Source organism: Meles meles, chromosome 10, assembly GCF_922984935.1.
Source record: "Meles meles chromosome 10, mMelMel3.1 paternal haplotype, whole genome shotgun sequence".
NCBI classification, from domain to species: Eukaryota; Metazoa; Chordata; class Mammalia; order Carnivora; family Mustelidae; genus Meles; species Meles meles.
Genome location: NC_060075.1, coordinates 37,345,113 through 38,274,119, shown reverse-complemented (window position 1 = coordinate 38,274,119; position 929,007 = coordinate 37,345,113). Strand labels below are relative to the sequence as shown.

Genomic DNA, 929,007 nt, shown 5'->3' with positions numbered 1-929,007 from the left:
ATCTCGTGGTTTTAATCTGCATTTCTCTGATGATGAGTGATATTAAGCACCTTCTCATGTTCCTGTTGGCCATTTGTATGTCTTTTTTGGACAAATGTCTATTCAGCTTCTCTGCCCACTTTAAACTTGTTTTTTATTTTACTACTGAGTTACATAAACTCTTTATTTTAAATGTTAATCCCTCATCAGGTAAATGGTTTGCAAATATTTTCTCCCATTCCTTGGTTGCCTTTTCATTTTGTTGATGGTTTCCTTTTCTGTACAGAAGCTTTTTAGTTTTATGTCATTATTTTACTTTTGTTTCCTTTGCTTTGATGTCAGCCCCCCCAAAAGTTATTGCCAAGGTTAAGGTCAAGGAGTTTACTTTTTGTTTTTTGTTTTTGTTTTTTTCTAGGAGTTTTAGGGTTTCAAGCTTTATGTTCAAGTCTTTAATCCATTTGAGTTGATTTCCCCTCCCCCCCCCCAAATGGTCCTTTTTTATTCTTTGGCATGTGGCCATCCAGTTTTCCCAACTCAATTTAAAAATTATGTATATTGTGTATATATTGTTGCCTCCTTTGTTGTACATTAATTGACCATATATGTGTGTGTTTATCTCTGGGCTTTCTATTCTGCTCCATTGGTTTATGTGTCTGATTTTATGGCAGTATCATACTGTTTTGATTACTAAAGCTTTGTGATGTAGTTTGAAATCAGGAAGTGTGATTCCTCAGCTTTGTTTTTTCCTTCTCAGGATTGCTTTGGCTATTGGGGCTCTTTTGTGGTTCCCTAGAAATTTTAGGATTGTTTTACTTCTGTGACAAATGTCATTAGAATTTTGATAGGGGTTGTATCAACTCTGTAGATGGCTTTGAGTAGTATGGACATTTTAGTAATGTTCTTCCAATCCATCAACACAGAATATCTTCTCATTTATTTGTGTCTTCAGTATTTTCATCAGTCTTATAGTTGTTAGTGCACAGATATTTCACCTCCTTGGTTAAATTTATTCCTGTGTATTTTCTTGTTTTTGTTGCATTGTAAATGGGATTATTGTCTTAATTTCTCTTTCTGTTAGTTGTTGGCAGATAGAAATGCCAATGATTTTTTTACATTCATTTTGTATCCTACAACTTTGCTGAATTAATTAATTCCAGCAGTTTTTTGTTATTGTCTCCAGGGTTTTCTGTATTAAATATCATGTCATCTGCATATAGAGACAACTTTACCTCTTTCTTTCTGATTTGGGTAGCTTTTATTTCCTTGCCTAATCACTCTGGCTAGGATGTCCAGTAAGCATACTATGTTGAATAAAAATTGTGAGAGTGGTCGCCCTTGTTTTGTTACTGATCTTAGAGGAAAACCTTTCATTGTCTCACAGTTGAGTATGTTAGTTTGGGGTTTGTCATATAGAGCCTTTACTATGTTGTGGTACATTCCCTCTGTACCCAATGTGTTGAGAGCTTTTATCATGAGCATGAATGAATGTTGAATTTTGCCAAATGTTTTCTGCAGCTACTGAGAGGATCAAAAGACTTTTATCCTTAATTTTGTTAATGAGGTACATGTCATTTATTTGTGGATGTTGAATCATTCTTGCATGGCTGGAATAAATAACTCTGGATCATGGTATATGAACCTTTTAATGTATTGTTGAATTTGGTTTGCCAACATTCTGTTGAGGATTTTTGCATCTGTGTTCTTCATTGAACTGAATAGCTGTTTCCTTTAGAAAATGTATTTTGATGCTTTCAGAAATAGTTCCAGTATGGGTATTAAAAACAAGTTGAAATTATGGATAATAACCCAAATGGTTAAATATGACATTATTAAGGGTTTCCCCTTGAAAACTAAGTTAGGGATAGTTGGGCATGATCTGAGGTGCATTTAAATTTAAAGTATTAATTACTTCATTTAAAAAATGAGCCATGATGCTTTGTTTTATGATCAAGTTGGCAAGGAGATTGATTTTAAAAACACGTACACCTCCAAAAAAGGTGGTGGTAGAATAATTTTCAAGTAAACTAATAGATCCCCTTCACAGTTTGTGCTATGTATGTGCACCACCTGGTTATTATCTCTTTAAATCAACTCACATTTCCTTAACTGTGATTTATAAAGAAGCTCTAAATCACTATCCCAAACTGGAAAACATTATTGCTTGTCATGAATAAAAGATAACACATAAATACAAATGAAGACAGTTCTTAAATTCCAGCTGGTTACCATTTCCCCTAAATCCTTCCGAAAAAGAGCTATTATCAGTACCAGAAGGATGTTTAAAACTTATTAACACCAAGCTGAGAATATTACCTTGGTATAACCAGAAGGTAGAATTTAAAAATAATTTTAAATCTTTCTTAAACCTCAAATAGAACAAAATCATCTTCTCACTGTGATTCAGCATGTACATCCCTACTGAAGTTTCTGAGACGCCACTGAAAACCACGAGGAGTATCAAATACTGCTCTGAAACACAACTGTCCCCTCTGTCCCAAATAATTAATACTACAGATTTTCCTCCATTAAGATCCATATGGAAAATACATCTTACCACAGATTTAACTAGAGGATAGTGTGTGACTTAACCAAATGCTAACCTAGGTAACATCTTTGGTCTCCTCCCAGCAGATCTGTTTTGCAATACTTCTGCAAACTATATAGCATGTACTCCTTGACGCATTGGCCCATATGTTGCCCCAGTACCTGCTGTCGTTCTTAAAAGCTCTTCCCCTCTGTAATACTTTGGCATCCAAGCCTAGAATTACCATCAAGGGAGTAGCCAGTAAAGGCCGAGATGGACAGTAGGCAATATACCAAAGATAAAACCATTTGTTACAGAAATAAAAATCTATATATATGATACCTGTTATCTTAAAAAAAAAAAAAAAAAGCCTCAGTGCAAAGCATTCTTTGTTTTCTGTGAAGTTCTAACCAGGAAACATACTCTAGTCAACAGGAAGGTAATTGGGTTTACTTAGAGGTCTTTCCATTTCTAGAAAGCTTTTGGATGCCTTTCGAAGCTATGGATTATATTTGTTGGATTACATTTTGTGAAATTTGAGTAAACATAGGTAATGTCTTGTAGTTTATTTCCATTTTTTTGTTTTTCCTGAAGCAGAACATCAAAGCTGGACTTATCTGATGATACAATGTTATAACCATATGACTTGTAGTGTTCCTCCCCCACATGGCCTGTCCTTTTCCCCAGCCCATTTTATGGTACAATGTTAATCTTATCCATGTTACTCACTTAACAGGCTAACAGATTAAGTAGAATCATTATTCTAGCTAATTCATAGGAGCCCAGGTTTGCAAAGCCAATTACTGCATGGCTCCAGGCTTGAATGGCTGGGAGTTGAGCACCCCTGCTCAGGACAGCAGCAGCTGCCCACATCCTCAAGCTGGAGGAAATGGAGTCTAGATCAGCAGGGCTGGCCCTTGTCCAGATTGTGGGACAGCAGCCTGATATAGGAAGAATAGCTATGTTGGTGCACCAATCCATGATTTGCCAATAATTTTCTTTACCCAGGAAGTGCTATTTAATCAAGATATTCCCAGGATGATTTAGGAACTGTGGGCTGCCATGATCAAAGGAGTCAGTTTGAGGGGAGGAAAGAGATTATGTTCTCTAAGAAAATGGGTTAAAATATGGTGTAAGCCTTGTGAGGGATTGTGGTCTTTGGTATGTGCAAGGCTCAGGGCAAGAGGTAGGAAGTAGAGACCCCTGGTCATCAAACTAAGACATGATGCTTGAATTGAGATTCTGGGGGGCTTGGGGTTGGTGTCAAAGACAAAAGTAAGGAACAGGACAAGGGCATAGGAGAGGCAGGCCAGAGGCATGTGAAAGGGGCAACGAAAATGGGGTTACTTATGTGAAGGAGCTTTAAAATGGAGCTGGGAGGCCATTAAAGAGATAGGTCTTATGCATGTCCTCCCTGATGGAACCATGAAATTTAGAACTGGACCAAACCACAAATAAACCAAGGACTCAGCCCAAAACCCTACAACTTGATAGATACAGTAACAGACTTTTCTAGACACAACCTTAGCAACCAATTATATTCAGTCTAGATTAGATTTCCTACTGCCAACACCAGTTAAAAAAAAAATATTCTTTGTAAATAATGTGTATAAGTATTCCTTTTTATGCTTTAAAAAAAAAAAAAACTGACTTTTGCTCCCTTGTGGGGTACTCTTTGGGTTGCTACTGAATCTTGTATCCTGAATTGCAGTTCCTTAATCCCAAGTAAACATTCTTGCTTGATGACGGCTTCCTGACAATTTTAGGTTGGCAGGCAAGCTCTTTCAAGGGGAAGGGAGGCAAGTGGTTGTTGCTGGATGTCTGTACCATCCGAACAGGTTTCACTCCTGCTCCCATAGGGCCTGGACTTTCCTCTCTGGGACGACCAGGACAAAGTCTGATAACTTCGAACTGAATCTGGGTCTTGTACTGTAGGAGGCAGCCTTGGTAGAGAACCCTCTTCCACCCCAACCCTGTGATCCTTCTGTGTTCTGAGAAATTGTGTGCTGTGAAGGGTCAGCCAGCCCTTGCATATTCTGGGTAAAACCCACAGATACCTTTTCTCAGGGACTTGCTAGTTTTATAAAATCTTCAATATCCTCCCTCTCTGCCACTGTCCTCACTGATGGATGCTCTCCCTATTACAAGAGCCTGAATAAAATCATCTCCTTAATTGTCTGATGCATTTTTGTCTTTCACAAATCCAGACTCATTAGCATTTCACAGAAGGCCCTTCATGGTCTGACTCCTTCATGGTCCGACTTCACACTCCCTCCCCTCTTGCCACTCAAACCAATTTTACACTCCAGCCTCACAGGCTACTTGAATTTTATCATTAGCTTCACACTTCCCTGGGTCTCTCTGCCTTTGCACAAGCTACCCCAACTGGGACAGGACTTCTTAGCCATGTTCTCTTCCCAACTAGTTCCGACCCCTCCTTCAAGATGAAACAGCTTTCCCCTCTCTGTGGAAGGCTTTCTCAACCCCCTCCACAATGCACGTATTTTGCTGTCCTGTGTCAGAGTGTTCACCATACTGTGTTCACCACGGTGTGTGGGTGTATGGTATCCTAACTGTCTCATTTACTTACCCTAAAACAGGTAAAACCATATTAGACTCTGAGCTACACAGTGCCCGGGGAGAAGTTACTTAAATGCTGGGAAAAAATTTGTTTGATGAATGCTCATCCATTCAGAGTGGACCGTCGATGATAATAACCACCTCTGTGCTGTTAATGTGCAAACAAGCATTACTGTCTTCTGATTTGATGGATAGCACTCATTCTTGCAGATTGGAAGCCCTAATTAAATGTCAAAAGGGACTAAATTGCAAAGCATGAATTGTTTCTTAATTAAAGAGAGAGAGCAATTGAATTAAATGATCTGGTAATTTTTTTAAAATGACCATGCTGAATCCTTAGAATTATCCTCAGTTTCTTTCTTGTCTAGGTTACAAATGAGCACAGAGGGGTGGGCATTACACCGTCAGTAGTAGAGCCTGGAGAAGGAAACCTTGGCACTGCCTCAGTGAGCGGATCCCAGCATTCTTGGCCCTTACTACTACTCTCTTTCACACTTCAGTTTATTCTTTCCAACTCTGAGTCATTACTATACAAGGATTTTTTTGTTTTGTTTTTTTTAAAATAATTCCTGCCACATTGGTATCTCATAATATCTTTCTTTGGTTTGTGTTTTCTTAATGCACACTGATACCAAAGCAGATAGGGCTATCTTAACCAGTAACTGGTATAAATTGTCATGAGCCAAGGGTCACCTTGAAAATATATAACAAATTCTAGGGGCTCCTGGCAGGCTGATGGAGGGGTGTGAGATTCTTGGTCTTGGGGTCATGAGTCTGAGCCCCACACTGGGTATAGAATTTACTTGAATAAATAAAAACTTAAAAAAAAAATGTGTCAGTCTGCTGGGAAATCAGGTCCACACGGAAGGAGCAGAAGAACTCAGAAAGGGCCCTTCTCTTGGATGCTAAAGATGTCCTTCCCCCTTGATGATCGGCTTTGTGTGATGGGCTCTGTCTGAGCTGAAAAGCTGTATTTGAAATGACCATTCAGGCCCTCCCTAAAGCCAGGCAGCGAGTCAGCAGCCAGTACTGAACAGCATGCCCCACCATACAAGACTTCGGTGACACTGCAGGGTTTCTAGTCCCAAGAGATGAAAAGCTTGTGACTGTCCTGATCATTTCTGTGTTGATTCCTTATTGTTTTCTTTCCCCTTGCATTCAACGATTGTGATTACTTTAACATCTTTCCTATTTTACTTTCCAACCATGTGACCTACTTCGGATGCACTGCTCTCAGGGCCTCCTTACGTCCCTTGACAAGTAATGAGCTAGAATTTGGAACTGACATTTAGCAAGCACCTATTTTAAGGTAACTTATATAGCCTATCTCCATTCATCTTCGTATCAACCTCGAGAGATCAGTATCATGATCTCTATTTCACAGACGTGAACACTTTGCTGAACATTACAGAGCTAGAGATTTCAATGGCCTGTAGGTTCACCCTTGCCCCGTGCTGTCTCCATGAATGTGCTGGAGTTGTTTTTAGCAGTCACATCATAGTCAGTATTCTGGCAGTTTGCAGAGATTCCTAGTGCTGTATTCCTAGGGATAAAATCAGCACAGCTATGCCCGTGACTTCTTTTCAGTTTAGAATCATTATGACCATCTCCTCTAGAGATGGCAAATAGGGTTCATCTGAATGTCTGTGCCAGACACAAGGCAGAAGGTGTCTGAAGATCTGCCTTGGGAGATTGTTGGAGGGCTTGGCAGGAAAGGATGAATAAGTAGAAATGTCTCCCATGGGCTCTGGAGCAGTGGCGTGATGAGTAACATGAGTTTGACATGCTTGATGTAATCTTTTCTAGAAGTACTTAGGTGCTTGTCATTTCCCAATGAACATTTACATGGTCTGTGTTTTCTCCTTTTATTCATAACATAGCAGCCTTGGGTTTCATGTTACCTCTTTAGAGACCCAACTTTTAAAATTTAAGTCCAGTGTTGTGAAGGTGCTGGGGAAGCTTGGTTATTTCTCTTCTTTACATAGCCCAGTGTTATCTACCTACTGAAGGTGATAACAGCTAAACCAATACAGGTATTTCGCAGAAACCAATCCTAGGACTAGAGCCTCCATGACATTCTATAGTCTGTTACAAAAAATAATATTCACAGAATATACAGAAAGGTTTTTGCCAATTTTTATACTTGTCATTCCTAAATCTCAAAATGTTTGCCTCTATCTCTACAAGTCTGATTTTAAATGGATCCCATAATCCATTTGGAATTTCGGAGATAAAATTTTTCTGAACTTGAAGGCCAGCTTAAGGGTTCAAAAACAGCTTTGTCTTAAGAATTTCACTATTTAACTTGTGGTCTAGATCTCAATAAAAATGATTTTAAAAATTTACCTATTTTTTTATAGCACCAAATAATCCTTTTTCTTCCTTCTCAAACTTACTTAGGCCCCAGATACCAGTTTGCAGGTAGACTTCTAAGCAATATCTGAGAAGGTCATATTTTCTAATACCCATAAAAAGAAAATGAAATCCTTTGCCTCGAAATGTTTTTTTTTTTTTTAATGTAAGTATAGACTATGTTTGGCAGGAAGGAAGTGAAAACATATGTATGAGGTTACAATTAAAGTTCTTGTGTTTCTAGAGTAAGGAAAGCACAGTAATTTCTTTCCTACAAAAAATTCTTTTTTTTTTTTTAAGATTTTATTTATTTATTTGACAGAGGGAGAGATCACAAATAGGCAGAGAGGCAGGGGAAGCATGCTCCCGCTAAGCAGAGAGCCCGATGTGGGGCTCGATCCCAGGACCCTGGGATCATGACCTGAGCCAAAGGCAGAAGCTCAACCCACTGAGCCACCCAGGTGCCCCTCCTACAAAAAATTCTTAGACTTAAGAGGATAAACAATTTCATTTTCAGTGGTCATTCATAATTTTAATATTCTCTGCTTACTTAGTATTTGCATGCTGAGTGTTGGTTTAGAAAAAACAAGTTGGCTCTAAAAACTAAAATTATCTGCTCCAAATTACAGTATTTTCTTCAAAAGTTTTGTCTTTTCTCAAGTACCCCAAGCAAAGGCAAATGAAATGAGAGCACAAGTCCTATGGCAGCCTCAAGAGACAATTCATTTTAATTGCATTGATCTTCCTTCATAAGGTTAAATACAATTGTTCCCCAAGTTATATATCATTTTTATTGAGGTTAATGTTGAGTCAAGATCTAATTTCAGCAGCTTCTTAAAGTTATTTTAACTGTTTCTACCAGCTACATGATGATACTTCTTGTTCATTTGAAATTTCAATTCATAATGTCTTATTCTACTCAAATAGTTCAATTTGCTTTTAATAAATTAATAGGAGTATGTGCTCGTTATGTAAAGAAACATCAAAAGACTTCCATTTCTGAACATGGCAAAATTGATAGAATTACAACAAAACAACACAAAGACTTGTAGTTCTGTAAGTTTTGAAACATGGTCTCACATTCTTTAACCCATTGAGAGGTGAAGTCAGGACCCCTCCCGTTGGATTTGGGCACGGTTTGAAAGCTGCAATCATAGAGATCAGCAGAAGTGACACAAAATGATCTGTGATGCTGGAACACAAATAACCATGAAGCTTGCTTGCAGAAAAACTTGACCTGGGAGCCCTAACCCACATGTAAGGAGTTCAGCTACCTGGAGGGCACTGTGCTGGAGAGGCCCCATGTAAATTATCTAGCTGATGGCTCCAGTTGAGTTCAGCCCTGCTGTCCTCCTCACAGAGGTGTCAGACATGAGTAAAGAAGCCCCCAGATGATTCCGGCTCCTGGTCCTCTGAGCTCCTTCCAGCTACTCAAGCCTTCTCAACGGAGGCCCCTGACCTCATGAAACAGAGCCAGTCCATCCTCCTCATATCTTGTCTGACTTCTTCACTAAGAGAATCCATGCGCACAATGAAACTGTGGCTATTTTATGCCCCTAAGTTTTGGGGTGATTATTTAGCAGTAGGTAAGTGAAGTGTAACTTGGTACCTGAAAAAGGATTGTGATCATAATAAAACCAAAAACGTGGCATTTGGGGGTCACGTAGCAGATGGGAGACCCATGGACTTGGAGGAACGTGAAGTGAAATACAGAGGGACATTGAATTGCTTTAGGGGAGTTGGAGGAAAAGAGGGTCCTTGTTAATGGGAAGTTTGGTAACATTGTCACCTGTGAGAACAGTGGAAATACAAGATACACCTAATGAGCTCTGATCTAGCTGAAGGGGTTTCTGGGCAGAATATCAAAGGTCTCTCTTGGATTCATTTTTGCCTATAATGAAAAGTGAGAGAAGAAAAACAGATTAAAGTTTGGAAAAAGTGGAAAAAGTCACAAGTGAGTTTTCCCAGCTAATTGGGGGTTCTCAGACTAAGAAAAAACCTCAGAGAAGGAATAAAATGCTAGTTGGTGTCAGGATACTGTGGTCTCATGGAGAAGATGAAGCTTGGGGTATGAATTTTAAGCCTGTGTTTAGGCCTCACAGACCCTTTTCAAACGAACAAAAATCTTCTTGGGTTCTTCAGTGTGTCTTAAGTGTTTCCCACTAAATGGAGACTTTGTGAGAGAGACAGATGAACATAACTTAATGTAACAGACAAATTGAAGAATTTTAAGGTCATGGTTCCTTTGCAGCCTTAGAGGAGGTCCATGATAGAGTGCCCTCTCTTTTTGAACTTGAGTCTCCATTGCAGTAATTCTATGCCTGTCTCAGCCCTGAAGGTTGATACAGAGGGCTAGATTACTGGTCTGTTTAGTTCACTGGTCTTTCAATCCTATGAAATCCTATCTGAGCAACTGTACCCCAGGAGTCTCATCCACATCTGGACCAGATTTAGTTAACAAGATCTCAGTCCTCAAAGTTGAACTTGATATTGTAGAAGGATGGGACTTTAGTGATTTTTTTTTTTTGACAAAGTGATTATATTTTGCCTGTGGGAAAAATGTAAATACTTGGGGTCATTGAACCAATTATGGCAGTTTTAAAACTTGGCCTTAAAATCTTTGATTAGGAAAATCTAGAGGTGAGGTTCTATAGATTTCCACTGCATGAACATGGATACTGATCATTTGTGTCTTCTTCCGTTTCTTTGATCTATGTCCTCTAGTTTCCAGTGCAAGATCTTTCACCTTATTGGTTAAAAAATGTATTCTAGGTATTTTATTGTTTTTGCTGCAACGATAAATGAGATGGTTTTCTTTTTTGTTGTTAATGTATAAAAACAGCTGATTCTTGTACACTGATTTTGTATCCTATAACTTTTAAAAAATGTCTTTTAATTTAAATTCAGTTAATTAACATAAAATGTATTATTTGTTTCAGTGGTACAAGTCTGTGATACATCAGTCTTATATACCCCCAGTGCTCATTACAACACATATCCTCCACAATGTCTATCATCCAGCCACCCTATTCTCTCACTCCCCCTCACCTCCAGCAACCCTCAGTCTGTTTCCTATGATTAGGAGACTCTTATGTTTTAGCTCCCTCTCTGGTTTCATCTTGTTTCATTTTTTTCCTCACTTCCCTTATGATACTCTGCCTTGTTTCTTGAATTCCACAGATCAGTGAGGTCATATGATGATTATCTTTCTCTGATCGACTCCTTTCGTTTGACATAATCCCCTCTAGTTCCATCCACGTCATTGCAAATGGCAAGATTCTGCTTTTTGATAGCTGTGTAATATTCTAGTGTATGTTTGCGCATGCACACACGTGTGCACGTGCATGTGTGTACACACACCATATGTATAATATATATGTGTATATGTATATATATATATCTCATGTCTTCTTTTATCCATATTTATTGTGAGAGAGTTCATGTGCAAGCATAAACATGTGCACAGGGAGGAGGGGAAGAGGGAGAGGGAGATAGAGAATCTTAAGCAGATCCCATGCTGAGCAAGAAGCCCAAAGTAGGGCTTGATCTCACAATCCTGAGATCACAAATTGAGCCAAAATCAAGAATTGGATACTTTAACTGACTGGGCAGCCGTGTGCTCCATGGATCATGTAACTCTACCGAATTTGTTTATTCTAACAGGTATTTTGGTGGTCTTTAGAACGTTTTATTTACAAAATTATGTCCTATACAAATACAGACAATTTTAGTTTTTCCTTTCTGTTTGGATGCCTACTATTTTTTTTCTTGCTTGATTGGTCTAGCTATGGCTTCCAGTACTATATTGAATGGGAATGGTAGGAGTGAGCATCCTTTGTCTTGTTCTGATCTTAGAGGAAAAGCTTTTAACCTTTCACTGTTGAGTATGATGCTAGCTGTGGGCTGGTCATGTATATTCTTTATAATGTTGAGGTTTGTTCCTTGTGTACCCAATTTGTTGAAAGTTTTATCATGAGTAGATGTTCAGTATTGTCAAATGGTTTTTCTGTTATCTGTTGAGATGATTGTGTGATTTTTATCTTTAATTCTGTTAATGTGATGTATCACATTAATTGATCTGTGTATGTTGAACCATCCTTTTATCCCAGAGATGAATCCCACTTGATCATGGTGTATGATTTTTTTTAAGATTTTATTTATTTATTTGACAGATCACAAGTAGGCAGAGGGGCAGGCAAGGGGGTGGTGGGGAAGCAGGCTCCCTGCTGAGCAGAGAGCACAATATGTGACTCAATCCCAGGACCCCGGGACCATGACCTGAGCCGAACGAAGGCAGAGGCTTCAACCCACTGAGCCACCCAGGTGCCCCGGTGTATGATTTTTTTAATGTACTGTTAAATTCTGTTTGTTAGGGGCGCCTGGGTGGCTCAGTGGGTTAAAGCCTCTGCCTTCGGCTCAGGTCATGATCTCAGGGTCCTGGGATCGAGCCCCACATTGGGCTCTCTGCTCAGCGGGGAGCCTGCTTCCTCCTCTCTCTCTGCCTGCCCATCTGACTACTTGTGATCTCTCTCTCTCTGTGTCAAATAAATAAATAAAATATTTAAAAAAAATTCTGTTTGCTAGTCTTCAGTTGGGAATTTTTACAGCTATATTTGTCAGATATATCTGTAATATTTTCTTCCGGTAGTGTCCTAGCTTTGGTATCAGGGTAATGCAGGCTTCATATGAGTGTTGCCTTTCTTTGATTTTTTGGGAAGAGTTTGAGAAGTACCAGAGTTAACAGTGGAGTTCACCAGGGAAACAGTTTGTGCTGGAACCTCACTTAGGTTCTGAGCACACTGCAGGGGAGAAGGCTCTGGCTAGCCTCCGGGTAGGAACGGATCCTGAAAGCATCACTCACAGAAGGTTGGGAGGAATGTGTAGTCTGGTATAGAACAGGTTAAGCTGTATTCAAACACAAAGAACACTGTCCTTGAGCAGAGTTAAGCCTTTTCCAAAGAGTTAGGCTTCAGAGGGCTAACGGTGCCATAAGAAAGCATTTGGCTTTGCCAAGGGACCCCAGAGATCCTCAGCAAAAACTGTACAGTATCTCCTGAGGGGTGAGGTAAGTCAGGTAGCTGCTGGGTGGCCATCTGCTGTGGAAGTCGGAAGAACGCCCCTTCCAGCTCTGAAACTCAGTGACTCAATGACAATACTTATCAGTTAAATTAACAAATGATTCTGTTAGGCACTGAAGTTTCAGCAAAGACTCCCTCTACTCATTCTTCACTATGTGATAAATAGCTGCGACTCAGAACTTGGGGGAAATATTTAAACCTTCTTCAGAGACCTCTGTGTGAGCAATGACATGGTGTCCTGACACTGACTTTCTGGCCTTGGCGGCAGGGGCCATGCCACCTCCTGCTTGGAGAACCAGGCTCTCATGCCTGTGAATCATAGAAATTTTCTTCACACCAGCATAAGAAAAATGTGCCATTGATCTTCAGTTTCAACAGAGCTGTTACACCACATCCAAAGGCAAGAAGTACAGTCCCCTGTGAAGGAGCTCATCCTGGGAAAGCCATCAGGCAGCCTCTCTGTTTTTCCCTATGTCTTGTCTCAATCTCCGTAGCCACATGGTCTTTTTATGCTCTTAGTCCATTAGCTTCATTCTGCTCTCTACAGATGAGCGTTCTCAGCTTTTCCCCAAGCAAGGCTGTATTACAGGTCTACCTGCAGGCTTAGAGATCTCTTGGTCTTTATTGGCTGGTTTGGATCAGGAGTCCACGCCTGCTCTGGGTGTTGTTGGCCAGTGACAGGTGGTAGAAATGGAAGCTTTGTCTCTCTGTATAGAAGGTAAATCTCAGAGAAAGGGAGCAGGCATTGAACACAGAAGTTACCTCAAGTGGTTACTGAGATGACCAAGTGACAGGAAGTTTTACCACAGTACTTGGTACAGAGGAATTGCTAAATGAATATTAGATTTAGCAAAGTTACAAATACAGAGAGCAAAAAAGTTGACCTGAGGGAGGAGTTTTGCATGGGAGTGAATTATAAGGTCATATACTGGCTCACAGAATTCAAATTTGTGTCTTAACAGAGTTGCCATCCATAATATCACAGACATCCAAGATCACTATTAATAAGTCAAGATAGCGATTTCTAAACTCAGTAATGTCAGAGATCTATTATAATTATTACATGTCTCTTTGAAACATCCTATTACTAAAAGTTGCAAGGAAAAACAAAAAGGCCAAGAGTTCAATATTTATTTCCTAAGATACAACATTGATCGTGGCCAAATAAGACAGGCCTAGATCACTTGGACATTTCAAATTTGTTTCCACATAATGACCAAAATAATAATTGAATGCGGCAGGAAGAATTATTGAATATGTTACGTTTTTGAAGTGGTTTTTTTTGGGGGGGTGGGGGGAACTATTAGGTAAACTTTGATATTTTACTTAAAATCATCCATCACTTCTAGTCACTTTCATTGGGAATATCAGAACTATCCTGATGGGGTTAAACTAGGCTCAAAGACTGAGAAAATTGCTTTTGTGCGAAAATATAATCTATGGAGCTGTAAGCTCTGAGTTGGTGTGATTTTAGATGACAAAGTCAATTATAGGCATATCCACTAGCTCCTTACAGAGAGCTAATTTAAGCTAACATTATTTCATATAATATTCCTTGGGAATGAAAGAAATCCTTTGCTTCTTAGATACATAAAGCTCTTTTTGACTTCAAAGGGAATTTTGCCTACTTTAGAAACTGGATCATGTTTCTCGACATATTACCCTTCTATGATCTCCCTATTCTCTTGACTTCCTTTTAGTTCCCTGATGCCTGGAAATTTTGATGGACTATATATTCATGGATGGGTGCAGTTCCCATGCTAGTCTGCATTCATGCTGCTCCCGTTTACCTCAATGGCCTAAGTAGCATTTAAGAAAAGTTCTGTTGGCATACTCCTGAGAAATGGCACATTTTAACAGACATAAGTTGAAAAATGTATCTGTATATATTTAAAACACTAAAGGATGTGCTGTATAAGAAAGTAAGTAGTCCACAGCATTGGCAGGATGAAGAGAGACACGTGTTCTCTTTTCGCTCTAGTGCACCAGTAAAAGCGCTTTGAAATGCCTGTATGGGGTCGGGTAAGAGGGTAGAGAAACTATAGCAAAGGGTTGAATCTCGCCAATTATCTGATCTTTAAAAAATTAATAAAATACAGACCATTGGCTCTTGAAATTCTTTCAAATGGAAATGTATCATTAGTCTTCTTTACCTCTGTGAAGTAAAAAAACAAAAAGAGAGAGGGATAACTGTCTTTGTCAAGTCAAGGCTAATTTCATTCAACAGATATATGCAAATTGATATTTTAGATGAAGATGTCTCAACTAAAGGTCAAGAGAATGCCCCAAACTAAATTTGGTTTCAAAGGGCAAAGAGGAACTCCAGACTCATTTGTTTTTATCAATATTTTGCTGCCCCCACAGTGCACATGTCCTAATTGGATTCAGTCCTAGCAGAGAAACCTGACAACAGCTTCCTGATCTGTAATGGTCCCCCCTCTAGAATCGAGACAGATTCATATGACAAACATGGTCTGTGGAAACAGACCTTGATCCTTGCTGTCAATCATCATTTTATTCCAGTTTGGGAAAGTAATGCCAAGCTCAGTTATTTGAGTTGTTTTCTTAATTAATTGAGATGATGGGATCATAACTAAGATTTTGGCAGCAGTGCCTAGAACAGACTTATTAATGATGATCAATTATGACCAGGTGGACTTTCTGACAGCTGATTTTTACCTGACAATATGTGTAAAGGCTTTAATTAGATAAATATAGCTAACAAGCTGACCTCACCATCTGCTGTCATTTCTCTTCCTGGGTAGAACACTGCAGTGATTGCTCATGGAATATTCACCCTGTCTTGGGCAGGCTCCTTCAGCCCATCCTGCCCGGGACTTACAGTCCATTCATCCATATAGCTGGTGGTTGAGTGTCTCTCAATCAATTTATAGCTTCATGACCAGGAAACAATTTTCCAAAGCTGGTTGGTGAGGATGTAAACAATTGTATTCTTGCTCCAAACCAAGTGGGTAAATTAGGGCCCTATCCCTTTGGGGCAGTTAATAAGGAGCTTCACATCCAAGCATTCTCAGGCTCAAAGGCTGGCCTTGCTGGGACGGCTGGTGGCAGGCAGCTGTGGTGACATGGTCTGATAGTGGCAGAGGTACAAGGGCACACACTGGAGCCACCATACCTGACTCTGGTCCTCTTCTGGCCTGAGGTGTTCCTTTCCCCAGCAGCAGGACTGTGGGAGGGAATGGCTCACAGGTGAGTTCCTCTCCCCTCTGCTCTCCCTTACAGAAGCTTGCACAGAGCTCCCTGTGGGTTCAGCTGATGCTCTTTGGCAAGACCTGGAAGTTCCCCTTCTCCCTCTGCCTCCTCTTGCTTCCCTCCCTCCTCATGGTATTGTTCCTGCGCTCCCTGATAATGCCCTGCACCTGAATCTCTCCCACAGTCTGTTCCCAGACACCCGAGCTACACCATACATTTAGGTCACAAGAGCTTGCCGGCAGACAAATATATTGGATTTGGTCCAGGCTGAATTTTTGCCTTAAAACTTCACATCTTTATGCATCTTCCCCGGGGATAAGAGAGATGGTGGCTTTATCATGCACTTTATTATGGAAGACAGTATACTGATGGCTACACCTTATCCAGGTTAATCACGTATATTCTCTCAATGCATACGGTCATATAGGGTACAATTAAAACACTCATGCAGTCAGTCAAGGATTTTATAAGCCTAAATGCACCTTAGAATGCCTTCTGTCCACATCTTGTCCATCCCTATGGAGGATCCCTCTGTTTTCCCTCTCCTATGACTTACTCTAACTCCTAGAAATTCCCCTAAACTATGGTTTTGCCCCAATATAGTTTGTGTGCATAGAGTTTGTGCAGATAGTGTGCTTTAAGGTTTGGCTTTAGATAAGCCAAACCTGAGACATTTAATAAATACTCAACCAGAGATAATAAGTAATCTGTTTGGCAGAGCCATCTTGGGACTCCTGGGTGGTTCAGTTGGTTAAGTGCCTGACTCTTGATTTCAGCTCAAGTCATGATCTCAGGGTTGTGAGATTTTGAGCTCTGCGTCAGACTCCGCACTGGGTGTGGAGCTGGCTTTAGATTTTCTCTCGCCCTCTCTCTCTGCCCCCTGTCCCCCACACCCTCCACTTCTCGTGCTCTCACTTCTCTCCCTGTCTTAAATATGATAGAGCATCTTGAACTCAGAAAAAAATGTGGGGGTTAGCATAAAACTCCTGTATAAAACTGTGGGAATGGAGTGAATTATCTAGGGAGAGTGGGAAAGAGAAGAGGACTTAGGATGAGCTTGGAAATTCATTCTAGAGGCCTGGAAGAGGATGTAGGGTCTTCAAAGGAGACTGAGAAAGAGTGTCCAGAGTGAGAACAAAGAGAATGTTACATTCTGGTTGCCCGTGTTTTAAGAGAGACAGGGTGGTCAATTATGACTTTTTAAAGAATGATAGCTTTTTTTGTGAGAGAACTCACATATCATAAACTTTGTTATTTTAAGATTTTACTTATTTATTTGACAGAGATCACAAGTAGGCAGAGAGGCATGCAGAGAGAGAGGGAAGTAGGCTCCCCGCCGAGCAAAGAGCCCGATGGGGGGCTTGATCCCAGGACCCTGGGATCATGACCTGAGCCGAAGGCAGAGGCTTAACCCACTGAGCCACCCAGGCAGCCCAGACTTTGCCATTTTAAAATAAACAATTCAGAGACTTGAGCATCCATTACTACTGTCTCATTCCAGAATATTTTTATCTTCTTAAAATAGAAACCCCATGTCCACTATTAGCCTCTGCTCATACTTCTTTCCCCCAGCCTCTGACAACCACTGATCTCGTTTTATCTATATGAGTGTGTGTATGCTGGATCTCTCATGTAAATAGAATCCTGGGACTGACTTCTTTCATTTATGCATTCAGGATTCATCATGTTGTAGCATTATCATTACTTTATTCCTATTTATTGCTAGAAATGCCACATTGTTTCTGTTATTCATCAGTTCATGAACACTTGGGCTGCTTTGCTTTTTGGGTATTATAAATAATGCTGCTATGAACATTTGATGTATAAGTTCTTGTGTTAATATATGTTTTCAGTTCTCTTGGGTATATACCTGAGAGTGGAACTGATGGGTCATCATGTAACTGTATTTAACAGTTTGAGGAGCTCTCAGAGTATTTTCAGGATGGTTTCATTATTTTACATTTCCACTAGCAGCAATGAGTGAGAGTTCCATTTTCCCGCATCCTCACCAACATTTTATATTATCCATCTTTTTTGATTATTTTTATCCTAGTTGGTGTCCCAGTGGTATCCTGTTGTGGTTTTGATTTGCATTTCTCTGAAAACTAATGATATTGGGTACATTTTCATGTGCTTATTGGCCATTTTTATATTTTCTTTGGCGAACTCTGTTGAAATCCTTTGCCCGTTCAACTGGGTTATTTGTCTTTTATAAGTGAGTTGTAGGAATTCTTTATATGTTCTGGTTATAAGTCTCTTGCCAGATAGATGATTTGCAAATATTTTCTCTCATTCTTTATCTTTCTACTTTCTTAATAGTGTCCTGGGAAGCACAAAAGTGTTTAATTTAGATGAAGGCCATGTTACCTATTTTTAGTTTTGTTGCTTGTCCTTTTGCTGTCATAGTGAACTGTGCTTTGAATGCTGGGAGAGATGGGGTAAAGTGGAGACAGAGAAGTACCCACAGGTTTGGCAACAAGAAAGTCATTTGTGACCTTGGAAGGTTTATAAAATGTTGGGGTTGGACTCCTGCTGCCAGAGTAAATTGTGAGGGACTAAAAAGACCACCTAAGCCAACTTTTGGTCCCGAGGTACACGGGTTATAGAAGAAAGAAAACATCCTCTAGTTGAGAGGGCAGCAGCTTGCTGGGGAGGGGTCCTCAGAGGGGTCAGATTTTAGTTACAGAAGTCATAGGGATGTCCAGGAAAGCGGTTAAAGTCAGAGAATAGTTGTCGATCAGTGTTTGGAAGTTAGAGAAGGCACAGAGGAAGGTTAGGAGGCTGGTGTAGGATTGGTACATTGGGCCACATTGAGGAGGGATCTTGGAGTGAATTCTAATTGTTCCTTTGTCTTCACACCAGTAGAACAAGCCTCAAAATCCTGAGGTGATATATCCAGCCAAAGACCTCTGGCTGCGAGGGAGCCGAAAAGACATGAGTGCACTTGACTGAGTACTGCTTCCCACCAATACCCACAGTGGAGGCTTCCCCTAACTGAAAATGGGAGTTAGATTCTGGGTTTTTATTCCTCTCAAAAGACAAAAGTCTGCTACATAGACTATTTGTTAAATCTTTGTGTCTTCTTTAAAAGAATGTTTTAGATAAAATCCTCTGGGCTAGGTGACAGATTCAATATCAAGTCAAATTCACATATAAATATCTGACTTGCTGTCACTTTTAACTGTATGTTTGGTCTAGATGGTTTGAGGTATGAATTCTATCAGCCTAGTTTTTTTTTTTCTTTTGGAAAGTGTAATCTTCAGAACTATTTTTAAGGCATCATATATCCCTAGAGTTAAAGTATTCTCAACACATGCACATACACACACACGAAGAAGACTCATTAAAAATAATCTTTCCTGGGGCGCCTGGGTGGCTCAGTCGTTAAGTATCTGCCTTTGGTTCAGGTCATTATCCCAGGGTCCTGGCATTGAGCCCCACAATAGGCTCCCTGTTTCATGGGAAGCCTGCGCGCTCTCTCTCTCTCTCCCCCTCTCCCCCTGCTGTGTTCCCTCTCTCATTGTGTCTCTCTTTGTCAAATATAGATTAATAAAATCTTAAAAAAAAAAAACCCTTTCATGTATATGTAAAAATATGCTAAGTGTCTACTTTGATTTATCCCATTCCACTTGTGGCTGCTTACTGCAGTACAAATATCCAATGAGAAGTCCCCGCAAACATGGTTTAATTTTACCTGCATCAATCCTTAATTTAAATTCTACATGTGTTGGTTGGGGTTCAGTTTAAGTTGCTTAAGTACCATGGATGAAATTTTTTTTTTTAATTTTATTTATTTATTTGGCAGAGGGAGAGATCATAGTTAGGCAGAGGGGCAGGTAGAGGGAGAGGGGGAAACAGGCTCCTTGCTGAGCAGAGAGCCCTATGCAGGGCTCGATTCCAGGACCCTGAGACCATGACCCGAACCGAAGGCAGAGGCTTAACCCACTGAGCCACCCAGAAGCCCCCCATGGATGAAATTTGATAGAAGTTTTATTTGTTTCTCTCCACATAATAATCCCCATGTTGCAGGATGGGTCAATGGCTTGGATCCATGACCAGTAATCTTGGCTGTGCATGTGCAGATTTCTTTCCTAGACCCAAGACCACTGCTATGGTGCTTCCCATTTCCAACTGGCAGTGAAGGGGAAAGGCTGTGGTCCAGGGTATGAAGCTTGTCTTTATATTAGAGCTGCCCCAGGATTTGCATACACCACTTAGGATCACACCCCATTAGCCTAACTGTAGTCACATGGCTACAAGGTAGGCTGAGGAATGTCTTCGCTATGAGTCCAACTAAAATAAATGAGTTCTAGTATCAACAGAAGGAGATAATGGGTAATAGTGGTGAAGCACTGTCCACCAAATTAGGGGACAGCTAATATGTGGAAGTCTTAAATTTTTCTGTGATGACCTCAGTTCTTGCTGCAATGCGTTTGGAAGAGGATTGTCCTATTGAACAAGGACTCTTTCCTTTTAAACAGCACATGGAAGGAACGAATGTGGGAACTCTCTGAGCTGCTAACTCAAGCCTTGCCATGCGCTTGCTCTGTGACTTTGAGTGAATGACTTTTCTGTGCTCTTGCTTCTTCATAAAGATGAGAGGGATGAAAAGTGTCTATTACAGCGAGCACTCACTTAAGTTAGTTTGTATTCTAGCAGCCACCGAGGGTCATTAACTGCTTTTTGGCTATTTGGGGGGAGGGGGTGGCTATTATTTTTTAAAATGAAAATATCTTGAAATTGTTTGTATTGTTCCAATGTGGATTGTACTTTTTTCCTAAAAGCAACTGTGGCCCAGTTTGATAGGCTTCATCAACTTTCCAACATCATCCCTTACTCCTCCCCAAAGTTCCCTTCCATTCCCAGCACTTTTTTTTTTTAATATTTTATTTATTTTATTTGACAGAGAGGTCACAAGTAGGCAGAGAGGCAGGCAGAGAGAGAGGGAGAAACAGGCTCCCCACTGAGCAGAGAGCCCGATACGGGGCTCGATCCCAGGACCCTGAGATCATGACCTGAGCCGAAGGCAGAGGCTTAAACCACTGAGCCACCCTGGTGGCCCCCCCAGCACTTTTGTTGTTTCCTGTTTTGGCTCACTCTACTTCCTCCTTTCAAAAAGCCCTTCCCCACAATTCATGTTGAGAATTTCCTTACACATTTATCCCAAATCCCACCCTCCACCCTGGCCCTCCACAGGCAACACTTGTCCACTCCTACTGCTCTGTGCTTTGAGACTCCTGTATTTCTAGATGCTCATTCTGTCAGTCAGTTGAGGGGACACTAATCTTTCTGGCAGAGGTTAACTGCCCCATGACCAACCATTGCCCTTTTTTGTTTGCTGTTGGAAATCCAATTGTATTCAAGGCAACAACATGCTCAGCCCCAGGCAAATATGTTTACTTGCCTGCCTACGTTACCTGCCTACATTGCAGCTAGGGAGAGCTATGCCACACGGCTCTAGCCAGTGAGAGGTACTGGTGTCTCTGAAGGACTTCAGGAAAGCTTTTCTTGTACTCATGAAAGAGGAAGAAATGTTAGTGCCCCCTTTCATCCTTTTTTCTTTTTTCCCCAACCGTGTATGTGATGTCTGAAGCTATAGCAGTCACCTTGTGCCCATGAGGAATACTGAGGAAGAAGAAACCAACTCTGCTAAGGGTGGTGTAGTTGAAATAGAGAAAGAGCCTGAGTCCCTATTAGTATCATCAGGCAGCTGAACCCTTGTCCCTAGCCACCTTACTCTACATTTCTCAGTTTTGCCTTCTCCCCCTACATGTTGATAAATCCACCAACACTATGTATCTTTCCCACACTCCCTTCCTATCTTCAGTAAAATGGTGTCCTCTTCAGTTCCACAGTCAGTAATACTGGAACAGAAAACAGCTATTAAATTTCCTTCTGCTCCACCTCTCCCCTCCAGACATCAGACTTTACCAGTTAACCCGACCTGGTCTGGGGCGGCCCAGTCCTCTGTGTGGGGCTCTGGATTTGTGTCCTCAACATACCAGCTTCTCTCTCATCTGAGTTATGGTATCCCACGGATGACTATGGGCTTCAGAATTGCTCTCTGGTACAGATCACTTCTCCTCCTACCTGTTCTATCTATTAAAGGCTCCTGAGTCTTTGGTTAAGCCCAAGTCCTCCGTGTAAATGTCAGTTGACAGAATTAAGCTTCTTTCTGCTCCCTACCTTGACACAAGTGTGGGATTCTGCTGGGCATTTGCTGTCCCTCACCTTAGTCTAGAGGCTGGCATTCTGCTCTCCTTGAGAAGACTTCAGAGACACTAGTAGAACTGCCTAATAGGCTCCTGAGCCTCCTTTGTCCTCAGGTTGCCCCTTCGAGTTCCCTTGCCCTCCTGTGATGACCCTTTTCTTCCCACCCTGAGCTTGCTGCACTGATAACATCATACCGAAGCCATGATAGGAGATACCTAGAAGATTTGGGCCTGGGGTTTTTCTTGGTCCAGATGGTGCTTAGCTGTTAGGCCCTACTGATGATCACCAACCCCAGCAGCAGGTCTGACCTGGTAGGTGGGTCCAGCATCATGCCAGTCCCACTTGCCTGGTCTCCTTGCCAGAAAGCTGTCATCTCAGCCATAAACCGTTTGGAAAATTGATAACTGTTCTAGTAGCTTTGGGTGTGGGATTTGTCCTTTTCAGGATACCATTGAAGCCCTGAGGGTTAGTGAGTTCTCCTTTTAAAATTAAAAGAAAAAAGAACTCTGAAAGGGTATTTATGAACATATAATAGGCACATAATAATAGTCAAATGAATGGATAATGAGTAACTGAGGCCAGGGAAACCCATAGGTCAGGATAACAATAATGCTTTCTTTTCATAGTCTTTCTTCTGAACAGCTTCAGGGAGTTTGGCCTGGTTGTAATTGATAAGGAAAATAGGAGTCTAATTCTTTCCAGGGCTGTCTTGTCTAATTAACACTACAATTTATAGCCAGTGGTTACATGAAAAAAAAAAATGTTATCTTGGCATTTATGCTAGTAATTCCAAATGTGACCCAGACATTGCTCATGGTAGAAAATACGAAAAGGACTTAATGTAAAATCCAACCTTTCAGGCCTTTGGTGACCACCTCTGCTGTTCAGGATCTACTCACACCTGACCAGTCCCACAACCTACTTTTAATCCATGGGTCTGGTTCACCAGCTGTTCCTTGAATCATTACATTTGATGGGTTTCCCAAGGCTATGCAACTGAGCTTCTTTGGATTTTTTTTTTTTTTAAACTAGGGAGAGGCAACAAACATTTTCATCTTCTCATTGCTGTTTTTAATGGAATGCCAGCATTTTGAGGGGTCATATTTGAAGTGATGACTAGTAAATGAAAAAATGCTAAAGCCTAAAGAAAAGCATGATAAAAGGTTAAAAAAAAAATGACAAAGGGCCATCTTGATAATGCAGGTCAGTGAGTGAGCCATAATAGTGAGATATGTTAGTCTACAAATAATTAACGGTTTAAACAATAAAATATATATGTGTGTGTGTGTGTGTGTGCATGTATGTATCTCTTCCTCTCTCTCTCTGATGCATACACACACACATATTCCAGTGAAGATTGCATCAAGGGTTAGTGTAGCTAGCTACATTACAGTGAACATATGGTTATATATAGCCCGTGTTTTGATTTCTGACTTTTACTTCCCCTCGACATGAACCACCCACTTGCACCGCACCCTCTAAACTGTAGTTTAGTAGTTCTAAACTACTCAGAAATGGTCATCACCAGTACTCTTGGCCCATCTTCCTCTCCTTCCAGTTCTCAAGCTTCTAACTTCCCGTTTGTTTCTGTCCAAACCTCCATTCACCTTCCAAGTCTATCAGAAACCCATCAGTTTTGACTTCCTTTCCTTGCCTGACCTAACCCAGTGGTCAGTCATGTCCTGCTAGTCCTCTGCTTGCATGAACCAGGAGGAAGCCAACTTTCCCCTACCTTCCTGGGAGCTTGTCCTTGGCCACTGAATGCTCTTAGAAAAATTTGTAAAATTTCCATTGATGTCATCACAAATTTGTGATCTCCAGTCACAGCTAGCCCTCCACACTGCCCCCAGTACTTAAATGTGTTCAGACCTCACCAACTTGAACAAATTTGGCCCAAATTTATCACGGTCTCCAGGCCTACTTTACCAACTCACTGTCCTTACTCTCAGAAAATAATTCTTCTCCCACTACGTGGATAAAACAGGGTCCCTGGGAGTGAACTTTAAATCTTACTATACCACTAAGAATTCTAGTCTGTATTCAATACCAGAAGCCCTGGAGGAAGAGGCATCCTTCTTCCTGTTCAAGAAAATTCCCTTTTCTGTCCACTGGATCCCGTTCCCATGTTCAGGAACATCTTACCCCACCCCGTAGGCCCACTCTTTCTCTCGCAGGTGCATTCTAGTGTTTCTATTGCAGATTGATCTTATATTTGTCCTTCCTGTTTCTCTGCATCTCTGCCTTTAGTCAGGTTGCCTTTAGTGCAAACCCATAGGATCTCCAGCTGATTCTTCGAGTCCATGCTCAAAACCACTGCGAGTAATCTTAATTACTCTTTCTAAATCTTTCTAAAATCTAAGTCTGAACATGCCTTCCCTCCACTTTAAATCCTTTAGAGGCTTCTAACCACCACTAGGAAAAAAGTCCCAGTTCCCTGGAGTGGCAGATTGTGCCCTTCATAACCTGCCACCTCCTTAGCAACATGTCTCCACTCTTGCCACCTAGTACTCCTGCAATCAGAGCCCTCATATCACCCCCTAAACACTACTGGCTACTGGGTCCTGCCTAGAATGTCTTGTCCCTGTCATTCTTGGTTCTCCCTCAAGTCTTTGATCAAGGGCTACCCCTCTGTGGTGCCTTCCCTAACCACTTCACCCCTGATACCCCATCCCAGGTGAGAAGCCTTAGCACCACCATAGTAGTCTCCTGGTTCTTTTATAATCCTTATCATGCATTATATATTTGTTTGGCTATGTATCTGTTTATTTACAGAAATAAATTAATCATAGAAAAATAAATACACATAAGCAAAAAACAAACAAACCCAAACCTATAATTCCCCAGATTTAATTGATACTAACCTTTTGGCATATATTCTAGAATATATAAGTATATATAGGTGCATATAATTATTTGATAATGAGTTTATAATGTATATGCTATTTTTGTCATAAAAATTTTTATTTTTTTATTTTTTATTTTTTTAAAAGATTTTATTTATTTATTTGAGAGAGAAAGAGAGCACGAGAGGGGAGAAGGTCAGAGGGAGAAGCAGACTCCTTGTGGAGCTGGAGCCTGGTGTGGGACTCGATCCAGGGACTCCTGGATCATGACCTGAGCCGAAGGCAGTGGCTTAACCAACTGAGCCACCCAGGTGCCCCAGTCATAAAAATCTTTAGTTAGCAGTGTTGTGAATATCTTTCCATGTCAATAAATAGGCATATACATCAAACCTTTCAAAAGTTGTTGAGAGTTACAATGTATGGATATTTTATTCCATTCCCTGCTGTTGGCCATTTGGAATAGTTTTTTGCATCATTATAATCAATGTTGAAATGATTATGCATAAATGTGTACATTTCTGTTAGAGTTTTTGAAATAAGATTTTATTGATTTTTCTTAAGATTTTATTATTTGAGAGCAAATGAGTGGACAGAGGGGCAGAGAGAGAGAGAAGCAGACTTTCTGCTAAGCAGGGAGCCCAACAAAGGGCTTGATCCCAGGACCCTGAGATCATGACATAAGCCAAAGTCAGACACTTAACCAACTGAACCACCCAGGAGCCCCTTTAATTTTATTTTTTTAAGGATTTATTTATCTGAGAGAGAGAGAGAGAGAGTGGGGGAAGTGGCAGAGGGAGAGAATCTCTTAAGACTCTACTGAGCAAGGAGCCCAACACAGGGCTCCATCCCACAACCCATGAGATCACGAGCTGAGCAGAAACCAAGCTGGCCGCTTAACTGACTGAGCCACCCAGGTGGCCCCAGAATAAGTTTTTAGAAGTAAAATCTCTGGTTCAAGAGGAGTGTTGATAGATACTTTGTCCAATAGGTGGAATCACAGTGCTTAAATGTTTGTCTGTTTCTCTTCCTTCCCATCAATCTGGAGCGTCTTTCAAGGTGGAAATACTGTCTTGTTAGTTTCTGTGTCCCCAGACTACACTTGGAATATTGCCTGCTCATATCACAGTCAAGCATGTCATAGATTCAGGCCATTTAGCTGATTGCCCTTTTCTCAAAATAAGGAAACCCAAAACAGGGCTTCAGGATCATTAGTCCCAGACAAACTTAGTTCCAATGTTTTCAAGAAAATCATTCTAATAGCAGGTCAAGCACAGTGTTAGAACCTATGTGTTGAATGGGATATATAGCATTATGAGGTCAGCATTTATGGACTGTGCCACTAATTTTGTGATGATCCCTTCTTCACGTCCATAATGGCATTTCTTGTGATGTTATTTCCCAGCTAATATACATATCTTCCTTTTTTCTTAATGAAGAACAAATTCCTGGAACATAGGGACAATTATATTTCTTTGCCTATAAATTTGTGTTCTAAGTAGGCCCTAAATAAATGTTTCTTGATCACTCAAATCTAGTTTTTTTTTTTAAAGATTTTATTTATTTATTTGACAGACAGAGATCACAGGTAGGCAGAGAAGCAGGCAGAGAGAGAAGGGGAGGCAGGCTCCCTGCTGAGCAGAGAGCCCGATGTGGGGATCAATCCCAGAACCCTGGGATCATGACCCGAGCCGAAGGCAGAGGCTTAACCCACTGAGCCACCCGGGAGCCCCCCAAATCTAGTTTTGATAAAACCCCTAGGAGGAAGGACAGGGACTTGTTCTGCTAATGTTGTCAACCCCTGATAAAGGACCAAATAAGAAAATTTGCCACCTGTGCTCGCTGCTTAGATACAGTTGAAGGTGACTGTCTCTGCTCCACATCACATGTCACTGACGGGTGACAGGCAGTACCCACTCACTATCAGTGAGTACTCAGTCTTGGCTGAGGCAGCTGGTGGGCATTGCTCATGGTCAAGTTGGAGGCCAAAGACCATTTCAGCCCCTCAAGTAAATGTGCTTCTGATTTTGCCAATCAGCCCCCCACCATTTACCCCTCTATTCCTTTTGGCACTGTGTTTCTGATATTTTATGTCTCTAGCCTGAACAAATTGTCTGAATAACCTATAGCCTTCCACCAGCTTAAAGAATGTAGGAATATTCTTTAAAAACCAGTAGCAGGAATATGGAAGAAAAGAAAATAAGTCTCTCAGAGCCGTTACCCACTCATCAGCCTGCTCAGTACGTTCAATGGGCTTCTACAGCAGTGAAACAGCCAGGGCTTAAGGTTCAAAATGAACCCCAGGCCTTTCACCTAAGTTTGTGAAATTACGGTTAAGTGTGGTGGAGGTAGAAGAGGAGGAGGAAAACGGATTGAAATGCACTAAATTACAAAAAATGATGACGAATTCACTGTATCTTACTGTATCCTGGAGGCCAGGATATAGGGCTCCACTCATTCCTGTCAATGGTTTGGCTCCCACACTGAAGGAGAGTAGTACCACTAGTTTCTGTAATCGTCCCATCTCCTTTCCCCAGGAGTACTGGATGGCCCTGGGCACTAGTCCCCCGGCCACACCATGCACCAGCCAGATGGGGCTGCTACCTCTACTTTTCCTCTGCTTCCCAGACCTGGAGGTTTCATGAAACAGGACGAGGGCGTGGAAGGGGTGGTAGGAGAGAGTTGTGAGGCTGTTACCTTTTACTTGTGCCAGTAACGATACTGGGATGGGGCGCCTGGCTGGCTCAGTTGGTTGAGCATCTGCCTTCAGTTCAGGTCCTGATCTCAGGGTCCTGGGATTGAGACCTGTGTCAGGCTCTCTGCTCAGTGGGGAGTCAGCTTCTCCCTCTGTCCCTCTCCCCACTCATGTTCTCTCTCTCTCTCATAAATAAAATAGTTTTTAAAAAATTTTAAAAAAGATCCTTGGGATGACTCTGGCATCCATTCTCATTAACTATACAAAGACACAGACTACAGCTACACCCTCAAAGAAGACAGAATAAAGTTCTCCCCAGGTTCGGACAGCTGGAAATCAAAGCCAACACGGATAATATATCTTCTTGTTCTTGTTTCTCTCTTCCTGAAAAATGTGTGAAAAAACTTTCCCATGGAGCAACGTTGGCATCCAGGAAGCTCCCTCTGTCCATGCCGGCTCAATTGCCACCTTTTCCAAGCACAGGCCTCGAAACACTTTGATTCTGTTCTGCTGTTCTGGGTCTCCGGTTCCCCTCCCCAAGCACTTGGCCTCCTTTGCTTACACTCATCCTTTTCTTTCTCAGATTCTTCCTCCTGCTCTCCTTTTTCTTTGACCCCCCCGTGGAGCTGTGGGGCTCCATTGTGAGCCAACCCGGTTTTCTCACCTCTTAGCTCTCTTTCTCCGCATTCTGTTGTGTTACATCCCCACTGGTCCTGATTACAGTCCATTCCCAGAGCTACGAAGGGGAGGAAGAATCTGCTCCTTGGGGTGGGAGGATCAGTCCACCCCATCCTCTTCTGAGAAGATCAGCACAATTTACCAGGTCCATGCCTGAGGCTGCTCCTGGCTTCTTGCCCAGGATTTTCCCACTTTCAGAAAACACTCTGAGTTGGCTGTTCTTTGGCCTTCTTATCTCTCTTTTTTAGTAAATTGTGAATAATAATTTTAAAAATTGAAAAACTAAAATTAAAGCCAGATTGTCATCCATAGCTTCACTACTTAAAACAAGTTTTATCAGTTTGGTATATGGCTTAAAATTATGCACTTAAAAACATGTTCTGTGGGCAGGAATGGAAATTGGTGCAGCCACTGTGGAAAACAGTACGGAGGTTCCTCGAAAAACTGAAAAATAGGAATGCCATACAATCTGGTAACTCCACTACTGGGTATTTACCCGAAGAAAACAACAACAATCATTTGAAAAGATAGATGCACCTCTATGCTCATGGCAGCATTATTTTTTAGTAGCCAAGATAAGGAAGCCACATAGGTGTCCCTCCAAAAATGAATGGTTAAATAAGATGTGTGATCTATGCACAATGTAGTATTACTCAGCCATAAAAAAACAGTGAGATCTTACCATTTGCAACAATATGGTTGGACCCAGAGGGTATATTGCTAAGTGAAATAGTCAGAGACAAATCCCATCTGATTTCACTTATATGTGGAATCTAAAAAACAAAGCAAAAAAAAAAAAGAAACAGACCCATGAATACATAGAACAAACTGATGGTTGCTAGAGGAGAAGGGTGTGGGGCGGATGGGCAAAAAGGAGTGAAGAGGAGAGGGGTATACAGGCGTCCAGTTATGGAATGAATAAGTTATGGGAATAAAAGATACAGCATAGGGAATAGAGTCCACAGTATTGTCATAGTTTATCGGTGTGGAGAACATAGCATACACACAGAGACCGTGAATCACTATGTTGTATACCTGAAACTAATGTAACACTGGCAACTATATTTCAATTTATTTATTTATATTTCACTTTAAATAAGTTCCTGTAATCATAGCGTGCATATGTTTTAAAACTTTTTTTCACTTCATACACTACTAGGGTTTTCTCTTTGTGACCCGTCTTCAGACATATTTTAAAATTAGGGTGTACCATTCTGTTGATTGGATGTGCTCTATTTTATGTAACCATCTCCATACTACTTTTTCTATGACTTGAAATTTTTGCTAGTTGTTTCTCCATATATGCATGTCCCATTTTGAAATATTTTTTAACATAGATTTCTAGTAATGAAGTTATGGCTCAAAGGACATGACTATTTTTTAGACTCTTGATCCATATTAACAAATTATATTGGAAAAGGTTATCCTAATTTAGTGCCACCAGCTGTATCAATGGATACAACTTTTACCATATTTTTCCCAGAATTGAATGCTATTTTAAATATGTAGCTAATTCCATAAGCAACAAATGTTACTTTGTTTTTTCTTCCATTAGTGGTTTTGTTAATTTCCCATGTTTGTTTACCCCTCATGTTTTATAAATTACCTATTTGACTGTTAACGTATTTTCTCCCTTCCTTTCTGATACTGGTGCCTCTTAAGAGTATCTTTGTTATTATTTTATAAAATCAATATGTATGAATTCTTTATAAAGATATGAACATTGTCAGACGTAGTGCAAATGTTTTTTGTCTGTTCTTTTGTATTGGCTGTATTTTTCTTTAACTTACCTAGGTTTCGAAATTTAATACCATGAAGTCAGCCAACTTTTTGTATATTCTTGGGCTTAGAAAGTTGCCTTACCAAAAGGAATAAATTGTGAGAAAGACAGAAAAGGAAAGTTAGCCTGCTGTCTGGGGTTAGTATTTAGTTGTATTTGTTTTCATTTTTTAGGCCCAGGCATCAGATCACTGTGATAAATGGGGTCAAAGGTCACCACCAGATTCCCTCTCACTTCCTCTTGGGTAAGGAAGGGTTCGGAGGAGGAAGATAAGATGGTATCATCTCCTGGGTGGGGAGTTTGATATCCTGATGAGGAGAACTTCTCTTCCCCTGGACTGGGAATAAGGATTTGCTTAGGCTGTGGGTAGTCAGGCAAGAGTTTGATCTACTGTGAGGGAAGGGACAATGGGGTAACAGGAGACGCGCCCCCCCCCCCCCCAACCGCCCAACCAAACTACTTCTCCATAGACCTGAAGCTCACTTAACACTCTCCGTGTATTAACTAGTTTTTCCCCTCTTGGAGGGAAATAACCTGGAACTGTTGCCTGTTCGCAAGGAAGTTGTGTGTGTACAGACCTGTGTGTACGTTTATCAGAATGTGAAAACTCACATAACTGACAGAACAGGAACCTGTAAACTGGTAAAACTTGCAGAGACAGAATCCTGTCTAAAAATTGCTGCTGCGGGCTGCTTCCTGCTCCCACTGAGGAACAAAGAGGAGGAGCCTAAGCTCTACACCTATTGCAAATGACTTCACCAATGGGATTAAAAAATGTTGGTGTTCCTGCCAATCACTTCTGCTCAGGGAGGAGTTTCATGTGGATCCAGAAACTTCTCCGCTTCACTTCCTGTTACCTGGACCCCTACTCCTTTAAGTAGACACCTGGTTGCAAACACCCTATGGGCTTCCCAAAGAGTTCTGGATCCTAATCAGCATTAGAAAGGAGGGGGAAAAATCAGCCAGGGGACATGAAACCAGTGTGGTGGTATCAGAATGTTTTAGAATACGGTTTTTTCAGTCTCTTAAAAGTGTACCACAGTCATCTATGTACGTAGTTCCACAAAGCCACTGTGAAAGGAGTCACCTACCATATTTCGGTTTCCAGCCATTTTCACTCCCCAAAGACAATTGTTTCAATTTTAAAATTTATTTCTTAATGTTTGCCCTAATAGCTCTAAACAAAAGAAGTATCTTAAATTGCTATCTTTCGCCTGCCTTTAAATTTTAAGCATTTTCTATTTCAGGGATCAAGGGCAGGCTGCCCGAAATGTGCTACTTTGGCATATTGATTACCTCAGTTAAACTTGTTTAAGAGACAGTCTATGTAAGAAGGCCCTTCAGACTCTCCTCTGTTCCCCTAAAGGCCACAAATCTCCCCTGTGAAAGGTAGTCTTCCTGTATCACGAGGTAGAGAGACATCCTTGTCACCAAAGATAGGAAATTTAGAGCCAAGCAGGCTGTATAAACAACCCTTGTTCCTTTTTGCTAGTTTACTACCCCAGCCTAAATTCCATTTAGAATTCCTTACCAATTGAAGGTCCCAAAGTTAAGTTTTGTTTGTCCCGCCAGTTCCTCACGGATTTATTATCTCTTTGTCTCAAACATATAAAGGCTTTGGTCCTTGTTTGTCTCAATTGCATAATTGGGCCTCCATGGCTCACGTAATAAAACTTTGGCTTATTTTCTCCTGTTAATCTATCTCCTATAAATTTAATTCTTAGCCCAGCTAGAAGAACCCTGGACCAACGAAAATTTCTTCCTCCCCTTCACCTGACCCAGTCAGCAGGACAAATTCCACTGGACATTGGCTCTGAAGATTCTGCAGCTTTGAGCTCTTGGGACTATGACATAAAACCAGAAGGTAAGGCTTCATCTGTCCTCCTGACACCTCTGTGGAGTCAGGTGGAGCAAGAGGGGTGAGATTTTTGCTGTCTCTAAGCTTAGGAGATAAAGTACTGGAACTAGTTCCTTGGGCTTAAGGACTCTTGGTAAAAATTTGGTAGAGTACTCTTGGGTTACTGATCCATTTCCTCCCAGAGATGGCTTTGTTTTTCTTCGCCTGTCTTTTATGCCATTCATCCTCAAAACAAAAGCAAAACAAAACCCACCATAGGGCAGAAGGCAGCACGGGCCCTATAAGCCGACTGTTCAGACTGGCTTCACAGACAGGCGAATTCAGTGATTCTGATCAGACTAGTGTCTATTTAAACAAACTGTTTTGGGGGGTTATGTGCATCAGAGGTAAAGGCTATTGCTATGGGACGTGTTGGAAGGAACAGCCACAGAGTTGTGGGCACAAGTCAAGCACTAAAAGCTGTTAAGAGCATTTACCACCTAACCCAAAGGCTCCCGTGTTAGGATGAGTTGGTCACAGAATGCATTAGATCGACACCAGGTCACCGGAAACCTCAAAAAAAAGTTCTGTGCAATGAAATACACCATAAAACACACAATCTCCAGCCCTGTGGCACATTCGTATTAGCATGGCTCCAAGAGAGCCAAGGCTGAGCTAAAGTTGTTAATGTTGCCTTAAAAAAAATCAGCTGGGAGTTTTTCTTTTCATCTCGTCCTGTGTCAAAGAGCTTGACTTTGTGACCAGTGAGAACATTCCCTGTGGTCTTCACCATTGGGGAACGTGCCCTTGTTGGGATGCACCTTGGTGGCCAGTCAACTAGAATGGGAATCTGAGACATGTATTGTTTGTTTGTTTGTTTAAAGATTTTATTTATTTGACAGACAGAGAACACAAGTAGGCAGAGAGAGGAAGGCAAGCAGGCTCCCTGCCAAGCAGAGAGCCTGATGAAGGGCTTGATTCCAGGCCCCCGGGATCAGGATCTAAGCCGAAAGCAGAAGCTTTAATCCACTGAGCCACCGAGGTGTCCTTGAGACATGTATTGTTAAGCAGCACTCTTTTTGTTGAGACCTGCCAGTGCTCAGGAAGCTGTCATAAGAGGTCCCAGCCCACAAGGGACCTTTGTTGTCTCAACCTTTGTTGCTTGTTAGTGCTGGCAAGTCCCATTCCAGTAGGGCCTGCCTGAAGGTGTGTGTTTGCCATTTGTGGGAGACTGGAGGTACCGTATATTCTTACCACCTGCACAGCGATGGTCTTTGCTCTCTTAAAGTATTTTTGGGAGTGACTTCTGGATCATAGGTAAAAATGACTTTTTGCGTCTCACGTAGACTTAATTCTTAGCCCAGCCAGAAGAAGCTAGAGGCTTGGACTAAGGAAAATTTCTTCCTCCTCTTCACTATTGACATCCCTTTATAGAAGATGAGAACTTACTGTATTCTCTGCACATACAAATTCCTTCCTTACCCTCATCCTTCCAGTCTGATGATATTATAATTTGGGATTAGATCAATGTTTTACTTTTCCATGACTGTGTAAATATTATATATAGCTGACCCACACAGTGTACTATAATTACATTTACTTTTACAAAATATTTTTATTCTCTAGAGTTAACTTTTTTTCCCCCCACTTGCATAGCTTTCTAGGACCCATCTCCTCTATCCCTCAACATTCTTACAAAGTCAGGACTTAAGTTCATTTGAACTTAACACACAGACTTTTTATCAGCTTTATCTTCCTGCGGACACTTCACTCAGCTGACTGTGGGTTTACTACAGCTGTTTAGGTCACGGTCCTCACAGCTCAGTTTTTGATTCCTTCATTGATTGCGAATGACAGGGATAAACTCTGGATAAGTGAGGTCGTACTTATGTTCAAAATGCTAAGGATTTTCCAGCGTCTGATATAGAGGATTTTCCTAGCAATCTCTTCTCTGGGATGAAGTATTTTCAGTAGGTGCTGTTGGAGTATCAACAATAGCTTGTTACTTTTCTGTCTTCTCATCTCTCTTTTTCATTTCCTTTGTAAGGATATCAATTTCCTTAGCAAAAGATTGTGTGAAAGACTTATTAACATTTTCTCAAATTTTGGGTAAGGCAGCAATATTTTCTTCCCACATAGAACAAAATACTGCATCAATAGCCAATTTTGGAAAGATATTGCTGGTGGCATTAAAATTGGTAGAACACTTTGGGGAATAAATTTGCCAATATGCAAAAGAATGATAAAAATCATCATTTCTCTGCCTTTGCAATTTCAGTGTAGGAATACATTGTCAGGGAATAATCCAAACATGGAAAAAGCTGTGTGTAAGAAGAGTCAAAGTGGAGTTTGTTAGGGTACAGAGTCGACCACCCCTCATTTAAAGAACACTCTTGATAATGCAAGTCACACAGCGAGGTTTATTTGACAAGCTTAAGCTTGGGCCCAAGTATACCCGACACAGGGACACAGCGGAGTAGGGACTTGCACCCCGAGGCTAGTTAAGGCAGGGGTTTTTAATGGGTCATTACAAGAGGCTTGGGGGGTAGGGGAGGAGAAGTTCAGACTTTTTTGCAGTAAGCTGATTAGCGGTTGCCGGGCTGGTTAGAGGGTTCCATACTTTATTGGAAGTGTTTACAGGGTTAGGTATAGCGGTTTTTCCTGGAAGTGTTTACAGGGTTAGGTATTCCTGTTACTAAAGCAGGGTGGGGGTCCCTGGAACTAAAGTAAAGTAGGGGAAAGTTTGTTAGGGTATGGAGTTGACCACCCCTCAATTAGACAGAGAACACTCTCGATAATGCAAGTCACACAGCGAGGTTTATTTCCAGCTAGCTGGGGTCCAAGTATCTGCCCGGCGCAGCGGGTTTCAACAAGGACCTGGAGCACTCAAAGCCAAGGATTTATATAGCATTTTCAAGGCACTTTTTCATAGCTATATACATATCTTGTGCCTCACTTTGACAGTTTAACTTTAACTTTTTGCCACTCTAGCGTCACCCTCGTGGTTAGGTGAGATTTAGGTTTAGAAGAAATTTAACTTTATTTACCTTTCCCTCCGCCTCAGCCTCCTTCAGTTTTATGGTGGGGAGGGTGACCTTAGGCCTCAAGGAACTGAGCTATTTGTCTCTGGAAATTGGGCTATTGAGAAGATGGCTGCTTTGTTGTAAATCACTAGGACATTTGTAAACTGAGGGAGACTCCTGTCTTGCAGGATTGTTGTGATCTCTGCAAGTTAACTATTTGTTTTTTATTAACATCTGGTCCCTGTGGCACCACCACCTAACCGCCCTGGTGGTATATGATTAAGTTGTTTTCCCAGGTGTTAGCTAGTTTCTTCTTATCTCAAGTCACCTACGCAGTGGTGCCCGATTAGGGATGCTCAGTAAAATGGCTTCCCGGCCTTCAGGATGGCCATTCTTATGTTAACCCACTCTTAGAGTGCAAGGTGCCAGCTTTTGCTTTGCCAAGATGGCTGTACTTATGTCAGGGCTAGACTCAGGTGGGTACAGCCTTGTTTTTCTTGGCCTCCACACCTGGAGCTGGTTTCTGGGACTTGTTTTTAAGTCCCCTGGGGGAAGGGGAGCAGGGACGGTTTAAGGGTTAAACAACAAAGTTATTGTTTAACCTCAATGGAAGCCTCTAGCTAAAATAGAAATATAAAATAGGTCCTTACAAGTTCAGCCCTTGGGCCTGAGATGGCTGCCCAAACTAAGATGGCTGTACTTACGCTAACCCACTCTTACAGAGTTATTCGTAGGAGCCACTGCTTGGAAGCAATTTAATGTCAATTAATAGGGGAATGGCCCAAGAATTATTATACTTTGCCTTTACATATATATTATATGCAAATACATACTACATATAAAGACAAAATAAGGACAATTTGTCCAGGTTTACTGTGATTATAACGGAGTAAAACATACACGTTGAGAACTGAAACTACGTACCTCATCCAGCTGTTGTCCACATGAGCAGGACTCCATATTCTAATGCTTGCTAGTGTAAGCTTACCACAAATCTCTTGGCAAGGCAAATAACTTTATTGTTCATAATAGGACCTTCTCAACAGATCCTATCAAATCATCAGTACAAAGCATCAACTGAAAGTTAATGTCCTAAGACTTCATGAACCCCTCAACCCAAAATTCTCGCCTTGCTGTTTCCATCAAATCTGAACAATTAATCATGATGTTGACCCATTTTTAAACAATGCCTGCTCATTGAAAGTCCCACCTTAAACAAAATTCTAAAATTTCCCTGAGGTCTGATCTTCCCCTTCTCTCCGTGACACAACCCAAAGCTCTACTGAGCTGTGGTGCACTCACTAGTGGCAAGGCGTCAGCCCTGCATTAGCAACAGGTTATGTTGGTGATATTTGGGCAGCCACACTCAACAATGTAGAAGAACTATGAACTAAATATATGTAGAAAGAAATGGAAAAGGATGTGTAAAAATAATAATTGTGTCAGGGATTGGAATTTGGCCATTTTTTTAATTCTCCTTAGGGTCTTCTTAGGTAATGAGGGCAAGGCTTACTTCAGTCAGTAACTAAGAATTCATTTTGGTACAGCCACATTTTATTATGTAAAGATCAAATAAAGGCAAAGCTGTGCAACTTGTTATTCTCTTCGTTGTGTTTTGTAGAACAATCAATAACAATCCTGAGAGAAGACTACTTAGGTAGGAGGGAGAGCTATTCATATTGTAATTATGCTTGTAGAATCGAAATACTTATGGGCTGTTGTAATGAGAATGATCCCAAAATGCTCTAAAATCACTTAGTTAATGTCGAGAAACAATCAGGAGGACATTGACTATGGCCTTTAAATGGGTTTTGGTATTTAATGGGTTGGAGGCTTTAGACAATGGCTCGCTTAGCATTGAGTTACATAAATGTTGTAAACCTAACACAGTATAGACACATCTCACAAAATTAAACGCCATCTTCTATTAACAGAAATCTTGTCGTCTATGGGTTTTCCAGTGTTGGTCAAATACATTTCCCATCTTTTCATGAAAATTGGGGAGAAAAGCTGGCCTGTGGATAGAGTTTGTCAGAGCTAAGAAAGGCAGTTATTCCTTTGTACGCCTGGCAGTTACCTGTCTTGTGTCAAGTACTCCAATGTAAACAAACATGGATGGTATTTTTTTTTTTTTTTTGGAGAGAGCACATGCGAATGCGCGCGCACACACACACACACACACACACACACACACACACACAGGAGCATCAGTATGTGGAGGGGGGAGTGAGGTGGGGTGGGGAGGGGCAGAGGGTAAGGGAGAGAGAGAGAATCCCCAGCAGGATCCATACCCAGCCTGGCGTCCAAGGGCAGGGGTAGGGGGGCCAGATCTCAGGACTCCAAGATTATGACCAGAGCAGAAACCAAGAGTTGGAAACTCAACTGACTGAGCCACCCAGGCACCCTGATGGCTTGACTTTTAAAAAATGGCTCTCATTAGGTTAATTAAGTCTAGCATCCAGGTAAATCACTTCTCTGTTGGTTACTACCAATACCATTACCTTTTCAACTTTTTTCTCCAAGGTATAAATAAGCTTTGTCTGGAGACATGCGTCAGCCAAGGCAAGACAAGACCAAAACAGGATCTATCAACCAAAGAGTCTAACAACGTCAGTCACTACGATCCGACCAAGAGATTTACGCAGCTTCTGTTGCAGGTAAAGACACATTGGCAACAGGAATAAAGACAGTTATATTAAGATTAATCAGGTAATTTTATTAAATATTTACCATTCAGCAGCAACCAACATGAACATCTGAGCTAACAGAATCTTTTGAAATGTTCTGCTATATAGCTGCTTCAGAAATACACACATGATAAATTGAACTGTTCATTGCCAAAAAACTTTAAAAAAAAATGGCTTCAAGAGCAAATAACACTGATTTACACAGTGCCCAAGCACTAGTCAACAATCTATTAAATTACAAAGGAAAAGGAAATCAAAGAAGCTTTGTTACCTTATGCATGTCAACTTATTTAAATGGAAGGCTTTACTTTTTTAAAGCAACAGGAATATGGAGCTTCCTATATGTGTGTGTGTGTGTATATTTTTAAGAATGTGGTTACAAACACAAAGTGTTATCATCAAAAGCAAAAGCTAGTCCAGAAATTCCCGACTGCAAAACTTGCAAGATACAAAGCTAAAATTCATGTTCCTTTTCTCAATAATGAATACTTCCACTAAACATAAATATTTTAACATATATTAATTTTTCTGACATTCATTCAAAACTGTAAAGTCAATATGGCAGAATTATTGTTAAAAGCACATATGTACAAATATTCTTTTTCCATACATAAAGTATTTGGCATAATTATAACAATCATACTGCATCCACAACTGTTTGCTTTTATTTGTACTTTTTTTTTTACACATAATGGTATCTCTTATTAAAATTAACCAGTTATGTACAAAAATACTTGAACATTTATCATAGAAAACCTCTATAACCAGCCTCAACAGCATATACCTGCTGAATGGTTTCATTAAGAGAATATAAAAAAGTGGTCACTGCCTTCCAGGTAAGCTATCAACAAAAACAAACACGGTTAAACTAAAATGAGCTTCCCAACAAAAGAGGGAAAATATTTAACGGTATGATTTAAAATATAGTTCATATTTATTGTCCATTGAGTGTTAGAAACAGTCAATAAAAGAAAAAAACAAAGATACAAAATACATTCCTACATACAAGGTGCTTTTTTCTCACTCCTGCAACTGTGGCTTTAGCATCCCTACCTCGATCTGAGATGCTGTGCAGCAATACTCAAGCCAGAGGGGTCTACAGCCTTCTCACCCTTCAAAAAACAGGATCCGCCAAGAAGACAAGCTCTGGTAGGAGCTGGGAGAGTTGTGAAGAATATTCTATTTGGCGCAGGATTCAAAGTTAATGCCCTTACCTTTTGAAAGTCCTTTTGCCATTTAATCATGCTAATATATTTTCTCCAAGGTTTTTTTTCTTCATTTACGCTATTGATTTAATACTGTCCTGTATTGATTCCTGAATTCTTGTTAATGGGACACATTAATTTGTGCCTATTTAACACGTGAACATCTGCTCTTCTTCAATGACAAATGCTGCAGAGGAAACTATCAAGTACGGAAGCACAAGATTCAAGTAAACACTTCTCCTGGGGTCTTTTGCTTAATCTAGCCGATTGGAACTCTGAAAGTAAATTGCACCTTGAATAAGAAATACAGTAGATGCCATGATGCCAGGGTACTAAAGGATTTACCAACCGATTCACAAAGGTAGAGTTTTAAGACAGTAGATGGTGGTCAGATGTCAAAAGCAACCTTAAAGAGTTACTTTGTTTCAGGAACAAAATAACTTGCAGTCCTAGTCCTTGCAACCCCTTAAGTATATTGTCTGAGTAGCCCGCTTTAACTTGTAACTCTGTTGGTGTGCACAGATTGGTCTATTTACGGAAAGAGCCAGAAATCTCTCCTTATGTACAGAAGTCTTCTAAAGCAAGGATCATTGTGTTAGGATGTGCATTGACTTTAGTAAGCTTTCTAGGAGTATCAAGTATTCAGTAAAAAGTATACAACATCATCACGCGCCTATTGTTCGACAATAGCCTATTGGTTTTAAGATGAAACTATATAAAAAAGGTGAACATAAAAAGATACAAAAGAAGTTTTTAACGCTATTTACCACTTTCAAATGAGAGACATTGTAAGGGAAGTGAGCCATACTTCATGGAACATCTGGCGTTTGAGATCAGTAACTTTTAATATTGTGCAACATATTAATAAGCAAGTGTTAATTCCATTCATTGAAAGACAAATCTGAGTAAGTTATTAAAGTGCCTACACTAAATGTCTCCTCGTCCTACTGCCTATTCTCTTGTAAACTGCCAGGACTCAGCGTCGCCGCCGGGGACCAGCAAAGGGACTCACAACTGCGAGACCTTGCGGGGCAGGGGCCGGGGGCGCGGGCCGGGCTCAGTCCTCCGGGTCCCGTTCTCCAGGTGGCCGGGCCGCGCCGCCAGTGGCTTGGGGGGCAGCGCGGGCGGCTCGGCCGTGACCGGGATGGAGAGGCTGTGAGGTAGCGGGACCGGCCGCCGCAGAGTCCGCTCGTACACGCTGTAGGGCGGCGGCGTTTTGCTCTCCTTGCGCCCCGGCTCCTCTGGCCCGCTGTAGCTCGACCCCGGCGCCGACTGTTCGTTCACCTGATTTTCGAAGCCTGAGGTTTCCGAGGTGCTACACCGGCTGAGAGAAGAAATCCCACTGCTGTAGCTGCCCGACAGGACCGGGGAGTTGGAGATGAGTCCTGGGGAGTGGTACTCCACCGGAGAGGGGGTGAAAGACTGCACGGAGCCCTGCGCGAAGGCGAGAGAAAAGCCGGAGGGGAGACGCGGCAGAGTCATCAACACTGTCTGGGGCTGCCCGCGAGCCTCCCGCCCTGAACCCCAGCCCTCATCCCCGGCGCTCTTAACGGGACTTTACGTGGAGACAGAGCCTTGAAGGCGTGGGGGCAGTACCTTAAAAGTGAGGCCTTTCCGGTAGCCCTTGTGCGACCTGACTGGTGTCCTTACGGGAAGAAATTTGGGTAGAGAGGCCCCAAAGGTGCAAAGACCGCGTTAAAGCAGAGGGAGAAGGCAGCCCATCTGCAAGCCAAGGAGAGGGGCCGCGGGAGAAACCAAGTCTCCCGAAACCTTGTTTTTGGATCCTGCAGCCTCCTGAACTGTGAGAAAACATCCCTGTTGTTGAAGCCGCCCACACTGTGGCGCTTACTTCTGGCAGCCCTGCTGTGGGACTAATGCACACAACCCAGCCTCAGATCGGAGGCCAAGTCCTCTCCGCAGCAAGATGGACTTCGGGCATTCACCTGCTATTCCCTCCGTTCACCTTGCTGGCCATTCTACTCTTTTTCCGGGCAGAAAGAAGTGAAAAGTAATCAGGAAGAAAATTCAGAGGTATGTAATTAGTCCCATCGTTTGAAAGATAGGGAACCTGCAGAAACAACGGAAAGCTTGGGCCGGTGCCAGTTTCCCCTTCTAGCTCAGCAGGGATGGGCTCGGAACTGGAGGACAGGAGCCACAGCAGCCCGACCTGGGTGGGCCTCCTACCAAAGACCTCGGGAGGAGGAGTGAGGCGCCCTAGGCCTGCACTTGAGTTCTCTCCCATTCCTGACCCCTGAGCTGAAGGAGCAGCACTCGGGCAGCTCTCCGGCTCCTCTCTGGCTCTAGACTGAAATGGGACCTGTTTCTTCTGGCATGTTTTTAAAGAAACTGACTTGGTTACTAATTCTGTAAAATAGGAAGATTTCTCATAAAACCCCAATATTTTTGGAATTACATTGAAAAAAAAATAGAAGTTCTAGCAACAATGGCTTGCTTTCTCTTAATGGGGACAATCTTTTGAAACAGAAGGGGCTTTCCCCTGGAGATCGGGCATGAATTCTGCAGTTTACTTTGGTCTTCACATTGTGTTCTACCAGCCTCCTTTGCTCACATATGTTAGTGGTCTACTCTGTTGGCATCTGAATTTGCTAATTCCCCAACTGGTGTCCTACGGAAAAGGAGTCCCAAGTGATGCTCTGTGAGAGCAGGGTTCTACTGGGAAATGCTGCATATTGTGTACTCCTTGAGTGCATTCAAAGCATAGTAGCATGTTAAAGTCTTACAATCAAGAAAATGAAAGGACACCTCAGCCCAGGGTTTTCTAAACTTAGCTGACCACAGACCACTTTTTCATTTATTGTGTAATGGCCTCTAAAACTATATGGAGAGTATTTCTGAAACGCTATCCTAGACTAACTCTACCTTGGTCTCTCTTTTTAAACAAAATAATGCTGAGAGACACAAACTCATTTAGCAGGAGCCTAAAATGAAGTGTTGCCAATTAAGGGATCCAAATTCACGCTGTTCACTGTCAAAAATCAGACTGCAAATTTAAATAAGGCAGGTAAGCTCACTCTTCTCCACAGGATTAACTTCATCATTTAATTGCTGAAAAAAAACTGAGCTGAGGCAGCAAACTGCATTCTAGTCATAGCAAAGCTCGTAACTTGGTAGCACTGTGCCCCCTAATGTAACACAGGAGTCATAACAGAAATATGCCATTTGTTTTCTCTCCAAACCGTTTGTGTAGATATGGCTGCAGAGCTACCTCTGGCCAGTAAGAACATCACCAGCTCTGCAGAGAGAGAAACCATATGCCACCTTGCCAAACGGAACTGTTTGGTAGCTGCTTGAATATTTTCATACCTTCAGTTCTTTTTACAGAATCAGTCTCGTAGACTTGCTGTCTTACTACTCTACAAAATCAAGTTGGAAAATGCAGATGTTAATTGCATAGCAATATGTGGGAGCTCCTTGTGAGTAAGGCCAAATGTAGGATATGGAAACATGTTGCTTCCTTTCCCATCACAGCAACGTGACAGTCTACGGCTGCCCCAGCTAATGCAGTCACGGGTACGTTATGATTAACAGATGCATTGCAGAATGACCAAAAAAAAAACCAAAAAACAAAAAACAAAACCCACACACACAAAAAAACCAACCAACCCCCTTCCCCCTCAAAAAACCTCAAAAAACCAAACTAGCAAATAATTTGCACTCTCCAGCAAATTTCTACATCAGAAACGTTGGCAATGCAAATGAAATCACACTTCTTTGCAATTTTCTCCATTTTGGGGCTTTTGTTTTCCAGAGTCTCAGTTTCTATCAGCAACTATCCTTAGCAACACAGATGCATTGGATCACGACCTGCCCCTGTGAGTTTTTAGAAGCTAATTTGTCTCTTTCTTTCACATTAGCAAGAAATACCTTCTCAACAAAAAGGACACAGAGCATGTAAATCCTCACTCAGATTCAAAATCATTCTTTTAACACCCACTTCAACCCCATATTTGCCTCTGGTGCGACGGCTCTGAACACCAGTGTCTGTAGGTATTGACAATCCCTGCAGCCAGTCTGATTCAATTTGGATAGAGACTAAATATTATTCTTTACCTTCATGAGGGATTTTGTATGTTTAGAGATGTTAAATAGCCTACGTTTACCTATCAATTTAAATGTGTCACCTTTAAAGCTTTTCAATTTGCTTCCTAGAAATTTTTTTACTCCTTTTACTGCCTTGTTTTTCAAGATCGAGTATGTATCTCAAATGTAAATGAAAACATTAGTATAAAACATGGAAGGAGAAAAAGTTGGGTTTGACTTTGTCAAATGGTTGGGGCTGACAGAAGCAAAAGGGCCCAGGAGACCCTTTACTGTGTTTGATGGCTGAGTTTTTAAATTTTTTTTTCTTTCTCTCTTTTTTTGATGTCCCTGAAATCAAAAGACCAGACTGATCACATCCTAGGAAATTCAGTGGGACCATATTTCTTTTCTAATTCAGTGTATACAGAGATTCTAGTCCATACATTTTCATTGCCACTATTTGGGGAACGAGGCCAATAACCTGAACCCAGAGGGCCGTACTGATGGAGGAGGCTCCCTGGCAGGAAAGCCCGTTTTCTTACCAATCTTCCTCCACCCCTTCTCTAGATGTTCTTTGCCTGGTCTGTACCTGTGAAAGCAGCTCAGTGATGAACCACAGATGAGTCGTAAGGAAAGAAGGAATGTGGAGCTAGTCTCCAGCCTGAGTCTAAATATGAGTCTGTACCTTCAATGGAGATCTCCCAGCAGGTGAGGGGGACACTGACGTTGTATGTCTTGCTGGTGAAGCTGTAAACAGAGAGGAATGCTTTGAAGTGAGAAAAACCAGAAGGTTCACTAGCTACACATGCCTTCTGTGTACAAACCCATATAGATGGTCCAGTGCCTAAAGACCTCCTAGGCAAGGGGGGGCGGGTAGATAGGGGAGAAACTAAATGATGCCTGTCTGAATCAGACTCCTCACCAAGACACGGGAGAATTCGTGAAAAGTCACCAACGCGTACATGATGCTATACAGAAGGGACAGGAGCTCGAACTGGTCCAATGTCCCATTTTCCAGAAGCCCAGATGCTTTTCCACTGCCTGATCTGTTTCAACAGGTGCTTTTAGGTGTGATGTGCCAGGGAGAAGGCTTTGGAAAATAGCTGCCGACTTTGAGCAGCAATGGGGATACTCATGCCACCTAGACAGGTTAGAAGGGGTCCATGAGAAGAAACTGACACCAGCCCCCGCCCTCCCATCCAGTACTCCCCAAACAGAAAACCCTTGGCCACATCCAAACAAGAAGTGAGAAGTTTTCCATTTCTCCCCTTTATGCTTGGACTCAGGTCTTCCCTTTGTCCCAGGGCGGTGGGGGCGGGGTGGGGTGGGGACCGTGCTCTATGGATGTCATCATCACAGCAACGAAGTGCTGACTCTCTATTTCCTCCCCCTGTGTTTCCTAGCCCTGCAGCTGGGATGCAGCCCATGATGGCCCTGCTCTGTGTGCTTGGAGGTCAGGTCCAGCCCCCTGGAACACAACCACGTACACAGAAAGCTGCCGTGACACAGCCAACACGAGGAGGGTAAGCCAATTTCCCAATTCCACTACAGGGGTTTCACTGAGCTCAGGGTTTGCTGCTCTGTGATCAGCCGCCCTTCTCCCAGCTGCCAAAGTGAGGTTTACAAGGCTCAAGAAAACTAGAAAGAGGCTGAAGGAAATACAGACAGACAGTTACAGATCCCGCGACAGTGACCACAGATGACATGAGGACAGACCAAGGGAGCAATCAGTGCAGAAGGGAGGGCAGCCCTTCCAGGTAAAACCAGGAGAGGTGAGGTCACCTGTGGTCTCGTGAACGAGAGGGAGTGGCCCTTTGTGGCCACGCAGGGGTGGGCAGCACCTGCTGCTCTCAAACACCGGTGTCAGTGTTAGCCTGTGGGTTGCGGTGGGGGCTGACAGAAGAAAATCCTGTGTGAGCGGAGACACAGAGTGCTGATTGGGAACTGTGTTGCTGCCACCACTGTGTGTGGTCCAGGTTTACCGCAGCATAGGCTCCTCTTCCTCCTGACCCCGGGCATTCTGTGACCGCACCACGTGGTTCCAGAGCAGCCCTTGTAGCCATAGTCTGTCCACAGAGCTTTTCTAGAAAGGCCTTCCCCCCTCAAGAGACCTAAAACAATGCCATCGGTATCCTTGCCTCCAAGTTTGACTGGGCCTAGGCTCTTACCTACCATCAAGAGTTGTTCCTCTGAAAATGCTTTTCAAGTTTCTGACATGAGTGATACAACCAGTTTAAACTGGAGACTCCTTGAATATAGGTACAGCATGAATAAGATACAAATAACTTGGCTGATGAGTCTTAACCGTCTCGGGCCACAGTGGTATTCAGATGTGAGTTATTGATGAAGCCTAGTTATTTCTTGTTGTGTTGAAAAATCTCACATGCTTTTCAAAACCTGTTGGTGACTTTCAGCTTTGACAACTATAGAACAAACTGGGTAGCACACTGTTTGTTGTTTTTTTTTTTTTTTTAAACAAAGTCAGTAAAAAAAAGAAAACAAAGATGAGATGCTAAAATACAGCAAATGGAACCTGAATGAGCAACTCCAAAAAATCTGCTCTTGCTTTTAGGCCAGTTGTATTTGTAAATTCCAGAACTACTCTAGATGTGTGCACATGTTGAAAAGACTCTCCCCATCACCAAGATAGGCAGATTCAGCAGAGGAGGTCTTAAAGACTGTACCTTATCAAGGTTACCAAGCAAATGGCTTATTCAGTTGGAAAGGGGGGTCTATTATTGCTATAAGCTCATAAAGTTTCTTAAGAATTTTCAGTGGTTCTCAAAAATCTAGAAGGGTTTGGTAAAATACCAATCCTAGGGCTTTACCCTGGAACAGGTGATCTTCTGATTCAGATTTTCTGATCTGATTCAGATCTCAGATCTTCTAAGTTGAACCTAAGAATTTGCTTCTTAAACCATCACCTGAAGGGCTGCAACCCCTTGAGAAATCTCACATTTTTTATAAGTTTTATTTACTTAAGGGCACCTGGGTGGCTCAGTCTTTAAACATCTCCCTTGGCTCAGGTCATGATCCCAGGGTCATGTGGTCGAGCCCCACATCAGACTCTCTGCTCAGTGGGAAGCCTGCTTCTCCCTCTCCCACTCCCCTTGCTTGTGTCCTGCTCTTGCTGTGTCTCTCTGTCCAAAAAAAAAAAAAAAAAAGTGCACATGCAAGTGAGAAGGTGAGTGTGGGGAAGGGGTACAGGAGTAGGGAAACAATCTCAGGCAATCACTGAGTGCAGAGCCCTATGTAACATGATATGGGGCTCGATCCCACGACCCTGAGATCACGACCTGAGCTGAAATCAATAGTGGAACACTTAACTGACTGAGCCACTCAGGCACCCTGAGAAATTTCACTCACTCCTGGATACAGACCTCTCTACACAAGGGACAGCAATGGACGCGAGGTTAGTTGCTTCCCACAAGCTTATCAAAGTTACAGTTAGTCAGTTCCTATTTCGGGACTATGTGAAACTCTGGCATCAGTCCCGAGTAAGAATGAAGTGGCTGAGTTAGCAGAGGTTGGTAAGAATGAGGTGGTTCAAGCAAAGGACAGAGAAAATACTAAGGGCTTGGCAAAGCTTAGGGTACCTCCCCAAAGTTTAAGGATGGTGCCTAGCAGGAAAACACCGGTCTATGGAGTTCATAAGGAACGGAGTACAGTCTGACTTAATGTAGTAAGAAATTCAGGAAAGAAGGAAAACACTATGAATGAATTAAACTACTCAGGTTTTTACCTCAGACACCAAATGCCTACCTTTCTCTGAGGAATTCACGACAAGCTGGAGTAGTCATAAAAGTTACTTTATAAAAGTGACTGTTCAAATGCTTCAAATACCCACCAGTTTGTGTGGGTCTTGGAGGGACAGGGGGAGAGATAATTTTCCCACTATCCGACATGTTCTTGGCTTCTTTCCCACTGTCCAGGCTCCAGCTGCTAGGGGTGGGATTCACAGCTGGAAGGGAATAACACAGCTAAAAACACATGGTCCACTTTGCCCTTCGAACACTTGCGCTCTTAGAAGAAAGTCAAAATTATCCAGAATGAAAAGATCAACTGGATTAAAAAACAAAAACAAAAAAACCAAAAAACCTCCTAAATACTAAACCTTTAATTTTCTACCTCACAGTTGTAGTTGACATTTAATTGGGTGCTAGCATGTCTGTTTATTTCCCCTCAAGCAGTCAGACAGAACTACAGATCTCCACAGGAGAACGGTGGAATCTTGCTGAGAATTACAAATGTGTTTAGATAAGATAACAGATGGGAGGACACAGTCGCCGAAGTATTTTATAAGTCAGTTTTTAGTGGAAACTTCTGGACAAGTGGCACCCAAAAAGGGGGAAGACAGTAACCGGCTAATATTTCAACTACCTGGCAGGATGAACCACACCATCCTGTTGACCAAATCTTTGGCAGAAGGACCCTTGTTCCTGAAATCAATAGATTAGATTGAAGTATGTCCTAAAAGAAAGTAATTTGGAATACGGACCGTATCATTCCCTTTTTTTAATTTGTCTGTTCCATGCTTCAGTAAGATGCAGAAATATGGAACAACTCCTGTTAGAAGCAAGGGCAAGACACACAAGATTATAAATAGCTGCTAGGAAATCAGGTTTCCAAAAGCAAGTCTTAAGACTGCTAGTGGTTTGCTTCCTGTACAGACACTGCCATCTGATGGACACAGCTGGGATTTCAACATTTTACTCGAAATCACATTAATTTCAGGGGATGGAATGACCACTCTTAAAAATTAATTTTTCTCAGTCTGTTTTAAATTGGCTTTGTGGTTTTCCTTGGTAGAAGGGCTGAGAAAAACGCTAAGCTCTCCAGGCAAAGATTAACATTCAACATGTAACATTAAAGCAAAATTTGTGTTTTAAAATCATTTCAGGTACCATCTCACTAGTTTCAATCTCCCAAGGAAAGTTTTAATGTTAATCTATCCGTGTCGTCCAAGGACAATACAGTTTAGCCTCTTAATGATTAAATAATTAAAGTACACTTTACGGGAACATTTCATTAGCGGCTCGAGTCCTGGGCGTACAGGACTGCTCCGAGTTTTGAGGCTTGACCCCGCACGAGGCAAATGGGTGACTGGCTGCCGGCCCCCACCTGCATGGTGGAGGGAGTCACACTGAATCTGCTCTTCATCTCCTGTCCTGTTGCACAGACCGATGCTAATTAGCTATTTAAACAGCTACGCATGGGTTTCTCATTTTTTTGTGTGACCTTGAGGCAGGTTACACTCCATTATGCACTGGATTGCAATTCCTAAGTAGTATAGGAGTCCCCACAAACAACAGATGAACTGGCAGAGCAATCTCTGTAAGGGAAACAAAAGGTGGGACCAGGGAACCCATCTGGGAAGGTGCTATTTTCACTGTGCCGAACAAGTCGCCTCCTCGGCAGCTGTTTCAGGGAGCATAGGCATTGCCTTGGTGACGGGACCCCAAAAGCCATTTAACCGAGGGGTTCCTAACTTGCTCAGATTCTGCTGTTCAATTCTACAAGAAAACAGGTTTGAAAGGATGCGTCAGGAAAGACTGTCTTTCATGAACCCCCTGAAGCGCACATTAGTCCTGATCACTAAAGATCCGGAGATCTGCCTTCCACAAAGACACACAATAGACTGGAGAAAATGAGGACAAAACAAAGCCTTACACCTGCTGGGGGCCAATGAAGGGGCTGGCTTTATACCCACCTTTTTCAGGTGCAGAAAGATTCGGGTCACTGCGTGGCAAGGCCCCTTCTCCAATATGATTAAACAGCAGCCTCTGCAAAAGTACAAGAGTCTGTTTTTATGGCGCACTATGCCATGATGGGAGACCTTCTAGAAAATGAGATGATTGTCTCATAACTGAAACTTTTGGTTCAAAATAATTTTTATATGGTACATGATGAGCCTGGGAACCAAGAATTCAATTATATTTAAGGAAAAAAGGGGAGAAGAGTCTTAAGTTTAAAAAGTTTGTATTCAATTTTAAATATAAGTGGTAAATAAGTTTTCATAATACAATGGAGGAAAAAACAGTAAGCAGTGGTTAAGCTATGGTGCTCTTTATAAATAATGCTAGACTGGCAGTATGAAGCATAAGAATTAAGAGATATTAGCTCAAAAAATCTCTAGTGAATGGACATGTGTTCGGTCCTAGGTTAAAAACACGAAATGGACAATATTCTGCGGCTTTTAACCCACAAAGATGCCAGTTTTACATGGTTCCACCTAATACATTAGAAGAGAAAGGGCAGGACCTTAAAAGTAGATGCACCATAGCAAAGTGTATTATTGGGGTTTTGGCAATGACACACTGCTTCACATTTTACCAAAAGCGGAAAAGCCGGAGGCTAATCAAGGAAGGCTTTCAGAGTCCCCCATGCTGGCAACACGCGCACTCCTGGAGCAGATGGAACAAAGTGTGAAATTCCCTTGCAACAGCAAGTGACAAAGGGAAGGAAAACTGGTGAGCTGGTTCAGCCAAACGCACTCAGAGAGAATTTCTGCGAGACAGCAGTGTTGCGCAGAGCAGGCATCCTGGGGCTTTCGGGAAGATTACACAATCAGCAAAGATAAACCAATCAAGCCACATCCCACTCGCTCTCATCCATTTCCAGATGCAGCTACAGACTTCTGCCAGGGTGGTGTAGAAAAACAGAAAAATTAGCCGGAACATAAATGAATACTGTTCTCCGCTCCTAAATTATTCCCAAATCACTGGTACAATGCAGGGCTACCCAAGAATCTCCATGTTGGAAACCACCCTTCACAGCCCCTGAAGTGCCCAGAGAGCCGAGCCCTTGGCCCTGCCCTCACCTGGACTAAGATGGATGGATGTGGGAAACAAAGGCAGAAGAAAAATTATTAAACTTCCTTACTACCTACAGCCCATTGACACATCCTTGAAATAGGCAGAGGAACATTCCTCTAGTGACTCAACTGCCTAGATGTTGACACTTTGCTAGGGACAAAAGGCAATCCTAGCCTAATCCCTCCCCCAACCCCTGGCCCCCAGGATCCTGTAAGTCTACTTTAACATAGAACAATTCTTTTGGAAACTTCCTTTATCTCTAACCCCTCCCCCACAGATACATGTTGGCAATCATCCCACAAGCATATCGCCCACCAATATAAATCTGAACCTCTCATGACTCAGGTTTTATTAGATGGTAATAAATGACCTTTTTCCAACAATAGCTAGTCCCCTCAAGGTCCTGGAAACCTTGCTTCCAAATTCCTTAGAGACTTAAGCTATCCCTAAGCCCCTCCCAACTTGAAAGTCTATAATGGGCCACTCCTCATGACCCTGGGGGGCAGCTCTTTCTACCCATGTGTCCTATCCCTGTTCTTTAATAAAACCACCTTTTTGCACCAAAGATGTCTCAAAAGCTCCTTCTTGGCCATCGGCTTCGAATCCTAACATCTTTCCTACATCAGGATCACTTCAAAATCAAGTCCTGGCAGGAGCTGAGGACCATGGGCCTTTACTCCTTGGGGTACAGAGAAAGCCTGGGCCCCCAACTTCTCTTCTCTCAACACATTCAAGAATGGCAAAGGTGAACAGAAATTGTCCTTGTGCTCCTGGGTACCTCAGAAAGGAATCAAGTGAAGCTCTCTCAAACTAGGTAGCGGCCAAAAGAAAGGCTGCTGGACAGATCATGTTTCTCAAGGGTCTTTGGCTAATGGAGAAAGTCGCTTGAAATTCCTGGTACACACACGCAAACACACACAGACACTCCAGCTCATTCACCTAATTACCCCTTGTCCTGTTTAAATATAGCAGCGATGAACTAGAGAGCTAAGTCAAGGAGGGAAGAATCATTTCCCATTTTCCGCTCCGCCCGACTGCTCAGGCAACAACCTATGTATCTGTATCAGAAATATGGCTCCAACAGAAACTGTGAACAACAGGCATAGAACAGAGGTTCACTCTTCACTCAGATCGACTTGTTGTCTAACAAAGCCCATCTGGTTGCCTCTGGCAGGTACCGGGTTTTTCGGCAGAGATATGTAAGCAATTCCAGACATCGGCTTGTTTTCTAGGATCTCCGTCCCCCAAGGACTACCTGAGAAGGTTCCACAGGTGTTGGGTAGATGGCACTGCACGGTCTCTCTCTCGGGGACAGGCAAGAGTTTTCTCGGGAATGTTTGTGTTTGTCAGACAACAAGGGGGAAGCTGGGAAGAGAAGAAAAGGAAGGATCATCAGGGTGAGGTGCTGGACCTGCCCGGAGGACAGGGCTTGTGTGCCATGGCCACTGGCCATCCCTCAGGAACCCGAAGGCCACAGCTCCCACGCGGCACCCTCAGTCAACCCCACACTCTGCCACTGACCTCTGGCGCTCGATGGGGCAGAACTTGTCACATTAGGTGAAGCAGAGTGAGTCGAACTCAAGCTTGAGGTAGATGGACTTGGCTGCAAATACACAGGAGCTGCTGTCACCCACGGCTTAGAGACTCCACACAACACGGACATAGTGAAAACAAAATCCCTGCCCTTTCCTTTCAGAGGAGCCAAAAAACACACCAGAAAATGAAAAGCAAAGGGCCATTTAGAACGAGAAAAAAAATCTCAGACTGAGAAGGAAGCCTGTCTGAATCACGAATTTGAGATTTAAAAACAAAATACTCTGGAAAAAAAAAAAAATCTGAGATTTTGATTCCGGCCAAAGGAACACATTCACGTTAGTTTCCGGGACACCCTGGGACCGAGGAGCAGGTAGCAGTGCCCTTGCCGACTAAGGGACATGTGGAAGGACTCCAGCCGAGGCCACAGAGATAGGGGAATGCTTCTAAAAAGCAGAAGACACCTTCTTGTTTTCTTCAAAAATGCGCTCAAGGCATAAATTTGGCAGTAGGTGCTATGCCCCTTTTCTAAAGGCAGCGGTGAGGGAAATTTTAGCTGCTTCTTACTAATCAGTGTAAATACTTTATTATTAGTAGGGTCTGAATAGAATTTTGTGCGGCAGAAGTTACCGTAACTAATGTCCTTAAAAACTATTTTGTTTCTTCAGTAAAACTCTTTTTATTATGAAAATTTTCTGACAGGAACAGAAGTAGGGGAATTTTATAACGGCCCTGTCAACCATGTACTATGGAGCAAAAAGGCCACTTAGCAAGGCTAAGAGGCAGCTAGTGTGTGGTGACAGGCTCCCAGGGTCCCAAACTGAAGACGCAAACCAGAGGCAGGTTTCAAAGCCAACCCTGCACAGCGTCCCTGGGCTTTCCCGTTCTTGCTCACGTCTTCTGAGAGTGGAGGGGGCAGTTTTGGGAGAAACCTCTTTGGAGGGTCCAGAGACCAACAAAGCAGTAAGAGTGTTTAAAGCTTTGTCCTTAACTCAACGTTCTTGCTCGCAGATCTGTTCATGAGCCCAGCAGACTGAACAGAACCTCTCATGATTGAGACAGAAAAGGAATACACACGACCAGACGATTAAAAAGCCAATCAAGTACCTGCATGTTAAAGACTTCATCAGAGCTTTCTGATTGCCCTGTAATATTGCTTACTTCAGCAGAAGCTTGTGAGGACAGTGAGGAGGAAGAATATCGGTTGACAGCTGGGTAACTTAATGGGCTGTTTTGGGGGAAAAAAAATGGTCATTAACTCAGTCTCTGAATTGTACTTTATCGCATGCTGGTGTGGTATAAAACCAAAGGAAAAAAAAATATACATCCCATTTTGTTGTCTCCTGTTCGCCTCAATATAATCAAACGTTTGAGTTTATTTATTTCTCATGCTGTTGCTGTTTTACCAGTGACAGATGTCTGCAGCTGCCTCGCAGGTTAATTATTTCATTAAGAAATAGGGTATTTGACAAATTGTGCCATAAAGAATGAGAGAATCATTCCAGATCATCTTGTGGGGATGCCAAATTGTAAGATAATTCAGAATATGACTTACCTGCGTCTAGGAATTACCCTGGTACCATCTGGGCTCATGGAAGCAGGGGCTGAGTTTCTACACACGCGGGGGCTTCCATTAGGAAAATGGACTGGACTGGCTTGTATACAAGCAGAGAACTCCTAGAGGGGGAGTGAAGGAAATATTTTAGATGAGCAATAGTAGGGGCAAAAATAACTCGTGAGGTATTTTAGCATATTGTTATGAAATCTTTATGTAAGTTTAAAAAGGTTAAGTTTTGGTATTATAAGCTTTCTCGCCCTTGTTTGTTCTCATAAAAGTTGAACAGGGCAAATAGAAGATGATGCAAAATTTTAATACTGGAGGACTCCATGGTAAGATGGTGCAGTTTGGTAGAAAAACCAAAAGATGTCACTATTGGATACTTCATCGTCCCTCTAACAAAAAGCAAACCCGCAGTGGTCAGACTGCCCCCTATGGACACTCTGGGTACGTACCTGAATCCCTAAACTTGACTTCATCACAAAGAATTGGTCGACCAGCTTTTTGTGTAGGGGTCTCATATCTTGAGGTACAAACTTCTCGTGCACGGCTAAACCAAATTCTAAAATCTGTGCCTTGAGAAGGAGACAAGGAAAAAACCCACATCAATGAGTAACTCCACCAAGTGCCTGCTAGGGGTCAAGCACTGTACCGTGCACTCCGCATCTGCTATAGCTAATCCTCTCCACCCCACAGAGGAGCAATCCTTCATTTACAGGTGAGGTTCAGAACAATCCCGCATATACTAATAGACAAAGGGGGAATTCAAACTGAAATCTTTCTGATTTTCCTGCTACCCAAAGTTTCTTTGCCGTATATTTTAGATCTGGAATAACAACCCTTTTAAGCACTTATGTGTCGCTTGGCCCCTGTCTACATTGCACAAGACTGGGAAGGAGCTGCTCCTCCCCAAGGGATCTCTTCTCTGGATGACACTCCCTTTCCTAGGATACTCTTTCTCTTCCATCTGATTCTGCTGTGCCTAGCCATCCCCTCTCCCCACCCCCAAGATTTCCAAAATCTGTTGAGGAAGACATGCAGGTAAAATGGGAACAGAAATTCTATCATAGTTGCTATGCTTTTTGTTTTTGTTAAAGAACGATTATTCTGGTTCACTTATTAATGCAATAAGGAGCCGCTCCTGCTTAAAAAAGGGGCGGGGGCGGTTTCCAGGGGTGAAGTCCCAAAAGAGATAAACACAAACATTCAAGTTTCTTTTGTTCTTATAACTATGAATACTGCTTAATTCCTCTGAGTGTCAACTGCCTTTTACATTTAAAAAAAAAAATACCCCGTTACTAAAGTGGTCAGAAAAACAAATTTTGTGGACTGTGAGGAAAGCAAATCATATCATCATCACACTGGGTTTTATCTTTATATCTTGTGAAGATTTAAGATTGAAAGCTCAGGTCAAACAGGACCGAACCTGGTGGGTTAAAGCGTCCAGCACCTTCTGTAGGGGGACAGGACTGTGGCAGCCCCTATCCACTGCCAGCATATCTGCATAAAGATAAAAATACCTCAAACCTCAAGGACACCTTTAAAGGGAGTAGTGAGGGAGGAAAAAAAGGGGGGAGTAGTGAGGGTTCAGTGGATATCTGAGGGGTAAAGGAAAGGTCTGATGAAGGGAAAAGGGCGTGGAAGAGTTGACCTCAAGGGTAGGAATCCAGTTTTTAAACACTCGCTATAAGGCAAATTCTGTTTTGTCCAAATCACGTTGAAGGCTGGGTTCTCCCAGGAGTTGACTCTGGCATGGAGATGAAGATGTTTACTGAGGAGTCATCTGGCATCACTGTCTGTGTGAGGGAGGCACAGAAGCATGACTGACTAAAAAGAATCTGAGAACATGGCTGTCATGTCAGCCTCTGCCCACACCAAGGGATCTCTGGGCCTCAACCAGGAAGTCAGAATTGTGTTGTGTTGGGCCCAGATGGCTGGGCTGTCTGTCTCTTCCTCAATCACTCGATGTGGGACAGCCAGGAAGGTGGTGATGTTGGGCCAGGCAGCATTCAGCAGCTGAGGCAATGGCTGAAGGACTGGAGCACCAACAGTGTCTGTCGATGGCCACCACTCCCAGCAGCTGGCTCAACAAGTCCTTTCTGGAAGAGCCACTGGGGCAGAGCATCTCCAAGGCCCCCAGGTAGTTCATCTGAATCACCTCATAGAGGTCCAGCCGAGGATGGTGGCCTCGGCTAGCCTAATCCCCCACTGCTATGGTCTCAAAGAGATGGTGTGATCGCCCAAAGTCACATGGCAGTCACTTGGACCGCTTATCCTATGATAGAGATCTAAAGTCTCCTATATCAAGGCTCTTTCCACAAGGCGCTATGAACATCGGACAGGATGTGGAGGAAACAAAAATTCCCAATTTTATTTTTCTTGAGAATCTTCTTGGCCCTTTTAATTTTAATGCCGGGGAAAGAATTCAGTCAGACTGAAAACATCAAGTAAGAGTCCTGCAGTGAGGCAAGCCACTGGCAAGAGACTGTGCTCAGGTTAAATACTGATTTTTGAATATCAACAAAGGCCATAGTCATTCCATAATCCTAAGAACTGGATAAACTAACTTGCTCACTTCTAGTATCTACATGAGCCACAGGGCCACATCGAGAACTTAACTTATTCTCGATTTCCTTGCCGGTCACCTTAAAGTAACTCCTTTCTCTTTTCCAGAAGCTGCATAACTGACCCTCTTCCAGCCATGGTACCTGTCCATGGCCACTTCTGTCTCCCCAGTATTAAGTTCTGTGGTTTAATCCTGCAGAGCATAAAATGATGAAAATCAGATCCAACCTCATCATTTTCTTACCCAAAAGGGCATGCCTTATTTTTTTGATTAATTTGGTATTATCAAGTAGAAGGAGATGCTTTGGTCACATTTTTTCATATGTATTCCACTGTTTATGAGTGTTAAATGTCCTTATTTCCTATTTAACTCAGCCTCTTAACTATCATGTCTCCTACCTCAGGTTTTCAAACCATTTTCAGGCCAAGAGCTAGCTGCAGGAACACAGCAGGCAAGAGATTACTCTACTTCTTTGTGCTTGCCGGAACTATATAAATAAAAATAAACTATGCTTTTTTGGAATAGAAAATGATGCGTTTGTTATCTCATTTTATCCATATCCTATCATCTATAGGCTTAGTCTTTGTTTTAAAGCAAAGTCTATTGATTGCCCCTTCACTGGAACACTTAAGTAAGAATCTCATTCCTTCCCTTATTCATTTACCTATTCATTTATTTTAAGTTGGCCTGAACTTACATGAGCCCAAAATTTTGAGTGAAAAGTTGGCATCAAGCCTACAGCAAGCCTTTAGGGAGAGAATGTTCAAACAGTATTCCAAGAGACTACATGAAATTGTCTGTCATAAGGGGCTGCCATAATTTACTCACTGTTAAATTTATTTTTGCATCGAACTGGAGAGTAGAAGTAAAATTGAGCAAGTTGGAATACATTACAGATGAATCTATAACCTTTGGCTGACCGCTTCTATTAGAACACTGATGTAGAAAACCAGGGAGATGGGTCTTTGGGTAACCATGCATATCTAGGCAAGAAAAAGCAGGTGACCGGCTTCTGTCCCCAACTTACCTGCTCAAGCATCAGCTCTCTTAACCGTGCAATTTTCTCTCCATCTTCAGGGTGACTTAAGATATATTCTTTGACAAAAAATGCCTAGAAAGAGGATGGAGAGTCAGTTTACTTCAGGAAAGTTAAAAAGTGAAAGACACAGCTGCTTCTAAAGCCCTGGCATCTTGGAAGAAACACCACTGTCAACCACACTGGTAGGGCAGGAGGAACGACTCCTACTGTGGGCAGCTGGTCAGAAAGGGAATACAAGGAAAGGATTGTTTAAGGGAGAGCAGCAATTGTATAAATAAGTATCTTTGGTAAAGCAAGCAAATCCAAATCAATAAGCATTATATCCTAAAATAAAGTGCTTTAAGATTCAGTGTGACAGGGTGCCTGGGTGGCTCAGTGGGTTAAACCTCTGCCTTCGGCTCAGGTCATGATCTCAGGGTCCTGGGATCGAGTCCCACATCGGGCTCTCTGCTCGGCAGGGAGCCTGCTTCCCTCTCTCTTTCTCTCTGCCTGCCCTCTCTGCCTACTTGTGATCTCTCTCTCTTGCTGTCAAATAAATAAATAAATAAAATCTTAAAAAAAAAAAAAAGATTCAGTGTGACAAAAATGGTGGCCTCTCACCTTCCAGGCTGCTGTGGCTTTCTGTTTAAAACCACAAGGGCCAATGAAAAGTCTGTTTAAAGTTATCTTCTAAACAAGACCAGACATGTCTACGCCCGTGAACCTCCTTGGTCAGGGAAATGGTTTAAGGTTGACATTTATTAAGTAATTTTGATAACCTGACCACTTTATTTATCCAAGAACACACACACACACAAACACACACTTTAACCTCAAAATACGACATATTGGAAAATGGTATTAACTAAGTGTGCATCGCAAATGACTATCCGTTTCCTCTATTTAACCAAGAACTCTGTGTCAATTGTAACCTTATATTAGCATGGGGATTTGTGTATTTATTTTGAAAAAAGACTTCTGAGGCCCTAAGAAATCAATTTAAAAACTTTCAAACAACAATACCTAATCCTTACCTCTTGATACCTGGAAACTCCACCATTAACCGCAGCATCTATAACTCCATTCAGGCACATGGTCAAGGGATTAATATTCTGCATCTGTCTTGTCTGACACTGACTAATCAGAGTCTTCAGCTGCTGATTCTTATTTTCCAACACTTCAATTGCATTTTCCAGAGGACTCATTTCTACCTGAGAAGCAAATGCACATAAACATATTTTGGATTTTGTGACATTTAAGAAGAAAGTAGATTATCCATGCTCTGAATTATCTGTGCTCGCCTTTGGCTCCAATCAGTATCTCCACCAGGGGCCATACAGTAGACTAGACAAGGATGTGGAAGACAAATCAGCTATTCATTCAAAGGTCTGGAAAGTGAAGGTGATTAGACTGAGTGGTTGAAACGTGGCAGGGATAACCAACAACCATCAACCCTCTATTGGCACTGCAACAAGCCGTGTAATCCTTAAAAGAAAATCCGAGGATCTCATGTCTGTTAAAACTCATTTTTCTTTTCTTTTGAAGGACTAAATATTCAGGGCCTTGCATATTATTATCACCTTTTAAGTTGCTTACTTAATGCAGAGCATCACAGGAGATACAAAGATGCATACATTACAAATCCTCTGATGTCAAGGAGTTTCAGCCCAGTTGGAAAGATGGGACATATGCCCATATGGACCCCATATGCACATATAACAGCACCATAAGGTGGCACAGGATGGTACTCGGTTGGGAGTTATGGAAAATAAGATAATCGTATATGCTGTAGGATCTATTTGTTGAAGGAGAGCCAAACAGAATTATAATGATTTAAAAATTCGAGGTTATATGGGGAACCTAAATGTGAAAATGATGAAAATGTTCTTCAAATGTTGAACATTGTGGCCAGTACTGTCATTGACATTCTCTTTGAAGAGAAGGTCTGCCAAGTTCTTAGCTGTAAAGAATTCAAGCTTACAATAAGCACATTTAAATATTGTTTTTTTTCAGTTAAGGAAACAAATTAGATTTTTAAAGGTCACTTACGTCATCTTCAAACAACACTGAAAAGTACTAGACTAATTTGACTATGTCAAAATTAAGATTATACATTCATTAGGAGACAATATGAAGAGAAGGAATGATAAGCCAGAAAGGAGAAGATATTTATAACTTATAAAACCTCAAAGATCCTATGTCCAAAATATATAAAGAACTTTCAAAACCAAATAAAATGGCAAATGGCAAATGACCCAGTAAAAAAATGAGCAAAACACCTCCATGGACACTTTATAAAGGAAGAAATCCAAACAGCCAGTAAATACATGAAAAGGTGTGGAACCTTACTTGTGATCAACAACATAAAAAATAATACCACAGTAATATACTACTAAACACTCACTAAATGACAAAAAAAAAAAAAAATAGGACAACAGCAAATGATGGTGAGAATGTGTTACTAGACTCTCTCAATTTTGGCTGTTGGTATTTCAAATCGTTTCAATCACTTTGGAAAACAGTCTGGCATTATCTACTAAAGTTAATGATTTCTTTACTATATTTCACGGTTCTACATGCAGTTCTATGTAGGCATATATATGGAAAAAAGGGGAGTAGGAGAAGTGTGTAGATGTGTGTGAAGAAAATATGCGTACAAAAATGATCATAAATGTCTCAAAAATCCCTGTCTGTTGATAAGAGAATGCATAAATATATTGTGGTATGTTCACACAAAGGAATAGTACCTAGCAATGCAAACAAACTTCAGTCACAGGTAATAACATGGACTAACATTACAAATAATATTGAGTGACAGAACCAAATTAGAATATACACACTATGACACTGTTACATAAAGTTTGGAATCAGGCAAAACTAAATTGACTTGTTTTAGAGAAAGAAACTTAGAGGATCAACCAAGGAAGGGAACGGATACCATAAAAGTGAGGACAGTGGTGAGGTAAGAGAAAGGGAGCGAGTTGTCACTAGAAAAGGGTACATGAAAAGCCTCTGGGTGCTAGTAGCAATGTTCCCTGACTGAGCACTGGCAAGTGGGTATTTACTATTTATGACAATAAACATTTGTTTTATAAGCACAAAAGCTAAACCAGAAAGTAAAAGGCTGAGGACTTGGATGGACTGAAAGTTAAAAAGACATCTTAGACAGCTGGACAGCAGTTGGCAGGGGCTGGGGAGGAGGAAGGGGGGAAACGTTCAGTGGGTGTAGAGTTTTCGTTTTGTGAGATGAAACTGATCTGTTGTGTAAGAATGCACACACAGTTAACTCTGTCGTACTGTACACTTAAAAATAATTAAGATGGAAAATTTTATGTGTTTTGGCCAATGGTTAAAAAAAATGCTCATCTTTACAAATTCAAATGCTACTAATACGAAAAAAATTTAAAAAGCAAACAAAATGGGAGAATAGTCCAAGACGGCGGAGAAGTAGGAGATCTTAGTTTCCTCTGGTCCCAGGGATTCAGCTAGTTATCTATCAAATCACTCTGAACACCTGTGAACTCAACCGGAGATCTAAGAAAAGAATTGCTGCAATTCTACAAATAGAAAAGCGACCACTTTCTGCAAGGTAGGAGGTGCTGAGAAGCAAATCTGAGGGGATATTTTGGAAGAGAAACTGGGGGAGGGGAAGCCTATGGAGCTACTGGAAAGTGACATAGCAGGCGAGCACAAAATCGGAACTTTAAGAAGTCTGCTATGGTGAAGGACGCCCCTGCCTGAAAGCAGGGCAAAATCCTATGAGGGAGAGTATGGTCTCAGGATCCCCGGAGTCAAAGGAAGATCAGGTGACCAGTGGGGCAGAGCTCCTAGGCATCGGAGCAGGGAAGCCGGCTGTAGTTAGCAAGCCTAGGAGTGGGCTATGAGCTCAGTGCTGCCATATACCGCAAACAGCAGCACAGTCTGTGACTGCTCTCTGAGCAGGGGCCCAGCAAGCAGCAGAACTGTGGTGAGAACCCCCTTCCTCCCCTGGGGAGGAGTGGTGCAAGTACGTATCACAGGAGTCTGCAGGGTTTGCAGACTCGAAAAGGGGTCGCACACCTGAGGTCGAAACACTCAGTCACAGGTTGGGTGAGCACGGAGTGTGGGTGGAGACTAGGGAGACAGGAGTGACTGACTGCTTTTCCCTGAAAGTGCACTGCAGACTAGGACCCTGAGCTTTGGGTTCTGGAGCTGGAGATTGGGAAGTCGCCATTTTCATTCTCATCCTCTAAAGCTGGCGCAGAAAGACTTCAGGGAACAAAAGCCACTTTGAGAAGTCTGGAGCCACTTACTTATCCTGGCCACTGACAAGGGTGGTATAATACCACCCAGGGAAAAGAGACCCGAGAATCAGCACAACAGGCCCCTCCCCCAGAAGGGGCCAAGACCAAGTTTACTGATCACAGAGAACTGCAAAACTCCAGTGGTAGGGGAAAACAGTATACAGAATTCATGGTATTTTCCCCGTGATTCTTTACTATTTCAATTTTAATTTTTTTTCTCTTTCCTTTTTCCACAAATTTCCTACTTTATCAGCTCTTTTTAAAAAATCTTTTTAAATTTTCATTTTCAGAGTTACATTCTATACTTTTGTTGCATTTAATTTTCTTTTTGTATATGTATGTTTTTCTTTCTTTACAATTTTGGGATGCAGTTTCTTTTAACAAACAGACCAAAATACACAAAGGATATAGTGTATTGCTCTGTTCTGTTCACTTGTCTGATTATATTCTCTTTAAAAAAAAAAAAAATTATTATTTTATCTTTTTTGGTTTCAGCTCTCTTCGGATTTGTTTAGTGTCTATTTCTCTGGGGTCCTTGTTGCCATTTTAGTATTTTGTTCTCTTGTTCATCTATTCTTCTCTGGACGAATAACAAGATGGAGAAACTCACCTCAAAAAAGAGAACAAGAGGCAGTACTGACTGCCAGGGACCTAATCAGTATGGATATAAGTAAGATGTCAGAACTAGAGTTCAGAATAACAGCTACAAAGATTCTAGCTGGTCTTGAAAAAAGCACAGAAGACACTAGAGAATCCCTTTCTAGAGAAATAAAATAACTAAAATCTAACCAAGTCAAAATCGAAAAGGCTATTAATGAGAGGCAATAAAAAATGGAGCCACTAACTAGAATAAATGAGGCAGAAGACAGAATTAGTGATATAGAAGACAAAATTATGGATAATAAAGAAGCTAAAAAAAGATAACTACTAGATCATGAGGGGAGAATTTGAGAGATAAGTGATACAATAAACAAACTATATTAGAATAATTGGGATCCCAGAAGAAGAGGAAAGTGGAGGGTGGGGTGGGCAGAAGGTATACTAGAGCAAATTATAGTGAAGGACTTCCCTATTTTGGGGAAGGAAACAGGCATTCAAGTCCAGGCGGCACAGAGAACTCCCTTCAAAATCAATAAAAATAGGTCAACATCCCACCATATAATAGGGAAACTTGCAAATCTTAAAGACAAAGAGAAAAATCCTGAAAGCAGCTCAGGACAAGAGGTCTGTAACCTATAAGGGTAGAAACATTAGGCTGGCAGCAGACCTGTCCACAGAGATGTGGCAGGCCAGAAAGGACTGGCATGATATATACAGAGTGCTAAATGAGGGAATTATGCAGCCAAGAAAACTTTATTCAGCTACATTGTCATTCAAAAGAGAAAGAGAGACAAAAAGGTTCCAGGACAAATAGAAACTAAAAGAACTTGTGATCACCAAACCAGCCCCATAAGAAATATTAAAAGGTATCCTTTAAGTGAAGAGAGAGCCCTAAAGTAACATAGACCAGAAAGGAACAGAGACAATATACACAAACTGTGACATTGTAAAGTAATACAAAGGCACTAAATTCGTAACTTTCAATAGTTACTCTGAATGTAAATGACCTAACTGCCCCAACAAAAGACAAAGGGTACCAGATTAGATAAAAAAGCAAGAACCATCAATATGCTATCTGCAAAAGACTCATTTTAGACCCAAAGACACCTCCAGATTGAAAGTGAAGGGGTGGAAAACCCTTTACCATGCTAATGGACATCAAAAGAAAGCTGGGGTGGCAATCCTTATATCAGACAAATTAGACTTTAAACCAAAGACTGTAATAAGAGATGAGGAAGGACACTATATGATAATTAAAGTGTCTATCCAACAAGCTTTAACAATTGTACCTATTTATGGTCCTAACATGGAAGCAGCCAATTATATAAACCAATTAATAATAAATTTAAAGAAACACATTGATAATACTACAATAATAGTATGGGACTTTAACACCCCACTCACTGCAATGGACAGATAATCTAAACAGAAGACCAACAAGGCAGTAAGAGCTCTGAATGACACTTTGGACCAGATGGACTTCACAGATAATTTCAGACCATTCCAATCTAAAGCAGCAGAACACATATTCTTCTCAAGTGTACCTGGAACATTCTCTAGACCAGATCACATACTGGGTCAGAAATTAGGTCCCAACTGGTATGAAAAGATTGGGATCACTCCCTGCATATTTTCAGACCACAATGCTTTGAAACTTGAACTCAATCACAACAGGAAATTTGCAAAGAATTCAAATACATAAAGGCTAAAGAGCATCCTACTAATGAATGAATGGGTCAACCAGGAAATTGAAAATGAAAACACAACTATTTCAGGTGGTCCAGGAGAGAGATATATAGCAATACAAGTTTCTCAAGAAGCAAGAAAGGTCTCAAATACACAACCAACCTTACACCTAAAGGAGCTGGGGGAAAGAACAGCAAATATAGCCTAAACCCAGCAGAAGAAAAGAAATGATAAAGATTATAGCAGCAATCAATGAAACAGAAACCAAAAGTACAGTAGAACAGATCAATGAAACTAGGAGCTGGTCCTTTGAAAGAATTAATAAGATTGCTAAACCCCTGGCCAGACTTATCAAAAAGGAAAGAGAAAAGACCCAAATAAATAAAATCATGATTGAAAGAGGAGAGATCACAACCAACACTGAAGAAATACAAACAACTATAAAAACATATTATGAGCAACTATATGCCAACAAATTAGGCAATCTGGAAGAAATGGATGCATTCCTAGAGACGTATAAACTACCAAAACTGAAGCAGAAGAAATAGAAAACCTGAACAGACCCATAACCAGTCAGGAAGTCAAAGCAGTCATCAAAAGTCTCCCAACAAACATGAGTCAAGGGCTGGATGGCTTCCCAGGAAGCCATCTACCACACATTTAAAGAAGAATTAATACTGATTCTTCTGAAGCTGTTTCAAAAAATAGAAATGGAAGGAAAACTTCCAAACTCATTTTATGAGGCCAGCATTGCCTTGATCCCCAAACCAGAAAAAGACCCCATCAAAAAGGAGAATTACAGACCAATATCCTTTATGAACACAGATGCAAAAATTTACACTCTTGATGGGAATGCAAGTTGGTGCAGCCACTTTGGAGAACAGTGTGGAGATTCCTCAAAAAATTAAAAATACAGCTTCCCTATGACCCTGCAATTGCACTACTGGGTATTTACCCCAAAGATACAGATGTAGTGAAAAGAAGGGCCATCTGTACCCCAATGTTTATAGCAGCAATGGCCACGGTTGCCAAACTGTGGAAAGAACCAAGATGCCCTTCAACAGATGAATGGATAAGGAAGATGTGGTCCATATACACTATGGAGTATTATGCCTCCATCAGAAAGGATGAATACCCAACTTTTGTAGCAACATGGACGGGACTGGAAGCGATTATGCTGAATGAAATAAGTCAAGCAGAGAGAGTCAAGTATCATATGGTTTCACTTATTTGTGGAGCATAACAAAGAACATGGAGGACATGGGGAGATGGAGAGGAGAAGGGAGTTGAGGGAAAGTGGAAGGGGAGATGAACCATGAGAGACTATGGACTCTGAAAAACAACCTGAGGGTTTTGAAGGGGCGGGGGGTGGGAGGTTGGGGGAACCAGGTGATAGGTAATAGGGAGGGCACATATTGCATGGAGCACTGGGTGTGGTGCAAAAACAATGAATACTGTTACGCTGAAAAGAAAAAAAAATTCTCACCAAGATACAAACCAATAGGATCCAACAGTACATTAATAGGATTATTCACCACAACAAAATGGGCTTTATTCCTGGGCTTTAAGGTTGGTTCAACATCTGCAAATCAATTAATCAATGTGATACACTACATTAATAAAAGAAAGGACAAAAACCATATGATCCTCTCAACAGATGCAGAAAAAGCATTTGACAAAGTACAGCATCCTTTCTTGATCAAAACTCTTCACAGTGTAGGGATAGAGGGAACATACCTCAATATCACCAAAGTCATCTATGAAAAACCCACAGCAAATATCATTTTCAATGGGGAAAAAATGAGAACTTTCCTCCCAAGGTTGGGAACATGGCAGGGATGTCCACCATAACCGTGGTTGTTCAAGAGAATACTAGAAGTCCTAGACTCAAAATCAGACAACCAAAAGAAATAAAAGGCATCTCAATCAAATAAATAAAAATAAAAAGAAGTCAAACTCTCACTCTTCTCAGATGACATGATACTTTATGTGGAAAACCTAGAAGACCCCACACCAAAACTGCTAGAACTCATATAGGAATTCATTAAAGTATCAGGATATAAAATCAATGCACAGAAATCAGTTCCATTTCTACACATTATCAATGAAACAGAAGAGAGAGAATTAAGGAATTGATCCCATTTACAATTGCAGCAAAAGCCATAAGATACCTAAGAATAAACCTAACCAAAGAGGCAAAGGATCTGTACTCAGAAAACTATAAAACACTCATTCAAGAAATTGAGGAAGACACAAAGAAATGGAAAAACATTCCATGTTCATGAATTGGATGAACAGATATTGTTAAAATGTCTATGCTACCTAGAGCAATCAATATATTAATGGAATCCTTATCAAAATACCATCAACTTTTTTGTTTACAGAGCTGGAATAATCTAAAATTTGTATGGAACAAGAAAAGACCCCCAGATAGCCAAAGGAATGTTGTAAAAGAAAACCAAAGCTGGTGGCATCATAATTCTGGACTTCAAGCTCTATTACAAAGCTATAATCATCAAGATAGTATGGTACTGGCACAAAAACAGACACATAGATCAATGGAACAGAATAGAGAACCCAGAAATGGGCCCTCAACTCTATGGTCAACGAGTCTTTGACAAAGCAGGAAAGAATATCCAATGGAAAAAAGACAGCCTCTTCAATAAATGATGTTGGGAAAATTAGCCACATGCGGAATGAAACTGGATCACTTTCTTACACCATACATAAATATAGACTCCATATGATGAAAGACCTAAATGTGAGATGGGAACCCATCAAAATCCTAGAGGAGAACACAGGCAGTAACCTCTGTGACCTCAGCCACAGCAACTTCTTGCTAGACACATCCCAAAGGCAAGGGAAACAAAGGCAAAAATGAACTACTGTGACTTCATCAAGATAAGAAGCTTTGGCACAGCAAAGGAAACAGTCGACAAAACCAAAAGAAACTGACAGAGTGGAAGAAGATATTTGCAAATGTCTTTGCAGATAAAAGGCTAGTATCCAACATTTATAAAGGACTTATCAAACTCAACACCCAAAGAACAAATAATCCAATCAAGAAATGGGCAGAAGACATGAACAAGTATTTCTCCAAAGACACACAAATGGCTAACAGACACATGAAAAATGCTCAACATCACTTGGCATCAGGGAAATACAAATAAAAACCAAGCAATAATATACTATCTCACACTGGTCAGAATGGCTAAAATTAACAAGTCAGGAAACCATAGATATTGGTGAGAATGTGGAGAAAGAGGAGCCCTCCCACTGTTGGTGGGAATGCAAGCTGGTGCAGCCACTCTGGAAAACAGTATGGAGACTCCTCAAAAAGCTGAAAATAGAAGCTACCCTACTACCCAGTTATTACATTAGATACTAGGTATCTATTCCAAAGATACAAATGCAGTGATCCAAAGGATACAAATACAATGATCCAAAGGATACAAATGCAGTGATCCGAAGGGGCACCTGCACCCCAGTGTTTATAGCTGTAATGTCCACAATAGCCAAATTATGGAAAGAGCCCAGATGTCAATCAACAGATGAATGGATAAAGAAGATGTGATATATATATATATACACACACATAAAAAAATATATATATATAAATAAATAAAAATAAATACCTATATATGTCAACAGATGGACGGATAAAGAAGATGTGGTATATATATGTGTGTGTTTGTGGTATGTGTGTATATATGTACACATACTAGTCAGCCATGAAAAAGTGAAATCTTGCCATTTGCAACAATGTGGATGGAATTAGAGGGTATTATGTTAAGGAAAATAAGTCAATCAGAGAAAGATAATTATTATATGATCTTGCTGATAGTGGAATTTAAGAAACAAAACAGAGGATCATAGGAGAAGAGAGGAAAAAAATAAAAGAGGAGGAAATCAAATAGGAAACAAACTGAGGGTTGCTGGAGGGGCACGGAGTGGAGAGATGGGGTAACTGGGTGATGGGCAGTAAGGAGGGCACATGATATAATGAGCACTGGGTATTATATAAGACTGATGAATCACTGACCTCTATCTTAATGATATCAAATAAAATCTTAGAAAGATTTTATTTATTTATTTGAGAGAGAGAGAGGGAGAAGCTGACTACCCATTGAGAAGGGAGCCTTATGTGGGACTTGATCCCAGGACCCTGGGATCATGACCTGAGCCAAAGGCAGGTGCCTAATCAACTGAGCCACCCAGATGCACCAAAAATATATATTCTTATCTAGCATTCAACAAATGCCAAAAAGAAAAATTAACCCTAGTATGATCATTTTTTATCAGTTATTTGGAAAGATTAAAATAACACAACACCCAGTGTTGAAGGGTTGTTGGGAAAATGGGTATTCCCAAGAACAGTTATCCCCACCAGACAAGACATAAGGTGGTACATGCCATCATAGGCCCATGAATCAAAGGTTAAATTGTGGACTCATTAATAGATCAATTCACTTTTAGGGAAATTATTCCAAGGAGACGGTCAAAGAAGTGTGCAAAGAATATTGTGTAAAAAGATGTTCAGTGAGGAATTATTTTCATATAGTCCCCAGACTGTGATCTTTAAATCTTGTTTTCCACTACAAAGATGCACGAGTCATTGGAGAAATGGTTGTTTTAAGGTCTGCGGTAGGGGGTGTATGAGTGAGCATGGAGTACCTAGTCATCCCACTAAGCCAGGAAGGCAGCTGGGAGGAAGACCTTAAAGCAGGTGGCCTGTGATTCATTTACTCTCTTTAATGGAGGAGAAAATATCCTTGGGGGATAGAAAACAAGGCAGGTGATTGGGTCTTATCCCCTTGTCAACTGAACCTTCAAGTAAATAGACTAAGACAAATTGCCAGGAGGATGAGATAGTATCTGTGTCCTCAGTGAAAACTGCTTAGACTAATAACACCCAGAAGCCAGGAGACATGATTTCCTACAGAATGTCCCAGAAAAGTGTTATAACTCTTTGAAGTACAAAATGGAAAATTTCGTAATTTAAATGGACTCCCTGGATGAGGAATCCAGAAATCTCAGATGTCTCTCCGCTTCATCTGAGGCTCCTGATTGCCTTAAAGTTATTAGGAACGTTTGCTGCTGATTCCCACATCTGATTTGACAAGGCAGTTCTTTGTGTTAGCTCTGTAACAACTACTGGGATATTATCAGAAAGACTCCAAAGTCAATTTGAAGAGGCTCCCAATGGGCAAAATGGAACAGCTTGAAAATTTAGTAAGAGTAATAACTGCAATGGATTAAAAAAAACCATAAATCCATGAATGACTAATGATACTAATAACAAAACCAAACAAACAAAAACTTCTCTGGTTACTTCTGTAGCATATTATCCTTCGTTTGCTATACCTCAGGGTAATCACATAGTGGACGAGGGAATGTTTCTCATTATAGAAGTGTTCCAATGAATAAACAAAGAGGGAATGCTAAAATAGCACCATTTGGTGATACCTAATAGAGTAAGACCATCACCATCGGTGGCTGCCAACACAGCAACAAGAAAGAGACAACCAGAAGCATGTAACACCACCTATGAAGTATTCTTTCAAAAAAAAAATAAAAATAAAAAATCCAAAATAACAACATTGTATCAAGCCTCTAAATCTAACTGCCCATTTACAAAAAAATATAGGGACAAAGAAACACGTTACATTACCCCAAAGGCTCAGTCTACAAATTGCAAGGCAAAAAAGAAATTTAGGAAGAACTTATAGATCAAGAGAGACTTTAGGAGACCACTCAACCCATTGCAATGGATGGCCCTTATTTGGATCTGAATTCAAACAACAAATGACAAAAAACCAAAACTCATAAATATAACAGAGCCTTGGTGAAGTATGAATGCTGACTTGATATCTTCTGTCAAGGAATTACCATTAATTTTTTAGAAGGGATAATGTATAATATTGTGGTTATGTGTTTTAGTTAATATACGCAATTATTTATAGATGAAATGATATGATGTCTGAGATTTACTTTAAAATAATCCCGTATAAAACAGGGTGGTGCTGGTCTTTTTGATAGTTGTTGAAGTAAAATGATGGGTAAATCATGTTCATAATATCTTTTCTTTACGTTTATATGATACAACTTAAATTTAAAAGCACAACACTGGGTGTTGTGCACAGAAATGACTGCAGGGGGTTAGGGTAGAAACACATGACCGCTTAGGACACGATTGCAGAAATCAGACACTAGATGGCGCTATCACGGGGGGCTGGTGAAGAGGGGTCGGATTCTGCATATATTTTGAAAGAAGAGCCACATGATTTTCTGATGGATATTATGTGACATGAGAAAATATTCTCATTATTTGTAGCTGGAGTTTTTTTAAAAAGTCATCATACCTTTCTTTTGTAGTTTGAAAATTTTGTTTAAAATTTTTAAAATGAGCTTACTTATTAACCAGGAAAAGTTGATTTTTTTGTTGGTTCTCAAGACAATAAGAACAATTACTGAAAAAACAGTAGTTCGAAGGCACTGTTATCTTTCAAAGAATGGGATAATATATTTTGGGGCTATGATTTAGAGAATAAAGGCCCATAATCTCATCTAAAACCTTTGATGCCAGATGTTTCACAATTCAGAAATTTTCAGATTTTAGAAGTGTAATATACAGCACGTGGAGTCTATTATGTAATCCTCAAACAGGGTCTGGGGAAATTCTCTTTAACCAAATGCATTAACATTTCTGCAGTAAAACATACGAATATGCATACTAAGCAAAATAAAGATCACAAAGGGTCTTATATCAGATCAGGTCAGGCTTATTACCAATGGAGTTTGGAGCTGAACTTAGGAAAACATCTTATGGTTTTCAGAATCTTTTAGATTTTGGTATTGTACATAGGAATTTCAATTCAGATTGGCATACATTTATTTAGTACCTACTATGTGCCACTGATCTTGAGGGCCTTATACACCATGCAATGAAGCAGTAAATCAGCAACTTTAGTAGAAGGTGGGGACATTCAGGCAGTGGGAACAAGAGAAAGACATAAGGTTGTTATGAGTGGGCTGTGTTCAGAGAACAAAGTAGTCCAATTTAATTTGTTCTGTTTGAAAGAATGTAAGATTATATATTCTAATAAAGTAGGCAGCTGATGTTTGAAAGGTTGTATTTTGTCATGCTTCTTTAATCATCAGCATGGTACTTTTTATGAATATTGTGTGTGTGTGTGAGAGAGAGAGAGAGAGAGAGAGAGACGGGGGCGGGGGAGGGGGAGGTAGGGGGTAATATTTCAAAGGTTAGGACCATTGGTGAGGCCTCAGAGCATTTAACATTCTGGGCACTAAGTAGCCGGAGAGGCTCTCTGCATCATTAATGCAGTCTGAGATGACTAAGAACATTCTGTGTGCTGGGCCCATTCAGCAGGAAGCATAATAGGACTTAGAGACTGTTCAGCAGCCTCCCCTCTTCCATGGAAGGTAAGGGTATATCATGGAAGCAACCAGCTTTGGGGACCCTTGACTCAGACCCTCCAAGAACGGGACTACATTGAGGCAGTCTACTGAACTGAGTTCCATTTCTTTAGGAAGCCATGGGAATTTTTCAGCACTGTAAAAGGAAAATGCCACTAAATCCTTAGCTTCACTGAACATGATAAGATGAGCGGTTTCCAAGCTTAGAAGGCCATTTGGGCAGGAGCTGCTCTTATGTATTCAGTGACAGAGGAGGCTTGTTACCTCAGTAAGAAAGGGGTTCAGTGATATTTTCACAACTGTCGTGGTTTTGATCGGCTACAGGATATGGCAGTCTCAGGGCTGGTTTCAGTCAAGACCGATGAAGCAAGGGAGGGAGGATGGTGCTTGGTTGCTGCAATCAAGGTGCTACCAGCCCGAGGAGCGACACAGGCAGCAGGCTAGGTCTCATCCCGATACAGCTGCCATCAGCACCCAAACTGGGGCCTTTTTAACAAGCTGAAGGGTTCTTGGGTGCTGTGATTTCCAGGTTCTAGAAGAATACCCTTTGGTTTCCAGCTGTTCATCCAGGACGGCTCAGTGAGACTCACGCAGCCGCCTTCCCCGCACTGCCATCAGGAGCAGCTCGGAGCTAGCGCACGTCAGACAGTGAGCTGGGACCCTGCACCAGCCTCACACTGCCTGTCAGGAAACTGAGCTCAAAGAGATGGATGGGACTGGCTTTCAAGGTGGGACAATCTGGGTTCCAGTCTATCTTTTCTCAACTGTCTTGATGCTTTTAGCTTCTGGTTAAAACCTGGAAGAAGAGGGGGAGGGATACATACCTTATAGTTTCGGTAGGATGATTAATGATTAAATAAGGCAAGATAGAGTACCTCTTCCCAGTGGCCTACAGTAATTCGGATTCCAGCTCTTTGACTCAAGGGCTTGCTGTGTTTCCATGCCGTGGTCATAGTTCTCTTTGAGGAATGCCTCTTGCTGGCTGCACTAGGATAACAGTCACGTTCCCCTTCAAGCCTTGGTCACAGGGGTCAATACCATAAGCATTCCCTACCTTACTCTGTGTGCCTCTGGGGCCTCAGAGTCAACAGCAGAAGCAATTAATATATGGCCTGACTCCCGCTGAGCAAGTGTGATGGGAAAGTACTTGAGAATGAGCTCTGATGCTTACCACTTCACGCTTTTCCACTTCAAACCAGCGGGAAATTCCAGGTAAACTCTGCACCAAGTATAATGATGTTCTCTCCACCCAGAGACTCTACGGAATACAAAACAAATTAAGTCCCCAAGTGTCCTTTCTTTCTAGTTACTGAGCTATGACTAACATCAGCCATTCAATTTGGTCAGGTTTGCTTATTTCTGTAGGCTTTTCTTCAGTATCCCTTCTAGCCTATGGGCAATCCCTTCATACTCGTGAAGCTATCAAAGGAAGATACCACTGACGCTGTGTTAATCATTCCCGTTCTGTGCTGCCGGACAATTTTTCCTTCACGGACTACATGGTCTACTTCAGACAGCAAGCTTAAAATAGAGTAATAGGCTACCATGTTACTTCCTTTGTTGGTTCTTTCAAATTCCAATTTAAACCCCCCCTCTCTCCTTAAGGTCTTGCCATTTTTGTCTGGAAGGGGCAGTATCAACAGCCAGGCAACACAGGTTTAGAGTAATAATGTCCTCACGGAGGAAATGTCCATGAAGAATCACATAGATCCATCTTTCTATCTTAAAGAGGAAGAGGCTAAGCATCAAGGAGGCCATGTGACCCCCCTCAGGGGGGAACATTCTAGTTCCCAAACCCTACCTACTAGAACTTCCGCCCTCCTCACTGTGCCACATTTTCTCATGCTCATTTCAACTGCCATCATCCAGGAGGATCTGTATTTAAAGAGCTGAGGCTTCCTCTGGCCAGGAGAACACCCCCATGACACGCGAAGCCACAGCTGCCTTGGCCCTTGGTAAGAGTCACGGTGGATGACAGATTTCTCTTCTGTCAATCCCATTTCTGTGTCTATGCCTCATTTTTTCTCAAGGGGATACTAAACTTCACAAAATCCCTGAAATAGTGTCACTTATTCCAGAACAACAGAAAATGGGGGGATTTCTTCGTGTCAGCCACAAGATACTGCAAGGACTATGGCAGAGTCCCTGTGACAGCAGTGACAGCGGTGACAGGAAGGTGAGTGGCCAGGGCAGGGCTCAGGGCACAGAGAAAGGAATGCTTGCAGTGCTGGGGGAGAGCAGAAGGAAGCAGGCAGGCACAGCAGCCGGTGGGAGGAGGACAGCACTTCTCCGCGGAGGTGACACGTGAGCGGAATGCTGAAGAGTGAGTAGGAGTTTGCCAGGCGGAGGGAGGGGGGAGAGCGGCAGGCAGCAGGAAGCAGCCCGCGCAGAGGCCTGCAAGAGGCTAGAGAAAGGGAAAGGGCGCAGCAGGAGATGGAGAAGAGAAGTTCAGGGTTGCTGGAGACCAGAGGGAGGGTGGGTGAGTGGGCTGTGGCGCAGGTGAGGCTTCTGGAAGGGCACTTTGGTGCCAGATGCTGAGGGCTGGAAGCCCAGGAACAAGGAGCCAGATTTACCATTATTTTCTAGGGGGGCTGCTATACCACTGATAGAGTGATGGCCATGAGGAAATATGCTGCAGCCGAAAGTACAAAGGAGAAGATTCTAGAAGGTGTGGGTCATATTGGAGGGTCTGCGGGTAGTTAGAATGTGCCTGACTCCAGTGGATCTCACACTTTCTATTCAGTGAACACAACTGCAATGAAAACTCTATCATAAACTCATGATCGTTAACTGGTTCTGTGGGACACAAAGAAAAATGTAAATCTCCAAAAGGACTAGAAAGTGATCACGAATCCTTTCAATGACATCCCGGTATGGTCTTCCAATAGTTTTTCTGTCTTGATATGTAGCCCATCAGACCTCCTTGCACAGAGGACTGCTCTGTGTTGAGGCCCATCGTGACGCTGCAGAATGACCTCAGGCATTAAATAAGGCAAGGTAGAGTACCTCTTCCCAGTGGCCTACAGTAATTGTCGGGCTGTGCCCGGCTGTGCCCCATTCCTGGACCTACTGCTGGGAACTGACATGCAGGCAGAGACAACGAGGACAGTTAACATCAGAGGATCTCTGCTAACCGTGTGAGGAGGACCTTTTCCAGCTTCAGTAGAGACTCTGTGATGAAAGGAGCTAAGCCAGTTAACCCACAGGAATAGGTCTGTTTTGCATTCTTTATGGGGGGGAATACTGACTAACCAGGGATATACCTGGTCCACTTGATCACTGTTATCAAGGAAAGAAGAGATAATGTACCTGTGGCACAATGCCCCAGTAGGGCCATGAGCCAGCCCAAGAGAGCTCCAGAGGGCAAGGCTTATTATAGCTACTGAGAATGGACAACTCCGTACATGCAGGGAGTCTGTGGTTTGCTCTCAGTCCATGTCTTCTCAGAAGTCCTAATGACATACCATTCTAACCAGAAAAAGCAGAAGATCGCAGGAAATCTTCCAAGGTTACAGCTGTCTACCTAACTGCTTCCTGTCTCAGAATCTTCGTCCCCCTGTCTGTCAAGCATTTTTTACTCACTGCAGACTACTGTATCTGAGAGCAAATATCCTGTGATCCTCACAGTTGGTTCAACATGAATGAGTGACAGGACTGAGCTCAACCGTGACATCTCAGAGATTGGTCTGAGGGCCACCAGCACTGTCACAAGGAAGCTGATTCCAGGCCTTCCTCTCAGACCTGCTGAGTCAGGATTCCTGAGCTAAGAACTCTGCTTGGTTAGAAAAGCACCCCACAGCCCTCTGATATACCATTGAGTTTGAGATCAACGAGACTCAATGATTTCTGGTCCCTTCTGGTTCTATCACTTGACTCTATTCTGTATAAATACTTATTGTGAGGCTTGTTCCAAAGAGCTCATAGGAAACTGTATGTAATAAGAAAGCACGGTACCTTGAACTCATTTTCTTTATCTTTAGTGCCTTTGTGAAATGGTCTGTCATAGCGGAATTTCCAGATGTGATTCACTTTATAGAAACTTTTGATGTTGTCCGGGACACCCTCTCTCTGCAGGACCTCCTGGCTCTCCGGGATGGGAGTCACAGCATAGATCTGCAAATCTGGGATTAAAAAGTCAAGGAGGAAACCCGACTTGGCAAACACCACGGAAATCTGGCTTGAGCTGAGCTGTGGCAGAGAACCGAGGCTGGGTAACAATCCGGTGTTTCCCCTGGGTCAAAGTCATTTAAAAAACCGCCAAGAGGGTGCCAAGAACTTAGTTCATAACAAATCATTTCTCAAACTACAGGCCTTGAACTAGTTTTAGGTAGGTGATTCTGACAAAGTATCTGCTTAAACTATCCATACCTTGTGAATTTATTTATCGCTAATTTTTTTCTTCTTTCTTTTCTTGGTTGGGGGTGGGTGGGAATGGCTTGGATATTAGGTACTCAAAATTACATTATTCTAAACCTTGTTTAAGAGCCAATTTTATCTTTAGTCCATGCGTGGCCCCTCTTAATTTAATGTTTGTTTGTAAAATAATGTATAAATATCCATGCAACCATGACCAAAGACAGTGGCCAGTTCTGACAGTGATTTATATTTACCTGCGTGATGCTCTGTATCTCCAGTCTTCCCACACTTGTGGTATCACTTTCCCAAAGCTTGTACTGATAAGCAAAGTGTTTTTGTAGTTGATATTTTAAAAAGTACATTAAAGGGGTATCACAACAATCACTGAACACTACATCTAAAACTGATGTACTGTGCGTTGGCTAATTGAACTTAAATTTTAAAAAAGGGGGTATCCTATTTACTTGTATATTTACCTTCTTCTCTTATCATTCAAAGAAGGATAGCAAAATCTTTCCCCTTAATTTCTTGCTTCTGCTGCATTGTATTTTCTACTTTGAAATGGTATCCATGATTATCAGTGGGCCTCTCTTGTCTTCTCCCAGATCTTAAGTTTAGGGAAGAGATAGAAACATTCACGAAGGAGTGCTGGGGTGAATTCCCTTCGTCTCCAGTGCCTGGGTAATTTCAGTTGAGTTGTTCATATTTAGATAATGGAAGTGTCAATTATACAGCAGTCATCAAAGGCTGTCCAAAATGCCATGGCCAAGAATTCCCCAAAAATATTAAGGTACCTCCTTCTCTGCACTTCCTTCCAGAATAAAAATATCAAGGGAAAAGGGGGTGAATGATATGTGCCAGTAAATCTTGCCACAGGGTACGTTGGAGGAAAATTATTCTAAGGGAAATCACTAAAAGAAGCTTTAAAAGCAGATAGGAGATAGGGAAAAGTTTTAATTAAAAGGAAAAAAAATTCTTTACCAGAATCCTTAAGGGATTTCCTTTCCACTGACACTGTGACAATAACTAGAACAATTGTGTTCAGGAGGAGCTAAGCTAAAATCAAGATGAGTGAGAAAGAGGGAGAGAGTGGGAACACAGCAGAGGGGCCAGAGGCTTTCCTTGCAGGAAAATGCTCTGCGGCTAACGGCCCACGGCTCTAACTGCAGTGCAGCCCATCTAGGTGTGGATACACTGAGCTTCTGCCTGGAAGATGGTCTCGTCGGGCTGGTTGGCATGCTGCATGGCAATGGCGTGAGGGAACTCATTCAGCATTCTCTGTTGGAAGGCCTCCAGCCTTTCGTAGTCATGCCCTCGACACACAAACTCCTTATTCTGGAGGCGAAATAAACAAAGAAATGAGAGCGACATAATGGAGTGAGTTAATTACAGAGAGAAGCCAAGAAAGGAGACCCCGGCAGGAAGTGAGCACATGCCTCACATTTATACACTGTAACAGAAAAGAAACAAATGCAAAACAATCTGAAAAATCTGCCCAGATATGAAAAATAAGGGGCAAGGATCAGGAACTTTGCTCTCTACTGCTTTTGGTCAGAGCCACCAGCACGTGCTGTTCCTCCCAGTTCCTATGCTAAGGTGTAAAGAGGCATCAGATTCTCAGAGCACCAAACCATGAATCATGTTCCCTCTAAATACTAATGAGCACATGTGTTAAAGGTTTTTTTTTGTTTTTGTTTTTTACTATAAGCTGGGTAACAGAGTTTAGTGGATAAATTCTCAATGTGGAGGGAAAGAATCTAAATCCGATCTCCAAAAATGCATTTTATTGCATTCTTTGTGAAAGCCGCAGAGATGGGCCTCCACACTGGATCGGCATGGAAGAAAGGAAGGCTGAGCCTGTTTGCATTCCCGCCCTCAGCAGGCCTGGCACAGGCAGCTTCTCTGCCATCACCAACTCAGCTCGGCTTCCTGTGGCCAAGAATCTTATTTACTGGCCCAAACTGAGATTTAGGATTTTCAGAGACTTGCCAAATGTTGGACACATTCAAAAAAATTTTTTTTTGTTGTTGTTCGTTTGTTTTATAAGATGTGTAAGTACTCTGTGGCTGCGCCTGTCTCTCATTCCGGTGGGAATGGTGACAGTTGTCCCTGAGGTGGGCTAGAGAGCTGGAAAGGGCGGCAGGTTTCCTTAAAGCACCTCACTGGTCAGGTTAGGTAAGAGGGAACCGGCCAGTGTAACGGTTATGAAGCTCCAACAGCTGCAAACAGTCACCGAGGAGGCACTCTGCACGGAGCTCACTTAACCCACCAAACCTGAGAGGCAGTCACTCCCACGTCCCACCCCATTTTAGAATTGGGAACCAAGGATCAAGATCCTTCTGTACTTTGTCCACATGTACTGTATTCAAGCTCAGACGTGGGGTCAGGGGCTGAGCTCTGTCTCCACTGAACATGGCTAGGAGAAAACACTCCTACCGGCGCCATGAAAGGTTGTGGGTGATGTGCGCTGAAGATCTTTAGGAGAAAGAGGGAGCAGTTTGTGGTCTGGGGAGGTAGCTAAGGCCCAAGGTTCTCAGCATTTCTCAGCCTGATGAGGTTCCTACAATTGCACAAATGCCCTTAGGAATAAATCTGAGCCAGGGGCAGGGGGCTGAGGACTGCAGCTGAGAAAAAGCTGCAGGCAAGCAGAGAAACAGCAGGGAGCGGGCTCTGAAAACCTGCCGCCAATCCTCACAAACCCCCAAGTCACGATCCTTTGGTAACACAGGCAAAGACGGACTACCTAGAAATCAGCACCCCCACACAATCCCGTCTTTAAGACTTTCTACATAAAAGAAGGTATACCTTCTGATGCTATGTATTTTTTATTCTACTCAAAAGATAATAAATTGGCTTGATAAAATAACACCATGTACATGTATCTATGGTGCATATTACAGAAGTCCCCAAATAAATATCCAAGTACTCTAATAACTACAACCTTTTTAAGGCAATGCTTACATATTACAGCAGTTTATAAAACCAGGGGTTACTTTAAGCGTATAATCATTCAGCGGTGTGAGGAAGTCATCCTGAAATGAACTTGGGGACACAATGGAATTGTCAAGAAATGAAAAGGAATGAAGCATTTCCCCCATCAATACATTTTTTTTTTTTAAATCACAGCTTTGAGATACAGTTCACATACCATAAAATATACCCTTTGGAAAGTTTTTAGTCTATTCACAGAGCAACTATCACGACTGTTGAACGTGAGAACATTTCATTACCTCGAAGAGAAACTCGTACCCAAGAGCAGTCGCTCCCTGTTTCCTCCGCCAACCCCCCAACCTCTGAAACCACTAATCTACTTCCTGTGTCTATGGGTTTGCCCGTTCTGGACATTTCATACGAATGGAATCATACAACAGATAGTCTTTTGTGACTGGCTTCTTTCACTTAACATGTACTTAAGGTTCGTCCATTTTGTGGCATATGTAAGTACTTCATTCCTTCCTTATTGCTGAATATCCCACTGCATAGATATGCCATATGTGGTTTATCCATTCATCACCAGCTGACGGATATTTGGGCTGCTTCTAGTTTTTGGCAATAGTTAATAATGTTGCTATGAACATTTATTTGTGTAGAGTTCTTTGTGTGAACATATGTTTTCAATTCTCTTGAGTATATACCTAGGAGTAGAATTGCTGGGTCACATTGGTTCACACTTAAATTTTTTTTAATTGTCTTTTTCTTCTGAAAAGGAAATACATATCTCTGGTAAAAACAAAACAAAACAAAACCCAAACAGTAGAGAGCATACAATGAAAAGTCAATCTCTCATCCTTGACCTAGGTCATTCTCTTCAGACAAATCACTACTCAGAGATATTCTGTGCATAATGAGATGGTCAATTTTTCATGAGGGTAAAAAAAAAAACAACGATTTAGATCATATGCTTATATAAAGGTATTAATTTATTGCTACTCCAAAAATTATCTTGGAATTGATCAATGAGGAAATCTTTAATGTTGATATTTGCTTGTTTTTTAATTGAAGGACAGACTAGAACCTGATTTCCTAAGATGAGATCCAGTCCCATGATTCTGAAAGGTGTGGTGCCCTTTAGAAACCAACAGAGGGTGACCCTTCTCTTCGTTTTGAAGAAATGCCATTTATATCTAGAAAAGCTGTTTTGAAAAGACTATTAACATAGGTTGATTTATTCCAATTGACTTTGTAATAAAATTTATTTTATTAGCCAATTCAGTTTCCTATTTTGCTAAATTCTCTTTAAAATTGTGGCTCCTAAACTACTTCTGATTAAAAAAAAAAAACCTTTACACTTTTAATTATCACGGTTTCATTTACAAGATAAATGGGTCTAAGTTGAAGATACTTCACAGTGCACTTGTTAGCTGAACTCAGAATTTGATCAATATGACCACATTATGACTACAATATGACTTTTGTGGGTCCCTTCCTTTATTAAAACGTATTGAAAGTCCTACTGAGAGAGTGATTTGGTATAGAGACAAATAAATACATAATCTAATGTATAATATACATTATAACAAGTTCTTCAGCCAAAAAAACTCACATTTTTCTTCTGATCTTTAAAAGAAATTAAAATACTTTTGTAGGCAATATTATGATTTGTAAACACTGTATCCTGAGTCTGATGAGGAAGAAAAAGTAACTTTTTACTTTGTCTGATTTTGAGCTGAGAAAGGAAGGGGATGTGCTGCACCAGAGTCACGTCTGGACCTTCCTGGGTGGTCTCCAGCCCTCTGCACTAGACTGTCTCCCTTCTCCCTCCATGAGGATCCTGGCTATGTACACCAGGCAGGACTGTCTAGACTGTCTCCCTTCTCCCTCCATGAGGATCCTGGTTGTGTACAGCAGGCAGGGGGTTGCTGATGACAGCCCCCGCCTAGAATGTCCACTTTCAAAACTCAAGTCTTTCAAAGTCAGCAAGTGTTCTAAACTTGTCTCTGTTTTTGATCCCAGAATCAAGCTTTCCTCTGTCCTCAGGTCCATCTGCAGAGTCAGCTTTGTGACCATGTACACTAACATGCAGACTCCCTTTTAACCCAGCAAGGAGATTTGACTCACGTATGCATGGCACCAAAATACACAGTCACTTCAATCAACCTGTCATTTGAGTGTATGCTCAATGTAACACTAAAATGAATTTTTGCTCATGGTGCTTGGAAAATTTGGACTCTAGATCTATATTTAGTGTGTATGTATATACATATAAACTTTACATGTAAATATATGAATTAACAAATGCATATAAAACTCTCATTCTAAAAGGGAGACAAGTTAATGATTATTAAACAAATAACAAAGTCCAATCTTCCTCTTCTCCCTCCTCTTCCAAGTACCCCATCCTAGATGTATTCATACGTGCTGGCAGTTAAAGTAGGACGCAGGACAACACAGCTACCAAAGCATCTGTATGCTGAGATTTAGAGTTTAGAATGAATTTGCTCAATTTCTAAAGTATTCCCAAAACTTCTCCTCAGTTACGTGGGGAGGTGCATTTCCTCTCCCAACCACTGTTTTCATATAAGTAAGTGTAAGTAAGATTTTATACCCTGAAGGGTTAAGATAAGCCTTCAAGCATGTAACATACGACTTGGCACAATGTAAAAAATGGTAAGAACAGAGTCAAGTATTTTATGATCCACAAGGTACCTTAGTGTCTGGAAGACTTTCTTTGGTAGAATTAGTTTATACTAGCAATAAATGGGATCTCTTGGCCGGGTGACATTTACCTTTTCACAAGACCACTAACTGGGCTCTTTACGTGATTCTGGAGGGAGTTTCTACGGGACGTGAGACTGCAGTGTTTTATGTCGCCTGCAATGCCCTGCTATTCTTCTCTACTGCTAACTCTATGAAAATCACAGACTGAACAGAATAGTAAACAGCAGTCCCACAGGGGAGCAGCTATAATGACCAAAGACTGCTCATAAGATACAGTGCATTTAGAAATTTAGAAAGAAAAATCAAACCATTGTTTGATAGCTTGGGAAATTATTCAAAACAAGGTATTCTAGATTTAGTACGGTGTCTGCACACTAAAAAGGTTAAAGGAAAATCTCTTATTGTTCTAAAAGGACAAAATGTCTTCAAACATCTTGGTTTTCTTGAGTGGCATATCTATTTTAGAAGTATAACAACAAATTAAATAGTGTATTAACTTACTCTTAAGAAGAATGGAAATTTTTTCCCATAAAATCCAACTCTGAAGAACTCTGGTTCAAGACGTTGCTGGTCCATAATCTTGTCATACAAAGAGGCTTCCATCATCTAGGAAAGCAGAGGAGAATTCTAAGAATTTTACTTCATCCTTCAGCTCTCCCTATTTCTAGAAGAGGATATTTATTCTTTATGAAGAAGAACTTAATTGTAGTGTTCAGTTTTCAGAAAAGAAGGTTTAACTCCCTTTCTGTGCTTTAAGGCAGGGATCAGCAAACTGATTCTAGAAATGGCCAGAGAATAAAGAATATAGGCTTTTCAGGCCATATGGTCCGTCATAACTGCTCAGTCCTTCCAGGTCCACAGGCTACAGGTTGCTGACCCTGCTTTTAAAGGATCAAATACTATTCCGTGTTCTCACCAGAGAAAACAATTTCTATGCACAAAGCCTATCAAGAAAATATTTTCTTTACATAAATGAAGATGAACTGAATTAAAAAAAATGAACGGAACTATTAGAGGCCCAATCTTCCTGGAAATTCTAGCACTGGATGTGCTCACCTGTGGATTTGGTTCTTCTTGGTCATGGTAATTCAGGACATTTGGAAGGTGCAAGCTTGCACAGGCTAGACAGGGATAAACCAAACCCAAGGAGACCCATCGTGCAAAGTGCTGTCTGGGCTGAAAACTCTTAAGTGTATCTCTAACAATGTCGGCACTATGAGGCACATAAAGCTTATGGTTTTCCATTCATGGTATTATCATCCCCAGGGTTTATAGAGAAAGACTAATATTGCTCTTGAAAACTTCTCCCCCTCCCCCTGCCCCCAGTAACAGCACCCCAAAGAGCAGTTGGCATGAAGTGTAATGCTTTGGGTTTATAAAAATCGGAGTGACTATGGTACCCAAGGGTTCTCCCGGGTAAACACTGTAACCTCGCTTCTGTTACAGGGGGTGTATGCCAAGAGAAGCACAGACATGTTTTTATATAAAACCACAGTGCCTGCCAGAGCTAGCATGATGGACTGAAGTTAAAACAAGGTGTTTTTTTTTTTTTTTGTTTTGTTTTTTCCCCCCTTTGGTTTTCATGTTAGGAGAAACATCGATGAACTTCTGGCATGAAATACTATACCAGCTCCTGCAGGCTGAGTGAGCTACTTGTGGGGTATGGGATTTTACGAGCTGTTACAGGTTGACAATATCATCTCATAAACCGCCACCTCAGAATTAAAAGGCAACATCATAATCTTCTTTCTATTTTAGAAACTCTGCAGAACTTAAGTGTGATAAGAGGACACAAAATGCTCTTGGCTCTGAAGAGTAAGGACTCAGAGAGCAAGAGGGACCCATTTGAACCTGAAAAGAAAAGAAGGGACAAAATGTTTGGTTCAGGAGCACAGAATACTGAACTCCCTGAGTTCTTGGGTACCGAGACCTTGGTTCCGGTATCGCACATAACACATGTTGCTGCAGCTAAAGAGAGATGACATCTGTAGAATTTAGCCTTGAAGTGGTCAGAAATGGGTCAGCTAGCCATGTCTACTGTTTGTGCAGACTGGGGGACTAAGAATGGTGCACTGCAGTAGAGATCTACATACAAGCGAGCTTCTCTTTAAACAGTACAGAGACTTCTCAGCAAACTAAAAGAATCAGTCATGGATTAGATTGCACATTGCAGATGTGATGTTGAGAAGAGATCAAAGGCTCACTTCCATGTACTAATTAGAAGCCTTCGCTATTTCTCTGTATAAACAGCTGAGTATGCTGCAAAGGAAAGACTCCCCTTAAACAAGCTTTCTGCAAGACAGGTCGGGATGATCACAAAGTTAGTTTTACAGAACGATACTGGAAAGTTAATGACAAAAGGATGCCTTTGCCTGATGAGCACGCATCCAGGTTCCTTACCCTCATCTTGCTCAGGTTTCTGTAGTCATAATAACTCTCATACTGTTCCGCGATCTTCCGGCACAAGACGATGCCGTTCTCCCAACACTGTGGACAAACGAATGATACAAACACTAATGGTCCCACAACATTCACTCATTTCCATCCAGAGGACAGGGTGGGACTGCTTTCAGATCACCAGGCCTTACTTCTTCATCTCTACAGTCTACCTTTAATAGTACCACTGCCACTTTAAGCTTGATACCAGCATGCAATTAACATGTAAATTATTAAAAATCTTTAGGAAGTGAGAAAATATAATCCACCACAACAGGCATGAACATATGGTGTGGAAACATTTTCTGGAATCATTTCAAAATCATCATCTTGAAATAACTACAGTTCCACAATGGCCAAGTAGATGAATAAACGGGCCCTCGGTGCTAAGGGGGGAATTACAATTACCACTGACCCCTAAGGCCCAATTATCCACAGCTGGCATGCTCAAGCCCTTGCTTGGCTCAACTGCACTTGTAAATTGTGAGGATCTAACCCAGCTGGTTACTCTCAGCAGAAATGCAAAAATTCTTTCATCTAGATCAAGGGTCAACAAACTTTTTCTGCACAAGGCCAGACAGTAAATAATTCGGGCTTTGTGGGCAACACGGTCCTTGTCACAACTACCCAACTCCACCATTAAAGCACAAAAGCAGGCACAGTGAATAAGCATGTCTGTGCTGTAATAACGCTATTATCTAGGAACACCGAAATGCGAATTTCATGTAATTTTCATCTGTCAGATATTCTTTTTCTTGCCATATCTTTCAAACACTTTAAAATGTATAAGCAATTCTTAGAATGTGGGTGGTACAAAAATGGTGGGTGCTGAGCCATTTGACACATGGGCCATAGTTTATACCCCCGATCTAGTGAAAAACCCCTTTGAAGGGCCAAAATAAGCAGAACAGGGATTTTATAACAGCTTATCCTATAGATGGAAACTTCACCGAAGGAGGACACAAAGGCATTTCCTTGCTATTAATGTAACAAATGATATGTCAGGGTATTTAGATACATAATAAAGGACGATAGGAAAGAGGCAATTTCCTTGCATCAAGTTATGCAATTATGTTTTGTAAAAGAAGAACAGCCAGTGTTTGTATTTTAGTCTCCTGTTTAACCTTGGCATTTTGGGAGATATATTTAAATCTAAGACACGTATCACCAAAGCATCCAAATGTTCAAATCAAATAAACAATTGGTCAGATTCTTAAATTTTCCTAAAGGGTATTGTAAGCCCTTGAGGAGGGAGACAGAGTGGAGTGAGGTAATGGGCTGAATGGCATCATCAGGTCAGTGGGATCTTTTAAATATATGATGGGATGCCATAACATTCTTTACACAAAGTCAGTTTCATTTATCTTCCCTTACCAAAAAAGTGGAATGGGGAAGAATGCATGCTAATTTGGGGAGGTAGCTGACGGGTGGTTTTTTAGAGAATCAAATGCCTGGGTGTCAAAAGCTCCAGACCAGTGTTTCTCAAAGTATGGCCCCAAATTTGTACACACTGCAACGTCAAGTCCTTGTTGAAGTCACAAAATCCCCTGCCTCATGCCAGACATACCCAATCAGAATGCCTAGAGGTGGGACCTGGGAATTTTAGCAAACTCTTGGGTGTTTTTAATCCTCATTAAAATCGGAGGGTACCTGGCTTGAGGAGGTGGACAGGAAAAAACTATGAATGAAAGGAAACATGACACCATTACAACTGCCTTGAGAGAGACCATGGGTAGGGAGGGCCACTTACTTTGCCTCGGTCAAAATTCTGGATGATGGCAAGGTGCAGGTGCTCCTTGCGTTGCCATTCTGTCTGCATGGGGTAGGTCAGGAACTCCCGGAGCGGCCGATCCGACCACTCCAACAGCTCATCGTATAACAGGAGAGTATATGCAGCCTCTGAAAGTTGAGTGGGAAGGCAATGATCAAGACAGGACCCCAAACAGCTTCCCCTCCAATGCAGCTGGCTTGGGGCAAATTGCAAAAAACATTTTTTGAATTTCATGATAATGAAGAAAAATGTTCAGAATAGATGCAAGAGCCAGTTCACAAGTGATGACTTCCCCCTGGAAGATGGAATTACCAGAGATTTGTATTTCATCTTTTGGCTCCCTATGTTCTCTCTTTCTCTTTTCCCTTTTTCTTGCCTTCTCTTCCTTCCCATCCCTCTTCCTTATTTCTACAATGCCAGTATGCTGCTGGCATCATAAAAATGTTTGAGGATATATTGCTGGAGCTCATTCAAAGAAATAGGGAGACACGCCTTTGACTGCTGGGGATGTTCACTGGTAAATCCCTTGGCAGAGGCTATAGGCATCTTCCAAAGGGTGTGCTTAGGAAACAAGAAATGGTAATTAAATTCTTCTTGATATAAAAGGCTTAAAGGTTCTCTCTTTACAGAGAGAGGACTGCTGTGTGTTGCATGGTACGACCCTCAGCTGGCCCCCAAAATCTTCAGTAATGGTTAATGAAGTCATGACATGTTGGTGCAGTTGGGATTTCTTGGAAAAACATGTAAAGAGGTGGTATTCTGTATACACACGTGGAAATGGTAATCTGCAGGCTAGGCCCAGTTCATAGGTAGTGCCCTTAATAGAGTACTTGCCATTCTGCAGGTCTCTTCCTGAATCTTAACTATGGCCAAGCAGATCAATAGGAACCAGAATTCCACTGTCACTGATGAAGAACTCCAATAATTATTTTTTTCCTTTAATATTGTAATGGCCAACTCATTTATTACACGGAATAAAGTAGACGAACCCTTAAGTTATTAATCCATTCAATGACCATCCCTGTATGTCTCTTAAAGACGTAGTATTTGGTGCCTGGGTGGTGCAGTTGGCTGGGTGCCCGACTATGGATTTCAGCTTGGGTCATGATCTCAGGGTCATGAGCTCCAGCCCCGCATGGGGCTCCGCGCTCAGTGCAGAGTCTGCCTGAGAGTCTCTCTCCTTCTCCCTCTGCCCCTCCCGCTCGAGCTCTCTCCCTCCTCAGTAAATAAATAAATAAATCTTAAAAAAAAATGTAATAGGAGCTTTTAACACAATAATGGTCATTCTTAGTCTTCATTTATTTGCCTTAAGAGTAACAATACATAAAGCTCCAAAGTAGTAGGTTAAGTGCTATTACCACAATGTGGTCATCTCAGTGTGTAACATGAAGTTGTAATAAGAAAGGCCTGGGTCCCTACCACTTTTCTCTTGCCTTTTCCTAGTGCAAGTCCTGCGAGGCACAGGCTCTGGCCTTTTTTCTTCATGATTACCCTTGGTGAGCTTAGTCTCCTGGCTTCAATAACTGCGAAAGCTTTCATATGCCACCAGCAGTCCCTTACTCCCCTCTGTTCAGTCTGCACACTGTTACCAGTCTGACCTTTCAATTGCAAAGGATCGTATTGCTCCCCTGATTCCAAGCAGCCACTGACTCACAGTAGCTAACAATAAATGTAGGTTTCCGAAAGGGACAGAGAAGGCTGGCCACGATCTGGTCCCTACAACCTCCGCTCACATTTCCCAGTGTCCCTTCACATAGTACACATAAGATGGAGCTCACCGCTGTTTCTCCTGAGAAGTCTCCAGCCTCTGTGGCTGGAGTCCCTTGGCCCCATCATAGGCTTCTAACGAAGGAAACACAATGCCTCCTCATCTGGAGGCAGTGGTACAAGAAAGCTGCCCATACAGGGATGGAGGCACCTTCCGTTTAATGGACACTTGCCAAATTCTACCTTGTGGAAGGTGAATGTGATGGGGACAGAGGAGAGTATCCAGGGTGCTGGCTAACTGGGCAGTTGCAGAAACAGAGCTGAATGGCCATACGGTAGGTTGCCAGCCATGAAGACTGCTTTTGATGGGACAAGAATGCTAATAGTAATGGTCAGATGGGCGCTGGATCTGAGTAGCTTCTAGATTCCTGAGATCTCCTGAGATGACTTCCTGATCTTTCATTCCTCACACAGCCTTATAACAAATGCCAAGCATCTAACAAAGCCCTATGTGTGTCCTTGTTCCTCTGTCTACATGAATAATCCACGGTTCCCTTCATTTACCACAGAGGTGACACCTGCAGGCCCTCAAAGATCTCTCCTTCAAGATTTGGCCCTGTACTGCTGAATAGCTCCTTTTTCTCTTAATACACAGCTCTGGAATGATCACTTTTGTCTCTCAGATTTCTTTTGTTTCTCCCCCAATACCTGAGATTTCAAAAAATACCCTTGTGGCTAATCATTTCACAGTGAAAAGGATGAGAAGGACCAGGCAAACCCCTTCCCCCAGCTGAAGCCTTCAACTGCCCACAGGTGGTGACTGAAAGGGCTATGAAGGTCAAATTCATGAAAGTAGCATGGTGGATGCCAGGGACTGGGGGCGGGGTGGGGGGAGGAGAAAATGGGAAGCTACTGTTTCATGGGTACACAGTTTTGGTTTGTGCCTATGAAAAAGTTCTGGAGACCCGGAGCGGGGATGGTTGCACAACCATGGGAATGCACGTCGTGCCAAGGGACTGTACACTTAAAAATGGGTAAGATGGTAAATTCTGTGTTACATATATTTTACCATAATAAAAAAAAATTACAAGGGTGCGGGGCAACAAAGCATTTTTAGTCCATCTCAATGGCTTTCCAAATCATGCTTGCCCTGGGGCGGTCCAGAGACGAGGGGTAGATGGGCAGTGGGTATGCCGTACCGAGTCTGGGAGGGCAAGCTGGGATTGGCAAGGCATCAGAAGAATGGTGACATGGAAAGGCGTGGAGTAAGTGACACCTGTCTCAGAATCTGATTCAGGAAAAGAGGATGTCTCTCAGGGGTCCATGGTGTGTGTGAAGGGAGCTATAGAAACTTTCCACAAAAGCAAACAGATATACCCTTTGAGGTGTGACCAACATAGGACACTACTGAGGCAGATTTTAAACACATTAGCAAACTGTAGATGTTTTATTGCAATACATCAGATATTGATACTTCTCCGACTTAAGACAACAACAGTACGTACTGAAGAGGGAAGAATGAATCACATCGCAAATTTCCAGCCGTTTCTAAAAAAGTACTTAGAATTTTGAACAAAAGGCACCGCCACATAATTAAACACGGGCTATCTTGCGCCATCGTGACAAAGAGTATAGTGAGGACACCCACATGCGACAAGAAAAAAAAAAAAACCACGAGAGATAAGGGATGAATTACGAATGGAGAGCACTGTCACAAAAGGCTGCAAAGGGTTAAAGCCATTTAAACAGAATGCTCTAAAGATAGAAAAGTTTCCCCATTAATTTCACTTTCTTCAAGGACACACAAAAATGAGGACAGAGGAGAAATGAGTACAATGTGGAAGGTGAGGAGGACTTACTTCTTATAACTTTGGGGAAAATAAATACTGCAAGTTCAGTAAGCAAATTAAAGAAAACCAATTTGCCCATTTCTAAAATATAATCAGACAGATTTGGACTCTGTTTCAGAGAACAGTTACATAGCTGGAAGAGCCTGTCCTTAGTTCCCTCCCTCTTTCCTTTTTAATGGACTTTAAAATAACTCCACTAGGTGGTTTTCTTTGCTATAAAAACTAGCTCAAAATGTGGCTACTAACTACTATAAAAATGGTCATTTAAACTCTCAGACCTCCAAATTCTTAGTCTATTTAATCAAAACCATCAGCATATCCGTGTGAAGAGATTCTGGGGCTTCCTTAGTGATTCAGGAGATATATATATGAATTACCAATATTGAAGGAGAAAAATTTCTGTAGGTTTTAAAATATAACTGAGTAAATTTATTGGTGGTACATTTATTTAAATCTCACGGTGCAGGGGTGCTTGGGTGGCTCAGTTGGTTAAGTGTCAGACTTTTGGTTTTAGCTCAGGTCATGATCTCAGGTCCTGAGACCCAGCCCAGTGTCAGGCTCCACACTGGGTGTCAGGCCTTGAGATGCTCTCTCTCCCTCTGCCCCACCCCCACTACTCCCACGCGCATGCGTTTGTGGTCTCTCTCTTAAAAAAAAGAAAAAAAAATCTTACATGGGGGCGCCTGGGTGGCTCAGTGGGTTAAAGCCTCTGCCTTCGGCTCAGGTCATGATCCTGGGGTCCTGGGATCAAGTCCCGCATTGGGCTCTCTGCTCAGCAGGGAGCCTGCTTCCCCCTCTCTCTGTGCCTGCCTCTCTGCCTACTTGTGATCTCTGTCTGTCAAATAAATAAATAAAATCTTTAAAAAAAAAAATCTCACATGGCTGGGCACTAAAATGAGAACACTAAGAAGAAGAAAACATCATCTCTGTCTTTAAGGAATTCACCCTTTAACTGAAAATACTTCTACCTAACTATGTATGCATCGAAACACACACACACATAACACACCCCGTATACAATTATTAAAAACAATGTGGTGGGGTGCCTAGGTGGTTCAGTTGGTTAAGCAGCTGCCTTCAGCTCAGGTCCTGATCTCTGGGTCCTGGGATCAAGTCCCACATCAGTCTCCTTGCTCAGTGGGGAGCCTGCTTCTCCCCCTGCTTGTGCACTCTCTCTGACAAATAAATAAATAAAATCTTAAACAAAACAAAACAAAACAACAATGTGGTCAGTGCTTTAATGAAGTCTGAAGAAGGTGAAAATGAGTTGGAACCGTGAACTCAGCCCATGAGAGAGGGATGGGGGGCGGGGCATGGAGTTGCTGTGGGAAAGAAAAGGAAAAAGAATTCCAGGAAAAGATGGTAAAGACACACACCCTGAAGGATGAAGACAGGGAATGTAGCCCCAAGTGGTAAGATGAGGCTGCACAGATTGGTAATGGGTTTATCATGATGGACCTTGCATAAAGAGCTTGAATTATTTTTTTTCTTTTTTCTGTAGAAGATACCAACTGAAAATGGTTATATCTGGAGAAGGGGCTGGTAAAATTGCCTTACAGGGCCAGGCAGTAAAACATTAATAATTATAATAATTTCTAATCTGGCTTACAGGCCATATGGTCATTGCAACTATTCAGTTCTGCCTTTTGTAGGCGCAAAAGCAGCCATAGACAATGGCCGCGTAAGTGGGTGTGGTTGAGTTCTAATAAAACTTTCTTTACAAAATCAGGTGGATCGTCTGCAGGCTGTAGTTTCTGTCCCCTGTTCTGGTGCTAATTAAGAAACAGCCCAGGTGTGAGATGATGAAGGCCTAACTGAGGCAGCGTGAGTGGTAACAATGAAAAGGACATGGCTTTGAGAGATTGTTAGGAAGGGAAATCACCAGAAAATGGTGACTGATTATATGAGGGAGGCTCAGAGATACCAAAGAGCACATCAAGGTCTCCACACTGAGAAACAGAGATGCATTAATCGATACAGGGAAATTGTAGCTGGAAGCATTATTTAAAATCGGGCCACACAAGGACCATTTCAGAAAGGATCACTTTCTTTTAAAGCTGGAGAAGAGGCCACAATTCAGGAGTTCCTGGGAAGAACAGTGTGGCAAAAGACTCAGATTTATAGTTCCTACATTCAGTTAAAGGGTTCTTTTCTGGTTATGAAATGTGAGCTCTTTGTATCATACCTTTCCCCCACTAAAAACCCTAGGCAGGATATATAAGGCAACTCTTGGAGGACTCTGAAGAGTAAATGAGAAAAGGTGGGCACAGTAAGAAAATCAATACTCAAAGAATGACCATAGAATAGTGAGTTCGTGGTTTTTATTTTTTCACCTTTCATATCTCCTGGCTTTGCTGTCCTGGTCTCCTGGAACTACAAAGGGAAATGGACATAAAAAGCTCCCCAGGAAAGCTCCTCTGGTCAGAGGACTGAGAAGAGAACCCTCCTGGGGTTTGGAGTCCTTTTAACCCTTCTAGCTTCCTTTGAGTCCTGGGAATACAGCGCAAAGCTGCAGAGTGCACAGTGTGGGCATCACTGGCAGCAGAGGCGTCCATGGGCTTTTTTATGTTCAGTGGTTGGCCCCCAGAAAGACCAGCTGTAAGGAATGTATCACAGCGTAGGGAGGATCAAGTCTTGGCTTTGACTAATTTGCCTCAGATTAAATGAGAGTGCTAGGAAAAGGAGCCCTTGGGAGATAGTAAAAGTGAGGAAGATCACAGAGAGGAAGATCACAGACAGAAAGGGATTTTTAAATGCTGTGTACAATGTCCTGAGCTCATTTGCAAGCTGCATGTATATTGAACAGACCAGAATAAACATAACAAAGATTTTGAGACATGAACTATGGCACAGACCACTGGTTTAGTCCCAGGCTGTCCCTGGGTGACATATGTGTAGGACAAACCAGAAGAGTATGGAAAGGCTTTGAAAACTAAGCTGACATTGGAATCACAACCTTCAGAAGGTGGTTTAGGACTTGAGGTCTGAATCTAATTGGACTATCTGCTGAAGTCTGCTGAAATTAAAAAAACCCTCAACATTTTCCAGGTTTCAACAGAACCCAGAGTCTCGTGATAGTCAAAATGTTCATGAAACAACCCCAAATGACTTGACATTCAAAGAAACAGGATAACCAAAAAAATTTCAAACGGAAAAGGCAATTAACAGATGCCAACCCCGAGATTCAGTTGTTGGATTTACAGAAATACTATGAAGAAGTTATTATAACCACGCTCCTTCAAGTAAAAGTGAACACTCTTGAACAGAAAGATACAAGTTCCCTATAAAGTAATGGAAACTAAAAAAAAAAAAAAAAAAAAAAAAAAAAAAGGAAAGAAAAAAGAAAGAAATGAAAAGAAAAAAGAAAAGACAAGAAAAAAAGCAAAGGAAATTTTAGAAATGGGTAATACAGTAACAAAAAATTTCACCAGAAGAGCTCAGTAGCTCAATGGAAATGGCACAGAAGAGTCAATTGACTTGTACACGGATCAACAGAAATGATCTAATTTGAACAAGAAAGAAGAAAAACTGGGGAAAAAAAATGAACAGAGACCTAAGAATTTACAGAATACCAAAAAGCCTAACATTCATGTCACTTGTAGTTCCAAAAGAGGACCAGTGCTGAAAATACATTTGATGAAATAATGCCAGAAAACCTCCCAAATCTGGGGAAGGAAATAAGTCTATAAATTCAAGAAATACCGTGGACCCAGACAGGATAATCTTAAAGAAAGTCATGACCATATACATCATAATCGAACTGCTAGAAACCGAAGATAAAGTCTTGAAAGCAACCAGAGAAACTTACACATTATACACAGGGACACAATTTAGGTGACTGCTGATCTTGCATCAGAAACCACGGAGGCCAGAAGACAGCAGGGCAATGTTTTCCAAGTACTGAAACAAAAGAACTATCCACCTAGAATTTGATATCCAGCAGATGTATCCTTCAGGGATAAAGGCAAAACGAAGACTTCGCTGATGAAGGAACACAACAAGAATTCTTCATCGCTAGGTCTACTTTTTTGTTGTTGTTCTGTTTTTGAAGATTTTATTTATTTGAGAAAGAAAAACAAGGAGAGGGAGAGAGAATCTGAAGCAGACTCTGCACCGACCACGACTGCAGAGCCCTACGCGGGACTTGATCCCACACTGTGAGAGCGTGACCTGAGCAGAAACCAAGAGTTGGCCACCCAACTGACTGAGCCACCCAGGCGCCCTTCACCACTGGATCTACTTTAAAAGAAATATGAAAACAAGTTCTTTAGGTTGAATAAAAATGATAACAAAGAGGAACTGAGAACTTCCATGAAGGAAGAAAGAGCAACACAAGCAGTAAATATATGAGCAACAGAGACAGACCATTTAATCCTCTAATTCTTTAAAATAGGTATGACTGTGGGGGTGCCTGGGTGGCTCAATGGGTTAAACCCTCTGCCTTCGGCTCGAGTCATGATCCCAGGGTCCTGGGATCGAGCCCCACATTGGGCTCTCTGCTCAGTGGGGAGCCTGCTTCCTCCTCTCTCTCTGCCTGCCATCTGCCTGCTTGCAATCTCTGTCAAATAAATAAATAAAATCTTCAAAAAATAAAATAAAATAGGTATGACTGTTAACGTAAAAATTATGGCATTATCTGGTGGGGTTTTCAATGTATGCACAGATAATATGTAGGGGAACTACAACATAACATTATTTAACTTGAAGTGGTAAAATACCAACTGTAAGTAGGCTCCAAAAAGTGTGATATGTATTTTGTACTCCCAAAAGCAACCTCTAAAACACAATGCCAAGAGATAGAGTAAAAAAGCCAATAAATTAAAATGGAGTACCTAGAAAAATAGATCCAATGGAAAATTTCCATTATAAAGGACAAATGCTTGAGTCCCCAGATCTAATTATACAAAGCAAAGGACAGACCATGTATGAAACACCAGTGTCCAGCCCACGCTCCCCAGCCTGAGCTAAAAGACAGAATTACCTGTGAAGTTTTGCGCTTTGAGATGTAGATCATAGAGTTTGTGGATGTAGCGTATATACATCTCTTCCTTGTTTAGTTCAGTCTTATAGAAGTTCTGTAAAAAAAGAATACAAGTATGGATCGTTCCTCAATAGTCAGGTTTGCAAACAGCTGCTTTTCACTCTGTGAAGTTCCGTGTTTGGAACTACAAGAATGGACACATTTTTCCATACAAATGTCTCTTTAAAAATTAAGGAAGGAGGCCCAGTGATATACTCTTAATGCAACACTATGTTACATATTACCTAGCAACTTATTGGATAAGTTGGTAATGCTTGGGGAACGTTACCACCAGCGACTCACATTTATTTTGTACTCTATTATTTTTTTGTTAGTTTTACTGCCTAGCCAACAGAAAAATATATTAAAAATAACATAATGGATTAATCCACTTGTTAAACCTGAGCAGTGATACTCAAAGCACGGCTTAATTTCAAATTTCAAACCTGTTTTGCTCTGAAGAAAAAAAAGTTTCTAAGATCTATATAAGGATGAGTAAAAATAATGTAAAAGCATTTTTTTTTCTTCCCCTGAAAAATCATGTAAAAGAGGGTAAATGAAAATGCTCTTTTTTGGTAAGGTACTATACTTCCAGTAAAGGGATTGTTAACAAGAGATTTCAAACTATTATTAGAGGGACATGCTTATTGAAAATATTTTGTTTATTTTTTAAAAAAGTATCTGGAGCTTACCCATCTTCCCTAAAATGTTTTAACATTAGTTATGAAAAATTCAACTCTGACTTACCTTGACCCATTATGTTGGGTTTTTAAGGGTGTAAGCTATAAACACCCACATGTACTCCTCTACCACATCGTACAAAACACCTAGGCCTCACTGAACTTAGTAAACAGGAACAAAAATGTACATGACATGAGGTTCCAGCAAAAGCAGGATGCTGTGAGGTTCTAAATGGGGCACTTTTTGTTGGCAGATCATTTGAGCATTATGAAATCGCTGCACAAGCCCTCTGAACTACCATCACTATTGTTGACTGATCGTGGCTGATATGGGGAAGAAGGAAAAATGAGAGGTGATATGGGGATAAATCTGTTGGCCTGAAGGAGTGACAGGTCATCTTTAAGGGGGAAAGATCAGGAATTCTAAAAATCGTTGGACCTGACTGGCTAGACAGGGCTCTGGTGATGAACCAAACTAGCCAATGTGGCTGCTTAAATTGCACTTGGCTTCAAGTCCAAGGACCTTCTGTCAAATGTACCTTCTGTCCACTACCTAATATTGTCTATTCTTCAATATGAGAACTCTCCTTACCTTGAGGTACTGACATTTAGTTGAATGCATCATAAAATTTTTTTTCTTCCAATTTATACCATTATCCTCCCCCTTTTCTTCCTGTCTCCTACAGATCTTGGCATTCCTTAAAAATCTAAGTAAACAGGGGCGCCTGGGTGGCTCAGTGGGTTAAGCCGCTGCCTTCGGCTCGGGTCATGATCTCAGGGTCCTGGGATCGAGTCCCACATCGGGCTCTCTGCTCAAAGGAGAGCCTGCTTCCCTTCCTCTCTCTCTGCCTGCCTCTCTTGTGATTTCTCTCTGTCAAATAAATAAATAAAATCTTAAAAAAAAATCTAAGTAAATAATGCTATTTGCATCTCTCTTATTATGACCAAAATCATTTTAATTAGCAAGAACTGTTGTACCGTAAACACAAGTCTAACAACCCCACAGCAGGCTTTTTACATTATTAAGGGATGATTTGCTCTAATAGCTTTTTTGGTAAGAAGCAGCATTTTTTTGAGAACAAAATAAGTGATCACTCTGTAAATGAATAATTCTCCTTAAAAAAAAAAAAAAGAAGAAGAAAAATCTCCCAGTCAACAGATGAGAATTTTTCACATACGTCTGGCAAAACTTGTGACACAAAGAACAAAACAATAATTACATTTCCTGGTGTGAGTCATGTCAAACATTATGCATTTTTACCAATTTAACACTACAGTTTAACTTCACTCTTGTGAAGGAAGCCAGAGCTCTCCTGAAGACAATCTGGAATTAATCTTTCCAAAGAGTTAAGGAAAATCTCTAAGAGGAAGTGAGTACCTGAAGAGAACCATATTACTACTAGAAAACATCAAGAACTTTCCATATGGACTAGAAGCTAAAAAGATTAGCTTCAAAGTTATATATTTGGCACTTTGATAATAAGCGTTCTTGTGCTAGTTTGAAATTAGAACAGCTTTCAAAATGTTAACATTTTGGGGGCTTAGTCCGTTAAGCATCAGCCTTTGGCTCGGTTCATGATCCCAGGCTCCTGGGATCAACCCCCATGTTGGGCTCTCTGCTCAGTGGGGAGTCTGCGTCTCCCTCTCCCCCAGTGTATGCTCTGTCTCACTCTCTCTCTCAAATAAATAAACAAAACCTTTTAAAAAAATGTTAACATTTTCTACAAAGACTGTTCTTGGTCAATGCAAAGCCAAAAGGAAAAATTCTTTGTGTCAAGTGAATCCTACTGGGGCCACTGATTTTATTAGGTCACTGGCTTATTCCTACTGGGGGACTACACATGTTTTAGGCAGAGCATTCATTCCTTCATCCAGGGAAATGATCTCTTCTGCTACACCAACTGAGGAAACGAACCTGGAGTCTGCATGTACCTGTTAACCTCCACACGGAGGACACTGTGGAAGAAGATGGAGACAAGGGAAGAAGATTCTTCTGGAAAAAAGTACAGGTTGTCCTTTGAGGTTATTTATGAAACTTTGTGGTCAGCGTTGGGGAAAAGCTAGAGTTAAGCTGATGGACTAAAAAGACTAAAAATGACAGAGCACGGGGCTCTTCTGCCCAAACACTGATGGCCAGGTAGGGATATAGAGGCAGCTTGGACTAAGGCTCTCGAATGTGGTAAAAGGGCTGGCAGCAGCTGGCAAGACAGTGGGGAAACACATGCAGGAGACTTAAAAGTGGTAATGACGATGCTCAAAGGTTAGACATGAGAGCTCAGATGGGAGGTGAGTGGGCTGACCTTGGGGGTCTGGTCCAGTGTCCTGAGGTCACTGTTGGGTCTGATGACAAAAATTAGTCAGAAAGTGGACCACAAGTTGGGGCCGGATAGAGGACTCTCAGATGTCACTATTTCTAGTGACTGATTTTGGAAGCAGAGATGTGGGACATGGGTTCACAATGAGGAACAAGCCGCGGGTGTGGTAAAGGACAGGGGCATCTACTTGGAGGTGAGCCTAAGTGCAGTGAGGGACACAGACCAGGGAAACTGGCGACAAGGGAGCAGAAGCCCTGTGCTTCGACGAGGGGCTGTGAAGGGAATAAACAGAGCAGACTGGAAAGACTGAAGCTGGTGAGCGAGGACAAGACAGAGGAGAGTGGGGGCAAAAGACACTTCCAAGGTGCCGGCAAAGAGAGACCTGCAGGGCGTGTGAGGGATTCCGACCATCAGAGTCAGAAGAACGTCTGCACAAGGACTCAGAACAGCTGCGAGGTTTCAGCTATTCTGCAACATACAAAAAAGAAACCTTGGCTCTCACAGATTTAGACCTGAAAGCAGTCACATATTTCTGTATTTCATATCTGACTAAGGGAAACTACCAAAACATCAATATACCCAATATTAAAATGTAAAAAAAAATGAATTCATGAATGCCTGTATGTATGGTCATTTTTCGGTTCTGCGGTGAGAATACCATCCTATTTAACACTTAGGGATGAGACATTTTAACACAATTGAGTGTCCCAGGACACTCATGGTTTAGCCTGTTTTCCTTACATAATATTTAATTTTACTCCTAAAAAATGTCCTCTTTGGGTGATCAATTACTATGCTTATCTTGGTTATGATGCAAACCTTCAGGAGAATGGTATTAGACAATTTGCAAACAAGCTAGAGAGTGAAAATTAGTGTGTTAAACAGAAACTGTCATTTGTTCACCAAAGAAGAGATGACTAATATTCATTACAATGTAGAATGAATATAAAAACAAGGACAGAAACTGTCTACACACAAGTAGAAAGAGCTCTATCCAGGGACGTTGTGCTTTTTTCTAGGAGAGCCACAAGACTCCCGGAGGGTAAAGCACCACAGGAGGGGAGGGGGCATCGCTCTCTGATCTCACAGAGCCACGGGGTGGGGTGGGGGGGGCGATGCACTGGGGGCCTTCTGCGACAGCATTTTTGGGGATTTAATTCAACCTGAAGCTCACTGTGCTGCTTCTGAAAACACTTCCAAGCTCTTCTAAGAAGCATCCAGATAAAAACACATTGTAAACTAAAACAATTGAAACAGTATTTCTGTGAACAAACAGTAGAACAATTCTGTGAATCAAACGTTAGGATACAAGGAGGAAGAGAGGAATAGTTTACTAACCAGAAGGCTAACTGTGCAGCCAATCTTTTTGCCATCTACCTCTCCCATTTTCATGCAGTCCCTAAAAACAAAAAGCAAGAGTCAGAACTCAGAACTTCCTTCCTAGGGGCAAACACAGTTTCTTCCATGCGGATGGGACTGGGGGAACGTAGGGGAAGTATGGTCAGAGACCCGAGGCAATTCCCAAGTTGCCCTTGAGAAGGGGGCTCTGGGGACTAAGGGAGCCAACCCAGGCTACAGGGTCTCAGGTGAGACACTCCTGAGCACCATTTCTGCTGCTCCCTCTCAACAGACAGGCTCCCTCCCATCCCCCAGAAGGAGAAGTGCAGATGTGTTCTTATACACCTTCTTCCAGAGGGGTGGGAAGCCTGGCCATCAACAACAAGAATGAGGGTTTCATTCTTAAAAGGAAAACACCGCACATTTAAGGGGATGAACTGCTTTAACAGTTGAGATAATTTAAAAATTAAAAAATTGCATCTATGAAAGGCTACGGTGTACGCTTTGCACGCTACCCCCCCTTTCATTTTTTTTTTTTTAACTCCCCTTTCATAAGAAAGCAGCCTGACCATATAATTCTCGGTTACACGGTCTTCACCCTAAAACCAAAGGATCTGCTGGTGTCAATGGCTGAGTCTAAACACCAAAAAAGATCCCTTTACTCATGGGACTCTGAGAACCTTCTCAATTCACTAAGACTTTGAAAGAACGGTCCACCAAACAAAAGAGAGAAAAAGGGGGAAAAAAATGAACGAAAAACTCCGAACCAGCTAGATAAGTCCATTATCTTACTGCACAAGGCACTGTGGGCTGATGATTAACTCCAGCAGAAAGCTGACTGGATCCTGACTCTGATTTCCCAGCTGGAGCACAGCACACCTGAGAAGCAGGGGACGCAGCTTACCTGTAATCTAACAACCTCTCCATCAGACGAGTTACAGTGGCAATTAATGAAACGCCACTTTCCCTCCATGTTTCCCGCTCAATTTTCTTTAATAGACTGGAAAAGAAAGAATGCAGGGCATTTTCAACACTTATTTTTATCAGTCACCATGACAACCATCTTACTTTCATCAGTACCTTAAATGCCTTAGCAACCACTCCAACATCGCACAAGTAGCACGATTTGCAAACAATGTCTTACCTAGGATAGGGACCAAATAGCGGAATTCTAATCCAGGAAGCATTGACAAAGCAAATTGATTTTCAGATTATCCAAGTCATAAAATACGAACACATGCATATGATCATATTTTCAAACTATACAAGCACCCCAGAGCTCCAAGACATTCTCCCCTAGCTTCTCTCCTACACTAGCAGAGGCGTGAGCCTTACCACGGCAAATAACATCGCGAAGAGGGAAAACAGGAGTACCTCTAAGTTTACTTTGAAATAAGATCTTGCTGTTATTCACATAAAAATGTTTTCCTACCTCTCGGTGGAATGCATCTTCATCCAGGCAATTTTACTGCAATGCAACTGCTAGAGGAAAATCCTTGTACAGACGGTATGACGTTTTGCGTTTTTTCCTTTCCCTTCACATTTGCCCACTCAATACATATTGTACTATCTGTGCACTCACTCAACAGTTTCATTCATTTTGTCATTAATCACAGGGGATTGTCTATGAGACTGTTCGAGCAGGTTGGTGACAAGTACTGAACCACAACTCTCCTCCTACATTTTCCCTCATCTTAAGCACCTTGTAGCAGAGGCACTATGTAAACACGGAATCACAACAACCAGAATAATTAGGATCTGTTTGACTTTCACTCCTGTCTCTTGGCAAATTAAGCATACACTTGGCAAAGCCTTTATGACTGAACTTTCCCCAAAAGATAAAAGTAAGAACACAGGCATGGCAATGGGAGCATCCTTCCCTACCCCTCTGCATGTAAAGATCCTTTCTGTCTAAAATCGTTTCCTTTTCATCTTGGTTTTGGGATTACCAGAGAAAGAAAACATTTCTCACAAGTACAACCTAAGCCAATCACATATTGTACTGAAAGGAGAAATAAACACTAAAAGTTATTCTGCCAAAACTAGATAGCTTCCTTCCTTCCTTCCTTCCTTCCTACCTGGTGCTATGTTCTTTCCCAATTTCTCTCCCTACTTCCTCTTGCTGTTGCCTTTCCAGGGCCCAGCCTTCTGCCTTGTCTCCTCATCTGTTGCCTATGTATCCCCGAGCATTTGTTTCCTGGGTTATTCTGAATTGTTTCCTAGATTAAGTTGGGGGAGGGAGGGAAAGAAGGCCTATACCATGGGATGGAGCTTGCCCTGACTAATCTGCCAGCGACAGTCCCCTCATTTGTTTTAAGTGAGTTTTCTTTTAAAAACCCTCTGAACAGCACCTGTTTCAAGCTTAAATGCCAAACTGGTCTCGAACCAAGTCCTCAAATGCAAATCTGCCTGCCAAAGCAGTGCAGGGTGATGTAGAAATTTCCCCAAGTGACAGCCCACACCTCATATACTTTATAGGCTGAAAAACAAAGAACTCAAGTTAAGTAATAATTCTAAAAATATATGGAGACTTCTTTTGCAGGCATGAATTTCATTAATTTGCACAGCCTCCTGATGCAGTCAGATATCAGAGTTCCACAAACCCTTTTGTAAGAAGAGGCACAGTTCTGCAGTGCCCGCTTAACCTTCAGGAATTCCAGACCCAAATGGCAGGACCAAGTCTAGAACCCAATCCATCTGCTCTCGCAGCCAGGCTTCTTCTTTCTATCGGGAAGCTGGTTCTCCCAGTTTATCTGATACAAACTGAGAAGGGGAGCCTCATGACCGGAAGAGAAGAGTCTAGCCCACTTCAGGGAGACTCTGTTTTTATTTGGCCCGTGTGCCCATGCTGAGTACACGGGGAACTCACCCGAGAACAGTGAAGGGTGATTTCTTACTGCTAGCTGATAGGCAGTGGGCCTCCCTACCAGTGGAGAGAGGGGTAAACCAGAGTCCTAGAGGATGACATAATGCTCAGAAAGCTCTTACTCTGGGAAAGAACATCAACAGGGGGAGGTAGGATCTGACCCTAAATTTGCTTCTCTCTACATCTACACAGTGGTGGTGAGGCCATCTCTCCTGCAGGAAACACCTGTGTCTGTCTGTCCGTGTTCTTCTTAATCCAAAGGGAAGAGCCAGATTCCTGAGATACATGTTGTGTATCCACTGCTCGGCCTCCAAACTAGAATTTAGTGTGTGACTGCCAAATAAAGACCTCTGGAATGACCTGGAGTCTTTCTTAATTATTTAGAGCAACATATGAGAAAGGAGGGAGAGGGATGGCGGCTCATCCGGAAAGCGCCCTACTATGTGTTCCCACAGCATAGTCCCTGTGGTGTCGTCAGCCCTAGGACAGCATCTGCCCCGGGGAGGTACTTGGTAAATAAAACCAAACCAAGCAGAGCCAGGGGAAGCTGAATTTAGTTCTGACACCCTGTGCTGGAGACAGCACACTGGTATCAATGATCTACACTTCCAGCATTATAAAAAATAATAAATCCTGACTCCTACTTACTCAAAAAGATGAAGTATGGGTCCATGAAGACAATGTTGGGGGGTGGTGGGGAAAGGTGAGCTGGCTCTTAGGAAGGAAACCACTGCACAGATTTCAAGTCTCCTTCCAAGGAGGCTCTTTGGGCAACTCCTACCTTTGCAGGAAGGAGGAAGCTACTTTCAGCTTCTGAACAAAACTGAATAAGTTTTAGATATGAACTACAGAGAACAAATGAGAATCTGTACCATAACGGCATGTGTTCCCAATTCATAATGTGTGCAGTGACTCATTGTACTTATACTAATTCATGGTGACTTCTATTGCCAAAGAAGCACTTCATTGTTTCCTGAAACATGGCTGGCTTTTCACTTTCTTTCCTGAACCCAGGTAGTAATGATATTTAATTATCACTTTAGGTTTTATTTAAACCCAATATGCTGGTAGGAAAACCATGAAAGAAAAATATTTATAGTAACATTTCTAATAATATGTTAAAAATCACAAAAGAAAAATAATCTCCACTGAATGAATTAAAAAGTCTTAACTACAGAGAGAGGCTTAATATATTAATTACTGGTTTCATGCTAACGTCAAGGTACATCTTCTATTTCAAAGCCTCATTTAGACACAAGCAATCCAAATTGCAAGCTATAGACCTTTATTAAAGTAGAGAAGAGGCTAAAATGATGTATTTATTAATCTTGTGAATTTATTATAAATAATTAATCACAAATCTCCTGAGATTCATTTCACTGAGTGCTTTCTCATTTTAGTTCTTTGTTCAAACCAAGGACTGGTAACTGAAGTGATAGCAGTTCTCAAAGGCAATTTATTACCCTGGATGAGGTTTTAATCAGAGTTCTTGCTAAACTCCAGCTGTCATGAAACACAGGCGCTTTGTACACTAGAATGAACGAGGGCTTGGTGAATAATTACTAAAAGTTCCAGTTTAATTGCAGTACCAGAAGAAAATGATTTTGTTCAGGAGTCAGTGCAAAGAATCTATGTTATCATCACCCACCACCATTCCAAGAAAACTGGGTACCCTTCTTGGCTCTTCCTTTGAATGTAATTTTCTTAAAAGGTTCAGGGATGATTCTGAATCAGGCAAGTTGAAACCTATCAGTCACTAATAATGCTTTCTAAATCTGGATACTAATAATACGTCTACTTTTCTAAAGTAATGATCATAAAACAAAGTATACAACTTGGCATTCGGCTATCGATTCTGAAGCACGAATGGCTGGACGTGATGCTTGGGCACACATACAAGGCAGAGCATATTCTGTAACATAAAGACGTATCGCTGAATGATTTTTGTACTTCTGAAAGAACTGTAAACATTTTCCAGGCACAAGGAGCTAGTCCTGCCTTCAAACACTTTATCAACATACTTGGACTGAAAATGGCTAAGATCCATAGAAAACTGTAGAGAAAACGACTGTTAGAATGAAAACCCTAAAGTACTAAAACACTCTTACATGTTCTCTCTGACCATCTCACACAGTGATGAGAACTAGTCTAGCAATTCACCCCAGACTGTGATCACATTCTATCGGAAAGGACTGCCTCAAAGTCCCCTACAGCACCCTGCTGTCGTTCTAGCCTCCACCCAAATCCAAATCACAGAATTCACTAAAAATGACTTGGTTCTGTGATACTCTAGCAAGAAACATTTAGAAAGCAATTAATCATGCTGAGTGCCCAATCAGGATCAATGAATCAAATCAAGTACTGAAAAACAGAGGCCAGCTCTTAGCTTAGTCAACCCTTCAAGAAATCAGCCAAGGATATCTTGCTTTGGAAAGAAACACACAAGAACCCGATAATTATGTCATTGTCTCCCCACCCCTTACCCCCCGCCCTGCCGTCTTCCCACTCTTAACCCAACTTAAAATCATTATCTTGCAGCCCTGGCTTTAATTCTTAGGATTGAAAAAACTGAGATTTGTTACATAACACATGTGATCTGACCTGATCATAGATTAAAATGAGGAGAGGGATCTAATCATCAGCATACTAAGATCCACTCACCAGAGTTAGGCAATTATCCTTTATTTCACACTCCACAAAGACAAAGCACTCCTGCGAGACCCAAGCTGTCTTTGCAGCTCTCGGGCGCTCAGCACTGACACCAAATCCTCTGAAGGGAACCGACTGGGGAGACACGCATTACTCACATACTGTTGAAGAGTTCGCGGTACGTTTCATCACCTTTGCCTTCAGACATCAGGCTGTCCAGTTTGTCAATGAGCTTGGCTTCCACCTGAAACATACCCAAATATTACTCCCTTTCCTCCCCTTCACAAGTGGGTTCCCTAGGCAAACTGAAACATATTTCTATCTGCAAGGGAAAAAAAAACACAGTAAATTTTGTGAAAGCAACATTATCATAAGCTGTGGTTAATAGCAGACACCCCCTTGGAATTCTAGGCGGCTAATTTAGATGGAGCAATGTGACTTTGAACTCCCAGAGGGGTATCATCTGCTGCCACCAAAGACTTCCATTTGTTGACTCAAACACAAATGTTTACAGCCCAGCTTAAACACTTGCATTTTTTTTAAGAGCTATAAAAACTGGCAAGTCCTACTTACTTATTTAAAAAAAAAAAAATCACTCGATGTGTAAGAACAGTAGCAAAGTAACATACCCACAGACATTAATTTAAATCTTTGATGTGTTTTCTATCTATTTTCTTTCTCAAAACAGTCTGAGGTTGCACTAAATCTTTGCTCCAGTTGAGAACTTGCCTTATCCATGTCCAGATGGTAGATCCATGGAAATATTCTAAGTCAGCAATAAGCTACATGAGAGAGAAAGGACATATTTCCTGAAAACCTGCAGTCAAAACATTTATATCTTCAAGAATGTAAATCCCTTGGGCCTTGAATATCAGGAAAGCAGAAATAGCCCTTCATCTGTCTGAGACAAAGAGACAGAAAGTGAAACACCCTTGCATGGCCAGAGAGAGGTAAGCAACTCTAGACTGGGAGAGATACTTGACTTTGTCAAAGGACTAAGCTCAGTTATTCCTTGGAATCAAATTCTAATAAGGCTGTGAAGACCAAAGGAAGGAGAGTGGGTTTCCCCCAGGCAGGTACAATTTTAAAATAGCCTTCCATTCAGTTATTCACTTTCTTGAAATGAGATATTGATACAGGTGATATGGCATGCTTCCGGCAGGAGGAGGGGTCTGTGGCTGCCTTCACTCACTCGCAGAGTGGATAATCATTCCTAAAATTTGAGAAAGTCTTCATTTGGAGAAGCATGGGGTGGGGGGGCAGATCCTTCACACAAGTGACTGTGTACAGCTCAGTGAGGTGACTCCCTGAACAGAAAGAAGGCGACTATCTCCAACTTGAGAGACCTGGTGTAGCAAAAAGCAGCTGATTTCTTATGTAATGTAGTTTTGTAATAAAAACTTCTATTCTTTCCAAAACTGGAGCAGAGCTCCCCGAACCAATGTCAATGAAACTAATAGGCTCATCTAGGAATCTAGATGCAAGAATTTCCACTGCTTTCCTATTTAAATTAATTACCAGCACTTCAGGCAAAAAGCAATAAAACATACTGGGCATCAAATGCTCAAAACCTAGCCATTCACCAAATGCAATGTGCAGACCACAGACAGGTCCATGATTTTAAGGATCGTTAGCCTTCTGATTCCTCTGTGTCGTGTCCAACTGGGAACAGATCAAGTCTCTGCCAGCTCTTCAACAGAAACCCTGGAAATCACAGAATTTTTAAGCGGAAGAGGATGTGAGAGCTTCCCCTGAGGCTCAGGGGAACACAGGACTGGAGAAGTGACCAAGGTCACACAAAGGGGAGAAGGCAGACCAGGCTGGAATCTAAGTCCCTTGAGCGCTCAGTGCTCACTTCCCAACTTGGAGTTGAATCTGGTAGCTCAGAGATGCTTGAGAAGAACTGAAATTCTCCCCAACCGCTCTGAGAAGCTCATCCGCCTACCTGTTTAAAGTTGCCGCTCCGCCTCTGCTCCCAGTCCATCATATCATGAAAAATAGGAATCATGACATTCCGGAGATCTGCCTGGGGTATCAAGGTCACTTCTAGGAAAGGGCCAATCAAGGCAGGAATAAAATGAAGCTTGTGCTCTCCTAAATTGAATAACACATTTGAGTTTTAGTATATTTAATCTTAGTAGGAGTTCAGAAAATTAATATTATTGAATTTATTTTAAATGATCGCCACAAGTATATTCAATTATAGTTGTCTCTCCAGGCAAGAAAGTATCTCTCTAAGCAGATATATAAACACTAAATTTTCATATGTTGATTAATATTTCTCCATCTTTTATTAAAAAATTAAGGATTTACTTTTTCACAGTTTAAGAAAAAGCTCTACAATACCATGAAAAATTACACCACAAATTAAAAATGACAAATTAAAATTACACCAGAAGTTAAATCATCAGGAATTGGTTATGTACACTACAATATAGTCACACATTAAAATTTGTATGCAGCCACTAAAGCTGAGGTTAAGGAAGGATAAAAGGCAAAGCTTTTCAAGAGAATTAATTGAAAAAGCAAGGAGCAATACAATATGGACAGGTACCTCTCTCATTAAAAAAAAAAAAAAGCACATATAATGGTCAAGAAGATTATATCGCCGAATGTTAACCACGAAGGTTATCTCTGGGTGGTAAGAGTAGAGTAGATTTTTACATATTGAAAAAAAGTGGTCCCTCCATCATATAAATTTTCTTTAATTTTTAAATTTTTTAATAAACATATAATGTATTTTTATCCCCAGGGGTACAGGTCTGTGAATCGCCAGGTTTACACACTTCACAGCACTCACCATGGCACATACCCTCCCCAACGTCCATAACTCCACCACCCTCTCCTGACCTCCCTCCATATAAATTTTCTTATGTTTTGAAACATAACATACAGCCTAAATAAAAAACTAAATGGTCAACCAAAAAAAAAAAGGTAACAATTTTCTTAAAAGATTGCACTATAACAACAGTGAACTCAACATGGTGTTTTACCAAAGTACACAAAGCGTGATACCAATACTTCACTGAAAAGGAAGGTTGCGGGGGAAAGGACCCCGGTGATTTCATCTAGCCGATGAGCATTGAGTTCAGTCCATTACACTAATGGTCTATGTTAAATCTCAGAGTCTTACTTTGATAATAAGAACACCGCATACAAGGAAAACACATTATTTCTCAACTGCTAACCTTGTGCATTGTGGCTGAAAGCTTTTGACACGTAAAGCATCCATTTAAAATCCACAGAACAGGTTGTGAAGCTGGGCACAAGAGCCCTGGGTTCATGAAAGAAGAAAGTTTCCCCCTTATTATTCTTTTCTACCTCTCATCTTTTGTAGTAAGGGTCAAATACCCAGAAAATCATGTCATTCAGAGTTACTGGCACATTTTGGAGTTACATACCTTCACATTAATGATCAATTTCTCTCTTTTGTTTTCTGTACTAGAAGGCATTAGGGTGCTCAGACACACACAACTCCAGGGTGCAAAGATACACGTTACATTTATATTGACTTTAGAAGGGCTTTTATTTTTTAACTTAATGTATTTCTAATTTTTAAAAAAGATTTTATTTACTTATTTGAGACAGAGAGAGAGAGAGAGAGAGACGGAGAGAGCACAAGGAGGGGAAGAGGGAAAAGCAGACTCCCTGCTGAGCCAAGAGCCCAAGACCCTGAGATCATGACTTGAGCCAAAGGCAGACACTTAACTGACTGAGCCTCCCAGGCGCCCCTAATTTTTTATTTTTTGAGAGAGTGAATGGTGGGGGACAGAGGGGCAAAGGGAGAGGGATAGCATCGTAAGCAGACTCTGTGCTGAGTATCCGGACACAGGACTTGCTCTCATGACCCTGAGGTTGTGACCTGAGTCGAAATCAAGAGTTAGATGCTTATCTGACTGAGCTACCTAAGTACCCCTAGAGGGGCTTTTAAAAGAAAGAATAGGAAAGGAAAAATTTGGAAACTGGAAAAAAATGATGGATGAGATTAGAGAGAGGGTGTTTGTGAAGTCATTGTTTTGTGACTGAAAGTACCTAGAGACAGTTCAGCCATCTTTAGGATGTGGCCCCCATTCCTTTTCCTCAGTGCTGTGGGACATAAGCAGGACACAAGTCACAGGCCCCGGCTTATCTGAAAGTCTCTTTCTTTCCCAACTCTGAGGCCACATCGTCTTTTCCTTTCTCTTTGAGGTTTCATTAAAAGTAACCTGTTTCTCATCATCTCTTAATCACTTATCCATACCCATTATGTGTAAGGAATAAACTTGGCTTAGAATTCCTTTCGCTTTCCTACCTTCCTCTGTGGCTCAGGTACAATTTTCTCTCTCCCAAGGGACTCCTGAGTACTCCTCATCTGAGCAAGCACACCTCCTTCTTATTCATCAGAAGAAACTTCCTTACTAATCTAACCTTATGTACTTTCCTCTGAAAGAATGAATCTCTGAAGATGGACAAACCCACTGTGGCAGAATAGAGAGAAACATCAATCCACAATTCTTCGCCCTGTTATCTCCCCCATCCTCCCAACACACACATTTCAAGCAGGGAGCTAGCAACCAGCTTTTGCGATTGCTTTCCTCGGTTATTTTTGTCAGGGCAGAAAGCAGAAGCAACTTAAACTCAATCACTCTTCTTGTCATTTGTAAAACCCTAACCCACTCAATGCTTATTCAAGAGATCCTGACAAGAAAGAGGAAGAGAGAGAAATGGGGGAAGGAGACGTCTGGCCCAGTCTGAGATGAGCTGGCCTTTCACCAGGTCTGTGAGCCTGCCCCTAGGGGATGGCTGCAGGTCTCTGAGGATGAGTGTACCACAGACACTGTACCCTCCGCAGAGCCACGCACTGAAGGCACCAGGAACACAGGACAAAGGTCACCTTGACATGAGACCAATAACCAGGAGGGCCTCCCCACGGTTTCGAGATTATGTAAGATACCAAATCTGTGCATAGCTTTTAGGTATGTGTGGGGAAGAGGTAATAGAAGTGGCAAGAAAGAAAAAATAAAATGGAACTTCCTGCCAGCCCAAGTAGTCCTCCCTTGCCTGCTGAAATGAGACTCAGAGCTGTTACATTATTACCTTCATTTTTAATCTTTCTTAAGCCTAGCATCCTTTGGCCTCTCTGAAGAAGATCACTAGCAGGTACTTATTTATCAGTTTCCCTGAGTATTTTTTTTTTAATTCCTTTGTGAAAGAAAAAAAATCCTATTTATAGGCATTTTACAACCTGATTTTTTTCTTTTAAAAAGGTTTTCATGTGTATTGTTTGGGGCCAGATAAGGACAACATTTATCCTGAGTAACGTACAGAATTGTTGAATCATTATGTTGTCTACTTGAAGCTGAAAGAACACTGTATGTTCATTATAGCCCAATAAAACGTTTTTTTACTATGAAAAATCTTACACATACAAAATTATAAAGAACACTAAAACAGATCCCCACATACCCATCATCTAGCTTCAATAATTAGCAAAATTTTTCTCTCCCCTAGGGTACTTTAATGCAAGTCTGAGACTTCATATCATTCTCCTTGTACACAAATCAGCAAGCATCTTTAACAGGTGGGAATGAATAACAAAAAAATACATATATATATTTTATATATATATGTAATATATATAACATATATATGTAATAAAGGCATTGTGATTATATATGTGTATATATATGTATATTATACATACATAATCACAGTGCCCTTATTACCTCTAACAATGGCACACAATAATTCCTCAATCTAAAGCTCAGCGTATATTAAAATTTCCCGGGGCGCCTCGGTGGCTCAGTGGGTTAAAGCCTCTGCCTTTGGCTCAGGTCATGATCCCAGGGTCCTGGGATCGAGCCCCGCATCGGTCTCTCTGCTCAGCGGGGAGCCTGCTTCCCCCTCTCTCTCTACCTGCCTCTCTGCCTACTTGTGATCTCTGTCTGTCAAATAAATAAATAAAATCTTTAAAAACAATTTCCCTGATTGTCCTAAAACATGTTATTTACAGTTGGATTCTTTCAATCATAATCCAGACAAAGTCCAGACACTGCATTTTACAGCCAAAATTTTCTGACAGTAGACAGGCCATACCTACTTTTAAATCACTGTACAGGAGAGCATGAAGATAGCCTTATTTGCTGAAAACACAGTTCGGCAACACAGAACCTGTGTAAACCTGAACAGGCTCTCGCCATGTAAAACTTAATTCCTCCCTGATGAGCAAAGCAAAATTGGGAACTATGTATGACAACAGCAAAATAAACTTTACTTAAATGATTTCTTTTTAAACTGAAGATTTAGTATACTTTCCCCATCTCTAATTGTCAGCCACATGGTCTTGTTTTGAAGTATTTAGGGCATCTGCTACTTGGGCTGTTGGAGTTTTATATTTATGGGCACAGAACAGCCTGTTAGGGAAGTATTGATTTTTTTACGGCAGTTACAAGACGCTGTGTTTGCAAATGTGGAAAAAAGGCCCACTTTATATTTAGTAAGAATGTTGGTTCCACTAAAAATAGCAAGAAAAAGCTTAACCTTGAAGCACAATGAATGCCGAAGCTGGGACACAGTAGTCAAGGCTAGCCTCTTTCTTTGTAGACTATTTTGTAAGCATAGTGCTAATGTATAAAATTTGTATGCCTTCCCCCTTCTCTTGACAGGGCATTTTTAGTCCTTCTGCTTGGAAATGAAAATACTGAGGAACGACATATTTAAGAAAAGGTATTTACTTTTCACTACTTGGTCTTTACTCTTCAAAAGTAAATTATTTTATCAAAACCACAAGGAAATGTCACCTGACACCTGTTAGGATGGCTACTGTCCAAAAAAAAAAAAAAAAAAGAAGAAGAAGAAGAAGAAAAAGGAAGAAAGGAAAAAGTGGGACGCCTGAGTGGCTCAGTCAGTTAAGCATCTGACTTTTGATTTCAGCCCCGATCATGATCTCAGGATTGTGGGACTGACTACATCAGGCTCCATGTTGGGTGTGGAGCTCACTTAAGATTCTCCTTCTCCCTCTCCTTCTGCTCCACCCTGCCCCACCCCCACCCCACCCCACTCACACACGTGTGTGCATACTATCTCTCCAAAAAAAGAGAGAGAGAGAGAGAAGAACAAGTGTTGGCAAGGACGTGGAGAGACTGGAGCTCTTATGAACTGTTAATGGTAATGTAAAACGGTGCAGTCACTGTGAATAGAGTATGGCAGTCCTATAATTACTCCATGATCCATTGCTCAATGGTAAATCAAGGGGATATAATGATAAGATTTGAAAATCGTACAGCTCTGTGCTTAAAAGCAGACTCAATTACATGTACCCTTTATTCCTTGTTCTCAACAGAAGGGAAAAACCAACTCTGTTTCTACTTGAAGAATGCAAGAGTTTCCACATTTCTAGGTAAGTACTGATGACCAAAATCTGATTTAAAAATACTGTTCTGGGGGCACCTGGGTGGCTCAGTGGGTTAAAGCCTCTGCTTTCGGCTCAGGTCATGATCCCAGGGTTCTGGGATGGAGCCCCACATTGGGCTGTCTGCTCAGCAGGGAGCCTGCTTCCTCCTGTCTGCTTCTCTGCCTACTTGTGAACTCTGTCAAATAAATAAATAAAATCTTAAAAAAAAAATACTGTTCTGTAAAATTTCTGTTTGTGTTTGTGTACTAGACTAACTGGGTATTTTCAAGGGGCAAAAAATGTATTCAGTACTCTGAGTATTATTTCCTCTTTGAAATTTATTTTCTAAAAGTTAGTGTTTTTTGTATCAAACTAAAAACCATGGAGGCTCTTGACTTCTGAAGTCATAAAGCTTCCTTGCTTTACTAAAACCAACAATTCATTTTTATCAAGATTTTCTTATTCCACAGAAATCGCACAAAAGTTTAAAATATGAGATTTAAACACTAAGCTCTGTACATATGGTCCATTTTTTCTTGTATCTCTCCAAATAATGTGCACAGAGCAGTGCCTCACGAACTATTAAATTAAATGTATTGTCCTGTTCCATTAAGAAATGGATATCTGTAATTATCTGAATAAATTCTTCTTTAGCATTCCAAATACTCAACAGGACATATTTATAGGTAAACCAAATTATAGCAAATAGATTTTCATATTTCTAAGTAATAAGCTGACTTAAGGTCTATAAGGGGTGTTAAAACAGTACTCTGAATACTTAATCTTTCTTATCATTTTGTAAGAATATATATATATGTTGGAAGAAAGGCTTCAACATTTCTGAACATTTCCCCATTCTAGTTGTTGCACAATAGCAGTGACCTTTAAAATTCACCTTGTGTTTTGGAAGTCTCAGCTTCAACTCTAGGGAAATAACCTGAAAACCAAGGAATGAAGTGAAAATTTACACATACCCTGTATTTGAACTAGGTCCTGCTGGGAATCCATAGTTGAGTCTAAGGAGCCTTTCTTAATATATATATATATATATATATATATATATATATATATATTTTTTTTTTTTTTTTTTTTTTTTAAAGATTTTATTTATTTATCACAAGAGGCAGGCAGAGATGGAGGGGGAAAGAGGCTCCCTGCCAAGCAGAAAGCCCAATGCGGAGCTCGATCCCAGGACCCTGAGACCATGACCTGAGCCGAAGGCAGAGGCTTTAACCCACTGAGCCACCCAGGCGCCCCTAATGAGACTTTCTAACAGAATGCCATAACTGAGCTAGAGCAAGCCTCTAGGGCTGGGAGAACAGAGAAAGGGGAGAGTATCTAAAGCAGTGCTTTTCAATCTTTAGACAAGAACCACCTGGAGAACCTGTGAAAACTCAGCTGTGTCCCATTCTCTCCATGATTCTGTTTCAGTAGAATCAACAGCTCTGGGCCGGAGCCAGATGATTTCCCTTCCTCACAAGCTCCCAGGTGCTGCTGCTGCTGGCTTATATGAGAATCAGTGTTCTAAAGAGTACTGGCATAATAACATCTTGTTTGAAATTAATGCCAAATGCAATATGGACACTACAGGGCTTTGAAAAACAACACAGAGAATGAACAAAACCTAAAGACTGAAAGGAGTACTCTTCAAATAAGACAAAGTCCTGCTCTTTTTGGGCCGACTCTAAAGATACATTGTGGACTTCTGGCTGGCCTTAGACAGCTGGAGATTGCTTTCAAGATGCCAACTCACTTTTATTTTCTGAAGTTACCAGCAAGCACTGATCACTGGGCTCAGTTTTACATAACAAGTCTTCCTGAAATTGCTATGAATACTGCTATGCATAAATACAGTGGTCAAAATCACTTTGTAAATAAATTGAAGTAAAACGCTAATGGTTCTATTTTCATTTACAGAAAACAAATCCTGCCATTTCCAAGTTGTACTTGGATGAGTCCAAGAGGAAAGATACTTTTAGATCATTACATATTCAATTCAAATAGGCCCATCACTTTAATGAATCATAAGAAGTTTACCATGCAGTAATAGTAAATGAATGCTATAACCTTGCATAGTTAGCATACAAAATTAAATAAGTTGGAATCTCTAGAAAGAAACCCTATGCCAATGAGACTGTAAAACAATCTGTTTTCCAAATATTATTCTTCTCCATGCAACCAGGTCTGGGTCATCAATTTGCCGGAGCAGTACGCTCTATCTGCTGTGTTGGATTAACCAAATTGAATCTAATAGTTTCTTAGCAGCTGCAGAGGCTTTAAAATCCTTTGCCTATACTCTTTATGATATAGGTCCATGGTGTTTTTAAGAGTACTGGTGCGCAAATCAGTGTTTCATAAAGTTAATTCTAAATCTGTTATGATTGATAGACTCAGCTCAGAGTTCTAGAAATTTTGAGTTGTTACAATCCCAAATTCTGAAAGGTTAGCTCATTACTAAACATGTGTATTATTGGAGCAATCCTAGATAATAAAATTTATCATTTATTAATAATAAAACACACAAAGGTAAGATGATTTTTCAGACAGATACCAATTTTAAAAAGTTAGTTATAACCATATTCAATGCCAAAATATCAATTACTTTCTAAGGATGACTTTACTGATTTAAACACTGTCACTTGTAAGTTGTCCTTCTTCATTTATACACTTAAAAGTACAGTGACAAACTGCACAATGGAGGTGGCTTCTCTTTCCATTACTTACCTAGGTTTTGCCACATGCTGAAAATTTCACAACCCATCGTGACGCGCATGTCACCATACCTGAAATAAAACGGAAAGCCAACCTGATACAAAGTCTTCAAAACAAAGAAGTATTTGTGTTTTTTGGGGGACAGAGAAGTATTTTTGTCTCTTCTGAATAAAAGACACGATGTTTGTAATTAAAGATATTTAATATAGATGTCTTGATGCTTCTAATGCAAATCCTTATATAAACCTTTAATGAAATAGATCTGTCCTCAAATTAATTTGCTACTATAATACACTGATTTCTGAAAGATGGAGCTCCCTCACCCCAAAAAAAGTATAAGTGCAAAATTTCCAGAAAAGATTGCTTGTCCTCTTGCTCATTGCCTCTCCACTGTCATTTCCAGTTATGGATATCCGATTTATGAATCATTCACACCAAATGCCCTCTTAATGGCACAACATTCGATTTGCCTCATATTCCCACCCAATTGTACACTGGTACTCACTTTTCTAACACCTTCTTCTTTTTGGAAGGTGTGAACATCTCTAACTGAAGACACAACTGGTTGATAAAAATGACGGCAAGGTAAAAGTAAGAATCCCAAATCTAAAACAAGAACAAAACATTTAAATGCTATAGCTTACAAAAATATTTACAGATTAAGTGACATGTCTTGGATTTGCTTCAAAAGTGGTAAGTGGATGGAGGTAGAGTTGAAATAAGATCGGCCCCGTGTGGATAATAGTTTAATCTGGATATGGGTACATGGGGGTTCATCACACTATTCTCTCTGCTTTTACATATGCTTGAAATTTGCTGTAACAAAGAGGGAAAGCAAATAAATACTATCTATTTCTATACTGCTTCAGGGCCATACCCTAGGTTTCCTAAGCTCCCTGGTGTATGTTAGATCCTTTGTTTCTCTTATAATATGTCTGAGGTATAAGTTGGGTTATTTTATTCCTGTGAGAATTCATTTTTGGAACTCCTTTTAATGGAGAATAAAAAAAAAAAAAAGGCATACACTTCTCTGGGTATGCTAATTGCTTTAAATTCAGACAGTATGTAAAAATTCCCTGCCCAGACAAATCTTTTGAGTTTAAGGTTTCTTATACCAAAAACAGCACCTTTCAGAAAGAGATCAGAATAAAATTCCCAGAAATAAACTTAACTAAAAACATATGACATAATGGAAGGAAACTACTTCTTCATGGACACCAAGTAAAATTGGAGATAATAAGGAGAAACATCATAAAGAATTAATATCTTTTATATATAAAGAGCTCTTATAAACAAAAAATATAAGAATGAGCAAAATAATGAAAAAAGTCAAGAACAGATACTTCACAAACTAAGCTATGAATTTTAGTCAATAATTTTAGGTTGGTAGATATATAGGAAATCAAATATAATTGGCATAACCCTTAACTCATTGTTCCACTTATAAATATATATCCAAGGATATATGCCAAGTTTTATATTGTAAGAAGGCACACAGAGTAATTTCTAAGAATAAAATAGCAGAAACAACTAAATATTAAAAAGCAGAGTTGTAGTTATGATATTTTCATATATTTATTATTGTATGGTATGATATAAAGACATAGTATACAAACTAAATTCCATTGGTTTTCACTGATTTGTGCTTTTTTGGTATTTTCTAGTTACCCAATAGGGACAGTTTATTCAATGTTGAATATGAAAAATGTTATTTAAAAAGAATAGGAAATACAGATGCCAAAACCTGAAAACATTAAGAAGGGAAGCCAAAATAGGCATTGCCCATCCTTGTTTACCATTTATCATCTTCCATTTAAAAAATAGTATATTAAGAATTCTTAGGCATATCAAATTATATTATAGATGTACTGAAAGTTCTGCCTTAAAGAATTTTACCAATCTTTTATTTTGTTTCTTTTCATTAATTCATTCTAAAAAAAAAAAAAAAAGTGATGATGGAGAAGTAAAGGAACTGAAGCATTTACTTTGTAAACCTTTTCTTCATATAAACTCTACTTTAAAAAATGTCTTAAAAACATATATTCTAAGTTCCCTTTGTCACACATGAGGACCATGCAAGAAAGAAGAATGAAAATTTATAGTAACAACAAGAAACTACATCCGCTTAAGCACTATGATTTCCACTAGGTTGGTAAGCATGATTATGGCCCTATCTTGTTCACAAATATAATGAAAACTTCTAATACTCATCATGAAAGCTAATATAGCCCAAGATTAATTTGGGGTAGGTGGAATAAATATGTTTTCCTATTATTAAGAGAAAGAAAATATGTTAGATGACTTCCTCAAGTACAAGGTGAAAGATCTCAGCTCAGGCAGGAGAGTCATCCAAATGGATACTTACTTTATAATCAAAGTTTTCATTTAAGAAGTTCTTACGAAGTGCATCAGACAGGTATAGAACTGTTGTAATAATAACACTAGTGATAAAAAAAAAAAGAGAGAGAGAGAGAACATTTTAAGTTGGAAACTTTGCATTAGTGAAAATTATTTATTAGATAAGAATAAAAAACAATTAAGGTAGAAGAAGAAAACCTTCAGGGGCACCTGTGTGGCTCAGTCAGTTAAGCATCCAACTCTTGGTTTCAGCTCAGGTCATGATCTCAGGGTCCTGAGATCAAGCCCCGTGTCAGGCTCTGTGCTCAGTGTGAAGTCGGTTTGGGATTCTTTCCTTCTCCTTCTCCCTCTGCTTCTGCTCCCCTTCCCACCACCCCTCCCCACAAAAATAAATAAATAAACAAACAAATAAATACTTTTTAAAAAGGAAAAGAAAAGAAAACTTTCAGGAAGCATGTGGAACAATATTACTTGAATACCATGTGCTAACTTTTCAAAATTTTCTTTAAAGTAATCTCTATATCCAACATGGGGCTTGAACTGATTACTTCCAGATCATGAGTCACATGCTCTACCGACTGAGCCAGCCAGGTGCCCCCAACGTGAAACAATCTTAGATGACTTGTATTTGAAACAGGAAAATGGAACACCAGGCCAAAAAAAAAAAAAAAAAAAAAAAAAAAAAATCCATCACTGAAGTTGGGTTCTTTGTAAAATGATACCCAGATCTATGAGTTCATATGACTCAGGGAGAAATATATCAATCTCCTGATGTCTAATAATGCTTTTATTAATTTCTGAAGCAAAATGATTAATCCAAATTTAATATTCCACATTTGATTAACATGGAAGAAAGCCACACTTTAAAAAATGATAGAATATATTGAGAATTTATGAGAGATCTTCTCTCTGTTCTCCCCTGTTTAAGGTATTAGGGGGCAGGCAAGAGCTATGGAAGGCAGACTCTCTCTCCCCTGGTGACAGAATGCCATGGAAGAAACCATTACAGACTGTTAAACTGTCTATAATCTAGCACTAAGCTGTGTGAAACTGCTAGTGGGTGGTAAGGCAATTCAGAGAATGGGGTATCTCAGGGCTGAAGAAATTAGGGAAAGATGAATTGACATTCAAAACTGAATGCATATCCAACTGGTTCATTTAATATTACATACGGCATTACACTGAAACAACACAGGTCATTCTCCAAAATACTATATACTAATGGTATATATATGGTTGATCCTGAAAACCTCCTTGGCCTCCTGAGACACATGCCCGGGGGAGTGTTTGCAAGACTAGTTCTCAGCACAGGATTTGGAATCAAGGGGTAGAGTTCTGTGACTGCCAATAAAACAAAACACCCCACCTACTTCACACCTTGAGTATCTTATTGGTAAAACCTGGACTAGAGGGATATTTACTAATTAGAAGAATATCAACAGTCTTTGAAAGACATAAAGGTTCATTATCGATATCTGCTGGAAAACTCACTATGATAGCCTTCTCCTGGGATAGGGGAATATTAATGAGACTAAGTGGTTGGATGACTGAATGAGAATAGCTCAAAGTAAAGAAAGGGAAGGAGAAGAAAAACCACGATTCCTCAGGCACCTGCCCTACCGTGAGGAATCATGTACATTTTATATATGTCAATTACATCTTTCAAAGAATCTTACTGTGAAAGTTAAGTATAAGCAAAGCCCATGAAAATGAAAAGTCCTGTGGTATCTCCAGCTCCCACCCCAAACAGGAGACATCATCAGTGAATATCCTATTAAAGAGAAAAATCACCTGCAAGTAACAGTATAAAGTGGCAATTTTTCCATAGCCACTAGCAAAATCAATGATGATAACTGAAGAATCATTAAAATTCCCAAAGTAGTTTCTCTAAAACTTACATTATGAAACTAAAGCTTAATTATCAGATAATGGAATGCTGGCAAGGAGGAAGTAGTTCATCCTTAACATGGGGTTCTAAGCACAAATGTTCTGCTTTGGTATTCAATGGAGAAATACACACAGTCCCACGATGCCTGAGTATCACATAAAAAAACCACTTTCTGGCCCATAACCGTAGCAGGCCCATTACCATAACTGGACGAGCATCAGTGGTAGTGAAACAGGACATATCTGGGATTTAGACTATTGGGCCTAATGTCCTGAAAAGGAGCCAACACATTCAACCTTCCAAGTAAGAAGGTTATTCCACAGCAAAGATGACCTATTTGTTATTTATATGTTGGGTCCCAAACACACAAACAACATCCACAGCTTATTGGCCTTATTGTCACCCAGTGAGTCTTAACCCAGCGGCTCTCTGGAATCACCCAGGAGCCTTTAAAATACAGAGGGATACCCCCAGAGATGCTAATGAATGGACTGGGGTACAGCCTGGACAGCAGGAGTGTCAGGACTCGCAGGTGATTCTCAGGTGAACCCAGAACTGAGAACCACTTCTGTAGACAAAGCAGGGCTTCTCAGACTTTAGTGGGTACCCGGTGATCTAGTTAAAATTCAAATTCTGCCTCAGTAGGCCTAAGATGGAGCCTGAGACCCTGCCATTTCTAACAAGCTCCAGGGGATGCTCTTGCTGGTCATCCTTGGTCCACCCTTTGAAGAGCAAGGCTCTCCAGAGGCCTAAGCCAGAAAAACATTCCAACAAACTCTGCTTCACATTCTCCTGGCTTCTAGAATTCTATGCCAGTCATTACACTTGGCAGTTCTTAAATGGGGAATGCAGTCCTTGTTCTAGATTGAACACTTCGTCCTCTCACCAAGGTGGTGTCATCCTTAGGCACAAGAGGTACAGGGCATAGGACCCATGATCTTTGGAGGAGCTTTGGAAAATGCAAAGACCTGAAAAAATGTTATGGGACCAAAAATTAAAACTGCAAAATAACAACTAAAATTAAGTTCATTACATGTCCACAGAATACAATATTACTTATTTCATTGATTGTCCAATTTCATATTTAGGCGACGCCTATTATATTAAAAAAAAAAGGATAGGTTACCTTTTACAACTTCACAAGAAATCCTAAACATACAGAAATGCTGAGAAATCACAAGCAAATGGAGTTAAACGACTCACTCATAGGCTAATAATTTAAAAAGCAAAATGCAAAAATTGCTTTTCATTTCTTCTCTTCAGTAAAATGTGGTGTGTGGGTCTACTTAATGTGTTTGATATGTTGAGAGGTAAGACCTCCAAAAACAAGACTTCTCAGAACTAGAAGGACCTAAAGTGAGTCTACTTCAAATGCTTTGCATTTATGCTTATAACATTCAGCCCAAGTCATGGAGGCAGCTCCCAGAGCTTTGTACGGTAACTCAGCACTGAGTCAGGATCCGGGCACACAGGTCTCCAAGCCAGCTAAAGGCGTTTGTACATTATTGCTCCTTCATTGTGGTCAATACCTGGGGTGTTTAGGGTTCTTTCTTTACTTGTTCCAGTTTTTCCAAAACCATGTGGCTCTTTTGGTTTTATTCTTTTACTCATGACTCCGTTTCTGAATATAAGGACATCTCAAATCTCAACACTCCATTTCCATAGCCAAGAAAGCTTTGCAATCTGTTACTACAAATGGTCAAATGACTGATGGCTGCCACAGAAGTGCAGGCACAAGGATGACTTCCAACAACCTTCATCTATGGGCACAGCACCACAAAATTTACACATGAAAGAGGAACTGGTGCACAGGAAATCAAAGTGTTTTTTTTGTTTGTTTGTTTTTATTAACACTTTTAAATGTTTAGGGGCTTCATTAATCTTTTTTTTTTTTTTTACTCAAAGTTTCTGCTTCAAGATTTTCAGCTGCTACCTCATTCTGGCATTTAGAAAGTTCTGAAGCAAGGCTATCTCTATGCTATTGAAATCTCATCTACTTTAATTTGTCTGTGGTAAACTACTTGGACCTGATAACAAGCTTAAGCAAAAGGCCACCTCCACAAATTACACCTGGACTGGGAGAAGCAGCTTGTGGAGAAACTGGGTTTCAACAAGACTAACGTTTACACACTGAAAACCTATGGAATTCTAATCATGGAGAACAACAACTTCCCTACAACCTGGTGGGTGAATAGGGGTAGGAAAAATCAACACAAAGACACTGGGGGCAAAGGAAAGTCCTTGAAGGCCATTCAGGGAACTGGTCTAAGCTAGCGGTCTGCAAGCTTTAGAGTGATTGACAAAATCACCTGGAGGATTTCTAAGACTTCAGGGCCTTACCACCTCCGATGGCCTGGTGAGCTCCAGAGGGGGCCCAATGAGATGATTCTTTTTTTTTTTTTTTAATTTTTGTTTGTTTATTTATTTGACAGAGAGAGATCACAAGTAGGCGGGGGGGTGGGGAAGCAGGCTCCCTGCGGAGCAGAGAGACTGATGCGGGGCCTGATCCCAGCACCCCAGGATCATGACCTGAGCTGAACGCAGAGGCTTAACCCACTGAGCCACCCAGGCACCCTGAATGGGACGATTCTAATGCATGTGATCCCCCAGTTTCATTTTGGGGACTGTGTCACAGATGGAGGGGAAGACAGCCAAGGGTTGGAACTTGGAGAGCAGTGACATGGGGGGATCTGGCCTTTTTAACCACTGCTTCACCAGCCCACAGTCAGTTTTACTGAATGACTGTAGCCTCACCACTATATCTAAACCTACGCTTTGTTGTACTTATTTGCTGTACTAGGTAATTCTAAAATGAGAAGTTGGTAAAACATTTTATGCCTTTTTAAAAGCTATTTTGAAGAACGGACTGAAGGCACTCCAAGGGGAGGGCACAGCGTAAGCCAAAATGGAAGCAGGAAATGGAGTGATTGTGCTTTTAGTCAAGGAAGCATTCCGCGTGGGTGAGGAAGAACAAGAAAAGACTGAAACAGAGGGATTTAGGGATTTTAAAAACTCCCTTGACCTTCTCCAGTGAGCAGTACCAGCAGAAAGTCACTCATGTGTCAACAGGCTCAGTTTTAGCCCATCGGGCTCGGATCTTAAGGAAGCCTTTCATCCCTGGATTCATTCTTCCTACCAGCTCCTCACAACTCACCAGGACATGGAGTATGCGGGATATTCTTGTAAATATTAGCTGTCGCTATTTAAGTTTGGCACATTCATCTGAGTAATAGATAGTCTGGGTAAAAATCAGTATCTTATCGCTCCCCTAGACAGTAAACTTGTTCAAGGATTATTGCCCTAATAGAAAAACACCACCACTTACAGCAAAAAAGAGGGGTTAGCGGTGTTGATAGGTACGCAGCAGATTAGCTGCTCAACCTCCCAACTTTTCATCACATATTCTGTCTTCCTCCTGTTCCTGGGCCAACGCTCCCAGCTAAGACCAAGCTTTCTTTGTGTGCACAAGATCAGAGCTATTCTAAGTGTGGCACTTCTTTCATTGAGAAAAATGCAATGAAAGCAATGGCAAGAAGCAATGGCAGCTAAACTAAAGTGCATGCCAATGTGGTTGGTTGCCTTTCCAGTGCAAGCTGCTCGTGCTCAGGGAACAGGCAGTTCTCAACAGGCACACTGCAGTCCTGCACTTGTCCCAACCCCACACCCTTCCCCCACCCAACTTGTTCCTTCACTTATTCCTGTTTTCTTCAGTAGCATCAGTATTTCTGTCTTTGCTGAACCATTCCTATCTGTAAGCCAAAATACTTGTTATTCCATATCTTAAAAAGAGTCCTGGGCGCCTGGGTGGCTCAGTGGGTTAAGTCGCTGCCTTCGGCTCAGGTCATGATCCCAGGGTGCTGGGATCGAGTCCCACATCGGGCTCTCTGCTCAGCAGGGAGCCTGCTTCCCTCTCTCTCTCTCTCTGCCTGCCTCTCTATCTACTTGTGATCTCTCTCTGTCAAATAAATAAATAAAATCTTTAAAAAAAAAAAAAAAAAGAGTCCTCGTCCCTCAACTCCTTCCAGATCCCCATTTCTCTGCTCCTTTCCACAGCAAAACTTCTAAAAAGCTGTTTTCACTTTCTCAGTTCCTAGCTGTTCTTGAATTCACTCTAAGAAGGCTTCCTCCTCCATCAGCGCCCTGGAAGAGCACATGTCATGGTTATCCGTATCTACACTACAGTGCCAGATCTGGGGCAACTGTCAGTCTTCATCATCTCCAACCTCCAGCAGCTCTTGATACTCCTTCCCTCATGAAATAACTTCTTCGCAGGACATGATACGCTGCTGGGTCTCATCTTAAATCATGGGCTGCTCCTTTTCAGTCACTGGCTAGATTCTTCTCCATGTCTTGACCGTTAAAATGGCAGCATGCTCTACAGCTCCAAACTAAGTACTTTTTTCTTTTAAATCTACTCTCTTCTGGGTGCTCTCATTCAGTGTCATGGCTTCAAATATCATCCACAGGCTGGTGACCCTCAAAGATGCATCTCCAGCCCTAACCTCTCCCCCCTCAGCTCCATGTAAGCAGGTTTAGCTTCCTCTTCTGTTTCCACTAAGATATCTAGGAGCATTCCAAGCTCCTGTTTTACCCAAGATTCTTCACCTGCCCCACTCCCAAAGCTTCTCCTCTTGTATCTCCCCACCCAAGTGAATGGCACCACCATTCATCCTTCTGTTCAGGCCAAAATTCTAAAGGCAAATCTTTCTTTTTTTTCTCTGCCATCCATATCCAGTCATCTGCAAGTTATGTTACCTTGATCTTCAATATCAATCTTACTACATTCACTGCAATCTACCTGTTCAAGCCATTAACATCTTAGCTGGATTGCTGTATTAAGCTCCTAACTGGTCCTTCTTGGTTTCTCTCCCTCTTTTCTCAAAACAAAAACAAAAAAAAACAAAACTTATTCATTTATTTCAGAGAGAGCGAGCGAGCGAACATGCACACGAGTTGGGGCGGGGTGCAGGAGAGGGAGAAACAGACTCCCCACTGAGCAGGGATTCCCCATGTGATGCTCAATCCCAGGACCCTGGGATCATGACCTGAGCCAAAGGCAGATGCTTAACCAAATGCTTTCTTCTTGGTTTCTTTTAATGCTTCTCTACTCCTAATATTTGGGCCCTGTCTTCCTCTTCTAACCTCATCATTACAGGTTCCTTCTTGCCTCATGTTCCAGCCACACTAACAGTCTTTCAGTTCCTTGAATGTGCCATATTTACTCTAACCACAGGGCCCTTGTATAAGCTATTCCTGCTGATAAGAACATTCTTCCTTTGCTGTCTGCCTGTTAACTCCTCCTTTGGTATTCAGTTCAAGTTTTATTTCCTCATGAAAGAGGCTTCCAATCCCAGTTCAGAACAAATTTTCTTTCATAAACATCTTCCAAGAACTATGCTCTATCTTTATGGCATCTATTTTATACTTTAGACACTGAAAAAATACTTGCTGAATCAATGGGTCAGTAAATAAATGAATGACCTTCCCTAAGAATCTTTGGGTCCATAAATTACCTATTTGCTACACTCCTCTCATTTGAAAGCTAAATTAGTTGAAGGTAATGGTCAACTACATAATTCCGTGTTTGGTGAGAAAAAGCACAAAAGAAAATGCATGCTATATTTGAAGCCAACATGCACACAAGATAAAGAAAATAAGGGTCTGAACTTTCAAGTGTAAGGCCAGAAGATTTTACCTTCCTCAGTAAGCAAGTCTGTTATAAGATTTATCTCTTTGAAAATGTATAAAGCTGTGACTTTATTTTTGTACTATATTTTGCAATGTGTATGGGAAGGGGGTGGAGAGAAGCTTGTCTCAAAGTGTCCTGTATTTTTGGTACTTAATTTTCATCTCCCTTATGTTCCTTCTTTCTCAAATTGAGCAGTTGTTCTCATCAGAAACATCTACTAAGAACTTAACAGTGGGCATAACATAGCTTTGCACACAAGCAAGAGAGACACGTCTCATCCTTGAGCAAGTTAGACTGGACAGACTTACTGTGTTGCCCAATATTGGACATTCAGGTGGAAATAAACACAAGACCATACTAATGATCAAGTGTCTGGTCACAGCTTTTGGTAGGACTTCACATAAAGCAGGCAAGCTACAGGACTTGGGACAACATAGTTTACAGATGGAAGTTAAGGCTTTTAACTTACTTCAAAATGGGAAGAAAGGACCAACACATCAAAGAATACATATTTTGAGGGATGAGCTATTCAGTTGCACTTAAGGGTAGGGCAGTGGTGACTTTTCAGCTAGTTACTATCAGTTTGACATGTATTAAGCACAAAGTGGGCAGTAAAAGTGGGAGTTTGGGTAAAAATGCCTCTTTGAGGGGCCCTGATCAAATGTTCGTCTAAGAAGGCACCATGGAAGAAAGGTGGTAAGCTTCAGAGATGTGGATCTAGCCCTGCAACTTGCTTCTATAGTTTAGCAAATGATAATGTTTTCTTTTCAATGTATGCTAACATTTTTTAAAAAGATTTTATTTATTTGAGAGAAAGAGAGTGGGCGAGAGTACACCCAAGTGTGTGTGTGGGGGAGAGGGGGGATGGAGGAGCAGAGGGGGACGGAGAGAGAGAAGGAGACTCCCTGCTGAGCAGAGCCAAAGCAGAGCTTGATCCCAAGACCAGAACCTGAGCCAAAGTCAAGAGTTGGATGTTCAACCGACTGAGCTACCTAGGCGCCCCTGCTCTTTAACATATTTCAAATATCTTTAACATCTTTCAGAAATTTACCTTTTTACCAGTACAGTAGTGGCTAATATTTTTTATGGATTTCTAGTATATTCTAGAAAATACTGCATTCACAAGGCAAGAAAAATCTTACATGGTTTCATAATTTGAATGGGAAATGGCTAGGGTGTTTGCATGGGGAGAAGAGTGGGAAGCAGAGCAGCACAGAAGAGAGTCTGTTCCAACTTGGCCGGTGTTCTCTACCAGACCCTGGAGTCCTCTCTCCAAATTGGGTCGGACTTGCCATCACCAGTAGAAAAACAGTGCCCATTTCTTATCAGCACTGACCTGAGTGGCAAGAGCATGATGTTACTGCATTTAGCAAAGGTTGATGGCCTTTTTCTTGGGTTTGCTTTGGGAGCATCTTCTGTTTAGACGTCTTACACAGAGCTCATCCTAAACTAACTCATGCTCCTGTTTGGTTAACGCTGTAGATAAAAATCTTGAACATCATGTATTTACTCAAAAGCAGAATCTATACTTCCAAGTCTGTTACCCATTTGCGTGACCATGAAACTTCATAAATGGAGTAGAGATTTTTAGGTAGGTAGAAAGAGAGAGAGGGAGAGAGAGAGAGAGACAGTGTTTAATTTTTAAAAAGGCACATTGTGGTCACGGTTTTCAGGAAGCTCGAGCAGAGCCTGTGTGTATAAGGAACAAAATGTCAAATTTATTTTTGGTTTGAATTTTTGCCATTGAATATTCTAATTCAAGTCAAAACATCCTTCTGGACACAAGGCAGGCATAATGACCAGATGATGATGTTGTGTGATGGTGATGTCAGCAGCCTGGACCTCTTCCCAACTGGCTCCCTGGACCACTTCAGAGCCCTCTGCACATACCTAGAATGTTAGATCTTTGGTAATAAGGCCAGATTCATGACCAATAGTTCCCTTTAAACCTATGGCAGCCGGATATCCAGAGGAAAAGATACTTGATTCTACTCACAGATATCCAACTAAATATGCTAAATTCTAAAGAGAGCTATTTCAAGAGTTTCAATTAGTCTTGAACACGGAAAAGCTGCTTCTGTACTTATGTAAAATATAATATGCCATATTATACTATTTGTTACTTCACAAGTTTTTAACACTTCGTTTTAACACCTCCACATCTATAAATGTATACTGCAGCAGAAGTCATATTAGGCGTATCTTATCAAAATCCAACCCTATATTCCTGGGGCTCTTACCACCATCATACCTGGCATCTGGGGAAGACATATGGTAACTTTGGTCTACAGATAGATACCTGGAGAATTCAACCTTTATCTTGAATATGAGGATGTTCGGGGCTGGACAAGAGGAGGAAGGAGAGGCAGGCAAATGTAGACTTGAAGGAAAGAATGCTTACGAAACGGTACATTATGAGTGTGGAAGTAAACATCGGCCAGTTTCCTAAAGAACTTCACCTTCATTCTGTATGCTGAGATGACAGAGACAGGAAGCGTGAGACCAGATACCACCATGACACTCTCCTGGAAGGTTCCTGACATTCAGGCTGCTGCCTAATCTCCTTTCTTGGCTCCTACTCCTTCAAGTACTGACTCTGATCTTTTTCCCCCCCCTGGATATGCCTAATACAAGCTAATTTTGCCAACCTTCAGAGATTCAACTTTATGTCAATATCTCCCCAAATGTCTTCTCTAGCTCTAAATTTTGCAGACAGCATTATTTTCGGCTCTCTACTGGCCATATTTCTTGGCTGTATAAAAGGAACTTCAATCTTCATGTGTCCAACTTGGGGATCATATCTTACTCCCAGTGCTGAGCACATGGTAGATGCTTAGTGTATCCTGCTGAGTTAAAATGAATTAAGAAAGATTAGAAAATTCTCAAGTGTCCAGCAACAGGGCTGGTTAAATAAATGATGGTACACCAATTCAACAGAACATTATATGCCTATACAAGAAAAAAAGAAACATAAATGAATGAGGGGCTTTCTACGCATTAATGTGGAAAGACTGCCAGGATTTTTAAGCAAAAAGAGCAACGTGCAAAATCGTGTATATATTAAGCTACCTGCCAGGCTCTCTATAAAGGAACACCAGAAGGTCATGCAAGAAGCTAATAAAAGTGGTAACTACAGGCTGGGGATAAGGGATAAATACAATAGGTGGGAGGAGGATTTTTCAATGTACATTCTTCTTGTATTGTTTGATTTCTGAACTATGTTAATGTATCACCTGTTTAAAACAAATAATAATATATATATATTTTTCATATGGGAGAAGTTAAGTCAGAGACAAAGAAAAAGAATCCCAGGACTTAAACTTTCCAACTTGAGATCAAACTAGAAGAATCATTTGCACCTCTTCTCCTCTATATATCAAGCTGCAGTTATCATCAACTTAAAAGCCTTACTTGTTAGCCACCAAGCGCATAACAGTCCAGTCCTTTGGAAACATCTCTGGGCGTATCAATATTCGGAACACAGTAAATATCTGTAGCAGGAAATCCTTGGATAGGAAGGAAACAGACCATTTTATTGAGTTATTATAACTGTCAACACACACACACAGACACACGCACACAGCACTGTTGTTGCCATTTCCAAGGCAACTAGAGAGAAGGAAGTCATGCTTCCCTAATTCACCAGGAGAAGGAATCATCACCCTTCCCCTTCTCACCACCCAACTAGCTTGCTACCCTTCCCAAATGTTCTCTTTTCCTTTTCTTTCTCATACACAGTGGAGATGAGCTTTCATTCCTCTTCACAAGCTCTAAACATTTAGATTTTATGAATAAAGAGGAACTGATAGTTGAAGATAAGCAGACAGATATATTCTTTCTACTATTATAGTGTCCTCTACACAAGAACTTTTCGTATTGAGAGAACAATCAACAGTTCTTCCTTTCAGGTGGGTGTCAAAATTACAAAGTTTTCATTAAAAAGCATTTTAAGTGAACACCCAAGTTTCTTCGAGGGCATTCTGAGGATACAGCGTCAATGGCAGGCATGCAGGTTTACAGCATCTGAGTGTGCTATGTAGAAGACACTCCAATAAGGATGTGTGCTATGCTGAGCCCAGTGCTGAGTGCTTAGTAGCTATGATGGTGTCAAGGAATTCTTCACAGAGGTGTCATGCCAGAGGGAAATGGGATTTACTGAGATGTTATCTTTCAACTGATCACCTAGAAACACTCTTGACAAGAAGCTACTGCAAGACACAGAAATACCTCTTTTTAATACATTTCAAGTGACAGCACCTCAAACGCTGTAGCATACTACACTTAACAGGGACTCAAGGAGACCCCATGCTACATGTACTGAACGACAGAAAGCATGCCCAATCAGAAAGAGACTGGCTCAGTCTAGCTTGTATTTCGATTTATTAACTAGAAAACATAAAGATTTGCTGATAACCTTAAGCAGTGCTAGGAATATATCTCTCTACCAATCCGATGGAAGGCAACAGTATGGTGTTGCTTAATCTTAAAAAAAAAAACACACAACACGAGAGTTTTATTTATGAAACCCAACAACACATTATGTTAAACATGTAAGCTGCTTGAATACAAGATTATGGTTATCATTCATATCATCAGAAGATAGAATCTGAAAATATAAGAAACATGTGGGAGCTCTGTGTGTGTGCATGTGTGTTCGCATGTATGCGTGTGTGCACATGTGGTTTTTTAAAAAGATACTCTAACAGCTTTGATCAAGTCCATAAATATTTTGACACAAATTTATTTTGGCTTCTTGGGCATCAACACACATACATTGATATGTACTATGTGCCATGTGGAAATACGCCCTCTAGGTCACTTGGCTTTAAACGGCCAGACAGATCTTTGTCATGTAGGCAGAATCAACAGTTTCCCAAATGAATTCTACATCAGGTCAGACAATCTGGGGAAACACCTCACATTCTAGCCCTCTTTTGGGAAAGCAGGTCATTCTCTTACTAAAACAGTGAGAAACCTTTCTTATAGCATTCTAAAACTTATTCCAGAGAGTTTTTCAGTTCATTCTTTTGGGTTTCCCAGACATGACTACATATACTCTCTGCAAAAATGGGTGTCTGAATTTACCTTTGAAAGAATTATATATGAATTCAGTTTCCAATCTGGCTGCACTTGCTTAGATAGATGTTTAAAAAAAAAAAATCATGAAGGTGGGAGTCACTTCTCATGTTTCACAATGACTTAACAATAGCTTAATTTCTAAAATACTGAAATTTCATCTTTTTTAAAAAAATACTGAAATTTCATCATTTCCCCTCAAAACTTTTAGAGAGTTGGAACTTGGAGGTAGCACCCTTAGCAATGGAGTGTGTGTATGGGAGGAGGTAGGAGGGAGTGACAGAAGCCACACAGGACATTGGGGAGGGTATGTGCTATGGTGAGTGCTGTGAAGTGTGTAAACCTGGTGATTCACAGACCTGTACCCTGGGGCTAATAATACATTATATGTTAATTTTTAAAAAGTTAAAAAAAAGAAGCCACACAGAGGCAGAATTGTCTGAAAAACTGGCTACAGCAGGCAGGACATCTAGCTTCTGGGCTGACAACTTTGGTTGCTCTTTTGTAGTGCTCGGGTCAAAGGGCAAGTTATTCCAGGTGGAAGAGGTGGACACAGATCATCTGTTTCGGTGCCATCTTGTTTTCTTTTTTTTTTTTTTTTTTAATATTTTATTTATTTATTTGACAGAGAGAGAGAGGTCACAAGTAGGCAGAGAGGCAGGCAGAGAGAGAGGGAGAAACAGGCTCCCCACTGAGCAGAGAGCCCGACACGGGGCTCGATCCCAGGACCCTGAGATCATGACCTGAGCCGAAGGCAGAGGTTTAAACCACTGAGCCACCCAGGCGCCCCCCATCTTGTTTTCTTATTCCCACTAATCTCACAGAATAAAAGGTGTGGTGGTGTACGACACTGGGCCAACACTTGCGTAGTGACATAAATCTTTGCTTCCCGTATGAAAACTTTTTAGTCTTTCAAATAGCTTTCTATGGTATCCATGCAAGCAAGCTTCATCTACCTTTATAGAGCCCAACACATTGTGGCAATCTGACGATGTTTCATCAGAGGGTAACATAAACACCTTCTACTGTGACCCTCCTACGAGACAGAGCTCAGCAAGGATTTACCCTCAGCTGCCACGCAACGGGTTTCATTCAAACTCAGTTCCAGTCGTTTAAAACACTAATGCCTGAATGCTGGATTCTTCAACACCCACTGCCTGCCCTCTCCAAATCCACTGCGGTTTCCCAGTCTGCCCTAAGTACTTCTCAGCTCTGATCATTTCACTGAACGTGTGCTTTTGCATGTCTATAGGACATTATTTTGCACACATAACAATAACTAACAGATCTTTCCTATAATTTAAAAAAAGAACATTACTAAAATAATATTCCTGTTTGGATAGCAACAAGGAAGTGTTTCATGTGCTGCTACGTTAAAATTGGTAGCCTGGGAGCAGTTTCTTTTTTGTTTACTTCAAATAGCACAACATGGTAACTTAACTGCATTACTGTTTTTATTCTGATCAGGGTTCAAAATAGATTAAGGAACAGCGAGGTAGTACTTTATAGAAACACTTTTTCCTTCAGTGCAAGAGGTTCAAGTAAGGAAGATCATGTGAAAACCAAAACGATAAGAATGCCCATACTCAAACAGAAAAGAAAGCAAGAGCAATTTTTTTTATTTTAATTTTTAAACTTTTAAACAAACATATAATGTGTTTTTATCCCCAGGGGTACAGGTCTGTGGATCGCCAGGTTTACACACTTCACAGCACTCACCATAGCACATACCCTCCCCAATGTCCATAACCCCCCTCCCCCCAGCAACCCTCAGTTTGTTTTTTGAGATTGAGTCTTTTATGGTTTGTCTCCCTCCCGATCCCATCTTCTTTCATTCTTTCTTTTCCTACCCCTCTAAACCCCCCATGTTGTATCTCCACTTCCTCATGTCAGGGAGATCATATGATAGTTGTCTTTCTCCGACTGACAAGAGCAATTTTTTATGACTTTAGAAATCATCACTAACATTTATTCATTCATAAATGCTGAGTGCTCTGTTATGTACCAGGCACTGTGTTAGACACTGGGGACACCTAGTGGGGTAAGATACATTCTTTTTATTTTATTTGATTGCAAAAAGATACATTCTTTTATGTATTTATTTATTTATTCATGGAGTATCTGTGACATGTCTTACCACAGCAATCTGAACGGGATGCTTGCCTTCAGGGAGTGTGCAGTTTGGCGGGAGAGATGAATGTTAATCTAAAAACCACACAGATCTATGCATGTGCTGCAAATGAGGCGAAGTCTGAGGACCTCTTCCATGCAGAGGGAAGACTACCAGCAGGCCTTAAAGGCAAGAGATAGATAACACAGGGTTGCCTGGACTGCAATGGGGAGTGGCGAGAAGTGGAAGATTAAAAAAAAAAAAGGTAAATAGATCTCATTCCCCTTCCATGGTAAGGGATGTGGAAATTTATCCTGAGGGCCATGTAAGGCAGTGAGGGGTTTTTAGGCAGTTGGGTGAGAGGACTAAATTTGTTCTACACTCATTTCCTGACGATATTGTACCAAAAACTGCTTGGTGTTTACACAGCATACTGTGGTATCAGCGTAGCAGAAGACAGAAATGAAATTTATACAACAGAATTAGTGAGACACAGAAGGAGGAATTCCAAGTCCATGAAACATGAGTTAAGAACTCAAGAAAAGAAAGCATTAGACCACGACAGGGTCTCCTTATGTCAAAAGCAACGGAAAGGAACAGAGCCTCCTAGGAACACATTTCCTTCACTTAGGATTTAAAGTATAGTCAAATATTGTTTTAAAAACTTGCCACAAATCTCAAATGTGTAACAGCCTTGGTACGGGGTTTGAATTCAATTAAAGGGTGTTAATAACTATTATCACATTGAAATTCATAACCTTAAAGGTGACTATGTAAGCATATTATGCAAAACTAACCCCCAAGTGGTCTTCAGTCTTCAAGAGCTAGAGAACTATTTTATAATACAATAAAGGCTATAAATTGGAATAATTGTACAGAAAAAAGATGATTTATGAGGTATGCAGACATTATTAAGAGGATTGTTTCATTCAACAGAGATATATTGTTCTAGGCCCTGGAACAGTCCTTTGTGCTTAGGACACAAAGACATGGTCCCTACTCTCACAGAGCACAGTCATCAAGGATCCAAGGAAAGAACATTTAGAAGGCAGTGCCGGGTGATATCAGGGAGGGTGGGAAAGAGTGGGGCTGGGGGGCCACCATATTCTGTGAATGCTTTGTACAGAAAGTGATTCCTGAGATGGATTTTACAGTATAAACTAAAACCAGGGAGGGATTAATAGGGGGTAAAATTAAGCAATTCAAGTGAGTGAGTAATGGTAGACTAGGCATGTCAGGGAGACACAAAAAAATGATTCAGAGGAATTAAAAACTGTAGAGTTGGTTAGGAATATGCAAGTAATTTTAAGCGGCTGTTGTGAAAGGGGTTTGGAGGAGGGTGAAGGATAATGAGGACGGAAGGTAGACTGAGGACAGGGATGACTTGGGAGAGACTGGACCTTGTCCCACAGGTGACGTGAAGTCCTCAGGGTTTTAAAGTTGGATTGTGACTTGATCAGATGGGATTTTTCAAAGCTGGGGGCCAGTATATGGGAGACAACAAAAGGCTGTCAAAGTGCCATACCTCAGTTTCAGAACAGGTATAATCACATGCTTAAAGCAGGATCCCCACCGTTCTATGTGAAATGTCACAATCAACAAAAAACAGGAGACTCACTGCTCTCCACGTACAAGAAATACCATGGATATGGACAACACTTTAGCCCTTAGCAGAAGGTGGGTGTATAATAAAACATTACTGACTACAGAAGGAGGAAAAAAAAAAAACAACTCTAATCACTTCCTAGTCTTTGCTTTTGTTCATTTCTAAAATACTGCCATGCTCCCCAGAAGGAAAGGACTACACAATGCAGAGTACCAGCTCCTACACAGTTCTGTTGACATTGTGACTCAAACCACTCACACAGAGCCCCTGAGGACCCAGGAGAAGCATGCTGTTCAAAATGCCAGAAGCCACTCCAACAGTAACTGGAGATATCCTGATTCTTCAAGCAAGAATGGAGTTAAAACACCAATAACCTTAGTAGATATGGGAACTCCGTACTTTTAAATTTGTTTTCATTTAGAAAACCACTGTGAAATGCTAGGCCAAATCTTTTTTGAATTGGTATGAAGAAAGAAAAAAGCAGTGATCCTAGAGATAAACAACAAAAATATTAATCAAAATATTTCAGGGCACCTGGGTTGCTCAGTCCGTTAAGCCACTGCCTTCGGCTCAGGTCATGATCTCAGGGTCCTGGGATGGAGCCCCGCATCGGTCTCTCTGCTCAGCAGGGAGCCTGCTTCCCCCTCCCTCTCTGCCTGCCTCTCTGCCTACTTGTGATCTCTCTCTCTGTCAAATAAATAAATAAAATCTTTAAAAAAAAAAAGAATATTTCAATGTATAATATATCAGTACCAAGGAAGATTTAAAATGCATATATCCTGTGATCCAATTGTTTGACTTCCAGGAATTCATTTTACAGCAATAAGAGCCCAAGTCCATAGAGACATGTGTGTCACAATGTTCCCTGCTGTAACCTTCTCTTGGCAAATATCAGAAAGATCCTGAATGCCCAGCAAAATGGGAATGATTAAATTATTAGCATCTGTGTAGTGCGATTCAGAGCAATAAATGATACACTGATCTCTATAATATTCATGACATATTACTGTGTGAAAAAGTGTGACTAATATGAATAGTAGGATTCCATTAAAAATGTGTGAATATATATATACAGAAAAAAATACTATGTGAGGATATAGCCTTATGTATCAACAGTAGCTACGTCTGGAGATGAGAATACACATGTGTGGAAGGGAGGGGGACATACTTTATCACTTTAACCAGTAGGTAAGATGGGGGATTTGGTGTCTAATCCCAGGATCAGTTACAATTTTCCATTAAATACCACTTTACTAAGCTGCACGTTTCCTTACATGCAGTTCCCTTATATATATATATATTCCATTTCTAACCTAAAGGTAGATATAAAACCCCCAAATAACTCTCCTTCCATTAATTTGGCCTTTTATCCCCGCTTCATGACTGGAACTGCGTTACTACTTTTTAAGGAGTTGACAAATGAAATTTAATGCAATTTGACGGCAAAGATCTTGGTTAAACAAACTTCATTAAAGTTTAAGAAAAAGCTGAGTTTAGCTGCTGAGCAAAGAGCTCGGATGTTAATAGAATTCCAGGCCCTCTCAGTTACTTCCTTGCGGGCATGGAAGGTGCTTGGGGCAGGTTAGCAGGGAGTAAAATGAGGCATGGCCGGAAAAGTGTTGAGCACCGCATGGCCCATGGGGTGCGGGTAGGGGTGAGGATGAGGAGGTATTCTAAGACTGCCATTGTTGTTTTTATACATCCCACTCATTTATAACCTAATGATTTAGATGCTCTTAATAACATTAAAGCATTAAGAGAGATTATTTTATTAGGTTTGATATCTCTATAACGTCTAGCCAAGGTGCTTAACAGATGTCTATTGAATCATGTAATTGACATTTGTAATGAAATCATAATGGTGCCTACTTCAGGGGGTTGAGGATTAAATGAGTTAACATGAATCAGTCTTTTAGAACAGTACTTTGCATGTATTGTTTTATAGAATTGTGTGTTTTTAGAAGTCCTCAGTTTCTTTACTACCAGAGTTAAATCTTAAAGTATTCTAAAAATTCTGGTTTTATAATCCATTTGGCAGCAAAACCTGACTTTAATTATTTAGTTTTCATTTAATCCCACTTAGAGTGAATATTTTTTAACTGCAGTAATATTGAGATGTTTAATCATAGTGGCTATCCCAAATCCTACTGGAGGTCCTATACCATATACAGTATGTACACATTATCTTCCTGAAATGTCAAATCTTCTAATTTCTAAAATAATGTTATTAAGAAATTTGCATAAGGGACAGTGGAATGGTGTTATTCTTCTTTGAAAGATCCTGTAATGTAGCTTTCAGTAGCATAAACAGGGGTATTTGGCTTTGAAGAAAAAGGAGACTAAGAAAAATGGATCTGTTAAAAGGTGAACTCTGAACTTTTAAAATACAGATTAAAATCCGATGACTAATTAGCCTTTAATAAAATAAGTGACCTTTAGCTTGCCTTCACCCCAGTTACGCCACTCCCATTCTTACACCAGAAAGTGATCTTTCTTGTCAAGGCTACTTCCGTCCCCTCCTGCTGCCTTCCCAGGGAACCTTCCTACCTCGTGCACTTCTTCCTTGCACCTTCAGCTTCTCCTCTACCAGCTCTAATTGTTGCTATTTACACATGCTTAAGTCTCCTCCATCATAATTATTCCTACGATATCCAAAGTTCTCCTTTAGTAGACATCTTATCCTCCTTTTCTTGGAACATGGTACTAAGTTTACTGTGGCTTCTTCTCTTTTTATTCCTCAGTTCATGACAGCTTGGCTTCTACCCTCACCAATGCACTGAAATTGCTCATTGAGTTCATCGACAATATTAAAGGACCCTTTTAGGATCTTACCACACCTTGCAGCAGCAAGCAGTGTTCAACACTTCTTCCTCCTTGATGCTTGGATTCTATTCAGATCCCTTCAATTACATACTCTACACTCTCCTTGAATGATCACATTTATGCCCAATGATGTCAATGACAATTTCCAAATCTACATCTGCAGTCCAGCTTTCTCTCCTAAACTTTAGACACTGTCTATGGGACAGGACCATCTTGATGTCTCTCAGGTGACCAAACTCTAGCTGAAACCAGATTTATGTTTGCTTCCTAACCTGTACACCCACACCTCCTGGGTTCCCCTTGCAGTGAATGGCACCAACAACTGGCCAGTTGTCAAAGAGCCTGGGAGTCATCTTCAACTCTTCTCTCTCTTCACCTTTTTTATAAATTGAGTGACCAGCACCTGTCAATTCAACTTCCTAAATGTCCCTAGAATCTACTACCATCAAGATCATCTCACTTTCAGGCCATAGTCATCTCTAGCACAGGCTGCATCAGATCCTTTATATGGTTCTGCCTCCCGTTTGATCTTGGCTAATTCATTTTCAATAGTGCACCCAACAGGTTTTTCTTAACTCAAATGGGACCATGGCTCTCCCTTCTTCCTTAAAACCATCTACAACTTCCAAATATCCTTCAAATAAAGCCCACACACAGTCTTGTGCCTTACAACTCTCTTCTTCATACTTTATATTCTATTAAACATTCGACAAATGTTTCTTGAGTGCCTACAATGGTGGTGAGTGTGTTCTGGGATCTGAGGATATAGCAGTGAACCAGTCAAAGCTTCACACGCCAAGGAGCTTATAATCTAGTAGTTAGGGATTGGGGATTCATACAAACAAACAAAACTAAAACATTCTGGGTTAGAATAACTGTTATAAAGGTGGCATAGAGAGTGCTTTGTCAGTTAGCATATCCTGGTATCATTTTATTTTATTTTTTTTTTAAAGATTTTATTTATTTATTTGACAGAGAGAGATCACAAGTAGGCAGAGAGGCAGGCAGAGAGAGAGGAGGAAGCAGGCTCCCCGCTGAGCAGAGAGCCCGATGCGGGGCTCGATCCCAGGACCCCGAGATCATGACCCGAGCCGAAGGCAGCGGGTGGTGGATTGGTGGCCCAATCCACTGAGCCACCCAGGCGCCCCCTCCTGGTATCATTTTAGCTGAGATATCTGAATGTCCTAGACAAAGTCCAGCACACTCCTACTCATCTCTTAGTTCTCAGCTGAGACCTCCCTTGGGGACTTTTCCTCCTATCATGAGTTTGGGTTGGCAGCAATTCCCAGATGCTCTCAAGCACCATGTGCTTACCCTGGGAGTTCACCACTTGGGGGGTTGATGCCTATTACCTGTCTGATTTCTCCCCTTACAGGAGCTGGACAATTTGTACCTGGTTACATAACAAAACCAGTAGTTGCCTGAATTTCTCAATCGATACTGCTTAAAGAACACATGAAGTAATTAAGAGCATTCAATAATTTTCCTGGCCCGAAGGCCCAGTTAATTTTGAAGTGGGAAATGGTGAAAAGGTGTGTGGCTGACTGAAATGAGGAAAGGCCACATAAAACACTTTATTCATGACTTCCATTTGCTTTATTATTATTAATGTGCACAATAAGGCATAAAACTCAATACCTAGATTAATTATGATTTTCAATGTGTGCTCCTCTGCTATTGTTTTATTCCCAGGCTCTGTAAAAATAAGTAGTAGCTTTTCCTATGGGAAATTTTGAAACATGAAGTCAAGACTTCTTACGTAAAACCCAATAGTTCCTTACCTGTTTTATATATTCAACTTCTGAAGAAAGTTAATGACTGCACAATTACCTTCCTTTTAAACCACATGAATTTCTGTGCATAGAGTGGGTGCTTTCTAAGGCCTTTTATCTGTTTTTAATTCTAAACTCAAGATTGAAAATAAACATGAAAAACGTTTTTTTAGGCATGGGTTTATGCCAACTGACTTTCTGCTCGAGAGAATACATCTGCCCAAACCTTTTCTTTGTTTCATGATTCAGCTTGCCAACTGCTCCAATGTAACTTTGAGAGATGCTTCTGAGGTCATGCAACATCTTCCAGATCAAAGATAAGTGATCCCTGTGCATGATCTGTACTAAAAAACATCTACAGGTCTTCCTCTGAGGTGCAATGAAGGCTTCCGGTCATGCAAATGTCGCAGTGTGACTGCTCCTCCTGTCCTATAATTCTCCCCCACTGCTATGTAAGTATCCCTTCCATTACAATGGTGTACCTATGAAGGTGTCTGGAAAACTCAAGAGATGGAAGAGAAATAAAAGTAAATAAGAACAGATGACAGGTCATTCTTCCAACTGAGGACAATCAACTTCTAAGGTTTTAGCGAACACCGTGAAGAAAGCACTGGAGCTCCCTAAATCTCAGGAAAGATAGCATTTTTATAAACCTGGCATCGATATTTTCTATTTAATGTCAGCCTGCCACACTAGCACAGCATATTGATTGGAATGTAGCTGACAGAGAATATCAAACACAACCCTGCTTCTGCAGTCAGAACATTGTAGCCACAAGTCCTCATTGTGGTTTTAGAGGGATGAAATCAGCTAATATATTTATATATTCGCCCTTATCTTCTTTAAAGACAATATTTCCAAGTCCACCTAACTAGAGTTAGCCTATTTGCTTTTGTCTCATTAAGTCTGTGATTCTGTTTTAGTTTATTGGATTTTGCTGACAGGTATTTCAAATCCTATGTCTTTGTATAAAATAAAAGTTAATTGCTTTGCTTGAGTAGCTGAAATCTTAATGAGCCAAGATAGACAGTCAGACATGTGGATGAACGGGAGAAAAAACAGCTTAGAATTTAACACAAACAGGTAAAACAACTGTCAAGGATCTATCTTAACAATAATGAATGAGAACAAAAAAAGCTACAAAGACACAGGAAATTTTTTAAAAAGTCACTTACCCTTAATTCTTCCTTTGTATTGAAACTATCAAGAAGCTGTTGATAATGTCTATCTGTCATTTGTCGTAATAAGGACAGGAGACAAGCAACAAACTCCCCCTAATTAAAAAAAAAGCATATTTTTTATTAAGAGTAAAAATGAAATGAACATCAATAACTTACTTTGAACTGCCCTCAAATAGAACACTGGAAAAAAAAAACCAACACTATGATTTAAGTCACTCTAGGAAGTCTTTTAAATCTAAAGTAACCATAATATTATAGTCAAAATTTCTCCCTGTGATGAATACCATTTACTTGGTATATACGCATTTTCAAATTAGGAGGGGTTTTTTGTTTTTGTTTTGTTTTCACTTGGGTGGAAGCTTCTCACTAGGAAACTTCACACACTTAAGGGAGGTAAGGTCATTTTACCTAGCATTTATTATACCTTCATTCATTATGTCATTTAGCCTCATTTTCAGTGCTATGAGGTAGGGGGTATAATATTTATTTAAAGAAAATAAATTGTACGTTCAGTGGGTTAAAAGACTTGCTCAAAGTCTTCCACGAAGAAGTGGAAGAGCTGAAGTTATCTATGTGTCTTTCTAACTCCAAAACTCTCCCTGTACCTCATGCTCCATTTCTGAATTCAAACAATCTCCTCCAACTCATCTGAGTGGTGGTCTGCTAACTGGCAGGGTACAGAGAAAGCCATACATTACAATATTGGTTTCAAACACCTTTTAAAAATAGCTTAACTGTCATCATTTCCTGCTTGGGTGCTATATGACTGACTCCTAAAAAGTCCATTCTTAAAAATTAATAATGAAAAAATAGCATCCATAGATTTAAAGACGTATAAAATTGTTATCACTTGCATCTAATTTAAAATATTTGTGCTCTAATGCAACCGTTAGCACTCAGCAAAAAAAAAAAAAAAAAAAAAAAAATCTACTTTTAATGAGAACAATAACATTTAAAATAATATGAATACAACAGAAGAAGCAATCAGTGGTAACAGACAGTAAATTTACAAAAATGAATTTTAATTGAGATTTGGTGGGGTTTTTTTGTTTGTTTGTTGCGTTTTATTTTTTTACATTTACATGGAAAGTGGTTATAGACTCGTGTAAAATCAGGGACTGAAACCTTTCATAATTGGGATTTTCCAACAGAGGCAGCTAAATCAGGAAAGTCAAAAGTATCTCTTCCAGCTGCCAAAGGAGGCCTGGAGATACTACTTAATTACCAGGTCAGGGTAACCAAAGAAGCAGACTGACTTATTGCAGTAGGATAAACATTTGTAACACAAATATAACAAATAATTATTCCTGCACACTTGGTGGGGCAAGTATTTAAGAACTAACAAGTAAAGGCTAGCAGAAATCTATCTTCTAAGCTCAACATAATACTTTGTTAATGAACAAAGAAACCCTTGGTACTTAACACAAAAGATGGAAAATTTAAGGGCACAATGATTTATATTTTAGTGCATGTGTGTGAGGAAACAATCCAAGGCTAGGAAAATAACAAACCAAAAGAAATGAAAGAATACCACCTGGTACTCACTCAAGACTGGGAATAGTATCCTTGTTTCACCAGCAAGACTGGAAAAACCTTGCCATATTAGGACATTAGAATACTAAAAAAGACCTTTTCTCAGCAGAAGGGAAAAATTACAACTGGAATAAATGCTGCTGTGACCCTACCTAAGAAAGTTCATAGGCAAGATATGAAAAAATTAAATAGTTCCTAAAAAATTTAACCTCATTCCAGAGCAAAGTTCAAAGAAATTTCTAGGAATTAAAAAAATCCATTCTCAACAGCATAAAATTCACAATGTCTGGCATTCAATGAAAATTTACCAGGAATACAAAAAGCAGGAAAAAATAATGATGCAAATGAGGAGAAAAAAAAATCCATAAAAACAGACCTAGAAATGATATGAATAATAGAATTAGCAGTAAAAGACATTAAAATAGCCACCTGGGTGGCTCAGTCATTAAGTGTCTGCCTTTGGCTCAGGTCATGATCCTGGGGCCCTGGGATCAAGCCCCATATGGAGCTCCCTCCTCAGGGGGGAGCCTGCTTTTCTCTTTCCCACTCCCCCTGCTTGTGTTCCCTTTCTCACAGTATCTCTCTCTGCCAAATAAGTAAATAAAAATCTTTAAAAAAATAGCTATTATTATCGTAGTTTATATATTCAGGAAGCTATAGAAAAGTTTGAACATATTAATTTCAGACATGAAAGAAAACAAAAAGACCCAAATTGAGATAAAGACTATAATGTGTGAGATGAAAATTTACTTAGTAAGACTAGTGGCAGATTAGACATCTGCAGAAGAAAAGATTACTGAACTTGAAGACAGCAGAAATTCTCCAAAATTAAAAAAAAAAAAAAGGAAATAAAAGAAAAAGCATCAGTGAACTAAAGAACAACTTCAAGTAGCAGAATATATATGTAATTGGAGAACTCAAAGAGGAGGAGGGCATAGAAAAAGTAATTGAAAAAATAAGGGGAAAAATTTCAGATTCTCTGAAAACTATAAACTTATGTATTAAAAAATTTCAACAATTCCTAAGCACAAGAAACATGAAAAAAATACACTAAGGTACATTATAATAAAATAGCCAGAGATAAAGAGAAAATATTAACAACAGTCAGTGCAAAAAAGACACATTACATACAGAGGAACAAAGGTAAGGGTATATATTACTCATTACAAATAATACAAGCTAAAAGACCTGGAGCAACATCTTTAGAGTACTGAAAGAACAAAACAACTATCCATCAAGACTGTTACAGAAAAAATCTCTCAAAAAGAAAGACAAAATAAAGATTTTTCAAACACTCCAAAGCTTAAAGAGGATACCACTTCTATTCAACTTTATACTGAAGTTTCTAGCCAGTACAATAAAACAAGAAAAAATAATAAAGGAATATATACTGGAAAGAAATAAAAAAAATCTCTTTATCCACAGTTAACATATCTATGGGCACAAAAAATGCTGTCAAATCTATAATGAGCTACTAGAACTACTTAACTGAATTAATCACTGTCTCAGAATATAGGATCAATGTACCAAAATCAATTTTACTTCTACATATGAGAAATGAGTCATTGGAAGCTGTAAATTCAAAATAACATAATTTATAATACCACTGAAACATGTAAGTACTTAGTGATATATAGGACAAAAGATCTACACACTGAAAATCATAAAACACTGATGAGAACAATTAAAGACCTAAATAAATAGAATATTATGTTCATAAATTGGGAGATTTGATACTATTAAGGTGTCAATTCTTCTCTAATTAATATACAGATTCAGGGTAATCCCAATCAATATCACATCAGGTCTTTTGTGGCATAGAAAGTGACAAGCTGATTTAAAAATTCATATGGAAATGTTAAGGACTTGAAATTGCCAAAACACAGTTCAAAAAGAATAAAGTTGAAGGACTTATACTGTGTGACTTCAAGACTTACTATAAAGTTCTGGTAGTCAGGATATTGTTATTGGTGTCAAACAGAAAAAATAGATAAATAGAACAGAATAGCCCAAACCAAAAACAACCCAAATGTCCATCAAAGGGTGAATGAATAATCAAATTATAGTATATCCATATAATGTAACACTATTCAGCATTAAAAAAGAATGAATACTGCTACATAAAACAACAATGAAGAAACCCAAATAATTATACTGAGAGGAAAAAGTAGAAATGTCAACCCTCCCCCCGAAAAAAAACCCAACAGTAACTATGTACCATATGATTCCATTCATATAAAATTCTAGAAATGCAAATTTATCTGTAGTAACAAAAAGCAGAGCAGTGGTTGCCTGGGGATGAGGCAGTATGGGGGAGGGCAAGAGGAAGGAAAGAGAGGGAGGCGCAAGGAAATTTTTCAGAGTGAGGGACATGTTCTTTATCTTGATTGTGATGATGGTTCACAGGTACATACAAATATGTCAAAACTTAGCAGTTGTATACTTTAAATATACACAATTTTTGGAATGTCAACTACATCTTAATAAAGCTTAAAAAAGACATTAGGCAATATTATCATTTATGGAATAGCACTATGTGTAAGTTACTGCATTTTTTAAAAAAGATATTATTTATTTATTCGACAGAGAGAGAGGGAGAGATCACAAGTAGGCAGAGAGGCAGGCAGAGAGAGGGGGGAAGCAGGCTCCCCGCTGAGCAGAGAGCCCAATGCGGGGCTCAAACCCAGGACCGTGGACCATGACCTGAGCTGAAAGCAGAGGCTTAACCCACTGAGCCACCCAGGCGCCCTTGCATTTTTTATTATCAAAATCATTCCTTACTAGAGCCTTTTTTTTTTTTAAGATTTTATTTATTTATTTATTTGACACAGAGAGAGAGATCACAAGTAGGCAGAAAGGCAGGCAGAGGCAGAGAGAAAAGCAGGCTCCCTGCTGAGCAAGGAGCCCGATGCGGGGCTCTATCCCAGGACCCTGAGATCATGACCTGAGCTGAAGGCAGCCGCTTAACCTACTGAGCCACCCAGGCGCCCCCTTACTAGAGCCTTGTTGAGTAGATACTATTAACTTCATTTTACAGTAAGATCTGTTAAGGTTAAGTTATTTATCCCAGGTTTCACAGTTAGAAAATGGTGAAGCTGGGATGTAAACCCAGGTACCTCTGGTTCTTCTGCCTACCTGCTCAGACTGATTTGATTTTGTAGAGGAAATATACCTGAGTTTGAGATTATATTTCAAATATAAATAGGCATATAAAAATCTATCAGTTGATAACCAATGTCTGACTTTTTAACCTCTCCAGTAAGTCTCAACTTAAAAATGCAAATCCACTTAGAAGAAACCCACTGAATCTCTCATTTCTTAGTTTTTCCACATTCTAGCTGTACTATCTCTAATGGAGTGACTAGATTAATATTCTTAAAATGTTTACTCCTAAAATACACCATCCTGTGAATAGTGACATGCCTTGAAGTTGGAATAAAGTATTATTCCAATAATTTTAGTAATAAGAAAAGTTACTCAAAAAACAATAGACTTTCATTACGTATTTGCAGTCAGTGTACGTAGGAACACTTCTTTGAATCCAGGCTACTATCTATATTTGTCACATCTGGTGCAGACTACAAACAACTTATCCTAGTATCTAATCTTTGGCACATTTATTATGTGTTATGAATCTGAGTATCTACTCTGCAATGTCATTTTATGTATTCACTTAATCTATTTAGGAATTCAAAGCACATTTAACCTGTTAAGAAGCCTAGATGTCCACTGGCCAAAGTAACATTTTTCTAGGTATATCTCCTAAGGCAAGGGAAACAAAAGCAAAAATAAATTATGGGGGGGGGGCGCGCCTGGGTAGCTCAGTGGGTTAAAGCCTCTGCCTTCGGCTCAGGTCATGATCTCAGGGTCCTGGGATCGAGCCCCTGCATTGGGCTCTCTGCTCAGCGGGGAGCCTGCTTCCCCCTCCCTCTCTTTCTGCCTGCCTCTCTGCCTGCTTGTGATCTCTGTCTGTCAAATAAATAAATAAAATCTTAAACAAAAATAAAGTAATAAATTATTGGGACTATATCAAAATAAAAAGCACTTGCACAGCAAAGGAAACCATCAATAAAACAAAAAGACAACACAGAAGAAAATATTTGCAAATGATACATCTGATAAGGCATTAATATCCAAAATACATAAATAATGCAACTCAACACAAAAAAAAAACAATGTGACTTAAAAATAGGCAGAGAACCTGAATAAACATTTTTCCAAAGAAGACATACAGATGGTCAACAGGCATACAAAATGATGCTCAATATCATTCATCCTTAGGAAAATGCAAATCAAAACCACAATGAGGTATCACCTCACACTTGTTTGAATGGCTAAAATAAAAAAGACAAGAAACAACAAGTGTTGGGAGTGCATGTGAGAAAAAAAAGGAATCCTCTCACTCTGCTGGTGGGAATGTAAGTTGGTACAGCCACTGTGGAAAGCAGTATGGAATTCCTCAAAAAATTAAAAATCGAAATATCATATGATCCAATAATTCCAGTATTGGGTATTTACCCAAAGAAAACAAAAACACTAACTCAAGAGGATATAGATACCACTGTGTTTACTGAAGCATTATTTACAATTTACAACAGTCAAGACATGGAAGCAACCTGCATGTCTATCAAGTGACAAGTGGATAAAGGAAATGTGGTACATGTACACAATGGAGTATTATGCAGCCACAAGAAAGGATGGAATTGTGACATTTGAGACAACTTGGATGGACCTAGAGGGTATTATGCTGCCAAGTGAAAAAAGTCAGACTGAGAAAGAGAAAGACCATTAGTCCACTCACAAATAGAATCTTTAAAAAGAAAGTGAATAAATACACAAAAAGCAGAATCACACCCATAAATACAGAGAACTGATGGTTGCCAGAGGGGAGGGGAGGAGACTGAAAGGCTGGGAAAAATGGCTGAAAGAGAGAGAGATACAGGCTTCTAGTTATGGTACGAGTAAACCACAGGATTAAAAGCAGAGGGTAAGGAATATAGTCAGTGATATTTTAATAGCAATGCAAGAGTACAGATGGTAGGTATACTTGGTATACTTGGGGTGAACACAGCATAAGGCATAAACTTGTCCAATCACTAAGTTGTATACCTCAAACTAATATAATATTGTGTGTCAACAATATTCCAAAAAAAGAGGCTTAGATGTCCAATATTTTACTAAAATATTTTTGTCAATAACATAATATTTGTTTGTTTTTAAAATATTTTAAGTGTCCAGGGGTGACTGGGTGGCTCAGTTGGTTGGGAGTCTTTTCAGCTCAGGTCATGACCTCAGGGTCCTGGGATCGAGCCCCACATCTGGCTCCCTGCTCAGTGGGGAGTCTGCTTCTTCCTCTCCCTCTGCCCGTCCCCCGGCTTGTGCTTTCTCTCTTATAAATAAATACAATGTTAAAAAAAAAATTAAGAAAATGTAAGACTTAAACATTTGTTAAAAAGAATAAATGAAAATCTTTGTTGGCCAGGATCAGCTTTGTTTAAGTGTGGGAGTTATTTACGCATACACTGCCTTTAAAATATTATGTGTCTCAGTGACTTGCATCCATTTTATGTATACATTGAGGATAGCAGGTATTTCTATCAACAACTGTGAATAATGAGAGTATTCACAGTACTCACACTGTTGTTCACACTGTAGGTAAATTCACAGTATTCACATACAAAAATGGCCCTCATGCAACCTTCTGTTACACACATGCACTATTTTTTCCAGAAACTTCTTAAAAAATTCTGCATCCCTTTCTCTCCCCCAACCAGAAGCCCACAGTACATGGAAAGTTTAGACGAGTGTATCTTTCTTAGACATGGCCGATGTTGAGTTGAGTCACCGGCACCATAAATGGTGACAAACCAAATTACAGGCAAAGAAAGACGCATTTATAAACTGCAAGGAACTCTGGAGTCCAATTAGTTGAGGGTGTGAGCAAATGGCCATACATGCTGCTGTATTAAATCTGCTTCCACATACAATTAGATTTTTGAAAGGAACAGATTACAATGGTGTTTTATTTTTTCTTTCTAGCAAGAGAGAGCATTTTAAAATTTAAAGAACAGTTGGTAAAGGAACAAAAAGTACAATCTCTTAAATAGTAAAAATAAGGCTACTGTTATCTAGAATGACGATGCAGCAGAAGTCAGTCCTCCTGTTAGCGTTATGGGGAGGCAGGGTGACAGCCATGGGACTTGCAAGAGAACTGGAACACTCCGCCATGACATGCTGTGGGAACTGCTTTCCCCCTAGGGACATCCACTTATTGCGGGTGCTTTTTCTGCAAGGACTGAGAAGCGTTCAATGTAGGACTACCACGTAAAGACCTTATTCAAAGAGCCTGTTCTCCATGAGAAAATGGTAAAGAAACTAAGTCTTCAGTGCCCACAGAGGACTGACTCTGTGAATGACCAGTGCATGCTCCTCACCACAGAATTAGTTATAACAACAGTATAATTATTCAGCAATCATAATAGTTTCTACTGTGACTGTTGTTGCTATCACAATAATAACTAAAGTACACTGATATTATTTAAACCCTTACACATGTGATGAAATCCTCACACTAACTTTGAGAGAGGTCCAATTATTTTGGTTTTTGGTTTTTTTTTTAAAGATTTTATTTATTTACTTGAGAGAGACAGAGCACACAGAGGGAGAGGAAGAGGGAGAGGGAGAAGCAGACTCCCCACTGAGCTCAATGCAGAGCTGGATCCCAGGACCCTGGGATCATGACTTAAGCTGAAGGCAGATGCTCAATGACTGAGCCACCCAGGTACCCCCCTTTTGTTTTAAAGACAAAGGAAGAGAAGCTTAGAGGTATTTGTAAATTGCCCAAGAGCCCAGAGATAATAAAGATGCAAAAGAGGATTCAAAGCAGATCAGCTTGAGTCCCCTGAAAAAAATGTCTTACAGCATAAAACCAAAGGAGCCAAATAATCCAAGTGGATGTTTCCCAGTAAATTTCAAACCACATATCTTGAGAGAGTTTGATTTTTTGCAAAACGGGGGAGTGTACAACATGGCCATGCTTGGGAAAGTTTCTCTTTATGTGATTTTCCTCAAATTCAGAACAATGGATGAACATCCTGCCTGCCCTACCCCCTACCTGAAATCAGGTTTGTCATCTGCAAACCTGATTTCACTGCCTTCAAGTCTCTTAATTTGCATTGATTATTATACTGTGAAGACCTAAAGGCCAGGCACACCCCAGAGAGATTTGTCACTGACAGCTGCCTCTGGATACAAAGCAGTCTGAAAATGTGTTTCAGCTTCCAACCTCAGGCAGTCCTTATCCACAGCCAACATTTGCTCTGAAGTTTGCTAGGCTATTACCCTTTTAAGACTATGTTAGAGCTCCATGGCCAGGAAGGCATTAAAATGTCACCATCAAAATCATCTGCTTTGGGGAAGATGGAGTAGATACAGTTTTACCTATTCCTCCTGCTAAGTACTACTTTACAAACCTCACTAATAGATACAGAACAAACAGAAGAGGAGTCTGAAGGTGGAGAAAAGAGAGCAGTCTGGCCAGGGTCCTTATAAGCTGAGGAAGGACCTGGTACTGCATTCTCTGAGTTTTCTTTGGGTATCTCACACCTGGAGCTGAAGAAGCTGGCCAATTACACCAACAATTACACACAACAAAAGTCTACTCTCTTTGGCCAAAGGATCAGGTAAAGGGCAGTTAAGCAAGACAAAGGTTTTACTGCTCTACTCCAGGTGAAGACCACAAAAAACTTTGGCCTCACTCACACCAAATGGGGAACTTAGACTTCCATGCTCACAAAGCTACGGAGGGGTGCCCTAATATCTTCCCTAGAGAAAGCCAAATCAGGAGCTGGTGCTTTCATGTCCGATGGTCAGTGTTAGCCAAGACAATATGGGGAACGTGAAATTCCACCTCTGGCCATCATGAGTTAGCACCATCCCCCTTCCCCTGCCAAGTGGTATCACATAAAGCCAGCTAAAACAGAAGGCTTAAGTAAGATTCACAGTCTTATAAAAATGTCCAGACTTTAATTAAAAATCACTTATCATACCAAAGACCAGGAAGAGCTTAAATTGAAAGAAAAAAGACAATTAATACATGTCAACATTGAGATAATAGAATGTTAGATTATCTGGCACAGCTTATGCAAAAATTAACTCAAAATAGTTTGTAGACTTAAATGTAAAATATAAATCTGTAAAACTTTTAGAAAAAAAAAAAAAAAACTTAGGAGATAAACTTTAGGATATAGGGCTAGACCAAAGAATTCTTAGACTTGACATCAAAAACATGACCTATAAAATGAAAAACTGATAAAGTAGTCTTCATCAATAATAAAAACTTTTGCAAAAGACCTTGTTAGAAGGATGGAGAAACAAGCCATAGAGTGGGAGAAAATATTTATAAACCACATACTCAATAAAGGACTAGTATCTACAATATATAAAGAACCATGAAAATTCAATGGTAAAAAGCAATTTGGGTAGAAAATGGGAAAAAGACATGAAGAGACATTCTACCAAAGCGGATATATTGGTGACAAACAAGTGTATGAAAGTATATGTTCGGTATCACCGGTCATTAGGAAAAATGCCAACTGAAATCACAATAAGATATTACTTCCTATGTAACAGAGTACACCCCCACCCACAACAACAACAACAAAAAAACCAACAACCCTAAATGCTGAAGAGGGCAGTGAGAAACTGGATCACTCATACACCGTGTACATGAGAATGTAAAGTTATACAGCTACTATGGAATAGTTCGGCAGTTTCTTAAAAAATTAAACATGCGGGGTACCTGGATGGCTCAGTTGGTTGAGACACTGCCTTTGGCTCAGGGCATGATCCTCGAGTCCAGGGGTCGAGTCCCACATTGGGATCCTGCTTGGTGGAGAGTCTGCTTCTCCCTCTAACCCTCCCCACTCTCATGTTCTCTCTCTCTCTCTCTCTCAAATAAGTAAAGGAAATATTAAAAAAAAAAAAAACTAAACATGCATGGACTCCTGGGTGGCTCAGTCAATTAAGTGTCTGCCTTCAGCTCAGGTCATGATCTCAGGGTCCTGAGACCAAGCATCATGTGAGGCTCCCTGCTCAGTGGAGAGCCTGCTTCTTCCTCTGCCCCTCTCCCTTCTTGTGTGTGCTGCACTCTCTCTTTCTCTCAAATAAATAAAATCTTAAAAACAAAAACAAAAACAACTAAACTAAACCTGCAATTACCATATAATCCAACAACCACAGTCCTAGGAATTTATCCTAGAGAAATGAAGACTTATGCTTACATAAAAACTGGCACAGAAACATTTATAGCAGCTTTGTTCATAATAGCCAAAATCTGGAAACAACCCAGGTGGTCTTCAATGGGTGACGGTTAAACACACTGTAGTACATCCAAAACATAGAAACTACTGAGCAATAAAACGAACAAGATGTATAAATATATAAATATATAAAACAACTTGGATGAATCTCCAGGGAATTATTCTGAGTTAAAGAAAAAAAAGCTTTATTACAAAAGGTTATTTACTGTATGATTTCATTTCTGTAACATGCTTGAAAAGACAAAATTATAAAAACAGAGAACAGATTTGGGATTGCCAGGGTTAAGGAGGAGGTGGAGATGGGCAGGAAGTGGTTTTGACTGTAAACACAACACGGGGGATCCTTGGGGCCATAGAAATATTCTGTCTGGACTTATTAATGTCAGTATCCTAATCATGATACTGTCTGATAGTTCTGTAAGATTTTTACCACTGTGGAGACTGGGTAAAAGCTGTGTAATATTTCCTATAACTCTGTAATAATTCTTACAAGTGCATGTGACTCTATAATTATCACAAAATAACAAGTTTAATTTAAAAAAATGAAAAAACAGAATTAAAAAAATCAACATTAAAAAACCCCCAAACCTTCAAATCCATAATGAACCCCAGTAGTGTTAAGCAGCAACAATATGTTTTGAGCATTTACTTTGGACCAAGTATTGCGCTAAAAACACGAAGCCGACCCACTTTCCATGTGAAATGGAGAACTCAAATGCTTGGCTTATCTTTTCTTCAAATGAGGCAGTAGAGCTATTACATGTATTAGGAAGTTTTCATACTATCTTTAACTTAGTTGGTCTAAAGAAAGAGTTTAACTTTATTTCCCAAACTCAGAGCTTGGTTTCCTCAGGTGAATCTCTGCTCTGAAAGCAGAGAAAATAAAACTCAACACAACGTAGCCATCCTGAAACAGTCAGGAGAACTTGGGAGGAGTGTCAGGGCAGATATTGTACTTTTTTTAAGTAGAAATCAAGATTATTTTCATCAGGGGCGAAGCAAACATTCTTAAGACAAAGGTTCTGCTGTGGATGGTTTATATTAAGAATGGCAAAAGCCGACATTTTTGTAAATATATGAAAACTATAGCATCTACTGCTATTTCTGATGTTTGGATGAATATTCTTAATCAGATCTAAAAAAAACAAAAACAAAAAAACCATTCTTGCTGAACTGAATGTGAGTTTTAAATAGAATCCATCCACCCAATCATCAATCCATCTCTCTCTATAGACACACACACATAAAAATACATACACATACATAAACTATCAGATACATTATTTCTTAATTTTTTTAAATAATTCATGTTATATTACACTCATAAAATAGTGGAGCTTGAAGGTTACTTAGAAATTACCCTGTCAAACTTTCTCATTTCATCCCTAAGGAAACCAAGGCATCCCCCAATTAAGATCCTTACTATTCACAGTGAGAAATCCAGAATTAGAACTCAGGACACCTGACTCCTGTTTCTCTATTTCATTTTCTCCTCTCCTAAAGCAATTTGATGGATAAAAAGAGAATGAAAAGTACCAAGAGGACTGGGACACAGAATCACAGGCTAACTTAAATTGAGCAAAGTGAGAGCTAATAACAAAATTGTCTTTCTGAAATTAAACATATCTTAATCCAAGATCTTTTAACAAACAGTGTTTCTTATCTTCATTCCTTGGCAAAATGCAAGTTAACTTCGTGTATTTTTGAAATACACAAGGGTCACTCTCCCAGGGCCAGATTTCTGAGATTGCTATAGCAGCCCACCCTCAAAGTGACTGAAGCTTTTACAAGCACCACTATGCTGTTCAGTGCCATTAGCTTTATGCTCTTACAGTGACATCCTGGAACTGGAGCCTCATGGCGGAGCCGGATGGCTGAGGTCGACTGGTGATCTCCAAGATGGTTCTCAGCAGGATGTCCAGCAGGCTGGCCACGATCACATCTATTTCCTCCAACACTGATTTCTCCTGAAGGGAAAAAAATAAGGAGCTCAGGAAATGGTGGCTTCATATAAGTATTAATCTCTCTAATGGGAAAGAAGGAAAAAAGCCCACATTTCCAACCACAGAATCAAAAAGTCAGAGGACTAGAGAACTTGACTCAACTGAACCTAACCTATGTCACCTACGTCAATGACCTTCTTTTACAGAAAAGGCACAGAGAAGTTCACAGCTTACCCAAGAGTAGGCTGTGCAGTGGCTACCGGGCACACAAATGAAAAGGTGTGGTGACGTCCTGGAAAGCAAACCAGACGCACTAAGAGCACCAGCTACGCATGGACACAGCGTGTTATGGGGCCCAGGCAGTTCGCCTCTCTTGAGTCGGATTGCTGACGGAAAGTCCCTCCTGGTTCCCAAATTCCTTAACTGTCGATTTCAGATTGTGCTTAGATATCCTCTTCTCATTCCTTGAGTTGCAAAGGTCATTTTCCAAAACTCTTTTAAGTGCAAATGACTATTCCTGTAAAAATGATTTTTAAAAAAACTCTCCGTGTAAGATGAGCAAACAGCATTCAGTGTAGATGAGCACCATGAGCTCCAGACTGGGTCTAAGATCAGTGGCCATGGTGGGCGCTGCTTCCCTAAAGCAAAATTAATACTTGTATCCAAGCCCCCAGGACTTGAGAGAAAAAAACCAAATTACTCCACACTGACCGTATGTTTTAATAGAGTTGGATTCTTACTACACCTGCATAAGACAAAACTCTGTGTCCAAAGGCTCCCTACCAAGACTGCCTCTCCAAAAAAAGAACCAGCCAAACAAACAAAAACTTTTACAAAGTGGGAGTCTGAAACAGCTCTCTGGCCAGGGTTTCAGGATAAACTTCCTTACACTTGCAAGAAAACTACCAAGGTTTCTCCTGCAGAACAGAGTTTCTATTCTGAATTCCTTATCAGGTAAGTCTAAGGTGACTGCAATTTCCAAACTGAAAGAGACAGAAGAGATTTTTAAAAAGTCTTTCCCACTACTGTTGATAGTTGTTTTCAGTCTTCTGCAGTGAATCACCTCACTCAGCAGAATTATACAGGAAAGTTTTAAAGCAAAACGAACATTTTCCCCGTCATCACTCTTCTCCCCAGTCCCAGCTCAACTTTGGGGCCTAGGATCTTGGGGATGTGTAAAAATCAGTCCTCCCTCCCTGGGCAGGTCTCTCTTACTACATTTTTAAACACAGCTTCTGCCCTTTTCCTCTCAAGTACCAATCTGTTTCCACAGGCCTGGGGCCCTCTCTCCATTCCTTCCACTGGGGTTCCATGCCAGCTCAACACTGAGCCCTTCAGAAGGTGATCATAATTACGAGGAACAAACATGGGGGAACGGTAGCAGAGTAATCGCAGGGAGGCAGAGACACAGGACTCCCAGCACTGCTCTGGACAAGCTGTCAAAGACGAGTATAAGTCAATTCACAGCTGCAAACTGACAGAGCTAGAACAGGACATCCTTTACATGTGAGTTTCACATCGGCCCCATGAGCCGTTACATGAATACTCAGAGACTTGTCCCCAATTCTAAGGAAGTCTGTGATTTTTCTCTATTTGTCCTGCATTCTATAATGTAACAGCACTGCAGAAAACATCAGGTACGGGCACAGGAATTCCCAAATCCGCAACACTTTAGTGATTACTGTTGGGGCTGAGTAATAACTATAGTACAAGACACGCTCGGTCTCCCGGGGCTTTCCTCTGTTTCCACAGTTTCTGCAGGGCAGGGTCTGAGGGCCATGCCAAGCTCGGACCACCACCATGCAGCCTTCCACAGACTGGGTCCCAAAAGACTTCACTTCACAGGCAGTAATTTATTCTTGCCACAGAGAATTCATCATATCAAGATTAAAGATACATGTGGGAGGCTTTGAGATTTCTAATTTTTCTCACTGGGTATTCAGTTCTTTCTCGAAATACAAGTTTAGGAAACCCAGGTTATTTGGTGTTATAGCAATCTTACAAGATGAAAAAAAATTTTTTTCAGAAGAAAAGCAAAATGTCCAACCCAGCTGGAAATAAAAGTGAGAGTCTCAGAGGGTTACGCTTAGTGAGATTTCTCTGAGGACTTTGAGCATTTTTATTTCCAAAAGTCATTTGATGGGAACTACATACTCTGACCTGTATTTACTTACTGAGCTATTTTTCTTGATGAGACAAAATACGTTGCTAAGGATACGTGCGCACATGATCAGGTCCTTCTGCTCTTGCAGGTGCATGTGGAGATGATGTAACACGACGGGCAAGAGAATGTACCTGGAATCTGGAGAGAGAAGAAACGTTAGCGTCACATCTGTGCAGTCCCACGCTGACCTCACTCAAATTCTTATCTACTCTTTAATCTAACTGTAATTGTTAAAGGATTAACACAGACAATTAAAGGGTACATGATGGATATTGAAAAACAGTGGTTCCTTTCCCAAATCCATGATTCCTGCACTCGAGAGGTCTTTGATTCTTGTGCTGAAATAGGTTGTTTTTTGAATTATTTGTTCTACCTCCCAATATCTACATGGCATGCTTATCTGGCCGTTTACTGATTTTTCATTGAGATCGACCATCTACACTTCTTACTATAGTAGATTTACCCTTTTCTTCTTCCCAGTCACAAAAAAAAAAAAAAAAAAAAAAATCCTAAGACAATTTCTGGCTAAATCAACATCTTGCATTTGCTACCATTATAATTTTCAATGCTTTGCACATGACCCCGTTTTTGTTTTGCTTTGGTTTATCTCTCTTTGAAAGTTTTCAGGAAGTTATCCCTGATAATTCAAAATTCTCTAATTGTTGGCCTTGCCTTGGCCCTTGAAATCTATAAACTCATGTCCTTCAGCTCTGGGAACTTGGCTGGAAATACTTGTAGGATTATTTCCTTCTCTCTAGTTTTTCTGTCCTCTGTCTGGAATTCTGACTACATTTATATTATGAATGTCTTAAACCATCTTCTTGAGCATTTTTTCATCCTTTTGTCCAAATTCATTATCTTCTAACTCTTCAACTTTCTTATTCCTGCTCTCGTTTATTTAATCTCCAAAGAGTTCTTTCTTATTTCCAAGGCTGGTGTCACAGGTGTGTGCTCACACAGGTGCCTGTGCTCAGAACAGCCCCACACCTGGTTTCATGCTCTGTGCTCCCAGCATGAAATTCCTAGTAATTTTCAAAGAAGAGGTGTTGTATTTTCATTATGCAGCCACTCCTGTTTTTTTCTCTGAGGGATATCCTTTTATAGCATGTTTCATTCTTGTTTCATGGATTTTCTCTCTCTGGCTTAATCAGAGACAATTCTGTTATTTATTTATTTATTTCTCTCCTCGAACAATCCTTTTCTTTCAAGTTCTTTTTTCTGTTTCTTCATTTTGGCCTCTGCTTTCACATTAAAGGTCTTTCTACACGCATCTGGTGATTGTTGGTTGTCTGCCTTTATAAGCAAGGCATCAAAATGGGAAAACCACAACTGTGTGCCTGTTGGCAAGCTTGTGGAGTGGGGAAGCTTCACAGCAGGGTGGGAAGGCATCCAGATGTTTCATCAGGGGACCCCCAAATTTCAGAATCCGATATGTCTTTTCTTGGGCTGGTCAGTTTCTCTACAGAGGGATCTGATAATCTCCTCTATGGGAGAGCATGAAACCATCATCTTTTAGTCATTTGAAATCAAGAAAGAAAGGGGCAGGTAGGGGTCTCTCTGTTTAACAGTGAGGCCCCATTTATGGCGTGGTGATTCAGTCTCAAATTTAGCAGTGCCTGATCTCTTGAATCTAGGCATACCTCGTTCACTTTCTTTAGAGAGTGAACTTAACCATTTTTGGCTGAATTAGAGAAGGGGACGGGGGAGGGTTCTAACGCTTCTAAGGATTTTTCTTATCCAATTTTCCTATTTATAGCACCCTTAGTCTTCAAATCCCTAGTATTTTGTTTATTTTTCATATTTTTAAAAAAACGTATTTATCTTTTTTTAGTAATCTCTGCATCCAAAGTGGGGCTTGAACTCACCACCCTAAGATCAAGAGTCACATGCTCTTCCAACAGAGGCAGCCAGGTGCCCCTGGAGAACTGGTAGCTTTCATTCCTGATCCTTTCTGAAGTGGCGTTGAGCTGTCTGCAGTTTGGTCAAGTAAATGAGTTTGTTCCTTGACATTACTCCAACTCCACACACCTGTGTGGGTCAGCCTTCTCTTGTCTGCTGTCAGCTACCACTCAACTTGGTAAAAAAAAATGTTGATATTTATGTGCTATCTCCTCTCCCATGCTCCTAAACTTGTGAGACTACACATTTTTTTAAAAAAATTCCTTTACCAACCATAGATTCAAAAATGCTTTTTATAACTTTAGCCAATCAATTCTAGCAACATGTAAAATACCTAGTACTTCACGACCAGACAGGCTTATCTTAAAAGCAAGGTTTGTTGAACATCTGAAAATCGTACTTGCACATACTCTCATCAGGGGATAAAGATAAAGAGCCAATTCTTGTTATTCATGCAAGGTAAGTTCTAAGAAGTCCCTGGGAACAATGAAACAGCAAATAATGTATCATAGATAAAATACACAGACCACACAGATAAAAAATATTATATCTTAAAAACAACTCATGCAGTCATATTCTATTTTCTTTATATTACGAAAGAGAAAAAAAGGTTCAAAAGCCTTTAGTGATTTGCCTGAGGCCAGCCCAGTAAGGAGGGGCCATGGGTGGGATTCAAACTCTCCTGTGGCCCCAGAGCTGGAGCTTCTCCCATTGGTCTGCACTGCCCCCTGCTGCTCCATCCTCCAGTTACCCTGCATGAGAGTGGAAAGGAAGGCAGAGCACCACCTTGTTCCATCTCCCCTGAGAATGCATGCATCCTGGTACTCCAAGTTTTCACTGCTCTGTGCATGGCCACGAATGAACGTGAGAGTGTCACAAGTAAGATTTTGAGGTTACAAACACATTTTAGTCACTGAATCCATCAACAGTGAATTTCGACTGTACAAGTATCATTCCTCCGTTACTGGAAGTCTTAAATTTATCCCTACTTTGTCATGTAGTAGGTATTTGAAATAGAGAAGTAACGGACTCATGCAGTATTTATTTCAATCTTTTGGAAAAGTAACAAGTAATGATGCTTATCGTCCTCAGTGTTTTCTCTTCAACAGGATGTCATGAACACAAAAGCATTATCTATTATGTGCCCATACTGGTCATATTATTTGTGGATGTGCCCACTTGCAAATGCCCTACACCAATTCCCTGATCCACTTGGTTTTTAAAAAGATGTCAACGGGGGTGCCTGGGTGGCTCAGTGGGATAAAGGCTCTGCCTTTGCCTCAGGTCATGGTCTCAGGGTCCTGAGATCAAGTGCCACATCCGGCTCTCTGCTCAGCAGGGAGCCTGCTTCCCTTCCTCTCTCTGCCTGCTTCTCTGCCTAGTTGTGATCTCTGTCTATTAAATAAATAAATAAAATCTTTAAAAAAAAAGATAAATATAAAAAGATGTCAACGGTGCAACAATTTGGAGGGATTATTCTTGATTTATTAAAACCCATGTATCTTATAAATAGTTGCATAAATTATAATTCAACTTGACTCACTCAAGAAAAAATGGACAGCTTAAATAACACTATACTCAGTAAAGAAACTGAACTTGTAGTTAAGAACCTTTCTATAAGAAAAATGCCACACACAGATGACTTCTATGAATTCTACAAAGCATTTATGGGAGAAATCACCACAAGTCTACAAAAATTCTCCCAGAAGGGCACCTGGGTGGCTCAGTGGGTTAAAGCCTCTGCCTTCAGCTCAGGTCATGATCCCAGGGTCCTGGGATAGAGCCCCACATCAGGTTCTCTGCTCCGCAGGTAGCCTGCTTTCTCCTCTCTCTCTGCCTGCCTCTCTGCCTAGTTGTGATTTCTCTCTGTCAAATAAATAAAATATTTTAAAAAAAGATACAAATTTAAAAAAAAATTCTCCCAGAAAATAGAACAGAGAATACAACTAACTATTTTTATAAGGTCAGTGTTATTGATGCCAAAATTAGTCAGTTGTGATTTCTCTCTGTCAAATAAATAAAATATTTTAAAAAAAGATACAAATTTAAAAAAAAATTCTCCCAGAAAATAGAACAGAGAATACAACTAACTATTTTTATAAGGTCAGTGTTATTGATGCCAAAATTAGTCAGAGGTATTACTGCTCTTCTTGCTCCTTGACAGTGAAGAGGGAAGGAGCCATGGTGCAGGAAGCACCGAGGACAGTCTAGAGGCCAGTTATGCAGGCCACAACCAAGTTGGTGCAGAGACAGAAGGGGGAGTGCTGCCAGAAGGCAGAGAAAGGATTCCCAGTTTTAGAGAGTTTTCCTGGGTAAACCTTGTCACCCAACTGGGTGGTTTTACCTTGAAAATCCTTGAAATGTTGGAGAACAAGACTTAGGGGTATCATAGGTCCCTTACTCTCTCTTGCCCCATTTCTTTAACCATAACAAACAACACAACAGACAACAAAAAGACAGACAAGAACAACCGCAGACCAGACTCAGCAGCCCTTCCTCAACCAGATATCAAGTCTAAGGGTGTGCAAGATATAATCCCAACTCAAAAACATAACCTGCCACTTGGGGATTTTTTTTTTTTTTGGTCCCCTGACCGCCTGGGGGACTCAAACCCCCTGACCGCCTAGGGTGACGTGAACCCCCTGGCAGGTCCCCTGACTGCCTAGGGGGACTCGAACACCCTGGCAGGTCCCCTGACTGCCTGGGGGACTCGAAACCCCTGGCAGTCTCCCAGTGGAGGGATGGGGCATCCCCGCATCCACTCCAGCCCTGGGGAGCAATGCCGCGTCCAGCTTCTCCCCGGTGGGCTATACCCTGGAGCTCTGCAACCAGAGAGACCATATTCTGCAGGATAAAATCTCAAGATCTTACCCCTGGAGGCTTTTCCAGAAATTCTGATGCTGATTCAGTTTTCGTCCTTTAATCGCAGACGAGCCCCCAGAATGTTGGGGTCCGTTATCAAAGGAACGAGACTGAGACAAAGTGAAAGTTATGCAAAGCCTTATTCGATGCCAACCATTAGAAGTTAGACTGACCGGTCAGGGGAACGAGACTGAGACAAAGTGAAAGTTATGTGACAGGGCGTTTATTCCCGGAATGAAGTCCATGGATGTAAGCAACAATATGGCTACCTAGGCAATATGGAGTCGCTCTGGCTAAGCAGGCCCTAATAGTTAAATAGGTTTTAACATTAAATTGGCCCTAACACTTACAAGACAAGAAAACTATAGATTGCTATCTCTCATGAACACAGATGCAAAAGTCCTTATAAAATTTGAGCAAAATGAATCTAGTTATATATATATATGATTAAAGGGTTTATCATGAAGGCAAGTTTGGTATAACATCTGAAAATCAATCAATATTCATTCACCATATTAACAGATGTAGAAAATAATATGCAAAATTCAGCATTCATGAAAAAAAAACTGTCAGTAAGCTAGTAATAGAAGGTATTTTTCCCAAATTGATAATGAGCATTAATGAAATGCCTACCTTTATTTTGATTAAAAAAATTTTTTTTTTTAATTTTATTTATCTGAGAGAGGGAGAGAGCACGAGTGGGGGGGGGTTGGTAGAGCGAGAGCAAGAGCGAGAGAGACAGACAGACTCCCTGATGAGCAGAGTGCTTAACTTGATCCCAGGACCCTGGAATCATGACCTGAGGTGAAGACAGACGGTTAACTGACTGAACCAGCCAGGTGCCCCTGGAATGCCTACCTTTAGCTAACACAATACTTAACAGTGAAAGACTGAATGCTTTCTGTTTAAGAAAAAAATGAAGGCAAGGATGGCCAACCTCACCAATCAATTCAACATTGTAGGATTCTATTCTATTCTTATCCTAGCCAGTATAAGAAGATATTTGCATAGGTAAAAGAATATATAATTCTGTACCCTAATAAAAATCATAGGGAATGCAAAATATTCACAACTGGGAAAGTGCCATTGTCAGTGTTTGCATGGTTTCTCTTATTGGTTTACCAACACAAGGGGGTTTGGCCTTAGGTTTACCACTAAAACAAACCACACAAGGCACAGGCATTCCTCACTTTGAGCAACACAGAACATTAAAATCCAAACTTGTGAAATAATTCATTGCAGGGTTCCTTTAAATGGTAAGCCTGACCAGGAAACTTAAATACTCATTTATAAATCAATTACTTGACAAAAAGAACCAAGAAAAAGAATCTAAAAAATTACAAGACAGGAGTCACTGCCTGGTGATGATTAATTAGGAAAGAAGATAAAGCTCATCTGATATGTTCCTGCAGCCAGCAGAATTTGATTTCTAAAAATTTAATTTGCAACCAACTGTTAAGAGAATAGCTACTGCAAAAAAGTGAGTAAGGTAGACAAATAATTCGTGTGTGGTGTGCATAAAAAGAAATTTGTGACTACCTAAACAGATTTGCTTTTTCTGCATTACCAGGGCAATGTCAGCCAATGCAAATGATACAATCCGTGGGTAAATGCCAAACAAGCTGACTGGTTAAAATGCTAATTCTTACCTTTAAAAGGAAACACCTGGACTCATCAAGCAAGCCCAAAGAAGAAAAAACCCACAACTGAACACACACTAACTTTCCATACATTTAACAACAGAATCCGTTAGGCAGTTTGTCCTTGAAAGGGTCAACACACCCCACACCCCACATCTCAGATGAAGCTCACTGTTTTATGCATCTCATTGAGTGTGTAAAGGAGTGACTCTCATTTACTTTTCATTCTGCCTGTACCCACTTGAGTGGTAAAGCCGCTCCCATGAGTAACTCTCAGGGGGGTGTAGGGCTAGGAAGGAGGAGAAGCGGCTGTGAAAAGCTGGTTGATTTCCTGCTTGAGATTAATTTTGAAGGAAGTCACAAACCGGTCTTTACCTCCTGTACCAACAAGGGCTTAGACACAGAGCCTGGACGTCAGCATCTGTCCACAGAGGGGCAGGGTCGAGGAGTCCTGAGCTGCCAGGCACGGTTGCCAGTCACTCCCCACTCCAGCATGGGCTGGACACAAACCGGCCGGCCGCCCACTGTCACTGCTCCCAGGTAGTCCCGTGGGGGAAGGGATAAATAATAAAGGAGGTGGGCAGCAATCAGGCTGAGGCACAGTGGAACACCTGAATTGAGAGCTAGGTTGGGCCTCGGTGATCAAAGCCACGAGTAACCTCAATGCCAATGTCACAGACAACAAAACCTGCAAACGAGACTTTCATACACTGGAGGACAGATGACACTCAGAATGGCAAGACAGCACACAATGCAGGGGCTCTGTTCTCACATAGATAATGTCAGGACCACAGAGGGAAACGACAGGAGAGGCCGAAGGATGATCTCTGAGCCGATTTCATCCTACCCTGGAGGCCTCAACCATGGGGCACCTTTCCTAAAGCAAACTAGATGCTATGAACACTTGGTTTCTTTTATCCACTGTGCTCTGCTTCTGGTGTGGGCTTCCCACTGCCCAAGCTGTTTGTTGTCCTACTCATGCCATCCTTTTCCAGTAAGATTTTTTTTTATATATACACATCACTTACTTAGTACCTATTGGTGCTCGGCCCTGATCCTTAATGCATGACCCACTATGTAGTCTTCATTCATGAAACCTCTATGGAACATGCACCAGGCACAGTTCTGGAAGCCGGAGAGAATCACTGTGATCAGGACAGATAAAGTCCCAGCCCTCGGAGGTTTTCCTTCTGGAGCAAGGGTTGGAGACAGACTTGAAATGATTAAAACCCAATTCATTATACAGTTTCAGCTACGTCAGGTGTTCCAAGAAGCAAAAAGCAATATGAGCAAGAGAGAGAGATCTGAGCATGCACGGTGGAGAGGAGACGCTTGAGAAAATGAGAGTTAAACAGCCCAGCAGGGTGAATGGGGATCGCTTGGGATCCGACAGGAGCAGGGGAGCATGGGTTCAGCAGAGTGGAGCATTAAGAGATGGGACCAGGCAGGTGGGCAGGGTGATGTCACGGGGCTCGAGAGATCAGTTCTCTTCTGTGTTCTGGAAACAGAGCACAACCAGGGGATGTGAGCAAGGTTGCTGAGAGCAACATCATCTGGTGTGAGTTCCTGTTATGGCTATGCAGAAGGATGGGAGAGAGGAGAGAGAAGTGAGGATGGACACGCCCAAAGGAGTGCAAGCAATGCGGCAGTGTGGAACAGACCTGTGGCAGGCTGGGGGTATGGGACCTGGCACATGTGAGAGGGTGTGGAGGCCCAAGAGCAGTCTCAGGAGAGGCGGAGATAAAGGGCAGAAGGGAGAAGAAGGTTTCAAGGATGGCTAAGAGCTAGGTATGGCTTGGTGTTGCCATATACTGGGACAGGAGGAGCCGGCTGGGAGGGACAAAGGGTTTGAGGTAACTGTGAGATATCTGCCTGGAGAAGCCGAGGACAGATGGCTACTCAGGTTTGGAGCCTAGAGGAGAGATCAGGCCTAGAAATACAGATGTGAGAGTGGTGTCAGGACACGGGCCACAAATTCAGGTGATGTAGGTGGGATGAACCCTGAGTCTCATTCAGGTCTCCTTACTACACAGTACCTTCTTCCCTTCCCAGATCACAATGGCTGCACCTTATCAATCTACTTCCCTGCTCAAAGTCAGCTTTTGTGGTAGACTAGCAGCAGACTGAGGGCAAGAACTGGATGTTTCACTTGCTATAAACATCTCTAACATCATACCTGGCGTGGGTTCCACCCACAATACACATTTGCTGAATGAATGAACGACAGCACGAGTCTACTGGATGTGAGGGGCAGCTGAAACAGAGAGCTCTGTGTCTTCATGTATCAACACAACTAAAACGGGAAGACAGCAGGACACACACTCTCTGGGTCTAGATTATAGTGACTCCCTCTGCGGGTCCTCACCCAAGCCGCCAGGGCAATGCCCTTACTCGCAATCCTTCACAGCAAGGACTGCAGCTGTACAAGGAAATGAAACCAAGACACACATCCCAGCCCCGATTTCCCCTGAACATCAGTGCCAGTGTGGATGATGAAGTGGAATAAATGAGAAGACGTGGCTTTCAAGTGTTCCCCAGTAGTGCACTTGCACGTGCCAATCAGTATTGAAAAGTTTAGGGAAAAAAAAAAAGACAGGGAAACAGTTTAAATTTGGGCCTTGATGTTTACATGTATTTTCAAACAGATAAAACTTAGGCTCAACTATGATTTCGGTGATGCTTCCTCCTTAATCTCTATACCTCAGATTTACTCCTTCTGCCATTGGCAAATTCGTCTTCTCCAAAATTTAGACCTTTTCGTGGCCTTCAGGAAACAGGAAGAATAGAATTGTGAGGAGACAATGAAAATGAGTTGTTCAATTTTTACACTTTAAATATGTCTGCCTGGACCCCAGATGACTTAAACATCAAACACCATCAAATACCAATCTAGGTAGATTCCAAATATTAGTGCTGGCCTTCAGGTTTGACCAGATGCCCTAAACTCTGACCTTGGGGTGTGACTGGAGGTGAGGGGTGGTTGGGGGGTGTGACTGGAGGCGAGGGAGTGGCTGGGGGGGGGGGTGACTGGAGGCGGGGGGGGCGTTGGGGGTGTGTAATTCTGCCTGGCTGTGGAATGGCTCCAGCTCTGAAGTTGCCCATGGACCCTCAACTTGGCTTGAATCTTCCTATGATTTTCGTCATTCTCTTCTTTGGTGTTGACTATATGTGTCCCTCTGTCTTTTCTCTGTATTAATTTCTAACCTGAGCTCAACCAGAAGTATTCTATAGTCGTGCTGGTTTCTATGCATGCTTCCTCTGTTGTTGTTTTTTTCCTCCTTGGGATTTGTGTTGTTTTTTATGCATCAACCTGACTGTGCCATGGGGTACCTGGGTATTTGGTTAAACATTATCCTGGGCCTGTCTGTGAGAGCATATCTGGATGAGATTCACATTAGAACTGGAAGCTTGAGTAAAGCAGGTTGCCCTCCTCAGCGTGGGTGGGTCTCATCCAATGCACTTAAGGCCTGGATAGAACCAAAGGAGACAAAATGGAGAATTTGCTCTTTCTGCCTGTCTTTGAGCAGAGACTTCAGTCTTCTCCTGCTTTCAGACCTGGACCGGAACTTCCACTACGGACTCTCTCAGGTCTCCAGCTGACCAGCTATAGATGTTTGGCATTCTCAGCCTCCGTCATCACTTGAGCTCACTCCTTATACGAAACCTTGTACACACACACACACACACAGACCCATGTTGGGTCTCTATCTGAGAACTCTATCAGAATTCAAGCACAAAGACAACTGTTACAATGATTTGTCTTTCCTGGGGAGCTTATAACATCTAGTTTTTTTTTTTTCTAAAATGTTTTGAAATTTATTTTCTTATTTATTTTCTCAACTGTACTCTGTATTCCTCTCTCTGGATAATATCAACTCTCAGAAAATAAGGTCACTTTCTCAGATTCTTCTCACTTCGATCTCACTAACCATTTCTTTGCTGATCAGAATTAAGCCCAAAGTAGCAACTGTCTTCACCATAGTCTATGTTCTGAGAAATACTCTCAAAAACGAAGTATTTAGTCTTTGACTGATGATGTATGTAGTTGATACCTGGTAATGTCCTTATCTCTACTTTATCTTGTCCTATATTAGATTTATAATCTTATGTCAGGAAAGTGTCATTGGTAACATCCTTCTGACTAAGATGTATATACTCACACAAGCGTAGCGCTTGAAATCTCACTTTTAAAACTTTTAATCCATAAATAAAACTTATAGATTTCTAAGTGTTTTTTTACCTCCTTATCTGCAGGTGAGCTATCACAAGCTTTCGAGTCTGTTTTACCCATATGCAGTAGACAGGATAATCATCTCCTGAAGATGTCCATGCCTTAATTCCCAGAACCTGGGAAGAGCTAAGGGCAATACAGACGCTACAGAAGTGATTAAATTAAGGGTCTTGATTATCCTGGATTATCTGGATGGACCCAATATAAACACAGGGGTCCTTGAAGGTGAAAGAAGCAAGAGAGAGTCAGAGAGAGATCTCGTAATGCTCCACTGCAGACATTGAAGATGGAGGAAGGGGCCACAAGCCAACGAATGCAGGTGGTCCCCATAAACTGTAAAAGGCAAGAAAGAAAACAGATCCTCTCCTAGACCCTCCACAAAGGAATACAGCTCTGCGGACACCTTAATCCCCTTCATTTTAGCCCAGGGAGAAGGATTTTGGACTTCTCCCTGCAGAAATATAAGATACAAAGTTTATGTTGTTTTAAACCATTACATTTGTAGTAGCTGTCAGTTGTCAATAGAAAACTAACACCAAGTACCTGGACTGGGCCTCTACCCCCTATACTTTGCACCCCTGCTCCTAATCCTGGGGGACGCCCTGATCACTGAAGAACCCCTATGCCTCTGAGAAGCAGAGTTCGCAAAAGCACTGCAAGAAACAGCTTTTCTCCAAGAGGAGATGTTTTCCTAGGGAAAAATTACAAGGTTTGAAATTTCTTTTATTTCCTGAAATATAATTTCAGGGTGAAAAAACCCCACAGAAACAAATAGTCCATCGACAGGAGAAAAAATAAATTAACCAAGATAAATTCATTCAGAATGGAATACCATCCAATTAAAAAAAAAAAGAATGAAAGAATGAACTAGAGATGTATCTCACAGCTTGGATAAATAGAAAGTCTATTAGTCAAGAATAAGCACTCTATGGAATGACATACAACACAATGTCATCATACAAAGACTAAAGATGAAAGATATTTGAAAAGATGAGAAAAAGATGTATTTTTATAGATTTGTAATAAAGGCAGAGAAAATACAAACAGCAATCTCTGTTAGTGGGAATTTCTCTGAAGTAAGTCAGTAAATGCAGGAGAGCCTAAACATATCTCTAGCGACCGATTTCTTAATAAAAGATCTAAAGCAAGTACCCAGTACCATTGAGATTTAATAATGATTTACTATCTTACACTCTATTCTTGTCTGTATGTTTAAAATGTTTTACAACAAAATAATATAAAAAAGCATTTTTTTAACTATATTTGAAACCTTATTTCAAAAATATACACACATATGCATTCATGTGGAAAGAGAATTCTCAGGAGAGTCAATTTTTAGAAGTTTATTTAGTGACAGCTATAGAAACGTCTTAAAATAAGCTTGAAAATGAGGCTAATATTTTATTTTAAGAAAAACTAGAAGAAAAAGGCAGTGGGATTTAAAAACAGGTATTATGACAAAACCAATTCAGTAACTGGTCATGTACTAGTATAAAATAAAAAATGACAATACATCAAAACCTTCACTCAGTTTCAGAACACAAATCGATGGAAACATTTTAAGAACAAAGAGACAAACAAATAAGGATCATATCAGGTCCCCGTAAGCCTCTCTGAAAGAAAAGGTTAAATTTTGTTGAATTAAAAAAAAATAAAATCTAGGTAGCTCAGTTGGTTAAATGTCTGCCTCTGGCTCAGGTCATGATCCCAGGGTCCTGGGATTGAGCCCTGCATCGGGCTCCCTGCTCAGAGGGGGAGTCTGCTTTTCCCTCTGCCCCCCACCTCTGCTCGTGCTCTCTCTCACTGTACCCTCTCTCCAATAAATAAATAAAAATCTTTTTTTTTAAAGATTTTATTTATTTGACAGAGAGAGACAGAGAGAGAGAGAGAGAGAGAGAGAGAAAGAAAACACAAGCAGAAGAGAGAGGGAGAAGCCGGCTTCCTGCTGAGCAGGGAGCCCAACGTGGGGCTCGAGCCCAGGACCCTGGGATCATGACCTGAGCCGAAGGCAGACGCTTAACAACTGAGCCACCCAGGTGCCCCAATAAATAAAATCTTTAAAAAAATAAATAAAACCTATAACAAGAAAGCATGCCTGACATCACCACCAGTTTATGATCAGAATCAATAATTCAATCAGGGTTTTCATTCTTTCTAGAAATAAAGCTTTGACAGCCATGCTGCTATATTTGGCCACTTAATACATTTATTCTGTTATCCAAACACAATGCTTTTGAGAAAGGAATTTTCTGCTTTCTCTTTCTAATTGCTTCTGCTGACCTATGATTACCAGGGCTTTTCAGAATGGCTTTGTCCAAGGTCAATGGCTTTTCAGAAAGTGTTTCATTCAGGAGACTCACCACCCTACCTGGATTGGTATACAGCTGGCTTTCCACGGTTTTGCCGATGCATTGGAGCTTCACCGCCTGCAGGGAGTCATCCACATGCACGATGGTCGGCAGGCTGCCCAGGGTGTCCTGTACCAAGTTGGCCACTTCCCTGACATCAAAGAGCTTCAGCAGCTCGGAATACACAGCTGGGAAGGAGCTCAGAAACACAGCCTTGAAAGGAAGAGATTTAAATCAACTCCAAGATATGCCCCAAGAAATTTGCTGTAAAATGTCAATGAGTTTAAGACTGTGACAAATAATTTTGAATGATTAAAAAAATGAAGTAAGATGGTTCCAGTACCTAAAGGTAAAATACTGCAATTAAAGAAAAAAAAGCCATGTTTTAAAATGTGCAAGGGCGCAATATAATAAAACTGAGAAATTCTGGAAAATCACTGACATTAGCAAAATGATTGGCAAAAAATCGCACAGAATCAGCAAAATGCAGCATGATCAAATGGAAAGAATGCTCAACCAAGGCCTGGAATACAGTCACTTATATTTCCTTTCTTTTTAGAGGTTTCTCAAGTGCACATCTAAATCTCATTTACCTTGAAGAAACCAAACACACTGATTCCCGAAAGCACTGAAGTTATGGTTAAAGGAAAAAAACAAGACAGAGAACCAGAAGACCTAGATTATATGTACTACTGGCTTGGCCTCTAGTCAACTCTGTGACCTTGGACAAGTCACTTTAGCTCCTTGGATTTCAGTTTTATCACCTGTAAGATCAAAAGATCATTATAACAAACTTTTAGGTTGCTTTGAGATTTACTATAACCCCAGAACTGTGTGTACTAAGAACAATATTCTTTATGTAAGTGAAGAAGCTTGCTAACCATTTATTAAGGGAAAAAAAGTGCTAGTATCAAATCCTAAGGGACACAAATTAGGCTGGATGGTACATCAAAACAAACCCTGTCTTTTGAATTCCACAAAAGGAGGGCAATGGAAGGAAGCGTCGACCAGCCTCCAGTCTATCAAGTGGGGGGGGGAAGGAGGCACATGTTTCTAATATGCTAATATTCAAGTGTTAGCTGGCTTACCAATGAGATCTGACACCAGCAAAAAGTAGGTCGAGTCTACATGTGCTGATGATTCAAATACAGAGTCAAATTCAAATTCATGGGTTTTGGCATTTATCTGTACAGCAGCAGCAGAAATATTTGCAAGAGCCAAGACCCGTTTTTGACGCCAGAACCATCAAAATTCTTCAGGGGCTGCAGTCAATGGCTACATTCTCCTCGACTCTTAAACAGTAGAGGTTTACTTGGAAGCATTTAAAATTAATAACTTGGTATTCTCTGTTAAAGACTATATTTATATAACCTTCATTTCACTCTGCAAAGAGCTGAGTCATAGAGATGAAGTTAAAGAAATAAGATACAATAAAATGAGCCCAGCCTTCTGATTACTGAAAAGTCAACTACGTTGATATTCTTCAGGAATCTTTTCATTTATCTGTTACTTCTTTATTTATAGCTCTTTACTTCAAAAACGGATCTGAATATGACTGCAGTGAAGATACGTGTATTAAAAAGGATACAGGCACAAGCACCTTGTGATAAGGGCAAAAAGATAGTTGGATCAAGATATCTAAGTTAAGGATTTTTATTGCAAATAAGAAGAAAAGCCTAATTTTATTTTGACCTTCTTGGTAGCCAAGACAAATAGAGAAAGATAATTATTAGGAATTTGGGGCAGGGTCGTAGACCTCAACTCCTTCTGACATTCCTCTTCTGCTCTTGGGGATCCAGGGAAGGGATCTGTCCTTGGAAGGGGAAACCAAGAGCCAAAGCTTCAACCCCTGAGTGGGCTGGCAGTCCTGTTGGGCTCCCAAAACCAGAGTCATTAGTGAGCCGGGGTTAGGGCAGGAGGACTAAATGAGCATGCCGGGAGAGTAAGGATGGCCTGGTCTGTGGGGTGCTATAAACTGATTGAACAGGAAGGCTCTCTGGGATGGCTGCTCTGCCTCCAGAAGACAGCATTTGCCCCAAGTCAGGGCCCACAATGAAAAAATGCAAAAGAGAGCAAGGAAACTGGGTTTTGGTCTTTTAGGAAACCTAATAGTAAGACTCGGACCGGTGGATATCTCTGGCTCTGGACGTGCAGAATTCTAAGATGACCCCAAGATCTTTTCCCCTCAGTGTTGTCCCTGCGACTAAGTTTTGTTACATGGAAAAAAGGATTTTGCAGGTTTAATGAAGGTTGCTAATGAGCTGATCTTAAAAAATACGGAGATTTGGGGCATCTGGGTGGCTCAATAGGTTGAGCCTCTGCCTTTGGCTCGGGTCATGGCCTCGGGGTCCTGATCGAGCCCCACATTGGGCTCTCTGCTCGGCGGGGAGCCTGTTCCACCCCCTCTCTGCCTGCCTCTCTGCCTGCTTGTGATCTCTCTCTGTCAAATAAATAAATAAAATCTTTTTAAAAAAATACGGAGATTATCCATTTGGGCCTGACCTAATGACATGATCCTGATCCTTTAAAGCAGAGGTTTTCTCTAGCTCATGGTGGGAGGATTCAGAGAGATCTGAAGCATGAGAAGGACTGGACATACTGTGGCTGGTTTTGAGGATGGAGGGCCCACATACCAAGGAATGCGAATGGGCTATAGGAGCTGGGAACATCCCTCCTCTCCTCCAACCCATTGCTGATAACCAGCAAGGAAATAGGAATCTCATTCTTATGAACACTTGGAAGATTCTGAAAGTAAATTCTTCCCCAGAACCTCCAAATAAGCCATCGAGGCCAACACCTTGATTTTGGCTGTAGGAGACCGTAAATAAAAAAATCCAATCAACCCTTCTTACCTACAGAATTGTGAATAAATGGATGTTACTTAAAGCCATTAAGCACATGGTTACTTGTCATGCAGCAATAGAAAAGTCATGTGCAGGGTCAATCTGATTAGTAACGCCTTCATTCTCAGAAACGAGAGCCATGAAGGTGTGAGGTCAAAAGGGAACTTGGAATAAAAAAAGCTCGAGCGTATTCCCCTTTCTCCCAAAACATAGAGCGACAAAGTCCTCTTTGCTTAATAGAGAAAACTAACCACTTCGTCATTTTCTATGAATTCTCTTAGCATCAACCTAAAAGAAAATGATCACATCACGTGTGCCTGGGTCATCTCAGGGCAACTGCTAAGACACAGTGGAAACATAACTAAGGAAAAAGACTATTTCCCTAACTTTATAGAAGGGAAAAGACCTCTTGAGTCCCTAGGAAGGCATGTCACTGAGAAACCATGACTTAAACTTACTCTTAAAAGTAAGAGAGTATTTTTTTCAGATGTGAATTTAAAAATTTTTGTCTCTATTAACCAGTAAAATAAAAAAATCTCAACTACAATAGCTTTCATAAAGGATCTAAAGGATTACTTGATTAGCTTGTTGGATTATCTTTTTTAAGTATCAACTGCTGAAAGTAGTGTTTGGCTAGTGGGCAATTTGACTTTGAGGTATCTGGCAAGTTCCTCAAGCGTGGGGATTGTGCCATTGGCAATAGAGGCCAAAATGTCATTAAAAGAGCCTGTATTGTATCCTTGCCCATGTGTAAGAATTAGTTCACTTGTGTAAAGAGATCAACAAGAACAGCCACCACAAGTCAGAAAAAGCACAGCACTATCGTTAGAGGGTTGGGACATTTCTGGTTTTCCCCCATTATACGTAATGCCTTCCGAATGTCAAATGGCACCAAGTTATCATGTTACTCTAAGGGATCTAGTTAGTTTTGTCTTCTAATCTCCCATTTCCCCCACTAATTCTCAGTGATGATAAATCTCTAGTCTCCAGGGGATGGCAGCAAAGAGGCTGCTTCTCCATCTGACAGGTTTTTAACAAAGTCTTTAGAACTAAAAGTGTATCAGAAGGATTAAGAAAATGTAGAGTAAGGTATTGAGAATGATTGCTCAGCACACGTTCAAGGCCATGCTACTTGGAAAGTGGATAAACCCTGTCCTTAAACAAAACCCGTGGAGCTACTCCAAGCAATAGCATTTGGCAACAGTTGCCCAGCACTGGTCAAGTAAGATCAGTCCCAGGACGATTAGGGTCAAGATATATAAAACCACACAACATGCCAGTTTAGCCAAGTCCCATACAATGAGTCTCAAGTTGACAGATTAAAATGTGGTGCAAGGCTTGGGGTAAACAACGGTAACAAGTCGGCTCCAGGGAACTTCCTTCCTCAAGGCAGATGGTGACGCCGTGTCCACACACCAGCGTGTGTTTTGGGAACTGAAATCCAGGCCGCTGCCGACCAACAGTCTCCCCACAAACAGTGAGAGCAATCGGAGGAAAGGCAACCTAACTTCTGCTATGCTGCTGCTCGGAAGCTAGGGGACCTTTTTTTAAAATCTGCAAAGTTGCTCGCACTCCGTACGTATATCAACAGGAGAGACGGTTTCTCATGGAGAAAACATCCCGCTGCTATGTAAACATGAATAAACTGGACTTGTTGTTGCTCTCCCAAGCAGAGATGAAAAAACATTACCTGTGATTGAGATAAGGCTCCCGACCCTTTGCTTTCTTGAGAAAGGAAGAAACGGACTGACATAAGGAGCTCCTGAATGCAGCAGCGGAATTCCTCTTCGTTTTGTCCACCGGTGGCAAGGGAAAAGAGCCTTCGAGATTGCACTATGTACTTAAAAATATACTCTTGTGCCTTAAAAGGAAATGTTTTAAAAGTCAGTCTCAAAGGAAACCAAGAGGATTTAACAATGACACAGCATAAAAAACCATGGGACAACATCAGAAATTTAAATTATTGACTTAAACGCTAAGACCCACAGGAGATTTTTGAACAGAATTTATTTGTGGGGGAAGTGCCATTTTTCCTGATGCTGAGAGAAAATGTATAGCTAATTTGAAAATTCTTTCTAATTCTCAAGAAGTAGGAGCCTGAGATGCTTTTGATCCTCAGGTGGTTTTTAAAATTTAGTTAACGGAGAGATACCTGTCTGCTTCGCAAAAATTACTGTGCTTTGCCGGCAGGTCCTCTTGCCACTTAACATTTTACCTTCCATCAGATCAACGTGATAAATTTATAATCAGGAAACTACTTGCTTTAAAAAGTACATACCCGTCATTGCATTATCTACTGACATCAAATGGACTGGCACTCAACAACAGGACATGAGAGGACTCTAGACCTGCTATTGGACAATTCCTTTAAGAACCTCTGTTCTTCATGAACACATTTGCAAGTGAAGTGTTAGCATCTCCATCAGAGCACTAAGGGCCCAGACATGTGGGCAGCATTAAACCCTGAGACCCAGTAAAACCTCAGGTCCCCTCACTGCGATACCTGCCAAGCCACCCTATTCTCTCTCAAAATGTCAGACAAATTGTTCTCCAACGGCCTCTGTCAGGGTTTTGAAGGCAAGAACCAGGAAACTGCAAGTTGAACTGCCCATCTGTGGTCTTCTGTCCGAAGACCTCCCTCCTGCCAACCCTAGACTTCACTCCAAGGGTTCTGGAGCTCAGAGGTACAAGGATTCAATCTCAAGCAGTTCCAGTGGGTGAGCCTGGCAAAGCTTCTTTCAAATTTCATCAGCTCTGGAGGAGCATAAACTGATTAACATCCTTGAATTGGAATGCCAGTACTATATCATCACCAATTACTGTCTGTGTAGAGGAAAGCAATTAGTTTAGGCATCACCATGCAACAGCTCTGTTTGATAACATTATCTGGTATTGCCGGCGTGTCTTTACCTTCAACACCTCCTGGATGTGCTCTTGCCGTTCTGCTTCCGTTATCCTGTCCACGTACCACTTGAGAACTTTGATGAGATCTCTGAAACACAGGAGAAGAGAGACAGAAGGTGGACTTGGTCGAGTTCTCAGTTGAAAGCCAAAAATCCAACATTTGTATCATGAGGAGGCTTCTTTTCCCATCAGTCCTCACAGTGTTCTGTCAGACGGCTTCATCTCATGGTATTAGGAATGTGCACACCAACATCACTATCCCTCTCTGAAGTTGCAAAGAACAGAGAAATACTTCCCCCCATGGAGATTCTCCTCGATACGGCCATGTCCCATTGACCCTGATGTTTGTGCAAAGCTTCCCAATGGATAAACACAAACACCAGAGAAAAGGACTCCGGCCAAGAAAGGGCCTGGAAGTCTGACCACCACGGTCCATCTTGGACAACTGATAATTGGGATTTCTTCCCCAGTGACCATGTAAACAGCTGGATGAAATACTCAGTTGGAGGCTAAAGCGGGTGTGGGGAAGGATAAGGCAACAACTCCCTACTTCAGATCCCGTGCCCATGGACTGATCTAGCCAATTCTCGGACTTGTGGGAAGAACAAGGCTTATCATCAGAGCGCCTTAATAAGAGGACTTCCAAAACAGCCAAGTTTGTTTTTTCTTATAAGGAACAAAATTGGAACTAAAAAAAAAAAAAAAAAAAACCCACAAAAAACAATAATTCTCAAGATTGCAGTCTTGCTACCTTTACCTTTGTTCTGTTCTTGGTTTCTAGGAAACAGAGCAATTTTTAAAAATATTCCTCTTTTCTCTCAGTCGGGGAAGAACGCATGGATGTGGTTCAAGGCAGGTGCTGCCAGGAATGTTATTTTGAAGATAAATGTCAGTGAGTTTCTGTGACCACCCATAGCCCGAGAAGATTCCATAGGCCTTATCTGTCTTGTTAGGAATGATTATCCTGCTCTCCTGGCCAACATAAAGTGTTAGAAATTACACCCTTCCTCTCCAGCTTCCACTGATAATTTCAGTCACAAGTGGTGAGATGTTACTAGGACCCCAAATGTTAGGCCGAGTGGCAGAGTCAGACCAATGTTTCTAACTATCCCTGATACTACATTTCACTCTCTGTAAAAATCATGATGACATGCCATTCATTGAAATGTTGGAGTATTAAATCTTCACATGCCTTGAGAGGCAATACCCAAGGTAACAGATCAAATACTTATTTGATTACTTATCTTTTATATATCACATGATGGGGGGAAAAGGGCAAAAACACAATTCCATCTTTTTTTTAACCACACTTCTGGGAAAAAAAATGATTGTGCACGTACCTGGCTTTGGTGCTTAAAGTATAGGGTAAAAATACCAGAATGCGATGGCAGTGTTAGAATGGGGAGAAAGAACTTTGGGGAACATTCCAGGGTTGTATTTAAGCAGGGTGAAAGACCAGGAAGATGTTATACATAGCACAGAGAGCCGCTGTTACCTTCTGGCAAGTATCAACTGGGCTGCGGGGAGGCAGGTAAGAGCTACAGCTTGTCATTATTCATTCACTTTAGCCTTGCCCGGAGAATCTGAGCTAATAGGAAGGGATGAGCTGTGCAAATGGCAGCTCCTATCAAAGGGTCAAGCCCACAGCTGACCTGCTTAATGGCTTCACATGAATCAGCATGCATTAGGCAGGCAGTAGGAACTCAGTAAATATTAACAGATAAATGAATGAAGGAATTTAAAAAGATACAATGACCAAGGCTGTTTTCCTTTCACATCTCTTTCTTAAAGACTTCTAGAGTAAGCAAGGAATATGGTGGTTAAATGGGGTTCTTGGCAGCCAGGCTGAAATAACCAGGCATTCAGACGAAAGAACACCACATGAAATGGAGACAAGAAGAAAACATTTTATAGTTTAGGTTTTAGGAATAGAATTCAGAAAGGCTTTTTTTTTTTTTTTTTTTTTTTTTGGTCCTTTTAATCAAAGTAAGTTGCAGCCATTAAAAAAAGATGTGTGAGAAAGGAAGAGACTGACTCAAGAGACACTTCAGCTGTTGTGGTTCATTTCTTCCTACACTCCTTTTTAAATTTTCCTATATTGCTGGTTCTGTGTAGAAAGGCTCAAAAGGAACTGCTTCTAAACCAATTACAAGATAAAGGCCTTACCTGTATGCAAGTGCCCCAGCAAAGTGACTCTCAATATAAGTGTCCATTACAGGTTTAAAATGATGGAATTTGCTATCTTGCAGCAAATTTATTATGTGAACCTAAAAAGAAATTTGAGGTTTATAAAACCAAATGCAAATTATGGGTTTTTTTTTTTTTTTTTTGGTGGGGGAGGGTTCTTTTTAAATGATTTATGCTATTCAGTGCACATTTCAGAAAGAGCCTTAGGAAAGTCAAGACCAAGAGACAAAATTGTTAGGATATAATTGAAGTGAATTTAAACTCACCAAAGAATCAAATACTTTAGACCCATATTTTTGGGAATTTTCATCTAAAATTCCAAATAAGGTATCCAGTGTATCTTGCAGAAACTGTAAGATAAAGAAATAAATTAATAAGGAAAATATCATCTGCCTTTCCCCTCCAAATATTCTTTATTCCATGAATTTCCAAGATAGGGATAACAAAACAGCATATACCTTTACTATCTCTGAGCCATCGATTTCTTTTATTTTAGAGAGACAGCCTGTGATCTTGTCTGGGTGGGTTCTCCATTTCAAGAGATCAAGCATATCACCTTTCCAAGAGAAAAAGAAGGTTAATCACCTTAGCAGAGAATTGTCTCTCACATGAAAGTGTTTCAGCAGTAAAAGCTAGAGTCCTATACATGTTGCCTAACCCCCCTGGTTATCCAAGTTTCAGGTTCCCCCAGACCATGACTAGCTCTCTAAGACGGCATTTATTATATTACAGTGTATTCTAATTATTTCTCTCTTCCCAGTGCTCTTGATTTACAAACTCCTACTCATCCTTCAGTTCCCAGATTAGCTGTTGCTTCACCCAGGAACCCTTCTTTTCCGAAACCTCTGGACTGAGCTAACTGTCGCTGCCTCATGCTCTCACGTCACAGTGGCGCTGACCTCACTATTTCAGTTGTTTGTCTTTGTGCCTACTAGACTGCAAACTCCAAGAAGAAAAAGCCAACATGCTGAGTTAGTATCCCAGCATGGGTACAGAGCAGGCACACAGCTGGCAGTTGATAAATATTTGTTGAATCCTTTTCTGCCAAAGTGGGAGTTTCTTGAGGGTCAGGAACCTGCTTTATCCATAGTTGTGCCTCCAGCACACAGCACTCTGCCCAGCAACCAATTCTACCTGGCAATGAAGATCTTCTTGACAGTGTGACTCAAACTTGGCAGGACAAGAAGGTCCCCTGCACAAGGATAACAAATCTGGTCAATTGCTGGGTCATCTAGTGAGCCCGTGGACTTGAGAGGGCCAGTTTCTGGATGTCATGGTCATCTTCCAGCCCAGATTCTGGGCAGGTGCAGGGCCCATGTCTTCCATTTCCTTCCCTTCTGAAACTGACAAGACGTGGGCCCGAGTCTACCAGGGTCCTCGGAGAACCTCTTCTCCCGGTGAGGGAAAAAATCCTTCCCTCGGCTTTTCTGGGCAAAAGTTAGGAAGGCTCCTGAACATAGTGGCCAGCTTCACTAGTGTCCAGAGGGAGCAGGGAGACAATGGCATCTGGAGCCAACGAAAGCAAGTAAGAACCGACAAGGCTTGTGTGTGTGCGGGAGCGCACAGAGCAATGGAACCTGGCAGAGCTGGCTTCCCAGGCTCAGTGGGTCTAGAAGACTAGAACAGCCAAGAAAGAAGCCAGGAAGGACCTTCCAGGCTTAACGGTGTGAACTCCACTTGAAAGCATTTCAGGAGAAACCCTAATGGGACTTGCTTAAAGACAGAAAGACCAACATGGAAACGAAAACCTGAAGAAAACAAAAATAAAAAAATCGAGGAAGTAGTAGTTGTGATGAAAAAAAAAATGCTGTAGTGAAGAGAGATGAGAAGAAGTATAAGAATCTTCAGAGGAGAGAGAAGCAACCTTCACCTCCGCCAGATTCAAGAGAAAAACTTCACAAAGGACTTAATAGTGAGAAATTTAGTCTTAAAAAGAAATATTTATCTACATCAAACAGGGACGAGAGGATGGTTTAGAATTAGAAAAAATGAGGGAATTTGAAAAATAATGACTTGGAAAGAGAAATTTATGGTATTTTCCACAGCAGAAAAACCTGAAAGTGTTTAGTATTCATGACTAACTCAGACATCGTGGAGGCAGGATTGGAACCTTTTTAAAAATGACTGGTTACATGTAGAAGAGTAGGTATTTCCACAGAGGGAGACCTGCCATGGCAGAGGGAGCACCACATTCTTCTCCCGTCTGTTTGCGCCCTCCCTCCCACATACTTCCTACTTCCTGCATCCTACCACAGGATGCCTTCCTGCCCAGGCATGTTCTCTTACAGTTCCCCAGCGCGTGACCCCCGCCACTTACCCCTCACTTCCCACTCCACCTCCACTCCAGCTCTCACTCAGCCTCCCTCCTCTCTTTCCTGTCCCTCAGGGCAAGGCGTTCAGGGCCTAGCCCAGCCTGAGGAGTGTGTGCAGAGGAAGGAGTGGCAGCCCCAGAGGAAGTGGTGGGAAACCAGGAACAGCACTGTCATCAGGAGAGATGCAGAAGAGAGGACAGTGGTCCAGACAATCACACCGTGGTGGCGCTGTGGACCTTTCCTGCGAAAAGTCTGATGAATCTCTTGACTGCTCAAATGGAGGAAAGGAAGAGTAAAGCCGTATGTTCCTCTGGGTGTAATTAATCATGTGTACAAAGTGCTCAGAATTAAGTCAGAACTGTCATCACCTAGGTCTCTATTTTGCTGTCTGAAGATAGGTTAGTTGCAAATTAGAAGCTATGACCTATTGCTGAAAATGCAAATTTTAAGCATTCCGTTCAACAAGCATTTAAGAGTATACTGTAGGTTTGACCTACCAAGAACTAGAAAATAGATGGATGACATAATCCCTACTTTTTTTTTTTATTTTAAATCACATTCTCAGGAAGAGACTGAATGAACCACCCATTATTTGGGGGAGAAGGGGATGTGGGCAAGTCAGCAACTGTACAATTAACTGTCAGGCTAAATTTAAACACTATTTTTAAACTTTTTAAAAAGTTGTGTTTAACAGCCCAAGAAAGAAAACAAATAAGTAAAACCATTTATTCTCTGATCCCTACTTTCAAGAAGCTTAAAGTATCTCCTTGATCTGGCTGTCCCTGATTTCCGGCACGGTGCTCCAGCCGTGGAACACTAGCCCTGAACAATACTGTAGTACAGAATCGGGGCAGAGAATCACTTTAGGGATTGTGAAATGCAAATCTGCTGTAAGAAACTATTCCTAGAGACCATATCACTTGCTAAATGCCCAATTGTAATGGAAATGAGATTTGTCTATTTTCCAATTTGAGTAAAATGAATACAAAGCAATTTAATTCTAATTTGGAACTGGATTACTTCTACACAGAAACGTGTGTCTAGCATGTAAATTCCAGAAAGATCAACTCTAACTTCCTCCCTCCTTCTCATCTCTTTGAAACATAGTATTTATCACCTGCTTCATTCCCAGCTGTGTTACAATGACAAGGTTAAACAAACCCAAATGATAATTAAGCACTTATCAGTGTCCAAAAAGGAGACAAGCATTGTCCTTCATGTAGTGAGATGTTTAATATAATGACTTCTAAATATGTTTATTTACCTATATCTACCTGAAAATGTTCTCCACTTTTACAAAGCAGCAACTTCTAATTTTTAGGATTTGGTTCTGTTTTATGTTCACAATTCTGTCTAACAACCTAAACCTGAGAACAAGAAAAGGTTAAGTCAGCCAAATAGTTTGATGGGAGATAAGCTATTGCTAGGATTATCTTGTGTGGTCGGCAGAACAGCGGCCCCATAGATGTTGATGTCCTAATCTCTGGTACCTGTGAATATGTTTACCTTTTATGACAAAAGAGATTTCACAGATGTGATTAAGTTAAAGGTCTTAAAATAGGGGTGACTATCATGGAATAGCTAGTGGGCCCAAAGTAATCACAAGGATCCTTAAGACACAGAAGATGGTCAGAGTCTTAACCATCTCAAGGTGCTACCCTGCTGGCTCTGAAGACAGAGGAGAGGCGGTGAGCCAAGGAATGCAGGTGGCCCCCTTGGAAGCTAAAAAAGGTAAGCCGCAGGTTCTTCCCTAGAGCTTCCAGGACAAATGCAGGTGCGCTGACACCCTGATTTTAGTTCAGTGAAAAAGATTTCAGATTTCTGACTTCCCGAACTGCTCAATGATACATGTTTGTTGTTTTAAGCCAGTAAGTTTACAGTAATTATTCCTACAGCAGGAGGTAACTAATACAACCTGAAATTATTCTACCAGAGGCAATCGGTTAAATGTGAACCTATGAACAAACATACAACTAATCCACACAGAATAAGTACAATTTCTGTCTGAAGGAGTCAATAGCAGGTTGATTTTCATCTGTTCATAATCTCCGTAGGGATGACTGGCTCCATAAAAAATAACACCTGAGGTGTGGTAAATTCTTTATAAACTATATCTGGTTCTGTCAGTAAAGTTTTTATTTAAGTAAAATCATTCATCACTGAATATGGATAAACTCTTGATGTTTCTTAACTTGGTGATGGCTACCTTCAACCAAATGTATTAAAAATACGCAGATGATTTTGAAAAATATTTCTCCAAAAATAATTTTGGAAGGGGAGAAACAAACCAACAACGAAATGTGAAAGGATCATTTGCCAAAGTCCTACATACAAATAGAAGCACTACAAGAGAAACTGAAAGGTAGCTCAAAAGAGGTCAATATTATAATGCAACATTTTACTTCTTTTCTGAGGCCATGTCCTAAGAGAAGAAATACATTTCTTTCTACAAATGCTGTTCTGTGACACAAAAGAAAGAACTAATCGCACTTACCGATGTTTAGGCACAGGAACACTTTATGAGATTCAATACCTTATTATAAAATGATTCTCAACATAATGAAACTGACTTATTAATATGGCATTCAGAATGCTAGCCAGAAGCCTTATATGGCAACCATGAAGAATTAAAAAATGTTTCATTTCCTTCCTTCATTACAGATGATGTTTTCATGACAATTTTCTAAGAAGAGCTTGTTTTATTAATCATAACTTGGTAAACAATCATTGACATAAAAAGTATGGTAGAATAGAAAAGCAATATCCAACTAATTAAACGAAAAACAGCCTTATTCCAAAGCCTACAATTAGCACTGTTTATGGAGCTATAAAACAAGAGAGATTAAATGGTGGTATTCTTTGTCTCTCCCTCTTCCTCTTTTTAAAAAGCAGCGGCGTTTTGAAGCATTGTGCACTTGGGTTTCAATACTGGGATGATTTTGAAGTCTTTAAATTAGATGCATTAACAGACCATTGGGTCGCAAAGGTTTCCATTTTACTGGAGATCACAAACAGAAGGATCAACGATTTTTCTACTGCAAAGTTCTTAAATATAACACAGGTGTTTATTAAACGTGTCTACCAAAATTCACAGGAGTGATTCAGTACAAGGGCTTTCAAGTAAAACAGCATTATACGTTACCATTTTGTGTGAGTTTTGTGGAACAGAGAAAAGATGTTATCCAAAAAGACTCCTTTGTGGCCTTAATGGCTTGATGATTATTTCCAAGAAGGATGCCCTTGGAAAAGGGAAGTTTGAGGTAGCGGGTAGTATCCTGAAGATTTGTGTTTTCTTCACACTGTTAAAAATATTAAAAACAAAATAAAAAAGGGAGGGATAAGAGACCTCATGAAAATTACTAAGCATCATTTCCATTTTTACTGTTTATGAACTGGGAAAGATTCCACACAGGATTACAAATAGAATTTGGCTTTTAAGTAAAATACAACAAAGACAAAGAGAGAAGGAATTAAGCATGCATTCTGGGCTTGGACCAACTTGGGTCCGAATCCCAGTTCTGCTACTTCTCCCAGGAGTAACTCTATCACATTATCTGGCCACGCAAGATCACTATTTCTAGCTCTAAAACCTCGGTATATTGTCGTAAGAGTTAGGTTCCATAAAGCCTTTTGCACAGTGCCTGATACACAGGAAGTACACAAGAAATCATATTTGCAGTGACCACAGCATTTAAAAAAAAAATGTTTAAATTCTTCCAACATCTCATCTGAGGTTGCTACTGAATGCCTCCTTATTCTGAAAACTGGCAATTAAAGAAAACTGTTTTTCAGGGTTCTCTAAGAGTCCTACCATGAGAGAGAAATTTCTACTTCACAGAAGACACCAGCTAACAAATGTAAAAGGAATTACAGATTTAGAATATATAGTTTCATATCCCTAATGTAACCTTTTTTTAGTCAAAGGTTGTCACTTGGGAATGCTAAAATCAGCAGGAAAATCGTTGGATAAAAAATTGGACATTTGGGATGCCCAGTTGACTTAGCAGAGAATCTGACTCTTGATCTCAGGGTCATGAGTTCAAGCCCCACATTGTGTGTAAAGCTTATTTGGAAAAAAAAAAAAAAAAAAAAAAAAAGAATTGGACATTCTTATGACGCCAAAGTACCAACACACAGATTACATCCCAGAAGCAAGGGGACAAATATAACCACACGTACATGGTAGGGGAGGGGGGTCAGGTTGTCGTTATACCGATACAGGACAGGGCACAAACACGTAACAGCATCCATAATGTATTCTTACTACAGATGCTGAACTGAATCTAGCACAACAGCAGCTTTCGCTTCCACTTCATAGTCAATACAATGAACAGAACGACATGCTGAACAATACTACAGGGAAGCATCCAGAAAAACCCCGAAGGCAGCACTTTCTGCAGGATGCCTGGCTTTGTCTCAAGTCCAACGTCGTAAGAGAAAAGGATTGTTCTAGAAGAACCAGCACCGAAGCTAAATATGACATTTGGTCCCAGATTTGGATCAACCTGCTGAAAAGAGGTTTTTGTTTTGTTTTGTTTTTGAAATTTATATACTGATTTAAGTTCTAGGTGAGATTAAAAACATTAGTGATTAGAAAATCATTAACTGAAAAAGTAGGTTACAAAACGTGAATATCATGAAGTAACGAAGATGTCCTTCAGCACGTAAATGGATGAACTGTGGTTCATCAGACAATGGACACTCTTCAGTGCTAAAAAGAAATGAGCTCTGGAGTCACGAAAAGACACACAGAGTGAAAGAAGTGAAAGTGAAAGAAGAGCAAGAAGTCAATCTGAGAAGGCTCCATACCGTATGATTCCAGCTACAGGACATTCTGGGAAAGGCAAAACTATGGGGACAGTAAAGAGATGAGTGGTTGCTAGAGGCGGGTGGGGCAGGGATGAATAGGCAGAGCACAGAGGATTTTTAGGGCACTGTGATATTATAATGAAGATATGTCGTAACTCGTTTGTCCGAACCCACAGAAGGTACTACACCAAGAGCGAATCTTAAGGTAAACTATGAACTTTGGGTGATTATGATACGTCAATGTAGGTTCATCCTTGGTTTAAAAAAAAAAAAAAAAAAGAAAAAAGAAAAAAAAGGTACCATGCTGGTGAGTGAGGCTGATAATGGGAGAGGCTATTCATGTGAGCAGGGGGGCAAATGAAAAATCTATATCCTCCTCTCAATTTTATTATAAACCTAAAAGTGCTCTATAATATCATTTGGGTAAAAAAATCCATGCAGAAAAATATCTAGAAGGATATATACTAGAGAATTAAGAGTTAACAACACCCAGATAATGAGAGAATTATGTTTTTATTGTGAATTAACTCTGTACTTCTTGGTAATGATAATAGTGATTTTAGGGGCTCCTGGGTGGCTCAGTTGGGTGAACGACCGCCTTCGGCTCAGGTCATGATCCTAGAGTCCCAGGATCAGGTCCCGCATTGGGCTCCCTGCTCAGCGGGGAGCCTGCTTCTCCCTCTGACCTTTCCCCTCTCATGCTCTCTCTCTCTCTCTCAAATTAATAAATAAAAATAAAATCTTTAAACAAAAGTGATTTTAAATTATAGTTCTGAAAAATATTTTAACAGATATAGAACTACTATAACAGGTTATTTTGAATGTAAGTTTTAAAACTCACATGAACTTTATTTCTTTAAATATCTTCAAGGCGAGCATCTTGGTAATAGGCAGAAATTTAAGCACAGAATCCCTTTGGCATTCTAGAGTACTGTGTGTGATTCATAAAATATTTTTTAAATTTTAAATAATAAATCTTTAGGAAAGAACTAACACATTTAGAGAAACAGAATCAGATGACTACAAGATGTTCTTACTAGCACACCTGCCCAGTAACAAGAGTACCTATAAACACAATAAACAGCCTCTATAATTCTCTTCTAGTGTGACGACTCCAAATGCTTTCTTTTATTATTGGGAGATATTTCATGGAGACAGCAGAGCGCATGAACACCATGTATATGGTTTAGAGAATCACTGCCAAGTGAACGCCTCAAATGCCTTCTTCAGAAAAAGTGCTTGGGCAAAATAACGTTTTGTAACCCTCGAACGCTATTCCCTCCTGTCTTGCTCTTGGTGTCAGGGCTTGGACCACCCCACGTCATAGCATGAGTCACAGCACCCTACACTGCCCCCATTTCCTGCCTGGATCTGGTCTGCGGGGTCAGGAACATGGTCTGGTCTGCTGGCCCTCGCCTGACTTGTGCTCCATCTGTCCAACCACCACTTACTGTGACTGTCGTGCAAACACAACGGACATACTGTCCAGCTATTTCCAAGCCTTCTCTTCAGGAGCTGGAATTGGCCCTAGTATGCTATGCTCCATCTGTTCACAGAAATTCTGCTCCTATAGATAGAGCTCTTATTCCCCCACCCATCAAATAATGGCCTAGTTCATAAGCCCTTCTGGCACGTTCTTAGCATTTCTGCTTGCTATGGTCATGTAGCTCCACTGGTAGTCATGGCCTGATCACTGTGGTGATTGAAGACGTGATGGCTGTGTCATGTCCTTAGGGAGCACTGTGACTAGAAGACTTGGCTGCCTTCTCCTGGGTCACTCATCATGGCCCCATGAGCGCCACCAGCAGTGGTTCATCTCACCTCTCCTCCAGCCTGAGAAAGTCAAGACATCAGCATCTGAGTTTGTCAGAGGTTTGACACCTTGACAATTCCTACAGCTCAAGTCTATCACTCTTAGTCAAGTGTAAACATAACCATTAACATAAATATGAGGACACAAAAGTTAATTCAAGATCTTCCACCAAGAATACTGTGTGTGTGTGTGTGTGTGTGTGTGTGTGTGTGTGTGTGTGTGTGTATTCATCAGGAAAGAGCTGGTGAAGAGAATTCTACCCATCTACTCAGTAAAGAAAAGCACTCTTGGGTTTCAATGAAACTTTTGATGATAACATTTGCCAGGAGTTTGACACTGATTTTTTTTTTCCTAGGTTGGGGGGGGGGTCCAATAGGAGTCAAAGGAGATAATGCTAGGTATGGCGTTAGATTTGGAGATTTTAATTTATTTCTGAAAAACTGCAGTGGCCTTGAGAAGTTGTACAGAAAAATCTCACAGTACCTCTTTTGTTGTTCTCTGAGGTTCCCAGCATGCATCCTTAACACATCATACAAATACTGGAGACTTTAAAAGCAATCCAAGCAATTACCATTTAGGACGGTTTACTACACATCAGGCCCTGCAAAGCACTTTATGTGCATTTTCTTATTCTCATAACAACCTCAAGAGGCAGGACACTGGAACCTGAGGAGCTGTGTGATTTGCTCGACGTGACATTACTAGTAAGTGTCAGAGTCAGGATTTGAACCCAGGTTTGTGTTCAAAACTACTGTGGAACAGTGTCTCCTTCAAATGTTGTTTTAACCAAGTTTTGAGTCTTGCTATAATTCAGTAAACATTTATTGATTGACAGGTAACATATTGAATGGTGGGTAAGGCTAAGAAAAACCAGAAGGTTCACTTCTCCAAAATGAAGGTCTGTGTGTGGGACACACCCTGGGAGGCAGCTCAGAGTGGTCTGTGGAGCTGAAATGGCTCCATGTCAAATCTGCCCATGAGCCCTACAGCAGGAATGGCTAGGCTCTATTCTGAAACCACAAATGGAACAAAGAGGGTCACATGCCCTGGATGCAGTGGGGAGCAAGGCCAAGTAGGAGCAGATAAGGCAGACACTGGAGCTTAGGGACATAACAGGTGAGGTAGAGATCATCTGTCATTTCATCTGATGGAAGAGAACCAACTGTAGAGAAACTGGGGTGGGGAGCACTGAAGAGGAGAAACGGTGTTCCAGAAAGTAGGCCTCTAGGGCAGAGGCACAGGTATCAGCAAACACTGAAGCCAAGCAGGTTCTCCCACCTTCTATGAGGACATACATGGATGATTAGCAAAAGCCAGGCGGTGAGGAAGGAAGGGTCAGCAGTAAATTCCTCAGGCCTTCTTCAGCCAGGTTGGAGAAGGGACTGTGCTGGGAGTACAACTCCAAAGCAGGGTAAAGAGGAGAGAAAATGGAAATGAATAACCCCACTCCCCGACTCTGAAGCGAAGAGTTCATTAAGTCACTGAAAGAAGCTGGAAAACGATGAGCAGCACTGCCTATGTGTTACTTGGAAATACTGGTACGAAGAGTCGGGGTTGCTTGTCCTCAGGCCTGTGAGTCTGAGACTGACCCCTGCGACGCTATGGCCTTCCGTGAAGCTCTAGTGCACGCACGGGAGCCGTGGTCTTGACACCATCCAGTTACATCCCTCAACTAGATGAGCGGTTAAACACAAAGCACTTGCATTCTGGGGACACTTGCCCAACAACTGCTTTGGTTTGGGCATAAAGACAACTTTTTTCCATCACATCTGGGGCAGACATGGAACAAAGCAATGAGGCAATGAGGACATGAGAATCATAGAAACAAGACCATAGCCTCTTGAGGCCGCTACTGGATTACAGGAAAAAAACAATGTCATTGTCACAGTAAAGGACAATATTCTGTGTTTCCTCGGATAGGTTGGGATCTGTGCAAGTCACCGCAAAATGGCGTGAAGTTAATTTATTACAACTTAGGAAGAATTGAGAACCAGCCCTCTGCTTTACTACACTTGAGACTGAAATCAGACCTGACAGGAGAAATGTACTCAGACTCTCACAGAAGAACTAAATGCAGGCTTTGGGAAGCCATGGTGCTGTCTCAATGAGCTTTAAGAGGATATCTCTTGGCTCACGGTCTGTTCCTCTGCCCAGGGTTAAAACCAGTTGGCAAAGCAATCGATGGTACATCCAGGTCAGCTTGTTGACCCACTGTCTTAGACATGTCAAAGAGAGCTGCAATGGTCAGTGACAAGCAGTGTTCCAGAAACATGGTACCTGCAGTAATACAAACTGTGTGACCAAGCAACGAACATCTAAATTTTATGCAGAAATACACTGGTATGGAAATTTGTCATAAATTAATCACCTTAAGGGGTCTGTAATTTTTGTACTGCAGAAAGTACGGAGTTAAATTTTAAAAATAAGTAAGTTAAACAGTCCAATCGGAACTGCATTTTACCAGTTAATCACAACCAGATTTAAACAGCTGTGGTAGCACAACACCTTCTTTTAGGGACTCTTTTAGGGACTCTCTCAGTATGATTAGCCATTCTGGAGGATATTATTAAAAGTTTATTAAATTCTTATTTGTCAGTCCTTTAACTTGGTGTTAAGAATGTACCCAGGAAATAAACACAGTCCCTGTCACTGAGGGCATGAAGTGTCTGACCCCTGCACCTGAATACCCATGACAAAGCTGTGATAAGGGCCACTGGGTTCCAGGGGCTGGGGAAGGGGCTGCCTGACTTTCACAGAGAAGAAGAGGCGCACCCAGCAGGCAAGGCAGGAAAAGGCATATTCCGTGGATGAAATGGCAGCTATCACGGCACTGGGAGAAGGAAAGCACATACAGGAAACTCTGGGGCCATGGCAATGAAGTGCCATGTGGGAGGCTGGACTGGACTCCCAAACGGAAAAATGACAGTAGTGGAAGAACTCGTGAAATTCAGGTACTGCACAAAGGTTAATTTAGTTTCGATAAATATGCTGTGGTTACGTAAGATGTTAACATAAGGAGAAGTTAGGTGAAGGATAATTAGAATTTTCTGTACTATTTTCCCCAAATCTTCTGTAAGTCTAAAATATCTTAAAAATAACTTTTTTTTTTTTTTTTTTAAGTACAGGTATATTCAGACAATGATACAGACCTTAGTAAGTCTGGAGCATGGGATTTCTCAATATAAAAAAGCCTTGGAACTGCCCTAGACCTCTCAGGAGAAACCGAAGAGGAAGTCTCCCCTGGGGACTTGCAGAATTTGAGGTGTCTGTGGCAAAGCCAGCTGTGGATGGTCAGGAGGCTGGTTAAAGCTCAGGGCTGGAAGTCCGGTGTGGCCATCAGCAACACCGGTGATGAGCGAACCCATGGAACTAGCTGAGATAGTCCTAGACCAGAGGAGTCAGAGACGATGGCCAAGGATGAAATCCACGGTAACACCCACGTGTAAGGTGTGGAAAAAGACAGAAGGGTCCTCAAAGGGAAAAGAAGGATGAAACTCAGGAGAAAACCGTCCAACAGACCATAGAATGTGGGATTTTCAAAAAGGGTCATCAATGGTGTTACATGCTGCAAAGAAGTAAGGAAAGATTCTCAAAGTGGCCAGTGGCTTTAGCCACTTTGGGAAGACTGACCGTGTCCTGGTATAATTCGTAAGACTGAAAGGGCTTTTTGGATGTCCCACTAATTGCCTTCAGTGCTAAAACCAAGTCCACCTATGAAGTTACCTTAGACTTTTTTTCTTTTTTTCTGTTCAGCATGGCACATTTCTATGTTAAGCATATCAGCTTACTTCTAATTTTTAAAACGTTATAGGTGTTTCATTTTTTTTTTAGGTGTTTCTTTTTTAATTTCTCTCAGCTAAGTAATAAAACAAGGGTTATGTGACCCAGGTTAGGCACTAGTGATTTCAACGGAGAAAGTTCATTTGAGCTTTGGGCATGGAAACAGCCTGAAGAGCAAATGGAACACAAGGAAGTTGAGACTGAGAGGGAAGACCGGCTTTTCATGGAGACAGAGGGTGATAGGAAGGGAAGGGGGAGGGAGTGGTCATTTGAAAAGTTTTTTGATGTTTTTGTTTTTAAGAAAAAGGCTTGAGCGGGCCCATGATCTGAGAGAATACAGTCAGAAGAAAGGAAACAGCTAGAGTTGCAGGAGGAAGAGGGGACAATGGGAAGAGCGGGGTCTCTGGGGAGTCAGGAGGGAGGGGGATCCTGAAGGAAGCAGGTGAAAGAATCAGGCTTGGAGAAGAGTCTTGGCCCATCGTCTGAGACAGGAAACAGGAAGGAAGGGAAGGAGGCCGATAAGTTTGCAGGTGGCAAAGCAGAGAGCATGGGAAGTTAAGAAAGTTCCTGTCTGTTGGCTTCTGTTTCTCTGCTAAGTAGAGGGGAAGTGGTGGGGTAGGCAGAATGGTAAAACCTTGTAAACAGCTCTTGTCGGGGCTGATCTGTAGTAACTCATGGCCAGCTGGGAACAATCACCCTTTGTAAGCTGCGTTGCAACTGTTTGACCTTGTCATGTGTCTCTTAGCCTTGATTATGATGGTTTTTATCAATAAGAAGTTTGAAATTTTATGTAGTCAAATTTTTTTTTGTACCTGATTTCTAACATGTGAGCCATTCTTAGAAAGCCCCTCCTTTTCCTCAATAGTATAAAATCATAAAAATATTCAGTTGTATTTTTAAGACTCTTAAAAGTTTTTTTTTTTTTTTTAAACCTTTAATCTGGAACTTGTTTTGGTCTAAGAAGCATGGTAGGATTCCAGCTCTTTCTTTTCCCCCAACACCCATCATGGTCATCTCAACACTACTTATTAAATGGGCTATCTTTTCTACTCAGTGATTTGAAACCACTCCTTCTCCCCCCCCCCCATTTCCTACTTTTTTTTTTTTAAATAGTAAATTCAAGGCTGCAATTATCAGCAGGCTGTGAGTTTTCCTGCCATGGCAGAAGAAGGATAAGCATTATGCTCAAAATATGGTTTTATAATCATTACACTACAAGAGACCTCAGGCTGAAACTGAACTTGCTGGCTCAGTACTATAAAAAAGAAAACCATGGCACCTACTAGACTAAAAACAAAAGTTGTTATACTTGGAGAGAATCCCACACCTCTTCAAATAAGCAACACTGAATAACCCTGAACACAAGATAACACAGCTACTCAGGGTTCTCCTGTGGGCCTGATGCGTCCTGATGGGTCTCCTCAAAGCAGGTCTGCCCGAAATTAGACCACCTAGAGACACCATCCTGAGCCTCCTTTGTGGTCGAGAAAGATCACTGGGAACCCCTGCCTTTTAAATTGCTCAAGCTCAAATAAATACATTTTCCTATGCTTTATGGATCAGAATTCTGAATACTCCATGAAAACTCATACAAGGACCTGAGCAGATTCAAAGCTCTGCTTCTGGGAAAAGTTTTACCCTTGCCGAAAGGTACCCGACAGCCCTCTGGTATCAGAGTAGAATGGTTCTCTGTCTGGGAATCGATGCCAGTTGAACTCCGAAGTGCTTCTGTAGAGAAGCAAGGCCTGTTACCTGTCCTCCTGGCACTTTAAGTATATGGAGTCTTTAAACACCAACTATGAATCTTGGTCTTAGTTGTATTCATTTAGAGGCATCAACCTGGACTTGACTGGACACTTAGCACCTGACCCCAACACTGCCTAACCCACAGGGGAGAAAGCCCATACGTGATGTACCATATAAAGGGGATTCGTTCCTCTACACATTATTGGGAAACTGGAGCTCAGTTTTAATTAACTTAGCCCTGCCTTTTCTGAGTCAAGATTTAATGTCGCACAGAGGCAGCATCACAAACACTCACACAAAGTTCCATTACGTCTTTTGGAAAATTATAATTAAAGACATTGCCTGTCATGTATCTCACAAAAGGCACCTCCCACCTAACAGTGAGATAAGCCGATCATCTCAAGTGTCTAGTATATTGAGTTCCTCTGTTTGCTTTATTGATTACTTTATTTTTTCTTTGTATTTTATCATTGTAAGCATCTTTAAGTCCCTTTTTGAAGTAGAGAGAACATAAGTGCCAGAAACAGAACGGACTTGAACTGTTTTGTTCACCACATTTCTAGTACCTAGAACAGTGCCTGTCGTTTGTGGCCAACAAACGCGTTGAACAAATAACTAGAAAATAAAAGATTCGAGAAACATGCACATACATATCCATGCAGGTACCAGCACAAATGACGTGGTGTGTTGTGCACTGACACTCACTTTATTAGCAATAATTCAAAGGTAAGGAAAGCTTTTGTTTGTATCTCCTTCATTCATTCAGGAAATCTTTGCTGGCAAATTGTATGTGCCAGCACCTCTGACGCAGGTGTTACTCTTAAGGGATTCCTAAATCCACTGGAGTAAGCCGAGGGAGCATCAGATAATTAGGGGACAGTGTTAAGAGTACCATGGTAAGAGATCTGTGCAGATACCCAGAGAACTCACGGGAGGGCAGTTGGCCAGCTACGAACACAGGGAGTGGGGGCCGGGAGGGAGGACCATTCTTCTGATGCAGGGTGTACTGAAGGTGTGCCTCCAGGGGTGAGCAGGAGTTAGCCACAAGGAGAGGCAGGGGAAAGCAGGTCTCTAGGGGTGCCAAGGGCAGAGTCAGAGCAGAAAGCCAGCAGCCAATGGGGGTAGGAGCTAGAAAGAGCTGGATGTGGTCATGGTATCAAGAACAGAAGGCCTCAGAGGTGATGTGGTTGGGAGTCAGAAGCTTTGTATATCCTGAGAGGTCTGAGACTTATTTTCTCAGCAATTGGGAGTTTTTTTGGGGGGGGTTAAACCGGGAAGTTTAAACTAGGCAGTCCGGCGCCTTAGATGGGTCACCCCAACAGCTGATGAAACCTGGACCAGAGGGAGACAAGAGCCAGGGGAGGCAGGACCACTTAGTGCAGGGGTGAGCTGGGAAGTGCCTGGACTGTCATGTGATTACAGAAACACAGAAATGCAAAAGAGAAGTGGTTTTGGAGGAAATTGTGTATTTTAATTCTGTGTTTTACAGTGACTAGTATTTCTCTTCCATACTTTATTAGTACTAGTATTCCCAGATAATTTCTAAGGAGCTCTGGTTTTATGAATTTTCTATTTATTGCCTACTACAGTTCTACTTGTTCCCAATAATGTTTTTATGACAATTCTTGATGCACAAAATAGAAAGTGACAACCACTGACATTGTCAGGACAGAGGACCACGGTATCTCTCCCTACTTAGTGAGAGCAGCAGACCAGAAACATGTAATGATCACCCTGTTAGATTTACTCCTGGGGCAGTACAGCTCTAGATGGGAAAGCATGTATGTACTGGAAATATTCAAAAACCTATTTGCAAGGTTACTGAATCTTCTCATAGCAACGGAAAGGACTTTAAGGTCAACACAGAGACTTACCCAGACACCTACACCTAAGTTAAGATAAAGATATAAATCATCTTTAAAACAGGTTTCATAATGACACAGAATATACAAACCATCCTTTCAAAAAGACTCCTTTCCAGCAATCTTCCAAAAGAGTATTCTTTTCAGTCATTTCTTTCTCTTTTCCAGAGTGGTAACGAGATAATGAGTTAATAATTCAGCCCTGTTAATCACAGCCCGCTGCCAGCATCTGACTGATGTTACCTTATGCACAATGAGCTCATGAGTGCCATCTGGAAGAGTCCTACCATCTTCCTGCATCAGGGGGACGAAAGAGAAACCAAACAATTTCTTCTCTCCTTTCTCCTTTGCTGTGAAAAAAGAGAGAAAGAATCATTTGCTTTTTAAAATGCCTGTTTATACACCTGTGTTCAGACTTGGACTGCCACCAAGTGTGATCAAGAAATACAACCCACGCTCACCAGTTTCCTCTACATAACAGAGAGCCGCTTTTGTGATGAGACCTCTACCTATAGTAGCCACCCTCCAACCCACATTCCTGCCCTGCAGCCTGCAAAGGACACTGCCTGATGAATTTTCTTCACGGGACTCACTATCTGAAAATAGGTTTTAAAAAAATTTCTGGGTTGTCTATTTTTTCTCTTCATCTCCTACCCTCCACCCCCAGCCATAAGCATCACTGAGGGCAGGATTCTTCTGTTATTTTATTCTAACCTTGGTACCTCAAAGTGTGCCAGGAACATAGTAGGTTCTTAGTAAGTATATGTTAAATCCATGAACAAGTGAATGAATGGATGTGAAATTCGATGTTTTGCTTATTACTGATGCAAAGGTGGTTTCTAGGCTCTGCCTTGGCCTATGACAGAACTTACCCTGTGTCTCCATGTGTGAAGACAGAGAGCTCTGTAGAAGTTACTTCCTTGGGATCTTAGACATGAGGATAAACAACATGAACTGCTATCTGCGGTTTAAGAGGAGCCTATTACAGTAGTATTCTGGAAGCTGGACATGGGGCCATGAGGTTTTCAGATGCCTAATGAAGAATTACAAGGGCTGGAAAGGTCAAGGCTCATTGGCAATTATGTACGGAGAAGGAAACTGACATCACATGATATTAGGGAACTTGCTCTAGATCTTGAGGATCATTCCAGTTCTTTCCACCAACTTCCTTCTTCTCCAAAAATGGAGAAAGCATTAAAAGAAACTGGTTGGTTCAACTTGACTGTCTCCTTGTATTTAGATGGGCAGGAGGGAGTTCCAGGGCCTGCAGCCTATCCTGGGCTGGACGGTTATTCTTTCCCACACAGGGGTGGAAGTGGAGCATTATACCTGATAGAAGAGTTCGGCTCTGGGAAAGCAGTAAGGTCTGAGCTAGAAAAGTTAGATCTGGTGACCTTGAAGATCAGACAGAGACTTCAGCAACACATCATTCCCTCACAATTGCTTCTGCCATTTCACCACGGGGAAGTGGGATGCCACATAGAGAACAGTAATTTTGGCTTGGTGATTTTGGCTCCTAGCATGAGGACATCCCCGAAAATGTGATTCTAGCAAAGGATTTTTTTCTAAAGTCATTAATTTCAACCCCAGAGAGAAACTGGGAAAATATCACTGTTCTTTGAAGTTAAGTGAAAATCACAGTGAAGATCTGTAGGATGAGATTTCTACATGAATGAGAGTGCTGGCTATGGAACTTAAGACTTGGGGGAAAAGACTTACTTAGAAGTAATTTCCTAAGTTAATGTGACTATCTTTTGGTGTCATTTTTGGTATTTAATTTGGAAGGTAACAAGAGTCTGTGAATGAAAAAAATTAACAAAAAATAAGAAAAAAGTAATAGTTTTCCCAACTTTGTCTTTTGTTATAAAAGAAAAATAAACACCAAACGAAGTTTAAAGTACATGGTGTTTTGCCCTGAGCTACTAGATCAACATTAATAAGGTGATGTGACCCCCCTTTTACTAATAAAGACCCCACGTTTATGGATTCTACCTCCTAACTTTCCAGTCCACCCTAATACCCCAACTCCAACAACTGTGCCCTGAGACCTCCAATTTACTGACCTCCTCTCCAGGCCTTCCCAGTCTCACTTCCCATTTCTAGGCTCCATCCCTCTAACCACTGAGAATCCTGTCGACCTGCTACTCCTCCACGCTTCCCATTATTATAAGGTAACACTGCACTGGGCTGAAACCCAACCTGCACTTTAGTCTACACCTGCGCCACACTAATCTCACTTTAATTTACACACATTAACCACAGATGGGCCCTGAGCTGGACAGATCTGCCACATTTTCCTACTAGCTCACCTTTTGACTTCTGAGACAAGGGATTTCATCCATCCTCTTCCCTTCTCAAGCTGCCAAAACCTCAGCAAGTTCCTCACTGAGCAGATACGCAGACGACCCCCACTCGCTCCACCCATTACCCCACCTGCATGGGCCCTCCCGCACTATTGCCTGAACTGTCCACTTAACCTGGAGCACTGGACCCCATGCTTCCCTTCCTCAAGGGCACTGCTCCTATGCTCGTCCCCTCTCTCTTCTACACATCAGTTTGTTCTCTCTACTGAATCATTTGCACCAAACATGTTTTAGAACTCCACTGTAAAAAAGAAAAAATTCCTCCCATGACCCACCACTCCATCCCATTTCTCTGCTCTCTTGTATTCTTTTTTTTTTTTTAAGATTTTATTTATTTATTGGACAGAGAGAGAGATCACAAGTAGGCAGAGAGGCAGGCAGAGAGAAGACGGGGGGGGGGGGGGGGGGGGCGTGGGCGGGGAAGCAGGCTCCCTGCTGAGCAGAGAGCCCGATGTGGGGCTCGATCCCAAGACCCTGGGATCATGACCTGAGCTGAAGGCAGAGGCTTAACCCACTGAGCCACCCAGATGCCCCTCACGTGTATTCTTTATAGCAAAGTTTCTGGGAAGATCTGTCTGTACTTACTGCTGCCCTTCCTTTCCTCCACCTCACTCTTGGACTCCATCGCACCAGGCTTTCACCACCACCAATCCACTAAAACCACCTGTCAGGTTCAATGACTTCCATGATGACAAACTGGGTGATAATCACTCCGTCCTCCATTTACTTGATTTATCACTGGCACCTGACATAGCAGATCAATTTCCTTTTGAAAATCTTTCTTTGGGGCGCTTGGGTGGCTCAGTGGGTTAAGCCTCTGCCTTTGGCTCAGGACATGATCTCAGGGTCCTGGGATGGAGGCCCGCATCAGGCTCAGCAGGGAGCCTGCCTCCTTCCCACCCATCCCTCCCCTAACCGCTCTCTGCCTGCCTCTCTGCCTACTTGTGAGCTCTCTCTCTGTGTCAAATAAATAAATAAAATCTTCAAAAAAAACTTCAATTAACTTCCTGGTTCTATTTCTGGATTCTCCTTCCACCTCATTGGCTATTCTGTCTTAATTTCCTTAGTGGCTTCTTCTCATTCTCCCAAGCTCTCAATGTGAAGTACCCCAGAGATCCGTTCTTGAACTTCCCTTTCCTATCTAACCTTACTGTTTAAGATCACATCCAGCGTCACCGCTCTGAGAATCAGGGACATCAGCGATATGCTGGAGCTGGCCTGTCGTGGCTTGCAAGAGTTGACAGTGTGCATCTTTTCCCAACTCCAAGTTCAGTGACGGTCATGTTGGGAGCTTGAATTTGGCCATGATGGGAGTATTTACTCAATGGAAATCAGCAAATCCTCTAATTCAGAGCTCCCTTCTCCCCCAGCTCAAGTGCTGGTTATTAAATATTTACAGTACACCACTGAACTCTGTGTCCTCCTTCTCAAGTTTAAGTCTCTAGCATGGATAGCATTCAATGGTCTATTTGACATCTTGAATGTTTAAGAGACTTCTCAGATTTCACATGTAATGTTTGGTTTTTGCTCTCCAAAAAGGTTTTTCCTGTCGCCCTCCCCACTTCAATAAATGATCACTTCATTCTCAGGCCAAAATCTTGGGGGTCATCCTTCACTCTTCTCCTTCCTTCAAATCTGGTCTATCAATAAATCTGTGAAAAAGAACTGACCTACCATCATTCTAATGCAAACCATTTTAACTTGGAGGACTGCTGAAGGCTGTTGAATGGTCTTTCAGTTCCCATCTACAACCTATCACACAAAAGCAGACCAGCTCATCTTTAATCTAAATCCTCTACTGGCACTCCTTGCTCCAAACAAAGTCTGAAGTCTTGCCCATGACTTACAAGACAACGTGGGATCTGGCTCCCTCCCTACATCTCTGGCCTCATCTCCAAACTCTCTCAGCTGCTCATTCTGGCCTCCTCAATATTCCTTGAATTGCCAAGCATGTTTCAACTTTAGGTGTTTCATATTTACTGTTCTCTCTGCCTATAACTTTCTTTCCCCAGATACCCAAATGCTCATGCCTTTATTTCTTCCAGCTTATTGCTGATACATCTCATTATCAGAGAGCTTCTCTCTGACTGCCCTTTGTAAACTAGCATCACAGCAACATCCCTTTCCAGCACCTAACTCCAGTGTAATCTTCTTTACTACACTTACCACAGCCTGATACACTACCATGTAATTATTTGCCCAGATATTGTCTGTCTTCCCTTAGCAGGAAACCTCTATGAGAGGAGACATTCAGTTATGCTCACTCATGTATCTCCAATGCCCAGGGAAGTGCTGGACACAGAGGAAGTGTTCGGTAAACATGTGTTTTATGAATAAAAGATACTTCTTAAATAAATATACGTACACAGGGGCACATGGGAGACTCAGTCAAGCATCTGCCTTTTGGCTCAGGTCATGATCTCAGGGTCCTGGGATGGAGCCCTGTGTTGGGCTCCCTGCTGAGTGGGGAGTCTGCTTCTCCCTCTCCCTCTGCACACACCCCTCCCCACTGCTTGTGCTTTCTCTCTCTCAAATAAATAAATAAATAAAATCTTGCTTTCTCTCTCTCAAATAAATAAATAAAATCTTACAATACACACAGGCACACAGAAATATTTGGGAGCTCATGTGATAGAGTAATTGCCCTAATTATTCAATTTATGGGACTATGGGGATTTTTCTCCTTCATGCTTGTGCTGTTTCTTCTGAATTTTAACAAAGAATATTCAAAAACCAAACTGACACTGTGAACAATGTTTGAAATACAAGGCCAAGAGGACAGAGATCTAATGAGTTTTCCTGAAAATTGCCTTTCTTCCATTTTCCAAGTTCTGAGTTAAAATACATCTTTCCAAATGCTCTTTCTTCCTTTTCTCTCATTTCATCTTTACTTTTCGCTCTCTTTTTCTTACCTTAAAGCTCAAAGCTTGTATTAGCTTGACTGAGAATTTATAACAAAGACTGGGGAAGGTATGCTACGGCATCATTCCAAGTGCTTTCTGTTTTGCCACTCTAAATCCTTTCCATACACTCCTCTGGGAATTTGGAAGAATAGTAAGACCTTCCTAGTCATCTCCCTACATTCTGAAACATCCACCAAAGAATCATTACTGGAGCTCCCTGAGCCAGTTCCAAAATATGCCATCATCCTTGCAATGGACAGTCGTCCTCTCTCTGAATCCTGGGTGAGTTACACAGCACACAGGCGAGGTCACTGCATATCTATCTATTGGCAATGTCCCCATTCTTTCCAGAATAGAGAGGAGCCTGCTGCTTCTCTAGTAATGTGATTCCTCTGGTACCCCTTGTTTGCTCCTGAAGCAAGCACTTCTGGTCGTGTCTAAGTTATACTTAAGAGACACAGGGATACCAGAAGATGGGAGTGGGGGCTTGAGAGGGTGGTGAAGTGTGCAAAAGAATTAAAGTACAGATATCACGAAATGACGATTTTAGGGACAGCGATGTTCATATGGGCAAATCCTAGATCATCTCTCCATTTTGGGTTTTTTCAGTTCTGTAAAATGAAGCAATTACTTCGCATCATCTCTAAGGCCTATTTGACTGACATTACTTGTCATTTGAACACTGACACTGCATGGTGATGCAGATATATGCAAATCAGATATCACTCTGAACCAATCAAAAGCTTCTCTGGGGACTTCCCAGGCCCAGAAAGGTCCTCCTGGGTTTCCCCTGAGCTGTGTGAGAGCTGGGTGAGCTCCTGGTTGGAGAGCAGCAGATGGGTTAGGACTACCTAAGCTCCCCTGAGTCAGACAAGTTTTTAATTCTGTGCCTCCCCTGTCTGTCTCATCTTTCCAGACTATGAAACTGATGAACTCTTTTTTATGAAAATGAATGATTTACGGAGAACCCTGCAGACTTCCGTGTGTATTGTTTCCCTCCTTCTCCTTCCTGAATGTTTCCACAGAGGTTATTGGTTCTTTGAGAAGTAAGCCCACTCACCTCTCAGGACTCCACTGACCTTCACCCCTCCCTCTAGAAGGTCTCTGCTTTGTTACCCTCTCTGCAGATTAGCCCACACTGTCATTACAGTTCAGCAAGCGCCTTACCCCAGCACAACAAAGCCAATCCCAAGAAACACTTACTGGAACAATGCCGAAATTCAAAGCGGATGTGCGCGCCCCTGAATTTATCCACAGGAATGGGAAGTTTGAGCAGTTCGGACCACCTGGGACTGTTGTTATGATAAAGCACGAAGGAGTGGTACTCACTAGCTGGCGGCTCTCCAGAGCCGAAGGAGATAAAATCCTAACAAAGGAAACACACGGGTTAAAAACAGCTTCATTTAGAGGTTATCTGAAAAACAGCAGAGCAATTTCTTTGCTCTATCTGCCTGCTCCCCAAAAGGCACTTCATGGAGAATGACCTCCCCCCTGCTTTGCAGGGCTGTTTCACACCTGCTTCTGCCAGCGGCTGCGTCTGCTTAATGCCCATGCATTTCTCCCAGGACCCACTGTGCTGCGGGTGGACCTTGGGGACAAGTACGAGATGGGCAACTGCACGCCCAATTTGGAGTTCAACTACACGGCAAAGTTCTCAGCCTGCCGCTGTCACAAGCCGGTTCTGTGCCTCCCTGGGAAATGCAGGAAGCTGCAAGGCTCACACAAAACACTTCTTGCATAAAGGAACCTGGTATCACCACCCCAATCAGTAACAGCTCACTTGTCAGGCCCTATTTTGATCAAAATGAAAATACACGGGACGAAATGTGGCAGTTTTTATTTATTTTTTTAACCAGTCGCCAAAGACAAAGTGTTGGTCTCCAAAACTAGGACAGATGAAAGGGGGAGAATGGAATGACAATAAAAACACGACATTTAAAGAAGAGCTGCTGTGAGGAAATTACTGCCACAATTCATGAAACAATCCAACTGTAAAACCTTTTTGTTTCTCTACTTGCTTTTCTGGAGGGTATTTCAATGATGAAAAAAAGGGAAGAACACTACACAATGGTGGAGGAGAAAAGTAAGATCGAAAAGAATGCAAACCAGAAATTAACTGATGACATTAAAGGTGAATCCAAAATGATGACATGGGATTGTTTTACCATAAAGGACCCAGTATGCACATACCTTTAAGATCTGGCCACTACTCTCCACAATGAACATGGTCACTTCCACATTTCTGGCCACGCTCTTCCCTCCTTTCTCAAATTCACCCCTTTCTATAGTGATGTATAAATCATTTCTCATTTCACCTAGTAGGAAAATTAAAACCATGTTTATATATGTATGTGTGTGTGTGTGTCTGTGTGTGCGCACACAAGTATGAACCTAGGAAGTATAATAAAATACACAATCAAGAAAAGCCTTAGTCCATAAAATGTACTGTGATAGCATACATATAAAAGTAAAAATATTATACTTACACTTTTATATAAGGGTCCCCACCCTCATTGTCAATATCCAAGAGAAGGGAAGGCCAGCTTCTGCTGGTCTGAATTTGCAATACTGAAAATGTCCAGTTAGGAGGCGAATACAGGGATTGAGTAGGAAGGTGTTGTCAAGTTTTACCATTTTTCAGTATTTTCCTCATTTCATTTATGAGGTGTGATTACAAAAATGACAGCCTAGCAGGGTGGCTCAAAGAAGTCAGTCTTGATACTTTATAGACACAACACTTTAAGAGTAGAAGAAATACCCAAATGGAATAAAATGACAGGACTGCAAAGGGTAGAGTTACAATTTAAATCTTTTTCAAAATTCGTGGACAAAATGATCTCACTGCTGAAAGAATCCAGGTTAGTGCTTTATGAACACAGATGTAGAATAATTCAGTTATGCAGACAAACCTGGCTTCACATTCCTTACCATAACGCTATAAAACAAATAAGATTCAAACTGACATAGTCTATGAGTGCGTATGCCATTTATTTTTTTTCTCCCTTGGTGACTTATAAAACTTACTGCTCCAAGAAAAAAGAGAAATTTGATGCCGAGGAGTAAACTTAGGCAAACAGGCTAAAAGAATGTTTTTCCTTTCCTGTAAGAATTAAGGGTAAGTGGTGAGTGAATAGGGAAGTAAGAAAGAAGTAAACAAACTATTACCATAAAGTTTTTGAAGATAAATACTGGTAAGGTCAGCAGAATTGAATTCACTTTTACTTAACATAGTTTTCAAACATTGGAAGAATCACTGTCAATACTCTATTTTTTCTCTAATAAAAAACTTCTCCATTAAAAAAGCACAGATCACTAGAAGGAACAATAACCATACAAATAAGCCCACAACTGGGAGATTTAGAAAACTTCCTGACCGAAGTGTGTTCAAGAAAGTACCCCAGCTTTCAAAACCATGGGGGAATACCAGTGTGACTGGTCACTTTCCTCCACGAAGACCAACTTTTGATGATGGCATCATTTACGAATGACCTGAGCTGACCAGGAAACAGATGGCCCATAAAAGAGAAAAAATGAGTAAGTCCCAAAAAGCATGAAATCGAAACCACCCTTTACAAAGAGCATGTAAAAAATACATTGGAATTATCGGATATAGTGGTCTCTGGCTTATGCATTTCTAGTACTCTCAGACAAATCGCTTTGGAGAGGCAACGATCTTTGAGTTCCAGGAGGAAACCAATGTATTTCACCAGATTTAAAATTAGATCTATATGCTTTATAAGTGCTTTGTTTGAACCATCTCTTTCGTTTTAAATTTGTAGACAATGGCCCAGTAAATTTTTATATGCTTGTTCGATTTTGTTACTATATGTATTCATTACTATACACATACACATCCTTAATATAAACACATTTTAACAATTTAACAATCCTATTACAAAACAAATGGTCCATTCACAGACTCTGTCCTCTGAATCAGCCAATTTCAACCAAATCAAAATAGGCCTCATAGGCTAACGGTCTGCACACGTGTTCTTTCAACAATATGTCTGGGAGGAAATTCTTGACAATAGTTTCCCCACTAACAGATCTGGCAGATGAAAAAGCAACTCTCAATTCAAGGTAGTTGAGAGCAAAAGATGTCTGTTAACAAGAGTCAAATTCCTTTGCTTCTTGGAGTGGGTGAGACACAGTGAGCGGCTCTGCCTAGGAACAGACTGCAACATACGGGAAGTATAGCTACAGGGTATCTACCTGAGAAAGTTCTCAGAATGAGCCATTAGCTAGTCCGAACCACATGGGATTAACTGTCCTGCAAAATGAAGAGTGTTTCTTGGGGAGAGGCCTTCCACTCTCAAATTTTGAAAGGAATGGCAACTCTGACTTTAGCAAAGGCAAGAGAGGATGAGGGAGGTTCAAAAGGTGACCAGTTCTCCCCAGGCTGTAGGCTAGGCCTGAAGGAGGAACGGGGGTGGTGGGGAGAGGAAGGTCCTGCCAATGTTAGGAAGTTCTGCCTCCATGTAGTCATTCAGCAAATATATTCTGAGCACCCACTATGGGTCAGATGTTATTCTAGGCCAGGTAGACACAGCTGTGAACAAAGCAAAAATCCTTTTCCCACAGTGAAGATTCTAGGAATGGGGAGGTCTTTAACAATGAAGTCAAATATATAGCATGTTGAATAATAATAGGAAGTGCTGGGGATAAAAGTAAGACCAAGAAGGGGCATAGGGAGTGCTGAACGGCAGCAGAGGGGATATTATATGAGAAAAGACCTCTGAGGAGATGAGAGATCTGAGGAAGCTATGCTGTGGTTTGATCAAGAAGCAAGGCTGGAAATGGCATCAGCTTCCCGAATGAATCCACAAAGCCTGTTTCGCTTACACCATAGCTGAATTCCTCTATCTCTTCTGGTTTCAGAAGAGTTCAAAGAAGCCTAAAGCATTCAGAGTTACAGGAAGATTGGAATAAAAGATCTGGATTCAAGTCTCTCTCTCTCCCTCACTCTGCTCTCTGTGACTGAAGTCTGAACAGGGTAATATAAACCTCTGGGCCTCAAGATTTTGTGTTATTAAAATGGGGGGTAGGAGGGACAAGACTACTTTGTTATGTTAGGTGTGTCTGTGACTTAGAGAAGAACTTCAGAAATACACACATTCACAAATAAGAGCCCCTCAGGCACACGCTTTCCTCTTCTGGTCTTCAACGGACACTCTCCCTGCAACCCTTTCTCTCTTGCAAACCTTTTAGACTCAAGTAGGATGTCTCTGAAAAGAGAACACAGAGCAAGGAGAATATTTCTCCAGATGACATTCTACATACATCTCCCCAGGAATTCTGCAGCTTTGCTACATTCCAATACCGCAAGGTACCGCACCTTGCCAAAATATGCAGCAGGATACAGTTGAAACATGTGCTAATTAAAATCAATACACTTGAGGTCAGCTCTGGAGAAAACTAATAAGCCCAAATGGTGTTAAGAAAGCATCTTGGATAATGAAGAGAGCAACCATAAAGTGAGTATGAAATGGAGTCATAGCCCCAGTGTGAAAAACTACTTTCCTGACACTGTTTATTAACACCCTGCACCTCTCAAATTTAACACTCTGTAAATTTGATGGGCAGTACACTTTCTTCTGTTCAGCAGGCCGACTGGCTCTGCCCATGTGAGGGCTTCTGAAAATATCACTGTAGACAGAAAAAAAATGTAAGGTCACAACAATGGGACCAAATACAGAAGAGTTCAGTGACTGCATCAAATGGGGTTGATTTATAGCTTGACCTCAAGAGCCAAGAGGCTTCTACCAGTAGCTGAGAACCATGATCTTTGATTCTGTGCTGTGAACTCCGTGCGTAAAGCCCGAGAGTGTAAGCTCACATCAAGTAAACCACTGCTCTCAGCCACGGATGGACCAGGGGGCCCTAATCTGTGCTGGATATTTGTTAACATTTATGGAAATGGACAAGAAAAGTTTCTGTCCCTTCGTCAAAAACAGGTCAACATGGGGGGCACCTTGGTGGCTCAGTGGGCTAAGCATCTGCCTTCGGCTCAGGTCACAATCCCAAGGGTCCTGGAATAAAGTCCTGCATTGGGCTCCCTGCTCTGCGGAGAGCCTGCTTCTCCCCTCTCCCTGCCGCTCTACTTGTGCTTTCTCTCTCTGTCTGTCAAATAAATAAATAAATACATACATAAATAAATTCTTTTCAAAAAAAAGTCAACATGGGTCTAAGACTAAGAACTTTGATCATGCTAATGATGAGGACAGTGGTAGTAGATAGGTGGGAGCTGGGTACTCTGCCAGGCGCTATAAAGACAACGGCTCATTAAACTTTCAGATCAACATTTTCAGAAGGCCCTATTATTTCTGATAAGAAAACAGATGTGTAGAGATTAAGAAATGTGTCCAACATATCATCAATTTATATTAAAATAAAATCACTTTTTTTAGTTATGAAAAAATGTAATTTAACAGGGTGAGAATGGCCATCAAATAATCTAGTGCAATTCAACTTTCTTCACCAGACCAGTGCCTTAAGCAAGGAAGGGATGAGTCTAGTCTATGCTGCATGGGTCGGCCCAGGCTCGAAGTACTGATTTCAGTTCTAGAGACCATCTTTACAGAACCAGGACAGAAAGGAGCAGTATCATTCAGTTCATAAACAATACAGAGAAAGGGGTTAGAACCGATCAGAAGAGGAACAACGGTGACAAGAGAGTTAACTGAATTAAAAAATGTTGAGGTTGCAAGCAGAAAAACTCAACCCAATGGATAAAGGTGGAGGGAAACTGGTCTAACATGACAGAGGTCATTCTGAGATATGATGTGTTCTTGGTCATTATCAATATTCAAGTATGTGCCAGAAAACCATCACCAGGAACCTGAGGAAGAAATTCATGCAATGGATACACTGGTTGGGCTGCATGGCCCTTCATGTGTGAGGCAGGCAGAAAAATGACACCCCCTGCACTCCCAAGAGATGTCCAGGTCCTAATCATGGGAATCCGTGACTATGTTACCTTACACAACAAAAGGGACTCTGTGGCTATGATTAATTAAGTAAGGATCTTGAGATGGGGAGATTTTCTTGGATTATCAGGATAGTTGCAATAGAATTATAAGAGTCCTTATAGGAGAGAGAGGGAGGCATGAGGGCCAGAATCAGAGAAGAGGACGTCATGAGGGAAGCAGACACTGGCATGATGTGGGGCCATGAGCCAAGAAGCGCCGGCAGTCTCCAGAAGCTGGATAAGGCAAGGAACTAAGTTCTCTCTTGCTGTCATCAGAAAAAATGTAGCCCTGCTGATAGGGCTTGCTTTTAGCCCAGTAAGACCTGTACAAGTTGTTGATCTCCAGAACTGGAAGAAAGTATTTTTGTGGTGTTTTCAGCCATCCCATCTGTAGTGATCTGTAACAGCAGCCATAAGAAAGTAATACCGTATGGCATCTGTACTCAAGATTCTATCACCTCACGATACATTCATGGGTTGGGGGTGGGACAGGGACAAGACCACATGTAACTGGGTATCAAAGCAGACCATAGAAAGGAAACATTTATGGATGGGTTGAAAACCAAACTTTGGAGTTCTCACATAGAGTGGACTTCTGTGAAATCTATTCGTGTTTTCTCTGCTTTTTTTCTGTCATTCTCATTTTTGTTTTGCTTTATTTTAGAAGAGTATTGAGATAGTGAACTTTCGGGGGGCATCGCTTTTTAATTTTTGCTTGTACATTAAACAAACGATGGTGAATGCTACAATAGCACCCATGGTAGGCCTGATAGAACAGTGTTGTGTCAAGACAGGAGAAAGGATGGGCTGCAGCTCCCTGATGTCCATCACACTCTAGGACGAGGCATGGATTTCTGGCAGGGCCAGCTGAGGTAAGTCCTACACCCTTGAGTAATGGCCTATAACTTCAACATTTTGGAGGCACCAGCCCCTCCCTCAATCTGATTTGGGGCTGGAACCCCAACCTCTGCAATAACATGGAAGATTCTTAGCCTCCAACTCTCTCGGATTGCCGTGGTATTCATTGGTTGAAAGACCATGACACCCTCCCCTAGCATGATTGTGGGGTTTAGATCTCAGCCAAGTGGTTGCACATATATGATATGGAGGCCCAGTGACTTGGACTGAAAGTGATGAGGTTTGGTTAGATTTAGGATGTATTTTTAAGGATGATCCTATCATACTGTCTCCCACCTGCTTCCTCCCAAAGACGCCTTATCTCAGATGCTGCTGTGTATCTGTTGATACGCATGTCTCTGTCAGAGACTGATAAAGAATAACATACTTAAAAGAAAATCTCAACCCCTCTCTCCTCCAACACTCCACAACTTTTACTTAATTCCTTTCAGGGTTAGGAGCTTCACAGGCCTCCTAGGAAAGACTGAATGTACCAGAAGGATTTAATTAAGGGTTCCTTAACAAAGAGTGAGTTTAACCAGCTGGTACATGGGAACAAGCCTCCGAGGGAACACGGCACAAATGGGGAAGATGAAGTAGGGAGACAATGATTAAAGCAAGGACCATTTTGCCTAGAAAGAACCATAAACTCAGAATGGAAGAATGGACCATCGGGGGCAGGGCGAGGGGTGGGCTCAGCCTGACCTCCCATGACATTCCAGACACATCAGCCAGCTTTGCTCCAGAATGTCTGGTGAATGGAAACTTAGTGCTTCCCGATATTCAGTACAGTCTGTTAAGACATTTAGAGGCAGGCTGTCCAATACTGTAACTGCTGCCACATGTGGCGACTAAGTACGTGAAATGTGACTTGGCTGAAAAGAGACGGGCTGTAAATGGGCAAGACTTCGCAGCCTTCAGGGATGGAGGTTAAAGAAGAAAGTGTACCATAACTCATTAAGAATTTTTTACATGGGGCACCTGAGTGGCTCAGTGGGTTAAGCCTCTGCCTTCTGCTCGGGTCATGATCTTGGGGTCCTGGGATCGAGTCCCGCATCGGGCTCTCTGCTCAGCAGGGAGCCTGCTTCCCTCTCTCTCTCTCTCTCTGCCTGCCTCTCTATCTACTTGTGATCTCTCTCTGTCAAATAAATAAATAAAATCTTTAAAAAAAAAAAAAGAATTTTTTTACATGAATTATTTATTGAAATGATAATATTCTGAATGTAGTGGGTTAAATAAAATACATTATTAAAATTAATCTCTACTCTTTCTCACTCTTTTGAAAGTGTCTACTAGAGAAGTTACAATTACATTTGTGGCTCTCATTACAGCTCTACTGGAGAGTATGGATCGAAATATTTTTGCTGCTCTCACTGTCACGGGCTCAGACAGCAAACGATGGAACTTTCGGCAGAGCTGTGTGGTTTGTAGGGAGCAGTGATAGAGCTTCAAAGAAAGTGACACGTCCTCTTTGAAAATTAGACACCCTAAGAAACAAAGTGCTGGAGGACTGACCCATAACAATGGGGAAGGGCCAGAGTGGCTGGAAAGCGCATGACCAGATCACCACCTCACATTAGGTGACAGCTCAGACAGGTGCCCCTCCAGCAGCCAGACCAAGGGCAGAGTTTCTGTTTCTGTGTTTTTCTCATTCCAAAAAGAGTCTGGCACCGATTACATGCTATGATCCTCAACAGGAGTTTTGTGTACGCTCCTGTCAGTGTCAAGACCACAGGTAAGTCCTTCTGCAGAGACTCAGCAGCCACGTTGATGAGACTGTCCCGTTGGTCCGAGCACGAGCCTCCCCTGCCCCAACCCCTATCAGAACACAAATCAACTCTGAAAGTGATTTGTGAACTCTAGAAAGTGAAAGAAAAATAAAAAACACATGCCAGCAGACTGTCAGTGCAACCCTGGCCTCAAAAGTATGCCTTCTCACGGAAGAATTCTGCTCAAGTCTGCATTACAGGCACCAGTGAGAACCAACTGACAAGTCAACGTTTTGAAAATAAAGGGAGACAGAACAATGAGCGCTTGTCTGCCAAGGCAAAAAAAATTCCACTGAGTTTTAAAGTTGCTCTTGGCTGTTTATGTAAACACACGAGCCTTTCCCTTCTTCCTCTAATTTGGAAGATTAAGAAGCCACAGAAGGAAAAGAAGAGAAAAAGAAGCAAGTGCTTTAAAATAATCTCTTGGCATCCCCGGCACTGCCAACTGGGGTCCGGGAGGACTGACTGCCTGAGCAGGGAGAACCTCGCCACTCTACAGTGGTGCAGCAGAGGGACAGATGCAAGCCTTCTTCCACGCGAAGTTCATTTCCATCATTAAAGCCAGACAAAAGGGACATGAGCACAGCACATCCCAGACAATTATTCGGCTTGGTGAAGTGTCATGTTGCTTTGTGTTTTTCCACTTGTCAATGATACTGCCCAGAGACCAAGCTGAGGAATTCTTCCAGCAGCTGTCTGCATTCTGTTTGAAAATATGTTTTTTATATTAGATTTGCCCATCAATTCGCTTCCTGGTGGCATGAAATTTTTTTCTTTTTTTGTTACAAAGGAAATACCAGTTATTTATAGCAACTGAAGGAAATAATGATGGGGTGTGAGAGCAACTGAGTAACAGGCCACCAAGTAAACAGTTCTATAAACAGTCATTTTCAACAACAGTAGCATGAGATGCTCGGGCAGAGCTGGTCCCTAAGCCAGGTCAGGTCATCTCAGGAAATTTCCAGGCTCTTGCTGAGCCTTCCCTGCATGAACAGATTTGCATAAAGAGATCACGAGATGCTGCAACAGGGCAATGCTGGTCATTTCTGCATCACATGAGGCCTTCATGGGCAGCGGTCTCACCATCCCTCTCACAGCTGTGCTGGGAGCCTTGTCCGATGCAACTTCCCGTGCTTGCTTCCACTTACGAGATTTAATCAGAGATTTACCTGATCTCGTTTCTAAAAATACTGTTAACTAACAATTTTAGAGTATTTCATCTGGTCTACTTTTCTCTTGGTTGTAGAGGGTGGGATGTGGGGCACGGAGAAATGTTACCACTTGGCATTTACTTGAACCGCGTGACTCTCATTAAACACTTAAAACTTAGAAAGACGCTTTTTTTTTGAGCCCTTTCAGGTTGTTAGAAGAGATCTGAATAGATCTCAAACAGAACTAGAAAAGTTGTAGAAATACATATGGTATTTGCATATGGCTGCTTATTTACATATAAACAACTTAGAAAAATCCTCCAAGAAGGGCAAAGTGCTGCTCAAAAATTATTCTTATCAAAACCTGTAAGGATTTCCCCTAAGTGACTTCACTAGCAATTTCGACCCAAGGGTAAAATATTTTCTGGATCCTACCCCAGTTTTCCTTCTTCTTAAGGGTCATAAAGAATGCAGCATGACCCTCTAAGTTATGCACCCTAATATAAGCAAAATGTAAAGATATTTTTAAGAAATCTTTGCTTATTTATTACCATATACCTCATTTCCTTCTTTAGCACAGTCCATTTGAACTCTTCAAACCTGACTATCTGAAAAATTTCTTAAGTCCAACTTTGATCCATTTCTTAAGTCAAACTTTGGTCCATCTCAAGTCACTTACCAGGCATGATGATATTAGAAAAACCCAACTTCCTCGTTATAGACACTCCGTGAGAAAATACTGATGAGTATTCTCTTCTGATTTGTTCAATGTCTCCATGTAAGAGTTGTAGGGAAACTGCTAAACCTAAAATAAATGAGAGATACCAGAGTAAAAAATAGAAGGACAGAAATAGCATGAATGGAAATCTGAACTTGCTTCAACAAGCCCGCAACTATAATAGCATTGTTTTAAACGAAAGGTTACTATGCAGACAAAATTTTTAAAAATCTATAGGAATAATTTCCAGAAAACATTTCTCCAACTTGACTCTCTGAGTTTTCCTGTGTTTAAGGAGGTTCATAGCGACTGGAAAAAACTTGAGCAGAACACCAAGAAGAGGAAGTCTCGTTTCAGCCCCTACACCCTCTTTTCCAGCAACCCCCGCCAGAAGGAAATGTCCTTGCATGAACACTTGTGCCAGCAACTGTCAGTGGCTACCTGGCCCTTGAAGACACTGATCTCAAAAGTGGAGTTCTCATTTCCTTTAACTCTATAAAACCTATGAATACTTACTGAACACCATAAAGGTAGACACAAAGATAAAGTCATGTAATAATTCAAGGATTTTAGGGATATTCATAGAGAATTTCTTAAAACATAAGTAACAGGGGTGCCTGGCTGGGGTAAGTGTCCACTCTTGGTTTTGGCTTAGGTTGTGATCTCAGGATCATGACACTGAGCCCTGCAAAGGGCTCCTTGCTCGGCAACAAGTCTGCGTGGGATTTTCTCACTCTCTGTCTCTGCCCTTCCTCCTGCTCATGCACACACTCTCCGCCTCTCAAATAAATAAACAAATAAATAAATCTTAAAAAACTTAAGTAACAAAGGTGGTTATAACAAAACCAAGATTATATTAATATTATGTGCATTAGAAATTCCTAATGGCATTATTTTCTGAGAAGAATTTAGCAGGATAGAGACCACTTTGACAAATAAAAGGGTATTTAGTTGGTAAAGTAGTAAAATTATCTTTTTTTAAACCCTAATTACAGTGACATCACTAGAGTGGGATATATAAAAGATGAATGATAAATTTTTCTTATCTATTTTCCCCAAATCTCAGGCAAGAAGTACAGAAAGGAAATTAATGTCATCTTTGTGAATATATTTGTATATTTCTGAGGCTACTTCTGTTTTTTAATTCCCTCTTGCTTTTCTTCTGTTATTTTAAACAAGAAAGAACAAAAAGAAAGTCCGTTACTTACATTAGTGATAGAAAATGAAGCCGATCAAAGCAGACTTATTTTTAAAACTTCCAGTCATCACTAAACGGAACTCAATTTTTTTTTCTTATCTATTTTATTATTTGTTTTTAATGAAAATTTTTAGGTAGTTAACATAGAGTGCAATGTTGGTTTCTGGAGTAGAATTTAGTGGTTCGTCACTTACATACAACACCCGGTGCTCATCACAAGTGCCCTCCTTAATCCCCATCCCCCATCTAGCCCATCCCCCACCCAAACCCCCTCCATCAACCCTCAGTTTGTTCTCTATGATTAAAAGTCTCTTATGGCTTGTTTCCCTCTCTCCTTTTTTTCTTTTCCCCCTTCCCATATGTTCATCTGTTTTCCTTCTGGAACATCACACATGAATGAGATCACGGTATTTGTCTTTGACTGACGGACTTCACTTAGCATAATACATCTAGCTCCATCCCTGTCTTTGCAAATGGCAAGATTTCATTTTCTTTAATGGCTGAGGAATATTCATTGTATATCAATATACTACACCTTCTTTATCCATTTATCAGTCAATGGACATTTGGGGTCTTTCCATAGTTCGGGTATTACTGATGATGTTGCTGTAAACATCAGGGTGCATCTCTTTGAATCCATATTTCTATATCCCTCGAGTAAACAGCTAGTATGAACTCAATTTTAAAATTTACTTGGACAGTGGACTCAAGAGGATAAAAAATCTGTGCTCCAAAGATTTTCTATCTATATCATTACTTACCACGTGCAAGCTATCATTCCCCATTCATAATTTATAGTACTTCAATATTATCTCAAACATGAACCATAAGAATGACAACAATCATGCTGGAATAAAAAAGAAATGCAAAGTGTATCCAGCACACATCTGCATTAGGATCTTCCCTTCATTCTCCCTCAACAGAGTGAACAAATAACAACAAAAGCTGTGTCTTGTTAGTTAGTTTGCTTGGTTTTCAATAAAGTGGTTAAAACATCAGGAAAATTTGTTAAAAAAAAAAAAGCATTAGGTCAGAGAGAAGATGGAGCCTTTCCTGGGGTTCAAACCTGACCTAAATGGGGCATACCCAAGGGTCAAAGACTAAAGAAGTGAAGGACAGGACAGGACTGCATCATTATGTCCTCATACTTTTCAGTGTGTGGGTCCAAGAGATTGTGTAAAAGAGTTATTATCAGAATTAGGTTAAATCTGGCGGGTACTCAGGAACGTTAATTAAATGTTCATTCCATTTTTACCTACCTTTCCTTTATCCCTCTCCCTGCCCACACTCCATTTGAGTTGGGTGACTGAAGGTAACACAGCGGAGGAGCACGTGCCCACAAGGAATGAAAGAGGGGAGTATGAGTGGTCTGGACAGTTTGACAGTGAAACAGTTGGTGCAGCTTCGGGATACTTTAATGCAGTGCTATTGGTTCCTTTTAAAACCCAGAGGCAGGAGGATGAAGACAAACTAACATGTGTTATAATCCATCTGTCCCAGCAGCTATTTCTTCCTGACTCACGCTCTCCCACTACCCCCACCTCATTACTGGTGTTTCTGTTCTCTACCCACTTCTGTCCTTTTGCCTTCAAAACACTCACCCACACCATCACCATCACCATTAACATCATCAGGAGTTGATATTTGTAGACTAGCAGTGTGTGCCAGACATGGTACATAAGAACAGTCCCTCCTGCAGGGAAGAACACTGCTCAAATCTGGAATACCAGAAACAATGCTTTCAAATACAGAATCAGATGGATTTAACAAAATTCTTGAGGTCCTGTAATTTTTTTGCAAGTGAAGATCAATTCACTAGGACTTCTCATCAAAGGATCTGACCAGAGACACTGTCAACATTTTGTTGACAAAGGAAGAAAAGAACTGAATAGTAATGAAAAGCAAAGACATCATGCTATTCGGGGTAGGGGATGGAAGAAGGTAAAGTGACTAGAATTCTGGTTTTGCCCTATTGGAGTGAGAATTCATTTAACCGTTAGCAATTTTTTTTTTTTTTTTAACGTAAGCTAAAACCTAACAGAAGATAAAACAATGAAAAAAGAAAAGCATTCAGTCAAAGGCAGTGCATAAGAAAATTCATGATAGGGGTGCCTGGGTGGCTCAGTGGGTTAAGACCTCTGCCTTTGGCTCAGGTCTTGATCTCAGGGTCCTGAAATCGAGCCCCACATTGGGCTCTCTACTCAGCGGGGAGTCAGCTCCCCCACCCCCCCACCCCCCACCCGCTGCCTGCTGTTCTGCCTACTTGGGATCTCTCCGTCTCTTTGTCAAATAAATAAATAAAATCTTAAAAAAAAAAAAAGAAAAGAGAAACTTCAAGATAGAAAAATAATATGTGTTAGGGAAGGATATATGTAAACATGAAAAGAGAACTACATCAATGTACTTACAGTAAGTGCCACAGAGATTAGAGAATGCAAAAGGATAGAGAGGACCCAATTAGGGGAAAACAGGGAAGAGCCAGCTTGTAGACGACCCAAGGAAATGAGGAAATGACAGGGCGATATCAGACAAAACACTATTGGCGGGGGGCGGGGGGGGGGGGATTGTATTTAAGGGTTAAACCTGTCCTAAAATTTGGTGAGAAGGTTTGGCAGTTTTCATTCTGGAGCTTTAGAAGATATAGATTAAAGCCCTAGGTGTAATGATTTCCTTTGTCTTGCTGAGTGACACCAATTTGGAGGAAAGGGGAAGGTTCTGCCATTTTGAGGTGCTTCGATTTCTTCAAACCAAAGAGCTCACAGATTGTCAAGAATTGGAAAGGCCGACTGAACTGAGGGCTTCACCACAATTTACTTGGCTCTTCCTAAATCATCAACTCAGTTTCCATTAAAAAAAAAATAATAATAAAGAAAAAAAAAACTCCACAACACTCAACAAGCAACGTTCAAGAGTGGGTGTACTTTCAATAAAACAAAAAACGTGATTAAGGGTGAGTCCACAAGTACTAGCCCACAAAAAGTCACTGCAATACCACTTATTTTTCCATCAAGGAAACTCCAGATTCTATTTTTATTGTGGCCCTTAATTACCATGACAAAAAACAACAGGTTGGGTAAAAGAATCAGCAGAACAAAAAGAAATAACGCATTAAGATGAGAAACTACTCATCACTACAAAGGAGAGATTCATCGAGTACTCACCCTTTCCAATTATCTGAGGATTACCCTGTCCTTTCAGGAATGGTCATTCATGACACAGGGTGTGTTCACAGAGCAGCATTTTTGTTTCTATTCTTTTCCTTTTCAGCTGACTTCCCTGTTCTCACCTTATACCTGCTATCTCTGGGGCTAGGACTTCTAACTAAAATTTTATGTGTTGTACACCTGAAACTAATATAACATGGTATCAATATACTCAAATAACAAGTTTTTAATTAAATTTTTTTTAAAGATTTTATTTATTTATTTGACAGAGAGAGAGATCACAAGTAGGCAGAGAGGCAGGCAGAGAGAGAGGAGGAAGCAGTCTCCCCGCAGAGCAGAGAGCCCGATGCGGGGCTCGATCCCAGGACCCTGAGATCATGACCTGAGCCGAAGGCAGCGGCCTAATCCACTGAGCCACCCAGGCGCCCCAGTTTTTAATTAAATTTAAAAAATAAAATTTTATTTGTACACTAGCTTAGTACTGCTACAATGTAAACTGCCCATTTTGGGTATACCAGTAACTTTCAGCTTGAGAGGAGGGTGGAAGGTGGGATATAAGGATATATGTGGTAGGGTTCCTACTCAAAGGACATGATAATCTCATACTGAACATAAGAAACACACATACAAATAAAATGTAAAGCAGAATGGGTTACGAGTATGATATGAATATTAAAATAAGGAAAAAAAATAAACTAAGGAAGCATTATTGACTGAGGGAATTTGAAAGTTCAGGGAAGGTTTTTTTGGGGAAAAAAAAACAGGAATATAAGCTGAAGAATCAGCTTATATTTCACAAAATATATCAATACTGTTTTACAGTTACTTTTTCCCAGTCCTTAATCTAAGTACCAAAATTGAAACTGCTAAGGGAGAACTGTTCCTCTTATTAAAAGAAGCAATCATTAAACTGAACATTTTTATCTGCCTAGATGTTTAAGAGCCAATTACAATGATTTGATATCTAATTCTGAACAAAGACATAGACATTAATTAATCTAGAGTCTGTCACAAAATAATGTATTTTTCACGATAAAGCTCCCCTTACAGAGCAGTAGTAGAGGAAAGAAAGACTTCGTATCTGTTAAATCAAACATGGTTGATTATTTGGTAGCTCCAATTTCACGGGAATTGAAGTTAACTCACTCCATAAGATGACTCCTTTTAAATTCATAAAATTCTGCACTTTTATATAAAAAATGCCAAGCACAGCATGATTTATAAGTAGCATGCAAAATTAATTTTAGACCAGATCAGCCATTTTACCACCAGTGAACCAAATAACATGTAGCTGTGACTGTACAGCAATGCAAAAATTAAAAAATGACAAATATATTTGATAAATACATGTTGTGATTAAGTGTGTAAGAAGTATAACATACAGCTTCATGACTCTGTCAAATGTTAACTTCTCTGTGCTCTGGTTTCCGTATCTGTAAAAATCAAGATAATAATGATACCAACTCCATAAAACACTTCGGGTGGTATCTAGCACAAAGGGAATGTTCAACAGTGTTGGTTGCTATTACTACAACTACCACTGCCCCTACCATTATATAATATCATTGTTTCTGTTTTTATTCCTTCCTACCATGAATATCAACAAATTACCTTCCATCAAAAAAATGTTCAGCATTCTCTAAGTGCCATACGTGAAGACAATTTTCCTTTCAATAGGCATGCCCACTTACCACTAGATTAAGCCAAGTGCTACAAATCTCCTGGATATTGGAATGATGAAGGTCTATGGAGGCTTTGGTGGCAAATCTGTCTATCATGAGCAATACTCAATTACCAGAGATTTGACAAAGACATAAGTGATAAATATAAGTAGGCAATGTGCACCTACATGTGAAGACAGGGAAATTCCTAATAGTGCAGGGGAAGCCAGAAAAATAAGCCATAATTAATGGAGGCCATAATTAATTACTCTTATTCTAAATGCAAAAGAAGTCATTGGAGAATTTTAAATAAAGGAAACATGACCCAATTTGTATGTTAAGTTTTCCCCCAGTATGTCTCCAAATACTTTTCCTACTCCTCTCTCTCCTCTCCTTCTGGTACTCCCATTTTGTATATATTGGTACACTTGATGGTATATTTTTCTGAGGTTCTGTTCGTTTTTCATTGTTCATTGGTGTTATCTGGCCAAAATGGGCCAGAAAGATAAAGAGTGGAACTGATGAGCACAATTAAATGATACTAGAGATATGAAGGCAGGAAATAATGGAGGCCATGCTGATATGGTTAAAATGGAGATGGGAAAAGGTGGTAAAAAAACCTACATATTGGCATACAAAAAGTCATATCTTCATAGTATATTAGATGTGGGGGTATGAGGGAAATCAAGGAATCATGGAAGACTCCCAAGTGTCTGACCTGAGAAACTGTAGAAAATGTCGCTGTGTGCTGAGTTGGGAAGATAAGAGAAGAAACAGCCATCTATCCTGTCTTTTATAAATGCATAATTGACCTTTAGTTGTGTTATTTTTATTTATTTGTTAGATGGGGAGAGAGAGAGAGCACACAAGTAGGGGGAGTGACAGGCAGAGAGAGAAGCAGACAGCCTGATGCTGGACTTAATCCTAGGGTCCTGGGATCATGACAGGAACTGAAGGCAAATGCTTAACCTACTGAGCCACCCAGGTATCCCTAGTGGTGTTATTTTTCACGACGATTTGGATTATGTTCTGCATCACTTGCCTTCAGCCTGAAGAACTTTAGTATTTCTTGCAAAGCAGATTTGTTAGAAAAAAATTCTTTGTTTTCGGTCTTGCCTTTATTTTGCCTAGAATTTTGAAAGATAGTTTTGCTGGATATAAGATTCTTGATTGACACTTTGGTGGCTTTTTTTTTTTTTTTTTTGCTTGTTTTTTAAACATTCAAATCTTTGAAAATGTCATCACTGCCTTCTGACTGCCACTGTATTTTATGAGAAGTCAGTAGTTACTTCCTGGGATTCCCCTGTGTACGATGAGTAATTTTTCTCTTGTTGCTTTCAAAAATTCTGTCTTTGTCTTTCAGCATTATTGCTATGATGTGTTTGGGTGTGGATCTCTTCCTGTTTACCATACTTGAAGTCACTGTGCTCCTTGGATATACAGATTAATGGTTTTCATCAAATTTGGGAAGTTTTCTGCCAGTGTCTCCAAATACTTTTCCTACTCCTCTCTCTCCTCTCCTTCTGGTACTCCCATTTTGTATATATTGGTACACTTGATGGTATATTTTTCTGAGGTTCTGTTCATTTTTCTTCACTCATTTTTTAAAAGATTTTATTTATTTGAGAGAGGGAGAGAGAGAGACATTAGAGGGGGGAGGGTCAGAGAGAGAAGCACACTTCCTACTGAGCAGGAAGCCCAATGCAGGACTCGATTCTGGGACTCCAGGATCATGACTTGAGTTGAAGGCAGTTGCTTAACCAACTAAGCCACTCAGGCACCTTTCATTCTTTAAAAAACAAACCACAACAACAAAAAAAAAAAACCCAAACAAAGAAAAAAACCAAAACCCAAAACAAACAAACCAAAAAACCCTTTTCCTAAGTCTCCACTTCAGGAATTCAAATTTCTCCCTACTCTGTTTCAAATACAGTCATTTCCTTTCAGGAGGGCTTTTGAAATTTTTCTCCTTATGAACTGCCTCTCCCCCCAGCCAAATCTTTGATCCATTGCTCCAGAGTTGAAGATGGGTACAGTGGTCCATTCTTTAGAGTGACACCTCTGCCTCACAGATAAGGGCCTAGGTTGGGGCAGTAATCTCTGGTGTTCTCAAGCTGCTGCTCTCTGTGTGGGACCTTCATCCAATGAGCAAGCTGGGGCACGGGCAACTGATGCCCCAGTATTCTTGGCCTGCTGCATCTCAGGTAGAGCCATTGTCCCATGAGTGGGGGTTGGGCAGAAGAAGGGAGACCCCCTACCTCACAGACACTTCTGCCAGAAATTTAGCCTCTGCAATTCAGAGCTAAGGGAGATGAAAAATGCTGGGATCCTTTACCTCTCAAATCAGAAATGGTATCCCTTGACTGAGAGTTCAGGGAAGAAGGAGTCCCATCTTCTTAGTCACATGTGCCTGGAGAAGAACATCCATCATATGGAGCAAGGGCAGGTGGGAAGGAGCAAGTGGGTTGTGGTGTTAGTGTCTCCAACTCTCTCTCCTTTTATCAAGATTTAGTCTGACTCTTGAATAAGTATCTCTTCATATGCTATATATGCTTGGAAAAAAGTTCAAATCTTATTTAAATATATGATCTTTACCAGTTACAGCTGTTTCAGTTTGGATTGCATCAATGTAGCCCCTGAGGCTGCTCCTCTGCAGTAAAACTCTAAAAATATTATTTTCTTAAAAATTTATTTATTCTAGAGAAAGAGCGAGAGAGCAAGTGGGGGAGGGGCAGAGGGACAGAATCTTCAAGCAGATACCCTGCTGAGTGCAGAGCCTGACCATGAGATCATGACCTAAGACAAAACCAAGAGTTGGACACTTAACTGAGTCACCAAGGCACCCCTAAAACCACTATTTCTTGACAGTATTTGCATAATTTGTGTTTGGGAGGTAGGAGCTATGGGGGTCAGGGGTGGATGGGAACAATTGTTAGGACTTCTAAACTTGAAGTACAAAATCACTAACATCATGAGGTAGCAGCAAAACCTGAAAAAGATGGTTTTACTAGATTCTTTCATAAAATCATCTTCAGTAAAACCTGCCTATTTCTAAAACATTTTGGACCTCATTATTATCAGAGCAAGAATATTTACTTCTATTTCTTCCTATGTGCTTGATTTTACAAAATCAATCAACAGAGTTTTGCTTTGGGTACTAGAATATTTTATGTGGAGTCTATAAGGTTATTGACTTTTATTTTATTTTTATTATTATTTCTATTTTTTTTTTTTTTTTTTTTTTTTTGAGAGAGAGAGAGACAGCACATGCACAAGTTGGGTAGGGGCAGAGGGAAAGAGAATCTTAAGCGAGCTTCATGTCCAGCACTATGCCTGACATGGTGTTCAATCTCACGACCCTGAGATGATGACCTGAGCCAAAATCAAGAGTCAGACACTCAACCAACTGAGACACCCAGGCATTATAAGATAACTGACTTTTAAAATAAATACAGTAAAACTTTCATCTAATGTAGGTCCAACTCAAGGCCAGAGAGAACTTTTAGGAGTAGATCCTGGCTGCATCAAGTAGTAAAACCTTGGTGGGATTAAGGGAGGTATTTACACAGAGAGGTCAGAGACAGGATCTCACAGTCTCTGAGGTGGAGGAAAGAAAGGAATCCAAATGTCTAGCAGGAGTGCTGTCAAGTGAAATAGCACTCTTGGAAAATGAGTGAATGAAGCAAAAGTCAGAAGCACCAGGAAGATGCTAGAATGTCAAAATGAGCCAGATTAGATAAAGAAATAAAATGAGAGCTGTGACAGCACCAAAAGCCTACTAAACGGTGAATTACATGATCAAGGGGCCTAGTTGCTTAAATGCTCTGTTCAGCAGGACCAGATTACTAAAGGACAAGTGTCCTTTAACACTGTCATCTTGAAATTCTAGACACTATATTATTAACATTGCCAATGCTCAAATTTGCAGAGGTCTCTCTTCTTTCAGAGGTACTTTCAAAGCCAACTTACAGTAAAAAAAAAAAGAGAGAGAGAGAGAAGAAAAAGATAAAGTAAAAGAAAATCACTTTCCTTTCATAATAGTCACACCTCTATTTCTGACTTTCACACCATATTATTCAGTTTGTGAATGTGCCTATTGCTGACTGTTTCCTAAATCAACTTAACTCATAGAGGATGTGATTTTGACACCACTGATAATCAAACAGTCTGACTCTAGGCTCACCTTCTGAAGATCATTTTCATGAGACCTCTGACTAGATAACCCTATCGATTGGGATGCCTATGGTCTATCATGCAAAAGGTGTAAGTATGAGCAAATACTCATGTAATTATAATTGCTAGTCCACAGATCGGCATTTCAAAGTTTGGGAAGACTTTAATGCTTTCTTTAAAGAAGTGGTTAGCCCATGGCTAAGAGAGCAAAAATAAGACCGAAGGAATACATAATAAGCTATGGAACATCAAATTAAAAGACAGAAGAGACATCTGAAACTGTTTACTTTCAGTGAGTCGTAACCAGAAAAGAAATTTACTACCAGAAATGAGGGATGGAGAGGGGCCCGCTGGCATGCAGTGCAAGCTGTAATTGTAGGAGTGGATGAGACCATTCAGAGGAAATTCACATTTCCTCCTTAACAGAGGAGAATCCTAACCTTAAAATGTCCTTATGATTCTGGATAACACTTCAATGGTATACATAAGGATTCCATCAAGTTTAAAACAATGTATGTTTTTTAACTGGTATATAATAATAATCATTATCATTAACTTGTAATTTTTTCAAAACACAAAGCACATAGTCACTGGCTGAAAACAATTTTTTAAAAAGTATAGAGAACATACTATAGGAGTATAACTTAACATCTAATTATTTTATTCAAATACTTGCTTTTATAACCTGCAAATTTTTTCTATATAGCAAATCCTCCAAACAGTATTTCTAGTGATTATATCTAGATTAGCAAAGTATAAGTAATTTGGAGAATAAAATCAAGTTCTAATCACTACTTCCATTAGTTTATAATTTGTTTTTTTTTATACTGCATGGAGCTTTAAAAATACCTTAAAGCATAATTTGATACCATATTTTGACCTCTTTTTTCTTCACTGTCATTAAAAGAGAATGGTTCAGATTAAAGGAAACTGAAAAGATATTACAAATGCATGTCATACAGTCGGGGTTTCTTTTGTCATAAAGGATGTCGAGAAAACTGTCAAAATATGAGTAAGATCTATAGATACGAGAGTTACATCAATGTTAATTTCCTGATTGTGATCACTGTGCTTTGGTTATGTTGCCATGTCCTGGAGTAGGCAGAGGGAAAGAGGAATCATGAGTGCAAAATGTTCTCAAACAGTTCAGGGGGAAAATGTATGTGTTGTGTGTGTGATATATGTATATATATTAGTATATGCGTGTGTGTGTATTATTTGTATGCTGTATACACACACACACACACACATCTGTAAACATTAGAAGCATTGAAGCAACCTTAGGAATTATACCAATTCAGGGGCACCTGGATGGCTCAGTGGGTTAAAGCCTCTGCCTTCGGCTCAGGTCATGATCTCCGGGTCCTGGGATCGAGCCCCATATCGGGCTCTCTGCTCAGGAGGTAGCCTACTCCCTGCCCCGCCCCCCACCTCTCTGCATACTTGTGATCTCTGTCAAATAAATAAATAAAATCTTAAAAAAAAAAAGAATTATACCAATCCAGTAATGCTATAAATGATTAGAGAGAGAGAGAACACGATCAAATATGGAGAGATGGATAAAGCAAATGTAAAATGTTAACCTTTGAGAAATTAGGAATTCTTTGTACTACTCATGCAAATTTTCTGGAAGGAAATTTAGTTGAAAATAAAAAACATTGAAAGAATAAAAAAGAGAGCATGGTTTAATAGTTTGGGAATTTCAACAGTGAGCAAAAAGTTCACATCCCACCTTTCTAGCCAACAGGTGGTGCCAATAAGTACCAATTTTCTTTTAACAATATTAGAAAGTAAAGTTTCTAAATGCAATGTTCAAATATCAGGAGCACTGATACAATCGTCAAGAATTCTAGCAGTTTGATAATACTGAATTAAATGACCAGATTGCCCTGTAAGGGTAGGATGTTCAACCCCAAAATGGAATCTAACTATCACAAGCCTCCTTTCATCTCAGCCAAAGAAGGAACACTGCTCTCTTCCTGCACAGAGTTAAGTAGTTCTCCCTGCATCTTTGGGCTCCTCATCTAGGTAATTCCTTTGAATTTTCTGTGGGGGTTAAAATGTATGGTTAGTAGGAATGCAACTGTGTACACTCATCTTGCGAAGGTTAAAAAAAAAAAAGATTGCAGAAATTGACCTGACTAGTCAATATGATTTCTTCTAGCTATAAACTACATGTGCAAACTTCAGGAAACAGGATTTCATAAATACACAGATAATATGAAAAGATTTTGAAGTTTCTTTCAGGACATACTGAACCAGAGCCAAGGATTTTTACACAATTTACTTCAAGTCACAAAACTGAATTTGCTTCAGTAAATCACACTGGCTCAGTCTTAGCTCACATTCCTAGCATTCAATTGCTAATGTCTATTGGAGGTGACATTTATAATAACCATTTGCTCAACAAACCCAAGCCAGGCTCATGTCATGAATATTTTTAGAATTTCAAATTCTTACAATATTACTGTTAGGATTTAAAATTCCCACAGAGCACAACTTTGGAAATTTCAAATTACTCAACCTAACTAAATCTAACCAGAGAGATACGTTAATTCAATTACTATTTTTTTCATCTTTAAAAGTTAAATGGATCACTTGCCATCTTCTCCCAGTTTCTAAACTCAAAGGTAGTGGTTAATGTACCTTTGCAACCTAAGTTTTAGGTTGGAGGAGGATAAAAACCCAGTTAGCTAGACAAAGGCCTTTATCTATTAAACAGACAAGATTACAACTCCAAGAGATAGAGGACATCAATGAAGCATAAAGGGCCTGGAAATTAGCTGGTAGAATTTGTACCCAAAACTAATTCAAAGTTTGTTTTTTTTTTCTCTTTTTTTAGTACCAGTGACCAAGGAATAGTGGGAGGAAAGCAGGAAAAAAACAATACTTGTTGAATGAACTCGGTTCTCTTGAAAACATCTGACTGCACTGCTTTCATTTAGTCAACAGTCCCATGGTTCAAGGAGAAAACAATGGAAACCAACATATCTAACCACTGTGGTGGTTTGAACATTAGGCACCCCAATTTCCATCTTCAATTCTGTGTATCCTTGCTACTCTCACTATTTTGTCTTTAAGGATTTTAAGTAACCTCTATAACCCAAAGTGGGACTCGAACTCATGTTCGCAAGATCAAGAGTTGCACTTCCCCCACTATTTTTAAGTAAGGCATTTGAGGGCCTCTCTCCCAATAACGATGCCAGATAGCTCCTGATTGTCTCTCTTCCTTCTTATAACTGCCTCTCTACAAGGAGAACAGATCAAGGTGACATAGAACAATGGTCCACCAACATTGACAGGTGGAAACGTCACTGGCAAAACCAGAGTGGAAGGCAGATAGATGCTGGCAGTGGGCAGCTGGCTGGGGCTCAGGCTGAAAAGAAGGAGTATGGACAGGGGTGGTCATAAGAACAGGAAAACAGGGCTCTGCAGAAGAAGCCAAGTATAAAGAACGTATAGCTGGCTGCCTAGTAATCAAAGTAGCAGAGCAGGGGACAAAAATGCGGGATGGATTCTGCCAAAGGTGAGTCCTTCATGCAGGGCTCTGAGTACAATAGCTGTTTTCACCCTTTCCAAAGATGCAACAAGCGGTTTGTCATTTCAGTATGATGGTTGTAAACAGACAGGGAGCACTCAGAAATAAGGTGGTTTAGATGTCACTTACTGGTAGTCTCACTCAGGATTCCAGCCAGGATAAGCGGTCCGGAGGTCAATAAAACTGGCAAAGCACATGGAATATGGGGAGCATGTCTATAAGCACATGGAACTTCCCAAGGAAAAAGAATGTGCTGCTCTTCCTTCCTGGAAGATCACATTAATCTATGTAATCACAAGACAATGATTAAATTGAAAAGTCCTAGAAGAGGTATTAGCAACCAAATCAGCAGAGACAAGATGGAAGACACTAAGTAGGAAGGCCTGGTGCAAGGATCTAACCTATCAATAATCCACCTACATCATTCTCAAAGTCTTCATTATGGAGATCAAATCAGGATTCACTCTGCAAAAACGAAACTGACTTAAGAAAGAGGTAGAATATTCCAGATGATGGCTCCAAAGAGAGTAAACAATAATAGCTAACAATGAACAGATACTTAAACGTATCAAGTGTTGTGCTACACGCTTTGTGTACTCTTTCTCCCCAATAACCCTCAGAAGACAGTATTACTATCATCCCAATAAAACTGTGATTCAAACTAGGACATCCGATTTCCACAGGCAAAGCTCTTAGAGGCTACCCTCTCTGTAAGACGACTCTCATCTATAAGCAGAGAGAAATGTGTACTTCAGCTTTACTGGAACCTAGACCTCATAAGATATAGAATCTGGATTCTATATACCTCTATCTGGAGGTATACACATCAAACCCCATCACTGAGACCTTCACCATGATTCAAGAGGCAACTGGGAATCACATCAGAGTCTGGACAATGATATATTCAAACAATCCAAGAACAGAGGAATTTCGTTCTGCATGAGGCATAGTAGAAAGAGAAAAGGCTTTGGAATCAATAGGAGTTGGAGGCAAAAATTCTATTGGAGCAGGCCAACACATGCTTCTTAGTCAAGACTGCATCTGTGATGATAAGGAGAGAAGGCAATGCATGGGGAAAATCACAAGGTGATGTAAAACTAACATTTTTTACATGTGTTTATTCACATAGGAGGTAACTGCAGGCAAATCAGGAGTAGTAGGACTCCTGGGGAGAGGCATGAAAAGAAGTGAAACAAAATCTTTATTTGTTTTCGTAAAGATTTACTTACATATTTGACAGAGAGAAAGCACACATGTGTAAGCAAGCATGTCGGGGGGAAGGGTGCTGGCAGGAAGGGGAGGGAGAGAATCTCAAGCAGACTCTCCGCTGAGCAAGGGGCCCAACATGGGGTTCGATCTCATGACCCTGAGACAGTGACTTGAGACGAAATCAAGAGGTGGATGCTTAACTGACTGAGCCACCCCAGCACCCCTGAACAAAACTTTTAAATCAAGTCCAGCACTATCTAACAGAATATGTTATTGGAGCTACCAATGAAATTAAAAATTTTCTAGTAGCCATGCTAAAAAATTAAAAAGAAAATTAATTCTAGTAATATATTTTATTTAACTGTCATCTCCATAATGGTGTCTTTCAACATGTAATCAATATAAAAATTATTAATGGGATATTTTACATTTCCTTTAAAGCACCAAGTTTTCACAATTCAGTATATATTTTATAATTGCAGCACACCTCGATCCCAGGGCTATAAGCCTTCTATCTAGTGCTCAATAGCCACGTGGCTAGTGCCCAATGAACTGGACAGCGCAGGGTTAGAGGGTAATTAATGATAAAAAACAGTCCATGGTATCATGAAACCCTGAAAGGTTTAGAACCAACCAGGATTTAGCTAGAAGTCTACTGAAGAATATGGCAAAATTAGTGTTAAAAAAGTGGCATCTCTGCCATCTTACCGAGGGTACATTTAAATTATATCCTTTGGTCCATACACTAGTGCTATTTTAATTCCATAGAAAAAGTGAAGACAAGTCTACATCCCATTTTCTAAACTATCTTATCACTTCTGGGGCACCTGGGTGGCTCATGGGTTAAGCATCTGCCATTAGCTCAGGTCGTGATCATAAGGTTCCAGGGTGGAGTCCTACATTGGTCTCCCTGCTCAGTGGGGAGCCTGCTTCTCCCTCTGCCTGCCACTCCCTTTGATTGTGCTCTCTATCTCAAATACATACATATGATCTTAAAAAGAAATAAAGTATCTTATATCTTCATGTTGTGTTCTACTACTACATTTCTTCCTGATGCTTTAGGGATTCTGCCCTCAACTGCTCCAAGTCTCTTGTTTATTCAGTGGTAGCTGGAGGACTTGGAGAGGAGTAGATAAAACCAAAGTTCCCTCCCCAACTCTTGGGAAAGGGAGGAGAAACTGACCTCATCCCTCATTACAACCTGAATGCTGCCACATGTGTGACTTGTGGATGCTTAGGGCTCTCACTGGACCAAAAAAGTTTCTGTCTGCAGTTACTTCTTCTTTGTGGGTCAGTTTGGCCTAGTAAGATGGGCAGGGTCTGAAAAGAAGGTGGTTTGAGTTTCGATTCTTGTTCTAAATTAGCAGGCAGGCTGGACTAGAACATAAATATCTACACTCAAGTTACTTTAAAAATGAGTCTTAAAAAAAAAACCACAATGCATTCAGTTATCAAATACATTACTTAATTTGAAGTTTTTTTCTTATGTCAATGAAACCACAAAGCTACCTAGTTTATTTTGCTTCGATATGAGCTTGAAGGGGGGAAAGGAGAGCAAAGAGGAGTCACCCAGTTTTGTCCACGGACCAAACTCCAAGACACCACTACATATGCTATATAATGCAGTATTTATGAAGCTACTAGGCTAAGAATACGTATCATGTATCATACATCACTTATAATGCTATATGCTTCAGTTCCCTTAACAAGTGTGCCTCCACTTTTCTGTAGATGACACTACAGTCAACCTGGTTCATCTTTCTAGTCAATTTCAACAGCGGAACCTGCACGTTTGTTCCCAGCACTGCTCCCAGCTGTAGACAGTGAAGCAGGTTTTTCTTGGACCTCACTGGCCAATTTCCATCCATCAGACCTACTCCACACAATACTCAGGAACCCAGGCATATTTGTCATTTGGGTTTTAGTAACTGGTCACAACTTAGAGGCCTCATGACTTGGCATTATTGAACAAATTCAGTTACTCTGCCTTGTTTCACACCGGAACAGAAGACATCTTTTAAACAGAGTTACAGCTACAAGCCTATCATAGGATTGTTTGCTGCACATTTTTAAAGTTATGAAGCGAATGCAGAGAAAAACAAAGGTCAGTTCATCTCCTTCTCACACAGATACATAAAACAAAAGGCCTGAAATGAAAAGTGGAGGGACACACTCACCTGCGTTGGAGCCCGTCAAATTGTAACGTGCATTCAGTTTCTTGATGATGTTCTCATGGATTTGGTACCACTCACTCTCTGTGTTACACCTAGAAAACATTAACACTCTGTTAAGCTTTGATAATGGATCAGATCAAACAATGACCTTACTAGCACACCTACTCTTTCTGGAATAACCACTGTACCGTACCTCCTTAAATCTCCTTGGGAACTCCCCCAAACTGGTCGGTTTTGGCATAACTGCCCCATGATAAGCAGGACGCCCAAGTCTAGTAAATGCATGACCACCTACCTCATGCCAGAAGGGGCTGTAATGAGCTCACAATTTATGAGGTCCCCCTCATCTCAAAATCTCAGAGGACGATGCACACAGTGAAAGGCAGTGCAGACCAAAAGTCCTACTCCCTGGATTTGAACCCTATTAACTGAGTTACAGCCTTTGGACAAGTTATTATGCTCCCTGTGCCTTGGTTTCTTCGCCTGTGAAAAGGGGGGTAATATACTACAATTAAATAAGTTTGGGTCTAGGATAATGCCAGGCATATACTCCATGCTCCATGAATCTAAGTTCTCATTCGTGGGTCTCTACCTACTGTAACATGACCGAGTTTGGTTAGCATCAGGACATAGCAAAACAAGCAAAATGTAACTGAGGTTAACACAATTTGCAAGGGGGCCATTCACATTTTCCCTTGCACTAAAGAGTAATCAAAGTTCCCCAGCTTTTCCTCTTCTGGGCAAAAGGGCATCTTTCTATCTTCTTACTTTCACAGCCATCTGTACCTTGTTCCTTCAGCTCTTGTCACTTGCTAGCTCATGCCATCTTTGTTAAACACGCTGTAGTTCACCTAGGAAACTTTTAAGGTCTTTGAGGAATGGATCTAGGACCTGTTGATATGTGTCCCCCTCGGGACTTTGAACTTAAAAAGCACACGATGGATTAATGAATGGATGCATGTCCCCTTGTCTGGCAACTCATAATGGCTCCTAAATATTGAGGCTGGTCATCCTTCCTTACTGCCGTGACTGTCCTGGTTGGGGGTGGGGGAATGCCTCCCTCATTTGAGTATGTTTGTAAATCACTACTAACTTTTATCAACCACATATTCTCCCTCCCAAGGGTCCTGAATATGAAGATTCTATACACTATCGATCAAAACGCTCCACAGTAGATTCCTTTTCCTTGTGATCTCGTCTATAGATGACAGTTCACAATTTAACTACATATTTATTTCATCACCATATGCTTTTCCAGGATGAACACAATGAAGGTCATTTTGGGGTCACGTAACAATAGGGTACCAGACGGCGCACTGAATCTTAGAAGGCAAGGAAATTAAGATGAAATGAAACCATCCCACCTGCTCAGCTGTGGACAACAAATTGCCATTTAGTATATTCTGCCTCTAGTTTTCTTATTTCAGCTCAGTGGGGAAAAAAGAGATGGCCTGCTTCCTATTAGTGAAGCGACTCCAGAATTCATGCTTTTAACCTACAAAACTCCATGTAAAATCAAAGCTCAAATATGTGACTGAAATAGCTTCCGGGCTCACATGAGGCATTTGTTACTGCTCCATATTTGAGACCCAGATGGGTTAGGGATTTGTTCACACTAACAAACAGAAGTTTCTTCGAAATTGTTTCTAACAGGCACTTCCTTAAAATGTTCTACTAAAATCACACTTTAGTCTTAACCTACAGTGACTGTTTGGATCAGCTGGCATGCTTCCTGAAACAGATTCATAATTCACTGAACTGGCATTTTTAAGGGGATCTCTTCTCCAGCAAGAATCATCTAAAACCTTATTTGATGCTTATAAAAAACCAGACAATAACAACCATAAAGAGCAACACAATTTATTGTTATGCGAGGGAGCATCTCCCATAGGCAGAATTGGACTTGATGGGTCTTCTTCCGCAGGCTACATAATCAAGGGGGATGGTGTGACCGCTGGTCCTGTTTTCCCAAAGGCAAGATAGAGTGGTTGCTACCCATGCCTGTAAAGACTACTCTAAGGAATGATGAGACTGTTTATAAGGAATTCTAGTTTTCTTAAAAAGCAAGGCCACACAATAGCATCATTATCACATTACTGGATGGTGGTGTCAAAATAACACCCCAAAGCTTAGGACCTTTGACATCTCAAATTCTGGAGTCAGTCCTGACTTCAAATCTGGTTCCTGTTCTTATGAACCCAGTGACTTGGGGCATCATCTAGCCTCTCTGTCCCTTTACGTGGAAATCAGAGCCAACAGCACCTGCTTCATGGGTACGTCATGAGGATAAAGTCATATGATATATGGAAAATGCTTAACATAGTTCCTCCCATGTAGTAAGCACACTGTAAACGGTGGCCATTCTCCCCAGAATTATTTCAAAAACACTGCATTTAATGATCACCAGGGGAGTTTGGAAAGAGGATTATCATGGAAATTGAGGGCCACCACATGATAAAAAGAGTAGTGTGTTTTACTACCCACTAGTTTAACTTAAAGTTTGCAAATTAAAATCAAGGTCACAGATTTTATCCCTCTTCAAAGAGAACAGACAGAATTGCTGGTCCTAAACCACAGGCTACAGACAAATCTTTGTCAACTAATTAGCAAATGTATGACATAGGTCCCAGGGGCACTGGGTGGAGAATGGGTAAATCCATGAAACCCTCCAGCAGTGGTCAAAAACCAATTTGAAGTCTATGTCCTACAGGCAGTGGGCCACTCATATGAACCCAATATAGGAAAACTATTGGCATATGTTGGGTGTATCAACTCCACAGACGGAAATGAAACTCAAGCAAGCTCGCTCATGGAGGTGGCCAGCAGTATGGTCCCCAAACCAGGAATGAGACCACTCCCCTACCCACTCCCTTACCCCAGAGTGAGGGAATTACAGTATGTCAACTCTCAATTTTCAAACCTATGGGAAGATGCCCAGGGCAGGGTGGTCTGAAACCATGTGCATTTAAAAAAAAAATCAACCAACTGATTTGGAGTACATGAAGTGATTTTCTTAGTGGAGTGCCAGAAGTTGAACTGTGTCTCCCCACAAAAAATAATAATAATAATAATAATAATAATATTGAAGTCCTAAGCTCTAGTACCTCAGAATGTGACCTTATTTCAACACAGGACCTCTACAGAGGTAATCAAGTTAAAAATCAGGTCACTGGGGTGGGGCTCCAACCTAATATAACCATGCCCTCATAACAGGTGGAAATGTGGACACAGAGATGAAGGCAATGCTGGGCAGTGCATCTCCAGATCACAGAACACTGAAAACAACCAGCAACCACCAGAAACTAGGAGAGAAAGGCACAGAACAGACTGTCCGCCCCAGCCCTCAGAAGCTATCAACCAAGCCACCACCCTGACCGAGGACTTGCCACCTCCAGAACTGAGATAATCACCTCCTGTGGCTTAAGCCTCCCTCCTCTTCGTTGTACTTTGTTGGGCAGAGCTAGCAAACTCATAATACATGAAAGAAAAGGGAAATCAACTACTTGCACCTTCTGTTCCGAATTCTAATTAGTTTGTGTTAAAAACTATGTCCGTTTTCTAAGAATAAATGAACTGAGGGTAAGGATAGGTTCGGTTTTTATATTCAGAGGAAGTACTCTGTGACATGGATGGTCCACCCCATGCTAATGTGTTTGTATTCTTGGGTTTTGATTTCACAGGTCCTCTGACTGCTGAGGGGGCTCGCCTGTGGCAAGTCTCCACATTGAGTTTGGGAGGGGTGGCTCATGAACTCAACCCTGCCCCCTGTTCTTCCATGACCCCCCCTGGAGTGATCATTGCCACATGGCATCCACACGTGCCCCAGCTCCTGCCCTAGCCCCTCCACAGGCGTGCTTCTTACATGTACACCTTCAGGATGAGGTCGTCTTTTGTCTCTCCAGTCAGCAGGTCGGCAATGCTAAGAACTGCACAGCCAAAGGGTCGCCGGTATTGGGCGCTACAGGCATTCTTTTTCTCTCCTGCTCCCATTCGACCTGTTCAATGGAAAAGCAAACATGACCCATGCAGCCGCTCGACCAGTGCACCTTTGGCGGATACAGAGACCCTAACCAATGGAACTGGGCATTGAAGGGGCGCAGGAGATGTTGCTTCAGTTCTTGACTCTCCTTTCCAGGCACCTCGCTGTGTGACCTCCGGCTCATCAATGAAACTCTGGGCACCAGCTATCACCAAAGAAGCATGGAGACTTGAACTGTTCCTCTGTTTGGGAACACTTCCCCAAGGATTCATGAAGACAACCCAGGAGGTTCAGGTCAATAAATGCAATAATGGTGTCATTTCATTTTTCTATTTTTGAAAAAATTTCCATACTTAAAGAACTATTTCAAATATTTCACCTTTGAAAGGAAGCAGTGTGAGATTCCCTGAAGCTAAAACAAGTAAGCAAAGATGATCAAATGAGTGTGCAGGTCCCTTTCCTGACCCAGGGCTCAGGCTGATTACAATTCAGCCATTGGCTAAAATCTCCCAGGATGCTTTTCACTCTGACATAGTTTCATCTTGTTTCAATTGTTATATATTTTTAAATATGTTATTGAGACACTGTTTTAATTTATTATTATATTTGCCAATGGATAATTTTGAAGACAGAAAGCAGATAGGATTCTGAAGCTGAAATATAATAAGTTAATGTGAGGAAAAATAATGAAAAAAATATGCAAATCTGTTTCCAGATGCTTGGCTACGAATGGGTATAGAAGTTGTTTTCCATCTGAGCAAAATTCTCCTATAGCACATCGAGAGGACTCCAGCACTTCCCAAAGCCGATGGTAAATGGGTACCAAAAAAAAAAAGTGGGGGGGTGGCAATATCTAACTGGCTTTCATCTATCAGTAATACAGTAAAATTACCACACTAATGCATCATTTTTAGAGAAATGCTTACAAATAGCATGAAAACATCTCATTTTATCAATTAGACTCAAAACTAGAGAACAGGCCAGTTGTTTTTTAGATGTGCAAAATTTAAAGAATCACGTTTTCATGACCTGATGCTTTAATATGTGGCTAAATTTCAACCCATGTTTTAACATAAATTACACTGGCAAATCAAACATGTCATGTCATACTTGAATTTAACAACCAATTATACTTTACTCACAAAACTCACAAATTTAAAACTCTGATCACTAGTGAAATGGGAAAAAAAGTCTACAGTATCTCTATTTTAATTATTTTTACAGATTGCACTAGGATGAAATGTATCCTCCTATCTTTACCAACATCACAATTTATGTTTCTTGCTTAATCATTCCCTGGTAAATGCAAGACAACAGAATGACTCGAAGATTCCCGAGTGGAGTATTTCAAAAATCACTTAACATCACACAAGAAATTTAGTTGTAAAAAGTAAAAACAAAACCCCTGAAACTCTCATCACGATTACTTCCACGGACTCCTCTAGCTCTAAATTCCTGGAAGTTCAGGTAGGGGAGGCCTAGCACCCTGATTTTTTTACCCTCTTTGGCTACAACTGCAGAAAAGAAAAAACTGTAGGTATCTGGGGGAAGACAGTTGCATATAGGGGTGCAGACAGCCATCCCCTGCAACTTGAGAAGATGGCAGGAAGGTTCCAGTCCCTCTCTGATTGCTGGGCACCATTACTCCTGGGTCCTCACACCCCTCATGCCCTCAGACCCTCAATTTCAAGCTTTCTTTCTCATGTCGGCAGGCACCACCCTTTGGATACCAAAACCATGGTCGGGTCCTGTGTTGCAAAGACTACTTGATGCCAGGCCAGGCGTTCCCAACTCTAGAATTAATAAAAGTTCACAGTTCTGGTCAGATTTCCAGGAAAATTCTCAAAGCAGAAAGGAAGGTAGGCATAGGGAAGGTTAAAAAATATTTAGTAATATTTAGTAAACAGTTTTAGCTACCAACTAAAAGCCAAAAAGAGAAACAGAGAGGTGGTAAAACCTTTAGCCGGGTGGCCACGAGGATATAGAACTATTTATTTCTCTTCTTTCCCCCATCCTCTTCTGAACAATCAAAGATCTGGGCTCAGTTTCTGAGGCAAGGTGCCATCGCTCCCGTTCTCTGCAGCCAGTGAGGGTCAGCGTACCCTTTTCTTACTAAAGCAGATACAAGGGACATTCTAGAAGAAGTAAGAGGTATCTGCCCCTAATAGACAAGAATCCTCCGCTCCTTAATTTCATTGCAGCAGATGAAGCCTTGCCTTCTTAGAGTTTCTTACCTTTAATCTAATTTCTTCCCAGTCTCAAAGTGTCAAAATGGTAAAAGGGACCCACCCGATCATCAGGCAGCACTTGCAGTAATCTCAGTGTCAAGCTGAGACCAAAGCTCAGGGGGGAAAATGGGTAACAGGTAATTTCCAATTCAATGTTCATTCTGATGGCTTAATGATCATAAAAATCTTAGGAAAAAAAATGTAATCACTAATCTAATGCCGCCTATTCGAAAGGCAGCCGTGTGACTGGAAACATGCACACGGCTTCCGAGGCAGTCAGGGCCTCCCAGACCCTGGGCGAGCAGGGCCTGGAGCCCCCCTGCCACATGTGTTTCTACCACCCAAAACGGGCAGATATCTTCTAAAAAGTTCTGAAAGCAAAAGGAGTTTTTCTCTTGATACTGTAGAAGATTACATTCAAATGCAACGTTCACATGAAGGCATCCAAAACCACATTTTACATAAACAAACGGCATTATGAATTTGAATGAAAAGAACACACTCACAAAGAATTATCTAACAAACTGCCCTCCCTGCCCCTCTGGGAACCTAAAATCTTTCTCTCCTAAATAGTCAACAGCACGCATTCCAACTTTCTCAATATTTTTAAAGATTCTTTCCAATTTTTTCACCATATATACTCACTTATAAGAAGAAAATTAAAACGAAAAAGTTTACTTTTTTTTCTTTTTATTTCAACAGCCCCTCAAATCAAAAAAGAGCATACAATGAAAATGGGTTTTCAGAACTTTTATGAGAAAAAATATATGGAAAATCTATGTTAGGATGGCAACATGTTTTTATAGTCTCTCTCAGCATACAATGTGGTTATCAGATGCAAAAGAGGAAAGACTAGAAAAATAAAGGTCACTATGCAGGATTGCATGGCAAGACATGACTATGGGGTAGAAGTATTCCCAAGCAAATAATGGAGCATAGGCAGTGAAGAAGTGGGAACCAGTTCCCAGTATCAGATGGTTAGCTTTAATAGAAAAACGGTGTAGGGGCGCCTGGGTGGCTCAGTGGGTTAAGGCCTCTGCCTTCGGCTCAGATCACGATCTCAGGGTCCTGGGATCAAGCCCCGCATCAGGTTCTCTGCTCAGCGGGGACCCTGCTTCCTCCTCTCTCTCTGCCTGCCTCTCTGCCTACTTGTGGTCTCTCTCTCTGTCAAGTAAATAAAATCTTTAAAAAAAAAGAAAAGAAAAAGAAAAACGGTGTAGGCTGTGGCATTCCTCATCATACCTAGCACTTCTGCCATAAACTACCTGCTTTTAGGGGCATTTTATGGGTCAAAACAAGTGAACGTATTCTGGCTCTGTTGTGCAAGTTCAGTGTGGAACACACAAAGTGTGTTCTGCAAGATCTTAATAAATGTTACATTATGTAAATGTTTCCAGGCTCAAATCGAATTTGGAGAAAACTAGGGCCAACAAAGTCAGAGAGGCATTTTCATATTTCCCTGGAGGGTTTCCGAGACCCTTTAATGAGCTGATGATATAAAAGTGGAAAAAATATATAGCATTCAGGGTTTCATAACCCTTTACTTGTATAGCACTTTTTGCAATAATGCTCTATAGCATTCTGCACTTTGGAGAATGCCAATTAGTATATAAAATTTTCATAAACTTGTAGGAAATCCAGATCCTAAAGAAGTTTAATTGTGCTGTTAACAAAAATTAGAATTTAAAAAGACAAATAAGAAATTTTGAGTCAAATATGTTTATGGAATCCAATAAAAACAAAGCACAACAAACTACCTAACGACTTCTATGGGAAGAAAACAAAGTCTATGTATGATGCATGAGGACGCCGTCCCTGAGTTTGGGGAGGCATGGGAACAATCCCAAATGTGGCGATTCCCAGATTCCAAACTGGCTTTCACTGTTTTCTGATCCAGACAGCAAAGAGATCACACCAACACCGAGACCTTTCAGCATTTCTTCCCCCTGTTCTATCACACCTATCACACTGGCAAGTGTTAGACTTACCAATTCGGATAATGTGCACAGTGATATAGACGTCCCTTCTTAGCTCACTGCTACCTAAATCCTATAAAAAAAAAAAAAAGTGGGATTATTTTAAAACTCATAAGTTATATAGAATTATTAAAGGTCATAGCACATTATTTCTACAATTAACAGAAGAAAGACAAAGATAATGCAGACATTCTTAATGGAATTTTGTAGCAGAAGCATATAATTCAAATCCTGTTCTAAAAATACCACCATGATCAAATTAACACTCTTAGTCTACGGATGTCAAATAGTGCTTAAAAGAAAAAAAAAAAGGCCCATTCTATGATAGCCTATGAAAACAGCCTACGTATCCATTGACAGATAAATGGATAAAGAAGAAGTGAGACACACACACACACACACACGAAATGGAGTATTAATGGAGTATTAGCCAGCCATAAAAGAGAACGAAATCTTGCCATTTGCAAAGACAGGAATAGGGCTAGACAGTATTATGCTGAACAAAATAAGTCAGAGAAAGACAAATACCACATTATTTCACTCATATGTGGAATTTAAAAGACAAAACAAATGAGCAAAGGGAAAAAGAGAGAGAGAGACACCGAGAAACAGACTCTTAACTACAGAGAACAAACTGATGGTTATCAGAGGGGAGCTGGGGGGGAATGGGTTAAACAGGTGATGCGGATGAAGGAGTACATTTGTGGTGATGAGCACTGGGTGATGTATGGAACTGTTGGATCACTATGCTGTCCACCTGAAACTAATATTACACTGTGTTAACTAACTGGAATTTAAATAAAAACTTAATAAAATAAAACTACCACTACAAGCTTACAGGGTAAGTCTACTGATGTCAAATAATACATTAAAGAAAATTCTTTTTTTAATTTCTCACTTAATCATTCTTTAACCATTTATTAAGTACCTTCTAAATGCTATATGTCATGCCGAGTGTAACAGGCTCCAACATAAACCAAAGGAACAGAGATGTATTTATGAACAGTGGTATTCAAGATTCTGGGCACTACTGTACTTCAGTGTTTTTGTTTTGTTTTGTTTTTTGTCAAGCACTTATACTTTATTTTATGCTTCATATTATCATGTTCAATTAGCCAACATATAGTATAGCATTAGTTTCTGAGGTAGGGTTCCATGATTCATTAGTTGCATAGAACACCCAGTGCTCATCACAGCACATGTCCTCCATAATACCCAGGCCTGCACCCCTGCCCTCCTGTACTGTGAGTGTTATTTACAAAGGTTAAGCGAAGTCACTATGTTCTCTCACAATAATTTATTTCCTCAAGTAATATGAAGTACAGCTGGAAAATCCGCTTCCGAAACGAAACAAGATCCACCTACCACGAAGAGAGAGCAATGACGTTCTGGTTTATCTGGGGCTTTGGGAAGTCCATTTCTATTCAGCCTCAGGAAAAATCTCTCACTACAAGAGAAAAAAAGTTAAATATTCTGAAAATTATTTAATATCTAAGGACTTATCACTCTTCTATTTACTCTTCATCTTAAGAGGTAAACTCAAAACATATTAGGTCCTTCATTTGATGTCAAAATTGCTGTTGTAAATTAGAAGCACACCCAAGACAATAAACATTTACTTCACTTCTGACAATAGTGGCAAATCAGCAAAAGCAGAAAACATAAATATCTATGCAAACAAACAGATTAACCTTTAAAAGAATAGGTTTCTATATCAGTGATACCGCATTCTTACTATTCCAAAAAGCAGAACTAAATAGTGCAGGAAGGGAAAAAAACTGACCTACCATGTTTTGTGTGTTTGTACCTAAGAGTATTGTTTTTCATGTTGTGTGTCATATATTTAATTAACATCATACAAGGACACCATCCTGAGTGGTAACCATCTAGCTTAATATTTTATGCTCTTATAAATATGTCATCTAAAACACCAAGAAAAAGGAGACCTTAAATTCCCCACAGAACTTGCATATGAAAATACAGGGTTAACAAATTAAATACAAACACAAATGCTATTGATCAGCTACTAATTCAAATCAATATATTTGTGGATGTCTTTAGATCCAAGGTAATGTTATCCATTTATATTCAAATATACCCATTTACATTCAAATAAACAGAAAAATAAATAAGTAAAATAGAAAGAATATCAACCAGAGAGAAATTAATGTACCAGCAACCATGAGCTTCTGAATTTCAAAATCCTCGTGCCTATGACAGAATCAAATGGCTGCCCACCTCAGGGAGGGAACACAGCCAACACCTACAGAATGCAGGACCAGGGTGTTAGCACACAGTGTGGCCGAGGTTAGATTTGCTTCAGGCTGAGGACCAAGCAGGGAAAGAAAGTGCAGAGTGTTAGTGAGGCTCAGAACTACCAACTCACCATGCTTATTCACCACTCCACCCTTGCCTTAAATACTGGCTCTGTCAATGCAAATCTCCCTTGTCTCGTGGAGAAGAAACAAGAGCCATAACCGCATCTCTAAGGAAGCATATGGATATGAATTTATGACTGTTTTGGAACATTTTTATTCTCTTTTGTGATTTAAATCTAGAGAGATACACATAACAGATTCAACTACCTGGCTTACCGTGTTTTTCTTTATTATTACATTATACCTATCCCTGCCCTCTCATATAAGAAAGGGCAACCAATGTACATTTCTGTGGGGTCATCCCATATCTATTATCTGTGGGGTTTTGAGGTATTTTTCCAGAGAGCAGTGTCTGATGAGGTCTGAATGAAGAGAATACAAATTATTGCAAGAATTCTCAAGTGAAGCTAATGTTCTCACATGCTACAATTCTAAAGGCCAGTCTGCGAATGAAAGATCCAAGAGGATGCAGAGTTAAATTTTTATTACCCAATCATCATTTACTCTATCTCAAGGAGGACTGTAAGCTTTCTTCACAGCATTAGAAAATTCACTACTATTTCAAATTTAAGATATGCTTGAAGTAAATGTGTAAAAATTCATCTTCAGATGAATGAATGATACTTAAATAATCATACTAGGTAATACTATTTTTAAGAATTCACCATTTGATGGCGTCTCTGCAAAGGACTTAACAGGAATTGATTCATTTAATCCTCATTATGCTCTTACAAAGACGGAACTACTGTTACACCCATTTTATAGACAGGGAAACTGAGAAATAGTAAATTATATTGTCCAAGATCACATATCTGGTGCACGGCTGAGAAGTGATTCTACCCCATGTGTTAATTCAAAACCTTTGCACTTCATATGAATGCTATAAGATAAGTCTTTTCTCTGCTTTATAGAAATAAAGAGCAAATATTTCCAGAATACTGAGATAAGAGAGAAGCCATCCATCTTTTTGGGACACCCACTGATTCTGTCAAGCCTGGTCCTAAGAGTACAGGGTCACTCTCCCCACACCCTTCTTGGCCTCATGGGAATGAAAGAAGCAGAAACATGTTTTAGCAGGTTTCAAAGCAGTCCCTAGCTTAAAATAGTTCCTTGGTAGTTTGTTCAAGGAAACATACCTAGAAAAATAAATTGGAAATAGAATTATTTTATTAAACAAATGCAGAGCTCCAAAATGATTTAAGAATTTGGCTTTAGTTAATCGACTCTCCCAAGATTTAAGTCTGGAATTTGGTTTTGCTTCTTAGTCATCAAAGAATGTTTATGGATTATACTTTAGCCCCAAACAAAGGCAATGTGACCATTTCCCCCTCTTCTGTATCACAGACAGCATCTGCTACTTTATATTTTTATATATTATTGAGATGCACTTATGTTTGAGGCTCCTCTTTATCCCTACTGGAATGTTTACAACAAATTGCCCTTTATCTTCTGATAGGCCAGTCTAAAATAATGGATACTAATAAGATGAATATACAAAAGTCAACAAGGCATTCTAGATATGAAAACCTTAACTTTAATACTGATATAAAATACCACTCCATATTTGCAAGCTTCATCAATATTCTGGTAAAGCCATGTTTCCTAACGTATTCTATTTCAGAAAGAGATTCCTTTTGCTCTGTCACTATTTTAATTTCACCAGTCTAGACAGAATCCTGATTATGCAAGTATTATACTATATCATATCCTGTTTCAGAAAGAATATCAATATGTACTAAGCCAATGACATATCCCCTCGCTTAAGCATGCCTTAAGGGGAGATAAAAATAGACTGACAAAGGGTATTACGGAAAAATAATTCATGTGCAACTTAAAAAAATAAAACAGACTTTTATTGGGGTGCCTTGGGTGACTCAGTGGATTAAGCCTCTGCCTTCGGCTCAGGTCATGGTCTTGGGGTCCTGGGCTCGAGCCCTGGCATCGGGCTCTCTGCTCAGCAGGGAGCCTGCTTCCCCCTTTCCCTCTGCCTGCCTCTCTGCCTACTTGTCATCTCTCTCTCTCTGTGTCAAATAAATAAATAAAATCTTTTAAATGTGGCCAATTAAAAAAAATTTGTATTCACTTAGTGACAAGTTATTACACAAACTCAAATCACGTTCTCTTTAGCTTTGGTGATGCAGGATCTATTTAACCAGCAAATGGTTTCAGAGCTAAGAAGATGACCTATAGAAAAATATTTCAGAGTCTTTGAATTACAAATAAATATCCCGCCACCCCATCCCCACCCCAAGTTTGGACAATACCAAAACGTATGTCTTGAAGGCTGCGGGAGAAAAACTGAACAAATCACTGACATTGAACTCTGGTACATCTTCTACAATTCTCTCACAAACTTTTGTGGCCATGCACAAAGGCATTTTTGAGACTCTACTTTAAGGAAAAGGGTGGCTTCTCCAATTAGAAAACACAGTTGGTTCTTGTGAGCTTAAAAAGTATCCTTTTTGACGTGGTAAGATGTGAATACCTCAATTACATCGTTTACATTTTTTTCCTAATCATAACAGGTGTGTGTGTTCTTGCTAACACACTGTCAGGAACGAGAGTATGGGGTGATCATCATTAACCTTTACATCCCCAGTTGTTAGCCAATGACCTGGTACTTCCTCAGTGGTTAATTAAAGACTGAACAAATATAACCTTTTAGGAAAAAATACAACACAATCCCAATAAGTGGTGAGCTTTATTTGCATTTCTAAATTTCCCTCTCTCCCCCATAATGCCCTTTACTTTATGGTGAGAAATGCATGAAATTCTCCAAAGAGACATTTCAATCAAGGGGAGCCTCCCCACCAGATGTGAGAGTCACCTAATTAACTTCATGGCACCCCCAGATTTTAGATCATGCTTCTAGCCTTGTCCCTGTGCACATTTTATATCTTTGTTATATTAAACATACAGTGATGGAAAAATCTACAGTGACATCATATATTTCCAAATGAGAATACTGCGTCCTTCATCACTAAGGAATAAGTAAATAGAAACCACTCCAGAAACACTGAGAAATGTGAGCTGATATTACCAGCAAAGAAAAAAAAAATCCTCATTTGACTTTTCCATATACTGCCATGTTCTCCCAGAGGGAATTTCCCAGAGAAATTTAGTGCCCACCTGAATTCCATGTGTAAGTCATTATAAATCATTTTATATTATAAATCAACAAAGACAGATTCTTTCTTTGGAAATAAAGCATTAAAAAAACTGTAATTATTTATTATCTATGACTTGCCCTCTTCTAACAAGGATTTAAGGAAACCAAGATAATGAAATAGGAGTGTAAACAAGCATCCCCATCCTGGGCCCAAGAGAAAAATAGTACAAGTAAATACTACCCTGTGCTGGGCACCAGGACTTACACTTCACATGGATTTTCTCACTTACTTCTCACAACCGCCTCCATCCCTACTTTGCTTATGTGGAATGTGGGGCTGGGAGGTATTAGGTAAATTGGCCAAACTTGCATGATCAGCAAGGGTGCAGCCAGGAAATCAATTATTCAGGGCCTGAATCCAGAATCTCAGGTCTTAACCACAATACTAAGCAGTATGTAAAAGAACAGATTACTGTGAACAAAACAGAGCAAGACTAACCATGTCATGTGAATGGAGGCTTTGTATTGTGAATATTTTCAATAAAATAAAAAATAATAACAAAAATGCAGGAAACTGAAAATAAATGACTGACTGACCAAATGAATGAATGAATCAAGCCAGCCACAAATGTTACCTATATTTAGAGAGTTTACATCTGTGCGCCTGCTCAAGTTATGCCACCGCATTTCCACGTCCTTAAAAAGATCTCTGATAATGAAGAGTGCATTCCCATGCAGAGCTGGATAGAAAAGTTCGTACCCGTGGTCAGATCATGTGGGGTGGGCAGTCGGGATGTGGAGCCCTCTGATGGCTTCTGTTCCCATTCTCAGCACAGCATGCTCCTTCTTCCTGTCCCTCTGCCTAACACAGCCACAGAGAAGCAGTCGCCCTTCTGTAGGAAAGGCCTTGCCTAGGGTCTTGGAGGCCTGCGGGCCAGGTGTGGGAGAGTGCTCCCACACTTCTGAGTCATCCTATCAAGTGCCTCTCCCACAGGGTGTTCCTAGGATAAGCAATTGGCTTCAAAGAGCAATGCACCTGAAGTTAGGACTGGCCAACGCCAAGGAGATTTTTCTGTTTCTCGGTATGATTCATGTTTACCTCTCTATAGTTCCCAACTCGTAAGAAGCAAAACTGCCTGGTGAGCTCAGGAATGTGAAAATTACACAAACTGTACTTCGTCCAAAACCATATGAGTGGGGAATATCTTGGGTTGAAAAATGTGATGTGAAAGATTAGTAGCCTAGACTGACCAATCTACAGAAAATTATAAACAATTTTTCTAAAATCACTCGAACAGTTAAATCACTGAAATAAATGTGGGATCCCCAAGAGGAAACATTTAGATGCTCATGTTCTGGTAAACTAATCAGAAAAACCCTGAACTGTCTGCTTCTTTTACACTCACACTTTAAGAAACCATCTGACCAACAACTGCCCATGTAGTGCCTTTGAAAATGCAAAGTCACTTGTTTTACAGTTAACTTTGCCATGTGTAAGGGTAACAATATCTACTCTATGATGAGCAGAAGCAAAGGGAGGTGCGCCAGGAGTCAAGGCGGAAACAGTGGGAGTGAGAGGACAAAGGGAGAGTGAGAAGCGTGAGTGGGTGTCTCAGCTGTGCTCACCCCAGAGCCTCGAGCCACAAGGCAAGAGAATGCAAACATAAGGTGATTTCATGCTTCTATTTCACTGCTTCTGCATTTTGTCACATGCTTTCTGACTGATGAACAGTGTAAGATGCTGCCAACAGTCTGAGGGGGACTGTTACCATGTTCTTTCCTAGAACAAGTGGCAAAGGACAACTGAAAACAGGAAGGCTCAAGCTACTTTCTAAATGTGGACTAATGCCCCTCATGAGCTGGTGCTACCATTGTTCAGGAAAGACTCTGGGGAGGTGGGTAGAGGCTGGGTTGGCCACTGGACCAAGGGCTTCAGTGCTCACCGTGGCACAGAGGAAAAATGAAAGGAATGCTCAGTGGGAAACAGAGACACTTGCCCGCCTTCTCCTCCGGGGGCTCCTAACACAGGTACACACAACATGCTCTTGGGAGCTGTATAAAACCCAGGCCCTCCCCTGGACATCATGACTTACTAGGTCAGGATGATTCTAAAAGCTCCCTGCATGTTTAAAAGTCCAGTTATGTTTAAGGACCACTGTTTTGATCTAAATGCCCAGGCCCTAATGAGTTAGAACTGCTGGCTGTCTTTTACAAGAGTCATATATGCCAGAAAACAGGCAATGCACGCTGGTACCTTTAGGCCAAAGACTTTTCGCTGTTCTCCCAACCACATAACCAGACAAGGGACAGTTTCTCCTTGGCAATAAATGAAAGCAACTCTTCGAGCAAGACTTCCTAAATAAAGCTATTAATGGGCTTTCTAATTTTAAAACTGAAGCAACATTAGGGTCATGAGCTTTTTTCTGATTACAGGGAAATGGAAAGAGAGTGATTGTCGCTACCAAGGTTTCTGGAGTTCACCTAGAGAGAAGACAGAGTCTTGAGTTTTCTGTTTTTAATAGTAATGTCCACGCCCAGATTCACCCTAAAAAATATTTGACGGTGAGAGACTAAGCAACCAACTGATGTGATGGCTTTGTTAGAACAGCAAAGGATTCTTCAGCTGAATGATACAAGGGGAGATTATTTTTTAAACTAATAGTCAACTCTATTGCAAATTTTGAACATCACGCTGATTCTTACGACTTAAGATGACTGAAAAGCATTTCGTGCTATTTTTTCTTTCAGAGAATAAAGCTATCTGAATCGAAACTCTTTCTAGAACAGGATAACTCAACGAAAAAAGAAATTCCATGATTTTTTTAATTATAAATAAGTGATATACATATTATCTGCCATTTCATCTTGCCTGTGCTATCCATCACTGACTGATGAATTTTAAAAAATGACTGCATTGACTGATTTGAGAAAAATAGTAATGACTATAAGTTCAAAAGACTTGAGACTCCAGAAATCCTAACACTGAAGTCAAGTAAATCCTTAGAAATAGCTATACCATTTGAGCAGCTCAGGGAACTACTTGTTTGCACTATCTCTAGAGAACTCATTAAGAATTTCAATAGAAAACTAGTTTCTCAGAGAAGTAACAAAAAGTAGGCAATGATAGGATCTCATCAACAGAAACAGGAACCATGAAATAAGAAGGCCTATATAGGCAGAATATCTTATGTTTATTCTTCTGTGAATTTACATAATTTGATCATTATAAATATTGTATAGTTCACACACCACGAGGGAGGAAACACTCCGGTCGATGCATGGTAATTATTCTGACCTTTCTAACAATGTCTTTTTGTTAGGGAAAGCATCTGTAATAAGAAATCTTGAAAATAGAGCAACCCTGAGCTTAAATATACTCTGGATTGAAGCATGCAGTTCCTTGCAAGGAAATTGTAAATGGAAGCAGAATAAATAATAAAACTGGAAGTAAGTCAAGCCCTACAAAACCACTAAGTACAACACATCTTTCATGCATTTATTATCTTAAAAAGATGGGTTTTTTAAAGAAAATAAGCAAAAAATCCAATTTCGTTTCAACAACTTACCAACAGGTTCATTGCACTCGTTACAAGTTTAAAAACTTAAAACTATCTAAATCATTATTAAATAGTATTCATGAGCTAGATGACAAATGCACTTGGGCTTTTAAAGGTCAAATGATTTTTTTTTCTAACAAGGCAGCTACAAAATATCTAAACCGATATACAAATATTAATGTGAATGATAACAGGTACATTATTTTCCATAGAGGTTTATAGTTTTCCTAAGTTGGAGAAGGAGCCAAAGGGACTAAAAAGGTTAGGAAGCATTGCTTTAGACACTGCAAATATTTTTGTGAAATGGAAACACCATATTGGTTAAAGTACTATGAGATGGTATAGAAACTATCTTTCAAAAATACTTCTTGACTTAAAGTTTAAGAGTATTTTCAGTAGCATTAGAATCCACATTCTGGAAGTACAGGATATTTTTTTTTTTCCTGGGTTATTCACTGATATGTCCCTACTTGCCCAGATCAGTGCCTGGCTCTGAGAAGGACAGCAGTAATTGTTTGCTCAATGAACGATCATCAATGATTCAACAGCAACAGTGTGAAATCATGCTCAGTGGACATAAAAAGAAGACACAGCCTCTGCTTAACTTTCAGTCAAAAATCTCTAAAGAGAAATACTGAGGAAAAGGCACTGTATATGTGTCTGCCAATTTTTATTCACATTTTTTTAGCATGACAGATTTTGCAAATGATGCTCCCATAGGGACAGGTCTGAGAGTGTGCTTCTGATTCACAAAGAGTAACACGAAACAACGCCATCAACACTCCAGAAGCCCTCAACAGCTTGAGTTCTCCCTCTCACTGATAGGCACATGCCCACTGGAGTAGAAGGATGAGACAATAATGGCATGATCTTACAATGTGTTGTCTCAACAACAGAAGACTTGTAAGCTTCCTTTAACCACATCAACACCCACCCAGTGGGGACAAGAAAATGATGAGGGGGTAAAGTCTTATGTTCAGAAAAGGAGCCAATGAGGCCCTTATCATTCACAATTCCTTTGTCAGTGTTCAACCATCTTACAGCAGAAATGGCACCAAAGAAGTCCTTGCAAGATGGGTTGCTCAGTGTGACCATAACTTCTTCAGTGGGGAACTTAGGAAAATGAAATCTGAATTCCATATAAGCAGCAAACATAGCACAGAGCAAGAAAGACAGAGATGACAGCTTCTTGGTGAAAAGACCACCAAGCTGATCATTTTTTAAAACACAGGAAAAGGGGTAAAAGGGCCTTCTGGTCACATTCTACAAGATTGCACAGTCTAAGTAAGAAGAGGCAAGGAGGGGATGTGAGGGCGATCTGGCTGCGACATCTGTCACCCCATTGATCGCCAGGGTTGATTCGGCTGATATGGCTGGCTAGGCGGGTGTCCCCTTCCTCCCTCACCGCTCCATGTGCGTCCCTCCCGAAGCTGCGCGCTCGGTCGAAGAGGACGACCTTCCCCGATAGAGGAGAGGACCGTTCTTCGGTCAAGGGTATACGAGTAGCTGCGCTCCCCTGCTAGAACCTCCAAACAAGCTCTCAAGAAGAGGCAAGGAGGGGTGCCTGGGTGGCTCAGTGGGTTAAGCCTCTGCTTTGGCTCAGGTCACAGTCTCAGGGTCCTGGGATCGAGGCCCACATCAGGCTCTCTGCTCAGTGGGGAGCCTGCTTCTCCCCCACTCCCGTTTGTCTCTCTGCCTACTTGTGAGCTCTCTCTGTCGAATAAATAAATAAAATCTTAAAAAAAAAAAAAAAAGAAGATGCAAGGAGCCTGAGTAAGTGGGGAGGGCTAAAAGAGAGAAAGCCAATTCTGAATACACTCAGTGTTCAGTTTTCTGCCATCTTGAATTTCCAGCCACTTATTGTTAGAATCAGATATTAATTTGCAGTTGGAAAAATAAATGGAATTGTATGGCTCTTAAAAATCTTTTATCTTAAAAATCTTTTACCCCAGTGTTCCTAGCATGAATGAAGTTATTTCTTGGCTTCTTCTGTTTTAATTTAGATCTTCCTCCTGGCCCATTTCTTAAAATGTCTCTGATGAAAGACATCACCACATCTCTAAAGCACTTATTTGTTGTTGTTGTTGTTTTTTAAACAATTTTTTTAAAGATTTTATTTATTTATTTGACAGACAGAGATCACAAGTAAGCAGAGAGGCAGGCAGAGAGAGAGGAGGAAGCAGGCTCCCTGCGGAGCAGAGAACCCGATGCGGGGCTCGGGGCTCAATCCCAGGACCCTGGGATCATGACCTGAGCAGAAGGCAGAGGCTTTAACCCACTGAGCCATCCAGGTGCCCCTGTTGTTGTTATTTTTTTTAATATGTGACACAGAAGTGTGACCAAAGGGGAAGCAAACCACAAAATCTGATTTACTCCAAAGTGACAATGGCCCCAGTTTTCATGCACCTGCTAGAATTAGAAGACAGAAAAGAAGAGGGAGAATGACGAGCAGTAGTGCCTTTAAACAGGAGGTCCCAGGGAAGGTCACTGCGGGCACGGATGGACAGACACCCACAGCGAGATGTGAGCCAGCACGTCTAGACACAGCAGGAAATGCTCCAGGCCATACAGAGTAGTTGGTGTTGCCACAATCCAAGAAGGAGCTCTGAACGCCTTCTTCATCTATTTTTGTTCCCAAGCAGAGTTGTGCTCCCTGCACGTATGGCCAGACCTTCTCTCTCTACATTGTTTTTGTGCTTTGGAGAGGTTACAATTTTGAGTCAGCTTTGTAACATAACACTCAAAGAAGAGCTCTCTGCCAGCTATCTTTCAGCATTCACAAACCATAAATGCTTTTCATTTATGATAAAAATATCAATGCTGAACTTATGTGATCACACTCTAATAAGTTGCAAATGATGTATGAAATGAGAAATTCTAGCATAGTGCTCAGAGAATTAAAAAATCTTCTCCACTCTTTTAGCTGGGTTATGTACATAGATACAATGTACTACAATGCATACAATTCAGACATATTTTTCCTAGTTTGGGCTGAGTAGCCATTGTCTCCGACAGCTGCCCTCTATAAGCTCTTGAAAAAGCTTATAGTACCTTTCCCAGTACCTGAATTTTTCAGAAACAAAACAAAATGCCACTTCTTTAATTTCCTTTAAAAAATGAAAAGTCTATTATTAGATCGCATCTGCCTCTGAAGAGACCCATCGGAAGCTACGGTTGTCATTTCTTTGATTCCACTCATCAAGATGCCAGATTCCCAATCTTCTCATTCTTTTCCAACTGGGATGTTTCAATCTCCAAACCCCAACCCCTGCTTCTGACGCCTACTTCCTGAGCACCTCTGGCAAAAGCTGTAGAACTTGAGAGCCAGAACTCACTACCCCTTTCAGACGTCTCTCTTCAGAGAGGCCTCACCACACACAGCAATTCTATTATTCTGCACTAACTCACTTCCTATCACACTTCTGTTCAGCGTCCACTCACCCTGTCCCTGTAAATCACTTTCAGCCCCCAATTAATTCTCTCTTTTGCTTTCCAATGACAGCAGATCTTTTTTCCCCCACCTTACCTATACAAGATCAAGGCCATAAACCCAGTCTTTCCATCTCAACATTTTCTGTCCATTTCACTGCCCTCACCTCCCTTCCTCCCACGTTAGAAGCAGCACCCTTCCTCTCAAAGTAGATGCCTTTCCTGGCATCCTGGATCCCCTCTGACATTTGCTCCAAGATTCACCTTTGAATCTCCAGTAAGATTTCACCAACAGATACTCCTATGTAACTTGTGCAATGAGTGGATGAACGAACAAGTGAATGGTTAGAGGTAATATGCCATTCACAGAACTGCTGCATATCTTCACTTTTGAGAGGTCGAACCTGTACTAACAGAGTTTCTGGGAAGCTGGTCCTAGTGAAGACATAAGATTTTGCTTGAACATATAAGTACTTCCTCTCACAGAATCTTTTTTTTTTTTTAAGATTTTATTTATTTATTTGACAGAGAGAGAGATCACAAGTAGGCAGAGAGGCAGGCAGAGAGAGAGGCAGAGGGAGAGGAGGAAGCAGGCTCCCTGTGGAGCAGAGAGCCCAATACGGGGCTCGATCCCAGGACCCTGAGATCATGACCCGAGCCAAAGGCAGCGGCTTAATCCACTGAGCCACCCAGGCGCCCCCTCTCACAGAATCTTGATTCATCTTCTAAAAACTGCTATTTTGCTTTATATATGAGTCAAAGTTTATGCTTTAAAGGTAATGTTACAATGCACATATTATAAAATACTAAATGTCCTAGACCTTAGCAAAACATTCTTTTCAAGTTTTGTCAAATCCATCATCAAGGATATTATTGTCAGTTTATATAAACCCAGGAATATTATTACAGGCAGAATGGAACCAAGACATCCACACAACTAGCAACTAGACCAGACTAAGAAACCAATCTTCTTCTTCATTGCTTTTTTGCCTACGTGCATAAAACATGTGAAGCAGGTAACTCATAAACTATACACACTCAATTGCTGAAAGTTCAACCAAGAACCTATAGACCTACCACAGGGAATCCACAGTCATGACATTATGTCACACTAGTTCCACCTATCCCTTTATTCTAACTTTGTTTTCCATTTGCTTTTTTCCCCCCTTCTTGTTGTTGAACTATTTTGAAGCAAATCATACCCCTGATGCCATTCTACCTCTTAACTAGGAAGTCTCTCTGAATCTCATCTAACTGTAATAACTTGTACCTAACAAAACAACAGTAAGTACTCATAAAATATAAGAATTCAAGAACAAATACTATTTATCATTTCTGGTTATGTTAAAGTACATTTCCTATTTGGGTATTTGAAAATCATAATCTTTATAGCTACCATTTACTGACCAATGACCAGGTGTCAAGCATGACATTATGAAATGTATCTATGATCTCATTTAATCCTCAAATAACCCCTGAGAGGAAAGTGCTATTATTATCTTCATTTAGCAGGTAATTAATAGCTATAAATGAATTAACACACCAGACTGATTCAGCTACTGAATTAAAAAGAAAAAACAACTCAGGATTTGAACTCAGGCCCTCTGACACGAGACCTGGGCCACTTATAAACTATGTAGTGCTGCCTGTACCAGACATGGGAAGATATGTGTCTGGAGGATGGAGATACATTCAGACATATTTCATAGTTCTGTACGAATTCACATTAAAAAACCCTGGGCCCCACCAATAATATTCACTACTTGCCTTTCTCATAAATGACAGAATTAGGATAATATATCAAAAAAAGAAGGTGATAGTGGGCAACATAAAATTTACATGGAAATGAGGCATTTCAAGGAAAATCAAGAGTTTGTATGTATTTCCTACCACGTACGATGGCAGGAAAAATACTTAACTTCAGGAAAGAATGTGACTAAGGTACCAGCAGAAAATAAATTTTATCTGAATTTAACTACTATGAAAAGACTTTTGGAATTTAATTACCAGACTAAGAATTTCCAGGAGTACTACCCTGCTGCTATTTTCTCAAATAAAAGCCCATGCCAGCAGTGTGCATGCATGAGCAGCCCTGTACTAAGCTAAGTACCCATTTGTGGCACTTAGGTCCTATTAAACAAATTCTCTAATGAGAATGAAATACAGTAATACATTAGTCGTGAAACAAATTTACAGCTTTAATTAATGAAGCCTTAGAATACATCAGTAAACAAAGTAATGAAAGTTATAAGGGAAGTAGTCAGCCAGTGAACGATGTCATTTTCATTGGCCCATATAATTTACAGTCTGTTGTAGATTAACTGACACATGTCCTCACAGGGAAGGTACGAATGAGTACACACATGCAGAGCTGAACAGCCTATGCAAAACAGAAACACTGGGAGTATTTCTTTCACCAAATTGCTCAAAAACCAATTTTAAATGCAAGCCAAAGGAGACATGTGTAACATATAAGGTTAACTAGTATGTGTGTGTGTGTAAATATATATATATATATATATATGAATACACACACACATATATGAACAAAGACTCCAGATAATCCCAATCCTATACCTCAGTTCATGCACACCAACACCATTCCACAAACTCGTCCCTTTCTCTGGCTCTGGCTCATCTCTCCACCTGCAGTCTCCGGCCCATTTCCTGATGTCTCCGAAGGGACACTGACCCACCAAAGACTTCCCCTCTCCTCTGAGGGCAGTCTCTCCTTTGTTACTGGATCCTTCCTGTCAACAAGCTCATTTTCTCTCCCACTCTGGTTTCTAAAAAAAAAAACAAACCCTCAACAGACCCCTTACCACACACTGGTGAGTAAAACTTGGTTGAGGAAGAAAACAGGGTATGGTAAGTCCTAAAGATGAGGAGACTGGGTATGGAAAAGTGACTCAGGGTACTGACAGCTGATGAGGCTGCAAGTTAAGACACCAGCCACACACTAGCTGTGTCACCTATTAATCGTGCTGGGCCTGAGTTTCCCCATCCATAAGAAATGGGGATAGTATCAGTACCTACCTCATAAGGGTTGTGACAAGAGACAAGTAAGTAAATATTTTTAAAAGAGCTTAAAACAGTGCCTGGCACATCATAAGCATTATGTAGGTGCTTTGTTAAATAAACAGAATAGAAAAGAAAATAAAACAAAATTACAGAGGATATCTAGGGAAATATCCTCTGACTTTCCCAGCTATACACTTGTAGAGTGGAGAAATTACAAACTTTCAACCAGACAGATGTTCTCTAAAACCACTTTACTCATACAAAGCTTAATTTATCAAATTCATTTTTTACTAATTATGTAAATGTCAGGACTGTACAAAACTCCAATAAATCAAAGTATGTTATATTTGCTGAGAGTGGAGTCCAATGTGGCTTTATGTGCAGGGAGCTCTGGGTTGGTGCTGTTACACAAGCAAGCTGGACAGAAAGAACATGGTCGGTGTATGGGAGCAAGATGGCGTCAGAGGTTGACTAAGTCTGTGATTACTTACAGCAAGGGTTGTCTTGCATGAGAGAAATTTTTTTGAGATAAAATTAATGGGCTTTCTAAGTATGACCCAACTTTAGTGACAATTTAAGTTTTTCAGTGGAAAACGTACCTTTCCTGGTATTGTGGAGATACAAGTGGGTCACTGTTCCACTGAGTTGAACCAGAAGGGGATGATTTTCATATGTTGTCTCCTTTTGCATTTGCCGTCTCCAAGTACTACTAACCTACTTATCACTGGCACACAGTAAGAGTCAATGCTACTTTGCTTTTCTTAAAGTATGTGAGAAGTACTCAATTCAGAAAACCAATTTCTGTAGCACAGAGCATTTTTGAGGCCCTACGTTTAGTATTATCATTATCAATAATTTATAACAACTTATTATTAAGACTATCAGTCTCTGAGGCGCATGGGTGGCTCAGTGGGTTAAGCCTCTGCCTTCGACTCAGGTCATGATCTCAGGGTCCTAGGATCAAGCCTCGAATCAGGCTCTCTGCTCAGTGGGGAGCCTGCTTCCTCCCTTTCTCTGTGTGCCCACTTGTGATCTCTCTCTCTCTGTCAAATAAATAAATAAAATCTTTAAAAAAAAAGATTATCAGTCTCTGAAGTTCTAACTCTGACTCTTGTGATCTCTCTGTCAAATAAATAAATAATATTTAAAAAAAAAAAAAAAAAGGCTATCAGTCTCTAAAGTTCTAACCCTGGTTGACTATGCAAACTTTCTGTGCCTTGGTTTCCTCGCTTACAGTATCAGTACTGACGATATTTTTAGAGCATTTAGAAAGAAGTCTGGAAAATGGTTAGTGCTCAGTAAATGCTGGCTGTTTGCTTCTTAGAGGAGGAAAGGTTAAAAAAAATAAATAAAAGTCCCAACCAGTTGTCTGCCTTGTGGGAGGAACAAACATCTACTGCTCCTCAGCACACCTCCACCGGCTTAGCCCACGTTGGCTCTTACACCTACACCTGGACAAGGTAACTTCCTGTGATTAATGGTCAGGATCAATACCATAAATGTTATACTCAAGATGTGTCTTATTTATTGTATATTATAGCAGTCATGATCTTTAACAACAAAAGCATTCACTTAAATATACCACCTTTTGTCTACAGTTTTACATTGTTTGGACTGGACATGGAACTCGGAAAAAGAAAAAAAAAATCAAATTATCAGTTTCCCCAACAAAATCATTGCAAGACAATTTAAGAGGGAGAGAGGGAGGGAAACTGTAGCTAAAAAGTGACTTGCGAAACTTGTCAACCAGCTGTAATATATGGGCTTGATTTGGATCTTATAAATTACAAATTCCTTATTTGGAATGCCAGATAAGGAATTTGTGAGGATTCCAGTAAGGAATTTGGAATTCCAGATAAGGGTTCCAGATAAGTGCTAATTCCAGATAAAGAATTTGTAAAATTGTATGAGTCAATATGGGAAAACTAAAGGCTGGCTGGAGATGGATACTTGATCATGAGGGAATATTAAGGGGAGCCTGGGTGGCTCAGTCGTTAAGTGTCTGCCTTCCGCTTAGGTCATGATCCCAGGACTCTGGGATCGAGCTGCATGTCCAGCTCCCTGCTTCGTGGGAAGCCTATTTCTCCCTCTCTCACTACCCCTGCTTATGTTCCCTCTCTCGACGTCTTTCTGTCAAATAAATAAACAAAATATTTTTTTAAAAATTAGGGAATATTAATTTCTTAGGTAGTAATTTCTTTGCAATTCCTCTTTTTAGGGATATACCCACATTTGAAAATAGGATATCCGGTATTTGCCTCCATATAACCTGGAGGCAATGAGGAGGACCGGAAAGGGGTGTGGTTTAAATAAGACCAGGTCTGAGCTGATCACTGTTGAAGCTGGAGGCAGGTACCTGAGGCTTTATGATACTATTCTACCTTTTCACATCTGAAATTTTCTAAGGAAAAAAAAAAGTTTAAAAAAGAAATGCAAGTTGGTTTTAAAATACTCATACATCCCACACTGTTGGGCCTAAGAAGAAACACAAGGTCTCAAAATCATATATTACCTTTGTAATACCTTTTTCTGAAAAGATGCAAAACACTTTACACTTAGAAGCTAGGCTGGGAGCCATGAGAGAAGCCAGATTTGTCACCAGTTCCAAGATGAATGAAAAGACAGAGGCAAGTGAAGGGGTCAGGGCAGCTGCACTCAACAGCAAAGTCCGGTCTCCAGATCTGCGCATCCTAAGGCCTCTTCAAAGGGTAATGGTGACTTGCCCTGTGCCATCAATGGAACCAAAGCTACTCACAGCAGGTTCTGAAAATTCCCTAAAAGAATAATCAATCGCTGTGCTGCCCAAGGTCTCAGAAAGGAAGAAAATAAATCTGAAACTGTTCCATCACCTCGTAAGCATATCTATTTATTCTTACTTATTCTTTTGCTCATCATCTTTATGATGATTACGATGTAGAAACAGTAAAGAAGGACTTAGGCTTGATGTCTTCTAGGGTCATGACTTCTCAGGTGGATTATCAGAGAAGTGTGTGTGACAGAGGCCAGGGAGAGGGGAAGAGGAAGAAAAGGGGGAAGGTGAAGGGAGAGGCAGGCACATATGGGAGCCCAGCCACGTCACAAAGCAGAAAAAAGGTCCAACTCCTGGTCTGAACTTGGAGACCACAAAAACATATTTTGGGAATCCTGCACCCAGGTTATTTTCCTACTTTCATCAAGCACATAGGAATAAAAGAAGGGGAACTCTGTTGCTTAAAACCTAAAAGGATATTTTAGGAGATTTCAAAATGTTTACAACAAAACTAAGAGAGCAGCTAATTTAAATTCTAAATTAACACATTCCTGTGGTGATGCAATGTGAACATTAGTGGCAAAGGGGAATTTACATAGTCTTCAAAACCTTAGCTTAACAGGAATGAGAAGAAGAGTGACCTCATGCCTCCCTTTTACTTTTCCTATAGTTTGTTAAATATTTTAGAGACAACATGCTATATAGACAATGTTATGGGGAATTTTTGTTAAACTATCTGGAAACCAAGCTCTCTAAGACACTCTTCAATATGTTAGCAAGTATTATCTCTAAATAATCTTTCACATTTCTAAAGCAAGTGCTAAGCTGCAATTTGGATCTGTTTTTCAAGCCTTTATTTTCTTCCCTTTTTAGCACTACTGGTTTGTGTTTCTAACTTACCGATTCATTTCCTTCAAAAAGCATATAAAGTAGATTTTGAAACTATTATCATCGTTAATTACAGATCTTATCAATTCTGTCCTTGTTACCTAAAAATATATATATATTTTTAACCAGGAGAGAAATACTCCAGAATTATTTTGTATTTATTAAACAACGTATGTGGCTCAGAGTTGCTTAAAATTGTCAGCATTTTAATAAACATCATGTTTTAAAATGGTAAAGTTGGGTCATGTGTGATTTGTGTGATATAATTTTAATTCTAAATTTAATTTTTTTAATGTAAAAGGTGGCATGCATTGTGTTCAACTTTAAAGCAAATACCAAAAAATTTGAAACATAAAAAAAATCTCAACAAGGGTGGAGGCTCTTGAATAACAACCAAAACATCCACTACAGGTTTTTCCTAAATATTAAAAACTTGCCCTAAGAGAAGACTTCGAGAACTAAGGAGAAAAAAAAAAAAAGAGTATATTTGAAACAGCTTACCATTTTACAGCTCTGAAACTCTAATGGGACAGTTTCCAAGTACTTACCCCCCCCCTGATATTATCTAACACAGGGAAGACAAGAATAATGCAATTGTTTACCGCAAATTTGAAAAATATAATGTGTTGACCTTGATAAGCAAACCAACTTTGCACTTTATTGGTTTGCTTTGCACTTTAGAAATAGTCTTCCTTGCATTATCAATACAAAGTAACTCGAATAACAGACCTGATATTAATGATATACTTTCATTTAGTAATAATTATCATGGTTCTATACCCCTTTTGAGTTTTTCAAAGAACTTCTGTATGCATCACCCCATTTAACCTTCATGGGAACCTCCAGAGGGTAGGCAGGTAGAAATACACAGAGTTCTACAAATGAGAAAACTGCGGCTCACAGAGGGCAAGTATACAAGGTCCTATATTCCAAAGCTTGCCAATTACAAATGCTCACCATTGTAACATGAAGAAATCCTAGATATATTTCCATATGCAGTTACCTGATTGGTCGATTCTCTTTACTGTCGAAGAGTGAGAAGATCACCTCGAGCTCCTCCCCCAGGTTAGAACACATGAGGCTCTTCATCTGCACAAAGAGGTGGTGATTGCTGGCCTGCACTGGGGTGTCTTTCTTCCGATGTCGGTGCTCCATCTGAATAACACGCCCCAACAAAAACATGATCAGCATGGACTGAAGAAAACAATGTGATCCAACAAACTAGTTAGCTGTCGTATGATTATGATGTCTGGTGGTCCTTTTTTCCCCCCTGTGGATTTGGCATCTGGTTGGATGATACACTCCAAATTTTCTTCCAACTTCTAAAATAAGAAACCATGAGGTCTGCAGACCATCAAGGAATCTTGCTTTAAGAATCTGGTTTGTTCTATCATCTAATCTATCTATCTATCTGTCTGTCTATCTGTCTCTTTATCTATTGAGGGAGAGGTGGGAAAAGGGGGAGAGAGAGAGAGAATTGTAAGCAGGCTCCACACCCAGCACAGAGCCCAACATGGAGCTCCATTTCACAACCCTGAGATCATGACCTGAGTTGAAATCAAGAGTCAGATGCTTAATGGACTGAGCCACCCAGGCACTCCAAGAATTTGGTTTTAAATCATTAATGTTAAAATGATACCAACTTGCTGAGTAGGTTCAGGCAGCATGAAGTTCGAAAGATTCTACTGTTCCCCTATCAACTTCCAGGGTGAGAAATTATTATTCATCTTTTGAAAAACAAAACAAAACAGACTAAACTGTATCTGGTCGTTTCACTGACAGTAGTTGAACAATGAAGCCATAATTTCACATTTTTCATAATTAAAAGTCCTTTTAAAGTATACAAAATTGCAAAATTATGGTAGTTTTCTGAGATATGCTGTGGTAAGTGATATTCAGTCACGAGAGCAAGAACATGTTTCTAACTTGCCGTGGAGCTACAGGGAGGCAGACAGGGGAAGCCGGTGAGCTGGCCAAGGGGAGGAGCAGCACCCATGTCCACATCTCATTCCTACCTAGCAGAGGCCACACTTGGGAGGTAGGATCAGAAGTGGGCATTAACGCAAGTGAAGAAGGAAAGGAATCACTGAAAATTGTGGGGTGAACAGAACATGGAGGAGACCAGTCAGGCAACACACACTTGTTAACTGTCTCCTATGTGCCAAGCAGTGGGAAAGCACTGATGAGAAAAACAGAAATAGCCTCCATCTTCATGGATCTTATCTACCAGGGGGAATAGACATCAACACAATCATCTTGCATACAGACGGGAAACCACAACTGTGACAAATGGAGAGGAAGAACCAGCTTACCATTAGGATCTGGAAGGATGCGATCTGACCTGTGTCTGGGCAGTCAGAGCAGGTGTCCTGAGAAAGTGACACTTTGGCCAAAACCCAAAGAGGAAGCAGGAGCAAGGAATAATGTAGGACAGTGGTTCTCCAGCAAGGTGCTGGAAAAAAACCAGTTGTTCTTCCCCCTAACCTATTATAGGCAGATTATTGACCATAACATAGAATAAAAAATGTCATGGTAATGTTAGAATGTTGTGATGGTTTCTAAACTTTTGCTCACCATTTTTGTACTTGGACCAGTTACAAACGGTCCACGGTCCAGCTAGTTCTTGGACCACCTTCAAGAGAAGTGATTCCGGGTAAGAGCACAGGGAAAACATACACAAAGGACTGTGTATTCGCAGAACAGGTGCGAAGAATGAGGAGGAATTTTGCTTTCCTAACACAGATAACACAGATTACTAATGGCCACCTCTTCTGGCTCACTTTACAGTTAAAAAAAAAAAAAAAAAAAAGCTCAGGAATTAATTCCACAGTAATGGAGTAGTATCTTTTCCTAGGGGTAAGGCACATAACCCTGTTTCTACATGAACCATTTTTTTTTTTAATGTTTCTTAGTTCAACAATTCCTGACTGACCAAGATTTGAAAGGAAAAACACCATCTAAATTTACAATTGTAAATGCAACAGAGAGAGATTACGAGAAGTTTTTCATGCTTTTATCTTTTATTTGAAGTACTCAAAAGGTAAACAGTTAAAAACACAATTAAGCAAATGCATCTGTAATCACTGTATACTCAACAGGTACGATGGACATCTTTCTGCTAAAGTGAAGAGTCACTTTCTTGTAAAGTGCATCTCAGCATTGGGTTATGTGTTAGTGATGATTGCTAGAAAAACCTTCCTGCAGAGAAATATTCTAACCATAGGGGAAAAATAAAAAGCATAGTTCTGCCTTGTTTTCTGAGAAGGTTGCTCTATTTTGTACTTTTTTTTTTTTTTAAGATTTTATTTATTTGACAGAGAGTGATCACAAGTAGGCAGAGAGGCAGGCAGAGAGAGAGGAGGAAGCAGGCTCCATGTGGAGCAGAGAGCCCGATGTGGGGCTCGATCCCAGGACCCTGAAATCATGACCTGAGCCGAAGGCAGCGGCTTAATCCACTGAGCCACCCAGGCCCCCTATTTTGTGCTTTTTAAAGTTTTTTTTTTTTTTTTTTACCAAAGCAAAAGAAGCATCATACGTTCATACAACTACATCTCTAACTCACGAAGAAGCTTTTTATTTTCTGAAAATGCTAACTTATTTACTGATATACTTAAAAGTTGAGGGTAACAGCACAAAGCACTATGAAGAAATGAATGACAATTATGGACTAGAGTGGTAGAAACAGGTATAAAAACCTTATTTAAATAAAGGACCTCAAGGAGGTCTTTAGAAACCTTTGATCTTTATTTCAAACAGTGCAAAGCTCCTAGCTAGCAATTAAAAATGGAGCAAAAAAGAAAAAAAAATTAGCTCCTTTAGTCATGCAAGGAATTCAATATATCTAGATCAGTGGTTCTCAACCTTGGTTGCACTTTAAAATCACCAGGAGAGCTTTTAAAAAATACTTATGCTCAGGACCTATCCCAGAACAATTAAATTAGAATTTCCAGGGGATAGGGGTCCAGACAGTGATAGTTTTAAAAGCTCCCCAGGTGATTCTAAAGTGCAATGAGGGTTGAGAACTATTGATTGAGATCATATGCAAAGACATGCAAATCAATGCTGACTGAAAAATGCATTGCTGCATCTTCCATGAAATTACTGCCTTCGAACCTTGGATCTTTGCATGCGTGCCTGTCCTAAGCCTGATTATGCACATGTGATGTAAGTCGTCACAAATGGCTCCAAAATTTCCCCTTCACCCGCCCACCATTCTTCCAGGTCTGCAAAAGATGTGGACATAAGTAGGTTATGATGACTTGTTTATCTCCCGGTAACTCACTACTATAGGGAACTTCTAAAAATATCTCTGTGAAAATATTATTACAAAAACAAAATTAAAAAGGCATGTTCACACTTCAAGGGCTATAATTTGGTGGTTATAACGGACAAAAATCCATCTGTGAAATGAATTATGCTTACAAAGGCACCTACCAGCCACTCTAAATGTGCTTATTGTTTAACTAAACCTTTGATTTGGAAAAGAAAGAGATTCATTCCAAAGATTTATTGAAGGGATGCAAATATTTAATCCTCATATAATGTATCAATTACTGGGTAGATTACCTATACCATGGTTTTTCAGCTTCAGAACTACTGATAATTTGGGCTGGATATTTCCTTGTTGTGAGGACTTTCCTGGGTTTTGTACAGTGTTCAGCAGCTTTCTCTGGCTTCTATGCATCAGACCCAGAAGCACCTCTCCCCACCTCAATCCACCCACCCCCCAATTGTGACAACCAAAAATGTCTCCAGACATTGTCAAATGTCCCCTGTTCTCTGTTTGAGAATCTCTGGTCCACACACTAAGGATCATAAAGCAGTTAGTTAACATGATCTTATAAAACCAAGCAAGGTTTATAAAAAGATACTCTGTGCACAGATAAATAGAGAATCTAGCTAAGGCTCTCTTTATTTACAGGAGGATTGGGATCTGGCCTTTGGCAGAAAACCAAATGTTCCAAGTGGACATATGTTAACACTGTGAGGTTTAGCACATTTTACTGCTTAGATGAACATAATTAGGTGAGAAAGATCTGCTAACAAGGCTATCCAAAACCTAAAGCAAGACATTTTTTTCTTCTTCTAAAGATGCAGTATGGATTTAGGAAGATACAAATGTTTGTGTTTCAAATAGGACATGGAGAAGACATAGTAAAAAAAAAAAACAACAAGTGCCAACAATCAATCAAACATCCCCTACAGGGGCACGCATGCCATGGTCCTTGATCTGGAAGTGACGACAAACACCAAAAAAACAACACTGACGATGACGACCGGCAAGGCATTGGCGTTGGTTCCTGTTAACTTCACCGGTAAAGTCACTATAGTCAGTCACTTTTATGCTGCCCAGAGAAAAAGAGCAGCACAATGGGCAATCTGATTACTGCTCAGCCAGGACATAAACAGGAACCGGAAGCTGCCTTGCAGAGAACAGGTTCTTCGCCAGCTTATAATAATTTGCGTTTTTCTAGGGCTGCTGTCTTTGCTTTACCAACAGTAAAATACGACCACTACCAGGAGAAACTAAATTTTCAAGGAAAAACACCTTAGGTGAGGATTTGAGCTCTAAAAATGAAAAACACCCTGGCCTGGAAGTCAGTGCTCATCAGTGGGAGTCCCTTGCACCAGTGACAGTCACTGCTCATTGATCCCAGCCCAGATGACACCCCAGAGTCATATCAACATAGCAGTCCCAGCGGTCATCACTAACAAATCAGAATGTTGAAAAAGATGGAGTCAATTTGCCATCCAATATAGGACATCAGGTGAGAAGAACAAAGATAAAATTACACACATACAAAACCAAACTAGAAAAACTAAAATCTACTTGTGTCCGACACTGTTAGTTGCTTATCGAGTATATGCCACCCTTAACTAAATACGTGACGTGACTATGTTCTTGCCAAAGAAATGTAACTGCAAATATTGTGTGGAAATTCTAGCCCAGCTCTTTCAAGTCTTTTTCCTTCCTACTGCTGGAGAGCAGATGTAATGGCCAGAGCTCTTGCAGCTGTACTGAACTTGGAAGTATCCTTGACGATGGAAGCCATGGACTGTCTGGCAGAAAAATAGAGTCTGCATCACTTTTGATACCATGAAACCACACACAGGCCCAGAACCTCCTGCCTCCTGGTCTGCATATTGTGAGAAAGAAGAAATTTCTATCATGTCTCAGCTTCTACTATTTATTTTACCGAACACAGATCTAATCTTAAGATCTGGCAAATAAGGTATCAATTATTCTTGCCACTCGCCTCTCTAATAAGGATGAAATAAAGGTGAGCAAGGAATGTATTGAACGCTTAGGTGCGCTGCAAACATTAACTGTCAAGGAAAGGTCACTTACAGGCATTTCTTATTTAATCTTCCTAACAAACATGGTAAGAATTATTTTCTTACTTAACAGGGGAAGAAACGGAAGCTCTGAGAGACTAAACAATAAACTCAAGACCACATGCCTGAGAAAAGGGAATTCAAATCTAGTATTTTGGATCTACATCCATGGTCTTTTCATAAGACCATGATGACCTCAAAAACAATGAGTGATGGCTTATGAAGTACAAAGCACTGTACAAGATTACCTTGGGGATGACAGAGGAAATATAAGACACTGCCTACCCTGAAGAAACTTCTAGTCAAGTGAGATTAAAACAGTGAGAGACAAATTTGATGCTCAATCCCTTAAAGAAAGTAACTGCAACAAAGACGCTCCACCAGAGGATGGGGCTCGCAAGTAAATTACACAGATTTTACTTGTTATACAAGCGAAGAATGAGGGGTAACTTGAACTTGAGATACTCTTACTTTGTTTCCTTCCTCCTTCTCTCCCTCCCTCCAACTGACATTTAACTGTGGTTTCTGCTGAGCACTGATGCCACAAAGGTGTGCCTCACGAAACATCTCCCTCAAGAAGCTTGCTGTGAAGGAAATTCTCTACAGAAGGCAGAATCAATTCCAACTGACATAATAAGGTGTAGATAATCTGAGCAGAGCAGTGATGAAGGAAAAAACTGAAAGTGGTAGAACTGCTTTCTAAAATGCAGACATCAGCTCTGATGAGCCGACTCGTGATTTCCCCACATTTCTCAGACCCAGATCATCTCAGGTCAAGATTATCCCCACTATTCTACGAAGACTACTGTACACTTGGGAAGCTAGCCAAAAGAGGCAGGGTCTTCCAGAAATGAGTCTACTATTTTCCATAGGTGCTGTTCCTTTCAACATTATATAGTAAGACGCAGGGGAAACCATATCAAAGTAAAATTACACTGGTGTAATGGCTTTTGAAAACCCTTCCCAGCCACAATCTCCTTTGATCTAGGGTTTTAAAAGAGCTTAGTTAAATATCAGGAAATTAGGTAATTTTATAAGTATTAAGAATATAAGGCTAGGGGCGCCTGGGTGGCTCAGTCAGTTAGGTGTCTGCCTTTGTTCAGGTCATGATCGCAAGGTCCTGGGATCGAGCCCCACATTGGACTATCTGCTCAGCGGGAAGCCTGCTTCTCCTTCTCCCTCTGTCTGCTGCTCCCCCTGCTTGTGCTCTCTGTCAAATAAATAAATAAAATCTTAAAAAAACAAAAATCAAAGCCAAAGGATACAAGGCTAAATACAAGGCAGACTGGACCAGATTTAACTTACCATGTAACTAGGAAAAAACTCAAGTGATAGGTGATGAGCAATATGATCAAACATCTTAGAATCATTAACAGACTTCAGAACTGAGGATGGATTAGGGTCTAGAAGGCGTGGGGTAAGACCAGCAGTTGCAGACAATGGAGTAGACACTTTCAATGGATTTTGTGTGTGGTGGTAATGGGAGCAGGGAGTGGGGGTAACATTTTGGGGAAGAATAAGCAGATATCATTGGCCTCAGCACTGTACTGGAAAACAACAGATAAATATATAGGATTTGTGGGCATTTCACTAAACTAACAAAATATGCAAAGATGTGCAAAAGAACTTAAAACTTCTTTGGATTTACTTTCTAATATCTAAGACTTGAGAGCTCAGTAGAGCCCATCATATGATTCTGGAACAGGTGAAGTGCCTCTGTTTTTTACCTGGGGCATGGTCACCTCAGCTCTCAATTCTCTTGACTTGCTCCAAATTAAACTTGGAACATCCTGTTCTTATAAAATCAATCAAGTATGAAGAATGCCATGGAAACCACAAAATTAGCAGTGAGGCTGTGAGCCAAGGTTCCTTGTACCTACCAATCGGTAGAGCTCTGTAATGCTGATGTCCTCTGGATCCACCATCGCATACTCTTTCCTAGGCACCAGGTCCAGTCCCAGTTGTCTAGAAAACAGAAAATTTGGGGGGGAAGTCACTTCTATAGAATATATTAAAGAAGAGTATTTTTACTGTGTCATCTCGAAATCAGGTATGTCGTCCACCATCCTTCATTCACTCCTATCTTCTGACTGACAGTAACTGGCTACCACATTTGGAGAAGCCAACATAACCAGGTTGGACACGGGGCATAACTTGAGAAAGATGACAAAGGCAGGTCAATCAAGGAGATGGGCAGGCACTGTGCCCCTGCCACTGGAAGCCCCGAGAACCATCACCACAGAAACGCTTCCGTCTTGGACTGGGGTGGAAACAAGAGTGAGACATACGTTTGTTCTAGAAATCAAGAGTTGAGAAGAGGGAAGTCTGGCCTTTAGGATTTGACCTCGCAATAAATAGCTAGTTACATCCAGAGCAAACACATTTCTAATGTGAATCTCTGGCAACATGTGTAGTCCTCAGTTACAGAAAGTTCTGGGGTCGGTCATTCAAAGAAACTCAGGAAAGGCAAGGGACAGAAGTTAAGGCAGCACAGTTTTAGGCCTGGGGTAGTGAAACGGTTTAATCCCTTAGGTCAGATGGACACAGCTGACATGTGGCTTACTGTACTGAGAACTGTTCTAAGGTTATACATCTAGCCTGAGTGAGAGCAAGTGTGGTGACTGATTTGTGAAGTCCTACCACAGATGGAGGAAAATCAGTGTAACTGCCACTTCACCTCTAGGGACCTTGGTGACATCCTCCTCTCCAGGGTGCCCGCTTGACTACAATGATATCTGTGTTGTATCATTCATCTCCTGAACCTTCCACGACCATCCCAAAGGTGTCATGATGTCTCTGTGATGCCCTGTAGATCAAGGCCAAGATACTGCTTCTCTCCCAGACTCTCCCCAGTTATCCCATTCCATGTCTCACTGTAATTCTCTGATGATAATTTTTTCTGTGTCCCTTTCATATCCTCTTCTAATACAGAAGCCTTCTGCCATGGCATTTCCAGTTATAAAACCACAGCTTTCTCCCTTGTTATTAAAAAAAAAAAAAAAAATCCTGAAATCCTGTACCTTCCCCCAAACTTCATTAGAGGTTTTGTAAGTAGAATTCATTAATCTGGCACTTACTTCAAGCCAGGCACTGACCCAGCGACCCTGAGGACAGTTGTTCTTATAATGGCAGTAGTTGTCTTTGATGTGAAAAAGCTTCATTTTCTCCAGTTATGTTTCTCTTCGAGAAACATACAAATCACACTCCCATCTCTAATTTTTGTTGAACTTTCAAATCACAAACAGCATTGTGATTTGTTCTCAAAGTACCCATGTCTCCCTATTATGGACTGAATGTGTCCCCCCGACCAAAAAAAAGTTTGTATGGAAGCCCAATACAGCCAACCCCATTATGATTATATTTGAAGACAGGGACCATAATAAGGTAATACAGGTTACATGAGGTCATAAGGGTGGGGACCAGTAGAACTGGTGTTCTTATAAGAGGAAGCAGAGACCCCAGAGATTTCTCTATCTCCACACAAGCACAGCGGAAAGATCACGTGAGGACACAGCAAGAAGGCAGCTGTCTGCAAACCAGCAAGAGAGCCCTCACCAAATCTGAATCTGCTGGTACCTTGATCATAGACGTCTAGCCTCTAGAACTGTGAGAAAATACATGTGTTGTTTAAGCCACCGACTCTATGATATTTTGTTATGGCAGCCCTAGCAGACTAATACATCCCCCTTGGTCTACCTCACCAGGGATTCTGATAGGGTCTGTTCCCCATTCTCTGCCCACTCTCAAGAGAGAACCACTGCACTACAATGTAAGACATCATTTGATACCAGGTCGGTATTGCTGAGGAAAGATTATCTAGCAAAGGAAAGAGGATATATAACTACACATGAATCATGGCACCAACCTTATCCACAGCTCCTTCTTTGAGAAGCTGTCCTACCCTGGGATACATGAGGAACTGCTGAGGCAGTCTAGTCATCTGACATCTCCCCTACCCCAGGCACACGTGACTGGCTTATAGATAAACACCTGACCTAAGGACAAATAATCCATGGACTGGCCAATAGCTTATGAGTGGCTGGTAGAAAACGCTCAGTCTAGACAGGAATAGTAGATTTTGGCTTTCAATGAGATGCCTTCTTTGAGAATTTGGACCTGGAAAGTCAGAGCATCAGCCATATGGCATGAGGAAGAAAAGACAGACGAAGGACAACTGGTGTCCATCACTGGAGAATGAGTAAACACCAACTCTAGCTGCAAAGGCTCTGGAGCAGGTGTGAAGTCCAGAAACCTCCTCGTCTTGGAGTCCCAGGAGCCTTTAACTTGCAAGTCTTTCTCTCCTAAAGCCGTAATTATTCAGCTTCTGCTGGCTTCCTGGGTCCTAGATGTATGAAGAGAGCGTCCTCTGTTTTGATTTTTTTTTTGTTAATTCCTAGGTATATCCTTAGGATACCTGTCCCAGTGTTTGAGATTTTCCTAGCTCACAGAACAGGATCGGGGCAGTGCTTTAATATCAGGAAGAAGAAATGAGGTAAAATGAGAAAGGAGAAAATGCTCAGGATACGGGAAACCAGAGCAGGGAAGGGAGGGGCACACTCTTTATCATTTCAGTCACTGGAAAGAAAGAAAGAATGGATTCTCCCTCCTACATGATCTTAGTGAGAAAAGTCAACACAGGGCTCTATGGAGAACAGAAACAGGTACCATTATTTTAACTCTGTGTGACACTTCCAGGTGTGGATACTTCTTTTCATGGCTCTGTTAAGGAACAAAAGGAATAGCTCCCCCTGCTCTTCCTCCCAAGCTTCCCACATGCAGAGAGCTTCTCTTTACCACTGGTTAGCAGTGTGATACACAACATGAGAATGAATGTTCTTAATTTATGGTCATCCAGAGATCTACATGCTGACAGATAATTTTGCAGGACAATCTGATTTAGTTTAATCTAGATAACTTAATTATCTAGAGATAATTCTCTTGCATTATCTGAATTTGCTTTTCATTTAGCACTACTCGATAAGACAACTGATTTAATACTTACAAGAATCCGGTAAATGCACAATCTGTGTGCTGTAAGTTGTTTTTAAGTTAAGTGGTCAAAGAAAACAGAAGGAGACCTCAGAAAATTCATGAATTTAAGGACGAGATATATAAATTATATTGTTCACTTTCATGCATCGATGTTTTACCAACTTACCATAAATTAGCCACAGAACTGCCCAAAGTAAAGCTAGAATTTATATGAGTCAAACGGAGTCATGATTCAGTCATAATTAATGTTTTTCTCTCTGTCATCATCTTCCTAAAACCGAAAAAGTATCTTTCTGCCTGCTCTATATTTCTAAGCTATATTTGATAAGCTACTTCATCCAACTTTCTTCCTATTTACAAACTCATCTTTAAAGAAGGACCAGCATAATGACTAAGAGCCAATATAAGTCAGTGAAAACTCAAAGTTTTTTTTTTCAAAATGAAAAAGAAACACAGGATAGATAGCATGGGCCCCTTTCAAACAGCCTTGAGATTACCCCCACCCAGCCTGCCTCATCTCATACAGCAAGATGGGGGTCTCAGTGCAAATGGCTGCCATGTTTTCTTCCCCAGGAAATGCTGTGTGTTTGGAATCATACTGTCCTGGAGCAGAAATGGCCCGCAGACCTCCTCTAGTTCAATGTACTCCTTCCACGGGTGAAAAAAGTGAAGTCACGAAGGGCTCAGGAATTCGCCTCATGTCTCAAAAAAGCAGCATTCCTAGTCTAATGTCCTGTTGCCATTCCACACCTACGGTTTTTTTTTTTTTTAATTCCCCACAGAAATCAATCTTGTAGAGGTAAATAACTTAGGGCTACCATACCACTCATATGTAAAAGATGAATGGCACATCTTACTCAACGAAATAGCCCAAGTACTCAAGGTGAGCCTGAGGCTTAAAGTAGGTCCATGTGCTCTTATCTGTAGTCATCACATCTCAGGGGAATCAAAACTGGCTTCTGAGAGAGCAACTTCCTGCAGTCAGAGGAAGCTGCACTCTAGCTTCAAATCGATTTTTCCAGATTCAATAAGAGGTGAATTCATCTGTGGTGTATGTTCTGCCATTTCCCCCTTTTCTGCCGGCTTTTCTTTTATTCTGCAACCCTAAGATCCTTTGAAGGTCCAATTAGCCAGTGGGGACTGAGAGGGGACAGGAAGGGAGGACATGACCATGACACTGAGAGACCTTTTAACTTCTTGCAACAAGCCCAGGATCATAGTCAAAGTGTATTCTAATTTTTCACCACATATTAGCATTCATACTTAGTATAATACCAGCCCTGATCAGAGCTTTAAATGATGAGATTTACTGAAGTGCTTGGCGGTTATTTTAGATTAGTCATAGTTTTATTTAAGAATAAATCTTGGTCTGCTTTTTACTGAGTTCTCCAAAGCAGCTCCTCAAAGGGGCCAATATCTACACACAGGCGGATTCAAGGGCAATAATCAATCCCCCACTGGTGTACCTGTTTTAAGACTTTTAAGATTTTTTTTTTAAAGATTTTATTTATTTATTTGACAGAGAGAGAGATCACAAGTAGGCAGAGAGGCAGGCAGAGAGAGAGGAGGAAGCAGGCTCCCTGCGGAGCAGAGAGCCCGATGCGGGGATCGATCTCAGGACCCTGAGATCATGACCTGAGCCGAAGGCAGAGGCTTTAACTCACTGAGCCACCCAGGCGCCCCCTGTTTTAAGACTTTTAATAGGCAGTGTTAGCACCAGTGTCTCCCTCCAGATTACTCTGCTGACATATTACCACGATACGGAAGGGGTATATATTAAAAGCAAATACACATGCCAAACCTAAAGCTTATTTTTAAATAAGACCTATTTAGCAGAAGTCTTATCCGGCTGATCCCTATAAATATTTCATATTCTGCAAGAACGTGCACACTGTCGACCTCACAGGACACTAGAGAACAAACAACATCCTGATGCCCTCCCCAGCCTGAGAGGATCCAGCTCTCAGCTCCATCGATGACCGTCTTCCCTAAGCCCCCACAAGGAGAAAACTGAAAAAACCCCATATGGTGTTTTCGGCGTTATTACCACACAGTGGCTCACACCTATGTGACATCTGTCACCAGAGACACCACCCCCCCCACCACCACCACAGGGAATGGTACTCACTCATTGCCCCAGTCCAGGCGGGCAGTAATGTGACGCTTCACATCCTTCATCCGGTCGTGGGTCAGATGGCCCACGAGCACCTGCCGGCGCAGATCCAGGATTTCATTCATGATGTGCCACAGCCGATGGAAGAGATCGCCTTCATTTCTCTGGAAAGTACCCAAACACGGAAGCGGTGGTCAGTCCCCAGAGTGAGCGGCGAGGGAAAGGGAAGGACAAGTCCAGCTCAGCCTCCATGTGCTTGCTACTCGTTGGGCAGATTCTCTGTGAATGGGTCCCTCTCCCCTCACACATACGCCTCTGCTCTCATCCAGGTGCATGACCAGGTGCTGTCCAAGAATCCAACTTCCCTTTCCAGGAGTCCTCACCATGCCTCCACGCCTGGAGCCTCCACGCGCCACCCCTCTGCCACCTCCAACCCTCCTTTCTTTAGCTCCATCCACATTCCGCTGTCCTTCAAGGCTCCACCCGAATCCACCTCTGTCAGGAACCTTCCGTGATAACTCTCACCCACATTCTTTTCTCTCTTCTCTCAACAGTGGTTGCATACAATGAAGCCCACTTCAACAGAAAACACTGTGTTCTTACTGTATCTTACATGCTGGTCTTACTGCTTTACTGTATTTCCCGTCACAAGCTGGCTCTGCACAGAGAACTCTCAAACCTATTCACTGCTATTCTCTGGTCACTATTCAGACTTCTATGAACAAACAGTGTTTTCTTTCTTACTTGTTAAATATTCATGTTGATTCAATATTCTCCTGGGAAATTCATCAAGCAAGGCGACTTAACATAAGGAAGATGGGTGAAACTCCCAGCTTCAAATGCTGCTTTTGCTACTTATTTGTTTTAAAGGCTTGGCGAGTAAGTTCTGTCATCTGTGAAACAGACAGTCCTACCTTCCTATAAGGTTGTTTTGTGGGCTGGAGATAATGTTGGTGAAGAGAGGACAGCACAGTGATGAAGAACACAGACTTGGGAGCCTGACTGCGCAATCTGCATTCCAAGTTTGCTATTTACTCGCTGAAAAACCTTTGGCAATTTATTAACCTCTTCGTGTGGATTTTCTTATCTATACAATGGACATTATAATAACTACCTGATCGGATCACTGTCAAGATTGATAAGTTAATATACCAAAACTGTTAGAATAATGGCCGACCTAGAATAAACACCACCCAAGTATCGGCAGTTACTAATAGTGTTACTGCCGTGGGGTTGGTCCAGGACAAGCCCTCTGCTAACGTTGTGTCTTTACCCAAAGCTGGCCTGTATCTCTTACCCAGAGACACGGAGGGCAAAACTATTTCTAAGTATCTACCCTTCATCTTTCTTAACAAGAGGCTATGCTTTTACTTTCTACTAAAATATTAGTAGAGGACATGAACAGTGGTATAAAAGGATTGAGATTATCATACATCTGAAGCCCTCTGCAGTGAGAAACTGCCAGAAATAGCAGAAGTTCTGTGGGATGGGAAAAGATGCTCGGTCAGAACACATTTTTTTTTTTACATTTAAAAAAGTCATAACGTGTCTTCTACTTTATCAAGACTTGGTGACTTGGAGTGTTTTAATGTACTGTGTGGGTTAAGACAAATGTGCTGGCTGAACAGCAAAGCATTCTCCATGACACTATCCCTGGTCCTCTGAGATAAAAATAATTGTGCTCTCGACATTTACAGCTCTCTACTATGCTTGTTCTACGATTACCTCTCACTCTTTACTCATGTTATACGCTCCCATACAAGTCACGACAGGCACACCGTAATGCAATACTCTGGTAATTCACGGGGCAGAGTCCACGGTCTCCACTGGGTGTGATCTTCCAACCACAGATGCTGGGTCTCCCTCGGGTAGGCCCAGCAGCTGGAGAAGAAAGGGATCCTTGATTTATGGGAGGTCATTTTGTGGATTTCAGAGCTAGATTCCATCTAAGCCATGTGAAACAATAAGGGAAGATCAAGAAAGACTTGAGGAGGTCAGTGGCCCGTGGAAAGGTCCACAAGAGTCCAAGAAATTACATAAGGAAGATATAAAATAAGTCAAGTCCTATGCAGCAAAATGAAGAGGCAGCTCTGTTGGGAAAGCCATCGGCCCTGCTCTTGGGGACGGTGTCTTACAGTTGTGCGGTAGGATGGACTTCATTTTCTAATGATGTCTCCTCTAGTACTTAAGTTGAAGAGAATGCTTAGACAATAAGGAAGCTGGATCCTTCCTAAAAATGAAACCAGCTGGTCAGCTTTCCCTTTAGGGAAGTGGACACAGGAACCCTGATATACCTCAGTCCTAACCAGCAAACCCACCCTCCTCATGGGAAAGTATCGGGTATGTATCAGGTCTGGGCTGACAGCTGGTCATAAAATGATAAGTCTTGAAAAAGTGGACTGTAAACACTGAACAGTTACGAAGACTATTTAGAAAATATGAAAAATGCTCTTGGTTTAACAATAAATGAAAAGGGTAGGATATGATATTCAACTCTTGGAATAAAACAGTATCTGAAAGTTCCTGCAATAGGTGCGAAATGTAGCAAAATGCTAATTGTGAGTCCCAGTGTTTTAGAGAATGGGTAAGTTTCCATTTGCCTCAAAATGAAAACAGCATGGGTTTGGGGGCAGCAGATCTACTGTTAGACTCAGGCTTTACCACTTAGCGTGGGACCCTGAATAGGTTATCTCTGCTAAAGATTTGAGAATAAAAAGTTGGCAGAGCACCAGGGAAGAAAGTTATAAAATATCCAGCCAAAGGCATGCACAGAAGTACTTAAGTGAAAGATGGCTGCTGTAGTTCTCCTAAGATTTTTGTGGTTATATTACCAGTATTTTATTAAGTGGTATTTTCAAGAACATTATTTAGGCTCTTAGCAATGATATGAAAAAGAGCAACTAGCATTTCTTAAGTATTTACCATGAGCTTTTAAGCTAAATGTTCTACTTATATTAAGTATATCTCATAAACTTCTTACAATTTACTAGATCTTATCCTCATCAAACATTAGCCAGTGGAGAAGCCAGGCACCTTAAAACCATTGGAAAAGAACAAGGATGAACTTGAATCAAAACACTGGGCTCAAAACACCTGTATAAGGGAAAGAGAACCCAGAAGGCCCAACACAGCCGAGTTGGCCTCATTTCAAGGTCGAAAATCTGTTCCCTTCAGGTTCAACTTCATATTTGTCCCTAACATCACTGACTACAATGCCAGTATCCAGGGGAACTTTTAAATAATTCTATCTCTGTGTCCATTACTCAGGACATGAGGAGATGGAAAAGTTACTCCTAGAGCTTACAACACACAGATTTTCAAGCCAATCAAGTACGTCCCCAAAATAGATGTTCGCAACCTGAAAAGCAGGTAAAAATAGCTAGGTGAGGCAGAATCAAGAGGAAATTCAACTTTGTTCCCCACAAGCTACCACATAAAAGGCAAAGTACTGGTGTTCTAGCTCCACTAATGGAGGACACTTAAACTGCCATTATTTTTATAACTCTTCTGTTGGGTATTTAAGATGCAACAATGTGAACATTTCCAATAGTTTCATTTCCACGTTAACATTATATGTTATTTTAAGTGAAATAATACTTGGCATCGGGCTCTCTGCTCAGCAGGGAGCCTGCTTCCCCTCCTCTCTCTCTGGCTGCCTCTCTGCCTACCTGTGATCTCTATCAAGTAAAAAAATAAAATCTTTAAAAAAAAATCTGGAAGGGAGATATGCATTTCTTCTGTAACCTCTCAGCACAGATCCCTTGAGTTCAATTACCTTGACTTTGCATTTACCTCATTCCAGCAAAGCTCAGACCGGGATTTCATCTAAGACTGTCTTGTGGATTTTCGTAATGAGTCCTAAAGCCACCAGCTCCAGGAGGGCGTGGTCAGTGAAATCCAACATCAAAAGGGGTTTTATTTTTAAGATTTTCTTGCCTCAGTGAAATATCCTATTGCATTTTATATGTAACAGACAACGAAAACTGTCATTCTGTGCCAATGTCCTTCACTAATTGGGATTTTCTCTTTGACAAGCTGTTTCAAATCGTTTTGTCAGGCTAAGTACACCTTTGTATTTTGAATGCACTCCCTTCAAATGATTAAGCTGTTCTATAAATGTCTTTGAAAATAAAAGGAGAAATAGCATTCATCTTCCTCAAAGCTTCACCACCTCCAAATGTGTGCATATTCAGAGACCCAGAGTGAGGGCACTAGATTCACATCAGAATCCCAGCCCAGCCATTTTCCCACTGCGTAGGCCACAGCCAAGAACCTCACTCTGCCTCATGTTCCTTGTTTGTAAGCTGGGGATGTTCACAGTCATCATTTCCTTGAGTGGTTGTATGGAGTTGATGAGGCATTGCATATGGCGTACCTCCCCATGGTTTGCAACATAGAAAGCTCCTAGTAAGTGTAATTTGTTGTAACAGGTAAATAAATACATAAAAACACACTCCCCAAACATTGACCTGACCCTCTTTTTTTTTTTCCCCAAGAAATATTCCTTTCTCTTGTATATTTAAAATATTCTGGTTCATTTGGCCTAAGGAGTCTATCATTCTCCATATATTGAATCATTTATAGAAAATTAGAATAAAATACCACCAATACTCCAATTGCACTGAAAATAAATTTTTCTCCTTGAAAATTAAAAATACTCAGAAAGCCTGACACTATTTCCATGTAAACCATTCTGATTGATGAGATGCCAGAAAAATTATCTTTTACATTCCTGCATCTCGAAAAAAAAAACTTAAGAGAGCCCACACTTAGTGGACACATGGATTACAGCAAGATTATGTCTTATTAGGCTCTGTATTTCTGACTTCTGGAGGACCCCTAGTGCCTTAAACCAGGTGCTCAAAAATTAGTTGATGCTAACTCCTGTTCAAGTTTTTCTTAAAACAATTCTCTATCCCAAAATTATGACATTAAAAAGTTACTTACCACATAGAGCTGTTTCCACATGGTTCCCCAGTCTCTTAATGTTGATGTCATTTCTGTTATAACGGAGTCTTCAGTGGGAATAACCATTTCAAATTGTCTGTGAAATTAAAGGAGAAAAACAAAGTCTACATGCAATTATCATAGATAACAATTTTCTTTGAAATCCTCTGAAAGATAAAAGTGGGACAGGAAACTGCCTATTATTTTGGGTTCTGCAGACTGTAACGAGGATCTGATTAGAGACCCATGTGAGGAATGTTATGTGGGTCATGGCAGAATAATACCAAAAGGTCCAGCCACTTCATCCACATCTAGTTTGAGGAGTGTGGTCAGAAGCAACAGTATCAGAAGACTTCTGCTCCAGCCACAATGTGACCACTAAAAAACAACTCATTTAACCTCCTAAGCCCAAAAGCCTTCATGTAACATGAGGTCACCAAGCCTGCATAAATTATGAGATAGCTTTTGCTTTTCAAGCACCACGACCATAGGACTCAAAGGGAGTAACAGACTTTTTCAATGATCAGGGTATAATGGCTGCAAACAGCCAAACTAACTTAGTGTTAGAAATATCTAGACACCAAGGTACAGATTAAACACTCACTTGATCTTTTTTTTTTTTTTTTAAGATTTTATTTATTTATTTGACAAACAGAGATCACAAGTAGGCAGAGAGGCAGGCAGAGAGAGAGAGGGAGGAAGCAGCCTCCCTGGCTGAGCAGAGAGCCCAATGCAGGGCTCGATCCCAGGACCCTGAGATCATGACCTGAGCCGAAGGCAGAGGCTTTAACCCACTGAGCCACCCAGGCGCCCCCACTCACTTGGTCTTATCAACACTTCATTTTTATTATTTATACATGGGACCATGAAAAAACGCTTAGTCTCTTAGTAATGTTGTCATGCATCATCGAACTTAAAAGCTTTTGCTATCACAGATGTTCCAACATCCATTGTGCAATGTTCCTCTCTCTGATTGGGGTCCTATACCGTTGCTGTTTTTTCTCTAAAAGCAAAACATTATACTTGTAAAACATTCATATCAACATCTTATAGTGTTTGTAAGTGGTCCTGATATTGAGGGGATACATGAAGCCATGGACAAAAATAAAATCCAAGCTTCCTTTATCTTCCATATCTGTCTTTGACATACAACAACCTTTTTTCCTCATCTCAAATTTGTTTTTTCAAATTCTTTTCAGTGAGTGTGCAGGTTAAAATGCCTAAGTGGCTATTATCAGTACAACGTTTCAAAAGAATGCTACAAGCTATTTGATAGGACTTATTTTCTTAACATGTATGTATTTTTTCAAGGACAACATCTAACAGGTACAAGGTAACAGCTTTTGAGACGCCGAACCAGGTTGTCTAGATGATCAAGGGAAAATTACTTCTTAGCATGAGGCTAATAACTGCTCTGTTCTTTTGTGATGTTATATCCAAAGGGTGTATAATTGTCATTTGTAAAGCCTTCTTGACAGCAAGTAAGAGAACTAAAATCTTCACCAACAGAGGCTCATTTCCTCATTTCATTGGGCTGCTAAAGCACTTGCTCTGTATTTCCCTTCTTTCTAGAGCTTAAACACAGCTGAAAATGTAAAAGTGGGATTTAAAACTAGGAAAGAAAGTAAACAGTAGTATAGGAACTGCAACACACACAGAACCTTTTATCAAGTCTACGTGTGACATTTTCAAATTGGTAGTGCCTTTATTTTGCTTTTGAGGCAGCCGTTACAATTTAAATGATGAATATTTGGAGACAGATTATAAAATGATCACATGTAGGGTCAAGAAGGGAACAATGAATTTCCAGGACAACTCGATGCCCTACTTAACATTTAAAAAGTGGCATGATTTAAAAAGTGCATGCAGCAATTAAACACTACTGAAGTGGCCTCGTTGTTCATAAACCGTAATTTAATTTAAGGACCCCCATCAGCCCGACAATGCTCTGAAGACCCAGGAACCAACAAAAGGGCAGTTCCATCTGTGAGACGTTGATTTGGGATTTGTTTAAACAAAATGTAAATTTTTAAGAAGCCTGACAAAATCACCATTTTTGGTGAGGCAGCTGTTTCCTCTTAATTATATCAAAACCAAAGTCAATGTTCAAACAGTAGTAAGTAGTGGCCCCTGAAATTACATTTTGTTCAGTTATCCTGAGATGTACTTTGCAGCTACTTAATCCTGGTGGGCCATCAGGCTGCTGATCCTAAAATAAGAGATGTTAACATCAAAATCCCAAAGAAGTCCCTCTTTGGGAAAGCAATTATCTGGTAATACGTGTTCTCAAATGTTTTCAGGCTTAAGTTGTTCTTCCAGTTAACGGTCCTAGAATCTAGGATCTCAATCAATTCCGATAATTTTTTTTTTTTTTTTTTAAGAAAACAAACTTAGGGGGCACCTGGGTGGCTCAGTGGGTTAAGGCCTCTGCCTTTGGCTCCGGTCATGATCCCAGCGTCCTGGGATCGAGCCCCGCGTTGGGCTCTCTGCTCAGTGGAGAGGCTGCTTCTCTTCCTCTCTCTCTCTGCCTGCCTCTCTGCCTACTTGTGATCTCTGTCAAATAAATAAATAAAATCTTTAAAAAAAAAAAAAGAAAAAAGAAAACAAACTTAGGGGTGGCGCCTGGGTGGCTCAGTGGATTAAGCCTCTGCCTTCAGCTTGGGTCATGATCTCAGAGTCCTGGGATAGAGCCCTGCATCCGGCTCTCTGCTCAGCAGGGAGCCTGCTTCCCTCTCTCTCTGCCTGCCTCTCTGCCCACTTGTGATCTCTCTCTCTCTCTGTCAAATAAATAAATAAAATCTTTGGAAAAAAAGAAAAAAGAAAACAAACTTGGGTTCTACCCTCAACGTTCTCCTGCTACTTAATGTTTATGATGCCTTATGTCACGTGGGGAACCAACAACCAAGTCTTAAATTTACACAACTAAATTTTGAGACATCTATAGCCTTATTTAAACTTCCTCGGGCTCAAGGAAGGGGGCCAGACATGTATCAGTTACTGTCTAGGAAAAAAATAAATAAATAAAAGAAGGCATTTGTTTTGATAATGACCCACCCCATTCTGCTTTGAGAGGGAGGACTACCACTGGGTGGAATGATGCTTGACATCGTCTTTGCTAGCATCCTCTATTTCCCTTGCTCTGGGTGTTCGGCTAGGGCTGAGCGGCCCTTTGATCTACAGAGTTAAAGGGGTAGGGTGGGGCTTGGGGCAATGGCAGCAAAGAGAACTGGCTGCACCGGTCTACCTAGCTGGTCACCATTAAGGGTCAGGGTAGAGACTCTGGGGTTTCCACACTGTCCAGCCCAGATCACTAGAGCAGAAAGGTCAGAACAAAGAGTGAGCCTATGGCCAAAGTATCTTCTATGGTTTCCTCTGGTTTACTTGGAGGGTAGGGGGAGGCTGGACAGTGTCAGAGTGAGCCTGGTAGGAGAACTCCGGAAGGACTGTTCACTCTACTTGATTCATTTCTGGTGGGTTACAGCTATACAACCTTCCCAAAGGACACCCATTTATTAAAAAGAGTAGTAGCAGTTGTAATTATTCATATCAGAATTATGGTTTTAATCTACTATTTTAAATAATTACTACTGCTACTACTAGTAATAGTAATATTGTTTAAAGTAGCATATACGTGTGTGTATGTATGTGTTTCTGTGTATACGGATACACAATATAAGGATCTCCTACAGTTTTATCTGTGTAAGTAACTCCCAAGGTATTTATACCATAGACTCTCACCCACCTGCAGAAGTTATTTCAATGCACTAAGATTAATACTTTACCTTTATAGACAGTGGATATAATAATCATTCACGTAAATAGCATCCTTGGAACTATTTTGGCAAAATTCAGGTTTGAAGATCTCATTTACTATGATTTAAAATGTGCTTTAGTCATTCAAGTAAACTGTTATTTTTTTTCTATTTGAAGTAAAATGTAATTTTTATGGCTGAATCTGCATTGTTTCTTCTGTCATAAAATGACAATCATTCAATGGTCCAGTGAGTATTCCTTATGGCACTGACAGCGAATGTTTGGGTCCAAACCCACGGCCCACTGATAATGAATGGTCTGCTCATGATAACCGCTTAACTAAGCAAGTTCTACAGTTTTACACTGATATTTTATTTGAATGATCTGTTATTCTGACAGCTCCTTCAAGTCCTTTGGGAAATAGACTAGAAAACCTTCTAAAATGTATGAGACATCTTGGGTAATCAATGAGCTTAATCAAACAATAAACAGAAATGCCATTTCCTAAAATAGAAGAGTGGCTTTGTGAAGTGGTCACACAAGGATACGGTATGATCCCGAATTAGGAGAAAACAGTCAGACTTGGCTGCTTATAATCAGTGGTGAATCTAGGAAATTCCTGGGGTTTGAAACATGACTCAGCACTCCATGGGTTGGCTGCCATGCTTCTCCATACAGCAGGAAACCAAAAAGAACCAACTCCTTCTGCTTCAGATTAGGTTGATTCCATGATCTGTGGACAAGGAGAGACCTGTGATGCCCTAGATTCTCCTCCAGTCCAGCACACCCAGACGGAGGGAATTACATTTTCTCTACCAGCTGCCTTTGTGTAATCCACCTTTATCAAACCACAAAGACAATGGTATTATCTCCTGTAGTTCATTTCTCAAGACAATTACTAAGCCTTTCAAATTCTCAACTAAGCAATGGTTCTGTGACAATCCTCTCACTATTAATAAAACTCATTTCTTACCCTTTGTTCTTCACACAGGCATTTTTCAAGTGAACGTAGCTGGAAGGAAAGATACCCTGTGGGAGAAAACAGGAGGTTACAGCGCTAGCTGACTGATAAGGCAGGGATGTTTGTACAAGTCAAATGGGTAAAATACAGTCACACAACCTGAACGGTATCAGGAAAAGGGAAAAACAACGTCTCTACCGCACTGGATTCATTCTTTTTATTTCCTACTATTCACTAGTTTACAAATTCAGGGATTCTCTAAAATAATTTAAAAAAATTAAATCTCACTCAAAAGTATATTCTTTATAAAACAGAAAATCTTTAAATTTTCAGGAATTCTGCATAGAAGGCATGTTACACTGAATAAGAATTTTTTAAATATTGCATAGTTTTTTAAATATTGCATTAGCTTTTGTTTCTTTTGATAGTTGTTCCTTTTCTTCTCCCTGAAACATTCATGTCTATTTTAAAATATACATGTAAGAAAAAATACCATTATGAATTGGGAGACAAATCATATATTATGTGTTATGGAAGATCTTTGATGGAAACACAGCAGCAATTAATCACCAGGCTGATACCGATGGAACAAAAATTAAACAAAAGACAGCATGCTACCTTAAAGCTTTTTACTGTAGGGAAAAGATAGGACAAGGAAATTGTTTCTTTGTTCTAAATGCGAAGTTGAAAGAAACAACATAAAAAAATTAGCATCAATTTTATTGTCCATTAAATGACAATACCCTCTGAATGATTTTTGATGTATCATCAAATGACAAATTCAATTAAATATTTAGGAAAGCAAATGTCATTTGAATACATTATCACCTCTGTGGATCCAAGGATAACATAAAACTTAATAAGCAAATTCTGTACATACTACAGTAGTAAACAGATACATGTTAAAAAATACATATTTTTTCCTTCAAATTTTAACCCAACATGGTAGGATTAACAAACAGAGTAATTATAATTAATAGGAAAAAGTCAGAACTTGAGGTTAGAGGAGTGGCAGAAATAAGCCATTATACATTTTTTTTTCAAAATTATTTCAAATGAATAATTAAGTACTGAAGCTACATTTGCATATGCCTTGCAGATGTACAAAAATAACTTTAAATGAGGGCTAAAGTATTTTAAAAAATTAAATTTCTACATTCTTTTGTCCCTCAGGCTCTCCTTTAGAATGACCAAAAATAAATGAAATACAGTTATTAAACATAGCTGGATGATCTAGAAAAAGGTGTGGTTAAGCAGAAAGACAGGCGGAAGAATTTAGATCACTAACATTATATTCTGAGAATAAGCAATGATACAATTTCTTATCTACAATCCTAATAAAGCCAGAATTAAACAAAGAAATGAACATGATATGCAAGAGAATATTACAGAATGTGGGAAGTTTAGATGAAAGTTGGAGAGATTAGAATAAAGGAGACAAACACAGATAATAAATAGTAAGGATGTGTTTCAAGGTCATAAAGTATACAAATGAAAGGTCAAACAAAAATCATACTACTTCCTACTGTAATTCCTGAGGATGTATATGACCATATGAAGGATAGTGAGTCTTAGTTTCTGTCTGGAATGGTCAGAACAGGGAGAGCTTTATAATAAGGTTTCTCCATGTTTCACAAGCCCAAACCCAAAAGGGAATCTTATTAAGCTGCTGAAACCCACGTGTTTCTCCACACCACTCTTTTGCAAAGGATATCACGAAAACTCCAAGATTAAATACCTTTATTCAATTTTTCTTTTGGAATATCTATTTCCCCTGCTTGAATTTTAATTTCACTCTCTCCTAAACTAACAGTTCAAAAAGATTTTGTTTATATATAAAGAGCTTATTAAGGTCTTCTCAGTACAAACTGCAAGAACTACGTAGGATTATCATTTCAGTAGCACGTCTTAACGATAATACAAGTTCAAAGGAATTTCCAAAATTATGAAAATCCGTATTGCCATTTGGCATTTCAATTAAGACTCCCAACTGTAATTTCAATTGTAAAATGAAATAAAACAACTTTTTAAAAAATCCCGTAATTACGATTATGAGTAGTATTTTTTATTACCTTGACATTTGGGTTTTTTAAGGCAAATCCTCTGTACCACCCTGTGGAGAAATATCATGGTTATTATTTTGATAAACCATTGTAATATTTTAAAGAAAAGAAATGGCTACAAATAAGTCTGTCCTTTACTGATGGAATTTTACCTTATAAATCAAATAAATATTCTGTGTATGAACAAGATGGGAGTTGGACTGGGCTAGACTATAGCTCAAGTGATTACTAGTTTAAGAATCCTATTAATAAACTGCTTAAAAAATTGTAATTGAAATTTATTTGGAAAATAGAAACATGCATAGTGGAAGCACAAGGTTTGGAATCAGAGCATTGGGCTTAAATCCTGGCTTTGCTACTTATCAGATTATTTTATTTTGGGCAAGATAATTTATGTGAGCATCTGTCTCAGGGAACTTCAAGAATCTGCACAAGATTTAATATGTTTCCAATTTCTCTTTGCCCAACTACAAGGCCCAGACCTCACCAAAGTATAGGTAGGGCTCAGCCAACAGTCATAGAGTAAATTTGCACTTCCTTGAGTCCATCATCTAGAGTTAGGATCAGTCTGATAGCATAAGAAGAGGGAAATCAGGTATCATCCATCAAGAAAAGTGATGGGTACTCTTATCCCCAAAATGTCCTACGACCTGAGCTCACCCTTTTATTCTATAAAATGCCTATGACTCAACCTCCAAGCAACTCTGAATCAGTATTGTACAGCACTATCCTGAAAGAAGGATGTTATCTTTTTATAGTTTAAAACAAGTATAAGGTATATATATATGAAAATGTATGGTAAATAAATACCCCATAAATGTATTATTTTTAACTTACAGTTTCTTCAGGCATAGAACCATTTTGTTTATTGGTAAGAAATTACCATATAACAAATATTTTGTAATATTAGACTTTTTTGATTAATTGAATTTTTAAAAATAAATATTTGAACTGTGTATTTTAATATTAAAAATTTATAAATTATATAAAAATTTATATAAATATTAAATACAGATATTTAAACATTTTTTGTTCCTTTTAAGATATATTGTAAATGCCGTGCCTAACAGCTTTTAAATCAGTTTGAAGAAAGCAAAATGAATTGAGCAGAAACTATCTATCTCAGGATTAAGGAGATCCCTTAAAAACATATCCACGAAATATATCCATTCTTAAATAATCATTTTAACGGAAACCAAAACTTTTTGAGAACTGCAGAAGTCTCAGAGAGAGGTCTCTGTCAAAGGTTTTTAGGTTACAAAACTGCTTCCGTTAGCTATGGAGTCCGTTTTCATGCACCAATTCAAAACAGATTTTATATTTATCTGTATACAAAGTAAAAACAGACAAAATGGATCTGACAATAACATGGAAGACCTGATTATATCTTTAAAGATATCACTCACAGTACACAGAATAAATGTCCATGAATCACCATTTAATGCGAGGTTTTAAGTAAATCTGACAGTTCTATTTGGAGGAATAGTTTAATGAATCTTGACGTGACAGAATGTTATCATATTATAAGTTCCCATTAAGAACAACATTTCAGGAGGAAAAATGGATAGTTTTGGATATACTGATAGGGCTTTAAAATGCCATCTCATTAACGAGAAAAAAATAGTCATTTCAACTAGGATCTTTGTGAGTAGGAGAGCTTAAGGATGTTTCATGGAACAGGATTGGAAACATTTGACAACATATTAAGTATCTTGATTTAATCAGTTACATGTTGCATGAACTAATAACCATAAAGTTCTTACAATATATTCCACAAACATTTCATATGTACTGAACTCAAGTTTGGGGGTGGCAGGGAAGAAGACAGCAGGACTAAAGTAGAGCTGGCCTTGGCAGAAGTCCTCCCCAAGGTATCTGATTACCCAACCTTGGAGAAGCCATTTCTGCTCTGGACCTCTGTTTCTTCCTGTCCTGGGGGACCTACTAGACCCTTGAGCTTCTGAGAAAGATCTTCTAGTTTGGCAAGGAGTCACGAACTCCCACAAATACAGTAGCTTCAACTGTTTTCTATGGTGGGATCTACTGAATGTAAGGAAATAACGTTAGGAAAAACGTATTAGCTTAAAGACAGCAAATGATGCTTTTCCATAAGCCAAACACTGAATATGCAAGAAATAAGCTTTGTCAAAAATGGCTCACTGTGACCACTGGAAAAATCCCAGAAATTAACAGAAGGACAGAATCTGTAAGCATTATGAACTGTCCAATGGTGAGGAGGTTGGTCAAACAACCTCAAGCAATCTCATTAGCCCACTTACCATCACACTTCTCCAGGATCTGAACTGTATCTCCAATTTCCAATGACAGGCCATAGGGTACAGTTCCTCGAAAACTGGCAATAACTGTAAGAGATGTTATAGAATATATGAAGATAATCATATCGGTTATAGCCAATTATACTGCTCACTATTATATGTCACTGACTAGGAAAAATGAATGTGAAGAGGAAGTACACTTTGAGTTAAAACCTGCTGTCATACTTAAATTTTATATATTTTTGAAGAGCATCAATCTTTTTTTTTCCATTTTATTTATTTTTTCAGCGTAACAGTATTCATTGTTTTTGCACAACACCCAGTGCTCCATGCAAAACGTGCCCTCCCCATTACCCACCACCTGTTCCCCCAGCCTCCCACCCCTGACCCTTCAAAATCCTCAGGTTGTTTTTCAGAGTCCATAGTCTCTTATGGTTCGCCTCCCCTTCCAAATTTTTTTTTTTTAATAAACATATAATGTATTTTTATCCCCAGGGGTACAGGTCTGTGAATCGCCAGGTTTACACACTTCACAGCACTCATGATAGCACATACCCTCCCCAATGTCCATAGCCCCCTCCCCCTCTCCCAATCCCACCTCCCCCCAGCAACCCCCAGTTTGTTTTGTGAGATTAAGAGTCATTTATGGTTTGTCTCCCTCCCAATCCCATCTTGTTTCATTTATTCTTCTCCTATCCCCCGAACCCCCCATGTTGCTTCTCCATGTCCTCATATCAGGGAGATCATATGATAGTTGTCTTTCTCCGATTGACTTATTTCACTAAGCATGATACGAAGAGCATCAATCTTAAAGCTTACATACTTTGCCAACTTCTGGGTGAAGTAAGTGTTACAAATATGAATTTTAAAGATATGGAATTTACTAAAATAATACAAGATATCAAGAGTATCACTCAATAACCTATGTGACAAGGTTATTTCCTGACAAGATCTGTGTCATTCTTGCTTACTGCTATATTCACTCTTCATCCGGACAGCTTGCCCACAGTTGTTACTCAGTACATCTGTGTTCACTAACAATGAGGAATACATATCCTATGTGCTGTTCAGCTTGGTTTAGCCTTTCTATTATGTAGCTTGAAGGAGATTTCTCTTTCCTAGACTATAAGCTCCTAAAGAGAAGAGACTGCATCTATTTACTTGCTAAAATGTCCCCAGGGCTTAGCCAAGTATGTGGCATAAAAGCAATCTTCTTGTAGTAATCAATAGTAACATTTTATTTAGTCATGACTAGACTTCTCTCCTAGGATTAAACACACAGCCACCATGACAATTCCCATATGCCTTAACTCTTGAAATAGGGCGTGGGTGTCCGGGGGTGTGGGCAGGATGTCACCATTTAGCCTTACCTAGTGGTTATAGATTGACTAGTTTCTGAAACATTTCACAGGGTGGGGCAGGACTAGGATGTTAATATCAGATAAAGTATGTATAGGTTAGTCATCTCTGGGTACCTGGAGGAGTTACAGAAAGAATGAAGCACAGTGATTTTCCCCAGTAGAGTAATTCCTGAGTCAAAAACGAGACAAGTATGGAGAAATAACAAAAATGCTCCTCGATACATGAAAAAAACAAAAGACATCTCCGGATCCATACAGCGTACAGTAATCAACTTTCAATTCACATTAAAAAAAAATAAAAAAGGATAGTAAATGCTTTGATTTTTAAAAGATCAAAATTTTGAAAGTGAATTTTATAATTCTGCTTCAGAGAGTGAGGTTGAAATACAACCCCAATCCCCAAAATAAATTAGTGCTACTGTTATGAATGTATTTTAAAAGCTTGAAGAAACACATGAATCTGTCAAAAATCAGGACATGCCGATAAGTAATGGGTTTTTAGAGAGGTCTGAAGCCCTTTGATCATCTCAAAACAAAATTAACAGTAGAGATCAAAACACAGGACAGAAAACAGTATATGAGATAGATGAAAATAACTGTAGAGTAACCAAGTTAGAACATTTTAGATAAGTACTAATTCATGATGTCATTCTCTGACTATAACCATAAATACCGTATGACCTCATATTGATGTGCTAGAAGATGTTTGCTCAAAAATAATCCAGGGTCTGTGTATCCTGATAGATTATCTCAAATAACTTCCAGAAACCTCTTCTTCTAAGAGATTACAACTGAACAGACAGTAGACTAGTAACAATTTAAAAGACTTCAGAGCAAGCTTGCACCCAGAATTGCCCTTCTGTATTCATGAAGTTACCTTGACCGCTCACAAGCCTAGTGGTTCCACACGGCTCCTCTTCGAGATCTAAATGCATGGACTCCCCAGCACAGCTTTCTCTATAGCTCTGACCACTCATAAATGTCTTTGTAACTCCCAAGGCTGCATTTCTCTCCTGGTCCTCATCACCTCCTTGAACACAGTAGTAGCAAGCATGGATTTCACTTCCTCCTCCTCCCTTCATGCTTCAGCCCACTCAATCCAGCCTTCATTCTGCTCTGAAACCACTCTAGTGAAGTCACCATCCCCTCACTGTGACCACATGCATATCACTTTCAGGAGTCTGTCTTCTCTTGAACCGTGTCTCTCACATTCCCCAGCCTTCTTCTGTAGACATTCTTTTATTAGCCCTCTTCATGTCACCCAGCATTCTATGCTATAAAACAAAGGAGGTGGACAAGGTGCCCTCTGCTCAGTCATACCCCAAATCACAGCAAGCTCTTTTTTGCAGGCCTCAGTGCCTTTATACATATTAATCCCTTTTGGGAGGGGGGGTGCCTATCCCACTGCTTATACACTGCGAACTACGAGTAGTCTTAGTTTAAGTTCTAGCTCCAAGGTTAGCTCTTTTGATTTCCTGATGCCATCCTTTTCCTCTTCTCATCTTTGCTTCAAGTGGAATCAATTACTCTCTCATCTGTGCTCCAAGATTACTCTGACCACACCTTAAATAAGGTAAGGCACCATATAATATTATACCACTTTATTCATCTGTGTCTACTTGAGAACATGAACTATTTATTCTTTTTTTAAAGATTTTATTTATTTATTTGACAGACAGAGATCACAGGTAGGCAGAGAGGCAGGCAGAGAGAGGAGGAAGCAGGCTCCCGGCCGAGCAGAGAGCCCTATGTGGGGCTTGATCCCAGGACCCTGGGATCATGACCTGAGTTGAAGGCAGAGGCTTTAACCCAGTGAGCCACCCAGGCGCCCCGAGAATATGAACTATTTCTAAACCACTTTCAAGACCCAGTATATACGAGTATCTGAGTACAGGAACAGAGAATGAACACAGACACGGAATAAATAAAGCCACTTAAAAATGGCACCCAGGTTTTGGAGATTCACAGAATGTTAGGTCACCTCCTATAGCTGAGAACACCTAAAAGTAGATATTAAACTGCATATCACATTAGAGAGTGGCACTTTTTCAAGATATGGTTCAGGCATGACTTTGAACTTTACTCTCTAAAATGGCAAGCCATTCTCAATCTTCAAGTTATACAAGTAACTCCACCTTGCAGAGAAGTAAACTTGTCAATAGATGGATGAACACTATACTATTTATGCTTCAGGTTATAAAAGAGAAAGCTGAAAGGGAACAGCCGTTCTGAGCAAAGAAGCAAAAGATTTGAAAAAAGGAAGGGCCCATTTTTATTAGTGGTTGTGTATGATATATCATAAACTAGCCAAACTTGTTTAGCAAAGCAAAGATTCACAAGATAACACAGGCTTTCACAAAACCTCAATTTGCATTTCCATCAAATATACTATGTGTTATTTTTAGATTCCATTGTGGATACAACTTTCCAACAAAATTAAGTTTCTTCAGGCATTTTTGCATGAAACCAGTCTTTTTAACAAATAGGTGAAAATCCACTTTGTCCCCTGTTACTCTAAAGAAGCAATGTCTTTATACAGAAGTCCTCAGTGTGTACTTTCCAGGGGCATTTCCCCCCAGTAATACTGGGGTCTACTGAACATGACCACACACTGGCTTGATCCCTTGATTCCCTTTAGTTTTCTTATAAACTGAACAACTTTAGTAGCTACAGAAAAGATCACAGAGAATGAACTCTTCACAGAATTGAAAATGTAAAGGTCCAATACTATTGTTTCAGCCATGAGACTTGAGAGTATAATTTTTTTTTTTTTTTACGAGAGTATAATTTTAAATGGCACATACAAACTACTGTATGGTATTGGGTTATTTCTGCCCACTTGCTATTACGTAAAAAAAAAAAAAATGGATTAACAAACATGCATATAAACTGAAGTTATAACCAGGTCTTTTAAAAGTACATATGTAAAATCAAAGTGTTATATGTAGAGCATAATCATCTTGAAAATCATACCATAAGTTGCTGCATATAATCTCCTGTTATTTATAAAACAATAATCTGTTTAGTACCTATTGACAATTTATCTGAAATTTAACAGCTGTGAGAAACATCCTCATATAGACTTGGAAGTATTTTCTATGAAGAAGATGAAAAGCACAACCATTCTATTACAAGTAGGGACTTGTACCTTAGTTTCAGTGATACTGTTTGTTCATGCAAGCAACAAATTCACATTTTAAAACTTTTAAGCACTACAGATTAACTCAATCACAGAGTTCTAGGACTTTTAAAAGCAAAATTAGAAAAAATGATTTTAAAAAACTACTCTAAGTCAATCACGTACCTCTACAACACAGATAATAACAAGTTCATCATCATTGTCAAAGTAATATTTATGTGATTCTGCACACCACAATTCAAGCCTGGCAAAGGCTGCCCCTTGCCCTTTGTGGGCTGACAATCTAAGATGAATGGAACATAATGTAAAAAAATAAAATAAAATAATGGAAATGTTTTGTCCCTTGTGACACAAAGGAAGGAAAATCATCTCTCAAAGTAAGAGTTTGGTCTGCATCTTTCTAATAATAGGATCTCCAACTCATGAACAGGTTGTGGTCTGAAAGGTCACTCGGGAGCTGACTATTTACAACAGAGCCCATAGTGCTATTGTTCTCAAATTCTGAGACTAGCCCACAGAATCTATTTAATACAAAAACGAAACTGCTGGTTTTCACCACAAAACAATGTGCTATGACTGCACCAGAAACCAAATAAGCATGTTGATGTGAGCGGTTGTAAAATCCTGAGGCACAGCAGTAATGGAAGACAATGAGGAAGCAGGTGTGGACCATGGAGGCATGCTAAAGGAACGCTTCCTCACAGCCTATTTAAAACTGGTTCTTGCCTGTGTCCACATTCATTTCACATTGTACATTCAGCTCTGGCTTGTCACGGATGTATCTACATTTAGGTTTATCAGTTTTGACTGTCATTGGTAGGAGGGGCAGCCCAAATGGAAAAGTGGAGAAGGAAGTAGGATTTCTGAAGGACCTGGATAAGAGCTGGAGGAAATCTAAAAAGGGAAAGGAGATTAATGAGAAATTCTTTCCAGGGACTTTATTCCATGAACTGGTGAACTGGGAAAGGATATAAGGGGTCACCTCCCCTGCACATGTACAAAATCCTCTTGTAGGCAAAGATATAATGTGGTGGGGAAAACCAGGATATTCATCTAATCAAAGACTCTCTTTCTTTTTTTTTTTTTTTTTTTATTTTTTTTTTTTTTATTTTTTTTTTTTTAAAGACTCTCTTTCTTTATAGCTGTCTGGAATAGGGCTTGAGAGCAGACAGAAGTCACTTGGAGATTTCTACTGGCACCATCACTAGTACAGGACAGAACTGTCTTTCCTCAGGTCCTCTTTTCTCTTTGCCTTTCACAAGTTAGGAGCAAAGCGGACATTCCTAACCTCAAGGAACTCCAGGCTGGCTATCAGTATGACAGCAGAACTGTGGGAGCAGATGGCCCAGAAAGACTGGAGAAAAAATTCAGATGAAATGTGGGAAGGGGATGCCTGGGTGGCTCAGTCACTTAAGCATTTGCCTTTGGCTCAGGTCGTGATCCCAGGTTCCTAGGATGGAGCCTGGTGTCAGGATGCCCGCTCAGCAGGGGAGTCTGCATCTCCCTCTTCTCTGCCCCCTCCCCCACTCCCTCTCTCAAGTAAGTAAATAAAAAAGGAAAGGGGAAGGCAGGGAGGGGAGAGGAGGGAGAAAAGAGAAAAGAAATGCGAGGGTGGAGATGGAATGGTAGCTCCTGAATATTGCTTTGATGCTGAAAATGAGCTAAGAAAATGAAAGAAATGCTGTGCTCCTCCTTCTCATCCTCAGACTTGCCATGAGCTTGGGATCTGGTTCCGTTTGGGAACCGGCCCGTGCCGGCTGGCCTCATACACCTTGCAGGCACACCCGAGAAACACAAGAGTGGGCAGACGTACAAGCAGGATTCCATTCCTATGCCAGCGTTACTGTGGTCAGACGTGAGACATGTCACGTGACTCCCTTCTGACTTGAGTGACTAGAAATCAGAAGCGCACGGAATAAAATCCATTCACTTCTGACACTTCCCAAAGATCACCTGAAAATGTGTTGGTGTCCTTGGCTGTTAAGAGAACTTCCTTCTGCTTGAACCACTCCCATTTGGACTCGCGGTACCCGTCAAGTCTAGTGGTGGCTGCTGCAACACCAAGATCCCTTTTCAGAAATGCATGACCTATTCTCCCAGCTGCTGAGAGCATTAGGGCAGACCACCCTTGGCTGCCAGCCCCCTTCTGGAATTGTCTCTGCTAAAGAGAGCTGCTTGGCCCAAGGTCATGGCCTCCTCCCAGGGTGGCCTGCATTTGGTGACAGACCAAATGGGAGAGAGAAGACAAGATCTTCCTGCTACCAACTCGGTACAACTCTGAAGGGTCACTCTAGCTCAAGGGACCAAGGCTGTCACTGGGCTGGCCTCACAGGTCAACTTCTCCCTCTGCCCTGTCCTGCTTCCTTCCACTCCCTTCCACTCCCCTCCAAGGGTGTTAACTCCAAGAACACTCCTTGGTAAACACCCCGCAAGCTAATCTGCAGCTCAGAATCGACTTCCTGGAGTCCAACCTGCTATCGGCTTTACAGCTTTACCCATTCAGAACTTCTTCTTTGTAAAATGTATTTTCAAGGGAGAAGGAAAGGAATCTTATTGCATTACTACATTGTGTTAAGGGTTTTGCTAAGTTCTTTAGGTATTATTTCTAATCTTCTATGATGTAGGTGTTTCTTTTCTTTTCTTTAGATTTTTATTTATTTATTTGACAGAGAGAAAGAGCGCGCGCGCGTGTGCACACAAGCAGGGGGAGGGGCAGGCAGAAGGAGTAGGAGAAGCAGGATCCCCACTGAGCAAGGATCCCAAGCAGGACTCCCAGGACCCTGAGATCATGACCTGAGCTGAAGGCAGACAGTTAACTGACTGAGCCATCCAGCCACCCGATGGAGGTGTTTCTATTCCCATTTTAGAGATAGTGAAAATGAAGACGAGAAAGGCAAACAAGAAAAGAAATCAGTGGTATCAGGAGGGAATTATTCCACCCTAAAATTTGAAGACACTGTCACTGTAGCAGTAAACAAACCGGTTTTATTCTCTGGAGTCACAGACATATTCTTCACCTTGGTTTTAATGCTACAAATGCAAAGGCATTTGCTTAAGTGGCTACAAGAATAATTGAAGGTCAAACAATAAAACTCTGAACTAATCACTTCATCCGCCAATCAGTACTTTTAAAAACAACTTAAGATGATAGAAAAGGTTATGGTTTTGGCTAAGTGCCAGCCAAGAGGAGGGAAGAGACAGAGTTTAAACAATTATCTCAAAAGCATCCCAGCACTTAGGAAAGGGAAACGAAGTTAAAGAGAGCTGGAGGCCGGGGCTTAGCTCCATTGCTTGTGAACCATGTGGTCCTGGGTCCTTCCATTTGCTCTCCTGGGATGACATCACCTACCTGACCTTGCTACCGAGATATCACGAGGATACAAAAATGTATGAAAATGGGATTTGTAAGCCTACAAAAATGTAAGGAAATATGGAGTAGTTTATTTTCATCAGTATTGCTAACCAGAAACTTGGAGGCTGGCAAAAATACATTCACAACAGTAAGTCAAAAACTCATTCTGTTATTACAGCTTCTTGGAAATCATAATTAACCAGTTAAACTTAGAAAGACTCAGGCTTAGCCAGTCGAGGGAGATAAAAAAGCTGATAAAACAGGAAATCTTTGGCAAAGAGACTGGTATAGAAAGTAACAGAGCAAAGAGGGATTTTCCTAAAATGTAGACATAGGGCAGGAAGGAAATTTCACTCCACACATTCACTCTGCCTCAACAGTACTTGTCTGAGGGGTAACTACATCAGGAAGGAAAAATTACAAGATGGGCTTCGTGTCACAGAGTGGAATGAAGTAAAAGGAAATAATCAGTGCTTTCCCCAATATCTAAATGAAGAATATTCACTATGAAGCAAAATACCATTTTCCAAGGAAACATATTAAATCTACCAACAAATACGTGGTGTATATACGTAAACAGATGACATATATAGGATGTATATATGCATATATATACATATATATGTGTGCGTATATATATCACATATTATATATACCTATATATAATGTGTTTTTTTCCCCCTGTGTGAGGTGGTTAATATGAAAATTATGCTATTTAGGAGAATTCTGAAAGGCAGGATTAAGTTTCCTGACATTTTTTTTTCTTAGATTTTTTTTTTTTTTTTGGTATAAGGGAAGAGAAAAAAATAATCCGTTATGTCCTCCTGTGCCTCTTCTTCCTTCTGATTTCTCCCTCCAAGTCCTAAATACTCAGAGTCACAAAACAGGGCAGGAGAACTGGGCCCCACCATCTATGCTCTCTGGACCCACAGGCCACCCCAAAGTGGGGAGAACCCAGCTTCTTGTCACAGCCTCTTCCAACGTTCTGTCCAAACTAATACTCAGTCCTGTCTCATCTCTGGTCATTCATTTCACCCCCCCCAACAGAGCAAAGCACAAGTATTTCTAATTTTTCCTCCACAGGCTTTTCTTTTTCCACTTTGAAGTTTGACTTCCATTCCCAACATTGACTTCTCAAGCAGTCATGCAACTTGCATGACTCCCACCTGCAGAGATTCAAACTCTACATTCTTATTTATTACCTCCCCCTTCTCTGATAATTAAGCCAGTGTCCAATTTTGAACAAACACTACTTTGGACTGGTTTTGGCCACTGAAAACCAGTCACCAACAATTTCTTTAGAAAATGAGGGGCCAGGGAACAGTTCAATGGAAAAATAAAACAAAGTCCCAAGTTTTTTCAAAAACCCCTTCTATACACTTGTCCAGCCTTGTCCTCTTATCTGCCTCAGCAAATGCCTTTCCCTCTATCTGGGATTCTGGCTACCTATCGCCTTTCCCCACCAGAAGTTCTTAAACAAACAAACAAACAACAACAACAACAACAAAACTCAAGCATCTTCTTCAAGGAAGGATTACTCCACGTACCCCTCCCATGTACATCTCTCCGTTATACTCATTGCCTCTTGTTTTTCAGCTCCTTTCTGTTTGCAAGGAGTAGCACAATGTATGACACTCACTGGGGACTCAAAAAATATTTATTGAATATACAGTGTACCGAAATCCCCAAGGTGTGTTATTTCCTCATTTATTCAGCCAATGGTCACCTTCTTCTGTAGGTCAGCTCCATGGCAGGCACTGGAAATACAATGGCGAAGGTAACACTTAGCACTTGTTTCATTGAGTTCATATCATGAGAAAGAATGTTTCTAATATCTTTTGGTTCCTACAAAACACAGTAACTTTTATTTTTTAAGATTTTTATTTTTAAGTAATCTCTGTTCCCAACATGGGGCTCAAACTCACAATTCCAAGAGTCACATGCTCCAAAGACTGAGCCAACCAGGCACCCTTCCCCAGTGAGTTGTAAATGCACACAAAACTGACACACTTACAGTTCTATTTATTCTTATGTGAAAAAAAAAATGAAATCCATTGCCTATTTGGTTAACATTTAATTGTGAAATAATTTCAGATTTATAGCAAGAAACTTAAAAATTGATACATCCTTAACTTCCCTTCATCAAATATTAAGATCTTAAATAAATATAGCACACTTGCCAAAACTAGGAAGGTAATGTTGATATAATACTATTAACTATAGATCAGATCATACACTAATTTCACCAACTGTCCAAATGATGTCTTTTTTTCTGGTTAAGGATCCAGTCCAGGATTCCACATTACATTTTGTTGTTATATTCCATTAATCTCCTCCCATAAAACCGTATCTCGGTTTTTGCGTTTCATGACCTTGATGCTTTTAAGAATACCCCCCAGTTATTTTTCACAATGTCTCTAAATTTAGGTTTGTCTGATATTTCCTCATGATTAAATGTAGGATCCGCAAATTTGGCAAGAATACCATGGAAGTGATGATGAGCCCTGCTCAGTGTACCTTATCAGGAAGAATACATTGGCAATGTATAACCTTAACAAGGGGATGTTAACCTTGATCGCTTGGTTAAGGCAGTTTTCCTACTTAGAGTTATTAGTTTTTCCTCTGTAATTAATAGGTATCTTTGAGATTCTGCAGATACACAGTTCTTCATCATACTTTATAGCATCTATTGATGATTCTTGCCTGCAACCTTAGCCATTTGACTCTGATGTTTTTTCACAGGGCTATTCAGACACAGATGAATTATCTTAATTGCAGTCAAAACCTACATTGGATCCTTTTTGAAGTGGGCACAATATCCCGAGTTTAGTCTTGATTTTTTAAGCACAAGGCATAAAATTAATACCATTGCTACTACAGGCATCCTTGAGATGACCTACCCATATCAAACAAAATAAAACCTTAGCCTTCACTTGTTTCAGAACGTGAAATAAATTAGTATTTTTGCTCAATTTTCAGTATACCACATGACCTCTTCAGGTACTAGTTCCTTAACCAGTGAAAATGTGTGTATGTCTGTGTGTGTGTGTGTGTGTGTTCAAAAACAGCTTTTTAATTGTTTCAACCCAACATTTTTAAGGAAAAGTGGATGGGTCCTGTCAGTAACTAAAGCCATCTGCAGGTCTGAATGAAACTTTTAGGTCGTTACTGTACTTACTGGTGCCTAATAAGGGAATCGTGATAAAATTTCCAACTTTTATTTCATGGAAGGAATCTAGCCTTCTATGATGGCTAATGACCAACCTGACTGGGACTCCAGGTACCCAGATTAAACATTATTTCTGGGTGTGTCTGTGAGGTTGTTTCTGGAAGACAATAACATTTGAGTTGGTAGGTTCAGTAAAACATATTGCCCTCCTCAATGTGGGTAGGTGGGCATCCTACAACACACTGAGGGCCTGAAAAGAACAAAGGTAGAACGACAAATTCCATCTCTCTGACTGCCAAGCGAGAACATCAGGCTTCCCCTGCCCTCAGCTAGAACCTCCAGTTCTCAGAACTTTTTCACCAGACTGCACTGTGGGACTTCTCTGCCTCCATAATCACATGAGTCAATTCCTTAGAATAAGTCATATATTAATATGTTTTACAATTATGTAATATATAACAAATCATAAATCATATAGAATCCTATTGGTTCCATTTCTCTGGAGAAGATTAACATACCTCCCTAATAATTTTGTGCCATAATGCTTCTTTTTAGCCAAGATCTTGGGTTTTACTGATGTTTACAATGGCTACCATTATTTATTAATTCTGTCAGATGCCGTATTAGAACTGATTATTAAAATCTCACTTAAAATAAGACAATGGGATGTCTCGGTGGCTCAGTTGGTTAAGCAATTGCCTTCGGCTCAGGTCATGATCCTGGAGTCCCAGGATCGAGTCCCTCCTCAGGCTCCCTTCTCAACAGGGAGTCTGCTTCAAGACCATGACTACAAACTATAGTGAATCTCTAACTTACAGGTGACTTATATTTTATAAAATTTATAAATTTGGTTATTTAGAACCAATAAGTAGATTCTCGAGCGACCAGAAAAAATTCTACTTAATGGAGTAAGCAGCTTAAATAATTTCACATGCCATGAACATTAGGGAATGGGAGAGATTTTGCAGAGCAGATACACTTTGGGGGAGGTGGAGAGGTACCAGCCGATGTAGAGAGACAATGGGCATAAGCGAGCTCCTTCCTAATAGCATGTTTCTCATCCTGGTCTTCTAGAAAATCTCCATCCCAGAGGGGACCACCACACCTTATCCTGCCACAACCTGGTGATCCAGCCGCATCACTCAGTGCCGCCAGCACAAACTGCATAATTATGAATACATCTTGCTCTTCTTCCCTCATCACTTCCCTTATATTTACACTCATTACGTACTCACATTAAGAACACCTCTCTCTCTCAATCCACTCCCATCCCAATACCCAGTGCAGACACAACAGCTACCTGACCCGTGGGAGCTGAGAGAATGCACACCGGCGTAGGCTAGGATCTGATGGGTGGCCAGCCCAGACACCCTTTAGATTTGCAAAGTGGTATGGCCAGAAGAGCCTTATAGGCATGATAACAGCATTCTATTATAGAGTACTTGCAAACCCGGTATTCGTGTGGCTCATTTTATCCAAGAAATTCATCTAACCTTATTATTTCCACTTTATAAATTCTCTGAACCCTTTCTGTTCCCCCTCAATTACTATTTTTAAAATAAAAAGATATTAAAAAGAAATGCTGCCAGTTTATCTTTGAGATTTTAATGACAAGTTAAGGAAAAACTCATGAAACTATAATGGCCAAATCAGGGAACCAGGATAAAAATGAACATTACCAATTCAGCACTTATCAATTATAAATGAACTTTTAAATCCTTCCTCAGGGTTTTTAGAGGGCACCAACTTTCTCTGGGGATAGTGCCTCTTCCAATTTTATCAACTAATGAAGAAACTGCTTCCCAAGCCTTTCTTCTCACTGTGAATGTTGGCTATTGATCCCAGATGTTGTCTATAAAAATTGAAATCTGAATTCTTTGTTAGCAAATTGTTGCACTATTAAAAAGAAACTTTTTAAAACTACCCAACATGCCCCCCTCATCCACATCCCTCTCACACAAATACATCTCTCTCTCTCTCTCTCTTTTCTTAAAAGAATGGTTAGAAATCACTGTGCATGGCTGGGGTTAAAAATCTTTGTAAATGTTTATTCTTTCCCCTTATACAGTGAAACTCACCAAATAAACTAGCCAAATTTTCCAAAATATCTTCAAAAACAGACAACAGGTCTGGTGTTAGAGCCAAAACCAGTCATTTATTTCACAATGTTAATTAGGAGCAAGCCATCTATTGTAACTCCTTGGTCTGAATGATAATTTTGCATTTGTTTTTATTTTTCTGAGTACCACTGGAGGTGACTCAAGTCTGGTCATGAACTAAATCTGACAATGTGAATGCCCTTCAGGCTTATGTACAAAGTAACTGCCTTTAAAATTCCAGCCAATGCACAGTGAAATAACAAGTGCCCAAATATTATAAGATTAGAGGAAAAAATTTTAAGCAACATAGAAAATTTATTTTTTTGGAAGATAATTTCAAACTGCCCAAAATAACCTCAACATGCAAAATTAAAATGACCGTGGAATGTGTTCTTCCCTTGGTGGGAATTTAAAGTAATTCCATTTAACAAAATCAGAAGAATTAGGACCTCAAATTCCCAAGCAACACTAGAATCAGTTACACGTCCGTGAAAAGTACATGTGAGAAGATATGACTATTTCTTCTTTTATTAGTGACTATAATTAAAAGTATCTTGTTTTAGGGACTCCTGGTGGCTCAGTTAGTTAAGCAGCTGCCTTCAGCTCAGATCATGATCCTAGGGTCCTGGCATTGAGTCCCGCATCAGGCTCCTTGCTCAGCGGGGGCCTGTTTCTCTCTCTGCCTCTGCCTGCCTCTCTGCCTGCTTGTATGCTCTCTCTATGACAAATAAATAAATAAAACTTTTTAAAAAAGAAAGTAACTTGTTTTGGCCTCTGGTGACAGCTATATGTTAGTTAAGCCTTATAAAGCATTGACAATTTACTATACGTTAATAAACATAGGTAAATAGAGTGAATTCTTAAATTTAAAAAGCAACTTATATAAATGAATAATGTATTTATTTCTAAATAAAACGAATGAACCAAAAAGGAACTATAGGTTATAAAGACTCCAAAATAATGAGCTCAAAAATTTTGAACTTAACAACTTACAAAATCCAAACACAAAAATGTAAACAAGTAAATAAAAATTAATGTCCTTGTCATCTCCCCTAACTCTAGCTCTTACAGCTGAGTGAAGTTTCAGTAAAAGATTAAGACTCTTCTTGTTTTTTTGGTTTTTTTTTTTTAAAGATTTTATTTATTTATTTGACAGAGAGAGAGAGAGACAGATCACAGGTAGGCAGGGAGGCAGACAGAGAGAGGAGGAAGCAGGCTCTCCGAGGAGCAGAGAGCCAGACGTGGGGCTCGATCCCAGGACCCTGGGATCATGACCTGAGCCGAAGGCAGAGGCTTTAACCCACTGAGCCACCCAGGTGCCCCATAGACTCTTCTTGAAAGTATTTTCAGTTACTAAGTTTCAAGGTCTTTCTGTGTACTACGGGGTTTGTGTCTTTTTTAAACCTTTCAGTGAATCTGGAGTAGCAGATCTTTCTACTAGAGAATGCAGTTTAACAAAACTCTGCATTTTCCTCTGAGTTCTTAAAAACATGGGTGTCCAAGAAGGTCGTTTTTTTGTTTCCCTAGGAGATAAATGTAGAACTAATGTACACTATGCCAGGAAATTCCAATTTACAATTGAGCTACAGTTAAAAATACCAAACATTACAGGGAAAAACTTTCCTACGCTGGGTCTGAAGCTGGGTGACAGATATAAAAAGGTCCTCAGTGCTTCTCAGTTATCTCCTCCCCACCAGCTGGCCCAATTCTGACAAATGCAACAGGCAAGTAGGCAAAACAGAGAAGTTAAAAGGTACCCACCCATCCCTCCATCAAGCTGTTATTTCCCTTTCTCTGCCTTAAGAAACTTTTCCAGTTCATATAGAAATATGTAGAAATAATAGATCATTCTGTCAGTTTCCCAAAGACTAGAGGGGTCCTGCTAGATGGAGACTTTATGGACATCAATCCCAAACTCCCAAGGAAAACAAGTTCAGCTTCATACAATTCCTAGACGTGGTCGTGGTAGTCCTTTCATTTGTTTTTAACAACAACAACAAAGGAACCAAAAACCATCTCAGTTTGAATCCCTGATGCCCTTCATTTAGTCTGCAGCTTGCACCTAGTGCCCTTGAGAAAACAAATTTCTGAATTTGCATTTGTTTTTGAAAAGGAGTTGATGTCAATCATTTATTGAAGTCTGTGTCTTAAATGATCAAATTTTAGTATCCCAAACCCAAGCGCTGTCCATGTAAGATCATAAGGTTCAGAAACTAGGCTGAAATGGCTTTTGCCTTCTATATGCCAAAGAGGCACTTGTACCCTACAAGTAAAATTTTTAAATGAAATGTAATAAATGAACAAAAGCTGGGCAACAGGGCCAGGGAGCTAAAAACATAAGGAAAAGGGGGCAGCAGCTGCCAATCACAAGGGCCTGGCTTTAGACAAATGTTATCTTCAGATTTAAGTCCTAAAGACTCGAGGGTATATAAAATAGTATAGTTTTAACGAGTCAGAATTGGCTCCTACAATCAAAAAGCACACGGTTCTCCCTACAACCCCACTTTCTTCTTCCACACCTTTGAATACTGTCATGACTAAGTTTTAACATCATCAAGAAATTTGGGGCGGGGGAGGTGGAGGTCTCTTGGATTTACAGGTTCACGTTTGACTCTATGGCTAGACAGTATGTTTACGTATTATCATCTGTATTTCTTATTCCCAGTAACCTCCTGTGCTCCGAAGCCCTCCACCCACTGGGACAGCTGCTTGGCTTCCAAGAGACAACACAACAAAGGAGACATGCTCACTCTTCTATTTCCCAAACAAGCTTGCTCATTTCCCAGTCAATAGCTGTGAAAATCAAGGGTTTCACTAGACAGAATTTGGCTTTGCTGGGATAAGTGTTTTCTAAACTCCTAAGGCTATCCTTTAACATCAATAATTAGAACCTGGAGGACTCAGAGTCACTGCTCTAAGATAAAGACCATGAAGATACAGAAGGCATTCCCACCATTGGAAGGGGAAGAGCTCTTCCAGGAGGAAGAAAAAGGCATGTCAGAGGGTGGCATACAATCCTAAGGCCTGTCTGGGATCCTACTGGGGTCAAGACCCATGAATGGAGAGAGATGTTGAATGGAGAGTCCCTGGTGAAGTTTGGAAATTTCAAAGCAAAGAGGTCTGTGCTCACTGCAATCATAATAAAGTAGAATAGAAATGGCAGGCTGGTATAGTTACTAAGTTGGGTCTTAGCTAGCTAGCCTTCACACCTTTTCTCAAGACAACCTCCCTCCCTGGAGAGGCCAGTAGAAGGCGAGAAGCTGAGAATACAGAATCACATTTTTACTGGGTCTGCACAGGCTGTGGAGCAGACAGCCCAGAGCCGCGGCTGGGTGGACTCTGAGCTGAATTCCAAAGGCTCAACACCACCAACTAGACCTAAGCTGGAGGCCAAGTGAGGCTGGGAGATGGACCCATTACCATGTCCTGCCCATATCAGGAGACAAACACCAACGTGCACATGTTAGACAAAAGGTGATGCCCAAAGCCATCATACGATTTCTCAAGTTTTGGTTCAGAAATTAGCCCTTTAGATCTGGGCATAAAAAAAGAATCAGCAAAGGGGTGCCTGGGTGGCACAGTGGGTTAAAGCCTCTGCCTTCGGCTCAGGTCATGATCCCAGGGTCCTGGGATGGAGCCCCGCATCGGGCTCTCTGCTCGGCAGGGAGCCTGCTTCCCTTCCTTCTCTAACTGACTGTCTCTCTGCCTGCTTGTGATCTCTGTCTCTCAAATAAATAAAAATCTTAAAAAAAAATAATCAGCACACTGCCAGAATGAGTATCATGAGCTTTAAAGCATGGACTTCAGCAAACCCATGCTGTTTGTTCAGAAAATTACTTGTTAGTTACTAGTCATGTTGTATATAGGTGAGGTGAGCCACAGAGATATAAAATGTTATAAATATATCTGCTCTCAAAGGACCTATACCTACATGAAGAAGAGGGCAGATACGTACAAAAAATAAGTGAAAACAACAATCCTGTTTATTTTTTGAGTAGCTCAAAAAAGGAAAGAAGTAGTGTGTGCATTTCATACAGTTCTCAAATGTAAGCTGAATAAAAACTCCCTTGCAGTACAGGTTAGTATCTCCCAACAGGCAAGTTAGGCTAATCCACTCTGTGAATCTGACAGTTTAAACATTTTGTGTCATCCACAAAGGATCCCATCATTTCCATAAATGCACCCAAATCTACTCAGTAAGCTAATTTTCCCCCATCTGTTATCAGCTTCCTTAAAATCTAAGCCTTTTCATTTACTTACTGCACAGGGAGTAAGATTCTCAAACCATTCCTATCTGTCAGATAGGACTATACAAAACAAAAACAAAAACAAAAACAACACAACACCGGATGAATACTTTTTTTTTTTCCTTTTTTTAAATCAATCTTTAGAATATCAACTAATGCATGTTTGCTTTAAAAAATATTAACACAACACAAAACCATCTAAAGTAAGAAAGGAACATCTACTCCTCTCCTGCCACCTTCTTTCAATCCCACTGCCTGCAATTAACAGTTTGTTCACTCTTTTTCTTTCTCTCCCTCCCTTGCTCCCTCCCTTTCTCCCTCTAAAATAGTGAGGTGTTTTTTATTTTTAATTAATTTATTTGAGAGAGACAGAGAGAGCACAACTGGGAGGATGCAGAGAGGGAGATGCAGACTCAATCCCAGGACCCCAGGATCATGACCTGAGCCACAGAGAGACGCTTAACCCACTGAGCTACCCGGGCGCCCCTCACACAGTGTTTTTATCCATTACCGTTAAACTTTGATTTGTTTAGTTTCCACAAATTCAGACTCACCTTATACATGTTCCTCCATCACTTATTTTTTTATTCAACAACACAATACTGGGAAATTCCTTACAACAACATAATGCCTGAGATTCACAGTGGGAAGTATTGTCGTTTATGGAAGCAAACGGTTATCAATGGACATTCAGGCTGTCTCTAATTTTTTCCAAATTTTTTCCAAATCCAAATTACAGATGTCCTGCAGAGCACGTTCTCTCTGCTTCCCCAGGTGGGCTACTGATCCAACGGAGTGTCCAACAGACCACAGGGCTGTCTAAAGCAAGCCCAGAAAGCCCAACATCATGTTAAGGGCACGCCAAATGCTATGTCTGTAAAATATGCATTTGATTATTTACGCTCCTAAGTAATATCAAAACTGTAAGCTGAGAAAGCCCTGCAGCCATCAGTGGGGACATGCTTTACTTAGCACCATTCTGTATCATGAGAGCATGAGGAACACTTAGAACTGAACATGTCCCCTTTCTCTCTTCACAAGCATCTCTGCTCTGTCCCCACCCGGGTTTCTCCCAGAGGAGGCTACAGCATGTGCTTAGCAAATTATAATCACCCACTCAGTACGTGTTTATTAAACATCTACCACAGACTGGGTACCACTCTCTGGACGGAATCACAAACGTATGATGATGACTCCTCTCAGCATCTCTCTGCAGCAGGTATTGCCATCTGTCCTCTGCAGAGGAGGAAGGCTGGGCCCAGACAAGCCAGGAAGCTTGAGAGCCCTACCCAGGAGGGTCCAAACCTCCATCTGGCTGATCGATGTCCCAGCAGTCATCAGTGCTCCTCAGGAAGGGAACAGCTGCCACAGCGGTGGCAAGGAGAATGACCTGTACATCTGCACGGGGTTGAGTGGGGAGGGACTCCGATCCCATGTCTGCTACCTACAAACCATGTGCCCTCAAGTAAGGGGTGACCCTTGCTTTGGTGAGTTTCCTCCAACTGTAAAACTGGGATAAGACAGTATGTGCCTCATCAGGTTAGGTGAGGACAGAATCGCTGAACACCATAGCGACAGGCATGGCTGGTGACCAGCAAGTGTGCCACTGCCACCGCGATACTCACTTGGACAGAGACGGTCCCTGACCAAATACTTATTTCCTCCATTTCTAACCTCTGTGATTGATTGGATGCAAATTCCTACTAAGCACAGGAAACCTGAAGTCTGCACACTGCTTCTACCCAACAGAAGGCTTCTCTCAGCAGCCTTCACAACAGGATGTCCACAGCTGCTATGGGAAGCTGAGGGAAAAGTGCCTGAGTGGCAGCACTGACCCTAGGAGATGCACTTGGAGCAGAGTCCATGCAGAGAACTCCGGCAAGCCCTCTGGGTTCCTCCCTTGAAGATTTGGCATTTACTTCAATTCAAGTTCTAAACAGCATCCGATAAAACCAGGCCAAGCAATGGGGCCAAGTTATACTCCCGCTCATAGAGATATGGCATCTGCTTCTCCTGGAGCAATAGTTTGGTAAGAAAGGATGGTATCAGACAGCATCACACCTTCTGAATCAGAAAGGAGAGGTTTTAGGGTATTGTGCTTTCTGTGATGTTTAAAATCGGTAATGGTGAAGGATATTTTTTTTTCTTCCCTAAACTCTGTTCTTGGAATCCACCCACTAGAATACTAATGAGAGAGAGACAGGCATTTTGTACTCCATGCCCTGAATGGTGATGGTGCAGAACTTAGACCACATCATCTCTGCAACTCCAACATCTGCAAGGAAAATCTTCAACTTATCAATTCATACTACGTCTCTCAGGAACTAACAAATATAATTCTCAAAGTCAGACTTCCTCTTTAATCTACAGTCCAGCTCTCTTCATGTCATTAAAAAATAAAACTCTAATATTTAATGTGGCTAATTTCTAGCCAGGAGACCAAGTGATGTCAGTACTGCAAAGGGTCTCTTCCTTTGCTTTGTCAGTCATTTGCCGGTCAATAGCTTTTCTTCCTAAACTGCTTTGTTTATGCTCTTCAGAGGCAAGACGATATTTATCATGTACATGTTGGTTAACCTTGACTTGCTTTTCAAGAAAGACTATGTATCTTTGAAAAGACATGATCAGGGACACAACACTTCCAATTTTCTAATAAAATGGCTTCATAAAGATAATCAATTTGCCCTAAAACTTAATAAGTAAATAATTCAGGTGTCACAAGAAGTCTCTCTCAGCCTGCTGACCTTCAATATCATCTAAATGCTGAGGATTCCCAAGTGGATCTGTCTTGTTGAGACTTCTCCCTTGATACCTTCATTAAACTGAACTCCTAACCTCCTTTCCCCACCCAGTCCAAGTTCCCAGTCTCAACCCTGTTCCACTCCCAGCTGTGTGTCTCTGGAGAGTACACTTCCCCTTCTAGCTGCTCAGGTCTAAAACCCAGGAGACACCCTTGCCTATTTTCTCTCACATCCTTTAACCAACCCACCAGCAAATCCCTGTCACCTACTTGTGAAGTACATCTGGATTCCTAGCACCTCTTCCCTCTCCACTAATACCAGCCCAGTCAAACCACCATCATCGCTAACCTGGATGACAGCAACTGCCTCCCAAAGCTCTTCCTGCTTCCAAAACCTTGGCTTTCAGTCAATTCCCCACCTGGCAGCCAGAGTGATTTTTCTAAAACTTAGACCATGTCATCCTCTGCTCAAAATAACATAATTTCTCCTCTCCTGTTCCTAGACAGGCACTGGTTGTTTCCATAGCTGGGCTATCACGAGCAGTGCTGCTCCCGAGACCTGTTGTACCCAGCTGTGTATGATGGAAAATTAGCCAAGTGATACAAAATCGTTCACAAAATTAGCAAAGTGATATAACTCCTTCCTCATTATTTCGTGCTACTAAATACATTTACAAAATAACCAAATTTCCAAGTTTAGAAACTTGGTTTGCATAACACAGCTGGTCACTACGAAAGCACTAATCAAGAGAAATGTTCAAGGCCCACCTGAAGTACTCAGTGACAGTGCTGACAGTACAGATGGCTTCCCAGTGCTGATACAAGCCAAATCCTCAACGTCCACTCAGCACCTCCCATACGCAGGCGCCATGCTGGGAGCTGGGGATGGGGGATGAGTAAAAAAGGCCCTTTCTACCTTCTCTTCACTGAGTTCCCTTAACTCTCATTGAGCTTCCCCGTCCGCTCAACTCCATGCATGTGAAATCCCTAACAGCTCAGGGACCCCCCTGGCTGAGGACGGGCAATGAACACAGACTCCCAGCTTCTGATCTATATTGTGGATGCTAGCAACACACTGTTTCTTTGAGCTGTTTGGGGGTATTTCTTGACCTTTCCATCTTAGTTCAAAGTGCTTAGTTATCGGAGCAGCCATGGAGAGAGTAATGCCCTCCAGCACCATGACAGACTCCTCTTTCAGCCACCCTCACTCTCCCTCTTGCTCAGCCTCTCAAATTCTCCCTCCATGCAGGTGTCAGCATGACCCACCGCAGGCAGCTGGGTCTCTTCCAGGTAACAGCCCTTCAGTGCCCAAGCCCACAACTGCTGAGACAGAGTTCACATCCTTTGTGGCGTAGCTCATACCTGCTTTATTTGGGGACCTCCTTCCTCATCATCTTTTAATTGTATCAGCAATACCAGATCCTGTAGTTTCTCCCACTCGTGAGGCTGTTTCTTAATTCCCACTGTCTCATTGTGAGTCCTTCCACTGGGAGCAGCCTTTGGCTTCATTCCCTACTTGATTTATTCTAGATCATTTTAAATTCAAATTTGCCTCCACCAGGCAGCCTTCCCTGCTTAGTCCTATGCACACAGCTATCTCCCCACCCATAAGGCTCAGTGCCCTGCCTTGGTATCCCCATTATACCCAGAGTAAACCCCTCTCACCATACTCACCCCGTGTGTGCACAAGCATCAGTCTTCCCCACCAAACTTTAAGTTCCCAGAACCTTGTCTAACACAGAGTACATTATCTAACACACAGGGGCTGCTTCCTCAAGGCCCCATTACCACCTTTACAACTGTCCCCTAGAACAAGGGTCAACAAAAGAGGCGCCACCAGCCATATCCAGCCCGTCACTTGTTTCTGTAAGCCTATGAGGTAAGGATGGTTTTTACATTTGTCAATGCTTAGTATAAAATCTAAAAAAAAGCTTAAATTTGTGACACGTGAAAATTTTAAGAAGTTCAAAACTCAGTGTCCATCAACTTTGCTTGAACCATAACCACACTCACTGATGCTCACACTGTGTATGTCTGCTTGGCAGAGCTGACTTGCTGCAACAGAGACTATAGGGCACCCAGAGCCTCCAATATGTACCATCTGGCCATTTACACAATAGGGTTCCCGCCTCTGCTCTAGAACCCAACTCCTTTGGCTAGGACTCTCCTAGTTATCACAATTCAACAGCACTTTGAATTGATACGAGAAATGCAACAGAAGTTCCAATGAAAGAGTCCAAAAGATCCCAAGTGGATGAAGCAGGGAAGAGCTCTAGCTGGGAACAGTGTTGCTCAGGTTAGAGTTTCATGGCCGAAGTAACTCAGCTGTACCTGCAGAGAACAGGATGAGCTTGGATGGATTCATGTGCTGCTCACTGGCACTTTATAACTTGGGGCAACTGTTGAAAATAGTAAGATAATTCAACCCACAAATATGCTGGAAACCCTGATGTTTTCATAGAGTTCTAAAGTGCCAGATCCTTAAACACAGACAGAGTAAACTTGTACACAGGCAATCTACCTTTCTTTACTCATGTCTTTATGGATTCTATTGACTAAAGAGAAAATAATTTCTACCAAATTGATAGGCAAATAATGAACTAAGTCCAGCTCATGTGGCTGTTGGTGTTTAGATCAAAGCAGAAGACTAAATGCACTTTATTTTATTTTATTTTTTTTAAAGATTTTGTTTATTTATTTGACAGAGATCACAAGCAGGCAGAGAGGCAGGCAGAGAGAGAGAGGAGGAAGCAGGCTCCCCGCGGAGCAGAGAGCCCGATGCGGGGCTCGATCCCAGGACCCTGAGATCATGACCTGAGCCGAAGGCAGCAGCCCAATCCACTGAGCCTCTCAGGCGCCCCTAAATGCACTTTAAAAAAACAGGACACTTGTGAGCTGGGAACATGCACTAGACCAAAGAGCTTTGTGTTTAGGGGCCATAGACACATATGCTCAAGAAGGGAGGAAAAAGGAAAAAAATAAAAATAAATAAATTAAAAACCTCAATTTTTTAAAAAAGGCTAATTTGACTCCCTTCACCAAACCCAAATGCCCTTCAACAGTCATTTCTTTTCCTTTTCTTTTTTTTTTTTTTTAAGATTTTATGTATTTGACAGAGAGACAGAAACAAAGAGAGCATAAGCAGGAGGAGCAGCAGAGGGAGAGGGAGAAACAGGCTCCCCACTGAGCAGGGATGCTGACATAGGGCTCAATCTGAAGACCCTGAGATCAGGACCTGAGCTGAAGACAGATGCTTAATGACTGAGCCACCCAGGTGCCCCTCAATAGTCATTTCTTAAGTGCCTGAGTGCCAGGCTGAGAGGTTGAGACACAGGTCAGTAAATCACAGTACTTTCTCCAAACTCACAGTCTAGGGAAGAGAAGGGCACGTGTAGCACAACAGTAACGATGCAGTCTGAGGAGGATGCCATGAAGGTGTATACCGAGCAGTAAAGACAAGAGGCTTATTGACAAATCCGGGAGATGGAAGTTAAAGCCTCTAGAAGAAACACAACACCTGACTTGAGTTTTAACTGGTAAAATGGATTGTAGAGAGAAAGAGAAAAAAAAGAGCAAGCCACTTAGGAACCCACATGTAGGTAAGTCTCACTAGAGCATTAAGTACAGATCCCAGAGGGGGAAAAAAAGATGGTAGAATTAGCACATCAACTTTCTTAAAGATTAACTTGAAGAAGGTCCAAACATAGGAGTATGTTCCAAGTCCAAGCTCTCCAAGGGCTGACTCTTAGGCTAAGAAGGTGGCAGCAAAAATAAGAAACAGGTTCCAACATCTTCACAAACCTCTACGGAAACATAGAACTTTCCCAAGAGCAAAAGCACTTCGTTGGCAGAGTGGAGGCTGAGCACTTGCATCAGAAGGACCCATCAGTACTTGTTTGAAAACTCTCACCCCCCTGCTCCTAGCATAAAACTACCTCATCTCATTGGCATGATCTCGGCAGAAGTCCCCAGCTGGCTTGTAATTGCCCAATAATACCTTAAAAAGATCGACTTAACCTCTTCATTTAAAGAATCATCCCATGGCTAAAATCAATGGGAGCAATTTCAGCCCAGAAGGAAAGCTTTCTGAAAGAACCTAGATGAAGTGAAATGGAAACTCTGGAAAGAATGAACACCTCCGATCACCCTCTGCACAGCTAGTCACAGCAGCGCTCTGCTGTCTGGCACAAAAAGGCTTTAACTGTCTCCTTGCTTCCCTTTAGTCCCTTCCTCTCTCAGCACAGAGGACACACATTCCACACTGAATCTTACTACAATTCTGTCCCATGGGCTTGTGATTTTTTTTTTTTTTCCAGACTTCTAATTGTTTTAAAAATAATAATGCCGGGGCGAAGATTTTTCAACTGAATACCTAGAATGTACATCAGATACCCAGCAGAGCTGATCCTACAATGTTAACGGTATAAGCAAGGTACATTCTGAGCTTTGCCTCCTTTGTCTTTTGGCATCTCGCTTCTTCCAGCTGCCCTTGAAGAATCTGTCACTGGGCTGGTGACACCCAGTTTGTAATTGTGCCTGCTCATTCCCTAGTTCTGTATCCCAACACTGGGGCCCACGAGATCTGAAGCTAATCTGATAAGCTAATTGTTAATGAATGTGCTGGCACTTAAAGGCTAAATGGCCAGTCTCAGGGAGCTACAAGCTTTTGGGGGAAGATTATATGTCTACCCTCCCACCTCAGCACATCTGACTCACCAGGTGACCACAGGAGGACGAACAGCATTCAGACCTCTCAGATTATGCAACACAAAACCACTTCTTTCACAGATAGGTCCTGGATATTAATCTGTTATGCAAAAATGAAAATCCTAAGCGGCCTCCAGGGACAAAAATAAACAGGGAAAAATAATTCATAAAATGTCATCATTCATTTTCAGCACAAGACCGGCATTTGGTGTCTGCAGCATCTTGTGCAAAGTCAGATTGACATTGGAGGAGAACTGTTACTAACCCTTGAACTTCCGTGCTAACACGAAGGACAGAACCTTTCACTTTCATTTGGATAATCTAAAAATGACAGCCAACGGTCATTCTTTGAACTTAACGTGGAAATTCATTAATTCCAACAAACAGCACTGCTAATGAACATAGTAATTGCACTCACTGGGTAGTTTGTTTGCTTATGTTGACAGGAGATACGATTATGAATCAATGTGATCCCATTTAATCCCTCAAAGTACAAGGGTAAACAACCAGCGCATCACAGAAATTATTTTTAGGAAATACGGTCAAAACTAAACAGTGTCATGATTCACTGTTTTTCCAAACATTCATAACAATCAAGTAGCTGTAATGTTTCAAAAAAGATCTGAATGTCTAAAATTTCACTTTCTGGTTCAAAATGACTTGTAGAATTTGCTTTTATAACATAAGAAAAGCAGCTGACTGGGAGACCACTACCTTTGCAGGGAAAACCTCAGTGCTGTCAACAACTTTGCTACTGGCATGTCACGTGTCTATTTCAAGTGCTGGCTTCAGATTCATACAGACCAATAGATAGGACCAAGACTTTGGTTTCCCAGAAAGCAGAAGAGGGGCCCTTTTAAGCCCAACTTAGCATTTGGTCATGAAACAGCAAATTCCAGGTATCTGTCTTCTAAGGAGAACGCACACCAACATCGAGTGGCTCTCATCAGCCAGAGCTGATGAGAAAGAAGAGCTTTCATCTTTTGGGGCTTTGAGCTCTAAGAGATGTGAAAGGCTGGAGCCACACAGATGGAACTTGCTAGAAAAGAAACCTTTGCAGAGGAATTAAGAGTGCTCTGCTAGTACAATGAACTTCTGGAACCAGCAGCTGTGCCAGCAACAGTCAGCACCTCAGATTTCTCGGGGTAATGAACATTTTTAGCTAGTCTGAGTTTGGGGGAGCTGCCACATGTCACTAAGAATAGCGGCCACATACCACGCAAATACTCAGGGGTGCAATGTTGGGCAAGGGTTGGAGCACTTTAAGGGAGAAGTTACTGGCTTCTATTCTCTTGTGACAGGTAGTTCATCATGGGGAACCCATGCCTGTCTGTCCCCTTCAGTTAGTGTCACCAAACCAGAACAGAGCAGAGGCGGAAAGAGCAGGAACATTGTACAAATAGCAGAGACATTACACAACCATGGCCATGACCTACCAGCAATTATGACATAAAATAGGAGATGCCAGCAACCATGAAAGCCAAGCAAGGATGACCCTAGATTCAAGGCTGCTGAAAAGAGGGGCAGGTTCAGCTCCTGTCCCAGTTCGGGCTGCTATAGATTGAGTGGCTTTAGACAACAAACTTTTACTTCTCAGAGTTCTGGAGGCTGCAAGTCAGAGATCGGGGTGCCAGCATGGTTGGGTTCTGGGGACAGCTCTCTTCCAGGCTGCACACCATCGACTTCTCACTGTACCCTCACATGGCAGAAAGAGAGCAAGCTGGCTCTCGGCTCCCTTCTTATTAGGGCACTGGTGGCATTCATGAGGACTCCACCCTCCTGACCTAATTACCTCCAAAGTCCCCATTTCCAAACACCATCCCAGGGGGGTTAGATATCAATATGTCAGTTTTGGGGAGAACACAAATATTCTGTCTGCAACAGATCCCTATCAAGCAAGGGTGCCCTTTACCCAATTCACTGCTGACCCAACTAGGGGGTCATCCTGCAAACAGTCAATTGACTCCCTTTCTTGTCTGCTGGAACTTCCACAGAGCTGGAGCACCTCTCTCTCACCTACCGAAAGTGGGATGGGGGCGCCTGGATGGCTCAGTGGGTTAAGCATCTCCCTTCAGCTCAGGTCATGATCTCAGGGTCCCAGGACTGAACCCTGCATTGGGCCCCCTGTTCAGTGGCGTATCTGCTTCTCCCTCTTTCTCTGTGATATCTCTTGCTCTCTCTCTCTCTCAAATAAATTAATTAATTTAAAAAAAAAGTAGGATGCCAAATGGTTTCTCTTTAGGAAAGCTTAATTCCACTCTCCTGTTCATGCTTCCCTGGGTTAAGCATCTCCCTTCAGCTCAGGTCATGATCTCAGGGTCCCAGGACTGAACCCTGCATTGGGCCCCCTGTTCAGTGGCGCATCTGCTTCTCCCTCTTTCTCTGTGATATCTCTTGCTCTCTCTCTCTAATAAATTAATTAATTTAAAAAGAAAGTAGGATGCCAAATGGTTTCTCTTTAGGAAAGCTTAATTCCACTCTCCTGTTCATGCTTCCCTCCCTCCTTGCCTCCCTTCCATCTTCCTTTCTTCTCTCTGTCATTTGGCCTTCTTCATATAAGCTTTATATTGTTAAAAATGGATGACATCTTCCTACAAACTTTTCAAAAAGCACACATAATCTCCCATTGTGTGCGCTGCTTGCTAACCTATAATCAAGTCAGGACCTCTTCCTCACACCTCATCCTCCCCCTTTGCTTATCTTGAGCTGTAACTAATGGATGGACTTCTCTTCAAAGAGAATTTGCTCTGTGTAGTTCATCATTTCAAGCTTCTTCAAATTAATCTCATTGCTACAGAGCAATTTCTTACTTCACTCCAAGAACATTTGTGAAACTATTAGATTAACTTCTAAAAAATACAGACTTAGAAGGGAGATACCAACAAATCAGAATTAGGGTGAGGTGAACATCTCATTAAAATATCTCCTGCCAAGACGCCAAGAGATAGGTATGGTGGCCATTAAAAACTCAAATCAACTGAATCAAATGGCATTCCTTCCTGAGATTCACAACAAAAAGCATGTCTACCAAAAAAAGAAGGCAGTGGGTTTGCATGACAAGGCTGGCCATTATCTCCATAGGAACAAGACTGGAAAACACAAGCATAAATGGTGAATTCACTGCAGTCTGCAGCAAGAAATTCACCAGGAGTTTTAATCTTGTCATAAGACCTTTAAGTAGGTCATAGCAAGCTTAAAAAAAAAAAAAATGACAGCAAGAAAAGTGTGATGGGTGACAATGTGTACATCATCTTGGGAGGAAAAGTCAGTATTTTGCTATTCTGACCAAATTTTGGTTGCATTAAAATAATGAAATATTTAGGAAGAAAGTGTACACAAACATATTCTCAAACAGAGAAACTGGAAGTACTATACTATCTTCAGCCAAAATAGCTAATAACTAATTAGGTTTAAGGGGTCACTTGCCTTAAACTGGAAATCCCAAGGGAAGGGCTATAAATATCACATATAATTAAAATATTATTTATGCAACTAAGCTAATTTTTTTAAAACAAATCTTTCACAGATTACTACAGTGAGGTCTCCCATGAAGGCTGCTCTTGGTTTCCATTTGGGGGGCTGCTTGCTTTACTTTTAAAAAGAGTCTTTTGATATTTTGGTATTCATGGCAAGGCACAAAAGTACTCTGGAAGGATCGGTGTTATTCTGAATTCCTCACTACGTGATATTGTGCTGCAGTCAGATTCCTGCCTAGTAGGTGAACCGTATAAAACAGCAAGTCCAGAAGTGGCTGGAGGTACACTAGATTGTATTTCCAGTCATAGCTTGTGAGCCTACATCATTGCCTTTATGGTCTCATTCCCCGCCTCAGTGTCTCAGTCTCACCTCTAAAGGGGGGAGGAGGGGTAGAGAGTGGATGCAAATAATGTAAAACAAATGTATTGCCTTTTATTCACAGTTTAAAATGAACATTTAAGTATCAGCTGAATAATTTTCTCCAATATATTTTGCTTTCTCTGAGGAGAAAACATTCTCATCTCCAAGAGGAAAAAAATCGTTTCTTATAATATCCCTAAAGGAAAGAAAAAGTGAATTGTTATAGCACTCATTTATTCAGCTCACCAATGTAAATACAATAAAACTCACCAGAATTGTTTGTAACTTCAGTTACTAAATGCATTTGTTTTTTTCAGCAGTCACAAATCTGAGCAAACAATCCAAGAAGACATAGAGGTCTATTTTAAAATTTTTCCCCAATTTTTATATGCATGTATTTCTGGAAAGCTCAAAAGAAGGCAAATGATTCCAGAAGAAATACAACATAACAGACAGACAAGTACAACAGAACTCTAAAACAGGCCAAACTTCTTTATCTTCCTAGACTAGAAAAAAATGGGCTAACAAAAGCAAATATAAAAATGATCATTTCTCTTGTTACCTGTTGTTTGAGGCTTAAAGAATATGCTGAGAAAGCACAAAACTACTAGTTTATAAATGGATTTTTGAATAATCTCAATCCCATTCCTTCAAACAAAAGAAAGTCAAACAAAAACACACCTGAGGGAGGGTAAAGGTAAATGCATGTGCTTCATCCTGCTATTGAATTCAGCAGTACTTTTCAAGGTGTGCCTTAAGTTTCTTTTGGAAATAAACTCGCAATGCTTTCTCATCTTCATTCAAAACTTCAAGACTGGGCGCCTGGGTGGCTCAGTGGGTTAAAGCCGCTGCCTTTGGCTCAGGTCATGATCTCAGGGTCCTGGGATAGAGTCCCGCATCGGGCTCTCTGCTCAGCAGGGATCCTGCTTCCCTCTCTCTGCCTGCCTCTCTACCTACTTGTGATCTCTCTCTATCAAATAAATAAATAAAATCTTTAAAAAAAAAAAGAATTTATGTAAAACTTCAAGACTGACCCTCTTGTAGGATGTATCAGTCAGAGCAAAGGGCTGTTTTTCTGACCGTATCAGTGAAGACGGGACTTCTTTTTTCTGGACTTTATGGGTTATGACTGCTTGATCAGCTCTTGTGGACACAGGATTATTAAAGCAGCTCTGGGGAGGACAGGGACAGTGAGGTGCCACTGGTTCACTGCCTCAAAAATACAGTCCTGGGAAATCTAAGCCACTACTCCACTGTTGGGGGAAATCATAAACTTCTTTACACTTAAAAAAAAAAAAATTAAATCTTTAAAGAGAATGAGTAAGCTCAACATAAAACCCACATCAGCATTAATGTTTCAGTGTTAAATAAAGTGCTCAGTGTGAAGCAATCCCTAGAAATAGAAGTTTCAATGATAGCATCTAAATTTATAAATCCTGCAATAAAGGAACACATTTTCAATTCATGGGCTCATCTATTGTGCTTTTGATTGGGTTTGGGTTCTGAGCTCCCTCTCAAATCTTTATTTTTTTTACTTGAAGGGCCTAATATTTTCACTTGCATACATGTCAAGGGGTCAGGGAAAGAGAGGGAGGGAGAGAGAGAAGTTGTTTCATGTGTGTATCTGGGGGCAGGAAGGGAGAAGGAGAAAGAAGAGATGAGGATAAACCATGTGGCCAACTGAGAGAACCGAAGTTTTATAATGGACTAGTTAATAATAATCAAACAAGATCACTACAAGTACTTCCTCAAATGGCTAATGGGAAATTTTAAACATCTTTTTAAAGTGAACAAAGGAAGGAAACTAGGTATGTGCCATCTCTAGAAACGTGGCCACTGCAAGAACAAGACTGCAGCATGATAGCCTTAAGTCCTGTCCCATGTTATCCTGCTGGAGAAGTGGTAATGAGGAAAAAGAAAGAGCATTTTCACTTAAACATTCTCAGCTGGAGAGAAGCTGAACTGGAAGTCCCAGGCTGGCCACATTCCAGGATACGAAGCGGAGTGTGGGTTGAAATGAATCAGCCATAGCTACACAGAGTGGGCACAGGCCTAGGTCATTTAAAAATGCATATAAAAGAGAATATCCCAGTAGGGTGGCCAACCATCCCAGCATGCCTGGAACTAGTAGGGTTTCCTGGGATGTCGCATTTTGAATGCTAACTCTAGGAAAGTCCCAGGAACACCAGGACGGTTAGTTACCCCAGGTCCAGATCCTCCAACAAAGACTGTACTCTGTTCCAGCTGACTTCTCCCCACTCTCACGCCCTTGGATTAGGGATACTAGAGTAAAAGGGCACCTGGGCAGCTCAATGGGTTGAGCATCTGCCTTGGGCTTGGGTCATAATCCCAGGGTCCTGGGATGGAGCCCTGCATTGGGCTTCCTGCTCAGCAGGGAGCCTGCCTCTCCCTCTCCCTCTTTCTGTCGAATAAATAAATGAAATCTTTAAAAAAAAAAAAAAAGGAGTACTATAGTGAGGCTGCCAGCCAGCCCTCAAATTGTATGTAGGGATCTGAGAGACAATTTATTCCTGGATAAAAGAGAAACAGGATCAGGTGAATTCACATCTACTTGATTGGAACAAAAGATGCTGTGGAGAGTGTCCTCCATTATGCATGAATGAGATGAAATAAGGACAATTTAAAACCTATAATAAAATAAAAAAAATACGGGGCGCCTGGGTGGCTCAGTGGATTAAGCCGCTGCCTTCGGCTCAGGTCATGATCTCAGGGTCCTGGGATCAAGCCCCACATCGGGCTCTCTGCTCCGCGGGGAGCCTGCTTCCTCCTCTCTCTCTGCCTGCCTCTCTGCCTACTTGTGACCTCTCTCTCTGTCAAATAAATAAATAAAATCTTTAAAAAAAAAAATAAATAAATAAATAAATAAAAAAATACAAGAAAAGGATCTCACAACCAAATGTCAGATATGGAACTAAGACTGTGAGGAATATCACCTTAGAAACAGGACTTTCGGTGAGGGTTTCACATTCTATAAAAACTTCCCAACTACAAAGTCTATAAAATAAGGACTCTAAGACTAGATGGTAGAAGAAAAGGCCAAGATGAAAGAAGACAGTAGAAATAAGGAGATGCATAGAAAACAAAACACCATTAGGTAGCTCGTAAACAAATCAGAAATAGCAAAGAGTAGAAGAGATGAAAATCTAATGGCACAGAGTAAATGTTAGAGATAATCATGCCGAATGGGGAGGGAAAGATAAAAAAAAAATTAAGGGAAGTAGAGAGAAGGTAACACATGGTGAACCAAGATAATCAAATATAAGGATGACTATTGTTCCTGAAGTAACACATGCATTCGCACAGACAGGAAAGAGAAAAGCAGCATTCATATTAAAAAACTGGACTACTGGGGAAAAAAAAAAAAGGAAGCCCCCATGTACTGTTGGTGGGAATGCAAACTGGTGCGACCACTGTAAAAAAAAAAAAAAAAAAAAAAAAAACAAACAACCCACCCATACACAAAAACAGCAAGGAGTTTCCTTAAAAAATAAAAAATAGAATTATCATATAATCTAGTCATTCCACTACTGGATATTTACCCAAAGAATATGAAAACACTAATTTGAAAAGATATATGCACCCTTATGTTTACTGCAGCATTGCTTACAATAGCCACGTTTTGGAACCACTCAAGGATCCATCTATAGATGAATGGATAAAGAAGATGTGGTATATACATACAATGGAATATTACTCAGTTCTAAAAAAAAAATGAAATCTTGCCATGTGCAACAGCATGGATGGAATTAGAGGGTATTATGCTAAGTAAAATAAAGTCCAAGAAAGATACAAATACCATATGATTTCACTCATATATGGAGTTTAAGAAACAAAACAAACAAAAAGAGATACAAAAAAAATACCCAGGCTCTTAGATACAGAGAACAAACTGGTGGTCACCAGAGGGGAGGTGGGTGGGGGATGGGTGAAACAGGTGATGGGAGTTAACGAGTACTTCTTGTGATGAACATGTGTGATGTATAGAGTTGTTGAATCACTGTATTTTATACCCAAAAATAATACAACACTGTACATTAATTAAGCTGGAATTAAAAAATTTAAAACAAAACAAAACAAAACTGGAGTACAAAGAATTAGAACACACCAAACTCTCCAAAATAAAGGAAGAACCAAAACTACAGATCAAAAGGGCATTCTCCTGCCAGGGACAATTTATACATAATACAAAAGAATTGAAGCAGTAGCTTAAGTTGTTGAACAGAAGAATAAAAATACTCCAGACATCAAGTGTAAAAAGCAAGCCATCTACTAGAGGGAGAGAGACCACAAAACTAGGGTGACTACAGACATCTTCATAATAATGTTCAATGTCAGGAGATAATGGGCCATGTGTTTAAAAAAAGAAACATATGTCCCAAGAATTTTGTATTATTAAATACAGTTAATTTGTGGTTCAAGCACAAAAGCAAAACACAGGCATTTGCAAACATTTAAAAACTCAGGAAATAGATAATCCATGAGTATTCTTTTAGAATAAACAAACCAAAAAAACTACTTGACCATGAAATCTGGATAAACAAGAGATGAATCAAAATAAAGAATTTAGAAATGGAAAAACTGTGGCAAAAGGACCCGTGGCAAGCACAGAAATCTATTTAAATATAGAACTAAGACTAAACAACTAGGGGATTATGACTGCAGATCTGAGTATGAATGCTGTAAAACCTGAAAAAAGAAAAATGAATTCAAGCAACATAAGGGGCGGTGGGAGGAAACACCAGTTTGTTCATTCTTCTCATTTTTTTTCACAGGAAGACAATCCATAATATGTAAGACGCTTAAATTTAGTTTGTTTAAACAATTCTCAAGTTGAGGTATACTTATATATAATAAAGTACACAGATCTTAAGTGTACAGTTTGATGGGTTTTGACAAACACATACATTAGTTTATCCAATACCCCAGTGAAAATACAGAACACAGATGTCATTGTATAAAGTTCCCTTTCCAGCCTATCCTCCAACCATCTCATAGGCAACCACTGTTCTGATTTCCAGCACCAAAGACAAAGTTTACCTGCTCTTAAACATAATATAAATGGACTCATGTAATACGTATGTTTTTGTGTCTGCCTTCTTTGCTTAATGTAATGTCTACAAGAGTCATCCATGTTATGTATCTTTATAGTCCTTTTATTGATGGATACAATTCTGTTGTATGTATGTACCACATTTTGTTTGTGGAAATTGTTTCTAAGTACTTATTAAATGCACAAATCTTTTTGTAGACATGAGGTTTCAATCCTAGGGAGTAAATGTCAGTGGATTACTGGGGTCCTAAGATCTTATTTTTATGAGAAACAATTTCCTCAGGGCCTCTATCTTTTTACGTTCCCGCCCAGAGTGTATAAGACTTCTGGTTGTTCCATATCTTCATACAAACTTCGTATTTTCAGTATTTTTCATTCCAGCTGTTCTGATGGTTGCATTGCAGCAGTACCATGATGACCCCAACCTCCTAACGGTTCTTACCTCTTTCTCTTACCTTGGAGGTGTTATTCTAGATATTATTTTATTTTTTTTAATTTTCTTGAATCTTTTTTATTTAATTTTTTAAAATTTTATAATTAACAAATAATGTATTATTTGCTTCAGGGGTATAGGTCTGTGACCCATCAGTCTTACATGATGAAAAAAATTACTCAGAAATTCAAAAATCCCTCCAGTTTCATGCCATTAAATGTAATGCTTCAGATTCTAAAACAGCATATACAGCATGAACACACTATTTTAAAATTATTCACACCAACCTACCTATCCACTCATTCATTCTTCTACTCATAAATTTGCATAATACTCCACAAGTGATAATATTTTATTTCTGGCAGGTATGATGATTTAGAGATGAGCTGTAACTGTCTTCTTTGTTTTTCTACATTCTCTGAATTTTATAAAATGAGTGCGTCTCATATTTTACAAATGCTGTGAAGTCATTATTGTTGTTTAGTGGAGATCCCAAACCATATAAATGCAGATAGAGAAAAATATGGTGGTGAGATCAAAGTCCTTTTGAAAAATAGCCGTCTCTATCTTGGGGACTTCTGACTCCTCAAAAACTTTGTAGGGAGGAGCAACAAAATAGGTTTAATGGTGATAAACATTGATGTCATCACGTCACACAAGTGGATGAGGACTTAGATCAATATATCAAGCGAGGCCAAGAACAAACAGCTTGGAGGTATCAGTATGGTCACCCCAGAACCACTACTGGCTATAGAACTTCAGGTACACTCTGGACAGGCTATGCCCTATACTGTTCTTGAGTGTGTATCCTGAAAACCAACACCAGTGGAACCATGTATCTCTTCCAGGTGACAAAGTAACAATAATGCAAAACCCAAGTTGAATCTGGACAATCCTCAATCAGGAAAGTAAGCCAAACCCTTTTTGGTTCTATGGAAAGGACATAACTTCTGTACTAGCTAGAACAGACTTCAATCCCTGCTCCTTAGTTACCATCTCCAGTGTTATGTGACAATAAAAGGGATCATGTCTACTCCAGTCAGTGGGAGTTTTTTAAAGAGCAAGATATAAGACCAAATGGACCAATGAGACTAGCTTCTAGGCCTAAAAAATGGTGCCTACCAACAAGTTCACCCACACAGAGGTGTTCATGTCCACGTTAGGCTGGTCCTTCTCCTCTGAGGGGTGGGTTAGTCTCTGTACAACAAAGACTAAATAACAGGAAAGAGACTTAAACAGGGGAAGCAGACAGAGAAGCTAGGAGTATTAACATTCATATACTGTGACATATTATATTGCTTCGGGCTCAGTGAATCTCCAAGATCCCCCCAGAATCATCAACCATACTGAAACAAGCACTTCAAATGCATTCCACACTTAAGTATAAGTGATATCAAAACTGTCTCCAACTCTTATATTATTATTTCAATGGAAAGTTATTAACAGATTACGTACAGGATGAGGAACCCTGCCACAATTCCTGTTGATAAGGTGGAATTATCAAGCACTTACTGTACTATGCAGAAAACTGAAGATTTTAAAAGAGAATTTCATTTGGGGGTCTTAGAGATGCATAAATCTAGTTTTAAACTGTTATTCAGGGGCGCCTGGGTGGCGTGGGTTAAGCCGCTGCGTTCGGCTCAGGTCATGATCTCAGGGTCCTGGGATCGAGCCCCGCATCGGGCTCTCTGCTTAGCAGGGAGCCTGCTTCCCTTCCTCTCTCTCTGCCTGCCTCTCTGCCTGCTTGTGATTTCTGTCTGTCAAATAAATAAATAAAATCTTTAAAAAAAAAACAAACTGTTATTCATTCTTTTTCCTTAAGTAATTTCCTACTTGAAATCTTCCGGTTTTTATATATCATACCTACCCTTAAAGTAACCCTGAAAAAATGAACATAGAAAGCAAAACTTCTCTTTCCAAAGGATGTCCAGATTCCCAAAGAGCTGAAGACCTGCCCCCTGCCCCAGGCTACCTCTGTATGTGGACTACATTATATCTACAGATGTCTCTTGTTTCCTCAGCACTGCGTTGTGAAACAAATATAATTACAGCCAACATGTATGAATGCGGAGTTTTTCATAAATTTAATTTCCAGCTTTTCTAGAAAAATCAGAAAATCCTGTTAACTCTGAATCCTCATTTCCAATGTTCACAACTTAGTTTGATTTACATAACAAATGACCCCTTTAGATGAAATACATAACCCATAACCCCTATTATTTATTTTTATTTATTACCTGGCCCTGCCCACTCGTGCCTAGCACCAATGAGCATTTGAATTTTCAGTCCCCATCACACATGAGGTGTCTTCTACTAAAACTACCATATTCATACTGCTGCTTTCATTAATGAAGTAAGAGTGTGTTAGGCAAGGTTTTACACCTCTGGTATGGAGCCCAGTAGCTGAGAAAATCCTCTCTTTACATGTATGCTGAACCCATGTAAAGTGAGGTAAAACGTTTTATAGAGAAAATTTAATGAGATCAATATGAAATAACAAGGAGCAATTAGATAGAAATCCTTCAACAGGATTCTCAAGTGATAGCAACTAAATGTCCAGTTTCTGTGCTATCAAATCTTATCTTATGATTAGAATTCAGGTAACAAGGTCGTATATTTAAGTGACACAAATAGGGGAAATTACACCACAGGGAGACTGCATTTTTGTTTTAGAACATTCAACAGTAAGGCTTTGATTTTTTGTATTTGACAAAGAAATACCAGCATTAAGGATGATTTCACACAAGGAAACACAACCACATGAGAAACTGATCAAGAAGTAACATTCAGTGAAAGGAGCATGCTGTAAAACAGCGTCCAGTTATTATACATACATGCAGTAAGTATGTACAATTGTATAGATGAGATTCTATAAACACATATTTTAAAAGACAAAGTATAGGGATGCCTGGGTGACTCAGTGGGTCAAAGCCTGTGCCTTCTGCTCGGGTCACGCTCTCAGGTCCTGGGATGGAGCCCTGGGACAGGTTCTCTGCTCAGCGGGGAGCCTGCTTCCCCCTCCCCTCTCTCTGCCTGCCTCTCTGCCTACTTGTGATCTCTGTTAAATGAATAAATAAAATCTTTAAAAATAAAATAAAATAAAATAAAAAAGACAAAGTATATACAATGCTTAAAGCAGTTCTCTTGGGGTAGTGGATTTAGAATTACTATTTTCTTTCTTAACATTTCAACAGTAACCATGTATTTCTTAGTAAGACAGTGATAAACGGTTCAGCCTGAGCTGCAGCCCCAAGCTGAAACTATTAGTTGAGACATCTTATGAACTACTTTCCTTAGGTTTAACAGGGAAACACTGATGAACACTGCTGATAAAAATCCTTCCAGAGTCTCCAGTACCCATCTATTGTGACAGCAAGGTCACAGAATACCCAATTATTGTAATTCTTTTCTGGAGAGGTGAGACCCTGAAGTGTAGCTGTCAACGCAGATAAGAATATACAATTATAGGACTTTAAAAATGTATTTCCTCTGACCTCAAGGAAATGGGAGAAGAGAAGAAAATGGGGTCATGCTATATTTCCATATTAGTCAACATTTTCATCAAATTACAACCTCGAGTGAATTTTAAGTATCAAATAGGGCACAACTCAATGTATATGAATAGACAACAAATTTTAGATAAAAGGAGGGTCACTGACAAATTGACTGTTCAACGCATAATGAACAACATCAAAAACAATAAAAGTTAATTATTCCAAATCACAACTACTATGTAACAATAGAACTGGACATAAAGACCCCATTTTCAAATTGAAAACCCAGTACTGTTTCTACGCTGTCGCTCTGCTTCTTGTTCTGTTTCAACATGGGTGTAATTCAGGACTCAAATGACATTTTAGTTAAGGTTCCTGTATTCCTATGAACTTTCATGTTGGCAAAGACAATTCCCATTTGCGAGTTTCCTTTACTTATCAATAAAATTAAGAACTAGACCTCCATGATTTCAGTGACCCTCTCAGCCCTAAAATTCTATGATTCAATGGCAAAGAGAAGCCCTAGACTGCCCTTCTTTGCACCACGTAACCTACTTCTAGCTTATTGAGTCAAGAGTGCCGGCTTGTAGGCTCAAAGGAGAGCATACTGCCAATGTAAAAGATCTCTAGTCCCTAATGGAATACAAGCAACCAGTTGCAAGGTGATAAAGAGTAATATTCTCTGAGAATGTTTATCTGTCATTTTAGTGCAACTCTACTCACTGGAACAGATATCACTGCAGTCCAGGGAAATCAGTGACCAAGAAATGAACACATCAGGCCCCAAACTCAGTTCTTATTTGCCTTACGACAGGAAGGAAGATCACATCAGAAAGTGTGAAAGAGAGGAGTGGCTAAGCTCCAGTTAAGCATCTGACTCTTGATTTCAGCTCAGGTTAGGCTCCATGCTCATCAGGGAGTCTGCTCCTCTCCCTCTGTCCCTCCCCCCAGCTCATGCACATGCACGTGCACCCTCTACCCCCCCTCAAGTAAATAAATAAATATTTTTAAAACAAAAATGTGGAAGAGGATACTGGACCACAGACAATGAGAAAGCATCAAGAACTCATCAAACACTATGGGTAAAACTCACATCCAGGACAACAAAGATAAACAAAACTTGTTACATGGGGAAAGGGTAGAAGATGAGAATGTGCTAAATAAAAATTCCACAAACAGCACATGACAAAAATTAGCGCAAACACACCACCTGGGGGGAAGAAAGGTATTCAGTTGATAATGCACAATCTATACAAAATAAAATTCTGTTAGTCTACTGCTTGCTATATGAATGATGAACTATTTATGGACAATAACACATCTGATAACTCACTTTACTTGACACTTAGCATGTCAGGCACAAGAAGGAAATAAGCGGACATTATAAGCTCCCAGTGAAGTAGAGAGTGACTTGTACATGTCTTGACTAAAACTAGATCATCAAACCTTCTTTATAATCAAAAAGATCCCAATCAATAATCTCATTCTCTCTGAAAAGCTTAACAGTTTTCACTAATAAATCATATGCAATTCTGTCCTCGAGAAACTGCCACAAATCAACTCCTAACCACAAAGGATGGGGTCCTGAAAACAAGAGCTTACTTGTTTTGATCTGTACACAATGATGCATTGATAATGTAACAACACACCAATGAGAGGTTACAGTGTAGATAACCAAGGCATTGCCTAAAACATTAAAGGCAAGATTAAGATCTGTATTAAACAGGCATTCCCAAAAAAAAGAAAGGCTTTCATAAAAGCCATCAGTGGAGAAAATGAGGTGTCACAAAATCATGAATGCTTAATAAAAAGGCAGATAAGCCAGTCTCACAGAATATAATCAATTTAAAGAACAAAATAATGCAAAAGAGCAGAGTTTGTTACCAATTACAAGCTCCAGTAGATCCAAATGTCAGGGAGAGAACAGACAACTCTGGGTTGAAGGGATATGAAAATATCTGACTTCACTAGGGCTTATACATAACATTTGAGTACCCCCAGATATCAAGCCAATTCTGGGTCCCCTAGAAGTTCTAAGAAAAGTTCTTAGCTTCCATTCTGAAAGAAGAATCTTAGACAACATTTAGCAGGGTTCTGTTTGAAGTGCTTGACATATATCCTGTCAATCTTCTCAGTTACTCTATGGGGTGAATATTATCAACCCTATCAATTTACATATAAGGAAACTGAAGCCCAGAGAAGCTAGATTATTTATCCAAGGCCACACAGGGATTAGAACCTAGGAAGTGTGTCAGAATTTGTGCTTTTTTTTTTAAGATTTTATGTATTTATTTGACAGAGAGGCAGGCAGAGAGAGAGGAGGAAGCAGGCTCCCTGCTGAGCAGAGAGCCTGATGTAGGGCTTGATCCCAGGACCCTGGGATCATGACCTGAAGGCAGAGGGTTTAACCCACTGAGCCACCCAGGCACCCCAGAATTTGTGCTCTTAAACAGTGCCCACCATCACTGTTTATTTTCTCTGGCTTTTATATTAGTGGGACTTCCCCCATTCTATTACTATAACTTCATGGATGGCAGATTGCGTGCTGGGTTAGAAATAATGGATGAAGAGCTGAGTGACATGTGTTTCACCAACAACCTTGTGCCCCTGGGCACCTCACTCTACTTTCCTAGGCTTCAGATTCTTCATTTGCATAGAGTATGTTCTGTTTTAGATTCTCTTCCATATTATTTTTGTCTAGTGCTCAAAGTACATCAGTTTGTTCCCCCTACTTTCATCATAATATGCCAGAACAAATTTGTTCTCTAGCCCAAACTTCTCTCACTCCACACTCATACATCCAATTATCTACCTGATATCTCTACTTGAGTCTAATACGTACTTCAAATATCAGATCCAAAATCAAATTCTTAAATCCTCTGCAACCCTCCAAATCCCCTGATCCCCATTCCTAATCACCCCATTAAACATAACTCTCTTCTACCAGTTCAAGACCAAACACATTGCAGCTGTCCTTGATTCTGATTCTCCTCTTTGTTCACATCATCCATCCAATCCTTCAGCAAACCCAAGGAAGCATTCTTTAAAATACAGCCTGAAGGTACCTCATTAGCGCAGTAGGTAGTGCATCAGTCTCATAAAATACAACCTGAATTGACCACTTTCACCGCACAAGTACCCACATCCCAGCTCAAGCTCTTCAGAATCTCACGTGGACTACTTTAACAACTTCTAACTAACCCCATGTCACCCCCAAAGTTTTTTCCCCTGCTTCACGGGGCAGTAACCAGCAGGTACTTCTAACACCAGAGTTCATCAAGTCTCACTCTCTGCAGAATCCTCCCGGTCCCTTGTCTCCAGCTCACATAGAAAGCTCATATCCTTCACACCATGCCAATAAAGGCCAGGTGATCTGGTTCCCCACGCCATCCCCATCTCCTCCCCACCTTGGGGAACTTACCTCCTGCCGTTCTCCCCTTGGTCATTCCACTGGCCACTCCAGCCTCTTTGTCGTTGCTCAGACACAAACTCCAGCACACTCTCCTTTGCTAGTTTTTATACCTGCCTCTGCAGAACACTCTTTCCTCAGACAGCTGCATGATTTGTCTTCTTACCTTTTTAAGGCCTCTGTTCAAATGTCACCTTACAAATAAAGGCTTTTCTGACTACAAGATGAAAATAGTCCCTTCCCACTGTCAAGATCTACCCCATTACACTAATTTACCTTTATTGTATTTCCTATGCCCCCACCTCCTCATCGCCTCATTAAAATATTACCTCCAGAGAAGTAGGTAACTATTCACTGCTCTGAATACACAGACTGGTACAGTATCTGATGCACAGCAGATTCTCAAGAAACACTTATTAAACAAATAGAGACCAGCAAATGATTACCACAATGTGTTATATTATCGATTGATAATGAATGCGCTCATCAACAGAGACATACACATTCCAAACTTTAGGCTTTAGCCCAAGCCTAAAAGATAAAAATTGCTTAATAATATTTATCAAACAAGAGCATTTTTCTTTACTCTGAAACAAACTACTTTCCATAACAGGGTAAGGACGAGTAGATTCAAAAGTCATGTCTCTAAATCTGATAGGCTGATAAAAGCATGCCATTTTGTTCAAGAGAGCACTATTAACCAAGAAAGCCCTACGAGACATCAAAAGCACAGCCATAGCAAATGTTACCATTTAAAAAGATGAGGGAATATAGGTCAACTGTCATTTGCCAAAAATTAAAAAAAAAGTATATTAAAATTCATGCCTTATGATGTAAAGTAAAGGAAGTAACAGCACTTTTTTCCACAGAGTAAGAAGAAAGTAAGTTCCCTTTAAGCTACCATTTTTAAGTTTACATTCATGGCATATGGAAGTACTGCTTAGGGAAATCATTGTTCAACACCCTGTGTCCCTTGAATAACAACTTCACTTAAAATAAACAGAAGAACTTGCCAACTGAAAACCTACATCTTATTTGAGCATTTTTTTTTGTGCTGGATATACTTGTTATTTGCTAGATTCTGGGAACTTTAACGAGCAGTTGTTTAAAAAAAAAAAGCAATCCTAGGCCATTATATTTTAAAATCTACAAAAGACAACATAAAAGGTAATCATCACCCACATCCATGCAAATAATCATCACTCATACAACATTGGAATAAACAAAACAGATAGCATCCATCAGGGATCTTTGGATACCAGTTAGCTTTTGTCCAAGTCTGGGGCTAGAATCAAGAACCCAAGGTCTCATTCATCCCCACTTCAACCACTTAAGAAAATTCAGACAGTTGAAAAAACACATTAAGGGAAATTATATTCCTTCGTCCTTCGTTTAAAAAAAAAAAAGCCAGTAATGAAAAAGTAAAAACCAAGATAAAGGGAAATAGTCTCCCATCAAGCTGCCAAACTGAAAAACAAGAAAAAATAAATCCTTCAGTGTAAATTTACACCTAATATTTCTGCTTCCAACCAAAATGGAGTAATAGGAACAAGATTTAATCTGCCGCCTGAAACAACCAAAACACTAGATAAAATCTAAGTTAACAGTGGTTTTCAAGGCACTGCACGTGGGGCACTGAATGATAGTGATCTTCGAGAGAGGGATACACATGAAGTGAGCTCTAGAATTGCCCCCAGCTTAATGCCTTGGGATAATATCCAGGCCAAGGAGCACTGAGGAAGAGCACAGATAGAGCCTAGCAGACTCTTGGAGTTGAGGAAATAGAGTTGGAATTCTGGGGGAATCAAGGAAGCTTAGAGTAGAAGAGGATAGAGTTACCCAGAAACACAACTGCAAAGGTCTGCAGAAGTTCAGCCTTGAGTATTCAGGAGAACACTGGTTAGTGCAGGCACATAAAGAAACTACGTGAACCTCAGGAAAGAACCACACTGAAGATTTAGAAGGAAAGGTGTCTGGAACTCACAGAAGGCCTGTTCCCAGTAGCCAAACTGGAAAACATGAATCATGAGGCATTTGGTAGAGAAGGGTTTTGCCTTAGTAGTGGAGTAAAAGTAGCCCTAGACTAACCACTACTATGTCTTTGAAAAAAATCTCAAAAGATCCAAAAGGATTAAATTAACTGTATCCCAGAATAAAGGTGATGAATATTTATAAGAATTTAAAATCTTCACCTAAAATGGTAAAAGCTATTAGAATAGTAATAAAAAAAAATATGAGAAATGAAAATATTCAGGAAAATATGGCCCTTTGTGTGAAGAAAAATAAGCCAATGAAAAGTGACTTAGAACTAATACAGATGTTATTATTAGCAAAGAAATTGGAATAGTAGTGTAACTGCATTCCATACATTCAAAAGTTAAGTAGAGACATTGAAAAGATATTAAAAAGACCTGAATAAAATTTTAGAGATGAAAACTGCCATGCATGAGGTAGGGGGGAGAACCACTAATGGAATTAACAGAAAAAGGGGCTAGTAAATTTCGAAGACCAAAATAGTAACTACCCAAAATGAAATAAATGGAAAAAAAATTTTAATGAACACATTATCAGTGACCTATGCAACATCAAGTGCCCATTCCATGTGTAACTTGAGTCTCTAAAGGAGGGGCAGGGGCAAAAGATGCATTAAATAAATAATGACAAAAATTTTTCCAAGTATGATGAGAACACAAATCATAGAGCCAATAAACTTAACAAGGCCAAGCATAAGAAACATGGACAAACTATGTCACCCACAACAGAGATTGCTTAAAATTGTGAAAGGACAAGTCAAAGGCATAATGAGAGAAATATACATTATGTATAGAGGAACAAAGATAAGAATGATGGCAGACTTTATCAGAAACAGTGCAAGTCGGAGGAAGGTAGAGAACTATCTTTAAGGCACTTAAGAAAAAAATACCCATCAACCTTGTATTCTACATCCAATAAAAAATTTCTCAAAGACAAAAGTTAAATACAGACTTTTCAGATATTCAAAAGCTAAAAGAATTTATCACCACACACCAAGAAATGTTAAAGGAAATCTCTCAGGCATATGAAATGTACGGAAGAAGAAAAGGAATAAAGAGCAGCAGAAATGCTAATAACATGTTCGTTTGTTTTTTTTAATTTGTTATCATTTAAGTAACATGGTTATTTTTTTAAATTTGCTATCATTTAAGTCACTTTGCCAGTAAGTTGACTGTTTTAACAAAAACAAGAGTAATGTACTCCATAGCTTAAAATGTATTTATGAATAAAATGTATGACAACAGCACAAAGTTCTGAAGGAAAGAAACAGGTACACTATTTTCAGTTCTATTCTACGCGAGAGTGGTAGATCACTTACAGGTATACTGCAAGTTAAAGATGTGTGCTAAAAACATAAAATAACCATATAACCAACAGAAGCCAATAGAGATTTATTTATTTATTTATTTGTCAGAGAGAAAGAGAACAGGAGCAAGGGGAGTGGCAGGCAGAGGGAGAAGGAGAAGCAGGCTCCCCACTGAGCAAGGAGCCTGATGCGGGACTCGGTCCCAGGACCCTGAGATCATGGCCTGAGCTGAAGGCAGACACTTAACCAACTGAGCCACCCAGGCATCCCAACAGAACCCAACAGAAGTTGTTAAGCCTGTAGAAGACATAAAATAAGATAAAAAAAAAATCATCCAAAAGAAGGGAGAAAAAGAGGAAATGAGTAAATAACAAATGGAACAAATAGAACATATACACCACCAAGATGATAGATAAAAATCTAGACATGTGAATAATTACATTAAGTGCAAATGGTCTGACCACCACAATTAGAAGGCCAGGATAGTCAGATAAAAAAAAAAAAATCAAGACCCAGTTACACACTGCTGAAAGAAAAGCTATTCACATAGAAGGGCACAAGTTAACTTTAAGATGGTAACATTAACCAAAAAAAAGCTGGAGTAGCTGTATTAATACCAGACAAAGTAGATTTCAGGGCACAAAATCTTAGCATGGATAAAGTCATTTCATAAAGGTAAAAGAGTCAGATCAGTAGAAGAATATAAAAATCCTAAGCATTAACATACCTAAAAACAGAGTTTCAAAATTAATTACAGTGAGGTCAAGCCAGATGTGCTGGAAAGAGTGTGTGTATTTAGAGGCCTACAGACCTAAATCTCAATATTAGCCTAACCACTACTAATTTTGTAATACAGGGCAAGAGATGAAATCCCTCAGAGCTTCCTATCTTGATCCAGGTTATGAGTATCTTCAAACCTATCTATCTGAAGGATGTAAGGGAACTTGCCTCGGAGTGCCTGGCTGGCTCAGCTGGCGAAGCATGTGACTTGGAACCTTGGGGTCGTGAGTTGGAGCCCCAAGTTGGGCACAGCTTACTTAAAAAAAGGACTTGCCTCAACAATTAGTATCATGTCTGATAGAGAGGAAAAACTCAAAATTGGCTACTATCCTCTCCCTTCACTTGTCACTGTGTCTGTTTCAGCATTCCTTCTAAAATGAGTGATCTGGGGTGCCTGGGTGGCACAGTGGGTTAAAGCCTCTGCCTTAGGCTCAGGTCATGATTCCAGGGTCCTGAGATAGAGTCCCACATGGGGCCCTCTGATCGACAGGGAGCCTACTTCTCCCTCTCTCTCTCTCTGCCTGCCTCTCTGCCTACTTGTGATCTCTGTCAAATAATTTTTTTTAAAAATTAAAAATAAAATAAAATAAAATGAGTGATCTGCCATCGTAAATAAAATCTGGCATTTTCCTCCAGAATTTAAAGAGGCTTCTCCTCAAAGTCTTCAGAATATTGGTCATCTTTGGGCTGGCCTTGTTTTTGTTTTATTTTTATGGGAGGCCTTCAACTGAGATAAACATAAAGTAGACTATAGCGGTAATTCTGTTACCATCCAATGCTAAGGTCAATGGATCTATTCCCTGACTTTAACTGGACACAAGTCAGAATAATCCTAAACTGGGTCTTCACTTTCCCAAAAGCCTTTTTAGTATTCTGCTTAATCCACATGTTCTACAGTTGATCCTTGAATAACACAGTTTGAACTGTGGGAGTCCACTTACACATGGATTTTTTTTTTCATAAATACAGTACAGCACAGTAAATATATCTTCTCTTCCTTATGATATTCTTAATAACATCTTCTTTTATCTAGCTTATTTTATTCTAAGAGTAAAGTATATAATACATATACAAAATAAATGTTTATTGGCTAGTTATGTTATTGGTAAAGCCAAAAGTAGGCTCTTAGTTAAGTTTTGGGAGAGTCAAAAAAGTTACATGCAGGTTTTGGGCTCCATGGGGACTCAGTGCCCCAACCTCTGCATTGTCCAAGGGTCAACTCTATAACATTACACTGGTCCCGAAAGAAATACTTCTGGGTATTGGATGCTGGCTTGGCCTTCTACATTGTTAAGTAAATATTTATATAGAAAATTAAAGGTAGTCATTGATATGAATGATTTATAAAAGTATTCTTGACAATATTTTTATTTTTCTTTCCTGATAATATGTTTTAAACAAAAACCAAGTGTTGGAATTCACTGGAGAATTATAAAAACAAAACAGAGAACTCCAGCTTTGAGTGCATACTTTTTTCACAATAAGGGAACGGTCACTCTCAACTCTGATTGTTCACTGATTTAAAAGTCTATGTAAGATTTCAGGTTGTCTGGGGCACCTGAGCGGCACAGTCAGTTGGGCATCTGACTCTCAGTTTTGGTTCAGGTTGTGATCTCATGGTTGTGGGATCGAGCCCCGTGTCAGGCTCTACTCATAGTGTGGAGTCTACTTGAGATTCTCTGTCCCTCTGTCCCTCCCACTCATGCTCTCTCTCTCTCTCTCACTCTCTCTCTGTCTCTCACACACACACACATAAATAAATAAATAAATCTAAAAAAAAAAAAAGATTTCAGGTTGTCAAGCAAATTCAAATTGCCAAGTATTACTAAATCCAAATTCTGAAGGTAGAACATCCATGGGCTGCTTTTAACTCAGGATTTCAAAATGAGTAATTTCCAGTTGGGCATTATACAGATGAATTGTGAAAATCCATCCTGTGCAAGATGGCCTATTGGGCTAAGAGTAAAATATGGCCATGAGCCAGGTTGGCGGGGGAGGAGGGGATAGCATTAGGTACACATATATAATATTCATGCTGTATAATATTACTGTACCATATAATACTATGGTGACACATAGAACAATTAGTGTATAATTTTTTTTAAAAGGTGCTATTTTTAAAGTTTAGGAAGGTAGGGCAATAGCAGAAGTAGGGTAGGGAGGAGCTCTGAGGAAAGATTCCATGAATGAAGCTGAAATTCCTCATGGCTTTCAGGGTAGAAGGTTCAAAACTCTCAGACAGGAGGAGGTAGGACACTTCAGCAACAGGATTTCCTCATATGATGGAGGGTAAATTTAATGGTACTTGATATTTTAAAAAAGGCTTGAAGTTTCTGCATACATTTTATACTTTAAGATGGAAAAGTATCAATGATACTGGATTAGAAACTCTTTATAAATGACCTCTTTTAGTGAGAAGAGGACTCCAGAAGAGTGAAGGAAAGGTTAGGAGGAGAATATATAGGCTTGATACTTTTTGATGTTAACTTCTGAAATAAGATACCTGAAAATGATGGCAATAATTTTTTTTAGAGAAGCCATTAATAGGTCAAGAAAAGATGAGTCAAAAGCATGGCATTTTCTAATAATAACAAAAAATTTCATTTGCACCTGGCTGCAAATATTTTTTTCAATAAAAATTTGAGGGCACAAAGGAAAAGAACCTCAGGAGCTGTTCAAACAGTATGTTATTATATGAGATGATTTCATATCACCACGAAAAATATCCAAGCATTTTTTAAAAGACCAAAAACAATACCCTTACATCTTCCCAAGACGATTCTATTTCTCAGAAGAGTTACTTTTAATTAAAACCTAAAATAAGGTCTAGCTAGACAGATCTCTATATATCCATACATATACTTATAGATCTATAGTCATAAGTATTTACTTATGAAATATAGACATATTTCATATAGAAGCATATATATGTATATATACATTTTAAACTATCTTTTAATATCCAAAGTCTAATTTTCCTCTTAAAGCAAGTTCTATAAACACAAGCTGTGTTCAAAAGAACTTTGAACTTTCATTCAACATTCTTTATTTTCGGGGCGCCTGGGTGGCTCAGTGGGTTAAAGCCTCTGCCTTCGGTTCAGGTCATGATCTCAGGGTCCTGGGATAGAGCCCCGCATTGGGCTCTCTGCTAAGTGGAGAGCCTGCTTCTCCCTCTCTCTCTGCCTGCTGCTCTGCCTACTTATGATCTCTGTCTGTCAAATGAATAAATTAAAAAATCTTAAAAAAAAAATCTTTATTTTCTAACCCTTCTCCCTTTTGGAGCATAGACTATATTACAGATTCCCATGCTAAATTTCTTTGAAATGCATTATAAGGCCATCTTATTTCAGTGATGGATCACCAGACCAGTTTCCAACATACCAATTTACCATCTGTATCTCCACATTCTGTCTTGATGCCCTAGACCCAGCCCTGGACTGTTTTACAAAAAGCTTCACTGCTTCCCACTCACCCATTACCAGTAATGGTTGCTGCTTTCTCATAGAAGCAGCTGGACTCCTACACACACCCCTTCCCACCTTTCTCCTTTGATATGTCCCTGCAATGATTTCACACTACTCTCCAATATTATTAATATGCTCTTAATTCTTCCCCTTAACAGTCTCATTTTATAGATTTATAAACTAAGGCCCACTACAATTTGCATAATTTATACAACATATATAGTTTGTCCGTTTTAGAATCAACTGACAGAACACACCCATGATTCTCATTCCTTGTTCTGCTTTCTATATCGCCAAACCTTAAGAGTTAAAAAACCAAGTGAAAGCCCAGTTAAATGCTACAGTTCCACCTACTTTGTGTTTATTCATTTCAATTATTGTTATTTCAAAGGACTCCTATGTAATGAGATTCAATGTTCTCCCATTCAAAGCCTAGAGCTAATAAAAGCACTGATTCTTACTGACCAGCCATCATTCTGGAGAGGCAATGGCAGGCCATAAACCTTACTAATTATAGTACAATATTTGGCCGCATATAAGACCCCAGGGTACTATTTATAACCTACTTCTCAGATCAAGTTCAAGGGTTTGAAGTTCAAGGGAAGGACAAGCAAGGTGCCACAGTCAGACTTCACTGCTGCAGACTGTACTACAAGACAAAACACAGGCAAGTAAAAACACCCTTGCGCATCTCATTTTTATGAGATAGGTATATCTTTTTTTAAAAATTTATTTATTTTTCAGCGTAACAGTATTCATTATTTGCACAACACCCAGTGCTCCATGCAAAACGTGCCCTCCCTATTACCCACCACCTGTTCCCCCAACCTCCCACCCCTGAGATATGTATATCTTTAAACATATTTTTCTCTAAGAAAAAAGAAGAAATCATTCCACTCATTTCATCTCCACTCCAACCCCCTGTTTCTCAGAAGTTCCCTGACCCCTCTCAGGGAACCAAGCACCACTAACTAGTACAACCCAAGGCATCATCCTGCTTAATTACAATGTCACCAACGTGGTAATAATAAAGTGCTCTTTGCAAACACTCGCCTCTACCCAACTTAGCCTACACAATATGAGCATTTGTTTTGACAGTTTATTTAGGATTTCCCTTGCTTTCCCACTCAATGGTATGCATGCAATTATGAAATCCTGCAAATCCAGAAATGTCTATCAGAACCTGTGGGACAAAGGTCCAAGGTAAAGGCATTGTCAGCCATATTGTAATCCTTACCCCTTGAGTCAATCATTTGGCCTGGAACTTGACCCAGGCACCTAGCGGAGGGGTAGAGAAGCACAAGTTGCAAATGAAAATGGGAGCTGGCCCTGGCTGCTGGACAGGCAAACCATAAATGTTCAGGAGGTCACCCTCTGAGCTTCTCCAGCATCCTCATTTGAAGTCTCAAGGCTCAGCTCAGAAAGCATTCCTCTGAAGAAATGAGGGACTAAGTGACAAATTCACATATTCAGAATAGTGAGGTTCAGAAAATCAGTACCCCAACTTCTGAACTGGGTCACAAAATAATGGCTCCCTCAGCATTTAGGTCTGGCGTGGTAAAACCTTAAATTCCTTGGAATTAATACTACTTCCCAATTCCAAAATGATGAGATCTATCATGATATACCTTGATAATGTGTCCCTATGACAACTGACCCCAATTTACAGAGAAAAGAACCCCTGTTCTCTGGTAATCCTAGTGTTAAAATCCTGACCTCATTGCCAGAAACAACACAGAAGTCATAAATTTATTAACTGACTTCCAAGTTAAAACCAGAGAGCCCAGATGTTCCTCTTTTGTAAACTGGCCTCTGAACTGGGAATCAAAAAAATTTTTACAAAGTAGTAAGATACACTATATATTTTGTATTTTGCAGTTCTCGTTGATAGAAAAAGGTTTTTTTTTTTAAGATTTTATTTATTTATTTGACAGAGAGAGATCACAAGTAGACAGAGAGGCAGGCAGAGAGAGAGAGGGAAGCAGGCTCCCCACTGAGCAGAGAGCCCGATGCGGACCTCGATCCCAGGACCCTGAGATCATGACCTGAGCCGAAGGCAGCAGCTTAACCCCTGAGCCACCCAGGCGCCCAGAAAAAGGTTTACAAACAACAGTGGATTTACCTGTCTCTGCTCCCAAAAGCTTTTAAATAAGTCATTCACTACATTTTGAATTCACTTATTTTAAATTTATTTAGACTTTTCTTCTGAAAATATTATGGTTAATTTTTGAACAATAAAATAGACAGATTTTCAAAGCCCTTGTACTTATTCCAAAAGAGATGAAAGTAATTCAAGCTATATATATTATGGGAAGTTAAAAGAAACTTAACTTGCTTAATATAAAAAGAAAATATGAAGCAAAGCTATATGAAGCAAAAGAGTATAAAAGGACGAAAGTACAAAAAAGCCAGGAGGGGGCCTGAAGCCCCAAAGGTATTCCCTGCATTTCCATATATTACAAAAGATGGAACAGATGGAACTCAAAACCATATGTGTCTACAAAAGATCGAAGTGCCTCTAAGCTCTTCCTAAAGAAAGGCAAAGAAGGAAACGATCACTAACAAGAATGTCAAGGTCCATTAGCTAAAGACTAAGAGACAGCAATGGAGAAGCCCAGTGAGATCTGATGGTAAGATCTGAGAAGCTGTTTTCCTTCCTGCCTTGAGTCCAAGCGCCCTGCGCTGGCTTTGGCGGAGGAGGCAGGAGTGCGGCAGGTGGGAAAGCAATAAGGCAGAGGAGATCCCAGCTCTTCCACACCACTTCAACAGCAGCAGCGTGGCTTACTTTTACATAGTTGGCCCTCTGTAATGGGCTATTTTTAGAAAGGGTTACGTGACTTTATTTTAAACAAATCGACAGCTATTGATATAGAGTTAGGTCTACAAGATGAGCCACTGAGGCACACAACAGAGTAGAATTTGCGTGTGTGCGCGCGCGTGTGCATGCGTGTGCATGTGCAAAATACATATATGTAATTTTTCTACCTTAAAAGTAAATTAAGCTCTCCTAATGTGCATTGTCCGAACTCTGCCCGGTGCATTCTCTAAGTCACATGGTACCAGAACTGTAGGGCATCCAGAGAGCAGAGGGGAAACTCCACCCCCGCCCCCGCCACGGAGAAGGGCGCATGCAGCTCTTCACTCGGAGCGGGTTGTGAAAGACAGCAATGCCCCTGCTCCTGGCTAAGTGGATTTACAAACAAGATTACATCAGTGTAAGCGAATTTGCTTACAAAACTGGCAAATGCTTAAAAATATTCTTGAAATCAAAGCACAGATTCAGGATAACGCTGATAACATAAACGCAGGCACACAAACAAAAAACTGTAAAAGTCAAATTTTCATGGATTTACTTTAATCAAATATATGTCACAGGTAATAATCAAAGATCTAATCGGATCTGAAAATAAAAGGCTAAACAAATCAAGCAATCCAAGCCTGATGCAGTGAAGAAAACTCTCTTAAATATAAATTTTATACCCATTATTTTCTTTTTTTTTTTTTTAAGATTTTATTTATTTATTTGACAGAGAGAGAGATCACAAGTAGGCAGAGAGGCAGGCAGAGAGAGAGAGGAGGAAGCAGGCTCCCCGCGGAGCAGAGAGCCCGATGCGGGGCTCGATCCCAGGACCCTGAGATCATGACCTGAGCCGAAGGCAGCGGCTTAATCCACTGAGCCACCCAGGCGCCCCCCCCCCCCATTATTTTCTTTTAAAGATTTCATTTATTTATTCGAGAGAGATTGTGAGAGAGAGAGCACGAAGGGTGGGAGGGCCAGAAGGAGAGTGAGAAGCAGACTCCCTGCTGAGCAGGGAACTGAACACAGGGCTCTATCCCAGGACCCTGGGATCATGACCTGAGACAAAGGCAGATGCTTAACCCACTGAGCCACCCAGGCGCCCCTTATATCCATTATTTTTAATAGTGGATATGACCAAACTATTTTGCAGTCAAATGCTCTACTATGACCAAACTCTATTTTGTACATTAGATATCAGCCAGTAAAATCAAATATCAAGGGGCGCCTGGGTGGCTCAGTGGGTTAAAGCCTCTGCCTTCGGCTCAGGTCATGATCCCAGAGTCCTGGAATGGAGCCCCGCATCGGGCTCTCTGCTCTGCAGGCAGCCTGCTTCCTCCTCTCTCTCTCTGGCTGCCTCTCTGCCTACTTGTGATCTCTGTCTATCAAATAAATAAAATCTTTTTTAAAAAAACAAATAGCAAAACAACTTAGTCCAAAACTTATCAAAGTGCATACTTTAAAAATGCATGTAATATTGTATATACATTATAATAAAAACAATGAGGCCAAAGATAAAGTACCAACCTTCAAACGGCTATGCCATGAAAAAGCTAAGATTAAAAATAATGAACCATATTTAAGCACACTGTTCTCATGAAAATGGTATCATTGTGTTGTCTGACCAAAAGGGTTTTATAGTATTAATAAATATTAAATGGCAAAGTTTATTTTGCTTCCATCTCTTCCTATAAGAATGTTTCTGTAAGTGCTTTATATCATGATTAAAAAGAGGATGTACCATGTGTACACAACTTGTAGGTAAAAATACCTATTTTGGGAAATGCAGACTCATTCTTTTACCAGTAGAGTTTTACTAACAGAGAAGATACTACATGAACTATATAAAGTAGGAATGTCTAGAAAATGTTGAATGGGAACCTGCAGAGAAAGAATCCCAGTAGCAGTAATGGCACCTTATCTTTGCCCCCACACCTCTGTTTATAGTCCTCTATCTTCATCCCTAGTATGGTAAATGGTAAATGTATTTTTATAATATGCAAACTAGGTAATTCCTTTTTTTTTAATAAATCATTAAAACTTCTGTTATAAGGAATATGAAGTACCGCCTCCTCTAGTCCACGAAGGTTCAAAAGCAATAAGAAGTGAAGACACAATATAATATGCCTAAATTATTTTCATAATATGAATTACCCTAGCATAATTCACATTACATTTCATTGGTGACCTTTCATCTAAGCCACCCTACTTGATTAGAATCTCTGCCATGTCTTTTCCACCCTTTCAAATGCCTACTATCACGCACGGGGCTTCCATAAACTAAATTTGTCACCTGCTCCCTGTTTCATTAACCCAATCATGAACACATTAAATATTGAGTCCCTTGAGTCAAGCCTTCATGTAACCAATTCTCAGAGCTTCAGTCAGGCGAGAGCCTTGATTATAGTTTTTTTGTTTGCAGTCTTACAGAGAATATGGCCAGATAATGAGCAAGAAGACAATGAAATAACCTGGACAGAAGAAAGGGAGAGAAAAGGAAAGAAAAAGAAGCCAAATTAGGTGTACAATGACAAAGGTCAAAGCCTATTTCCGCTTCCTCTTCCCACATCTACAAGGGTCACATTGTCCTCTTGATAAGTAAAGGCAGGGAGCTACAGTTCAGAAAGGAGAAAAACAGCTCTTCTTAAGTCACAGATCAACTGATTTGGAAAAATCTGATTTGGGTGAAAGGTTAAACTCCACTGTAAGGAGTTTAGGGCTTTCTGAATCTGACCTGGCCTATGTGTCAGAAGACTCAGCCTTGTTTCAGCCACTCAGGACATTCAGAGGCAGAAGTCCCCAAAATGTTCTTACACACACCTGTAGTCATTTCCCATTCATAACATTATGCTGTGGCATTTCAGAATTTTTTCAATTCAATGAACAAAAAATCATCATGGCAGAACTTACGAACCTACTCCCTTTCCCTTATGAAACCAAGCTATGATGAGGAGCCCTGTTTTCCTTCATTTTCACTTAACATCAAAAATGACATATGATTATTTTCCAAACTCAGGAGGGAATATAATCAAAGAGAATTCTAGATATACAACCATGGCTAACCAACCCCGTCTGCTCAAAGAAGTCTCTCCACTAGATTTAACAAGGATGGTTGATGAAGGCAGTACTTTCTTGATTAATATAAAAATTAACATAAACACAGACACATCAAAAGAAAAAAAAGATGAAAGCCATGGGACAGGAAGATTGATAAGGAGTTCCAGAAATGGGGATCTGGACACTTTCCAATGGCTGTGTCTAATACCTTGAGAAATCTTTTCTTTTCAGATACTGGCATTCACTCACCTCCCTCGCAGCACACTGTACAGACTGAAACACTCACAACTCCTCCTGTCAGAGTCTACACCAACTCCAAGTAAGAAAAGAATACATTTAAGAACCAACAAAAAAGTTTTTAAGACATTCTTAAGAGAAACCTTAGAAAATTTCCCTGGTATAATGGAAAGAATCGAGATCATACCCAAGGTGGTGGCTAAAAGGGTTGCCAGCTCCAACAGAGAGATGCTTTTATTTCTAAATCCTTCCAGGAGGAACTACAGGGAAAACAAGAGGGTGCGCTTTCGTCTTTGATTTTTTTAACCCATTTAAAGGTCAAAAGCAAAATCTAACAGGAAAAGAATAGCCTGAGTTCACCAGGTTAAGCTGTATGGAGATAACCCTGAATAAACCCTCATGTCCTATTGTACCATGTTTCCTCCTTCTGCATTCCTTTATTTCACACAAATGAACACTTTCCAATATAAAAGGGAAAAGATGGAATTGAAAACAACTCACTTTTCCCTCCTCTTACCACCCCCCCCCCCCCCGCCCTCCACCGCCTTCACATTCGGGTGTCGTTCCCACAAAGGGATGATGATCGCACATGTGTAAATGAGCATTTCCAGTAATGACCCCTTGGGATGGATTCAGCGCTACAGCCTGGAGGACTGAGGGATTGCCGCACAACCTTTGTAGAACAGCTGCATCCTGCCTGGGCTGGCTTGCTCAATGCCCTCGAGGGCAGTAGAGGTGGTCACACGACGAGGCAGTTGCAGAATTCAACCACAGAGGTTCACAGTCACGAAGAGAAGAACAGCCACACTGGGAAAGACTGTCGTGCAGTTCCAGGGTTTGGTCTATGAGGTAGCTCAAGGCAGATGCCCAAGAGTAAAAATCCAACAAGGCCTTCCTTCAGGGGAGCTGAGCCCTGAGTCTGTTACCCACTCGCCTTCCCGGCACCTGCTTGCTACTACCCTATCTTTCCATCTGATACCAAACAAGGATCAGCACCCAGAAAACTGTTGATAAGTGCTCTGGGGTCACTTCTGAAAGTCTTAAAAATACATACACCAAAGTTTTCCTTTAAAAAAGAGTTCCGAATGTAACTTTGATCGTCCGCAGTAGTAGCCTTTCCCGAAATTTATTATGTGGAAAAAATATTCTAGGAGCATGTTAATAATGTTCCACCCACACAAAAAATGGTATACATAATTTTCACTTGATCTTAGCCAAAAGGCCGAGAAGTGATTGTACATAATTTTCAAAATGTCAACAGGTTCTTCTGTTGGAGAACTTCCCAGTGTCCTTGTTATGTTAATCTTCATGGGGGAATCTCCCAGAGGGGAATAAACTCCTGAGAGAAATGCTGACTGAGGCCAGACCAGCATCATTTCATATTTTTTACAGAGATTATTTTACTTAACGCTTAAAACAGACATATGTGGTAACTAAAATTATACAGTATACCGATAAGGAAACTGAGGGTTAGAGAGATCATGATAAGACATCTAGTGAGTAGCAGAGCGGGACCTTGAACTCTTATTTGGCTCCAAGGTATGTTTGGTTTTTTTTATTCATTCACTCACTCACTTACCAAATAAATATTTACTATAAGACCCTCTTAATATGTATTCTGCCCAATAATAATATTGGTAATAATGACCACCTTCTCTCCTCCCACTAACTTTATATTTTTTAAAAATTTCCAAACTACCCAAGTTGAAAGAAAAGCACAATGAATATCCATTCTTCCTGTCTTTGAAATTCACTTTGGGTACAGCAAAGTTTCCAAAAGAGAGAAGCACATAAAGGAAGTCATGAAAGTGTGAAAAAGCACTATGAACATTCGTAAGACATTCTGAAGGAACTCTCTTGCCTCTAGTAAAAACAAAGCTAATTCTTAAATCTTGTATTTTCTTCCAAAGTGAGGACAGGTGTCGACATGTGTCTATTTAGATGATGCTTCACACAGCACTTCTTAAGGAAAATAGTGTAGCGATCAGCAAGGTGCGCTAAATACATCCTTACCTCTTCTGTATCTTCAGCGCCAGAAATGACACCATGACTGATGCCTGAGGGTCGACTTTAAACAATTCTTTGTGAATGCATGCATACAGGGAAGTATATACTCTGATTTTAGCTGTGTCCTTCCTGATGGTACAGTAACTCTCCTGCCTTGACATCACGTGTTACGCTCAGGTGTGGCTGTGCCATCTGCACACAGTTGACCCCCACCCCCTCCATCCAAAGATGGAGCAGTCATGTGCGGAAGAATTATTAGAGTCCACCTAAAGGACACAGAGCACACGGAATTCTCCAGTTTCAAATAAACCAAATGGGTGAAGACATCTACAATACCTTCCCCTGTGACCCAACCAGAAAAGACCCTCCTGAAGATCACAGCTGTGGTTCAAGATGAGCCCCGAGACAGAGCCCAGGGGATCCTGAATGCTGGGTCTGCATTTGCTACGTGCCAGCCTTTCTTTCGAAGCCTTCTGCCATCCCTCTGCCTCATGTAATGAAATTAAGAAAGGGAAGGGCAGTTACTGGTGGGACTCTTAAGATTTCTCCATGCTTCATCTCCTACTTTATGATCTGTGTGTCTCACTTGCACCCTCTCCAAGATGTAACAGACAATGAGCACAGTCCCTGCTCATGTGTTATCATTCTGCCAGGGTAGGACTGGGAGATGTCAAATGTGAGCCTAACTTGGAAAAGTGGATTGAAGAGAACGTCTATCATAATTTCATTTGTGGGCTTCCAAAATACAGTTCTTTCTCGTCTTTTTTTTTTTTTAAAGATTTTATTTATTATTTATTTGACAGGCAGAGATCACAAGTAGGCAGAGAAGCAGGCACAGAGAGAGGAGGAAGCAGGCTCCCTGCTGAGCAGAGAGCCCGATGTGGGGCTCAATCCCAGGACCCTGGGATCATGACCAGAGCTGAAGGCAGAGGCTTTAACCCACTGAGCCACCCAGGTGCCCCTTTCTCGTCTTTTTTTAAGAGGAAAGGGCTATCTTTGACAGTTACCCATTCTGTGAAACCCCTCTTGCAGCCTGGGTGCAGCCATGAGACCAGGTCCTGCCACTCGAATATGAGTTTTGATTTGGAAATGAACTCTGTGAGAGGAAGCCCAGGACATCCATTCCACTGGCATAGGGGACACAGAGGTGTGGGTGCTGTGTGGGGCACAGCAGAGGCAATGTGGCCCTGGAGGTGGCAGCAGCAGCCATTCTCTTGTCAGGCTAGTCCCTGGGGTATTTCTTGAAAATGTTCTTAGAAATGTCACCGACAGCATGTTTCTATGTCCTTTCAAGGAGTCTATAAAACAGCTAATATCCCATTATAAATTTCTCTTAAACCAGCTAGGATAGATTCTCTATTAGCTGGATCAAAAAACCCTGGCAGATACAGAATCTTCTGGAAAGGAAAGTTTCTGAAATGGCAGAAAGTCCCAGCTAATGGAGCAAAAATGTCATAAGCCAGTTCCATACTGCTTCCTACCCCCTCCAACTGTAACAGAGGTTGTAGGGACATTAAGCCAGTCTCTCTTTTGTCCAGGGCATTTCAATTTAAAAAACTCAACTCATTATTTTACTATCATAGTACGGACTCCCCTCTTGGCTGTACTATCTTAGTACACCCTCCCCAGGTGACAAAGAGGTGCTTTCCTTTGTTAGACTAACTCCCATGACAAATGGGGGAATTTGTCACCAACATGAAGGCAGCCCTTATGGGCTGAACTATGGCCTGCCCAAAATTCCTATGTTGAAGCCCCCATGTCTAGGGCCTCAGAATGTGACTGTCTTTAAAGACAGGGCCTTAGAAGAGTGGATTAGGTTGAAATGAGATAATTAGGGAATCCTAAAAAAAGGAAATCTGGATACATACAGAGACACCGAGGATGCCCAAGGACAGTTAGGACTATGTGAGGACACAGCAAGAACATGGCCAACTGCAAGGAGACACCTGAGGCCCCAGCAGAAACCAATCCTGCTGAAACTTTGACTTTGGACTTTTAGCCTTCAGAAATGTGAGACAATAAATTTGTTATTTAAGGCCCCTGGTCTATAGCATTGTGCTACAGCAGCCTAAGCAGACTAAACCGGCTGCAAAGAAGGCACAGACTGATGGGACACGAAATCCACAAAGTAGGTTCCGGCCTTCATTTCACCAGTTACTAGCAAGGGTTCTTGGGTAACGAGTCAAAACAACCTTGAACCTACCTCTGCAGTCTTCGTTCTCTCACTGTACTGCAGACATACTGCTCTTCAATTCCGGAAAACATCCAAGCGTTTGCTCACATTAGGGTCTGTGTGAGGCATGCCTCCACCTAGGGACTCTTTCCCCCACGCTTTCTTTCTTTTTTTTTTTTTTTAAAGATTTTATTTATTCATTTGACAGACCGAGATCACAAGTAGGCAGAGAGGCAGGCAGAGAGAGAGGAGAAAGCAGGCTCCCTGCTGAGCAGATAGCCCAAAGCGGGGCTCGATCCCAGGGCCCTGAGATCATGACCTGAGCCAAAGGCAGATGCTTTAACCCACTGAGCCACCCAGGCGCCCCTTTCCCACACGCTTTCTGTGAGTGGTTCTTTCCTAGTCTGCGACCCCTGAGACTTTGTGCCTTTCTCTGAGAAGATAGCCCTGACCATTGGATCTAAAATTACTCTCTCTCCGTGCTTTACTTTTAAACTACTTACTATGATATAATGATTATTTTTGCTTACTTGGTATTTCATTGTCTTCCCTAGTCAAATACACACCATAAGGGAGAGTAACATGTCTACCCTGGTCATCACTGTATTCCCAAAGTCTAGCGGGGTCGGGGGAGGAGACTGGGGGCGTGCGTGCAGGGTTCCCAGGAAGCTCTCAACAGATAATTGATGAATAAATCACTGAACTGGCTCCCAAATTCTAGTCCACTGAATGGTGCTGGGCTGCGCACAGAAGCCTCCTAGGGAATTTACTAATCCCAGGCTCTAGCTCCAAGACTGTTTTAGTTGGCCCAGGATGATAGCAGTTTAACAAATTCCCCAGATATTTTCAAGCACAATTGAATTTGTAGTCACTCGACTAGATAATTTCCAAGGTGCACTGCGAAACTAATTTTGCCTCCAATCCTTTGTGTCATGATATTGTTTTCCCTTCAAGTTATCATGTAAGTTGTTTCTTTTTTTTTTTTTCCTAAGTTATTTCAAGAAGAAACAGTGTTTGTGGAATTACTAAGGAAAAGTGCCACCGCCGTCACCATGTGATAGGACACCAGGCATCCAAAATGGGGCTTCTGACAAAGAACAGAAAAGATTTAAAGGACTGCCATAGTGCTACCAGAAGATAAAACATCAGATGTCCAAAATGATAAAACATCGGACGCCCAAGGACAGAACACACACACACACTGCCTCTCATACCTGAGAGTAAAAGCAAATGGCCCAAGATATGAACTCTGGTTATCTACAGTGGTGAATTGATGGGTGATTTCACATACTGTGTTTTTATCTCTTTTAAAAATGTTACACAATGAACATCATTAAATTCATAACCAGGAAAAAATAAACATGCAATTAAAAGAAAGAAGAAGATGCCTATTCCTGGAATCAAACCGGATACTGCCATGATACCAAACAAAACACACCAACATCCTACTGTGGAAAACCTGGCTTGAAAGGCCACGGAGGGAGTGCACCTTCTTGTATGGTTGGTCAGAGCAAAGAAGCCATTCTGAAGAGGCAGGAGGGAGGGGATGGGAATGAGTCAGTCTCGGAGGTATTCCCACAGAGGTACTTCAGCTAAGTCTTGAAAAATGGAAAATACACTGAGAGAGAAAATAGTCTTTTGCATTCTCATCGGGTGATAACCAGAGGGCTGCAAAGGGAAAAAAAAAAAAAGTGTCAATGACATGGTAATGTCCTGGGGCCCTTGCCCCTGGGAAACAGCATTACTTTTAGGAAATAGGCAGGGACAGGTTTCCTGACAGCTCTTCTCCAATGGAGAGCTCTGACTCGCTTCCAGGACCCATGGGAAGAGCAAATCTCCCCAGAGAAGACAGATGCACAAAACGTGCCTTCAAAGGCCTGTTTGAAATCCCTGGAAACTCTCAGACCCCTGCCCCCTGAGTGCTGGGGGAAACTACAGCAGATACCTGGTACAACTGCGTCTTCTCTGTTGCCACCAGCAGTTTAATTATTAGCATTTTTGGTGAAAGATGTGGAAGGACTTAGGTGACAGCACAACAGTGTCCAGTCTCAGCCCATGAATCACTACACTTCGATTGCATCTCAAAGCAGATAAGCAATTACGTATAGACCAGACCGAGAAAACCATCCATGTCCCACACAACAAGGGAAAGGAAAAATGCACTGAAGGAAAATACAATAGACTCCAGTTCTCGGTTCCTGCATGCTATATCGTTCCTGTTTATTGCTACTGGGGAGTCGGACAAGGAGAACTGGACCGGTTTCCTCACCCGTTAGTAAGAAGACTACAACTTTAGTCTTGCAACCCGTCATGGTCAGTTTCTTCAACCATGAAACGGGAAGGGTGTCTTGTATCCCTCACTGCGTCCTTGAAATGATCAAAGGATGTTAGATGACTTGTAATGACCCTGGCAGTTCTATTTTCCCAGGTTGCTTGGGTCAGATAGAAAGGTGGGATAGTAGGGTGGTTAAGAGCGCTGGCTTTGGGTATGAATTCCAGTGGCATCCCTTGTAAGTATATGAATGTGGGCAAGTTACCAATCCCTCTAGGCCTCAGTTTCCTCATCTATATGATAATGGCAATAATATCCATCCCATAAGTTTAATGTGAAATGTTTAATAAACAATTCACATAAAGTGCCCGGCACCACTCTAGACATGTTACAAATCCATCTTAGGCAAGCAGAAGCCTACAACGCAAACTGAAGAAAACCATGCCCTTCCTGACAGAAACTCCCAGGCATCCCCACAATGGCCAGAGGGATATTACCATTCCTAGAGAGTCCTAGTCATCCCTGCATCTCCAAGAACCTCCCACAATGCCCTGCACTCTGTGGGTAATCACACTCTGGTTGTATTCATGGTCCAAATATCTCTCCTGGGGATTCAGAGAGCCTCTGACAGATGCAGGATCTCTGTCTCTGGGTTACCCTTCAAGTGACATACCAGAGTATCACTTCCTTACTGACCTGAGAGTACCCAAGTGAAGGAATTAAAAGCCAAAAAGAGGAATATTAATAAATGACATCATCGGGATGGTTTCCCAACTTCTATCTCTAATTCCACACTACATAAAATGTGTCTCCTTCAGAGCAATGTGCCTGACATTTACAATGCATTGTGGAAAAACACTAAACTAAACTGAACTAAAATAAAATGCACTCTCAAGTACCTTGAATACAGTGACCAGCTATTCTGAGCACCTAATGATTATTTGTTGCCTGACAGGAGTACTGTCAGGCAATGAATATAGCAATGAGCTTTTGTCATCAGGTGGATGATGGCGTCAATGCTTTTCTTCTGACAAGAATGTGTTAGCTTTGGCTATGTAAGCTAAATACTTTTATAATGTTCACACCTTTGCTCATCTTCTTCTTCAAGCACTCACTTGATCAATTATTAATGAAAGAGACAATTCCTGCTTTCAAGAGACTCCCAGTTTAACGAGGAAATCAACACAGTGTCATTGGTAAAAGGTGGGGCTCTGCAGGAAAAGTAACTTATTTAAATATCAATTCTACCTCTTGTTGGAAGAAAACAGCTCAAGTTCTCCAATTCCCTTATCTATAAAATGGAAGGAAACAGTACACAGCAGTCTCCTGACTAGGATTAGTGCCCTCTTAGGCAGAAGCTAAAGAGCCAGCTAGCTCTTTCCACGAGGGGAAGACAGCCCTCTGCAAACCCGGAAGAGAGCTCGCACGAGAATCCCAACCATGCTGGTACCCTGAGCTCGCATCTCCAGCCTCTGGAAAGAAATGGCTGTTGTGAAATCAAGGTAGCTTGAGCCATCCAGGCTATGGTAACTGGCTACAGCAGCCCAAGACATTATTATTATTATTAGTGGTGGCAGATGTGCAATGACAGAAACACGCGTGGGCTCATGTCAGAGTATAGGTTAAGAGTAGACAACTTAGTGGGAGGAAACAGAAAACTCCCCGGGAAAGAAACCACTTACTAGAACAGTCAAAGAGGAAAAGAAGAAGGAACAGGAAAGACAGGAAAACGAAAATGGCATTTACCTGCAGCCTTTTCCTTTTTAAACTATGAAGGCAGAAAGAGGATGTTGCTGCATGGCTCACACTTCTTTGATTTTTTCCTTTGAGTAACTATTACTGTTTACCTCATGTAAACAAAGATTTAAAGTAAAGCACTGGGCAGAAGATGGTTCACTACACTGGATTTCTTTCATCCAAACCAACAAAGTTTTGGGTTATATGCAAAAGGGAAAAACAATTTGTTCTACAAAGCCATTTTGTTTTTCAAATGGTAACACTGGCTATGATTCAACTTTACCACAGCCCACAATGGGACCCTCCTCTTAAAATATCTGGCAATTTTGTTGATGTCTGATACTGGCTAATGAATGTGATTGCTCTTACACAATTTTTTCTACTGTCCTCAACTAGTATTATTTACTTCATCAGTATTACTTAGTTCCTATTCGTTTTTATTTTCTTCGCCTGAAAGCAGTTCTTAGTACTTTCAGGTCAGGAACCTCTGGCATCTCTATCTTCTGCAGCCCCTGTCTAGTGGAGCATAGTTAAGAATGTCAGAAAAATCCATGCATGTTGAGTGAAGCACAAAAAAATTTAAAGAAAGAATTCCTTAGCATTATTTTAAGGATAGTTTGAAATTTAACTGACCCTACAAGATTTAAATTGTAAATTTTTACTATTCTGGCAACTGAAAACAGAAACATTTTTAAAAAAATGGTTATAGTTCTATTTTTTTCTTTTTTAAAAGATCTATTTATTTGAGAGAGTGAGTGAGTGCAGATGCATGAGTGGGAAGAGAGGCCAAGGGAGAGAATCCCAGGCAGACTCCCCGCTGAGTACAGAGCCCATGACCCACGAGATCATGACCTGATACTGACCAAGAGTCAGGGCTCAACCTACTGAGCCACCCAGGGGCCCCAGTTCTATTACTTTCTTTATCAGGAATGAACTCAGGAATGATTCTATCTCAAAAGATTACATTCTCAGAGCAGTTCCAGTCTTCTCAAAGGAATTCAAGTAATTCAAGTTCTCTTAAATATCTACGCTTTGAATGTATTTTTATTCACAATTACCTGCCAAGTTCTTATCTTCATATTGGCATGTCCCTGCCCGTAGCACAGAAAACCAGAAGTATACTAACTTGAGGGAAAAGCACCAGGAGCAGTACGTAATACTGACAGAAATAAACCTGGCAGGGAGTTACCATCTGAATCCTGTCAAAGGAAGTATAGAGCCTTACCTCCTAGTTATCAGTTAGAAAGATCAGACTAATGAAACCCCAAATTACTCCTCTTTCTACATTTTAGCAGAAACTCCAAATTATTCCTCTTTCCATAATTTTAGTGGAAGTTGCCTCTCAGAAGTTGAATGAAATATATACCCTTCATCCTGCTCAACTCCCTTTACTATAAACCGACATGAAAATTAATTCCTGAGTCATAACCTGCTACAGCACCATAGCTACAGGGAATTGGAAATATCTTCTGTTTTCTTTCTCAAAGGCTCTAACAAAAGAGCTTCCATTTTCATTTGCAAAACTCTAATAAACCAGAATATCTCTATGCACTCGGGAACTACAAAGAGCTCATAAATTTATTACCTCTTTAAAAAGTCTCACATGTTAAACAACAACAACAACAAAAAACTAGCCAAGACAAGATTACCAGCCTGAAAAATAAAAGAACAACAGCAAGTTAGTCAACAGTCTGTTTTTATTTCATTGAATCTTTATTAACACCTACAAAAGACATTATATATAATATATATAGGCCATTATATATGCCCTTGCAATCCAGATCCCTTATCTAAACCATTGGGCCAGATGCCTTGTGTAATAAAGCATTTTTCCAGGTTTTCAAAAAGGCAGCTTGGGGGCACCTGGGTGGCTCAGTCCTTAAGTGTCTGCCTTCAGCTCAGGTCATGATCCCATTGTTCTGGAGCCCCACACACTCCCTGCTGGACAGAAAGCCTGCTTCTCCCTCTTCCACTCACCCTGCTTATGTTCCTCTCTTGCTGTGTCTCTCTCTGCCAAATAAATAAATAAAATCTTAAAAAAAAAAGCAGTTGGGTTAAATCTAACTTTCCCAAACAGATGCCCATTCAGAATCAATATTTCTCCAGCAACATGTATATTATATCAACAGGTTAGATTAGGTATTACTATCAAATGAGTTATGAAAATATTTAGATTGAGAAACTTCGGGGTGTGGGAATAGCAGATAAACAAGATATAATACCAACATCAAAAAGCTTATAGTAGGGGCGCCTGGGTGGCTCAGTGGGTTAAGCCTCTACATTCACCTCAGGGCATGATCCCAGAGTCCTGGGATCAAGCCCTGCACTGGCATTGGCTCTCTGCTCAGCAGGGGGCCTGCTCCCCCCCCCCCCCAACCCTGCCCCACTTCTCTGCCTACTTGTGATCTCTCTCTCTCTCTCTCTGTCAAATAAATAAATAAAATCCTTGGGAAAAAAAAAAGATTGTTTTTTAAAAAAAGCTTATAGTAAACTCAAAGAAGATATTGCATCATCTCTCTCAGTCAGTTAATATACCATTACACCTAAGTACCAACCTGCTGGCCGCTGGATCCCAGGCACACACGGCCCTGTTCTGAACTCAGCAAGAGCAGCACCCAACTCCTCAGTCTGTTTCAGTTCTGTTGTCTCCAAGTTTTAATAATCTAACCTCTTCTTTACAGCTGCAACCTTCCTGATACTTCAATGTTCTCTTCTCACCTTGTCGGTTTCCTTGGTAACACCTTTAGACCTAGTTAACAATTCTTTATATTAAAGTATCACTGTTCAGGGGCGCCTGGGTGGCTCAGTGGGTTAAAGCCTCCGCCTTCGGCTCAGGTCATGATCTCATGGTCCTGGGATCAAGCCCACATTGGGCTCTCTGCTCAGCGGGGAGTCTGCTTCCCCCTCTCTCTCTGCCTGCCTCTCTGTCTACTTGTGATCTGTCAAATAAAGAAATAAATCTTTAAAAAAAAAAAAAAGTATCACTGTTCAAATAACTGGTGTAGTTACTGTCCCTGACTGGATTCTGGCTGATAAACTATCTACAACATGCTATAATAAATATGGGAACACACATCATGGAATAAAATACTGTGACAGTGGGCCAAGGAAAGACACAGAAGAGCTAACGGTTGCATTAGAACCCTACATGATAAGAAGGAATTCACCCATTAGAAAAAGAGGGAAAGGAATATTCTGGTAGAAAATACAACAGAAGCAACCACACAGAAAATGCAGAGCCTCCTCATGAAAGGAATTTTTGCAGTGGAAGGAAAGGAGTCCAGGCTGGAAGACAGACTTTTTGCTGTTACCAAGAAACGTTTTTTGTGAACAGAAGAGAACTCTGAAGACTCCCATGCAGTTCCCTGCATTGGATGGAACAGCACTAATGGTTGTGTAGTAGACAGCTGCTAGGGGAAGTACAGCGTAAAGGAGAACTTGGAGATCAGTAAGAAAGCTTAATGCTAAGACAAAGTCTTTCCTCTAAAGATTAATATAATTTAACAGGAAATTCAGACACAACTCACTAAATACTATACAATTAAATTTAACTAGTTCTCAAATTTGGCAGCGAACAATGGAATTTTAGCCCAGTCCAAAAAGTGGGATGACAACTTAAATTTCTTTTTTTTTTTTTAAATATTTTATTTATTTGACAGAAATCACAACTAGGCAGAGAGGCAGGCAGAGAGAGAGGAGGAGGCAGGCTCCCCGCGGAGCAGAGAGCCCGATGTGGGGCTCGATCCCAGGACTCTAGGATCATGATCCGAGCGGAAGGCAGAGGCTTTAACCCACTGAGCCACCCAGGCGCCCCGACAACTTAAATTTCTAACCTAAGATTTTTATTACAAAGTACTTCTACTATATGGATTCGACCACCCTCCCACATACACACACAGAACAACAATGAAACTGGTGAGCATGTACATGTCAGTGGGGCTACACTTTGCCTTTATGTGTATGGCGGTGGAGGGGGAGGGAAGGAAAGTTCCCCAGAGAAATGAATAGTACACCCAGAATAAAGTCTTCCAGTCCAAAGGAAGTACCCAAATAAATGCAATGACTACTGATTTCTTAACTTGATTTTCTGTGAACTCTTAGATAATATAATTATCACTTACTCATATTCTTGAATTGTTATTTTATCTCCTCTTATGCTAGATCATAATATTACTTTGTCAAAGAGAAGTATAACATGTGACAATTTTCCTATACTCTTCTAGAAATTGTCAGAGTGAATAAAAATTCTTAAAACATTTCTTGATTTAGATACTAAAAATACAGTATTCTTAGGTATTCATTTAGAAAACTCTATAAAACATACTACATGAAACTACTTTGTTAGAACAGTTCCCAATCATTTGAGGTGAACAGTGTGATTTCTGTACTTTTATATCCCTTGGAAACAAGCCTAACACCTTATTCATAGCAGGTACATAATACATATTTGCTGAGTCGAGCTGACTAGGGAAGAGAATTGAGAATCTTTAAAATATTTTGAAATCATATTCTTCATTATTTTAGGATCTGAACAATCAGAGTTAATAAAGACAAACTGGATTTGGCAAAAATAGTTTAAATTTTTGGACCTCATCTTCATATTAAATAGGTTATTTAAAAAAAAAAAAAAACCCAGATGAGGAAAGCTTAGGACACCTTGGCACACTTCCACAGACTATTTGATGATCAAAGGCATCTGGCTTTTCTGACTATTTATGGAATTCCACCCTAAGGCCCACTTGATATTTTCAAAATATGTTTTGCAATATTTGGACATTCTCCAGGTGGCTGGTTTCATTCACATTTCCCTAAACACTCATCTTATTGGAAAGTTTGATTATTATTCCTTTATGATTATAAATAAGCCCTATTCTAGGTAAAGTGCGTTCAAGGTTTTATGAAACAAAATGAGATTTTTTTTTTAAATTCATTTTTCATTTAAAATTGAAATGAAGGTAAGAACCAACTGCTCAAGTGGACATAAGTCTCATTTTTCTGTGTAATAATATAGGTTAAAAACTAAACATTACACAGGGTTTTTTGTTATTGTTTTGTTTTTTTTTTTCAGGGAAAAAAACTACATTTAATTGTGAGATAACTAAATACACTAATTCTTAAAGCTTGATAAGCACAAGTATAATTTTCATACATAAAGCAAAGACAGCCTTATTTAAAGATTCTTTTCTCCAAGAGATCTGTTAAACATAAATGTCAAGGTATGCATGTTAAGTAAAACAGTCAGACATGTTCGATTTTATTCACTGCGAAGCCAAAATGGGAAAAAGGGAGAAACAAGTCAGTGGGACAGGGGAAGAGCAACTGACTGCAAACCAATATCCAATAAATAAGATTAATGTCAGTCAGTAGTCAGAAGTTCAAAAACCAAAAGCAACATGCTTTTCTGATTTAAGTAACTTTCGAGATATATCTTTCCTCCATCCCCAACATGGTGATTACATGGTGAATTAAGTTATCCAAAAAATGGTACAGAAGTTGTTAAATATTGGGGCACCTGAGTGGCTCAGATGGTTAAGCATCTGCCTTCAGCTCAGGTCATGATCCCATGGTCCTGGGAAGGAGCACTGGGCTCCTTGCTCGGCAGGGAGCCTGCTTCTCCCTCTCCCAACTGTTCCCCCGGCCCCACCTCACTTAAGCTCTCTCTCACGGAAAATGAATAAATAAAATCTTTAAAAAAAAAAAGTTGCTAACTATCTTCCTAGGAAAAAAAATGCAGTGTACTTGGGATTCTTCAGAACATTAAGAATAAAAATGGAGTAGTATTCACATTGCCATGATGGGAAAAACAACTCCTATGAAAGGAAACCAAATTAGAACTGTTTTCATTTTGTACTTTTGATACTACGAAAATACTTTAAATATTTATAGAAACTAACATGACTCTTAAAAATATATGTTGTTTATAAAACAGAATTATGAATCCATTCTGTTCTGTGCTGAAGATGGATGAAGGTTTTGGAAAAAATCTTTCATTAATAAATCACTTGTAAGTGTTCAGTAATGAATTGTGGCTGCCATGTATTATAGTATCATGTTTTAAACCATGGCGTGTAACAGATTGCCTTCAACGAGCACTATAGGGGCACCTGAGTGGCTCAGTTGGTTTAGCAGCTGCCTTCAGCTCAGGTCATGGTCCCAGGGTCCTCAGATCAAGTCCCACATCAGGCTCCCTGCTCAACCAGGAGTCTGCTTCTCCCTCTCCCTCTGTCTGCCCTTCTGCCTACTTGTGCTCTCTCTCTCTCCATCAAATAAATAAAATCTTTTAAAAAAGCAAAACAAAAACAAAAACAAGAGCACCTATAATTTACTTCTTTAGTGTGATATGTGTGTATTTTAACATGCTAGTTTTGTCTGCAGTGTCGCTACAACATTTTAGGCTGAATGTTGATACTGGAAAGCAATGAGTAATACTTTTAATTTTCTCCATAATGCTCTCAAATTTTTATTCAATTACGATTCATTTTAATACCTTTGGGAACTAAGAACTATAATCAGTAAACTTAATGGATTAAAGGTAGCTATAGAATGTCAAAGCAGTCTCAGAGAGAGAGCAATAATAAACGTTAATCACTTCATGGCAGTTACACATTAAAAACACAAGCCAATGTGAGTGAAATTATGACTTATGTTTCATGAACACACCTGCACAGATACGATGCTAATTACTGATTATGTTGACAAATACAGAAAACTGTTTTCCACTAAACGGTGTACTGATAGATGATCAACTCCAGATACATAAATGTACTGGATTCTTCTTGAAATTTTAGGGCTGTCAGATACATGAACGTAATTTTACCTTTCGTCTGGTTTTAAGAGATGGTAGAAGATTCTTTCTTTGTTGGTATATCTAAATCTACCCTTTCCTTAAAGCAAACAAGAAGTGCCTTGTGTCTCCCATTCTGCCCCCAGCTGCATCTACCACCATTAGAGCTGTATATTTTCCTCACATGCAGTGGAAATGGTCTATAATTCCCCAGGTAAATGCTTCTTCTTACTAGCTCTCTGCTACTTTCATTCCTAAGAGCAAACAATTAGGAATCTCACTATGTCGGGAGAAACTTTACAGGTGCAAGCAGGTCACAGAATGACGTGGTGATTTAGGGATAATATATCTGACTAGGCAGGATCATTGTGGCTCATCAAAGTTAGGTGATTTAAGAGTCTGTCAGGGTCTTTTATTTTATTTTATTTATTTGACAGAGAGAGTGAGAACATGTACAAGTAGACAGAGTGGTAGACAGAGGAGTTGGGAGAAGCTGGCTCCCCTCTGAGCAGAAAGCCTAATGCAGGGCTCGACCCCAGGACCCTGAGATCATGACCTGAGCGGAAGGCAGATGGTAAACCAATTGAGCCACCGAGGCACCTGAGTCTGTCAGGTTTTAACAAAGAATGCTGTAACATAGCTCCAAGCTTCTTCTTAAGACAAGAGGCTCAAAGAGTAGAAAACACATTGATATCACCCTGTCAACGACTTAAGCCAAATGCAAAGACAGGCAGAGGGTGAGAAAGTCCAAGCAAGGGGACACACACAGGAGATACTCACATGCTCATACATATGCTTTCCTGGAGAGTCTGGATGTCTGTTCTAAGTACATATCATTACTACTGTTATGATTTATTAGATGCCACGATACCAGCCAGGAAGAGTGAGGTAAAATGAAATAATTTCTAAAAAAATCAAACAAATACAAATGAATACAAACAAATACAAATGAATTCCTACACATTTCATTAAAAACAAATCGCACAGAAACTGGAAAAGTCTCGCTTGCGTTTTGTGTAGATAAGGAACCTTCAAGTTTTACTTGAAGAAGAACTCAATTTGAGTCAACTATGTTATGTGAAAGTATGTTCACCAACAAAAAATAAAATTACTAAAATAAAAATTCATATAATCCTTGGGCCACCATTAGAACCACAGCATCCAGTAAAAAGGCCATTAAAACATCCCAATGTTCTCTGCTTACAAAGTTTATATAAGGTACCATAAAAGGTACTTTTAAATTTTGACCGTAATACATTCAAGGTCACTGACAAACCACAGCTAACCCAGAGGTGAATGAGGATAGGAAGGAGTCTAGACACTTTGTCCTACAGGGAATCAAGGACATGGAAACTTTAAGACTACAAAAGAGAAAAATACTTCAAGACTTCAAGGGTTGACAAAGAGATGTGCCTTTGGTTAAGCTAATTAGCTTCTCTGTGCTTTAGTTTCCTAATTGATAACAAACAGAAATCATAAAAGTACCTGTCTCAAAAGGTTGTTGTGATGATTAAATAAACTAAAACAAACACTACAAGAGTGCCTGGCACATAACTGATCTCAAGAGGGGCTGGCTATCATTAGTAACACCATTATTTTCTAGAGTCTCCAGGGGTCACAATTAGGAGCAATGGTGAAATAAAGGTAAAGGAAAACAGATATTGACTATGAGCCATAAATCCTACTTTCCTATTTCTAGGATTCCTTACCTTCATTTTTTTTTTAAAGATTTTATTTATTTATTTGACAGACAGAGATCTCAAGTAGGCAGAGAAGCAGGCAGAGAGAGAGGAGGAAGCAGGCTCTCTGCTGAGCAGAGAGCCCGATGCGGGGCTCGATCCCAGGACCCTGGGATCATGACCTGAGCCGAAGGCAGAGGCTTTAACCCACTGAGCCACCCAGGCGCCCCTCCTTACCTTCATTTTTAATTAAATCTAGTTGCATTGACTTCAGAAAGGTCAGTTTTTAAACTCCTATGCTTTATTAGCTAATTAAAATTGTATCAGAAGAGCTAGAGTTAGACCAATTTGCTCTTATACGCATTATTTACATTTAAAAAACATTCTCAAACTGACCTAAATGTGGATCAATAGTTTCCTAAAAGCAGGATTTCCAAATAAAATACAGAATGCCCAGAGACATACAGATTTCAGAAAAATAACACAAGGTTTTAGTGTAAGTATGTCTCCAATATTGTATATGGAGTGGACTTGCCTATCGATTTTTTTTCATTATTTACCTGAAATTAAAATTTAACAGGGTGTCCTATACTTTTATTTGCCAAATCTGGCAACTCTACTTAAAAGGGTAAATGTTATCAAACCTCAAAGGAACGGAAAATGTTTTTTTTTTTAAACAAATTTTTTGAGGATCCTTTTTCCTTTAGGATGTTTTCTAACAATGATAGGGAAAGGTTGCCATTCTGCCACTTTGTTATTTAAGTGACATTTCAGAACATTTTTCTCCCTGACACACCCTTTAGTCATAATATCTCTGATTTCCTGTGCCAGCTTCAGTTGCTCAAGAAGAGGTTACAATCAGCCGCGTACTTGCGGCAACCTGTAGGAACATCACTTCCCATTTGGTGAAAAGGCAGACAGACCTTCTGGCAGACCTTGGTTTTCACCTCTGTCAGGCACAGATAACACGGTTCCTCTGTTCCAGGAATACTTACCCAACTAACGTATCCAACTATTTGAGATGACCACTGTCAGAAAACACACCTTCTACTATTTTCCTCACGCTCCACAAGTACGCCATCACCTGAATACCATAAACTAGCCACTGGACACAGATTGCGAGGTACCGTGAGGCCTCAGCATTTATATTTATGTCATTAAACCTCACATTGTGTGATTTATGGGGTGTAAGAGATGAGAAAGCAGATTTAAGTAACTGTTCTAGCTGGTGTTCAACAATATGAAACAAGTTTTGAAAGGGCACAAGGAGGGTCTCCCACAAACAAAAATGCTGAGACGCGAAGGGGCATGGCAGGGCCAGCAACAGCCTCTGCGAGAACTGAATCAGGAAGAAGAACCCCATGGCAGAGAGAAATGAAGTCTGGGGGACAATTCAAGGAAGCAGTGAGGTTCAGAGGAGCTTCCCGGAATGTGGGCAAGCTGTATTACATGACTCAGTTTCCACATGACCACTGCTTGTCAGGGTTGTAAGGAACAAACACGACAATACATGTGAAAATATTCTGCACACTCTGAAATCTTCAGGAGATGCTGGTCATTGTGGTCATGAATCAGGATGGCCTGCTTCCAGGGCTCAGGGTGAGGGCAGAGTCCTCTGGGGGAAGTCTGAGACGGAAAGTGGCCACAAGAGTTCATTATGTCCTGCAGAACAGACAAGGTAGACAAATAAAGAACATGGAAGCAAGACCCTCAAGTGGGACTCTTCCAGACAGCCCCCGGGAGGGAAGTCATTTTATCCTGATGATCTCTGAGATTTATTTTTAACTTCTCTGATTGTATGCATTTTATCAGCTACCCCAAACGCTTTGTAGACTGTACTAGCAAGAAACAAATGTTTAGAGCTCTGCTTCCTAACATAGTAAGCACCCTTCACACAGCTGATATTTAGTACATGTGTATTAAATAAGTAAAAAATGGCAGTTTTCTTTAACGGACCAAAAAGAAAGATGGTCATTGAACTTGGAACTTGAGAATGAAAGGAGGGAAAACTATCTAAGGTACCCTAATCCAAATATCAAGACCAAAGGCGGTGGATTACAGAGCAATGGGGCATTTAGCATATAGTGCTCCTGAGTACAGGCTCCACAGGGAGACACACTTGGCTTGGAGCCCTGCTCCCTATTTTACCAAACATGTGACAAATTGGGCAAATTGCTGATCCTCTCTGGGCTTCAAAATCCTCATGTGTCAGATGGATGTCGTAACACTTACTGCAGAGTCTCACTTAGGAACTAAATGAGAGTAGGTATGGAGAGCTGGCTACAGGTCTCAGGCATGAAATGAACACTCAGTAAATGGTAGCAGAAATAGCAATAATAGCAGCGGTAATGAAATACTGAACCATGCATGAAAAACTTCTTTGAAAAAAACATATTTCATGACTGGAGTGAGAGGAAATCCAGGCTACTGGAACCATGCTTTGTATGATCTCTAATACATAATGTTTGGGGCACCTGGGTCCAGTTGTTTAAGTGTCCAACTCTTGATTTCAGCTCAGATCTCGGTCTCAGGATCTCAGGGTCATGAGTACAAGCACTGGGCTCCAAAAATAATATAATAATAATAATATCAAATAAATAATTTTTGAAATCCTCATTAATTATAGTAATATCAGTAGTAGAAATAAGAGTCACCACTACACCTTCATCTGTGATCTAAAGGATCAAGAACACTCCAGGTAGGGAGCTGATAATTCCATAGGAAAGTCAAAGGGAAAGGAAGAATGAGTAGAAAAAAATAAGGGTGGTGGGCTCTGTGGTACGAAATCTTTTTTCTTCCCCCCTAGACTGAGGAATGATACGACTAGAAATCTATCAAGGGGCTGGCAATTCCCATTGAATCAGACATCACAATTGCAGTTTATTGCAAAATTTGTTTCTCCTCCTGTAAGAAACTGGAAAATCCTACAGAGAATGTATTGTTAAACGAAACACTTCACTCTAAGGGAGATGGGAAGGCGCTTAGGGATAGTGGGAACCCCACCTCTCTCACCTACTTAGATTACACTACATTTTTTACTACATTTAAGGCTCTGTATAAAAAAGAGAGAGAGAGAAAGAAAAGAAAAATACTAGCCACCACATGACTTGCTAAGACACTTCATATCAAAAGCAACTATCTGAGATCGGCAGTGCCTTTCAGGCATCTGGAAAATATGCAATTTTGTAAACATGGTAAAAATCCTACTCATGTGATTTAGTTAGAAATAAATTTGAATTACGGAAATAGCATTTATTGTGAAACACACTTAAATAAAAGCCACTTTCTTACTTTCAGTTCATTATGGAAATTGTGAATTCAAAGTCCACTGGGCATGCTTTGTGAGTAGATTAAGTACACATCAAATTAGCACTAATTATAATTAGTATTGATTATATCTCCCAAAATAAATCTTTTAATTTTTACAATATACTATTTTTTAGTAGGTTCATAACACTAATCTTTTTTTTTTTTTAAGATTTTATTTATTTATTTGACAGAGATCACAAGTAAACAGAAAGGCAGGTGGGGGTGGGAGCAGGCTCCCTGCCGAGCCGAGAGCCCTGTGCTGGGCTTGATCCCAGGACTCTGGAATCATGACCTTAGCCTAAGGCAGAAGCTTAACCCACTAAGTCACCCAGGCACCCCAACACTAATCTTTTTAAAAAACCTTTTCCCCATCAATTGCACTACGGTAAATTTCAATGCACCTTAGGTAGAATGATTAGGAATTAGGAATTAGAATTTTATATTAATAAAATTTTAAAGTATTTGAAAATAATTTTATCTGGTAAGTGAAAACCACCACAATTGTCTCAGGCTTTCACATTGATCCTCTCCACTGGTTTCACTTACAAGCACCCAGAGATTAGGCAACTTAACCCTGGAAGTTCTGTGAGTTGGTCAAAGATAAAAGATTAGAATGTGGAAATTCTAGAGTTACTAGTGTAGTACATGACCCAGTTACTACAACAAATTGAATTAACCTCTATTTCCTAGTGTTTTACCTTTACATGCTGAGTTAACTCCTTACTCCCAGAAGTCAAATTCCCCCTAATACCACAGATCCTTTCTGAGACAAATTGTGCAAAGAAAAGTAAAAAAAAAGGTTACCAAGTATCCAAAATAGCCATGAAAATGCCTCACTTTCCGGAAGGAGGCCTTAAATCCTCAAATAAAATTTATCTCTCCTTACCTAAACATGATGGGTAAAAAACTTGGTCATCTGTATACAGAGCAAGCAGGCTGAAAGGCAGGATTAATGGCAGAGGTTTCAAAGGTGAAAACTGTATATAACATCAAACCATGTTAGATAATCATACCAATGACCCTGGTTATTAGGATAAATTAGATACTGTTCGGCAAACTTCTCCCCTCTCCATCTTCACAAAAGAGGTACACTTCCCTGCTCCACTGATGTTAGGCTCAGTAACTGACCTACTTTGACCAACAGAAACAAATCAGAACTTGGTGACAGAACTCACACTCACAACACTCCCAGTGACTTTGATCCCTGTGTCTTTTTTCATACATCCCATCAATCTTTGATCAGGTATGGACTTTCAATCTCCAAGCTTGCTTGATTTTTGAAGGGTGTTTGAAATTGCTCTGTGAGCATCCTGAAGGCTTGACTGCATGTAAGCATTTGGGAGTTAAGAGGGAGACCATGAAGTATGTCTTTAAATGTGACCATGTTGGATCTCTCCCATTTGAGGAGAAAAGATTCGAAGACTGTCTGTGGTAATGTCTACATAGTCATTTCTGATGTCAAAATGGAGATACGAGGGGTGCCCGGGTGGCTCAGTGGGTTAAAGCCTCTGCCTTCGGCTCTGGTCATGGTCCCAGGGTCCTGGGATGGAGCCCCGCATCAGGCTCTCCGCTCAGCAAGAAGGCATCTTCCCCGCCTCTCTCTCTGCTTGCCATTCTGCCTACTTGTGATTTCTCTCTGTCAAATAAATAAATAAAAATCTTTAAAAAAAAAAAAATGGAGGGGCGCCTGGGTGGCTCAGTGGTTTAAGCCTCTGCCTTCAGCTCAGGTCATGATCTCAGGGTCCTGGTTTCGAGCCCCGCATCAGGCTCTCTGCTCAGTGAGGAGCCTGTTTCTCCCTCTCTCTCTGCCTGCCTCTCTGCCTACTTGTGACCTCTCTCTCTGTCAAATAAATAAAATATAAAAAAAAAAAATTATAAAAAAAAATGGAGATACGAGAAGTATTTTTTTAGGTATAGGATATGAGTAAGAGCACTGGTTTGGAGTATGGCAGCCTGGCTTCAGATTGCTGCCTGACCACTTCCTAGTTCTACAGCTTTATCAAGTTACTTATGCCCTTTACAGTTTGGCCTTTTCATTTTCCACAGTGCAGATGGTAATAACACACATTTCTTAGGTTATTACTTGAAGTGATAATGGTGAAATGCCCCGTGCAAAGCCTACCACACATGGGAAATGTTTAGCAATAGTGGCAGAATAAAATGGTAGCAAGTCATATCCCTGGAATTTGGCATTCTATCTGAGTCTGTTACTTCACTGCGCAGAGAGAAAGGGGGGATTTCTAAGAAAACGAGAATTTTGTTTCATTTTCATTATTCAGGTCTCAAAATTTCCTGCAGCAGTTTATTTGTGGGACGTGAAGAACACATTTTCTCAGCCCACAGCATCATGTGACTGTTTCTTACTGCTTGTCAGCAGTGTGAAACCTGATGAAAGTCTATTAACTCAGGGTCTGGTACAACTGTTCAGCTACGCTAAGCAGACTTTATTTAAAGAAAGTGCTTGTTCTCTTTTTCTGGACATACAACTCTTAAGAACTGTGTATCACACTCTAAAGTAGTGGCTTTGGGATGTTTTCCATATAAATGAATTTTCCATGCCTCAGTGGGTTAAGCCTCTGCCTCTGGCTCAGGTTGTGGTCCCAGCGTCCTGGGATCAAGCCCCGCATCTGGCTCTCTGCTCAGCGGGAAGCCTGCTTCTCTTCCTCTCCTTCTGCCTGCCTGCCTTTCTGCCTACTTGTGATCTCTATCTGTCAAATAAATAAAAAATTGAATTAAATTTTAAAAAGTTTTTTTTTTAAATGAATTTTCCAGTCAGTTGAAAGTTAATCTCTTCAAATGCTAAACTTTAAAATATTTTCATAGCTTCTGATACAAATTTTACTACAAGTGTAACTGCCTTAAGCAGAGACAATTTAAACGTCTCCAACTTTTTCTTTATGAGTGCATCAGTCAGCTATTGCTATATAACAAACAAGCCCATAACTCAGTGGCTTAAAGTAATTTTTATTCATTTTCATTCTCCAGGATGTTGATAGGTTGGGAGTGAGAGTTGTAGGCAATGTTGCCTGCCTATCTGATCTGACCTTGGGTCCTTCACTATGGACTAGATTTAAGTCTGTTCCACAAATATTTATTTTTTTTAATTTTTTAAAAAGAGTTTATTTATTTATTTGACAGACAGAGATCACAAGTAGACAGAGAGAGAGGAGGAAGCAGGCTCCCCTCTGAGCAGACGCTTAATGCTGGGCTTGATCCCAGGACCCTGAGATCATGACCTGAGCCTAAGGCAGAGGCTTTAACCCACTGAGCTACCCAGGTGCTCCTCCACAAATATTTATTGTGGGGCCCAATTTGAAGAGCCAACAAACCAAAGGAAGTGTTTCTGATGGTGACTGCAGAGATACAAGAAGGCTGGCCCAAGAGTGTATGTAGCACATCTGATTTGATTTCATTGGTCAGTGACTGAGCCTAACATCAGTACAGCAGGGAGCTCATGACCTATGTATCTTGACTAGATCCACTCAAAGAGCAGCAGCCAGACATCAGGTCCTCGTTGAAGGAAGGTAAAAGTGAACAGTGTCCCCACTGAGTTCTTTTTGCCAAAGGAGTAAAGAAACAGACACGCCTGAATCTAATCACATCTCTAGATGGAATATCCAATTTACAGGTTATAGAGGAGCAAGTGAAAGGAAAGTGTACGCCATGTGAAAGCCAACAGCAATTTGGCACATCTGAACATACAAATGAGCTCATTGTGTCAACAAGCCAATGGCATGAGGGGGAAACAACAGCAGCAGGGGAGTGAAAGACAATAATAAATTTAAAAAACTTAAGAATCCCAAGAATCACTACAAAATGTGAAGTCTGTTTAGGTCCTAAACTGGAGCAGAGGCAGGAAACATCTATAAAAACACATCCTTGAGATCGCCAGAAATATGGACTGGCTGTTAATATTAACTCTTGAAAATATTCTTCATTATATTAGGTGTAATGATTAAATGATCATTACTTTTTAAAATTAGTCCTTCTCAGCAATGCGTACGGAAGAATTCTGAGGTAAAATAACACCATATCTAGGACTTAACTTAAAATTCTTCAGAAACAGGGAAAAATAGGATAATTAAGATTGACAAAATGTGTATAATTCCTGAGGTTCAGAAAACACATGCAGGTATTTTATACTACTTTGTATACATAGATGTTCAAATTTCTATAATAAATATGGGCAGAAAGTGAACTCAAGAAAAACTAACACACCATAGCTAATGCTCTTTTAGATATGCGGACTATTAGTAATGCTTCAGTTAATGTTTCTCTTGCCTGTCTCTCTCCTTTTTCTTTACTTTTTAAAATTATACTTTTGTGTTAAATAAGTAAGTTTGAGAGAAGTTGTGTTTTCTACGAGAGTCAATGAAACAGAACAACAAAAAAAGAACCGAAAGCACCAAAATTCATTCATTCAATAGTTGTTGAATCGCTATGTCTCCTCACCAGTCAAAACTCAAGGCTGGGGGATACAGCCGTTTTAAAGACAGAAGTCCGTCTTGTTAAAACAGTGGTTGCTAAAAATCTGGCAAATGTCAACTTCCCCCATTAGAATCAGAAATAAGGATGTGGTAACATGCAATTTCCCAAACCAACTTTGGCATGTAAAATGTCAATAAAACCCAGCTCCAAAGTCACATCTAACTGATCTGGACAGGGTTAATGCTGAGCCCAGGCCATCTTGCCTAAGCTCATTAAATGTTAACTGTGAAGCACATGCAAGGGAATTAAATAGTATTCAAAGACCACAATGGGGTTTTGTCACAGTTTACATGGTCAATAGCACCAGGAACAGAAAAGCAAAAGCACTCAGGAGAATTGGAATACTCCATCCCCAACCCACCAACCCTGGAGGAAAAAAAAAAATCAGGAAAGGACACAATTCCAGTGAGTTAACAATGAGTGCTAAACCCTTTGCAAGGAGGAAGAAAAGTCAGAAAAATGAAGAGGAAACTCTCAGGATTCTCAGTTCTACATTTTGTGATGGCAGCTCACTCACCACACCAGGACTCTGATGAGCTATTTTGACTTTTGGGTTCCAAGATGCCAATTTAGATGATGTCAATTTCAAGTGCTGATCCCTCTTTTCAAAGGCAAATTTCCACCCATTCAGTTTCCTAACTTGAAGGACAGATTTAACAGATATGAAACCCTAAGGGTTAACATCACCCATTCTGGAGCTGGATGGCCTGAGACTCCCCTAGCTGGGCCAATGAGGTGCTCTATGATCTTAGGAAGATTCCCTTAACTTTTCATTCCCAAGTTTCTCCATCTATAAAATAGGAATAATACTAGTATCTACTACTTAAGGTAACTGAAAGGATTAAACACAGTAATGCATTTAAAGAGCTTAACATAAGAGACTCTTAACTACAGAGAAGGGTTTGCTGGAGGGGAGGTGGATGGGGGGATGGGGATTAAGGAGGGCACTTGTGATGAGCGCTGGATGTTATATTTAAGTGATGAATCACTAAATTCTATTCCTGAAACCAAGCTACACCATAAATTAACTTGAATTTAAAGAAAACAAAATAAAATAATAAAGAGCTTACAGTGACACTTGTTAAGTAATAATGCTTGTTATATGTTGTCAATGTAAAAGGCACATTTCTTCTAAAAAAAGGGAATATGTAACATTTCAATTTTTATGCTATTAAAAGGATATATTTTAAGTATATATTGAGTTAAATAAAATATTACCAGAATTAATTTCACCTTTTTTACTTTTATTACTTTTTTAACTTTTTAGTGTGCCCACTGGAAAATTTAAAATAATGTGTGTGACTGACATGGGAAAGGGCTACTCTAGAAGGCTGAACTTTGGACTACAGACCCATCACTTTTCCTCCTTTCCAGAGCTGATTAGATTTACTTGAATCTAAGAACACCTGTGCTACAGACAATGAATAAGACAAACTCTACTCCGCCCACCTCACGCCCCCCCCCCCATACCCCCCAAACCCTCCAGCCCTGAAGAAAGAAGAGATTCCTAAGGGTATTTCTCAGGTCTTTCTTCACCTGGAGGAGAAGACTATACCCATTTAAGCACCCCAGTTAATATCGCATGCACTACTGAGGTTTGAAATGAGTGGTATCATCTTTACATGACTCCCAGAATCTTCCCTGTGCCTTCTGAAGGCATCAATATAGCCCATTTTATAAGCTGTTCTCTCTCTTCTGGAGTATCACTGGAGCAACCACATCAATCTGTCTCCCCTTTTGACCACATCAGCAAGCCACACTGCATTCTGTCCTAGGTGTGATGTTCTCACTAACTCACAAAACAACCAAATATTCAAGTGTCCACTCCAAGAACTGCTGAATGTTTTTGTGTGTCATGAACAGAGTCAAGGCCCACTCTCTGCTAACACCACACCTTCACCAAGGCTGTTGTGTAGGAACATTCATAAATGAAGATGTCAGGGACTACATGAACTATTTTTTCCCTAACACACTACAAAGATTCACACTGTGCCTCATTTTCATTCACCAATGGAGTATACATGACACAGCGGTCTGTCTTTTGTGGGGAAATAAATGAACACTTATTGTCTACCATGTATGAAGCATGATTTTAGGGTGTTCACATTTTATTTCTTCATCCCTACAACAACCCTCTGAGATATCTTATACTTTCCAACAGATACAGATGTTGAAATCCAGTTATGTGGCTACAAAACAGCTGTCTGCAGATCTGACATGCGCGTACTTTTGATGTCAAGGATCAGAGGACTCTAGCCAAAGGAGTGACAGCCTCCGTCTACCTCAACAGGAAGACCCCGTGCTCCCTCTGGTCCTTGGACCTGCATAAGGACTTTGGGCCCTAAGCGTCAAATCTCTTCAAAACAACACCTGAAAGCACTCCAAGTGCTAAAAACAGTTTCTCCAAAGGCTATTGCACTGTGAAACAGCTCAAGATGACCCTGCCTCAAAGAGACCGTGATTTGCATTAAACTTCCCTGCCTTTCTTTTTTAACATGCCCGACAGGCAGCACTAGATCAGAAAGCCATAATCACTATTCCAGTTTTGAAATTGCACTGGCCGCCTTCCCCAGAAGACGGAATAAAATGCACAGACAGCAGGCTCTGGGTACCAATAAATCACACCCCCGCATACCTCAGGATGTCAGAGAGGGGCTGTTCTCTCAGTAGGCATTTGGAAGACAGTGGAACAGAATGCTGAAATCCCTACCAACCTGGAAATTCAAGGCGTCCTGAGGAATTGTTTAATGACAAAGGATTTACCATTTCTATCTTTCACATATAGACATTATTATGGAAGATTTGGGCACTTGTGGAGATAATTACAGTAGAAGACAAAAGAAAGTAACCCAAATGTGGTAAAGGTATGTGGCTGCATTCTTAAATAGGCAGACAGTTACACTGTTACTTCAAAGGACATAAGTGGGTCCAATATTATCCAGGAGTTGCTTAATGGTCACTTATTATAAATAAACATTAAGTGGTTCTTACCATTTTTGCTGTCTCTTGGTGCCCCCTCCACCTCCTACTCCCCACGAACCACTGTTCTTACTAACACTGTAATGAATTCTCTCAGGGCAACTAACTTGTTAAAAGTATCACTTAAGCTGGTCTACAACCATCACAAATCTTCACAGAAATAACCTACTACTTAATATTGCTGGTTCAATTAAAAGTCACTGTACATTTCAAAAGAGGGAGAAAAAAAGCATCATATTAATACTACCACTTTGCACTCTAGTGGTGACTGCCCTCCTGACTGATTCATGTGCACCAATAATTTTAAGAAGCATGTCTGTTGAACCTGTTTTAAACATCTCTGCAGTAAAGCTGGTAGCTTGCAAAGATGTTTCTTTTAAATGAGAAACTCAGTATAAGCAAACCTACCTTTCTGCAAGGAAATTCTTTTTACTGTAATACATCACCTCAAAGACTAGTGCAAAAAATCCAGTGATTTTGATCCTCATTCTTAAGGAACATAATGTCTGATACCCACCTAGTATGAAATTAGCTTTATAAAGCTTCCTTAAAAAAAAAAAAAAAGATAATAATGGCTTTCAGAAATATAAGGGAAAATCAAAGGAAAACCACAATACTGTCTAAAATAGTTATGCTGAAATTTTTTTTAAAATTTTATTTTTATTTATTAGAGAGAGAGAGAGGAAAAATGAGCAGGGGAGGGACAAGGGGAAGAGCAGAGGGGGCAGGGAGAAGCAGGCTCCTCACTGAGCAGGGAGCCCTATCTGGGGCTCCATCCCAAGACATCAAGATCATGACCTGAGCCCAAGGCAGCCGCTTAACCAAATGAGCCATTCAGGCGCCCTGGTTACTGCTGAATTTTAAAACTGTAAATTTAGTTTCTACCTCAAAAAAATATACTGAGCATAGATATCATTAAGACTATTTCATTTACATGAAGTAGGTAGAAAAACATATTGAAATACTGGCAACTGACTGGGAAATATTTATATAAAAATATACCTCAACTGTTTCTTTCAAAAGAATATTCATGCCATCTTTATCTATTTTAAAAAAACTGTAATTCATTTACTCCCACTAGAGTAATGTGCTCCTTACTTCAGTAACACTGCTTTGTTAAGGTTAAATTAATAGTCATCACAAGGAGAAAAAAAAAAAGCAATATTATCAGGTCAAAGCTCAGGAATGAGCCATAGGGAGTTTTCTTTTGTGATACAGTGACAAGCTATATAGATGAAGGGAGATATGAGAAATAAAACTGCATTTCAGCAAGGCCCATTCCTCCTCAACTGAAAGCCTTATCAAATGGAGATAATTTTAAGTCAAAACATCTTTCAGGGATTTTGAGTTCACTTGGAAACTCTCTAATCTTTATCAGCACTAAAAACTTAGAAAAGGACACTGCAAATTATACCAGCTTAGTTGTAGCTAACTTGAAACACAGAAACATGACAACTGTCTATTAAAATAAAACATGTATTTAGGGATTTAAAAATGTACATGATACTGTGAAACCAACAATATATTACATGTTAATCAACTGAATTACAATTAAAATGTATATGATAGAAAATGATAGAATCAGCAACAAGGAAGTTCTGAAACTGAAAAATGACAAACTCTTAACACTGTATTTCAATGATTTAACAGGAACTGTATTATGAACTCTTCACAGCAAAAGAATAATTTGCAATACTGAAAAAAAAAATCCCTCTACTTACTATCGATCAGCTTCCAATCATATACAGTGAAAGTCAGGCTTAGTTTATACAAATAAGGACAAGTTGGAGTCAAAAAAGGCAAACAAGAAGGGGAGACAATAATGCTGAATTATCTAGAAATGGACAAAGACTTGCAGTTACTCAAGAAATATAAAAGGCTTAGAAGGAAAGCAATGGGGGAAGGTAAGGGATTTTAACTGCTTTAGGAAATAGTAACTTTAGATTCACTTTTTTTTTTTTTAAAGATTTTATTTATTTGTCAGAGAGAGACAAAGAGCCAGCATAGCAGGGAGAGCAGCAGGCAGAGGGAGAAGCAGGCTCCCCGCTGAGCTGGGATTCTGATGTGAGACTCAATCCCAGGATCCTGGGATCATGACCTGAGCCGAAGGCAGCCCCTTAACCAACTGAGCCACCCAGGTGTCCCCACATTCACTTTCAAATCAAAGGAGAGGGCGCCTGGGTGGCTCAGTTGGGTAAGCAGCTACCTTCGGCTCAGGTCATGATCCCAAGGTCCTGGGATCAAGCCCCACATCGGGCTCCCTGCTCAGCGGGGAGCCTGCTTCTCCTTCTCCCTCTGCCTCCCGCTCTGCCTACTTGTGCTCTCTATCCCTCTGCCAAATAAATAAATAAAATATTAAAAAAAAAAAGGAGAAACAGTGAATACGAGACAAAAGGGATTCAAACCCCAAAATTCATTCATTCATTCATTCATTCATTTATTTTAGAGAGGGAAATGGGGAAGAACATGGGGAGAGGGAGAGACAGAATTTTAGGCAGGCTCCACATCTGGGGGCTGGATCTCCCAACCCAAAGATAATGACCTAAGTCAAAATTAAGAGTTAGATGCTTAAAAAACTGAACCACCCAGGTGCCCCAAACCCCAACATTTTAGTCTCTTAAGAAACAGAATATTTAATTAAGTGACCCAAGACTTTTCTTGAAATTATTTGGCGCAATGAATCCTATGAATAGAGAATTCAGTGAATATTTCAAAGAAGTCTTTTTTTCTAATTGCTACAGTGATAACCCCATCAACAAATGGTTTCATTCTTTCTAAAACATGCATAATAACCTGAAATACTTTTATAAAGTTCACTGAAGTAGAAAGGGACAAAATAAATGCAAGAAATTTTAAGAAACAAACCATGAAACAAAAATATTTCGCCAAATACCCTTAAGAAGACTGAATAAGCAAGTTTAATGAATTCATGAATTTAGGTGTATCCAGGAGTGAAAAAGCATGGGTATGATTAGGTCTCTCTGAGCAAGTTAAGTAAATTAAGATAATTAAGTAAAATTATCTCTGTGTATGTGTAATGCTTGCGGGGGGGGGGGGGTGTTCTTTAACCCATCATGTATCATGTACTAATTCTGTTCTTTCAACTGATTATGTGGCCCTAGAAACTGGGATCAGGTCTCACTTGCCTCTTTGTCACGACATAAAGCATTGCCTTATATACGGCTGGTGCTCAATACACGTTTATTCAGACACAAAGAATTCTAATGCTTTTGAATTCTACTTAGTAGCCAAGACAATATTCAATGTCAATGAGACACTCCAGCGTGGGTGAGATTTGGTGTTGGCCAAAAGCAAAGACTGAGATGTAGCTGATCAGTAATGTTTCCAGTGAGAAGATCAAGAAAGACATAAGCCACGATGGCACAGAGATGAGCAACTGGACATTCCAGCAATGGATCATAGGCCACAGCATTGGAGAAGGCAAAAAAGTTAACTGGTGTCACCACAGATAAGTACAGAGTCTGTATACGAGAGGCAGAGTAGCAGGGTCTCGGGGCTGGATTCAGTCCTGAGGTGTGGGGGTGGGGTTGAGTGTCTGTCTACAGAAAGCAGAGCACCGATACAGAATCAATGAAATGCTTGTCAGATGGAGCACACCAGGCAGGGCACGGGAATGGAACCCAGCACCTGGTGACCATAACTGGAGCAAATTCTTGCCCAAAGGAAAAGAGAAGAAGTTGAGTGAATGGAACCTGAGTAGCCAATCGCAAAAGAACAAGTAGCAGAAGGTATTTGGTATTAAGTCATCAAACCATCAAATTAAGGATTCTTAGACTTCCTTGGCTGGGAAAAGAATTGGTTCTACAAACCAGGGGAAGGTCTAAACATACTGGAAGGTGTAAAAAGCTCTAGGTAAAGGGAAGAGGATTCAGGTTGTTCTGTGAGCCCTCTATAAACTACAGATGTTTTGAACACTTTTATTGTGAAAAGCCTGGTCATGCATACCTTTGCGATTCTCAGTTTGTAGTATTGTTTGTAGTCATCACACAGGTGAAAGCACGGACAAAACTTTTTCAGAAGCTCTGGGCCTATTAATTCAAGGCCAATCAATACCACTGAAGCAGAGAACCACTTATTCATAACTTCTTGAGTCATGGCGCTGAGACACAGGAGGCAAGGCAGAATGTCAGAATGCCAGCCAGAGTAAGCCCATGTCCTAACACAGAGTTTAGGCCACCAGAAGGCTGCCCACAGCAAGCAGAAATGCCTCAGCGGAGTTCAAGGGATTGCACTGTGTCCGTCAGCACTGAAAGTCTGTTACGTCACGGGGCTTTACATACTCCATACAAATAGTATGTTCTCTCGGGAAATATTTTCTCTTCTTCTGCCCTGTGTCTCAAGTGTTTCCATACTGCACAATTATTAGAAATGACTTGAATGGGAGTGAATGCCAAAATTAAAAGGCAGAAGCACTAAAAAAATAGAAAGATAACCTACATCCATCCCTCTGCTCAAATTCTCTGAAAAATTCAACTGCTAAAGGAAATTGTGTTTTTATTCTAAAAATTGCATATATATTATAATTAAATTATATATATATTTATATATATTTATTTGTATGTAATTTCCTTTAGTGGTGAATAATTTAACATGTACATATGTATGCATATCACACAATTTGAAATAAGATAAATACTAGGTCCAAATTAACACAGACTGAACTTTAAATAGACGAAAAAACACATCACATCTTTAAAAAAAAAGTGCATATTTAAATTTCTAAAACTTGCTATCACCATTTACAGCCTAGAAGGGCAAATAAATAACAGTCCACAGAAAGAGCAGACAGCAGCCCTGACAACCCGATCTATAGCAGGACCCATCACACACATGCCTCTCTTTAACAGTAGCCCCTTATTCTCTTTAACAGGAAAAAAATAGTTTATTGTATTCCTTAACACAATTGATAACTATGTACTGCCTTGTTTGTTGACTCATTCGATGCCTGTCTGCAATACTTCACTCTAAGTTCCATGAGGTCAAGAAAGGGGATAGTTCTGTTCACCACTAAGCAACTATCACAGTACATGGTGGGCATTCATTAAAACTGATAAATTGATTGACTGAATTCATGAACAAACACGACTTTCTTTTAGGTTCATAGACCCTACATCAATCAGAAAAACTTGCCTTTCAAATCAACCAAGTATGAAGTTGGCCCAGAAACCCCATAATATGTGGGTCAAAGGAAAGTCACAGATACAATTAAACAGACAACCAGCTAGATGGACACAGCAGAAGACAAAACGACCCCTTCACTCAGACTTAGAAATAGAGTTGGTGGTATTGGAGCCGATTAAGACATTACTACTAGTATGATTATAGGTAAGATAAAAAATTAAGAATCAATGAAAAAATAATGAACAGGTTTTATTTTCATAGAATTATTGCACATATTAAACGCTGATAAATATTTGCAAAACAAGGACTCACAAATAGTATTTTATCCTTGTAATTCTAGGCTATTATAATTTTACAACCGTATCTTTATTTTTAGACTCCACGAAATAGTTTAACAAAAATAAATTCTGGCAATGAAAATAAGCTGTGTTTCAAGCCTACATATGCCAAATATCATACCTCCTTCCAACTGTGAATAAGGAACATTATGCATGAAGCATTTCAAATGTTTTGGTATAGCTACAATTCAGGTATTAGTAACTATGTAAAGCAATTATTAAAATTAGATATCTCCCAGGAAAAAATTACACATAATTCAACCCAAAGATAAGTTAGTTGCCTAACGAGAGAGTGTTCTTTGCTCTATCTATCTACAGTATGCTCTTTTAAGATCTTGGGCACTCCTGTGAGATTCAATATAGGATTGACATGCTTTTGGATCCTGGGTTAACACAGTATACCAGGCTATCCTTTCCCTTCAGGTTTTTTGTTTGTTTAAGATTTATTTATCTTAGTGAGAGAGAGGGGGAGAGAGAGAGAGAGCATGAGCTGGGAGAGGACCAGAGGGGGAAGGAGAGGAATTAGAAGACTCACTGCTGAGCCTGGAGCCCAGATGGGGGCTGGATCTCAGGACCCTGAGATCATGACCTGCACTAAAAGCAGGAGTCAAACTCTCAACTTACTGAGCCACCCAAACACCCCTATTCATTCCTTTTGAGAAGAAGAGACACAGCAGCTCTTCAAAGTCAATTTGTCATCCAACAGAGCTAAGTGGGCATGGATGCTCCAATATTTTATATAAGCCTGAGAACACCTCCATCATCCCCCACCAAGCCTGCCTGAAGAACTGCCTCTTTCTTAGGATCCAGCCCAAGAGCCCGATCTTTGCCCCCATCCACTGGGAAAGCCTTACCACAGAAAAGAGATAGCTCTCCCCTCCTCTAGACTCCCACTCTACATCCAGGATTGCATATATAAAAGTGCAATGGAATTACCCATGCACATCTATCTCTCCCCATTACAATCAGAACTCAGTGAATTCAAGAACCCCACATATTCACTCTCATATCCCCAAGGCCTGGCACATAGTAGATACTCAAGTGTTTATCAATGGGAAACATGAGGTCAGAAATTGGGATTAGTGAAATCTCCTGATTTCTTCCTGCCTCCCTCCTTCTCTCTTCTCTCTCTGCGTCTCTCTCTTCCACATGTGATCAGGGCTAAGGGAAGCATTTAAAATAAATTCCACCCTTAAAGAATGGTTTATATTCCAAACTCTGATGTTTGAATTCAGACTTAAATAACCAAGCGAACAAAGCAATACTCACAAGTTTCTATGGAACAGCCATTCATCTATTCTAAGAGTCTCCTAGGAACTGAGTCTGGGTGTGTTACAAAAGGACAGGGTGGGGTGACCCACACAGTGAGAAGATTTCCACTTTTGGCACCACTTCTAAAGATGAGAATTATAGTTAACAACCCCCACAAAATGTCATCTACTTGGAACAAGCAATTTCGTCACAGGCAAACAGTCCTTCAGTATAAACTCAACTCACTCTCCCAGTATAAGGTTTGCGATACATTTCACAAGCTAGTTAAGGAGCTCATCTATAATATCACCCTCAAAATGTCTTTTGAATCAAGATGATGGTGACCCTGCCTCTGCCACAGCTCTGGTCCCCAGAGGGGTGAAATATCTGCTATAAAGAAGAGAGGCTTGATTTTTACACACGGTTGCTTAGCATCAAGTACTTTTATGTCAAAAGACAAATGGCACCAATAAAATAGCTTATTACAAAGGCTACCAATCAGCCCCAGAAAAGTCAGGACCCAGTGCCAACTTCCCAAAGCAATTCTCTTGGTTGAATTTGATATTTATTGTTGTTATGATTTTCCACACAATGAAATCCCTCAGAACCCCTCTTCCTAGGTATTTTTTAACCCTAATATCTCACTATCCAACCATAACTTCTTTGCCTTTCGCACACTGGCAATTACAATCATTTTTTCCTTTTGCCCTCAAATAGATCTGTAGTTCAGTCCTGAACCTTCTACATTTTAAACCTGCGGAATGATTTTTTCTTAAGGTCTTTTTTGTCCAGCCCTCCTGATCCTTCACCCTTCCTTTAAAATGCTGATGTCCTGAGGCCTTTCCTGAGATACACACACACACACACACACACACACACACACACACACACAATCTGTCTCTTCTACTCCCAACCTCCTTCATCTGTGGTTTATGTATCTATCTCCCACTGCCAGGCTGAGGTTTTTGAGGACAGGAAATATCCTTGACCGCAACACCTAATTGATAGCAGGTCTCAGTAAATGTGAGACTAGTGACCAAGCAAACGAGAAACCGTTCCATGAGTGAGGAAGAAAAAGAAAACTAGAAACACTGTGATTTCTGAAAGCAAGCATAGCAGAGTGGTTAAGAGAAAAGACTCCAGAGCAAATTAACTGCCAGGGTTCAAATCCCAGTCATGCAGTTTTGTAGTTGTGTGGTGTTCGGAAAGGGACCGACCTTATGAAATGTTCTAAGGAATAACTGAGTTAATGTATGTCAAACACTTAGAAAGGTGCCTTTAAACATTCCAAACACTTTAAGTACTGGAAATTAACATTTACACAGTGAACCGGCCTCTAAGAATTCTGGTTACTCTAATAAAAACTTGCACATTAATAAAATAAATCTTTTTTTTTTTTTCCTTCGAGTTTTCGTACTGAAAGGAGGCAAACTCATAGATACCTTGGCCTCTGCCTCTGGTAATGCTGAGCTGTACACATGTCTGAGTTTACCTCTTACAACAAAGAACTCATTTCAAGTATCTACAAAATCAACTCAACTTATAGAGAACACTTCCATTTATAATACTTATACATTATACCCACTTTCCCCCACGGTGTTTTAGGAAAATAGCACATGATTAATTTTTTTAAATTGTTAGCTCAAAATCCCCAAACTTGGAGAACAAATGGGAAAAACAAAGGGGAATTTTTCTAACAAGACTGTTGGTGCAGGGATACTGAAAGATGAATGGGAACTTGAGGCTAGAGAAGTCAAACCCACAAATTCACAGCATTACATTCCTCCCTTTCTAGTCCCAGCCCCAGGCTCCTGGGAGACGTGTGGGAAAGCCCAAAGGATGACTCCCTGGCCTCCGCAGAAGACCTGTTTACCCAGGAGTATCAGACCGGCAGAACATTCAGTCATCACCCTTAAAACCAAAGGTTGATCCTACTACAGGGCAGACTGGTAAAAAATGACCTATATAGGATTTAAAAAATGATAAACCCATGACTGCTTTGACCCTAAGAACAGTCCTGACTATCTTTCTCTTTTTCTGAGACCCAGAACCCAGTCCTACTTATCCCTGTGGACCCAGGGCCAACTCTCCAAGGACCGGCCGGCCAGCCCGAGGTTTCTGCTCAACCTCCTGCACTCCATGCTCTACTCTCCCCTCCATGATGAGGCCAGTGTTTCAGGGCCGGCTCTGTGGGAAAATTCAGTCTGAATTTTTTCCTAGAATTTTGATCTTTAGAGAACGGGGGTTAGGTAGGTTAATGCTCTCTCCATCTTCTAATGATACTTCCACAACAGATGTGTTATTGCTACTGTGTACTCTGGAATATGAATCATAGCATGCAGCAATTATTACTGAATTACTTTTAAGTACACCACTGAAACAGAATGCCTCATTAACCAAGCTGTGCTCTCTCCATTCGTGAACTAATCATTAGAGTAGGGCACTCTAAGAAGAAGTGGGGGGAAAAAATCCCAACTCAGAACCTTTACAGCTTTTTTTGCACGTAATTGTGGGTGGTGGCTTGTGAGATCCGGCTCACTGATTGCAAGGGGCACCCAAACTCAAAATTAACCTTGACTATCTACCAAACTCTGAGAATCAGTCATCAGAAGAAATCTGCTCCCCCCCCCAATATTGGATAGTGTAATTTAGAATGAACAAGTATAAACTGCCACTTCTTAGGAGAAAAATATCCAAATGACCTCCTATATTTCTGCTAAGGAATTTTTACTAAGGAGTGTAGAAAGAATATAAAAAACTAGAAGGCAGAAGTTTCAAAATGCTTATTATGTGGTGGGGAGAACACAGTTAAAAAGTATGTTTGGAACAAAATAAGGTTGTATATAATTAACCCAACACTAAACAGTGTGATAATAAGCAGTAAATGGGCTCATTTTAAACAAGGGTGAGATCAGTAATGTTGGAGGTGGTAGGTTCAAGACTAACCAGTAGGAATCAAGAAAGGGAGTAAAGCATCATTTAAATTATCCCTTAGAGATGAGTTTAATAATCTTCTGGGATCATTAAAAAAGGGGAAAATACTGGCCATTATCAGAAACATGTCGGAGATCATATGGGAGACATTATTCTAATTTTATATCCAAGAAGAAAAACTACTAGTCCCTGTCACCTTGGATGGTGATCTGAAACATGTTTTTTAAAAACATTGTGGAAGCAAAATCAAAATGCAAACATTATAACTCCAGGAGTTAAGTTGAATAACCATGGCAAAGTTTAAAATTTGGTAGTAAGTTTCCTTGAAGCAAAGTCACAAAGCCACCAAATTCTTAGATAAGTTTCTTTTTTTTTTTTTTTTTTAGATTTTATTTATTTATTTGACAGACAGAGATTACAAGAAGGCAGAGAGGCAGGCAGAGAGAGAGGAAGAGAAGCAGGCCTATGGCTGAGCAGAGAGCCCAATGCAGGGCTCCATCCCAGGACCCTGGGATCATGACCTGAGCCAAAGGCAGAGGCTTTAACCCACTGAGCCACCCAGGTAACCCTTCTTAGATAAATTTCTTATAAGCTTTATAGTTATGTGAAGGATGGGGGAAACCCATAATGAACAATGTACTCCATAGCCGATTCTGTTTGGCAGTTCCCAAACACCATGGTCTGAATGTTTGTGTCCCTACAGAATTCAAATATTGAATCCTAATCCCCAAGATGATGGTATTAGGAGGTTATCAGGTCGAGAGCAGAGCCCTAATGAATGAGATTAGCGCCCTTATAAGAGCCCAGAGAAAATGCCCAGAGAAAATTTCCTCCTCTACCAGCGGAGGAAACATCAAGAAGATAATTGTCATGAACCAGAAAGTGGGCATCACCAGACACCAATTCTGTTAACATCTTGGTCTTGGACTTTCCATCCTCCAGAACTGTGAGCAATAAATGTCTGTGGTTTATAAACCACCCAGTTTCTGGTATTATGTTGTAGCAGTCTGGTCAACTAAGACACATATTCAATCTTCAGCAAGCGAAGAGAGCCCAACATTCAGGCACAGCACTGGGAGGGAGGGGGTCATGAAACCCAAAAGAACCTGGTACCTTGAGGTATAAATGGATACAAGTCCTTCAGGCACAGTGAATGCCCCTTTCTTTTAGGCAGTTTTCTGATCAAAGCTGTTTGCCAGAAAGGCCGAGGGTACACTCTAATCTGCACCAGGGACTGATGATCCCAAACGCTGATGAGGACAACTCTAAACACAACGGGTCAGACCAGCAGAGAGCAGAGCAGGACCTGGAGTGTCAAGTTGAGATATTTAACCAGATCTTTCCAGGCCAAGCACAGGCCCAGAGGGGGCTGCCGAGGAGGCTGTGGGCCAAACAAGACATTTTCTTGGACATCAGGAAAGATTTTCCTCTAACGTGAAGATGTGTAATTTGATAGAGCTTCTCAGTAATGGCACAATGGAGGATGGCAGAAATGCTAGGAATCTCTTAAGTTTTCAAAATGGGAACAACCAGTTTTTTAGTCTAACCATTGATAACCTTAAAAGTATTTCCAAGAAATATCTAATTCCCAGGAGCATGGCTTCCTGATAAGGCCTTTGACGTCACTAATCCCAGAGAACTGAACCAACGGGTGAGTTATACCCAAGCATTATTCAACCTGTGCCAAATGAATGCAGAGAATGACTGCCCAAGGCAGTTAGGGTTCCTATGTGGATTTGAAAGGTAGGTATGTTAAATTCAATCTTGACCTCTCTTTTCACCTTGAGTTTATAAGAATGAGAAAGGATGTATGCAAAATGAGCATTACTTAAGTCTGAAGGAAAAAGAGGAGTAACATATTATTCTGGCAATGTTTTGTTTTATTAATTACTTGGCAGCATTTCGCTAAATCCATAAAGAAATCTTAAGTGTCATGTTTTGGCCATAAATCATTTCCATAAGAGCCTAATAACTACACTAAATTTTTGAACATTTGATTTAATTAAAATTAAATTCAACAGATATTTACTGACCATTTATTATGTATGAGGCATTTAAACTAAGACTTGATAAGCCCATTTATACAAGGCTCTGTCTTCAAATACCTAACAATCAAATGAAGGAAAGGAAAGAAAAAGCACGTAATATGTATTAAATAGCCATTGTCTTTCTTTTTTCTTTTTTTTTTCCCAAAGATTTTATTTCTTTATTTGAGAGAGAGAAAGAGAGAGAGAGAGAGAGAGAGAGCATGAGAGGGGAGAAGGTCAGAGGGAGAAGGAGGCTTCCCATGGAGTTGGGAGCTTGATGCGGGACTCCATCCTAGGACTTCAGGATCATGCCCTGAGCGGAAGGTAGTCACTTAACCAAATGAGCCACCCAGGCACCCTAAAGAGCCACTGTTTTGAACTGAATTGGTTCCCTCCTCTTTCCTCCCAAAATCAATATACTAAAGTCCTAATCCCCCGTACCTTAGAATATGACTATTTGGAGACAGCCTTCAAAGAGGTTATTACAGTTAAATGAGGCCATATGGGTGGGTCCTTATCCAATCTGGCTGGTGTTCCTTCTAAGAAGAGGAAGAGATATCAGGGAGGTCTGTGAGGCCATCTGAGGAGAGGAAGAGAAGCCACTGGGCAAATAGGCCTCAGGAAAAACCAAACCCATTGACCTCTTGATCGTGGACTTGCACCCTCTAGAACTGTGAAAATACAAATTTCTGTAGTTTAAGTGACTCAGTCTCTGGTATTTTGCTATAGTAGTGCTAGCAGACTAATACAGCTAGTCTCTGGGGGAAGTAATGATACATACCATAAAAGCAAAGTTGTATTTTATTTAATTGAAGGAATAATGAACAACTTCATGGAAGTGGCCTAGGATGGATGCAGGAAATTCTGAAAAATGAAGGTGCAGGAAGGGTGGGGAAAGAAATCCTCGCAGGAATGAGCCAATATCACAGAGTAGGCAAGGAGTAGAATATTTGGCAAGCAGCCAGCTGCCCAGTTCATCCTCATTTCTCAGAACCAAGGAAGTAAAGGCCTTATTAAAACCATATAGCAAGGGCTTTGAAGGGCATAAGGAATTTATCCTGAATTTGGTAGAGGCAGGACTGCAAATAAAAGAGAAATCACCAATCTCCCCACACATGTGGAATGCCTGGTTGGCTCAGTCGCTTAAGCATCTGCTTTCAGGTCAGGTCATGATCCCAGGGTCCTGGGATCCAGCCTCACATCACATTCCGTGCTCAGCAGAAAACCTGCTTCTCCTTCCTCTGTCCCACCCCCCTGCTTGTGCGCATGCACGCTCTCCATCTCTGTCAGGTAATAAATAAAATTTTAAAGAATAAAACAAAACAAACACACGTACATCCAAGTTCTAAGTATAATTTATTGCAAAGTTCTAAGATTATAATATAAACATTTCTGAGATTACATGCTTAGACATAAAGTGATATTATTTCACTGCAAGCTAGTCCGAATTCTGAAAAGCTTGCAAAAATAAATGCCACTCTCTAAATAAAGAAACTATCCCAAATTCCATTCCATAATATGTTAGGTGTCACACCCAACACTGAAGTGAGATATAGCCTTCTAGGAAACTCTACAGAAAGGGACAGAAATAAAGAAATACCTCGTTAGAATCCTCCTATGCCTGTAAACTTGATACCACAAGTCAGGGAGACCCCTACTCTCCCTCGGAACTGAAATTTCTACCTCAGTGCATAAATGAGAATATTTTACACCATTAATTACACTAGTTATTTTTAGACCATTGAGGATACTATTAGATCACTCTCTTGGGAACAAGGCATTTATTTTATACTCCCTTAATTTGCAGACCCCGATGAAACTTGGATAATTTAAAAAGCATTTAAAAGTTAAGTCAGTAAAAGAACACTGGCCAAACCCATAAGTTTCCACAGATATCAAAATAAACTAAAAACCCATTTCAGGAGCTGACCTTTAATTACATTCTTTCTATTTATTACAGACAAATGTCAAAATGCCCACATGAATGCATTTCAATGCCAACAGAAATCCAACAATTGCTGAAGAAACCATAAAAATGGATGCTGTTAATCCTGCCTCTTAGGGATGGAATCTAGTAGAATGTAGGGGATTTTAATTTGCCGTAAATAAAGCCAGACTCCTTATTTCTAAAAATTGCTAAGAACCAGGGAGGTAAAGGAGACCAATCACTTTCAGTGTTTGGCCCAGTTTTATTTATTGAAGGAGGAGAAAAGAAAAGAAAAAATATTCCAGTTCGAATCTCATTTCGAAAGATGGATATGAGAAGAAAGTGTTTTGCTTCTCTTGAAGGATTTCTCTCCATAGGAGATGTTTCTTTCTTTTACGCCACAGGTGAAATCCCAATGGCCTGGCTGGGAGGCCAAGATTCCCCACCCCCCCTGGACTCCCACAGCAAAATGGGCAGACTGGTGCCCAGGAGCATCCAGCAGGGGCTCCAAACAGCCCTCCTCCCACTACAATTTCCCCAAGCTAACAAAACAAAATAACACAAGAACAGGAGTGAGCAACAGGGGACCCTTTCTCAACTGTCATACAGACAGCATGAAAGATCTCTGCTGATCAGATGTTGTCCTCCAGTTAGGATTACAGAGGAGGCTGCACTTGAGGGGTAGACCCCTGGCTAACTCAATTTCTCTGCAGCCCCAAATGAGACATAGAGAAGGGAAAAAAAAATCTGGTAAATTTAAAATATAAAAAACAAGACTTCTTCCAAAGAAAATGCTATAGAAAGTCAAGCAATCCAACTTTCACATAAATGGTACCAGTTCTCATGATAAAAACTCCTGGGCCACCTGCTCTCTCAAAACTAGGGAACTAAAAATACGAATGTATTGATTTTTAGGGATATTGTGTCTCAGCCGAAAAGCAGCTCCTCAGGTTTTAAGAAAGTTTAGGGAGGCTGGTTACTGAACACACGTTACAATATTTGTGAACAACCAGGGTGCGCTTCTATATAGAGCACAATTTTTTTTTCTGTTAAGCTGCAGTAAAAATCATCTTTAAGCACAGCATTGTATCCAAAAGCAAAGTCATTTGTGGATGCCCTCCCAGAGAAGCCAAAGGACTGCCAAACATGAATACCAGTCTCCAAGTCTCCTGATGCTGATTTACTTCATTAAAATGCTTTTAAAAAAAAGAAAAGTAATATATTCACAGGTAATTCCAATAAAGGTAAAAAAAGACTTTAAATATTAAAGAATCTCGTCTTAAAACATTGGTAACACTTGCAGAGCTCAATTAAGATTAGCATGAAAGTCTAAAGAAATGAGCATCTCAGACAGCTACGTGCACTGGCCTGCGCGTCTCATACATCTGTCCAAGCACATTCCTCTTTCTGTGCACTGAGTAACCCCCCATCCACCTCAGAGCCTCAGTCTTCAAAGACATGACTCAATTATTATATGCCAAGATACTAAGTTAAATAGGATAGGGAACACTTCTATGTTATTACCCCTGTACTGGGGCCCTGATATTGGGCCTGTCCGGGGAAAAGCATGTGGCAAAACAGGATCTCCGGGCCACCTTGGTCAGTAGATGAGGCAGGGAAAGGTCAAATCTCACAACCATTACACACACACACACACACACACACACACACACAGTGTGTGGCACGGGGGAGGACTGTCATCCAGAAATCTCTCAGCCAAGAAGACGGAGGCCATGCTTTCCAAGGGTGAGCCCGTCCCTGCCTGTACTGACTTCCTGACTGCAGCGTTTCAGCTCAGGTACTCCCCACTGCCTTCTCTCAGACACTCCCACCACAGACCCAGCGTCCACCACTCTAGGAAATCAGGCAGGTGGTCAGGTAGAGGCCGCGTGTACCTCCCGTCCCAGAGGGTCGGTGAGATCTGCCTCCCCATGGTAAGACATGCAGGCGCAGCTGCCAGCATCTTGGCCATTCAGAATGCACCCAAACCTCAGCAGAGACATTTTGCCTGTGTCCAGTCTATTTGTCTCCTGTAAGCCCCCCTTGCCCTTTTGACATCCCCCTGAGGTCTTTATAGGGCAGAGTACAGAACGTTCAGGGGAGCCACATCGGAAAAGGGGTGTGGTCATTTCTGAGACACACCTACAGCAGGGGATGTCACTGAGGTACAGAAGAGTTAGCCCTTTCAGCTCATTGTTTCTGGGGCACCTGGTCCTGCCACAGCTCAACAGCTGATTCTTCACCGCGTTCAGGTAGAAAAGATGACACGAAGGAGGAGTTGTGAGAACACTGGGGAAGGATGGAACCACCTCAGCCTAGGCAGTAATGGCTTCTGGTGTGAGCCGTGGTGGATACGAGGACACTGCCTTCTGTGTGGAGGGGCTAAGGGACTGCCTTAGCTCCGGTTACTTCGGTCTGCTCGTCTTCAGGATATCTGTGAGAGTTCTGGTCTCAGTGGTGTCTATATCAGGCTGAGAAAAACACCTTAATTTTACGAACTGGTTGAAAATCGCCAGTTTACATTTAGATCATTTACCATATATTTAATTTCCACCTATGTGGGGCATTTATGCTCATCATTTGTTATCACTTTATTTTAATTCCAGTCAGTAATTTCTATTTTATATATTTAGCCATCTTTCACAATTTTTCATTGAATACTTTCAGTGTTTATGAACTCTTTACTGAAAAAACTTATCACTGCTAGATATTTGAGTTTTTGCTCTCAAAACTCACATGATAATGTCCTGACCTGGACAGGCTCTGGTTCCCCATATGAAGAGTCAAGGGTGAGGTCTGTTCCAGACAGACTATAACCTGCCTGTCTCACCTAAGGTTAACTAGATATTTTAATTAAGTACAGTAATTTCCCCTCCCCTGCAGTTTCACCTTCTGCAGTTTCAGTTTCCTGCAGTCAACCACTGTCAAGAGGGAGATGACTCTCCGTCTCATGAATGGTCAGAAGGTCAACAGTCGCCTAACTATATCACACATCACAGTGCCTACATCGCTCACCTCATTTCACTCATCTCCTCAGGTAGCCATTTTCTCATCTTGTAAGGGTAAGTACAGTACAATAACATATTTAGAGAGAGAAAGACCACATTCACATACTTTTACTGCAGTGTATTTTTATCACTGTTCCCTTGATTATCAGTTACTATTGTTAATCTCTTACTGTGCCTAGTTTATAAATTAACCTTTACCATAGGTACATATAGAAAAAACACAGTATAATAGAAGGTTCTGAACTACCCACAGTTTTAGTCACCCACTGGTGGTGTCTTGGAAATAGCCCCATGGACAATGGAGAACTGCCGTATAGGTGTCTTCATTCATGAAAAGTAGAGATGAAGAGTCGACGTAACATGTATAATACTTTCCCAACGCCATTCTATTTCTCCTCAGTTCCAATCTGGGTGAAAACTTTTTTCCACATTTGCCAAGAAGATTTCTATCAGAGTAAACTGTGAGTGAACAATATGGATTTTTTTTTTTTTCAATATGGATTTTACTAGATTTCATGGGAAGAACCACCAGGGTGTTCCCACCCACAATATCTTTTCTTGAATCTTTCTCTTTAGTTCCAACTACCAGTCCACCTTTCCTTTACCTATACACAATTCTCTGAATCTCACTGGCTTTTGTGCCCCATCATGGGGCACTTAACTTGGCCTTAAGGACCCAATCAGCTATCATTGCAGAGAGCTGATTCTAAACTCAGCAAACCACAAATTTCCCACAGGGAAGATCCCTGGAAGGCAGTAGGGGATTACCAATACAGGAAAAAAAAATTATATGATTGCATATTCAATAAAAACGAGCTTGCAAATAAACAACAGCAACAAATTAGGTCAGAGGCTACCGTGAAAGGAGCCATTATTAGCAAATTCCCAAGGCAAAAGTGGGGTGGTGGCCAGTTCTAGCAGTTTCAAAACCAAAGCGATTTGTCCCTGAGTTCTCAAATACAAAGCCCAGTATCTGAGACCAGAAAGGGAAGTCTTGAGTGACCCTGGTAAGCACTAGACTGAGGAGGAGAGGACAGCTATGTGAAGTCCGGGGCTCTGACAATGAGGGCAGCAGCCCAAAGGGGGCTAACTTCTGGCACCATTAATGACTTTAAAAAGGAGACAAAAAAAGGAAATTATGACTATTAAGTAAGAAAGGGGAAAAAATCTTTGAAAGTTGGTTTCTTTACATCTAACTCCATAGAAGTCTTCCCCAAATAGAAAAGAGACAATAAGCTTAGCTTATTTTAGATAATTAAGAAAACTTCATGTCAGGACTTAGCCAAAAGCAAAACATTCCCCCCTTTTTTATTTACCCTCCCCACAACCAGTACCCTCACTTGACTTCCCTACATCATTGAAAGTACTATTGCTGGGGAGGTGAAGGGGGATGGGTGAAATAGGGGGAGGGGATCAAGACCACACTTGGCACCATGAGCACTCAGCAATGAGCACTGTATTCAACACCTGAAACTAATACAACACTGTATGTTAACTACACAGGAACTGAAATTAATTCCTTTGAAAACATACATACATACATACACACACTTCCGCACCCTTGCTAGAAAAAACATGGTATAATCTATACAACGGACTATTACTGAGCCATCAAAAGGGAAGATGCACTGATTCATGCTGCAACATGGAAAACCTTGAACACATCATATCAAGTACATTAAGTGCAACACAGAAGACAACACAGTGAAACTCTGAACACAGTATGCTAAGTAAATGAAGCCAAACAAGAAACACAACATGGTGTCTTCCACTTATATGAAATGCCCAGAATACGTAAATCTAGAGAAAAAGAAAGTAAGTTACAAGTTGCCCAGAGCTGTGGGTTTGGGAGGAAAGGGGAATGACTGCTAATGGATATGAAGGTTTTGGGGGGGGGGGGGGGCAGTGATGAAACTCTTCCAAAACTGTGTTGATGGTCACACAACTCTGTCAATATACAAAAACAACCAAAATGCACATTTTAAATGAGTGAATTTTATGGTATATGAATTTTATCTCAATAAAGCTGTTCATTTAAAATAACCTAACAAAGGAAAATAAAAGTATTACTGCTTTCTCAGTTCACTGGGCTCAATACATCTGTGTGTTTTGGGGGTTTTCATGTGACCATCCCGTAAGCAGGTGCCAAATGTTGAAAATCCAACCTACCTCATGGTGTTCCCTAAATGAGGGCATGAACATACCAGCCATCCTGGTCAACCCTCATGGCACAGTCACTCCCCATGAATAATACTGGAAAATATTGGCTCACTTAGTAATTTCATCTTCCAAACATCGATGCACTTCGTTACATCAAAATATCACAAAATCACATCAGAAAAGTTTTAAAGTATCGGTACGCTATTAAGTTCACAGTGACAGATACAGGTTTTTCAAAATTCTCATTTTTGCTTGAAAGGACAAATTTTATCATTGGCAATAACTGCTGTCAAATGCCTTGCAGTGACAGGTTCATGCTGTTCATTTCCAAGAAAGTGTCTGCCAAATAACCAAGTCTGAATGATGGTAGTATGTTGATTAGTCTCCCATGGAAAATGAGTACTCCCTGATAAATGCAGCTAGTTCATCATGCAACCCAAACGTTTGTGGAAGGGCTCTCCGTCCCAACAACCAACATTCTCTAGTGTGCAGAAGTGGTTTATGAGTGCTTTCCATTTTGTCACAGAGAATATTAAGGAGATGCGAACCCGAGGGCTGAGATTTTTATTGCTTCGTCAAGGGCGTTCTTAAGTGAAACTGGTATTTTTTCCGGCAAGGTGACAAATATGACTACAGCTTGTGCCATTGCCTTGATTTCTGCTAAGGCGCCAAAAGCATTGGGTTTGCGCCATTAATACAAACAGCAAACCCAGTGAAAAAAAGCTAGTAGTAACATCTTAGTGTTATTATGAAGATAGCCTAGTCTTTGCTGACCCTCCCCCAGAAGAACCTAGGGAGACACCCAGGAGTCTGCAGACTCCACTCTGTGAACCTCTAGTTTAGATCATTACAATTCCTTCCTAACAGGCCTCCTATCTCCAGCAAGCTACAAAGCAGATCATTTTGATCTCAAAATGCTGCCAGACGCACTTACCTAACAAACAAGTACCGATACCTATCCCTCTTGGCCCATCAAAAGGTGAGTGCTCCCCACTGAAGACAAAATTAACTGCAGATTCTCACACTGACATTAAAGATACTCTGCGAGATTGCCTAAACTGCTTATTCTGCCAGGCACCTCCACTCTCCTGCACTCACATCCTCTGTCTAGTCAAAAAGAATGTAGGTTCTCCCACCTGGACATGTGCTTCTGTAACTTCCTCTGCCCAGAACATACCTGTCAAATAGTCAGTGGTTCCTTAAACCTCTGGTTTTCACCCCCAGCTGCTAGTGAGAATCATCGGGGGATTCTTTAAAAAAAAAAAAAAAAACTATTTTCAAGCCCCTCCCTCCAAAGATTTTGATCTAATTTGAACAGGGCCAGGCCTGAGAACAGGTATCTTTAGAGCTTCCTAGGTGACATAGTTCAGACCCAGCGAGACCATCTTACGTGCTATGCCTGCAGGAAAGCCTTCTGGATCTCTCCAGAAGGGCAGGTACACTTCCTCTCTGGACACTTCAAGCCTACTGTTCTCACCTCCTCCACAGCACATTTCAACTCTGCCTGTAACCTATTGTTCCGTTTACCTCATGTCCCAAGTGAGCTGTGACAATCCTTTTTTTTATTTAAAGATTTTATTTATTTGAGAGAGTGAGCGAGCACAAGAGAGAGCGCAAGCAGGGGAGCAACAGAGGGAGAAGGACAGGGAGACTCCCTGTGGAGCAGGGAGCCTGAGGTGGGGCTCCATCCCAGGACCCCGGGATCATGCCCTGAGCTGAAGGCAGACACTTAACCCACTGAGCCACCGAGGTGCCCCTGAGCTGCAGCAATCCTTTGATTGCTTTGAGCAAGGACTTGCTGCCCTTCTTACACGTCCCTTGTAGTACCAAGAAAGAACTCTCCCCAGGAAAACAAACTCAAAATATGTTTTTATATGTGTGTGTGTGTTGGGGGGGGGGGTAAAATACTTATTACACAAAGTTTACCATTTTAACTATTTTAATTTTTTTAAGATTCTATTTATTTGAGAGAGTGGGAGAGAGAGTGCACAAGCAAGGGGGAGGGGCAGAGGGAGAGGGAGAAGCAGACTCCCCGCTGAGCAGGGAGCTCAACACGGGGCTTGATCCCAGGACCTGGGGATCATGACCTGACCCGAAGGCAGACGCTTAACCAACTGAGCCACCCAGCTGTCCCCATTTTAACTATTTTAAACTGCACAATTCAGTAGGACAAAGCAGATTCACAATGTTCTTGCAACTGTCACCACTCTCCAGTTCCAGACTTTTCTCATCACCCCAAACAGGAACCTCATCCCCATTAGCAGTCATTCCCTATAGGCTGCTTCCCAACTCCTAACTTGCTGTCTCTATGGATTATAGGACATATAAGCCTATCCAAACAGACAGATAAGCCCCTGTGTTGCTGGCTTCCCTCTGATGGCTTCCCACCACCTACCGCCCACCTTCACCAAAACTCACAAACTGCAGCCTCCTGAAACCCACCTTCACAAGCAACTTCAGACCATTTTCAAGCAAAATTCATTACAGTATTTATGTATTTCTTACCCATTTAACATGTGTAAAACCATGCTACCATTTTTACTTGGTTCCTATTCTTTTTACTACTGAATTCATTTTTGAATGCTGAGTCCCTAACCCTATTTTCTATCTCAGTGCTGTGGTTTGTTTGTTTGTTTGTTTGTTTTAAGATTTTTATTTATTTATTTGACAGAGAGTGAGATCACAAGTAAGCAGAGAGGCAGGCAGAGAGAGAGGGAGAAGCAGGCTCCCCGCTGAGTAGAGAGCCTGATGCGGGGCTCCATCCGAGGACCCTGAGATCATGACCTGAGTGGAAGGCAGAGGCTTAACCCACTCAGCCCCAGTGCTGTGGTTTTTATTGTGCAATTTTGAACAGCACAGTGATTTTTAGGGATACAGAAGTTGCATGATAGCAGAACTGACTCTATATATGGCCTTTACTTCAAAATAGAAGCTTAGGTCCAAGACTAGGCTTTCATGACCTGCTTCTTCTTTTGCTCTGACTCAATCCTGGACATCCAAACAAAGCCATCACTGCACTTATCAAAAGCCTCTCTCCATCTAACTACCTTCAGAATTTATTTTCACACCATATTAAGTAGGTAGTGCCTCCTCCTCCACAGTCAGAAAAATCCATGGGAGATTTTCATCACAAGATGCAGAGCTATTACATAAAGAAACTCTCATTGCCCTCATCAAATCATCCACTTTCCACATAAATTTCTGATCTGCTTGCAGATCTCTTATTTACAAAAGAATGACAACAGAACCACAGAACCAAGATTGAAGGAATTGTTTCTCTCAAAATCCCTGAAGCTTACTTACACCACACTCAATTTTCCCCTTCTTAAATTTTAGAGAATTTATGGGAATTATTGAGCAATTTATTGCCGCAGTTAACCAGACTTAATTGGATTTCTTCAAATGAAAATCATTCAAAGAGAGAGAGAGAGAGAGGCAAGATGTTGGTTAGAATAAACAAGTGAGCTTTCAGAGTAATTTGAGAACATTTTGGCCCCTCCGTGTTCCCAAATATGCCATCAAAAAAAAATTCTCACTTTGTGTAAAAATAGATTAACAATTATTCAATGACTCTATGTTACATAGAGAAGTAGTTGCCTGGGTGGCTCAGTGGGTTAAGCCTCTACCTTCAGCTCAGGTCATGATCTCAGGGTCCTGGGATCGAGCTCTGCATCAGGCTCTCTGCTCAGCAGGGAGCCTGCTTCTCCCTCTCTCTCTGCCTGCCTCTCTGCCTACTTGTGATCTTTCTGTCAAATAAATAAATAAAATCTTTAAAAAAAAAAAAAAGTCTTCCTCCTAAGCCTCACACTTGGGGCAGCTAGTAGTACTTCTCTGCTTACCTCAAATACCCCTTCCTGCCTTCCACCTCTCTGTAGTGCAGACTGAGATGCCAGACTGTCTTTTCTTCTAATTCCTAGAACCCCTGCCCAGGGCCTGTCCTCAACCCATGAACCAAACAGGCCTGTGGCCCAAAAGGCAATGGCAAGAAGGGAACAAAGCCAGGGAAGCTGTCAGGTCACTCCACCTCTATTGCTGCTTCCCAAACTTCACATTGGCTGTATGCACTGATCTGCAGCCCGACTAACCCAGAAGATGCACCAGACCTTCCCTTCCCCCTAAATGCAGATGTCTCTTTCCCTGGAAGTCTAAATGCTAAGAGCCCAACAACAGCCCTTACGTAACTCTGCCCTTTCCTAATGAGACTGGATGTATGTGAAAAAGAAACAGCAATGGGGCCAGAGCTGGTGACTCCAGTTAGCTCCCTGTGTCCAACAACTGTTGGCAATAAAAACATCTAGGGAGTTATATCATGGATCGTCAAGGACCCAGGGCAGGAGAGGAGATCGGAATTCCACCCCACAACAAGAATCAGAAACCAGAGCAGGAAAAAAAAGGCGGGGGGGTAGGGAATGGCAGAGGAAGATAAGAATTGAATGAACTGCAGGATCCCAGAGACTTTGCTAGAATTGTCTACCTGCCCCCCTACAGAAGCCTTAGCCTCTGTCTCCCTCCCAGTGCTGCCGTAGATGACTAACAGCTCAAGTACCGGTGCAGGGGTGCGCGGGGAAGGGACAAAAGGACAGAGTAGTTCCCCGCCTTCCCAAATTAAAACACCAACATCGCCTCCAGCTCTCAGAATGGCTTTATGATCTACAGTGCTGCTGGCACTCAGACACCGCAGACACATTAAGGCTGGCACTAGAACCTACTACTTATTGGAACAGCATCTATGGCAACATGCATGCCAAATCCAAGCAACTGCACCCTACACAAGGAACACAGCCCTTTGATAAAGACGCAGTGCAGGGCAGGGACAAAGCATAGGTTCTGAAGTCAGATAACCTGGCTTCAGATTCCAGGACCACTCCGCTCTGGCCTTGGTTTCAGGCAATCACCTTAGAGAGCATGCATTTATGAACTAGCAGCTCTCATTTATTGAGTACCTACTATATGCTAGACACCATGCTATATATTTCATATATATCCTCGTAAGCAAACTAAGATTAAATAACTCGTCCATCACATAATGTAGAAAATGACAAAGCCGGGATTTGAACTAGATCTGCCTGACTCCCAATCTCATGCCTCCTTCCTGTCTTGAACAGTATTTCTACATTACACATGCTATCTTCTGAATCTCTCACTAATCTCCGAATTCAAGCAGTCTTCTCCCTGCTTCCTGGAGAGCAGGACTTCGTGCTGTGACTAGATTTTATGAATTCTCTCATGTGCTCTGCTGAGCACAGGTTTCTAGTGCTCCTTAAGAAGTCTCATTCCCATTCTCCATCGACAAAGTGTTGAGTATATTCTCCTACAAATCCACAGAGAGAAAGTTTTGTCTCCTTTTCGTCCACAGTCACTAACCTCTTGGCATGAGGTTCTTTCTCTTCCTTGAATTTTCAGAAGCTTCCCTTCCAAGCTTCCCACCTCCATAATTTCATCATCCTTGTCTAGGAACTCTTCAACCACTTGAACACGAGAAAACAGAAAATACTGTCTGAAGACCTTTGCCACTCACAAATTAGATTCTGACTTGCAAACAATCAGCAGAGAAAATGACTCTAGGCAGAAAGACTCACAGACCAACATATAGATATTTTAGGGTCTGTAGGTCCCTTCCTTCTGGTTCCCCATTATTCTTCTATATGAGGAATGTGGCTCTGACCATACCCACCCACAGAAACTGCTCCCACAAAAGTCACTGATGACCTTGCTGATGCCAAATGATAACTGTTTTCTTATTTAACACAGAAGTTCCCTTCCATTTGAACAGAGTATCAAAGTTCTCCGCCACTACAATATTTCATCAATTTCTCCATCTAGTTCTACTAGTATTTGATTTGCATTTATTTCTGAGTGCAAAAAATTCTTAATTGAATTCTGTTTTGTTTCATATTAATAATGTCATACTTGATTCTCACTTGCCATTGTTAACAGATCTTAGCCTGCCTTTTGATTTTTACTTTTGGTGGGTCATTATGCTTTTTTAATTGTGGCAAAAACTAAAACATAAAATGTGCCATCTTAACCATTTTTAAGCGTCCAGTCACTAGTGTGAAGTATATTCACACTGTTAGGAAATAGATCTTTGTGACTTTTTTGTCTTGCAAATCCAAAACTCAACACCTATCAGACAGTAGCTCTCCCTCCCCTCGTACCCCCAACACCTGGAAACCACCATTCTCCTGTCTATTTCTAGGAATTTGTCTACTTTAGAGGTGGGTCATTATGCTGCAAGATCGTCTCTTATAAGCAGCCTTTGGCTGGATTTTTTTTAAAACCCAATCTGAATTTGAACCCTGTAGTGTTTAGCCCAAATGCATTTACTGAGATGATAAAGAGTGCATTTCTTTTTATACTTTGTTTAATCCTTTTTGTGTTATTTGCTATGTACTTTAGTTTCCCATTTCATTATAAAGACTTAAATATGTCTTGAAGTTATCTTTGTCTTTAAGTTATCAAAAACAAAGTAAACCTTATATTTCTCTATGACAAAGTCAAAAGCAAGGTCACTTGCAATTCTGTCATATGCAGCAATAAAAACTTCATCGTCATAAACGAAAGACACAAAGGTATGGTCACCTTTGTAAAAAGTACCATGAATACACCTTTGATTTATAGTCAAAATAAAGGCCTAGTTAACTAAACCCAGGCACCATCAATCATTTCTTTAACTCAAGCAAATCACATCTGGAATTTTAGCTGCTATAAAGGTAGGTAACCGCTTACCCCTGGAATACTCGTGGTAAATTTTACATTCTGGATCCAGTATGAACTTGAACTTACTATGTCTACCTGCTAGAATTCAAGGCAGGCAAACTAAATTTCCATTCACTCCTAAATCAGTTGTAATGAGGAAAGAAATCTGCTTTAAGAACTAAGAAATATGTTCCAAACCATAATAAGGAATGTATCTAGTTAGAAGGAATCTTTCCAGAAGTAATAAAAGGGCTATCCACAGGTAGGTGGCACGGTAGGCACCCTCACTGCTCTGTCCTTAAACTATCATCAGGACTTTACCATGGACCAAAGTATTAGTTTTCCAGATCATGGAGAAAACACTCTAACCGACATCAAAAACCAACAATCTCTACAGCTTATTCTTACACATAGCCCATCAGGTGAGTGAGAAATGATTAACATGGGCAAACTCTGTCATTTACACTTAAATAAGAAATCAACTGACAAGAATGCTACCTAGACCTCACAGCCACACTAAAGGGTACTTAACCAGCAATAACCCCTCTTCCGGCCAAGGAACAAATTCCAGCCCTATTATTCCTTCCCCCAGTATGAGAGGGAAGATCAGGGCCTGGAAACAGAACAATAACTGAAGAGAGGTCTAGCCACTCACTGGTCATGTGACTCAGGAAATCTCATTTTCTCATTTATAAAATGGGAATAATATCATCAACTACATCACAAGACCATTTTAAGGATAAAATAATGGATTATCAACTACCTAGCAGTGCCTGGCCCATAGGAGCTACTCATTACATACAATTTAAAAAAAAAAAAAAGAAGAAGAAAGAAAGAAAGAAAGAAAACACTTTTTTTATTTCCTTGTTTTTAATTCAAGGAACAAACCCACATTCATTAAAACTTTTTTTTTTAAGATTTTATTTATTTATTTGACAGAGATCACAAGTAGGCAGAGAGGCAGGCAGAGAGAGAGGAAGGAAAGCAGGCTCCGCACTGAGCAGAAAGCCTGATGCGATATGGGACTTGATCCCAGGGCCCTGGGATCATGACCCGAGCTGAAGGCAGAGGCTTTAACCCACTGAGCCACCCAGGTGCCCCAAAACCCACATTCGTTAAACTGATACATTTACTGATACATCTCATATATAATTGAGTTTCCTTTTTTTCATCACTTTCCTAACTATAACCTGCTTAAGCTTCTAAAACATAGACTGTATTTGAATCTATTCGTGTACTGGAAGGTGATAAGAAATAAACAGAGTAAGAAGAGATATTCATTCAAAAGTGAGGTTGGTTTCCCAAATATCGCAACATCTTTTCACAGGGAAGCTTCATGGGTAAGCATGGCCCTAAAGCACTGAGTTAAACCAGGGCCCAGTGGAAAAACAACAAATCTGAAAATCCAAGCTCCAACAAATTTGAAATTACAAACAATACTGAACTCTACGTTATAAAAGTTACGCCCCTGATGAAGAGATGGGGGAGTTCATGCTCAGGTAATTGTAGTATCTACTACTTTCTATAATATCTTTATGACTGAAATTACAGTGTGTGGGAAAAATCATATGTTTCAGAGACAATGCATCCCCCCACCCCCACAGAGTGACCCCAAAGCTTCTCTATCATGTCATTTAGAGTAATCATCTTGCCTCTCAAAATCCAAGCCAGCTATTTAAAACAGTAAGGTTAGTCAGATTTTTTTCACTCTGAAATACGAGGTAATTTTGTATGTGTGGTTGCTTACACTGACTTTATTACTATTTTTAAAATTATTTTTAAAGATTTTATTTATTTACTTGAGAGTGCGCACGCACGCGTGAGTGCACAGCAGGGGAAGCAAAAGACAGACGGAGAGGGAGAAGCAGGCCCCACTGAGCAGGGAGACCCACTCAGGGCTTGGGGGTTCAACCCTAGGACTCCTGGATCAAGACCTGAGCCGAAGGCAAATGCTTAACCAACAGAGCCAACCCAGCGCCCCCACCCGCTTACACTGACTAATACACAAAGCTTGAAAGTACTTCTCAGTGGGTTGGCTCCTGAGGAAGGCAGTAATCAAGCACTCCAGTCACCATCTGCATATCCTGCAGTGAACTGCGTTTTCAGAAAAGCAACTGATACTAAAGAACAGGTATAGAATAATGACTAGCACATTAGTTTAGATAAAATTCCAGCTTCCCAAGAAAGACTGATCTTCATCAACTTAACGAGCATTTAAGACTTGGTTTCCCTCATTTGGAAAGGGGGTATTACAAGCATACCTCATCAGAGATCTGCTACAAAGTTCAAACGAGACATGCTTATCAAGTACGGCATTACACTTAATAGGTTATCAATAAATGGGACATTCACCGTCACCATTCTTTTTTTTTTTAAGATTTTATTTATTTATTTGACAGACAGACATCACAAGTAGGCAGAGAGGCAGGCAGAGAGAGAGGAGGATGCAGGCTCCCCTCTGAGCAGAGAACCTGATGCGGGGCTCGATCCCAGGACCCTGGGATCATGATCTGAGCCGAAGGCAGAGGCTTCAATCCACTGAGCCACTCAGGTGCCCCAACCGTCACCATCCTTATTAAAGAATCAGCAATGGATTTTTCTGTTTTGTAAAACTAGGGCTAATGAAAACATCAGCAATTTTAATCAACATAAAAATTAATCAAAGAGGCATAATATTGAAATCTTCAAAGACAGAGGATCTCTGAGTAACTACCCTAATCCAAGAAGTCATGTTATTATCCTACTCAGTGCCCCTGACAGCCTAGCAAAGTAGGTATTATCGTCTCCAAGTTAAATGTTCGGCTCGGGTCATGATCTCAGGGTCCTGGGATCGGGCCCCGCGTCGGGCTCTCTGCTCAGCGGGGAGCCTGCTTCCTCCTCTCTCTCTGCCTGCCTCTCTGCCTAGTTGTGATTTCTCTCTGTTAAATAAATAAAATATTTTAAAAAATAAATAAATAAATAAATAAATAAATGTGAAGCAAAAGCTCAGATAAATACCCACAGCTAAAGGGGAAGAGTTGTAGGTTCAATACTAGCTCCATCGTGCCCGAGTCTCTATCTGCACATTAGACCAGGTGTCCCCTGTGGTGTCCGATACAAGCAGAGTCCCACTAAATGTTTGCCCGTGGACACACTGAAGAGCAACAACAAAATAAACCACTATTACATAAGCAATAGTAAGCATGAAAGTGCTTTGCAAAGAACACCTACCGCGGTTATGGCTTGCTTACTTAAAAACATTCAGTTAAACAAACAGCACCAGGAACACACAACTTAGACAGCCCCTTAATATCTGCTGGGAAGGAAAGATGGCAGTATTATCCTCCTCCAGGGCTCACAGATTCTGAATCCTGTACCTCAAAGGACTTTGCGAGGGTGAAATTATGGCCACCTTAGAAACTGGGCCCTCTCCCTACCTGGCTGGTGAAAGTGTAAAATGGCACAGTCCCTCTGCAAAGCAGTCTGGCAGTTTCTTATAAAACTAAACACCCACTTACCATCCGACCTAATAGCTGTACTCTTAGGCATTTATCCCTGAGAAATGAAAATGTATATGCACACAAAAACCTGTAGAGCAGCTTTCGTCATGATAGCCCCAAACTGGAAACAACTCCAATGCTCGTCAGTGGAATGAATGGTTAAACAGACTGGTTTATACACTATGGAACAGGACTCAGCAATAAAAGAAATCAACCACTGATATAAGCAACAACCTGAACAGATCTCAAGGCTTTATGCTTGGGGAGGGGGAAAAAAAGCCCATCTAATAAGATTAGATACAGTACGATTCCACTTACATGATATTCTCAAAATGACAGGATTGTAGCCATGGCGAACAGACAAGTAACTGGCAGGAGCCAGAGACAGGGTAGAGACGGGCGCACTCACAAAGGAGTAGCTTAAGAGGGATGCCTGGGTGGCTCAGTTGGTTAAGCAGCTGCCTTCGGCTCAGGTCATGATCCCAGCGTCCTGGGATCGAGTCCCACATCGGGCTCCTTGTTCAGTGGGGAGCCTACTTCTCCCTCTGACTCTGCCTGCCACTCTGTCTGCCTGTGATCCCTCTCTCCTTCTCTCTCTCTCTCACAAATTAAAAAAAAAAAAAAAAAATTAAAAAACAAACAAACAAAGGAGTAGCTTAAGGGGTGGTCCTTTGTGGAGGCTCAACAGTCTCTGTTGTGATGACGGTGGTGGTTACACCAACCCACCCATGGGATTAAAGTGCATCAAACTACACACACACCCACTAGGACACCTATCAAGAGCATGCAGTCAAGTTAAAAGTAAAGTGGCGGAGCGCCTGGGTGGCTCAGTTGGTTGAGCGACTGCCTTCAGCTCAGGTCATGATCCCGGACTTCCAGGATCGAGTCCCACATCGGGCTCCCAGCTCCTTGGGGAGTCTGCTTCTCCCTCTGACCTTCTCCTCTCTCACTCATTCTCTAAAAAAATAAAAAATAAAAAAAGTAAAGTGGCAACATCAGTGTTGTAGTGTTGTACACTGTACAACACTGTAGTGTTGTAGTGTTGATACTACAGCTAAATAAGGTAGCTTTGGGGGAGTGAGGTGAAGGGTACATGGAACTCTTCATGTGCAAGTAACCTTCTGTGAGTCTATAATTTTAATTATTTCAAGATTAAAATAAAATTCAAGATTAAAATAAAAGTTTAAAAAAAAAAAAAAGGCACCAGGGTGGGCTCAGTCAGTTAAGCATCTGCCTCTGGCTCAGGTCATGATCCCAGGTCTCTGCGATTGATAGATCAAGTCGGCTTCTCCCTCTCCCTCTGCTGCTCTCCCTGCTTACGTGCCCTTTCTCTCTCTCTCTCTCTGACAAATAAAAAAATCTAAAAAACAAAAAACCCAAAAAACCCTCGCAGCTTTTAGCCCATCCATATGTAGATACCTGTAAACAGCCTGGGCAACATTCCTCTTTTCTGAGGGTGGGATTTCCCCCAAAGTTCCTCAAACTAGCAGCAGACTGGAGAGTCCTGTCACCTAACTCATGGAACATTCTTCTCTACCACACCTTTTATATGGAAGAAAATGCAAATGAAAATGCACGCATATACCCAGTCTTTGGCTTTCAGTAAAGCCATTCCCTCAGTGTTTGAGTCCTCTGGGATCCTGATCCAATGAGCAGAGCCTTGATTACATCTAGACTTGGAAGCACCTAACTCTGCCTGGAGAGGTCATGGGAGGCTTCCTCCAAGAAGTGAAATTTGAGCAGAGTCTGAAGGTTGAGAGGACGTCACCTGGCAGAACTAGAAGGAAAGAGCATTCCAGGAAGCCACAGGCCTGGGACAGCACCCCAGGTTTAGCGAGCTGCCAGGAAGGGGGAAGGGGGTGTGACGACAGAACAACAACCCATGGGAAAGCAGTGGTCTTAAAGGCCCACAGTGCCACGTTACAGGTGCCATGTCCTAAAGCTCAGGGACACACAGCTGCCACCACGGACAGGCAATCTCAACAGATCTCTTTACATCGTGTTTAAGAGACCTACATTAGACCCACATTAGGTTTCTCCTCTTCACATGCACACCTTTGGATAGTTAATATAAATAAGGTATCACGGTTCCAACAATTTCCCCAGTAATTATGAAAATACAGCTTTGTCGGTTTGTTTTCTAAGCAAGGCAAGTAGATTTCTCTGGGCAATAAAACTAAGCCAATGAGGAATGATATCAAAATCACTACCCCTCGGGGCGCCTGGGTGGCTCAGTGGTTTAAGCCACTGCCTTCGGCTCAGGTCATGATCTCAGGGTCCTGGGATCGAGTCCCGCATTGGGCTCTCTGCTCGGCAGGGAGCCTGCTTCCCTCTCACTCTCTCTGCTTGCCTCTCTGCCTACTTGTGATCTCTCTCTGTCAAATAAATAAATAAAATCTTAAAAAAAAAAAAAAATCACTACCCCAGGAACGCCTGGGTGCCTCAGTAGTTAAGCATCTGCCTTCAGCTCAGGTCATGATCCCAGAGTCCTGGGATCCAGGCCTGCATTGGACTCCCTGCTCAGTTGGAGGCCTGCTTCTCCCTCTGCCACTCCCCCAGCTTGTGTTCCCTCTCGCATTCTCTGTCAAATAAATAAATAAAATCTTAAAAAAAAAAACAAAACAAAACAAAAAAAAAAACACTCTAGTCCAAATTATACACAAATGCTAAAGGAATCTCATGTAACATACTCCGAGTCTGTTTTTATTCAATCTTGCCCTTTCTCAAAGCTGGTCTACACTCTCGAAATAAACTTAAGCCATGCTTTACATTAGTAATTGTGGGGAAAAGTAAAGTGTACGGGAGGTGAGAAAAATACAGAGGTGTCCTACCAAAAGGAGCCAATAATTTCTGATTGAAATGTAACAGCTTTGTTCACTGTGGCAGTATAGTATTAATGGCCCTGCAAAGTTGAATTCACACAGGCAGTAATTCACAATCTCTGGAACAGAGTCTTTATTTTATGTCAAGTCATTACATCAGTAAAAGTTACCCAAAATAAATCCACTTGACTTCCAGTATTTTAGACAATAAATAGAGCCATTTCTTTCCCAATGTCAAGTTAGCTTTGAAATACACAGGCTTGTAATAGTGAAAACCGCCATGTTATCAAAGAAATGGTATGCCATATCCCACAGACAGGTCTTAAAACTAACAAATGTGATTCTGCTTCTTGTAGTTGTGAGCTGTCTTCTGTTCTCTGAATTAATCTAAAACTCTGAGTATGAATTATATGGGGTGTACTGGATGAGATCAGCTCTCCTTACAGCTCCTGAGATTGTTTTCAGATGGGCTGGATCCATGATTGACTGATAGTCTACAATGACCAGAGCATCATGTATCTGCAGTAACGCGATCTGTCTACCTGGGTAGGCAAGCAAGTCTTGCAGGATACAGGGATGCCAACTTAATGGACAAACATCAGGGTGAGTCATTCACTTCATAAAGTACTTAATTGTCCACAGCTTTCATAAGACAAGAAGAAACCGAGAAAGTTTACATCTGATAAACCATGGGCTTTCTGATGGTAGTAACTGTCTTTATCTCTCTATAGCCCCATTCCCTAATACAGTGTCTCTCAATATGTTTTTTGACTGAATGAATAAATGACAGAATGAATGCATACCTGGTGCAATTCAAGAAACAGTTAAAATGTGGTATATGCATTATTTATTCCTTCACTTATTTTTTGTTACAAACATTTATCAGGTGCTTATAATGAACCAAGTACCATGCTAGCTAATGAGGAAGACACCAAAAAAAATCCTATGTCACAGGGGACATAATCAGAGATGTGATAGGAGAGAACATGACCCAAGTGACCCAAGAGAGGAGAAAGGGGGAAAAAAAAAACCTAAGTACCGTCAGCACAAACTGCATGGTTTCAAACCAATACCCTAGTATGGGGGATGGAGGAGATGCTTTTAAATTCCATCCCTGGAAAGAAAGCCAATGTCCTGCTGGGAGGCAGCAGACTAACTCAGACAAAAGGGGCCTTCATATGCTTATCATCTGTGGGCCTGAAATCTGTAAAACTCTCATTTCAGAAGCATTTATTAATATCTGGATTCAGGGCTAAGATGAAAGGGTTGTGGGAGCACAGGTTGGCAGTCCCTCAGACCATTAGGAAAACAGTGGACTGTCACGGTGTTTAGTCTAAGAGTTTCACTTTGATAGGATCCCTTGCCCCTTGTAAATTGGCCCCCTACTTCAGAATCTGAGGTCATTTTCTCTGTGGTTGTTTTGTCTTAACTACAGGGATTCCTGAGGAGGTTTAAGCCACACGGTTTCAAAAGCACAGTGTTACTTGAAATTCGGTTCAACGCAGTTAAAGAACAGATTGCCATCCCAAAAGGATTTCTAGCTATCACGAACAAAAGAATGGAACTTAACCAGGAAAAACCTGGGGGGAAAACAGGACATGTGGTCATCCCAGCCTGGTGGCAGCTCCTACAAAGGATGCAATGTTAAAAATAGAATCAACAAACATTCACACGGAGATGGTATCTAGAAACAGCACAAAGATTGATGGCATCCCTCCCCTGAAAGGACCTTAAAGGAGGAAGCTACAGACCACAGGCATGCATACACAGAGCAAGGCATGTGGATTCATGTTTTAAAAGAAAAAAAAAATTTTTTTAAGGACTACAGTCTTGCTATTTCACCTACATTCGATGTCCTTGGTTACCAAGTAGGAGGTAGCATGGAATACACGGAGAATGGTCAGTGAAAGATGAGCAGAATATTCTCTGGCTTTAGGGAAACTGACTCCTGGTTTAGGCTTCCCCTGAGGCAATTGGCCCATGGCTTGACAGAACCACGGCCCTTGCAGAATTCACTAAGCAGGAGGCCTGCATTAGCCAGTCCTGAAAGTCAGAAGTTCTGGGTTTCACTTGCCCATTTCAACGGACAACGTGAAGGGAAATGGATGAATCCATTTAGGATCCAGGTTCCTTAGAATTTAGGATCCCAAATTCCAGAATCACCACAAACACTGAAATTCCGGAGTTATGTACTTCTGAGACCTTCATTCCAACCTAATTCCCAGAATGGGGCTACAAGGCCTAACTCTCCTTTCAGGAGCTGGAGGGAGAGAAGGTGCCAGGCGAGGGTGAGGTGGTCATACGGGGGTACCTGTCAGAGGCACTGAGTCTCTGAAAGGCAGAAGCATGTCCAGGTGCCATTCTTTTTAGCTAGACCAAAACAAAAACGGAATCCAGGGCTGGTCGAGGCAGAATTTATCATGCCATTCCATAAATGTTCTTGTCATGAGCCTTCCTTTTTTTTTTTTTAAAGATTTTATTTATTTATTTGACAGAGAGAGATCACAAGTAGGCAGAGAGGCAGGCATAGAGAAAGAGAGGGAAGCAGGCTCCCCGCTGATCAGAGAGCCCGTTGCAGGGCTTGATCCCAGGACCCTGAGATCATGACCTGAGCCGAAGGCAGCGGCTTAACCCACTGAGCCACCCAGGCGCCCTGTCATGAGCCTTCTTAAACTTCCTCAAGTATATAAACCACCCTTTCTTGTTTAATTTTATAATTAGGTCTTTCAATTTGGCACTTCCTTGCCTCAGTGAAAAAGAGTATGGTATAAAAAGGTTACTTGGGGGCGCCTGGGTGGCTCAGTGGATTAAGCCGCTGCCTTCGGCTCAGGTCATGATCTCAGGGTCCTGGGATCGAGCCCCGCATCGGGCTCTCTGCTCCGCAGGGAGCCTGCTTCCTCCTCTCTCTCTGCCTGTCTCTCTGCCTACTTGTGATCTCTCTCTCTGTCAAATAAATAAATAAAATCTTTAAAAAAAAAAAAAGGTTACTTGGGGGTCCTGGATGACACAGTCGTCTAAGCACCCAACTCTTGGAGTCAGGGTCGTGAGATCGAGCCCCACGTTGGGCTCCATGCTCAGTGTGGAATGTGCTTGAGATTCTCTCTCCCTCCCTCTGCCCCTCATTCTGCACCCCACCCCCTGCCCTCATGGTTGTACGAACTCTCTCTCTCAAATAAGAGAGATTTTTATCTCTCTTATCTTAAAATTTAAAAAATTTTAAAAATTCTTTTAAATCCTTAAAAGATTTTTTTAAATCTTTAAAAAAATTAAAAGGCTGCTTAGATGTGTGCTTATAGACGACAAAGACTTCTTTCTTTGGTGAATCATCATATATAGTCAGGTGTTTATTACTTTGGATTGGAGTTTCTCAAATTGTGAGTTATGTCTAATTCATACTTCCTGAAACGGTTTATGAAATCAATTTTTTGAATGGAATGGAATAGAATAGAAAAGAAAATATCATAATGTATCACATGTTGTCAGGTTATTATTTTTTGAAACTTGTACCATAGTGGAGACTAGGATTTGGATTTCTAAGTTGAAACCTTATTCTGAGTAATGTCAACTTGACATTAAGAAAAATATAAATGCACTATTCATACAGCTCATATTACTTTGAATTACTTTGAATTACAATGATTCAGAACCATTTTAATTTTAATTAGAAAAAATCCCATACCCTTTATAATTTAGTCTCAAGATAAAGGATATTAATAGAATGGGTTGAGCCTTTACTACAATAACAACAGTCCTCCTCCCTCAGGCACAGAAAGTTTGCAGTGACACCAACAGCTTGAGCGAGGGGTAAATCTACCATTGAAAATCACCAAATTCCTAAATGCCTAAAGAAATCTCTTCTAAAGACATCAAACATGGACAAGGCAGGCTGAACCAATGAATCACAGTAACTGACCCAGTGAACTGTATGAGTGTACTAAGATTTCAAAACAACTTTTGAAAGTTAAAATAGAAAATATACCTACAACCAAAAAATTGTTTTAAATAATAAGTCTGATTATCAAAGTATATTTCAAAAACCTTCATGTGTGCTATCATATTTAATGAGAAAATGCCTGGCCTTTGATTCAATGAGCCCAACTCCAATTTTCAGAGCGGCAATAATATGTCCTGATTTAAAAACAAAACAAAAAAAACTTTACTTCAGTAATTTTCTTAATAAGTATTCACCCTCAATGCTATAAAATTTATTTCACCCTTAAAAAAAAAATCACACAAATAGACTTTAAATACAAATACAATCTTTACTTAATCAATAAAGTCCTTTCTGTATAATTTACTTTCTAAATTCTTGGTCAACAATTTTGCTTTAAGACATAATTTGCTTTAACTAAGACATAATATTCTGAGGGGGCCCTTTAAATTGATTCTAGTACACTACTCAATTAAAAGTCAGTACATTTTTCAAGTAAATATGATCCAAGCTTATTGATAAAGATGGAGTAAACATTAGTCGCTTAAAAACAGCTAAAACCATGAAAGTAAATGGCTTTTTAGTATCTATTTAAGCTTTCTCTCCTTCTTTATGCTTTTGTCAAAACTAGGGCATTAAATCTCAGTACATCCCTCTCCCTCTCCTTCCCTAAACAGTACCACATATATAATAGGTACTTGAGAAAAAATTATTTTATAAATGGAAAAATTACACAGGTTACATTAAACTTATTCCAATAGCCAATTACAGCCAAACTTACTTATTAAATTTTATTCCCTAATGCAAGCTCTTATTAGCTATATAATTTATCTCCTTCAATCAACAGAAAGCCATCAATCCAAACCTTCAGTATTACACCCACTCAACTGACAGCTTGCTGTCTTGGTTAAGTGGCATGCAGACTATAAGGAATTACAGAACATTTAGACTAGAAATTCAACCAACAAAATCTTAAAAAAAAATAGACCCAACAGCTTTTTCTAACTCCCTCTTTTCCAAGGGTTATATACAATTCTAAACATTCCTTCCACCAAAAAATTAAACCACTCCAAATTACCCCCAAAATATAATGAAAATTTGAATCTTGTTGCTTTCCCAGGAATATCTGACAAGGCTAATGGGTATTGAGTATCATAAGAAACACCAGCCATCCCAACCATCCTTGTCAATTCCCTTCCACATTCATCCTAATTCCAGGCCACTTTGCCCCCAAATAATTATCTAAATCTTCAGCCAAAAGGAGAAGACCAAGTATTAAGCAACAATCAAGAACTAATCAGATTTCTCTTTCCTGTTATAGACCAGTGCCACAGGTTGAGAGAATTCTTTGGGCCAATTTCCAAAGATGTCACTATAAATTAAACAGACTCTCGTAACTTTTTACCTCACTGTGGTTTAGAACCTAAATCAATAGCTTGCCAAATTTCACATCTCTGAAGAAACTGAGAAAAAGGGCGGGGGGGCACCCTTGTTTCATTTTATGTCTACTGGAAGTGTTTAAAAATTTCTTAAAGTATAGAAGCTATGAAGAACTAGCAACACACAAAAAGCCATTATCTGCTTGCAGATTTTTCTTTCTGTGGTTCATTTCTCATCTGCAGTCCTGGGGCTGGCTTGTAAATCACTCAGCCTAAAATCATGCCACAATTCCCACTCCCACATCCAAGTACAATACACTCAGGGAACACAGAATAATTTTTATTAGCTTAATCCAGACATTTATGGAAAGGCAAGGCTGCTACAAAATTCAATAATTCATTCACTTACTCACATATATATGTATGCAGCACGTGCCATGTATCAAACCCTCTGTGGGAGGATTATGTGGCAAAGATTTGTCTCCGCCCTCAGAGCTTGTAATCAGGTGGAGGACAAAAGACCAGGTACAAATAATTAGAGTGCAAGGTCAAATGTTGTGAATGCCATCAGCATGATACAAACAAAATAGGAGTCCAGAAGAGGCAAATTATCACTAGTTTATGTGGTCATGCTTTTTCATTTAAATGGGGTCTTGAAGGTAGAATAGCATTTTGAAAAGCAGAGATGAATGGATAATTTGAGAAATGAGAAGACAGAGAGCACCAACATTTCCCAGAAGGCTAGTGTGTGCGCGGACACTGTGCTGAGTTTTCATTTATGATAGCTCGTAATTCCTTTTCAACGGGAAACACAATGGGATTCAGCTGTAAGATTTGGAGGGGAAACAAAACAGTAGGGAAGATGGGGTGGGAGCAAGTGTAGCGTGCCTCCAGTTCTGAGCCAGAACGTCCAGACTCTACCAGAGAGAAAAGTAAAATAGAATATTACCAGCTATACTTCTGAATGACAAAAAGAGAAGAGAAAAGAAAGGAGGAAAGAAGGGTGGATCACTATGGATGCCTGGCACAGAGAACTGCTAAGCACATTTTCTATTTTATGTGACTGTTACGTGGTACCCTTTACATTTGTATTACATAAAAAATGTTAGGATTTGAAAGGGTCCTACAAAGTCATTTATTTCACCTCCTGCCCAATTGCGTAACTCCCTTTACATCATCCAGGAAAAATCCTCTGGCCAGTCTCAGTGCTCACTCGATGGGCAACTTTACACTGAGCCGCTGCTATGTGTCAAGCCCTCTGACACAGGAGGTTTTATTTCTCAGTTGCTTTGACAGGGGAGGAACCATTTCCTTAAACTAAAGTCTTCCTACAGCTTGGTCCTCCTGTCCCCGATCTAGAAGAACAAAGGACAACATTTTTCCATCTAAGTCATGTGTTCTTCACACTGTAACAACTATAAAATCAGAAGGAGCTTGCCATTAATTGTGTGTCATAGTATTAATTGGCAGAAATTTTTCTTAGTGGCAAACAAAATAAGGTTGTATCTTGTAATCACTGGTCTCTCCAGTGCAGTAAAACAAATCTGATAATAATGTCTCATATAGGTTTGGCCTAACCCCTCTTCCTGGGCTAATCTCTTGCATGAAAAATGTCCTCTAAAGCAGAGGTGAGGCGTATAGGCTCTGGACACTGGGGGTCCCACAGCAGGCCCCCATGTCCTAGGTGGTTGACCTTGACCTGAGTGACACTCCTTTGTTCTTCAGTTCTTTCAGTTGTAAAATCGGGCTAACAATACCTGCCTCCCAGAATTTTTATGTGTGCATTACATGGAATAACACCTGTAAAGTCCTTTGCACGGTGTTTGGCACACAATCAACATTCAGTAAACTGCTAGCCATTAACATCGACTACCTCTAGACTAAATCATTCCCTCCCTACAATCATCCTCCATAAGACTGGTTCCTAAAACTTGCTCACTTCTGAATCCACTCCAATTTGTCAACATCCTCCTACAAAATCTTTTGTCCAGAAAGGAACATGGTCTGTTCTCAGTGGTTTGGCTTGAATATAATACAGAGGACAATTATTGCCCTTACTCTTGACACTGAATATGGAGCAAGGGCTACTGCCTGTTTGGCAGAGCTGAAGCAGAATGACCAAGAAGGCATTTGTCGAAGAATTTTACAATTTACATACTCGGGTAACACATGTGGAAACTGAGTAGGAACACCAGAATGGCAGAATACGGGAGCACCCGGGTGGTTCAGACGTTGAGCGAGTGACTCCTGGTTTCGGCTCAGGTCATGACCTCAGGTTCCTGAGACTGAACCCTGCGTTGGGCTCCAAGCTCAGCACCAAGGCTGCTTGAGATTCTCTATTTCTCTTTCTCTCTCTCTGTCTCTCACCTCTCCTTGCAATCGTTCTCTAGCTCTCACTCAAATAATTAAATAAATCAAATCTTTAAAGAGACAGAGAGAGAGAGAATGGCAGAGCACCCTACCAGAAGAGGAAATTGACTGGTTCCTGACTTCCAACAGATTAGAAAAGCTCATCACATGCCCGGATTCCAAGAGCGGACCGCAGCACCGCTGTCCCTATCCGACTCCACCTGCTCTGCCGAGAGCTGGTAGCACCAGCAGCAGCTCCGCCAAGGGCCACTCTGCACATCCCAAACCAGGGCCGCTGGGATCTGGGAAACAATCCCTCATGGCATGGAGACTGGCGACCTCTCCAATGACAAAAGAAGCTACCTACCTATTAAATAGGAGCACAAAATTACACTCCAAAAGGAGTGATCCCTTTGAACAAAAATATTATTAATCCCCAAAGCAAGGCAGGCTACCAAAAAAAAAAAAAGAAAGAAAAGAAAAAGAGGGGATGGTTTCTGGTTCCAAGAACCAGTCATCCCAATGGCAGGCATGCCCACTGGTTCTTTGCAGAGAGGTTTCATCAAGACTATCATTTTTTAAATATAAAGAACAATTTGTGGAAAAGAAAGAGCAGAGAACAAGGGCCATATCTAAGTCTAACCTCTGAATGTGAGAGAATGGAATTTCTCTTGTTAAACCGAAACCAAGAGGGAGCTGGGAAAAGTATCACAGTAACAAATTCAGCAGCAGACGGGTACTTTAGGTCAGGCGTGACAAAACATTACATGTTTTACAGACTAACAGTGATAATTAAAAGTTTCCCTGAAAAATATATTAACAAAGTCAAGGCCACACAACTAAGAGGACCAATAAAGATATAGTGAAAGGACAGTGAGGTCCCTAACTGAGGAGGAACAAGGAGATGCAGAGCCTGGGGTATGAAGAAAGCAAGACAGCTGAAGTACTGACAAGAGTGACCGATGCGACAGGCCATGGGCAGCACTGAATCTAGAGAGGTTGTTAGCTGGGGAAAGGGCAGAGGAATCAAGGGATCGTGAGAGGCTCCAATCGAGCTACAAGTTTCACTAAGACACAGTTTAGAGAGGAAGTAAAATGAAGTATCCCTTGAATTTTAGTTACCATCCCCCTCACGCACCTTGTGGTTAAGATGGGGGAAAACAGGCCCACGTGACTTGCCTTCAGGCTGTGAAGCTGAAGCACCAGTGAAGCCAAGACTGGACACACCACAGCACCCGAGTCCAAATTCACTGCTCTTCCTTCTCAGCAGCTTGTGACGGACCCCGAGAATGAACACGAGCACAGCTGGCATTCGCTCAAGAAAGAAACCAAGGGCTAATGCGTATGGCTCCAATGAAGAAGCATCAAAGTAGATCAGGTAGAATAACCAACCAACCAAGGCTCTGTGCTCTCTCCTAGTATAAGAAACTCTGAAATGGAGACTTACGGGTGCCTCTCCCCCCACCCACCTCCTGACTGGACACTGTCCCTCACTCTGATGCAGCAGTGTGCGGACCACACCAGAAACCATGGACACGGCTTCTACATGTCTGCTCTACAGTGCCGGTGTCTCAGTATGTTCCAAAGAGGACACAACTTTGAGATCAAACTCTGAGGCTGAATTTCTGAGTTTTTGTGTCCTTCCTTAAGATTAATTTCAGATTGGGGCACCTAAGTGGATCACCTGAGTGATCTCAGGGTCCTGGGATCGAGCCCAGGGTTGGGCTCCCTGCTCAGCGGGGAGTGTGCTTCTCCTTCTCCCTCTGTCTCTCCACCTTGCTCATGCACTCTAATTAAAAAAAAAAAAAAAAGATTAATTTCAGATTTTCTAGCCAATTTAATTTTTCTTTTTCTTTTTTTTTTTTTAAGATTTTATTTATTTATTTGACAGAGAGAGAAAGATCACAAGTAGGCAGAGAGGCAGGCAGAGAGAGAGGGAGAAGCAGGCTCACCACTGAGCAGAGAGCCGGATGTGGGGCTCGATCCCAGGACCCTGAGATCATGACCTGGGCTGAAGGCAGAGGCTTTAACCCACTGAGCCACCCAGGCGCCCCAGCCAGTTTAATTTTTCATGGAAATAAAGCACAAATAGTATTTAAAGTTGTTGAAAATTCTGAAAGATCATGCAGAAATGGAGTATCGAGGCTTTGTTCAGTGTCCCTACTCCCCCACCAACAAAAATAAAAAAACTAAGCTCAAAATCGTCTTACCTGATGCATTATAAAACAAAACAATGCAAAGACAAACACACAGAAGGATGGTCTTTGCCTTTCAGCCCTTCTACAGCAGCTCTGCACAAATCTTAGGAGAAACAAAGGAGGCTCCTAGAGAATTCCTTTTAAGCCCTGTTGGCATCCTTCCAATGCACAAAGCCACAGGAGGCAAATGGTTGTGGTATGTATTCAGAACCTGTATTAATACCTGACCTTGAGCAGGAAGAGCACAGGCCTGTGTACCTGGTTTGCAGGAAGCTCTACAGCTTGTGAAGAAACCAAGTCCTTCCTAAATGCCCTGTCTTCCTCCAAACTCCCTTAAGAGTCTCCTCAAGACTATTCCTAACCCTGAATGGCATCACCAGAAGGACCAAACCCAGCTTTGCTGTCAGCCCCCCACCCGAGGGAGCAACCTGCCTCATCAATCACCGACCTGCTGCCTCACAGATCCCAGCCCAGACACGGCAGCATTATCTGCAGAGCTCAGAGGTTCTCTGAGTTTCTTATATTCAACTCCTTCAAAAACCCTAAGTGCCACTGCAATCCTCTACTATTCAGGACAGGAAAAAAAAAAGTCTATAGACTTTTTGTACAGATATGATCTGCGAGTCAGTTTCTTTTGTTAACTTGGGCTAGGCTCTAGCCCCAGTTATCCCACCAAACACTACCCTAGATGATGCTGTGGAGGAGTCTTGTAGCTGTGGTTACCGTCTAACAAGCCAGTGACTTTAGGTTAAGAGGATCATTCTTAATCATGTGGGGAGTGCCTCGTCCAATCAGTTGAAAGGCCTTCAAAGCACACACAGAGGTTTCCCTGAAGAAGAAATTCTGCCTCAAGATTGTGCCATCAACTGCTGCCCAAGGGTTTCCTTACATATATGTAAGGGATATAATATGAATAGAATACATACAAAATCTCCTCCCAGTTCTGTTTCTCTGGAGGGCCCCAATTACTGACATATAATCCAGTTCCCTATTTGTATCACTACAGACCTTTTAAAATCAAGGTGGTAAATTCAAACGTCAGTGGGGGTTGGGCAGGTGACGTCACCGTCACAAGGTGGAGTGGCTTGGCTGTTAGATGACCCTGACCAGCTGCCTCAGTGTCCAGGAGACATAAGGGGGTGCCAGGAACTACATTCCACTGGGGACATTTCTACCTAGAGGGGACAGCGATGTTGCCAGTGGGGGACCAGGGTCACTGCATGTTCCGCTCCTTCAAGGGAAGCCAGTAATATGTGCTTTTAAATATAACTCTCACCCAATTCTTAAGGACAGGTAACTAACTCAAATTTAAGACTTCTAGTCATCCGAGCCTGTGGCAATCAAATAAAAGGAGTCTGTGAGCTAGAGGGGAGAGAAGAGAACATGCTCTATATGCGTAACTCAGTCCTGCAAACATCTCCAGAGGCAGGTTCTATTCCTGCATCCCTTCTGCAGATGATGCAACTGCCGCACAGGAGGTTAAATAAGTCCCCAAGGCCGCGAGTCCAGTAAGTGGGCTGCCAGGACCCCAGCCCTGGCAGAGGACAGAGCTGCAGACAGTCCTGCTTCCCTGTGTATGTTTCCTCATACGGAAAGCGCGAGGCTCTCTGTTTTCTGTATATTGTATGAGGCCCGTAAAGGCAGTCACAGAAACTAAGTGGGGAAAATGTGACACGGAAAATGAAAGGCCTGGTGACGGTCTCACCCACAGAGAAGAATCAATGAATCAACTGCTGCCTCCCTCCTTTACCCTTCAACTCTGAAGGTGCGTCCCTCTCTCAGGAAAACGAACCACCAGGGCATCTCCAGTGAACGGCCGGGCGGGGATTTGGCATGATCCTTGTTTCCTAAGTGTGAAGTTCAACATTTTAGTCACTGGAAAAGTTTAGAAAATGATACAGTGAACCACGGAGTGCCTACCATTCAGTTTAAAAAATTAGATGTCCCAAATATAACAGACAGCTCACACACAGTCCTGACCACTCTGAGAAGCATCCAGGAGCTAGAGTTTTCTGAGCAACCATTCACACGTATGTGCCAGTGTTTCTACTGTGACTTCATACGCACACACAGCATCTAGTCCTGCTCTGCACTGGCTCTCACCCCAACAGCATACACCCTTCCTCCACTTGGTTTTACTTCCTCAACATGGTGCATTTGACACTTACTTGTACTACTACATGACATTCCCTCACATAAAAATTACACAGGGTATTTATCTATTTGCTTATTATTATTTACTATCCATTATGCACCATATAGCCAAGCAGATTCTTACACAGGCCTTCCTGTGCACAAAAGTGAGGCTTTCTCCAAGGGTGGATAAGCAGGGATTCTCTAAGATATTAACATCTGGGAAAGTGGAGTGAATGAGAGATATGAGGGGATTCTGTACAGTTTTTGAAAACCATCTGTAATTCTAAAATCAGTTCAAAATAAAAAGTTTTTAAAGAAAGAAAAAGGACACCTCCTTTGGGCCACTCAAAACAATTCCTGGGGTGCCTGGGAGGCTCCATTGGTTAAGCATCTGACTCTTCATTTTGTTTCAGGTCATGATCTCATGCATGCGAGGTCAAGCCCCGCATAGGCTGCGTGCTAGACGTGGAGCCTGCTTGGGATTCTCCCTCTGCCCTTCCAACACTCCCTCCCTCTCTTAATTTTAAAAAAAAAAAAAAAAAAAGGCAAATCCCCCTAGGACTGCAAAGCTTTGCCAGTGGCAACAGAAGGAGGCTCCCTCCTGTGCACCCAACCCAGAAAGGTCACAACACTGCCAGAACACAGCTGTTTAGAGCCTTCAAATAGCTGAGTTTACTTACATATGGTCAAGTATGGATAAGTAAAACCAAAGCAATTTTTTGGAAATTTATAAAAAAAGACAGGAAGGAGTTATTTTTTTAAAGATTTTATTTATTTATTTGTCAGAGAGAGACAGACGCAGAGGTGAAGCAGGCTCCTTGCTCAGCAGGGAGCAAGGGAGGTGGGCCTCGATCCCAGGACTCTGGGATCATGACCTGAGCCAAAGGCAGATGCTTAACGGACTGAGCCAACCTGGTGTCCCAGGAAGGAGTTACTCAAATTGAAAAGACAGCAAAGATTCATTAGAGTCAAAAAATCGCCCAAGCTATAGCACCTCTATCCAGTACATGAAATGACTTGTCTTTTTCATTAGGTCTACATTGAATGTGATATAGTGTTACATTCTGTGCATTTGGCGACAAATCTAAAAGTATGAGACCCCCTAAACTATCAGGTGTAAAAACTCTGAGTATAAACATCTCTTCTTTCCAACCAGTCAGATATCCTGTGCTATGAGAAAAACGTGTTTCCGTAAAGACCCAGCAATTGGGACTGAAGAGAGCTACATGGGCCAAACCCAAGCGCAGCCATCTCATCTTGGAAGTGTGCCAGGACTAACCTCATCTAAACCACATCACTCATCTCCTCTCTCCCTTTGGACTTCCACATTCCCTTTGGCCTCAATCACTTAGCACTTGTACATGTTTTGATTGGGATCATCCGTAAGTCCCTGTTGTGTTTTCTCTTCCTACACTGACTGTAAACTTCTCAAGGCATTATGTCAATCCATCAAAAAGGGCAATTGCCAGAATATAGCACCACAAAGCTGCAATGGAAAAGGGGATAAGGCATAGTTCCTAGTAAGATCTCTGCAAACGCAACCTAAAGATGTTACAGTCTTTTGGGGGGACTTAGTTTCTTCATCTTTCCTCAGTTTCTAAGAGAGTTTCCTCCCATTAAATTCTATGTGTAAGTCACTCATACATTTCACCTCCTTCTACTGACAGTTTATTAAGTGCAATTTACATAAACCATGGGAGATATAATCTTTATAAGAAACATCTGATTATTTTATTGCATATTTTGGTATCTCCCACAATGTAAGAAGCCCACTATCCACCAAACACTACCTAATAAATGTTGGGTAAAGTGACAAAGTGAAAAAGTCGGTAGCTGGAGAATAAAAGCCTCAGTGGACCCATTATCTAAAGTGTGTTTTCTCTACCTAGCTCTTCAATCGTGGCCCACACTCAGGAACAGTTTGACATTTTAGCACCATATGGCTCAGCGAGGATCCAAAGGCCACAGTAGAACTTGCCAGGCCATTTGGCACTTCCTGCATTTGCCCATGTGGATGGCACCAGGCCCCCAGTTCACAGCTGCAGCCTGAGTCAGGTCTAGGAGGACCAGGGTCTCTCCAGGATGCTAGGTCAGCAAGTAGCCACAGCAGTGACCACGGGGCTTTGTGGTTCAGCATCCTGTCGCCAAAACTAGTCATCTAATGCTCCTTTTACGCAGATTTCTGACACGGCTGAGAAAAAACACTGGTGGTTTTTACAGTACTGTCCTTCCGTCAGAGGTATCCCGTAATCACACCCTACAGCAACACCCGATACCTCTGAAGCGTGCTGGTAGGCTCACTGTCCTCGGGATGCCTGCAAACATCAAAGAACCTATCAGGACAGGGAGAGCACAAAGGTGTGACAAGAAGGTTCCCATCCCAAAATGACCTCCTTTTCCACAGGCCTGGATTTCATCATTAGAGATCTTTTTCCTACTGGGTTTTGAAACACCTCTTGCTTGTTAAAACTTTTTAAGGTGCTATACTTTATGACCTATAAACCCAGAACTTCTCTTGTGCCTCTATAAGGGCAGCTCCCAATGCAATGCAACAAGATTTACATTGAGAAAAGGAGGAAGCAGAAGGTACCAGAGTCAGGAATGGGCACCATGAGGAGGGATAAAAGTAGCAGCCCCAGAGAGAAGAGGGAACATGCAGCAGTAAGCCCTGCAGAAAGGCAAGGCAAGAGTGCATCGAAGACACTGGTCTACTTGAGGTCTGTATTGAGGGCATGTGATAAACAAGAATTTAGAGTTAGGCTGTGATCACTGAGCCACATCCCTAAGCAACACTCGGCTTTAATTGGCCATGTCTCATTACTCCAGGCCCTAAAACCCCTCTTAAACAACACACACACACATACACACATAGGCATATGCACTAATAAACTCCCACACTAGACCTAAGATTGGTTTGGCTCACATAAAACGGAGCCAGACGCAAGCATATGTTGTTCAGGAAAAGGGCCTTGGGGCTTGCAATAATGCAATGTTATCTACGTAGAGACACAATAGAAGTCTTCCCGATTTATACTGCCAGAACTGGCTCTTCAGAGGATGAGACAGTCCAGACAGGCTTACCATTCCTCATTTAATAACATTAATCTATATAAAAACCTAGCAGGGTCAATAACAGGATTTTTATACTTCCTTCAGGCTCACCTAATTTCATCCTTTCTTCAGTAAGCTTTGTATTCCACTAGGCATACACACATTCTACGGATGATTTTAGAAACATGATTTGCATGGAAATGTTTATACTCAACTGACTTCTCTAAAATCAGAAGTCCAGGTCACAACTGAAACAAGTCACAGAACTTAGTTAACTGGAAGAAAAAAAAATAAAAATGGTGCAGGGAGGTTACGAGATCAAGTAGGTAAAAATTAATTTATGATAATTATTCCATGTCATCTAACTTCTCTTAAACTGAATAGTTGTTAGGATGTGCATGAATGTTTATTTCCAAAATAGAAAATGAGAGAAATAGACCAGAAGTTATAATATTCTAATGGGATAAAATGTGCCTCCCACAGCCAAAAGCCATGGAGCAAATCCAAAATCCAACATCTAAAATCACAATGGGGCAGTGCTTATCAAATACACTATATATCACTATATCTATCTACCTATCTATCTATCTATATATATATACACACACACACTATACATACACTATATATACACTATATATCATATACACTATAACATAGATCAGTTTTGGTAGCAGAAACCCAAGGTGACTTTACACATGGATTCAGCTTTGGGAAGTGGCTGGACCTTAAATGCTTTGCCAAACATTGTGAAATAAGGGGGTTTTTTACGGCTGGCATGGGAAGGAATATCAAAGTCTCCAGCTCAAGGCTACAGAGGTCCGGAGAGCTTGTTCATCCTACAAAGGGTTAGCCTGGACTTTCCTTAAAAAACTGGCAAAACATGATCACCTTTGCTTCTTGGTCACCATGACTTCAGGAATGCCAAATAAAAGGCAGGAATTACAGCACCTCCTAAATTATTTTATTGTCGGTGTGACAGAAGACTTTGATACAGAAAAAATTTTTGAAACCCAATATTTTCAAGGGGCTTACATATTCCTTCATCCCATCTGATTTTTGTTCATTTGCGGTTAACACTTTGTGATAATTTAGGTAAGCTTAACATTATCCAAAATTTTAACATTTCCTCTAAATTAAGGATTCAATAGGGAAACCAGTAAATGCAAATAAAAATGACTTTCCAAACATTTAAGAGACTTTCTTAAAAGCCCCAAAGCATTTTATAAACACATCTACCTAAAATGGCATGTGACTAAGATGTACCATTTATTTTTTAAAGGAGAACCCTTAGTAACATATAAGAGTTTGTTCTATTAGGTCTAGTTTTTAAAAGTATTTGAGGGGTGCCTGGGTGGTTCAGTGAGTTAAGCCTCCCTTTGGCTCAGGTCATGATCTCAGGGTCCTGGGATCTAGCCCCGCATTTGGCTCTTTGCTCAGCAGGGAGCCTGCTTCCCTTCCTCTCTGTCTGCCTCTCTGCCTACTTGTGACCTCTGTCTGTCAAATGAATAAATAAAATCTTTAAAAAAAAAAAGTATTTGAAGGCAATATAGTTCTTGTCTAGTAAGATTTATATATACTCTCTTGTCCCTAATTCAGATTACCCTCAATCTGAATGGTATTGTCATTAGAAATATACACATGTAAGCAGTAAATTGTTGGGTTTTTTAGACTCTATACTCCACAAAAATCCAACCATTCATTAAAGCTATGTTTCCCAGGGTGCCTCGATAGCTCAGTTGGTTGGGCGACTGCCTTCAGCTCAGGTCATGATCCCAGTGTCCCGGGATCAAGTCCCATATCAGGCTCCCAGCTCCATGGGGAGCCTGCTTCTCCCTCTATCCTGCTCCCCTCTCATGCTCAATCTCTCTCTCTCTCTCTCTCTCTCAAATAAATAAATAAATAATCTTTAAAAAAACAAAAAAACTATGTTTCCCAAATGGTGAGCAAAACGTGTTTTGGAGTCTCAAGGCAATCCAAGCCCAGGTTCTCCTATTACCAGAATAATTTTTTTTTTTTAACCCCAGCCCCGGTATTTCAGCATAGCTATTTACAGATATATCAGCGTATGCTTATCTTATCACTTTAAATTCTCTTCTGCATCCACTTTCCCTGTAATATTTCCCCTGTGGCTTAACAAAGACTCAACATTCTGTTACTAAATATTTTACCCAAAAATATTTTCTCTTGCATTGGTTTTTACCTTTGGCACAACACCTTCTAATCCTCAAACATAGGCAGTATTTCGTACAAGCCAACAGTCTGCCTAATTTCCTGTATTCGATATAAAATGCAGACACTGCTCATCACAAGATTCTGGCAACAACTGGAACTAAAATAGGAGTTATCTGGGAGGTAAGGGAGCCTTCACAGAAAGCCCTGAATCACGAAGGCTCCATACTGAATTCAGGTAATTGAAGACACAGGTGAAGAATCCATCCTTAACTACATAGGAACAGTTCCCAGGAGCAAAAGAAGATTTTGATATGGAGAAGCTTCCTTCAGGAGGAGACTAGAAAGCCTCAAATTTAATTACTTCTCCATCTCCTTATTATTCCACCTGATGTACTGTTTCCCCAACTCATTTCACAGCCTCCACCAGCTCCCCCCACCACTACCCGGGCCTCATATTATCCCTTTGCACAAACACAGTCTCTCCCGCCTGTCCTCCCCGCTCCCAGGGCTGCAGGTCCTCTGATCTCTGTGTCTTGCTTTCACAGCCGCCAGCTCTCCAATGGTCACTGGATCAATACCTTTCACAGGAAGTTTACATAGACAGCATTGTACTGAAGAGGCAGAAAACCTAAAAAGAGTCTCCTCCTCTAAGATGTATAAATCACAAACAATACAGCCAAAGAATTTCCGTTGCCAGAGTCAAAAATATAGAAAAGATGCCAGTGACGCAATAGATACTGAACCTTTCGAAGTCTACATCTCAGCTCTCCAGAACGCAGGCAAAGGGACATGGTGGGGAAGAAAACAGAAGAACGGCTGAGAAGTGGAATTAATACAGAAGCAAAGGACTGGAAAACGGGGTTCTTAACTTTTGTACTCTGGGCCCCGGCGGGCAATCTGGGGAAGCCTATCAACTCATCTCAGAATAACGTTTTTCAAAGCATAAAAGAGGATTACAAAGGAACACAAATATACTGCCATGCAGTTATCAAAATATTTTTAAAAATCCTGATATAGTTGCATGTGTGCTTCTTTATTAACCCACTGAATAACAGGATCTAGTGACATATTTCACGGGTGTTGTAATTTCAAATGCTAAATACTAACCTGCCTACATTCATAACGGAAGGAAATGCTAAATCTCGGCTCAGGATTCATGAAAATGAGGATTTTTTTTTTCTTTCCCCATTCAAGTGCAGAGACCTTGGAATTCTGTTCGTAGGCTCCCTGGTTACAAATTCCTGCCCCAATTATTCTTTCCAGATTTTAAAACGGTAGAGGCTTCTTACGGGAATTACCTCTAAGTTCATGTCAGTACAAATCCAATGCCAAATTCAATTCCGTGATGATGGGACACACAGGTACTGGACTAAGGGGTAACTAACTCTGGGGTCTGGGGCTGCAAGGAAGCCTCTGTGTGGCCCGGAAGTCCAACTCCCTGGGGCTGAGGGGAAGGCTCTTGCCACCGCGCATGCGGCTCCCGCCTTCAGTGGGCAGGTGGAGCATCGCCTCAGTCCCAGACACTGATTTTATACTTTTCAGAGTACAGATTCAGCACCTTCATGTGGACCCATGAATCATCTTGCTTCCTTGTTCAAAGACAACCAAGTTTTGTTTTGTTTTGTGTTGTTTCCTTTCATTGTAGCATTCATCAAATAAAGTCTTACTGGGGGAGGAATGGCAACATTCAACAGATCCACTCATTTTTATTTTTTTTATTTATTTTTAAAGATTTTATTTATTTATTTGACAGAGATCACAAGTAGGCAGAGAGGCAGGCAGAGGTTGGGGGGGGGGGGAGAAGGCTCCCTGCTGAGCAGAGAGCCTGATGCAGGGCTCCATCCTAGGACCCTGAGATCATGACCTGAGCCGAAGGCAGAGACTTAACCCACTGAGCCACCCAGGCACCCCGATCCACTGATTTTTTAAGACACGTATAGTTTTCAGACATTCAAGTGCGTACAGAGAGATAGAATGCCTCAGAACTGGATAAAAAAATCTAAGTGAGTTCACATTATTATGAGGATCTGAAGTATCATGCTTAGGAATGAAGACAGTTCATCAATGAAATATATCCAGTTTCAAATTATTAGCCCTTCGATTTCATGCCAATGCTGGCCTGTATTTTAGCCTTCTGCAGTAACAGACCAATCAGCTCAGCAGATACACATGACGCATCAATTTACAGTATTTAATTATTTAGCAAACATTTATATAGTGGCAGGCATTATTCTGAACACCTTATCAATGTGAACTCAGTTAATTTTCAGGACAAGCCTCAGAGATCACAGTGAATAGTCTCATTTTACAAGGAGTCAACTGAGGCACACAAGGTGGAATGGCTAGCTTGAAATCGCACAATCACTAAGCTGGAGAGTGGGCTTCAACCCAAGCAGCTGGGCTGCTGGGGCCAGGTCCTTGACTGCTGGACTGCTTTGTCTTGCTCTGTACCTGAGTTTTGAAACACCACTTATGTAATCCATTTTTTTCAAAGTCTTAGCAAATGCCAGTTGCTAACACATCTCTTTTTGGCATGTGGATACAGAGACTCTCCGTGGAAATTTTTCATGCCAGTGTACAGGGAGTTAGGACTTCTTAACATATATGGAATAAGGGATGATGCAGCTGCAAGACCATTACCAGGCTCGGCAAGACAGTGTTTTGCTTTTTTTTAAGATTTTCTTTATTTATTTGACAGAGAGAGATCACAAGTAGGCAGAGAGGTAGGCAGAGAGAGAGAGGAGGAAGCAGGCTCCCTGCTGAGCAGAGAGCCCCATGTGGGGCTTGATCCCAGGACCCTGAAATCACGACCTGAGCCAAAGGCAGAGGCTTTAACCCACTGAGTCACCCAGGCGCCCCTGCAAGACAGTGTTAATGCTGTCCCTCCCTCATGATGGATCCTTAGCTTCCCACTTGAATACATCACTATTTCTATGTTCAAGCATTGAGCCCATTGGCTCTTTTTGGCAACTGGGGCTTTCAGAGCATAGATTCAAAGCCCACAGTATTACTTTTCTGCTACCATGCCAACGTAGGTCTGATAACCTACGTTGTATGTGAGAATCTAGGGTCTTCTTAAAGACTCTGTAGATGGGGCACCTGAGTGGCTCAATGGCTGGGCATCTGGCTTTGGCTCAGGTCATGATCCCTGGGTCCTGGGATCAAGCCTGGCATCAGTCTCCCTGCTCAGCGGGAAGCCTCCTTCTCCCTCTCCCACTCCCCTTGTTTGTGTTCCCTCTCTCACTGTGTCTCTCTCTGCCAAGTGAATGACTAAAATCTTAAAAAAAAAAAAAAAAAAAAAAAGGACTGTAGAAAAAGAAATAAAACAAAGAAATTTAAAAGAAAGGGAGAGAACATTACAAAAAACATATAATGTATCCTTATTTTGCAGAGGATTAAAGAAGCCCATTAAAGAGAAAATCATCTATTCTAACCTGGACAGAAGAGAACTTCACATAAGCTGTGAAAAGAATCCTAGACCTCATTAGAAGATACTATTTTTGATATGCCTACTCTCTGGCCTCGGGACATCTGGGAGAAGGATGAAAGCTACTGGTAAAGAAAACAGAAAGAGCTTCCAGGCCAAGACACAGGATCTGCTCCACGCATCAATAGGCAAGTACTCCAAGCCTTCTGAAACACGCCCTCAGGGCAGCCCCCAGAGGAGGCTTCTGGGCCAGGTTCAGCTGCCGCCAGCTCAGCTGATGGGGAGACGGAGGACAGACGACAGCTGCTGACATTTACTCAACATTTACCCTGGACCAAAACAAGGTGTGAAGTGCTTCACTCATCTCTCATGCTCACAAAAGCACCGTGTGTGTTATTATTGTCCAGCATTTTAGAAAGAAAATGGGGACTGAGAGAAGTTGAGTAATTTCCCTAAAATAACAAAACGAGTAGGAGTGTAAGTCTGCATATGAACATAGGTCGTACTCCAAAGGTTTGAAATACTTGCCTGCCTGAGGAATTTCTCCTCCTAAGACCCTAACATTACCTCTGTAACCAAGCATTTCCCAAAATGTCCATCACATGTTACAACTGCAGGGTAAAGGCATATTGTTTTATTACAGTGGGCAGAAATATCAGGGGACAAATTGCCCAGTGACTGCATAATTTATGGGGAAAGAGTCACAACTGACTCAATTATTTCCACCTCATGAATGAGTCCTTCTCCACAGGCACCCAGTTCCAGAGGCTTCGAGTCAGGTGGTTCTCAGGCTCCACCCTTCACCTGAGAGAGAAGCTTGCCTCATCTTGCTTCTCCCCCTTATGGAGCACTGTGAATTATTTCCTTCGACAACAGAAACAGAGCCCACCGTTTCAACACCAAGTCATCCCTGCTCCCCATGCAAACCTCCAGAAGCTGGGCCGCCGAGCAGCTTAGCTTCCACTCACTGCTCTTCCCTGAGGTGCTTTTCCAACACCGGTTCAGCTCACCTCCGTCAGCTCTTGCTCTGAGTTTCCCATACAGCTCCAAGTCCTCTGCTCCAGTGCTGCCCACAGCTCCCAGCCCCAGCTTGACTTCCCCGGGACTTTGCAAGCTCCCAGGTGTAACAGCAGTTCCTTCTTGGGGCTTCCAAACATTCAGACACCATTTCCTATCCACTTCCTTCTAAAACATGAACAAGACTGACAGCATCTCTGCAACTTAATTACGAGGCACCACCTGGCTCCAGGTGGCTTGGGGATGCTGACAGACTCAGCAAGGTCCATTTGTTTCAGTCACACATGTCCCTCCATGACCCGTCTTTCAGAATCCATGAGTGCGGGGCGGGAGCACTGCTTCTTTATCTCCACTAAGCACAATACCTCTCAAGGACATGACATTCAACTCTGGGGAGAGTAACTTCATTCCATATACTTTGATTTACACTTGGGGCCAATTTCTAGGACAGGTGATGCAACACCCTTCTTTGGAGCCGTGGTCCAACAGCAAAGACGCGTCCCCACGGCCAGGACAGTGCAGCGGCTCAAGCCTGGGGCTGTTAGCACCTGACCCTGACCTGGCAGCCGAGACTCAGTAGCTACATTAGTCTCTCGCCACAGCAGCTTCCTCAAGTGTATGGCAATCATAGTGTCTACCTTAGAAGATTGTAGGAGGCGAATAAACCAATGCACGTCAGGTACTTACTCAAAATCCAGCAGCTATCACTTAGCAGTAAAAGGGGAGTGACCCCATAGCATACCTCCTCTACCTCTACTGTCACGCAGCCGGGTGGGAAAAACACCTGCAGAAGGATCCACTTGATTTTCAGTTCCACGGGAAGGCAGGCATATTCGAGATTCAGATGGACGCCCTCTGTCTGGAGCCCATCATCGGTATGCATCTCTGAGTCATACACTCTAGTGTAGCATCCTTTCCCGAATCCCGTTTTCATGCTGCGGTTAAATCCAGCAAACATGAAGTTGTTTTATCATGAGTCACTGAACGCCTGTCTCACAAAGAGCTTGGCTGCTTTGTTTTTATCCGATGAAATGTCTTTTTTCCATAATGAGGGAAGTTTAGCAAGAAGGAGAGAGACAGAGGACAGAAATGTATAATTTAACATAAAGGTTTCCGTGACCCAACAACCCACACGGATCTATTATTGAAAAGGTACCCGGGTCTGGTTAGAGATTCAGTAGGATGGGAGACACAGCATTCACACACAAATTCACACACACACAGAACGAAGAGCCACCTATCTTTACCTACAGCACCAAACTGCTGCTATTTTTTTAGAAAATGAGCTCCCGCTGATTGAAGCTAAAATGCAATTACTGGATGCCCAGTTGCCTCTGAGACAGAGAGAGAAACTAAAATCCATTAAAAGGCATACAAAGGAATAATAAATGCTATTTTCTCAAATGCTCTATTTATATAAAGGCACATGCTCAACTTTAAAAAAAAAAAGGCTCAAGAAAAAAACAACTCTTCCATTTACTATGTAAGTACAAGCTCAGAAAATGGACAATAAGACCATTCCATGACAGAGGATCAGCATTTAACAAACTTTATAAATATAAGCAATAAACAGTTTCGGCACAGCTGGCTTTTAAAGACGTCAATATTAACAAACACACTTAATATTCTTGATCTACTGCAGATTTTCCCATCAAATGAAATAGTCATGGTGATGATAACTGGCCCCCTATGCCACACAGCAGACCTCCTAAAGACACAGTGCTGCCATGTGATGGGGGGCAAGTCACAGATTCCAACAGGAAGGCAATGTGTGCCGCACTTCTCCGCTTGCATTAATGAGAAGGTTGTTTCCTCCATTCAACTAAAAATAAAGAGAAGAGAGATAGGTCCTCCTAATGACCCTGTCACAGATTTTAAGTCACCAAATAAACCTCCTCCCTCACTCAAAACATACCAAAGACTGACTCTCAGGACTACTTTCACAGTTTGCAGCCACCAAGCTAAAGGACATGTCTCAAGTCCTTGAGTAAAATAGGAAAACATCAACATTTATTCAAACAAAGATCCTGTGAGGGTAAATGTCTACCATGTAGTAAGATTTTAAACATACTTTTGCATTTGACCATCTCAAAACTGTAACACAGAGAGGATCAGGGATCACATAAGATATCAGTGTCAGGGGCGCCTGGGTGGCTCAGTGGGTTAAACCTCTACCTTCGGCTCAGGTCATGATCTCAGGGTCCTGGGATCGAGTCCCACATCGGGCTCTCTGCTCAGCAGGGAGCCTGCTTCCCTCTCTCTCTCCCTATCTCTCTGCCTGCCTCTCCATCTACTTGGGATCTCTCTCTGTCAAATAAATAAATAAAATCTTAAAAAAAAAAAAAGATATCAGTGTCAGTTTCAATAGTACTTTAAATACTACAGAGTTTGGAATGACAGGAAATATTTATCTTATAGTCTTTATACTTCAATAGTATTTTACAATGAATGGTATTTACCTTTCCAGGATGTAGCACAATAAATTCTTAGACTTACGCCTTTGTTACCACCACCACGTACCAACTTGTTGAGTTTTTAGAGAATTCTCTTTACAACAAAGGAAAACCAGTATGAATCAATAAAATGAGACCATTTTTAAAACTGCATTTAATCAAAAGAAAAGAAATCTAAAAGCCACAGTGCTTTTAGCAAAACTCTGGCAAATAAAGCAGACATTATATTTAGCTCAGCTTCCACCAGTCACCTAATTTGATTGTTTGAGCTTTCAGGTTAAAGGTTTTATGAACAGAAGAAGTTCCTACACTAAGAAGTCAGAAATAAAGCTTAACAGACACATTATTTGGAATTTATATCTAAAAAATGAGTAAGCAGTTCCCAGCTTACCAACTTAAGTTATTGACTGTGTAAAATTCAGCTCTAAGTCAGTTTCTGAGAGCACCTTCAGAACCTAGCACATTTGTTTCTCTATCAGCTGAGCCATTTCATGGGTTAATTTAGTTTAGTGGGCCATTCTGGGAACCAACCCATTATTTATAACATTATTCCAACTGCAAAGTTAATTGCCAGTTCCAATATAGAATGTGGGATGTGTGTGAAGGACACATTGTCCTGGCAAAACAAAGAGATCACCCTCCAATTTCTACCAACCCCAGCTATTGATCCAACAAGCAATGTGTGCAAGGCAGCAGACTAGGTACTTCACAGGACTGAAAGCAACAGCATTTCAGAGGTATCAGCATCCAGGCTAAAAACTTAGCAATAATAAAAATGAACCACTGTGATATATAGATGATCTATATCAGTTTGCTAGTTTGCCACTATCAAACTAACGACATGGCATATTATACACACACACACACACACACATACATACACATATATTTATACATGTATTTTTTTAAGGTAAAAAGAATAAGGAATCTTTACTTAGGTCAGGTAAGTGACATTACACCTGAAGAAAGTAATGAGAACGACAGTAACTACCAAGAGTCTGCTGCCTCCCCAGCTACGGGCGACATCTCCATACCGCTTGCATATTGTTTGAAGGACTCCTCTGTCTTCCCACTTGCTTTCTGAAATGCAGATTAGTATGAAATCCCACAATGACTTCTGCATTTGTCACAACGTCCTTCTGGACTTCATTAGTAAAGTGTTCAAGAACCTCCCCCTTTCACGACCAAAGCGAGGAGCTGATACATGGAGTATTGTCTACTACATATCAAGACAACTGTTCTCTGGTGAAGAAGTGCTAAGACGGAGACTGGTATTTATTCCTCCATGAGATAAAGACTCTCTCATCTCCCAGGAATATTGGCTCAGGGTGAACGAGTTCATAAAAGGAAGACAGCTCATGGCACCAGGGCTCCCTCCTCCTCAAACAAAGTATTTTTCATCATGTCAATCATATTACTACTGACCCTCTATTAAGAACAAGATCCTTCACTGTCAGCGCGTGTCCGAGACGCAGAACAGCCGAACACGCGCTGGGAGAGCCAGGCCTTGGGCAATACCTTGTTGTTGCTCAGATTTCACAAACGGTTCAGACAAGAGGGGACCCAGGCAACGAAGCCATACTAACTGATTGTTTCCCAGGCCCTACCAAATCCGTGAGCTCACTTGAGCTGCCGCCAATGTCTCTGACAAGCAAGGCAGATGGCATTCTTCCGATTTATTGATGGAGAAATGGATAAGGAAATTGATTAAGCTCGGGGAGGTTACATAGCTTTTTAGAGCTCCACAGAACAGTACTTTTTCCTTTCAAAATGCTGCCTCACTTGGCAAAATGACCTCTTTTGTCCTACTGCTTCTAAATGCCATAATAAGAAAATATGCAGATAGTAAGTTACAACTCCTTTTATGTATCCCCCCCAAAGTCCTTTAAAAAGTCTATTCCCTGTGTCCAAAAATTTCCTAAAGACAGATTACTGAGGATTTTAATGTTGATATGTTCAAAATTCACCAAAGTACATCCTGAATTTCAGTTTTCACTATTCCTCCCCATTTTGGTTTATTAATTAATTAGTATCAGTATTTGGTTTATTAATTAAGACTGAATTAAGACTCTCTGCTGAGAAAATATTAATTGAGTTTAAAATAATAATTTGTAGCTGGCAGACAGACAGTTTGGAACTTTTCATGCAAAGAAACAGAAATCACTACCCTTCTTATGGTCTAACCTATTTAAGAAAAATGTTTTTGAGGTAATATTCTGTATCAACTACTGTGATGGTTAAGATACAATCCCCAACCACTGGTTATGCAAGCCTTCTCGGTCTTTCAGTCAAGAGGCCCCAGACTGTGGACAGTGGATTCCTAGAGTTTAGAAAGATATGAGGGTGTGATTGGCTAAGATCTAGTGTAAGTCAAAGTCCCAAAGAAGTATTTATATGTTTATTAGCGATTCTGTTAAGACAGTGGACAGGAGCCTGTAATGACTTTCCCCAGAGGCAGCCTCCAGACCAGTATGGTCCAATAGAACTGTATGTGATGGAAATGCTCCATCTGCACTATCCAATGTGGTAACCCTTACAAACATGGGACTATCAAGTGCTTGAAATGTAGTAGTGTGGCCAAGAAACAGAATTTTTTTTTAAGATTTTATTTATTTATTTGACAGACAAAGATCACAAGTAGGCAGAGAGGCAGGCGGGGGGGAGGGGGGAAGCAGGTTCCCCCTCGATCCCCGATGCAGGGTTCGATCCCAGGACCCTGAGATCATGACCTGAGCCAAATGCAGAGGCTTCAACCCACTGAGCCACCCAGGTGCCCCAAGAAACTGAATCTTAACTTTTATTTAAATTTATTTAGATTTAAATGTAAAGAGACACATGGAGACAGCCCAGCTCTAGAGTAATGACATCACTCCACACAAAAATCATAGTCCATTTTTTTGTTCACAGGGTTCATGGGCCCTGAGGCACCTAGATGTAACAAAAAGAACATGGACTTTGGAGGCTAACGGACAAGGTTCTCTTACAAGCCACACAGCCTTGAAACAAGGTAATTTCATTGAGTCTTGGCATCTTCATCTCTAAATGGGGGATCTCAATGCCATCTTCTCGGGATGGCTGGCGGGAGGAAAGGGGTTCTCTTTCACAGCATCTAGCACAGAATCCAGAAAACAGTAGGCTCTCTCCTTCCATCCTCCCTCATCCTCTTAATCCAAAAGAACTGTACCCTTGGAACTTACCAGGCAATTATGAGATACTTCATCAACAACTTATAAAAATGTCTGAGTTTCTTAGAAGTGAGGTAATGAAGAAAAAAGGAAAATTACATCTGAGCTTAGATTTTAACTCAGCAAAAATTTTATGCAAAGAATTATAAACTATACTCATTTTTTAATATTTGGTTAATTACAACTACACTTTATTAATGAGCCAGAAAGCTAAAGCATGTTCCTCTTATCTCACAAAGCATGACATTCTATAATAGACTATAAAAAGCATATAAAATTATTTAAATGTTGCTTTATATGATGTCATTTTCCCAAGTAGCAGATATGGAGACTATATTACTGTGTAGGGGGAGAATTATCCAGCATTGTTCTACTTCCTAATAAATGTTTCACGGTAAAATAGAGATCATTAATTATAGAGAACAAACTGTTGGTTACGGGGGTGGGGGTTGCGTTCAATAGGTGATGAGGATTAAGGAGTGCACTTATCAGGATTAGCACCAAGTAAGATATGAAGTGTTGAACCACTGTGTTACACACCTGAAACTAATATTACACGGTATGTTTTGTTTTTTGTTTTTTGTTTTTTTAAGACCTTATTTATTTATTTGACAGAGATCACAAGTAGGAAGAGAAGCAGGCAGAGAGAGAGGAGGAAGCAGGCTCCCAGCTGAGCAGAGATCCCGATGCGGGGCTTGATCCCAGGCCCCTGGGATCATGACCTGAGCTGAAGGCAGAGGCTTCAACCCACTGAGCCACCCAGGCGCCCCTATTACATGGTATGTTAACTAATTGGAATTAAAATAAAAACTCGGGAGCCTGGTAGCTCAGTCGGTTAAGCAGTCAACTCTTAGCCTCAAGACATGATCTCAGGGTCGTGAGATCGAGGTCCATGATGGGCTTGCACTCAACACAGAGTCTGCTTGACATTCTCTTCTTTTCCCTCTCCCTCTTCCTCTGCCCCTCTCCTTGCTTTTACTCTCTCAAAAATAAATAAATCTTTAAGATAAAAACTGAAAAAAATAAAAAGAATTCAAGAATTACTGACATCCTTAATTATATATTTGGCTAGAGAGATTATTTAAAGACTATTCACACACACACACACACACACACACACACAAACACGTGCAATTCAAGAGAGTCAATGCAGTTTTATTTATAAAGGAAGAAAATGGACAACAACATTAACATGCCACTACAGTGGAGTTATGTAAGCGAAGACACATTCATTCAGTGGAATTTCATGTAGCCACTAAAACACGTATTAAGCATTTATAGTGAAGGAAGTCTGGGTGGGTCAGTCGATTGAGCATCTGACTTCGGATTTTGGCTCAGGTTGTCAACTCAGAGTCCTGAGATCCAGCCCTCTCTGTCAGGCTGCAAGCTCAATGGAAGTCTGCTTGAGATTCTCTCTTTCCCTCTCCCTCCCTCCCCCCACTGCATGCACATGCACCCTCTCTCTCTCAAATAAATAAATCTCTAAAAAACTAAAAGAATTTATAGTGAGCAATTTTCACTAGGAGATGGAACAACATATAAATTCTTTCCCCTCACACTTTCCTCCTATCTCCCTAGATTTTGATAATGACAGTGTTCGACTTTTATATTGGGAGGCTGGGCACAAATGTTTTTAAAGTTATTCACTGTGGTTAAGCCCCAGTCATCTTCATTTCCCATCACTTGGGACAAGAGCTCAAACCACAACACCTCAAATGTGTTTTGGCCCCCAGCAGCCTGGCAACGAGACAATGAGAGTAATTACAGAGTGCCCATCCCACGCCCTCCTTGTGGCGGCCACTGGAGACATCATCTTCTCCTCCCTCCCCCGAATGATGCCATACAAGGTTCTGTACCAGCTGTCGGCTTGCTCTTCAGAGGTAAGAACATTTTAAGGCTGAACAAGCACCCTCCTGTAGCACCTACTCACCTAAGTAATCTGCTGGAAACGTCTTCCTTGGGTAGCAAAGATTCTAAAAATAAGAACTCTGTGGTCAAATAATTTTTGGAATGCTCGCTTTGGCAGCACATGTAACGGATCATTTTTGGAATGATGATTTGAAGGAAAAACACTACAACAGCTCAGAGAACAGAGCCACTCACACAGCCTGGGTTGCTAAGGACCACCTGGCTACAGAATTTAAGTGTGAATGTAAGTTCTCCAGGCAAGCAAGAAAGGGAGGAATATTCCAGGGGGTAGAATGCAGAAAGATGAAGATGTCATGGTCCAGTTAAAGAACTGTGGGGTATTTTCTGCTCAGGCTAAATACAGTGAGGAGACCTTGAAAATGCAGATAAGGTCGAGACCATGAAAACTTCTTAAAAGCCATTCTAAAGAATTTGGGCTTGATCCCGTGTGACCAATGATGAGTTACATGATTCATACTAAGAAGGATTCCTTTGGCTACAGTGGGGGGGATGAGTGGGGGGAGAGGCAGGACACTTAGCTGGTGATTTCAATAGCTAAAGAAGGAACTGAGTCTTAAGCTAAGTTAATAACATTGGGGATACAGAAGGAAAGGAATATTTGACAGGTACCTCACCAAGAGCATTCACAGGATTTGATGAACTGATGGATTACAGAGAATAAGAAAGGGGAGAAATAGAGGTAGGCAGGCTGACAGGATTCCTAACTGATCGTTTCTATGTCCAAGACCACTTTTGCAATCTGTTGAGGCCCAGGAATGTTTCTCAAAATGTTAAGTGCATAAAACAAAATACATAGTCAAAAGGGAACTATTAACACTGACATAAAGTTCTCTCCATGGAAGCCCTAAGAGCCAGAGGCTCTCAGTCTTTAGCATTTATCAGAATCCCAAGGGAAGGCTTGTTCAAGCTGATGGCTGGGTCCCACCTCCATGTTCCCCAATGACACTGATGATGCTGGTCTCAGAAACACACTTAGGAAGCAATGGATCAGGGGCATGCCCACATTTGTAGCTGGATACCTGGGTGGACTTGGTGCTATGGACAGGTTTACTTACGTCTGTATCCCACTGCCTACAGCTTAGGACATATATGAATTCAATAAACACTTGGTGGACAAATGAAGTTGTAACAGAGATACAACAGTGAGTTTAGTGCTTAATACAGTTGGGTAAGTGATACCTTCATTTGTTTTTGTTACACTTTTTGGGTAGACTTTGGGACTCCCAAAGACAATGGATTACACCATTTTGATATAATTTACAAGTTGTTGTTTTTTTAAGATTCACCAGATCTTTAGGTGACCAGTTATATTCCTCTATATGAATGAATACAGACAGTATGCATTTACATTTCAAAATAACATTTGGAAAGTCTGTTAAAATGCTGAATCCTATTTATTCATATATAAGAAATCTCTCTATTAAGGCTAACAGTGTCAAATCCTGAAAATTTCTAAGAAACTATCACATTTTAATAAACTTGGAAAAGTCCAAAAGTTTGCCCAATAAAAGTCTACAAGGAATCTTTTGTAAGAAATGGCTGAAAACTATCTTTAAGTAGCATCTCAATAGTTTAGTTATAAAAGGATGTTTCTAGGGCACCTGGGTGGCTCAGTGGGTTAAACCTCTGCCTTTGGCTCAGGTCATGATCTCAGGGTCCTGGGATCGAGCCCCACATCAGGCACTCTGCTCAGCAGGGAGCCTGCTTCCCCCTCTCTCTCTCTCTGCCTGCCTCTCTGCCTACTTGTGATCTCTCTCTCTGTCAAATAAATAAATAAAATCTTTGGAAAAAAAAAAAGGATGTTTCTCTGACAGTGCTTTAAAAGTCATATGTATCCATAACGATTTTTTTTTAGTTTTTTTTTTTTTTAATTTTATTTATTTATTTGACAGAGATCACAAGTAAGCAGAGAGGCAGGCAGAGAGAGAGAGGAAGGTAAGCAGGCTCCCTGCTGAGCAAAGAGCCTGATGCAGGGCTCGATCCCAGGACCCTGGGATCATGACCTGAGCCAAAGGCAGAGGCTTTAACCCACTGAGTCACCCAGGTGCCCCTCCATAATGATTTTAAATAGTCCTGGTTTGAGGACACCTGGATGGCTCAGTCGGTTGAGCCTCTGTCTGCCGTCCGCTTGGATCACGATCTCAGGATCGAGCCTCACATTGGTCTCCCTGCTCCGTGGGGAGCCTGCTTCCTCCCCCTGCTTGTGCACTCTACCTCTCTCTCTAATAAATAAAAATCTTTTTTATAAATAAATAAATAAATAGTCCTGGTTTGGTCTCCTTTACTATAACTATGGTATAAATAGGATTCAGCCCAGCTTCATTGAAGTTACTACAAACCCACTAAAAGAATCTCATCACTGAATTCATTATGTATTGGTAAAGTGTCCTGATCTATACCAGATGCTATGGAGGATGTTACAGAAGCCGAAGAGAGGGTCAGCCACAATTTAGCTCTTTGAGTAAAACCAAGGCCCTCTGATATTCTGCCTCCTAGTATATCACCACAAATGTGCGTGTCTCAGAAGTATGTTATCTTCTATTATTTTATTATTATAAATTATATTATTATCATTTATTCTATTCGAATAAAGCTCCAGTATCCTTCCAAGTCAATACCACTCTACAGATTATAAAAACCCACCACCATCCCATCATATACTGGGGCTGTACCTTTTTCTTTCCCTCTCTCTCTGATATTAACATTTCTTCCCATCACCCCTGTCCAAGGACTTACCAGGTAGACCTCTGCAACAGCCTCTTATCCCTTCTCCCCATCCCCGGTAGCTCCCACCTATATAGTCACCACCCAGCCTTTATCACTTTGGTCCCTCCCTCCACCATGTTCTTGGCCCTGCCAAGATCCTCAGTCTAGCATCAAGGTCCTCCATCATTTGATCCCAACCAGAGTTTCTGACTTATTTTCTTTCTGCTTCTCTAAACAAACTTCTCACTCCAGTCAAATTATCCTACTTCTTCTTCTCAAAATACAGTCTTGTACTTCCTTATTTCTTTTGCTCGGTTATCTCCCTGACAATAATATCCTGTATCTGGCAAAGTTTTGCCCATACATTGAAAACCAGTACATGTATGACACCCTTCTCCCCTAGAAGCCTTCCTTATCCCACTGAACAATCCTCCCTTCCCCCTTCCCAAAAAATTAACTGACAGATACTTTATAAAACAATGCCCAGCTTCTCTTCTTGGCCTGACCGAAAGCTTGTATGTAACAAGAGCTGTGCCTCACCTTTGCGAGTCTCTATTTGTCCATCATGGGGCACTTGGCATTCATAGCAAATGCTCCTTAACTAGGTGAGTCCAGAAGCACATCTCTAGGTCTCAGTTCATCTGCATATGTAGGCTCCTGCTGCCAAAGAGCTTTCTAAACTTCTTTCTAAACTTTTTAAACTTCTTTCTAAAATCCCTCAACCTCTCCCAAAGGGCTTTCACAAATATAAAACAAGATAATAAAATATTTCTTGTGAAGACACTCTACAGACTGAATTGGTGGGATAATATTGAGTTGGGGAGTATAGCCACACAGTACCAGAGAACCCAACAAGACAGGGTTATCTCTAGCTCTAAAAGCATTAACAGGTCATGGGATTTTGGACAGCAGACACCCTCTGCAGGTTCCTGGAGATTACTGGGGAAAGTTTCGTGTGGGGAAAAGAATCGAGGCAAGCCCAGGAGACATGTAGAATTCTCTCTCAGTCAGCTGAAAAGGAGTGGCTAGCACAAAGGCAGCCTACCGGCCTGTCTGGTTTCTCTGAAAACTATCTTTTTTTTTTTTTTATTTGACAGAGAGAGATCACAAGTAGAGAGGCAGGCAGAGAGAGAGAGAGAGAGGGAAGCTGGCTCCCTGCTGAGCAGAGAGCCCGATGCGGGACTCGATCCCAGGACCCCGAGATCATGACCTGAGCCGAAGGCAGCAGCTCAACCCACTGAGCCACCCAGGCGCCCCTCTCTGAAAACTATCTTAATCTCCTAGTAAACCATAAAAAATCTGAACATGGTAGTCAGAAGTTACCCAGAAATCTGAACAGCCCTGGGTGGTCTCCTTCACAGGCACCGTCATGGCCCCAGCCACAGGTCAGTGGCCAAGGCAGGAAAGAAAAGCGAATGTTTCATCAGCGGGGAACAACAATCAATTTGTTAAACTTTAGCTTTCTGCATTTATCTTTCTAAACAAATTGCTTGTACTTGGCTATAGCCTCGATTAAAGAGCTTATCATTGCATTCATCAGCTTACAGCTCACCAGACTTTGCTGAGAATGCAGGCTTGGCAAATATTTTCACACGCTACCACAGACTCTGAGTCCCGTAAGGCTGGACCCAAGGCCCACCATCAGGGTCACCACAGGGATCCTCCACTTCCTGTACTCTGATACACACATGTCCCTAATCTGTGCAGATACACAGAAAGAATTAATCACACAAGTGAGTCTTCCGATTTTAATAATTAAAAACTGGACTTGAAAGCCGACACATACACAAAAGGCCAATCAGTGGCACATTTCCATTGTTTCTTTTCCTGTTATGATGTCTACCAGGAGACAGTTACTCTTCAAATACACTCCATCCACACAGATCTCCCGAATACTGAACATATTTATTACAACCCATACAAATCCAATATGCGGGAAAAAGCTGAGAAGAGACTTTTGTGAACTAGTGGATTTGTTGGGCTTGTTTAGAAAACGGAATGGGACATAAGCCTGTGGTAGAATCCAATTCTTCTACCACACCATCTAACCTGGTACCGAACAGCATAGAACAATCTGGCTGGGCACGAGTGAACGGGATGGAAAGCTCAATACATCTTTCACGTCTAGCGTGGAAAATCTGATGGAAGGTGCTATTTCCTATAAATTCTAATTAGACTACAAAGGGTTACCAGTGGATTGTGCTTTGATCTCAGGATCTGTTTTTATCCAACCTGTGAAGCACAAAAGCAGCTTATTAATTCTGCATTCGAATTTCATGCAGCAGAGTCTTTTAGGGTAAAACAAAATGCAGTCCATGCTGACTGTCTAGAGAGATTGGGCTAATTTACATGATATAAGGGATGCTTTATTTATGGAAGAAGATAGGTTAAGCTCTCCTGGGCATAAACACTTGAGCTCTGGAACAATCTCTCCAGACCACTTAAGCAATATCAATAGTTCACTTATGACATTTACACGTCTCGGTTAATGTGGCATAACAAAACCAGAGGACCTTAATGCCAAGAATTTCTTTCCACTGTGACTGTAAGTAAACGATGACAAAAAGCCTTCATCCTGAGCATCCAAACTAAAGAGTATTCTGAACCCATGGTTGCTATTCCCCATCCAGATTGGCTCCAACTTTCCTATTAAGATTTGGAGGGCAGAAATGGAGTACATCATTACGATTATGGTGGTTAAAAAGCTAGTGAAAAAATAAAAGGACCCATTTCCATTATAGAGTAAGTATTAAAATTTTGATTTAAAAAGTGATAGTGCAGTGTTTTGTTTTGTTTTTTTAATGCACAATTTTTATTCTGCATGTTTCCAAAGAGAGCAAGTAACTCCAAGTAGTGTGAACCCTCATTTATCTGGCATGGAGACAGTAGAGCTCTGGAGGAGTGGTTTCCTGAATAACAAACACTCTGCCATTCATTTCCCTGGAGTGGAAATCTCTTTCCTGCCAACACTCCTCCTCTAGAAAACTTCCCCTCCTCCACTCTGCGTACTCTGGCAGGGCTGTCACTCAGGAGAACACAGCCCCTGTGCCTCAGAGGAAGCATGTGACCCAGACAAGGACCAATCACAGCCAACATCCTCCAGGATACAGTGGTAAATCTATAAGCAAGCATGTGATTCAAGCAGACTTGCGTCCTTTCACTTAGTTTTGTGGACAGACACCGGGAGGAAGAAGGTCTCTTCCCTTCTCTGTCCAAAAGACCCAACCACACGGACTAGGAGCAAAAGTAACAAGTCCCAAGAAATTCCATCTAACCTCCTGAATATTGCTTTGTCCCGAACCAGCCATACCTTTGAACTACTGTTTACATCAGTCAACATTTTCCAGATGGGTTTTCATCACTTGCAACTAAAAAGAATTCAGGGGGCGCCAGGTAGCTCAGTGGGTTAAAGCCTCTGCCTTCGGCTCAGGTCGAGATCCCAGGGTCATGGGATCGAGCCCCGCATTGGGCTCAGCTAGAGGCCTGCTTCTCTTCCTCGCTCTCTGCATGCCTCTCTGACTACTTGTGATCTTTCTCCGTCAAATAAATAAATAAATAAATCTTAAAAAAAAAAAAAAAGAATTCTGATTCATACAATGCCTAAATCTCACCTGATTAAAAATTTACCCAGTATTACCCAAACCAAACTAAATGCTTCCCTTAGTTTTGTTTTGCTTTAAGCCATACTAAACACAATTTAACTTCTGTGCTGTTACACTGGAAGCAATAAAACACTGAGTGTGTTGGGGCCAAATGTGAATCTGTCCTCTCTTGGAGCTACGGCCACTTCTACTACCACATCCTAGAACAGGTGGGTTTTTTCCTAAACACAAAACCATTTACCAAAGGGAAACAAATTAAGACATGCCAAGCAAGCTGATGTGCATGACTCATCACCCCAGGTCTTTTGTCTCAGAAGAACAGAGCTTCACTCAAGTTACAATACAAACAAAAAAAAGAAGAGGGGTGGGGGGAACAAGAAGTGTATGTGACATATATGCAGCCCCCCTACCACAGCCTTCCCCCAACCTCTCCACTTCTTCCGCTTCTCTGTACCACATGCTCCACTCTCACGGCTACCCTCGCCCATGGCTCCCCCTGTGGCATGTATCCTCTAATGGCCACCCTCCTCTCTGGGTCATAAACTGACTTTCTCACAACTAATTGGCTTAATTTCTCAAGTTCCTAAGCATACCTTCCCGGGAGAGGGATCTGACCTACCTCCTCTTCTTGGACTGGCCAACATCATGTCAATGTCAGCCAAGGTCAGTCTCTGGGTTAAATGTCCACTCCTGGTACATTCAGTGGTAGCCAAAGAGAAGTCCCTTTTATTTACTTATTCAATATTTAATCATTTAATACTTCACCATTTAATTTAATCATTTAACACTTACATAGAACTTAATAGAGGCAAGGCATTCCTCTAAGTGCTTTATAAATATTCATTAATACTCATAATAAAACAAATGAGGTAGGTACAATTACACCCCATTACACAAATGAGGAAACTGAGACATACAGAAGTAAATAATTGCTCCAAATTCCTGAGCCAGTAAGTGGATATGAGATGAAATTGTCTAGGGCCAGAATTCATACTCTTAACCACTATGCCACGGAAAAATTCATAATCAGTTAGGACTGCAAGGGAATGGGCAAGCCACATTCTTAAATGGGTTTAGTACACATTTATCCATTCATTCCAATTTTTTGAACATCTGTTATATGTCAGACATTTTTCACTGAGGAGACAGCAACAAACAAAACACACAAAGATCCTACCTTGAAGGTGTCTATGTTATTTTTTTTTTAAGATTTATTTATTTGAGACAGACAAGAGAAAGAGAGCACGTGCAGCAGAGAGAGGGAGAAAGAGTCTTAAGCAGACTCCACACAGAGCACAGAGCCCGACAAGGGGCTCAATCTCAGGACCCTGAGATCTCGAACTGAGCTGAAACGAAGAGTCAGAGGCTTAACTGACTGTGCCACACGGGCGCACCAGAATGAGTTTATATTCGGATAACGGTAATATTACCCTGAACATTTTAAGTTAGTGTTTTTGTAAATATATATATTTTTTTGTTTTTACAGTCGAAATATAGCCATATTAGTAACCTCTTATTGTTTTATAGTCTCTCTCTCTCTCTCTCTATATATATATATACATCCATATTAATATGCATTTGGTAGACTTTTAGAAAATGGGATAAATAACAATAATCACAGTTGCTGTTCTCTAACCTGTCTGGATTACGAATTCATCCTGTGCCAGGAACTATACTACATGCGCCTTACTTCATTCATACAAATATACTCCAGGCCTATGTGCTCTATCTAAAATCAAACAGACAGATCTCCATCTCACCTAACCAGACTCAGAACTGTCCAGACAGCCTGACTCATGCTCAATATTTACAATGAATTTAAAAAACCTTTCCAGAGCATTAAGTATGCCAAGCATTGTGCTAAATTACATCCTTTACTTCATTTAACTCTCGTAGCCATCCTGAGGGGGGTACATTAGTCCTTCATCCAGATAAGGAAGCTAAGGCTCAAACGCCCACTAAGTGGCAAAGCAGAATACAAACTAGGGTCTGCCTGAGCTCCACCATAGACTATTGGGGAAAATGTCACTTATTGGTGATAGACATGTTCTTAAAACCTCATGAGACACAGAACCATCTATTAAGGAATACAAAAATGTTTAAGTACGGACCTCAGGAGAAACTCTAATTAATATTAATATTAAGCAGTGTATCAACTTGGCTTTCAATCTACGACTAAAAACAAAAACTGTCCACTATGTGTCTGTAAGGCGGGTTTCTTTCCCTGGATTACAATAAACTCCAATAAGAGAACTACTACTCTATTCTCTTATCTGGATATTTAAACATCTAGTACATTTCTTAACAAGACATAAGGAAAATAAAAAAGTTTGTATCTTTCTCTGAGGAACTGAATTAAGCATAAGATTAAATTCGTCAGAAGTATACCCAGGTAGGGGCATCTGGGTGGCTCAGTCAGTTAAGTGTCTGCCTAGGCTCAGGTCATGATCCTGGAGTCCTGGGATTGGGCTCCCTGCTCAGTGGGGAGCCTGCTTCTCCCTCTGCCCCTCACCCCACTCAGGTTCTCTCTTTCTCAAAATCTTTTTAAAAAGAAGAAGAGGAGGAGGAGGAGGAGGAGGAGGAGGAAGGGGAAGTAGGAGGAGGAGGAGAAGTAGTAGTAGCAGTATACCAAGGTAAATGAGAGCATCTGGAAATCACTCAAAAACACAAAGATGACCAAACAAACCTAATACTTACACGTCCTCTTCACCTTCTCACCCTGTTCCAAGCACTGGAACACCTTGTGACCCCTACCCTTGAAGTCAATGCCACCTTCTGGGACCTGTGGCAGAGTCACAACCTACATTATCACTCCTGCAACTGAAGAGTAAGTCCACAGGTCACTCTTCCCTACCATTTCTATCCTAGCTTTTCTCTCTTTCCAAGAGGAAAATCACATGCTAGGCTGCTGCTGCTTTTCAGTATTGTGTCTGAAAGTGAGAACCCTTTAAACACCACTGATCAGTATACAACGTGAACCAGGTATCTTGGGAAATGAAAAGGCTTATGAGAAACATAAGATGATCTGGCCAATAGAACTATGCCATTAAAGAGAAAAACAAAACAAACACTGCCAAGAATTAGTGTTTTGTTCTCCTAAGCAACCACTCTGGAAGACTTCATAATTTACTTTGGCCCAACCTTGTCCCTGAGATGTCTTCAGAGCACACAGTTTATTTCAAATCAAAACCCTTAAGGGTACATTTGACTTTAAATTCAAATCACAATTCCCTCAAGATAATGGGATATAGCAACCCAACTACAACCCTTAAAGTTTAAAAAAAAAAAAAAAAAAGAAGTGTGACCTTATAAGGCTGTAATAAAATCCTGTTTTCAGTAATGGCAGTATTATTGGAAAACAGATTACGTATTTAAAGTAACTTCTCTTAGGTCCTAATAGTTACTTGGAAGAATAAATTCCAATAATTATATCTGCTTTAAAATCTAATAAGCAAAATGGCTTAAATTTTCAAAGTTCCCATCATACACATCTCCAGTAGTTCTCAATTACAGAAGAACTCATTTGTAGACAAAATTTCATTCAGTCTAATGGCCTATAGCTGGACCAAAGTCCCAGGATCTCAGTTAAGAGCTGCTATTCTTCAGGGAACAAAACCAGGAACTCTGATCATTCATCGGTCTCCCCTTTCCAAGGTCTTCCAAGTAGTTTTCAACATAGTTTCGAAACTATGTTGTACCAGAAGAACCATCTCCATTTGCAAGTGAAATAGAAAAACAGAAGCAGGTGGTCAAGGAGCTAAACTGGCTAATAAACTTCTGGCCAGTGGCCATGTGGCCTGAATTCAGTCTAGGCCAAGGTTGCCAGTAACTTCCCAGTGCACAGCTATCCAGTGGCCAGTCCCACCTTTACAAGAAGAGTAAAGTCTTATGAAAGACAATAATGGGCATGGCTAAAAAAACAAAAACAAAAACTCACTTGATTTCAGAATTTGCTAATGCTGAAACAAACATTACAAAACCAGCCTATTCATTTAAAACACTCATGGCAAAATAAGAACAGCAAAGACAGTTAACTCCAGTGAGATGGGTCATATATAGTCAAGGAATTTACTTTAAGATATCAATCATCAAAACTGTCCTAGGTCACTCTTATGGTTCATTTTAATGCCTCTGAGCATTTTCACTATCTCCTCAGCTGCTGGTTCAAATGCAACTAGAGTCAACGTAAATTCAATGAACTACGCTGGGCCTTGATTTTTTCTTGGGGGTGGGAGGTAGAGGTATTACACGAAATAATCTCTAAGATCTTCTTAAGTGTCTTAATTTCATCACTATAAAATTAAAACTTCTTGTAGGACAGTAAATATCTCACCAGTCCTTCCTCACCCTCCATACCTCATAACTGTCCTGCGCTTAAAAACCTATTGACTTGGATACATAATACAGTCATGATCATGATTCACCTAAATCAAAAGTAGAAAACTGTATGACTTTTGAATCATTGACTCCACCACACATCACATTTTCTGGCAGAAAAATACTATTATTCATGAGTACCTAAAAATACTCCCTCAGTTTGGAATAAAAGTTATCTGGTATTTATAAGTAAAATATCAGGTACTGATCAAGTTTAAAATGTCTTTACATCTCAGATCCATCACACTCATTCTGATATCTGTGCTTTCACCTGGATATATTGTTTGGAGCTGTAGAAGTCAAAGTCTCTGGCGAAAGTGACTCTTCATTTTGGGTCAAATGCCAGCATACATACAAAAATGTCCTTTATAAACACAGCTAAGCAATATCAGGAATTAGGCAAGGTAAGTGCTGACCATAGCTGATGTTGTAAATCACTGAGGGGGAAAATCAGGTACATCTGTTGTCCCAGTTTTAAGTCAGAAGTCCAAGAAAAATTGCAAGCTAAGCATGGCAATCCTAAGAAAAATAATCAGCACCCTGGGTGGTCCCTTCAAGAAGACACACATCCATCTGTTTTATCACTACTGCCCCGATGCTCTGGTTTTCCAAGCAACATCAGTAGTTAACAAAGATAAAAGAATGAATTTTATAGACCAAAAATAAAATGCCACTTAGAGCAAGATCATTGAAAACTCTCAACGATTAAATGGAGAATTCTACAACCCAGATATTTGCTCTTTTAATGGAAGCACTTTGGGGGAGGTGAGGGGATTATAAATTATTCTGTGGTTGACTCCATGAGGAAATTTTTGAAACACATCCTGTTGATAGCAAAGGGATGTAGAATGAGTCCCAGGAGCCTCAATTAGGCATTTGTGGACTCGCCATGCCTTTCTCTTGCAGCCTTTGATAAGAATCATGGTCTCTTTTGGAAGGTACTAAATCAAGACTGAAAGAAACAGAACTTTTACTTTTCAGCTGCAAAACAGGTCAGGGCTGACAAGACAGCAGGGAGGCAAATCACTTCTGTGATTCACCAGCCAGAATTCACGGCACTGCCCAGTGCCAGGACTGGGTGGAATTCACCTACAATAGACACCCTATAAAAGTGTATTAATCTGAGTAGGTCAACAACTCAAGAAGGTATCACACACTCCATTTGGACTTTTTTCTGAAGCAGAGCTTCTGAGCATTTTCAGGCAGCTCATTTATACACAACCACTGTTAAGTTCAATTATTATAATCTCCATTTCCACAAGCAAAGCAGACGCAGCAAATTACAAGGAGGCAAAGGGGTTACAAAGCAGCAAAGAAAATTAGAGGTGATGATGTGATAGCAAAATAGAGGGAAAAAGTATAAAAGGCAAGGAAAACATTCAAAAATCATATATTTAGGGTTTATTGTAGGAGTAAACTATACTTAACTCAATAGCTCCAAAAGACATCATTACATTCCAGAACAAGAATTGCTTTCATAATGATGACCTTGATTATTTACACAAAGGTCAAGCAATATTCAGAATACCCTAAGAGGGAAAGGATATTTAATACCTTTTACAAACGTTTCTTAAGAACTATTCTTAACTAGGTACTAAAAGGGAAATCCCAGGCATCCAAAAAACCTGATAAAGTACTCAAGTAATCTAAGAAATTTTAAAACCAGATTTTTAAAGCTAACTACTCCCTATGAATTACTGAGATACACAGAAATATTGTCAGCTACTGCCTCAGAGGATAGCATACACTCAGAAGCAGGACTGTACATGCTTAAAAGAGTATTTTTCTAGCACAATGATCTAATCAGACACTACCTTGCAACCACTGCCATGCATTTAAAGTGGGATTTATCTATGTGAAAAATCTCTACAGTCACAGCACACAAATCCACACACGCATGCACACACAAGCACACGTGGGCATGCACACACACATAGACAGGCTAAAGTGACATGAACATAGGTCAGATCCACTTCTACTCAACACCCACAACTTACTCTCCAGAGCATGGTAAATATTCTCAATTCTTTTTTTTTTCCTCATTTTTATCTTTATTTCCTTAGAGTTATATCTATTATTTTTTATTCGTTTGTTTATTTACAGCATAACAGTGTTCATTGTTTTGGCATCACACCCAGTGCTCCATGCAGTACGTGCCCTCCCTATTACCCACCACCTGGTTCCTCAGCCTCCCACCCTTCAAAACCCTCTGGTTGTTTTTCAGAGTCCATAGTCTCTCATGGTTCATCTCCCCTTCCAGTTTCCCTCAACTCCCTCTCCTCTCCATCTCCCCATGTCCTCTCAATTCTAAATATTAGAAGAACTTTCACAAGCAGACCCCGACCCTCCTTTGTAGCACAGATATTTCAGGATGATCACACTTCAATGGTGTAAGCTTCTGCATTTTCTTATCACATTGGCAAGGCTGAATAGCTCACTTCTGATATTCATTTTCCCCTTAAATGGAAAGATAATTAACTTATTTCCCATAAAGAAATAACTAATGAATACAATTACAACCTGCTTCCCAGAACAAACTACCTTTTGAAAAGAAAAACTATATAAATGATAGTAATAAGAAAAAATTATTCTGACAATATCTTCTTTTATTTCACTAAATATCAACTATGTAAATAAGGGGATTCCCCCCCCCTTTTTTTTTTAACATCTAGTGCTTTTTTTCCCTTATCTTTAATATAATATTTGATGTATGGAAAATCACATAATGTTAAATAACATACGATAGAAAGCATAATAATGTAAGGGAACACAATGAATCAACCACACCATCTAGTAGCTAGAGCTTGCCAAAAACATGCATCCAACTAGGTCCTCCCCACCCTCTGTCCTATGGCTCTGCCCTCTTAAGGTCATTTCTTCACACCCCCATGGAAATGTTCTCCATTTATTACTATAGCTGGAAAACATATCCCCAAATATGTCAAATGACTCTTCTGCTGCCTTATTCATTTTGCTTGGGCTGCCAAAACAAAATACCACGGAGTGGGTGGTTCAAACAACAGAAATTGATTTTCTCACAGTTCTGGAGGCTAGAAGTCCAAGATCAAGGTGTTTGTAGCATTATTTTCTTCTGAGGTCTCTCCTTAGCTTGCAGACAGCTGCCTTCTTGCTGTATCTTACACATGGTTGTCCTTCTTTGTACTCATACCCCTGTGTCTCTTTGTGTGTCTGAATTTCTTCTTGTTATAAGGACACCGATCAGTAGGATTAGGGCCCACACTAAAAGTCTCATTTTTTTTTAATTTAAATTTTACTTAGTTTACATCAACCCTCAGTTTGTTCTCCATCATTAAGAGTCTCCTATAGCTTGTCTCCTGCTTTCCTCAAGGCCTCATTTTTTTTAATTTATTTTTTTCAGCGTAACAGTATTCATTGTTTTTGCACAACACCCAGTGCTCCATGCAATACGTGCCCTCCCTATTACCCACCACCTGGTTCCCCCAACCTCCCACCCCCGGCTCTTCAAAACCCTCAGGTTGTTTTTCAGAGTCCATAGTCTCTTATGGTTCGCCTCCCCTTCCAATTTTTTTTTTTTATAAACATATAATGTATTTTTATCCCCAGTGGTACAGGTCTATGAATCGCCAGGTTCAAGGCCTCATTTTAACTTAACCACCTCTTTAAAGGCTCAGTCTCCAAATGCAGTCCCATTCTAAGGAACTAAGGATTAGGACTTGGACATACAAATTCAGGGGGTGACAATTCACCTATAACACTATCCAAATGAAATTTAAAGAAATATTCCAGTAAGTTTCCAGTGCTGTGAATTTCGGGATTCTTTACAGCAACTTAAAGAAAATGTCCCCCATCTACTCACTTGGCCCAACAGGAAATATCCACCAAAAAAAAAAAGAGAAACACTCCAAGAAAAGGAAAAGCCAGAGGCTTTATCTCTTCTTCATGGGCTCACTTTCATGTACCACTCTCTCTTAGGTCCTGCACTATGTCTTTGTAAGAAGTTTTCCCAAATTTCTGGTACAGCTTGTCCTCTATCTCTAGTGAAAAGTGAACCATTAGAAGCACCTGATCTCAGATGAAGGCCAGGTATTCCTCATTTCCACTGTATGAAAAAAAAAAAAGTGACTTTTAGATACTCACTGCCAGCATTGTAAACCGAGGTAAAAATCAGGGCAATTGCTTCTCTAAAGCTAGACTACACTAATTGCCTAAAATTACATTAATTCACATTTTCAAGTATTTATCTTGTGTAATAGAGATAAATTCATTAGCTTGCAATCTATCATTAAGTGGAAAAACCATAATACCAAATGGTAAATATTATATGATCCTGTTATTAAAAAGAATGCATCAAATGCATTTAAAAAATGTAAAGACACAAAGGAAACACCAGTTATTTCTGGTAATGGCATCATAGATGGATTTTCGTCCTTTTTCTTTACATTTTTCCCCCACATTTTCAACCACAAAGTGTTCAATCTTATTTTCTGCTCCACAGATGCGTTGGTAAAAATGACAGCCTATAGTCCCAAAGGACCCCTATATAGGTAGACCTTACCCTAAAAGACACAGTCTCAGATAGCAACAAAACCTGGGAACCAGAAAGAAGCTTAATTATCTCCTGTGAGCCCTTCATGACAACAGTCAGATCCCAAGGACATTTATCATTTCACCAACCCAAAGACATCTGCCATGTCAACTGCTCAAAGGCCAACAGATGATTACCCAGAATCCAATGTAATCCCTCCGACATTCTATACATTTGCCTGATGAATTTAGTGTCAAGATTTTATAGGATTCTGTCCAAACACCAGGGAGCAAACAAACCGCGAAAAAGCATGATCTCCCTTGTGCATGGGGTGAGAAAGGAACCGCAAAAAGGACGGTGCCTCCCTAGCCCCCAATTTATAATTACTTTTCCATGTTTCAAGACAAGTGTTTCAACTCAAGGGAAGGAGGGAAATGTCACTTCTGGACAATAGGCCTTGCTGTATTAGATTATTTTCCATTGTCTCTTTCTAAAGACTTAGCGGCCACACAGCTGTTTTGTAGGCAGCAGGTCCTCTTATTCCAGTCCCCAAAGGAATCATTTCCTAAAGAGATTAATAACGGAGCAACACAGAAGTGGCTTTGAAGCCTGCACCGCTCTTTTAAAGGTAGTCAGCAGTTAGTTCTAAAGGGTTCCACTGGGATCTCGTGTGGCTCTCCAAATAGTTAATATTTAGGAATCACCTGCTCCCAAAGACTCCTGCACACTCTGAACACACTACAAAGACCGGCTGGATACCCCAGTCACGGCTGTACCGGCTGAGACAAAGCCTGGAAATGCCCAAGGGCCAGCGCTGGCCCAGCAAAACACCACGGAAGACATTTCTAGTGGCACTTCCAAGTGGAAAATGGCCCCCAGGAAAGGCTGTAGCGTATCGAACAATGCGATGACCAAAATAAGTTAAGAAAGCAAGTGAGGTATCTGTGTGGACTGACAACAGGGGGACTAGGCCCCAACGCCTACCTCCAAGACGACCACTCTGGCCCTCCACCTGCGATCTGCCCTGTCTGGGCTTGCCAGGTATGGTCTGAACCAAGGCCAGGACCATGCCATCTGCCAACTCCCACCCTGACCAGGTGAAGACCTTCAGCTTTTCGGTTGGCTCTAAGAGCCTGTGGTATCCCATCAGACATTAGTACACAAACAGACCTGGCTCCTACTACCTCCAAACAAATTGTTCACATAAGCGCACACGATCTGGAAAAGACTGCTGTGATCCTTGAAACACAACATCTTTTAGCTAGATCTGTTCTCTCCCAATGGCTTTAACGAGTCAGAAGCTCTTCAATTTAATCATGAGCTGCCAACCTTCCAGCATAGAAATGCATGTGAGGGAATCCAGGCTCACTGCTTTTCACCTTTGTCCAGCAAAAGGACCCAAAACCCCTCTTCACTATCATACCTGAGCACACACACACACAGCCCACATGTACATGCCTCCATATATATGAAAGAAAACATGATTATAGGGAATAAAGGCAGACATTTAAATAATAAATTATTATTACTATAATTAAAAGTTCTCACCACCACCTTAGGATAGAGATGCTCCTCCAAACACCTTTGTTCATGTGGCCCCAAAAGTCTCCAGAGCCCTCCTGATTTTAGGGCTCTTTATCTCTTCCATATTGTATTCCCAGATGAGTGGTACCTGGTTTTCACTAGATGATGTTTTTTCTCCATGTTCTCCCAGTGTGTTTGCTTGCATGCCTACTAAAAGAATTACAACTACTTGGGGTGCCTGGGTAGCTCAGTGGGTTAAAGCCTCTGCCTTCAGCTCAGGTCACGATCCCAGGGTCCTGGGATAGAGCCCCGCATCGGGCTCTCTGCTCGGCCGGGAGCCTGCTTCCTCCTCTCTCCCTCTCTGCCTGCCTCTCTGCCTACTTGTGATCTCTGTCTGTCAAATAAATAAATAAAATCTTTAAAACAAACAAACAAAAAAAGAATTACAACTACACTTCCCCTCACACACATTTAAGTTGACATCTGAAATTTTTCAGCTCAAGTTTGAATAGTTACAGAGGATCTAACTGCCAAGGTGTCATATTATGACAATTGAAAACTGAATTGTAACATGATTCTCTAAACTGAATTCATCTAAATCAAAACACCAGAACTATTTGCCATCTAACATTATTCACCCAAAAAAAAAAAAAAAAAAAGAAAAAGCTTTTGAGAAACAGAAATTTCTGCTTGATTTTATGGTTCCATCCCAGTTCCCCCACCAAATTTGGTCTCAGTGTAAAATATTTTTACTGTTTCAAAGTTTTATTAAGCATTCTAATATCTCTGCAAATTAAGTATAAATACATGTGCATAAGTCACAGAAAAATGTTTTATGTGTATAAACATCTTATGCTCACAGGAAATTTGAAAAATATACATATAAATTATTTTATGGCCATAGTTGTCTTTCTAGATTTACACACATAAAAACATAAATGTGCATTTAGTTTCCTTTGACCATAAGACTCTCATAATTTTTTTCTTCTGATTTATATTATTAGTCACATACAAATGATAAAAATACAAATGCTATATATTATGTTATATATGATTATTAAAAATAAAAATTAGTGGCTTCTGAAATGCACCACTTAAGGACTAACAAATGAAATACTTTTTCCAATGAAATCATGCATCTGTAGATGAATATTGCCAAAATGTGACAGAATTCATCAATTTTATTCATTTCTGCCCCTCCCCCTTTATTAATCTAAAGGCTGAGAAAATTTGTTCACACAAATAAGTACATGGAAATTTAAATGTGTTGTAATAATGTTCCTCAATAGTTTGAATTCCTTCTGGAACATAAGACAGAAACAATCTCAGGGTGATCTATCATCAAAATTATTTTTAATGATCAGCTGACAACTCCATTAAGTCCTCTTTAATTTGTGGAAAATAAAGAATTGGATGCCACCTGAAATGCATACGTATTTGTTATCCTGTCATTAGAGACATTAATTTTCATCAACACCAACACCACTATTTCAATCATCCCTTTGTTTGGGACCCAGGAGTTTTTCTAGCTCAGGGTCTCAAGAGGACCCTAGTATAACAGGGGATGCACGGGACACTGGCCTTACTCTCAGCGGGAGAAGACCTACTGAGGAAAGGGAAGGTGGATAAGGAGACAATAAGTAGTAAGGAAAAAATATATATGGAATTTGAGCTCTGGAAATTGATTCCCTCAAATCCACCCAGACCCCTCACCTACTCACTAGTGGCCTATGGGTCTGTGCACTCCTGTCTAAAGGTCTCCTCTTGACCCCACAGTCTTCTACGTGGCCCTAACTCCAAAGACAGCATGAGGCTGGCAGCTTTGTTCTTCCCTCCTGCAGTAGTAATGCAGATCTGTCTGCGTGACCTCTCGTTTACCTTCCCATTATGAATAATGATACAAAATTTTTCAAAAGATTTATTTATTTTTATTTTAGAGAAAGCGCAAGTACATCAGTGCGGAGGGGCAGAGGGAGAGAGAATCCTCAAGCAGACTCTCCTCTGAGTGGGGAGTACAATGTGGGGCTCAATCCCAGGACCCTGAGATGATGACCTGAGCTGAGCTCGAGTCAGCTGCTTAACCAACCATACCACCCAGGCACCCCCGATACAAAATTTTAACAGCTCAATTTGTTGACACTGAAAAAATATAGTGGGGGAAAAAAAAAACAACCTCATACATACAATGTCCTTATCTAGCTCTTCCAGAATCAAAACAGAAAAACCTGTATTTTGTGCAAACCTGCCAATTACTGAATTTTAATTACAGAAATTTTTAACCCCCAGAGTCTTCTAACCACAAAGTCCTGTTCAGTAACAATGTGGAAACTGACTCATTATAGTAAGCTGTCTCCTGAGCACCTACTTCTTCTAACCAAGTGCGTTTGCTCTGAGAGTACTATACGCAGAAATGAGATTGCACATTAAAAATAAAAACAAGTTCAGTGGTTATTGTTGGTATTTGTCTTTAATGAAAGCACTGCACAGATGTTGATCATCTACATATGAACAGCCTTATAATAAGCTATCCGGTAAGGTTGTCCTTTGTAACCTAAGTTGCCCTAGGTTACAGGGATAGTGAAGCAGACTGAGGAAAGGAGGGAAAATAATTCTCCTGCCAACCAACTTCCAATTCCGGTCATCCCCGTCCGACAATTCAGCTCCAGGGCATGCAATTACAGCCATAACAAGTTGTTAGGCAGAGACGCTGGGAAGCTATGTTGCCCCTGCAAAGTGGTGCCTGTTCTGCTTGTATAGACACTGGGACCCCATCAGCATTGCCCGAGGAATTTCAGAGTTGATGTTCAGGAATCAGACAGCCCTGGGCACAAAGCCTGATATCATGCCTTACTAGAGCCGTGTGACCTTGGGCAGGTAATCTTTCTAAGCTCCACACTGCTCTTCTAAAATATAGGGATGATAATAATAGCATCTACCTCACAAGGTTATTGTGAGAAGCAGACAAGCTAATAATGCATTTAAAAGCACTTACCCTGGTGCCTGACAAATAGAACTATTCATTTCATAGAAGCTATTGCTGTTAAATACAATATCCTCTAGTACATTTGTAAACTACTTTCTTTGGAAGTCAATTCATAGATGATATGTCAACTGCAATAGGGGAATATTGATTTTTTTCACAGAAATTTGAAATAAGGTCTTTGATAAGGTGAGAAAAAAAAAAAAGTACCTTCTGAGGAACTCTGGATCTTGATCACCACAGCACTGAGGTTTACTTCACGGAAATGCTGTGCTTCCTGCTATGAAGAGACCATGGGCAGTCTGTTGGGCATGAAGGCCCACCAGTGGTCACCTGCTGTGTGTGTGTGTGTCCATATGCGAGTATGCACACAACAAACCCTATGACACTCGTCCCCTGGGACTTTCCTAGATACAGTAGAATGGTTGGTTGCAGAGGGTCGATCCAATAAACAAAGGGTGTTAAGTATCCAGCATCAAGATTAGAAAAAATCCCCAAATGCCTAATGACACCAGAAGCAGCCTCTCATTCCCAACGAGCTTTCTGAAGGCTGCTTCTGGCCACATTTCCCCTCATCACAGTTAGAGACGAAATGCAACAGTGTGTTACAGCAGCACACACACTGACAGCTGGTAGTGTTTCTGCTGCAGGACGTGAGGAGTCTGGCCCTATCACTCACCTATGCACTTACAAAGGGAGGCCTTTTGTCTGTTGCATTTTTAATGGTCCTAAGTCATTCCATAATTTAAATGAGTCAAGAGCTTCCTCAGAAGAGAATCAAGGAGGGAAGATGAGTGCCAGCAAGGGAAACCAAGGGGAGGAGGGAGCTGAGAAAATGAGCAGCAATATCATCTTTATCTCCCTTGGGATTTGAAGGACTCACTTGGTAAAACTCTTCAACTTCTCTGCAGCCAGCCTCTCCAGCTCAGTCAGGAACCAAAACACCCAGCAGAAGGAAGCCACAGAGAGACACGACAAGAGGTAAACTGAGAACATACAGTTTCCTCATATCCCTCCTCAAAGACCACCCGACCCTTCTCACACACCCATTACAAGCCTTACAAAGAAGCTGCCAGAATTACAATGAGAAGGACATTGCTTGGTTGCTGGTAGCAGCTAATTACGCAGAAATGACCGGTTTTGTGTACTTTTAAGAAAAGTGATCCAAAAAACACAAATTCTTTTTCCATCCACCGTCCATCCTCCTTCTCCTGAGTCGACCCTTTCATCCTCAGTTGAGAACCACAGAAGTGGAGCTCAACACACGGAACACACGCACACATGGGGCAGACCGCCAGATCAGCTTCTGGGAGGATCACACTACGCTCACCAACCCGTAAGGAATCAGGGCCATCCCCGTTATAAAGGTTGCCTGAAAGATACAGCAGCTTCGGACATAAAATGAACCAATGACGATAAAAGGAATCAACATTTTTATTTTTAGCCAAGTCCTCAAGAGTCATGATAAGAAATGCTGAAAAAGTTAGGAGCCTTACTTGGGAAGAGAAACAGACATCAAAGGGATCACAGGAGATGGACTTCTAAGTGAAGTCTCTAGGAACCCTGTTTCGTAGATATCAAATAGAACAGGAGGAACACATCACTACCTGTTAGGGAGCTGCCAGAAAAATGCCACACACAGGAGCTGGCTTTTTTTAAACCTAGATACACACACACACACACACACACACACACACACACACACACACACACACAGAGTTGAATCAAAGATACTTGGCATGGAAAATACCCCTTCAAGGAACATGCAAGTGCCTCAAAAGGAAGTTTTTCCAGAATGAAAATATGATTCTTTTTTTCTAAGATTTTATTTATTTATTTGACAGAGAGATCATCAGTAGGCAGAGAGGCAGGCAGAGAGAGGGGGAAGCAGGCTCCCTGCTGAGCAGAGAGCCCGATGTGGGGCTCAATCCCAGGACCCTGAGATCATGACCCGAGTCGAAGGCAGAGGCTTAACCCACCGAGCCAGGCACCCCACAACATGATTTTTAACTGACACACAAAGTCACCTCAAAACCCTTTCTTCCACACTCTATGAAAACCTAACTTAATTAGAAATGTGGAAATACAACTGGCAGCTCTACTGTCAAGATTTAGGAGATGAGAAGAGCTTTGTAGCAAACCCTCACAATCAGATGTGCGGGGAAAGAGGCACCTGAATGGTGTGATGAATATTGAATGTACACTCGCATCACTTTAGTATAAGCATAAACAGTTTCCATTTAGGCTCTCCCTGTTGTACGAACTTCTGGCTTGTTGTCAGCAAGCTGACAAGTTGTCAGTTCAGTTTGAAAAGGGGTGGGAGGGGGGGACAATATCAGCTCCTTGTTCTGTAGTAACAGTAAGTCCAAAAGGCTAAAATAGAACATGACTAGAAAACAAAATTCCAAAGTAACAACTCAAAATGTGACAGCTTCCAAGTCAACCACTGGACAGTGGTACGTACCGTGCATCCGTATTTCATCACGTGGACAACTAACTGTACAGAAGACAGGGAGCCCGCTGAGCACACGGCAGAGCCGCGGCAGACCCCAGCCAGGACCTCAACCTGGAAAAACTCCTGGGGATCCCTGCCCTCCTGAACCGCCCAACAGCCATTCAGAGGCCTGGGGGTCTCAAGGAAATGGAGGCACAGCACCCCTCAACCCCAAATCCTCCCTTCCTTTTGCAAGCAGCCTTTTACTCCACACAACACCATCTGAGATCCGCCAGGCAGATCAGACAGATACTCTGCCCTTTCAGACTTGAAAGTAAGAGTGAGTTGATCATGTGGAGCCCAAACACTCTGAAATGGAATCTGCGTGTGCGGAGTTCAAAGCACTGGCTTTTCCTTAGAAAACTCTCAAAACACAGCACCAACGATAAAAGTACAAGCCCCAGAGTCACTAATGGAGCGGTCTCAGTTCCAGGATGACAGCATGAGCGGACTGTCCTGATGATGGCATCCCTCTCTGGAGCAGCTGGGGTTCCCATAGTACTCCCCAGCACTTGGGGGCTATGCACTGCTAACACCTTGGGAGGAGGGGCTGGCATAGTGAGCTGGTTTGTGTATTACAGGACACTAAGTTCAGACTCCCAAATCAGCTACTGCTTGCCCTCTAGGAAGCTTCCCAGTTTTGATGACATGGTGCAAGTGGTTTGCCTAAAGTTGATTTAAAAATGCTTCATAGGGTGCCCGGATGGTTCAGTGATTAAGTGTCTGCCTTCAGCTTGGGTCATGATCCCAGGGTCCTGGGATGGAGCCCTGCATGGTGTGCTCCCTGCTCAGGGGGAGGCCCGCTTTTTCCTCTCCCACTCCCCCTGCTTGTATTCCTTCTCTCGCTGTCTCTGTCAAACAAATAAAAAATCCTAAAAAAAAAAAAAAAAGCTTAATAGTAACTGCATGATTAAAAGAAAAGAATGGAAGACATTTCTTAGGAAAACGGGGAGTAGCTGCAGGACTTGCGCATCAGTCTTCTCGAGCAAATGAATACTATCAAGACCGGATTAGCTAAAGATAACGAACTCCAAATACTGCTGATTTCCCTCTTTTCCAGTACTGACATCACTTAACAAACTAATACAATATTTGAGATAATATTCAATGCTGGCAAGGGACTGAGGAAACAAAGACATTGGGAGGAGCACACAATGGCACAGACTTGTGGGAAGATCATTTGTCAAGATCTATAAAAAGCTTACATGTGCACCCCTTCTGACCCAGCAATCGTACTTCCAGGAATATACTGTACAGATATTCCCGTGTGTCATTACATGATTGCACATATTTGCATATAACAAACAGAAACACCTTTGAGGTGGCATTGTTTCGAATAGCGTGCTATTGAAAACCACAACGAGAGGTGTTTAAATAAATTATGATACATTCCTACAGTATAATAGTATGCAACTATTAAAAAGAAAAGGTAAGATATAGAAGGAAGCAACCGGAACACCCATTAAGGGATGAATGGATAGAGAAAACATGGTATGGAATAGTATCCTACCTTAATAAAGAAGTAAATCCTGCTATCTGTGACCACATGAGTGGACTTAAAAGATACAGTGCTGAGTAAAATAAGCCAGACACAAAGATAAATACTGCAAGATTTTACTTACATGTAAAATCTAAAAATCTAAAATCTAAATCTAAAATGGTCAAACACATAAACCAAAGAGTAGAATTGTGATTGCCAGAGGCTAAACAGAGGGTGATAGAAAGCAGCATCACAGGACTGACCTAGATGGACAACAGCTGTATTTGTGTCTCACTCGTATAAAGAAAAAAAATGTGTATGTCCATGTACTGCCTTATGTTAATGGGTGTACAGTGGAGCATGGGTATGTGTATCCAAGGGGCTCCCAATGAACTGACAGAGGGCTGCCCCACAGAAGAGAATTTTGGGAAAAGGGACAGGAACCTCAGTTGTCCTCCGATCACTAACTTTTTGCACCTTTTGAATTTTATACTGTATGCTACCGAACAGACCTAAGAATACCCATTCTGAAGCCATGACACCTAGCTTCGAACACCAAAGTTACATCCTTGCCCTGCATGACCTCAAACAAGTTACCTGATCTCTGTACCTCACTTTCTTGAGCTGAAACATGGCACTGAGAGTATCTATCCCCATAGGGTTGTCATGAGACATATGAAGGGCTTAGAGCAAAGCAGACAAACAGTGAGTCTCAACTTTAAGTATTATAGTTATTATTATTATATAAAATTTTTCAAATAAATAATCTTTAAAATACATTAGCTTTTAAAAGCTGAATTTATAATGTACATGTATGGAAAAATATGTTAAAAGTTGCAATACATATATAATCTGATCACATTTTTTTAAAGATTTTTTCATTTTTTAAAAAGATTTTATTTATTTATTTATTTGAGAGAGAGAGACCATGAGAGGGGAGAGGTCAGAGGGAGAAGCAGACTCCCCACTGAGCAGGGAGCCTGATATGGGACTCAATCCTGGGACTCCAGGATCATGACCTGAGCAGAAGGCAGTTGCTTAACCAACTGAGCCGCCCAGATGCCCTGAGATTTATTTATTTTAGAGAGAGAGTGTTCATGCACAAGCATGAGCATGGGGAGGGGCAGAGAGAGAGGAAGAGAAGCTAACTCCCCATTAAGCGCACCTGACTCAATCCCACAACCCTAAGATCACAACCTGAGCCAAAATCAAGAGTCAGATGCTTAACCAACTGAGCCAAATGAGCACCCCAATGGTCACGTTTTTAAAAAGACAGAATGTTAAAGAATCTGAGACTCTCCCCCAAAGCATCAGTAATGGTAACTTATAAAAAGGAGACTGGAGAAGGTGAAGAGACACTTGAGCTTTAAACTCTATGCTCTTCTATGCTGTGAACTTGTAATCACAAATATGTGCCAACTCTATGTGTAAGAGACAAAATTTAGATCTCACGGACCACAAAAGCTTTGTTTCACTTAAGAAACTTGAGGACCAGGTAAAGTAGTAAGTAACACCCCTTTCATCCACTGGAATGAAACAGGAAGCAAGTCAAACCAATGGGGATCAAAATGTCTGCTTTAGTAGCAACCAGCCCCACACAGAACAGCATAGCTGGATGTGTACACATCCTGCTCACTATCAAGGCAGAACGTACAAAACCTAGAACACCAGACGTAGAAACACAATGAGAATACCAAGATGCCCTCTGGAGTTGTGCAACATGGCAGCCACTGGTCTATACAATGCTCTTGTTCAAATGAGCAGAAGAACAGCTCAGCTCCCAGCACAGTGGGCTGGGTATAGCGGAGCCCTGGCAGGCTTCCAGCCATCACTTGCTCCCTTTGTGCAGTACACAGACCACATCACTGTACACACGGCCCAGCTAACACTCCTATGAGTTTAAGTCACAAACATGCAGGCCTCCCACACCACCACTAACCTCACAAATCAGAAGGCAAACTCTCTGCAGGGACAGATACCACTGGAAAGGAGGGACTGAGGCAGGCCAGCCAAACACCTTCTCTCCAAGTAGCCAGCCAGTTGGCAATCTAGTGAGGAAAGGAGGGAAGCAGCAGAGAAAGGGCTGGCTGTTTCTTTAATGGAGCTCCCCCACTCAAGAACAGGAGAATTAACTATTTCCTCTTAAAAAAGAGGTCATCTACAAAAAAAAAAAAAAAAAAGATGTCATCTACTAAGGTATTATCTAGAATTGAGACAGAACAGCAATAAGACATGGAAACCAGAAAAAGCAAAAGAAATTTCAAATGAAAGTTACTTACAGAAAAGTCATTCCAGACCCTACTGAGGGCCCACCAACCAAGGCCTTGGCTTTCGTGCCTTAATTCAAAATAGCAAGTGTGCTCACCTCCTTGTTTCCTCATGGGATTTTGCCTAATAGGGTTTCTCAAGGAGTACACCATAGACATTTGGGACAGAGGTGTCTTTCCTTCGGGAGGCCAACTAGTATTTCCAGTTGGGTCCAATGGATGCCACTAGGGCTTCCCAATCACTCTATTAACGAAAAACACCAAATTGTCAATACTCCTGGGAGTGAGGGGTGAAGGGTTCAGCTAGGTTGAGAGCCACAGATCTACAGTGGAATAAAGTAATGCATCAACTACATATAGGAGTATTAGAATAATAATTTTTTCAGAGTAATCTAATGCAGCTCCCCAGCCATTGTGCACACACCATTAGGCTTACTTGCCTTTACTTATACTTTCTTTATCGAGGGAAGTCCTTCCCCAATCCTTCCACTCACCTAACTCCTCCAATTACTTCACCACTCTTTCCAAGTATTACCATCTCCAGGACACTCGTGCCTGCCCCGATCAAAGGAGATCTTCCTCCGTGCCCCCTGCCTCTCCCAGGACCAAAGCCAGTGATCCCTTCTGTCTTCTCCGTGCAGACTTGAGCTCCTTGGAATTCGCTGTTCATCTCTGTACCCACAGCATACCACACTGCCTAACACACGAACCTAACACATACTTCATGGAGGAGTGTATTTCTAAGCTTCCTGAGATCCAAAAACCCCACTCTCCCCAGTGTTGACGCATCACCTAGCACAGCGCCTGACACAAAGGAAGAACTCCTAGATCAGAGAATATGCACAGATAGAGTCACGTGAGTGACCATCACTTGCTAAGAACATCCGGGCAGGGTCAAGTTTTCCCAAGCTCTCCCTGCCTCCCTCCTGCACAATCAGGGGGCAGTGCTCTCGGCAATCTCTCCACAGTGCACGACAGACTCCACTTCACTGTCACACAGAAGCATCACAAAAGAAACATCTGACTTGAAGTGTAATAAAGCATATACTCCAAAGTGTCTTTCATTTTTCTTTTTTCCTTTTTGAGCAAAAGGCATAAGCTACTATGCATATTTTGGCAAGTTTCAGGCAGCATGGCATTGGCCCACCTCATAAACACCCGGTTTCATGGAGATCAGCAGGTGACTCCTTCCTGACAGGGGCGCCCTGCTCCTACAGTCAGAGGCCTTGGTCAATGGCTCCCAGAAGCGTAAGCCAGACCATTCCCGAGGGGCTTTGCAAGTCTGCTCCTTCACAAACCCCTGTGTGACCCCCGTAACTCCTCATAGGGGCTCGCAGCAGGTCTTGAGAGAAGGAGTTATGGATGGTATCATGAACAATTATTCCAACTAGAGCTGATTTCCAACCTGACCTTAAGGTAGTAATTCTTTATGCTTGTAAAGCCCTTTATAATTTCCATGGCTTCACAAGAATGATCTCACCTGATCATGATAATTATATTGTGAATAAGCAAGTAGGTATTATTATCCCTGTTTACGGAGCAAGAAACTAAAGCTTAGCAACATTCCCGTACGTAGAACATTTTTAAATAAAACTGAGATGGGCTATAAAATGCTAAGGAATCCATAGGAAACCAGTAATACTGAACTACAGAGTAACCAGCACACACAGCACTAGCCATGTGGAGGCTGAGTTTGGTCTGGGGAACACAGTAACAAAGTATGGGCTGGCACACTGATATTCTCATCTACACGTGGTGGCCACCCATCGGGACCTGGTTTGGTCCACTACTCAGACATGTACCAATAATGGGGTAAACGGTCAAAGCCCTGCAGACAGAGAAAATATGTATACAAAGGAACAAACTGAGACAGTCCTTCAAACAAACAGCAGAGCTGGGCTGTCTTGACCTGTCACACTTTATTTGTGCTTTGCTGACGACTTTATTCCCTGTGCCTTCACTGTGTCATCGTTAAAATGGGAAACTATCTTCTATCTACTTCTAAGATGCTAAGAGGATCAAACAGGGCAAGTGAGAAGGCACTGCAAATTTTAAAAAGCCCCATATCCATGGAACAGGGTATTATTATTCTACACACAGAAAAGGTTTAAGCACTCAAGTTAAGCACTCAAAAAAAATTTAAGCACTCAAGTCATTTTCTGTCAGACCCGATGATGACTTCACAAGGGAGTTGGAACATGGGTCATCCTCAGTGAGCTCTCTGGGGCAAAAGTCACTTGAAATAAAAGAAATCCTCAGTCCGACTATGATACTAACCTTACAGGATGGTGTTATCATTACATCTCCCCAGTACAGCCATAGAGACCTCCCTCCGCCCCCATCCGAAGACCTGGCAGGTCTCTACCATTGTGCATTCTGTTTTCATTAACAGCCTTTCCCACCTTATGAGTGCACTGTCCTATACTGCCTTTCCTAAGTGGAATCCAGACTTTTCTACATGACCTGACAGATGATGATTAGCACAAGGAGGAAAGGTACCTGCTATCAGGGGCTGCAGCTGAGGGAAGGGGTCACTTCGGTAGATGTGTCCATCCCAGCTGCACACTTGGGGATCCTCCAACACCAGGCTCCTGGAAGCAGCCCCTGTTCAGCTCAGTCTTAGGCCAAACTGCCTTCTGATGAGCTCTGGGGCGGTGATGGGTTGACCTGGAGAACCTCACTAGGACATCATGCACACTCTCAGTAAGATCAAGGGCCCAGCCCAATGCAAAGGTTTCAAAATCACAGGCTGTCCAACCATTAGCCTTGGCTGTGTCAGTGAACAGCTTACACTCATTCATCCTAGTGGAGTTGCTGGTTTCAAAAGGAGTAACATGTACTGCAATTATAACTATGGATTTCGTCAACAGCTTACCTTTAGGATAATCAATACCCCAAACTCCTATACTACCACCAACAACCCACTACCACCAACAACCCAAATAAAATGAATTGGCAACAAAAACCCGACCAGGAAGACACTGTAACCCAGCGGTAAAGGCACTGGGGTTTGGAATGTGACAGAAAAGCAGAGCTCCACAGCTCATTAGCCTTGAAATCTCTGGCAGGTTCTGTAACACTTCTGTGCCTCAGTTTCTCATTTGTAAAATTGGGGTGAAACAGTACCATGCAGTTGGCCTGAGCAGAGAATGAAATGTCTATACAACCCTGGCATGGTGCCTGACACATAAATGAGTTTCAGTACTTGTTTATTACTATTCTATAAATGAGGTATTGCCTGTAATAGTCTAGATCATCACAAAATATGGTTGCACTAACAATTTCACATCAAATTAACATCAGTACCGAGGTAGAAATAGAAATGCAAGAATCTTCCCAGTACCCTTAATGAGACAGCCACAGAAAAACTGCAGGATTTGGACCTAAGGTTCACCAATTACGTCATAATAGTTTTCCCCTCTGAAAATAATATGACACACAAAAAAATGCCACTAACCCCTTTAGAGTACTGCAAGAACTCAGGAGGGTGACAGAGTTTCAGAGACCTACAGAAGGCGTAGCTTATTAGAGAAGCAAAGGTCCCCCAGCAAAAAAAGCCATGGCTATCCAAAAAAAAAAAAAAAAAAAGAAAGAAAGAAAAGAATAATCAGAAGGGTGTCCCTAATTATACATTTTTGTACACATTCATGTATTTGTTTCTCTTTTTATTTAAGATTTTAATGTGAGAGAGAGAGAGAGAGAGAGAGAAAGCATGCACATGCACACAAGCAAGGGGATGGGCAGCGGGAGAGAGAGAATCCCAAGCAGACTCTGTGGACCCTGACGCAGTGTTTGATCCCATGACCCCGAGATTATGACCTGAGCCAAAACCAAGAGTCAGACCCCTAATGGACAGAGCCACCCAGGAGCCCCATTACTTTTTTTTTTAAATTATGTTAATGAGGTCTGGGGGGAGAACTAAATGTTTTAAAAGTTATCTATGAGATACCTCAGCATTTGTCAGTTAGTTGCCTTTTTCTTTTAAATCCTCCTTAAAATGTGCAATTGTCCAAATAAATTTTAAGTATGCCAAAATACTAAGAAATTACAAAACTCAATACCAAAATAATTCATGTGTTACAACCGTAATTACTTCTATAGTTAGAAAATTATTATCCTCCTGAGAAAATCCTGGCAAAGTGCTTAAACCATTTCCCTTCTGAGGGAATTTAGGAGGAACAAATGAAAATTCAGAGTTCAATCACTTTGATGTCCCCATGCCTAAAAAGACTTTATCTCCATCAATTACCTAGTGCAAATAATTTCAAATGCCTATGCTACAATATAATTCCCTAGCTTATGAGGTCTTCCTTCCACCTCTACCCCATTTTATTATCACACCTGTTTCTGTGGAGTAGAAAAGAAGGAAAGCTTTCTTCCGTTTCTATGCCCTCTGCTTTTTGCAACTCTTTGTCTGATTTACTCCAGACAACCAGAGCCAGAGAGGAAATGAGAAGGAGAGAAGAGAAAGGAGGGTTTGGTTTTGCTCTCAGAAGCCACCATTTCTCAGTTGGAAAATAAGGATGTCATGCCATGATGACATTTTGCCTTGTGTCACAATGATTAATAGTCCTAATTTTTTCCAATTAGAGAAGTAATCTCAACCAGTCAGTGGAATCTGACCAGTCTTGCGCAGTGTGGCCTTTGAGTGGTATAATTTGGATGAAATGAGATCAAGGATGATTCTTTTCTTTTTGACAGTTAAGTGTAATATATTTCCATCCCTGCGCTCTTTTTTCACAACTAAAAAAAAAAAAATGCTTTTCAGAAATAAATTATGTCCAAATCTGATGCCCTCAACCAATTTGTTTTCTTTGAATTGGTACAATGTGACTTGAAAATAGACAATGGGATTTAGTTTATTCATTTGAATAAGTTAATAACCCTGGCAAAAGCCTATTAGGGACAGAAAGACTTAGGGGAATACAGTGGCTTAATGTGATATTTATCAAACACTTAACAAAATTCACAGAACCAAACTCCACAGGGAATTGACCAAAAGGTTTGAGATAACACATTAAAGTGCGAAGGCAGTAAGTGGTCTGGCACAAGTGGCCACCAGAAAGAGTAAGGGTCTCACTTCACCTTCAGTTACCTAAACACAAAGTGAAACACTTCAGAAATAGAATACTCCAGTCAGTTCCACTGACATCTAGTCAGAGTCCCCAAGGAAATCTCGAACTTACAATGGAATTCTAGAATTTCAAGGAATACTGGCAATCCCTCCATCCAAGTCTCACTTTACATGAGACCTTAAGAAGTCCCTAAGACATAAACACCCTCACACCATTCATACGGTTACTATGAAAGCATCAAAATTAGAACCCTAGGCTCCTCCTCTCATAAACTCCCATGAGCCCTCTGAATTAGGTTCTTGATACTACGATGGTATCAAACTAATGCTTTTTTCAGACATGGAAGCTTTACTGCATCAATATAAATGCGCAAACTGTATCTCATGGCAAATGTAATAATTCCACGATAATTCGTACCCCCCAAGCCAGAAGACTTCTCCAAGGCCAATGAAAGCAGGAAGATGTCAGCTCATCAACAGAATTCGGACAGTAATTTCAAAGTCTGCTGTAAGAGAAATTTAGCTGCAGTACTCTAGCCTCCTTCCAAGGCATTCTGCCAAGTCAGTGGTTTTCAAACTTAGGTTTTCACAGTCAAGTTTTTGTTTTTGTTTTTGTTTTTTAAGTGAATTCTTGGCTAGAACCCCAACATATAAAGCCAATAAAAACAGCATTTTACTGTAATAAATTTTATATTTTCAAAATTTTATCTGCTCAATATCAATTAAGAACAAGGATCAGGGTTCCTGTTAGCTCTTATCACACTACTACGCGATCAGAAAGAGAGTATCCCTTCTTGTCCGAGGCAACATTCCCAAACCCAGACACCTTGTACAGAACACAACCTGCAGTCACACCAACGGGGCATGACAGATGGCTTCTAATAAAATGTTCTCATGAATAAGGCTGATCTCACGGAAAAAAAAAAAAGAGAGAGAGAGAGAGAAGGAAAGAAAAGCTGGGGCACCTGGGTGACGGACACTGGATTTGATCAGGTCCTGATCTCAGGGTTGTGAGACTGAACCTGAATCCAGCATAGGCTCTGAGCTCAGCAGGGAGTCTGCATCCCTCCTCCCTCTCCCTTTGCCCCTCCCCCTGTGCGTGCTCTCTCTCTCTCTCTCTAAAAATAAATTTTTTAAAAATGAGAAACTATGAATGACAAGTGTAGTGTATCTCTTCAGCATGTCATAGATCTCCATATTTTTTTGGTTACAGTAGAGTGACAGGGCTGTTTCTCACCAAAGGCTAAGTGCATACTTGGTAGCGGTTTTGGGGGGATTTTTTTGTCTGTTGATCAGTGCCTTGCAATCTTAGGATACTTTTACTCTGAAAAAGCAGCAGCATGAAACTTCTGTTGCAAAGCTGAATCACTGACAAGTCGAGAAAAGAAAAAAAAACGAGCAAGAAGCACTAAAAATGTTTAAACAGACTCTTACCTGTAGAGAACAAACTGGTCAACTAGAGGGGAGGTGGGTGGGGGGTGGGGGAAGCAGGTGATGGGCATTAAAGAGCGCCCTTGCCTCCATGACCACAGGCTGATGTCTGGAATTGCTGAATCAGTATACGGCACACCTGAACTCACATTTTGCTATATGCTAACTAACCCGAATTAAATAAAAACTTTAAAAAAATGTCTAAGATACAGTTTTAGCTAGAAGACTTTCTACAATTGCTGATCACTTGGTGGCCAGACCGTGTGACAAACAGATGTGCCCCAGCATCGTCCGGCATGTGAAGAGAGTCAGGCATCCAGCCACGTGCTGTTGTGGAGACTTGATTTGTGAACAGTCCATTAACAATTGAGACCTACCCACACAGACTCAAAATCTATTTTATTTTTCATAGTATAAATCATATTATAAAGTACGTACTAAATAGTAGACTAACCACAGAGGATACAACAGAAAAAAATCCAGCCCTGTCTTCACACACGTGAGTGCTTAGCAGTGGATCTCGTCACGAAAGAGCACTCACCTTTTTTGTTTTTATTCTCTATGTGGATTTTTTAAATGCCAATTTTATAGGGTCACAAAACAAACAAAACTGTGCTGTTTCAGAATGTATGTAGGTCATTTCAGAGATTCTTGACAAATTCTGTCACTTCTCTGACAGATATCTGTCTTCCCCCGGACCAACACTGGCGGATGCTGGTGACATTTTCCCCCGCCAGTCTAGTCGCTTCATCTTCTCAGAGGCTGGTTTATGCATTCTACACAACCTGGTACAGAAACCTAACAACTAACGACAACACACTAAGCCTAGAGATCTCCCCTTCTTCCAAGTAACCCATTCACTCTGGTCTGAAGGTTCATACCCTCCTCTCCAATTTGTATACTGAAATCCTAATGCCCGGTGTGATGGTATTAGGAAGTGAGGCATTTGGGAGATGTTTAGGTCACAGGGGTAAAGCCTCATGAATGGGATTAATGCTCTTACAAAAGAGACCCCAAAGAGCTCCACAGGTTCTTCTACCAGGTGAGGACAAAGCAAGAAGTCTGTAGTCCAGAAGAATGTGTCCCCAGAACCTAACCATGCCAGCACCAAATCTCTGTGGATTATAAAGCTATCTCATCTGTGGTATTTTGTTACAGCAACCCAAACAGACTAAGACCATTCGTTCACTGATTCATCACTTCCTGGGCCTACTCAAAGCTGGCTCTGTATTTATCATCCAGGGAAATCGAAGCTGAAGAGCACAGCATCTCCAGCTTCCAAGGCTTCGTGAGCCTGTAGCAATGGTAGACAGTGTTGAACGGCAGTAGGAAGAGTCCTGAGAGAGGCAGCTGCAGGCACAGATGAGGAACAGGGGACAAGAGTTTTCATTTCTGGGGCGCCTGGGTGGCTCAGTGGGTTAAAGCCTCTGCCTTCGGCTCAGGTCATGATCCCAGGGTCCTGGGATCGAGCCCCGCATCGGGCTCTCTGCTCAGCAGGGAGCCTGCTTCCTCCTCTCTCTCTCTGCCTGCCTCTCCGCCTACTTGTAATTTCTGTCTTTCAAATAAATAAATAAAATCTTTAAAAAAAAAAAAAGAGTTTTCATTTCTGTGAGCAGTCAGAAATGGAAGCTCTTACAGACACCATAGTTAGGCTTCCCAAGTAAAGCAGGGGAAAGAGGGTGGTCAAGCAAGGCAGAATTCCAGGAAGGAAAGAGACCCGGAGTCTGAGAAAAGGTAAGGGGTTCCCTAGGATGGAGCCCAAGGTATGGGAGAAAGAACCACCTGACGCTAGACCGGACTGCAGACGGAAGCCAGGGACCTTTTTTTTTTTTTTTAATATTTTATTTATTTGACAGAAATCACAACTAGGCAGAGAGGCAGGCAGAGAGAAAGGAGAAAGCAGGCTTCCTGCTGAGCAGAGAGCCCAATGTGGGGCTCGATCCCAGGACCCTGGGATCATGACCTGAGCCGAAGGCAGCGGCTTTAACCCACTGAGCCACCCAGGCGCCCCACCAAGGGCCTTTTAAGAAAGGCCTTGTGAGGGGCGCCTGGGTGGCTCAGTGGGTTAAAGCCTCTGCCTTTCACTCAGGTCATGATCCCAGGGTCCTGGGATCAAGACCCGCATCGGGCTCTCTGCTCGGCGGGGAGCCTGCTTCCTTCTCTCTCTCTCTGCCTGCCTCTCTCCCTACTTGTGATCTCTATCTGTCAAATAAATAAATAAAATCTTAAAAAAAAAAAAAAGAAAGAAAGGCCTTGTGAGCCATGAAAGAACTCTACCCTAACTACAAAGGAAACACCATAGGTATTGTTTCTCCAGATGCACCAAACAAGAATTCACTTTGCAAAAACACATCACTTGCACTTTAATGCACAGCATGTTCTCGAGAAAGAAGAGACTACGTAGGAGACAAATTAAGAAGGTACTGCAGTAATTTAAACAAGGGGTACCTCTCCAGCACACCAAGGCTGTATAAGGCACCAGCTTACTGGCTCTGCATCATGAGGCTTCCCCAAGCACAGATGGGGCAGAGTGAGAAGTCCAGGTCCATGAGAAGCTAGAGCTACCAGCATCAGCCTCACAGATGAGGACTTCCGTAGTTCTGATCATCAACGCTGATGCTCCCTTCCTTCTACCTCTCCTTCTTCTAGTCTCCAGACACACATCCCTGCTCACTGAGAACTTGGGGTTTTACTCCACGGTTCCTCCTTGTTGCTGGTCAGGCTTGGCTAAGGTCCACCCTCATTCACGGATACACACTTCTTTTTCTTCTGGTTACACAGTTTGGTCTCGTCCTTGCCTCTCAACCCCGCTTCCCCACACCCTTCTGGCACCATCAACTCCTGCCCCATCTGGTGGTCTCTCCAGTACCACTGTGCTCTATCCCACCCAGCACCTACAGGCAGATGGCACACAGTGCGGCTGACCACCACCACCAGAGACCAATGCTAGAACAAAAGGACAAGATGGGTACAGGTTTCCCCTGCTATCCTAAAGTACAGCAATCCCATGAAAACTTTCATAAGAAAGTTCATGAGAAAACGTGTAAGACAAAGAAGCAATTACCATTAATTTACATGGAAAATTACGAGTATGTCCAGACTCAAAAAAAATTAACTCCTCTTCAGCCTTTTCTGATAGGCAGCTTGATGCTCAGAGGCTGAATGTGGTTCCAGGGGAAGTGCTTGGTGGCGCCACTCTCCAACAGCTCTCTGCAAAACAGATGCTGAACGGTATTTTCACTTTCTGCCCCCCCCCCCCTTTTTTTTTGTAAAAACAACAATCCTCTTTGGATTCCGTTCACTCTGCAAAAACAGGTACTACTATAGGTCTGTCATAAAAGGGAAGTGGTATAGGGCGAACTTTTGCAAACTAGGGGATACCCATACTTATTGCACAGAATGCTAGTATTAACACCAGCATCTCATTTAAAAAGTCAAGAATGGTGAGCAATGTCTTCACCACTGTCCATGGAACCCCAAAGCCTGGGGCTAGGTCTCCAGACTTGCTGTAGGCCTCACTGTGTGCACAGAAGATGGTGGTACCATGAAGGGGCTACAGGCTACAGACTTGGACAGTGTGTCCAAATCTCAGCTCTGCCACATACCAACTGGGTCACCTTGAACAAATCACTCATCCTCTCCAGACTGGCACTAAGGCTTCAGTGTGTTTGCATGGGACCAATTCCACAGGCATACAAACATTCCATCTTTTAAGTTTCTTCTCTGCTTATCCACTCTTACTTTTCTGTAACTTAAACATGTACTATGGTTTTTATTTATTGTTTCAAAATTTTAAGAAGAGTGAGAAATACTGAATTTATCTTTCTTCCTCTGCCCAATCTTAGAAGGAAACTACAAGAAATAGCAAACCATTTTCTAAGGTACTTAACAGGGTGAGGTGAAAGGATTGTGCTGGCGGGACAGGGTAAGGGGACATGGTGGGTGGGACATTGAAAATGCCCAGTAGGAAGAGGAAAAAGGTTTTCCAGCTATTTAAAGTACAACATGGCTCAGGTGTTTATATTGGACAGCTGGTGACTCACTTCTATGCAGAGTATCTCAAACTGAAACTCCTATTCTTTTGTACAAGTTCTGAGTTTTCCAGGATATGAGACACTCCCTCCACAGGGCTGTTTCCTCAGGCTCACAAGTGAATAATACCACCATCCCAAGTCCTTATCTTCATTTTAAAGCTTGAGGTGAAATAACTGTCTTAACCTTCACACTGATTTCTCTGTTTATGCACTGCCTTACTGAATTTGGTGGGGTGAGGGGGGCTTACTGAATTTTTAAAAAATAAATCACACCTATCTTGAATAAATGTATAAATTAAATGAGATAAAAATATGATACATGTCTCGATTTATTACTTGTTCATGGATCCAGATCTATACCTCCTTATATGCCCCACCAAGCTAGCACACTGCCTTATACATAGCAGGCATACTCAATAAATAATCATCCAATGTAAGTTTCTCCATCAATGAGTCACAGGATAGGACATTCCTTTATAGTTACCACTAAGGAAAACAAAAATAGGTAGGAAGTGAATTCTTAGAGGGATGTAATACCAGCTATCAGGAAAAACACATTTAAGGATAGAAAATGGGGGAGGGGGAATTTCCCCAAATATTGCTTTATTCTCCTTAGGGAGCTGGCATTCAATACCCAGGCCAGCCTGTCTGTCTTTCTTTTTTCTTTCTTTCAAGATTTTATTCGTTTGTTTGAGAGAGAGGGACAGAAAGAGCACAAGCAAGGGGAGAGGCAGAGGGAGAAGCAGACTCTCTCCCAAGCTGGGAGCCTCACAAGGGGCTCGATCCCAGGACCTGGAGATCATGACGTGAGCGAAGGCAGATGCTTAACCATCTGAGCCACCCAGGCCTTTCAAAAACAAAGGATGCCAAAGTGATGTATCCAACCGAATTTCCGTATAATAAAACGGCATCTACCTGTTCAAATGCTAGCCTCAATGGTCAGACCTATCACCTCAGGTTCTTTGTAAGTAATTACAACAGGAAGAAAAGAAGCATCTCAAGATCCTACTTCCCAGATGCTTTCTAGTTGGAAGCTCTGCAGGCATCCGAAGTAGTCTGATGCCTTAAGACAATGTAAGCACCTTTGCAAAAATGCCATTATTCAAATAAACATATGCCCAGAGCAGATAATCATCATCAAACAGTCTGACTCAGCTAAGTCCGTGCTTCTGTGGGTGGGCTAGGGGGCTCAGACCTCACCCAGGACAAGGATCTACACTGATTACATCTGTCACACTGAGGTCCAGGATTCAGCTTCTATTTACTTTGTCCCTGTTCCTAGTACCCAAGACTGTTTAGATCCACTGTGTTAGCTCAGGCTGCCATAACAAAACACTATAGATGAGGTGGTTTAAATGCCAAAAACTTATTTTCACAATATTCTGGAGGCTAGGAGTGTAAGAACAATGGCCGGCAGGATCAGTTTCTGTCCAGAGACCTCTTCCTGGCTGATGGCTAGCTGCGCCTCACTGTGTCCTCAAACACTAAGGCATGCATGTGCACAGAGAGCAAGCAAACTCTCTAGGGTTTCTTAAGAGAACGCTAATCCTAGCCAATCAGGGCCCCACCTTTGTGCCCATGTTTAGTTATTTCTTACCTCTTTACTCCAAATATAGCCATGCTGGGGGTAGGAGCTTCCATATGAATTTGAGCGGTGGGGACACATAAACATTCAATCTGTAACATCCATGAATAAGAAATTATTCCTGATTGCTAACTAAAACCTTTTTGACTTGTTGACTCTGTGGATGAATTTCTCTTGCATAAATGATCCCAGGGTCCATGAGTTCACAGAACATGGGAAAGTGAGCAATAATACCTACATTCAAAGTTCTCTAAATCAATACATCATGGAGAGAACAGCATTTTTATCTTAGGTGAGTTTGTCTGAAGCTCTTTTTCAAAGAAGGATCAGGGGTCTTTTTCAAAGAGTTCTACCTCAAGGTCATCTGAAAGCACAAATTCACTGGGGCTGAGGAAGCATGAACAGGGCAGAGCCATCACAATAATCAAGACGATACACCAAGGAAAGCCACTTTGAAACTCTGGAACAGAGTACTTCCTGGATATAAATGACTAAGTAAATTCAGGCATTTCAGACTCAGCTTCCATCAGTCTAACCTCTAATCCTGGTCAGCTATTAGAAGAGAATAGATCATTATCTGATTGTAAAAGTAGAAACGCAAAACAAACCGCCATTTCTCAACTGAAACAATTGGTTATAACAACACAGCAACTTTTGTAATTTTGTATCCCCATTCTTCACTTAAGTACTTTCCCATTTCAACATTCATCACTGTATTTTTAACATAACTTATACCTAGTGTTCCAACATGGAGCCAAGAATGCAAATATTTGGTCGTCTGAATCAATTTCTATAAATCACAGCTGGGAGTATTCAGTGAAAATTAATACAAATACAATTCTCCTAAAAAAAAAAAAAAAAGCAAATTGAAGAAACAACAAACTTTTACTATGTGCGTAATTTTATAGGAATACCCCTATCTTTTGTTAGGGTTTATTATCCAGATTTCTGGAGAAAAATCTCAATAATTTCTTGTATCTTCATTCATTCTACAACCACCCATTCATGTTTGAATTTTCATGTTTCCTTGAGAGCCTAGGTAACCTCTCTTAGGCTTGCCATCATGGAAGCTCTACCACCAACAGACTCTTCAACCAGCTTTGGACACCTCAGGAAAATTACCAACAGGCTCTCTCCTCTCCGCAGGACCCAGGTGAGGGCCATTTTTGGTTGCCTCACATACACACATGCCCATGTTACTGAACATGTTTACCTACGGTGACCAGTGACAGACAAGATACTTTATTCTGGAGAAAAGAAAAAGAAATAGAATCCAATCTCTACATTTCTGCTTAAAGATTTCAAGGAGACATTTTTAGGTTAATGGCCAACTAAGACTTACAAAATAAACAGATTGCTTGATTTATGAAAATGATTCACAACTTGGGGGAGGAATGGTTATCCAATTCATCAAGAGAAAGTCTTGCTAACTTCATATCCAAAAGAAACCCCACCAGCCTCCTCTTTCTGGCACGCTCACCTGGGACACGAATAGGGGTGGATAATACACATATGTACTTGCAATTTCCAACAGCCTCCCTATGTGAATGTCATGCTTTCCCCTCTTCCTCCCCAGCTGAGAAACAGTCATGTTTTAGTTTATTACTAAGTGACAGATGCCTGTTTCCAGATTTAGTAGCTTTCCTTCTTTTTAGGGACACAAATGTGACCACTGGTTCTTGAAACTCCCTGCAGTGCTTTGAACATGGCTGAAAATAAAAGTATGTATTGAGTCCCCCTTACAGGCCTTCCTTCAAAATCTGGTTGATGCACACAGCTCTGAGCCAAGTTCCCAGCTATAAGCCATCATGTTCCATGTGCCATGGTTTTTGGCAATTCAGATGAATCATCTTTTATCCCACTACCCATCACCAAGAGACTGCAGGCAAAACTACAATACCCAACATGCTTTGTTACTGCAGCCCTTCAAGGGCACCCATGAAATCACTTTTCTTATAGAGACCACAGTACACTTCTCAAAGACAAAGTGGCATCTTCCATAGACTCCTCGCTACCCACCCCCACACCCCCTTCCCATCCCAGTTGTTTCTGGAAATGGTTATCCATCAATGGAAATATAAAGATGAGGTGGAGAGAGAAGGCCCATAGATGCCTCAAGCAGGAAACACTCCAAGTTGAAAGTACTGACCTGACCTCTAAGCTGGTGGGTGACATGGGGAGAGCCGATGGTCCTTCTGCCCAGGTCACTGAAGCTGCTCTTCTTAATGAAGGAAAGCAGAGAGAAACCACCAATTGGTTTCCTTAATCCAATTCCACTTGCCTTGGGGAAATATACTCCCAAACGGTGGCAACAGGCTTCATGTCAGATTTGATTTTTAATATTATCAATGTTTGCCTCTTTGTGTGCATTTATTGATATTTCAGTGGGAAGTTATGACAGCCTACATTAGGCGAAGGGAGCCCAATGCAATCTTAAGCTGGAATTCCTTACTTCAAATGACATGATTTTCAGGAGGGCAGTAGTATAACTTAATGAATTCTAATGTTGACCTTGTGGTTCCTAAGAGGTATTATATATTTAACACACACACACACACACACACACACACACACACACACACACATAAAATCTATATGTATTAATATACTGCTTTGGATATCTGAGCATTTTCCCATTTTTAGATATGTGTATGTACTTATATGCTATCTGAAGGATGTATAAATCTTGCTTATTAAAATATTTGTTCATTCTGTTTTTCAACATCCTGTCAGTGAAATCTCACAAACATGCAGAATCTGGCACGAGATACTTGCTTAGGAGAGAACTGTCACAGAAATAGAGGCAACTGATACCTTGGCCAGGCAAGGCACTAATGGGAAGCAAGAAAAGACCATAAAAATTTAGTTTACTACCAACTCTACCTGACAGGTAATATTTCTTTCTTTAGAGTCCCCTGTACCCATATTAATAAAGTGCTCTAAGACGACTGCTCTTTAGAAATTTAGGGTCTGTCGCTTTAAAATTTAGAGTGAGAAAGCAGACTACATAATCAAAGTCAATACAATGAATAAAGTCTTATCTGGGTCAACCACTTCAATCATCACACATAAACCAAAAAACTCTATAACCACACTCTCTTCTCCAAAGACTCCCTCCTTTGCTCCCGGCTGACGACCTACCAGCTACTGCCACCTGAACATTTGACAGGTATGGTAAATTCAAGGTGGCCAAATGAAACTCAATCTTACGCCATAAACCTGCCACGCCTACAAAAATGTCTCATATGTTTTACCCATTGTTGCAGGCAGAAACCGGAGAGACACCCTAAACTTCTTCCTTACACCATAAACCTGCCTCGCCTACAAAAATGTCTTATATGTTTTACCCATTGTTGCAGGCAGAAACCAGAGAGACACCCTAAACTTCTTCCTTTCCCTAACTCCTCATATCCAATCACGAAGCCTTGTTGCTACCCATCTTCTAACCATCTCAGATCCATCCGGATTTCACCATGCAAGGTTTGCTAAACTGGTTCCAGCACTCTCTCAAGTCATTTACTGCAAGAATCTCTTTTCTCATTTTTAAGCCACCCCCCCCCCACAAGCAACAATATGTGTGCTTTAAAGTTTCATACAGCTCATATTTCCAACAAAGGGAGTTTTTAAAAAAAGAATTTGCTGATAATCTCCATGTTGTAGCAGAAAGAATTATTCTCATCTGTGTATTAACTGCATCTTCTCTATATGTTGTATCTTCTACAGTTTCAGTTATAGTCGAGGGGTGCCTGGGTGGCTCAGGGGTTTAAGAGGCAACTCTTGATTTCAGCTCAGGTCATGATCTCAGGATAGTACAATCAAGCTCCATGTTGGGCTCTGTGCTGGGCATGAAGCCCGCTTAAGATTCTCTCCCCCTACACCCCTCTGCCCTGTGTGCACGCTCTCTCTCTTTTAATTAAAAAAAAAAAAAAAAAAAAAAAGACAAATTAAGGCATCAAGCTGCCTTAAAAAAAAAAAAAAAGTTATGTAACCTGCATTGCTCCTTCCAATAATAATCAGCAAGCAACATGAGAAAAAGCAAAAAATGATGATGGGTGGTAGTGCTACAACTGATAATATACTCAGTATGTTTACTGTCTTTATTCTTGTTACAGGGGCCAGAGATCATTCTCAAAGGAAATCATGTAGAAAACATCCCAAATTGGTCACTAAGTAGTACATACCAATCCTTTGTCAAAAAGATCCTAGTTGGAAGACACACATGAACTTGAAGAGACAACTTATACAATGCATGTGATGACTTTGGATATTTGTTTTATCTATAATAAGAAACAGTACATAAAGAGGCAGATTTTGACAACACTGAAGGAAAAAAGTTATGTATGGTTACTAAATTCTAAGTCAAAAATAAACACAAACATCTAACTGTTAAAAAAATCAAAACAAAAGAAAAAAAAAGTCACAAATGAACTTGACCAGAAACCCAAAAAAGTCTAAGTTCCAGTCCTTCCTGTGTAATAAATGTAGTATCCAGAGAAGTGCTTTTCAAACTGTGAGTCAGGATGCACTAAGAAGTCATTAGGTCAAGATAATATGAACTTTTTTTTTATGATAAAGAATAGAAGATCACACAGAATATGAGCACATATTGTTGTATTCTTATGCGTGTGGGCTGGTGCTGATGGTATTTGTGTATACACATCAAATGAGGAAAGTAAATGTATTTTCTATTATGAATGATATTATGGATTAATTGGATAAATCTATTTCCTATTCAATGTATTTCCTAGCCAAGATTAAAAGTCACTGACATTAAGTCACTTAATCTCTATGAAGTTGCTTCTTCATCCCTTATATGGAATTTACCATTCTATTTCAGAGAGTATACCCAAATAAAATAACTTCATAGTATTTTCTTCAGCTATAAAGCATTGTATTAATATGTTAGAATTACAGCATTTTGGTTGGGATTCCTTAGAGTGTAATGTTTCCCTGCCATGTATGCTCACAGCACGAGGTCATTATGCTAGAAATTTGGACATCCTGAATCAAAGATAATTCTGAAAATGTAGTCTCCAAAAGGGTAAAGCTGAAGACAGGAAAGCCTAATGTTTCTCAAAATTTGTAAATCTCCTTCCCAGGAAACCAACCACACTGCCTCCAGGAAAAAATGACAGAACAAACAAACAAAAAACAACACTAAAGAGGAAGGGTAGTATCTCTGTGTTTCTAATGCCTCGTGAAAGAATCCCCCCTTAGGAGAATGGCCAAAAGAGGGAAACACATTTAGAGGCTATTCCCCTAAGAACATCAGCTGCCATCCTGTCTGCACAGCCCTTCAGTGGTACTTTTTTTTTTTTCAAAGATTTTATTTATTTATTTAACAGAGAAAGAGAGATCACAAGTAGGCAGAGGCAGGCAGAGAGAGAGGGGGAAGTAGGCTCCCTGCTGAGCAGTGAGCCCAATCCAAAGACCCTAACACAATGACCTGAGCAGAAGGCAAAAGCTTAACCCTCTGAGCCATCCAGGCGTTCTACTTCAGTGGTCCTTTGCCTGGAGATATAAATCACTCCTCTTTGCTTCCCATTTAAAGTGGAAAATCCTGTGCCAGGCTCTAAGTGCCACAAATAATTTCAGGCAGCACATCACTATTTAGCTATGCATGTTATCTGGACACATGGTACCACAAATAGGAAACATTTCAAGAAACTAGTAGCTAAAAAACTGAAAACAGCTAAGAGGACAGAACCTCGCTTATAACTCTCCCACACAAGCTACCATCTTTTCCTTTTTCAAGGAAAAGATATCCTAAAGATCCTGTATAATACAAGAAGGTACCTCTTCCTCTAAAACAGAGGAAGCTTTAAAAAGGAATGGGATTCCTACTTGAATGTGTTCAGAATACTTCAAGAGAAATGGAGGACAGGAATACTTTTAAGAACTCAGTGATGGAAGTGCTAAATATTTCATTTTTATTTTTTTATTTTTATTTTATTTTTTAAATTTAATAAAATTTATTTTATTTTATTTTTTAAAGGTTTTGCTTTTTTATTTGACAGAGAGAGTGAGAGAGCACAAGCAGAGAAAACAATAGAGGGAGAAGGAGGCTCCCCACTGAGCAAGGAGCCCTATATGGGGCTGGATCCCAGGACTCTGGTATCATGACCTGAGCTGAAGGCAGGCACTTAACCATCTAAGCCACCCAGGTGCCCCTAAATACTTCATTTTTTTTTTGTTAAGATTTTATTTATTTATTTGACAGAGATCACAAGTAGGCAGAGAGGCAGGCAGAGAGAGAGGGGAAGCAGACTCCCTGCTGAGCAGAGAGCAGGATGTGGGGCTCCATCCCAGGACCCTGGGATCATGACCTGAGCCAAAGGCAGAGGCTTTAACCCACTGAGCCACCCAGGCGCCCCTAAATAGTTCATTTTTAAAATGATACTCATAACCCTCAGATAAGCTCATTCCGAGTTTTGTTTCTTGTCAGACTCATGGATTTTTTGCACTGACCAATCCAGCATATAATCTCCCTCTAAACTCACACATGTTAAATATCTGGCTGGCGTTGAGAAGCACACAGTTTGCAGCCCAGTAAGGCGTGTTGGCTCACCTGGGGAGCCTGTGCATACATGGATACTGAACAAATGTTCAGTACAGAATACGGAAATGTATCTTCAATGGTCATAATGTAACTTTCTCTGTGACTAATTCCCATCCCTTTAAGGGAGGGAAGGGAGGTATGACTGATGAGGGCATGCCGGAAGCAGATAGTGATCCTAAGGAAATTTGCAAGGGTGGGGGGCGGTTGCCTATCAAGAATGCTTTTGTCACTGCCCAAGGAGCTCCTCCTAGAGAAAGAGAATCAAACAAATTGAAAAATGAATAACTATCACCTGGGTTCTGGCAGCCTGCCAGGTAGCTTTTGCTTACCTTTGATGTTAATTAAAAAAACCATGTGGTATGGTCACAACAAAAGTGTCTTTCTTATAACAATCTCTACACCATGGAGGTATTTTTCTAACCAAAGGACACATTTGTTTGGAAGAGCTCTCAAGAATTAATATTGGGAAGGACTTTGGATATCATTTGTTCGAAAGGCGGGCACTCAGAAAGGTTAAATGACCCACCTAAGGTCACACAGCTGGCAGCAGTGTCTAGCCTACGACCAAGAGCTAACCAGAATTTCCCAAGATAAAATATGTCTATCACTGTGCCTAGTAATATGGTTTCAAAGAGACAAGTTCCCCTATCCCTCAGGACTATAGCTTTATCACTATACCTTCTAATTCCCTAGAATCAGAACACTTAGGTCTATAAGTATACATTATTTTAAGACCACTCATCAATTGGATCAAGAATGCCCATATGTCATGGGGCACCTGGGTGACTCAGTGGGTTAAGCCCTCTGCCTTCGCCTCAGGTCATGATCCCAGGGTCCTGGGATCCAGCCCCACATCAGGTTCTCCGCTCCGCGGGGAGCCTGCTTTCTCCTCTCTTTCTCTGCCTGCCTCTCTGCCTACTTGTGATCTCTCTCAAAAAAATAAATAAAATCTTAAAAAAAAAAAAAAAAAAGGAATGCCCATATGTCAGGTTTGAAAAGGAATTTCTATCTCTGATACATCTTACTACAGGTATGAAATTTAATTTTATCCATATTAACAATATGTTGTTTGAAACTGAAACATAAATATATAAAGACATATAATTATCTCATATAATTGATGGTGGCGAAGAAGTATCATTGGAAAAATATACAATGTGCAGTATAACTTCAGTTATTTCAAGTTACAAAGACTAATTTATTTCAAAGAATGAGGAACTGAATTACTACTACACCTGATAACAACCAAACATTTTTGCCCGTAAAATATCTCTTCCTTAGTACTTATAAGAACTAGATGAGAAAAGCACATGTACTAACCAAGGTTTAAAAAAAAAAAAAAACTTGCAGCATAGACAGCTGCAAATAGTGCTCTCCATGGTGAGAAATAAAGTCCACACTTAAGTATCCTAGCAAAATTTTCACCACACACACACACACACACACACCCAAACAATGCACACGCCTAACAGATGGATTCTAAAGAACAGCTAAGCATTTCATAAGCCAAATGCTCAAAAATTAATGATAAAAGATTAACATTCCTGTATGTGATACTATATAAACAAGCAGACCCCTCTCCATCCTCACCTTTCAACTCAACCTCCTTTTCCCAACGCTGTGCTCACCCTTCCACCTCCCCCTTCTCTGCAACCAAATCACAACCACCCAAAAGCAAGGTGTCTGCTGCAGCCTAAAACCCTTGACCGATAATATCCGGTTTGCCATTCCAGGAAATCCCAGAGTGTGTTTTAAGCCTCTGCCCAAGGCTTATAAAGAAAGGAGAGAGAAAAACTAATCAATACCAGCACCCAGCTGTGACCTGGCACATAAAGAAATCAAGAAAATAAATCCCATCCATAATCTGTATAATTTAACACTTGGAAGAAAGCAACATCTGGGATCTACTCCAAGCGGGACAGTGTTGCTGGATGGATCTGTGCTTCCTGCACTGAGTGTTAAACCCAGTGAGTGACAAGGGGGACACTCCAGTCCCTCACCATTTCAGCAAAGGCAATATCTTTTCCTAGCAAGGGTTAATCTACCCAAAAAGGGAGTGGGAGGAGGGGACAGAAGGAAAATAATAGCCACCAACATCTACTCTTTGCCAGTACAGTGCCTGGCAAAGGTTCCTCCCCCCACTTTGAAGAGAGGGAAAAGTGGAACCCCTTCCCAAAGGTGGGTCTAGGACAAACTATTGTCTTGCTGAACGGTAACAGTCAGAATGAAAGCTAATGAAAATATAAGAATGACTTTGTTTAATCATACAGTCCCTTCAGTGGACTCCAAAGTCCTATCCCCATGGGAAGTTAAAAAAAAAAAAATCCCCTATGACTATGATTCCCTGGAAAGGTTTACCAGATTTTTTTAATTACAGGAAAATTAATTTAGAACACAAGCAGATACCTACACATTGTCTAAATCACTAGCTCTGTACCCAATTAAAAAAGAAAAAAAAGTACAGCAATCAGCAGGACAGAGCATTATAGGAAATAAAGATTGTTAGTAAAATCCCAAACGCTTCCAGCCTGTTAAACCTTCTGAGAGGTTATAATTGCATTTGGCCGCTGCAGGCTTGTCAGAAAGCCTGGCTTCTTAATAGCCACAACCCTAAAAGGACTAACTGTCAAGGGGAGACCCAGCTGAAATCAAACAACAAAAACGGGAACTGTAATCAGCCTGAAATGGGAGGAGGGAAAGGAAGGGAGACTCCTGTATTCATCAGTCAACATTAATGTCCTTTGTTGTTCACCTTTGCACAGAACAGCGAGCGCTACCCTGTTCCTTTTCTTCTGAACGCCAGTGTCAGAGTAGTCCTTTCCTAAAAGCTGTCTCCTCGTCTCGAAGACCCAGGCTTTCCGATTTCCCCCTCCCCATTATCACTCCACAGCTGTCCTCCACCAACCCCCAAGGAGCTTACCCCGGGCCGAGAGGGTGGCCAGAAGTAAAAACACTGCTTAAATACCCGTTCCCCTCCAAAGACCAAAGAGGCACAGATGTTGAAATTTACCAACCCCCCAGCCCCTCAACACTCGCACCCCAGGAACCCGGGATAGGAGGAAGGAAGGAAGCTGGGGTCCGGCTCGGTCTGTCAGAATGGCTCTTTTGAGGACGGGGCCACATTCCGCACTCTGAGAATGTGGAGCCGAAGAAAAGGCTTTGCGCCTCCCTTCTGTTTTGGGGGTGTTCTCTATGCGCAGTAGTTGTTGTCTCCCTCTCCACCCCGGGGAATCGTTGCAGCCCATTGCCCTCTTTGGGGAAGAAAGGGAACGAGAGAGAGGAGCGCCGTTCGCTCTCTTCTTCCAACTTGACTCACACACGCCCGGTCGCCACTCCAAACTCCGCAGGCAGAGCCCGCAGCGGGAGGGCTGGCCGCGCGCTCCTCCAGCCGTCCCGGCGCTCCGGGAGCCGGTGCGGGAAGCGCCGATGGGGCGGTGAGGGGCGAGACCCCGGCGCACACCCCTCTGCCCGGAGCTGGCTCGGCAAAGCCCCAAACCCGCAGCGCGATGCCAGGATTAGGCATTTCCAGCCCCGCGGAGCCAGAGGGGCGCAGGGGCAAGGACGCGAAATGCGCACCCGCTCGGGCCAGAGAGGAATAAAAGTTCGCCCCGCGGAGACTCACCCACGCCGTATTTCTCGTGCTCCGTAGGTATCCACATGGCTAAAAGGGGACCCGGGGTCTTTGGGCTTTATAATCCCCGCGCCTTCTCCGGCTCACAACAATGCACAGTTCCCGAGTAGCGGCTGCAACGCTGGAATCCGGTGGCTCCGCGCGAGCTGTGGGCGCTGGGCAAGGTCTGCGCTGGAAGCTCCCGAACCCGGCGTTGACACCGCGCAGCTGAGGCTGCGCCGCCCGCCGCTCTCCCGGCGGCGGCTGCTCACAGTCTTCCGACGCGCTCCCAAGAACCCGGCGGCGCAGTCATTGTTCTGATTCACTGAACTAAGCTACACGCCAGGATACTCTCCGGCGCACCCCCGCCCGCCAGCGCCTCTCCCAGCCCTCCCTGTCCCAGGGTCCCTGCAGCACGCTGGGAATTGTAGTTCTGGGCCTCGCCATCCCGGAAGGGGGCGTGGCATAAGCGGGTGGGGGCGGGGATTAGGCACCGCTCTCCACATCCTATTGGCCCAGAACGTGAAGGCGAGGCGAGGACCTGAAGAAAACCCTGCGTTGATGGGGAGTTCGCCTCCAGTCGCTTTTCCATTGGTTCCGCACCCGCCTAGCGGCCCTCCTTTTTCTCCTCCGCCCCGTAATGGCTGCGCCCGAGACCCAGGGGGCTGCTGCCGGAGGGGAGGAGGACTGTGAGGACAACCACAGCAAAGTCGAGGGTGTCAGTTATGAGGGTGAGTACGGTGCCACTGAAGTGTAAATGGTTTGTCTCCCTTTCTCTCCGATCAGGAGTGCAGCCGATCGCCAGGCAAGCCACGGGAGCTTGCCAGCTCTAAAGCCACCTGGGCGCGAGGGGGCCCCGGGCGGGGCCAGCCCGGTGGGGTGGGGTCCAAGGCGGCTCCTCGGTGGGAACTCTCTGGGGAGGAAAGAGAAAATGGAATAGAATCGCTTTCCCCGAAGCCGAGGAAGCTCCCCCTGAGCGTTTGTTTTCCGTTTGGAGCTCCCAGCTTTGCGCTCCGTGCGGGGTGGGTGTGTGTCAAGTCATGTTCGCGCATGTGTGATTATAACTCCTGGATTAGCAGCTCTCCTCTCTCCAGTACCCTGCCTCCGCCTCCGCTGGCCTCGGGCGATGTGTTTTATTTTTGTTCCGGAGGATGTCCAGTTGCAGATTGGTCACTTCTCTCCACTCTACAGGTTTGCTTAATTGCTGGCTGGAGCGGCCTCTGAAGGGAAATTGTGCCTCTCACAGCCTCTTTGATCGCCCCCAGGCCATCTCCAGGATTACCTGTGGACCCTGGCCCAGTCCTTAGAAAAAGAGGAAAGGAAGTAGTATTTCGCACTCAGGGCTTCAGAGAAAATTTGAATGTGGTTATGAAAATCATCACAACTACTTTGGCTCTACGTGTCTTTTAAGTTGTCCTCTGATCCGCTGTAGAGATCAAAAACCAAACTTTGGAGGCTGCCATGGCGGATTGTTACCTTTAGTGCATCTGTTCCCGCCCACCTCCCTTCTTTTTTGTCTTGATGTGTAATTTAGCACAAGTTGTCTTTTTCTGTTGGACATGGTTTGGGGCTTAAAGGTTCTCTGTCCTTATTTCATATTTTGGGGGTTACTTTGTTTTTGTTTTCACGATTAAATTGACATTTAGTCTTGAGGTTTTATTCAGCAGCACAGTGATAAAGTGCAATTTCTTCCCACTGCTCATCAGTGGAACTTCCTAGCTGTGAAATTATTTTAATATCTCTACCAAAGCAATCTTTGATAGGCTCCCGACTTTAAATAGTTATACCTATGCCCTAAGCAGTTCATTTGGGGGCTCTTACCTAATGGTAAGATACTAGTAAGGTTTTCCAGATTCTCAAGGTTCCAGAGGTCTGGCTATCTGTTTAACATTTAAAGATGGAATCTTTGATGAATCTATCTCACATATTAACTCATAAAAAAGAAAATTGGGGATTTCTTTCAAAAACATTGTAGAACTTTTAAATATCTTTAGTTATTACAAAAATTTTCATAATAGGGGCGCCAGGATGACTCAGTGGGTTAAGCCTCCACCTTCAGCTCAGGTCATGATCTCAGGGTCCTGGGATCGAGCCCCGCATCCAGCTCTCTGCTCAGTGGGGAAACTGCTTCCCCTTCAGCTCAGGTCATGATCTCAGGGTCCTGGGATCAAGCCCCGCATCCAGCTCTCTGCTCAGTGGGGAACCTGCTTCCCCTTCTCCCTCTGCCTGCCTCTCTGCCTACTTGTGATCTCTGTCTGTCAAATAAATAGATAAAATCTTTTAAAAAATTTTCTTTTTCATAATAAATATTTGAAGCCAGTGCCTTTGAGTTAAATGAAAGTTCCTCCACCACACAGTTCATTCCCAAAATAACAATTTTTAAAAGTTCATTGTGTGTTTTCTCACGTATTCCTACATGACACACATCTGTATTGTTTTGATTTTGAAAAATAAAAAGGGATCATTCTTTGTAAGCTCAAAGATCTGCAACCTCCTTTTTCCCAATGATCTATTATAGACACTCTTCCATGTCAGTATATTTGTTGCTTCATTTTTTTAAGGACTGTGCCAGTTGTATTCCATAAAATGAATGTGCCATACTTTAACCATTCCTCTGTTAATGAACATGTAGTGGGCTTAGTGAATAACGTTATATACATGTCCTTCTCCCTCTTGATGTGTATTTCTTAAGGAATTGCTGGGTCAAAGGTAACACAGGTTTAAATTTTTGAAAGATGTCAGTATACACAACTATCAGTGATATATGAGTGTTCTTTTCCCATGTGCTTACCAATGTGAGGAAATCATTAATCAAGGACCAATGTTTAAATGACTGTTGGATTGAATTGAGCAAGTGCTGTAAAGCATAATGTTATGTTCCAGTTTGTTTTCAACAAAAGTATTGAGCAGCAGTGAATTAGAAGCATCTGTAACCAAAAAATTCCTCATCTTGGCTCATAGCTGACAAGTATTCTTACTAATTTGTAGCAGTCAGTGGGAGAACTAATGGTTGATTTTTATATCACTCTTATAAGGTAAGGTTGTCATTAAAAATCCCCTTAATAATTTATGTATTATTCTGTAACTTTATCCAAATTCTTTTCAAAGCTTACAAAGTATGATGAAAGTTTTGGGTGGAAATAATGATACTAAAAGTATATTTGTATTTTTTTTGTTAATCTTAGTTAGATTCTAAGCTTACTTAGATTCTCAAGAATGTCTTTCCCTGTAAAATCATTAATTTCTTGAAAACTGTCTTTTTTAAGAGGTTTCACTCTCGGTCTAATTAAAATATCAGTCTGTGTGCTTACTATCCTGGGACTGACGATTTCTACTCCAATGTCACCGAGTGGTGTGCAAGCAGGTACAGCACCTTACCTGAGATCTCTGCTGCCAGACTTCTGAGGTTCCATCCCTCTCCAGAAAAGTCCCTCATCTTGCAAAACACTGCTTTGCATAGATTTGAACTGTAACTAGGATTTCATATTATCTTCTAAAATTAAGAACAGATAGTAAATACAAGATAGTATATTAAGTAACACATAGTAAATGAAGAACAGTTAGTAAATCACACTTGGAGATGTATTACTGATATTTTTTCTTTTGCTGTTTTTAGTCACAGGCAGTAAGATAACACATATAGTTTACTAACTGGCAGTACTTACAAGAGATCTTTGTGATGGAGGTGATTTTTTTCTGACAGTAATAACCTATGTATCTATATTGTAATATTCCAACAGAGTTAACTTTTTTTCTCTGCAAATGCATGCTCAGTAGATGATAATCATGGGAATGATACTTTGGATTTATAATGTACTTCTTCTGGAGACCTTATTAACTAATATGTGATTTCTCTAGGAGTGGGGGTAGCAGGTGGTGTGAACTCCTCATTTTTATATTTGCTGTTTCAATAAATAGCATCGGACCTTAGCTAGAAACCTAGGAAGCATCCTTGATTTCTGTCTTGCCCTCATGTCCCAAATGTGATGACTTACTAAGCCTTATTTTTCTGTGCCTAAAATCTTCTTTTGAATTTGTTCTTCATCTCTTTAGCCCCTTTTCAGTTTCTAACCTTCACCATTGCTGCTGAATTGTCTGTGTCCTCCATCCTCCAAACTGTGTTCTTGGGGACCAAAACTTTGACATGTTTGGTTTTGTCTGCCAAGACCTTTTCTTGGCACTTTGTCAGTAGTTAATCATTGTTTAACCAGAAATGAATTCCAGCTGAATGATTGCAAAACCTTCCTAGTGATCTCACTGACTCTTGATTTTTCCCTCCTTTAGTCCACATTCCAAAACACAAATGTGTTCATCCTCACTTCAAATCTTCAGTGTGACTCTCATGCTTGTATAATGAGGTCTAAATTCTCCGTGTGGCATTTAATATTCAAATCTACTTTTCCAGCCTCATCTTCAGTCATCCTGCTTTCCTTACCACATCTCCATTATCACACTTACCATATCACACTGTAATTAGTTAGTTATTGGCAGCTTTGCCTACCCCAGTAGACTGTGAACTTCTTGAGGGCAAGAGTTGTCTTATTTTACCTTTATACCTCCGGTGCTTATCCGAGCTGCATGAAGTAAACACTCTAATAGTTTAATGGTTAGAATCTGTTTGAAATTTATTCACAGTACTTAGAATGGCTGCTATTTTACACAGAGCAATTGAAGTCAGAGAAAAAAACTGAGTATATGTTTTACGCTTGGGGAAGTTATGCACACCAACTCGGAAATGCAGAATATTTCATCATGAATATGATATTCTGTCAGGGGTAATCATAGTTAGCATTTTCACGTAGTTTTTAGTCTTCTTTTTTTTAAGTGAAGTGTTAGTATTGTAGAGATAATGATTACTTTTTTTTTTTTTTTAAATACTTCATGCCTTTCCCTTGTAACCTTGAACCCATACCTGAGTGAGCTGCTGCATAGAAATTGGAATCAGTGTTCCATAATCTGTCTGGCAGTTATCTGGTTTTCCATAGGTTGTCATCTTATTTCCAGCATTAGTTCTCAAGTCCAGTTGTATACATTTAACATGACAGTGGGAAGAGAACTAGACCCTATCTTGGAAAAACTGTATTTGAATTTCAATTCTGATGTTTTAATAGTTGTGAATAGCTTTATTGCATGTGCTGCTACATTTATGAAAATATGAATATTATACCTATTTTGCAGAGTAGCATTATTTCATTCAGTTATATATCTCTGACAGCCTGGCATTATTTCCTTTTACCATCTTGGAATTCAATAAATATTAGTTGTATGCAGTGTCAAGGTATGCCTGAATGAACTAGAAAGCTGCCTACCCTCTGATTCTGTATGTACTTAGGAAGCAATCTACATTGTGTTGTAACCAAGGAGAAGCTTAGGAATGTGTTGGTGATAGCTGCTTAGTCTGCCCTTGCATTCCTGGGAGTCATTAGTGTCTGTTGGTGCTCCGTACTAGTATTGCAACTATGTGCCCTGAAAGCCTTTTATATTATCTTTATACCTTTTCTCATCCCTACCCAGTGCTGCCCCCTCATCCCCAGCTGTCTGCACACATACCCACATTCAGAGTCAGCAAGAAGTTCAGATAATCTTGCACACTGGGATGGCCTTGCAAGGTACAGGCTAGAGGGTGTCATGGAAGAAAAAGAATTATAGAAACCTCACCCTGTGGGTTTGGTGTAAGATTCTGAAGAGGCCTCCTTTAGCACATCATTTATTTTCCTATGAAAAATATGTGGAAACTGCTTGTAGAATATTAAGACAAATTTTATAAAAGAGGATATTAATATAATGGTGGTACTGATTTAGATAGCTAACATTTGTTGAGCAGTAACTATTCAAATGCTGTCATAGATCTTATGTCATTTCATCCTAACAACATACCTGAAGTAGATACTCATAGTATCCCCTTTTTCATTTATAAGTGAGGAAACTGGTGCAAGAGGGGCTTGCACAGTAACCAAAACAGGCCTATAATCCTACTTACTGTTATAATGACGTCTCACAGAAACTAAATTCCGTCGGATAAGGTCTGAAACAGACTTTCCTTGAACATAAATACGTTCCAAAGCTAATGTTACTCTCGAAAGGCAGAATATAGGAAAAAGAGTGTGTGTGTACATTTTGAGGTCAGGCCAATGTAAGATTAGATCCCGGTTACTTACGCCCGTAGGCACGTTAATCGACCTCTGAACCTCCACTTCTCATCTTTAAACTGGGTAATAATCAAATCTGTCTTGCCGAAATGTTGAATGGTGACTGAGATGGGCTGGTCCTCAATAAATGGTGACTTATTTCAGATATAGGTATGAACTCATCTTTAGCATGTGTGCCAGAGGAGATACAGGTAATCATTTTGAGTACTACAACTTTAATGTGTCTTTCCATTTGATAATGAGGCTCCTGTTGAGGGATTACTTGGAGTAGCAGACACAGAATTTACATACACTTCTCATTGTGTCGACAAAGACTTACTTTCATGCAAAAGCACAGTGCCAGGGCGCCTGGGTGGCTCAGCGGGTTAAAGCCTCTGTCTTCAGCTCAGGTCATGATCCCACGGTCCTGGGATCGAGCCCCGCATCGGACTCTCTGCTTAGCGGGGAGCCTGCTTCCTCCTCTCTCTCTCTCTGCCTGCCTCTCTGCCTACTTGTAATCTCTGTCTGTCAAATAAATAAATCTTTAAAAAAAAAGAAAAAGAAAAAGCACAGTGCCATCCTCCACAACACCTACACTTCCCATCTTGAAAAATTGAAGAAAATGTTGACCAGATCCGTGTAATAAAAATTGTACTTTCTTCTAAACATAAATCTGTGAGTAAATAGAAACAAAGCAGGATACTGCCATCTCCAGTGATTGACTCTTTACGTTTCTGTTAGCTGTTCTTGGAGAACTTTGATACAGAATTAGGGTTCAGTTTTGCTGTGATTTATTTAATAAACTCGTCAGACTCTGAATGGATTGGCCTTTCACTGACAGCATCTTAAAAAATCGCCATCTCTAACTGAAACAAGTGTGTTCTAAATGACCTCATTGACCCAGACGTGTGCAGAGCAGCTTTTTCCAAAAGTGGTGTTGGATTTAACTCATCAGTCTTCTGTCTCTCTTTCCATCTCAGCCAATACTCTGTGACCAGTGTCATTTATTTGCAAGATAAGCAGCTGGGGTTAGGTGCTATCTTTGGCTCTAGGGACCAAGTAAAGTTTCTAGAAATAAACAGGACTTAAACCTTTGGTTCATTTGGGGAGGGGGTGTCAACAATTGAGAAGTAGTAGAATATTTTAAATGATATAAGTCAATCTGGGATACATTGAGTAGAACTGTGTGGAAAGAAAAAATTATTCAAAGTCGGACTCTTACATGAATTTGTGGCTTTGTAGCATTGTGAACTTGGGAAAAATTATTTAACCTCTGAGTCTTCATTTCATCATGAAAATGCTACAGTTAATTACATATCTTTTGGGGAGGTTGAGTGAAGCAGTGAATATGGGGATGAATGATGCTGCTGATGAAGATCTATCACAAGAAGCTGGGACAGCTCTTTGGAATGGGAAAAAATGGATTCAAAAGTAGCTGTCAGTTACAGCCTGTGTGAGCTCAAGCAAGTTGTTTGACCTCATTGTTATTATGACTACTGCTACTAGAAAAGTCTGGATATGACTTAACTCATTACAAACTAACCAACATTAGAGTTTCAGTCAAGACATACTCTTGGTTTTATAATATGTAAACCCTTTAGGGGCAGAGACTGTCACATATCCCTTGGGATCACTTCATCTTCTACAGTGCCATGCTGTGATGTCATTTGGTGTTGGTTGAGTGGTGACTATGGATTGGCTCCATCCTGGGTCCTATATGAGGCAAAATGAAGAACCCCTGACTTTATCTCTGGGAACATATCCATGTGATTGGTGGGGTTTTGCAATCCTATTTTATCAGAGCTAATTGGAGAGTCCTTTCTGTTTCCATATCACAGTGTGGGAAGAAGTAGATACATTTGAATCTGCAATTTGTATCCATTTACTAAGGAGCTGAAAGCTTTTAAATGTTTTTATTTTTCAAAGAAAGAAAATGCATGTTCCAGTTCCTGGTTTCTCCAACCTGAACTCATTTCATGCTTTTTCTTAACCCATCCTCCCACAAGTAATTATAGAGGGCCTGCCTTATAATATAATAAATAAATAAAATTTTAGTGTTTTTATCCAAAAACTTACAGAGATTTGTTTTTTAAGAGAAGGATCTCAGAATGGTAATTGTGGTTATTTAACACAATTTTGTGTTATGTAACAAGCTGCTATTCACCAGTAATAGCCAATTAGAAAAGAAAATATCTTGTACTACTAATTGTAATTGTCATTATAAAGCAATTAATAGCAGGAACAGTTGTTGAACAGTAACATAACAGCAATTAAACTATCTTTGTTAAAGTACCGTACACCTAATTTCTACAACTGGAGGAGGGGAGGGGTAGGAAAAGAAAGTGAAAAAAAGTTCGAAAGCTTTATAAATATGTAGCACATAAAGAAAAGTACTGCTAATAACCTACTAGGACTCTGAGGTTTATTTCTAGCAGCGTTGATCATAGATCGTACTGCTTCATAGAAAGCTCACTGGACAAGGAGCCAGAGACCTGAGTTTTAATCCTATTAATGCGTCTAACTGACTCTGATTTTAGAGAAGTTTTTTGCCCTCATGGTTAAGATTTCCTGGTTTGTAAATGAGATGATTCGTTTATATTAGCATCCTTTCAACTGTGTGTTTCAAATATCAAATAAAGAGAAGGTAGGTTTACAGCTAGGGAGCCCAGTTATGCCTGTCCTAGAGTCTGTGTAGAAAGAAAACAAGTGTATCTGGGTATTCTCTTAAGAATTCGTTGCACATGTGAGTGTGCAGGTGTATTGACCAGATATCAAGGTAGAAAATTCATGGAGAACCACTGCAATACGTAACTTCTAGGGTCTCTCATTCCAAGATCCTATGGCTAAATCAGTAGGACACATCCCATCTCATTCTATCCCCTCACCTTTCCGTTTTTTAAATAAACAGTGTGAATCTGAAAGTTGTTAATTGAACTGAAACTTAGTTCCGAAATATTTATTAAGCAATGCAGTGCGCAAGCTTTTGCATTTTAAATGCTATAGAATACAAAGGTGAAAAGATAGGTCTTGCCATGGAGGATCTTACAGCCTTATAGGGAAGTTATAAAAGTATGTAAATAACTGTATTACAAGGTAGAAAATGTTAAGGACCATCAGAGTGATCAAGACAGAGTTGAATAAGAAAGAGATTAAGAACAGCCAGTGGTGCTTTGCCTTGAAGTTGAATAAGATTTGGACATGCAGAAATAAGGAAAAGCATTTATTGTGTGGCTGGGCAAAGGGAGGGAACAATAGAAAAACTAAGAGCATATTTGGGAGATAGCAAGTCAATTCATTTTGTTTGGAGAAAATAGTAGGTAAATAAGAACAGTGAAAAGTTTGAAAAGGTGAGTTGAGACTAGATCATTTACTCTCAAATGTTAGAGCCCAGCTCTGCAGACGAAGAAAGGGAGTGACAAGATCAAAGTTTAATCAGGTAACAATGTATTGAAGAGCAAACGATGAGTCAGGAAGCCTGGGTATTTGCCAAAGCAAGAGATAATCCACACTAGAAAATAATAATATGCCTTTACTAATGAAGTCATGTGATTGCTCAGTCCTGTAAAGAAATTTCTGAGATTAGAAGAATAATGCTGGGACACAGCAGGTGGCCTATGAAGATTCTCCCTTTGATAGGTTGAGTGTCTGCTTAGGCCCCATGGTGAGGAAGGTCCAGAAAAAGACAGAGAATGCCGCAAATATGATAAGACAGACATCAATTACATATAAACAGGTCTAGAACTGCTCAATTCCAAATAAAAGGAGAGACGGGTATTTTTAGCCAAGGAGCAGGTTGAGGGCAGGGGTGTAGAAAATTACTAATTGGAAATCTGGCTAAACAGACTTGACAAGATTCTTGCTAAAGGCAGGCCAGGGTGAGATACTAGATAATGAGATATCACCTGGAAGATGGTAGAGGATGAGGAACTTCATCAGATACGTAGGATGGGAGAGTCTCTCTGAACTGACTTAGCAGGATTCTTGGAAAAATTAGGCTGGCGAGGCCTAATCAAGAAAAGGATTCAGAGGAGGCTTTAGGAAACCAAAGTTTGGTCAAGGAGAGAATCTATTTCAGTAGCAGGAACACCATCACAAATAAACTGGGCTTTAGGGACAGGTGTCAAGCCATTAAAAGACCTAAGAGAAACGAGTTAAGAGGTTTATTCTGGGTAAGGCATCAGATCACAGCTGACAGAATCAGTGCAATGGGTTGGGCACTCAGTTACTAGAAAAGGTATACAAGCTGAGGCTCTCTTCCCAGCTATTAGTCACATGCCCAATGACTAGCATCCCGGACCCAGATGGAGATGAGGTCAAGACTGGGGTTGGTGTAGAGCCACTGGTTTGAGATGGTCCCCTGCTGGTGCAGAGCTAAATCGCTGGTGGGTTTAGGGACCCCTACCATGCTGATTGGCAGTACTGGCAGAGGCCTAGCTCCAGGCAACTCATTACAGTTGCCCATATGGCCACTGAACTCCTAACCCAGAGCTCATTAATCCTGAATAATCAGCCAGTTGTAATATAATTCTCAAGTATAAGGTAATAACACCCTTTCTTTCTCATGACCCTTAGACTACATGGAATTTGATGCCTCAGAGAAAGCTTACTGTTCTTGATCTTTTTCCTTGTGAAACATTTTAGAGTTTATTGACAGAACTGATTATGATGTTAATAGTCCCCCCATTGATGTGATATTTTTAGATACCATTAGTTATAGTTGTTTCTATAAATAGAGCACAATCCTGTTTTCCTTTTATTACGTGAAATTCCAAGTACATCCAACCATATGAATTTACACACATTCTTAGAGCCTAGATTAATTTAACTTTTAGGAAATTGACTGAAAAAAAATCATTCTTTTCTGTCATGCTTTTGAGAGATACTCATAGAAAATTGTGTTCTCCTTTTTGTCTGCCCATGTGATCGAAGTAGGTAGGGCTATTGTAGCATGCCATTTATGTTTTTAGAGGACAGTATTTCAGGACTTCATAGAATCACAAGACAAAAGTATTACAGTACCTTTTTACACACACAAAGAAGTTTATGATCAAATAATTTATAGTTACCGACTTAAACTGATAGCTTCCTTACTTTAGGACTTTAGTGTGCTAAATTTTGTGAAGAGGTGATAAATATTATACCGCAGTTTGCAAATATTTGACCACACTATCTTTTTCTCAACTGGCACACATTAACATTTCATGGGATGCTAGTGTTCCATGGAATTTGATTTGGGAAATGCTAGTCTAGGTCATTTTCCTCTTAGGCAGATCATATTTATTAGGAGCTTAGACATCCCAAAGAGTTCATCTGTAAACACGTTCAAAAAGAGATCATTCAGGGGCGCCTGGGTGGCTCAGTGGGTTGAGCCGCTGCCTTCGGCTTGGGTCATGATCTCAGGGTCCTGGGATCAAGTCCCGCATCGGGCTCTCTGCTCAGCAGTGAGCCTGCTTCCCTCTCTCTCTCTCTGCCTGCCTCTCTGTCTACTTGTGATCTCTCTCTGTCAAATAAATAAATAAAATCTTTAAAAAAAAAAAAAAAGAGATCATTCACCTTGTGTCTGTAGTTATAACCATTGTCACTCATTTTTATAGCTTTCCTATTTTACTTCAAGTCCTAAGTGGGGAGAAAATAAGCAGAGTAGTAGGCACAGGGTAGAGACAAAAAGCTTAACCATTTGTTCTGCTTCAGGGAGATGTAGCATCCTCTAAGGAGCATTCCCCCCATTATATCCAGAATGCCAGAGTTCTTTGGAAAATGTCCATGCTAGTAATGAAATAAATAAAGCCCAGCCCTCAAGCATGATAGAACTCTTTAAATCAGTTTCTTTTGTTTCTTTCTTTTAGTATCTCTTTCTTAGAACATTTGAAGTAAGATCTGAATATTGAACAATGGAAAAGGAAAGTGTTCCTAAGTAACGGGTTTCTGACCTACTGTTCCGAGGCACTCAAGCTTGTGCTTCTTATTAAGTCAGGTAACCATAGCTATTTAATACATTATTTAAGGTTATAAAAATTTAATTCACGTTCCTCTATCAACTTTCATTGACTTGAAGAATGTAGGTTGGTTGCGATTTTTTTTTAATTGCATGTGTGTGGCATCATTGTCAGAAATGTCAAAGTTTCTGAATTACTGTTTATTAATGAAATGATGAATCCAAGTAGCTCTTTGATGTAAAATCCACAACTCGTGTGATGTAGAGGAATTTTTTAGTGAAAGGTTTCTTAAAACAGCTTAGAAATGATTCATTGGACCATTGTTATTCACTTCTAGTTAGCAGTATTCAGAGCCAACTGGCAAATCTCCATTTCTTCAGGAGTCTCACTTAAAATGTTATTTCAGAGTAAACCGATTTAGGCAAGCAGTGTATAAGTGAAAGAACTGGATTGTTCTCTTTATATTCCACTGTTTTCTAAAGTTTCATGTTTGTTGATATCTCTTGTGATAATACATTGATCAGATTCTGAATTCATCTTATATATGGATAGTTATCAAAAGTTATTGTCATGTTAGTACTGTTAGCTGATCTTTGGACCCTGCTCCAAAAGTCACACATACTTGTGTGACTCAAACCTCAAACACATTTTCATATACTTATGAGCAACATTTTTTAAGTTATATCCTGCATAAGTTACACTGTATAAATATCATAACCCTCATTATAAATGTAAGCCTCCTCCCTTTCTCTCTGTCATACTCCTATTTAAAATCTTTTTTTAAATTTTTTAAAAGATTTTATTTATTTATTTGACAGACAAAGGTCACAAGTAGGCAGCGAGACAGGCAGAGAGAGTGGGGAAGCAGGCTCCCTGCCGAGAAGAGAGCCTGATGCCCTGCTCCATCCCAGGACCCTGGAATCATGACCTGAACCGAAGGCAGAGGCTTTAACCCACTGAGCCACCCAGGCGCCCTTCATATTTAAAATCTTAAATGTCACTTTTTATGTGAAGCCATTCTTGAACCATAGATTGAATTAGCTACACACTTCTTTTAACCTTAATCATACAGTTATCTAGGAGAATCCCATTACCTGCTGTAGAGAGAAATTTTAATTCAAATAGTTCAGCTGATATATGCTATATGAGTTTCCAAAGGCCACCTGTAACAAGTTACCACAAACTGGTGGCTTAGAACACAGAAGTTTATTCCATCACCTTTCTGAAGGCCCAGAGGCTGAAGTCAAGATGTCAGCAGGGCCACATTCTCTCTGAAGCCTCTAAAGGAGAATCTGGTAAGCATCAGTCATTCCTTGGCTTTTAGCAGCATAATGCCAATTTCTGCTTCTGTCTTCATATAGCCTTCTTCCCTATGTCCTTTTTTCTTCTCCTTTTCTGTCTCTTATAAAGACTTCAGTCATTGCATTTAGAGCCTACCCTAATCTAGGATGAGCTCATCTCAAGATATTTACCTTAATTATATTTGCAGAGACCCTTCTTCACATAGGGGCACATCTGAGGTTCCAGGTGAATATCTCTCTTGAGTCACCATTCAGTTCACTATACATACTGAAGATACTCCCTTTTTTCCAGATTGCCTTCTTCCTGACCTAGCCAAGGAGTGTGTGCATAGTTGAGTGCTTGTTTTCATATAAGTTGGGGAGGGGGGGTTGTCCTACCCCCCTCTCTTTTTAAAGCACTCTGCAGCACATAGTACATTTTGTTTGACTTTATGGACATTGGGACTTACCCATTGACCTTATTCTCGTGAATATTAAACTCTTTATGGAAAGTCATCACCAAGGATTTGGAAAGAGCTTATTAAAAATGCTGGGGCTGGGGCGCCTGGGTGGCTCAGTGGGTTAAGCCACTGCCTTCGGCTCAGGTCATGATCTCAGGGTCCTGGGATCGAGCCCCGCATCGGGCTCTCTGCTCCGCAGCGAGCCTGCTTCCTCTCTCTCTCTCTGCCTGCCTCTCTGCCTACTTGTGATCTCTCTCTGTCAAATAAATAAATAAAACTCTTTTTTAAAAAAAAATGCTGGGGCTTTTTTTTTTTTTTTTTTTTTACTTTCCTCCTCTTTTATTATTTTAGGTACTCAGACTGTACATAGTACCTGCTAAGTCCTTTTGTTTATTGACTGATAGCTATTGTCCTTTACACTTACAGCCCCTGAAATCTGGTCTCTTCCTGAGATTGAAAGCATACTATAGTGAAAAGAACACTAAACTTACAGACAAGAATCCAGTTCATGTTTTAGTTGTACAACTTTAAATAAATTATACTCCCTAAACTTACATTTTCTCATAGTTATGATATAAATAATAATCTTTCCTATCTGGCAGTTTAATACTGAGGTGTTTAGGAGATGATGTCATACAATGTAGAGGGTTATATAAAGAAAGCAGAGGTGTAATAATATCATGCTTGAAATGACCATGTTTGGATTTACTGACTAGTGCCTTTCTACCCTGACCATCCCTTCTATCCTGAGTATGACTGGGCTCTTCCCCCTTTAAACTGTCAATCACTTATCAGTTAATCTAAATATTTATGAGTATTTGAGCTGGAAGTGACACTGGGATAAGTCACTTTTGAAAATATTTTAAAAGAACAACATAGTTTCTGTCTTGCTTGAAGTCTAAATGGAGAAGAGACACATATACCAGTGACAAGGTTAAGCTCCCATCAGTGGATAGTGGAATGGATAGAGAAAAAATTTGCTTAAAAGGGATAATCATTGTTGGCTTCATGGAAGAAGTGAGAGAGTCCAGAGGATTAGGAAAGACTCCAGCAAGCATGTAGATAGATAGAGTACCTGCACCTCGAGGTGGGGTGGGAGGGGGGCGGTAAGAGCCAGGTATCATCCAGGCACATTTCAGAAACTGCTTAATGCTTCAGAGTACAGAGAGCAGTAGCGGTAGATAAAATGGAATACAAGACTACATCTGATAACCATCTTAGAAGAACCAAGAGGCTGTCTAGTGCTCAGGCCTGTATTTATAAGGATGTGGATATTTCACAATTTGTATCTTTGTTCTCCTTCAGGCCAAATGGTCTCCAGAAGCAGTTAGTAGAATCTCCCTGATTAAAAACAAGAACACACACAGACAATTTGCCTTACAGATCAAAAAGACACTTTTGATTTTCTTAGGCTCTGGGTTTTATTGAGCATTTGTTGAGTAGTAATTATGTGCTAAGTTCTGAAGGCACAAAAAAAGAATAAGACAAAGTTCCTGCCCTGAAGGAGACACTTGTCTAGTAGAGGATAATAATGCAGAAGTGTAGTAAAAGAATCTGAAGCAAAGAGGTAACTGTCGCATGTGCTTCTAACCTATCAGGGAGGTTTGGGTAGGCTTCTCCAGGAGTGATACATAGGCCAAAGTCTTTGCCAGGTGAGATTGGCCTTTTTGACAGATGAAGCTGCATGAGGAAAGGCTTGAAGATGCCCTGTAAGTATGTATTATCCTATCCTAAAATGATGTGGTAGAGACAAAGCTGAACAGGGGGCAAGGGCTGTATTAAAAAGGAGTTTGTGGATCTAGCAAAAGAACTTGCATTATCTCCTGTATGATGGGGAATGTTTTAGGTGAGTGAATAACATCAATCAGATTGACTAAGAACAACCTCGTGGCAGTCCTAACGTGAAGATGCACGTACAGAGGCAGGATCAGTAGTTCAGAGGCTCGTGTTAATGGAGCATGTTCCTTAAGCAGTTCAAACCGTATGTTAAGGTAAATAAGTCTTCCTAAAATGTATAACCTTTCGTGTCACCTTCCAGCTCAAAAGCCAGCTATGATTTGTTCATGCCTATAGGAAAAGCACAAAATGAAAGTATATCCTCATTCAGGACTCCTCATTGCTTGTCACCACGAATTTAATCTGTACCACAGGTAGCTGAAGGTTTTCTTTTTCTCTGTTACAGGTAGCCCCTCCTCAGATGGGAGATCAGAATTAGGAGAATAATCTAGGAGGCCAGATGGAGGAGTTAAGCCTATCCATTGAGCGCTCCCTAGGCTTTTGTCATGTGGAAATTTGAGCTTTTAAATTTTACTTTCTAGATGAAAGTAATATTTTGTTATGTTTTTAATTATTTCTAGGAAGTCTTTTTTTTTTTTTTCCTAAGAAAAGTTGCTGTCTTTTCCATAATCAACAATGGTCATATACCCCTGCACCCATGGCAGATCTTACCAGATACTCATAATTAAGCTCTAGATTTTGTACAAATATAAGAATTTTCAAACAAGACCGCACATCATTTGGGAGGAGTGATTGTGTATATTTAAAATTGTGTGTGTGTGTGTAACAAAAATTTTAATTTGTTGTAAACATTTTTAAATGTTGATGTGTTATTCATAGTGAAGTTTGGCCTGATTAACCAGAAAGTGGAAATGCTGGTTTGTTGCTATATTTTTTTCTCTTAATGAAAGCTTAGATATAGATCTACTGCAGTTTCTTCATCTGATCTAACACCATTGGTATAAGTCCAAGTCATCCTCATCTAGTATCCAGAGGTATTGAATTTTCCAGTAGGGTACTTCTTTTTAATGATAAACTGCAAGATTTTTTGTGAGTAGCTTGGTTACCTCTGAAGTCTCTGATGAATACCATCTGGTTCTAATAACAGATCACAGTTTTTTAGATTGTTTTTGGCTCCTTTCATCTCCCCATTCTCCTACTTTTTTTTTCTATTTTGATTATTTATTATAACATTACTTCCTTGCCTATGAATGTTTTTACTGTTTTTTCTTTAAATTTTCTTTAACATTCATGACATCTCAATTTTTCCTGAGGATCAGGACAACCGTAGATCATTCCTCATTCAAAGAATCTTTCATTTGATCAGTATACAGCTTATTTTAGATATTCCTCCCTAATAGCCAGTATATTTGATTGAAATAGGTATTTTGGGGGGGAAGGAATCTTGTCTCTTATAATGGTAGTTTCCACTTCATTAGGAAAGAAAATTGGTATCAGTTTGAAGTATTCCACAGTCTTCTCCTCTTAGCTCCCTTGATGAAAATAACAGCAGTATCCAGGGACTGCCACCCCCCCCACCTCCAAAAAGGATCCCGCCCCCCTTAACTACAGTGATTTCAAAGCCTTTGTCTATAAAGGTCATGTATTAAAAACTGAACAGATGATTTAGTAAATAATGAGGTCTGGGGAATTAAGGTACCATTGGGAGTCAGTATAATTGGGATTAAAATCTCAAGGGGAAGACGAACATGAATTGCAAGAAAAAGGAACAAGGTTTCAAGTAGACAAAAGAAACCTTGTGAAATCAAATAAGGTGTGTACTTTTGGAGATTAGAACAAAGTAGTCTGAAATAATTTGTGGATTAACACTTAATTCATGTAGGACAATGCTCTGAATTTGTAAGTGTAACTCTTCCTGTTTTGAGTTGATTTTCCTACTTGCAATTAATTTGGAAGCCAGATTGTAAATAAAGTACTGAGAATTGAGGCCACTTCTCTGAGATTACTGGTAGTGCAAGTATCTGTGTGTGCACAAATGATAGCACACTAGTAGTGTTTGATGACAATCTAGACATTATAGTTGAAGCTGCTCTCTGGGATGATATTCCCTCAGGATCCCCTGAGTCTTGACTCTTAAGAGCAATTGTATTTCAAATGTTAAATGCAGTGTCCATGTCAAGAATCTAATGATGCAGAGCTTCTGGGTGGCTCAGTGGGTCGGGCCTCTGCCTTCGGCTCAGGTCATGATCTCAGGGTCCTGGGATCGAGCCCCACATCAGGCTCTTGCTTGCTGGGGAGCCTGCTTCCCCCTCTCTCTCTGCCTGCCTCTCTGCCTACGTGTGATCTCTGTCTGTCAAATACATAAATAAATAAATCTTTAAAAAAAAAAAAAGAGGGTGCCTGGGTGGCTCAGTGGGTTAATAAGCCTCTACCTTCAGCTTAGGTCATGATCTCAGGGTCCTGGGATCGAGTCCCACATCGGGCTCTCTGCTCAGCGGGGAGCCTGCTTCTCCCCCATCTCTCTCTGCCTGCCTTTCTGCCTACTTATGACCTCTCTTTGTCAAATAAATAAATAGAAATCTAAAAAAAAAAAAAATTTAAAAACTAATCTAGTAATGCAGTTCTTAATCTCATAAACCTTGCTATACTGGTTTTATCTGTAGTCACTGGGATACCTTGTAATCTTCAGAGTGATGGCTGGTCATTCTAAAAGCCCAGAGGTACTTGAATAATCCACTTCCACTATCTCTGCATATTTTGAGAAAGTTTATCATTTTGACCAGTCTAACCATAACTCATATATTCTTTCTGCCTAAAGTATCTTTTTCCTGCCTTTCTACTTTACAGCCTCTACTCATTCCTTAAGACTTAAAATTAGGTATTATCTTCACCTTTCCTGTGAAATGTTTTTGCTGACTCTTTGCCAATACCAAAATATAGCCCAGCATTTCCTCTTCTTAACCTTTCATTTCCACTATTGGTTTCCTATGTCATTTCCCATATGAAGATTATGACTGTGATACACTTTGCTCGTATAGATGCAGATAAATAGATAGATAGGTAGATAGATAGATAGAGATATATATGTTTTTATTTTTAAGTGTTTATTTTAATTCTGGTTAACATACAGTGTAATATTAGTTTCAGGTGAACAGCATAGTGATTCAACGTTTCCATATATCACTTGGTGCTCATAATGGTAAGTACTCTCCTTAATCCCCTTTACCTATCCATCCATCCCCCTACCCACCTCCCCTCTGGTAACAACCAGTTTGTTTTCTGTAAGTCTTTTAGTTTTTTTCTCTCTCTCTCTCCCTTTGTTCATTTATTTTGTTTCACTTGTCTTTCTCTGACTGACTTATTTTGCTGAGCATTATACTCTATCCATATGATTGCAAATTGCAAGATTTCATTTTTTTTATGGCTGAAAAATACTGCAGTTTGTGTGTGTACCACATCTTCTTTATCCATTCATCAGTCAATGGACACTTGGGCTGCTTCCATAGTTTGGCTACTGTAAATATTGCTGCAATAAATATAAGGATGCATGTATCCCTTTGAATTAGTGTTTTTGAATTCTTTGGGTAAATAGCCAGTAATGTGATTGCTGGCTCATAGGATAGTTCTATTTTTAACTTTTCGAGGAAACTCCATACCGTTTTTCAGAGTGGCTGCACCAGTTTCCATTCCCATCAACAGTGTATGAGGGTTCCTTTTTCTCCTTGCCAACACCTGTTATTTCTGATTTTACCTTGCTCTTACATTTTATATTTGCATGCTTAGTAAGAGATGTCATTGTTACTCCTGACTTGACACTTGACATTTGGATGGAATTAGACATCTGTCTGCTGTATATCCAGGGCTGAAACTGAGGCACCCCTGTTCCATCTTCTTTCTTCTTGGCTCTCGACTAGTTGGAGGCTAATGTCCTTGAAGAGCCAATAACTACATCAGCTTTCCTCCATAGTCCTCCTCACGTCATATGCAAGTCATATTTTCTAGAGCATTGTTCAATACTTGATTTCGTTTTATCTCCTCAGCTACATTTAGGAGATGAACAGTTTTCAAAGCCAAAAGCATAAGTCACACAACTAGCTTTTAGCAAGTAGTACTGTGATCTACTTACCCTTAGTGCATTAGCATCTTACTATACTAAAAATCCTCCTGTGCTGTCATTTTAAATACCTCTGCTGTGAATGAATAGCATATATAGTTAATTTTTGTGTATGATATAAGGAAATGGTCCAGCTCTGTCTATGGACGACAGCCAGTTGTTCTAGAACCATTTATTGAAAAGATCATCATTTCCCCAACTGAATTGTCTTGGCATCCTTGTGAAAAATCTAATGACTATAATGTGAGGGTTTATTTCTGTACTCTCAGTTCTGTTCCACTCATCTTTATTGATCTTTTCTCATGCCAGTAACACCCTGGCTTAATTACCATAGTGGTTTTTTAGGAAGTTTTTAAATCACTTATGTGTGAGACCCTCAACCTTGTTCTTTTCAAGATTTTCTTGATTTCCCTGCTGATTTTTCCAGCATCAGGGTACATCTAAAGAAAGATACACATCAGTAGTAACTATTTCAGCATATAAATAATCTCTTGAAATTTTTTTCTTACTGGGCTATTTTTAGATAATATTCTTGGGTTATACTAGACCTAGTTTTGGGGGGCTTTAATTTTTTTTCTGGTGTTAGAGATTGAGTCACTTAGATAACTTTCTAGGTTCCTGATAGTCTTTAAAAATTTGGCTCAGTAAACTCTTCCTTATGTAGCTGAACATCTGAGTAAAGTATAGGTGAGAAAAGAAATTTTGTGGCGAGTCAGTATTAATGAAGCACACATGGTGTACAATTGGCAGTAAGTTTCAGAATGAATAGCTAAAATGGTTGTGAATGCAGTGATAAGTACCTTAAATTTTGTTGACCCTGGGAATTCTACGTATCCTCTTTCAGTATCACTCCACCACGTTTCGTATTAGAAATTAATCGCAATCTAGTATTTTTAATTAGAACCCAAAAGGCAATTTTAGAAACACGTAAACTGTCAAAGAGTCTCTCTTTGCAAATAACATGTATTTCCTATGACAATGAGTAATGTATTAAACCTGATTGAAATGAATGGATTTTTATATTTCTGTTTCACCCATACTTTTTTTTTTGGTCCCCCCCCTTTTTAAATAAACAGATAATATATTATTAGCCCCAAGGGTACAGGTCTGTGAATCACCAGGTTTATACACTTCACAGCACTCACCATAGCACATACCCTCCCCAATGTCCATAACCCCACCATCCTCTCCCAACCCCCCTCCCTCCAGCAACCCTCAGTTTGTTTTATGAGATTAAGAGTCTCTTATGGTTTGTCTCCCTCCTGATCCCATCTTGTTTCATTTATTCATTTCCTACCCCCCAAACCCCCCACATTGCATCTCCACTTCCTCATATCAGGGTGATCATATGATAGTTGTCTTTCTCCCATTGACTTATTTTGCTAAGCGTAATACCCTCTAGTTCCATCCACATTGTCACAAATGGCAAGATTTCATTTCTTTTGATGACTGCATAATATTCCATAGTATATATATACCACATCTTCTTTATCCATTCATCTGTTGATGGACATCTAGGTTCTTTCCATAGTTTGGCTGTTGTGGACGTTGCTGCTATAAACATTCAGGTGCACATGCCTCTTCAGATCACTACATTTATCGGATCACTACGTTTGTATCTTTAGGGTAAATACCCAGTAGTGCAATTGCTGGGTCATAGGGTAGCTCTATTTTCAACTTTTTGAGGAACCTCCATGCTATTTTCCAGAGGGGTTGCACCAGCTTGCATTCCCACCAACAGTGTAGGAGGGTTCCCCTTGCTCCGCATCCTCACCAGTATCTGTCATTTCCTGACTTATTAATTTTAGCCATTCTGACTGGTGTGAGGTGGTATCTCATTGTGGTTTTGACTTGTATTTCCCTGATGCTGAGCAATGTGGAGCACTTTTTCATGTGTCTGTTGGCCATCTGGATGTCTTCTTTGCAGAAATGTCTGTTCATGTCCTCTGCCCATTTCTTGATTGTCACCCATACTTCTTTTTTTTTTTTTTTTTAAGATTTTATTTATTTATGTGACAGAAATCACAAGTCGGCAGAGAGGCAGGCAGAAGTGGGGCGGGGGTGGGGGGGGTAGACTCCCTGCTGAGCAGAGAGCCAGATGCGGGCTCAATCCCAGGACTCCGGGATCATGACCTGAGCCAAAGGCAGAGGCTTCACCCACTGAGCCACCAAGGCGCCCCAGACCATACTTCTTTTAACAGACCTTCTTCTTTCTAGGTTCTCAGTTTATGTAACCCATGAGGATGGAAGTGGGTTTTTTCTGGTGTTGTAATTTAGATAATAATATAGCTCTTTTCATCATAATGGACCCATTGACATTCTGGGTACCAGTGACTTCAGCTTCTTTAGAATTAAAGCAGAAAAACTGTAGAAATGAATTTATATATACAGAGATAAAGTAGAAAGAGAATAGAAGCGTATTCCCTAAACAGATGTTTTGGGGTTTCTTTTAATGCCATGTATGTACATGTATATGGTTTTCTTTATTATCTCTTTCTGCTGAAGATACCAAAAGTCTCTAAATTTATGATGTCATTTAGTTGCCCAGTTTTATTAAAGTATTTAGATTAGGGACCCCTGTCTGTTCAGTTGGTAGAGCATGCTTTTGACTCTTGATCTCAGTTTGGGGTCATAAGTTCAAGCCGCATGTTGGCAGTTGAGGTTACTTTAAAAAAAATAAAGTCTTTAAAAAATAAAAAATGTAAAGTATCTAGATTAGAATTTATGGTCATGTAATTAGTTGATATGTTTTCTAAAACATTAATCAACATTTTATAATCTTGATATATACATTAAACATAATGCTTATAATTTAGTATTTTAAAGCCTCCCTCATATGCAGCTATTTATATGATTAGAGAAGAATTTCAAAAGGCAGTTACAAGCAATTTTCACAAATGAAATATAATGTGCTCCATCTATTGTTACCTACCTACAATAACCTCCTGTTATTTTATTTCTACTTTGAATGCCTAGTTACTGGTGCAGAAGAGCTCCAATTGTATATCTTTTGAATAAATGTTTCTGTTTGCAACATCCAAACAATTTTTTTCCACACTCTTCTTTTTTAGCCTTCCCCTCAAAAAAATTATTCCTCTTTCTGGTATTCTGATGTGCTAGTGACCACTCTTTTCCCAGCCCTTTTGGTTCCTGGTTCTTCAAGTCTTCATTTCTCCTTTTCTATTGCCCCTTCATCCCTACTCCAAGACACTGACAGCAGTCAGCCTGTACATTGTTTTGGGATCCATAGTCTCTGAGGGCCACTGTAGCTGCTAAAAGGTGAGAGAGAGTGCTAGCTAAAGCTCCAACTATGTTCTCTCTTATTAGGGTTCTCATATAGGTTGAAAGAAGAGAAACGGAAGGAAAGCAGACAGGGGGAAGGAAGTAAGGAAGATTCTGGTTTTGCTATTCCCTCCTAACAGACTTCAGGAATCAGGCAACATTTTTCTCCTAGAGACACTGTATGTATTTGTAATATACCTTTTTGCAAGAAAAGAGTTTTGAGTTTGTTTTGTTTTGTTTTTTTCCCTCAGGGATTAACAAAAACACAGCTCTATTTCTGTACTGGACACAGGAACAATATTACCATGCTATTTTACTCTATTCACTCACCCTTTTAAAGAAATGCATGAAGAACAGCAGGGTCTTATGGTGACAAAGGCACTTTGTTCTCAGTTCAGTATTCCACTTGGTGGCCTTCTCTTCTCTTCAGTTGCAATAAGCTAGCCTCTTGCATCTCAAATGCAGTTGTAATTCCAAGGAAGTAACCATATCAATGGGTGTTTCATTAGCTGCATATTTCTTAAATAATGAGATAAGAAGAACATAAATAATGGGTGTTTGCAGTGCATGTAGTTCATCAAAATGAACCAGTTCGTATAGTTGTGCATCAGTACACAAAAAAGTTATGTAAACCCAAAAGGCATGAATGGAATTGAGAAATTATCAATAACGTCACAAAGCTTGGTCAGTCTCACATTAACTGCAAATTTACATGGCCTGATTCGAGTGACATTGGAAAGGTTTCTGTTCCTCAAAAGTCTGTCCTGTGGTGGGGCGCCTGGGTGGCTCAGTGGATTAAGCCGCTGCCTTCGGCTCAGGTCATGATCTCGGGGTCCTGGGATCGAGCCCCGCATCAGGCTTTCTGCTCCGCGGGGAGCCTGCTTCCTCCTCTCTCTCTGCCTGCCTCTCTGCCTACTTGTGATCTCTCTCTCTGTCAAATAAATAAATAAAATCTTTAAAAAAAAAAAAAAGTCTGTCCTGTGGGTTTGCTGCTGATTTAAAAAAAAAATGTATCAATCCATTCTTTTACATTACACACTAACATATCAAGAGATGCTTTTTTTTAATGTGAGATATTACTCATAGGCGGTATATTATATCAGTCACTTCAGAATTTGTCACCTCAGTATGAATTTTGCCAGATCACTTACAAAATGAATTTAAAAATGAATCAGTTGGGGTGTCTGGGTGGCTGAATGGGTTAAAGCCTCTGCCTTCAGCTCTGGTGGTGATCCCAGCGTTCTGGGATCCAGCCCCACATTGGGCTCTTTGCTCAGCAGGGAGCCTGCTTCCTCCTCCTCTCTCTCTGCCTGCCTCTCTGCCTACTTGTGATCTCTGTCTGTCAAATAAATAAATAAAATCTTTAAAAAAAAAAAAAAAGAATCAGTCAACAGAATGCACTGTTTTACCTTGGCACTGAGCTAAACACAATGGGGGAAAGACAGATAAGCTACTTTTAAGGAGCTCCCAGTATAATTTATGAAACAAAACATATACATGTAAAACAATAGTACCAGTAACAATAATTTGTTGAGTGGCAAGTGATTTAGTATATTAGCAGTATTTCTTGAAGGTTTTTTAAGTGATGGAACTATTTTCTAAATTATCTTACACAAAATCCTAACATATAAAACCTATAAAAGCTAGGCCTTTTTGGCTAAAAAGAGGGTCAGGGGAGGCCAAGGAGCTATCTGTTTTGGTTTTCCCGTCATACCCAGTGGAGCTCCTTGGGATCTGAGGCATCTGGGAATACAGTTAAAAATCATTAAAGTTGGGACGATAAATGTGGCATCTGACAAGGAGAGGAAAGCTCTGAGTCAGAATTTCTTCCAAGTTGGTGTTAAAAAGGACATAGACAATAAGAGGGATGGTGAGAAAGAAAGTTGGGTAACAGAAGTGGATAGATAGGGTGCCTGGGTGGCTTATTTGGTTGAGTATCTGGCTCTTGGTTTTTGCTCAGGTTGTGATCTGGGATTGAGTCCTGCCACACTGGGCAGGTAATCTGCTTAAAGAGTCTCTCCCTCTGCCCTTCCCCCCTACTCATGCATGCATGCGCATGTACTCTTGCTCTCTCTTTCTAAAAAAAAAAAAAAATTTTTTTAAACTTCATTTAAAAAAGTGGATAGATGTCAGGTGGGCTTGTGGGTGGCTCAGTTGTTAAGCATCTGTCAGGTCATGATTCCAGGGTCTTGGGATCGACCCCCACGTTAGGCTCCCTGCTCAGTGGGAAGTCTGCTTCTCTCTCTCCCACTCACCTTGCTTTTGTTCCCTCTCTTGATGTGTCTCTCTCCATCAAATAATTAAATAAAATCTTTAAAAACAAGTAGATATAAAGTGTAAGCTAGAAAAGCAGGCAGAAGAGTTGAGGTATGTTGAGGAAGAAAATAGGGAGATACAATGGTTTTAATTTTAGGAACTGATGGAATAAAAGACTTGAAGAAGGGAGACTGGAAGCAGATACAAGATGGTTTAGATGAAGAATTGATGTTTATTTCAGGTTCTTCCTTCCCCTCTGGCTCTTGTTAGTTCCATTTCCTAACAGACTAAGAACAGGCCACTCACCTACCTTCTCCCTTTCTCAGTCCTCAGTGCTGTGTGTCCTATCTGCCTGAGTCTTCCATCTCCCTATTGTGCAGAACTGGATCCAAGTGGGCAGAAATGTTCCTTTCTGCACAGCCACTGGTCTCACCATCATCATGCCTAACTGTGCTTAATAAAAACCCCTAATGCCATTTCCTTCTCCTTTTTAAAATATTTTGTTTTTGCTTCTGTGTCTGAATTGCAGAGGCATTGTGCATCTGTTAAAGATGGTGCTATCTGTATGTGGCTATATCTCATTGTTAAAGGAGAATTTATACCTTAATTTATGTAAATGCTAGAAAATGGGCAATGTGACTTGGCTTTATTTTCTCAGAAATGTTTGTTCTTGTTGTTGTTTTACTTCATCAATTCCTCTCTTCATTTTCTTGTGTACTGATGATTCCTCTCCAGTTGGTCCCCATAGCAACACTGGATCATGCTAATGAAACTGTAACATCTTAAGCTCTCCCACAGAGCATCTCTGTTAAAATAGCCATGAAACACAGTTGCATTTATTATTTTCTTTCCTTAAAAGGAATCGATACTTTAGAATCTTTCCCATGATCAAGACCTAACCTTCTAAACTCTCTGACCAGAATTGCAATCTAATTTAGAGAAACTTTTCTGGGGATAGGGTGGTAAACCATAATTGGGATACCACCTTCTTCCTGGCATTATACCCCCTTCTGAGTGTATGACAGTGGTTCTCAAAACATGGTTGTCCAGCTGCATCAACATCACCTGGAAATACAAATTCACATCCCACACCCCAGACCTACTGAATGAGCAGCTTGAGATGGAGCTTAGTACTCTGGTTTAACAAGTCTTTCAAGTGATTTGGAGGTATATTGAAGCTTGGGAACCACTCACTGATGTACAGGTGAACAGTCCTGTAGTAGGCAACAACATCACAACCAGTTTGTGATGAATTCTGCCAAAATGATTAGAAATATTAGCTGAATTCTAGTTTGTGTTAAGATAAAATATGGCAATGGAGAGGGTCTGACTGGTTTCAGCCAATGAAAAGAATTATTTCCTAGTCCTTATTTATCCGTTATTAACAAGCATAAGAAAAAGCTAAGTAATTGCCATTAAGAATGATAACAGGTAATGACTTAGACTCTAAAAGCATGTGGGTTGTTGGTTTTGGGGGCTTGGGCGGGGGAGGGGGTTGGTTTGTTGTTGTTGTTGTTTCTTATGTTTTGATGTGTGCGTGATGACAGGTAGCCCCCTTCTTGAAAGTTATTTTAAAGACTGCTTTTTCTGCTCATAGTAATCTATCCTCTGTTTCCCATAATGCATCAATTGAAGGCAGTAAAAGCAAGAATCTTTCAGAGTCCATAACTTAGAGAAAAAAACGTAGGAAGTAGATGTAATAGAGGATTGCAAAAAGGACAAGTTTACTTTGTCATGTCAAGTTGTAAGAGAGAGGTCAGAGATCAGGCAAAAATTTGAGCTGGAGAAGCAGGGTGAAACTGAAGGTATTTAAAATTGCTGGTTATTGCACAAACTGAAGTATCTGTATGCCTGGATGTTGGAACGGAACCTAAGGAGTTGGGCTTGTTTGTTGGTAGTCAGGTCCAATTTGAAAGCCAGGCTATGGGACATAGTGGAAAAAAAAAAAAAAAAAAAAAAAAAAACAGAAACAGCCAAACAGGATTCAGAAACCAAGATAAGTAAGATTCTTCTGGTGGGAAATCCCGAGGTCTCTTAGTCCAAGGAAACAATAGCAGCAGAATGATTCTTATCACTCACCTGATAAGCACCAGGCATTCACTCATTGATCACCACTGCCCTAATTCATACCCTCCTATATTCCACCAGAACCATTGCTATTCTTTCCTTATTGCAGTCAGATCTCTGAATATTAGTAATATTCATAGTTCCCTGAAATGCTGTCTCTGCCCTTCTGCTATATTTCTCCTTGAAATGTTCATGGTCTCCCTGCTGTTCCAACTAGGTTTCCTTCTCCCATATAGTACTCATATTTGCCCTTAAAGTCTTAATTCAGATAACTCCTAGACTTTGATTGGCAGACTTAAATGCCCTCCATACCCTGGATTTTCCTTGTACCTTGCACATATCATTATCTATAATATGCCATAATTGCTGTTTCTACCTGTGCTTTGGGGACAGGATCCATGTCTTCCTCTCTTTAGTCTTTTGTCCTAGCTTGGTGCCTAGTATACTGTAGATTTTCAATAAAATTTTAGAATAAAGGGAGATGTTTACATATTATAGGCATGATAAACAAATTATGGATTTTCTGAAACTTGATTTGAAATTTTTTGTTCCATTCTCTTAGCTGTAGTAACTTCAGCTATCGCTGTAACCCAAAATTGTCTTGGTAATGTCTTATATGCAGAAATGACAAAAATCCTTTAAATGAAGTTACCATACACAAGGGATCTGGAAAGAGGAAGAATATATCTCTGCCCTTGAGGAAGGATATGTTAGCCACTTTAGAAAATCTCCGGGGAACTCCATTAATGAAGTATTAAGGTAGGGATAGGATAGAGTGTTTTTATGCTTGTTTGAGATACTTAATTACCATAATTCTTGGACCAAAATGTTCAGACCTTATTAAAAATCTTTCTTTGTATTTCCACACTCATCCAAAATTCAAAGTACCAAGGAAATGTGATTAGAATTGAGAATTTTTTTAAAATTCCGCATTCTTTCCATGGGGTAATGGAGTATAATGTGCTTTAATTTATCTAGCAATGTCTCAGAAAACAATACAGTGTTTTGTATAAGGAGTTTACCAGGTTTCTGAATATTATTATGTTGAGCAGTTATTTTTCAAAAGGGTTGCATAAATCACTGACTGCAAAGATCATATCTTGAAGAATATCAACATAATCAACACATACTTTTACCTACTGATTCTATATCAAATATTCCTAAATTACTGTACTTTGTTTTTTGTTTTCATAATATTCCTTTGCTTCAAATACTATTCCCTCTCATGCCCTTGCCACTTTGCAATTGTTTTTGTACTTTTTGAGATTCTTTTATTGTTCCTGATATTAACCATCTGTATTAATGAGATAATAAACTAGGCTTATTGTTAATGAATTGGTTCATTCAACTGCTAGATTTAATTAGAAAGACATTTAACATGCTAGCAGATGTTCTGATTTTGTTTCATTATCCCCAAACATAATAAAATAAAATGAATTTTTATATTTTTGCATGAATTAAACTGAACCAAGTTTGATTACTCTACCATGTATTATAAAAAGTTAACTGATGGAGTTTTGTTTTCATTGTATTCTAAATTTCAGAAGGAAAATCAGTTTTCTTCTTGAAACACTCCCCTAACTCTAATTGGCACAGAATAAAGTCTAGGAATACAGAGTATTATAACCCTCAAATTAATAGAAGGGAAACTAAGCCAGGTGCCTCCCCAAAGCTTTTTTTTCCCTTTTGATACTTTTATCGGGAATGCATATTCTGAATTAAACAACTACTTAAAAAGTTACTAAAGAACTATAATTCCAGAGACATATTCAGTGAGGTTTTTTTTTTCTTTGTTTGCTTTTCATGTTTTTACTTACAGTGTCCAAAGGGAGTTTTGTTTAAAAGAGGAAAGAGAGAAAAGGCAAGGTTTTAGGAGAGATTTGAATGTTCAGAGCTTTTCTTAGAGAAATTGGCCGGAAAAGATTTAAATGTGCTGGCACATGCACAGAAGTAGCAGCTCAAACTGAGTAGTCTGCACTATAGACCTTCAGCTTCTAGTATGCCCCTCCTAGAAAAGGAATAACTTCATGGAGAGCCCCAGATACTAAGTCAATAGATAATGTGAATTCAACAATACACATATACAAAGCAATTATAAATACATTAGGAAAAAACTTTCTTTTAAACAATTACCATGTGGGTCAATGCATCCATCCTGGGCAAATTTCCTGGGATATGGGCATAAAGCTTCTAGCATAGTTAAAGATAACAAGGAATTCCTTTCCCTCATCCAGCTTATCTTTGTGTTTTCCTGTTTGGTAGTTTCTTTTGTTTAAAAATATGTTACATATTTTTTTTAAATAGGAATCATAGCATAAATATGATTTTGTATAATTATTCCTGAGTGTTTTCTCATGCCATTAAATCTCTTAAAACACATTTTTAATGACTTACTTAATTTCTGTGATTCATTTGATCATTCTTTTATTGTTGGATATCAGTTTGTTTCTGGTTTTTTTCCCCCCATGATCAAATTAACAAAGATACTCTTGAATAAACCCCTCGGTCTTGCTTTTATATGGCAGTTATTTTTGGGAAGGGCTCACCCTTAGTTACCAGATAAATTTTAATTTTCATATTGCATTTCAGAGTATAAGGAATGCATCAGTTTTCCAAAATTGGGCAAAAAGAGAATGAAATCAGGAGGTTGAGTAGGGAGCAAAGGTGATAGAACCAGAAAGTTGTGCCTACTCTGGTGTCTGTTCCACCTTTTCTGACTTCTTCAGTGAATAGTTATAGCATAGAGTGATTGCATTTTTCTCATCTGAGATTCACTTCTTACAAACTTGGAACTTTTTTTTTTTCTTTTAGTCCTAATGATTCTTTCAGAATTTGGTGGAATTTTAATGTCAGTCAGATCTAATCACAGGAATGTGTGTGGGAAAGGGATTTAGAGTTTGCAATGATAGACCATCATTAAAGACCTAACAATGGTCTTTAAGTTCAAACTTGGCCTCAGTGGTTCTCCTGCTTATAGGTTTGCTCAGGCAGCTTGGGAAGATTCTAACCACCAAAACATTTCAGGCCATTAAGTAGCTTCAAAAATTTTAAAGGTGTTTTTCCAGGCACTGTATTAGTCTTTGAATTCCCTACTGGGCCTCCCCTGTGCTAAAGGCTGCCTGTTTCAGCCACGTGCTTGAGTGATTGGAATGAAGCGTCAGCTCTGACAGTTTCCTTTAAAACTAGTAATAAATGTACCTGGAGACCAACTGTTTCTCATTTTACCATTTGTAAAGTCTGTCTTACCTAACAACCAACAGTTTGGTGTTACACCTATAAAAAATGAGAGGATACAAAATTTACTAAATCCCAAAAAGAGCTAATGGCTGACACTTGATATGACCAGTTATGTCTACTTTCTGGGTTTTTTATTAATTAAGAAAAGTGATTGCTTCATTGGGTCCTTATTGACAACCATTTCTTGCTTTTTCTGGGAGAAAAGAATGATAACTTGTGTTGAAGATGAAAAAAGAAATCTCATTTTTTAGTGTTAATCTCTCTCCCATTTGTTTTCCTGCTGCTGCTTTTCTGAATGTTATCACATGTACTGGATACACCCAGCCCTTACATTCTTTAACCTTTGTGGTCCCTTTAGAATTGTGTCTGTTTTCATGAGTTTCTTCATAATCTGTTCTGCATTAAAAGACACCAGTGCTCATTTGTTTAATCCTGTTGAATATCAAAGCCTCTACTCAAAGATCTTGTGTCATTCTGGTTGCTTTTACTTGAATACTCTGTAGTAGAAAACTGTTCTAAAGCAAGGTAACCTTAACTACCCTTTGTTCAAAATAAAGTTAGTTATTTCATTTTTAAATAACATCCTTTGACTTACCAAGGCAGTAAACACCTTGGAATTCTTTTTAGTTTTTTTTTTTTTTAATTTTATTTATTTATTTGACAGACAGAGATCACAAGCAGGCAGAGAGGCAGGCATAGAGAGGGAAGCAGGCTCCCCACTGAGCAGAGAGCCCAATGCAGGGCTCATCCCTGGATCCCAGGATCATGGCCTGAGCAAAAGGTAGAGGCTTTCACCCACTGAGCCACCCAGTTGCCCCTCTATTTAGTTTTTTTAAGCATTGTGCTGAAAGTTCAGAGTCGAGTATTCTATGAAATATTTATTCTTCTGTTCATTGTCTTGTAGCATATGAGTACCAGGGGTGTACTCATTTTCTGTAGAATTTGGTGTTGCCTAACTCATTACTTTGTATTTCTCTACAGTAAGTTCTGTATACTGCTCTCAGCCTGCTTGCATTTAATAGCTCTCTTTCTTCCTACAGTCTGCCCTTCTAGTTTTGCAGGCTCAGTAGAGTTCGTCTCCCATTATGTTCTGTTTTCCAAATTACTGAGACATTTTAAAAAGCAATAAAATAAAAAAGGTAATTATTGAGCCATGTGACTGCTTGCCCAGATTTATGGATCTTAAAATGGCCAAGATTTTGGCCAAGAATTTTTAGCTTTATATTAAAGCTCAAAAAGCCAAAGGGAGAACATCATAGGGGAGATAGTCATTACCAAGAGAACATGGACTTTCAGTTCCCATGGCAAACAATATTTTTAGTTTCAGGGTTTTTTTTAGAGATTATGTGTTTATCTTAATTTTCATTTACAAAAAAATACACTGCACGTGTTTTATTTTCTTTATTAATACCTTGATAGCTATTAAGTATTTAATTGTATCAGTAAAGGTAGTTGAATGATAGAAAAATTTTTTTCCATGTGATTATTTCTGGGAATGTTTTGTAAACAATATACAAGGTATATTTTCTAAGATATATTTTGTCTTAGTACAAAAATATATTGTTATTTATATTTAGAAATTCTTTGAAGCTTAACATTTAAGAGATTGTTATGTTTTAAATATGTTTCAGTTTTTTAAAAATGGAAACTTGGAGTTATAAAAGTTGGTGGATAATACTGCCTAACTTTATAGGGACTTAACATGTTCACAGTCTCCATAGAAGACTAAAATTAGGTGCAATAATAAATTACCATATATTGTCTTTTTTTTAGAAAGATTGTATTTATTTATTAGAGCAAGCAATACAGAGAGCACGAGTGGGGTGGAGGGGCAGAAGGAGAGGGAGAAGCAGACTCCCTGCAGAGTAGGGAAGCCCAATATAGAGCTCAATTCCAGGACTCCAGGATCATGATCTGAGCTAAAGGCAGGCACTTAACCAACTGAGCCACCCAGGTGCCCTACCATATACTGTCTTTAAATAACATTTCTACGGTCAAGAAAAGGAGGGTGAAATCAGGGTCTCCATATAAACCATTGTAATCCAAATATTAAGATGTTTGCTTAGGGTGACTATAATGACTTAAAAGCTTGGGGTCTGGAGTCGGACTGCTTGTATCCCAATCCTCTTGACTCTTACTGGATATATAACCCTGTGTAACCTTCGTCTGGTCAAGGAAGAAGTCGTTCACTATTCAATATCTGAAACAAAAAGCTGAATTTACTGTTGCTAGGCAGTGGAGACCTGTACTTGTAAAAACATAGACCTTCTCAACAAAGCAGGCTGCTGATTATTTTGGGTTTGGGGACTTACAGAAGTCAGGGGAGTGGCAGGGTCTCAGAAGCAGAAGTGTGTGTGGATTGGTTGACCTTAACTATTGGCAGCATAGTCACTGAACAAAGCTGTTGACACTGTTGGTTGTCACTGACCTATTGAGATGAGTTTAAAACTGTTTATCTTTCTTGGGGCACCTGGGTTGCTTAGATGGTTAATGTCCAACTCTTGATATCGTCTTAGGTCATGATCTTGAGGTCATGAAGTCAAGCCCCACCTTGGGCTTGGCACTCAGTGGGGAGTCTGCTTGAGATTCTGTCTCCCTCTCCCTCTGCCTCTCCTTCTGTGTGCACTCTCTTTTTCTCTAAAATAAGTAAATATTTTTTTAAAAATTTTATTTATTCTCTCACTACCTAATAATAAAACTGCCTTCCTCATAGGATATTTCCAATAATTAAAACAGGTACTAAATAAATTTCCTAGCATAATGCTAGGAAACAAAGTATCATCTTCATCAGTTTGACCTTGAAGAGAGTAAAACCCCTCGGATGAAAGTCCCAGCTTTTACAATATTATATCATCGCATCAGGACAGTGGATAGCTCCTCAGATTTGTCTCCCTCTTCAGCATTACTCAATACAAGCCATTAGTTTTCATTTGTGTGTGTGCCTAACACCCAGCTCCACAAGGTCAGCATTTTATGCGGATTCATCTCACTTTTACCTAGGAACCATTTGCTTCCTAGACAGGTGGGCTCTTTGTGGGTTTGGTTTGGTTTTTAAGCTTTTATGAGCATCACAGATACCCTTAAGAACCTCGTAAAAGCTGTGAATTCTTCTCCTTGAGGAATATATGTGCATATACACATTTTTGTAATCAGCCTCTGTTCTCAGACTCCATGAAGGTTCAGGCCTTGCTCTTCAGAACTACTGTTCAGAAAGGTAGTTCTCGGGGCGCCTGCCTGGCTCAGTCGGCAGAGCACACAACTCTTAATCTCAGGGTTGTGAGTTCAAGCCCAATGTGGGGTGCGGCGCTTACTTTAAAAAGAAAAAAAATGTAATTCTCAGTCAGATTCTCAGCTCCAGGTTTCAGTTGCAGGAAATTGGGTAATACTAATAAAAATAGCCCTTTGCGATAGAAAACATAATAAAACCTATCTTGGAGTCTGAGGGTAACTGGATTAGACAGGAAGGTGCCACATCCTAGAAGCTGCAGTGATCCTTTCTAGGCAACAGTGTAGGCTGGGCAGTGTTATGTCAGTACCATCTGGGGATCCTGCTCTGGGCCTTACTGTAGATTTTGATTACTTAGGTCTGGCACTTGGTGATTGTGGTCCTAATCCCTCTAGGAAGAAAGCTGAATTACTTCACTAAATCCCAACATTGTTACAACACAGCAAGTTCTCCCTGACCAGGTACCTGCCTTCCGCCAGTCCTGTTTTTACATCAGTCCCCCTTGCACACTACGAAAAACTAAGAATTTTTCTAGAAGATCTTACAGTGTTAGATCCCTAGGCCAGTGGTTCTTAACCTGGAGCACTTATTAAAATGCAAACTTCTGGACTCCACTCTCAGAGTTTGTCATTTAGTTGGTCCTTCCTGGACTAGGGCCCAGTAACTTGCATTTCTGAGGAGTTTCCAGATGATAATGATGTTGCTCATCAGAGGGTCACACTTTGAGAACCACACTACTCTAGTCATGGATATGTCCTTGGTCCTCTAGGGTCACTTATCACTGGTTACAAACAATAGATTGTTTATAACAGTTACTCAAACTCAGTAATTTAATTTGTGTTATGTAATTATTTATAGTAACTCTAGTCAGTTGAAAGGGGGTAGTTGCTCTTGGTTAAGTGTCTAATAATGAAAGTATTAACAGAGATATCTTCATGCTTGAGAGAGTAGGAAAAGGGCAGAAAGTTTAAATACATTTTTCAGTAAATTTTAAAAACAAAAAAAAACAAACAAAAAATGTTTGTTTGTAAAATAGTAAATGTTGATAGTAAAATGTTGATTATTTCCTCTGAGTCCTAACCTACCTCTAGTTAAAAGAAACTTGAACAGAGGCTGCATCCCTACCCAAGAATAGAACACACTTGAAATAGGGCCCTACTCAGGTTATGCTTCCCTAGAAAGGAAATAAAGAGCTCCTATAGCTGAAGACATGGTGGCATATTAAGTGGGGAAAAAGCATGTACCAAGAAAGCATTTATTTGGATTTTTAATAAAAATATATGTTGGGATAAGATGAAGAAAATCATCATAAATTTAATTGTGGTTATTTCTGAAAGGTGGTATTGGTATTTTCCCCCTTCATTTGGCTCAGAAGTTTTGTAGTGAACCATTTATTGGTTTTTGTAGTTCGAAAATTTTGTTTTAGAAAACTGGCTTCTTCAAACTAGTGAGACTTTGAATCAAAATATTACATCGGTCAGCCAAGAAATACAGATGACAGTTGAGAACTCTTCCCTATGTTTTGAATTGGAAGAAAAGGTGGAACTCCCAGAACACTACTGGGTGCCTGTCTAGAAAAGAAGGATCAGCACTGGAGAAGGAAGGGTGTAGAAGGAAACTACTAGAGGCGGGTATATTGCTGACTGAGCTCTGCTAACCTTTAAGTAATAGGGACAAGTAGAAGCTCTGAGTAGTAGTATCATTGCCCTACAGAGAGGTAATTCTACCTCCTATTATTAACATTTCTACATTTTTTTTTTTTTAATTCCTAAGAAAACTGTATAATTACTCTCTGGTCAGTGACTCACTAACAGTGGTCCATTGTTATCACTGGCTATAAAATCACAAACCAAAAACGAAGACTTTTTTAACACAGTGGGTAAGAGTTGCTGCAACTTCTGAAATTTCCAGTACTTGAAAACCTCACCAGTATATCTCAGCAAACTGACTTTTGAAAAGAATTAGAAAATTGAGGTGTGTGAAACATTGAAAACCTTATTGAAAGCCCTAACTTCTATTGCACTTCTAAAACAATTGCTTCACCAAAAACTATCAATGCCAGTAATGTGTGTCCTTGTTTCCTAAAATATCTCATGGCTCTTCATAGTTCTGTTTCTTCTCTTTTGGAGCTACTAGAAATCACACAGACTCATCCTTGCAGTTTTCTATTAATCCTTTAATGCACCAAAAAAGTATATTTATCTTTTTATAAATGTAGGAATTATATCTTTGATATTCATAGGCTTCCTGTTCTTTATTCTTCTGAGTACAAGTTTGTTCACCCCGGTGACTTCCACCTGGAGGAGTGGTTTATGAAGGTTCTCAAATTATAACAATATCTTCCTCTTCCATTATAAATTACTTCTTTAGGACATAGCAGAAATGATAGCTGTCAGTGAGATTCAGAGTGAAGCACCTTTCTGCTCTGTGATAGACCTTTGACCACTACTATATCATCTTAATATATAGATATATTGGATATGTTGACTAGGATTACTATCCCATTAGCTTATTTTATATAACCCAAGTAACTTATTTTGCATTTTTGTATTTTATTTAGTGGCTGTCATACATGATCAATAATCATTGTTCCGTGGAATGTTGGGATTTGGAAACCTAGTTTCTTGATTCTGATCTCATTTTTTGTCAGTTTCATCAGTGAGACCTCTCCCTGCAATGTTCTAACTGTAGGATGTTTTGAAAATAATTACATTCTGTTCAAAAACTCTTGTTTCTTAAATGCCTTAAAGCTTTATAGATTCAGAGCTGAGAATGAGAAGAGGTTTGGGGAATAAGGAAGGAGGAGAAGAAGGGCAATGAATAGCCCTCTGAATAGTTGCTAACATTTGATTAGTTTTGCTGGCTGTTTTTCTATTTGTTTTTGTTTTACTTGTGCCTGCATCTAAAAGTCCTCTTCATTTTCCCTCTTCCTTGTTTTTCTAGTCTTTTCTTTAATGTACCTCTCTTTGCCAGCTGACTGGAAGAGGACTAGGAGTTTTGAGGCATCGTATCTAAGAGGCGGAGAGGAAAGCAGTTTTCTCTACTGTTAACATTTCCTCATTCTACGTTTCCTCATTCTACAAAGGGGACCTAAGCCCATGTACTTTAAAAAATAGCAGTGGTGTCAGCTTCACCCAGATAGATCCTCCCCAAGATTTCTCTAGATGCTCCCACAGATGATTGAAATTCTCCCAACCAAGTACTAACCAGGCCTGACCCTGCGTAGCTTCCAAGATCAGATGAGATCGTGCGCATTCAGGGTGGTATGGCCGTAGACCAGATGATTGAAATTCTCAAGCAACAGGAACTCAGTCTCTCCTTTCATAGGCAAAGCTAAGCATTTTTTAAAACTCTGGCCCATTGTAAGACCCAAGTCTGAGCAGTTTTGAGTGCCATTTCTGGAAAGGCAAAAGTACTGCATGACAATTTGACATGAGGTGTATTTATATGTTTCTTAAGGATTTACAATGTGTTGCATTTTTCCCTTTCTGTTTTTTGTGGTTGTGTTTTTTTGTTTTGTTTTGTTTTTAAGTAATCTCTACATCCAGCCTGGGGCTTGAACTCACAATCCCAAGATCAAGAGTTCCATGTGCAGGACACTGCATGGCTCAGTCAGTTAAGCAGCCGACTCTGGATTTTGGCTCGGTTCCTGATCTTCCTGAGATCAAGCCCTGTATTGAGATTCTCTCTTCCTCACCCCGACCCGGTTCACACTCACCCTCTGTCTCTCTCAAATAAACACATAAATAAAAGCTTAAAAAAACAGCCAGGAGCCTCTTCTCTGTTCTTTATACAGAACTTTATCCCACATAAGATCATGAACACTAGAAATTTGGAATGATTTTATAATGAAAGAAGTACAAAGAATATTTTAACATCATTGTTTCCAAATGTCTATTTGTGTACACAAAATTCAAATACAAAGTTAGAAGATTTTCTGAAATCATGTATGCTTATATCAAAGTAAAACATACCAAAGCTTTGGATGGGTTGCCGTTGTTTTGTCAGTATATATAATCTTTCCTTGGCTTGCTTATTTTGGCTTGCTTATTATTTGGCTCTCAAATTTTTTAAGATAATTATTGTATGTCTGTTTTATGTGGTTTATATAAACATCTGGTTAGGTTTCATTAAGTGCCACTTAATAACTTCAAATACATAGTCATTTAGGCATTTTGTTTTAATCTAAATTTCTTGAGTTTCTTCACTTTGGAAGACTACATTTTTTTGATATCCGTGTTTTGTTCCATGAGTCAGTACCCCAGATCTTAACAAACTGGGACTGTTGGGTAATATTTTATTATCTTTCTCCATTTAATATTTTTATCTCTCTCTTTGGCAATCTTATATCTGAATATTTTTGGAATCCAAAATGGATCCATTCCAGTAAAATTGGTTATGAAGCAGTTTGGGTTAAAAAAAAGAAAGAAGCACTATTTCCTCATTGTTTTGCAGAATAAAACTGGAACTGCATTGGGGAAGGACAGAGCCTCCTTGTTGACTTGGTTATAACGTGATGCCAAAACAGTTAAAATAGCCTGTTATTTGGCATAATGAGCATTGGCCTATATAAGAAGGCTTTTAAAGCTTTACTAGGCATGCAAGTGAAGTAGAAAAAAGCTTTTAGGTCATAGTTTTCTTATCTCTCTAAAGTGGAGTTTTGATTCTAGGTCTTCATTAGCTGGGAACCTACGATATGCTACACTAGAAGCCCTTTATCAGTATTTAGAGTACCCTCTTTCCCTGCCCCACCTTTTTTTATTAAGGACTTATAAAAGTCCAAAGACTGAGCTGTATTATTAGACTTAGCCAGTAGATGCCTTCGTCTCTTCCAATGTATTATGCCCAAAAATACTTCACTGTATACAAACCATAGGGGTGTTTCTGCCCCAGTAACCTTAGATTCATTCCTGAAAAACTTTGCATTCCACAAAATCAGACAATAAAAATATATCTCACGTGGAGAATATGGTTGGGGACAGATCACTCAAAACCAGTACAACTTTGTAACCAGAGCAGTCCTAATAAAAAGAGTATATTATTCTATAGCCAAGAAATGAAACCAGCATACCGTTCAGTTTCCCAGTTTTACACCAAAGTTGCCTGAGAGGAAACTTTTTTATGTTTTGTTTTTGTTTCAAGTTTTTATTTAAATCACGTTTTTACTATTAGGTAGTTTTGAAAGTAAGAAATGCAGCATGGAGGGGAGGCAGAGGCCAAAATTTCTCTGCAGTGTTTTCATAGTATAATAAGGAAAAGGAGCTTAATGGCATTATCTCATTAGCCATAGTAGGGTAGAAATCAAACTATTTCTACAGCCTGTAGTCTACTATGTGGTTTCCTCCTAAGCTCCATTTTTTAGTAGCTCCCAAGCTAATTGAGAGTTTTCTAGACAAAAAGAGAAAATCTACAAATAAGCAACTTCTGAACCCATCCTTAGGGAATTTAATAGGATAGACAGTGCTTTGGAGATACGTAAGAAAGCAATTTCTGAGTATTTCTAGAAAAATTGGACATCTCCAGATTCATAGCAGAATGGTTGTCATCCATCCACAGGTTGTCACCCAGTCTTTTTTCTGACTCATCTTTGGTATTGATAATGCTTGCATACAAACTGAACAGACCTGCTTCACTAGAAATAATTAGGTGATAGGAGTCAGGCTCTCTGCTTATCAGGCTCTCTGCTTCTCCTTCTCCCTCTGTCCCCGCCACCCCACCCCCCCTGCCCAGGCGCATGTGCTTTCTCTCTCAAATAAATAAATAAATCTTAAAAAAAAAAAAAAAAAAAGAAAAAGAATTAGGGCTCCTGAGTGGCTCAGTGGGTTAAAGCCTCGCCTTCGGCTCAGGTCATGATCTCAGGGTCCTGGGATCCACTCCCTCATCGCATCCGGCTCTCTGCTCAGCAGGGAGCCTGCTTCCTCCTCTCTCTGCCTGCCTCTCTGCCTACCTGTGACCTCTTTCTGTCAAGTAAATAAATAAAATCTTAAAAAAAAAAATTAGGTGATAGAATGTGCTATAGAGCTTAACACCTGAAACAGTTTTTCTTTATAAAACGGGAATGTTTAAAAAAAAAAATCTTTGGGGAGCAAGAGAGTTGTTGATCCAGATTCTATGTGGAAAACATGTTGCTTTTTCTCAAATCTTTACTGTAGACAAGATGTGGTAATCTGGTCCTATTAGAGACTCTCTGGACTAGAGACCATAGATAAAGAAATCAATTTTGTTGTCAGATAGTAAATTCCTATATTTATATAAAAGATAACATTTTACTTCCAGAAACAGTAGTCCAAAGCATTGACTTTAATGGCAGGGGTTTTAGGCACTGTGATAACCAGTTTTAAAAAAAAATAGTTTTGCCAGGGGATTTGTCTGTAGTTTCTACATTATACCCTTTATAATTATGCCTGTTCTGTCTTCAGGCTCTCTCCTTCTGCTCTGGCCGCAAAGTGAGATAATTTAAATCCTACTACAAAACAGTGATTAATTTAGTTAGTTATCTGATTGAAGTGTCCCAGTGTGAGGACACTTCACATACACATCATAAATAAAAATGTTAGATTAAATGTTAGAAATATATTGACAAGATATGTAGTTTTTAAACTTTTTGGAGTCCCCAGAATTCTTTAAGAATCTATTAAATCAAAAGATCTTCTTCCCAGAAAAATTCACATACATATAATTTTGAATTATATGTTTCACATTGAATTCCATAGACCTGAGTCTATGAATCACCTAGGTGCATGTGGACCCAACATTAAGAACTTCAGCACTAATTAGATCTGCCCTATATAATATGACAGCCAATAATCACTTATAGCTATTTAAATTAAAATTAAACACAAAGCTGTCCTAGTCTCACTGTCCATATTTTCAGTGCTCAATAACAACATGTGGGTAATGGACCATACTGGACAGAGCAGATACAGAATATTTCTGTATTCTCAGATGGTTCTATTGGACAGCACTGGGGTAGATGTTTCTAAAATAGCCTACTTAAGAATTTTATCATTATATATATGTATATGTGTTTGTGTAGGGCTGCATGATATGACAACCTAAAATATACATGTTTTAAGAACAATCAGCTGCTTTTAGGCACAGAATATAAATCTTTTACTGAAAAATAAATTTGTCCCAAAGTAAGACTTCTAGCTAACCTCAGCTGGGCCTTCAGGGCTTTTCTACTATGATTTCTTTTTTATCTTGTTGTATCTAAATTGCATTTTCCATAGTAGTAGTTCTAAGTCCCTTCTATTTTTCCTTAAGCTCTTGCCTTTCAGTATGGTTTGAGATCTCATGTGTTCAGAAAACTGTGGCTATCAGTATAAATTTCTTCACCTGCCCTTATCTCGATATTAAAAATCTCATTGAGTTTTCTTTTATTATAATGTGCTACAGAAATAACAAGGTAATCAAGAGAATTCAGAAACCTCTGAATTTCAACAATATAATCAGAACCTAAGAGTAAATAGTTAAAAAGTGACATTATGCTTTAGAAACGTGGGCTCCATCCTCTATGATTTTATCCTTTAAGTCCATGTTAGGGCTGGAGAATGTGTATTTTGAATTAATCCACAGGAATTTCTTTTTTTTTAAACATTTTATTTATTTATTCATGAGAGACAGGAAGAGAGAGAGAGAGGGAGAAGCAGGCTCCCTGTTCCCCACGGAGCAGAGAGCCCATTGTGGGGCTGGATCCCAGGACCCTGGGATCATGACCCAAGCCAAAGGCAGACGCTTAACTGACTGAGCCACCCAGGTGCCCCAATCCACAGGAACTTCTAATACACACCAATGTAGATAATGCCTATCCTCAGACTTAACAGCCGTACTCATAATTATCAGTAGTAACAATAGGACCTAATGTTTGCTAAGCTTGTGTGTCAGTCATCTCTTTGTGCTTTACATTAATTTCCTCAATTAACCCTCATAACAACTCTATCAGTGATCATTATGCTGAATCCATTTTATGGTGTGGAAACAGGCTATGAAAGGTTAAGTAACTTGCCCAGGACTGGTTAATAGGAGTTAATGGGGCCAAATGCGCAGTATTTTTTTTTAAGATTTTATTTATTTACTTGAGAGAGCAAGTAAGAGAGCACAAGGGGGTAGGGGAGGCAGAAGCAGACTGCCCTGCAGAGCAGGGAGCCTGACATGGGACTCTAAATCAGGACCCCGGGACCATGCCTGAACCAAAGGCAACATCCAACCGACCAAGCCACCCAGGTGCCTCTAGTATTTTTAAATACGTGTACATTGTTGTGCAGCAGATCTCTAGAACTTTTTTACCTTGCATGATTGAAACTCTATACTCAATTGAATAACCAGTTCCCATTTTCCCCTCCTCTATCCCCGGACAACCATCATTGTACCTTCTGCTTATCTGCGTTTGACTACTTTAGGTACTTCATATAAGCAGAGTCGTACAGAACTTGTCCTTTTGTGACTGGCTTACATTTAAGTCTTCAATCCATTTTGAGTTGATTTTTGTGTGTGCTATAAGGTAAGGAGGTAAATTATTTCATTATTTCGCATGAGAATATCTAGTTACACAATAGATGGTGTTCTTTAACAAATCATTGTTGAAGAAACTATCCTTTCCCATTATGTAGTCTTGGCATCTTTGTCAAAGATCATTTGACAAATGTGTGGGTTTATTTCTGGACTCTGTGTTCTGTTCTCTTATCTCTTTATATCTGTCTTTATGCCATTACCATGTATTTTGATTATTATAGCTTTGTAATATGTTTTGTAGTCAGGAACTATCATGTGTCCAGCTTTGTTCCTCTTCGTTCCTCAAGATTGTTTTGGCTATTCAGAGCCCTTTGTGGTTCCATATAAATTTAGGATTTTTTTTTTCCTATTTCTGCAAAAATCCCATTGGGATTTTGGTAGAGATTGCATTGAATTTATAGATTTCTTTGGGTAATGTGGACATTTTAACATTTTAAGTGTTCCAGTTCATGAGCAGAAGCTATCTTCCCAACTATTTGTATCTCAATTTCTTTCTTCACTGTTTTTGTAGTTTTCAGTGTAAGTCTTTTGCCTTTTTGGTTAAGTTTATTCCTAAGTATTTTACTCCTTTTTTTTCTTTATAAGATTTTGTTTTTAAGTAATCTCTACAGCTAACATGGAGCTTAAACTCACCATCCCAAGATAGTGAGTCATGCTCTACCAATTGAGCCAGCTATGGGCACCCTGTATTTTACTCTTTCTGATGCTATTTTAAATGAAATCATTTCCTTTTCAGAAGATTCACTGTTAGTGTATAGAAACAAAAATGATTCTTCCATGTTGATTTTATAGACTGCAACTTGCCTTAATTTTATTCATTATAAGTTGTATGTGTGTGTGTATAATCTACGGTGTTCTGCATATAAATTCATGTCATCTGCAGATAGTTTTACTTTTTCTCTGATTTGGATAATTTATTTCTTTTTTCTTGCTTAATTTCTCTTGTTAGAACTTCCAGTATTCTGTTGAATAGAAGTGGCAAGAGTGAGCATCCTTGCTTGTTCCTGATTTTAGAGGGAAAGCTTTCAGTTTTTCACAGTTGAATATGATGTTAACTGTGAGCTTTTCATAAATGGTCTTCATTTTGTTGGGGGAAATGTTCTTCTTTTCCTAGTTTGTTGAGTGTTTTTATCCTGATTAATTTTCATATGCTGAACCATCCTTGCATCCCAGGGATAAATCCTGCTTGATTATCGCCTATAATTCTTTTAATGTGACATTGCATTTGGCTAGTATTTTGTTGAGGATTTTTGCATGTGTATTCATTGGGGATATTGGCTGGTAGTTTTGTTGTAATGTCTTTGTCTCTTTTTGGTATCAGGCTAATGCTGGCCTCATAAAGTAAATTTGGGAGTATTTCGCTCCTCTGATGTTTTGTAAGAGTTTGAGGAGGATTAGCACTAAGTCTTCTTTAAATGTGTGGTAGAATTCTTCTGTGAGGTCATCTGCTGCCAGGGTTTTCTTTGGAGGTTTTTCATTAGTGATTCAACCTCTTTATAGGTCTATTTATATTTTCTGTATCTTCATGATTCAGTTTGGCAGGTTGTATGTTTCTAGGAATTTATCCATTTCATCTAGGTTATACATTTTGCTGCATATAGTTATTCATAGTAGTTTCTTACAATCCTTGTATTTCTGTGGTATCGGTTATAATTTCCCCTTCTTTCATATCTGATTTTGAGTCTTTTCTTTTTTCTAACTAAAGGTTTGTCAATTTTGTTTATCTTTCCTCCCTTATGCTAATTTGAGTTTAGTTTGTTGTTCTTTGACTAATTCCTTGAGTGAGATTGTTCCTGAGATCCTTCTTTTTTTTTTGTTTATTTTCAGCGTAACAGTGTTTATTGTTTTTGCACCACACCCAGTGCTCCATGCAGTACGTGCCCTCCCTGTTACCCACCACCTGGTTCCTCAACCTCCCACCCCCCCACCCCCCCGACCCTTCAAAACCCTCAGGTTGTTTTTCAGAGTCCATAGTCTCTCATTGTTCATCTCCCCTTCCAGTTTCCCTCAACTTCCTCTCCTCTCCATCTCCCCATGTCCTCCGTGTTCTTTGTTATGCTCCACAAATAAGTGAGACCATATGATACTTGACTCTCTCTGCTTGACTTATTTCGCTCAGCATAATCTCTTCCAGTCCCGTCCATGTTGCTACAAAAGTTGGGTATTCATCCTTTCTGATGGAGGCATAATACTCCATTGTGTATATGTACCACATCTTCCTTATCCATTCATCCGTTGAAGGGCATCTTGGGTCTTTCCACAGTTTGGCGACCGTGGCCATTGCTGCAATAAACATTGGGGTACAGATGGCTCTTCTTTTCACTACATCTGTATCTTTGGGGTAAATACCCAGCAGTGCAATTTCAGGGTCATAGGGAAGCTCTATTCTTAATTTCTTGAGGAATCTCCACACTGTTCTCCAAAGTGGCTGCACTAACTTGCATTCCCACCAACATTGTAAGAGGGTTCCCCTTTCTCCACATCCTCTCGAACACACGTTGTTTCCTCTCTTGCTAATTTTGGCCATTCTAACTGGTGTCAGGTGGTATCTCAATGTAGTTTTAATTTGAATCTCCCTGATGGCTAGTGATGATGAACATTTTTTCATGTGTCTGATAGCCGTTTGTATGTCTTCATTGGAGAAGTGTCTGTTCATATCTTCTGCCTATCATATCGTATCTTTTGATATGATCATCTGTTTTGTTTGTGTTGAGTTTGAGGAGTTCTTTATAGATCCTGGATATCAACCTTTTGTCTGTACTGTCATAACATAGGCATTTACCACTATAAGCTTCCGTATTAGTCCCGTTTTTTACTGCATCCCATACATTTGTTGTGTTTTCATTTTGTTAAGTCTTGTTTTGTGACTTAATATGTTGTATTACTTCCTTAAAGACCTTCTGAATCTACTCACAACTTCCAACTTAAATATAAATCTTTGGACTGGCACTAAGGCCCACCAACATGTGATCCATCTACCCTTGCAGCATTTTCTTACTTAGATGCTAGCACTAATTGGCTATTTTGGCTTTTTAACTACCTATATATACTTGATGGATTTCTTTACCATTTCAGGAATCCTCTATTGAGAATTTGGTTCATTTCTCCTGATTTGTGTTGTTTTTTCCCCTCCCTATTCCTTAACCCTTGATTCCTATGGTGAACTTTGCATATGTTGACTAGTATAATTTGTATAGTTGTCTCATATTTACCTCTAGCAACTTATTCAGGATAGGGATTTTATATTAATAATCTTTATAGTTTTGATAGTGTCTAACATATACTTTCTGCATAGTAGGCACTCAATTTTAAAATGGTAAATTTAATCAGAATTTTTCATCTTAAATGTCAAGACTTAGAAAGTGGCCAAATAAAATTATACTTGCTTAATTTCTTTCTCTTAATTTTATTTGTCGCAGTCACATTTAGAAACTCATCAGATAACTTGCTTTTTATTTAAATTTTTTCAGTGTTGGGGCACCTGGGTGACTCAGTTGGTTGAGCATCCACGTCTTGATTTCAGCTCAGGTCATGAGATTAAGCTCTGTGTTGACCTCAATGCTGAATGTGGATCCCGCTTGACATTCTCTCCCTCCATCTCCCCCTCCCTCTCCCCGTGCAAAGCTCCCATGCTTTTGGCTCTCTCTCTCCAAAAAAAAAAAAAAAAAATTTCAGTGTTAAAGAAAATTGGGGGTACATGAATGCATTCATAATCTCTCATTGTTTTTCTTTTTGGATGTTTTCTTTCAAGTCTTTTATGTGGGTATATGTAACATGTATGTGTGTGTGTGAGGAATTATATGCAATTCATTGTGGATTAGGCTCTTTTCAACAAATATCAGACATATTTTACAGTATTTCTCCATTGTCTTCATAATTATCATTTAGCAAATGCATGATATACAGCACAGATACACCATAGTTTATTTTTTTAAAGATTTTATTTGAGAAACAGAAAACACAAGTAGGGGAGGGGCTGAAGGAGAAGAGGAAATAAACAAGCAGACTTCCACTGAACTGATGCAGGGCTCAGTCCCAGGACCCTGAGATCATGACCCAAGCCAAAGTCAGATGCTTAACTGACTGAGCCACCCAGGCACCCCTGCCATATTTTTAAAAAACTGATTTTCGTTTGCATGACACTTAGGTTGTTTCTATTACTTTGCTTTATAGGTGATGTTGTAATTAAGTTTTTATAGCTTTTTGCTCATGTTAAATTAGCTCCTTAAATTTCTAAGCACAGGTTTAAGGGTTGAGTGTGTTTATAACCCTGTTTCCATACCAAAGGCTGTGGCAAACCCACCAGCTATAGTTGAGTGTACTAATTTAGCACAGCCTCCTCAGCAGTCTCAGTGTGGTGTCAAGAATATGTAATAACACTCACTTAAGTGCACCCCCCTTGCCCATATTCCCCTACTCTTAGTAGTTGTATAATAAATTAATCTTTTTAATATGAAGTCTCAGTAATTTACAAAATGAATTATTAGCCCAAGGGTAGTTAAATAAGGGTCTTACGTTGTTTGTTTGTTTGTTTTTTTAAGATTTTTATTTATTTATTTGAGAGAGCGAGCGAGCATGAGAGTGGGGAGGGTCAGAGGGAGAAGCAGACTCCCTGCCAAGCTTGGAGCCTGATGTGCGACTCAATCCTGGGACTCCAGGATCATGACCTGAGCCAAAGGCAGTGGCTTCACCAACTGAGCTGCCCAAGTGCCAAAGGGTCTTACATTCTTACTCTGAGCTTTAGAGATGGGTTGTAGTTAAAAAGACCAGACCCAGTCTTCTCCATTTTCCAAATGCATCTGTATGGGGTGCACACTTAAAAATTAAGGAACTGGTGATGAAAAACAGACAGGAAATAGAGATCCTTTTTTTTTTAGCTACAAGAGAAGTACCCTCAAGAACTTAGAAATAAAGTTACCTTCTTGGAGTTTAACTTTCAGAATAAAACTAAGACAGAGAACAGTCCTGAAAAATATTATCTGACTTGATAAAATACTAAAGAAAGCGATCATCAAGTAAATTACACTAATATAAATAAAGAATAAATGTAAAGGAAATCTTTACTTTGGAAAGTAGGTGTTTGTTTATAGCATTTTCTAAGGTAAAACTACAAAAACAGAAGTACCCTGCCTATCTTTGTTCCAGATTTTATGATTATCAATTAGATTATCAGAGTGGGATAAGAGTAGCAACTAAACTTATTTGATCTAGGTTGAGTGTATCACCATATTACAAGTATATCACCAAAATACTGCCTTTTTTTTTTCCTTCAGAGCTTTAGCAGTGTGATGGTAGTGTGCAAAGCAAAGTGTGAGTGCTTCCTTAAAGGGCTTGAAGGGATGTGTGAGGTGTTGTGCAGTTCCCCATGAAGGAATGCTGAAAAACTTCTCATCAATTATTTGTTGATATGGGCTTTTCTTATTTGACTTAAGGGGGACAGAAACCTCAGAAGCTTCTTATTTTTCCTTCAAAGCACCAGCAGCTTTTATCTACTTGGCAGAAATGATACACTGTAAAGTTTGTTGTCATTTTAGCACACAGATGTATTATGAGTTCGTGACTGGTTTTGTTCCCTCAGTAGAACCTTACGACTCAGAGTATGGCTGTGGATGAGCAGACTGACATCACCTGGAAACTCAGACATGCAGAATTTCAAGGCTTTTTACCTCCTAGAGCTACTTTGTTAGTTCATGTCCTAAGAAGCACACACTAATATGGGATTTGACGTGTAAGAGATTTGGGGGGGAGATTCCAGAGGAGAGGAAAAGGAGAGAGTGCTGGAGGAAGTAGCAATGCAGGTCCGACCCCTGTGAAGGAAAGAGGGAAGGAGGGGTGGTGGAGGAGACTGTCAGACTGCGGCACAGTTGTAAGCAAGTTTCTGACAAGCTGATGGGAGTCCTCCAGCCAATGTCACATGTCAGTGAAATTTCATGTCTCACAGGAACCAGTCTGCGTTACAATTTCTGCGGCCTCTTATCATTTACTGAGACCAGCCTGTGGAAGCTTGGCTTCAGTGCAAGTAGAATTTCAGAGCATAGCACCTGAGACTATCTTTCAGTTATGCTCATAGCGGCAAGAGATTAGATTGACATGTTCCCTGGCCCCCACACCTCCTGAACCTGGATCTTCATTTTAACAAAGTCTCCACGTGAATTGTAAGCACATTAAAACTTTGAGAAGCAGGATCCTAGAGTAATAATTTGGCACTCCGGGGATTTACCCAGTCGGTAAAATTATTTATAATCAGCATAGGATCTCCGCAAAAATTCAGTTCTCTTGGGATGGTATTTTTTACAGTTCATCTGAACAGAGTTGCTGTTCAAAGTGAGAACTAGAGCAGATAATTTGTTGTTGTTAATTTATAACAAATGTGTGAATCACATTTGGGGCCAAAGCAGACTTTCCAAGATGCTTTGCCTCTTTGCTGAAAGGAGCTAGATGTAAGTTTATTTCCTTTTGCCTTTTCAAGTTCAAGGTCCCCATAGCAAAGAATTCTATATTTCTGTATTTATTTAATTTTTTTTTTTACCATGTGGTAAGTTGTAGCTATGATTTTTTTTTTTAAGATATTACTTATTTGAGAGAGAGAGAGTGAGAGAGAATGAGAGGGGAGAAGGTCAGAGGGAGAAGCAGACTCCCCATGGAGCTGGGAGCCCAATGTGGGACTCCATTCTGGGACTCTGGGATCATGACCTGAGCTGAGGCATTTGCTTAACCAACTGAGCCACCCAGGCGGCCCTGTAGCTATGATTCTTATGGTGACAGTCCTCTTGAGGGTTTGACTCACTCCATCTCTCCATGCCCAACAATAGCAAATATCTCTGTTGTAATATGCATCTCTAGGACAGTATGGGAACTCCTCAAGGTCAAGGACTAAATTTTATTTTCATATCTCTAGGGTAGACTATAGACTGCCTGAACCACAGAGAGTATTTGATAAATGTCTGAAAGGACTCAGCTTTTAGGTAAGTTCCATTTCAGGGAACACTTGTGGCTGTCTGACTTTAGGGAAGTGAGAGAAATACAGAAAAATTACATCCAAATCTTTAGTGCTGTGGGCCTAGGTATAATGAGCCTGCTGGTAATAAAGAATGATGCAAAAATTACACTAAATTCTAAGGTAACAAGTATTATTGAGTTCTTTTTTTTTTTTAATTTTTCATGCATGCTGGCCAGTAGACAAGAGGCATTTGGAATGCAGAGTAAATTATACCCCTCCATCAGAGGATGTTTCTATGGGAAAGGCCTGAATCTCAAGTATATTTTACTTGAGAGTAGTGGTTTCCAAATCTGTTGACATTACATCACTTGGAGGGCTTTTAAAAAGTAATGATTTCAAGACTTTGTTGTGGACTGAGAGAAAAGTCTATAAATAGGGAACAGGGCCTTGTGGCAAAGCTTACCTAGTACTGTATTCTGTTCTAAAGAGAGCTTCTCAAACACTAAGCACAGGGTCAGCAGAGATAACTCAGTAAAATTTGTCCAAGAGATATTTATAGCTGCCACCATAAGAATCATAGCTACAGGGCCGCCTGGGTGGCTCAGTTGGTTAAGCAAATGCCTCAGCTCAGGTCATGATCCCAGAGTCCCAGAATGGAGTCCCACATTGGGCTCCCAGCTCCATGAGGAGTCTGCTTCTCCCTCTGACCTTCTCCCCGCTCATTCTCTCTCTCTCTCTCTCTCTCTCAAATAAATAAATAAAATCTTAAAAAAAAAATCATAGCTACAACTTACCACATGGTAAAAAATAAATAAATAAATACAGAAATATAGAATTCTTTGCTACGGGGACCTTGAACTTGAAGAGGCAAAAGGAAATAACACAAATGCATCACATGAAACTCCAGTGACCGCTGCCTTGTCCAGGACCCATGCCAGGAATATCTGACTTTAGAGCAGGTCACATGGGTTCATCTAAAGCTTAACTTATTATCCATCCCTCTCTCAGAACAAAAACACCTGCTTTTCTGCATACATATCTAGATTGGTGAATGGCACCTCTCATTCATACTGTCTCCCCAGAAACTCAGAGGGCATCCTAGTTGTTTTCACTCCCTGTGGCCAACCAGTAATCAGGAACTGTCAGTTTAATCTCTGCAGCCTCTCCTCTTGCCATCCCCTTGAAGCATTGCTAACATTGCTGCCTCCATCCTGGACTCTGCAGTCCTTTCCCAGCTGGCCGATCTCCTCATCCTGAGACTTGTCTCTTTCTCATCCGTTCTCCCCAAAGTGGTTTAAACATAGGAGTGGCTCTACTTCCTGTAGGAAAAGGTCCAACTTCTTCAGTCTTATGTATAAGGTAAGACTGCTAATGCTTAAGCCAGACCACTTAGATTCAAACCCTGCTCCATCCACCACTTACTAGCTGTCTAGGGCAGGTCACTTAGCCTCTCAGTATCTGTTTCCTCAACTATAAAATAGGGAAGGAAACGGAATCTCTGGCCAAGGGTTGTAATGGGGGTTGGCTGGGTTAATACTACATGTATAAAGTTAATACTGCACATATGAAGTGCTTAACAGTGCCTTGCACAAATGAACCCACAGTGGTGGTGACAGCCCTGGTGTGGTGACACAGTGTACATGCCGGATAAATAAAGATGACCAAGACTCATCTGGCCTTGCAGGGATTAACAATCCAAAGTGGGAAAAAGAAAGACAAGTAGGTAAACAAATTACTTCTTTTGATCGATGCTGTTGTAAATTTGAGCATGATGATAAATGATTAAGGAGTCAGAGAGAACACTAAAATCTTGTTGTCCAAAATGTTCTATTAAAATTTTTATTTCTGGGAATGCCTGGGTGGCTCAGTTGGTTGAGTGTCTGACTCTTGATTCTGGCTCAGGTCATGAGCTCAGGGTTGTGATATTGAGCCCCTGAGTTGGGCTTCAGACTCAGCGTGGAGTCTGCTTAAAGTTTCTCTCTCCCTCTTTGCCCCTCCTCTCTGTGCAGACATGCACTCTCTCCTTCTCTCAAATAAATAAATCTTTAAAAACATTTTTTTTCTTTTCTGGATTACATAGTAACTTGAGTTCCCAAAGTAACTTAGCACCTTCTAAACCCCAAGTTCTTCATACATGAAATTTGCATATATATATGATTTTGTTCCTATATGTCTTTATAGTAACCACAAGCAGTTTGGTTCTAGGATGTGTGAACATTTAGTTTCATTCTTTTTAAGATTTTATTTATTTATTTATTTGACAGAGATCACAAGTAGGCAGAGAGGCAGGCAGAGAGAGAGAGGAGGAAGCAGGCTCTCCGCAGAGCAGAGAGCCCGATGCGGGGCTCGATCCCAGGACCCTGGGATCATGACCTGAGCCGAAGGCAGAGGCTTTAACCCACTGAGCCACCCAGGTGCCCCTAGTTTCATTCTCTTAAGAATAATTTGAAGAAAGAGAAACTGGACATTGAACATGCAAAAGGGAGAAGAAATGAACCACGGAAGAACATTAGAGAATTTATAGTGAAACTCTGGGAAAGCATGCAGACAATGATGGAGATAAACTGTACCCAGTGGTTTTTGGAGGAGGTGGGGAACTGAGATTTGTTGGTGAAAGTAGTATTGCGGAGACTGCAGGACACTGGCAGAATACACAGAAAGTCAGTGTGACTTGTAAACACGTATGAATTCAACATAGCACTGAATGTATACAGAAAAACAGATTTGGGGAAATGCCTTTTGGAACTGGGGCAGAATAGTGTAGTGTTTGAATTTAGTCTTAACTTACTGTGTTTAGGTCCCTTGATTTAACTTTTCTAAGTCTCAGTAGTCTCATCTGTAAGATGGGAGTTGTAATAGTACTAATTGAGAAAGGTAGCTGTGATTGAGAAAGTGCCCTGAAGGCCTCTGCTGGCAATTTACAAATATCAAACACTTAGTAACAGTAGCTTTTGCTATTGGTGATGATTAATACATTGTTTTCTATAGTCAGACAAAATGAATTTACATATACATCATTCAAATTTAGGGAGAAGGGTGTAGGATGGTACCTGTTACTTTCTAGATGGCAGCTAATGTTCACTAATGGTACCTTTATTTAGAATATATGTTGTCTTTTATTGTCCCATTCTAGTGAATGTAAAATATAGTTTCATAAGTATATTACCTCTCTTCCCCCGTCCTGTTTTTAACATGAGGGTTTAAATTCCTACATAATTTAACCTACAACTGAAGAACTATAGAACTCCAGAATCCCTTGCCTCCATTGCATAATTTAATAAATGTAATAGTTGATAACATCACTTTTGTTAATAGTGCTTCTTGAAGTGCTTGTATATTTTAAATAGTCTCTCCATTGTCATGTATATCCTATTTTCACCTTTTCTGGTATGAAGTAATTTTTTGGAACTAAGATAAAAGTTTAATTTAGCATACTTTAATATGAGCAGAGTATTTTGAATCATGTATTGAGGACATGTCCTTTGGAACACCCTCCCATCCAGCTCAGTTAAGTGACTCTCCTATCCCCATGCTCCCATAAACCCTATACATTCTGTCTCTCTGTCCTTTCAACTTATTTGTACTGTCAAACAAGTTGCAAGCACTTTAGCCTTGATAATAAGGATCCTATCATGCAACATTAAGCAGATAAGACCAGTACTCAGAAGCTACTCAGCTGATTTTTGTGGAGTGAATGAATGCTTACCCAGTGCTAAGGACTGGTTATCAGTGCACCAGTGACTGTTTCTGTGAATTAGGCAAGTAAGAAGCCCTTTAGAAATAGTGTAAAGTAAGATTAAAAACAAGAAACAAAATTAGTAGTAAGCTAATTCCAAAGACTTTTTTATGGAAAAACTTACTTACTTACTTACTTACTTTCTTCCTTTCTCTCTCTCTCTCTTTCAACATTTATTTATTTTAGAGAGGGAGAAGGAAAGAGAGAATTGAGGGAAGGGGCAGAGGAATAAGGAGAGACAGTCTTAAACAGACTGTGCTGAGCACAGAGCCCAACATGGGACTTGATCTCAGGACCCTGAGATCAGGAGCTGAGCTGAAAACCAAGTTGGGTGCTTTACTAACTGTGCCACCCAGGCACCCTGAAATAACTGTCTTTCTTTATGAAGAAGATTCCCTGCCCTTCCTCAGATATTAAATATCTCACCCTAGTTGCCTAGTTAGTTACTACTCAGTACCTTGCATGAAGTGACAGGTGCAGCCTTCCCCCTCTGGAAGACTGAAGAGGGCTCCTGACACAACTGGCTGTGGTTTGAGTCCTGAATTCAGAACTATAGACCTTACACGGCTCTACTCTTAGAGATACCATAGATGATGTTAGGAAAAGGAACAGTATCAGCAGGAAAAATATTTACTATGTATGTCTAGTAAGTCAGCATTCATCTCTTTGTTCACAAGAACTTGAGTTATGGTACATAATTGTGTAACAAAGCAAATGGTAGACATAAGTCAACATCAAAAATTGCCACCTGGGCCACCCAGCGCATGCTGTGTCAACCCAATATGAGAGCTACCTTCTTTGCACGTGACAAGTAATCAGAAACAGGAAAGAGTTTGCAGGTGCAACAGGAAGCAAATTAAAAGACTGGCCTGGTATCATCTAGAGACTCAGTATATACCGTTTACTTACCATAATGTGATGACTATCAGCCATAGGTCACAGTCGAGCCATAGAACCTTAACACAGCATTTTGCAGCAGTCCCCTGCAAGTACCCCCAGAATTGCTGCCATTGGCCAGTGTCCAAGAATGCTTGAACAGCTGCTCTGACAAATGGGTTTTTCCCCCATTCAAGCCGGCAAATGGAGAGTTTGAGCTTGCTTTGCAACACTCCCTGCCTCTAGGTTGCAGAATCCATTTAAAAGGATAATAAAGTATCCTGTACTCTGGCACTGTGTATTTTTCATTTTGGAAAGACGTAAATATCTTTAGGATCCTTTTAATGCAGGAGGTGAGAAATTATCCTAAAGAGTTGATTTCAGCTTTTTCTTTTTTTTTCTTTTTTTTTTTTTCTTTCGCTTTTGTTTTTTCTTTTTCTCTCTCCCAGACAGTAAGGATTGTATCCTGGAGCCGCTTTCCCTGCCAGAAAGTCCAGGTGGCACCACCGCTTTAGAAGGTTCTCCATCTGTGCCTTGTATTTTCTGTGAAGAACATTTTCCTATGGATGAACAAGACAAACTTCTGAAGCACATGATTATTGAACATAAGATGGTCATAGCTGATGTCAAGTTGGTTGCTGATTTCCAAAGGTAAATTTTGTGTTGTCCCTAAAAGAATTAAATTCAGTATTCCATAAAGGAAAAACATAACTTAAAGAGAAGTTTATATATAAAAATATTTCTATGCAAATATGAACATTCATACTATTTTTCAAAAATTGTTGGGAACAGGGACCTTTGGTTGGAGCCCGTCAGGCCAAAAGAGTAAAGAGTTATTCAACAAACCAAAGTGGTATAAGAGTAGATCGCTGTTGAGGTCAGTGAATGAGGTACTGAGGGGAAGAAGATGAAGAGGATGAAGAGCAGAGAGATAGAGGTTAGTGGTTGAGGAAATGCCAACCATGGGCATGTGTGAAATGTAGGAACTTCACCTATATAGCCAGGACCCAAAGTGAGCTAAACTCCAGTTTATGAGCAGCTGACTTAGAATAACCATACCAATAGACAGGTAATTAAGCAGTTACTCATTGTTTTCTAATTCCTAATTCCTACAAGTGATTGTTCAAGAGAAATGCAGTTATGTTCATGTTATTATTAGTTGACACTTGGAAGCATTTTTTCATATGCATATTATCATGGTAATTAACTGGTTTTGTACAGTTACTAAAAGCATACATTTTGGTATATCTGGCCAGAACCCATTTCTAGATATTCTGCACTGATTTCTGTACAAAACATTGCAGTAGCCCAGATGTTGTAATATCTCTGCATCTAAACTATGTATCTGCCAGATCGCATTATTCCTAGCAACTCCTCTCTTATGATGGGTCCTGCAAAGCAGCAAGCTATATTACTAAGAGTGAACTATGAAACTAGTCAGGCCTAGGGTTGAGTGAAGACTTGATGACTTCCTGACCATGTAACTTCTAACAAACTACTTAAACCACTCTAAGCAGCAGTTTCCTCAGCAGTGAAAGGGGATAATACCAACTCTCATAAGATTGTTGAGCATTAGTAAACCAGGACATGTGTAGGACCTGCTAGTGCCTTGGACATGTTTTATATCCACCAGATGGTAGCCAAAAATTTCATTATATTTTGATTACAAAAGATACATATTTGAAATCTTAGTTTTCTAAAACTATAGCTTGAATTTTCTATAGGTATTATGCTGGTCTGAAAACATAATTATTATATATCAAATATAACTTTTGAGAAAATTTAATTTAGGATCCTAAATACTCTAAACTTTGAGAATGAGTTTGTTTTTAAGTTGAAATAGCCGGGAAGCCTACAGGAGTAATATTATTCTCTAACCCTTCATCTTCCTCTCAACTGCCTAGCACCGATACAGAATGTCTGTTGAGTGCTTTCTGTATTATTATGACTCCTCATATCCACTCAGCATTGCACTTTTTTAGATGTTGGTGTTGTCTGGTCAGGAAGCAGAAAGAGAATAGTGAAGGAGAGTTATGAATTATATATGCTACCAACTAGTAGAATAAACTAATTATTACATAATTTCAGAGGAAGCACTTCATACTTCTCATTCCCATACCTTAATCTTTATTTGGAGTTAAACTATTTGTGTTTTTATATATATGTATGTGTGTGTATGTGAGTATTTTGGGAGTATTCTCATATATGATTTCTAGTTGTGTGGAGTCAGGTCTGTTGGATTTGTTTTAGATACTTTTTAGGCTAGAGATCTTCAGATTCTTACCAAATAACCATTGACAGGACTATCAAATGAGTTATTCTTTGATAAGTTGTATAACTCAGTTTTTCTTTGATGTAATTCTATTCTCTTACCCTACTTTATCATGTAATGCAAATTCTTCCTCAGGAATTAGAGAAAAATATGATGGCCTACCAGTAATAATTGGAGATTTATCTTTCTTCTAAAATCTGTGAGGAATATCTAAATTTGAGTTTATATTTTTACCTTTGTGTTATGTATAATAGCTAAGTAGCTATCGTGTACAAACCTTTCTTATTTATCATTGATATTAATCTCATCTGTATGTGGGCAGAAAAACCAAGTTATTTACTAGGTCTCTGACTTAGGAGTCAATAATTAAATGTTGAAATCAATCACCCTCTAAATGCAGTTATGCAGTAAAATAGATGCTTTAATTAAAACGCAAAAGATACTTAGCTGATATATGTATATATACATATATACATATATACATATGTATACACTTTCTAAATAAATTGTGTGGTTAACATGTACTTTTAAATTTGGAAACCTGGGGCACCTGGGTGGCTCAGTTGGTTAATCAACTGCCTTCGGCTCAGGTCATGATCTCAGAGTCCTGGGATCGAGTCCCACATCAGGCTCCAAGCTCCATGGGGAGTCTGCTTCTCCCTCTGACCTCTCCCCTCTCATGCTCTCTCTCACTCTCTCTCTCTCAAATAAATAAAGAAAATATCTTAAAAATAAATAAATAAATTTGGAAACCTAGCTTTTCCTTGTCAACTGTCCTCCCAGTAAGCTTCACTTTGGTGGTTACTTCAAATTGACCAAGAACGTATGTGAATAAACTCTTGCTTTTAAATGCTTTGGGATTAAAAAAAGATAAAAAATAAATGCTTTTGGATATATCCAGTCTCCTTTAGATAATACCCTCCTACTATTTAGGAAAACTAAAAATTCCTCTCCAAAACAATACAAACATTAACTACTTGTGAGAGTTAAGTTGGAATCTTCTCAACATTATATGACTTTTTCCTAATGTTGGAAAAGTCTCAGGGGTGGGTATATGTGTGTGTATATGTATAGATTTACATGTATATGTGTGTGTGTATATATATATGTGTGTACATATATAGCTTCTCAGAGAGGAATTGTTTCCTCTGAGTACAATAAGTAATAAAGATGATAAATAATAGGTGAGATACTTACCTTGTTCTTTATAGGAAAGAAACTATAAATTTTCATGTTAAATATATTTAACATTTTTTTGGAAAAAGGTTAACAGTAAAACTGTCTCAGAATAAAACTCTTTCCTTTGAGCCATTTAACATATTTACACTGAACCATTTACAAGCTTTATGCAGTAAATAAAATTTTTCCAGAAGATAAATTGTAACTCCTTAATTCTTGCCCCTTTCTATATTAAGTTCCAGTCATTCAGTACTACTTAACAACCACATCTCAAATCTTTATGCCTCTGTCAGAAAGTACACCAATTACAGTCAGGCTGGGCAGGCAAGACTATTAGGAGGATTTTTTTGGGAAACAATTCAGTGAAACATGATTGAAATTCTTTCAAAAGAAAAAAGTATTAGCTGATGACCTAATAATTACTCTTATGGCTTTTTAATGAAGTATAAAATGCTTTGATAACTGTCCTCCAAATAAAGAATTCATATCACATGTCATTTCTTGACTGCCTTTAAACATTGAGTGATTGCAACTGTAGCTTTAAATACACTAGAGAAGTAAGAAAACATGAAGAAGAGACATACTAAGTGTTCCCCTAACATTGAATATCCTCCAGGTGGTCTCAGTGGAGTAGTAATCGGGGCGAGTGTATTGTAGCAGTAGCCATGATGAAAACTCTGTATCCAACTTGACTGTCCTGGTTTTTGTTTAAGTCCATTATCTTAGTACCCAGTTCTGCTGTATGAATTTAATTAGTCAGAAAGTAGATGGCTATGTAGTATGGTTTGGAAGAACAATCCATCTTCTATTCCTGGCATCTCTAATAGAGGTTCTTCTGTGTTCTTCATGCCTGGTACCAATTTACAATAGAAAATATGCTGAGGGGAAAATAAGGAGAATGGCTGGGAGTATCGTTTTTATGTTGTCTTCTCTTTCCTTTTATTTCTCCCTTTTTCTCTCTTCTCTGGTTTGGTGGTAAGTTGTAGGGAATGAAAAAGAGGAGAATAAGAGTAGCTGTTTAAGATATTAAATGGACAGTGCAGTCTGCCCTCGGTGACCAGAGAATAATGTTTCCGCCTTTTGTAGGTACTTTTCTTCTTTTTGTCCCCCATTGATGGCTCCAATACGCACTTGCCTTCTGCATCTGACACTTCTAGTGTCTTCACTAGACTTCAGAAGCCAACAGTCTTGCCATACTGTCAGTGGTTACGGTTTGAGGGTGAGCTGGAGCCTCAGATACATCATTTTTAGATCTCTTAAAATAAGGTTTTGCACTATTTATAAGGAAAGAGTTCTCCCCTTATTTAACTATCCAGGTCACCAGTATGGTTGTACATGAGAAAGAAGAACTAAAACATGGTTCTATTTTCATATGTTATTCTTTTACTTCTTTTCCTTATATGTTCTAAACTCAGTCTTGTCATCTGTTTATATTTTTCTGTGTCACAGTTCTCTCTTTCTCTCAGACCTCTCCCTGAGCACTTTTTTTTTTTTAAATACGTGAAGCCCTTTCTGTAGAGCACCAGAGGCTAGGACATTAACATTAAGAAAAAGAGAAAGAAGAATTAAAAGGAGACAAAATAGTGAGAGTTGAAGGCTACTGAGAGAAACTTACAGGAATCTTTAAATGCTCTTCTACCTCTTAAAAATATTTCTTGTTAACCTACTATGTACAAAACACTGCTAGTTGCTCTACCAAGCCATTTAAAATGTCCAAATTTTTACTGTCTGTTACTAAATCTATTTCGGTAAGTCCCATCCCCTTCAGGGGTTTTTCTTTTTCTGCTGTAAGTTTTTTTGGTTGTTCTTTGTTGTTGTTGTTATTGTTGTTCTTTTTTTTTTGACAGAGAGAGAGATCACAAGTAGACAGAGAGGCAGGCAGAGAGAGAGAGAGGGAAGCAGGCTCGCTGCTGAGCAGAGAGCCCGATGCGGGACTCGATCCCAGGACCCTGAGATCATGACCTGAGCCGAAGGCAGCGGCTTAACCCACTGAGCCACCCAGGCGCCCTATTGTTGTTCTTTATGTATCAACCATATAGCATGATAAACGGTCACCTATAAAGTCAGCCTTTCCATGTCTCTTCTCCCCATGAAGGAGGCTACCTTCTTGTCTTGGTACCATTTGATAAATGAGATTGCAATTGCCAATATATATCTTGTTAGATAAACAGGAAGATGAACAGGTTGTTGAATCCTGTCATCTTACTCCTTTCATCAGACAGTGCAGGTCTGGGTGTTATGCTATACTTTAAAATTTACACACGGTGCTGCTTCTAACTCCACTCATTAGATATAAGAATTGTAAGCTTGGCTATTTTTCAAAAAAATCTGCCTCATTTCAGCCACAGCGTGCACATGCAAAATTTTTCTATCTTGTCATATAGGTATTGAATTTAGACTGACATCTCATTGCATTTTTTTTTTTTTTGCCTTCAGTTCTTTTTATGTGTAAGATAACCCCCCACTTTTCAATTTATTGGAAAATGTGTGATAAAACCTATTTAATCATTGTTGCATTTTAAATTCACATAAACTTAGATGCGATTTCAGAAAAACTTCATTATCACCTAAGAATAATTCATTTTAACTTCCCAATATGTATGTTTATTGAATTTGGGCATAGTTGAGTTTAATCTTGTCCATGCCTTTACAGAGTAATTTCATTTCATTAAATATTTATTTCATATTTCTACAGTGCTTTACTGCATTTCCATTTACAAATTTTCTAGCAGTTCTCAGTCAACATTTGATTTATTGTTTTGGGATAATTAAATGGTCTTATAAAACCTTATCACTCTATAGTAAGTAGTATATTGGGTCTTCTTACTATCCTTTGTTTTTGATTATTCTAAGGTACATTTTATATTGGAGGAAAAGGTTCACTGAACAGCCCATTACAGATTTTTGTAGTGTGATAAGAATCAATTCCACAGCTCCACTTGGTAAGTATACATCTTAGCTACCATATTTTCCCTACAATCCAAAAATCCAAAGAAATAACCTTACTTCCTTAAATTAGATTTCTCTCACTTCGTGGTAGCTAAAATTAAATTGCTCTCTTTTTGTTGCCTAACTTCAATATGGCTAAGCAGAACTATGTACTAGAAGAGAGATCCTAATGGACAAACATATATATGTATGTTTTTTAAAGGAATAAATCCTTCTGGAGAAAAAATGATAAATACCATTTCTTATTTATTTTCCTCCCATCCAAGTACTAACCAGGCCCAACCCTGCTTAGCTTCGGAGATCGGGTGGGTTCAGGGTGGTATGGCCTAGACCTTATTTATTTTCCTAATCTCTCAACAGAAGAACAAGACAATTACTTTTTGTTATGTGACGTTTTACCAGAAGATCGACTACTTAGAGAAGAACTTCAGAAACAGAGACTGGTAAGAATGGTTTTAGAGGATGAACAATGTTTTGGAAATACATGTAAAAATCACTTTTGTTCTTTTTTGTTTGTTTTCACTTTTTAATCTTAAAACTTTCAAACATACACAAAAGAGGTAATACATAAAGATCTTAAAAAGATAAGTATACACTTGATTGAAGATTAAAGCCGTCATGTTAAAAATGCAGTGAGAATTTTTTACTTTGTTTGGCTTCCTGGATTATCTCTAAAATAACAACAAAGCTTACACATTTTAGTGTAATTTTAGCTGCCTGGCACATGCTCGGGTTCAGCAGTCGTGGAAAAATGCCCTCAGCTAAAATTGATTTGAATTAATTAACTTTTTTTTTCTCCTCTTCACTGGAATGTGCTGTGCACTTCTTTTATACCCCTTTATGAATTAAGCATATGGTTTGTTCATAGTAGCCTTTCTCATTTTTAGCTTTAATCATAAGCAAGCTAATTTGAAACTCTCAGCATTTTTGGTCTTTAAAAAGGGTGATAACATATACAAGTGTGAACATTTTTATTTTCATAAGTTGAACAGAAATTTGTTCATTTTTTAAAGTTAATTATTTTATTAAAAATATACAGTTTTCGATTTTTTGTGATTTAATCTCAACTATTACTTGAAAATGACTTGCTCCTCCTTTAGTGGTTACCTTTAAATATTCCTTATGTCTTTGGATTTGGCTAAATAATGTTATGACAGAGAGCTGTGATTTCATTGTTTTCTGCTAAATTCTCAAGACATGGAAGAAGAGAATACATTCTACTCCATCAGAGTCATAGGATTTAAGGAAGCCTCCTGGAGCACCGTATATTTTGTAAACACTCCGAATGATTATTTCTCACACAGGGAGGAGAAAGGATATTGTTGGATGTTGATTTATATGTCAAAAAAGTTATGCTTTTACTGTGGCAACAAACCCAGTAAAGAAACAGGACTTCTTAAGTCTTTCTTCTTTCTCTGTTGTAGTGTCTTTAGCAATCTACAAAACACGGATGAATTTGCAGTCTTTTCGGGGGGGCGGTTGTTTGCTTATACTTACTCATAATTTTTTATTGCTTTGAGTTTTCTCACTGTCCCTCACAGTGGCCTTAATCAAGAATGATCAAACTGACATAATCCTAGTGCCCCAAGGATTTCTTTATATCAAACCCTACTACTTCAGCCATTGCTATTACTCTATACACGGAATCTTTACTGTATGTCTGCAGATAGATGCAGTACCAGAAATATTACATCTCTAAAATTTAGGTGATCTTTTAAGATTCTTACACCCATTTCAGCATGTTTGTTTTCATTTTCCCCAAGCCACTGGTGATTCTTCAACACCAGCTCTGTGTCCTACAATGCAACTCAATTCTGACACTGTCTGCCCAGAGATAGTATCCAGTTCCACAGATTGAGGGCTCAGTCCCACAAAACTGCCCTACCCTTTGGATGACAATTGCAAGTCCAGGTTGCTACCTGTGCTTCTGAACCACTGACTGTAGTAAATCAGAGGTTTCCGTGACCCCCACCCCCTTGGGTTTCATTAATTTGCCAGAGCAGCTCCCTCTAGGAAACCAGTTTACTAACAACATTACCAGTTTATTACAAAGGATATCAAAGAATATGAATCAATAGCAGGTGCAGAGATACATACATGGAATGAGATCCCAAGCAAAGGAGCTTCTGTCCCTGTAGAGTTTGGGGCCCAGCAAGACAAGCACATGGAGGCTTTCTGGTTCATCAACCTGGAAGCTCTCCAGACCTTGTCCTTTTGGGATTTTTGTGGAGGCTTCATTACTGAGACATGACTGATTAATTCGTTGGCCTTTGATGACTGAACTCAGTCTCTGTCCTCTCTCCTAGGTAAGGGGGGCTGGTGCTGAAAATTGTAACCCTCTAATCACATGGTTGGCTCCACTGGCAGCATCCCTCATATCCTTAGTTTACTTGTGTGCTTTCCAAAAGTCACTCATTAACATATCAAAAAACACTTTAAAAAAAAAATAAACATATAATGTATTTTTATCCCCAGGGGTACAGGTCTGTGAATCGCCAGGTTTACACACCTCACAGGACTCACCATAGCACATACCCTCCCCAATGTCCATAACCCTACTCCCCTCTCCCGGCCCCCCTCCCCCCAGCAACCCTCAGTTTGTTTTGTGAGATTAAGAGTCACTTATGGTTTGTTTCCCTCCCAATCCCATCTTCTTTCATTTATTCTTCTCCTACCCCCCAAACCCCCCCATGTTGCATCTCCACTTCCTCATATCAGGGAGATCATATGATAGTTGTCTTTCTCCAATTGACTTATTTCACTAAGCATGATACCCTCTAGTTCCATCCACGTCTCGCAAATGGCAAGATTTCATTTCTTTTGATGGCTGCATAGTATTCCATTGTGTATGTATACCACATCTTCTTTATCCATTCATCTGTTGATGGACATCTAAGTTCTTTCCATAGTTTGGTTATTGTGAACATTGCTGCTATAAATAGTCATAGGGTAGTTCTATTTTCAACTTTTTGAGGAACCTCCATGCTCTTTTCCAGAGTGGTTGCACCAGCTTGCATTCCCACCAATAGTGTAGGAGGGTTCCCCTTTCTCCGCATCCTCCCCAGCATCTGTCATTTCCTGACTTGTTAATTTTAGCCATTCTGACTGGTGTGAGGTGATATCTCATTGTGGTTTTGATTTGTATTTCCCTGATGCCGAGTGATGTGGAGCACTTTTTCATGTATCTGTTGGCCATCTGGATGTCTTCTTTGCAGAAATGTCTGTTCCTGTCCTCTGCCCATTTCTTGATTGGATTATTTATTCTTTAGGTGTTGAGTTTGGTAAGTTCTTTGTAGATTTTGAACACTAGCCCTTTATCTGATATGTCGTTTGCAAATATCTTCTCCCATTCTGTCAGTTGTCTTTTGGTTTTGTTAACGGTTTCCTTTGCTGTGCAAAAGTTTTTGATCTTGATGAAATCCCAATAGTTCATTTTTGTCCTTGCTTCCTTTGCTTTTGGCGATGTTCCTAGGAAGACGTTGCTGTGGCTGAGGTCGAAGAGGTTGCTGCCTGTGTTCTCTTCAAGGATTTTGATGGATTCCTTTCTCACATTGAGGTCCTTCATTCATTTTGAGTCTATTTTCATGTGTGGTGTAAGGAAATGGTCCAATTTCATTTTTCTGCATGTGGCTGTCCAATTTTCCCAACACCATTTATTGAAGAGGCTGTCTTTTTTCCATTCGACATTCTTTCCTGCTTTGTCGAAGATTAGTTGACCATAGAGTTGAGGGTCTATTTCTGGGCTCTCTATTCTCTTCCATTGATCTATGTGTCTGTTTTTGTGCCAGTACCATGCTGTCTTGATGATGACAGCTTTGTAATAGAGCTTGAAGTCCGGAATTGTGATGCCACCAACTTTGGCTTTCTTTTTCAATATTCCTTTGGCCATTTGAGGTCTTTTTTGGTTCCATATAAATTTTAGGATTATTTGTTCCATTTCTTTGAAAAAAATGGGTGGGATTTTGTTAGGGATTGCATTAACTGTGTAGATTGCTTTAGGTAGCATAGACATTTTCACAATATTTGTTCTTCCAATCCAGGAGCATGGAACATTTTTCCATTACTTTGTGTCTTCCTCAGTTACTTTCATGAGTACTTTATAGTTTTCTGAGTATAGATTCTTAGCCTCTTTGGTTAGGTTTATTCTTAGGTATCTTATGGTTTTGGGTGCAATTGTAAATGGGATTGACTCCTTAATTTCTCTTTCTTCTGTCTTGTTGTTGGTGTACAGAAATGCAACTGATTTCTGTGCATTGATTTTATATCCTGACACTTTACTAAATTTCCTGTACAAGTTCTAGCAGTTTTGGAGTGGAGTCTTTTGGGTTTTCCACATATAGTATCATATCATCTGCGAAGAGTGATAGTTTGATTTCTTCTTTGCCGATTTGGATGCCTTTAATTTCCTTTTGTTGTCTGATTGCTGAGGCTAGGACTTGTAGTACTATGTTGAATAGCAGTGGTGATGATGGACATCCCTGCCATGTTCCTGACCTTAGCGGAAAAGCTTTCAGTTTTTCCTCCATTGAAAATGATATTTGCGGTGGGTTTTTCATAGATGGCTTTGATAATATTGAGGTATGTGCCCTCTATCCCTACACTTTGAAGAGTTTTGATCAGGAAGGGATGCTGTACTTTGTCAAATGCTTTTTCAGCATCTATTGAGAGTATCATATGGTTCTTGTTCTTTCTTTTACTGATGTGTTGTATCACATTGATTGATTTGCAGATGTTGAACCAACCTTGCAGCCCTGGAATAAATCCCACTTGGTCGTGGTGAATAATCCTTTTAATGTACTGTTGAATCCTATTGGCTAGTATTTTGGTGAGAATTTTTGCATCTGTGTTCATCAAGGATATTGGTCTGTAGTTCTCTTTTTTGGTGGGATCCTTGTCTGGTTTTGGGATCAAGGTGATGCCTGCCTCATAAAATGAGTTTGGAAGTTTTCCTTCCATTTCTATTTTTTGGAACAGTTTCAGGAGAATAGGAATGAGTTCTTCTTTAAATGTTTGGTAGAATTCCCCTGGGAAGCCATCTGGCCCTGGGCTTTTGTTTGTTTGGAGATTTTGGATGACTGTTTCAATCTCCTTAGTGGTTATGGGTCTGTTCAGGTTTTCTATTTTTTCCTGGTTCAGTTGTGGTAGTTTATATGTCTCTAGGAATGCATCCCTTTCTTCCAGATTGTCAAATTTGTTGGCGTAGAGTTGCTCATAGTATGTTCTTATAATTGTTCGTATTTCTTTGGTGTTAGTTGTGATCTCTCCTCTTTCATTCATGATTTTATTTATTTGGGTCCTTTCTCTTTTCTTTTTGATGAGTGTAGCAAGGGGTTTATCAATCTTATTAATTCTTTCAATGAACCAGCTCCTAGTTTTGTTGATTTGTTCTATTGTTTTTTTGGTTTCTATTTCATTGATTTCTGCTCTGATCTTTATTTTTTCTCTTCTCCTGCTGGGTTTAGGCTTTCTTTCTTGTTCTTTCTCCAGCTCCTTTAGGTGTAGGGTTATGTTGTGTATTTGAGACCTTTCTTATTTCTTGAGAAAGGATTGTACCGCTATATATTTTCCTCTCAGGACTGCCTTTGCTGTGTCCCACAGATTTTGAACCGTTGTGTTTTCATTATCATTTGTTTCCATGAATTTTTTCAATTCTTCTTTAATTTCCTGGTTGACCTATTCATTCTTTAGAAGGATGCTATTTAGTCTCCATGTATTTGTGTTCTTTCCAAATTTAAAAAACACTTTTTATAGCTCTGAACACTTAGGACTTTGGGAGCTATGTGCAAGGACAAAGACCAAATATGTGTTTCTTATTAAATCACATCATACCTTCTTACTAACTTTATAGTCTGACAAAGTGATAGATTTGATGAAAGTGAGTATTCTGGCAGCTAAACAAAATGTGAAATATATATGTATATATTCGTTGCATTCCTGCTTAACTAGATAATCATACAAAGAAAAAATGCAAGGCATGGCTCCTGTGAATAAAAGAGCATATAGACTCTAGAGGAAATAGGCAAATATGTGTTCTTGTCTCAGTACTGGAGATGATAGAATATCTTGTAGCGTTTGTGAAGATGAAGTAGATATTGCATGTAATATACTTAGAACAGTACCTGCCACATAGAAATCACTCAATAAAGGTTGCAAATAACAATGATAATACTGTATCCTAACAGTGAAATGGATTTGGGCAACTGGAGAGTTGTGAAAATGGGAGGAAAAATGCATGTGGATCTAAGTATTCAAGATGTCAGGAAAGTTGATTAAATCCAATCTGGCTAAGGTAGAAAGATTTTTGGAGGAGGAGTAGGAGATGGATTAGAGATATGAGATGGAGCTAAGTTGTGGAACATTGACTTTATAGTGATAAAGACCCATCGATGTCTCCCCATTGTCTATGGGAGTGAGGTGGAGAAAAGATGATAAATATAGCTGTGTAAAAGTCCCCTTAATGCTGACAACTCTGGCCAAGAGCAGAGCAATGTGGAGACATGGAAAGAAGCTAGCAGTTACTGAGAGCCACCCATATGCCATTCCTTGCCTTAGGTCCTTGCTTCATGTCAGCCCTCTGAAGTAGCTATTTAAATGCTGTTCTCTTTATGAGGAAACTGTCCTAGAAAGACTCTTTTGCCCAGGACCACATAGTGAACAAGAAGCAAGATAGGACTTTAAACCAAATATGTGCCTTTTTAAGAGTGCCGTGCCAGTCTAGTAGTAAATACTCAGCTTCCCGTATGCCTTACTCATATTCTAGACTCTGGGAATTGCTCTGTTTTGGATGCTCAGCGTTTGACACATCTGTATAGGGAAGGGATTCAGGCTAGGACTGGAATTTAGGGAAAACAGAAGATTACAATAGGCTGCTGCTGGCAATCATGGCGAGAGGATCAAACAAGGAAAGATTTGCCAAATAGCAGGAAGACAGGTTGAATTTGCAGTCAGGCATTTCATCACAGTTTTATGCTCTAAACTATGGAAGCATGAAGTTGGTGTGGATGATGTTCGTTTGCAGTGATGACAAGATATCTCTCTTTTATGTATAATGAGCTCTACATTATCAGTAACAGGCATTTCCAGAAAGAAGTCCAAACAATCAAATGAAACAATTCTGAGCAAAAGCAATAGTACACCTTTTATCTTTCATCAAGGACAAAAACTTTTTCAGCCTCTTTTAAGAATATGAACTGCTGTACCATTCCTGAAAGATGCTTTGTCATCATGTATTGGAACTCGTGAAGAGATTATGCCCTTGGTCCTTATTCTCCCTCTAAGAACTCGCCCAAGGGGAATCATACACCCAGAGGGTCAAGTCACCCACTCTACCACAGCTTGGTACTTTTTTCCTTATTTGTTTTTTATTGTATTTTATCAAAGAATTTCTCTTCATTCATCAGAGTTTCAATCTAACTTCTGAAAAATGTAATTTAAACCAATTAGGTTGCATTATGATACTGGATATATGATGTAATCTGTGTTTAAGTGAACTCAGTTCAAGTCCACGTGGGAAGGACCCTCAAACTGGAGAACTCATGTGGCATTTGTTCTCCTGATTTATATTAATGGTAACTCACATATGGATTATATTCTTTGATATTTACTCTCTCATTTGAAACTCTCAATAAAGCATTTAGTTAAATACTTCTGTATGATTTGAGTTCAAATTGACTTTACCACTTCTTTTTTTTTTTTTTTTAAGATTTTATTTATTTATTTGACAGAGAGAGATAGATCACAAGTAGGCAGAGAGGCAGGCAGAGAGAGAGGGAGAAGCAGGCTTCCCGCTGAACAGAGAGCCCGATGTGGGGCTCGATCCCAGGACCCTGGGATCATGACCCAAGCCAAAGGCAGAGGCTTAACCCACTGAGCCACCCAGGCGCCCCAGACTTTGCCACGTCTTTAAATGTTCTTAAGTAGTACTCAATATATTGCTAAGTTCATGTTGGTATTTCCCCCAAACTCCATTTTTTAAAAAAAATTCCTATTTCTATGTGAGTAGTTGGACGTATATAGAGTCTAAATAATTCACTTCAGGTTACCATAGCAGATTTAAGGCTAGAACCATATTTCTTTTTTCATTTTCTTGTAGACCTCACTGGTTCCTTGTGACATTTGTGAGATTTGTGTGTGTTCCAGTTTTCTTTCTGAAAAGCTTTATTCCTACTTAACACTTCTTTGATTTTTTTTTTAATTTGTGCTCAGAAGGAAACTACAGATTAGGAAAGATTCTTGAGAGTTTAATAGTTTGTATGCCTTCTTTTCTTTAGCTTTCTTCTTTAAAATGTTCCCTTGGGTGCTTGGGTGGGTAAGTTGGGTAAGGACCGTCAGACCAGTTTTTGCTTCGGTCATGATCTCAGGACCTGCATCAGGCTCCACGCTCAGGGATTCTCTCTCTCCCCCTCTGTCCCTTCCCACCCGCCCCCCCCCCAACCCCCCACACTCAAAGGAAAGAAAATCTTTCTAAAAATAAATAAAAATGGGGGTGCTTGGGTGACTTAGTCAGGTCATGCCTTTGTCCTTTGGCTCAGGGGATCATGATCCCGGGGTCCTGGGATTGAGTCCCACATCAGGCTCCCTGCTCAGCAGGTATCTGCTTCTCCCTCTCAGTCTGTCACTCCCCCTGTCACACACACACACTCTCTCTCTTTCAAATAAATAATAAATAATATCTTTTTAAAAATAATTATTGAAATAAAGAAACAAACAAACATGTTTCCTTGATCTTATCATTCTACCTTAATATCCTCCAGTGGTCCTTTAGCCCCTTTTCTCTTCAATGGGTATGTGTAAGTTTCTCAAGGTCATTCCCTCATCTAGACTGTGCACTCTCATAACTATTACCGCTACACTGATGGCTCAAATATTGGTGCTGGTGCGGAGTAGGCAGTCAGAATAAATACCTGTTGGTTGAGTTCATCTACAGCTTTCATCTTGGTTTACCTCTAAACCCCAAATCTAACTCTCCTTCCTTATACTAAACATCTCCGTATGGATTTCCAGTCAACACCTTAAGTTGAATGTGCCTAAAACTGAACTTATTTCTTTCTCTACTAAAATTTGTGATTTGCCTGTTTGCTTATGTAATGGTACCACCATTCTTCTGGTCACTCAATTTGGAGATTTCTAGGGTTATCTTTAACTCCTGTCAGTTCCACTTCTGAATCCCATTTTCATACTTTTCTTTGTAATCTTCATGCCTTTTATCTTACCTTGCCTGTAGACTCACCTCTCCAATTGACATTGCCTCCAGAATTTTAATATTAATATAATTTAATATTTTAATATTAAAACATATAGCAGATCATTTTATTCTGCCAAAACCCACAGTGTTCTTTATCATCTACATATTCTTAAGATTTTATGAGCTAAGCCTGCATTTCTAGTGTCTTTTATCTTTCAGTTACTCAGTGTTCAGTTCATTCATTTATTTAATAAGTATTTATCTTGTACCAGACAGTGTTCTAAATGCTGTCGTTCTAGCAGTGAATGAAATGGGCCATACTCCCTGCCCTTGTAGAGAATGCAGTCTGGTGAAAACACTACTTGTCTCACATTTACTCAACTGCATTAGGTACTTTCAGGACTCTGCTTCATCAACCAGGAATGCCAGCCCCACCAGTCCACCTGTATAAATAAAATACCCCTCAAGATATTGCTTAAATGCCACATTTGCCAAAAAAGCTTCCAGAGGCCACCTATCAGAATTAATAACATCTTCAGAGTTCTCTTAATACGCTATTTTATTTGGCTTTTCAGTTACTGTTATTCAGAAATCTATCTTCCTTGCTGGAATAAATGCCTCTTAAGGGTTGGGATTGTCCTCTTTACTTTGTATCTTCTCTGAACCTTCTTCATAAAGGTTTAACTTAAATTTAATCCTCAAGTATTGGTGAGATGGGTCTATAAAACTGTATAGTCAGGTCTCCCTGATTTTTTTTTAGATCTCCCCGATTGTTAAAAGAGATATAAAATAACAAGGCAGGCATCTTTAATCACTGGATTATACCTTAGTATTAAAAAGCACTTGTTTTTCAGTTGGCCCATGGGAAAAGATGTGGCATTCATAAGCTCTCAGTAACAAGATGTCATTTCCATTAAATTGGGATAAGGAGAGATATCCATTTAACTGCATGGAAGTTTCTCTTTTTTTAAAAATCACTATCGTATCACCGTAAGCAGTCATTCATAACAACTATAAATATTTTATGACAATTTAAAAAAAATTTTTTTAAATGTTTGATTTTAATACTACTTTATATATTCCACCTCCCCCCCACACACAATCAAAACAACAACAAAATGAAATTGTGGTTCTCCTACTAAGATTTTTTTTCTTCCTGGCACTTTTCTTTATATATTTTAGAGATTTTTAGTAAAGGATTAAATTATTTTCTATTAGTGTCTTCAAAGCAAAAAAGTCAGTTTACATGTATACCTTTCTGGCATAATTCCTACCCTCGTAGCATACTCCTTCTGATTGTATCTAGAACAACTTTCCAGACACAATATGATATTTCCCATTGAACTATAACATTATTAACAACCAGTAGAGATCAAGTTAGCTAAAATGACCACTGAGCAATTTTAGCCTTCAGATTAATGTTTCTATTTAGCAAATAAATATAAACCCAGTCTGAAACTATACTAAACTCAATCCTAAAGTTTACCACTCTGAACTCTTTTAACAGAACTTAAAAATTTACATGCCATTTTTTATACATATTGGCTCTATGAAACCAGTAAGACAATTAAATTATTTCTGTTTAAATGGAAAAAACAAGGTCAAGGTTGTTAGGAGAAGTGTTCAAGGCCACAGTTAATGTACTGTATAAAATAATAAGGGAAGCATCTCAGACTCCTGCTATTTCCCAAACCCAGTGCGCCATGCTTTTTTCCAGTTGTACCAAGATCCTTTATTTAGTTTGATCGATCTTACTCCTTTTTTTTTTTTTTTAAGATTTTATTTATTTGACAGAGATCACAAGTAGACAGAGAAGCAGGCAGAGAGGGAGAGAGGAGGAACCAGGCTCCCTGCTGAGCAGAGAGCCCAATACAGGGCTTAATCCCAGGTCCCTGAGATCATGACCTGAGCTGAAGGCAGAGGCTTTAACCCACTGAGCCACCCAGGAGCTGCCCCTGATCTTATTTCTATAAGCAAAAGAGACATTTTCTAAATTGACCTTTGTTATAATGAATAAAAATGGATAAGTGGGAACATAGATACATATGTAAATAAGTAATAGTGTTTTGTATCTACTGCCAAGATTTTTTTAAGAAAATCTAATTTCGGGTGCCTGGGTGGCTCAATGGGTTAAGCCTCTGCCTTGGGCTCAGGTCATGATCTCAGGGTCCTGGGATCAAATCCCACATCGGGCTCTCTGCTCAGCAGAGAAATGTAAAGAAAATGTAAGGCTCTCTCTCTGCCTGCCGCTCTGCCTACTTGTGATCTCTCTCTCTGTGTCAAATAAATAAATAAAATGTAAAAAAAAAAATCCCATTTCTTACTTTATTACCTTAAGTCAGTGGTAGGTAGTAAATTCTTAATTCTTTGGACCTAAACTGCTTACATTTTCTTTTAAAACTTGAAGATAATATGTTTTCAGAGTTTTCCCTATCTTTAAAGAAACATAAGGGTGTATCTGATCTTGAGTTTATCTAAAAAAATTCTTCCTCAGGGAGATTATACTGTACTGAGCCATGCCCTGGATACTCTCTCCTCTTACAGTATAAGAGGGTGGCATTTTGCAGTCTCCTGTAGCCACCTTTCCATTATTAAAATCCTCCTCTTCTTGCCTAGGCTAGATTCCCTCATATCTTCAGTACAGATGAAAATTAGACTTTTCTAATTCTCATGTGTTTAACTATTGCAGTTCTTTTTCTTCTGTCCCTCTGCTTTTCTTTTTTTTTTTTTTTTCAGTGTAATGGTCTGTTCCCTGTTGATGGTTACTTTTATGTAATTTTTTTCTCTACTAGTTAATTCTGTCTCTTCTGTCTCTTCCTTTCCCTTCAAAAAGCCACCTCATTGCGACTCCAAGAAGAAAAATGCTTTCTGTCCTATGTAGCAAGCAGATGGTTGTTTCTGTTATCATTGCTGTTTCAGAAGGGGTGGGAGGTGCTGATGTCTTTTAAGAAGGTGGAATATTAGTCACATCAAACCTCGTGGATTTGTGGGAGTATATCATAAACCAGTTAAGAAATTTCTCTCTGGCTTTTTGTTTTACTGTCTTGCTTTAGCCATTGACATGTCTTTTCTCATTTGTTTATTAATATTATTATTATTGCCAAAGTTAACTTCCTATCAGCTCTCATAAAATGCTGATTTATCTTAAGAAATGGTATTGTGTCATTGATAATTCTTGCTTTAATACAGTTATTCCTGCCTCTACATGTGGATCTGTGTTTTTGTTTAAGTGTACTAAGTATATTGTATGGGTATATTACGAACATGAACTCAAAATGCCCAAGTCATCAGGTTCCGCCAGACAGGTTAGTCTTTCCTGGGGCTACCTAGCATTTTTAGACACTTAAAAAGGAATTCTTAGGTGAATACATAGCTTTTTACTTAACCCCTGCTCTAGAGGGCTTCTAAAATATTTAACTAAGTTGCCAGCAAGTTCTGTTCTGAATATGGTTGAAACTACATCAGTATCTTTACACAAAATTAATTCATTTCAATTTTACTTTGTTAATCAGACTTGCTCTCCATTCCTTAAATTGGTGGAAGTTTACTGAGCTTTCTATACTTTAATTTCCTCATATTGAGTTTTTACGTTAGAGAAAGGATGTGATAAGCCTTCACCATAACTCTGAGTGAGATCAAAATGAAAATACCATGCTTACTATAAGAAGATATGAGAAATGGCAGAAAGAACAAGAAAGGATGGTGTTATTTTTTATCCTTCCTGACTTTGAAACGATTTGAAGACCATTTCGATGGTTTATATAATGTTCACTCATTCAGTTTCATATAACTCCAGTAAATGAAATTTTCCAGTACTTTCAAATTTATTTAGAATAAAAATCCAGAGCTCTTACCAGGATCCCAAAGGGTCTGGTGCCTGTTTCTCTCCCCAACTTTGGTCACCATATCCAGCCACATGGCCACGTCTCTGTCTCCATTCCTTAGACACAAGCTCTTGCCAGCATCACTTGATGCTTGCACCTGCTATTGGCTCTATTTGGAAGGCTGTTCTCCAAAATCTCATGGCTTTTCCGAAGGGGAAGAAAAGAGTTTTTAGAAAAGCTGTTATCTGAAGTAAGCCTCTAGAATGGAGCTGCAGATAAATCAATGCTTTGAAAATGCTTTTGGAAGAAAAAGACTTTTTTTTTTAATTTTATTTATTTATTTGATAGAGAGAGAGATCACAAGTAGGCAGAGAAAAAGGAGGAAGCAGGCTCCCCGCTGAGCAGAGAGCCCGATGCGGGCTCAGTCCCAGGACCCTAAGATCATGACCTGAGCCGAAGGCAAAAACTTAACCCACTCAGCCACCCAGGCGCCCCAATAAAGACATTTTAAAGAGTAATTCCAGTGACTGAAGTGACTTAGGAAGAATTGATTTCTGTAGAGAATTATTAACTTTAGCTATCAGCTATATAGTAGACATTAAAACCTTAATATTCATTGATCAATTTACAAGAACTTTTTTCTCAGTGAGTGGGAAAGATTTAAACCTATTCTGAATTCCAGATTATGACCAAAAAGAAGGTGTAGTTCACAGTGCCCAGTATAATACCAAAACTTCAGTTAACCTATGGGAAATATTTGCTGAGTAAATAGCATTTGTTTTAGCCAGGTGGAATGTTCCAAGTCACCTGTTTTCACCAAAAAACAATATAAAACCTTCTCTGTGTCAATTTCAATTCATTTACTCCTTTGGGGCAGTGGGGGTGTGGGGAACAGGAAATAGCAAACAAACTTCTGTGGTCTCCTTTTTATGACCAAAGATAGTTGAGGTACCATTCTCCATGACTTGATGTCAGTTTCTCAAAGGAGTGCCAGCCCAGAATCTCCAGGGCTGTAAGAGCTGCAAATGTTCATATTCTTAAAGAGAAAAGGCTGATCAGTGTTCCATCTGTATTAGGGGGCTTTGCCATTTGGTATGCAGTCTGAGTTCTGGTACTGTAACCAAGTCTCTTCAAAAGAAAGCTAGTACTTTGTGACTCATTTATATCAACAGTACCTTTTTCTGCATCTGACTAACGTACTTTTTAATATTTATTACTTTTCTTTTAAACTTCCATTTTGTTGATGTTTTACTGTTTTGTTTTTTACCCTGACTTTATATTGATGGCTGAAAACTTAAGTAAATCTGAATTCTAAACTGTTCCAGGATTGATTCTTCTTCAAGGTTTTAACTCTAAATATTCCTAAATGTTCATGCCACCATCTCTTTTCTTGAGGGGATGATCTTTTGTAACCCCTCATAGAAGTAAAAAATAAATGCACCCTGGACCTTTGCTGCCTCCTTCCCCTGCTGTTATCCCAACAGATTGTGGCCAGACCTACTCCATCTTTTAGAAAGAATAACCATTCTTTCCATAAATTTCAAATGTCTTTATTATTTTTTTTAATATTTAAAATCCTTTAATACCAGAATACATGCCTATAACTTGCTTCAGTGTTCTAAGAAAAAATGTGTTGTAGAACTTGCTTGGCAAACTGCCGGTTAGGGTCTCCTGAGCCTGTCTTCATATCCAGCTCTTATACCACTGAACACTGTTGTACACTCAGAAAGAACTCAGGATTGATATTTTATTTCTCAGCATTTCTTGCCCTCTCCCTAGCAGCAAAAAACCAATGCTTTGTAGCAATGCAAGGTTTGGATCCTTCCCCCAGCAGCTTCTGGCTTTTGCTTTGAATGCTGAAGAAGGGTCCTAGGATTCAAGTGGGTTTTGTGCCTGCTCACCAGTGATGGGCTGTTGTTCATATTTCTTTCCCCTACTGCTGGTCTTTCTCCTGAGAACTTGAAGGAAACCTGTAGAAAAGAAAGAGCTGGACCGTTTTGTGGCAAGGGTTCCCAGGGACTTACCCTTTAAAAATTCTGTAAAATTTAAGCTATTTTCTTTTTTCCTTTTCTCAAAGGGGAAATAATTTGTGTCTCTGTCCCTCTGGTGCCTGTTTCTCTCCCCAACTTTGGTCACCGTATCCAGCCACATGGCCATGTCTCTGTCTCCATGCCTCAGACACAAGCTCTTGCCAGCATCACTTGATGTTTGCACCTGCTATTGGCTCTATTTGGAAGGCTGTTCTTTTACTTTGTTAAATTGAGGGGTCTACTGCCCCACAGCTCTAAGAACTCAGGAAAGCACTGTACTTAGGACTACAGTTTTGTTATAGAAATAGGTACAGATCAGAAGCAACAGGAGAGATACATGGGGGGAAGGTCTGGCAAAGTCCTAAGCACAGTTTCCATCATCTCCAGGGATCCGTTGCCCTCCTGACACATCAGTGTGTGACAGTACCGAGTATTCCCAACTAGGAAAGCTTACCTGAGCTTTGGTATCCAGGTTTTTACCAAAATTTCATTAAGACTGATTGATTGAGTCATTGACCACAGAGCGGAACTCAACCACCACTTCCCTCTTTCTGAGGTAAGGCTGATAGCATGTGGCTCAAAGCCCTGAGCCGCTAAGCATGCGGTGGGACTTTCTGGTATAGCAGCCTCCATCCTGAATTATCTCATTAACATTAGCTGTCAGGTGCTGTCAGAGGGCTCATCCTGAGTAAGAGAGACACTCCAGCCACTCAAGAAATGCCAAGGGTATAGAGGTTACCTCTGAGGAATAAGGGACAAAATCAGCACAAACCCCTGCTGGCTTGGTTTCCCTTTTCTAAGAAAACTGATAGCCAAATTTAGGGCCCACCTTTAGGGTTGAATTTGTGCATATGTAGGCGTGTGTTATTTTTATTTTTTAACCTTCAAGGTATGTGTCCATCCTAATTCTTTCTTTTACTCTCATTTCTGTGCCACATTGTTTCATAGCAATCTGAAATAACTATTGGGCCGAAGTGGAAGTATAAATGAAATAATCCCAAAGACCTAAGAGATAACCCATTGTCCCGAAAGTAGAAAGCAGGAGGACTAGGAGCTCCTGCTGCCTTCCTTTGGAGGCTCTGGGCCACTGCTCTGACTTTACTAGGGACAATTTTTGTGTTCTCTGTTGAAGGAGCTCAGCTGGGCTCCTAAACTGGGATTGCCTCACAGTTCTGCGCTGCTGCTGCTGGCCCGGGGGCTGGATCTGGAAGGAACCTTCGGAGTGTGCTGTTTGCTCTCCTAGTCACTCATACAGCCATTCAGCTGGAAAGTCTGTTGTGAATCTGAAATGTCAGTATCTAGAGAACATTTTTGGTATCTATAATTAATAACATCAGCCTTAGTTTTACTTCTCATTGGCTATGTCATTCTAAGCATCAGTTTCTGCTTTCCTGTACACAAATACTTAACTGAATTGAGATTTTTCTAAATTGCTTTTTCCTAAATTGGCTGATTTTTGTAACTTTCAGCCTAACTCACATTTTCATTTTCTACCTATATATGTCAATCCCCTCTGACTATTGAGGGCCATCTGCTCTATGTGCTGTTTCATTAATGTTTCCTCTGCCTTCAGTTTATGAATAAAGATGAAAGACTCTGCACTGACCTCTTTCCTGCCATTCTTGACATTTTAAACCAATTAGACAAAAATACAGCTTGTTATTATGACTCTTTGCCTAATACATAAGCTGATTTTATATTCTTATAACTGTGGTCTTTATCCAAGCCTATTTTGCAATGAAAATTTTTTCTGATTTCATCAGATAAGTTTGAGAAGTTCAGACATTAACATCTGTGACATTCTCTTCATCCTTCTATTCTGGAAATCCGTGAATAAAATCTAGTATGTCTACCCAGCATGGGATTGGTTTTTTTTTGTTGTTGTTTGTTTTTTTTTTTTAGAGAAATAAAACCACAGAGCTGGTAGGCTTTGATTTGCACAACTTTGTGATGCTTGCTGTGGATTATCTGTTAATATTATACTTTTTTGTTTGAAAGTGAGTTAAAGTATATGCTAGAACTAATCATATACCAAGCTTTACAAAAGAAAAAGGAAAGAAAGAGAAAAGAAAATCTATTTTTTCTTAATTAACCATCTTCTTTCTGCTTATTTCATTTACATAAGACTTATTTTAAAATTATCAAGTCTAGGAATAGCAGAGAATCCAAATAAAGCTAGTCCTTTAGACTTGTTAATATGAAAATGAGAAAAGTCTTAAGCAAATAAAATAAACAGAAAGCAGAGGCAGAGCAACAAATGGTTTAAGTAGCTCCCCTTGGAGAAAGGTCTGGAAAGGAGTTTAAAAAGAGTTTGTTGGGGGTGGGAGGAGAGTTTGTGCCAGAGCCAAAAGGCAGATCTTAATGGAATGAACTTGGATAAAAATTAAAGGAGTTGTATGGGACCTGCTAGTGCATCTCTGAGCCTAGAGTACAAGGGCATTCTGGAATCTTCATCTCTTATTACGGTTGTCGGTTGTGCAGGTGAACTTAGCTGAGAGTCCTCAGTACCCACCATCACTGTAGGAGAGAGGCTCCAGAACAGAACAGCCTGGTTTTAGTTACTTGCCTTTACAGTGACTTTTCTTATTGTCCATTCTATCCCATGCTGCCTCAAATATACCAAAGTGTAAATTAGGCTCTCCTAAGAAGAACCAATTTATGTTTCTAATGTTTCCACTCGAGTTTTGCAGTTCAGGGTCAGTTGATAAAACTTATATTTGGCCAAAGAAAACCTTAAATGGCTTAGTATCCCTCTGGTTTAGACTCACAAATCTATTGTGTTTGTGCTGAGCCAAAACCAAGGAGATACTAAGTTGAGTGAGATTTTTCTTTAGCCAGATTGGGTTATATCATCACAAGCTTGAGAAGTACGAGCCAGAATGGTGACTTTTAATGAGCACTGAGTCTTGTGGACTGAAAACAGGAATAGGCAGAGTAAGTACATGTTCGGCCTCAGCCTTACTGCACCAGTAGTGATAGGGTTCTTTATCAAAAGCTTTATTAGGGTTTTTGTTTTTCCTGCTAACAAAGTTGTTGCTATAGAGCTCAGAAATGTGTTTTCTTTCTTTTTTTTTTTTTTTAGTCAAACCAGGCATGTTTATAAAAGTTGTTTCCTTTAACAATACCTCTTTTATTTGACTTCTATCCATTTCAGTTTTGCTGCAAGGTTCACTTAAACTCAAAAAGCAATAATTGAGATGGTCTGATACATCTACCTTAGCTCTTTTATTTCTCTAGCTTTTATCTATCCACTTGCTACCAGCACGTAAATTTAAAGAGTTTCTTTTATATTTGCTGTTTGCCTAAACTGTTGAGCAAGGTCTATTTATTCTGCATGTCGGAACTCCAATATATTCCAATGCTGTAACCTCTGGAATCTCCATTCAGCTTCACAGCCCCTGGAAATTCCTCCGTCAGGACTTATAGAGTCCTACTTTGTACATGTACAGCTCAGTATTTGGACAAAGACCAAAAATCCTGGTACAGGTTTCTTGAGCTCCCTCTCTCCAGCCTTCTTCTCTCTAGTACCTTGTCCCACAGAGTGCACTCGCTTTCGTGTTCTGAACTCCATTCTTTTTTTTCCCCTCCATCCAGTGAGGTAGCTACATCTCATTTGGGTTTCACTTCCCTATATTGCAGTTTGGAAAATACCACCCAGCAAAAAACTGGCAGTGTATTATTTTCTTCTTTCATGGATTGCAGCCCTGCACTGTCCATTATCCAGTGTCTGAAAACAGATAAAATAGATGAAGCAAGTTATTTTATAGTAGTTTACAGGGGAAGGGTAAGTATGATATTCATTATTCCATCACAGATGGAACCAGTTCATGGAATTGATTTTTATCATGGTAACTTCTTAATTTTTTTTCTTCAAATGGATTAGTATTTCTCGATGTTTGGTGATACGTTTCCAGAAATGCCACATGGAATTTATTAAGCTTCTAGATATTAGCTCGTTTTTATGTTACTCTATAAGTATTCATAGAATCACCAATAAACTTTATAAAGTTCCTATTTTGAGCTCCATGTTATAAGAGAAGCTGTATGCCATTCTAAGAACAGCATAAAGACTTAATTTTTCCCCCTAAAAATCTAATTTTTAATCAGAGATGAGAGGTTACAATTTACAACAACTCATGTTTAGCCCTTTTAAAAGTTTTTTGAGATGTATTCTGCATCATGAATTACCACAATTTATAATTCTCAACATTTATATATTCTTCACAGGGTATATACTCCAAGACTTAATTTTTACTCCAAAGAGTTTTCATATCCCTTCAGAAGACAAGGCAGGCAAACATTTAACAAAGAGATGATGGTAATAAACAGTGGAAATTGACATTGGCTGGTTAACAATAATATCCAACATTTAATGACCCATGCACAATTTGAACCCTGTACATAAATTATCTGATTTAATCCTATAAACAATTCTCTGAGATAATATTTCCATTTTCATCTTAAAAATGAGAAAACTGATGATTGAAAAAGTTAAATACTGAGTACCACAGAGTGCCAGAGTTCAAATTCAAGTCTACTCAGTGTTTCAGAGCCAGAGCTTGTAACTCTCATACAGCAATCTGGAAATGGAAATCATGATAGAAATGGGAATCTTAAGTTACAGGTTAAGATGCATAACAGGAAAAAAATCAAAGAATAAAATGACCTCAAGGAGAGATGGTGTGTAGAACCACCCTGATTGGAGCAAATGTTACAAAAGCATATTTAAAATTATTGAGTTGGGGGCGGCTGGGTGGCTCATTCGGTTAAGCTTCTGCCTTGGACTCAGGTTGTGATCCCGGGGTCCTGGGATCAAGTTCCTCATTGGGCTCCCTGCTCCATGGGAAGCCTCCTTCTCCCTCTGCTTCTGTCTGTCTCTCATGAATAAATAAATAAAACTTTTTTAAAAAATTATTTGAGTTGAAGAATAACAAGATAATAGCGTAGGAAAACCATGTTTAAGAGTTTGCCTCAGAACAAAAGGAAGGATGGATATGATGAAAAAAGGATTGAGATCCTGGAGAGCTTCTGGGAGACTTATTTATTGTAATCCCATGACTGATCAAAAACTGAACTCAGGGCGATGGCATTGGGAATGGTGGAGAAAAGCAATATAAAAGATAGTTCAAGTGAAAAATTTGTCAGAACTTGATTGCATACTAAACTGAGAGGTACCAAAAGGAGCAAATCAAAAACCCTACCATATTTTTGTTTGGGAAAGAGGGTGAGGATGGGAGTTAACTAATAAGAACAGGAGTAAAGCCAGGGTAGGGAAGGATGATGAGACCCAGGTGACTCTGAGTTTCCTGCAAAGCTATCCAAATGGAGTGTTCTATCAGCATTTAACAGTATAGACTTGGAGTTTTGATACAAGGACAGAAATGGAGAAATTTGAAATATTGTCAATATTCATATATTCCCTTTGTGCTTCTTCCCCAGATTCCTCCCATTCAGACTATAACATTTTTCATTAGCTAACTGTACATTTATTAAAGATAATATCAGGGATGGCTGGATGGCTCAGCTGGTTAAAATCTGCCTTCAGCTCAGATCATGATCCCAGGGTCTTGGGTTCGAGCCCCACTTTGGGCTCTGCTCGGCGGAGAGCTGCTTCTCCCTCTCCCTCTGCCCGCCTTTCCCCCTGCTTGTGCTGTCTCTCTCCCTCTTACTTTCTGTCAAATAAATAAATAAAATCTTAAAATAATAATAATAATAATAATAATAATAATATGAAATATCTGTTTCTACTTTACAGAAAGAAATTCTGGAACAACAGCAGCAAGAAAGAAATGATAACCATTTTCATGGTATTTGTATGTTTTGCAATGAAGAATTTTTCGGGAACAGGTTTGCCCTTATCCATGTCTTTAAGTATTATTGTTTTTCATCTGAAAACACATCAAAACATTCGTAATGGTTATATAAATTAAGTTCTGTGGATTAGCTCAGGACTTTTTTATATATCAGCAGTAATTTTTTTTAATATGCTTAACATTAAAGATGGACTATAGTTGCTCTAAGCAGAATAAGGGAATAATTTTTTCATTTTTTTTCTTTTATTTTTTTCCAAGTATTTATTGAATTTCCAGTTAGTTAACTTACAGTGTATCATTAGTTTCAGGTGTAGAATTTAGTGATCACTTACATACAATACTCCAATACCCAGTGCTCATCACTACAAGTACCCTCCTTAATCCCTGTCACCTCTCCAGTAACATCAGTGTGTTCTGTGTAGTTCGGAATCTGTTTCTTGGTTGGCCTCTTTTTTTCTTAAATGCCAAAAATAAATTTGTGTTTAATGTTGTAGGACTTTTTCAGTTGGCTGACAGGCAAGACCATGTACAACAAACTACGATAGACACACCCTTCTATAGCGTTAACGCTAAACCTTTAGCAGTTTTTGATGTTTCACTTTTGAGTATCAAAACTAATAAAGATCTAAAAAAAAAACAAACTGGGGTATTGATAATTCTTTACTACTCCCAACTGGGTTCAAAACCAACTGGCGTATTATAATTCAATTCTAAAGCTAATTGCCCATGGTTAGCATAAGGCTCTGTAGGTTAAGCAGCATCATGCCCAGCAGACTGCCTCCATTTTAGTTACCAGCCACAAGTTCAGTTGACCAACTGGCCAAAAATTCAAGGATTCTCACCAGTAATTTGCATAGTTAGTAATTTACAGAATGACTTACAAAACTCTGGAAAGTGAGTATACTCAGGACTGCAGTTTTGTTATAAAGGAGCAACCAAGTGAAGAGATACGTAGGGCAAGTTTTGGGAGGTTCCTGAACTCAGAGCTTCTGTGCGAAAGAATCAGGACATATCACTCACCCAGTACATCAGAGTATTCACCAACCAGGAATCTTCACTGAGCTTTGGTGTCCAGAATTTTTAATAAGCCCTCATCATATGAGCATTGTTTCAGTCATTGAACTTAATCTCCAGATCACTCCCCTCTCTGGAAGTCAGATGGCTCAAAAGCACTGCCTTATAATCACATGGTTAGTCTTTTCCTTGACCAACTCACATTATGAAGCTACCTAAGGGTCTTGGGTTGAGTGGCCTTGTCAGCAGAACAACGATAATCCTATCAAGGAGAAATTCCAAGGGTTTTAGAAGCTCGGTGCCAGGAACCGAAGACAGATGGATTTCTCATTATACAGCATTTGATATTTAGAAATAAATGTACATGACTTAAATACAAGTCCTGAAGTTGTAACCTCTAGGAACTGGGAATAGTTTTAGTGGCAACATAAGAGTGGACAATCAGAAAAATACCATTTTCTGCCCACTTCAAAGAAGGCAGTCTACAGTATTAACAAAAAAGCCTAGCATAGTAACTGACATTATTACTTAAAAAACATTGAGGAGAGGGTACTAATTTGAATTTAGAAAATGGTTTGGTTGCAGCGCTTTTGTTTAAAACACCACTAATGAAGATTTGATTCTTCTCTAGGGCAGTTGGCATAGAGAGAATTTGCACCAAAAGGCACTATGAAGTACTTTATGAAATACTAGTTTTATTCATAGTTATCGATAATAGCTAAGTGGTTAGCCAAAAGAGTGTGTTAACTATGAGATTAATAAATGGGACTCCTACATAGTTAAAAAAAAATCAGCAAACATTTTTGGGGTTGGTTGCTTTATTTTCTAAAGGAAAAAAATGATAACCCTAAAAAAATAGTGATTTGAGGGCTACCATAAGTGTCTAAATAAGCTAGATAAACTGTATTATGTGTCACTGTGCCTAGTCTATTAATGGTTTGTGTACTGATGAGTTCCCCAAAACTGTCACCTTCATTTTATGAACTAACATTATGATAACGAGGGTGCCTTGCTGGCTCAGTCTGAGGAGCATGGACCTCTGGATCTTGGGGTCCTGAGTTCAAGCCCCATGTTAGGTGTAGCGATTACTTAAATAAATAAATAAATAAACTTTAAAAAATAAAAATAAAATAAATAAAAATAAAGTTATTTATTTTAAATAAAAATAAAAATGAAGTTATGCTAAAGACTCAGTAGGATAATATATTTTACACATAGGCATTTTTGCTATGTAAAACTTAGAAAAATCAAAAATTTCCTTTTCAGCATAAACTAATCAACAGACTGGTCATGGTGTATTCAGGTTATGGTAACTCTTACATATTCTTAGATGTGTTTACTGTGGGTTCCAGGTCTGTGTCTGATAGTGGGCTGACTAAATGTCTGTGATCCCAGGATGTACATAGCAGGACGTATTTCCCTTTGGCAGTTGTCTCTTCCTCCTTCCCATAATGAATTGGAAACGTAGACAGACCACAGTTTATTTAATAGTTTAAAGGACAGAAACCCAATTCATCTATAGAGTATATTCCTGTCCACTGGCAGATAATGGAACTTTAACTCACTTTAAAGAACTGTTGTGATTATATGTGTACTTAAGTACTTTATAACATAAGACTCTTTCATAGCCCAAATTTATATTTTAGTGTTTAACCTTTGCATGTACTTCTGATTAGCATTGTCATTATAAAATTGCTATTCCTAACCTGATTTGTTTCTAGATGACTTGTAAATAATATAAATTGCTCAAATTTCTTCCTAGATCTGTTCTTTTGAACCACATGGCCAGAGAACATGCTTTCAACATTGGATTGCCAGACAACATTGTAAACTGCAATGAATTTCTATGCACATTACAGAAAAAGCTGGACAAGTAAGTATTTTTTTTCATGAAACACAACCTGAAACTATTTTAATTTTGGACTCTTGGCAATTATTTTTATTGTCTATTGTGATTTTTTTATGATTAATTAATAGAAGTGATTAATAAAATGGAATTTTTTCATTTCTCCTATTGGAGGCATTCACATTTTGCATGACAGCCTTCTTTTTCTCTAATCATATTGTCTTTTACTGTGTTTTTTTAAAAAGTATCATAAATACCAAACAATGTACATACCATGTAACATATGCTATATAGGGTATGAAGCATATACTCTCCATCTAGTAAGACAGAGAACAGAGATTCTTGGGTGGCTTAGTCAGTTAAGCATCCCAACTCTTGATTTTGGCTCAGGTCATGGTCTCAGGGTCAAGTCTACTTAAGATTCTCTCTCCCTCCGCCCCTCCCACTCCCACATGCATGCACATGGGTGTGCGCACATGTCCTCTCCCTCTTCTCTCTCTCAATAAATCCTTTTTTAAAAAAAGAAATAGAACATTATTAATCGCCTTGAATTTTCATAAGTGCCCTTCCTCATTAGTATCTCCACATTTCTTAATTTTGTGTTGGTAATTCATTTGTTTTTCAGTATAATTTTTCATATATGTAGTAAATATATTGTCAAAATGTTCTGTTACTCAGCTTTATGTGAGACGTACTCTGTGCATTCTTTTTACCTTTTAGTACTTACCAACTCACATTTATATATCATAACACTCCACTTTTCCTAAGTTCATATTCTGGTGACTGTGGCTATCTAGTGGGTATCTAGAGCTTAGCTTGTAAAATAAGGAAGGAAATTCTCTAGGTCACTAAAATGGTTTTCAGAAATTGATCAACATTTCTCTCTAGGAGAGGACCCAATATTTTTTCTCTCAAAACCTAGTTTTGGGTTTTTTTTTCCTTCGTTTTTAAAATTTTTATTTATTGAATTTTAGAGAGAGAGCTTAAGCAGGGGAGGAACAGAAGGCGAGAGAGAGAAAATCAAACAGACTCCCAGACTCCCCACTAAATGTGGAGCCCAACACAGGGCTTGATCCCATGACCAATATCATGACCCAAGCGAAAATCAATTGTCAGACACCCAACCAACTGATCCACCTAGGTACCCCTGTATTTTTTTTTTCAAATGAGATCTCAGCACACAACATTCAGAGCAATGACATTGAGAAAGAAATATTAAAAGTTCAGAGTTCAGATTCTGATGTCAACACTACATTAAAACAAGTCCTTTCATTCTTACTAAATGATCCTTCATTTATATAATAATAACGGATGTGCTTTCTAGCAAGATTAGCATGATCTTTTTTTTAATGCCATAAATTATTTGCTGTAAAATAATAGTTATTTCTCTGGCACAAGAAATGGTTCAAAGGGTGTTTAGTAGTGATGGCAAAAAAATTCAAAATTGAAACAACTGATTTCACTCACTTGAGAGTTTTCATGTAAATGGGAGCTTAGACATTATCTGTGTGACTCCAAAAAATAGAACTCTAATGACTGATAGGGGGAGGTTACAGGCAGTATCCACTGTCAGATTTAGGTTGAGAAAGACGGTTAGTTAGAAAATGAATGTCAGTAGAGAAGGCAAGTAACTTGACTAAGTGTCACAGCTAGTGTGTACTGGAACTAGGCATTAATCCCTGCAAATCAGCTCAGAGAATATGCCAAAATCGTGGACTAATTTGTTGTACTCAGTGGAGGCAACCAATGCTAGTTATCATTGTAATTATTTGAAGAACATAACTACACTTTCATTTTTAGAAGAGAAAATTTTATTAGAAGACACCAAAGTAACTTTTGGGTATTAGCTATCTTTGTCACAGTTTGACTGCATAGCCAAGTTGGCCAGTGTAGCCAACCACAAAATAAACCAAGCCTGCATCCCACAAAGCTGAATGAATGAAGTAAAAGAGGTTCTGACAGGGATGTCGTATCCCACTTGAAGATTCTGTGACCTAAAATGAATAATCATAAGACTTAAAAATAACGGACTTTTGCAGCGGCCCTCCAGGAGACTTGTGTAATGTCAGTGTTTGTGGGGTTTTTTTTGTTTGTTTTGTTTTGTTTTGTTTTGTTTTAGTTTGCAGTGCTTGTACTGTGAGAAGACCTTCAGGGACAAAAATACACTTAAAGATCATATGAGGAAAAAACAGCATCGGAGGATTAATCCTAAGAACAGAGAATATGACCGATTTTATGTCATCAATTATTTGGTAAGGCTTTCTCTTCATAATTTAAAATTTGATTGCATTTCCACAAACAAAAATCTTTCTAAGGGCTGTCTAATATTTAAACAAGCAATTAGTATAAAGGTCAAAATGTAATCAAGGGACACTTCCAAGCAGTGATTAGCTTCATAGTGTTTAGTTTACAAAGCATAATTTGATTCGGTTTGTCTTTGATTTGCCAGATGTTTATACAGTAGAAATGTCATGTCTCTAGAATTCACAGTGATCTGGGGGGAAAAAAAAAGGTAATAATAAACAAAGTATTTGAGTATCTACATACTCTCACTTATTTATGAGAGTATGTAGATACTCTCACTTATTACAATATTTATTACCTTGAGACCAGAGACTTCTGTATTCTACTCAGGAAACATCTTTTGGCCTCTGGATGTGGTAGGTGTCTTACGCTAGATAACTCTAAAAACAGCCTCTTCGTAAGGGTGCCTGGGTGGCTCAGTTTGTTGGGTGTTCAGCTCTGGATTTCCGCTCAGGTCATGGTCTCAGGGTTGTGAAATCAAGCCCCAAGTCAGGCTCACACACTGGGCATGGAGCCTCACTAAGATTTTCTCTTAGTGAGAGAAAAAAGAAAAAAAATCTCTTCACTCTTTCCTCTCTCCCCATTAAAAAAAATCTTCCTTTTCCTACGAAAAAAAAACAAACTTACCATCCTCCTTGGTCAGCTTATCTTTGATGGAAGTTTTAGAGAAACCAAGTCATTTCACTAGGCAAGAGGACTCTGATTTGTTGGGCTGATAGAATGTGATAATGGTGTTACCATGTGAAGGATTTTAAATACATTGAAAGTTTTCCTTCCTAGAAACCTCAATACCATTTTGTGAGCTTTTTTGGTTAAGAGAAGGTATTCGGTAGGAGGCATGTGTCACGAGGGGGTGCATTTAGAAATGGAAGAGAGGATTTTGACTGACACAGTGACTGGCAGTGTTACTGGCCCTGCCCGGTTCTGCTGAATTTGGGGGTGTTCATAACAAATGAAATAATCCACTGGTATAAAGAAAGGGGTTATATAACTCTCCACTTGAATTAGGAGAAGAAAGAGAGTTGTTTCTGACACTTTCCTTAAGCAATGGCAATTATTTTTTTCCTCTCATTAGGAATGAGTTAGAAATCAAGCTCATGGCCACAGAAGGCATAATTGCTTATAATCAACCATTTTATCAATTGGACAGAAACAAGCATCTCCTGAAATATGTTGGAAAGGTCTGCTGTGGGGTGGAATTTTTGTCTGTTCTAACTAATCCTTGTACTGTTAAAATAAAATTCCCCTTGAGAAGCAAGTTTGACATGTGTTTGAAGATTGGCTCTGAGAAGTTGCCATGATCTGCTGCAAATGTTTTACAACTAGCTAAAGGCAAAGGCAGCCTTTGAGTCCTTCAATCTTCTCTTGAAATCACTCAATCATTAATTCCTAGAACAAACTGCTTCAGGGCCCAGCCCAATCCAACAGGGAGTGGACCTCAGTGTTAGCTCTAAGAAGTATCAGCTACTACAGAAAGCCATGGAAGCAATTTAGTAGTACTTCCTTCTGGGCATCTTTTAAAATAATATGTGAGAGTTTAGGACTAGCAGAACATTATATATATATATAGCTGGAGGTGTTTACCTTTTAGAGGAGACTTCAAATACACTGTTCATTCAAATTCTGCTGGCACTTTCAGAAAAGTACGATGCTTTATTCTCTGGGCATCGAGTAGTATGTCTTTCAAAACTGAAATTATTTGCAAGGACCAGCTGTCTCTAGATGAACAGGCTAGATAATACTGCCCACTGAGTGTCCAGATATGATGTGGCATGAATCATAGCTTAAGAGGAGTGTTTCAAGAGAATATAAAGACTTTAATAGTATATAAAATGAAAATTAAATCATTTTAGAAGACTATTAATAGAAGTAATTTTTTCTTTTAACTAGTAGCATTTGACTACTTACTGTATGCCTGGCACTATCTTGAATATGTATATTAAGTCATTTACTCTTAACCATATTCATGTGTCACAGATTTTATCATTATCCCCATTTTTATAGGTTTGGAGACTAAGCACGTATCTTTTCCCGGAGTCACATAGTTAGAACAGGATTCTTAACCTCTCTGTATCAGTTTCCTTCAGTTTTTCCTCAGTTGAAATGAGGTACCTGTCTCTTACTTTTTTGGTTCGGTTTTGGTCAAGTAATGGTAATGAATTCGTAATGATCTCTTCACCACCTTCCTGCCTGTTCTCTTTTGTACTAAACTAGAAAGTGAGTCTGGGTCAAAGTAAAGCTGACTTTAATAAGCTCATCAAGGGCTCTGACCCTCAACCTTAGCCTTCTTTGCCCTGTATGCTTTCCCACTGAAGTAAATAGCCGACAAGAAGAAGAATGATATAAAAAACAACGCCTAAAATGTGTTATGATTAGCCTTAGCATTTTGGAAATTAAATAAACTTACCTTAGAAAAAGATTGAAGAGGGGCGCTTAGGTGGGTCAGCTGTTGGGCTCTGCCTTTGGCTCAGGTCATGATCCTGAGGGCCTGAGATTGAGCCCTGCATCAGGCTCCCTGCTCAGCGGGAAGCCCACTTCTCCCTCTCCCTCTCCCCCTGCCTGTGTTCTCTCTCTCTCTGTCAAGTAAATAAATAAAATCCTTTTTAAAAAAGAAAAGGATTGAAGAAGCTAATAACGTCTCTAAAGATGTAGAAATGTCCTAACATAGAGAAGGACTTACCAGAACTATCAACCTTAATACTATCCTGAGTATTGTTGTTGATAAAAGGTACAATATATAGAATGAGTATATAAAATACTGTTCCAAATACTAAGCACTGTGTAATTAGAGAAAAATGAGGGTCAGAGATTGCTCAGCATCATTTGTTTCCTTTTAGACCCCATTAATGAAAATACTTAATATTTCACAAAAATAATATGAAGAATAAGTTCTTCTAAAAGTTTACTTAAGCAGTGAATAGTGACATTGCTTTAGTTTTTGTTGTTGTTGTTGTTGTTGTTTTTTTTGTTTTTTTTTCATTGCTTTAGTTTTAAAAAGGAGGGGGGAAAATGCTGCCCAGATACTCACTGTGTATTCCTCTGAGGGACAAGGCTTACATGATTGATGAATGTGGAGCCAAAGAGTGAAAAACTGTTGTATTAGCCCTCAGGGTCTACACATCCATTTCTCACACCTCTTCCCTCCAAGAAGCACTTACATTGGCTTCATACATTCTACACACATTCGAGTGCCTTCCAGTACGAGACATTGGTGGAACAGGAAAAAAAAAATATTACAGACAAGGTGATTGATTAAAGTTATGGTGGTTGATTTAAGTTACTACTGAGGCCATATGCGAGACAGACACTTAAGCACATAATTTCAGCACCTCGGGATGGGGTTTACAAAGTTAATGTTTGAACCTCTCCTGTAGCAGGTAAGTGCCAACAGAGTTCTCCTCCTCCACTCAGAGCAGAATCTCCAGGCAGCAGTGATGGCAGCATCCAGGATATCCTGGACTCTAATAGTCATCTAAGGTGGGAGACCTTAGGCACAGAGGTGGTTTTTGGCTCTCCTCTGAGCTCAGCAAATTGACAGATTCCCTTTTTTTCCTTAGGTGAGATAATTTCCATACTTAATAATTTATATCAGTTTTTTAATAATAATAGACTTGCAAATTCATAAAAAGTCACTATGCATAGTCTAGATTGCTCACTATGGGTTCTCTCTGTTTTCTCACAAACAAAAGTGTTCAGTGAATAGTGGAGATGGTCAAGAGGACAATTTCCCAGGCAGTTTCACATTCAGATGCCCCTGCCATCATCACTGAACCGTCAGCTACCTAGTCCTAAGGCATTCATGTTTCAAGCCCTAAGTTTTCCTAAAGGAAATTATTTTTGCAGTGGTTTTATCATTTTTTATTTGTATTTTTTATTATTGAAGATATACAAAGCCAGCTGTAATAGAAGTTGGCTCTTAACCTGTTTTTATAGTTCTCGTATAGTTCTTTCTAATGAAATTATTTACATTTAGAACACTTTTTTTTTTTTTTTAAGATTTTATTTATCTGAGAGAGAGGAGAGCACAAGTGTGGGAGGTGTGGTGCAGAGAACAGCAGAGGAAGAGGAAGAAGCAGGCTTGACACAGGGCTCCATCCCAGGAGCCTGGTGTCATGACCTGAGCTGAAGGCAGACACTTAACCAACCAAGCGCCATCCAAGTGCCCCCCCCCCCACCATGTAAAACACTTCTCGACTAACTAGAATTTAAATAAAAAACTTGAAAAAATAAAAAATAAAACATTTCTTTTTCTCTTATAATGGGTTTTTCATGTAGGTACATATAAGTATCTGTGTTAGAACGGTAGGGATGCCAGGTGAAGGAGATTTTTTTTGTTTTGTTTTTCTTGCCCACCCTCTCATTGATCATAAACCATCTGATGTAAGGGTTTGAGGGGGTGTGCTGAACATCTTTACTGATATGCCTTCCAAACTTTGTTTTTCTTGAAATCTTTGCTTTCCGAACATGATTCATTAGCAAGCATAGCATCTTAATTAGAGAGTCTGTGCCTTTTTTTTTCTTTTTTGGGTCTTATTCCTATAATAAATCATATATATTTGACTACACGAGGTGGAGCATTCTAGGAAAGTCTGGGCCAGTGTCACATGCAAACCACTTGTTTCTTAATAAACTAATGAACACCAAGTTCCATTTTCCTCTCAAGTGGTCAATGGTTAGTGCTGTTGCCTAGGAAAATCCCTCCATGTTATACTGAATACTCAGAAAGTTGCAAAATAATTCTTTGGGTTTGGAAGTTTGACACTAAAAGTTTTTTTTTTTTTTAAGATTTTATTTATTTATTTGACAGAGAGAGAGAGAGATCACAAGTAGGCAGAGAGGCAGGCAGAGAGAGAGGAGGAAGCAGGCTCCCTGCGGAGCAGAGAGCCCGATGCAGGGCTCGATCCCAGGACCCTGAGATCATGACCTGAGCTGAAGGCAGCGGCTTAATCCACTGAGCCATCCAGGCACCCCCACTAAAAGTTATTTTATGTCTCTTTGGCCAAAACATTTATTGGTAAGCAACATTTGTCCCTCTCATTGAAAATGGTAATACCACAGATGGCCCTTCTTTGAATAATATCCTGCAGCAATGACCTTTAAGTACAAGTCCAGAGAGACCAAGTAATCCATGAAAGATTTAATTTCATCACCAAAAATTCCAACTAATAGAGATCCTGTTGGCAGTGTTGAAGCCATTCCTGATGTCCATAATGAGGTTCAGACACTTCATGACACTCTGGGAAGTACATTATAGAGTCCAAATTACTATCTCTAATGACATTATGGTAAATCTCTGCGTGTCTGAATTTATGCATCATTTAGCTGATAGATAATGACAGCCTCAAAACCTCTCATTAAGTTGACGAATGATAGATTTTCTTTTCCCCCTAAATCATAATGGATCTTATAGTTCTTTGTTTTTCATTAAATGAATACCTTTTTTGAGAAAAGAAAACAAGTTCAAAACTGAGAGTGAATTTTAGTTATTTTTTTCCAAAAGAGGAATATCAAACAAGAACGTCTGTATTTATAACAGCTCAGGTTGGGCTTGACTGTAACCATAGTTTAGCTGCTTGGAATGGTACCCATTATTGTTCTACATCCTTCTTTAGTGCACTGTCTGCTTTCTCATGGCACAGTGGGGAAATTGGATGGAGAAAGAAGAAAAATGAGGAGAAATAAATGATTCAAGAATAGAAAAGATAAATGGTTAGGCCAAAAGAAATCATTCCTGCTCATAAAGTTTTGCTGAAACTATGACTAAGTTTGCCAAACCCAGCCCTACAAGGGTGCAACCTCTCCAGATAAAAGATAAAAGGCATTGAAGTAGATGTTTGAGTACTTACAATTGCCTGCTGCCGTGTACTTTATATAGAGGGATAACTAGTTTTATTGCACTTCGCTTATTGTGCTTCATGGATTTTTACAAATTGAAGGATTATGGCAGTCCTGAAGGATTGAGCAACTCTATCCGTGCCATTTTTTCAACAGCATTCACTCACATCATGTCTCTGAGCTGCATTTTGGTAATTCTCACAATACTTAGTTAAGGTATACGCAGTGTTTTTCTAGATGTAATGCACACATTATGCACACATGATACACTGCAGTATAATGTAAACATAACTTTTATATGCACTGGGAAACCAAAACATTCATTCGACTTGCCTTACAGGGGTAGTCTGGAACCAAACCTGCAATACCTCTGAGGTTTGCATGTATGTGAACTAATTTATTTAGTCACCTTATAAAAACCTTTTGAGGTAGGATCTAAATTGGCATTGAATTTTTAGACTTTTTCAGTTACAATTCAGTTTTTAAAGTATTTTCTAGTACTTACCATATATGCCTGGCTCTGGAAATAGAACAATGAACAAAGTCCATGTCCTCATGGACATTCTGGTGGAGAAAACGAATACCAAATGAGAAAACATACAGATACACAGAACTGATTTCAGGAAGTGATTGATGTTTTAAAAAAATAATAAAACATCAGGGCAACTGGGTGACTCAGTGGGTTAAAGCCTCTGCCTTCAGTTCAGGTCACGATTCCAAGGTCCTGGGATCAAGCCCCGCATCAGGCTTCTGCTCAGCGGGAGCCTGCTCTCCCCCCGCACCCCCCCCCACCTGCCTACTTGTGATCTCTGTCAAATAAATAAATACAATCTTTTAAAAAAATAAAATAAAACATAGGGGAATAAAAAGTAACTGGGAAAAGGGGTGTTGTTTTAGACAGAGGAGTCAGAAGAGGCGGCAACATTTAAGCAGATGCCCCCACGACTGAGCCACACGGTTACGCGGGAAAGCAATGTTCAGGCAGATAACACAACAAGTCCAAAAGTAGCCAGTGGAGGTGAGCTTGTTGCTTTCAAGGGATAGCGAAGACACTGATCTGTCTGAAGCAAATCGAGCCAGAGAAAAGGTCATGGGGCATAGTGACGAAGAAGGAGCCAGGGCAGAACACGCAGATCTTTCACACCATGATAAGTTCTCTGAATTTTGTTCTAAAAGTGTGGTAAAAAGCCATAGGAGGGTTTATACAAACAAGGAAGTGTCCTGTAGAAAGATCACTGTGGCTGCTATTTGAAAAATAGACTTTAGTGGACCTCGGGGAGAAACAGTTCAGCTACGTGGGTGTTTCACAGGCCCCATCAAGAGATATTTTTGGTTTTTTAAAAGAAGTCCCCAAAAGATTCTAATGTGCATCCGGGGTGAGAAACTGGTTTACATGTAAGAGAAAGGAATTTGATTGAAAGAATATCATTGCTTCTCCAAAAAGAAAAACCTATTAAAAGCATTTTAGGATATATCCTTCCTTGTCACTGAAATAACTGTTTTAATAAATCCTACTTATATTGATTTAAAACCAGTGAGTATGTGGCTTTGAGTGGGTTTTATTATTTTAATTTTGTATCTATTTTCTCTCTCCTTTCTCCTCTTCCCCCTGCTCCCTCCATCTTCCCTAATCTCTCTGTTCTTCCCACAACAGGAACTTGGAAAGTCGTGGGAGGAAGTTCAACTGGAAGATGATCGGGAGTTGCTAGACCATCAGGAAGAGTAAGATTTGTTATGGCTGCTAATTAATTGCTGTGTTTTAAGAGAAGGAAAACAATTCTATAGTTTGGTTTAAGGTGATTATTCTGAAGAGAATAGAAACAAAGAAAACTTTCTCTCTTTGTCATCATCCGTCCATGTAATAGTGCAAAAACTTGAATTCCAAGTAACTTTGACATAAAAATCACTAAAGGAACTGTTATTCCAGCTAAATAGTGTCTTGCCATTAGAACTGTTAATTGAGGGGTGACTGGGTGACACAGTTGAGCATCTGACTCTTGGTCTTGGCTCAGGTCTTGATATCAAAGTCATGAAATCGAGTCCCACATCAAGCTCTTTGCTCAGTGTGGAGTCGGCTTGTCCCTCTCCCTCTGCTCCTCCTCCTCCGCTCTCTCTCAAATAAATAAATAAAATCTTTAAAAATAAATTAATTAATTTTTAAAAAAACAAACTTTAGGGGCTCTTGAGTGGCTCAGTTGGTGAAGTATCTGCCTTCAGCTCAGGTCATGATCCTAGGGTCCTAGAATCGAGCCCCGTGCCTCCCTGCTCAGTAGGAAGTGTACTTCTCCCTCTCCCTTCCCCAACTCCCCCATCCCTGCTTTTCCTGTCTATCACTCTCTCAAATAAATAAATAAGATCCTTAAAAATAAATATATAAATAAAAATAAAATTTCAAAAGTTTTTTAAAAAGCTGTTAATTGAACACACAATTAAAAAATAATGCAGAGAAAGATACATTTCATTGGTATTTTGCTCACTTGGTTGGTGCCCAGATCTTGAAGTTACACACCTTTGAAGTCTCCATACTGCTTGTCATTGGAGTAGAGAATGTAACGGAATTAACCTTGTTCCATGTGCATCCCATTGACCTAGTTAAAATATTCACAGCTTCTTTCCTTGGAATTACAAACTTGGGAAGTGTTCTTTTCAACCTTAAAGGATTCCCTGTTACTCATCCTCTTTTCCTTCAAAGATGTTTGGCCTTTTTTCTCTCCTGGGATTTCAGTTTTCCGGGCTTAGGAATGACAAGAAGTTGATAGTGTCTTCAGAGTAAACCAGGGGATGGGGAGTAGACAGGAATGGTAACATGGGTCCTGTGTGGTTTTTGACCTCTCTGTTTATGGCCAGATTTAATACTTGCACCATTTAAAATGATCAGTATTTCTCACATGAAGGATACATGGTTTGCCTTTTGTCATGCGGAGACACACTCCCAGCATCGCACCTCACAGCATGTGTACTTAGTGGTTGTGGCTAATGAGAGGGAGCATCGCATCTACTGATATGCCTCCTTTGCGAATTAAACCTAGTTGTGTCAGAAAGACATTAAACTGATTCTGTAGTAAAATAGCTGCTCAGAAGAGAAGCAAATAGAAGAAAATGGAGCAGCACCTGTTCACTATTTATATTAATTTCATGGTGCTGCTTTGAATTTCAAAAACTATATCAAAAAATTATAATATGATGTGACAATCTTTACAAAAATGTCAGAGTTGAAAGAGAGTGGCAGGGTTTCCCAGGGAGGAGGAAGTAATAACAAGTGACTGCTTAGTACACCCTCTTAATGAGGAGAATCTCTCTATTTGCTGTTTTCTTTTTAACACAGTGACTGGTCTGATTGGGAAGAACGCCCTGACTCTGCTGTCTGCCTATTTTGTGAAAAGCAAGCAGAAACCATTGAGAAATTATGTGTCCACATGGAGGTGAGATACTTTTATTCATTTGAATTTTGTTTTGTTCTGACAGGGACACTGATCATGATTGCAGTCTTATCAGCTTATGTTTAGTTTGTCATTATCCTATTCCTAAAAGTGCTGTGAGTGGGGCACCTGATGGCTCAGTTGGTTAAGCATCCAACTCGTGGTTTCAGCTCATGTCATGAACTCAGGGTTGTGAGATCGAGCCCCGAGTTCCACTCCACACTCAGCGTAGAGTCTACTTGAAAAATTCTCTCCCTCTGCCCCTCCTCCTGTGCTCACTCTTACCCTCTCCTTCCCCTCTCCCAAATAAATAAATAAATCTTTTATGAAAAAGAAAGTTCTATAGGCAAAACAGAAAAGACAGGCCCAATCCATCAAGAAGAACCAGAACTCAGGGCAATTTAGTACAATGCACAAGACCTGTGCAAACTGTTAGGGTGGGATTTCACAGAACACTGATGCCATCCTGCCTCTGAGATGTTTATGAGATAATTCTAGCTTAGAATGTGGGGCCTGTAACCATGAGTAACAGTACTCAAGATATGGACGGGTTCTGCATCTTTTTCCACTGCCTCCTGTGCTAGTGAACAAAGAAAGCAGGAAAGGGTTCACGAAGCCCTTGGGGGAAGTGGGCAGTGGGGCATGGGCAATGTAGAGGCAGACGGTATAGGATGTGAGTGTGCAGCTCCTGCAGTTGTAAGAATTTGGAGGGAAGAAATTTGAGGGTATTTCCAGTTCGTGTGTTCCTTTCTGGATGCCTATTTTTATGTTATAATGAAGCTTGAAGCTGGTAGTTTTAAACCTTTTTCCACCCCAGTATATCTGAGAGATGACACACTCCCAACAACTCTGATCCTCAGCTGGACAGTGCGGGTGAAGTGGGGGTGGGGGGGACATCTAATGAGTCATGACAGTACTGCAGCTTAAAGGTAGAGGAGTGATTATAATTAAAAAATATTACTGGATGGGGGACACCTGGGTGGCTCAGTGGGTTAAAGCCTCTGCCTTCGGCTCAGATCATGATCTCAGGGTCCTGGGATCGAGCCCCGCATTGGGCTCTCTGCTCAGCAGGGAGCCTGCTTCCTCCTCTCTCTCTGCCTGCCTCTCTGCCTACTTGTCATCTCTCTCTGTCAAATAAATAAATAAAATCTTTAAAAATATATATATATTACTGGATGATTCCGATTTGCTCTCCCTACCCTCCCCCAGCCATCTCTGCCAACAGTGACACAGATTATCCTGTTTCACCCACCTTCTCCCTGCTCTCATTCAGAAACACTCTTCTTAGTTCCATTAAAAAAAAATAGAATGTATGTGAAAGGCCATGAGTATTTACCCTTAAGAAAGCAGAGAGTCGTTTTCTCTGAAACAGGTTGCTAATAGTATATGTGTATAGTTTTCAGTGTTTAAATTTAGTTAATAATATCCTAATATCTTTGAATTGAAAGGAGTCTTAATACCCCTACCATGTATAGGAAATTTCCTTTGCAACATCCTTGACCTGTGTCCTCACCCTCTGCTCAGTCACTTTCAGTCATAAAGTACCATGGATTTCCTAATTATCCTGCTTCTGATGTTACATTGAATGCCTTCATAGGAAGTTAGATGGTCTTTATTCTCTGTAAGCTTTAAGTTCAAACATTTACCCATAAAGGATTGCACGAGTGAAACAGAATAAGGCTGCATTGTAAAAATCAAAAGAAATAAAATTTATGGAAAGATGTCAGTGAAGAGAAATTTGCAATTAACAGTGTGTTTAACAGCATAAAATGAAAAGCAGATTTGTAAAATTACCTATCTGCTTGTGTAGCAAAGGACCTATATCCATAATTGTAGTCCAGGCACATAATACAGTAAATAGGGCCACATTTTACCACAGACTGAGGACACTTTTGTCAGATTGCAGAATGCATACATAGTAAATTGTGAAAACTGTAGATACAAACTGTGAATAATTAAAATGTTTCAACTGATTGGCATGACTTGTTTGGACTGTGCTTTAAAAAGTAGTTGGATGTGGTTGGGGGAAGCAGTTATATTTCGAATACTTCAAAAGCAGAACATGATGAACTGAGACTGAGTTTCAACAGTGTTCAAACTCCTATGAATAAGCCGTCTGTTTATAACTTCAGCCTGAAAGATTAAATAATTTATATGCTCACAGATATTCATTCCTTTTTTAGGATGCTCACGAGTTTGATCTCCTCAAAATAAAGTCAGAACTTGGTGAGTTTGATTCAGAAGTTGTTTTCCATGATGTTGCGTTTTTATACACACTCCTGTAAATGATGCCTTGTTCAGTAGTCGTGATTGGAGAATGCACAGCCAAATGTGTCTCTCCACAGATGGTCTCAATGGGACTGCCTGAAGCAGTGATTCACAACCATTTTGAACTGTAATATTCAAATATGGTTTTTTATTTCATATGGTCTTTCTTCTTTCCTACATATATGAATCCTTCAAATAAAATACAAGCTAATGATTAGTATCTATTCTAAATAAAGTGGAAGCGGCTAAGAGAAAGCCCATAGATTTTTGAGGGCAGACTAGTGTTCATAGTACAGCTCCAGCACTTACTGGCTGGCTGTGTGACATAAGGCCTCAGGTCAACGGAATGTGAAGGGAGTGGACAATGTATATAAAACAGCTACTATACTGCTTGACAGTGTAGCTAGATTATTTGTCACAGATGGACCCAGTTGTATCATTCTCAGTTTAAGTATGATGGAAAGATTAGGGGCATGAAGATGTAAATTACTGACTTGTTAATGGATCAAAGGCAGTAGAAAGCTCACTTCCCACACCTCAGCTTACTGACTGACTACTTTCCTAGACTCTGGAAAGTGTTACTTTACTTTGCTCTTCTGACAGACATGTATGTATGTCAAATGCTGACTCTACCACCCACTAGCTGTGCAACCTTGGACAGTTTCCTAATAGATAATGTGGATATGATAATACTACCTATGTGGTAGAGTTCTGTAAGAATTAAATGTATTAATGCATGGAAACTGGTTAGAACAGTGGCTAGCACATAAGCCCTATATAAGTAATAGCTGTTATTGTTGATATCTATTATTCTTTATAATTGTAGTGCCTCTTCAGGTTGGTCAATAAAGAGAAGTGGCTCAGGCACTTGGGTGGTGCAGATGGTTAAGCAATTGACTTTGGCTCAGGTCATGATGACAGGATCCTGGGATCAAGCTCCACCTTAGGCTCCATACTCAGCGCAAAGTCTATTTGTCCATCTGCCTCTCCCCCTGCTCGTGCTCACTCTCTCTCTCTTCCTCTTTCAAAAATATAAATAAAACCTTTTAAAAAAAAAAAAGAATTGGCTCTTCTAAAAAATTATAACAGTTCAAAAATAGGCCTGACCAGTTGTCTGATGATTGTATAAACTATCATATTTCAGGATTAAATTTCTACCAGCAAGTAAAACTGGTCAATTTCATCCGGAGACAAATTCACCAATGTAGATGTTATGGCTGCCATGTGAAATTCAAATCCAAAGCAGAGTTAAGGACTCATATGGAAGAAGCTAAACATACATCACTGCTTCCTGAAAGAAAGACATGGGATCAACCAGAGTGAGTACTACTCAACCAAGCATATACTTCTTTGCTCCATATCCCTTATTTGTTCCATTATTCAGTTTCTCCAAACCTAAATGAAGAGAAAGATACATTTATATAAAAGAGCAAAAATCTTCAAAAAACCTTATTTTTAAAGGAATCCCCTTTTATAAGTATAACCAACTCTAGTATTTTGTGGTATGAAGAAAAAGATGTAAGTATAGAAGTAAAGATTTTTTTCATTATATTTTTGTTAACAGATTATTGTATGCATTTTTTATATCTAATACATATCAATTGCATCATTTTTAATGGTTGTCAGATATCCCATTCAATAGACATACCCTAATTTCCTAGATATTGAGGTTGTTTCTTGCATTTTGCTCTTTTAAATAGTAATACAGTGGGTGCCTGGGTGGCTCAGTGGGTTAAGCCGCTGCCTTCAGCTCAGGTCATGATCTCAGGGTCCTGGGATTGAGTCCCGCATCGGGCTCTCTGCTCAGCGGAGAGCCTGCTTCCCTTCCTCTCTCTCTGCCTGCCTCTCTTGTGATTTCTCTCTGTCAAATAAATAAAATAAAATCTTTAAATAGTAATACAGTGAATATCCATATGCCTGCATTGTTGCAAACTTGTCTAATTTTTCATTTAGATAAACCTAGAAATAAAATTATTCTGCCAAAGAGTACACAACTATTAGGGCTTTTGGTATATATTTTGCATCTCAGAACTTTATAAATGTTAAGCAGTTGGTCCACTGATCTGTCTGATACTATGGAGGTGGTATCAGACTCCCAGATATCCTTTGCTAGTTCAGCCATCTGGGCTGGTTCTCACAGCAGTCTGGACATCCTCAGCTGAGAGAACCTCGGAGAGGTTGTAGGGTTCTAGCTGCCTGGAGGTTCCTCTCTTCTTAGGAAATGTTAAATAAGTGCCCCCACCCCTCCTCCAACACTAGCCCCAAAGCTCTAGATTTTCCTCTAGAAAATCCCAGATTTCAGGGCACCTGGGTGGTTCATGCAATTAAACGTCCCAACTCTTGATTTCAGCTCAGGTCATGATCATAGTGTCATGAGATTGAGCTCCACATCAGGCTCCGTACTCAGCATGGAATGTGTTTGAGGTTCTCCCTTTATCCCTCCCCCTGCTCTCACTCCCTCGCTCTCTCTGTCTCTTTCTCTCTCTCTCAAATAAATAAATAAATAAAATCTTCTTAAAAAAGAATGCAAGAGGGGCGCCTGGGTGGCTCAGTGGTTTAAGCCTCTGCCTTCGGCTCGGGTCGTGATCTCAGGGTCCTGGGATCGAGCCCCGCATCGGGCTCTCTGCTCCGCGGCGAGCCTGTTTCTCCCTCTCTCTCTGCCTGCCTCTCTGCCTACTTGTGACCTCTGTCTCTGTCAAATAAATAAATAAAATATTAAAAAAAAAAAAAAAAGAATGCAAGAAAGAAAATCCCCGATTTGTGAGAGACAAAGTCAGTCCTGGATTGCCTGAGACCCTGTTCCTGTAATTCTTAAATAAGTTGAAATTTTTAGAGATACTCCATAACTAACTCCTAAGTGTGTCCAGAAAAGGAACCAGAATAATAGACGTAAAATTCTATAAATGTTTTAATTTTTATTCACCTACAGTGAGGGAACCAGTAGTGATTAGGTTGGGTAGAACACACACACATTCAAAGGAAACAGTGTTTTCATCAGGTATTTAAAGGACTCATGTATGAAAAAGTAGCCATATTTGAGTTTTGGTAATCTCTAGGGAAGAACTGGAACCTTTGAATAGAAAGGAAGGGGATTCATTTTTAGCTTCATCCATGGCATTTTTCTAACAACTAGCTGCCCAATACTGGAGTAAGCTGCCTTTTCAGATAGTGAGTTCTTAACGGGAATATCAGACAGAGGCTGAATGGGCAGCTAGCAAGGATGCAGCTAAGACTGGTATCAGCCAGTAAAGGTCAAAGTAAAAGTAATTCAGAAGTTGTCTCCCATACCACATTTGCAAAATGCTGTTGAAACTGTTGGCAAGGAAACCCAGCAGAATTATACTAATGTGTATGTCAACTGCCTAGAAACTTTTCTGGATGAGTTATAGTTTGGTTATTCATTATATCTGTGGTTGTTTTCAGGTATTATTTTCCAACCTATGAAAACGACACTCTACTATGTACACTGTCTGACAGTGAAAGTGACCTGACAGCTCAGGAACAAAATGGAAATATTACCATCATCAGTGAAGATATATCTAAACTGCATGCTTTGAAACAAAGCAGTATTTTGAACCAGTTGCTACTACATGAGGGCTTGAAAAACTAGAAGAAAATGCCACAGAAAAACTAGAAGAAAATGCAACTTCTCATGTTTTTTCACTTATGAGACAAAGTCAGAAGAATAGTTTAAATTTGAACATCAGCAAAGGATTACTCCTTGGTGAAATAAAATTTTAAAAAGTACTTTCCAAAAAATAAAATGAGACTTTTTGCATTTTGGGCTATAAAGTTTTACTATGTAATCATTATAAATGATCTCATTTCATTAGACTCAATTATTTATAATAAGGAAGACATTTGGGGCACCTGACTGGCTCAGCTAATGGAGCATGTGACTCTTGATCTCAGTGGTCATGAGTTTGAGCCCCACATTAGGTGAAAAGATTGCTTTAAAAATTTTTTTTTCTTTTTTAAATAAAGGGGATGCATAAATCACAAAGAAATGAAATGTTCAAATTATTTATAAAGTTAGTTTCAGTCAGTAATTTCAATTTCCTCCCCCACAGGCTTTCTTTATCCAACAAGAATTTGACTACACTGGGGAAGATTTATAGTGACCAAAAAGAGGAGCCAGTAAAAGAAAGGAAAAATGCTCAAAGACCTGGGGAATGCACAAATTGGAAGCAATTTCAGAAAAGTATAAATCTGACTATATTATCATTATTGCTTTCTGCATAGAGTAACCAAACTCCCTAGAAATGGGTGTCAAGCCTCGTCTTCTACATGTATCTATCATTAGCAGATCAATACCATTTTTTAAAAACATAAACACAATACCATTATGACATCTAACAAAATTAACTTATAATATCCTATGTTTTCAGTTTTCCCTAGCTTTCTCAAGATGTTCTTTTACAGTATTATCAGTTACAGGACAGATACTGTATACTTCCTAATTAGATGCACTGAGGAAGACAAAACATGTTTGAGGATTCCTTCCAAAAATGCATTAACATGAATATAACAAGGAAACATTAATCAAACCCAAGTTGAGGGACAGTCAACCAAATAATTGGCCTTTATTCTTCAAAAGTCAAGGTCATGAAAAACAAAGACTGAAATACTCTTTTAGATTAAAGGAAACTAAAGAGATAATACTACATGTGATCCTGGATTAGATTCTGGACCAAGAAAAAATTTTCTTTTGCTGTAAAAGATCTAGTGGGACAAATAGTACACTTTTAATAAGGTAGGTAGCTATTGTAAATTGGTGTTAATTGCCAGATTTTGACAATTGTACTGTGGTTATATATGAGAATGTCCATGTCTTTAGGTAATACACAGTTAAACTTACAGGTAAGAGAGCATCTTGGTTGCAACTTGCTCTCAGAAAACAAGTGTGAATGTGTAGAGAGAAGATGCTAAAGTGAATGTGGTGAGTTGTTAACATTTGGGTAATCTAAAACTCCTTAACAGTTGGTTTATTTAAAACAGGTCCCATGGAGCACCTGGGTGGCTCAGTTGGTTAGGTGGCTGCCTTCGGCTCAGGTCATGATGTCAGATCCTGAAATCAAGCCCTGAATCAGGCTCCCTGTTCAGTGGGGAGTCTGCTTCTCCTTATCCCTCTGCCCCTCCCTCATCTCATGCTCATACTCTCTCAAATCAATAAAATCTCTTAAAAAAATTGGGTCCCAGGTGAGATTCATATATTGCATTTGGTTGGTATGGTTCTTAAGGGTCTTATAATCTATACAGTTTGTGCTCCCTTCCTCTTAATATGTCACTTTTTTGCTAAAGAAACTAAGCCCATTATCTCACTTTCTGGATTTAGATGATCATATGCTCTGTGTCATTTAACATGTTCCTCTATCACCCATTTTTCCTGCTGACTGGTGGACTTAAATTCCAGTAAATTTGTGTTCAAAAACTTACTTGCACAAATAATTTATAAGAAATACTGTTGCTGTTGCATCACATCAGGCACATAATATCGCAGGTACCAGTTTTTAGAGATTTTAGAGCTGATAGTCCACTCAGGTGTTGTCAGTCAGTGCATCATTATAAAGTTTCCCATCAATCTTTTATCTAACTCACTTAGTATTCATTGGTAATTGTTACCTATTATTTTTTCTAGTGACTGCAAAATGATGATTTTCTAATGCTGTCATTTCTTCTACAGTACATTCTTTACATAGCATGTGTGCTATAAGAGTACTGGAGTTTGAAGTTGCAGTTTTCAACAGTTAATACCAGACTAATCTTGAAGTCATGTGGCCTGTAATGAGTCTCAGGAGTCATCCCCCAGGGACACCTGGGCGGCTCAGTCATTAAGCATCTGCCTTCGGCTCAGGTCATGATTCCAGGGTCCTGGTATGGAGCCCCGCATGGGTTCCCTGCTGAGCAGGAAGCCTGCTTCTCCCTCTCCCACTCACCCTGCTTGTGTTCTCTCTCCCTCTCTCTGTATCTTTGTCAAGTAAATAAATAAAATCTTAAAAAAAAAAAAAAAGTCATCCCCTGCCATGTGATCCAAAAATGACTGGATTTGTAAATTTTAGAGACTCTGACCATGGCTTTAGTTTTCCAAGCCTCCAACTTTGCAGACATCTGCACAGATCTCTTATGAAACACCAATCAGAGGGACTCCTAGGCGTCTCAGTTGGTTAAGCGGCTGCCTTTGGCTCAGGTCATGAACTCAGGGTCCTGACATTGAGCCCTCTGCCCAGTGGGGAGTCTGCTGCTCCCTCTCACACTGCCTCTGCTGTCTCTCTCTGTCTCAAATAAATAAATAAAATCCTTTAAAAAAAAAAAACCCAGAGAAAAGGGGCACCTGGGTGTTTTTAGCTCAGGTCATGATCTTGGGGTCATGAGAGCCCCACTTTCAGCTCTGCCCCTCAGTGGGGAGTCTGCCTGGGAGTGACTCTCCCTCTGTCCCCTCCCCCTCCAAAATAAATAAATCTTGTTTTTTAAAAAGGCAAAGAAATAAAAGCCATTATAATGGAAAATGCCTAAGTTAAAGACACAATTGAGTTAAATTGTTTTAAAACCAAAGATAAGAAGGTCAGTAGTCCTATACCTAGAACCTTGTGCGTCTAGGAATCAGATTTGTTCAGGAAGTGTGTAAGGCGTTTCTAGAATATGCTTGTTTTAGACCAGGAGCAATGAAAGAATGAAAGCAAGATTAAGAATAATTAAGCTTGTGAAGGAGAAAGGTTTTTTGGAGATAAAGTTGGGATCTTTGAGAACAGATTAGATGGAAATAAAAGGAAAAATGAAATTGAAGGACAGATAAAAGGGAAAAGATATAAGAGGTTATTTTTAAAATGTGTAGATGTTTTGGAGGTTCGGAGTTTTTTTGTTTTGTTTTTTGTTTTTTTTTAGCTCAGAAATAATAACTTGGTCCCAAAAAAATCAAACAAGAATAGAAGCAAAATCTCAGCCAACTGTGTTGACTCTCAGAGGGAGCAAGAATATAGACCACTACTGGCAAAGGACTCTCTTAGAGCTACACAGAAAATAGAGACTACTTGTCAAGAACTATTGGGAACTCCTTCTTAACGATTGGAACACTGATGCAAAGTGTACCCTGAAGGGTTGGACATTTCAAAAGGGGAGGATCAATCAGATGAAAGTACACTATTCAAGGGATTATTGAATGGGTTTCCAGATGTCACTAAAATTGTAAATAGAGATACAAGTGCTGTCTATGCCCAGAGGGAGCAGGCTTGAGAAATTCTGAAAATTAATACTAAATGAAGGTAACCAGAAAACATGAAACATAACAGAGAGCCAATAAGGACAGTGATAAACAGAATCCAAGCCCAGATTGGCTGTTAGCCTAATCAGAAAATGCATGCTAGTTACCTAACTCAGAAAGGTGAGAGTGGCCAAGGTTTTGTTGTTGTTTTTCTTATTGTTAAAGATTTTATTTATTTACTTTGACAGGGAGAGAGCCCAAGTAGGCAGAGTGGCAGGCAGAGGGAGTGGGAGAAGCAGGCTTCCCACTGAGCAGGGAGCCCGATGCTGGGCTCCATCCCGAGCCAAAGGCAGAATCTCAACTGACTGAGCCACCTGGGTGCCCCTGGCCAAGGTTTTTTTTGTTTTTGTTTTTTTGTTTGTTTGTTGTTGTTGTTGTTGTTGTTTGAACAATGGTTGCTTTTGGCCAAGCAGATCTAGTTATTTATCTCTCAAAACAGAAGACCCCATTAGACGAAATCTAGAACAGAATGTCAGGTAAGTACATGTCTGGGCCAGAAAGAAGAGAAAGATTTAAAAGGAAAAAAAAAATGGCATTAGACTCTAGAAATACTAGGCCTTTATTAGGGAATTTTAACTTACTAGGAGGTAAGTTAAACTGTGACAAATCCAGCTGTTCCACCTTGAAAGGCATAGAGGGGGAAGTCAAGCCCCAGAACATATCCACTATTGCTGACAAAGGCAGAATGGAGAGAAATACTGCTGGAGGCCTGGACCAGTCAAAAGCAAGGGAAGGTGGAGTGCTGAGGAGGGCTCCACAGAGGTATCTGTCCTCACCCGTGCAATTAATCTTGTAGTCCAGTTGCCCCTGTATTCATTCTCCATTTCTTGAATAATAAGTTTAGTTGGGTATATGGCAGCTAGAATGAAGACTACATTCCCCATATTCTCCCACAGCTCAGGACATTTCCGTGTCTACATTATGGTAAATGAGATGTAAGCAGAAGAGTCAAGTGTGACAGCTTCTAAGAGTCTTCCTTAAGAGACTAGACAAAGCACTCTGCTTTCCTTCATCCCTTCCTGCTCTGTTGCCAAAGATGTCTGCATATGGGACAGGGAGGTCAAACCAAGCATGATGGGGCAAGAGTGTCAAAGGAGCCTGGATCCCTGTCTTGAGGCTACGCCAGCCCTTGAGCGATGACCTAGACGTTTATGTGAATGAAATAAATATCTACCTCCCCACTGTTATTTTGGGGGTTTTGTGATTCATAGCTAAACCTAGAAATTTCAGCTGCAGAAATGATCATAGCAGCTTTAGTTCAGGAATCTGCTGAGGATGTTTTCCAGGTAAAACCAACGAGGGGATGAAAGAGAAGCTACCCTTCAAAAAAAGGCTTTATAGGCCTGTCATTCCACAACAAAGACCAACAGCACAAGCCAGCATGGAAACCGTGTGGTTATTTAGAGCCTAGATTCCCACAGATCAGGCAGGGATATTGTAGACAGAGGACTCAGAGGGGAAAGGAAATGTAAAAAGGTTTTTAAGATTTGAGATGGGAAAGAGAGACCTCTCACAGCAGTCTCATAATTGGGCTTGCCATCCCTGAATATTTCTTTGCAAGAATGAAAATACCTTACAGGGAAGAAAACTTCTCTGCCCTCTTACGTTCTTCAGCTGATTCTGCAAAATAAACTGTTAAGAAACAGATTAATATGAGAAAAAATATACAAAGTTATTTGATATTGGGGCACCTGGGTGGCTCAGTCCTCAGTTAAGCAGCTGCCTTCAGCTGGAGTCATGATCCTGGGGTCCCGGATCAGGCTACTTGCTCAGCAGGGAGTCTCCTCTCCCTCTACCTGCTACTCCCCGTTTGTGCACTCTCTGGCAAATAAATAAATAGAATCTTTTATTTTTATTTTCTTTAAAGATTTTATTTATTTATTTATTTATTTATTTATTTATTTAACAGAGAGCTAGAGAAAGAGCACAAGCAGACAGAATGGCAGGCAGAAGGACAGGGAGAAGCAGGCTCCGCTGAGCTGGGAGCCCGACTCAGGGCTTGATCCCAGGACCTCGGAACCCCAACCAGAGCCAAAGGCAGACACTTCACGGACTCAGCCACACAGGCGCCCCTAAATAGAATCTTTTAAAAAAATTTTTTTTAACCAAAAAAAGTTATTTGATATTAAAAGTTTTAAACAGGGGTGCCTGGGTGGCTCAGTTCATTAAGTGTCTGACTTGTGATATCAGCTCAGGTCATGATCTAATGGGTAATGAGATCAAGTTTTGTGCTCAGCGTGGATTCTGTTTGGGATTCTCTGCCTCTCTCTCTCTCTGCCCCTCCCCCTGCACTCCCCCACTCTCTTTCTTTCCTCTCAAGTAAATAAATGTGTTTTTTTTTTAAAGTTTTACATAGGGGGCTTTTCAGAAAGAATAGAAAATCCCCAAAGAAACAGCTAAGTTTGAGTGCTCTTATACCAAAAGAGGGTACATTTAAACAGAACTGTCAAGACATATGAAAAAGACTGAGCTTTTAGTGGCAGCAAATGGCAGGAAGGGAAATACATGGCAAATTAATGGTAGGTAAGGGCTAGTAAGATAAGTAAGGTTTGTACAGACCTCAAAGAGGTGCCATCTCATCTCTGGTGATAAGGTTGTTAGTCCCTTCCTGGTATGAAAAGTGGAGGATGGAAAAGCGGAGGATGGTGGGAGGAGGGGGGAGATACCTTGGGCAATTTATGGTCTTGTTTTCAGGTAGATAGGGTACCACAGAGAGCTCATCCTATGCCAACTTTATCTCAGTTGCCTTCAGTTCAAAATAATCCTTATGTCAGAGTGGCAAAGATTGGGATAGCATATTCTTATCTCCTACAATCTCAAAGGTCACCTTGAGAGAACTACCAGTTGGTTTTCCTCACAGGAATGGTGAAGCATGTTACCAGTGGTAACCTCTTGGGGGAGATTCCTCCCAATGCAGTTTTAGTTTACTGGTCAAGAACTTCAACACCCTGCTGAAGCGGAAATCAAGGTATCCTTGAGTCTCTGTTATGGAAGGTGCAGGGTTTGGGGAGCATCATTTTGTCTTGATAATACTTGAAGCTCTTGGTATTGATTTATTTTCTTTTGTTTAGTTATGTTGGTGTTAAGTGTTTTGATGATACTCTTAAGAATGAGGTATATCAAGGCGTCTAGGTGGCACAGTCGGTTGAGCATCCAACTCTTGTTTCCACTCAACTCGTGATCTCAGGGTTGTGAGATCAAGCCCGAAGTCAGGGTCCATTCTCAGCACAAAGTCTGCTTGAGATTCTCCCTCTCCCTCTCCCTCATGCCTTTACCCCTTCCCCAGCTTGCTCGCTCGCTCTCAAAATTTTTTTAATCATTTTTTTAAATGAAGTATACTAGAAACTTGGTGTATAATTTAACTTTTGAGATTCTGAAAAAAGCCACACCAGTGGTTCTAGTGAGACCCTGTCCATGCTGCTGAAAGACCCACAGTGCTGTCCAAGGCATGAAGAACTCATCTGGTTCAGAATGAGAAGAATCAAGAAGGATGAGTTTTAGATTCTAATGTCTTTATCTTTAACTCAAGCATAAAAGAGAATCTAATCTTTCAACTTTTTTCCCTGGGAAATTCACAGGGATTATATTTAAATTGGCAGACATCAATGTTTTACTGAAAATTTTTTATTGAGGTGTCTTCACATTGTCATATAATCTCTTCAGAGCCCCTGATAGACTGTCCAAACAACATGGTTAGACACAGGACTGCAAAGTGAAATGAGGAACTTTCAGCTAGGGTTCAGCATGGTCCTGGAATTATTTCAGTCACTGAACTGCCTTCTGAGGGCAATAGCTATGCTCTTCAGCCATTCAGATGGGAAAAGCAAGGCGATGTGCTCGTGGTGGGAGCAGTACTGTCAGGATAGATTGCTGGTCTCCTGCCAAGGAGATGGTCACACTCTTGGTTGGCTTTGAATTTAACAGTTAAGCCCAATGAGCTAAGAACAAAAAAAAACCCTGGGAGTGTTGGAAAAAGGATACCCATTTCCCTAGCACCTTGTTTCCAGAAGAAAAGGAATCCATTACAATAACTTGGTTTCTTTCTGCCCCCTGTCACTGTTACGAGTGAGGAAAATGAATTTTCTGACTGGAACAAGAACGAGGCATCTATGACTCAGCCCCTTCCTCCTCCTTTTTCTCATTCAGATCTGTCAGTCTGCCGAGAGAGCACACCCTGTTCTGCTCCTCCATTCTGCAAACTTCAGAGTGACAGGCTCTGCCTGTGAAGTTCGAGGCCAGCAGTTACCCAACGCTGTCTGTGACCGTGTGGATAAATCTGCCTAACTTTGGGTTTCATTGTTAGTGCCCACACTGTATGCCATGCTCTCCAGCAGCATTTTGTTAGTAATAAAGGTGGTATTTCATCTCTGTCTGCTTGACTCATGTATCACCCAGCCCCTCTAGAAGGTCCAGTCACTCAGGGGATGGTAGGTAGAATTGAAGTTACTAGGAAACCACATCTTGAAGAGTTTACTGGTAAACACCTTTGAGTCCTGGCAGTCAGGAGGCAAAACAGACTCCATTCCAATCCAGAACTAAGGCTGGCCGATAAAGCCAGAGAATTCTAGAATATCAGTGGTGAGCTAGCTGCTTGTATACTTTTTGAAAGACCATTAAAACTAGGGTCTTAGGTTGAGTTCCACCAAAAACAGACCGTAAAAGAAAACTTGAGTGCAGATCATTTATTTGACAGGTAAACTCAGGAAATGGCAGTATAGGAAGTAAAAAATAAAACCGAAGGAACACTAAAGTGTGCATTAATGAAGAAGTTACTGCTAAGAAAACTGGAATTCAACCTTACTGAGGACTAGGGGATTGCATAGAACACTTGGAGTGGCCCTCCACCCACCACTACCACCAAAGGGCAAAAGAGCTGGGCTATTTATCCACCAACCCCCACTGGCTGCAGATCTAGGACTGCTCTCGCAGCATAAACTGCCTGGCACTTCCAGCCTGCCTTCCACATTGCTCCATACCTTACACAAAGGCTGAGGAATCAGTAGTACAAAAGGACACTAACAGTAACTGCTATGACCAGAAAAGAAACATTTTATGTAGAATTTAGCTGTCTGCACAACTTTTCCATGTATCATCTGACCTGATCCTCAAAATAATGTTATGAGCTCTCCAGTCAGGAATGTTCATCCTCATCAAGGGTAAAGAGATGATGAGAAAACTGAGGAACAGAAAGATGGGGATTTGTCCAAAAGAAAAAAGCCCCACCAAGTATTTTGTATTTTGATGACAAAATAATACATGGGAATATAAAAATGAAACAAAGCCAAGTCCTGAACTTCTTTACTGAATGGAGGAATAGCAATTCTTTTTGAAAGGACGGACTCAAACCTGAAACAGAACAAGAATGGAATCTTTAAAATGTTAAGTGCTTTGCTGACTTCATGTGCAGAACTAACACACCAGTCCACTTTCATCAAGGGCATCAAACTACAGCTATAGTTTGCCTAGTCTTCAAAAATAGCCATACTACATCCTTGAAGTTTAATTCAACTCTCAATATGCTTTAGATGATGGATAGCCAGAGGATTAAACCAGGAGCTGCAGTTGAACTCTTATGCCTCATAATTGATACTTTGAAAAGCTAAAATATGTTCACTTCCTGATGATAGCAATTTGGAAGAGTGAATGACACCGCAAGCATATTAATTCAAACTGAAAACATTCAGCTAAGTTAATATTAATTTCACAGTGTTCTGAGATTTAAGTGAAGCTGGGTTCTTTTGGGCTTATAAAATTAGGCTACAGAAAACAGGCTTTTTTTTTTGAAGATAATTTCAGTCAGTTGACTTGGATACAGGATGAGCAGTAAATCAATCTAATGAAATCACAGATTTTCATTTTGGTGTTTTCATCATTTGGAAAACATTAGAAAAGCAAAAGAATATGCTGTGGTAAATTTGTAAAAACTAAAAAACAAAAACAAAAACAAAACAAAACAAAAAACTAAAGAAGGAAGAGAAAGTGAAAGACATCGAAAACCAAAAATTCTTAATCTCTTACTCTCCCAAAAGGCCACCCACTCCAAAACCTCCATCAACCTACAAAGATAACATCCAAAGCCTGGCACTTGAGATTTCTCAGAATCTGGTCACAACTACCTCCTCTATCATCCAGTCCATCATTAAGTCCAGTCAATTCTCTCCCCCAAATGCATCTCCTCAGTCTGTGCCAGCCCTGGACTAAACCCCAGCCACCATCTACTAGTTAGCCTCCCTCCTTCTGTGGTGGCTCCTCCAGTCTGTCCTCCTCACAGCAGCTAGAGTGATCTTGAACAATCCTTCCACGGTATAGTGAATTTGGGGGTTACTTACCAGCACCTACTTCCCCTTTCTTTCTTCCCTAATTGTTTCCAAATGATCTTGGGGTGACCACTCCACCCTCACTAAGTAGCAGCATGCCATTTGGGACTGACCGCAGCCCTGGCGCAAGGAGGGAGGGAGAACTGCCTGGAGTTAGAGCTTCACTGCAGAGATTGGGTGGTGCAGAGAGGTGCCCACTGTGACTGGTCCCAGCTGAGCCAATCAGAGTGACTGTGAGGGAGTCTGTTCATTGCCTTACAGAAGCTAGATTCTTCCTTTCCTTGTGAAAAAAAGAAACAGCTACCCCGGTTGCTGCCAAAACCCATCTTGCCATCTTGAGAGAAAGTAAGCCAAGGATTCTCAGAGAAGAGTAAAAGGCAAAATGAAATGAAACCAGAGCCCTCACCTCAGGACAGTCCCCTGGACTTTTCAGTTACTCAAGCCAATAAATTCCCTTTATTGCTTAAACCCTTTAAGTGGAGTTTTCTATTACATACATGAGACTGTCAGAGCTCGTGTACATGGCTTCTCATTGAACAAGAAATCAAGTGTAAACTTCCTACATGACCCCCAAAGCCCTCCTGATTTGGACCTGGCCAAATCTCCAACCTCATCTCTTGCCACTCTCCTGTATGCCCACTACTCTTGAGGCAACCAGGCCTCCTTGAACAGACAACACTTCTTCCCTCCTCGGTGTTTTCACACATGCTCTCTCTGTACACTCTTGTGCAGACTCTTTATATTACTCTCTTCTTATCATCCAGGCCTCGGTCTCAGCGTCACATGCTGGTCCATTCCAGTTTAGAGTCCTATAGCATCTTAGATGCTGCCAGTGCAGTTTCAATTTCAGCAACCCCATGAGAAAAGAACTGGGAGAAGGCCAGGCTGTGAGTTGGAAATATTCTTGGTGCCCCAAGCCAATATGCATTCGGTCTCTCCACTCTCACTTCTGAGGAGAATATTATAAATAAATGTGTGGGGACATCACATTTTTCTGGGGTTAGAATGGAGAATTTTATTCCCAGGAATGCCAAGAGGCTGCTCGCCATGAGACAAAAGCTGGACTACACTGCCAGCTGTGTGGGCTCTAGAAAGCCTTGTGCTAGAAGCTGGTGCAATCGTACATGAGGAGAAGGTGAGAGTTCCAGAGGGCAGCAAGTCAGGAGAAGACTGGAGAGAGAGATTACAGGGTTCAGAGAGCAAGCAGGATCTTCAGCACAGAAGGGAGAGTGAAGAGGACTTTAAGGATATTTTCATGGACAGCAACACATGGTGTACTGGTGTCTTCCTTAAAAAACATTCCTAGAAAAAACAAAAAATCGGTTCCCAGGGAGAAAGGGGAAATGGAGAGTTACTGTTTGATGGTTACAGAGTTTCTGTTCAGATAATTACAGAGTTCTGGAAATAGTGGTGATAGTTGCCCAACATTGTGAATTTTTTTTGGAGAGAGAGAACAGGCAGTGGGGTGGGTAAGGGAGGGGCAGGGGGAGGGAGAGAATCTGAAGCAGGCCCCACACCGAGAGCAAAGCCCCACGTGAGGCTTGGTGGTGCCGGAGCGCCTGCGCAGTTCTCACCGCGTCCTGCCTGCTTTCCTCACCTACACACACTCGAGAGCATTAGAAAATAGCTATTGCTGGGCGCCTGGGTGGCTCAGTGGGTTAAAGCCTCTGCCTTTCGCTCAGGTCATGATCCCAGAGTCCTGGGATCGAGCCCCGCATCGGGCTCTCTGCTTGGCAGGAAGCCTGCTTCCTCCTCTCTCTCTGCCTGCCTCTCTCCCTACTTGTGATCTCTGTCTGTCAAATAAATAAATAAAATCTTAAAAAAAAAAAGAAAAGAAAAAAGAAAAAGCTGTTGTTTGAAAAAACGCTATCCGGCAGCAGAAACTAGGAGCAGAGGCCCCCACGTGAGGCTTGAACTCACCACCCTGAGATCATGACTGAGCCAAAATCAAGAGTCAGATACTTAACGGACTGAGCCACCCAGGCTCCCCCAACATTGTGAATTTCATTAACAACACTGAGTTATTTATTTTAAAATGTTCAGAACAATCAATTTTGTGTTATGTATATTTTACCACAATAAAAAAATATTTAAAAAATAAGCTGAAAATGGGCAAAGGACCAGAACATTTTTCCAAAGAAGGTCAATAGGCATCTGAAAAGATGCTCAACATCACCAGTCACTGGGGAAATGCAGACTAAAACCACAGAGAGCTATCACCTGACAGTGCTGACATAACACCTTTAGAATGGCCAACACCAACAAGAGAAGAGATTGAAAAATGCTGGTATGGATATGGAGAAAAGGGAAGCCTTGTGCACTGTTGGGACTGTAAATTTGTACAACTGCTATGGAAAACGGTATGGAGGATTCTCAAAAATTAAAAAGAGAAGGACACCTGGCTGTCTCAATCAGCAGAACATGCAACTCTTGATCTCAGGGTTGTAAATTTAAGCCCATGTTAAAAATAAAACCTTTAGGGGTGCCTGGGTGGCTCAGTTGTTAAGCATCTGCCTTCAGCTCAGATCATGATCCCAGGGTTCTGGGATCAAGCCCCACATCAGGTGTTCTGCTCAGTGGGAAGCTTGCTTCTCTCTCTCCCACTCCCCTCGTTTGTGTTCCCTCTCTCGCTGTACCTCTCTCTGTCAAATAAATTTTTAAAAAATCTTTATAAAAAAATAAAATCTTTAAGGGGGCCTAGGTGGCTCAGTCGGTTAGGCATTCAGCTCTTGATTTTGGCTCAGATCATGATCTTGAGGTTGTGGTATCAAGCCCTGTGTTAGACTCAATGATCAGTGGGGAGTCTGCTTGAAATTCTCTCCTGCTTTCTCTGCCCCTCCTCCTGCTCACTCTCTTTCTCTCAAAGAAATAAATCTAAAATGAAATTAAATTAAATCTTTAAAAAAATAAGAAACCTACCATATGATCCAGCAATTGCACTACTGGGAATATTTCCAAAGGAAATGATAACACTAACTTGAAAATACATCTGCACTCCCATGTTCATAGCATCATTATTTACAATACCCAAGACATGGAAATAACTTAAGTGTCCATCAGTGGATGAATGAATGCAGAAGTGCAGTATGTACAAATGCATACATACAATGGGGTATCATCAAGCCGTCATTGCACTAGAGGAAATTCTAGTATTTGCAACAACATGGATGGACCTTGAAGGGATTATGCTAAGTGGAATAAGTCAGACAGAGAAAGACAAACACTGTATGATCTCACAAGTGGAATCTAAAATAAACTCATAAAGAGATCAGACTTGTGTTTTCCAAGAGGCACAGTATTGAATTGGAGGAAGGTGGTCAAAAGGTACAAACTTCCAATTATAAAATAAATAAGTACTAGAGATGTAATGTGCAACGTGAAGACTACAGTTGGCACTGCTGTTTGATATACAGAAAGTTAAGAGAGTAAATCCTAAGGGTTCTCATCATAAGGAGAATTTTTTTTTCTTTTCTTTTTAGTATATTTATGTGAAACGATGGATACTAGCTGAACCTATTGTGGGAATCACTTCGCAATATGTATAAATCAAACCATCATGCTGTATGTCTTAAAATTATGCAGTGACGTGTGTCAACTGTTTCCCAATAAAAATGGGGAAAATGTTTAAAAAATAAACTGACCGTATAAAGGAGGAACTAGAGTAGGCCAAGCAGACCAAGAGAGAGACCGGAACATCAATCTGATCAGATGCTGATAAGAACTTCAACTAAGGCAACGAAAATCTGGAAAATTTTGGAAGTAGAATGGTCAGGACCGAATGCCTATTATTTTGGACCTGCTGAATTTGAGGCATATAACGGACACTCTAGCTCCCTCCTTCAGTATTGAGGCCCTCCTTCTACCAGCTGGCCTGGGTGTAGATTGACAATGGCCCACAGCCCTTGACCAGATGGAGCCTCATTGCGCCCTGTGTCATGGAAACTTGAGAAGAAATGGTTACCAGAAGGAGGGAGTGATGGACAGAGAAGTCAATCTAACAGTTTTTGTAGCATTTGGCAATGGAGAGGTCTTTGGTGACTTTGGTAGGAGGTTATTCAGAGGGACTAAGTCTGGATTGCAAGGAGATGGAAGCTACATGGGAGGCAATGAGTAAGAGGAGCTAGGCCTGAGTCTTGAAGGAATGGTAGGAAGTAGACCACTGGAAGATGACCTGGCAGGCAGGGAAAATGGTGAGAACTGGGAAACCCAGCCTGGGGAAGTCACCCAGTCTAAATGGAGGAGATCTGGGGAAGGTGGGGGTAGGTAGCTGGAAAGTAGCCAGTGCAAGCAAAGCTGTTTTAAGTGGTAGGCTATAGAGTTTGAGTAGAATCAGCCAAAAGGTCTCCACACATGTGCCCAAGTTCCACTGGGTTTGGGAAGCTGCTCTCTAGTGGGAACGGGGCATTCTCTCCCCAGAGTATAGCCCTGACCTTTTACACCAGGTTGATTTTTTTTTTTTTTTTAAGATTTTATTTATGTGTTTGACAGATAGAGATCACAAGTAGGCAGAGAGGCAGGCAGAGAGACAGAGAGAGAGATCATGACCAAGAACCTGCTGAGCAGATAACCCTATGTGGAGCTCCATCCCAGGACCCTGGGGTCATGACCCGAGCTGAAGGCAGAGGCTTTAGCCCACTGAGCCACCCAGGCGCCCCCAGGTGGTTGATGTTTGACCGTGGTCCCTTAGACTCCATGTTTATGAATACAGATGGAATACATTTCTGCAGTGAGTTCCGTTAAGGCAGTTTAATTTCTTGATCAGTGTCCTATCTGTCTTGTAAATTTGTCTGTAATACATTTTACTTTTATTTTATTTATTTTCAAAGAATTCAATTCTGTTTTGTATAAATTGTACAGGAAGTATTTAATACATTCATCAAATTGTATACATTATAACTTCTGATATTGTAATTTTTCTTTGGTGACCATTGTTTTTATCAAATCCAATTTCCCTAGACAAATATTTGTGGATATAAATTTTATCAAGACAATGTGATCTCTTTTATTCTCTAACAAATTGTACAATGTGAAATTTTAACCATTATCAGTTCTTTTTTGAGGTAATTATTCCTCCTAATAAAATTCCTTATGACTAGAAAAGCCAATTCCTTGAAAAAAATCTACTGTCAGGTCTTCTAGATTTGGGAACTATGTTCTTTTTGGACATGAGGCCAGGAAGAGGCAGGCCTCAAGACAACTTTGTGGTAATCCAGTTACAAATGGAGAAATACAAACTTCAGAGTGAAACTTGGTGTCTCCTTTTACCAAAGACGTTCTGAGGCACTACCGAAAGAGGCTCTTTTGCCTCATCATGTCCCTACCTTGCAAACGATGAGGGTTTTCAGCTATGGAGAGAATCTGGCTTATTCATGTATGAGATAATTTTCATCCTTGCATGCTTTTATTTTCCTCGGAAAGTGACAACATGATTATTTTGAGTCTTCCTTGAAACCAATGACAATGTTAATCATGGTTTTTGGGGGGGTTTTGTCTATTATTTATTATTATTATTATTATTTTTTAGAGAGGGAAAGAGGCAGGGGAGGGGCAGAGGGAGAAGGACAGAGAGAATCTTTTTTTTTAATTTCTTCTTTCTTCTTGATTTTTTTTTAAAGATTTTATTTATTTGTCAGAGAGAGAGAAAACACAAGCAGGGGTAGTGGCAGGCAGAGCAGGCAGAGGAAGAAGCAGGATCCCCGTTGAGAAAGGAACCCCTTATGAGACTTGATCCCAGGACCCTGGCATCATGACCTGAACCGAAGGCAGACACTTCACCTACTGCGCCACTAGGCGTCCCAACAAAGTGAATCCTTTTTTTTTTTTTTTAGATTTTATTTATTTATTTGACAGAGAGAGATCACAAACAGGCAGAGAGGCAGGCAGAGAGAGAGAGAGGGAAGCAGTCTCCCCGCTGAGCAGAGAGCCGGATGCAGGACTCGATCCCAGGACCCCGAGATCATGACCTGAGCCGAAAGCAGCGGCTTAACCCACTGAGCCACGCAGCGCCCCAACAAAGTGACTCTTAAGTGGAGCTCCACGCAGAGCTCGATCTCACAACCCTGAGATCATGACCAAGAACATGACTGGAGCTGAAATCAAGAGTGGAATGCCTAACTGACAGAAGCATCCAGGCACCCCAGTGAATCATGTTTTTTCAATGCCTCAGTTAGTCAAATTCTTTCTTTCAGCAGCATTTCATTACCTCAGCCACTGAAGTAACCTGGGTTGTTATTAAAGCAAACTCTCACTACGGTGTGCTCAAAAAACAGATTTACGACTAGGTTGAACCCTGTAAAATTCCTTTATTTGTAGCATTTGGAACCTGTGAAATGGCAAATTCATATGGGTCGAGCTCAGATGATTGGTTTTAAAAGTTAAGGTTGGTGATAAAAATTATCTGGCAGCATACAGCATACCAAGATGAAGACTATCTTCACGTGAGGGTCGAATAAGAAATCCTCATGTCTTGGCAGTAGATCTGACATCAAAGCCTGAAATGTCCACTGGGTCCCTATTTAATACAAGCAAGCGAGGTGGGCAAGGCCGAGACTGCACCTGTGCACACTCCCCATGAAGGACTCACTGCTGGGGTCCCACTCATTTTTTCCTCAGCAGCCCCTGCCAATGATGACATCACAAACTCAGGTCCAAGGGGGTCAAATCTACTGTTTTCAAAAGAAGTCAGAAACTTGTATTTCTACATGAAGTTTCCTGATTTATAATCCCTGTCTGAGGGCTAGTTCCCGTTATGACTCCTGATATGGATGGCGTGATAAAATGGGATAATAAGATTCATATTCATATTGCACTGACTATAGAACAATGTCCTCAAAAGAGGAATAGAGGGCATGCACTTGGGCTATTTCAAAATTTTTATTTGTGTATATTTATGGTATACATTATACACTAGAACAATGGTGTCTATGTATTAAATCATAAAGAGTGATTTATAAAGAATGTACATAGGGACACCTGGGTGGCTCAGTTAGTTAAGCGTCTGCCTTCCGCTCAGATCATGATCCCAGGGTCCTGGTCTCAAGCCCCGCATCTGGCTCCTTGCTGGGCAAAGAGCCTGCTTCTCTTACACCTCCTGGCACTGCTCAATGTTGCGCTCTCTCTCTCAAAGAAATAAACTCTTCTAAAAAAAAAAAATAAAGAATGTATATAATTTAGAGAAAGAATGAGAATATCCTGAGAAAAGCATCTTTTAATACATCTTAATGGTACAGAATCAAAAAGTTCAGAGAACCTCTGATGGAGACTACCTCAACAGTGTGTCACTAAGCCACAGTTCTCAAACTTGGATGGACAGAAAAATCTGATTTCAGATGCCTGTTCATAATCTCATACACCATAGTTTCTGATGCACTAGGTCTAGGGTGGGAATGAGAAGTCTGCCTTTCTTTTTTTTTTTTTTAAAGATTTTATTTATTTATTTATTTGACAGATAGAGATCACAAGTAGGCAGAGAGGCAGGCAGAGAGAGAAAGGAGGAAGAAGGATCCCTGCTGAGCAGAGAGCCCGATGCGGGGCTCAATCCCAGGATCCTGGGATCATGACCTGAGCCGAAGGCAGAGGCTTTAATCCACTGAGCCACCCAGGCGCTCCGAGAAATCTGTCTTTCTAACAAGTGCCCCAAGTGATGTTAGGTCAAAGCCCATGAACCATACTTAAGCACAGACATATTGTTAGGAGTAAGAGACTCTTGAGTCAAAAAGGTCCTGGTTTCAAATCTTGACTCTGACCTTTATCAGCCATGGGATTTTGAGAAAGTTAACTTTAACTTCTGAAAGTCACAAATTTCTCATTTGTCACATGGGCATACTAATACTAATACTAAGGGCTACCTAATGAGTTTGTTAAACAATATTCGGTGCATAGGAAAGGTAAATTAGATATTAACTGTTTTGTTATGATTGATTAATTCTTAAGCTCTGTTGGAGGGAGCTGAAGTGTTTTTAGGGCAAGGTGAGCTTCCCTGTTTCTTTTGTCACCCTCTTATAAAAAGCCTTTGTCTGAGCAGAACTCCTCCCTTTTATCATGACTTCCCTTGTCTGTTCTTTCTCAAATTCTCTTTGTCTTCAAAGCTGCCCTTGATGTTCTTTTTAACTTGACTTCATCTACATAAAAACATTCACAGACAAGGGCGCTCATCATACTAATCTCTCTACTTATGAATATGTTTGAAATTTTCCTTAAAAAAAAAAAAAAAGCTTTTTAAAGTCTTTGTTCAGATGAATGGCTCCAAACGTTACCCTCCATAAGGCTAGCTCTGACTAATATCACGTGAAATCTACACCTGGGCACATACAAGATCTGAGCCTTATCCATGACCCTGGCATGGCATTCTCTGTGAAGAACATCAACCGTACTAACACATACAATGTCAGTCTGTCAGAGCTGTCAGAGTGGGTGTCTCCAGGCGGATGGACCATTTCACTGCTGGGATAATCCAGTTGGCTAGGCCCTGTCCTGGGTTCTGGGGCCCAATCCCCAACTCCAACCAGGGCACCCCACAGGAAAAAGCAGATAATCCTAGGAACAAAGTCAAAATAATTTAGCTAGATGAACATTAATTATTACTACTAGAAAATAAATTCAAAGCACATGCCCTAATTTCCATAACGCAGCACCAACATCTTTGTAAAATGGTACTAGATGGGGAAGTTTAACTTAAAAATTACCCAAAAAGGGGTGGGAGGTTGGGGCAACCTGAGGGTTTTGAAGGGTCAAGGGTGGGAGGTGGGGGGAACAGGTGGTGGGTAATGGGGAGGGCACGTTTTGCATGGAGCACTGGGTGTTGTGCAAAAAGAATGAATACTGTTACACTGAAAAAATAAATAAAATGGAAAAAAATAATAAAAAAAATTACCCAAAAAGTTAAAAAAATATATCATCAAGCTATTTTCTAATATCAAATGTTTGAAAACCTCATTCTCCTAAATACAAAAATTCCAAGTGAAACATCCCCAAAGCTAATAGCATTAGTTAGGGTTTAGGCTATGATGCTGTAACAAAAAGACCCAAGGATACATTGGTTTACCTCAGCATCTATTTGTCTCTCTCCCCACAGTCTTGAGGAGCTTCAGGGTGGTAGGGCTGCCTGGTCATGCCTGGACAGGGCTTCCAACCCAGTCAGGAAGAAGAAGGAGAAGAACCACAGAGTACATGAGTGTTTCTTTGTGGCTGCTTAACTGCAGGGTCTACTGGGACACTCAGTTATCAGCTTGGCGGCAGTGTGGGCAACCTAAACTCAGAGGCTTATTAGTAAAGAGAGGGAGAATAGGTGCTAGTGAACAATTAGCTGTTCCTTTCAGTTCTTCCTTACTTCTTAAACAGTGGAAGTGTAGAAACTTTTCAGGTTATCCAAATTCTCAGTCTGTTCAGGATGATCATGAAATATATGGTATTTGGACTCTGTCTGGGTATAAAACCTGGTTCTCTCACCAGTTGTGGACCCACTGGCAAGTTGCATAACATCTATATGCCTCCATTTTATTATGTGTATTTGGAAAATAATAGTACCTATCTCCCAGGATATTATAAGAAATAAATGAGAATATATTTTTAAAGCATGTAGTAGATTTTCCACAATGCAACACCTATCAAACTCCTAATGGTATTTTTTTTTTTTTTTGCAGAAATAGAAAATAAATCTTTCCTAAAATTCACATGACATTTCAAGACACCCAAATAGCCAAAACAATCTTGGAAAAGAAGAACAAAGTTAGAGATCTCGCACTTCTTACTCTCAAAACATATTACAAAGCTACAGTAGTCAAAGCAGCATGGTACAGGAATAAAGACAGACTTCTGGACCAACAGTATAGATTTGAAAGTTCAGAGATAACAGTTTCTAGAATGTACGAGGCACTTAATAAGTGTGCCATCATCATCATCATCATCATCATCATCATCATCATCATCATCACCATCACCACTAAGCTGGATTATTTTTTCCCAGCCTACTGCTCCATATATTGATGTCAGTCATTTAGCTCAGGTTCATTTCTTTACTTCTTTATGGACTTTGAGTTTGGCAAGTGTTGACTGGAGTACAAGGAGAAATGTGATTTAGGCAGAAATTAATTGAGGAAAGGCAAGTTCCAGTCTTATTAGGCCTCAAGGACCCGACCTGACAGAATCTTTTCCGGTTTCCAAGGTTTTAAATAGAAATGAAGGGACTTGGGACATCTGAGTGGCTCAGTCAGTAAAGAGTCTGCCTTTGGCTCAGGTCATGATCCCTGAGTCCTGGGATCAAGTCCCATGTTGGGCTCCTTCCTCAGCAGAGAGCCTGCTTCTCCCTCTGCTTGCCTCTCCCCCTGCTAGTGCTTGCACTCTCTCTCCCTAACAAATAAATAAATAAAATCTTTAAAAAAAAATGAAGGGACTTATCCTTGTCTCATCACTGGGAGTTGTTGGATGGGTAGTGGTCAGCAAGTCTAGAGACAAAAGCAGAGCTCACACAAAGCCAATTCTGGACTTCTAGAGGCTATTGTTAATAACTAGTACAGAGTCTTCAGAGCATGGAAGGCCAAATGGGGCTTGTGGTCTTGAATGCCACACTGCTGGGCAAGTCTTCGATATCTCACTGCACAGAGAATGAAATAGTCGAATGAACAGTCTGAAGGGGGAACTTAATGGTGCAGGTGATTTCAAGCAAACTTGAGGTCAAGGAATAAAATGTTGGACAGACAGCTCAAAGGTCAAGGCCTGAGCATATATTTTCCACAACTGCTTCTGGAGTTTCAGAGGTGCTTAATGAGAGGTAATAAAATTTCTAAGCATTTATTGGCAACTATCCCAGAAAGCTGGGTTGACATTCTCTCATAGTAGCACCATTTGATGTCCCAGGTAGAAGATGTTTGCTTTCTTTCCCCTCTTAAATAATAACTACAATTCAAATATAATAAATGGTAATGATGAATTTGAGTCTCATTTCATATTGTGATAGTGTTAGTCCTGATTTACCACACTCACACCACTGTGAAAGTCTACTGCTGATTTTTATTTAAAGGTCTCTGTCTGGAAAATAGTCTGTTTTCAGTCTTCATTTTTACCAGGAGATAATTATAAATCCATCAACGTGCAAGAAGGTGTAACTCTTACACAGTTAAGATGTCCATGATATGTGCTTTTACTGCCATATCCAGTGCATAGATTCTATTGGAGTCCCTTCTCTTCTTGCTTAACCACACCCAGAGCAGTTGGTGATGCCCTCCAGACTTCCAAACCATAACAGGGACCTGTCAGGTCATGAGTACCTGAATCCTTGGTGTCTGCAGTTCCATTCTGCGGGTCTTGGGGCAACCTGAACTTTGTAGAGAATTAACACAATAAGGAGACTTCTCTGTTTTCCCAGGAACTGGACCATGATTTGGGCCATGATGAAAACCAGAACACTTGAGTGCCCCACCACTCTTAACCTCCAGAGTCATGGAATGATATGTATTTAGGTAAACGGGTGTTAAACACTGGTGTGCACAATTCTGGACTTCAGTGAATACTGGTCTTGGATGCCCCAGAGAAAGACATGACAGACCAGGAGATGGGTCTGTGCGGCTGTCTCAGTTATGGGTTAGAAACCTGGGGTCCCTGGGCCCTCTCCCAAGAGAACCATAGCTAAAATTCAAAGAGTCTCTGAACATGAATGGCAAAAGATGACATCTTTATTTTCACGAACCTTAAACTGAAACATAGCATTTCCTTCCACCATGAATGTAGGCAATACATCATTGTAGAATTTGCAGTGCTTTTGATGATAGAAACCACAGATATATTCATGTTGCATTCAGCTGTTGTAGACATCTCAAAATATCATCTATACTCATTAGTATTTCAAAATTCAATGGTTTCTGGGCTTACCACTGGATCTTGTTGAATGCAATAATAAAGATGCACATATATTATTGTATCTTAAATACTTCCTAGAGTTTTTAGTTAACTGTATTTAACATATTTGATTTCCTTTTTATTTAATTTTCTTTTTCGATAAGTATTACTCTGAAAAGGTGTCTATAGTCTTTACTAGGTGGCAAAGGGCAGCCATGACACACACACACAAAAAGCTGGGGGGATGGGGCGCCTGGGTGGCTCAGTGGATTAAGCCGCTGCCTTCGGCTCAGGTCATGATCTCAGGGTCCTGGGATCTAGCCCCGCATCGGGCTCTCTGCTCCGCAGGGAGCCTGCTTCCTCCTCTCTCTCTGCCTGCCTCTCTGCCTACGTGTAATCTCTCTCTCTGTCAAATAAATAAATAAAATCTTTAAAAAAAAAAAAAAAGCTGGGGGGAAAAGAAAGCCTTGATCTAAAAGATGTCACCAGTACACTATCAATGGGACTTTTTCTCTCAAAGACTGGATGTAACTTTAGAATCCCACTTGACACAGTGCATCAGGTAGTCATCAGCAATCAACTGATATGATGCCGATTTACCATCTCTGGTCTGTAAGAAGGAACTGACACAATGACAGACATGTCCTGGATCCTACAGGTTTCAGGTTTACTTAGAGATTAAGACATATGGGGCACCTGGGCAGCTCAGTGGATTAAGCCTCTGCCTTCAGCTTGGGTCATGATCTCAGGGTCCTGGGATCGAGCCCCGCATCAGGCTCTCTGCTTACCGGGCAGCCTGCTTTTCCCTCTCTCTCTCTGCCTGCCTCTCTGCCTACTTGTGATCTCTATCTGTCAAATAAACAAAATATATTAAAAAAAAGAAAGGAAAAGAAAAAGACATAGCCCTGGATTACATTTGCCCTGGATATTTCTGCCCATAGGGAAGGTTTTATCTGAGTGTTTTCAGTCAGCCCCCAGGCATCCACGGAGCTCCTGAACAAGACTGGTCCCTGGAAGAAATGATCAGTAGCTCAAGGATTTTTCTGATCATAACACCAATGTTGTCCAGGAAGCTGCCATGTGTCATCCATGTGTCACCTCCAGAGCTGCTACCAGTACAGCAGTGTGCATTAATACAACATTAAAAGCTCCTGGGGCTCCGGGATGGCTCAGCTGGTTAAGTGTCTGCCTTCCGTTCGGTCATGACCCCAGGCTCCCTTCTCCCTCTCCTTCTGCTCCTCCCTGTCTTGCTCATTCTCTTTATTTCTCTCAAATAAATAAATAAATAAATAAATAAATAAAACCTTAAAAAAGAAATTCTCCTAATCAATTGGTAAATAGACACTGGCTAAAGCTCCCAGAATGCCCTTTTATCACTCTAGCCGCCTCAGCCCTAGGGAGCCCTGGTCAGCACTAGAGGCAAAATAGTTCTGTAACTGGCCAAGGCTCTAGCATGCCTGAGGCTGTCCTATATGCCTCCCATCCTCCCTCTACTTCTCACCATCAGTGATGCTATGAGTAGGCTCAGACATGAGCCCCTCTGGGAGAAGGACTGCCATCCTCTGGGGAAATCTGCCTGGTGCATACCAGGCCACCCCAAGGCTGTAGTGTCCTGCTGCCTACCGCCAGGAATCCCGTACTTGGCCTCTCTGGGTCCATAGTATGCAATAATGGTTGAAATATTTTGACTAGTCCCATGATCACAGCCATTCTACCTGCCCCTAAATCTCTGCCACTTTCACCAAGGAGACACCAGGAGTTTGTACTTTCTGAAATGGTTGTGTAATGGATCCCAATATCACTTCTCCACATTCTACTTCTCACCACTGGATGAACTGGAATTCGCAAAGAAAGGCAATGTTGAACTGGAGGGGAGGGGGCTTCTAGGCACTTTGGCTGTGTCTCCTCAACTGTTATTCAATGAACCAAACCCATTCACTGGGGCTCAAGCACTGTGTTCCTTGGAGGACTGAGGCCATGGCATCTTTGTTCCATCTGAGTGCTCCTCTAAAACAACTGACCATCACTAATATCTAGTGAAATTGGCTAAATAACAGCGCTCCACCCCAAAAAGGGCGGGGGGATGGGGCTTTTTTCTAACTCACAGCACTCATACATGTAGATGGCTTCATTCTTGCTTTAAAGCGTGGTATGAAAATTAACAGGAAATTTTGGAAATTTTATCCAAGAACGTCCCACCCAAATATTTTCTTCACAGTCTGGTATATTATTTCAGACCCTAAATGGTGAAAAATGCCTTTTGAACATCATTCAACAACAAAGTGTGTGCTGATTTCTGCGGCGTGCTGCTGAGCTGTTGCTAATGGCACCGCACTTGTGTGCCAGCTGGGAGCGGCTTTCCTTCAATTCCAGTGGGCTGGGCGCTTGCAGTCAAAATAGCTGAGTGCATTTTTTTCTCTACCACTTCCAAGCTGCATGCCTTGGGGAGCCACTTAGGCTTTCCAAGACTCAGCTATTTATCTGAAATGAAGTTGGTGTGGGGTTTAAAGGAATGTAAAAGGCCCAGCCCAATGGCTAACATGTAATAAGAATTCAGTCATTTGTTATTTTTGTTGTTTTAATGCTCTTAGGTATTTCAGAGAGCTAAGGGGCTGCATGCAGGCAAAGTAATGGTGAACTTGGAAGGATATAGGGAAGGCTCAACCTTATTAAATAATGTTGCCAGAAATTCTCCATTAGAGAAGCATTCTGTGGATAGTCACTTTTTAAAAACGCAAATACCTTTCCGGGTACTCTATTAAACTGTTTGCACTAATTTGCATGGATAGGATGTGTGTGATTGGCCCAAAAATATAGCATGTGAGTGTCCAGAGTTTTCCATCCCCCCGGGGATTGACAGTGACTGTGGAGAAGCAAAAGAAGAAATACACTTAGAGAGAGAGAGATGGAGAGGTGGGGGAGGGCTCTGTGGCTGCGGAGCCCAAGGGTTCTCTGCCAGCTAGGCCTGAAGTCTGGGACCCACTTGGGCTGTGTGGCCTGAGCATTGAGAGAGTGCTTTGGGTAAGCGCTAAACAGAGGAAACTGAAAGAGTTAATATTTAGGAAGAAAGCTGATGGGAGAAGGCAAAAAAAGGGGACTCTAAAGAATTACTGCTGTGCTTGACATAATCCTCGTTTCAGGTACGTTCTGCAGGAGTAAACGCTAAGATGGAGATTAGGTTTCTCAAGTCTTACTACTGACCCACACCCGGGGATGGAAGTGGGCCGAAGCAGCTGGAGGGCCTGCCCAGCCGCAGCCAATCACGTGAGGAGCTCTGGGCTGACACCGCCTCTTCCGGCCTGACACCGCCTCTTCCGGCCTGGGGCTGCAATGCCGTGCTTTCCGCAGCATGCCTCGCTCGGTGTCCGTGGGCTGCACGAAGACAGGACTGCTGGAGGCTGTCTGCTGACTGGACTCCCAGTGCTGAAGCGGAGGTGGGTGACACCGCTCTGTGACTACCATCTTCTCCCAGCGCAGGAGCCTCATTTCCGAACCCACTGGCAGTGCAGTTCTTCTATGGCGTCCTGGGCCTCTCTTCCTGAGGGAGGCTTGGAAGGGGGCGGTGAGACTTGGAAGGAACGGCTCTTCATTGTCTTCCTACTTTGCTGTTTGTTCTAAGTTCCCTTCACTTTCAGCTACCACTTCTGCTGGCCTCAGTGGCCTCCGTGGTGCTGTGACCTTCCTACACTTTTATCCCCAAGAAGACCGAGGTTCTGGTCACCATGCCCTTAAGCTGGAGCAGCTACACCTAAGTTCCCAAGTGGGCTGCACCCATATTGCTGCCTGTCCCCATTGTGTGACAACAGGCCTACCTCCTCCTGATGATGAGAGGCAACTACTCAATAAGTTCTCTCCTTCCTGCTGGTTCCTGGACACAGGGAGCTTACGATGATCGGGTGACTCTTGCTACGTTCCCTGGCAAAAGTGTGGCAGCTCAGAGTGCCAGGTCTTCTAACCCTGCAGAGCCCAGAACTGAGGAGTCACAGCCCCTGTGGCCGTGTCATTGAGATCAGTGGCATGTGAGTCCACTTCTGCTTCCACTCTTATTTCTTGGTCCATCTATTCTTTCTCTTGGAGACAGCATATAAAGCTCTTCCACCCTGGGAATATAATCTATTCCAGAGATTGGCACCCCATCCCTTCAGAGTCATGCTCTTGACCTGGTGCTTCCAGCAGGCAGTTTCAACACTCTCAAGCTGACTCCTTCTAAGGAATGTGGCATGTGCTGCAATCCCATGATCATGGGCTGACTCCTGCTCCTCTTTTACTGTGACGTGGTCCCATGGTCTTACAGCATGGTATGTGGGATCTCTTACCAGTGGATGGAATACTCTCTAAGCCCTTGAGGATGTTGACTGGGGCCTACAGGTGGGAAGGGCAAATGTGTACCCAGAACATGCATGGATTTCTGAACTGCAGCCTTTAGGATTAAAGGGGCCCAATGTAGTTAGTTTGTTGCCAAGTTAGCTAGTTAATCTCTTTTGATGTCTTATCAGAGGCTGGGTGGTGGTCTCTGTTGCTGGACATTCAGCAGTGCCAGTAATTAACCTTAGACCTTTTCTCTTTACATTCAAAGTGAATGACCAGTAGCAAGATCAGTCTTGGTGAGTGAAAATCCGTGCTACTGGCCCAGGTATTTACTTTGCCACTGTGGCCAAATGCCTTCACTGATCCCAGGGCTGATGACAAAGTCATCAACTGGCCTGGCTGTTTTATCTACTTGATTGCTTATTGCCTTTTCTCTTTTTTTTTTTTTTTAAGATTTATTTATTTGACAGAGAGAAATCACAAGAGAGGCAGGCAGAGAGAGAGGAAGGGAAGCAGGCTCTCCGCTGAGCAGAGAGCCCGATGTGGGACTCGATCCCAGGACCCCGAGATCATGACCTGAGCTGAAGGCAGCGGCTTAACCCACTGAGCCACCCAGGCGCCCCGCTTATTGCCTTTTCTATGATAGACCCTGTCTGGTGGATGCCAGCATTTGATACACAGACCTTAATACTTTGTCCCTTTGCCTGTATGTCTAACTACATTCTCTCTCCTAGACCTCTTTGTCCCCCATCTTCTGATATTTTTCCTCCCATGCTCCTGACCAAAGGCTGGCCCTTTTTTTTTTTTTTTAATTAATTAATTTATTTTTATTTGCTTATTTACAGCATAACAGTGTTCATTGTTCTGGCATCACACCCAGTGCTCCATGCAGTACGTGCCCTCCCTATTACCCACCACCTGGTTCCTCAACCTCCCACCACACCCCACCCCCTCCCGCCGCCCCTTCATAACCCTCTGGTTGTTTTTCAGAGTCCACAGTCTCTCATGGTTCATCTCCCCTTCCAGTTTCCCTCAACTCCCTCTCCTCTCCATCTCCCCATGTCCTCCATGTTATTTGTTATGCTCCACAAATAAGTGAGACCATATGATACTTGACTCTCTCTGCTTGACTTATTTCGCTCAGCATAATTTCTTCCAGTCCTGTCCATGTTGCTACAAAAGTTGGGTATTCGTCCTTTCTGATGGAGGCATAATACTTCATTGTGTATATGGACCACATCTTCCTTATCCATTCATCCGTTGAAGGGCATCTTGGTTCTTTCCACAGTTTGGCGACCGTAGCCATTGCTGCAATAAACATTGGGGTACAAATGGCCCTTCTTTTCACTACATCTGTATCTTTGGGGTAAATACCCAGCAGTGCAATTGCAGGGTCATAGGGAAGCTCTATTTTTAATTTCTTCAGGAATCTCCACACTGTTCTCCAAAGTGGCTGCACTAACTTGCATTCCCACCAACAGTGTAAGAGGGTTCCCCTTTCTCCACATCCTCTCCAGCACACGTTGTTTCCTGTCTTGCTAATTTTGGCCATTCTAACTGGTGTTAGGTGGTATCTCAATGTTGTTTTAATTTGAATCTCCCTGATGGCTAGTGATGATGAACATTTTTTCATGTGTCTGATAGGCTGGCCCTTTTGATACCACCTGTGAATCCATAAATATTCTAATCTTAAGCCATTTCTCTTACTACACAAAATGAATAACCAGCTGAACCTAGTTATGAAGAGACTTTTTCCCATTGCATATTCTTGCATCCTTTGTTGAAGATTAATCGATTATATACTTGTGGGCTTGTTTCTGGGCTTTCTGTTGTGTTACATTGATCTATGTGTTTGTTTTTGTGCCATTACCATATGGTTTTGATTACTACAGCTTGATACTCTAACTTGAAATCTGGAATTGTGATACCTCCAGCTTTTTTCTTTTTCAAGATTGCTTTGGCTATTTGAGGTCTTTTGTGGTTCCATACAAGCTTTAGGATTGTTTGTTCCAGTTCTGTGAAAGATGCTGTTGGTACTTTGATGGAGATTGCATTAAATTTGTAGATTGTTTTTGGGTAGTAAAGACATTTTAACACTATTTCTTCATTCTATGTTTACGGGATATATTTCCATTTGTTTGTGTTGTCTTCAGTTTCTTTCATCAATATTTTGTCATTTTCAGAGTACAGGTCTCTCATCTCCTTGGTTAAGTTTATCACTAGGTATTTTATTTTCTTTGGTTCAAATATAAAGGAAATTGTTTTCTTAGTTTCTCTTTCTGCTGGTTCCTTATTAGTGTATACAAATGCAATGGATTTCTGTACATTGATTTTGTATCCTGTGACCTTACTGAATTCATTATCAGTTCCAGTAGTTTTCTGGTGGAGACTCTAGGGTTTTTTATATACAGTATCATGTCATCCAGAAATAGTGCATGTTTTGCTTCCTCTACCAATTTGGATGCCTTTCATTTCTTTTCCTTGTCTGATTGCTGTTGCTAGGATTTCCAGTACTGTATTGAATAGAAGTGGTGCACATGGACAGCCTTGTCTTGTTCCTGATCTTAGGGGAAATGCTCTCACTTTTCCTCATTGAGTATGATGTTAGCTGTGGGTTTTTATTTTTTATTTGTTTAAAATATTTATTTATTTATTTATTTATTAGAGAGAAAGAGAGTGTGCATGCAAGTTGGGTGGGGGGAGCAGAGGGAAAGAATCTCCAAGCAGACTCTCCAGTGAGCATGGAGCCCGACACAGGACTTGATCCCACAACCCATGAGATTGTGACCTGAATGGAAATCAAAAGTTGGAGGCTCAACCAACTGAGCCACCAAGGCATCCCCAGCTGTGGGTTTTTAATGTGTGACCTTTATTATATTGAGGTATGTTCCCTCTAAACCTACTTTGCTGAGGGTTTTTACCATGAATAGATATTGTACTTTGTCAAATGCTTTTTCTGCATCTGTTAAAGTGATCGTATAGTCATACGGTTTTTATCCTTTCTCTTATTGATGTGGTATATCATGTTGATAGATTTGTGACTATTGAGCTACCCAGGCGTCCTGGCAGTAAATCCCTGACCAGAGTTATCTCTGAAAGGTGTTGCAATTAAGAGAAGGAGGTACATTTTCTGTCAGTTTTTAGGTTTGGATTTTTAAGATTTCTCTTTCAATATTTGGACTTTAGGTAAACACCTATAATTTGAGCAAACTGTTGTGGAGAGGTTAATGGTATCTGAGAGATGTTTGTGGCTGTAGCATTGGTAGTCCAGTTTCGCATGGATATGAAGAAACTTTCCTATCTACTGTAGCCAAGGATGTGCAACTCCCTAACACCTTTGACGTATGAGCTAACACACCCACCTGCCTACCTGCCTATTTATCCATACATCCACCTAGCCAGTTAACATTTACCAGTACCTACTGTCTGTTAGACCCTGTGTAATTGGTGGAGACACAATGGAAAACACAATGGTCACCATCCTTATCTGTAAGCTTATGGTATAATTGTGAGACAATCAAATAAAAAGGCCTTTGCAACACAATGTGATTCTAGTGCTATGAGAAGTGAGCATAGGGGTTATAAATGAATATAGGTCTACCCTGATAATCCGTCCAAACAGTGCTCACCTCATCCAAACCTCTTTTTATATAGATGGTCTCCCTCGTTTTCTTTCTTCCTCTTGCTCCCAAATAACCATTTTTTCTTACCCAGTTAACTTTAAAATGAGTAATAAGTAAGGGAGTAATAGGAATATAAAATTCTTACTCTATATAAAGCATTTTAATAAAGTATTCTTAGAATATTATAATTTTATATCAGATCCTTGCTGCTATATTATACATAAATGACCATACTGTCAAGATCACAGTCACATGAATGTTCTAGAAACATTGTAGCAAGAAGCTCAAATTCATTGAAATAATTGGATTAATTACCTTCTCTTCTGAGACTGGAGATTTTTCTTTTCCTAGTCACTCTCTTTCGACAAGTTTTATTGCCTAGCCCTATGTATCTGTCTCCATCTGTCTTAGGTGGTTGGTTTGGGTTTTCCTAGGTGGTTTTAGCAGTTCCGGAAACTTGTTTGCCATTATTTCTTCAGTTCTATTATGATTTGAGGTACTTTGAAAGAAGAATGGTTTGTTGCTACCTGCATATGCTGACCACATCCTCATCTGTGTCAGTGCACTTCAGAGTTCCTTTTTCACCACATCATCAATCTCTGTAATAATGACTGAGTTTTTAAGGATTACAGGGGCATTTTTAAAAAAAAAAATATTTACTTATTTTAGAGAGAGAGAGAGAGAGAGAGAATGAGAGAGAGTGTGAGAGGAGAGAGGTCAGTGGGAGAAGCAGATTTCCTACCGAGCAGGGAGCCCAATGTGGGACTCCAGGATCATGACCTGAGGCAAAGGTAGTCGCCCAACCAACTGAGCCACCCAGGCGCCATACAGGGGCATTTTTACAATTTTTTCTACTTATGTAGAAACCTGGTATTCATACTTAAAGACATGGACAATTTCTAAGATTTTGAATTATTTGAAGTAGGATATTGCAGGAAGTTTGCTATTTCTAGTTTTCTTTATAATATCTTAACATTTAAAAATTAGAAATGAGAAGAATTTAAGAAATATTATATAGATCTGCATTGAGAGATGAGGAAAAGGGCAATTGAGTGCTATTGATTTATAGGAGAAATTTAAATATTATGTAATCATTTCTGCAGTAAAGACCCCATTATGTTTGAACATGAGATCAGATAGTCATAGTTTGTTTTCAGTGTAAGTACTGCTTTAAAAAGGTTTTGAAAATTCCAGTTGTTTCTGCCTTAGCAGAGTGGTTTCTTCAAATTCAAACTAATTTAGAGGAAAAAAACCCCTAAAACCTTTAAATACTCAAGAAAGATTGCTAATTCGTTATTACTCTCAGTAGCACTCAAATTATTTAAAAATCTTGACTATGACTACATAGTATGTTTATATTGAAATGATTTTTAAAAAAAAGATAAAATAAATATAAAATATATTGTGGGCATGCCTAGGTCAGTAGGTTAAGTGTCTAAGTCTTGGTTTCAGCTTAGACCATGATCTCAGGGTCCTGAGATGGAGCCTCATGTCAGGCTCTGTGCTCAGTGGGGAGCCTGCTTGAGTTTCTGTACCTCTCCTGCTGCCCCATCCCCCACTCTTTCTCTCTCAAATAAATAAATCTTTTAAAATTACTTTGTGAATTTTTAAATTTAATTTAATTTTACTTTATTTTATTTTATTATTCTTCCAAACATCACCAAACCGTCGCTCGGCTATGTGGATATGCACAATAATAAGTTTTAATTCTATGTGTTTTATATTTTGCCAACTTTCTTTTTTTTTTTTTTTAAGATTTTATTTATTTATTTGACAGAGATCACAAGTAGGCAGAGAGAGACAGGGGGAAGCAGGCTCCTTGCTGAGCAGAGAGCCTGATGTGGGGCTCGATCCCAGGACTCTGGGATCATGACATGAGCCAAAGGTAGAGGCTTTAACCCACTGAGCCACCCAGGCACCCCTATTATGTCAACTTTCAAATTTTGCCCTTATTTATCTTTTTTGTCTTTAAGAAAGTTTATTTGTCAAGGTAGGGGAAGAGAACATATTTTATTTAACAGTTTGTTAGCTTGATTTATAGCTTTTACATTTGTAGACCTGTATTTTTTATTCTTGTCCCAGGTTCCACAAATGCTAGAGAAAAGCCTACCTCATTCCTTAATTCAAAAAGAAAAAAAAAAAAAGCCATGATATTTACGGATTCTAAATTTTTTTTAAAAAAATTAGAAAAAGGCACATATTAAAAATTCTGATTGCCACCCTAATCCCATCCACCACATTCTCACCTCTGCCTGTAAACCCTTTCCCAGGTAGCCTCATTTATTTTCCTACGTTGTATACACAAATAAAACCATATGTAAATGTGGCTTCTTAATTACCACCCTCCTTTTTACAGAAATGTTAGCATACCTTGTATGTCACTCTAAACTTTTCTTTTTCCACTTAATAGATATTGGAAATATTTTCTTTTCTTTTTTTTTTTTTTAAAGATTTTATTTATTTATTTGACAGAGAGAGATCACAAGTAGGCAGAAAAGCAGGCAGAGAGAGAGAGAGGGAAGCAGGCTCCCTGCTGACTCGATCCCCGGACCCTGAGATCATGACCTGAGCCGAAGGCAGTGGCTTAACCCACTGAGCCACTCAGGTGCCCCTGGAAATCTTTTCTTAATAGTACATGGGCAGTTTCTCAATTTTTTAAAACCACTGTATAGCATGCCATTGTATGAATGTACTTTTTTTTTTTAAGATTTTATTTATTTATTTGACAGGCAGAGATCACAAGTAGGCAGAGAGGCAGGCAGAGAGAGAAGAAGGGAAGCAGGCTCCCTGCTGAGTAGAGAGCCCGATGCAGGGCTGGATCCCAGGACCCTGAGATCATGACCTGAGCCTAAGGCAGAGGTTTCAGCCCACTGAGCCACCCAGGCACCCCGTATGAATGTACTTTAATAATTATTTAGTCCCATGTGGAGAAGCACCTTTGGATTATTTCCCATCAGTTACTATTACAAACAAAACTACATCGACTAGACTTCTGCATTTATCATTTTGTTTGTGTGCAAGTCAATCTGTGGAGAAAAAATTACAGGAAGCAGGAATGTAGTATGAAAAGGTAAGGTTGTGTTTCTGTGCTGGGATGGGGGCATTCTTCCTTGTTTAGAACCGCCCTGCTCATTGTAGCATGTTGACCTTTACTGTTCCTCTCCAGTATGTGCCGAGAGCACCCTCTGTCACAGAGCTCAGCTAATGTGGCTCTCCCACCTTTCCAGCTGCCTCTGAGGAGCTATCCCCCCAAATATACTAACTGGCCATTTGTAGGGAGCTGGTTAGATATATTAGGATATATACTTACTATCAATATGATCTGTTCCATAGTTAAATCTTCTCAAATGCTAGGCCCTTTTCTGAGTACTTTTAAGTATTGATATGCACTTGATCTTCACAGCACTCCTATGAGATAGATGGTGGTATTATTGCCATTTTACAGATGTAGAAACTGTTGTCTTGCTCCAGGGCACAGAGCTGATTGTCTGGGAACCAGGAGGAACCCGGCAGACTGACTCCAAAGTCCACGTGTGACCGTTGTGCTGTCTGTCCTATCTCTTAGGCTTGAGGCGCAAATTACTCTAAATGTATTTAACATGATTGAACTATACACTTAAAACAGGTTCATGTGCTAAACTGTATGTATATTTTACCACATTAAAAAAATCTGTTAAAACAAGAGTGAGACAGATCTATACAACCTGATCTGGAGAGAAAAAGCAATGAAGAGGTGAGTAAGGGGAAAAGGGTAGAACAATATGTAAAGGATACCTACAGTTTCATTGTTGAAATAACTTTGTTCTGTGTGTAATGTGGAAACATATGAAATACGTGTTTATAAGTAAGGAATTATATGCGCAGAAAAAAGTCTAAAAGAAACATCCATTTGTTAACTGTGACTTCGTGTAGTTAGAGGGGTGAGAGAAGAAGGATGTTTTACTTCATCCTTGTCATTTTTAGAAAAAAAAAATCACAGTGAGTGAATATTCCTTTGGGAATCAAATAAGCAGAGAAGATATAAGCCCCCTCCCAAAAATACCTTATCACAGTATCCAGCACCTCCACCTGTTCCAGGGGCTTTATTAGATCCTCTACTTTACCCCACGGACAGGAGCCAGTGCCTGTTGGTCAATTGGTCTGACATTGCTGTACAGAAATCTCTCAGTTTCTGTGTTTACCCAGCACTGGACGTTGGCATTTCTTTGTCTTCTTCCTTTATATATTTGTCTGTTTAGAAATATTCCAAGGGCTGATTATAAAATGGATGCTTAATATTTCACCAGTATATTTATATGTAAAGCAGCTTACAGTTTTAATTAAAAGCAGCTACTAGTGTGGGACACAGATAATACAAGTGGTGGGACACATGTGGCAGTGTTTTCCCAAAGATCATGTGACCTCATGATATAATAAAGTAAATCTTTTGGTCATATTTCAGCCTTTTGTTTATGAGCCCAAATTATAATTTTTCTGGGCTATAGAACCCTCTGGGTTATTGAGATAGGTTAGGGGTTTGTCTCTAATATGAATGCTTTCCAACACCTGTGTTCATATACCCTCCATCTCAGTGATGGCTGTTATTTCTTGCCAACAAATGTGGATGCTATGTTCTTTCCTGTGCTCCTTATCACAACATCCCTCACCACCAGTGCTAGTCCACTAGTACTCTTCACCTCTTGACTTCTTTTTCTCTTCTCCAGTACTCACCTGTACTTCTCAGTTTGGATACCATCAGGCCAACTATGAGAGTGCTGTGTGTGACCAGTCACAGAAAAAGTGCTCTCAACACGGTCCTTCATCTGCTTGAAATGCTCCAGTGAGTCCCCATTCCACCCAGGTCCTTCCGTGGCCCTAGGAAACCCTATATAAACTGCAACCCCCCCTTACCTCATTTCTCTGCCTCTCTTTTGCTTGCTTACTCTGATGCCAGCACATGGGCCTCCCTGCCACTCCTTCCACATGCCAGGTATGGTCCCAACTCAGGGACTTTGCACTTGCTGGCCTCCTGCTTGGAACACTCTTCTTGGTGCTGCCTGACTCACTCATCTCTTTCCAGTGTTTGTTCAAATGTGGCATTTCCACAGTGAAATCTTCCCTGACCACTACAGTCCACTCAATGCCCCATCTTTATTCTTTTTTACTCCTTTATTTTCCCCCCTAGTAGGGATTTTATCTCTTTTATACACTGGTGAATTCCTGGCATCTTCAGTATTAGCAATTAGTTACATTAAATATTTCAGGAATGATTTTATTATACCTTTTAGTATCATGGGTCTACAGGTTGTCTAAGCCATTTTCATTGCAGCATGGTCTTTGAAGTCTTTATTATCTCTGTTAAGTGTGTGTGTGTGTGTGTGTGTGTGTGTGTGTGTGTGTGTGAGAGAGAGAGAGAGAGAGAGAGAGAGAGAGAGATAGCTCTTACAGATTGTTGAAGTAACTGATTATTCTAAGATGACTCCTGGGGTAGAAATCTGAAAAGGAAAATCCTCAAAGAGAAGGATTATGAGGGTTAGTCACATTAAGTCAAGGGGAAGGTAGAAACAAAGCAGGACACATCCCAAGGGAGTTTGGTCCTTCTCCACAAGAGTTTCAGAAGTCTCTGTGTCCCACATGCCCAAATCTAGCCTCAGGCTAGAACAGGGTCACTTATGTTAATACTGCTATCTCTGATAGAAGCCCTCCAGAGTTATACTGGCAGGAACAGCTTACCCCAATTTCCCTAGTTGTAACAGGTTTTAATTCAGGCAGTCATCAGAATCAAGCCCTCTTGGCACCTAATCTCTTAAAAGAGAGCTCTACTTTTAGGGGTACAGTGAGTCAAAGTGAAAGACCTTAAATAGCCACCCACTCCTTTATGCTCACATCTGAGGGTAGGGTATTTTTCCTGGGTGACTCTGCTGTAGCCCAGGGAGGGTGAGGGGGGTTCTTCTGTGCAGAAACAGCAGGTGGTGTGGCAGATGCTCTTCGTCCCACCATCTTTGAGGCCAGGTGCAGGGAAGGCATGAAGACCTGGGTCAGGTTTGACATGGCCTTTCTCAGGTAGTCTAGAGGCCCCATCCAATGACTCATCTGCTGTCCTGGTGTGATATAGTATGATTGGCATTATGGGGTCTATTTCTCTACTTCAGAAGAGGAACATATTCTGAGATTGGTTAAATCCTGTATCTGGTTGACTCTAAGGGATTAAAAAAGGATAGCCCTTTTATGTCTCTGTTCATTAAAAAAATATATATATGATTTCTGGATAATCTTTGATTTCTGTAAATGTGCTTAGCTAATTAATTACTCCAGTCTTTCTCTCTCTATTAATTAAGGGCCTGTGGTATACAACACATGAGGTTATACTGTTGGTCAGAGGACCTTTGGAACACTTTTGTCCTTCTTAAACATAGTCATTTGATACAAGCCCTGTGGACATAATGTTTGTCAGAAATGGGCCATTTCCATGATACGTTCCAAGGTTGGATTTGCTAACATTTCACATTTGCTAAGCACCAAGAAAAGAAGTTTAATAATTCCAGTTATCAATGAAAATGAATAAAAATATAGCAACACAGAATACAGTACATTAATATAAATATGAACTATGAAGCGTATCTGGAGAAGAGAACATTTTTAAGATTATTTGTTCTAGGGGCGCCTGGGTGGCTCAGTGGGTTGAGCCGCTGCCTTCGGCTCGGGTCATGATCTCAGGGTCCTGGGATCAAGTCCCGCATCGGGCTCTCTGCTCAGCAGCGAGCCTGCTTCCCTCTCTCTCTCTCTCTGCCTGCCTCTCTGTCTACTTGTGATCTCTCTCTGTCAAATAAATAAATAAAATCTTAAAAAAAAAAAGATTATTTGTTCTAGGATTCGATACCTGAGACTTTATCGTTTAGATTCCCTCTATTCTCTCTTATTCTTTCCCCCTCTCTCTCTCTGCATTGCAAAGTTTTTTGCTGACATTGAATTGCTGTTTTCATCAAGTAGGGGGATGTTTGGTTTGTTTGCTAGTTTACTTGCGTAGTATTACAACTCTGTTCAAATATATATTGGTGTGAGATTTTCTAAAGTGTTCTTAGACTATGAAATATGTAAATTTTCTTTATGGATTCACACTCAAGGATGCATTGTAACTTAACATTATTCTACCTGTTATAATCCACTAGTGACATGTGATACTTTTCTTTTATTATTATAGAAAACATAACTAAAATTGTAATTAAAGCAGTTGATTGAACAGTGTATAAAATATGTAACATAGCAATCTCATACTTAGGTATTGCTGATTATAATTCAACATAATGAACTATTTTAAAATTATTCATTGTTACTTTTTTGCGCTAAAAGAAAGCTTATTTTGAGGTTTTTGGCTCTCTGCCTAGACATTTCCCACATTTTAGTGTGGGAAATAAAACAATGCTAAATTCTGTAGTAGTATATATATGTATGTATGTACACATACACATTTCATTTCTTTTCACAGATTTCCTCCCTGGATGAGACAAAAGTTCTACCTTACCAGTTAGAACTTGTTAGTGAAACTACTCATTTGGGTAGGGAAATCATGAAGTACATATAATGCCCTGAGGTTTAATAAGCAGTTTCTGGAAAGTTGCAAGGCTGTTGTTGGGTAGCTATTACTATGAGGTTGTTATTATTTGATTAGCTCACTACAAGGGAGTCTTTTTCTGAGCCCTGGATCACTGTCTGCATTTGAGAGTGTTCTCTCCTTAGTTGTAGGAGTAACCCATCCGTTCATTCTGGAAGATCAACCCAGGGATGTCGCTGTGTTATGCACATAGGAAAAAAATCACAGGTTTGCTTAACCCCTTTTAGGCTCGTTAAAAGTGAATTTCCACAGTGTTGGTGAGCTTGTGAAAAAATTGGAACCCTCACACATTGCCAACTGATATGTAAAGTGGGGCAGCCACTTTGAAAAACAGTTTAGCAACTCCTCAAAAAGTCGAACATAAAGGTCCCATATGACCCAGCAAGTCCACTCCTAGATTTATAACCCAGAGAACTGAGAATTGAAAACACATGTCCGTGCAAAAACTTGTGCACAGGTGTTCATAGCAGCATTATTCATAAGAGCCAAAAAGTGGAAACAACCCAGATGTGTATATCAACTGAGGTAGGGATAAAGGGTGGTGTATCCAAAGAATCTGGCATTTTTTTTTTTGCCACTGAGAAGGACTGAAGCACTGACACATGCTGTGATGTGGGTGAATCTTGAAAACATGCTAAGTGAAAGAAGTCAGTCACAAAAAGCTCCACATGGTATGATTCCTTTATATAAAGTGCCCAGAATAGGTAAATCTGTAGTTAGAAAGTAGACTAGTAGTTTCTATGGGATGGAAGGAAGGGGAAATTAGTGACTGCTAATGGGTATAGGGTTTCTTTTTGGGATGATGAAAATATTTTGCAATTAGATAGTGACAATGGTTGCACAATTCTGGTGACTGTACTAAAACCATTGAATTGTACAGTTAAAAACCCTTATTCAACAGGAATAAAACATTCACACAGAGACATGCATGTGAATGTTTATAGCATTCATAATAGCCCCGAACTAAAAACTCAAATGCCTATAATCTAGTGAATGGATAAACAGAATGTGATATACCCATAGAATGAAATACTGTTCAGTGATATATTGAAACAAAGTGCTGATAGATGCTGCAACATGGATGAATTTCAAAAACATAATGCTCAGTGAAAGAGGTAGGAACAAGAATCACATACTGTGTGATCCTGTTTATTTATATTTTTTATAAGATTTTATTTATTTATTTAACAGACAGAGATCACAAGTAGGCAGGCAGGCAGAGAGAGAGGAGGAAGCAGGCTCCCTGAGCAGAGTGCCCGATGCGGGGCTCGATCCCAGGACCCTGGGATCATGACCTGAACTGAAGGCAGAGGCTTTAACCCACTGAGTCACCTAGAGGCCCCTGTGTGATCCTATTTAAAGAAAATATCCAGAAAAGGAAAATTGATAGGCATAGAAATAAGATCTGTGGTTGCCTAGGGAGTGGGGATTAAATGTAAATGGGCCCTGGGGAGCTTTATGGGTTGATGGAAACATCCCAACGTCCTAAAACTGGGTTTTGGTGATGATTGTATAGCTATAGATTTATCAACAGTCATTGACATAACTGTATAATGGGTGAATTTATGGTATATAAATTAGATTTCAAAAAAGTTGTTAAAAACCTCAACAGTAGAATTGGCTATAAATTCCTTTAGACATTCCCCAATTTCCTTGCTGTAGGGATGAATATTTTCTACATGCCATAGGGTATGAATGGAAGAGGAGTTGCGAAGATGTTTTGAGCAATAATAGCATCAGATTTCTCCTCAAGAAACTGATTTGAAAAGAGCAAACCTCTCTTAGATGTCATAATGCCAGTGTGTCCCTCAAGTAGTCAGATCCCTGTGTTTGTTCTGTCTGATACGTGACTCTTCCCTGTATATGCTATCTTCAGACTCTGGGAAGCTTCTGATGGGGGAGGGAAGTGAAGACTAGAGGAGCCTCAAGACAATTCCCAATTCACAGAAATAAACACGTCCCTCCCTTCCATGTTAATGGAAATTTCTGCTAATTAAACAAGGTTTCTTAAAACTAACACAAACTTCATTTATAGAGGCCCTTTGACCATCATACTAGAGATAGTGATATGATTCAGGGCTATCAAGAAAAAGCATCTTTCCCTGCCTTGATCGACCCCAGTATATAAATACCACACCCACCAAAAAGGAACAAGTTTATTATTAGACCATGTGTACCATACACAAAAATGTCAAAAAACATACACACAAGCAGTTGTGCCCACGGAGGAATCCTGAGTTGAGGAATAACATATGAATGAATGTTTGGGGGTTTTCTATTAGTTTAAATTGTCAGTGACCAAGCATTTTTTTTAATGCATAGTTGTCTATCATTCTTTTTCTATTCAGACCCATTGCTCCTGCAGTTTTTTTCTCTTATTCCTGTATCAACAACTTTTCTCTTTCTTTTATTTATTTATTTTTTTTAAAGATTTTATTTATTTATTTGACAGAGAGAGATCACAAGTAGGCAGAGAGGCAGGCAGAGAGAGAGAGAGAGAGAGAGGAGGAAGCAGACTCCCCGCGGAGCAGAGAGTCCGACGCGGGGCTCGATCCCAGGACCCTGAGATCATGACCGGAGCCGAAGGCAGCGGCTTAATCCACTGAGCCACCCAGGCGCCCCTTTCTCTTTCTTTTAGATCATACCTCTTAGTATACAAACAGGCTATGCTATCCCTATTAAGCAACAACAACAACTTTTAAATTTTAAAAACCCTCTTGACCATACATCTCCCTCTGGCAGCTGTCCCATTTTTCTGCATCTTTTTTTTTGGGCAAAACTCTCAAAAGACTTGTCTGTGCTTCCGAGTTCCAGTTTGGCTTGCCTCCTCCCGGGCCCCCCCCACCCCCCCCCCCCGCTCCCTCCCCTGCCCCCGCTCCCTCCCCCGCCCAATCTACCAAAACTTGGCTTGTTGAGATCAACAAGCACTTCTACTCTGCTCATTCAGTGGCCAATTCCTAGTCTTCCTTTTATTTGACCCATTAACCACACTTAATTTATGTGACATAGTTGATCACCCCTTCCTTCTTGAGACTATTTTTCACTGGGCTTTAAGGGCACTGTACTCCCTGGCTTCCCTTTTTTCCCTTCTCACTGTTTCTTTTTTGTTTCTTTCCTGTTCCTTCTTATTGTCATGATCTCCAAACACTGGGAAGGTCTTGGCTTAGTCCACAGACCTGTGTTTCCCATCCATATTCACTCCTTTGGTGGTCTCATGCAGGCTCATGACTTTAAATACCGTCTGTGGACCATCTATGCCCAGCTCAGACCTCTTAACCTCAACTCCGGATTCAAAGAGCCCAGTGTCTCCTGGACACACCTACCTGGATGAGATTTCTAAAGCATCTCACTCTTAAAATGTTCAAGCCTGATCTGGCTCTCTATTAACTCTCTGACGTATTCTCTGTGGCTTCCTGGTGCCCACTCACGCTGCCCAGTGCTTTTCCAAACATGCCAGGCATGCTTCCACTTTAGAACCTTTGCATTTGCTGTTCTCTCTTCTTGGAATACTGTTCCTCTCAATCCACATGGCTTGTTTCCTCTCCTCCTTCAGGAATTTGCTCAAAGATCCTGTTTTTACTAAGGCTTCCCCTGACTACTCTTTTAAAAAATAACAGCTCGCGCATGCCTTAAACTTATGAGTAAGAAAAATAACAGCTCATGCTGCCTTAAGCCCTTTCTAACCTCCCTTCCTATCATTTCTTTCCTGATAGCACTTAATCACCATCTCACATACTATTTATTTATTTGCTGATTTGTTACTTATCTTCCCTCACTAGCTTGTAAATTCCGTAAGAGCAGGGATTTTTAAAAAATTTTTAATTTATTTATTTGACAGACAGAGATCAAAGTAGGCAGAGAAGCAGGCAGAGAGAGAGAGGAGGAAGCAGGTTCCCCTTTGAGCAGAGAGCCCAATGCAGGGCTTGATCCCAGGACCCTGAGATCATGACCTGACCCGAAGGCAGAGACTTTAACCCACTGAGCCACCCAGGTGCCCCAGAGCAGGGATTTTTAAAAATCACTCGTACTTTCTGTTCATCCCTAGTGTCTAGAATAGTGCCTGGCACATAATAGGCGTTCAGTAAATATTGTTTGAATGAATAAATCTTAGAGTGCTTGGAAATGTAAAATTTCCTTTATGACTTAGGGTCATCTATATTTGGGTAGTCTTTTCTGACTATCCCCTTTTCTTCTCCCATTCTCATCAGAGTGGAATTTCACACTTTCTCTTCTTGTACTGCTATTCCTTGAATGTACTTTTACGATTGGACCCTTCACACTGAATTCTAATTTATTTGTAAACATGTCTGCTTTCCTTTCCACACTGTAGGCTGTTTAGGGCTGCAACTGTATTTCATCCATTTCTAAGTCCCCACTACTTTGAATAGTGTCTGGAAGTGGTTAGACACCAGTTAAATGTCAGTTGGAATGAATTGCCCACACGTAAAAGAGTAGGTGCAGACACAGAGTGTGGGACATTTGAGTCAAAGTGTGATTGAGTTTGTTGTTCTGCTCTGTGCAGTTAATGTCACCCTCCTTTTCTCTCAGCTTACTGAATCATAGGATCAGAGTACTTCTGCTTGGCATGTGAAGTATAAGTAACTGGCTGTCTCCTCCACCTTCTGCTCCCTCTACACAGTAAAATCTTCCTGTATCCCACTTCGGAGAGTTAAGAACAGAGGCACAGCTCCTTGCCTTTCCTCTTTGTCTGCCTCCTTCTCCACTTACAGCACCCCCGCCTCCATCTGAGGCTGCAGACGGGACTGCCCCATCCTGGTGACAGCTCCCTTCTTCATCCCTTGTGTAGGATCCTCCAGGCTCTCCCCTGAGCCCCTTTCTCATTTCACATACTCTCTCTTGTCAATCTTATCTAGCCCTCCACTTCCACCTATGGAAATACCATCAAACCTATGATTTTAGACAGAATTAGGAATATTTAGTATTAAGGACCTTCTAGACAACCTAAAATTTAGCTTCCCAAACTTAGCATTTGCAAACTGTCTTCACAATTTGTACCTTATCAGACTATTGCCAGTATACTTTAGGATTCCTTAAAAACCAAGATGCCTTTTTTCTTCATTTAGCCAAAGAAATGTCAGTGAAATCAAGGTTTTCTTGTGCAGTGATTTTTTTTGGAAAACACCTGAAAATAAATATAAAACAGTAAAATGAGGTTTCTCTGTGGACCATCTAAAATCCTACAGTGTACCATGCTTTGGGGACCTTGGATTTAACACAGCATTTTTGCTTTGCAGAGGAGTCAGCCAAAGATCAAAGAAGTTTAACAACAAAACTTGGGTTGGCGGTGAGCCTTGACTCCATCCTTGACCCCGTGATATTTAGCCCTGTAGCCTCTCAAGAGCCAGAGACTAGTTTTCCCAATTCCCTGCTTTCATGTCTCATTAGATATCCCAGCAACATGCTAGACTTGGTCCTAAACAACTCATCACCCCGACCCCCCCCCCCCATTCAAAAGCTGTTCCTCTTTTTGGCTTCCGTTGTTGCTACCCAGACTCCAAGCATCTGCTTGATTCTTCCACTCCTATATCCAACTGCTGAGATTGTCAGTTTTACTCCCTCATTATCTGACCTGTCAGTGGCAAAGCTGTCCTGTGAAACCCAGTGGCAGCCAGCTTTCTCACCTTTGAGTCCTCTTTGTGTGTTTCATTTGGTGGCATTTATTATATACTACCTCTCATCTTCATTTTATCTGTAAACTTATCTGCAAACTTTTTTTTGAAGGAAGGATTTAATTATCATTGACTCTCCAGTCTCTTGCACATGCATACAGTGTTCTGTGTAAATGAATGTTTGAGTGAATGACTCAATCTATCAATCAGTCAAAAGATGAATGGATGAATGAGTTAACTATAATTAAGGCAAGGTAAAAGCAGCATGGGGAACTATGATTTTAAAGTAATCGTTTTGTTAGTATTTTGGTTGAAGATTTTTGGAAAACAACTTACATGTAGGTTTTCTTGATGTTTTATGAACTCAAAGGCAATGTTAATATAGAGTAAGTGGAACTTTTCTCCAGGTGTGAAATATGAGCATTTCTAAGTTAAAGATAGCTATAGAAAATCCAGCTTATTGGGATGCCTGGGTAGCTCAGTTGGTCAAGCTGCTGCCTTTGGCTCAGGTCATGATCCCAGGGTCCTGGGATCAAGTCCCGCATAGGGCTCCTTGCTTGGCAGGGAGCTTGCTTCTTTCTCTGCCTCTGCCTGCTGCTCTGCCTGCTTGTGCACTCGCAAGTGCTCTTTCTCTCTCTGACAAACAAATAAATAAAATCTTTAAAAAAAAATCCAGGTCACTGCGACTTATAATGAAGGTACAGTCTGTTAGTCAAACAATTAAGCTGTTTGAAGTATGCACAGGAGGATAATTGATAAATATATTATTTACTTTTTCAGGCCATGGACACTCCCAGCATTCAGCTCTTAACTCAAGCCTGTGTGCTGTCTTGGTAGCAGAAGTGTAAGTCTGTAATACTGTTATTATGACACATTATTTACAAGTTACTAAATTGGGAAGCTCTAGAATTATGTTCTTAAATATTTTTTGTCTTATACTAATTAGAATGCCAGATCTTTGTTTCTTTAGCCAGTTAATTCCTTATCTCCTTATATCATTTAAAACCAGGCTTAAACCTGTATCCCTGGGGCAAATAATATATTATATGTTAATAAAAATAATTTTTTAAAAAACCAGGCTTAAATCTCATCTTCACTTTGTAATTTTCTCTGGTTCCTGGGGAAGAACCTAGGCATTTTCATTGAACCACTGCCACAGGTGACTCTGATGCAAAGGGTTCCCATGCCATGCTTTGTGTCACTTTGCACAAGACTAGAAGTGTTTTAAGAATGAAAATCTTCATTCATTTGTATTGGTAGGACCTGTGTAGACTATGTTCTGTACATAGACGTATAATGAAAGTGTAGTCTATGAGTCAAACAATTAACCTATTTGAAGTATAAGTAAGGAAGTATAAGCAGACACTCAATATATGGATACACGTTGAATAAATGACCTCAGCCACTGTGTGTATATCACTAAAACACCCGTCTGAAACCCAAATCTTAGTTTTGTTTTTTAATACAATTCTGTAGTAGCTGCTTTCTTGCTATGTGCCTGTTATGCAGTATTACAGCATTTTTACTATTATTCCAGCATCAATACACTAAAATTTATTTATTTTTTAAGATAATGTTTACTCACTTTGTAAAACTCAATTACAAAGGTAATAAGTGCTTATGGTAGAAAACATGGAGACCAAAGACCCAAAGAGAAAACTCTGAGAGTGCCCATTGCTAACATATGGGCCATGCTATGGTTGAATTATACATAGTTGTGCTTTACATTTTTTAATTTACAAAATTATCTTTTAATGCCTCTCTTTGGAGAAAATAGGTAAAGATAGAGAACAGTTTCAGACATTTTGTAAGTTGTAAAGAGTGAGGACATGTTTGAGGAGAAAGTACTTTCTCAGCTTCCTAATTAAACATTTATTTTATTCATTAAGACTGTTGTTGAGGCAGCAGAAACTAATTCTCACTAAATTGACCAAAAAGAAGCTTTGTGGGAAGAATCCAGGAGTCTCATGAGATTGAAGAGAGCCTGAAGAACAGGGTTAATAATAGACAGGGATCTAGTGGTCTTGGCCTGGCCTGTGTTCCTTGCTTGCACCTTTGTTCTGAAGAATCAAAGTACTAAGGGGCAACTGGGTGGCTCAGATGGTTAAGCTCCTGCCTTTAGCTCAGGTCACAATCTCAGGGTTCTGGGATCAAGCCCTGCATTGGGCTCCCTGCTGGGCAGGGAGCCTGCTTCTCCCTCTCCCTCTGCTGTTCCCCATGCTTGTGCTCTCTTGCTCTCTCTGCCAAATGAATAAGTAAAAATAAAATCTTAAAAAAAAAAAAAAAAGAATCAAAGTACTAGGAGAGAATGATTTTTATTTTCTTTTGTTTTGCGGAATTTAGGTTACATAAAATTAGCTGGACTTGGTGATAGACTGAGTATGAATGGACAGAGCAAGAGAGGGACCACGCATAATTTCCAGGTTTTTGGCTTGCATAAATACATTGCTAATGGTGTCATTTCCTAAGATTGGGAACAGTGAAAGATGACCAGGTTGGCTAAACCTTGGGAGGGGTTGCATGAGTGGTTTCATCTGAAGTATGCAGAATTTCAGATGCCTGGAGACATTAAAAGATGTTAAGTAGGTAACCAGATATATGGGTTGTGCCACACATTTTCTGTCTTTGCCTCCAGATCTCCCTCCACCCTGCTTTTAGCCCTGGGAGGGTGACCTGCATCAACAAAACTCCCTTTGCCTCTGGCTTCAGATCAGGTTAGTTCAGTGGGGTACACTAGCAGGAGATCAAAAGAGGAAAAGGAGTGACTTTTGTCTTTGTTTTCTTGGCTTCATCCCTGCCTCATTGCTGTGGAAAGGCTATGTCCCTGAACCAAGGGTCAGAGCTCTTGTCAGATACCTTCCCCTGCAAGCCTTGTCTCTCCAGGTTCTGGCTGCATTCTTGCTTATTACAGAACACTGTGCTACCTCTTTTAATTTCCCTGTATCCTGTCTACACACTTAAGTTGTGCCAGTCTGAGTGTATCACTCATTTCTGCCAGAGTCCTGACTGATACATGCGTATAGAATTCAATGGACAGGTTCAGGTTAGAGATGTATTTTGTGGACCCTCTGTTTATAGACGTAGCAGATGCTGATGTGGATGATAAATTCCTTTATGGGAGAGCACAGTCAAGAAATGGAGAGGACCTAGGACTGAGCTTTAGAACATTCTGCCTTGCCTCTCACTAAAACAGGGAGGCGAAAAGACGGACCGGATGAAAGGAGACTCTAGAGACCCCCACTTGGATCCATTAAAGAGAGAATCTGTTCATGACCATCCACCATGATCTCACACAGCGATAGAGAGGCAGTTCAATAAAAGGAAGTCAGAATGATGTTAAAAATGGGAGAGTGGATGCTGGGTGGCTGGACCTAAACACACACACATGTCCACATGCATGTATGCATACACACCTACATAACTTTATTAAAATGGGTTACAAATATTCTTGCTTTGTCACCAATATTAATTCTGTTGTGGGTGACAGGAAATCTAAAATGGTAGTGGTATAAACAAGATGGGCATTTATTTCTCTGTCATGTAAATGAAGTTTGGAGATAGTTCAGAGCTGACTATCTAGAGACAGCACTCATGGTGTCAGCGATCAAGGTCCCCTCTATATTGTTGGCCTGCTAGTCTTGGTATGCAAGTGCCATCTCATGGTTCAGGATGGATGCTTGTGCTTCAGCCATCTTGTCTGCATTTAAGCCAGTAGGACTCTTCCAAGATACCGCACATAACACTACTGCTTATATCTCATTGGCCAGAACTTAGACAAATGACCATATCCACCAGTGAACTACCAAAAAATATCTTTGTTTCAGATGGCTGTTTCAAATCAGAAGTTCTGATATAAAAGAAATAGGGGGAAATAGAAATTGCGACTTTTGGTCTTTGCTAGTGGTCTTTGCTAGACATGTTATTTAAATGTTTTCTTTTCATGCAACTATTTTCTATTTTTCAACTAGTTTTGAGGACTCTTGCCAGCCATAGATATATTGTAATATCCTACTGTCTACACTGTGTGTCATAATCCAAAGCACCCATGAAAAATACTGTCTGACATCAAGGATTCAGCACATAGCTAACACAGCTTAGGCAGGTTCCTTAAATGAACTTGGCTGGTCCACAAATATAACACTAGAGTCAAAAGAACCTCTAGAGAACTTCCAGTCCAGGAAATGGAGCAACAAAAGATCAAGACGCGTATTTCGGGGAAGTGCAGCCCAACTCCCAAAGCCTGCCTCTTACAGCTAGTTCTGACTCTGTGATTTAAAAATATTAGAGAATCTTTGATTCATGGGCACATTTTACACCCTGCTTGAGGCAGATGTGAATGTGCACATGTTACCCCTGGCTACACATCAATTTCTAGACAGGAATAAAATACCCATTGCTTCTTTTTCTAGGAGGCATATGATGCGGTGGTGAATGGGGCCATAAATTTCTGCAGGAGATGAAAATTCCACAGTAGGCCGTCATTACCATGTCTTTGGACTGCCTTTTCCCATAACAAATATGGTCAGTTTTGTTTATGGGCTTGTAAGGAAGGTAGTTGTTGGCTCAAAGAATTTGGCTCATTAAGCTAGAGTAAACCTTCCCTCCAAAAAAATAAAGTTTTAAACAATGTGGAATAGAAGAAAAGACAAAGTCCAGCCAAGGGTAGGTTGGGAAGGCAGTGGGATAGTAGGATTTTTCTCATTATGTTAGATTTACTAACTTTTTAATGCAGGCATTTTGTGGCTTCAGGAGCCAACAGTTATTCTGTTTGTGTCAAATTGTCTTTGAACTCCAGAGTTATCAAACTCTGTCCTAGATACATAGCAAAGAATAAGCATGGTGAAAAGTGCTTACGATAAAAATATCTAGTACACAAGATTTTTGGTGAGAAACAAATGAAACTGTAAATGACAAATAATATTATAAGCTTTAAAGTTTAAACCAATGCTATTTTAATCATCATTTTCTTTATCTTGCATCTCCAGCATGGATATTATTTAGCTAGTAAGAGCTATATATATTAGTCTGATATGATTATTAGGTCCCAGAGAGCCTTAGGTTATTAGTCCCAAAGGTACTATCCTAGCCAGATGGCCAAAGGTTTTGTGGAGTTCTGTTCAGTGGGAGAATTAGTGAGTCATATAATTTTACCCATTTGTGTGGGTAGAAAGTTGTTTAACTTGAACATAGCACCAGCAATTAAAGATATCTCTCTGGAACATTTTTTAAAAGAACCTAATAATTCTCTAAGATTATAAAATGAACCAAGTGTTACCTTGGTTCCTGGTAAACTCTATTCTTTATATCTTACTGCTCACTGGTGACAATATTTGAATATATCATGGTGCCAAATTATTACAGATTTTGAATCTTCATGTAATAGCCTGCTACACGTTGACTTGTTTACTGATCCATGAAAATACTATGGTACACAAAGTAACAAGTAGGATTATTTTCCCCTTCATGAAAAAGATGAAACTGCTGAATAATTAGACTGTATTAGTTATCTACTGCTATTTGACAAATTTTCCCAACCCATAGAGGCTTGAAAGAATTCCTATGTGTCAGGAGTCTGAGTGCAGCTTAATTGGGCGCCTCAGGTCTCTTAGGAGGTTGTGACCAGCTATCAGCTGGGGTTGTAGTCTCATCCAAAAGGTCGACTGATGGTAATGCTGGCATCCACTCCAAAGGCCACACATGTGGTTGTTCAATCACTAGCTAATTAGGCTTTTCCACAGGGTTTCCTCAAAACATGGCAACTGGCTTTCCTTCAGGGCTAGTGACGAGAGAGAGAAAGCCCAAAAGAGAAGACAGTCTTATAATTTACTCTCAAAAGTAGCTTGTTCTGGGGCACCTGGGTGGCTCAGTGGGTTAAAGCCTATGCCTTCGGCTCAGGTCATAATCTCAGGGTCCTGGGATCCAGTCCCTCATCGCATCGGGCTCTCTGCTCCACGGGGAGCCTGCTTCCTCCTCTCTCTCTGCCTGCCTCTCTGCCTAGTTGTGATTTCTTTCTGTCAAATAAATAAAAAATATATAAAAAAAAAGTAGCTTGTTCTCACTCCTGCCATATTCTGTTCATTAGAAGTGAGCCAGTAATTCCATTCCAGAGCACTGGGAAGGAGTACTCAAGGGCGAATATCAGATAGTGGAGATCATTAGGTATTATCATAGAGGCTTTCTACAATGGCGTTGGAGTTTTATATTTTTAAATGATGGGGGGTTGGGGGAGCCAGGTGGTGAGTATTAAGGAGGGCACATTGCATGGAGCACTGGGTGTGGTGCAAAAACAATGAATTCTGTTATCCTGAAAAGAAATTTAAAAAAATGATTGTTTGGCAGATGGTCTTGATTTTATTTATTTATTTATTTATTTATTTATTTATTTATTTATGAAAGATTTTATTTATTTACTTGACAGAGAGACACAGCGACAGAGGGAACACAAGCAGGGGTAGTAGAAGAGGGAGAAGCAGGCTTCCCACTGAGCAGGGAGCCCAATGCAGAACCCGATCCCAGGGTCCTGGGATCATGACCTGAGCCAAAGGAAGATACAATGATTGAGCCACCCAGGCACCCAGATGATCTTGATTTTAATAAATTATTTCAATTTTACATAGTAGCTAATTTGGATATTAATGAAATAAGGTTCTGTAAAGTCAGAAATCTGCTGATAAATTTCCTAGGAAATGCTTGATGTCAGGTCAAGTTTTATGATCAACTTTTAGGCCTTGAGCCTATAAAGTCTACATACTATTTTTTTATAGGTTCAATACATTTCATCTAGTAACCTCTTTCAGTAAATTAAATAGTAAACTATTTTCTACAACTCCGGTTTTTTTGAAGTATTGAATAAAAGTAAATTTTATATGGTGAGAATTTCACTTATTATATATTGGGCATAATTGGGCTAAATATTATACATACTTTGGCCATTATATCTTTATTTTTTTAAAAAGTTTTTATTTATTTATTTGAGCAAGAAAGAGAGAATGCACACAAGCAGGGGGCAGGGCAGAAGGAGAAGCAGGCTCCTTACTGAGCAGGAGCCTGATGCGGGACTAGATCCTAGGACCCTTAGATCATGACCGGAGCTGAAGGCAGACGCTCAACGACTGAGCCACCCAGGCGTCCCGGCCATTATATCTTTAACTATGCCCTTCCCCTTTCTTCTAAGGCTCCATTACACATACATTAGAATCCTTGATATTGCTTGCAATCATTGATGCTGTGCTGTTTGTTAGTCTTTTTTCTCTTGCTTCATGGATAATTTTCTTTTTTTAAAGATTTATTTATTTATTTTGAGAGAGAGAGAGAGCACATGGGGAAGAAGGGCAGAGGGAGAGAGAGAGTCTTATGCAGACTCTGCGCTGAGTGGGGAGCCCAGTGTAGGGTTCAGTCATGACCCTGAGATCATGACCTGAGCCAAAACCAAGAGTCGGATGTTTAACTGACCATGCCACCCAGGTGCCCCATTCATGAATAATTTTCTACTGCTATACAACAAATTACCACAGACTTTGAGCCTTGAAATAACATCCATTTATTAACTCACAGTTTTATAAGCCCAAAGTCTGGCACAACATATCTGGGTTCTCTCTTCAAGATCTCACAGGGCTGAAATCAAGGTATTGACAGGGAATGAGGTTCTCATGTAAGTCTTAGCATCCATTTCCAAACTCACTGTTTGTTGACAAAATTCATTTTCTTGGACTTACAGGATTGAGGTCCCTATTCTTGCTTTGATCTGTAACTTTCCTCTGTGATCAGCCAGAGAAACAATCTGCTTTCAAAAAGCCTATGTGCTTAAGTCAAGTCCGCCTAGATAATCTCTCTTTCTTAAGATCATCTGTGTCGTATAACATAATCACCAGGTAAAATTTGTCATATTCATAGTCATGTGGATTATGTGGGGTTTGTATACCAGGGGCATGAAATCTTGGGAGTACATCTTAGAATTCTGCCCACCTCAGATAGTTTTACTGTCCTTTCTTCAAGCTTAGCTATCTTTTCCTCTGCAGCATCATAGCTGTTATTAATACCATCTAGTATATTTTTCATGTAGACATATTTTTTACCTATAAAGGTCTCATTTATGTCTTTTTAATGTCTTCCATTTCTCTCCTCATAATGGTCATTTTTTCCTACCTTCTTGAATAGTTATAATAACTATTTCAATATCTTTGCTAACTCGTTTTTTAAAATCAAAATGTCTCCTGGTTATAGGTAATATTTCCTGCTTTTTTTGCTTGCATGGTAATTTATGATCAAATGTTAGACATGGTGAACTTTGTATTTTTGAGTGTTTGGTTTTTGTTGTATTCCTTCAAATTGTGTTGGATTTTGTCTCAGCACACAGTTAAGTTACTTGGAACCTATCAGATTTGTCTTTAATCTTTTGTCTTTAATCTTTCTTTGTTAAGGCAAGTCTAGAGCTGCCTTCAGTCAGGAGATAATTTAGCCCTTCTGCTAAACTGGCATACTTTTGAGGATTCTACACAATGCTCCATGTATTAAGAAATCTTTCCCCTCAGGATTATACAGAATAAACCATTCCCCACCCTTTGTGACCTCTGGGAATTGTTGGGCCTTCTCATTTCTAGTGGTTCTTTTCCTGGCCTTGGGTAGTTTCCTTTCAAACACTCAAAGAATAATACTCAGCCAGATACTCGAGGGTATACCTCTGAAGATCTCCAGAACTCTCTCCTTCTCTCTCAGCAGCTCTGTCTCTTCTGGTAATTTGTCTTGAAAGTTTTTCTTGCCTTGTCCACTATTTCTTTTTTGTTTATTTAATTCCACATATGAGTGAAATAATGTTGTATTTCTCTTTCTCTGATTGATTTATTTCATTTGGCATTGTACTCTCTAGCTTTATCCATGTAATTGCAAATGGCAATATTTCATTCCTTTTTATGGCTGAATAATGTTCTATTACACACACACACACACACACCCCACCTCTTCTTTATTCATTCATCTATCAGTGGACATGTGGGCTGCTTCCATATCATGACTATTGTAATGATGCTGCAAAATACAATCTATTCTGGAGAATGTTCCATGTACCCTTGAAAAGAATGTGTATTTTGCTGTTTTAGGATGGAATGTTCTCAATATATTTATTAGTCAAATGTGTCATTCAAAGCTACTCTGCCTTTGAATTTTTGTTTGGATGATCTGTCCCTTGATGTAGGTGGGTGTTAAAGTCCTCTACTATTATTGTATTACTATCAATTACTTCCTTTATATTTGTGATTAACTGCTTTATGTATTTGGGTATTCCCATGTTGAGTGTATAAATACTTGCAGTTGTTATATCTTCTTAGATTGTTCTTATTATTATATAGTATCCCCCTTTGCCTCTTGCTACAGTCTTTGTTTTAAAGTCCATTTTGTTTGATGTAATTACTGCTATCCTGGCTTCCTTTTCACTCCCATTTTCATGATAAATGCTTTCTATCTCTTCACTTTCAATCTGCATTTGATTTTAGGTCTGAAATGAGTCTCTTGTAGGCAGCATGTAGGTGGGTCTTTAGGGTGACAGAATATTTTATATATATATTATATTATATATATTTTAATATATTGGTTTTGTTAACCAAAATTAAATTAAAATTAATTTTAATTAAAATTAAAACCAAAATTAAAACCAAAATATTAATATTTTAATATATTCTATATTAATATATATTCTATATATAGAGAATATATTCTATATTCTATATATAAAATATTCTGTCACCCTAAAGACCCACCTACATGTTGCCTATATTATATATATAATATATTCTATATTAATATTAGAATGTAATATATAATAATATATTAAGAAGTTAATATATTATTATATTATATATATCATATAATATATTAAGAAGTTAATAATAATAATATATAATATATATTAATATAGAATATATTAAAATATTCTGTCACCCTAAATCTTTTAATTGGAGAATTTGGTCCATTTACATTCAAATTAATTATTCATAGGTATGTATATATTGCCATTTTGTTACTTTTTTTTTTTAAGATTTTATTTATTTATTTGTTAGAGAGAAGGAGCACAAGCAGGGGGAGCTGCAGGCAGAGGGAGAGACAAGCTTTCTGTTGAGCAAGGAGCCGGATGTGGGACTCAGTCCCAAGACCCTGGGATCATCACCTGAGCAGAATGCAAACACTGTACCACTGAGTCACTGAGGTGTCCCTGTTACTTGTTTTATGGTTGTTTTTGTAGTTCTTCTCACCATAAATTGGCTTTCTTTAGTGATATACTTGGATTATTTTCTCTCTCTTTTTTGTATAGTCATTACTGATTTTTGATTTGTAGTTACCATTAGGTTTATATATAACATCTTTGCATATAGCAGTCTATACTAAATTGATGGTTGCTTAAGTTTGAATTCATTCTTTATTGCCTCCCTCTGCCCCCCAGTTTAAGTATAGGGAGTCATATTTTTGATCCTTTTATTTTGCGAGTTCCTTGACTGATTTTGTGAGTCCCTTGACTTATTTTTACTGCTTTTGTGCTTGCTACTTTTCTTACTTTTCCTTGTGGTCTTTCCACTCAAAGAATCCCCTTTACCATTTCTCGAAGAGACAGGAGTCAGTTTGGAGTGATGCTGACCCCTGTTGGCGCTGCCTGCACACTGCCATGTTTATTACCGGGGTTGGCCCCAGGAGAACCCTCCGGAACAGGTGTGTGGTGTTAGCTAGGTTTGTGCGTGTTTGCTATGGGACGGGGCCAGGTTGGAGAAGGAGGATCTATAGAAGTGTGCAGGATTGGAGCTGCTGTTAGCAAGCTAGGTGGGGTGTGTTTGTGCTGTGCTGATTTGTGTTTATAGGCTGGGGAGGGGAGTGAGAGATGGAAATCTGCACCTGCTGGCCCCTTTGTTCTAACAGAAGTCTCCCAGAGATCCCTGCTCCTCCAGCACAGGCCCTGAGATTAGCAAACAAATCCCCCCAACTCTTCCCACTCCCCCACCAACCATACACTCCATGTGTCTTTCAATTTGCTTCCGTGCTGTATCTCAGCAGGACTGTTTGTTGTGCTGTCTCTTTGAGGGCAGTTACTCAGTGTTCCATCACCAGATTTCCTAAAGCCAAGCCCACTGATTATTAAAGTTCTAGGTGTTTAAGTCCCCCTAATCATTAGAACTGAAGAAGTTAAGCCCCTTTGGTTTACAAAGTCAAATGTTATGGGGAATCATCAGCCCAGTGCAGGGTCCCAGTGCCTGGGGTGCCTGGGGTAGGGTGTGATCCTCCCCTCTCTGTACCTGCAGTATCCCTTTGTCCTGTGGCCATGCCTTTGGGTCAGTTTGGCTCCTGATTTCATCTCTTCCACTGATGTTGTTGTTCTCTAGGTATATCTGGGGGACAAAGTAAGCTTGGGATCTCCTACAGTACCCTCTTCCCCTGAAGTCTGGATGCCCATTTTAAAATGTCAGCTCCATCTTTAGGGGCACCTGGGTGGCTCAGTGGGTTAAGCCTCTGCCTTTGGCTCAGGTCATGATCTCAGGGTCCTAGGTCGTGATCTCAGGGTCCTGGAATCGAGCCCCACATTGGGCTCTCTGCTCAGCAGGGAACCTGCTTCCCCACCCTGCCCTGCCTGCCTCTCTGCGTCCTTGTGATCCTGTCAATTAAATAAGTAAAATCTTAAAAAAAGAAAAAATGGGGGCACCTGGGCAGCTCAGTGGGTTAAGCCTCTGCCTTCAGCTCAGGTCATGGTCTCAGGGTCCTGGGATGGAGCCCTGCATCGAGGGGGGGGGGGGGTCTCTGCTCAGCGGGGAGCCTGCTTCCCCTTCTCTCTCTGCCTGCTTTTCTGCCTACTTGTGATCTCTCTCTCTGTTAAATAAATAAAATCTTTAAAAAAAAATGTCAACACCATCTTTAGATCCAGGTGACACGGTTTTCTTTCCTGAACCCTGTGTTTTAGACACCAGTATTTCACAGGCACAGAAAACGCATAAGGTTCTTTGTCACTGGGATCCGGAGCTTGGCTCTCATCTAGTACAACCTGTGACATTATGCATCTGTCTTCAGGGTTAATACTATTCAGGACCCAGTGAAATATTCAACCACACCTTTTGCCCCAAGTACTTTTAAACAACAGTCATTGGCATCTGAATGACCTGAAGGTCAGTGTGCTTTACTACTACAGATGTTGGAGATGGACACTGCTTCAGTATGAGAATTTGAATAGCAGAAATGTTTAGTAAAGAGAAGACAAATTAATTAACTTTTGAATACTTCCTCTCAGGTAACTTGAATGTAGTAGATGCTTGCACAACAAAATATCATTTTTCTATAGTGCCCAAGTGTCCATGTTTTTGCTCCTCCTCATGTTCCAATCTGTGTTTCCAGAGCATGGTGTTCACACAAACAGCAAATGGTGGACAATGACAGTTTGCAAGATTAATTCATATGATTTTAAATATTGTTTATATGTGGGCCTAGATGTAATCTGAATAAAATGCAATACCAATTCTCTATGCTGTCAACTAAATGGATACTAAATGCTAGAAAATTGTGCCAATTTGGGTTTTTTAGGAAACAGATGCCAGAAGTACAAGGGATTTATTTGGGGGAAATGTCTATTAAAGATCAAGGGAAAGGGAGCAGGAATGGGTCAGGAAAGCCTTCAGACCACAATGTAGGTCTGACACCTATGGAGAGAGAGGAAAGGAAGTAAGTTTGGGTAGGAGGAGCCTCTGACTGCTATAAGTATAGTTCTGAGAAAGTCTTGACCAGCACAGTGGGGATCTCTGGTACAAAGATTGCCAGTAGGGGAGTCCTAGATTAAACAGAAACGAATAACCCCTCATTTCCCTGTCTCGTAGCCTCTAGCTGAAAGCTCCCTGGAGATGGCAGAGCCTCAGACTGCATACTGAGGCAGATCCTGAAGGGGTGACTTGGGGCTATTGATAACTGCGTACTTTGTGGCCATTTTCCCTTTGAAGTGAAAGGGAAAATAATATCTGAGTGGCTTACCTCCCTGGCTGGCAAAAATTGTAAATAATCTTATTTTTATAAAAAATACAGTGAGATTTAATATTTCCAAAAGATAACTTAAAATATCACTAATCATGCTACAAGATGGATGAAATTTGAGAACATTATGCTAAGTGGAATAAACCAGTCATAGGAAGACAAATACTGCATGATTTCACTTATGTGAAGATCTAAAATAGTCAAACTCTTAGAAACAGAAAGTAGAATGGTATTTGCTAGGGGCAGGGAGGAGGGCAAAAGGGAAGTTATTTAGAGGGTATAGAACAATATTTATAGTTTCAGTTTTGCATGATGAGAAAGTTCTAGGGATCTGTTGCACGAGGTGCCTATAGTTATGAGTATTGTCCAATATGCTTAAAAATGGTTAAGATGGGGAGCACCTGGGTGGCTCAGTGGGTTAAAGCCTCTTCCTTCAGCTTGGGTCATGATCCCAGGGTCATGATATTTGTCTTTCTGTGACTTATTTCAGTTAGCACATGATACCCACTAGTTTTAGCCATGTTGTCATAAATGGCAAGTTTTCTTTTTCCTATGGCTGAAGATCACATTTTCTTTATCTATTCATTCATTGATGGGCACTTAGGGTGCTCCCCTGTCTTGGCTATTGTAAATAATGCTGCAGTGAAAATGGGGGTGCATATGTCTTTTTGAGTCAGTGTTTTCATTTTCTTCAGCTAAATACCCAGAAGTGGAAATGCTGGATCATATGTTAGTTCTGTTTTAATTTTTGAGGAACCTCTGTACTGTTTTCCAGAGTGACTGCACCAATGTAAATTCCCACCAGCAGTGCACAAGAGTTCCCTTTACATCCTCACCAACATTTTCACTTTAGCCCTAGGCTCTGCAAACATTGAGATCTGCTGAGCTTCCATTTCTTTCAGACATAAACCGCTCTATCCTTAGTGTAGCAATCTAACCCTAACAGCCTGTTTTTTTTTTTTTAAGATTTTATTTATTTATTTGACAGAGATCACAAGTAGATAGAGAGGCAGGCACAGAGAGAGAGGGAAGCAGACTCCCCGCTGAGCAGAGAGCCGATGTGGGACTCAATCCCAGGATGTTTGTTTTTTTTTAATGACAGTTTGTTGTTTCAGAAATCTGAGTCTTAACTGTAACTTGTCCCTGATGATTTAAAACGGCACAACCCTTGGCCATCACACATGCTGGGTCCCAGGGAGAGGGAGGGGTCAAGTGGGAGGAAGGAAGTCTCAGAGGGGCGGAGTGAGGAGACTGGTTTAGTATTTTATGTAAATGTTGCCAAGATTGAAACTAGCAGTGAGGAGTGGGTGTTATAAGGCAGGAGAAAATCCATCATCTTTAGAGGAAAATGAACAGTGAAATTAATTACAGCCCATAAGGAACATATCTGGACTTTACATTTGTCTTAAAGAGAAAAATCATATAACTCGGCCATTTTTTCAGACAATGTTTCGGCTGTTTTAAAATGTCAAACAACAGTGCACAAACAACAGTGCACTCAGAAATATTAACTAAAAACTTTGAATTCATTCTCAAGATTTTCATTAAATCAGTACAACCTAGTGTTAAGCTGTTTTCAAAAGGCTAAAGGCTGGACCGGAGGTGTAGATATGTGGAGAAATTTTGGAACTGCGTATATTAGAGCAAACTGGTTGTGCCCTATTACTGGGAGCATCAAATTATGTTATTGTGTGAATGAATACAAAAGAACAGGCTTGGCTGGGCAGTATCCAGGGGGCAATACTTCCAAGCTGTTTGGCTTTGGAATAGTCACTTAACCTCTCTCTGCCTTGGATTCCTTATCGATAACAAGGAGAGATAATTACCTAGTAGTCCGCCCTTATTGGCAGGTTTGCTTTCTGTGGTTTCGGTGACTCACAGTCAATTATGGTCCAGAAACATGATTGTCTTTCTGATGAATGGTCTGAAGATCAGTCTTGGCTTCACTATGTCACCTCACTTTGTCGTATCAGGTAGGCATTTACTCATCTCGTATTATCATAAGAAGGGTGGGTACAGTACAGTAAGATATTGGGTAAGGGGAGACCCTATTCATATAACTTTTATTAAGTATGTTGGTATAATTACTCTACTTTATATTTTGTTATTGTTACTGAACTGTTACTGTGCCAATTTTTTTTAATGGTGGTTTTTTTTTTTAAAGATTTTATTTATTTATTTGACAGACAGAGATCACAAGTAGGCAGAGAGGCAGGCAGAGAGAGAGGAGGAAGCAGGCTCCCTGCTGAGCAGAGAGCCCGATGCGGGACTCGATCCCAGGACCCTGGGATCATAACCTGAGCCAAAGGCAGAGGCTTTAACCCACTGAGCCACCCAGGTGTCCTACTGTGCCAAATTTATAAATTCCACTTCATCACAGGTATACGTATAGGGAAAGTATCGTATATCTAGGGTTCAGTACTATCTCTGGTTTTAGGCATCCAGTGGCAGTCTTGGAATATATTTCCTGTGGATAAGAGGGAACTTCTAGTATTTCTTATCCTATTAAGCTACCGTGATGATTAAATGAGATTATGCGTGTGAATAAAATACTAGAGCAGGACTTTGCACATACCAAGCATTCAGTAAGTATTATCCATAGTTATTGTATCCTTATCCATGTGTATTTGCTCCTCTCCATGAATTGATTATACATCTAAGCTAACTGTTGCCTTCCAAAATGTGTTCATTAGGAAGGCATCACCACCACAAATAAAATAAAATAAAATAAAATAAAAATAAAACTACTCAAAGATTGCATGATAATGGTAGTGTGTCCATTGTCATCCTTGTACCAAAAGACTAGTATTAGATTAGGGTGGATAGTCCATTTTAAATCCCTACCATAAATATAAATCCCTACCATAAGTCTGAAAGTCAGGTTTCAAAATGATTCTTTGAAAGGGCATGAAAGCAGTTTATTTTTCATGCCCGTTCTTGAAATATATCACAGACGCTATGAAAAAAGAGAGGGAGTAGGAGGCAAAACTTCTTAGATAAATGTGAGATTTAAGATGTTACTTGCCAACTTGGTCTTGTTTTTACACATTTCAAAATTATGTCCCCCAGGTTTCAGTGATGACACCCAAAGTTGGTGGAGTGGCTAATGAGAAAAGCAAATGATTCTGTCTGATACTTCAGGACCTCTGCTCTACTACTAACCACTATTCACCCCCAACTCTTCACTACTGTTCACTGTTCACCCAGAGAGCCATCGGACCAGAAACACTTTGCAGTTCCAAATTGGTGATATCAACAGGGAATATGGGAAAATTTGAGGGCCTTGAAAATAACTGGAAATTATTACATGGAATGCTATTTGAATTCTATTATATGGGATTCTGTTGATTTTTTTCTTCCTTTCTGACCAACCTTACTGTGCATTAGAAGCCAGAATCCCTCTCATTGCCCCAGTGAGAGCCAACTCTGAACATTTTTCTTCCTTGAGAGACAGACCTAGGAAAACAAAGGCTCTAATATCCAAATCCATTGCTTGCCTGCTTCTCAGTCTGGAGTTCCAGTTCCATGTCTGAAGAATAATTTTCTCCTTGACACTGGCTATTTCAAGGGAGAGGGAGCTCCCCAGTCTAGAACGGCCTTGCTTGTTAGGTCTTGACCCTCTCCCCTAAAAGACAGCGAAGAGTCACTTTGACACAAAGGTTCTGAACACAAAGCCAGCCACCCTCGAAGTGCTCATTAAAGTGGCTGGTGTGCCATCTAGAGGCGCACATAGTGATCATCATGCCACCATGATGCCTGTCACAGCTCTTGAAATGGACTCCTTGAGTCTCTTTAGACTCAATATCCCAGGTTCCCTCCACTTGCTTATTTTTCAGGGCTTTGAATCTCCTTCCTCTCCTGTTTAAAATTCTTGTATTACTTTTGGGCCACTTCCCTCCAAAAGTGAGGTCCCTGCAATGAAATATTTGACTCCTGGTGTGGTGTGACAGGGCCCAGTAGGTAAGTGATAACCAGTGAAGAAGACTATTTTTTCTAGCTTATGGAGAAAACTTAGACTATACTCAGTAAATACTTCTATCTACTCTTAGGATGGTTAAGGCATCCAAACTGTCATTTTAATCTTTTCTGCTTTGAAGTTCCTGGGAGAATCTTATGTCACCTTGCTCTTACCCTTGTTGACTTTAATTAAAAGACTTCTTTATCTCACCCGAAACCCTGTCTCAGATTTCAAAGCCTCCAGGCTGCATACTTTAGGAGAGCCAGTATACTTCTTCTCATCTCTTGGCTATGGATGGTCAAACTTACATAACCATTTTATGGGATGAGGTGTCCTCAAACATACCATGTTGGATTTTCTTTTCCGCCTCTGCGGACCATCTTGGGCAAATGATATCCATCTCTGGTCTCTTTTCATTATCTAAGGAGTCCTGTTTTCAGGCATTAAAAATTCCTATCTTAACTAAGTCAAAATTAAATCCCCACCTCCACTCTTTGTACTCAGCTCAGGGCTGACCTATAGCCCCACAGACTGGCAGTGGGGAGGTCTGTCCTTCTGCTTCCCTGCTCCATCCTTCAGCCTCCTCCAGGGTTTGGTTGTGCAAGAGGATGACAGAAAAAGAATAGCCTATCTTTTAACTTAGCTGGAGCTATGTGTATTCCTCTTCTTGATGGCAAATACCCCTCCTATGGATAAGCAGAGTGCTGGCCTTTCTCTGCTGAGGAGTTTCTGGGCACACCTCTCCCCTCTCATCCCCCGATGGGCCTTATAATTAAACTATTTTCTGGCTCAAGTATGGTACTTTCTACATTCTTTTGAATCCCCACGTCCTATTCCAGAGACCTTACCTGGGTTCTCCTTATCCTAATGGGCATCCTTTTGGGAGCCTATGAAGATGACGATCTTGTGATGACGGTCTGTGATGTCAGTCTGGGAAATGGGTGCCCCTGTCCACAGCTGGTATGAGTGCTGTGGGCTTCCACTTTCCTGCTCTCTTCTTGCACTGGCAGCTCTAGCCAGTCCCTCACCTTACACCTTTTTGTTGAGAATAGGTACCAGTTTTTATATTCTTTAAACTCTGGGGGACATGTGTCAAGCTTTCTTACTTTGGTTTCACAGTCATCTCTTCACTGGCCACTCCTTCCCCCTAAAACATTTAATTGTAGGGTGACTGCTCCTTCAGTAAATGCCCCTATGGTCTGTCTCCTTATTAGGAATTCTTCATTGAGCTGCACTTTTTATATTTTTTTAATTTTCTGCCTGTATGATAAACTTTAAAAAAGCTTATGTAAACAGTTAACAATTACGAGACTTCATCAAGATAAAAAGCTTTTGGACAGCAAAGGAAACAGTTGACAAAAACAAAAGACAACTGACAGAATGGGAGAAGATAATGGGAGAAATGACCTATCAGATAAAGGGCTAGTATCCAAAATCTATAAAGACCTTATCAAACTCAACACCCAAAGAAAAAATCATCCAGCCAAGAAATGAGCAAAAAACAGGAACAGACATTTCTCCAAAGAAGACATACAGATGGCCAACAGACACATAAAAAAATGCTCCACAACACTCGGCATCAGGGAAATACAAATCAAAACCTCAATGAGATACCACCTCCCACCAGTCAGAATGCCTAAAATTAACAAGTCAGCAAATGATAGACTTGATGAGGATGAAGAGAAAAGGGGAACCTTCCTACATTGTTGGTGGGAATGCAAACTGGTGCAGCCACTCTGGAAAACGGTGTGGTGGGTCCTCAAGAAGCTGAGAATAGAGCTACCCAAGATCCAGCAATTGGACTAGCAGGTATTTACCCCAAAATTACAAATGTAGTGATCCAAAGGCACACATGTACCCCAATATTTATAGCAGCAATGTCCACAATAGCCAAACTGTGGAGAGAGCCCAGATGTCCATTGACAGATGAATGGATGGAGAAAATGTGGTATATATAAGATGGAATATTGCTCAGCCATCAAAAATGAAATCTTGCCATTTGCAATGATGTGAATGAAATTAGAGCGTATTAAGCTAAACGAAATAAGTCAATCAGAGAAAGATAATTATCATACGATATCACTCATATGTGGAATTTAAGAAAACAGGATCATTGGGGAAGAGAGGAAAAAATAAAACGAAGTCAGAGAGGGAGACAAACGATAAGCGACTTTTAATCATAGGAAACGAACAGAGTGGTTGGAGGGGTGGGATGGGGGGTTGGGGTAACTGGGTGATGGGCATTAAGGAGGAGGACACATGATATAATGAGCACTGGGAGTTATATAAGACTAATGAATCCCTGACCTCTACCTCTGAAATCAATAATGCATTATATGTTAATTAATTGAATTTAAATAAAAATTTAAAAAATAGATTACACAAGATGAAAAAAACATTTAACAATGAATTTTGCATTAATAGTTACACCTCAGCATTGCTTCAAGCTGCTTAGCTGTAGCCTCTGACAAGTTTAGGAGTACACACATGCACACAGGAAGCACAGGAAGCTCCTTCACCCCAGCCAGGACCGAGCACAGGATCTCTTTAATACAGTGGTGAGCATCCTTATGTGACCTGGGGATTCATGGGCAATCACCTTTAGTCAAAATAAGGAGGCGCCAGCTGTGGACCCTAAAGGGTCTACCAGAGAATTAGACGTGTTCCCAGGCTGTGAGCTGCCTATGAAAGGTCTCCAGCAGCTAAGAGACCTGTAATTTAATCACAAGAAGAGTTGGGTATTTGTTCCTATGTTTCGTAACTTCAGACTTGTTGGACAGGTCTTCACAAACCGAGATACATATATTTATACATACACTTTTTTAAAACTAAGAGCCAGTTGGACTGCAGAGTATGCTAGGGGTCGAAGGGTGCTTTATCCCCTCAAATGGAAATGTATGTATACATTTTTGCTTGTCACTTAAATACTATACTTAGGATAGTGACAAATGCCTTAAACCTTTTGCGTCTTGCTTCTCATTAGTCACTCCCTCAGAGAATGTGTCTTATCCCCTAGAAACAAAAACTTCCCCTTTGGGAGATGATTCTGTATTTCTAGGTAATTCTAGCAATTGCTCTGTAAACCCCTGGCTATTCTGGGTATCAGTGATGGGATTTGCTTTAGTTAAAAAGCACTGCCTTAACCTAGAGCAACTCTTTTTCTCTCATTAGATGACCTTGAAAATGAAGTCACTTCCTTGTCATCTTTGGGTGTTTGTTTCTTTTTAAATCGAGAAAGACTGTTAGAGAAGGTGACCTTCTGATTCAGCGCTTTGTGCTTTAACATGAGGCATAACAGTTGTATTCTGTGGAATAAGCAACTTTCCCAAGAAGTGGCCCTTATTCATCATTAAGGTTTTCACGGGGAGGTAAAAATTACCACTTAAAGTTAAAAATAGGTTACCCAAATTTGCAGACCACTCATTTTAGTGTATTGTGTTACTGTACAGTCCAAAAAGTAGAAAGACACGGTCTAATGGCTTATGGAAGAGAATATGAGAATTCACTTGTAGTTTGAAGACTTTCTGATGAGTTATAAAACAGATTTCACTCATGGGAGGAATCCATCTTGTAATCCTGGTGGCATCTTTTTCTTAAAAAAAAAAAAAAAAAGCACAGCTCTCTTACGCACAATAGTTTTGACATTTTATTAGCGTGCAGCTTACATCCCTTTGTCTAAGGTTCTGGCTCTAAATTCTTGACCAGGCAGAAGCCCAGAATGAACTGTGAATGGAAGAAGAAATTAATTTGACAACCAGTACCGTTCCGTCCCCAGGAGGGTGTGAGCAGTGCAGTGCTGCACTCTGTTGGGCTGCTCCAGAAACAGACAGTGTGCATTTCGTCTGCCAAGAGAGTCTTCCCAAGGAAATGTCTGCAGTCACTTCCCTGGGAATAACCTGGCTGTTGATTTAACACAGAGACTCTTCTTTTCATGGAAGAGCAAAAGAAACACAATAAGCGAAGCAATAGGATAGAAAATGAAATGGTAAAACTCTTTGATGGGCAGTGAATGTCTGTATGCCCTCTGCCCCCACTAAATATTATATGTTGAACCCCTAATCCCCGATGTGATGGTATTTGGAGTAGGGTCTTTGGTAAGTAATTAGGGCATGAGGGTGTAGCCCTTGTAATGGGATTAGTGCCTTTATACAAGAAATGCTTTTTTTCTGCATCTATGGAGATGATCATATGATTTTTATTCTTAATTCTGTTACTGTGGTATATAGCACTTACTGATTTGTGTATGTTCAGCCATCATAGCATCCCAGGGATAAATCCCACTTCATCAGAGTGTGTGATCCTTTTATTAGGCTGTTGAATTTGGATGGCTAGTATTTCATTTAGGATTTTTGGTTTCGGCTGGCGCCTTGATCTTGGACTTCGTGGCATCCATAACTATTAAGATATAAATGTAACCTAGTTCTGGCCAATGAAATATAAGAGCAATTAGGCTGGGGGAAAGATTTTTCCCCCTTTATAAAAGCAAAAGCTTCAGGAGAAGAAGTTTCATCTGTCTACTCATCCTTCACTGCTTCTGGAGCTGTTAGGGGCTGTGCTGCCTAGAATGTGGCAGACTCCTTGTAACCATCAGGTGTTAATTCTGTGGAGGAAACTACTGACCTGGCAGCCACTGACCACCCATGGAGCCAAGCTTGGAGCTTCTTGTTCTTTAGGGTTTAAGCTTCTGATGTTGGCTATTCTGTTACTTAGACCCGAATGCTTTTCAGCCACTACAGATGGTTTAAAGTCTGGGTAGAAAGTAATGCTTCTTCACACCACTGCCTGGAAGAGTGTTTAAACTGGCCATCCTGCCTGCTCTTAATTCCCTTAGTTAGTGCTTTGATTGCTCAGTGACCTGGGAGCCCTGATGATTACAGTTCAGTGAGACTTGAGATGTGTAAAAGCCAACTTCTGACCTGAAGCTGGCCTCTGAAAGTGTGGTTTGGGGGCCCCTGGCTGGCTCAGTTGGTAGAGCAGGCATCTCTTGCTCTTGGGGTTGTGAGTTTGAGCCCCATGTTGGGTGTAGAGATTACTTAAAAAGAAAATCTTTACAAAAATAAAAATTAGATCATAAAATCTTTTAAAAATAAAAAAAAGGGTGCTTTGGATGGCATAAAATCTTCCACTCAGTAGATAAAATAAAGTGAATTTCCTTGTATCCTGCTTTCAGATCTGACATTCTAGTGGTAGAGATGATTTTTTTCTCAGGGTCTTTAAGAGTTTTCTTTCTTTCTCACTTTCAGATTTTATTATTTATTTGACAGAGAGAAGGAGAGAGAGCACAAGCAGGGGAAGCAGCAGGCAGAGGGAGAAGCAGGCTCCATGCCGAGCAGAGAACCAATTGTGGAACTCAATCCCAGGACTCTGGGTTCAGGACCTGAGCCGAAGGCAGATGCTTAACCGACTAAACCACCCAGGTGCCCTAAGAGTTCTTTCTTAATTTGCATATTTTCTTGAGCAGAGACTAGCTTCCTATAGTTTTACCAGCTCACATATTAGTTAAGATGGAGAAGTATAAGATGGGGACAAAAATAAATAGAATCTTGGGATCTGTGAATTGGTAGCGATTTCTGAGATCATCTAGCCTCACACCTTTATTTTGTAGATGAAGAATACTGTGGATTGGAAAGGCTCATTGGTTTACTCAGATAATGTTCACCTTAGAGCTAGAATCTTGATTCTCAGACTTCCTGCTCAGTGAATTTGATACTTGGTTGCCACCCCCAAAGTAAGTGATTGAACAATATGCGGGGGAGAAACCTTTTGCAGTTTCTCTATCTGGGTCTGGAATATGTGGGTTTGAAACTCATTTGAATAGTAAATATACTTTTTGCAATTGTAGGGGTGAGCAGCAAGAAAGGAGTGGATGGAGATTGGAGGGAACAGATATAAGGCCATGGGCCTTAGGATTTTGTTGAGATCTAAGTCTGCTTCTGCCCTCTTTCTGTTGGAAGGGGCAGTTCCTTCTCCCCTCTTCCTACCCACATAGCCTAAATGCGTAATTATCTTTAATAAACAACCCATTTAACATTTTGACACTCGTTAGCTCATTTAACAAATGTCACTGCAGGGGTGCCCCTGTAGCTCAGTCATTGAGCATCTCCCTTCAGCTCAGGTCATGATCCCCAGGGTCCTGGGATCGAGCCCTATGTCGATGTTGGGCTCCCTGCTTGGCAGGAAGCCTGCTTCTCCCTCTCCCACTCCCCAGCTTGTGTTCCCTCTCTCTGTGAAATAAATAAATAAAATCTTAAAACACACACACACACACACCCAAATGTCACTGCATTCTATATTTACAGTTGCATCACATTCTTTAAAGAAATCCATTTCTGAGATTTGTAAAATTAATCACTGCTGTGCATGTTTATTAAAGTTTCAGAGACTTTATTTATTTCTGTAGGATTTTCAACTGTAAGTATTTCTTAAAATTAAGGTTAAATTACTTAGACATATTCCCCTATTTTTGTCAGGTGTTTAAGGATCTATAAGGAAATGCATCTTTTAAATAAATTCTGACTTTTTATAAAAAAGCAAGACTTTGTTGCAATGTCAACAGTAATTAGTCACTGCCTTAGACATGCTGTTTTAAAATATGGTCTTTCAAAACACCCACACCTGTCATGTTTTTGTTGTTTATTTTTGCAAAGACACCTATACAATCCTTCTATTCTGAACATTCCAAGGATCATAAATCTTGGAATGGTGTCTGTGTTCTTTTGCCCTCTGCTGGCTAAACTGAGACCTTCCTAAAAATCATGTCAATCAGATAATCTATGGTCACCAATGTACATCCTCTGTCCTGCTCATAGACCTTTAGGTCTATGTGGCAAAAGCCTCCTTAACAATCTTTATGCTGGAGATAAAAATCTAGCTTTACACTGCTGCTGTTTCTCAAGATAATCCATGACCTGATGGCTCTAGCTGTGAGATCGCTCCTTTCTCAAGCATTTTTGTATTTATCCCTGGCATCCTATGATCAGTACCTTATTATATACTATTCTATTTCTGAATTGTCTCTACCGCCTAATTTAGTAGATACATCAGTGTGTAAATATCAATAAGCTCTATTATTCTGTCTTGCTTATCAATTGCTTGGTGTTTATCTTGTTTTCTCAGTATGACTATCAATCTTCTAGGCCTTCAACCCCATCCACTGGATTCAAAAGAAGCTTCAGCCATGGCAACTAAGCCCTTACACATCCTCCAGACTTTAATAGGAATGATGAGGGGGCATTCGTTCTTGCTGTGAACCTGGAATTCCCAGGCATCCTCCAGTCTACCTGCGGCACTCAGGAGGGAGCACACACATTTGGGTAAGGTTTGCCCTTCCCCTGCGAGCCCAGTGGAGGAGACTGAACCAGCTCATTGCCTTAGACCACTATTCTGCTTGTCTTCGCTGGTGGTAAACCCAGACTGGTGTTATTTAAAATCTACTATCACCAAGACCCCGCTGCTCTTTCTCCTCTTCCATGTAATTCTCACAAGTCTGGGCTTCTGAGATAGGCTGTGGGGTGAGTACTGCCCTTGGATTTCTGCTATCATTGTTTTTTTTTATGTTCTTCTTTTTTTTCCCCCCCTAGAGGGAAAGTTTTTGAAAAATTGGAATTTGGGTGGCTGGTGTTTTTATCCTAAGGAAAAACTCCAGAAGTTCTCTTCTGATTTTTTGTTCCGTTTTGATTTGTTTTCTGAATGAGGTAGAAAACAAGACCATCAGCTGAATGAGGGGTCGGGGGAGAGGGTGTAATGAGCTGTCGGGGGAACTGGAGGCTGAAAGATAGGGCAGTGTTACCTACTAGGGAGCAGGAAGACACTGCTTGAGGTCTGTAGTAATTTAAAGTAAGAACAGTCAGCATGACCATGGGCTTTTCTCCATCCTGTTGTGGTTTTACCAAGTGGATGCAAAGAAACGTGCAAAACAGATACGAGGACAACTTTAAAGCGCTCTGTGAAACACAAATAGAGACGAACAAATAAGAAGACATCCCACCTTCTTGGGTTAGACAAGGTAGCATCAAGGAGATGCCGGTCCTCTCCAAGTTGATATATACGTTTATTGTGACTACCTTGTGGCCTCTGTTTTTTTTACTGGAGTCAGAAAAGTTTCCAAAGTACTTTCCTGAGAAAGGCACAATGGACAAAAGATATGAACAGGTGGTTAAATGTTTTTTAAAAATGTAGAGGGAAATGGCCTGTAACTATCTGAAAACCTACTCCATCTTACTTATATTAAGAGGAAAATGAATTTAAAAAGTAATACTGCTGCTCACCAAAGGCAGCGAATGCACTTGTGGTGAGCATAGCATAATGTGTAAACTTGTGGGATCATTACCTTGTACACTTGAAACTAATGCAACATTGTCAATTATACTAAAAAAATTACTGCTCACCTATCTGATGGGTAAAACTCAAAATGTTTGCTAACATGGTCTCTTAGTGAGGCTCTGGAGGAACAGTTGCTGGCTTAATTGTTGGGAGTGCAAAATGGTACAGACTCTATAGAGAATAATCTGGAATTTACTAGTAAAGCTACATTTCATTCACCTGTTGACTTAGCAATTCTATTTTTAAGAATCTCTAGAAATTTGAAACACGATGTTCAGGGAGTTATTCATTGTGGCATTATTTATAATAGCAAAAGAAAAACAATCCAAACAGCCATCAATAGGGGACTTGTCAAATAAAGCAAAATAGAAAACAGAGTAGCTATTTAAAAAAAAAAAAAAAAAGCTCTTTAAAAACAAGATTCAGAACAAAAGATTAGTAAAAGATATACATAGAATACTCTCTTTTGTGTAATAAAAGAAGAGAAATAAGAATGTTTGCTTATCAGAGAAAGTCAGTTATCATATGGTTTCACTTATTTGTGGAACATAAAGGGATAGCATGGAGGACATTAGGAGAAGGGAAAAAAGGATGGGAGGAAAGAAGAAGGGGAGATGAATCGTTAGAGACTATGGAATCAGAGAAACAAATTGGGTTATAGAGGGGTGGGGGTGGGGGGATGGGTTAGCCAGGTGATGGGTATTAAGGAGGGCAGGGATTGCATGGAGCACTGAGTGTTATACGCAAACAATGAATCATGGAACACTACATCAAAAACTAATGACGTGGGGCGCCTGGGTGGCTCAGCGGGTTAAAGCCTCTGCCTTCAGCTCGGGTCATGATCCCAGGGTCCTGGGATTGAGCCCCGCATCGGGCTCTCTGCTTGGCTGGGAGCCTGCTTCCTCCTCTCTCTCTCTCTGCCTGCCTCTCTGCCTACTTGTAATCTCTATCTGTCAAATAAATAAATCTTTAAAAAAAAAACAAAACTAATGACGTATTGTTTGGTGACTAACATAACATAATAATAATAAAAAAAGAATGTTTTCTTGTTTTTGCCAAATACAAAGGCCTTAGAAGGATAAGTAAAAATAGTAGTAAAAATGACTTTGTAGAAGAGGGCGGAGATGGAGGTGGAGGTGACACTTCTTTAGAGACAATGAAGAGTGTAAACATTTTACAGACTAAAAAGCAATAATAAGATTGAAATGTAAAAGGAAAAGAAAAGCAAACCCTCAGACTGGAAACAAGTGACTATAAAATGAATAGCAGGTCAAGGGACCCCCATGCCTCCTGTTAACCCTTCATGTAGGAGTTTCCCCAGTAAAACCTGCACTTCGTACCCAAATCCTGGCCTCTGGAATTTGCACAACTTGTCTCACTTACGTTTATTGTGTCTTGTCCATCTTTTCCCACTCAGCAGCCAATGCTTCAGGGCAGGGATCTTTGTTTTGTTTACTGACCTATCTTGTCTATACAGTGTTTGGTGCATAGTAGGTGCTCAATAAATATTTGTTGACTAAATGAAACTCTTTGTGGGCGGGGAAGCCATTTATTGTATGTACTTGTCTTAATGCCCCAGATCTTGTACAGGGAGGACTAGCATAGTGGTTGCTTAATATATATTTTGATCTCAGTCCAAAGGTTTTTAGCAGAACTACAACTCCATTTCTGTGTTCAGTGTCGTTTACTCACATCTGGCCAATAGCTGTAGATGGTGCTGTCATGACTTGTCTGCAGCTGGAAGTCCCTGGAAGGCAAGACATTGCCAGGCTCTTGCTGTGTTGAAAGTGGCCCAGACTGTCAAAGATGTACTCTCCTTTTTCTTTTGGTAGAGCGGAACTGCTGAGCTGCTTTGAGATGATTCCGAGCGCTCTCTCCATTTCTTTCTACTCAGCTTACAATAACAGTGATATTTTGGATTCGCGGTGAAATCAGTCTCTTTTTGAAAATGGCTACACACTGGATAGATCTGACTCTCAGTAAGACCAGCATCCCTCTCTGAACATTTCATTCTCTCCATAAAATCCATGAAAAGGCTTCAGTTGGGAGTCCACTTCATAAAAAGTTTTGCCCTGGGAGTGAGTGAGAGATGTGGATTTGAATCCTCACTCAGGCAAATTATTAACACTTTTCTAGGACTCAGTTTCTATAATCAGCAACACCTGTCTTTTGGAGTTGTTGGAAACACAAGCAAATATGTGTGTCACCCCCCCCCCACCAGCACAGCCCCAGTTCTTTGCTGAAGGGTGCTAGTAATAAAAATAGGCTTCCTATTCTTACTAAAAATTGTAGGAAAAAGAGATTGGAAGGAAATATATCAAAATGTGGACAGTTACGGCCATGGGGTGGTGAGATTTTTGTCCTTTTTACCTTGGTGATTTAAACTTTCATAAGTTTATAAACTTTCATAAGTTTCATAAGTTGGTGATTTTTCATATCTTGTAAAACATTATATAATAGTTTTATAATCAGAAAAAATTAATAAAAATAATTAGCATAACCCTTAATAGTTAAAAAAAGTTATCAGTTCTCCTTCTATGATTCTGTCCTGTTTCTCAATAATAATTCACAAGAAAAACCAAATTAAATAAAATGAGTTGTGTCAGGCCCTTTCATTAACAACCAGGAGAATTATTACAAGCACACAGACCTATGGCCTGAAAAAAAATTAGTCTGCTAATAAATATGAATTAAGAATGAAAACTAAGAACTTGATCTTTAGCACAGATGTTGAAATCAAAACTTTTAGAACGTCGTGAGCAGATGGCAAATCTTTTAAAATGTTAGCCAGGAAGAATAATCTCAAGATCAGGGAATGGTTCAACAGAGTGCCCTGTGTGAAGCGGAAAGCAAGAGGTAGGGTGCATATTTCCTATCCAGCAAGGCACTGTTTCTCTGTTGGGAAGGCATCTTCGGTGGCCCTCTGGAGAGTCAGGCATAGAGCAGTGAGGCAGCAAGCAGTCCCCCATGCCACAGCCACCCTTGGTGATCAGTGTAGATAGGAGTAAGATGTCACAGCCACATTGTACATGCCCCCACAAGGGGATGGTTACATTTGCATCACCTGATGGGAGGAGGGGCAGGGGACCGTTATCAGAGATTGAAACCCAAGAAGGAAGGAAGTGGTAGAGGTGGTGGTTAGTGCCCTTCAGACTTGCCAGCAACTTCCACCTCCTGTCCCTTGCAGGGTCTGTGGACAGGGTTGCATAAGTGGGGACAGAGGAGGCTTTTTTGACCACTCAGTCCCTGTGCATCAGACTTCTAACCACACAGCCTTTCACAACCAAGGAAGTAGAAAGTGGGGACTTAGAAGGATACACGGGTACAAGGAGCAGTATACTCAAGACTTTAAAGGGCAAGTATTTTTGCCAGTACAGGTTATTTAGTAAGCAAAGATGCCGAAATTCATTTCCCATGTGGTCTTTTTTTTTTTTTTAATACAGTATTGTTGACCAATTCTATAACTCAAGACATCTGCATTCTATTGCAAGGCTCTGAAGCCTGAAAATCAGAACAAACCATTCATCTCACAGGCCTACAGCACAGAGCAAGGGTCAATTAGTTACCAAAATTGAGATTATTATGGAAAAGAATTTATGACAGAGAAGAGATGGCAAGCCATCTTTATAACTCTGGCAGCACCCTTAGATTGCACAGATAAGGTTAGGAAATTAATCAAGTAGTTGCATCCATCTATCTTCTGGAAAACATGTCTAGTTTTTTTCCTTTTGCTTCACTTCATCTATATGTCCATTAGAAGCAGGTTTTTTATTTGCTTTCTCCTCCCTCTCATTTAACTCTTTTAGAAAAAAACTTGAGCAGGGTTTTCAGGAAGAAAGCACCTTTTTCTGCCCAGGGCATTCCCTGATTCCTAAGTGGAAATTCCCAGATATCAGTAGGAACACCTGCCTATTTGGCTGTGGCTTCAGAACTGAGGTCAGGAAGCTTGTGCCCAGAGGAGGAAAATAACCGGTTGGGTCAGTAGGCAGAGAGGTGAGAGCATAAACAGGGCTGAGACAAAAAAAAGGTGAGCTGCAAGTGGGTCAGGAGATCAGAATGGGCCAAGTAGGCCCTGGAATGCTCTTCTGGGAAGCCTGCCAGAGAGGATTTCAGTCCCTGACAGCTCCCCACCCCCCCAAATCCAGTGGTTGTGGGGGCGGGTAGGATGACTCAGCATTTCATACTATTACTAATAAGGCCAACCCCAGAGGCCCTAGCAGGGCTGACTGCTGTTAAAACCAGACCAGTCTTCTGGCTTCTGGTTCATTCCAAGTCTGTATAGCAGTAGGGTGTTCCAGAAGGAATGTATCAGTCATCCCAGTATTTAATGCTGTTTCATTACTTTTTTTAACTTGGGCCAACAGCCTGAACCAAGTCAGGCTTTGGGCTGAAGCCAACTTCTTTATATGGGTGCATTTTCACATATTAACAAATAACCTTTTTTGGTGATTACTAGGTCTAACAGAGTGTGAACTTTAGACAGACACCCCTTTTAATTCTCAGAAGCAAGCCACAAGATAGGTATTATGTCCATTTGGGGATGAGAAAACTGAGGCTCAGAGATATCAGTGAAATTGCTCAGGAGTGAGAATCAAACTCAAGCCTTTCACTTAGGAGTCCACGTATCCTCCTAACCTGTACTCTCCACTGCCCAGCAGTGATTACAAATGGCCTGTTGAGTTTAAACGAAAGTCGGAAGGTGATTGTCTGCAGAAGAACATGAAGAAAATTAAAAGCAAACAGAGGGCCAAGAATGGTTTGAGAAGGGGAGAACAGAAGGAGAGAAGCATGTGCTCCTGTGGAGAATCAAGGTGGTAGAACCACTGGCTCTTTATGGTCATTCAAGGTACTGTATAGAGGCTTGAATATCTAGTAACATCTCTTCAAGATAGACATGGTGTTATCTCCGTTTTCTAAGTATAAGTTCTGTGGATTTATTTTCTAGATTTATGTTCTAGCCACCAGAGAACAGGTATAGATTCAGTGTGACTGTGTGTCCCCTGTGTCACGTTGTTTCCCCGTCTTCTCCGCTCCCAGAAAATTTTACTGCTAAAGTAAACTGGGTAACACAGCAAATGCCAGGCATTGTCTTCAGAAGGTTATTGTTGAAATGTACACGTTGTCCTCCAAGTCAGATTCCACGGAGGCAAGGATTTTGTCTTGTCCACCTCTATACCCCTAGCTGTCGGAATGTAGAGAGTAATCTTTATGTACTGAATAAAGAGTGTATAACTAAATGAATTGAAGAGGAGGCGGAGTGTCCCTCGAAGTCTTTGTTGAAACTCTTGTCTAGGTGATTCGTTGACTTTGCAAAGTAGAAAATGGTACTGGGTAACAGGTGATATTTTGGGGGATGGTTAGGTAGGATTAGGGGCAGGGAAGTTTGGGGCTTGGGATGCTGTGGAGGGAGAGCTGGAGAACTGGTGGGTAGGATAAACTTCCCCCTACCTTCCACTTCAGTAACAGTGTCTCCAGATTGACCTCTCATCCCTCCCTCAGCTTCAGGAGAGGAGGCCTTCTGACTCTGCAAAGCTGCCATATCCAGGCTTAGGTCTTCTCAAGCATTTGATCCTTATCTCCACTAATGACTTCAGACAAGCACAGGTTATTCCTCCTCCAAGAAAAAGAAAACAAAATCTGGTTCAAGTTTGTAGTTTCTTTCTAGTCATCACCCTATTTCTCTTCTTCAGTTCACTGTTGAACTTGAGTAAGTGGTCTGTACTTTTTAATCTTCAGTTTCCCAGTACCCAGTAATTCTTAATTCCTTGAAATCTGGCCTTTGCTTCTACTGTTTTACTAAAACATTCTCTTTTCCTCTCTCTCTTGTAGAAAACCAACAGAACAGAACACTTTCCATCTGACCACTAGTCATCCATGGTAGTTCTTTCTCTTTTTTCCTTTTATGGATAAAACTCTTCTGAATTTTAGCTGGGCATATCGATGCCCAACTAGAGACTACATTTCCCAATATCCCTCACAGCTGGGTATGGCTGTTGGGCCAGGAGCTGGGAATAACTTGCTGCTCTTGTCCTGTCCTCCGCTTTTGTTCTCACTCTTGACTAGAAGCAGCCTTAGAAATTGGTGGTCAGGAGGCATGGCTGTCATGTTGAGGACAGCATTGATGCTCCACTAGCCACAGACTGATCACCTTTGGGTCTTTACATGGGAGAGAAATAAACTTATACTGTATTTTAAGCGTTTTATTTTGGGGTCTCTGTTTTTTTTTTAAATTAATTTATATTTTTAATAACTAAAAAAAATTTTTTATAAACATATAATGTATTATTAGCCCCAGAAGTGCAGGTCTATGAATCGCTATGTTTACATACTTCACAGCACTCACCATAGCACATACCCTCCCCGATGTCCATAATCCCGCCACCCTCTCCCTCCCCCCCCTCCCCCCGGCAACCCTCAGTTTGTTTCGTGAGATTAAGAGTCTCTTATGGGTTGTCTCCCTCCTGATCCCATGTTGTTTCATTTATTCTTTTCCTACCCCCCCAAGCCCCCCACGTTGCATCTCCACTTCCTTATATTAGGGAGATCATATGATAGTTGTCTTTCTCTGATTGACTTATTTCGCTCAGCATAATACCCTCTAGTTCCATCCACGTCACCGCAAATGGCAAGATTTCATTTCTTTTGATGGCTGCATAGTATTCCATTGTGTATATATACCACATCTTCTTTATCCATTCATCTGTTGATGGACATCTAGGTTCTTTCCATAGTTTGGCTATTGTGGACATTGCTGCTATAAACATTTGGGCGCATGTGCCCCTTCGGATCACTACATTTGTATCTTTAGGGTAAATACCCAGTAGTGCAATTTTGGGTCATAGGGTAGCTCTATTTTCAACTTTTTGAGGAACCTCCATGTTGTTTTCCAGAGTGGTTGCACCAGCTTGCATTCTGGGGTCTCTGTTTTAAGCAGCTTAGCATGTATCCTAATAAACTTATTTATTTATTTTAAACGATTTTTTTATTTCATTTATTTGACAGAGAGAGAGATCACAAGTAGGCAGAGAGGCAGGCAGAGAGGGGGGAAAGCCAGTTCCCTGCTGAGCATAGAGCCCGATGTGGGGCTCAATCCCAGGACTCTGAGGTCATGACCTGAGCCAAAGGCAGAGGCTTAACCCATTGAGCCACCCAGGTGCCCCAAATTTCTTTCTTTCTTTTTTTTTTTTTTAAGATTTTATTTATTTATTTAGCAGACAGAGATCACAAGTAGGCAGAGAGGCAGGCAGAGAGAGGGGAAGGGAAGCAGGATCCCTGCTGAGCAGAGAGCTGGATGTAGGGCTCGATCCCAGGACCCTGGGATCATGACCTGAGCTGAAGGCAGAGGCTTTAACCCACCGAGCCACCCAGGCGCCCCTCCCCCCCAAATTTATTTCTTATTTAAAAAGTAGTATGCATTCACTGTAGAAAACAGTATAACTTAATGATAAATAGAAAGAAAATGACATAATTCCTGTTAATCCTCCTACTTTTCTTTTTTTTTTTTTTAAAGATTTTATTTATTCATGAGAGAGAAAGGGAGGGGCAGGGGGAGAAGCAGGCTCCCTGCTGACCAGGGAGCCCAATGCAGGACTCCATCCCAGGACCCCAGGATCATGACCTGAGCCGAATGTAGGCACTTAGCCATCTGAGCCACTCAGGGGCCCTCCTTCTACTTTTCTAATTATTCTCAGTAGCCTGTGCTTAATTGCCTTCTTTTCTTTCTCTTATCCACAATAATGGGCAGAGTCTAGAAACAAGTTCTCTACTCTTCTTGTCTCTATGTACTTTGTCAGAGAGAATGACTCATACAGTGATTGATTCAATCATTAATTTGTTCATTCAAAAATAATCTAATGAGGACCTACATTCTGCTAAGTGCTAGGGATACAAACATGAGTCAGACATGGCTCCTACCCTTGAGTTAATGATAGACTGGAGAGGAGAGGAAAAGAGAGAAACAAGTCCTCAATATAGTGTGTGGAGTACCTTAAGGGAGGTGGAAGGGAAGATGAGGAGAAACAGAGACTTTAAGCTAAGAGGTCAGCCAGGAACTGAAAGCCTGGATATGAAAACTTTCAAGGTGTTTGCAAAGAAATACAGGCAGTATGTTGTTGATACTGTGAAGAGTTGAATGCTGAGGTTGCTGAGGTACAAAGGACAAGGTCATGGAGGCCTTGCTTGTCATGCTAAGGAGGCTTAATGCTTTCTCCTAACTGGGGCTTTAATGAAGGGTACTCAATAGATATGTGAAATTGTAGATTTAATTTTCAGGTAGAGATCAGATAGAGTTCTGAGTGTTAGGATCAAAGATTTCTGACCTGGTCAAGGAACGGGAACAGGGAACCTGTTAGGAAGCTCTTTGCAGTAGAGTAGGTAAGAGATGCTGTTGGTAGATATATTGCTATTAAGAATGAAGAAAGAGGGGCGCCTGCGTGCCTCAGTAGGTCAAGTGTCAGACTCTTGATTTTGGTTCAGATTGTGATCTCAGGGTCGTGAGATTCAGCCCCAACTTGGGCTCTGTGCTGGGCATGGAACCTGCTTAATTTTCTTTCCCTCTCCCTCTGCCCTTCTCCCTCCTGTTTGCATGCTCTCTCTCTCTTTCAAAAAAAAAAAAAAAAAGAATGAAGAAAGAAATGAATTTGAGAAATAATTAGGAAATGAAATGGTCATGACTTGGTGACTGAAGAGGAAATGCGAGGAAGAATCAAAGATGACTTCTGGGTTTCCAGCTTGGGTGGTCAGATAGATAGGGGTTAAGCTATCACTTACCCATAAGGTAGCTTATTGTGAAGGTACAGAAGTTTAACCTTCAGGCCTCTTTCCTTATATGGGTCCATTCAAAGGCTCTGGGTATGGCACCAGCAGTTTTGTATTCTTAAATATATTTTTTTTTTTTCTTAAAAACAACCTACACCCTCTTGGGGCGCCTGGGTGGCTCAGTGGGTTGGGGCCTCTGCCTTTGGCTCGGGTCATGGTCTCAGGGTCCTGGGATCAGGCCCTGCATCAGGCTCTCTGCTCAGCGGGGAGCCTGCCTCCCTCTCTCTGTCTGCCTGCCTTTCTCCCTACTTGTGATCTCTCTCTCTCTCTGTCAGATGAATAAATAAAATCTTAAAAAAAACAAACAAACCCCAAAACGACCTACACCCTCTTTAAGCTGATAATAGCTTCAGACACACAGAACCTGAACCCAACCCTGCCCATCCTCTTCCAATTCATTCTTCTGATTAGTAGATTAATCTTATAAGACTCATCAACATCATGTCAGTCCTCTCCTCAGAAGCTATTGTTTTCATGTCAGTGGCCTTTTACCAACCTGGCAATTTTGCCTCCTCTTTCTAAAACTTTCTAAAACTGTCTCCCAACAAATGTTTATAGTTTCAGAAGAATAACTTGACCTGTGTGCCAAAGAGCCAGGACAACATTTACAAATGCCCTTGGAAGACTTATCTACTAAAAGTTGCAATTACTCTGTTGAACTTTCTTGTTTATTACCACTCTTCTTTATTTTTCTTTTCTTTTTTCTTATTTTTATACCAGTTGTGGCTTTTCTACCTCACACACTTGTCTAATGTCAGAGTTGCCTATTCAGTATTAGCTGGTGTTTGGAATGTCTCATGCCTATAGAAAGCTTTCTTGCACAAGCCAACATCACTGCATTTTGGCCATGGTGTATGTCTACTCTATGATTATGCTTTAATATTCTGTTTTTGATAATGTTGAATCAAAGGTTGTTTGCTTTCCAGAATGTTCATTCTGGGCTATAGACCTTTGAACATTAGTTACGCAATAGTTCCAAGATCTGGGCTATAATGGTTCTGTCATCTGCAGTGACAGCTATCTAGGACCATTCCCTCATTTGGAAGAAGAGTTGTATTCATTGTTGTTGGCTGCATCGCCACTTGATAAATTATTTCGGAGGGGTTTTCTGCTCTCTGAGCAGCTGCTGCTCCATATATGAAATACCCAATTTCACTTCCTAAGCATTTTCCCCATAATGCACCTTCTGCTTCAACAAATTCTCACTCAGACATACTAAAATGGGACTTACAATAATCAATTTATTATTTTAGCTGTCTCAGTAAACAAGGCAGTCTCACTGTGTTCTTTTTCACCATGTTCTTTTTTCTTTAGGGATAAGGCAGGCCTAGTATTTTTCTATAAAAGAGCATACTGTATGGCCTCATGTTACAAAATTTCAGCTTGGTTAAATTGTAACAGACAGTCCTTCAATTTTTCCTGTGAGAAGATCACTTATTATGGATTAAAAACTGTTACATAAAAAAATCAAGAAAGAATGTTACCATCAGGAGACAACTGTGATATGGAGAGCATGGTGCTGATGCTTCACACCCAATCTTTCTCCTCGTCTTTCTTCTCAGTGTCTTCCTGCTGCTTCAGTCTCTCCTTCTGTCTCATGCTGGCAGGTACAGATCAGAGGTGTAGTGGGCTTGACGGCACCTGCAGAGGCCCAAGGACTTCTCTTGTGTAAACAGATTTAGGTCTGCCTGCCTTAATTCTGTAGAAGGAGTAGTGAACCAAGGAGAGCAAAATACGAGAACACTAGGAAATGTGGAGCAGATGCAACATAGGGCAGGATGAGGACTTGGAACCCACTTCGTTTTTGGAGAAATACTGTTTTCTGTAGTGTTATGTCCTTTTCTGTCAGCACAAGCCTTCTGATCTTTGTGATGCTTTGAGGGATTCAGGTATGGAAGCAGAAAGGGAAGGCTGGCAGCAGCCCGGGGAGGGTGGTTATGACACAGGGAGCCGTCACCTGCTGAGAGCTGAAGGGCAGCCTGGCTCTGGGCTCTGGGCTGCTCAATGGGGACAGACAGTGGACAGCGCAGATGTGCAGAGCAGGCCAATGCTCTGGAAGGATTCTCCTAAGTACCTGGAAGGAGAACTTGGAACAAGAAAAATTTCCTTTTTGTCACACATGACAGGAGCTTTAGCTTTGATCCCTTTTGCCCTTGGAAGACTGGAGAAGTCTTTTAACATCTGGCCTACCCAGAACACACAATGATGAGTGCATGACCAGAATGGGGCTAACTCCCTACCTCCCTTCCACATACACACTCCCTCCCAGCTGCTGCTCATGCCACTTCTGTCTCTTCCATTTGGAGTTGCCCCAGTGGAAGAGGAAGACTAGAAGATATGTTACATAAACAGAGCAAGGAGGATGTCAGATGCTCACCACCTGTTTGTAGTGTAGTACCCCCCAAAGTGGCCCTGGGCCCTCCTGAGGTCTGGTGTTTGAAATAGGATGTTCCCTCAGCATCCTGTTTCTTATAGGTTAGCATCATATTCCTTTTTTTTTTCTTTTAATTGACTATGCTTGCCATTTTCCCCCCTTTAACATTCACTTGTTTGTTTGTTTATTAAAGATTTTATTCATTGACAGAGAGCATAAGCAGGGGGAGTAGCAGGCAGAGGAAGAGGGAGAGGCAGGCTTCCCCCCGAGCAGAGAGCCTGATGTGAGGCTCTATCCAGGATCCTGAGATTATGACCTGAGCCAAAGGCAGGCGATTAACCAACTGAGCCACCCAGGCACCCCTAACATCATATCTCTCAGCCAATTAATACAAATGCCCCCCAAAGCCCGGTGGGGTGAAAGGGCCATTCCTCAGAGCTCCTTGAGCTCAGTGTTTTACACAATTAATCCTTGATGTGGCTGGACCTTGTTAGGTTGATTTATTATTTCTTGCCTTTCTTCTCCCTCCCTTCCATCTTCTCTCTACCCTCCCTTCTTTCCTTCTTGCATATTTGGTCCTAGAAAATTTTCTGTTTATAATTTTTCAAGTAGTGTTGCTGCTGCTTCCTATGTCTTGTGTTCCCTGTTGTGGCCAGAAATCTGCATCCATCATTAAAGGCTTAGAGGGGATACAGGAGGCTGAGGAAGCTTAAGGATAGGTCTTGAGGTTACTGCTTAGACTGCCAGGAAGGGCTTGTATGAAGACCTATAGCATTGTTTTAACTCTGTGTCTTATTATATTTTGAATTAAGGATATCAATATAAGGATATATGACAAAATTTAAATTGTTAATTCAACATGATAGCCCTGGACTTTTTCCACCTCTTTGATCGATAGTTACTCCAGTATGGCTTATGGACTCTACTTTCCTATCTGTCTTGGTGAACAAGAATGACACACATCAGTATGGGAAATTTAGGTGAGATCACCAGGAAGCCAGGTTACAGAGGAGGTATAATCATTTATCTTTAGACTCATGGTTACAATTTACCCTCCCTCCACCCATTCTTCATTTCTACACAGCCTTCCTTCCCTTGGTGCTGTAATAATGGGAGGGCATATCCAGGGCAGTAGGAACCTCCCTTGTCCTGACCTCCGGAGTCATGGCTCCTATACTCTCTTATTTACGACAAAGATCAGAGGCGCTACCTCCCTCTGTCTAAGTGGGTGGGAGCAGACAGGTCACAGTTATGGAAGTAGTATTTGAAATAAAGAGGAAAGGGGCTATCGAGTGTCCTTTATGTTCTCTGTGATCTTTTAAAATCTATTTTACATGGAAACTTGAGTCATCTAAGGCCTCAGAGTCTTGGAAAGCAAGCACCTCCATGTTAGTCCCTGACATAGATGTACTTGTCATAAATATTTTATCCGTTTTGGTATCCTCCACTTCCTAAGTGCTTAGTAAGTATTTACTGCAGTCAAATGCTCTACCACTGAGCTATACCCCCGCTTAGTAAGTATTTACTGAACAAATAAGTGACTCTTGCTGCCTATAATAGTGTTGTGTTGGAGGTATGAGCACATTTTTATGGTAGAATGTATTAGTCATCAAGCCAGCCATTTAGCCGTGTCCTCTCTTGCCTATTCCAGTAATTACATGATAAATACAAGAGTGTGAATGCCCATAGCATTTTTTGCATCCTATTTTTTTCATATTTATTTGTTTTGAAAGTCAAAAATTAGTTATTTATGCCTACTATGTACCAGGTACTGTAACTGTGACTGGCACTTTTATATATTCTTTGTAATTCTCACAATAGTGCTCTAAGGGATTATTATCATTTTTTATTCATTCACTGGTCAGTTCAACACCAGCCAGGCTCTGTGTTAGATGCTAAGGACAAACGGTGAATAAGACAGATAGCATCCTACCTTCATGGTGCTTAGAAGCTGAGGCATCCAGAAGTAACTGGTAGTTAAGGATCATAATAAGTGGCCAAGCCTGAATGTGAATCTGCCTGTTTCCAGAATGCTGAAAAATAGTGGCAGTCTGCTACAAAGAACTTGCTAAGTACCAGTCCTTTCTAACTCAACTCAGTTTTAAACCTTCAGACCAATCCCATGTTACCTCCATTTTCCAAGTGAGGAAATGGGACTCTGGGAGGTTAAATAACTTTCTCACGATCATAGAGCCAGTAGACAGCAGGACCAAGACCTGGATGGAGGTTGGCCTATCTCCAGAGGCCATTTTGCTTCTACTTGACCGTGCTGTTGCCCTACACAGCAGAGAAGACAAAGGTCCACAGGCTCTGCCCTGTAGGATTTAATAGGCAAGAAAAGCAAAATATAATTACAGTGCAAAGCAGAATAGCATAAGGCCACAAGAAGAACATAAACAAAGTGCTTTGAGGTTGAGGAGGAATTATTTTAGTCTAAGGAATCCTTGAAAACAGAGGACAAGAAAAAGTGCTCTATTTGATAGATCTACAGGGTGTCATCTTTCAAGTAGAAAATGACTTCTTATTCTGAGTGAAATATAAAAATAGAATTTAGAATTATTTCACTTCCTTAATTTTTTTTTTTGCTTAGCAAATGTATTCATTATATAAAATTTATTGAGTGGTTGACTGGGTATAGCACTGTGAGAGACATCAGTTTCAGAGATGTTAAATTGTTAAAAAATGTGGACCTTAGAATCAGATACAAATACAAATTCCGAGCAAGAATATATACAGTCTTTGTTCAAAGTATTTTCTATAGGAAATGTACGGAAGAGTCCTGGTATATTTTCACTTCCATTGGCACCCAAGTGAGGCTTCTGTTTTGCAGTTGTATAGTTTGTGTGATACACAAAGGTACCCAGCTGAGGAGCTGCCAAGGGGTTGAAACCCAATCACATTTCCCATACCAAACAATGCTCCCCGTTGGAGGACTGCCTCCCTCTCTCCAAGAGGAAGGGCATTTTGGTGACCTTTTAAATTTTGTAGAAGTTAGAAAAGATTCTCTATGCACTAGCAGAGACGGAGCAGTGTAGGACCCTGGGTCCTACAGCAGGAATGTTGGTAACAGCTCTGCAGCAGCCGGAGTTGAAGTGTATTTGTTATTCTGAAATTGAAGGATAATTGACATACAGTATTATATTAGTTTTAGATGTGCAGCATAGTAATTTGATATTTTTATATGTTATAAAATGGTCGCCTTGATAGGTCTAGTTACCCTCTGTGACCACACAAAGTTACTGTGATTTTATTGAGTGCACATTATCATCCCGGGACTTAATTTATTTCATAACTAGAAGTTTGTACCTCTTAATCCTCTTTACCTATTTCACCCCCATTTCACCCACCCATCCCCGTGCTCCCCCCCCCGCAACCACCAGTTTGTTCCCTGTATCTGTAAGTCTGTTTCTCTTCTGTTCATTCATTTGTTTCTTAGATTCTACATGTAAGTGAAATCATATGGTATTTGTCTTTCTCTGTCTGAATTACTTTTTTAGCACAATATCTTCTAGATCCATCCATGTTGGTACAAATGACAAGATTTCATTATTTTATATGGTGAAGTAATATTGGAATATTATGTATATATGTTGGAATATTATGTATATATGTACACACACATAACATATCTTCTCTATTTAATAATCTATCAATGGACCCTTGGGTAACTTCTGTATCTTGGCTATTGTAAGTAATGCTGCAGTGAACATAGCAGTATGTATATCTTTTTGAATTAGTGCTTTCATTTTTTTCAGATAAATACCCAGAAATGGAATAGCTAGTTGTATGGTAGTTCTATTTTTAATTTTTTGAGGAACCTCTATATTGTTTTCTATAGTAGCCTCACCAATTTACCTTTCTACCAATAGTTCTTGGAGTTCCCTTTTCTCTACATCCTTGCCAATACTTGTCTTTTTGATAATAGCCATTCTGACAGGTGTGAGCTGTATCTTGTGGTTTCAATTTTCATTTCCCTGATGATTAGTGATGTTGAACATTGTTTCATGTGCTTCTTGCCCACCTGTATGCCTTCTCTGCCCATTTTTTTTTTTAAAGATTTTATTTATTTATTTGACAGACAGAGATCACAAGTAGGCAGAGAGGCAGGTAGAGAGAGAGGAATGGAAACAGGCTCCCCGCTGAGTAGAGAACCCAATGCGGGGCTCGATCCCAGGACCCTGAGATCATGACCTGAGCCGAAGGCAGAGGCTTTAACCCACTGAGCCACCCAGGCGCCCCTTTGCCCATTTTTTAACCAGGTTGTTGTTGTTGTTGTTACCGAGTTGTATGAGTTCTTTATATATTTTGGGTATTAACCCCTATAAGATAAATCATGTGCAAGTGTCTTCTCCCATTCAGTAGGTTGACTTTCCTTTTGTTAATGGTTTCCTTTGCTGGGCAAAAGTTTTTTAGTTTGTTGTAGTCCTAATTGTTTGTTCTTTATTTTCTTGCTCTTACCAGAGGAGACATATATAAAAGAATGTAGGTAAGATCAATGTAGGTTACTGCCTGTATTTTCTTACAGGAATTTTATGGCTTCAGGGCTTACATTTAAGTCTTTAATCCATTTTGATTTGATTTTTGCATATGGTGTAAGAGAGTGGTCCAGTAACATTTTTTTGGATATTGTTGTCCAGTTTTTCCAACACCATTTGTTGAAGAGACTGTCTTTTTCATTGTACATCTAAAACAAAGTATTTATTTATTTATTTATTTGAGAGAGAGAGAAAGAGACAGAGATGGTGGTGGAGATAGCAAGAGAGAGAGCATGAGCAGGGAGGAGAGGGAGAAGCAGCTTACCCACTGAGAAGGAAGCCCAGTGATACAGGGCTGGATACCAGGACCCTGGGACCATGACCTGAGCAGAACGCAGACAATTAACTGACTAAACCACCTAGGCGCCCCCCTCATTGTACATTCTTGCCTCCTTTGTCATTGATTAATTGACCATATAAATGTGGGTTTATTTGTGGGCTCCCAATTCTATGCTGTTATCTATGAGTCTGTTTTTGTGCCAGTAACATACTGTTTTGATTACTATACCTTTGTTTTATAGTTGAAGTCAGAGAGCATAATACTTCCAGCTTTGTTTTTTCTCCAGATTGCTTTGCCTCTTGGCGGGGGGGTCTTTTGTGGTTCAATAAAAATTTTAGGATTATTTTTTCTAGTTCTATGAATAATGCCATTGGTATTATGATAGGGATTGCAGTGAATGAATTATACTTAATATGACGACATTTTTTTTTATGTCTACTAATAGACCTAAACATGATCTATGACTTTATTAAATCCTAAATTAAACTTAAGATTAAATTAAGTAATTATTAATATCACTGTAAATCTGTTAATGAAAAGTTTTGTTGATTCCATGCTGTTACATAAAGACAAATTATAATATGGGATAAAATATAATTTCAGGGAGTCCACAGAGCATCTAAATCCCATTTTGGACCTCAGATTAGAATACCCATAGTATTGTATGGAATGGTTCAAAAATAATTGAACACTTAACAATATAAACATGGGGTTAAAACCTAACACTTTCCCTATGGCTAGACAGTTAAAAGGTCACCCACGGTTTAATACATATGTGATTGTACATTACCTGGTTACTGAGTAGTCCACTTTGGAAGGTGTTTAATATTTTTTTAATCACCCTGTATCAGTTTATCAACTTCCTCTGAGAGGTTTTAAGTGCCAACTTGGCCGTGTCAGTTTTGGGTGCTCTTGTACCATGAATATGTATTTACTATGACTCACTTTGCAAGTTGACATTTATGGGTTGGATTAATGATGAACAGAGTAATTCTTTATTGGATGACAATAATTTTACTCTAGATTTCAATGAGTGATGATGGCATTACCTCCCTACAGCAATACTCAAAATCAGATTGAAAATATAACTTCCCCCAGGTCGGATCATCTCTTAAATGTTAAGAATGCTCATAGTGTCCATGGAATTGTAAGCTATTATACTGTGAGAGAGAATAAAGTTTCCCAGGAAACTAAGTTATTATTAAAGCAGAGCCTCTAAATGTTTCCCTAATTAGACCTGCCAGGGTGCAGCTGTGAAACGTGCATCTGACAACATGGTTTCCATCACTAGCTGGAGGCTATCTGCCACTTCACAGACTGTCTCATGAAACTGTCATGTGAATTGCTTGTTTTTCTGGCCAAATGTTGTCTTTAAGAAATACTGTTTCATTAGAGAGTTTGCTGAGAGGAGACTGGCTTGAGTTTTTTTTTTTTTTTTTTTTTAAGATTTACTTATTTGAGAGAGAGAGAGTGAGCACACATGAACAGGAGGAGGGGAGAGGGAGAGAGACAATCCCAAGCAAACTCTATGCCTAGTGCAATCTGACGTGGAGGTCAATCTCATGACTCTGAGATTGTGGCCTGAGCTGAAACCAAGAATCCAAGGCTTATCTGACTGAGCCACCAGGTGCCCCTCACTTAGAATTTTTACCATAATCTAGGGGTGCCTGGGTGGCTCAGTGGGTTAAAGCCTCTGGCTTCGGCTCACATCATGATCTCAGCGTCCTGGGATTAAGCCTTGCATCCAGCTCTCTGCTCAGCGGGGAGCCTGCTTCCCCTTCTCTCTCTGCCTACTTGTGATTCCTCTCTGTGTGTAAAATAAATAAAATCTAAAAAAAAAAAATTTTTTTTTACCATAATCTAGAGACTGCAGGTAGAGGGGGTGGGGGACCACTAGTTCGTTGGTTGAAATGCCACATGATCTGACTGCAACTATACACACATGAGCTCTATCAGCCAGTATAAATTAAAGTTGATCTTAACAGCAATGCATTTATCTGGTCAGTTTAGATAATAGCTCTTTGTAAAATTTTAATTTTCTCTTATTAATAAGAACATTCATATGTTAGTGTATCATTTATTTTGAAATGTTTTATTCATTTTACTTTATTGATACTTTTCTTCCCGAAGGCATCAAATAACATTAACTAATTATAAACCACATTTCCTTAATTTGTTCATTTTCAAAACATGCAAATATTCCTTCAAAGAAGACATGTTTTTTGTTTGTTTTTTTTTTTAAAGATTTTATTTATTTATTTGACAGAGAGAGATCACAAGTAGACAGAGAGGCAGGCAGAGAGAGAGAGAGAGAGGGAAGCAGGCTCCCTGCCGAGCAGAGAGCCCAATGCGGGACTCGATTCCAGGACCCCGAGATCATGACCTGAGCCGAAGGCAGCGGCTTAACCCACTGAGCCACCCAGGCGCCCCCAAAGAAGACATGTTTTAACCACGAGTAAAAGCTGAATATAAGCAATGCAGTATGAAGTCACCAGGGCGGGGTGCCTTGGTGGTTCAGTTGTTAAGTGTCTGCCTTCTGCTCAGGTCATGATCCCAGGTTGGGGAGCCTGCTTCTCCCTTTCTCACTCCCCCTGTTTGTGTCCCATCTCTCTCTATCAAATAAATAAAATCTTAAAAAAGAAGAAGAAGAAGTCACCAGGGCACATGGCAAGCATTTTTGCTTCATTTTCCAGAGCAACAAGGATGAAAGTGATTGCAGGCAGGATTTGTGTGCTAGGGATGTTCACGATCAGTGATTCAGTGGGTGGCAGTTTTCCTTGCCTAACACATAGATGATCCATAATAGTTGTTGACATTTCGTTTATTTGACAAATATTTTCTGCGTGCTTCACCTGTGTCAGTCAGAGTTCGGTGTTTGGGACACAGATCAATAACGCAGGGCCTCTGTGTGTTGCATCCCAGGTAGTCAGCGCTTCAGGAAAGAAGCAAAAGATACTGTGGGAGCACAGAGGAAGGAGGGATCAGTTCTAGCTACAGCGTTGCCATGAAGTTTGGAAATGCTTATTTTATTTTATCCTATAATGTAATAATCCCAACAAAACTATTATGTGTTTGCCTGTGTTTCTGGACTTGGTGGCCAGTTTTAAGGTGGTCAGGAAAGACTATAAATAAAGATACTTGATTTGGGCCTCAGATGTCAAGAGAAATTCACCAGATTAGAAAAGGGCCTGGGAGGACATTCCCAGTTGAAGAAAATGTTTCTTTGGGAAGTTACGAGTGATCTTGCTTAGCTGGTATGTAGAAGATGAAGTGAGACAGATGTATAGGAGGCAGGTATTAGAAGCTTTGTAAACGATGTTAAAGTGTATGGATTTTATACTAGGCAGTCAGGGGCCAATGAAGGGTTACGAGTTCGGCAGTAACACAGGCATTCAATCAAAAAGTGTTCGTGTAGTGCCTACTACTTTTTAGGCCAGTGCTAGATGCTGAGCTACAAAAATGAATTAGATGCAAGTTACTCAAAGCCTGGTAAAGAAAAATATAGAGAAGTTGGTGCAATGGAAGCCATGGATTTTCTGTAATCATAATCACAGCATTATTACATTTATGGAATATTTACTATGTGCCTGGCATGTGCTAAGTGCTAACATGTATTGTCTTATTTAATTATCCCAATAATTCTAAAAGCAGTATTGATTGGTGCCACTTTATAGAAGAGGAAACTGAAAGCACAGATTCAGTAACTTGCGTCTGATAAAGGGTGGAGCCAGGGTTCAAGTCTTAACAGTCTGACTCCAGAAAATGCACTTTTTACCACATCAGAGGGGACAGTCCATTCTGCAGGGACAAAGGTGGGATTTGGAAAGTCTACATAGGTGACATAGTGACAGGGTTTGCCTTAAGGAAGATTACTCTTTTTTAAAAGATTTTATTTATTTATTTGACAGAGAGAGAGAGAGAGAGCGAGCACACAGGCAGGGAAGTGGCAGACAGAGAGAGAAAGAGAAGCCAGCTTGCTGCTGAGCAAGAAGCCTGAGGCAGGACTTGGTCCCAGGACCTGGGGATCAAGACCCAGGTGAAGGCACAGGCTTAACCAACTGAGCCACACCCAGGTGTGATCACTCTTAATTTGGAATGGCAAAGAGGGAGAAAGAAAAGGATACTAGGGGGAAAAGCCCAGAAAGCACTCTCATACAATCATGGTGGGAGTGAAGGAAAGGAAATTCTCCAAATAAAGAGTTTTAACAGGGTGTCCTTGGACAGACTTCTGTGGAGGCGGCATGAAGTGGGCAGTGGCACTATGTTGGTACATTCTAAGTACAAAACAGCAGATGACAGGAGTGAGGATTTCAAAGACATTTTCTTTCTTGGAGCATATGGAACTTTTAGGGTTGTAGGGGAATAGTTGAGGAATTATTTTTATTCAACTCACTTTTAAACACATGTAAGAATGTTAGAAATTGCCAAATGCTACCATCATTTTCAAGAGATTGTTAGATATAGCAGTATCAGTCGGGATCCTTTTAGCGCCAAGTCACAGAGCTCTCCAGTTAAAATTGACTTAAATATTAGGTACTTTTATTATCTCACATGATGAATGGTCTAGAGGTGATAGGTGATGTTACGTGGTAATTAAATATCTCAGAAATCTCATCCAGTTTCTGTAATCCTTCTGTCTTACATTTCCTGGTATGTTAGCTTTGTTTCCTGCCATTGGTCTCAAATGACAATATCCAGAGAAAGAGAAGACCACCTTTTTGTTTGTATTTCTTTTGTGAAAGAGAAGTCTTCCTGACAAACCCTCAACTCTTACACTTCTTTGGTTAGAATTATGTTGTGTTTCCAAGACTGAACCAACCATTCATAGGAGGAGTCAGTCACGGGATCATTCATGACCCAGAGTTTGGTGCTGCTAGGGCTAGGTCCATCTTTCCCTGAAGCACATGGTCACTCAAAGGGGGTTGGAAATCTGGTTAAAATTGAAGTTTTGTGAATGAAGAGAGAGAGCTGGATAGATTTAGGGTAGGCAATCGATGGTGTCTGTTTTAAATTCACTACGAAAGTCTTTCTTAAATGGAATGACAAAACAATTATTAAATGTGTCTTATTAATAAAATTTTCAGTCTTATAGCCATGTGTTCAGTAGCCAATTTTATTTTAGAACACCTAATATAAATATTTCAATGCAATAAACCTGATAAGGTCAGTTCAGTTTGGTTTAGGTTTTTAAACTAACTCTTCAGAATTCTTTTGGCTGATGATGGTTCATGGTAAATATCACTGACGATGAATGAAATTTGGCAGTTCACTCATTCTCCATAATTTAGGAAAATGCTAAAACGCTAACATGCCTCTAAAGTGTTGGAGAATCTGTTCCTACTTCCCACCGCCTTTCATCTGAGAGTAGAGGATAGGCTCTGCAAGTCCCGTTTGCAACTGACTGAACAGTTTCCTGGGTCTCCAAAAAACAATCACTCAAGGAAACAAGGGAGTGCCAAAAAGAAACTATCAGTTACTCCAGCCTGCAAGAAATAGAAATGGACTAAACCTAAACCTAGACCTAACTTAAGCCTAGAGAAAGGGTTTACTTTAAAAGTTCAGGGATGATCCTGGAACCCAAATTCAGCTGAGTCTTAGGAAGTTCTGTTCTCTGAAAGTGGAAGTACATCGGGAGCTGGGAAGTTTCAACTCCTGTCCCTGCTTCTCATAGTAGTGCTGTTTGGTTCTTTTCTCTCTGCAGACTGACTTTGTTGTTTTTTCAAGTCTGTGGTGGGCAGATGATAGCTCATTTATATTCCTTGATATTACGTCCCCTCTGCTCAAAAGACTAGTCCAAACTCTGAATGTCTTTACATTCTAACTCTGAATTTCCCAGGAGAGAGAATCTAATTTACAAATGGAGCTGTGGCTTAAATTGAGTATCTTGCACAAGATCACCCAGCTAGTAAGTAGTAGATAAGGCCTTTTGACTCTAGGTCAGTCTGGATCTAAAACCTGATGACTTTCCGACAAAATATGTGGCCACCAATTAGATTTTCAGGAGCAGTGCTGGATGCCTTGTTGATTCACTCTTGTCTTGTCCTTGCTGGTAAACCTGATTTGGGGTCTTGGTATAGACCAAGGTCTAGGTATTAGTTCCTAGCCAAAAGATCAAGATCTTGCCTTGCTGACTGATATCTATAATTCTGTCATGAGAAGAGTCATGTTTTTTCTTTGGCTTAACACATGGAGTATCTCATCTTTACAGAATATCTGACAGGTTACAAGGATGATATAATGATCTCATTTTATTTTTACAACAATCCAGTGACATAATAGGCAAGGTTATTTACTCCTATTTAGACATAAGGAAATGGAGGTTCACAAGAGGAAGGTGATTTCTCCCAGAAGAGAGGACTGACCTCCCTGGGGAGCCTGTGGCCTAGTTGCTTCGAGGTAGATGAAGCATCTCATTGGTCGCATCCCTGTGGAACATTAAAGTATCCCTTCCAAGGGGGTGCAGGACAGCCATAGGCCACTTGGCGCTGAACTCTGCATAGACTGGGAACTTTGTGAGGACAGACACTATTCTCTACTCCTCTCTTTGTTCTCAGGTTCTAGCATCATATTTTGTACACTGCAGACACTTGTTGAATGTTTATTGAAGGAGTATGGAACTTCTTAAAATGATAACTCTCTAATATTGGAATGATCTGCCTTGAAAGTTGTGTGATTCTTAGCACTGGCAGAGTTTAAGAAAAGATGGGTAAATATCTCCTTCCTAATATTAAAGACTAACATTTATTGAGTGTTTACTCTGTGTTGGGCACTGGGCTGAGTGCTCTACATAGTAATATTTCATGTATTCCTCATTACAAGTCAATGCAATAGGCTCTGTTATTATTCTCATTGAAACCAAGGCACAAAGAGGTGAAGTGATTTGCTCAAGAATCCATTCAGGTGGCCAGGATTTGAATCTGGTAGACTGAGTTAGAGATCAGGATCTCAGTTGTGTTGCCAAAGCATTTCCTAGATGAGACAGGAGTTTAAAGTAGATGACCTCAAGTCTTTTTTTTTTTTTTTTTTTTTTTTATTTTAAGATTCTCTGGTTGTTTGGCCAGAAGATTGGTGCTACCAGAGACACTGGGGAAGGAGAACCGACTGTAGGGTTTTAGATTTTTTTTTTTTAACAGAGAGAGAGATCACAAGTAGGCAGAGAGGCAGGCATAGAGAGCGGGGAGGGGGGGGGGGGGGGAAGCAGGCTCCCTGCTGAGCAGAGAGCCTGATGTGGGGCTCGATCCCAGGACCTTGAGACCATGACCTGAGCCGAAGGCAGAGGCTTAACCCACTGAGCCATCCAGGTGCCCCTGTAGGTTTTAGGATAGAGGGGTCAGCAGAGAACAAATGATTTTGATTTTGATTAGGTTTGGTATGAAGTATCAGAGGATATCCAAATGAAAGAGTCCAAGCTTCTTTGAAGCTTTTTCATCAAAGAAAAGAAAATCCATATGTATACTGTTTTCATGAAAAGCCTTTTCAATACATCGTGTGATAAACGTTACTGTCTGGCCATGTATATTATAGTATTTATGCCTCAGTCCTCTTCTAACAGAGCCTTGTACTGTAGTATTGATAGAACCACAACTTTGTGTGATAAGCAACATTCTCTTTTGAGAGAACAACTGACAATCTTTTTTTATTTTTCAGGAATTTCATTAGAGAAAATGTATGCAATTTCAAAACCAATAAGAGATATGTCTCCTACATAACAAAAAGAAAAAAGGCAAACAAAATATATTTGGAGGCTTAGGAGTTTTAACTAACTTTGCCACCGTATCCCTTCTTATTTTTTTAAAAAGATGTTTGTTTGCTTATTCATTTATTTATTTATTTGACACAGAGAGAGAGAGAGGGAACATGAACAGGGGGAGTGGGAAAAGGAGAAGCAGGCTTCCGGCTGAGCAGGGAGCCTGATGTGGGGGTTGATCCCAGGACCTCATGACCTGAGCTGAAGGCAGATGCTTAACCACCTGAGCCACCCAGACACCCCACTATATCCCTTCTTAAATAAACAGGGACTTCATTTTTTTTTTTTAAACATTTATTTGACAGAGACAGATCACAAGTAGATAGAGAGGCAGGCAGAGAGAGAGAGAGAGAGAGAGAGGGAAGCAGGCTCCCTGCTGAGCAGAGAGCCCTATGTGGGACTTGATCCCAGGACCCCGAGATCATGACCTGAGCCGAAGGCAGCGGCTTAACCCACTGAGCCACCCAGGTGCCCAGGGACTTCATATTTATCATGTTATATTATCATCTTCCCTGGCAATAACACAAAACTGACAAACAGATAAAGAAAGCAACATACCTAAAATGTAACAAATGATAATCACTTTAAACATTATTTGGTTGAATAACATTGTTATTTAAAAATATAATTGTGACAGAGTCTTTGAATTATCAGAAAACTCTAAATCTGCCAAATGATCAAACAAACAATCAGTCAACAACAGTAGGTGTTCTAGGGACACTACAAAAGCAGGGAACAAGGCAAGATTCTGCCCACATGGGCCTTTCCTAGCAGGACTACATACGTAACCCATGACTCTCGGTAAGAAGCATTCAGGTTGCCATGTGGCCGAGGTCAGCCAAGGACAACCTTGGAAACAGATGGGCCTGGGCTTTAATCACAGACAAACTATTTACTAATGGTACAACCATGGGAAAGCGACAAAACCTCTTTGAGCCCAGTTCTTCATCCACAAAATGTTACAACTAATCTGTCCTGCATACGGTCATTTTAAGAAGTGTATGAGATGTGTGAGGTGAACCTACAATTAAGTGTTCTTATCACAGTCACACACAGGGTAGGAGGAAATTTTTGGAGGTGATGGATATGTTTATGGCATTGATTGTAGTGATGGTCCCACTGGTGTATACTTATTTCTGAACTCATCAGGTTGTATCCATCAAACAAGTACAGCTTTTTCTATATCAATCATACTGTAATCAAGTGGTAAAAAAGAGGAAAAAACCCTACAACAGCACCAGCAGTGGGGACTTCTGATAATTATTAGTATTATCCTTTCCCCCCACTTCAGTTTCTATCTTTAAGAAAACTGCTCTCATATAGCGGAAATCCACCCCCTCACTGAATTAAACAGTTATTATCTATGAGGGCCACTCTGTACAAATGGACAGATTGTTCCCTGATGAAGGGGGAGAGGGGGCTGAATTCCAGCTCATTATCACCCATCAAGCTGGGTGCCCTGGCCTCTCTTTCTAATTTTCACAAAGGTGCTACATGTAAAGCTTAGGTACTTATCAGGCTCTGGTGTCTGATTTAGTAATGATGATCTTGGGCTTTGCCCATTTTGTGTCTGATGGGGAAATGGTAATCAAGAATTACAATACATATAATTAATGCTATTCTAAGGAGGGCACTATAGGAACATAGAAGAGAGACATTTAAACCTGATGGGCTGGGGGAGGGAGGCCCAGGATCTGTGACTTAAAGGATGAGAGGAATTGGTGGAGGAGGATGTTCCAGGCAGAGGAGTGACATTCAGTTATATATCCATTTATCCGTTCAGTAAACATGAATATCTACTGAGAGCCAATACTGAAGATAAAGCAGTGAATAAAATGAAATCTGTTCTTACCATCATTCTGACATTGTAGTAGGGCCAAGAGAAAATAATGACTAAACCTGAGAAGCATTAGGTGGTGAGATGTGCTTTAGGAGAATAACGTACATGGGGTGGTGCTAAGTGGGGTAAAGGGACCATGTCCGAATGGAGAGTAGGGAGGCTCCTTAGGGAGACGTCACTTGAGCTGAGAACTGAATGGCAATTGTGGAAACTCAGGGGTGAGGGATGGCTGTTACAAAAGTCTTAAGGGGGAATGAACTTTATATTCTGAGGTGGCAAAGGACACACTTAGGCAAAGTGTAGTGGGTGAAAAGAGGAGTGGGAGAGGTAGCCAGGCTTTGAGCATGATGAGCTGCGAGACCTGCCAGGAGTTCCATATGGCAAAACAGAAGATCTCTGGCTAGGGGCTGATAGAGGTAAGAGGAAAAGGGTAAGAGGAAGAACTTCTAACAACACAGCCCCTTCCCTTCTGTCATATGACTGTTGTTAGGTGATGAGAGATGAGTTGGGAGAGACAGGCAGGAACTAGGTTATGGTAAGACTCAGCTGGATCTGTGGACATTTAATTTTGCTTAATGCTATGCAAAGAATCCTAAGGAAGCCATGACTAAAGTCATTCAAAGACAGGCTTTTATGTTTATGCCTTCAGAGGAGGTTTGAATACCAAGTCTTATTTGTGTTAATTAATTGTTCTTGAACCATATTTCTCAATATACAGATCCTATGAGAGCTTGGAACTCTTCTCATGGTGTGTCCACACATTCAGATTAATGTACAATTTATTTTTGCAACAATGAGTTTATTTACTCTGATAGTGATATTTGTTAGAATGTTAAACTGAGTAGGTTGTATTTTATAGGGGGAGGAAACATCTTTTTACTGCTAAGAGCTGAGACTCAGCACATAATGTCAGGTTGGTAACAAATATGTGATATTTATTAGAGTATGGGAAAACTTTGCTCCATAGTACCTGAAGGAGCCCTGCTAGCTGCTTACCTGACATCCATGATCTCCCCCTTATTCTTATTGACAGAACCTTAGATTTGATTGTCAATAAGTCCAGCTGAAAATACTTGTCTTCTAGACACCCTTTGGGTCAGGGATCGTTGTGTGACAAAAGTCTGGCCTGTGGGATCTAGGCAGAAGTCACTCGAGAATGAAAAGGCAAATCCTGACAAGGAAAAAGCCCTGTGTCCTCTTCCCCTTTCCTCCTGCTATTGGTAGTCACTTGGTGACTCAGTGTTGTTGGGAGTCTTATAATTTCTTTAAATATGTTGTAAAGCCAACATGTTGAGTTCAGGACCACTGTCTTATGAGGACTATGACTAAATCTTTCTGGCACTTGTACTGGTCTGAAGTAACTATACACATAAAAATATAGTAAGATGATTTTATCAAAAGTACCTCTCAGAGTTCATAATTTGAGGTATCTTCAATGTATGTCATGTTTCTTCCTGTTTTTGAACTAGAGAAATATAGTCAATAATTATTTCTTAAACGTTCATTTAATATATGCTGACTGTCTATAATTATGAAGATAACACTTTTTTATGTGCTGTAAGGAATAGAAATGATGAGACCAAGCTTCTTGTTCTGGGGGAGCCAACAATTTTATTAGATGACAGATGTGTTCATAAATAAATGTAAAACGTGTATGCATATCAAGTGGTAGGCCATGGCTGGGCCTACCCCAGAAAAGCCTCTTAAGTGGACATGAACATGGATGCAGATAAAAGGAACATGCTCCCAAATGCAGGCAGAGCATATGTTCAAAGCTTGGAACCTGGACAGCCAGCCTGTATGGATGGCAGTGGGCTCACACTGTGGCAAAATTATTGCCTTAAGTGTAGTATTATTTATTTCTCTATGATGGAGAGCCTGGTGTTAGAAAAGGTATGGAGTTCTGTGTTCCTCTAACCTGGGTTCATCTCACTCAGTGTGGCCCAAGGTCGCTAAACTTCAGATATGTAGTCATGTGGAGGGATGATGGAGGGAAATCATGGGAGCTGTGTCCACCAATCTGCATCCTTACCTGGTTTACATGCTCTATGTAGCTTCCTTACTGCCTTAGGATTAAAGAAATTAAAAGCCATCCTGAAATATGGCCCCTTGGAGAGCATCTTTGAATGGGCTGTGTGACCTGTAGGGATATAGTAAGTGACAACAGAGCATTACAAAGAGCACTGAGTTGTGAGGAGGAAGAAACAGTTCTGTTTAGGGCTTCCCTAAGGCTTCATTCACGTAGCTGAAGAATGGGATGTGTATGGGGAAGCAGTGAGAGATGGAGCTGGAAAGGGAGTCCAGGCCAAGCTAAGAGGGTTGGCATTGAACATATTGGTAATGGAACCGAGGAATGTTTTTGAGCAACTATTAAATTAGTGAATTAGTGAAACTGGGGATCATTAAAAAAACCTGACAGCATTATCATGTGTGAAACCTTGGTGAAATGACTGGAAGATCCCTTTAGGTGCCCAGGTTTGAACTGAGGCCATGTGTGACTGGAGAATACTACATGAATTTAGAGTTTTATCAGAAAACTGATTGTTTTGGGGAGCACACATGAAGTTGAGTTTTTGAATTTGGACATATGGAGGATAGTATTACTGTGAACACACAAAGGGCACAGGAAGAGGGAAACAGTTCTTGTTTTAGTGATATTGGATTGAGGTGCTGGTGGCACATTCAGGCGGAAATGTGCTACAAGCAGCAGAAAATAAGAGAAGGAGCCCAGGAGAGAGGTGGAGTGAAGGATGAGCCACCTACGCTGGGGTGAGTCAGTTGAGTTTGGGCATAAATACATGAACCTAATGACAGGTCCCAAATACATAACAAATGTAACAGGGAAGACATACCTAAGAGGGCCTTGGAAAATAAAAAACACTGCGATATTGGTATTTATAGTTTATGTTTGTTTTACCAGCTGTTAAATTCTCAGAAACCAATTCTTATCCCAGATTGACCTTCTAACTGGCAGAATTGTCAAGGACTCATTTTTGTATAGAAATGTGACTCCTGTGACACTGAATTACCAGATCTTTCTATAGTAGAATAGACGAACTACACAACTAATTAAAGCACGCCTTTTTTGGAGGTAGGGGGCACACAGCCCCTCAATTATAGGTAGTGGTGATCACTAAACTAATTCAACAACTAAAATCTTGGAGGTGTTCCCGAGGAGGGCTATGGCTGTGCCTGAGCGGAAGCTGCACGGAAGCAGGGGAGAGGTTAAACAGAAGAACGCGGCCCGCGAGATAAAGATGAGCTAAGCTGATTGCGTAGCTCCCAGTTGGAAGCTGGCCGTCGTCATCAGGCATACTCGCTTCATTGCTCATCGCCCGGGAACAACTCAGTTTATTCCGAGGCGGGGCCGCTGAGAAGCAGGGGAGGGGACACGAGTAGGGAGAATAGAGCGCGGAAAAGCGCGTTGGGCGGAGACAGGAGAACGCCCCGCAGAAGATTTACTACATTTCCCAGAGTTCAGTGCGGCAGTGAGGCGTTGATCCGTGGACGCCGCTGGAAGATTTGCGACATGGGATTGGTAGTCAGCATCCATCGGTCGCCGGAGGTAGGACTCTGGTGGGGAGATCTACAGGGATTGGCTAGTGAGAGTTCGAGTCCCGCCCACAGATGGTGACGACAGGCGACGGTCTTGCTACTTAAGGCGTCGTGGCCCAGCCCGCCCCGCCTTAGCTCCCGCGCTAGAGAGAAACATGTATCGTTTCCGATCACAGCTCTTCACGGGGATTTCTGCTGCTGCCACCGCCCGCTCGTACCCCCGCCGCTTCTCGCCTCTGTTGTTAGCTGAAGACTCGCCTCTTAGCCGCCCGCCGCACAGACGCACGAGTAAAAAGTGCAGCTCCATCGGCTGATCCTCGCTAAGCTCCGAGTTTAGGCGGCACCGGGCGTCCCACGATGCCGAAGAATAAGAAGCGGAACACTCCCCACCGCGGTGGCAGTGGTGGCAGCGGCACAGGGGCAGCTGCAGCGACGGCGGCGACAGCAGGTAAGCGGGTATCCCCGCCGCCGACATCCCAGTTGCCGGCCGGGCTTGCGAGTCTCAACCTCGGGCGCCGTGGGATTTGTAGTTCATCTCTCTGGACATATGTGTCGGCCGGGCTCTTTGCTTGACTGACGAACTACAATTCCCAGCGTGCCGTGGGGGCAGTACCTCGCGCGATTTGGATCTAGCTTGCGGACCGAACTCTTAGGCACCGGCCTTGGAGGCGAGGAGGGGCGGCGCGAATAGGTTCTAGGGCCTGAGAGTGGATCCGGGTCCGGGGTGACGGATTGTTGGGCGGGAGAGGAACTCTTCTCAGAAGCTGGTGCTTGCTCCTCAGAGCTCACCCTGTCGGAGGGTGGGGCCGAGATAGGATTTGCGTCTTGCTGTCAGTGGTTGCCTTTGACCTACCGACTCCAACGTGGAGTTCTGGGGAATGCCAAAGGTCCGGCGTGTTTGGCCCGGCTCTTGCGTCACGAAGCCCGGCCCTTGCGCTGTGCGCCCCGGGTGACGCAGAGTCGCCGGTGTGGCATCCCACCCCGTTGCAGCCTTGGGCATCGCGCGTGTCCACCTGGCTGGGCGGAGGCGTGGAGGCTCAGGGCCACTGTCCGAGCCTAGGGTCTATTTCTGTTACAAACTGGCACCTGCAGAAACCCCGCGCCCCCGCTTGGGGCATGGTCCAGTGACCTTCTCCCGAGGGGGCAGAAACCTCGTTCTCCTTTGTGCTGCGTTCTGTAGGTTCTGTCTGTCCCCTGAGGCGAGGTGGTGGGGAACTCAGGTTGCAATTGGCCAAAAGTTTAGATTTTTTTGTGTTCTTATTGCAAAGTTGAAGCTTTTCCTGGATGGGTAGGTACTTAAATGAACTCATGATTCTCTACTACTAACTATAGGGTTGGGGGAAAAGAACTTAAAGTCTTATGTGGAGCGCCTGGGTGGCTCAGTGGGTTAAAGCCTCTGCCTTCAGCTCAGGCCATGATCCCAGAGTCCTGGGATCGAGCCCCGCATCGGGCTCTCTGCTTGGCAGGGAGCCTGCTTCCTCCTCTCTCTCTCTCTCTCTGCCTGCCTCTCTCCCTACTTGTGATCTCTGTCAAATAAATAAATAAAATCTTAAAAAAAAAAAAAAGAAAGTCTTATGAGACACCACTAAACTTACATCGAGTATTAAGTTAACTGGGTGAAATCATCTCATTTAGTAATTTTTTTGTCGAAATTTTGAAGTTTAACATTGGAATTCTCAGACTTTAGCCCATCAGAACTAGTACTAACCATTATGTATTTGTCAACACAATTGCTAATCCGACCCTCGTAATGATATGCCTCTGTTCGTTAATGAATAGTCCGGTTTTCTTGTTAAAGATAATAGGAAACTGGCATTTAAAACGATTTCCTGTAGGATTTATAGCAGCATGAAAACTTATGTTCTGTAGTAAACATTTAATAATTGACAATAGAAATGAATTATTATAGTTGCAGTTTTCCCCCCCTTTCCTCATGTTGCTCTTTATTTTGATTGTTGCTCTCGATACTCATGAAATTCATTCTTGATCAAGATGTAAAATACAAAATTAGTTTGTTGTAGCATCTGATTGCTCAGTGTGAATAGGGGTACCTCTGTTCTTTTCTGTATTTTAGCCCTTCCTCCTCTAAAGTCAATTTGAATTGTCTGGGAGGTCCTTATTCATTTTATTCTTCTTTAAGTTTTACCTTTTGTTGGAACAAATGATGGTGAAACAGCAAGCAGTCATTTTAAAAAGTTGTAACGGATATTACTCAGGGCCTCCTCAAATCACAAACAAATCTTTATCCCCTCAGAAACTCTGAAATTTCCTTTCTTCCTAGGGCTAACGGATAACCACAGGTGGTGCTGGGGGATTGTTTTTCAAACTTCACCTCTCCTCTTTCCTCATTTCTCATCAGTCTTATTGCTGTTGCTTTTTTTTTTTTTAATCTATTTTCAGTAGAAAAGGTAAATTTAAACACTGAATTTTAGCATATTCAAACGAATGGAAAAGAATTCTTCATTGAGTGTATAAAACTGTACAGGCTTTGAATATTTTTGGAAATTTACACTAGTACTTGTTATCTGTGCTTACCTCTGGTAAGTGGGTTATGCAGTGGGATTTACTTTTTTAAAATGTTAATTTGGTTCCAGGTGGATGTATTACTTTTTAAATAAAGGAACAAATAATAACTGAGTAGAAGAGATGGAACGTTGTCACAAACTTGCACTTACTTAAAAGCCATTTACTTTATTGGTATTTTTAAATGACATCTAGTGGAGATGGGATTCAAATGAGATCTTAACATGTACAATAAAAACAACCAAGTTTCCTATCACTTTAATTGATTTTCCATTTAAATTCTTTCTCTCTTAAGTTAGTGGAAGGTTTTAGAAAGCTGATAAAATTGACAAGTGTGCTTATTTTTCATTGCACTTAATTTAAAGAGAGCATTTTTTTTTTAATGAAAAAATAAAACCTTGTTAGTAAACCCCCAAAGATGTAAGGACTTTATGTCTAGAGTGCCACCTAATTGATATTACTTGGGATCACACAGTGGGTGAATTTGATCTAGATATCAGGCATTCATACGAGGTTCTTTTTCTTGATTTGTTGTTGTTTGTTTAACTTCTCTTTCCTGGAGTCTTGGAAAATGAGACTTAGGGGAAGGAGTTGAGTAAGAGGTGTTTAAGAATACTCTTCTTGGCAGTTTAGAAGTAGATTGAATATAAAGAGTAAAAAATAGGAATTGACTTGTGAATGTGTATTAGTAGAAATCAGATGACTCTTAACTATTCCCATGACTTCAAATCATGGAAGACAATGAAGGTAGATCCAGAAATAGAGTATGATGTCATAGGTCTTGGTTTATTTGTTTTTTCCTGGCCTAAGCACTCTGATTAATATGATAGGCTGGCTTCATAGCTTACTCTTTATGCTGTCCTACCTTTTTTAGCAAAGTTATTCCTTTGGAATAGCAAGCAAATTTGAAGGCTGCTTGCCATCTTGTGTTGATTTAAAAATTAGCCAGATTGTATTTTGATTTAAAAAAAAAACTATTAAAAAATACCTCCCAAATACTAAACTTAGGAAGCTTAAACATAGAGGATTGGGAAAACAAACAGACAAACAAAATAAACAAACCACCTCTTTTTAAGGGAATAAGTGGCATGAATTTTTTGAACATAGGCACCTGGTGATATTTGGTACAATCTTTGATTTTACTGATAAGGAAACTTGGACTCAAAGGTGAATCAGGTGACTCAAAGTCACTTTTGGGGCAGATTTTAGGACGTACTGTAACTCAGTGCTCAATGTAATTCATGACAGAGCAGTACTTTTATTAAATCCCTGCAAAACAAAATATAACTAAATTTATTTATTATTATTATTTTTTAAGATTTTACTTATTTATTTGGCAGACAGATCACAAGTAGGCAGAGAGGCAGGCAGAGAGAGAGAGGGGTAAGCATCTGAGCAGAGTCCGATGCAGGGCTCGACTCCAGGACCCTGAGAACAGGACCTGAGCCGAAGGCAGAGGCTTAACCCACTGAGCCACCCAGGCACCCTGGATTTATTTTTTAAGTTAATTTGAGGAAAGATTCTAGTTACAAAAAAAAGATTTTATTTTGGGGTGCTTGGGTGGCTCAGTTGGTGGAGCATAAGATTCTTTATCTTGGAGTTGTCAACTCAAGCTCCAAGTTGAGTGTAGAGATTACTCAAAATATAAAATCTTTTAAAAAAAAGATTTTATTTTTTAAAAATAAAAAAAATGTGTAAAAAAAAAAAGATTCTATTTTTTAGTAACAGCCCTGATGTTTTTAAACTGTTGGATATGTTAACCTTTCTTTTAAAAGTGAATCATCTAACAGGATTTTCTACTATATCAAAAACCACATGGGTGTTGTGCAAAAACAATGAATACTGTTATGCTGAAAAAAATAAATAAAATGGGGAAAAAAAACCCCACAATTTCTATTTTATTCCTTCCCCCACCTTTTTATTTATTTTTTATTTTTATTTTTATATTTTTTAAGATTTTATTTTTATTTATTTGTCACAGAGAGAGCACACAGGCAGGCAGAGTGGCAGGCAGAAGCAGAGGGAGAAGCAGGTTCCCTGCCATGCAGGGATCCCCATATAGGACTTGATCCCAGGAGACTGGGATCATGACCTGAGCCGAAGGCAACTGCCTAACCAACTGAGCCACCCAGGCGTCCCCCCCCCACCTTTTTAAATATAAAGATTTAATTTATTTATTTGTTTGAGAGAGAGAGACTGCGTGTGTGTGTTTGTGTGTATATGTGCAGGGTGAGGGGCAGAGGGAGAGAGAGTCTCAAGAGGACTGCAGACTGTGCTGACCCCAGCATCCAGAGCCCCACGTGGGGCTTGATCTCGTGATCCTAAGATCATGACCTGAGCCGGATGTTTAATTGACTGAACCTCCCAGGTGTCCCCACTCTCCCCCTGCTTAATTCAAGTTATATTTAAAACTACCATCTCTTAATGTCTTATTTCTTCACACATGGTATGTAACTTAAAAATTAATCCATTTACCATGTTTATGTTTACTAATCTCAGTTATTCGCCTTGAAAAATATTCTTATGACCTATTATTTCATACTCTATTTCTGGATATATTTTTATTATCTTCAACGAAGTCATGTTTTAGAAATACTTTTTCAACCATAATACCAGTGTTTGATACATTTCTGAAGTTGATGTATATTGTAAAACAGTAGTGTGAAAAACAGGTGAATTGACTTATTTTAGAATATTTAAATATGTTTATTTGTAGCATAATCATCCCTTTTAAATAAGGTTGGGTTTTTATTACCGAATTTCTCCTAAGTAGATTTAAAAATTCCCAAGTGAAATTTTTGAGCATATGGCAGCACAGTCATCTACTTCCACCCTCTTTTACCTACTAGGTGGCCAGCATCGGAATGTTCAGCCTTTTAGTGATGAGGATGCATCGATTGAAACAATGAGCCATTGCAGTGGTTACAGCGATCCTTCCAGTTTTGCTGAAGATGGTATGAGTTTTTAAATTTAAATTTGCGACTTTACACAAAAAGATGTTTTAGGTAGAAGAATTCTTATAGCTAAGGCACACTTCACTGTTTCATATCTGCTTTTTTCCTACTTAAATTAACAATGGTTAGTTTATATTATTCCTTAGGACCAGAAGTCCTTGATGAGGAAGGAACTCAAGAAGACTTAGAGTACAAATTGAAAGGATTCATTGATTTGACCCTGGATAAAAGGTAGGAGATACTGGAAACTTCGTTCTGTGTGATTCTGATCAGCCACTATGTATATTATATGCAGTTCTGTGATTTAACAGTATATTTTTCTAAAGCCTGATCTGTTTACCTTGGATCTTTAAATGTTTCTTGTTCCTTTGGACTTTTAACGTAGATAGGAACATGCCACTAGAATTTAGATTGTCTCAGTTTAGTCATTATTCTAGCATAATAGCATATAACTGTATTTGATTGCAATTGAAATGGGTTTGTTGGACTAAAAGTTACTCTTCAGCTGGGAAGAACAGCTAAACTTTGCTTTAAGCCTCTTGCCCACTAATTTTATTGCAGATATGAAAAATAGCAAAGCTAAATTTTCTTATTTCATAGTAGTTCTAGAGCTGACTTAAAACAAACAGAAGTAAAAAGCCCTAAAGATGCAAATGTGAAGTCTAGACTTTTTAGTATCAAAAAATTGTGAGTTTGCTTAAATATGTAATACGGGAGAATATGTCTTCTGTGTAATGAGGTGAATTGTGGATTCACCTTATCACACTGAAAAATGGTTAGAGTTTGATGACAATTCTATAGAAAGAAAGAATCTACAAATGTATAAAGAGAAATGGAGAGGGAAATAGTGTAGTTTTTATAAGTCATCGTTCACCTATGGTACACTCCAAATTGATCTTCTGATTTGTTTTAAATAGTGCAAAGACAAGGCAGGCAGCTCTTGAAGGTATTAAAAATGCACTGGCTTCAAAAATGCTTTATGAATTTATTCTGGAAAGAAGAATGACTTTGACTGACAGCATTGAACGCTGCCTGAAAAAAGGTAATATACTTATTTTTGAGTCAGAGGCACAGAACTAAAAAGGAATTTGCCACCTTCTTTGCAGTAATATTTATTAATGGAAATGGAAGATTGGTTCACTCTTAACTTTACAGTTGTCAGGGAATACACTATGCTTATTCAATCCAGAATGAGACTTGTTAGAAGCTTTGTTTTTGTTTATATAAAAACAGCTTGAAACTAGGATTGTGATGGATTGTCATCCATGTTTATATTGGAACAGGTGATTGCCATTTTCATGTATAAGAAAATCTTGAAAGCTTGTGTCAGATTTTAACAAAAGTTATTAAAAAAGCCATCCTACTTCATTTTCCTAATTTAAAAAGTATTATAATTACATAGCTAATTTTCCCTTGCACTTACTAAAAACCTCAGTCATACCTGTGGATGACATCATTTTCAGGATATCCCTTGAAATGTTTGAATTCTAGAACTTTATAATGGAGATTCTGGAAGTCATATTATAATCATAGAACTTTTAAGAATGAAGAGAGACCTTGAAGATTAAGTCTAATATTACCAGACTTCAGTTTTAGGAACCACTAAAATTACAAGGATCTGGGGCTGCCAGCTTAATTATTTTGTCAAGTAAGAACATTGTGAGAATAATGACCTTCTATCATTAGGTCTTTATTAACAAAATATTTCTAGCACCAAAAATGTGGGAAGCACACATCTCTTTTTAAATTGAATGAGCTTGTTACCTTTATCTCCTTGTTTTTCTCATTTTACCTCAGGTGAAAGCTTTGCAGTAGAATGGATATTTGCAAACCTTTCAACCATTCCATCTCTCTCATTGTGCAGAATAAAGGCCTAGGAAATGTGAGATTTGTCTAAGGTTATATAACTTCTTAGTGGTATAGTTGATAGCAGAGCCAACTTTTTTTGAGAGAGAGAGAGCATGCATTTATAAGCAGAATGGGGAGGGGCAAGCAGACTCCCCTCTGAGTGTGGAGCTGGGTGTAGGGCTGGATCTCAGACCCCGAGATCATGAGCTGAAATGAAATCAAGGATTGGATGCTTATTGAGCAGAGCCACCGAGGCGCCCCAAGAATCCTTTATTTTTAATGCCTTACTTGTTTAAAAAAAAATTGGGGAAGGAGAAACCTTGAAGGTTTAGTGTACTTCATGGGCTGCATACATCTGAAATGGTTGAGAAACTAATTCAGAGTCTATCTGAGCATTGTTCTATGAGTACATGAAAGATCTGGAAGGTCAGGTCAGCTTGAAACATGTTATTTTGCTGAATTGTTATAGTGCTCCCTTAAGACAGATGTTAATCTCCATTTCACTGCTGAAGAAACATGTTTTGAGAATAAGAGTTGTAAGTCATTTATTTGGCTAATAAGTGGTGGTTGTAGGGTGAGGTTGGTTTCCAGAGTTTGGGGTCACTAGGTTTGCAGCTCATGTAACATATTATGGGGTTTTATAAATGGTAAATAATATTTTGGTGAATTGTACAAATTTGGGAAGTTGCTGTCTTAATAAGTTCTCTCAAAACAAATTTTCATGGTTGTACCTTTGCTTTTTTCCTAGGTAAGAGTGATGAGCAGCGTGCGGCTGCAGCATTAGCATCTGTTCTTTGTGTTCAGTTGGGCCCTGGAATTGAAAGTGAAGAGGTTTTAAAAACTCTTGGACCAGTCTTAAAGAAAATAATTTGTGATGGAACAGCTAGTATCCAGGCTAGGCAAACTGTAAGTATATGATTTTTTAAATTAATAAGTCGTCCAGGCATGACATCCAGATACTCTGATGAATGGTCTAGGAAGTTTACATTTTTTAAAATAATAGGTTTTTAATTAACATTTTATTTGTATTTATCTTTTACTTTGAGCAGACTTAATAGGACAATTGTTTTCTTAAATTTTCTGAGTTACCATAGAATATCCCAGATAGAACAAATCTTGACATCTTCAAAATCAAAGGTCTTAAGCTGATAGGAAATACTATCTTGAGTTCTTCAGGATGATTGAAGAATAATTTTTGTTGTAACTTAAATGATATAGAAAGTGCTTATTGGGTGGTCATTTTTTATTCTAAGAAATGTAATAGGTATTTTTAAAAAACCTTGGCTGTTGTGGCCTAGAAGTCCTTATGAAAAAGCTGAATGCTTTATTTCGTAGGAATCTGTAACTTGTGAGATACTCATCTAGTCATGTCATGAGGTTTGAAAGACCATGTTTCATTCTCTAATTATTTGATACTCGTTACTCATGACAGTTCACTTTAGATTGTGGGTTTTGTTTGTTTTTGGAGTGCTCACGAACATCTTTCTGGGTTTGGAAAGTGGATTTGAATCATAATGGATCTTAAGAATTTAATCTTAGTAGATTTGAATGTTAAGCTATTTTTTTTTTTTTTAACAAGAAACCAGTTCAACTTTGAGACTTTCTAATAGTTTTAATAGTGACTTTTCACATTAGCTTTCTCTTTATATTACTATTTAGTATTACATTTAGATGACATTGATCCTTCTGTCAGATAAACCCTGAAATCTTAAGGGCTTAATAAAAATTTATTTCTTACTTATCACTGTGTAAGTTGGCAGAGTCCCTGGGTGTCCATCCACACCTCTGTGTCCTACCTTTAGGTCCTCCTTATGGCAGCTATGGTGGCAAGGTGGGGAAAGAAAAAAGACAGGTGCTCAGGCCAGAATGCATTACTTTAGTGACTGCTTCCTTGGTTTACCAACTATATGGAGGCTGGGAATAGTTAAGCTGTTCCCCCAGAGGCAAAAAAGTAGAATTTTAGTGACTTCATAGGAATCCCTTGCCCTCTAGCAGTTCATAATCCCAAAATAGCTAATTAAGCTTTTGCTGTTCACATTTTTATCCCCCTTTTTTGGGTTTTCATGAAACTTCTAAATCATGCAGGACTATAGCGGTATTTTTGAAATGTATGACAGAAAACACTGTTGTGTGGATACTTGTAGTGAACCCTTAATTTTCCTTGCATGTGTGTTTGTTGTCATTTTTTAAATAATACGTTTGATGCTCGCTGTGAATTTAAAAAAGTACTTAACAATCCTCATATTAGCAGAAGGAATGAAGGCAGTTCCAGTTTTTAAGCTATCTTTTCTCTCTTAGAGGCATCAAAAGGAAAGATGTGGCTCTGCCTCTGCTGCTTGTTTAGGATGAGGGATTACAGATTGAAAGTTTCTGTTTTCGAGAATAATGCCTCGACGACTTTTTAATTTTAGCAATATCCAGTTTTACCAGGATGAAATAATGAAAATAAAATAGTGACACCGAGCAGATTAATCCACAAATGTCCTCATGATACCAGGAACTTGGCTGTGTGAATGGTGACCTAAAGACTTCATGCTTTAGTGGCACTTAGAACAATACGAGAGGATTTTAGTGAAAATGTGGCGAAAAGGGAAATGGAGAATACAGAAATCTTACAAATTATAAGTTGTTTTCATATGATTTATTTGTTTAGAGCAGTGTTCTGAAAACTAATGGTTCCCCTTTATGTTGCAAGCAGATTGTATATAAATTCTGTATTCTGAGCTCCATTTTATTAGGTAACTTAAACCATGGTAGTCCTGTAGTGTCATCATTTGTTTAACCTCTTTTTCCCCTAACAAAAGGGAATTATAGGATTCCTGACTGGTTTTCAACATAGGCAGAAAAAAGTGAAATTTGAATGAATGAGACCCCTTTTTAGGTGGCAAGTTTGAGGATAGTTAATTAAATTTTAGATTTCTGCTATTTCTTGGAAACTGATTTCTTTCAGAAATTTTCATAGTAGAGTCTTTATAAAAAGAGATGAATGACTATAAATGGTTTTAAATGCTTGAAAGCTTATAACAAACTTAATATGTTTAAAGGTTTTTTAACAGAGTAGGCTTCTTTATCTCCAATGTGCAAACTTCATCTCTGTCTTTGAGTTGGCGTTGGAAGTTTAAAAAGGATCTGCTGGATTAAAGAAGGAAGACCTGGGAGAAATTGAATAACTTTCCTAAAGTCGCATTGTTGGTTTGGTAGTAGAGCTTGGGCTAAAACCCACTTCTGTTAACTCTTGATCCTGTATTCTTTATCTCTTCATATTCTTTTTTTGGAAAAGATTTTTATTTAATGAGAGCAAGGGAGAGTATGAGCAGAGAGGGGGCTGTGCAGAAGGAGAGGCAGAAGCAGACTCTCTATGCCAGGACCCCGGCAGACACTTAACCCACAAGCCACCCAGGCACCCTTCTCTCTTTTTATTCTATGCTTGGAACCAGTGTCATCATATAGTTGAGAAAATTTTCACACTGAATTATAAAAGCAGGAAAATATGGAAATAATAAGAAAATTACCAACATTAATTCCATTTTTTTTCTTTTTAGTGTGCAACTTGCTTTGGTGTTTGCTGTTTTATTGCTACAGATGACATTACTGTAAGTAGAACACCCTTGACTCTTGGACCTTTCAAATTTAATTAATTAATATACTTGCACATTTCAAATTTAAAGTGGTTACCTTACTTCATGTTCTGATGCATTAGGAGCTGTATTCAACTCTGGAATGTTTGGAAAGTATCTTCACCAAGTCCTATCTCAAAGACAAAGACACTAATGTTATTTGCAGCACCCCTAATACAGTGCTTCATATCAGCGCTCTTCTCGCATGGACATTGTTATTGACTATATGCCCAATCAGTGAAGTGAAGAAAAAGCTTGAGATGTATGTACTCTTAGTTTCATATTTTATAAAAACAACATTTATGATATGATTGGTTATGTTCACACAGTAATGACTAACTGTTTTTTAGGCATTTCCATAAACTCCCAAGCCTCCTCTCTTCTGATGATGTCAACATGAGAATAGCTGCTGGTGAATCATTGGCACTTATGTTTGAATTGGCCAGAGGGATGGAGAGTGTAAGTGTCTGATGAACAGAGGGAAAAGATTGTGTCTCAAGGACCATTATTCTACCATTATATTCATAATTAAAAATTGGATGATAACTTTGGAATATGGCCAGCTTGAGAATCAAGTGACTGATTGCCCTGCTTCTTGGCAGTGGTGATATAAAAATTTTAAGAGTGTAAACCGGTAGGGATTGGTAGAGCAACATTTAAGTGTAGTTATTACACTAAACTCTTGCTCTCTGTAGAACTCAAGTTTAGGGACACTGTTACTCGTGGAAAGAGTTGTCTACTACAATCTGTGTGGCTCTGCTTGGATGTCTCAGACACAGGGCATATTAAGGTGATTCAGGCATGAGTGCTTTATAATAAATATCAGACAAATGGATGAAATACTTAGTCGACATAGGTTTGAGATCAAATGAGTTTAGTCACTGTTGTTTAACTTCTCTAAGCCAAAGCTGAAAGCAAACATCACCCTTTAGACTGGGCTTTATGTGCTTTGCAGTTCCCTACCGACTGTCCGTCCATGGATGTTTATTACCTCAGTTTGGCTCTCAAAAGTATTTGAGTTTGTGATAGCTGACCAACTTTACCCGTTCGCCTGGTTCTGTTGGCCTTAGCACTGAAAGTTCCGTGTTCCAGGAAACCTTTCCTCTCAAGCTAACTGGGACATTTGGTCACCCTGGTTTGTATCCTCTCTTGTGAACCTTGGCTTACTTATTAGCTGCTTTTTAATATAAGAACAAAGACTATATTTCTGGAATGAAACCTTTTCAGGAATTAAATTTGTTATTTAACAATGAATAATTTCCATTCTAGTCCTATGTTTAAAAATATCTGGGAAGTGTCTTTTTTAGACTTACCCCAGCCTCTCCCTTTTTTTTTTTGAAGGATAGCAGGGTGGGAATGAAAAGAAGTTATTAATGCTTTGAGTAGCGAATGAATCTACTTATGTGAGAAATTGGGCTCAAGTTTAGCAATCAGTTTAATTTTATTGAGCTAGTTAATGCCTCCTTAACCTCAAGGCATAGAAGCCAGATGTCCCACTTTTTTAATCTTCTGTTCTTCTATAGGCCAGAAATGGTAATTTCTTTTTCTTTTTCCTTTAAAGTGTATCTTAAAAGTAAAGTAATAAGGCAGTTCAAGTTATACATGTTGAATTTTTAAAAAATTTTGTAAATACACTTTTATTGTTGCCCACGTAGCTTACATTCTCTCGGTATAATAAATCATATGAGAGAGCTAGGAGAACTCAGATAAAATTGAACAAGTTTGGGTAACTTTGTTTAAGGACAGAAGTGACCTGGGTTACAAAACAGAACCTAGTGTTTTGCTTGCTGTTTTTGTTAAGTAAGCTTTTTGAAAGGAGTTGAGGGTGTGGCTGTGGTGAGGGTAGTTAAGGAGTGTTCAAAAAATCAAACCATATGTTGATGAATACACAGGCTGATTTAAATTAGGGTTTTGGAAGCAAATTCATGGCATTGAAATATTCAGAGCTTTTTGCTAACATAATTATAAGTTGACATGAAGAATTAGGAATTGTTTGTGAGAGCTCTCTGTGGTTTATTATGCATGTTCGCTCTACAACCAAATGGGTAAGAGTGTACTCTGCACCACACTCCCAGGTTCAAATCTCTTTTCCACCCTTACTAGTTGGATAATCTTGGGCGACTTCTCTATGTCTTGGTATCAGTATCTTTACAATGGAGAATAAATAAAGTAGTAACTACCTCATGGGGTTGTTGAGAACATAGATACAGTGTAAGTGGTAGCTATTACTGTAACTGTTCATTAAAGTGAGGATTACGTCCCCCTCCTGGTGGTGATCTTTTGGAAGTGGCCTTTTAGGGGCTCTCTGGGATAACCTATAATAAGACAAAGACTATTTACTGGGCAGAGTTACAGGTCTTGGGAGCCACATAATGTGCTGACTCAGGAAACTATACCAAAACATAAGATAGACAGATCTTCCCTAGTTCTTCCTTTTTTGTCCCCACCTAACCTGACATGGGAAGTGCTGCAAGAACTAGGCAGATAGATAGACACAACACACACACACACACATACCCTTCTGTGATAATGATTATGCTGCTTTCTTTTTATTACTGATAGGAGTTGAGGTGTTTATTTATATCTCCAAGAGCCCATTTGTCCTGGGTGTATAGTTTTACTGTAGAGTTACCCTAAAGTCTAGTAAATTGGCTTTTGGAAGCTATTTATGGACTATTTTTATGTCTTAAATTTACTTTCTTTTTAATGCCCAAACATGTTATGGAGATGTTTCCCTATAATATTTAGTATTTAATTTTTCCAAGTTAATACTGTATTGAACTCATTGACCCAGACTGTAAAGTAGATTGAGTTTTACTGATGGCAGAGGTCAATTATAGTGGGATTTCTCAATCTCTGTACTGTTGATATATTACTGGGCTGGATAATTTTTTGTTGGAGGGGAGTCATATCAAGGTAATAGCAAATAGTAATACATTTTGTGGCTTCCCTTCAGAAGGGATTAAAATATCTTCTTAGCTTGAGTAATTTAATTACTTAAGTTGTGCACCAGATTTAAATGCTGTATTGCTTTTTTGAAATATGGCCAGTATATTAGAAGTTAGGTGCTTTAGGCATTACTGATAGCTTGTACTTTTGGAATAAGAATATTTGGAATTCTGGGATTGTGTGCTTTGGGGACTGAAGAGCCAAAGGATAGAAGCTGTGTTGGTATTTGTGGTATCTCAGTTTCACTGAACTACTTTGGAATCCTAGGAATGTCTTGAATATGGTAGGAGCGCACTAAATATTTGTTGAATGTATCTGGATATACTTGGAGGGGGAATGTTAATTGTTTAGTGGTAGTATATCATCTTGTAGTCAGCATTTCTGGATTAAAACTTCTGCATGATATTATAAATGCATTGGTGTGTTCCTGTGCGCCAAGATCTCTAAAGAGCTGGGAGATTTGTGGTGGTGTTTTTACCTCTGCTGGGTATTTTCCAAAGTAGAGTGTTCTCTTTTAGTACTAGGAGAGGTTGGGGGGAGGACCCAGTAATGAACTAAACAAAATTGTTTTTCCTGACCAGGACTTCTTTTACGAAGACATGGACTCTTTGACCCAGATGCTTAGGGCTTTGGCTACAGATGGAAACAAGCACCGTGCCAAAGTGGACAAGAGAAAGCAGCGGTCAGTGTTCAGAGACATCCTGAGGGCAGTGGAGGTAGGTCTCTTAATGCTATAATGGCTACTTTTATTTACTTATTTATTTATAAAGATTTTATTTATTTGGCAGAGACACAGCGAGAGAGGGAACACATGGAGGGGGAGTGGGAGAGGGAGATGCAGGCCCCTCACTGAACAGGGAGCCAGATTCGGGGCTTGATCCCAGGATCCGGGGATCATGACCTGAGCTTAACCACTGAGCCATCCAGGTGCCCCTCCTTCCTACCTTTTTTTTTTTTTCTTTTTTAAAGTAGATTCGACGCACCCACCATGGGGCTTGAACTCATGACCCCAAGATCAAGAGTTGTATGCTCCACCAACTGAACCAGCCAGGCATGTGCTACTTGTTTTGAGATGAGATTGTTTTAGGCTAAACTGGACAATTGGGTCATTTTTTGATTGAATTTCAGTTTTGGGCAAAACAGTTTTCTCTTTTTAAGCCAGGTTTTTAACTACATACATAAAGACAACTTTTTTTTTTTTTTTTTTTAAAACAAAGGAAAATTTAGTTCTGATGCATAAAGGTACTTTTTTTTTTAGGTGAAAAAATATGACAATTTTATAGTTATAAAAGTGTGTTTCACTTTGTTGTACTTGCCACCATTTAAGCAAAGGTGCTTAGCACATAGATATTTAGTATGGTATTTTTTGTGAATGGTAAATTATTGCCTACCCTTCAGTACTTTAAACAAAGACCTTTGGGAAACCTGAGTGCTAAAAACTGAAATAACGAAATCCAGCCTTTACACTTGATCTTAGCCAAAAGGCTGAGAAGCGATGAAATCCAGCCTTTAAATAAGGGTTTAAAAATCATCTGATGCTTGAGTATCTTCTATAGTCTTCTAACCTGTTTTAATCTACCTGGCAAATAAATTGATTTAGAAACTTTCAGGGATTTGAATAGAATGCATGGTTAAAAGGAACTGCAGGATAAGAACAGTTTTACTGTGGAGAATACCAAAGTGTGTGTTTTGTTTTTTGTTTTTTATTTTTCTTTTTCTTAGCTAGATAAGAAATATTTCTTGGATATAAAAATAAATATCTCAGAGGGACGCCTGGATGGCTCAGTTGGTTAAGCGGCTGCCTTCGGCTCAGGTCATGATCCCAGTGTCCTGGGATCGAGTCCCATATCGGGCTCCTTGCTCAGCAGGGAGCCTGCTTCTCCCTCTGCCTCTGCCTGCCTCTCTGCCTACTTGTGATCTCTCTCTCTGACAAATAAATAAATAAAATCTTTTAAAAAAAAATAAATATCTCAGATACTTGCTATCTGATAGGACAGTTCATTTAAGAATTAGTATGTCACCAAAGGGTCATCAACCTGACGTGTATATGAAAACTTAGAATGGGAATTAAAAAGAGTAAAGAAGCTAAGACCCCATTCAGGTCCAGTTTTGAAATGTTCCAATGATTCTCATACATAGACTACTTAAGAACTACTTTCTTCATTTTAATCTAAGTAAAACCTAGGGTATAAGTATAGAGGTCTTCTGGTACCTGAACATTTTGGTTAATGCTAACTCTAATTAGAGTAGTAGTTTATATTTACTCTGGTTTTTATAATCTAAAACACAGAGTAAAATTCCCGAACTTGAGCAGACATCTATATTAACAATTGATCCTTTTGATCTTAAAATTTTAGTGTGGTGGTATCCTCAAATTGCGCCATTTTCTTGAATGACTGCAAACTACTCACCTGGGTGGGTCAGTCAGTAAAGCATCTGCCTTCGGCTCAGGTCAGGATCCCAGGGTTCTTGGATTGAGCCCCACATCAGTCTCTTCGCTTGGCAGGAAGCCTGCTTCTCCCACTACCCCTCAACCTGCTCGTGCGCACTCTCTCTCTCAAATAAATAAGTAAAATCTTTAAGCAGCCTTAACAGGTCTTTTGTGTGCCCGCCGCTCTTGCCCAGCAGTACAAAAAGTAAAAGCCCTTTCTTCGCCTCATAATTCTGACCTGTGGTGCTCACCCTCCCAGACACCCTCTCCTCTCCATCTCAGGATTTCTCTTCCTCCCCTGCCCTTTGACTGTCTTCGCTGTGCTCCAGCTCTGCTTCATTGTACCTCCTAAAGAAAGGTCTGGCCTTCCAGCCTTGTTGAGTGTTACTGTTTCTTCGCTTTTACTGGAAGCCAGTTTTCTCTGAAGGACCCTGCTTCCTGGATGAGAATTCTCCATTTTAGGCATAGTTATTGCTGCCTGTCATTTCTTTTCATTCAGGAGTCATTCTTTTAAGACCATGTATTTCTCAAGTTAGCAAGCATTTAATAGGTTAGGCACCTTGACATACAGTTTTCTTATTTTAATTCCTTTATAACTCTTAAGCAACAGAATTAACTTTTTAAGGAAAAAGGAGTTTACTAAAGGCATAAAGAACTGTAAGTAGGAAAGCTGGAATTTGAACTCACTGCACTGTGCTATCTTTCAGTAGGGCCAAGTACTGCAGATGGGCAAGTGAGAGAGAGTCAGAGTGTCCATTGGATTTGTCAGGTCATTGGTGGGTGACCTTTACAAGTGCAGCTTCAGTAGAATGATGGCAGGAAGCTTGATGGGGATGGATTGAAATGAGAATGGGAAGTGAAGAAGTGGAGATGGGGTATCTTGACTGTTCTTTTTAAAAACATGGCTGTAATTGGAAGGGGAAGAGGGTTGACCACTGAACTGTGGGAGGGTGTGTTACTGTGTCTTGTTTAAGATGCTGGATGCATTTTATGGGAGAAGAAAGCCATGGAGAAGGGAGCATTTTACAATATAAATGAAAGGTTAAGAGAATGATGTAAACAGTATGATTTGCCTTGAACTGGAGAGATTTAGGAGAGGAGTAGGTAAGGATGCAGTTGAGTTTAGAGGGAGTTCTTTCCTGATTCTCAGTGTTTTCTGAAATAAGGAAGGCTGAAATAGTAGAACCCTCGTGGGTTTTTTGAGCTGTTGTAATAGATCAGCTACTGTATGTGCTTCACACACAGTCTTTGTCTTACACTTGTAATAACTGGTAGAGGGAGGAAAGCCCCACTTGACAAGCAAGGGAACAGACCCAAAGGGGTTAAATTACTTGGCAAAATGACAAGCCAATGAGCATACTTGTGTAAGTCTGGAGTTTGCATTCTATTCTTCCATGTCATATGCTGTGTCTGCTGGGAAAGAAGGGGGCTACGTAGGTGTGGGGAAGACAATTGGAGTGATCAAGTTCCGTCTTTTTCTTTATCCTGTCTCCGGTGACCCACTGTTCTCTTCCTGGTTGCTCTTTCATAGTCGTGATTCATCAAACAATGGAGTGGCCAGTGTTTTTCCTCCCAAGTTTTGCCCCTAGTCTGTGTGACTCCTCTGTGCATTTGGAAAACCCTATCCTGTATTTGTTCTAGTGATCTTTACTTCCATTTCCTATATTTCCATTCACTTGATTCTCTCTCAGGGTTATACTTTATAAAATTGTCTTCTGGCAAAATTATTCCATCTCTGAAGTCTTAAACTCACCTATTCCCTCTCATTTTCTCTTTCTTTCTTTTTTTTTTTTTTTAAGATTTTATTTATTTGAGAGAGAGCACAAGTAGGGGCAGAGGCAGACAGAGGGAGACCGATGTGGGGCTCCATCCTGGGGCCCTGGATTCATAACCTGAGCCGAAGGCAGATGCTTACCAACCGAGCCACCCAGGCGCACCCACTCTCATTTTCTTAATAAGCCTGGTCTTAAACCCTTGGAACCCCCTAGTTGCTAGTCCTCTTCTTTTTGGTTGGTCTGTTAACTCTGTTTGTGTTCTCTTGACCCTGCTTCCCCTCAGTTTCACCACTGGCGTGTGGGGGCATCTTATCTTTGATACCTCCTCGTCTTCCCTCCTCACATCACCCCCCATTTGTAGACCGGTAGAGATAACTGTTTTCTTTCTTTCAAATTTTTTTCTTTTAAATTAACATATGATGCATTATTTGTTTCAGGGGTACAGGTCTGTGATTCATCAGTCTTACACAATTCACAGCACTCACCAACAGCACATACCCTCCCCACTGTCCATCACCCAGCCACCCCATCCTTCCCAGTCCGCCAACTCCAGCAACCTTCAGTTTGTTTCCTGAGCTTTCTTGAGTGCTACTGAAATTTAAAGACATTCACAACAATGTGGTTTGCCAGTAAGATTTATCTGAACTCAGTTGTGCCAAGTCTATGACAACTAGGTTAAGTTCTACACCCTTATTAGGATAGTAATTTCTAGTCTATTCATCTCTCAGGGATGGCAGTATCAGTTTAAACCATATTGTTTTCTTACCTCAGCACGTAAATGTGTCTATTTAGAAATTGTATTTATGTAGGATCTCTTTAAGTCCTTTTAATTCCTCTTAAAATTTTGGTTCTTCTGTTGTCTAGGAACGGGATTTTCCAGCAGAAACTGTTAAATTTGGCCCTGAACGAATGTATATTGATTGCTGGGTCAAAAAACATACCTATGATACCTTTAAGGAAGTTCTTGGATCAGGGATGCAGTATCATTTGCAGGTGAGTGAGTGACATCTTTTCTGTGTGTTTGCTTTTAAATTAGGGAGCAGTTTTGAATGTAGTTCACTGAATGGGCTTTTGAAGTTAGCGGGATATGCAGAATGCATTCAGCATGATACAAAACTGCATTTTATTAATTAATTTTACATTTATATTTTAAAGTAGAATTCAGTAAGTATGTAACTCTTCTGTTTGTATTGTATAAATCCGGTGGAACGTCTATAAATTCGGTAGAGCGCTGTTGCTCTTCTCATAACTTTACTGGAGTCAAGGCATTTGAAACAATTTAGTCTTACAAAGAGAAACAGAAAATAAGTGACCTATGTTCTTATTTATAAGCTTCACATTACTTCTGTTAATCATTTCACTTTATGTAGTAAAAAAGAGCTGATGTTTAATAATAAGCTTTATTACCTTTCTGTTTTACTAAAGTCAAATGAATTCCTTCGTAATGTATTTGAACTTGGACCCCCGGTGATGCTTGATGCCGCAACACTTAAAACGATGAAGATCTCTCGTTTTGAAAGGGTAGGTTTTGTTTTTGTTCTCATCAGAACCAAATGCATTGAAGAGAAGCAGAGCTGATGCTTCGATTCTACCAGGTGACAGGTGTTGAGTGGAGTCTGTGGGCCTTGAGTGCCTCGTGCTGTTTCAGACACAACAGCTGTATTAAAATTGTAGAAACTTCATTGCAGTTAGAGTACGGAGGGGTTGTATTGACTAATTTTATCCTTAATCCCATTAATATAGAAATTTTCCTTTTTTGTTTTCCTTTATTCTGTTAACTTCTATTAAAGAATAAATATTACATAGTGCTTCTTTTGTATCAGATAACTAAACCTACTTAATAAGTACCAGATTTATTTGCAAGTTAAGGAAACAGGCTTAGAGAGTTTGTGACATTACTTATAATTTCACTTAACCTTTCAAAAATCCTTAAATTATAATTATTTTTGTTGTTGTTGTTGTTGTTTTTTAAGATTTTATTTATTTATTTGACAGACAGAGATCACAAGTAGGCAGAGAGGCAGGCAGAGAGAGAGGAGGAAGCAGGCTCCCTGCTGAGCAGAGAGTCCGACGCCCGGGCTGGATCCCAGGACCCTGGGATTATGACCTGAGCCGAAGGCAGAGGCTTTAACCCACTGAGCCACTCAGGCGCCCCTAAATTATAATTATTCTTACGTTTTTACTGAGGTGAAATTCACGTAACAAACTGTTTTCAATCGTACAATTCAGGGCATTTAGTACAGTCACCATGTTGTATAGCTATCTGTCTAGTTTCAAGATATTTTCATCTCCTCAGAAGGAAGCTTATACCTTTAAGCATTCACTTCCCATTCTCCCCTCTCCCCTCCCCCCACAGCTACTGGCAACCACTTGTGTGCTTTCTGTCTCTGCATTTACCTATTCTGGATATTTTATATAAATAGACTCAAATAACATGTGACCTGTTGTGTGTTTTTTTTCATTCAGCATTATGTTGCCAAGGGTCATCCATGTTCTAGCACATACCAGTACTTCAGTCCTTTTTGGGCTGAATAATACTCCATTGTGTGGAGTATTATTGATTATCCAGTCATCCATTGATGGACATTTAGCTTGTTTACACTTTTGGCCATTGTGAATAATGCTGCCATGAACATTTGTATATAAGTTTTCATTAGAGCATCTGTTCTTAATTCTTTTAGATATAGGAATGGAGTTGCTGGGTCATATGGTAGTTATATGTTTAATTTTTTAGGGAACTGCCAAACCATTTTCTGTAGGTCCTGAACCATTTTGCATTCCTACCAGCAGTGTATGAGAATTTCAGCTTCTGAATCCTTATCAACACTTGTTATTCTAGCTTTTTTGTTTTTGTTTTGTTTTAAATTATAGCTATACTAGTGGGTCTGAAGTGCTTAATCATATATATATATTTGTGTATATATATGTTTATATATATATTTCTTATATAAATATGCTTTTTTAAGATTTTATTTGGGGAGGGAGAGTGCATAAGTGTGCAATTTGGGGAAGGGGCAGAGCAGAAAATCTCAAGCAGATTCCCTGCTCAGCGTAGAACCCAATGTGGGGCTCAGTCCCACCACCCTGAGATCACGACCTGAGCTGAAACCAAGAGTTGGAGCTTAACCAATTCTGCCACCCAGCTGCCCCTGAAGTGTTTAATTATGTTTTGTTTTGTTTTTGTTTTTGTTTTTTTAAAGATTTTATTTATTTGTTTGACAGAGAGAGAGATCACAAGTAGGCAGAGAGGCAGGCAGAGAGAGAGGGAAGCAGGCTCCCTGCTGAGCAGAGAACCTGGTGCGGGGCTCGATCCCAGGACCCTGAGATCATGACCTGAGCCGAAGGCAGAGGCTTTAACCCACTGAGCCACCCAGGCACCCTTTAATTATGTTTTTATAAACTCTCTATAGTTAATCATTTTTATGGTCATATAATTGATGAGTATTTTAATATTAGCATCTTTACATATATTTCTCTTTTGAATTTTTTTCTCAGAAGAAATCTGTACATGGGAATACAGAGTGAATTCTGACTTTTTTGATGTACTGCCAAATTACCTTCTGAAGTTACTCTGTCATTTTTAATTATTTCTAGTAAGGAATGAAGGCACATAGCTATTACATATTTGACAACATTGAGTTTTAGGATTTAAAGCATTTGCTAGTTTAATTGGCGTTAAGATGGAGCCTAATTTTTTTTCCTTGCTATTTTAATTAATTGGATATTTTGGGATTTTGTTCACTTTAGTTAATGAATTATTTTTTTCTTTGGTCAGATTAAATGTTGATGCATTTTTTAAAAACTTTTTGTTGGAATTTTGGCATTTTACATACTTGGATAATACTTTTTCTTAATACAGAATATCTATCATCTGTTATGTGTCAATTTTCCCCCTTGTTCTTTGTGTGTGCTTTACAAACTTTTAAAATTGATAAGGTTGAGTTAGCTCATTTCTTTGCTTTGCGATTTTTTAATTCATGCTTTATCAGAGTATCTTAAATTTTAGTGATCCGCATGTGTTTTCCTTTCCTTCATTTCAGCACCTGTATAACTCTGCAGCCTTCAAAGCTCGAACGAAAGCTCGAAGCAAATGTCGAGATAAGAGAGCAGATGTTGGAGAATTCTTCTAGTTTTTCAGCACTTGAAAGACCACTTTCTAAATATTTTTTTCCCCTTTGGTAATTCCTAATGTATTTAAAGTAGGGATAGTTTTTATCTAGGGCCAGCACAGATAGCTTTTGTAGCAGGGGTTATATTACAATTTAATGTACAGTATTACAAATGGTGAGTTCTGATTATTGAACATTCTCTGTAAACATAAACATAAATAAAGTGTAATGTTTGGTCATTTTCTGTTTATGAGGGAGCAAAAATATGATACTTCATTTGATTTCATAATGAGGAAAATTATTACCCAAGGTTAAATTTCCTATACTGTGGTTGTCCAAAAATATTGATTATAATATTGTAAATATACAAGGTATTTAAGTTAAGATGTTAAACAGGTGAGTTCTGGATACAGTTTTGGGAGCTAGTTCTTCTGGAAAAGCTGCTATGTTTTAATTTTTAAATGGAACCTAATTTAATTTTGTCACTGGGATCAACATAGAGAATTAAACCTTATAGAATAGACCTTACAGATGTACTTAAAGGTTATTCATTCCAGCTATTGGGAGTTCATGAACAATGAGCATATGCCAGAAAGGCTGCTAACCTTGACTTCTGAGGGTACTAACACATTTTGTGTGCTATATTCTTGTATTTTGAAATAAAGATCTTTTCACATAAAAAGTGCTTCTTTTCTAATAGAAGAAACATTTCTGGGTCTGAAGTAGAGTTCAAAATGACCAAGCTACTAGGGAAAAGAGAAGAAAACTTACTCTGTATATTTAGACAACATGAAAACAAATGAAAAAAATGTAGCCATGTCATTGGGAAAATTAGAATAATATTGTAGCATATCACTGGGATTTTAATTTACTGATTTCTTTGGTATTAGTGCAGAGAACAGTAATAGGCAGGAGTGGTGGCGAAGCTTGTACAGTGTAGAGAAGAACCAAAATCAGTGAAGGTACGTTCCAAACTAGCGTTCTTCCTCTCTTGCATTTTCCACATCTCTGGGTGGTCTGATGGGGCTCCTCGGCTGCATTCGGCTAGCCTGTGGGGGTGCTCTTGGCTGCTGTGAGTGTGCGGTGCAGAGGAAGACCGCCTTGGAATCCAGAAATTGAGTTTGCATGCTGTCACCTCCTTGTGCTTCCAAGTAGGTGAGAATTGTGGAAAAGAGGTTGCAAGTATTTCCCCCCTAAATTTTCAATTTCCTGTATGTATACATATTTTTAAATAATGAATTTTTTTTTTTTACACTGTTGTGGCTTTTTCTTTTTTCTTTTTTTTTTCCTTTTTTTTTCATTTTATTTATTTTTTCAGTGTAACAGTATTCATTCTTTTTGCACAACACCCAGTGCTCCATGCAAATAATGAATTTTTATTAAAGTGATCTGTATACATAGCTTAATAGTACCGCAAGGATTGTAAGGAAAAATGTCAGCTCCTGACACCATCCTTTTCCATTTCTTAGGGGGCATTTCAGCCTTGAGGTTTTTTCCTAGCACCTTGGTTTCATATTTCTGAGTGGGGCTTATACTGCTTATTTATTAATTTGCTATGTTTAGAAACATCTGACAGCTCCAATTTGATAGATGAAGGTTTCTGTCTTTTTACTTTTTTCTCATTCTCCCAGTATTTTTTCATTAAATTGGCATCATTGTATTATAGCGACCATATTTCTGTGTTCATTCCCGAACTAGTTCATTGTGCTTCTGTTTCCATTCTCAACATCTTGTCTTGGTTTTACATACACGTCACTACTTCTTCCAAAACAGTCTCAAATAGGTAAAACTTCTTTACATCTATTTTTGACATGGTCAGAGCTCTACTTTGTACTTGTTTCAGTGTAAACTAAGTTCTTTCTTACCCATGTATACAGCTGTTTCCTGAGACTTCATCATCCTGCGATTTGTTTCTCTCTCAGATTGGAGTTTGCATTTCCTGGACCCTATGTCTTGGTAATTAGATTACTTAATTGTTGAAGTGGAACACTTTCTTCAGTAACTTCAGGAATGGGTGCATGGGAGGTCGATTACTTTGAGAGTACTACTTGTCTGAAAGGTAGTATGGATTGGTATATAATCAAGATTTTCAAAGGCATTGCTCTATTCTAATTAAAGTGTTGTGATGCACAGTATTTATTTCTGATTTCTTTGTTTTTTTGTTAGAGGTTTTTTAGTGTTCTAAAATTGTGTGATACTGTGCTTTGGTGGCCCCTGGCAAGCCGGAAAATATTGTTAAGTTCTTGACCACGCCCTGCACTGTACCCTCCCCAAGCCAAAAAACCCAGCTGGACGCGCGCACGCGCACACACACACACACACACACACACTTTCTTTGTGTCCAAACCCCATGACATAACTAAAGCTGCTGGATTCCTTATTTTTCATTCATTTTTCTTTCTGGGAGATTTCTATAATGTAGTTTTCCAGTGTTCCTGAAATGACCTTCTTGTGTTTAGCTCCATACTTATTGTTGCCTCCAATTCTTGAGCCCACCTGGACTCTGCAGGTTCCCTCACGCATCAGTGATGGTCCTCTGGAGGCCTGCGAAGGGAGGCTAACAACCACGGTCTCTTCCATATTTAATACATTTATTGAAATATTGTTCGGTGTTGTTTCTTCCAATTTTCTTTCTTGTGGTTTTGAAATCTGTGTATCTATTCTGCCTTTTAGCTGGGGTTTTAGGAGGAAGAAGAGTGTTTATCTGCTTCTTAGGTTTATAGATGGATACATTTTCATGAAATTTATGTATGTTTGCTCAACAAGGATTAATGGGGATTCAGTGTATACAAATGTTTGAGTTTTCTTGAAAGTAGTAAAATGGTGTATGACAGACAAGTTCATTCCTTGATTCTTCGTTAATCTTGCTGGTTTAAAGGAATTTAAAATGGTCCCTGCCTACTAAGTTCTTTGAGACTCAAGCATTAATTTTGGAACAACCAGCGTTCCATGATTCAAGTGGCATCCACTGAATTTTCTGGGAATTGAATCTAGATAGAATAAAGTATTTGAAATAAAAAATACTTAAAAATGCCCCCAGATTAAGCAACTCAGGTGAGAATACCTATTTTCTTCTTGTGGCTTTGAACTATTCCTGATGTGTTCTTTCAGGTATGTAATAGATAAAATGAGGTGTGTCCTCTTGCTTTGCTCTTAATGTAGTTCTCCAGAATTGGGAGACAATTGGTCATAAGCTATAAAAACTTTCAGCCCCTTCACTGGTTTAAAAATTCAGGGGCACCTGGGTGGCTCACTTGGTTAAATGTCTGCCTTCAGCTCAAGTCATGGTCCCAGGGTCCTGGGATGGAGTCTCGCATCGGGCTCCCTGCTCAGCAGGGAGCCTGTCTCTTCCTCTTCCCACTCATGCTTTCTTGCTATCTCTGTCTCTCTCAAAAACATAAAATCTTAAAAAAATTGTTTTACTCAGATTTTGGTATAAGGAATTGCTTAGGCTCCATTTTCCTCATCCCTGGAGGGAATTGATACTTCACAGGCTTTTAAGACTATAGGAGAGAGAAAAACAGTAAATGCTCTAAATGAGGCCATTCTATTATTTTTTCAAAGATTTGATGGTTTAAGACAGATAAGGTAGTCAGGAGAGTATTTTAAAAACAGGCTGATAACAGCAAACATTTTCATTTTTCATGGAATTTGGCATAGGTTTTTAATGTACAATATAGTTTGAGAAGGCAGTTATGAGTTATAATGTCTTCTGCATGAATTGGTCCGCTGGTACAGTTGAAGCCTAAGAAAATGGCCTTCCTTTCCCCTAAAAGTAGGGTGAGGTTTGTACTGAATGTAAAATGTAAAGGAAGTTCTGTGAAGCCAATATTTTCTCATTGACATAAAAAATGTTTCAAGGACAAATAATGTCTGTCTTAGACGTGGCAGTGGAAGGTGGGATTAGAAATGACTGCGAATCCGTTCAGCACCCAGCCCTCAGCATCCTGCTGGGAGAGTCTGTCCCTGTGGCCTTCAAATGGGACTCACGGGGAAGGCAGGACTCACTGTAGCTCCTTTTATGTACAGCAGAGGGCAGAAGCTCCTTGGCGTGTGTGTGAGGGAACCACACAAGAGAAAGCCTGACATTCCTGAGAAAGGAGGATGCCTTAAAAACTCAGTAAATAAAGCCTTCCAGTAGACAGGGAGGTGGATGAGACAAGTGCTTCCCTCTCCTGCGGTGGGTCTGGAGCCACAAAATCTCCCTCTCACAATCCTGTTTCCTAGTGACTGGACGCCCTAGGGGCTCTGACGTGCCATGCCCCTAGTTAATATCACAACCTTGTTCTGTCCTTGCTGATTGCCATCCTCTGCCTGGTCTGGAGTATTGTGCAAGGTAGTTGTTAGGATGGCAGCTCCAGTCCGCTAGTGGACGTTTATATATGGGCGCATACTGTGGCCGAGGCGCTACAAAGTGTCTGCTTACATACACACACCAGCCAAATAAGGACATTAACTTTGGTCTAATAAGGAATTCATCAGTTACCAACTGAATCAAAGCATGGTGGCTTTTTATTTTCAAAGCACAGTTTCAGCAATATATTCACCAAAAACCTCAGACATTTTGAAAAAAGTATTTGGCATCTTACATGGCTTGGCTAAATGAACACTAAATATAGACCGACATCATGCTGGGGTTTCTGGGCCTTGTAGGAGCACCCGTGCGCTGAAGGAAGGCAAAGAAAGAACCACAGAATTTGTAAAGTTTTGTTGCAGTTGCTTCTGATTAGTTTTTTTTTTTTTTCTTTTCCTGGCCTCCTAGCAGTCAAAACTCACATTTTTGTAAGTAATTTGCATGTTATTACTCTGCCTACCTGCATTAAGATTCTTGAGCCTGGGATGTTTCTTGTTGCATGCACTCTGAGCTTTTAACTTTTGATAGAAATGATTTAGACTTGATTTAAAAAATTAATTCCTGAATGTGAAGAGGCACTGACTCTGAAATGGAATTAAAGAACAAATTACCATGACTCACTCAATAAAGCTTCCTGTTAGCTTTGCGTTATGCCCGATTATAACAATTCCGATCCTGTGGCAAGCAATATCAGTGTGTTACTTCCGAGCTTTGAGACCGAGCACCTTTGGTTAAAACATAAAGAGCAAAGACATTTTTCATAGACAACTATACTGTCAGAATATTTTTAGGTAGTGAAAGAGTCCTTAAATGATTAAAAGAATCAGTTGTGAGCAATGATCTAAGCTGGAGGAAAATGAAATTACTTACATGTTTTAGTGCCAGGTATCAGAAAGGGCTCCACTAAAAGGAAACTACTTTGGTCAACTTTAATGAGCAAATTTGCACACCAGGATTAGGGAGGAGGGCTGAGCCGGGGTGATGCAGAATTTAGTAACCAACCCTGCTGATGGTTGCCCTTCTACGGAGGAGCCACAGATAGCAACAACTGGATGCCAACAGCCGTGGGTCCACATTTTAGGGCCATGTGATCCTGTATCCACTTACTTATCGAGTCATTGGTGAGCACTTGGTGGCCGTGAACCACAGATGCCCAACTCTGTTTTCTTGGCCAGGTCTTTATTTTCCATTTGCATGTTGTAGTTAATTTTAAAAATACATGAAAATGACATCTCTTTATATTGTGACTTAATCCTGAATAAGAAATTTACTTTCAGGGCCCTTCATAGCTTTCTCTTAAGTTGCTGCCTTAGTGCTTTTGGACTTCATGTTGCCCTGAGTCACCTTTGTAGTCAGCAGTAACAAGGCTAATGATTTGGAGATTTAATTAACTGCACGGCTCTTGGGTTAAGCTTTCGTGGCTATGATTTTCTAGTTGGCCCTCCACTTTGTAAACGTCAATTAAGCTTCAGTCTGAGATTTGAGCAATACAAATTCCATTCCTAAAGGGGAAGCTAAGGCTCAAGGACATTAAGTCAGAGATCCAAAAATGAACCACGCGTCAGTCACCAAGCCTAAAATAGGAGCCATGGCTGGAATGATGATCTTATAATGTGAAACATATAACCTTTAGTCTTCATCAAATTTTAGCATCGGGGAGAGTAAAGTATACGAGATGATAACACACAAAACATCTCTGGAAGAATAGAAATCTGTGACCATGCCTCAGTCACTACGGTTTTACCTGTGAGAGGATAAGATTTGATTGATCTCTAAGGCTCCTTTATTTTATATACTACTGCTGCTTTTTAAAAAATGACCACTCCATGTCATTCCCTTATGAATGCTCCATGGGTCTATTTGGAATTCAGTAATATCAATATCTAAGGTGTGCTTCAGTAGTAGCTAAGCTACCCAGAGAATTATGTATTTTTGTTAATTAAAATTTCAGGGTAACTGCAACACCTTGTTCAGTTGATTTTGATTGAGCAAAAGTTTAATGAGTCCATGACATTTTTAAAAAAATATTTTATTTATTTATTTGATAGACAGAGATCACAACTAGGCAGAGAGGCAGGCAGAGAGAGAGGAAGGGAAGCAGGCTCTCCGCTGAGCAGAGAGCCCAATGCGGGACTCGATCCCAGGACCCTGGGATCATGATCCGAGCTGAAGGCAGAGGCCTCAACCCACTGAGCCACACAGGCGCCCTGAGTCCATGACATTTTTAAAAAAGATCTATTTATTCATTTTAGAGAGAGAGAGAGAGCATATGTGGTGGGAGGGACTGAGGGAGGGTGAGAGCCTCCTAAGCAGACTCCCCGCTGAGCACGGAGCAGAATATGGGGCTCGATCCTGAGACCATGAGCTGAAATCAAGAGGTGGCCTCTCAACTGACTGAGCCACCCAGGCACCCCAGGTCATTCTGAACTCGCTGTTTTTCTTAGGACTTCAGGAGCATATATATATATTTTTTCATAAGTCCTAGTGGGTTTCAGTTATCACTGGAAAATTCCTGGTTTTTAATATTTTAGAATAGAATTTAATCTACTTAGTAAATGGCTGATTCTTTTTTCAGATCTTCTACAGTTGTTCACATTTCCCCCCCCCCTGAATTTGGTTTCTCCTATTTTTCTTCATTCTGTAACTGCTATTGAAGGAAAATTGTAAAATGTTTACGGGAAGTAGTGTGTTGCTTCCTATCAGCAGGCACAAAGCTTATTGAGTTTACCAGAGGCCAGGTAGATATCACACGAGGATTTTTACACTGTTTTATTTCTATTAGTGTATTTATTATTAATTGCCTTAAATTTTTTTGAAAATGGTGAGCTTCAGCTCTTGAATAAAATATGTTAATTACTCCCACTTACTGTAAGTCTCTGGCTTATACATTTGACACTGGGCACTTGGAGAATTCGGCGCTGACCCTCAGGAGTTTTGGGAAAGTCAAAGATGGGAGCAATAAATGTTGTAAAACAGGGTAAGCGTTCTGGTGGAAGCAGGTACCGCATCCAGCACAAGCACAGAGGAGAAGCAGGTTGATTCTTAGAGGAGGTGAGAGGTTTGAGCTGAGGTTTGAAAGAGGGTTAGGGAGGGATGTGGAGAAGAAAGGGACGACGCACTGAACTCTGAAGCAAGAGGCCCACTTCCAGCTCTGCAACTAACTAAATGTATGATCTCGGGCATTCCCCAGCTCAGCTTCGATTTCCCCACTGAGGGAAGGATGAGAACCAGACCAGAGCATGTCTACCATCCCTTTCAGATCAAAAAGCCCGGTATCACTATCAGACTCATTTTATGAAAAGAGAGAACTGTGAAGGAGACAGCTTTGATAGTAATTTGAGTTTGTCTTCCTAGAGCTCTGCATTTCATGTAGTTAAAGGGCCGTCATTTCTCTGTTGTACTGGACAGACAGCTTAAAATAGACCTTTTTAATCCATTCAGGCTTTTCGGGGTTGCTTGAAGTGGTGCTGTTGTTAGAAAATGTAAGCCTCACTTTTAAAATTCTGTATTATGTAAGTGACCTTGATCTAAGGAAACTCAGAGGGAAGAGACCTCGGATGTCCCAGAGTCTGGTCTCCAGCTCGCCATAGGGTTCCTGTCTATAGCTTCTAAGCTTGTGAACATTTCGTCTTGAGGACTCCCAGCCAACAACTCAGGGCTAAAGGGTACATTTAAGGTAGAAATGACATATTGAGGGAGAATATAAAATATGAAAATGGGGGGCGCCTGGGTGGCTCAGTGGGTTAAAGCCTCTGCCTTTGGCTCAGGTCATGATCCCAGGGTCCTGGGATCAAGCCCCACATCGGGCTCTCTGCTCAGCGGAGAGCCTGCTTCCTCCTCTCTCTCCCTGCCTGCCTCTCTGACTAGTTGCAATCTCTATCAAATAAATAAATAAAATCTTTTAAAAAAATATGAAAATGGCAGTTTTGTGCCATTGGTTGAGTGTCTGCCTCTCAGTTTCAGCTCTGGTCATGATCTCAGGGTCATGGGATCGAGCCCCATGTTGGTCTCTGTGCTCAGTGTGGTGTCTGCTTGAGATTCTCTCTCCCGGTCTGCCTCTGCCCCATCCCCCACTCTCTCTCTCTCTCTCTCTCTCTCTCTATATATATATATAAATAAAAAATAAGTAAGAATGGAGAAAATAAATAAATAAACAATAGATTAAAAAAATAAAGAGTTAAAAGAAAATTGCAGTTTTGTTTTAAAGCCTCATGCAGTTAGGACAGTTCATCCTAATACTCTCTTCTCCCCTCAGAATCTTTGGGCCCAAGGCTGAATAGCTTAGTTTTATTCTTCTATATGTTTATACATACTTTTCTTGGGAAAAGGATTTGAGGCATTTCACCAGAATATAAACAATGTAATAAAAGAAAAAATATTTTAAAATAACTTAGAAAATAAAAAAGGAGGCCCGGGGAAAATAGAACTGAGGTATCAGCAGAGGAGGGGAAGGATATTCAGAGAAGCAAGATGTAAAGGGTTCAGACTGGGCCACACACTTGATTCTGAGCTTCCTGGCAAGCCAGGCAAAAAGAGTAGATACAAAGTTGTCCCCACAAGGAAAAATTTCCTTCTGGACAAGCAAAGCTCTTCTAGACCTTTGGCTGAAAGGAATGCATGTGGAGGGTTCTTTATGTGCCTGTGGCCTGTGTTTCTTGTGACAGGGGCTCCTGGGCCCAGCCTTCTGCTTCACGTCCCTCTTTTCTTCCAGGAACAATGAATCATTCCCAGGACACGGGCCCTGGAGGCATGCCTGAAGACAGAAAACTTTATATTGTGGATTCCATAAACGACTTAAACAAACTTAACCTCTGCCCTACGGGATCACAGCACCTGTTCTGTACGTGCGCTGAGCACCTGTTCCGTATGTGCGCCCTCCCAGGCTCTGTGGCCCTTCCTGGCTTCCAGGCCACCTAAAAATAGCAAATGCTAATCTGGACCTGGGGTGTGTGTGGGGGGGGTCAGGGTAGGCATTAGGAACAGCTCAACAACGGAAGTGCTATTTATTATTAGGCAATTTTTGTTTTTGTTCTCTTAATACTTGCCAGGTGTAGGGGCTTTCTTGGCTCCTAAGCAAGATTTGGAATATGTCTTCAAGGGTTCTGAGACTTTCCTGTGGAGTGTCTCTCCCAGGAAAGGGTTGGAGGCTGCAGGTCTTCCAAGAGCCTTGCTCCTCCCTCTGGGCATCTGTTGCACCTGGTGGGGACCCCATCCACATCACGAGTGGGGCCCACTTCCCTAGAGAGCTCTGGCTTCATAGTGGATTCCTGGAAAATGCTCCACACATTCCTCCAGCTCTTAAAAAGGCATTAGAATTTTATTGGGCAAAGAAATCAACTTAATTTTCTACTTACACATTACAAATGGCCCCAATTAAAGGGTTAAGAAAGGAGGGGGAAAGCAAAACAAAAATCCGTCAAATATTAAATGTAGACTTTGTTCCCTAAATATTGTAAGCGAGCTCGGTCAGATCATTCCAAGCCCTATTTTTCCAGCTTAAACTCTGACATTCAAACACAGGCATTAATCTTCCACTGGCCATTTGTTCCACTCCCATTCTAAACTCTGACTGTCCCAAATTTACACCTATTATTCCCCTTTTCCATCCTTCCTGAGGTCTTGCTTGTTTCTTCATTTTAATGCGTTTGGGGTTTCACCTGCTTTTACTGGGTCAGTCTCAATAGACGCAGGTGTTTGGATGCCAACTTATGCCATCACTTTGATTAGGAAGCAAAGGTTGTTGTAGGGTGACTTGGCCCAGGACACAAGCACTCACCCAGCTACAATCAAGTAGCACCGTGTGTGGGACCAATGCCGAGGAGGAGAGAATACAGAAAGGAAGTCATTAGTCTTCCCAAATCTCTCTATTTCTTACTGAATTTAGTTTGGATGTCACTAGGCACACGGGCCTTACAAAATGATGGCCACATGCAGACACTTTGTCCTCTGGTTGACCCAAGCTGCCTTAAAAGCATGGTTGCAGTCTCAATTTAACTTCAGAACATTTAAAAGAACCTTGTTTCCAGAGCAGCTTGATCCCAAAGATGCTTCTAAGAGACGAAAATACATTGGAGCCATTTTTCTGCTTAAATGGATGTGGGCTTCACTGATGACTCCCATGATGCAAGGAGACATCTCTGTCTTTGGGTGACATCCCAGAGTAGTCAGCCTTCTGCTTAGAAGAGGTGTCCCAGCCAGCTGTGTTTTACTCCTGGGTCACATTGGCAGAAGGTGAAACAGAGCCTCCAACATTCTGAGCCTTTAACGTATGTAGCTTCCTCTACCCAACCCAGGAAAAGCCCCGGTCCTGCTCCTTCAGTGTTAACACCATCTTCAAAGAACTTTCCAAGGAGATTCCTTGTTTTTTGAATACCAATGTTGAAGAAGGTAAAAAATTCACAAAGAGCACCATCCCAAAGTCATTCTTAAAACCTAAGTCACTCTCCAGGGCGATCACTGGGGAAAACGGGTATATCCCTTACTCACACCTCTAATCATGGGGACAGTTCAGGTCTGTGGACAAGCCATCTGCAGAGGAGTTTTTGTCATTGTTTTTGTTTGTTTCCTATCAGCCCTTGAGGAGAAAATCCCGGATGTTGGCACTAACTCAGGAAACGGAAGTCACAGTCTGTTTTTTATGGGGCTGGTAATTGTGCTGATTGTCAGCCTGGCACTGGTTTCCTTCGTGATTTTTCTAATAGGTAAGTACCACCGGCTTGTTCTCATTACTCAAAGGCTCTCACTTTGTGGCTGGTTGGTTAACTTTGTTCTGGGAGGAGTTGTGCTTTTTGGCACTCACAGCTATGCTCAAAGACAGAGGGTGTGCGGTGGCCCTGAGTGAGCCCTGCGGCTCCGGGAGGATCATGGGGACACAAGCTCATGGTGCCCAAAGTTTACTTAGGACTTTACTCTCTTACTTGGAGTCCCTAGCTGTCCAAATGGCCGGCGGCTTATCCTTGGTGACTGTTGGTTTTCTTGGTCCAGTGTAAAACGGTTCTATTAATTCAGGTGTGTAGCAGAGTCATGCTCAGGCTTCCAACTCCTTTCCAGGTTTTCTCACTTCCCAGGAATCAGCTAGTAGCACTGAGGGCTTTGCAGGGCACCCCGGCAGGCAGTGTCAGGAAGGCGGCAAGACCACTTCTTTCCTGTTTGACGGTGCCTGGGCTCTCCTCGCTGCCCTGCCTGCTCTCAGCCTGGGCCTGACCTCTCCCGTGGGGACCTGGGCTGTCCCACACAGCTCCTCACCCAAAAGACCGCCCCCTGCCCTCAAGCCCACCAGTGCTCTCTCTCAGCTAACCCCTGTGGGCCATCATCGAGGATTTTTTTCAGCTTCCTTCCAGCCCTGAGAGAAGAGTGAAAGAAGCCTGAGGGGAGGGAGTCGTCTTTGACACCCTTTCCCCCTGGATCCACCACACTGTCATTCCTTCTGCCCTTTCCTACTTTGTTTTCTGCATTGAGAAGTGGAGCCCATGTCTTTGGAATGCCCTTAATTTAAATTCATTCAGGATTAGAGGTAGTGCTGGTGGATGATGGGAGACGGGTAGGCAGAGGAAGTGACTCCTCGATAGCTTCCCACCCTTTTTGTTCCCCAAACTCCCTCCTTCCAGCTAAAAGGTTTTTATCCAGCCTGTGGGTGGGGGCAGGTGGGGAGGCATCATGTTTAATCGCTTCTTTCTCGCCCAGCCCTTGCCTTCTTGCACTTAGAAGCTGCAAGGGCAACTTTCCTGACAAGGTGCCCTTGTATCTGACCGTCGGCTGGATGTGGTTTGTTCCTAAACCTTCAGGACCATAAAGAGCCTATGGATTACCTTCTAACATGTTACACCAGCCAAAATGAATGCTCCAAATATCATTCAGCCGCACCCATCTGGGACAGTGACTGAATTAAACTACCGTGCCCAAGGTCCACAGCTCATAAGTGCCCAAAGACTCTCCTGCCCTACCTCAAAGAGCATGACTTTATCAGCATCCTTATAAATATGGTTTACTTTATATTTGCTGCTGGTGTTTTATATTGAGGGCAAAGTCATATTAACAAATGGAAGAAGACATGAATAAAGGATGTCTTTATTGGACAGTTGCTCTGTGCCAGACACATAAATTCATTATCTTAATTTTTATGTCTTGAGGTTGTATTTAATATTTCTATTTCATCAATGCAAGACTAAGGTCCAGAGAGTTTACCTCTCCGTGTTTACCCTGCTAATCAGAGGCAGAACCAGGATCAAAACCCTCATCTGTCCGGCTCCAGAGCTCCCCTGCCCTTCATTTCCTGCGTTGAAGTAATAAAGTAAGGACTTCCTCTGGTTTTCAGACAAAACTTAACTCCAACTAAGACCAGAGTTGGCACAGGCATCTGGAAATGAACTTGGCCTGTGCTCCTCTTTAACAAGGAAATCTTTTTGCTCTCAGTAGGATTGAGTGCAGATTTGTAATCTTTCTCTGAAGTGGAAGAAACAGTATTCTTTAAAACTCTGGTCTTTTTACATGAGAGAGAAGGCTTATTTTATGCTGATTACTTTCTTATTAAACCATGGGGCCTCGGGACACCTGGGTGGCTCAGTCAGTTAAGCATCTGCCTTTGGCTCTGGTCATGATCCCAGGGTCCTGGGATCAAGCCCCAGGTTAGGCTCCTTGCTCAGCCAGGGTGTCTGGTTCTCTTTTTCCTCCCAGCTTGTGCTCTTTCTCACAATCTCTGTCTCTCTCTCTCTCTCAAATAAATAAATAAAAATCTTAGAAAAAAATAAAACCCCAACAACGGGCCTTAGGTTTTTGTCATAATCCCTGTCCTAAAAAGGAATAATAGACAGCAAGGGTAGATAACTATGGATGCCTCTGGTAGCAGTTTCTAGTGGCCAGGCAGTGTGTTCCTGAGAATAGTGGAGGCATAGGATGTTATTAAATGTTGTCTGAAGAAAAAAAGGATCCTATGGTCAAATGCACCTGAGAATTGCTGAGTTAGATAATGCTCTTTTTTTTTACCTTCCTCTGAGTTTCCGAGAGGCAAGTCAGTATATAATTTTTCTGTAACTTTTTTGCACATGCAACCCTTTTTTTTTGGAATTTAATTTGGAATCAGTGTATTGTGGAACACAGTTAAGCCAACATGGCTGCTGCTTCCTTCTCTTTGTGACTAATGTTCTAGGAGGTTCCCAAGAGGGGAAAGTATCTCGTGTGTTAGGAATTTACTTCAGTTTCACATTTTTCCCCAGAAGCAAGTGATATTTCCATCTTGCTCTGCAGCAAATCTCAATTGAGATCCTTCCTTCATGTTTTGGACCATAATTCGTCCAGCATAATTTTTCAAACATGGGGAAGAAGCAGCTTCTAAACAATAATTTGTCCCAAGCCTGGAAGGGGAAGCTCTAATGTCTAGTTTTCCTTCCCATATTAGTTTATTCACTAAGTCTCCTGGCATGTTACCACCATTAGTTCCTGACAGATAACTTGGAAAAAACTTGCCTAAAATGGAAATCAAGAAGCTCAAATATTAAGTGTGGATTTTGTGCTGCATTTCCTGTAAATTTTAACTCTAATCAGCAGACCTCAGTATGTTCCGTACCGTAGCTGACTTTATGACCAGGAGTTTGGTTTATTTTGAAAATCTGTCTCTGTTCTCAGGATGGTCTGAGGGGAATTCTTACATATTCATTTATGGGCTGGCAATCCAGAACCAGCAGGGCTATGTCAAAAGAGACCAAAACCCAGGGGCGCCTGGGTGGCTCAGCGGGTTAAAGTCTCTGCCTTCAGCTCAGGTCAGGGTCCCAGGGTCTTAGGATCCAGCCCTGCATCAGGTTCTTTGCTCTGCGGGGGGCCTGCTCCCCCACAACTCCCTCCCTCTGCCTCCTGCTTTTCTGCCTACTTGTGATCTCTGTATGTCAAATAAATAAATAAAATCTTAAAAAAAAAAAAAGACTGAAACCCAGAAAACCTCATTTCCTGATGAGGAGGCAAAAACATTTTGAGAAGCGGTCTCTGGAAAAGACAAAGTAAGAATCACTTCCCTGACATGCTCATAATGAGACATGCGGGTGGTTTCCCTTGGTTGCTCACGGTGATGTTTCTCAACCAAAATCTGTGGGGAGCTTCCAAAGGTAGTCTAGGCTGGCCCCAACAAATTGTAAAAATAATTCACTTGGTAGATAACTTTAGTCTTAAGCAATTCCTTTCCCGGGATTCTGGGCTGCCTGGGAGACTGGAGCAGGGGACTGGCCAAGGGGTCGTTTCAGCACTCAGCTAAGCCCCAACACAAGGCACTAACGAGTCCTGACGCAACAGCCCGGGAACCAGTGTAACGCAGTCTGTTTTCCATTTTGAAGTTCAAACTGGAAACAAGTTGGATGACGTGTCAAGAAGACTAACAGCTGAGGGAAAGGACATAGACGATCTTAAGAAAATCAACAGCCTGATTGTAAAGCGACTCAATCAACTGGACGCTGAACAAAACTAAAGAAATGAACATCTAAAAGCACCTGCTAACACCGGAGCTTCGCACTTGACTGGGCGCACACAGGGTCATGAACTGAGCATGCGCATTTCTGCAGGCAACAGATTATCTGATTCGGGATCCCAACCCTGGGGCCAACTATCGGCTGCAGGGATGGGAGCGACTCCAACGCAAAGGGCCATGGGGGTACTGGGCAGAAAAGGGCCCATTTTATGGTAGGGTTCTTCTGCTTCATTGGGGTTAAGGGTGGCTGACATGAAGGAGAACCAAAGGTTAGCAAGAGAATTCGGCTCCGCACCTACACCTTCTCTTACAAAAGGAGCTTTGTCATCAGAATAAGTTCACTGAGCCAGTGAGGTTCATGGCACCTCAAGCACGCTTATGAATTCCTGTGACAGCTTAATGAATCCAGTGAATTATCTGTATTCAAGGGAACCAGGTGATGACTCTTCTCAATAAAAGAAATTCTGCTCAGGTGATTAAACGCTGACTCTTACTTCCCCAGGGACAGGGGCTGGGCTGACTTCAGAGCCAGTTGCCTTCTGGTATCTGCTAGTAGTACTGATATGTGTATGGTAGGGTGGGAGTCAAAAGAGAGAGCCTGAGTTATTTAACCAATGTTTATTGAGCTCTTTGTGCAAACCGTCTATCTACTTTAGAAGAGTTCACATTTAATTGGGGAATAAGGGAAATGTATGGTTATATATATAAATTATATAAGCTTTGTTGGCTTCCTTTATCATGCAAAAAACCCTCAGTGTTCTGCTGATTAATTTTGAAGAAATCTGATAAGTTTGTGGTCTTTACAAAACTACAGGAGGAAATTCTATATTTGGAATATCTGGAATCTGCCCTGTTTTAGCTCAAAAGGTCAGGTACACAGTTTGTGATATGATATGCTGTGATATAAATGAGCTTAAAAAGCATGTGAGTCTTAGAAAATCTTTTATGTAATGCAAATATATTGTGCAAGTTTATTGAAGAATGCATTGCAATTCTCTCATTTTGGGCTGATCAAAACCCTGTCATTAACTATTAAACACAAACACACACATTTACATTTTACAACACTAGTTGATGAAATAAACACAAGACATTTTACTTACCTATTTTTGCGCTCAAAAGCATTTGTCCTGCATACTCGCTTCTTAAAATTGATAGATGTCAATAGAATATTTTAATAATCTAAAATTTGTGTGTACTGAAAAATCTTATTGAACCATTGTTGGGTTGTGGCAAAATAATTTATCAGGAAGGAGAGAGACGCAGGGCTCAATCCCGGGACCCTGAGATCATGACCTGAGCCAAAATCAACAGTTGGATGCCCAACTGACCGAGCCTCCCAGGCGCCCCTTTCCTTTCTTTTTAAATAGCTTTCTTGAGCTATCATTGACATATAAAAATTGTATATATTTAAGGTATACAACTTGATGTTTTGATATACATATTGTTGGATGAGCACCACAATTAAATTAATTAATATATGCATCACCTTTATAGTTACCATTTGTGTTTGGGGGATTTAGGGGTAAGAATATTGAAGAGCTGGGGCACCTGGGTGGCTCAGTGGGTTAAAGCCTCTGCCTTCAGCTCAGGTCATGATCCCAGGGTCCTGGGATCGAGCCCCACATTGGGCTCTCTGCTAGGCAGGGAGCCTGCTTCCCTTCCTCTCTCTGCCTGCTTGTGATCTCTCTCTCTGTCAAATAAATAAATAAAATCTTAAAAAAGAAAAAGAATATTGAAGAGCTGTCCTCTTAAGACATTTCAGGTATACAGTACGGTGTTGTTAACTATCATCACCATGCTGGACATGAGGTCTTGAGAACAAATTCTTCTTGCATTACTGAATCTTAGTACACTTTGCCCACATAGCAGTCAAATATGGCGGTTGAGACATGGGCTGGGGAACCCAATTTCCTGGTTTGGATGCTGCTGCCACTGTTTATTGTGAGTTTTGGAAAATTAACTTCAGCAAAACTGGATAATTATTAAATCTATTTCTTATATTGTTGGGAGGCTTAACAAAGCCTTCAGTGCTTAATAAAGCACTGAAAACTAGCAGAAACAAAGTAAGTATGAGTTGTTATTGTAATTATTATTTTTAAAAGTAGTAAGTATGGTATGGTGGAAATAACCCACTGCATTTAAACCTCTGCATTAAGTCTTTGGGACTTAAAGCCAAAATATTTTTTCTGCTGCAGTGTTTGAGACCATAGCATCCTGATCTCATCCGGCCAAGGATGATGGGGTGAGGGGATTTGTAGCAAAAAATTTACTGTGCTCTAGGAGATGATCAATAAATGCAGGAGGGTTTTATTGTTTACCAAATAATCTAGTCTGACGAACATCAGGGTCCACATTTGCCTACCTGAGATGGAGCCAGGAATCTGTCTGTCCAGCACTAATAACGTGCCACAGGGTTCAGTGGAAAGAGGGAGCTAGCAGAGGAGAAAAAGAAATAGAAAAGACAGCTGACCTGAGACATATCCTAATAGGAAAAGAAAAGAACATTTGCATCATTCTTTGGACTCTGTATGTGTTCACAAGGGGCTTAGAGAGAGAGGAATTTTTTTTTCTGGCAATGGGCTCCACTGTGATAGAAGGATTACACACACCTGCCTCCAGGTCCCAGGCCAGGCCCTTTCTTTCTTTATTTTTTTAAGATTTTATTTATTTTTTTTGAGAGAGAGAGACAGAGAGAAAACACAAGCAAAGGGAGTGAAGGGCAGAGGGAGAAGCAGGCGCTCACCCTGATGCGGGGCTTGATCCCAGGACCTGGGACCACTGACCCAAGCCCAGGGCAGACACTTAACGACTGAGCCACCCAGGTGCCTCAGCCATGTACTCTCTACTCCACCTTCTTCTAGCCCCTCAGAGTTCTGCCTTGGCAACGGCCTGCAGGTGAGCCTAGCCCAGCCCTTCCCCCCATGCTCTGCTGTTAACACGTGGAGGCACGTGGGAGCACTCAGCGCGCTGGAACTAGGAGGCCACAGCTTCCCAGTTTGGTGGCTGAGCTCCAGTTTAGGGACACACATTACTCATTTCTCCAGAAAAGACCGAGGCCCTCTGTCTAGGAACTGCCGGTGGGTGGATGCCAATCTGCAAAGCAAGGCTTTTGGGTAAGAACAGAGCAAACCTGGAGGGTTAAAAATAACACAAAAACAATTGCTTATTATTTTTTTTTTAAAAAGATTTCATTCATTTATCTGACAGAGAGAGATCACAAGTAGGCAGAGAGGCAGGCAGAGAGAGAGGAAGGGAAGCAGGCTCCCCACTGAGCAGAGAGCCCCATGGGATCCTGAGATCATGACCTGAGCTGAAGGCAGAGGCTTTAACCCGCTGAGCCACTCAGGCACCTCAAAACAATTGCTTATTTTACTAGTGACAGCCCGTGGAAAACGGAAGGGTTTTGGTGCGCATGCCATGTCTTAGAAATACAGCACAAACCATTGGGTTCTTATTGCTTAGCAAGATAATTTCAGTGAAAACAAGATTTCTCTGAGTTAGGGTGTATAAAATAATTTTATTCCAGCTTGACAGAATGACCCCATTTAAATTCAGATGAGGATGAGGGAAAGATCGTCAGAAAAGACTGGTAATCTATCCCCTTTGTAAACGAGTTTGCGCAGAAGCTGTGAAAGGGAGACAGGGCCATGAGCTATCTTTTCACGAAGTCAGGTTGTGTATTTTTTTTTTAAAGAGGAAAAATGTAATTATTCTTATTGGAACCTGTGTGCCCCCTTATTCTTACTTGGTGAAGATAAAAGCTTCTCAGTCAAAATTTTTATGGGGAAAACCTTATAGAAATACCATTCTTCTTTTTGTGAAGGTGAAAAAGGATGTGATGAAAAAGCAAGTCAGAACAAGCTTAATTCTCTATAAGGAGTGGGATTGGAACATATCTGCCACACTTGGTGGTGTGGGCTGTGCTGGCCTTCCCTGAGCCCATACTGCAGAGGATCCGAGAGGAGGCTGAAGTGTGGTCCTCTCTCCAAGTGGGCTCCTGATCTATGTCATCTGGTATGTTAGTAACAAATTATTTTCCAAACTGGGAAGATAGGTGGGACATTACTTTTGGTTGGGGATGGATGGCGTTTTGATAAGCATATAGATTTTATGAGAACAGCTGATCAAACACGTCCACGTCAATTACTTATAACGGTAACTTCCAGCACCTGATAATAATATGCTGTCTTAATGTCTTACTCGGAGAGGCCTTGATATTTAAGATTTTTTTCAAATGAAATTTTGTTCCTCAAACCAAAAGATTTGGTTAACACCCCCATATTTCTTGCTTTTAAAGTATGAAGAGCCAGAGAAAACAGACGGAAGCATTTAATGTGTTGTGTGGCCAAACTCCTGGCTCTGTGCTGGATTCTTTATATAATTTTTTAAATCACAAGAACCTGTGAGGTTTCTTAAAAATAGATGATGTGGGGCGCCTGGGTGGCTCAGTCACTGATGCGTCTGCCTTCAGATTGGGTCATGGTCCTGGGATCAGTCCTGCATGGGGGGGGGGGGTCCGTGATCAGTGGGGAGCCTTCTTCTCCCTCTCCTTCTGCCCTTCCCTGCACCACCCCCCACCCTCGTGCTCTCTCTCACTCTGCTCTTTCTCTCTCTCTCAAATAAAGTTTAAAAAATGGATTAGATGAGGGGCACCTGGGTGGCTCAGTGGGTTAAAGCCTCTGCCTTCAGCTCAGGTCATGGTCTCAGGGTCCTGGGATCAAGCCCCACGTTGGGCTCTCTGCTCGGCAGGGAGCCTGCTTCCTCTCTCTCTGCCTGTGCCTCTGCCTACTTGTGAACTCTGTCTGTCAAATAAATAAATAAAATGTTTAAAAAAAATGGATTAGATGATTACTTCAGCCTGGAAAAAAGAATTTTCTTTTTGTTTTCCATTTGGTTCTACAGAACAAGTGAATTACAATAATTGGAAATGGGGGTGGGAGTGGGGGAGAATGTTAGTGCAAATAAAACATGAGAAAGCGGTATTGACCTGCAACCACAATCAGGAGATAGCAGTTTCCAGCGTGCTCACTGAGGGGATCACCTGGAAGACTTAAAAAACAAAAAACAAACAAAAAACCCCTGAGTTTCAATCCTACTCTCAGACATTCTGAACTGGCAGGCAGGGGGTGGCGTTGGGAGTTCATGTTTTTAAAAAGTTGCTGTGATGATTCTGGTGCTCTGTTTGGACCAGTGACTGCTCAGATCATGGATTTGGAGTAAACTTGGGATTGGATTCTGGTACTATGCATGAGTAAGAGTGTAACCTTGACGTCTTTTCATGTTGTCAAGTTCCCTGACTTTCAGGTTGTTCCTTGGTAACACAGGAGGTTATTGCTTCTGGTGAAAACTGAGGAATTTGACAGAAAGTTCTTCAGGTTCTCTAGTGTTAGTCGCTAACAAGTTGTACATTAAAAAAGGGGACCATCTGATCATTTATGGGTGTTATTCTTAATCTCCAAGGAACATTCATGATCTCTTGTCAAAGACCTACTAATGTCTTGAGAAGAACATTCAACTTTCTACTTTTTATTTCCCTCCCTTCCCCCATAGCCAGACCTTCTCAACTGCACTTGGCTTACTTAAGCTCCAATTGAAGGGGATATTTCACTTTTCTGAAGAGCCATTGAGAGCCGTTCTGATAGCAGATGTGAGTGAGAAGCCAGGAACCCTGAAAGGTAAGGGTCCTGAAGAAAAGCCAGACAGGGAATCCTGCCCCAGGAGAGCAAAGAAGGATTATTCCTATAGTAGTGGCTTTGGGATACCATGATGTGTGGGCTTACAAATACGAGACACACAAAGCTGACCAGACAGGTAGACAGTCCAGCAGTCTGTCTTTTCATGTATGTTGGAAAGTGGTATCTTTGACCTTGATCTAAAGACAAAAAAGATTCAGATTTTAGATTTCTGGTTGAGATATAGGTAGTTCTGCTCCAGGTGCTGCTTAAGGGAGCATCCTGGCTGGACATGAGAATGACCTGCCCTTGCCCCATCCCCGCTAATTAGGACAGAATCCACCTTGTCTTCATTTCGAATGAAAACCTCCTGTCTTTGGCATCTTCAGCTGAAGACATTTTATAGGTCCTTTGACAGACTATTGACATTCCCTAGTGATTAAAAATGCTGTTGAGAAACGGTCAAATGTCTCTCTCCTTTGACGTAATAGTTTCAAGTGACTTAGAAATAACTCTACAGAGGTGGTGAGATAAAGAAATAGAATCAATACTAAAATATTCCAGTTAGCTGAGACCAGTGACAATCATGGAGATGATGTGAGGCAAATGACAAATTCAGCCCTCAGCACGGAGGAGCAAAAAAATAGAGTTGAAATGAGCTGTGACTCTGTTGATACCGTGTGATAGAGCCTTCAAACTGCCGAGAGATGAAAATCAGGCTTACATGTGGAACTTTCTGCTGTTGCTGGCGTTAACTGGGGGCAAAGCTTATGTTGTCCCTGAATTTCCCTCACCATCTAAAAGAAATCAAACTAGACTTATAGGAAGTCACATAATTGGTCAGAAGGAAATTGGAGGAAGATTTTACCTTTGTTTCATTTCTTCTTTCCTTTTTTTCCCCTTCAAAGTTGGTCTTGCCAATAAAATAATAAGGATTTTTCTGTAGACATTTTCTCTCACGCCAGGAATGTGGGGAGTAGGATGTGAAGGGGGTGAGGGCAGAGAAAGCAGCCGTGGTGTGAAACTGACTGCCCACGGGCAAAGCTGCAGCATTTGAAATTTTCGCAGATGGAGGAAGACATGGACTACTCTGTGTCCTCTCAGGTAGACGAAGAAGTCATGGGCTGTAGGAAAGGAAGTCATGACCTAACTTTTCCTTGTTTTTTTTGGTTTCCACTGACTCTCAAGTCCCTTTCTAAATTTCAAAACACAATGCATTATTCATGCATGAGTCCTCAAAGACACAGAATGTAACAAGCTTGTTCCATCAGGAATATTCCTCCTGATTGTGGAGTGCTACTGCCACAGAGCATTTACTGTCTGATGAACAAAGGGAGTAGGCCAAGCAATTGAAAAACCAGTTAATAATTTAATTATGGCATCTTAAATGCCAAAAAATATCTAATTTTTCAATGCCCTAAAGTCATTTTAAATATTCTGTTCCACATCCTCACTCCCTCAAACTCCTTTAATATTAATGAGTTGGGGTCAACATCTGAATCACAGTTAAGGTCTCAGAAACAGTTTCTTACAGATGCAAAAAATAAACAAGGAAGGAAAAAGACATTAGGTCGCCTTTGAGGTACAATCTGGGACCTATTTTTAAACCTTCATTCAGTGTGGATGATAGAAAACCCAAGTTCTTTCCATATTTACTAGTAGAAGTCACAAAGGACTTCTAATCATCACATTCCATGATCATTACCCCCATCAATTTGATGCCATCCATTCCTCCTTTCAACTAGAACTTGATTTGAAGCTCTCTGATTTTGCCTTGTCATTGTGTGCTTGTGTTGTACTCTTTGCATTGCTCCCTCATCTGGGTGTCCAATGGGGATAGTATGTTGCTCGATGACGTGAATTTGTGTAATTGAATTAACCTAGGAAGGCTTTCCAGTTTGCTTGCATTGCCTTTGATTTGCAATTAGAACAAAGTGGTGCTCACTAATAGGAGAGGAGGGACACCTGGTGGCAGTTGGTTATTTCAGAGGAAGGAGGTCACTTCGAAATGAAGAAAGAAGAGTTAGAATAAAATTTGTGATACCCACGAGAGAGTGAATGGTTGCTTCACACATATGACAGCTCAGGGTTTATGTCTGGGGAAAAGGCTATTAGGCTAGAAGGTCACCTAGATAGTGATGAAGACTGTGTGTTTTAGAGTTGAAGGACCTACCTTTGAATCTGATTCTGTGCTCATTAAATGTGTGACCTTGGCTATTTCCCTTTTCTGAATGTTGGTCATCTTACTATAAAATGGGTGTGATCCTACCTAGTAAGGTTGCTGTAATAATTGAACAAAGTGATACCTAGTACCTGGTAAGCACTTAACACAGGAGAGTGGCTGTGATTTTTCTTATTCACAGCAAAATGCTGAGAGTGGGGTTTGATGCCAAGGAGTGGTTTTCTGCTCGTTCTGGTGGGAGCTTCATAATTTTTTTGAATTTTGGGAAAGTCCATAGAGGTGGTCTCTTTGATCCCACTTTTATGAAGGTCTTCACAAGGTAACCTTGTTTCAGGTCTGTCGGGAATTATCTCACAATGAAGCAGAGGAATTTATGCAGCTCCTGAAGTGTCTCTTCACCACGCAGACATTCCACCCTCATGGAGTTTACCCCAAAGGGGGTAGATCAGATCATCACACAATGGCAAAGCAAGAAATAAGGCATAACCATTTGGGGGCATAACCCCAACTTTGTGACCCAGAGAAAAAGAGGGAAGGCGTGTCCTTGAGCCCACAATAGGCTGACCAGCTGTTCTGCAAAAGCCTCTGTCCCCAGCAAACTGGGATTTCTGTTCACTCTACCTTCAGAGTGAATACCAAAACCATCAGGAGGGTTTTCCTGAGTGGCCATCTTTTCTCTCTACAAACCTATCTACAACCCTCCCCCCAACTGTGGCTTTTCCTTAAGACTCATGTCAATGTGCACCGCCTTCTGTCTTTGATCTTAGTCTCTTTTTCTAACCTGTTATCATGATCTCTCTATTATGTCTGTCCTTTTACACTAGCTCCTTCTTGATACCCATGTAAGTCTCACCTATCCTAATAAATCGTTCTCCTGCTATCTCCTTTAGCCACTTCTTTTTTTCTTACTTCTCCTTCCTGTCTAGAGTTCTCAAAATGGTGGGCTATACCCATTGTCTCTTATAGTTGGAACTCTCATCCATTCCTCGCTACCTGTTACAACTGGACATTCACCCCACCTGCCTGTGGAAGCTGTCCTTGCTGAGATAATAGAATTTATGGCATCATTGCTAGATCCAATGCCCATAACCCAAACTTTTTCTTAGTGAACTTTTTTGTTGGATTTAACCTTATTTTTATTTTTTAATTAACATGTATTATTTGCTTCAGGGGTACAGGTCTGTGAATCATCAGTCTTAAGCAATTTACAGCACTCACCATAGCATATCCTCGCCCCAACATCCATAACCTAGCCACCCTATCCCTCCCCTCCCATTCCCCAGTAACCCTCAGTTTGTTTCATGAGATTAAGAGTCTCTTATGGTTTGTCTCCTTCCCTGGTCCCATCTTATTTCATTTTTTCCCTCCTTACTCCCCATGGCCCCCTAAGCTGCCTCTCAAATTCCTCATATCAGAGAGATCATGTGATAATTCTCTTCCTCTGATTGACTTATTTCTCTTAGCATAATACCCTCTAGTTCCATCCATGTCATTGCAAATGGCAAGATTTCATTTTTTTTTGATCGGTGCACAGTATTCCATTGTGTGTGTGTGTGTGTACATATATGTATATACATATATGTATATATACATATGTATATGTATATGTATATATATATACATATATATATATATATGTATATATATATGTATATACATATATGTATATATACATATGTATATGTATATATACATATATGTATATACAAATATGTACACACACACACACACACACACACCACATCTTCTTTATCCATTCATCTGTTGATAGACAGGTTCTTTCTAAGTTCTTTCCATAGTTTGGCTATTGTGGACATTGCTGCTATAAACATTCGGGTGCACATGCCCCTTCAGATCACTACATTTGTATCTTTAGGGTAAATACCCAGTAGTGCAATTGCTGGGTCATAGGGTAGCTCTATTTTCAACTTTTATTCAACTATTTTCAACTTTTTGAGGAACTTTATGCTGTTTTCCAGAGTGGCTACACCAGCTTGCATTCCCACCAACAGTGTAGGAGGGTTCCCCTTTTTCCACATCCTTGCCAACGTCTGTCATTTCCTGACTTGTTAATTTTAGCCATTCTGACTGGTATGAGGTGGTATCTCATTGTACTTTTGATTTGTATTTCCCTGATGCTGAGTGATGTTGAGCACTTTTTCACATGTTGACTGGCCATTTGGATGTCTTCTTTGCAGAAATGTCTGTTCATGTCTTTTGTCCATTTCTTGGCTGGATGATTTTTTCTTTGGGTGTTGAGTTTGATAAGGTCTTTATAGGTTTTGGATACCAGCCCTTTACCTGATATGTCATTTGTGAATATCTTCTCCCATTCTGTCAGTTGTCTTTTGGTTTTGTTGACTGTTTCCTTTGCTGTGCAAAAGTGTTTGATCTTTATGAAGTGTCAATGGTTCATTTTTGCCCTTGTTTCCCTTGCCTTTGGTGATGTTGCTAGGAAGAAGTGGCTGGGGCTAAGGTCGAAGAGGTTGCTGCCTGTGTTCTCCTCAAGGATTTTGATGGATTCCTGTCTAATATTGAGGTCTTTCATCCATTTTGAGTCTATTTTTGTGTGTGGTGTAAGGAAACGGTCCAATTTCATTCTTTGGCATGTGGATGTCCAGTTTTCCCAACACCATTTGTTGAAGAGACTTTTTTTTCCATTGGACATTCTTTCCTGCTTTGTAGAAGATTAGTTGACCATAGAGTTGAGGGTCCATTTCCGGGCTATCTATTCTGTTCTGTTGATTTATGTGTCTATTTTTGTGCCAGTACCATACTGTGTTGATGATGACAGCTTTGTAATAGAGCTTGAAGTCTGGAATTGTGATGCCACCAACTTTGGCTTTTTCAACATCTCTCTGGCTATTTGGGGTCTTTTCTGGTTCCATATAAATTTTAGGATTATTTGTTCCATTTCTTTGAAAAACACTGATGGTGTTTTGATAGGGATTGCATTGAATGTGTAGATTGCTTTAGGTAGCATAGGCATTTTCACAATATTTGTTCTTCCAACCCATGAGCATGGAACATTTTTCCATTTCTTTGTGTCTTCCTCAGTTTCTTTCATGAGTACTTTATAGTTTTCTGAGTATAGATTCTTTGCCTCTTTGGTTAGGTTTATTCCAGGTATCTTATGGTTTGGGGTGCAGTTGTAAATGGGATCGACTCCTTAATTTCTCTTTCTTCTGTCTTGCTGTTGGTGTATAGAAATGCAACAGATTTCTGTGCATTGATTTTATATCTTGACACTTTATTAAATTCTTGTATGAGTTCTAGCAGTTTTGGAGTAGAGTCTTTTGGGTTTTCCACATAAAGTATCATATCATCTGCAAAGAGTGAGAGTTTGACTTCTTCTTTGCCAATTTGAATGCATTTTATTTCTTTTTGTTGTCTTGATTGTTGAATGTAGGACTTCTAGTACTATGTTGAAAAGCAGTGGTGATAGGGGACATCCCTGTGTCCCTGACCTTAGGGGAAAAGCACTCAATTTTTACCCATTGAGGATGATATTTGCTGTGGGTTTTTCATAATTAGCTTTGATGATATTGTTGTATGTACCCTCTATCCCAACACTGTGAAGAGTTTTCATCAAGAAAGGATGCCGTACTTTGTCAAATGGTTTTTCAGTATCTATTGAGAACATTATATGGTTTCTTGTTCTTTCTTTTATTAATGTATCATATCACATTGATTGATTTGCAGATGTTGAACCAAAATTGCAGCCCAGGAATAAATCCCACTTGGACGTGGTGAATCATCCTTTTAACGTAATGTTGGATCCTATTGACTAATATTTTGGCAAGATCTTCTGCATCTGTGTTCATCAAGGATATTGGTCTGTAATTCTCATTTTTGATGGGGTCTTTGATTTGGGGATCAAGTAATGCTGGCCTCATAAAATGAGTTTAGAAGTTTTCCTTCCATTTCTATTTTTTGGAACAGTGTCAGGAGAATAGGTATTAATTCTTCTTTAAATGTTTGGTAGAATTCCCCTGGGAAGCCTTCTGGCTCTGGGCTCTTGTTGGGAGATTTTTTTTTTTTTTTTAAGATTTTATTTATTTATTTGACAGATAGAGATCACAAGTAGGGAGAGAGGCAGGCAGAGAGAGAGAGGAGGAAGCAGGCTCCCTGCCAAGCAGAGAGCCCGATGCGGGGCTCGATCCCAGGACTCTGGGATCATGACCTGAGCGAAAGGCAGAGGCTTTAACCCACTGAGCCACCCAGGCGCCCCTGTTGGGAGATTTTTGATGACTGCTTCAATCTCCTTACTGGCTATGTGTCTGTTCAGGTTTTCTATTTCTTCCTGGTTCAGTTTTGGTAGTTTACTTGTCTCTAGGAATGCATCCATTTCTTCCAGATTGTCAAATTTGCTGGCATATTGTTGCTCATGATATGTTCTTATAATTGTTTGTATTTCCTTGGTGTTGGTTTTGATCTCTCCTCTTTCATTCATGAGTTTATTAATTTGGGTCCTCTCTTTTCTTTTTGATGAATGTAGCAAGGGGTTTATCAATCTTATTAATTCTGTCAAAGAACCAGCTCCTAGTTTCATTGTTCTGTTCTACTCTTCTTTTGGTTTCTATTTCATTGATTTTGGCTCTGATCTTTATTATTTTTCTTCTCTTGCTGGTTTTAGGCTTTCTTTGCTGTAGGGTTAGGTTATGTACTTGAGACCTTTCTTGTTTCTTGAGAAAGGCTTGTATAGTTATGTACTTTCCTCTCAGGGCCGCCTTTTCTGTGTCCCAAAGATTTTGAACAGTTGTGCTTTCATTTTCATTTGTTTCCACGAATTTTTTCAATTCTTCTTTAATTTCCTGGTTGACCCATTCATTCTTTAGTAGGATGCTCTTTAGCCTCTATGTATTTGAGGTCTTTCCAACTTTCTTCTTGTGGTTGAGTTCTAGTTTCAAAGCATTGTGGTCTGAAAATATGCAGGGAATGATCCCAATCTTTTGGTACCAGTTGAAACCTGATTTGTGACCCAGGATGTGATCTATTCTGGAGAATGTTCCATGTGCCCAAGAGAACAATGTGTATTCTATTACTTTAGGATGGAATGTTCTGAATATATCTGTGATGTCCATCGGTCTGGTGTGTCATTTAAACCCTTTATATCCTTGTTGATCTTTTGCTTAGATGATCTGTCCATTTCAGTAAGGGGGTGTTAAAATCCCCTACTGTTATTGTATTATTGTTGATGTGTTTCTTTGGTTTTGTTATTAATTGGTGGGTATAATTGGCTGCTCCAATGTTAGGGGCATGGATACCTCAAATTGTTAGATCTTCTTGTTGGACAGACCCTTTAGGTATGATATTGTGTCCTTCCTCATCTCTTATTATAGTCCTTATTTCTGACATAAGGATTGCCACCCCAGCTTTCTTTTGATGTCCATTAGCATGGTAATGTTTTCCACTCCCTCACTTTAAATCTGGAGGTGTCTTTGGGTAAAAATGAGTTTCTTGCAGACAGCATATCAATGGGTCTTGTTTTTTATTCATTCTGATACTCTGTATCTTTTTATTGGGTCATTTAGTCCATTTATATTTAGGGTAACTATTGAAAGATATGAAATTAGTGCCATTGTATTGCCTGTAAGGTGACTGTTACTGTATATTGTCTCTGCTCCTTTCTGGTCTGTTACTTTTAGGCTCTCTCTCTGCTTAAAGGACCCCTTTCAATATTTCCTGTAGGCTGGTTTGGCATTTGCAAGTTCTTTTAATTTTTGTTCTAATAGAAGTCTCCCAAAGATCCCTGCTCCTCCAGCACAGGCTCTGAGATTAGCAAACAAATCCCCCCAACTCTTCTCGCCCCCCCTTCCCCCCCACCATACACTCCATGTGTCTTTCAATTTGCTGCTTCTCTGCTGTATCTCAGCAGTACTGTTTGTTGTGCTGTCTCTTTGAGGGCAATTACTCAGTGTTCCATCACCAGATTTCCTAGAGCCAAGCCCACTGATTATTAAAGTTTCAGGTGTTTAAGTCCCCCTAATCATTAGAACTGAAGAAGTTAAGCCCCTTTGGTTTACAAAGTCAAATGTTATGGGGAATCATCAGCCCAGTGCAGGTTCCCAGTGCATGGGGTGCCTGGGGGTGTGATCCTCCCCTCTCTGTACCTGCAGTATTCCTTTGTCCTGTGGCCATGCCTTTAGGTCAGTTTGGCTCCCGATTTCATCTCTTCCACTGATGTTGTTCTCTAGGTGTATCTGTGGGACAAGGTAAGCTTGGGATCCTCCTACAATACCCTCTTCCCCCGAAGTCTGGATACCCATTTTAAAATGTCAGCTCCATCTTTAGGTGCATCTGAGTGGCTCAGTGGGTTAAGCCTCTGCCTTCAGCTCAAGTCATGGTCTCAGGGTCCTGGGATCAAGTCCCACATCAGGCTCTCTGCTCAGCAGGAAGCCTGCTTCCTCCTCTCTCTCTGCCTGCCTCTCTGCCTACTTGTGATCTCTGTCTGTGAATTAAATAAATAAAATCTTAAAAAAAATTAACCTTGAAAGACTAAAGAATCATGGGGAAAAAAGGCATGAATTCCATATTCTGTATTCCCATATTTCTGAGGCTTTGCAGTTCTCATTGATTGGTGAACTTGGTCTTGGCTGGATATTTTTATCCAGAGGACTCTTGCATTGGCTCTCAAATGTTTTTGCCTGAGGTGGAATTGTACTGCCCTTGCCAGGGGCCAGGCTATGTAATCTGCTTGGTTTTGCTCTTGGTAGCTTTTGTTCTCTGAATGTTTTCCGTACAGCTTTGGAGGATGAGAATGAAGATGGTGGCCTCCCAATCTCTGGCCCCCTAAGAGGTGAAAGCTTGGGACTCCACTCCTCAGTGTACTCTGAGAGAAAAGCGGTCAGTCACTCCTGTTGCCCTGGTCTCCAGTGGTGTTCCGAGCTCACCTGGCCTGTGACCGAGTGTTTCTATCTCTGGCTCATGGCCCTGTTTGGCCTCCAAACCCAGCAGATTCCTGTAGCGCATTCCTGTGCTGGAGTAATTAGGGGGAGGAGTAAGGAGGGGTCTCCCTGGATCTGCCACTTGTGGAAGTCCCTGCTTGAAAAGCAGTTGCCTGACTGCACCTCTGGTCACGGATAAGGTAACCCTGAGTTGAAAGCACACTCCTCAGCTCCGTCTCCACAGCTGGTTTCCCTGCTCTGATACATGGGAGCTCTGCCACACTCAGCCATAACTGGTCTTTTTGTGACCCCGCCTGTCCTGAGACCACATTGTCCCCACGAGGGCTCCATCTCCCACTTAGCCTCTGGAATGATGTCCCTCAGTGGAGCAGACTTCTAGAAGTTCTGATTTTGTGCTCCACTGCTCTAATGCTTGCTGAGGGCTCCCCCCATGGTCTATCTTCCCATGGCTTCAGATTCATTTCTCTGCAAGTCCTACCTTGTGAAAAGTGGTTGCTTTTCTGTTCCTAGGATTGCTGCTCTTCTTCTCTTTGATCTGTTGAATATATAGGTGTTCAGAATGGTTTGGTAACTATCTAGCTGAAATCCTGGGACTGATGATATTAGGTCTCCTACTTCTCCACCATCTTGCTTCTCCTCCTGGATTTGACCTTATTGAACATTTCTTTCATAAAACTCTTCACTCTCTTGACCTCTGGGTCTGCACTCTCCTGGTTTCCCTTCTATACTCCTGGGGTTTTCATTATATTTCCTGCTGGGGCCCCTCTGGCTCTGCCTCCTTCTTCAATGTTGCCATTCCCTGGGGTTTTGCCCACTGTTCTATCTCTACACACTATTTCTGGGTTTATCTTATGGTTTTAAATGCCACTTATATATAGATGATTTCCATAGCTGTTTCTTCAGTCCACATCTTTCAACAGTGCTTCAGATATAGAATGAATTCTGGACTTAGATAAATGGAACATGTTAATATGACTGGACCATAACCACCATGAGGGTAGAAACTATGCTCTGTTCATCATAGAGTCCTCAGTACTGATAGTACCTGGCCAGAGGGGGACTTTTTATGTATATGAATATAAGGTTGTAAATATTAGAATATATAACATACATATGTATTTCCTCCAACTTCTTGCTTATTAATACTACTCGGGATAAGAAATTCCTAATTCTCTTTGGCCTTGTAGGTCTGCACTCCTTTCTGCTAATGTAGGTTTTTACTCACCAAGGACAGATTGTGGATTCTGCAAGAAGAAAGGTGATTTAATCTGGAAAGATTAAAGATGTTGCTTGACCAGAAAAAGACTTTATTACTATGGAGTGATCTCTCTGGAGGAACCCATTGTTCTGTGGACTCTTTTGATGCAGCTCAAGCTGTCAAAGCACATGCTCATTAACCTTGTGCTTATTGTCCTGGGGAAGGAAGACTGGGGAAAGCCAGTTCACAGGTATGATGGTGGCAGGGGTGGGGGTGATCTTGTAGAGAAGGGGGGGTGTCTTGAAGAGAGATGAATGGATGGTCCTCATTCTTGACTTACTTTCTCTCCAGATTTATTCATTATCTTAGATGTGAGGGAAAAAGACATTTTGTGAATAGTGATAAAATTCATCATAGTCTTGGGTTTATTGCAGGATCACCTATCTAATTTATGGGATCCAGTATAAAATGAAATTACAGGCCCTTTGTAAATTATTAATTTCATGATGATGATAGGAGAGCATTAGGCCAAACACAAGATCCTGTGTGTCTGCATGGGTTGATTGCCCACCCTGAAACCGCCCTGGTTTGGAGATTGTAACTTGTGTTGGAGAAAAGAACATCTTTGTTTTGCTGCCTTTTAGTCAGTGTTCTGTCTGACCCATGAAGTTTAGAAAAAGAAATACCTGGTCAGCAAGTCCTCTCTCCATAAAGCTGGCTTGTGTTCTCTGTAATTCACACCAGTTGTTTGTTTGTTAAACTCCAAAGTTCTTTGAATTATAAGTTTTTCCAGGTTTGATTCTTTTGTCCTCCTGTTCTCTTCCTGTTAGGATTTTTGTACTGTTTTTGTGACTAAATTTCATCCATGCACCTTCTTTGCTTTTACTGTCTTTCAACCAGATATCCTATCTTTAATTAACTTAGATTGTCCTAAAAAAAAAAAAAAAACAAAAAAAACAAACCTGCTCTTCTATGATCACTTTTAGTTTTCCTTGGGTTCTTTCCAATTTTCATGTGTTCCCCAGCAAATAAAATGCTTAAAATGGAGTGTGGTGTTTGAGGAGCCATGGATGTGTAGGCAGGACTTGGCATCCTTATCTTAGGAAACTTAGCTTATCTGTGGATGGCTCACCAGCCCCCATCTATTGTTATGGTCCAAATTATATCTATACTCTTTTCTCATAATTGGCTCCTGTTATACAATATATTTGGCATTTCCTCTTTTTAATCTTTTTGAACATCTGTTCAGTATCAGTTTCTTAGGTAGAGTTTCATTTCCAAATTCTTTTAGTTAGCACTACTCACCTTTAGTTGAATCTTAATTGATTTTTTGTCTATTTCTTGGCTTTCCTTGGCTCCATGTCAGCTTATTCCTTGGCCTTAATGGTTGTGTTAAGGTAAGGAGGACTACCCATATTAGATCAGATCAGAGATTTATTTGGTTTAGAATTCTGTCTGTGGCACTCAAGGATATTTTATGGATAAATATGGTGGCTCTCCATAGCTCCTCTGAATGATTCAAAATTGAAAACACATTATGGATCTCTATAGCTTATGATACTAAATTCTTTGTAGTTACTTATTTATATATTCTATTTTTACTTTTTACTTCCCAATTTCCCCTGCCAATCTATCACTTATATCAGAGATATAAGATGTCCTCTGCCATAAGCTCTCTTGGTCCCTTTTTAGGAATTGAGGTACACATGGGACGGTGCTAACATTGAATACTCCCACCTAGACTGCCTTGAGTTTTTTTCCAAGATCAAGAGAAGAAAGGTTAACCCCCTACCCATGAAAAGATTTATATATATAGGAGATGAAAATATAGTTTTGGGTTTTGTTGTGTTAGAAAACCCCATGAATTCTACTTGTTCAATGTATCAGATACTGTTGTTTAGGCAAAGAAGAGAATTTTTTTTTGAAAGACACAGGCTATATATGCTGAAATCCAAGGAAAAGTCAAATACTATGCCTTAGGAAATGGGAGAAGGGATTTCTGCTTCTGATCAAGACAGAGTAACTAGAACTGGATTTACCATTCCCCTGCTCCCAAGATAAATGCAACTATGGCTTCAAGATAATGGTCCTCCAATGCCTGATGTCTATTATCTCTAGAGATTAGAAACAAGGTAAGTCCTACCATTGTCCCAGTTTACTGCCTTAAATTGTATTCCATATGTTTAAAAAGCTAGAGAAAAGGAAAGTATAAAAGAGACCCAAATTAAAGCATGTGGAATGAAACTATAAGGCATGAAATGAAAAATGCACTAGATGCATTAATAGCAGATTAGACATTGCCAAAGAATTTTTCAGTGAATTCGATGGCAAAGTAATAAAAATTGAAGCAAAAAGAGAAGCTGACAGAAGTAAACAGAACTGTTTTACAGAACAGAATTCCTCAGTGAGCTGTAGGACTACCTCAACGAGTCTAAGATTTGTGTGGTTGGAGAGCTCAAAGGACAGACAGAAGGAAAAATATTTGAATAAATAAAGGCTACAAATTTTCCAAATATGAAGGAAACTGAAAATCTCCAGTTCCAAGAACATCCATGAAACCAAAGCACTAGAAACTTGAAGAAGGCATATTGTAATCAAATTGCTCAACACCTGTAATAAAGAGAAGATCTTAAAAGCAGTCAGAGAAAAAGACACATTAAATACAGAGGTACAGGGCGCCTGGGTGCCTCAGTGGTTTGAGCCGCTGCCTTCGGCTTGGGTCGTGATCTCGGGGTCCTGGGATCGAGTCCCATGTCCGGCTCTCTGCTCTGAAGGGAGCCTGCTTCCCTCTCACTCTCTCTGCCTGCCTCTCTACCTACCTGTGATCTCTCTCTGTCAAATAAATAAATAAAATCTTTAAAAAAAATACAGAGATACAGTAATAAGGATGACAGATTTTTCATGAAAACAGTATAAAGTGAGAAGACAGGGAAACAATATCTTTAAGGTACCAAAATTGAAACAACTGTCAACCCATAGTTCTCTACCCATCAGAAATAACTTTTAAAACAAGAGAGAAATAGACTTTTTTTTTTAGACATGCAAAAGCTGAAAGAATTCACCACCAACAGATCCACACACTACATGAAGTGTTAAAGTTCCTTTTCCAGAAGGAAGTGAGAAGACTTAGGAATGAGGAAGAACAGATGGAATGAGGGTATTTCCGCAGTCTCTTTCCTCTGGAACTATGTGGTTTCTTTGTCTCTGCTTCATTCTTCTTTCTCTGCAGCTCAGTCTCTGCTTTGCTGTGCATCATAGCCTCTAAGTTCATATGTCCTCAGTTCCAGAAACAATCTGGCTCTCTTTGAACGCTATTCCAAGTTTCCAGGAGATCTGTGGCTCAGTTTTTACTGGTGACTATTTCCGGTCCATTCACATATGGCTGTATTAGAGAGTGGGGCCATATTTTGTGAAGATGGTAGTTCTCAGAGAAAAGGTTTATTATGAACTAGACATACACTTTAAAAGGTGACTAATCAAGGCTCCAAACTGCATTCTCCATCCGTCTATTGAACTTACCCTCAAAACATCTCAATCTGGATTAATTCTAATGTTTATTGAGAAATGGGGGTGCCAGGGAGTTATTGATATGGGTGTTCAATGACCAAACCTGATGGCATAAAGTGAGAAGGAGGAGATGATGTTACTTTGGGCTCAGACTTTTCAGAACAGAAATTCTGAACATGGGGGTAAACTGGTTTTGGTGACTAAGAGCATGGTATAAAAATAGGAGCTGAAGAGAGAAGAGGATATATTTGGCCTCACCTCCTCATTAAGATAAAATAATCCAGAATATATTAAGGTGTCCTTTAAAAACACAGAGAGGGAGTTTGTTGATAGGAGACAGCCAGCATTTTCCTTGACTGAGGAGATAGGAGGAAAAGGAATGACATACATTCAGATGCAGGGCACTCATACAGGGTAGGAAGTTGAGGCTTCAACTTGATTTCTAGAGTGTTAAATATGAAGGTTGAAGATGGTCTGGAGAAGTGGGACACTCTGTTTTCATGGTGTAGGAATCCCAAAATGAATGAATCAAATACCAAAAGAGATGTGCAGGCACCTGGATATTCAAACAGATGAGCAGACAAGGCATCACACATGTTAAGTAGGACCATGGACTTCTGGAAGTATTATTTCTGTGTCCCTATTGGCAGGTGCTTTTTTTTTTTTCCTTTTCTTTGCTGTCCAAGGCCAGTGATGGAATGACCTAAAACCAAGATTCCATCTGGAAGAAGGAGTAAAATATGGAAAAGTGCAAAGATCTTCTGGTGTCAAAACATGCAGATTTAGTGCTAGAATGGGCTGAAATCTATCAGGAAAACAAACTATTTTTATTCCCTCTCTTCTTCTTCCCTTCTCTGTTGTCTTGGTGGGATCCTCAGTCCATCATCTCTGCATCAAGTTTTGTGCCTTCAACTGTTGCCTGTGATAGAGTAGTCAAACTAAATAAAATATTGGAAAATCCTTATCTATGAATACACATAGAATTCTTGTCTAGTCATTGTGAACTGCAACCTCAAAATCTACTGAAAATGTGGGATCCTGTTTCACTGTCTTGACAGAAAAGACCTGCTTTTTTCTCTATTTGAGTGATTCCCATAGACTGATGTGGCTGTGAATTTATCATGCTTATCACATCCAAGAGATTAAAACTGTGCCTGATGTCACCCACTTATGCCTTTATCTTGATGTTATCAACACTAAATGAATACAAAACTGAAAAAAATCCTAACAATGGAAGTAGATCTCTGCAAGCCCCAGTAACTATTGCTTTTCTAAGAAATGGAAACATTGCTGAAGTCTCTGAGGCCAAAATTTACGCATCTTTCATTGATTAAAGCATTTGAACAGTTCATTGCCTTAAAGCAAAATTTTCAAAGTGACCTACATAGGTAGCTCATGGCTAACAGCTAATGTATTCTAAATTCTAAAAGGATTCAGAGTAAAGGATGGAGAGTTTTTCCACTAGGTGGTAGGATTTTGCCATGGTCATAAGTCTCAAAATATGGCGAGAAGGGAAAGTGACTTAATTAAGAAGAGTTGAATTAAGATAGAAAGTGACTGTAATAATAACACCACATATCGATTGAATAGATTTCTTTTCTTGGTACAAACACATAAAATTACTCCTAATGCTATTCTTGCTCTAGGTCCAAAATAAAGCATCAGAGAGTCTTAATTTCCAGAATAAAGCTGGGCATTTAAAAAACACTCTTAGAGGGAAACTTAGCTTATACCCTTTTATACCTGTGGAATTTCATACCATGTGCATGTTTTACATAGTCAAAGAATTAGTAAATTTTTGACTCCTTCAGGCTTGAGGAAAAAGACATGGCTTTTTCTCAGCTTGAGTGATTCCCATAGACAAAGGTGGATGTGAATTTTTAAAGAACCATTTTGAAACCCCAATCCTTTCTGATTAAACTACCTTTCAGCAAGTGCGCTATTCCAGATTTGTTAGAATGGTTATTTAATTAACACCTTCCAGAGAATTGAAGAGAGAAAAATGTCCAAATATATAATTATTTACTGTCAAAATAGTTTTTTCAATTGAATTTCCAGTTTTCCTTCTAAGGAAATTTTCCTTCTAGTATCTAAAGTCCCTTGACTGATTTATTTACATGCTGTTGAGTTGGCAGGTCATTACTTCACATACACCAAACATGCTTGTAATTCATGATTCCTACTTCTAATTAAGAGATACAATGAGATAGTATTCCTTATTTTAGCAGGTTTTTATTTGGCCAAGGAATTCCCATGTTTTTATTTCCTTCGAGTTTTCTGGAATAAAATCCTGGCTTCTTAGCCAAACTTTAATTTTTCTTTACCCAGTAAGTGAATCTTCCTGACCCATTCATCATTCTCTAGTGTGACACCCTGGCCCTTTTCCCTAGATCTTTTGAGCACCATAAATGCCTCTGTTGAAATAGGATTCAAGTCAATAGATGTGGGTCAGGATCTAGGATTAATAATTAATTTCAGGCCTTAGATAAAGGTCAGCTAGATATTGTTTTTCTCTCTCAGTCCCTTTGTGGTCTAAACTCGCAGTATAATTTGCCATCCAGAATCATAGCCCTGACCTTTGAGCCTTTCCGCTATCTGGGTCTTTCTTCCAGTGCAGAGCTTGTCTTCCGTTCATGAAAAATTCACACCCTGAAAGCTGGTGTTATAGAGGATTTGGACTCTTGTCAACCCTCATTGATCTGAGGTGCTTTCTTTCATACAAGAAGATGATACATCTGATTCTCTGGGTGTGGGTTCCAGACTTTTCTTCCTGTTGTGTAATGATTTTGGCCAGTTGTCTGGTGCTCATGTGGTACTACCTTATTGGATATTGGTCAGACAATTATTGATTCCCTATTTTTTGCTAGGCACTGAGAGCAGAGCACTGAGGAGATACAGATCCATAGAGGTAAATGTAGTCTCTGACTTCACAGAGTAGAGTGTGGAGTAGAGATTAGCAAGCTAGCAATGACAATTCAGTGTGGCAAAGGTAGGATGAAAAAAGTACAAGATGCCATGAAGTCCAGAAATGGAAGCCTAACCCAGGCCATGAAGTCCAGAAATGGAAGCCTAACCCAGACCTCTGGCCAGAAAAGTGTATCAGTTAGTAGTGCTGGGCAACAAATTGGCCCAAAACTTAGTGGTGTAATACCACCATTTTACTACACTCACAGAATTTTTTATGGATCCCTCATTTGGGAAGGGCACAGTATAATCAGTTCTCTTCTGCTCCATAATGTCTGGGACCCCAGCCAAGAAGACTTGAGTGGTTGGGGATAATTTGATGGCTAGAATCATCAGTGGTGTCTTCACTCCCATGTCTGCACCTAGCAGAGGCTGGAGGACCAATATGTGGCTTCTCATTGTGATCCGGGCTTCATCACGACATGACAGCCTTGGAATAGTCAGATCCCTTACATGGTCAGCCTAGGGATCCAAAGAGCATGTGGGGTAAAAGGTACCATTGTGGTCATCTTTCAAAAATCCTTCCTAACCTCTTCCTACTGAAAGCCTCATAAATCACACTGTTAGATAATCTGCTATGGCTGAGAGTCCCCAGGTAGGCCAAGACATTCTTATCAGGAAGGTCAGCTGAGGGGCCTAGAGATCACTTTTCAGGAGCCAAGGGCAAACGGTAGACCTCTCTCTGCATGAGGTTAATTCTTTTCTACCCAGTCGGGTTGGCAGTAGGGTTAATGGAGGGAAAGTAAAAAGTAACTTGATGGTTTTGCTGCAGGTGAGTGAGACAACAGAGGGGCTATTATTAGAAACAAGGCCAAGAAGTAAACCTGGTTGGGAGGTAAGGAGGATAGGAAGAAAGGAACATGCTTGTGAATTGAGCTTTTGGGTGTGAGATGATGGTTCAAAATCCAAGAATCTTAACTGACTTTGAGGTGGCAGTGGTGGAGCAGGGCTGCATCAGGAGGGTGGCAGGTGGAGGCCAAGCCCCAGGGGGGAAACCCGGAAGAGAGAGGGGGAGAGATCGAGTGAATGGAGTTTCCAGGGCACCAGGACCCACCACTTGCTCTGCCAAGCAAGTCTCAGATTAGAAAAATGACCTCTGGGGGCACCTGTGTGGCTCAGTGGGTTAAAGCCTCTGCCTTCAGCTCAGGTCATGATCCCAGGGTCCTGGGATTGAGCCTCACATTGGGCTCTCTGCTCAGTAGGAAGCCTGCTTCCTCCTCTCTCTCTCTGCCTGCCTCTCTGCCTACTTGTGATCTCTGTTAAATAAATAAATAAATAAAATCTTAATGACCTCTGAATAGCCCCCTGCCAGGGACTTGGGGGAATCACTCTTTCTACAAATGCCTTCAATCACAAACCTGCCACTTTGGGCCATTCTGTTGCACTGTAAAGTTTTAGCTACCATAAGGATGTGAATTATTATTATCATTATAATTTTAAGATTTAGTTATTTATTTGCCAGAGCAAGAGAGCACAGCAGGGGGAACAGAGGCAGAGACAGGCTCCCTGCTAAGCTTGATGTGGGACTTGATCCCAGGACCCTGGGATCATGACCTGAACTGAAGGCATTCTTAACTAACTGAGCCACCTAGGCACCCCAGATATGAATTATTTTTTAATAAAATAAAAAAAAAATCTTTGAGGTTTATTTCCATTAGGGTATTTTGCCTCCATTTCAATTTTAATTTTTAAGGTCCCAGTGCTACCTGCCAGATAATTTAGAGCACATGATATACAGATCTCAGACTGGCTTCTTCTGGTAACTTCCAAATGTTCATTTTCCTAGCACACCCGTAATGTTTTCTGTTTGTAATATCCCTTAGTTAACTCTGGACTAAATTTGCCTTTAATTTTTCTTTGTAAGGATGCTTTGGGGATTATCAGAGTACAGATGCCTCCCCGGGGTATGCTTCTGCTTTCTGTGTTTTCTCCACTAAGCGAACTTTCCCAAGACCCCTGGGCCATCTCATCTACATAGTCCATGAATTGCCATTGCCTTTCCCCAGAGCCTTCCTGACGATGGCAGCCAAACTGTGAGCTATGTAAGGGCAAAGCCAGGGATGTAAATGGGACTCGGCAAAGCTCTAAGCAGATGTTCCTGGAGGCAGAAATCAAACATGCCCAAGTTCTCAGGGAGGTAACAGGATGGGCTGAAGCATGAGACCGGGGACGTCTCCTCCCCTTACCTCTGAGCTGGAGGAAGCAATGCATCACATTTTTCATTCTCCTGAAAGATGGCAAACCCCCCTTGTCGACTCCCTTCCTTGCATGGATGCACTGGCTATGTGCCTCTTGGATTCTAGAGAGGAGATGAGGCTCTTAAATGTCCTGTTTCTCAGAGCTCCCCATACCCTTGGCAGAGTCTTCAGTGAGGGAGAAGTCTATTAAAGAGGGGTCCTCAAAAGTCCATCTTTGTCTTACACACTGTTCGGGTAACTGGCTGCTGTTAACGTCCTCACTGTGCCCTGTCAGCTGCCACTACCTTCACACCGCCCCTCAGCTCTTCTCCCAGAATTACCTGAGTGGAAATTTTATTTATAAGCCTCGACATAGCAGAGAACAGATGGGTAACGGTGTATCTGTTTCACAAGCCCTGGACTAGAACAGAGATACAGCTGTGTCTAGCATATGGCGTGACAGCCTTCCTCTTCATGCCTCCACATGTGTAACAAGGTACCCGATACGGTGCTTTCTTTGAACCCCTCTTCTCTTCCCTTTTCACTGTTCTTCTCTTCTTTTCATTTATCTTCCTCCTTCCTTCTTTCCTTCTCTTTATTATCCTTCCTTTCCTCCCCCCTCCTTTCCCCCTTCTTCTTTCCTCCCTACCTTCCTTCTTCCTTCCTTCTGAAATTGACAGCTCTATTCTTAATGGAATCACTTGGGACCAATCTTTAATTGAAGGTTCAATGCAGTGGGTCCTCTTAGTTGCTTAATGTAAGGTAAGCTCGCCCCTGCCCTGGGCAAAAGGTGTAAGGGGAGTTTCTGTCTAACTTGCAAGAGTCGCCTTCTCCCTTGGGGAGGAGATCTGGGGAGAAGTTGGATCAGTTAGCATAAGAAGCCATGGGGATGTACAAACACCTCCTCTCCTGAAGATTGAGGACTTTGTGTTAGGAAAAATGCAGGCTTTTGAGTGAGCCTAAGTGGTCCTAATCAAGGCCCAAGGCCTGAAACACTGGGGCTTGTGAGGCTCAGCAACTGAGTGTTTCCCAGAGAGAGGCCACCCTTATATCCTGCATCCTTGACAAAGATAGCCTCTGAGTGGCCTATACACCTAGGGGAATGAGGTCAGCAGGATGGTGGCAAGACAATGCAGGGACCATGGGGAAAGTGGCATGGCAGAGGCTGGTGTCTAGGGACAAATCCAACTGATCACTGAGAATGTGTGGGATAGTTTTTGTGGACTCTTCCGGAGGAGTTGTATTCCAGCCCCATGAAGGCTGGAATGCCATAGAGTCAATAAACATCGGCTTTAAATATCCATAGAACATCTGCGTGGCTGAAGGGGTGACACACATTCTCAGCTTGCCTTCTCAACACTGAGTGGCCTCTTCCCTTTCAGAATCCCCAGGTACTCAGCCAGGTTTCATAGTGTCTTAATCTGTGTGGATCATCATAACAAAATACCATACGCTGGGTGGCTTAGGCAACAGAAATGTATTTTCTCACAACTTAGGAGGCTAGCAGTTCTAGATTAAGGTGCCAGCCTCATTGGGTTCTAGTGAGGACTCTCTTCTTGATTTGTGCATGGCCACTTTTTGGCTGTATCATCATTTGGCTGAGAGAGGAAGCAAGCTCCCAGTCTGTACTTAACAGGGCAGTCTCTACTAATCCCATCATAAATATCCCACCCTCCTGATCTCATCTAATCCTATGTACCTCTCAAAGACCCCATTTCCAAATACGATTACATCGAGGAATAGGGCTTCAAAATACAAACTTTGGTGGGGGACACAATTCAGTCTGTAACCCATGGGTTGCTCTGTATTCTTCCAGTAATATCCCAGCCTTCCTGGAAAGGGGAAACCGCACTTCCTCTTCTTTTTAAATCTGTGACCATAAGCCTATATTTGTGCTTATTTTTCAATAGTGGAATGAAAGGATAAGCAACCTTAAGTCATCAGTTTTACCAGTATCTGAACTTGGATTAGATTTTGTGATCAGACCAATTTCTTTGATGTAGTCAAGTTAGTCAAGAATACCATGCTTTTAATTGATGTTAAGTGAAGAAAATAACAAGCATGAAAACTGAAAATAATGGATTTTACCTTTTCTGTTCACATTCATTGCTGGGGGAGAGGACCTACAGTATTCCCACTAGAGCAGCAAACTCTTTGTGAAGGTATGTATGCATGTATGTATATATGTATACATATATACATGTGTGTGTATATATATGTATGTATATATGTATATATGTATGTATTTTTAAGTTTTTATTTTAATTCCAGTTAGCATATCATGTAATATTAATTTCAGTGGTAGAATTTAGTGATTCATCACTTACATATGACACCCTGTACTTATCACAAGTGCCCTCTTTTTATTTTTTTCTGCTATCTATCACCACTCCAGTTTTTTTTTTAATTTATTTTCAGCGTAACAGTATTCATTGTTTTTGCACCACACCCAGTGCTCCATGCAATACGTACCCTCCCTATTACCCACCACCTGGTTCCTCAACCTCCCACCCCTTCAAAACCCTCAGATTGTTTTTCAGAGTCCATAGTCTCTCATGGTTCATCTCCCCTTCCAGTTTCCCTCAACTCCCTTCTCCTCTCCATCACCCCATGTCCTCCATGTTATTTGTTATGCTCCACAAATAAGTGAAACCATATGATACTTGACTCTCTCTGCTTGACTTATTTCGCTCAGCATAATCTCTTCCAGTCCCGTCCATGTTGCTACAAAAGTTGGATATTCTTCCTTTCTGATGGAGGCATAATACTCCATCGTGTATATGGACCACATCTTCCTTATCCATTCGTCCGTTGAAGGGCATCTTGGTTCTTTCCACACTTTGGCTACCGTGGCCATTGCTGCTATAAACATTGGGGTACAGATGGCTCTTCTTTTCACAACATCTTTATCTTTGGGATAAATACCCAGTAGTACAATTACAAGTGCCCTCTGTAATACTGTCACCCATCTAGCCCATCCCCCCCCATCTTCCCTCTAGCAACTTTCGGTTTATTCTCTATAGTTAAAAATCTGTTTTATGGTTTGCCTCTCTCCTTTTTCCCCGTGTCCATCTGTTTCATTTCTTTAATTCCACATATGAGGGAAATCATATGGTATTTGTCTTTCTCTGACTGCCTTTGCTTGCCTTGCATAATATATTCTGGCTCTATCTATGTTATTGCAAATGGCAAGATTTCATTCTTTTTTTTTTTAATGGCTGAGTAATATATACCACATCTTCCTTATCCATTCATCAGTGGATGGATATTTGGGTTCTTTGCATAATTTGGCTATTATTGATAATGCTGCTATAAACATTGGGGTGCTTGTATCCCTTTGAGTCAGCATGTTTGTATCTTTTGGGTCAATACCTAGCAGTGCAATTGTTGGGTCATAGGGTAGTTCTATTTTCCACTTTTTGAGGAACTTCCATACTGTTTTCCAGAGTGACTGCAGCAGCTTGCATTCCCATCAATAGTGTAAGAGGGGGCTCCTTTCTCCATTTCCCCTCAACACCTGTTGTTTCCTGTTAATTTCAGTCATCCTGACAGGTGTGAGGTATCTCATTGTAGTTTTGATTTGTATTTCCCTTATGATCAGTGATTTTGAGCATCTTTTCATGCAGTGCCATCTTCCTCGGGAAAGAGTCTCATTTCTCTCCGGGACTCTTTCTTCTGAACATTTACATTGTCCTTGACTTGACTCTTTCAGGTTAGTCCTTCAGCCTCCTCCTTATGGCACATACCCACAGCCTTGCATCCTCCCTTGACACAGGGGCTGTGTCACAATGATGAAGAATAAAGAGCTCAACTCTGCCCTGCTGCTCCCCTCTTCACACCTCAGGGATGAGAAGAGTGTCTTCAGGCCTGTCTCATTCTCCTGCTGAGGTGGAAGAGGAAGCCCCAGCCTGCAGGGTTTGGAGGTTGCCTCCGTACAGCCTAGAAAACACTGCTAACCACCCACTCTGTTGGGTCAGAACTTTTACATTAGAAGCAGTGGTGATAATCAAAACACTAGGCAACCAGTAACACAGTCAGAACAGATGTTGACCTTTGTAAGACATGGATACTGTCATATAGTTGAAAATTACTTCAATGTCATTTTTAGTTGCAAGAACTAGGACTCTAACTCCAAGTGGATTAAATAAAAAAGAGGTCCTACAATCCTTAGTAGGGTTGGATAGGGGTATGGTGTGTGGATATGGCTTGAAGCTTGACTGGATGCAGGGTCTCCAATGTTGTTGCTTGGTCCTTGTTCATGTCTCTGTCAGTCTCTCACCTCTACCTTTCCTCTGGGTAGGCCTCTTCTTGCAGACTGGCTCTCAGTGTGGTGAAGATAGCTAATGGAAGTCCCATGGAAACACCCTTTCTGTTTAGCAGCTCCAGTGGGAAAAGGCACTTCTCTGTCCCCATGTCTATGTGTCACCACAGGGAAGGACTCTGGTCCACCTTGGATCATGCGCCATTAGATTGACTAATCACTGTTGTCAGGGAGATGAGGTCAATTTTGTTACTCTGTGTGTGTGTGTGTGTGTGTGGTTTTGTTTGATTGCATCATGAGACTCCTATGGAACAGAAAAAGAACAGTTTCTCAAAAGAAATAGAGAGGTACTGGCAGGGAAAAACCAGATTTATCCACTATCAACTTGTTAATCAATAGCAAGATGTTAGGTAAAGAGTAAAAGGACTTCTCTCACCATAGACTTGTGTACTGCTGCACTTGATGCTGCCTACGGTTGGGATTGTGCCTCTATAACAGGGGCATGGAAATCCCAAAAGGCTGACTCCTGGTGAGTAGCATGGTGGAGGGAAGAGGGGATTGCCTGTGTGACTTGCTTTCCTTTTGTGCATCTGCAGATGAATTATTGGGAGTTCTGCCTCTGTCTTTTTTTTCCCCCTGGGAGCATTTAGTAGACACACATGTAGGGTAGGGAAGGTGAGGGGGCCCAGGGCACCTCCTAGCAGCTTTCTCTCATGAACTGTTGCCCACACAGATCTCCCAGTATTGTACATGCTGTGTTTCTGTGCAGGGTGTGGAGACAGAGCTCTTCTTGATTCAATGAAGAGAGGTTGGATTAAACTGATTCATTCTATTTTTCAAAGGTTTATTTTTATATAAATAGTAGTGGGTGGGTTGGGGTTAGAAGGTAGTTGATGATGTTTAGGTGTGAGTGGGAACTTGTCTCCTATTTCCGTTCACTATAATTGGGACGTGGATGGGTTTTTGAGGAGAAGGTGGGATGAGAGGGGGTTAAAGAGAGGAGGGGAGGGCCCGTAATAGGAGGTTGCTCCAGGCAGAGCAGCTAGAGAACAGGAAAGATTTATAGCTAGAGGTGGGCGAAGCCAATAGAAAGGGCAAGGAGGAAAGTCATCTTCTCCAAAGGGAAGGCTGTGGGGGATGGGGATGCAGGGAGGGAGGAAGATGCAGAGAGAGAGGGGCTGATGGAGGATGGGATTTGCCAGCTAGGAGTAACCTAGTGAAGCTGAGATAGGGAAAGTAGTTGAGGAGAGTTGTGATGTTTGTAGAACAGCCATGTAGATAATTTTAGCTGCCATGGTAGGAAACTCATATCACAACCCATGCAGTGTGCAAATTAAACCCTAGGAGGAAAAGATTACAGAGGGAGGTCCTCTGTCACCCACACTTCACGATTCTGCAGCCCTTTACCAGGTGCTAACACACATTCATTGAATGCCCAATGTGTGTTTAATGTGTGCCAGGCACAGGGCTCACCATGTGACCAGCATTATCTCACTTAATCCTCATAACTCTACAGACTGGCACTGTATAAGCAACCCGATTCTATTGGTGGAAGAATAGGTTCAAAGAGCTAGCAAGTTGCCGAAGATCACAGAACTGGCTCTGGACTATGACAGCTGGATTCTAGTGTCAGAGGACTGATCCCTCGCCTATCAGCTCAAAACTTTCTTTCTTGGCCCTGTGAGCTAGTTTCCTAGGCTACTGTAATAAAGTCCCACAAACTGGGTGGCTTAGAATTACAGAAAGTTGTTTCAGAGTTTTAAGGCCAGAATGTGAAATCAAGGTGTCAGCATATTCATGGTCCCTATGAAGGTCATTGGAAGGATCTGTTCCAGGTCTCTTCCACAGCTTCTGGTAGCTTCTTGGCTTGTAGCAGTACAACCCCTTCTTCACATGGCATTCTTCTGGCCTGGGTCTGTCCCTTCACATGGTGTTCTTTCTATAAAGACAGCTGTCATATTGGACTAGGGGCCCACCCTACTGCAGTGTGACCTTAACAGATGACACCTGCAACATCCTATTTCCAAATAAGGTCACATCCGGAGGCACTGGGCATTAGAACCTCAATGTATGAATTTGGGGAGTGGATATTCACCCCAACACCCAGGATCCCATGGACAGGGGTCCTGCAGGTTAGCATCCTCTCAGCCCCTTCCCACCTCCAGCTGGGCCTCTGGCAAGGTCCCCTTGGCTAGTGAGGCAGGTGTCCGCCTGGCTCCACTGCCCGCTCTGGGGCTCAGCTGGGGCGCGTACACTGCAGTGATGGCCTTGGCCTGACAGGTCGGGATCGCTGCCAGGAGCAGGTGTTCATCCCCTACTGCCATGGCCAGCCACATCTTTGTCATCACTACCACGTCCTGCCGACCCACTGAAGAACCTCCTGCTGTTCTTTGTTCCCCAACCCTGGTTGTCCTCTGCAACCTAGACTCCCAGCCTCCATCCCTGTGCTTCTCTGTCTATGGTGCTGGCGGACTATTTAATAAACACTCTTGGAGAATGACTTTGCCCTGACATGAATCTCCACCTCTGCCTGCTAAGACCCCAGAAAGGCAAATGGAAATAGTGTACCTGCTTGGGGGTGTCCCCCTATCTTTGAGAATGAAATCATCAGCGTCCTTGCTCTTTCTTACAGTGACTTCGAGAGTTAAGTTTTGGGACTAATTTCATGGTTGGTTTCCAGGTGGCAGCATATTGGTAGGGAACTGTGATTTGAGTGATCGTGGTAACTCCCCAGAAAATCAAGACCTGTTTTTGCCTCTCCTCTTGCTGCTTTGGAAGTCTGTAGAGGACACACACAGTCACATTCCCCTTTACTGTATAATGTTCCAATCAGCAGCGAGCATAATGAAATCCAATTAATGTGTTAGGCTGTTGTGATTCTAAAAATATTTTACATTCCCCGGAGGGGCTGAGGAAATTGGAGGAATCAAGGTATCACAGCAAACCCGTAATTTGCAGGAATGTTCTTCAATCATTTTGGAGGTGGTAGATTTGTTCTTGAGAAAACAAAAATAGATCACCTCTCCAAAATGAGGCTGTCCCTGAGATCATTCTGAGGAGTCTTTATTCAGATGCTAGGCCTTTTGCGCAAGTCTAATGATCCCTCCGTTCGGATACATATGAATTATTAAGGTCAGTTAATTAACACATTTTTCTTCTGCTGGAGTAATTAGATGAATAGAGCTCTTGCCCTCTTTTCTGGCTTCTCTGGCAGTTGCTCAGGGCTGAACAGAGGCAGTAAACATATTGCCACACAGATGCTAACCAGAGAAGTAATTTTTCGGTTTCCATTTGATTTCTGAAGTGTCATCCTGCCACTGTAGGCAGCTTTCACTTGGGGACGGGAGAGGGAGGGCAGTGGGAGCTAAAGGAGACAGACGGAGGGCAAGAACCAATAACAAGCCTTCGTCTAAAGCTGGCTAGGTGCATCTTCTAGATAACCAATATTCATTTGTCCCTCTGCCTAAATTTAGGCTTTACATCTCACAATTTTGTGCTCCCTTTGAGAAGTCTCTATTCATTTATATAAAGGTTATCTGAAGTGAATGGTCACTATGGCTGTTTGTATTAATATTCCAAGGCCATTTCCTTTCTGCCCTCAGTGTGAACACAGATTTTAGAGTTGCCAGAAATTAGAATTTGGTATGCTTAAAGTTATTTTTCTGTAATTTGTGTTTCCTGATTTTGTAGGTCAGTGATCCCCAAGATGGCCTTTGTATCAGAGTCATCAGGGGGAGCATAATAAAGTACAGATTCTCAGCCTTCCCCTCACATCTGTGGTCTCAGAATCTCTCAGGAGGGACCTGGAAACCTGGATTTAAAATTGTTCCAGGGTGAGTGTGATGCTCAGTCAAGGTTTGGGGGCCATCACTCTTGGGAATGACAATGGAAATGCCAATATGCACATCTCTCTTTTCTTTGCTGACAGGCAGTCTGTTAACACTGTGCCTGTTGGACTTGATCTCCAACCCATGGAGACCTTGCAGATCAGCCCAGGCAGACACACAAAATGGCACTGGTGGCTTGGGTTGTGGGCGTGGTGGGTCTTCATCCACATGGCGTGACGGTCTCGTCTCCAGGGCTCTGCTGACAAGAATAACCAGAATTTTATAGAAATTACCTGCTGTGAGAGGGATGGCTGGATGAAGACACCATGCCTGGTAGAAGAGAATGATGAAGACGTAGGTCCCAACTGTAAGGTAATATATTCAGTGTCCCAAGTAAATTTTAGAGAAGGATGATGATGGTGATGCTGGTGATGGTGATGATGATTCATGCGAACTCTGGGCAAGGGAGCAGAATAGAGGATTGGAGAAGAGGCAGAAACTGTGGTGTCTTTAAGGAGGGGCAGGTGACCCAGTAGTGGCGCCCCTATCCCTGGTGTGCAGACCATAAAATTTCCCTGGCTCACCATTGCCTTGCTGAGGTTTAATGTGTTCTGGTACTTTCCCTCCATCTTCTACAATTCATGATTACTTTTGCTGATTTTAATATTATCCCTAAAAAATATCGTGGCTACAGGGGAAGGTGTCTCATGGTATAATTTACTCCAGCTTCACACCTTCCAGGGTGGCCTTGCAGACAGGTCTTTGCATGGGAGTAGTAGGGCAGGGTGGGTCTCTAGAACCCATCTTGGAGACTTTTCAAAGAAGACTTGATAGGATTTCCAAGAAGAATAGTGAAATGGGCATTATGATTGGTAGTGGGGCTGATAGATGGTAAAGATGAGAATTCATGGTCAAAAGCATGAGTGAAGATATCGCTAGCTTTGAGAGCTTTTTGACATGGCAGAGTTGAGGCACCTGGGCTGAGGAATGGGGACACTGGGTCACATTTGTTGTCATTGGGGATGAATATCAGATTCTAAGTGCCTTATATGCCTCACTTATTAAATTCTTACCGAAAATCTGAAGCAAATATTATAATGAGGGGCACAACCCCTTATTTGCAATTCTAAAATCCCCAAAGCTTTGAAAACCTCAAGTTTTTCATAACTCATTTGAATATAGAACTGATGTGACCTGAAATCTTTTGATAGGGAAACAGAACTTGAACTTATGTGAGACTATTTATAGTTTTGCTTTATCCCACTTAGTGTGAATATTCATATATTTCACTGCAGAAATATATTTTTCCACAGAAGGAATAATGGACTTGACACAGGAGACTGTTCAGGCTCACTAGGTGTATTACATAATGTGTGGAATGGACAACCCATTACTGTTCGACAGTCCAGACAATCTGAATTCTGGGGACACATCTGACCCCACTCGGAGTTTTGTGATAGGGATTTTCATTTTGTTTCTCCAATTCTGTAGAAAAACTGAAGCTTAAGGAGGTTAAGTAATTTGGCGGGGTCACAAAACTGCTAAGTTGGGAGCTAGGTTCCAATATAGGTCCATTTTGAGCTTTTCTGCTAAAAGTTTCTATTTCTTCCTTGGTTTTGAATCATGTCCCCTGAAGCTCTGCTTTTTGTTATCTTGGTTGTATGGCAGGCCCTAGGAGGAGGGCTGTGTGTGTGTGTGTGTGTGTGTGTGTGTGTGTGTGTCTTTGCATGTGTATGTGTATATGTATGTATGGGGAGTGTGTATGAGTGTAGGGAGTGGAGAGTCAGGTCTTCCTGTCTAGCTGCCTTTCCTCTTTCTGTCCTCCACTCTGTAAACTCTTAACTGGCTCTCCCCTCACTAGAGCAGCATGGAGTGCTTACACATGTGGATTCGGGAGCTGGACCAGAGGGTAACACTCCTTCTCTGCTGCTCCTGTACTCGAGCATATGGCACTTACCTCTGTGCCTCACGTTTTTTTTACTTCTGTAAAATAAGGGTGGTTGTCATCTCCCTCTTGGGGTTGTAGCGAGGAGTGAATGAGTTAATGCCATGTAAGCAATTTAGAGAAGGGCACACAGGAAGCACTCAGGTGAGGTCAGCTGTTATTGTCAGGTTTTCCCTAGTATTTTTTGCTGGATGCTGAGACTCCTTTCTTTCCCCACCCAATCCCACAATTTGACAATCTTCCCACAATAGGGAAGATGATCTTAGCCTTCTTGACCTTGATCATGCTTTTGCCTTTGCCTTTATCCTTTTGCTGGCCTGCCTGTCAGCACCCTGTTTATCTTTTGCAGCTCAAGGGTCCTCTTTTCCTTGAAGGCTTTGCCAACTTACCTTCCTCCTCCTTGTCCTTCAGAGCTCCATGATGCTGCATTTGTACTTCTGTCATGGCCACCTTTTCCTTGGTTGCTGATTATTCTCTTCCTGAATCGGAAGGCCCTCAGGAATGAGTTCTGCAAGTGTTTGTATCTCCTCTCTGGCAGAGAATCCAAGTCAGATAATCAATGTGTGTCAGTAAATGCTGTGGAGAGAATTCTTTCCAACTTGGGTAGGAATTTGTATTACAGACACTATTTACAAGCAACAGAATTCACTCTGGATAATTTGGGCTCAAAAAGAATTTATTAAGGGATATTAAGTAACTCACAGGATTTTCAAGAAACCAGAGAATGAGACTTGGATGTTTTATAGCCAGGAATAAGATGTAAGTTACTATCCGTGTGTTGCTCCAGTGGAGGCCCTCCTGCCATGCGGAGCCACGACTGGGATCTCTGTTGCTGACACTGAGCAGGGGACACTTCCCCTCCCCCCTCCATTATTGACACTGCTGCCTCTGAAAGGTGACCTCTCTTGCCACCCTCCCCCATCCCTGCCAGCATGTTTTCACATAGTGCCTGGGCATTGCCTCATAGTTGAATTGCTTTCTTCCAAATTGAAATCTCCCCTGAGTGCATGCGATCCTAGGTCACATGACCTTGTGTAGCCTGCAAGGGAGTTTGGGAAACTGACGAGAAAGCCTGGGTTCAGGACCTGGGGGGTTCCCAAGCACCGAAGGTGATTTTTGAGGTGCTGAGTGGCCCGGGGGTCTTGTGTGGTGAGGTTGGCCGTGGTGGAGTAGAATGGAGACTACGTCAGAAGCTGTAGACTGAAGAGGGTTTCCTGGACAGCAGGCAGAGAACTTTTATACACCAGCGTGGGAGACCCCTAAGACTCTGTGCAGGAAAATGAGGGGGATTTTTTGAGCTTAAAGTTCTAGACCCCTGACTTTCTTACGTGTGCTCGTCATTATCCACTCCCATTCTTCCCTGTGAAGACGGATGTTGTCTGGGAAACGAAGGTCACACTCAGGCATCTCAGTGGCTCTCCTTTCTATACTGCCGACTGCAAGGTGTTTATGGATAGTGGGCAAGGAATTATTCATTGTCTAAATCGGGGCTGTTCAGCAGATGTTCTTTATCTGCACTGCCCACTAGCCACATGTGGATAGCACTGGAAATGTGGCTAATGTGACTCAGGCACTGCATTTTTAATTTATTTAATGTTAATCAATTTAACTGTAAGTAGCCACATATGGCTAATGGATAACCTACTGTGTAGGGCAGGTCTAGATAATGTGACCAGTGGAAGAAGGTAAAAAGGTTACTTTTTTGTATGTGGGAAAAAAAAGCATACTATATATATATATATATATATAGTATGCTTTTTTAATATATAAATAATATATAACATATATATTATATATATAAATAATATATAACCACACATTGCTTCTTGTCAAATAAAGCCTTTATTTAAATTAATATAAATATTGGGACACCTGGGTGGGCGGGTTAAGCCTACAACTCTTGATTTCAGCTCAGGTCATGATCTCAGGGTGGTGACATGGAGCCTCGTGTCTGGCTCCCGGCTGGGCATGGAGGCTGCCTAAGATATTTTCTGGCCCTCTGGCCCTCTCTTTCTCTCTTAAAAAAAGAAAGGAATTTTTGGTGGCATGTTGATTTAATAACAAACAAGTAAATGGTAAGATACTGGATTTAATCTTTAATTATAATCGCTCACTTTAAGGTTTGTTAAACTAAGATCTAAAAGCTAGAGTTTGCAATATTTTCTAAGTAAAACACATTTTGTTTTAGAAAGCACTATTATCGGCCAAAAATAGAAAAAGGGCCAGTGTTTAGGACGTTGGGCTTCAAATCACACATGAGGCCCCTTGGCAGGCATGTAATGACATCAATTGCAGGGTCTGGCTTCCAGAGCTTCTGATTGTCTAGATCTTAGTAGGACTGAGTATTTGCATTTCTACTGGGTTCTCAGGGGATGGTCATGCTGCTTATCTGGGGACTATATTTGAGAAGCCCTGCCTTAGGAAATGCTCTGTTAAATACAGTGAAACCAAGCTTTTCATTGTAGGACAGCTCCAAATCTTTCATCTGCAAACAGTAGTCTTGTATTCTGACTTTCCTGGGGTAGGGGTTGGGGGTACGCTATGTGTGTGGCATTATCCTACATTGATCGACCAGAAAACCCTTTTTCACAGGGTATCCCAAGGACTAAAGTTGTAGAAACACAACTCTATGAAATTCTTTTGAGTTAAACATAAAGCTCAGTTTCTCATTCTTCCACTTCCTCCAACCAGCCACAAAATTGGACTTCCCATCCTGGGATCTGTTTTGTTTTGTTTTAGGATTTTATTTATTTGTCAAAGAAAGAGTAAGCACAGGCAGGGGAGTGGCAGACAGAGGGAGAAGCAGGCTCCCCGCTGAGCAAGGAGCCTGACATGGAACTGATCTCAGGACCCCAAGATCGTGACCTGAGCTGAAGGCAGACACCTCCCCCACTGTGCCACCAGTCATCCTGTACCTCTCCCTCCTTCCCTGCCCTGACCCCGGGGCTCTGTTCTGAGGTGCTTTTTCTTTTATATCTCTCCTCATAGGGGAGCTCATCTAGGGCCATAACTTTAAATGCTGAGGACATCCCGTCTGACATGTCTACCCGTCTCTCCTCTGAACACTAAGCTTATCCATCTACTGCCTACATAGCATTTTTATCTCAAATAGAACATGTCCTGGACTGAACTTTTGTTTGCATCTCCCCAATGACCCAGTCTGACTCCTCTCCTGGTTTCTCCTTCTTAGTAATGGGCATCACCATTTGCTGCCTGTACTGTCTTTATATCCATCAGCAAGGTCTGTGATTTCTGGCCAAAGAAGGTATGTATGAGAGCATATGTGTAGATACTTCATACACATGAGCTCAGCCACAAGACATATGTGTATATATGAACAGCACCAACACTCATTTAAAACACACATTCATAAATAGGTCTATGTCTCCTTTTACTCATTGATAAAGCCACATGCTAGTTCAAGGTAGGCGTTATCTCGGGTTATATCATTACACTCTTTTAAAATGGGATGACTCTCATTTCCCTGGTCTATACCATCCTGGACATATACCATCCTGGACATATACCATACCTATGACAAATGCTGTCATAATAGAGGGGAAAAAGGTGTTTCTCTAGCTCTGCTCCCATCTGTAACTGCAGAAACTCACATAGTTCTCAGATCTTTGCAGCTAGTTCAGGAAGATTCTGAGATGTTTTGCCTGTGCTTGGGAGCTAGCCCTCTGTGTCGACTTGCTTACTCTTCCTTCCCCCATTGTGACAATGTCATCCATCACCCAGGGAGGGACTCAGATGCGTAGCGTTCTCTCCTACCTCTCCTCTCTTCCAAAAAGAGGTGGGTCCAACTTCATGCCCAGGCCACTCTCTCTCTCTTCTCTAATGAGCTCCACATTCCTCTGAAGTGGGATATGAAGGGATACTGAGCTCTTCTAGATTCTGTTATACAAGCTGTCAGAGTTCCTTTTTAACTTTTTGCAGAGGACTTTTTTTTACATTCTGATCCTAACTGAAAATTTAGTGAAATATATCTTTTATTTTTCATTTCTTTTATTTCAGGCTCTTTTACTGGAACTCAGGCAGATAAGTGTTCCTGTATCTCCTTTCTCTTTGTACATGTACCTCATGTTCTTGGATCAAGTTTCTATAACTTTATTCTCCTCTCCTTTAGGAAGACTTGTAGAAAACGGCTTCTTTTTCCTCATACAAACAGAACTGTGGGAGTTCTGTGCCCGGTGGCCTTCCTTGTTTTCTTCCTGGGATATACCCAAAGTCTCACTAACTATGTATCCTGCCCCGCCCCATTGACCTAAATGATCCTGTCTCTGTGTGTGTGTGTCTATTATGTAAATGATAAGTCTATCCCTTTCCATTTTAATTGAACCACACCATAAAATCCAGGAGCGAATATTCCATAGGCTTCTCTTATCCTCTTCCTTTTGAAGAGTCCTGAATTGTTCTTAGTTACCTTCAGAAACTGTGTATGAGGGTCAGAGATAGAGCTTTTATCCTTTGAACCATGTTGGAAATCTGAAGATCATGAAGCCCCTGAGTATACTTCTTCAGACTTTGTTGACTTTGCTCCCATGAAGAGAAAGATCCAAATTGCAATCTGAGCTTCAGAGGAGAGCTTCCTGGCAAATCAGAATGCTCTCCTTGTCTTTGTCTACCCCTCGGTTCTGTTCTTTCCACCAGAGCCAGCCCTTTTGCAGCTTGCAGGGCATGGGGGGTGGTGGGGGGGTAGATTGCAGAGGCTGCCGGGAGTCGTGCAGGTGGAAGGGGACTTTAGGCATAGCCCAGCAAGAGGGCTGCCTTGATTGCTCATCCGAAAGCCATGTGGACAGATGGTGGGACTTTTTAGTGTTTCACTTATTAGCAGTTTGTCATGTGGCATAATTCTACTTAGGCAACTGGGTGCAGTTAGGGCTTATGTAATTTAAAAGATCAATAAAGAATGAAGGAGTCGTGAATTCAGTGTGTATTTTTTTCAAACTCAGAACAGCACTGACATGGTTTTAAAACACATACTGAAAGGGAAACCATGTCTGTGGTTGTGTCATAGTCCCGAATAAATAATTGAGAGATTCACTTGTCCAGGCCCTCTGCCAGTTTAATCCCAAATCATTCATGTCACTGGATGGATCCAATTTCAGCAGACAGTTTTCAACAATTAAAACAAAATCTTATAGTACAAAGATAGAAACAGCTTCTCCTGCATGTCTGATGAGAGATTCTAGGGAGAATCTTAAACCTTAGGAGGGAGGGGATAAGAGTGGGATTTGTGAAACCCAGAGGGCATTTTCTGATGGTTTCCCGAGGATTCTGAAGGCCTGCTATAGACAATCATCAATAGCTTTAGTTTTCCTCTCTACATCAGGGGTTTCCAAGCCTGACTACGCAACAGAATCACCGGGGGAGCCTATTAAAAATAGAGATTCTTGGTCCAGTTTGGGCTATTAGATTCAGCAGGTCTAGGGGTGAGGAACTAACCCACCTTCAGAGCAGGTAGCAGCCACTTGAATTGCTTTGCTTCTGGAATTTTTGCTGAGGAAAATACACAAGCTAAAGAAGAGGTGGTTGCAGGTTTTCATTAAAACCTAACCTCCCAGAAGAGCTGCTTCTACTGGGTGAGTCTGGTCCCAGTATGATTTCTTATAAAGTGTTTGGAAGACCTTTTTATTTCTTTTCCATTTTCTTGCAATTCTCTCTTTAAATTAGATTCTTTGTGCAAATTTTTATTGCTTGCCTGGCATATATCTGGTGGGACACCATGTACCTCCCAGATGCCCTCGTTATCATTAGTGACTGTTATTAACTAATTGCTCCCAATATAGTCATTCAAAAAGCATTGCTTTTTGCACGTGCCTTGCATTGCTTTCCGAGTTGTCATTTATTCAAAGATCTATTCATCCAGTTTGCCTGTGATTTATTATCTGGTATTATTTATACAATTTAAATATCAGCACATAGTGAGTTTAATAATCATAGTATTCAAAATGTATGTATATATGTTTGCTTGTATTTATATAAGTAGGTAAAATAATCAGCCATTTCTTCACTAGAAGTGACATACAAAGGAAAAATGTAATCAGCTATTAAAAATCAGATGTAAATGAAGCTTTGTACATTATTATAAACATTTTCTCTGAACATTCAGAATCTAAAAATTGTCATTATATCTCCTCAAAAAGTGATGAAAGGAAACAAAATCCTTTGTTTAAGGCACAAAACATCTTAGCATCTTATTTATTTTCTTGCTACCATAAAGCTAATTTGAATAATCTATTTTTTTATAGTATAATAAAACTCCGATCTAAAATTCATCATTCAAATAAAGGACCGACATCACTTGTGTACGCACTCAATTTGAAATGGTTGTAATTATGTCTCAACTTCACCTTTCTCCCCTGGTCATTTTCCTTCATTAAGAGACAACTCTTTATCTTTCGTTAGGCTCAGATCCATGCTTCCTGGCCATTGGCAGGAGCGGTTGGTAGCGGCTGATGTTTCTGGAGTCACAGAAATGAATTTCATAGTGCTGAAATGATTTGCTATCCTTTCCATTTCACACTTGATTTCCTTGTGAACCATTGATCAAATTCCACCCCAATCCTCTGATTAATAGCATTTAAACATCTCTACGTGCTCCCTATCTTTCCCTTTTAAGGAACATTGCTGTTTCCTTTTTTTCTTCAAAGTTATGTTTCTTCTTAAATTCAGAACTTTCTTGCAGGAGACAATTTTTCTCACAGAAGAACAGTTTTTACCTTCAGGCAGTTCTTGCTGTAGGGAGTACTTTGTACATGAAATAGAGGTAGACTCCTTTTGGGTGTCTGCCCAGCCCACAATAACCACCCCGCCCCACACTTTCTTCTGAGAACTATCTCCTGATCCACAGTGGTGACCCCCAGCCTCCAGGTTTATCCTAATAGCCTTGACTACCTCCTTTAATCATGGGGAGGAGGACCACTTGACCTAAAGGGAATTGATCATAGTTTCTTTCCTCAGAAAGCAAAGTGGGGATGCAGACACAGATAGGCTTTGTGAGTGACTATAATTACAGCATGTATCATTCAACTCTGCAAACAATAATACTGCAAAGCAATCACCAATCCCATGGTTGTAGGTCCTTCAGCATTTGTGCTTATTTTTGGCTGATTTAATGGGCGCAACTGAGCAGCTCTACTCTGTGCCTTTCATCCTCCATCTCAGAACCAGTGGCCTAGGCTGGGCATATATTCATGGTGCTCTGATCTGAATGTTGTGTTCCCGACTGTGTTCGTCTGTGGACAATCTTACCCCCAAGAAGATGGTATTAGGAGGTAGGACCTATGAAAGGTGAGGAGGTCATGAGGGTGAAGAACAAAGAGGGGAATAGAAAGTCCTGATGATTTTCCTGTTCCTGGTTCTAGGTCCTTTTTGAGTCTTGGCTACATTTCTGTTCTTGGTTTCTGTGCAAGATCTCTGAATACTTTTAATACATCTATTCTCTGTGTGGACACTAAATGGAGAGTGGAGAGGAGGTCCGAAGGAGCTAGGTAATCACAGCACCAGTGCACGCTCATCTGAGCCATGACTCTAGGTGTGGCCCAGTAAGCAGGTGGGTAAAGGACCCTTCTCCCAAAGGCATTTCGAAGATTATGACTAGATCAGGGGCATAGGCAGCTTCCCACTTCTCAAGAAGCAGGGTCACTTGGAACAAGCCTGGGATGGTCCCTTAAAAGATGGCTTTGGAGGATCTTCAAACATTGGGAAGATAGAGTAGGAAACTTTATTCTAATGTTGACATGTTAGACATGGTGGATGATCTCCAAATTTGTTCCAAATTTGTATCTGCAGTCAGTTCCAGCTTCTACTTTAAGCCCCAGGTTTGGATACCATCCGCCTTTTGACATCTCTCTTTAGAAGTCTAGTGGGCGTCTTAAACTTAAGATGTCTTAGGCGAAATTGGTGACTACCCTCTCTCCCCTCAAAACACTTGTTCCTCTTCCCCTCTTCCCCAGTACAGTATATGGTACTTCCTTTGATCTAACGGTTGAGATCCAACATTTTAAAGACCTCTTTGGGGCTCCTGGGTGTCTCGGTCATTAGACATCTGCCTTCAGCTCGCGTCATGATCCCCGGGGTCCTGGAATTGAGCCCTGCATTGGGCTCCCTGCTTAGCGGGAGGCCTGCTTCTCTCTCTCCCACTCCCACTGCTTGGTTCCCTCTCTTGCTATGTCTCTCTATCAAATAAATAAATAAAATCTTAAAAAAAAAGACACCCTTGTTCTCTCATTTTTCTTCATCTAATCCATCAGCTCTACACTTGGTTTTCAAAATAAATCTTGGCTCTGACCATGTATCACATTCATGCTGTCACATTTCCCTGAGTCATTGTCCTTTTCACTGGTCCCCCTGTATCCTGTCTTACCACTCTGGATTCCTTCCTTAGAGTAGCCACAGTGACCTTTAAAAAAATACTGTCAGTCATTTTGCGTTCTTGCTCAAAACTCTGCAATGACTTTCCATTAAACTTTATTTTTAACTTTAATCTTTAAAAAAAGAATTAATTGATTAATTAATTTATTTTTCTATGTATATGTTCCAAAATTAATTGTTTATGCACTAGGCATAAACATGCCCCAATGTGTGGCTTGAACTCACAACCCCAGGATCAAGAGTTGCATGCTATACTGACTGAGCCATCTAGGCACGCTTCCATCCAACCTCTTATAAAATTCACATTCCTTTTGACTTGCTCCTTCACATGATTCAGGTTTTTGCTTAGTTACTATCACTCAGAGAGGTCTTACCTGCTCATCTTCTGTAAAACCACTGACCTGCTTCACCCACCCCCAGTCCCTGCCAATTTCCTTCACTTTAGTTTTTCCTCATAGCACTTATTATCTGAAGTTGCATATTTACTATTTCTTATAGTCTCTCTTATGTCGCTATATTCTCAGTTTCTAGAACAGAGCCTGACACATCATAGGTGCTCAATAAAAGTATTTTTTGAATGAAGAATTAAATGAATCCTGAAGCACGGAGTACCCAGGGCCACCATGTTCACGACGTCCTTGGACGGCATTCCTTCCCAAGTCACATGTGGCAGTTCAGAATTTGGTGAAAGACAAACCTATATAGTGGATATTTTACAGACACATTTTTTCCTAAAATTATTTCTGCCCATTCCTTCTGGAAGTTTGAGGGATCAGAATGGGAACATCAAGGTAGGTAGCAAGAAGCGGTGTAGGTGAGCCTATTTTCTGTTTTTTTGTAAGATGGAATGAAAGGCATCCTTATTTATTTTCCTCCCACTGCAACCTTCTCTTTTCACTCAGACTATGTTGGTTTAATTTGCACATAAGGGCTTTTGGTCATTCTGTGAACACTGAGCATAGAAGCAAGACTCTTATATATCAGAGAATAGTTCTACTCAATTAACCCTAAGTACTTCGTCTCACTCAGAGTAGAGGAAAGGTGGATTCCCATACCAGCCTTATGAGAGGGAAAGAAAATCCTGAGCTGTGGCGTCAGGACAGGATGATGATGAATTTCTGGGTCCTTTAGGGGACCCACTTGGCTGTAAAACATTTACATGTATTAGGTTAATATACCAGAGTATATGCTACTTGCCCTTATTTTTTTCTTTAATAATACAGCTTAATGAGGTCACTAAGAGGATTACTTTTACCTTAATTCACAGATCAATTGCTCTTATTCCTTTAGGCTCCTTACGTGACCCAGAGGCCAACCCTCACAGATACCCAGAGGGAGCTGCTCCTCTTAGGAGCTCCTGACCACCCAGGAGGAGCTCAGCAGCTTACTGAAGTGGTCAAGTTCCCCTGCACAGCCCAGCAAAAGTGAAGGATATCGTCATGGATTGAATGTTTCTTCTTCCCTCATCTCTCCAGCTCAGCCTCCTGTTGGCGACTCAGTGTCCTTGCTTAAGCTCACGCTGGAACCTTCATTTCGCCAAGGCAATTTCCTCTTTATTTTCACTTCTGCTTTTCTGATCTAGAAGCCCTCGTTTTCTTGTGTGGAATATTTGGCCTAATTGAACAGAGTAGAAGTTCATGGAGTTCTGATATCATCTCCTCCCAGTTGAGTTCAGTGTCCCAGCCAGGCTGTCATGGAGTTGCCTGTTAAGCAATTCTTGTTTGATACAAGATCTCAAACCCAGATGCTCTAGCTGTGATGCTTATTTGGCTGCCCAAGGTGCTCTTAATTTAATCTTCACCTGGGATTTGGGCAGGAATTTTTGTTTTTAAGATTAAGCAGAGGCAACAGCAGGTTCTTTTGGAGCGGTCTTATGTAAATTTACTGCCTCAAATGTTTAAACCCAGTTAAAAGAGACTTTCTTTCTTTCTTTCTTTCAACACCTACTGTATTCTTTGTTTTATATTTTTTCCCTCTTCTGTTCTTTCTCAAAAATATCCTGGCAACTCATACGCAGATAGTTATCTTGACAAGGGAATGTCCACTCTCTTTCATTTCTGAAGAGAAACTAATTTTTTATCCAAAACAGTAATGAACCTAGTAGGAGCCAGTCGAATTAGCAAATTGTCAAATACACTGAAGCTTCACCATGAGACACACTTAGGGAGCTGTGTTACAGAATTATGTATTCATTAAAATATAATGCAGTGATTTTTTTTTTTAGAATTAAAATTTGTGGTACAAGATCCAGCACTGATTTTTGTCTTAAAGTTTTCAAGCTTTCTGGGACTGGGTTATGGTGGCAATTCTCTGGCACCCTTCTTGGGCTTAGGAAATCACTTAAATTGATGGTAGGCTGGTTTGTGTAACAGTGACTTGTCTATAGCTTTCTAAGAAGACCAGAGGTGAACTAAAGATGATAGCATTTTATTTTAACAGTTTATATTTTATTGAGGAGATTTAACACTGTTTTTCAGACAATATTTCATTTTAAAAAAGATTTTATTTATTTATTTGAGTGAAAGGGGGAGAGTGAGCATGAGAGAGAAAAAGAGAGAGCAAGCACCAGCAGGAGGAGAGGCAGAGGGAGAAGCAGTCTCTCTGCCCACCAGGGAGCCCAATGTGGGGTTGGATCCCAGGACCCTGGGACCATGACTGGAGTCAAAGGCAGATGCCCAACCAACTGAACCACCCAGGTGCCCCTAGATTTCATTTTTATAAAGCATTTTTCTTTGCAATTTTACTACATTTCCACCATAGGGCCATTCACATTGCCAGACCTATTCTCTTGGGAGTTTCTGCTATTATTTTTATTTAGATTGGCTGCCTATCCTGTCCCAAGTTTAGGAGATAATTAAATTTTCCAATATTTTCCTCTGCCTATAGGCCTTGGCAAAAATTAATGTAGGGGAGGACAAAAGATTCATGACTTTTTGATGTGGCCTAATTAGCATATCTCTAAGCATTGGTCTTAAAATCAAGCAATGGCATCATAGATATTCCCACTGTCTTTGGTTCAGGGGTGGCATGAAGTTTAAGGAAGCCTATTGTATACATTTCTAATTTTTCTTTATAAAATAGAGAATGCTTATATTTGGTAAAGCTGTATCCATATGACTACATCAAAATGTTCCTCTAAATAAAACCACAATTGCAAATTGACCCTGTTCTGATATCCTGCTTTTGAAACCACTTCAGATGAGGCGACCACATTTAAAAAGTATATAACACATGGGGCACCTGGGTGGCTCAGTTGGTTAAGGGTCCAACTCTTGGTTTTGGCTCAGGTCCCATTCTCAGGGTTGTGAGATCGAGCCCTACTTGAGATTCTCTTTCCCCCTCCCTATGTCCCCCTGACCCCCAGTCTCTCTCTAAAATAAATAAATAAATCTTTTTTTTTTTTTAGGGAGACTTTTTTTTTAAGATTTTCTTTATTTGTTTGACAGACGGAGATCACAAGTAGGCAGAGGCAGGCAGAGAGAGAGGAAAGGAAGCAGGCTCCCTGCTGAGCAGAGAGCCCGATGAGCCAAAGGCAGAGGCTTTAACCCGCTGAGCCACCCAGGTGCCCCATAAATAAAGAAATCTTTAAAAAGTATAGAACACACGACAGATACAGAACAGAATATAAATGATATCAATTTCAAAAACAGAAATCGGAAAGGTAGCTGTCAATTGATGGGAGGGGGAAGGGGAAAATGAGGTAGAAGTAAGGGTAGAGGTGTGAATATTTTCTTTGTACAGACTGTGTAGTCAAGAGATGATGACTTAATTATTGAAAATTACAAAGATAAGCCATAGATGAAGTAAAGGTAGTCATCTAAACATCAGACATAGGGAGGCAGGAGGAGGGAAGGTGGGAAATGGTGTTAGCTGAATCCTTACCCCTTGTGGCAGAAAGCCCATAGGTTCACAGGGCCCAAAGCTGATCAATCAAGAAATAGCAGCATGTGAACATTCTTTAAAGATATTGAGGTAGTAAGCAAAATAAAAGGACAATGTTTTCATGTGGTGGTCTCTGTGGCACAGTACTGGAAATCAGAAGGGGTTGGGTGAGAGATGCTGCTTTTCATGAGAAGTTTAGGGCCTATTATTTATACCATGTACCTAAATTAATTTTAATTTTTAAATAACTAAGTATTTCAGTAGAGGTCTTAAGGTCTAAAAGTTATTTTTTCAGAAAGGAAAAAGTGTCAGAGTGTGCTGTAGCATAAGCTGTTGCTCAGTACCTACCAGAGAAATGCCTCAGAGCTATTGTGGAAAGCACAGGAAGGTGAGAGCTCATTAGGGAGTGGGGAAGGCCTGGGCAGCAGGATTGTCCTTTCACCCCTATATAGAGAGAGAAAGGTGTGGGTAGATGCGTATTACTCTTCTGTCCAGCCAGGACTGCCTGGACACAGGGCTTGTGCCAGAGCCTGCCTTCCCTCTCGCCACCCACCAAATGATACCTGTCTCATCCAGCTCCCTCAGGGCCCATGTGCTCTCTGCAGTTTGAGCTATCATCAGCTAAAGTAATCTCCTGAGTATGATCATGGTGCCTAAATTCTAATGGGAGAGAATGAGTTCCAGGGCCTTTCTCCCATCTTGCTGCTGCCCTTGAAACAGCTGTCCATATCTTGCTGTGCAGAGCTCAGGCTTTCTGGCCACTCATTTACTGACCCCTCTACCTGAGGTCCTGCCGCCACACTCTGCTTTGCTGGAGGGTGCCTCAGGCCTCGGTCCGAGGGCATCCTCTCTTTCAGTCCATAGCCTTTCATTCATGCCTATGGCTCTAAATACTGCAACAGGATTTCCTGATTTATTTGTAGATACAGGCTCTATACTGAATTGGCTACTTCAACTCACCATTCAGCACCTCAAATTTATCTTCTCTCCAACTGGACCCCACATCTGTTCCCTTAAAACTGCATCTTTGAATGAGTACATGAATGAATTGTGGTCTTTTGCAGATGAAGCTGTAATCAAGAGAACTGGATCTAATGGTCAAAGTTTTAGGCAAAATTCAGGCCGTTACATGTTGTGAGGCTGTATCTTATATAAACCTGGTTTATTAAAACAAATCTCTCTTCCTGTCTCATAGACGTGCCAGAGAAAAAGTATAATTCCTTTGTGGCCCCCATCTCCGTCTTCCCCAAGAAGGGGAGGTCCTTGGGGAATGAGGGAGTGAGGGATGGGGGAGTGAACTGTCTTTGTATGTTGGTATTAGAAAGGAGGTGGACGCTTTGCAAGGGGATGGTGAAGAAGGAGATCCCAGCCTGGAGATAAACTGAGACAGACTTTTGTGTGTGGGAAGTTGAAAAGTTGAAGTAGGCAGTGGCATCCCATCGACCTGACCTTCATAAAGAGAAGGGAAATGGAAGGTTTCTAGATCAGTCTGAAGAAAATAGCTGGGCCTCTGTGGAAGGACAGTTGCCACTTTGTGAGGTGGCAGGGCCTTAGAAGGTCATGGAAAGCTCTGACCATGGAGTACTTGGCTCTGTAGATAGTGGTGAAGCTTGGCCTGGAGGAGGTGGAGTTAGGGTGAAACTAGTTGCCTTCCCATGGCTGGGGACACTACACACATGGACTGAGAATCTGACTGAAGGATTGAGGACTGAAAATCCTCCTCATTTTTCTAGATCTTGTAAGGCCTAGGATTCTGTATGATCCAAAGAGAGAAGACGGGATTCTTAGAAACCCACAAATACTTAATGTCTTTTCAGTTTTTGCTGAGAGCAGAGAAGGGGTAGACTCAAATGAGATCTATTTTGAAGTACATTTTTTAGGGAATTGGGAGGGAATTCATATCTGTAATATTTGTGGTGACGTTAAATCACCCCCAATGACTGTATCCTCTGTGTTTCCAGATTGAGCCAGGGTTTATTTCTAATACCTGGAAAGAACCAATGACTCATTCATGGACATACAAATTGGCCATGAATAAAACACTTTTGAAAACACTTTCGTGGCTTTCTAAAAAGAGTTTTAAATCATGTTTGTTAAAAGCAAATATTAGGGGCACCTGGATGGATCAGTGGATTAAGCCTCTGCTTTCTGCTCAGGTCATGATCCCAGGGTCCTAGGATCAAGCCCTGCATGGGGCCCTCTGCTCGGAAGGGAGCCTGCTTCCCCCGCCCTCTCTCTGCCCGTGTTTGCCTACTCTCTCTGTCAAATAAATAAATAAATAAAATCTTTAAATAAATAAATATATAAACAAAACCAAATATTATCTTTTAATATTTGTCCCTTAACAAATCTGTGGGTTTTGTCTGGGAAGACAACACAGTAAAAAATAAAAATATTTTTTTCCTTTGGTTTGTTTGTCTGAAACTGGGAAAATTTGTTGCAAAACTTTTCAGGCATTATATCTATAATGTGTGGATGGTCTTTTCTGCTAAGTCACCGTGGCATCTGCCTGAAAACCAGAGCACACGTGTCAGAGGCCGGGCAAGGGAGGGAGAGTATGAGATGACAAAGTTCTGAAGAACTCTATACTAATACTACTGGACCAGAGTGACAGGAGGTCCAGAGTGGATTTTTAACTCTGTTTGCAAAAAGTACTTGAAATACTCTGGAGGAGTTGTAATTCCCATGTTCTTGAATGTAGAAATCTAGCAAAGCAAATTCTCAGTCTAACAGCTTTTATTATTTTTATTTTTTTTAAAAGATTTTATTTATTCATTTTGAGAGAGAGAGATAGCAAGGGAGAGTACAAGCAGGGAGGAGAGGGAGAAGCAGACTCCCTGCTGAACAGGAGGCCTGATGTGGGACTCATCCTAGGACCCTGGGATCATGACCTGAGCCAAAGGCAGATGATTAACCGACTGAGCCACCCAGGCATCCTCGTCTAACAGCTTTTGGATCAAGAGCCATGCTGGTACCCACAGTTGGTGTTTGTGGCTCTGCATGAACCCAGAGGACCTAGTGGAATACCTGCAGACTGAGAATGAGCCCATAGCCCCAGTCATTTGCGGGAGAAAAGTGTTGGAATCTGAACTGGTTGAAAATAATAGGAAAATCACTCCGCTGGTTAGACATTTGTTAGATTGTATTACATCTATTTTTGGTCAAAGCTCTTTAGTAAAGTAGGGTAGAGACTGCAAAGAATGTGGAAGAGAGACTAAGAAGATCAAAAGATGTAAAGTACAGTAAGTCCTCATTAACCACAGACCCAGGTCCTTATTTCTGTTTAAAATCTACAAAGTAGAGGTACCTCATAGGATTTGTGTTTCTCTTTAGAGAAACTTTGGCAGTATTGACTTAGCAATTAGAATAATTGCTGCTTTAGTAAGCTGGCTCTTACTAAAGCCAACAAAAAGGATTTATGAAAAATTTTCAGGAAAACCACCAAGATTTTACATAACTATTTCGCTTTTGCTTTAATATTTCATATAATATCACAGGTATGTTTAAGCCTCTCACTTCTTTTTTGTCTTTCCCAAAGCTAAAGCATTATCTTGTCTTCCTGCCTAAAGTATTATTATTTTGAAAATTTTTATTATAAAGTACAGTTGACCTATCATGTTATATTAGTTTTGGGTGTATAATGTAGTGATTTGACAGTTCTGTACATTATGCCACACTTATTGCTGTAAATGTAGTTGCCAGACAGTGTTATTACTGCATTCTTGACTAGATTCCCTACATCATACTTTTCATCCTCGTGACTTACTTATTTTGTGCCTGGAAGTTTGTATCTTTTAATCCTCTTCACTCATTTTTCCCACCCACTCCCTGCCCTCTGAAAAAGACCTGTTTGTTCTCTGGGTTTAGGGATCTGTTTCTGTTTTATGTTTGTTTGTTGATTTGTTTTTTAGATTCCATATATAAGTGAAATCATACAGTATTTGTCTTTCTCTGACTCATTTCTGTTGTTGCAAATGGCAAGACTTCATTCTTTTTCATGGCTGAGTAATATTCCATTGTATTATTATTATTATTATTATTATTTTATTTTTTATAAACATATAATGTATTTTTATCCCCAGGGGTACAGGTCTGTGAATCGCCAGGTTTACACACTTCACAGCACTCACCATAGCACATACCCTCCTCCCCCTCTCCCAACACCACCTCCCCCCAGAAACCCCCAGTTTGTTTTGTGAGATTAAGAGTCACTTATGGTTTGTCTCCCTCCCAATCCCATCTTGTTTCATTTATTCTTCTCCTATACCCCTAACCCCCCATGTTGCATCTCCACGTCCTCATATCAGGGAGATCATATGATAGTTGTCTTTCTCCGATTGACTTATTTCACTAAGCTTGATACCCTCTAGTTCCATCCATGTTGTCGCAAATGGCAAGATTTCATTTCTTTTGATGGCTGCATAGTATTCCATTATGTATATATACCACCTCTTCTTTATCCATTCATCTGTTGATGGACATCTAGGTTCTTTCCGTAGTTTGGCTATTGTAGACATTGCTGCTATAAACATTCAGGTGCACGTGCCCCTTCGGATCACTACGTTTGTATCTTTAGGGTAAATACCCAGTAGTGCAATTGCTGGGTCATAGGGTAGTTCTATTTTCAACATTTTGAGGAACCTCCATGCTGTTTTCCAGAGTGGTTGCACCAGCTTGCATTCCCACCAACAGTGTAGGAGGGTTCCCCTTTCACCGCACCCTCGCCAGCATCTCTCATTTCCTGACTTGTTAATTTTAGCCATTCTGACTGGTGTGAGATGATATCTCATTGTGGTTTTGATTTGTATTTCCCTGATGCCGAGTGACGTGGAGCACTTTTTCATGTATCTGTTGGCCATCTGGATGTCTTCTTTGCAGAAATATCTGTTCATATCCTCTGCCCATTTCTTGATTGGATTGTTTGTTCTTTGGGTGTTGAGTTTACTAAGTTCCTTATAGATTTTGGATATTAGCCCTTCATCTGATATGTCGTTTGCAAATATCTTCTCCCATTCTGTCAGTCGTCTTTTGGTTTTGTTGACTGTTTCCTTTGCCGTGCAAAAGATTTTGATCTTGATGAAATCCCAATAGTTCATTTTTGCCCTTGCTTCCCTTGCCTTTGCCGATGTTCCTAGGAAGATGTTGCTACGGCTGAGGTCGAAGAGGTTGCTGCCTGCATTCTCCTCAAGGATTTTGATGGATTCCTTTCTCACATTGAGGTCCTTCATCCATTTTGAGTCTATTTTCGTGTGATAATATTGATAATATTTCGTGTGTGGTGTAAGGAAGTGGTCCAGTTTCATTTTTCTGCATGTGGCTCTCCAATTTTCCCAGCACCATTTATTGAAGAGGCTGTCTTTTTTCCACTGGACATTCTTTCCTGCTTTGTCGAAGATTAGTTGACCATAGAGTTAAGGGTCTATTTCTGGGCTCTCTATTCTGTTCCATTGATCTATGTGTCTGTTTTTGTGCCAGTACCATGCTGTCTTGATGATGACAGCTTTGTAATAGAGCTTGAAGTCCGGAATTGTGATGCCACCAACTTTGGCTTTCTTTTTCAATATTCCTTTAGCTATTCGAGGTCTTTTCTGGTTCCATATAAATTTTAGGATTATTTGTTCCATTTCTTTGAAAAAAATGGATGGTATTTTGATAGGGATTGCATTAAATGTGTAGATTGCTTTAGGTAGCATGGACATTTTCACAATATTTATTCTTCCAATCCAGGAGCATGGAATATTTTTCCATTTCTTTGTGTCTTCCTCAATTTCTTTCATGAGTACTTTATAGTTTTCTGCATATAGATTCTTAGCCTCTTTGGTTAGGTTTATTCCTAGGTGTCTTATAGTTTTGTAAATGGGATTGACTCCTTAATTTCTCTTTCTTCTATCTTGTTGTTGGTGTACAGAAATGCAACTGATTTCTGTGCATTGATTTTATATCCTGAAACTTTACTGAATTCCTGGACAAGTTGTAGCAGTTTTGGAGTGGAGTCTTTTGGGTTTTCCACATATAGTATCATATCATCTGCGAAGAGTGATAGTTTGACTTTTTCTTTGCCGATTTGGATGCCTTTAATTTCTTTTTGTTGTCTGATTGCTGAGGCTAGGACTTCTAGTACTATGTTGAATAGCAGTGGTGATAATGGACATCCCTGCCGTGTTCCTGACCTTAGCGGAAAAGCTTTCAGTTTTTCTCCATTGAGAATGATATTTGCGGTGGGTTTTTCATAGATGGCTTTGATAATATTGAGGTATGTGCCCTCTATCCCTACACTTTGAAGAGTTTTAATTAGGAAGGGATGCTGTACTTTGTCAAATGCTTTTTCAGCATCTATTGGGAGTATCATATGGTTCTTGTTCTTTCTTTTATACAAGAACCATATGTGTTATATCACATTGATTGATTTGCAGATGTTGAACCAACCTTGCAGCCCTGGAATAAATCCCACTTGGTCTTGGTGAATAATCCTTTTAATGCACTGTTGAATCCTATTGGCTAGTATTTTGGTGAGAATTTTTGCACCCGTGTTCATCAAGGATATTGGTCTGTAGTTCTCTTTTTTGGTGGGATCCTTGTCTGGTTTTGGGATCAAGGTGATGCCGGCCTCATAAAATGAGTTTGGAAGTTTTCCTTCCATTTCTATTTTTTGGAACAGTTTCAGGAGAATAAGAATTAGTTCTTCTTTAAATGTTTGGTAGAATTTCCCTGGGAAGCCGTCTGGCCCTGGGCTTTTGTTTGTTGGGAGATTTTTGATGACTGTTTCAATCTCCTTAGTGGTTATGGGTCTGTTCAGGTTTTCTATTTTTTCCTGGTTCAGTTGTGGTAGTTTATATGTCTCTAGGAATGCATCCATTTCTTCCAGATTGTCAAATTTGTTGGCGTAGAGTTGCTCATAGTATGTTCTTATAATTGTCTGTATTTCTTCAGTGTTAGTTGTGATCTCTCCTCTTTCATTCATGATTTTATTGATTTGGGTCCTTTCTCTTTTCTTTTTGATAAGTCTGGCCAGGGGTTTATCAATCTTATTGATTCTTTCAAAGAACCAGCTCCTAGTTTCATTGATTTTTTTCTATTTTTTTTTGGTTTCTATTTCATTGATTTCTGCTCTGATCTTTATGATTTCTCTTCTCCTGCTGGGTTTAGGGTTTCTTTCTTGTTCTTTCTCCAGCTCCTTTAGGTGTAGGGTTAGGTTGTGTACTTGAGATCTTTCTTGTTTCTTGAGAAAGCCTTGTACCGCTATATATTTTCCTCTCAGGACTGCCTTTGCTGTGTCCCACAGATTTTGAACCATTGTGTTTTCATTATCATTTGTTTCCATGAATTTTTTCAGTTCTTCTTGAATTTCCTGGTTGACCCATTCATTCTTTTGAAGGATGCTGTTTAGTCTCCATGTATTTGGGTTCTTTCCAGCTTTCTTCTTGTGATTGAGTTCTAGCTTCAGAGCATTGTGGTCTGAAAATATGCAGGGAATGATCCTAATCTTTTGATACTGGGTGAGACCTGATTTGTCACCCATGATGTGATCTATTCTGGAGAATATTCCATGTGCACTAGAGAAGAATGTGTATTCTGTTGCTTTGGGATGAAATGTTCTGAATAGATCTGTGATGTCCATCTGGTCCAGTCATTTAAGACCTTTCGGCCTTAATGCATTTAAGGCCTTTATTTCCTTGTTGATCCTTTGCTTGGATGATCTGTCCATTTCAGTGAGGGGAGTGTTAAAGTGCCCTACTATTATTGTATTATTGTTGACGTGTTTCTTTGATTTTGTTATTAATTGGTTTATATAGTTGGCTGCTCCCACGTTAGGGGCATAGATATTGAAAATTGCTAGATCTTCTTGTTGGACAGACCCTTTGAGTATGATATAGTGTCCTTCCTCATCTCTTATTATAGTCTTTGGCTTAAAATCTAATTGATCTGATATAAGGATTGCCACTCCAGCTTTCTTCTGATGCCATTAGCATGGTAAATTGTTTTCCACCCCCTCACTTTAAATCTGGAGGTGTCTTCGAGTCTAAAATGAGTTTCTTGTAGGCAACATATAGATGGGTTTTGTTTTTTTTATCCATTCTGATACCCTTTGTCTTTTGATTGGGGTATTTAGCCCATTAACATTCAGGGTAACTATTGAGAGATATGAATTTAGTGCCATTCTATTGCCTGTAAGGTGACTGTTACTGTATATTGTCTCTGTACCTTTCTGATCTACTACTTTCAGGCTCTCTCTTTGCTTAGAGGACCCCTTTCAGTATTTCCTGTAGAGCTGGTTTGGTGTTTGCAAATTCTGTCAGTTTTTGTTTGTCCTGGAAGCTTTTTATCTCTCCTTCTATTTTCAATGATAGCCTAGCTGGATAGAGTATTCTGGCTGCATGTTTTTCTTGTTTAGTGCTCTGAATATATCATGCCAGCTCTTTCTGGCCTGCCAGGTCTCTGTGGATAAGTCTGCTGCCAATCTAATATTTTTACCATTGTATGTTACAGACTTCTTTTCCCGGGCTGCTTTCAGGATTTTCTCTTTGTCACTAAGACTTGTAAATTTTACTATTAGGTGATGGGGTGTGGGCTTATTCTTGTTGATTTTGAGGGGGGTTCTCTGCACTTCCTGGATTTTGATGCTTGCTCCCTTTGCCATATTAGGGAAATTCTCTCCAATAATTCTCTCCAATAGACCTTTTGCTCCCCTCTTTCTTCTTCTGGAATCCCAATTATTCTAATGTTGTTTCGTCTTATGGTGTCACTTATCTCTCAAATTCTCCCCTCGTGGTTCAGTAGCTGTTTGTCCCTCTTTTGCTCAGCTTCTTTATTCTCTGTCATTTGGTCTTCTATATCACTAATTCTTTCTTCTGCCTCATTTATCCTAGCAGTGAGAGCCTCCATTTTTGATTGTACCTCATTAATAGCTTTTTTTGATTTCAACTTGGTTAGATTTTAGTTCTTTAATTTCCCCAGAAAGGGCTTTTATATTTCCAGAGAGCGTTTCTCTAATATCTTCCATGACTTTTTCGAGCCCGGCTTGAACCTTCAGAATCATCATTCTGAACTCTAGATCTGACATATTACCAATGTCCGTGTTGATTAGGTCCCCAGCCTTCAGTACTGCCTCTTGTTCTTTTGTTTGTGGTGATTTTTTCCGCCTTGTCATTTTGTCCAGATAAGAGGATATGAAGGATCAAATAAAATACTAAACAGGTGGCAAAAACCCCAGAAAAATGCGCTGTAACCAAATCAGAAGAGACTCTAAATTGTGGGGGGGAGAAAGAGGATAAAAAGAGGTTCAGAAAAAAAAAAGAACGAAAAAAATTAAACAAATAAAGAAAAAATATAAAAAAGAAAGAAAAAATATATATTTTAGATAAACTAGTCAGAAAACGTTAAAAAAGAAAAGGGTAAAAGTTTTAAAAAATTTAGCAGAAGAAGAAAAAAAATTGAAAAAAAAAGTTGAATTAACCGCAAGACTAAAGAATCATGGGGAGAAAGCCATGAGTTCCATGCTTTGCTTTCTCCTCCTTTGGAATTCCGCTGCTGTCCTAGGTATTGAACCTGCTTTCCTTGATAGATGAACTTCGTCGGGCTGGATATTTTGTTGATCTTCTGGGGGAGGGGCCTGTTGTAGTGACTCTCAAGTGTCTTTGCCCGAGGCGGAATTGCACCGCCCTTACCGGGTGCCGGACTAAGTAATCTGCTTGGGTTCGCTTTTGGGAGCTTTTGTTCCCTGAATGCTTTCCGTAGAGTTCTGGAGGACGGGAATGAAAATGGCGGCTCCCAGTCTCCGGCCCAGAGGAGCCGAGAGTGAGCCTACTCCTCAGTGTGCCCCCAGAGAACAGCACCCAATCACTCCCGTATCCCCAGCCTCCAGCCCCGCTCCGAGCTCACCGAGCCTGCGACCGGTTCAAGGTAACCTCGAGCTGAGAGTTCAGTCCCCGGCTCTGTCTCTGTAGCCGGCTTCTCTGTTCTAAAACCTGCGAGCTCTGACACTCAGACATCCCCGATCCTTCTGTGACCCTGCGGGACCTGGGGCCACGCTGACCCTGTGTGGGCTTCAGCCCGGTTTAGCCTCTGGAGCAATGTCCCTCAGTGGAAGAGACTTTTAAAAGTCCTGATTTTATGCTCCGTTGCTCTGAGGCTTGCCGGGAGCCGGCCCCTCCCCCCGTGGTATATCTTTCCGTCGTTTTGGATTCACTTCTCCGCCAGTCCTACGTTTCAGAAAGTGGTTGATTTTCTGTTTCTAGAATTGTTGTTCTTCTCTTCGATCTCCTATTGGATTTGTAGGTGTTTGCAATGTTTAGGTAAGCGGTCGAGCTGATCTTCTGCTACCTGATGTAGTCTCAGACTGCTACTTCTCCGCCATCTTGACTCCTCAGCCTCCATTGTATATTTTTATCATGGCCTCTTTATCCATTTACATATCATTGGACACTTAGGTTGCTTTTGTATCTTGACTATTGTAAATAGTGCTGCAGTAAATGTAGGGGTGGATATATTTTTAAATTAGTTTTTTTTTTTTTTCCCTTTTGGGTAAATATCCAGTAGTAAAATTACTAGATCATATGGTATTTCTATTTTTAGTTTTTTGAGGAAGCTCCATGTTGTTTTCCACAGTAGTTGTACCAATTTACATTCCTACTAACAGTGCATGAGGGTTCCCCTTTTCTCCACATCTTGTTAACACTTGTTATTTTTATCTTTTTGATACTAGGCATTCTGGCTCATGTGGTCTCTCATTGTGGTTTTGATTTTGCTTTTCCCTGGTAATTGGTGATGTTGAGCATCTTTTTCATTTGTCTTTTAGCCATCTTTATATCTTCTTTGAAAAAATGTTCAGATCCTCTGCTCATTTTTAAATTAGATTATTTGGTTTTTTTTTTTTTGTTATTGAGTTGTAAAAATTCTCTATATATTTTGGATATTAAACCTTTATTGGGTACATTATTTGCAAATATCTTCTCCCGTTCAGTAGGTTGCCTTTTTGTTGTTGTTGTTGATGGTTTTCTTTGTTGTGCAAAAGCTTTTTATTTTGATGTAGTCCTATCAGTTTAATATTGCTTTTGTTTCTCTTGCATGAGGCAACTTATTAAGGAAAGTGTTGCTAAGACTCATGTATGTCCAAGAGATTACTGCCTACATTTTCCTCAAGGAGTTTTATGGCTTCAGGTCTCACATTTATTTATTTATTTTTTTTAAAATTTTATTTATTTATTTGACAGACAGAGATCACAAGTAGGCAGAGAGGCAGGTAGAGAGAGAGGAGGAAGCAGGCTCCCCACGGAGCAGAGAGCCCGAAGCGGGGCTCGATCCAGGACACTGGGATCATGACCCGAGCCGAAGGCAGAGGCTTTAACCCACTAAGCCACCCAGGCTCCCCCAGGTCTCACATTTAGATCTTTAATCCATTTTGAGTTTATTTTTGGGTATGGTGTAAGAAAGTGGTCCTGTTTCATTCCTTTGCATGTAGCTGTCCAGTTTTCCTAACACTATTTGTTGAAGAGATTGTCTTTTCTGCACTGTGTATTCTTGCCTCTGTTGGTATAGATTAATTGATCTTATAATCATGGGTTTATTTCTGGGCCTTCTATCCTGTTTCGTTGATCTGTGTCAGTTTTTTGCACCAATACTGTATTGTTTTGATCAATATAGCTTTGTAGTGTTGTTTGAAAAAAACATTAAAATTTTTGTTTTCTGCCTTTGTAAACTTGAAATAAATGATGCTATACTATAAACATCATGTTCTAAATATTATTTAAGTTAATAATAGCTCCTTATTAGGAGCTTTATTGAGATAATTCATATACCATACAATTCATCTAATGGAAGTATACAATGTAATTTATTTTTGTAAAATCATAGATATATGCAGCTGTCACAATGATTTTTAGAACATTTTCATCATCTAAAAAAGAAAACCTCTGTCCATTAGCTATTACCACCCAGTCTTTTCCTTTTTGTCTTACCCTCAATCCTAAGCAACCACTAATATACCTTGTTTCTTAGGTTTCTCTATTATGCATATTTTGTAGGAATGGAATCATGCAATAAATGGTGTTTTGTTATTGATTTCTTTTCCTTAGTGTAATGCTTTCACGGTTCCTCAATTTTGTAGCATGTATCAGTACTTCATTCCTTTTTATGGCCATAAAATTGAATTTGTGTGATGTAATTCCTTTTTATGACCATAATTGAATTGTATGGTTATACTACAGTTTGTTTATCTATTCATTCATTGATGAACATTTGGGGTCTTTCCACCTATTGACTATCAAAAATAATGCCACCATAAATACTTATGAATAAATTTTTGTGTGGACATGTGTTTTCACTTCCCATGGGTATATACCTAGAATAGAATACTGGGTCATATGGCATCTCTGCATTTGAACATTTGAGGAAGTGCCAGACTATTTCCAAAGTGGCTGTGCCATTTTACATTTCCATCAGTAATGTATGAGAGTTCTCATTTCTCCACATCCTCACCAACATTTGTTATTATCTGACTCTTTTTTATGTTTGTCATCCCAGCAGGTGTCTCATTGTGGTTTTGATATGCATTTGCCTGATGGCCAGTGATGTTGAGAATCTTTTTATGTGTTTTATGTGCTTAATGGCTATTTTTATGTCTTCCTTGGAAGAAATGTCTGTTCAGATTTTTTGCCCATTTTTAAATTGGGCTATTTGCCTTTTTATTAAGCTGTAAAGGTTATTTGTATATTCTGGATATGAGTCCTTTATGAAATAGGTGAATTGCAAATATTTTCTTTAATTCTGTGTTTTTCTTCACTTTCTTCATGGTATCCTTTAAAGAATATTTTAAATTTTGATGAAGTCCAGTTTGTTTATTCTTTTTTCCCCCTCATGGTTTTGATGTCATATCTAAGAATCTATTGCATAATTCAAGGTCATGATTTATTTATGCTTTTTCCTAAGAATCTATGGTCTCATATTTATGTCCCTGATCCATTTTGAATTAATTTTTATCTTTGGTATGATGTAGGGGTTGACTTCATTCTTATGCATGTGACTATCCAGGTGTCTCAGCATGATTTGTTGAGAAGATTATTCTTTTCCCATTGAATGGTCTTGGCATCCTTGCCAAAAATCATTTGACCATAGATGCATGGATTTATTTGTGGAATCTCAGTTCTGTGCCCTTGATCTATATGCCTATCCTTGTGCCAGTACCACCCTATCTTGAGTACCATTGCTTTGTAGTAAGTTTTGTAGTTGAGAAGCATGATTCTATTTGTTTTTCTCTTTAATATTGTTTTGGTTGTTTTAAGTCCCTTACAATTCCATATGCTTTTAAAAATCAGCATGTTGATTTCTGTAATGAAGTCAGTTGGGATTCTGGTAAGTATTGAATCTGTATGTCAACTTGGGGATATTGCCATTTCAACCATGGTAACGTCTTCCAATTCATGAACTTGGGATGGTTTCTGTTTATTTAGATCTTCTTTGATTTCTTTCAGCAACATTTTATAGTTTTCACATTGTAAGTTTTACATTCCTTTTGTTAAATTTATTCTCTGGTATTTTCTTCCTTTTGATGCTACTATAAATGAAATTTTGTTAGTTTCATTTTTAAATTGTTCATTGTAAGTGTATATAAAAACAATTGATTTTTGAAAAAAAAAACAAAAAACAAAACAATTGATTTTTGTATATTGATATTTTCCAGCAGTCCTGCCGAATTTGTTTATTGGTTCTACTTGATTTAGTGGATTCTTTAGGATTTCCTGTACACAAGATCATGCCACTTAAGAACAGAAATAATTTTGCTTCTTTATTTCCAATCTGGACACCTCTCTCAGTCTCTCTCTCCTTTCTTTCTTCCCTCCCTCCCTCCTCTCTCTCCTTTCCTTTCTTCTTGCCTGCCTGCTTAATTTCCTTGGGTGGAACCTGTAGTACAGTGTTGAATAGAAGGAGCAAGACTGCACATCTTATCTTGTTTCTGATTTTAAAGGGAAAGCGTCTAGTCAATCATGATTAAGTATAGTATTAGCTGTGGTTTTTTCATGGTTTGAAAAGTTCCCTTTTATTTTTAGTTAGATGAATATTTTATTATGAAGAGTCAATAGTATGCTACTAAGTTTTATCTGTACATCAGTTCATTAGCTCTAGTTCATTCATTTAACTGTTGTATGGTATCCAATATAAATATACCATAATTTATAGATTTAAATTTTTCTCTCTCTCTCCCTTTTTTTTTCTTCCCCCCCCTTTCTTCCTTATTACAAATTATGGTGCAGTGAACATGCTTGCACATACCTTTTGATGCATGTTGGCTATAGTATCTCAAGCATATATTCCTCCTAATAGAATTGTTGGGTTTTAGGTCAAATTCAAATTTTTATAAATGGTTTTGGCAATTTATACTCCCACTTGCTTATGAGAGTTTCTTATTCCCATATGCTTCCCCAAATTTGTGATTGTCATTTTATTAAATGTTTGTTAATTTCATGTGTTTAAATTATATCTCATTTTAAATTTATATTTTTCCTATGTTTATTTGTTGATTGGCTTTTATCTGTGATTTGCTCATTCCCACTAACCTTTGTGTTTTTCTTTTCTTTTTTGAAGTTTTTATTTAAATTCCACTTACTTAATTTAGAGTGTAACATTAGTTTCTGGCATATAATTTAGTGATTCAACACTTACAAACAACACCTAATGTTCATCACAACAAGTACACTCCTTAATCCCCATCATCTATTTAACCCATCCCCCACCCATCTCCTTTCTGGTAACCATCATTTTGTTCTCCATAGTTAAGAGTCTGTTTCTTGGTTTGCCTCTCTCTCTCTTTTTCCCCTCTGCACGTTGGTTCCACAGATGAATGAAAATGTATGGTATGTGTCTTTCTCTGCTTAGTATAATATTCTCTAGCTCCATCCATGTTGTTGCAAATGTCGAGATTTCATTCCTTTTTATGCCTGAGTAATATTCCATTATATATATATATATATATATATATATATATATATATATATATATATACACACACACACACTGCATCTTCTTTATCCATTCAGCTGTCATTGGACATTCTGTTTTTAACTTTTTGAGGAAGTTTCATACTGTTTTCCAGAGTGGCTTCACCAGTTTGCATTCTTACCAACAATGCAGGAGGTTTCCCCTTTCTCCACATTCTTGCCAACACCTGTTTTTTTCTTGTGTTGTTGGTTTCAGCCTTTCTGACAGGTGTGAGTGATATTTTATTGTAGTTTTACTTTGTATTTCCCTGATGATCAGAGATGTTTGGTAACTTTTCATGTGTTTGTTGGCCATCTGCATGTCTTCTTTGGAAAAATGTCTGTTCACGTCTTCTGCCCATAATAATCGATTCATGACAAAAACCCTCAAAAAAGTAGGTTTAGAAGAACATACCTCAACACAATACAGGCTTTACATGAAAAACCCACAGCTGATATCATCCTCAATGGGGAAATATGAGAGCTTTCCCCCTATAGTCAGGAATAAGACAGGTATGTCCACTCTCACCATTGTTATTAAACATAGTACTGAAAGTCCTAGTCACAGCAATCAAACAACAAACATAAATAAAAGGCATCCACTGCCTGTTTTTCAATTGGGATTCCTCTTGATTTGAAGGAGCTCTTGAGATAGCCTGGATACTGGTCTTTTGTTGACTTTCCACAAGTACAAATATCTTCTCTCAGTTTGTGGCTTATCTCTCTTTTGTGTGTTGTGTTATATAAAAGTTTTAGAATTAAATGCTGTCACATTTATCAGTTAGTTTCTTTGTAGTTTGTGTTTTTAATCCTGTTTAAGAAATTCTTCCCTCTCCTAAGACCACAAGCACACTTTCCATTTGTTCTAAAATTTAAATTTTTTGCTGTTAAATTACGTGCTTTAATCCTTCTGGAATTTATCTTTTGTGTATTGTGGGAGTAGGGATCTATTTTTCCCCATATAAGGTACCCTTTATTGATTTTCCATCCCCCCTCCTTACTGATTTGTAATTTTATCTCTTTCATCTATCATGTTTTTGGATCTCTGTTGTCCTGTTTCTAGCCTTTCTGTTGTTTGTGATTTTCTTGTTACTTACTATATCTGTGACTCCTTTAATCTCTGGAGTGTAAGTAGATATACATGGTATAAAAGTGTGCATGTGTATGTGCAGATATAAAATATAATTTAAAAGAGACTGTGATAAAATTTATATTCAGTAGGGCAAGTCCCTCACTTGTTACTTTCTAAAATTATTTTGGTTTTCTTGATCTTTTATTTTTTTAAGTGAATATTCAGGTGAGCTGGTCAAATTCTGTGAGAAGTCCTGTTGGATTTGTATTGATCAAACATATTTATCTGGAGAGAATTGACCTCTCCTACATGTGTTGATTTTGTATCTAGCCACCTTTCCGATTCTACTTCCAATAGTTTGCCTATAGGGTCTCTTGGATTTCTATGTGGAAATTCTGTTTTCTCCAAAAGGTGACAGCTGTGTCTTTCCACATTCTATTTTTAAACTTCATATAACACTTTTTAGTATTCTTGCATCAATTATGACTTTCAATGTACCTTGAACAGTACAGGGAATAATGGCAATTGTTCTTTTGGTTTTTACTTCAATGAAAATGTTTCCAAGGCTTCATCCTTTGCTGTTGGTTTTTGATAGACTACATAGAATCAAAGCTATTCCAGAGCAGTGATTCTTAACCTGGATCCACTTTGGACTCCCCTAGGGAGCTATATAAAAATTCAGATGCCTAGTTCCTATACCCAGAAATTCTGATCTAATTGGTTTTAGATTCAGCTTGGGCAACGGGACTTTAAAAACTGTCCTGATGCTTCTAATGTGCAACTTTGGCTAAGTTAAGAACTGCTATTCTTTTTTCTTTTTCTTTTTTTTTAAAGATTTTATTTATTTATTTGACAGAGATCACAAGTAGGCAGAGAGGCAGGCAGAGAGAGGGAGAGAGAGGAGGAAGCAGGCTCCCTGCCGAGAAGAGAGCCCTATGCGGGGCTTGATCCCAGGACCCTGGGACCATGATCTGAGCTGAAGGCAGAGGCCTTAATCCACTGAGCCACCCAGGCACCCCAAGAACTGCTATTCTTGATTAATTCCTACGTATATTGGTCAAGCGTCTCTTAGTGATGGGTGATGGAAACACATGAATAAATAGCTTGAGACAAATAAAGAGGAGAAGATTTATAAGCTTATAAGTTCATGGCAGTTGAAGAGCTAGGAATAACTGGATCCAGACACAAGGCTGTCTGGATCCTCTTTCTCTCCGTTGCCTGTCTCTGCTCTCTTTGCAAGGGGCAATTATTCTCTACTACAGTAGTGGTAGACTGCTCTTTGTCCCCAGAGAGTAGAAGAAAGCACTGAATCCATCTTGTAATAGCTCCAGTGACAAGGGTATTTCTTTCCTGCTAACTATAGACAGAGCCCCAAGAAAGGGTCTGACTGCTTGATGTGGGTACCTGCCCTTTTCTGAACCAATCCCTATGGCCCACATATGGACAAGTGATTGCAGGGAAGTCTTGTTGGGGAAACTAAGAAAGTAATTAATTTAACATTTAGATTTTGATTAACTTTAACTTTCTTGCACACAGCCATAAATCTGACAGTAAAGAAAAGTCTCTAAGGAGGGATGAAAACAAAATTCACAGGAGAGTTGCGAAGTTATTCTTAAACATTGTGTTAAATTATGTTACTCATTTAATAAAATTGGTAACTTGGTTTTCCCTGGCAAATTGCCTAGGTTTTAGAAAAAAAAGACACTAGGATCAGGAAGGTATTATTGCTGAAGCTGATATACTGAAAGTGGTCATTTGTAATGTGGGAAAAGAGAGGTAAATCATCTGGTAAAAGCTCAAAAACCTGGCATGTTTAATTACAAGGGTAAACGGTACTTAGGGAACTCCCAGAAAGAAATAGCTATAAGAAACAAAAGTTGGAGGGGAAACCACAGGAAGGGGTAATAGGATGGTTTTGGAATCAGACAAAACTAGATACAAATTTTAGCTAAAATGTATATTTGATCTTGGACAAGTTAATCTTGGTAAATCTTAGTGTCTTTATCTGTAGAACGGAGATAACAATGCCTTGGGTATAGGATCATTGAGGAGGTTAAGTATGATGCTTAGGGCCCATCATGCAATAAATGCACATTAATGCACAATAAGTGTATAGTAAGTATTACTTCTTCTTATCCTTTCCATCTTTTATCATTAATAAATAATGATCATAACAATGATCTTGAGTTTATAAGCAAGATTGTATTTTGTACAGTATACTGTGTATTGGGAAGGTAGGAAAATTTTAGTGAGTTTGTATAACAAATGGCTAAAATTAAAGGTTTAATTCCTACGGTAGTAAACTTTATCTAGAAAATTCACTTGTAAAAAATAAGGCATTACACTACTACTACAATGTAGAAGAATTTGAGAGTGCCAACTTTCTACTTCCAACATGTAACTATAATCTTGCATTTACTTGTTAATAGGCAGGTTATTTTGACAGCCTTGCATGATTTCATGATTTCTGAAACTTTTCCCACGGATATGAAAGCCATCTTGGGCCAGCTGCTAAAGAGTGGGAAAAACTATTCTCCTTCATAGAAACCATGGAATTCCTGAATGACCTGAGCTAGGAATGCAGATGAGGACATTTTGATCCTGTACCATTGCCATCATGGAGGCTTCCAGGAAGGCTGGTGGGTAGTTTCAGGTGTACCCAGAGGTTGATCGTGGATACTTGGGCCTGAAGTCCTAGGGAAGATCTCGAACCTGTGCATTTCCAGACAGAATGTCTGTTGGATTTATCTGATGGGGAAGGAAATCTGATCAGGCTCTTTTCTCTCTCAGGGTCCCCTCCCTTTATTCTGTGTCACTGTCTCCTCCTGGTTTCCCTGTAAGTTCTCCAGTCTTCATTCTTACCATTTCTACATTCTACATGTTTCTCTTGGTTCTTTCATTCTCATCTACTCTGATGATGTCACCCACCATTTAAATATGGCCACTCTTAGGATATATTTCTCGACCTGAACCCCTCTCCTAATGGTTTTCTTTCTTTCTTTCTTTTTTTAAGATTTATTTATTTTAGGAAAAGAGAGAGAGAGAGCATGAGTGGGTGGGGTAGAGGGAGAGGGAGAGAGAGTATCAAGCAGCCTCCACACTGAGTGTAGAGCCCCATCTCGGGCTTAAATTCACAACCATGAGATCATGATTTGAGCCAAAACCAAGAGCATGTCTTTCAAATAACTGTGCCCCTTAGGCACCCTGACCAGTTTTCACATATGCCACATGTGCATTTTTCCAGCTGGCTGCTTCTCTAGGCTCTTCTAACTCTGCATCTTTTTCTTTTTTCCCTCCTCTCATTTATACCTGTTTTTCCTTCTGTATTCTCCGCCCGTTAAAGGCATGTCTGTTTACCAGGCATGCAATTCAGAAACCGGGAGCCATCCCTACCTCACTGTTTCATCCAATATAATTGCTATGGCTACTACTACTAACTTCTATTAGTAATATAATAATAATAATAATAATAATAATAATAATAATAATAGGAGCTGCTATTTCTGTGAGTCTTACCAAGTCAGAATTATTAGTAATAAAGAGCCAACATTCACTGGTCCCTGAGTTCTGCTTTTAATCTCTCTACTTTAACTGCCAGTTGGTTCTCAGACTTCACTGACTATACCTGGTCATTATATTTTCGATCTTTCTTCTTAGTGTGTAACATATTTATCTTGTTCTTTCTATCCCACTCTTAATGCCTTAATGCAGTCCTCCATGTGATCTCTTTATTCCCTCTTGCCTTCTTTCAATCCTCAACACACTGTAGTGAGATTTGAACTCCTTTCTGAGACTGACCACAAATCAAATAAGCCTTTGGCATTTACCCCTCTGTGTTACAATACCCCTTTATACCACCTTCGGAACAAATGACTCCTTTTTTCTCTTAGAGCCCAAGTGTGATAAACATTTTAAGCAACTGAAACGGTAGCTAATCAGGTGTTCTTCCAGTGTTTAGTCTCAATATATTTAGTATTCACAGAAAATTCATTTCCGCTTTCCTCAGCCCCTAGCCACGTTCCTCCCAGCTATAGCTCTCATTGATGGAGATAAGTGCTTCAGGGCAAGGGAATTAGATGAAAAATGCTCTCATAATCTCTATCAACACAGGGGTTGAGATGCCACGTGAACATGGGAGGTAGGACTTGGTGGAGAGCCACAGGAGAGCTTTGGGAGAACTTGTGTTACAATAAGTAGGCTAATTTTCAAGTAGAGAAGAATGCTATACACTAGAATCTTCCCCTTGGAGCTATTGTGGTTAATTAAGAACAGGTTAAGGGGTCATAAGATCCTCTGTAACCAATAATAAACTATGCTGGTTGGCAAATCAAGGTACACAACAGGTTCCTTTCTTTGAAGAAATTAAGATGAACAAACAAAATTTTGTTAGAATTTGTTAACTTACTACAACGTGGAACCATTTTTAAAGAGATTAAAAAAAAAACCCATTGCATGTTACAAATTATTTTCTAGAGGAATTATGGAATGCATAGGATTTTAGAAATCAAACTTTTTGGGGGTGCCAGTGGCTCAGTTGGTTAAGCACCTGCCTTCCGCTCGGGCCATGATCTCATGGTCCTGGGATCAAGCCCCGCCATCAGGCTCCCTGCACAGCAGGGAGGAGGAGGGAGCCTGCTTCTCCCTCTCCATCTGTCTCCTCTTTCCTGCTCATCCTCTGTCTCTCTTTTCTCTCAAATAAATAAATAAAATCTTAAAAAAAAAGAAATCAAACTTCTTGACTAAGTAATACACAGACATAGGATACAAAATTCAAAAAGTGAAAAAGGATAGACTTTAAAGATAAAGTTCCTTCCTTAGAGGTAAAGCTGTTAACACTTTTTTGTGTTTCCAGAGATATTATAAATAGCACAAATTTTGAGTGAAAATTTTATCAAAACAAGCTTTTCCATCTTCCCAATACCAAAAGTATTGCCTGCTATATAGTAGGTATTCTTTAAGTATGGATTAAAGGAATCTGTTTCCGAAGAATGTTTTGGCAAATTTTATGAAAAATATTTTCTAAGTTAAAATTACCCTTGGCTTGACACTTAAAAACAGAAACAACATGAAATTAAGCAATGATGTAAAAAAAAGGAGGGAAGAGGTATATCTCATCCAAATTTCTTTGTTGTAAGACCACAGCTAACATCATAGTCAATAGTGAAAAGTTGAAAGCTTTTCTGCTAAGGTCAGGAACAGAACAGGATGTCTGATCTCACCATTTCCATTCAACATAGAACTGGAAGTTCTAGCCAGAGCAATTAGGCAAGAAAAAAAAAAAGGCATCCAAATCAGATAGGAAAAAGTAGATTTTCTTTTTTTTTGCAGATGATATAATTTTATATAGAGAAAATCCTAAAGACTTCTTTTAAACACTGTTAGAACTAATAAATGAATTCAGTGAAGTTGCAGGATACAAAATCAACATATAAAAATCAATTGTGTTTCTATACATTAACAATTAACTATTTCAAAAAGAAATAAAACAACCCCATTTATAACAGCAACAAAAATAATAAAATATTTTTTAGGAGTATTTTTAGCTAAGGAGGTGAAAGATCCATACATATAAGACACCGATGAAAGAAATTGAAGAAAACAAATAAATGGCAAGATAGCCCATGTTCTTGAGCTGGAAGAATTGATATTGTTAAAATTTCCATTCTACCGAAAGCCATCCATAGATTGAATACAGTCTCTATCAAAATTCTAGGGGCATTTTTCACAGAAATAGAACAACCAATCCTGAAATTTGTTTGGAACCACAAAAGACTCTAGATAGCCAAAGCAATCCTGAGAAAGAACAAAGTGGGAGGCATCACATTTCTTGATTTCAAACATTACTATAGAGTAGTAGGAATCAAAACAGCATGGTACTATCATCTGTCTTAAAAATAAACACATAGACCCAGAAACAAACTCTACATACATCGTCAACTAATATTTGACAGGAAGTCAAGAATATTCAGTGGAGAAAAGAATCTCTAATAGTCCTGGGAAAACTTGATATTCATATGCCAAAGAATGAAGCTGGACCCCCATTTGTACAACTTTTACCACTGCCCAAAATTCACTCAAAATGGATTAAAATTCTAAATGTAAGGTCCAAAACTGTAAAACTACTAGAAGAAAAACATAAGGAAAATGTTCCTTGTCATTGGTTTTGGCAATGCTTTTTGGATATGACACTAAGAGTATAAGCAACAAAGGCACAAATAAATAAGTGGGACTATAGCAAAAAAAAAAAATCTTTTTCATAGCAAAGGAAATACTTGGAAAAATAAAAGGCAACTTATGGAATGGGAAAAAATATTTGCACACCATCTGATAACGGGTTAATATCCAAAATATATAAATAACGTTTACAACTCAATAGCAACAAAGGAAAAACAACTTGTTTAAAAAATAGAGAAGAACCAAAAAGACATTATTCTGAAGAAGAAATACAGCTGGCCAACAGATACATGGAAAGATGCTCAACATCACTAATCATTAGTAAAATGCAAATCTAAACCTCAAGGAGATAACACCTCCCACCTGTTAGAATGGCTATCATCAAAAAGATCAGAGATGTCAAATTTTGGTGAGAATGTAGAGAAAATGGTACTTACATGCACTGTTGGTGGGAATGTAAATTGGTAGAGCAACTGTGGAAAACAGCATGAAGGTTCTGTAAAAAATTAAAAATAGAACTACCATATGATCCAGCAATTTCACTTCTGAGTATGTATCTGAAGGAAATAAAATCAGTATCTTGAAGAGATATCTGTACCCTCATGTTCACTGCAGCATTATTTACAATAGCCAAGCCACGGAACCCTCCTGAGTGTCCGCTGATGGTAGAAAAGGTAAAGGAAAATGCTATACAAACACATATACTCTTTCTCTCTCTTGCATTATTCAGCCATAAGAAGAAGGAAATCCTGACTTTTTCAGGAACTTGGATGGAGGATGTTATGCTAAGTGAAGTAAGTCAGTCAGAGAAAGACAACTACTATATGGTATCACTTACATATGGAATTTAAATAACTAAACTCATAGAAATAGTAGAATGATGGTTGGGAGAGGCTAGGCAGGTGGGAGGAAGGGGGAGATGCTGGTTAAAGAGTATAAACTTCCAGGTCTAAGATGAATAGAGGATCTAATATGCAGCATGGTGGCTATAATTAGATATTGTATTATATACCTGAAAGTTAGGATGATAGATTTTAAATGTCATCATTACCAAAAAAAAGGATCATTTTGTGATGAATGTATGAACTAACCATATTGTAAATATTTAGCAACATGTATGTGTATCAAATCATTATATTGTACAGCTTAAATTTACATATGTTATATGTCAATAATATCTCAGTAAAACTGGAAAGAATACTTTTCAGATGAACCAGACTTTAATGTAAAATATAAAACTATAAAAGTTATGGAAGAAAATATGAAAGCAAACTTCCTGTGGGATAGGGAGTGTATCACTGTGTATTCACAGCATAGTCATTGTAGACTCTTCTGTATTTTATGAATGTTGTACTAGGCGCATGTATTAACTAGTCAAATATTTTCTAATAAAGTGAAATAAATAAAGATATTGTCTTTTCCTGAATTTTTGAGTCCAATTTGTATCCCAGAAATGAGTATTAACCCATTTCTTTCAAGCTTTGTACCTGCTGTGACAACACAAACCTGAAGGCAGTTTGTTCTTTCTTCTTGCTGCTCTCTGGGGAAATGGGAGAGAAAGATGACAGGGCAGGAGGAAATGCTGGAAGTGAGAAATAAAACTAAAACACGTAAGATAATATTTCAAAATATTTATTTGGACTCCCCCCTTCACTTTTCTTATCAGTGAGTAATTTACAAATTATTGATCTGGATAACTTACAAATATAAGACCTTGGTAGAAACTATGTTTGTTCTGTTTATTTCATTCTTCCCATTTCAGACTGTAGCTGACTGAAACTGTTAACACAGCATGCATCATTAACATGAGTAGATAATACTCAATAGTTTAAACCCTAAAAAAGAGAATTTAGAGCAGAAAGGATCTCCAATTTTTATTCTTGCTTGGTTAGTTATTACATTTTCAAGGAGTTTGCTTTTGTTAATAACACAGAGGTGAAGTGGCCTCACAAATTCCAAGCCAATAATTATAAAAACTGCAGATAATTGTAAAAACTGGCTAAATAACTTTTAAAGAAATAATTACAGAATATAGAAAATGTCCAAAACAGATGAAAGCCAGAGGAGAGTTTAATCCCTGATGAACCTGAAGGGGTAAGAATTACAAGATTTCTAATGCCCAGAATAGCAGCTGAGGCAATCTACCAAATGCTGCTGAGAGAAATTTTAGAATTTAGGATTTAAATAAATGGAAAGAGATGGCATGTTCATGGATTGGAAGATGCAGCATAATTAAGATGTCAATGAACTCCAAGCTGATTTATAGACTTAATAAAATTCTAATAAAATATCTGAATGGGAGATTTAAAAATTAGAAATTGACAAGCTGATCCTAAAATTTATATGGTCATGCAACTACCTTAAAGAGCCAAAACAATTTTGAGGAAGCAAAACTGGATAGCTTATGAGTGAGAAAAAGAAAAAAATTAGAGAACTCATTATAACTGATTTCAAGATTTATTGTGAAACTACTATAATCAAGATACTAATGTATATACAGATAGACATATAAACCAGAGTTCAGAAATGGATTTATTCATATACAGTGAGGTGATTTTTGACAAATATGCTAATATAATCCAGTGGAGGGAAGAAAAGACGTTTTTTTAACAAATGTTGAAGCTATTGGATATCTATATGCAAAAATAGTAACTTCCATCCTTACCTCACACCATATAGAAATTTTAACAAAAGCTGGATGATAGACCTAGGTGTAAGAGATAAAACTATAAAACTCTGATAACATAAGAAATATTTATAATCTTTCATTAGTCAAAGTTTTCTAAGGCAAGATATAAAAACCTTGAAGAAAACATAAATTGGAATTCATTACAATTAAACATACACTATTGGATGAGTTATTTTCTCCCCTTCTATTCCTGGCTATGTTAACAGTGTTCTCTTTGATAGTGTAATGCTAAACTTTGTCAGTAGAGGGCACTGGAGCAACATTGCAAGATGATAGCCATAGGAAATTTTTGGGGTGATGGAAGTGCCATGCACTGTCTAATATGGTAGTTACTTGTCCCATGTAGTTACTTAAATTAAGATGAATTTAAATTAAAGTTATTCATTGTGTTAACTCAGTCTCTAAGCTGTATTATAACGGCTTCCATATTGGTCTGGACCCATACAGAACATTTCCAATATGGCCAAAATTTCTACTGGGCAGCACTGCTCTATAGTCCTGATTCTGTTGAATGGTACAGGGCTGTATGCATTCATCGAAAGTCATTAAATTGTATACTCGAATTTAGTAAATTTTGTTATATGTAAATTGTACCTCAATAAAAATTTAAGAAAGTGCTATTACTTTTTGATTAAAAAGGTGTCAATGAACTAGTCTAGGGTTTTAGTGATTTTTTTAAATATATATACTTTTTAATTTATGTATTTGACAGAGATCACAAGTAGGCAGAGAGGCAGGCAGAGAGAGAAGAGGAAGCAGGCTCCCTGCTGAGCAGAGAGCCTGATGCGGGGCTGGATCCCAGGACCCTGGGATCATGACCTGAGCTGAAGGCAGAGGCTTTAACCCACTGAGCCATCCAGGTCCCCCCAAGGTTTTAGTGATTTTTATCACTGAAATTGCACCACTAAACAAAAGAAAAATCTTGTGAACATCAATATTTCCCCGCCGCCCTCCTTTATTGATTTTTTTTTTTTCTTTTTGAGTCAGGAGCAAGCCATGCTGTAGTGTTTATAGTCTTGTGTGTAACATTAATATGAATTTCCATTTTTTAAAACCAGGCTATTTAACCTCTTATTTAGCTTTAGAAAATTTAAAATGCATCATTTGAAGATTTAAACCAATTTGTGGCCATCTGAGAAATGTTATTCATGAACCTCAATATCCTAAGAGAACTGCCAAGTATTTAAAAGTGTTTTCTAAGGTGGTTTAAACAGTTATTAAAAATTATCTTGAATCAGTCTGTTGTGTACCTGAAACTAATATAATGCTACATGTCAATGCTTTGATAATATATATATATTTAAAAAATTATTAGATGCATGAAATAAAATCTTCCTATCTATTTCAACTCTCAGATACTAGAGGATTGCCCTTCCTTGAAAAATAGCTTTTGAGTGAGAAAAACTATGGAAGTTACACCCTGGTGGGACAGTGGAGGGTGGGCAGGTAGAGACCATGCTTATTTTGTTCAAGAGTGGCCATCTTGAGCTCCTGAATAAGTACCTCATACTCAGTAAATTTCTGTTGAATGAGTGAATGAATGGATTCAGGCATTGGAGGAAGTCTCTAATTCATTTTGGATTTTGAAACATGGTATAAACCACCAGTAAAGAACAGAAGAGAACTGGAGAAATATATAGCTGTAATTTATTTTTTTACTGAGACATCTCTCCAAATTTCTTTTGACTGAGCACCTGGGCCAATTTCTTAATTTCAAACTGAATTTACTATGGCATAAAGCCAGCTGGACAACATATTCTAGACATTTTAAATTAACAAATATTGAGCTTCTGTGTGCCATTTGGTTTAAGTATTTGAAACAGATGATTTGAACCACAACCTTGGGGACTTCTATCCAGCTACTGCCAAACGTCTCCCCCCTTGATGTCCTCCAGACACTGCAACATCAATGTGCTTAAATCCAAATGCTTCATCTGTCCCTAACTCCCCTCTCCTGGTCAGCTTTTTGCATCTTAGTGACAAGAACAATCTTATCCACTCACCCCAGCCAGAAACCAGAGAATTGCTAAATTTTTCTCTTTCTTTCCCACCTTCTAGAGGAAATCAATTGCCTAAACCTTGGCAATTGCAAATACATTTATATATATGACAGAGAGAGAGAGAGAGAGAGAGAGAGAGAGAGATTCCAAGTAGGCAGAGAGGCAGGCAGAGAGAGAGGGGAAAGCAGGCTCCCCACTGAGCAGAGAGGCTGATGCAGGGCTTGATCCCAGGAACCTGAGATCATGACCTGAGTTGAAGGCAGAGGCTTAACCCACTGAGCCACCCAGGCATCCTGCAAATGCATTTTAAACTGAACTACCTCTAGTCATGTACAGAAGTATCACAGTGTAGGGGTGGGTAGATGGGTAGAAGTCTGAAGAACAGCCTGGAAACTTGGTAGGTAGGGAAGTATTGATTTCTTTGGGGCATATTCTCAAAAACTGACACCCAGTTTTTCCACAATAATTGTTATGATTAGGATAAAAAATTCTTTTTTTTAAAGACTTTATTTATTTGACAGAGATCACAAGTAGGCAGAGAGGCAGGCAGAGAGAGAGAGGAAGGGAAGCAGGCTCCCCGCTGAGTGGAGAGCCCGATGTGGGGCTCGATCCCAGGACCATGAGATCATGACCTGAGCAGAAGGCAGAGGCTTTAACCCACTGAGCCACCCAGGCACCCCTAGGATAAAAAATTCTTAAAGGAAACAACATGAAGTTGATTGAGACTCTGATATTATAGAGAAAGTAGTTGGACCCATGGCACCATTTTTTTTTTTAAAGATTTTATTTTATTTATTTGACAGAGAGAGAGATCACAAGTAGGCAAGAGGCAGGCAGAGAGAGAGGAGGAAGCAGGCTCCCGCTGAGCAGAGAGCCAGATGCAGGACTCGATCCCAGGACCCTGAGATCATGACCTGAGCTGAAGGCAGTGGCTTAACCCACTGAGCCACCCAGGTGCCCCCGGATGGCACCATTTTTATCTTTCCTACATAGCTAATGACAGAGACACAGATGCACTGTCTGTTAGAATTCTTTATCTCTATTCCTACTTTTTATTTCTTTTTCCATCTTGGTGACAGAGTTATCAACCAAAATTTTTATTCTCTACTTAAAAACTTTTACCACTTGACGTCCAGTAGAATGACTAGGAATCAAAAATACTAATAATAAAAGGTGCCGATGAAGATGTGAAAAAATCGAAACCTTCATACACTACCAGGAGGATTATAAAATGAACCCTCATATGCTGCCAGGAGGATTATAAAATAAAATTATAAAATGAAGAATTATAAAACTTCAGAAAATATTCTAGCAGTTCCTTGAATGATTAAGTGTAGAGTTACCATATGGCCCAGCAATTCCATGTCTACATGTGTGCTCAAGGGAAATGAAAACCTATGTCCACAAAAAAGCCTGGACAGAAATGTTTATGGCAGCATTATTCATAATAGCCAAAAGTGGAAACAATCCAAATGCCCATGAATGGATGAATAAATAAAAAATGGGGTATAGCCACACAATAGAATATTATTTGGGCATAAAAATTAATGAGGCTAAAAAAAATTAATGAGGCACTGATATGTGCTACAACAGGGATGAACCTTGAAAACATACTAAATCAAAGAAACCAGTCACAAATGACCGCATATGATAAGATTTCATTTCCTACAAAGTATCCAGAATATGCATATTTATAGAGAAAGAAAGTAGACTAACAATTGCTTAGGGCTTTTTAGAGGACTTAGGGTTATGGAGGTTGATAGCTACAGAGTGTAGAATTTCTTTCTGAGGTGATGAAAATGTTCTAAAATGCATTAGTTATGAATATCTGTAAGTGTACTAAAACCCCATGAACTGTACACTTCAGATAGGTGAATCACACTGAATTTGAATTATATTATCAATAAAGCTATTAAAACAAAAATTAAAAAAAAACTTTGTTGATCTACACAATAAAGCCCAAACAAATTTCACCCCATTCTGCACCTTCTACAGGTTTGGCTTCCTTACTGGTTGCACAAATTATTTAATTAGTCCTAACTCGATCTTTCATCCACATGCTAACTTTTGATATTCCAGGCGGTTTCCATGGGTCCAAGTAATTCTTGCTCATGCTGCTTCCTTTGCTTGGAATGTCTTTCCCAATGGTGTCTTCCTTTCAAGATCTGCCAGGCAAACACCTACTTATCTTCCAAGTCTATTCATTGGTCACCTCCATCATGAAACTGTTACCTAAACTTCCCAGGCTGAATTGTCTACTCTCTCTTTTGCACTCTGGTTCTACACCTTGTATGAACTTCTTATCACAGGATCTCTGGTGTTTGTATGCTTGCATGTTTCTTTCTCCCTTTTTAGACCGTGAGGTTTTCAGTGGCAAGGATGTCACTGTGGTTTTTTTCTCTTCCCTCCTTGACACTGTGGAGTTGCACACACCTGCTAGCCCTTACCTACCACATACTGAAATTGGAACTTAGGATAGAGACCAGACAGTCCTATCTTGATTTTACTCACATCCTGCCCCTACTGCTTTGTGGTACTATGCCTTGTGATGGCTGGAAAGCCTCTTTCCAGATTATCTATCCAAATACTGACTCTGAGTCTTGAACTCTGACCCACTCCACCAAACTTTGGGCTATGCTATGCATACCGCCTGGCTCCTGGTGGGCCTGTATCTTTGGAAGTTGCAGCCTCTATACTGGACTGTGAACCCTGTCAAATCTCTCCAGTTTAACCAGATAGCTTAGATTCTCAACTCTGCTTCATTCTGAGATTGATGGAATCAAGAACTCTAAACTTGTGCCATGCCCAATCCATCCCAACCCAGCTCCTGGTTCTACCCTTCCTGATCAGGCTTCTCCCATTTAGCTATGTCTTGGCAGGGTTTCCTCTAATCCTAACACCACCCTCACCTTTCAGCACAGTTTTTTTCTGATCCTTTCTCTTTCTCTGCATGCCCAAGGTTTCCCGTGTATACAACAGGTGTATATGGTTGCACCTAACAGAGTACCCTCCAGTTGTTGTCTCTCTGAATATCTCTCCTTCCCTCTAGACCTCCAGACTAGAGCTGGTCAATACTTCTTTTCTACTTGGACCCATGATAGATGGATTTCGTTTGCTGACACATTCCCATGGATTTATCCACATGATGGGTCAGAGCAAACACCAGATAGGATGTGGATTATCTGCAGTTTGTGAATTGTAACTCTACTCCTTTTATTCCTACTCAGGAATGCACCTAGTGATGCCAGTAAATGAGTACAAAGTTATTAGAAGGACAACTGGATCCATTCTAATTTTTTAAAGTAAATACTTCATCAACTTCAGTACTTTTTTATTCATAGCACATTACTTGTTCTAGCCCTCCAAGGGGGCTGCACTATACCAGTGTGTTCCAAGGGCCTCTATTTAGGATCTTAAATCCCTGAGAGCTGGGACTTTATAACAGTTGTGTCCATAAATCCAGCATCTAGCACATCTTCTGACAATAGCAGGTGCTCAGTGTGTGTTTGATTGGTGACTGGTGAGCTATGGGGTGAAATTAATTTTATTATTTTTTAAGATGAAATTAATGTAAAAAAAATTCCCTGTGTTTGTATAAAAACAAACAGGAGACAGGCCGACTATCTCCACATAGTTCCCACTGTCTAAAGGCAGCTCCTATGGCCAAATTCTTCAGAATTGGGTATTTTTTCACAGGCCACGATAGAGGTTACTGTTCAGAAGAAATAATGTACAAAGTTGGTCCACTCCTAAATTGTTACTTTTACATACTGGCCATTGGTTTCTAGTCTGTTACTATGGATATCTTTTGAGCATCCATGTGAAACCCACTAGGTGAGGGACGCCTGGGTGGTTTAGTTGGGTAAGGAACTGCATTTGGCTCAGGTCATGATCCCAATGTCCTGGGATGGAGCCCAATATCAGACTCCCTGCTTGTTGGGGAGCCTACTTCTCTCTCCCTCTGCTGTTTCCCCTGATGGTGCTCTCTGCTCTCTCTCTCTCTCTCTGTCAAATAAATAAATAAAGGAAGGGGGAGATGATTTGAGGTTGCAGTGGAAAGCACAGAGGACAGTTTGGCTTCTAATTCTTTTCTGATGTGGACATGTGAGAGAAGGAAAGCCTCTACTTGAGAATATTTCTAGGGAGGCAATGCCCTTAGATGACAGCCTGGTTTCATTTAAGGGAAAGAAGAGATGGCTATGTTCAGAGAAGATGTCAAAGTTACAGTGTTCCCTGCTTAAGAATCTTAGAGATTTCAGGAGGAAGATATGGCAGAGTGGGGAAAAACAATGACCATGGAAGAGATTGAGACTTCTAAAAGAGGGATAGAATCATTAATTTGAGGTTTCCACCCTGAGTGGGCCAAGAGGGTCTGAAAACACCTTAGTGATGAGATATCTCAGGAGCCTTATTATTCTTTTTTTAAAGATTTTTTTTAAATTTTTTATTTGTCAGAGAGAGAGAGAGAGAGAGGGATCACAGGCAGACAGAGTGGCAGGCAGAGTCAGAGGGAGAAGCAGGCTCCCCGCTGAGCAAGGAGCCCGATGTGGGACTGGATCCCAGGACGCTGGGATCATGACCTGAGCCGAAGGCAGCTGCTTAACCAACTGAGCCACCCAGGCATCCCAGGAGCCTTACTATTCTAAGCATTAGAACTGTGAAGTCATTTAGGTAAGAATAAGAATAAAGCAAGCCTCTGGGACATGCACATAATTTCATTATAATTAGGAACTTGTGGATAAAGTAGAACTTGTTTAATAAGTACACTGGTAGAAACATATGGAGCTCAGAAAAGATGGCCTTGCATTTGGAGATTATCTAGTAATGCACATTGACTGATTGAAAAGTGAAAAATCGTGTTTCCCACCCACCCCCACCATAAGTTCTTTCCTTGGCCCAGGTTTTGTGTAGAGAAAGTATGTAACTTGCATTAAATTCTCAAAGTGGTCTTTGACCCCGAAAGATTTCCAATCACTAGTCTACATGATCAATCAAACATTGGACAAGTTTCATTTTTTCTGAATTAACTGAAATTAGACTGGATTTACCAAGTTTTTTTTTGTCATCACTTGGACACATCCTTATCTTTAGCTTACATAATTGACTTCTTTATGAACTCTGGTTACAGTGTAATGAGAAATACTATGCAGAAGAGCCTTAATAATTTCCCATCATTACTAAGAGAGTTTTTGCAGTGTATTGCACTTCATAAATCAGTGAGTAAATAAACAAAGAGAAATGGTAAACAGACAAGGGCATGTTGTCCCTGTGAATATACTTGACTGTGTAATAAAAAAGTCCCTATAAACTACTTGGGATATACAGTAATGGTTTGAGTAGTACTCTACACAAAAACAAACACCTCATTAACAGACTTCATTGGAATTGGTGATAATTCTGACCTGCAGAGTAGGGGGATAATTCTGCATTTAAAAAAATGTGTTTGATATGAATATTAATTATGTAAACAAAGAAAATGGGTAGCTTGTTTGAATGAAGTCCCTTAGTCCAATAAGCTATTTTTGAAAGCTAATTTATAAACTATGTTTATAGTATTTGAATAGTACCAATGAATATGTAAATGACAGATGATTAATTATTTAGTAAAGAACTCCTGAATGTTTCCTGAGACCTGCAGCCCTGTTTCACTCCCCTGCCAGTCAGCATGCTGTGCTGCATACTATGACTCCCAGACTTGCTCTCCCACCAAGTAGTGTGAATTTATTAGATGTAATCCAATTTTTAGTTTTTCTTTCTTTTAAGATCCATAAATATAGTTCTATTGTAAGAGACTATTTTGACACAGATATTCAAGCTTATGGGTTATGGAAAACAATAGTTTCTTTTGGCTTGAGGTAATTTCAGATGACTTGAAATGATTAAATGATAGTTGGGTAAGTGGAAGAAATGGATGCATTCCTGGAAACCTATAAACTTCCAAGACTGAAACAGGAAGAAACTGATAACCTGAATAGATGAATAACTAGTAACAAGGTTGAAGCAGTGATCAAAAACCTCCCAAAAAACAAGAGTCCAGGACCTGATGGGTTCCCAGGGGAATTCTACCAAACATTCAAAGAAGAAATAATACCTATTCTGAAGCTGTTTCAAAAAATAGAAACAGAAGGAAAACTCTTTCTATGAGGCAAGCATTACCAAAACCATGCAAAGACCCCATCAAAAAAGAGAATTTCAGACCAATACCCCTGATGAATATGGATGCCAAGATTCTCAACAAGATACTAGCTAATAGGATCCAACAGTACATTAAAAAGATTATCCACCATGACCAAATGGGATTCATCCCTGGGATGCAAGGGTGGTTCAACAGTCACAAATCAATCAATGTGATAGAACAAATTAATAAGAGAAGAGAGAACCATATAGTCCTCTCCGTTGATGCAGAAAAAGCATTTGACAAAATATAGCATGCTTTCCTGATTAAAACTCCTCAGAGTATAGGGATAGAAGGAACTTTCCTCAACTTCATAAAATCCATCTATGAAAAACCCACAGTGAATATCATTCTCAATGGGGAAAAGCTGAGAGCCTTTCCCTTAAGATCAGGAAGATGACAAGGATGCCCACTCTCGCCACTGTTCTTCAACATAGTACTAGAAGTCCTCGCAATAGCAATCAGACAACAAAAAGAAATAAAAGGTATTCAAATTGGCAAAGATGTCAAAATTAATCTCTTTGCAGATGACATGATACTTTATGTGGAAAACCCAAAAGACTCCATCTCCAAATCACTAAAACTCACACAGCAATTCAGTAATATGGCAGTGTACAAAATCAATTACACAGAAATCAGTTGTTTTTTTTTACATGCTAACAATGAAACTATAGAAAGAGAAATTAGAGAATCAATTTCATTTACGGTAGCACGAACACCGTAAGGTACCTGGGAATAAACCTAACCAAGGAGGTAAAGGATCTATACTCTAGGAACTGTAGAACACTCATGAAAGAAATTGAGGAAGACACAAAAAGATGGAAAAGCATTCCATGCTCATGAATCAGAAGAATAAACATTGTTAAAATGTCTATGCTGCCCAGAGCAATCCATACTTTCAATGCCATCCCAATCAAAATACCAACAGCATTTTTCAAAATGCTGCAACAAACAAAACTAAAATTTGTATGGAACCAGAAAAGACCCCAAATCGCCAAGGATATATTGAAAAAGAAAAACTAAGCTGGGGGCATCATGTTGTCTGATTTCAAGCTATATTAAAAAGCTGTGATCACCAAGACAGCATGGTAGTGGCACAGAAACAGACACATAGACCAATGGAACAAGAGTAGAGAGCCCAGGTACAGACCTTCAGCTCAATGGTCAAATAATCTTTGGTGAGCAGGAAAAAATATTCAATGGCAAAAAGGCAGTCTCTTCAATAAATGATGCTAGGAAAATTGGACAGCTCTATACAGAAGAATGATCCTTGACCATTCTCTTACACCATGCACACAGACAGCTCTAGGAATGCAGAGCACTCCGTGGGGAGCAATCTGCTGCTGACTCAGGAAGCTTGATGTCCCATTTGCATCCTCATTCATCAGCAGAACTGAAGCACAGGCTGGCCTCTCTCACTCCACAAGCAGCTGGGACTGAGCAGGCAACCCGGGACAGGAGGGCTCAAAAGTGACTTGCCTGAGCCCAGACCAAACTGTATTTTTCATTAGTGTTTGGAATAGAACTCAAAGTCCTTATGATTGTACATTAGGTAGCCTTCAGCAGATTTTCAAATGTGCGAACTTTACAGTATGGGTCCTTCTTCCAGCATGCTTTCTCATGATCGGGCATATTTAGGTGAACAACTGAAATTTTAAATCTCCTTATTCCATTGTCAGTAAAAGCAGCAGAAATACAGTGATAAAAAAGCCTTGACTTCTATGACTGAATCAATGACCAGTCCTTTCATAACCAAGGAAGCTCATGTGACCATAAGCAGTGGTTTGCAGGACCATTATCACAAAGACCAGCCAGCAATTTTGTTACAGAATCTTCCGAGGCAGCTTGTAATTTGGCTGTTTAATTAAACCTCACCAGCCCAGATTGCAGAGGGAAAGTACTGGGAATTTTCCACTGAACTGTCACTCTAAAACTGTGTTCTGCTATGGATTTGATGTCAGAAATCATAACAATATTTAGTGCCAGATAATTGGCCTAACAATGATCTTGAGTGACAGCTTGCATACTTCAGAGGTTAAATTAAAATTGATGTGCTTATTTGTCTCTCAGACTGTCAAATCTGTACATGTACCTTTTGCTTTTCCAGCACTGCTATGTCTTGGGGCAGTTGGCTGCAATCACTAGTTAATTGTGTGGCTTAAATTAGCAACAGAGTGGATTTGATTCCATTTCTTTCTTTCCTTCTCTCCCTCACTCTCTCTTTTCTTGTAACCTTGGATGAACAAAATGAGAATAATGCTAATGGTAAATTTACCGAACTGAGGCTGTAAAAAGTTACATGTTTAGATGAATATTTTTTCTTGGCTTAATTCATCTGTCCAGGGAGTTTAGGACATGTCAAGTAGCTTCTAAGGACAGTGACTACTGTTATTGGGTGTTTACTCTGCACTGGGTGCTAGGTTCAAACTCTACCATTTCCTCATTTAAAACTTCGAGCCTCTCTATAGGGGAAGGTAACAGCACAATTTCATAGATGAGGAAGCATGCCAAGTCCCACAGCCAGTAAATGGGGGCTCTGATTGCAGTGCAGGTCTGCCTTACTCTGGAGCCCATGTTGCAAACTATGATTATATCATAATGCTTTCTGCCATAAACTATACCCTTCTCTGCCAAAAACCAAATTCTTTTCTTAAGAGTCTAAATTTGGAAGAGGCTTTTCTTATATTGCCTTATACCCAGAGGAAAAATATTTATTCTAGAGCAACACACACCAAAAAAGTTAGAGATAAATGTAAAAAAATTAATTCAGATGCTTTTACCTTAAGAACTTAATATAATTTTATGACAGTTACCATTATTATTTTTATTTCACTTCTATACTGTGGCTAGATGAGAGAGAGAGAAGTGAGGTGAGGGGAAGGGAAGATGGGAAGGAGAAATGAAAAGGAAGCTCTGGGGGGCGCCTGGGTGGCTCATTGGATTAAGCCGCTGCCTTCGGCTCAGGTCATGATCTCAGGGTCCTGGGATCGAGCCCCGCATCAGGCTCTCTGCTCCGTGGGGAGCCTGCTTCCTCCTCTCTCTCTGCCTGCCTCTCTGCCTACTTGTGATCTCTCTCTGTCAAATAAATAAATAAAATAAAAAAAAAAAAAGGAAGCTCTGGGAAAGGACGATTGATGGAAATGATGGAGATGGAGGCATGGAAGCAATTCCTAGAACTGGTGTGGAGAGTTACTAGGAAGGCTCTTGTACCCTCTTTGGCCATTGCCCCTGGGAACATTCTCCTGTGTCTCTCTCTTTTTTCCAGGTCTTTCTTTTAATGTAGTCAGTTTCTTCCATCTATTGGCTTTATCCTTTTTGCTCTCAAAAATACACAGCTCTCTTTTAACATGAAAAATCTTCCCTTGGTCTTAAGCCCTTTTGATCACTGACTGAATTAGTCATTGACTTGAGGCAGGAAGTCTGGGCATCCATTTGCCTGGCATTATCTTCTAGGTCCTGGGGTGCAGAGTAGCTCAAGATGGAGTTACTTCCTTTTCATAAGTAAACTTTCTGAATGATTGGAAATTCATCATGAGCTAATCAGGAGTAGGTAGATGTCAAAGACCATATTTTATTAAGATAACTGAATCTATTAAGAATAAAGTTCTGCCAAATCAGCCTATAGTGTCCTATAGATAAATCAGTCACCACAGTGATTGTTTTCCTTCTTTCTACCACTTACTTCTTTCTGTGGGCTTTGATCGCTATCTTCATTTCCTTTCTGTCCACTCATTATGATAATTTGGTATATACCTGTCCCCCTACTAAGCTGTCCTTGAATGTCACTAATTACTTCCTTATTGAAAAATCATGTTTCTTTTACTCTCATGCTTTCTCTTCTTTCTATTGTATGTATTGTATTTATATATTGGACAGTCTCCTTCATCTCTACACCCCACCCTCAAATTGTTTCTTTCTAGAACTGTATCTCAAATATCCATTCCATTCTAGAGAAGCTTTATCTCAACGGTTAGAAAAGCTTTATTGGAGCACCTGGGTGGCTCAGTTGGTTGAGTGACTGCCTTGGGCTCAGGTTGTGATCCCAGAGTCCCAGGATGGAGTCCTACATCAGGCTCCCTGCTCAGTGGGGAGTCTGCTTCTCCCTCTGACGCTCTCCCCTCAAATGCTCTCTATCTCTCTCTCTCTCAAATAAATAAATAAAATATTAAAAAAAAAAGAAAAGCTTTATCTTGAATTGTGAGGCTGGCTTGCTAAATTTAAGGTAAGCCATTCAATGGGAAGTTGAGGTTCTATTTATGCTAAGTGATATCTTCAGGTCATAAATTTCATTCTTTTATACCTGGAATATATACCTTCCAGTGATGAAAAGAGATAGTGTCTTTTTGTGTGCAACTTTTTGGGGACAATTATTTTATTTTTGATGCACATAGATCAGAAGGAGATATAGATTTTGTAAATCTAATTTTCTGATACTCAATGATTTAGCCCTTTGGCTCTCTGGGTATAAAATGAATGTGTGTGTGTGTGTAGAGGGGACCCAACTTTGATAGAAGTAATCTAAGTTGAATTCTAACTGTCCAGTCTACCATCTCTTACCTTAGAGGGAAGACCACTGCACTTCCTGGATCTTACTATAAGAATCTTTCTTCAATAACAATGTCCTCACCATAATGGCACAAGGTATCTGCTTGAATATTACTCATGTATTTCTGGACTCCATTTTGTCTGTAGTCATCATGGACTTACTTATTTTGGGAATTGAGTATCTTATGAAATTGGTTATCAACTTTATTATAGAGATAATTTCTCTTTGCCCTCCTCTGTTTACAATGACAATATTTAGCTATTTTTAAAAAGCATTATTCTGCATGTTTTGCTTACTGACATAGTAAGGAGATTTGGGTTGTGTCCATATAAAGAAGAACTGAGCGGTTGAGAAGAAAGAAAACAGTTACTATTTTCAGAATCTATCTATATGACACCAACAAATTGGTTTGGCAGACTTATGTTCTTAATTGATTAAATTATTACTAAAAAATATGGTCTTAGATATCTACCAGCTCATGATTAATTTCTGACTCATAATCCTACTTTTCTGACAATTTGCCTTTAAAAAATTTCTAATAGGATTGAAAGCTTGAAAAATGAGTCTTGGTTAATTTAAAAAACCTGGAGCCCAAATGAAGGAAATAGAGCCAACTTATATAATGAGACTAATTCATTCAACTTTAAAAGACTATACAACATTTGGGTTCTTGAATTCTTTTTTTTTTTAAGTTTTATTTATTTATTTTAAAGTAATCTCTACACCCAATGTGGGGCTTGCACTTGTGACCTCAAGATCAAGAGTCTTATGCTCTTCCAATTGAGCCAGACAGGTGCCCCTGGGCTCTGGGATTTTAAAGAATATCAAACTTGGTAGAAAATACCCACATTACCTTCATTATGTATATTATTATTCCAGTAGAGTGGGTGAGGTCTTAGTTTTAAAAGTCATGGATAAAGAATGAGAAAAGGACACATGTGAACTATAATTTCTATGTAAATTTTAATAACAACAGTTATTATTTTAATCACCTCCAAAGTCAGGCTGACTCTCCATTGGCAATACAAGAAGCATGCAGTCTGTGGCAGGTTGTATCAGTCAGGATCCAGGCAGGAAATAAATGGCTCACTTAAATGGGTATTAGAGAAGAGTTAATGAAAGGACTGTTTACAAAGTTGTAGGCAAGGTCAAAGGAATGAAGGATTTCAGCAAGGAATGAACCAGCAGGAATGAAGCACTACAGGGCTAGCAATAGTAGGGAGCCACTATCATCCAAGGCCTGAAACAGCAAGACAAGAGAGCAATTACCAGAACCCCAGAGTGAGAAAGCAGCTGTAGGAGAGTCTGTCTGACAGGTGTTGAGGCCTTTGGCAGAGGGAAAGAGTTAAACCATGGTGTAGCAAATAGATACCTGGTCTTACTCTCCTCTCCTTCACTCTGATGTTCCATTAGTGCCTTCCATTGGCTGAACCCAACTGGAAGCCAGAAGACAATACAGCCCTTTGATGCAATTCATGTAAGTCAGTCACCAGAATAGAGAGCAAGGAAGAGAAGTTTGGAAAGTAAATTTGCTCTGGAAAAGCAAGTGAAATATTTCCAGCTTAAGGGTTATGCTTGATCTCTTGCCTACCTCAATTCACTTAGGGTCTTTACTTTTATTGGTCTAGATATTAGCATCACTCCTCTTGAATGACACAAATTACTTCCTTCTTGCCATATCAAATGTTTCATTTATTCTCACACTTTTTCTTCTATTTATACACATTGGAAGATCTCTCCTACATTTTTCCCATTCCAAATTATGTATTTCTAGAACTATAGCTCAAGTCTCCATTCCAGTCCAGAAGAACTTTATTTTGAACTAGATGAGATGGCTTCCTAATTTTGGAACAAGCCACTTGAAGGGAATTGAGGTTCCATTTGATGCTTTCCCACCCCTACTGAAGAATATGTAAAACTTAGAAGGGATTGTTTCCTTGGATGGACACTTGGGCTATGACTTCTGAAGTCCATGAATACTGTGAGTTAGAAGCGTGGCAATATTGGCAGTATACCAAGGTACACAGTAACTGTCTTTATAGATGAATTATCTTCTGTGACAATGTCTCCTGAAAACTGTCAGGCAAATGGGAAAAGGAAAAAAAGTCCTATATCTTTCTGAATTTACACAGGAATTTCTCTATCAGGAAGTGTTGAGCTCTTGAAAGACTTAGGTGTCATTTAATAATTGTAATACTGTAATACCATCCAATCTTACTATCTTTGTCTTGATGTGAATAGAATCTGTTGGATAATGGCTCAGGCAAGTTTACCAACACACTTTGCCAGCACGAGTTTACTTCCAAAGAGGCCTAATTTGGTCCCAATCTCATCTTTTTCTCCAATCTCATCCTTCACTATTCCCTCTAACACCCATTGTGCATGTCCACACACCCAGATATCTACCCACAGACAGGTACACTCTACTCCACCATACTAAACTTCCTTTTTAACTCTGGGTTTTGTGTGTGATGTTCATCTTGCCAACAACACTTTCCCACCTTCTTGTATTTTTCCCATCCTGTCATTGATCATATTGTATTCTGTTTGATTATTAATGACATGGGGCTGTCATTAGGCTGAGAGCAGGGGCTATTTCTTACTTATTTGTCATTGAATCTCCAGGACAGTGCCTGGCATATAATAACTTCTCTTTTATCTTTTAAAGCAATAGGAAAATTTTGTTCACCAATGTTTATCCTAAAAATTCTGCTTAGGATGATCTCATTTGTAACTGGGAGAGAAGACTGGAAAGTGAGTAATTCACAAATACAAGTTCATTTCCTGAATAAGTAGCAGAGCAATAGACAGTGTGCTGCATTGGGAGGGCCCCAGACTTGTTAGACCACTGTGAGGATACTGACAACTACTGTGTGCTTCTCAGATTAGATGCCCACCAGAATCCCTTCAGATTATTTGTTGCAATTACCCAAGCTAGACTGTCTGCATCCCAGACCTTCTGAGTCAACACCTCTGGGGGTGGGTACTGAGAGTCTGTGTTTTATTAACTGCCGCCATCATCCTCCAAGTGGTGGTTCTGGTATGTCCTCAGGCAGGCAAAGCTTTGACCCCTGAAAGGTTTTCAAGCTCCCCGAGGACCTGTGATCTTGCCATGGGCATGAGTCATCAACAACCTTAAGTTTGTAAATGATACTTGTAAATATTCACAGTTTTATATTTTAATTTTTTATAACTTGTAGGCTTTCCCCTGGGGAGATGTTTAATTTTCTTGTGCTGTTTTGTATTGCAGGGTCTTATTCATTTGATTAATTTTTAATTGGAGGCTCATGCTGAGCTATTTCGACTTGAGTAGAAACAGCTCTGTACTGCTTTTCCAGGGGAATTCTGATTAATGCACTTTCATTGTGGTCCCTGGAGACCACCAATTTCCTTGTCTCCCAATTATGTGTATTCTGTCGAGAGAAAGGCAGAAAGCTGGGGAAAGATAAATATGGTTGAACAATGTTGAGATGTGCTGGGTGACAGTGTTAAAACCCATTTTTACATGCCTGTAGGTATGGATTTACTTGCATGAGTCCATAGAATCATCCAATGTAATTCTGCCTCTTTGTTTTTTACAATAATTTGTTTTTATTAGAAAATTGTTTGCTCTAAAATTAAGCATTTAATCTCAACAGACACCTCTGCTAAAACTTCCTAATATGCATCCCAGTCTAGAAAATGATTGTTAGAGTCATTTTGTTTAGTTGGTTCTGCTGATTCTTCTACTTAGGCTTGTTATTGAAGCCAAGTGAGTCATTTTCTCATAATAGCTCATTGTAACTCAACCAAAGATCTTCAGAATGGTCAACAGACCTCTCCTTATGGTCACCTGGTGGCCTTGTGTTTCTCCTTATGAGCCAGATTTTGAGTCTTTCTACAAAGCTGCATGAAAATATTAGATACAGGAGAAGCATGGCATGTAAGTTCCCAGAAGGTTAGTATATAAGTTATCTTCTGCAGTGTAACAAATTACCACACAGTTAGTGGTTTAAATGACACCAACTTATCAGCAGAGTTGGGTAGATCAGAAACAGGGTAGGGGATCCTGTGGGTTCTCTGCCTGGGGACTCACAAGGCAGAAATTAAGACATTGGTCTATGGGAAAGGGGAAACTTTAATCTAGAGGCTCTGGGGAAGAATCTAGTTCCAAACACATTTAGGGTGTTGGCAGAATTAGTTCTTTTCAGCTATGAGATTCAGGTTGCCATTTCTTTGCTGGCTGTTGGCTGAGGGGTCTCTCTTAGCTCTTAGAAGCTGCTCTCAGGTCCTTGCATGCAGCCCCTCCTTCTGCAAAGCCAGCAGTAATGCATTAAATTTTTTTTCATGCTCACATCTCTGGGATTTTGCCCTCTACTACCAGCCACAGAAAACACTGCTTTTACAGGGGTTTTGTGATTAGGTCAAGACAATCCATGTAGTGTCTGCCTCCAAAGGTCAGTTGATTTGGGGCTTTTTATCTTAAAAATCCCTCTAGAACGGTATTGAGATTGGCATTTGATTGAATTAACTAGGGGACAGGAATCTTGGGAGTCTACCTGAGAATTCTGCTTAAAACATACTGGGGCATTATTTAAAATGATAAGAAAATGGTTATATTTAAAAAAATATATGTAGGGGCGCCTGGATGGCTCAGTGGGTTAAGCCTCTGCCTTCAGCTCAGGTCATGATCCCAGGGTCCTCGGATCGAGCACTACATCAGGCTCTCTGCTCAGCGGGGAGCCTGCTTCCCCCCACCCCCATGCCTGCCTCTCTGCCTACTTGTGATCTCTGTCTGTCAAATAAATAAATAAAATCTTTAAAAAAATACATGTAATCTATATTACATATGCAATTTAGATTATTCAGCCTTAATTGGCTGATAATATGGTTGCTATCTTTGGGAAAGATACTAGTTATAGCAGTATGTAATGTTGTTTATGCATTATATAAAAGCCAGAGATCAAACTATGAGGATATATAATCTTTTACTGAATTTAAAGGTAAACTTCCTCTTGAGTTTTACACAAAATAGTTCATCTCTACAGGTAGGACTTTTAGGTCATCTAAATACTGACTCTATAATACATCATTGGTTTTTGTATGGTGACTAACACAACACAATAAAAAAAATAAAAAATATATAAAATGGGTAAATGCTTACTCTAATGCTGTAATCTGCTAGGCATTTCCCAGTAGTTTCCTGTTAGAACTGAGGGCCCACTATTTCTTATCCATTGCCTGGTTTCAAGTATTTATTTATGGACCATGATAGCTAATACAAAACCCTGTCATGATTGGTTTGTCTTATATTTAAACTACCACCATTTAATGAAAAGTCCTTTTCCTGACTAACTCAACAGGCCAGCTAGCTTATTGTATCAAAATACTTAAAATTCTTACTAAGTGTCTATCTTTCTAAAAAATCTTCAATGGTACTGAGTGGTGAGGGATTGAAATCTGTTTAGGATAATATACTTAAAATCAGTGAGAGAAAACAGTGTTTACAATGAATAGGATCATAAGAACTGGGTCTAAGATTAATGTGTATGGTTGAACCATGAATTTGCATATTGACATTGGGACCAAGAACAAAAGCTATAGCAAGGTGTGCAAAGAAGAGAGAAGATTCAGGAGAAGGATGAGATCAGGAAAGTGCCCAGGGATTGATGGATAAACATAAGCAAGGGCTGTCCAAACTGGTCAGAGGGAGGCTGTGCTTTTATATATGGGCATACCCTGAAGCCCTCGTTTGAAGCAAGGCAGTGAGTCAAACTAGGAGGAAGGTAGGAATCAGAAGAACACAGATAATGGAGATCAGTGGTTCTTAATTTCTAATACAACCTGTTGTTCTCCTTCCTAAAACATACACACACAGACAAACAAAACTACACATACAATTTAAAAAAATATTTTTATCAATATATAATGTATTATATGTCCCCAGGTACAGGTCTGTGAATCATCAGGCTTACAAAATTCTCAGCACTCACCACAGCCATACCCCCCCAATGTCCATAACCCAACCACCCTCTCCACACATCCCTCCCCCCTGCAACCCTCAGTTTGTTTCATGAGACTAAGAGTCTCTTATGGTTTGTTTTCCTCCTCCCGATTCCATCTTGTTTCATTTTTTTCCTTCCCTACCCCATACAACCCCCCACAACCCCCCACAACCCCCCATGCTCTCAAATTCCTCATATCAGAGAGATCATATGATACTTGTCTTTCTCTGATTGACTTATTTCATTTAGCATAATGCCCTCTAGTTCCACCCATATCATTGCAAATGGCAAGATCTCATTTCTTTTGATGGCTGCATAGTATTCCATTGTGTGTGTGTGTATATATATATACATACACACACACACACACATACATACTACCACTTCTTCTTTATCAATTCATCTGTTGATGGACATCTATGTTCTTTCCATAGTTTGGCTATTGTGGACATTGCTGCTATAAACATTCTGGTGCACATGCCCCTTCAGTTCACTACATTTGTATCTTTGGGGTAAATACCCAGTAGTGTGATTGCTGGGTCATAGGGTAGTTCTATTTTCAACTTTTTGAGGAAGCTCCATGCTGTTTTCCAGAGTGGCTGCACCAGCTTGCATTCCCACCAACAGTGTAGGAAGGTTCCCCTTTCTCTGCATCCTCGCCAATGTCTGTCATTTCCTGACCTGTTAATTTTAGCCATTCTGACTGGTGTGAGGTGGTATCTCATTGTGGGTTTGATTTGTATTTACCTGGTGCTGAGTGATGTTGAGTACTTTTTCATGTGTTGACTGGCCATTTGGATGTCTTCTTTGCAGATATGTCTGTTCATGTCTTCTGCCCATTTCTTGACTGGATTATTTGTTCTTTGGTTGTTGAGTTTGATAAGTTCTTTATAGATTATGAATACTAGCCCTTTATCTGATATGTCATTTGAAAATATCTTCTCTCATTCTGGCTTTTGATCTCGATGAAGTTCCAATAGTTCATTTTTGTCCTTGCATCCCTTGTCTTTGGCAAGGTTCCTAGGAAGAAGTTGCTGTGGCTGAGGTTGAAGAGGTTGCTGCCTATGTTCTCCTCAAGGATTTTGATGGATTCCTGTTTCACATTGAGTCTTTCATCCATTTTGAGTGTATTTTTGTGTGTGGTGTTAGGAAGTGGTCCAGTTTCATCTTTCTGCATGTGGCTGTCCAATTTTCCCAACACCATTTGTTGAAGAGACCATCTTTTTTCATTGGATATTCTTTCCTGTTTTGTCAAAGATTAATTGACCAAAGAGTTAAGGGTCTATTTCTGGGCTCTCTATTCTGTTCCACTGATCTATGTGTCTTTGTGCCAGTACCATACTGTGTTGACAATGACAGCTTTGTAATAGAGCTTAAAGTCTGGAATTGTGATGCCACCAACTTTGGCTTTCTTTTTCAACATTCCTCATTTGGGGTCTTTTCTGGTTCTGTATAAATTTTAGGGTTACTTGTTCCATTTCTTTAAAGAAATTGATGGCATTTTGATGGGGATTACATTAAATGTGTAGATGGCTTTAGGTAGCATAGCCATTATCACAATATTTGCTCTTCAAACCCATGAGCATGGAATATTTTTCCATTTCTTTGTGTTTTCCTCAATTTCTTTCATGAGTACTTTATATAGTTTTCTGAGTACAGATTCTTTGCCTCTTTGGTTAGGTTTATTCCTAGGTGTCTTATGGTTTTGAGTGCCATTGTAAATGGGATCGACTCCTTAACTTCTCTTTCTTCTGTCTTGATGTTGGTGTATAGAAATGCAACTGATTTCTGAGCATTGATTTCATATACTGACACTTTACTGAATCTCTATATAAGTTGTAGCAGTTTTGGAGAGGAGTCTTTGGGTTTTCCACATAAATTATCATATCATCTGCAAAGAGTGATAGTTTGACTTCTTCTTTGCTGATTTGGATGTCTTTAATTTCTTTTTGTTGTCTGATTGCTGAGGCTAGGACTTCTAGTACTCTGTTGAATAGCAGTGGAGATGGTGGACATCCCTGCCGTGTTCCTGATCTTAGGGGAAAAGCTCTCAGTTTTTCCCTATTGAGAATGATATTTGCTGTGGGGTTTTCATAGATGGCTTTGATGGTATTGAGGTATGTACCCTCTATTTCTACACTTTGAAGAATTTTGATCAAGAAAGGATGCTGGGGTGCCTGTGTGGCTCAGTTGGTTAAAGCCTCTGCCTTGGCTCAGGTCATGATCCTGGTGTCCTGGGATTGAACCCTGCATCGGGCTGTCTGCTCAGCTGGGAGCCTGCTTCCCCCCCGCCCCTGCCCCCCCACCTGACTCTCTGCCAACTTGTGATCTCTATCTGTCAAATAAATACATAAAATCTTAAAAGAAAGGATGCTCTACTTTGTTAAATGCTTTTTCAGCATCTATTGAGAGTATCATATGGTTCTTGTTCTTTCTTTTATTAATGTATTGTATCACATTGATTGATTTGTGGATGTTGAACCAACCTTGCAGCCCAGGAATAAATCCCACTTGTTCATGGTGAATAATCTTTTTAATGTATTGTTGGATCCTCTTGGCTAGTATTTTGGTGAGAATTTTTGCATTTGTGTTCATCAATGATATTGGTCTGTAATTCTCCTTTTTGATGGTGTCTTTGTCTGGTTTTGGAATCAAAGTAATGCTGGCCTCATAAATGAGTTTGGAAATTTTCCTTCCATTTCTATTTTTTGGAACAGTTTCAGGAGAATAGGTATTAATTCTTCTTTAAGTGGGAGAATTCCCCCGGGGAAGCTGCCTGGCCCTGGGCTCTTGTTTGTTGGGAGATTTTTGATGACTGTTTCAATCTCCTTACTGATTATGGGTCTGTTCAGGTTTTCTATTTCTTCCTGGTTCTGTTTTGGTGTTTATATGTCTCTAGGAATGCATCCATTTCTTCCAGACTGTCAAATTTACTGGCATATAGTTGCTTAAAATATTTTCTTACAAATGTTTGTATTTCTTTGGTGTTGGTTGTGATCTCTTCTCTTTCATTCATGTTTTTATTAATTTGGGTCCTTTGAATTTAATTCTGGACCATGTAAGGATTATGACTATATAGATGCTCAGATCAACAGACACTCAACGCAGGCTCTGGAATTTGGACACAGACCCAGAATTGGGACATTATCTGAAACCTCCTGCAAAACCATAATGGGGCAGCAATCAGCAGGCATCAAAGTCCTTGATTTGAAGTTACCCACTTCTTTTACCAAGAACCTCCGTGTACACCCTGGTCACTCAGTAACCAGTGTTGTGGTGTGACCTGTGCAAAGTCTAGACGGATTGAGGCTGAAGAGGATGAACTTGGATGTGTAAGATAGAAAGAAGCATGAGCCCTATTATCTAGATTATATTCTAAAGTGTTCTGAATAGATACTTAAACTGGAACTACCTTTTATTTTGCTGTTTAAAAATCTTGTTCTTACACATTTCTGGCACCTTGATGGTGCAATTCTTAAATCTGTGCATCTGAGAAAATTGTTAAAAGGCTTTTTAAGCTGGACATTCACACAAGCTTATTTAGTTTATATTCCTGAGTATTTAAATAATTAAGAAGGAGCTTCAAGAGATTGTCAAATGAAATAGGTGCCTAATAATTGATGAAATACAAATGACTTTCAATCGGAAAGACAAAGCAAGAGCAGATTTAACCTCCAAGACAAGATAGTCAAGAGAAAGCATTTAAAAATATATCGTTAAGTTTTGTCTAGGATTCCTTGTCAAAAGAAAATCACTAAAGTTAGAGTTTTAAGATCGTACTTTCTTCTCTTTATCAAATCTGTAGATGGAAAAACTATGTGGGTTGAGAATTTCATTGATTATGAGCGTCTATGTGGCATCCAAAAGGGCCTAAGAATTCTCTACGTAGGCTGTTCGATCAGAGGGACTATACTGACCTATGTGCCTGTTGCATCCATATTAAGGATTCAGTGTGTCACTTTTTCTCCCTGACTGGTATTATCCTCAGTAATTTATATTTAGTTTCAGAAACAGTTTGGGGAAATTTTAGACCACTAAGCTTGTCACTGCAGTCATAACTGAAGGTTAGTCTGTGTTTTGAGTTTAGTTCCTCTTTAGGTAGGAGATGTTGCTAATAACTATGGACATCACACATACTGGGACCTCCTTCTTAGGAAGGGACCCTGGAAATGAGGATGTGTTGGGGAAATGTATTGTAAACAAATGTGTTTGGAAAAATCCAACTATTCTAACTTTTAGTGACTAATTGTTTATATTGAACATTGATTCAAACAACATATATATATATATAATATATATATTATATATATAAACAATATAAACAATTCTTTAATTGAACATTAATTGAACATAGGTGGTAAAATTATTTTGTAAATCATTTACTGCTCCATTGTTAGCCTTTCTCTGTCAGCATGCACATGTTTATAATCTTAAACCACATACATCTTTAGAATGCAGTGTTCTTAGTGGCAATATCTTCTTTGATGGTTATAACTCTACGAAGTAAGCAGGAAAGTTAATAATATTTGTAGCTTTAAAAGATGTGTAACTGAGGCACAGAGGGATAAGGTAACTTGCCCAAAGTTACACACATTGTAAATGGCAGACCTAGGAGTTGAACAATGTCTTCTTACTCTTGGATATCTGTAGATGTGCTTCTGCTCCACCATCCTAAGGAAAGGTATTCTGTGATTTGTTTTTCCAGCGGCAATGATAAACTTGTACTTTTTAGTGAAGCCCTTGGAAGCCCCAGTACCAGCAGTCATGTCAGGAGTAAGTGTCTTACTTACTCTGTGCTCCTCACACTGGACTTTTCTTCAAATGGCAATTAACAGGTATATTATTATGATCAAAACATGTTTTATTCAACTTTAGTAGATAAATGCAAACCAACTCCAACAAAACCCCCAGAACAGTGTCTGGCACTTGATAACACATAAAAATATTTGTTGAATTGACTGTTCTTAGCATTACATATTTGACTGAAATTTTTATAGAGTGAGTTTAGTCAGAAGAGTTTACTCATTTATTCATTGATTCAACAAATATATATCAAGTACCATTCTGCCTTTGGTATGGCTCTGGGCTCTAGAGATTAAGGGGTAAGAGAAAAAGGTCCCTGCTTTCATGAAGCTTATAGTCTAGTATGGTGAGACAGATATTTAATAAATAAGAAAATGTCATGTATGATGAGTGATGAAGAGAAAATTTAAACAAATAAGGTGATAAGATGGCTGAGCTGTGGTGTGGGCAGGCATTTCAGAAAATCCTTCTCTGAGGAGGTAATATGTATGCTGAGATTTGAATAATGCATAGATGCCTGCTGGGCAAAGATTCAGGTGATGATCTTTCTGGGAGAGGACTCTTGGAAGTTAATAAGGTAGGCATGGTTGAGGAACCAAACAGAGGGTCAACGAAGTTGGAGTGTCTGCATCCAGGGCACAAGGAGAACATAATGAAGATTAAGAGACAGAGCCTAAGGGACCATGATAGAATTCGAAATTTATTGTAATTATACTCGGAAACTGCAGGAGGATTTGAAACACATAGTCATAAGATCTGATTTATATTATAGATAAGTCAGACTCTTGTGTAATGAGTGGGCTGTAGGGAGAAAAGGAAGTAACAGGGTCCAGGCGAGAGATACTGGTGGGAGGGGGCAGGTAGATAGGGTGTCAGTGGAGATGTTGAGAAGTTGTTGGATTTGACATGATTATATTGGAGGCAGGACTTGGCTGATCTGATGGGCTGAGGAAGGGACAGGGAAAGATACTGATCCAGGACGATTCTAGCATTTAGCCTTGAGCAACAGGTGGATGGTAGTGCCAGCTTCTGGGGAACAAAATTTGTGTTGTGTGGGCAAGGATGAAGAACCAAAAATTGCTGTCCAAGAGCACTTTTGCCACCGAGAAAACTCTGCTTGTAAAGGGAAAAGATGAGAGAGAGAGGAATGGATGCAACCAGGATGCAGGAAGTTTGGGCTTTCTTTGATTACTCCCTACTGTGGTATTAGGTCCACGAGAGTATATTCATAACTCCTTTTTTCTATTTCCTCACTTAATGAGTGGCAAGATTAAATACTTAAAAATGTGTGTGCATGGTAACCTACCCCAGCTGTTCTGGGCTCCTTGGATTTCAGTGTTATACAAGTGTAAATGGTTCCCCAAAAGGTCAGGCAGTTTATCTCCTAGAGTGTGATTTATGTTAGCAGCTCTGGTTGTTTATCTCTTCAGCAGCTCTGCTGCCAAGAATAGAAAGAAAATCCTGAGACATCTTATTCTTCATTAGGTGGCAGGAAAGTGGTTTAAAGCTGCTGTCCAAGTTATTAATTAACCACTAAACTCAGTTCTGTAATAAAATATAAGGAATTCTTTCTTCTTATCTTAAAGGAATATTGAAGAAAACAAAACATGTAAACAGTGTGAGTAGTATAGGTTACTGAAAAATAGCACTTGTCTCCTCCCCATGCTTTAGTTTCCACAAAAATAATTCAGGGCGTTGAGCATCCATTAATATGTGGTTATAATTTAATCAACCTTTTTATTCATTGGGTAAAATAAGCTATCACCAGGCGATGATACTTGGGTGCCAGCAAATGACTTCTCTGATCTTACCAAGAACTCTAGATGGTCTTTAGACTGGCACTAATAAGGGAAGTAATGAGTGAAGTTAGCCAGAATGATTATCTCCCATACACTGATGTGATTTTTTTTTTTCTTCACATATTTAACACTCAAAGATGGCTGAGCATTTTCAAAACCCTAAACTTGTAAGACTTTTAACAGCTGAGAATTTGAGGTACTGAGGGGTGGAGGGCTTATCTAATGGTATGCCAGAATTAGACTCTGAAGAATCTAAGTCTACAGTGGATGAAAGTGTGGAAATGGATTTCCAATGACTAACGTCCCCACCTTCCTTGTCTGCATTATTTCCCACCCAGAGACACCAGGGCCTTACCGTGTACACTTCCTAGAGCTCTGGTTTCAGAAGAAAAGTTTGTTGGTAATGAATTCATGGTTGAATCAGATTAGTGACAATTTAAACTATATTCCTCCAGAGGGGATTTAAGCTTTTAAGAATATTCAGAGAAATGCTTCACTGAAGGGGGAAGAAGTTAGTCTCTGATAGTGCACTTTTAGTCACGTGGCATCTGGCTGGACAGGTGTTTGAACCAGGAGTATCTTCCTGTTTTTCTCAATTCATAACAAATCAAAGATTGCCTGCTTTGTCACTGTGAAGACTGTCCAGATGTGGCTTCCATTGATTCTCTGAAGCCCATGAAGCAATAGAGACCAAAATATCCATCCCACCACTTGTAGGGAGGTTTTCTTTCAAATAAAAAGACTATTCTCACCCATGTGCTCTCTATTAAATATTATTTATATACATGTATTTGAGAAAAATACCAAAATGTTTCTTAAATTCTCCTTTCTGCCATGTTTCCTTCTTTCTGCAGGTACATAAACAAGAGATAGCTGGTTAAATTAAAGCCATTAACTGGCTGCATATGAATGACTGAGAGCTTGCCTTAGTATACTGGTTCTCAAACCTGATTATGCAATGGGCATCAGAATCACATGAAGGGCTTGTTAAAACATGGACTTCTGGACCCCTCCATGGAGTTTCTGATTCAGTAGTCTAGAGTGGGGACTGAGAATTCACATTGTTAACAAGTTCCTAGGTGATACTGATGCTGCTAATCTGAGGACCACGTTTTGAGATCTACGGAGTTAACTTTTACTGTCATCTGACTCCCCTCAAGTCTCTATCAGAATAATGAAGAGAGGACATAACAGTGACTGGTATTTTTCACTTCGAACCAAAGGAACTTAAGCCTTAGAACTTAATCACTACGTTACTCTCCCCTGAATTTTATCAAGAATGTCTATTTCACATGACTTACTTTTTTTTTTTTTAAAGATTTTATTTATTTATTTGACAGACAAATCACAAGGAGGCAGAGAGGCAGGCAAAGAGAGAGAGGGGGAAGCAGGCTCCCCACTGAGCAGAGAGCCTGATGCAGGGCCTGATCTCAGGACCCTGAGATCATGACCTGAGCTGAAGGCAGAGGCATTAACCCACTGAGCCACCCAGGTGCCCCATCACATGACTTACTTTTTAAGGATTAAGAATCATCTACAGTTAAACAACACCTCCAGCTTGTAAAAATAGTTACAGAAATCTCTCTCAGTTTAGCCAGATGCATCTCTGTCTTCTCATGGACTCAGTCTCTCTAATATGTTGGAAATTTGTGTTATCTACTATTTGGCAGTAGATAACAAGTAGTATTTGGTTTAAAAATTAAGCCACAAACAGAGGGATCTTTCCTGGTTTGATATATATCAAATTACCTAGCGGTCTGATTTCCTTCAGCTGTGCTGTGGTAGACGGAGTTCTTCAGGCATTATTTCAAACGTCACCTTTTCACGAAATACTCTCCCTCTCAAGCAGGAGTGAGCTACCCTTGCATGGTTTATACCACTCTTAGTTCACATGTTGTTGTTTATCATACGGAATTATAACATACTCTAACACAAGTCTTTTACCCTCAGTAGATTGTGAGCTGTTCAAGAAGGACCAACTTTTTTTATAACCTCAGTGCCAATTATAATGCCAAGCATATAATAGATACTAAATAAATGTTGATAAATGAATGAAAAAAAATTTAAATATTTTATTTATTTATCTAAGGGAGAGAGCATGAGTGGAGCTGAGAAAGAGGGTGAGGATCGGGAAGGGGAGAGGCACAGAGGGAAAGGGAGAAGCTGACTCCCACATGAGCCTAATATGGGCTGGGTCCCAGGACCCTGAGATCATGACCTGAGCTGAAGGCAGACACCTGACACCCAGGTGCCCCAATGAATGAAATTTTAAAATGTTACTGTGGAACAAACATTGATAAATAGCAGAAGAGGATAATCTCATTTTATCAATAATGGTGCACCATTTCCCTTTTGGAATAAATGATAAATTCAGTGGCATCTTGAAAACACAGAAAAGAAGATATTTTAAAAATCGTCCCTTGGTTTACACCCAAATTCAATAACAAAAGTATATATAGTTTAAACAAAGTTCCGTTCTTTACTATTCACATCTATTCTCCGTTCCTAAGAGATAGCCATGTAAACAACTTGGTTTACCAATTTCACATAGGTGAGCTACTATTTAATATATCATCCTTACTTTTCATTTAATATTCTGTATTTTGATTCTATATTTTGATCTATGTTTTGACTACCCTGGGTACCAGTATCATAAATTTACTTTTTATTCATCTGCTTAGGGTCATCTTTTTGCATAGTTTGGCTTCATAAGGGAAAGAAAACAACAGGCTAGAGAACTTTTCCGTTTTCCCAGATTGACTTCTTCCTCGCATCCAGGGTGTTAGACCTAGCGCCATCTGCTCCCTTCCAAAAAGTAATGAACTTACCTCCTCCAAATATGGAAACATTCCAGGGTTGTAAGCTCAGACATGCTTGTCTTATCCTTCCCCTAGGGACGTTTATTTATATTCCAAAGATTAAGAGCCTAACATCCTTTCCCTTTTGTTCCCAGGGACAATTTGTTTATGTTTGGGAACAGAGGTCTGTCTAGCTCTCAGGGGAGAAGCCAGGGAACACCTATTCCTCTTCTGTATAATATCCCAGGTTCATGTTTACGGGGTTCCCCACCTGCAGTACAGACCCTTTTATAGGTAGGGTGACATCTCTCTAGCTCTCCTTCTCTCATCCCGGAAAGGGGAAGGCTTGGGGACAAAGGGGAAATACTGGTTATTGTGAGTAATAATGTGTACCTGCCCCAGAAATTTTGTGACTGTTTTTAAAGATACTATGAATAAATATAGATATTAAAAACATTTATTTCAGGGTCACCTGGGTGGCTCAGCAGTTAAGCCTCTGCCTTCGGCTCAGGTCATGATCCTAGGGTCCTGGGATCGAGCCCCACATCGGGCTGTCTGCTCAGCAGGGAGCTTGCTTTCCCCCCTTCTCTCTCTGCCTGCCTCTCTGCCTACCTGTGATCTCTCTGTCAAATAAATAAATAGATTTAAAAAAAAAACCCATTTATTTCAGAGAATAGCTATACCTAAGTTATTTAACTCTTTTTCCTTTTGAAAGTATTCAGGCTGTCTACATTTTCTGCAATCATAAATGATGCTTCATTAAATAGGTTTCTGTAAATCTGATTCCTAGGAGTGAGAACTTTCAATTAAATGACATGTGCATTTAAAATTTTGTCAATACTAAATGGCCCTCCAAAAAGGCAATATTGAATTTATATTTCCATCAACTGTGTATATTACCACTTAAAATAATTTTTTTGCTAATCTGATAAAACTCATACTACCTTGTTTTTATATGCGTTTCACTCTTTACTGGTTGGTTGAAGAATATTTTCATACATTTATTGTTTGTATACATTTCCTTTTCTGTTCTTTGCTTGCTCTGAGCCTGTGTTCACATTTCTACTCTGTTGCTTTTCTTGGTGATTCAGAGATCATATGTTATGAGCACTGAAGTTCATCTGTTCTTTGTATTGCAAATATTTCCAACCCCCCCAGTATGTTTCTTTTTGTTGTTGTTGTTGTTGATTTTACTTTGTTTATGGCCATGTAATACATCTATCAATCTCTTCCTATCTTTCTCCTATCTTTCCTTAACTGTGAGTTTTCCATTTTTCTCATTGTGAAAGGAATCACAAATTGACCCCCTTCGTGAAATTCCAGTTCCCTTGTAGCATGACTTACTTTGTCCTGAAGGCTGGAGAGTAGAAAGGCTAGAATGTAGAAAGACTGCTTTTCACAAAATCCGTCTGAGCTTGAGTTCTACACGTGAACTAGCTCCTAGTGGAGAAGCCTGTTCTCCCCAAGATTTAGAAGGTGGGAGTGAGATGGATCTATGCCTTAGCTAGTCCAGCTGCTTCCACAGGTGAGCCTGATGGAGGGGGCTTTTGGTTTTCTGAGACAGCAGAAGAAGCCTCGGTTCTTGCTCTTTACTTTCAAGGATGTCAAGAAACGGGGTAGATGGGGGCTCCATTTAGCTAGGATGCAAGGCCTGATGTGTAGCGGTCTTAAAATTAGTTGATTCCTCAGCTTTCTGATCATGGAATTTTCTGATCAGAGCAGAGCTATTGATTATTTCGGTGGGCCAGATCTACCATGGTGTTCTGGAAATTCTTTTTTAAAGTTCTACTTAGATCTTGTTCTTCCAATCCCTTCTGATAATTTTCTAAGCATTAGGTTCTATGTACTTAAATGTTTTCTGCTTAAGCAAGGTAGAGTAATTTCTGTTATGCTCAGTTAAACCTTGATTAATGTATTTTGCAGTGCTTCCTTAAAGTTATATATTCATTCTTTTTTTCTCTTTTTAAAAAATATTTTGTTTTTTAAATAATCTGTCCGCCCAACACGGGGCTTGAACTCACAAACCTGAGATCAAGAGTCGCATGCTCTACTGACTGAGTCAGCGAGGCACTGAAAATTATATTTTCTTGTAATACTTTTATAGTTGTGGTTTTTCGTTTAACTTGGAACCACATCTGGAATTTATTTTTGATTTTGGTATTGGATAAAGATACAATAGATAGTTATTTGCTCCAACAAAATTCTTTGAATAGTCTATTCTTTCCCATGAATCTCAAATCTTACATTTTTCTTAGATCATATCCCATATTTATAGATACAGGAAACTGTTTAGGCTCTTTGTTCTATTCTCTATTATTTGAAATATTTGCCTGTTATTTTAATGAATGTTACATTGTTTTTTATTACTGAAGTTCTCCAAAATGTGCTTTGAAATGATCAAGCTGAATCAAGTTTTCCATCATAATCCTAAATTTTCATTATTTCTATTAGTAGTTTTTAACATTTACATTTGTATTTGAATTTGAGAATTATCTTTTTCATGTCCCATAAAAATTTGGGGAGATTTTATTTAGAACTGCATCAAAATTATAGATTAATTTGAAAATAACTGACATATTTTTATTAATAACCATTATACTTTATATAAATTAACTCATTTAATTCTCATAAAAACCTAATTAAGTCAGTAATGTTTTTGTTTCCATCTTACAAATAAGGAAAATAAGATGCAGAGGGCTAAATATTTACCCTGTTTTTATTTACCCTACTTTTTTTTTATTTTTTAAAGATTTTATTTATTTATTTGACAGAGAGAGATCACAAGTAGGCAGAGAGGCAGGCAGAGAGAGAGAGAGAGAGAGGAGAAAGCAGGCTCCCCGCTGAGCAGAGAGCCCGATGCAGGGCTCGATCCCAGGACCCGGAGATCATGACCTGAGCCAAAGGCAGAGGCTTAGCCCACTGAGCCACCTAGGCACCCCTACTCTACTTTTATAAACTAGAAAAATAGTATATCCAGAAACAGTATGTTTTCCCCTTAATCAGGTGCTCAATATCTTCTTCAAAAGGTTTTATGATTTTTTTTACTCATAGGTTTGACACATTTTTTTATGATGTTTATTCTAACATGTAAAATAGGTCAGTGTGAGTGAATATTTTTCTCATTATTTTGGGGAGTGGTTAATGCCAGCAGTCAGGAAAACAAGTCTCTTTCATGTGTTGATCTTATAGCTAGCCATCTGATAAAATTCTCTTATTAGTTCTCATAGTCTTAAAAGTATTTCACAAAAATTATGTGTTGACTGTGGTAACTGATAGGCCAGACCCAGAATGTCTCGCAGGAATGTGTACACACACACGGATGTATGCGTGTGTGCACACATAAACCACATGAGTGTGCCCACTATGCTGCAGAGGCCTGGAGCCCTCAGCACACACCCAGGGTTTCAGTCCTGCTGGCTCAGCTTCTACAAGCCTGGACATCTGTCCCTGCAGCAATAGGATTGCTGCCAACTCCGAACCAGAGTGACAGACCATTTGGCTCAGGTCATTCCCCACCCTATTCATCCCCACCCCAATTCCCCCAATCATCACCTCTCTAAAAACTGCAGTGTTTTCCATATTTGAGTTTTCAGTAAAGTCGTTCTTGCCTTTCAAATTCCACAAGTCAAAAGACTTTTCCGTCTTCTCTTGGACAGTCTAGCTTAAACGCTCTCGGTTAACAAGATCTCCTAAACCTAGAGCTTGGTGATTCCCAGGACAGCAAGTACTTTAGTGCTGATTTCTCCTTTACTAGCCAGGGGATGCAAAAGCTCAGATGTCCATGGACAGAGGAATGGATAAAGAAGATGTGGTAGTATACCCAATGGAATTCTACTCAGCCATCAAAAAACGAAATCCCCCATTTGCAAAGATGTGGATGGAACTAGAGGGCATTATGCTAAGTGAAATATGTCAATCAGAGAAAGACAATTATCTTATAATTTTACTCATATGTAGAATTTAAGAAACAAAACAGAAGAGCATAGGGGAAGGGAGGGAAAAAGAAAACAAGATGAAATCAGAGAGAGAGACAAACTGTAAGACTCTTAATCATGGGAAACAAACCAAGGGTTGTTGGAGGGGAAAAGGGTGGGAGGATGGGGTGACTGGATGATGGACACTAAGGAGGACACATGATGTAATGAGTGCTGGGTGTTCTATGCAACTGATGAATCACTGAACTCTACCTATGAAACTAATAATACATTATATGTTAATTGAATTTAAATTTTAAAAAATCAAAAAATAAATAGGATAGTAAAATAATTAAGGGAAAAAAAAGCTCCTTCCCAGTTCCGGGTGAGGAAAACCTAGGCCATGGCTTGGCAGTCCTCTTGAAAAGGGGTAAAACTATCTTTTATTCTTAACTAATGTGTTTAAAGAAGTGGGAACAAAACTCACATTAATTTCTTACAGAACACCCAGTTCTCATGTTATTCCTAGATTACTGAGTTTAGTTTAGAAATAGGTTTGTGATTTTTTCAACCTCTATTACAAGAAATGTAGAGATTTTCTTTTTCTATTTATAAGGAAATAATAAATTTTTCATTGTTGAACAATTTAGCCACTTTTCTTATTCTTATAAGAAGTCTTACTTAGTTGTGATATATCACTCTTATACTTTTGATTTGTATTTTTTGGAAAAATATTTTTACTTTCATAATCTTATAGGAGATTTACAAAAGGCTATTTGGGGCTGTCTTTACTCAAGTTGGTGTTATGCTAGGCTTATAGAACAAGTAAGGATATTTTGTGGCCTGAAACAGTTTAAATAAAACATGGGGAAAAAAAATAGGTGTCTTTTAAAGGTTATGTAGAACTCACTCATAAAATGATCTAGGACTGATGCTTTTTTTAAAGAGTAGATTTTTAAAAATTATGTTTTTAGTTTTTTTCTTTGAGTATTTTTTCAGTTTACATCTTCTCTGATATTAGGTGATAATCTATATGTCCCAAACAATTCTTTTTTCTAAAATTTTAAATTTATTTGTCTAAGTGTTAGATACAACTCTTTGGATTTTACAAGTATTATCTGTGTCTTTGGCTGTGTTTTAATTTCTTATTTCTGGTGTTATTTCTCTCTCTCCCTCCCTATCATCAGAATTACCAGAGGCTTGTATATTTTGTTGGGCTTTTCAAAGAACTAATTTTATTTTAATTAATCTACTCTGCCTTTTGGGGTTATTTTCTATTTAATCTAGTTCTGTTTTTCTCTTCTTAAATTTCTTCCTAATTTTTTTTGTTTGGTTTAGTTGTTTTTCTCTCATCGTGAGGTGAAAGTTTAATGCATTTATTTTCTATCTTTCCTGTTTTCTAATAAATTCATTTAGAACGCACATTTCTGCTGAGTATTGCTTTGGCTGTGTGCCATAGATGGGAAGTGTAGGACTCTGCTGTTCATTTTATCAGTAATTTTGGATTTTTGCTTTAACTCAAGAATTACTTAGAAAAATGGTTTCAAATGTCTTTAAATGCCTTTATTTTACCCGCACATCTTTCTTTCTTTTTTTAAAAGAACTTATTTATTTGACACAGAGAGAGAGAGATCACAAGCAGGCAGAGAGGCAGGCAGAGAGAGGGGGAGAAGCAGGCTCCCTGCTGAGCAAAGAGCCCCATGTGCGGACTCTATCCCAGGACTCCGGGATCATGACTGGAGCCGAAGGCAGAGGTTTTAACCCACTGAGCCACCCCGGCGCCCCCCCCTTTTTTTCTTTTAAATAGATGAATTCAATTGTTCTCTTAATGTCACAGACAGATCCTAAGTACTGGTTTCCTTGGCTCAGCAGCTCCTAGATATTACTAACCTGCCTGCTGAACTCTTCCTTTATCAGAGACAGATAAGATCAAAAACCTTTCTGATATCCTTGTTTTTAACTATTGTGGCTTCTTAAATCAAAGCACCTACATCCAACACAAGTTTAGAATTGTTTCCCTCAAGAATTAACTCATCTTTCTCAGCTTGAAATACTGAACAAGTAATGGCCTGGTCTTCTCCAAACATTGTGGGTTTTTCACCCAAGCACTTTCTGATTCCAAGAAGAGACCCATTCTCCTGAATCACAATGTTGTTGGAGAAGCAAGCATACACAGACCTCATCCCCTAATGAAAGAACAGGGTGGGAGCTTTATGATGTTTGTACCTAATGACGAAGTGGGAACTGGGCCTTCCCCGCTCTTTGTCAGCTGGGGCCTTATTCTTTCTCTTTCAAGACTGAGTTCCACGCTGATGTGATGGAAGCCCCCCCCGCCCCCACCTTTTTTTAAAGATTTATTTTTTTATTTTTATTTTTATTTTTTATTTGATAGACAGAGATCACAAGGATGCAGGGAGGCAGGCAGAGAGAGAGGAGGAAGCAGGCTCCCTGCCGAGCAGAGAGCCCGATGCGGGACTCGATCCTAGGACCCTGGGATCATGACCTGAGCCAAGGGCAGAGACCCACTGAGCCACCCAGGTGTGGAAGGCCCTTTGTAATAAATGTGGATCCCTCCAGGTTAACTAAGCTCTATGCTATTGGAGTTAAAAATAAACAAAATACAATCCTTAAAAAGAAACCAAAACAAAATACTAGCAAAGGGTTTCATTCTCCCATCTTTGGGAGATCCACTAAGGATCGCCACAAGCCAAGCTTTCTTTAGAAGTGCAGCTACTGGTCTGCCTTCTTCCTGCTGGCCCCCAGGTGTGCTTAGGTTCACCTCTCCACTTCATGACTCCCCTGAAGAGCCACACACCTTCCAAGCCCAGTGGCCCTTTGGCTGGAAAGTAATATGGCAGTTGGATTGGAGGTGAGGGCCAGTGAATGAGAGCAGAGACCAGTTTAAACCACCCCCTTCCTCTCCCAGACTTTTGTGTTTTGTCAGCCCTATGAGCACAAAATAGTATTTCATTGTGTTAGTTCAACCTTCTCTAATAACTAATAAGTTTAAGCATCTTTTTATACGGCCGTTCAAACTCTCTCTTTTGTAAATTGGTGCTTTTATATTCCTTTCCCTTTTCCTGTTGAGTTGTTTATTTTTTTAATAATTTGTACAAATATATATATATATTTACATATATATTTTATAATGTACTATTTTATATTATGTATAAAATCTTATATATGTATAATATTTATACATAATGTAATAGAAACATATATATATTCTGGACACTAATCCTGTTTGTTAAATGCATTACAATACCCAGTGGTATCTTCTCTTCCTTTTGTAGTGTCTTTTGTACAAAAGATTTTAATGTTAATCTAAGAAGTTTATTTTTTTCTTTTTAAAGAAGGAAATAATACCGACTGAGGTGGCCCTATCTTTTTTTTTTTTTAAGATTTTATTTATTTATTTGACAGAGAGAGAGGTCACAAGTAGGCAGAGAGGCAGGCAGAGAGAGAGGAGGAAGCAGGCTCCCCGCGGAGCAGAGAGCCCGATGCGGGGCTAGATCCCAGGACCCTGAGATCATGACCTGAGCCGAAGGCAGCGGCTTAATCCACTGAGCCACCCAGGCGCCCCGAGGTGGCCCTATCTTCCCCAGTGCCTCCAGTTCCTAAGAAAAATGTCGAAAGGGGAAAATTGATGATTCGCTTCTCTGACTACGATAATAAATAATAGGTGATGTTAATAGGAAAAAATCCAGGATGTTTTAACATTTTTTATACTAGAGCTTTAAAAAGCTGCTTAAATGTCAATTTGTGCTAAATGACAGGCTTTACAGAAGGCCCATAAAATGAACTGTCAGGGTTATAAATCCTCAGAAAAAAACCCAAACCTTAGGTCACATGGATGTCTGCCAGGACCGTGTAATTCTCACTTGAACCACGTTTTAGTTGACAGGAGTAATCTGTAAATGCCAAAACCTTCTTATTTACAGGACAGGGTGGCTGAGTCATCTTGATATTCAAAGCGAAGGGTTTAAATGTGTTGTGGATCATCTTAATGCTGTAATATTAATGGGGAAGACACATATATAGAAGGAACAGAGTTAAAAACAGTGGGTCTAAAACATTACTATTCACTTTTATCTGTTATGAAAGGAAGGTCTCTGGCTACCATGGTAACCGCTTGTACTTGTGAACTCATATCACATACATACACAGAGTAGACTGGAAGTAATAAAGATGGCAATTTTTGCATTTCAAAACCCAAAGTGAATCACCTCATGCAAAAAAAGGGTTTTTTTATTTTGTGATTATATATCTAATGGCTCTAAATCCTCACCCGATCTGCATATTTAACTCTTGATAAGAGCATACACTTATTTCTAGTTGACTTATTAATTCTGAGAACTGGCTTATGACATTTTTAACAATTTAGCGGCTTTTGGCTATAAATGGCAGTTTTTTTTTATATCACTGAATGACATAGAAAAAATCCCTCAAAATAATCAACTTCTAAATGAATAATTGAAGCAATATATTCCTCTGGTCTGTAAAAGGTGATCTCCTACAAGCTTCTGCCCTCTTCCCAAACCTCTAGGGCAAGCTGAGTCCCACATCTTGAGATGGACCCCATCATAGGCTCAGTCTTTTATTGGCTCCATTGTTGGGAGAGCCCGCAGACAAGATGCACTTTGAGGGGCAGCTATCTCTTGTGTTGTCTCTGGTTGCTGATCTGGCACCCAATTCTGTATGACCTTGATCATGTTTCCATCTTCTAACTTAACCCACGCCTTCCTCATCTACGACACCCTTGACCTGTGACTTGGACCCCCGGCAGTGCCATGCAGCTTTAGTGGTTGTCCAGATGGTTCTGGTTTCCAGCTCTTTCTTCACCTCCCAGCCAGCTAGCTCTTCAGCCTTTTTGGGAGGGTGATAGAAAATAACTTTAAATCTTTATAAAGTTGTTCTTCTCTCATAATAGTTTATCCTTTTTAATTAGGAAAGTTGCCAAGTTGATGGGAATGGGGATGCCCTTTTTTGCTCCTTCCTTGTTCCCTAACTCCCTCAAGTTGGTTACTCCCACCTCCTTCAGTGCTAGGAGCTCTTTTCTCTCAGACAATCCAGCTCTGGGGGACTCAGCCTTTCAATCAAAAGCTTCACATTCTCCCCCCAGAGTGAGAGAAGTCCCTAAATTTTCCAACCCCAAGCTACCCTCTTGGAAGGGGAAAAAAAAAATGCCTTCTTCTAAGGAGGAATAAGACCTTTAAGGAGGTAGAGCAGGGGTGGGGTGCCCTGAGCAAGGTCCCTAAATGATACAGAAAATATCGTGAGGCTGTTGTCACCATTGTTACTGTTACTATTGTTAGGTTTTTCAGCTGATACACAAACAACTGGTGTTTCCCATTCCAAATACCCCTGGGCTTCCAAGGTAACAACAGTTAGCATGTGTTAAATTCTCTCTAAAGGCTTTACATGCAATACCTCCATTTTTCCTCATAGCCACCCTGTGATACATGGACTGTGATGATTTCCACCCCCATTTTAAAGATAAAGACACTGAATCTTTAAAGTAGTTGCCAAGGTCACAAAGGAAGAGTTCAGAAGCCTCAGTCAGAAGCGTCCAGAGGCCATGTTCTTTCTTCTAGAGCAATGCCTGTGGCTGTATGCTGATCTGGCCCTACGCAAAACTCTTTTTTCTCTAACAGGGTATTCTTTCTCAGGGGCCCACCTGAATTCTCTCAGCTCCCCTCATCTTACCCTGGTAAGTCTTTGAAATCTGTAATCTGAATTTCATTTATGTTTCAACCCCCCCATGGTTCTCTAGTACCTATATAAGTCAGAAGATGGGAGCAAGTATTTAGTTGCTAAGCAATTCCAAGTTCTGGCTATAGTCTAATCAGTCTGCTACATGTAGGAATCAGGATCTTGAAATGCAGATGCTTCTCCCTCCCTTCTTTCCTTTCCAGAAGCTATATATATTTCCTCCTGCTCCCTCAGTCTTAAATACAGGGAATTTACGACCTGGTGAATGGTTATACAGGTTTTGCATTTTTAGGGTGTGAATATAGGTTTGGTTTACTGAAAGTATGAGCAAGCCACCTTTCCACTCGAATCAATGTATCTATGCTTTCATCTTTTTCCTTGCAGAGCTGATATTCAGGAGGCGTGAATTGGTAGGACCATATTGGTTGTTTGTAGCCAGCCTCTGGTACAATTAGTCAATGCTGAACTGGTTGTGAAATATTTTGAATATCATTTGCGTGTGTGTGTGTGTGTGTGTGTTTATGTCTGTGTGTGTGCACTCACACATGCATGTATATTCACAATGTAATTCACAAAATAATCTCTATTAAAAGAAGAAATCTATAAACTCAGAGGCATGCAATTTTAGATTTTAGATTTGTATACTCTAAATCATACCTGAAAAAACAAATCATTAATGGCTACCCTGGAAACCAGAGAGCTTTCCTGGCTTACCCGAGAAGACAGAGCCAAGAAACAGAATCAAGCCTATAACCTAGATCTGCCAAGTCCCTCGTTTAAGTGCACTCTGCTGTCTATTGACAGCTTCCACCAGAGATCAAAGATTAAGGAAGGAAAGTTCTGGGTATATTTAGCAAAAATTGTCTTCTACCTTTTAACAGAGCCAATCATTTTTATTCTAAACTTCAGTTCTCCTCATTGGCCTTAGTGTCTTAATTATTGCTAAAAAATAGTGAGTGTAAATATGTTAGGATTTTTCCTTTTTGATACCATTTTCCTCATCTTCCAGCTCCTTCTCCCTGGCTTCATCCTCCTTAATATTCCTAGAATTCCCATTCTGTGGGAAGTGTCTGGCTGGTAAAATGTTCTGCCAGAGCTGCCTGGCTCCTGTTTCTTTACTTGAATTCCTATGCCTAATTTGTTACCATCAGAAGGCAGTAATACTTTCTTTTTTTTCACATTGCCTTCTATCTAAGTTTCATTTGCTTCTTTCCATTACGTATTTGCTTAAAATTAGCCTACAAAGGTTAAATTTGCTTATTTAACATATCCTTCATCTGTGTACCTTTCCTAAATTTTTTTGGTCTTTTGTCATTTATTGGTTTTGAAAAAAATTTCAGATATAACGTTGTAGTTTGTCCTAGATATAGCTTTAAAAAGTACGTTAAAAAAATATGAGATTTTTGATATGAAGGGTTTCCTCACATGTATTTCCTAGCCTGATCATTGAACTGATTTCATACTTAGTAACAAATTCCAGAACGCCTAAAGCCATTTAATTCTAAATGGGAGATTTTCATCTTGGTAAATCTTATGATTTAATTCAATTTTGGCACTTCTCCCACTGATTTTTATATTTTAAATTCACTATCAAAATACTTATAAAGAAAGGCATTTTTTCCTTTTTCATTTTAAGAAATGGAAAATTAGCAATGTCAATTGTATTGCAATATGAAGAAGGGTAGCTTATGGAAGAACCTGTCAGGGGTATTAAAAAAATACTTATTAATTCTCTGTGTTAGAAGGACTGCCACTAAAAAAGGTGAGGAGAACTCTTCTCACCTCAAGGAAGGTGGGCTGTCACATTTTTTTTACTGTAAGTATAAACAAGCGTAATAACATTGCATGTGCTTTTAAAATTGCAGAACTGTGGTTATAAGGTATTTATTCCCTGGCATTTAAATTCCTACAAAATATCTTTGTAAACTCTGGACCACATAAGAGATGTAGAGGACATACTTCCTCTATATAAGATATTTTTTCTAGTTTGGCAATATATTTAAATTCCTAAAATAAAAATATAAACATGTACAAACCCATCACATCAACAACACTCACCAAGTGCCTGCCAAAGGCAAGATAATATAATGTCATCCTGTATCAAAATTTCTTCTGCCTTCAAGATAGTAGCAAATGTTGGTTGTTTGTTGAATACAAAGGGATTTCAAACCATTTCATTTGGGTTGAACTGTGCCTCCCAAAAATATGTTGAAATCCTAATCCCCAGTGCCTTACCAGCATTGGTGATCTAGTGGTGAGCATAGCTGCCTTCCTAGTGCCTTACAATGTGACTTTATTTGGAAGTAGGGTAGTTGCAAGTATAATTAGTTAAGATGAAGTCATCTCGGAATAGGGTAGGCCCTTCATCCAGAGTTAGAGATTCTCCAGGAATAGCTGAGGAACACAGGGAAAATATCATCAAGTGATGACAGAGGGAGAGATGGAGTGATGGATCTACAAACCAAGGAGCACCAAGGATTATCAGCAAACACCAGAAGGTTGAAGAGTCAAGGAAACATTCTCCCCTATGGATTTTGAGAGAACAAGGTCTGACTAATATCTTATTTTTGGAGTTCTAGCCTCCAGAACTATGAGATGATAAATTTCTCTTGCTTTAAGCCACCCAGTTTGTGGGGTTTTGTAATGGCAGCCCCTGGAAACTAACACACCATCTCATTTAACCGTCTCAATAAACATATGATTTGGGAAATATTATTATAGAGACTAGAAAATGGAGCAACTTGCTGAAAATTATATAGCTAGTTAAAGAACAAAAGTAGAGCTAAGATTTGAGGCAAGGACTTGAAGCAAGACTGTTAAATACCTATTGTCCTTAACTACCACCCTTGGGGCCTCCCACAGATACAAGAGTGCACATTCTTTCCCACTGCCAGTTACCAAAAGGTCATCAACTACCCTGCACCTGCTAATTAGATGGAGCTGTTCTTCATGCAATCCTCTCCAAGAGCAGCACTGCAATATATAAGCCTAACCTCCCTGCTCAAGCAATAGACTTTCCGGGCAACTGGTTTTCATCTAATATTTCATGGAAATTCATTTTTCCAATTAGTAACTATCTAAAATATTTTAGAGTAATTTATGGAAATAAAAATTTCAAAGAAAAAGCACTCATGTGGAGATTTTGTTATTTTTAGAAATAAATAACTTTAACGTGTTATACATAATATATCTAGCCAGTTCTGTGTTTTAGAAAACCTTTCTGGCTTCCTGATAGTACCTAAACATAATCTGACACAGCCTTAGTAAGCTAGTGGAACCTCCAACTTTCTCCTTGAGGAATATTGCTTCTTAACGCTGCCCCTCCCTCAGGCCCACCATTTCTAACATTTTCCTAATTCTGTGAAATCCTATGTTCTCATCTTGAGCTCTCCAATTCTTGGACATACTTCAAGGCCCAGGTGCCACTTCCTCCATTCAGCTTTCTCCAGTCTTCTTAGCCCTGGGGCCTATCCTGCCTCGATGTCTCTCGGACATGTCTCGGAAGACATGTCTAAGTCCTAAACCTGATACCTGTAAATGTGACCTTGTTTGAAAATAGGGTCTTATAGATGTAATTAAGGATCTTGAGATCATCTTAGATTTAGGGGACACCCGAAACCTAATGACGTATGTTCTTATAAAAGACAGAAAAAGAGACTAGTCAGAGACACACAGATACAGAGGAGAGACAAGGATGAAAAGGCCATGTGAAGGCAATGGCAGAGATTGGAGGGTAGTTACAAGCCAAAGAATACTAAGGATTTCCAGTAGCCCTCAGAAGCTAGAAGGGAGTCATGGGACAGATTCTCCCTCAGAACCTCCAGAGCGAACCAAACTGCCATCACCTTGATTTCAGATTCTGTCCTCCCGAACTGTGGGAGAATAGATTTCTGTTGTTTCAAGGCACAAAGTTTGTGGAAATTTGTTACCAAGATAGTTACTGTGGTAGTTAAACAGCCATGTTAATAAGAGACAAGACCATTAATTTATTTCTGGCTCCTAGGTTACTTTGATGATAGAGCACTGCTGTTTATAAACTACTTATTTGCATCTGTGAATTTTAATTTAACAATATTAAAGCAAATAAATTTAATAAAGCAATAAGTTTAATATTAAATATTACATTGGTCTTGGCTAGAAGTCATGGCAATGTCCTTTTCTTTTGTTGATGCCGCAACAGAGAACAGACATATATACTACATAGTTTCCTCATTCTAAGTAAGATTATTTTAAACTTAAATAACTGAATAGATGGAATAATGTATTTTTTATAGACCTTTATTTAAAATAAAAAAGCTGATATGGATCATCTTGGCGAAGAGTGATATACTTCCTACATTAAAATGTTTTTAAGCTTTTTATAAAGCAGTATATGAGACAACTCTTATTGAATATGGAAATAGTGTAGAAGTACATGGAGTAGTAAGTGAAAAAATAGAAGTTTCCTTTTATGAGTGTGTTCTTTCTGTATTATGGATACACATCCCTATCTGTTCTAGATTATTAAATATTTTCTGCTAGTTTCTCCTTGATTCCCCTTTCTTAAAACTTACTTCATGGTACCTTTTATCTTATAGAAATTTTAAGTTTCAGTGTAATCCAGTCCAAAGCTTCTGAGTTTTGTGACTTGCTTAGCAAGACCTTTCCTTTCCCAAGATTTTAAAAATTTTCTCATTTTTTTTCAAAGCCTGTTTGCGTAGATATTTAATATTGTTAGGTAGGGAAAATAAATTTAAAATTTCCCCCACTTTAAAGTATAGCCAGTTGTTACATCATATTTAGAAGAGTTCATCATTTCCACACAGATATTAAGCATCAATTTCAACAGGTATTCCATTTCCATATATCTGAAGAGCAGTTTCTGGACTCCTCACTCTGTTTCATTGATTTGCTCTTGTATATTTCAGTGCAAATTCAACTCTGTTTATTATCAAGGTTTGAATAAGTGTTTGGGCAATTCCTCTCTTATTCTTTTTCTTTCTCAAACATTTTCAAAATCATTGGGTATTTTTTCTTCCTCGTGAATTTTACAATCAACTTGTTAAACTATATACAAAACAAATGTCTTGTTGGGATTTTGAATGAAATTATATTAAATTAATAGACTAACTTGAAAAAACAATCCAAGAACATGGTAGACCTCTGTATTTATTTGAATATAGTTTTATATCCTTCAGGTAAGTTTTGTAGTTTTCTTCACATGCATTTTAAACATTTTTGATAAGTGTCTTCCTATATATTTTAATTTCTTTTGCTACCATAAATGAAAATTTTTCTACTATATTAAAAATTGATTATCACTAGTATATCACAATGTCACAGAATTTTTTATAGACCCATCTTATATCTGCCTATGTTACTAAACCCCCTAAAATAATCTAACAGTTTTTCTGAGGGTTCTCTTGACTTTCTAGATAAATAATCATATTTACCTATAAAGAGTGAAAGTTTGATTACCTTTCTATTATTTATCTCACATAATTTGTTGTCTAATTGTGTTGGGCAGGATCTCTTGTTTATGGCTGAGTAGTCCTGATGAGGTGTACATCTTTATTCTATTTGTGACGTCAGTGGAAGTACTTCCAATGTGTTCACATTGAGTATGGTATTTGCTCTTTGCTTCCAGTAGATATTCTCTATAAATTGAGAAAATTTCCCACTATTTCTAGCTTGATAAGATTTTGTGTTGTATTGTTTTTAATCAATAAGAGGTGAACTTCATCAAATGGTGTTACGTTGTATAATGTATAGCTCTTCTCTTTTAATCTGTTTATGTAGTGAATCACATCAATTGATTTATTAGCATTAAGTCATCTTTGCATTACCGGGATAAATTTTACTTTATCAACATATTATTATGTGGTTTTAGTTACAAGCAACAAAACCAACTCATGCTAAGTACAGTACAAAAAAACAAGTTATTAAAAGCTATCAAGGAACTCCTGGAATCTTTGGGAAGTCAAAAGAATCAGGCTTGTAGGCTATGTGGTCCAGAACAAAGTCTCACATTATTTTGTAGAACTGGTCCAGCAAAGAAAGACACACTGTAGAAACTACTGAACATGGACATCCTAACTTTTATCACCTAAGCTGGATGGCAGACATGCCCTTGGGACCCACCATTTTTGTACTTGAATGTAGACTCCACTGCTCAACAAATGGGTTCTGAGCAGTTCTGTTGCTTCTTGTCAGTAGCTTTCAACCCAAAGTCTGCAATGGTGATATCTGATGGGTAAAGCCAGGTCATATACCTCTTACTTTAACTTCATGGAAAACTGGGAAAGAAAATATGTGGTATGAGTAGCCTCTTTGATGGGAAATTGGGAATTCCTTAAACAACAGAAAGGTTTTCAGATATTCAGTAGCCCAGAATGACTAGTGTCCCTTGTAGTTCTGATGTATTATTTAAAAACTAAGCTACTGGGTTCAGCTAGATAATTATTTTATTTAAAATTTTATGATAGTATATTAAAATGAGATTTATAGTATTCTATTTTTGAGCTATCCTTATTTTATTTTTTTATAAGATTTTATTTATTTATTTGATAGACAGAGATCACAAGTAGGCAGAGAGGCAGGCAGAGAGAGAAGAGGAAGCAGGCTCCCTGCTGAGCAGAGAGCCCGATGCAGGACTTGATCCAGGACCCTGAGATCATGACCTGAGCCAAAGGCAGAGGCTTTAACCCACTGAGCCACCCAGGTGCACTTATCCTTATTTATTTTTTATATAAAGTGAAGCTATTCTTAAAGAATGATATAGGAAGATTTGCATGCTTTTCTAGGCTCTGAAAGAATTTATATTATATAGTAATTATCTGCCCTTTATAGCTTTAGTAAAATTTATAAAACCTTCTGGGACTGTAGCCTATTTTTAGATTAGAGCTTTGACAACTCTTGCTATTTTTTTAAATAATTATTGCTATATTCAAGCTTTTTTCCTCTATTTGATTCAATTTGATAACATATTAAATATATAATATGTAATTGATATAATTTCATCTATATTTTCCAATTAATTAATATTAGAAAGTTTAGTATTCTTTTATAGTTTAAACAGTGTTGGGGCACCTGGGTGGCTCAGTCATTTAAGCATCCAACTCTGGATTTCAGCTCAGGTCATGCATGATCTCAGAGTTGTGAGATTGAGCCCCATACGGGACTCCATGCACAGCGGTGAAACTGCTTGAGAATCTCGCCCTCTACCTCTGCCCTTCCCCTTGCTCTCACACACACACTCTCTCTAAAATAAATAAATAAATCTTAAAAACCACAATATCTTCTGTAGATATCTCTCTTTCCTCATTGTGAATAGTGTTTATTTTTCCCCTTTTAGTCTTAATAAAAGATTCAAAGATGTCCTCTATTTCATGGGACTTTTCAAAGTGCGATCACTTGATTTTACTGAACAGTTTTATTCTTTATGGCTTCTGTTTCATTCTTTTAAACTTCGTATTTATAAATTCCTTGCTTTTCTTTTTCTAGAGGTATTTTATTATTGCTTTTCTACCTGCTTGATCTGAGCAATTAACTTATTTATTTTTCCTTAAAATTATAAATTATATCAAGAAAACAGGAAAATGTAGAGAAGGATATGTTTATATTTTCCACAAACTTAGACAAATCCTAGTATTTTGCCAAGTTTGTGTCAGATAATTTAAAAATAAAATATTTCGGGTATTAAGTCCCTCATGTATTCTTCCAGAAATAGCTACTACCCTCAATTGTAGTAGAAATGCTTTTCCTTTTATTACATTTATATGTGCCCACAAGCAACACAGAGTTTATGTAGTTTTTAAACCTCATATAATTGGATCATACTGTGTATGTTCTTTTGCAAATTGCTTTTGCTGAACACTTTATGCTTAAGATTTATTTGTGAAAATATATACAGCCTCAGTTTATAAATTTTAGCTGCTCTATAACTTCTTTTGATGAATGTATCACAATTTATTTATACAGATCATGCTGATAAGTCTGGGGGAATGAAAGCTTTATCCAGGATAATACTAAAAGGAACAGAAGACTGATGGTGGGAAGAGATTTGTATTAGACTTCAGACATTGCTACAAGAGTATAACCAGAGTTTTACCAGGCATCACGTTTGAAAATTATCACCTTTCCCACTTCTTTGTCAAAAGTTTTTGGGAGTTGAGGGAAATTGGAAGGGGAGATGAACCATGAGAGACTATGGACTCTGAAAAACAATCTGAGGGTTTTGAAGGGGTGGGGGATGGGAGGTTGGGGGAGCTAGGTGGTGGGTATTATGGAGGGCACGTATTGCATGGAGCACTGGGTGTGGTGCATAAACAATGAATTCTGTTACGCTGAAAAGAAATAAAAAAAAAGTTTTTGACGATATTTATTCAGAATCCCTTTCTTGGGACACAAATAGAAACCACTTGCATAATGTGGTTAAAGTTTTCAATGGTCACAAATTTTTGTAATGCCTGCCCTCCTTTCCCCACCAGTTTAAAATTAGGAAAAGAGATATAATTGCAAATAGCTGGATTTTTCTGAGGTTAGAAATAACTTAAAGTAGTAGTGGTATATTTGTTCAACTTTCATCCTTTCAGAATATGATGAATACTGGATTTTCATCTACCTACTTTCCTAGATTCCCACTCCTCTGTCCCTATTGCTATCTGTGACACTCTACCTTAACTCCTTAACTAAATATGATACAGAACTAAAATACTGAATGGCTAGATGTTCCCTGTTCTAAATTTTAATGCAGAATATTTCTATTTCCTCTTTAATATAAAAATTGCTTTTTAATGAAGCTTCAATTCAAAAAATGCATAGGGTGGGGGGAGGTGGTCCTCATCTGATTTAAGGCATGTGAAACTACAATAAAGCCCTTGAAATTGGTACTTTACATATTGTTTCACAGAACCTCATTCTTTAAGATTGACCTAAGCTGGATGGTTTGTCTGCATCCTGGCATCAAATCTTTCATTAAAAACACCTGCTGTCTCCAGGTCACAATGTTACATATATATACATATAATTGTATGTACTATATATAACACATAATTTATATATGTATAACTTATATATGTAACTTATATTTATATATATATATATATATAACTTATATGAATATATGTTCATTCATTCACTTATTTTAAGATCTTAAAACACCCTCCATCCCTAGGCATTTTGAACTCGAGATATATATGTGATTATTAAGAATGGATTATATATTTTTTGAGTTTAAGCATGTTATTACAGAGACAAAAAAAGAAATACCAAATATTTCTAAATTGCTAGTTTATTTCTAAGTTGCTAAAGCTGTTAAGACTAAGAAGAAATGGTTGATGCATAGAGAGTAAGAATGAGCTATAACATTTTGAGATATTTGAAAACAAAACTTAAAAGAAAAAAAGTTCCAGAGAAGACTATCAAAGAATTTGAAGAGAATCTCTGCCATTCATAAATGTTCCTTAGTGGAGATGACAGTGGTGAGGAGTAGAGAGAAGGTGGGTTTCTATTTACTGTCTGTGATTTTGGCAGCAGGGCTGGACCTGAAAAAACTCATGAAAACAGCCTGAAGTTCCTACTTACTTCTTTGTGACTTAAATTATAGTATTGAAGTAAACTTCTGAAACATCTTTAGGCATTCACCATATATTTATTTAGTCAAGAAAAATGTATTAACTATTTACTCTATGTTAAGCACGGTGCTACTTTCTGGGTACATTGGTGAATTGAATAGATAGAGTTCCTGCCCACAAAGGGACTTCCCAAATAAGGCATTAATTTGTTTGGGTATACCAGAAGTTTTATTTTTTAACCTGTTCTTTCTATATTGGAGTCTTTTTATTGTTTTACCATTCTATTAAAGATCTGAAACATGTCATTTGTCTTCTACTTAAAGGACAAAAATGTTCTCTGTCATTAGTGTCTTTTCAGAGAAGGACCCAGTGAGAATGACCTCATTAATAGCAGTAGGATAGAACCAGCTGGGAGGGCCCAGCATGTGGGTTATTCTTGCCCCCTGCCACCAGAAGGACACTGGAGGACAGACGCATGTTGGGGTGCTGAGAATCTCATCTCAGTGTGTAAAACATGGCCCCAATTAACAAGAGCCAACACTTGCACAGCATTTAAAATGTTCCATGTTGTATAACATCAGTCTTATATTAGCTTGTTTACTCCACTCCATACCCCTATGAGGTAGATAGTGGAGTTTGCCTTCATTTCTTAATTCAGAAACCAAACAGATTGAAATAACATGGGATGTCTCTTATTAACCCCATTTTAGAGAGAAGGAAACTGAAGCATGCTGAGGTTAATGACTTGCTCAAGGTCACATGGTTGGAGAACTCATCATTCAAGTTCACACAGTCTGGCTCTAGAATCTGTGCTTTTAACCATTTCACTCTACAGCCTCTACTTCTCTCTTTTTCCAAATACGTATATCAATAAAACTGCAAATACAAATGTAGATCTGAACATTTTTACTAGAAATTATTTAGATCCAAGACAGTCTCCCATGGGTTAAAGGAGGGCCTAATTATCGTGCCAGCTGCAAAGAGAGCATCTGTGCAGGGATGGCAACCAGGCAGGGCTGACATTCTTGACAGCCCTTCTGTCAGACCACACTCTGTATATTTCTGTCAATACATTTAGCTATATTCTATTAAAAGTATTTTCTCATGTGTCGTTATGTCCTGTCAGAGAGAACCCTAACATTTGTAGTCTTGTGATACACAAAAAGTCCCATGCTTCTGTCTCTTCATGGTCCCCTCCCATTGGATTAGGATGTGTTTCCTTGGGAATGACCCTTTCCTCCCTCTAGAAGCTTAGATGAAATCCAAGCTTATGGACATAAAGCTTCTTGAAATCTGAAGACAACAGTTGTGTTAATCCCCCCCGCATTTGTTTTCATGTTGACATGGTATCTCTATATTGTAGAGAGATGGGAAGTCTTGAGGAGAGTCTTATGATGATAGAGATACTGATTTAGCTACCTCAATATACATTATCCCTTTGTTACTAAGTAAAGCTCCCAATTTATAGCTGAACACATGGCTGTCTAGAATCAAGACTTAATTCCCCCAGCCTCTCCTGCAGTTAGGTCTGGCCATATGACTAGGTTCTAGTCAGTGAGATGTAAGTGGAAGTATTATGTGCAGTCTCAGGAAGGTTCCTCAAAGAGGAGTATGTCCTTCCTTACGTTTCTTCCTTCCCATTGACCAGAATGCAAAAAGATAGTTGAAGCTTGAACAGCCATCTTGGATCTGTGTCTTGAGTATGATAAATCAATAGGACAGGGGATACCGGGGATCATGAAACTGCCATTCAGCTCTGAATCAATTAATCAATCAATCAATCAATGTATCATCTATCTATTTACCTACTTCCCTACCGACTTACCTACTTATCTACCTCTGGGCTTTATGGTAGAATAAAATAAATTCTAATAAGTTTAAGTCATCATTATTTTAAATTTATATTTGTCATAGCTAAACCTAATCCTAACTAGTATAGATATAAGGTAAATGTAGTCTCTACCCTCATCCTGGGGGCAGTACCTGCTCATATATCTGCTCTCATTCCCTTTCCCACCAACCACCATTATATCTTCTTATGGAACTTCCAATAGATCTCTCACCCCAGTCCATTTATCCTGCCTCCAAGGACTCAGAATGGTCAGGGCTTGGAATTGGCTGATGTCTTAGAAAGTACAAAGCGATTTTGAATAGGATAATAAGGTTTCCAACCATTAAGGATTTGTTATTCTTGTCCTGTAACTGTTGGATAGTTTATTTAGGGATGGTAGGGATAAAGAGGTGGGGGGCTTTTGTGACTTCTTTGCCTTTTGGGTTACATTTCCTTTGTGATAATAGGTTATGTGAACTGGTATCCTGAGAGTAAAACAATGGCCATGCTTTGACCTTTAGTCATATTGAGCGTTCTGTTTCATGATCCCTTGCTCCCTAGCTGGTGGTCTGGGTTCTGACTCCCCAGTATTGTCTAGATTTTTGATCCTACATTTTTTTAGTATATGTGCTGCCGAAGTGATCACTTGATCCTAGATTTTTAAAAAAGATTTAATTTATTTATTTGAAAGAGACATTGAGAGAAAGAGAGAGAGAGAAAGAGAGAGAGAGAGCATGAACAGGGGTGAGGGGGCAGGGGGAGAAGCAGACTCCCCACCAAGCAGGAAACCTGACACAGAGCTTGATCATAGGACCTGAGCTGAAGGCAGCCAGTTAACTGACTGAGCTACCTAGGTGCCCCTCATCCTAGAGTTCTTATTTCTTCTTTTATCTGGTTTCTTTTACAGCAGAGGTCCTCAGTCTGGGATTCATGTATCCTTAACACATTGGCTGGAGGTGAGGGAGGCTGTGAAACCTCCTGCATTATATATGGACTTCTGTGGTTATGTACCTGGTGCCTGCCTGCCTGCCTGCCTGCCTTCCTTCCTTCCTTTCTTTTTCTAAGTGGACAACTGCATTTCATTAAATTCTCAAAGGGATTTCTAACTATGAAAGGCTAAAGATCTTTCCATTTGTTAAAGCTTGACTGAATCAGATATTTAGCTGAAAACATGGGACTTATTATTAGGCATCATAGAGCCCCCCCTTTTTTCACTGAATTGCTTTTTAAAATTAAAAAATATTGAAACATAATTGACATATGACATTATGTTGGTTTCAGGTGTACAACATGATGATTTAGTATTTGAATATATTACAAAATGATTACCATAATAAGTCTACTTAATATCCATTACCATACACACTTATAATTATTTTTCTTGTGATGAGAACTATTAAGATCTACTCTCTTAGAAACTTTCAAATATGTAAGGTAGTATAATTATTTGTAGTCTCCATGTGTTACATTACATTCCCAGGATTTCTTTATTGTATAAATGGAAATTTGTACATTTTGACCATCTTTGCAAGCCCTTTCTCATTGCCTCTGACAACCACCAATCTGCTTTCTTTATCTACATGAGTTCAGTTTTTTGGTTTTGTTTTTTTTTTTGTATTGTTTTAGAGTCTACATATAAGTGAGATCAGGTGATATTGGTTTTGCTCTTATTTTTCTTAGCACAATGCCCGCAAGGTCCATTCATGTTTTTGCAAATGGCAAGATTCTCTTTCTTTCTTTATTTTAAATGTGTGACTAATATTCTATTTTATATAAATATGACATCTTCTGTATCCATTCATCCATTGAGGGACACTTACTGTAAATAGAATTACCTGGACACTTGGCTATTATAGAAAATGCTACAACAAACATGGAATTACATAAACTTTGCAAGTTAGTGTTTTTATGTCTTTTGGGATTCCAGAATGGAATTGATGGATCATGTGGTAGTTCAATTTTTAACTTTTCGAAGAACCTCCAAGCTGTTTTTCATAGTAGCTATGCCAATTTACATTCCCACTAATAGTACATGAAGATTTCCTTTTCTCCACATCCTTGCCAGCACTTGTCATCTCTTGTCTTTTTGACAACAGCCCTTCTAACGGTGTGAGGTCATCTCTCTTTATCATTTTGATTAGCATATCCCTGATGGTTAATGTTGCTGAGCACATTTTCTTGTGCTGTATTGGCCATCTGTATGTCTTCTTTGGAAAAATGTCTTTTAGATCCTCTGCCCGTTTTTAAATTGGATTATTTTTTTCTATTGAGTTATATGAGTTCTCTATATTTTGAATATTAACCTTTCATCAGACGTATGATTTGCAACTATTCTCTCCCATTTGGTGGGTTCCCGTTTAATTTTGTTGACGGTATTCTTTGCTGCAGAAGCTTTTTGGTTTGATCTAGTACCACTTGTTTATTTTCACTTTTGTTGCCTTTGCTTTTGGTTTAAAATCCAGAAAATTATTACCAAGACCAATGTCAAGGAGACTTCTACCTATGTTTTCTTCTAGGAGTTCTGTGGTTTCAGGTCTTACATGCAAATATTTAATCCATTTTGAATTAATTTTTGTGTATGGTGAAAGAAAGTGGTCCAGTTTCATTCTTTTGTATGCACCTATCCAGTGTTCCCAGCACCATTTATTGATGAGAGTATCCTTTCTCCATGGTATATTCTTGGCTCCTTTATTATAAATTAAGTGACCAAATATGCATGGGTTTATTTCTGAGTTTTATATTACGTTTTATTGATCTATGTGTCACTTTTTAAAGTCAATGTTATACTGTATTATTATAGCTTTGTAATACAGTTTGAAATAAAAAATGTAATGTCTATAGCTTTGTTCTTCTGTCTTGAGATTACTTTGATCTGGTGACTTCTGTAACTATCGTTTCTCTTATTTTTACTGCACGAAACTCAACCACAATTTGTGGCCCATCTCTAGTTTACCTATAACTGTATCTTATTTTTCACAACCCAGTTTTATAATCTGCTCACTTTAGTCTCTTGTGTGTATAGCAAGTAAACTGCCTTAAATACTTCTTTTTGAAAAAAGTATGATAAAAATACACAATTATAACTTATTTGAAGGATTATCACTAGTTTCTTGTGACAGACTCTTATGTTGTGCTTAGGGTGGCACTAGCCATCTATGCCCAACATTAAACATAGTTTCCCCATCCATCTTCAGAAATGCTTAAAGCAATTGTGACCCAGGATAATATCAATCTGTATGTATCTGTGGTCTACCTAATGGGTAGGGAATTGTGAAGGGAAATGGCAGAAAATAATTGGAGAGGGAGCCTGGGAAGATGACATAGATTTTGAAGGAGAAAGTGATTATTTCTTCTGCAACAAAAGATAAAAAAGGATAGAAGTAAAGACAAACACATTTTTATATGGTATAGAGGGTGAGAAGGAATATATACGTGATGGCTCAGTACATTCAGTAAAGAAAGAAGTAAGGAGGAGATTTTAAGTTATCTCCATGAAAAAGGGAGGGATGAGGGACTGGTTAGTTCTGATATGAACAGCCCCACTGGAGTAAGAGTAGTCAATAAAAGTGTAACAAGGGGTGCCTGGGTGGCTCAGTGGGTTAAAGACTCTGCCTTCGGCTCAGGTCATGATCTCAGAGTCCTGGGATCGAGCCCCGCATCGGGCTCTCTGCTCCACGGGGAGCCTGTTTCCTCCTCTCTCTCTGCCTGCCTCTCTGCCTAGTTGTGATTTCTCTCTGTCAAGTAAATAAAATATTAAAAAAAAAAAAGAGTAACAAAAATAAAGTAGGGAAGGAAGGTCAGTTCAGTTCAACAAACTTCTCTGAGCATCTCTATTCTACAGTATATGTAGGCTCAGGGTAAGAGACCATACACTCCCTTTCCTTGTGGTTGTCACACTAAGTGGGAAAGCCACCACCAGGGCCCAGCTGAAAGGAGATGAAAGTGAAACATGAGCATAATCACATGATGATCTTCAGGGATGTATGCTGGATGTAGAAGGAGAGGAAGGGGAATCAGAGACTATGAAAATTCAGGTTTACTAACAACCTCATGAAAGTATTCCAGGCAACATTGGTCTTGGTGAACATGATGTCCAGACTAGGAAAGGAGATTCATAGACAAAAGGGAGAGGTGCTATAGGTACCAGGAAAGGGGGTGCCACCGTTAATGGAGTCATCAAGGTAGAGATCATTCAAGTGATAAGAAGCCTTACAGTTAAGCCTTGATGATGGGTCACAGAGACAGTGTAGAGGGACACGGATGAGCAAAAAGTGTTGTAAAGATGTAATAAGGGCTTACACATGTCATAATATGATTCAATAAATGGGAAATATACAGGAGTTGTGGGGAGTTGGAGCCCCACAAATCTGACAGAGACCAGGACACATCAGGTCCAGCTCACCCAGGGAAGTCTTAAGTACAGGAATCCTAATTCTAAAAACACCTTCATTTATATCAGTTTATCTTTTTGAGACACTTAGTTGCTTCTGAGCGGCCTTGCTATGAAGATTCATTACCTTCTCTTAGCTCTTCTTTTCTTTGGACCATCACCTGCCTCAGGTAAGACTTGAGCAATAGTAAGGGAAGAGTCAATACAAATAAGAGGACTATATAAAAATGACACAATAATTGTCCATTGGTAATGGTAAGTTGTAGGTGCTCAGGAATGTTTTGAATAAATGAACCATTGTTTCTTTATGAATGACCCCTGGAGAATAGAATAGAATTTGAAGAATTTCAGGGTTCTCCTTCTGTTTCATACTAAATTTCTCATCTCAGTTATGAAGTACATCTCAGATTATTTTCAAGAAAAAGGAATTTAGATATTATCTGCTTTGCCCCTCATTTTACAAAATGATTTTGAGACCTTGAACCCATATCCTCTGACTCCCAGTACACCATGAAAAGTTTATTTCCACTGTCATGTTTTTCTACCTATTACAAGGAAGGTACAAATAATGCCCATTTCATAGTTTTATTGTGAGCCTTAAATGCATTAATCCATGAAAAGAGCTTTTAAGGAGTACTTGACAAATAGTGCTCAAGAAACATTAACCATTATCATCATTACAATTTTTACCTCTTCTCTAGTTTATTCCGCTCAGTAATTTTCCTTTTCAGTACGGAATATCTTGAACAGGATGAGCCCAGAAAAAAAAACTGTGAAGGTGTTTATCTTTAGAACTCCAATTGCGCATGCAGTGATAACAGCCTGATAGGAGTAAGAATGGAAAGGAAGAGGGGTGCCTGGGTGGCTCAGTTGGGTTAAGCATTGACTCTTGATTTTGGCTCAGGTCATGATCTCAAGGTCATGAGATCAAGACCTGGGAGTTGGGCTCTGCTCTTGGTGGGGATTTTGCTTGAGGTTTTCTCTCTCTCTCTTTGCCTCTGCCCCTCCCCTCCAGACCCCCTCATGCCTGTGGTCTCTCTCTCAAAAATTTTTTGAAAGAAGAAATGGGAAGGAAGGGATGGAGGAAAGAGAGATAACATCAGGAAGATGAAAACATTGATGGTGTAAAGGTGAGAGGAAGGAGGGAGAGTCATTGATGGCACCAGGAGATTAGGCTGAATCATTTAGAAAGTTTTGCTACCATTAATAGAAATATGAATGCAGGAAAAGGAAGCTGATTTGGGAATGAAGCCTGTTAAAACGATTTGAGAAGTGGTTACTTTGAAGTGACAATAAGACCTCCAAGTGGAAATAATCTTGTAGACAGACAAGCAGAGATATGAAACCAGGAGAAAGCTTGTGGCTGAAGATAAATATTGTGGGATCTTCCACAGAAGTATGACAGCTACAGTTATGTGGATAGGTCACTACTCAGAAGTTTTCTCTTTTCTTCCTCTATCTCGTGGGCATGGTGACGATAAGCACTGTGTATTAGTGGAGGACAAAGGCAATGCAGAAAATTATCATTCTCTTTGCTAATCCTTTTCTCTCCTCCTTTTCACTCTTCTTCCCACCTTGCTCTCACTCCATATATAATTTTCCTGTTCCTGAACATGGAAGGAAGTTCACAAGTTGAACACAGTACATTTTTTAAAGCTAGATAATTAGTGAGAAGATTTGGACAGAGGAAAATCAGCTTAGAAAAAAGTAATTTGAAATAGGGATGATTTTGTGTTCCGAAATGATCCCTGGGTGAGGTACCTGGTGGTGGAGAAGTCATTGATGTGGATTCCAGTTTGGAATGTCCTGAGAAACTACACCGTTATGTACCTGCTTGTCCTCATCTGCCTGGAATGGCAGGACATCCAACATGGCATCATCATCCAGAAGGTTCAGTTCTGGCCTTTCTCCTAGGATCATGTAATAATGCTGGGCTTATTTAATCTGAAGGCAGTCAATCAGTTTTTTACACTGAGTCAGGAGCACCTGCAGTCCCTGTCAGTTCCTTCTAAAACATATGTTTTTTTAACCTGATTAAAAACTATTTTGTTCCACGATGCCTGGGTGTCACCGTTGGTTAAAGCACCCGACTCTTGGTTTTGGTTCAAGTCATGATGTCAGAGTCGTGTGAGATCAAGCCCCATGTTGGGCTTTGTGCTCAGTGTGGCGTCTGCTTGAGATTCTCTCCCCCTTCCTTTTCCTTTGCCTCTCCCCTCTTCACTCACCCACACTCTCTCTCTCTAAAAATAAATAAATAAATCTTTAAAAAAAAAACTATTTTGTTCCCATGGACCATTGCCACTGACTCCACAAGTTTTCATATTTACAGTCTCTACTAGAACTTTATGAATATATCCGCAAATAAATGTAGTCCCCTGTTTTTGCTTATTTGTTTATCTGTTTAATTTTAGGAATCGAAGATGATTATGTGGTTACTAGCTTCCTGGACTGTAAAAATCAAACATCGTGTAGTTCTCCAAATGAAAATGGAAGCTGTTCTCATGTTAACAAGGAGGTTGGAATTTGTGTCTTGCGTTTTAGAAAAAATGCACAACAACCAACCATAAAGAAATAGAAAATTAGGAAGACAGAATAATCAACATTCTTGTCTTACCAAAAATAAACTCTGTTCTCTCTCCTCTCTCTTTTCTTTTATAGTGATACATTTATTTCTTGACAGTTCGGACAGAAGTTTATCAAGGAATGACAGTGACAGCCAACATTTCTTTTCATCCAGACAGAACAGAAAATACAGATAAAAGAATACCTGTTCTTTCAGGGGTGGAAATTTGGAGGAGTATGAAGTGTGTGAGGAAAAATCTGAAGGGGCATCCGTAGTGTAGTGGATGTGTGTGTGTGTGTGTGTGTGTGTGTGTGTGTGTGTGGAGTGGAAAGGGCAAATGGAGTAGAAGTTACCGTGTTTTACCGCATATTATGGAGTCTTCCCTCTATGTTTTTCAGATTTTGGTGAAGTCTTAATTGGCTTTTCAATGCTTATTTTTGGCTCAAAATGTTTGATTTTAATAGGTTAGTGTTTGTATCATAACCTGTGATTTTTTCCCTTGACTATAGAAGCCAAATACACATACACTATCTGGGCCTGCTGAAAAAGGAAAGTCAGTCTTTGAGCCTGGAACTCCTTCCCATAGCCCTGGGAGCCTCGGACCCCCATCCTTTTGGCAGCACCCATAATTCCCTGCTTGGCAGGGGTGAAGAGGGTGGGAATGTCCTTTCTGAGTACCTTCGCCACCAGGATTCACTGATTCTATTCTACAGCTTCCCCTGGAAACTGGTCTCTTGGCTTTTGAGGAAAAACCCACATGATTGAACAATTCTAATTTGGGTAGAATAGACTGCCTACCCATGCAGAAGTATTTGCATTTTAAATAGAAAGCTTAGTACTAGTAGGTGAATTTCAGACTGTGTAACTAAATTGAATTTTAGGCAAATAGGGGTCTACCTGTCAGGGAGGGCTCTACCTGTCAGGGAGGGCTCTGGCCAGTAACAAATGAGACTTTTAAAGAGGTTCCCAAAGGTATAAAAGGGGCAAGGTCATTAGACTGTTGGGGCAGCTGCCAGAAAGCAATGTGGGGAAGAACCTTTTCATTGACAGGCCTCATCTGAAGGGGTGGAGGGAGTTAGCAAGGAATGAAATTAGCCAATGAACAACTTAGCTTTGTCTTTTATTATTAATAGAAGCAGTAAGGCTTGTAATGGGAAATATTGGTATGGATGGACTTCAAGGAAAGAATTTTTGTTTGCCTGCTTGTTTAAGAATTCAGGACACACTTGCAGGGCCCAACTTTGGGTCTAGGTGGCCTCCCAGAGCGATGCTGACCCTCACCCTGGATCCTGCCCCTCCCCAGGTGAGCTGGTCCCTTTGTGATGCTGATGTAACTGCCCAGGAGGGGTTGTGACCACCACTCCCTCTCACCCCCCACTCTCAGTTTCCACCTGCTACCTGCCCTGAGCAGATGTCCCTGTCAGATGTGGGTGAGCTGTCCCTGTCCAGCAGGTCACCGGGCTTGGGGCAGTGGGTGAGGCAGTCCACACACCATCAGCAGCCGGACATGCTCTCCTCAGCGTTGCTGACTGAGGTAATCCACGCAGACCCTGTGGTGCTTCCCTCCCCGCCCTCCTATTGATGTGAAGGAAGCAGGCTGGGCCAGCGAGGTGGTTCTTATTCCCACAAAGCCCTCCCTGCCCTGTGGATCATGGAGGTTATAGCCCTAGACCCTCTTCCCAATGTCTTGGGTGCTTTAGAGAAGCTACATTAAACACATGTAAAATGTACTTACTGTTCATGCTTCTAACTGCTGTAAATGTCTTTTTCTGTTTCCCTACTCCACCCTGACCCCACCCTTCAAATGTCTAGGGATGGTTGCATTAGTTTTCCAAGTGGCCTCCCAGCCTCAGTCTTGTTCTCAGATTCACTCTTCATTGTCCCACCAAAAAAGGGTGTGTGTGTGTGTGTGTGTGTGTGTGTGTGTGTGTCTGAGAGAGAGAGAGAGAAAAAAAAAAAGAAGAGAGGAGAGGGATGGGGGAGGAGAGTCTGTGGCTTAACTGTTTCTTTGGGAGTAGGGAACTGAATTTTTTTTTTTTCATTTATTTATTTGACAGAGACAGAGATCACAAGTAGCAGAGAGGCAGAGAGAGGGAGGGGGAAGCAGGATCCCCGCCGAGCAGAGAGCCCGATGTGGGGCTCGATCCCAGGACCCCGGGATCATGACGGGAGCCGGAAGCACACACTTAACTGACTGAGCCACCCAGGCACCCAGGGAACTGAATTTTATATGCTGAGATTCACATGTTGACTGGTGTGTATACTCAGAGGACTTCTGAGTGTATGTGTACTTAGAGTCTCTTAGAAATGAGTGCCAGAGAGTCACATGAGCCTTGCTTTTACTTTGGTGAGCCAGGGTGCACCAAGATCCCAGCCTCTGAGTCGGCAAGACTGATAATTTAGAACGAGTGGGTCATTGTTCCTGTGGCCATGCTGTAAACTAGATGGCGTTGCACGTGGTACATCGCTCAACCTTCTCCCCCCACCCCCCCAAAAATCCAAAATAACGGGTAGCAACAACACGACACACAATGGCAAAACAACCAGACAAAAAGACAATCATTAACACTTACAGTGCTTACTCAATGTGAAAAAGGTAGTATTTTTCCCTTATGCACATGAAGAAATGGAGGTACCTGAGGGTTAAAGAACCTTCCTGGGATCATGGGGTGGAGGGGATGGTGTCAGGATTCAAATCCAAGCAGAAGTCTTTACCTACTCTCTGAAGAAAGCAACCAGAAGCAAATGTATGTACTGAAGGTATGAACTTGAAGCAACATACAGCAAATGGACCAAGTTCAAATGAGGCCAAGGCAACCACCTTGATGGAGTAAAGGTTGGAGATCCCTTAATTTCTACACAGTCATGTTAACTTTTTTTTTTTTTTAAGATTTTATTTATTTATTTGACAGACAGAGATCACAAGTAGGGAGAGAGGCAGGCAGAGAGAGAGAGAGGAGGAAGCAGGCTCCCTGCCAAGCAGAGAGCCCGATGCGGGGCTCGATCCCAGGACTCTGGGATCATGACCTGAGTGAAAGGCAGAGGCTTTAACCCACTGAGCCACCCAGGCGCCCCTCATGTTAACTTTTTAAGGGGAGTATTTGGGAGCTGAACAGAGTGATGGTATCCACAGATAATTTACACAGTTAGAACCAATTTTAAAACATGGTCCTTGTGGGGGCCTGGGTGGCTCAGTCCTTAAGCATCTGTCTTTAGCTTGGGTTGTGATCCCAGCATCCTGGGATTGAGCCCCACATCCAGCTCCCTGCTCAGTGGGAAGCCTGCTTCTCTCTTTCCCACTTCCTCTGCTTGTGTTCCCTCTTTCGCTGTCTTTCTCTCTCTGTCGAATAAATAAATAAAATCTTAAAAACAAAAAAACATGGTCCTTGTAAAAAAAAATAAAGCCCCTTTAGTCTATAATATCCCAAAAGGACAGTTAAAAATATAAATACAAGAGACTGTAATCTCCTTAAAAAAAAAAATTACCAGAGGGGCGCCTGGGTGGCTCAGTGGGTTAAGGCCTCTGCCTTCAGCTCAGGTCATGATCCCAGAGTCCTGGGATCAAGTCCAGCATCAGGCTCTCTGCTCAGCAGTGAGCCTGCTTCCCCTGCCCGCTGCCTGCCTCTCTGCCTACTTGTGATCTCTGGCTGTCAAATAAATAATAAAATCTTAAAAAAAAAGAAAAGAAAAAAAAAAGAATTACCAGAAAGATGTCAGTTGGAATAAACCCCGATCTAGTCACGTTAATATTAGACAGTGAAGCCAGAAAGCGTTCCTTAATCACAATATATTCAGGAGTGTGATGCGTTATTCCTGGGGTCACCAGAAAATACAATACATATCAGTAAACTTACATCTGAATTTATACTGATGGATTGACAAAAATATGTTAGGCTTTGCTTGTACATTTTCCAAGCAGTATTAAAAACACTTAACAAGATGATTATGAAGTTCCAAGCTAAATTTGGAAACAGCGCTACTGAGTTTCTGTCTCCCTGAGCAACGTCCTGGTTGCGCTCGCTCGCCAGAGGGAAGATGTCTGCAGGGGGCTTGGCCTGAACTTACCAGGGGAGCAGTCTTGGGACCTTCACACAGCAGAGGAAGCAGACATCGGAACTGGTGCTTGTTAGAAACACACTGTGAAAACAGATGATGGAATTTTGATTTCCTTTTAACTCAGCAAGTTGATTGTGTATTTATGATATTGGCTACATAGTCCCATCCTAAAGGCAGTTCTGCATTTAAGAGTCTCAGGCTCATTTGTATAGGAACATCACGTGTGCTTCATGTAAATGATTTCAAACAGTTGCCTGAGATAATGGGAAGATGTTTTTACCAACCATGTTGACAAGGATCCTAGCATTGGTGAGGGGGCAGAAAGTTAGTATGATCTTTCTGGAAAGCTGTCAGTCTGCATCAATAGGCTTTAAATGCTCTTTAGAAAATTCCACTTCTGGAGGCACCTGGGTGGTTCAGTCAGTTAAGCCGCTGCCTTCAGCTCAGGTCATGATCCCAGGGTTCCGGATCCAACCCCTCATCGGACTCCCTGCTCAGCGGGGAATCTGCTTCTGCCTCTGCCCTTCACCTTGCTCATGCTTGTTCTCTCTCACTCTCTCTGTCTGTCTCTCAAATAAATAAATAAAATCTAAAAAAAAAAAAAAAGGTAAAAGAAATTCCACTTCTGGTTTTATACAGAAAATAGAGGTATGCCTAGAGATAGGGTTAGAAGTGTATTTATTGCAAGTTCCCCGCACCCGTTTGTTGCTCTCTTGTTATAGCTGACCACAATATTGGAGTTCCTCATTCTTCCCGTTCTTCTCTTTCCCAAGTACCCTCCATCTTGTCCTTAATTTCAGTTACCTTCTCTTTATAGAAACCTACAAATTTCCTCTCCTCTCACAGAGCAAACAGCTGACTAATTGACACATGTCGTTGGATGTCATGAAGACATTTCAAATTCAGGAGCCCCAAATGGAACTCATGTTTTTCTACATGGTCCTCTTCCAGTTTTCCTATGGAGAAATCATGTTATTCCTGTATGAAAGAGACTTTTCATTTCTCTTAAAATAAGGCTGTGCCATGTAATTATAAGGGTGAAAATAAAATTCCAAAAATTAATATGACCAAGCCATTAAACTCCCCTTTCCTTTCAATTTTTGGTTGTTGGATATTAGAGTGAAGGATTGGACATTCTAAAGCAACCAGAAGACACCAGGTATCTGACACTCAGGTTCCTTTATTCAACTGGTAATTTCTGTCTTTGTTACCAAAGAGTCTTCTTATGGGTAGTAGTAAGATGATCTTTGAAAATAGAATTGAAGTTCTGGAATAAAAAGTGCAAAATATATATTATAAATTTCATTACTGAGGTTTTTAAAAAAATATTACCTAAGAAGTATTCTGTTATGGATACAAAGTAGGGGTTTTTTTTTTTTATTTGTTTGTTTGTAGTTCAGAAAACCAGTGAGACTGGATGAGAAGCAGATCTGTTATTTGTAGGCCCTTCTTAAATGATTTATGCAGCATACTTCTGTTGGATTCACCTTTGCAAAGACTAGAACAAAATAGAAATCAAAGTAGTAGACAGAAAAACCAAATCCATCCACTCGCCTCTAGGAGTGAACAACCCAGTGAGGTTGATAAACATATAAACTTTGTAGTGTCCAGTTCTCCAGAGAAGTACGTCTCACCAGGGGTGCACATGAGACTGTCCTGGGGAGCTCAGAAAAGTTTGGATACCCTTACTGTACATCAGAATCTCTAGGGCTCTGACCCAGGGTGAGTCTTTTTTTTTTTTTTTTTTTTAGTAACAGAGATTTTTTTTTTTTAAAAGATTTTATTTATTTATTTGACAGAGATCACAAGTAGGCAGAGAGGCAGGCAGAGAGAGAGAGAGAGAGAGGAGGAAGCAGGCTCCCTGCCGAGCAGAGAGCCTGATGCAGGGCTCAATCCCAGGACCCTGGGATCATGACCTGAGCCGAAGGCAGAGGCTTTAACCCACTGAGCCACCCAGGTGCCCCTGGGGGTGAGTCATTTTTAAAACTCTCCAGGCAATTTCACTGAGCAGTCAGGCTGGAGAATTAAGTATGAATGTATCACCTTCTTAATGAATCTCATTCTTTTAAACCTTGAGAGAAGCCTTTTAAATATGAGCCTGAATTTAAAACACATGCAAATTTTAACGTGGGGATCACAGAAGCAGATTTGGAGTTCTTTTCGTACTGTTTCACTGGTGGAGAAGGGGAAGAATCAAGAACCAAGATGGTGTGACTTTTAGGCAAGAAAGCAGTGTGAGAAAAGATTCTTAATTCATTGTGATATGTCAAAACCCAGTTTCTTAGACTGGAGGAAAGAAACATCTGAGCAGACAAACCTGTTTCATGGCAGGCTATGGAAACGAGCTCATCAGCATGCCTTGTAACCCAAGTGTGAAAAGAAGTCTCATCAAAGCCTGTTGTATTTTCTGTGTTGGCACTACCAGTGTTGATTTTAGAAGTGTTCACCATTTTTTTTTTTTTTTTGGTTCCAGATGATTTTCATTCATTCACATGTTCAGATCAGAATAACTGTTCTGATTAACTTATCTTCTTCCTCTTGAAGATATTAAAGAGGTAGAACTAATGCTACGCCAAGTGCTTGAATGTGCACTTGCAGAACTGTTTCTGTGTATCTTCTATGATGATACCCTTCATTTTGCCAACCAGCATTTGGCTTTGCATCTCATTGGCTCTCCTTCTCCTCCTCAAGCCACTCCCACTCATTCAGAGCTCAATAGCAGGGATGGGGTTTTCATGCTTCTGCGATATGATTGGAATTCAGAACTTCATTGGAACAAGCCATAACAAAGTACAAATCAGTGCCAAGGCATTTTCCAGTGAAGTCTCTCCCAGTCCTCCTCACCATCTTAACGTCACCTAACCATTTTAACACATCATCTTCTAAACCATTACATACTAAAAATCATTAAGCAGAGATTTTGAATTCCTCATTTTTATCCATTACTGTGTTTTTTTGAGCTCATTGTTTTTTAGGGAAGAATAACAAACTCATCTAAATTTATTAGGCAGCACATATTAGAGGATTTTTTTAAAACTGTGCTGAATTTGTAGTTTTAATCAGTGAGATTCAATATGCTTTGCAAATAATTGGTTTCCATAAATATTGTTCCAAGTATGTTGGTGGCAATGATATCTGATGGAAAGACTATAAAACAATTAAAATGACAAGTGTCATGCTTAAATAGAAAAGATGATTTGCCAAGATTATTTTGGGCAGTATCACCAAAATCATCTTGGGCATGACCACCATTGGAATAAATACCCACACTTGTAGAAACTCTGCTTGTTGGATTGCAGGTCAGATTTCGAGTTGGCCTTCTGTTCCTAACAATGATACAGGATATTTTTTGGAGCTCATGGTTGTTTTCATGATACCTAAAGAGGCTAAGCTGTCACTCAGACATCCCTACTTTTTTTTTTTTTAATAATGTCTTGGCTATAAATTTATCATGAATTTTTCTAACCATTTTTTAAAAAATTTTTATTTATTTTTTAAAAATTTCTTTTCAGTGTTCCAGAATTCACTGTTTCTGCACCACACCCAGTGCTCCATGCAATACATGCCCTCCACAATACCCACTACCAGGCTCACCCAAATCCCATCCCCCGCCCCTCCTTTAACCATTTTCTGAATCAGTTTATATTTTGAGTTTGGGCTATAGGTTCAATGTGGGAAATTAAAATGTATGAATGATACCTTCTTCAAATACCAACATTTTCTCAGGCTTTGTATGACTTCCAAACACACAATCCATGAATAAAAAATGAATTTTTTATTTTTATCAAAGTAATATTGGGATAGAGTGTTTCAGTCAAATACTACTATAAGGTTTTTAAGGAACAAAGAGTAGCCCTCAGTACTACCTCATCCCAACCTGGATTCCTGCTCCAAGTCTTTCAATTCAATGGTTTTCTCCTAGCTGTTACATCTGTATTTCTCAATAACATTCATATGGCACTATTTTTTGATGTTTCTGTTCTAGGCATTTCATATTGGCTTTCCACTCTAGAAGATGATGACTTATCTCAAATCTTCTCTCAGACAGAGATTATCTCACACATACTCACACATACGCACACATATACACTCACACTGCTAGCTGCATGTACTCTGTACATACTCGCCTTCTCTCTATCCTCCCAATGTTAATGATTGCATAGTGTTCAGTTAAGTCCATATTTAGTACTAACATCATTAGGACATAGTTATTATTCACAGCTATCCCACACAGAGTGTGTGATGGTTACATTTCCTTTCTTGCACAGCTTGTTGTTTTTCCTGGCATTAACATACTTCTTTGTTTTGTTTTGTTTGTTTGTTTGTTTGCTTGGTTATCTATTTTTTTACTGAACAGAACCTATGGCAGATGTTGTGCTATACATTTTATAACAGAGCAACACTTTATCTCTTGCACTTATCCTGCGAGGTAGGTATTCTTATCATCCCCATTTTACAAAAGAGGAAATCGAGTCACAGAGAGGTTGAATAACTTGCCCAGGTCAGAAAGCCAGTAAGTGGGCATCTTGAGATGTGAACACACACAGTCTGACTTCGCCTTAAACACAGCAGAATACAAAAAGATGTCCACAGCTTTTGAGGCTAGAGGCTTGAGATAAGAGTGGTGTTATTAGTGAATATGAAAGATCTGCAGAAATGATCTAGCCTGGATATTTCTTTGCAAATGGATAAGAAGGAAATGAAATTGTGGACATATTAGAAAGATGTGTGTCAGGATTAAAAAGATCTGCCCTCTGGACAGTTAGACATACGTGATTAGGGTAGAAACTTACACTTTGGATACAGAGAGGAGAATCTTCAACATAAAAAAGGTAGGCTAATGAGTTAGAAAGTATGCAAGAGTAGGGAAAATGGAGTAGAACTTCATGGTAAATATGTAGTTAAAGATGGGAGAAAAGAAGAGAAAGCAAAAATCAGAAACAGTCACAAAGGTGTGAAGAGAATCAGAGTAAGGCTAAGTCCCTGGCTAAGAGACACTTTCCCAAAAGGTGAGCACAAAATAAAGGTGATTAAGCCTTTCAAGGAAATAAAGGAGAAAGATGAATGAGAAAAAAGAGATTTGGGAAGATAGGTGGTGACTGGTGACCTTCAGAAACTATTATAAGTATTAAGTGTAAACAGTGGTTGATATTAGTACAATTTATTTTGTATTATTTGCTTTTAAATCTTATTTTGTTTCTGTGATATTATCATTTGTTTTGGGTAGACAGAAAAAGTGAATTGTTGCTCTTCTAAGTACCTCTGGGTCAAGCCCCTAAAATCTTGCCCAGAGCTTAGATACCAGCAAAGTCAGAGAAACACAGAATATCAGCAATGAGAAGGACCTCAGGAGATCATCCTGGCTCATTTCATCTTATTTGGGCGGGAAATTGAGGCGCAGAGCATTTGAGTGACTCCCATCAAAGAAGCTCCCCGAGTTGGGCCTGGAGGTCTGAGCTGAATCTGGGTCCCTGACTCTTTATGATGTGTCTCCATGGGGCTTTGCAGCAACAGATGGAGTCCGGTAGAAGACCCACACACTCTTCCGACTTCCATATATCCCGCTTGCTCCAATACCATATCATAGAGGGAGACCCTAGACCCAGTGAAGACTTTTTTGTTTTTCGTGTTTAATCCCGCGTTGTTGAATCAGAGCACTGAGCTGTGCCTGGTTGGTTTGGTCCAGCGCCTTGGGTGCCTCGGAGCCCCGTTTAGATATAATAAGAGCTTATTTAGAATCAGCAGTGTCAGAAAGAAATACATATTCTTTCTGGTAGGGGATAACCCTTTAAAGACTTCAAAATTGTGACCCATAACTTGTAGCATTGAAAAATATTGAAAATATTTTAAGATTTTAAGAATTAATTTTTGGTGACTGGCCACTGGAAACAGCCCCGGAACCCTTCTACCTCTGCTGCTCCCACAGAAGTGCGCCTCGCTGTTTCAAGAAGGAACTGGAAGCTAGTTTGTAACATGAAAGGATGTGACTGCAATTTCAGACTGCTGCACTCCTAGACCAGTGAGGGCTTGGGACTGTACTGTGCAGGGATCTGTGGAAGTGTGATCAGAGCACGTGAGCTTGCTTCCGCTCTCTCTGAGCGTCTTCAGACTGGTCTGTTCTCAGAGGCCTTGAAGAGATTAAGGCAACTGGAACCTGACTTCCTGGATGACTTTAGATAAGGGGCAGAAAGAACAATCTGTTCTATAATTTGAATTTAGCATTAAGGTTGCTACTTAAAAAAAAAAAAAAAAACCCAACAACAAACCCAAAACACCTTAAGTACTTTGACACCACTTTTATCTTTCTTTTTTTTTTTTTTTTAGATTTTATTTATTTATTTGACAGAGAGAAATCACAACAAGGCAGAGAGGCAGGCAGAGAGAGAGAGAGAGGGAAGCAGGCTCCCCGCTGAGCAGAGAGCCCGATGCGGGACTCGATCCCAGGACCCTGAGATCATGACCTGAGCCGAAGGCAGCGGCTTAACCCACTGAGCCACCCAGGCGCCCCCACTTTTATCTTTCTGATGTATGCGAGATATTTTCATTTGGCAGTGGCTCTCTAAAACCTGAATCTCTACAAGAGAGCCATATAGCAATTAAATGCTGTAAAAATTGCTCCATCCCGGCAAACCATAAGAGACTATGGACTCTGAAAAACAACCTGAGGGTTTTGAAGGGGCGGGGGTGGGAGGTTGGGGGAACCAGGTGGTGGGTAATAGGGAAGGCACGTATTACATGGAGCACTGGGTGTTGTGCAAAAACAATGAATACTGTTACGCTGAAAAAAATAAATAAATTAAAAAAAAAAGAATTGCTTAGCAACAAACTCATAAGTTACACAGAAAGTTGGATAAAATAAAATAAGCACCAACTACCACTCCCCCCCCCCCAAAAAAAATTGCCTCCATCCCAAAGGTAAGCCTGGGGAGCTGTTGCTTAGAATTCTCAACAAGGAGAAATTGTAGGACTGTAACGTGCTGGTTCTATCACAGGGCATTTATTTGAAGGTGACTGACAATGTGTTTGCAGCAGCAACACATGACATCATGTAAAATACATGAAATTCTTCAGGCCAGAAACACAACACATTGCTCAATTTGCATCAGGCAGTACCATAAACCATTTTTCTGAATATTTTATGCTGTCTCATTTTATTTTTAAGTAAATATTTTTCATCTTGTAGAGGGCATATGTACTCTGTGTCAAGAATTTGGAGCAGAAGAAAGGTACAAATCCTACCAACCGCAGCATCTCCTGTGTTTCCTAAAGTAATGATATCACTCTCAAATATGTAAATGAGAGACTTTCTCTTTTGTTTTACATTAAACATGTGTCTAATATCACAAGTTTAAGGAGAGATTAGCCCTTCTGACTGTTTCCATTAGTTGTTTCTTCTGTCCAAAACATTTTTTCCCCCTCGTCATTCAAACCTGTAGTAGAGACTAATACTCAGAAGTGGAGTGTTGCCATAACAAAAGCCTAAAATATCCTATTGATTTAGCAGTGTGACGGCAAGAATAAAGGACACTGATACTCTTATTACTCCTCCTACTAAACTCTCTCTCTGAGCAATTAGCGTCTATCAGGCAAAGCATAAGCACTGCACAGGAATTTTCTCCCTGAGTCTTCCCAAGAAACCTACTGGCACTATCCCCAGTGACATCATACAGATGGGTTAGTGGAAGCACAGAGTGATTTATAACATGTCCAAGGTCACAGACCTGGTAGGGAGGGAACTAGGATTCAGACTCACTCCTCTGAAATCCTTACACTACCTCACAGTGAAAGGAGCAGAGGAGAGAAGCTAATTTGTTGAGTTTCTCTATCACATAAGGGACTGTGCTGCGTACTTTCCTTGTGGATCCCGCTCCGTCCTCACAACCCCACAAGGTACATAGTATTATGGTCGTTTACAAATGTGGAAACCAAGGCTTAGGGGAGTAAATACTTCATTAGAAGTCGCACAGCGGAGAAATGATGGGGCTAGGAAGTGACTTAGCTTTCTGTTTCCAAAACTGTCATTTCTAGTCAGCCACAGAGAAAAATATTTTTATAGTTCTTTTTCCCGCATGGATTTATTAGATAAAAACTGTTGCCTCATTTAATAGATTTGTACAGAATAATATACAAACTGGATTTGAAGACTCTCGAGTCCCATAGATTTCAGGCTGACTCAGACTTTGATGTCCCCCTTGGAAAATTCCACTAGATTCACCATCTGGTCCAAAGATTCTACCGACAGCACCATCTCATGTCTTGATATTTTAACGTGTAGTCTCAATTTCAAATAAATTGGGAAGAATAGATTGGACACTCGGGCCTAAAACAGCATTTTAAAACTGTACAGGAGGAATTTGAGCATATTGCTGAAGTTTTCCTAGTCAACAATGTTCTCTCATTTACTGATTAAATAACACATGAAAAATAAATAGGTTTGCCATATTATGTAGAATGCGCTTTGGTCTATTAAATAATTTTTATTTTATTATTTTAAAGATTATTTTTTTAAAAGAGTGTTTGTTTATTTATTTGACAGACAGAGAATACAAGTAGGCAGAGAGGCAGGCAGAGAGAGATGGGGAAGCAGGCTCCCGGCTGAGCAGAGAGCCCGATGTGGGGCTCGATCCGAAGACCCTGGGATCATGACCCAAGCCGAAAGCAGAGGCTTTAACCCACTGAGCCACCCAGGTGCCCCAAGATTATTTTTTTTTTGACAGAGCAAGAGAGCATGAGGAGAGGGAGCAGCAGAGGAAGAGGGGAAAGTAGGCTCCCTGCCAAGCAAGGAGCTTGACGTGGGACTCAATCCCAGGACCCTGGGATCATGACCTGAGCCGAAGGCAGATGCTTAACTGACTGAGCCACCCAGGCACCCCTGTTAAATGATTTTTAAATGAAATTATAAATAGTAGAGGGAAGTGATAGGAGACACCTGGGGTAAGAATGGTATCACAGCTTGTTCAGTCAACAGATAACTTGTTGCTGAAGATAGAGCAGTGAGAAAAGCAAAATCCCTGCTCTGAAGATTACTTTCTAGTGGCAAAATGCAGACCATAAGCATAAGACAAGTTGATAAGTAGTAAGATGGTGTGTTGTACAATGGAGAACAATGGAGGAAGATAAAGTGTGGAGCGTAGGGAAGATTATTGTTTAAACATCTAAGTCAGGAAAACAATAGAGAAGTCAGAGATCTCCCAGTGAAATGAAGTCTGTATTTCCTGCCTTATAGTGATGTTACAAGAATGTGGGATAAAGTACTCAAAGCTCCCTGTGCGGAGCATAGAGGAAGCTATTGTTGTATTTAATAGATGAGAAACAGACCTGGATTAACAAGGTCAGTTTCACTCAGTTACTTCTAATTGGAAAGCTAGGATTTGAACTCAGATTTTCCAGCTCTAAAATCTATAATCCTCCCCTTTCACCTTGGAGTTGTGCTGTGTCCTAGGGGTGTTGATCACTCTCAGACAGACACTGAAGATAGTATTTGCTTACAACCTAAAATAAATGCTTATTTTTCATTTTCATAAAATTTTCTGTGTGATGCATTTGTTTTCAAAGTATATTCATTGTAATTCTTTATGTGTCTTTTAAAATGTATTTTAAAAGTTATAATCTCTGGGACACCTGAGTGGCTCAGTGGGTTAAAGCCTCTGCCTTCAGCTCAGGTCATGATCTCAGGGTCCTGGGATTGAGCCCCGCATCGGGCGCTCTGCTCAGCCTGTTTCCCCCTCTCTCTCTGCCTGCCTCTCTGCCTACTTGTGATCTCTGTCAAATAAACAAATAAAATATTTAAAAAAAGTTATAATCTCTAAGGATATGGATTGATTTATATTAACGTGTAACTAATGTTATAGCTCTCTTTACAGCCTCTCAGGTTTTCACCTTATTTTTAAAAACTGAGGGCTGTTACAGGAAATGCATTTGAAATGATGGCATAAATCAGCTCTAAAGGATAGCAAAAGTCCTGGGAATAATCTTGTAGGGTCCTGTCAAGATAAGTAAGAGCGGTGATTTAAAATAAAGAACTAATTGTGCCAATGCAATTATGGTATAAAAATACCGTTAGATTTGTCCCAACTAATTTTTCTATTTGGCAATTCATTAAATTGCTCTGAAAAATTGTGGCACCAAAGAAACGACAGAGAAAAGTCAGAGCTTAAGGTGACATATAAAGAGTACATTCAGTTATAAGGGAAAAAGCAGGACCCCAATATAATTGGCAAACCTAAATGTCACCAAAGAAGGACAATTTAGGAGACAGGGAAAGTGTTTGTGGTTGCTAGTAATCAGAAAATGCAAATTAAAAGGCAAAATAAGTTGTTTTCACTCAGATGAGTTAAAGGAAATGATTGAGAAGGTGTAATGAAAAATGGTATTTGGGGGCACCTGGGTAGCTCTGTGGGTTAAAGCTTCTGCTTCCCAGAGTCCTGGAATCGAGCCCCACATTGGGCTCTGCTCAGCAGGGAGCCTGCTTCCCCCCACCCCTGCCTGCCTCTCGGCCTACTTGTAATCTCTGCCTGTCAAATAAATAAATAAAATCTTTAAAAAAAAGCAAAAAGAAAAATGGTATTTTTATACTATGCAGGTGGAAGATGAATAATGAAAACCTCCTACGGACAGTGAGGCAGCGTAAATCAAGAGCCATAGGATTTTAACTAGCAAGCCAATTTATTGAATTTATCTTGCAAAACTAAACTAAGGGGAAAGCCTTGTTAAGGAAGATGTTCATTGCAGTATTATCTATAATGGCAAAAATGCTGGAAGAAAAAATAGCCAGCAATCATATCATACTAGGTAAATTAGGGTAGATCTACTTGTTGGAAGATCGTGTGACTAGTAGAAATGATAATGAACCTCACATGGCAACACAGAAATGCCTTAGATGGAATGCTATTATTAACTATACACAATTATATACAGAAGACCAAAAGAGAACATTTAAAATAGGTTGTAACTTAATTAAGGATAGTGAGATAACATATTTCCCTCTCTATTTTTCAAATGTTCTGCAATGTTGTTTTAATGCCTTAATAATAAAATTTCTATTTCATAGTGTGTAGATGATATTCTCCCCTTCTTTCCAGGATTCCTCTAGCATTGGTTGTGGATATGAAACTTTCTTCCACACACCAGTATTTTTTTTCTTTTAAGATTTCATTTATTTGTTTGATAGAAAGAGAGCGCACACGCACAAGGAGGGGGAGCAGCAGGCAGAGGGAGAAGCAGGCCTCCCGCAGAGCGGGGAGCCCAACCCCAGGACCCCGGAATCATGACCTGAGCCGAAGGCAGACACTTAACGACTGAGCCACCCAGGCACCCCGACACACCAGTATTTTTAAGAACAGCATATTCTCATGCAGTATGAGGTAAGACGCATCATTTCCCTCCAAACTGGGCTGTATTTTCAACCTGTTTCCTCTATGAAATTAAGCTTCCACGAGAGACCTCATGGTCACTGTACATAAGAAGTAATTAACAAAAAGCCATTATTTTGAAGTATTGAGTGTTTTCTATACTAGGATGTTTTTATACATTTATAACTCACAATCAGCTTGATTAAAGCATTGGAATTTTAAAAATGCACGGGACATCTTCATATGTTCAGGAGACACTAAACGCAGAGATCCAAACACAGAACTGTTTATGAGGGAGGTCATGGCATTTTTTTTCCTTACCCGTTAGGAAAACCATGTTATGGGTGTCAGAATAGCAAAGCTTTCATCCCTTGCAACATGAATGAATATTACTTTGTTTCCATCCTTTACCTCCTAGATCTCCTAAAATCTGTCTTGGAGAGAAAACTTCTTTGTGGGTTAAGCAGAGAATGGTATAAATAGCTTGAAGACAGACACCGATATTGTATCCAATTTCACACAAGATTCCACTTTCCTGACCCTTTGTCCTCAAGTCTGCATCTCTTCCTCTGTTCCTTATCTTGATCCATAGTTCCATCTTTCAGGAATTTACCTAAGAGAAGTGCTTAGAATTATTTCGGACTCCCCTCTCCTTCATCCAGAGACTATCACCTGTCAGTCAAACCTTTAAAATGCTTCTTGAGTGGATTCCCTCTTTATTTCTACATCTGGACTACTGTATTAGCTTTTGATGGTCTTCTACCAGAGTTATCTTCCCCAAATGGTATTAAAATTGCTTTATGGGCACCTGGGTGTCTCAGTCGGTTAAACGTCCAACTCTTGCTTGCAGCTCAGGTCTTGATCTCAGGGTCGTGAGTTCAAGCTCCATGTTGGGCTCCATGCTGGGCATGGAGCCTGCTTAAAAAAAAGTTTTTTACTTTCATATAAAATAATCTTTGGTGGCTCTTTACTGCCTGCAGTAGAAGACCCAGTTTTCTTTTAACTGGAAGAATTAAAAGCTGGTAACTGGTCATCCACCTTTAATTCTCCTAGCTTTATTTTTTTAACTTAACCTTTATGCACTTCACATCTGATTCAGACACAGCAAACTATTCTAATTTCATCAATCCAGAAGGCCTTTGCTTGAATATCTTTTCTATAGCACATTATAGACATTTGGCCATTTATCTGCTTATATCTGTCTCCCTCACTAGATTGTCAGTCACTCAGGACAGAGGCCATGTCTTTTTCATCACTGTATACCAAGCAGATAACAAAATGTAATTAGAGAAACCTAGATTCTGTCTTATCTTTCCTATAGCCTCGCATAGATAGCTTTCTTATAGCAGATGGGTCAAAGTTATATTTTCTGCTAAGATCCGAAGATAGAAAGAATCTGTGTAGGTAGAGTAGAACCCAATATTTGCACAGGCAGCTGAGTTGAGGATAGAGCTGACTTCCACTCCGGAGTATTAAAGAGCTTAACCAACGCAGGCATGCCCCAACAGTTAGAACTGGACCAAAACATTCCAGCTAGAAGAAATAGGATACAGGGGCGCCTGGGTGGCTCAGTGGGTTAAGCCGCTGCCTTCGGCTCGGGTCATGATCTCAGGGTCCTGGGATCGAGTCCCGCATCTGGCTCTCTGCTCAGTGGAGAGCCTGCTTCTCTTCCTCTCTCTCTGCCTGCCTCTCTTGTGATTTCTCTCCATCAAATAAATAAATAAAATCTTTAAAAAAAAAAAAAAAGAAATAGGATACAGAAGAAATAGTCTCAGAGACGAGGGATTTCTAATGCTCTCATTTAGTGGAAAAATAGGATATGAGGGAGAAGTAGGGAAAAGGATCATTGACTTTCAGAAAAGAGTGAAAGATCTGAGGTGTCTGAACCCTGTCTTCTGGTGTTCACATGTAAGCCTTTCCCCTTAAATGTGGGTAGAAACTGTGATTTGATTTTAACCAGCAGAACCTGGCACAGGTGACTGTATGTCAATCTCATCGTTGCACTAGATCCTGTAATACTCCATCTTGCTAGCAGACTCACTCTTTTCTTACCTGGATGGTTCTGAAGAAATGAGTGCCATGAGTGTTATAACTACACAGAACAGAATGCTGCCAACAACCAGGAAGATAATCCCCCCTATCTGAGCCTTCAGACAAGAGTGTCACCCAGTAGGTGGTGGGGATTAAGGAGTGCATTTGTTGTGATGAGCACTGGGTGATTAAAAAAGAAAAATAAGTGTGTCACCCTAGTCAGCACCTTCATAATAGCCTATGAGATTCTAAGCAGAAGACCCAAGTTATGACCACACCTTTGGCTCACAGAAACTACATGATAAGAAGTGTGTGTTGTTTTAAGCCACTAGGTTTGTGGTGATTAGGTATGCAACAGTAGCAAACAAACACAGATTTTAGCATCTGGGACTGGGATGCTGCTGTAGCAAATAACCTAAAAATGTAGGAGGGGTGGCGCCTGGGTGGCTCAGTGGGTTAAAGCCTCTGCCTTCGGCTCAGGTCATGATCTCAGGGTCCTGGGATCCAGCCCCGCATCGGGTTCTCTGCTCCGCAGGGAGCCTGCTTCCTCCTCTCTTTCTGCCTGTCTCTCTGCCTAGTTGTGATTTCTCTCTGTCAAATAAATAAAATATAAAAAAAAAAAATGTAGGAGGAGCTTGGAAACCATACAGTATGTGGAATCTATAGAAATTTTAAGTGTCATACTGGAGAAGGCTTAATTTGCTTCAGACTGGTTGTTAGTAGAAACCTGGGCTTTAAGGACCCTGTCAGAGGATCCAGAAGGCAGTGAGGAGCATGTTACTGAAAAATGGAGGACAAGGGATTCTCCTCATGAGATAGCACTGAGTTAGAAAAATTGTTTCTGGCAGTTTTGTGGAAAGCAGAACCATAGCTGAAGATATTTCCAAGCCAAGTGCTGACGGCACTTACAGGAAAATGTGTGAGAAGCGAGAGATTGTGGAAAGAACTGTTAACCATCAGGGGACCAGGACCTGATGATTTTGAAAATTCTCTTGTCTCTGCAGATGACGAGAGATGCTAGAGTTAAGGCAATGTGATCTAGAGACAAAGCTGAGGACATGATGGTACAACCATTTGTTTAATCTTCAGAAAGGTCAAAAGGTCAGAGTATTCCATCACACAAAGTTCTTTTCAAGAGATGAAGGATTTCCTGACAGATGTCTCTGTGAAACCCTAGGAACTCTAGGAAGCTTCATTTTGTTGTTCTTCAAGCATCTCAGTGGGAGCCAAAGAAAAAAAAAAGATTATCTTGGAAAGGTCTGTGGGTGTGGCTTTCTTCTCATGGAGTGAGGCCATTGAAATCCATGGGAGATACACTGAAATGTTTGAGAAAATTATTTTAGCAGAAACACTTCCATTTTTCGTGGAAAGAGGGCAGAATGAAAGGAAGCTGTTGGACCCCCAACATTCTCCTGTCAGCAAGGAGGCTGATTAAACCACTTGGCCGTAAACATTTCTATCTTTTATGAAAAAGGAAAGATGATTCAAAGGACAGAACCAGATCCCAGATGACTGGGCTGAGAGCCATGGAGAATTACTAAAACTTAATAAAGGAACTCCCAGTGTTTGTTTGGCTAGATTGATTTTTGAACTGCTATGGGCTGGTGACACTTTTTTACCTTCCATTTCCCCACTCTATGAACTGGAATGTCCATAGCTATTCTCCTTCACCTATCCCACTATTGCCTGCTGGGTACGTTGGGACAGATATCTTTAGTTTCACAGATCTACATACGGAGAAGAATTGTTTCTCAGGAACTGCACTCAGTAGATTACACCCAGGAGCCTAATCTGTACCTGGATCTGTTTTAGATGTTGAGAGTTTGGACTTTGTGTTCAGGCTTTAATGTATCGAGACTTGGGAATCTGACAAAGAGAAAATGTTGTATGTGGAAGAGATGTCAATAACTGATGGCCAGAGGGTAGACCGTGGCAAATAGACTCTAAGGTGGTCTCCATGATCCCATTTCCTGGTGTTATTACTTTTTCTTGCAGGACCTATGACTTGATTCTAACAATAGAATATGGTAAAGATAATGGGATGTCACTATAATAATTTTGTTCCATTATACTAGATCCTATCTTCCCAATAGACTTTATCCCTCTCTTCACTTGCTGGTTTTTTTTTTTTAACCATAGTTTTTTTTTTAAGGGATATTTTCCCATTTTATTTTAATTTATTTTTTCATTTCATTTCATTTCATTTCTTTTTTTTTTCAGTGTTCCAGAATTCATTGTTTATACACCACACCCAATACTCCATGCAATCTGTGCCCTCCAAAATAACCACCACCAGGCTCAACCAACCCCCCACCCTCCTCCCCTCCAAAACCCTCAGTTTGTTTCTCAGAGTCCACAGTCTCTCATGGTTTGTCACTTGCTGTTTTTAAACAAGTCTCTGTAGCTGAATGGGAGTGAATGCTTCCAACAACCACATGAGTGTGAAAATGGATCTTCCTCTAGTCGGACCTCTAGATGAGAGCCCAGCTCTGGCTAGAGTCTTTGCATTGCAGTAATTAGTTACTCAGCCATAGAAACTTAGTACATTAGCATAGGATGCAAAATCTGATAATCTCCACTTTCATCCCTCAGGTATTCAAACAGGTAAAGTATTAGGTTTTGAGGGGCAAACAATTGCATTTTATCTTATGAAGATTTGTCAAAGCTTTCTCAAGCATTTTATTAGTTTTCTATTCAAAGCAGTAAAGAATTACTAAAGCCAGTTTCCACTCAGATTAATCTTCTACTTTCTTCTCTAGACTTCTATACACATCTTCACTTGCAGTACAAGCTATGTCCAAAGCCAACTCTGCTGGTTTCGTTTTGGGGGGTAAGCCCTTTACTGTTCTCAGTTACTTTTAGATTACTCCAGTGGCCCATTTTCATTTTAACAACTTTTTCTCACTTTATAAACGTGTGAGAATTTCAGCATGTCCTGTGGTGACGTTCAGTGAATTGTAACTATTTATGAACGTGTTATGTAAATACATATGAGTCAGAATATTTATCAGTATGCATTTATTACCCATTTTGTCCTTGACAATAGACTGTAAAGAGAGACTATGGAAAAATATGCTGATTCTTGATGTTCTCTACACTGACTTAGGACAGGTGAGAGAAACAAAGCTATTTCTCTGGACATTCTGAACCCAATAGTTTGATAAATTTTAAAAGTAAAATAAATGCCTGATAATGTTGTGCTCTCCCTATGATTCTTTTCCTTATCATCTCTGCTTGCTATTTTTTTAAGATACTATAATTCCTCTTATTTTTATGCCTGTCCGTGCTACTGTATATCCCCTTGACTAGTTTTTAAGTCAGGGGAAATGATACACCTTGGGATAGAAGAATAAAGTTGAGAAAGACTTAAGTAATTTATAAATTACTGTGATCAATAACATTTTATTATAGCTTGAGAAGGAGAGAACAGAGGAAGAGGAAGAGAACACAAAGGGAGAGGGAGAAGGAGACTCTCTGCTGAACAGGGAGCCCAACTTGGGGCTCGATCCCAGGACCCAGGGATCATGACCTAAACCAAAGGCAGATGCTCAAACGACTGAGCCACACAGGCATCCCTAGAATATCCTTTCTGGAAAATTGTCTATTCAGATCCTTTGCCCACTTAAAATTTTTTTTAATTAATTAATTAATTAATTAATTAATTAATTAGAGAGCATGTGAAACAGGGCAGGGGCAAAGGGAGAGGGAGAGAGAGAACCTCAAGCAGATTCTGAGCTGAGCACAGAGCCTGACTGAGAGTTTGATCTCACAACCCTGAGACCATGACCTGAGCTGAAATCAACAGTCAAACACTCAAATACTGAGCCACGCAGGCCCTTTCTTTGCCCATTTTTAATTAGATGAAGAAGATGATGATGATAATGGTGGTGATTTTGCTATTGAGTCGTATGAGTTACTTTTGGATATTAACCTCTTATCAGATATGTGGTTTACAAATATTTTCTCATTTTCTTTAGGTTGCCTTTTCATTTTGTTGAGTGTTTTGCTGTGCAGAAGCTTTTTAGTTTAATGTAGTCCCCCCTGTTTATTTTTGCTTTGTTGCTTGTGCTTTGTGTGTCATATCCACAAAATCGTGGCCAAGACCAATGTCAAGGAACTTTTTCACTATGTTTTTTGTAAGAGTTTCATGGTTTCAGGTCTTGGTGAGGTCCGTACCCTTTGGTTGTCCTGTCCATTGAAAGACGTTAAGCAACATCCCCGGACTCTATTCAGTAGATGCTGGTGGTTCCCTATCTCTCAGTTGCAAGAACCCAAAGTGTTTCTAGACATTGCCAACTATTCCCAGGGGGCTACACTGTGTTTAGCTGAGAATCACTGCTTTATCTCCTTGGATTCACATAAGGTTTTTTCAAAAGAAAAAGGGTATTAGCAAAGACAATCTCATCTTTTGTTGTTTGGGGTTTGCAGACACTTTCCAACCTCGTCAAGCCCTAGACCTGTAGATACTCTATCCTTTTACCTCTTGAAAACTGGCCAGTACTAGCCTGATCTTATCTCTCCTGTAATAACTTGTTAAAAAGTGGCAAGGAGCTACAAATGCATAGTGATGTCCTGGCTTTTTTTTTTTTTCCCTTCCTGCTTCTCTTAGAGTTGTTGGCATGATAGACATATGATTTGTCTTCTAAATTATCACAGGAGACACTGTTACCAAAAAGTTTTGCTGTGGCGTAGCAAGTCACCAGATTTTTAGTGTCCTTTGTTCTTGCCGTCACACTGCTAAATTAATAGGATATTTTAGGCTTTTGTTAGTGGCAGTTTCTGAGTATTAGTCTCTGTTATAGGTTTGAATCAAGAAAAAAGAAGATTTTGGATAGAAGAAACAGCTAAAGGAAAGGTGCAAGAGTAGAAATGTGCTAGGTCTATTTGAGGAAACAGAAGAAAGCCAGTGTGAATGGAATTGAGAGGAAAAGTGGTCCAACAGATGAAGATGAGGTCATAGAGTGAGGCAGGGCGCAGGCATGTAGAGATTTCCAGCCAATATAAGAAGGAAGGATTTGTTCCAGGAATGATGGGGAAGCCTTTGGAGGTGTGTTAAGAAGAGAAAGAGAAAAAGTTGGGTCACTTTGGGTAGCATGGGAGCCATGGACTGTAGGGAAATGAGCAGGAGCAAGGAGTCTTACAAGAAGTTCACATGAGATATGATAGTTGCTTATTTATGAACTATAGTCAAAGAGATGGAAGAAAATGGATGTGGACAGGAAGTTTTTTTTTTAAGATTTTATTTATTTATTTGAGGAATTGAGAGAGAGAGAGCATGAGAGGAGAGAGGTCAACAGGAGAAACAGACTCCCTGGCGATCATAGAGCCCGTTGTGGGACTCAATCCCAGGACTCCAGGATCATGACCTGAGCAGAAGGCAGTCACTTAACCAACTGAGCCACCCAGGCACCCCCGGACAGGAAGTTTTAAAGATAAAAGTAGAAGGAATCCTTGATAAATTGAATATTGGGTATAGTTAAAATAGAGATCAAGGATAATTCCTGGATTTTGGCTTCAGTAACTGGGGGAATAGTGGTTTAATTTGTTCAGCTAGAGAAGACTGAATGATAAAAACAAGAGTTCTATTTTTTTTTTTTTTTTGGTCAAATTAAGTTTGAAATGCCATTAGTCAGTCATGTGATTACATTAAGTGGCCTACTTGCTATACGATTCAAAATTTTCTGGAAGATATAAGGAAAAGAAATTTTGACTTGAGAGTCATAGTCATTTGAGGATATTGAAAGCCATGGTCCTGAATGAGGTCATTAATGGAGAGTGAAGAGAAGGGAGCTTAGCATAGGTTCTGGGGCTTACCAACATTTCACATTTGGGGATAGTAAGTGGAAAAGTAAAGGAAACTGACAAGGAGGGGAGAGAGGGGTAGAAAGGCCCAGAGAGACTGGGTGTCAGGGATGAGAGGTGAATCATATTTATGCTGCTGATTTCCAGTCCTTTTGCCAGTAGGAGTTCTGGATCTTTCCTTCCAGTAGGTAGAAGTAGGTAATTAATACAAGAGAATTCATATTCTTTAAAGATACTAAAATCCAAACAGGAAGATATAATACATTTTGTAACTTGCTTTCTTAACAGTATGTCTGAAAGATATTTCCATATTAACATACACACATACTGACCTTTTCCATGACTTCATAGAATTTGAAATTTATTTTCAAAGTCTAAGCAACTCTCCAGTTTTCAGATGTTTTATAAAGAGCTGCTCTTTCCTCTCTGTCTCTTTCTCTATCTCTCTCTCTCTCTCTCTCTCACACACACACACACACACACACACTAATAGTAATATAAAGAACAAGAAGCCACCCCAACATGAAACATTTCAATTTGAATTAATGAGTACTTGGAGCATCAGATTTGACCTTAACTTTTGAGATTTAATAATTGCCAGAATGGAGAGTTATGGAGTACCAACAACAACGTTCTCTATCACTGGAAGAGAGAAATATGAAAAAACAAGAGAAAATGTTCCCTTGTGTTGGTTTCATGCACTCGAAAGCAATAGAATTAAATGAATACCCTTGACAATGTAGAGAAATGGAGAGTTATTAAAACTCTCCAATCATAACCCCTGGCTGCTGGAATCCTTGCTTCAATTAATAAAGCAACTTACTTTGCTTTTATTGAGTTACAAGTAGAAAAATTCAACCTGTGGTTGTCTGAAAAAGTTCATAACCATGGGTGTAAAAAACTTCTCTATATTTCTGAACAATTATGTTTCTTACTGCAATGAAGCAATGAGGCTGATTAAGAGACTAATCGCTGGGTGCTTATATTACCATCAAATTATTCAGATTCACTTATTAGATTGCTTGTAATTGTAAAACAGCTTTTTGTACCACAGAAAAAGACTTTGTGTAATAATAAGTATACAATTAGTCATCATAAACTTATGACAAAACAGTAATGACTTTTGAGATAAAAATTTCTCACACTTCTGTTCAGTAAATGATCATTGCATTTAGGCATCATTAATGAAGTGTTAGCAATTCCCATTAATACAGTTGAGATGTCATCTTTTTTCTTTAGTAGGTTTGTAAAATATGGCCAAATAATAAGCATTTTGTGAAAGTTACAGACTTCAACAGTTCTGAAATGCTTGATTTCTAGGACACGTAAATGCTCTAACAGATGAGAAGAATTTAAACTACCTAAAAAATAATTCATTGTTATGGTGAGATAGGCTTCATTAATTTTTTTCTAGTTGTTAGCATCCATACCAAGGTCTGAAGGCCTGGGGAAAGAAGCAGCCTCAGGCGTGGGCAGGGATATCCAGTCTGTTCTTTCAGCCTAAAGTTATGTTCCAAAGCCACACGGAGCTCACTCAACACCTTGGATGCTGTATTTTTTTCCGGGGAGGGCTCTCTTTCCAATCTGATGTGCCGACTCCACAGCCTCCAGCTCACCCTTACTCTCATTTTTCTCCCATCTGGTCAAGCTTGTATGGGTTGTCAAGATCGTTATCCTTGAAACATTTTTCCTTACATCCTCTTTGCCTTTCTTCTGCTGGTAGAGCAGACTGTGTGATTCTCTCAACCTGGCCTCAGTCTCTGTTCACTGATCGTAGGCAAGAAGGATTCGTCTTGGGGTGTTTTTGTTTTTCCTCACGGATTGCCACACTGACTGCCTGGTCCCTCAAAGTCAGGTTAATAGTTTGTTTTGTTTGTTTCTCAGAATTTTGTCGGCTTTCATCAGCAGTTTCTTTCTTCTGTGCTGTTTTCTCAAGAGGCTAAACAGTGTGTTGATTCCTGGCATTTTTTCACTTTGTTCCAAATGGTTCTCGTTTAAGATAGTATTTCTCAAAATGTAGGGTCTGAGTTTGGGGCCCTTTCCTATTGGCAGTGCTGACTGTTCATCACTATGTTTGTTGTTTTTTTCATCTGCTTTGGGGGATTAAATTCTGCCCCAAACTACCAGTTATCTAGGACATAAGCCCCCAAGGGCAGGATCTTGTTTTATAATCCACTGTCTGCCTAGTTCCAGGTTGTTTTGAAATAACGAATGATTCTTCCACAAGGTGCACTGAATGATAGGTGGTATCAGGTGTCCTCTGTCTATGGAAATTATATTCAGTTGTGTGGTGTGGACCCACTAGACTTAAAGCATCCGGGTGTGTATATACATTTCCATGACAACCTTCAGTTCCTCCTCCAGGTGCACAGCCCTCCTTTCCAGTCGGTGGCCTCTCCTGCCTCTCCTGCTTCCCACAGAAGGCTACTTCTCTCAGTCAGCACCGAGAATTGCAGGGGATGAAACGCATTTTAGGTACTTGGTTTGATTCAAATGAATGCTATATGCTAAATATTAAATACTTATATACAGTTCTAGAAGCTATGGAAGAGGTTTTATGATATAAATATATTTTATGTAAATATAAAATAATTTATAAAATATATAAAATAATATATGTATTTTATATAAGTATAATATTTCTCAACATGAACAGCTGTGTATGCACTGACAAAACCAGGAAGTATGTTGCCTGCCTGCCTGCTCGATGCCTGACCTTGAGTACTGAATGCAGTCATGGCTAGAATAATGCTTGCCCTCAGAGGGCTCATGATCTAGTGAGAGAAAAAAGTAAATACAGATTATATATACTTGCAACCTCATTTCAAGGATCGAATGGAAACAATTCAAATCCTGCAGGGTACAGTCATTACTGATAATAAAGATGAAAATTAAGAGAGTCTTTTTAAAAAATATATTTATTTATTTATTTATTTGGGAGAGAAAGACTGAGATAGCAAGAGAGAGAGCATGAGTGGGGAGGAGGGAGAAGCAGACTACTGAGCAAGCAGCCCCACCTGGGACTGGATGGTAGGACCCTGAGCTCATGACCTGAGCTGAAGGTAGACACTTGACTGACTGAGCCACCCATGTATCCTGAAGGTTCAGAGAAGTCTTTACATTTTATTCCCCTGCAGATTGGAGGAAGAGATTGGTGATTGCTTTTTTTAAAGCAAACTGCTTTTGAAATTTTGCCTGTAATTCAAATGAAAATTTTGCATAGCATTTCTGGGCTTTAAAGAGAAAAAAAAATATTTGGCAACCTAAGATATCTTTAATTAAGATAGGAATCTTTTCATGTTCCTTGAGTACACACTTAAAGTCAAAGATTCACACCAACTATTCAAATGCAAAACTCATTGAATCCAACAGCTTTCTCTTCTGCTTTTAGCTACTAGTTTATTTTCTCCTTGCTCTTTGAAAATGAATGCTATATGAAAATGGCTAGGTGTACTTGCTAAGGTGTAGGCATAAATGGTACCATCTGGTATTATTAAAATGCATTCCACCTAAATAGCTGTACCATGGAAGAAAGTTAACTGCTAGTTTATCTACTAAACCCGGAAAACTTGCTGTGTTTATTTTACCCAATGTCTTTTCATGGCTGTATTTCCAATGGTTTGTTAAGATTTTCATAAGAGAAACTTAAAATTCTGTGTGTGTGTGTGTGTGTGTGTGTGTATGTGTTTCCCAGTAAGTGTGAGTTCAGTTTATTAAGATCTATTTCTTATACATTCTTGAAAGAGCTAAGCAAATCCATGTATATATTTTTTAACTTTATGGAATAAGAAATAAAAAGGATAGGGAAGTCAAGATATGAGCATCTTTTAGATTTTCTTCTCTCTTTTTCTATTGATCCCAACTATCTCAAAGCAGGTTTCTTTCACAGTTCCAAAGAAATGCCTATAACAATGCCATATTTCCATTCTGGATGACAAAATAAGGTGGATGGTTTCACAATTTCTTTTATAAAACTAAACTCTTACAGTAGTGAATGTGTGTCTGATATCATTCATAAGCTTGGAGAATTTGAAACTAATTGAATCTACATTGAAAGAAACAATATTTGAATAATACATCAAAAAACAAAAAGTATACATTTCCAATAAAATTTTTTTTTGAAGTTACACATTTAAAATAGGAGATAGAGGAATATTCATTGTGTTCCTTTCTGCCCTACCTCAGACCTAAATTTTATGATCTCTAACTGACCTTTTCAAACAAAATGAACAATCTGTGTCTGGCTTCACTAGGGGAAAGAGCCATGAATGGACTTGGCCCTAGAACGTGCAGTGGCCTCGGAAGTAGACACAGCCTCAGCTGAAACTGTGACTCAGACTTTCTCTTCTTTATCTTGCAGAATCTCCTCAAACTGACATGTGAAAGAACTTGGGTTAGTAAACCATGAGTCTTGGCCAGAAACTCTAGGAAACTTGCATATTGGTGGTTTCAGTGGGGGCTCTTGGGCCCCATAGAAATTCCAATTGTAGGATCACTGGGGAACTGTCTATTGTTATTCTAGGTATTTTTCCTTCATGAAATCTTTGGTGATGAGCTCCCTAGGCTCTCCAAAGACAACATGCTTCTTCTCAGAGTACATCCTCATCAAATTCAGAACTTCCTAGACTTCCTCTTCAGTGACACAGTTGTTCTTCATGAAGATCATATCCAGGATAAATATCAAGATGCTGGTCTCAGGCCTTCCTTTTTTACCATGCAGCACCCTATCATATGGGAGGCGCAGGTTGATGAGGAGGTCATAGCAGCGGTTGGTGAGATCTACTTCCTTCACATCAAGGCCAAAGATCACCTCCATGTACTCAGAGGCTCCCAGGGAGATCTGGTGAAGAGGTCTTCATTCTCTTTGATGATAATCTTTAACATATCTGCCTTTATCATTGGTTCATTCATTTGATATCTGAGCAGCATGAGCTTGACAAATGGATCTTCTACTCTCTTATCTATGGGCACATTCTTGTGTTTTAGAGATGGTTAAGTGCATTTTAGTTCTTCTTGGCTATTGGATCCCACATCTGATGTGCTTGATGAGGTAGCTGTGGTGGCATTGGAAGATGAATGGAAAACTCTGAGGCTTCCCAGGAGTACTAGTTATATCAACATCAGGAGCCTCCTTCAGACTGTCGGGCTTTCGAGGATGGGAGGAGAGACAGGTCTCCTCCAGAGCCTTGGAGACCCATAAATCCCCTGGGTCTCACTGGATCTCACTTCGGGTCTAAAAGGGTAGATCATGTAAACACTGTTGACTCTTCTAGGGTAAAGGCATTTTGTATCTGGTGGATGGCAGTGAGCAGGAATGTGGATGGGAAGGTGGGCCATGAGGAATCACTGCCAAATGTTGGTAATGATGCAGAGAGATGATCCACCCATACACTGCTGGGCGAAATATAAAAGCAACACTGCTTTTTTTTTACTACCCGTCATATCGCAGAAGAAGATGCCTTCTTGAGATTCATCCTCTGAATCAGTGTAGCTTGAATTTCTGGAATCTGACAGTTGTAGATTTTCTTGGGGGTATAGAAATATCCTAGAAGGCTCAGTTCTGTCACATATAAAATAGACTTAGCCTTCTTTGATTTTGAGGCCTTCAAGAGCATAAAATATAGATCACTAGTTTATTATAAAAGGATATAACTCAGCAACAGCCAGGTGGAAGAGAGGCCCGGGGCAGGTGGGGTGGGGGTGGGGGCTTGGCAGGTATGAGGGGGGAAGTGCTCAGAGTTTCCACACCCTCCCCAGGTGTGCCACTCTCCCAAATCCCCACATGTTCACCAGCCTCGAAGCTCTGCATTATTGTTTTTAAAACAAGCATTTTTTATTCCATGTCCATTCCTTTCCATTTGCTCACCCTACCTTCTGTGAGAAATAAGGCACTTGTTCCTCCTTAAATTTTTCTTTGTTCTTGGTAGCCTGCTTGGAACCCGGCTCTGTATATGTATTTTTAGATGTATGATCTGGAGCCTAATGGAATTAGAAATGGAAACATGTCACAACAGTACTTTGTCATCACCTGCCTTCTTCTAGTATCACTAGAGAGAGATGCAAAGTCACAAATGTCCTATTTGTCCATGGCAGCCCCTCAATGTTTTCTCTGAGAGAGGAGGAGCAGTAATTTGAGGTCATCCACATGTTACCAGGACAAACATTCTGGGTCTGCCTAAATCCTGTGAGGAGAGAGAGCTGCATGCAATGCCACCGACACCCGTATCAGGTCCTGTAGACCTGTGCGGAACTGCGAACCCATGGGAGGCTGCCTGCACAGACTGCTTTCAGGTCCATATCTGGGTATCAAGAAAAATGTGCAGGTAAGACAAACTCATAGCTCTGATCACCAGTCCAGGATTCTGTCTCTGATATTGGTACCAAGGGGATTGGCTGCTTCCTTAATTTGTCAAGTGATTATTGCATAGCAAGCTTTAGTTGCAGGGGAAAAAAAGGCAAGTAAGACCAGATGTAGTTCCTGCTCTCATGGAGCTTACAGTTTTGTAGAAAAGAACTAACATCAAATAATGACACTGATCGATGTATACTTACAGCCTGAGTGAGAAGTGCTGTGAGAGTGAAGAATCCTGCCTGGTTGCTGGGGCAGGCAAGTCTTTCCCGTGCAGCAGTGACGATGCTGTAGTAATCTGGGGAAGAGGGATTGTCAGGGAGAGGAAGGATGGTTGTTGGACAGGAGGAGAGCATGTACAAAGGCACTGCACTTGGAGGGAGCAGGATGATTGAGAAACTGAAAGAAAGCAGCATGGTTGGGCTGTAGGGGGTCAGGCAGAGTGTGGTGTGATGTGATCCTGGACAGACAGACAGGGGCCAGACTATATTGAGGTCTTCTAGAATTGGGGATTTCATTACAACAGCATGAAAGGATTTAAGCAAGGAGCTGATGTGGAGAGATGAAGTTAGGGTAAGGTGACATAACCCCCAAATCCCTAGATTTCTTGTGAGTTAAGCGTCTGTAAATATCCTGTGGTGTTTTTTTTTTTTTTCCTTTTTCACATTATCCATATTAAAGAACAAAACCAACCTAGCAAACTTTTGAGACCGATTTGGCTTTATTCAACAATTCATGTCTAATAAATAGAAGGGTGCTTCCAGGAGTCTACCAAGTGGAAGGTGTTTAGGGGCAGAAATGAGGTGGGACAAGGAAGTTATGAGCAAAAGAAAAGAAAGGGTTTTTGAGACAAGGTCACCTTCCCTCAGGGGAAAGGGCAGGAGGCCTTATTGTGCAGACTGTCTCCCAAGTGCTGATCAGGAAATTCCACACTGATTGGTTTCAGATTCCACTCCTGGGACACGCTGAAACTGCAGTTGGGTTGCATAGTAAGTTGGGGGAGTTTAGCAAGTGACTCCATTTTGGGCGTGTTGTTTCTGTTTAACAATAGGCAAATAAATTTATTTTCAAATAAATGGTAATGACTCTGAGTATATAAAGATAAATAATTCCTCACTGGAGACCAAAAAGTTACTACTATTGAGAAACAGAAAAATGTACTGAATTATTTTTCTGGTGAAACTTTCTACTATACCAATTGCCTTGATCCATCTGAAATTTTGTTCCTTTTAAGAAGACAGATTGTAGAGGTGCCTGGGGTGGCTCAGTGGGTTAAAGCCTCTGCCGTCGGCTCAGGTCATGATCTCAGGGTCCTGGGATCGAGCCCTGCATCCGGCTCTCTGTTCCGCGGGGAGCCTGCTTCCCTTCCTCTCTCTCTCTGCCTGCTTCTCTGCCTACTTGTGATCCCTGTCTGTCAAATAAATAATAAATAAAATCTTAAAAAAAAAAAAGAAGATAGATTGTATTCTTTTAGTGCCTGCTCTATAAAACACTAATTTATTGTTTCATCTTTATACTACTTTTATTCTCAAGGACAGCCCCAATCTCTTTCATGTTCAGACAGTCCAAACCCTTAGTAATTTTTATTTTTATTTTTAAATTTTACCTCCTCTCAGTCTTTTTATGCCTGGATAAGAGAGGCCAGTTTATTTGAGGATATTACTCTGCAAGTCCATTCATCCCTACTTAGGTCTTCAAAGAAGTGGAACCCTACAGCCAAATATTTACTTGCTCACCTTCTCTGTCTTGGGTCTCTCTTAATTCACCTTTGCTACTTTGTGGCTTATGGTCCAGATAGAACGGCAGGTAAATTATCTGCAAATATTCTGCATGTGGGGAGGTGTATCAGGTAGATGTTGTTGGCTGCAAGCAACAGGCTAATAAAACATGAATGTGTTAGAAGCATTTGCTCACCAGGTTTCAGAAGGAACAGAATCAGGACTGTTTCAGGATCTCTGGAGCAGTCTCAAGAGGATGCTGTGGAGACATTTTGCTTCATGTGTTTGAGAGACGGATACGTTAATGTATTGTGGCAACGGCTTCATCTTAACATTGTAAGTGTAATTTAAAAGACCAAAAGGAGCCAAAAATCCAAATAAAAAAAGAAGCTAAAACGTAAAAAAGAACCTACTACTCATATTTTGGAGGGGTAACTTGACTATATTCATAGCTAGGAAAGTGATCATGTCCTCTGACCAGTAATCTTAACCTTATAAAAATAAAAAAAAATGTTTGTATTAGTTATTAAGTTTACACATTTGGCAAATTTTCAAAATGCATTTAACTTTGACTTTGATTTGGAGAATACTTTCAGAAATTATGATTCTGTGAAATTGCAAATTTAATCAATATTTTGAAATATTTCTTAGATAGCTTTGTGATCATGAGATTTAACACTTTCAGTCAAATTTGTGACTTAGAGTTGGAGCAATTCCTTCCAAGGGACACCATTCCTAAAGACGTACAGTGTGAGTCAGTGACTGAGGCAGAAAACCTTAATTCACAAAGGGCTGCGTTAAAGCCTGTTCCCTGAATCTGAGACTTACAGACATACCTCCGCCTTCAGCTAAGTGCACTTTAAACTTGGAATTTGAGTCAAACTTAGCACGCAGTCTTGCGAAGTGGAAAGGTCAGCTATTTCATGGCATAATTTTAATTAAATGATAATGACTCTTTGTATTATATAAAAAATAAGCAAGTTCCAAAATGGAAGACTGAATAACTAATTTTAATGAGGAAACAGACTTAGGAACACAGACAGCAAAGTTCTTATTAATTACTTTTTAAATGAAAATTTATTTTGTTCCATTTGCCTCTGCATTAACTTTTATAATGGAGTGTACTTCCTATATTTATATTAGGTTTTTAATTACAGCGAATGTTGCTGAGTCATCTTACCCAGAATGTGGAAAATAGAACAAGAACACTGAAGACAGTGCTCTTGGAACTTAAGACAACTGCATTGATCATGAAAACTCACTTTTCAATATTCACTATTTTAGAAACAAATTTTTAAGTTAGATATATTAATTCAAAGTCAATGTTATTTTTCTTTCAATATTGGCCATTTCTTTCTTTTTTTTTTTTTTTTAAACATTGGCCATTTCTATCTCAAAACTGACAACGCTTCTCATTTCTGTAGATAGGGTTATAAATGTTCATTATTCAGTTTATGGTTATATGGTTAATTCAAAATCATAGGAACCAGAGTGACTTTGTGAAGATTATCACAAAAGCAAAAGTAAAGATTGAGTCATCAGCAAATCTAATGTGCCCAGAAACAGATAGGCTGATGCATGGTGTAGGTTTGCATGAGCTGGTACTGGCTGCTTCCCTTTTCAACGTTGATCTACAAACTGGCTCCCTTTACTTCTCACTTTCCCCTTGTATAAAAACTTGAAACCTGCCTTTTAGCCAAATTACACTCTTGAAAATGTTCCAAGAAATCCAATGACTTTCTAATTGCTAGTGCCACTGATTTTTAATATATTTTTAACTGAAGTTTAACATAACACATTGAAAAGTGCACAGATCATAACTGTACATCTCAAGGAATCCTCTCTTCTAAGGGCAACCACTATCCTTCCCTATATGGTTTAGTTTTGCCAGAGTCTTGAACTTCATGTAAGCACAATTATACTGTTCTCTCTTTCTGACTTCTTTGTTCCACAGTGTATTTTTAAAGTTATTCTATATTGTTAGTTGGAGGTATTTATTTTCATTTCTGTAGAGTGTTCTATAGAAATATAGAACATTATAGAATATGTCATAATTTATCTATTTATCTAATTTATCTATTTTACTGTTGATTTGAGTTATAGCCAGGTTTTGGTCATTTTGAAGGCTTCTATGGACACTTTCATGTGCATATTTCTCTTGAGTTATATATTTAGGAGTGGATTGCTATTCCCTAGGATGAATATTCCAACTTCCTTAGATAATGCCAAAAATTTTCTCAAAATGGTGGTAATAATTTAATGCCTCTACCAGTGATGTATGAGACTTTTCATTATACACATGTGTTATTTTGAGTCTTGAATTTAACTATTTTGGTAGGTGATTAGTAGTATCTCACTGCATTTTTGATTTGTGTTTCTTTGATTACTGGTAAAATTTGTTACCTTTCACAAGTCTGTTGTTTGGATTTCCTCTTTTATGCTGTACTGGTTCAGGACACCTGCTCATTTTTTTTTTAATGCATTGTTTTTTCTTACTGATTTGTAGTTTTATGTATACACATATCTCCTCTTTGTCTGTGGCTTGATTTTTACTGTCTTTTTTTTAAAGATTTTATTTATTTATTTGACAAATAGAGATCACAAGTAGGCGGAGAGGCAGGCAGAGAGAGAGGGGGAAGCAGGCTCCCTGCTGAGTGGAGAGCCTGATGTGGGGCTCGATCCCAGGACCCTGAGATCATGACCTGAGTCCAAGGCAGAGGCTTAACCCCCTGAGCCACCCAGGTGCCCCTTTATGTCTTATCTGTGTCTTTTGAAGAACATACATTTTTAATTTCAATAAAATCAAATTTGTCAGCTTTTCTTTTACTATTTGTGTTAGTGGTAGGAGAGTTTGCCTTGTGTGACTAGAGGTCTCAGTTATTGGATTCCTCACGAAAAGATTTGAGTGAGAATCTGTAATCAAATAAAGACAGCCAGAAGGAAAGTAGCAAGCACGAAGCAGTTTATTAAAGCAAAAGTACACTGTCCAGGTGGGAGAGAGGGCAAGTTTGCCAGGTAGAACCAGCCTCTAGCAGTTTTGGGATTGGTTGTTACTGGATTTTTCTGAGCTGGGAGGAGCTGGGAGGTACAGTGGGGCGGACTCTGATGGAGGCTGCTTCCACCTTTTGTCAACCATTGACGAGGTTTGTATTGGTACTGTCATGACCACCTTTCTCAATGGGAGGTGGGCTTATGCCCCTAAAGCAAATGCATTATCATGAGTCTAAGAGTTACCCTGAGCAGAAGTGGAAGAGGAGAGCTCATGCTCTGCACCTGTGGCCCTTGGTATGTCAGCCCTAATACTTGGAAGTCACAGCGTGGGGATGTTGTAATCCTCGAGTTCTAAAGTATAATCTGTTTATCACCAGTTTGCCTCCAGCTCAGGTCTCTATCATTCTGCTTTGAAAACTTGGGACTCTGCCTCTCGTGTTCCTTCCACTGCTCCCAGCTGGCTTTTACCTAACATTAGTACTTTTTACATTCTGTTGAAGAAGTCATTTTCCCATCCTGAAGGCTTAAGAGTATTTCCTCTATCGTCTTCTAAATGTTTTATTGATTTACCTCTTAGAAATCACTTTTGAACATTGTAGAATTACAGAACAAGTCAAACAAGGCTTATAGGAGTGTTATCTAGGAAAAGTGGAGATCTTAAGTTTGATATAAATGGTTCCAAGTCAAGGGCTCAAGCAAATTTTACTGGGGGAGAAAAAAAAATATATATATATATATATAAAAAATATATATATATATATATATATTTATTTTTTTTCTCCCCCAGTAAAAACTGCCTATATATGTGTGTGTGTGTGTGTGTATACACACATGTATACACACACACATATATATGTGTATACACACACACACATATATATATACACACACATATATATGGTCTGATGTTCAGAAGAGGGGAGATATAAATAGCATTTTTGGGGACCATGATGATTGTTCATCCTGGCATCAGTAGGCTTTGCGATTTGCCACTAATTGGATTGCAGTATTCCTGAGTATGCTAAGTGATCAATTGCTTCAGAATGTGAGGAATGTGAGTATGCTAAGTGATCAATTGCTTCAGAATGTGAGGAATGCCAAGCCCAGCTTCCCTGAAGACAATCAGGGGGAGCAGCATACCTCATTTCCAGGAAGGGCTTTGAAATCCTTCCTTGTAGAAACAATAGTACACTTCAGCTAAGAAATAGATGTTTGGAGAAATCATAGTGCTGTTTTTTCATAGTTGAATTTTTATCTGGATTCTGGTGTGTTTGTCACTGAATAGAAAATACAACACGAGCCATTTAACTGAAAGAAAAAAAAAGTATCAAGGAAATCAGCTTCACAATTACTTAAAATAGAATCTATTCTACAATTGTTCTTTTCTTTTTCTTTTTTAAAAATAAATCCTAACTGACACTTCCCAATTAGCAGTATTTTCATGGAGTAGCTATCCAATGAAATAAAACTATTTATAGATATGGAGACAAATATATTCGTTCCACTTGCTTTGTTAAATTGGTTTCCAAACAACGTGGTTTCAGTACTTTTAGTCGAAGAAATTATTAATGATGAGAGTAGTTGGGATTTATGGAAAGGGGCAAGACTTGAACTGAGTCATGAGTAAGTATGATTTTAGTCATTTGAAAGGACTGGAGTGAAGGAATCACAGCAATATGAATGGCATGATTTGGGCTAGATTCTTGTTGGGTGGGAGAGAGCTGGAGAGTTTTCAAATTTGAGAGAGCCCTGATCTGGAAGGCATTGAAAATGAGACAGAGATGTGTGCATTTGATATGCCTGGAAATGTGGGAAACTGTTGGAGAAATTGAAGAGTGATGAAAACCATGTTCCAGAAAGGCTACCTGTACAGGGGTGATTTTGTGGTGGGCAGGCCAGCTGAGGGGCTATGTGGTCAGGTGGTATGGCCAGGTGCTTTTGAATCAGAAAAGCCTGCCTGTGCCCCCTGCTGTACCAGCTAGCCTCCCCAGGTTTTCTTTTTCTTGTGTTAGTCAGTAATCATTTACTGGCGGGTAATTGAATCTCAGTTCAATATAGGCTTAAAAATAAGATCTACTGGACGATTACTGGATTGACTGCCAAAGCTGAGGGATTGTAGATCAACCAAGCCTGGGGAAAACATGAACTGAGGCAGCTGGGAACCTCAAGAAATGGAGCTAGAGATTTCTCTTGTCCTCTGTGGGGGAGGGCAGGGTACAGGGTAGCTTTCACGAGGGAGTACTGGAAGGGGCTACCGGTCATTATGTGCTCACTCCCTCTTCCTAGTTTCTCTACCAAAGAGAAAAGGTCTCTTTCCTTAGCTAGAGTTATTAAATTCTTTTTTTTTTTTTGACCCTAATCTTTTTTTTTTTTTTTTAAAGATTTTATTTATTTATTTGACAGAGATCACAAGTAGGCATTTAGGCAGGCGGGGGCTAAGGGGAAGCAGGCTCCCGGCTGAGCAGAGAGCCCGATGTGGGGCTGGATCCTAGGACCCTGAGATCATGACCCAAGCTGAAGGTAGAGGCTTCACCCACTGAGCTACCGAGGTGCTCCTAGAATTATTAAATCTGATAGAAGAATTTATGATCTAGCTTAGGACCTTAGGCAAGTACCTGAACCTCTCTGCGCCTCCATCACCTCATCTGATAAATGAGAAAAATACTGGGACCTATGCGGTAGGGTTGTTGTGAGGATGAAACGCCTTCAAACGCTTACAACATTTGGAATAGTTGCCAGCACGAAACCGCTGTAGTGGCGGTGTCATCGCTGTTAGGGCCGCCCTGGATCGTCCCTGTGGCAGGAGAGTGTGGTTCCATAGTTGACCTAAATATGCCTGGGAGGAGGGGGAAGGGTGCTGTCATCCATGAAATTGAGTGGGGAAGGGGCAACACCCCAAAGGATGGTGAGGGGATGCCAAGCGGTGTCAGGCAGACAGAAATAATAGCTTTCCTCCATTTCTCATTTGGAGAAGCTTTGCAACTGATTTGCAGTGCTACTGTTGAGAATTAATACAAATTCACGGAGGTGCCTGTCGCATGGCAGGTCTGTAAGATGCGTTTGCTCTAGAGCAACTGCACACGAATAAAACCAGGGCCTGGGCTGGATACCAGCAAGGAGAATTAGTGAAATGAATATTTGGAAGGAAAATCTGATGGACTTGGATGGGTGTGTGGATTTTATTGACAGTGGACAGGGGCTATCACTTCAGCCATTTGCCTTTTGGCTGCACCTTACAACAAAGGGCAATTGAATACATTGACGTTCCCATTAAAAATATGAGTTTTGGGGCACCTGGGCGGCTCAGTCGGTTAAGTGTCTGCCATCTGCTCAGGTCATGATCCTGTGGTCCCGGAATGGAGCCCCACTGCAGGTTCGCTCGGTGGGAAGTCTGCTTGTCCCTCTCCCTCTGCCTTGCCCCCCCCCACCCCCGCTGGCTTATTTTCTCTCTCTCTCTCAAATAAGTAAATAAAATCTTTTTAAAAAATTTCCTCCCTTGGATGGGAGGGTTGCTCAGAGGGTGGGCGGTGTATCCTACAGTCTCTGCTGCTGGGCATGATCCAGTTCATGCTAATAGAGATTAAGATCTCAGCATCCTGCCGGCCCTCTAGGACCCAGCATCACGCTTCCTTAAATCAAAAGAGCGTACTGCATGGAGCACTGGGTGTGATGCCAAAACAATGAACACTGTTATGATGTAAATAAACAAAAAAAGAGCTACCTCTTCCGTCATCAGGTCTCAGCAGAGAAAGCAGTGTGCATGGCTGGCCAGAAAGATAGTGCTAGTATGTGGGAGAGAAGTCTCCCTTTTTATGAGGCTAAGAGGGTATTGGGGTTCTTAACAGTGCTAACGGATGACCCGGTCATTTACTCATTTCTTCATACTAACATTCATGTTAGTGAATTCACAAAATTCACAAAATCCAAGCAGATATTTATAATCATCATATTACATTGTTCATAATTTTGGGTCATAGACTCCCACTAATTAAATTACGATTATAGTGTTGTGTTTGTTTGTTTGTTTTTTTAAATCCTTTATATGGTGAATTGAGATGGTGAATCAGGTGTAAAAGAGATCCCCTCTGACCTTCCCCAGGCTCAGAAATGAAAGAGAGGCATGAGTCAGGGATAATTCCAGGCAGAGTCTGGAATTTATTATTATTATTATTATTTTTAAAGATTTTATTTATTTGTTTGACAGAGAGAAATCACAAGAGAGGCAGGCAGAGAGAGGAAGGGAAGCAGGCTCTCCGCTGAGCAGAGAGCCCGACGCGAGACTCGATCCCAGTATCCTGAGATCATGACCCGAGCTGAAGGCAGCGGCTTAACCCACTGAGCCACCCAGGCGCCCCTGGAATTTATTATTTTTAAAGCCTTAGCTAAGAACTGGAAAAATGGGTTTTCATTTCAAATTCTTTGGAATGTTCAAGTAAACACACACTCAAAGATCTTTGTGTGTGTGATGTCCTCAAAATGAGCACGGAAAACTACAAAGTCCAGCAAAACAACATTGTGGCATTGCTCTGAAAAGATTTTGTGAAAGAAGGAGTTGTGTCAAGATTTGATTGACATAGATTATCCCTGCAGGAAAGAAAAAACCTGGGAAGAGAAAGAGGCAAAGAAAATGGAACTTGGGATTTGTCCTACAAGAGCACAGCAGACCAGAGGGGTTTAAAAGAGAGAAGGTCAGGAACAAAGCAGGGAAGGTAAAAATGCAGGGGGTAGAAAGAGAGGACTGTAAGATGGGAGGTTCTGAGATCTCTTTGCCTCCAGAGGATACTCTCCAACGCATAGAAAAATGTGAGAGGGGTTCTTCTTTCAGAGTGGTTTACTTGACCTCCTGTAGGTGCTTATGACCTTTGTTGACCAGAGCTTGTACCTAACTTTTATTATTTATGATCTTAATCATTCCTGAGGCTGCCATATAAGAGCCACCCCTGCAAACACACACCCGTATCTGTGTGTAGGAATGTTACGCTTGTGTTAGAGAAGAAACAGAGCAGTGCTGGCCGCACATCTGTGGCGTGTGCCGATGGAGTGTATACCTCATTATTCCTTTATCAGTTTCTGTTAACTCTATTATTAATACAGCAGTTCACTTGCACTTTGAGTCTTCTAAATGAGCTAATTGTATCGATCAAATGAATTCATAATCACCAGTCACCGTCCTAATTAATTAATAGCCGCAGAAGCAGGAGCAGTAACAATTTTCTGCCTCTCCAGTGTTTTACACTTTACAAAGTGCTCTCACAGATTTATCTTATTTGATAAATGAGCTTGCGATGTGTGTTGCATCCATTCAAACAGCCCTTTAGGCGGACAAAATGTCCTGTTTAAGTGAGGGTATCTCTTTTCTCACAACCACAGAGAATGACCTCTGTTCCAAGACCTATTTCAATAAAAAATTTATGTCGACACAAAGAGAGCAGCCTCACATCCACGATGACAGCGGTCCATGTGCTGGGCACTGGTCTGTGCCCAAGTAGAGCAAAGCCCCACTGCTGGGTGAGACTGGAAGGATTTCTATGAAATAAGAGGACGTAGTTCATTTTTGTTTTAAGAATGTTGAGCCTATTTAGCACTTAGTCCTTTTTGGTGATTAATTTATGTCTGATCATTATTTTTAAAACAGTTTTTGAGCGAATGTTTTTCTTACAGTTTTGCTGAGGGTTCGTTGACATAAATGGCATATATTTACGGCGTATGACTTGATGAGCTTTGAGTTTCACATACACTGTGAAACCATAACCACAACTGAAATGATGACTATAACCATCACCCCTCCCCACCTCAGGTTCTCACGGTGCCCCTTTGTAATTCACTTCCCAACCCCCGCTCCCCAGCCAACCACTGATGTGCTTTCTATCCTTATAGGCTAGTTTGCATTTTCTCAAGTTTTATAAAGTAGAATAATATAATAGATCCTCTTTTTTTTTTTTTTTTTTTTGGTCTGGGTTCTTGCATTCAGTGTAACTAATTGAGATTCGTCCATGTCATTAATGTATATAAATAGTTCTTTCCTTTTTATTGCTGAGTTGTATTCCACTGTTTGGATCATCTCCGATTTGTTTGTTCATTCACCAGTTAATGGACGTTCGTTTTTTGTGTGTTTTTTGCTTTTTCCCTAATCTTGCGCTCTTGCAAATCTGCTGTGAACATTTGTGTACCAGTCTGTGTATGGCTATATTCTTGCCATCACCTTGGGTAAATACTTAGAAGTGGGATGGCTGGATCATGTACCAAGTAAGTGTATGTTCAACTATTTAAGAAACTGCCGAAGTGCTTTCTGAAATGGAAATCAAGCTTATTGTTTGCAAAACAGACCTTTCTTCAACAAAAACTTTAACTTGCACTGTTTAGACCAGTTGATTCCTTAAGTGGGTGTGTGTGTGTGTGTGTGCTGGGGGGGGGGGGTACTGTTTAAACTAGTTAATGAAAATTTGTCTTGGTGGAGTTAATACATGTTTTAGAATTTCTGATTGACAAGCTAAATCTGCTCTGATAGATTTTTTTCAAGCAATTTGTTTATTTATTTATTTTAAAGATTTTATATAATTATTCGACAGAGGGAGAGAGATCACAAGTAGGCAAAGCAGCAGGCAGAGAGAGAAGGGGAAACAGGCTCCCTGCTGAGCAAAGAGCCTGACTCGGGGCTCGATTCCAGGACCCTGAGATCATGCATGACCTGGGCCAAAGGCAGAGACTTAACTCACTGAGCCACCCAGGTGCCCCAAGCAATTTATTTATTTTAAGATTTTATTAATTTGACAGAGAGAGACAGGGAGAGAGGGCACACAAGCAGGGGGTGTGGGAGAGGGAGAAGCAGGTTTCCCAGGGAGCCCGATAGAGGGCTTGATCCTAGGACCCTAAGATCATGACCTGAGCCAAAGGCAGATGCTTAACAGCTGAGCCATCCAAGAGCCCCAAATCTATTTAGAGCTGATCTGCCAAATATAATCTTATTATCTATTTGAGGGCTCCATTTCATTACCTGGGCTAAAGCACAAGTATGTCATTCACCTGTCCTGATTTTTCCCTTGTTCCTATCAAACTTAATGGAAAGATCTTTACTAAATTATCCAAGTTAGGATTTTCATGACATGGAGATTTTAGTTATAAATACAGATCAGCTGAAACCAGGAATCTCAGAAAAAGATTTATTTCTAGAAATACATTTACATTTCCCTAGAATCAGGATGTAACCAAGTTTGACATAGAGAATGCACAGAATATTGAATAATTTTTTTTTTGCTTATAACAACAGAATTTATTCTCTTATGGTCCTTGTTTAAATTGTTTAATTAATACATAATGTATTATTTATTTTTGAATATAAATTTATAGATATCTCTACCCAGCCCTCCTCTCATACTTTATAGGGCTTTCTTCCTTTAACATGAATGACATGGGACAGTCAATCTTGCTTTCACATGGTAATGGCCAGCATCCCCATTCCACACATGGACCAGTGGCCCTGCCCCTTCCCACCTAGAGTTTTGGGGGCCTCCTCCTCATCTCTTGCTTTGAATTACTGCTTGCACCAAGCTCTTGATCTCTCTGTCTTGCCTTCTGCAGCTGGTCTCCTCTGTCTGCCCCACACCAACACAAATATGGAACAGCCTGCTTTTCTGCGATCCCACAAAGTTACATGAACACAAGTCTCTTGCAGTTGAGTCTATAGTATTGCAGGTTTGGGGACATGGAGGACCTAAGAGGTGAACGGCATAATATCACAGCACAGCAAACAAGAGACAAGAGTAGTTCTTCTCAAACCTGGTGTATATATGGATTACTTGGAGATCATGTTAAAATACAGATTCTGATCCAGTGTATCTGGAGTGGGGCCTGAGATTCTGCATTTTTTTAAAGTAGGCTCCATGCCCAGCTTTGAGCCCAATCTGGGACCTGAACTCATGACCCTAAGATCAAGAGTCAGACACTTCACTGACAGAGCCACTCAGGTGTCCCAAGATTCTTCATTTCCGTAAGCTCTCAGGTGCTGCTCTTGCTGCTGCTAGTGTAAGAACTATGCATTTAGAACCTTTGGCATGGGACAACCTAACTCTGCTTATCTAATTTTTATTCTCTGCTATGTTGTCATTAAGAACATGGAGGAGACCTCAGGCATCCTGCTAGCATTAAGAAAAAAAGAGTTTTATCAATGTATGAGAAAAGGATCTCTTTTACTCCATAGAGTTATGATTTAGGTTAAAAAAAAAAAAAGTCTCCATTTTCCTCAGCTTCTGCTGGTGACCTATCCATCATAGCTCTAGCTACTTGAAGGTTCTGTTTAACTAGAGTATAAAATCAATACACATGACAACGACTAGTTCCCAAATAATATAAAAGAATTGACCTCGATGAAATCAGAACTCACCAACAGTGAGCTTTCAGGGATTGGTATTGCCCACTCTAAGCATAACTCCATAGTGGCAGGAATTACATGAAAGGAAAAGGGCCTAGATTAGTGTCATGGTTAAGGGTAGGGGCTGGAGCCAGAGTGTGTGGGTTAGAATCTTAGCTGCACCGATTACTAGCTCTATGGCCTTGTAGGGCAACTCCATACAGCAGTGGAAGGTGTATAATGGTGCCCACTGGAGTTGGGAGGCATATAATTTGCACAGTCATATGTCTAGCCCTGGACTTTGGGCACCTCTTGAAATTATTCTCTTTTTCCTTATTTGTAAAGGAGGTAATAACTACATACTTTCTAGAATTGGGGAAAGTTTTATGCGACTTCATACTTACAAAGTGTTGAGGACATATGGCTGGCATATGGTAAACACTCAGAAAATGCCATGTTGTTATTAATTTTCTTTACAATGTAAGCAAAAGTGTAGTAGCGGTTTCCTTGAAACAGGAATTTTTTTACAGCTTTTGAAAGAACTAAGGAGTAAGAAATCAAGATTGAAGAGAAACGAATATTTGATGTATGTCCTGATTATTAATACAACCCTACTAAGAATTAATAAAAAAATACTAGACAATTAATAATTTTGACTCCAAAAATCCAGCTTCAAGCTTCTTATGTCAGAATGAGAGACAGTCTCTTTGCCTAGGAAGAAATAGGGTCAGGATTAAGAATAGTAGAAGTAGCTAGAAGAGAGAGACGTGGGAAGGCTTTTGTTCAACGTTATTCAACAAGTATTTATTGAACACAAATGATAGGTGCCAGAGATACGGTGAGGAATGAGATTACAAGGTCTTGCCCTCCGAAACTTATTTATCATTCAGCCAGAAAGGCAGACAGGAAAACAAGCAATTACAGTGTGATGAATGCTGTAACAAGGAAGACAGGGTGATTCGAGGGCAGGCATTTTCTGTTTCAGCCTAGAATTTGTTGTGGTTTTCTGAAAAACGTGAAGGGATATGTTTAAAAACATTTTAATGGTAACAACTGAAAGGGAGGGAAATTGTGACTATAGATTTCCCTCATCCTAAGATTTCCCGTGGGTCCTACTCTTCTCTGGCCATCTCCCCAGGAGCTTGTGACTCCCCAGGCCTGCCCTCTATGCTCATATCCTTGGTGTTCCTTCACCTCCCACATGCCAAGGAACAGATTGAGAAGAGGACATGTGTGATAGTTTCCTGTTGCAATGAAAGGTAGTTTGGGTTAACTTAGTGATGGTCCTGTCAAAGTAATAGACTATTTGTTCTCTATCAATGAGATCCCAGAGAAGACAGGGAAAGGACCAGAGGTTCCTGAAGAAACACAGTCAACTAGCTTCACTCTTAGACTTTGTCCTCTTGTTCCTTCACTCTTGGATCAGGTCTTTGCATTTTCTTTTTTGCTCCAGAAGTCAGGTTGAGTATCTCTGGTGCAGGAAGGGATACCCTATGACCTGCCTCTCTACTCATCGAGGCTCCCTGTCCTAGTGGTGAGCAGACTGTTATCCCCTACTTGATTCATATCAGCCTCATTTCATTTAGAAAGGCCTTTGCAGGGACACCTGGGTGGCTCAGTCAGTTAAGCATCTGCCTTCGGCTTGGGTTATGATCCCGGAGTCCTGGGATGGAGTCCTGCATCGAGCACCTTGCTCAGCAGGGAGCCTGTTTCTCCCTCTACCAATTGCTCCCTTTGCTTGTCTTCACTCTCTCTTTGACAAATAAATAAATAAAATCTTAAAAAAAAAAAAAAGAAAAAGAAAAACCTTCACAGAACTATGACTTAAGACCCTGCCCACAGATCTCTCAGGTGTTGATCAGTGCATCAGTCATACAAAGAACATTTTCTCTAGCTTTTAAGGAACCAGTACTGAGACTACATCTATTATAGGCATATCCCAGAGATATGGCAGATTTGCAGTGAAGTGGGTTGAATGAAGTTTTTGGTTTCCCACTGTATATAAAATTTATGTTTGCACTGTACTGTAACCTAGTAAATGTTCAATAACATTACATCTAAGAAAATGTATAAGCCTTAATTTAAAAATATTTTATTGCTAAAAAATATTAACCATCCAGAGGGTCTTGCCTCAGTTTGATGGCTACTGACTCATCAGGGTGGTGGTTGCTGAAGATTGGAGTGGCTGTGGCAATTTCTTAAAATAAGACAATATGAAGTTTGCCTCATTCACTGACTCTTACATGAGTAATTCCCCTATAGCCTGCAGTGCTGTTTAATAGCATTTTAAAAAAAGATTTTATTTATGTATTTGACAGAGAGAGAGATCACAAGTAGGCAGAGAGGCAGGCAGAATGAGAGGAGGAAGCAGGCTCCCCGCTGAGCAGAGAGCCCGATGCGGGGCTCAATCCCAGGACGCTGGGATCATGACCTGAGCTGAAGGCAGAGGCTTTAACCCACTGAGCCACCCAGGTGCTCCTGTTTGATAGCATTTTACCCACAGTAGAACATCTTTCAGAATTGGAATCTCTTCAAATCCTGCTATTGCTTTGTCAACCAAGTTCATATAATATTCTAAATCTTTTATTGTCATTTCAACAGTCTTTACAGCAACTTTACCGGTAGTAGATTCCGTCTCAAGAGACCACTTTGCTTGCTCATCCTTAAGGAACAGCTCCTTATCTGTTAGCGTTATTGCAAGATTGCGACAAGTTTGCCTTATGTTCAGGCTCCAATTCTGATTCCAGTTCTCTTGCTACTTCCATCACTCTGCAGTCAGAACACACACAACTTTTGTTAAGTTTGCCATCTTATAGGGACATTATTCATGGTATCCCAAAACAATTATAAGAGTCACATCAAAGATCGTGGATCACAGATCACTGTAACAAATGCAGTAATAATGAAAAAGCTTAAAATACTGGGAGAATTACCAAAACATGACACAGAGACATGAAGTGACTTGCTTGATGGAGGGTTGCCACAAACCTTCAAATGCAAAATATGTAAGTATGAGAAGTGCAATAAAGTGGCATGCAGTAGAACAAGGCATGCCTGGACATTACTCGGTAAAGGTCAGTGTGACTTCTTCCAGAATGTACTGCCAGGCAGGTGACGGTCTCTGGAAGGAGTGATAGAGAGTCACAGCTGTGAAGCCGCCGGCCTCAGCTGCAAGGAAGCTCAGAGCTAAATTTAGTACTCGGGCAGAGGATTGTATCACCCTCACTCTCCCTTTTCCCTATTAATTTAGATCTTTGTCTTAATTTAACCTCCCTGTGTATATATGTATGTGCTTTTTCTATAAGAAGACTGGATTCCATGATGAAAGTAGGGAAGTGGTAAATTATACATGTATTTTAAAAATAGTAGTAATATATTTGATAATGTCTCTACCATTTTTCAAGTCACCCAGGCCCAAATCTTGCAATCCTCTCCCTCCCTTCATTCTCTAAAGCTATGTCGCAGCGATTTTTTTCTCTCACCAATCCTTAGAACCATTTTCCCTCTACCGTCATGGCCCCCACTGAGGTTCGGGCTCTCACTGTGTTATGCTTAGATCAGTCCACCATCCTCCTGTCACACTCTGAAGCGTGTCCCCTTAAATCCAGCTTCGGCACCCACATTCCATAAGTGCTGCCCACTCCTAGGCTCACAAACTTACACCGAGTCTCGATTTCTTTGCTAAGTTTTATTTTCATTGCCAAGTCCTTGTGCCATCACCGTGTGCCTGTCTTGTCTGGTTTGGCCATCAAACCCGGAGACAGTGAATGAGAAGATTTCTCCAGACACCTTAGTAGGAGAAAGGAGAGGCCTGGGGACCAGACACTCTAGTGGTGAAGGCCCTATGCCAAGCTTTGTCTCCATTTCTGTTGGAGTCTTAGCAATACATCAGGCTCAACAGTCAGGATAATAATATATACGGACAGCGTGTGATAAGGGCAAGAAGGCCAGGAGTCCATGAGGTTCGGAACCATCACAGGTGTCTGCTTTTCTTCAAAACTTCAACATTGACTCCCTAGATGAGAACCTTGAGCAGCAGTAAGAATCTGGCTGTTTTCAGCCACAAAAATTCAAAGGAGGCCCAGTGTTTGAAGCACTTCTCTTTTGTACTTTAATGAGTCTCATCCAGGAAGGCATGTACAAGTTAGATTACGTTTATCCAGGCACTGTGAATTCCCACATGTCTGACCTTTCTTCCTTTAACCTCTGTTCTCCAAACTCCTTTCTCATCTGCTTGTTTCTTCACTACCAGATGTCTGTCTCCCAACCTTTGCTCATGTGTCTCTCACCAAGAATGCTTTCCTTCTCCTCTTCCCTCCCTCAGTTGAGGTGATTTTTTCCTTTTTTTAAAGTATTATTTAACAAGTGGCATCAGAGGTTCTCTGAGGGAGAAAACCATCTTTGTTTAGGGAACATGTAAGAATAAAACTTTGACAAGCTGAGTGGATGAAAAATGGGGCCTTGAGGGCATGGGTTAGTAGCAGCTAAGGCAAAAAAAAAAAAAAAAAAAAAAAATCCCTGCTGGCTCTACATGAGAGACAGAATGGGAAGGGGAGAGAGCAAAGGAGAATAAGGTGTGGGTGTGTGTGTGTGTGTGTGTGTGTGTGTGTGTGTGGAGGGGGTGGGGGGGAGTAGCGGGGGGAGAGGGAGCGGTGGCAAGCAGCAAGTGGAATGCTTTAAAAACAGGGAGGTTTGATTTTCACTTTGAAATTACTTTCTTTTCTGTAATGGAAGCCCCCTCTTCCATTTTCCCCAGACTTCACTTTCATGTGCTCTCTGCACACAAGCGTAGTATGAAGGTTTCCTGATAGAAACCACAGAACGGGTTGTTTCACATGTGATTCAATGTAGCATTGAACATCTGTCTTCTCTAGACCTAGGTTTTCAGCTCTTTGAAGGCAGGAGTTACAATGTATTTCCTTTTAGAATTCTCCACAGAGCCAGACACAAAGCTGGGCAGTCACATACCCAACTTACAATGATGAAAATTTCCCTCAAGTAGACAGGATGAACAATTCGTAGGTACATTTACAACTGGTACAGTGGATAACATACCCACGTGGAAGAGGAAAGTTAGATGATGTATAACCTGTTTTTTAGAAAGTGAATGAAAATATTCTCATTTATAGCAGAGGTTGGCAAACTTTTTCTGTAAAGAGTCAGATAAGAATATTTTTGGCTTTGTTGACAATAAAGTCTTTGTTATAACTACTCAAGTTCACCCTTGTAATGCAAAAGCAGTCATACACAATAGGTGGACAAATGACCATGTATGTCTTTCAATAAAACTTTCTGGACACAGAAACCTGAATTTCACATTCCTTTCATGTCTCATGAAATACTGTCCTTCTTCTGATACTTTCCAACAACTTAAAAAATGTAAGAACCGTTCTTCTTTGGTGGGCTATTTAAAAGCTGGTAGTGGGCCAGGCCTTGGTGGGTAAACCCTAATTTAGAGAATCTAGCTTGCTTGCTTAGGTACTTTATGAAGTAAGCTCTTATTTTTAAAAATCTACATTCCAGGAATTCCATGCATAATTTTGTTTGAAAATAAAGAGTCCCTGCTTTATAAAAAGTTTGAGAACTCATAGTAATGATTTGAAACCACTATCAAATGACTTTTTTTCTCTTGAGCCATTATCAAAACTATGGCATGTACATCAGCAATGGCAACTACAAATGACTCAGACACATGGGTCGAGAGAGAACACATACCGGGTGTGAATACCCAGGCATTTGTATATTAGGGGGCTAAATCACAGAGACTGTTTTTTCCCCCCCAAATCTCCAGAACAGTTGGAGACTGTTTCAATTAATTGCTTAAATGTATGCCCATTTGCATCTTTGCCAGTGTTGGAGGACTTAAAATCTGTCTATATTAAATTTGTGCAACATTCCTGAGCTTGGTATCTGGTCGTTTTAGGAATATTATGTAAGGTTGTAAGCCAAAATTCAAAAGAATATTTTGGCTTCAGACGGAAAAGAATGTAAGGTTGTTGTTTTCTTACAGAAATTCCTAAAGTTAGAGTTTGACTTGCCTAGGGAAGACATTCATAATTCAGTAGACCCTGTTAGTTTTTCTGAAGCCTGGAAAAGCTCGAGCTTAACTCATAAACTTATACCCATCAAACTTTTATTTTGCATTTCTCCCACTGGAGGTCATTTAGCTCTAAAATCTCATTAACCATTCTCATAATGATATCACAATATACTGCAGGGATTACTGTAAACATTAAGAAAACTAATTCTGATAATTTGCTTTACATTGATTATATTCCTGACTCACCATGGTTACAACACGTTCTGTTCTAAATTTGTCCACAAGGCCTAGAGAAAAACTGAAGATAGAAAAAGATAATGATACCAGGACAGTGAAAATACACTTCAGTAAACCCCTGGAAAAGAGGCATAATTGTATCATACCAAATGAATGCGAATTTACTGGGTCCCTCAGTAGAACAAAAAATGACTTGATTCATAACCTGATTTGCCTCTTGGTGTATATCAGTATGATTTCCCTTCTGACTGCTGTAGTGAATTGTATTTGGAAAAGATAACAATTTCATCTAGTTTAGTGGTTTTTCTTTCTATTATGAGTAACATTTAATCTTTTTGTGTTAAATAAAAATGAGTGCATTTCATAGCACATTTAAGTTAACCAAAACAGTAAAGAAAATTTGAAGAAAGGAAACAGCTACGTTTCTCTTACTAAAATTGTCATTCTTCTAGATTCTTATGGTCCCTAGACTCCTTCACACTATCACAGTGGTAAAACTATCAGAAAGATATTCTTTATCTTCTAGCAGTATACATTCAGATCTAGGTATGTACGTATAAAGTTGAGAATTAAGTGTTACTTAGAAAAGCTGCATTTGATTTTTAAGCTGTTAGAACCAACACTGACAAAAGAAGGAAATGTAGTTTTTCAACTAGAAGCAAAGTTACCAGAAGGACAGGCAGGAACCAAAGACAAGTTTGGGCCCTCCTATGTTTACGGGTGATGGATAATTAGTGTCAATTTGATTTTGAAAATCCAGTCAAACTGCTTTGTAAATAAGTAAAATTATAATGTGGTAGTTAACTTTTTCACCCTTTTCAAGCAATTAGTTTTATGTTACTTAGCTACAATCTGTGTAACACAGTGATTGTTAAGGTTATGAATGATCATAAATCAAATAGAGAAAGAGAAAAGGAAGAAAGTGTCTGATGTTGATTCCTGGGAATGGTTGGTTAATCCCCCCCCCCCCATTGTCTAGTTTTCAAGATTCCAGTGACTAAAATTCACTTAGTTGAAGAGGATGAAAATCAATTTTCAATTTACAAGCTTGTCAGACAGATTACCAAGCAGCTTGGGGATTGTTTGTTTGTATATATGTTTTCTGAACATTAGAATTAATTTTAATTGTCCATAATTATATTAAAGAGGTCTTATTTTTTTAAGAAGTTTTAGATATTAAAACCACAGTGTGATGCTTCTGATTACTTTCTTCCCAATCTCTACCCAGAGCCCTAAGTGGCACATGTGGGGGAAATAAATGTTTTAAAGGTTAAAAATTATTTTAGAAATCTAGTTATTATTTCAAAATTATTATTATTATTTTAGTTATTTCTCTATTCAGTCATAGTCAAGACAGGGATCAACAAATTGTGACTCATGGGTCAGATTAGGCCAGCCACCTCTTTTTGCAAGGCCCAACTGCTTTTATATTTTTAAATGGTTGAAAGTAATCAAAAGAAGAATATCATTTTCCCAACATTTTTCACTTGAAATAATACAAAATTCAAATGTCCGTGTTCATACTAAAGTTTATTGGAACATGTCATTAACAAATTGTCTGTTACTGCTTTTGCACTATAACAGTGTATTAAGTGGTTGAGAGAGAGACCTGATATCCACAAAGCTTAAAATATTTACTATTTGGCTCTGTAGAAAATGTTTGTCAACCTCTACTCTACCATAGTCTCACCCACCAACTGTGCATGTAATTTAAAGAAAGGACAAAGAAAAGAAAGAAAACCCAGCTACTCACTGATAACAATAAACTGGTAATAGGCAAGTCTGTCTTACTGGTCTATGAATGCCTGATCAAGACATTGGAATTTGGCAAAGGGAATAGGAAGGAAAGAGTTGAGGCTTTATAGTGTTTAGACTATGTCCATTTTCTCTTGTATATAATGAAAATGGAACTGGTTTTAATTTGATCTGTGGAGTTTCACCCCTCTTTATTAGAACACCTACTGGCTCATAAACAACTATAATTGTAAGTGATGCTACTTTATAGCTTATTAAGAATGATACAGCTGTCAAGAATTAGAATATATTTTTAATATACCCATCCATAAAGATCATCTAATAAATGGGCTCAACCTTTTTAGGTTATGTGGCATCAGCAACAAAATTTATGGAATGTAATTTCCAATCTTTTGTTAAAAACAGTTTTATTGAGATACGATTCAGAAACCATCTAATTTATCCACTTAAAATGTATAGTTTTTAGTATGTTCACAGATATTTGTGATTCCTATCACAGTCAATTTTAAAAACATTTTTATTATCTCACAAAGAAATCCCATAATCCTTTAGTTATCCCATTTTCAAAAAAATACATTTCTCTCAGCCCAATGCAACCACGAATATACAGTTTGTTGGTATAGATCTGCCTCTTCTGGGCATATCTAATAAATGGAATCATATAATATGCTGTCTTTGTTACTAACTTCTTTCCCCTAGCATATTGTCTTCAAGATTAATCCATATTTTAGCATGGATTTCCTTTTGTGGGTGAATAATAGTTCATTTTATGAATATACCACATTTTATTTATCCTCTCAAGCTGATGAACATCTGCATTATTTCCACCTTTTGGCTTTTGAGACTAGTGCTGCCATAAACAGTTGTGTATGAGGACTTGCGTGCACATATGTTGTTGTTTCTTTTGGGTGTATACTTTGTAGTAGAATTGCTGGGTTAAATGATAACTTTATGTATGATTGTTTAAGGAGCTACGGAAATGTTTTCCAAACTGGCTGCCCTATTTTATTTTATTTTATTTTATTTAAAGATTTTATTTTTATTTATTTGACAGAGAGAGAGATCACAAGTAGGCAGAGAGGCAGGCAGAGAGAGAGGAGGAAGCAGGCTCCCTGCGGAGCAGAGAGCCCGATGCGGGGCTCGATCCCAGGACCCTGAGATCATGACCTGAGCTGAAGGCAGTGGCTTAATCCACTGAGCCACCCAGGCGCCCCATGTCTGCCCTATTTTAGAGTCCCATTAACAGCATATTAGAGTTCAGCTTCTCCACATTCTCACCAGCACTTGCTATTATCTGACTTTTTAATTCTAACCATCCTAGTGGGTGTGAAGTGGTTATGTGGTTTTGTATGTGTTTATCCTATAACTAGTGATATTGAACATCTTTTCATGTGCCTTTTGGACATTTATACATTTTCTTTAGAGAAAACGATGTTCAGATACTTTGTCCATAAACCACTTTAATTTAGTTAAAATGGGTATTAATCCATCTTATAAATACATTACATAAATAAATTATGACTATATAAATGAAGTCCAGCTTATTAATTATTTCTTTCATGGATCATGTCCTGGTACTATATCTAAAAGGCATCACCATATTCCAAAGTCATCTAAGTTTTTTTCTATGTTATCTTCTAGGAATTTTATAGTTTTGCATTTTACATTTGGGTCTATAATCCATTTTGAGTTAATTTTTGTGAAGGATGTAAGGTCTAAGTCCAGTTCACTTTTGGGCCTGTGGTTGTCACTTGTTCCAGCAACATTTATTAAAGATACTGTCTTGGCTTCATTGTATTTCCTTTGTTCCTTTGCCAAAGTACAGTTGAGTACATTTATGGGAGGTAGGTCTGTTTATAGACTCTGTATTTTATTCCGTGGATCCATCTGTCTATTCTTTTGTCAATACCTCACTGTCTCGATTATTATAGCTTTGTAGTAAGTCTTGAAGTTGGATAACATCAGTCCTTCAGCTTTGCTCTTCAATATTTTCTTGGCTTTTCTAGATCTTTTGCTTTTTTTAAAAAAATATTTTATTTTTATTTATTTATTTGACAGACAGAGATCACAGGTAGGCATAGAGGCAGGCAGAGAGAGAGAGAGAGGAGGAGGAAGCAGGCTCCCTGTGGAGCAGAGAGCCCGATGCAGGGCTGGATCCCAGGACCCTGGGATCATGACCTGAGCCGAAGGCAGAGGCTTTAACCCACTGAGCCACCCAGGCGCCCCTAGATCTTTTGCCTTTTTGTATGAGCTTCAGAATCACTTTGTTGTTATCTATTAAAAGAAACTTGCTAGGATTTTAATTGGGATTGCACTGAATGTATAGATCAAGTTCAGAAGAACTGACAACTTGACAATATTGATTATTCTTGTCCATGAACATGGAATATCTCTCTGGTTATACAGTTCTTCTTTGCTTTCATTCATTAGAGTCAAAATTCTCATCTTAAGGTCTTATATATATTTTGTTAAATTTATACCTAAGTATTTCGTTTTTGGTGGGTGCTAATGTAAACCCTAGTTTGTTTTTAATTTCACATTCTACTTCTTTAGTTTTGGTATATAGGAAAGCAATTGACTTTTGTATATTTATCTTATATCTTGCAACCTTGCTATAATTGCTTATTGATCCCGAGAGTTTTTTGGTTGTTTCTTTAGGATTTTCTGCATAGATGATTATGTTATCTATGGAAAAAAAGCATATTCATGTCCTCTTTCCAAATCTGTACAACTCTTATTTCTTTTTCTTGCCTTATTGCATTAGCAAGGACTTCCAGTATGATATTGAAAAGGTGTGACTTTCAAGTAGATCTTGCCTTGAACCTGATTTTAGTGGGAAAGCTTCTAGTTTCTCACCATCAAGTATGATGTTAGCTATAGTTTTTTGTACATAGTCTCTATGAAGTTGAGGTGATGGATTGCATTAATTGATTTTCAATTATTAAATCAGCCTTGCATACCTGGGTATTACTTGGTAATGATGTACAATTCTTCTCATTTTTTTTAGCTTCAATTTTGCTAAAGAATTTTGTATGTGTTTTTGAGAGATATTGGTCTGTAGGTTTCTTTTTTATGTATAGTGAATTTTTCATTTCAGTTATTGTACTTCTCAATTGCAGTACATCCATTTGGTGTGTGTTTTTATTTTTAAATAATTTTTAACCCTTCTATTGGTGTTCTCTTTTTGATGTAACATTGTTATCATACCTTCCTTTACTTCTTTTTTAAAAAGTTTTATTATTGAAGTATAGCTGACATACAATGTTCTATTTGGCTCAGGTGTACAACATAGTGATTTGACAATTCTAGACATTATTCAGTGTTCACCACCTTCCTTTACTTTGTTAATCAAGATTTCTTTTAGTTTTGGAACATATTTATAATGACTGCTTTGAAGTTTTTTGTTAATTTCAACATCTGATTGGTTTCGCGGTCAGTTTTTATCATATGTATTTTTTTAAGATAATGATCATATTTTGTTGTTGTTGTTGTTGTTAGAAGCTAGACATTTTAGAAAATATAGTGTAGCAACTCTGGGTAATAGTCCCCCTCACCAACACTAGTGCCTGTTATTTGCTTATTTGTTTAGTGTCTGGCCGTTTTTTTTTTTTTTTTTTTTTTTTTAGTGAAGTCCATTTCCTCCCTCAGTATGAAGTCCCTGATGTTACTCCAGGGTGCCGTGAGAGTGAAAGGAGGTGAGGGGGTGGGAGGTGCCTACAGCCTTGAGTAGGCCATAATTAACCCTTGGTTTTGGCAGGGCTCTCTTAGATTGTCTTCTTCCTGACCACACCCATCTCTTAAATGCCAGTACTGTTGGCTGGTTGGTCTATATTTTCAACATGCCCTGGGGTGTAAATTGCATCATAATCTGATCCAATCAAATTCAGGCTCCTTTGAAGGGATATGCCATGTGTCAATGCTGAGACTTTTACTGAGCCTAGAAGGACTTCTCCCAGATGCCTCATTCCAGCTGTCTGTTTTCTCTGACAAACTGGGTGATGGATAGTTTAGTTTTTATCTCCAATGAATCTATCAACCTCTTCCAAGTTGGCTCTCCCCACAACCTTCACTGTTTTTGAGAGGACATTTAGGCTTTAACTTCTGCAATTTATTACAAATGAACTCAGTTATTTTAGGAGGAAATTTGGAGCTCTTTTATGTCCTGATTCTCATTCTTTTTTTTTTATTTAAAGATTTTATTTATTTATTTGACAGAGAGACATCACAAATAGGCAGAGAGGCAGGCAGAGAGAGAGAGAGGAAGGGAAGCAGGCTCCTCGCTGAGCAGAAAGCCCAATGTGGGGCTCAATCCCAGGACCCTAGGATCATGACCTGAGCCAAAGGCAGAGACTTTAACCCACTGAGCCACCCAGGCGCCCCCTGATTCTCATTCTGACCAAAATCTCTGGGACAGAGCTTGAGCTGGGGTGGGGACATGGTTACTTTTTCTCAGAATGATGCTTCACTGTAGGAGTTGATTGTTAGTGGAGGAAATGACAATAGCTTCAGGTCTTCTCAGTTTGCACCTCCTGGCTTGGAACCCCTGATTTATAAACTACAGATGAGTCATGGCAAGGGTGATCTGGGCCCTACTATTCCTAGCAGGCTACACCTAAGAAAGAGCGTGTATCTCACCAGGGCGCAAGAGGTGGAAGAAGGGAACCCCATCTCTTTGTTGAACTCATTCAGAACTTAGCTTCTGTAATAGATAACTGGGGGCAGGATGAGGAATGTTGACATCCTTCTTCTCCTAGGGTGATAGCCTTCTAACCATCATGTGTTGGAGAGGAAACCATGTGCCAGTCTGGAGAGTAGTTTTTGTCTCATTGAACCATAAAGAGATAGGAAAGAAGCAGGTATTAGTTGAAATTTCATAAACTCTGTTGTTATAGCATAGTAGTGGATCTTGAATAAATGTTTCTTTGCTGTACACCCTTAAAATGATTCCAATGGCTTAAATTTTGTTTTAAAATAATTTTCACTGGGGCACCTGTGTGGCATGGTCCACTGAACAAACTGTTCTTGGTTTCAGCTCAGGTTGTGATCTTAGGGTCCTGAGATTGAGCCCTACCTCCAGCTCTGCACTCAGCATGGAGTCTGCTTGAGATTCTTTCTCTGACTTTCCCATTTGTGCTCTCTCTCTCAAATAAATAAATAAATTTAAAAAAATAATAATTTTTACCTATTTCACTAGGGAGTGGGCCTGTGGAGTTTCTCAGTCTTGCCAGAAGTAGAATTTTATTTTAATTAATTGGATGTCACACACACACACACATTATGCATACCATAAGTAATTTACTAAACTATAAATTTTTAAATGATGAAGTAATTTCAAATAAACTATTTTTAAAAGATAACATATATATTCATGGTACAAAATATCTTACTGCTCTTAACAAAATATTATTATATCATTATGTGTAAGTGATTACAATTATACTAATATTTTTAGTGAGAGTAGTGTGATTGAAATGCATCATTATTTTTAAAGTCTTGGATCTACTTCAGTTTATTTTATAGTTGATTTTAATAGTGCTTTAGCTGGAAGAACACCTAACAAAGAACTCTAGATCTAAATGGAAAAAGCTCATCATCAGATGTACTAAATCACTTCCAGCTGTATTCAACAAGGAGCCAAAGGCTTTTGTTGAGATTTGACCTGTAAATTTCAATCTTCTATTATGCCATCACTTGCTTTTATAAACTAATATAGATAGTTTTACATTTTTCTACATTTTTAAAAAGGGGGTTCAAAAGTGAATGAAATTCCTTATTTGAAAGATTTTAAAACATAATGTCCTGTTTATAATTTTTTAAAGTGTTCAAATAAATTTGTTGGTGATAAATTACATTGTTTTGCCCTGAAGAATGCATAGCATGGGAAGTATTTTCAAAATACTGTTGTATAACACAATTAATTTTAAAAGAGTTTTCTTTAAAAAAATCAGGTGTTTTCTCTCTCTCTCTCTCTTTCTCTCTCTCTCTTAACCTTTAAAGAACAGGGAGATTAAGTGTGCTTATGTTTTTAAAAACATTTGATGGCTAGCATCCTACCTAACAGCCACCTGTCATCACACAGCTGGTCAGCAGATTTGTCTCTGTAAAAGAGAGATGTCTGCCACATATAAATCTGGCAGCTTTCTTAAGTGAGAGGTAATCAGTGAACCTCTGATTAAAATTTTAAAAGTCACTATCAGCTGCTCATCTCTTTACAAAACATTAGTAAAATACTAAATTTCAATGTCGTGTTTTTATAGAAGTAATTACATTGCTATATGCTTTAGTACTATGCTCATTAGTGACTTTACTACTTTATTGTAGTCTTTGCTGGTAATATTGACCTAGAATCATTTTTAAAAAATTATTCGAGTTAAAGTAGCATTTCCAACTAACATAGTTTTCCTGCAAAACATTTTTTTGCAGGTTACAAGATGATTTACTGTTAAGACTATATCTTCTTTGTTACATCTTTTCTTTATCGACTCACAAAATGGAAACTCTGTATGTTGTAGACTTTAGAAACTTGTATGTATATATATTAATATTTCAAGTAGTATTCTTGGTTCTTTCCTTCTTTCTTTCTTTCCTTCTTTCTTTCTTTCTTCCTGTCTGTCTGTCTGTCTGTCAAATTTAATTTCATCGTCATTTTTACCTTGCAGTATGGCTACCAAGGGCTGATACTAGGAATAGAAGTATCAGGTCTGCCATTTTCTTACTGTTTGCCTGTATTGACTTTACTAGGTCTGTCTCTATTCCTTGTTTTCCTCACAGACATCTTTTTAAACTGTTTATTTATTTCATTAAAATTTTAAAATTTTAAATTTTAAATTAAAAAAAATTTTAAAATTAAAATCTGTGAACTCCCTTTCCCAGTGCACATAGCTATAATACATTGTATCACACTGAAAGCTAATGTGGATGAACCTCATGGTTACACCCCATTACCCTCCACTGCTTACCCCTCCTTTAAAACATTCTCTTGTTATAGGGACACACGTGTAGAAGGAATAAGGGCTCCACTATCTCTGAATATTGAATAAAGCCTAATTTATTATTTTTAGGATAAAAATATTAAGACAATTCTTGACTTTCTTTTGTTTCCTGTAAGATTTTCTTATGTATCTCTTGGGCATTCACCTGTCTTTGGAGACCTAGGGGAAAAACTCACAACCTGGGGTTATTTTTAAAATGTGAATATTCTAAAAACAAATGAGATGTAATAGTTCCTGTTAACAGAAGGATTTGCTATCTCATCAAAGGAGTTATATTTTACTGACTTTATATGGTACTTACTATGCACCAGGCGCTATTTTAAGCAGTTTATACATATTATCTCATTTAATCCTGATAATGATCCCATGGAATAAGTGCAATTATTTGCTTAGGGCACTGAGGCCCAGCCGCTGGGAGGCTGTTTGGTTCTTAACCAGTACACTCAGCTATCTCTGCCTATTGAACAGTCATTAGAAAAGTATGACCCAAGTTTGGAAGGCAAATGGCAAATCAAATTCCAAACTTCTTCCTCACTCTCTCCCACTAATTCCCAGATCAGAAGTCTTTCATGTTTCATTTTAGGTCGCAAGTCTCCCATAGACTGTTCTGTTTTCTCAAAGTAAGTCTGTAGGTCATGGTCTCAGAAAACAAGTGGAATTAGAACATTATTTTATTCTTGTTAGAATAAACCCTGCTCTTAGGAAAATCAGGATTCAGGAGAAAAAGTTACTATAGATTATTAGAGAAAAAGGAATGAGGCCCTCTGAACCCAGGTGGTGATTAGGAAAAAGAGAGAAGAAAGAAAACAAGTATGCTTTGGAGGGAAAGTGGAGTGGGCTGAATACAGTTCCTGTATTTTGGGGGGTGGGAGGGGAAGGTGAAGGACAGCAAAATGATCAAGAGAAAAGATCGGTCAACAAAATTAGGGGAATGAGAAGGAGGTGTCTTTTTTTTTTTGGTTTTTTTTTTTTAAAGATTTTATTTATTTATTTGACAGAGAGAGATCACGAGTAGACAGAGAGGCAGGCAGAGAGAGAGGAAGAGAAGCAGGCTCCCTGCCGAGCAGAGAGCCTGATGCGGGGCTCGATCCCAGGACCCTGAGATCATGACCTGAGCCGAAGGCAGCGGCTTAACCCACTGAGCCACCCAGGCGCCCCGAGGTGTCGTTTTTTAACTTAGTTTTGTTTTTAAACCTTTTTTTGATTTCTAAAATCCCCTTATTATGAGAAACAAATACCAAAGTAAAGATAATTATATGCATGACCCCCTCCCTGTGTGCCCATGACCAACTTGAACTCATGCTTGGTCTTATTTCATTTATATAACCATACTCCCTTTCCTGGCAGAGGTTTTAAAAGAAAAAGCTCACACATCACATAATTTGATGCATAAATATTTTAGTATACTTTAGTATACTTTTAGTATACTTTATATACTTATAAAAGTATAGTATACTTTTAGTATACTTTAGTATACTTTAGTATATCTTAAAAGATAAACTGTTTTAAAACGTAATTTCAATACCACCATCACACCTAAGCAAATCTAGCAATAATTCCATAATATTGTCAAATAGTTTAAATTTCCTTGATTATACCATAATGTTTACCATTTTGTTTGTATCAGATTCAACATAAGATCCACAAGGTTGATGTGTGTCTTAAGTCTCTTTAATCTATACATTTATTACATTTCTCTCTTGTTTTTTTTTAAAATTGCAATTTACTTGTTAAAAAAAGGAGGTGGGCATTGGGGAAATGAATAATTTGGTGTTGCTCACATTGTGTTGGAGGTGCCAGATGAACATCCAGATGGAGCTGCCTAGGCAACAGCTGGCAGTGTGGGTCGGGAGTTTAGGCCAAAGCAAATTATATTGATTTGGTAAATATTTAAGCAAAGGTTTATATTGGAGCCATGGGAGCAGATGAGATCTCATATTGAGAGGCCACCGTGCAAGAGAGCTGGATGAAGAACTGAGCTGTGGGGGGAAGAGTGAGAACATACAGGGCCAGGACAAACCAAGGGAGGAAAGTGCTTCAGGAAAAGAGTGTCAATAGTGCCAATCTCTGAGCCAGAACTAAGGAGGATGACTGACACAGGGATTCTCGTGTTCAGTTATCCTCGGGGCTCTGGCTGTGAAGAGGAAGGATAGCACACAGTTCGGGGACTCGTGTTCTGTTTTACTTTAAAAATACTGGAACTCTGAGCTTGTTTTTGTAAGCCCTGGAGAAATACCTAGTGGAGAAGGAGAGTCTTGTGGTTTCTCCCTGGTGAGGGAGGGACAGTGAAGATAGGAAAGAATCACTGATGGAAGATATTTTGGAAGCTGTGATGGATGGTGGAACAGGAGTTGGCAGTGGGAAAGCAGAGAGGAGATAGGATGGAAAAAGTCTAAAGAAACTTTTAAAGGGCAGAGGAAGGGAAGATGAGGGAGGCAACATGGAGAGGGCTTTGCCTCCTGAGACTGAGAGAGTCTAGGAAAGTGAAAGTAAAATTTGGGACATGAAGAAAAGTAACTAGTCTTTACTTCAGCTAACATAGTTCTCCTCCCCCAACCTTATAATACCAACCTGAAAGATGAAGCGGAGAGTTAGGACTGACAAGTGGATCCCATGCCAGCTCGAGGTAAGCCTGAAGTTTGTGCATGCTTCCTAGTTCTTGTAAAATTTCTACCCTGCAATAGATAATCTGCTTGACTTGGGTACATTCTGAAACTTGGAGCAGATTTCACTGTTTGAACACCCTCTACCCACTAGGAAAAGACTGCTCTGACAGGCTAAATTGTGTCCTCCCCGAATTCCCCAGAATGTGATGGTATTGGGAGACAAGGTCTTAAAGTAAGGTAAAATGAGATCATATGATGGGGCCCTAGTCCAAAATGACTGATGTCCTTAAAAGAAGAGAGGATTGGGACGTGGAGAAACAGAGGGAAGACCAGATGAAGGCACGTGGAGAAGACAGTCAACTACAAGCCAAGGAGAGAGGACTTCAGAAGAAACCAATCCTGCCAACACCTTGATTTTGGATTTCTAGTCTTCACAATTGTGAGAAGTAAATTTGTGTTGTTTAAGCCACCCATGCTGTGGTACTTTGTTATGGTGGCCTTGGCTGCCATACATGTACCTTCTTGTGAAAGTCATTTGCCTCCTTCAGACTTTAGAATATGGCTCCCTGCAGCAGTGGCCACAACTGCAGGAGGAAAGACAGTCATCGCCTCAGGTACCACTCCAGTGGGAAACACAGACCGGTCCCTTCCAGCTGAGTAAGTGCCCTCACTGAAGTCCTCAGGACTTTCTCTCGAGAAATCATCAAAGCACAGGATCCTCCTGCACAGTGTCCATTTAATAAAGGCTGATGCAATGTAGAAGAAACAATGAAAGGAAACTGATGTGCTGTTAAAAAGGAAAAATTGGGGGCACCTGTGTGGCTCAGTGGGTTAAGCCTCTGCCTTCGGCTGAGGTCATGATCTCACGGTCCTGGAATCGAGCCCCACATCGGACTCTGCACAGCAGGGAGTCTGCGTCCCCCTCTCAGTCTGCCTCCTTCTCTGCCTACTGTGATCTCTCTCTCTCTCTCTGTTACATGAAGAAATAAAAAAATCTTAAAAAAAAAAGGAAAAATGGAATTTGGAGCACCAATAAGTAAAAAGCCCTTTAACAGTCTTTTTTATTACACTTACCAGATTTTCATTAGAGACTTTTAAATTTACCAGATGATTATCATCCATCACAGAACATTGTTTATCTCTAACATGCAAAATCTAGCCATACTACTACTTTTTTTTTTTTTAAGATTTTTTTTATTCACGTGAGAGAGAGAGCATGAGCAGGGGAGAAGGTCAGAGGGAGGAGCAGACGCCCCGCTGAGCAGGGAAGCCTGGTGTGGGGTTCAATCCCAGGACCCAGGACCTCCGGATCATGACCTGAGCCAAAGGCAGCCGCTTCCACCTGAGGCACCCAGACGCCCCTAGCCATTCTAAGTTTTATTTTCCCACATCATACTGCTAATTCTTAAGGTTCACAGTCCCCCTCACCCAATCTCCTTATTCTCCTCAGACTACATTTTCTTTTTAAAAGATCATCTGATAAGGAATGGAAACAAGATAGGGGACCGCACTGAGAGAATTACACTGGACAAACATGTTGGTATAGTGGACATGAGGTATTATGTACATTTATCATTGTTGTGGTCATCTTAGAAGGAGTTCTTTAATCAGGAAGAGGAATTTGCCAAACTGCATGGGCGGGAATTGGGATTAGTCAAACTAAAAATCTTGATTCTGTTACCTTTTGTCCTTTGTCCTAAATAAAATTTGTCTTCTGGTCAGTAGACACATTCCAGTGCAGACTGATAACAAGATTGCACTAGGGCTCTCATAGGGCATAAAGAGAAATGTTTAGGTGCATGACTAATTGATTTTGGTGGCTGCTCATTACCTTAGGAGAGAGCAAAGACCTCTTGACCAGATAAAACTTTGATGAAGATCTGTGCCCCAAGCATTTCTTGACTGCGTAATCAATGCCTCATCCAGACGAGTTCTTAACATTCTTAACATCTTTAAGCTGTACCAGCTTCAGATTATACTGGTATTTATATCCCTTTGTTCTATTTCACAAGATTCATAGGGATACTATTAACAAGAAACAAATAGGAATTCCTAATCTTTGGGCAGACAGGAAACAAATAGGCTAAGTCCTGGGAAAAGTGTGTGGACAGTTGGTATAAAGGAGGCCAGGCGTGCTAGTCTAGCAAGAGCAACTTCCTATAGAATCAGTAGAAATAATAAATAAGTGCGTCTCCTCCGATCCTTTAATCTGACAGTCCAGCTAGTCTATTTCTGGTAGCCTGCTTCTGGTAATTGTGGAAGACACCAAGGCCTAACGCTAAAATGGGTGTGCCATGATTTATCTTTTGGGTGTGGGACTCATTTCCCAGAGGGATGTTAGGCAGTAAAATTAGTAGTCAAACAGTAAAACTAACTAGGGCTCTGCTTTGCCTTCCTGATACTAGAGGGATCGTTCCTATTTTAGCTTGTTATAGGGATTTAGGGATATAGGTTTATATATAGGGATATAGGGATATAGGTTTAGCTTGTTATAGGACGATATCACCTATCAGCTAGCTCCCATTCCATCCACCACCAAAAAAACAAAACAGAGGGGCGCCTGGGTGGCTCAGTGGGTTAAAGCCTCTGCCTTCGGCTCAGGTCATGATCCCAGGGTCCTGGGATCGAGCCCCGCGTCAGGCTCTCTGCTCCACAGGGAGCCTTCTTCCCTTCCTCTCTCTCTGCCTGCCTCTCTGCCTACTTGTGATCTCTGTCTATCAAATAAATAAAAGTCTTAAAAAAAAAATCCTTAGATTCCATAACCTATAAAATAAAATTTAAAAAACAAAACAGAGTCCCACAGCCGGAGACACAGTGCTCAGCAGCGGCAAGCAGGGAAGAGGGCAGTCTTCCCGCTGCAGCTGCCCCACTCGGCCACCCTAAAGTTTACCAGTGACTCCCTTTCATTCCTTGGATCTTTTGACTCTGAATTTGAAGCTTTCTTCAAACTAACCCTATAGCCACAGCCATCTTTTCTTTGGGCTTGTTTTGGGTTATCATATCCTATGTTTCCCCCAGAGGTCTGAACCCGTCTGCTTTTTATTTTTCAGGTGTTTCTCAAAAGTTTTCTAGTGTTGTTAATAATTCATTATTTTTAAATACGTTTTTTTTCTTTCTTGAAAGTTGGAAGAAATAGGGAAACTTGCTATCTTGATCCAACTAAAGATGAAAAGTTACTTTTAACAGGAAATCATGGTTTGTAGGAAGAAAATTCAACTATTTACAACGGATGTTAAGCTATCATCTTATCCATGAGTGCTAGATATTTAAAGTTATAGCGTGAGACTTCAATACATGGTTGGAGATTATATTTTAAAATGTGATGTAATAGATAGTATGTCTGTGTACATATTTTCTAGCTCCTTAATAGAAAATAAATTTTGTTTTATATATTTCTTTGTCTTATATATTTTTGAGAGATTTATAAAAACTGTTACATCTATAAAGAAAATCTTAATAAATTTAAAGAAGTAAATATAGTTCACAATAGTTTCTCATTATCCAACAAAACCAGAAATATGTTAAAAATATGCATAAAATATGCCAAAAATCTGTAATTCTAGGAAATTAAATATTCTATTTTTAGATAAACCTTACCCCAAAGAAGAAATCAAAAGAAAATTTACAAACTTTTAGAAAGCAATAAAAAGAATACTTCATTACATTTCAAAACTTGAGACCCATTGAAAACTTAGAGGAAAATGTGAAGCCTTAAAGTTTTTCATTACTGAAGAAAAAAATGAATACACAAAGCAGTTCTTACTGCAGTGTTTAGGGGGGCCCAGTTTTAATGGCACTTAATAATAGAAAGTAGTAAATGCCCAGTAAGAGAAAGTAGTAAGAGAGATGAAGACCATAATATCAGGGACACCTGGGTGGTTCAGTGGGTTAAACCTCTGCCTTTGGCTCAGGTCATGAGGCTCGTGTCATGAGGCTCAGGTCATGATCTCAGGGTCCTGGGATTGAGCCCTGCTCAGCAGGGAGACTTTTTTCCCCTCTCAATGCCTGCCTCTCTGCCTACTGGTGATATCTCTCTCTCTCTCTGTCAAATAAGTAAATAAAATATTTTTTATAAAAGACCATAATATCACAAAATATGACCTTGATCACTTCCAATCTTATTTGGTTGGACAACATGTCATCTGATCACAACTGAATTCAAGAGGAAGTGCATTCTTACCATTTACCCAGAAGTAGGGAGAACAGGAATATTTGTGAAGAGCCCTAAAGATATTGTAGTTCTTATTCCCAAACATCACTTGGCTAGAATTTAGATGGCTGTGATGGAAGCTCTGACAGTTGTTTTGTTTTGTTGCATAATAAAAGTGCCTGACTTAAGCTTTGATTGTGGACACACCCATTTCAAAGAGGCATCCACTGGCTATCTCAGATAAACCCATTGACAGCCACCAGACTAGATCGAGAGCCAGGCCACCTTCCTCCACTGAGGTTCCTTTGTTATAGAGATCTTGGTTGATTTTTATAACTGACCCTTTAAACAGCTTCTCTTTTCCCTACATTTTAAATTCCTGCTCTCATGTTTTAAATTCACTCATAAAGAGTGAACCCACAAAATTCTAGACTGCCATCCTCAACTCCAATAAAACCAGACCCCCTGGCCACTGTGTGCGCAAGTACCACAAGGGTGGGTCTAGTACTAACACTGATTTGGAAAGGGCAGATGTCTGTGGGGAACTCATTCCCAACCAGGTGAGTGCCCCCAGGCATTTCTAGGCAATAGCTTGACTATTAATAGACTGAGTCCCGTGCAAAACAATGGCATATTCATATTCACCTTCCTAATCTCAAAGCCGGTTTAACACAAAGTGGAGGTGAAATAGGATTTACACGTACCTTCAACCACTGAATATCTCAGTCAGTTAATCCTGAACTTCCCTTAAATATACCTGAAGCTCTCTGGGACTGATAGGGGTAAGCTGGAGAAATCCAGGACTACACAAATTTCTAGGCGTTAGTGGGTGAAGTATCTGGTGAGAGAGTAACAGCAATTCAATCCCTGTATACGTCATTATTAGATTAAGAGTTAATCATGGAGTGCGTGTACACCTCATAGTTAATGGAGCCTGTAAATAATCTCCTTGGTTAGAAAGAACTGGTCTAAATAGAAGTTATTTTATAATGTAGGTATTTTTATATTTATTGATAGTTAAATGATGTAAGGATAATGTTTCTGTTAAAAGGGACAGCTCTGTATCGTATTGAATTAATAAGCAGGGTACTCTGAAATACAGCTGTCCTGTCATTAACAAAAATGTTTGTGTATTTGCATTTACATTTACTACCCAGTTAGTTAAAAGATTATGTTTATACTGGGATGTTAAATTATTACAAAAATATTATTAGGCCCTGATTCATTGTTTAAAATACTAACAAAACGGGGCGCCTGGGTGGCTCAGTGGGTTAAAGCCTCTGCCTGGTGAGCCTGGTGGTGGGTATTAAGGAGGGCACGTATTGCATGGACCACTGGGTAAGAAAAAAAAAATCTGAAAATTTTAAGTCATTTCAACTTAGCATTTCCCTCCACCTTGTATAAATATATCAGGGTATAACTGATTTTCTTAATTCCTTGGATGCTAAACATCTTATGTAAAGTCTTACAAAACCACTTATTAGCCTTCATCACCTCAATTCTACCCAGAATTTTCCTAAACTCAGTTTTCTCTCTCCTTTTCACCATCCACATTATTTTCAGAATTTTTAAAATGTTTGGAAGACTTTACAAGTATCCCTCTGTAGCATAAAACTTTTCCCTCATTGCTCCCTCCTCTCCCAAACCTGGGACAGACTGTTGTATTTGCTCCTGTGTTTTGACAAAGGTACTCAGATTATAATGATATTTAAGACAAGCAATTTATTTAGAATGTTCTAAATAATTTTGAAACTGATATGAGATTTTTATAAGGTTGTGACAATCTAATATCAAAGGGACAATGAAACCATAAAAGCACCTAACTGGAATGAAATAGACCCATGAGTTCCCTTAATTTATTTGTTTGCTCATGATTACTTTGGTGGTATATATGATCATTGTAAAAAGTGTGGGACTTCAAGAAAGAATAAAAAGATAATAGAAATCATTATAACTACTCTACCCAGATGTAACAATATTTTGATTAAATGTTTTAAAATAGTCTCCAAGCTGCTGTAGACTTCCATAAGACAATCAAAATAAATGTCTTTGTCTTTCTTTTTCTTTTTTTCCCTTTTCCTTTTGGAGACTCCAAAAAGCACTACTCTAAGGAGAAATGAATAAGCAAGAAGAGGTAAAATTAAAGGCCTAAAGTCCACCATGTATTAGCATGCCAAAAGAGAGCCATTCATGTGCTTTTTTTGCAACAGTATTAAAAAAAAAAAAGTTAAATTCAGCTATTACTTCCATTTGGCAAACTATGTTACAGCAAAAGTCTATTGTAAATATTGTGTTCTAAGTTGGTGTTTGACATTTTTGGTTACAAAATTAAGCTGTGGTGGTTTAAACATGTCTGACACGTGGACTCTGCTTGTATCTTCATTTTTCTTTATTTTTGTCTCAGTCTATGCATTATTTCAGTACTTTAATCAAACATCTTCTTGTGTTTTTGCAATGTAATTAAGCAAGACAGTGAGTGTCAAGATCAGTAATTTTCCCTGTTCTAGGAGTTTCATGAGACATCTCATCTCTAGCTCAGGCTTTTCTCATCTATTAACTCTGTCTTGTGTACTTAGAATCTATCTCTGGAGTTTTTCGAACACACGTACATGCCTTTGAGGGATATTGTACATTCCTATCCCACCTTCTCTTCTTCAGGCTATTCTTCATATACTTTTTCCTTGAAATCCAATTTTTATAAATGAATAATTTTTATTTCCTTCTAGAACACACAAAATCAACTTTTCCTGTCTCTGTCAGTCTTTAATTGAAAATAAAATATTATTCAAGACAAAAAACGTTTTTGACAAATTTTCCCATTACTGGAGCCTCAGGATTTTATAACAAGTAAGTATTTGAAGACTTTTGAAGTCAGGTAAGGGCTTTACGCTTCTATGCTGATTCCTTATCTGCAAGTCTCTATCTTTCTTGTTTTCTTCATTATAAAATATTTTTATCACCTTTAAGTATAGTTCACTGACTTATGCTTGAACATAAAAAGTTATCCTGCCTTGTTCTCTTCTATAACAATATCATATTTAAAACTTCTCTGTAACATAGTTATACATTTCATTTTCAGAAAATATTAGCAAGATCACATTTTCAATGTAAAAGACAAATCAAAGCTTGATAATTGAAAAATAAATTATATCTGTAAAAAATAAAATGGCTTTTATTTAAATTAACTGTAGCCCCTAGAAATCTAACTTGCAAACATAACCACCTGATATTATTTAATAGATAGCTTGGAGAAAAATTATTTTAAACAGAAAATTTATGGCTTTATACATGTCTCAGCTAAGTATATTTTAAAAAATAAATGGACAAATATAAGGCTGGTTAAAAGATTTTTTCTAAAATATTTCTAAAAAATAAGTTGATTACTTTATCATATAGTAATAATAAATATATTTTAATGACATAATTAATTGCTTGATTGATTAAAATGCCAGAAACATGTATCTGAAATAGGAAGCAGTTTTTTAAAATCCCTAAAAAGGATTTCCTCAAAACGTAAAAGATTTCAAATTGTGGCACTAGCCTATTAGTTTCTAACATTAAAGAAATACGCAAGCGTAGAACAATTCTTCTAAATCTGAATATTATAAAATCCATATATGGCTTGATTTACCTGGAACTCATTTATTTATTATTTTTTTTTTAAGATTTTATTTTTATTTTATTTGACAGAGAGAGAGGTCACAAGTAGGCAGAGAGGCAGGCAGAGAGAGAGGAGGAAGCAGGCTCCCTGCGGAGCAGAGAGCCCGATGTGGGGCTCGATGTGGGGCTCGATCCCAGGACCCTGAGATCATGACCTGAGCCGAAGGCAGCGGCTTAATCCACTGAGCCACCCAGGCGCCCCCTGGAACTCATTTATTGATTACACACAATAGGTAAGAGGAATTGCAAACCAGTAATCTTGGCTCAGGCTTTTCAACATGAATTATATTGACAAATGGATAATCAGCCATTACTGAATAACTTGTTTCCCAAAAGATATTAAGGCTAACTCTTGAATCTTCTGAGTTTAAGAGTCAGATTCCATTAAAACTTTTAATTTGCTTGAGTACACTGCTATCTAGTTAATGCTTCCCAAACACTCTCAAATTAATTTTCCCCTTTCCCACTCTATTCTTGCTTCCCTGAATTCATTGATGGACACATTAATTCATGTATTGATTTCTTGTTGATTGCCTTTGAAGGCCAGGATCTGTGCTAGATATTGGGGAATAGAAAAATGAATAAGGGACGTTTCTGCTTCTAACGATTACAGAGTAAGTGGCCCTAGATTAGTTTTCAAGCTGTAAGAAATCATATAACCGCACAAAGTATATGAGGTCATTGTTTTCAGTTATTGGACAACGAACAGCATAAGGCTGTGATCCTCAAAAAGAAAATTCATCAGATAATATCCCATAATCACCCTGGCTCTCAGACTGGCAAAGATTAATCAATTATGGCACAGTGAGATAAAGTCCAAGCAGAGCATGAAAGTCCTGCTTGGAAGAAATTTGAATTAGAGATGATATAGTCACTGCAATGTGTGCGGTAGGAATTGAGGAGAGAGCGGTGTGGGGGAGGGCATGGTTTATGTGTCCGAAGCATGCATGAGGTGAGACGACACAGAGAGTGTTTGCAGTGAGGTAGAGGTTTAAACAAAGATGCTCAAGGTTGAACAATTTGGGGGGACATTATAGTTCTACCCCATAAAGAATGTTAACACCCTGGACATCCAGATGAGGCAGCACAAAGGCCATGCCTTAACAGTAAGACATATGCTTTTAGAGAAAGTCTGTTCTAGAGCTATCCTAATAAAACTAAAAGCCACCAACCTTAAAGTCTGTATCATCTTTCAAATGCAAAAGAGAAATAAAGACTTTCTTGGACAAAGAAAAATTAAGGGAATTTGCGGACTGTGGACTTACGTTGCAAATGGTAAAAGAAGTTCCTTAGAAAGAAGGAAAATAATATAGAACAAAAAATTAGACCTACATAAAGAAAGAAGAATGCTAGGGAAGGAATAAATAAAGGTAAAATAAAATCTTTTCTTCTTCTTTTTCTTAACTGATCTAACAGAGAACAGTTGGCTCAAAATAATAATAGCAACAATGTATTTGAAGATTATAGCATATGAAAAACTGAAGTAAATTGCAGTAATATTATAGTGGACAGGAGGGATTAGGAATATTTTATCATAAAGTACTTTATTTATTTATTATAAAGTACCCGCATTATGGGTGGTTGGGTGGCTCTGTCGGTTAAATATCTGCCTTTAACTCGGGTCATGATCTCAGGGTCCTGGGATCAGGCCCCACTGTGCTCCCTGCTCAGTGGGGAGCCTGCTTCTCCCTCTCCTCTCCCCCCCAATTTGTGCTCACTCTTTCTATCTCTCTCTCTCTCAAATAAATAAAATCTTAAAAAAAATAAAGCTCCCACATTATCCATGAGGCAATATACTATTATATGAAAGCAGACTTGAATTACTCGAGAATACATATTGTAAACTCTAGGGTAACCACTAAAAGTCATTAAGAAGTGTTATTGATAGGCTGAAAGTGGAGAGGAAAGGGAATGAAAAAACATGATAAGTTAAAAGCAGAAACCAAATCATGAAACTCTACCTCTGACACTAATAATACCCTCTATGTTAATGTAATTGAATTTTAATTAAAAGATAAAAGCAGAAATCAGAGAAGGCAGGAAACAAATATGCGAGGAAGAGGAAGAGGAAGGTGCAAGATGAGGAGGGAGACAAGAAAGAAAGAAGAGAAAGAACAACAATAGGAACAAGAAATGCAATCGAATAGAAAACAGTTACAAAAATGATCAATATTCATCCATCAATAATCGCTGTACATGTGAATGGTCTGAATACACCAATTACAAGACAGAAACAGAGTGGATACCAAAACAAGACCGATTATACACTGTGTACAAGAAACCACTTTAAATGAAAAGATAATTTAAAGTAAAGCAATGGAAAAGCTAGGCACAGTTCATACCAATTGAAAGAGAGCTGAAGTAGCTGTACTAGTCGCAGACAAAGCAGACTTCAGAGCAAGGGCAATTATCAGGGATAAAGAGCATCATTACATAATGATCAAAAGAGGTCAATTCTTCAAGAACACATAACAATCCTTCCTGTCTACTTGCCTATGAACAGAACATCAAAATGGGCAAAAATTGATAGAACTGCAAGAAGAAACAGATAAATCTATTATTGCTGGAGACTTCAACCCCCCTCTCTCAGGTAGCTGACAGTTCCCGCAGGCAGAAAATCGGTAAGAATGTAGTTAAACTAAACAGTACCATCAAACTATATGTCTATGGGACATACATGGAACCCTTCACTCAACAACAACAGAACAAATATTCTTCTCAAGGTCACATGGAACATTCACCCAGATAGATGATATTCTGGAAAGCCAAATCAAACACACCTCAACAAATCTGAAAGAAGAAAATCAAATAAAGTATGCTCTTAAATTACAATGAAATTAAACTAGAAATCAACTTTGGAAGAGCTGGAAAATCCCAAAATATTTGGAGTTCAAACAACAGACTTTTAACCATGGCTTAAAGAAGCCTCAAGAGGGGCGCCTGGGTGGCTCAGTGGGTTAAGCCGCTGCCTTCGGCTCAGGTCATGATCTCGGGGTCCTGGGATCGAGTCCTGCATCGGGCTCTCTGCTCAGCAGGGAGCCTGCTTCCCTCTCTCTCTCTCTGCCTGCCTCTCTACTTGTGATCTCTCTCTGTCAAATAAAAAAAAAAAAAAAATTAAAAGAAGCCTCAAAAGAAATTTTAAGAAATACTTTGAACAAAAATGAAAATACAATTCATCAAAATTTGTGGGAGCCATGGAAGCCGGTCTTGGGAGAGGTTTTTTTGTTTGTTTTTTTTTTTTTTAGCATTGAATGAACAGTAGACAAGAAAGATCTGTAATCAATAATTTCAGCTTCCATTTCAGGAAAAGAGAGGGAGAAAAGTAATATAAACCTAAGTGACCAGAAGAGACAATAAACATTGCAGCATAAATCAATGAAATTGAAAACAGAAAATTGATAGAGGAAATCAATAAAACCAAATTTGGTTCTTGGAAAAGATCAATAAAATTGATAAAACTCTATTCAGCTGATAAAGAAAAAAGAGAAGACACAAATACTAGTATCAGAAATGAAAGAGAGGCTATCACTGCTTATCCCATGGTCATTAAGAGGTCGTTTCTCTGGCAGAACCTTGGATGACCCAGGCCCATAGATATAAATCCCCACATGTATGCCAAATACAAGGTGTGAAAAAATACTCATCAAAGTCAATAAAATATTTGAGTTTGGGGAGGGACCTGGGAGAGAGATTGAACTTGGAAGTGGGTTTTAGTCTTATCAACTTTTTTTTTTCTAACCAAGAGAAGATATTCATATATTCTTCCTTCACTTAAACACTTTTCAAAGAAAAGAACTGCTGAGCGTCTAGATAACCCCTTAGTCACTACCACACAAGGCAAAAAGTGTTAACGCAAGAGCGCACAAAGCAAAGGTGAAAAGAAAAGCGTCCTACCATTTCTGCTCACATTATACACTTTGGGAAAGTGCTTGCAATGTGTCAGCAAGGTAATGGGGATTAAAAAAAAAAAAAAAAGAGGCAAAATGGTGTCTACTTCTGTGAGGGAGGCATCATCATCAACACCACGTTCTGTGCCCCTACGCTTACCTCTCAGAGTTAACATTTATTGAGTACTGACCAAATGCCGGGCACTGCTGTTTCTGTTTGCTGTTGCTGTTTCGGTTGCTTCAGAACAACCACATGCAGCATTGTTTTTTGTTTTTAAGATTTTATGTATTTATTTGACAGACAGATCACAAGTAGGCAGAGAGGCAGGCAGAGAGAGAGGGGGAAGCAGGCTCGCTGCTGAGCAGAGAGCCCAATGGGGGGCTCCATTCCAGGACCCTGATATCATGACCTGAGCCAAAGGAAGGCAGAGGCTTTAACCCACCGAGCCACGTAGGCGCCCCAAGGCATTGTTTTTATTACCCCTGTTTTCAAGATAAGCAACTAAGCACAGTACCGGTGGTAACTTACTTAGTGTCGTTCAGCTGAAGGCTGGGAATAAACCATGCAATCTGATCACAAAGCCGGGCTTCTTAACCACTATGCTTTGCTATGCTTTGCTACCGGTACTGCCTTTTTGTCTCATTTAATCCGCACAGAAACCCGACTGAGTGTAAGCCACTCCAGATGGGGAGGCTGAAACCAGAAGAGGTCACGGATTTGGTGTAGGTCACACTGATCGTAGATGGCAGAGCCTGGTTTTAAACCAGCTCTTTCTCCAGGATGCTTCTCTGTGCAGGGGTAGACATAAAACATGGTAACAAAGTGTCATAGAGGCTTGCATAACAAGCACCTGCTGGGGGGCGATGGGGTCTCTTTGCCACTCTGTGTCTTCTGTTGCTTCAGTGCCCTTTCTCCTTGCTCCTCGGTTTCTTATTTCTTGGCATGGATCTCCTCCTCAAACTCTTGATGGCTGCTTTTTCCGTCAGCCTTTCTCTCTCTCCTCTGTCTGCCTGCTTCTTTTACTCTGCCCCTTCTCTCAAATTCCCAAGTTAAAAAACTAAACTCTAGGGCGCCTGGGTGGCTCAGTGGTTTAAGCCGCTGCCTTCCGCTCAGGTCATGATCTCAGGGTCCTGGCATCGAGTCCTACATCAGGCTCTCTGCTCCACAGGGAGCCTGCTTCTCTCTCACTCTCTTTCTGCCTGCCTCTCTGCCTACTTGTGGATCTCTCTCTGTCAAATAAATAAATAAAATTAAAAAAAACAAACAAACTAAACTCTAGTTCTCAGTTGAGTGAAGAGAAGGAGAAGCTCTTGTTTAAATTCAGGTCTTTGACTATTGATCGATTATTGCCTGAAAAGTTAACAGTGTTTTCTTCCTGTCCACATCTCACAGTTAATGTGGTCGCAGGGGTGTAACATACACATCTTTGTATCCTGCTACACTACGACGTATGCAAGTGTTGATGGAATATTCCCTTTGTTGGTAAAAGTTGCCAGCTGCTGCCTGGGTGCTTATACTGCCTATGGCTCTTGAATCACATGCTGAAACCTCATAATGAAACCCAAAAATCACAGAAGCATAAACACAGCTGCTTATGCCTATAAAGTAAGTGGTTTACAAGGAAAAGCATAATCAGTAGACTCTGGTGTTTAGTCAATTACATTAACAGCAGACAAATAGAAATCATATGTATTTGACAGGAGGCCATTTTAAGAAACTGTATATTTGTATGTTGCAAGCATAATGAGACATCTTAAATGTCATCCATTATTCATGAATTTGAATAAAATTCAAAGGGTTTTCCCCCAAAAACAGAATATTAAAATTCTGTTAAAAATGTGAGCATTTGATTTTGATAGTTCATTTTATTTCTTAAGTTGGTTCAGAAGTTTTTGTTTAATTTTTAAGTGATTATGACCAAAGAAATTTAATGTCTCTTAAATATGCCAAAGAGACTGTCTCAGAAAACCTGTATGTTTGGGGATATCCAAGAGTGTAAAAACCACAATCTCTGTCAGAGCTTGAACTGGGTTGGGGGAGGGAGAACAGACAGACCCCGCAGAGGTTGGCAGGTGATTCGGGAAGTTACCTTGATGGATGATAAAAGGTCATCAGTCAAGACAGGGAAAACTTGCAGAAGTAGAGGTTAGAGGTCAAGCCAGAAAGCTCAAAAGACCCACTGCTGGCTTACTGATAGAGTTTCAGCCCTTGGGATCAGAACACACACACACAAAATATCACTGATGAAATGAAAAAGGAACGGGAGAGACCCCTGTGTCAGGACAAGAATGCATGGCTTCTGCTGTTGGACTTGGGACTCAATGCGTGCGACTGGTACAAGGACCATTTCCAGGACATCTAGATATAAGGTAGTGTGGTCATTTATTTCTTAAATTCTACTGATTAATGGCTGTTTAGAGAGCCTGGAGTGGGGCTGAGTCTTCCAGTTCCAGGAACTCTGTCCTCATGATAAGGTCTGTGCAGAATGGGGGAATACAAGTTGAAAATCACATTTTACTAGTCTGATAGAATGACAGTGGTGATAAATAAATAAAGTTCCAGTGAGAACTACTGGAGTCACAAACTTCGCAAAGCGTTTCTGAGAGCATTTCCAAATTTCAATTATTCAACAGAGACCTTAAGGTCTCTCTTAATAAATAATAGATAATAAATGGTGTGGACTTAGCAGAGATCCCCAAATGACTGTGCATGAATCGGTTGCATCAGAATCACCTGGTGGTGCTTCAAGAACTAGCGTCCTAAGCCCACGGGCTGTCTCTGAAGTCAGGATCTGAGCATAAAGACTAAGAATCTGATTTTCTGCAAACTCCTTTTTAGAGGGCATTTCAAGTGCTGCAAAGAATTTAAGAATTTGTAGTCTTTGTTATTTCAAAGAGTCGAAGCACTCCCTTTTAGTAGTATCCTGTAAATACATAACAAATACAGTTCCTTATGATTCTGTGATGTGTAGCTTTAGCTCAGTGCTCCCCAGAATTATCACGAATTCCAATTTTATAAGTCTAAAATTGGGTGAAATTTTAATTCCAGAAAACCATCCCTCTTTGCTCTGCAGTTTTATGGTACCCCCATGGGGTACACCGACTCATGGAGTCCATGTGCTTGAAACAATCCCAACTGTATATTTTGTGTATTCCTTACTATCTCTCCTGTCATGCTGAAGTGAGTAGTAGAGATGTGAGAAGACTTGATCCAGGTCATCAGTCAGATTATTGTTCCCAGGGTTTGGATGAAGGCACAGGTGCACAAGACTTTGCCATCTAAGGAGGCTTCTTGCCACCAAACCTCTCAGCGGGTCTCTCTGCCTACCTGGTGGCTGAAGATGATTTCCAAGTCTGTTCATTGTCCTTGGCAGTTATCCCAGACTCCTGGAGGGAATCGGGACCGGAGTCCTGGTTTTGCCTCCAGTACTAGGCTGCTGTGTGGCCTTACCTAAGTAGCATCATTTCTTTGGGCTAGAATTTCTTGCAGTGGTAAGAGCTAGGGTTTGAATGCTAACTCCACTTGGTATACATGGGATTTGGGCCAAGTTATTTAGCATCGGGTGCCTTAATCTCCTCCTCGATAAATCAGAGGTAGTAAAAGGACCCATCTCAGAGCCAAAGTCCAGATTTACAGAAGAAAGTAAGTGAGAAAGATAATAATATTGGCTATCTAATGCTGTGTAACAAATTAGTTGCTTAAAAACTGACAAACCCAAAATTCATTATATTATCTCCCAGTTTTTGAAAATAAGTTGTTTTGGTTCACGATCTCAACTCTCGGGAGCTCAGCTGACCTGGAGAGGGAGCTGAGCTGTTAGGATTTTAGTTTAAAGCAGCAGAGCAAAACACAACTAACAGTGAAGCCTTTAATCACTTATGGCAATAGTATAAGAAGCTAAAACCAGAGAAAGTGAAGACAGTCCCAGTTCCATTTCCCCCCATGGAACAACATGCCTATTAAGGGGGAAGAAGGAGTGGAAATGAAAGCTAGGAGACTAGTTCAGGGTGCTTGGTCTGAGAGGGGAATAAAAGTGTCTTCACGGTCCTTCTCTAATAAGGAGGCCTCCACCAAGTCACCTTGGCTGAAGGGTGCCTGAGCTAGAATTGCAAGTGTACATAAGAGCCTGGCTGGCCAGAAGGGCTTGAGTCCTTGACTGAAGCTCCTTTCAGAGACGTTAATACATTGATTGTACACTAAGCCTAGTATGGAGAGGGCAGCATTTCCTACGAGGCCAGCCAGGTAAAGACTTTGTAGTTGTCTGTGGTCAGGCTTGAAAACCCACATCCAGGTTTTGGGTCAGGAGCTGGACTCCTCAGCCAGCCCAGTTGGGATGCGCTGTGGGGACAATGCCAGGATGCATGGGTAAAGCCGGCTCAGGAGCAGGGCAGCTGAAGCAAGGACCTATAGCTGGGTTGGATAAAAGCTGGAGAGGAAATGGGGGGCAGGGTCAAATAGATCAGTTCAAACAGACATACACAGGAGATGAGGCAAACAAGGTGAGCAAATATCAGAGGGCAAGAGTAATTCCAGCACCCAGAACCCAGGCTGACGGGTTGTTCCGCGTGTGATGCTGGGACCAGCTGTGTGGTCACCTCAGAAACCCACTAAACACTCCCAACCCCACCCTCAGTTTCTCACCAGTCTTAAAATAGAACCAGGAACCAGGAACCTTAAAACACATTTTTAGCAAGTTTCCCTGTGATCTTAATGCACACAAGAATTTGAGCACCACTAGAGGAAGAGTTTGGCGTGAGGAGGAGAGGCTGGGCCACAGCATGGTCAGGCCATAGGCACTGACTTGGCAGAGTGCCCTCTCTCCTTGGCTTTGTTCCCTTCTTTCTCAGATGGGAATATTCTGTATCTGGTTAGATCTAGCCTAGAAAAAGACACACACACACAGACACATGGAAAGGTAGTTGAGAATGGCTTAAAAATATTCAAGACTTCAGGGGCACCTGGGTGGCTCAGTTGGTTAAGCGTCTGACTTTAGCTCAGGTCATGTTCTCAGGGTCCTGGGATGGAGCACCGCACTCAGCAGGGAGTCTGCTTCTTCCTCTTCCTCTGACCCTCCCCCAGCTCATGTTTTCTCTCTCTCTCTCAAATAAGTAAATAAAATCTGAAAAACATAAATCAAGACTTTGTAACTAAGAACAGACGTAGCACTTAGTCATTACCCTTAATAATTGCACCATGCCAAGCATCAAGCTTGGTCTTGACCCTCTCTCTGGCTTGGATTTTCCACCATAGGTGGGAAATGAAAACTTTGATTGACCTATGAACTAGGAGGGTAGCTGCTCACACATGATCTGCACACCGTGTGGCAGGATGATGAGAATTACTTAGTTTGACTTGATTTATCCAGTTCAACCTCTTAGGAATATTTCAGATTTCAGTAAACTCACAATGATGCTAAAGCAAAGATTATGTTTTACTGTGAGAAAGCCAGCTGGATTTCCGTGGTCCTCAGAGTTCATTGTTTTGGTCGTGTAGTGATTATGGTCACTGGTCATGATGCAGTAAATAACTAGTCATTAAAGTGTGCAAATCCTAATGACTGGTACCTACCTGAGCAAGAGGGAAGAGTACTATCAGCATTTGGTATCTGTGCCTTCCATTCCCGCTGGCCACAATCAGCTGTATGGAAAATTCTGGAAAATTCACCAATACTAAAGGTCTTAAGGATCTTAAGAAGCCCAATGGCATAGCCTTAAGAAATGTGGCTGAGACTTGTAGTCACCTCCTGATTGTTTTCTGACCACACTAGATGTTACACAGAGGTCCACTTAGTGAAGAGAATTCTTCATTCTTATTCTTATATCTGACAAGCCATTTTGCTGAGATACACATAGGTCCTAAACAACAAATACACTTTTAAAAAATGGCTGAGTTTGCAAGAAATTAAGGAAAATTCCCAAGAAGTGAAAGAAACATGTGTAAGTTGACATCCGGGCAGCAAGTGAATGTAGAGGCCTGACTCCCCCAGAACAAACAGTGATACCGGAAATCCAGAGCACTGGGATTTGTAATTGCTAAGGAAAGGAAAGGGTCAGATTTGTGGCTATGAAAACGAAGGAAACAGAACTTGAAATGCATATATGAAGTCATAACCTGTTGAAGGGGTTATATGACCTCCGGGAAATAGTGTGCAAGAGGAACATCCAACAGTCAGCCAAGAGCAGCTAAGAGGAAATTTGCCTGGGTTGTAGCACTGGGCTAAAAACAAACACATCATCTCTTATGAGAATTTTTAACCCTATCCATTTGTGATTTGGGGCTTTTTATTTATACTCTGCATTGAATTTACACTACCCACAAACAGGAAAATTGCAAACTGAAAAATAAGGTAGTCGGGGATTGGAATTGCTCCCTGGTGCCTGGCATAAGCAAATACTAATTCTAGAGAAAGTTCCTCCTACTTGAGGCTTCAGAATTCCTATGTATTTGATGAAGACAAGTATTTGATGAAGACAAATAAAAATTCCCAGTGCAAAATTATCAAACATAAGAAAACCAAGCTCTATTGAGAGAAAACCAGCAAACATGACAAACAATTGGTCTAAATCATAAGGAATTCAGAAAGTGGAATTATCTAATATTGACTATAAAATAGCTATTTAAAGAAATGAAAGATTAAAAAATGCAAAAATGAATTATTAGCAAAGAGAATTCAATACCACATTAAAAAAACTAATATTTGTGATGATATGAGATTGATTTTAGGGATGTTGTTTAATATTAGGAAATTTAGTAATATTGTATGCCATACTAATAGTTGGGGGTAGATATATACTTTTTAAATAGCTTTATGGTAATAAAATTAACCTACAATAAATAGTACAGATTTAAACTGGATACTTGGGTAAGTTTTGACACATGTACCCCTATGAAACCAACACCACAGTCGAAATAATAAGACTATCCATCACTTCCAAAAGTTTCCTCGTGCTACTTTGTGATCCTTTTCTTCCTTTTCTTTCTCGTGGTCCCTCCACAACTTCCTGTGACAACTTTCCATACCATAGATTAGTTTGCTTGTTCTAGAATTTCAAGTAAATGGAATAATAGAGTATATACTCTTATTCGGTCTGCCTTCCACTCAGTGTAATTATATCAAGATTCATCAATGTTGGTGCATGTTATCAGTAATTCATTTCTTTTTATTGCTGAATGTTCCATTGGTTGGCTCATCTGAGAAAATCAGTGGGAGGTTCTCTTCAGTTGAGTGGGCTCTAGCAATTTTGCAGCTAAAGAGTAAAGGAAGAGAGGAAAAGACCTCTCTTTGCCTCTTGAGATTTGGCTCAACAGCCATAAGTCAGTGTGGATCCAGAAGCATCAATAATCCTTAAGTTTGGATCATTCCACAGAAGTGAGTAAAGCTCTTACTAGAAGTGGGACTGTGGATCTAACTTACTTTAGTTTGTGACTTCAGGGAGGCAGAAAACCTGGCCAGTGGGCTGCGCTCCCTGGTGGTCACACTGGTATGCATGTTGGGGAATTGAGCTATACTGAGGGGCTTTTCTTCTTGATTCATTTTGAAAAACTTTGTCAATTCATTCTGGCCAGGGTTGGATCCCTCTTCATCATGGGAGCAACGAAAGAAAATAACTCAGCTCTTCAGTAAAGATTCTATTAGATGGGGAGAGACAGGGGGAGAAAACTGCTTTGAAATAGGTAACAAAAATGCACAACTACCCACAAGCATGCTCGTCATCCCTTGGATTTTTTAATATAAAAAGCTCAAGTAGGGGAAGAAGATCCAGGACAGGAAGCAAGAGAAGAGTTCAGGAGGGCTTCCAGCTTATCAAAGATACAGAAACCTGTGGGGCCACAGCGATTTCCTCAGCTCTCTTTCCTGCTAGGGGGTAGCCAGCAACAGACAGAATTGTAGAGACAGGAGGATGGGACCGGAGCAACTGCCACAGGTTCTGAATAAAGAATATGGAATCAAGGGAGAGGGTTGAGCAATTCAGGGATAAAGTCCAGTGGTCATCCTGACCTGATAGTCCAGGAAACACTGAAGAGACAAACTCTGAGTGGGCACAGGGAAAAACCGTAGGGGAGGGAAAGGAGACCAAGAACTAGCATATGACCATGTTAGAAAAGGTAAGAATGACTGATAATGGAAAAAGTAAATAAACAATTTTCAGACTTGCAAGATGTATTAGCCAAGGGCATTTGCCATCTCTGCTCTTGCAACGTACTCCCTTCTAACCCACACTCAAACTGTCCTCAAGCAGCTGCCAGGGAGGCAAAGGGAAAGGACTGCTAGAGGAATGTAGTGACAGGAGGGAAATTTACTTTCTTAAGGGCACCTTCAACATTCTTGACAAAGCAGGTCTGTGCGTAAAGAAGTCTTTTGAATAGTGGCTCTTCTAGTCCCTTAAAAATTGTTTGATTTGGGGTGCCTGGGTGGCTCAGTGGGTTAAAGTCTCTGTCTTCGGCTCAGGTCATGATCTCAGGGTCCTGAGATCGAGCCCCGCATCGGGCTCTCTGCTCAATAGTGAGCCTACTTCCCTTCCTCTCTCTCTGCCTGCCTCTCTATCTACTTGTGATCTCTGTCTGTCAAATAAATAAATAAAATCTTTAAAAAAAAAATTGTTTGATTTATATACAGAATTTCTGCTTTGTAACCAATATGATCTACCTAAAATAATAATTCTAATTCCCACATAGCTGTTGTCCCGACCCTGAGATCTCAAATGCAGATAAACATGACCTATGTTTGTAAGTGGTCACAGGATTCATAGCAGCCGATGCTACTTGGGCTTGCTACGTGTCAGAGGCTGTTCTGAGTGCTTTCCAAACATTAATTTATTTAATTCTCACAGCAGTCTTATGGGGCAAGCATCATTATTCCCATTTTTATAGAATAACCTGTTTGTGTATCACTGGGCTAACCATTCATTAGACCAACAGTATATTTTTTTTAAGATCATGAAATGAGTATGCTAAGAGTGTTTGGGAAAATTTAAAAACTGTTCAACTAGTGATAGAAAATCAGTTATGCTTATAGTCACATTCATTCAATGAACTTTATTTCCTAGAGATTTTTAGGTATCATATACCAACAAGAGGGTTGGAAACAATGTGTCTATAATCTCTATCTTTGGAAAAGAAATGATTTCTCTTGATTATGAAAGAAATGTTTAATTATTGTAGACACAGAGCAGAAGGTTCTGTGGGTTTTTTTTTTTTTTTTTAATGTAACTTTCAATGACTTTTGGTTGCTCCATTTTGGTGATGATTTAGATTGATTACCTAGGACAGTTTACATTCAAATAAGCACATTGTCCAAGAAAATAACATTAAGACTTGGATAGAATAAACAAATTACATTTTTGAAATAATGTTATAAAAGATAAGTAATTTTTGGTGCATCTGACTCTTGATTTTGGCTCTGGTCATGATCTCAGGGTCATGAGATTGAGCCCTGCATCAGGTTCTCTGCTAGTTGGAGCCTGCTTAAGGTTCTCTCTCTCTCTCTCTCTCCCTCTCATGTGCTCTCTTTTTCTAAAAAAAAGTAATTCTAAAAATGAAACTGGTTCTAAACTGGTTTTGACTGGTTTGGTTTTGAAAAGTTTTGCATCTTTAACAATGGTCATGCTATGAATAGTTGTTATTTTATTAAATATTTTATTAAGGAGAAATTATATGTAAAATATATATATTCAGGCACATTTGATCAGTAATATATCAAGGATGCTGACGACACCCATCTTCATGTAAAAAGAATAACACAAAATGTCTAAAGGCAGTGTTTTCTTCCCCCACAATAAATTGAGTTAACTGATATGTCAAATGTATGTAGGAGATTGCCAAACTTCTTTCTGCTTTGGGTGCATAAGAAGAGGGAGAAATAGGAGAGAGGACTTCTTTCAGAAGAACTAGAAGAAGGAAAGACTATCATGCAGATAGGTAGAGAAAGCAGCTGAGTTAAAAAAGGACATAGAAATGTCTTTCTGGCTAAAAGTATATCCTATTGGCCTAAATCATGACTGGATAGTTGGAAATGTTAAAGCATTGAATCTTTATCTTCCATAACAATTCAGCCATATGACCATGTTGCATTTTAGAACTAGTCATTTTCCTAATGTCTTCCCACCCACTTCTCCTGAAAGAAGGAGTAGGGAGAGAGGAATAATAACACAGGAAAAGGGCTTAGTACTCTTGTAGGACATGCCAAAGCTGAATGCACATGGGAGACACTGGGCCTTAACACTGTCAGGACCCTTCTGAGCATAGACTACGCGAGGTCTCACTCACCTCACATCGGAGGGAGTGATCACTGAATGCTTCGACAAGCAAGGGATGCTGCAGAGAGAAGTTAGTTAAGTCAGCTGGACACCACATTTGATCTTGCCTTTTCCACTCTTCCAGCTTGGCATTCTCCTGGCTCCTGAGAGCATCTTGCTGACTCCCACATTTCAAATTCCAATCCAAACCTCTCTTCTGGGCTACAAATCTGTATAATTAATCTGCCTGTTGAACATCTCCACTTGAATGTTTCCGAGGCACTGGGATGTAGCAGTGAACAAAATAGGCAAAAACACCTGTCTTTGTGGAATTCACATTCTAGCCCATACTCAGTATGTCCCAAACTGAAGCCATATACCCTAAACCTATCCACACCACTCAGTTGCTCTGGCTAAAAACCACAGCTTACTAGCTTTACTTCTAAGGTATTTTTCCTCTTTGGTGCCAACACATTGGTCCAAGAAATCTGTCCTTCTCCCTGAGCATCTGGTAGGTAAAGGGCTTCCCTTTATCTGTTTTTTTCCTCCTCCATTCTAAGCTAGAATGGTTAATTTATTTCATTTTCTAAGAGTGCGCCATTTATTTATTTATAGAGAGTGATCCTTTTAAATAGCACATCTGATCACAACAATCCCCTGCTTAATTTTTTTTTTTTTTTTGAATGCAGACCTAATAATATAGAGCCCGCCAGACCCAGCAGGGTCTTGCTTCTGTTCTCCTCCCCAACTTTGTCCTCTTGTCTCTGAGTTCCAGGCCCAGTGACTTTCAGTGCGTTCTAACCTATGCTTGTCTTTTTCACTTGAGTGATGGTCATCCTCTTCCATTTGACTCAATTCATGCTCAAATATCAGGATGAATGTCATTTTTTTTTTTCTAGTCTACAATTCCTGGCACATCATCATGAGTCCCTTGAGTATATATTTCTAGTATTTTTTTTCCTTATGCTTGCTATTAATGTAGTTAATTTCCTGTGTGATGATCTGCTTACTGTCTGTTTCTACCACTAGACTGTAAGCTCCATTAAGGCAGGAACTGTATCCAGCTTTGTCACCACAGACTTTGCTGAGAGATCACAGTGGAAATGGTAGCCACTCAGTATGTGTTACATTGGTTAAATACAAGGGAAAGCTCTAACTCCTTCAATTAAGCCACTATTATAACACATTAATGAGAAATAAAATTTCTCCATGAAGGGTGTAATTATGGAAACGGAAGGAGTACTAGCGGGCTATCTAGAAAAAATAATGTAACTAAAACTTTCATTGTTTAGGTGACAATAGTGAATTAATACACATGTTACCGGGGAGAATTAATGTCGATAATGAATGAAAGTGATAGGAACAGAGAAAAACACTGTAGCAGCTCCAACCTGGAAAGACTGGTGGTGGAAATGTCATTAAGGATGGGAAGTAATCTTTCTATAGGAGGATCCAGCAAACCTCACAGTAATTGTTAATAGGATTTCCAGGGACCTGTCCTCCACCAAATGACTTTGAAACTATGACCTCCCTACACTCAGATACTCAGATGTGGTTGAATAAAGTTGTATAGAGAATAGCACAAAATGCTAAACTGGAATGGGTGGGAAGCTTAGGAGCTGGTAAATGGAGAAAGAAGAAAATACTGAATAGTGTGCATGCAGGTTGATTCCCATGATGACTTTTAAATATGGTTTAGAAGGGATAAATACTTAATGAACTGAAAACTTCAAGGTTAGGAGTGGCCTTGTCCACTGAAAAATAGTAATTTTCAACCACTCTGAAAAACGGTTTGGCAATTTCTTAAGAAACTAAGTATGCAATTACCATATAGTGTAGCAGTTACACTGTTGTGCATTTATCTTAGAGAAATAAAAATTTCTCATCTAAAAACTTAAAAATGAATATCATGAACATCTTCTGCACATAACTCCTTTGGGTTTCAGATTTCAAAAGAATAGACTGGGCCAAAATTACTTGCTGTGCAGTAATAATGCCATAATGGGAATGTTATGTCTCAAGATTTAGAACATCCTAAATTATTCAGAAATCTTCTGAAATTTTTATTTTTCAACCTCAAATGTTATGGTATATCTTGTTTTGGGAAGAGAAAATGCATCTATATCTCTGAGAGCTTGTTTTTTAAATAAAAGTAAACCAACATGAACAGGTATACAAATTGGGAACATATGGAATATATTTCCTGTATTTTAATTTAAAAATGTTAGGTTAAACATTCAGAAGCTGCTCCATGCCAAATATTACATCAATATATCATGTAAGTACTACTGATACTGAGCTCCTAGGTCAGTGTTAAAAATACTTAAATCTTCATTTGCATTATTAACAAATTGCTTTTCTTTCAAAGACACTTCATAATATTGCACTGTCACCTTTCCATTAATTAACGATGATAAGAGGGTCTTAATAGAATTCTAGTTTCCTATTCTTGATAAAGACCTAAGCTTGAAAACACTTGATCTTAGCCAAAAGGCAGAGAAGCAATGAGACCTAAGCTTGAATAAAAATGGGCTTTCCTTTTCTTTCTGTTGTGTGGTCAGAGTTAACAATGAACAGAACTACTTTTTGAAAGATAGTAATTCTCAGCCACTCTGAAAAACAGTTTGGCAGTTTCTTAAAAAACTAAATATGCAATTACCATACAGTCCAGCAGTTACACTGTTGTGCATTTATCTTAGAGAAATAAAAACTTCTCATATAAAAACTTATAAATGAATATCTATAACAGCTTTATTCATAATAGCCCAACAGTTGGAAATAACCAAATATTCTTCATTGAGTGAGTGGTTAAACAAGCTGTGGTACATTTGCCACTTAGAAATAAAAAGAACGGTTAATTGAGATACAGAACAACTTGGATGACTCACCAGGGAAATACACTGAGTAAAATAAAAGCCAATCCCAACAGGTTACATGCTATGTATATGATTCCTTTATATAACATTTTTTAAATCACCACACTAAAAAAATGGAGGACACATTAGTGGTAGTTGTGGGGCAGACAGGAGATGAAGGCGGGGAGTGGGGGAGGAGGTTTGGTAGTAAGGGGAGTAGACTGTGGTTATAAAAAGGCAACATAGGAATCCTTGTCTTGAGAATACACTATATCTTTATTTATCCATTCACTAGCCAGTGGACATTTGGATTATTTCCAGTCTTTGGCTCTATGAATAATATTGCTATGCATATTCATGTACAAATCTTTATATGGGTATAAAGTTTCATTTTCTTGGGTGGATACCTTGGGGCAAAATTGCTAGGTAATTGTAAGTTAACTATCATAGTAGTTAGTGCTTAACTTTTGAAGTAATTGCCAAAATGTTTTCCAAATTGGCTGTGCCATTTTACATTCCCACCAACAATCTAAGGGGATTCCAGATTTTCCTCATTTGCTAATTGAGCATTTGCTAATTGAACATTTGCTAACACTTGGTATTTACAGTCTTTTTCTTTTTAGTCATTTTGATGGGTACGGAGCGGCATCTCACTTTATTTTGCATTTTAATGACTAAAGATGTTCAGTATCCTCTTATGGACTTTCTAGCCATTCATATATTTTAGTAGTGAAATATCTGTCCAAACCTTTTGCCCACTTTTGAACTGGGTTATTTTTTTTTATTAAATTTATTTATTTTTTTTAGCGTAACAGTATTCATTGTTTTTGCACAACACCCAGTGCTCCATGCAAAACGTGCCCTCCCTATTACCCACCACCTGTTCCCCCAACCTCCCACCCCTGACCCTTCAAAACCCTCAGGTTGTTTTTCAGAGTCCATAGTCTCTTATGGTTCGCCTCCCCTCCCCAGTGTCCATAGCCCCCTCCCCCTCTCCCAATCCCACCTCCCCCTGGCAACCCCCAGTTTGTTTTGTGAGATTAAGAGTCATTTATGGTTTGTCTCCCTCCCAATCCCATCTTGTTTCATTTATTCTTCTCCTATCCCCCTAACCCCCCATGTTGCTTCTCCATGTCCTCATATCAGGGAGATCATATGATAGTTGTCTTTCTCCGATTGACTTATTTCACTAAGCATGATACGCTCTAGTTCCATCCACGTCGTCGCAAATGGCAAGATTTCATTTCTTTTGATGGCTGCATAGTATTCCATTGTGTATATATACCACATCTTCTTTATCCATTCATCTGTTGATGGACATCTAGGTTCTTTCCATAGTTTGGCTATTGTAGACATTGCTGCTATAAACATTCGGGTACACGTGCCCCTTCAGATCACTACGTCTGTATCTTTAGGGTAAATACCCAGTAGTGCAATTGCTGGGTCATAGGGTAGTTCTATTTTCAACATTTTGAGGAACCTCCATGCTGTTTTCCAGAGTGGTTGCACCAGCTTGCATTCCCACCAACAGTGGAGGAGGGTTCCCCTTTCTCCGCATCCTCGCCAGCATCTCTCATTTCCTGACTTGTTAATTTTAGCCATTCTGACTGGTGTGAGGTGATATCTCATTGTGGTCCCAGGGGAATTCTACCAAACATTTAAAGAAGAACTCATTCCTATTCTCCTGAAACTGTTCCAAAAAATAGAAATGGAAGGAAAACTTCCAAACTCATTCTATGAGGCCAGCATCACCTTAATCCCAAAACCAGACAAGGATCCCACCAAAAAAGAGAACTACAGACCAATATCCTTGATGAACACAGACACAAAAATTCTCGCCAAAATACTAGCCAATAGGATTCAACAGTACATTAAAAGGATTATTCACCACGATCAAGTGGGATTTATTCCAGGGCTGCAGGGTTGGTTCAACATCCGCAAATCAATCAATGTGATACAACACATTAATAAAAGAAAGAACAAGAACCATATGATACTCTCAATAGATGCTGAAAAAGCATTTGACAAAGTACAGCATCCCTTCCTGATCAAAACTCTTCAAAGTGTAGGGATAGAGGGCACATACCCCAATATTATCAAAGCCATCTATGAAAAACCCACTGCAAATATCATTCTCAATGGAGAAAAACTGAAAGCTTTTCCACTAAGGTCAGGAACACGGCAGGGATGTCCATTATCACCACTGCTATTCAACATAGTACTAGAAGTCCTAGCCTCAGCGATAAGACAACAAAAAGAAATTAAAGGCATCCAAATTGGTAAAGAAGAAGTCAAACTATCACTCTTCGCAGATGATATATAAACATATAATGTATTTTTATCCCCAGGGGTACAGGTCTGTGAATCACCAGGTTTACACACTTCACAGCACTCACGATAGCACATACCCTCCCCAATGTCCATAAACTGGGTTATTTTTATCTTATAACTGAGCTTTAAGAGTTCTTTATATATATTGAATATAAACCCTTTATCAGACATGATTTGTAAATGTTTTCTACTAATCTGTAGCTTGGTGTTAATGATACTTTTTGAAGAGCAAGTTTGAAATTTAAATTTAAAAATTTAAAGTCCAAATTACCAACTTTTTCTTTTATGGATCATGCTCTTAGTGTTATTTCTAAGAAATCTTTTCTAACTCAATATCACAAAGATTTTCTCCTATATTTTCTTCAGAAGTTTTATATTTGTAGCTCATCTATTTAGGTCTATGATTAATTTTGGGTTTATTTTTCTGTATGGTGTCAGCTAAGGGTCTAAGTTAATCTTTTTTGCTTATGAATATGCAGGTGCTTTAGCATCATTTGCTGAGAAGACTTTTGCTATTGAATTGCTTAGCACTTTGTCAAAAATCAGTTGACTATATTCTTTCAAGATATGTCTCCAAAGGCCAAGGAAACAAAAGAAAAAATGAACTTTTGGGACTTCATCAAGATCAAAAGCTTCTGCACAGCAAAGGAAACAGTCAACAAAACAAAGTGGCAACCCACGGAATGGGAGAAGATATTTGCAAATGACAGTATAGACAAAAGGTTGATATCCAGGATCTATAAAGAACTTCTCAAACTCAACACACACAAAACAGATAATCATATCAAAAAATGGGCAGAAGATATGAACAGACACTTCTCCAACAAAGACATACAAATGGCTATCAGACACATGAAAAAATGTTCATCATCACTAGCCATCAGGGAGATTCAAATTAAAACCACATTGAGATACCACCTGACACCAGTTAGAATGGCCAAAATTAGCAAGACAGGAAACAACGTGTGTTGGAGAGGATGTGGAGAAAGGGGAACCCTCTTACACTGTTGGTGGGAATGCAAGTTAGTGCAGCCACTTTGGAGAACAGTGTGGAGATTCCTGAAGAAATTAAAAATAGAGCTTCCCTATGACCCTGCAATTGCACTGCTGGGTATTTACCCCAAAGATACAGATGTAGTGAAAAGAAGGGCCATCTGTACCCCAATGTTTATTGCAGCAATGGCTACGGTCGCCAAACTGTGGAAAGAACCAAGATGCCCTTCAACGGATGAATGGATAAGGAAGATGTGGTCCATATACACAATGGAGTATTATGCCTCCATCAGAAAGGACGAATACCCAACTTTTGTAGCAACATGGACGAGACTGGAAGAAATTATGCTGAGCGAAATAAGTCAAGCAGAGAGAGTCAAGTATCATATGGTCTCACTTATTTGTGGAGCATAACAAATAACATGGAGGACATGGGGAGATGGAGAGGAGAGGGAGTTGAGGGAAACTGGAAGGGGAGATGAACCATGAGAGACTATGGACTCTGAAAAACAACCAGAGGGTTATGAAGGGGTGGCAGGGGGGTGGGGGGGGTGGGAGGTTGAGGAACCAGGTGGTGAGTAATAGGGAGGGCATTCTGCATGGAGCACTGGGTGTGATGCCAAAACAATGAACACTGTTATGCTGTAAATAAACAAATAAAAATAAATATAAAAAAAATCAGTTGACTCTAAATGTTTAAGTTTCTTTCTCTTTTATTGTATTGTATTGATCTATACATCTATTCTCATGTAATTTTACACTAAGCTCTGAAATAAAGTGTAAGGCCTCCTGTTATTCAGAATTGCTTTGGTTATTCCTGGTTCTTTGCATTTCCATGTAGGTATAGTATTGACCTGTCCATTCCTATGAAACAAAACAAAATAAAGCCTTGCCGAGTTTTTTTTTTAAATATATATATTTTTTAGGATTTATTTATTTGACTGAGAGGGAGAGAGCAACGGAGAGAGCCCAAGCAGGGGAAGCAGCAGGTAGAGGAAGAGGGAGAAGCAGGCTTCCCACTGAGCAAGGAGCCCAATGCTGGGCTCTGTTCCAGGACTCTGAGATCATGACCTGAGCCAGAGGCAGATGTTTAACCTACTGAACCACCCAGGTGCCCTTCTTGCTGAGTTTTTGATAGGGTTGACATTGATTTGACTCAACTCTGTAAATCAACTTGGGAAGAATTTCTATTTTAATAATATTGAATCTTCCAATCTACAGACATGTTGTGTGTCTCCATTTATTTAGGTCTTTTATTTCTTTAAGCAAAGTTCATGGGGTACAGGTATATGTCCTTTTCGCTAAATTTGTTCCTAAGTATTTTATTCTCTTTAATGATAGTGTGAATGCAATTGTTTTCAGATTGTTCACAGCTTGCACATAGAAATATAATTTTTTTTGTGTGTTTTATATCCTGAAAACCTGCTACACAGATTAGTTTTAGTAGTTTTTTTTGTGTGTATAGATTCTTTAGGATTTTCTACATATAACACCATGTCATCTGCAAATAGAGTTTTATATCTTCCTTTCTAATCTGAATGACTTTAATTGTCTTCTTGCCTTATTATGATGGCTAAACCTCTGGTACAATGTTGAATAGGAGCTATATGAGTGGATATCCTTCCTTTTTTTTTCCCCTGATTCCAGGAGGAAAACATCTATTCTTCCTCTGTGAAGTATTAAGTATACTTAATATGTATACTTAATATCTTATATTAAGTATATGTTATATACTTATATATAAGCATATATTAAGTGTATGTTAGCAATATGGTTGTGCTTTTGGGTTTTTTTTGGGGGGGGTTGTGGGGTTTTTTTTTAAGTGAAGTAAAGATTAACATTTTCAGCATTACGTGTTATCTTGTAAAATTAGGAGGACCTCAAATGGCCTAACCACAAGTTCTCCTCCTCATTTTGTTGCCAAGGATAAGGTCCCCCAGCTAAACAGTCCTCCTTATCAAACAGACCAGGCGAAGTTCATGCTTATCTTATCTCTCAGTATAGGGTTTCAGTTCCCTGCCAGCCCATGAATTCATTCAAACAAACCAATCACATTCTCCTGCAGGCACCATGGGGCACTTCATTCTTTTGATACTACAAAGCCTGATTGTTCACTCTGTTCCCCACTGCAAATACTGTGTGGCTCTTAATGGCATATAGTGTCCTCCTCCCCTGGATGAGCATATGTGATTAATAAACTGCCACTGATCTCATCTTTCAAGTTCAGGTTTATGTGTTCAGTCACCCCAAAAACCTGGGGTAATAATCCCTCCTTGTCAATGGAGTGAAGGGGAAGCAATTAACAAATTCTGTAGACTTCCTCTATCAGGCTGAGGAAGCAATCTTCTACTTCTAGTTTAAGAGTTTTTGACATGAATTGAAGCTGGATTTTGTTGAATAGTTCTTCTCAGTTTATTGAGATAATCAGGTGTTTTTGCATTTATTCTATTAATATGCTGTATTACATTAGCTGGTCTTCATTTGTTAACCAAGTTTGCATTTCTGAGATCAATCCCACTTGGTTACAGTGTGTGATTTTTTTTTTTAACATGTTGCTAAATTTAATCTCTAGTATTTTGTTAGGAATTTTTGTGTCTGTTTATGCTAGTCTGTTTTTCTTCTTTCTTATGAAACCTTTTGCTATTGGTATCAAGGTACAACTAGCCTCTTTGATTGGATTTGGAAAATCTCCCTCATTATTTTCCTGGTCATTACTGCTTTTTTTCTGTTTTGGGTTTAATTTGCTCTTTGTCTATTATTATTATGCAAGAAATTTACATTATTAATTTGATACTTCTTTTCACATATTAGTATTTAGACCTATATTCTTATTTTTAATTACTGTCTTAACTTCATCCCATACATTTGAAATGTGCTTTTTTCATTAAGGTTAAAAAATTTTCTAATTTGTCTTGTGATTTTTTCTTAGTCTCAGATTAATTATAAACATATTATTTAATTCCAAATATTTGGCAATTTCTATTTATTTCTGCTATTGATTTATAATTGAACTTAATTGAGGTCAGAGGACACACTCAGATTGTTTTATGGTTTACCATATTGTCTGTCCTAGAGAATGTTCCCTGTGTACTTGAAATGACTTTCTCTGTTGGGTGGAAGATGTGTGGCTTTATGCATCTTAACTTGTTATAATCTATATCAGGTTATATCAGGTTAAAGTGTTCAATTTTTCTATATCCATTTTGATTTTTATATCTAGTCGTTCTATCCACTACTGACAATGGGGCATTGAAATCTCTAATTATAGTTGTCTCTCTGTGTAAGTGCCTATTTAGCCAGAGCGGCTCCACCTTGATTGAACAGCCATTTTGTTTATGCAGTAAAACTTAAACTGACCCTGCCCCCCCCCCCCAGGGGACTTACTTAAAAGCAAGTCCAGGAAACCAGTAAAATATAGTCGACCAGTCCCTGATAACAGAGCCCAACTACAAAGGCCGGTCAGGTCAGGTGAAGATAACAGCCCGAATGCAGGGATGAGTCAGGCCAGGTGGAGACATCCAATCAGTGGGGCATGCATACTGTCTCCCTAGCTACCAAGGAGTGTGGGCCCTGCCTTTTGGGCGCCAATTCTGACCAAGGTGATAGGCTAGTTCAAATAGCTACTATGGGGTGAATTGTAATTCAATAGGCCACCCGTGTGTGACCTAGCATTGCTGTGCAGCTTTCTCTGTGTGTTACAATCTCATTGGCCACCTGTGTGTGGCCATGCTCAACCACATGGCCTTTGCTCTATAAAAGTTAGTCTGTAAGGCAGAGAAAGGTTGCCCTCTCTGTAAGAGGCGGCCTGGAATGGTCGGTTTGATTCTCGATGCTTGGCGTGAAATAAAGCTTTGCTTGACCTTCGCTTTGTATCAGTCTCGCTCCTTTGATCAAGGACCTAACATTCTGTCCTTTGAGTTTTGTCAGTTTTTATTTCTTCTGATTGGAGGATCTTTTATTGGGAGTATAAATTAAAAATTGCTTTATTTTCATGATATGTAGACTATTAGTATAAAATATCTCTGTTTTTGGTAAGACTTCTTAAAGTTCATCTTGTCTTGATGTAACCACTCCAACTTCATTAATATCCTTTTATTTTCAACTATTTGTGTTTTGCAATATGTACTGTGTCTCTTAGAGACAGCATATAGCGGGGCAGTGCTGTTTAAACCCAATCTGACAACTCCTTTTGATTAGAGTGTAATCACAGTAATGTAATTATTGATTTTGTTGGAAATATGTCTGTTTTTTGCTATCTGCCTTCTAGTTTCATGTATTTCTTGTTTATATGTTCCTCCTTATGGCTGTCTATGCCAAATATCATATAGTGTATCATTTAAATAGCTTTGCCAATTTTTTAAAGTACACTTGTAGAGTTATTTTGTTGGTGGTTGTGTTAGAGATTATATAAGTTATAATTCATCACAATCTGTGTCAGGTTAATATAGATTTTATTCTGGTAAAATAAAGTAATTCAGCTCCAATACAGCCTCTTTTCCTTTCTCCTTTATTTGTACTATTATTGTCATATAGATCACCTCAATTTAGTTTATAAACTCAGCAATATAGTGTTATAATTACTGCTTTACATAATCTCATCTCATGTCTCTTAAGGTAATTAAAAGAAGGAAAGAAAAAATATTTCTACTTTTTTTTTTTTTTTGTAGTTACCTACATATTTACCATTTCTGGTGTTCCTGGTTTCTTTTTGTAGTTTCAGGTTACCATCCTCAGTCACTCCTATCAGTATGAAGGACTTTCTTTATTATTTCTTTTTAGGTAGATCTAAGTTCTATCACACTTTTCTGGGTATAGAATTCTTGGCTGTGGTAGTTTTTTCTCTCTAGTACTTTGAGTATATTCCTTTGCTATCTTCTTCCCTCTACTGGTAAGGCAATCCTAAGCAAATTTGGCTTCTGCCTTCTTTTTGAACTCAAAATCCAGGTCCTTTCTAGCCTACAATTCTGGTCTTTATATCATCCTGTGCTGGGCTCTCTTGGCTTGTGTTTCCTGTTAGTCCTGAAAACTCCTGAGATTAGGTAATTGTGCCTCCCCATTATACACAGACTAATCTCTGGGAGAAAATAACTTTGTTACTTGTTCATAAAAGAAGTGCGGTTGCCATGGCTTGCCAGAAAAACTCCATGAGAAAATATAATCATTGACTCTTGGCATAATTACCTTTTCTTTAGAGAACTAGCCATCTTTCTACCAACCTTTTAAATTTTTGGTTTTTAAATACTCTGATAGCAAATTATTAAAGAAACGAGACTTCTGGTTAGATTTAATTCTTTAGATGCTAGGACCACTGTCTTCATTTTATTTACTAAGCTATCAGATATAAAAATTAGTCCTGGGATATGGGGCTTTTCTGACCCACACATGACTCATGCAGTCATGGGTTTAACAGAGCTCATTCATACATTCAAAGAATGCAAATTACAATCTTTACAATAAGCATTTTTCCAAAAATTAAAAAGAGAGTAAAACTGTTTTATGTGCTTCCTTGTTAAAAGAAACATTACCTATAACAAAAATTGGGTATCATGAGAACATCTTTTTAATAGCTCAGGAAGAGTATGTGACTGTCTTAGAAGACGTACTGTTTCATGTAAGTGAACATAATGAGAGACATGGCTGAAATCCATTCTATCCATTAAGATCTAGTCAGGAGACAGTCACACTAGCCATTTAACAGAGCAAATATAACACAAAAATTACCAATTAGGTATGAAGTTAATTATGTGACCAAAAAGGCAAATAGAAAAAATAAGAAAGCTACTACAAGAAGCATCTTCCACATCTAGGACTGGGTAAAGAAAGGGAAAAGGTGGATGGTATGAAAACTTAAAAGCTTAGTGAAGAAGCCACAGGGAACTGAAACTCAGATTTCTAAAGAGGGGTCTTCAGGCCACTGGTCCTGTTTATCTCTGAGAAAGTGTGCTTATAGGAAGTGTTGTTATGGTTGTGCAAGTGTATGTTACGGGAAGGAACTGCCATCTTGGGGCGCAGAAGTGTTGCTGGGTTGAAGCTCCCAGGAACAGGAAACACACTGAAAGCCAGCAGTTTTTTCTTTCTGCTTCTGTCTAACACTCCCTCTGTCACCTGCCCATGCAAACACACTCCTCCACATCCCCCTCCACATTACTGCCACCACCGTATAACCATCATACATACACACCACAAACACATATACACATACCACAAACACACACACATTACCAAACATAAAAACACACAACCATGTACACACACATCACCATATGCACAGATATCACCACATACACACACATTACCACATGCACACACTACATACACACACCACATATACACAAACACCAAATACACAACTACTACCAACACAGACACACTCACACACTGCAGTTGGCAGAGCCTAATAGGGAGCCAGCTAGCAAAGCAGAAATGTAGCTTGCAAAGTCTGCATTTTGACATCATGTAACACAATAGAAAGTGTAGGTTTGGTGCTGAGAAACAAAAGCTTAGGAACTGACATAGTCATTTAATTCTCAATAAAATCTTTCCCCTACCTGCGCATTATCTTTGTTTCCTATGTACTTGAGATCACTGGGATATTCCGATATAAAATAATCAAATGTTATTGTGCTTTTTGGTTTCCTGTAATTTTAACAAAGGTTGAATCAAAGTTGACTCAAACTTTCTATTATTTGGAGGGATTAGGAGGGGAAAAGGGAAGGGGTTGCTTTTCATTTCCATAATGGACCTAATTTTATTGTTAACCACCTCAAATATGTTGGAGATACATGGAGTATAAATGGTAAATAAATAAAACTAAGCTGTGCCAACTAATAAAAGAGATTCCCAATCATTCCCTAAGTGTCTGATCTGGGGAGGGGAGTATAATTTTAATGGTGGATATTTCCAGTTAGATCGCAGGAGATGATGGAAGAAAGAAAAGACAGTGAGAGCAAATAGAGCATCATTTCTTGAATCTCACCTGCATTTCTCAGTCACCTGAGGACCATCCAGCCTAAATGTATAGTGCCTTCCAATTTCTGGGTGGAAAAACCACTGTGGAGATACAGAAAATGACTAAGGACATATATATCTAAAGTAATAGAGCTAAGATTTCTTCAAATTAAAAGCAAGGTGGAAATAATTTTACTCTCTGAAAAACTTCAGCATACTGTTGAATAATCTTTGGTACATTAAAAGGAGGAATCTTTAATTACTTTTTCCCCTTTAACCAAGACTTTAAAAACTAACAGGATCTTTGTTAATTTAGGTATGAAAGAATCTTTAAAATACCTACAAAACTATATACTGATAACATCTTGTTACGTCATGGTACTTA

At 40.1% G+C, this 929,007-nt stretch overlaps 4 protein-coding genes and 1 pseudogene across 11 annotated transcripts; 3 read left to right on the top strand and 2 right to left on the bottom strand.

Moving 5' to 3' along the window:
* Positions 1-37,491: 37,491 nt before the first annotated feature.
* Positions 37,492-470,053, bottom strand: DOCK4 (dedicator of cytokinesis 4). 4 transcript variants are annotated; one of them, XM_046020394.1, is made up of 53 exons: positions 469,711-470,053; positions 278,294-278,377; positions 276,024-276,064; positions 273,964-274,019; positions 269,238-269,334; positions 264,306-264,454; positions 259,066-259,150; positions 251,853-252,004; positions 233,084-233,165; positions 231,731-231,791; positions 227,398-227,530; positions 223,539-223,627; positions 206,380-206,505; positions 197,107-197,231; positions 196,120-196,282; positions 189,894-190,000; positions 178,783-178,939; positions 173,787-173,884; positions 173,595-173,678; positions 173,308-173,408; positions 171,148-171,229; positions 169,928-170,098; positions 165,415-165,607; positions 152,425-152,552; positions 150,140-150,274; positions 137,449-137,547; positions 126,298-126,392; positions 115,317-115,392; positions 113,457-113,557; positions 112,964-113,022; positions 104,813-104,961; positions 103,026-103,111; positions 98,497-98,523; positions 98,257-98,352; positions 97,353-97,413; positions 92,981-93,074; positions 84,422-84,570; positions 82,636-82,722; positions 80,737-80,841; positions 75,771-75,912; positions 74,176-74,342; positions 71,393-71,479; positions 57,250-57,426; positions 56,225-56,308; positions 53,087-53,206; positions 52,629-52,750; positions 52,181-52,301; positions 51,062-51,143; positions 50,796-50,905; positions 48,436-48,508; positions 46,573-46,686; positions 43,411-43,472; positions 37,492-40,118 (listed from the first exon to the last, which is right to left on the bottom strand). In XM_046020394.1, exons 1-53 carry the CDS (start codon positions 469,745-469,747, stop codon positions 39,693-39,695), a joined length of 5,907 nt encoding a protein of 1,968 aa, XP_045876350.1. In that variant the 5' UTR covers positions 469,748-470,053; the 3' UTR covers positions 37,492-39,692. The 4 variants fall into 4 exon arrangements, with proteins under 4 accessions (XP_045876350.1, XP_045876352.1, XP_045876353.1 ...); XM_046020396.1 differs by having other exon boundaries at positions 52,235-52,301; XM_046020397.1 differs by lacking the exon at positions 46,573-46,686.
* Positions 470,054-470,287: 234 nt separating this feature from the next.
* ZNF277 (zinc finger protein 277) lies at positions 470,288-579,047 on the top strand. Of its 3 annotated transcripts, none has more exons than XM_046021214.1 (13): positions 470,288-470,429; positions 523,938-524,139; positions 529,793-529,881; positions 530,249-530,331; positions 550,682-550,773; positions 553,516-553,626; positions 555,719-555,851; positions 563,393-563,460; positions 565,064-565,160; positions 567,341-567,383; positions 568,570-568,744; positions 570,849-572,178; positions 578,830-579,047. In XM_046021214.1, the coding sequence occupies exons 1-12, from the start codon at positions 470,339-470,341 to the stop codon at positions 571,033-571,035; spliced, it is 1,371 nt and encodes a 456-aa protein (XP_045877170.1). In that variant the 5' UTR covers positions 470,288-470,338; the 3' UTR covers positions 571,036-572,178; positions 578,830-579,047. The 3 variants fall into 3 exon arrangements, with proteins under 3 accessions (XP_045877170.1, XP_045877172.1, XP_045877171.1); XM_046021215.1 differs by lacking the exon at positions 578,830-579,047 and adding an exon at positions 488,382-488,439 and having other exon boundaries at positions 470,351-470,429; positions 570,849-571,184; XM_046021216.1 differs by lacking the exon at positions 578,830-579,047 and having other exon boundaries at positions 470,297-470,429; positions 523,942-524,139; positions 570,849-571,184.
* An 89,210-nt stretch (positions 579,048-668,257) lies between these two features.
* Positions 668,258-691,279, top strand: IFRD1 (interferon related developmental regulator 1). 2 transcript variants are annotated; one of them, XM_046020596.1, is made up of 12 exons: positions 668,258-668,847; positions 673,772-673,876; positions 674,023-674,107; positions 674,794-674,918; positions 676,473-676,630; positions 679,267-679,317; positions 679,425-679,603; positions 679,692-679,800; positions 682,872-683,006; positions 687,361-687,489; positions 687,922-688,017; positions 690,537-691,279. In XM_046020596.1, exons 1-12 carry the CDS (start codon positions 668,757-668,759, stop codon positions 690,624-690,626), a joined length of 1,353 nt encoding a protein of 450 aa, XP_045876552.1. In that variant the 5' UTR covers positions 668,258-668,756; the 3' UTR covers positions 690,627-691,279. The 2 variants fall into 2 exon arrangements, with proteins under 2 accessions (XP_045876552.1, XP_045876553.1); XM_046020597.1 differs by lacking the exon at positions 668,258-668,847 and adding an exon at positions 669,168-669,575.
* A 696-nt stretch (positions 691,280-691,975) lies between these two features.
* On the top strand, positions 691,976-706,647 carry LSMEM1 (leucine rich single-pass membrane protein 1). 2 transcript variants are annotated; one of them, XM_046020599.1, is made up of 4 exons: positions 691,976-692,561; positions 699,671-699,799; positions 701,532-701,660; positions 705,279-706,647. In XM_046020599.1, exons 2-4 carry the CDS (start codon positions 699,676-699,678, stop codon positions 705,407-705,409), a joined length of 384 nt encoding a protein of 127 aa, XP_045876555.1. In that variant the 5' UTR covers positions 691,976-692,561; positions 699,671-699,675; the 3' UTR covers positions 705,410-706,647. The 2 variants fall into 2 exon arrangements, with proteins under 2 accessions (XP_045876555.1, XP_045876554.1); XM_046020598.1 differs by lacking the exon at positions 691,976-692,561 and having other exon boundaries at positions 699,164-699,799.
* A 154,129-nt stretch (positions 706,648-860,776) lies between these two features.
* On the bottom strand, positions 860,777-861,969 carry LOC123951506 (annotated as a pseudogene).
* Positions 861,970-929,007: the final 67,038 nt, after the last annotated feature.

Bases quoted from the DNA above. Each gene is read 5' to 3' on its own strand.
- IFRD1 (XM_046020596.1), top strand. From the start codon at position 668,757: ATGCCGAAGAATAAGAAGCGGAACACTCCCCACCGCGGTGGCAGTGGT. The intron at 674,919-676,472 runs GTAATATACTTA...CTTTTTTCCTAG, and splicing joins TGAACGCTGCCTGAAAAAAG to GTAAGAGTGATGAGCAGCGT. The intron at 679,801-682,871 runs GTAAGTGTCTGA...TTTCCTGACCAG, and splicing joins TGGCCAGAGGGATGGAGAGT to GACTTCTTTTACGAAGACAT.
- DOCK4 (XM_046020394.1), bottom strand. From the start codon at position 469,747: ATGTGGATACCTACGGAGCACGAGAAATACGGCGTGG. The intron at 51,144-52,180 runs GTACTTGATTGG...GTGTATTTGCAG, and splicing joins ATGAAGTCTTTAACATGCAG to CCAAGTCCATCTACCTCAAG. The intron at 40,119-43,410 runs GTACAGACTCAT...GCCTTCGCGCAG, and splicing joins CTGGGAGATCTCCATTGAAG to GGCTCCGTGCAGTCTTTCAC.
- LSMEM1 (XM_046020598.1), top strand. From the start codon at position 699,577: ATGTGGAGGGTTCTTTATGTGCCTGTGGCCTGTGTTTCTTGTGACAGG. The intron at 699,800-701,531 runs GTACGTGCGCTG...GTTTCCTATCAG, and splicing joins GGGATCACAGCACCTGTTCT to CCCTTGAGGAGAAAATCCCG. The intron at 701,661-705,278 runs GTAAGTACCACC...TCCATTTTGAAG, and splicing joins CTTCGTGATTTTTCTAATAG to TTCAAACTGGAAACAAGTTG.
- ZNF277 (XM_046021214.1), top strand. From the start codon at position 470,339: ATGGCTGCGCCCGAGACCCAGGGGGCTGCTGCCGGAGGGGAGGAGGAC. The intron at 553,627-555,718 runs GTAAGTATTTTT...GTTTTGTTTTAG, and splicing joins TTACAGAAAAAGCTGGACAA to TTTGCAGTGCTTGTACTGTG. The intron at 567,384-568,569 runs GTGAGTTTGATT...ATCATATTTCAG, and splicing joins CAAAATAAAGTCAGAACTTG to GATTAAATTTCTACCAGCAA.